This window comes from Lissotriton vulgaris, chromosome 6 (genome assembly GCF_964263255.1).
Source record: "Lissotriton vulgaris chromosome 6, aLisVul1.2, whole genome shotgun sequence".
In the NCBI taxonomy this organism is placed as follows: domain Eukaryota; kingdom Metazoa; phylum Chordata; class Amphibia; order Caudata; family Salamandridae; genus Lissotriton; species Lissotriton vulgaris.
Window position 1 is genome coordinate 1,696,787,416 of NC_141694.1, and position 1,153,433 is coordinate 1,697,940,848.

Here is a 1,153,433-nt window from a genome sequence, read left to right on the forward strand (position 1 = left end):
GGAATAGCTACAAGATTTTGAAGACTTCATGAAAGTCTCGCAAGTCTCTGACCCGAACAACAGCTATTAGCACTACACAATCTAGTTGGGAAAGAGGTTGGCCAAATAATCAAGGAACTCTCGACAGATGCTGCATCTTCTTATCCAAATGTGAGTGAGGCACTTAACAGAAAATGTCTACATAAATGGAACATTGACTATGAACACTACAGTTTTAATCTTTTCTCCCAAGAAAAAGACGAATCCATGGGAGAGTTCTTCTCGCGTCTCAAACAGGTAGCACGCTACTGTGCCTTTGACACTTTCACGACTGAAGACGCTCTTCGTGTAAGGAACATTGAAGGATGACAATCAGAGTCTGTGCGCAGACGTCTTCTAAAGAATTGTTACTCCTTGGATGAAATTGATGAAATGACAAGGGTCAATGATCAAGCAGAAGAACATGCAAAGGAAATAGTCAAATAACAGGAAGAAGCCTCCCGGCTTCACACTAGCCTGAAGCACCGTCGCTCTTCCTCATAACGACAACGATCCAGGTACAAGGATTATCCTCAGCGACCAAGTCGTCATCGCAGTCCCAATCAGACTGACAAGACATGCGAGCAATAGCTAAAATGCTATCACTGTGGGCAGGACTTCCCACACACCGACAGGTGTCCCACACTAGATCAGAAAGGTCGGCGATGTGGCAAAGAGGATCACTTAAAGAAAGTATGCAGAGCTACACACAAAGACACTCATAGGCAGTCGAGGGACTCCCGCTGTCGCCATCATGCCAAAGTGGTACATGACCGCAGAGATACTTCCACCAGGTCATCACGATCGAGTCTCTACTCACATGTCATCTACAGATCGCGACTCTCAGAATCACGAGAGTCAAGGTCTCTCACGCCTGAATCTCAAGACAGTGAAGAATATGTCTGTATGGTTGTAGATCCTACAAGACTAAAGAAATACCCATGTTTAAATCTCCAGATGGGTGAGCACCAGGCCAAGTTCGTACTGGACAGTGGAGCATCCCTCAATTGTTTTCCGGTAGCAGAATACAATAACATTAATTTACAACCTCACCAGCACAAAGCTCCTGTGCGAGTTTACACATGGATGTCTAAAGTAACCCTTCCTTGTCTAGGACAATTTCAGACATCTCTCAAGTACAAAGACAGAACTATTCCAGCTTGCATCCATGTGATTGAAGGGCAAAAAACAGAATGTCTCCTTAGCTTGCCGACAGCTGAACGACTTCAACAGGTAGAAATACTATACTGAGTGGATGATGAACCTGACATTATTCACAAGTTCCCAAAATTATTCACAGTGCTTGGAACATTGGCTCATTTATAAGTTTGTCTGCACATTAATAAATGTGTGACACCCAAAGCTCAGCATCGTAGGAGAATACCATTCCATCTTCAACAGTCCATGTAGGAGGAGTTGCAGGACCTTCTCCGGGTAGACATCATCGAGAGAACTTCGGGAACTACTCCCTGGGTATCTCAAATGGTTGTAGTAGCAATGAAAGGATCCGAAGGCAAAGTGCATCTCTGCGTTGACATGAGAGCTCCAAATACTGCCACTGAAAGGGAAAGACATCCGAGACCTCACATCAGTGATATGATGACGTCACTGAATGGGTCAAAACTAATCTCCAAACTGGACCTTAACCAGGACTACCACCAGCTTGAGCTTCACGAAACCTCGAAATACATCACCACTTTCTCGACTCATCAAGATCTGTTCAGATACAAACTGCTCATTTTTCGGGGTTTCTTTCCCTGCTGAGATCTTCCAAGAGGTGATCAGAAGGGTCATTCATCATATTCCTAACACCCTGTAACTACAGTGAAGACATTCTTGTGTTTGGAGCAACTGTACAGGAACACAACAAAGCACTGGATCGGGTATGTCACGCTCTCCTAGTAACTAATCTAACACTCAACAAGATAAATGCGAATTTCACAAATCAACACTGAAATTCTATGGACAAATTTTTTCGAGCTCAGGAATGAAATCAGACCCTGATAAGGTCACAGGGCTGAATGACATACTTCGACCTTGAGAAGCTGGAGACGTTCGATCCTACTGTGCATGTTATATCAAGGATTATGCCACCATCAGTTATCCCCTGAGGTAACGAACTAAACAAAGACACACATTCAAATGGACAACCAGCTGCGCTCAAGCATTGCACTCAACCAAAGCATTGATTGAGTCAGCCAACAATCTGGCTTACTTCATCCCTCGTCGAAAGACTGAAATAACTGTGGATGCCAGCCCGGTGGGACTTGGAGCCATACTGACTCAATACTATGAGGAAGGTGATCAACGTCACATAGTAGCCTACACAGTCGCAGCTTGACTGACACTGAGTGGGGGTATTTACAGCCTGAGAAGGAACGTCTAGCAGTGGTATGGGCCTGTGAGCTACTTCACATATTCATCTATGGGAAACACTTTACTCTTATCACAGACCATCAAGCCCTGACAACCATATTCAAAAATCCCCAGGCCAAAATTCCACCCACAATAGAGAGTCGGGGAATTCGTCTTCAAGGATATACCTATACAATCATTCACAAGCCTGCAAAAGCAGCACATACAGCTGATTACATACCAAGACACCCCAAGATATGTTCAAGCTCAAACCAGAAGAATATATACATTTTGACACTGCTCAAGCAAAACCACCTGCGGTCCCTCTCAAAACCATTCTTGAAGCCACTGCTGGAGATGCCACCCTAAGGATGTAATGCATCACATCCAGACAAACAGATGGAGATACCTAGAAGAGCCAAGACACAATAGACATGTCACCAGCCTCAAACTCACCTCCTTTCGACATGTAAAAGATGAATTGTCCATTGTCAAGGATGGCCTCCTGTTATGAGACAAAAGGATTATCATTCCAAAGCAGCTGCATTAAGGAAACATCAGTTTGGCTCATGAAGGCAACAGAGGCATCGTAGCTATGAAGAGAGTGTTGCGCAAACGAGTCTGGTTCCCTTCTCTTGATCAGATGGTTAAAGTCACACTGAAAGACTGTCCTCAGTGGCAATTAGTTGGCCGAGAAGAGCTATCGTCACCTCTACAAATCTCAGAACTGCTGAAGGGCATCTGGCAACATGTTGCAGTAGACATTTTTGGTTTGCTACAGTCATGCAAATACATTCTTGTCATAATGGATGAATACTCCAGATTTCCAATTGCCCACCTGATATTATCAACAAAAGTGACCACCACTAAACTAGTGTTGGGGATACCTAAAGTAATGATGACAGATAATGGCCTTCCATTCAACGGGCATAAGTTTGACACATTTGCAAATCATCTCAGCTTTTGACATCGGAAAATCACTCCTATGTGGCCGCAGGCCAATGGCATGGTAGAAAGATTTATGGACACTCTGAAGAAGGCAATACAGCAAGCTGAACTGTCAAGGAGAGATGTCCAAACAGCACTAAATGAGGTCCAATGAGTATATTGAACCACACCACATAATACCACGAATAGATGTCCAGCTACCCTAATGCTGGGCCGCACTGTCTGGCTTGGGAAGATACAGATGGCTGATTTCATCATGATTCAGAGCAGGAGTAATTAGCAGCATTAGGCTGATCAAGAGAAGCCAAAATTAAAGAATATACATATTAGAAACAAATACAATAGGTGTGGTGCACAACTTAGTTGGGTTTGTATTTTAAAAGAGTTTGTTGAAGGGTTTGTTTATGTATGGGTGCTCCTGCAGGAGGCGTAACCATCCATTTAAGCTGATTAGTAATATTAAGGTGAGTGTGTTCATGAATTATGTATACATCCCTGCTGTGGGCACTCCACTAGGTTTCGTCGCAAAGACAGACTCCGCTCTGTTTTGGGGTATGTTTATTTAATGCTCATCAAATATTAACCTTATATGTTTATTTCATTTCTTAATCCATAATTTTCAACAATATAGTCTTTTCACAATAATGCTCCAATGCATTTCGGGCTAGAATCACCCTGGCTGGAAAGTCATGCATTTGGTTTTTAGGACATTAATTTACAATCCAAATTGTGAAAACTGGGTCAGGATACCTTTTCTCCCCATTGGTGTTTTAGGAATTAGCATAATCATATAGTGGGTCTATTAGCCCATTCATATGGAGTGTAAACAATTTTGGAGTTAAGACACATCCCTGTTGGACCCTCAGAAATGCCTATGTACTCAGTCAGTTTTCCCTCCCTGCCCCACCTCACTTGAGCATAGTTTCCATTCTGTAAGTGGATTATTAGATGTAGCAGATCTAATGGCATACACTTCTTTTTTTTAATACAACCCACAGTTTCTCATGGGGAATTAGATCAAAGGCTGAATTTAAATGAACAAACACTACTTACAAATGACCCTATTTGAGTAAGAAAAGTTTCCATAGAATCCGTACGAATCAAAATACCTAGATTACAGTGCTCGTATGCATTCTAAAACCCGCAGTCATAGTGTGAAGGATATACCATATAAGTATGAAGCCAGAGCATATGTAGAGGTGACAGCACCATTTTGCACTCAGATGCAAATATTCTTAATTAATGTTTTCTCTTGGAACATCAGATTTCAGAAACTAAGACAATCCTCATCACTTTATCCTCATTTTATACTCCCTTCAAATACTTCAATGGAATTTCATTAAAAAATCTAGGCATCAACCTTGTCCTATGACTTTTTGGTGAGTGTCCTCATGAAATGTGAGATGGTGTTTAAACACAAACTACTCCACTACTGGGCTTGGTCTTTCAAGAGAAAATGGGATAAAAACCAATTCAGATTTTTCTACCCAAGCTCTTGTGGTCTCTGTCCCACTTTGGGGTGACTGTGCACTCCTCTCAAAGGTAGTACACAATTTCAAGCCTGGCAGTAGCGCAGTCTGGCTTGTGATTGAACTGGCCTCAGCACTGGTTCCACTGCTGTGTCGGTGAGACTGGGTAGGTCAATGTCAGTCCTGCCTGCCTGCTGGCTTTCTCAGGTGCTGGCAGCAGGGAGAAGGATGCAGTCAGCATCCGGTGGCATGACTTCGCCCAAAGGCACTGTCTGGGGGGTCAACCCCATGACTGAGAAACCCATCATCCTCTGTCACTTGGCTCTATGGGAAATAGGAAACCACAATGATGATGATTAGATGAATAGTCTCACAAAGTACTTGATTTAGGAGGGTAACTGTAAAAAGGGGCTCGAGTGGGGGTGCGGCAGTAATAGGCAACAACTTAGTTTTGGTTACTTGTGGGTTTATTTTAGACAGTAGATGGTCAGTACAACTCCTTCTACTTGAGGGGGGCCTCTGAGGCGATCTGCTACGGCTCCTCCTTCGTCTAGGGGCTTTCTTCTTCTTCCTCTGTCCTTCCAAGGGTCTTGGGGGAGGCTCTTCGTCGGAGTCCGTCGCGGCTGGCTCTGGCCCCTCCCAGATGGTAGAGAGGGAAAGAAACAGGAACCGAGTGTAAGTACTGTGTACTCTAGTGTATCATCAAAGGGGGGTAGGGAGTGAGGGAGATTAACACCGGTGCTCAACTATTTACAGAGAACTACGTGGGTGGAGTGGTAGTGCTCAGGATTGGATATACCGTGTCTTATGTCTCCCCTGCTTTAGTACCTAATGTACTTTTACCGCCAACCCAGCCCCGCAAGCGGTCACGCACCTGTACAAGCCACGCACCTCCCCTGGGTGAGTGGCTGGGCGGCTCACAGGAACGGTGGCCTCCTGGCTTGCTCCCGTCCTCAGCTGGCGCCGACTCAGCTTCCTTCTGGGTTTTCTCCGCTGGTATACTCTCCGCTGACACTCCCCCGGCCTCTGATGGTGTCCGCCGTCCTCCTTCCGCTCCTCTCCGTTTACCGCGTCCTCCTTCCTCCGTCTCGCTCTCAAAACTCTCTCGCTGACTGTTCCGCTCCTCCGACCTCCTCTCCTCCGTCCTCCAGGTGTACAAGCACCCCTGTGGTTCCGGGTCCCGACCTTTTGTCGGAAACGCGTAGTCGGTAGACTCCTCCCCACCTTGCAGTGTCCAGGAATTAAAGGGCCAGTCCTCCTCTGTCGTCACAGATGCAGCCCAGTCCATGTCCTGCGAGGTGGAGAGAGAGACAGAAGGTGGTAAAGGCAACACATCACCAACCCCTCCCATGCTATTTTCGGTGTCCCGAGGGGGTGTGGGAGCCGCAGGTTGTGCAGAGCGGTCACGTGCAGGGTCCCTCCTATACACCCCGTTACACACCTCCCCCTAGGACGCTCCCGATCGGGGAGCGGGTGACGGGAGAGATAGTCCGCACTGATGTTCTCAGTGCCCTTCTTATGATGGACCGTGAACCGGAATGGTTGTAGGGCCAGGAACCACCGCATCACCCTGGCATTATTCGATTTGTTACGCGCCATCCAGAGTAATGGGGCGTGATCAGTGTACAGGTCGAATGGGTGTCCCTCCAGGTAGTATGCAAGCTTTTCCACGGCCCAGCGTACCGCCAAACACTCCTTCTCGATAGTCGCATATTTCAACTCTCGGGGAAACAGCTTGCGACTCACATAGACTACCGGATGCTCGTGCCCATCCGCCCCCTTTTGGGACAACACCGCCCCGATGCCATAGTCTGAGGCGTCTGTATGCAAAATGAAGGGTGTGCTGAAATCCGGGGAATTTAACACTGGGGCAGAGGTGATAATCCGTTTTAAGTGACTGAAGGCGGTGGTCATACGTTCATTTCTCGGGATGGGGGTATTGGACTTCCCTTGTGATCGTAAGGAGTCTGTAAGAGGAGCTGCGATCTCGGCAAAAGCGGGGATAAACCTCCTGTAATACCCCACCAACCCCAGAAAAGCCCTCATCTCTTTGCGTGTGGATGGAAAGGGGGTGTCAGCGATAGCTCTCACCTTCTCTATCTGGGGCTCGATCAATCCATGTCCTAGGAGGTATCCTAAGTATTTGACCTTTTGAAAGGCTACCCTTGATTTTTTTGCATTGATTCGTAGTCCGGCTTGGTGTAGTACCCTCAGGACCTGTTGTAGGTGTTGGAGATGTTCCTCCCAGGTTTTGCTGTGGATGACTATATCATCCAGATAGGCTGACGCCATGGACGATACTGGTGCCAACACGGTGTTCATGAGCCGTTGAAATGTTGCCGGGGCCCCATGCAACCCGAAGGGGAGGACAGTAAACTCATAGTGCCCTTCATGAGTGCTGAATGCAGTCTTCTTACAGTCCTCTTCTCTCAAGGGCACCTGCCAATAACCCTTGGTCAGGTCGAGGGTTGTGATGTACCGTGCGTCGCCCAGACGTTCTATCAATTCGTCGACACGCGGAATCGGGTATGCGTCGAATTCGGATATCTCATTGAGGGCGCGAAAGTCCATACAAAAACGCCGACTCCCATCGGGTTTGGGGACCATGACTATAGGGCTTGACCATTGGCTTTTGGATGGACGGATCACTCCGAGGTCTAGCATGTCCTGTACCTCGTTCTTAATGGCTGTTCTTCTGGCTTCTGGTACTCTGTAGGCACGGATCTGTATGGTTCTTCCTGGAGGGGTGTTTATGCAGTGTTCTGCCATCTTGGTCCTACCGGGTTGGTCTGAAAAAGACGCCTCATGTTGTCTCAGTACATGGTGTAATTCAGTGGTCTGTTCGTGGGTGAGGTCGTCATTGATGACTAGTTGGTGTCGGGTGGTATGGTGATCCTTCTCGGATGTTGCCGTTTGAACGTTCGTCGGGGGTGGACCCAGCCATTTTTTCAAGAGGTTTATGTGGTATGCCTGCGTCTTCTGGGGTCCGGTTTTTAGGGTATATGTAGTTTGGCCGATGGTCCCGACAACTTCATACGGTCCAACCCATGAGGCGCGGAACTTCTGGGTGGAGGAGGGCAATAATACCAGAGCCCAGTCTCCTCTCTTCAAGTGTCTCCACTTCTTCCCTTTGTCGTAGGCGGTTTTCTGCCGCTGTTGACTTGTCTCTAGGTGCGTGTAAGCAAGGTCTCTTAACTTGCTGAGACGTGTTCTGAGATTATGGGCATAGTCCAGGGTGGATGATGTCTCGTCTGTCGTCTCGTTTTCCCAGGCTTCTCTAGTCATCTCCATCAAGGACCGAGGCTGCCGTCCGTACAATAGCTCAAATGACGATACGCCCAGGCTACTCTGTCTCTGACCTCTTATGACATACAGGGCTAAGGGAAGGATCTGATCCCATTCATTATTGCTGACCTCCATCATTTTCTTCAGTGTGGTCTTCAGGGTCCGGTTGTACCGTTCTACCAACCCATCCGTCTGGGGATGGTAGACGGACGTGCGTATCTGATGGACATCCAGACATCGGCACACCTCTTTCATTAGTCGGGATACGAAAGGTGTTCCCTGGTCTGTCAGGATTTCCTTCGGGAATCCTACTCTGCTGAAAAGTTCAATCATTTTATCCGCGACTTGTTTGGTGGTGGTGGCGGATAGAGGGAAGGCTTCCGGAAATCTTGTGGCATAATCCACTACCACTAGGACATATTGGAATCCTTTCCTTGTTTTGGGGAGAGGACCTATGAGGTCCATTCCAACTCTTTCGAAAGGTTTTCCGATGATAGGTAGCGGTTGCAGGGGCACCGCTGGAGGACGAGACATGTTCATTGTCTGGCACACATGACACTCCTGGCAATACTTGCTGGCATCGCGATATATCCCTGGCCAATAAAAGAACCGTAGAATGTTCTGGATCGTTTTTTCGGCCCCGGTGTGTCCGGCAACTAAATGGCTGTGGGCAAAGAACAATACTTGGTCTCTGAAGGTGAGTGGAACTAGCAACTGTACCGGGTCGTCTTTTCCTCCCTGCCGATACAGTAGCTCATTGCGTATGATAAAGCGGGGATAACCGTCCCTGGACGGAAGGGTACCCTGGTGGGCCTGCTCCCAGGCGTTCAATAACGTAGAGTCGTTACTTTGTGCAAATTTGAAACTGCGGTCCAACACCCATGGGTCGGGAGACAGTAGAGCTGATTTGGTGGCTTCTTCTGCTGGTCCCGGGTGCCCTATGCTCTGTGAGAACCAGTGTAAGAACCGGGGATTGTTGGTCCCTATGATTAAATCTTCTGGAAGGGAGGAGAGCACCCCCACCCGTATGTCTTGTCTTGGACCTTTTAGGGGTTGTATGGGTACCTGGGCCAGGGGATATGCTTTTACGTCTCCGTGTACGCACCGTATATTGACAACCATATTAGGGAGATATTGGGACTGGGCCACATGGGAGGACTGTATAACGGACTGCCTACAGCCCGAATCCAGAAGAGCCTGAAGGGAGGACCCATTCACCTGCACACTTACTCTGTATGCGTTTCCCATTTCTGCAGAGTATAGCACGGTGCGAGGCAGGTATCCCACCTCCATCGGCTCTTCCCCTGTTTTCTTCGTGGGGCAGAACCGGGCGATATGCCCCCAGTTGCCGCAGTCAAAACATTGAGGCCCCGAGGAGACGGGATTCTCTGCTTTCCATGTCTTTGGTCTAGGGGCGGTTTCCACTGGGCGGGGAGGTCGCCGTTCAGGTTTCACTGGTGGTTTGTGGGTCCGGTCGGCCTCCCAGACTATGGAGCGTGGCTGTGCCCTGGAATACGTTGTCGCCATATCCACTGCCTCCTGGATCGTCAGGTTGTGGTGTTGTCTAAGCCACCTCTGCGTTGCGAATGGAAGGGCCTCCAGATATTGCTTGAGGTATATCTTTTCCATGATCTCATTCTTTGAGCTGGTATTCGGGGTTAACCATTTGTCGGCCGCCATTTTTAAACGGACGAACAATGTTTTGGGGTTCTCCCCCGGTGCTCCTTTCTCTCTCCTGAATCGTAGCCGATAGGCCTCGTTGTCTAGCCCTAAATGATCCAAAATAATCTTTTTCACCTCAGGATAAGGTGTGTCCCCATTCGGGTTGGCCACTTGATAGGCCGCCTGCGCCTCTCCTGACAGGAGGGGCGCCAAGAAGAAAGGCCACTTAACGATGGGCCATCCGCAGGCCCTGGCAGCTCGCTCAAAATTGAGCATGAAGGCGTCCGGATCGTCCCCTTGCTGGTATTTTTGTAGGGAGATTGCGGAGGAACCATGGGGAATGGGGCGTTCTTCCCGCCCCCCCGGTTGAAGTGGTCGGCTCTACCCATTGCGCTGCGGACTCCTCCCTAGCGGCTAGGGCTTTCTTTAGGATTTCTCTGTCATCGTGTGCTGAGGTGAGCTGTTGCTCGGCCACCCACTCTAGTTTTGCCTGCCCCTTTATTAACTGCTGTACGATCGTCTCCATCTCTGTATCGAGTGTCACACTGCCCGCATTCTCCACCACTGTAAAAAGGGGCTCGAGTGGGGGTGCGGCAGTAATAGGCAACAACTTAGTTTTGGTTACTTGTGGGTTTATTTTAGACAGTAGATGGTCAGTACAACTCCTTCTACTTGAGGGGGGCCTCCGAGGCGATCTGCTACGGCTCCTCCTTCGTCTAGGGGCTTTCTTCTTCTTCCTCTGTCCTTCCAAGGGTACTTTTACCGCCAACCCAGCCCCGCAAGCGGTCACGCACCTGTACAAGCCACGCACCTCCCCTGGGTGAGTGGCTGGGCGGCTCACAGGAACGGTGGCCTCCTGGCTTGCTCCCGTCCTCAGCTGGCGCCGACTCAGCTTCCTTCTGGGTTTTCTCCGCTGGTATACTCTCCGCTGACACTCCCCCGGCCTCTGATGGTGTCCGCCGTCCTCCTTCCGCTCCTCTCCCTTTACCGCGTCCTCCTTCCTCCGTCTCGCTCTCAAAACTCTCTCGCTGACTGTTCCGCTCCTCCGACCTCCTCTCCTCCGTCCTCCAGGTGTACAAGCACCCCTGTGGTTCCGGGTCCCGACCTTTTGTCGGAAACGCGTAGTCGGTAGACTCCTCCCCACCTTGCAGTGTCCAGGAATTAAAGGGCCAGTCCTCCTCTGTCGTCACAGATGCAGCCCAGTCCATGTCCTGCGAGGTGGAGAGAGAGACAGAAGGTGGTAAAGGCAACACATCACCAACCCCTCCCATGCTATTTTCGGTGTCCCGAGGGGGTGTGGGAGCCGCAGGTTGTGCAGAGCGGTCACGTGCAGGGTCCCTCCTATACACCCCGTTACAGTAACACACTCAAAATGTTCCAGTCCTGTGGGGCACTGGCCAAACCTGGGTCTAATTAGTAAACTAGTAGGTGGAGTAAGGATTAGTCAGGGTCCTTTGGCCTTGAGGACTCACAGGGCAAGCTATGCACAGGCAGGCAACCCAAATGCTATTTCTTTGCAATGGAGGTTTTAGTATCTGGCTCCAATGGCTGTGCTGAAGTCACATCAAGTATTATTCCAGGGTTTCCTAGCTTCAAAGACTTTGCAGATTTTCCTGGAAATTATTTTTGACTGCCCTTCGTTCAAGGAAGTAGAAATTCAGGGACTTGGTCTCCTGGCCCCTAATTTGTAGAAGTTCCTTGGTCTTAAGGTTTCCACCAGGAACACCCACTGGCAATCAAGGAATACTACACTTCCTGTCTGAACACCGCAGGCCTCACAGTCTCCTTCCAACTTGCAGAGCAACTGTGAGTCTTGCACAAGTCTGGGGTACCTCATCCCTGGGCACCTCCAGCCAGAACTGGCCAGAGGGAACCCAAACCTTCAGGGGTCCAGGCAAGTCTATCCTCTATTGTCCCCAGAAGGAGTGTGGAGGCCAATGCATTAGCCCTTTAGGTAGGATGTGTCAGAGTCCCAAGAAGGCGGTTATCCACTCCAGGTCTGTCCTTAACAGTTGTTGGTCCATCATATCTTCAAGCCTATTTTTTGTGCAGGGCCTTAAAAGTGGAGGAGAAGCCTTCTAGAAGGTGGAAGTCTTTACCCAATCCACATGTGCCACATCACCTATGACAGACACTTAGGAGCATTCCATTGGCTGGCCTAATCCCATGCACTGTATTTTGGGCATGCCCAGGCTTGTAAATTAGTGTCAGAAAATCCCATTTTGTGGATTTCTCCCCACCCATGTCCTCTACAAGTAGAGGCCAATTCTCACTTAATGGGTCTATTTTATGAATGCCTGCCAGCAGCACAGCTCATAAATTGATAATCATTACAGCTGGTTTAGGAAACATTGAAAAAGAATTAAGGGGTGCAAATATGGTCAAAAATAATACTGTGTTCGTGAACATTTTAAACACAGGGAAAGCTACGCCAATCATGTTTCCATGTTGAGCTAATATATCAGTAATATGTTTGCCTTTTTAAATTAAATTATAAGCAAAAAGAACAAGGTGATGGAAGGAATGCTTGCAATAATCTCTGGCAATCGCTATGAGCTGCATCCTAATCCATTGTTTTTCACCCACCATGCCACCTCAGTTTGGCCCAGCCATATGAAAATCAGTCTTCACCCTGCTCCTCATGGGAACAGACCGAACTACCAGGCCAACTGGAACACAAGCAACCTAGGACAGACTTTGCCCTTATTAGGGTTTTTCAGCCAGGAATAGCTTGGTTCCCATAGCAGAGACAGTCAGGGACCCACACCTGGGCATAACCGGCGTGGTTAGGGCATCAAATGCAAAAACAACAAGGTGATGGGTGAAATGAATGAACTAATCTCAGCCACAGGCAACTGCTCGGGCTGCATCCCAATTTATAATTTTTTGCCTACCATGACACCTAAGTTTGGACCTAGCCATATGCAAATCAGTCTTGACCTTGCTCCTCATGGGAACTGTCCAGCCTAAACTACCAGGCCAAGTCCTCACTGAACCGGAACATAAGCAACCCAGGACCAGTTTGACCCTTATTTGGGTTCTTCAGCCAGGTAGAGCTAGTTTTCCCAGGGAGCCTGGGACCCATACCTGGGCATGGGAAAATTCATGGCTGTAATAATAACACTAATGGAACACATCATTTTGTGCTTTTTAACAAATAATGTGGCTGTGAATACCACTAGTGGCATTCAGCCAAGTGGTTTTCTCCAGCTGATGAGAATTTCTCCTTCTAGAATTATGGTATCAACTGTTGTCGATAAAATTGACTCTCTTTTTTGAAGGCATCCCACATCTTTCCTAAAAATCCTTTCTGGCTCATAATACTGCTTTTTTCTGGCACAAGTTGCCTTTACACCATATCTACCTTTACCCATGAAAAAAGCATATCATTGATCTCGCTTACAGTAAAAAATAGAGCGTTCAATTAAGGGGTCTCAATCATTTATTTCATCAGACTATTAGAATGTGATATTTGATAGGCCTGGGTGGAGTTCAGGAGTTCTGTGAAGTGCCTAAAAAACTTTGCTGCGCTGATTTTTAGAAAAGGGGATTTTTGTCCCACGCTGGAAAATCAGAGCAAATAGCGCCATGCGCAATGCAAGACGGCGCTGCTTCTTTCTGCTGCTTTAGTAGATGTCCTGCTCAAGCGGCAGATACCTCAACGCGAATGGAAGGTTTTTCAATGCGAGTGGTAGCATCCATCTGCGAGCGCACGCGTTGAGAAATCTCAGCAAGAGGTGACCTGGAGTAAGATTTTGCTCGAGCGGGGATTAACTCTGCTACCGTACGCTGAGTTTTTCGGAACTCCGCATGCTACGTGTAGCGTGGAGTGGAAAAATCTCTGCAAACGGAGCAGAATTTCATGCCCAGGCCTAATATTTGGGATTAAACCATCTTGTTTACACTACTCCTTAAGTCTTTAGACCATGGCTGGTCTGGCCTAAATACAAATGCTTAAATCATGTAAAAAAAAAGTCATAATGAGGAGGTCAATTTAGAGAGAAAATCTTGACCACAATTGTCAATTAATGCCTGATCCTTAAATGTGGAATATTTAATTGTATATCATTTTAAAAGTACCACCTACCTCCAGCAGATATCTGCAATTAGGAAGATAATTCTTGATTCTACCTTGAGGCCAGTTTTGAACAGTTTTGAAGCCTTTTGCCAATTTTGTCTAATTGTATACATATTACCATTTGGGTAACTGATTAGAAGTCATTCTATCCTGGATCAGGATCATATGATCTGCTTAAATCCATTTCCTTGTCATGCTTTTCCCTCCTAGATGTTTCCTTATTTTCTGTCATCTCATTGTCAACCAACAATTTGCTCAATGTTTCATTTTGGGTAGGTATCAAAATTCTATAAGAGCATACGATACAATGTAGCCCTGAAATAAATGTTGTATTTGAAGTAGTATAATTATAGTTTTAATAAATTGGTACCAAATTACTATACCTGGGATAAAGTACCCTCTGCCATATTTTATAAGCATACTACAAGTTACTGAGCAGCTCTATGACAATGTGGTAACAAAGTCGAAAGCCAAATTCCGTTATACAGTCATAAAACTTCAAGATGACTTACAATAGCCTTTTAACATATAGAAGACAGGATTTTAATCCTTAAAATACATTTACACATCATCACCGTTCCAACAAACCACTTGGTGTTTTGGACATTCATGTAAAAAACAAAGTATGTTTGCAGATACAAAAAGTTAAGCAGAATCTGTAGTGCAAAATGAATCATACCAAAAAAATTTATTAATTTGTTGCAAAAAAAATATTAGAATCAATTTAACACAAGTCAGTTTACAAAATGCTGAAGCTCTGAAGGGGTAGAAACACATAGAATATTGACCTCTAGCATTCGAAAAGCAAATATCATTTTATATAGTAACTGGGCATAATATCAAATTCAAAATATCGAATGGACTAAATATCGAGTCAAAAATATCGTTGATAGAGAAATATCGAAAGACATAATATCGATGTAAAAAATATCGATATAGTTTACATTAAGTAAATATCGAAGTTAAAAATATCGAATCAAAAATATTGTGTAGTGTTAATATCGAATTGTTAGTGTAGTTAAAAATATCAAAATAATATATATAGAATGAAAATAATATCGAAAAAAAAATATAGACAGGAAAGAAATATCGAAAAATGTATATAATGTTAATAATATAAAAAAAAGAAAGTGTTAATATTGTAGAATGTGTAAAAAAATTATATTATGTTAAAAGTAATAATAATTTTAGTTGTGTATTTTATGTTTATTTTTAGTGACAGGATGTTGGGTTAATAGGGGATAAGGGTGGGGAGTGTTTTAAAATAATATTTATTAATAAAAAAATATTAAAATTTTTAGAAAATCAAAGAAAATAAATATAATTTTTTTTCTAAAACTTACTAAAAGTATTTTAAATTTTAGGAGCGGGATGTTGGGGTATTAGGGAATAAGGGTGGGGAGTGTTTTAAAAAAAGTTTATTTAAAAATAAAATAATTTAGTTTTTTAAAAAATGTATTATGTTATTTTAGGAGCGGGATGTTGGGTTATTAGGGGATAACGGTGGGGAGTGTTTTAAATAAAGTTTTAAAAAAAATAAAAAATAAATTTAATATTTTATTATGTTATTTTAGGAGCAAGATGTTGGGTTCATAGCGGATAAGGGTGGGGATCATTTAAAATTAAGTATATATTTTATTAATAATATGTAAAAAAAAATATTTTATGCAAAAAATGTTACATTTAAATTTACAATTTAAAAAAAAAAAATAATGATGGGGTTAATAGTGTTTAATGGTGATTATTGAGCTGTAGAATATATATTTTATATTAAAATCATTCAAATTTATAGAGAATTTAAAAAATTTAAAATATTACAAAAACAAAAAAAATTGTTATAACTTTTTTTTATTTAATTAAAGAAAATTATGAAAAAAACTTTACAATTTATTTGGGGAAATTTGAAAAATATTTATAAAATTTTTAAATATTTCTTCAAAATTGCAAAATATTCAATTTTTTAATAAAAATATGTATAATTATTTAGGAATGTTAATACATTTTATATAATTTTAGAATGAAATTATATAATATATGAATGTGAGGTTTGATTAATAAGGATTATTAGATATAGAGTGAGATGTAAATACTTTTATTTTAATTACAATTTATGGTATTAGGATAATTAAAGTAAATATGATTATTATCCAGCACCTTCTCAGAATTTATTCTTACTGGACATTATCTCTGTACGAGGCGCATTGTTGGAGGCGCTTACCTTACCCTGACCTGCACCAGGACCTCGCCGCACCCGCTCCACGGGTGCCGCATCGCCGCTTTCGAGTGGGGCAGAATCTTTGGAGTTTGTTGGGAGTAGAAGGGAGCAGGACTTGTGGCTAAGGGCTCCAGCAGGGCTGCGAGCGTTGCAGGGACTTCACTACCCAGGAGTCCCTTCGTGACCGTGTGACAGCTTCCGGTCCGCTCTCCCTGTTGGCCCGCCCACCGCCCACTGGAGGGCTTCTTAAACTCCTCTCACTCCCTGTATTCTTGGGACATCATCTCTGTACGAGGCGCATTGTCAGAGGCGCTTACCTTACCCTGACCTGCACCAGGACCTCGCCGCACCCGCTCCGCGGGTGCCGCATCGCCGCTTTCGAGTGGGGCAGAATCTTAGGAGTTTGTTGGGAGTAGAAGGGAGCAGGACTTGTGGCTAAGGGCTCCAGCAGGGCTGCGAGCGTTGCAGGGACTTCATTACCCAGGAGTCCCTGCGTGACCGTGTGACAGCTTCCGGTCCGCTCTCCCTGTTGGTCCGACCCCGCCCTCAGCAATTCTCACCTATATATTGGAACGTCCCTCCCGCAGCGCGGGATGCAGCTCGGGGCGAAGACCGGGCTAAGAGCGGGCCGTTTGAGGCCGTTAGAGGCTGGGAGAGACTGGACTGGGCCACTCTCTTTGGCCCTAACCCTCGCTAATATCTGCACTGCCAGTTTGAATATCTGACCAGCCACCATGTCAACCCGTGAGTACAAAGATAGGGCAGCTAAGTCCAAACTGAAAAATGGTACACTAGATGACTTTATTACCAGGACCCACACAGCCATTGACACGGAGATTGCCAAAATGCAGCACACAGTGTCCATCGAATTAGACGCTGCTAGAAGATTATCCCAGGAGTTAGCAGCGGCCAAAAAATCTTCCCTGGGGTCTATAGCTTTGGCTAAAACACCTGACCGTCCAATTGGCCCTGCTCCTACCCTGATCTTAACCGAGGCAGATATTCACCAGCCACTAGTACCCACTACATCTATACCAAAGGGGGGGTCGCCACTAGTATCCACTAATTCTTTAAAAACTTCAATGGTCGGGGCAGATCGGGAAGAGAAGGAGGGTGAGGGCGACCCTTTGGGAACGGCGCCAACACCCAAATCTATGGAATTGGGCGGGGAGAATTCCTGTACCCTACAACAAGGGCCACACAATAAAAGGAAGCGTAATAACATAACAGCATACGCAAGGAAAAAAGCCAAGATTGCGAAGGCACAGCTATCCACCAAGGCACCATCTTTGCTACCAGTAGATCCATCCCCAGTGAGTAACACACAGCCACCTGAACTAAGACCAGAACCCAGCCCTGAATCACTGGCAGTAACTTATGAAAATAATAATCTCCTAATAGAGAGTGAAACTAGTGGGGTTCCACTTTGCATCATAAAAGGGAAAGATGTAGAATTTTTGACTGTTGTGTGGGAAACACTCAAAAAACTGTTAATTCCCCCTGAAGTGAAACTCTCACATATAGGATCTAAGCTCTTGGAGATGGAAAAAAGTGTTTCGAACCAAGACATAAAACCAACCTATACACAAGATAAGGATCTTATGGCCAGTCTAGAGAAGCTGGTAAAAAGCATGCTGACTCCCCTGATGAAAAAAACCCAAATTATTAACCTAAAACTAGATCAACTAGAGTTCTTAACATCTCAAAATACGGCTCTACTGGAGAGTCTTCTAGATAATAGTAAACAACCTGCTGCTACTGGGGGTAATAACATTACTATAGTAAAAAAGAGCGCTAAGAAAAGCCAGCCACAATCTCAACAACCGAAAACTGCAGTATCTGCAGATCCTAACGGTATTACCCCTAGTATAGTGCCAGCTACTTTGTCTAAAACTACTGTGGGATCTCAGCTAAAGAACTCTTTGGCGGTAGCAACACCAGTAAATACAGCTGCCCCAGCCCTGCTAAATGCCGAGGGGAAAGAAACCCCAGTTAGCAAACCCTTAGCCCCTAGTAAAACACCCCTGCCTGGTAAACAAATCTATGTAAATATTCCCCCCGAGGCTGCTCCCTATATGGCAATTTTGACAGGTGTTCCATTAATCGCAGCGAATAAATATGAGAAAATGGAGGACCTTCTAAATAAAACAAAATTTTGGCTAAATAACAACAGGCCCCTTTCCCAAGACACTGCAAAAATTTTAAGTGTGCGGAGGGTCCCCTGGGTTGGGCCAAGCAAGGAGGGACCTGGAGGGAGATTGTATCCTAATTAATTTTAGAGACATCTGGGTTAAGGATATGATCTGCAGCAAAGCAAGGTTCGGTAGGATGGGGGACATCCAGTGTGTGGGACTTGAATATTTTTACCCAAATCTTTATCACACCATCTTAAACCCCAACCACCGCGGGCAAAGATCACACGGCAGTAATCATTCGGGTTGGGCACATAACTTGACCATTAACCAAGGCACACAAAATTATTGTGGCCCTTGGCATGAGATAAATGGCCCCTTTATTGGACCACCGAGTATGGGTCCTTGTACACAAGTCCCGTATAACCCACGAAGACCTAGGTATCAGGGTGAGGAACACCCAAGATGGATCTCAAATAATAATATCCCATTGAGAAACCGCTTTGATCCATTAATGGGTATGGACGGTGTAGATTGACCATCATCTAGGTCTGAGTGAAATGCGCCTTCCGCGCTAGACTTGGGAAAGAGTAAAAACACAGGGATAGCCCGCAATAATAACCAAGTTGCGGTGACTGGCGATTGTGATACTGTGAGTATCGGCCCCTCATGTGCAGAGAATGATGATGTTACCTGTGGAGGAGATACCATCTTGGGTCGTGGGAATCACACACTACCGTCTGGACAAGACCTTTCAAATACAAGAGACATCCTGGGAAGTACTCATGGGAAACCGGGGCTGTCTCTAATATCTTGGAACATTGCTGGACTTGCAGGCAGATTGGAGGATGATGCGTGGTTGGATTATGTAGGAGCCCAGGGGATCCTGTGTCTACAGGAGACTTGGACTAGGACTGCCTATGACATTGAGGGCTTTCAATCATTCAATGTTTTGGCCGTTCCATCGACATCTGGGAGGGCAAAGGGTGGCATAATGACAGCGTTGTCCATAAAACTACAGAAGTTGACAACTTCGAAACTGGTGGACACAAATTGGTATCAATTGTTGTTATTGGAGCATCTTTTTCCAGAACCTGTGTTGTTAGTCAACTGGTATCACAATATCTTTAATGGTCGTGATACATCTATAATTCAAAGTCTGGAGGACGCAATGGGCAAAGTACGAAGCGAGCATCCTTTATCCTCTATCATTTGGGTTGGCGATTTTAACTGTTCGTTGTGCCGTTTTGGAGATTCGAATGTGTGTGGACTGGAGGACTTAAACACACAGCCCTTGATCCACTTCAAACACACACCCCAGGGGGATGCTTTGAACAATATTATTATCTTGAATGACTTGTGTGTGGTGGAACCTTGGTCAGCCCCCAACATACCGCAAATACCAACTTTCCAGGGTACAAGGGGAGAGATGAGTACCATCGATTTTGTCCTGGTATCCAGTAGCTTTCTTAAATATGTTGAAAAGCTCGAGGTGGTGGCTAATCCCGCAAGTGACCATAACCCCCTAATGTTGTCATTGTGTCTCCCAGTACAAGAATCACCAAAGACCTGGGACCAGTCAATTAAGTACAGCAAGAATCAGGGAGTTAGTTTAAAATGGGGGAAGGTAAATACGACAAAATTGGAGGAAGATATTTTTGTTAGCTGTAAAACGGAAATGGAATCATGTCTACTCCCAGCACCTGACCCCCATAAGGTTATTGAGAGTTTTGAGAAATTGTGTGGGCATGTAGCAAAGCACCTTAGGAAACCCAAGGGAAAGGGCGGCCAAAAGGCATTTAGATGGTTTGACTCTGTTTGTTCTGCCACACACCAATCCCTAAAACTAGCCTTGCGCCAAAACCCAAGAAACAGGGAACTTGTAAGAACTAGCAGAAAGGCTTACAAGGAGGCTATTGTAAAAAGAAAGCAGGACCTAAAAAACATTGCTTGGGAAGACCTTGAAAAGGCTTCAGAACTAAAAGACAGTAGACTCTTTTGGGAGGTCCTAAACCGCCCCCTTTTTAAGAATGACAATAAAGAAACTATAGTTATGCAGGTCACCGCTGAACAATGGGTACTACATTTTACTAAGATTTTTAATCCTAACTCTATTCCAATAACGGCAAGTTTGGATAGTACAGGGGAACTGGCGTCATCTCCCTCAGCTTTGACCCTCAGCTCTTCACTTACACTGATAGAGATTGAGGAAGCTATAGGGAAGGGTTTATCACTAAAAGCTCCAGGCCCAGATACTGTCCCCTTGGACCTTTTTAAACATAATGTTAAATTGTGGGCTCCCCTATTATTGAATGTATTTAAGGCTGTTGTGGTCAGGCGCATCCCTGGTTCCTGGAAGGAGGCAATTGTAGTGCCGATCTTCAAGAAGGGTGATAGGTGCGACCCATGTTGCTATCGTCCTATATCCCTAATAGATGCCTCATGCAAAATCTTGGGCAGGGTTATCCTAGCCAGATTAGAAAGCTGGGCAGACTCAACAGGTTTCATAGTTGATTCCCAATATGGATTTAGGCGAGGAAAGGGGACTGTCGAGCAGTGCCTGAATTTGGCACTAATTATAGGCAAGTACATGAAGGCAAAAAAGTCCGCAATACATCTCGCCTTCATGGACCTGTCAAGTGCATTCGACACTGTTTGTAGACATAAGTTGTGGCAGATGATGGATGACATGGGCTTCGAGGAACCATTGGTCACATTGCTTCGGAGGCTACATGCAGCAACAACTGTATCAGTTAGATTTGGCCCTGGAGGCGAAATGACAGAATCGATTCCATCAACTGAGGGTGTGCGTCAAGGATGCATCCTGGCGCCTTTCCTTTTTTTGGTATACACAAACGGGTTAGAAAAGTACTTATTAGACCAGGGTTGCGACTTTCCAAAAATTAATGGCAAAAGTATTCCCATGCTTTCCTATGCAGATGATACCGTCTTAATGACCTTAACCGGGAATAGCATGCAAGTATGTTTAGATGCCTTTAATACTTTCATGTTGGACCTCGACTTAAAGGTAAACTTCGACAAATCTTTTGTAATGTGTTGTGGTCCTAAAGGGTCAAACATCAGGAAGTTTGTGGTAAATAATCGCACAATTGGAAAGGTGGAGAAATTTAATTATCTAGGTAATTTGTTTAACAGCAAACTAAGCTGGACTCCAGTTATGAAGGTTCGAGCCCAGAGTGCGACCCGGGCAATAGAGGGCATCTTCCGTTTTTGTAGCAAATTGGGCCAAAAACATGTTAAGCACCTCAAAACCCTCTACACATCTAAATGTCTATTGGTGGCCACTTATGGGGCAGGGGTGTGGGGGACTGAAACACCAACTGTGATACAGGTGGTGGAAAATAATTTCATAAAACAGGTTTTATCGGTCCCCAAAGGTTCCTCAAACATCTTTTGCCACAAAGAAATGGGAATGGTCAGTGTTTCTGATACTATTCGTCTGTCCCCTTTATTGTTATGGGGGAAAATATGGCGATCTGAAGACTTGCAACTTACTAAAGATATTATAATCGATTGCTTGGCCTTAGAAAATTCAAAACAGATCCCTTGGCTGTCCTACGTTTGTAACATAAGATTGGCTTGGGTTCCTTTTTTGACAATCCAGAAAAAATAGAGGGAAACCAAAAGGCGGTCATAAAGACAATGTACTGGAAATCATTGAATTCACCATCTTTGGACGATGACTATTGATCATGGAACAAGCTTTACATGAAAAGATTTTTTGAATTTTGGAAATGCGAATTAAATCAGCATACTTAGACTCAAGCTAGATGAGGGAGATCTACATCTTATCTGTATTGGCTCTACATTAAATGAAAAAGAGCGAATATCCTGGCATATTAACAATTTCAATAACTTGTTACCACACTCTGAGAATGTACTTCTGAAGAATTTACATATTTATTTACAATTTTTATAAAACAATAGTAATCAAAAAACGGCGCAAGGACTATTGAGTATAGTCAGTGAAAGAGTAAAGGGTGCTCAAGTGTTAAGAGAAGGAACAGAAGAAATTGAGTGCACAGTTTTGATATTTACAGTAGAACAAAGCGGGCAACCTTCCGCTATTGGTGTGTGCCTGTCCACACACTTGGTTGGGGGGGGGGGGGGGGTTGGGGGAGGTTGGGGACGTATTGGGTACAGGCACAGTGGTTATAAAAGCGTCGCCGTTTCGACCCTGATGCTCATGGGTTGTTCGGACCTCGGCGGCGGGTCTTCCTCAGGACAAGGGTGGGAAGGGGGGGGCGGGGGGTGGAAAGCTGGCTTGGCCGTGGTCCAATAAATGGTCTGGATCGGGTACCGATAATGCCGGTCAACTGAGAGTTCGATTCAAGCTTGCAGGGTATGAATCACCTACTGTCTGGGGAATAATACACCAAGTGGGTAAATCTGTTCTTGTTTCCAGTACCAATTGATGGTTTATAATAGGGCAGTCCTACCGGTGCCCCCACGGTCCCTGCTAGACGCTGCCTGTGATCACTGGGGCCAGGAATTACACGTACGCAGGTGATTTAACCATTAACAACAACAAACAGAGGCGATATCTTCCCCTAGCCACCGGATTGCCCGTGGGGGCACCAGTAGGACTGCCCTATTATAAACCATCAATTGGTACTGGAAACAAGAACAGAATTGAATGTATTACATTACATTTATTTATATTCATAAATGTTTTATATTTCTTAAAAATAAAGTTTTTAACAGTTTTATTCAAAAATAATATATCATGTTGTTTCAGAATTGTTATAAAGTTTGGTAACAATTTTTAACTTTTTATTCTTTTTTAATAAACATTGTTTTCAATTGTCATTAAATATTTAATTAATAATGTTAATATATAATATATTAATAGTATTAATTAAATATTTTGAATATTTACATGAACAGAAAATTATAAACAGGTAAGTATATATTTGCTACATTTGCATGCTAAATATATTTTGTATATCATTTACACATAAATGATATACATTTACATATACATGTACCCTGTTGTACCACGATTTTTAATAACTGCTGAAATACTGTTGTGCCACGAATTTTAAAAACTTACCTTTGTAATTTTTATTTTCTTGAGCCTCCCAATACTGGAGCTAGCACTCCCGCATACCCCGCATTTTGGGCCAGCTCTCAGCCGATTTAGGTGCTGAGGCGGCCGGTCTCGGGGAACGATTTGGAGCGGCCATCTTTGGTTGGGAGGAAGATATTGGTGCAGTGTAGCTCGGAGCATAAAAGGGGTATTTCCGGCTGGGCTCATTCCTTGCTGTTTGTTTGTCTCCCCTCCTGAGGCGGAAGCCGGGAGGTTGCTCTGTTGCCCAACTGCCTTTGTGTGTGTACCCTCCCCCTGTTGTACCACGATTTTTAATAACTGCTGAAATACTGTTGTGCCACGAATTTTAAAAACTTACCTTTGTAATTGTTATTTTCTTGAGCCCTCACAATACTGGAGCTAGCACTCGCGCATCCTCCGCATTTTGGGCCAGCTCTAAGCCGATTTAGGTGCTGAGGCGGCCGGTCTCGGGGTTCGATTTGGAGCGGCCATCTTGGGTTGGGAGGAAGACATTGGTGCAGTGTAGCTCAGAGCATAAAAGGGGACGGGCATGCCTCCGCGCAGCGGACGCGATCAGTGGACGCGCCGGACCTTCGCCGGAGTCGTGCCTGAGTTCTGCCCGTCTGCACCCGTCAGCGCCAAGGATGCGCCAGGGCCCAGGAAGAATGAACCCCGTTTTCTACTTCCTTTAGATCGTGAGTTTTATTCCCGTTCTACCCTACTCTCGGTCAGATCCCCGCCTCTACCATGCCACAACACTTGATCCCCTGATAATACCTTCTGTGGTTTTAATATACCTATTGGTACACGAAAATCCAGGAAATACCAGATGAGAGCATCAGCAGTTAAACTGCCTGACAGTTCGCTAATGGAGGCTGGATTTCTCACCAACGCCAGGTCACTGATTAAGAATAATGTAGCCCTTAATGACTTTGTATCACAGAGGAGTCCCCCCTGGGTCTTCATTACGGAGACCTGGGGATCGGAGTCCGCTGGCCCTGATCTGGTCGACTTTGTTCCCGAGGGCTATGCCCTGCTCAGAATGGACCGAGTGGGGCGCAGAGGGGGTGGGCTGGGAATCCTATGTATAGATGGCTTGTCATGCCGCATTGACCCCCTTTCTTCACCATCGGATAAATTTAGATCCTGCATGGAGGCAGTTGCGCACTCTACTTTTCTATACAGTTCACCCCTACGGCCTCCTTCTCGGGCATTCTGTGCTATAAGCACCCTGGTCCCAGGGCCTCCTTCCTCCAGGATTTACTTGAAATTTCAGAACCTTTTATTAACATGACCAATCTAACCCTCTTGGGGGATTTAAATTTTCATCTGGAAGCGACAGATGATAGAGATACGATGGCGCTGGTTGATGGTCTGTCTGCCTATGGATTTAGCCAACTGGTTGTCGGACCTACTCACCTAGCCGGACATACGCTGGATGGCATCTTTTCTAACGACTCCAGATTAGTGACCGGAACCTCAATTCCCCTATCTTGGTCAGATCACCTGGCAGTCCCCTTCCACCTGAACATCATAACCTCACATGTCCCTAACCCTGCTAGTAGAAATACATGGGAAACTAGAAGAAATTATAGAGCGGTTTATAACAGCTCTGTAGCTCCATATCTAGCGGAGGCCACCCTCTCCCTACCATCAGAGCCCAATGACGCTGCATCTTGCCTTTCCAAAGCCCTTGCTAACGCTATGGACACTCTTGCACCGCCTAAAAAATTCTACTCTGCCAGGAAAAGTCTCTCCTCACCGTGGTACTCTGACCGTTTGAGACTTCTACGTCAAAAATGTAGACAAACGGAAAGATCCTGGAGTGCTAATTCTGACACCTCCAGGAAAATCCATCATAAACAGGCAATAAAGAATATAAAAAGGCGATAGCAGAGGAAAAGATGGCCTATTTCAGCACTATCACCGCCTCGCTGAAATCATGTAGAGAACTTATTAAAATCATCAAAACGCTGTCAATTCCCAATTCGGCTAACTCTGTTGTCGAGACCCAGGAGCTCTGTGACAACATTGCGAGTTTCTTTCTCATCAAAATTAAGGATATACGCAGCTCACTTGAGTCTCTAAACCTGGAATTGGATATCACTCAAGCATCTCTGCCTCATCCCTCAGTCTCTATCTCTGAGGTTGAGGTTCTCAAGCCTGGCTCCCCCCTTGCCTAGCAAGCTTCCCTAGGTTGTCACGAGAAGAGATTAACCTTCTTCTTGATGCTACTAAGTCCTGTTCACCTCTTGACCCCTGCCCTCTAAAAACACTCAAGGCATGCAGAGAGGTGGTTCTCCCCCCTATGCTGGAGGTCATGAATAAAGCCATTACAGAAGGGATCTTTCTAGAGTCTTGGAAAACAGCAGTGGTGAAACCACTTTTAAAAAAGGCTTCTCTGAATCCGGAAGTATTAAAAAATTTCCGACCCATTTCCCTTCTCCCAGCCCCTGCTAAAATGCTTGACTCCCACTTAAACCGCCACTTAGCAGCGTACCTGGAGAGTGCGAATCTGCTGGACTGCTCCCAACACGGGTTTCGTGCTGCCCACAGCACTGAGTCTGCCCTCACTGTCGTGATCAATAATATCAGATCGGAGGTAGACAGAGGACAGACCACGCTGCTAGTGCTGTTGGATCTAACGGCAGCTTTCGACACCCTGTCCCCCTCAATTCTGGTCGACCGGCTAAAGGGGATAGGTGTGGAGGGCAGTGCCCTGAATCTGCTTTCTTCCTTTTTACATCAGAGAAGGCAGAGAGTAAAGTTGGGCAAATTTCTTTCATCTTCCCAGGCGGTGCAATGTGGGGTCCCGCAGGGCTCTTCGCTGAGCCCTCTTCTGTTTAACATCTACGTGACCCCACTTGCCAAAATTGTACAATCTTTTGGGTTTCAGATTCTGTCGTATGCCGACGACACCCAGATTATCGTCTCTACAACCGGGTCAATTAAAGATTCGGCCCTTAAATTTAGATCCTGCATGGAGGCAGCTGCACACTGGATGATTCGCAACTACTTGAAGTTGAATGGAGAAAAGACAGAAGTCTTGGTCTTTGGAGGGGGTCATGATCTCTGGTCTGGGGACTGGTGGCTGGCCTCCTTGGAGGACTGTCCCCAGCCGACCCGCTTGGCCAGGAATCTGGGAGTTCTTATAGACCCTGACCTCTCCTTCGACCATCAAGTTAACAAAACAGTGTCCACATGTTGCGCCATCATCCGGACACTAAAAAAGATTGCCCCCTATCTATCATCCGATGCCCGTAGACAATCAACGGTTGCCCTGGTGGGCTCCAGACTTGACTATTGTAATGCGTTATGTGCGGGCATAAACAAGAAGTCACTTCGGCATCCGAAGGTGGTCCAGAATGCCGCAGCCAGGATGGTCTTAAACCTACCTAGGCGTTCATCGGCAACAAAGGCCAGAAAAGATCTTCACTGGCTGCCGATTCAGGCCAGGATCTCTTTTAAGCTCCTATGTCTGGCTCACAGGGCAGTATATGGCTTAGGCTCGGAAGGGATCAGGTCCCTAATCAGCCTTTATACCCCTAACAGAACGCTCCGCTCAGCCTCCAGAAATCTACTCACGGTCCCTAGATTCAGGACAACCAAATGGGGAGGAAGAGCCTTCTCCGCCTTGGCACCTAAGTTATGGAACTCGCTCCCCCTTGAACTCTCCAGCCAACCATCTCTGGCGATCTTCCGTAAACATTTGAAGACTTGGCTCTTCTCTCAGGCTTACTAAATTTTGTGGTATCAGCCGTTTGGTTTCCATATGTTTGTATGTTGCATGCGCCTTGATGCCCTTGTCGTTAAGTTTGCGCAATACAAGATACCCTTCATTCATTCATTCATATTAAATACAATGTTGTTAATAATAATTAATATTTGTAATTAATTATTATTAAGTATATACTAGCTTTTAAATAAAAAATAATAATTTTATACAATATAAAATAGTAAATCATTTATACAGTTGCATACAATGTTTGATATGTATTTGTACATTATTTACATAATACATACAATTATTAATAATAATAAATAATATATTATAATAATTATTATTATTAATTTACAAATGTAAAATAATTATTAAATATTTTAACAAATAAACATATTTTGAACGTAATCATTGAAGTATAAATTCGGATTTGTATTTATTTACAATATATAGACATCAATAGGATTAATAATAAGAATACATAATTTTTATTATTATTATTATTAATTTACAAATGTTACATATTTGTATAGTAAGTTTAAAAATAAAACATAAATGTAAATAATATATAACCAGAAGTTTTATTCGTTATGTGTAATTATTACAATGTAAATATATTACATTAAGTATTAATATTAATACGTTATTATTATTTATTAATAATTTGCTAAGGAGATTTATTGTAAGATTATTTTTATTAGTGGTAGAAAAAATTGTATAAAATTATAAGTCTAGTAGTGTATTTTATTTTTACTTACAACATTGTATTTAATATGTTTAACTTTCTATTACTGTTTAAATGGGACTATTTTTTAACGGCGTAAGGTTATTTTGCTTCATTGAGGACTGGAGAAGCTCTCGGTTGGATGCAGCGTCGCGTAGTGAAAGGTAAGGTGAATTTTAACTATTATATGTTCTACAGTAGTAGTGTTTGAGTGTATTTTGGAGGTGTGTAGTGTTACTGTGTGTGTTTAGTTGTGGCTTTGGTATGTTTTAGGTGTTACTTGGCTTTTACGGAGGTGTCGTGGGTGTTTGAGGAGTAGTGTATTTTCAGAGTTTGATAGAAAAATATGTGTATTTTAATGTTTAACAGTAATGTTTATGTATATTTGGAAATGTTTGGGGTCTTTGTGTGGGTGGTTTTGTTGTCGATATTTTTTACAGGTTCCGGGATTTTGCCATTTCGTTCCGGAGAAGGATGAGCTTTTTTTTTGGAGAAGAGATTGTATTACTTTATTTAAGTATTGTTTTTATACTCTCTCTCCTTTTTTCGTGGTTTCATGGAGCGATTTTTACACTTTTTGACTATTTTTCAGGTTTTTAAGGGTATCGATTTGCATTGGGAGAAGACCATGCATTTTCTTTTTTTTACAAAAGTGTGTGTATGTTACTTTGATTAATAAAGTTACCATACTTTTTTTTCGGGATTTCATGGAGCGTTTTTTCTTATTTTAAGTTGTTTTCGGGTTTTTGAGGGTTCACAAATTGGATTTATAATGGATTACAAGTGGAGTACACAGCTTGCAAGTGGTTGGATTACCTATTCTTCAGCAACATGATTTGTAAGTAATTTATTTAAAATTTGATTTGCGTGGGAAATGTGATTGTTATTATTATTGTTATATTTTATATCATATCAAATATTGCTTAATTGTCTACAAATCTATTTTTGGACATAAATATGTTAGACAATTATGGAATATTTATTATGATATAAAAGTTTTATGCTACTTATCGCAATTTTATTACATAAATGAGAGTATTGTTATTTATCTGTAGATAATTCACAGTAGGCTTTTGGCTATTAAGGAAGATAGTCTAGGCCTCTTGTAGAAGGATATAGGGTGACTTAGCTTTGGAGTAGTCTAAACATTTGTTTTGTTTGTTTAGTTAGTTTAGGTCCTATTTGGGTTACTGATTGTTGTATACGTAGCTCTTGGTAGCTCTGTTCTTTTTGTAAAGCTTCTATTAGTTTTTGGACAGTGGGTTTTCCTCTGCTAGTGGAACCTTGAAATGCATTGTGCCTTCCTTCGACACTGTTGTTAGTTTTAGCTTCTTGATTCAGTGTACTTAAATATACATTTCACCAAGCTATGTGAAATTTAGGTTGGTGTCTATGTCCCGATCTATGTAGCCTTCCCACCCATGTATCCTCGAAGTAGTCTAGGAGTGGTGCTAGTTTTTCCTCATTTTTTTTGTAATATGGGCTATTGATTAGGATGTTATAATGTTCTGCTATGTCTGTAACAGGCACATATGATAGGGCTATTAATTTTTTAATTTGGTATGCAAAGGTGCTGTCTGTAGCATATTGTATGCTTAAGATGGATTTTTGGAGATGTCTCCAAATGCTTTGATTAAAATGATAATAGCAACCTTGTATTGCTGTGTGTGGAAACGTTTTTAATATACTATTGATCATAGCTAGTTCGAAATCAATAATTATTTTCTGTGGAAAACAATTATTTGTTTCCTGTTTTATAGTGTTTAGGACTTCTGCGTAAGTATTTTGTTGTTTGTTGGGCAACAAGCAGTAAATAAATGGGATGTTTGAATGATGGTACAATCCATGTTTGCTGTAGAGTTGGTAAAATGGTCCGGACATGTTTTAAAAGTCCCATCCATCATCCAATGTTGGCACTATTGCAATTTTCTTAGATTGTTAGCAGTACCAAACATTATAATTCGGTTGGTAGGGCATTTGTTGTCAAATAGTAAGAATGGTTCCTTATTATGTGTTATACTCAGTTCAGGGGGAATAACTACTTCTTCTAACGTTTGAGGGTTAGGTTGAGTAGTTGTTGTGAGTCTTTTTTGTCTTGTAATTGTGCGTTTTAGGGAGTCAATTGACGGGAATTGGCCAGAAGCATGTTGAGGAACTTTTAAGAGTTCCTCTTTTAGTATTTGGGTTGTTGGTTTGTCAGTCCCTGTACTTGCTTCTTTTATGCTTTCAAGGGCATCCCTGACCTCAATTTCAGTTATATTAGGGGGGTGATTGTGTTCCTTGGTAGATAGTACATTAGCTTCTTCTGTTGTAGCCCTACCATAACATTTATTAGAGTAGTATTTGCTACATTTCCAAAATACTGTGCGTCCTGACTGTTTTTCTTGGGTATAAACATACCCCATATAACATAGTAAAAGCTTGTTTTTCTGCGACATAACAAACTCAGCACCTTCAGTCATGTTTCTATTTGTAGTACTAGGAAAGGTTAGAAAGAAATATATTTTAAGTTTAAATACTGCTATATATGTTTTATATGCATTCATATTTCTATGATTATACTTACATTTGTTCTTTGTTGTAATTTGAAATGTTGAGAAGGTGTTTTCAAGCTTTTTCTTGTATTTCCTTGTTATATTTCTGTTGGTAGAAAATGAAAGTGATTAGATAATCTATTATTTTATTACATTTTGAGTGGTTTCTAGGGGGAAGCTGTTTTGTAGTTAGAATTTTAGCGTTTTTAAATAATTTACCAAATATACTTACAATTTTATTTTGTGTAGTCTTTAGCTTTATAGGAATAATTTTTGGGATGTCTTCAAAAAATCTGTTAAGAAGATAGAATAAAGATAAAAAGTTTGTTAGATATTTGGGTTCAATTAATGCAGTTGGTGGATAAGAGAACATTAAAAAATACTTACAATAAGGATTTATTAGTTTATCATCAGTTCTACTTTTATAGCTGTGTTTTGGAGATGTCTGTAGAAGAAATGTAAAAGGTAAAAAATAAATGTTATTTAAACTGTTTAGAGAAATAGTTACACTTTTAGCCTACTACTTTAGTTTTAATTAAAAATTAGTTTAACTTACTTTAATTATTTCTGTAGGAGTCTTCTCTGGAAAAGTAATTTTCTCAGGAAACAGTTGGTCAGAGTGTCACCTTCTTCTTTCTTTAGATTTAGAAGCAGGAAATAGCAGTAGCAAAGTAATCTTTTTATACTGTGTATTTGATTAGTTACTTCATTTGATTGGATGATTTAAGAATGGGAGCTTTTCATTGGTTGTTTTGAATTTTTTTTAATTTAATTGCTATGTTTGGTGTTGTGGAAATGCTATTTAATTAATAGTTTGCAGTAAACTAGGTTTGTTTTTCTTATTTATAAAATGTATGCTATAATAATGTGCACATATTTGTGAAAAGTATGTTTATTTATAAAATCACTGCAATGTTTGGATGATAAATGTAAAAAAGTTATAATTTTATTGTATGTGTGGTAAAAAATGCTTAATGTTTGTATTATATCTTTTGTGGAGTGTATTATATATTTAAAATACATCATTGGATTGTATTTAAAACATTTTCGCTATATTTTATTGAGTCGATAATCCATTTTTTTCGATATTACTGTTATCTATAATCTTAGTTTCGATATTTTTGTTGTGTCCAGTTAAAATTTTTAATACACAATATTCGTTTATTCTATATTATGTCTTTCGATATTATTGTATTCGATATTTATTATATTCGATAATTAGTAGTCGATATTTTTGTAGGTTCTTAAATAATTATAGGATGTCGATATAATTGTAGTCGATATTATATTGCCGATATTTTTTCAACTCGATATTGTGGTCGACGATATTATGTCAGTGATCCATTATATATATATATATATATATATATATATATATATATATATATATATATATATATATATATATATATATATATATATATATATACATATACACACACGAGAGATGCGGCACAACACAGTTCCAATTCAGTTTCAAAGATGATTTATTGCTCCAAACTCAGACCAACGCGTTTCAGCCTAGAGACAGGCTTTGTTCACGGTAAGTGAGCATACTACTATGTCTACTATTTATCCCACCTGGCTATTAAGGTGCATTGTGGGAGAGGTAGTTCATGAAAATAAAAAAAGATTGTTTGATATGATAATGACATTAGCAATTTCAGCACTTAATTATTAGCATTAGGTACTAAGACATTGTGTTATTAGTAAGTACACTGTTATAATTATAATCACAGTTTTAACTGATTTCTAAAAGTCACAGTGTCCAAAAAATATTAGTTTCATTTGTGGTATAGTACCATATGTTACCACTGTTCCATCATATGTTTATAACATTTTGCTGGGTGTAGTACCCAATTCAATAGTACATATTTTTTTCTCTCAAGTAACGATCGCAATTCAATAGGTTGATCACTGATGTTATTCTAAATGTACGTAAAGTTCCTCGTCAAAGTTCATCCCTCTGGGCATTTTCGTTTTAAGTCTGATGATGAACTTTGATTCAGTTTGTCGTCGTAATTTACATTTTCTGTTTCCTCCACGTTCGTTCATCTCAATCATGTGTATACCATAATATGACATGGCCCTCCAGTCACTTTTTTGACAGGTGGCCATATGTTTAGCAGTTGCGTAGGACATGTCTTTATTTTTGACTGCTCTGATGTGCTCCAAAATTCGTTTTTTTAGGGCACAGGTCGTGCTTCCTATGTATTTGGATCCGCATTTGCATTGTATGATGTATATCACATGTGTCGACGAACAGTTTATTTTTTCGGTGATTGGGAAACTTTTTCCATCAGTTTCTTCAAAGGTGGTTTTGTTGAGGCCAATTTTGCAAGCTTTGCAAGCATTACATTTCTTAAACCCTTTTCTTTGGTCTGTTAGCCAGTCACTTTGTTTTTTGTTCTTTTTTTCTGTGAAATGGCTATGTACCAATTTGTCTTTGAGTGAGGAAGTTTTTTTGTAGGTTATCGTTGGTTCAGTTCCTACAATCTTACCAATGTCCGGATCCCCTGCTATCAGGTGCCAATATTTTTTAATTTTACTTTTTATGACGCCGCTTTCTTTGTAAGCTTTTACAAAGCGTGGTGGTCCTTTAGGATCGTTGGTTTTCAATTGTGGAATGAGTAATGTAGTTCTATTTTGCTTGGCAGTTTTCTTTTTACACTTTTCCAAGGTTTGTTGGCTGTATCCTCGTCTTCTCAATCTCTCAGCCGTTTCCTCTATTTTGATTTCTGCATCCTCTTTTTTTGAACAGTTTCTTTTCATGCGAATGAATTTGCCATAAGGGATGCTGGCAGGTAGTGGTTGCGGGTGAAAACTAGTTCCATGTAGGATACTGTTCGTTGCAGTTTCTTTGCAGAATAGAGTTGTGTGTAGTTGCTCTTCTTCTACATAGACTTTCAAATCAAGGAAATCGATTTCTTTTTTACTTGTTTTATATGTGAATTCCAATCCAAGGTTCATCCAATCCATAGTTTGGCATAGTAAGAGTCAAATTCAGCTTGAGTACCGTTCCAAATTAAAAACAAGTTGTCGATATAACGTACCCATAGGATCAATTTCTCTAAGTCAGTTTGATTTGAGGAGTCCCATGCTATGGTTTTTTCCCACCAGCCCATGGTAGTATTGGCATAGTTGGGTGAAAAAGAGATGCCCATATATATATATATATGCTCGAAGGTGTCCACCTTTGAGTAGCACGCGAACAGCAGCTTGGTTTATGTATAGGTGAGGGCGGGGATCCTCTCGTAGACGCCGCTCCGTACGGGATCTGCCCGACGCGTTTTGAAGCTCCATTTGCATCTCTTCAGGGGCTTTAACGGAAGCAGTGAGCGCAACCGCCGACCCACTTCCCCATTTAATATATAACACACCCACCGATGGGAAGCTCAAATGAGACTGTGCATTCTGGGAAGTGTGGTCCGGGAAGCACACAATCAAGTCCTGTATGGACTCCACAAGTGGGCCCGTCCTCGATTCCAAGAACGACTGCTGCTTCACTGTAGTGACCCCCAGGGTACCGGGGTGGTGCATACTCCGCGGCTGGACGGCCGCGTATAAATCAATGCTCGAAGGTGTCCACCTTTGAGTAGCACGTTCGCGTGCTACTCAAAGGTGGACACCTTCGAGCATTGAGGTGAGCATTGAGGGGCTATTGCAAAGGTGTTCTGAATGAAGCTGAGCACAGAAGTAATGCCAGACCCAGAGATGATTTGCTCATTGATAAAGTTAAAAATAAAGATACAAAAGTAAGAGTGATTACTAATTTCAATGACAAATCACACCAGATGTTTCAAATCTTGAAGAGGAATTGGAACATATTGAAATCAGATGGTGTAGTGGGAAGTCTGCTATCCGAGTATCCATTAGTCACCTATCGGAAAAGCAATTCTCTGAGAGACCACCTAGTAAATAGCCACCACGAATCAAAGAGGAGGAAAAAGGCCCCTGCTGTGGGATTTTATCCTTGCATGAAATGCAAGGCATGCAAAAACTCACAGAAAGTAAAGGAATATGAGGTACCAGGGAAGTTCCATATGATGACAATTTCGAAATTACTGAATTGCAATTCCGAATTTACTGTATACTGCCTGCTGTGTCCATGTGGCAAATAATACGTGGGCAGCACCACAAAGCAAACAAAACTCAGAATTCTTGAACATATGAGAGCCATCAACACAAAAGACCAAAGTTATCCGGTGGCTCGGCATTATGAGAAAATGCACAAAAGTAATAGCAATTTGCTGAGCTTTTTTATCTTGGACCAGCTGATAAAAACGGAAAGAGGAGGTGACTGGGTAAAAACTGAGAACCCTTGAGTCCAAATATATCATAATGCTCCAAACAAAGAATCCTGTAGGGTTAAACAATGAAGAAGAGATGTGGGTGCATATTGGATGAAATGAGAAATTTTCCAGACAACTTAACATGGCAGTAGGGAATTATGAGTCAATGTATAAGTTGGAATTTTCCCCCCTTTTCCCTTCCCTTCCTTTCCCAATTACACTTAAGACTATTCTTTGAAATTGTCCTGCAGAAAAAATCTCTCTCCTGTCTTGAGAATTCACGTAATATATGGAACATGAAATAGCCCATTCAGGGCATTATCATCTAACTATACGTGACAAAACAGGCATATGTATAGGCCGAATATGAGTACATCTATAATGTTGTTTTGATGAAGTTTAAAGCCCATTCAGGGCTTGATTGAGGGTAAAAATACCAACTTACGAGTATGATATAATACTTAGTACCAATAATAATTGCATATATATAAAATGTAATATGATTGATACTTCTGGAATACATGAATGATGATGTACATAGACATTACAAGATGGCCGCCACATTACAATGAATGAAATTGATATGCCTTCTTTTATGTTGTTTTCAATCATGTGACATGGTGTCATGGCGGAACTTTCTTTAAACAAAAAAATGTCTCAGTCAGTCAACACTGACGAAGGCGGCAACGCCGAAACCCGTTTGTTGACTTGGCATACGTGAAAGCGCTTTGAATGAATATGGCAATGGGACTACAAAGAATGACTGGAGTGTCCTTAATTGAGGAGCGGTTCTAAAGGATTTGAACTGTGTGTTTGCAGATATATATATATATATATATATATATATATATATATATATATATATATATATATATATATATATATATATATATATATATGTATATATATATATCAAAACAAAACCCTATCAGGCATAGAGTGACGCATAAATTATGCAAAAAAGAAGGAGAGAACTCTGGGTAGTTCTCAAGTTTAGGTGGAAAGCAGCTCCTGTTAGAAAACTCTCAACACCAGCGACACTCTAGATCTGCACACCTCGGTGAGGTGTTTAGAGGCCACGCCCCTTTTTACAACACTCTGCAACGCATTTCCTGGTGCTTAGTGGAGGTACCTGGTGGGCTAGTTGGCCGCCAGAGACCCTCAGGATTGAAGAGGTATTAATTCCTCAACTTAAAACGCACCACAGGGCATGTTTGCACACATGTCACCTCAGGCCCCGCCCCCTCTCTTCACCACTGTGCAACCGCACCCTGTGGCACGTTTTAAGTTGGGGGATTAACTCCTCTTGCATACTGAGGGTCTCTGGGGTGCAACTAGCCCACCAGCTACCTTCATTAAGCACCACAAAGCTGTGTTGCAGAGAGGTGTAAAAAGGGGCGTGGCCTCAGAACACCTCTCTGCAACGTAGCCCCCTGGTGCATACTGGAGGTTCATAGTGGGGTAGTTTGCCCACAAGGATCCCCAGTATTCTAGGGGAATTCGTTCTCCATCTGCAAACACGTCAGGGGGAGCGTTTGCAGAGTGTTGCAAGGAGGGGGCCTGGCCTCCGGCGCATTGCTGGTCTTTTCTTTTTTTTTAAGAAGGGGGGCTGTGTAGCTCCCCTTCTTTTTCTAATTTATTGGCCCTGGGGACCCATCCCCCAGGGCCTGCCCCCTCTTTTTTTAATAAAAAATCGGGAAGGGGGCCGCGTGGCCCCCCTCCAGAGGCCATAATCTGCCCCAGCGACACTATCCCCCGGGGCATGGCCCTTTTTTTCTTGTTTCTTTTTTTGGAGGGGGCTGTCTTGCCCCCTGTCCCAGGCCACTAATAGCCCGGGGGACCCCATCCCCCGGAGATAGCCCTCTCCGTTGGGGACTGTAGGGGTTCCCCAATCCCTCAAGGTCCCGCCGGCTCCCCGCCTCCTGCAAGAGCCGGCATTGCTTTTCCACATGAGGAGCTGCTAAGATGCAGCTCCCTGTGTGGAAAAGCAATTTGGTTTGCATTTTGAAAGAGAGAGTAGGTTTCCGTGCTCTCTCTTTCAAAATCCAAACCAAGTTTGCTATGGCATGGCTGGTGCTGCGAGGCTCCCACCCTGATATAGCAAATTACAGTGTCCCGGGGGTGGGCACCCCGGGACACTGCAGGAGACGGCCCTAGGGGGTGGCGGTCCCCAAGGCCCTCAAGGGTTCCAGGAGGGGGGTCGCGTTGCCCCCTCCCACTTAATTCAAAGCCCCGGGGGGTGGTAGTCCCCGGGGCTATTTCTTTGTTTATTATTTTAAAACTCAAGGGGGTTGCGGTTCCCAGAGCTGCGGGGGGCCGTGAGCCCCCAGTAAATATTTTCACAAAGCCCCAGGGATGGTGGTCCCCGGGGCTTGGGGAGCCTTTGAGCCACCACATCGATTCTGTTTTAAAGCCCCAGGGGTTGGCGGTCCCTGGGACTGGGGGGCTGTGACCCCCACACATAATTTCAAAAATTCCCATGGGTGGCTGTCCCCAGGGCCGGGGGGGCTTTGAGCCCCCCACATAATTTTACAAAGCCCCGGGGGGTGGTAGTCCCCGGGGCTGGGCGGCCCCTCCGGGCCCCCATTCCATAACACTATTGCCCCCAGGACTTGGCCCCCCGGGGGCTAAATATCAATGAAGCACGGGAGCCCGCACTTCGTTATTTTTTTAACCAGTAGGATCCACACACCCTGCGCGGATTTATGCCAAATTTGGTGTAATTCTGTTCAGCAGTTCGGGCTGTAGCTACGGCTAAAGTTTCCTATGAGAAATTGGATGGGTAAAACACGTTTTGGGACCCCCTTTTTTCTCGGCCCCCACTTGATGAATCACTGTGAAACTTTCAGGATAGGAGCAGACCGGAGTGGGTCATAAGTTTTGAAAATTTTGCGAAGATTCGTCAATCGGCGCCAAATTTATTGGGAATAGAATGTTGCAGATTTCCTATATATATTTCCTAACTATAACTATCTACTGGCGACCGCCGGTAGGTAATAGCACTATATATATATGTGTGTATATATATATATATATCACTATATATGTATGTATTTTTATATATATATATATTTATATATATGCAAATCCAGCTTGTCGGAGAAAACTGCTTCGCCGCATCAACAAGTACGTAGACTGCAAAAATCAGCCAGTCAGCCAAAAGTTGTGATCTTGATTTTTATTTGATTGTGGTGCAAGTCATCAGACGCATTTCGGACTTTAAGTCCTTGCTCACTGATGGGGAGTGATAAGAGTGACTGCTATTTAACAAGGATATGCCACAAGCGAAAAGCGCGCCAAAATGCTACCAATTAGTAAACATAAACATAAACAAAGGACCATTGTGGCTTGAATGCTCATGAATGAGACCGTTGTGTTGGTCGCCATCTTAACACTATACAAACTTTATACATTGTATATATTATTTGATGTCGTTTCTAATATGGCAGTTAAGGTGGAAGGGCATAGTATTAATACATAGCCAATAGTCATGCAAAATGCATGGTGATATATAATCAAGCTATTACATGCATAATTTTTCAACCACTTCGAGAGGGAAATCATCATAGTTAACTGGGCCAATACTAATGGTTTTCAACTATTGCAATTTCATTTGTCGTACATGGTTATTTTGCTATTTGTATAAAATACAATAATAAACATAAATGCAATGTTTATAAAAAAAGCGAAAGAAAATAACCATTTGTCATTGTCTGTACAAATACATAAAAAATCCTAGTGTCTGTACAAATACCTGAGAAATCCTATTCCCTATAAGGGGTCAAGGAATATGCAAATACCAATGTGTTGATATTTATTGCAGATCGCCACACAAGCAGTACTCTAAAGTGCATAAATGTTAAAATAGGGATCTCCAAAATAATCTGTTGATCTCCTAAATAATAAGTGCAAAAGTGTTACGTGAAAATAAAATATGTTGTAAGTGAAACTAAATGGTCATATATTTATTCAGTTTGACCACACGGCGATGGATATTATGTGTTGGTCTTAAATCTAAAGAGACTGATCTCGAATATATAGGTTAGACGGAGAGTAGACTGGTATATACGTCCTATTGTATACTTAGTTAATTGTTTAAAGTTTTTTTAATATATATATTTATATATTATATATATATATATATTCATATATATCTATCTATATATATATCAGTCAGGATGATGATTGAAGCTCGTAGCTTATGTTATGGAGTGCCCTCCGGCTGTGAAATTGGACAGGAACAAAGTTTTCGACGGAAGGGCCACTGTGTGAGGCCCGCGTCAACTTGGGGAATGAACATTGAAGCAGCCAGGATTTGCACAAGGAATTTTTTCTATGCACTTCCTGCCTGAGTTAACAACTTTGAAAGGCGAACTACAGCTGTATAGAAACTCAGTGGTAGCGAGACTTTACTTTGATACACTGTGACCGGGTATTGGAACTGTCAGTTTAAAGCAAGTGTTGCACTCGGCACACAGTGAAACAGTGTGCAGTTTTGCCAAAATCGACGTTGAGCACCAGTAAGGAATGAAATGGGCAGTTACAAGGCATTTTGGGAATTGTATTTCCGAATTTTTGAGTAAGAACTAATGAAATATGCAATGAAAAATAAATTGATATTAGACACCATTTGGGGGTTAAAAGGTAACCTGAGACAAGACTTTGTACGTATATTCGCTCCATTACGAAACATGTTAAATGGTGGTAATTATGAACCAAAAACTGTTAACTTACTGCCCCTTTAAACTGGAAGTATTGACGGTTGTCCTTTCTCAATGTCTTAGGAGGTACGTTATATTTTAAATCAAACGTACCCACAGAGATCACAGCAAGCGGCATATGAATAAGAGTCACAGGACTCGAAATGCGTAATGCCTGTTGTTCTGCAAATAAAGAATCTTGTCAAGCACTGTTGGTGTGGACCGTATTGCGTTGCTGAAGAAACGTATTTCCTCTTTATATATATTATATATATATATTATATATATATATATATGTCCAATTTCAAGTAGACTTTGCTAGTTACAGCTTCAGGCTTGCCCTGCTCTCTAAAATGTTAAGCTCAATAGAATAGACTAAATCCAAGGTAGACATAGGGACCAGGTGCAAAAAGTATCCACCCGATGCAAGACATTTGGCTGCTGCGAAATTTCTACCACTCAAAGCTTTTCCTGCCAAACCGATGAATTCAGCGGGACTTTGCCCAACAGCTATACATTTTTGAGAGGACTTTGGTTGATACAGTCCTCAGCCTTGATCTGCAAGAGGATTTTGACTTAGAAGGTATAATCTTACATAGGAATGACCCGCTTGATATATCCGACTTGTGCTCCATTACCGTTTTGTGCCTAAGTTCTCGTTAACCATGAGGAATAACTTCTGACTGACACTTTACGTTTTCTTTTCTTTCATCTTGAAAATACATAGCCCCAGTTCCCCTTGTTAGATGTTTGTTGTTTCGTTGCCATTTTGCTCTAAATTTAGAAATTGACTTTGTGATTTTTATTCTGTTGTGTTTGACCTTTTAATTACTTTGATACAGCTAGATAATTTGCTAATTTTTCTAAGTTAATACTGTCTTTCTCTGTTCTGAAGCTATGTTTTACCTTATTAAATTTGTGGCCTTATTTTTTGTGGTGCACTCTATCCACCCAATTAATAATCCACTTTCTTATAAGTATTATATTATTGTGGAAACTACTAAAAAATAAGAGAAAAAGTGTAGTGATAAGGTGGTTCCCTCACACTGCACTGGGATAACTTGCAATAACAAACAAAAATAATTTCAATAAAAAAACCTTTACATTACTAAAGCGGAGAGTTGTGTGATTTTTTCCCTAGTTTCGGTTTCCATATAAGTAAAAAAAAAAGGAAATACCATATGTCTGATTAAAAATGTGTTTTAAAAAATATAACAGCGCAAAAACAATTAGCAAACATTGTATTACAACAAAGGAATGAATTACAAACAATACATATTTTCATATGCCGGTGCCTGAAACAGCCGACAGAATGATTTCAGCCGCAAGAATCCAGCCTGAACCGGCCGTAGTCGAGAAAAGGGCAGACTAGGCGCAAAGCAAGCAGCTTGCCACAGACCGGGCTGTGGATGCACCAAACAGCTGCCAACAAGAAGGAGTTCACCAGTAGAACATCGCTATACGGGACTTACACAGGCCGGCAATTTAAGGCATCCTGCAACACAGCCCGACAGCCGACCGGCCGACCAATACCTGACTTCGTGCACCGCCCCTACTCTGGAAGTCCGGCAATACAAACCCGGAAGGGAACCACCTCCCAGGAGCTTCAAAAGATTGAAGAGAAGAGAGGAGATGAGACGCCATGCCTCCCGAAGTGCCCAGCAACCAGGTGGTGCTACAGTGCTTCCCGACATGTCTGGCAACCCGGGAGGCGCAGCCCAGGAGTTCAAGTTCAATAAACTTTATTCGGTTGTACGAATTGACAACCATAAAAGCATTTACACTACAGTTAAAAAAAGAACATATTTATACAATAGAGGTAAAATACAGTTATAATATAAACGAAAAGACAGCAACTATACAACAAGCCTTCAGAGAATATTGCGGAGTCCATTATAAAAAAGAGGTAATAACAATTCATATATTAATATTATTAACCTTCCATACTATTTCTAAATTTTACTGCCAGTTTTAAAAAGCTGCATATATACAGAGTATGTTCACAGTTTAGCAGCTGAAGAAAGTGCAGTGCAGGGCGAAATTGTACAAAATTTAGTTTTTTCAAACAGGGTTTTAAATAAAGATTCCTTGGAACAGCATAAAAGGGACAAAAAAAGAGAAAGTGTGCCGAGTCTTGCGGAGACTTATCGTCGCAGCCGCAAGCCGGCAACACTTGTCCACGATGAGCTCCCCTTGGTACAGCCAACAAAAAATGAAACAAGTTAAACCTGAACCTGATCAATAGAAAACGGTCATAACTGGACAGTTGCCAGGATAGATAGGGTTCCATGAGCAAAGTGCTTTTTACTAGTACATGAGCACGAACACTTTCTTTTTTTAGTTCACGTGATTCCCTATCTTGGATTCTAAAATCAATAAAAGCTTTCTTGACCGTTAAAACATCCTGTTTAGTAATCAAATCAGGGAATAGAAAAAGTTCAGGTCGACCTAGATCGGCAAAACTCTTATAGAGGTACTTTAACCAGGGAACCTTCATCCTGTTATCCCATGTGAGAGTTTCTCTTAAAATAAGCTGGGTGAGTGGGATGTTATCATTTAACCAACAGTTCATCCAGCATAACATGGGATTAACAGCAATCTTGTCACTTACGAAGGAGACCCCCAGTTCCTCATGCACAGAGAAATTAGCCGTGCCCCTAGGGAGCCTTAGTACTTGTTTCAAAAAATTATTTTCGACAGTCTGTAGGAGTTCCAAAGGGACATAACCCCAAATTTCGCTGCCATAACACGCTGTGGAAACACTTTTGGCTTTGTAAAGTTGGAGTAGGGCGGCAACTGGGCTATTGCCCACTTTCCTAGAAAAGTCCATTATTGCCGCATTTACCCTGGTAACCTCTCCCTTCTTTTTTACAATCACGGGTCCCCAGTTTAATTGACTGTCAAAAAGGACCCCGAGATAGGAAAATGTATGTGTAGTGGGGATACATACTCCATTTACATTTAAGCGATTTACTTTTTTATTTCCCTGTCCGACGTTCATTATGTAAGATTTAGAGTTATTAATACTTAACTCTCTTGAGGTCATAAAAGAATGGAAGGAATCTAATAAGGTTTGAAGTCCATTTGCTGTTCTTGATAGGAGAACTGCGTCGTCCGCATATAAGAGGACTGGCAGCCCCCTACGGCCAATATACGGATAGTCCGTGTTAGTGCTTAAAAGGTGCTCTTCCAAATCATTGATATATAAATTAAAAAGGAACGGTGCCAGAATGCAGCCTTGACGGACACCACGATGCACCCCAAAGTCTTTGGTCACATTTAAATCTTGGGTGAATCTAACATTTGCATTGGTGTCAAAGTGCATGTCATCTAGCAAGTCGACTAGGTTCGGATCCACACCCATTTTTCGCATGGCGTCCCAGAGCTTCCCCCGGCTCACGCAATCGAAAGCCGAGGAAAGATCCATGAACGCCATATGGATCGTTCCACTTCGAGCCTTAGTATACTTTGCAATAATGAGGTATAGATTTAAACATTGTGAAATTGTGGAGTGTCCGGGCCTGAATCCATACTGGATTGGAGATATTATTTTATTTTCTTCTGACCATCTGACCAATCTGTTCAATATTACTCCTCCCACCACTTTCACCACGGAGTTTATTAGAGATATTGGTCGATAGCAGGCAGGGCTACTACGGTCTCCTTTCTTAAAAATAGGCACAATCGTAGATACCCCCCAAGATTTTGGGCATCCACGTAACACAGCAGCATTAAGTACAGCTGTGAGAACTGGTGCCCAGAGTGTTATACATGATTTGAAAAGATCGGGGGGAAGACCGTCAGGTCCTGGGGCCTTGTTGTTCGAAAGGCCTTCTATGCCTTTTATAACCTCATCAATTGTAAAGAACAAGGATTTTTCTTTACTATCTTTTGAGCTGCATTGTACCTGCGGACCGTTACCTTTAAAAATGGAGCTGAAGTGGTTAATCCACTCTTCTTCTGGAATATTGGTGCCCATACTAGAAATACTGGGATGATCAAATAAAGGCTTGTTAATGATCTCCCAGAACTTTGAGCTGTTTTTTAATGTCTCTGGATCTAGCAAGGACTCCCATACACTATTGAACCGGCCGTAGTCGAGAAAAGGGCAGACTAGGCGCAAAGCAAGCAGCTTGCCACAGACCGGGCTGTGGATGCACCAAACAGCTGCCAACAAGAAGGAGTTCACCAGTAGAACATCGCTATACGGGACTTACACAGGCCGGCAATTTAAGGCATCCTGCAACACAGCCCGACAGCCGACCGGCCGACCAATACCTGACTTCGTGCACCGCCCCTACTCTGGAAGTCCGGCAATACAAACCCGGAAGGGAACCACCTCCCAGGAGCTTCAAAAGATTGAAGAGAAGAGAGGAGATGAGACGCCATGCCTCCCGAAGTGCCCAGCAACCAGGTGGTGCTACAGTGCTTCCCGACATGTCTGGCAACCCGGGAGGCGCAGCCCAGGATCCTACCCGCAACATTTCCAGAATTCAACATGGAGGAAACCAGCATGTCTCCCCCAAGCCAGACAGGGAGGGAGACAAGAACACCAGTGACATCCCCGGCAGCAGAGAGGTAAGTATACAGGAACCCCTCAGCTCCTGACTCGTTCTATTCTGTTGGTAACAAAGAAAAAGAGGGAAATCTGGGTTTGGTACGTTTATGTGTCCAGGTGGGAGGGGGTGGGGTAGGGCCAGCAGTCCTTTGTTCTTTTTTCTGATGGTGAGATAGGGTTATATCACTTGTTTAATGAATGGGACGAGGATGAGGAATAGTAATGAAGGTTACCAGTAAGTAATAGGGCATCACCGGGCATGTGCAACTTTGACACAAAGTTCCTAAAAAGTGCTGAGAAATTTCACACAATTTTTTTCAGAAACACACTGGCTCAAGCAGAGTCTGTTTTGTAGAATACATGTTTTCATTGAACCAGTCCATGTGCTTAAATCTTGTGAGACCTTTGAATACAGGGTACGCCCTCACATTCAACTGTCATGATAGACCTAAATGAAGTGTGCACAATTTTATATCATTTTAGATAATGATTCAATAAAAATAAATTTCCCCGTTTTGCAAACCCTGAAATTTCCACTCAAGAGAAAATTTAGAATATTGTATTTCTCAGACCCAAGATGCTTTGCGCTGTTTCACAGTGGTCCATCTAAATTACGTCTACATCATTTGGCCTCTATATTATGATATGTTAAAAGCTCAGCAAACCTCAATAGTATCTTATGCCGCATTCTGCCTTCTGAGAAGCCATGATATGAATTAAATCTACATAACTGAAAAAGATTGCAGCTATAAAATATTTAGGGGGAAATGTGGCTTAATGTCCGGAGCTGTTGACTTTGGATGCCAAGTTTGAGTACCTACCTTGCCTTATCATCTGGGCAACTCACTTAATCACCCTTGCATAAATATTTTGGAATGTAATCTGGTTTTCATGTAAAGTGCTTTAATCCCTTGGATCAAGATCACACTATATACAACTGCAAACAAAAAAAGCATAACATTGTGGATGACTGTTAATTTGGTTTTTAGTATGGTCAGGTCATAGACACTGTCAGTTAGAATGCGCAGAGAGACAGGAGTCGTGTTGTGATCACCCGAACAAGCCTAACACGATACCTTTGACCAATCAATGCTTTTTACCTATTCATCTGAAGTGTGTTGGTTTGAGAAGTGTCTGCTTATGAGTGTTTATAAAATGGATTTAGATGTTTTTAAATCAAAATATCTTCAGGCCCCTGTCGGCCCTCAGGGCTAATGTTTAAATTAGTTATGACTTCACATTTAGGTCCAATATACCCAATCCTTCCATGAGCTTTTCTGGGTGATTACTGTTAAATGTCACTCAAGCACACATGACTTGCAGTTGACATTCAGACCAACAGGATACATGACAGACTAATTGATTATCCATGCAGGCATTCATAAGAGAAAACTAATACTGGATGAGTTCAAATTAAACTAATAAACATTTTGTGCTGGCAGCTAATACTGTCGACATTAAAGAACATGCTAGGCCTCATTCCACAAAGGAACATCCTAGTTAGATTAAAAAATGTAGTTACAGCAATGAGATTCAGGGATGCATTTGATATGAGCTTTCTCTGGATCACCAGATCAGTGATGTCATGGGAACATACCTCTGCAGTCTGACACTGATTAGTAGAAAATGACATTCAGTTTTGTAAGTGGACATGGCTAACACTGCTCCACAGATCATTTGAACAATGGAATTCTTTCATGCAGGGATGCCAAAAAATACAAACCCAACACTTTGGGAATGAATCACAGGCTGGCTCCCGGAATTGTAAGGAACAATGGTTGCGAGAAACAATTGTGTAAATTAAGTAACATAATGATCCCAATCAGTCACACATTAAATTCAAGGTGGTCACCTTGAGTTACTGGTCAGCCACACACATGCCACCTTAGTGCATCCCTGCACTAATACGGTGGTAGACTAATTATTAAATTATTAAATATTGTCCGCCCCTAATATTACAAAAATTAAGAAGGACATCATCCCTTTATCAGGTAGTCAAATGGCTGGGAGTGCACAGTAGAAGTCCCGGTCCTGAGAGCAATGGTTCTTTCAGGGTTATTTTCTGAACAACTTTCAATTAAGGAACCACTTGTATTGAGACCCAGGTGTCAAAATAAATCACTCTAAAACATGCACTAGACACATAGACACACAGAAATTGGAATTAAATCGAATACTGAACAGCTTATAAAATCTATGCATAATCATTTAGAAAGATGTCAAAGGGTGCTACAAACACGGGCATCGGTGACTGCACAGTGCTTCAGGGAGAATCAGGTGAAAAACTGGTAAAGTAACAAGGGCAGATGGTAAAAGCAATCCAATGGTTGCTACATCTTCATGATTGTATGACAGTAGTACGCATGGCTGAACCGTGCGTGACTCTAAAACGCGGCCCCAACCACAAATGTGTCTTAACTATGTATTCCTTTCCCATGCATCTTGCATTACTTTACCACGCATGCCTTTACAAAGAATTATGTTGTAAAAGCATGTTTGCTAAAGAGACATGCACAGTAAATTTCCACTATGCCGCCCCCCTTCCCACCCTAAGCCCTAAAATCCTATCCCCTTACCTTTCTTCCTCCAATCCTGAGCCCTAAAACCAACACTGCCCTGGTGTTAAAACTATCCTTTCCCCTCCCCCTTCCCTGAGGCCCCAAACCCTGTCCCCTACCAAACGCTACCCCGACCCCAGCCCCGTCCGCCCTGAGACCTTAAACTTACCACTGCGTTGCCCTTAAAACTACCCCTAACCCTTCCCCCACCCTGAGGCCTAAAACCCTGCATCCCTTTAAACCACTTGCCATGACCACCATGCCCTGAACCCTAAAGCGGACCCCCCAATCCTAGCCCTTAAAACTACCCTGACCTCCTCCGCCCGCCCTGAGCCCTAAAACCCTGGCCCCCTTCAAAAAACTACCTCAACCCACCCTCCCTGAGCCCTAACACTGTCCCCACCCCTAAAAACTACCCCCCCAACCCGGCCCTAGTCCCACTTACCTGTCCGCGCCTGGAGCTTCTTGGTCCGACGCTTCCTCTTTCTCTCCTTGCCCATCCAGACACTTGACCGCAATGTGCCTTAACCACACATATGCCTTGCTAAGGCAGATGAATGGTTCAGGCAAGCGTGGTTACTCTTGTGGGGATATGGTACACGTGGCTCATCCAGTGTTGTAACAGCCGTTTCCCTTCTTGCATTAGTAATAAGTGGGAGCTAGTCCCATCTCAACAGACTCCCTGTAGTTTAGGTTGTATTCGGTTTTTAAGTTTCATCACCGGTAGGGTACTTAGAGCCAGATTCATCAAACCAGAATCGGCTCGCAAAGGGCCAGATTCTGAGAATCTGGGCCTTTGCGAGCGCTATTTTTGCATTTGGGATGCATCATCCCAAATGCAAAAATCGCAAATGTAGAAATCACTAAATTGCGATTAATTGCATTTAAGGAATCTCAATTTGAGATTCCTTAAATGCAATTCATGAACCATTTTAAAATTGCAAAATCGCAATCTGGGGCCGCTATTTACCATGAAGTCTAACTACGTGGTAAATAGCAAAAACTTGGAAAAATGCACTTTAGTGCATTTTTCCAAGTTGTATGTTACACACACACATGTTTTGGGACATGTGTGTGCGCAACACCAGTGGACATTACCATTTCAGGGGTGCAACAGGGTGTCCTTTGGACACCCTGGCACCCTTGGAATTGCTTCCTTATTTGCGATTCGCTAATTGCAAATCGCAAATAAGGAATGACTCCCCAATCATTCCTATAGGCCTTTAGGCCCATAGGAATGAATGGGAAAGCCATTCCTTATTTGCGATTCGCAATTAGTGAATCGCAAATAAGGAAGCTGTAGAAATCGCTAAAATTATTGAGATTTCTACATGCATCCTGTTTTGCGAGTCTTTAATAGTGAATCCTTAAAATTCGCTATTAAGGACTCGCAAAACAGGACTTTGATGAACCTGGGGGTTAATGTGAAATCAGCAGGATGGGGACATGATGAATTTTGAATTTGAATTTAAAAACATTTCTATAGCGCACTTTTACCATGCGGTTTCTTGGCGCTGTTGGATTGTGAGGAAGCAAGCAGGAGCGGAGGGGGATTTAAGCATTGTAGGCTCGGGAAAAAAGAAAAGTTTTGAGACCCTTCCGGAACTCGATATAGGAAGATGACATGCGGAGTTCCGAAGGAAGGGAGTTCCAAAACGCAGGAGCAAGCACTGCGAATTTCGTACCGCCAGTCTTTTTCTTGCTGAAGCGGGGGATGGTTAACAGAGCCTGATGAGTGGACCTAAGCTCTCGTCCAGGTGTGTAGGGGGTGATGGCGGAACAAATAAATTCCGGGGCGGTGCCCATTTTAGCCTGAAAAGTGGTGCAGCCAATGTTAAACAGGGCGCGCTCTTTCACCGGCAGCCAGTGCAAGGCCTGCAATAAGGGGGTGGCTCGATGGTATTTAGGCAGGCCATGAATCAGGCGGGCAGCCTGATTCTGCACTAGCTGCAAGCGGCGAATGGCGTAAGCTGGAGCGCCTTTATAAATGATGTTCCCATAGTCGAGGCGCGAAAGCACCATGGCCATCACTATAATTTTTAGGGCGGGTAAAGAAAAAAAACGAGAAATCTTCCTGATGATTCGGAGGGAAAAGAAACAGGAGGAAACAACCGAATTGACCTGGGAGTGAACGGAAAGTGAGGGATCCAGGAAGATACCAAGGGTCTTGACCTTGGGAACTGGGAGCGGGGGAACACCAAGTGAGGGGGGCCAGTGAGAAGGGGACCAGGGACTGCAACCACCTCTTGTCAAGACTAACTCCGTCTTGTCCGGGTTGAGTTTGAGGTGGTTGCAGTTCATCCAATCCTGGATGAACAACATGACGGATTGGACATTTGAAGCGGAGGAAGAGGAGTGGGAGAGGTTAAAAATTAGCTGGAGGTCATCGGCGTAATTGAACACCGTGACCTCGAGCTGCTGTAACATAAAGATGAGGGGGTAAATGTACAGATTAAACAAAAGAGGGGAGAGGGAGGAGCCTTGGGGGACTCCACATACAACCTTACGAGGGGCAGCGGTGAAACCAGCAAGATGGACTGCCTGAGCCCTATCACTCAGGAAGGACTTAAGCCAGGCGAGGGCCAGGCCCTCTATGCCCGCCGCCTTGACACGGGTGAGGAGGATGGAGTGGTCCACCGTGTCAAAAGCGGTGGATAGATCTAAAAGAATGAGGGCCTGGGGGAGGTTGGTATCAATGCCCTCGCGTAGGCTGTCCATCACTGAGATCACTACCTTCTCCGTAGAGTGGAGGGGGCGAAAGCCCGCCTGCCGGGGGGAGAGGCAGTGGTTGGTTTCCACGTAGGTACTCAGGGTGCTGGTTACATGGGTCTCTAGAACCTTGGCCAAGTAAGGTAGAAGGGAGATGGGACGGTAATTGGAAGGGGATGAGGGGTCGGCACCGGGTTTTTTTAGGATGGGGATGACTGCCGCAAATTTATGGGCAGTAGGGACCACTCCAGATTTGAGTGAGTCGTTTAAAAGTGTGAGGGGAGGGGTAGGACAGTGTAGGAAGACTTCTCGCAAAATGCGAGCAGGGGCAAAGTCTAGGGGGGAACCTGACTTTACCTTTTGAAGCAGGGGAGAGAGTGTAGCTATGGTCAAAGGGGGGAAGGAAGTGAATTTGGAAGTGATGGCGGGAGGGGAGGGATTGATGAAGGTAGGGGAAGGGGGGGAGATATTAGCCTTGATCTTAGCGACCTTATCAACGAAAAAATCGTTGAGGGAGTCGCAGAGCGGTTGAGAAGGGGGGATCAAGGCCGTGGCTCTGTTGGACGAGGCAAGCTCATGTACTGTGGCAAAAATCTCTTTAGATTGAGATTCAGCTGCTAGTATCCTGTTTGAATAAAACAGGGTCTTGGCATCAAGTATGCTTTGTTTATATGCTTTGAGCACAGAAAGGTAGATGGTTTTTTTGGCGGGGCAGTATTCTCTTCTCCAAGCGCGCTCTGCTCTGCGTGCGGCTAATTTCTACTCCTTGAGGTCGGGGGTAAACCAGCGATTGGCAGCATGGGCACGTTTCACCGTGATCCGTCTCAGAGGAGCAAAGTCATCGCCTGCCCGGGTCAACCAGCCATCGATGGTAGTCAGCTGGTCCGGGGCGGCGAGGCCTGAGAGGTCAGGGCAGGAGTTGGCCAGGGATGAGCAGAAAGATGGCATGTCTGCCTTACCCCATTTTCTAGCCCAGGTGTTCTTGGGGAGAGGAGGTTTAGGCGCTGGGGCTAACGCGAGAGAGAAGGAGATTGAAAAATGATCCGACCAAGAGCAGCGGGAGATGACAGGGGGAGTAGTAGGGATATTTAGGGTCCAAACCTGGTGGCCATGGACATGAGTGGGGCTGTGGACGAGGGGAGAAAAGTTAAGACTGGTCATGAGGCTGGTAAATTCTCTAGAGAGGGGGCTTTCGGCGGGATCGTTAGGCCAAAAGTTGAAGTCACCCAACACCAACACTGAAGAGTTGTTAATAACCAGTGTGGCGAGGATGTCTTGAAGGCAAGAGACAAAGTTGGAAGTTGCGTGAGGGGGTCGATAAATGAGAACAGCAGTAAGGGGGGTCGAGTGAGAGCTAGCGCAAATTATTAGGTAGTCTACCTCAGGGATAGGAGGAGAGGGGAGTATTTGAAAGTGGGAGTCAGTATGTGTTATCAAGGCTACTCCGCCGCCTCTCCTGCCCTCCGGGCGATCCGCTCAAATGATGGAATATGAGGGAGGGAGTGCGGCTAAGACGTTGGGAAGGGAGTCTGCCTTGAGCCAGGTCTCTGTTAAAAACAAGAGATCCGGATTGTGGGTGTCAAGAAAGTCGTGTAGCTCATGCTGATGGCTAACGACGGATCTGGTGTTGAGGAGCGTGGCAGTGGTATTATAGGACGGCGTGTGGGGAATAGGCGAAAGGGAATGAGTAGGAGCAGCGGCACAAGGCCGGGGGAAACAACTTTGAATAACGGCAGGTGGAACGGCGGGGGGGCTCGTGAGGAGATTTAAGTGTAGTAATGAGTTAGACACAGTAGGACTAATGGTGCCAGGGATCCAGTGAGAAAGAAGCTCAGAGGAAGTGTATGACAGCGGGAGGGCATAAGAGGGTGCCCCCTGCCCCGGCCTGCCGCGGACGGGCGCAGACGGGCAGGACTCTGGCTTGACTCCGGCGAGCCTACGGCGCGCCCGCTGCGCTCGTCCGCTGCGCTGACACATGGGGGACGTTTAAATAGAGGAGCAGCGTGGGGGGAGTGGCGTGGGTGGGGTCGGGCGAACCAGCCCGATCCAAGATGGCGGCCACTACCGCTAGGCGCCTGAGGTGGAATCAGCTGCCAGCCAGCCCCGCTGGGCCCCTGAAAAAGCAAGGTGAGGGTTAGGGGGTACCTGTTGAATTTCAGTACAGGTTAGACATCAAAATTAGACAATTTAAAAGCAAGTGCGTGTCGCCGCTTTTGGTCAGCGTGACAGCGCGCTAAAAGAACTTAAAAGCTCAGTCGCAGCCCTCAGCTCCTGCAAGCAAGCCCACTGCCACCGGGCTGCTCGCAATCGCCGGGGAGACTGTGGATCACTCCTAAATAGAGGAGCAGCGTGGGGGGAGTGGCGTGGGTGGGGTCGGGCGAACCAGCCCGATCCAAGATGGCGGCCACTACCGCTAGGCGCCTGAGGTGGAATCAGCTGCCAGCCAGCCCCGCTGGGCCCCTGAAAAAGCAAGGTGAGGGTTAGGGGGTACCTGTTGAATTTCAGTACAGGTTAGACATCAAAATTAGACAATTTAAAAGCAAGTGCGTGTCGCCGCTTTTGGTCAGCGTGACAGCGCGCTAAAAGAACTTAAAAGCTCAGTCGCAGCCCTCAGCTCCTGCAAGCAAGCCCACTGCCACCGGGCTGCTCGCAATCCAGCAGCAACCCAGTAAGGACAAGACTATGAAACGTAATCATCTAAATTGAAGTTGGTGGTGATGAGTAGCCCTGACCCAAGTTTAAATTATGCAGGCATTAAATTCATGGAATTTTAGGCATTTTATGTTACACTTGTTATGTAAAATTCTTGAAATTATACCATTACACCACTTCGTGTAATTATACACCATTTGAGGTGCTCATGGTGTTTTTCTTATTTTTGCCCTATTTTGTAGTGAAAAATGTGTCCTAGTGTCAAAAATTTATGTGAGGACGCATTTTGAGCCATAATATAGCACGAAAAGACAGATTTGCATTTCACATAATTATTCGTAAGTTTATGTAAATTTGGCAATTGTTTGCATATTACGTGAAAGTACACTATGCGGATTTCAACCCTACAGGGGTGAGGTAGAGTCTTGAAATTAATAGTTGTTCACCTTGAGGTAATGAAAAAGCCAGATTTGGAAAAAGATGCGTAATTCCGTTTCAACAAATGTACCAAGTGTGGAAATTAATATATATGTTTTATAAGCTTATGCTATAGTATTGAAGTGTGTGTATGTGTCTGTCTGTGGCTGCCTGTGTGTATGTGCATGTGGGCATTTGTTTGTTTTAGAACGTTCGTTTGGATCCCTGGATCTCACTTCATGTGTGCTTAATATAAATTAATTCACACAATAATTCTGAAAGAACCACTGTTCTCAGCTGGATATTCTGATGCATTTAAAAAGCATCAAAGCAATATATTGTCAATTTCATATCACTTGTTATGTCCCTCCTTCACACCCCTTCCCCTTTTCCTTTCTCTCCCCCCATCCCCCTCTTTCCATGTCCTTCAAAGTTTAGACTATTGAAAGTATTTTGAGTGAGTGTCCCACTGGACTGTCAGTTTTTGGGAGAAAGTCCAGAGAGCACCAAGATATTGGCAACGTTCCTGAGAATAAATCTGGAAATGGTGCAGATTTCTGACTCTTTGATATTACTATCCTGTCCATAACCTATATTCCATTTTGGTGTGAAGTGCTTTTTATTTAGGATTTGATAACTCTGTAAATGACACAGAAAAATAATAAGAACTTTAGAACAAGGGAAGCTCCACAACAATTGTGTGTGAGAAGACACATAATGGCTGGTACAGGCACTTGACGCCAAAGTTAAGATGCTTGTTTATTATTTATAATTTAAGTTACACCATTATTTCACCAGTGGGGCAAATGAGTACTACTGATATAATCATTTTGTCCATAACCTTTTTACTGATAAAGACCCGAGCCTGCAGTTTGGGCTTGTAACTCTAGGAGAAGGCAATTGCAACTTATATAGCCTTGGCAGCTAGCTATAATGCTGTATTTTAACAATGAAATGTTGGGTGCTTCAAGTCAAGAGAGTGGCAAAGGGCCTTTTACTCCAAAATTACAAAGTATGTTCTTATGCCACTCCCTTTTTAAAATTAGAACACTTATGCTAAGTGGTTGATAAGTTGTAACAGCATTACCGCTTTTCTGACTTGGGCTTCACTAATTGTTTAAACAAGTCATCTTTGTTGTAGAGAAGGTATTGAATCCAGTCGCGGCTCCTCGAGGGAGTGCTTAGGGGCGGTGCGTGGGAGGGGCAGGGTGGGGGGTAGTAAAGTCCGGCATACAGTCGGACCAAGTTAAGTACATAAATAAATAAAACTAAGTACATTGCGCGCTCTGCAACCCAATCAGCAGTGCAGCACGCACAATGTAATTTGTTTTATTTATTTATTTATGTACTTAACTCGGTTTGGCCTCAATATCAATAGGCGTAAGGACTGTAGAACACTGGAATGTGGAGAGCTCCATTGTAACTAATGGAGTGTTGTTTCAGGGCCAATAATGGCAGGTACAGGCCTTCTGGTCCAAAAGTGATGGTACAATCATCAAAAGTGCTATTTACACATTGTGGGAGCATCTTAATGATGTGAGATTTTTTTTTAGTTTTTCAAGTATGTCCTTCAATTAATTCTTAGAATGTATTTGGTGCTTCTGTATCCACAAGAATGATACTGTTTACAATTAGAAAAATGGAAATTAAACAATTACATTAAATCAATTTCTTTGCCACTGTTTTGTGCTGATAGTTGTGAAATTTCTCTTCACAATGAGACGAGTTCTGGTATGGTGTTCCTATGGAATCCCTCTCTGGAAATAGATATGATATGAAATTGAAGGAAAAACGTATGAAACACCAAAAAACCTTCAATCAATTTAACAAAGGGCATATTGCTATTTGCCGAATGCTAGCTAAAAGTGAGGAGTCTAGGTATGAGTAAGGAGGTGTTTGGAGTGCACATACACTGACCCCTAAAAGACTAAGCCAACTGCTATTCATAAACTGTACTTCTAAAATTACTACAGCAAAAAGGGCCCCAAAACTGTTGTAAATTATTACAGCTCAGAGCTGGAGGAAGTGCAGCTCTGCACATGGCCAACCTCTGGTACTGTAACACCCTCCTATATAAAATAATGGAGGTAGGGCCTTAAAATACATCTCTATAAGAAATAATTTTCAGTAAAATAAGTATAATGTGATTTAAAAAAAACTAAAAATAAAACAAGTATTTTTAATTATACTATTTTTTAACAGCCATTTCTTTAATTGAAAAATGTATTTAGCATAGATACTAATCAAATATAACTAAACTACCTTTAATGAATTTAATATATCAATTTAAATAATTGTGCATAGTAAAAACATGTAGGTGCATCTATATTTATTATTTTAAACTCGAGAAAAATAATTGTAATTTAATGTAATGTATTTAAATTAATTAAATATTTCGTTTTGGATTAAGGTAAAAGTGAAGTGCAGTAGTACAATAATTTTAATTTATTTAATATATTTAATTTAGTTAAATATTTAATTTAGGATTAAGGTAAAAGTGCAATAGCACTACTTAATTATGTTCTACATTTAAACTAAATATAACAAGCATTGGCATAGCCAATAGGTCTCATCTTTGGGACCTTATAAGTATTTAGTTATGCAGCACAATATCCTCGGTGCAACAAAATCAACTGTTGCATGGCTAAACACTTATAAGGTCCCAATGGCGAGACCTATTGGCTATGCCAATGCTTGTTTGTTTTTCAAAGTGAGATGCTTTAAGTGAGAAGGGTGCACCCAGACAAGGGACCCTTGTTTTCTGTGTCACAAGACGCAGAAACCAGCCTTGGTTGCATGTGGAGGAGACAAGGCCAGGACCAAGGGCCCGATGTAGGTAAATCTAATTTACCACTTCTAAAATACCGAATTATACTGATTCGGTATTTAAGAAGTGGTAAATTAGAGGGGGGGAAATGTAGGTAATTCTGATTCAGTAAATACCGAATCTGTAAGATTCGGTATTTACCGATTCTGTAAATACCGATTCGGTATCCCCCATTGATTCCTATGGGCCTTGAAGCCCATAGGAATCAATGTGGAATACCGAATCGGTATTTACCGATTCAGTAATTACCTATTCTTGCAAGGGTGCAGGGGGTGTCACTTTGACACCCTCTAGCACCCCAATTACAGGCTTGTGTGCCATGTGACACACAGACATGCCCTATGGGCATGTCTGTGTGTCACATGGCACAGGTGTGCATGCACAGATGTGCATGCACACCTGGATTCGGTATTTTACCACCCAATTGGATTGGGTGGTAAAATACCGATTCTTAAAGCCCTGTGGCACTCTGACATGTGCCAACTACATCTGCATTTACAGAATCGGTATTTTACAGAGTCTGTATTTACCGATTCAGTAATTTTACCGAATCGGTAAATACAGAATCGGTAAAATACTGATTCTGTAAATGCATGCCCTACATCTGAAAACCCTAATACCGGTCGGAAACGGCCAAAATCGGCCGTTTCCGACCGATATTAGGGCTCCTACATCTGGCCCCAAGTCTCCTTTGCATTTGGCTGTTCTATGTCTGGAGTGGCGTTGTGGTAAAAAAGACAATGGGCTAGAATGCAGGCCATAGTAAATACCGGTGAATTAAATGAATTAGGGCAAAAGGGGTGTCATAAATGGTCTGTATTGGAAACCGAATGGTCACGGTTCCAAAGATAGCGAAAATCTGCATACTTGATCCATTTTTAGCATTCAATATTATTGTTGTGTACTAGTTACGCTGGTGCCTGAATTGTTCTTAAAAAAACATAAAAGTTTAAAACAGCTGTGTGGTGTGTAGGGATATATCGCGAGCAGAAACAGAGGCCAGGATATACGACTAATTCGGCCACTCATGATGGTTCCCTGCCCACTTAACTGTAAACATGGAAGTGCGTAGATTTTAAATCTGCAACTGTCCATACACTGTTCTAAATAGAAAACAGCCCTACTCAACAACAGTTAGAAAACCGAGATGGATTGGTGCTCCTCGGCACGTGGGCACACAGGCAGCAATGGCGCCTGTGTGCCATTGCTGCCTGTGTTTGAAGGGCTGCCTAATGGGGTAGCACAATAAGTGCTGCAGGCCCAGTAGTTGCATAAAATGTACAGGCCTTGGGTATATGCAGTACCACCCTACCAGGTAAATTATATAGGTAAATAATTAGGCCTATTGGGGATAAGCAATTGTTACTATTTTTAAAGAGTGAGAAGCTGTACTTTAACACTGGTTAGTAGTGGTAAAGTGATCAGAGTCCTAAGGCCGGCAAAACAAAATCAGCAAAATATAAGAGTTGGGAAGGATAAACGTTTGGGGGAAGATCACCCTTAGCTGGCAGGCATATCATGGTGTTTAAATGAGGTGGAGGAACAAAGTGACATCCAAGAATATTTGACTGATGTTCCACTACCGACCGTCTATAAACGAGGTCAATTGTATCGAAAATACACGTACTTGTAAATTGCAAACACGTAATATGCAAATGAATGGCTGCCACCATGTAAAAGTGGGTCATTTAATTCAAAGAGTATATATACTTTTAGTCACTTTCTTCTGAGCCTTTCCTATGTCTGTCGGTACAAAAGGGGGTGGTGATGGACAGAGCATCTGAATCAATCAAACACTCACACCCAGTCAAAAGATCTGGGTTTAATCCATCACCGTTCTTTAGCCCATTCTGCCACCCCAGTTCAGACATGGCTATATGCAAATCAGTCTGACCCTGTGCCTCATGGGAACAGTCCAGCCCGAACTGCCAAGCCATGTCTTCCCTGGACCGGAAACAAGCTTCCGAGGACCGGTTTCTGGCATTCCAGCCGTCTTCAGCCCGGCTTGCTTGAATCCAGTGGCAAAGTGAGCAAGGGACTCACGTCTGAGCATACCCTGCCATGTCTGTCAGCAAGCATCTCATTCCATTTGCAAATTGAATGCAGTTAGGAAGAAATTGTATTTCGCAGAACACTTTTCAAAATATGATACTTCTGTATTGAAGAAGAACTCTCTCATGTCAAGGGTATGTCACAGACGGTGCACCTGGCACAAAATAAATTCTTATGTACATAGTTCTAGGCTTGACTGAATATAGACTTAAAATCGTTGTCAATAACGCTATCAAACGGACTTCTTTATTAACTGATAAAACGTCCTTTGCAAAAAAACATCATGCCTGGGCTGTGATTAAGGATTATCAGAGGCTGAAGCCGCAACAATATCTTTTGGAACAATTCTCCCACCAGAAAAAACATTATCTGACTTTGATACGCATGGGGTCTTTCCCCTCAAAGGAGTTGACCCCAAAATGGCAACAAACATGGCCAACCAAGGAGTGTCGTCTCTGTGGTCAAGGGGAAGAGTCGCTACTACACTTTCTATGCACATGCTCTTTTTTATTGGAAGCCCGAAAATCCATTCTCCGGGAGGCTCTAAGGAAGGAACAAATAAGAACATGTAGAGCAGCGGTCATTAAATGTCTCGAAGGATCGTCAATTCCTCTGTCCTGTAGAGCCATAATACTATGGAAAATCGCAGCAAAAGAACTGGTAAAATGCGACCCTGCCAAGCAGCCAATTAATTAGCAGATTTTTCCCAAATGCATTGTTATATTCGTCATTATTTTTAAAATAATAAGTATCTTCTTATTCAGACATCAACCTCAAACCTTTTTAGGTTTTTTTAAAAAAATGTATATTCTAAAGTATGGTGTTTTATGATGGTTGTCCATCCTTTTATGATTTTTTTAATGAATCAAATAAAAGTATATTTGACTGACTGACTGAATATAGACCTCTGATACTGCAAGTGATTTGTGCACTTAATGGAAGCTCTTATCATTTAATAATAGATACATTGGGGCAGTTTTAAAAAGATAGGCAAAGACAGATATTATTTTTAAGGGTTCATAACATAGATCCGTTCCTTACAATGATGATGGCAACACTGAAAGTAGATATTATCTTCTAAGTATAAAAACGGAATTTCTACGCCTTTAATTTATGGTCCATTCGGGCAAGTGAAGTGAGACACTGACGTAGGAAGAGTTGGCAAATTGGTATTCAAAAAGAGGTAGTAAAGAACTTAAAAATGCAAAAATACAGAGTTAAGATGCATCCTTGAACGTAGATCATAAGAAGACAATAAATCAGAAATCTAACGGGTATGTTAATGACTTACAAATCTATTTACTTTATCTACAGGTGAACAAGACATCATTAAACTCTAAAAATAAGGCCTATAATAGGCAATAGTTGACCCGCAGGAACCAACTGCATCAAGATGCCTGAACCAGTTTTTAAACAAGCCTCTGGACTAAGGGGCCTATTTACAAGTAAATGTCAGAGCGTGGCACTATCTTCAGAAGTGTGGTGAATGTGACTCCATTTTAATAGAGCTGAAAAATATTGTCTAAAGTTTGCTATTTATTGGCAACTTGGGCCCTAAATCCTATGTAGCCAGACCTTTAATACTGGGATTTAGGGGCGCAGGCTGGTGCTGAGGGAAGGGTTTTAGGGCTGTCCTTATGTCATAACATTTTTATTTAGTTGCCAAGAAGTGGATGTCATCTGAAAAACGATTTTATGTACAAGATACACAAGACAAAATACAAGATACAAGATTATTGAGCAAACGGAGAGCGTTAAAGTGGAGATACACAATCAAGCAGGCTCAGCCCAGAACCAGCCAGACTGCAGCATTAAGCAGTCTTCCAACAGGTGCAGTTGTTTGTCAAATACACCAATACAGATGCAATTTGCATGCTCCAACCCAGACTCCAGAAACGCACTGGATGCCATAATACTTCCACTGAGTATAAAAGAAATAGCTATTTGGAAGATCATTAATCTGGTAAACCGGTGTTAGATTGGCATCCGGCTTTATGCCTTTATCTCATGCCACTTGGGTATGTTGCGGGTACATTTCCGTAGTGGTCAGCTTATTATAATGAAACACTTATTAACCCATGGGTTTTGTTGCAGTTCAAAATAAACATTCAATTGAGGAGCTTGCCTGCCATGAACATCTGTGAAAGGAATGATACAGTTTACTTGCTGGCCGTGTTGTTGGGAAGGAAATATTAGATTCAGAACTGGCAGGAACATAACAAAATGAATAGCAATTCAATTGAAAAAATTAGCTGCAGGTTCGGAGCTTTACAGGCATCAACATTGTGAAAAAAATGCTTTCAGCCTGCAATAAAGAGCAGTGAGCAAACACGGAATAAATACGAGTTTAAAAATGACATTAACGGATGGGGATGAAGCACCGCAGTTGCAAAACAATGCACGACAGTGAGCAACAAAGACTCGTTTCCATATAAGAGTAGGCTTTGAGCTGCCGAAGCACCTTCAAAGTTGTGCTTCGATCAAGCAACAGATGAACGCAAGAATAGCAAGAGGAAAAAAGCGCGCACGCCTCTGCAGCAGGAGAGAGAGGCGGAGGGGTGCACCCGCGAGTGGTGCGTGTTTGCACGCTGCGGAGAGCAGTCTGCTATTTTTGGAAGCACATACTCGCGCTTGGGGTGCACCCCTGCGCACTCCCGCAAGGTGTATGCCGCCACAAGCATGAGTATGTGTTTCGAAAAAGAGCTGAATGACCTCTAAAGGTTTCCTAAGCAGCGCATGCGCGCTGCATAGGCGAGACCTAAAAAAGGAAATCTATTTACATTAATATGCAAGATAACTATATGTTTACTCATTTGCTGGAGTTATATAAACACTTTTAGTATAACCAGAGGAATAACGCAAAATGATGGGACCCCCCCAGCAGAATGTGATAAGGGGCCCCTGAATGTCTCTTATCTTACAGATATTCATTGACCTTTGCTGAATAGGGCTCTGATGAAGGTTTAGGGGCCCCTGGAGGGTTGGGGCAGCCGTGTGCCATAGGAATTGTAGGGGCCTGCATTACACTCCTGAACATAACTGCTGCCATTGCTAGCGATATGCCTCCTTATTTATCTCTGTACCAAGGGCCATCGGAATCATGCGACTGTACAACTGTGGCGATTTGGACCATTATGAATTTGCCGCATTTGCCACACAATCCATTATTTGCTACATAATCTGCAGATTTTAGCCTAAAGAAATGTTTTCTAGCTCAGACGGTTCATAATTTACTAAAAACGCAGTAACACATGTCACCTCGAAGTGGAAGATCCTTTGCAAAAGTTGACTGGTCACCTTTCTGTTGCTTATTGTTGTATTTGAATAGTAAACTGGTACTATTGAGGTGCAAGCAATACCAGACAGTGTTAACAAGAGTAAAACTGAAAAAATAATGAAGTAATGCAATTACAAAATGTGCCACATTACCCAGCGCAATTAGCTCTTTCTTGCCGCATAATTTACTCAACCCTGCCTCATAATTTGGCCCTCCCCTGCTGCATAATTCCAGTGGCACTGATGATATATCTGACATGTAGCGTTCAAAGGGTACCCTTGCCGTCTTGTAGCGCTGTGGAAAAACTGTAAATAAATACATGTGGCAAACATGACATTCCCTGCAGCTTTGGAGCCCTCTTTATGAAACGGGCCTGTTTTCTTTTTTTTTTTTTCAGTAATTTTTTTTATTGAAAATAAAAAGCTTTTGAATCCACAGCATCGCTCACATTTCGAAGCTCATTTGAAGCACAAGTTGATGCTCGTCGGGAGCGGGAGATATTTGTGGCGCGCACAAGTGAAACTAATTTAACCTTTGAAAAGTTATCTCCAGAGGGAACAGGCGAAATCCCTTTATAAGATTTTTAAGCACTGCAATTATTGACAGGGACTCTATTACCTCACTTTTTTCTCTGATCAGAAAAAAAGTCGGACCACGGGAGACATCAGCAGCTGTCAGGCAGAGTTTTTTTTTCTCAACAGCAGTTTACAGTGGGCTTGTGGAGGTCTCTTAAGACCCAGTTAAGAAGCCTTTTTAAAATGCCTTAAAAGCTAACTCATACATTAATCAACTTGAGCCCCCTTCTATACTCGCAGCAATACATCAATTACCGGGTCTCTTTTAAATACACTCTGGTTGACAGCAGGCGCCTTATTAAGGCCCACCAAAATGATACAATTAGCAAGAGACTATTAATTTTGCCTTTTTCGTTTATGTATTTAACGCGTGTTGCGGTTATTGTCTTGCAGCCTCCAGTCTGCAAACACGTACCGGCTGCATTACAATTAATGCCAGCGGAGCCCCTTCTAACGACTTCCAGCTTGCTAATTTTTTACGCTAATAATAAAAAAAGGGCATTGCTATGCAAGAATGGTGCCCTTTTATCATGCTTGCATGGCCCACCAGAGAGCGCCTGCCATTGTGCACATGAAAGACAATTAAACTCAGGAACATCAAACCCGAGTAGAACAATCTGCTAGCCTGCTCTGGGTATTGGCTCCACTTCCTGAAGTGATGGAAAACAAATCTCCCACATTTAACCCGCCCTACAAAAAATAAAATAAAAAAAGAGCAGGGGTGAAGGGGGGGACAGCTAAAGACACAACAATTCAAATTGCTATTCTTACTCCCATGCGCGAAATTTGCTAACCTGCGGAGGGCCGGTTTTATCGCGGCGCTTCAGCAGCCTCCTGGTGCAAATTTGGAAGGAGAGTTTATGAAAATTCATAAGCACCCTTTTTTAGACAAGATTAGCCATATAAGGAGGCTGCCTCTGTTCTCAAACTATTCTTAACTCAGGCAGACGCAGAAAGAACAATATGAAGGTGCAACTGAACTCCCCAGTGGCCGTTCTACAAATTGACTTTGCACCTGCTTATATGACAGAAATTCATAGATCATATTCTATGTATTGTTGCACAATGTTTCGCAAATCATTTACGTTTCACGTCTTGTAACACTTTGACACATATTGTAAAATACTTGTAAGGGCGTGATATAGAAATAAGGGCATATTTCAGAGTTTGGTAGGTGCCGGACATCTGCTAAAAAGTGTGATATGTGCAAGTACCGCACACTTAGAGTGTAATTGACAAATGCCCTCTTACTAAGGAGGGCGGGACTTTGTCGCTTTTTGAAAAATGTCCTGCATCAAATCAACAGTAATAAAGTGAATCTATCGCTGTATTGGTACCTGTTTGTGTGCCCTTTACCTGTGGTAACTATTTACGACCAGCAATAGACCTTTGCACACATCACATCACTTCTTCTGTGCCACAGAATATTCATGATGGAAAGGCTGAAAGACAAAAGAAATGCCATAATCCTTTTTTGGCACATACAAGTGTTTCAAGACATGCAAATCACACTTTAAATTGCAGATGTTTTGTTTCTATATTTTGAAAAGTTCCTTGAAGCTTATTTCTGGCATATTTGTGCTTTACAAATAACCAAACAAACCTGCAAGAAAAAACGACAACCCAATTCACAAAGGGCTAATGGGGAAATTGCCACGCTTTTTACATTTCAGGGATTCTCGAACAATTCTAGAAGTGCTGTAGGAAATCTATTGTAGTTGTATATTTTTCAGAGTACTTCAATCCAAACCTTTAAATTTGCACAATTTATGTTTGGTGGAATAATCTCCATGTCCAAATCAATTCATCGTTTGGTTTTGCACATTCAACTTTCTTTTTTGTCTCAACAGGTTTTTTTTCCATGGGAGAAATGCCACCATCACACTCCATTAAATATGTGGTTGTTCCTTCCGAATTCCCAAAATGAAACTCCACTTATTCCTGCATTTGACAGCAGCTAATGTACGAGCGTTTCTAAGACGGAAAACTACCTGCAAGGGGGACGTGATTACCCAAAAGATTACGATTTTTTGGTATGTCTCAATTGGAAAGTTCTTCTTTGTGTTGTTCTCCCTCTGTATTTCCAAGTTCACGGTAGGTGTGCAAACAGCGCTGTGAATCAGGCACGAAAACTTTAGGGGAAATCCCTTGCACCTGCAGTTTTTCTTGCAGTCACAGTTCTCCTTTTCTTGCATAACAGAAAAGATGCATTGCCATTAATATTGCAGTTATTGATAACATCCTTCCTGTAATTATTATCATTTTGTAGTAAGAATGATACTAATAATAAAATTCACAACAATAATAAAAATAGTATGTTACAATGCATTGTAATTTATTATTTAATTTTTAGCTCAGTTTTGCAATATTCCAACTTTTACAATTTTACACGGCTCGCAGCTCTCCCTGCACTCAAACTATAATGATGATCTGAGCACGGGGATAGTTGTAAGCACCTTACACTCTCCCAACACATAGATCACACCTGTGTCCTCCATGGCCATTACATCTTTGTGGCCAAAGTGGAGAAAGGCAAGTTTCAGCTGCCCCCATCCGGGGCTATAGTCTATGCAACTCCCCCCACCCTTAGGCAAAGCGATAGGTGGTAAGAGGCACTTACCACCAAACTATTGTGCAAGGCTGAAGTAGTTTGTTACAGGGACGGCTCCACCGCTAGGGCGGAGGATGGTCCCCCCACTGCTTTCTGGCAGTACAAGAAGCAGAAACATAAAACGGTAATATGTTTAGTTGCGGGTGGGGCTGATCTGTGAGCAGGGGTGGAGTGCTGTGCCCACTCCTGAGGGCGCAATGACTGTTTGGTAGGCCCTCTAGGGCCGCTGACACCAGTCATGCGCAATCTGCCCTTTCTCCATCCAGGCTGCAATGCAGCCTACTGGAAGAAAATGGCCTCCCCGTAAGCCCCTGGCTGGGCAGCGTCCACACCTATCACAACACTACCATTGCAGCACTGTGATTGGCTTAGAGGAGGGAAGGTAGGCAACCTGCTTCCTGTTCCTGCGGAGGCATGGGGAGCTGGAAAAGGCACCAAGAAATCGCAGGACCCGGCCTGCGGACAGGTACGTTTTTTATTTATTATTAGATTACCCCGCTCCGCATCTGACCCTTCCTGGGTGACCACCCCACCCGCGATTAATGCCAGCCGCAATTGATTTGTTAGCCACTCCTCCCCTTAAACATGGCATATGAGCTTAACTTCTCCTATGTCCCCCTCAACCTTTGGAGCCATTAAAAGTACCCACTACACCAAAATTGTAATCTCTCTCAATGTGCGCCAACATCAGGAAAGATAAAAAAAAAATATTCTGTCCTTGGGCAAGACAAGGAGGGAGTGATAAACAGCTCCCACCTCGCCACTTAATGGTTCACCATAATTTATCCGTATGTTTAAACACATATTGAAAAATCAAATACAAAAACACCACCATATGTTAACACAACCAATATCATATTGCTACAAATCCAATTTCATACACTCACTCACCCAGCTTTGTATGTTAGCACATCACCATCATTTGTCAACACTGCCACAATCATGCACTACCACACCAACATAATACAATCAACCATAACCCTATGACAAAACAATCCCCATCATACTGCCATTCACTTACCACCATACACCAGCACACACATGATCAAATTGCCACATATCTGCCATCAGACACCCACACATTCACAATCATACTGTCAGATGACCATAACCAAAATGCCCATAATGCCACAGTCATCCGCCTACATTCCCAACAACTTATTTAAATAAACAAACCATCATATGCCCATGCCTCATACACCGAGCACATCCCAAAGGAACTCACCTACCCACCATCATATGCCCATAAAGCCATCTTCATTTGGCCACACATTCAACTTCATACGTCATGATGCCAGAATATCATGGCCTAAATATCATCCGACAAAAATAGAGCCACATTTGTGTGAATGATCAGTACACCCAACAGAGCAATGAGATTGCAAACTACATTTTGGGCACACTATTATTGCCAGACTAAATTTTTGCCATCAGTATTCTGGCCTACGACCCATCATACAGTAAACACATCCACAAACAAACATTCACAGAGTCATCATATACTTACTCACCAGCCATCATAAGCAAATAAACCCCACCATTATACTCCAGGACACTCACCACCGCACATCCACATAGCCATCATCAAATGCCCACACCCCATAACACAAATACAGCCCTCCCCATAATGCACCAACAAACCCTCCATCAAACATCTGCACACTCATGGCCCTACACTCCCACAATCATTGCGACACATCCACTATCATAAACTAATACACCCACCATCAAACATCCACACAACCAACATCATACGCCAATAAAACCATCATCAAACGCCCACCCACCCATCACCATACACCCACACATATATCACTAGAAGCCCACACACCATCATCATGTAGCCATTCAATCACCATCATATGCTCACCCCCCCCCCCTGTAATAACCCCACATTCCCACCATCATAGGCCCACACACAAAAATGTAAAGAAACTAACATTTCCTTACAAAGCTAAATTGAAAAGATACTTATGTTTGACTAATACTCTGATAGGTGATAGGCGGTAGACCTAAAAATTAGTTGGGAGATGAGCTTTGCCCTGCGCCACGACTTCTCAATAATTTTTCTTACAGGGAGTAATACAGGTCAGGGTAAGCTGAAGCATTGTTTGTCCACTAGTGTGCATAGCAATTGAGTTTTAAAATAATCCCGGCGCTGCTTGCCCATCACTGTGTGTTAGGCTTTGTAACGTGGGAGGGGGTGAAAATAGGTTTACTGAACCGGAGTTGCTTCATATCTGCATGGGGGAAGATGACCCAAATAGGGCGACTTTTCAACATAATCATGTATGTCGAACGGATTAGTAATATGGGGGATCTGTGCCATGCTAAGGATGCTATGCCTCTCCTGTCATCACATGTTACAGCTTTTAATAATTCTTCTATATCCAGAAAAGTTTTAAATTGTTTAGAGCATCATGGACACCGTAATACTAAACTTCAAGAAACCCATTTGACTAAACAACAGAATACATTTGTAAATAAATAGCGAGGTTTATTGGTACTTATTCTTGCATTAAGCAAATTCTAGAGAAACACAGATTTCTAGTCACAAAAAGATGTGGTGTATGAATTCTTCTATTTCATTTGAATTGATATGAAATCAAATATAGATGTATTTTTTGGAACTGATGGGGGATAGCTTCGCGATGTATATTTATACTCTCAATAGCAATGCTCCTGCTACAGTCAGTGTTTGAGAAGGACAGTTGTTGGCACCCGACAGCGACCTCTGCCTCTACTGAACAGTAATTTGGCAGCTCATTGTCACTGCAATCAAAAGGCCGCTCCTCAGTGACTGTCTTCCTGCAGTGTGTTTATTGTGTATGCTTCGTCTAGCTTTTAACCCAGGTTTTACCAGAGACTAGTAGGTAGGCAAGGATGAGTTAGACCATAAATGATATCGAAATGTTATTTCTGGGATAGCCGTAATGTGTTCATCATTAATTAAGTGTAGGGTTGAGAGTGATGAATACAACTGTGTACTCACTGATTCCTTTAACATCCTCTGATGTTTTGTTTTGCATTTTCTGAACACCTAAGACATGTATATTCACCTCCTTCATCCCACTTTAACATATATTTACTCTGGGATTTCTGACACGGTACCCTGATGCTCTGCAAGGTCGCTGGAATATAGTCCTTTTAAATCATAATGCCCATCATCAAAGTTGCCAGATTTTTAAGTGCTTAGTAGAGAGCTCAATGTGCATTCAATGCAGTCCCTACATCCATGTGCAGTACAATGCACAGCCTCTCTTCTATTGCAATAGGAAGGTAGGCCCCATATTTTTGGGGCCATGGAAGGAAGGTGTAAAGGGATTATTGGCATGGGCATCTATCAGCTACTAACTGGGTGGTCAATCCTGTTTTTACATAGTTCACACATTTAATGCATAGTATGCTGAAGGGGTGTTAACTCTTGATTCAGATACATGATGACATTTCAGACCCTTTTGGCAAAGAAATATGGCTTCATATTGACTATTGCAGGTTTCAGGTTTCAGTCAGGGCAATACATATTTGGAGTCTTGTCATATGATGGACAACGTGTAAAATTACCAGCCACTCTTGTAAGCCCTGTAGGTTATGAGATTGAGTGCTGTGGTACTATTACCTGTACTTTTTGTACTTCCATCATCAGATCTTAATCCACGTTGAAATAAAAAACAAGGGATGCCGGCTGTCATATGTATAGCCTATACACTGTAGCCATTGAAATCTGGTGAATTCTACCATCACCTTCACACCCTGGATACAAAGGGCCTGATTTAAAGTTTGACATACAGGGCTACTCCGTCACAAACCAACAGATATCCCGTCCACCGTATTACAAGTCCATTATATTCAAAGGCACGCCCAAAATCTCCGTCACCAAGTTCTAAGTCAGGCCCTGCGTTTTTGTCATGTGACTCCTGTCTCTATCTCCCAGACAGCAGCTCTAATATTCTTTCAGGATGATCATTTTCAAGCTGGCATGCAAATGGACCTCAGGAAAGGACTGAAGGTGCCACAGTGCTGGTAACAATGTGTTGCAAGTCAGGGGTCTCAAATTTCAACAGACTGAAGTTGTGGTGGCACAGGAACTTATTCTATGTCAGCCCCCTGAACCAGTGTGCCTGGTTAGATCATTCTGAGTCCGTGTGAGATGTGAAACAAGGGCAGAGCTCATGGCAATCCTTGAACCTCCCCAACGCAAGGGAACACAAGACAGCGCTATGCACTGCATTACCTTATTTTTTTTTACTAAACCACTAAAATAAGGCTTTTTGTGGCTTAGTAATTCCTGACACATTTTCCATCAGGGTTGCATCAAAAAGTCCAAATTTATTCAAGAAAATAACATTCAGATAATTAAATGGCATTGACAAAAAGGAAAACCTTTAAATATGATCTGAAAAGAAAACTAGATCTAAATGAAAGATAGATTAGTCACTAAAAATGTTGGAAAATGTCTAAATGACCATACAAATGGCGATACACCAGGAAAGGAGCAGTGGTGATTCAAGATAGAGATATGTATGACACAAAGTATATTTCCAGTTGAAACATGATAAAATGAAGGAATATGTAGACATCTTGAAACACACATTGTCAAATGGAATAGAGCTTGCATGTGATACAAAATACAAATAGAGTTTCAAAAGAAAAACACCAAGAATCCAGTGACATAAATGGGCTCTCCGTGTTCACCAATTATTCCTTGCGTAAGCTCGATATATCAAAATGTATGTCAGTATGTGAATCATTTTCTACAGCCATTGTCAAAAAATGGATTGGTATTCACAGAATAATCCAAATATTAGGGAAAACATAGATGGCATACATTTTCAAGGAGAGAATCGGATTCAATGGACAATTGATATGCTGTGGTACAACTCAGTAGGATTTTGGAAAATGCAGACTGGATGATCATGAGCTACAGAGTGTGGGAACATTCATGGGCTCAAGTTCTTCGTCATCATACGATAACATTTTCCTGCAAACGTTTACAGTAGAGAATATTGTAATGCTAAATCCACGACATTTTTGTATATGTATTGGCGAGGAGCAGTAAGTAAGCAACAGGTTTTATTTTTAAAATAACTCACATAAACAAATAATATTCACCTAACATATTATCCACCCAACACATGGGGGCAGATTTATGAGTTCTGGCGCATATCTGCAAATCAGCAGGGATGCGCCAGAACTGATGCGTCACGCAATTCCCTCCTTGCGGCACCACAGATGCGCCGCATTTACAATGCGGCGCACCATAGTGCAAGGAAGGGCAGATGCGTGACGCATCTTGTGGTGTACGGGCGGCGCATTGCTGGAGTAGCGTCGCAAGTGCGACACAACTCCTGCAATGTACAGAGGCCAACCATACATAACGTGGTGCGTCACTCCTTACGCCTGCTTCAAGCAGGCGTAAGGATTTGACGCAGCAGCGTCGTAAAACTGACTCAGTGAAATCTTGTAGATTTCACTGCGTCAGTTTTACGGGGCTTTCCTACGAGGGAACGCCCACCCTGCGACAGAACGCCCACATAAAACCTGACGCAGGTTCCATGTGGCGTAGGACTTTACAACGTGATGCATCTGCCTAGATGCGTCACGTTGTAAATAGGTCGCAGGGATGCGCCACGTTTCCGCGCCGTTGCGTCACGCAACGGCGGCGTAAACGTGGCGCAAGTCCGACATAAATCTGGATATTTTATGGACATCAATGTGTTTTCATTAGTATTATCTTAAAAAATGTCTGCAATGCTTGTAGCTAAGGAAACAATTGCTTGTTATGTGTAGTTTAAGTACTTGAGGAATAAAAGAAACAGAGAATATGAAGTTCATGAAAAGAAGGCACTCAATGAAATTTTGAACACTCGCAGGAAGAAGCTGGAAATTTCTCAGTATGACAAATATTAGCAGTAGTAGAAAGGCAAAGTGAAAAGTGATGTTTGTGTCTCAGCATTCCCCACAAAGCAGATGCATAAAACAAAAGCTAAACAAGACACAAGAGACTGGTTGAAAAAGACAAACAATTATAAGAGACATTCAAGGCCAAATCTTTGTTTGTTCATAAGTGGAGCATACATATAACAAATATTATTAAACTAGCTGGAGTGAATTACAAAAGCCTCACAACTAACAAAGAAAATAGGAACCTTCCTATGTCTCAAATGCACCCAGGTTAGTAATGTGATAATTGATTGCTTCTTACATCATCTGCACACTCAACAAAAAATAACATAAAAATTATATGCCATCTGTAAATAAATTGTTTGTGTATGGTAACATATCTTTGTGGATTATGTTAAGTGCATAAGATCAGGAATGTTACAATTCACTAGTTGGGATATTAGTCTAACATTTGTTTGAAGAACTAATAATCACTTTATCTAATCACTTTGTGGAAATAAAGCACTATTTTCAATAGAAATTCTATCAGATTTTAGAACTGGTATTTAATCCAAGAACAAATGAGAAACAGAGACTGAATATATACATAGAACTTCAGATTGACAAGCTCAATACAATGTTTCCGGAACATAATGGCCTGGGTGCCTCAATCAAAGAAGTCATGACCCTGGTGTTAGACCTGGCATCCTTGGTGTGGCTTTCCTCCTAACTATTTGCCTTCATACCTCCTGTTTTGCTAACTTCATTTGATGGCCAAAGGACTCGGGGCATTTTATCACTGCTAACCAGTGCTAAAGGCCTCTCTTCTTAAAACATGGTGGAATTGGCTTATATCCAAGTGGCATATTTAATTTACTTGCAAGTCCCCAGTAAAGTGGCACTAGCTGTGCCCAGGGCCTGCAAAGTAAATGTTACTAGTGGGCCAGCAGCAATGGTTGGGCCACCCACTTAAGTAGCCTTTTAAACATGTCTCAGGCCTGCTATTGCAGCCATTGCGAGCAGTTTTAAACCTTGCAAAATAATCCTTTTGCCAGGCCCACACCTTCGTTTTTAATACATGTATGTCACCCCTAGGGTAGGCCCTGGAAAGCCCAGAGTGCAGGTTGCAATGTACCTAAAAAGCTGGACATGTACATTTAAGCTGTACATGTCCTGGTAGAGGAATATTCATAAATTGGTTTTTCACTACTGCAAGGCCTACTTCCCCAATGGGATAACACTGGGTTATCTTATTACAGTTTATAAGCCGTATCTTCCAAATGGGGACAGGTAACTTATTCATGTTTAGGGTCTTTGGAATTGTAATAAAAAAATCCTAACTTAGGGTTAAATCAGATTTTAAATAACAATAAAGTTAGAAAGTTGGCATTTCATTGTCTTAATGGTTTGGTGCTGTCAGGCTGTCACTGCGTCACATCATTGGGTGTAGATGATTGTTGATCTTTGTGTTTTCCTCATAGACAGCTACACACAACAGAGAGCATAAGTGTGCCTGGATAGTCCATGAATGGCAGGATGGGAGGCAGGAGCCTGGCACAGCCCTGCTTACACTTGAATAGGCTGCGCCCCGCCGCTGTACAAAGGGCTGCATAGTTAGTCTGGAGCCAGGGCACAGGAGGCAAAGCACCAGTGCACTTCAAATGAAAGCCTCCTGAAGCTTCCCAAATTTCAAAGGCAGAACTGGGTACAAGTATTGGACCTCAGACACCAACTCTTCAGTACACTTCTGGACCTGTGGATACTGTGCTGGGAAGAAGAACTGCTGTGCTGCTGAAATGATTGTTACTCTGCTGGACCATTGCTCTGAAGGACTGCTGCCCTGTTGTGCTGACCAGCTACACTCCTGCCTGGGTGAGAAGGACTGGACCTGCATCTTTTGTACCAAGGACAACCAGAGTGACTCTTAGGGCTAGTTGGCTGGCTACTTACTTTAGCTTCAGTGACAGAAGGCTCCAACAACCGTGAACCTTGCACCCAAACTCTGCCATCAATGAGTCTACCCTGCCAAGCGGTGCTACCCCAGTCCTGGACCCTTGGAAGTGAACCAAAGGTGCTCTGCCCGACTCTGTGGACACAGCGGATCTGACGCATCTCCTCTGCTGCTGCGTGGTGCAGCCCCAAGCAGAACTGATGCATTGCCACTGTTGTATGGATCGACTCCATCGTAAAGACCGATATCACCTTCGCAGCCTGCAACCGCCTCTTGATCCACCTCAGAACTGCTACTGCATAATGCATACTTCTCAATGGCAGCCTCGACATCTACAATGGACTCCACATATAAGCCTCACAGCTCCTCGGAACTCATGTATTGTCCGACTGCACAATGCATCCTCGACAACCGACTTTGCATTGCAAGCCCCCGTCAATGGGATCCTGGATGATGATCCAGGACCTCGCATCACAGCCTCGCCTCATCTCAGAACTGATGCATCTCCTCGGCTGTGGCTAAGGCGGTGCATCAGTTTCGAGATGACGCTGGGTACTTTTTCAGTGGGCTTAACTGGGTCCCTGTAGCCAACTTGTGCTTCAGACATGCATATCTCTGGTTCTACTCATTAGGTTTTTGTTGTTTTGTTCTTGTTTTATTTAATAAAAATCACTCTATTTGACTAGTCCGGTGTGAGACCTTTTGTGTGTTGTGTTTTCAATTTATTACTGTTTGAAGTGTTGCACAAATACTTTACACATTTCCTTTGAATTACGACTGACCACTCTGTGCCAAGCTGCCAGGAGGTTGATCACAGGTTAATTTGGGGTTTGCTTGAGCCTTACCCTGACAAGTATTGTACTGCTGCTTAATCAGGGCTCACACCCCAGTCAACCAGAAACCTAATTTCTTACACCAAGCAATTCTATTTAGAAGAGGTAACAAACAGAAATTGTGCAGCTTCTTACCTATCTTGGTATAGCCTTTACCACCACAGGCTCCAAGAATTTACATGTAGAGAATCCTCCAGGAAAACTTAGATATTGCCAAGGGGATCCCTTCACTCCATACACAGATTCAGAAAGTGAATACAGTCCTATGTACCAAAATGAACAAGCAAAAATGGGCTTCCTCTCCAATTATTGAGCAGTGGTATGATAAAGTATGAAGAAAGTCTTGGTTCTGGCAATATCACAGAGAAATCATTTGATATCTCTGCTTCAGATCTGTCAGTCTTTATCATCAACAGTCTTCAAAGCAGAAGGTGGCTTCACTCCATTCAAGATATGAGAGTTTAATATGCTATGTGGCAAAATGGTGAAGTCAGATTTTAAATTACAATTCTGAAAATGCCACTCAAAGAAAGCATCTTCTTGCCTTAGCTATTTGGTGTCTGCATCCTGTCTCTGGTCACATGACTTGGTATAGTTGGCAGTTGGGCTTTGTGTATTCCTCCTAGACAGCCACACACAACGAGAGTTTAGGTGTGATTGAGTGGGCCATAACTGGCAAAGTTGGAGGGAGGTGCTGGGCCCAGCCTCTCTTATACCTGAATAGGATGCGTCCTGTCCCAACACAAAAGGCCATATACCCCCTGTAGTTAATCTGGAACCAGGGCAGGGAAGGCAGGGCGTCTGGGCACTTCAAAAGCATGCTTCTAGAAGAAACCCCACTACTTCAGTACACTTCTGGACATGTGGATACTCTGACAGGAAGGACTATTGTGCTGCTGAAGAACTGACACTCTGCTGTGCTGATATGTTTCCCTCTTACCTGGGTGAGAAGGACTGGGCCTGAATCCCTTGAATCCAGAACACAGAGTGACTAGTTGGCTGGCCTCCTGATCTAAAGCCCTGGGGACATAACAGGCTTCTAACCCCTTGTACCTGGATTCTGCCATCTGTGAGTCTACCCTGCAAAGTGGTGCCACCCCAATCCTGGACCATTGGAAGTGGGCCTAAGGTGCTTGCCAACAGAACTGATGTATCTTCTCTGCTGAGCGACACATCCCAAGCAGAAACATCACATCTCCATGGCCGAGTGGAGCCTCCTCGAGAAGAAACGACACATTGTTGCTACTGCATGGATTGGACCTATCGCAAAGTCCTGCATCTGCCCTCCACAGTCCTGTGTACTGAAGCACCAGCCTGGTGGCACAGCACATCTACAGCCCTAGTCGTCGCATCTCTTACTGATGACAGCCTTGATGATGAAGCCTAAATCTGCATCACAGCCTCACAGCTTTTTGGAACTGAAGCATTGCTCACTGCTCGCGCATCCCCTACACTAGCTTCACATCAGAAGTACCGTCGATAGGGGTAACGCACTGCTTTGACAGCGCAACCAGATATCTCCATTAGCTCTTTGTGCTTCTTGGTGCTATTTCGACTGCACACTTTAAAATTCAATATCTCCAGTTCTACTAAACAGATTTTTGTCGTTTTGGTCTTGTTTTATTTTTTGAAACTTACTGTGTTTTTCTAAATCTGTTGGGCGCTCTTTTTGCAGAGTTTTTTCACTGTTTTACAGTTTGAAGTGTTTCACAAATACTTTATACATTGCCTCTAAGTAAAGCCTGACTGCTCTGTGCCAAACTACCAAGGGGATGAGCACAGGTCAATATGGGTTTGCTTGTGCTTTATTTGCACAAGCATTGTGGTAGCTGCTTGATCAGAGTTTCCATCCCATTAATCCCATTAAACTAACAACCCAATTTCTTATACTCTGCAACAGTAAATTCCCTGAAAATATTCCCCATGTACTTCTTGAATTCACATGGGTCTCAAGGACCAGAAAGACCTTCCTGCAGAAACTGATAAGACAAACTCGATTAGAAGACCATGCAAGCACTTTAACACTGCTCTTGAGGAATACTTCCCTAAGGTACCCAGAAAGTTGCAGCCTTCCTCATGGGAGCTGAGAAAACTAGAATATCAAAAATTATATTGATAATTCCTCCACTGAAGGAGAAAGTAGGAGTGTAAAACATTTACTACTCATCTGCATGCAGACCAAAACCAACTGCACTATTAGGATTCATCTCCTGGAAAGCAGGGAAAAGAAACCAAGGATGGGCTAATTACTAGACAGTAATGCAGTACCTTACGTTCCCCCATGCTTACTCCACTCTCACCATAAATACCCTCCCCCAAGTGGACTGCGATTAAAATAGCAAAACCCTAAAACTAAATGCAATGATATGCAAGTCGGTATGGCCAAGAAAGCCTTCAGTGACGTAAGGCCAAGGACAGGAAGACAGGAATTGGTGTTACCTTTGCATGAGGTTCTTTAACCACCACCACCATGTATATCCATGTGTATCTACCTTCACATACTTTTCACCCCTAGAGCACACCTAGGGAAACCTGTAACTATTAGAGACTTTGAGTAGAAAGATTAGCATTGGAATCACATCTCCAGAGAGTTTTTTTAACCATTACAATCATGCAGGACTGCCTTTACACACACTTTAATTGTAAGGGGCACTGGGCATGCACATCCCTATGACTTCCTCCCTTCTCTCTTTCCCCCCTGCTCCAATTATAACTTACTCTAACCAATAATTGTAAATTTTGCATGCAATTTTCTTAATTAACACAAAGGTGAAAGTACTGGGACATGCTTTTGGGTGGAATAGCATATTGTGCTCTTGGATAATTAGTATGGGCTCAGGTCAGGCCTAGGAACTGTCAACCAGTGTTTGAATGTATACTTGATAATTTTAAAATGCACGATTGCTAAGGAAGGGTCTCTCCATCTTGCCTTCATGGATCTTAGCTCTGCCTTTGGTTGAGTGAACTGAAACACGTTATGGCAGTACTGGGATCCATGGGAGTAGAGAGGAACATAGGAGCATATTATCAAGAAACAGAGTTAAAATTATTGGCGCTTTAGGGGCAGGAAACTGCAGCTAAAGCGGCGATAATGGGCTTGATAATATGCCCTTGTAAATTCCCATAGAAGCCCATGTTCTGGTGTGAACATGGGCTTCTATGGGAATTCTCTACGGCATATTATCAAGCCCATTATCGCCGCTTTAGCAGCAGTTTCCTGCCGCAAAAGCAGCGATATTCTTAACTCCGTTCTTGATAACATGCCCCATAGTTTCCCTGCTAAGAGATTTATAATGTAATTCCTCTGCTTTGGTTCAATATGGTGGTGGGGGGAATGTACACAGTATTTTAGGCTTAGAAGGAGAGTTCATCAGGGCTGTATGTTAGCCCCCTCTTTAATTTTTGTTTTATATTGATTCCCTGGAACTGCACCTACTCAAAAAAAGGCAAAGATCTACCCCATATTGGGAAGCCACCTCTAGCCTTTCCATTGTGCTCTGATAACAGTGCTCATCTCCAGAAGTGCTTCATGTTTCCAAAAGCTCCTAGACTTATTTGTTGAGTTTACTGAAAATCTGAATTTTAAGCACAGATATGAATAAACGAAATGTTATGGTTATCTGCCCAAAAAGTACCAAATCCAGATCTTTTTTATTAAGGGAAGCCACATTAGTGAGGTCAACTCATTTTCTTACTTAGGTGTCCTTTTTGACGCTTGGAGGAGTTGGTCCCTACTAGTGAAACAAAATATTCAACAACTGGGAAAGGCTATTCAAAGTATGTTTAACTTTGCGAAGCACGCAGATCACACATCAGTCCCTACAATGATACTAACTGTATAATGCCAAGTGCATCTCGATTGCTACTCATGAATGTGATGTGTGGGGATATGCTTCTGTACAACGACTTCAGGTAGAGGAGAACACATTAATGAGAAGGTTGTTGTCCCAGCCCAATAATGTTGCTTCTGAGTTGAAACATGAAGAAGTGGGCATAAACTACATCATTAAAAAAGACAACTGAATCATTGGAAGCACGACTGTTGCTTAAATCCTGCAAATCAAGTGCAGGAGGGAGAACTCGTGCAAGTGACAGATGTGGTAAATCAGTTACCGACAGTGACTAGACCCAGATCTCTTAAGGCGGGAGGGAATCAGAACCAGTTAGTGCAAGTGCCCCAACCTCCGAGAATCTTGCAGGGCAATAGAACTTATCATCAGATGCCCCTAATGGAAGTGCTGGATGGATTTGATCAGGACACGTCAAAATGACGGTGCCTGAGGAGGGAGGAAGACTGTACACTTGGCACAGTCTTAGAGGTAGACCAGTGTGGACCATACGTAGATGGTCAGACCATTACATTTTTGATTGAAACTGGTGCTACCCATTCTACTGTGAGATCTGCAGTAGTCCCCAACCCTCCACTCTTGAGAAAATCAATTCAAGTTGTTGGAGTTGCTAACAAAATAATGACAAACCCTTTGGCAGAAGTGGTACCGATGAAAATCGGAACCTTTCAGGATCACCATCATTTTATGGTGGGTGATTCAAGTCCTGTTTGTTTACTAGGGTGCAACCACTTGTGCACATTGACTTGTACCATCTATTGTACGCCAAAGGGAACTGAATTGCAGACTAATGATGAAGACATTGCCTTCAAGTTGGCAAAATAAAATCATTATGTAGCCATGTTTCCTTTACTGATGGTGGAAGACATACCCCTGGATTTGAGAGATACCCTCTCTCCAGTGGTATGGGACTTCACAGAATAGGAAATCAGGCTGATTCGAGGAGTTGAGCCAGTCCGCATACAGATAAAGCCTATTGTGGAATTCCCAAGAACACCTCAGTTCAACCTGACCCGAGAAATGGTGGCAGGTATTACACCCATAATTAAGTCCATGATTGCGCTGGGCATTCTGAAGGAGATCATAAGAAGTCCATGCAACTCGCACTTCATAGGATTGCCGAAGTCGAGCGGAAAATATTGCATTGTTCAGAACCTTAGAAAGGTGAAGAATATCATGATTCCATGTTGTCCTGTGGTACCGAATCCATCTCTGATCTTATTTCAGATCCCTTGTGAGGCTGCATGGTTCACAGTGATTGACCTGTATCAAGCATTTTTCTCCATCCCATTGCACGGGAGAAGACAATTTTTATTTGCTTTCCGTCTTGAGTATCATGTCTTAACGTGGTGTTGTATCACTCAAGGGTATACTGAAATTCGATCCATATTCAACCAGGTCTTGAAAAGAACTTTGAAATCTTGATTCTGCTCCGAAACTCAGTGCTAGTTCAGTAAATTAATGACCTCCTCATTGCATCTGAAACACAGGAGGCTTGTAGATACGATACTATCTCACTACTGAACCCTTTGGCTGATAATGGGCATAAGGTGTCTCTGAGCAAACTGCAGTACTGTCTAACTGAAGTTCAGTACTTGGGTCATCGAAATTAGCAGTGGGCAGAAAACTCCGCTCCGCTGGCAAAGTTAACAGAGTTTTGCTTAATCCGCACTCTGTTTCAATTACCGAGTTCCACAAAATGGAACAGAGTTCCGGTAGAATGGAATTTACAGGCACGTTTACTGAACCGTCACTTCTAAATTGATAAATACAGAGGTAGGGGTGCATTTAAAACTCAGAGACACCGTTCATTTACAATATTATCACAGTACAATTTCGCAGGGCGAAGAGCATGTCCGTGTTAGGTGAGTCTTTGGGGCGTTCAGCTCATTGAGAGCATCCATCTCTCATCACTTCCCCGGCTCTGCCTGCCTCTTCCAGGCGGAGTTCAGAGGATGCAACCGTGTCTGGCCTCGGTCTTCCAGTCCGATCACTAAGGGAGGCTGGTGGCACAAGCAGTGTTCTCAATCAGCTCCAGTGGAGGGCGCAATTAAGAGGCTGTGGCCTGCACATGCGGATGGGAGAGGTGGTGAGAGGAGGTGTGGAGCACACAAGGCCGCTGGGAGGAACTTCCCTCCCAAGAAGCCGACTCATCGGTTCCCCCAGCTCTGCCTGCCTCTCCCAAGCAGAGTTCAGAGGAGGCAGCCGTGCCTGGCTTCGGTCTGCCGGTGCAATCTTACGCAGGGAGGCTGGCGACACATGCAGGGTTCTCAGCCCCTGTGTTTGGCACAGTGAGTAAATCACAGGGTTGTGACTCTTGGGAGGGCTGATGCAGCCTTTCAGACTTCTAAGGTTGATAAAATGATTGCAATCATGTTGGGTGGACATTTGCTGTTACTGCATCTGGATAATAGTAGTAGTACTACTAAAAAAGTATTGAAATTGCATTATAGTGCTTATTACCTTTGATGTTATGTTATGTTATGTTATATGTTTTTCTATAGCGCACGGCTGCCCCAGCAAAGGGGCGTCCCAGCGCTTTCTACCAGAGACGGAGAGAGGACCACTGCAGATGGAACTTGCAATTAACATAACAACAATTTAGCAGAAGAGGTAGGTTTTTATGGCTTTTCTAAAAGACAGGAGGTCGTTCAGTTCACAAATCTGGAACGGCAAATCATTCCAGAGCTTGGCTGCAAGATACCGGAAGGAACGTCCACCCATCCTGGCTAGCCTAATACGGGGGACGACTGCCAAGTTCTGTCCCTCCGAGCGCAAAGGGCGACGGGGCACATATGCAGTGAGAAGTGAACTTAGCATAGGTTGAAGGACTGGGTTCTTTGGACCCAGCGGTGCCAGGGCACAACACCTGAAACCTTCGTGGGTAACCTGCTCCGGCGTACAAATCACAGAGACACGGGACACTTCCTTCGGCGTCAAAGAGTCAAGGTTTATTTACTGCAGGGAACACAGAAGTCACAAGAAGTACATCGAGTGTAGTTCGGGGAGACTGCTTCAAATTGTATTTGTGGATCGCTCCTTTTATACAGTTTTTACCCATAGGATAACATGATACACAATAGTTTACAACCTGGTTCCCACAAGTCGCTCTCAGAGGGGTCGCTTAGATCACTTTGAAACACACAAGATCCGGAACATAAGTGCGGAAACATTTGGCGGTTCCCAACTGTAAAAACCCATCTTCCCACCATTAGCAAATTCCAATCAGCAGTAAAGTAGATCGAAATAGGAACGAAGACAGGTGCAGAGGAAGACGGAGACAGTGGGGAGATCGGAAAGGGTGTAAAAGGGGAGTGTCGAGAAGCACGAGATACAGGCATCAAAGGGACGTGCCTAATGAGATGCACAACTGAGACAATAAGCCCGTGCGGCAAGATGAGCCTCGAGCGGCGCCATCTGCCTTACAGTAGCATCCCCCTCGTCATAAAGACACTTTCAAAGAACATGTGTCTTCCGCAAATATCTTGGGAGTCCCAGGGTCGCGAAGCGGACAGCGTCCGTTCGCTGGCTACTTGAGGGCAAGAGACAAAATGGATGCCGTATCTAAGATGGAACCCGTGGGTACAGATGACAAACCCACATAACAAACGAACGGTTTAAGTTAGCACAGCGAAACTGCGCACACTTGCTAAACTCGTCATTTGCGGTTCATAGATACTAGACTCGACCATATTCGTGTGAGTCGAAAACACCACTTACAATTGTCACGGAACCTCAGACGCTCCTTTTGCCCTCATGTAGGCAAGCACTAGTCGGAATACTCGATATTCATCAGACCATCAAGATGTCGTTGTAGCATAGCTCTGTCCAACCGAGTCCCCTTGGTAACAGATGGTTGTCTCATACACGTTGTAGCACAGAGGCCACATAAGGCAGGACCACACTGCACACAAAGGCAACACGTGAACAGGAACACTACCACAACCCCGATGATCGTCAGAATCTTCCAACCCCAAGTCGACACCAGGCCCCAAAACCAACCAAGTAGCGTCCAATCCCCTACATCCACGTGTATGGATTCGGAGATCTTGTGCAACTTCGAGATGGCTTGATAGACAGTAGGAGCATTATCAGGTATGAAAATGCAACAGCTCGAATGGATCACTTTACATACCCCACCGCGATCTGCTAAGACAACATCTAAAACCATACGGTTTTGTAATGTCATAAGTCTCTCCGCCTGAAGTTCTGTGGTGATATTACCAAGGGCACTGGCAGTAACATTAGCTGTCGATTCTACCACTCGAGTCAAATGTCTCAGGTTCCTACTATTAACCATAGGTCCCCAAAACGGGAGGAAACCCTTGAAAAAGTCTCCTGCCTCTTGACCGGCAGTATCCTCTTCACTAATTACGCCTCGTACAACTCTAGTCTTATGATAATCGGCATCTACAGTAAACGTCGGAGGCAACAGATTTGCAACAAAACATGAGCCCATGAAGTCTGCGGGCAACCATGTGTATGCACGATCATGACAGATGAAGTACGTACCCTTGGCAGCCAGAAGCACAGGGATCGGGGACATTGACAGAACGTAACTTTCAGTGCAAGCACTTACTCCAAGTGAGGCTTGCGAGCCACGACCCACAAGACAAAGATTACCAGTGTGGGGTACGACCCATATCGAAGACGAGCTTTTAAGCTGCTTTTCATTAGTGAACATACTATATTCCCCTTTATTCGGTGCCCTATAGGCTTGTACCTCTGCCTTAGGGATGAGATAAGCATCATAGATCTCATCTTCCAAATCCTGTATTATCATCGATACCACCCACTGCCATGAGGTAGGACCCGGTTTGGGGGAACGTTCTGGAGAGGGGTGGAAACCTAGTGCGCTTCGAAGCATTGTTTGGTATGCTCGAGCTGACCCTTGGGAACTATACGGTAACACCAGATATGGAATTCCCTTACCCGTAGTATGTGGCATCAACCCACACACCCAACAATTAGTAGTGTTAACCACTAACTGATGCTGATGGAGGAGCTGGATAAAGGAATTGTTGCGGAATTCTACACGTCTAGCCTGTTCGTGTTCTGGTAACATATGAAAGGAATGAGGAGAAGCAGTAGAAGTAATGTTAGGGTAAGGAGTAGGAGTAGGGGTAGGAAGTAAGAAGTAAGACATAGTGTAATACACCCCACCCGCCAAAAATGCGGAAGCAGTTAAAAACAATACAAACAATTGGGATACAAAACATTTCGTACGACTAAGTTTCTGCAGCTTGACTCTATATGCCTGAGCTCCTTCCAAATCATTCAGCTTCAAAAATGCCATTTCCCTACGACCGTCCGCAACGTTTCTTGACGCACTTCGTTCTGTGCAGCAATAGTCAATTCCCAGGAGTTCCTAGGAACCGACGGCCTTTAACCTAGCGTCAAGACCTACTGTCCAGAAGGAGGTACGCGCGCGGCCCTACGGCCCTCAATACACAATATGTATTTATTTAGCACAATAATTCAGCTGTGGAAGGAAAAAGATACAAGGAAGAAGCTTGATATATATATATATACAAAACAATTTTCAATGATACGAATGTTCAAAGTTGATCATGGGAAACGAAGATATTGCCGTTATCAATTTCAGCAAAGCAAGAAAACAATTTTATTAGTCCTTAGTGTGAGATCGCAAAGAATATCGATGTTTCCCGGGACGTGTCTGCTCGTCGAACAAAGGATCTGTCGAAGAGACAGCGTCCTGTTGATCAGTTTGTTGATTTGGTCTTGAGTCTTTTGCTGACAATGTTCCAACAATGGCTTTCTGCTGCACTGAGTGTTCACCAACAAGTTGTGCGTCACTGAAAGGTACAAACGCCGGCAATGTCGCTGCTTCTGTTGACGCAATGCCTTTCCTCACCCACGGGTCTGCCGGCAAAGGAATAGGGACTCGCTTACAATGGGTAGCATGTACCCAGTTCTTCCGTCCCTCAAGACGAACGGCAGTCCTCGTGGCCAAAAGCACCTGGTGAGGTCCAACAAAGCGGGGGTCCAGATTCTTCTTGCGTGAAAAATTTCGGGTGACAACCCAATCACCAGGCTGGAGCTGGTGGCCTGGACCCTCCGTCTGCGTCGGCAAGGCGTCGTAAACCTGTTGATGAATTAACCTCAGTTTAGCAGTCAAGTCATGTAAGTAGTCAATCAACATCGGGTACTCAAGATCAACGAATATACCTGGCCTAGGAACCCCCCACACATTCGCAGGACGGCCGAACACTATTTCATAGGGACTAAGCCCTATTCGGGAGTGTACAGTCGCCCTAGTTGACAGTAATGCTAGAGGCAAAGCGTCAGGCCACGAAAGTCCAGTCGTAGCCTGGATCTTCGCTAATTTTAGTTTAAGGGTGCCATTGTACCCTTCAACCAATCCAGCTGACTGGGGATGATTGGCGCTGTGGAATTTTTGATTAATTCCAAGGCCCTTACACACACTCCTCATCACACTTCCAACAAACTCACTTCCGTTATCTGACCACACGACTCTAGGCATTCCATACCGAGGAAAGTATTCCTTCAGTAGGATTTTCGCAGTAGACAAAGCAGTATTATCTTTGAGGGGATAGGCCTCGATCCATCGGGAGAATGCGCAAACCACAACCAAAACGTACTTCAGGTTATTGCATCGCTCCATATGGATGAAGTCCAATTGGATCACCTCAAAGGGATACAAAGGAGGAGCAAAACTGCCAGGGGGAGTTGGGGTTCCTTTGCCAGGATTGTACATTATACACACCATACAATTCTTCACCAAACGTTCAGCACACTTAGTAATTCCATCATTCTTCCACACATCAGCCAACAACTTGCAAATACCTTTCGCGCTAATATGTGCTAACCCATGTGCCATTTGCACAACGGCCAGTACATACGCATCAGGCAACATCCATCTTTTCTGTGCTGACAAATCAATCCAGCAACCATTCACATCCAACCTTCCCGTACTTTCTTTCCACTTCATCTTTTCAGTGTCGGTGGCCTCATTCTGAATTGCTTTCACACTCTCTATAGTATTCTCACACATACTTGATTCTGTAGGCCACCTAACCGAATTCGTCACATACATTCGAGTGCTAAGGTTCCGGGCAGTCTCCTTAGCAATCTCATCTGCAAACGCATTACCACGACCAACATCATCCGTCACCTTACGATGCGCACTACATTTAACAATTGCAACTTGAGCAGGCAAAGTCAATGCATCCAAAAGATCGTTCACAAGCTGGCCATGCTGTATTTTCGTGCCATGTGACGTCAAGAAACCACGTTCTCGCCACAATCGTCCGAAGCTATGCGCTACACCGAAAGCATACTGACTATCGGTGTACACATTCACACGTTTACCTTTTGCTAATACACATGCTCTAGTAAGAGCGATCAGCTCTGCAGCTTGGGCAGAATTCTGATTCAATCTCGCAGTCTCAACAACAGTATTCAATGTCACCACAGCATAAGCAGTAGTCACATCACCATTCGGCAATTTAAAACATGACCCATCCACATACAGGATGCCATCCGGGTCTTCCAATGGGGTGTTTTTAAGGTCCACACGACCTTTTGTTTCCTCCTCTGTCCGCAAGTAACAGTCATGTTCTGTTACTGCATCTGACTCTGCACTAATTGGTAACAAAGTTGCCGGATTTAGGACATTACAACGTTTTATCTGAATGTGGCTTGCCAAGAGCGTCAATTCGTACCCAGATAACCTCGCACTCGTCAAGTGCTGAGTTTTCGTACGGTTCAAAAGAGTATCGACTGCATGCGGAACCATCACCGTAAGCATATTATCCATGACCAATCCTGCTGATTGTCGGATGGAGACCGCAGCTGCCGCAGTTGCTCTCAAACAACTCGGCAATGCTCTAGCTACTGGGTCTAAGGTCGAGGAAAAATATGCACATGGACGTTGCTTACCACCAAAAGGTTGCGTTAAGACGCTTAAAGCACAACCTTCCCTCTCGTGAACATATAACGTGAACGGTTTACTGTAATCAGGGGTACCTAACACAGGAGCCGAACACAATGAATCACGTAATTCAGAAAAACTTTTCTGACATTCTTCCGTCCATGGTAAAGGAGTCGAAACATCCTTGCACGTAAGAGCCACCAACGGTTTCGCTAGCAATGAAAAATTAGGAATCCACTGCCTACAGTACGATGTGATACCTAGAAAGGCACGCACATCTCTTTGGGTTTGTGGCACAGCCATGCGCGCAATCGCTGCAATTCTCTCTGGGGTCAATCTCCTTCCCTCCTTTGACAATAAGTGACCTAGGTAGGTTACTTCTTGACAACAATATTGGAGTTTAGAAGGTGACACCTTGTGATTTAACTCACAGAGATGTTGCAGCAACGACACTGTAGCAATTTTGCAAATGTCCTGAGTATCAGCAGCCACCAATAAGTCGTCGACGTATTGGATTAAAGCCGCACCAACCGGCAACCTAAACGCATCTAGTTGACCCTTCAAAGCTTGACTGTAAATCGATGGACTTTCACAGTAGCCCTGAGGAGCGCGTTTGAACCGGAAGCTACGTCCACCAAGAGAGAAACCGAAAAGGTCCCTGCTCTCTTCGGCAATCGGGATGCTGAAAAACGCATTTTTCAAATCAATCACCGAAAACCATGAAGCCGTAGCTGGAATCAGAGTCAGTAGCGCCGTAATGTCAGGCACAACAGGGAATTGAGGAACCACAATTTTATTCACCTCCCGTAAATCAATAACAAAACGATAAACAGGCGGTTTGGTAGGATCAGTACGTTTAAGAATGGGCAGTACAGGACTATTGCACACGTTTCCCCGAGTTTCTTCAATGACATCTTTCTCGATCAAATCATAGATGATCGCTAACAAAGCTCGTTCACCATCAAGGGAGATACGATATTGGGGAATACGTGGCAATCGCACATTCGATTTCAACTGAACAACATAAGGGGAGATATCAAGTAGGCCCACGTCATTTGGACCCGTCGCCCACAAAGATGCAGGAAGAGAACTCAATTCCGGTGGAAGCTTATCGAGGGACAAGTACATGGGAGAGACTACCCTCTCTCCTAACGTAAGCTTTACACCCGCAGGAGAACAATACAAAGTTGCATACAAACGTTTAAGCAAATCCAGACCCAAAAGATTTTCACCACAACCAGTGGTTAAAATCAACGGAGCTTCGAGCTCACGAGGCCCAATTTTAAGGGGCAAAGGGCGCGAAACTGGATTGCTAACGGGGGCGCCAGAGAATCCAACAGATACATTTGTTAAGCCAGACAAAGGTGCGCCAGGGAGTTTCGAATGCATAATAGAACTTTTCGCTGCACCAGTGTCCAACAGAAAAGGCTCAACGACGCCCGATGTAGCAACTGCGACGTAAGGCCCTCTCTGATCAACCGGAACTGATACCACTCCCTCTCCTTGTCTTTGGCTGTCCTAGTAATTACTATCGTCAGTTCCCTGATCGACGTAATAATCGTCTACATTGTACTGCGCAGATCGTCCTTGCGATGATCCACGTTGGTCGAAACAATTATTAGAATTTGACGAGTTATCAGAACAGTCGTTCTGAGCACCACGACCTCTACCACGTGATGCGTGCTGTGCACCACCACGACCTCCTCTAGACGAATTACCACCACTACGGTCATTTAAAGCAGGACAATTGAATTTAATGTGTCCCTCCTGTCTACAATAAGCACATTGATTGTACCCCAACGAAGATCTCTGAAAAGATGAATCATTACGCGGCTGCGATCGATTTGATTGCGACTGCGATCTATTCTGCTGAGGCGCATTCTGATTAGAACGCGGCGGATATGCTTGTTGTAACAACACTTTAGTTTTCAGCTCTTTCGTCTTTTTATCGGCACGGTCATTTTCCTCTTTTTCTCTATTTTCGTAATATTGTGCCGTAGCCAATATCTGAGCTGAGGTAGAAACGGCCCATGAACTTTCTGAATTTTTCAATTTATGGCTCAAGTCGGGCAATAAGTTCGATACGAATTTATCCACAAACAACCTCTGTCCACCCTCAGTACCCATATCCTGCCCACTATGATCGACGAATGTTTCCTCGAACCTCGTAAAGAAGTCTGAAACACTCTCATCTTTCTTCTGCTTGCAGGCTGACAACTTGTCCCAATTCACCCTCATAGCTGGCATAAGCGTTTTCATTAATGTAATGATTCGCTGGGGAAGAAGTTCAATCAACTGATCGGGTTTAGTAGCAGCCACTTGTCCAGCGTCTGCCGCTGTAATGGCAGCCCAATCACCACCTAATTCATTCGCGTGATCTTGGTGACGAATCTTGGCCCATACCGGTTGCGGTACGACATTGCCAAACAACATGTCGATATCGGCCAGATTCATTATCGTAGCGTCTACGAGCTGCGATAATTCTTTGTAATACCCCGCAGGATTTTTGCGAGGATCAGGCAAAGTTTGTTTCACCTGAAGCACTTCCGATCGTTTCCAAGGGAGGTGTATCCACACTCTCTGGAAATGTGCTGGTATTGGAGCATTAGCATTAGTATTATCAGCGGGTACCCAAACTGGCGGAACTTCTCGCATAGGATATTGGCCAGACCCATCTCGTTGTTCAATGTCCTCAACGAACAATGCATGAGGAATAGGAGCGGGACGAAGAGATAGCAACCGTTCAATAGCACGTCGGACATTAGTGTCGACTATCAGTCCAGTTGCGAACTGAAGCCGGAGTTCAGACAGGGCGGTCAGCACCTCGTCAGGCGCATTGTCCGCTATCTGATCATGTAAGAACTTGCACATTTCATCAAACACATATCTCTGAGTAGGTATGTTGAATTGATCAAACGTTTCGAGGACAACACGAGGTGGATTTCTAACAGGGTTTATCATCCAACCCATCGCCATATTGTATAGCGCAACACGTTCTCTATTACCAGGAAGCTGGCTACGTCTCTGTGGACCATCAGAACCTGCAGACCCAAAAACAGGTCCGAGCGACTGAAAGAAGTTTGTTGCAAGGGGAGAATCACGATTACGAGTAGAGGGAGAAGAGTAAGACACAGGACTAACAAGAGAAGGGGTAGAGACGTTAGCAGCAACAGGGGTTAACAACACAGGAGCAGTAGCGTGAGCAGTAGCGGGAACAGGAGTATGTGGAAGCGGAGGAGCAGTAGGAATAGAAAGAGGCAAAGGAGCAGGAACAGTCGGAAGAGCAAGTGCAGGTTGAGGAACTGGTGGAACAGGTACGGCAGGGACCACAGGGGCTGCGGTACCCTGTACGTACGGAGGTGGCGACTTCATAAGATAGGACATTAAAGAATCCTCAACTGCCTCTTCCTTCTTATCCGACTCCGTAGACAAAACAGGATAGCATTTGTCTATGGACATACGCTGTAATCTCTCAAACACTTCCTTATCCTTATCCTCCTTATCACGCTGAAACTGCTCAGCTTTCTTCACTATAGTAGCAACAGTATCTCGCTGACTACGTTTATTTTGTCTGATCTCTTTCTGTCGGGCTTCTTTGCGCCAGAACCGAAAGGCATCAAACATGGCCGGCCTTGATTTACGTTCGAACAACTTTATTTCCAAATTATCTAAGATCGACGCTTCGAAGCTACCGTGAGGTGGCCAACGAAGATCGCCGTCTTTCTTTGTATATTTGATCCAATAATCGTTAAAAGCAATCGGGCCTAGCCCATGTTTGCTATATAAGTCATATGTAGGAGTTCCAACCGGAGGTATCGGACACGAGTCCTCCAGCAGGGAATCCGCACCACAAGGTCTAAAGCAACTGAACAAAGTACTGCGACCAGGCATCTTGCACACTAGCCGAGTTTCACAAACTTCGAGGGTTACGGGATTTCGGGATTTACCAAGTCCCAGTAAAGAACTAAACCCTCGGTCTTTGGCGGCTGCAGTCGTCAAACAAATACAACAACAACAAAGTACGCTAGCAAAGTGTCACCGACAAAAACACTCACACAGCGTGTACAACAAAGACACCCGCTAAAGTGTCTACAACAAAAACACTCGCTAAAGTGTTTACAACAAAGAACTCTGGGAGCGACCCACAAATACTTAACTCAAAGATCAATGGCGTCCTCAGGAAGGCCCGTCAATCGTCTCGCTATACCAAGGTCTACGCCAGGCGCCAAAACAGGTCTACAGTCAGGGTAGCAGTCCGTCGCAGCCGTTAGGAGGCGGGAATCTTCGCGGGAAAAGTCTTCGGGCCACTTATTTCGACAACAGGATCGATGAAGCGGGGTGCACCTTCCCTCGGAGATTTCACACGAAGTTCCTCACGATCGTCAGGCTTGGACCGGTACCACTGATGCAGCCCCACGTTGGGCGCCAACTGAAGGACTGGGTTCTTTGGACCCAGCGGTGCCAGGGCACAACACCTGAAACCTTCGTGGGTAACCTGCTCCGGCGTACAAATCACAGAGACACGGGACACTTCCTTCGGCGTCAAAGAGTCAAGGTTTATTTACTGCAGGGAACACAGAAGTCACAAGAAGTACATCGAGTGTAGTTCGGGGAGACTGCTTCAAATTGTATTTGTGGATCGCTCCTTTTATACAGTTTTTACCCATAGGATAACATGATACACAATAGTTTACAACCTGGTTCCCACAAGTCGCTCTCAGAGGGGTCGCTTAGATCACTTTGAAACACACAAGATCCGGAACATAAGTGCGGAAACATTTGGCGGTTCCCAACTGTAAAAACCCATCTTCCCACCATTAGCAAATTCCAATCAGCAGTAAAGTAGATCGAAATAGGAACGAAGACAGGTGCAGAGGAAGACGGAGACAGTGGGGAGATCGGAAAGGGTGTAAAAGGGGAGTGTCGAGAAGCACGAGATACAGGCATCAAAGGGACGTGCCTAATGAGATGCACAACTGAGACAATAAGCCCGTGCGGCAAGATGAGCCTCGAGCGGCGCCATCTGCCTTACAGTAGCATCCCCCTCGTCATAAAGACACTTTCAAAGAACATGTGTCTTCCGCAAATATCTTGGGAGTCCCAGGGTCGCGAAGCGGACAGCGTCCGTTCGCTGGCTACTTGAGGGCAAGAGACAAAATGGATGCCGTATCTAAGATGGAACCCGTGGGTACAGATGACAAACCCACATAACAAACGAACGGTTTAAGTTAGCACAGCGAAACTGCGCACACTTGCTAAACTCGTCATTTGCGGTTCATAGATACTAGACTCGACCATATTCGTGTGAGTCGAAAACACCACTTACAATTGTCACGGAACCTCAAGGTGGAGAGGCCCTTTTCAAGATGTTGAATGTGAGGCAAAGGGTCTTAAAGTGGATCCTCTTCTCCACCGGGAGCCAGTGGAGTTTGATTAGGTTATTTGCCACTGACTGATGTCGGGGGAGGCCTGTCAAAGCTCTCACTGCGGCATTCTGGACTTGCTGCAGTCTTTCTTTCTCCTCTACATTTACCCATAACAATAGGGAGCTTGCATAGTCCAGCCGCGAGAGAATGGCAGACTGTACCACAAGCTGGAGTGTCTGATGGTCAAAGAACTTCTAAGATCGGCCTAAGGTTTCGCAGGATCCCAAAGCATGTGGCAGCCACTTTTTTAGTCTGATGTGTGAAGTTAAGGGCGGAATCCACCCATACTCCAAGATTTTTCACATGGTTTTTAGGCTCAGGCAGTTGGCCCAATGCCTCAGGCCACCATTTGTTTCCCCAGGTTGCTGTCTCATTGCCCACCAGCAAGACCTCCGTCTTGCCGGCGTTAAGCTGGAGATAGTTTGAGGTCATCCAGTTAGTGATGTCGACAAGGGTCTGTTTGAAGTTCTGTGCACTCAGTCCGTCCTCATCTTTCAGTGCTACCACTAGCTGGGTGTCATCAGCATAGGATACTAATGACAACCCACGTTTCCTGGCTACCTCTGCCAACGGTTGGACGTAGATATTAAATAAGGTGGGACTGAGTGCAGATCCCTGGGGCACTCCTTGTCTGATGGGGCACTCTTTGGAGAGGAACGGTGGGGTGGAGACCCTGAAAGATCTCCCAGATAGAAATGCCTTAATCCAATTGAGGGCCTGCCCTGATATTCCTGCCTCCTCAAGCCTGAACAGCAGCACCTCGTGTGAGACCGTATCGAAGGCAGCACTGAGATCTAAAAGGATCAGTGCTGCCGTCTCGCCGGAATCCAATATGGTCCGGAGATGTTCCGTCACACTCAGGAGAGCCGTTTCAGTGCTGTGTCCAGCACGGAATTCATGTTGGGAGCTGTCTAGAATGGAATTGGATATCAGGAATGTGGTCAAGATGGTATTGACATAGGACTCCGCCACTTTGGCTGGCCAAGGGAGCAGCGAAATAGGCCTGAAATGTTTGGGTAAACTAGGGTCTAGCGTGGGATTTTTTATGATAGGGGAGACCCAGGCTTGCTTCCATCTGGAAGGAATGTTGGCAGTGGAGAAGGACTAATTTATAATGTCTCGGAGCGGGCCCAGTACTGTCCAGTCTGCTTCTCTAAATTGTGCTGGTTTGAGGGGGTCTGCCGGTGAGCCTGACTTGATTTTGTTGCAGATTTTAAGAAATTCTTCTTGACTGAGCGCAGGTATGTTGGTTATTTTGGGCCTGTTTGTAGTGACTGAGAGGTTAAGGTGTGGTGTAGTAGGGAAAGCATTGTAAATTTTCTGAATTTTGTCCAGGAAAAAGGAAGCCAGCTTCTCGCACAATGTAGGTGAGATGTTCACTTTTTTTACCGTTTTTTGGCGCTGAGCTCTTCTATTATTCTAAAGATGGTTGTTGAGGCATTCTGACTATTGCTAATCTCTGTCGTGTAGTATATAGCTCGTGTCCTACAGATGTTAGGATGATACCTTTTCTGTGCCTGAACATAGAGGATTTTGAGAGAAAGGATCATATTCTCTCCTCCATTTGCGCTCAGCTATTTTACACTCTTTTTTAAGGGAGGAGAGCTCTTCGTTAAACCAGGGACTGGATTCCTGTGAGCGTGCTCTAATCCATTTAGCCGGAATCAGTACATCAAGAGTCTGATTGATCCAGTCGCAGAAGTTCTCATACCCTTGATCAGGGTCCTCACTAGTTTTGGGGGGGTCAGCTGTAATAAGTGCGTGAAATTCCTCGGGGTGGAGCTTCCTCCATGGCCGTTTCAGCACTTACTGAACGGGTCTTATATTGGGAGCACCCCCCATGGGCACTGTCATGGTCACCAATAGATGGTCTGTCCAGGTCATGGGAATAGGGGCCTCTACTGTCACCTCGGTCAAGTTGGAAAAGATGGGGTCCAAAAGATGGCCACCTCTGTGTTTAGAGCCGCTGACGAGCTGACAGAGCTGGAAAGCGGCTAGATCAGCTAACAGGGTGTTTATATTTTTATCGGTGGTAAGATCGAAGTGAATATTTACATCACCCATTATATTAAAATTATCTGTTCCAGTGACCAAAGAACACACATTTTCAAGGAGTGATTTTATAAAACTACCATCTAACCCTGGCGGTCTGTAAATCAGGATACCCACAAGGGTAAATTGAGGGTTGATTTTCACGTTATAGCGGGCACATTTGCTGCCTTCAATATCCAATTTAATAAATAGACATGTGTAATGAGACTTAACAATCATCGCTATCCTGCCTCCCCTAGTTTGTCTATTTAGTGTGTATGTAGAATATCCTGGAGGGGTGGCTAGGTTGATGACCGAATCCATGTCGTCTTGTAGCCAGGTTTCCGTGAGAAATAAAATATCTAGGGCATGGCTGGTAAGTAATCCATAGACTTCCATATGATGTTTTTGAAGGGATCTTATGTTAAGCAGATGAGGTGTAATATAAAAGCAGCACATGATGATCGTCACACACAGCCTTGAAATTTGAAACACTGCATATTTTAGAGCACAGTCAAATAATCTCCCCCATTGTCAGTGGTTAATCGTAGCTGTGAACAATTTTTTACTGTAGTGGTAATCCAGTGACCCCACCACCACACCCTATGTTCTCTGTGAGTTTAATTTCAAATGTTAGGGAAAGGCTCTCCTTAGAAAGGAAAGAGAGGTATCCGTTCACTCATCAAGTTGAGTACAAACAAGCCCTTTAATTTTAGATGTGCAAAGTTGGTGAAGAGTTTCTTGTTACACAGAACATCTGAAACCTTATTAGGCATTGCAGGGTGAAACCATGTACCTAAAGAGTGATTTATGTTGCTGACTCCCTTGGAGACTGGTGTAAGTTTTGCTCAATCTAAGGCAGAGTTTCTTATTGACCCTCATTATGGCACCCATGACAGGCCCTGAAAGCACAGATGTATTAAAAAGTCAGAGCCGGAACTCCTCCTATCCACATGTGCTCTTGTTCAGCCCAGCACAAATAGACCAAAAGTCTTTTGAAAAGCACAGAGATGACATGACCAAACTGCATGTTAGATTGAACCGGTGCGGAGCGCATCATGTAGAGCTGGCATGAATGACTGAGAGGGCACTGAGAAGGTGCACAGGCATGCTGTCTCACTGAAATGACAAAACGATTGGATTTTTCTTTGCTAGGACTCTGTCAATATTTCAATTAATGGAACAGCATATTCAAAACATTCATCCTCAGGGACAGAACACCAATGTGGTAGAAGAAATAGAACCCTGCCCACTCATGGAAGTCCGCGTAATCTCTAGGAGATTTTTGATAACTCTGCAAAATTCCCCAGAGTGAAACTCTGCGAGCTCCGCTCGCTTTAATTGAAATAGAGAGGCAATTGGAAATAATCACCAGAACAAGTGGAGAAGATCATGAAAATGAATCTGCCTACTACCCATTAAGAGGTCAGGAGGTTTTTGGGAATGGTTGGCTACTGCCGGCATGGATACCGAATTTCTCTTTGAAGGCAAAGACTTTGCAGATGTTGACCAACAAGGATGTCTGTGATCTGGTACCTTGGGATAACAACTGTTTGTTTGATTTTCTGGAGCTGAGGAGTGTGTGTGTCGCGCTCCAGCTTAAGCAATTCCTGATTAGAAACAAAGCGTTTTCGCTGTTCTGTCATGATAGGGAGGGTCTGTACTCACCCAGACACATGGAGGTGCCCATAGACCAGTGGCCTATTTCTCAGCTACATTAGATCCTGTAGCTTTAGCGTTCCACGGATATCTCAAATCTGTTGCTGCAACAGGTGTCAGTATTGAATGATGTGAGAGCATTGTGATGGGTCATCCACTTTCTGTGTACGTACCGCACTCAGTCAAGCTTCTGATGACGAGGACCAAAGCACAGCATTTGACTAATAACAGGTTGCCAAGATATGAATAGGTGTTACTCGCTGCAGAAAATGTAACTCTGAAGCACTGTTCTGTGCTAAATACTGCTACCTTCTTACCTGCTCTAAATGCTGATGGGGAGGATTGAGAAGATCGTGACTGTCAGGATATTACTGAGCTTTGCACCAAACCGAGACCTGATATTGTCTATGAACCATTGTCCCCATCCCATAGAAAACTATCTTTATGATTGTATTCACAGCAGATGGCGTGATCTGCAAAGACTCTTGGGAAGAATACCTGTAATTATGCGATGTTGGGAGTAGAGAAAGTGCCCATTTCTTCTTCTGTCTTCAGAGAGAGAGCATCGTAGAACAAACTCTGTCTCTGTAGCTTTATGCTACATGCCCCATTATTGTTAAGAGACTTCTTAGGAAGATTCCACATGCTGACACCTTTTGTTTTTCCTTTCTGAAAATGCTTAAGTAGGGATGTCACTTTAGTGTTAGAGCAGGGATAGATGAATGCTCTTTACTTATCAACCCTCCGGGCAGGGAAACTTGGACTCATCCTTTCTGATTCTCTGCATCCTGTTTCTTGAGCTAATTATCTTGTTTATGCTATATCATCTCAATTGGATATGCAGATTTTTCTTTATGCTAATTCCGATGTATTTCTATATGCTCATCTTGATGTGTATTTATGTTCAGTTGTTTTTGGCATTGTAATAAATTACCTAATCTTACGGAGTTGTCGTGGTTACTATGTGTCCAAAGGATTTCTTCATGATTTGATAGGCAATAATTACAAACTTTCTTCCCTCTACCCTTCCATGCTGCTAAAAAAAACATTGGATTGTGACTCTAAAATAGGCCCAGAACTTATGGGCAGTAAACTGTTCGGCAGTAAAGTATTTCTTTGAATTTGCTGTTTTTAAATGTATGCAGTACTTGATGTTAAGGCAACATTTCCTTAGTTAATGTAATTTACTTTCTTGCAATTAATATTGCATTAAATAACATTAGGCACCTGTGTAGTCTTTTGTTTTGTCTTTGATATGAATTTTCTTTGTTTTCTTGTGCTAAATTGCTCCTTAGTTTTATGGCCAGTATCCGAGTAGTGTTGGAATATGATTGTCTTCAATTGTGGAATGGCTGCAGGAACCTCCGAATTGATTGGTTTTTGCTTTCATTTTCATTTCATTTAATGTGTTTAGTAGTTTTTAAAATGGAGAGAGGACAGTTGCAAAGAACAAAAATGCACACAGCACAAAGATGTCTACTCTATAATGTATTTGAAATTCCCAAGCCCCCCACCACCACCAACTGATCTAGCGTTTCTTGTTTTCTGGTTCAGGGGGGACCTGGCCGGCAGTGCAGACTGACTGTTCCCACTGGAGCAGGGTTAAGACTCATCTGCTTGTGGCTGGGTCCACACTGAGGTGGCATAATGGGCAAAAGAACGATAGGTTGGAATGCTACCTCGAGCATTTGCCAGCGGTTAGGTTATTGGAAGCAATAAACCTTTTGTGTTTTTGATGTAAAGCTCTAAGTGGCAAAGATATGCCCAGTCCTGGGTCCCGTGCTCACTGTGTCACTGGAACCAAACTACACACGAGTAAAGTGCCATAATCAGGGTGAAACCTGTCTTGATTTTCGTTTAGTTTTAGTGCAAGGCCAGTGTGGCTGGTTAGTTCCAGAGGTGGGCTTCTATTTCCATACAAAACAGGAGCTCTTGCTGCCACTTTCTTCATGTTGCTGGCAATGACTAACTCGTTCCTCCGCATTTTTTGTCAGTTAAATCTCTTCTACCACTGCATGTACCTTCTTAGGTTTGATAATTCTGGGGTTCCTCTTTCCCTAGAATCTGAGATCATTCTAATGGATTCTGTCTGGCCACTATATTGTGATGGAAGCCCGAGACAAGCACTGTGAAGGGACCGGAGGGTGCAAGAACTTACTGCCCCAGGGTGCATCGTACGGCAAGCAGAGCGCACACCCAGGGTCACCGGCAGCGCCAAGAGCCGCAAGGTTAAAGATCAAGGCGGGCTCCCACAGCGCGGGAAGCCCAAGACAAGCACCGTGAAGGGACCAGAGGGGGCAAGGACTTACTGCCCCAGGGTGCATCGTGCTGCAGGCAGAGCGCACACCCAGCATCACCGGCAGCGCCAGGAGGTGCAAGGTTAAAGATAAAGGCAGCTCCCGCAGCGCGAGAAGCCCAGGACAAGCACCGTAAGGGACCGGAGGGGGCAAGGACTTACTTCCCCAGGGTGCATCGCGTGGCCGGCAGAGCGCACACCCAGCATCACCGCCAGCACCAGGAGGCGCAGGGTTAAAGATCAACGGTACAAAAGGGGGTGGTGATGGACGGAGCATCTGAATCAATCAAACACTCACACCCAGTCAAAAAATCTGGGTTTAATCCATCACCGTTCTTTAGCCCACTCTGCCACCCCAGTTCAGACATGGCTATATGCAAATCAGTCTGACCCTGTGCCTCATGGGAACAGTCCAGCCCGAACTGCCAAGCCATGTCTTCCCTGGACCGGAAACAAGCTTCCGAGGACCGGTTTCTGGCATTCCAGCCGTCTTCAGCCCGGCTTGCTTGAATCCAGTGGCAAAGTGAGCAAGGAACTCAGGTCTGAGCATACCCTGCCACACTTATGGCGGCTAAAAGCGGTACAAAAGGGGGTGGTGATGGACCGAGCATCTGAATCAATCAAACACTCACACCCAGTCAAAAGTTCTGGGTTTAATCCATCACCGTTCTTTAGCCCACTCTGCCAACCCCAGTTCAGACATGGCTATATGCAAATCAGTCTGACCCTGTGCCTCATGGGAACAGTCCAGCCCGAACTGCCAAGCCATGTCTTCCCTGGACCGGAAACAAGCTTCCGAGGACCGGTTTCTGGCATTCCAGCCGTCTTCAGCCCTGCTTGTTTGAATCCAGGGGCAAAGTGAGCAAGGGACTCACGTCTGAGCATACCCTGCCACACTTATAGGGGCCAAAAGCGGTACAAAAGGGGGTGGTGATGGACGGAGCATCTGAATCAATCAAAAACTCACACCCAGTCAAAAGATCTGGGTTTAATCCATCACCCTTCTTTAGCCCACTCTGCCACCCCAGTTCAGACATGGCTATATGCAAATCAGTCTGACCCTGTGCCTCATGGGAATAGTCCAGCCCGAACTGCCAAGCCATGTCTTCCCTGGACCGGAAACAAGCTTCCGAGGACCGGTTTCTGGCATTCCAGCCGTCTTCAGCCCGGCTTCCTTGAATCCAGTGGCAAAGTGAGCAAGGGACTCACGTCTGAGCATACCCTGCCACACTTATGGCGGCCAAAAGCGGTACAAAAGGGGGTGGTGATGGACGGAGCATCTGAATCAATCAAACACACTATAGTTGGTGGTAAATAACCAATTCCTATGTAAACGGAAATATGTGCATTTACACCCCTGCCATCTGACAAACATACATGCCCTTAGGGCATGTATGTGTGCCACATGTGCACACAAGCACTATTCAGGGGTGCAGCAGGGTGTCAAAGTGACACCCTGCCACCCTTGACTTTTTTCGAATTTTGCCGAATTGGTAATTACCGATTCGGTAATTAACATTCATTCCTATGGGCCTCCAGGCCCATAGGAATGAATGGCAAATACAGAATCGGTAATTACCGATTCGGTAAATACCAAATCTTAACGATTCGAAATGTTTTTACCGAATAATTACCTACATTGCATTTACCGATTCGAAAATACCGAATCAGTAAAATTCGGTATTTTCGAATTGGTAATTCTAAATTACCTACATCTAGCCCTTAGTGTTTTAAACAAGGTAGATTGACTGACCCCATTAGCCAATACTCACCATCTTAGGCTAAACAGTTAGGCTTGTCCCCTATTTGTGAGGGAGCCGGGGCCACTGACCAGCTACTAGTCCTAAGAAGTGAGCTGGCGATAGAAGAGATTTCTATGGGAACTATTAATGATATCCAGGAGGTTTCACATAGTAATCCACCAGGAAGGGTGGGGATCCTGCCCATAACATCTCAATGGGAGGAGTCTACAAAGGTTACAGGGAGCCGTGGTTACCAACCAGCTACCGATGGTAAGTAGTGACCTGACATTAGTAGAGAACAATATAGGAAGAGTTGATAGTCATATCGAGGCCCTTTATGACATCACCTGTGGAGAAGAGGAGGTGAACCCGTCCAAGGTTCTTGAAAGAGGGGTGCCCCTCATAGCTCCGCAGAGTACTAAAGTAGAAACGCCACAGGGCCTAAGGATTTTGTTATAGAATATAGCTGGATTAAACGCTAAAATGGGTCTCCCCGATGGGGGTGAATTCATTGACACTCATGAGATCTGCTTATTCCAAGAGACATGGGCACTAAAATCTTTACATAGAGCTGGGTTTGCTACATACTGTGAAGTGGCCGTCCAGGGGCCAAGGGGGAGACCGTCGGGGGGTCTGAGTATATGAATTGGTATAAATCTCAGCTGCACAGTTAATAGGATAGAAACCCACTCCCCTGACATTTTATGTATCCTTCTCTCCCTTAGTAACTTCCCAAAGGTGGCTATTATTAATGTTTACTCTCGCCCTGTGAGGTGTGGGCAGACCTCGCAGACGCAAGATTGCTTGCCTGTTTTTCTTTCCACGCTGCCCGAGCAAATCTATCCTATAATTGGTGGGGATTTTAATTGCCACTTCGAACCCCTCAACGGCTTACCATATTCTATTATGAGTGATGAGGATTCGACCTGGCAATCCCTATGTGTAACCTTTACCCGATAAGGGGGTGGACCCCTCTAGTCCTACAGCTGACCTCACTCACCCTCAGTCATTCGCTGAGGGCATGTAATGGTCGGCTGTCGGCTGATCACCCAGGGAATTTCACCTTTGAAAGGAATGGACAGGCTTCCACAATTGATTACATCCTGGTAAATGTGGAAATCTGGCACAGGATTTTGAATTTTTGGGTCCAAACCCGTGCTGAAAGTGACCATAATCCGCTGGTTGTAACTTTGGATAGGTATCAACCGGTAGTAGGGCAGGGCTTGACTAATCCGCCACCATCTAATTTAACAGTAACCGATGGAGGCAGAAGAATCCGCTGGGGAACATTTGTACAATCCCCAGAAGTGATGGCCTCTTTGTATAAATCCATTATTCCCCTTTTAGAAAAGGCAAGCTCCATCTTAGATAGTAGCGGTGTCATTGACCCCAAAGAGGCATTGGGAAAAAAACATCTGGATATGGTTGGAACTCTGCCAGAGTTTTTATAGTAGTACAATTCACAAAGGACTTCAACGTAGAGGAAAGAACCCCTGGTACAACGGTGCATGTAGGGATGTAAAAAGCGCCCTGTTGACCAAACTCAGAGAGGGGGACACTGCATGTACCAGGGAAGCAAGGGCGTTTTTTAAGAAAACTATTTTAGCAGCAAAATCAGAATGGGAAATTGATAGATAACAGGTTATTAAGAAAGCCTTAGATGACAAAGATACAAGAGGATTTGGAACCTGGTGAAGGCAGGAAAATCCGAGGGCTGGTCTGCAATCGAGCCAAACTTCGGGGAGGAAGTTTGGCGAGCCCATTTTAAACTCTTATACTCTAAGTCTCAAATTGGAACCAATGAGATGAGGCTACCTGTTAGTGATCAAATCTCTCTCTCCCTCGGAGACATACCTTCTTGTTCATTGGCTGAGGTAACAGTGGCCCTGGCCAAAGTTTTACCAAATAAGGCACCTGGACTGGATAGAATCCCAGGAGACCTGTTCAGAACCGAACAGGTAGTGTGGGCTCCATACCTGCAGAGACATTTTAATGCAATACTCCACAGTTTGGCACCCCCTCCAACATGGGCAGGCGCTGAGATCATTCCCATTTGTAAAAAAAGTTCCCCTCTAGAACCGGCAAACTATAGGCTGATCAGCCTAATTGATGTAACATAAAAGATCTTTGCTTGTGTTCTTTTGGGAAGATTACAGGTATGGATGGATGATAATAATATACTAACTCCATTACAAGCAGGCTTCAGGTCTAAAACCTCAACTATAGATCAGTTGTTTAGACTACAACTGATCTATTGAAAAACCATAACATTGGAGGGAGGCTCTCTCTATCTAACATTCGTGGACCTCAACTCCGCGTCTGATATGGTATACCGAGATCAGTTGTGGGGCTTATTGTTCGATATGGGAGCTCCAGCTTATCTTTGTCAACAGCTGAAACACCTCCACAAAGGTACCTTTGCTAGAATAAGATTTGGAAAAAGCGGGGAATTATCAGCTCCTTTCTCTGTTGAGAAGGGAGTGAGACAGGGTTGTGTGCTTGCACCAACCTTTTTATCGCTCTTCTTAAATGGGTTAATTGAGGATCTTTTAGCTGTTAAGGACATTGATTCTTCAAGACTTGCTAACCGCAAAATACCAGCTCTAATGTTTGCGGCTGACACGCTGCTCCTATCTAAAACACCTATGGGGATGCAGTGTGTCCTAGATGAATTTAGCCTGTTTTGTAAGAAAAGGAATTTGGAGATAAATATACAGAAAACCAAGTATATGGTCTTCCATGCCGATTCTACCAACTGCCCACACCCCAAAATGAATCTTAGGTCCCTAGAGAGGGTGCCTATTTTTGCTTACTTGGGTCTTACTCTAAATGATAAAATGGAGTGGGGATCGCAAATGACCAAGGCAAATTTAAAACTAATCCAGGCAGCTGGGGGGATTTTAAAAGTTCATAGGAGTTGCGTCCCAAAGGTCATTGGTCCCCCTGCAGAAATCTATAAGGTTCAAGCAAGGGGGGCCTCGATGTATGGTGGTGAACTTTGGGGTCACTGCCCAACCAACACTCTTACAGTGACTGAAAACAATTTCTTAAGACTACTCCTGGGCCTCCCAAAAATCAGCACTTTAACTCCTCTAAGGATAGACCTGGGTATTATTCCTATTGCTGACCTGATTGCTTTCCGCCCACTTCTTTACTTGCAACGGCTAAGGAACACGCAAGAGCTAGGAAACTATAGGGAGGAACTAAAAGCTGTTATGTCTATTCTGGGGGCGGGTAACATACCTTGTTTGTCCTTTATTAGGAAAGCATTTCGTGCTATAGGGAGGAATGACCTGTGGTCCGCACCGGAGGTGACATGTCCAGCTATATCTAAAAAATCATTAACATCTGCTTTGAAAGAACATAGATTGGCATGCATTCTCCAGACAGTAGATTCATCCAGCCTGACTTCCAGGTTTTTGGATGTAAAGCAGTATTACAGTTTGGAGATGGTTTTGGACTTTATCCAACCCCTTGCAGCTCAGAACCTGTTTCTACAATTTAGGCACCGGATGCTCCCGCTCTATGAATTCACTAATAACTGGGAGGGTGCTACTAAACAACTTTGTCCCGGACTTACTGTAGTGGAAGAAAATGAGATCCATGTGATCTTCTTCTGCCCTGCATATAGTTTGGCTAGATCTAAATGGGTCCTACAACGTTGCAGAAACCTGGGTATAAGAAACTTTAGAGAGGTCTTCAGGATATTAAAATATGACACTGACCCGGTTTTCGTTGTTGCAATCTCCAAATGTTTATTTGCAATGTGGTGCAAACGCAGATGTTTATTGAAAAGAGTAGAGAATCCAGGTAGTCTTGTCCTTTTTAAGATTAACTTTTGTGACCTTAAAATAGTTTAATCTAGGGTTTTAACTCTTTCTAACATCTTTTGTTTAATTTATATTTTTAAAAAGTTTGTATTAACTGATGGTATTGTTTAATATGTTGACAATGGCGTCCTTGATAGAGATACTTGCCCATGTTTAATGTCCCCATGTGACATTGGCCTGAAACCCTCAACATATTGTTACTTTTTAACAGTCTGGGGTTCAAATGTCAAATTGTATTTACACTTTATTATTATCATTGTGTCATTTGATGATGTTGAACAAATAATGTTATACTATTTGTGCTTTTATGGCAGTAATAGCCAAAATAAAGTTATTTGACTGGCTGACTCGTAGTACCTTATTTATTGTTTTAGTTTGCATTTTCCACAAGATTGGTCTTTTGGGTCAGAGGTTCCGGCCATAATGAGTCTCTTCTTCCTAATAGTCTGTTGACTCATTTCCTGTTCACATTATGGCTTCTCCTGTTTGTGTCTCCTTCCTGACTCACTTTTAGCAGGGTGCATGTGAAGGCTGGACTAGGTTTATGTCCTCAACATCTAAGCAGCTGGATTATAAAGACAAATGGAGTGGAAACTTTATCTAATATGTATTACTCCAAAGCCTATTCTTCCTCTCCCAAGTTCAACTTTCCTTGACAAGCCACTGGCTCTGATTACAGGACGTGTGATGGTCTGGTAGGGGTATAGACTATGATCTCAATTATAAGTGCCTGTGTGATTGTGAAGGGGACAGTACTTGGCAATAAAAGATATGTAGAAAGGCTGCGGATCCAGCATGTTCATCCAGAGACTGTGGCTGTTGATAGAAGCTACAGCCTCAAAGATAAAAGGAGAAATTAGGATCATAGTCAGTGGCTGCTCGCACAGGTACGATCGGTGTGGTGGAGGGGCGGAGGGTGCTGGAAGTCGACAGACAACAGGATAAGTAATACTAAATAAATAAAACTACATACTTTGCGCTCGCCCCATCGCCGATGCGGCGAACGCAAAGTAAGTGGTCTTATTTATATATATATAGTTATTTATTTAATACCACTTATCCTGTCATCTGTCGACTTCCCCATCCCACCATGTCCCCGCCCTGCCCCAAAGCCTCACCACTTTTACCTACTGATCATAAATACCGATTGCTCTGAGAATTCTTCATTTCTTAGGAGGCTGTCATACACAGTAACTCTGCAGATTGGAACTAACAGTACAACAAATATTATCAGTAACTTAGGGGACAGAGTTTGCAGGTCTACACCAGGCCACTCATAACGGGGCTTAATGAAGGAGAAAAAAGAAATATAATGGGTGGTATCAGATATAGTGAGCACTGGAGGAGCTAATTTATAACAGACCTCTTTCACAGTTTTAGGTTGAATGATGCCTTACAAAGTGGAAGAATTGAAGAAGCAGAATGTTGCCACCTTAGGCACTGGTTAACAGTTGTCTATCACTGGAAATTTAAAGGTATGTGTTGTTTTTGGCTGGAAATGTAGCTGCATTTTTTGACATCTCTAAAGCACACAACATAACTAAAGACAACAACAAGACGCAAAGCAACATAACAGAAAAAACAAAGGGCACAGTGCAACAAAACAATAGAAAAAGAATGCAGTACAACAACCACAGTACACCTTCCGTGCAGGGGCACTCTTGAGTATCTGTGCGCGTTATAAGTGTATTATAACATAACATAACATAACATATAACACAACAACAATAGACTGCAATGATGTAGTGCAAAAACATAGCAGCACAAACAAAATGCAACACTACAATTGTGTACAGACATGCTTGTCTGACATTACCACCTCCAGAAATCTTGTTTTTATAACAAAGCGGCAAATGGTGTTTGCATCAAGCACTGCCTTACTTGCGACTGTGATATGTAATGGCGCCAGACAAAAATGCTTGGTGATGTAAATGTAAATCCAGTATTTGTAAAGCGCAAACAGCTACCGTAAGGCATCCCGGCGCTGGGGGCCGTCGGGAAGATTAAGTGAGCTATTGCCCAGAGTCACATGGTGCTGGGCTGACCTGCCACCGGTGCCAGGGGTCGAACCGTGAGCCCCAGATTCCAGCGTCAGTCGCCTTGGCCGCGGCACTACACCTCTTCGGCTGTTTATATTCAAAGTTTGGAGACTGGAATTCTTTTTTTTCTAGGTTTAAAATTGCAGAGGGAACCTATATCAAGGGAGAAGGTCTCAGTGTTTAATGAACGGGTTTAGGAGGAATAGGACTTTCAGTAAACAAGATTCCATGTATATTAACTCAAAATTATTGTTTGACTATATTGAAGTCAAAATGTAATGGACAAAAATATTGAAGGTAACTATCAAGTTTTTTAAACTTTTTAACAATACTATCAAAAGTTTGAATGAATCACTATAATTCAGTTTTCAGTATGTTGTTTAACTGTATTGCACTATATTTTAATTGTATTAGTTACATTGCTGTACAATTTATTTTTAATTGTTTATATACTATTTTAGTAATGCCTAATTGTTTTCATGTTGTTTGGGGCTCTAAAGGGCAGTATTTGTATGATTATGTAGCAGTTAATTTTCAATATAATATTTTCATTTTTTAATTAATTTTTTATTTATTTGTTTACATGTTTAACAAATGATTAAAGTGCTTATTACATTTGAATTTTGGGTTGTTGAGTTTATTGGCGGTTTGGGAGGGTAGTGCTTTTCTTGAAATCATTTATGCTAATTGATTCATTTTTTAATTATTTATGATTTTTTAAATTATTGAGTAAATTTGAGTACAGAGGTTTAATTGGGGACTCGCTAGGTAGGGTTTAATTCAAATATATTTACATAGACAATCCTTATTTACCATTGTATTTATGCACATTTTTTATTTTGTTTCTATGTTCTTGCATATTTGTATTATAAAAAAAGTCTATAAATGTTTTTAAAATTTAAGAATTTTGTTTTTAATAGATATTTTTTTATTGGGGTTTGGGTGATGATTGTTATTTTAAGGTGTATATTAATTATTATTAAGTGTCTCTATTTTAAAATTGTAATGTTGATGGGTCCATATTTATTATTATTTAATTTTCCTTAAAGATATATGGTATATACTGGGGAATGAGTGGATGGCATTTTTATGTATAAGTACTTACAGAATAATTAAAAATAAAAATGAAACAATTTTTCATCATAAAAGATTTTATTATTTTTCTCTTGTGTGTGTGTGTTATGTTTGGGTTTGGTTGAGGGATACTATTTATTTTAATTACTATTTAGTTATTATAGTATCAGTTCTGATGTATTTTATATTTTTTGTATGTTTTGGATTTGTTAATCATTATTTGCATTTACAAAATAATTTATATATATTTTTTCTAATATTTGGGTGTGTTTTATTTTAAACACCACCTCCCCTATAAATACGCAATCTCCAATGTCTATTAAAATGGTGTTAGATTAATTAACCTGACAACTTCAATCTATGCAATTTCCTCAATATTTGTAAGACTGGAGCTAGAATATGAAATTTGCCTCTCTCTACCCCACCCCACCTCATCAATGAATGCACTTTCCGCAGTGTTTGTAAGCCTCAAGTTAGAATAGAAAAGCTGAAACCTTCAAGGGTGCTAGATGGCTGCAGGGGTTAGGATGTTCCAGGTAGGATTTATCTACATCTGGCCAGTGGAGTCCCTCGTGCCTCTCTCTTCAGGGCAACCTGCAAAAAATCTAGGAATTTGGTTTGAGGAAAATCTTTTGTTCTCCATCCAGATAAAGTAGCTGTTGGGGTCCTGCTTCGGACTACTTAAAACTCTCAAGAAATTTCTCCTGCTTATCCCTAGAGCAGCTAAGGAAGCTCACTTGACTATGCAAATGCTCTTTATGCCGGCTTGCCGGTCTATCTTCTTTGGAAACTGCAGACTGTCCAGAATGCTGCAGCTAGACTTGTGTTTAACATCCCTATGAGAAGCAGTGTTCGGCAGTATCTGCGTCAACTACACGGGCTGCCGGTGGCTAATCGTGTCAAGTTTAAAGCATTGAGTTTGGCCCATCGTGCTCTGTATACCCTGGGCCCTGTGTATTTCCGTAAGAGGTTCCTGTTCTATACCCCTGCCAGACAACTTCGATCATCATCTTTGTTCCTGGCCTATTATCCTCGCTTTCGTCTCACAGGAATGGGGGCAGCTCACTTTTGGTGCGAGCGGCTGCGATCTGGAACGCACTTCTGTTGGCTCTCCGCAGTATTCAGGATTTTAGTCTTTTTAAAAAACCTGAAGACCTACCTGTTTGACTAACTTTATCTTCCCTTCTCGGTATCCATTCCTTTCCTCCTTGGGCTTGCAACAGGACACTCCTCAAAGTATCTGTGCACATTATAAGATTAAATAACATAATATAACATCTGGTCTGTCAACTCTGTCCTGACTAAATACATTGTCTGACCTTCTGCACTAGTCTGTGAGTACATGCTATCCATATCATACTTGGAGGTGCAACACTTGGGGGCCGATTCCGATTTGGGTCGGAAGGGCACCGAATCGGGTTCGGTAGTAGCGGATCCGAATCAGAGGCTGAATTTCCGTCCAAGTCGTACACGGGTCTGGACGACGAAGTACGATGCGAGCAAGCGCAAAATCTCCGGCTGAATCGATTCCGGGTCCGAACCGCTCCGTACGCCTCGTCCGTAAGCAAACCGTGTCATGCAATGGAGGAGAAATCCGACCGAGCCAGTACGATGCTCGATTCGGACAGCCGGATCGAGTCGGAGCTTCCGGCTCGCAATAGCTCCCGGAGTTGGACATTGGGGGTCCGTATCGGACCCCCTGTTACCCACAGCCTTACGACTCAGACACAGGGGGAGACCCATGGGTCTCCCCAACACAGGCAGGCACGGTGCGGATGGCACCAATTCGTACACACTGTAGGGGGTGCACTTGTCCGCAACGCACCCATTCAGTCAATGGGAGCCCATGTATGCGTCGTACGATTGGCTCCCATTGACTTCTATGAGAGTCCGACCAAACCCAATCCGACAGCATACGGCCGCATCGTACTCGCTCGGTCGGACTGCAGGATTCAGGATCGGTCGGAAACCACCCCGGATCCGGCTTGGTCGGAGTGCTTTCTGACCCAGATTGGAAACGGCCCCAGAGTGTTTACCTTTCTCTTTGAGGAACTTGCATAGATGATAAGCTCGGAAGCAGACTCTTTGTCCCACCCTGTAGCTCTGCTGTCCCTACTATGTGAGTCAACAATGCCTCCGTTGTGTTGGACAAGAGCCTGCTCTCCAGCTAAGCTCACAAGTGGTGATGATATTCCAGCACCTCAGCAGGCAAGGCACCCTTCATGAGTTCTATTCATATAGCCTGTGCAACTGTGAGACTTACCATTAAAGGCCTAATTGTACAGACTGCAGAAATATGGCACTAGTACATGGCCTTATGCAAGGGGTAACATGGTTATATTGATGTGCTATCATTGGGATGATGGCCAAAATATGGCCAGAAAGAGTAAGGCACACCAGCACCATTAGCAAGAGCTTGCGCTTGAAAAAAACAGTAAGCAGATGCGATACATTTGCAAATGGAGAGGCCTGAACTTATCTTAAAACCCTAGTTCTTAAACACTAAAATTAGAGCACTCATCTTGTTTTGTTGGGACTCGAGAATCTCATAAAACCTCAGACCAGTGTGACCTCAGTTTTGTCTCAGTTGACTTTCACAAAACCGCTTCTCATCCAGTCGAGGTTCTCTACCATACATCGTGGGATTCTTGAAAGGCAATTCCCAGGCCTCACCATGGCAAAGAAGTGTCTGCATGTCATCCTTGTAGAGGAAACAGTGCATGACATGGGACTGAAAGATCCAAGCAGTGTAGGTGTTGAAGAAGCTTGTAACAGGTAAGAGCCTTTTGAACTTCACAGTTATGGCTATATGGCCTGCAAGTGAAATCATGGAACTGGCACAGTCTCTACCAGTAATAGGTTTTAGCTAATCCAGCGTAGATAAGTGGGCAAATAGTCCTGCTTTGGGGGTCTGAAATCATTTTGAGACTTCCATATTTTATATCTTGTATGATAGGCTTTTTCTGCACTGCATGTAAATGCATTAAGATGTAAAAATGAGCATGCTAAAGTTCCACAATAACCACATTTCAGAGTACTGGGTCTATAACAGAAAGGTATCTTCACTAAGCCTACAGGCTAGAAACTGCAGGCATGCAAAACCACAAAGAGTACACAGCGCTTTATTCAGTGTGGAAAGAATTGCAATCCGTTTTTTCCCGCATTAGCAAGATAAAACCTCAGACTAGAGTACATACTCATGCAGGAGAGAACAGCTGTTTGTCTTTTTCTTGATGGAGAAAATGTTCGTCTACACAAAGGTTGTGAGCACAGCCTGACAATTCCAAGGGAGGAGCATTTGTCTTTCATTGATTACCAATTCCCAACCATACACTAATCAAACTGCTCTCCTATTTTTAGCATCTTGGCATTCTTACAGCTCAATAGATTCAGTGTCAAATGGCTAGAATTCAAATGCTTTACATTCATTGAAACTCAAAATAGTTTCATATATGACTCCTTACATTTACATTCTCCTGCTCAAGTATGGCAGATCTAGTGTACATTCAGATGTCTTCCAGAGGAAGGGTGCAGTGCCATTTAATATGATTGAGGCCATTGGTCTGCTGCTGGTTCCCCAAAAGATAACAGTTTCTGCCATCTATAGTTAACAGTATATAGACACCCATTGCTGTTCAGGTGCTACAACTTGGGAATCCATTATTAAACACATTCGACAGTCACTTCCCCTATCAAGGGAATGAGGGCTTAAGTTATTTGTGACTTCTTTTCAGCTACTCCTCCAACAAGAAAAACAATGTCAAACTACTGATCTCTTCTCAGGATAACTCTAGAATAGGAATATGTAGCCAGGCCTACTCTGGGGGCACTTTGGCATTGGTGAGGACAAATTTTAGGATCAGCCACATGATGCTTTTTGTGGTATTCAGTCAACACTTTTCTGTTTTTTTGTATGTGTGTGCTTTACCCCAAGTACTGCAAGAGGTGATCTGTTAGATTGCACGGACACCATTTTTCAGGCAATTCATCCTGGACCAATGCTCCCACTTTTTGGAAGCCACCTTTCTGCAGTTTTAGGTTCAAAGATAGTGTCAGCACATTCCTTTGTAGCAGAATATTTTACTCACATGTCTTGCTGTATCGGCAATAAATCAATACATGATTCAGGTTGCAACACACTTTCCAGAAAATAGTAAATATGGTGCATCATTCAGTGCTCAGAATGACATTTAATATGATGGGCAACCTCCTAATACACCTCTTGACAAATTATTGACTACTCTCTGAGCCTGATATGGCTTGTATTACCATAACAATCCTGACAATCCAGGATCCAATACCTAGCAATAAAGCTTTGATTAACCTCATAGATGCTATTAAACATTCCTCCCCAGTGCTGCGCTGTCCATTGGAACTAGTGCTGAATGGACGTCCAATGGTCGTGCGCAGCACTGGGGAGGTAGTGCTGCCGTCGGCCAATGCACCGAGGCAGCACTTAAGGGGTTAAGTGTTACATTGCTGCATCAACCATTTTGTTTGATTGTGAGTAAAAGGGACACAAGTATGGAAAGCAAAATCTGAAAGTAGATATTGCATCATTGACTGCTTTTGAGGTAGGTTCTGGACACTATTTAATAATAATTTACTATTCCCACTCCAGCTCCCGGAGTTGGACATTTGGGGTCTGTATCGGACCCCCTGTTACCCACAGCCTTATGACTCAGACACAGGGGGAGACCCATGGGTCTCCCCAACACAGGCAGGCACGGTGCGGATGGCACCAATGCGTACACACTGTAGGGGGTGCACTTGTCCGCAACACACCCATTCAGTCAATGGGAGCCCATGTATCCGTTGTACGCATGGCTCCCATTAACTTCTATGGGAGTCCGACCAAACCCAGTCCGACAGCATACGGCCGCATCGTACTCGCTTGGTCGGACTGCAGGAGTCAGGATCGGTCGGAAACCACCCCGGATCCGGCTTGGTCGGAGTGCTGTCTGACCCAGATCGGAAACGGCCCCAGAGTGTTTACCTTTCTCTTTGAGGAACTTGCATAGATGATAAGCTCCGAAGCAGACTCTTTGTCCCATCCTGTAGCTCTGCTGTCCCTACTATGTGAGTCAACAATGCCTCCGTTGTGCTGGACAAGAGCCTGCTCTCCAGCTAAGCTCACAAGTGGTGACGATATTCCAGCACCTCAGCAGGCAAGGCAACCTTCATGAGTTCTATTCATATAGCCTGTGCAACTGTGAGACTTACCATTAAAGGCCTAATTGTACAGACTGCAGAGATATGGCACTAGTACATGGCCTTATGAAAGGGGTAACATGGTTATATTTCTGTGCTATCATTGGGATGATGGCCAAAATATGGCCAGAAAGAGTAAGGCACACCAGCACCATTAGCAAGAGCTTGCGCTTGAAAAAAACAGTAAGCAGATGTGATGCATTTGCAAAGGGAGAGGCCTGAACTTATCTTAAAATCCTAGTTCTTAAACACTAAAATTAGAGCACTCATCTTGTTTTGTTGGGACTGCAGAATCTCCTAAAACCTCAGACCAGTGTGACCTCAGTGAATGCTGGGCTATTTTCTGAATTAATTAAATCTGTTTTTTGAGACTGGGCAGGTGTTGGGTAAGAACAAACTCGCACTGATCTTGATGGTTGTGCATAAATGTTAGTGCAAGACCCCAACACCCAGTTGAACAAGATGTCACTGCTCAAATGTCTGAAATCCCCGTTAGTGAGGGATCAAATAAATTACCAGCTCAATCTATGACACCTTTGGAGATAGCATCTATAAACCATGAGCTGTTGCCTCGAGATACTGTTTCCAAAACACAGAAGATTACAGGTTTTGGTGCTAATGGAAACTATTGTGCAGGTGACTTTTGACACCATAGTACTTTGAAAAGCAAAGCAAACATCAGAAATCCAAAAGAGATATATGAAGATAATCCAAAGTGGGGACATATTTCCAATAAACACATTACATAATTCCATTTGTAGGGTTTTCTATGCCATGATTTACATAGTGGAATTGGATGACGGCATCTGCCAAAAACAGCTGCAGACCAACATTCCTCATTTGTGGGACAAAATCAAGTGGTTCCTCTACTAACGGGCTCATTACAATGTCGGACACCGTTGTGGTCTCGGAACCGACCGACCTCCGTCGGTGGTCCCGACACTGCTATTACAATGCAACCGCACATGATGTGGTTGCATACTCCCATTTCTCTCTGAGGCAACTGCATTCCGATTTCACCAAAATATTAGAGTTATTATAGTAACTAAGCCCCCTAGTATATGTCCCCTTTTACTTATATTATATCACTTTTCTTCCAACCCCCTTGACTACTATGTATTCCATATCACATTCTTTCATTGTTTAGTAGAAAATCCTTGTAATCCCCGCTGCGTCCATTCAAACCCTATTACTTCAGTCTAGGAGCATCCTGAGGTGAGAGTTGAACCTCCCCAGATGCACCAGGTGCTGTCCCATGGTGCCCTCGAACATCACCAGTATCCCTCACCAGACCTCTCAGTCTTCGATTACCTAGGAAACAATGACTTTGTGGGAACAGACCCTACAGTGAGTTCCTACACCTGAGTACTAATCATAATGCGGTGGCCGGACCGCAGCACCAGATGCCCTAAAAACCGCCACCAAAATGCCATCGGTGGCGGTCCATCTGACACTGTAACTAGGCCCTTAGTGCAGATTTTTGGAGGTGTTTTCATAGAATCACTGACATATTATCGAAAGACACAATATCGTGCTACAATAATATCGGCACAAAATTATCGAACACAATAATATCGACATCCTATACATAACTAAAAACATACAAAAATATCGGATACACAATATCGACCTACATAAACATCGATCTCACTAAAATCGACAACATACATATCGAAAGTTTTAAATATCGACTACATTAAAATATATACACTAAGTCAAAAATATCGAGAACACATTTATCGTCAACAATATTATCGTTAATTTATATATATCGAAATTATTTAAATATATGTATAACAATACTTTCCAACATATAAAAATTAAATTAACACCAAAATACACATCTCTCATAACAAACTATAAATATAATTACATTTCAGATTTATAAAACATCTAGTAATTTAAAACATTTAAATAAAAGATTTTAATTCAATTATATAAAATTAACACGCAAAATTATTATTTTACGTTTGCCTTCTATATAAAAAAACCCTAACATATATTCAAAAATACAAACTGACCAATGAAAACACTGAAAATATAAATTAACCAATAGCAAACTAATTACTAACTCTAGAGCACTATATAAACAATTACACACTAAACACAAACCACATGAAGAAAAAAACGACAGGAAAAAATACATTGGATAAATTTGACTACATCTACAAGAACATCAAGGTTAAACCTAACATTCTATGGATTAAAAGTAAGTAACTAAAATAAACTAAATTAAACTAACTGCTTAAAATGTGAAAAATTACGAACATGATCAAATTACTAATGCATATCTACTTTTTATTTTCTCCTACCACTACAGAATACTCTACTAACAAAGAACAGAGAACAGAATTCAGAAAACCAAGATACAACTAACAAAGTAAGTATGTTCAAACATTAAACTAACTGCTAAAATGTTAAACATATCAAACATGTTCAAATTACTAATACATATCTACTTTTTATTTTCTCCTACCACTACAGAATACTCTACTGACAAAGAACAGAGAACAAAATTCAGAAAACTAAGATACAAACAACAAAGTAAGTATGTTCAAACATTTTCTTACAAACATAAAATAAGTTTAAGCTAAATTTATCGAAAAAACTGTAATTGCAACCTAAAAAATATCTCTGAAAAATTAACACAAATAAATGCATTTTTTCCTTACAGATCAAGAAACCACAGAAAAAAAGGCCACAACTAAACAGTCAAGTACATCAAAATGAAAATCAGAATTTCTAAAAATGTAAGTACATACTATAAAAATGTTTTTTAAATTAACTTAAAATACATACATTATTTTTTTAATAACTACAAAATATATTTCTTGTAGAATAACAAACAACAAAATGAGTGAAGGAGCTGAATTTGTTACTAGCCAGAAAGGAAAACTATTACATTTTTAAAAAATTCTCCCCACCCATATCCCCTATAAACCCAACATCTCGCTACTAACATTTTTTTTGTATTTCTTTTTAATTTTTTTAATTGCTTCATAATTATAATTTTTTAAAACACTCCCCACCCTTATCCGCTATAAACCCAATATCCCACTCCTAACATTATATATTATTTTTTTTAAAAATATATAAAAATTACATTTTAGAAACACATTGAAATTACTAATTATTAATAAACACAAAACATTTCTAAAAAATAAACACATTTTACTAATAATTACAATATATCGTATTTTTATACAACAATATTTTGTCTTTCTATATTTTTTCATCCGATATTAAATTACACATACTTAAAACGATATTTTTGTAATCGATATTAAATTATTCGATATACTTTTCCATCGATATTAAAACTTCGATATTCTGTCACATCGATAATAAAAAGTTGATATTATGTCTGCTTACCGTTTTCATAGGCTTTGATTGCAATGATAGTAACAACGTTGCTTGGCTGTGTGGGGGTAAATCTTTAATATGGTTTGATTCATGGCAAGCTCAAAGTCTATGATTATATTTTGGAGTATTAGGTATTTGTTTTATGTTTAATGTGGTTTAAGAGGTCATAGTAAGTGTTGCTTTGTTAATTTGGTAGCAGGGCATTTATAAATGGAGATTTTCTATTTTGATATTCACCATGTATGGTGTATATGTGAATTAATTGTTTGGATTACATTTTGAAGGTCCCATTAATCATCTGCCTTTGACATTGTCTATGTTTTAGTAAGTTATTTGCTGTAAAGAATATCAACATTTGTTTCTCATTATTTAGGTTTGCCTCATGATATCTTCATGAGGCATGAGGGCTATTGCTGTTAGATTTTTTAGTTCTTGCAATTAAATGTTTTAAAGTGGGGATATGTGGTAGTTGGCCTGTGATGTGTTTGGGGAATTTAAGCAGTATATCTTTAAGGGTTTTAGTTGTGGGTTCCTAGGAACTAGTGCTTCCCTCTCTTATATCCTGCAATATCTCCCTTACCTTTATTTCTGTCACATTTGGAGGGTGGCTGTGCTCTCTTACATGAATTACAACATCATCTTTTGTAGTTGTCCCCCCATAGCATGCATTATAATAATATTTAGTACATTTCCAATTTATATTTTCTGTTGATGCACTTTCTTGGCTGTAGGTGTAGTCCTGTGATTTTGTAAATGATTTCCTTTCTGTGACATTATGCACTTTGCTGGTTTTGTCATTGTATCTGAAAGTAGTGTAATATAAATATATGCAATATTTTAAAGTTTGCACATTTGTTATGTACATGTAAAATTATGCAACTACTTCTATTTTGTATACTGACATGTATGCTCTGTTTATATGTTTCATAGAGTTATGCTGTTGGGGTGTTCTCTTGTAGAGAAGGTATTTCTTTTCTTTTGGATGAAATATTATTGTTAGTTTAACTTTATATCTTAATTTGGTGGTAGATGGTAGAAGTTGATGTTATTAGGTTTATTTTTACTCGCTATTTGGATGAGTTTGCAGTTTTGTAATAATTTATGTATACTTCATTTCTTATAACATTCTGTTGGTTTGTGGGAGTCATTTTCTTCTGACAGCTTATTGCCTATTCAAGTTGTAGCTTTGTCTTTCAGGAAGTGTCTGTAAAGAAATAGAAGTCTGCGAGTTTATTTTGTTAACTTTTTGTTATTTAACATTTTATGGTTTAATAACAAGTATGTTTTAGTATCAAAATATAAGTTTTACTTACTTGATTAGATAGTTGTTGATATGTAAATATTTTTTCTTGGATGGTCTGGTGAGAGAATTCCTCATCTTGCAGAATTTGTCATTTTTTAGGTATTTTGTTGTTTAAATTAGTTTGACTTTTATGTGTCGATTTAATTGTTTGTCTGATTGTATTGGTTAAAGTTGCTATTACATTTATTTTATTGGTTGGTTTAGTTTTATTTTGATATTTTGTTTATTAGTTACGTACTTCTATGGTTAAAGCTAATTTAGGTTATAGATTTAATGTATGATACATAGTTCAATAGTTTTGAATATATATAGTTTGTACTTGTTCTGGCCCCATAGTGCAAGTGTCAGCATTATGCTGTTAATACTGTTGGAGACTTGAAAAACTGACCAGTGAAAATTCCGGAATACAAGAGGATTTTGTTATCCCAATGTGTGACAAATGCTGATTTCCGGTGGACTCATGACTGTGAAATGTGAAATAGTGATATCTTGTCTCATCTCCGTTACATTTGAGCATTTGTGCAGCATGATTTTAATCAATTTTTATTAATAGTTACTATATATACATAACAAATAGGCTGGCAATACAATGTGGGAGGTTGGCGCCGTGTTTCAATTGCCTGATAAGTGATCACCTTGGCAGGCGACTTTAAGTTCATGTTTATGTGCCTATTGAAGATAAAAGGTGCATATTATGCTGGTTTGGAATTTTGCTGCGAAATGTAACATTATTTGTGCTAATTTTTACATATTCGTTGACCAGTGATGTCATAGGCATTTACAATACTGCATTTATGCTGGTATTAATGTAAAGATCTCTTCTCAAGAGTATTTTTTCTATGTTGATGCCTGTGCTTGGTGAGAAGGACTTTAAATACCTATGCATTTTTGGCGCCAATTAGATTGAGAAAGCCTTCTGTGAAGGCGAAACGCGTCTGAGTTCGGGGTCGAGGGAGACCCATGCAATAAATAAGCCATATCCTGACAGCTTCGTGTGCGTGCCTTCTTCTTTGGGAGCAGGACTGGGTGTTATATATATATATATATATATATATATATATATATATATATATATATATATATATATATTCACTGAAAAAACCATAGGTTTCACACCAGTTATAGTTAGGAATTAGCATTTAAAAAACCTATTAAATTCACTGAAAAAACCATAGGTTTCACACCAGTTATAGTTAGCTGGAAATTTCACTGACATAAAACCATTGAAATTCCCACGTTATAGTTAGTTGGACTCACTATAACTTGCGTGCCTGCAATGCACTGCTGATGACGTCACACATTACATCACTCATGACATGGTCAGTGACATCACTCATGACATCACTGATGACACCATCCAGTGAATGTGTGTCTTTCTGAAAAATAAATATGTTTTATATATGTATTTGTAAAGGTCGATGGACGAATAAATGTTTAAATAAGTGTGTAAATGGATGTTTTTTTAAATAAAATATTGATTGGTTAACTGGCTTATAAAGTGTATCTTAGTGAATACATATATTAGCGAGTAATTTTTAAATATTTTAAATATATGTATCAGTGTTTCACTTTGTGTATAAGTGGCTGCATGGGTTGGTGACTGACTCACTGTTTGTATGTGTTTTTAAGACAGCGTATGTGCAGGACTGTATGGGTGGATGAGTGTGAATATGTGTGTGTTAGTGAGTGAATGCCTGCCTCACTAGTGTTTTTATGAGTAACTACATATGTTTTAATCTAGTATATGTGAGTATTGATGTATATAAGTGAGCATATGTGAGAGCGAGAGATTGAAAGAGTTCCCGTTTAAATAAGTATGTGTTTCTATAAGTGATTGTTTAAGAGAGTAAGTATGTGTAAGTTTCCTTAGAAGTAATGTACTGGTGTGTGTATAGCTGTATATGCAAATAAATGGATGTTCAATAGTTTATTTGCATGTGTGAGTATGTGTGTGAGTAACTTTTGGATGACTGTCGGTGTGTAACAGGATGTATATGTGTATCACTACATATGAGGAGTGAGTATATGTATGAGTGACTATATAGAACTGTTGCTGAATGAGAGGATGTGTATATAGATGGTGGAATTACTGAATTTGTTGTTGTAACTGGTATGGGTATCTCAATTTTTTTGAAAATGTTAGTTTCTATTTTTGAATATGTGTTTCAAGGGTTACATTACACCCAAAGGAGGTCTGTCAGTCTTTCACAAGGATGGTGTCATCAGTGATGTCATGAGTGATGTCACTGACCATGTCATGAGTGATGTAATATGTGACGTCATCAGCAGTGCATTGCAGGCGCGCAAGTTATAGTGAGTCCAACTAACTATAACGTGGGAATTTCAATGGTTTTATGTCAGTAAAATTTCCAGCTATCTATAACTGGTGTGAAACCTATGGTTTTTTCAGTGAATTTAATAGGTTTTTTAAATGCTAATTCCTAACTATAACTGCTGTGAAACCTATCGTTTTTTCAGTGAATTTCATAGGTTTTTTAAATGCTAATTCCTAACTATATATAAGGCCCCAAAACTATGTTTTTTTTAGTAAATTTCAAAATGTTGTTAATAGCAAATTTCTATAGCTATGAAATGTAATATCTTTGAAAATGAATGAATCCTATATTATATTTGTATTTAAAACAATTTTTTAATGTATATATATTATTTTTTTTTGCCCTGGAGCGCTCCCGGGGCGCGCCCCGGTGTGCGCCCCGGAAAGCGTAGTCTTTTGAAGCGCCTCAGGGCGCGCTCCGGAGAGCATCCCGTTAGCGCTATTGCCGCAAACGAAAACAACATCGTGACGTATCGTGTAGCCACGTCCACGTGATATGCACAGCGTAAGCCCACCCGGAAGCACTCGAGCGAAAACGATCGCGCAACGTAAACATCCGACGCGCTTACGCGACGCGACCCAGGGCACGCTTATGGGCGCGCCCGGGGGCACTTTGCGTAAGCGCGTCGGGTCATGTGACCTGAAAATAACACTTTTAAATGGTGCAGAACAGTTTTGGTTTCATAATGATGAAATCCCTAGTCTTGTGACCCGAAAATAACACTTCTCATTGGTTCAGGAAATTTTTTTATTCTCCAAATGATGAAAGACCCCACCTTTTTTCCTTATTCTGACTTTGTCCTTTGACTGAGGAAGACCTGTTTTGAAATCTTTTAGGTATATTTTGTACTTTGAAATGGCTACAGTTGTAGCATCAGCTGGAGTTTCTGCACCACCACCACCAAGAGGACCGCCACAACATCACATTGGTGGTCAAGAAGAAGAGGAGGAGGAGGAAGAGGAGGAGGGGACGAGGAGGAGGTGGCTGGAAGAACACAATACCCCATACCAACCCAAGCCACACATTGTATGGGAGTTTTTTTCCATCCCTGAGGGAAAAAAGAAAGTGAATGCGGCAAAGGTGACTTGCCTTATCTGTGACATGGAACTCTCAAAGGGTAAACCAAATAAAAAATATTCATTTGGGAACAATAAGGCGCATGCAGCGCAAGCACCCTAACAACTATGCTGCCGCAGAAATGAGAGAACTGGCCAGTAACCCTCCCCAATCTACACCCAGCACCTCCAAACGAAAACAACCCACTCCATCGGGACCAGAGACAAGGGAGACAATCCCTTGCATTCAACCACGATTTGGAGAATTTAGGGTCACCTGTATTTTTTGTGGTAAGACCATCTCCTATGGTGAGCAGAGCCTAAAGCTCATCCTCCATGCTGGTGACAACCACAATTGCCCTGATTTTTTTTTTCTCCTGTTGAGCCATTTTCAATTCCCTGTTTTTTGTTTATCCTCATAAAAATAACCAAAAAAAATACAAAATAGTTCATAAAAGCCAAAAAAAGTACAAAATGTTCAAAAAACATTTTTAGAAGTACCTCCAATTTCTAAAAAAAGGTTACATTTTTTTAAAACTCTATCATTCATTTTTCCCCATGGCACGCTCCCCGGTCCGCTCCCCGGTGCACGTACCGGGCGATCCCCCCGCGCAAATAAAAAAATTTTTTTTTTTTCACTCACGGGGCCCTTTTATAGCCCCCACATCAAACCTAGGGGGTCAAGGGGGGTCTACTCTGCCCCCTTATGGTCATTTCCCCCTTTGTTTTTCCCACCTCTTGTGTCTCGATCCTACCGAGACACAAGATGGCGGCCGCTCCGGAATGTTTCGAATGTTTACAGACACCCGAGAGCCAATCAGCTTTCCGTGCGCACCTTGCGTGGCGCGCCCAGAGCGCTCCCCGGAGCGCGTACCGGGGCACTGCCATAGATATATATATTTTTTTGAACCTAAATTACTCAAAAACCACTGGAGCACATATCTTGAGACATAGCAAAGACACATCGGGCAACCAGTCCCTACAATTTTGCCAAGTTTGGTGGAAATCCATTCAGCCGTTTGGGCTAAAAGTGAGGTCGACCGCCCTATGGAAATTAACATGGGGAAAACACGTTTTGGGACCCCCCTTTTATCTCGGCCCCCGCTTGACGAATCCCCCCCCCCCCAAACTTTCTAGGAAGGACCAGAGCTCCACGAGGCAAATTTGAGGAAATTTTCAGGCAGATTCATCAACCGGCGCCAAAGTTATTCACAATAGAATTTTGAGATTTTGCATTGAAAAAAATCCTAACTATAACTACTTACTGGCGACCACCAGTAGGTAATATATATATATATATATATATGTGTGTGAATTGAAACATTGGTGCTTGCACAATAATTTTTTCATGTTTGCTAAGGAAGTTTGGAAACAAATCAGGGGTGTGGCGATGGGATCATGCTTCTCCCCCAGCTACACGTGTTTACATGTGGGCTGGTGGGAGGGGCATGGTCTCATCAACACACCTGGATTTAAGCATGTTAAACACTGGATGCGATTTATAGACGACGTGTTCTGTATATGGGAAGGTGATGAACAAAGTGCCTCAGATTTTGTTGATGCTTTGAACCACAATCAGGAAAATCTCTTTTTCACCTCCAATATAAGCAAAGTAAAAGCAGATTTTTTAGACGTACACAACACCATTGATACTAACAGGGTGACGACATCGCTTTTCCGGCTGGAAATAGCATATTACATGCTAGTAGTAAACATCCTAAACATGTAATTGCCAATATTCCTTACGGAGAGTTGCTACGCATAAAAAGAATTAGCAGCACTCCAGAGGTTTTTGAAAATAAGGCAAAAAACACTATTACCAGACTTAAAGCTAGAGGATATGATGATAAGATTTTGGAAAATGCATTGAGACGTAGCCGAGAAAGATCTAGGGAGTCTCTGCTGAAATCTGAAGCACAAGAGTTAGACAACAATAGTAATACTCCTAGCTTGATTTTATCTTTTAGCAAACAGGAAAGGCAAATTAGGTCTGTTGTAAAGAAACATTGGCCAATTCTTATGCCCGATGGGTTCTTCAATGACACATTGTCAGCTACACCAACAATAACCTACAAAAAATCCAGAAGCATGCACAACAGTTTGGTGAAATCAAGTCCAGAGCTAGGTGGTGGCAGCACCTGGCTGAAAAGGAAAGATGGCTTTTACAAATGCTCAACTTGTAGGGCGTGTAAATTCGGTATCAATACTACGCATTACAACACGCCTTTCAGTCAAGTCAGAAGAGCTATCCGAGGGAACTACAACTGCCACAGTGACTTTGCAGTGTATGTTCTGACGTGCACCTGTGGCCTACGGTACATAGGTAGTACCAAGCTGTAGGTGCATGTCAGAATTTTACAGCACCTACGTGCAATAGTTAACAATGATAGTGCATACCCCGTAGCTCGCCACTTCAGATCAACTCACAACAATGATCTAAGCAATTTGACATATTTTGTCATTGATGCAGTGGCACCTCTCAAACGAGGGGGAGACAGAGAAAAATTACTGAGAAAATAGGAGACTGAATACATAGTTGAGCTAGATAGCAAATACCCGAACGGACTTAACACCACAGAAGATTTACATCACTTTCTGTAGTTATTTCATTAGTACATTCTTGTATGTGTTTTCAGTATTTTGCTATCTGTTGATTAAGCATGAATTTATGTTTTCATCATTTAGGGATTTCCAGAACTGAATCTCATTAAGAATTTCGAAGTCTGATTGGCCCTTGGTACACCACGGGTGAACAAGTTGTTTTGAGAAATCAACTATTATGAAACTTTCAGCTGTATCACTTTACCCGCTATTGTTGTGTAACCAGACGTCACTTTGTAAATATTGTTTATACTTATTCCAAAGTTCTTTCTTCTCTTTTCTTTGATTGTTTTAAGGTACATTCCATTTTTTTTTCTTATTTCAGGATTTTGAGCACTAATTGTTTAGGGAAATCACTATTGTACGGGTCACTAGGGCACACTAAACACATTATGAATGACAGCAATTAGACTGCATATATCATATACACGGATTAGAACTACTTATAGAATGTTCTAATTTTTGACCTGGTATAATTTAATACACATTAAGGCTGAATATCAAATCCTTGGCCTTTTGTATATAGGTATATTGTATGTAACTAGCGTAAATAGGTCTATATTTATCTGTATATACATTGTTTTGATCGATCTGATTTATAGATTGGTTATAGTTATGAAATTTCATTTCCTGGTCATTTTATTTCATTGTGTATGTGATATAATGAGATTATGCATTCATGCAGTAATATTGTTTTTGTCCCTTTATTGACCCCACTCCGCATTCATGCGTTGTATCATATAGTATTTTGTTTGTGTTTATGGTAACACGTGACTCATCAGAGAGGTGGAGCATCACTACTAAAAAAATTTATTTAAATAGTCAGCTGACCAGGTGTATGGTGTGTGAACAAGAGCACTAGTTGCTCGAAACGCGTCGCCTGAGAGGTTAATAAAATCTACCTTACCGACAGCCTGGGGGTCCGTGTCTTCATTTCGCCGAAAGTCGGAGGTAGTGAAGATTCGTGGTATATATATATATATATATATATATATATATATATATATATATATATATATATATATATATATATATATATATATGTATATATATATATATATATATATATATATATATATATATATATTCATATATATATATACATATATATTATATATATATTCAAACAAAGAGAGCTGTCCCCTCAAGGAATCCACGCACAAGTAGGTTTAAACTTCACGTTTAATGGCACAGGCTACAGCATGGTTGTAGGGGCTCCTCACCTTTATAAAAAATTCGACGCGTTTCGTGCCAACTCTAAGCACTTTTTCACAGTCTGAGTCTCTTTTACATACGCCCAAATTGAAAGCACCTGGTATCACTTCAGGAGGCCAGCCACATTGGGCGTAGCAGGCGCACTGCCTGCTGGTCTCTGTGGTGCTTTGTTATTCATCTCCAGTGACTAGCTGGTGCGATGAACAGTGTGAGCTTGATCAAAACTCCAGTGGTTGGCAAGTGTCCCGCACTTGCCTAGCTGCACATTATGACCCGCACGATGCTCCTCCTGTCCTGCTGACCAGCGGTCAACTTCAGGCCGCTGCATTGCGGCAGGGCTTCCACACGACAGGGCTGGCCATAGTACATCCAAACAAAGAGAGTTCTCCCCTTAAGGAATCCACACACAGGTAGGTTTAAACTTTGCATCTAATGGCACAGGCTACAGCAAGTTTGTCAGGGCTCCTCCCCATTATGAAAAAGCAGACGCGTTTCGTGCTAACTCTAAGCACTTTTTCACAGGCTGAGTCTCTTTTACATACGTCCAACTTGAAAGCACCTGGTATCACTTCAGGAGGCCTGCCCCAGTGGCCGTGGCAGGCGCACTGCCTGCTGGTCTCTGTGGTGCTTTGTTATCAGGGAGTAGTTTTTGTAGGTAAAAGAGACTCAGCCTGTGAAAAAGTGCTTAGAGGTAGCACGAAACGTGTCCGCTTTTTTATAATGGTGAGGAGCCCTGACAACCTTGCTGTAGCCTGTGTCATGTCTGCTACACAGTGCAGGGGTGTTTAAGCTCTGCATTTTATCCATGGCGGCTTGTGCTGTAAGTGGCAGCACAAGCCCATTGGAAAAAATATACGATCCGACTGAAAACACGGCGGTTAGACCGTTATCTGGGAAGTGGGAGCTCCAAATCCTTGTCAGGCGGTCCTGCATCCGCTACAGTGCTGGATGGACGCGTGTCCGGCCAGCATTGCAATCGGCCCCTTGATTTCCAATATTTCTGATTTTCGATATTGTATGCATCAATATTATGTCAGTGATCCAAACAAGAGTACTATATAGATTTTACATTATATCCTACAACTTCCCAGTTTCTGGTTTTCTCTCTGAGTCACTCCTTTTCGTTTTCTCATTCTTTGTCTAAAAATGTCTATACATGTTTATCTTTTACCTCAAATCCACCACCGCTTACCTTCTTGTTTTGTCGAACTTTATTTTTAACACCTCTCATAATATTGTACCTTCTCCTTGTTTATGTCATTCTTCTTTTCTATCATACGATCATTTGATTTTTCTTTCCTTTTCTCCCAAATTCACTCTTCTTTACTCACCTTTTATCCTGCTCTATGTTTCTCTTCCTTTTTCTTTCTGCCTTTTCTTTATTTTCCTCACCCACCTTTTCATTATTTCACTCTTTCTACTGTTGAAGCAGCTCTTGTGTAACAAGCTATTTCTCTGTCTATCTCAGTGACTAACATCATTGCTCTTACTCCAATTAAACTTTTAAAGATTAATATTCTTAGTTTCATTTGTGAGAAACAGAAAATGTTGAACTGTCATGTAATATTAGAATTATGCTGAATTTGGTATGTGCCACAATTGTGATATTTGTACAACAATATGTTAATGGTAGCAAACATTTATGTTGAAGGTGCTACTTCATTTGTTCTGCATTTTTTTAAAGTAACACCCGCGCCATTATATTTACCTCCATTTCATTAGAAAAATCAGTTTCTGATCTGTACTCTATCTCAAACTATATCTATTAAATTATCACTAAAACACATGTGCGTTTGCTGAAGAAGAGCGGGGCCAGGGACTACAAGGCCCAGTGCAGCCCAAGGCAGGGAGGAGCCCGTTAGCACTGGCGAGAGCCTCTAAGCACCTGTTGCTACCCGCAGCTCAGGCACACCTTTGCTGTAGGAGAGAGGACTGAAAGGCCCAGTGCAGCCAGAGGCGGGGAGGAGCCTGTTAGAGCCAGCAAGCGCTTCATAAGCACCTGTTGCTCCCTGCAGCACGGGATAGACTACAAGACCCGGTGAAGCCCGAGTCTGGGAGGAGCCTGTTAGCGCTGGCGAGCACTACATATGCACCTGCTGCTCCCTGCTGTGTGGGATGTGCATGTGATGTGTTCAGGGGTATGCACGGGCAAAGTCCGAGCCAAGAGCAGGCACCCATCCACGGATAAAATAACTTTAAAGATTTTAGTGATCAATGCCTTGATAAACTGGGTAATTTGAAGAATTTGTTTTGTAACTTTTGTTTCATCAGTTCTGGCCAAGCTAAAAGATCTTGATGAGAAACTTGCGATTCTATGTAAACATTCCGGCAATTTTCAGTACCCTGTATCAAATATTCAGAACCTTGACAGTAGTGGTCAATCTTGGATTCCCTGTGATCATTTACAGCCACAGATCTATGCTTGTGCAGCTACCAGTAGTCTCCGTGCTGATGCTGACCTGCGGGGGGCAACACTATACTGGGGACTCAAATGAACCACTCTCGATTCAGAGACCTCGGACACAAAGTCATATCAGGGGTTAGCTCCGAATGGCATGGAGCTCAGAGGGAGGTCTGGCACTAGCAGAGTACTCACGATAATATCCACAATGTGGATATTGATATGCAACCTTAAATTCTCCCAGAATGCACCTCCTATTATCATCATTCTGGAAAATGTTCCCAAACCTTTGAACTCCCACTCTGAAGTTCACACTTCCTTATTAAATAAAGTGGTCCATTGACTCAGGAAACATTCTGGTTGGCCCTGTAATTTGTGTGCAGAGATACTATCTGTAAGAAGATTCCCCAGGGTAGTTCCTCAAGTCAAGACTTCACCGGGGGATTGCATAGTAATCAATTTTGAAAATCCTTCTTTCACTAAAGCGATGCTGCATTGTCTTTATCCTTTAATTAATTTGAATTGGATCATCAAAGCACATCCCCTAAGCTACTTTTATGGTCCTTCCCATGGTTCTATAAGGCCGGGGATTTCCCAGGTTCTTACTACAGGACACTGTGACCCTAACGTGAACTTATTGTCCAACTTGCAAGTTGTTAACACAGAAAGGAGTAGGGAGGAAAAGACCCAACACAAACAGACATTCAGTGGCACAAATCGTGTGTTTTGAAAACTGCCCTAACTCACACACAAATGTGTGTGACATGCTTCATCATCGGGTCTGCTAACAAAACGCCCTGGCGTAGCCACGCACAGGACGGAGCATAGGGAGGGGGAAACACAAGACAACATAAAAGTGACAAAACTGTGACAACAAAGAAAGTGTTACCCTGTGAATGGGTATAGTGATAGAGAAAGGTGCAGCAATAGAAGGGGCTTAAAACTGGCTCATGGTTACCTTTTGGACCTTTATTCGTAGGTTCCATGGTCAGAATTAAAATAGTGAAGGATGGGAAGTGTTTATAGAGAATGTCAAGCCAACATGTTTCGACCGATTTAAAGTGCCTCCACTAAGCAGGTTACACAGGTCTTCATCAGGATGTCTATCAGTCCCAGTCCACTCTCCCACCTTACCTCAATCAGGTTAATTAATGGGGTGAAATGATCATTATCGATCAGAAACGTGTGGAGGTAATTCCCGCCAACACGGGGTACATATAGTGTAGAGAAACAAATGATTTTTTTAATACAATACGCACATGCCATTTCAAAATCAAATCTAACAGGTATGCTTTTTAGTGACTCCTACATCCTGTCTGTATTGCAAACTGTTGATTCAACAATTCCTCCCTCATGCTCATTATATAATAATGACTGCCCTCCTTACCAAAATATGGCTCTCATGTATGTATAAAAATATATTGCTGCTAACAACCTCAACATCCTCCTTCAATAAAAACAGTACTTTCGTTACTAGAATTACACAAGGGAGTATACACGATAACCCCCCTATTTTGTGGCAACTCACCGAGTTTATTGATGAATCAAACTCAACAAGGCGCCAGGCAGGGAGAACTCCAAAGAACACAACCTGTGTTCGAAAGAGAGAATGAGCATTTCCCTTATTGGTTAACAGAAGAAACGCCGGGTTCTTTAAATACTGAGTTACCCCGGGGCCACCTCAAACCCATATGATTGTTTCGTGACGGTAAAAAAACACACATAGTTAGTCACAGAAAGACCATCCCGTCTCCTTATTGTTCTGATGGCAGTCCACACCAATCGTGCCTGCTCCTACAGCGCAGCAAAGGGTAATGTGAAGATACCGGCTCTGCCATTAAATGAGCCTCTTCCGCATCCGCCCACCGCTCCACCGTGACGTGTATGCATGCGCAAATGCGTATGCTGACAACCGGGGAAGCTGGGCAATGTAGTGCCCTACTATTATTGCTACGGCCCCACCGCAACAGTATCATAGAATATTATATAAGCATGTGAATTGGGCAATACTGTGGACGACTGAATCTTCGGCTCACGGACCCTCTAGATATTAATATTTCCAACATCTCACAGGACATATATACGGGTAGTTATAGTTCAATATCCCTACCTCCGAGTGTCCCCGTACACTATCTCATAATCCTAAGAGACACGTCTACGTGCACTCATACCTGGCCCTATGTATAATTAACTGCCTTGACCCGGTCACTCCGCTACCGCACTGCCCCCGTGTGCCCGGATTCTGCTGCCGCTGCCTGCTTGGCCCTCTTGCTGCCGACTCTCCTTAGGGCCCCTGCTCTCCAGGCTTGCCGTCGCTCTCCAGGCTTGCCCAGGCTTGCCCCGATCTCCAGGCTTGCCCAGGCTTTCCCTCGCTCTCCCCTGCGCTGCTTTCCCGCTCTTTCCCCCCCTCTGCTCCCCGCCGCTTCTCTCCTGTGGCCTGCCCCCTTCTCCTGTCTCCCGCTCCCCATTCGCCGCCCCGCTCCCGCCTCCCAGCTGCTCCTCCCTCCCACTTGGCCATAAAGGGCAGGGACCGCGCGGCAGTGAGCTGTGACCCTTGTCCCGGTCATACCACTACCGCACGGCTCCGTGTGCTCCGATTCTGCTGCCGCTGCCTGCTTGGCCCTCTTGCTGACGCCTCTCCTTAGGGCCCCTGCTCTCCAGGCTTGCCCTGGCTCTCCAGGCTTGCCCCGATCTCCAGGCTTGCCCAGGCTTGCCTCGCTCCCCCCGCTATGCTTTCACGCTCTTCCCCCCTCTGCTCCCCGCTGCTGCTCTCCTGCGGCCCCGCCCCCCACTCCTGTCTCCTCCTCCCCATTCGCTGCCCTGCTCCCGCCTCCCAACTGCTCCTCCCTCCCACTTTGCCATAAATGTCGGGGACCGCGCGTACGCGCAGTGGCCACGTGCAGCGGGCGCGGCGATTGCGTGACGAAGTCGGGCCGAAGGCAAGCCCGTCTACTCCCGTCCACGCCTGGACCGCGCCCAGCGCCAGAACCCCTGGTCCCCGCCAGAGCCAGCCAACCCGACTGAGCTACGACGCCGCCACCCTCCACGCACTCAACACCGGCTGACATCCAGCCTGCTACCAAGCCACCCCGAAATGCACCCACAGAGCCTTCACCTGCCACGCCTGCTACTTCACCTGCACTCAGTCCTGCACTGTGCCAGCCAAAACAGCTGCTAACAGCAACCACCTCAAGTGCATCCTGCTCAACACCCGCTCCATCCATAGGCACGCCGTCGAACTATGAGACCTCCTGGACAAAACGGCACCAGACGTCACCTTCTTCACAGAAACCTGGATGAACGCCTCCTCAGCCCCCGACATCGCCATTGCCATCCCGGACGGCTTCAAGATCATCCGGAGTGACCGCGTCAACCAGACCAGGGAAGGCATCGCCATCGCCCACAGAAACACTATCCGCATCACGACCAACACCGACGACATCCTCGCCACCGCAGAGCACTTGCACTTCCAGATTCACACCGACCACAAGACCACCCTCAGAGGAACCCTCATCTACAGACCCCCGGGACCACGCTCACACTACAGCGAGGCCATTGCAGACTTCATCAGCCCGCTCGCCCTCGCCTCCCCCGACTACATCCTCCTAGGAGACCTCAACTTCCACCTGGAGAACGACCAGGACAACAACACCACCGCCCTACTAGACAACCTCGCCAACCTCGGATTCAAGCAACTGGTCAACACCCCCACCCATTACGCCGGCCACACGCTCCACCCTGTCTTCTCCTCCAGCAACCACATCTCCTTCAGCCACACCACCGAGCTCCACTGGACCGACCACAGCTGCGTACACTTCAACTTCAGGAAAACAACAACCCACCACCACCCTCAACAACCCCCCGAAGATGCTGGAGTAAGATCACCACTGACCAACTCACCATCTCCTTGCGCCTAAACCCTCCCACCAACACCGCACACCCCAGCGAAGGAGCCCGCAACCTCACACAGTGGATCACGGATTGCGCCAACACCTTTGCTCCACTGAAAAACCCTCCCAGCAACCTCAACAGCAAGGTTCACCAAAGATCTCAAAGACTCCAAGAAATCCTGCCGTGACCTCGAGAAAGCCTGGCGCCACAACCAGTCAACGGATAACATGACAGCCCTCAAGAACGCACCCGCAAACACCACCAGCTGATCCGCACCACCAAAAGGTCATCCTTCAGAGAACGACTGGACAACAACACCCACAACAGCAAGGAACTCTTCAACGTCCGCAGAACCACCACCGGAGGAAGATCCTTCACCTACCTGGCGGCCAAGACCTGGAACACCCTCCCCACCCCTCTACGACTCAACTGAAGGACTGGGTTATTCTAAGACCCAGCGGTGCCAGGGGACAACACCTGAAACCTTCGTGGGTAACCTGTTCCGGCGTACAAATGACAGAGACACGGGACACTTCCTTCGGCGTCAAAGATTCGAGGTTTATTTACTGCAGGGAACACAGAAGTCACGAGAAGTACATAGCATGTAGGTTCGCGGAGCCTGATTCGAATTGCTACTGTAGGTCGCTCCTTTTATACACATTTCTCTCATAGGTTAACATGGTACACAAAGGTTTACAGCTTGGTTCCCATAGTAAACACCAGAAGGGTTGCTTTCATGTATTCAGGACCCGGAACATAAGTACGGAAACATTTGGTGGTTCCCAACTGTAAAAACCCATCTTCCCACCATTAGTACATTTCAATTGGCAGTAAACAGATCGAAGAAGGAACAGAAACAGGTGCAGAGGAAGACAGAAACAGTGGGGAGATTGGAAAGGGTGTAAAAGGGGTGGTGTCGGGAAACACGAGCTACAGGCATCAAAGGGACGTGCCTAATGAGATGCACGGCTGAGACAATAGAGCGGCACGGCAAGATGAACCTCGAGCGGGGCCATCTGCCTTACAGTGTCATCCCCCTCATCATAAAGACACTTTCAAAGGAAACGTGTCTTCCGCAAGAGTCTTGGGAATCCCAGGGTCGCGAAGCGGACAGCGTCCGTTCGCTGGCTACTTGAGGGCAAGAAACAAAATGGATGCCATATCTAAGATGGAACCCGTGGGCTCGGATGTAGAAACCCACGAAACAAACGAACGGTTTAGGCTAGCACAGCGAAAACGCGTACACCCACTAAACTCGTCATTTGCGGTTCATAGATACCAGACTCGACCATATTCGTGCGAGTCAAAAACACCACTTACGATCGTCACGGAACCTCAGATGCTCCTTTTGCCCTCATGTAGGCAAGCACTAGTCGGAATCATACTCGATATTCATCAGACCATCTAGATGCTGCAGCAACATCATTCTATCCAACTGAGCTGCTTTGGCAACAGGCGGCTGTCTCATACACGTTGTAGCACAGAGGCCACATAAGGCAGGACCACACTGCACACACAGGCAACACGTGAACAGAAATGCTGCAACAACTCCGATGATCATCAGAATTTTCCAACCCCAAGTCGACATTAGGCCCCAAAACCACCCAAGTAGCGTCCAATCCCCTACGTCCACGTGTATAGACTCAGAGATCTTATGCAACTTTGAGATGGCTTGATAGACAGTCGGAGCGTTATCTGGAATGAAAATACAGCAGCTCGAATGGATCACCTTACATACTCCACCTCGATCTGCTAAGACAACGTCTAAAACCATACGGTTTTGTAACGTCATGAGCCTGTCCGCCTGAAGTTCTGCGGTGATATTACCAAGGGCACTGGCAGTGATATTAGCGGTCGATTCCACCACTCGAGTCAACTGTCTCAGGGTCCTAATATTGACCATAGGTCCCCAAAACGGAAAGAAACCTTTGAAAAAGACTCCTGCCTCTTGACCGGCAGTGTCCTCTTCGCTAATCACGCCCCTCACAACTCTAGTCTTGTGATAGTCTGCATCAACGGTAAACGTCGGAGGCAACAAATTCGCAATATAACATGTGCCCGCAAAGTCGGAGGGCAACCATGTATACGCACGATCATGGCAGACAAAGTACGTACCCTTGGCAGCCAGAAACACAGGGGTGGAGAGCATTGGTAAGACATACGTCTCGGAGCAAGCACTCTCTCCAAGATATGCTCTCAATCTTCGACCACGACCTCTTAGACAAAAATTACCGAGGTGGGGTACGATCGATATTGGAGACGAGCTTCTAAGCTGTCTTTCACCCACGAGCGCACTATACTCAGCCTCACTCAGATCCCTATAGGCTCGCACCTCTTCCTCTGGGATGAGCGACGGCTCATAGATATCCCTATCTAAATCAGCGATCGCTATAGCCAAAGGCTTGTGGTACGGACCGGGACCAAAGTGCGGAGGACGTGGCTCTCGATTGGGGTAGGAATCTAGTGCACTTCGAAACATTGTTTGTAATGCTCGAGCTGAACCCTGGGAACTATAAGGAAGGACCAGATATGGAATTCCCTTATCCGTGGTATGTGGCATTAACCCACACACCCAACAATTAGTAGTATTAACCACTAACTGATGCTGATGAAGGAGCTGAATGAAGGAATTATTTCTGAATTCTGCACGTCTAGCCTGTTCGTGTTGGGGTAGGATATGGAAGGAATGAGGGGACATAGTGGAGGTAGTTTTAGGTTCAGAAGTAGGAGTAGGTATGGCAGAAGGTAGGAAGTACTGTATCACATAATACACTCCACCCGCCAATAACGAGGAAACAATTAGAAACAGAAGGAACACCTGAAACATAAAGCATCTGGTACGAGTAATCTGTTGCAGTCTGAATCTTTGCGCCTGAGCTTTTTCCAAGTCCATCAGCTTTGAAAACGCCATCCCCTAAAACCGTCCGCAACGTTTCTTGACGCACTTCGTTCCGTGTAGCAGTAGTCAATCCCCAGGAGTTCCCAGGAACCGAAGGTCTCTGACCTAGTGTCTGGACCTACTAACCAGAAGGAAGTACACGCGCGGCCCTACGGTTCACCTGGATGCAAGGTATTCTAATTCACAAATATATACAAAGTCTCTCAGCTGTGGAAGCAAAAACACATGTGGAAAAAGTCAATATTTACAAAAATCACAGTTGTACGTGTGTTCAGACTGATCGTGGCAAAAAGGGGGCAACGTAGATGTCAAAGGATAGAAACGAAAATGTATTAGTCCTTGGTATTGGATCGCAAAAAGTAACGGCTTCTTCCAGGACGTGTCTGTTCGTCAAACAATGGATCGGATGAGGGAACAGAGTTCTGTTGATCAGTCAATTGTTCAGATCTTGAATCTTGTGATGGCAAATGTTCGACAATGTCTTTCTGCTGCACTGAGGATTCTCCGACAAGTTGAGCGTCGCTGAAAGGTACAAAGGTTTGCGATGCTTCCATTTCAGACGAGGCAATGCCCTTCCTCACCCACGAGTCCGCTGGTAAAGGTATAGAAACCTTCTTAGTATGGGTGGCATGCACCCAGTGTTTTCGGCCTTCCAGACGGACAGCAGTTCTCGTGGCAAGGAGGACTTGGTAGGGTCCAGTAAAGCGAGGCTCGAGGTTACGCTTTCTTCCGAAGTTCCTCGTCACCACCCAGTCTCCGGGCTGGAGCTGGTGGCCTGAACCCTCTGTCTGCGTCGGCAGTGCTTCAAAGACCTGTTGGTGAATTAACCTCAGTTTAGCAGTCAGATCATGTAGATAATCGATCAACATTGGATATTCAAGGTCTGAAAACACACTTGGTCTAGGGACCCCCCAAACATTCGCAGGACGGCCGAACACTATTTCATAGGGACTGAGCCCTACTCGGGAGTGTACAGTCGCCCTCGTTGACAACAGAGCTAGAGGCAAAGCATCAGGCCATGAGAGACCAGTAGTGGCCTGAATCTTCGCTAACTTTAGTTTAAGGGTGCCATTATACCCCTCAACCAGACCCGCTGACTGAGGATGATTGGCGCTATGGAACTTTTGAGTAATTCCAAGGCCCTTACACGCATTCTTCATCACACTCCCCACAAACTCACTTCCGTTATCAGACCATACAATCCGTGGCATTCCATACCGAGGAAAGTATTCCTTCAGTAGGATTTTCGCAGTGGACATAGCAGTGTTGTCTTTGAGAGGGTAGGCTTCAATCCATCGGGAGAATGCGCAAACCACCACTAAAACGTATTTCAGGTTATTGCATCGCTCCATATGGATGAAGTCTAGCTGAATCACTTCAAAGGGGCATGAAGGGGGAGCAAAATGGCCAGGAGGCATAGGGGTTCCTTTTCCAGGATTATACATCATACATATCATACAATTCTTGACCAATCTCTCAGCACATTTAGTAATACCATCATTCTTCCATACAGGGAACAACAACTTGCAGATACCTTTCGCACTAATATGTGCTAACCCATGTGCCATCGTCACAACAGCTAGCACATACGCGTCTGGCAACATCCATCTCTTATGCTCCGACAAATCTATCCAACAACCATTCGCATCCAACTTTCCCGTACTTTCTTCCCACTTCGTCTTTTCAGTCTCGGTGGCCTCATTCTGAATCGCTTTCACACTCTCGATGGTATCTTCACACATACCAGTCTCTGCAGGCCACCTTACCGAACTCGTCACATACATTCTCGTGCTAAGGTTCCGGGCAGTCTCCTTAGCAGTCTCATCCGCAAACACATTCCCACGACCAACATCATCCGTCACCTTACGATGCGCACTACATTTAACAATCGCCACCTGCTTACGCGAAAGTGAGTGCATCCAAAAGATCATTCACAAGTTGTCCATGCTGAATCTTAGTGCCATGCGACGTCATGAAACCTCTCTCTCGCCACAATCGTCCAAAACTATGCGCGACGCCAAAAGCGTATTGGCTGTCGGTAAACACATTCACCCGTTTCCCTTTCGACAACACACACGCTCTAGTCAAAGCAATCAGCTCTGCAGCCTGAGCAGAACTCTGATTCAATCTCGCAGCTTCCACAACAGTATTCAAAGTTACCACAGCATACGCGGTCGTTACATCACCATTCGGCAATTTAAAACACGACCCATCCACATACAGAGTCCCATCGGGATTTTCCAAAGGAGTATTTTTCAGGTCTACACGACCTTTGGTTTCCTCTTCGGTTCGTGAGTAGCAGTCGTGAGCTGCTACTTCATCTGATTCCATACTAATTGGTAACAAAGTCGCCGGATTCAGGACGTTACAGCGTTTTATTTGAATGTGACTTGCCAAAAGCGTCAATTCATACCCAGACAACCTTGCACTAGTCAAGTGCTGGGTTTTGGTACGATTCAAGAGAGTGTCAACTGCATGCGGAACCATCACCGTAAGCATATTATCCATGACCAATCCTGCAGATTGTCGGATGGACACCGCAGCTGCTGCTGTTGCCCTCAGACAACTCGGCAGTGCTCTAGCTACTGGGTCCAAGGTCGAGGAAAAATATGCGCATGGACGCTGCTTACCACCAAATTGTTGCGTCAAAACACTCAACGCACAACCTTCCCTCTCGTGAACGTATAGTGTAAACGGCTTACTGTAGTCAGGGGTCCCTAACACAGGAGCCGAACACAATGCGTCACGCAGTTCAGAAAAACTTTTCTGACATTCTTCCGTCCATGGCAAAGGAGTTGGAACATCCTTGCATGTAAGAGCCACCAATGGTTTCGTTAGCAATGAAAAATTTGGAATCCATTGCCTGCAGTATGACGTGATACCTAAAAAGGCACGCACATCTCTCTGAGTCGTTGGCACAGTCATTCGCGCAATCGCTGCAATTCTCTCTGGGGTCAACCTTCTTCCCTCCCTTGACAATAAGTGACCTAGATAGGTTACTTCTTGACAACAATATTGTAATTTAGAAGGTGACACCTTGTGATGTAAGTCACAGAGATGTTGCAACAACGACACCGTAGCAATTCTGCAAATGTCCTGAGTGTCTGCAGCCACCAATAAGTCATCGACATATTGGATTAAGGCTGCACCAGCCGGCAACACAAATGCATCAAGTTGGCCCTTCAAGGCTTGACTGTATATCGATGGACTCTCACAGTAGCCCTGAGGAGCACGTTTAAACCGGAAACTGCGGCCTCCAAGAGAGAAACCGAAAAGATCTCTACTCTCCTCAGCAATCGGTATACTGAAGAACGCATTCTTCAGATCGATCACTGAAAACCAAGATGCAGAAGCTGGAATCAGAGTGAGAAGTGCCGTGATGTCAGGCACCACAGGGAACTGAGGAACCACAATTTTATTTACCTCCCGTAAATCGATGACAAAACGATAAACAGGGGGTTTTGATGGATCAGTGCGCTTCAAAATGGGCAGTACAGGGCTATTGCACACGTTTCCCCAAGTCTCCTCGATAACATTTTTCTCAATCAAATCGTAGATGATGGCTAACAGTGCCCGTTCACCATCAAGGGAGATACGATACTGGGGAATACGTGGCAAACGCACATTAGGTTTCAAGTGAACAACATAAGGGGAGATATCAAGCAGGCCCACGTCAATGGGACCTGTTGCCCACAAAGAAGCAGAAAGAGAACTCAATTCCGGTGGAAGCTTATAGAGAGACAAGTACATCGGAGAGATAACTCTCTCACCCAACGTAAGCTTCACTCCCGCAGGAGAACAATACAAAGTCGCATACAGACGTTTTAGCAAATCCAGGCCCAAAAGATTTTCACCACAACCAGTGGTCAAAATCAACGAAGCTTTCAGCTCACGAGGCCCAATTGTAAGGGGCAAAGGGCACGAAACCGGATTGCTAACAGGGGCGCCAGAGAATCCAACGGAAACATTTGTTAAGCCAGACAAAGGTGCGCCAGGGAGTTTCGAATGCATGATAGAACTTTTCGCTGCACCAGTGTCCAACAGAAAAGGCTCAACGACGCCCGAGGTGGCAACTGCGACGTAAGGCCCTCTCTGATCAACCGGAACTGATACTACTCCCTCTCTTTGTTCATGGCTGTCCTAGTAATTACTATCGTCAGCATTGTGATCAACGTAATAATCGTCTACATTATACTGAGCAGATCTGCTTTGTGAGGACCCACGCTGATCGAAGCAATTGTTAGAATCGGAAGAATTATTGGAACGATCAGTTTGAACACCACGACCTCTACCACGTGATGCTTGTTGGGGGCCACTACGACCTCCTCTAGAAGAATTACCGCTGTTGCGATCACGCAAAACTGGACAATCGAATTTTAGATGACCCTCGTTCCGGCAATAGGCACACTGATTGTACCCCAACGAAGATCTGTCAGAAAAGGAGTCATTCCGAGATTGCGATCTGTTCGACTGAGACTGTGATCTATTCCGCTGTTGTGAATCGTTCTGATTCGAACGTGGAGGATACGCTTGCTGCAACAACACTTTTGTTTTGAGCTCTTTCGTCTTTTTATCAGCGCGATCATTCTCTTCTTTCTCTCTGTTCTCATAATATTGTGCCGTGGCCAATGTTTGAGCAGAAGTAGAAACAGCCCAAGCACTTTCTGAATTACGCAATTTGTTGCTTAAGTCAGGCAGCAAATTTGAGACGAACTTATCCACAAACAATCGCTGTCCACCCTCAGTACCCATATCCTGACCACTATGATCAATGAATGCCTCCTCAAATCTCGTAAAGAAATCAGAGACACTCTCGTCCTTCTTTTGTTTGCAAGCAGACAGTTTGTCCCAATTCACCTTCATGGCTGGCATAAGTGTTTTCATAAGGGTGATAATTCTCTGAGGAAGATCCGTAATCAATTGTTCAGGCTTAGCCCCACCAATTTGACGGGTGTCTGCTGCCACAAGAGCAGGCCAGTCACCACCTAATTCTGCCGCATGGTTTTCTTGACGAATCTTTGCCGATACCGGTTGCGGTACGACATTACCAAACAGCATATCGATATCGGCAAGATTCATTATCGTAGCATCTACGAGCTGCGATAATTCTTTGTAGTATCCTGCAGGATTTTTGCGAGGATCAGGCAAAGATTGCTTCACCTGCAAAACTTCCGATCGTTTCCCCGGGAGATGTATCCATACTCTTTGAAAGTGTGGCAGGATCGGCGGAGCAGCGTTAGCGTTACCTGGCATCCACACTGGTGGAACTTCGCGCATGGGATACTGACCAGGCGCTGCAAGCGATCCCTTAATGTCCTCCACAAACAATGCCCGAGGCATCGTAGAAGGACGAAAAGACAATAATTGCTCGACAGCACGTCGAACATTGGTGCCCACCAACATTCCGCTCGCAAACTGGAGCTGAAGGTTAGTCAGAGCATACCTCATCAGATGCGTCAGCCGATATTAGGTCACGTAAAGCCTTGCACATCTCTTCAAACACGAACCTTTGTGTCGGTATGTTGAATTGGCAAAACGTATCTAACACTACACGAGGAGGATTTCGAAAGGGGTATTTCATCCAACCCATAGCCATATTATACAATGAGTCACGCTCCCTACCACCAGGAAGCTGACTTCGTCTTTGAGGACCGTCCGAACCAGTGGACTCAAGAATCGGACCAAGAGAATTAAAGAAGTTAGCAGCTACAGAGGGGGTACGACGTTGAACAGACGGAGACAAAGAGTAACCCAACGGGGTAACAAGAGAAGTACTAGAAACAGAGGGAACAGCCGGAGAAACCAGAACAGTAGAGGCAGCAGGAGCAGGAGTATGAGGAAGTACAAGTGGAGGAGCAGTAGGGACAGAAGCAGGTAGAGGAGCAGGAACAGCTGGAAGTACAGGGACAGGAGCTGGTTGGGGAGCAGGAACAGGGGGAACCACAGGAGTGGTGGTACCCTGTACATACGGAGGTGGCAACTTCATGAGATAAGACATTAAGGGGTCCTCGGTACCTTCCTCCTTTTTGTCCGTATCCGCCGGTAAAGCGGGATAGCCCTTATCTACAGACATACGTTGCAATCTATCAAAAACTTCCTTTTCCTTGTCCTCCTTATCTCGCTGAAACTGCTCTGCTTTCCTTACCGTGGTAACAACTCCATCTCTCTGATTACGTTTAATCTGTCTGATTTCTCTCTGTTTGGCTTCCTTACGCCACAACCGAAAGGCATCAAACATGGCCGGCCTTGATTTCTTTTTAAACAATTTGGCTTCAAGATTATCTAGAATCGGAGTCTCGAAGCTACCATGAGGTGGCCAACTAAGGACACCATCCTTTTTAGTATAGCGAATCCAATATTCATTAAAGGTAATCGGACCTAACCCGTGCTTACTATAGAGCTCATAAGTTGGAGTTCCAACCGGAGGTATCGGACACGAGTCCTCCAGTCGGGAATCCGTACCACAACGTCAAAAACAACTGAACAAAGTACTGCGACCAGGCATCTTGCACACTAGCCGAGTTTCACAAACTTCAAGGGTTACGGGATTTACCAAGTCCCTGCAAAGAGCAAAAACCCTCGGTTTTTGGCGACTGCAGACGTCAAATATCACAACAAAGAACCAAGTAGTAAGAACCACAAATGCAATGGAACCATGCAACAACTAAGCACCCACAACTAAGGACTCTGGGAGCGACCCACAAATACTTAACGCAAAGATCGATGGCGTCACCAGGAAGGCCCGTCATTCGTCTCGCTGTACCAAGGTCTACGCCAGGCGCCAAAACAGGTCTACAGTCAGGGCAGCAGTCCGTCGCAGCCGTCAGGAGGCGGGAATCTTCGCGGGAAAAGTCGTTGGGCCACTTATTTCGACAACAGGATCGATGAAACGGGGTGCACCTTCCCTCGGAGATTTCACACGAAGTTCCTCACGATCGTCGGGCTTGGACCGGTACCACTGATGCAGCCCTACGTTGGGCGCCAACTGAAGGACTGGGTTATTCTAAGACCCAGCGGTGCCAGGGGACAACACCTGAAACCTTTGTGGGTAACCTGTTCCGGCGTACAAATGACAGAGACACGGGACACTTCCTTCGGCGTCAAAGATTCGAGGTTTATTTACTGCAGGGAACACAGAAGTCACGAGAAGTACATAGCATGTAGGTTCGCGGAGCCTGATTCGAATTGCTACTGTAGGTCGCTCCTTTTATACACATTTCTCTCATAGGTTAACATGGTACACAAAAGTTTACAGCTTGGTTCCCATAGTAAACACCAGAAGGGTTGCTTTCATGTATTCAGGACCCGGAACATAAGTACGGAAACATTTGGTGGTTCCCAACTGTAAAAACCCATCTTCCCACCATTAGTACATTTCAATTGGCAGTAAACAGATCGAAGAAGGAACAGAAACAGGTGCAGAGGAAGACAGAAACAGTGGGGAGATCGGAAAGGGTGTAAAAGGGGTGGTGTCGGGAAACACGAGCTACAGGCATCAAAGGGACGTGCCTAATGAGATGCACGGCTGAGACAATAGAGCGGCACGGCAAGATGAACCTCGAGCGGGGCCATCTGCCTTACAGTGTCATCCCCCTCATCATAAAGACACTTTCAAAGGAAACGTGTCTTCCGCAAGAGTCTTGGGAATCCCAGGGTCGCGAAGCGGACAGCGTCCGTTCGCTGGCTACTTGAGGGCAAGAAACAAAATGGATGCCATATCTAAGATGGAACCCGTGGGCTCGGATGTAGAAACCCACGAAACAAATGAACGGTTTAGGCTAGCACAGCGAAAACGCGTACACCCACTAAACTCGTCATTTGCGGTTCATAGATACCAGACTCGACCATATTCGTGCGAGTCAAAAACACCACTTACGATCGTCACGGAACCTCACACCCAGGACCATCTCTCCTTCAGGAAGCAACTCAAGACCTGGCTTTTTGAGCAGTAGCAGCCCCCCCTTCCCCACCCCCCCAGCGCCTTGAGACCCTAGCGGGTGAATAGCGCGCTTTACAAATACTCTTGATTGATTAATATAACCAAAAGACCAAAAGCAGCAAAAAAGGTCAAGCACAACGGATCTTATAGTTCTTTGAGGTTAGGGAGGTGCAACACTTCCAACACCCGCTGCTATAAAATGTATTATTTACCACAATGCAAAGAAACAAAATGGAAGGTGCACTCGAATGAAGTCAGTGACAAAAGTAATTTATAAATATCTTCTTCTTTATTCAAAGGGTATTCGTGAAGGAAAGGCACAGCCAACGCGTTTCGTTCCCATTTGCCTTAAGGAACTTCGTCAGGGCAAGATAATATTCCTAAGGGGCAGTATTCGTAAGTCAACCAAAGTAAGTGAGCCGGAAATAGCCGCGTGCTTGCTAGGTCAAGGTTCGTAACCTTGATAGGGAAAATTCAGCCCTAGTGCTGAATGCCACGAGTAGTTCTAGTTGGTGCGGCGAGTTCTCAATGTTGCAAATGCTCTTAAAACCCCAAGTAGGAAACAATCCAAGAAGGACGGATCGTGATGTCTTAGTTTTCGTTCTAAGACGACAGCCCGATGAACATTATCCAATGTTAACAAAAGTTCACAAAGTGTCCAGCTAATGTAGAGTGAACGCTAAGGGTCAGGTAGTGACCCGAGTCAAAAGTTGAAGAAGCGATGCCGCACCTGTGATAGGGTCCCGGCTCCAAGTACCGTCAGCGAGAGAAGCGTCCTGTAAAAAAGACGCTTCTGGGGTTTTAAGAGCATTTGCAACATTGAGAACTCGCCGCACCAACTAGAACTACTCGTGGCCTTCCACACTAGGGCTGAATTTTCCCTATCAAGGTTACGAACCTTGACCTAGCGAGCACGCGGCTGTTTCCGGCTCACTTACTTTGGTTGACTTACGAATACTGCCCCTTAGGAATATTATCTTGCCCTGACGAAGTTCCTTAAGGCAAATGGGAACGAAACGCGTTGGCTGTGCCTTTGCTTCACGAATACCCTTTGAATAAAGAAGAAGATATTTATAAATTACTTTTGTCACTGACTTCATTCGAGTGCACCTTCCATTTTGTTTCTTTACTCTTGATTGATTGGTTGATAAATGGCCCGGAGGAGCGAAATAAGTCTGACCACCCGGGGAGAATGAAGTCACCTATAAGTTAAAGGAACAGCTTTCACAGAGCTTCGTCTATTTCATCCAGGACATACCGGACATCTATTGCAAATATATCATGTTAAGTTGAGATATCCCAGATACTGGACCACCAATCATCCAGCATAAGAATAGCACGTTGACATAAACTGCATCACCCAATCAATGTAGCAGGTGAACATTACAGTGTGTAAATACATTGTCAATGGCATATATGGACTGTACATCAGACACCCACAATATAAGAGTACATATGGGGGGTCACCTGCTAAGGGCATGCCACGGGATGTCGTCATTCAACCCCACCATGTGACTCTTCATCCGATAGACCCATTTCTGTTCTCTTAATAAGAGAGCTCTGTTGTCATCCACCACATGCACTCTTAGTTGCTGTTTCTCAATGACAGTCCATCTAAAGTCCTCTGTGGTGTGCCCCGGCTCTAGGAAGTGTGTAGTCAATTCGTATTAGACCCGCCACATCTAATAGTGCTTTGATGGTCCGTGATACGGGTCTTAACCTTCCTACTGGTCATGCCCACATACTGTTTGTGATCAGGTAAATGACTCCCTGCGATTTACAATTAGTATGGATCTCTGTTCCCATGGGGAAGACAGGCCTATATCGATGTACTTTGTGTTGTTGGTTAAGTGGCACACATTTCATGAGCCACAGCGAGTATGGCCCATCACTCGGGGCAGGCCAGTGGTTGTAACAGCCCCCCCCGGTCTTAAAAGGTGCCCGTAGACTGGTGTGAACCAATAAATCTTTCAGGTTTTGGCTTTGTTTAAATGAAAAGAGTGGTTTGTCCATGTTCAAGTCACCAGAGTTCAAGATCCTCCTATTCCTTAGCACTGTCCGTATGATCTGTTGTGAGGCAGTGTTGAACGTTGATACAAACACTAGTTTGTTCATTGCTGGTCTGATGGTTTTAGACATCAAAGATTCTTAATCAATTTTGGATGCTCTCTTCCTGGATCGTTTGATCACCCTGCCGGGGTACCCTCTCTGTTGAAGTTTTTTAGACAGGTGGCTCGCCTCCTCTAAGAAGTCCACCCGTTCGGAACAATTCCGACGTATTCGGAAGAACTGTCCAACCGGCAAGTTATCCCGTAAGTTCTTCGGATGGAAACTGTTAAAGGCCAGGAGCGCATTCTTATCAGTGGGTTTGTGGAAGACTTTGGTGTGTAACACCCCTCAATCAATCAATCAATCAATCAACAGAATTTGTATAGCGCGCTACTCACCGGTTAGGTCTCAAGGCGCTGGGGGGGGGGGGGGTCGCTACTGCTCGAACAGCCAGGTCTTGAGTTGTTTCCTGACGGAGAGATGGTCCAGGGTCAGCCGTAGATGATTGGGGAGGGAGTTCCATGTCTTGGTTGCCAGGTAGGAGAAGGATCTTCCTCCAACGGTGGATTTGCGGATTCGTGGAACGGAGGAGAGGGCGAGGCTGGCGGATCGGAGCTGGCGGGTGGGTGTGTAGAATGTGAGCCGGCTGTTAAGCTACTTCGGGCCCGTGTCTTGGAGAGCCTTGTGTGCGTGGGTGAGGAGCCTGAATGTGATCCTCTTGTTGACGGGGAGCCAGTGCAGGTCTTTCAGGTGGGCAGAGATCTGGCTGTGGCGAGGGATATCCAGGATGAGTCGTGCTGAGGCGTTCTGAATGCGCTGGAGTCTTTTCTGGAGTTTGATTGTGGTTCCAGCGTAGAGGGTGTTCCCGTAGTCCAGACGGCTGGTGACGAGGGCCTGGGTGACCGTCTTCCTGGTTTCGGTGGGGATCCATCGGAAGATTTTTCAGAGCATGCGCAGGGTGTTTAAGCAGGATGACGAGACGGCGTTGACTTGCTTGGTCATCGTGAGGGAGGAGTCCAGGATGAAGCCCAGGTTGCGTGCGTGGTCCGTTGGCTTGGGTGTGGTGCCCAGGGCAGGGGGCCATCAGGAGTCGTCCCAGGCGGAGGGAGATGGTCCGAGGATGAGGACTTCCGTCTTGTCTGAGTTCAGTTTCAGGCAGCTGATCTTCATCCATTCCGCGACGTCTTTCATTCCTTCCTGGAGGTTGGCTTTGGCGGTGGTGGGGTAGTTGGTGAGGGAGAGGATCAGCTGGGTGTCGTTGGCGTAGGAGAAGATGTTGAGGTTGTTTTGGCGTGCGATGGCTGCAAGAGGGCTCATGTAGACATTGAAGAGGGTGGGGCTGAGTGAGGATCCTTGCAGAACGCTGCAGATGACTTCGGTGGCCGCAGATCGGAACGGGGGAGGCGGACTCTCTGGGTTCTTCCTTCGAGGAACGAGATGATCCCTGTATCAGGGTGCGGTGGCATACAATGTCGAAGGCTGCCAAGAGGTCCAGGAGTATGAGGGCAGCAGTTTTCCGGTTGTCGAGCAGGGACCTGATGTCGTCGGTGGCTGCGATGAGGGCGGTCTAGGTGCTGTGGTTTGCTCGGAACCCGGACTGTGAGGGGTCGAGGGATCCGTTGGTCTCGTGGAAGGCGGAGAGTTGTCTGTTGATGGTCTTCTCTATGACTTTGGCTGGAAAGGGGAGGAGCGAGATGGGGCGGAAGTTCTTCAGGTCCGTGGGGTCCGCAGTGGGTTTCTTCAGGAGGGCGCTCAACTCTGCATGTTTCCAACTCTCCGGGAAGGTGGCGGATGCGAAGGAGCTGTTGATGATGTTCTGGAGTTGGGGTGCGATGATGGAGTCGGCTTTGTTGAAGATGTGGTGTGGGCAGGGGTCGGTAGGGGAGCCGGAGTGGATGGTGTTCATCAGGCGGGTGGTGTCTTTGGTGCTGACCGGGGTCCAGGTGCAGAGGGTGGTGGTGGGGGGCGCTGGTTCGGTGGTTGGGTCCATGGTCAGCGCCAAAGCTGTTGTGTATGTCGGTGATCTTGGGGTGGAAGAACAAGGCGAGTGAGTCACAGAGGTCTTGCAAGGGTGTGATGTCGTTGTTGCAGGCGCTGGTGTTGAAGAGCTTTTTAACAATGCTGAAGAGTTCCTTGGTGTTGTTGTCCAATCGTTCTTTGAATGTTGTCTTCTTGGTGGTGCGGATCAGCTGGTGGAGTTTGCGGGTGGCGTTCTTGAGGGTGGTCATGTGTTTTGCTGTCTGGACGTGGCGCCAGGCTTTCTCGAGGGTGCGGCAGGTTTTCTTGGAGTTTTTGAGGTCGTTGGTAAACCACGAGGCTTTCCTGCTGCCAGGTCTGCTGGGAGGATTCTTCAGTGGTGCAAGTTCGTCGGCGCAGTTGGTGAGCCACTGTGTGAGGTTGCGGGCTGCTTCGTTGGGGTCCATCGTGTTGGTGGGCGGGTTCTGGCTGAGGACGGTGGTGAGCTGGTCGGCAGTGATCTTGCTCCAGCTTCTGCGGGGAACCTGTTGCGGGTGGTGGTGAGTCGTCGTTCTCCTTAAGTTGAAGTGGACGCAGCTGTGGTCTGTCCAGTGTAGTCCGGTTGAGTGGCTGAAGGAGATGTGCTTGCTGGAGGAGAAGATGGGGTCGAGCGTGTGGCCGGCGTAGTGGGTGGGGGTGTTCCCCAGTTGCTTGAGTCCGAGGTTGGCGAGGTTATCCAGCAGGGCGGCGATGTTGCAGTCCTTGTTGTTCTCCAGGTGGAAGTTGAGGTCCCCTAGGGGGATGTAGTCTGTGGAGGTGAGGGCGTGCGGACTGGCGAAGTCTGCGATGGCTTCGCTGAGTTGTGTGCGTGGTCCCGGGGGTCTGTAGATGAGGGTGCCTTTGAGGGTGGTCTTGGGTTGGTGTGTATCTGGAAGTGAAGGTGCTCAGCAGCGGTGAGGGTGTCGTCGGAGTTGGTCGTGATGCGGATGGTGTTTCTGTGGACGATGGCGATGCCTCCTCCGGTTTGGTTGACGCTGTCCCTCCAGGGGATCTTGTAAGCCCTCCGGGATGGCTATGGCGATGTCGGGGGCTGAGGAGGCATTCATCCAGGTTTCTGTGAGGAAGGCGACGTCTGGTGATGTTGTGTCGAGGAGGTTCCAGAGTTCGACGGCGTGCCTGTGGATGGAGCGGGTGTTGAGCAGGATGCACTTGAGGTGGTTGTTGCTGGATCTCGGCTTGGCGGGTGCGGTGCAGGTTCGGAGGCAGGTGAATTGGCAGGCTTGGCAGGTGAAGGGTCCGTGGGTGCCTTTCGGGGTGGCTCGGTTGCAGGCGGGGCTCCGGCTGGCATTGAGTGTGTGGAGGGTGGCGTCATCGTAAGTTCGTCGGGTGCGTTGGCATCGTTGAGGGCCAGGGGTCCTGGCGCTGGGCGCGGTCCAGGCACGGACGGGCGCAGACAGGCTTGCCTTTGGCGCGCCTTCGGCGCACAATCGGCGCACCCGCTGCACGCGTCCGCTGTGCGGTCGCTTCGTGGTCTCCATAAGTAAGGAGCCGGGAGGGAGGAGCAGCTGGGTAGAGGGAGCGGGGCGGCAAATGGGCTGGAGGGGGGCGGGCCGCAGGGAGGCAGTGGCGGGAAAATCAGGAGGTGGGCGGCTCAGCGGTGGCTGGGTCATCCAATGCGGCAGCGGGATCAGCTGGGCGAGGAGGCAGGCTGGGAGACAGCAGCACGTGGGGGCGACCTCGGTGATTGAACCCTCCTCTAGGTTCAATCACCAGGTCCAGAAAGGGGAGGCTTGTTTTGCTAATTGGATTTGTAAAGTGGAATAATGGGTGCCTCTGGTTGAGCCATTCTAGAAAAAGGCCAACTGAGGGTTCATCCCCCTTCCATATGACCAGTACGTTATCAATGTTTTGACGCCAGAGTTTTAAATTGGACCTCCATGGACAAGAGATGTCATTAATCACAGAGTGCTCCAAAGCCCCCACATACAGACCCGCCAGGCTTGGCGCAAAAACGCTCCCCATGGAGGTACCATGGGTCTGCAAATACAGGGTACCCGCAAATTCGAAAAAGTTTTTAGTTAGGGCAATATCTACCAGATGTAAAATGAATTCCCTCGGGTTTGGTAAGGCCAATCCTCAGAAAACAGAATGTCTTCCAAGACCCAAAAGGTCTCTCTCTGGGGAATATTAGTATATAAGGCCTCGATATCGAGGCCTATGAGAAACTCCGAGTTAGGGTCAAAGGGCATATCCTTTAGATGGTTAAGGATATCTAAAGTATCTCTCAAATAGGCGGGTAATCTCTGGACACGGAGTTTTAAGTAAAAGTCGCAGAATTGTGACAGAGGTTCCAGCAGAGATCCCATCCCAGAGACAATAGGTCTCCAGGGAGGGGGACTCGCTGGTTTATGAATTTTCGGAAGAATGTAAAAATAAGGGTTTTTTGGTTGTTTATTCATCAAAAATTCTGCCTCATGTTCCGAAATCTAATCATTAGATGTGCTTCCTCCACCACTGTAGCAATCTCCATAGTAATCTCATCTGTGGGATCCTTCACAAGTCTCTGGTAGTTTCTCTCGTCCGATAATAGGCGGGCACATTCATCATTATACGTGGTTCAATCAAGAATCACTGTGGCCCCGCCCTTGTCAGCTGGTTTCAGAATAATATCCCCAGTCTCCATAAGTTCCTTCAGGGCCAATTTCTCCACATTGGATAGATTAGAGAAAGGGCAAAAATGTGACTGATTCAAATTCTAATAAATCATGCACAACCGCCTGTTCAAAAATCACCACTTCCGGTGGTAACATAGTAAGTTGGGGGGACTTTGGATGGAAAGGGGTATCTCCTTTCGAAGGGTCAATAAACTCTTTATCCTGAAAGAAGATTCTTAAACCTCACATTTCGAAAGAAGACTGCCAAATCCTGACATAACTTAAACAGATCTAACTGATTGGTAGGGACAAACCCCAATCCTTTGTTAAAGAGTTGTTCTTGAATCGGGGATAAAATGAAAGATGATAAGTTCACCACTAGAGACGTCAACGGCTGGTCCCGGGCAGACTGCTCGATGCCATGCTCCTGGTAACCCGCTGGGTGATTTCCTGATCTTGATTGTTTCAAGTTACTCTCTGTTCACCTCTCTATTTGCCCCTGCCCTTGTTAAGGCCCCTCCCTAAAAAAGACCCCTGGAAGTTCTGAAATTGAGCCGTCTGTAACTGGGGGGTCTGAAAACGGGGATCCTCAATTGTGGATTTTGGAAAGGAGGTTGGGTGGCCAATTATAGGCCTGATTTGGGTAATGGTGAAATGCTGGTGAAACATTGGTGGTCTTGGTCCCCGCCAGTACCCACGTCCTCTTCCCCTCCTCTTCTGAGGATATTCACTGTCACTACTGTCATTAGAGCTACTAGTCGTATAGTGTCTTGGTCTACCCTGTTGGTTCCCCTTATTATTCTCCAGCAGTTTCTGTCGGCGTATTCCTCTGTGGTATAAGGGTAGGCTTTCTCTTTTGACGTTTTTTAAAAATCTTTATGTAATGTAGTAATCTTTGAATTCATTAGTTAGTCCCTATACTCAGAGAATTCCACATTGACCCAATCTAATTTGTGCTCAAATGTAGCCATCACAACTTCCGCTCTAAGTTCTGATTCAGACGACTGCATTTGAATAGGAAAAGCATCTGCTAGCCTCTTGGCAGTACTAATTATTAAGACTAGCCAGTCTCGAGTACATTTCCAGGCCACTAGGGCCCAATCCCGTCTAAAAGCCTCATCTTCCAGAAATGTAAGCAGGTCATTAGTAACCAACAAACCTGGTGGAGCCGCATTAACCCTGAGGTATTCCATTAAAAACTTGCAAGCTACCAATAGAAGCCCTCTCATCTTTGGACCAGATGGGCTGACCATCACGGCCTACTAGGAAGGTTTCTGAAGTCCCAGGGGGTTGTCCACATGTGGTTGACTTCCCTGTTGGAATTGGGGCCCTTTTGCTCTTTCAGACTTCAAAGTAATTTCATCGAATGTGGTGGGCCTGCGAACCAAAGTGCACAATCCTGACTGGTTGCATTTAGTCCATTAGTATGATATTGTCTGCTGTCAGGAGACTTGGAAATGCGAACCTCAGCATATAAATGGGTATACTACATTTTGCACCCTTTCTATTTCATCACCAGCAGCCAGGGCTAAGGGAGGCATGCCCATATTTGTTTCCGTCACGCTTACCAGTATTACTGCTCAGGAACTGTATTGTACTCTTCTCTACCAAATATTGCTGCTTAAGTCTCAAATGTTGTCTGAACTTATGCTGATAAATGTCTTTCATTCAGTTTTCACCCTATGTGACAAAGGACGTTGATGATTTGGAGTAATCCTGGTTGGAAATAGAGAGCACACAGAAAAGGGAAACTGATTATGTGGATGGGAGATTTTAAAATTTGCACCTGCAATCTTAAAATTATGACAGAATGTGGGCTACAGGATGATCTAGAAGTACCACTTACCCACTTTAGACATACCCCATATGGGGATGCCCTGAATAGAATAATGTTATTAAAGAATTTGGTTTTTGCACAGAATTTAATATCTTCCATCACCAATTATCATGATTTTTAATGGTGCCGGATCTCATAGTACAATTGATCATATATTGTTTTTATCAGACTTAGTTTCTTTATTTTATCTATGCTGTAGTGGCAAGTTGTATTAGTGATTACAACCCCCTTACTGAGGTTCTGAAAATTACAAATTCGTTCGTACTCAGCCTCCATTTTGTGATCGCTGCCATTTTGTGTTGCCCTCATTCAGGCAGCTTGGCGAACGCGATGTTTTTGTCATTTCTGCCTTTGCGTGTCAGGTGGCTTCTCTGCTAATGTTTACTAGTGAGTGTCAGGGTCTGGCCGAGTACACTAAATCTTATCTGAGCTGATTAATCCCCGTCCGGACTACTTGTTGGTTCACACCATTGTTTCCTTTAGGTTATCTTATCTGCTGTCCTTCGCTACATGTCTCCTGTATTCTCCTGTTTCATGATTGTCCTTCTACGATACACAGCTGTGTTTTTTCTCTGCTCGTAAACTGAATAATGTGGATTCATTTGTAATTTACTTAAGAGGTCGAGTAACAATCGGGACCGGGAATTTGAGTTGCCTTAGTCATAAAACATTGTTTCTAACGTTTGCCTATAGCTCATGCTCTTGTGAAATTGCCTTTTTGCATTGTGTTGTACTGTATATAAACCTGTGCGCCACAGAGTTAAGTGGCAGTCTCTTTTGAACCTCATTGCACTGACGACTTCTAAGACCACTGTACTATCTGCAGCTAATAAATACCATCTTCTACGCCAGACGAAGAGTCTGTGTCTCTGTATTTGATAAGGCATGTGAACTCCGGGAATTTAGGCGTACCCTGCGCCGCCGAGCCTTAAGGCTGCGGTTCTCCAACTGGCGCCCAATGTGGGGTGACTTCAGCGGTAGCGGTTGAGCCCGAGGGTCGTGAGGAGCCCTGCAAGAAAATTCCGGAGGAGGCGCACCACCTGATCGACCCCTGTATGTCGGAAGTGGACCGAAGGTCTTTGACAGCGCAGCTACTCCTCTCCGACGGCTGCTGACGACTGCTGCCCTGACTGTCACCCTGCCTTGGACCCTTCTGATGACGTTTGGTAGAGCGAGACGATAGACGAATCTTCGCTGGTGTAGAACGATCCTTAGTTAAGTATTTGGTGGGTCGCTCCCACAGACCTTTGTTTTGTTTTGTTTTTGGTACATTCAGGTATTGCAATAGCTGAAGCCAAGGGGTGAGTACGATTGTACTGTTTCACTGTCCTATACCCCTTGTTGTTTGTGATCAGTCTAGAGAAGTAACGATGCCTGGGCTGAGTAAGTTTAAGAGATTTTGTTGTTTAGGTTGCACAAGGGATTCCCAGTTAGAGGAATCGTGCCCGATCCCTCCAGTTGGAACTCCCACTTATGAGCTCCATTCGAAACATGGTATTGGTCCCATTACCTTTAACGAGACATGGGTCCGATGTACGAAAAATAGTGGAGTTTTAAGATGGCCCCAGAATGGTAGCTTTGATCCTACTATATTAGACAATTTAGAAACGATTTTGTTTAAAAGAAAATCCCCGCTGTCTATGTTTGACTCCTTTCGCCTTTGGCGTAAAGAAGCCAAACAGAAAGAAATTAAACAAGCAAAAAAGGATAAGAAAGCACAAGACATGTCGATTTTACAGGCTGCCCAGCAGCTTAAAGATAATGAAGAAGATGGTGCGAAGGAGGTGTCAGAGAGACAACATCGTATGGCGATAGATAGAAGCTATCCGATGTTGCCTACTTCCTCTTCAGATAAAAATAAGGAATTAGAAGAAGATGCTCTAATGACTTGTTTATTGAATTCCCCTCCGCCCTATGTGCAAAATCTACCGCACCTCCGTTACCCCCTCCTGTTGCTCAGCAAGTGGTTGCTCAGTTGCCAATTGTTCAGCAACAGGCTCAGCCTATTAATCCTTCTTTGCCTACTTCTGCTCCATCCTCGCAGTCTGTGATTCAGCCTCCGTCTTCTCCTGCTCCTACTCTTCAGTCTGCTATGTTTCAGTCTCCGCTGCCTTCCACATCTGTCATGCCTCCTATTCTTTTGAAGGATTCTCCTACTTCGCAGAGGAGGATAGCGGATGCTGTTTTAAGTTTATTTTCTCCTCCTATTGGGTCTTTTAATCTGTCTCCAGCTTTTTCTAGACGACAATCTCGTTGTCAGCTTCCTCTTACGGATGAGAAAGTAGTTTTGGGTTCTCTCGCTCGTAGATGGATTGAGCAGGGACTAGAATATAGTACCGTAGATATTATGAGTAATTTCTATCAGTGGTCAGAACCTACGCAGAGATATGTTTTTAATGTTATGTGTCAAACTCTTATTAAAGGTTGGGACGATATGGAGTCAGATACAGTTGCTTTGGAATTGCTGAAGTTGCAGGCGGACTTTAATAAAGGCATTATTGTAGGAAACGGGGTTGAAGAGGCAGTGAATAAACTCAATGCATTTCGCACTATGTTCTTGTCCTTGTTTGTTTCCGAGGGTAATCCTGCCAATAAACAAGGTAGTAAGAATTATCCGATGCGTGAGGTTCCTCCTGTATGGAGAGAAGCGGTACTTGGTCCACCTGCTGTCGCTGCTCATTGCCAGCGTATATGGGTCCACGAACCCTGGAAGAGGTCTGAAGTTTTAGCGCTTAAAAACACTCTTCCGAACCCCCATGAGAATCCTGCTGGATATTATAAAGAATTGTCCCAAACAGTCGATGCCTGCATTATGAATTTGGCCGACATTGATATGCTATTTGGAAATGTGGTTCCGCAAGGTATATGGGCGCGGATTCGTCAGGAAAATCACTTGGCTGAATTAGGTGGTGATTGGGCTGCTATTAGAGCCGCAGATGCGGATCAGGTAGGCGGTGCGAAGCCTGAGGATTTGATTACGGCTCTACCAGGTAGAATAATTGAATTGATGAAGACAATGATGCCTGCAGTGCGAGTAAATTGGGATAAGCTTGCCGGGTGCAAGCAAAAGAAAGATGAAAGTGTCTCGGATTTCTTCACTCGTTTTGAAGAGACGTTTATAGACCACAGTGGCCAGGATTTGAGTGTAGAGGGTGGTCAGCGATTATTTGTGGATAAGTTTGTATATAATTTGCTCCCCAAGTTATCGGATAAATTAAAGAGTTCTGAAAGTGCATGGGCTGTCTCTTCTCCTGCTAAAATATTGGCTACTGCACAGTATTTTGAGAACAGAGATAAGGAGGAAAAGGAGAAACAAGAGAAGAAAAATAGAGATTTGAAAACAAAGGTTCTTTTGCAGCAGGCGTATCCGCCTCGTTCGAATCAGAATCAGCAGTCTTCCCAGTTTCAACAGCCTCCACAGTTTCAGAGATTGTTGCAGAAGCCCGAGTATTATACGCCGCGACCTTCGTTAGGTCCTAATCAATGTGCATATTGTAGGGAAGAAGGACATTTCAAGAATAGTTGTCCAGTTCTATTGCAGCGTAATAATGGGATGTCTGCTCCTCGAGGTCGTGGTAATCTTCAGGCAGGATCTAGAGGTAGAGGACGAGGTGCGTCCTCTCAGGAGAAACATTCTTTTTCTTCATCTACTTCAAATTACTTTGATCAACAGGCAGTTCCGCCCACACAATATTACAATGATGATTATCATGTTGAAAATAGAGTCGACGATTTTCAGATTGAATAGGACAGCCATGGACAAAGTGAGGGAGTTGTGTCGATTCCAGTAGATCAAAATGGGCCATATGTTACTGTCAATACTATGGGCGTTCTAGAACCATTTCTTTTGGATACTGGTGCGATGAGAAGTTCTGTCATGCATTCTAAACTCCCTGGGGCACCTTTGTCTGGCATTATGAACACATCCGTGGGATTTTCTGGTGCCCCAGTCTGTAATCCGGTTTCTTGCCCCTTGCCTGTCTCGATTGGTCCTTATGATTTTGAAGCTTCCCTTATCTTGACAACTGGTTGTGGGGAGAATTTGCTGGGTTTGGATTTGTTAAAAAGATTGCATGCAACATTGTATTGTTCTCCTTCTGGAGTACATCTTACATTGGGAAAGAAATTGATGTCTTCCATGTGCTTGTCTTGTGATCAGTTTCCACCTGAGTTGCTTTCTCTCCCGGAAAGTCTTTGGGCCACGGGTCCGAATGACGTGGGTCGTCTAGCGATCCCGCCGTATGTTGTTACAGTTAGAGAGAATGTTAGGATGCCACGTATTCCCCAATATCGTATTTCAAGTGATCGAGAGAGAGAGCACTGTTGGCTATTGTTGATGACTTTATTCGGAAAGGTGTGGTTGAAGAAACGAGAGGCAACGATTGCAACAGTCCTGTTCTTCCGATCCATAAAAGAACGGATCCCTCACAGCCTCCTGTCTATCGATTTTTATTGACCTGAGGGAGGTCAATAAAATAGTGGTACCGCAGTTCCCTGTTGTTCCGGACATTACAGCTTTGTTAACGATGATCCCTGCTTCGGCAGCTTGGTTTTCTGTGATAGATCTAAAGAATGCTTTCTTTAGCATTCCTATAGCTGAGGAAAGTAGGGACATTTTTGGTTTCTCTTTAGGTGGCCGAAGTTTCCGCTTTAAGAGAGCTCCTCAAGGCTATTGTGAAAGTCCTTCTATTTACAGTAAAGCTCTTAAGTCCCAGCTTGATGCTTTTTCTTTGCCTCCAGGTGCTACGCTTATTCAGTATGTGGATGACTTACTGGTGGCTGCCGATACGGAAGATGTGTGTAAGAGTGCGACTGTTGCTTTGTTGCATCATTTGTCTGCTTTAAATCATAAGGTGTCGCCCTCTAAGCTGCAATATGCCCGCCAAGAAGTGACCTATTTAGGTCATCTCTTGTCAAAGGAGGGAAGGTGATTGACCCCAGAACGCATTCATGCTATTTCACAGATGTCTGTACCTACCACGCAGAGAGAAGTGCGTGCCTTTTTGGGTATCACTTCCTACTGTAGACAATGGATTCCCAATTTGTCACTTTTGGCGAAACCATTGGTGGCACTAACGTTGAAAGACACGCCCCATCCACTCCCTTGGACGGATGAACGTCAGAAAAGTTTTGTTGATTTACGTACTGCCTTGTGTTCTGCTCCGGTGTTGGGTACCCCAGATTATAGCAAGTCCTTTACACTGTACGTTCACGAGAGAGAAGGTTGCGCATTGTCAGTTCTGACACAGCAATTCGGGGATAAGCAAAGGCCATGTGCCTATTTCTCCGCTACATTAGACCCAGTAGCTAAAGCTTTGCCCAGTTGTCTCAGAGCTACAGCAGCTGCCGCAATCTCTATTAGACAGTCTGCTGGATTAGTATTGGATAATACACTCATCGTTATGGTTCCACATGCAGTGGACACCTTGCTGAACAGAACTAAGATGCAGCATCTCACGAGTGCTCGTTTGTCTGGTTACGAGCTGACACTTCTAGCGAGTCATGTACATATGAAGAGATGTAACACGTTAAATCCAGCTACGTTGTTGCCACTCCCAGATGAGAAAGATGATCAGGAGAAACATGATTGCTTTCTCCGAACAGAAGTAGAAACGAAGGGTAGGATTGATTTGAAGGACACTCCGCTCAAGGACCCGGATGGGATCCTTTGGGTGGACGGTTCTTGTTTTAAGCTACTGAATGGAGAAACCACTTCTGCCTATGCTGTCACTACTTTATGCACTATTGTTGAGACGGCACGTATTGAATATAATTCAGCCCAAGCAGCTGAATTAATAGCCTTGACTAGAGCGTGTGTGTTGTCAAAGGAAAAGAGAGTGAATGTGTACACGGATAGCCAGTACGCCTTTGGCGTTGCACATAGCTTTGGCCCGTTGTGGAGGGAGAGAGGATTTTTCACTTCCCATGGAACTAAGATTCAGCATGGCCAGTTAGTGACTGATCTTCTTGAGTCACTTACCTTACCTACACAAATAGCGATCATAAAGTGTAGTACACATAAGAAAGTTACAGATGATATGGGTCATGGAAATGCATTTGCAGATGAGGTAGCGAAAGCAACAGCTAGAAACACCGCTAGCCGAATGTATGTGGCAGGCCCTGCAAATTGGGTTAGGGAAATTGGAATGTGTGAAGAAACGATTGAGAGTGTGAAAACGATTCAGGGAGAGGCTACTGAAAAGGAATTGAGTATGTGGAAAGAAAGTACGGGAATGTTAAATCAGATGGGCTGTTGGACAGAATTGTTTGAACATCAGCGATGGTGATTACCGGACGCTTATGTGTTACCGGTCGTGACTATGGCTCATGGTCCAGCTCATATTAGTGCAAAGGGCATATGTAAACTTTTGGCCCCGGTATGGCAGAATGAAGGAATTCCGAAATGTGCAGAAAATGTGGTTAAACATTGCATTGTTTGTCTAATGCATAACCCAGGAAAAGGTACCCCAACTCCGGCAGGTCATTTTGCTCCTCCATCATATCCTTTAAAGGTGTTGCAGATTGATTACATTCATATGGATCGCTGCAACATCCTCAAGTATGTTCTGGTGGTGGTATGTGCCTTTTCCCGTTAGATAGAGGCCTACCCCTTGAAAGATAATACTGCTCTATCGACTGCTAAAGTGCTAATCAAGGAATTCTTCCCTAGATTTGGTTTGCCGCGCATTGTCTGGAGTGACAATGGAAGTGAATTTGTGGGCCAGATTATGCAGAAAGTCTGTTCTGGTCTTGGTATTCGGCAAAAATTCCATGCAGCAAACCATCCACAGTCAGCAGGTTTGGTTGAGTGTTACAATGGTACACTCAAACTGAAGCTAGCCAAGATTCAAGCCAGCACTGGCCTTGCTTGGCCTGATGCTTTGCCCCTAGCTCTTTTGTCCACCAGAACTACTGTGCACTCACGTATGGGACTTAGCCCCTATGAAGTGGTATTCGGACGCCTGGCTAATGTTTGGGGTGTCCCTCGTCCCAAAATATATTCTGACATACCATATCCTTTGTTGAGTATTTGCACGATTTGACTACTAAATTGAGTGTTATTCGCCAACAGGTGCAAAGTGTTTTGCCGGAGGCCTCCACAGACCCAGGTCATACGATTCAACCTGGAGACTGGGTCCGTGTGAAGAATTTTCAACGGACGAAGAATCTGGAGCCTCGCTGGTCTACGCCTACGCAAGTTTTGCTCGTCACCCGCACGGCTGTCAAGGTGGTGGGAAAGCGAAATTGGGTCCACGGCGTGCACTGTAAAAAAGTGCCACTGCCGTTGCCCTTTGACCAGTGGATTCGTAGTGGTCTGAGAGAATCGGACACTGCAGCTATTCCTCGCTTCGTTCCCTTCAGTGACGCTCAAATCTATGGGACTCAGTCAGAAAAAGCGGATGATGACATTCTTCAAGCTGCTGTGCCTTTGCATCGTCGGATAGATACTACAAATCCAGAAACTCTATTTCAGGACCAGACCGTGCCGAGCAAAACACGTTACAATTTAAGACCCAGAACTAATAAAAAGAACAGAATTTTTGTGAACATTTCCCTACTTAAAAGACATTTTTTTTTTAACTCTTTTTGCTTCCTTTTGATATAATTCTTTTAGTTTTAGATGTGCCATCTGTCTCCGTCGCAGGGTCATGGTAGGAGTCTCAGACTGTAACCTGGTTTTTAACCTGTTAGTAAGTGGCTAGTGCCTCAGGATATACAGAAATAAGTAGCTGAGTGGTTAAGGAAGATTGCCGTGAGCGGCATTTTTTTTAGACAAAGATGGATGGCGCAACAACCATAGGTAGGGAAAATAGGGAGCAGGAAATGCGAATTAAGTATTGTAAATTGTTGCGTAGTCGCTTTGGCGTAACTTTGTGTGTTCTGATGGTTTTATGTATTTTATTAGCTTGTACAGGATGGATTGTTCATATTTTGAAAAACAGAAATGTTGCTAATTCTACATCTTCTTTGCCTTTTCGCCTTTCTGTCTTTTCACATCAAATGCATACTCTACCCCCTCATGAGCAGATAAGGAGAGCCGAGTATATGAACAATACGTTCATCCAATTGTTGCACCAACATCAGTTGGCTATTAACATGACTGACTGTTGGGTGTGCGGTCTTATGCCACATAACGCGCAAAAGGGAATGCCATATCTGGTTCTTCCCTTTTCATATGAAGGGCTTGGGCTTATCTGACGATGTTCTCAGCCGCATACCACAACAGACTTAGAAGCCCTGTAAGACCTTCTGGGATTGGACTAGATTTTAGTCATAGCTCTCTGATAAAAGGCATAGTGATAATGGCTAAAATCGTAGAGAAGAGTAAGATTCCATTAGATGAGAAGAGGACTTATGATGGATGGAATGTTACTCACTATGTCTCTATTCTTGGGGACAAGACTAAGAAGGGTGAGTCTTCTCCAGTATGGACTGTGCCCCATCAAGGTAATTTTTGTCTCCAAATGAACAGCAAGAAAGCTGACATGCAGCAGAAATGTGCATACACATACTTCTTTTCATCCCTTGATTTTCCTCCGTTGGTTCCGTCACAAGGAACGTATTTTGTCTGTAATGACCGAGCCTATACTTGGCTCCCTTCCAATTTTTCTGGAACTTGCTACGTAGCTTTTTTCCTTCCCCCTACATATACTGCTCCGTCAGACCATCACAAAGTTAGACATAGCAGAGGTGTAATTGATGCCAAAGACACGGCAGAGCAGGAGGGAGGAGACTTCCTTAAAGGATTCCTTCCCTTTTGGGGTCCGATGATTAACAGCAGACATATTAGGCAACTGGTTCGAGTGGTTGAGACCACTATTAATGTTACTGCAGGTGCGATAGGTAACATTACAGCAGAGCTTCAGGCTGACCGTCTCATGACGTTGCAGAATCGAATTGCACTAGACGTGATCTTAGGAGACCGAGGTGGTGTCTGTAGACTGATCGGATCTAGTTGCTGCATTTATATTCCAGACAACGCTCCGGCAGTATACCAAGCCATTTCCAAATTACACACGGTCTCCGAGTCGATTCATCAGGACGAAGGAGATTGGTCTTTTATGGAATGGTTTTGGGGAATATTGTCAACTTGGGGATGGAAGATCTTAACGTTCCTTGGAGCAATCTTAGCCGTCATATTCTCTTGTTGTGTATGTGTGCAATGTGGTCCTGCAGTTTGTGGCCTGTTGGCTACTTTATGTGTTCCACAATCTGCTACTCAGAAGACAGAGAATATTCGAATGATGGTGCAGCAACAACTTGAAGACCTTATGAACATCAGTGTTGACTCTGACTCAGATTAGCGTGAGTTGGTTTGTCTTTGCCTGAGTAATGGCAAAAGGAGTGTCTGAAGTTCTGAAAATTACGAATTCGTTCGTACTCAGCCTCCATTTTGTGATCGCCGCCATTTTGTGTTGCCCCCACTCAGGCAGCTTGGCGAACGCAATGTTTTTATAGTTTCTGCCTTTGCGTGTCAGGTGGCTTCTCTGCTAATGTTTACTAGTGAGTGTCAGGGTCTGGCCGAGTACACTAATTCTTGTCTGAGCTGATTAATCCCCGTCCGGACTACATGTTGGTTCACACCATTGTTTCCTTTAGGTTATCTTATCTGCTGTCCTTCTCTACATGTCTCCTGTATTCTCCTGTTTCATGATTGTCCTTCTACGATACACAGCTGTGTTTTTTCTCTGCTCGTAAACTGAATAATGTGGATTCATTTGTAATTTACTTAAGAGGTCGAGTGACAAACGGGACCGGCAATTTGAGTTGCCTTAGTCTTAAAACATTGTTTCTAACGTTTGCCTATAGCTCATGCTCTTGTGAAATTGCCTTTTTGCATTGTGTTGTACTGTATATAAACCTGTGCGCCACGGAGTTAAGTGGCAGTCTCTTTTGAACCTCGTTGCACTGACGACTTCTAAGACCACTGTACTAGCTGCAGCTAATAAATACCATCTTCTACGCCAGACGAAGAGTCCGTGTCTCTGTATTTGATAAGGCAGGTGAACTCCGGGGATTTAGGCGTACCCTGCGCCGCCGGGCCTTAAGGCTGCGGTTCTCCATTACTCCACAGAGATAGTCAATTCTGCCAATAAATACACACAGGCTCTCCATAGGGCTCCGTAGGTCTATCAAATTTAGCAAGAACAGAGAGGTCCGTATTAAATGGAATCAGATGGACAGGGATTAATTTATGCTACATTTAGTGATGAATAATCAGGCATCAATAGAGCTACAGCAAGGGGAACCCCTAAAGATATCATGCAGGCTTTCTCTTATTTACCCACCTATATTTCATCAGTATTAACAATGAGCAAACCCCCTGACTTGAGAAAATCTAGATGTCTTAAGCAAATTTGTTCTCATGCTTATGGAAGACTAAAGACAGATCTAGGGGATCGTCTAAAGTAGCACTAGCTAGAAGAGCTTACAAGGCTGCTATTTTAGCGAGGAAGACGGACATAAGGATCAAAGCATGGGAAGAATTGGAGATCGCAAGAAAGACAAAGGATTTTCTTTAATTGTGAAAAGTAGTAAATCGCCTGGTTTTTTTCTAGTTCTGACATCGCATAGAAAGATAATGACATTTCAATTGATGCTTGGGTTGAGCACTTTTCCAAGATGTTTGATCCTAATAATCAGTCCTAGTCACATTCTTGGTTGGAAGAAAGTGTTTACGATGATAAGACCACTGTCCACCAGAGTCAATCAATCAAACTTACAGATGTAAACTCGGCCGTAGCAAGAAGTCCTCCAGAAAAGGCACCTAAGCCATATGGAATTCTCATAGACCTATTGAAAGAGAACCCCTTATTCTGTGCCCCTTAATTAAAAATGTATAAAGAGCTGCTGTTACAGGTCCACTGGTTTCATCTTGGCATGAGGAAGTAAATATACCTATGTTTAAAAAGGCTGGATAGAAGTTGGCCTTGCTTTACCGCCCTATCTTGTTGATGGATTGCACTGTTAAATTCTTGGGATGGGTAAGTTTGTTCAAACTAGAAAAGACTAAGCACTTGAGAACTAAATGTTTTCAGATGTACAGTTAGGGTTTCATCCCATCCTGGAGCAGAGTCCCAATTATACCTCATTGCCCAAAAATATGTTAGGGCTAAGAATGGATCCATGCACCTGGTGTTTATGGACCTTACATGTGCCTTCAATACTGTCCAACGCTCTAAACTCTGGGACATTATGGCATGTATAGGAATAGATAAAGTGTTCGTTGATTTTCCTCACCAGTTACACTGACAAATCTCTTCCAAGATACACTATTGCAGATAGCGTGATCTATTACTCAAATCGAACTCCTCCGTATGGGTACTCAAGGGTTGTGTCTTGGCCTCTTTTATTTTATTTGCTCTGCATAAAGGCCTTGATGAGTTTTTGAGATCTAGAGGTGAAGATTTACCAAAGATTGGCTCTCGTTTTGTACCGGTACTTTTTTATACAGACGAAGCAGTGTTAATAGCTATGGGCTACAGATTCTTCTGGATGCCTTTAACGCATTCATGAACGATCTTGGGCTCAAGACAAATGCCTCCAAATCTTTTATAATTTATTGTGGATCCAGGTTTTCTAAATGTCTAAAATTCAGCCTCTCTTGTGCTGAGGTGCTTAGAGTCCAAAATGTTACATATGTAGGAATCCCCCTTGAAGCAAGTTTTAATAGATATTTCTGCTAAAAACTGGAGCTCAGCAATTTCAGAGGTCAGTTGACTCCATGTTCCATGTTGCCAAATGGCTAGGGCAAAAACCAGTAAAATGACTAGTCCACACACTTAAAAGTTAGTGCCTATGAGTTGGCACTTTTGGAGCTGGAAGTTGGGGCTATATTAATGATCGCTCCTATAAAAAGATAGAAAATGATTTTATTCGTCGGCTTTTGGCTGTTCCTCAATCTTCACCTACTATGTCTTGCAATGCTGAGGTGAGTATTGACTTTGTGGAGGATTATATTAAACTCCAACCTCTGCTACTTTGGTCAATGTTTTTGGAGGAACCCAGAACCGCATTTTACTAGAGCCATAATACTGTGTTGCCTTGCACTGGAAAACGCGGTTTAGGTCAAGAAAAGCTTTAGTGAGTATGGAGGTTCTAGAACTGTTTTCAAACGAAGAGAGCTACTCGTACTTAACCCCAGCTTCGGTAAATGGTTTGGATTTAAATTGGCGTCACAATGTGCGTATGGGGAAATTGTATGCCAGGGAATTAGGTAAATCCCCAAGGATCAATTTTGTGAACCCTACTCCAGTGTTTGTCTCCAACTCATTTTGAACGAATGTAATTGATTTCTCCTTATGAGGCTGATTTTAATTTAGTCCATTATCTGTCGGCCTTTACCATCCAAGGGGCGTGGTTTGCATCTCTTCCCTCCTGTCCTTATGACGGTAGCTCTAACACAAAGCATAATGCACTTTATTTTATTCTGCTTTCTTTAACCACACAAAGAAAATGTTTTTTCACTCCAATATTACGTAAATCCAATATTAGTTTTCATAAGGCAGTTCTCTCCTTTTTACAGCAAATAGCGAGCCCTGGGGTACGGTACTCCATGATCAGTTTTATTAAATGTTCTCCAGCAATTAAAAAGACATTCTGAGTTGGACAAACAACTGCTTTTGTACATGTTATTTTAGACATTTTCCTATTTTTGAATTTTATGATTGATTTATTATTTAAAAAATGTACTGTATTTGTTATGCACTTTTATGGTTCACTGTACCCTAATAATATATTCTTACCTTCCCATACCCACTTAAACAGACTCACATGAGAATACATTTTTTTTACAAGACTATTCTACAGAAAGCTAGACAATTGTTTATTTGGGAGAGACACGGAACAGGAGGCTTCCAGGAGAAAGGTACATAACGGGAGGTTATGTATTAGGTTAGCATTTGGTGCCATGCTAACAAAGTCGTTCTTGTGTTATAAAGATAAATTCACTAAATAGAAAGACGTGTTTTCATCCATTGCTCTACCAGCCTCATGGAAAATACAGCAGCATGCCATATTGTGTAACTGAAGCTGCCACCTTGTTGCACTCAACCCCACAGCACATGCCTTCTTTTGTGTGCTCTGGTGGTGTTAATCTTCTGATCCTCCCATACATATTCTACATGCACCAGTGTTTCTATTTGCCTGCTTCATTTCAAAACACAAAGAGGGCTTGAAACAGGATGCACATAGTCCTCTACTGGGAGTCATGCAAATGGAACAGGAGACGCTGGCATTATTATTACTGTAAGATATATCTGAGGGGTGATTAGCCAACACGACACATGGTCGTGCAGGAGATAATAGTGTTACAGATTGCATTAAACAATGGAGAACAATCATGCGCTGAAGAGGGGATAGCTGCGCCCTTTGACCTGCAGGCTACACACATATTCCCATCAGTGACAGCACCAGGCGATTGATGAATTTAGGATGAAAGATGCAGCGTTCTGCTATTCAAATACCTGTAAAGCATCAACTTAATTAGCTAAAATCTCGGGTAACCATGACTAACCGAACAAGTGGTGTGATCCTTAAAACATATAAACAATTTTACTGCCATCCACCACCACTCACTGTCATTAGCTTGGGTGACAAGTTAACAGCACATTGCCCTCCACGTTCGAAGAAGCCTTTAATTTCAAATGTCTATTTCGCACAACAGGAAATTATTGGAATGTTACTGATCATTCCATGTTAAGAACTAGAGAAAAAATTGAAGATGTAGATGGGTAACGAAACATTTCAAAGTTACCAAGAACTGCAACACAGGAGAGATAGAAAATATATTTGGAAATAAGAGTTATAATAAATTAAGGAAGGAAATGCAAAATAAAGAGCAAAAGGACAAATGAGTCAAGTACAGCCAAGGCACGTGCAGGGACTTACGGTGGGGCAGAGAGGCGGGGCAGGGTGGGGGCTGCTAACAACTGGAATATGGATATTTGGAGGTAAGTAAACAATTTAATAAATAAAACAAATTTCGTAGCACGCCATGCATCGCATTTTGTGATGCATGGCGTGCTACGAAATTCGTTGTATTTATTAATTGTTTACTTACCTCCAATTAAACACACAAGATGATGAAAGGAATGTTGCACAATGGCAAAATATTCACCCCCAGTCACAGATCTGGGTTTAATCCATCGTTATTTTGCTCACCAAGCCACCCCAGTTCAGACATGGTCATATGCAAATCAGTCTTGGCCCTGTGCCTTATGGGAACAGTCCAGCCCGAACTGCCATGTCATGATTTCCCTGGACCAGAATCAAGCATCCTAGGACCGGTTTCTGCCTATCAGCCGTCTTCAGACAGGATAGCTTGACTCCAGTGGCTTAGTGAGCACAGGACCCACGTCTGGGCATACCCTTCCCACATAGGGTGAACAGCAAAACACACAAGATGATGAACGGAATGTTGCACAATGGCAAAACATTCACCCCCAGTCACCGATCTGGGTTTAATCCTTCGTTATTTTGCTCACCAAGCCACCCCAGTTCAGACATGGCCATAATCAAAAACAGTCTTGGCCCTGTGCCTCATGGGAACAGTCCAGCCCGAACTGCCAAACCATGTCTTCCCTGGACCGGAATCAAGCATCCTAGGACCGGTTTCTGGCTATCAGCCATCTTCAGCCAGGATAGCTTGACTCCAGTGGCTTAGTGAGCACGGGACCCACGTCTGGGCATACCCTTCCCACATAGGGTGAACAGCAAAACATACAAGATGATGAACGGAATGTTGCACAATGGCAAAATATTCACCCCCAGTCACAGATCTGGGTTTAATCCATCGTTATTTTGCTTACGAAGCCACCCCAGTTCAGACATGGCCATATGCAAATCAGTCTTGGCCCTGTGCCTCATGGGAACAGTCCAGCCCGAACTGCCAAGCCATGTCTTCACTGGACCGGAATCAAGCATCCTAGGACCGGTTTCTGGCTATCAGCCATCTTCATCCAGGATAGCTTGACTCCAGTGGCTTAGTGAGCACGGACCCAAGTCTGGGAATACCCTTCCCACATAGGGTGAACAGTAAAACACACAAGATGATGAACGGAATGTTGCACAATGGCAAAACATACCCCCTAGTCACAGATCTGGGTTTAAACCATTGTTATTTTGCTCACCAAGCCACCCCAGTTCAGACATGGCCATATGCAAATCAGTCTTGGCCCTGTGCCTCATGGGAACAGTCCAGCCCGAACTGCCAAGCCATGTGTTCCCTGGACCGGAATAAAGCATCTTAGGACCGGTTTCTGGCTATCAGCCGTCTTCAGCCTGGATAGCTTGACTCCAGTGGCTTAGTGAGCACGGGACCCACGTCTGGGCATACCCTTCCCACATAGGGTGAACAGCAAAACACACAAGATGATGAACGGAATGTTGCACAATGGCAAAATATTCACCCCCAGTCACAGATCTGGGTTTAATCCATCGTTATTTTGCACACCAAGCCACCCCAGTTCAGACATGGCCATATGCAAGTCAGTCTTTGGCCTGTGCCTCATGGGAACAGTCCAGCCCGAACTGCCGAGCCATGTCTTCCCTGGACCGGAATCAAGCATCCTAGGACCGGTTTCTGGCTATCAGTCGTCTTCAACCAGGATAGCTTGACTCCAGTGGCTTAGTGAGCACAGGACCCATGTCTGGGCATACCCTTCCCACATAGGGTGAACAGCAAAACATTCAAGATGATGAACGGAAAGTTGCACAATGGCAAAACATTCACCCCCAGTCACAGATATGGGTTTAATCCATTGTTATTTTGCTCACCAAGCCACCCCAGTTCAGACATGGCCATATGCAATTCAGTCTTGGCCCTGTGCCTCATGGGAACAGTCCAGCCCGAACTGCCAAACCATGTCTTCCCTGGACCGGAATCAAGCATCCTAGGACCGGTTTCTGGTTATCAGCCATCTTCAGCCAGGATAGCTTGACTCCAGTGGCTTAGTGAGCACGGGACCCACATCTGGGCATACCCTTCCCACATAGAGTGAACAGTAAAACACACAAGATGATGAACGGAATGTTGCACAATGGCAAAACATTCACCCCCAGTCACAGATCTGGGTTTAAACCATCGTTATTTTGCTCACCAAGCCACCCCAGTTCAAACATGGCCATATGCAAATCAGTCTTTACCCTGTGCCTCATGGGAACAGTCCACCCCAAACTGCTAAGCCATGTGTTCCCTGGACCGGAATAAAGCATCCTAGGACCGGTTTCTGGCTATCACCCGTCTTCAGCCAGGATAGCTTGACTTCAGTGGCTTAGTGAGCACGGGACCCACGTCTGGGCATACCCTTCCCACATAGGGTGAACAGCAAAACACACAAGATGATGAACGGAATGTTGCACAATGGCAAAACATTCACCCCCAGTCACAGATCTGGGTTTAATCCATTGTTATTTTGTTCACCAAGCCACCCCAGTTCAGACATGGCCATATGCAAATCAGTCTTGGGCCTGTGCCTCATGGGAACAGTCCAGCCCGAACTGCCGAGCCATGTCTTCCCTGGACCGGAATCAAGCATCCTAGGACGGTTTCTGGCTATCAGCCGTCTTCAGCCAGGATAGCTTGACTCCAGTGGCTTAGTGAGCACAGAACCCACGTCTGGGCATACCCTTCCCACATAGGGTGAACAGCAAAACATTCAAGATGATGAACGGAAGGTTGCACAATGGCAAAACATTCACCCCCAGTCACAGATCTGGGTTTAATCCATTGCTATTTTGCTCACCAAGCCACCCCAGTTCAGACATGGCCATATGCAAATCAGTCTTGGCCCTGTGCCTCATGTGAAAAGTTCAGCCCGAACTGCCAAGCCATGTCTTCCCTTCACCGGAATCAAGTATCCTAGGACCGGTTTCTGGCTATCAGCAGTCTTCAGCCAGGATAGCTTGACTCCAGAGGCTTAGCGAGCATGGGACCCACCGTCTGGGCATACCCTTCCCACATAGGGTGAAAAGGAAAACACACAAGATGATGAACGGAATGTTGCACAATGGCAAAACATTCACCCCCAGTTACATATCTGGGTTTAATCCATCGTTAGTTTGCTCACCAAGCCACCCCAGTTCAGACATGGCCATATACAAATCAGTCTTGGCCCTGTGCCTCATGCAAACAGTCCAGCCCGAACTGCCAAGCCATGTCTTCCCTGGACCGGAATCAAGCATCCTAGGATCGGTTTCTGGTGATCAGCCGGCTTCAGCCAGGATAGCTTGACTCCAGTGGCTTAGTGAGCACGGGACCCACATCTGGGCATACCCTTCCCACATAGGGTGAACAGCAAAACACACAAGATGATGAACGGAATGTTGCACAACAGCAAAACATTCACCCCCAGTCACAGATCTGGGTTTAATCCATCGTTATTTTGCTCACCAAGCCACCCCAGTTCAGACATGGCCATATGCAAATCAGTCTTGGCCCTGTGCCTTGTGGGAACAGTCCAGCCCGAACTGCAAAGCCATGTCTTCCCTGGACCGGAATCAAGCATCCTAGGACCAGTTTCTGGCTATCAGCCGGCTTCAGCCAGGATAGCTTGACTCCATTGGCTTAGTGAGCATGGGACCCACGTCTGGGCATACCCTTCCCACATAAGGTGAACGGCAAAACACACAAGATAATGAACGGAATGTTGCACAATGGAAAAACATTCACCCCCAGTCACAGATCTGGGTTTAATCCATCGTTAGTTTGCTCACCAAGCCACCCCAGTTCAGACATGGCCATAGGCAAATCAGTTTTGGCCCTGTTCCTCATGGGAGCAGTTCAGCCCGAACTGCCAAGCCATGTCTTCCCTGGACCGGAATCAAGCATCCTAGGACCGGTTTCTGGCTATCAGCCGTCTTCAGCCAGGATAACTTGACTCCAGTGGCTTAGTGAGCACGGGACCCACGTCTGGGCATACCCTTCCCACATAGGGTGAACAGCAAAACACTCAAGATGATGTTCCCATGAGGCACAGGGCCAAGACTGATTTGCATATGGGCATGTCTGAACTGGGGTGGCTTGGTGAGCAAAATAACGATGGATTAAACCCAGATCTGTGACTGGTGGTGAATGTTTTGCCATTGTGCAACATTCCGTCCATCATCTTGTGGGTTTTGCTTACCTCCAATTATCCATATTCCGGTTTTTAGAACCGGCATCTCTTCTGGATCAGGAGCCAGTGTAGCTTCTTTCGGTGGGGTGTGTTCTCCTGGGGAGGTCGAGGATGAGTCTTGCAGCTGATTTATTTTACGTTGCATGCGTTGATTCCTATGTAGAGTGTGTTCCCATATTCCAGTGTTCTGGTGATGGTCTTTCTGGTCATGACTGGAGCCACCTGAAGATCTTGCAGTGGCATGCGAAGGGTGTGGAAGTAAGCGAATGATAGTTATCAGTTGCAATAAATACCTTCAAATCCAACACATGAATAAATGTGGGTTTACACATGTGTTGTAATACATCGAGTAACTGGTAATCAGGCTGTGACCGTGAAGCCTATTGCTTTTGCCAATGACTTAAATAGCCCCACAAATGTGTGTGAAGAAATAGTGGCCATCTTTGAACGAGTTGGTACTGTCTGTAGTGTACCCCCCCCTACGCGCTCCCTCATCTAATTGCCTCGGGCGGGTGTTCTGCCAAGAATGCAGTACTGAATGATCCAGCTCCCCATTAGCTGAAGTTAGACAACCCTTCAAGCTCAAGGAAAACAGGAATCTGCTGGGCTGAGGCTCTGACAATAGCACCAACATGCAATGACAGCAGAGGTGTTCCTCTGATGTGAACACGGAAAAGTGTGTGTATTTATAATAACATCATCCATACTTCTGTGTTGAGGCTTCAGCCAGGCTGACATTTGTTTATTCTCTTGCGATAGCCATGTTGCCTCATGGAAGAGTAACAAACAACAGCACTTACACAATGTTTGTTCAGGCCTTGTTCTAAATGTTCAATGTGTCATGATGGTGTTCTTATGAATTGGAATTGTAAATAATGTGTTTTCGGAGAAACTAATCCTGCACTGTCAAGCAAGAAAATGTGTGTCAAAAGTCATCGTTTAGAAAAGAAGGCAACTTAAGAAATGTGTGCATGTAAATATGGCAGTTTTTCTATCCCAGGCCTAACCTAGCCATGATGAACTTATTTTACTTGTGGTGTATTCCCCACAGGTCCCCAGAGGAAACCAGCAACAATTTAATGAATCTATTGTATTTGTGACTATCCCAAACCTCCTATAGAGTTCCCATGGACCCTGGTGGGGAACAAGGAATTATTTATTAAATGTATTCAAACTTTGCCTACCCCTACCCCCTGCCTCCAATAGGGCCTCAATGGGCCCTGGAGGGACATCAGCAACTATTGAATTCATTTATGACATTTTTGTCTCCCCTGCCTCCCATCCACAGGGTCCCTAGGGGCCCTGGAAAGGCACCAGGAAGTATTTAATTTATTTATTCAATGTTTGCCTGCCCTTCCTACTCACCATAGGGTCACCATGTACCATAGAGGTACACCAGAAATTATTTAATCTATTTATTAGATTTTTGCGTGCCCCCCTACCTTCCATGGGGTCCCCATAGGCCCAGGAGAGATGTTAGAAATTATTTATTTATTATATTTGATATTTGCCTGCTCCTCCAACCTCCCATAGGTTCCTTGCTGGGCCCTGATGGGGCACCAGTAATTATATAACTCAATTATTTGATTTTTGCCTGCTCTCCCTGCCCCCACCTCCCACAGGAACCTAGTAAAATACCTGCAATTATTTAATTACTTGATTCACTTTTTGTCCACTTTGAGCTAACATAGGCTTCCCATGGTCCTGGAGGGGCACCTGTTGGATTTTCCTGTGTAATTTCTACTATAAATAGCTTGTGTATGAGTTCACTACTGATAAGCATTTGTGATGATGACTTCTATTACATTTGCTAGATTGTCCAAGCCTCGCTGACTTCCTGCTTCACTTTAATTGCTTAAAGGTACATGTTAACATGTAACACACAATACTGAGAAGGAAAGAATTCTACATATTAGCTGACAGAGACACTAGAGTCTTCAACTAAGTGCTTGTGTTTGTGCTAAGTGCTAACTGTTGTGTGGGTAAAATAACTCTATGTAGCTGTATAGTAGATTGTAGAAGATGATTTATTAAGACTTAGTTACAGGTGCTGCCACAAATTGAGGTCATCGAAGGAAGGCAGCCTAGGCCAACACCTATGGGCCAGTCTTAACAAGAACCTTTGGCGAGTAGGACATGACTATTGGGAAAAAGGGCTAAGAACCCTAGGTTTGAACGACCTTTGGAATCTGCAAGTAAGCCAAAATGAATTCAAACGATTAGCAAAAATAAGCGCTAAAAAACTTTCTTTAGTGGAAGACAAGGCTCGGCTAGCAAAAAGAAGTCACGGCTGGATGACCTTGCAATCCTATGTCCAGCTGATTCCTCAGCCGTACCTAACCTTAACATTCACTGCACGTACAAAACTAAGCTTCTTAAAATTAAGAATGGGACTCATCAACTTGTCGTGTCACTTGCCAAAATGGAAAAGAGTCAATGGCCACGAACCCTGTCGACTTTGTGGGAAACACAAAGAAGACATCACACACATCCTATGCCTCTGCCCAAACCTGTTGCACGAAAGACGGTTCCTCTTAAGGAAACTTTGGAACAAAAATATGGTGAGATCATGCAGGGCAGCAGTTCTGGCATGCTTTGATCCCCGGAACACCGAACTAAATTGTGCCCTGGTCAGGTTCTTGGATCAAGCAGAAAAAAGAGTTTGTGATGTGATCGATCCAAGTGACCTTCCATCAGCATAATTTTTGCTACTTTTATTTATACTGGACTGGAATTTGCATTCCTTTTTTTACATATGTACACTTTTAAATACTTTTATCTTTTGTAACTTGCAAAGGTTTTTTTAAATCAAGCAATAAAGTATAAAGTATAAAGTTACAGGTTTTAAAGATGGTAAGTTTCAGGTAAGTATGTAGAAGATAGCCCCACCAGGGGCAGCTTCCTTGCTGCGCCGCCTGTATGCCCCAACTGACACTCAGCACCTCACCAGGCACCCATGCATTCTGTGACATCACCAAGCAGTCAGCATTCCTCTACATCACCAAGCTCTCCAGCACTCATCCTGGCTGAGCAGTAGGGAGGTGTATGAGCAGTAGGGAAGATGTGACTAAGTGTATGGCAACACTTATAACACAAAGTAAACCTATGTAAAAAAGTAAAAGAGATGGCCCTTAAGAAGGAAGTTCCTACCAAGAGAGTGCCCAGTGAGGGGAAATAGAAGACTGTTCCAGTGCCAACAAAGGCATCTAGCCCTTCTCATTGTTCCAGAAATGCAACATACCAGATACCCAATCCTCTTATCTGGAAGAGGATGAAAGGAGGATAATCCCTGGCTCAACTGCATCACCACCAAAGCCCTTGTCTCTCAGTGGTGCTGTGACTACAAACCCCCAACCAAGACCTGCCATGAGAGTCAAGGGAAAAAGAAAGGTTCCCAAAAGCCCTAAAAGTGAGAATGGTGATGATGAGCCAGCTATGGTTAGTGTGGAGATTAACACAGAGAAAGTACAACTCCCCTCCATTCAACTTGCTCTTAGTCATGTAGTTCCGCCAACACCACCTGCTTCCATCTTTTCAAAACTCCAAAACCTGTAACAGCCACCACGCCTACTGCAGTCACCGCCTGCCTAAATGAAAGGCCAACACAACTGCCTATCTCCCTCTCAACAAGTTATTCAGGCTTTGGCACCATAGACAGTTCTCCTATCCAGTTTTGGACTTCTTGAGATTTAGACCACTTCGTAGAATGCTTGATTTGCAAAAAAAAAAAAAAAAATTGTCATGCTAAACCAATCGGACACTATGGTACTAGTTGGCCTATTCGCCCATCTCAAATTTCAAAATGCAATCATGTGGAGAGAGCACCTCTAAAACATAGCTGCTGGTAGTGAGAGAGAAGAGGAAATTCCCTTGATAGAAGGAGATGGTGGTGAGGAATAAGAAGAATATATCAGCCTCTCCGGAAGCAGCCTTGTTACTGTCACACTTCTAAATGTCACAAGGGACAGGGGTATGTAGTAACTCTAAAGCGCCCAATTAGTTTAAAAAATGCCAAAAAGTCACTACTAGCAGAAGTGCCACAACAAACATGGCAACAATAACCAACTACTACGGTTATTTTCACCAAGAAGTCACTGTACCACCGAACCCATGAGAAAGTCAATCTATTCAACATAAAGCTTGCAAAAATGTCAGCGCTTGACTCCTTCCCTTCTTCTGTTGTTGAAGGAGAAAGATTTCTTGAATTTGTGTAACCCCTTGGCCTAAAATTGAAGGTTCCAAGCTGGACCTTTTTAAGCGCAGTTGTCTTACCTGAACTGTACCATCAAGTGCTGCAATTGGTTGGCAACGCTATGAAGGAAAGCGCGGCTCAGTCCATCACCTCATGAGGGACATGTAGACAAGTTGTCAAGCAACAGATTACATGTGCCTCATTGCACACTGGATCTACTTCAATGGAGTGAAAACATGGGTAACTGTTGGTTTCACCACTGATGGTGCTTTTCAGAAAATTCAGTGGCATTTAACAGTTGCAATATTTTCTATCAAAAATTCAAGGACAGCTGCCAACATCCTGGACAAATGTAATGCAAGCCTATGAATGACTTCAACCCACAAGTCTCAGCTTTGGATTTGTTGCAGCAGACAAGCCAGTAATATTGTCAAAGCCATGTCTGAAGACGTATACTTCAGAGTACTGTGTTTAGAGCATTCATAAACATAGTATATATCCCAGCTAACCCTGCTACAGAAACAAAAGAGCTTTAGGGGCCTACTCCCTTTAAGGATATGTTTTCGGTTAAACTTTTACATGTCCTATTATAAGTTCCATGCACTCTGGCTTATGGGCATTAATGCCTACTCAGGGGTGACTTGCTAATAGATGAAAGGAGGGTTTAGGCCTATCAACAGGGGTTATTTTAGCAGGTTGAATTGACAGTTTCAGAAGTGTATAGACAGGCTACAATAGTAGGCCTACAGTCATGTTTTGCACTGTTACTGTAGTAGTAGCAGAATGTGTGCTCTGGTGACATTCAACTTGCAGTCCCTGGGTACACTTTGTACCATATACTAAATATACCAGTTAGAAGTATAACCAATTGAACATGTTTTTGGGGTCAGAGCACATGCATGAGGGCCTGGTTAGCAGATATTGTAAATAAACAAAAAGTACCAATATGCATAGCTAGATTGTCAATCAAGAAGGATGTGGCAATTTTTCTGCCAGGGGTGACGGAGCAGTGGGAAGTGAGAAAGACTAAGTCAAATTTTAGTTCAACTCTAGATATTGAAATGAGAAATTGTATTAGTCTGCAATAGAAAACTCAATTTCATAATAGACCAAGGAGATGCCTCCCATCCACAGCCTTTGCTTCATTCTTATGCTGGGTTGAAGACTGAAAAGACTATTGTTAGAAATGGGGTTTCTGGTTGGCTAAGGTATGCACCTAAACTAGGCAAAACCCACCAAGATAACCCCTGCTCACCCCCTTGTTAGTTTGGCAGAGCAGTCAGGCTTGTCCCAGAGGTAATGTCGAAAGCTGTTGTGCAACACACTCACATCAGTGACACAATTAATGCACCACATAAGAGACTACAAACAGTAGTATATAAAACTATGTTTTTGTATGCATATAAACATAGACCAAAATCACATACACCAATAATCACTTTGCCAACGAGACAATTGTCAAAACATCACAGTGCAATAAGATAAAAGACATATATGTTGCACATGTCATGAAGACACCATCACTGTGCACACAAATGCAAATACTGAACTAATACTCATTATTCTGACAAGGCAAGGCAATCATAACATCAGGGCATGAAATGCAGCAGGATGGTTAGGGAAAAAGATACATAAATTACCAGTGGTCATCATAATTACATGGGTCCCTAAATAACATCATAAGCCAAGAGTGAAGTGCTCCTACACTCCTACTACGTGGCACACCTATGCTCCTATTAGGCTGTCTACGGTAAATTCAGGCAATTTGCCCTAAATGTGGCAAGCTCCTAATAGGGGCCCCTCATTGAGGGCTCACCCCGCATTGCCCGAAAGAACAAGGCTCCCCATGTTAGGGCAAGTCGGGAACCCTACGTTGCTGTTCAGAGCCAGATGCCCCAGGTAAGGCAACAATGTAAGCTCACAAAATACCCTCAAGCTCCTACAGCCATGGAGCTCCTCGGACACCACTCTTGGCGGGACCGAGTACCTTTGCAGGGGGGCTGGACTCTTCAGCGGAGCTTGCAGTCTCGGCGGAGGTCTTGTACGGTGTGGCAAGACTTCTCCAGTTTGCCTCTCATTAATGCTGCTATAAGAGGATTTTAGCAGGCTCACAGTGGCCCAGCCTCAGAACAGCTGTACATCACGGTCTCCTCACTGAAGGAGGCTGCTCTCAAAGTAAGGCTCTAGCTGCCCAGTTTGAAAACAGTGCCCAACACATGCTGATTGCTCCTCCACAGAGAAATGGAAAGAGAGAAGCACTTTCTCTTCAGGGCAAGAGCAAATCGACAATGAAGCACTCTTCTGAGCCTGATAACAGTGCTCAACAAGCACTGGGGAGAAAGGTTGTCCGTACCCAGACTCTGTGTCCCGCGGCTAATTCGGGGCTGTCACTGGAATACTTCCACACCCCACAGGAGTAGAGAGGGCAACCCACAGTCTTTGGAGACCACTGAGGAGCATGAGTACAAGCTGGCATGCAACAGACCAGCACACTGAGTTTAGCAATGTGGCTGAGTCTCTAGCAGCCAAACAGGCAAGCCAGTCACCAAAGACCAAGTAGTGATCTTCTCTGGCAGTACAGCAGTCCTTTCGTGCAGCATGTAGAGTCAGCAGTGTCTGGTTACAAGTCCCACGCAGTGTCTAAAATCATGTATACTCAAAATGTCTTTGATGTGGAGGTAACTTCAAAAGAACTTTAGAAGTGCACAACACCACCAGTCAATCCCAGCTCTGACTCAAGACATCAGTAGGGGTAAATGAGCCCTTTGTGTGAGGGCAGGGTCCAGCTTATAAAAATGTAAGTGCACCCCACCACCCTCTCGCCCAGCCCAGGAAGGCCACTCAGTATGAAAATGAATGAAGATGCAACCCTGTTACACCCACCCCTTCCTGTGTGGTGGCTGTCTGAAAAGTATGCACAAAACCCAGCTGTCACTTTACCCTAGATGTGGATTGGAGTCAGGTTGCAAAGTAAAAAGATTCATAAGGAGATAGGAATGCCCACTTTCTAAAAGTGCTCTTCCTACAGCGGTAATAAAAAATCTACCTACACCAATAAGCACGATTTATCACCACTATTCCAAACGTAGCAAACATGGCAACGCTACTCCTTTCATATCAGAAATTACCATTTAAAGACTTTTAAAGGGAATTCCCAGTGTTATTGTATGAGTGGAGCAGCACTCATTGTATTGAAAAACAAGATTGTGTGTTTGTCACTATCAGGACATGCCACACAATAAAGGCACATGTCATACCTTTTCCCTACACAGCACTGTGCCCATAGGGCTACCTAGGGCCTACATTAGGGGTGACCTATTTGAAGTAAAAGGGGAGTTTCAGAGTTGGCAAAGTAACTTTAAATGCTGAGTCAGTGTGGCAGCAAACTGCGCAACAGGCATTACATTGGCAGCGGCCTGAGACAGGTTTGAAAGGTTACTTCTGTGGGTGGCGCAAGCAGCGCTGCACGCCCACTAGTACCATTACATTTGCAGGCCCTGGGTATATGGGATACCACTGTACAAGGGACTTACAGGTAAATTAAATATGCCAAACAGGTGTAAGCCAATCAGACCATGTTTAAAGGAGAGAGCACATGCACGTCAGCACTGAATAGCAGTGGTAAAGTGCCCAGAGCCCTAAAGTCACCATAAACAGGTCGGAATAAATACAGTAGGAATGCACAAAGTTTGGGAATAACCCAGTAAAAACAGCCAAGTCCAACAACTACACTGCTTGTGTATTGCTTCCATTGGAAAGTGAGACACAAAGGTAAATGGACCCACACTTGGAATAGGTAACCGTCCACCACCTCTGAGTACAAAATATTGATGATTCGTGTGAGGGTCTTTAGAGGTAAACTATACTTGATATGCAATTTTTGGGTTATCGTTCTCATAAATGCTTGCCTTCCATGAGTCTCTAGGATTGTTACTTTACTCTACTATCCTTTTGTTAACTCAAGTCCATCATCTCTAGGTTCTTCTGAGACCACTTGGTGTATCTAGACTCAACTAATACTCAATTTAATATTCTTGTTCAACAGGACAATCTATTTTTTTATGAAAATGTAAAGTACCATTAACCACAGCCAGAAGAAGGACCAATGCATATCCAGTTCCAAGAGAACCAAGAGGACTCAAAGAAGCCTATGCATGTGGACAGGAGAGACATGCGTTCATTAAGAAAATACAGACTTGTGGCTCAAATTGCAAACTCAATAAAATGGTTATGACCTGGACATGTCACACTAATGGACAAACCAAATTTTTTCATTGTTTGGGTAATCACTAATTAGTTGGGTACATGCAGTTAGTTTTCTGTCCCATTGTCTGGGCTTTGGGATCAATACAAGATTAGCTGTTAGGTAATGGTGTACCACTACTCCAGCCTATGCTTTGCCCTCCGACAGTGACTCCTCATAATCCATGCTTACCCTGACTCTCCAAACTGTCATTTTCTTTTTGAATTCCATAGGCCTTCTCATATGCAAGGCTCCTCCAAGGTGCTCCTGCTCAGAGATTCAGCAATGCCTGCACCAGAGACAGACCATGCCAGCAATAAGTAGATACACCTTCCATTTGTATACAATATAATTTTTCATTTATTATAAATCATTTTCGAACTGTGCGGGCCTTCTTTATTTTGCATTTTTCCACCCCAGGTAAAGAATAGCTAATTTGGAAGTATGGGAGCTTCTAAAGAAACAGAGTGTTTGAATTTGGTAACTGAACTGTTACCATGACAGATGTAAAGTGTCCCTACAGTGAAAGAATCCCCTGAGAAATGACCAACCGGGATCTAGTACCCACTACACTTCATATTAATTATTAGGCACAACCACCAAATGCGTATGAACTAGTCAACTAAATCACAGTAATTCAGTAATGTATAAGCCCTAAACTGGAACCTGGCATGCAATATTAACAAACACTCATGGACATTTGTGTGTGGATTTGTGACAAGTTAAATCAATACAACCAGGTAAATAAAAAAATGAGCATATATTTATTACACTTAGCAAATTAATTTTTTTTTTGTTTTCATACAATTGTTGGATACATCATGTTTACCAAAAATACAATATATTACACAATACATTAAAAATGTTCTTGAGAACACAAGTCGACGCTGCGTTTCGGTTTTGACTCATTGAAAATGGTTTAAGAAAATTGTGTGTAATTTTAATTGTATCATTAGTAATTATGTGTTTCTTTATAGAAACTGTCCTGAAGAAGGTTTTTAACCGAAACGCCGCGTCGACTTGTGTTCTCAAGAACATTTTTAATGTATTGTGTAATATATTGTATTTTTGGTAAACATGATGTATCCACAATTGTATGAAAACAAAAACATTTTTAATTTGCTAAGTGTAATAAATATATGCTCATTTTTTAATTTACCTGGTTGTATTGATTTAATTTGTCACAAATCCACACACAAATGTCCATGAGTGCTTGTTAATATTGCATGCCAGGTTCCAGTTTAGGGCTATACATTACTGAATTACTGTGATTTATTTGACTATTTCATACGCATTTGGTGGTTGTGCCTAATAATTAATATGAAGTGTAGTGGGTACTAGATCCCGGTTGGTCATTTTTTACGGGATTCTTTGACTGTAGGGACACTTTACTTTCTTAAATCTCATTCCTCTGGTCCCAGACCGTACATTAGGGGGCCTCCTATACTTTCTTTGTAACCATGACAGATGTGACATCACATGCGGCTCATAGACTTGATGAATGTTGTGTTAGTCTAACTCTCACCTTTGTTGTATTTATCTATTTCTCACCATTCACCAATTTCCCCTATCCATCCATTCTTTGTGTGATCTGTTGTGCTGTTAATTTGCTCCATCAACAGCTACCTACTTATTTATTTATTTATTTATTTATTTAAAGAGTTTTATATAGCGCTAGCTAGACCCGAGTGTATCAGAGCGCTGTACATGAGATTGAACAATGTTACAGAGTTATATTCATTTACAATTAAATTAGTTACACACACAAACATTAAAGGAGCATAGAAGACTCGGACATGCAGTGGAAGAAAGGGAAAGGGGTATGGTAAAAGGGGTAGGAGGGAGATATGATGGAGACGAAGGGAAAGTCTGCCCAAGGTCCAGCAGGGTAGGTGAGGGCCGAGGGGGAAGTCCGCAGCCCATCTCCTCTATAGCTATCTAGTAGCTCCACCGGGCATCGGCCGAATGGCTAGGTCTCAACAGAAAAACAGTTAAAGAGTATAGAAGATAAGATGAAAGGAGCCTAGAGTGGTAGAGGTTAGGGTAAAGAGGTGAAAGGGAGGTACGACGGAGAGACAAAGCAAGACTGTCCAAAGTCCGGCTGGGTAGGTGAAGGTAAACATTTTAAAAAACCCATTTTGTGAAGGCTTGAGTCACTTTTGTGACGCTAACCCAACCCGAAGACTTGCCAATTCCTTCACTAATGGCATTGGTGTCAGGGCTGGGAGAGGTACGAATGGTTCTAAGTTCACGTTCATAAATTGATTTTATTAAATGTCTCTCAATTCAGTGAAATAATCATTTGTACTAGCCTGAAACGCTTCGTCATGTTAATAAAATACACTTGTTTTTGAATTATGACACAGCATTTTCGTGCTTTTTCCATGTTTTTGCCAGTCTCTTCAAAAATGAAGGTGTTCTCTGAGATATGCGGTGCAGGACACCTTTGCTTCATTTCTTGTGCTTCAGTTAATGTGTAAATAAATGCTTGCCTGTTTAACAGCTGTCTGAATGTTAGTCATTAGTCAGTTAAGTGGCAGCCTACTGAATTGTCTGTTTAGAGATGTAGAAGTCTGCGAAAGATCACCATCTTCATAAGGGGCATTTTGGTTTGCAATGTTTTTATTTATTTATTTTAAAGGTTTTATATAGCGCTCCTGGACCCAAGAGTATCAGAGCGCTTTACAAAGAAGGCCAACATATCAGTATAAGAATAACAATGTGCAGAATACTCACATGGGATAAAACATAGCATTCAAAGGAGCGATAAGGAGAAAAAGACAAAGAGATCACTAAGGGGACGAAATCCATGTTCAGTACCCCACCTGAGATCCACCTAAAGCGGGTGCCATCTTGGCCAGCGCTTAGCTTTATAGACCACAATGACTTAAAATGTGCCCCGGGGCGCGGACGCCTGCAGTGGGCGCACCACTGGCACGCCAAAGTCTGCGCCAATCATTGCCCAGCCCGGACCAGTAATCAGTCTACTTCTAGGAGCAGCTTGGCTGCTCCGAAATGCTGGGGGCATACAGCATTGTCCCTCTCCAACGGTAAGTTAGGACAACAGTAAAATCTCCACCCCAGATAACCGAGTGTGGCGAGAGTCTAACCCATGTGGTCCAAGACGCCTGAAAAAAAATGGTCTCTCTGTGTTGCACATGTTTATAATTGTGACATTGCCTCTTAGTATTACGTGCATTGTAATATATCATCCCTCAGTATCCAGAAGGACAGTTAACCATTTGAATTGGAACCCTTTTTCTGAAGAAAATCGCAACACTTATTTTGTGTGTGGAGAGAGGGGGTGGGGGGGAGACCATTTATCAATAAGCACCCCATTTGGTTGAATAGCAAGTTTCTGTATTTTTGGTAAGATAATATAGAAGGGCTATTTGGGTACATCAATTCCTATCTCATTTATGTGGATTATTTAGTCCTTTGATGTACCTGGTCAGAAGTCTATTGGTCTTGCTGTCATATTGTAGCAAGCAGTGCACTATATTTTATTGCAGAGGAAGCATCTTGGCAAATGTTTGTATGTGTTGCTTACATTTGGTAAACCTGTTCTGATGTAGGTTTATAAAGCTATATTGCCTGTAACGTATAGTTTCAAAATTCCATTTGCCCGCAAGTTTGACCCACTCGCATTGACAATACCGACTCTCAGTGCTTATCCAGTACCCTCCTAACTCAACTACATCAAACATCCAATTATGCACATTAAATCAATCCAGTAAAAACCAGTCTTTGTTATAAATAACATGATAGTAAGTGAAAAAAAGTGGATGTCCCGGGGGTGGTGGGAATTGCAAACTGCATCCTTCTGCCAGGGCCAACCGGGGAATGGAATATTTCAAGGCATTATTGCACAGTGTTCTTTGCGCCTTTCTACTTAGATGTGTAGTACTATTTGGCTGAGTGGCAAGGCACAGGGAGTGGTCTGTTGTCAATGAAAACTACAAATAGTGAGATGCCAGATCAGACCTTGATGTGTATGGATAATATTGATCAAGATTAGAAAAGGTTTACTGGTAGTAAATGTGTGTGCTGAGAGACCTAAACAGAAAAGGGAGTCGCAGTTTGCATGTCAGTTGGAAGTTATTTAATATCACTAAGGGTGGCTTCTAGGTGAGGGATGCCGTCTCAGAGTTTCTCTAAGGAGAACGGTGTAGCAGATTCTTTTTAGGAAAGGGTGAAATCATCTAGGGGTCAGTGAAAACACAGGGCTTGTTGTGAATGGTAATGTAGGAAAATGCCTCTTTTTGCATCATCACCCACTTTTACCTGGACTCATACTGCTGTTTTTTCTTTTACTCTGTGCATTTGGACTGTGCATGTGCTCTTACCTCTAAAACATGTAAAAAAATTGGCTATACCCCAAATATACATAGTTTCCTATAGGTTTCTAGTATATTGTACAAATTGTACCCAGTGCCTGTAAGTTAATTGCCACTAGACGACCCACTGTACCACCCATAGTGGGAGAGCTAACCTGACTACAGACCAAGTCAATCTGAAAAAGATGCGTACAGCTGGGTCACAGATTCAGATTGCTCCTGCGCTGAGCTATTCCACAGCAGCAAATCGTCTTCAGTGAGGCATTGTGCCTCATGGAGATTTGCCCCGCTGGAGGAATCCAAGATACAAAAAAGCGACTAAGTCTGAATAGAGAAATCATCATGGATATAGGCATCAAAAAGTATCCAGCTGGGAAGGGACCTTCCTTGGGTGTGAATTTCGAATTTCACCTGCTCAAAGCTTTTCTGCCAAAAGTCAATGGCTCAACTAGCACCTCCTCTGACAACTATTAGGCCTGATGGAGGCCGTCTTGTCTGCAGCCTACTGCCTTGCCCCGCTGAGGATTTTTCTACTTCCATTTCAGAGACTAAGTCAGAAGGTAAAACTTCCAACTGGGTCGTACTTGGTTTCTGCATCCGACCTGCATCTGACCATGGTCAGCTTGAAATTGTGCTCAGGTACCAGTCAAGCAAAACCAGATGGCCGTGGTCTGCACTTAACAAATCTATTTTTAGAACTTAAAAACATTCACATCGCCCGTTCCCATTAATGGGATTTTGTCAGTTTGGTGTCAACGCTACCCAGGGTTGAGCTCAGGTTTAAATCAGTGAAACCTTTACTGGACTGAACAGGAAAAATACCATTATTACTCGTGGTGGATTGCCATCCACCTCAATTAAGAATCAGCTTTCTCACAGGTAGTCTTTAAATGAGTTTGGGATAGTGTATGGTGGACCAGCATAGTGTGTGGTGGACCCGCTTGTTGTCATTTCAGACAGAGACTGTTAGCATTCCACTTACACAATGATTGTGGAATCAGGGTACTTTGAGTTTGAATTGCCTGTATATGATGTCTCTTTTGTTTGCTTACCAAGCAAACAAGGTCTTTCAAACTTAGTAGCCTTTGATAGTTAGACATGCAGGTAGGTCGTAACGCAGGAGGAAACTGAGCTATGTGCATGTTGAGATTTTGGAGAAACTGTTTAATCGAACTGTTAGCATTGTTTTAAAGTTATGTTCCATTATTTTTGTTTAGTTGTCTCAGGTAGACCCAAAATGCATACGTTATTTTTTTCACAATGGTGACTCAAGGTCCTCACTTTTAGCTTTGATAATTTGGAGCACGTTTTTCTGTTCCGTGTCTGAGTTTCGAATTTGTCTCTTTTGGTCATCTTCGATGTTAGAAATACCTTGCTCTGCCGCTTCAATACGTTTTGCCTGTTCGTCAAGTCTCTCTTTCACTGATTTCATCCTCTTTGTGAGGGAGTATTTTTGTCATCTATAATTATTGGGCTGTTCTGCATTTTCAGTTGGGAGGATTTGACAACCAGCTCTTTCAGCGGGACAGAAAGATCCAGGCAGGAAAAAGCTTATTTATCTTGTTTGAATTCCCCAGCAGTGCTCCTAGGATTAAAAGATAATTGTATTTGTTTGTGATCATGTTCTCCATATTTTGCCTCCCAACTGTGATGGTGGTGGGAGTGGAGGGCTTAAGTGCACCATTTGATGCACCACCAAGTGTCTTAATGATGGATTTGCTACTAATTCCTGCTGCTTTTTAAAGTGTTCTGAACGACAGCACTCAGTGGGGAAAAGGGGGCCTTCATATTCCAGTTCACATTGATGCCTGTGCAATTTGTTTGCTCATGGGAAGAAGGTTTTGGTAAAGTTCTAAACACATCTTTTTGATTTGAGTACTGGTGCAGGCTTTGTAATATGTTATGACCCACCTCAAAGAGTCAGGGTTACTTGCCTGCAATTTCAGCCCTAATCCTTCCTCCTCATAATTATGCTTAACCTGGATAAACTAATTTAGATCGGAGCCAAAGTCAAGTAATCGTGCCTCTTATGAGACCCTGTAGTGGCCTTTGACTCCAACAAATGAGCCTCGCAGGTTCCCTACAAGTTCGAACAGTGGGAGGGGGGGGCCAAGCACACCCACCAAGCTGCCACGCACACTGTTGTAAAATATCATAGGCAGAGAGGACATCGCAGTGCAGCAGTTTGGGAAGAATCAGTGAAAGTGTATTGTCTCCTTCCCCTGGCCTCCACTCACCTCTGGGCTATGAGTGGGGGGTGTATCCACCCTTATCCAGCCAAACAGATCACCAACAGGGCATTTTCTGCTGCAAGACCGGGTGCACAGAAAATGCCCTCAGCAGGATTGACTCAGGCCTCCATGGATTAAGTTGTGGCCTCCGTTAGCAGGAACCCGATCCCACCCGCATGCACTCTCCAAGGCCTCTGGCACTTGATAGGAGGATAATAAAAAAAAACAGGTACTGTATAGCCCAAAAACCCTACAGAAAGAGTATGAGTGAAAGATAACTCTTTGTCAGGAATCATTATTCTTTTTTTATTAGCACCATCACCCGCTCTATTGGTGGCATGCATCATCATTGGGTCTCATCCTGGTCCCTATAAACCACGGTGGGCTCAACCAATGTTCCAGGGAGAACTTTTGGATAGCACCTGATGGGGGTTTCTTTACAAAAAAATACCTTAGAAACACCTGCTCTCTCTTATTGGTCTCCTGGATATGGTTAAAAACATACAGTACAAGGGTGTGTTAGGGTAAATTATCTTCCCTACACCCTTTTATAGTATAACAGCAGGGCCCTAGGCACAGTGCTGGGAGACCCTGTTTCCACCCTATGAAGGACTGGGTTCTTTGGACCCAGCGGTGCCAGGGCACAACACCTGAAACCTTCGTGGGTAACCTGCTCCGGCGTACAAATCACAGAGACACGGGACACTTCCTTCGGCGTCAAAGAGTCAAGGTTTATTTACTGCAGGGAACACAGAAGTCACAAGAAGTACATCGAGTGTAGTTCGGGGAGACTGCTTCAAATTGTATTTGTGGATCGCTCCTTTTATACAGTTTCTACCCATAGGATAACATGATACACAATAGTTTACAACCTGGTTCCCACAAGTCGCTCTCAGAGGGGTCGCTTAGATCACTTTGAAACACACAAGATCCGGAACATAAGTGCGGAAACATTTGGCGGTTCCCAACTGTAAAAACCCATCTTCCCACCATTAGCAAATTCCAATCAGCAGTAAAGTAGATCGAAATAGGAACGAAGACAGGTGCAGAGGAAGACGGAGACAGTGGGGAGATCGGAAAGGGTGTAAAAGGGGAGTGTCGAGAAGCACGAGATACAGGCATCAAAGGGACGTGCCTAATGAGATGCACAACTGAGACAATAAGCCCGTGCGGCAAGATGAGCCTCGAGCGGCGCCATCTGCCTTACAGTAGCATCCCCCTCGTCATAAAGACACTTTCAAAGAACATGTGTCTTCCGCAAATATCTTGGGAGTCCCAGGGTCGCGAAGCGGACAGCGTCCGTTCGCTGGCTACTTGAGGGCAAGAGACAAAATGGATGCCGTATCTAAGATGGAACCTGTGGGTACAGATGACAAACCCATATAACAAACGAACGGTTTAAGTTAGCACAGCGAAACTGCGCACACTTGCTAAACTCGTCATTTGCGGTTCATAGATACTAGACTCGACCATATTCGTGTGAGTTAAAAACACCACTTACAATTGTCACGGAACCTCAGACGCTCCTTTTGCCCTCATGTAGGCAAGCACTAGTCGGAATCATACTCGATATTCATCAGACCATCAAGATGTCGTTGTAGCATAGCTCTGTCCAACCGAGTCCCCTTGGTAACAGATGGTTGTCTCATACACGTTGTAGCACAGAGGCCACATAAGGCAGGACCACACTGCACACAAAGGCAACACGTGAACAGGAACACTACCACAACCCCGATGATCGTCAGAATCTTCCAACCCCAAGTCGACACCAGGCCCCAAAACCAACCAAGTAGCGTCCAATCCCCTACATCCACGTGTATGGATTCGGAGATCTTGTGCAACTTCGAGATGGCTTGATAGACAGTAGGAGCATTATCAGGTATGAAAATGCAACAGCTCGAATGGATCACTTTACATACCCCACCGCGATCTGCTAAGACAACATCTAAAACCATACGGTTTTGTAATGTCATAAGTCTCTCCGCCTGAAGTTCTGTGGTGATATTACCAAGGGCACTGGCAGTAATGTTAGCTGTCGATTCTACCACTCGAGTCAAATGTCTCAGGTTCCTACTATTAACCATAGGTCCCCAAAACGGGAGGAAACCCTTGAAAAAGTCTCCTGCCTCTTGACCGGCAGTATCCTCTTCACTAATTACGCCTCGCACAACTCTAGTCTTATGATAATCGGCATCTACAGTAAACGTCGGAGGCAACAGATTTGCAACAAAACATGAGCCCATGAAGTCTGCGGGCAACCATGTATATGCTCGATCATGACAGATGAAGTACGTACCCTTGGCAGCCAGAAGCACAGGGATCGGGGACATTGACAGAACGTAACTTTCAGTGCAAGCACTTACTCCAAGTGAGGCTTGCGAGCCACGACCCACAAGACAAAGATTACCAGTGTGGGGTACGACCCATATTGGAGACGAGCTTTTAAGCTGCTTTTCATTAGTGAACATACTATATTCCCCTTTATTCGGTGCCCTATAGGCTTGTACCTCTGCCTTAGGGATGAGATAAGCATCATAGATCTCATCTTCCAAATCCTGTATTATCATCGATACCACCCACTGCCATGAGGTAGGACCCGGTTTGGGGGAACGTTCTGGAGAGGGGTGGAAACCTAGTGCGCTTCGAAGCATTGTTTGGTATGCTCGAGCTGACCCTTGGGAACTATACGGTAACACCAGATATGGAATTCCCTTACCCGTAGTATGTGGCATCAACCCACACACCCAACAATTAGTAGTGTTAACCACTAACTGATGCTGATGGAGGAGCTGGATAAAGGAATTGTTGCGGAATTCTACACGTCTAGCCTGTTCGTGTTCTGGTAACATATGAAAGGAATGAGGAGAAGCAGTAGAAGTAATGTTAGGGTAAGGAGTAGGAGTAGGGGTAGGAAGTAAGAAGTAAGACATAGTGTAATACACCCCACCCGCCAAAAATGCAGAAGCAGTTAAAAACAAAACAAACAACTGGGATACAAAACATTTCGTACGACTAAGGTTCTGCAGCTTGACTCTATATGCCTGAGCTCCTTCCAAATCATTCAGCTTCAAAAATGCCATTTCCCTACGACCGTCCGCAACGTTTCTTGACGCACTTCGTTCTGTGCAGCAATAGTCAATTCCCAGGAGTTCCTAGGAACCGACGGCCTTTAACCTAGCGTCAAGACCTACTGTCCAGAAGGAGGTACGCGCGCGGCCCTACGGCCCTCAATACACAATATGTATTTTATTTAGCACAAAAAATCAGCTGTGGAAGGAAAAAGATACAAAAATCTCAATATATGTACAAACAATTTTCAATTATACGAATGTTCAAAGTTGATCATGGGAAACGAAGATATTGCCGTTATCAATTTCAGCAAGGCAAGAAAACAATTTTATTAGTCCTTAATGCGAGAACGCAAAGAATATCGATGTTTCCCGGGACGTGTCTGCTCGTCGAACAAAGGATCCGTTGAAGAGACAGCGTCCTGCTGATCAGTTTGTTGATTTGGTCTTGAGTCTTTTGCTGACAATGTTCCAACAATGGCTTTCTGCTGCACTGAGTGTTCACCAACAAGTTGTGCGTCACTGAAAGGTACAAACGCCGGCAATGTCGCTGCTTCTGTTGACGCAATGCCTTTCCTCACCCACGGGTCTGCCGGCAAAGGAATAGGGACTCGCTTACAATGGGTAGCATGTACCCAGTTCTTCCGTCCCTCAAGACGAACGGCAGTCCTCGTGGCCAAAAGCACCTGGTGAGGTCCAACAAAGCGGGGGTCCAGATTCTTCTTGCGTGAAAAATTTCGGGTGACAACCCAATCACCAGGCTGGAGCTGGTGGCCTGGACCCTCCGTCTGCGTCGGCAAGGCGTCGTAAACCTGTTGATGAATTAACCTCAGTTTAGCAGTCAAGTCATGTAAGTAGTCAATCAACATCGGGTACTCAAGATCAACGAATATACCTGGCCTAGGAACCCCCCACACATTCGCAGGACGGCCGAACACTATTTCATAGGGACTAAGCCCTATTCGGGAGTGTACAGTCGCCCTAGTTGACAGTAATGCTAGAGGCAAAGCGTCAGGCCACGAAAGTCCAGTCGTAGCCTGGATCTTCGCTAATTTTAGTTTAAGGGTGCCATTGTACCCTTCAACCAATCCAGCTGACTGGGGATGATTGGCGCTGTGGAATTTTTGATTAATTCCAAGGCCCTTACACACACTCCTCATCACACTTCCAACAAACTCACTTCCGTTATCTGACCACACGACTCTAGGCATTCCATACCGAGGAAAGTATTCCTTCAGTAGGATTTTCGCAGTAGACAAAGCAGTATTATCTTTGAGGGGATAGGCCTCGATCCATCGGGAGAATGCGCAAACCACAACCAAAACGTATTTCAGGTTATTGCATCGCTCCATATGGATGAAGTCCAATTGGATCACCTCAAAGGGATACGAAGGAGGAGCAAAACTGCCAGGGGGAGTTGGGGTTCCTTTGCCAGGATTGTACATTATACACACCATACAATTCTTCACCAAACGTTCAGCACACTTAGTAATTCCATCATTCTTCCACACATCAGCCAACAACTTGCAAATACCTTTCGCGCTAATATGTGCTAACCCATGTGCCATTTGCACAACGGCCAGTACATACGCATCAGGCAACATCCATCTTTTCTGTGCTGACAAATCAATCCAGCAACCATTCACATCCAACCTTCCCGTACTTTCTTTCCACTTCATCTTTTCAGTGTCGGTGGCCTCATTCTGAATTGCTTTCACACTCTCTATAGTATTCTCACACATACTTGATTCTGTAGGCCACCTAACCGAATTCGTCACATACATTCGAGTGCTAAGGTTCCGGGCAGTCTCCTTAGCAATCTCATCTGCAAACGCATTACCACGACCAACATCATCCGTCACCTTACGATGCGCACTACATTTAACAATTGCAACTTGAGCAGGCAAAGTCAATGCATCCAAAAGATCGTTCACAAGCTGGCCATGCTGTATTTTCGTGCCATGTGACGTCAAGAAACCACGTTCTCGCCACAATCGTCCGAAGCTATGCGCTACACCGAAAGCATACTGACTATCGGTGTACACATTCACACGTTTACCTTTTGCTAATACACATGCTCTAGTAAGAGCGATCAGCTCTGCAGCTTGGGCAGAATTCTGATTCAATCTCGCAGTCTCAACAACAGTATTCAATGTCACCACAGCATAAGCAGTAGTCACATCACCATTCGGCAATTTAAAACATGACCCATCCACATACAGGATGCCATCCGGGTCTTCCAATGGGGTGTTTTTAAGGTCCACACGACCTTTTGTTTCCTCCTCTGTCCGCAAGTAACAGTCATGTTCTGTTACTGCATCTGACTCTGCACTAATTGGTAACAAAGTTGCCGGATTTAGGACATTACAACGTTTTATCTGAATGTGGCTTGCCAAGAGCGTCAATTCGTACCCAGATAACCTCGCACTCGTCAAGTGCTGAGTTTTCGTACGGTTCAAAAGAGTATCGACTGCATGCGGAACCATCACCGTAAGCATATTATCCATGACCAATCCTGCTGATTGTCGGATGGAGACCGCAGCTGCCGCAGTTGCTCTCAAACAACTCGGCAATGCTCTAGCTACTGGGTCTAAGGTCGAGGAAAAATATGCACATGGACGTTGCTTACCACCAAAAGGTTGCGTTAAGACGCTTAAAGCACAACCTTCCCTCTCGTGAACATATAACGTGAACGGTTTACTGTAATCAGGGGTACCTAACACAGGAGCCGAACACAATGAATCACGTAATTCAGAAAAACTTTTCTGACATTCTTCCGTCCATGGTAAAGGAGTCGAAACATCCTTGCACGTAAGAGCCACCAACGGTTTCGCTAGCAATGAAAAATTAGGAATCCACTGCCTACAGTACGATGTGATACCTAGAAAGGCACGCACATCTCTTTGGGTTTGTGGCACAGCCATGCGCGCAATCGCTGCAATTCTCTCTGGGGTCAATCTCCTTCCCTCCTTTGACAATAAGTGACCTAGATAGGTTACTTCTTGACAACAATATTGGAGTTTAGAAGGTGACACCTTGTGATTTAACTCACAGAGATGTTGCAGCAACGACACTGTAGCAATTTTGCAAATGTCCTGAGTATCAGCAGCCACCAATAAGTCGTCGACGTATTGGATTAAAGCCGCACCAACCGGCAACCTAAACGCATCTAGTTGACCCTTCAAAGCTTGACTGTAAATCGATGGACTTTCACAGTAGCCCTGAGGAGCGCGTTTGAACCGGAAGCTACGTCCACCAAGAGAGAAACCGAAAAGGTCCCTGCTCTCTTCGGCAATCGGGATGCTGAAAAACGCATTTTTCAAATCAATCACCGAAAACCATGAAGCCGTAGCTGGAATCAGAGTCAGTAGCGCCGTAATGTCAGGCACAACAGGGAATTGAGGAACCACAATTTTATTCACCTCCCGTAAATCAATAACAAAACGATAAACAGGCGGTTTGGTAGGATCAGTACGTTTAAGAATGGGCAGTACAGGACTATTGCACACGTTTCCCCGAGTTTCTTCAATGACATCTTTCTCGATCAAATCATAGATGATCGCTAACAAAGCTCGTTCACCATCAAGGGAGATACGATATTGGGGAATACGTGGCAATCGCACATTCGATTTCAACTGAACAACATAAGGGGAGATATCAAGTAGGCCCACGTCATTTGGACCCGTCGCCCACAAAGGTGCAGGAAGAGAACTCAATTCCGGTGGAAGCTTATCGAGGGACAAGTACATGGGAGAGACTACCCTCTCTCCTAACGTAAGCTTTACACCCGCAGGAGAACAATACAAAGTTGCATACAAACGTTTAAGCAAATCCAGACCCAAAAGATTTTCACCACAACCAGTGGTTAAAATCAACGGAGCTTCGAGCTCACGAGGCCCAATTTTAAGGGGCAAAGGGCGCGAAACTGGATTGCTAACGGGGGCGCCAGAGAATCCAACAGATACATTTGTTAAGCCAGACAAAGGTGCGCCAGGGAGTTTCGAATGCATAATAGAACTTTTCGCTGCACCAGTGTCCAACAGAAAAGGCTCAACGACGCCCGATGTAGCAACTGCGACGTAAGGCCCTCTCTGATCAACCGGAACTAATACCACTCCCTCTCCTTGTCTTTGGCTGTCCTAGTAATTACTATCGTCAGTTCCCTGATCGACGTAATAATCGTCTACATTGTACTGCGCAGATCGTCCTTGCGATGATCCACGTTGGTCGAAACAATTATTAGAATTTGACGAGTTATCAGAACAGTCGCTCTGAGCACCACGACCTCTACCACGTGATGTGTGCTGTGCACCACCACGACCTCCTCTAGACGAATTACCACCACTACGGTCATTTAAAGCAGGACAATTGAATTTAATGTGTCCCTCCTGTCTACAATAAGCACATTGATTGTACCCCAACGAAGATCTCTGAAAAGATGAATCATTACGCGGCTGCGATCGATTTGATTGTGACTGCGATCTATTCTGCTGAGGCGCATTCTGATTAGAACGCGGCGGATATGCTTGTTGTAACAACACTTTAGTTTTCAGCTCTTTCGTCTTTTTATCGGCACGGTCATTTTCCTCTTTTTCTCTATTTTCGTAATATTGTGCCGTAGCCAATATCTGAGCTGAGGTAGAAACGGCCCATGAACTTTCTGAATTTTTCAATTTATGGCTCAAGTCGGGCAATAAGTTCGATACGAATTTATCCACAAACAACCTCTGTCCACCCTCAGTACCCATATCCTGCCCACTATGATCGACGAATGTTTCCTCGAACCTCGTAAAGAAGTCTGAAACACTCTCATCTTTCTTCTGCTTGCAGGCTGACAACTTGTCCCAATTCACCCTCATAGCTGGCATAAGCGTTTTCATTAATGTAATGATTCGCTGGGGAAGAAGTTCAATCAACTGATCGGGTTTAGTAGCAGCCACTTGTCCAGCGTCTGCCGCTGTAATGGCAGCCCAATCACCACCTAATTCATTCGCGTGATCTTGGTGACGAATCTTGGCCCATACCGGTTGCGGTACGACATTGCCAAACAACATGTCGATATCGGCCAGATTCATTATCGTAGCGTCTACGAGCTGCGATAATTCTTTGTAATACCCCGCAGGATTTTTGCGAGGATCAGGCAAAGTTTGTTTCACCTGAAGCACTTCCGATCGTTTCCAAGGGAGGTGTATCCACACTCTCTGGAAATGTGCTGGTATTGGAGCATTAGCATTAGTATTATCAGCGGGAACCCAAACTGGCGGAACTTCTCGCATAGGATATTGGCCAGACCCATCTCGTTGTTCAATGTCCTCAACGAACAATGCATGAGGAATAGGAGCGGGACGAAGAGATAGCAACCGTTCAATAGCACGTCGGACATTAGTGTCGACTATCAGTCCAGTTGCGAACTGAAGCCGGAGTTCAGACAGGGCGGTCAGCACCTCGTCAGGCGCATTGTCCGCTATCTGATCATGTAAGAACTTGCACATTTCATCAAACACATATCTCTGAGTAGGTATGTTGAATTGATCAAACGTTTCGAGGACAACACGAGGTGGATTTCTAACAGGGTTTATCATCCAACCCATCGCCATATTGTATAGCGCAACACGTTCTCTATTACCAGGAAGCTGGCTACGTCTCTGTGGACCATCAGAACCTGCAGACCCAAAAACAGGTCCGAGCGACTGAAAGAAGTTTGTTGCAAGGGGAGAATCACGATTACGAGTAGAGGGAGAAGAGTAAGACACAGGACTAACAAGAGAAGGAGTAGAGACGTTAGCAGCAACAGGGGTTAACAACACAGGAGCAGTAGCGTGAGCAGTAGCGGGAACAGGAGTATGTGGAAGCGGAGGAGCAGTAGGAATAGAAAGAGGCAAAGGAGCAGGAACAGTCGGAAGAGCAAGTGCAGGTTGAGGAACTGGTGGAACAGGTACGGCAGGGACCACAGGAGCTGCGGTACCCTGTACGTACGGAGGTGGCGACTTCATAAGATAGGACATTAAAGAATCCTCAACTGCCTCTTCCTTCTTATCCGACTCCGTAGACAAAACAGGATAGCATTTGTCTATGGACATACGCTGTAATCTCTCAAACACTTCCTTATCCTTATCCTCCTTATCACGCTGAAACTGCTCAGCTTTCTTCACTATAGTAGCAACAGTAGCTCGCTGACTACGTTTATTTTGTCTGATCTCTTTCTGTCGGGCTTCTTTGCGCCAGAACCGAAAGGCATCAAACATGGCCGGCCTTGATTTACGTTCGAACAACTTTATTTCCAAATTATCTAAGATCGACGCTTCGAAGCTACCGTGAGGTGGCCAACGAAGATCGCCGTCTTTCTTTGTATATTTGATCCAATAATCGTTAAAAGCAATCGGGCCTAGCCCATGTTTGCTATATAAGTCATATGTAGGAGTTCCAACCGGAGGTATCGGACACGAGTCCTCCAGCAGGGAATCCGCACCACAAGGTCTAAAGCAACTGAACAAAGTACTGCGACCAGGCATCTTGCACACTAGCCGAGTTTCACAAACTTCAAGGGTTACGGGATTTCGGGATTTACCAAGTCCCAGCAAAGAACTAAACCCTCGGTCTTTGGCGGCTGCAGTCGTCAAACAAATACAACAACAACAAAGTACGCTAGCAAAGTGTCACCGACAAAAACACTCACACAGCGCGTACAACAAAGACACCCGCTAAAGTGTCTACAACAAAAACACTCGCTAAAGTGTTTACAACAAAGACACTCGCTAAAGTGTCTACAACCAAGAACTCTGGGAGCGACCCACAAATACTTAACTCAAAGATCAATGGCGTCCTCAGGAAGGCCCGTCAATCGTCTCGCTATACCAAGGTCTACGCCAGGCGCCAAAACAGGTCTACAGTCAGGGTAGCAGTCCGTCGCAGCCGTTAGGAGGCGGGAATCTTCGCGGGAAAAGTCTTCGGGCCACTTATTTCGACAACAGGATCGATGAAGCGGGGTGCACCTTCCCTCGGAGATTTCACACGAAGTTCCTCACGATCGTCAGGCTTGGACCGGTACCACTGATGCAGCCCCACGTTGGGCGCCAACTGAAGGACTGGGTTCTTTGGACCCAGCGGTGCCAGGGCACAACACCTGAAACCTTCGTGGGTAACCTGCTCCGGCGTACAAATCACAGAGACACGGGACACTTCCTTCGGCGTCAAAGAGTCAAGGTTTATTTACTGCAGGGAACACAGAAGTCACAAGAAGTACATCGAGTGTAGTTCGGGGAGACTGCTTCAAATTGTATTTGTGGATCGCTCCTTTTATACAGTTTCTACCCATAGGATAACATGATACACAATAGTTTACAACCTGGTTCCCACAAGTCGCTCTCAGAGGGGTCGCTTAGATCACTTTGAGACACACAAGATCCGGAACATAAGTGCGGAAACATTTGGCGGTTCCCAACTGTAAAAACCCATCTTCCCACCATTAGCAAATTCCAATCAGCAGTAAAGTAGATCGAAATAGGAACGAAGACAGGTGCAGAGGAAGACGGAGACAGTGGGGAGATCGGAAAGGGTGTAAAAGGGGAGTGTCGAGAAGCACGAGATACAGGCATCAAAGGGACGTGCCTAATGAGATGCACAACTGAGACAATAAGCCCGTGCGGCAAGATGAGCCTCGAGCGGCGCCATCTGCCTTACAGTAGCATCCCCCTCGTCATAAAGACACTTTCAAAGAACATGTGTCTTCCGCAAATATCTTGGGAGTCCCAGGGTCGCGAAGCGGACAGCGTCCGTTCGCTGGCTACTTGAGGGCAAGAGACAAAATGGATGCCGTATCTAAGATGGAACCTGTGGGTACAGATGACAAACCCATATAACAAACGAACGGTTTAAGTTAGCACAGCGAAACTGCGCACACTTGCTAAACTCGTCATTTGCGGTTCATAGATACTAGACTCGACCATATTCGTGTGAGTTAAAAACACCACTTACAATTGTCACGGAACCTCACCTATGCCACTGCTGTAACGAGGAAGAGGCACACAATGATCTACAAGTCCTCTGCAGGCATTCGACGAGGCAAGGACAAGCTGCAAATTACACACTTCACATCATATGGCCCCCCGAATCCTCACCAGTGAGGTCGATGCCCTTTAAGCAACCTCATCTTTACTCTTTGATGCTAGTTGATGCCTGTAAAACGAGGTTTATGCTGGATGATTTCCCTGGCTGGAAGAGCCTCACAGCAGTGCAAGCATCTTGGAGCCAGGCACTTTGGTGCCCCGCCCCGGAGCGTAACACAGGCACCTGCAGCCCCCGCGGTGCGGGGGCTCTCACCCTCCAGGGGGCCCCCTCAGCACCGCACTTCTGCTGGGGAGCTCTAAATTGAGTCCGGAGGGGGCCCCTTCACGTACCCTGCAGGGGGCCCCCTCACAGTTCGTTACGCCACTGGCCCGCCTAAAACCTCCCGCCCTCCCAACCCCAATTTTCACTGCATGCCATCTCAGATAGGATGTTGTATATGATTTCTATATTAAGGTGATATGTTGTCAGAATCTGATTTGTTAAAGGGACTGCTCTTTATTCTGTGAATCCTTGGCCTCTGCCTCCATCTAAGGGTTGGAATTGCCATTTGGCATTATACAGCCTGTTTCTCTTCAGACAGCAGTATGTCACACTGGATCATCATTGTGATCTACCGAAGAACAGTGAAATAGCTGAAAAGAAATGCATGGGCGGTGGTGGGAGTGAATTTTTGTGAGGACTTTATTGATACGCCAGTGCTTTTCAGATTTACCCTTCTGTGGGTAGGTTGTTTGCCACTGTTCCTCACTGAAGCCACAAGATCACTGTTGCACATTTATGCACTTCCTTTAATTTTTTTTATATTTTGTGTTGCTGATGTTCTATTTAATTTGTTTTCTATATGTGGAGTTCTTATGTCTTTTTGCACTTTGCAAAATAGAATTTGTTTTCCTTAATTGTTGCGGTTTACCATCTGTGTTTGGCTATGGAAGTTTTTCAGGGCCAATTCTACTTGTTTGTGTGAGGCTCAGCCAGCTTTATATCAATGGGTTTCCTTTTACCACAAGAAGGTTTACAATGCACGTGTGTGCTAACATCAAATGTAGTTTTACCGCAAATTTACATACAGTATTAAGGGGCAGATTTACAATAACTGGTGCATCCCCAGGGATGAGCCAGTTATTGTGCGCCGCAGCTCCGCCACCCATGGTGCGCCGCATTTACAATGTCCTAAGCGTGGAAGGGTATACTCAGATGTGAGTCCCTTGCTCATTGTACCATCAGGATTCAAGCAAGCCGGGCCGACGACGGCTGAAATGCCAGAAACCGGTCCCCGGAAGCTTGTTTCCTTCCCAGTGTAAGAATTGGCTTGGTAGTTTGGTTTGCCCTGTTCCCATCATGCACTGGGACAGGAACAGACTAATTTGCATTTAGCCAGGTTCTGAACTGGGATGGTGCAGTGAGCTAAAAAAACGGTGTTGGATCTAGCCCTGATCTCTTGACTGGGTGAGAGTATTCTGCTTAATTCAGAAACTCTGTCCATCACCACCCCTTGTTGTTAAGCATTTACAATGCGGCGCACCATGGGGCAAAAACGGCACAGATGCGTGACGCATCTGTGCCGCATTGCTGGAGTTGCGTCGCAAGCGCGATGCAGCTCCAGCAAGGCTCTGGGGTGCCCTATCTGTCCAATGCTGCGTCAAGCCTTACGCCTGATTCAAGCAGGCGCAGGGTTTTGACGCAGCATTGGCCTAAAAGTGACTGAGTGAAATCTTGTACATTTCACTCAGCCACTTTTGCGAGGCGCACCTGCCCCGGAACGCCCACCCTGCGCCGGATCGCCCACATGTGGCGCAGGGCTTTACAACGTGACGCATCTGCCTAGATGCGTCACGTTGTAAATAGGTCACAGGGATGCGCCACATTTACGCCGCCGTTGCGTGACGCAAACGTGGCGCAAGTCCAACATAAATCTGCCCCTTAGTGCTTGCCCATACCTGCCTTAACGTTTTTACTGCTTGGATCAGAAATAAGGCATAAGACAAAACAGAAATGTTAGGTAAATTGTACACATATAAATAGCTAAATTAACTAAGCATTAAACCAGTTCCTATAGCTCATTGGTTTCGTGTAGTTGACATATTAGGTTCAAGAAGAATCATATTTCAAATAGATTTTAGAAAAATAGGACTTTGTCATAAAAGATCATAAAGTGGAATTATTTGTTTAATTATTTTACTATTACATAAGTGAACATTCAGTAACAATTATTAAAAGGCAAATAAACTTGACATACGTATAAAATGAGTACGGTAGGGCAATTAATTATACATCGCAGTGCTTTTAATGCCTTCGTCTAAAATTCGCAGAAAGTAACGAAAACAACCTTGCCTTTCCAAATCAAGTATTTTCAAATGTGCTGGCTAAACTCAACAGAAACAAATTAATAAAAAATTGTAGATGTTCAAGTTAGTTAGACCGAAATAAAGGATCACTGTGTCAGATAACAGTATTAGCAGTTATTTCGGAGTGAATACCAGTTCACACGTGTGTATCCATCACAAGACAAAGTTTATAACCCTTCAGGAAATCTGACATTTTTCTTGAAAAGGCAGATGCATTTCTATCAGGAATTTCGTATCCACTCAACTCCAGAGTTTTAGGACCAAGTTTAAAGATTGTTATGCTAATTTGACTGCCGATCCGCGTTTATATGATAATATTGATCACTTCTCCCATCCATTCCTTAACACGGTTGAAAGAATGTCAGGAGTGTATCTGAACCATCTCCTGATTTCCAACATGCATCTTGTGTTACCTTTGTTATTTCTGGGATATTGCGTATGCAATTGGATATCAAGCCTCTTTCTGATCCTTTCCATTAACCATCTATGATTGACCGCATACTTCAACTCACTGGAACTCTTTCCAATTCAGCTATCAAAAGTCAATATTTTGTAAGCTTTCTTTTTATATGCAAATTTTCTTACTGCAAATTGTAGATCGTGCACACAAAATGGAGTGTTTTTTACAGTCTCCATTCCTCGTGATGCATGATTGAACATTTGTTTGAGATCCTTTGGGCGGCATCGCATTCCTCCGGCAGGGCTATTCTCTACCACATTACCTCACCACATTAGCGCTTGCATCTCCCTCTGATGGCATCCAGTTTCCATTCCATTCACAGTAGCCAGGGATCATATCTCAGAGCCACTTAGAAACACAATGATCTTCTCCCTTGAGAATGCAAACGCTTTCTCAGTCAAACCTATTGATCTACGGGCTCTATTTCTGGCTTTCCATTCACTCACCCGCTCTTTGGGGGCTTGGATATTCTTTCACTTGGAAGAGTTAACTTGGGTTCGCGGCGCAATCAGATAGGGAACTTTTTTGTAAGCTCTAAAGATAGAAGTCGTCATTTAAGTTCAACCCTGCAGTAGTCCACCTGTCCACATGTATGCGTGTGCACAAGTGCCCCAGTACAGTTATACATCAGATAAAGGTGTGTTTGTTTTCTTTCTTGGTTTCTGTCGCTTAGAATTACATCACCATTAATTATAGACCTAGGGTCTGATTTAGATTTTGGTGGACGGGTTACTCCCTCACAAACTTGAGAGTTATCCCGTCTGCTTTATTACAAGTGTGTTATTTCCTATCGCATTTGTAAAAAGGGGGACGGGATATCCTCTGTGTTTGTGATGGAGCGGCCCATCCGCGAAAAACTAAATCAGGCTTTGAGTATGTGGTGCTTTAGTCTGACTTAGATGTGATGACAGGTGGTAAATCCTCTGTGTATGTAAAATGCACTTGCAGTATTATGGTACTGCAGAGTAGAATTGGGAAGGTTCCATTAATGTTAGATGGCAATTTTCTCGACTAATGTAGTATGTAAGTGAAAACGTATACATTTATCGTATCCTTATTCGTGAGGGAGTAAGCAAGCTATTTGCATTTTATTATTTTCATGACTTTCTGCAATTTATTTTAGTGTGTTCGTAACATGTTGCCCTGAGTGTCCTGAAAAGACCTCTGCGCAGTTCTACAGGACACCGGTCATCTGCTAGTTCAACTGAGCTGACCTAAAACTCTCTGCTTATGCTTTTTCCAGAAATTAGGTGTAAGGATACCTTGGTATCCGTGCTAAAGGTGCACTATATAGGACCTTATTACAAGTGTCTCTGTAAATTGCGATCCTTGTGGAAAAACCTGTTTGCTCAGGAATTGCAATTATAAGTCTTGCAAACTTTATTGCACCCATTAATCCCAGAGTTCGATAAAGCCTCCACGTCCTTTGAAATTCCGGCAGCTCAAATCTGTTGGAATTTAGGTGTGAAAAACGCCCTGTTAGAAAACGGGCATGCAGAACGAAAATCTGTATCTTATGCTCCATTTTCCTTGATATTCAGGCAACATTTATTACGCCTGATAAATTTCACCTTTGTGTTGGTTTATATAGGGGTGCATCACTTATGGCATCCAAAGCAGGGGTGCTTATAATGAGGTCCTATTTGTTTTATTGAGACACAGAATTATTATTTCAGATGGACATAAATTGTATTCATTGTAACCATGAATCAAACAGCCAGTTACAACTGAAGTTTAAAAGCCGTGACCCTAAAATACAAGTGGTCTTAGGGCCGAGTTAGAGTTTGGTGGAGGGGGTACTCGTTGCACATGTCTCATTTAGAGTCTGGTGAACCTCCACTACATCGACGGCGGAGACTGCAATGTTGCCGCCGCAAACATAACCTCTGATGACCCGACAGAGTACGAGTCATCAGAGGTTTGGCCATGTTTCCGACCACCCGATATAGAGTCTATTAAATACACATGGCCAGCTTTCACTGTCTGTGATCGCCAGGCAAAACCTGGCAGTAAGTGGAAGGGAAAATTGCAAAATTACCCACTCGCCATGGAGAAAACTCCTAGGGTGAGGGGGGCGTTGCTTTTTTGTTTGTTTTCCAAAACAAAATCCCACTTTACGTTTTTGTTTTGGAAAATAAATAAAAAAACATAGTGAGTTTGCCGTGCGACTCCTTCAAGTTGACAGAGCTGTCTGTCAAACTTATAATGCAGTGACAGGAATTGGCATCACAGCAGATCCTTCCAATGCTTGAGATGTCTGATGGTCTGCGTCACATCTCAAAATGTGGCAGTCGAGGTGACGGAGTACCTAACTACGTCACCCAGACAGAGTAAAACCCCATCTGCTAAACAGTTGTAAATTAGTTCCATAGCTACATAATACCAGTTTTATAAAAGTGAGGAAAATAAGCAATGTACTCATATTAAGAGTGGTATGTGTCTAAAATAATTGTGCAAAAAAGAGCTATAATGGTTACAAAGAGAAAAGAGTTATGCCATGGCACAATGCCTTCACAATCAATATCCATCTTGTCAGCTCATCTTACCCATCATTTACATTTAAGCGATCCTTGTAAGAAATGGGGTTATTGCTTGAAATTGGTGGGAGTCCCCTCAGGCAACAACCACAATCCTTGTCAGGATGAACCACAGAAAGTCACTAAATTAACCCGTGCTTAACCCTCTGGTAGCTTTGCACAAAAGCGATCAGACTTAACATAGAAGAACTGTGTAAATTATTTATGCAGCACAAAAACAGTAATAAAGTGAAAACAACCAAAGTAGAAAAATAGAGTACAATTTAATAAATAAAATGATACCTAAACTAACACAAGTCATGTTTTAGAGTTTCCAGTGAAAATTAGGCCAACCGGCGAAAGTGTCACTCGTGGTTATCTGGTTCTACTAGCCTGGGGTAAGTTACAAGTTCAGGCCCGCGGTGTTGGAGTGTGGGTCGGACACAGGGATTAGATTAGTCTAGCTGAAAAGCCACATTCTCAAGGCTGGCGCAAAGAGTTCCATTCACGTTGGAGGAGGCTGGAAGAAGGAGGCTTTTGTAATGAAGAACAGGTTGAGGGTCACACACGGTGGTTGCTCTAGTGTGAAGAGCAAGATGGCACTGGAGTTTCACAATGGCAGTTACGGCACAATGTCACCACTTTAGCGTGAAGCTCAGGCCTCAGGTTGCTGGTCATCATGGACAGTCACTGTGGGTACGCACGGGTTGGGAATAGCCTAAATTTCATTATTTTTACCTTTTCTTCAGGAGGAGCACACTCTGATGCCAACTAAGCGTTCAGGACCTGTGAGTCACCTCTTGTGGATCAGGAAGAGGCCAGCAGCATGGCGCAGACCAGCCCAGGCAGGTCCAGTTGCAGCTTGGCGGGTGCAGGGAGGCCCGTGGAAGTTTGGTGTCTCCCTTTTGCTCACACAGGAGGTTGGCAGGATAGCCCTTGCAGTCACACTGGCGATCCCGGGTTCAAGGGGGCAGGCCTAGTCTTTCTTCCTCAAACAGGAGGTCCGTAAGGCATTCCATCTAGCAGCGGGCTAGCAGAACAGTCCTTCTTCTGAATCTTCCACAGGTCCAGGTGTGATCTCATTTGGGGTCTCAGAGGGCCACCTTTTATACTCAGTGCTTGCCTATCTGCGTTGAGCTACCGGTGGCACCCTCCCAAATGAGTTCTCTCCAGTTTCAGTTAATCAGTGGGAATTGCACTACTGTACATTCTAAAAACGGTATACACCCGTTACAACGCATCTTTTACAACGCATACCATTACAACGCATTGCGCTGGGGGGCGCTCTAGGATAGGGAATAAGTATAATTTACTATCCAACACCTTCTCAGCGCAACTTAAGTGGTTTTATTTCTTTTTTTAATTTAATTTTAACCATCCTGTCATTTGTCAACTCCCCTCCCCCCACTCCGACCCAGACCCACCCTACCCCATCGCGCTTACCTGTGCAGGCCGTACCTGCAATTAGGACAGGGACTCCCTGCAGAGGGTAAAGAAGTGGTGGGAAAGGAATTATCCACCATTTTAGCTAATTGCATGATTTTAATACATCTAGTTTAATGGATTTTGTTCAGGAAGAAATGAAACAATTTAAGTACAATGCCTTCAATGCCTATTCTGCTTGAGGGGATGCATTGTAAGGTTGCATGATTTATAGTGTCAAAAGCTGCTGTTATGTCTAGGAACACTACCGGATAGCAATATACTTCTTGTTATTTGAGGATGTCACCAATAATTTGCAGTGTTTGCCCTCAATCCAGAGTGAATTTTGTTATGGAGGTTAGTATTGGTAATGTGTGTAATGAGTTGATTTTGTTTTGTGGTTGTTTTTACAATGATTTGTCCAGCTATTGGTAAAATCGCCACTGGTCCAAAGCACTTCCGTGAAGATGCCTTCCATTAGCAAAGTATTTAAATGAATGAGTAAAAGCGGAATAGCTTCAGTTCAGGCTCTGATCTGCATTTCTGGATAAGCATCCTCCGACTGCAAGGATGGATTGGTAGCCATGATGATTTTTAGGAGTTCATCTACATTTAGATGTTTGCAAGAATCCCAATTGGTTGTATGTCTTTTCGATATGAGGGAGGCTGGAGTCTTTTGTCTAATTTCTTATGATTGGTTTGTGCAAAAAAACAGTGCTATCTCCATTGCTTTGTTTATTGAACTGGAGTCCCAAGGAACTGCTGTATGCCTTGCAATTCTAATTCTGTATCTTTATGAATTATCCCAAAGGGGCCAAATTCACAAACATTTCTTCAGCGGCACATACCAAAATGCCAATCAACCTCTCCAATTTGCATTAGCTTTTCAAAAATATTCACAAAGATATCATAGTTTTTGGAGAGTTGTTGGCTGCCAGATATAATTCTCAGGGAAATACCAAATTTATGGTGATGTATTTGAAAGAACAGCTTTTGGAGTTAGGTTGACAAGTCAGGCCAGCAGTCCAGGACCTGCTGAATCTGTCAGGGGTGGTTGACTCCAATAACTATATACAGCCAGAATAATGGAAATCAGGGAATAGCACTGAGCTGGATTTAATAATGTTTGGGGTAATGTAACAAAATGTGGCTCTCAGCACTCTTCATGTATTCTAATTTACAGCAAAAGCATTCCATGGACTCTAAAGGGCAGGAAATATATGGGAAGTTAAATTGCTATGGCTGTGGGGTCAGAAGTTCAGTGCTATGAAATTCCTAATGAATTTAGCACATTGAATTGGTTAGACAATTGGAGTTTTGGGTCACCTGTGAGTTTATGATTATAGCCCAGGTTTACTAAACCTTGATGTTGTCCTTGCATGGCTTTGTAAAGAAATGTAATGCAATGCCTCTGCTTGCATCTAAACCAAAACATGACCCCCATATAGTGCCCCTTCTTCCATAGCTGTGTGTCTGAATGTCACCCTCTCGACCCTATAAAGGACATCTGCATCTCACACAGGTGGTAGTGGGCGAGATAGATGTGGATTGACATGCACATCCTTTTATTTTTATTATTTCAAAAGCAGTTCCCATACCTTTCGTTAAAAAACGTCCACCCCTGCACATTGAATGTGGCCCTTGAGGTGCTGCTGCCTGAGTGACAGTGAAGGGAGGGCAGGCCTGGATTGGGGAGGCAGTTTTCTGTTCTGGGGAGCCAAGAGTGGGAGGTGCAGAGAGCTAAGATAGAAACAGGCCTTCTCACCGGGGTGCCTGCTACCTGAAAGAAATATAAATGTGTGCAATTGGTAAATCACCTAATGTAAAGGTGTCTTGCCAGCCAGTATAGACTTTAATTGTTGCAGTCACTTAATGCTTCATGGTGACAAAAAGTTATTCTTCTTGATAGGGAATGACAGGGTGTTATAAACTGAGTTCTAGAAAGTGTTCTTTTAATAGAACCCTTATAGAAATGTTTGCACTAGATAGATTTTAGCTATTACGAAAATATATAATTTGAAACAACTTGTTTTTATCCTAAACACAGTCATTTTGAAGTAGCCTACCTCATATTGCCCATAAATTAATACAATTTTCAAATAATGGCGCTGTGGTTCAATGCTGATTTAAGAGCAGCCAAGTCCACATGCAAAGGTTTAGAGCGCGCTTGGCGCAAAAACTATGATAAGATTGCCAAGCTGGAATATAAGAACAGTCTGAAAGAGTACCATGGGCGGATAAGGAAAACTAAAAGAGAATTCTTAAATAAAAAAAATTGAGCTAGCAGAGAACTCCAACAGGAACTCTTCTCCATATACAAGGAGCTTACTTCACTTAATAGAACTCTTGCTCCGGACACATACTCCAAGGAGGTCTGCGAGGCGCTCGCGGACTACTTTGTGAAGAAGGTTGAGACCATATATCGGTCTTTCCCGACGGGAGTTGATGAGATACAAACAGGACGAGCTGGGGAAATGAGGATAAGGGAGGATAAGTGCCTTAACCAGTTCGTAGTTCCCGACCAACCGCTACTGATGAAGATAGCTCTGAGTATCCAGTCAGGCTCCCCAACAGATGCTGCTCCACCTAGGATCTTTGGGAACCAGTTGGAACTTCTTATAATTCACATAGGACGTTTGGCAGGGCTATCCTTTCAGGCAAGCTATGTGCCCCCTGATTGGAAAACAGCTCAGGTAATTACGATTAAAAAAAACGCAAACCTCAAACTGTCCCATTTGGACAATTTTTGCCCTATTTCTCTCCTACCTTTCTGCGCTAAAGTGGTGGAGAAAATTGTCAATGCCCAGATAGGTAAATATATGGAAGAATGCCAACTTCTCCACCCCTCACGGTCAGGCTTTAGAGCCAACCACTCCACAGAATCGGCTCTACTTTTCTCCACAGAACTGCTTCGTAGGAAAGTAGATGAAGGCCAGACGGCCGCTCTCCTGCTGCTAGACCTTAGTGCGGCATTCAATACCTTCTTGCATCCTTTAGTACTTGCCCGTCTCATGGAGGCAGGGGTTGTGGGGCCGGCTCATGATTGGCTGTGCTCGTTCCTTGCGGATAGAAGGTTCCAAGTCCACTGTCCCCCCTTTAAATCGGAGGCACGATCCTTAAAGCAAGGGGTTCCTCAGGGCTCTATTCTGAGCCATACTTTATTCAATCTCTATATGGAACCCCTGGCGAAGATAGTGGGAGCTCACGGGGTGGAGATTGTGTCCTACGCTGACGACACTCAGTTGGTGGTGACCCTATCCCAACCCCCAGAAGAGGCGGCGGACAACTTCTCTGCCTGTCCAGGGGAATTAGCGGGCTGGATGAATACCAACTACCTCCGCCTCAATGGGAGCAAAACCGAGCTTCTAGTGATGGGGAAAACACAGTCAATCTGGTCTTCAGCGTGGTGGCCACCCAAACTAGGTGAGCAGGTGAAAAACCACCTGGGTGTACGACTGGATGTCAATCTTTCCTTTGAACATCAAATCAGAGTGGTTGCAGGCAAGTGCTATGGCATCCTAAAAAGTCTTCGTAAAACCTTGGACCTACTCCCCACCACTGGTAGGAAAACGCTAATACATACCCTTGTCACCTCCCATCTTGATTATGGGAACTCACTGTATATCGGTCTGAATAAGAATGGACTGCACCAACTTCAGTGCGTTCAGAATGCGGCTGCCAGGCTGGCATTGAATCTTCCCCGGAAGTCGTCCGGGAGCCGTGCCTTAGCTACCTTGCATTGGCTTCCTATCCGGGAGCGTATTGTGTTCAAAACTATGTGTATGGCACAGCGCATTGCACAGGGAAAGGGACCTATACATCTTCAAAATATGCTGACCATGTATCGTCCTTTGCGGCTACTGAGATCCCTAGGTAGTATGCTCTTCCAGGTCTCCCGTATCTATAGAGCACGGATGGGCGATCGCTCTTTTAGATACCTTGCCAGTAAACAGTGGAATGCACTTCCAATTGAGCTCCGTATGGAACCATCTGAGGTGAGGTTTCGTCAGAAATTGAAGACTCACCTATATCCCAAGTAGTTAGGTCCAACTTCTGGTAAGCCCCTTTTCGTGCTCCCTGTCGGACAGTTATTGTAGCTTTTTTGGTCTGTATCCATAGCGCGGACACACACTGATCTAAGTGTAACCATGCGCTTTATAAACTTTATTATTATTATTATTATTATTATTATTAAATAATGACCTGCATACTCACAGTGCTTTGTGTTCCAGGCTGGAACCTCGCAGCACTATAAACACTAAAGTCATTGTTCCCCACATCCTCAGTGATCACATTAACCAATTAAAATGTCCTAACATAAAATAGTGCATTTTCAGCCGATTAGTTTAACTTGCATTTACTTTTCAATTAAGGTTTCCTAATTATTTTGTATGCAGGTAACTAAAAGTGAAAAGACTAGACACTTAAAAAATAGTTTACTCTTTTTAGGCAATTTTTTTTACACTGCCACCATCGCACTCAGGATCACAGTTCTAATAGTTTTATTTAAACACTTCAATGGCTGTATGTAAATGAAGACAGCCTTGAAATGTGCAAAATACAGCCTGCACTTCCAGACCAACTTCATTTACAAGTAGTTGTATGAGGCATATGAGCCCTTCTGGAAATACACCCACTGACCCCAAGAGGGGCGTGTACCACAGTTTGAAGACCTTTGTGATAGGGGGAGGGGAAATGAATGAGCATTTTTTATACAAATTATTAGTTTGTACTGATATACTCCTGGCCTCCTTCATGATAATTTCTGGTAAAATAATAATACATTTTTCAAAGAATGCAAATTTACCTTATTTGATTACTGTAAATTAAATGGATCAATTAAGGAAATATTTTGGGAAAACTGATTTTCAGAAGGAAATTAATAATTTACCACTTAGAGAATTTATACATTGATAAGATGTTATTTAAATGTTTGGTCTATGGAACTGCTATTCCACAAATAGAGGTGCATCCACCTTGAACTCCTTCAGGACAGAAAAAATTTTATTAACAAGAGGACGTTTTTTTTATTGCACATCACGCATACATACTTGCAATTGCTATTTGGATCAATTCTTTGATGGCAGAAAGTTGGATAAGCCTTGTATTTTGCTAAAGGTTAATTTGAGTTTATCTAGACTACACTAGTCAGAATCATTGACATACTTTTAAGCAAAAGTTCATGTTCCACAATAACAAGTGGTATAATTATTTATAACAACATATATGTAATAAACTTGAGGCAAATCTAAGTAAGACCCATGTTATCCTTGTAGGTTCTTGTAGGAAATGCGGTTACTGGTTGAGGTGGGTGAAATCCTACTTAGGCAGCAACCACAACTCCGTCAGGGTGAAGGGTTAAACCTCTGGTAGATTGGCACAAAAGTAGTCAGGCTTAACTAAGAAGCAATGTGTAAAGTATGTATGCAGCACTTCAAGCAGTAACAAAGTGAAAACACAACACAAGTTCAATCACATGCAATTGAGGTATGTCGGGCCATTGTAGTAGGGACTCACAAAGTCGCCACCTCCTTTTTGGTCTGCACAGGGGATGTATGTCGATAGTTACTGTCACAGAATCAAGATCAGATAAAGCTGCTGGGATGATATCGGTAGACTGGACCAAAGGGTTGAGTTTGAATGACCCGATAAAGTGATCGAGTCGGGTGTACGTGTGGTGTACTGTGAATAGAAAGAGAATTGCGTGCTGTGGGGATGGGCCGCTCGCCAGAGATCTATCAGCCCTCTACTGTGCAGACAGTCCCTCCCTGCTCGCGACATTGCCACAGTGGCACCATATCGGTGTCCCGACCTGTCTTTTTCTGGATCCATGATTAAGTTAATGCCTCCCCCTATTAACCCTTTCCTTGCTGCCCTCAGCCATTGGACGACGGCAGCACTACCTCCCCAGTGCTGCTGTCGGCCAATTGCCGACACGGCCCCGCCCGCGCACGAAAATGCCCGCACCGCTGCGGAATTACCGCCGCGGTTAACGGGTTAAAATCTGCCTGTCTTGATGGCTAAGAACTTCTGACAGGGAGTCCTTAGGAAAGGACTCTTGTACAGAGTTGGGGGCATAGAGGGATCCTATTATGACGGGGGAGTCACCCACCCATAGCCTGTAGGCCAGCAACCAACCTCTTATCTCAGCTATTTTGTCACCGATTCTGCAATGAAATTGCAACGCCAATAATATAGCGCCCCCCGCTTCTTATCCCTCGTGGAGGAATAGAATTGGCGAGGGAATGCTCGGGATCTCATTCTGTGCCAGTCTTTGGACAATAGATGCATTTCTTGTAAAAGGCATATCGAGGCCCCAGAGTTCTCTAAGTAATTCAGTACCGCACGTCGCTTAATGGGATTGTTCAACCCCTTCACATTAAGGGTTATAAATTGGGCTGTACGGGTTGGCATAGTGTCTCAGTGAGTACATGTCAGCTTGGCAACAGGGAGTCGTGTCGGAGAAAAGCTGTCTTAAACCTCTGCGCCCTGCTGGTCTCCTGTCGTGGACCTTCTCCCGTGTTCTCCCCATGGCTGCACACCCATTCCCACCCTTCCAACCCTAAAAAACCCCAGCTCCCCCTCCCTTCCCCCTCCCCCAACCTAACCCCAACAAAACATTCCCTTTTACCCAACAATGTCCAAAGCCCCATGCCCAAGCTGTGGGCATACGGCAAGAAAAGAGCGGGGTGTACGTGTAGCCCAGGCGATCTGGGCTTCCCACCCGCCACCCCCCAGCCAGCTATTGTACAGTGCGTGTTGAAGTCCCCATGGTCAGATTAGAGAGTTTCTGGCGTTGAAGTATCACGTGAGACTGCTGCTAGGGCCAAAGCCCTTTCGTGGGTATTGGTGTTGCGGTCCAGCTTCTTGTCTACCTTAGGTGAGCGTCTTCTGCCCACTGTTTGCCATCCTTCCCCCAACGATCTTTGTGAGGGTCCAGGGGAAGACTCAGGACTGCGGTGTGTAAGGCCCAATAGGTCGCATGTCTCCTGAAGGGAGCGGAGTTGATGCAGTCTGCTATTCCATTGAAAGATCAAGTGAAAAGGATGGCCCCAGGAATAGGGCACCCCGATGTTCTTTAGGAAAGTTGTCACTTCTTTGAACGCCTTTCATTTCTGTAAGGTTATGGAGTCTAAGTCCTGCTAGAGAGCTAGAGAGTGGCCCTGATAGGTGACTGGTTGTTTCAGTCACGCTTCCCGTAGTATGCGCTCCTTCAGAGAAAAGTCTGATAGGAAGGCCAAAATGTCTGGTGGGGGACTTTCCTCCCAAGACCTACTATGTGGGCTCGGTCAATGCAGACCTCGAAATCTGGGCCGACACCCAAGATCTCTCTGAAAAGGCCTTGGAGGTATCTGGCCACATCTGCACCTTCTTCTTTGAGTGGGACACCTCGAACGCGGATGTTGTTGAGTCGGGATCTGTTTTCGAGGTCCTCGGTATGCGCTTGTAGGTCCACTTGTCGATCCTTAAGATGAAAGACTTCTTGCTGTAATTGCTCCACTTCTTCAGATTTAGAGAGTTCGCCATTCTCTATGGCCGCCACTCGTTCTCCCAGCTCGTCCACGTCCCGGCGTATTTCTCTAACCTCCCCTGCCACTTCCTGTTTGAGTGTTTTAAAGTCTTCACGGAGAGTATTAAAAAGGGTTTCCAGGAATGCTTGGGTGATGGGCACTTCTCCTTAATCCTGTCCAGTTGGCGGCTTCAATGTAGGGGAGGTGAGGTCTCCCTTGTCACCTGTTGCACAGCCCTTTGCAAGCATGTCCTTCAGAGTGCGGTCTCCTTTTTTCCTCATGGTGGCCATAATGATGCCACCCGACGGTTGTCCTGGGTCGTGGCTCGTGGTTCTTAGGGGTGTTCCAGGGCTCCCCTCCAGCCGGAGTACTTCTCCCTCAGCTTTCCGTAGTTGGTGCTGGATTGGGTCTGAGGCCTGTGCACGTCGCCGCCGAGGTAGGGCGGTCTGGGCGCGGAGTCCGTCATGAAGATTCACTGCCTGGCTATGCAGGGAGCTCAGGGGTAGGGGCCAGGGATGGGCCCTGCAGGCGCCGCAACGGAAGCACTGCTGTTGGGAGAGTCATTTAAGGGCTGGTGTTAGTAATAATTTGGGAGGGGCCCCTCTGTCCCGAACGGTTTGCCATGCGGATCAGTTAGGCAGAGAGGGCTATCCTCTGCGTGGCCGCAAAATCTCCTTTACCTTCCAGACCGGTTGGGCCTCGGCGCCTGGGCCCACTCGGTCCGCCTGTGTGTCTCTGGCCACCCCTCGCTGGCTGGCATGTTCCCACAGAGGGCCCCTTGTAGCTGGGCCGTGGGATGGACGAGCCCCAGCGGTGGGCCCCTCACGGCCCAATCGGCACCCCCGCACTGGAGCAGCAAGGAGAAGAACCCAGTCAACCCGGGCCCTCTCACCTTGCAATTAGTGTCGCTTCGCGGCGCCAAGGTCGTCCCCAAGTGCCTGCTGTAGTGTGTCGCATCCGGATCCGGAATCATGTCCCATGGGCGTATGGTGTTTCGGAGTGCCGCCAGTGCCGGGAGCCTCTTGTCTTGTGGCTCCCGGGATGACAACCCTGCTGGGGCGTCGGGAGGAGCAGTCTTGGGAAGGCCCCAAGGGACGCCTTCAATTCTCCTGCAGGCCGGGCCCAGATCGCGCTGTTCACTGCCATACACCCCGCGCTGTTGGCTTCACTAACGTATCGCCGGGGCCAATGCACACTGATGTCTGGTTTGTATCGGGCTTCTCCTGCCCAAGGATGTGGTGTGTGCCAGGTCCGACAGATGAGGGTTGCCGGGGCCCCGGTGGAGTCTCGGGGGATGCCGCTAAGGTCCCGACACGGGACACCTGCTGTCAGCTGCTCCTCTCCCGATGTGTGCCGCTTCTTTCCCTGCTCAATCAAGCACTCGTCCTGTTCACCTCTGGGTCTGGTGTGCGCAGTCGGGGCCCGGCGGAGTCTTGACTAGGCCGCAAAGCAGCGCCCTCTATTTTTGCAACGCTGGGCCAGCCACTCGGCTGCTGGGGGCGTTCATGTTGGGGGACTGTAGCTCCACTCACGCGTCGCAGTAGTCACTCACTTCCAGCTGGTGGATCGCTTCGGAGGTCCGTCACCAAGTTTGTGTCTCTTACTCAATCCGCCAGCCAGGTGAGGATGTTTGCCTCCGTCCTCGATGCCTCACTGCCTGGGCGTCATTTTCTCTGGGAAGTGCCGGACCACCTGCCAGGTCAGATCATGGGTGATGTGCGGGTCTGGGGGATTGCCAAACCTCCTCCTCTGGTGCCTCTGTGTCCCCACGTGCAATACTGCTGATTGCAGCGTATTTTTGGGGACTTTGCGCATGGGAGAGCTAGGGGCGAGGGGCCACAGCGGGGAGCCTCTGGAGTCCGCATCCGTTCGAAGTCGCCATCTTGGCCACGCCCCCAAGATGTCACTTTTTAAGCCTTTTAGGTGTCCTTCTTATAGCCCACTCTGTAGCTCTACATTCAATTGGCTCACTACTGTAATTAGACGTATCACTCCTTATTGCTCTGTGGGGATCCTTAGAATACCTACTAGAAGGTATAACATTAGTGGAGGTCTTATAACAAATACTTTTGGTCGGAGAGGTTCCTGTGCCAATAAAATGGTAAAAAAAGAAAGGGGTATGACATAAGAGTTGTGCCACCCTATTTATCCGTCCAATACAATAACATAACAACATAATATTGGAAATGCAAGGTTCATATTAGAGTGACTGGTATCCAGCAACAAAATAAATGAGGTGCTCCTTAAAAAGGATAGGAATCCTCACCCACAACCAGTGGCTTGCTTCATCATCCGGTTCCTCCTACCACAACATATTTGTCGGTACGTAGTGGGTGCCCTTAGGCGCTCTTAGTGAGAATCTTTTTTGGAGTGATTACTCAGCAGCTGGAAAATATTTTTTTTCAGTTGCTGTGTACGATTTCAGAGAGAGCAATTATTCCAACCCTAACAGTAGAACCGACACTATAAAAATGCCTAGAGGATAGTTACTAGTTTGTCCCTTTTAATGATCAAACCTCCCAATTCCATCATTAAAACCCAAACCCCATCATAGATAATGCAATGCAAGCCTGTTGGTGTGAGTCTACATGTTTCTGTCATCAATCAAGACCTACATGGGTCATAGACTTTCCTCAAGACAACTCCCCGTCTATCAGCTCTCAACTCCAGTCACCAAGTGAGTGTCTCCAGTCACTTCTTTAGGAAGATATAGAAGAAAAAAAATACTCTTTTGTGCTTCTTACATATCTCTTAGGGCTGCTCAACTTGACGTCCATAGCACTAATATTGTCACCTAATGGAACTAAGTGCTCCTAGTTTCTCTCGCTGAATACCAGGAACAACTCCTCATGCCTCTCAATTGCGGGCTTTGAGCTCCTGAGGAAATAGAAATTTTTACGTGGCCAGTGTGTCCCCTGCATGTACCCATGTTCACCCATGCACTTCTCCTTTCATGCCTGTAATAATAATGCATCTGCATTTCCGTCCACCATTAGTATGTCAGTTACCAAGCCTGCCACGTTAATTCTGCATTGAGGCCTATGTTGCCCATGTTGCCAATGTATTTGCATGGTGCACGTTTAAAAGTCGAGATGAACCCGTTTTGTGGCTCAGCCGAGCCAGGACCCGAATTCAGGCTCCAAGCCTCCCAGACACTCTGATAGCTGCAGTTTAGCTATGTATCCCTGACCTCTCGCATACTTCCTGCTCAGCCGAGAGGAGCCCAGTCCGGCCTGCCAAGACAGTATTTTGCTTACAGTTATCTGCTCTGCTCTACAGAAACACATTCCTGCTTAGTGAAGAAGGTAAACAGAACCCCGTCCACAGAGATAGAGCCCAGCCTTTCTGTCTCCATTTAAGTGATTTACAGAGCTCGCATCCATAGAAGGCCCATGGCCCCCACGCAATGCACGAAGAAATGTATGCACACACTGGCTCTTAGTGATGAGCAACCTTTGCTCGAGCGACCTTTACTTCAGATAATACATCCTCCAAACTTCAGATACCAGATAATACCAGGCGTGCAGGTCGTCCTGACACTCAAGGCTTCTCTACTAGAACAAAAGTCAGCTTCCCCCCCAGCTTCCCCCAGTTACACGTCAATCATACGTCATGACCAAGCAGTGCACACAAGTAGGGTAAAGGTTCCAGCTGACCGCGCAGACCCCCTCCATGTATCCACCCACCTATGACACACCTATGACTCCTCAAGGGAACGCCCACGTGTACGCCTTCTTACACGCCCTTTTGCATGCCCATGTGCTCTTATCTCTCTTTCTCTTGCTCCGCCTGAAGCGCTCCGCCTTCTCCATGCAAGTTAATGTATGTTTAACGTATAAATAATGTACTCTGTGAATAAAGTTCAGATGATGATCCTTCCTGAACCTTAGTGGTGATGGAACCCGATTCTCCCTTAACTCGAGTTACTGAAATAAAGCCCTTCTGAATCGGACACCACGGACTCTGCCTCTCATTATATGCATGACCTTTTGTTTAAGTATAGAAATTCTGACAGGGTAATAATTTTATTTACCACATAATCTGGCGCCCGAATAGGGACAAGTCCCCTTCCCCACACGCCGGTGATGTAGGTCCAGCCCCTGCCCCCTTCTACAGCCGTGACGGACTTCAAAGTGTACACGCCAGCGGGTCTTCCTGCTTACTCCCTCAGGCCCACGGAGGAGACGGACTGCGACCAGGCATCCACACGAGGCGGTGAGGATTGCGGATCATCCCAACCAGAGCCCAAGCCGTGAGAGAGCAAGGTCCGAGGTATCCCGAGGCCCACCTGTTCCGAGGCGCATGCGCAGCACCGCAGTCACGCAGTATCGAGTTTCCGAGGCCTTCAAGTTCTGCTTCCCGGTGAGTACCGTTCTTGGGGACGCATAAAGTTCAAGACGGGTTCATTTATTTGAGCTCGGTAAAGACGTGTCTGTTCACACAGGCACGGTAAAGACGGGTCCATTTCGGTGGGCACGGTAAAGACGCGTCTCTTTATGAGACCGGTATGGTTGTACTGTATTGCAGTACATAAAGTTAACGGTTTTCAAGTTCATGTTTTCCCCTTGTATCAGTCAAACTGTATCTGTTTTTAATGTTTTAGTGTTGTAGTGTGAATGGTTGTTTCAGTCAGTCTATTTTAGTGTATTGTGTTTTCATTACGTTGGTTCCAACATGCCACTGTTTTCGAAATTACGTCAGTTAGGGACCAGGAAAGGGATACTCGAAGAGGCAGTTCCCGTCCCGCCTAGAGACACACCTGGTCATTTTATGTACCAGAAACACGGGCTAGATGCCATATTGTTTTTAGACTTGTGGGTAGATTACACGAAGGATTTAGAGGAGAAGTACAGATGGCCTGCTTCAGGAACATGGGATTCTGAATGTATTATGAAAGTAGAGGAAGCGCTATGGAAAAGAAAAGTAAGACCGTCCCAGAAAGATGCCATTGAGTTATGGCGTAAAGAAGCGCATAGGAGAGCAGAAAAAGAATTCCACCAAGCAGAGAGAAGTAAACACGCAGCGGAAAAAGCCAGAGAAAAAGAATTACAGGAGGAGGGGGAACAGGTCAAAGGACAGGCCGATAGAGAAAGAAATGCCCTCGTTGCAGGTATTTATCCCGTCCTTTCAGAAGAACTAGCTAAAGTGACCCCTCCAGAAAAATCCCGTAGGTCGCATACGCCACCACCAGTACCCTTTAGAGTACGTAGACAGAAGCCGACAGCCTCTGAGGCTTTAATTTCGTCCTATCTAGAAGAGCCCGCACCGGACTATGTAAATGCAGAATTCCCTCTGCCCCCATCACAGGATCAGCTCCGACAGCTTCAGCTTCCGCAGGCTTCTCTTCCGCAGGTTTCTGTTCCGCAGGCCATGGCCGTAAAAGATGACATAGGGCAAGGGGCAGTGGGAGGGGGGCCACCGACAACTCCCCGAACACCGGCAATGACACGAACACCGCTAGGGCTAGGGCCACCATGAACGCCACAAATGACATCAACACCATTTAAGTATGCAATCGTAACGATCCCACGTTGTATATACGATCCAGTACCAGGAGAGGGTTCACTAAGATTAAGACATGCCGTTGATTATTTGATCACATTGCCAGGCATGAAGAACCACCTAGATAAAATATACGAATTCATTAGAACTGGTAAGGGACCCGAGAGTATAGAAGATGCCATGGAACAAAGAAAGGTCGATGTTAAGAACATGATTTTGCGTTTTTTAATTAACTGTCTGATCAGGGAACAAGATCAACCAGACAGGGAGGTAACGAAAGTTTTGACGGATTAGAGTGACAACATAGCTGCCGGTAAGCATGATAGACAGGGACAGACAGAATGTATGTACAAGAAAATACGAAAGGCGATTATAGAAATACACAAGGAAGATTCTGACGGACAGGGTGAGTCATCAACGGAAGAAGTTGAGCCAGAAACCGAGGAAAAAGATAAAATAAATTACGTAGGCAAAGCGCGACAGTTTGACAGACCCAAGTGTCTCGACTACCGTAAACAGGGACATTCTATAAAAGAAAGATATTGCCTCGAGAATCTATTCCAAGCTACTGAAAAGGCACTGAAACGACGGGTAGAGTGTGAGATACCCAACACCCCATACGAACAGGAATTAGTCCGGTCAGCCGGCCAATGGGCGTCTAATTCTAACATATATAACAGTGATGTAGTGGCCCAGACCTTTTTGAGCCTTCCACCGAACGAACAGCGTTTGGCTGGTATTTACATGGTTCAACACTTGATCACGTTGTATGAGAGTCAATATTCTGATCCCGGTCCCTTGTATAAATTACTGGACGACATACTTTTAGAAAGGTGGACAACATTAGGTACTGAATTGATTAATGTCATTTTGGACCAACGACATAAGTACTTGACTTCTCTGACCGCATGCAGGATTCCTGCCCCACACCACGACAGAAAGAACTTACACATAGACAGACAGAACCACCTAAGAGAGGTGCATCCCGTCAGAAATACAGCGGGTGAGCTTCAACGAGTATATGTTTACACACCCTTGACAAAATTAGAAATACTGGAAATGAAAAAGATGCTGCCCTGCCAGGATAAAGACCCGGGGGGGTTTCACCGTGAATTAAAAGACATTCTCCGCATAGGGGATTATACGTATGCTGACATTATTAAGTTATTGAAAGTACTGTTGCCTGCTGGTATTTACGAAAAGCTTAAAGAAAAAGACTGGGAGGTGGGAGAGAAAAAGTTAAGTTGGGCAGAATTGGAAGAAGAGGATAAAGCCAGGCAACCTGGGGTTGGTCTTGGGGACAAAGCTAAAGCACTACCTGAACTCCTAATACAGGTTCTGCCGAGACTATTGATTACTAAAAAGGAAGATTGGGATGCTATTTCAGCCTGTAAACAGAAACAAGACGAGGACACAAGTGATTTTTATTTTAGATTTGAGAAATGTTTTTCTATTAATAGTGGCCTTAAGCCAAGTAGTGAATCATATCCACATCTTTTTGTGAGCAAATTAGTAGAGAATTCCTTAACCCAGATCAAGAATAGAGTACTGAAGGTTGAGAGTACTTGGCAAGCAAATAGCCCTTCCCAAATGTTGCAAATGTTACAGTACCACCAGAACAGAATTAGGGAGGAACAGGATCATGAAAAGAAACGCATGAAAGATACGAAAATGAAAGTACTGGTTGCACAATCGGTACCAGCTAATTCGAACAAAAAGGGCACGACACCTGTTAAAGGGAACTGTAATTATTGCAAGCAACCAGGTCACTATGTAAATTAATGTGCTGTCCTGAAACACAATATAGCTACAGGCAAGACAAAAGAACGACCGCATCCTCCTAGACAGAATAGCACCCCACAGAACACGCAACAGACAGTTGCGAATTTCCCACCCCCACCACCAGCTGCCACACAACAGGCCACCCAGCAAATGTACCAGTACACACAGTCGGACTATCCAGAATTCCAACAGTATTCATGAAACAGCCTAGAGAGGGAAGTTGGCTTGCCCCTTATTGAGGTTCCTGTAGATCAAGAGGGTCCCTATGTACATAGTCGTGTATTGGGAAAAGACAGAAAATTTCTGATTGACACAGGGGCGAGCAGAACTACCATCAGCCATGACGAGGTTCCAGGGGCACCCCTTTCAGGCTCACAGAATGTTTCCCTGGGATTTTCAGGAAAGCCTATTGTTAACGAAGTGTCGAAACCAGTTTCCCTAGGGGTCGGTCCATTGTCACGTACCACAGACTTGCTACTTACTAAGTCATGTCCAGAAAACTTGCTTGGCATAAAAACATTGAAAGAACTAGGAGCAGTTATATGTTGTTCTCCGGAAGGAGTGCGACTGTTCTTACGTGATTTTAAAGGACATTATGTGTTGAAAGACTTTGACCACAGACTCCATAATGTACCACAGCACTTATGGGCACAAGGTCCGACTGACGTAGGCTACATGCACATTACACCACATCGTGTCACTCTCAAAACAGGAGTAGTACTGCCACGTATCCGACAATACAAGTTACCACCTGATGCCGTAGTAGCCTTACTGAAAATTGTTGACGAACTTATTGCACAAGGAGTGGTAGTGAAAAGAACAGACCCTAATGCACCACCAGTCTACAGACTTGTGGTTGACCTTCGAGAACTGAACAAATGTGTAGTTCCTCAATACCCAGTGGTCCCAGATATTTCGTCATTACTGACTGCTATTGATTCTGAGGCAATGTTCTTTACTGTAATTGACCTGAAGAATGCCTTCTTCAGTGTACCAATTCATCCAGAGAGCCAATATCTCTTCGGATTCAGTTTAAATGGACGCAGCTTTAAATTTATGAGAGCTCCCCAAGGTTTTACAGAGAGTCCCAGTATTTACAGCCAAGCATTAAAGAGACAACTGGACAGTATTCATATGCCTGCTAACACTGCACTGCTCCAGTATGTAGACGATATCCTGATCACAGCACGATCAGAACCAGACTGCGAAAATGCATCACTGACAGTTTTACACTTTCTGGCCGACAAGGGGTACAAAGTGTCCCCTTCAAAGTTGCAATTCTGTGCACAGCAAGTGGTGTACCTTGGACACTTGCTGTCCAAGAGGGGTAGACAGCTCACACGAGAACGTATTCAGTTAATTGCTAACCTTTCACAGCCCAAGACACAAAAGGAAGTACGGGCCTTCATTGGCCTCACTTCTTACTGCAGACAATGGATTCCACAGTATGCCTATCTAGCCAAACCACTCATACAGTTGACAACACAGGAGGCAGCATCTTCAACTGCCCTCCCTTGGACACAAGAACATACCCTGGCATTTGAAGAATTGAAAAGAGCTTTATGTCAAGCACCAGTTTTAGCGACTCCTTGCTACAGCAAACCTTTTACGCTTTTTGTCACTGAACGAGATGGAACAGCATTATCTGTCCTCACACAAGATCAAGCAGGAAAACACAAGCCTTGTGCTTATTTTTCTAGTACACTGGATCCAGTGGCCCAGGCTCTGCCTGCGTGCCTGAAATCAGTTGCAGCAACAGCCCTAGCTATAAGACAGAGTGACTCCATAGTGTTAGGACACCCCCTGACAGTACAGGTTCCACATGCAGTGGAAGTTCTCTTAAACAGGACACAGACACAGCACCTGACTGTAGCGAGACTGACAGGATACGAACTGACGTTAATTCAGCCACACATAGAGATCAGACGATGCAATATTCTCAACCCTGCTACACTCTTGCCCTCAAGCACAGTAGACACTGCACCACATGACTGTGTGGAAGTAATTAATACAGTGACGAAACCAAGACAAGACCTGACAGACATTGCATTGCAAGACCCTGACCTGACACTTTATGTAGATGGTTCATGCCTGAGAACAAGCAAAGGAGAGTTAGTGGCCGCATATGCCGTGACCACTGATACTGAAGTCATAGAGACACAAAGAATAGACACGCTGTCAGCACAAGCAGCAGAGCTTATCGCTCTGACACAAGCCTGCATAAGAGCCAAGAACTTGAAAGTGAACATTTATACAGATTCACAGTACGCATTTGGGGTTGTTCATGATTTTGGAGTATTATGGAAGGAGAGAGGTTTCCTGACCTCTCATGGGGCTAAAATTCAGCACGGTTCCCTTATTCAGGCTCTGTTAGAAGCGATACATCTGCCTACAGCCATAGCCATCCTGAAATGCAAAGCACACACGAAAGTTACAGACACCATTTCCCAGGGTAATGACCTGGCAGACCAAACAGCTAAACTTACAGCCCAGACACCAACAGACACGACAAAGACGGAAGTACCATCACTGACAAACAGCATGACAATCAGGGATCCCTCACAAGATGCACTTGACATACAGACACATGCCACTCCAGACGAAATAAAGAAATGGACTGAACAAGGAGGGGTCCAGACTGATCAAGGTTGGATGACTAAAGGCAAAGCTACATGATTTCTCCCAGACTCTATGGTACAAGTCATCATAAACACAGCACATAGTCCAGCACACTTAGGAGAAAAGGCAATGCTAGACAGCTTACAGAGCATCTGGTTTAACAAGCACCTGCGAGCAGCAGCGAAACAGAAAGTACGTACCTGTATGATCTGTTGCCAGTTCAATCCAGGCAAAGGCATTCCGGTGGAACAAGGTGGATTTCATCCTCCTGACCATCCTTTTGAAGTCCTCCAGATGGATTATATCCAGATGGACAGATGTAGAGGTTACAAGTATGTCCTAGTAGTTGTATGTGCACTATCTAGATGGACAGAAGTGTACCCAGTCCCAGATTATACTGCTGTGACCACCGCCAGGCAATTGGTACGAGAGTTTTTCCCACGGTACGGATTGCCCCGTGTCGTGTACTCAGACAACGGTCAGCCTTTTTCCTCTGAATTAATGAAACAAGTGTCCCTTCTGTTAGGATACCAATGGAAATTTCATTGTGTGCGACACCCAGAAGCAGCTGGACTCGTCGAGCGCCATAATCAGACACTTAAGACAAAATTAGCGAAAGTCTGTACAGAAAAAGGCGTGGATTGGATGGTAGCCTTGCCGGTTGCCCTCTTTTACATGCGTATGGTGGCTCATTCCAGAACAGGCCTATCTCCTTACGAAGTGGTTTTTGGTAGACCACCGAATATGTGGGGTACGCCTATGCCCAAGAAAATAACTGATGTTGACAGTAATATGCTGACAGATTACCTGGCTTCCTTGATGTCTGCACTACTCTCTTGTCATTCACAGGTTGCCGCCTCCTTCCCCGACAACACCCAAGTTAAGGAGCACACCATCGTCCCTGGGGACCTGGTTTTCATTCGGAACTTTGATCGATCAAGCCCCCTTGAGCCGCGCTGGAAAGCGCCAAAGTTAGTTCTGCTTACCACGAGGACTGCCGTCAAGGTCGAGGGACGCAAGGGCTGGATTCACGCCCAGCATTGTAAGAAATTCTTTGGAGATTCCGGAACTTTGATCAAGCCTAAACACTGTCCCGATAATACGGACTCAAAGCCCCCTTTGCTAGAAAAGACTCCGCAACAGGACTATAGGTCCAAATTACGATCTAGTAAGTCAGACAGCGTTTAATTGTTTAAGTCCATTCGGTGGTGAATCGGTTAGACAGGTTCCTGACATGTATAAGATCGTAGACCAGAATAGTAGAAAGAGAGAAAAGAAAAAAAAGTACTGCAAGATATTACGCAGTAGATGTATAGTAACTCTGATTTTTATGTTTCTTCTGAGCATCACTATAATATGTATCAGCTTGGCACTACATGTTTTCTTTCCTCCTATTGCCTCACGTATACACTCTTCCTTTAATAACACTGTAGAGCACACCTTTAGTGATCTGCCACCCCATGAACTGTCATATCGACTAGCCCTGCGCAACAATACTTTTATTCGAATGTTGCACCATTCTCATCAGACCAACAATATAACAAATTGCTGGGTATGTGGCCGACTCCCACCTTATCAGAAAACGAAGGGAGTCTTGCCCCTTTTTCCTTTCCCGTTCTCACACAATGGTTCATGCGGAGCATGGTTTGCTTTAATGTCATCACTAGACAGAAGATTTACAGTTTCCCAAAATGATTGGATATGGGGAGATTTGAATAAAGTAATGAATGAGGCATGTTTTCCAGACGAAGATGGTCTTCCCCAAAAGAAAGGGACCGATCTAGAAAATGAAGTGTATGAGCAAGGAAATGCTTCCCTTAACTTTATGATTCTGAATGTCCAGTCCGAGAAAAATGTAGGTCCCCCGTTCATATCAGTCCTACCAGTAAAAGGTGAATTGTGCGTTAGAAAGAAAGGATCAGTACATTTGGGACACAGTGATTGTAATACTGTAGTTGAGTTCACTGATAAAGGAAAGTTTACTTTCAAAGCTTCCCGCCATTCCTATTTCATTTGCGGTCAGACAGCCTATGTACGTCTGCCCTTAGACTGGGGTGGGACATGTTATCTAGCGTTCCTGCTGCCACCCGTCTTTCTAGCCCCATCCCATTATCATCGAGATTCACGACTAGTACATGTCAGACACAAGAGGGAGAACGATTCCCCAGTGATTGATCAGACTGAGACAGCTTGGGAGCAATATACAGATTTCAACAGAGGATTCTTTTTCTTCATAGGTCCCGTCCAAAACAGTAAACTAATACGCAGGTTAACAAGAACTCTAGAAGCAGTAGTGAATGAGACTGCAGCCGCTCTGGCGAACTTGACAGAGGAGCAGTCTGCTATGAGACTTGTTGTTCTTCAGAACCGCCTTGTTCTTGACGTCATCCTGGCAGATAGGGGCGGGGCTTGTAGAGTGATCGGCTCCAGTTGTTGCGTGTTTATTCCTAATAACGCGCCATCCGTGTATGCAGCAATAACACGGCTCCACAAGATAGCTCACGAGATACATCAAAACCCAGGCACATGGACTTGGTCCGGTTGGCTCTGGAGTGTAATATCAGCATGGGGATGGAAAGTGTTGTCGTTCCTAGGAATGATACTGCTTATGATATTCAGTTGCTGTCTCTGTCTGCAATGTGGCCCGGCGATTTGCGGCTTGTGTGCCACTGCCTGTATTCCCCATTCACGTATACAAAAGAAGAAAGACGAACAAATGATGCTGTATGATCAGATATACGGGCTCATGAATATAGATGTGTCCGGAAGGGCACAGTAGGGGACAAGGAGGGAATGAGGAAATAGAAATTTTTACGTGGCCAATGTGTCCCCTGCATGTACCCATGTTCCCCCATGCACTTTCCCTTTCATGCCTGTAATAATAATGCATCTGCATTTCCGTCCACCATTAGTATGTCAGTTACCAAGCCTGCCACGTTAATTCTGCATTGAGGCCTATGTTGCCCATGTTGCCAATGTATTTGCATGGTGCACGTTTAAAAGTCGAGATGAACCCGTTTTGTGGCTCAGCCGAGCCAGGACCCGAATTCAGGCTCCAAGCCTCCCAGACACTCTGAAAGCTGCAGTTTAGCTATGTATCCCTGACCTCTCGCATACTTCCTGCTCAGCCGAGAGGAGCCCAGTCCGGCCTGCCAAGACAGTATTTTGCTTACAGTTATCTGCTCTGCTCTACAGAAACACATTCCTGCTTAGTGAAGAAGGTAAACAGAACCCCGTCCACAGAGATAGAGCCCAGCCTTTCTGTCTCCATTTAAGTGATTTACAGAGCTCGCATCCATAGAAGGCCCATGGCCCCCACGCAATGCACGAAGAAATGTATGCACACACTGGCTCTTAGTGATGAGCAACCTTTGCTCGAGCGACCTTTACTTCAGATAATACATCCTCCAAACTTCAGATACCAGATAATACCAGGCGTGCAGGTCGTCCTGACACCCAAGGCTTCTCTACTAGAACGAAAGTCAGCTTCCCCCCCAGCTTCCCCCAGTTACACGTCAATCATACGTCATGACCAAGCAGTGCACACAGGTTGGGTAAAGGTTCCAGCTGACCGCGCAGACCCCCTCCATGTATCCACCCACCTATGACACACCTATGACTCCTCAAGGGAATGCCCACGTGTACGCCTTCTTACACGCCCTTTTGCATGCCCATGTGCTCTTATCTCTCTTTCTCTTGCTCCGCCTGGAGCGCTCCGCCTTCTCTTCTGTATGTTTAACATATAAATAATGTACTCTGTGAATAAAGTTCAGATGACGATCCTTCCTGAACCTTAGTGGTGATGGAACCCGATTCTCCCTTAACTCGAGTTACTGAAATAAAGCCCTTCTGAATCGGACACCACGGACTCTGCCTCTCATTATATGCATGACCTTTTGTTTAAGTATAGAAATTCCGACAGGGTAATAATTTTATTTACCACACTCCCGAAACCGTGCTCTCTGCTCTCCATCAGCTCTCTGAGAGCCCTGTCAGTTCAGTTAGACCTTCCTTTATGATGAAGCAACAGTGGGAAACAACTTTTGTTTCCCACTGATACTACATCATAGCACTGAATTGCCAGATTTAGAATCTGGTATACACACTAGTGGCTCTTTGTTAGAGCCAAACAAAACATTAAGGCCTGATTACGATGTCAGTCGGAGTGGCCTCCGACCGACATCGTTTCAGTGAGGGAACCGCCCAACCATAGGTCAGTGGTTCCAAACAACTGATTACGATGCGACCGCACATGGAAACCGCCAGCAGAACAAGCTCTCATTGAGAAATGGGAGTTTGTGAAAATCTCTACACCGTGAGGCAGGCCCGCATCGGTGTCTGCCACACAGTGCATGGATCTTCAGGGGAGAACCATAGGTGCTCCCCACGCCCAGTTGAGAATGGCCAAGGTGAAGGGGGCCCTGCTAAGGTCCCCGAATGTCACTTTCCGACAGCCATTCCATGTCAGAAAGGCCGTCAGGGAACAGCTGCTGGGAACCGACATCATAATCTCGTCAGCAGAACACCGTCCTTGAGGGATTATGAGGAGCTTCGGACCGACCAATGGGCTCTATGAGCCTGTCGGAAGGTGCCGGTTGGTCCTTCCGACTGCTGCCTCTGATCGCACGCATCCTAAAGAGTCAGTCGGACCACAGCAGGAGAAGCGGTTTGGACCGCAACTGACAAGCTGTCGGTTGATGTCCGAACTGCATCGTATGAGGCCCTAAGTATTGATTGTACAGTGACCTGATATTTTTTACATGAATTCATACTGATGCTGTTTTATTTTTATTTCATATATCAAAGAAGCCTCTATTTTTATTTTTTTTGGTATAGTTTGGCAGCCCAACTTTTTGAAAGACCTATTGTCACCAACACTTTAATAAAGACATTGGGGCAGATTTATGAGGCCCTTGCGCCACGTTTACGCCGCTGTTGCGTCACGCAAGGCGGCGTAAACGGGGCGCATCCCTACGAACGATTTACAACGTGACGCATCTAGGCAGATGCGTCACGTTGTAAAGCCCTGCGCCGCTTGTGGGCGTTCCGGCGCAGGGTGGGCGTTCCGGGGCAGGCGCGCCTCGCAAAAGTGGCTGAGTGAAATCCATGAGATTTCACTCAGTCACTTTTAAGCCAATGCTGCGTCAAAAGCCTGCGCCTGCTTAAAGCAGGCGTAGGTCTTGATGCAGCATTGTTAAAATGGGGCACCCCCGAGCCTTGCTGGAGCTGCGTCTCGCTTGCGACGCAACTCCAGCAATGCGACACATTTCCGGCAACTCCAGCAATGCGACACATTTCCGGCACAGATGCGTCACGCATCTGTGCCGTTTTTGCACCATGGTGCGCCGCATTATAAATGCGGCGCACCATGGCTGGCGGAGCTGTGGCGCACTGTGGCGCATGTTAACTGGCGCATCCCTGGGGATGCGCCAGTTAACATAAATCTGCCCCATTGAGTGGGCCATGACTCTACCTCTCAAAAATATAACTCTCTTGGCAATTGACTGTATGGAAGTATTCTTTTGCTTTCCTTTGCAAATCATGGGGGGCTGTTTTCACTCTATAATAACCTTCAACCATTACAGATTACATTTTTTTTAAGTCATACTTTCATTGTATGCATAAACAAGTCAAGTTTTGTTATTTGTGCTTTCGAATCACTAAATCAGAATTTTGTAATGCCCATGTTAATGGAGAAGTTTGTATATATATTCCCTACTCCTAGTAGCTGCTCAGAACTCTCTCGGTGTCGGGTGTTTTGTCTGAGATTCGCTAAGTGGATGGCAAAGAAACACTTATTCATTTCATGTGGTCGTTTCTAAACGCATTTTCCTTCTATGTCATAGTAATGAACATACTTTATAAAGAAGGCCTCGAATACCACCCGCCCTTCGCATCACATTGAAACAAAAAAAAGGTGTACAATGAAGACAAGGGACGCTCCAATATAGTCCTACCTTAATTTCTACATTCAACGAAGATTTAAAGGGCACTTCACCAAAGCTGGCTTTAATATGCTAATCCACGCAAGCATAACCATGTACAAATATACATTTGCGCTTTCCTTATTTGAACGTGTTTCAACGTCTCAACATTACAGCCCAACCTATTGATTTAGCCAGTGCTTGTTTACATTTGTATTTCTGTAGAAGCTGCTTGTGGGGTTTTATTACTCAAACACGATTCCTAGCATGTACTTTAATTTGATAAGGTAAATGAATCTGCGCGGAGAAGGGACGAGCGATACTCGTTACAGAGGCCTGCGAGAGGCTCTCGCTAAAAGCCTGCCTTGGGGTGACTCTGGGGCGCCCACGAGCCATTAGCAGAGATCGCTGAGAGACACTCGTGAACCTAACAGTTATCACTTGCGACCACTTTCATTCTTCCTCGCTTATAAATAGGGTATCATACGTAATGAGCGCGTGATGTAATGCGCAATTTGTATATTGTCCAGTCCTGGGGCTTCTAAGTGCTTGAAAATATTCAAAGCAGATTAGTGTCAAAGTAGCTTCTTTTTCTTGCCATCCGCGTCGTTCTCCTGCTGGGCTGAGTGTGGGTGTCACGGAATCCGCGGCCGAAGCCTTGGCCCCTCTGTCGAACACACTCTCGAGATACGGCAATCTACAAACATGAACTCGGCTCATCAGCTAGAAATAGCAAGCTGTGCTGCGTGCATTTTCGTAATAAAAATACAAGTTCCTTTGTTTATTTAAGTTGTTTTGTAAAGAAGGAGAGGAAGGGGATGTGGCCTAACGGCAAGACCTGCCGACTTTGGAGCTAGGTAGTGAACCAGATTCAAGCCTCAGCGTCGGCTCAACATCCTGTGATTCTGGCTGGGCAAATCACTTTCTGAGATAGACTGAGATCCTATCAGGACTCATAAATACTGGGACGTGAATTGTGGGTAGCAAAACACCAATATCACATTGGTATTCCCAATTTCGTAGGGTAGACCTACTTAGCATATTTGGAATATGCATATTGGATATTCATTGGTCTACGATCTTTTGCTGGTGCACCTATTCATTTGCTATTATCTTTGTTTTGCTGGATAGAGGTATCGAACGACGGCAGGTGCCAGATAAGTAGTGCACAGTAGTATATATATCATGCAAATTTTGATTGAGGTGCGGTTTGTATAGTTTGCTGTTGTTTCCATTGTTTTTTCACATTAAAAGTAGGGCCAAAAAGGTCTATGCACCATCTGCGAATATCTGGTTCTCCAAGACCAGGTCAACATCAAAGATTAAACCCAACTGCGATTGACTGCCCTTTCGGACACAAGTACCAGTTTCATCAAAATGTAATGCTTACCTTCTGACTTGGAAAGTTTCCAGAGAAAATGAGATAGTTGACGAACCATTGGTGGGGCAAGCTGGAAACTGAATCCAAAGCGGGGCTAGTCAACAGTGGGATACTGAAGAGCGGGGTCTCAGTGTGGTCGTCGAATAAAGATGGGGGAAGCTCCAATCGGCCAAAGTCTAGTCTGTGCTCAGGAAAGTCTCTATGTCATTTGGATTCAGCTCAGAGTCGGTATTGGTGAAACCCTCTACAGTCGGCCTTAGAAAATTTTCTGGAAGTCAGATCCCCTTCAGCTGGGCACACCGGCCACTTCGATCTGACCAGTGATTCGATGTTGACGGCACTCTTGTTCTCCTGCAGTTTCTTCAGAGGAAAGTTGGAAAAAATGTCTAAGACCCAGCTCTTGCAGTTTAGACAGGAGGAGTACACTCAAAACCCTGCTGAGGGGCCAGGATCAGGGGGCAACACTTGGGAGTTAGGACTCACTCCAACAGAAGCCAGCAGCAGGGTCCAGGACAGGTCCAGTTGGAACTGATGAGCTGGGCAGTGGCAGGACACAGGCCATAGGAAGCTTGTTGTGACCCTGTAGTTCACACAGGAAGTCAGTCAAATGGCTCTTGGGGAAACTCCTGGGGTCAGAGCAAACAATTCCAGCCTCATTTCAGGACTCAGGCAGCAGGGCAATCCTCATTATATTTCTTCACATGTACAGGAGCTTTCCGAGGAGAGGTATATGGAGTCTAAAGGTCTAGCCTGTGGGTGGACGGCAATCCTTTAGGAATTCCCCTCTTCCACTTGGTTTGAAGCCGATCTGACTAGGATACCAATAGGGAGGCAGGCCTAAGTGTGAGCTACATCTGCCACTGACTGGGTAGGCATCCTTTGAAGCTCAAGATGCGGCTGGGCCCAGCCCCCAGGCCAAAAACACCTTCCCACACCCAATGCCCTTTGTCCACTGTCTGGGAGCCATCAGCAGTCATGTGATACAGGCAGAAAGGCCTTTTGGTTTTAGTCAAGATACAGGTAAAGTTCTGAAAGTGTCTTTTCCTTAATAGTAATGTAAAATCCGTCTTTATCATAAAGTATTAAAATGAGTCCTTGAATCACAGCTGCTTGCAAAGTGAAATTATGGGTTGATCCAGCACGTTTCGTAGCGCACCCTGCATCGCAAAATGCGATGCACGCGCGCTATGAAATTAATTTTATTTATTAAATTGTTTACTTACCTGCAATTATCCATGTTCCGTTGTTTACCACCCCCCACCCTGCACCACCCCGCACCGCCTCCCTGCCCCACCGAACTCCCTCCACGGGCCACGGCTGGCAGAGATCAAGTTGAACTGACATGGCCCCTATGGTGCCAGCGACATGCGTGGATGCAATGGAGTATATTGGAAAATGGGCAGAGGCTTGAGAAAGTGTTAGACCACCGAAGCTGTGGCCTACCCTGATTCAAACCCCTGGGGTAGGCTTGACATCAATTTGTAAGGCTTGGCATTGATCTTGCGATATCATGGAGGAGCTAAAACTCGGCAACTGTTACAGTATTTTCACCCGGATGCTCTATGGCCACAGGTATAAAATAGGACCTACAGAACCTCTCATCAGAACACTCCAGGACTTGTGGAAGATTCAGAAAAAGGACTACAATGATGCCAGAAGAACTGTCCTGCTTTTGGAAGACGGCCTCACTGTCTGAAGAAGGAAGATTAGATCTCCTTGCCTTGGTCCCAGGCAACCCAGAGCGACTCCAAGTGTCAGTTGGCTGACCTCCCATGTGTGCCACAAGGACACAAAATGCTTCCAGAGACCTCAGTGCAATTGCTCAGCAAACCAGCACCAGCTGCATCTGCCTGGGTATGGGTGAGACTTGCTGCTGTGGACAGTCTAGATTCCCAAGAGGTGCCCCTCAGATCATAGGCCCTTAGCTAGCATAAGTGTGAACTCCTCTTCAAGAAAAGTTGAAAATCCTGACATTTGGGTCCCTCAAGACCACAAAGTGACCTCTTCACCTACAGAATGAACCATCCGCATCGACTGCCAATGCGAAGCTTTCGGCTGGACCTGTTCTACATGCCGACAGTAACAATCCACGACCACTGGCATCATGAGACCAGCACTTCCCGTCTGTGATGATTAACCAATGTGAATCTCCAGCTATGACCGGTCTTTGCTCTACAGCAATGACCTCCTCTCTATTGTTCAACCTGCTCCTTGCATCAAAAGCCTCCTCCTTGTGACCCCCTCCAAAGAGAACCGAATGCGTCCCACAGGATTTAAGAATGTATTTCTTTACTGCGGCTGACATAGGCTGTGTATCTGGCCCATACACTACCACATTTGGCTTGAACTTCTAACTTTACTGGGTCTAGTGTGACCGGATAACTGCGTGTGGCACTTTCTGCTTCTTGGTTCTATGTTTACCTAATATTTTAAAAATGGATATTTTCAGTGCTCCTGATTGGATTTGTGCCAATCTGGTATCATTTTGTTTTTTAAAAGGGACTCTATTTTTCTAAATTGGTTTGAGATTTTTCTTGTATTGTGTTTTGACTGTATTACTGTGTGTGTGCTGCATAAATACTTTAGAACAACACAAGGGCTTTGACTCACCTTCAGTAAAGCAGAGTCTATTTAGATAATCAACAACAAAGATGCCAATACTGAGTTTTACTCCAGACCAAGCTTTTTTCAATAGGTTAACAACCCATCAATTATTAACCATTGATTAGATTGAATCCATCATTATTTATTTCTTTTTTTTAGAAGATTCCGGAATCCTGTATTACGGAAGAAAAAAACCTGAGGTCGGCAATACAATAGAAGACAGTCCAGATGGCTAAACACTGGCTTTCGTTGTTCCCTGACCTACATCCAGAGCCTTTATTGAGGGAGATAGAACTCAGAGGGATAAGGGGAGAACTAGTGACAAGAGGCATGGTTCGGATATGTCTCTTATCTGGAAAGACTCAGAGTGGATTATAAGGGGAATTGTTTCATTTTTTCGTGGGCTGAATCTACCAAGTAATTTCTTTAGGTGTTGGTCCAGGAGCTTGAGTAAACTCCTCTGTTATTCTATATGTCCTATGGGGTTGAGCTGCCCGGGGGGGGGCGGGGGGGGGGAGATAATGATGTAGATATCCAGGGACAGGAACTCAGAGGATTCGCCCCCCTGGAGTGGGAGTGGGTCAAAGTTAGAGGGCACATTACATGACTAGTGCACATAAGAGTTTATTGTTGTATATCTGCTATCTTATCTCTCCCCTATCTTGCCTCTGGGCCCAAGGAACATGTTTAGTTTTACTCAGATGAAAAGAGTTTTATACAAATTAATGTTCTTGTTTCGATGACGTGATGAGGTACTCCATGTGGGTCCAGTGTTCTGCTTACCTAACAAACACATTAAACCTAAAAGATCTGGTACCTAAATACCTAGCAGAGATATTTCATTACTCCATCAAAACAAATTAGACTCATATGTCTAGGGAGTTGCAGCCATGCACATCATTATTGCAGATGTAGTAATAATGTTGTACTGTAGTTAGACTCAACCAAGGGTAACCTTATTTGAGGTAGGTCTTGATTACTGATCCACTCTACCAAAGGAACCAATGAGGCTAACTTTCAAAACTCTCAGCAAATAGTCCAACCAACGCCAAAGACTGGGAAAAATGGCTGATACTTGCAGTGCTTGTCTTGATACTCCAAGTTGTCTTGCTGTATTTCAGTGAGGAAACATGTCCCTGTATATTTGCAACATGTAGTAGAATGAGCAAAACACCCTTGTGTCTCCTGAATATACATCTATGATTTCTAGGTGTATCCATCTCCGAGTAACAACTTCCCTCCAATACAAACTTCATTTCTCCCCCCCCTCTATCTATCCTGTCTTTCAGGCACTCTGTTTTTTCCGTATCATTATCTTCCTGCCTTCCTTTCTATATCCCTTGCTTCCTTCTTTCACATACTGTTGTGATTCTCTCTCGTCCATAACTTCCCTTATTCCTTCTTTTACTCTTACTTTTTTACCCTCGGTTCTTCCCCCTGCCTTTCTTCACTCGTTTTTTCTCCTACGTGTTTTGTTATTCCTTCCTTCCATCAATTCATGCTTCCTTTCTTTTTTCCTATCTTCTCTTCTGCCATACTTTGTCTCAAGCTCTCTTCTTTCCGTCTTTTCGTATTTCTTTCTTATGCAGCCTCTGTCTTTCTTTCAATGCTACTATTTATGTATTATCTATAGAAATGCTTTCATTCACCACTTTCTGTATCCATGCCACAAGTCACTTTCTTTGTTTCCTCCTTTTCCCATCCCTCAGGCCTGCTTCTTTCCTCTTAATTTGCTCGCTTAATGCCTCACCAATGTGCACTATTTGTCTCTTATATTGTCTTTTTTCTTTGCAGGGTTCGTCTAGTGTTCAATCATGTGTTCTCCTTTTCTTTTCCAACCACGGTTATTTTCTCTCCTTCTTCTCCTCATAATGTTTTATTTTCGTATGACCTACCTTTCTTTCAATTTCCCTCTCGTTCATCCTCCCTTCTCATTTTCCTGCACGTCCCAAAAAGAGCTTCTGCGTCATATAACTAACCATACATTCTTTTTCAAATCCTCCTTATTTAAAAAAAATATATATATATATTTTTTTTAATTAAAATATTGGGACAGATAGCAGTGTGATCACGCGGTTATTGCGTTACATGGGCATACTTCTTTGTTTGGTTTCCTTCGTTTTTTTTGTTTCAATACTTCCTATTTATTTATTTATTTATTTCTAAAGTTTTGTTACATGTTGTTTTTTAAACCGGCTTGTGAGGTGTGTGGGTGGCAGCGCCGCAGTCTTATGTATAGCAGATGAAGCAGGAGTTAACAGATCCAGTCTGCCTGCTTCCCAGCATATGCTCATTGATGTGTATAAGTCTTCGATAGGCGTTGATGCTGCATGGCTCCCTGAAGGCAGGAAGTAGCCCGAGCCAAGGCGAAGCTAAACTTTGGGAGAGAACAGTCAACAAGACAGAAAGTTTAGTCAAACTGATTTATGAAGGCACTATAACTTTCCAGCATGTACTTTCAATCTGAAGGACTGTAGTGTGGGGACTTAAAATATGACTCTTTAATTTTTAAAAATTACATAAATTAGGTGAACAGCCCATTAACGTGATGCCATCAGGATCACACGGCTAATTCAGATCAAGTTATATTATCCTGCCTGCTGGATTTGAATAAGAATGACGGAATTACTATTCTAAAGTGGTGCTGGGCATTGATCCTCATTTACGACGAGATTCCGTCACCATAACTACCTGGAGGGATGCTGCGGTGACAGGCTTGCCCGGGACTCTTCCGCGGCGCACCATTTAGTGGAGTATATTAGCGCGCGCAGGCTTTTAATTGGTTGTACTGCCAGCGAAGCCCTTGTTTGAAGGACCTTGGCCGGGTGGGAGGCAGGTCTGATGACACTCCGACACTGGCAGGAGCCGGGTCGGACAACAGCCCATGGTTCAGGCCAACAGTTTTCTGTCGCGCGGAGGGCTCCGTCGCGGAATGTGCCACAGATGCGAGGTCGATATAATGCAGCAATATGATTTTGGAATGCATGCACTGTGATTTATACTTTGTGGTAACAAGTAGGTTTACTTCAGGGTTCTGGTTTAAAACGCTACAGATACAATGTTTTCATACTGGCATACCTGATATGCATTTGGGGGAAAAAAAGGTCAGCCCATGTATGTGAAGTAGGTCAGCAAAGTTTTTGAGAATAGCAAAATAGTATGCATGTAAAAATTTACTATTTTTTAGTGATTTCTTAAAATTCCTTAATTGCGATTAGTAAATTGCTAATCGCAATTAAGGAATAATTTCCCATTCATTTCCATGGGTCAAGAGGCCCCCAGGAAGGAATGGGAAGTTATTCTCAATTTGCGATTCGCAATTTGCTAATCGCAAATTGAGAATAATTTCAAGGGTGCAAGGGTGTCTTAAGGACACCCTGCTGCACCCCTGAAATGTACATGTGTGCGCATATGGCGCACATACATGCCCTAAGGGCATGTATGAGCGCCACATGGCACCTTTACAAATGTCAAAAAGTGCATTTGTAAAAGAATTCGCAAATTAACACCAACAACAAGTTGGTGGTAATTTGTGATTTCTTAGTGTAAATTCACAAAACCTGAATGCTTCATACATAGCATATAAGGAATTGCAATTTGCGATTCCTTAAGTTTGCGATGCGATTTCAATGATACATGGCATTTTTAAATTTTTTTATTGCAAACGCTGCTATTTTGCGATTCGCAGCGTTTGCGACAAAAAAAATGTTCGATACATCTGCCCCTAAGTGATTTATCCAGAATCACAAGATGTGGACGCAACCCCAAGGCTCAAACCTTTGTTTCCCAGCGCCAAAGTCCACAGCTCTACCAGTCAGACTACATCCCTTCCCCAGTACAAGGTAGTTTGAACACCTGGGACCTAGGACACCTTTTCACCAATAGCACGATTGAGCGCACTATCTAAGTGCAGATTGTACCTGATGGAGACCAATGCTTCACACATTATGGTGCCAATTACCAGCTTGTGCCCATGATCCTGAAGAAGCGTTGCATACACCAAGGACTATGGAGACGCAGCATACTCTTATAAGATGGCTGCCGAGGAGTACATAAGAACACCCCTCCACTTATGACAGTGACTTTTAAAGATATATGTTGATGAATGACATATAATACAGATATGGAATCCTGTTGATGCTTTTCTATGGTGTGGGGCCTTCTGCAATAACCATCTACTGCATACAACAGGTCACACATACGAATACATACCATAATTGAGAGGGCATTTTAGCTGCTGAAGGGATGTTTCTGGTTTCTGCAATGTGTGGAGCAGTGATGTATGAGCCATAGTACTAATTTACTGTGCACTGCACAATATTGCTGTTGTGTGTGCCAGATGTAGAGGAGAGGATGCATAACACAAGTGATGATGATGTTGATAATGAGGCAGAAATGGGGCATGTCCCACATTGACTGGAAGCAAATAATGCTGACAACAGCAAGAACATCTATGATAATTACTTCTCAACTATCAGAAACAATAGAACACATTACTGGTAAATAGTCTATTACAACAATTAGTTCCTGAAAACTATTAATTCACAAAAGTCCCCCAACTCGATCGGATCTCTCTTGCTACCTTATCTAAACACAGTAGCCCCTCCCCCTCCCCAATGTCAAACAGCTCTCTTCTATTATCGACCGTAATCATAATGTACCATCCCTGGCTGCAGCATGCAAACCCCACCTTAAACCCAACACACCAAACCAACCCTAAACCACCCCTTAAGCCAAAAAATAACATTTACCTGTGCAGGTGACAGGGCTACCTTGTGTTATGAAGATTTCTCTTGTTCAAAATGTGGGTGATTCTGGAAAAACATTTTAATGCAAACCTTTCCTGAAGAAAGTTTCTACATGCACAACAAAATCGAAGTTCAGGGATGTCGAATCCATCATGGGACATGCCCTTAATGGTGAAAAAAATCATGAAATGTTTATTTTTCATGTATCGCATCGATCTCTTTTGGTGCTTTTATGGGGGACAAATTCAGAGCTCCTCCTTCCTAACCCCCATCTGGGATCTGTTTGTAGGGGGAATCCCTACCACACTCCTCTTTTAACCATCCATTCTTTCATACATAAGTTGATTTCCCTTGCTTCTCCCTCAATTATGATTCTTTGAACCCTCTCCTCCAATTCTGCCCATTTCCTAAAACCTCTACACCTACCTCTACCAAAGTCGCTCTACATCTACCTACATTCTAAGACTGCCCTTTCTATACATTGGTATCTCGGTACCCTAGTGCCTTTGTCTGTACTCCAGTAAGTCTACCCTTATGCTTCGACTAGAACATCAACGTTTAAATGGCTTTGTTAAAAAAAATCAAGTAACACAACCTTGCATCGTGGAGGGGGTGTTTTATGGGTGTAGCATTGGTGTACCTGTGCATCTACCCATGTATTCTGACAAACTCCCATATTTACTGAAGTGAGTAAACATGGGCACCTACTCGAAGCTGGCGTAAAAAGGTGAAATATCTCTCTTCTTTACTTCTCCTTTTATGTCTGCTGCAATCTGCAGCACACACAAAGAGGAATACACTTTTAAGATTGGTTTCTTGCACAAAAACTATTCTGACCACAACACAGGCACACTTGCGACGTGGCAGAAGGGTTCCTGCATTGGCTCTAGGCTTCCAGAGGTGCATCAGTGCTTTGAGAGAGCAGAACTACCCCATATTTATTTCTGCTATTTCCCTTTGATGTAACATGGCACAGCAATTTCCTTTGTTGCATTGGGGTGCGATATGGTGCTTGCATCAAAGTTTAGTAAATCTTGGCTTGAATTCACCGGAGATGGCTACTCTTAGACTCTAATTAGCTTTGAAGTTAGGAATGAGTTGTTTGCTTTGCCTTCCAAACAGTGACAACTCCAAGTGTCACAGAACCAAGCTGGTACTGTTGAAGCCAAGACAGAGTACGTCTACATAAACCACATACACTGCACTACATTCTGTTGTCACCTTCAAGGCAGTATATTCCGGTGTGCCACTACAGCTGTCAGGCTAGATCGACATATATGATAGAATGTGTTGGACTTAGCCATTACTGCAGATTCACCCCAAACATTTTGCCATTACCCTTCCTGTTTTCTGTACCCATTTTTGTTGGCTTTTATGACTCTGTGCACATTACCCGTGCTAACCTGTGCTAAAGTGCTTGTGCTCTCTCCTTTAAACATGGTAAAGTTGGCTAACAACAGATTCGGATTTTTAATTTACTTGTAAGTCCATAGTAAAGTAAAGACTCCAAACCATGGTACAATGGGAGCCTAAATGATCAAAGACGCAACCTGAGACTAGCGGAATGGGCATGGAGATCCTCACCATCCCTAGAGCACCTTAAGCGACTAAGATCAAGGAGGAGCATCTACGGCAAACACATTAGCACCTCAAAAGTAAATTTCTTCAAGGATCAACTAAATAAGGCTAGAAATCACCCAAGTAAACTGTTCGAAACTATCAAACATCAATCCTCTCAACAACCCAACGCCTTCTCATTAGGTAGCAACTCACAACCAAACTGAAACACATTTGCCTTCCACTTCCTGGAAAAATCTAACACGATAGAGAATGAATTCCAAACAGCAAAGGAACAACTCACATTCTAAAAAGACCTACAGCGGACCACACAGTCCCAGATAACTACTGTCCAATATCCACTATTCCTACCCTAGCAAAACTACTAGAGAAATGCGTACATTCCAACTATGCAGCCACATAACTCAATTCCACCTCATTGACCATTACCAATCAGGCTTCCGGTAGAACCATAGCATGAAAACAGCCTTGTAGATGACGCGCTCGGAATACTAGATCAAAACGAATCTTGCCTCCTAATCCTCCTAGACTTCTCTTTAGCCTTCCATATGGTCAAACATAAGAGTCTACTGGACTTACTTGAACACAGAATGCGTTTATCATGGGCTGTCCTAAAGTGGTTCGCCTCTTTCTAAGACAACCAAACTAAAAGAATCAAGATTAACCAATCACTGTCTATGACCATGTGGTCACCCTGGAAGTCCCGCAAGGTTCCTCCTTATAACCTACCCTCTTCAATGTATTAATGGAACCCTTAACAAAAATTCTGAAACGCTCCACTGTTCATTACCACATGTATGCAGATGATACCCAACATACCTAAAAATATCATTTCCGGATGATATCCGTTAACTCAACACAACTCTGCAAAAACCCCACGACTGGCTGCCATAAAATCCACCTGTCACCCGAGCTCAGTTCTAAATTCAAGTGAAGTGAAGACTGTCCCGAGCCCTGAAGAAATTGCCACAAGGTACTTCGCAATGAAACATGTTGGCCTTTCCTAATTGAAGTGGTCCGAAACATGCTGTTCTTTTTTAACCTTCAGTGGGCTCATGGCATCCAATAAAGTAGGTTTATTTGCAAGTGAGTCACAAATCATGTTTAGCTTGGAGAAGTGGGTTAACCCTTTCTCTCATCACAGAGTCTAGTTGGGATATGACACAAGCACTCTTTGTGCATTATTCTACATATCATTTTTTATCTTTTCTTTTTCTTCACCTCCTAAAATAAGCTTGACACTTTATTAATTTTTTCATGGTCACGAAAGTCACCAATGATTACAAACGTGAGCAAACTGGTAAGTACCTTCAGCAGCTCCCTTGGTGATGCTTACGTGAGGTAATTTCTGACCTGTCACTTATTTTTCTTTCTGCATACACTACCAAGTGGGGGTACAAGTGGGGTGGACTGAAAAACATACAAAAATTGGACACCCAGGTCTTGTCGCTATTGGCATTTTTTAGAAGCCGGCATTTGGGCAGAGGTCTCAATATCCTGTCCCCAAGATCCTTGAAAAGTTTTTGTGTCCGAGCACAATCAGGTCTATTAGTTATATTGTTCATTTTGAGTTGAGGGCAACCTGATTGGTAATTCCCTCTTATGCTCCTTATTGTGGATGAGAAAAAAACACTTCAAAGTCAACACACTCAAAACTGATTTTCTGCTAATTTCCCCACCACAAGGCCACAGAGACATTAAAAATTGAATGAAACACTTAACAGCCTTCAACTGAGCCCCACACTTCATAGATTACACACGATTACTGGGAATAACACAATAGGAATTTCACCATGCAGGAATACATCGACACAGCCACCAGAGGAGCAAACTTTCATATGAACATTCTTAGAAACCTAAAACCCTTCCTCGCTGCTGACGACCTCAAAGCAGCCATGCAAGCTCTAGTGATACCCAGAATAGACTAAGGGAATACAACCTTATGTGGTTTGTCGAGATCCAAACTGGCTCCACCAAGAGCCTCCCTCAACGCCGATGCAAGACTCATCACCGGCTCCAAAAAGAATAACCACATCACCCCTGATCTAAAGGCACTGAACTGGCTCCCTTATGTGGCAAGAACACAGCTAAAAATTGCGTGCGTGACACATAAAGCCATGCACTTCAACACAGCAAAGTATCTAGCCAATAAACTGGATTTATCAGGTGGTGGAAGAACTTCGAGAAGCACCAGCACATTGCTGTTGAAACCTCAAAAAATTCGAAAAAAGAAAACATACATTCTCCGGACTAGCACTTAGGATCTGGAACGGCCTGCCCCCGGAAATTAGAATGAACCCTTCAATCACTTCCTTCAAAAAAGAAATCAAACTACTTTTAGTCAACAAAAGTCTACCCTGATCCCAATTCTTGAGCTTGTTGGGTACTAACCAGACACAGTTCACCTACCAGGATCTGCGCTTGACTCTAAGATGCCGATTATGACTTCAGACGGACCTGAGTACATCCGACGTCATCTGGGAAGTGGGACCGAACGACCTCTTGTTGTCGGTCCCAACCCAGCAATTAGGCTGTGAGTGAACACTTTTCAGTCGCATTCCTATACTTTACAATGGGAGCAGAGCAGCGGTGCAGTTTATCCCTGCACCCCGTGGCAGGCACCTCAAGGTACCTGCCACTTGGTGCAGGGATCAACAGGGGGGGCACCATAGGTGCCCCCTAGGCTGCCATTTGGAGGCCTGGCCCCCAAATTCAGATTCCCAAAGTCTTTCTGTGTCGGAAAGGCCGACACAGAAAGGCTATGGGAATCTGTCATTGTAATTCCTCTGCCAGAACGAGCCGGCCGAGGGATTACTGAAAGCTTTCCGAACAGTGGACGGGCTCTCCGAGCCGTCGAAGGCCATTCAGAAATCCGATTTTGATTCCCTTCCGACCGACCCCATCAAAATGGGTCAGTCGGAAAGAAATCTGACCAGCCAATTACGATGCGGCCGAAGGGATCAGAACGAAGGTCAGAGCCCTTTCAGCCCGCATCATAATCAGGCCCTAAGTGTGAATGATTAACACACTCTTGAATACCTCCCAGGTCTATATTGAGTACTGACAACATTTATGTTTTCCTGTGATCCACTCATATATATGTTCCTAGTTTTTCAGTCTATCTATTTGATGTGATCTACAACAAGTATTGACAACATTTATGTTTTCCTTTTATCTTCTCATATATATGTTCCTAGTTTTTACTCTATCTAATTGACGTAGCATTTGTAAATTGGTCTGATTCCCTACCAGGGTCTAGTTCATGCTATATAAAACTTTATACATAAAAAATACAAAAATAAATATACTGTATACCCAGGGCAGGTAAATTAAATGCAACTAGTTGGCCTGCAGCCCTTATTGTGTCACTCACTAAGTAGCCCCTTGAAACATGTCCCAGGCCATTGTAGCCTGTATGCAGTTTTAAACTGCGAGCAGGACTTGTTAAAGACACCCCTTTGCAAGGCATAAAGCTTCCTATTTAATACATATGTCACCACTAAAGTAGGCCCTTGAAAACCCATAGGGCAGGTTGAAATCAACTAAAAGATGGGTCATGTACTTTAAGTTTTACATGTCCTGGTAGTGAAAAACTCACACATTTGTTTTTCACTACTGTGAGGCCCACCTCTCCTATAGGCATGCTATCCTGTTTTAGGTTTAAATCTATATTAACTGACAACACCCCACCGAAAGGGAAATAGCCCTCACCAGTGTAAACATACAAACACTGAAAAACACCTGCACAACCACAAACTAATTGCCATTCAAAAAAAGGCAAAGGAGAGGGAAAGAGTCATTTTTATGTTTTCCTGCATGGGCCAATACAATATAACTGTAATGCAAGGTAGCAGCAAGAAAGACTCGGCTAACATTATTCTGCTTGAGTTTTGTTGTTTAGGGATGTCACTAAAGTATTGTTTCTTCCTCCTTTTGATTTTTACAGTTTTGTGGTCTTTGGTCTAAAGATGCAGGTTTTGAAACATGTTTTAGGTCACGTTTACTTATTTTATGCATTGCAGAGAATCAGGAAACATGAAAATCATATTTGTTAGTTTGGCTACATTAGATTTTTTCACTGATAGATAAAATGGCTGGTTTTATAAGAATCTCTCCCAATATTTACCATCACAATTACCCACAGAGAATGGGTAAAACCCCCTAATACATCAGTCTCCTTTGCTAGTGAGTCAGTATTGATAGAGGTGAATTGCCAAACACCCCAGGCTTTATACTTTCAATTCAAGATGTGGTGACAGGTATATGTGAAAAGAGTGCTGTCCCCAAGCATCTGGGATAGTGGTGAAAAAATGATACCTTCCTTTTGCAATACATGGAATTCAGTGTCACTTGGAATTCTGCTGCAATAAGTTCATACCAAGTGCAACAAAGTTTGGAGTGATACTGTTTGTATATGCAGTGATTCAGCTATGTATATGAAAAAGTTGTGTGATGACCTGTCAAATTTGATACCTGAGCTGAAATGCTTTCCTGTAAAGAGATCCTTGCCACTTGCTAGATGATATGCTGAAAACATCTTTGCAATCTTCAGCGTTAATGAAGAATGCTATGACTTTTCAGTCCATTCTGGTGAGTTGTTTTATTATGCGCGGGAACTAAAACTCAAAAATTTCTCATTTTGTGCTTTGTGTAACATCAAAGAAAGAGTCATCTCAGCTGTGTCATTTAGCTGGTAGATCTCAGTCCTAGAGGCTCTCATCAGGGCTGTTAGCATCCCTGTCTGTCTACTTATTCATGCTTAAAAAGTGAGGTCTAGGGCTCTCACCTAGTGAGAAATCCTGCTAGGAAATAACCCTGATTTGAGATGGTTCAGGAATCATGTGAGTCAAAGGGAGGCATGCCCCTGTAGTCACACATTCGTCAAGGTGGCAATGCCTGCATCTCGAACCTAGTTTCTTTCCTATCGACCGTGGCAAGATCTGCTCTTCCCACCACAGCATCAGTTCAGCTCCTCCGTGAAAAAAAGGTGTAATCCTGAATTTGTGGTCCCCTTGCAACCGTGGACAGGTCAGTACGTGCCAAGCACTTGACATCTACCCCAATCGCTGTCTCAAAGCTCCAGTGAACCCATTTCTTCACGCTACAGCAAATTCCAGCAATGTGAGAAGTGCACTTCGTTCTACAGCCCATGGTGAACTCCAACTCCAACAGTTCGCAACTCCCAAAAGCATCTTCATGCTACAGAAACAATCGCCCAAGGTGCCTGGCCTGCACTTTGTGCAACAGCAACAACCATTGTGACGCTCTCCCTACTCCTCATGAATCACCATGAACAGAACTCTTCCCGCTAGATTTTATTGATCAATTTTGTTTATTTTGAAAAGCGGAACCAATACAATGTACACACACAGTTATTTACCTACAACTAAAGGGCCTGCAGCGTCTTTGAACATAATCAAAAACGTAACACAAAAATCATCTCACAATACTCGCCCCTTCCCCTCACCACTCCTTCAATGCTGGCCTTAAATCCCTCAAGTGCTGGTCTATGCTATGAACCAGAGTCCACAAAGTCAGGTATCTAATGGTTCGGAGCTGGGAATGCCTCAACAGTTGTCTCTGGTGGGGTGGGAACAGATCATTGAATTTAGTAAATAGAATAGAAATGACGGGAGTCCACAGCTCAGGGTATGTGTCTTGTTTTGATACCAATGTTAGTGACATCTTTTCCTTCCACAAGATGCACCATTATCTATGCAACCAAGCTAGGTAGTCAGGGGTCCTATTGGAGCCCGAAGAGAAAAGTATGATCTGGCCCTAACACCGAAGCAATCTGTCTTCCCCTCAGCGATCACAGAGGAAATGTCACTGGGTTGGAAAGACCAAGTATAGTCTATGCAGGAAACCTCAGGAGTGTAATGTTAAAGGCCCTATCTATATCGTCAAGAATTCTCTCACGGAAACAGACCAGCTTTGGGCATTGCTACAGTAAGTGCAATAAGGTGCATGTCCTTCCGCAGCCCCTCCTGCATTCTTTTGTGCATTTGGGACACCAACTCTGGAGTCTGCTGGGCATGAAGTACCAATATGAGACAATTTTATATGCTGGTTCTGTGCTAGCCATGTTGTGCACAGTGTGTCTGGCTTGGTAATCTATATCTTCCCAGTCTTGACTGCTCTAACGAATTCCACCTTCTACCTTTTCAGTCCCACTGTTTTATCAAGTATTAGACACTGGCCTAGGGGTGCATAAATCTCCTGAATAAGACGCCTGTCATACCTTTTGAAGAAAACCCATTTCTTGAAGGGCTTAATGGGGCACACCGCTTGTGGTTTAACAGACCTGTGCATCGCCCAGTGCCAAATTTGTAAGTATTGGATGATGTATTTCTTCTCTAAGCCTTAATTTTCCTTCATGTGGTCAAATGGGATTACTCCATTTGTGTCAAACATGCACCCTATGCATTTGCAGCCTACTTCCTGCCATAGTCAAAATCCTTCTTTCTACAAACCCGGCAGAAAGTCAAGAATGGCTAATATGGGTGTCATGGGAGAAGGGAAGGAGGTCAGTCCAGCTCAAAGCTCCACAGCATCCTTTACCTTGAAGGTGGGCCCAGTCACCGGAGATGAGTAGAGACTCCAGACCCTGTGTCTATGAGCTAACCAGGGTTCCTTCCAAATTTGGGTTCCTGCCACTACGTGGCCCATAAAGCACCAGTGTTTCTCAGAGGTGGGCTGACTCCATTCTACCAGGAATCGAAGCTGTGAAGCTTGGAAGTACCTTGCTACCGCAGGGACAGCCAGTCCAACCTCCAGGGGAGAACGATATAGCAACTGCCTATGCACTTGTGGTTCTTTCTCATCCCAGATAAATATATTGATCCTCAGCTGCAAAGTCCGAAGGACGTGCATTGGAGGCATCAGCGATAGAGTTTGAAATAAATAAATAATTTTTGAAAAGAACTGTCATTTTAACAGCTGCTATTGTGCCCAACCAGGAAAGTTGCAGGCATCGTCAGTTAGTTAAGTCAGTCTGGACTTGAGAGGTGAAAGCTTCATAACTACGTATCACTGTCTTAGTTACTGTGCCGGACGGTTGAATACCTAGGTATGGCATTAACTCTTAAGGGGGCTTACTTCCGCTATCAATGGATCTTATCAAGTAGATATAAAATGAGCTTAGTATTATCCCCAGATTGATAAGTAGGAATAAATCCGGCTGATCAGGGTCAATCAGGCCAGGCAGCACGCACAGGGTTAAGGAAATGAGCGAGTATGCTAGTGAATAGGTTGGCATTGACATTGACAAGGAAGATGGGTCTATAAGAACTGCATTGGGTATTGTCGTTGCCAGGTTTAGAGATGACAGAGATAGAAGCCTTAAAAACAGTGTCAGCGATAGTCCCAGTATCGCGAATGAACAAAAAATCCGGGTGAGGAGTGGAGCCAGGGCATGTGGCAGAATGTTTTGTATAACTCGGGTGAGTAGCCGTCAGGCCCTGGACTTCGAGTCGTTTCCATCTGACGGTGGCCGAAGATCACTACCCCGATTTTATTGGCTTCTCCAGCCTATGTTAAGGTGAGGGGGGTAACCCAGGAGGCCTCCAGGTAAAGTATTATTCTATTGGGGTTTGTACTGGGCTGTGTTACAAAGGCCTGTAGTATTCATTTAAGACTCCTGATATTTGTGTGTCTTCTCAAATTTCTGTACCCTCATTTTCATGAGATATTTTAACATTATCTCTCTGTGTTTTTGCTTGAAGGTGATGAGCCAACATCCGGCCGCAGTGATTACTCCCTATATAGAATTTATGTTTAAGACGGGACATTGCATATTCTGCCCTGTCAAGGTCCAGGCACTTTTCTAAATCCCGCCACCCTTTGAGGACTGCCATGCATTTGTGTATGGTTTCTAATTCAAGGACGTTTTTTCCCAGACATTGTCATTGCTCTTTCTTTTGGCAGCTGCCAATATAGCTATCAGTTCCATTCTAACAACCAGTTTCAGCGCTTCTCATAGAGTGGCCAAAAGTTTCACCCGTATCATTATTCCGGAGGTAGCCTGAGATGACCTATCCCACCTTAGTTACATTGGCCTCGTTCAGGTGGAGGCTAGTCCAAAGCCTCTAATGAGAGGGCCGGCTGTCTCTCTGGTCCACCTGGTTAACCATCATGAGGGGGGCATGATCAGTTAGTGACCTAGGCGGTAATGCATACTTCCTTGATAAAAGTTTGTTTCACGAGGATGGCCAGATAGTGATCTATACGGTCAATTTTTTTATGTGCCACAGAGTACAATGTATAATTGTGGGTATGAGGGTGTGATGGCCTTCATGCATCTCCCAGGCCACATTCAGTCAACCAATGTGAACCCTGGGGAGAAAACGCCCCTGTAGGGCCAAACTTCTGGCTGGATCGATCCAAGTCTGTCTTCAAAACGAGGTTCGGGTTGCCCACCACTAAAAGGGCCACATCTGGGGAGTGCAGAATAGTAGTCAAGTGTTCCATAATAAATTTTTCCTGTTGGTCATTGGGCGCATATAGGGATGCGAGGGTAACACATAGATAGCCCGCTTGTATCGGATATGCAAGCATCTGACTCCTAATCTCTGCCACTTTACCTACCGCTCATCCAAGGAAGGTCTTGAAAAGTAATATCACCACCCAACCCTTCTTCGCTGATCCAAAGGAGCAGGACTGATGGGGAAACCAGCAAGACATATCCCATGTTCATTCTGGGTGAGGAGATGGTTCTCCTGATGTAGGCAAATGTCACTGCCAGATCGCTCTAAGATGGATAGCACTGCTTGCTGCCCATTTAGTTGGGTTGCTGAGGCCTCTAACATTGAGAGATATAAATTTACCCTCCAGAGGGGCAGGAGATCATAGAATCCATGTCACCATCCTGCAGACTGACACCTAAGGACTGGGGACAGTAAAAGTGGGTAGGGGGGGCACCTGGGACCCTGCTCATTTATGTAGTTGAAGATGGTTCAAATAGTGTGAAGAAGTGGTGAGTAAGGAACTCCAAATAGAACTAGAAACAAAACCAAATTGAAACAAGTCCATGAACGCTATAGAACTGCAAGGAGGGCATGGTTCAGTCGGAGTGGTGTAGTGCATTCTTCAATAAGCACAGCCATAGTGTTGTACCTCTGCCAACCCAGACCAGGATATCAAAAGAAAGATCCATGCTAGTTATAGATATCGATGTAACCAAGCGACTGAGGTGCCAAAAGTCAGGTGTACCCGGTATCCAATAACAGTTTGTCCAGTACCGCTTGGCATTCCTTAGCGCTTACTTTTGGACTGGGACAGGGATGTTTCTTAGATTTACCTGCCTTTTGTCAGAATGCGGTACAGGGGGAACCCCAAGAGGACCCGTGCTCAGAATGGTCATGGGAGTCCCCTGGTAGGCCCAAGATGGGGCGTGCTTACTCCAGCATCTTGGGTGAAACAATTGGTTTTCCCAGTGATAGACCAATCTGAAGGGGTGACCCCATCCATAAGACTCCTCCCAGGAACATAACAATTAGGTGATCGGTTTGAAGACTATGCAGTGCTGGGGAGTTAGCATGGAGAACCCCCTGAAAACCCCAGTTGTTGACCTCAGAAGTACAGGGGGTGAAAGCCTGTATCCTATTTCAACTGTTGGTTGGGTTGGTTGGGTTGGAGGGCAGTGAAGGAGTGGGCTGGGAGTTCCATCTACAGCACTAATGGACCCTGGACACCACGGCAGTAAAGCTTGTCCTGCATTTCATAAAGCACCTATGGGCCTCATGTCTGGCCCAGGGCCTTAGTCACTGCTTCACAGTCTATAAGGGTGTCATTCAGGGCTCAGAGGCTATAGAACAGGCCTCAGCACTGGCTTCTCCAGGGGGGGTACAGCCTCATGTGAGGGGACCAGTGGGGCCCGCAACACTCGTGGACTGCCGCAATCCTCTTGGACACTCCTGGTCAACAAGAGTCCATTCTGAGGTGTCTCCATCCTCCACCGCAGTGTCGGGCAGGTATCTCTCCGTGGAAGGCCTTGTATTGCGTCCAGCAACCCTCAGCTTATGGTGGCCAATATCTTGACTGTTGTGGCGCCGGCCACGTGGGACTCCGTATGGCAGAGTAGAGCTTTCAGGCACTGAAGAGGGTCTCTCTTTGGAGGTGTTCTGGGGTCGTGCTAGCCTGTGGCCCAATTTCTGGTGCTTAAGTGTAACCTGTACCCCTGTAAGGGTCAACTAAGATCGGTCTGGGTGACAGAGGAGCATATGGCACAACTCACTCCGCCGCCATCTGGGCCTCACCTCTTTGCACTGGATTTTAGAAGGTAACTTTTTAAGAGGGACTAACCTAGTCCCTGTATCCGGCCCACGATTCATCGCCATCGGCTTGAACATGTGACTTTTATCGCGTGACCAGATAATCGCAAGTGGTACTTTGTGCTTTTAGGCACGATACTTAACTTAAATATTTGAAATTGCATATCTCTGTTTCTACTGATTGGATGTTTGTCATTTTGGTGTCAAATAATTTATAAAATTTTAGTCTGTTTTTCAAAATTAGTGTGGGGTTTTTCTTGTGTTGTGTTTTTACTTTATTACTATTTGTGTGCCACATAAATACTTCTCACCTTTCCTCTAACTACAGCCTGGCTGCTTTTCTGGCAAGCTACCAGAGTGTTAAGCACAGGTTAATTTAGTGACTTTTTTGTGGTTCACCCTGACGAGGATTGTGGCTGTTAAGGGTTCCACCCCCGTCAGCCACAACCCAACTCCTCAAAGTCAGCAAAGTCCGTACAACAATGGCTCACTAAAACAAGAAGTGGAGATACTTCCTGCTTTGGTCCAAGGGTCTATAACTCAGTTGTTACAAAGATCCATCAGTCTCCATTTTTCCTCAGAATCCAGAAGAAATTAAAGGCGCCTTCTCTTCAAGTAACTACAGCTGCTGCAGCCCGGGGTCAGATGTCACGTGAACCTTAATCCTGTTGCATGTCATCATGGTGTTATATATTCTCCACCATCTTGTACAGCATTCCACTGCTTGGATGTTATGGCTATTTATTCAATCCATAGATTGTGCATTTGCCATGCTGTGTTGATAATGAGGTTTGCATCTATATTTTGATTTATATCGCGCACAACACAAACCCAATCGCACCCAGGCGCCGCACTAGCAACAATTACATGCTCAAAGAAGGAAAAGTGCTTTGTAATCTGTACTTTACAACTAGGTACCACTTGCTAAAAGGTCACATTAAAAAAATCAATGCTGCTCTAAAACGGTAGGCTAGAACCCACAGAGCAATGCTGCATGTATGCATCTTTGCTTATTAAACACAAACACTTTCCTGCTGATCAAGAACTATTCGTGAATGCGAACATTTCCTTTTATTGCAAATATTTAATTGAATTCTCCTCAAATTCTCAGTCACTGAACAAACAATGTGTTAAGAAACAATGACAGACAAAAACTGCTAAAATGTATAATTTTATTTTGGGAAAATCTTAACACATGCCTGATGAGACCAACAGTATGGACTCTGAGATTAGACATATGGATTCCCATATGGAATGGCAACTTTTCGAATCAGTAATTTTGCAGATTCTTTGCTGTCCCCAGTAGAACAATGCTGTTTGCCAGTGGGTGATGATGCTACAAATCTACACACAAACTCAATCCTGCACTCCACAGCTACCATCTGTATGAGATTCAACAGTACAAGTTCGCTTTTATAATAATCATGAGACAGTTACCTGCTAGAGGAGCACGGCGGACCTGCTGACCAGCGGACCCTTCTTCCTGTAATCGGCGCCACAACTCGCCGGACCCGCTTCGCGGGTCCCGCAGCGCGTCATCTGCCTGGGGGCTGCTTCGAGGAACTGAGGAGGAGCGCGGGGTCAGGCAAGTGAGCTAGCGGGGCTGCGAGCAAGGCAGGGGACTCCAGCGACCAGGAGCCCCTGCGCGCCCAACCAGCAACACCTGGGCTGCTCTCCCCGCTGGCCACGCCCCCCGCCAACGGAGCCAAAAGCTGCCTCAACCCCAGCGCCTGTGGGACACTCTGCACTGAGACAGTTACCTGCTAGAGGAGCACGGCGGACCTGCTGACCAGCGGACCCTTCTTCCTGTAATCGGCGCCACAACTCGCCGGACCCGCTTCGCGGGTCCCGCAGCGCGTCATCTGCCTGGGGGCTGCTTCGAGGAACTGAGGAGGAGCGCGGGGTCAGGCAAGTGAGCTAGCGGGGCTGCGAGCAAGGCAGGGGACTCCAGCGACCAGGAGCCCCTGCGCGCCCAACCAGCAACACCTGGGCTGCTCTCCCCGCTGGCCACGCCCCGCGCCAACGGAGCCAAAAGCTGCCTCAACCCCAGCGCCTGTGGGACACTCTGCACTGAGACAGTTACCTGCTAGAGGAGCACGGCGGACCTGCTGACCAGCGGACCCTTCTTCCTGTAATCGGCGCCACAACTCGCCGGACCCGCTTCGCGGGTCCCGCAGCGCGTCATCTGCCTGGGGGCTGCTTCGAGGAACTGAGGAGGAGCGCGGGGTCAGGCAAGTGAGCTAGCGGGGCTGCGAGCAAGGCAGGGGACTCCAGCGACCAGGAGCCCCTGCGCGCCCAACCAGCAACACCTGGGCTGCTCTCCCCGCTGGCCACGCCCCCCCGCCTATCACCAAATCAACACAAAGCAACAACATCTTAAGGAGGGAAGGACCTCCGCTTCGCGGGAGCGAGCGGGAGCGACCGGGAGAAGCCCGGGACAAGGGCGGGACCGTTTTAGGCCGTTCGAGGCCTGAGAGGCCTGGGCTGGGCCACGTTATTTGGCCCTACGAACAGCCATTGCACGTGAGTCTGTTACCATTATTGTACGACAAGCCACCCACTAACCATCATGTGCACACGAACCACACGAAGCAAAACCGCAAGGGGACTTGGTGGCTCTAGTGGGACCTTGGATGACTTTTTATTTAAAACTAATTTGGCGATTGACCACGAAATTAACAAAATGCAACACAGGGTCTCTCTTGAACTTGATGCTGCCCGTAAATTGTCTCTTAATATTGCTTCCTCAAAAAAATCGTCACTTGGGAACCTTGCTCTAGCACTTACCCCTGAGAGGACAACAGGCCCTCGCCCCTTGCTAACCACAGCTGATATACATCACAGCCCCTCTCAGCCCTTAAGTGACCTGGTTAGGGAACCTCCATCTAACCCGGTGGAGGACGTAGTGCCAGTTAAACCTGCAGCCAGTACAAGCTCAAAGGTGAAGAGCAAATCACCTAGGGCTGCAACAAGGGCTAACACCATTGCGAACAAAAAGGCGCTGCAGCAAAAAAAGAGCTTGGCCAGATCTGCCTTTGCTCGCAAGAAGGCAAAAATTGCGAGAGCCCAGTTCTTTAATTGCCGACGCCCTTTGCCTGCCTTAGCTCATGGTGAACCAAACGATAGCACCCACACTGACAGCATTGCTTGTGCCACCACCCATGCTCCAGATGGAGCTTCGACCGTCACCAAGGTGGCGGCTTCCCCTGGCTTACGCGTAGAGGGGTCAAGGGAGGGAAGTTCGGGTGGGGCGGAGAGGGACAATGGGGATGATGAGGTATTTATACACACTGTCTGGGTCACTCTTAAGAAATTACTCTCCCCCTTGGAGCTCAAACTTACTAGAATAGAAAACCACCTGCTTGAGATGGATAAGACGATAGTAACACTTGCTAGCCTTAGCCTCAAGCAAATGGAGTCTAGATTCTCACAGGGGGGGGGCTCACCATTACAATGTCCAGAAGTAAATGCATCCGCTTCGCTTAACGAACGACCCAAACCTGTACCCAAACCACGCACAATAATAGGGAATAGTACCCCCAATATCCCAATTGCTAAAGCAGGCCCCACTAATGTGCCCCCTGCACCGCCCAAACCCAAGCCTAGTGCCAAACCCAAGACTAGTGCGCCTCGAGCAGGGGCCGAATTACACACTGCAGGACCAAAACCTAAACCTTCAGCAGATCGGCAAACTATTCAGCCAGCCCCCAATGCTCAGCCACCCCTTGAATCTAGCAGACCAAACTTCCGTGGGGGCTACATAGATTTACCCCCGGAAGCTAGTCCATATGTTGCTGTCTTAGCCGGAGTACCGACCCTTGACCCTCTAACAAAAGAGGACCATTGGTCCCTCAAAAACAAGGTCATACACTGGCTAAATACAAACAGACAGCTCCCTAGCCACCAAAGAAGCCGGGTTCTAATGGTCCGAAGAGTACCATGGATTGGACCGAGCCACAAATCCATCTTGGGAGATTGTATAGTGGTGACATTTGCTGATCCCAATACTGCACACCATCTCTGCTCATGGTCCCCTAGCATAAATGACCAGTCAGTTGTCGTCAGACCCCTCACTTTTTTCTATCCCCCTAGGAACTTGGATAGGACAGGGGGGACTTGGTCTACAATCCAAAAGTCTGGAAATAGGGGTTATAGGTATGCGGGACCTAGCCAGAGTAGTTGGTGGCAGGATGTTCCCACGTCTAATATGTTTGGCTGTCTGGAGGAGGTTGACTGACTCGGGGGGGACATCATTAAAGGGGAACTGACAGTTGCTAGCACGAACACCACAAGCGATGATAGTACAGGCTGCCAAACGTCGACTCCACCTGATCCAATTTATGTTCCCACTGACCACTATTCTTATCAAGCAGATATAGAAACCCCGGCCCACCCTGTTACCCCTTGTATCGATAGCCCAGATAGCCAACTTAAAATTATATCCTGGAATATTGCGGGCCTTAGGGGTCGCTTGGACAATGATGACTGGGTCGATTACATTTCCTCCCATGATGTCATCCTGTTCCAAGAAACCTGGGCAGTAGCCCCACTCCATAGACAAGGCTATCTAAACTTCTATAAACCGGCTATTCAGGGCATGAAGGGTAGGGCGTCGGGTGGCCTCTGTATTTGGATACAAATTAGCCTGGGCTTTAATGTTAGAGAAATAGCAGGGACAAATCCCGACATACTTTGCATCTCATTAAGGAAGGCAAACTGCAAAGAAATACTCCTCATTAATATTTATGCTAGAGGTTGCCAAGGAGGCAAGAAGCAACCGATCCTTAACGATCTGGAAGCCCTCTTGCATGAGCACAAATGGGACCAACACACCATAGTGGCAGGGGACTTAAACTGCTCATTCGAGCCTATCATGAACCTTGCCGAAGATGTTGGTTTAGATGAGGATTCCGCATGGAACATTCCCCCATTAACAATTACTAAGGCAGTCAGGGGAACGGAGGCTGCGTTCCATTGGCTTGGGCTGTGTCTGAAATGGGGATTCCGAGCCGTAAATGGTCGCAGCTCATCTGATAAGGAGGGGAAGCCAACCTTCGATAATGGGTCTTGCGCAAGTCGCATTGATTATATACTCATTAATATCGAATCTTGGGTATCCATGGCTGACATGATTGTAGACAGCAGGCCGGAGAGTGATCATAATCCCCTCTCTCTAGTACTTAAGATCCCTGGGATAGCACCACCTCAGGAGGAAACAGATTGCATCACATCTGACCTCGTCTTATGTGACAACAGAAGACGGGTCAAATGGTCCAAGGTGATATCTGACCCTGAGCTTGTCAACCAGATAGAAGAATTGGTTCTTAACACCAAAGAAAAGATGTTGGCACCCCCCCCCCAGCGACCTGCCCACGACAAATAATGTTGACCTTCACGAGGCATGTTTTGTGGCAATTAAAGATCTTCTCACCAGACCATGCCGGAAATTAAAAGCTAAGCAAAGCAAGGGCTGGTACAATAAAAACTGTAGGGAAGCCCATGCTACACTCATTGCTGCAGTCAAGTCTAGGAACTCCCCGGCCATTAGAACAGCGAGACAGATCTATAAGCGTACCATTTGGGAAGCCAAAAGGGACTGGGATGACTCATATTGGCATGATCTTCTTCATGCATGTGAGTCTTCCAACCAAATCAGATTCTGGGAAATAGTCAGGCGAGGAAGGGGCTTGGACACATCATCCCCTGAAAATTATGTTCCAGCCGTAGAATGGGTGAAATTCTTTTCTGCTCAATTTGCCAACCAGAATGCTCCCCAGCTGGCCGAGGTGCACTCACCAGGACCCCAATCAGTATTACATGAGAATAGACTTGTCTTTAGCTGCTCTGACACCAAACACGCTTTAGGATCCATCCAGTCCGGGAAAGCCCCAGGCATTGACGCTGTACCAGCTGACCTTTTCAAGTTAAACTTAGATCTGTGGGTCCCCTACATCACCATCTTAGCTAATTCAATAGCAGCCGGGGAAAAAATACCGCAGTCTTGGAAAGGGGCTGAAATAATACCGGTTTTTAAAAAGGGGGATCGATCCTTACCAAAAAATTACCGTCCAATCAGCCTGATCGACACCATCCAAAAAGTGGTAGCACGAATGGCCCTAGCTAGAATACAGGGGTGGATTGAGCAAAACAACATACTCTCCCCCCTGCAGGCAGGGTTTAGGTCAGGCACCAGCACTCTAGATCAGGTCTTTCGGCTAACCATGTTATACTGGAAGGTGGTTTTTTTGGGCGGGGGGGTCATATATGCGGCCTTTGTCGACCTTTGGTCGGCATTTGATATGGTTCCCAGGGCTAAACTTTGGGACGCCCTTAAATGCATGGATTTCCCCCCAGACCTTTTAGACCTGGTGAAACGCCTCCATGAGGAAAACTTCGCGCGTGTAAGATGGGGCAACCAGGGACAGGTGACCCCGAGCTTCCCTGTAGAACGAGGAGTCCGGCAGGGCTGCGTGCTAGCCCGTACATTGTTCCTCTTGTTCATCAACCGGGTGGTTGCTTTCTTTAACGAAATCCACACTGATGCACCCACCCTGGGAAACACAAAATATCCTCTGCTAATATTTGCGGATGACACCCTGCTCCTCTCAAGGACCCGTAGTGGCCTGCAGGCGGCCTTAAACAGATTTTCTGAGTTTTGTACACAAAATGACCTCCAAATTAACACAGACAAAACCAAATTTATGATTTTTAACAAAAACAAGCCCATCACCAGCTCATTCTCTTTAGAGGGCGTTCCGATAGAACAAGTTACAGTGATGTCCTATCTGGGTGTAACCTTGGACCATCAACTCACTTGGAAACCCCAGCTGGAAGTGACAGCCCTTAAGTTTAATCGCCTTTCTGGATGCCTGTTAAAGGAACAGAAAAAATCACTAACAAAGCGTATTACACCTGCTCTAAAAATACACGATGCCAAAGTGAATGCAGCTACACTGTATGGTGCGGATATTTGGGGGTATATAGGTTTGTCTGCCCTTACCAATGCTCAGAACAAGTTCCTCAGGATGTTAGTGGGTGTCCCCCAATCTTCCCCCATTACTCCGTTGCTTCTAGATTTAGGATGTAAACCGCTGGGTGAGATGGCCCAGTACCGTCTTGTCGCTCTTTGGCGTCGCCTCTGGACGACCGAAGAACTTAGTTTATTTTCCCAAGAGCTTGGTGAAGTTAGAGCATTGTGGGGTGCCCAAAAAATCCCTTGGCTCAGGGAGGTAAAGCGTATACTGTATCTGATGGGCCTCCCAGAGCTATGGCTACACCCAGAATGCTCAAACTTCCCATCAAAAGTTGAATTCAAAGAGCTCTACTGGGCTGTTAAAAAATCTGCTCTGGTCTCCCTCTCAGCTGCCAACAACCTAACAGGTCAGTTTCTGATGCACAAATTAACCCCGTTTTTGGAACCATACTGGGACTTGATTGGTAAGACGCTTGATCGCAAGCTGTACCATCAGTTCCGAGTGGGAACCTTACCGATCAAGTCCTTTACTGCTAAGTGGGCATTGAATTCCAGCGATAATTGCCCCTTTTGCCCTGACCATGCAGAAAGTCTGGGCCATGTATTTTTTGCATGTCCTGTATATCGACAGCCCAGACTAAAATGGTTGAGACCAATTTGTAAAACTTTAAACTGTGGGGACAGCCACACAGCCCTTCTCAAACTAAGAGATGTACGCTCTGCTAAATCTGTGATTTGTGTAGCTAAATTTTTGGGTTGGATGTGGCTTATCCGTGCAAAGAATCTGTAAACTGTTTTATCAATTTGAATGTTTTACATTAATTTTAATGTAATGGGGGCTTCCTTGTATAATGTTGTTATTTGGAATTGTTGTTTTTATCTGTGTCTTTTATGAATTTTTTATTCGAAATAAAGACTAATTGACTTGAAAAAAAAAAATAATCATATTCCTCTTCATTTTTTAACAGCTAAGACAATAATGCTTTTGCAAAAAGCAAAGCAATTGATATAATCCATCCTATTTGTGGTTCTCTGGTGAATGTTCGACTAATGACGTAAGCAGGGCCCTATTCACAAAGGTGACTTACGAGTGTGGAATCTCAGTACTCAGGGCAGAGTCTCTGCACTATGGGTGGAATTCTCGCACTCGTAACTTCACTGCTTGTAAGTTACCGGTGTGAATCAGGCCCTGAGTTCTTTTTTGTCTACAGCCTTAACATGAAACCTATAGCTGTGGTATTTTAACACTCACCACATGGAGTTCTCCTGTGTAGATTCACAGTTTTTTAAACACCAATTTTGATATACATGTGCAATAGGTTAAGAGAAAATACCTCTAAATCAGTGATGTTATTGCCACAATTTGGAGACAGGCTGCAGTCCTCTTTTTAAATTCCATGTACTCTACCTTGTGGGCTACAAGGTCTACATAGCGGTGACTTATTATTATTGTTAAGAAGGGAGTTTGTAGTCATATAGGGGCAGTTTGCCAGGTCGGTTTGCCTTTTCAACCAGCAGTAGCCAGGCTATAGCAGTAGGTCTTGGGTTGTGTTTTTCTTGTTACTCAAATGGATGGCACAGTATTCTGCTGTAGTCCATAGATGGGATTTAACTTTCCATATAAAGTTAGTTAAACAGGCCAATTCGGAGTGAGCAAATTTCAACATTTTTTAAGGGTCAGAGCCATAGATAGATAGATAGGTAGATAGATAGATAGATAGATAGATAGATAGATAGATAGATAGATAGATAGATAGATAGATAGATAGATAGATATCTACAGATCTTGAATATATATATATATATATATATATATATATATATATATATATATATATATATATATATATATACACAAACACACACACATTATCTATATATATATTCCAAAGAATTTCTCCTCCTCGAAGAAAAGAAAAGCAGCCACACCAATGAAGCACGAAGTTCAGTGAATATTTTTTTTTATTAATGAGCAAAGAAACAGATGCATTTCGAACTGTGTCGGTCTTGGTCACACGAAAAGGCAGTGTATTCCTCTGCCCCTAATTAATTAAAATAATGAAACTTTATAGACAATTCATCCTTCATTCAAAGTTCATTGTGCTACGAACTTTGTATTAATTCATCAATTCACACTTTATATTTTACCCCTGTTCGCAAAATCTTGCAAAGGGTTTGTATCATTTGCTAATGTTTGAGCAATTAGTATCATAAGTGCAAACACGAAAAAATAAAATAAATATACTCATTGAGAAAACCAAAGGTTTCAGGGACGTTATAGCTAGGCTCAGGTTTCACTCATGCAAAAACAGTGAAATTCAGCAGCTATAGTTACCTGAGCTAACTATAATTTCCGCGCCCACATGCACTGCTGGTGACCCCACATGTTACATCACTTATGAGATTGTCTAACTAGAACACCCCTCTATTTTACATTATTCAATGATCTGCAATGCCTCAAATTCTGTAGTAAACTTTTAGAAATCCACATGCACAGCATATATAATTTTGTTATACCACTGTGTTACAACTATTCAACATGGTCACATGAATGGATAGCCACTGGTGGTTCCTGTGTTGTCCACAGCAGCTTTGTCCTTTCCCAGAGATTTTTAGAACAAATTTTGGCTTTCAGCCAGAACTTACTTTCAAAAATATCTCTGTACCAATAGCAGGTTCACTCAGTCTTCACCTTGTTGAAGATGGAGTACTTCATTCACCCCAGATGGAGTAATTCACTCACCCAAACATTAGGATTTGAAAATAGTGAACCATATAACTTTTAAAATGTTCAATTGGGTTTTCCTCCATGCCTCAAGCTATTTCCATGCTATTGACCCACATGTCCACTGCACTGAGTAACTTTATGATGCTTATGATTTCGGTGTCATAACTGATGTCATCAATGACCTCATCAATGATATCATTTGAGAGGTCATCAGTGATGTCATCAATTATGTCATTTAATATGTCATAATTAATGTAATGTGTGATATCTTAAATGGTGCATGAAAAGGGAGTAAGTTCAATTTAGCTCACTAAATTATGAATAGTACATTTTAGTTTTTTTTTAATGTTAGTTTTACCTTATTTCAAGACGAAATTGCAGCTTCACTTTATCCTTTGGATTTCTTAGTAAATATCTAATGATGTGTTAATGTAAGCTAAGATCTTATAAGCATACCTAAATATAACATCACTTGAACCTTGTTTTTTTCACTGAATATATCTGTAATTAAATATATATACTAATTTAACATTAGGGAGCGGTTTAGCGACAGAGAAGTTGGTAGGCTGAGTAAACAGATGTGGAAAGGGGATGCTGTACTTATACAGACATTTCTCAAACTATTGTTAGCCCCTTTAAAATACAGTATGCCTCAAATTATTAAACATCGAATCATCAAGGGGGAAACAGGGGCTACTGGTATTAAACTAATATGCAATATTCCTCCCTTTAATGAGTTTATTGGAATTTCAGTGATACCTACTTTGTCTAAGGAGGTTCTTGTTGGTACTTTAAACAATACTGAGGAAAATTAGTCTGTTAAATCATCTTACAATCAATAAACCAGGCAATATGGATGTTGCTTTGAGGCATGGCAGCCTATACCCATCTGGTTAGCTGGATCTCTGCCAAAAACAGGGCCAAATACAAGCTATTGCCACTTGTACATAAATCAGTGTATGGCATCTCCTCAAGCTCTTTGCTTTACTATTCTGCTGTGTTACAAACCAGAACCCATAATCTTCTAGCCATCATCTCCTATTCATTCTAAAGACATCTTGTGTCACTGTTGGTAATTTTTCCCTTTAACGGTAGGACATGTACATTGAGACCTCTATCACCAAACATGTTTGCTTGTCCAACCCTCCAAGAGTTTAATAATGCATTGAGGTGCAATCTATGGCTACTAGAAGAACACAAGTGATTACTGCCTCTCCTCGCCCTTAGCCTCTGTAAATATGTACATTTATGCATGTATGTAACATTAGACACAGATGTCTACTTAGTGCCTGTCTTCATCAATATTATCCACGCATATGGCACAAGATAATACATTTCAATCCATTCCAATCCATTTGGATCATTGTAACCCATGTCTTTGACTGTACCCATACTGTTTCTTTTGTTTATCATTTCTGTTCTAATTTTACAGCTGCAAAAATATGTAAATAAAAATGCGTATGATAAATTCCCACCAAAATGGAAAAGACAGTTACCGTTTAAGAGGGACGTCAGTGACATAATCCTTTCCCATGTAGTGACAGTGTGGATTTTTTAGTGTCATACGTGAAATTCTATTTCACCTGAAAGGACCTAGTTAAGACATAGACACCCATGTTTAACATATAGATAACATATTTCTATGCACCTAATGATGTCTGCCGTAGAAGAGAGTCATTGGAAAGTCACAAGGACAAGAGTTCTACGCTATGCTGAGAAGCACCAGCCCCAACACATAGTAATAGATTTAGACAAATGATGAATATTGATGTAAGTTGAACTAATTGTCTAGTTTGTGTGTGTTTGATCTATTCATGCAACACAATGCATTATTTTGGTTCACAGCAATGTTGTCTTTACACTTGGCAGCAATTCACTGTTGAATAGTCCAGAGCGGTTTGGTTTTTGGATCGCTCATTAAACCATACTTTATCTCTCCAAAAATGCCAGTTCGTAGCAGTCAGCAGCCTTGGATAATAATTTGATACACTAAAAAGCAATGTATAGTGACAGGGGGTGGACCTACAGAACTAGCTTTCTTTAAAAAAAAAGTGAACCTAGCTTAAGCATTCAATAGTAGAGACTCTATCATTAAGGAGTCGTGCCATGGATGTGACGGACACAAAACAATGACCCAGTCCCAGGTGCAGGACAGGAAGTTGATTTCAAACTAATCATGTCTTTTGATAGTGTAGGAGGAACAGCTATCCTACACTGGGGGCTGCTACATAGAGTATGGTTTGGGTGCTTCTATCAGAGTGGCTCAGAAATGGTAACGCTGCATACAAGGGTGCAAAGGGATAATGAAGACTATGACCTGCCTCCATGCAAGCAAAGTATGTTCAGGACTATGACAAGTTCACAGGGCATGCCAGAGGATACTACGTTCTGTAGAAGTGCTTGTGGATCTAGAGGTTGATCCACTGGATATAAGTGAAAGTGTTATGCGGAAATGTTGGCATAGAAATCACTTTTGCCTCTCATAAATGCTTTTATTCCCCTTGTTCCTGTGACACACTGAAGGCTGTCATACTGCTGGCAGAATATTTTCATCCCAAAACATGGATGTGACTCCACGATTATTAAAGCCCCCTGTTATGTTACTCTGCAGGGCCATCAGAGGGGTTTATTCATGAGGGAAACTAAGTTGTCTCCGCCATAGTTAAATGTATGGTCCGCCCATATCTAATATGGGTGGGCAGCAGGGCTCGAGTCGGTGTACCACGCGGGTGGACCGCGTCCCCCCACTTATTTTACCGGGAGCTCGATAACTATAAACTGTACCTGAGTGCAAGCCACCTTTCACAACATCACTTCCTGTCATGACGTCAGCGCCCCCCCCACTTCTTTTTTTTAGGACTTGTGCCCTGGTGGGCAGACCTTCATCTCCGCTGTATGCCTACTCCGTCATCATTGCAACAGTGTATACATAAATCAGGCTTATCATTTCTAAGCATTCATACATAAATTAGGCTTATAGGGCCATATGTATGAAAAAGTCATTTTGCGATTCTCAAATAGCGATTTTTTGCGAATCGCTATTTGAGAATCGCAAAATGCTATGTATGTAGGATTTGCACTAAATTTTGCGAATCCTACATATTCCTTAATTGCAAATCACAAATTGCGATTCACAATTAAGGAATACCTCCCAATTCATTCCTATGGGCCTAGAGGGCCCATAGGAATGACTTGGAAGACATTCTCAATTGACGATTAGCAATTAGCGAATCGCAAATTGAGAATGCATTTTCAAGGGTGCAGGGGTGTCAAAAGGACACCATGTTGCACCCCTGAAATAAGCATGGGTGCACATGTGGGGCACATACATGCCCTAAAGGCATGTATGTGCTTCACATTGCACTTTGAAAAATTCAAAAAAGTGAATTTTTAAAAAAAAACGCAAATTACCACCAACTTGAAGTTGGTGGTAATTTGCAATTCCTTAAGGCTAAATTGCACTTTTTTGGTGCTTCTTACATTGCATTTAAGGAATCGCAAAATGTGCGATTACTTAAATGCAATCGCAAAATAAGGAATCGAAAATTTTGCGATTCCTTATTTTGCCTTAATACATACCATTTGGCAAAATTGCATTCGCAAACGCCGAAATTCTGCGAATTTCGGTATTTGCGAAGGCAATTTTGCTTGATACATATGGCCCATAATTTCTAAGCATTGATTTCTATTTTTTTCCGGTTGCCCAAGGCACACTGTGTAGACTTTGTCCAAATTGCGCCAATCTCTTTGTAGTTAACCGATTGCAGAATGCCTTTTCTCATTCAAATGGAGGCTCGGTTTTGGGAGATTGGTTGCGTGCCTTCCGAGGCGCGCGCTGTTGTTGTTCCAGCATTGTCCCCCTCTGCCTCGTAACTCCACACTGGCCCCGGAAGGCGCAGCGGAGCGAGTCCCTCGGCCGGGCCGTCTGAATCCTCATCATTCCGGACTAGTCTGATTAAGCCGGCCTGACACCGGATGAGCTCAGGCTGTCAGTTCACGTGGCGGCTTGATGTGCTCATCAGCGGTTTCAGATATCTCAATTAAACCCTTTTGTGCTATAAAGAGTAGTTATGGGGCTCGGCGCGCGCCGGAGACGTCTCCTCGGAAGACGAGCGCGCTCTGCGAGAACGAGGCCGGGCCGGTGGAGGGCCGAGCCTCCGATTCTGCATTTCTTCCATTTCTCTCCTGAAACAAAGAGAGGGATGTGTTTTTTGCTCGACAGCGCGAGACGTGCTCGCGGAGAGTGAGTGCGGTCAAGTGGTCAGGGACAGAAACTGATGTTAATTGGGACCGAAATGAGGACCTCACCAGCATTAGCCCCCAGACTAATCAATGGCCAAATCACTGCAAGCAGGCAGCTTAATGAAGTACTGCACAGCTGTTTATTTTTAGTCTCCTATAGCCCGACGACAAAATGTCAATTCATTTCAAAGAAATCTTTCTAAAATGCACTTTATTCTATTCTTAAGCCTTGAGAGGGCTGGTGTCCATGTCTCGTGTCAGCTGCGAGCTGGGGTGTTCTATGCAGCCATAATAGAGCCGGCGAGACAGCTGCCAGGAGGGAGAGCGGTCTGGAGCAGCCCTGACACGAATGTGTTGTTCTTCTAAACTGAGGGTTTTGAGTTTACTGAAACTCAAGTTATCTTGAACTCTTAAAAAAAGTGTGCACATTTTTATTACACACTTAAAATGATTAATAACCTAGAACGTTGATTTGTAAAACTGTTGTTTCTAAAATTACAATCAACTATTTTCATGTGGGTAATAGCACACATTTTTTCCGTAGTCCTAGAGATAGATAAGAACATAGAAATAGATGCAAAATCATATCATTCTCATTCTTGAGCTATAAATAATTAAAAATGAATGAGGGTTCCTGGGTGTGCTAGGCCCCAAACATTGGAATATACTAGGGGCACAATGGATAGCTAAAGCAAACCTTTAACCCCTTCACTGCAGTGCTAAGGGGGCGGGGCGGCCGCGCGGCGGCCGCATGCTGGTGACGAAACCGCTCCGTCACCAGCGTCGGTTGAGCTGTGCTTGTGACGGAGCGGTTCCGTCATGGCCCGCCCCGCTCAATAGAACGCTCAGCGCAGGCGCGAAATTCGCGCCGCGAAGGCGCGCCGAGCGGGCCATGACGGAACCGCTCCGTCATCAGCACAGCTCACCCGTAGCTGATGACGGAGCGGTTCCGTCATCAGCACTTAAGGGGTTAACACTCCAGACCACTATTGTAGGAGTTCTTGAAGCTGGCCTTCAACTAAGCAGACTCACAGTGACAGCAGCAGATGAATGTTGCATACAGATTTCTCATATGTTAGTAGACTTTAATTACCCTGTATATTCCACTTATCACCATCACATCAACTCTGTCTCGCGGATCAGCAAAATGGAACTCTCCAAAGTCAGAACTCCTCAAACCCACACGCTGTTACCTTGTTTGATATCTTACTGCCTAACACTAACACTCTTTCTCTCTCTCTGTTAGACCTAACAGCCTTTAGGGCAGCCTTCCTCCAAACATTTTGCCTACTCACTTCCTGTTGCTAAAGTGCTTATGGGAATGAAAAATTGGTCCGTGACCATGTGTTTATAATGAACTCAATTTGATATTAAATAATTGGTGCCGTGTAGGAGACATGCAGCACTGTAAACGGATAATTACACACAACAAAAGTCACTATTTATGCATCTACTAGTTTCTTTTATGCAAGCTTAAGTCAGAAAGAACACACATAAAGAAAGCACCACAATGTCATGAGATATCAAAACAGCCTATTTATTTTAAATTAATCTAAAAATCACTTTGAATCCTCAATATTCATAGGTTGCGCGCAAAAAGGGGGAAGATATAGTAAGGAATTGGTGGTGGGTAGTGAAAAGTGCAATTCAGAAGGATGAAGGAAACAGTAGGATATTCAAAACAACACTGGTAACTGAGACCAGACTAAGGAACCTGTCCACGTTGTCACTCTATTTTATATGTATTCTGTAAACTGTGATGTGCATTTAATGCATTTTTACATGGTAGGCGGGAGGGGGAAAAAATGGTACAGGTTGTATTAAGGGCAGGTAGCGTCGACGTTTCGACTCAGCTGATGCACGGCGGGCACTTTAGGCCTCAGGTGCGAGTCAGCTGTACCCAGGTCCGAACTGATCTTTTGGATTACCCCATTATTATAATGGCTAAAGTGCTTATGTTCACTCCTCTAAACATGGTAAAGTTGGCTTACACGAAATTGGCACATTTAATTTTCTTATACGTCCCTAGTAAAGTGGTACTACCTGTACCATGCTACTAAACAGACTGCAATTCTTTTTGTGCCACCCACTCAAGTAGCCCTTTAAAACATGACCCTGGTCTGCAATTGCAGCCTGTGTGCCACTTTGACCAGGCAAAATAAACCTTTTGCCAGGCCTAAACCCCCTTTGTATTGCATATAAGTCACCCCTGAAGTAGGTCCTAAATAGCGCATAGGGTAGGGTGGAGTGAGATTTTAAACGTTGGACATGCTCTGGTAGTGAAAAACTCCCTTATTAATTCTTCATTACTGTGAGGACTCCCTCTCTCATAGTATAACATTGGGTTACCGTATTACATTTCTTATGCAGTCATTTTTTATTGAGTACAGCTAGACATGTCATGTTTGGTCTCAAAAGAATTGTAATTTAAACCCCACTTTAAGGGAAAGTTGGATTGTAAGTCACAATTCTGAAAATTCCACCTATAGAAAGTTCCCATTTTCTTGTCCTAAACATTTAGTGCCTTCAACCAGTGCTTTGGGTCAAATGGCTGTGAATACTTGGGAGTTGGCATTTATTATATTCCTCACAGACAGTGAGACAAAGGGAACCTAGGAATTGGCAAGAAGGGTCATCCAGCTAGGATGGGAGGAGCAGAGATTTTTTCTGCCCCACTTACATTTCAAAGGGAGCTGCCTCAACACACTGACAGAGAACTTGACACCACTACTTTGTCACACTAGACCTCTTGGACTCTGGGCAGGAGAGGAAGAAAAATTCCAGAACCAGATGAGGGGGAGTCTAGAAGTTTCTCCCACTTCAAAGTGTTGTAAGGTTACATAGGCCCAGGCACAAACACTTCCCTTTTACATGCTCACCTTTAAGTTGACATCTTTTCAAACAATGACTTTTAACACATATTTGTTTGAACTGCCTTGTGAGCTAGTGTACTCAAAAATGGTTTGCTTACAGTAATATTTCTTTGTGGAAATATCATCTGGCCTCATAACATTCTGTACAAGGACTTAGTACACTGCGCAAAATGGCGATGTTTGTTGTTGTCCATTTGGCAACAGCTCTGGGTGGATAGAGTCAACCATGACAAAAGGCCTGGGACTCAGGCACTGCAAGAATGGGTGTTATTTATTTTATAAACAACACTATGCCTCTGTTTAGACAGAGGAGCATTTTGATGGATTGGAGGGTAGCCCCATGCCTGGATTCTAGCCCAGCTGAATTCCAACACCATCTGGCCTGTTTTACACTAAGGCTGGATGTCAGATGACACCCACCCTAAGATAAAGGGGAGTTAGACCATTCTAAGGTATTCTGGCAGACCTGCACACCCTATGCTTTATAGGATAGGCAGTGCTTGGTAGGAGTGCAATCCTATGTATTCATATAATTTAGTGCAAAGGCACGATGAATGAATTATTCATTCTGTTCACCATTTATTATAATGCTGGTAACATTCATTATTGCAGAATACGTATTTTATACAAGAGTACAATTGCTTCAATAAATATTTTAAATGCCAATTTGTGTACTTCGTGTGTCTCCTTTTGGGCAAGCCTGAGTTATGTTCTAAGTTGCAGACACCATCCGGTGCCCTGTCATGTTAGGAGCCCTGATGGCACACTGTGAGCTAGCCAGGAATTAAGACAACATATTCTGTTAGTATGAGTGGACTCAGTCCCAAATAGTTTTGAAGCTTATTTTGACTAAATGCACTGTTTTACTTGCAACCATATGACAAAAGGTTGGCACCAGGTATAAATATTGGACCCTAAGATAACTCTTCACTTTACTCCTGGAGCTGCGGAGGATCCCAGAAGGATTGCCTTGTACCTTAGATGACTGCCCTGCTGCTTGAGGCCTGCTTTGTACCTCAGAGGTCTGCCCAGCTGCGACCAGAGGAGAACCCTGCTGCTTGAAGCCTGCCTTGTTCCCTCTAAGTACTGCCCTGCTGCTTGAGGCCTGCCTTGCTGCTTGAAAAAAGGAGTACCAGAGTGACTCCAAGGTCTAGTTGGATGACCTCCTGTTATGAGTTATTGGGATACAAAAAGGTCCTACAACTTGAACCCTGCACCTGAACTCTGCCTGAAGTGATTCCTATCCTTCATGTGGTATCCACCCAATCCTGGACCCTTTGACATAGTGCCAAATGTGCCGAACCAGTCAATAACTAAAACTTGGGACTTTGCTGTAACTCCTCTACGTTCTTTTCTACAACAGTAAATCCTGTTCAGCGGCTCCTTTTCAGAAGGATATCTGGCCTTGTGGAGTCCTTGTGAGCTATAGCCTGCAGTTTCGTCCTTCTGGAGGTTTTCGACTTCCAAAAAAGTGACTATGTTCGAGCATAGAAATTGTTAGAACTGGGGGTCTCTAGTTGGCAGAGGTAGGTACCACTGTCCAAATAGGGACCCTTGCTTCTAGTCAGGACAAGGAGATAACCCTCTCAGATAACCCCTGCTCGCCCTCAAGGTAGCTTGGCCTGAGCAGTCTAGGCTAACCAGAGGCAATGCGTTAAGTATTTGTACCAACACTCACAGTAACACAGTGAAAACACCACAGACTGATTCCACAACAGTTTTAGGAAAATAAAGATATTTATTCTAAACTACACAAGACCAAAACGGCAAAAATCCAACATACACAGTTCAAGGATATGGTTTCAAAAGAGTTCTTCAGGTTGTAATCAAAGTTCTTTAAGTTGCGTTAAAATAATCCACAGATGCGTGAAAAAGTTCACAGTTGCGTCACGTTTACTCACAGTACCTTTTAGAAGCAACAAAGTTCCATAAGCAGGAAGCTGGTGCGGTGGAAACAAGCGATGCGTTACTCCTGAGACCCTGGGGAGGCGATGCGACAGCCCCGCTGCAGCAGCGGGCGGGTTGCGACGAATCCGGTCTGTATGGGGAGGAAGGCAGCTTGCGTAGATTCCGGTGCGTAGGTTCCGTAGGAAGTCTGTTCTCGCAAAGGCACGATGCGATGATCTCGTAGGGGCTGCGACGATCTCCGGGGCGACGATGCGTGATCCAGCGGTGATCCTCTCTCTCGCAGCTCCTCGATGCGATGGTTCTGCGACGGTGCTCGCAGCGACGTGATGCGGTCCGCAAGCAAGCGGTGCGGCGATCTCACCCAGCGACGACAGGCTCTGCGACGACACTCGCAGCGAGGTTCGATTCTCCCGCACCGGTCTGGTGCGTCCCGCAAACGAAGGATGCGACGGCTCCGGCAGCGGCGTCAGGCGCTGCGCCGATCTCGACCTTCGTAGCGGCGGGAAACTTCTCGCACTGTCGGGGATGCGCTCCGCAAGCGAGCGATGCGACACTTTTCAGCTTCACAAGTTTCTCAGCTTAGTCTCAAGCTTCCCAGCTCAGGTTCAACTTCTAGAGGCCCCACAACTGGATCAAGCACTCTACGAAGGACAGAACTCTCTCAGCAGAGTTCAGGGAGACTGGGGGGTGAAGTCCTTTTGTTCCTGGGACTTCAAAAACAGGGAGCCAGCTCTTCTCAGGCCCTTGGAGATTCCTTCAAGACAGGGGACACAGCTCACAGCAAAGTCCTTCCCCTCTCCTTGGCAGCAAAGCAACAGCAGGTCAGTCCAGCAGAGCAACAGCAGGACAGTCTTCCTTCTTCAGAGTCAGCTTTCTCCTTGGCAGAGGTTCCTTCTTGACTTCCAGGATGATCTAATTTTCTGTTGTCAGGGGTCCTGTACTTATACCCCTAAAGTCTTTGTTCTCTCTGTGCATGTGGGCCCTGAGCCCGGTCTGAACCAGTTCTGGGTGGATCCTGAGTACTTTGTTTTGCTGGCTGCATCTTTCCTTTCAGAGTGAGGGGCAGGGTCCTCAGCCGCCCAGCAGGAGGTGGAGCCAGCATTGTGGCAGGCAGGCACAGCCCTATTCAGCCCAGGTGCTAACTCCTCCCACCACTCAGGTTGCAATTGCTTCATTCAGCCTAGTGCTGACTCATCCAGCCTCTGGGGGAATTCCCCAGCCCCTGTCACTCACAAACCAGACAGTCAATACACAAACAGGCCCAGGCACACAGAAGGGTCAGACAAGAGAACAGCAACTTTCTAAAAGTGCTGTTCTCAAACACAGGATTTAAAAAACACCTTTCCTAAAAGATGTATTATTAAATTCTGAGTTCAGGGATACTAGATACTTATGTCCTATCTTGTTCCTATGGGAAGAAATGCTGTTAACCACTGTAGCCAGCATCCCTCATGTTAACCTATGGAGCAAGATAGCCTTACAATAGTGAAAAACGAAAATGGCTGTAATTCACTACCAGAGCATGGTACCTGCACTAGTACATGCTCTACCTTTCACATACACTGCACCCTGCCCAGGGGGGTACCTTGGGCCTTCCATAGGGGTGACTGATGTGCACGAAAAGGGAAGGGTTAGGCCTGGTCAGTGGGGACACTGACCAGGAGGACATGGCAGTTCTAAACTGCCCATAGGCGCTGCAGTGGCAGGCCTGAGACATCATTTTAGAGCTACTCCTGTGGGTGGCACAATCAGTGCTGCAGGCCCACTAGTAGCATTTGCCATCACCAGCCCTGGCACACCCAGTGCACTTTACTAGGGACTTCATGGTGATACAAATATGCCAAACATGTATATCCAATCAGAATAACAATTTACATAGAGAGCATATGCACTTTAGCACTGATCAGCAGTGGTAAAGTGCGCAGAGTCCTATTGCCAACAACCACGGGTCAGGAAAAATAAGGGAGGAAGAAGCAAAAAGTTTGGGGATGATCCTGCAAAAAGGGCCAGTTCCAACAGAAATCTTCACTGCAACTTCGGACAATGGTTCCCTGACTATGATGCCTCCTCCTCAGACACTGCTGGCTGCCTTACACCACTGAACTTTACCTTATCAGACAGTTTTCTTCAAAAATTCTTTAAAGTCAGATAATAAGCTGAGACACAACTCAATCCACTTTGTGTATTCAAACTGTGCTCCATTGCAGTTGGACATAACTTTTGACTTTGTCCCTGTCTCAAGCAACTAGATGTCTGTGGTTGATGCTTTGATCTTTTAGGCACTAGGGGCAACCAAAAAAGTTTTAAAAAACAGGAGCCCCTCATTTATTATTTAACGATCCAGACAAGGAGCTGCAATGGCTATTTGTTTATATTTTTCCAAGCTGGTGGTTCCCCAAGAAGGAGCAGGGGAACCACCAATCATTTATTTAATGCTGTTGAGGGCTGGAGGGAGTGTGGCAGCCCCCAGCAACATTTAAAACGCAGTGAGTCTCCTTGGTCAATAAATCCATGACCCCAGGTAAGCTTGCCATGTTTTTTCAAGCACTCCGAGCTGGAGCTGTATGATCTTGAGGCTGGAGTGCAAAGCCCCCTTGTGGTTGGTACTATGGCTGCACTTTGTAGCTTGAAACATTTTAAAACAAGACTGAAACCCTAGTTAATTAAAAAAAAAATGTTTTTTACAATAATTTGACACAGTCAATTTTTTTAAACATTGCAATGTATGAATTTATGAAATATGTATTGACATGAAAACTATAATTTTCTACATGTCACACTTTTAAATACCATGCTCCCTACCTTGTGGGCTACAGACCCATATAGGTGTGACTTACTAATATTTGAAAGGGAAGATTTTACCCGTTAAAAAGGGGTATTTTGACAGGTAACACTGCAGGATATATACTGCAGCAGGCAGGCTACAATGGTCAGCCTGAAGCCATGTTTTCCCTTGTCACACTAGTGGATGGCACTATAAGTGCTGCAGTCCACAGATGACATGTAACTTTTCAAGTCTATGTGTGCTTCCACACCCGGGCTTTAAGATAGATGATAAAAGGGAGGGGTCTCTAAAAGGGGCATGGCCTATGCAATTAAAAGCATGGTTTGAAAATGTAAACACCTTTACTGTGATTCCTACTCACCTGCATGCACTGCATTGTCTTTTACTTTCACATTGTCAATATTTTGACACCTATGTACCTCTTGAACACATGCACTGTGTGCTCTGCCCAGCAAAGAGGTCAAAGATTGGAAGACCATGCATTCACAACTCCTTTTGAACCACAGAGAGGCACAGTGAGAAACACACATTACTTTCTGCTTCACCTCTAGAACTCTCAATTGTGCCCATTAAAAATGAGGAGGTGACTAAGTTCAAAGTATGCATGTAAGAAACTGGGTTACTGGTTGAGGGAGCATGAAACCCTTACTCAAGCAACAACTACGATCCTTGTCAACTTGCAGCACAAGCAAACCCCAAACTAACCTGTGCTTAACCCTCCGATAGCTTGACACTGAGCAGTCAGGCTTAACTTAGAGGCAATATGTAAAATATTTATGTAGAATTTCAAACAGTAATAAAGTGAAAACACAACATTAGAAAAATTCCACACAGAATTAGAAAAGTAGAGCACATTTTATTAAACGAATCAAGCCAAAAACCACACAAATCCGACCAGTAGAACTGGAGATTTGAAAGTTTTCAAATTCCAGTGGAAATAGTGCCAATAAAGCACAAAGTGCCAACTGTGGATATCTGGTCGCACTAGGCCGGGTCAAAGTCACAAGTTTAGATCGACTGTGATGGAGTGCGGGTATTCTACATGGACCCAGCTGGGCCCGCTAAACAAGAGTACCTTAAATCTTGGTTGCGAAGTGTTGCAGAGACTCACATCAAGGATGCAGCGTGCAGCTGATGTGCTGGTTCCGATGAGATGCGAGTGTGAGGAGTGAGATCCTGCATTGTCGGTAAGAATCCCATCTACAATGGCTTGCGATGCATAATCCTGTGTTGAGGATGCGCCGCTCAGCCGAGGTGAATAGTCGGTTCTGAGGAGCTGTGAGGCTGCAATCCGACGCCCTGCATTGTTGCTGTAGATCCAGTCCACAAAAGGCTTGGGATGTGAGGAACTGCGTCAGGCACGCATCGTGCAGTGGTAGTTCCGATAGGGCTGTCATATGAAGACCTTGTATCGGAAAAGTCCATGCAGCAGATGTTATGAGTTGGTTCTGCTCAGGGTTGCACCATGCACCAGAGGAGGTGTGTCGATTGTACTGGATCCAGAGATGGGCTGGCAGAGCACCTTAAGGGCCATGTCCAAGGATGCAGGTTTGGGTTGGCACCTCTTGGCAGAGTAGGACTTATAAGTGGTAGGTGTCAAGTGCTGGTTTCAAGGTTGTTGGAGCCTTATATCCCTGATTGTCTTGACAAGAAGCTATCCAACTAGCCCTTTAAGGTCACTCTGGGGTCTTGGATTCACAGATGCAGATTCAGTCCTTTTTATCCAAACAAGAGGAAAGCAGGTCACCACAGCAGGGAAGCAATCATTGGGAACAGCAGTCCAGCAGAGTGGCAGTCGTTTCAGCAGCATAACAGTCCTTCTTCCTTGCAAAGTCCACAGGTCCAGAAGAGTACTGAACATTTGGGTCTGAGGTCTGATATTTTTACTTAGTGTACACTTTGAAGTGAAGGAGGCTTCTAGAGGTTTCCACCCCCTTCTGAGGTGTCAGGCATCCCCTTCCTCCCTTTTCTGGCCCATAGTTGTCTGGGGTCACAATAGACTATGATAACCCCTTTGTGAGAGTGTTCAGGCAGGGCCTATGTGATGTGCAAGTGTGGTAGGTAACAGCTCCTCACCCTTGTTAACTCACAGTGGCCAATTCTGCCAAATCTACCTTTCCTTTGGATCACTGACATAATATCAATAACCAAAATATCCTCATACAAAAATATCAACACAAGAATATTGATAGCCAAAATATCGACATCCTATCTTCATAACGTAAATAACTAAAATATTGAACAAAAAATATAGATGTTAAAAATATTGATGTATAAAATATCGTTTTTATATATAAAAATAATGTTAAAAAAATAAAACAATAAATTTAACTTTAGACATTTTTTTAGATGTAATGTACATTTTAACAAATGTAATAAATACATTTAATAAACATTTTTTAAACATACAGATACAAAAAGTAATATATAAATGTACATTTACTTTAAAAAAAAAACTAATAATTTTAATTTATTTTAAAATGTTATAAATACATAAATATTTACATATATATATATATATATATATTTATATATATATATATATATATATATATATATATATATATATATATATATATATATATATATATATATATATATATATTCCAACACAACCCAGTTGTTAAGAAATAAATCACTGGTGCCGCGGCCACAATTCTTAAACGGTATTTATTTAGGCATTCGGGCAAACTCGACGCGTTTCGCAGTTAACCTCACTGCTTTGTCACGGGTGATTAGATAAAGTGTAACTCACATATTTAAAGGTGCAGGGTTCAAAATACGTCACTTACATAAACATGGTAAAATATACACCGCCATTATGCCCCAGTGGGCTAATCTTTGTCATCTATTGATTATTAAATAAAGACACAGTAAATAATAGCACCTTGGTAACACATTTCATAATTATATCCATTGGGCACCCAAATACAGTCTTTCTTTGATATTGCTCTAGTGAGCATATTTTCCCATTTTCTTCGCAATCATCTTTGGAAGTTTCGTCTTTTGTCTGCAATGGAACAAACGAAAATCTATCTTTAAAAACTATTTGAACCCTATAGTGTCAAAAAAATACAAAACTAGAACTTTAAAAAATCTAAAAAGCTATACAGTAAGGAAAGGGGTAAGGATACAGATAAATACTTTATCTCAAGTGTATAGAAATTTCATCATCAAAATTCAAACCAAAATGGATCACGGTGTTGTATTTTATGATCAACTTTGACTCAAGTTTCCTTAATTCTAGTGTGCGGTTCCCTCCTCTCTCTCTCAAGGGTATTGTGTCTAGCACACAGAATTTGAGCAGGCTTTGGTTCTGATTGTGTTTTTCAAAAAAGTGTTGAGCAACTGGATACTGCCTGTCATTTTTAGCAATAGCCCGCAGATGTTCTAAGATGCGTAATTTGGCTTTTTTAATGGTGCTGCCTATATAAAATAGATCGCATGGGCACCTCAAGGCCTAAACTGCAAACTCTGTGTCACAGGATAGATGTTTCATTATTTTAAAGGCAGGTATATCTTTGTTTAATTTTACCATTTTACAATTCTGACTGTAACGGCAAGCTTTACATTTAGAACATGTAAAGAATCCTTGTATTGGATTCAGTTTCTTGGTTTCTTTGATCTCACTTGTCTTTAACATGTCTTTAAGTGATTTGTTCCGTCTGAAAGTTATAGACGGCTGATCTGCCAGACTTCCCCTGAGATCTGCATCAGTTCTAAGAACATCCCAAAACTTTCTTAGACTCCTACGTACCTCCCATGCCTGGCAGTGGTATGTAGTAATAAATCTCATTTTGTTATCAATGTTCTGTTCTATCTCTTTGTTTTTGAGCAAATCTTCTCTTTTTATTAGAGCAACTTTATCAACTGCTGATTGAATAGATGAGAAGCTGTAACCTCGGTCCTTGAATCTAGTTATCATTACTTGCTCTTCCTTTTCAAAATCCTCTTGTGAACTGCAGTTACGTTTAGCACGCAACAGTTCCCCATAGGGTATACTGTTAATAAGATTTTTTGGATGGCAACTCTGGGCTAGCAATAAACTATTGCCAGCCGTATTTTTTCTATATAATTTACTGCAAATTGTGTTATTGGCAATACTGAGTTCTAGATCAAGGAATTCAATTCTCTTCTTGCTCATTTCGCTGGTGAATTGTAGATTACACTCATTCTGATTCAAATTTTTAACTCGGCTGGTGGGAGGAGCAGGTGGCCCGGAAGATCGATCACTATCAAGATCCTGTCGTCCTCCGGGCAAGGTACATCAACGACATATTTTGTGTCTGGGATGGTGATCAAATACAGGCAGAAGAATTTGTTAAAAATTTGAATCAGAATTAAAAAAATAAATTAAAGCAGTTAAAAATGTATTTACTTACAAAACATTACCCCTGTAAAACCAAAATCCACCGACAAAATAAAAGTGAACAATTTCCATACATATTTATCAATAAATTAATGAATAAGAATGAGCAACTAATTATTAATTGATAAAACCTAAAATACTTTCCACTCTCTACCCCAATAAATACCACAACACACACCTAAAAATCACTACACAATTTCCATAACTAATTTTACAATATTAAATTATTATCAATTAACAACCACTTATTAATTAATTAACAATAATTTACTTCCCACCCTTTACCATTATAAACCCCACAACTCACATCTCAAACTAATTACGCAATCACCATATTTGATTATCAATTAAATAATTACCATCAATTAATCGATTATTAATTAATTTTAAATACATTAATTCCCACCCTATTCCCCTATAAACCCCACCACCCATTCCCAAAAAAAGTACACTATTAACATAACTAATTACCAATTAATTAATATTAATTAACAAACAACTGATAAATAAGTACTAATAAATTAATTCCCACAGTTACTATAAATTATACATTAAATAAATATGAATATAAAAAATTATTATTACATGTATTAAAATTAAATTACTTCACACCCTATTCCCCTATAAACCCAAACCTGCTCCTAGAAAAATGATACAATTAACATCATTATGAATGAATTAACAATAACTATCAACTAATTCATAATTAATTAATAATACATTAATTCCCACAATTAATACTATAAAAACTAAATTAAATAAATACTAATATAGAGAAATTATTAAATAAGTTATTATAATTAAATTACTTCCCACCCTGTTCCCCTATAAACCCTCATGCTGCTCCTATAAAAAATAACACAATTAACACAATTCCCACAATTGACACTATAAAATCAAAATTAAATAAATACTAATAAGTAATAAAATCTAATTAATTTATTCTAATTAAATTACTTCCAGCCCTATTTCCCTATAAACCCACAACCCGCTACAGATCTAAATGCAAAATGTAATTAACATTTAATTAATCACTACTAAAAATGTAACACATATATTAAAAAACAAAAGCAATACATACAAAAATACATAACACTAATTTAAACATCAATATTTTAAAAAACAATATTTTTACAACTATATTACTTACTTCGATTTTTTTCAAAAACAATATTTCTTACTTTAAAGTCAATACTCTTGACCATGATATTCTGGCTGCCAATTTTCTTGTATCATGATATTTCCAACTCAACATTTGTGTATTTCAATATTTAAAACTCAATATTCTGTCTGTGCACCCTTTCCTTTGTCTCACTGTCTGTGAGCAATACACAAAGAACAACTACCAGCTGCACCTAGTTATGATTCAGGAACAGGCTGCAGGCACCAAATGGATAGGGCAAGAAAATGCCAACTTTCTAAAAGTCTTTATCTAATGAAAATGCCTAAAAGGGATTTCATTTGAGTAAATTGTACTTTACAATATCATCTGTGAGTGTCCAACCTAGTGGCCTCAAATATATCAATATAACAAAGCAATTTTATACAATCGAAACAGTAAATGAATTATTCAAAATACAAAATGGGTGTATTCTTTCTTACAAAAATGTATAATTCAATGTATCATTTCAAGGGTACAAGATTATATTCACAGCCATTAGCAATCTTCACATGCAGATATCTACTTGTCACCAATGTAGATAAATAATTACCAATATCTAATCACAAAAAGAATTTCTCTTAGCATTAAGTACAAAATTCATATTCACTGGTTAGTTGGCTGACGTTTCAGTCTTATTATTTTATGTATCTACAAGACCACCTTCAGGACAAAAATAATTATTGTGTGAAGCCAGGACCAAGCCTCCAAGGGTAGATTGGGTTACCCAACAAATATAGTAATAACTTTCTAAAAGTGGCACTTTCGGAATTGTGATTAAAAATCTGACTTCATCATTAAAGAGGGCTTTTAATTACAATTCTTTGGACACTAAACTCAACTTGTTACCTGTAACAAATTGGAAGTTACAACTTATTAAATGTAATAAGTTACCTTCAATGTTATCCTCTGGGAAAGTTAGGCTTAGGGGCAGTAAAAAACGAATTAAAAGTTTCGCAATACCAGGACATGTAAAACTAAAATGTACACGCCCAGCTTTTTAAATACACTAAATCCTGCCCTCTGGGCTGTTCAGGGCCTACTCTACGGGTGACTTATCTGTATTAAAAGGAAGGTTTGGGCCTGGTAAAAGGCTGTTTTTGCCAGGTCAAAATGGCAGTTTAAAAATGGCAAACACAGGCTGCAATGGCAGTCCTGAGACATGTTTAAAGGGCAATTTTAGTGAGTGGCACAATCAATGTTGTTGGCCCACTACTAGCGTTTAATTTACTAGCCCTGGACAGATATAGTACCACTTTACTACAGACTTATAAGTAAATTAAATGTCCATGTTTGGGATAAGCCAATACTACAGTGTTTTTAAGTGGACAGCTCAAACAATTTAGTGCTAGTTAGCAGTGGTGAAGTGTGCAGAATCCTAAATCCAGCAAAACAAAGTCAGCAAAACAGGAGGTTTGAAAGCAAAATGATAGGTGGAGAATAATGCAAGAATGCAAGTGCTAACCATGCACTATACAGAAACACAACATCCTGGAGGTAACTAACACTCTTAGAGAATGCAAGATTAAGTAAAGTTTGTGAAATATAAACAGGAACTAAATCACTGACATGGATAAATGTGTTTTTGGGGGCGTGGCCTGGAGCTGTTGATGGTGGACGTGTAGTTTGCCAGCTCCGTCCTGTGCCCTGAACACTAGCTAAATTATCCTATGATCCCCTGCCTGCAATCCACCTGCTTCATGCCTAGATTGTCTCCGGGGTCGAGCGGCGTGTAACGGTGCCACGTTGCCCGTCTGGAACCGCTCCTGTGGGAAGTTCGGCCGACGGACCCTGCTACGGCCTGCTGCGCAAAGTGAAGCCCCGGTCTCGCGTGCTCGACCTGGCCGGCCTACCCACATACCCCTTCGTGGTCCAATCGGGACCCAGGATCGGGCTGCGGCCGCTTTGCCGACCAGGGACGCGGGGTGAGGCAAGGTGCCCACACCCCCTACCAAGGCTCTGTTGCCCCCCCTCCCTCGGCTTATGATACACGGGCTGCCCGCGCTGCTGCGCAGCCCCACCGAAACGCAGGAGCGTCTTCGTGCAGTCCCCCGTAACCCGCCGGGGCCCCGGCGCTGCCACCGCTGGGTCCGAGAACTCGGGACGGGCGACACACACGGCATAGCCTGCGCCGCAAACCAGCATTGTCACGCACGGGATCCCGGAGTCGAGGAGAGGACCTGGCTGGCATCAACAACGCTCTGGCGCCATCTTGTCACCACGTTGGGGTAAGTGGTGCCTCATGAACCCCTAATCACTCAGGCCACGTGAAAACAGGGTGGCGGACATTGGAAACCGGCAGCACACGGAGGAGGGGGACTGTGGAGAGGTGGTGTGCCTCGCGCATTGACGCCTTCATGCAGCGCTGCAGCCCAGACATCATTGCGCTCTCAGACACGATACATTCACTTTGAAGCGCACTGGTTCCCATCACCCTTGTCACCTACGCGAACCTCACCAGGGCACAGGCGACGCACCGACTCATCCTTGGTTGACGCCTCATCTGGGTATCCTACATCACCCTTGCCAACACTGCATCTACCTCTTTGCAGTACAGGGTGGACAGGCCATAACAACTGCCGTACATTTAAAGGGAAAAAGGCGGGCTGCTGCCTCTACTACAACGCCACCCTGCTGACAAGGTCTATGGGCAGGACGAAGAGCAAACGTCAGGACCAGAGCACCCGAACGGACATGCAGTCCACCGGTTCGGAGGACCCACTGGCCTCCTCCAGTATGGACATCATCCCGCCGACCGGTAAGGGAACTCAAGACGCCAAGCTAGATCTGATCCTGACTGAAATACGCGCGACGCGCGAAGCGCTCGAATTGCGCATGGACAATATGGCGACCGGCCTATCCTTACTTAAAGCGGACCACAACAAATTGGCGGATCGAGTGGCGGAGCAGAAAATAGCGCTAGACGACATTATCCCGCAGCAAACGGAACACTCCGCGAAACTAGAAAACGTGGAGAAGCAACTGAAGCAGCTGTGGGGAAGAGTGGATGAGGCGGAAGGACGGGCCCGCCGCAACAACGTCCGCATCCTGGGCATTCCGGAGAGAAGCGAGGGGAGAGACCCCACGCAGTTTGTGGAGGATTGGCTTAGGAAGCTGGTGGGCCAGAGAGATCTCACCGCTCTCTACAGTGTAGAGAGGGCGCATAGGATGCCATCACGGCCCCCACTATCTGGGGCACCCCCGCGCCCACTGATCGCTCGTCTCCTCCATTTCAAAGATCGTGACACTGTCCTTCGGGCGGCCAGGGAGGAAGCGCCGATACACTTCGAGGACAAGACCATCTCGGTCTACCCTGATTTCACGCCCACTGTACAGCGAGCCAGGTCCACCTTCATGGGGGTGAAGCGCAGACTGCGTGACAGGAACATGAAATATGCCCTTTTGTTCCCTGCTCGGCTAAAAATCCTGCATAACAACAAGTCCCACTTCTTTGACTCGCCTGAGGAAGCGTCTGAATGGATGGAGGTCGCCCTGACTCCGCCGACGTCGCAGGACCAGTTCACAGACCACCGCAGCAACGCCAGTAGGGGCTCGCCGGACCGACGGAACGACGCTCACAGCCCTGGACATCACTCATCTCATGGAGCATCGGGGGCGGCGCATACTCTCGGACAACAGGCGCCAGACCACACGTCATCATCCACACATCAGCGTCTCACTGAGGCGGCCCTGGCTGCCCACGACGCGGGAGCAACCGGAGACAGACTCACCGTTACCACTGACACTCATACTGAGGTGTCTGGTTCAGTTGACAGCCTGCAACTTTTCCCGAAGATCACGGCACAGATGGCAGCGGAGTTCTGAGCCACGACACGATTACTCCTCTCCAAGTGGTAACGTATGTCAAATCCCCTCCCTCGCATATGGTGGGTTGAGTGTGCAGGGATCCATCATATTGTGGGCTCTCACGCCCACGCAGACAGTTCAGTGCCAACCGTCGGAGGTCCACCACCCCCCGGTATGCACACGTACTTGACTGTGTTGTGCCCACGTTGGACACCATGGTTTGGCTCCTGGGTACGTTGGCTCAGGGACCTTTTTGTTTGGGGGTTTATTGTTTGCGAGACACTCTTCAATTTTAGCACAGCAGAACATGTGGGGTCGCCCAGTTGTTACACCTTGCCACACCGCACAGATGGGAATGGGACCTCTTAACAATTACCACTTGTGCACCTGGAATGTTCGTGGCTTGGGATCAGTGCATAAACGTCATAGAATCCTTGCACAACTCAACCGGAGAGGGACACAAATTGCCTGTTTACAGGAGACACATTTGAACGCTGCTGAGGCGGTGAAATTGCGAAAGAAGTGGAGAGGACAGCTCTATGCCACCTCATATTCCGCATTCTCAAGGGGGGCGGCAATTTGGATGCGTGGGTCTCTTCCTTTCCAGTTGTTGGAGCAACGGGTTGATAAGGAGGGTCGCTATGTGTTTGTGAGGGGTCTGTTGGATGGGGAGGAAGTTGTTGTGGGGTGCATGTACTCGCCTAATACGAACCAGTTGGAATTTCTGTCCAGTGTCAACGGGGTGCTTGCAGACTGGGCTGACCTTCGCTGGGTAATAGGGGGAGATTTTAATGCTGTACTTGATGTTCTACTGGATAGGTCACACCCCCCCTTACTGGCTACTGAGAGCAGGAAACAGGCTGCTGCGCTTGCGAGTTGGGCTGAGGGTTGGGACCTGGCAGATGTGTGGCGTAGCATTCACCCCATGGACAGGGAATACACCTTTTTCTCCCCTCCCCACCAGCTTCACACCAGAATCGATCATATTTTCTGCTCAAGATCCCTTACTGCATTGATTGTCCAAACACAGCACATGGGGAAAACGTTCTCAGACCATAGCCCCGTGGAAATTACATGGCAGTGGGGTAGGAGGCTAGCCCCCATACCAACCTGGCGATTAAACCCTGACCTCCTTGAGGACTCGGTTTTCCGGTCCTCCCTCTCCGACACTATCGATACCTACTTCTCCACGAATGCGGGCACGGCTAGCTCCCGGCAGATAGAATGGGACGCTTTCAAAATATGTCTGAGGGGGGCTGCTATGACTACTAGGGTGGGAAGGAAACGGGAGGTACTTAGCCAGCTTAAGGAGGTGGAGGGCTCACTTGCATCCTTAGAGAACGAGGCAGCGGGTACCAACGCTCCCTTTCCCCCACTGCAGGAGGCACGTATTAGACATGCAGAGCTGCTGGAGGAGCTGCGAGTTATTGACTATAGGGAGTACACGAATAGGCAGCACACACAGGCCGACCGGGCCGGCCCCCTACTTGCCCGCATCCTGCGGGACTCCCCGATCAGCCAACCCATTCTGCGGATCTTGGACCGCTCGGGCCAGCTGGCTACTACCCAAGTAGGGATTAATACAGCATTTAAGGACTACTATACCGCGCTATATGGCCCCCCACTACCCCTGTCCGAACCCGCATTAGTGACCTTCATGGCGGATCTGGTTCTCCCGCAGCTTACTGCAGATCAGAATAAAGACTTGAAGCGTGCCATAACATTGGCAGAAATCAGACAGGCAATCAGAACCCTCCCTAAGGGTAAGGCCCCGGGAACGGATGGCCTGCCAACCGACTTCTACGCCACTTACATGGACCTCCTGGCCCCGCGACTACACATTGTTTATCTGGAAGCTCTACGCACAGCCTCTCTACCACAATCAACCATGCAAGCTCTGATTACGTCCCTCTTAAAACCGGCCAAAGAAGGTCTGCAGTTGGCCGATTACAGACCCCTGTCCCTTCTTAATACTGACTCAAAAATTCTGAGCAAGATACTGGCATCAAGGCTCGTACAATATGTGCCACATTTGGTTCACCAGGATCAATGCGGCTTTGTCACAGGCCGTAATACGGCCATGAACCTTCGGCGATTGGCCCAGCTCATGCTTGGGAACGATGCGGGCGTGGGCACCGAGGGGTGCATCTCTCTGGACTTAAAACAGGCTTTTGATTCCCTGAGATGGGACTATATGTTTGCCACATTATCAAAATATGGGATCCCGCCGGAATTCCTCGCTTGGGTCAGATTATTATACACAATCCCCACGGCGAGGGTACGCACTTCCAACCAAATCTCGGGCCCCATGGCCATTGCCAGAGGCACCAGGCAGGGCTGCCCACTTTCCCCTCTCCTCTTCGTTCTTGCCCTCGAGCCATTGCTCTGCAGACTTAGGCTGTTAGCCCCCCATTACGGTATACGGCGGCATGGTACGGACCACATTGTCTCTGCATACGCGGACGATATCATATTATATCTCCGAGATTTGAGGGGTGAGCTGGGCCCAGTCTCCCAGGTTTTTGAGGATTTTCGAGAAATATCTGGCCTCACCATCAGCGAGTCTAAGTCCTACGGTTTCGCCTTCGTGGCTGCGGGTGATTCGACCCCCCTGTCTTTTGCCCCACATGAATTCCAGATGGCGGAAACCACCTTCCGTTACCTGGGAATACAGATATATAGAGAGGCGAGCATGATGATAGACGGCAACCTGGGGAGGGCCATTAGAGCGCTGAAGTCTCAAGTTCAATTTTGGCTTACATTGCCGCTCTCCATACCCGGCAGAGTGGCGATTTCCAAGATGGTGATGTTGCCCCGACTTATCTACTACTTTACCAACTTGCCGTTCCAGGTCCCAGCAGTAACATTCAAGACCCTCGACTCCCTGCTCACAGAACTTGTGTGGGGACATGGCCGCAGGCGAATAGGACTGGCTAAGTTGCAGCTTCCCTCCAACTCCGGAGGCATGGGCCTACCGGACTTTAGGGCTTATCATTATGCATGCCAGCTACAATGGTTGGCTTACTGGGTGGCGGGCCGCAATCTTCATGAGATTAATCTGACCCAAGAGGACCATGCTAAGGGGAAGTTACATATCTTGCTCCTGCCTGGATCGGATCTACCTAGAAACACTACGCCATTACTCAAACTGGCGATCACACTTTGGCGAAGGGCATTGAAATATACATCCACAGGGACACCTTATGCCCCCACAATACCACTCTTGGGCATACCACTGGGCCCGGGCACACTTACAACGACTCTACTGGAGCCCTGGCATGACGCGGGTGTGACACATGTGGGTGACCTGTTTGCGGAGGGGCACTTGTTGTCCTTCGCAGACTTCAGAACCACGCAGGGCGTACCCGGCGGCTCCTTTCTCCTGCATGCCGGTCTCCGACACTATATCTTGCGCAGCTGGTCACCCGACGGACAGGAGCCTACTGCAAATCCCCTAGTCACAATGCTTTACCTCATGGGGACGGGCGGCCATCTAACTAAGTGGCTCACTGTTAGCATTAAAGCGGGGAGGGCGCTTACACTAGCACCACTAAGGGCGACTTGGGAGGCGGATATTGGGAGGCCATTAAGGGATAAGGAGTGGGAGCGCATACTGCAATTCCCCAGAAAGGTAGCTAGAAATCCCAAGTACAAGTTCATACAACTGATGTTGCTGCATAGAGCTTACCTAACACCACACCGCCTGCATATGATGTTCCCTGCATCCAAGAGCAACTGCCCCCGATGTGATGCAGACGACGCATCTCTGATACACATGATGTGGCAATGCCCCAAATTGGGGTATTTCTGGACTACTGTCCATGGCTCGCTTGAGAAGGCTGGTACATTGACCCGATCACCTACGCTTGAACACATGCTCCTAGGGCTAGGTCCATCGACCCGCACCAGGACCGTGGCGGCGCGCTTCTCGGATCTGGCCCTGTTGCTGGCTAAGCGTGCCATCACGATACGGTGGAAGTCATCGAAACCGCCCAACCCTGACCTGTGGAGGGCGGAAGTTGTACGTTGGGGTAAGGCTGAAGGCGAGGCACTGCAAAGGGAAGAGAGTAGGGGCCTCCGCAAAACACCTATCTCACTGGAATGGTTTGACACTTTGGGGGTGTTTGAGGCTGGCAATGACAGCGATGAAGCGGATATTAGTGAATAGCCAGTTGGGGTGCGGATTCGCCCATACTCATTCTCATATGCACTGCCTCGAACAATACCTGCGGTGCACTATGAGGTAATACGGGTAGATCGAACCCGTCTGTCGCATTCCGCTACCTAACCAGACTCTGTATTGACCTTAACTATGTGTAATGACTAGAGTATGACCCGCATAGCGATATTTAGATCATATACCTGTTTAGAGAGTGAAGGGTGGGAACTCGCAGGGTGGAGGGTGGGATCGAGAATGAATGGGGTTTGTTAGTTGTAATGTTTCATCGACAAAATGAAAAATCGAATTTACCAAGCTTGTATATTTGCTTTGAGCGACCGCATACATGTGCGACGGTGCTTAACATTAGTATTGTATAAACATCTCTATATACTATTGTTGCTCTACAACTTTGCTAATAAAAAGATTTTCAAAAAAAAAAAACAAAAAAAAAAATGGATAAATGTGTTTTTTAAGTTCAGTGTTTAGAAGTTGACCATTGCTTTTTCCAATTAAGGTTAAGGACATGAATATAGGGCCCAATAGGAACATGCTTCAAAGACCGTTTTAAATTACTACCGGGCCTGGCACCCGGCCCACTTAAAGCCCTCTTCACACCATATTCTATAGCCTTGTAGAAAGCCTAATATGCCAATCAAAGATTAGGCAGTTTTTTGGGGGGTCAAAGCACATACACTGGGTTCTGGATGGCAGTGCCCCAGTGTGCACAGTCTAAAAGCCAGAAATAAAATTGAACAAAAATAGGGTTAACCACGCAAAAAGGGGGAATTTCCTACTGCTTCAAAATGCCTCCTGCCCTGACCTAATTGTCATTCCTAGCAATCTCATGCTACCCAAATCTACTTACTTGACCAATTTTCCAAACATGAACAACAGTTCATCCATAAAGCGCATATTTCTTTCCTACCACCAATACTTCTAAAATGTGTAATACACAAAAGAAAAAAAATGCAATATCTCAAAGTGAAATAGCATCATGTAGAAGTAAGAGACATTAGTGATACTGTCAATATCAACTACAAGGAGAAGAGAAAAACACAGATACAGAGAAATCTATAATTATGTTGTGCCAACTAAACAAGTGCATGAGATGTCATGATACATGATGTCATCACAAACTGTGATCCTAGAAGCAATCCTTGGTAACATGCCACAATCCTGATGTGCTACATTAGCAGCAAAAACATTTCTCTGTAAATGAATTCTTCCTGCAAAGGAATACACATCCTACAGTGTTGTGTGCTGCGAGACAAGTGCACAAACCCGCCTCTTAGTGTGCTGCGTTGATAATACAGACAGAACTGTATTGCTGCGTGACTGCAAACATTGTATCTTACTTTTCAAGCCCAGTGAGTGCAAGGAACGTGCTTCCATGTTGGATGGAGGCTTGTGAATACACTGTATGTGATTCAGAGAGGGTGACCTTTGATGAAAGTGTGACTATAAGGATCTCTCTCTACTCCTCCATGCGGTTCAAACTTCCCATAATTAAGGAAGATTTATTAAGACGGAAGAATCTGGACTGAACAGACAAAAAGTAGCAATCTGGTATTGTATGCGTGAAGTGTATAGGGAAATATTACAGGGTCATATAGGGTCCAATTTGGTCCTGAAGGAAGCCCCAGACCCTGTTGGAGGCTAGTTAAGGGCTGAAACATTTCGTCTTGACCATATGTGAACATGACCACCAACCATAACAAGGCCTCAATTGTCCCACATTGTTTGTAATCATCCCTCTTCCACCAAATAATAAAGACCAGAAAGGTATGGATTATAGGCAGTAGGGAATTTTATTGAACACTCCTTTCCCTTGGTTCCCTTCTAATGATTCACCTGCAGCCCTAAATGAGGGGCTCGCTCGCCATTAGAGGATGCTTTGGAGAACGCGGGATGGCCAATAAGGAAGCTTGACGCCAAGGGGGTGTGTGAGGCCATCCTGATAATTTTTCGCAACTTTTTATAAACATCTATAGAACTTGATGAGTGTTATTGCGAGTACGTTTATGGTCATCCTCAAAGAGGGAATCCCCATATGATAGGATGATTGAGTCCAGAATTAGGGTTGATTAATAAGGGCGCATTTGTTTTTGATGTGTCTACGTTCTTCTAAGACATTGCTTCACTGTTGTTCCTTACGCCATCTGTATTTTATGAATGTGAATAGCATTTACTAACTAAGGAGTTCTATAATGTGCATTGAGTAGCATTCCCATGACTTCATACTGCTTGACAGAAGGAAATACGGCTGTAGAATGGGAGGGGAAGCCAGAATCTCCTGCTGACACATCTTTTATATTGAGTTCAGATTAAGGCCAGTCTGAATATTGACATTTTTAAATAGTACCCAATCTTCAGGTCTCATGTGCGGGTTAAGTGAATTGCAGAGTTTAGGATATTGCACAGCTCAGTGACCTGCATTTGTTCTAATTTTGAAACCTGGTGGGTAATCAGATCAGCAGCAGTTGATGGAAGGACTTCGTTTGGAGTGTTCCTTGTTAAAGGTAAACATCTGGAGGTGTCTACGGTCCTTAAGACACTGTCATGAAAGTCATGGATGTCAATAGTGTATCTCAGGGCAGAGATGATGTCTATTAGACTGAATTTCAATTAGCAGTTCAAGGACTGAGATGGGTCAAGGTCCACTGAAGCCTCAGCTTTGGGTTGCTCTGTGAGGATGGTGTAGTAGGGAGCAGGGCAGCTGGATTGGTGTTGAAGGTAAAGTATTGTATAATTATGGGGCGCAGTATTGGGTAACTGAGAGTGGTTCAAGGAGCCTGGGGACTAACAGCAAAATGATAATGTTCGAGAGGACAATGGCACTAGGTATTGCAAATTCAAACTGGTGATGGGCAGCAAGTGTGAAGAATGGCTTAAAGGTTGAATTTTCAGCTAGGGGCACTGAGTTGGTGGGTGTAGACGACTCAGCAAAACTTCGGTTTGTAGTTTTGAGGCATTAGGACACTTTTTCATAAGCAAACAACTTTCTGTAGGTGGCTTAGATCATAATAATACCATAACCTTGGACAGTGTTCTTGGTGGACCACAAAAATAATCTAAAGGAACCTTTGTCTAGCTTGGATTTACATATCACTCCATGCACCTGCGTTGGTTATAAAGAAGAGGAGGCTATTTTTGGTGATTATTTTAACTCTCTGAACAGATATAGATGACAGCAATGAGGGTTTCGGGATGTGGTTTCACAGTGGTATATTGTAGAAGTTTTCTGGCATATTTAGAAACTGAAGTGGGTACAGGAGGTAGAAGGGCTCTGTGCCTGCATATTGCAGATAGGGTCTGCCACCCTCATGGTGGCGAGGATTGACCTTTCTGTGGTGAGAAGGCTCTGGAAGACTACCCAGCCCACAGGGTTGGAAGAGATTCCTTTGTGCACATAAAGCATTGCATGGTGTTTTTGATTGCAGGGTACATGGTTAGAAAGTGAATAAGTGGAGTAAGTCATCTATGAACTGTGCATACGGTAGAACCCATGTGGAAAATACGAGGCAAATTAAGATGGTTTTGCTTGTGTTGTATTTTCTCTACATGTGCAGTTCATGTTAGCACTTTCTTTTTCAGATGGGCAGTTGGTCAAACAGACTTTGTGCTCAAATGAAGAAATAAAAAAAACCTTTTGGAGTTTCATGGACCTGCCAACTTGTGGTGCATTTCGATTGTGCAGTGTGCTGTTTTCAAAGTAAAAATTGTGAAAGGTTAAAGCTCTCCATGCCGTAAATTATGTAAATGTTGGTGAAATACTAATGAGCACACTGACATAGTCTCATAGTGTCTGAAATTAACCATGATTGGTGGGCTGCCATTGTTATTTGAAAATGTTCAACTGCTGCTCATAAACAAGTTGGATGCTGAGGATTGTAATATCAATATGAATAGCCCCTACTTGGTGTCGTAAGATGCAAGTATCAGGTGTACCCTCTAGCTGTTGGACTTTTGGAAGAATTAAATGGCTGACTTATTTTACTTCATTTAGTTTGTAATTTTTACACTTGGTAACACTGTATGGGCATTGGTTGAACCTCATTAGTACCAGTTTAACACTCCAATTTATAAATAAGCAACAAAACCTTGACCTGTCCAGCTTTGGAAAGGGCATTCCACTGCATAGCAACAACACATGTCGTTGCATATTTAGTAATGTATGAACCGTTTGATCTAGAAACAAAAAAAATATTGTTAAAATCTGCAGATAATGTGTCAGATAATGGATTATGTGGAAAATCTATAATTATGTGAAAATTGCCTTGGCCGCACAATCGCATCATTCCAGTGGTCTGCATTGGCTCACAATGTTACTCTGTCCTGCTTCCGGATTCATATTCAGCACCATGGACAGGACCAATCCTGAGCTATACTCAGCCACATTTTAATACAAAGTAGTCTTTCTACACTGTCTATAGTACTTTTGGATCTGAGCAAAAATACACAACCTACGTTGTGGCGTGGTTAAGTTGCCAAGCGCTATAATGTAAAATAAACACAATGGGATATCCTGCACCTTAGTTAGGTCGTAAAAGTCCATCACTACATCTGCTGCACTAAAGATTGCTATATCCCTGATCTCAGTGGAAACAATGCTGTACTAGCCAGCAGTTCCTTGCAGTCTATACAGATGCTTCAAAAAGCCATCGACATGTGAAAAGGCTACCTTATCCCGGGTTCGAAAATTTTAACCCCTTGCCTGCGGCGGTAATTCCGCCGCGGCGCTAGTGGGGAAGGGGAGCTGCGCGGCGCCGCCATGCTCGTGGCGGAACCACTCCGTCACGAGCCGCGGTGGCGCTGTGCTTGTGACGGAATGGTTCCTTCACGACCCCGCCCGCCTAATAGAACGCTCAGCGCAGGCGCGGCGGCGGGGGCGTGACAGAACCATTCCGTCACCAGCACAGCACCACCGTGGCTCGTGACGGAATGGTTCCGCCAAGAGCATGCAAGGGGTTAAAGAAAGCCTGAGCTACCATACCCAACACTCTTCCCTCAAAGAAACGAATCACCCCAAAAATTAAACTGAATGCGGTAGTTTTTTCTGAAATGTTTCATCCAACCTTGTGCCATGCAAAATGTTTGCTATTTTTCGGATCGCTGTGCAAAATGCAACACTCAAAATAGCAAATGTAATGTTGCTGGTGCACATTTGGTCCAATAATTACGGCACGATTTTAGTGATTTTGTTTAAAAGCACAGATTGAATTTCTGATCTTCAATAATCGTTTATATTGCCAATGCTATGCTTCTAAAACGACATCAAGCCAAAGAAGAAACATGGAAAGCAAAGGCAGTCCTTAACTAGACTGATGCGGCTACGCGTGGAAGGCTCAACAAATGTGTGAAAAATGTGTAATGCCAACAGCTGGCTTTAGGATATTTTCAGAATCGGTCAACCAGCTGCAAACCAGAGACAGGCGAAAAACACGTGAAATTGATAGATTTGATTCCCTTTTATTAAACTCAAAAACAAAATTAGCAAAATACTCCAAAGACTATCTTCTTAAAACCACTGAAGCGAAACGTGTTTATTTGATGTGTTTATTTGTGTACTACAGAAATGCTGCCCAAGGAATGCAGAAAACCATTCTGTCATTGGTTCAGCTCCTGCGCTTTCATGGTTGCTTAGATCTGTTTGATGCAAATACCTTCCCAATAACGCATTTCATGCCACTAAATTATACATAGTTAAGGATGAATGAAACTGTAAGGTAAATAACCATGATCAGCCCGATTATCTTTCTCCTGGCACCTCTCACTTTGCAGGCATCTTTAAAGGCCTCTCTGGGGTCCTATCCCTTTTAACAAGCAGCAGTGTATTTCCTGGAAAAATACTTAAGATGCTGCGCGCCGAGCATCACGCAGGTTAAAATGTTACCTAGAGACACGGAAAGACTTGCCTCGGCTGCACTGGCATGCTTGTTGTTGTCATGTTTGGAATATTTCAAAAGATGAAAGTGTTTTTTTTAGCTTTAGCATGAAAAGGGAATGTATGCACACGGTGAGCAGGAGTTCATTGATTTTTTGCTGCAAATCGTAAAGGAGAATTCGGTGGATAAGGAGCTAAAATGTTTTTTTTTTTTTAAGCGCGAGTTTACAGTGCTGCAATGTATTGTGTAGTATGATGAAAATGTATGACCTGCACGCAAATCAAGAGTATACTCAAGGAGTTTTGATGGTAGATGTGACAAGAGCCACATAGATCAAGTGCTGCACAAGTACCAATACTAAATGTAATACGTCTGGTCTGGGTGTGTGTCAAAATCAGCTAATGAACACAATTCTATTAAGAGTCACATATGTTTAAAAAAAGATCTACAAGACAAGGAGCCAGATTCATTATATATATATAATGTGGCGCGCTTGTAGTAAATAAACTACTGTGTGAGTGAAGGTACCCCCCGAGTGCTGTCATTTCTTCCTTGGGACTTCAAGGTTGTTCGAGCGCAATATATATATATATATATATATTCACTGAAAAAACCATAGGTTATAGACCATATATAGTTAGGAATTCGCATTTACAAAACCTTATTTTACTCACACAAAACCATTGAAATTCCATATATAGTTAGTTGCACTAACTATATACCGCGCACCCGCAATCCACTGCTGATGATGTCACATATTACATCATTCATGACATGGTCAGTGACATCACTGATGACATCTCAAATGACATCACTGATGACATCTCAAATGACATCACTGATGACATCACTGATGACATCTCATTTGACATTACTGATCACATCACTGATGATATCATTCATGTGATAATACGATGAACCTCTTCAGACTCTAATATAACCTTAGATACAATCAGTGTAAACAGACACTCACAGACTGTCACTCATCCATGGAGTTACTCACACACCTAGTCAGTCATGCAAAGAATCAATCACACCTCCATTTCCTCAACTATACAGTTATACAAACTTTACTTATTCAAACATATACTAACACATATTTACTCTCTTATACAATCCCTGATACAAGTTTACAATGATCCATACAGCCACTCACACATTCACTGGCTCTTATGCACAGTTATTTATATATGTCAACTCTCACATGTACTGTGTTTTACATATGTACTTACTTTGACATGTAGCACTGAGATATCCATTCACTCACCAATACACTCATGCACACAGTCAACCGCCCATACAGCTGTTTCCACATGCACTTTTGAAACCATACATCTAGTGAATCAACTGCTCACACATCTATGCACAGAGTCATACACCTCCCAGCCACCCACACACACACTCAGTCTCCCATACAAATACTTGGGCAACCAATCAATAACCCATATAGTTACTCATATAGCTACTTATCAACACATGCAACAGTTTACAGAACAACAGACATAATGATGCACAAATTAAGACAGTTTAGTCACTAACCCATGCACTCAGTGAGACACATTTAATCACTCACTCATACAGTCAGTCATGCACCTACTAAATCCTTCATCCAGACACTTATACATCCACTCATTCTTCAATATGTAAGACATATTTCAACTTTACAGAAACATACAGTCACTGCATGTTGTTATCAGTGATGTCATCAGTGATGTCATTTGAGATGTCATCAGTGATGTCATCAGTGATGTCACTGACCATGTCATGAATGATGTAATATGTGACATCATCAGCACTGGATTGCGGGTGCGCGATATATAGTTAGTGCAACTAACTATATATGGAATTTCAATGGTTTTGTGTGAGTAAAATAAGGTTTTGTAAATGCGAATTCCTAACTATATATGGTCTATAACCTATGTTTTTTCAGTGAATTTTCAAGGTTTTGTAAATGCTAATTCCTAACTATATATGGTCTATAACCTATGGTTTTTTCAGTGAATTTTCAAGGTTTTGTAAATGCTAATTCCTAACTATATATGGTCTATAGCCTATGGTTTTTTCAGTGAATATATATATACATACATATATAAACATATATCATCTGTATATCTATATAAATACAAACATAAATGCATGCATACATATACTTATATGCATACAGATGCATGTTATTTACATGAAAGTTGAAAAAACACTAATAAAAGCAAAGCTAAAAAGCCACCTCATTACAAACAGAATGGCTTTAACTTAAACGAGGGCGAGATCTATTGCATTTTCAATGCTTGTTTACTTTGGTTCCATCAAGAAGGCATTCAGATGTGTCACACATTTGCCATAAATTCTGAATGTTAGCACTCTAGTTGCACATTAGATCACTGTAGTAAAGCTACTGCTCACCAGGGACGTCTGCTGCTGGTATTCAAAGTGCATGTTTCAGTCTGCATGTCAGAATTTTTTTAATGAAATAGAAGAGGATTTGAGAAGTCATTCAAAATGATCCCTAATTTTTCTTTCTGAAGCACTAATCATACTTTCTATGGCAAAATTAACCCCCTCATGTTGTTCCTTTTTAAATTGAGTGTTTTCAGACTTACCACTTCATTCCAATCAAGATGGCTTCTGGTGTGCATACTTTTGTCATAAGTAAGACTGTTAGCGCTCTAGTTGTTCTTTAGAACACTCTGGGACATTCTGTCATTGGGCTATACTTGGGGTACATCTGGGTGATATTTGGGCTACATTTAGGCTCTTTTGTCTCTGGTGGCCATCTTGGGATACTGTATGTCAGAATTTTTTAATGAAATTGAAGAGGGTTTGAGAAGTCACTCAAAATGTGCCCTAATTTTTCTTTCTGCAGCACTAATCATAATTCATATGGCAAAATATACCCCCTCATTTTGTTCCTTTTTAAATTAAATGTCTTAAGAGTTACCACTTTATTCCAATCAAGATGGCTTCAGGTGTGCCATACCTTTGTAATAAGTAGGACTGTTAGCGCTCTAGTTGTTCTTTAGAACACTCTGGGACATTCTGTCATTGGGCTATACTTGGGCTACATCTGGGTGATATTTGGGCTACATTTGGGCTCTTTTGTCTCTGGTGGCCATTTTGGGAGACTGCATGTCAGAATTTTTTAATGAAATAGAAGAGGATTTGAAAAGTCACTCAAAATGTGCCCTAATTTTTCTTTCTGCAGCACTAATAATACCTTCTATTGCATAATATACCCCCTCATGTTGTTTCTTTTTAAATTAAATGTTTTAAGAGTTACCACTTTATTCCCATCACGATGGCTCCAGGTGTGCTATACCTTTGTAATAAGTAGGACTGTTAGCGCTCTAGTTGTTCTTTAGAACACTCTGGGACATTCTGTCATTGGGCTATACTTGGGCTACATCTGGGTGATATTTGGGCTACATTTGGGCTCTTTTGTCTCTGGTGGCCATTTTGGGAGACTGCATGTCAGAATGTTTTAATGAAATAGAAAAGGATTTGAGAAGTCACTCCAAATGTGCCCTAATTTTTCATTCTGCAGCACTAATGCAAAATTTCCTAGCTAACGTAACGGAAAGTTTCAATTCTATTAAGGACAAGGAGGCGAGGATTATGCAGTCCTTTCTTCTCTTTATTATAATCAGCACTTCAAAGAAAACCAATCAAACGTTTTTATTGAACCACAACTCCCATGAGCACATGGGAAACAGTGTCCATAGTAACCAACAGCCAATGATGGATCCGTCCGCCGTATAACTAGCCATGACGTCCTCTACTATTCCTCGTCTTCTCTGTGAGGCAGAAATTTCTGTAAGACACCTCATTCTTTCTGGTCGTGTCCTAAAGTAAATAAGGAGAACGTTATCCAGTTCTTCTGACCAGAAGCAAGGCAAGTCAACACATAGTATGAAGAGAGACTACGAAGCATGATGATTCGTGTTTAAACAGTACAGATCGTAACCAGTAAACTGAGAAGGCAAAAAACAGCGATTCACACAATGCATTGCATAAACACAGTTGAAATACCTCAAAAAGTAGTACTTACTGAAATACGAAGGTACACGGGGGGGACGAGGCCGCCCCGGCTCGGGTGGGATAATCCTCGCCTCCTTGTCCTTAATAGAATTGAAACTTTCCGTTACGTTAGCTAGGAAATTTTGCATTCTATGTCAGGACGGAGGCGAGGATTATGCAGTTTCAAAGCTTATCCACAACAAGCTCTGCTGCGCCATAGATAGGCTTGAAGTAAAACTTTTTGAAGGTAGACTCCGAGGACCAGTCTGCTGCTGCCATGATGTCCTCTAACCTACCACCTACCTGGATGGCCTTAGAAGCCATGGCACCTCTAACAGAGTGAGCTCCAAAAGTGGTCACATCTATGCCCGCCTCGGCCATAAGCCAACGGACCCACCGGGCAATAGACGGAGTCGAAACCGCTTTAAAAGGTTTCTTCAGTGCAATGAGGAGTTGACGCTCCCCAGGCGGGCGACAATCCTCGGTCATATCCTCATACGCTTTGAGGCAATGCACCACGCACAATTTTGGGTGGTCCGAGAAGGACGGGTACGATACTGACCTGATGCTAGTCTTTGTGCGCCTAGCCACCGTGAACGTTACCCCTTCCGGAGGGAATACGCGTGCCGAGATGTCTAGCGCACGCACGTCAGAGACTCGTTTACACGAAATCAGACACAGCAACATAGCCAGCTTAGCTGACAGTTCCTTTCTAGACAAGTAGCGGTTATCACGCCAAGAGGTAAAGAACCTGAGTATGATATTGACATCCCAGAGATTGGAGTACCTGGGCTCGGGAGGAGTAGAAAGCCTGGCGCCCTTCATGAGTCTGCAAACCCAAGGGTGTTCTCCCGCCGGCCGTCCGTCGACCTGAACATGCCCCGCCGAAATGGCGGACCTGAAAGAATTAATGGACCGATACGCCAACCCCGAGTCGGACAGTTCGGCCAGGAAGTTCAGAACGAGGGTAATGTCAGCCCCCACCGGATCGGCGTGTCTTCCCAGACACCAACGACGCCACCGTTGCCAAGCCGATCGGTACCTCTTGACCGTACCAGGGGCCCAGGCCCTGCTGATGAGTTCTGCTGCTCCATCCGAAAGGCGGTCGTCCTGCCAACGTCCCCGGAAATCCTCCATGCCATGAGGACCAGGGACCCCTGAAGTACCAGCGGGTGCCCCTCTCCCAGAGGCCCCGAAAGTAGTGACGGAAACGAGGGCAGTTGAATTGGACAGTCCCAAGACAGCTCCAGCAGCGAGGGAAACCAGGCCTGCGCCCGCCAAAAGGGGGTCACCAGGACCAGAGAGGCCTGCTGACGGCGTACTTGAGCCGCTACTCGAGGAATCATGAGGAAAGGAGGGAAGGCGTACGCCTGTTCCGTCGACCAGTCCTGTAAGAAGGCATCGACCGCGACCGCCTCCGGGTCCGGTCTCCAGCTCACGAACCTCTGAAGTTGACGGTAGAGCCGAGAGGCAAACAGGTCCAGCATGAACGGACCCCACGTTCCCTGCAAGGCCTGAAAGACCGCTGTGTGCAGCCTCCAATCGCTGAAGTCCAGGAAGTTTCTGGAATGCCAGTCCGCTATCGAGTTCTGCGTGCCCGGGAGATATTCCGCCGAGACAGAAATCTGTTTCTCCAGGCAATAGTGCCAGAAATCCTTCGCCAGGTTCGCTAAGGCCTTGGACCGAGGTCCGCCCAGGCGATTGATATACTGAACCGCCGACATGTTGTCCATGCGCAGCAGAATACAGCACGACACTTTGTTCTGCGTCAGAGACTTGATCGCAAAAGAGCCCGCCAAAAGCTCCAGGCAGTTGATGTGGAGACGAAGTTCGTCCTCCGACCAACGGCCCCCCATCGTGATCTCGCCGCACCGGGCTCCCCAGCCTGCTCTGCTGGCGTCCGATTCTATGATCAGATCCGGGCTGGACCCGAAGATCGCTCTCCCGTTCCATGCACTCATGTGTTCTATCCACCATCGCAACTCTGTTCTCGTTTCCTCCGTAAGGGAGATGAGCTCGGAATAAGTCAGGCCTTTCCGGAGATGTTGTGCCTTCAGGCGTTGAAGAGCCCTGTAGTGTAGCGGGCCCGGAAAGATCGCTTGGATCGAGGAGGAGAGGAGGCCCACAATACGAGCCAGATGTCGAAGGGAGATCCTGTCTCTCCTCAGGGTCTGAGAAAGTTCCTTGCGGATCTTGTTTACCTTCTGCTGCGGGAGACTGAGGCTGGCCGCGTCGGAATCTATGAGGAAGCCCAGGAAAGAGATTTGTTTCTGCGGAATGAGATCCGATTTCGGGGCATTCACCACAAACCCCAGGTCCTGGAGCAGGGCAATAGTTATGGTCAAGTGTGACCGCAGACGATCCGACGACTGATCCATGATCAGGATGTCATCGAGGTAGATGATCATCCGAACCCCCCTCTCGCGTAGTGTTTCCACCACCGGCCGAAGGAGCTTCGTAAAGCACCATGGGGCCGACGAGAGGCCGAACGGTAGGGCTTGGAATTCGTAAACCTCCTCGTTCCACAGGAACTGAAGGAAGCGCCTGTGAGGGGGAAAGATCGGTACCGTGAGATACGCGTCTTTCAGGTCCAGACGGACAATCCAATCCCCTTGAAGGAGAATGTCCCGGAGAAGATGGATTCCCTCCATTTTGAAGTGGCGGTAGACCAGCCACTCGTTGATTTCTCGCAAATTGATAACCGGGCGGAACCCCTTGTCCTTTTTCTGGACCAGAAAAATATTGCTGAGGAAGCCCGCAGGGTGCAGGCGCATTCTGCGAATCGCGCCTTTTCTGAGGAGATCTGCGATTTCTGTGTCGACAAGCAGCTCGTCCTCTGAGGAGAAAACCAAGGGACGAGGGCGAACCCTCTGGTGGGGAGTGCCATAGAACTCTATCCTGAAACCTCTGACCGTCTGGAGGACCCACGGGTCTGAGGAGATCTTGCTCCAGTTGTGGAGGTGATCCCGAAGCCTCCCTCCCAGAACGGATGGGGAAAAAAGGGTAACACTCACCGGAGGGGCCTCCCGGTGCGTTTGCACTGCCGTGGTAACCTCTGCCGCTCCCTCGGCCGGCGCCTCTGCTAGGGTAGAAGTTCCCCTGGCGTCCATCGTTCCAGCCATTATTCCGGCGCTGCTGGGCCTTGTAGTTAGGGCCTTGCTGGGGCTGGCGGCCCGAGGAGCGACCCCGTCCTCGACCGGCCCCTGCAAAAACCCGTCCAGGAAAAATTTTCTTTATGGACGTTTGTGCTCTGTCGAGTGCAGAGAAAGTTGTCACAAACTTGTTCAGTTCTCTAATAAAAGGCTCCCCAAAAAGCCTGCCTTGTGCAATAGGGCCCGCCTCCGACGTGGCCAGATCTCCTAATTTTGGATCTATCTTAATGAGGAGGGATCTCCTCCGCTCTGCCGCCAACGCACAATTCGCGTTCCCCAGGAAGCATAGGGCCCGCTGAGCCCAACCTGCAACGACCTCCGTGGACATCGGAGACCCCGACTCCTTGGCCCTCTCGGCCAACTGGATGATCTGGGTGACGGGGCCTACGGCGTCCAGGAGCTTATCCTGGCAGCTGCGCCAGGAGCGATCAATACCCTTCCTGGGGTCTTTCCTAAACTTGGTGAAGAACGCATACAGTTTCTCGTCAATATCAGGAGTGGTTGCCACTCTGCCCTCCAGCTTAGGTCGAGGGCATTCACCCCGCATGCGGGTCCGAACCTCCTTCTCCAGGGGTTGGCGCACTTTACTAGCTACGTACGCCGCCACCTTGGGATCCGGGGTCCATTCGGACGAACGCGGATGGTAGATCCTCGACGGATCAAACATGTCCGGGACTTTTTCATCCCCTTCCAGGGACTCTGAGGAATGCGACGCAGGGCGCCAGGGGCGTCCTGAGCCCTCATCCTCATCGTCCTCGGAGGTATCGTCCTCGGATACACCCTCTCCCTCCAAGGGGAAACCATCATCTAGGTCTGAATTCGGGGCGACCTCGTCGCCATCATCTCCGGGGAAGAAGCCCTCCCGGCAGGGTAAATTTTTAAGCGTTCGCGCACTTTTATGGAAGGATTCCCTCAGGCGATCGAACTCTTCCAAGTGCCCCGCGTGACGCTTCGCCGACTTTCCCCCCCCCCTGCGCGCCTTTGGCTCCGCGGTTCGCAGGAACTGCGCCACTGAACACCCCGGGGATACTTTGAGTGAGGGCCTCCACACTCTCCCGCAAAGGAGCCAGCACCGAATCCAGCGCCTGTGACAACGCGCGGCCAACCGCCGGCGGCAGTGGTTGGGACCAGCCAGGTTCTTCCGTCCCCTGAGTGAGGGGCGTCGACTGTTCAGCAGTCTGCATTGTGCGAGGGTGAGAGCACTAAACACCTTTAACTAGTTACAGAAGGTAGCCCCCTCGCCGGTGCTCAGACAGTGCCGCTGTCAATTAAAGGGTGCGGTGACTGACGACCGCCACTAGAGGGCGTTGCGCACGAGGGCGCGCTACTACACCGGCACGGTGTCAGGCGAGGGTTGGTGAGCCAGGTGATAACCTGCCTCAGCGCACCGATCCGAGGGGCAAGCGCCGCAGTCGCAGCCTTAACCCGAACAGCGGCGCCCTATGGAGCTAAGGGGAAGCGAAGACGCTCTCCACAGAGCCCGCGATGAGAGGAACGGCAGAGACGGCGCAAGCAGCGCCTGACGCACGTCGAACTGCCGAGGATCTGAAAGCAAATCAAGCGCACCGCTAAGCAAGCGCTATTGCACAAGCAAAACAAATTAATCCACACAAGACAACCAAACGTCAGAAAGATAAAAAGGTTTGACTTATCTGACGAGCAGAGAAGAAAGAGGAATAGTAGAGGACGTCATGGCTAGTTATACGGCGGACGGATCCATCATTGGCTGTTGGTTACTATGGACACTGTTTCCCATGTGCTCATGGGAGTTGTGGTTCAATAAAAACGTTTGATTGGTTTTCTTTGAAGTGCTGATTATAATAAAGAGAAGAAAGGACTGCATAATCCTCGCCTCCGTCCTGACATAGAATCATACTTTCTATGGCAAAATATACCCCCTCATGTTGTTTCTTTTTAAATTAAATGTTTTAAGAGTTACCACTTTATTCCAATCAAGATGGCTTCAGGTGTGCCATACCTTTGTAATAAGTAGGACTGTTAGCGCTCTAGTTGTTCTTTAGAACACTCTAGGAGGCTGCAGTAGAACACAAAGGAATCAACTGACAGTCTCTGTCCTTGTTGGATGTACATGTTTTACTGAGAATGTCAGACTTCATTTTCACATGACTGAGAAAGATAATGTGAATTTACAGAAAATATGCTTTCAGTTTAGCTTATAGATCCCCTTCCAAACCACTGTGGGAAAATCATGAGATATTAGTTTTCTTTCAAACAATATTCATGATATCACAGCAGAAGGTTTTTTCACATGGTAAAATCACCTTAGAACCCACCACAATTCCTAAAACGAGTATGGTACCATCAACAAATGATTTATAATGTAACTAAAGTCCTAAAACCCTCTATTAACTACAATGCTTTTTAATGAGGTGCTATCATGTATATTGGTCCCAAGATGGCTGCCAACACTTCTTGGATGAAGTGCTGACAGCCAATCAGATCAGATGTGTGGTTAGGCTCCGCCCAGATATATATCTTTTTTTGAACCTAAATTACTCAAAATCCACTGGAGCACATATATTGAGACCTAGCAAAGGCACATCGGGCTAACAGTCCCTACAATTTTGCCAAGTTTCGTGCAAATCCATTCAGCCGTTCGAGCTAAAAGTGAGGCCAACCGCCCTATGGAAATTAACATGGGAAAAACGCGTTTGGGGACCCCCCTTTTTTCTCGCCCCCCTTGACGAACCACCCCCCCAAATTGTCAGGGGCTGCTCAGAAACAAAATGTGCCATTTTCCTGAAAATTTCAGCCGATTCCGTCCACAAACGCCAAAGTTATTAGACATAGAATTTTCAAAAATCCCATAGAGAAAAAATCCTAACTATATATACCTACTGGCGACCGCCAGTAGGTAATATATATATATATATATATATATATATATATATATATATATATATATATATATAGTCATTATCAAGTCAGCTGTTGTATAGGAAAAACGTTTTTTGTTTTGCTAATAACGTTGGAACAGTTTGACAAATCTCCACTAAACTTTCCAAAAAGGTGCTACTTTTGGACTAGTTTGTGAGTGGAAAGTTTTTGGATGATCTGCCGAGCGAAGACCAAGAAAAAAGCAGGTTTCCTTAAACACAAAATCCCCATGCATTTTCTATAGACGTCTTTAGACAAGGCTACAGCAAAAAGAGCTGAAAGGAATTACAACAGATTTGGTAGGAAGCATCTTGGTCATCAGATTGTGATTTTTTTGATTTGGTGTACATTCATTATGACATTTTTGACAAATGAAGGTTAAAAAATAATTGTATATCTGAATGGTTAGGTTTGCGGGAGTCAAAACAGACTCTTGCCGGAGTATCAAATTTAAAATAGAGTGTTCTGATTGGCCAAGGAGCTTTATTTTTCTTGGACGATCTCGCCTCCGTAGAGTCAGACTCCCGCAAGAGCAAACCGCTCTGATTGGCTGCTACCAACACAAGAAAAATGTCTCTTGCATCCATTACAGTGCCTAGTCTCCTTTCCTGAACATGTTAAAAAAAATATAATATATAAGGGGACTGGTTAGGGTTACCCCGACTGTTGCAAAGTCATCCTATGCCCTGGGCAACCCCCAACTTTTTGCTGACTGGAACTGGTGGTAACTGACTCTGACTGACCCTGGGCTCTGTTTAACCAGGCCCGGGCCAGTGCCAAGCTAAAAGGAACACATTAGAAGGCAGTTAAGACACCCAACATACACTAGGGTACACTAAGGTATTGTGGGGTGCCCTTGTAATTGGCATGACCTACCCCATAAGCCCCTAATATGTAATAGGGCAGGGGATTGAAACTACCTAGAAGTCTCCAGAATCCTGGGGCATGGCAGTTTAGAGGCCAGCAGATTTTCTGCACTAGCATGTGTGCAGTGCTGAAGCCTGAGGTCAGTTTAAAAGCAGCACTGGTTGCCAGGACAGCTTTTAAACCTTACATTGTGCCCAAATTTGACTTTGGGGGTAGGGGCCCTTAAACATGAAAAACCTACCATGTTTTTGCATATTAGGGACCCCCAGGGTCACCCCTAGGTATCCCAGGGGTGGGGGGTCAGTTATCTATAGGGTATGCCCTTATAAAATGAGTTTTTATATGCCTGGGTAAAGTGAAATTTTACATTTCACTCCCCACATAGTGTTACAGAGCTGCTGAAATTCGACGTTGATGCTAGAAGAATTGGGTAAGGATAATCTGCATTTCTGCAGATTCAGAACCCCTGAAGTCTCCCCTAGTTGCACAGGGGGTGGGGGTCCTGTAGTAATTAAGGAAATACTTATCAATCAATCAATCAATCACGGCATTTGTAACGCGCGCTACTCACCCGGGAGGGTCTCAAGGCGCTGGGGGAGAGGGGTACGTTACTGCTCGTACAGCCAGGTCTTGAGCTGCTTCCTGAAGGAGAGATGGTCTTCGGTTCGCCGAAGGTGGTTGGGGAGGGAGTTCCAAGTCTTGGCTGCCAGGTAGGAGAAGGATCTTCCTCCGGCGGTGGCTCTGCGGATGCGTGGTACGGTGGCGAGGGCGTGGCTGGTCGATCGTAGCTGGCGGGTGGGCGTGTAGAAGGACATGCGGACGTTGAGGTACTTGGGGCCCAGGTCGTGGAGAACCTTGTGTGCGTGGGTGAGGAGTCTGAACGTGATTCTCTTGCTGACGGGGATCCAGTGCAGGTCTCTCAGGTGTCCGGTGATGTGGCTTTGTCGGGGGATGTCCAGGATGAGTCGTGCGGAGGCGTTCTGGATGCATTGGAGTCTTTTTTGAAGTTTGGCTGCGGTTCCGGCGTAGATGGTGTTCCCGTAGTCCAGTCGGCTGGTGATGAGTGCATGGGTAACGGTCTTCCTGGTTTCTGTGGGGATCCATCTGAAGATCTTGCGGAGCATGCGCAGGGTGTTGAAGCATGATGAGGAAACGGCGTTGACTTGTTTAGTCATCGAGAGGGAGGAGTCCAGGATGAAGACCAGGTTGCGTGCGTGGTCCGTGGGTTTGGGAGCGGTGCCCAGGGCAGGGAGCCACCAGGAGTCGTCCCAGGTGGAGGGTGATGATCCCAGGATGAGGACTTCCGTCTTGTCTGAGTTCAGTTTCAGGCGGCTGTTCTTCATCCAGTCGGCGACGTCTTTCATCCCTTCGTGTAGGCTGGCTCTGGCGGTGGCGGGGTCGTTGGTGAGGGAGAGGATCAGTTGGGTGTCGTCGGCTTAGGAGATGATGTTGAGGATGTGTTGGCGTGCGATGGCTGCGAGGGGCTCATGTAGACGTTGAAGAGGGTTGGGCTGAGAGAAGATCCTTGTGGTACGCCGCAGATGACTTCGGTGGCCTCGGATCTGAACGGGGGGAGGCGGACTCTCTGGGTTCTTCCGACGAGGTACAAGATGATCCACTCCAGTGCTTTCTCTTGGATTCCGATGTTGCTGAGGCACTGCACTAGGGTGCGGCGGAAGACAGTGTTGAACGCTGCAGAGAGGTCCAGGAGGATGAGGGCTGCTGTTTCATCGTTGTCGATCAGGGCTCTGATATCGTCGGTGGCTGCGATCAGGGTGGTCTCGGTGCTGTGGTTGGCCCGAAACCCGGACTGCGAGGGCTCGAGGGATCCGTTCGTCTCGAGGAAGGCGGCGAGCTGTCTGTTGACGGTCTTCTCGATGACTTTGGTAGGAAAAGGAAGGAGCGAGATGGGACGGTAGTTCTTGAGGTCGGTGGGGTCCGCCGTTGGTTTCTTCAGGAGAGCTCTAAGCTCGGCGTGCTTCCAGCTCTCCGGGAAGGTGGCGGTGTGGAAGGAGGTGTTGATGATGTCACGGAGATGGGGTGCGATGATGGCGTCGGCTTTGTTGAAGACGTGGTGTGGGCAGGGGTCGGTTGGTGATCCGGAGTGGATGGAGTTCATCGTGCGGGTGGTGTCTTCGGTGCTGATCGGGGTCCAGTTGCAGAGGGTGGTGGTGGCAGGCATTAGTTCGGTGGTAGAGTTCGTGGTCTGTGCGTCGAAGTTATTAAATACGGTTTTATAAGCCCTGGTTCTTGAAAAGTGGCCCAAGTCATTTTCCCCATTGCAAACCCCATGGCCCATAGGTTAACATGGTAGGAAGTTATTGATAGGAGAGGACTAGCCGGACCATTCAAAGACTTCCCAGAATGGTAGTAGTAAATCCAACATTTTATATTGTTAAATTTCTCATAAAGTGTACATACAAGAAGTTATGAGACTTTCTTGTTTGTAAGTCCAAATTCAGAAGTTCAGTGGTCTGCCCTGATTGGTCAGAGTTAAGTGGATTAGCCAGGCTGCTGGGAAGGCAGTGTGCTGGTCTATAGGAATGCCAGGCCAGGAGCTGGCATCGTAAACTATGCTCTTCAAAGGCAGAGGGGAGGCCTGGGTTTCAGCTCCACTCTGACAATCTTGACCCAGAGTCAGGGCTAGGTTAAGGAAGGTTTGTGCAGATGGTAGAGGGAGAGTCCATTGAAATAAGCCATCCCAGGGGGCGTGTTTAGCCAGCTCTTACCTCCTTGCTGGAAAATCAGCCATTATGGATTTGGAAGAACGATGCACTCTGGGACAGACTAATGCCACACTCTTCAGGATGTGGTCATAACTATGAGGAGTTGCCCTGCTCTAATTGGTCAGCAGTGACCACTGTGCTTGACCCAGAGAATTTTGAATAAGTATCTGAGAGGGGCAGAGCCCTCCGGATCTGCTGCTTATTTATTTGAGAGTTTGTATAGCGCCAGAATCGACTACGAGGAGTATCTCTGCGTTTTATGGAAACGTCATAACTAGGCACCGGAGGATGTGGAATATTTTTATTAAAAACAAAACAGAGTGGTTTTTAGCAGTTTCCTTAAGCCCAAGTGATTAGGACATTCTCTTAAAGAGAGGGGAAGTTCATTCCAGTATTTTGGTCCAAGTTAAGATAGAGATTTTCCTCCTAGTTTCACTCTCTTAATTCTAGGGATTGCCAAAAGATGATGAGTACTAGACCTCAAAGATCTCGAGGGATGATAGGGAATACATTTTTCTGCCAGATAACTAGAGCCAAGGTTAAATAGTGCCTTATGGATGATACCGCAGATCTTAAATGTTATCCGCTGGCGAATTGGTAGCCAGTGGAGTTTAAGAAGAAGGGGACGAGAGGGAGATCTTGGTGGCATATTCAGGACCAGGCGCGCCTCTGTGTTCTGAATCACCTGCAGTTTATTAATTGATGCTTCATTAGCCAAGAGCAATAGACTATTGCAGTAGTCTAAGCGGCTAAGTATAAGAGCTTGGGTCAGGGTCTTTCTTACAGAGTCTGGAAGAAGAGGAAAGACACGTCGCAGTAAACCAAGAGTGTTGAAGCAAATTCCAGCTGTCTGGCCAACATGTTCTTTAAGAGTGAGGGTCTGATCTAGCCAGACTCCCAGATTTTTAACTGAATTTTTGGGAATGGGAGGTTTACCAAGATTAATGGGCCACCAGTTGGGAGACTATAACCTTGGGGCATCTCCAAAAAGAAGAAGTTTGGTCTTCCCAACATTACACCGCAGAAAATTGTTCCTCATCCATTGCGATATAGCGTTCATACCTGAAGAGAAGGTCTCCTGGATAGCTGGAGTTAATTTGTCAAATGGAAAGAGTAGCTGCGTATTGTCCGCATTGCCTAAGAACATTTTACAAGGGAGCCACGTAGATATTACTTGAATCTTACTGAAGCAAGAAGTGCCCTGCTGAAAAAGATTTTGAGGTGCAAGGAACTCTAAGGCCTGACCTCTGAAGACTGCACCAAGTAAAACTGCAGCCCTGTGGATTACATTGCTGCCAAAGGACTCAAGAGTTGAACTCCCTGCGAACTACAGGTTAACAGAGCTCCCCTGGACAGCCCCACAAAGAATTCAATGCCTGGAGTACCAGTGTATTTGTGAGGGTTTTATTCAGGTGGGTTGCGGAATTGAAGTTTCACACTTTCAAGGACCCTCTTGGAGATTCCAGAACCTTGGATTGTGTGTTGGATACTTTGGGAGCCGTAAGCAGAACGCCAGGAAGGTGTTCTAACTGGACCCCGCTTGCTGTAGAAGGCGGCCCACCGCAGTGGTGAGAAAATTCTTCGGAACAATTTATAAAGGTGTGTCCGTGACAGAGAAAACAAAAATGACTTAAGGGGCACTGTTGGTTTCTAAGCACTAGAAAGTGACTAATCTTTAAAAATTCATATCTCTGGTTCCCTACAGTGGATTATTTTCGTTTTGGTGTCATTTAAAAGATACAAATATTATCTATTTTTATAAATTGTACCTGTCTTTGAAGTTAAGCCTGTCGGCTCGCAGCCACGTTACCAAGGGTTGAGCAAAGGAATAATTCTCTAAGACCTATGCTGAGTCCTATCATGTGTTAGTGGCCTTATTGCCAGTGGCAGTCCTACATTTGCCCCTACCAATAAACCACTTTCCAACACCGACCCACAAGGCCATAATAGCAAACAATTCTAGAGAGATCGTTAAAAAAAACAACATCTAAATGCTGTTAAATACTGGGAGGGGGTGTATGGACCTCTTTCCTAGCCTTTACAGAGCCATGGAGGAGCACACCCAGGGTTGAAATTAATATACTTGGAGAGTTGGGACATGCAGTCCTCCTTCCTAAGCCATTAGAGACCTTACAGAGCCACCCTCGGGTTGAAAACATTGTGCATGGGGAGTGGCCGGGAAGTCCACCCAGGGGCTGAAATCTCTAAATAAGGGGAGGGGGCCATGTTGGCCCCCTCTCGACCCATGACCGGCACCTTGCGCCCACACACCAGGGCTGAAAGCTTGCAAAATCGGGAGGGTGCCATGTGGCCCCCTCCCCAAACCTCTAAAGACCCCAGGGGGCCCACCCCCAGGGCCAGAATTACCTAAAATGGAGAGAGGAACCACATGATCATCCCCCCCAAGCAACTAAAGACCCCAGGAAGCCTAACAGGGTGATTACTTTCAGGGAGGGGGTCTTGGCCCCCTCCGTAAGCCGTGAATGGCCCGGAGGACTCCATTCCCCGGGATCGGCTCACTAGCTATGTCTTGGGGAGCCCACCCTTTGGGCATAGTGGTTTCCCTGCCTGCAGCAGGCGGCTTTGTGGGAGCGTTTTTGCATCTCCCTCCAAGCAGGAGGAAACATCAAGTCTGCTCTCAGCAGGTGGAAGCTTTAAAAATGGGACTTCTGTTTCCATGCCCAAGGGAATCGGACACCCACGGGGGATTAGGCTCAGGCCCTGAGGCAACCCTACGCCTTGCATGGCAATGGATATCTTAGCTACATTACAAAAACAATGAAATTCACTGAAAAACACCAACGTTAAAGTGACGTTATAGTTAGTTATTCCACTAATAGCTTATATTATATGAAAAGAAATTGAGTAATTTATTGAAAAAACAAAAGGCTAAAGGGACATTATATTACTGTGAAAATGTTAGTTAAAATATATTGTTTTAAACAAACATAACTACTAAAATTCTCCTGCTGTAGTTATCTCTAGAAACTATAATTCGTGCCCTAAGGTAACAATAACTTGCGTCTATGCCATGTACTGCTCCTACCCTTGCATATTATACTACTCAGGACATGTTCAAATATTGTATTAACAAAATCCGTAATGACATCTGAACTGACATAATTGATAACAACACTGAGCATGTCAAGGGTGCAAGTCATAGTTACTTTAAGGCATGCTTTATAAGTCACTTAAGATAACTATATCTGATGAATTGCAGTGGTTTTGTTAGGGTGAAACATTATCTTTTAATTGACTTTTTCACCTAAAAGGAACATCACTTTAACCTTTGTGTTGTTTTCTGTGAATTTCTAGGTTTTATTTTTTATATAAAGTAATATATTATTACCATTTCTAACTATACCTTCCCTTTAACCTTTGTTTTTTTTCTTTTAATGTATTTATTTTGTCATTCACTGGAAAACAAGGTTAGAGTGACTATGGTTAGCTTTGGGTATAACACCTTCATTTATGTTTAAATAAACAGCAGAAATTCGTGTGATGAACCAGAGATAAACTACAGTTAGTGTTAGAACAGATACATTCAAAATTACATTAAAAAAATGTTCAGTTATGGACAGGAAACAAAACCTAAAAACACTGAAATTCGCCAGTTATGGTAACCTAAACTAATAATAACTCGCACGGTCGCACCCAAGTCATACACTGCCCATCATCTCACAATGACATCACTGTTGCCATCTGTCTTCAACCAATGAAGCATCCCATTTGAATGTGACTTATACTTATGTAATCCTTTCAACTAATTGATCCAGAATCTTTCCCTTTGATATTGCACAGTTCTACATTGCTTCCCATCTCCGTAGAATATCCACATAAAAAGCACTTGAATCTTTATACTGGTATAAAATGTATCTATTAAAAAATCTCTTTTTCTCATATTTTGTGTATATGTACTGTTTTACAGGGCATGTTGTAAATACAGGTGGATTTATATCATCAAGGAACATTGTAAGCCTGGTAAAAATATATAACTACAGGTATTTTGAAAATGGAGAGACTTCCTGCAGCTCGGCTTTCCAGAAGGATTAGCGACCACAGGGGTTGTACTGTTTGCAGTACTTCCAAAAAATGGCAAGTGCTGTAAATCAGCGACACTCAAAACAGGACACAGGGCCAGGTGTCCTACCTAGCAAAGTAATTTTAAGTCTCCACATGCTTCTTGCATGCCGCTCCCAGTGAGTGTGTCATTCTTATAAGTCTCTGAAAGTCAAGGGAAATTACTGATTGTGTAAGGTAAAAACAAATATCTGTGGGGAATGTCTGAGCATGTGGAAAATATTGGATCCTAAACCTCAACTAGAAAGAACTCAAATGTCTGTAAAAGGCAAAAATTAATCATCTGTTGTATTAGCCAATTCAGATCATCCATGTGGCTGAGTCTCATCATGATTGTCAGTACTTTGTATGAAAAAATATACTTTGAAAAGTATTAACACAGGTCTTGATTGTATAAACCCATTTAATCTGCCTCCCTTTTATTCTGATCAAAAGCAAAATTCCGTTAGCCAATTTAACTGCTGTAGATGAATGTTAAACGGGTCATGCACGGTTTATAAAGTAATATTTTTAGGAATGGTCCTGTAGGTGCCCTATGATCACCTGTAGTGGAAGATGATATAATAGACTCAAGCAATATCTAAACTAAAGGTGGTGATTGGTCAGGTGGATGAAAAACAGACCAGTTTTAATCCCTCAATGCCCATCATTATGGGAGGTGGTGGAATATAAAGTTTTGGCCCACTTGCCAAATGTTGACGAAAGATTAGGAGTGCTCAAAGAACAAGTCTTGCATTGATTTCTTGTAGTAAACAGCTCTGTCAGGAGGCTGATGATGATTATTTCTGTGCCACAGCAGGGGTGCAATCGAGACTGGTAGTAAGGATGTTTCTTGTTGATAAGTAGGAAGACGCTTTAAGGAAACAGGTAATTCAACTAGAGGAGTTATGGAGGGTAGACTCGAGATAGGGACAGTAAGGCCCACAATCTTTGTTCAGGATGGGCGTGATATTGGAGTAAAAGAGCAACTGTGGGCCAACTACATTTTAAAGGGAAAAGATCATGAGCCTGTTAAGGAGGGGGGGGGCTGCAAATAGTCTAACCCTGGTTATTCGTAAATTGCAGACATTAGTAGACAGGGTAAAGTCTGATGCGGAAATTTAGGATCCTGACCTCTTATTTAGTGACGGGGTCAACAAGTGTGAAGAAGCCTTTGTATCTGCATCCCAGTGGAATTTGATGGTTGTGGCTATTTAATTAATGTGAGGTTGAAATGACCCTTCCCTAGAAGTAGAGAATCAAACCATCACACATTTGTGGAATGACTGTGTGGGTTTGGTCCATATGAGGCCTGACAGCTTAAAAATATTTTAATGAGCCCCTTAAGTGTATTTTGAGCTTTAGCAGGAGTCTGTCAACTTTAAAATATTTTTGAGTTCTTTAAATAAACTGCTTGTTTTAGCAGTTTGGATATGAAATTACTTTTCTTGACTCTAAGTATGGGAGCATTTGTAAATCTTATTAAGAAACTGGAATGTTATACAGACCGTTAGCAATGTAGTTTTACCTGTTCCAAACTTCCTGCCAGGATGTTATTTGTTAGCCATTTATTGGGTTGGACTGTTGCAGAGTTGTTTTTCATTTGCTTAAATGGGATAAACAATGTTAAACCTCTCAATCAGCCCAGCTTTATCTTCTCCAAGGTGGCATCTGAAGCACAGTCAGGGCTAGTTCAATCACATTAGACACACAAATATACATTTCATGTTAAACAATCTTGACATTATGTTTCAAAATGGGAACTTTAGCAACATAGTGGAGTTTGTGCTAAAGAGTCCTTCCAGGTTGAAATAGAAAATTATGTGAATAGCTTAGGAGAGCAGTTGGTAGTCAGTGATCCAGTGGTTAATGATAAATTATAACAGAAGTTCAAGAGTATGGAACATGGCTTACTGCTGGAGCAGCTATTCTGGTCAAATTTGAATACATTGGGATTCTAAAATCAGTGAATACTGCATGGGAGAGAGATTTGGAGAAGTCACAAACCAAGATTTTCACATTGCCATGTAGGCAAGCCTAACAGAAACCTGAGATGCTGAGCTGATTCAAGTATGTCAATGGCCATAGAGGGGATGGACTACCACAGACATCAAGGAGTATGTGGGATTTGTGAGTTTCTAATTCCCAGCTTTTGGAGTGTGGACAGGAGGAGTACACTCTAACACCAGCCAATGGTCCAGGCTCTGGGAGGTATCACTTGGGGGTTAGGACTCACTGGTCAGTTAGGTCGTTATGTAGTTGCAGGGAGAGAGGCCTCTGGAAGCTTTTTGTGTCCCTGTAGCTCAAGCAGGTCCATTCTTACTTCAGGTTTTTTAGACAGTCGGACTGTCCTTCTCCTTATTCTCCACAGGTCCAGGTGTGTTCTGAGGAAGGTACTGGGGATGCCACATGTATGCCCAGTGCCAACCTGTGGGTGTGGGAAACTCGGCCACTCCCTAACCAATGGAGTAAAAGTTCCTAACTGTGACACTCCCCAAGTTTGGTTGTATTTCCTGTTTGTTTTATTGTAATCTATCCCACAGTGCCACTCTGTACCTAAATCCAGCATGGCAGAACCTTTCTTTCCCAGGCCACAGAGATGTAGCTATGATAATGGGCAAGCCTTCCCTGGTGGTCATTCCAAATCAGTCTGGGGCTGGCCGCTCTCCCACTGAGGTTGGAGCTGCAGACAAAAGTGAGGCAGGCTTAGGTGTAAGGTGTACCTGCCAGTGACAAGGTAGGCTTACTTTGAAGCTCAGGAAGCAGCTGTTCACGACATCTATTCAATTCTGCTCAAGGGAGTAAAACACCACCCACACCCTTTTGTCCACTGTCTGGTAGCAGTCCATATCGCACTACAGGGAAACCATAAGCAGTCAGGTGACAATTGACACTGTTCAGTTCAGTTCAAATAACTTTATTTGATTCAAAGAGAATCATAAAAGTATACTATTAAAAATATCAAATATTATACATACAGATCACAAATGGTATTTCAATTTCCAAAATTCACGGACGATAAACAATATACAAAAATTCTATCACTATGCATTGTTGGACTAACTTATTAGATAAGCAGGGGTTTAGCCTCTCACACCAACCCCCATGCCTATTGAGAAAAAACTACAAAGTGCAGTGCATTGAGGTAAATTTCACATATACAAATTACTGATATTATTTCATATTCACAAGAAGAAATGGTGGACAAATACACAATATATCATATCAAAAACATACAAAAATCAATAAGAATAAGTTGATAATTCATAACTATTCCTAATTAAAAGAGCAGATCTAATAAAACTAAGCATAGAGCTACATATAGCAGCAGTTGATAATGACAATTAACACTGGCAGAAAGGCCGTTTTGGCATAAACCGAAAAATGACAGCTTATTACAAGTGTCATTTCCAAAATTGTAATATAAAACCTGACTTAACCATTAAGTTGGATTTTTAATTACTATTATAATAAGACCATTAACCATTTCTTAGCTGCTCTCAAACTTAATGTAACATGTATTAAAGATAATAGTGTAAACCAGTATCAACCTAGGGAAGAGCCAGCCATGCAGAAAGTGAAAACTACTTTGGGGGTGTTAGACCTGCCAGTCTTATGGTGGTCCACCCCCAATGTTTTTGCCTCTCCTCCTTTATTTTGCTGAATCTAATTTTGTTGGCCATGGGACTCTGGGTACTTTACCACTGGTAAACAGTGCTAAAGTGGTTGTGCTTTCTGCTTAAAACTTGGTAACATTGGCTTATACTCAATTGCCATATTTAATGCACTTGTAAGTCCCATGTAAAGTGGCACTATCTGCACCCAGGGCCTGTAAATTAAATGCTACCAGTGGACCTGCAGCACTGATGCTGACACCCACTTAAGTAATCCCTTAAGCATGTCCAAGGCCTGGCATTGCAGTCTGAATGTAGTGTCACACCGCTGAGCAAACTTGGCATTTAAACCCCCCTGTCAAGACCTTAGCAACTGGTTATCAGTGTTTAAGTGTACAGAGTCCTAAGGCCAACACAATGAATTCAGCAAAAAGTAGGAGGAGGAAGGCAAAAAGTCGGGTGTGACCTTGCAGAGAGGGCCATTTCCAAAAATTACATATAAGTCACCCCTAGGGTAGGCCCAGCCAGCCCAGAGAGCAGGGTGCAATGTATTTAAAAATTTGGACATGTACCTTTAACCTTTACATGTTCTGCAACTGAAAAACTCTTAAATACGTTTTTCATTACTGTAAGGCCTATCTCTCCCGTAGGATAACATTTAAGTTGCCTTATTACATTTTATAAGTGTAATTTCCAAAAGAAAAGAGATAACTACTTATTGTGCCTTTGAAAATAGGGTGAAAAACCCTATTCAGTAGAGAAAGTTCTTTCCAAAAATGACATTTTTGGAAAGTTAGAATTTTTCTGCCTTAGTCATTTGGTGCATATAGCCAGCCCTGGGTCACATGTCTTGGTGTAACTGAGAGACTTTATGAATTCCTCCTAGACAGTCACACAATAGAGGGATTAGCGGTGCCTGATCAAGCCATTTGCTGGCAGGATGGTGGGGTGCAGCTGAGCACAGCTCCAATGACACATAATAGCCTGTGCTCTGTGTTAACACAAAGGGTCTAACAACCCTGCATTGCCACTTCAGTCAGAATAGAGCCAGGGCAGGGGAGGCAGGAAATTCCACTTAAAGCCACTGTCTAGAAGCCTCTTCCACCTTCCTGAAACAGGGCACCAGTGTTTAAAGTAGGATCTCAGACACCACCACTTCCGTACACTTCTGGACATGTGGATACTCTGCCATGAAGAAGGATTTGTGTGCTGTTAGAAGGAGTGGCACTCTTCTGGACTGCGGCTCTGAAGGAACTGCTGGCCCCATGTACTGACCTGCTGCCTGCTGCCTCTTGCCTTGGGAAGAATTGGACCTGCAACTTCATCTTGAACCCAGGACCCTAGAGTGATTTAAAGGGCTTGTCTGATAGCCTCCTGATCTGTGTCTCGGGGACATAAAAGCAACCCCCCAAAACACCTGGAACTGTCTTCATCTAATTCCTGACGCCCAAGTGGTTCTTCTCAGGTTCTGGGCCCTTGGTGTTGCTCTTGAGCTCTTGAAATCAATCTTTTGGGCTTTTCTCAACTGCGAACAGGCCTGCTTGCTCTGGAACTGCGAGACTTGTACCGAAATTCAGCGCTAGCCCATCTCTTCGAACAGCAAGCATCGATTATTACGGAGGACGACCACCATTAAGCTCCACCTGCCCATCCATGCCGCCTGGCCTGCTCTTTGCACCATGCCAATCACAACCCGTGATGCTCTCCTTGCTCCCTGCAACCCTCTTCAATGCCAACTGGACTCTTGCCAATAAATCTGAGGAGGTAAAACTTCAGCACACTAATCTGGGACTGTATCTACCCTGAGCTCCATCGTTGTTGGCCTGTCCTTTTGACTTTGACCCAGTTCAGTGCAACCAGATGGCCGTGGTTGGCCCTTTTTAGGTCGAGCATGAGCCAGCATGCAAGCGCTTCTCTGCGATGAGCTGTGGTAGTACAGTATGGAGAAAAGCTTCGCCCACTTGGGGCAGTCCCATCGATCAATGGAGGCATGTCCCATTCCCAGTCGCTCTGGGAGCCTCCCGCAGCCTGCAGAGGACCAAGGGATGCCACCTGAATCGACCCGATTCCTAAGAGATAAAAGGGCCGGAGCGGATCAAGGAGCAGTCCCAGTGAGTTGCAGGGCCGGGTTAGCGTGAAGCAGAGATTGCCTGCAGCAGAGCCGAAGGCTGATGGCAGCTGCAGGGATCAGTCCAGCCAATGTTGGAGACAGATGGAGGTCTTCAGTGGGGAGAGCCAAAACAGGCACTTCCCCCACCTACTCCTGGCTTTTGGTGACCGTTGCGGGGGCCTTGATAGGGTTTGATGGAGGTCCCGCTCCCGCTCAGAGTACTCTTGTGAAAATGACCGTACCTCCTGTAGTAGCCGCACAGTAGAGCTGCGACTGCCTAGTGAGGGTGCCAACATTTCATGTTATCAAGGTTGGCCCCAGTACGGGATTATCTCCAGAGGGGCTCCTTTGGAAATGTGCACCTGATAGCTATTCCAGAAAGTGTCCCAGGTGACTAGCCCATGACACTTGCCTGGCTGACAAGCTGTCTTATGTGATCCTGGTCTGGTATGTACTTTACATGTTGCAAAAATGATTATTGCCTCAAATGTGATCTGACAAGTGCCTAGTGGCACAGTAGTATATGTAGCTATGGTTTGATGTGTTTTATGACAAGCACCGAGTGGCACAGGAATTCATGCTCTGTGATTTATCCTATGTGTTTCCCATTCATACTTCATAACAAGCGCCCAGTGGCGCACTGATTTATGTTATGTGATCTAAATGTGTTTTACATGCTACTCAGTAATTTATGGTCTAATGTGCTTTTCTTATGCGTATATAATACAAAGGCTATTGGTATATTCCCTTGTATACTGTCTCTTTTGTGGTGTTCCTAGGATGTCATTGGCGTGTGCTTGTTACACAAACGGTTTACACATTGCCTCTGGGAAAAGCCTGACTGCTCTGCCAAGCTACCAAGGGAGTGAGCAGGGGTTATCTTGGGTGTGTAACTCCCTTACCCTGACCAGTGTGATGGGTTATGCCTGGCTTGGGTGTACACCCTTGCCAACCATAAACCAGATTTCTAACACTGGCTTGGCGATGAAGGGTGATGCCCTGAAACTGGTCCCAGGATGCTTGTTTCTGGTCCAGGGAGGACCAGGCTTGGCAGTTCAGGCTGGACTGTTCCCATAAGGAACAGGGTGATGACTGATTTGCATATGGTTGGGTCCAAACTGGGGTGGTGTGGTGAGCAAATGAATGATGGATTAAACCCAGATCTTTGCAACTGGGGGTGAATGTTTGCATTGTCCAGCAATCTGTCCATCAATTGTTTCTTTTGCATATTTCACCCTAAGTGGGAAGGGTATGGCCAAACACGGGTCACATGTTCACTACACCACTGGATTTAAGCTAGCCTAGCTGATGAAGTGTGATGCCCTGAAACCAGTACTAGGATGCTTGTTTCCGGTCGAGGGAGGACCTGGCTGGGCAGTTCGGGCTGGACTGTTAGGAACAGGGTCAAGACTGATTTGCATATGGCTTGGTCCAAACTGGTGTGGTGTGGTGAACAAAAGAATGATGGATTAAACCAAGATCCTTGTGACTGGGGGGTGAATGTTTGCACTGTCCAGCATTCCGTCCAAAAATTGTTTCTTTTGCACTTTTAGAAAGTAGGCATTTTTATGTTTAACCATTCTGTGTACCTCTGCCAGTTTGTGTGTTGACCGTCTGGTTTTGGAGTGATAGAGGCTGGGGATGTGCTTTCACTGTAGACAGTCACTGGAGGGGGGTTGAGGTGTGCCTGGCCCTTCCTGGATGACTCAGAGCAGGGCTGAATAGACCCTGGCTGAATTTAGTGTAGTGGAAAGAGATTTCCTTGCACCTGAGTAGGGCCTGTGTCCCTTGCACAATGCTGTCTCCACCCCCCTGCGGTCATGCTGCACCAGTGAGGACAGAACTGGTTTGGACTGGGCTCAGAGACCCTTGCACAAGAGAACAAAGACATTTTGGGATATAAGTATTAGACCTAAAACCCTAGAACTTTAAACTACTGCTGGAATCAAGAGGAACCTTTGCCAAGGAGAAGAACCGGAGAAACTGAAGGAGAAGTATTGCCCCTATGCTGTGTGCTGTCTGGGGTTGGCCTGCAGTTGCTGATTCTACCAGGAAAAGGATGAGGACTTTGCTGTGTGTTGTGTCCCCTGCTTGAGGAAGATCTCCAAGGGCCTGTGTTCTGGCCTCCTGTTCTGAAGTCTCAGGGACACAAAGACTTCACCCCCAGCTCCCCTGAACTTCCTTGCTGGGAGTTCTGACCTGCCAAGAGGCGTCTGTGACTGTGTTGGACCTCTGGAGGTTGTTTCTGCTGTTGGGAGCTGGAAAAGCAACACAACTACAAGAAAATCGATGCATCACTTTTCTTGCTGCTGTTTTTCTCCGATGCAGCTAGATGTACTAGAAGAATCTCCACGCATCGCCACGCCACTGATGAAACCGATGCAACTCCTATCGCTGCTGCAAGAACCAACGCATCGAGGGATCATGACTAAAGAAATTGACGCATAGCGCATCCCGGATTTCAAGACATTGTACCTGTGCGGCAAGTTTTCCTGATGCATCACCCGTGGACCAGAACCGTCTCGTAATCGAGGCATCACTTCCCCCTACAGACCGGATTCGACTCATCGATTCTCTTGCTTGCAGCAGAACTGTTGAATCGCGTCCCGAGGGTCTCAGGAACAGACGCATCTCTTTGTTTTTTAACACTTCCCATCTCTGCGGCTGTTTGGCCATGTGAATTTTGTTGCAATTACAGGCACTTTGAGAGACATCACGCATCCATAGTTTTCTATGGACCCAGTTGTTTGAAACGTTTTTAAAGTCATATTCGTAATACATGTATGTTGGATTTTTGTCATTTTGGTCTTGTTGAGTTTAGATAAAGATACTTTATTTTTTTTAACTCGTCTGGTGTCCATTTGTGGTGTTATCACTGTATTACTGTGTGTCTTGAGTACAAATACTTTACACATTGCCTTTGGGATAAGTCTATCTGCTCGTGCTAAGCTACCCAGGGGGGAGCAGGGGTTATCTAAAGTGTGTCTCCTCCTTACCCTGACAAGGGGCCCTATTTGGACAAAGGTACCTACCTCTGCCAACTAGAGACCCCCATTTCTAACAATATACTTAATAGGAATGGGTTCATGCTGGGTGTGTTCCTATTGTGTGAGGTACTGTCAGGGCAAGCGGAAACAGCCTTCAAAGCAACAGGTGCAGCTGCTCCTTGCATGTTCCCTCCCTTCCCCTTTATTCTCCTTCATCACATCTCTTTTGCATCTCCCTTTGGATCCTTCAGTTCTGAATCGTACCCCCACTTATGAAATAAAACCATTTCCAGTGGCAATTCATTTCCACATTTTCTTTCGGAGACTGGGGACTTGAAGCCTGTAGTGGATTCTGTGGAGCAAGTAGCTGAATATCTGCTCTGGTCAGTTGGTCTAGCCTGACAGAGAGATTGTGTCAGACATGCAGGAGGACTGAGAGAGAGCACTGTGGAAGTGTTGTAGAACACACTGAAGCAAGGTCTAGAAGCAGTTGAAGAAGATGTGGATATGGCTCAACCAGATTATGCACCCATTCACTTTGTGTCATCAGCAATCCAGCGGCCATATTTAATTAATGCACTTGCACAGGTCCATTATGCATAGGGATCTTGGCGTTGAATCCAAATGATTTGTTCATTACCTGCAACCTTTTTTGAATTGAACCGAGGGCCCCCATTTAATCTCAAACAAGTAATTTAACATGGCTTCCCAACACACACCACCCTATCTACTTTGTATCCGTGTTAATGTTTGTCAATTTGTTTTTCAAATGGACTCCAAATGACCCAAACCCCTTTAATTCTCCTTCTGACAGTATTCCATTCCGAACTTCCAGAGGATACAATGGAGTAAAGGGAGGAAGATAAAGAAACAGTTCACTATCTGTTCGAAAGAAAAATGCTGTGGTGGAGGATCTGGCTGAAGGCGCCACTTCAAGGTCCGTTCAACAGCCATACGAAGAGGAAACAAAGAGAGATTTTAGATTATATGGGGTGAGGATGTGGCGTACAGTCAAAGCTGCTGACTTTGAAACTGGAAGCCAGTTCTGAGTTCCGGCGTCAGTTCAATATCCTGTGATTCTGAGCAAATCACTTATTTTTCCAAGAAGTTGAAAATAATGTACCTGACTTTTTGTAATGTAAAAAAATAGAAATGCTCCCTAGAGGTGGGCATAGCAGTGAGATAGAAAATAAATGAGAGAGTAGCCTCAGGACAACAAGCATCTCATCAACAAGTAGAACAACCACTAACAAACCTGCAAAAGCAGAACAAATGGGCCCCTCTACAAGTATAGGTGATAAGCACACAAACACAACCGTTAAGGCACAGTCGCAAGGCATGCTGAAAGGCTCTTGCCAAATGCATCACTGAGCTCTCAACTGAGTACTCCACATTGATCCCAGAACAGAAAGACAGGAGAGTTGGATGATCCTAAGCATGACAGATAAAGATCCCTAAGGCTTATCACTATTGTTCATCCAATCCCTAAGAATTGTTCCTGAACGTGAACAAAGGAGGTTGGAGCATCATTGTCCTCATGAATTGGATGCCTACCATAAACAAGATACTCAAGATGGAGTACAGATGGCAATAAATAGAAGTCTTCCAAGCATAGAGCTGGGAAAACTGGAGGAAAACCTTGGATCAGAGAAAATCTTATAACAACAAACAGCTGAGTTTCCAAAGAGAAGCCACCAAGGGATGTAGTCAGAACGTTGCCGATAGCAAGGACAGTTTATAGATCCACATGCCTCAAGCAAATGAAAAACCCAGCAATTATATGCTTCTCTGCTCATCAGAATCCTTCATGAGGAAAAATATAAACAAGGCCGACTGGACATGCAGAACCATCCAAAGATACTCTCAGCTGGAGAGGGACCACAGTTATTGCTTTGATGATTTCAGAGAACCAATCCGGAGAGGAGACCTGGAGGATCTTGTCAGTAAGAAAAAAGGCAAGACACCAGAGATGTCTCACTGGGATTCTGCAGAGACAGACAAAAGAAATTGCAACCTCTTTGTTACATTTCTGTTGTGTGGGTTTCTGCTTTGCAATTCTACTGATTTTGTAGAACTTCTACAGAAGTCTCTGCAGTGCTGACACCTTTCTGCTTTACTGGATCTAATTAGGATTTTTCCAATTAGTGCTACTTAGTGTAATCTTACTTTAGGCCATTTAGATGTACTCATGCCTAGGCAAGAGGAATGCAATTCATATTCTGATCATCAAATATTATTTCTTATTTTCCACATTGGCATCGCTGAATTTCCTATATGCTTCATGTTATTAAGACTTACGGCCACATGCATCAATGTTCCCGTTTGCGAATTCTTAATTGCGAAAATTAAGGAATCGCAATTAAGAATTCACAAACGGCTATGCATTAAGAAATCACAATTTTTTTGCGATTTCTTAATTTTCCTTAATTGCAATTCACAATTTGCGAATCGCAATTAAGGAATCGCAAAATGAGAATGCAATTTCAAGGGTGCAGGGGTGGGTCCAAAGGACCCCCCCCCTGCACCCCTGAAATGTACCTTTAAGTACTCTTTTCACACACACATGCCCCAAGGGCATGTGTGTGTGTAAAATGCAACTTTCAAAAATGCACTTTTGTGCATTTTTGAAAGTTTTTGCAAATTACCATGAAGGTTAACTTCATGGTAATTTACCACTTCCTATTTGCAATTTCGCAATAGAAAAAAAATCATGCATTGCATTTAAGAAATTGCAAAATTGCGATTTCTTAAATGCAATCGCAATTTAAGAAATCGCAAATAAATTGCGATTTCTTAAATTGCGAAAAAAGCAAAAACCTTAATGCATCCCAAAAAAGGGATTTGCATTCACAAACGGCCGAATTTTGCGATTCGCACCATTTGCGAATGCAAAAACCCTTGATGCATGTGCCCCATAACCTTATTAGACGATTTGGCCTGCCAGTAGTGATTCTGCACTTTGCAACGTATTTTTGAAACTAGAATATATCAGCATGGTTTTGAATTTGGAATAAATCTATACCAAATCCCATTTACAGAGTTGTGAGTCCTCACTATGTAGCCACATTGGTTACACTGTAAATTGAACTTGTGTATGATGTTAACTGCTCAGCACTCTGAAACCATCCAATCACCTCACGGACCCCCTTCCTGCTAACGCTGTCAAAGTCCTTACCCCGTCGCTCCTTCCACTCTGGACCAAAATCATTAACAGCTCACTTCAACAAGGGATCATTCCCGACTCCCTCAAAGTTGGTCAAGTCACACCTTTGCTAAAGAAACCTACAGCTGACCCCTCTGACCTAAACAACTACCGTCCCATTACCAACATTCCGACTCTTGCCAAACTGCTAGAAAAATGCGCACAAACACAATTAACTAAACACATTACTCAGTTTGATCTCCTCAACTCTCATCAATCAGGCTTCCGAGCAAATCACAGTACTGAAACTGCTATGACTCACATAATCGACGACGCCCTCCAAATCCTAGATCATAACGATACTTGCCTCCTCATCCTCCTTGATCTCTCCTCTGCATTTGACACTGTCAAACATGAGAGCTTAATCGAACTACTAAACACGAGAATGGGCCTATCTGGAACTGTGCTCAAATGGTTCACGTCCTTTTTGCATAACAGGTCGCAGAAATTCAAGAGCAACAACTTGATGTCTGCACCAAGACCTGTGTCGCTAGGCGTACCACAAGGATCCTCCCTATCCCCAACTTTGTTCAACCTAGTTATGGAACCTCTCACCACCTTGCTGCAAGAATCCAATATACACTTCCACATGTATGCTGACGACACTCAACTCTATCTCAAACTACAATCACCCAAAGACATCACGCTCTTGAACTCAACGATCAGAAGCACCCAATCGTGGTTGGCCGCCAATCATCTGAAACTCAATGCCCTTAAAACAGAGTTCCTTCTGATCTCACCACCCGTGAAGAGCACTACCGCACAAATGTGGCTTAAAGACCTAACGGCACTCAATGTCCAACCCACCATCGTGGACTCAGCGAAATCTTTGGGCATAACACTTGACACCAATCTCAGCATGCAGGAACACATCAACAAAGCAACTAAGGGAGCGAACTACCAAATCAACACCCTTAGGAAACTTAAACCTTTCCTTCCAACCAAAGACTTCCAAACTGCGGTACAATCGCTAGTCATACCTCGAATAGAATACGGCAGCACCGCCCTCTGCGGTCTCCCCCTAGCCACTACGGCACCCATCAGAGCCTCTCTAAACGCCGCAGCGAGACTTATCACTGGATCAAAAAAACACTCACACTTTTCCCCTGACTTCAAATCCCTGAATTGGCTGCCGTTTGAAGCCAGAATACACCTGAAAATCGCTTGTCTGACGCACAAGGCTGTCCACCTGAGCACACCTACATACCTCGCTCAGAAGCTGACGATTTCTGGAGGCTCCAGAAACACTAGAGGTACAAATAATCTTTTGCTAAAGCCTAAAAGATTCCGCAAGGAAAAAACCTATAAACGCTCCTTCTCAGGAATGGCTCCCAGGATTTGGAACTCGCTCCCCACTGAAACCAGGCTCATCACCTCTACCATACTTTTCAAGAAAGAAGTAAAAAAGATCCTCATGGCTAAATACACTTGAACTACTACTGGAGATAAACTACAAAGACTTGATACTCATCTGTACTACTTGTCGAACCCTTTGTATTGTTATTTCGATTCTGAAATTGACTTATTGATTGTTTTATGTTATCACCTCAATGTACCTTTTACATGATTGATGTATCTGCGTATACATGCTCCCCCCTCTGTAAAGCGCTCTGATATCTGCGAAGATCTTGTTCGCGCTATATAAAACTTTCAAAATAAAATAAATAAATAAATAAATAAAACTCATTTTCATTACTTAGACTACTTAAAAGGTCAGTTGCAGCAAAATTTAGATAAATGGCTCAGAGCTCTGGCAACATCAAACCTGTGTTTGCATCTCAGAATTTCGTAGGTAGAAGAGATTTTAAGGTAAAGTTGGGTGCCATCATCATATTGGTTAAAATGGGTTCCAGGCAGTAGTAGCCAGTAATTTTAGGAGAGAGAGGGGGGCAGACGGGACACACACGCACACATACACACTCACAACCATGCATTCACACATGCGGATACATCCATTCACAACACTCATTACCAAATATTCAAATATACATGCACGCACCAAACGTTAATAAAAATTAAAAAAAACACACTGCAGCTCTGCCTCGGAGGTCCCAGGTGGCTTGGGACTGCTGCATTCCCTCTGACTGACCCAAGTATAGCCAATGAGAGAAGGTAGTAGTTCATACATCGTCACAGAGTTGGATGGGGTCAGTGAGACTGCTGACAACACCCCACTCTGTGATGAAGTGTCACTGATTGACACTTAACCTTGGGTGCTTCAGGGATTAAAACCAAAGCGCCCAACTGCGAGGCAATGAGTGATGCTATCCCTCGTCACTGAGGGGGAGGGCCTCAATGACCTTTGCTGAGCTGAGGAGGCCACGCACACAGGAGCTGTGAAATTCTCAGCCCAGCAAAGTTCAGCTCAGGCAGCCAGGAGTCTGTGCATTTGGCGCATGTCTAGCTCCTGGCTGGCTAACCTGGAAATGAACAATATCCGTCAGGTCAACCTTAGCTCAGTCTGACAGATATTTCTTAAGGGGCAAAGGTGAGGGGGCATGGTCCCTCCGCCCCAATGTACCAACTGCGGCTGGTAGCAGTGGTTCCATGTAGAGGCTGAAGACAGTGGGGAGAGGATGGAGACCTATGGGGGCTCTGGGCTCTGTAGTAAATGGTGAGTTTCTAGAATTTTGTTGTTTGTATATGGGAAGTATCAGGGCAGTGCCAGAGAAGCCCCTATGTTTCCATATTGTAGATCAAGATGACATAGTGTCCAATACAGTCCTCGACACTCATGTGCTGGAGGCAGGTATTAGATATATGGTGCATGACTGGCTATCTTGCCTACAGGGGTGCAGTCAGGAAGTATCTACCCCACCTTTCACTTCGCAATTTAATAGCAAAGCATGCAGAGTTCACCACGGCGCATCCCCATGGAAGAAGATTCTAACTTTTTTGCCCTTGGATCATCTATTATTGGTTATTAGGGCAAATATAAGTTATGTACTGTGCTTTACTTGCCATTATCTAAATAGCAGGCTCAAAAACTGCAAATACTAAACTATTTGGCAGGCAGATTTGTTTAGGGTCTACAATGATGGATTCCTATATCTGATCAAGAGAATGAATGAATGAATGAATGAATGAATGAATGAAGTCCATCTTATAATGCGCTACTTAGCCCGAAGGGCGTCAAGGCGCCTAATCCAAAAAAGATATCCACATAGCAAGCTTATTGGTAAGCCTTAATAAAGCACCATGTTTTTAATGCTTTCCTAAAAAGAGGCAACAAAGGTTGCATCTTTATGTTGGAGGGGAGGGCATTCCACAGACGGGGGCCACGGTGTCAAAGGCCCTGTCTCCCCATCTGACTTTTTTGCTACGCGGGATGCACAAAAGATTCTTGTTGGAAGAACGAAGGCTCCTACTAGGAGAGTAGGAGGTTAACAGAGATCCTAGGGCATCTGATGGTCCTGCCAAAAGCGCTCCAAAAACCAGACAGAGGATTTTGAACACAATTCTTTGCTGGATCGGGAGCCAATGGAGGTTCTTCCTGGATAGAGTAGCAGAGAAGGACTTGGGGGCATCCAACACAAATCTCGCCGCAGCATTCTGCACGCTCTGGAGTCATTGAATATGGCCCTTGTTAATGTCTGCATATAGAGCGTTGCAGTAGTCTAATCGAGAAGACACCAACGCGACTACAGTCTGTTTACGTGCCTGAGGGGAGAGATAGTGGGGGATTCTCCTCAGAATCCTAATGACTCCCCAACAGGTAGCCACCGTTCGATTTACCTGCAGGTTCATAGCCAGCGAGGTATCAAAGATGACTCCAAGGTTCCTGGCAGAAGGCGATGGTGTAGGACAAGCTCCCAATGATGGAGGCCACCACTCACTGGACCAGACATCCTGGTCCCTACCGAAGATCAGCACCTCGGTTTTATCGCCATTCAGCTTCAGGGAATTGCGGATCATCCATTCTGCAACTACTTGCATGCAATTCCTGAAGCTGGACGCGGTGGTGCTCACTGAGTGGGTCAAGGACACCATAATCTGTGTATCATCTGCATATGATACCACCTCCATCCCCTGCGATTTAACTAACCTAGCAAGGGGGGGCCACATAGATATTGAACAGGGTCGGACTTAACGCCGACCCTTGAGGGACCCCACATTGCAGCGGTTTAGCAGGGGAGAGGAACTCTCCAAGCTTAACCCTCTGCTCCCTGAGTTCCAGAAAGGAAGACAGCAAGCTCAACTCTGGGCCCTGCAACCCTACCTCCCTCAGACGAGTTGTTAAAGTCGAGGGGGACAGGGTATCAAATGCTGCCGTCAGATCTAAAAGGACTAGCAGAGTGGTCTGTCCTTGATCAACCTTAGTTCGGATATTATTCATCACCACAGTAAGTGCAGATTCCGTGCTGTGTGATTTCCTGAACCCATGTTGCGATTTGTCCAGGTAGCAAGAGGAATCGAGAAAAGTGGTGAGATGAGAATTAAGGTGAGATTCCAGCATCTTAGCAGGGGCAGGGAGCAGGGAAATGGGCCTGAAGTTTTTAAGATTTTCTGGGTCCAAGGTAGATTTTTTTAAAAGGGGCTTAACAATGGCCTTTTTTCAGGCTGCCGGAAAATTGCCCTGAAGGATAGCACCATTCATCACCTCCAATAATGGTGGTAACAAGGTATCCTTACAATCCCTCAGGACCTTTAAAGGGCAGGGGTCCAAAGGAGAACCCGACTTCGTTTTATTCAACAAAGAGTCAAGGTCTTCAGAAGAGAGGAGGGGAAAGACCGTAAGGGTCTTAGCCGAGTCCCTAGACCAGGGCTCTATACTGTCATGGGTAAGACTAAGTTCGTCGTCAAGAATCTTTCTCTGTGCTTCTAACATGGTGTGAATATCCACAATTTTAGAGTGGAAGAAATCAGAGATCCTGTCGCAGAGATCTTGAGAAGCTATGACTGGGTCCGGTTCCTGTAAGGTGCACAGGGTATCGACAATCTTAAAGAGCTCCCTGGGTTAAGTAAGGGACATCGTGCGTTTTGAAAAGAACTCCTGTTTTTCCTTAATAATCGTGGCCTTATATTCTCCCAGTAGCCGCTTATGGCAGTCTCTGTCTGTAGGTTCCCAGGATTTCCACCATTTCCTCTCCTGCCTCCTGCCCTTCTGTCTCAGGAGTCTCAGGGACTCTGAGAACCAGGGGGCCGAGGGTTTTGCCCTAGCTGAATAGCAAAGCGAGGCTGGAGCTAGCACATCAACAGCTCTCGCGATGGAAGTGTCAAGTTCGTGTGCAGCAGCACCGGCGTCTCTGGAAGCCAGATCGGTCACGGATCCTATTAAATGCCTTAGGAACATTGGTAATGTTCCTAAGGCATTGTTTGGGGATTCTATTGGTGGGAGCCTGAGAAGTCAGGGGACCTAGAGGGGAAATCAGCGCCAAAGGCACAGCTAGATGGTCAGACCAGACCAGTGGTACGGGGGGACCAGAGGACAGCCTAGGGTCATTTGAGAACACCCCGTCCAGGATGTGCCCTGCCAGATGGGTGGGGCTGGACACCAGCTGAGGGAAACCACATGCCGTAAGAGGGTCCGTTAAAGAGAGAGTATCTTTAGAACTCAAATCGTCAAGATGGAAATTTAGATCCCCTAGAATAGTGAAGTAAGGTTTACCAAAATAGGGCTCCATAATTCTAAATAAATCATGACAGAAATTAGATCTAGGGCCCGGGGGTCTATAGATAAGAAGGCCGGTAAATGATGTTGAAGGAGAAGAGGAAATAACAAAGTATATAGCCTGAAATGAGTCGGAGGGCCCAGAAAGAACTTTTATGTGACATGAAAGAGAGGTTTTATAGAGAATCGCCAATCCTCCTCCCCTACGTTTCACTCTGTCCAATCTGTGTAACGCATAACCTTCCGGGATGGCATTGAGAAGGTCTGGACCCGACGAATCCGAGGCCCACGTTTCCGTTATGAAAACCCAGGATGGATTCCTGGCTGTGACAAAGTCATGGAAGGCGATATTGTTCTTGATGAGCGATCGGGCGTAGATTAAGAAACCCCTTTCCGAATGAAGGAGAACCCTATCCAAGGCGGGGACTGATAGACTTCCTAGAGCAGTAATAGGAGGTGGGTCTCTATAGCAGGAGCGGCAAAAGAAAGAGCTTACCAGGCTCTGAGGGGTAGATTTGTGGTGGCAAGGTAAGAGAGATGGTTTCAAAGCAGTCAGATCCCCAAAGGAGTAGAAGCAAGTTACCTGACTAACTACCGAAGAAGCTTCAGCAATACCACTGGGCTCGTCCTGCAGCGCGTCCTCAGCGCGGACGGGCGAAGACGGGCATAACTCTGGCATAACTCCGGCAGAAATCCGGCGACCCCGCTGCGCAAATCCGCTGCGCGTCAAAATTACCTGTTTAAGTACCCGCCTAGCGTCCTGGTGACCACTAGACCGTCAGCGCGCGTGAGAATCGCCGCTGGACGTGCCTTTACCCCCCCAATATGGCCGCCAAAGAGCTACTACATTGGGAGTACCGGGAAAGGGACCCGCCAAACAGCGGTGCTTTGTCCAATTATATTGCGGGTGAGTGGGTATTGCTAACAGTTAAAAGGGGGCGAAGGAAAAGAAAAATACAACAAAAATATTACAACGGGATTATTAAAAAACCTACGATCAGGCAGCTATGTAGATTTCAACAGCGCAGCGCGCTCAGCTGACGCAAAAAAAAGAGAAGCACTGGCACTGGCTCTCTATTGCTTAGTGAGTCAAATGTAAAAGTCTGTACATCTGTCACAAAGCTATTTATGAAATCAATCAAAGTTTTTTTAATCATTAGAATTGAATGCTTAAATTAGATATGTTTGAGTTAGCATAACTGTTCCCCAGTAAACATGACAAGGCCTCAGCCAGTTTGCACTGGCATCCGTTCAGAAAGAAATATGCCCTTTTATTTTGCAGGGAAGAGCCTTCCACATGCATTTCTCTGTCTGATTTTCCATTGCAGAAAAATACATGAAATAGAAGTTCTCTTCACAGTGTCTTTGTGTTGATCAAATACAATTGTATTAATGTGCCTTTCTCCTGATGAAACCATGCCCCGCATGTTCCTCTATGTTGCAAAATTCAAGATCTTTTGCTCAAGGCTCTTATGTGGGCAATTCAATTCCAAATAGCTTTATTCAGTCAAGATGCCATAACAACACGCATACCTTGCCCCTGCAACTATACGTAAAATGTTTCCTTCGTTGTCTGCAAGTGGAGTGGTGTGGCTCACTGGTTAGAGGCGGCAGACCCAGAAGCAGAGGACGGCCCAGGACCAGGGTTCAATCCTGACACGGCAGGGTCGTGAACCAGGGTCAGCGGACTCGATAAGTATCGCCTAGGTGCCTACTCCAACCAAGGATCTTCGCCAACTCTGGGCATTAGCTTGCTCATCTCCACAATGGCCCCCCACAAACGCCGTGGATGCCTGGTTTCACCTTGGAGATACCCAGAAGGGAACATCTCACGGGGAAAGCCAGGACGGGTTCCCCAGAGATATAGCGCCAGGACGCTCGGGTAGCAGTGCACTTTACAAGACACACACATTTACATTTACATTTCTGCGGAGTGTCCGCGGTGCAAGACCCCTGAGGAAGATTTTCTTCAAATGATATGGTACTGTCGGGTGTTGCAGGGATTTTTGTCGGAGGTTATCCGAGGGGTGGAGGTGTTGACGGAGCGCCATCCGTGGGACGCAATTGAGGCCTGCCTTCTGTTATTATTCCACTCCCTAAAAAGGCCAAATTACTACTCAGATTCGCAGGGCTTGCCCTGATGTTGGCAAAACGTATGATCACACGACACTGGAAGTCAGCTCTGGCGCCAAGGGTGGGCGCTTGGCGCCAAGAGGTGGGTAGATGGGCGATTGCTGAAAGGGAGGCTTTACACCGTGAAGAGTACAGGGGGCTGCGTCGGCGGCCGACTTCGTTGGACTGAGCGCATTTGGTGGAGCAATTTAAGGCAGTGGCTCCGGAGTATCTCAGTATAGCATGTGGGTCAGCGGTACAGGGGCCTAGGCACTGGCGGACTTCTGCCTGCCCATACTCTATCTGAGTGCCTACCTTGCCCTCCCTTGCCCCCCCGGCTCTATTACTTGCTCCTTCCCTCCCATTGGTCTCTCCCCTCTCTCTCTCCCCCCCTCCCTCTCAGTACACACCCCCATCTGGGGCCTCTCGGACCTAACACACACCGGACGTAGGACCAACAAGATGGTGTGTAGTCAATATAGTGACACTTTAGTTACCATAAAATAAAATGCCATAAAAACACGTGCATATCACAAAGTACTACTTGATTGCATATACCAAGTCACCAAAATGCAGAAAATAATTATGAGACAGATTAAAACGCTATAAAAAGTACAACAGAAATAATCAGCAATGCAAATAATCAAACCGAGGAATGTCCATAAGAACCATACAAGCCACTGTATCTCTATTTGCAATGGTAACACCTAATAGATGGACAATGAGTAAGAACTATCATATAAGCAGCACGGCTGTACCGACTAAAGGTTGTATACCTTAAGAGTGATAGTAAAATGATATGCCTAATACTTAAAAATAGTATATAAAATGACAAAAGTGCAGGATGAAATGTGCAAAGGGTCAGCTCGTGGTTGCACAACACAGCTTGTGTTCTAGACATGTGGGGAGGGGCTGCAAATAGATATAAAGTGCTTAAAATCTGGTTTAACAGATGACATGCTAAATAGCTTTCCTTATTAGCGGGCAGGAAAACCTCCAAATTCCCCCCCCAAAAAACCTCTAGCTAGGGTCCGCTCTGTTGATGTGAAACATGGCGATTAACCTGCGATTACAGTGGCCAAAAGTGAACAGTAAGGCTGTGAGTGTCCTTAGGTCACTCACGACAACATTTCCTCACATGGCGATAATGAGTTTACTAATGTGGATTGTTCTTCAGATAAAAGAGGCAGCTCATAATCACACATTTGGGTCCCCAAAAAACATAGAAACAAGAAGGCCTTGTGATGCCTCCTCATATCATATGTTATAAATAGAGCTTTAAATAAAATGTCCTAATGGCAATATAAAAAGCTATACAATAAAATAAAATGCAAAGTGGATTGAGAGACCATCATACCAGCATTTTACAGGCTGCACCTGACATTGATTCATTTTGGGGAAAGCCACCAAAGCCTGATATATGCGCAGGCGTAGACGCTTCAAGAGGAAGCAGTGTTGGATATGAGTTATAAACAGCAAATACTGCTGTAACCCCTCGTATAGTGATACGGAAAGATGTGTGACTACATAGGGCCTTAGAAGGACCTTAGCACGTCTGACAGCAGACTTTATGTTAAGAAGCAAAAGCTTCTGATCCCTCCTGCTGAAGGGCAATATACTGTCTGGACGGGAAACATCATTAACAATGAAGGCATTACTACGCGTAACGTTTACAACGAGGCACTTACCACGTAAACGTCTTTTCAACGCGTATGCCTACAACGATCGTCTTTACCACGAAAAAAAACAAACCCGTAGGTTTAAAAAGGGGGGTTGGGGGTCTCGCCGTGCCGAAGAAATCAGCGTCGTAAGAGAGGAAGCAGAATAAACTTCCGCTTCCTCTTTACGACGTAAGAGCGACGTGGTAAAGATGATGAGGGGAAAACGAATTCTGTGGTAACGCATGCGTGGAAAAGGCATGCGTTGCAACGGAATTCTTGGTCACGACATATAACCGTCTGGACAATCTAGAGACAGGGTGTCATCAAGTTGGGCCAACTCACTGGAAATACATGAGAGCCACAGAATTCTCATCACCCTGTCCAGACTCAAACAATCAAATATGATTGTTTTTGTGAACCCAGTCTCCTCTTTGCACCAAAAAGAGTGTTTCGAGAGAAGTAGATCTTCCAAATGTAGCAACCCCAACTCTGTATGGACTATCTCAGCCGATGTCGAGTGCAGAACAACGAGTAAATGCCGTGGAAAGATGTTCTCTTGAGTTTGTTTAGCATAGCACAACCCAATACAATAGGAGGCTGCTGAGGTTCACTCAGCTCTGTAAGATTGTGGTCATTTCCCTAATTGGTTTACAACCTACTTTGGAGGCAAACCTGAAGATACCCTCTCAGAACAACAACATCTTTAGCCTCTTGCTTTCGAAGTGCTTGGACCAAGAACTGCTGGTAGTAAAGAGAATGCCCAGATAGGAGAACGATGTAACCCTCATGGTCTGTGTATCGTTAATATAGTGGATTCATGATTTACATGTACCCCCTCTCCACAATCATTAGTATACCTTTTCTTCAAAGTTATTTTCAGTTCTGTAGACTCCATAAATTCAGAGACACTGTCTATTAAGCGTTGCAGGCTATTGGCTGTCCTGGAAAAAAGGATGGCATCTCTCAAATAAACGAGGACCGGGACTGCCCTACCCGTAATACGTGGGTGGGAGGGGGTCAGCAGCCACACCCTGCAGCAAACTGTCCACTTGGTTTGTATACAGAGAGGGCGGGAAAGGTGCCAACATACCCCCCTGCCTAACACCTCTTCGACTACGCACTGGTGGGAACTGTTAGGCCCATAGCGCACCCCCCCTGAAAAATCCTGTAAAGTTGGGATAAAAAAAGCACACTTTCAGAGGGTGCACCCATTTTGTGGCAGACCCTGGCACAACATTTTGTGGTTAACCAGGTCAAACACGATTGACAGATCAACATAACATAAATGTAAAGTGCCTGGTTTGGTTTACATGTATTTTTCTATGAGGAGGTTCAGGTTGACACATTGTTCAACTACCCCCAATCCCCTCCGAAACCCATATTGAGGCTCTGTCAGCACATTGTTGGACTCAGCCCAGTCTTCGACCCTTACCGTGATTACTCTGCCCGACATTTTGGCAGACGAGTCTTGGAGGGAATTGGAGCAGTAGCATTTAGGGCAGCATTTAGAACCCTTTGGGATTACCAGTGTTTTTGCCCAGGTTGTCGGAATACGCCATTGGCTGCCCTGGATTAGAATACTAATTCTGCCTGATTTAAGGACACCGATCTATAAGTCAGGCAGATGTTTGTACATATTGGTTGGAACACCACTCGGACTACTTGGACCTGCCACTTTTCCCCTGGCACTCTTCACAAAGGCCCTTATAACTTTGCCTAACGTGAACAATACAGGTTTATAATCGGAGTTAGATTGGTTAAAATAGGTTACATCTTTAGCCGCTGTTTCTAATATAGATGGAGAAATAAAGATGCTAAAAAAGTGATTGACCCGTGCGTGCATTGGTAACTGTGACTCAAGATTGGGGCTGTGTTGTTTCTCAAAAACAAAAGTTTATCATCTTTTAAAACAGAATACAATTATTGGTGGCTGCGGCTTCCTCCAGCTTAGACCAAGCCTGCTCCTGTAGTGCCTGTAGCTCCTTTTTCCTAGCTAACACCACCTACTTTTATTGGTTCCTATAGCCCGCTATTAAAAGAGAATTTCTGGGCGATGCTTTAAGAGCAAGGCGTAACGATTTTGATGCTCTGGAACAGGCTTGGTGTAATACAGAAGGAGCTAGGCTGGTCTCCCCTAAGATGGCCACCAAGAACCAGTGCTTTAAATGGAAAAGAATAAGTGCAGGTACTCACCAAAAATAAGCAGTGGATAGAGGGTGGGGTTTGGGGTGGAGCAAGGTGCGGGCGCTTTGTTTTTTACCTTTCTAAGCTTTGTATGCTCAAAATAGACATGCATTGTAAAACTGTCTTACCATTTACATAGTACTTACCTAAGTTTATGGTTATAAAACCAAAGCTTATCAATAAATGGCACACTGACGAAACAGTACTAGTGTTGCAGTATAAAAAAAAAGCATGAATGCATTGATTTAATCTAGAGGGCAGGGATTTTGTTTCATGAAAATCCCTTTCATTTAAATTGTTGATGGGCGAAGATTTGCGGGCGTATAAAACAATGGGCATGCTAACAGCCTGCATGCCCTGAACAATGTGGCACACACTTGCAACCATCAGGGGCCTCATTTATGAAAAGTGACGCATCGCTGCGTGAAAACAGCGATGCGTCACTTTTCACTGCGCACTCCTTACGACATTCCTGATGCGTCATATTTAATGTATGACGCATCATGTCGCAAGGAGTTACAGATACGTCAGTATTTCTGACGTATCTGTAAGAGCAAAAGTGACGCATTGCTGGAGTGTGTCACAAAAGTGACGCAACTCCAGCAATGCGTCCTTTCACATGGGGAAAGCCCCATGTGAAAGGGCTTGCGTCAGTCTTACGCCTGCTGTGAGGCAGGCGCAAGATTTTGACGCAACAGGGTCCTAAAAGTGACGCAGTGAAATCTCATAGATTTCACTGCGTCACTATTACGAGGCTTTTTGCGGGGGAACGCCCCCTCTGCATACATTATACCTGACGCAGGTATAATGTGGCGCAGGGGTTTAAAAAGTGACGCATCTACCTAGATGCGTCACTTTTTAAATATGGCGCAACGAGGCGCATTTTTTACACCGCTGGTGCGTCACAAAAGGTGACGCACCGGCGGCACAAAACTGACGCAAGGCCCCATAAATAAGGCCCCAGGTTTTTAGTCACCTTCTAACCCCCACTGAAAGGCACCCTGCAGCGATACTCCACCTTTCACTCCAGAGAGGCACACACAGCTCTCCGTGTTCTACTAAAGATGAGCTGCTGAGCTGGTGCTTTTGAACCAGTGCAGTTGCAAAGGCGCTTTCACCGATTGCAGGCCGCGCAGAAAGAGCTGCCAAGGATGGAGCTCAGGAGCGCAGCACCAACCGCATCAAAATCGGGATATCATGAGTATCGGTACCCTCCTTATCCGAGGAAAGGTCCCGGTACTCAAGGGGAAAAAATATCAAAGTGTCGGTACTCAGTACCAGTGAGTATCGGCCCATTTAATGCACTGCCAAGAACTATACAAACACATCTACCATCGAGGGCATCAGATGGTAGCAAAGCCACAGACATCGACATAAAGGAAGGACCAAGTATGCTGGGAAGTCTGTCACCGAACAGGACTCACCATCAGCAGCAGGCACGGAACGACGCTGACTTTGGAGATGAGACACGAAGCATCCAAATGGTCACCATGATGTCTGAAGACAAAAGCAGACCCTGCGGGTGCCGAACAGGAAAAGCAAACAACCGTTGGAAAACCCTGCAAAGATGGGAGAGATGAAGAGGCTGTGACCCACGACACCACAGCCTCGGAGGGCCATGGTAGCAGGCAAGTGTCACTGATGCAATTGGGTTTCCTAAAACGGTGGTGGAGCGGTTTTCATGGGTCCGGGAAAGGGCAGGGGTGTTGACTCCCGCTTACACTGAGCTGACCCAGCACTAAAGCCTTTTTGTATCCTTTTTGGTGGTGGACATGTTCACTGAAGCACTTAAGCCCAGCATTAGGTTCAATCTATCTTACTGACAACCAGAGGCACAACTAGAGCAAAATTTCGGGGGGGAGGGGTGCTAAGAAAAAATTTCGAGGGGGGGGCTGACCATTTAATCAGTAGGTAGGGTGGAGCTGCAGGGCCTCCTGTAATGATGATAAATGATGACATACAGTAGGTGTGCTCAGTGAAACTCTTATTTATTAATATACAGGATCGTAGCTTCCGAGGCCGCCGGCCGGCGCTCTGCTCCGTGCAGTTAACAGCGCGCTAATGGATGCGCGCGCATCCGGCGCCAACATGGCCGCCGTACGTCACGTACGCGTGACGTGCGTAGACTAGAACGCTACATATCTCCCCCTTTTACCAAAGTCTTAAGTAGTCACTTACACATCGTTGTCCAGCTCAAAGTCTCGAAATCTGGAGGGTCTTACCACTTGACTTCCGCTCCTGGTAACTCTACCAGTGTTCTCTTGAGTGCCTTGAAACTGCGTTCCAGCTCCTTCCATTTCTTCACTTACTGTTCCATCACCGTTCATGTTTTCCCCCAACTGGTCCATCTCAGCTCCTTGATTCTCAATCACTTCTTCACCTTCTCGCGCCCTTGCTGCACTTGCTCCATCGCATTGCTCACTTCCTCTTTGCCCACTTTCCACGTTCAATTCATCCATGTCTTCACTTTCCGTTCCAAGTCGTTCCCACCTCAATACTTTGTTGCATCGGGCCATGCGGTCCTGCGACCACACATTACCATCGCTCAGCAGAGCCGCTCGATCGTATACTTCCTTGACTTGCATCGGCTTGCTATACTTGCTGTCTCCTTTCTTTTGTAGAGTGGCTAGCTTTACTCTCACCCACTCTCCCTTTTCCAGGCCAGTCTCTTTCACATTCCTCCGTCTGTTGTAGTGGTTTGTGTAGATTGTTTGTGCTCTTTCCAGGTTGGCCCGTACCACTGCAGGGGACCACTCACTTGTTACCACCTTTTCCTTCCAGATCCTGTTGTCATGCGTGAAGGGTTCACGTCCTCTCAATATTTGAAACGGCTGTACCCCGTGCCTGTGGGGGTTATTCTGTAGGCCCACACCATGTTCTCTAGCGCTTTTTCCCAGTCTTTGTTGCTGGATATGGCCGCTTGTATGGCACCCATCACTACCCTATTAAATCGTTCTACTAGGCCATTTCCAGCTGGGTGGTAAATTGCCGTGTGTCTGATAGTGATGCCATTTCTTACCATGAATTGATTCCATCTCTCCGACGTGAATTGTGGGCCATTGTCGCTTAAGATGGACTTGGGGATTCCTTCCCTTGTGAACGTTTCGGACAGGAACTTCAAGATGTTCTCAGTGTCCATGGACTCGCCCACTTTCAGCTCCGGCCACTTGGAGTATCGATCTATGAGGACGCACACATACTTCTGCGTGCCCTGGTCATCCAGCACAGGTCCTAAAATGTCTATGGACAGCTCTTCCCACGGATTGGAGGGGGAATCAAACTTTCCAAGGGCTGGACATAGTGTTTTCAATGTCTTGTCAGCTCCTTGGCATTGTGGACATTCCCTGACGTGCCTCTCCGCTCTTATGTCCATACCTGGCCACCAGTAATTTTGTTTCGATCTGGCCTTGAGTTTTCCTATGCCCAAATGGCCTTCGTGCAGCAAGTCCAATAACTTGTTAGTGAGGTTCCTTGGGGGGATCACCTTGTCTCCTCTATAGAGGAATATCCCCTTGTTTCCTACTGACAGTTCCTCCCTCACTTCGTAGTATGGCCTAAGGCTCGTTTTCACATTTCTCTTGTCTGGCCATCCTTGTATGATGTGCATCTTCACTTCCTTGATGTCGGTATCCTCCTCATACGCTCCGGTCCATTCTTGTATGCTGATTAGTTTCTCCTGGTCTTCTATGAGGGCTACCATCTCCCCTCTGTCCACAGGGTCTTCCTCCCCGGGCTCCATGGCAGCTGCTCTACTCAGGTAGTCCGCTACTCGGTTTCGGTTCCCCGGGATGTATTCCACGTCGTATCTGAACTCAAGTAACTTTAAGGACATCTTGGATATCTTAGGTGTGGCACTGGCATGTCCACTCGACGTCAATACTTTTACCAATGGCTTGTGGTCTGTCTTGAGCAGAAATCGGGTACCCCAAAGGAACTGCCGGAACCTCGTCATGGCCCATACCACCGCCAGCATCTCCTTTTCGATCACGCTGTATTTGCCTTCAGTATCCGTCAATGCTCTGGATGCAAAGCTGATGGTTTCCATGTCTCCTCTTCCTCGGTCTTGCATGAGCACAGCGCCCAGACCCCTGTCGCTGGCGTCGGTTGTGAGCACGGTGGTGCCTTGTGGGTCGTAGCCTTTGAGCGGTATGGCTCCTGTGACATCCTTTTTGATGGTTTCAAACTCTGCTTGGGCTTCCGGTGTCCACTGAAACGCCGTGCTCTCCCTGGTCAGCAGCCTCATGTTGTAGGTCTTTGAGGCAAAGTGTACCACAAATTTACTATAGTACTCCGCCATTCCCAAGAACGACCTGACTTCTTCCTTGTTCTTGGGGGGCGGTGCTTCGGCGATGGCCTTTACGCTCTCCGCCTTTGGTGTGACCCCTTGTCGTCCGATTTCATGGCCTAGGTACGTCACCGATTGCAGGCCCAACCGACACTTAGTCCATTCTGCTGTAAGACCCTTGACTTCCAGAGTCTGTAGTACCTTTTCCAATTTCCGATCTTGATCCAGCCTGTCACACCCCATCACTAAGATGTCATCCTGAAAATACTGGACACCTTCACAGTCTCTGAATAGTTGGTGCATCATTTTCTGAAAGACTGCAGCCGCCGAGGCCAGCCCGAACGGCATGCGACAGAACCGGTAGCACCCGAATGGGGTGATGAAGGAGGTGAGGCTTTTGCTGTCTGGATGTAGTGCTATTTGGTGGTAGGCCGAAGTCAAGTCAATAGTGGAGTACCACCTTACTCCTCTGGTCTTGGCTAACATTTCCTCGATTCTGGGAAGGGGAAATTTCTCCACTACGATGTTTTTATTCAGTTCTCTCAGGTCCACACATAGCCTGACCTTCCCATTGGGCTTCATTACGACCACTAATGGCGCCAGCCATTCAGCGCAGGTGATTGGTTCTATTATGCCCTTCCTCTCCAATTCTTGGAGTTCCGTCTGGACTGCTTCTCTCACTGCAATGGGTACGTTTCTCACCTTGTGAGCTACTGGGATGGCTCCTTCCTTGAGCACGATCTTGTGTTGGAATTTCTCCATTGTCCCCACCGTGCCTCAAAACACCTTCGGGTATTTCTCCTTCCATTTGTTCATGTCCGGCCATTCCTCCTGTTCAGTTAGTAGTAATTGTTCCTTCCCTCCTGGGTCTAGTTTAATTCCTAGGTCGCCCTGGTCTAGCCATCCTAGGACGGAGGGTCCTTTTTCCGCGACGTATAGTTTGCACCACGCCGATCGGCCTCTGAACTCAAACAGCAGGTGTCGGAATCCCAACATGGGAATGCGATCACCGTTGTAGGTGACCGGCCGAATGTCTAATTTCTCCAATTCTGGGCCCAACTTGGGTTGGAACTCTACTTCCCATACTGCCCGTTGTACAATGGTAAATGGAGATCCAGTGTCTGCCACCACTGTGATAGTGATACCGCCCATGGATATGTCTAGGATGGGTTTGGTTGACCTCTTCCCATCCACGCTCAGTACCTGGTCGTAAATGCATAAGACGGTGACCACTTCTTCTTCTGCAACTTCCTCCTGGTCTTCTTCCTCTTGATCGACATATTTTACCATTCCCTTTTGTTGTTTCTTCCGGCACACCTTCTCGTAGTGGCCTATGATGCCGCAGTGTAGGCATTTGGCTCGGAATGCCGGGCATCTTCTATCGTGTGCTTCATGGGACCAGCTTCCGCACCTGTAGCACGTTTTCTTGCTCTCATTGTTCGCCTGCTTCCCTTGCCATCTGTTGGTTCCTTTGGTCCCTGGTGGCTTGCTTCTTTGGTCTCTGCGGTGTTCCTCTTCTTGTATTCTGTTTACCATGGTCGGGCGGCCACTTCATTCTTGGTTTCGTTTGCGCACCTCCGTGCGAGTTCCGCCCTCTTTACAATAACCAACACATCTTTGAGTGTGGTGTCGCCACTCGCCCACAGCTTGTCTTGTACATTTGCGCTCGTGGTGTGCATGACAATCTGGTCTTTGATGAACTCGTCCTCCCATAGTGCGTATTTGCACCTGGCCGCCAGTTTCCTCAGGGCCGCTACGTATTCTTCAATAGTTTCTCCCGCCTTTTGTTTCCTTTGCTGGAAATTGTATCTGTCCACTGAGACGCAGATGGTGGGACGATAGCGTTCGTCTAGGTCTTCCACTGCATGTGCATACACATCGTCGTCGGTGTCTTCTCTCTTTTTCGGTACCAGGCTTTTGTAGATTCTGAGTCCCTCTGGACCCAGATTCAGCAACAGAATACGTTTCTTTCTTTGGGGGGTGAACTTTTCTTCGTTTTCATCCTCCAGGACCCCTATGAAATTATCTATATATTCTTTCCAGTCCTCCCACTTCATCAGTGGTTCTCTGGGTTTCGGTAGGAATTGCACTAGTGCTATTGCATACCCCGCCGGTGTACTCATCTTCACTTCTCTGGTGACTGTTATGTCGGTGCTTTTTCCGGTGGGGCTGCCTGGGGTGCTGTCCTTGAACCCTGTGCTTGTATGTTCCTGGGGACTCTTGGTGCTGGTCCCCACCTCCTCCTCTTTGGTAGCCAGCGCTACACCTCCCTGGCGTGGGTTCTCAGGAATGTAGCACATGTGTCCTGTTGCCTGTGGGGTGGTTGCGCCGCTACTCTGGCCTATTCGCCGCTTCTGTGATGAGCTGTGGCACTGCCACGCTCCTCGGATTCCCCGTACCTCTGGTGTGTCCTGCCGTGTCTCGGTGCTTCGCCTCGTCGGCTGAGCAGTGCCAGGTAGATCTTGCCCGTGTCTGGGTGGGCCAGGTGGCTGTGTCTGGGTCCTTCTGTTCCTTGTGGCTGCCCGTGGGGCCGACGATTTTATTTTCCTTCTTTGTGGTCGTCTGGCTGTGCCTCCCGACCTCGTCGCCACTGTAATGATGATAAATGATGACATACAGCAGGTGTGCTCAGTGAAACTCTTATTTATTAATATACAGGATCGTAGCTTCCGAGGAGCGCCGGCCGGCGCTCTGCTCCGTGCAGTTAACAGCGCGCTAATGGATGCGCGCGCATCCGGCGCAAACATGGCCGCCGTACGTCACATACGCGTGACGTGCGTAGACTAGAACGCTACACCTCCAACAAGGGGTGAAACAAAAGCAAGGCCTAATTAACATTTAAATGGTCTTTTAAAGACCTGTGAAACATTCGGGTGTGGCTGTGTATGTGCCCGGTGAGTCCAATGGGTGTTGCGCGCCTGCTGACAACCAATTGTCCTAATTTTTTCTTCTATTCCATAAGCATCGAAGACCACTATGGAACAACCTGAGGAGTCTAGAGCAACCTGGGGTCCAGAGCACAGAGATCTTTCAAGCGCCTTCCAGAAAACAACAAGGAGACTGACGCCTAGAATTATAAATACCCATCATTAAACCTTATTAGGTTTTTATTTTCTTTATTTGTTTTGTAGAACATGCATGTCATAAAGATCACCCTCATACGAACCTTCTTGATTTTTTGTGTGTCCTTCAAGCACCACACTGACCACACTTGGTCATACCAAGCCGACTTGACTTGCTTACATGCCCTATGTCCTCGAGTGAGTAAGGCCTCACCAAAGGAGTAATATTTCCAAAAGCTCTAAGGAAAGTGCCGTAGTTTCCTGACTCATCTAAACAGGACTCAAAGTCCTGTTTGTTACTGCCAAACAGTCTCTCGATGAACAGGGAAGGTATAATATCCCTCCATTTCAGGCGTGGCCATTCATTGCATGAACGTGGTATTTTATTTATTTTTTATGAAATGCCCAGTGATCTCTCCTTTTCGGGTTATTTACTTGCTTTGGGGTACACCTCATGTTGATCCTCGTACATTTGCATGAATTGATTCATTTTTTATTCTTATTTGAATTTGATTAATTACTTTTTTCTTTTTCATAGTAGTCCAAATTTTGAATAAAACTTTATGGTTTTGACTTTTGAATCTGTCCTGCGATGGATTATTTTATTAGCACTAGGGCCTAGTCTTAAGAAGACTCACTAAGTCTGTGAAAAATTCAGACAGCCCTGATCCTGCACGTCAGCCCTCTAATTATTTAATTACAACATTGACAAAGTCCTTCCTTCGTGCAAAATGATGATAGATCCTTACCATACCCATTGTATTTTAGGATCAATCTAAAAGGCATTGCTGACTGAACTCAAGATGCAGAAGTGTAGAAGTAGAGGTGGATCATTTTCTTATTGAGGAGCCACATTATTGAATTCACGTCCTCAGTCGTTGTGACTCTTGGAGAAACATATTTACCCTTCAGCAAGTTACTGTCATGTCTCTTTCCTGCCTCACTGACTTGTTCTGTGCTTAAAAAGCATATGAATTTAGTTTAGTGCCACGATGCCAGTTGTGGTAACATAGTGCTCTATAAATAAATACATAGGAAAAAAATAGAAAACATTGTATTTCTTTTCCTATTGTCTGAAGTATGCCTAGCAGTAGGTTGTTCTGCACTATTATTATCTTCATTGGTTCACTCCACATTTCCATTATATTGCTATCAATATAAGTGCACTGTCAATGAGAACACTGCCACTGCTGGAAAATCAACTATCTTCAGTGATTTTATCATGACGTTAATTGATGTCCTGCTTCTCAGTAGCTAACATTCCATAGTTTTGGCATGATATTGAAGTATTGCCTATTTGACCATGTAGCATATTTGTGGAATGAGTTAACTCTTATACTTTATGGCACATTAACCTATTTCAAGATAGAAATGCTCTCTCTCTTTTCTAATAAGATCCACACCTAGTATCTGTAGGTGAAACCAGCCTCCCATGTAATGTGTCATCTGCAGTAAACCTTGTAGGTAACATTCCATTACCTACATTCTCTAGTGAAGAAATGTCCTTCAGACATGGATTATATCACTCACTTAAGTTACTTATAGACTTGAGAAAATGCCCTGTGGTTGTGATTGGTAGTAAGAGGAAGGAAGACAGTAGAACATGTACAATAAGCTAGGCTACTCAGAGATTAATAAGCCTGCTAGTATTCCCTGGAAACAATTTAATTATTCGCATTAACTGCATCTATTACAACTATTTTATGAACATAAGCGAACAGACTGATTATAACTCATAAGTACTCTAATCGGGTGTATTTCCAGGTAATATATGGTGCTAAATTTTCTAAGACACTTATTCAGGGGCGTAGCTAGAGCTTCTGGCGCCCGGGGCTACCCCCCAGATTGCCGCCCATGGCAGGTAGTGGCGGGGAGGGGGGGGGGGTGGATCTGGGTAAAAATGACCGCGAGAAGCAGGGGTGGATTGGCAGGGTTTAAGTTATGACGCCACTGCATTAAGAAAGGGTGTGAAACTGCTGCGTAAGCATAGAGCAAACCTCAAAGGTCAAGTCTCAGTTGATGAAGGCCCACCAGCACTAAAATGGTAGCTTAACGCATAAGTAAATGTATCCCTACCTCCTCTTTACATCACTCCATACTTAACTGCTGCTACAAGACCACAGCAGTAAAACCACCCGCTAGACATCAAGCACAACACCAAAACAAGTCCCACATAGGTCACACTCTACATCCACCCTGTACACCACAAGAGCAGAAAAAACACTTTTACACCCTAAACAATGGCATTATGAGTGGCAGAAGAAGCCTGGATGCCTTCTGGCCTTGCAGGCTCACCAACAGGAAGTATCCTGTGCTATACTGGCTATCCTCCACACAAACAGCACACCCTGAACGCACCACTGGACATCTTGGAGGCTTTCCGCTCTTACTATGCAGCCCTCTACACCTCGGAAACCGTTAGTCCTACTACTGTCATCGAATACTTTTTGACATAACATGTCCTACCTAATCTTTCCCCAACGCAACGGTCACAACTCGATCTCCCCATGACTGAGGACAAGGTCAGGGAAGTTATAAGGGGGGAGCCATTTAACAAAGTATTACAACATGCAGACATAGGGTTCACTTTTCTAGCATGGGTGCGGAAGCGCTATATTCAGTCGACAGCGAGGGTGACGTGTAATGGTCACACATCTCCACCCTTCACTGTCCATAGGGGCACATGACATGGTGCCCCTTCTTCTCATTGCTGTTTATCATAGCTTTAGAACCCTTGGCAATTGCTATCCGTAATTCCAACAACTTTCATGGCATAATGACGCAGGGTGGGATACACGAAGTATCATTGTATGTGGAAGACATCCTGGTTACCCTTTCAAACCTGAAGTCATCGCATGATAGTATCTGGAACGCAACTGCAGCACAATGGTGGGTGGTTAGTTGTTTTTGAAACAATTAATAAAAAAGAATAAAAAAAACCAAGAAAAAATAACTTTAACTTGCACGTTCATGTTCTATTAAGGACAAAGTTGAAATGATCATTGGCACTCATGTGTACGCTCGGAAAGGTGGCACAGCATACAGCCTTTTTTAAACATGTTTTTTAAAAGCTCTTTCATAGAGTACATGCTTTTTTATATTTGTTACTTGCATTTTCTCTCATCATGTAAAGGTTTTAATTAAATGAATATATGATTACTAAATTAACTCCAGTAAAAAATAACTCTGAGCAGTTTACCAAGCCAATTAATATGCTTACCCAAAAAGAATTAGTCCTGCAGCTGATTAGGCAAATCATAATGCAGCACAATCCCAATTACATGTACTACCAAATTCTGACAGGAAAAAGTACAAGCCTGACTCCGCACTGATTAAGCAACTTTGAGTCAGTTTCCCCAAAGCAATCTTAGGCAAAGATTCAAAGAGGATGTGCTAAAAAAAGGGGAGAGAACGAGTAACGGCTATATCAAAAGTATGCTTTCACTAGCATGTAGCAGGCAAACATATAAATGGCACATAGTACACCGCAGGGAGCAGTAGAGTCTGCCAACTACTTTCAACAGGTATGAAGCGAAACCAAAGAATATGTCATTGACCAAAGAGAACTGCAGTCACGTTCGTGCAGGTGTTGGGGCAGAGAACAGCCTGCATGGACCCAAGAGACAATAGTATTACAGCATTGGTAAGTAGACCTTCATTTGTCAGTAACAAAATAAGATGAAGCTGCACAGAGAGGTTGGGTCAAACCTACAATACTTACCTGTATTTCTAGTGCATCGTTTTGTACCTATGTATATGTACATTGTTTTGATTTTGGAGAAGTACTTAATAGCCTATGCACCTCATGGTGTTTTAACGAATCTTTTAATAGCCATGCAGCTCTGTGGTGCTCCAAACAAGCGAATTGCTTAACCAGCTGCGCCGGTGGCTTGGATTTAACACCTACCGTTACCTTTGCGTGCTTGCTCCCAGTGTTACCCAGGTTGGTAGAATTTAGTCAGTAGGATGGCTAAGTGGGTTGCACACTAGTGCAGATGCTTTAGCTGTAACTTTCAAGTCAAGGGTCCGAATCCCCACACAGAATGGGATGGGTTTTGAGAGACTGATAAAATAGAGATAATTGGTTAGAATAACAGAACGAAGAAGTTCCTGATGCGTCTTATGTAAGACTTTATTGCCTTTTGTGAAGGCTGCTCCTAGACCTCACCAAGCACATCAATCTAAAATAAAAGAACTAAGTAGCTGGCTACAATCTGCTCTCTTGTGCAAGATTCAGAGAAGGACGACCAAGTCCCAATGTCCTAGCTGAGCTCGTGCTGGCATCGGAAAATCTGGTGAGTAATGCCACAAACTGCTGGTGTCCATTTATAGGTCCCTATGTGCGTGGGTCGCAGTTACATCATGTTATGTTGAAACGGAAAAAAGCAGCGAGTCCCTTTCAGCTCAAGGGATCCTGTAATGTTTTAAGCAAAATCTTTAAAGACATTAGGATAGACATTAGGATAGAAAAAACAGGCGTCCATAGAGAAAGGAACAAAAAGGATTAGCGTGAAGCCCTCCTTCACCCAGAATCTGCAGTGACGTCATCCCGACTGCTTATTGGCAATTAGCTAATCCATTTTCTTTCCTAGCATACCATACCCCCAAACACACAGTCTCGTACACAGTTAGGTAGCTGTCCATGAGGGCGTTATTTCAGATGGCGATTTAATCACCAGTTGTTCTAGAACGAAAACGCAGTCTGTCCAAGGCTGCCCCAGTGTGACAAAGAGCTGCAGCTTTAGGGGAGTTTGGACAGGGCGTCACTGAAAGTAATCGGAGGAGTCTACATTATTATTTTGAGCTGGACTATATTCTGCAAGGCTTTTCGCTGCCAATAAGAATCGGTGATCGGTCAGAGTTTTTCAGGCGGACATGAGACACACCATAAAAAAATCGACTTGTACTATAGAAATGAAAGACTCTAATGAAACGGAGAATACAATTTAAAATGAACTGGTTTTGCATTATATAATAACACCACCTACTTACTGATGGTCATGCTGGCAGCCGATCAGGAGAGGCGAGAGTCACGTGTGATACGTCACTCCTGCCGTGGTGCTTCGCTACGTTTCAGCGCGAGGGCTGGCCAAAACCCAGGGCCGTCATTGGTATCGCTTTCGCGCGCTACATGATTGACGGCCCTGGGACTTGAACCACAAACTGGGTAGGTCGCTGTTTAACAATAACAAGCAGTGCGAGTGGCCGAGTGCTTGCTGTTCACATGGGGGCTGCGCGGCTCAGGCGGCCTTTATCATTTATTTGGGGACACAGACACTACTGTGAACTGAGTCTCCAAATAAATGATAAAAGCCACCGCCACGGGCCACCAGTGCTGCGCGGCCGCCGCCTGCACAATAGTGCCGCCTGGGGCGGACCGCCCCCCTCGACCCCCCCTAGCTACGCGGCTGCACTTATTGACAAGGAGTTCAATTTTCTACACCCCCTGTCACTAAGGACTCAGTCGGTGTGCCAAACCGAGATAGAAAAACATGTTGACTACAAGCACCCTACAACTCACTTAACAACATTTGAGATGTATTTAAGGTATGGTCAGTCCCATGAGACATTACAGGAATAGTTAATAATACCCCAAAGCCCCTTTAATCTACAGTCTTTCTGCTACTTCTAAGCTGTTAGAAATGGGGGTCTCTAGTTGGCAGAGGTAGGTACCTTTGTCCAAGTAGGGACCCTTCGTCTTAGTCAGGGTAAGGGGGATACACTTCTAATATAACCCCTGCTCACCCCCTTGGTAGCTTGGCACGAGAAGACAGGTTTATCTCAGAGGCAGTGTGTAAAGCATTTCTGCATGCATACAATAACACAGGGAAAATACTATAAATGGACACCACACAAGTTAAAAAAAATTAGCACAACTTTATCTGAACCACCCAGACCAAAAATGACAAAAATCCAACATACAATATTAAAAAAATTGTTACTGTGCAAAATAACCTTTAAATTGCAGGAATAACGTGAAAACACAGTTCCTCCAACTCAATAGCTCTGCCCGGGAGTCTAACAATTCCAGCCAACCGTGTTGGTAAGGGCCAGCTAAAGCGTTGACAGACTCAGAGACAGTACCTTTCATGTTGCAGACGACATGATGGTATGAGCCGGTCAGGGGCAACCATCAAGGTTGCGATGTGAGATGGAAGCATTGCAGCGTGCGGTGTCCTCGCAGCTTGGTGCAGGCAGTGGCTCGTTGACTTAGTCGGTAAGACAGAGGCTTGTGTTGCAGGGTGAGACGATGCTCGATACGGTGCTTGCAGGTCATGGTGCGGTGATGGAACCGGTGGATGTTCGGGTTGGGCAACCACGGAATCGGTGATGTCTGTACAACATGTAGCAAAGCGGTGCGGAGTGCGGTGCCCACAGGACGCGATGCAAGCACTGGCACATTGATGGAGCCGGTGAGACCAGGGTTGCATTGCAAAGCAAGGCGGTGCTCTCGGCAGTGCCTTCAGGACAGACAGTCTGCTATGGACTCAGTGAAGGAGTTAGCTGCTCTTTTCTTCTGTGGCAACAGGAACCGGCAGAACCAGAGACGGTGCCAAGACAGATGGTGAGGTCTTTGCTGTTCCTGAGACCTCTTGAACCGAGGGCAAGCTCCAATTCAAGCCCTAGGCAAGCAGGATGCACACATAGATTCTCTCCTTGTCAGAAACAACTACTGCAGGTCAACCCCACACAGCACACAGCAAAGGGGCAGTACTCCTCCTCCAGTTTCTCTAGTTTCTCCAGCTCTTCTCCTTGGCAGAGGTTCCTCATGAAGTACCAAACGCGATCTAAAGTTCTGGTGTCTGGGCCCCAATATTTATTTAGCAAAATTGTTTGTTCTCTGGTGGCAAAGAAGCCCTGTGCTCAGTCAAATCCAAGGATGTCAACTCTGGTGCAGCTTCCTGGCAGGAGGTGGGACAGCATTGTGGAAGGCACACCAGGCCCATTCAGGTGAAAGGAAATCTTCCCCCCATACCCTAAATGCAGCCCAGGTCTATTCAGCCCAGCTCTGACTCTTTTAGACTCTCTGGAGCCACTGCTCATCCCCAGCCCCTGTCACTCCAAAGCTACACAGTCAATAGGCATCCTAGCAGAGGCACACTGGACAGCTAAGCAAAAAAATAACTACTTTCTAAAAGTGATATTTTCAAACACAGATTGTAAAAATCACCCTCACTAAAAGATCCATTTTAACATTCTGCTTCAAGCATACTAAACTTTATGTTCATACTTTGTTCCTAGGGGTAGTTATGTTTATAAGATGTTATAAGCAAACTTCCCATTCTGTCCTATAGGAACAGGTAGCCTTGCAATAGGTACACATGAAATTGGCAGTATTTCACTATCAGGACATGCTGCACACAGCAGGGCTTGTCCTACCTTTCACATCCACAGCACCCTGCCTGCAGGGGTACCTTGGGCCTACCTTAGGGGCGATAAACATGTAGGAAAAGGGAAGGGTAGGGCCCAAGTCGACATGGCAGTACTAGACTGCACACAGATACTGCAGTGGCAGATCTGAGTCACATTTACCGTCACATTTACAGGCTGCTTATGTGGGTTGCCCAATCAGTGCTGCAGGCCCACTAGCAACATTTGATTTACAGGCACTGGGCCGACACAGTGCACTGTACTAGGGACTGACTAGTAAATCAAATATGCCAAGAATGGAATAACTAATCCATAACAATAATGTACAAAGGGAACACTTGCACAGTAGGGGAAAAGTGCCCAAAGCCTCTAGCACAGCAAAAGAGAAGTCCAACACACAGCAAAAACACAGGAGGCAAAGGCCAAAATACAGGGGAAACCCACACCAATGGTGACAGGTCTAATATAACACTAAACTAATTTTGGCACAGATAGAAATAAAAGGCCAATTTGAGCTTCAGAGATGGTTTATCCCTGCATACCTGTTTGAATAATAAGGCTTAAATTCAGTATGACAGCAGAGCTTGCTATTCTTGTCATACAAGAACAGCTGGGCTTGATAAGAACAGCAAACAAAGGTTGATCGCCTTGCCTTGTAGTCTTCAGTTAAGGGGGTGTTCTACAAGGTCTGTTTTTTTTTTGCTTGATGTAAAGGTTCCTCTCTAACTCTTCATTACCATTGCGCACCTTTTATTATATTATTCATTCATTGTTGAAAACGTACAGAATGGACAATTAGCATATAGCCTGATGCCCTTTTACTTACTTTCATTCTGAGAGAATATGTTCTTTAGAAAGACACCAATAAACTTTGTTCATTATTCCATATCAATGATTTAAAACCGAACTCCGAGCTTTTGGATTAAATACTGCGAATATATTTAAGCAAACTTGGTAATCATTTTGCAAAAAGAATAACATCATTTAAATGTGCATTCTGTCAATCACGTATCTTTACTTTTGATTGATTAGCACATGCAACTCAAAAAAGGGGAATACCCAGAAGAAAAAAGACACACTATTCTTGGAAATGGCTGGAGTTAAATAGGGACACTTCCAAATCCGAATAGAAATTAATTACATTCACCAGCTACCTAGTTTTCTGTTGTGTAAGTGTAAGAAATATTCTTTGCTTATTCATACTCAGACTGCCATATGACTAAAGCCACACCCTACTGAAGAGGCCGAAATTGGCCAAATCGGTCTTGTGTTACTAGAGTTCCATTTTGGAGGAGGCCTTGTGGGCTGTTCGGGATGGACTGTTCCCATTAAAAGCAGGATCAGTACTGACTTGCATAAGGTGGGTCTCTGTCTAGAGTGGCATTGTGGGCATAACACGATTGCCCAGGGTGCAGACTGAGTGATCACCTGTTGCTGGGATTATTTCAAGCATCACATCCCTCACCTTGTTGTGGTTGACACAGCAACATCATGGCCATGAAATAATTATGTTTTGCTTCTCTGTTTTTGTTGTGTAAGACTACTTCAGTGAGCCTGTTCATCCAATGGCTTCTCCTGGTCTTTTATGGGTCACCTACACACCTTCTATAGAGGATGACATTGGTCTCAATGTCACAGAGAGCACACTTTCACTGAGCAAGTAGAGGTTGCTCTAGCAGCTGTCTTAACTATGGTTGCCTGGCATGGGTAGTGGAGAAATGAGGCAGTCAGTACCCCTTTGGTCTTTGATGTCTATGGTGATCCAGTATTGCAGGGCCACACTCTACTTTCCTGGGGCTCCACTTGGGTTTGTATCTAAGCTCATTTATCCCTGTGCACTGCAAGGAGCACAGAAAACATTACAGGAACCAGCAGAAGGGTTATGACACCCACAATGGGGAATGTTTGGATTGGTGTGCAAGGTATCCAGGGTGAATCAAGTTTCTTTGTAGAATCTCGGAGAAGCCTATCTAATCCGGTAATGCCACATCAATCTCAATCCCAAACTTACACTTTCAATGCTTACCCCACTTGCTGTTCAACTGCAGAGCATTTTAGGAAGAAAGACAGACAGCAGTTGCCTCCAAATTACAGCTAATCTCTCGTGTTTGCCAATGTGCGGCTATTCAGATCTGGATTTTCCCCTCCAAGACTTCAAAGAAATCTCCTGTAGAGGCTCAAGCTAGAGGTCTGCCTGTACTCACTTTGTCCCATGTGGAAACATACCGCAGTTGCTTTACAGGGAAGTGTAGTTGATCAGCTTATGGAGATTTCACTCTGACACTTTCCTTGGCCAGGAGAACTGTAATGTCTTTAGGAAAACCCTATTGTGACACAGCAACATCATGGCCATGGCCATGGCCTGGAAAATTTACAATTCTTGTTCGGCTTGCACACAGGACACTAGCAGAGACGATCTCGTAGCTACATCAGGTGTGAACACATTGCATGTTGCTTAGTTGGCATGCTGACTGGGTAGATGGCAAGATAAAGCTCCACCTACAGCAGAAACAATCATTTGCTTTTTTCTCTGATTTCTTAAGTGGCCACATTTTCGCAGTCCACATTTACAGCAGTACCTAGGTATGCATTTTATTAAATATATAATTGTTAGGGTGAATGTATGACAGAATGAGATGGGATAGTACTGCTTTATAGGCCCCACAAAATGGACTCCTCTTTGCTGACATCAAGCAACAACAATGATAATATCAGTAATCTCCTAAACAATTACTCCACTATGAAACACCAGGCATGAATTCAACAATCCATGAATCCATAGTGAATGTAGTCTCTTTCTCTACAGAACCTATGAATTGTGTGATCTCACTCTGCCTCAAAAGCTGCATACCTTTGATAGGTCATTGCATTACCTTGCTTATAGTTTTTCGTACTTTTGTGTTGACATGACGGACAAATGAGGCACAAAAAGAAAAAATGCAAAAACACAAATTCATACACACAATAAAAGAGGATCAAATAAAGCATTAGAAAAATTATATATACTTAATATCACACCATATTAGGCTGTGGGGTTTGGAATGCTGGGGGGGCGCACGACCTGGACAGGATACAGGGGCAAAGGATGTCTTGTGGCCAGCGGGCAAATAAGGGACGTGTACACTGTAATTGCTAGGCCTGGACCGGAAGTCCCGAGCGACCCGGCCCGTTTATTTAAAGCCTTCTGGCCACGCCTGGCCAGAAGGTGATACATTGTGTGGTAGTGTTTCCGGTTTCAGCTGAGACCCCTGGAAACACTAGAGCGTTACATCCCTTCCCAAATTAGTCTTTTGATCAAGCTAAACACGAGTTACCTAGCATACAAAGTCTGCAAGTTTTTGGCTGGGTCTTGGGTTTGGCCTGAGGTTGTACGGGCGGCATCCCCTTGATGGTGACTGTTCACAACTCCCTTTTTGCGGTGACGGTGGTGTCCTCGCAGAGGTGGTTGCTGGTGATTCTTGTCTGCGATCTTCTGATACACTTACATTGGTTTCTCTTGCGGGTGACATTTCAGCATGTTGCGGGTCGCCAGACACTGATAGTATTTGCTTGAACCAAGAGATATTTTGTGTTACCTCTTCCCCATTTCGCTGTACCGTGACAGCCGTGCCTTTTGTCAACTTTACTATCCATGGCTCAGCTTCATATGGGGGCGGAACTTTCCGCCTGGTTGTCGGGCTCGTATGAGCACTGAGTCTCCAGGGACTAGTGTCCGGCCGCTTGCTCTCCGCCTCTGACTGGCCATATCATTAGTTCTTCGTCTTCACTCTTGTGGTGCTTCTGGACTGTATGTTTCGGGAGCCCAATCCTCCGCCATGGGGAGCAAGTCACGCTTTAGTCCCTCCAGCATGAGTGACCAGGGGCGTCGCTGAGTTGTGCTGTGGGGTGTGCTTCTGTACTCCCTGAGGAAATGTTGGAGGGCTTCTTCAGGATTGGTCCCTTCCACTGTGGCTATGCGCAAGATCTTGTTGATGATCCGCATAAATCGCTCAACTTCCCCATTCGCCTGGGGTCATTGCGGCGTGATGCGGTGATGCTTTATTCCTAACCCTTTCAGGAAATCCTTAAATTCGCTTCCTTGGAACGGAGGACCGTTGTCCGTTTTGAGGACATGTGGAATGCCGAACATGGCAAACTATTTGTTCAGGATTGGTTGGATGTTCACGAAGCTGGTGGAAGGCGCTAGGTCCACTATAGGGTACTTGGAGTAGCTGTCCATTAGCACTACATTGACTCTCTCATCTGAAAAACTTCCAAAGTCTAAACTGACCCATGACCACGGAGATGGCGCTGGGTCTTCTGTGATGACGGGTGCTGGAACTTCAGGTCTGCTGGTCAGCTGACAGGCTCGGCAGTTTTGGACTACTGTATCAACGCTGTTTTTGAGGTTAGGAAACCATACCTTCTCTCGCATTCTGGTCTTTATTCTTCGGGTGCCTTGGTGTCCTTCATGGGCAAGTATTGTTGCTTGTTCCTGCAGTTCAAATGGAATCACTACACAGGATCCTCTTAGGATGAGGCCGTTGTCTGCGATGCTGAGCTCGTTGCGAACTTTCCAGAATTGCCCCAAGCGTGTTCGGTCCACTTCGCTCCAACCTTGGACGTTTCTTAAGAAGCCTTCCCATGAGCCTGCTTGTATTGCCTCGGTGACTCTTTGGAGGATTACGTCTTTTGCATTATGGGTCGCTATTAGGTCTGCTGACATTGCTTGAGGACATGCCCACTGTGAGAACATATTCACAAACTTCTCTGTCTTTGTCTCCTGTTCTGCCTCCAGCTCCGCTGAGGCAGCTGGGTGCCGGGATAGAAAGTCTGCCGGGTTCTTCGCCCCGGGTTGGTACACTAGGTCCATTTGGTATTGTTGTATTTGTATGGCCCAACGTTCGATTCGAGGTGGGGGGTGAGGAGCTGTTCCCTTGAATAATGGAACTAACGGCTGGTGGTCCATTATCATTCGAAATGGGTGGCCGCTAATGTAAAGATGAAAATGGTTGCATGCCCATTTCACGGTAAGTGCCTCTCTTTCAATCTGTGAGTACCGCGCTTCAGTCGTGGTTAGCGATTTGCTTGCGAACGCCAATGGAGCCCAGATCCCTGGCTCGGTCTCTTGCGTAAGCAGGGCCCCTAGCCCTACTGGACTGGCATCTACTAGTACTTCGGTGTGTTTTGACGTGTCGAAGTAGGCCATGGTGTTTCCGTCTAATAGTGCTGATTTGACTTGGTTAAAGGCGTCTTCCTCCATGTGGGTCCATTCCATGGGTTTTCTTTCTTCGTCAGGTTTCGCAGGGGCTCTGCGATTGGTGCCAAGTTTGAAATGAGTCTCGTACAGTACTGCGCCATGCCTAAAAAGCTTCTCACTTCCGATGCATTCGTCGGTGCTGGGGCAAGTCGGATTGCGTGAGACTTTCTGGGGTCTACTTTAACTCCTTCCGAATTGAAAACATATCCAAAGAATTTGATTGATTTTTGGAAGAATTTACACTTGTCCTTGTGTAATATCACTCCATGCTCGGCCAATCTCTAGAGCGTGGCTCTAAGTCTCCGATGATGTTCTTCAATAGTTTTGGAGTGGATTAAAATATCATCACTTACGTTTAGTACGCCTTGGAGTCCTGACAAGATTTCTTTCACAGTGTTTTGGAAGATTTCTGCGGCTGATGATATCCCGAAGTTCAATCTTTTGTATCGCCGGAGGCCCAGATGTGTTGAAAACGTTGTTATATATCTGCTTTCTTCTGCTAGCCTTAGTTGGTGATAACCAGCGTTCAGATCTAATTTCGAAAACCACTGTGATCCGTTTAGGTCACGATAAAGATAAAGGAGGCCCCCTTAACTGTCAACTTTGGGACAGGGGAGATAGCTTAGGAAAACATAAAAACGTCCCACAGGATTACCCCAAAATGGGTAAGAAATGGAATAGTAATGCGTTTTTGCAATGTTTAGCAATACCAGTCATTTACTTATGCTAATTACCAAAGTGCGAGATACAAGTCATAAACATAAACCCAACAATAATTGTAAATATAGCACCAATGAAATACACAGTACATCAAGTATAAAGAACCAATCAGAAGATAGTGTTATTAGGAAAATATATATATATTTTTTTATATTTATTCAAACAAACATTTTATACAATCAGTTACAAATCATTAAAAACCATACAATAGTATGTTATAACATTTCATAAAAGGTTTTAAAAAAACATCACATGTGCAACAGGTTAAAAAGTTCAAAGGAACAGGGGTCGACGCGGCGTTTCGGTTACAGGTAAATAGACAACCTTCTTCAGGACCAAGTTCTAGAAGGAAACATATAATTACTTATCTTACAAACCCGATTTGTCATACATTATCATTTTCCTAAAACAACATTTTAGCTTAAACTGTGTCATTTAACAATTGGTGCAGTTATTACACTTGAAGGAATGTGAGAGGGTAGTTGGTTATTTAGGTATTGCTAAAGTGCATCACGCATTTATACTGAAACCATATCGTGGATCACTATGTTGACTATCATAGTGATGAAGGAAATCACTTATGTGGGTAGATTTAACTCATATTCACCACTATAAGGTTACCTGGCATGATTGATAATACTGGAAGTGCCTCAATTATTGTCTGTGGCACTTGACTGTTGGTCGCAGTTTGTATATTTGCGGTAGTGGGTGGCTATTTATAACTGTTATATCCACTTAGGAAATTACCTTGATGGTATTAGTAACCTCCAAATAAATCCAGGAGGGCACAGGGCCGGTTCTGTGATCCGGTAATGAACTAGGATAAGTTCTTGTTGTTAAGATATAATTCGTCAGGATATCTGTAAATGGCAATAAGGTTCTGTTTATATGTTTCTATGCTATACGTAAAATAGTGATGGAACAAAGTTATAAATTGGAAATTACTACCTTGAGATAAAAAGAGGATAGGACTTGTTCTGGTAGTAGGAGCCACCGATATATATCTTCTAGGTTGCTGTAAATAAATGCCCCTATTAATTTATTGCAAGTGAGGAGTAATAGTCAATAGTCTACTGGATTTTTTTGATACAGAAATTAGACATTTATACTCACCCAGATTTAAATGACTGGCATATGATACACCTGCTTTTCAATGCGCTTGTATATCAGCTTTTAATGTTCATTGCGTGGTGGAGATTGTCCTGCCACTGGCTCTTTGGGATTTAAATGAGAGAAAGTATCTTGTTAGGATACCAGTCGTTACTTACTGTGTATTAAGTCTGTATCTCAAACTACCTTATCAGAAGGATATTAATGTTTGGATTTGGAATGATAAAAGGATAACGCATGGCCTTTGCGTTATTCATAGCCTAGGTGTTCTACACCTGAGATACATGGAGCAGGCCTTATAAACTCCAAGTGTATTGAAGCTATTGTTTAACTTATATTTCTATTTATTGTCTATTTTCATTTGTATAAAATCCACCTGTTATGTATTATTGCAGATACTCCTGGTTGGGTATATTAATCCTTATAGGAGTAGAACTATATGTTATGCACATGACCATAAACTTAAACATGTTATCTCATTGTGGTCCCCAACCCTGGCGTTGTGCATATGAAATGCGTGGGGCAGGCCCCCTAAGACTCCATAATGTTTGAGCCATAATGCTTGAGCCATATTTTAAAAACAGTTATTCCTCATTATTGGCATTTATATAAGAAAATAAAAATAAAAATGAAGAGTCTTTTGTCGACTTCACAAGTGGGGGGGTATTTTAGTTTGCGTGAAATCAACCCATAATGTCAGTTACACCTAGTTAGGCATATGCATGCTTCTTGGTATTCCTATCCCAATGCCCAATGCCAATAATGAGGAATAACTGTTTTTAAAATATGGCTGAAGCATTATGGCTCAAACATTATGGAGTCTTAGGGGGCCTGCCCCACGCATTTCATATGCACAACGCCAGGGTTGGGGACCACAATGAGATAACATGTTTAAGTTTATGGTCATGTGCATAATATATAGTTCTACTCCTATAAGGATTAATATACCCAACCGGGAGTATCTGCAATAATACATAACAGGTGGATTTTATACAAATGAAAATAGACAATAAATAGAAATATAAGTTAAACAATAGCTTCAATACACTTGGAGTTTATAAGGCCTGCTCCATGTATCTCAGGTGTAGAACACCTAGGCTATGAATAACGCAAAGGCCATGCGTTATCCTTTTATCATTCCAAATCCAAACATTAATATCCTTCTGATAAGGTAGTTTGAGATACAGACTTAATACACAGTAAGTAACGACTGGTATCCTAACAAGATACTTTCTCTCATTTAAATCCCAAAGAGCCAGTGGCAGGACAATCTCCACCACGCAATGAACATTAAAAGCTGATATACAAGCGCATTGAAAAGCAGGTGTATCATATGCCAGTCATTTAAATCTGGGTGAGTATAAATGTCTAATTTCTGTATCAAAAAAATCCAGTAGACTATTGACTATTACTCCTCACTTGCAATAAATTAATAGGGGCATTTATTTACAGCAACCTAGAAGATATATATCGGTGGCTCCTACTACCAGAACAAGTCCTATCCTCTTTTTATCTCAAGGTAGTAATTTCCAATTTATAACTTTGTTCCATCACTATTTTACGTATAGCATAGAAACATATAAACAGAACCTTATTGCCATTTACAGATATCCTGACGAATTATATCTTAACAACAAGAACTTATCCTAGTTCATTACCGGATCACAGAACCGGCCCTGTGCCCTCCTGGATTTATTTGGAGGTTACTAATACCATCAAGGTAATTTCCTAAGTGGATATAACAGTTATAAATAGCCACCCACTACCGCAAATATACAAACTGCGACCAACAGTCAAGTGCCACAGACAATAATTGAGGCACTTCCAGTATTATCAATCATGCCAGGTAACCTTATAGTGGTGAATATGAGTTAAATCTACCCACATAAGTGATTTCCTTCATCACTATGATAGTCAACATAGTGATCCACGATATGGTTTCAGTATAAATGCGTGATGCACTTTAGCAATACCTAAATAACCAACTACCCTCTCACATTCCTTCAAGTGTAATAACTGCACCAATTGTTAAATGACACAGTTTAAGCTAAAATGTTGTTTTAGGAAAATGATAATGTATGACAAATCGGGTTTGTAAGATAAGTAATTATATGTTTCCTTCTAGAACTTGGTCCTGAAGAAGGTTGTCTATTTACCTGTAACCGAAACGCCGCGTCGACCCCTGTTCCTTTGAACTTTTTAACCTGTTGCACATGTGATGTTTTTTAAAACCTTTTATGAAATGTTATAACATACTATTGTATGGTTCTTAATGATTTGTAACTGATTGTATAAAATGTTTGTTTGAATAAATATAAAAAAATATATATATATTTTCCTAATAACACTATCTTCTGATTGGTTCTTTATACTTGATGTACTGTGTATTTCATTGGTGCTATATTTACAATTATTGTTGGGTTTATGTTTATGACTTGTATCTCGCACTTTGGTAATTAGCATAAGTAAATGACTGGTATTGCTAAACATTGCAAAAACGCATTACTATTCCATCTCTTACCCATTTTGGGGTAATCCTGTGGGACGTTTTTATGTTTTCCTAATCCGTTTAGGTCAGCCAGTATGTCATCTACTGTGGGTGTGATGTGCCTCTCTCGCTTTATTGCTTTGTTGGGTATCCTCATGTCTATGCAGATCCTTATCTTCCCTGGCTGCCGGGGCTTTTCAGATATAACCATGGGTGATACCCACGGTGTCGGGCCCGTCACCTTTTCAATTATTCCTTGCTTCTCTAGTTGGATCAGTTCCTACTCAACGGCTGGTCTTAAGCGAAACGGAATCCTCCAGTGCCTCAGCGCGACTGGTTGAATGGCTTTGTCAATATGTAGCTTTAAAGGTTGTCTCTTGATCGTTCCTAGACCTTCAAACAGTGTCGGAAACAGCTGTAGGACATCTTCTGTCTGGAGTACCTTTACGGCGTTGGCAAAAGCAATGAGGTTGAGATCTTCTGCAGTGTGTCTTCCGACGAGCAAGTCTGCTTCTCCGTCGATAACATGGAATGTTGTTGTGACCTCTCGATCCTCTGACTTCACCTGTACTACCATTTTTCCTGTTAGGGGGAGTGGTTTCTGACTCCCGTATGTTAAGATCCGGATCTTGGATGGTGTAAGTCGAGGCCTTGGATTCAGGTTCTTGTAGTGCTGCAGGCCCATCCCGTTCACTGTTGCACCTGTGTTTATTAATCCAGTCACCGTTGAGCCGTCAATCTCAATTTGGCATTTTTGCTGAGGTCTTTGCTTTTTCTCCAAGTCACTCGCGAATGACACAAAGTAGCACTCATCGTCTTCTTCTGTGGAAGAATCTTCCAGACGTGAGTAGTGACGGGGCTGTGTCTTCATGGGTCGTGATGTTTGTGTCTCGTCTAAGGCTAGGTGCCTCACTGCTCCTGTTATTGTCTTCCTCCCTGAGGGGTTTCTTCCACATAAACCTCCCCGACACACGCTTGCAAAGTGATTCGGCACTCTGCATTTTGAACATGTCTTCCCTCTCACGGGGCAGCCATCTTGATTGTGTTCTTCGTGCCCACAGTAACCGCACGGTGTGCATCGCGTTGTTCGGGTGGGCCATCTTCCTCGCTCGCTCCGGCTGGGGGTGCGGATGGCATCCACTCGTTCTGTCTTCACGCTGGCTCCGGCGTCTGCTTGTGGGTTGAAGGCTGCTTCCATCGCTGTTGCCCGGACGTCTGACAACTCATGCGATTGAGCGAGGAGTAGGATTTCTTCCAGCGTGATACGTGGTTGACGCAGTATTAGCGTCCTCAGTGGCTTATTGCGGCAGCCTTGAATTAGTTGCGCGGTGACTTCCTTCGTTTGGTCGTCTTCTGTGCAGGTGCTCACCAATTCTCTGAGGTGTGCATGAAAAGCATCCATTGTTTCCCCTTCTCTCTGTCTTGATTGTCGGAATTTGAACCGTTCATAGTGGGGGTTGAACTGAGGATTAAAGTGAGCGTTTAGTACTCGGACTGCAGCGTTGTAGTCATTGGCCGCTCCGGTGTTTGGGAGATGCGCAAAGAGTTTGTAAATTTCGTCTCCTCCGAAGTGTAGAAGTAGCGACCTCTTGACTTCTTCATCTGTCTCTCTGGTTGCTACAAAATAAATTTTCAGGTGCCCAATCCAGACTGCACATCTCGGGGACACTGTCGCAGGATCAATCAGCTCGCTGAATGATGGCAGTACTTGAATCGGCAAGTGTGCTGAATGTTGTGTCGGAGGCTGTACTGGCTGTACAGGAGGTGATGCTTGTTGTTGTCCTGCTGCTGCTGGGGCTTGTTGGTTCAACATTGCGGGCTATCTGGGGTCTGCCGCTCTCCTCTTTATGCCTCTGGCTGCTTGCATGTGTCAACGCTCCTTCTGTTCTGCTAGTGGCTTTACCACTGCTTGTTTGCGTGTTTTTTTTCTCTTGCCAATGCTTGTTTGTGGTGTGTGTTTCTTTCTCCTGCTTTGTTTTGTACTGCCAGTGCTTGTTGCTCTTGTGTCCCTTGCCAATGCTTTATGCTTTCTTTTCTATTGTTGGTGCTTGTTAGCTGCTGCCTTCTCGTGTGGCCTTGGGGGTTCCTTGCTCTTCCCCTCACGTGCTGCTGGAAGCGTTTTGTTACTAGCGCTTCTCCGCACTTCGCTTTTCCCCTGGGGCCGGCTTTGTCTCCTTCTGCGCATGCGCGCGTCTCCGGTGGCTGGGCCTCAAACGTGATGCGGGCCTGCCACTGGTGCACACGCGCTCCTAGCATTCGTCTCACCGGTGCCTACACGCAGCTTTTGGTACACGCTGCTTACCGGTGATGATGATCGCCGCCTCCGGGGACTTCCAGCGCCGGCTCTGCTGCCTCGCGTGTGGTGTGCCATCTGTATCTGGCCGTCTCAGGTATTTCTGCTTTTCGCTGGGCACAATCGGCGCGATCCCACCCTCGTCGCCAGTGTGGGATTTGGAATGCTGGGAGGGGCGCACAACCTGGACAGGATACAGGGGCAAAGGATGTCTCGTGGCCAGCGGGCAAATAAGCGACGTGTACACTGTAATTGCTAGGTCTGGACCGGAAGTCCCTAACGACCCTGGCCCGTTTATTTAAAGCCTCCTGGCCACACCTGGCCAGAAGGTGATACATTGTGTTGTAGTGTTTCCGGTCTCAGCTGAGACCCCTGCAAACACTAGAGCGTTACATCAGGCCATGGTCTTTACTTGTAGTGAAAGACAGAAGAGAATTTGCTGCACTGTAAATAGTGTATTCAAATGAAAAAGTGTTATTTCATGTAGCCAGTAAGTACTCGAAGTAGCCGACCATCCAATAAATATAACAATGAAACATATTAAGCACACATAAATGAAGGAGAACTTTTGCAATATTATAGATTAATAAGTTCAGAGCTTCTAATAAATGTACTGAATGGCCCAGAACATCTTTCAAGGTTACAAATGGTAACACAAGATACTTTTTTAAAACATAAAGGGCTTCACATCACCCGATTCACAGCTCGTACAGAATTGTTTCTTTCATTCTCATTAGGAAGCCACAATAGGAGTGCCAGACCTGTCTGTGGGAGACAGTGGGACACAAATTATACCTGCAAACAGTTCAATAAATAAACTGCAAGAGAGGTGTAAGAAGTAAATGTATGACCCACACGAAAAGCACTTCACACAACAACACATTAATAAATGACCAACATATGAGGCTTACTGGTTGTAGGCAAAATATTGTATCATCCTTGGTCCAATGTCTCATCCACCATGTAACATATTAAATATAATTTTAGCCTATGCCAATTGTAACACGGCAGATGGTATATCTGCCATGTTTTGATTGAGTATTCTGTTCACAAAACTCTAAATAAGGCCCTAAGTTTTCTTTAGCTTCTTTGACAAATGGTGTATAGCGTGACCTTACCTTACAGAACATCTCTGTCAACAGGTGTAGCTGTACGATACATGTAAAATTGCCTAAATATTTTCCTTTCATATCTTCACCTGCAAAATATTTTCCATGTGAAGAAAACCTTTCCCTTTCATCCCTTAGAAATGAGGGTGTGTTGGGTACATTCACTTGAAATAGGTATATGCTTGAAAGTGAAATGAGTGTGAAAAGGCAAACACTTGTGAATGTACCGAATGATAATACTTTGTGTGCATTCACCACATTTGCAGTGGCAGCTCCCATTAAACCACTTGGTGATATCCATTTTCTTGTCATTATCTTAACATTCTGCCCATCTGCCAAATTTTTAAGTCAGAAGTCCAACCTGTCTGATCAACTACCCGTAATGCAGTCTGTAAATCATCAGCTGATATTTCTCTCACAGATGCCACTTTTTATACATTTTGGAGTAAATTATGGTTGCAAATAATTTAGTGGATTAGGCACTCTAAAACACATTTGAAACAAAAGCAGGTCTTTTTCAACCATTTATAAATATTAATTAGCTCTGAAGAAAATGGTGCAGGGTGTTTATAAACTCTCTGTATAAACATTATATCCGAGCTTGTTAAATAATGGAGCACTTATGCCAAACACAAGGGTTCCAATTCACAGAGGTACACTTTTGTGTAAGTTTACTACTTTTTGGAATTCACAAAGGTAAATATAGACCAAAAATCAAACTTTACTACATTTCGGTATTCACAAAGATAAACTTAGATGAAAAATCTAACTCTACCACTGTTCGGTATTTACCAGGGTAGGGTAAACTTAGACCAAAAGTCTAGCTTTACTAGTAGTAACTTGCCATTGTGAATACCGAAAAGTAGTAAAGTTTACCTTTATGAATACCAAAAAGCAATGAAGCGAGACTTTGATCTAAATTTCCCTTTGCGTATACCGAAAAGTTGTGAAGTTAGACTTTTGGACTAAGTTTAACTTTGTGAATACAGAAAAATAGTAAACTTACACAGTAGTGTAAGTTTACCGTTGTGAATCAGGCCCAAAGACATTTGTGTTTATGGTTAATGCGTACAATAGTAATTGTAAGTTGAGTGAATCAAGATTAATGGGATTCGAGATGCTGCTAACAGAAGAGAGAAAAGAACAACAACATGGAAGAGATGAATCTTAAATAAAGTAGAGGTGAGAAGTAAATAAACAGGTAAAAGCGAGGACATATGAAAAAAGAGTGAAGAACACATATGCAAGAATAGTTTGAAGCCTTAATCAGGGACTTCAACTATTGTAAAGGAACAAGAAAACTGTCAGAAAGTAATTAGGGAAAGTTGAACATTTGATAAAGATCTGTAATCCCAGAGGATATGAAATATGTAAACCATGCAACATACGCCCAGATCCTCAAAAACAAATTTAATTCAACCCAGAAACTATAATGAGTTGTCTAGAACAACCCATTCGTTGTTTGCTATTAAAAAAAAACAAAATCGCAAGCTACACTGAGCATCTTTATCCTAATTTGAAAATGAAGGAATGTGGTTATATTAACAATAATAATCGTAAAGATAATATTAATAAAAGTAATGATAATAATTACAAACAAATTACATAGCGAACTGAATTGTTACTCGGGACTAACACGTACGGAGATTAGAATTGTGGTGGAGAAGATTGTTGCCGGTGACAGAGGCAGCCTCCATTCACTTCGTGCTTTAAAAACTGTATTTCACTGCACTGCTCGCGCTGTTGTTACAGCGAATGTTTTTATGTAGCGATTGAGGCTATCTTTTAAAACGTTCAGTGTGGGTTAGCGGATAACTTACTTTATTCTGGTATTCTCCTCAGCTGCTCAGTTTGTTTTCTCCCACTCCCGCCCCAGTCCGCCGCGTCCAATCATGGGCGTTTGATGCGGAGGGCGAGGAGGAGCCTTACACTTCCGGGCTCAGGGAGCACAGGTCAGCGCTCTAGCGACGCTGATAGTAAAAGGTTATTTAAGGTCAGTCTGGACAGGAACGCGCTGTGGAGAAGAGTGTTGCCGGTGGCAGAGGCAGCCTCCATTCACTTCGTGCTTTAAAAACCGTATTTCACTGCACTACTCGCGCTGTTGTTACAGCGAATGTTTTTATGTAGCGATTGAGGCTATCTTTTAAAACGTTCAGTGTGGGTTAGCGGATAACTTACTTTATTCTGGTATTCTCCTCAGCTGCTCAGTTTGTTTTCTCCCACTCCCGCCCCGGTCCGCCGTGTCCAATCATGGGCGTTTGATGCGGGGGGCGAGGAGGAGCCTTACACTTCCGGGCTCAGGGAGCACAGGTCAGCGCTCTAGCGACCCCTCCCATCACTATAAATGTGCTTAGGGCAGCGACCGCGCAGCGGACGCGTGCAGCGGGCGCGCCGGAAGCGCGCCGAAGTCGAGCCAAAGTCTAGCCCGTCTGCGCCCGTCCACGGCCGGACGGGGCGCGGGGCCACAAACCCTGGCTCTTCTACTGTAACCACCATAAGGTATGGCAGACAGGATTTGCTTGCACTCCAACCTGACACGCTTGCAGCTTGTAAACACTCCATGCATGCCCTGTCGTTAAAAAAATGCACTATGTGCAGTTTTGGACCCATCACTCATGTCCCAGCTACTAGCACAGGTCACGCTATCAAAGCAGCATTACTTAACTGTAGATCCTTACGTAAGCACGCTATAGAAATCTTTCACTTACTTGAGGACCAAAACCTTAACATCTTATTCCTGACGGAATCTTGGCTGGATGACTATTCAGACCCTGACATTATCCAGGCCCTGCCCCATGGTTACTCCCTCTCCAGATTGGATAGGAAAGACGGCAGAGGGGGTGGCATCGCCATAGCTACGAAAGCCCCTCTAGTATGTTCCCTATCTCATATACAGGTTGACCATAGTGAAGCTGGCTCCTTCACGATTAACACCGGTCCCAATCACTCCATATCAGGCATTCTGATATATCGACCACCTGGTAGGCTGTTTGACTTCACTTCTACCCTGATGGAAGCCATAACTCACTTGGCATTAAGGAAATCTCGTTTATTAGTGCTAGGAGATCTCAATGCCCACTTTGAAGACCCCTTAGATACTGACGCAACTGATATTCGAGCTGAGCTTCTTTCGGTACAGCTCGAATTAAAGAACAAAGAACCGTCACATCAATTAGGACATTTACTAGACCCCATTTTTGGCAACTGGAAGGGAGTTCATACCTCAGATCCTCTACCCATACCCTGGTCAGATCACTACATCATCCCCATAACGATTCAACTAGACAGAATCGAGCATTTTCGACATCAATCTCTATGTTATAAACGCAGAAAATGGAAGAACTTTTCAATAGAATCTTTCATTAAAATTGTCCAGGATGAAGGCCCTCCTAAAGGGGATGATTGCAAATCAGCTAATAGGTATATACATAATTTCGTCACTAAGGCCCTTGATATTACTGCCCCCATTCGCACCACGACCAATGCCAGGAGAACAAAAAAAGCTGCTCCCTGGTTCAGTCAAGAACTGCAAACCATGAAGACGGCATGTAAAAAACTGGAAAGAGCATGGCGCCAGAACGTTTGCCCAGAAATTAAAACGCAGTATAAAACAGCGCAAAGAGTATACAACAAAACAATACGTCTGTCTAAGGCAGCTCATTATCATACCCGCATCATGGAAGCAGAAAGCTCCTCTAAGGAACTGTATCAAATATACAAAGAAATTTCCATAGTGGATGTGACTACTTCTGCCCGAAAAGATTCGGTGGAAACTTGTGACAAAATTGCCCAGTACTTTTCAGGAAAAATTACTAAAATCTATGCCAGCTTTTCCAACAATATAAAGTCGGCTACGGAATTTATCGAAAATGATAATCTTATAAATACACCAGAGTGCCTAAGATCTTTCGAAGTTCCTCCTCATGAAGCTCTGGCTAAAATGTGCAACAAAATCAAATCAGGATCTCCTCGAGACCCTGCGCCTCCTAAAATTCTAGCTGAAGCTTTCCCTGCACTAGAACCTCACTTCAGACATCTGCTTCAAGTCTCCTTCTCCACAGCTTGCTTGCCGGTGGAATGGAAACGGGCAGTAGTGTTACCGATCAAAAAAAAGCAGAACATAAGTCAAGACATACTGGAAAACCTTCGCCCAATATCCTTGCTACCTTACCTTGCAAAGCTAGCTGAGAAAATTGCTAACATTCAACTTATGGAACATCTAGAAGCCCATAATGTATTTCATAGGTCCCAGTCGGGTTTCAGATCTAATTTTTCCACGGAGACAGCTCTCTTGAGGGCTACTGAAACCTTACGAGAAGGAGCGGACGAGGGTAAGACCATGGCTCTCATCATGCTGGATCTCAGTGCCGCGTTTGACACTGTAGCACATTCCATCCTGCTACAGTGTCTAAACAGAGCTGGAGTCACCAATAAGGCACTGGGATGGCTGAAAGCCTTTCTGATCAACAGGAGCTTTCAAGTCCAAAGAGGGACTTTCCTCTCAGACAGCATGTTGCTTGAACAGGGGGTACCTCAGGGCTCTGCCCTGAGTCCCACCCTGTTCAATCTATACATGGCCCCCCTGGCAGAAGTGGTGCAATCGTTCGGCGTAGAGCTTGTCTCTTACGCCGATGATACGCAACTTCTTATATCTCTGTCTCAAGCCCCTTCCATGGAGGCTGATAACTTCAATGCTTATATGAGTAAGCTTGCCACTTGGATGACAGAGCACTGTCTAAAACTAAATGGAACTAAAACGGAGGTTCTTATAATTGGAGGAAATGAGGCCAAATGGACAAAAGAATGGTGGCCCAGCTGCTTGGGTCCTTTACCCCCTCCTAATCGGGAAGCGAAGAATCTAGGTGTCTGGGTAGACAATAAGTTGTCTTTTGATAGCCACATTAAGAAAACAGTAGGCAAATGTTTTGGAGTGATGAAAACGCTCAATCGCACCCTTGACTTGCTGCCTCTGAACTCCAGACGTACCACGACGCAGGCACTAATTACTTCCCGTATTGATTACGGGAATGTGCTGCTCCTGGGTACATCGGCTAAAAACATCAAGAAATTACAGGTTCTACAAAACTCTGCAGCACGCCTAGTGTTAAGGCTTCCCCGTAGAGCCCCCTCGCGACCCTCTCTGGCATCTCTTCACTGGCTACCTATTAGCAAGAGGATTGTTTTTAAAGCTTTACTATGGTGCCATAGGATAATCCACCAAAGAGCGCCGGCCTATATGTCGGATCTGGCATCCTTGTACGAACCTAACAGATCCCTCAGATCTAAAGGAATGGGTTTGCTCAGAACTGCTCGCCCCAAAAAAGCCAGAATGGGAGGCAGGTCCTTCCGTTCTTTAGCGGCCATGCACTGGAACCTCCTGCCCACGGACACTAGGCTAGAGACCAATGAGGCCTCTTTTAGAAAGAAGTTGAAAACCTTTCTATTTACTTCATAATGGTACTCCTCTATCTCCTCATAAAAATGCTCTCTCCACAGCGCGGGGACACGCCGGGAGGCGTCACCAGGCGCTCTACAAACTCCTTTAAACTAAACTAAACTAAAGAATTGATGGTTCTCCATACAAGAAAATCAAGAAGACGAGGCCTATGGACACTGGCTTGTGCCAGTTGCCATCAGCATTAATATGTTCTAGCTCATAGCCACTGTCCCTCTCCTCTTCCTGCAGGTAAGTGCAGGCTTGCAGTGGAGGGCCATTGGTACAGGCTGTCATTAAGTGCAGAGTGAGGTCTCAGCCACTTCTTTACTCCTGTAGCTCCCACTGTCACTGTTTTGCAGTGAGAGCATGACCCACAGGAGGGGTGAGAGGAAAGCCTCCACAGCCCTGTCTCTGGCTTGGAAAACTACAGAAGGAAATGAGTCTACTCTGCATTTGCCCATGGCACCACTGCCCATGCTTGTCAGGCATTGGGAGCATTGTGCACACTGACTTCAAAGGCCCCAACATTGACTGCCAGTGACTGTCAGAGATAGCTGTGAAAGACTGAAGGGAGAAGATACCAAGGGAACCAGGGCGGGATCAGAGTCTTAGCGTATATTGAGAGGTATTTGTTGAAGTTGGATCTTCCACCATCACTGAGTATAATGCTCGAATATCCTCAATCAACATGAAATAAAACAGATAATAATGTCCCACGCCCATATAAGTGACCTTTGCTCTTGGCTTGGGCCAATAACTCTGCGGAAGTGCTTTATTGGCCAATGTTCCCTACACTGGGGGTGTAATGCTATATTGAGAAACTAGAATTGTGATGATCATTTAGTCTAGTATCAGAGGCATTAAATAAAGACTGCAATAGGCCTTCTTCCCCAACATGTCAATGTCTGCCTATTTCCTATCTACTTAAGGTTTGACATTTAGAACATCAGAATTGGGATTAGGAAAGAATATCCCAGTACTGGAATATTCCTAATCAGTACATCATCTCTGGCGTGAGTGTGTGCATGTGTGTACGTGAGTGCGTAAGAGATCACATATGTGTGCACATTCGAACCTGTGTTTGCGCACGCCTGTGTGTGTGTGTACCTGTGTGTCCGCATGTCTGTTTGTATGTATAGATTGAGGCAGAGGTAGGAGAGCTGTTGATAAACAGAGGCAGCATGTGGTGGGGACCATGTTGTTATTTTGTCATTTGCAGAAAGTCGTCTCATCTGGAGCCTTCTGACCCAGTTCCACGCTATGTTGTAAACTGTTCATGCAGCAGGACTAAAAAAGAGGCAACTCCTGGCACCGGCTGTCACTGACTACAGGAAAATGAAAATACAGCATCTCTGCACCTGTTCACCTGATGGTGAAGGAAGGAAAAGCCATTACCGAGTGACAGGAGACGGAAAACCAAAATCCACTGCAGCAACTCATCCCAGCGCCGGTGATTAATCTCACACTCCCACAGCCTGATGCACATTAACCAGATAATTAATAATTTCTTTAGGGACTCCAGCTCGGCAACTGCTTTATCAACCTGCACAGCATTAGGAAGGAAACGCTGCATTTGTGATTAAACTGCTGGAACCAGGAACATTTTCTACAGGAACACGAAGGCTGTCATGCAATCTCTAAGCCTCTGCAGAACCAAACAAATGCAGAGAAGTCAGAACTAACAATATAAAACTGGCTACACAAATTGCATTCTGGGCTTAAATGGTTGCACACCCGCTTCATTTACTACAATTCAAGAGTATTTTAAATAAGATCCGCACAAGGGTGGCCATATAGCACACATTAAATAAACAAACCACTTCTTATTGTGTTAACACAAACAGCAAGTTTGAGGGGAAAATCAATACTTCAGTAAAAAAAAAGTGCATAGCCTCCTCCACCTGCATACTCCTGCACTTCCAGCGTTGTATTCATTGTCAAGAGATCCATAATAACGGGTATCAAATGTACTGTCTTGCACTAATGAATTTAAGGCAACCAGAACAGAGAGGCATATGTGCAAGGAAATGGCGCAGCGCTGCGGCAAATTTTACAGCGCTGTGCTGCGCCGATTCCAAAACGCAGGGATGAGTTTGAGTTTGAGTTTAAAATATTTGTATAGCGCACTTTCACCAGCGGTTTCATGGCGCTGCAGCAGGCAGGTCCCTAGAACGGTAACCGCGGGAAAAAAAAGGAAAAGGGAACAGAGGCAACTAAAAAATTATTTAAAAGATTTTAGCAAATAAGTGAGCTTTGAGTTTTGTTCGAAACTGGGGGTAGACAGTTATGGATCTGAGCTCTAAAGGCAAGGAATTCCACAGGACTGGGGCAAGGATCGCAAACTTCGATCCTCCCCATTTTTTCCTCCTGAAGCGGGGAACTGATAGTAGGGATTGTGTGGATGAGCGTAGCTCCCTGGTTGGAACATAGGGAACGAGCTCCGATGAGATAAAGGCCGGGGCCGCGCCCAGCTGAGCTTGAAAGATGATAGAAACAAGCTTGAACTGGACGCGTTCGCGGACAGGGAGCCAGTGCAGGGATTTGAGGAGGGGTGTTACATGATGGAATTTAGGAAGATTAAACACCAACCGTGCCGCCTGGTTCTGGATCAATTGCAAACGCCTTAAACTATATGCAGGTATACCTGCATATAAGGCGTTGCCATAATCCAGGCGGGAAATTACCATCGCCAAGATGATCAATTTCAAGGCATCGAAAGAAAAAAATCGGGATACCTTGCGGATGGTGCGTAGGGACAAAAAGGAAGAGGACACCACAGAGCTGACCTGGGAGTGAAGGGTAAGCTGGGAGTTGAGTTTAATACCCAGGGTTTTAACCGAGGCAGAAGGGACCGGGGGAGAACCTAAGGAGGGGGGCCAAAACAGTGGGGACCAGGGACTGGAACAACCACCTGTCAAAACCAGCTCGGTCTTATCTGGGTTAAGTTTCAGGTGGTTGTAGTTCATCCAGTCCCGGATAAAAATCATAATGGACTGAAAGTTAGAAATGGAAGCAGAGGAAGAAGACAGATTGAAAACAAGTTGGAGGTCATCCGCGTAATTGTATACGTTGACCTCCATTTGCTGCAAAGAAAAAATAAGAGGGGCGATGTAGAGGTTAAACAAAAGAGGTGAGAGGGAGGAACCTTGGGGGACCCCGCACTGAACTTTCCGGAAGTCCGCAGAGAAATCACCCAGGCGAACAGCCTGGGTGCGGTCCCTCAGGAAGGAGGATAACCACACCAGGGCGGTGCCCCAGATCCCCGCCGCCCTGACACGGGAAAGCAAGATGGTGTGGTCAACCGTGTCAAAGGCGGCTGAGAGATTGAGGAGGACCAGAGCCTGGGCTTGATTGGTATCCATACCCTCCCTGAGGTTGTCAAGGACCGAGAGTACTATGGACTCTGTAGAGTGTGCGGGGCGGAAGCCAGCCTGGCGGGGAGCCAAGACCCCATACTCCTCCACAAAAGTGCTTAAGGACCTGGTGACATGGCGCTCCAGCACTTTAGCCAAAAATGGCAGGAGAGAGATGGGGCGATAATTGGCGGGGACCGAAGGGTCCGCGCCAGGCTTTTTTAAGATGGGAACGATAACAGCTGTTTTCAGTAGATTGGTTACAACCCCCTGGGAAAGAGAACTATTGAGGAAATGGAGGGGGGGATCAGGACAAACTGAATAGATGTGGCGAAGAATGTGAGCGGGGCAGGTGTCCAGCAGGGAACCGGATTTAACAAGGGGAATTATAGAGAGCAGGGATTCCTTAGTAAGAAGAGGGAAAGCGTCAAGCTGTCCCTTGGATGAAGGACACTGAGGGTCAACAAAAGTCGGGGAGGGTGGGGGGAATGTTAGCTTTGATGATGGTGATCTTATCTAGAAAAAAGTTATTTAAAGAATGACAAAGATCATGGGAAGGGGAGGGCTTAAGAGATGTTCTGTCGGAGAATGCCAAGTTGGGATGGACCATGTTTAGGAGAATACGGTTCACCTCTGTCTTTTTTTCGCGTTGGCTTTATAAATAGCTGGCTAGCACCAACACAGGCACCCTGGCGCCATTGTGCAAGGGTGCCTGCATTCCAGGGATGATTGTTTATGTGCAGTTGTTGTAAACGTGTCTAGGGCTCTAGTGTAATTTTCCCGATTCATGCCCTTATATAGGTATAACTTATCATATCCTTATATAGGCATAAGAATCATAACCATATTTAGACACAGCCTATACAGTCCAAATACGGTATGGCTACTTCCACTAAGCTCCTAGAGTACAACGAGTTCTCGAAGAGAACCAGCCTTCAGCAGTACGGGACTTCCCCCTGCTTCAGTATTGATTTGTCCCAGAACTCCTAGAGCGTGTAAAGAACTTTGAGTTCTTAGTGACGTTATTATGTCCACCCTTACGTCAAACTCGGCACCTTCCAGGTATAAATATACCCACATCTGCCCTAGCAAACACATGGTGGTTTGGAGCAGATCGACTAACTACTTGCCCGACGCCCTGCTGTAGCGTGTCCCGAATTAAGCCGACCCTCCAGCTGACGCACTGAGAGAGAAGCTGTCTTTTCTCCTGCCGAGAAATCTAGCTCCAGTGTTTCCCTGCTACCCTAACGGGTTACTGGGAGATCGAGTCCTGAGAGAGAGATGCAAGACCTCCTTCATTCTATAACCAAAGTACAGAGCTGATTAGACCCTTAGAGAATTCTTGGATAGATTCTTGGCAGAAACTATTTAACTCAAGCTACACCTCACTTACATATTCCCTTGTACTAGACTTAGGTTAGGTACACCGGGGTAGGCGTATTTTAGATGCACCAGTTGAGTACTTTTAGTCATTATTTATCATTGTATGTATTTTATCTATTTTATGTATCTTATGGCTTAGAAACCATATAAATGCTTTTACAGTATTATTTCATAATACTCCTTTTACTGTACGCACTTTACTTCATAGCAAGTATTACGATTGTTGCAATTAACTTCTCTTGCATGAGAAAGAAGACTTCTCAATAAATAACCTTTTTATTGAAAACGCCCGTCTCTCTATTTCTCTGCAAAAACCCTGGTGAAACGAAGCATGCACGATTGACTGAGTGAAATAGCCATCTATTGTTTCCGCGACTCTGAAGATATATTTATTATTCTTGGGGAACAAAGTTGTCATGTTATATGGTTGTCAGAAACTAATCCCTTCTTGTTTATTCGAGAAAGTTTCTACTGACCTCTGAGCTAGCTGGCATTCACAATTAAGTCTAACATACTCAATAGAGACCTAGTCGACTTCAGTCCTACGTCTAAACTAACGTATATGTTATTCCAATGCGCAGAGCCTATTGGGAATATAGGAACTACACTACACAGTAAGGTGTCCCTTGCTGCACATAAACAATCAATAATGGCGATTTGCTACTTCTATATGTGCTGCATTCTGCAACTCCTATACCAATATAAACTGAACCATATATCACCAGCCCTGCAATCATTACCCAGGCTGTTTGTGCCAGATGTATGGCCTTTAAAGCTATTTCCATCACACATCAAGCCACTGGTCATACTGGAATGCTCTTCCTTTAACATACATTTCTCACCTACCTCCAATCTAGAACTACAGGCTAGTTTGGCCCACTCTTCGCAACCACCTCCATCAAAAAGTCTTGTATCAGTGGATACTTTTTCACAGTCTGAAGAGACTGATCTGGCTCTCTGTTTCTACAAGAATAAGGCATCTTAAATTTTAGAGAGTTTTTTAAAATCCGGTTTTCAACAATCACATCTTTCGTTGAGGCAGAATAGTGTTAATGAAGATGTCAAATATTCGCCTATATGACTGTGTTTATACTCTGAACTTCCTAGGCCACTTCATGGTAATATAGATCTAGTTTGGCACAACGTGATCTCCAGTTCTCACCCACCACACCCAACTCTTCCCTAAAAAGCCAGATTAAAACCTCACACCCTACCAGCCATAAGCTGCTACAGGATTCCTAGGACCAGTCCAAATATAGTAGTGATCTTACAGGTGTAAATGTGGCGCTTATTTTAGACTTAGCCAGTAGGTAAGGGAGTGCAAAATTGGCAAAGTGTTCAAACCTTTGCGAACGCCCATCCCACCCCTAGCCCTAGATGTTTAGGATAAAGAATGTAGGTAGTAACCAAAGGTAGGGGATAGTATCATGGCTCCAGTAGGGTTTCTTACAGTGCCATCAAGTAGGAGGTATCTTTGCAGAATGATTCCTGCAGAATTCACATATTGTCCAGGCTGGGGGGGCTCCCTCTCCTGTTTGTTCGTTTTTGTACCTTCATGAATCTCGCTTGAGCAGTTTAAAGGTTCTGTTTTTGAATTGAGTTCACTGTGATTAGCAAAGAGAAGTCTACTATTTTACAATAAAGACATAAATATACGATTACAAGCTTCTGGTTTTAAACACAGAGCGCTCTATTTTTTATACAACACGAGAAAAGTGCATTCAATTACTTTCATACTAAGGAAAAATATATTTTCATTAAATCACCTTCGAAAATCTTGATTTGGTAACAAGATCCAGCCTTCTTTGAAGTCACTGTTCTAGTGTCAATTACAATCAAAACTTCAAAAAAGTCATTATTAGAAAATATTACTTGTAATAAAATCACTTGATACTTCGGGATCTTGCCTTGTCATTAGTGAATCAATAAGTGGCGTTTAGAAGAATGCCAATTGATGTATTTCGTGCAATCTATATTTCAGGAGGCATAACTGCAAGGCAAGCATCAGAATAAAAAAAAAAAACAAGAACGACAATACCTGATGGATATTGAGAATCATGTAGGCGTCTTTTGACGTGTAATTGGGTGTTTAAACAGTCCATGCACAACAATGCAGAGGTGTAAACGGTTCATAAGAAACCCAAAACACCGTTACTAATGAATTTAAGAAACAGCTGTCGAAATTCATTATATGAAAAGCAGAGACAATGTCAAATTTCTGCACACTTTATTCTTCAATGTGACTCTTTTCTGTCCCTATGGATAACTGAAGGGATGAAAACACATGGACCAAAGCTAACTTGGTGTTTAATGACCTTGCTGTGAAAGTAATGGGTCTATAGCCTCAAGTGCCTGATAGAAAACAATGTGAATGTACAATACAACCATTTTCAGAAAGGATTGCTTTAGCATTCTGGATTTTTAAATGCAGGCCAAAACATAAGCGTAAATACATCGCACAAGTCAGGTTACTTGATACCTAAAAAACACAAGTGAGAAACCCTGCTATAACAATTTAGGTTAGTACTTCTTCTTGCCCCCGAATGGGTTTTTGAAAGGGATGAATTACCAATTATGTTGGTTCTTTTGCCATCCAACAATCACATGTGAGCCTAAAAAAGGCTAGTTGGCCCGCTATAGAAAAGCATTCGAAGGCTGGTAGCTTCAGCACACTGGCACATGTAAGTCAACAGCAGTAGCAGCTGCTACTGGCTGGGAGTGGTGGGCGGGAGAATGAAAAGGATAAAAGCAAAAAAAAACACTTACCTGGCTACGGCCGGCCAGCTGGCCTCTGGCTCTCCTCAGTCCTCTTCATCTCCAGTGGGCCGACACCTCTCCACCGTCCTCTTTATCTTGAGTCCGACAGCAGGAAGCACCCGGACTCCCAGGATCCCCACAGCCAATCACAATGCTGCAATGCAGCATTCTGATTGGTCTGAGCGCCGTAGTTCTGTGCTCAGACAGGCAGTGGGAGCAAGGCATGTTCGCATGATGCTTTGGCAAGCCCAAGATGACTGGCCAAAGAGTCATGCGCACTTACAGAGTGTGGCCACCACTCCTCCCCCTATAGTGCTCTGGCGTCATGGAGCCCAGCTTGGCCCGCACATAACCAACTGAGAAACTGCAGTGGGAAAAATAAAATGATAATAACGCTGCATTATTATAATTTTATTTTTCCTTCTTGAACTGCTCGGAGAGGAGTGGGGAGACGCTCCTCCGCATTAGCGGAGGAGCCGCCACTAGTCAACGGTCTTGTTTATCGTGAGCAAACAGTTTGATGAACCCACTATATATCTACCATGTTTATAAGATCCACCGAGGGTAAGTACTTGGTCTTGAGGCAGTAGTATTGTGGTGGCAGCAGAGTGGTTTTGAAGTTGCATAGTTCAAGAAAACTTAGTTGGTTCAAAACCTGATTAAGATATTCCTGTCTAGAGAGGAGACAGGGCACTGCAACAGTGCATACTATGTGGTAGTTTACACACAGGGCTCTGATAGCAATGCATTTATCTATTTTCTTGTGTTTAACTAAAATAGTTTTACCTTTTACCTTGTTAACTTCACCTCAAAAACTACCTTTCTCTTGACACCCTCATCTGTCATTACCAATAACGTAACTGAAACAAATAAAGATCGCAGTCAGAAACAGGTTTAGCAGTAAGAATGATGAAAATGGTTTGAGTGAGTGTTAGGGTCAGGGTAAGTATAAAGGTAGAGGAAAGGATTAGGGTAAATATACTGTGGCTCACTGGTTAGAGGCGGCAGACCCGAGAGCAGAGGACGGCCCGGGACCAGGGTTCGATTCCCGGCACGGCAGGTTTCTGGACCAGGGTCAGCGGACTCGATAATTCTCTCGCCTCGGTGCCCACTCTGATCAGCGATCACACTCGGCAACTCTGGGCATTAGCTTGCCTCATCTTCACTAACGGCCCCACCAGACCGCCGGGGATGCCTGGTCTCACCCTGGAGATACCCATTAAGGGACCACCTCTCAGGGAAGCCAGGAAGGGTTTCGCAGCGGTCGAAGCGCCTTGGGACCCTACGGGTAAGTAGTGCGCTATATAAATGCCTATACATTTACATTTACATTTGCAAGTGTCAGACATCTTTCAAGACAGACACTGAAATGCAGGGGCAGCTGGACCACAACCATGATGGTTGGGGTTATTTGCCTCTGGTGTTGTCCTGGGATATATACTGCCATGACTTTTTAAACCGATACCATTACACTCTTTCTGCACTTGACTCTCAGGGTAGTTAGGGCTAGCAATAAAAGGCCTCGTAGAGAGCTATTGAGGGGGCAGAGACTCAGAGCCCAACACTCAACCGGAAGACACAATAACATACTGTCCAGTGTAGTGCTTGTGTTAGTCAAATGAAAAACAATTTAATAGCATAGAAAAACAAAATACGTCATACAATAATAGAGGAGTCCAGCAACAGGGCTCTACAACACTTCGGTTTCAAACCAGTTCCTAAACTTCCATTCACACACTATCCACACAACCTACGGTGGCCTAGTCTCTAGGATGCAGATCCTGCCCCACTACAGCATTCAAGTGCAGTGGCTCCCGTTCCCACATTACTACAGTGACTTAACAGCAAGAGAGAATAAACTACTGGTTGAGAATTAGCACATGTGTGAGTCCACTGCTTAGCTTGTATAAGTAATCACTAAATGTGGGTACCCATAGTTCACTTCAGTTTGTATCTTGAGAAAGCAATCATATTAGCAATCATTACGCCTCTCAAAGTTCAGTTATATCAAAAGAAACAGTGGCTGACTATGGTCTCATGTTTGTCTGTGATAAGAGTGTGTTTCAGAAGTGTGGTTGTTGCATTGCGACATGGTAAGACATAGGTGTTAGAAATTAGGTTACTGGTTGACTGGGGTGTGAGCCCTGGTCAAGCAGTAATCGCAATACTAGTCAGGGTGTGGCACCAGCAATCCCCAAATTAACCTGTGCTCACCCTCAGTAGCTTGGCACAGACCAGTCATGCTTCACTTAGAGGCAATGGAAATGTTCTTGCGCAACACTTGAAACAGTAAAACAGTAAAAACACCACAAAAAAAATCCCCACAGCAGGTTTGAGAAATAGAGCTTAATTGAATTAACAGAACAAAAACACCAAAGTGACAAAAATCCAATAAGTAGAACCGAAGGTATGAATTAAAAAAAAAAAAACTGCAAAATAGTGCCTAAGAGCATAACGTGCTAACCGGGGATATCTGGTCTCACTAGACTGGGTCAAATCTAAACGTTGTAGCTCACCACAATGGAGCGCGTGTAGGATACATTCCCAGATTAGTCCCACTGAAGGTTTACCGTCTCAAGTTTTGTGTCAAGAGTCCCGTTCGCGGGTAAGAAGTTTTCTAGGAGCAAGGGGAGCGTCGCTGGCAGTGGTCGGCATGGTGTGAAGAAAAGGCTGGGTATTGCGGACGGGTGGCCTGGAGCCTCAGTGTGGCGATCCACCCCAACGGACAATGCTTGCTGTGTGAAGAGACGAACTTGCAGTGGCTTACGCTGATTTACTGTCAAGCGGCAAAGTTTCAGAGCAAACTGGCCTTTTTGCGTTCATGAACAGCCCACAAGCTTGACTTTAAGAGCTTAAAAATTACATCCAATGGCCCAGGACCTGAGAGGTGCCTCTTGTGGGTCAGGATCTCATTAAAGACCTTTCCAGGAGTTGTGAGGAGCCTGGTATATCGCTGAGACTTAGACCAGGAAGTCAACAGACTAGCCCTTTGAGTCAATCTGGGGTCCTGGTTTCAAGATGGGTCCAAGGCCCAGTTCTTCTTCCCAGGCAAGTGGGTAGTAGGCTACAGGTCAGCACAGCAAGGCAGCATCTCCTTCAGAGTAGCATTCTGGGAGAGTGACAGTCCTTTCAGCAGCACAGCAGTCCTGCTTCCTGGCAGAGTATCCAGAGGTTCAGATGTGTACTGAAGTGGCAGAAGTGATGGTGTCCGAGGTCCAGTACTTATACCCAGAGGTATCTTTGAAGTAGGGGAGACTTCAAAGACAAGGCTTTGAAGGGCACAGACATCCTGCCCTAGCTCCAGAATCACTTCAGGGGGTTTGAAGCCCTTTGTGTTGGTACAGGACAGAGCCTATTAAGGTGTAAGTGCATCTGGGTCCAGCTCCTCCAACCCATCTTGCCAGGATGTCCAATTGAGTTACACTAGGCTCCCATTGTGTGTTGCTGTCTAGGGGGAGCACACAAAGTCCAGCTGTCACCCTCCCCAGACATGATCAGAGACAGGCATAATGCACCAAATGGCGAAAGCCAGAAAATGCCCACTTCCTAAAGTGGCATTTATAGAATTTCAATTCAAAATCTAACTTCACCATAAATTAGGATTTTAAATTGTGATTCCCGAGGCACCAAACTTGAAGGGGTAGTCTCTTCCCATTTGAAAACTACACTTATGAAATATTATAAGGCAACTCCAATGTCATCCGAGGAAGATATAGGCCTTGCGGTAGTGAAAAATTAATATAAGAGTTTTGCACTACCAGGATATGTAAAACTTTAAAAGTACATGTCCAACTTTTTAAATACACTGCACCCTGCCCTATGGCTGTTTAGAACCTGACATAGGGGTGACTAATATCCATTAAAAAAGAGGAGTTAGGCCTGACAAAGGTTTATTTTGGTAGGTTGAAATGACAGTTTAAAACTGCACACACAGGTGGCAAAGGCAGGCCTGAGACATGTTTAAACGGCTACTTAAGTAGGTGGCAAAATAAGTACTGCAGGTCCACTAGTAGAATTTTCTTTACAGGCCCTGGTTACAATGAGTACCACTTTACTAGGGACTTACAAGTAGAATAAATATGCCAATTTGATCTAAACCAATGCTTTAACAGCAAAGAGAAAAGCTAAGAGATCTGTTTGTGTATCAGGTTTGCCCTAAAATGTAGTTCTGTCTCTCTCTCTCTCTCTCTCTCTCTTTCTCTCACTTTCTCTGAGAATCTTGTAATTCCTAATTTTCATATTTCACAGGATTTGCAGAATTCTAAAATTACGGATCCCAACAAAGTGGAAGGCTTGACTTGTGTGTTTCGTGTTTAAGTTGAAAGCTATGTAAGGGGCTGTTGTTGCTTCAGACCTACTCTCTCCTAGGTCAGTAGTGAACAGTTTAAAGGGACAGTGAGGAGGATGGTGCCATGTGATATGTTCCACCTCTTTTGTAAATGTTCAGTTTGTATTCTATTTGGCTAAGTGTGTATTATTCTTGGTGTGTTATAACCTTGGAAACATTATTAACCATGGAGATAAGGTATCAACATATCACACAGTATAAAAATAGTACCTGATGTATAAAACACAGGCTTGCACACCATGTCAGGTGGGCTAGGATGCCTGGCTTCACATTGGGGGTGCCCAGGAGTGGGCACTTCACAGGGAAAGGCCAGGAAGGGTTCCTCAGCGGTATTCGTACAAGCCCCGAGATGCCTCATGGTGATTCGTGCGCTATACAAGTACCATTACATTACATTTTTACATAGATATACAAATTTGTTTTTCCTTTTATATCTCAAAAAATTCTGAATGGATTTACACCAAATCACCAAAAGTCCTCTTTGATACCAAAATCAGCTTACTGACAAGTTTGGTGTGTTTCAGTTTAGCAGTTTGGTCTGCAGTCGTATCTAAAATCTCTAGGGGAAATAACATGGAAAATGCAAATTGTTTGAACCCCCCCTTTTTTAAGCCCCTGCTTGATGGATCACCATCAAACGTTCCATACACAACCAGACACCACAGGTCTCTTTTTCTTTTAGAAAATTCTGTGAAGGTTAATCAAATGACACCAAGCTTAATTTTTGGGGAAAATTCATTGAAGATTAGTCAAACAGCACCAAAGTTATAAGAAGATGAAAAAATGCTTTTCCTCTTGAAACTATGTCATAACAATAGCTGCCTACTGGTGACTACCAGTAGGTAATATATGTGTGTGTGTATATACAAACTTCTAATCAAGGGTGGGGGAGATGGAATGTGGATCCATTCACTTTCCAAGTTAGCATATAATGATCAAACGGGGATGGATCACTTGTCCTGCTCAACCTTAGGTATGCAGGAAGGAATGAGGATGTCCCAGTGAAAAAAGACCCTCATGCACTTGATGGGTATGGTGGTATCTGAAGCGGTATATCTTGATTCTCCGCTTATGGATCACGTGTGTGCATAATCATTAGGTCTATTTTAGGTTATGCAGCCTCCACCAGGAGGTTCTTACCCAAGGTTGACGCAGTAGTGAGCCAGTGATAAGGGTTTTGTTAAAAAGACACAAAAGCCAGAGATTCAGATTCTTTATTATGCCTGGTTTTGGGTCTGGTAAACTCTATGGTAGTGCATCTTATGGACAGAGTTACGAGTATTAGATGCACTGAGAGTATTAAAAAGTTCGGGGGTTGTGGGGGGTATTTCTAAAAAAAGGTCGACATGTTTCTGCCTCAATCTGCCTGGGTTTAGGACTTACGGGCATTCATCAGGACCGTTGGTGAAGAAACGTGAGAAAGTATAACTAAAGTGCTCAAAAGGTGAAAGAAAAAGGTTGTTGACCTGTTTCTCTGAACTGGAGGTCTTAAGGTACCTGTAATGAGTAAACACAAGGTTTGCGACATACATACAGGGAAGGGGGTCAGGAGGGACACACACACCAAGCAGAAATCTGCTGCATATATCTATCCATTGATAGATTCATAAACAACTACAAAATGGCAATACTTTAAAAACCGGTTAACAGTCATGGCAATGTCAACTCTCTCTCTTTCTCTCCAAACTCATGCAACGGATATTTAGCGTGCTAATCGACATTGGGTTCATCTTATTCTGTGTTGACTTAAAACGCTGATCCTGTCAATGGCTGTGATTAATAAGTGACTAGGGTGAGCCATACGGAAGTGCTGGTGTTCAGCGGTCGCGGTGGTAGCTCAAACTGGGTGAGTGGATACGAGTGCTCAGGAAATGTTACCTCGCGCATTTGGTTAACACGCTCCTGTCGGATAGTAGAGCTCTTGGAAGGGGCTAAGGGGTAGAGATACTGGATGGTTAGGATGGGCGCTTTTGAATACTTGCGGTTTGTGGAGGAGCGTACTTTGGTCTCGCTACCTATTGCGCTCAATCCTTGGCTTTCCTTGTGAGTGCGCTGCTCTGCTCTTACTGATCCGGAAACAGTTTGTGGTGTTTCCGGGTCGTTTGTAACAGGCGGAGATTCCGCTGTTGGTAACTCTCTATTGGTCTGTTCTAGTTGCCATGGGGACCGAGAGGATTGCTCATCATGTATCGTTGCGCTGAGTGTATAATTCGGGGGTTTGTTTATCATTGCGCTCAGTATGGAATTAAAGGCGTGGTTGATTAAAGTTTTTCATTTTCTAGCCAGGGTGAGCCAGGGCATATTATCGTTCAGCCCTTCGTTGTCAGTTTTGAGCCTGTGTACCCACCTTTGTTCTTTTTCAAAAATAATTTTTTCGGCATTATGGTCTTTGTTTGGCAAGGTTTCAAGGATGACCCATTGTAGATCCAGTACAGTGTGACCCTTCTCTAGATAGTGGGTGGCCATCTTGGTCGTGCTCTTTTTGCATTTCACATTGCTTCTATGTTCGCAGAGTCTTTGTTTAGCTCTCCTGCACGTCATTCAGATGTATTTGAGGTTGCATGGACATGTGATCATGTAAACCACATGTGTGGTGTTACAGTTTGTGTGACTATTCACAGTCCATTTAAAGTTTGGTAAGAGTTGTAGTTCTTTTCTCGGTTTTGTGAGACTACATACGGAACAGGAGCCACACGGGTAATGCCCCTGTACTTGTGGGTTTCTCCATAGATTGGTATGCTCTCTCGGTGTCTTAGGAGGCAGTCTTGTGTGGACTAGGATGTCCTTCAGATTTCTGCTTCTTTTGTTTGCAAATCTAGGTTTTTGCCAAGTGAGGTTGCCTGATGTCAATATGCGCCAGTTTTTATTAACAATCTTTTTAATGTTATTGGTCATGGGACTGTATGTGGTCGCACATGTAAGGACCTCTTCGGGTGGAATTTTAGGTGTGCTTTCGAGGAGTGCGTCTCTGTTCTGATTCCTGGCACGTTTTTTGCATTTGGCAATGACCTTTTTTGGGTAGTCTCGGGCCTCTAGTTTCTTACATAGGTCTTCATCTTGTGATGTGTACTCCATAGTGTTGCTACAGTTTCGCCATAGCCCGAGGAACTGGCTGTATGGTAAGTTCTCTCGTAAAGGTGGGGGGTGGAAACTGTTAAACGACAGAAGACTGTTCTTTGCTGTAGTTTTGAAGAAGGTACGTGTTTGGAGAGTGTTAGCTTCAGCGTAGATTGTTACATCCAAGAAGTCGATGCTCTTGTTGTCTGCACAGTAAGTGAACTTAAGGCAGTCGTCTTTCTGGTTGAGCCAGGTGTGGAATTCTAATAACTTCTCCTGGTCCCCCTTCCAGATGACGAAAATATCATCAATGTATCGTTTCCAGAACAAAATACATTGATGATAGGGGTTGTTGGTTTCATTCAGGATGTATGTATCCTCAAAAGTGCTCACGTACAGACCGGCCACGCTCGGGGCAAAAGTACTGCCCATCGAGGTACCGTGGCATTGTAGGTATAGTTTGTCTTTATACTGAAAAAAGTTCTCCATGAGTGCCATACGGCAGCACTCCAGAACAAAGTGTCTGGGTGTTTTGTAGGACCATGTAGAGTTGAACAGAATGCTTTCGAGAGTTTCCATAGTTTTCTCCTGTGGTAGACTCGTGTACAGGCTTTCAACATCGAATCCTACCAAGAGCATGGTGTTGGGTGAGTATTCGATGTCTTGGAGTTGGTTCAGGAGGTCCCTTGTATCCTTAAGGTATGTGGGAGTTTTTTGGACAAGGGGTCTTAGGTATTGATCGGCGAATTGGGAAAGGGGTTCAAGGATGGACCCGATTCCTGACACAATTAGTCGTCCGGGTGGTGGTATTCGCCCTTTGTGTGTTTTCGGTAATGAATAGAAGTAAGGGGTTCGTGGTGTGTTGGTCCTGAGGTAGTCCCCCTCTTTTTTAGATATCCAGTTATTGGTCTCTCCTTCTTCTATCATCATTGCGATCGTCCTTTGGAGTCTTGGCGTGGGGTCTAGTGTTAGGATTTTGTAAAATTTGTCATCTGCCAGTAGGTCCATACATTGTTGATCGTATCCTGCAGTCGTTAGGAGAACCAGTCCCCCGCCTTTATCGGCCGGTTTTATAACTATGCCACTGTCACTTTTTAGTGCCTTCAGTGCTAGTTGTTCAGATCTAGTGATGTTCTGGAATGGTTTTCGAGTGTCACGAGCTAGTTCATCTATGCCTTTGAAGATCGCCTGTTCGAATGTTAGTATCTCCATTGGGACCTGGGAGTTCAGTGGGCAGAAGGATGACTTCTTCTTTAGTGAAGTATCCCCTTCTCTGCTTGGAGGTTGATCTCCTTGGAAGAAAGCTTTCAATTTCAGTTTACGGCAGAACTCTGCCATTTCACATTTGGTCTTGAATACATCCAGTTTAGGTGTGGGCACATATCCCAAGCCTTTGTTCAGTACACTCTCTTCGTCTTTGGTCAGGATTCTCTCTGTTAGGTTCACGATGAGGGAGTCGTGGTTGTTCCGGTTTTGGTTTTTGTCACACTCCTTGTTTGTACCTGTCTCATTTGATCGGACCAGGTGACTCCTCTTCTCCGTGTTCTCTCGGTTGTCCGGCCATTCCCTAAAAAAGGAATCCTTTTTTGGAAATGTTGTCCTCCTTGGTGGTGCAACTGGTGGTTCATCATCTGGGGGCCTTACTTTCAAGGAGAAGAGGAGTCACCTGGTCCGATCAAACGAACGAATCATCGTGAACCTAACAGAGAGAATCCTGACCAAAGACGAAGAGAGTGTACTGAACAAAGGCTTGGGATATGTGCCCACACCTAAACTGGATGTATTCAAGACCAAATGTGAAATGGCAGAGTTCTGCCGTAAACTGAAATTGAAAGCTTTCTTCCAAGGAGATCAACCTCCAAGCAGAGAAGGGGATACTTCACTAAAGAAGAAGTCATCCTTCTGCCCACTGAACTCCCAGGTCCCAATGGAGATACTAACATTCGAACAGGCGATCTTCAAAGGCATTGATGAACTAGCTCGTGACACTCGAAAACCATTCCAGAACATCACTAGATCTGAACAACTAGCACTGAATGCACTAAAAAGTGACAGTGGCATAGTTATAAAACCGGCCGATAAAGGCGGAGGAGTGGTTCTCCTAACGACTGCAGGATACGATCAACAATGTATGGACCTACTGGCAGATGACAAATTTTACAAAATCCTAACACTAGATCCCGAGCCAAGACTCCAAAGGACGATCGCAATGATGATAGAAGAAGGAGAGACCAATAACTGGATATCTAAAAAAGAGGGGGACTACCTCAGGACCAACACACCACGAACCCCTTACTTCTATTCCTTACCGAAAACACACAAAGGGCGAATACCACCACCCGGACGACCAACTGTGTCAGGAATTGGGTCCATCCTTGAACCCCTTTCCCAATTCGCTGATCAATACCTAAGATCCCTTGTCCAAAAAACTCCCACATACCTTAAGGATACAAGGGACCTCCTGAACCAACTCCAAGACATCGAATACTCACCCAACACCATGCTCTTGGTAGGATTCGATGTTGAAAGCCTGTACACGAGTCTACCACAGGAGAAAACTATGGAAACTCTCGAAAGCATTCTGTTCAACTCTACATGGTCCTACAAAACACCCAGACACTTTGTTCTGGAGTGCTGCCGTATGGCACTCATGGAGAACTTTTTTCAGTATAAAGACAAACTATACCTACAATGTCATGGTACCTCAATGGGCAGTACTTTTGCCCCGAGCGTGGCCGGTCTGTACGTGAGCACTTTTGAGGATACATACATCTTGAATGAAACCAACAACCCCTATCATCAATGTATTTTGTTCTGGAAACGATACATTGATGATATTTTCGTCATCTGGAAGGGGGACCAGGAGAAGTTATTAGAATTCCACACCTGGCTCAACCAGAAAGACGACTGCCTTAATTTCACTTACTGTGCAGACAACAAGAGCATCGACTTCTTGGATGTAACAATCTACGCTGAAGCTAACACTCTCCAAACCCGTACCTTCTTCAAAACTACAGCAAAGAACAGTCTTCTGTCGTTTAACAGTTTCCACCCCCGACCTTTACGAGAGAACTTACCATACAGCCAGTTCCTCAGGCTACGGCGAAACTGTAGCGACACTATGGAGTACAAATCACAAGCTGAAGACCTATGTAAGAAACTAGAGGCCCGAGACTACCCGAAAAAGGTCATTGCCAAATGCAAAAAATGTGCCAGGAATCAGAACAGAGACGCACTCCTCGAAAGCACACCTAAAATTCCACCCGAAGAGGTCCTTACATGTGTGACAACATACAGTCCCATGACAAATAACATTAAAAAGATTGTTAATAAAAACTGGCGCATATTGACATCAGGCAACCTCACTTGGCAAAAACCTAGATTTGCAAACAAAAGAAGCAGAAATCTGAAAGACATCCTAGTCCACACGAGACCGCCTCCGAAGACACTGAGAGAGCATACCAATCTATGGGGAAACCCACAAGTACAGGGGCATTACCCGTGTGGCTTCTGTTCCGTATGTAGTCTCACAAAACCGACAAAAGAACTACAACTCTTACCAAACTTTAAATGGACTTTGAATAGTCACAAGAACTGTAACACCACACATGTGGTTTACATGATCACAGCTGGCCCCTGTTCGCCTCTTCTCTCATCCTCTGGCCTCCAACTCACCACCTTCGCACAAATTGCGGAGGGTGATGTTCTACTTCTTCTCCAGTCCTTGAAATCGGGCTCTCCTGCCGACCCGTGCCCTGCCCGAGTGCTTTCGGAGGTGGCGGTAACAGTCTGCAGTGAGATCACGCAGATAGTGAACCTCTCCCTGGCTGCAGGTGCGGTTCCCCAGGTTTGGAAACAAGCCAAACTCCTGCCGCTCTTGAAGAAACCAGGACTGGACGTGTCGGTTCCTGGGAACTACCGACCCATCTCCCTTCTACCTGCTCTCACGAAAATCTGTGAGAAGGTAGTTCTTCAACAAGTGGAGAGCTTTGTCGAAACATCTAATGCCCTCCACCCTGCCCAATCGGGCTTTAGGGCTGCTTATAGCACCGAGACGGCCCTGGTGGAGATGACCGAGGCAATCCGGGAATGTCTAGACGGAGGTGGCAGAGCGGTCCTAATCCTATTGGACCTCTCTGCCGCTTTCGATACTGTCCCCTATGACCTCCTCCTCGGTCGGCTGTCTGCCATAGGCATTGGGGGAGTGGTGCTGGAATGGTTGTCCTCTTTTTTATCTGATAGGACCCAGCAGGTCTGGATGCCCCCCCATGCCTCTGAGCCCAAGCCTCTACTTACAGGGGTCCCGCAGGGGTCCACTCTTAGCCCCTTACTGTTCAATGTGTATATTACACCCCTGGTTTATCTAGCTGAACAGTTTGGGGCTAAAATCTTGGGGTATGCTGATGATACTCAATTGCTGTTCACCTGGCCAGACGACAATCTGGACACGTCTACAGTTCACTTGTGTCTGTCCTCGGTATTTCGCTGGTTAACACAGGCCCAGCTGAAGTGCAATGAGGACAAGTCCGAAGTGCTCTTTTATGGCTCCTTTCCTCCCTCATTTATGAGCACACTTTGGCCTTCTAATATTCCCTGCCCAAAGGAGATGGGGAGACCAGCTAAAAATCTGGGCATTTGGTTTACGGAGGATCTCAGATTTGAGCATCATATCAAAAAACTTACAGGCACTTGTTTTGCCACTCTGAAAATGCTCCGTAAATTTTTCCCCCTACTCCCTAGGGAGGCCAGAGAGTCGGTCGCCAGGGCGCTCATACTGGCTCGCCTCGACTACGCGAATGCACTGTTCAGTGGCATTCCGGCATACCTGGTCAAACGCCTCCAAATTATTCAGAATGCGGCTGTACGTCTACTATTTAACATCCCCAGATGGAAGAGCGTCCGCGCTGAGCTGCGCTCGCTTCACTGGCTTCCTGTAGCACAACGCATTTTGTTCAAATCTTTGGTGTTGGCGTTTCGTGCAATTCATGACCAAGGCTCCTTGTACTTGAGAAAGAGATTCATAAGGTACATCCCGGCACGCGCCCTGAGATCCGCTTCTTTGTTTAAACTGTCCCTTCCCCGTTTTAAACGTGCCAGTCGCTGTCTGTTGTGGTGGCTCGGGCCTGGAATGCACTCCCTCTCCATCTGCGCTCCACGCCGACAGTGGCTGCCTTCAAAAAGCACCTGAAAACTCACCTATTCAAGAGTGCAGCTTAGGAGGATCCCTCGATGTTTTGTTCTTTGCCTGTTTGTTTTCCCCCGCGCCAGGATACTCTCCAGTAACAGAGCGCGTTACAAAATGGTTTATACTTATACTTATACTTATACATGTCCATGCAACCTCAAATACATCGGAATGACGTGCAGGAGAGCTAAACAAAGACTCTGCGAACATAGAAGCAATGTGAAATGCAAAAAGAGCACGACCAAGATGGCCACCCACTATCTAGAGAAGGGTCACACTGTACTGGATCTACAATGGGTCATCCTTGAAACCTTGCCAAACAAAGACCATAATGCCGAAAAAATTATTTTTGAAAAAGAACAAAGGTGGGTACATAGGCTCAAAACTGACAACGAAGGGCTGAACGATAATATACCCTGGCTCACCCTGGCTAGAAAATGAAAAACTTTAATCAACCACGCCTTTAATTCCACACTGAGCGCAATGATCAACAAACCCCCGAAATATATACTCAGCGCAACGATACATGATGAGCAATCCTCTCGGTCCCCATGGCAACTAGAACAGACCAATAGAGAGTTACCAACAGCGGAATCTCCGCCTGTTAAAAATGACCCGGAAACACCACAAACTGTTTCCGGATCAGTAAGAGCAGAGCAGCGCACTCACGAGGAAAGCCAAGGATTGGGCGCAATAGGTAGCGAGACCAAAGTACGCTCCTCCACAAACCGCAAGTATTCAAAAGCGCCCATCCTAACCATCCCGTATCTCTACCCCTTAGCCCCTTCCAAGAGCTCTACGATCCGACAGGAGCGTGTTAACCAAATGCGCGAGGTAAAATTTCCTGAGCACTCATAACCACTCACCCAGTTTGAGCTACCACCGCGACCGCTGAACACCAGCACTTCCGTATGGCTCACCCTAGTCACTTATTAATCACAGCCGTTGACAGGATCAGCGTTTTAAGTCGACACAGAATAAGATGAACCCACTGTCGATTAGCACGCTAAATATCCGTTGCATGAGTTTTGAGAGAAAGAGAGAGAGTTGACATTGCCATGATTGTTAACCAGTTTTTAAAGTATTGCCATTTTGTAGTTGTTTATGAATCTATCAATGGATAGATATAAGCAGCAGATTTCTGCTTGGTGTGTGTGTCCCTCCTGACCCCCTTCCCTGTATGTATGTCGCAAACCTTGTGTTTACTCATTACAGGTACCTTAAGACCTCCAGTTCAGAGAAACAGGTCAACAACCTTTTTCTTTCACCTTTTGAGCACTTTAGTTATACTTTCTCACGTTTCTTCACCAACGGTCCTGATGAATGCCCGTAATTCCTAAACCCAGGCAGATTGAAGCAGAAACACGTCGAACTTTTTTTAGAAATACCCCCCACAACCCCCAAACTTTTTAATACTCTCAGTGCATCTAATACTCGTAACTCTGTCCATAAGATGCACTACCATAGAGTTTACCAGACCCAAAACCAGGCATAATAAAGAATCGGAATCTCTGGCTTTTGTGTCTTTTTAACAAAACCCTTATTACTGGCTCACTACTGCGTCAACCTTGGGTAAGAACCTCCTGGTGGAGGCTGCATAACCTAAAATAGACCTAATGATTATGCACACACGTGATCCATAAGCGGAGAATCAAGATATACCGCTTCAGATACCACCATACCCATCACATGCATGAGGGTCTTTTTTCACTGGGACATCCTCATTCCTTCCTGCATGCCTAAGGTTGAGCAGGACAAGTGATCCATTCCCCTTTGATCATTATGTGTATATACAAATATACAAACACACATATATATATATATATATATATATATATATATATATATATATATATATATATATATATATATATATATATTCACATACATATGTATGTGTAGATATATATTCACAAAAAAAGGTTACAGGGACGTTGTAGTTGGGTTCAGATTTCACTCATACAAAACCAGAGAAGTTCAGCCACTATAGTTACCTGAGTTAACTATAACTCCGCAATGCACTGCTTATGACCTCACGTATTACATCACTCATGACATGGTCAGTGACATGACAGTTTGGGCTGTAGCTGCGTTTAAAGTTTCCTACGGATATTAACATGGAGAAAAAACGTTTTGGGACCTCCCCTTTTTTTCGCCCCCCGTTTGATGAATCACCCCGAACTTTTCAAGACAGGAGCTGAAGTGAGAGTAAAATTAGTTCTGAACATTTCTCGAAGATTTGTCAATCGACGCTAAAGTTATTAGCAAATCAAAACCAGCTTTTGAAGAGAAATCAGGTCCTTACTATAACTATCTACTGGTAACTAACCCTGGGCGTAGTTCTTGAAGTAGCGCTACGCATAGCTACGCGAAGTGCACTTCGCACTACGCGAGCTACGCGTAGCACTACGTGAACTGCGTAGTACCCTGTTCACACTGTGCAAGATGCTGTTTTCAATGATTGCACAGTGAGGGCAAGCATGCGGCACTGTGCAATCATTGCAAACAGCATCTTGCACAGTGCGAGCTGTAGTTTTCTGCCGCTCGAGTACATTTTTACTCGAGCGGCAGCTTTCTCAACGTGGACTGGTAGTTTCTCATCGTGACCGGTCACGAGCATACGCCACCACTCGCAATGAGAAACCGGACCTCCCCGCATTGAGAATCTCGCCGGGAGTTTTATTTTCCACACTCGCGATCGGCAACTTGATGTTGCTGATCGCGAACGAGGAAAAAGTCTCACCGGGATGTAATTTTGCTTGCTCGCGGTCGCCAACTTGACGTTGAGGACCGCAAGCAAGCACTACGCTACGTTATACTGCGCTATGCTATGCTATGCCTGTTAGCACTGTGCTATGTGCAATTCGCGTAGTGCGAAGTATCGGAAACTTCGCAAACTACGCGAGCGTAGCGTAGTGCTTTGCCCACGGTTACTGGTAACTGGCAACCAGTAATATATGTATAGGGAAGGGCTTCCGCTAAATGTGCGAGACAACGTCCCAAAACTAAGAAGAGAGAATTCCCTTGGTGAGTATAGGATAGTTTTTCTCACGGAGTGGTATGCATGGGGCTGGTCCCCATGTGGTCCTGAAGAAGAAGTTTAGGGACACCTCGAAACATGCTGACCAAATACTAGGGAAAGTATACACATCACAGTTACACTTACTCCCTATTAACCCCTTTTTATCCATACCAACTAGGAGCAGGAATAAATTAATTGCTCACTGTTGGACTTGGCTCTTTTGGCAGGTTCAACCCTAAACTTTTTGCTTTTAAATGTGACCTGATGTTAGTGGTTTTTGGCTTCTGCGCACTTTAACACTGTGTCCCAGTGTAAAGTGTGTGCGCAGTCTGCGTGCGTGTGGTGAGATTGGCCTGCCCTCCCTTAGGAATGCATGGGGGATATGTGTGTCCATGGTAGTTCCTGATGTGAGAGGAGTGCAGGGGTGAGTTTGGTATGTGCGCACTCGTGAGAATAAATGCTGCACAGATTTATTGTGTCTAGTGTAGAAGTGCCATTTTTAGAAGTTGGCATTTCTGTGTGCAGTGAATGTGAATTGACTGTGTAAGGCACAAAACCCGTCCTATGTCCTGAGCGGGCAAAAGTATTTTCATTGGTCTTAAGCCTCACCACTTTCAAATTGCACCAGCCGATACTGCTTCAGAACAGGAATTACTGCATTGCCATGTTATGGAAATTGGTGGTGACCCCTAGCTCCGCTGACTGGACTACTAACCTCCACAGGTGGGTTGAAGTTTATTGTATGGCTCTCAAAACAGTCGGAACACGCTAAACCGAAAGAAACCTATAAAAGCAGTGCTGACATAGTTATGCAGAAACGGTACAAAAGGGGGTGGTGATGGACGGAGCATCTGAATCAATCAAACACTCACACCCAGTTAAAAGATCTGGGTTTAATCCATCACTGTTCTTTAGCCCACTCTGCCACCCCAGTTCAGACATGGCTATATGCAAATCAGTCTGACCCTGTGCCTCATGGGAACAGTCCAGCCCGAACTGCCAAGCCATGTTTTCCCTGGACCGGAAACAAGCTTAAGTTATGCAGAAAGGCAGATCTCTTTCACTTCTAGCAAGCCTATGAGACTAGGGAACTGTGGACATCGTGGCCTCCTTAGCATCTTAAGTGATATGGTTTTGACAGACTAAGGGCTAGACAACAATGAACCATACAAGTAATGTACATGTATTTTTATTTAGCGTGAACATGGTATCAACCCTCTGTACTCTCACACAAGCTTTTAACTGCAAGTACATATATGTTTCAGGAGTGCTGGGCACCCTTGACCAACTCAACCCGCAGTTATATAACTTTTATCTTGCCTCTTCTGTAAAATGGAATAAAAACGCTAAAACTAATTGACCTCAACCCTTAATTTCAAGACGGTAGTTAAAAAGCCCCATTATTTAAAAAATACTATATATTAGTGACCATGCTTCTGGGTCATGTTTAATAGACGTTGGTTCTTGTGATCTTTGGTTTTTGGGCAAAGCAATCCTTACGTATAGCTCTGTAAATGTTGTGGTCATGTATGCAATGATACTTTTCTTGCACTGTGCTGGACTCTAAATTAATCTGCTCGGATATGACACATTTTTTTCTCCTTTTGTACTTGATATAATGCGTTCACGTTTTTGATATCTTTGTATTAGGAAAATGAAAACAAAAATGGTTACAAAATATTCGAAAGAATCTTCCTGGTGGAGAACAAAAAAAAGTAATGTATTAATACTCGTTTCCACCACAATTTCTCCAGTGAGTTAGCTGCCCTGCTGACAGTCTGCTTGAGTATGTGCTGGCCAGCTGCGATGTGCATGAAACTGTAGGACTTTCATAGGTTTTCATGTGTGCTCGTTAGATGTTGGTGAATAACTAGAATTTGAGAAATATACGGAAATTATAAATGTAAATATATGATTTTCAAATGTCCTACTTTTGTAAAAAAATTGCGAACCGCCCTATGACTGAACATCTCTAGGGCAAAACACCAGCTAAATGTTAGTGTTCCTCTGTGCAAACGCAGCCACTGCAGCCAGACGATTTGAGGGATCTACATTTATTGTGGTATAAAAAAAATAGAACATTTTATGTTGTCTGTCACTGTAGCGAAACAAAGACAATGTTCCAGAGAAAACAATGTTTTGTGAAATCATCTGCAAACACATCCTTGCTCGGCTGTGAATGCTTGACTGACTTGCATAGTGTTTTAGCCAGTTGTACTGACAAGCCTGCAAGCTCAGGGTTTGCCTTCAGAATCTATCAGAGAGTGAATCTGGTGCACTCTATCTGTTGGCACCCAAACATATACCGCAGTCAAGTGCGCAAATCTCAGTTGCAATATGTGAAAACACAAGCAAGACCTGCACAGACTCGAATCATGCTAGAATTAGCCTCCCTTCAAGGAGCAAATGTTTTGCTGGTGGCTAAATAACAGCAATAAAGCTGTTTAAGAACAACATATTGAAGGGAAGGAGAGAGAGAAAAGGATGCAAGGATCTATGTGGGATAAATTGCATGTTTGCTTATGCCTTTGCTTGCAACCGAAATAAATATTTTATTGATTGAAAAGAACAAAGACAGGAAGGGGAGCAAATGCCAAAGGCGGGGACGCCTAGTAATTGCTTCCGGGTCGTGCGTTGTCCGAAAGCCGGCAAAGCTGGTCAGAACCGGCTGCCGGCGCTGGGGTGGTTTAAAAGGCGGTGGAGCAGCAGGGATGTTCTCTTTCCTCGCCACTCCCCAGCTGATCCCCAGCTGACCTTGTCAGAGATCCCAACGAATTCACCCACCCACACCATCCCATAAGGCATAAGTTGCTGAAGAATGTTTTTTTATATCTTTTTCTTATGTTTGATAATATTTGACATTAACAGGTTTTATTTTAGGAGTTAAATTTGTCATATTTAGAGATGCTATTCCTTGGTCAGCTGTAAGGTCATGATTGGTGAGCATAGTTTTACGGTCCTTAGCAGGTGTTGCCATTGTAAAATGGGGATGCCCGAGAGGGGGACAGATTGTCTCTCATGGAACTCCAGGGGCAGTTACAGCCGGTAGGCTGGAAGGGTGCAAGGGAGAGGAGTTACGCTTCCGGTAGGCTGGTTGGCCACCCCGCACGCACACAAGGGCGCAAGTAATCTGCGCATAACTGCACAAGCCCCTTTAGGAGATGGTATTCAGGACGTAGCGGGTGACCGTGGTGTGAGGTATCCTTCCGGTAAAGAGGGCCCCCCCTGCGCAATGTCACTCCGGTAGGAGTTTGGGACATAGCTTGATTAGAATCTGGGTCCAGTCATTGACCTTGCCGTAGGCTCAAATAGGGATACACACAAAGATAATGTTATGTTATTGAATAATTAGCTTAGGATAGGAATGTCTATGAATTAGAAACATGTCAAGGTTAACCAAATGACATACTGTACCTATCAATGTATCGGAACGGATTTTCTGCATATTGTGTATATAATGTAAATATATTAATGTTCGATTATTGTTATGTAATTAATACGTCTGTGGTTTACGACCCTTAATCCAAAATTGATATGTATGAAGTTGTTTGCCTTGGGGGAAGATGGGCGGTGAGCAGCTTGGGCACAGGAGAAATGTGGTCACCCCCAAGGGTGAGAGTTAAGGGAGGAGGGGGACTTGGCTATACCTGGAACAGGAGCTTGAACATACACGTGCCTGCTGGCCTGGTGCAGGAAGGGAGGCAAATATAAAAGAAAGAAATAGAATGGGAAAGTAAACAGGGAAAAGCCACAGGAAAGCAACAGTAAAGAAAAGCATGTATGTATATGGTATTTGTACAGCGCAAGCTTAGCCAAAAGTCTGTGGAGCCTTGTTCAGTATCAAAAACAAGCATAAGCATAAACTCAGTGAGTGTGAGGAGAGGCAGCTGGGTTGTGGCTGGCTAATGCATTGTGCTGTAGAGTTCTTTAAAGAGGTGTGTCTTCAACTCTTTCCTAAATTGCTTTTAGGCAGTCCTTTTGGATACATGGATATTGTTCCAGATCCTGGGTGCATCCATTGGAAAGGTCTACTTCCTTATTTTTATATTTTTACATTTCTTAGTCTGTGCTTGATGATGTCCTGGGTGCCAGTGTGCTGAGAACCACCGGAAAGACAAAATGAAACAAAGAAAGAATGATATAAACATTTACATTTGTTAAAAACAAAGAGAATAAGCTTAATCTGAAAATAGGAATAGAAAATAAGAAAAACAATAAGGATGAAAAGATGTAAGAAAGATGGAGAAAGAAAGGAATTGAGAAAATATCAATGCATAAAGAAAGGAATCATGACATAAAATGTAGGCTGGAATAAAGAAAGTTGCAAAGACATTGAGGGAAGGAGTACAGAAAAAGGAAGGAAAAAAATTGAAGGGAGAATATGATAAGAAAGAGCAGATAAAGGATGTCGTGGTGTGTCAATGTTTCTGTGTGTGCTTAGAAAATAACCTGAATTTTATGTAGATCTTCGTATCACTTCCACCGCTTATTAGCACTCTAAAGGCCACATGTACAAAGCACGGCAATCTGCAACAAGTATTTTTGCAACTACATTTCGTAGATGGTCTATGCATTAATAAGTTGATTGGCAAAATATTGATTCATAGAGGGTCGCAATTAGACCTACGTCATGAATATCAATTCGGTCATTTTTAAAATGCGGCCCACTATGAATCAGAGCCATCATAGATATGATGTTCTGCTGAGTTCAGCAGACCACCATGTCAGTGTTTGCTTTTAAATAAACTAAACTTAAAAAAAATCAAACCTGTTTTATTTGACAGAATATGGATTGCTCAAAATAAAAAAAATTAAAGTGTAAGTTACATATGCTCAAAATTCTTAAAGGAAAAAAGGATCCCCTGGGGACACTTTACTTTTGGGAATGGGATAATAGTACATTTGTTTAGTTGGTAATATATAAAAGTTTTGCAACTGAATTCATACCATTCCAAATTGGTATTACGAACAATGGTCTAAAAATGCTCCTTTCGAAAAAAGATTCGATATGTAGTTGCAAACCCAAATTTCACTCAAGTAACAATATGGAATCACAATTTGTGTTTGTTATGTACCAAAAGGTGTTTTTGCCATTGAAAATGGCCCAATTCTGAGAATCAGACCATTTGTGGACTCGAGAATGCTTCGTACATCTGGCGCTAAGTATGGTACTCAATTTACCAACCTCTGAAGGACGGAAGGAGTTGGTCCTTCCAGGATTTACTCTCTCGACTAGCACATCAGAGGCCAACCTAAAGTGTTAACTTAATGTTACAAACAGCCAGTAGCGGCCCGTAGTGGGAGTGCTGCCGGGCGCAGACTTGGGGAGGGGCAGGGTGGGGGGGTAATAAACTACGGATTACGGCCGATTACAGGTAAGTAAACATATAAATAAAGAAAATGAATTTCATTGCGCGCACTGCATCGCCAAATGCTGTGTGAAAAAGCAAACATGAGCATATATGTGCATGTGAAGCACTAAGACGATGATCTCAAGTCTGACATACAACACATTTAAAACAATAACAGAACACAATTGACAGGCACATTAACAGTGAAGCAAACAGCTCCCGCCACTAAAGAGGCACAGACCACCTCTGGAGGCAGATGCATGCCCCATACATAAATAATGTGCTGCTGAAATGGATAAAAGCTTGCTAGCGCTTTTTTCCAATTGATCAGACCTCGTACCACATGTCCAGGAACACGAACCCGCATCATGGCTCCTGCCCTTTCACACCTACATACACACCATCACAAGGTTTCAAAGGGGACTGCTGGGGACCGCAGCCTCATTGGTATGCAACGTGCCAGGCTACATCCAAACTCTCAGCTTCCTTCAGAACTGTTTGTCAGGGGAGGGAGGGAGCGCTTTCATATCTTACTTTTAAGGACTTTAAGTCATTTGGGGCCTCTCTCTCACCTCCCTCTTCTTCCTGCCTGGATCCGGGCATTAACCTTTGATGTAACAATTTTGCAGCACATCAGACTGCAGATCAAACTTCAGAAAGCCATTTGAAATTTAACAACAGAAACGGTGAGATCACTTCAAAGACACATTTTTCAATTAAAAAACAAAATACTGTCCACAGCAGTTTCTGCCCCTTGGTGCCCGTGACATATTTTCCATGTTTCACTTTGTCTGATCAGCGTCATTTGTTATTATTTATTAGACTTCATAAAAGGCCTTTCACGCGCTAGCATTTTTATTTCTTTCTATTTATTGATGATGTGGTGGCAGCTAATATAATTGTACACAGAATGAAACAACCTGAATGGCACATTCATTACACACACACGCAGGAATATATACACAAACATACACATATGTACAGATTGTAATACGCTGTTTCGTACCTTTGTTGAAGATAGGTAGAGCCATGTGGAGTCTCTGGTGGGTCATGATGGCCATACCTCCATCAATAATGTTAATAAACCTCTGTTTGTTTTCTCAAGCCACTTATGCTCTACTGTGCTAATAACACATGTGCACTATATTGATAAATATGCAGCTGAATGTTAATACTACACATTTAAGCTGCACCCTTTTCTTCACTGTCACCTACAAACAGCTGAACGCAAATCAGCGTAGGTACTTACCACTAAGACAGACCTGGTTGTGATTGCCTGCAGAACCTTTGCACAAATGTAACAGTGCCATTCGTGCACGTCATTTCACATGCATCTACATGCATGTGTTTTTTGGGGTGAACGTAGCACAAACGAAGTCGAAGAGCTTCACATGATGGGTTACGGGGTTACTAGACCATATAAAATCATAAAACTATTTGCACAATTATAAATTAAACAATTGCATTACCAGTCACATGTTTACAATTATATTGCACTTCACCTATTAAGAGTTTTCATACACAGAAAGATTAAGTGGTTTGCCCAGACTCACACAATTTACAGCCAAAGTCGATTAAAAACCTGGGGCCTTATTTATGAAGGCCTTGCGCCACCGGTGCGTGTCTTTTTCCCATTTTAAAAGTCACGTAAAAGTGGCGCAAGGCCTTCATAAATAAGGCCCCTGGAACCAAGATCCAAAGAAGTCTACTAGACTACGACTTTGCCTTGCAAAATGATGTAACACATCAAGTCCTTAATCTGCCTTATACTGTAGTATATGAGTTTGAAGGCCATTGCACAATTAATTTGTTTGAGTAATGTAATTTTATACATTAAAGAAATGTAACTTTGCTTTTTCCTACATTGTGAAAATAATTCCCTTTTTTCATGGTCACCCTCATTTCTTTAGCTAAGTTTTATTGCTGGTTTTATGCTTTGCACACTGTGCCTCTGCTGTACAGTGCCCAGTGTATGTTTTCTGCCTCCTAAAAAATGTATACATTAGCTAATCTTTGATTAGCTTATTTAACCTTTCTATAAGAAGATAATATATGTTGTGAAATACACCCATGGCATGAAAACATCAATGCCAACTGTTCACTGCAGCACCTATTGTACGATTCTCTTGTGTGACAAAAGAAAAAATGGCTTCAGGCCTACCATTGTATTCTGACTGCTGCAGTGTAAAATCCGAACTGTGACCTGTTGAAAAGGCCTTTTGAATGGTAAAACTTTCTTTTAAATATTAATTTTAAAGTGCATATGCCTTGTAGCCTTTAAGGTAGGGTGCATGGTATTTAAAGGTGGACGTGTAGAAAATTATTATAACTATGTCTTTATAGTGATAAAGCCGGAAAAAGCTATTCTCACTGGGTAAGGCCTAGCTGTTCTATGTAGAAACCCAAACTGCAGATTAAAATACTAATACTGCTAACTCCTGAAATGAGCCAGCTACAAAAATAATGAAATCACAAATGGCAGTAGTTATTACAACTCCAACTCAAAGGTGAAATCAGAATTTTATTAAATATTAAGGAAATGTAACTTTTATAAAGTTACCCTATACCTGTCTGAGCATTTAGATGGCCAATTTGCATCTAAGCAGCTACTCCCAGCCAATGCTCATACTTGAATGAGGTGTGATTGAGGTGTAAAATTCCTCCCATAACCATATAATGCACTGACCTGAATCAGCAGAGATGACTCCTCAGAACTCAATAGAATATGCGGAAGCTAGCCTGTGCCCCTCCTGTTGACACCCCAGTATCATATCCTGCATAAATTGTCTGTCTAAAGCACATGTACATGTTTTGAGCCCTTCAAAGTTAGTAAATAGGACGCATGGACAATTCTTGCGTATCACCTTTCTGGTTCCTGAAAGAAACAGCTTTTGTCATACCAGAACTGTAGGAAGTGTAAGAAATGGGGTTATTGGTTGTACTCCTGTGAAAGTACCTCACTGTAGCACTTGACTCTCTCAGCATAGTGACGCAGAACAGTCAAAGGTCTACTCAGGGGAAGTGGTATAGGGTGGGAAACACCATTCAATGGCACACAATAAAACCCTTCAATAAATGATTGCCCAGTTAGTGCTTTTTATTTATGTTTTTTTAATTTATTGGGGCCTAAGCCCAGTGGGCACCCAGATGTAGGTCAGCATAGAGAGGCAGGGCAGGGTGCCGACTCCCAGCTCTCCTGCTGAGTCTCCACTCATGCCATACCTCAGGTGTGGCACACAAGACTCGGTATTTCCTTTAATGCTGCCTGGTGAAAGCAGTGTCTCTCCTACTCCTGCTTGTAGCAGGAGCAGCTCCATGTGCCTGGGCATGCCTGCACCTTGGCCGCGGAACACGTTGTTATTGTGGCAGTGTACAGTACCACATGATAATATTGATGTCGATGTATGCAATGTTACATGTGTGAATAAAAACAAAATCGAATCACTGTTGTCAAAATCACCTGAGATGACCTCTCCATCAACCTCGGTCATAAATACATGGCCAGGCAAGGCCTGTGACCTAGGCCTGAGGCAACTGATTGAAAGATCACAGGTGGAGTGGCACATAACCAGCAGAACAAATGCGCGAAAAGCAAAAACCCAGATTAGACCTCAGATAGGCAGCGACACCACAATGGTCCGGGGAGATTGGCCCCAATAAAACGTGCATTCCCAAAACCTCATAAAGTTAGATGTCACATGAAGTTAGGAAAACTCTGCCAATCAGGAATCAGCACACAAAGCTCATGCAGTGATTATGCACTCCCCATGCTGGACATCTGGACATGTTACCGACTGGCCCTCATTGTGTACACACAAGGTCAAGACCCACCTGCATTTGTCATAAAGTGGGAGTAATTTATGGCTCCATGACTAGGCCCACTTTCCTCTCTCTAAACATGATCTATAAATTATTTTATGATACTCCAAAAAATTTATATAAAGACGCTCAAAACGATTGTACTTTGAGTCAGTCCTCAGTCCCGTTTCTATATGCTGTACTCCCGGATTCAGTGTTCAGTGCTCCCTGAAAGATGGTTGAGCCCACCCGACCTTTAGGAGTTGGGATGAGCCCGATGATGAATTATGTCACTACTAGAGTGAGTGAGGGCTATTTAAAGAAAAGGGTATTTCTCCCTTCCCACCAATAGGCGCAGGTTGGTTACAAATTGGACTTCGATTCTCTCAGTATGTCCTACTTGAGGGAATAACCATCAAACACTTAAGAGCCCCCAAACCTAAACCCCCTGCCTCTTCTATCTCTCGTGAACGACCAGCGTTTTTCCGAAGGGGCACCCATTAGGTTCAGTGAGTATTCATTAGGGAGTACATGTCCCTTCTAACCTCTTGGGTGAAGACCTCTCTACCCTTTCGGGACCCTTCCGGGCCCACAATCTTGTGTGACAGATGTAAGTAGGCCAACATCACTGGCCTTGGAGAGACCCACTAGTCACGGGGTTTACTGCAGTCAGTGTTCTCAGTCAATCAGTGCATCAGCTGGCTTGTCCTTCCAGCTGTCCATGGTGGTGCAGCTGGTGCAGTTCTGGTCCAGGATTTTGTTATCCTTTATATTCTGAGGAGACCCCTTTTTATACCCAGTCCTGCTTGTGGGCGGGGGACACCTCTTTGTCTAACCCTAAAACTGGTGACGGTCAGTTCTCCCCTCTTCTCTGGGATTTGCTAAAGCCTGGCCAGTGACACAAAAGGCTGGAGTCAGGCCTCTTTGTGTGTGCTAGGTAAACTGTGGCAGTCCCTCTGAAGTAAGCAGCGCAAAGCACAGCTTCTCCCCTGACCTTGTCATGAAGACCCACTCACCTCTACACCCAGGCCCTTTTGTCCAATGTCTGACTCCAATACATGTTTCCCAGGGGGAGAGCCATCAGGCTTTTGGAAACTCCCAGAAATGCCCCAGAAACTGTAGGCAGGGAAATGCCAATCTCCTAAAAGTCAGAGACAAAAGTTCTAATATAATAATTTAGAATTCAACCATACCATTAAAAAGGATTTTAAATTACAATTCAAATAAGTGGAATGGAAAAAGCATTTCTCTAGCTTCCACCAATCCGAATTCAGCATTTAATAAATGTAACATTGTAGCCCAATTTAATTTCCCATGGCAGCAGTGAGCTTTGCTACAGTGAAAATAGGTTTTGGAGCTATTTCACTGGAAAGACATGTACACCATTAATTTCTACATGTACTACTTTTACATATCTGCACTCTACTTTTATGTGCAATATGGCCTACATAGAGGTGACATTGATATTTCCAACAAAGGCTTAGGCCTGTCGAAAAGTGATATTTTGGCAGGTTACATTCGCAGTTTATAACTGCCACATGCAGGTTACCTGTGTGCAGCTACCTGGCTATGCATGATTGCTTGCACACAATTCCATGTGTAACTGGAGAGAGTGGATTACCTCCGAGGAAGATGGCGGCCGTGACCAGCGGCTGAGCGGCAGCAGTGGTCACAGTGCAGGGATGAAGTGATGCTTTGAGACACGACCTCGGCATACAGGCTCCCTGTGAGACAGTGGATACGAATGGTGGAGAGACTGAGGAGTATCACCAGAGAGCAGAAGGCGAGTGGAAAGCTGAGTGGAGGGCTGCAAGAATCTCGGCGCTCTATCTGACAACGGAGCACAACTGAGCAAAATGGGACCAGCGGGACAAAACGGCGATGTCGGAATGCCGATTCCGTGTTTCCTTTGCGGGACCGGCGTGGTGCAGAAAACACTAACAAGAAGGGGCTAATAATCAATTAAAAGACTAGCAACAAGGAGCTAACCGGCTGGCTGGGAGAGAAGAAGCTCCGAAGCGCAACTCTTTTTGGAAGCGTAGTATCGCTTAAGGCTAAAGGCGCTCGAGCGGTCGGGGAAGAAATACCTCGATGTTGACAGGCAATCTCGTTGGAGGGCTGCCCCGTTCGGTTCTGGTGAGGCTCCGGGTCATAGCAGTAGCTGTGTCGGTAATCGGCCCAGCTGGCCCTAGCAGAGCTCACGCAGCTCGCGTAGCTTGGAGGCGGAGCCACCCAGGACCGGCGGGATCGGTGAGCCGAGGCGGAAACGGCCGCAGCTTCAGCAGGCTCAGCAAACTCGGCAGATTCAGCAGACCTGGTAGTCTGAGCAGGTTCAACGGCCCGTCACAGAGGAGTGGAGTGGCTCCGTGGTGCAATACGTTAACTGAGGTGAGGCAGGGGATCTCCCTGTTAATAGTGGCTGCACCCATGCCCCCTAAAGTCAATACTGGGGGGAAAACAAAGAAAAAGGGCATGGTGGAAGGCGCATCTGTGCCTGGCAATCTAGCTAGTAGCTCAAATATGGACAATGGCGCAAATCTTGGGCTAGAAGGGGCAGCCTCAGAAACTGGATCAGTACAGGCAAAGATGCAGACAGCTGTGGGTCAGAACTCCCCCAAGGTCAGAACCCGTCTAGCTACAGCCACAGCAACGGTCAGCGTGGTTGAAATGTTGAATCGGAATGAAAAAAAAAGGAAACTGAAGGATATCGAGCCAGCTCTAGAAGCGGCGGACCCCGGGCTTTTGGTACAAGCTGTAATACCTCCACAACCCAATCTGTCTGCAACATGTGAGTCCCTTGATCAACCATTACTACTGCCAGTTAGCACTCTTGAGAAAAACCCAGTCATAGACCCACAGATCCCTCGATCGGATCAGTCGGAGGCTGCCAGGGACAACATTATAGGTGGTGATAATCTGATAACAACGCACTCAGAGTCTCTAGATGTCGGATTGGGGTCTGGGGATTTCGTTGTATCCAGCAATAATGAGACTACCACCGTACTACCCTCGCCAGTGCCCTCACAGGATATACTGCTCTCCTCGACACAAGGCTCAGCAGCTTTATCAACTAAAGAGGGCATACCCATAGCTGATCCATTTAAAGAAGGTACCAGTCTTGCAACGGGCTCGGAAAAAAACAAGGGACTACCTGACAACTCTAAAACTAAAACCATCTATTCTGGGGTTATTCATGGCGAGAAGGAAATGGAAAAGGAAAAGACCCCTAGTGAGTGTTTTTTCTCGGTTACAGAGGAGGCCAACTGGTCAGAAGAGGATGACGAGATACATAGTTCAGATATTGATGGCAGCAATCCGGAAACAGAGAGTGACAGTGAAGCTGGGTTACCTTCATCTATCATAAAAAATGCACCGCCACAAAGAGATCATAACGCATTGGCTTGGGACCATTCCCCTACGACATCTCTTCAAGGGAATTTTAACTCGGAATCATGTAACCTAAAGCCCAATGAGCCCACACAGTTATCATTGATGACGATGATGGAGTCAATCCATCAAGGAATAACGGCTCACAGAGAGGAAACCCGAGCAGACAGTATCAAATCCCAGGCGGCGATGAGAAAGATGAAAGCAGTGGTTAGAAAGCTCTCTAAAGCCTGGGTAAACGTCGGCGACAGGGTCTCAAATTTAGAGGAGAGGGTGGTCGCCACTGAAGCCGAGGCGGCCGCAGCCACGACCAAAGTAGAAAATCTTGGAGCCCAAGCAATTGACATCCAGTGGAAGCTAGAGGACCTTGAAAATAGGCAAAGAAGGAACAACCTCAGAGTCCTGGGTATTCCGGAAGGGGCAGAGGGACAGGATGCTAAGTTGTTCATAGTCAAAATATTTGAGAAAGCTTTTCCTGACATCGCCGGTTGGAACTGGACGACTGAAATACAGAGAGCACATAGGACACCCTTTAGAATGAAAAAAAATGCCAGAGAAGGGGAAAAGCCTAGAGCAATCTTAATTTACATAGGCAATTTTCTTCTCCGTCAGTCCATCTCAGAGAAAGCCCGGCCAGATGCTAAAAGGACATTTGAAGGAGGGTCCTTCTTTGTCAGACCGGACTTCTGTCATTCCACTGTGGAACGTAGACGGAGATTAAGGCAATTGATCAAGCCTTTTCAGGACAAAAAAGTCCAGGTCTACCTTATCAATCCTGCTCAGTTAAAGATTATCCATCTTGGAAAGACCTTGTATTTCTCCTCGGAAATTAAGGCCCAGGAGTTCTTGGACTCTATTTAGCATACGGTGTCACTGAATGAAGGCTCAGGCTTAGATTAACTTAAGGTTCAGTTAGAGTATCACTTAGTAAATTCTGTTACTGCAGGGAGATCTGTGGTGTGATTTGGGGGAGCTTTGTAGGTTAACTGTGGTTGTATATAAGCCGAGGTTGACTTTGGGTCTATTAATTGCACTGTGTTCATTGCCGCACCCATCACTTGTACAGACTTCGTCTGCGCGCCTCACCGGGGGGTGAGTTATGTTCAGGGGGGGGGGTTGGGAGGGTCCTTCGTGGGAGGGGGGGGTAGGGGGAAGAAAAAGAAGCAAAAAGAAAGTTCATGCATTAATGTTTGTTGATACACTGGAGAAAATGAAAGTGGTTATACATGTTATTGTTAGGCATAAGATAAAAAGTGATTGGTTAGCTTGTTGGTTGGTTTCTCTCCAGGGCTATGTCAAATATTAAGATAATTAGTCTTAATATAGGTGGACTGAATGACTGGAAAAAAAGGGAAAAATTCGTGGAGTATGTTAAAATAGTAAACCCCGATATTGTTTGTCTACAAGAGACTCATCTGTCATGGAAAAAGAAACATTGGTTAAATATAAGGGGGTATGAAATATTCTCGTGTTCCTCGCAGACCTCAACTGTAAAGGGGGTAGCTATCATTGGTCGGGTTGGATTGGGTGGGGTTAAAAAATCAAAAGCTGACCCACTGGGAAGATGGGCTATATGTGAATTGGGATTAGGTATTACTCTCTGCTCAGTGTATGGGTCTAATTTGGATGATGCTGGGGTGATGAATCACATTGAAAGGGAGCTTACCAACTGGCCATCACCTGTGGTACTATGTGGTGACCTTAATATCTCGGCAGATTTTACAGGCAATACCCAATATAAAGGAAGAAAACACCGGGTATTCAGGGCAATCTCTTCTATAATTCATTCTTATGGCCTGAAGGATGTCTGGGGCAATTTAAAGAAAGATGATCCTGGGTTCACATACTTTTCACACCCATTTAATAAATACACAAAATTGGATTATTTCTTAGTAACAGCCACTCTCCTCAGCACCGTAGAAATTTCTATGCTCCCAAAGCTAATCTCGGATCATAACCCTCTTGTCTTGGATCTGTCTATCACTAATCCAAGAGGAAAAATGAGACCATGGTCCTTCGATAGGAAACTCCTACTAGATAGTAATTACATCGCACATATAAAGAGTTGGTCTCAAGCATTTTTTGATGCCAACAGATATAGTGCTTCTCGTGGTATGGTTTGGGATAGCTTCAAGGCGGGTTTAAGAGGTGAGACTATCAGCTTTTCTGCACGATTGTGGAAAAACATAAAGGAAGAAAGGGAGGGATTCTTGGATAGGTTGGCAAAGGCCGAGGAACAACATAGGAGAGATGTATATAACGGGATTCAGGGTCCTCAGAGTCTAGATAGTTTAAACACAATAAAAGCAGATATTCACCGGCAACTAGCAAGGAAAGCGGCAGCAGAATATCATACCCGCAGATTGGGAATGTATGAAACAGGTGAGAATGCTGGAAGGGCTCTAGCATTAAAAATAAGACAGGCTACCTCAAAAAATATTATTACTGAAATTAAAGAGGGGGAACATATCTATAAAAAAACAACAGAAATCCTAGAGGTCTTTAGGCGGTACTATCAGGCTCTCTATAAAGAGGATGCAGATACAACCTATCCAAGCAAGAATTGGCAGGATACGGGTAAAAATTTGTTGCCCAATGAGAGGGAAATCTTAGAACAGGATATTACTATGGAGGAGCTCCGACAAGCACTGAAAGAATTATCAGCAGGAAAATCCAGCAGGACCGGATCTTATACCCCTGGAAGTTTATAAACATCTGAGTGAAGAGACGGCTCCTCTCCTATTAGATCTATTTAATGGGGTTATTAATACAGGCATTATACCAGAGTCCTGGACCAAAACGAATATAGTGGTCTTTCATAAAAAAGGCAAACCCAAGGAGAGCCCAGGTTCGTACCGGCCTATCTCATTAATTAACAGCGATAATAAACTTTACGCAAAAATATTGGCCACTCGAATGGGAAGGTTTATTGCAGGCCTCGTCTCCTCCTGGCAACATGGTTTTATCCCCGGAAGGGGTACCACCGACCATATAAAAAGAGCTATAACCCTGTTTGATATGCACGCCAGGGAGGGGGAGGGGATCGCAATGATCCTCCTCGACGCCGAGAAGGCGTTTGATCGGGTTAAGTGGAGCTTTTTATGGAAAGTGTTGGAGAGCAGAGGATTTGGCCCCCGATTCCTTCAGGCAATTAAGGCCATGTATCATACCCCAACAGCTAACATCCATCTAATGGGTGAGGGCTCTAATCCGATCCATATCTCAAGAGGGACAAGACAAGGGTGCCCATGTTCACCTATCCTATTTGCACTGTATATTGACCCCCTGATTTGTCACATTATGGGTAATATAAATATTAAACCAATTATCACGAATGGATATGTAACCAAAATTCTCGCTTACGCAGATGACCTAGCCATCACTACTGTGGATCCTGCAAGCGCTATGAGGGAACTAATTAATGTTACCTCTGATTTCGGTAGTGCATCCGGATACAGATTAAATGTGGCAAAAACACAGGTTCTATGCTCCAGCAAGACAGTCAAGTTGGATAATAGATATGTGGACTCCGCTGTCTATTTGGGAATCACAATTAATGCCCAGACACAGGAAATTATTAAGGATAATTTCTCACCATTATTGTCGAAAATGAAACAGGATCTAAAGCGGATCGATACTTTGCATTTATCAATTATAGGCAGGGCGAATGTCATTAAAATGACAATGTTTCCAAGAATTTTATATAAATTCAGATCGATCCCTTTTAAAATTGATGATATTTTGATCAGGGAAATGGAGGCAATTTTTATGAGTTTTATTTGGCAATATGGCAAGGTGAGGAGATCAATCAAATTTATGTCTCTTCCTCAGGAAAAGGGTGGCCTGGGTATACCAAACTTAAAATTTTACCATTGGTCTTGTCTGCTTACAGATATGGCTATACTTTTCTTCCCTGTTAACACGGTAAATTCTCAAAGTGGTATTCCCTCTTTCTATAAGCTATTATTAGGGAATGAGACCGATGGAGTACTTCTAAGACATTTTGACAAACGTTTCTTTAAGTCTCAAGGGCACAAAATGTTGGAAGATATTTATACAATTTGGGTGGGGATACAGAAGAATCAGAATATCCCGAAGTACAATAAACACACTCCACTTTGGAACTCTGGGTTATTCCCCCACTTGAGCACAGACGGGCCCTGGAGACACTGGGAAAGACAAGGAATCACCTCATTGGGTCAAGTGATGGTAAAGGATCTACTGAGGCCCCTAGATCTCCTGGTGTCTCGGTATGCACTTCAAGGCTCTCAAGAGCTTAAATACATACAACTGACTAACACAATTAAATCCAAGAGACCGACCATAGATGTATCTAAAGAATGTGCACTTTTAGACTACTTGAAGGGAGGTGGCCGTCGCATAAGGAAATTGTATGTATTATTTTTGGATACACTGTTGGATGATTTGCTCAAGACAGAAACCACTTGGGCAGGGAAATTAAATGATCCTGATATCGATTTAGATAGAGCCATTCTTATGGATAAAAGGTTTTTAAGATCTTCAAATCTAAGAGCGCAGCATTTTAAAACTTTATTCAATCTCTATTATACGCCGGCAAAATTATTTGACTGGGGCAAGAGAGTAGACCATAATTGCCCCAGATGTGGCAAGGGTCCGGCAGATCTGCTTCACATGTTTTGTGGCTGCGAGAAATTAGGACCAATTAAAACTGAAATAGGAAAGTTTTTAGAGGGGCTGCTAGATACTAGGATTGATCTATCCCCAACTGTATTAATTCTTGGGGTTGATACCAAAATGGGGTTGAGTGTAGAGATGGAGGCACTGGTTTTTATAGCTACAGCAGTCTTCAGAATATTAATTGCTGCTGCTTGGAAAGACACTGAGGCCCCAACCTTTCAGATGTGGATGTGTAGGCTATTAGGGATTCACAACATTGAATCAGAGCTATACGCACTGAAGGGGGTGAAATCCAGAGATATGGGACTCAGGATCTGGTCACCTGTGGCAGCATGGAGGCGGTCAAAAACCCATGGCTTTTAATCTGTCAAATATCCATAGTATTACCTCCTGCATAATCTTAATATATTATAAGCATATGTATCTTCCGCTATATTAATGGTTTTAATTAGCTCAAGTACTTTTTTAGAAGGTGAAAATTTGTCAGTTTTATTTATGCCTTGATATTTATAACTACTTGGTAACGTTATGCCAAATTGTATTCTCTGTTTTGTATTTGTTATGATATCGACATGAACTTTCAATAAAAATAAAGTAAAAAAAAAAAAAAACAATTCCATGTGTAACCAGCTCGGTGCCCTGTAACTAGCTGAATTGCAGCAGCCTTATCTTAAAAGGCGGAAACTGCAGGTAAACAAGTGCAGTCCAATTTACAATGAAATTACTGGGCATGAGGTTCAGGTAGATCCACATTAAGTGGCCGATTCCGATTCAGGAAAAACCACTCCGAAAAGCGGTACGGAGAGTTTTTCCCGTACGAATCGTACCCTGCAACCTCCCCGTACGTACAATGAAGTACAGTTCATATCAGGAGCAGGACTCTGTACGAATCGTCCAAAGACTGTACGACTCTAATCTCCATACGATTCTCCCTCGGAACCCGCTGTTCGCGACATCTGTACGGTTTGAAGCAGGTTTTCCCGACCCAGCAAGTACGATTCGTGTCGGGTACGCACCGTACGACACTTTTTTTACAGGAGCCCAAAACGTCCGGAGAAGTAGAGTTCGCCTTGAAACAGGTACGGAACGGCCCCCCCGGGTACGGTGCGTACACCCCATGTCTGCAGGGGTACAGTGCGTACCCCAGCGATCATGGGGTGTACGCACTGTACCCCATGATTGCTGGGTGTACGGTGCGTATACCCTGCGATCATGGGGTACGGTGTGTACACCCCATGATCGCAGGGGTACACACGTACCCCTGCGATCATGGGGTTTACGCACTGTACTGTGTGTATGTGATTGTGTGGTTGTCCGTACGGATTGCCCTTACCTGACGTGGACCGTACGAATCGCATCCTCATACCCCGATACGGATCGTACTCCTCGGGTCGTACAGCATGTTTATGAATCGTACGGTTTACTGTGAGGGTCCGTGTCGTACGGTTTCTGCCTTGCAATTTGTACAGTTTGCAACGAATTGGACGGATTGACGAGATACGGATCGTACTACGCGGTTCGGACGGACGAGTACGATTTGTACGGAAAGGGCTCCGAATACGATTCGGACGGACGCTTTTTTACCCAAATCGGAATCGGGCCATAAAGATCCAAGAACTGGGTGTTTCAAAGCAAAACCCAAGGTGTACTAAATGGATGGAACCCATTTGTCAGAGGAACTTTTTGAATTTGAGTTTTTTCCCACGTGGCGAAGAGCTTTTCTCAGAAAAACAAAAAAGTCTCATTTCAGATTGGGACTTAGAAACATTTGCGAATTTCCCTTCTTCTAGAGGAGCCATCCTCCTGTGTGCATTGACCCGACTACATCGTGATCAGCCTCAAATTCTGCCTAAGTCGTGGTATTACTGAGGCCATTGACAACTTTAAAGCTTTGCACTTTTGGTGCTATTTTCACTTGAATCGTTAACAATTCTTCAATTTAACCTATTGGATTTTTTCTGTTTTGAAGTAATTTTACTTATTTGAGTGTACTCTGGTTTTCTAATTTGGTTTGGGATCTTTATTGTGATTTGTTTTTCACTTTTAGCTGTTCGGTACTTTACACATTTTCTCTAAGTTAAGCATGTCTGCTCTGTGCGATTCACTGATAGAATATCGATGACATAAATATTGATGCTCAAAATATTGAAAAAATAATAGACTAAAAAAATATCGACTCCCATACCTAAACAGGTAAGTACAAAAATATTGAATCAAAAATATCATTGTAAAAAATATAGATGTAAGAAATATAGATTTAAATATATATATATAAAATAAAACAATCAATATTAAATATTAATATTAATTCTAACAAAATACTTTACATTTAATATGCATTTTAACAAAATATAACAAATACTCTTAATTAAAAAACAAGATAAACACACGAACATAATAATTTATAACTAAACATTTACTTTAATAGAATTAACGAACTAATATTGTTAATTTATTTTCCAACTTTAAAATGATATAAAAATAATATATATATATATATATACATATATATATATATATATATATCAATAATTTAAAATATAAAAAAACATTCTATAATAAATTAAAATATGAAACTATTAAAAATATGTAAACTTTCATTTACCAATACAATCCGTGCAACAGTAAGGAAAGTGTTGGATAGCAGAATAATTAAATTTACTATTCTAACTCTAGGGAGTGCAACAGCAGGGAAAGTGTTGGATAGCGGAGGGGTAAAAATTACTATTCCCACTCCAGTGAGAGCAACAGTTGGGAAAGTAGTGGATAGCGGAGGGAAATAACTTACTATTCCCACTCCAAAGAATGCAACAGTAGGGAAAGTGTTGGATAGCGGAGTAGTAAAAATGACCATTCCTACTCCAAAGAGTGCAACAGTAGGGAAAGTGTTGGATAGCGGAGGGAATAAATTACAATTCCCACTCCAAAGAGTGCAACAGTAGGGAAAGTGCTGGATAGCGAAGGGGTAAAAATTACTATTCCCGCTCCAAAGAGTGAAACAGTAGGGAAAGTGTTGGATAGTGGAGGGGTAAAAAGTACTATTCCCACTCCAGTGAGAGCAACAGTAGGGAAAGTGTTGGATACCAGAGGGAAAAAATTACTATTCCTACTCCAAAGAGTGCAACAGTAAGGAATATGTGGTGGATAGCGAAGGTGTAAAAATTACTATTCCCACTCCACTGAATGCAAAACAGAATAGCTGTTGGATAGAGGAGGGGTAAACATTTATATTCCCACTCCAGTGAATGCAATAGCAGGGAAAGAGTTGGATAATGGAGAGGTAAAAATTATTATTCCCACTCCAGTGAGTGCAACAGTAGAGAAAGAGTTGGACAGCAGAGAGGTAATAATTACTATTCCCACTCCAGGGAGTCCAACAGTAGAGAAAGTCTTGGATAGAGGAGGTATAAAAATTACTATTCAAACTCCAGTGAGTGCAACAGTAGGGAAAGTGTTGGATAGCGGAGGGGTAAAAATTACTACTCCCACTCTAGTGAGTGCAACGGTAGGGAAAGTATTAAATAGCGGAGAGGTAAAAAAAAACTATTCCCTCTCCAGTGAGTGCAACATTAGAGAAAGTGTTCGATATCGAAGAGACAAAAATTACTATTCACACTGAAACAGTTCAAACAAAATTAAATAACATTAAACATTATTTTAAAGATCATAAAAATAAATAAACAATATTTAGAAATGAAAAATCAAATATATTAAATATATAAAAAGAAAAGATATTATGATATTAATTACATATAAAAAACTACCAATAATATATCATATAAAATAATAAAAAGAATCTTTTAAACTAGAAAATATTGACAAACAAATAAATTAATTAATATATAAATGTATTTATTTTATTTCCTACTCTATAACACCCCACCAATAACAAAACACTGCTAGATTTTTAATTCATTTCCCCCCAAATTAACATAATTATTAATCAATTTAAAAAAACTAATAAACATTAATTGACTACACACACTCTAACACAGATATCCACAACACACACCTAAATTAAACAAATTAAAATAATAAAACACAATTAAAACTTATTTATAAATTAAACACTATTACCAACTAGTAATTAAGTAATTAAAATGTATTTAATGCCCACCCTTTACCCTTTAAAGTAAAAACAACAGACAGAAAAATAAACAATTACCCAAAATAAATATCAAATAATTAACATTAACAGCCATATATGAATTAATTAAATACAAATTACTTCCCACCCTTTACTCCTATAAACATCAAAACACACACCTAAAACAAATTACACAATTACAATAATTAAATACCAATGAATTAAAATTAATTAACATCCAATTATTAATTAATAAATTAAAAAATAATTAGTTCCCACCCTTAACACCTATAAACACCACAACACACACCTAAAATTATTTATACAATTACCATCAGTAATTATCAATGAATTTATGGTCCCAAGGTACGATCCGCTGTTTCCGACCGCTGCAGTCGCACTCAGGAGTGAATCGGAGAGACAGCTGAAGAGCTGCAGCATAGCCACGACTGCGGACGGAACATGAAAAACATGGCGGACGTGGCTAAAACCACGCACTGATGCCAAACTTAGCACAAATCAAAGTAGCCATGCCCTCCAAATACACAAAACACATACCAATGAAAAAACAAATGCAACAAAAAAGAACATACAATTCCCAGGATAACCCCCACAACACACCTAACAGCAAAATCCCATTTTGACACACCAACACAGCTGAGTATAACACCAGCCCCTTTACTGACCACAATCCTTTGCAACACTCCAGAAGAGAAGGGCATACACCAGATCTGACAGGAGAGGCAAAAGGACACAAATGTGGCAAAGGATAGTACAAAGGGTCAATGCAGTAGGGACCATCCCACAATCCAAGAAGGAGATCATGAAGTGGTGGAATGATGTCAAGAGGGTTGTCAAAGAGAGGAGGAACACGAACTGGGAGCTGGCTAACCGACTGGCAGTGGCCCTCCCATCCCACAGAAAACATTCACACCATGGGAGGAGAAGGTGCTTGCCATACTGCATCCTGAGAGTCTCACAGGAGTATCCGGGGGAATGGAGGCTGGTAAGTACAAACAAATGTTAACCAACACAGTGATGTGTACTTTCTTGCACAACCCAAACACCATTGCATTGTTCACCTTCACCTAACAGGTCGGTCTGTTTCGGGGAAGGAGGCCTGTACCACTACTCCCACCATGCCCCCTGTCCCACCCCTAAGCAGGATGTAGCACTCCACCCCACCCAGAAGCACTTGGGAGCCATTGCATCACCCTCATCAAACTTACAGGTAGGTAGCCATCTTCACAGGCAGGGTGTTTGTGGTGGAATTGCACCCTGTGTCAGCCTGTGTGTTGTGTGTTGTATTTGTGTAGTTGCGTACCTGCGTCGTCGTCCACGGCGGCCCATTTGATGGTAGTGCTGTAGCAGGTACATCACTGGATGCATATGTAGGGCTGGGTCCATGGTGTTCATGACCAGGTTGATAGGGCCGGGCCTATGCTATCATGCTCCGCTCTCGAGTCTCCGCTGTGTCAGGTTGGGCAGTGTCTCCGCTGTGGTGTGTCTGCCTGTTTGGGCCATCCTAATTTGTGGAGCGGGGCGGACATCATTCCGCACGGCGGAGAGTCTCCATTGGCCCACACCACCGCGGTGGTGGGCGCACTTAGATGGTGGTGCGCGTCGCTCCGCGGCGGACAGGAAATTACCTATGTCTTGCTATACTAATACAGCAGACATGATTCACGCTGCTCGCGGGTGGAAAAAGGCTTGGTCTAGACATGTGACATGTGACTGTGAACAACTAATGATTGCAACTGCATCTGAAAGTAGGGCTGAATGACCGCTCCATATATGCTAAATCCGATGTTTCATGTCTTGGGTTTTCACTCATATAATCAATAAAGTCCAGTAGTTATAGTCTTTCTATACTCCATTTAATCAAACAGAAGTAATACACTCTAACATAGGAATTTGAAAAGGAATAGCTAAATACAAATCTTTAAGTGGACATTTATCAATATGTTAAAACTAAAGTCCTGTTTCACAAAGGTAACCTACAGTTTTGTGAAAGTTTACACTATTGATTAATTTCACTACTTTTTGGTATTCCCAAACTCTGGGGCCCATTGGGATGGCAGGCGGACTTCAGTCCGCCACCCATCTTCGCAGTGCTGGGACTGGCCGCCATACGTGCGGCAGTCCTGCACCGCTGATTAGGATGTAGTCCACAGATTTGACATTGCGGCGTGTGCTGCTTACAGCAGCACCCGCCGTAATGCCAAATTGACTTCTGCATTCCTATGCACAACGTGGCAAGCACCGTGCGGTGCCAGCCATCTTGTGCATGGGAATGCAGGGGAGTACCATGGGTTCCCCCTAAGTGCACCTCCCGCCCCCCAGGTGCTTGCAATGGGCCTCCAAAGCACATCCCTGCCAGCCATTCCATGGTGGCATCGCCGCCATGAAAATCACTTTTCAATCAGGCATCATAATATGGATGGCGGTGCCTATGCCCCAGCTGTGCCCGTCTGGCAATTGTAACGATTGCCGACCGTTGGAAAAGTGGTGGACGGACTTACCGTCCGCCGCCGCGAATTCGGCTATCCACAGTATCCACCACCTCCACCTCATTTTTTAGGCAGAGGTCAAATACAATGGAGACCCCCCCGGGGCCGTGGAAACTGGTCCAACGCACAACCACGTGGACACCAATCCAACATGGGGAACCAGAACGCTGGCCGAGGCCGTGCCCAGAAGCAAGTCACGTTTCGCCCGGAGAATCACGGGGAAATATCGACAAGGAGAAACACCTATCGGTGGTAAACCCAGTACCGGAACAACCTGTCACCAACCCTATAGTGAATATCTCGAAGTACCAATTGTCTGATGAGGAACAAAGGGTTCTGAGTAAGGGGCTATCCTATGTCCCCACTACCCTCCCCAATAAGTTCCAATTAAAAACGGAACTTTACAACTTCTTCAGAAAGATTCGGTTAAGATATTTCTTCAGACACTCAACTGCATTGCAAAGATCATCAGTAACTGGACTAAGAGAGCCATCCACCTTCTACCCACCATCTTTTGCCATGAGCAACAAAATCCTTGCCTTTGAAGATTTGGTCATTCAAGAAGTGGAGAAAACGGTCAACAAACCTAAATTTGTTAGATTCAATTTGACTAAAAATCAGAGACTGGCCCTGCAGGACCTAAAGGACAATTCTGAAATAGTTATCAAGCCCGCCGATAAAGGCGGGGCGATTGTGATTCAGGACACGGTGTCTTACAAGAAGGAGATCTACAGACAACTCCGAGATGGTGTAAGTTACAAACAAATCCATATTGACCCTTCCAAAGAACTGGCGCAGCTGAAACTGCAAACCACACAAAAGGGCCTTGATACAGGTTTTCTATCAGAACAAGAATTTAAGTTCTTAAACCAGCGTCATCCCCGTTTGGCAACCATCTACACCTTGCCCAGGTGCATAAAGGTTTAGATAACCCTCCGGGACGTCCCATTGTGTCCGGATGCGGATCCATGCTGGAACCTATCTGCCAATACATAGATTTCTTTTTGAAACCACTTGCCATCAACACCAGGACATACCTTCGGGATACCACCCAAGTCATCAACCTGATTGATCAAAGACCTTTTGACTCCAGTACTCAATTACTAGTCACTTGCGACATAGTATCATTGTATACTAGTATTCCTCAACTCGACGCTATTACAATCATGGAAAAGGTATTGGATACAGGGACAGCTCCTGTCCCAGTCCCCACATGCTTCATTTTGGAACTTTTGAAGATTGCAATGATGCAAAATTTCTTTATGTTTCAACAAGAATTTTTTCTGCAAACCAAAGGAGTAGCGATGGGGGCTACATTTGCCCCCAACCTGGCGATATTATACATGGACAACTATGAGAGGAACATCATTTTCAGTGAGTCAAATCCATTCGGGGCCCACATACTTATGTGGGTCCGATATATAGATGACGTGCTGTGCATCTGGGAGGGCACGAGAGAACAACTTACTCTGTTCCATGTCTGGTTGAACTCACAAAGCACAGATATACAATTCACCCTAGAATCTAATAAAAAGAAGATTCCGTTTTTGGATATCACCATCTATGCCAACTCTGAGACCAAAAAGTTGGAGACAACTTTATTCCGTAAACCAACGGAACGTAATTCACTTTTGGAATACAACAGCCATCATCCGAGGGGATTGCGTGACAATCTCCCTGTGGGTCAATTCTTCCGCATTCGTCGGAACTGCTCAAGTAAAGAGAACTATATGGCAGAATCACAGGACCTCTCAGAGCGACTAACAGCACGAGGTTATCCCACACGTCTAGTCAAACGTGCTCGCAAAAGAGCTTAGTACAGTCCTCGGGAAAGTCTCCTACAATGTGAAGTAAAAGAAGATCTTTCGAATGAACGTGTCATTTGTGTTACTACCTTCTCCACCCGCAGCAATGATATAAAGAAAATCATTAACCATCATTGGCGGCTAGTAGCAGATGTCATTGGACAAAAAGCTCTCCCACTACATTCCTTCAAGAGAGCACGCAACATCAGGGACCAAGTGGTACAATCTTTTCTTCCACCACCTCGTGACCCAACGATCCAATCATTGTGGCACCTCCCTCCCGTTGTTGGCCATACAAAATGTGGTACATGCAGGGCATGTGCCACTACAATCCAGACCAAAGAGCTCACCCATCAGGGAAAAACCTACACACTCAAATCCCACACAAACTGTAACACCACCAACGTCATCTATCTAATCAAATGTCCATGTAATCTGACATATGTGGGTCAAACCCAGCAAAAGGTTAAAGCTCGCATTCTCCAACATGGGAGTAGAATTAGATGTAGAGTACAGGGGGCACCTCTGGTAGACCATTGCACACTGAAAGGCCACACCCCTGACAACTTACAGTGGGTAGTACTAGAGAAAATCAACCTGGGACCCAGGGGCGGGGATATGGCGCGTATCCTAACCCTCAGAGAGGCTAAATGGATGATGACTCTAGATACCATTGTTAATGGGTTAAATGAAGCTGAAAGCAGTCACGCACAACTGGCTAGTTTTGGCCGATGAACAGCGATCTTCACCCTCATGTTTGAGAGGTGCATCTGCTGAATGAGTTTTCAGGGCATATATGATTGCTATTGAGATGTGATGCTTAATGTTTATCGGTTGTAATGTATTATACTGTATCTATATTTTGCTTTTGACCCTCATGTTTGAGAGGTCCTAGGCAAAGAGTACAAATCTATGCGCACTTGTTGCATGCCCTTAGATCCTAATACACTGCCTCCTGGATTGTAGCCTGAACGCACTCTACTTGCTACATCTTCCACTGTTTCCAATTATTGGATGTAATTATCTCTGAACCAATTCTTACATCTATCATTGAGTTCACCTATTATCATGCTGCATTGTCATTCTGTGACCTCAAAATTTTTTTATTTGCCAACAAATTCTATTTGCCAAGAATACAATTCCATAATTTATCGAGCTAACTCTAGTTTGTAAAGATTCCTTTCCTCGCTTGTATTGGCCCCCTTATTCAGCCCCGCAATAGCATAGGGGTTTGTTTATTCATGCACTCAATCGGAAGTGCACCGGAACTTTGTTGACGGTAACCCGGAGCAACGACCCGGCAGTACTAATAGTCCTTCGACTATTTTTATCGTCAGCCTACACGCCCATTTGGCAAGAGGCAGAGACGAGACGGCGGGACTCGGAATACAGACCCTCTCCGAATTGTAAGTAAAGAATGCCCGGGTTCTGTATGTCTGCGTAATTTAAATAACCATTCAGCGGGACACTTATTATATCCTTATCTCGCCCGCAGAAGCGGAGACTCGGTGCGACCCTTTTCGACGCACGTTTGGGATCCATTTATCTGGCCCATCGAACATCTACGTTGAAACTCTTCGTAGAATTGTATCTAACCCTAATTCTTGGTAAGAGCACGTGTTAGGTTTACAGACCTCCGTACAACGTTTGTGTAGTCATGTTGAGGAGATCTGATGGCCGTTTTTGTCGTTTACAGATTCGACAGATTCTCCTTTAAACAGGTATGTGACAATACAGCAGGTCATAACATGTCCGTGCTGTACAGGTGCTTTGTAACGCTGACCAGAGTGCAGGACTATATCCTTATTCCTCTTTTGCCCTCAGAAGCGGCGCTTTGCTGACGCCCTTGTGAGACTTGATGGCCCTCCTATCTCGTTTGATGTATTTACGGTGGAGCTTGTGAATTTGAGTTTACACCACATAGACTTCTAGGTAAGACCAGGTCGCAGCTTTAGTCCCTATGTTTCCCACCCAAACTAGCCGGTATATTCTCACAGTTGCATTTCTTGTCTATAGATACTACTCTACAGTTTGATGAACGATACACATTGAACCGCCATAGTGTTCATTACCTCCTGTGATAGGTGAGATTCACCAGGCTGTAAATCGATTATGTTCAGTATGTGTGTTCGAGACTAGATCTAGTACTTATATGTCCCTCAATAGACATATGCCTTAATTGTGCAATAACCCCTCTCAGCACGGGTCATTTCTTAATATAATGTCATGTGTTGAGTTACTTTATGACACTGATTTGGTTCTTCCGGTTGAGTCAGGATTGTTTGTGTTTTTGTGTCTTGTTTTTTAACATAGTTGAATTAAGCACCATTCAGTGGTCTTCAGTATAGAACATTTCAAACAATAATCATATGTAAAAACTAGAAAAATCTGATTTTTTCGCCGATAAATGTTTCAACGAATTTAAGTTTTAAAATTACATTGTTCAAAATAATTTTCCTTTTAGTACCATGGTAACCTTTTAGAATGTTTGCTTACAGCTTACTGCGGTAATTTGACAATCATCGTCCTTCTTTCTTTAAATTGATACTATACTGTTTACATTTTTACAGAAATTGTAGTGCACCCCATATTATCACTGTCCTGATGAAGACCCCGATGTAAGGCAACAATCATACCTACAACTGTAGCATGGGGTCGAAACGTCGACGGCTACCTTCCTTTGTTTTTCATGTTGACACCGCCCGCAGTAATTCGAATTCCCTGTGTCAACATAGACTCTTTTTAGTATTATGGGATACATGATGATCTCCTAAATTTGGCTCAGAGGTCTGAAGCCTTTAAAAAGTTTTGTTGAATTGCGAATGACATTGGATATACAATTAATGTCACAAATTTTCATCCTTCACTTCCTTCTCCTTCACAGCATCACGCTATCTCACTTCTTTCTTTGGGGCACTGTTATTTAATAATGTTATTTACTAAGTATACTGCCTAACCCATTGTAATTAATTTACAGTGTGTGAATTTGTTACTTTACTTTATTCGTGAATAAAATAAACTATGATATAGTGTTTCACAGGGACCCTTCTTTACACACGCGATACCCCCACCGGCGGGGGATAGATCAAGTTGGGATGGCGGGCAGATCGCCACCGCCCAGCCGACGGTGCCGATCCACCCGCCATTATAATCACCCCCTCTGTGTGTAAGTCCAGCACTCCAACCACTGGTGAAATTATACAGGTAGGGACGAAAAATGAAACCACACCAGAAATAAAGTAAAATAAAATTAAAGTACATAATTAGTTACAAATATGAACAAATTTAAATTCATGTTATAAAAATGTTAGAAAGTATGTATTTATTATTTAATTATAAAATATTGTAATACCCGATTTTGAACTTAAAAAATAATGAAAAATGCATTTTATTTAAAACAATTACATTAATTGTAATTAATTTTATACATCACATTTAATAATTATCAATGCGCATTAAAAAACTGTTTTTCTTTAGTTAGGAATCAATATTTTTTTAATTAATTCAATTTTAATTTAAACTTCAGAATATTTTTTTTTATTAAATATATTTTATTAGTTAAAGTTTTAATTCAAAATTAATTCAAGAGCGCTTAGTAGTTTTTCATTTTGTTTTACATTTAACTACAATGTATTAAACGAAATTACATCAATATTTAGCATAAAATATTTGTAATTTTTTTTTCGAGTTAAATACATTTTGTTATTCTTGCCTATACTTAACCATGGGAAGACTCTGGAGCGTAGATCTGGATCTGGATCTAGATTGTGTGGTTATGCGGAATTAAGTCCACTTCATGGAAGTGATTTCTTTAATGAGAAGCCAAGGATTGTTGGCACTACACTGCTTTCTTTACTTCCATGAACTGACGTGAGGGCTTCTTTAGAAGCTGCTGTGCTTTTGGCAGCTCCAGGTACACTTTACAAGATGTTGGTGGTGCCTCTGCCCTTTCTGGGCACCAAAGCAACATACTATGCAAATTGTCTAAACTTGAACGTCGGCTTATGGGGCACTGATCAGTGACCGCAATGCACTTTTATGTGTTGCGGCAGGAATCAAGCTTTGCTTTTCCTTTGCTTTTCTTGTACCCTCGTTACAAAATAGGGGTTGACCCAACGATACTGAGAACTGAGTAATTCAATGTTACATTTAAAGGGGTCCCAGTTGCGAAATATCTTTAACACAGAGAAAAATGTCAAAAATAATTAGAATCAAAGTAATACCACTCTATTCCATGCATGATGTTATTTATTCACATCCTCAGTCATAAACTTATTATGTATAAATTTTTTGAATTGTAGAACGCATAATTGCCCAAAATGAAGGTGTGGGTGAAAAGGGAAAAGTGGAGGTGGGGTTTAGGGATTGGTGAGGATTGAGGTGTTATAGAAAAAGTTTACAGAAGTCACATGTGGTCACATAAGTACATTTGTAAGTTGACATCACATGGGCATACTGGTATCGCCATCAATTACTTCTAAACATATATATACACTCCTATCCCAATTATTTCAACACAGCCAAAAATGTTCTTTTGCACTTGGGTAGGACAAACAAATGATGTCATTTTTGGCACATTTTCAGGTTCAATATCAGTAGTAGTCCTGGGAATGCGTCAAAAAGCACAACGAGGAAAAATAACTGTATTCTCCTTGTATTTTCAACTTTCTACATGTGCTACATTCTGCAGCACACAGAATGAGGTACAATCCTCTAAGGATTGTTTGTATGCAGGAAAGTCTCTCTTTCTGCAAAACAAAATTCTTGCTGCACTGCGCTGTCCCTTGGAGTATTTCTCTATGAGAATCATGGATATGCTCTGTTCCAAAAGGCCATTTCTCTAGGGGTCAAGTCTAGAGTGTTCTTCCCCATATCCCCCTTGTGCAGTGGTTCCTAAGGGAGGACATAAAGTTCCAGGAGGTAGGCACTTATGCCCAATCTAGAAAGACACATCATCCCTCCACCCCTGGCACAACCCACCTGCACAACATTTTTGGATTTTCCAAAATGACACCTTCAAGTGGCCTGTTATCATACCTTCTCCGATGGTTGAAGCCCCACTACTAACTGCCACAGCTGCCTATTTCCTTCCCTCCAATATGTCAAAGGGGGGCCTCCCATGACCAGCTCCAGAGGCTTGTGGTGAGGTGGTTGAATTTTCTGCGGGATTGAGCCTTTTCAGAGCAAGTGAAAGTGCAGGTTTGTAAAACAAGAAACAATTGCAAATACGTCCTTGTTGTTTTCTCTACTAGGGTCAGCTGGATCACTGTCAAATAACCTTTGATCTGCCTGCTGACCAGCAAGGTAAATTAACGTGGCCCAGTAGGGTCATTTAAACTTTGGACTCTAATTAGGAGCTGAGCAGGAAAAATATTGAAGTGCAAGAAGAAATGTAGATAAGTGAAAATTAACATCAGATCTGTATTTGATCTCCTAATTTACCATAATTTGGAGTTTGATGCAGATGTTGCCCCCAGTGTACAACATAGTGAAGCACACAGATGTCAAAGTAAATCTCTACAGATGTACATACTCACAGTATGAATGGACACTCAGATTATAAGACCTACCCTGGTATGCAACAGGATATCAATGCACAAATACTGGACATAGATGGCAGTCTCATTTGCTCAACCGCAGGCGTAAGATTCTTAACCCAGCTGTGCAGCAGCAGTCCTTATCTGAAAAGGTGGGCACTGGTGGTTAGCACTCCCAACCCAATTTAACGGAGCTTACAAGGAGTGAGGCTCAGTTGGTGAGACTCATGTCACAAGTCCAAAAATCGAGTATCCAACACTAAAAAATTCAGAGGGATTAAATGGGTCATAACCCATTTCTCACACATCCAATCAGAAGAGGGGCATGGGTATAATAAGGCTTTGTCTGTAATGAGAACTTGGACATGTACCACCCAATGGTTCATGTCTACTCTCTTGGGGCCAGATGTAGGTGAAATAGATTTACCGATTTTTAATTACCAAATTTTACCGATTCGGTAATTAAAAATCGGTAAATCTATGGGGTGGACATGTAGGTATTCCAGATGTGCTGGAATACCGAATCGGATGATTTCGGTATTAACGATTCGGTAAATACCCAATCGGTAATGCCCATTCATTCCTATGGGCTTTGAAGCCCATAGGAATGAATGGGCATTACCGATTCGGTATTTACCGAATCGGTAAATACCGATTTTCACAAAAGTGCAGGGGTTTCACTTTGACACCCTCTGGCACCCCCAAAACAGGCTCGGGTGCCATGTGGCAGGCATACATGCCCTAAGGGCGGGTCTGCCTGTCACATGGCATAGTTGTGCATGCACACATGTGCATGCACACCGGAATCGGTATTTTACCATCAAATTGGATTTGATGGTAAAATACCGATCCGGTAAGGCCTCGGGGACTCTGAAGAGCCACACCTACATCTGGGTGGCTCACATTCGGTAAATTTACCGATTTGTTATTTTACCGAATCGGTAAAATTACCGAATCAGTAATTTTACCGATTCGGTAAAATAATGCCCCCTACATACCTATCACCTATTTACCGATCGGTAACGGCCGAAAATACCGATTTTCAGCCGTTACCGACCGACCTACATCTGGCCCTTGGTCATATAAGGGCGATGTTCAAGGGGATGGAAGGTGATAGACTCTGGGGGACTCCCACAACACAAATGGAGACTGCATTCAAGAGATCAAGCAAACAATGGTGACTAGGGGACCCATTTGCCACACAATCATGCATTGCAACAAAGGTACAGTTGCCCACCTCAAGAAATGGTTTGCCACCAATTGGAACCACAAATAATTAACATCAACCACAAAAATCTGGGAGTCAATCAGACCAACTTTTAGTGAGGTAACGGCAAATTTGCCAAACATAGACAAACAAGAGAAGCAATTATCTTTAGATATTTGATCCTTTATTTCATATTCTTTGTAGAATTTGGATACAACCAACGCGTTTCACCCATATATGTCATTTTTTACCGCATATTCTATCCTGAATCTTGACATATTTAAGTTAATGAATAAATATTGGGCACTCCTTAAGAATGTACCAGGTGTTAACCAATTGATTAAGAACAAACCTAGTATAACCTACAAGAGGAGTAGGACCATTAAAGACATGATTTGCCCAAACTACACTCCAAACAAGAAAAAGAAAAATGAAGCATGGCTCCAACGGCCAATTGGCTTTTTTCCTTGCAATAACCGCAAGGTTTACCATCGAGGACAGAAAACTGTAGCGTTTGAGTACAACCCAAAAAATAATTACCAAATCAGACAATACAGCAACTTTCAATCTAGTTATGTTGTCTATGTAATCAGATGTGTGTGCGAAAAGACCTACGTGGGCAGTACCACTCGCCCACTAAAATTGTTCATTTTGGAACATCGCAGAGCTTGCATAAATGGTGATCAACCTACTCTTTGGTGTCACATGATTGCATCCCGGGAACCCACAGGACTAATTGTAGGTTTCATGGGATAGACATGGCACTTGCGCATCAAAGAGGATGTGCCAGGGAACTATCCTTACGTAAGCTTGAGGCAAAATGGATCTGTAATTTGAGAGCTGTATCAGAAGGGCTGAATCAAGACGATGAGTTTCATCACTTCTTGTAGAGTATTTTATGTACACATATACTCAACAGAAACATTTTGAGTACAGTTTCATATTGAGTGTGGGATATCTGTTTTCAATCTTCCACATTGATTTTACCAAACTGAGTATGATTTTATTTGTTGTTGTGATTGCTTTAGTCTTTCTCCTGCCAGCCATTCCATCCTTAAAACAATATGTACATTGAGTAGTATTTTTACTGACCTGTCTACTAGAATGAAGAAATTCTTGGTGATTGTTGGTTCTCAAGAGAATGAATGCCTGTGGTGAGCTCAGTGTTGTCCAAAATGTTTGGGTGACTTCCTCCTCTTCTTCTAGTAACTTTGATTGTATTAATTAACATAATTGTGTCTTCCACCATTGTGACCCCTCACTATTTCTATATACTTGAATAATTTATATTACTAATATTCCTATACATTGGGAAAATTTAAGCTTTTGTGTTTGAAAATACATATTTCTAACAGGGTAGCATACTGCATATGCTGTATCGATCGGCATTTAACCGAAGCAGATTTCTTTTCTTTGGCCTTTTGATCTTTCATTTAGAATTTGTTCACTTCTTTTATTGAGCACATATTTACCCCTCTCGGTGTCTAGATACTGTGGATCATAGAGGCATGAACAGTCTATGTTAACATAACTCAAATAACATCTTCAACGCATATCGAATGTATGTTTCTTAGCCATGTACATCTTCGTAATGCGCCACTTTCGTCTTGCCAGTATGCTAATTATACAGGGACATGAGTTCTTAATGCAACCGAAATTAAACTAATATGCCAAACTGATTTTTGAGGTCTGTTCTTATTGTGCCACTCTAGTCTTGCCAATATACGAACTATAGAGGCATGGTTTCACTATACAACCCAAACTCAACCAACATGCCCAACAGAAGTTGGATATTTATTCTTTAGCCACGCAGGCTTTTCTTTAAATGCCACTCTAGTTATGCTAGGCATGCACAAGTATTTAAGGAGAAATATGGCCGTTGGTTCGTTGACCCTGCCCAATTGCCCTGACGCTCGATCCGGACACGGGTGAGTCTTACATGTTTTAACGTGTAGGGATCTCATACTTAGTTTTATTGCCACGATTGGACAAGTTTTCTGCTATCTAATGTGACATGGTAGTGTGGGGAGGCTTTACTAAGAGCTTCACCGCCACGCTGCCAATGTTGCTTCTCTTTCAAATTTTTACTTCGTGTAATGCTTTACACACGCCATTATTTTCTGGGCACACAACTTTGATTTTTGTAATGTCAGAATATTAACTGGGACTCTTTCTAAGGGAACATTATGAACTACTTGCTCTTTACATCCTCTGGTGTTTTATGTTACATACCTGTTTTACATTATAATGATTTACGAGTGGCATCACTTTGCCACTAATTTTATTGCATGCCTTAAACATTAGAGGTGTGAATAATACAGTTCTTTAACACTAAAACACACCAATATATGAATAGAGTGTGGACTTAGGATTCAATACATTTTTCTAAATCTTTCTCTTTTTTATGTGTGTGTTAATCCTTTACTGTATTATATTTTATGGGAACTACATTTTCTGTCATTTACTCTTTGCAGTTTACTTGGGCGATGATGACTACAGCTCCTTAATTACACTTATAGGCAACAAATGTTTATTGCACAGGTAGGAAATAGATGTTTTTGGATTTCCCTGTATTATGGGATATATCAATCTAGGTGACATAGTGGCACCGCTTAGGGTTTCACCATTACACCATTTGGATCACAATTCCAATCTTTGATTGTGTATGAAGTGACACCCTCGGTTCACCTTTTACTTTCTAATGTAGAGGTTTTAGACTGATTGGTTATTTCTCAAACTTCATGGTTCTGCCAGATATTATGTGTGCCCAGTTAAGTGTTTCCTGGAGCTTAAAATTTTAAAACTTATCCCTATTGGGGTGAGTCAGCTTATATCCCCTTTTTTCTCTGCTTTCACTGTATTTCATAATATTGGTATTCTTTTTTTCATCCTTTCCTTTCTTGGGTTATTGTGTCTACAGCTCTTCACTGAAGATTCTCAGCGTCCATGATTTTGGGTCTTACCCGTGTGGAGGAAATCAAGCCGCATTGATATGTCTTGATGATTTTTAAGAGGTTAGTAGCTTTTTGAGCTGAGAATATTGCAGTACTAGGAGTATATATAAGCTTACTAGACATCTTGCTGATCCGCACTTTTGTGAGCTACTAGGGTTCAGACTAACCACTGCTATAGGCACCCCATCCTCGCTTTTGAACGGAGGTTTTTAAGTTTTTGGGGATTCCTGTTATAATCACTAAAAACTATGAACAATTTCAAAAAATCATTAAAAAAATAGTTTTAGGTTACTTTGCGACATTTCATTTCTGAGTAGTGTGGGTGTGATCTGTTGTATGACTCCGTCCTCTTTGTGTATAGCTTTGGATTCGTCTAAATGATACTGCTCTAGGAATACTGAATAAATTGAAGAGCTGCTAGCTTAGATGGTAAGCAAAATCCATTTCTTGTTGTTTGGTGGATGGAATGCATCTAAACTAATGCTTGATCAATCTCCTTGATATTGTTAATATGAATTCCTTTTCCTTTGTTTTCTCTATTTTTTGCTCATTAACATCATTACTATATGCTTATTTTAAATTCGTTTAGGATTTGCTCTGCTCATTTTGTTCCAAATTCTACAAAGAATATGAAATACAAGGATCAAATATCTAAAGATAATTGCTTGTCTTGTTTGTCTATGTTTGGCAACTTTTCCAATTCCTCACTAAAAGTTTGTTTGATTGTCTCTCAGATGAGTGTGCATTTAAGACCAAGAAACTGTGCTGATGACCTGAGGTTACTTAGTTACAGCAGCAGTTCAAAGGTGGGGAAACTCTGCCCTATACATTCCAATACCCCACTCACATTTGCTTCTTGTCAAAGTGTACATTTATCTTTGGGAGCTAATCATCACATTTTTGAGTCCATGCCTTGCAGGAACCTTGTGAGGCGTTCCCATTGCAGTGCCTTTTACAAAGGCACCACAGCATCTAAAAAAGGCGCCGCCATAGGAATGCCATGCAGCAAACCTGCCAGACTACAAATAACTTGTAATCTGGCAGGGGTGGCAGCGAGGCTTCGCGGTGCAGTGGCCTGCCGGCCTGCATCGGCAAAACTCGTAATTGGGGCCAAAGCGTCTTGAATGACTATGTTCATATTTACCTTGAATATCTATTTTTAAACATGAATTTTAAAAAACTTTGATTACTAAGGAGTACGTTTGAACATTTTTATGTTGAACAAATTGGATCAGGGGTGTTGCACTTCATTCTGCTGCAACTAATTATAAAGTCAGTATAATTCTCAGTTTGTTTATTTATTTACGATAAAAAATAGCACTCTTTGGACCTCTCCATAGTTAAATTTACATTTGCATGACAACTATTTTAAATTTGTTTGAAGAGAACATACTTTTGTATGAGCAACAAAGGCAAAATAACTTAAAGTGATAAATTAACTACAATAAACTAACAGAACTTCCAGTTAAACGGTGTAGTGGCAAATAAGCCTACATAATCCATATCTGTCCTCTAGCATCTTAGAAATAGCTCACTAAGAGGAACCTGTATTTAATAAATATACACATATACAAAACAATTTTTCATCTAAACATACTATATGATTGATGAAATCTAAATAAAAGCTCACCTTGTATTTAATTTCAAGTTAAATCGGTTAAGAGTTCATCAGCATGGTTTATAAACTCCAAACCTGAAACAGAGAATAGGGAAATCTATCTTATCATTGCATATTGATTCAGTCAGTCAGTCAAATCACTTTATTCAATTCTTAAATGAAAATATCATAGAAGAACAAATCTACAAATGTTCAAAAATAGAAAATACATCCATCTTAGTACAATGTGGTGTGAAGAACAGTTCAAAACATTCATCAATGTGCAAAATATTAAAAGGACAAGTAAAAACATCAATTTAAGACAAAGTAAAACATATTGATTCTATATTGCGAATTGAACAACATTTTGAGTAGTTTCCCTATTGGAACATGTTTATAGTACACAGTGGTGTTCATCACTATGTAGTTATAAATAGGCCGAAGTGTGAATAGGGAGAGCATTTTTCGTTTCACTAATAACTTTTGTGCTGTTTGACAAATCTTCATTCAATTGCCCAAAAAAGTTCATCCATCTCAGATTCTTTCTTAAAGGTTTTAGAGTGATACATCAAGTTGGGGCCAAGAAAAAAGGGGTTGCCATCCCAAAACATTGCTCTTCGATTGTAATTCTCATAGGAAAAGTATTTTGGAAGAATATAAAAAAACAGCTGAACAGAATTATGCCAAATATGGCAAAAAGTTAGAACTCTACTCAGAAAGGGTGCTTTTGTTGATTTGGTGTAACTATGTTCAGCCATTTCTGAGAAATTTGCACTTAAAAAGGTGTTTGGGTGAACAGGAAGGGCTTACAAAATAGGTATATCTAACTCTGCTGAATTATGATCTGATTGGTCCGGTCTATTCAATTGTGAATGTCTGGCCCCAACCTGACAAAAATATTGTGGCAGCCATTTTGGACTCAGGGACATGGTCCCTGTATCCTTAAAATTTAGAAAATGATTTAAACAAAACTTCAAGGGCACAGGCTGAGCACAGCCTGACCCCAAGGGTCATGTGAGGGGGTAACAATGGGATCTGCCTTTAATTGGCTTAACATGCACACCATGTTTTGGCAGCACTCAGGGACCTGGTGCCCTTTGAAATGCATCTATTGGAAGCCTGTTTTTGAGGATTACAAAAGCGAGCACATATAAAGGGTGATAACAGTTTTTAGTCACAATATAAATCATTTGTTGGTGGTTCACACTATGTTCTTGAACCAGTCTGTTGATTTCCCAGTGTTTGACTGCGGCTTCCCACAATTTCTATGGCAATGTGACAAAACGAAACCCTTCGGGGCATAATTTCAAGGAGCTATTGCCGAGTTATCAGCACTTCATCGCAGCCAAAGTGGTGATAAAGGTATCTCCCCATTCACAAGCTGGTGCTAACAGCCTATATCACCAGTTTTCCTGCGATAGCAGCCGCAAAATACATCGCTACAGATGACCCCGGCAACTATTGCTAATGAGATGCAGAGTAGGCTTAGCCGTGCCAAAAGCTGTGACAACACCACTCCGCAACATTCTCAACGACCAGCTAGACCGGCGAAAAGATCCCAAAACATGCAATAGGGCGTGTTAGCAGCAGGAAATCAACACCTGCTCTGACCTGATGTAAAGTCGGAAAACAGCCTGCACCAGAAAATGAAGCTCAGGCCAGAGCCACACCAGAAGTACAACAGATGCCATGGAGACACTGACATGCAGCGCAGAGCCCCAAGAGGGCCACAACACCCACCGCCACCACCCCCAGAACACCCCTGGGCCCTACCACAGGCACGCCCTACCTTCCCTGGACCAAGATATTGCACATCAATGTCACAAAATCATGCATTCGCCTGATGTCGCACCTTTACAACAATTAACATACACGTGAGTACAGAAAATCTGATTATTCAGTCACCATTGAAAGTCCAAACAAAATATCACATTCAAGTCTGTCTCAAAACACTATTCAGAAGAAACATGGCAGGCATCCCTGGACAATCTGTGAGTCACAGCCTGCATGACAACATCCAAGATAAGAAGGTGTGTCAGGCACTCATCAGAGGACAGAGAGAGAGAGAAAGAGAGAGACTGAACAAAGAGCGCAAGGCCAATCGGGCCCTTGGCCCATTAATACATGCCAACTGCTGCGTGTGTCTCGCAATTGCTGTGCCCCAAATCTAAGACCTGGCATCAAAGTCAGCGCGAAGGCCACATCACATTTCAGAAATGCAAGAAGTAGCAAAACTGAAATTAGGTATGAAAGCTGCTTTGTCTCAATACACAAGGCGGAAGGACAACCAAACCTCTGACCTTGGCCCTGAATGCAGGCTGGCACACCCTGCGTGGGATACCATACCAGCATCTGACGACTCCCACACCACAAACTGCTCTAATGAAAGACCAGCGTGTCCACACCCCACACGCATTGACACATTGGTTAAAAACAACCCATACGTTCAAACATTGCACACACATTCAACTTATTGGCCAGAGCTGTGGCATATTGACCACACAACTGCCGCCGGTCTGAGGATTGCCTGTGCTACGAGACCAACAAACGCAATGGCATCCTGGGCACATGCACAACCCCTGTCATGTGGAACTGTACTGTGCCCGAATGCTGCATCTGTTGGGATAGCTGCCAATGGCAATGTTTTGAATCAGTTACTTTCTGAGTTTCTGGCTTGCCTACATCACATGCATCCAGCCCTGGTTCCACTGTCAATCATGCACATTCTAGTGTCCCATGGAGGTATGCCTATCCAACGCAACAGTAGCAGAAATTGGATTATGACTTGACTGAGCGCCCCCTGTTGGACCATGAACAGGAGTGTCACCGGGATACCCGTGCATGGGAGGCCTTGATCTTTGGCATATGTGCTGGCAGTTGTGCATGAGAGTTTGCACAACTCCTCGTGTGCAGTGACCACATCAAGGCGCTCCCCTATTGGGCTGTATTGTGGATTGGTGAAATGGTGTGGAGAGATCACATCTGCCTGGACCAGTTAATAGATTGGCTTTCCCTTGTGTTCCTTGAACTCGCCAACGACGTACTCTTGGAACAGGTTGCACATGAAGCTGCGATGACATTCATGGACGAGTAACTATGTTCCTGCAGCCACATCTGATTATCACCCACAGCACAATTCCCCACACCTTGTTGCATCTTGGAGAATGCCCACATATACCACTACAGCAGTGGACATGTCTGGCTTTGCCTGGACTCTGAATGCATGTGCGTGAACCTACGCTTGTGTAATCACACCTGTGCAAGGTGAGGTAGTCCCATGGGCCGAGCTGCACAGCGTCGTTTGGCAATTCGGACACACTGCTGGGGGGAGAGTACACACATGGCAATGTAGTATGACATGTGACCTTGTAGGACCCTTTCACCTGCTCACTGTCAGCACAGCAGACAGTCGGTGCAGTCCGTTGGGACAGCACTATGCCGATCCCATGGGCTGTGAGTCGTGTCCCCTGACATGGGGCGAAGAGCAGACGCCAAACATCACATGACTCATCCAGCAAGGCAAGGTGGGCTGAGCGCGTTGCCATCCCATCTGCAATGAATTGTGTTTATTTTTGCCTCCCCATTTCTTGAACCTCAACATGTGCCTATACAGCGTATAAGTGTCTTAAGCATTCCCCTGCATGTTGTGGCCCTTGCCTTGCACGTACTGACACGCACATGCTAATAAAGTCTACGCAACTTCACTACTGTCCAACTGTGATGAGTGTTGATTAGATTGACAAATCGTGCGCCTCAATAAGCATTGTCCATACACAGGGAGGGACTGACTGATGCATGTACAATGGGGGTGGGTCCCTTTTGACTGCTCCACCTCTGTAAGCCAGACATTGTGTTCCGGATAATTGCTGGCAGACCTGTGCACCTACGTGTCTTTAGCAATGAGAGTATGGTGTCCAACTTCTGGCCATGCAGAGCAATGTTATGCATCAAAACAAACTGTGTCCACACAGATGTGGGTGAGTAGGTATGCAAAGTGACATGCTGTTGTCACATGTGATGGAGGACACCACTTCTGGCCTGCTCCCGAATTTGACATTTCTACTTACAACCCTATTTAATAAATGGACGTGTGTTTAAGACGGGGATTGCAAGTTTGTTGTCCAAGTGCAATGAGGCCACAGCTATTTCACACCTGCCATGTCATCAAATTGGCCATGTGGCTCAGGGTCAAGCATGTGCATTGATGTCATTTGCCAGGGTGTACCTTCTTGTGGAATCAATGTCCACACATCCATCCATACTTTCATACTGAAGTGAACATAGACATGACTCGTCTTTGTGAATTTGAATGTCTTATTCACATTCTGGGGAATGCCGGAGCTGGAGCTGTTGATGGCCATGACAAGCCCACATTACATGGTTGCCCAGTGGTGGGCCAATCAAAGTCCTCTGGGGAATGAAAAGTGGATTGGAAGAGGGAGAGTGCAGTCCGCAGACGGATTGCTGTGGAATTGGTATTGGTAACGAGTGAAGATATGGTAGTCCATGTCGGGGTCCAGGTGAATGTCGCAGAGTGTTCCGGGGAACAGTGGGAGGTGTTGTCCAAGAGCATGATGCAGAGGGCTGAACCTTGTAGGGACAGGTCATATGTTGGGGATGGATGTTACTACCTCCTTCATCACACAGTCATTACCATCCACATCTTACTCCTCTGGTATGTCTTCTGTGTCCGGTGTGTCTGGTGTGTGTGGTGGTCTTATGGCTGCATCACTGTGTGCCACTGACACATCAGGGGGCAAAGGTGATTGGGCTGCATCATTGTGTGCCACTGACACATCAGGGTGCAAACCCCAAATTAACCTGTGCTCAGCCCCTGGTAGCTATGCACAGAGCAGTAAGGCTTAACTTAGAGGCACTGTGTAATGTATTTGTGCAACATTTCAAACAGTAACACAGTGAAAACACACTACAGAAGGAGCCCACAACAGAGTTTAGAAACATAGAGTAGTTTTTAATAAATTAAACAAGACCAGAACAACAAACATCCAATTAGTAGAACTGGAGATATTGAATTTTAAGGTTGAGGAATGTTCAGTTCACGCCGACTGCAATGGGGCACATGCCGACTACAGGGACTCAGTTAGGCCTGCTGAACAGAAGTACCTTCAATCCTGGTGTTGCAAAGTCCCTGGGCACCCTCCAACTTGTTGCTGACTGATACTGGTGGTAACGGATTTGACTTACTCTGGGCTTTGTTTAACCAGGCCCAGGGCCAGTGCTATGTTGAAAGAGACACATTAGAATACAGTTAAGACACCTACATACGCTAAGGTATACAATGGTATGTATGGTGGGGTACCCCTGTCATTGGCATGACTTCCCCTATAGGCCCCTAGTATATAATAAGGCAGGGGGATTGAAACTACCTAGAAGTCCCCAGTACCCTGGGGCATGGCAGTTTAGAGGCCAGCCGCCTTTTTCCGCACTTGCATGTGTGCACTGCTGAAGCGTGAGGTCAGTTTAAAACAGCCTTGAATGCCAGGACTGCTTTTAAAAAGTAAATTGTGCCCAAACTCGACTTTGGTGTTTGGGGCACTTAAAAACGGATAACCTACAATGTTTTGGTATATTAGGGACAACCAGGGTCTCCCCTTGGTATCCCAGGGGTGTGGGATCAGGTATTTATAAGGCACACCCTTATAACATGAGGTTTTATGTGCCTGGGTAAAGTGAAATTTCACATTGCACTCCTCACATTGTGGTAAAGTGCTGCTTAAATTCGACTTTGATGCTAGGATCACTGTAAAGGGAGAATCTGCAATATTTCTACAGATTCAGCACCCCTAAAATCTCCCCTAGTTGCACATGGGGTGGGGTTCTTGTAGATATAAGGCAAGTACATATAAAATATGTTTTTGTAAGTCCTGTTGATGGAAAAATGGCCCAAGTCATTTTTCCCATTGCAAAAACCCTGTTACATAGGGTAACATGGTAGAAAGTTTTTGATTAATAGCTATTGATAGGAGGAGGACAAAAATGCCATTCAAAGACTTCCCAGAATGGTATTAATAAATCCAACATTATCATATTGTTGAATCTCTGCTAAAGTGTACATACAAGAAGTTACTAGACTTTCTTGTCTGCAGGTTAGAATTCGGCCTTCCAGTGGTCTGCCCTGATTGGTCAGAGTTAAGTGGATTAGGCAGGCTGCCTTGAAGAGGTGATAACGAGCCACTGGGGTTAACCAGCTCTGCTGTCAGGGCAGTGTGCTGTTCCATAGGAATGCCAGGTCAGGGGGAGGGGTCGTAAACTATGCTCTTCAAAATGGAGAGCGGAGATCATTGTCAGTTACAGCTCTGAACTTTCCACCTTGGCAGATGGTAGGAATAAGTAAGATATGAGCAGATGCAGGGGGGAGAGTCTAGGTAAATTAGCCATCCTAGGGGTGTGCTTAGACAGCTCTTACCTCCTTGCTGGAAAATCAGCCATTATGGATTTGGAAGATTTGATGCACTCTGTGACAAAATAATGCCACACTCTACAGGATGTGGTCATCACTTTGAGGAGTTACCCTGCTCTCATTGGTCAGAAGTGACCTCCTGCATGACCCAGAGAACTTCGAATAAGTATCTGAGAGGGGCATAGCCCTCCAGATCTGCTGCTTGAAACTTACTGAAGCAAGAAGTGCCCTGTTGAGAAGTTTTGCTGTGCAAAGTGTTCTAAGGCCTGTCCTCTGAAGACTGCACCAACTGAAACTACAGCCCTGTGGATTGTCTTGCTGGAAAAGAACTAAAGAGTGGACTCCCTGAAAGCTACAGGTTAAAAGAGCTCATCTGGAAAATCACCAACTAACTCTACACCCAGGGTCTCCAACCAGTCGATCGCGAGCTACCGGTAGCTCGCCGACCCTTTGAGAGTAGCTCGCAGCTGCTATCTAATTATTGCGACATCAGTTCAGCATTTTATTTTGTTTCCCTTCATTGTTTTTCACAGCTTTCAGCCCTTGCCCGCCCTCACACAAACCACAAGCTCTGATTGGCTGAAGTGAGCTTAGCTGGGGCGGGGCGGGCTGAAGAATGTGACGTTTTTCCTGTTAATCATGCGCCACCTGTCCTTTCCAGGCTGGCACCGCTCTCCTCATTTAATTTCGATTCGGGCCCCTCAGAGAAGCTGCTGCTGTGAGGTAAGTGGGCCCCTGACCGAGCAGTAGCAGAGTCTGTAAAATCGACTCAGTGCATGCAAGGCCCTTTCATTTTAACGTTGGCTGCCACTGCGCTTTCGATCTACCTTCGGTAATAAAGCGCAGTGGCAGGCAACGTTAAAATTAAAAGTCCTTTCAGGCACTGGGCCATTGCTGCGTTAGCATCCGATGGTAAAATGCAAGGTTCTTGCCTGCTCTAATCCGTTTTCACCAACGTTACCACGTTTTCATTTGCACTACGTAGTAGTCCGTGAAAGCGGATTAGTCCGTGAAAGTCCATGCAAGTACCTTTGATTTTAAACATCGATTGCTACTGTGCTTTATATCTGCATTAAGCAGGAATAAAGCGCTGTGGCAGCTGAAGTTAACATCAAAGGGCTTTGCTGGCACTGAAAGTTACCACGGTGGCAGCCAATGTGGGAGACGGTGTTTGCCTGCAGTGAACAGCTTCAAATTCATGCAAAGGCAAATATATAGCGCAGTGTAGTAATCAGTGAAAGCTTGTCACTGATTACTACACTGCGCTATATATTTGCCTTTGCATGATCTTGAAAGCTTTTTAAATGCAGGCCTGGTTTACACTAGCATGCACGAACCTTTGATTTTAACACGGCTGCCGCTGTTCTTTACATTTGCCTTAACGGACAGTAATAAAGTACAGGGGTGCCCGACGTTCAAATTAAAAGTCCTTGCTTGCACTGTGCTGATACTGCGCTTTTAATCTTCCTGCTATAAAGCACGGTGGCAGCCAACACAAAAATTCATTGCACTGAACTGTTTTCACAGTCATGCACAGGCAAATATATAACGCAGTGCAGTAATCAGTGAAAGGCTTTCACTGATTACTACACTGAGCTATATATTTGCCTGTGCATGACTGTGAAAGCTGTTATGACTCCGAACATGCACAGACCTTTGATTTTAACATTGACTGACACCATGCTTTACATCTGTCCTTGCATGTACTGTGCTGCTGCCGCCAGGGCCGTTTCTAGGTGCCACCAGGTGCAGACTTCGTGTGTGGGTGCCAATACTACTTTTCTGGCATCCAGCAAATTTCAGCCAACAATAAAAATGTCACACTGGGTGATGAATGTACTTCTTGGAAAGAGAGAGTGAGAGTAATAATCTGTAAACTTGCAAAGGAAGTTATTAATTACTGTAAGGTAGTACAGAGGGTTAACATACCTGCTGCAAAGAAGGTGCAGATCAAAAAGTGCATATATAACGTAATGTAAATAGGTCAGTGGGTTACTACTTTGGTCAGAGATACCATATTGTTGCTAGCGCTATAGGAGTTTAAATCCTAATGTAGAACAGTGAGCAAGTAGCTGGTATCAAAGAGCTGCATGAAAACAGCAAGGTGTAGGCTGGCTTGACTGTTGTGATTTCCCCCAGTTGTTGCAAAATAGGTTAATTTGGGTAGAAATAAATTATTTTTAGAATCCCCCAAACATGGTGTTAGCCTGGTTTAAAATCCTATGTTTCCAATTCTGCCTCTCCTGAACAAGCACCCTTAAACTATCCTGCCTACTAGTATGGATGACCTGTGACTCATATACCTTCTAGCCCTCTGACTGATCTGTAACATTTCACTGATTGATTGGCTCTGTGTAATTGATTTTGAAGCTGTTAATTGAAAGGTTTTGAAGCATCTTGACAACACAAATTCAAAGTCATTCCTTTCAGTGTTTCTAGGGAACTCTTAAGTATTTTGTTCAAACCATAGTATGGGCTCTGAAGAAATTAGGCTTAAAGTCAATGAAAGTGGGCTTGGTGGGGGTCTCTCAGAAAAATGTGCGAGTTGCTTGGGGATTAGTAGCTCACGACGATTTTCACTGACCAGAAGTAGCTCTCACTACACAAAAGGTTGGAGACCCCTGCTCTACACCTTGGAGAACCATCAATTGATTTGTGGGGGTTTTGTACCAGTGGATTGTAGGAACTGACATCCTCAACTTTCAAGGACCATCCTGGAGCTTCCAGACCCTTTGAGTGAGTTTGAGACACTTTAGAACCCCTTGAGGAACTATAGGAAGAAGATCAAGGAGTTTGGGGAACTTTGGACAACTTTGAAAAAAAGCTCCATAGAAGGACCGACTCAACCTGGCCAGCCAGGCCGCTTGCCTTCAACCGCGAGCTGGCCAAGCCAACCAGGTCCGTCCGGCTAAAAGCTCCATAGCTCCAACTTCCAGAGATTGGCCGGAACTAGAGAAAATCTGAAGCTGGCGAACCCTCACCGGATCCCGCTACATGAGGAGCATCGAGAGACCCCGCGAGAAAAAGCTCCAGAAAAGTTTCTAAGTCCGCTCGTAGAAAAGGTGAGCGGTAGCAACCACGAGAACCAAGCCCCCTGCCTTCCATCACACGTCGGCCTGGATTCCTGGGTTGTCCTGCTGCAGCAATCTTGAAATATTTTTTAAGTCTGCTCCAGGGAAGTTTACCGGGACCTCGTCAAAAGTCAAGCCAGCAAACCCTCACCAAATCTGGACTGGCTGGGAGCTTCGAGGGGCCTCGAGGAGAAAAGCTCCTGAAAAGTTTCTAAGTGTAAAGGTAGAAACTAAGACCGGGACCTGCCACAAGCTGTAGCCTCTCAGGGCTCCATTGCTCCCGGCCTGAAACTTTGACTTTAGTCCGGTTCATCGCGAGCAGGTATCACAATATGGTGCTATAATCGTCTAAGTGCTATATTTTATTAAATCTTTGAAAATTCAAATCTCCGGTTCCCTACATTGGATTTTTGTCGTTTTGGTGTCACTTTAAAGATCAAAACCATTTAATATTTTTATAAATTGGTGTTGTATTTTTATTATGTGTTGTGTCTTAATTATTTACTGAAAATGTGTTTTAAAATGCTTTACATACCTGTCTTTGAAGTTAAGCCTGCCTGCTCGCAGCCACGTTACCAAGGGTTGAGCATAGGAATAATTTTCTAAGACCTATGCTGAGTCCTATCATGTGTTAGTGGCCTTATTGCCAGTGGCAGACCGACATTTGCTCCTGCCAATAACCAACTTTACAACACCAGGTTTGCAGAGCTTTGCATGGATCAGTGTTGAATATGTGGCACGCAGCCAAGGTGATGCGTCTGTTTCGAGATGCAGAAAGGCTATGGCGAGAGGTCCTTTTGTGTCGATGTCAAGGATCCCATTGATGAGGCTTGTGATGCATAGTCTTCTGTCAGGGATGTGAGGCACAGTCAAGATGATGCGTCAGTTTGGAAGAGCTAGGAGGCTGCGAGGTGGAGTCTGTCATCGTGGCTGCCATTTGATGAGAGAAGCTAGGGCCTGCACTGAGGATGAATCGTACAGTGGCGATTCCGAAGACCATGTGGGTTGTGGTGACAATGGGAGTCTTTGCTACGGGGCCAATTCACACAGCAGCGGAGATGCGTCAGCTCTGCTTGGGGTGCTGTAGCACAGCAGAGGTGATATGTCGGTTCGCTGGATCCACAGAGGCTGCCAAGGCACCTTAAGACCACTTCCAAGGGTTCAGGAATGGGGTGGCACCAATTGGCAGGGTAGACTCACAGGTGGCAGGGTCCAGGTACAGATGCAAGGTTGTTGGAAGCATGTTATGTCCCTGTGGTTTCAGATCAGGAGGCCAGCCAACTAGCTTTAAGGGTCACTCTGGGTTCTGAGTTCAAGCGATGCAGGTCCTGTCCTTCTCACCCAGGCAAGAGGGTAGGAGGACTGCACAGCAAAGCAGAAGCCCAGCAGAGTGGCAGTCCATCAGCAGCACAGCGTTCATTCTTCATGGAAGAGCATCCACAGGTCAAGAAGTGTAGTGAAGTGGTGGTATCTGAGGTCCATCATTTAACCCTGGTACTCTCTTTCAGGAAGGTGGGAGGCGCTACTAGACCGTGGCTTTGAAGTGCAAGGAATTCCCTGCCCCCCTGCACTGGCTCCAAGCTGCCTAAAGGAACAAGGCAGGGTTGTTAGGCCCTTTGTGTGGAGACAGGACACTACCTATTCAAGTGTAGGTGAGGCTGGTTCCAGCTCCTCCCTTCCATCCTGCCAGTGATGGCCCATCTAGTCACACCTAAGCCCCTATTGTTTATGTCTGTCTAGGCGGAATACACAAATCACAACTGCCAACTACACTCAGTCATGCAACCAGAGACAGATTGCAAACATTAAGGCAAGAAAATACCAACTTTCTAAAAATGCCATTTGCAGAACTTCACTTTAAAATCCGACATCACCATAAGTTAGGATTTTAAACTGTGATTCCAGAGACACCAAACAACAACCGGTTATCTCTTCCCATTTGGAAATGACACATAAAGTGTAATAAAGCAACTCCAGTTTTATCCTAAGGGAGAGATAGGTCTTGCAGTAGTGAAAAACGAATTTAATAGGCTTTCACTACCAGGACATGTAAAACTTAAACTACATGTCTTAATTTTTAAATACATTGCACCCTGAACTCTGGGCTGTACAGGGCCTTCCCTAGGGGTAATGTATAGGTATTAAAAAAGGAAAGTTTGGGCCTTGCAAAAGGTTTATTTTGCCAGATTGAAATGGCAGTTTAAAACTGTACACACAGGCTCTGCAATGGCAGGCCGGAGACTTGTTTAAAGGGGTACATAAGTGGGTAGCACAATCAGTGCTGCAGACCCACTAGCAGAATTTAATTTACAGGCACTCTGCACAGGTAGTGCCATTTTACTGAGGACTTATAAGTATACTGAATATGCCAATTGGGCATAGACCAATATTATCACATTTAGAGGAGAGACTAGAAGTACTTTAGCACCGGTTAACACTGGTAAGGTGCGCAGAATCTTAATACAAGCAAAAATGAGGTAAAATAAATTAGAGGAGGAATGCAAAAAATTGGGGGGAAGACCACCTAAAGGCTGTAAGGTCTAACATACAGAATGTGAGTGCTCTAGTTGTTCATTAGCAACACAGAAAGATGATGGACTAAATGTTGAAAATTGTCAAACATTCACCCCCAATCACAGGTCTTGGTTAAAGCCATTCTTTTTTTGCTCACCATGCCAACCCAGTTTGGACCCAGCCATTTGCAAATCAGTCTTGAATCTGCTCCACAAGTGAATAGTTTGGCCCGAACTGCCAGGCCAGGTTCTCCCTGGACAGGAAACAAGCATCCTGGGACCAGTTTCGAAATATCACCCCTTATCAGCCAGGCTACCTTGATTCCAGTGGCACAGTGAGCACAGGACCCACTTCAGACAGGCATACCCTTCCCATTTAGGGTGACTATAGCAACACAAAAAGATGATGGACGGAATGTTGAATATGGTCAAGCTTGGCAGTTCGGCCTGGACTGTTCCCATGAGGAGCAGGGTCCAAACTGATTTTCATATGGTTGGGTCCAAACTGGGGTGGAGTGATGAGCAAAAAAACAATGTATTAAACCTAGATCTTTGTGATTGGGCTGAATGTTTGCATTGTGCAGCATTCTGTTCATCATTTGTTCATTTTTCTTTTTTCGCCAATAGCAGGAAGGGTATGCAGAGTGTCGCATTTTTCATTAGTTAAATCACCTGAGAACTCAGCGAAATTCCTAAAAAGAGTATATTAACACCAACAAATGGGTTATATAACTAAAATCTGCTAGCACCCTTTATAAGTACTCCTTTTTGTGACCCTCAAAACCTTGCATTCACTACAAGGCATTTCAATGGGGACCATGTCCCCAAGTCCAGTAATGTCTTCCACAACAAGTTGTCCATGGCGAGGCTAGCCAATCAAAAGTAGTAATTCCTTTACGACCCCTCACATGTCCCTGGCGGTCAGGGGGCACTCACCTTGCCCCCCTCCTATATTTTGTTATAACATTTTCAGGACACAGTGACCGTGTCCATGGTCCTGTAATTGCTGCCACAATAACTTGTTCATGTTGTTGTCAGCCAGTTGGGATTGACTATTTCTCTTTAAATTGGCTAATCATAATATATCTGTACTCCTTTATGGCCACCCCAGCCACACTTTAAATGCCTATATCACAAAAATGACTGCATGGATTTACATTAAATCACAAAAAGCAAGTGTTCTGTATTGGAGAGCAAAGTCTCCTATGGGAATCGATATAGGAACTCATACTTTTAGGGCCCCTCATTTTCTTGACCCCTGCTTGATGAATTTACCCCAAAAATGTCAACGAAGGAACCAAGATGGAGGAACTTTTTTTCAGAGGATTTTGTGCAGATTTACCAAACTGCATGAAAGTTATTAGCAAAAAAAAGTCTCTTCCTATGGAAACTCAAACCTAAATAAATGCCGACGTCATCGCAATCTCCGGAGTCACAGCTAAAGAGGAAAATTGGTTTTAGAGATGGTTGTTCAAGAAATATATTAGAAAAACATAAGTCTGAAGTGTACAGTAATAAGCCCCTGGTGTGTAAAATACTGTAATACCGGTGCATATATGTATTTTCACTTTATGGAAAGGGCGCTATTGTCGTGGTTATCAACGCCATTGCGACATCCTGAATGACCGCAAAAATGAAAAATAAGTCTAAAAGATGGATTTTAAATAAACTTAGTACAAAAATATGAGTTTAAAGTATGTATATAGTAATATGTGTCTGTCAATGTTCAGAATGGACTTTTTTACATATTATTTGTGGATATGTTGGTTGTCATTGAATGTCTGCTTTTGTTTTCCATTTTTGCGAAGTGTCTGTAGGGTTCGGGACATCATCACAAAGATCCCCAAAAACTAAATAAAAAACAACTTCACAATATTTCGGTTACTAGGGTGGCTCTGAGAAGAGCTGTTGCATTGGTTGTATGTATTTGGCTACTATACATAAGACCGGATGCATAGTTTCAGGTTAGTTAGAAACACGCTGTTGCTTTTAATCTGTAAAGTGCAATCCCTCATTTCTATAAATTAGATGCATGTCAAAAGACACATTGTTTTTATAGATAAAGCCCATGCAATGGTCTATGAGGAATGAGGAAATCCATTTATTAACATGTTTCTGTGGACAGAATTGATTTGAGCACTTCCATTTCTCTTTAGCATATATTGGAGTACACCAGAAGACAGTGTGAGGGAATGCGACCTTTGTTTTTTTCCGTGAAAAAAAAAAATATATATATATATATTCACAGAAAAAACCATAGGTTATAGACCATATATAGTTAGGAATTTGCATTTACAAAACCTTGAAAATTCACTGAAAAAAACATAGGTTATAGACCATATATAGTTAGGGATTAGCATTTACAAAACCTTATTTTATTTGCACAAAACCATTGAAATTCCATATATAGTTAGTTGCACTAACTATATATCGCGGACCCGCAATCCACTGCTAATGATGTCACATATTACATCATTCATGACATGGTCAGTGACATCACTGATGACATCACTGATGACATCTCAAATGACATCACTGATGACATCACTGATAACATCACTGATGACAACACCCAGTGACTGTATGTTTCAGTAAAGTTAAAATATGTCTTACATATTGAAGAATGAGTGGATGTATAAGTGTCTGGATAAAGGATTTAGTAGGTGCATGACTGACTGTATGAGAGAATGATTAAATGTGTCTCACTGAGTGCATGGGTTAGTGATTAAAGTGTCTTAATTTGGCAATCATTATTTATGTTGTTCTGTAAACTGCTGCATGTTTAAATCAGTAGCTATATCAGTAACTATATGGGTTATTGAATGGTTGCCCAAGTATTTGTATGGGAGACTGAGTATGTGTGTGGGTGGCTGGGAGGTGTATAACTCTGTGCATAGATGTGTGAGCAGTTGATTCCCTAGGTGTATGGGTTCAAAAGTGCATGTAGAAACAGCTGTATGGACAGTTGACTGTGTGCATGAGTATATTGGTGAGTGAATGGATATCTCAGTGCTACATGTCAAAGTAAGTACATATGTAAAACACACTCCACGTGAGAGTTGACATATATAAATAACTGAACATAAGAGCCAGTGAATGTGAGAGTGGGTGTATGAATCATTGTGAACTTGTATCAAGGATTGTATAAGAGAATAAATATGTGTTAGTATATGTTTGAATAAGTAAGGTGTGTATAACTGTATAGTTGAGGAAATGGAGATGTGATTGATTCTTTGCATGACTGACTAGGTGTGTGAGTAACTCCATGGATGTGTGACAGTCTGTGAGTGCCTGTTTACACTGAGTGTATCTAAGGTTATATTAGAGTCTGAAGATGTATTATCACATAAATGATATCATCAGTGATGTAATCAGTAATGTCAAATGAGATGTCAGTGATGTCATCAGTGATGTCATCAGTGATGTCATCAGTGATGTCATTTGAGATGTCATCAGTGATGTCATCAGTGATGTCACTGACCATGTCATGAATGATGTAATATGTGACATCATTAGCAGTGGATTGCGGGTCCGCGATATATAGTTAGTGCAACTAACTATATATGGAATTTCAATGGTTTTGTGCAAATAAAATAATGTTTTGTAAATGCTAATCCCTAACTATATATGGTCTATAACCTATGGTTTTTTCAGTGAATTTGCAAGGTTTTGTAAATGCAAATTCCTAACTATATATGGTCTATAACCTATGGTTTTTTCTGTGAATTTCATTGGTTTTTTAAAAGCTAATATCTATAGCTGTAAAATATATTCTTTATTAAGTGACGTATCACGTAGCCCGTGAGACGCCTCATGATGCATCGCATAACCGTGACGTATCGTCTCTGCAGCGCAAACCAAACCCAAAACGTAAGCGCGCCAGAACACGCTTAAAGATATATATATTTTTTTAACCTTAATTAGACAAAATCCACACGTGCACATATCACAAACGTTCAAAAAACACAATATGTCGGACTCCCGTTACGCTGCCGGTTAGCTGCCCCGTTAACGTACCAGGAAGCACCTTTACCGCGAAAAATCGCAATTTTTTTTTCTTTTGCCCCGCAGGGAACTTTAATAGCCCCCTCATCAATCCTAGGGGTTCAGGAGGGGTCTGCCTTACCCCTTTCATTCATTTACACCTTTTTTTTTTTCCACCTCTTGTCTCTCGATCCCACAGAGAGACAAGATGGCGGCCGCTCCAGACTGTTTACAATGTTAACAGCCAATCAGCTTCTCCTCAGACTCCCGTTACACTGCCGGTTAGCTTCCCGGTTAGCTGCCCGGTTAGCTGCCCGGTTCGCGTACCAAGACGCGTCTCTACGGCGAAAAAATCGGAATTTTTTTTTTTTTTGGGCCCCGCGTGGCTTTATAATATCCCCCTCATCAATCCTAGGGGGTCAGAAGGGGTCTACCTTGCCCTCTTTCCTTCATTTCCCCCTTTGTTTTGGCCTCCTCTTGTCTCTCGATCCTACCGAGAGACAAGATGGTGGCCGCTCCGGACTGTTTACAATGTTGACAGCCAATCAGCTACTCCTCAGACTCCCGTTACACTGCCGGTTAGCTTCCCGGTTAGCTGCCCGGTTAGCTGCCCGGTTCGCGTACCAAGACGCGTCTCTACGGCGAAAAAATCGGAATTTTTTTTTTTTTTTGGGCCCCGCGTGGCTCTATAATATCCCCCTCATCAATCCTAGGGGGTCAGAAGGGGTCTACCTTGCCCCCTTTCCTTCATTTCCCCCTTTGTTTTGGCCTCCTCTTGTCTCTCGATCCTACCGAGAGACAAGATGGCGGCCGCTCCGGACTGTTTAGAATGTTGACAGACACCGGAGAGCCAATCAGCTTCGCATCGCAAAGTTCCGTTACGCGAAAAGTACGCGAACCGGAGCGCTGCCCGGAGCGCTGTTACAGATATATATCTTGTTTTAAACGTTAATTTCTCAAAATCCACTGAAGCACATATATTGAGACCTAGCAAAGGCACATCGGGCTAACAGTCCCTACAATTTTGCCAAGTTTCGTGCAAATCCATTCAGCCGTTCGAGCTAAAAGTGAGGCCAACCGCCCTATGGAAAAATGAATGGGAAAAACGCGTTTTGGGACCCCCCTTTTTTCTCAGCCCCCCCTTGACGACCCCCCCCCCAAATTTTCAGGGGCTGCTCAGAAACAAAATGTGCCATTTTCCTGAAAATTTCAGCCAATTCCGTCCACAAACGCCAAAGTTATTAGACATAGAATTTTCAAAAGTTCCATAGAGAAAAAATCCTAACTATATATACCTACTGGCTGTCGCCAGTAGGTAATATATATATATATCTATATATATATATATATATAGATATATATATATATATATATATATATATGTGTGTGTGTGTGAATATGTTTATATATGTATATATATTCACTGGAAAAAAATATATATACATACATATATCAGCAAAACGTGCACTCCAACAACCTCCAAAGTCCGAGGACTGGCGAAGAAGAAGACGGACCACAAAGATCTGGCAAGATGATTTATTAGACCAGTTCCCTCAGCATACAACGCGTTTCGGGCTCGAATATATATTCCGCTCCAATTTCTTCCGATACACTCAGAAAGAACTGACTGCACTCCAATGCGTGGGAAATATAAACAGATTTATTAAACCGTTAACACAACAGGACGCGTTTCAGCTTCGCGCCTTCTTCTTGCTGTCTATCATCTCCCAAATCCACCCCTCCAAACCTCAAATGGCCCTTCTGTTGACGTTTCTGCCTGTTCAGAGTAAGCAAAAATGTCAGCGGTTTTCTTCGCTAAATTAGGGACAATTATACAGTAAATGAACGGGTAGCTCTATTTCTGGGCTTGTGTGGTTATTCTCCATTTAAGATAACAACTTATAATTAATTATTTTTGGTGACATCATATTGGCCGGTATCAAGGATCACAGCTGTCCAGTAACACTGCACCAAAATCTAGCAAGCTAATAACAGGGCCCAAACTAATAAAAAGACTGTGGAGTTGTTTATGAAGCCAAATATGTATTATATATATATGTTCTTTGGAAGATTAGATACCTGGAGAGATAATGGGCTTCTTAGCTGGGACGAACACAAATTTATCAAAAGAGAGAAACCAGTAGTCCCGGTATTCTGTATGCTCCCCAAGATACATAAAAAAAACACTAGTCCACCAGGGAGACCCATATTTCATCATGTGGCAGCCTATTTGAGAATGCTTGACGCTATATTGATTACTTCCTCAATCCAATAGTTAGATCACTTCCATCATACATTAAAGATTGACTGATTTTTTTAAATGCATTTTTGACATTTGCTGGGATGCTGAAACCATGGTCCTGCTGACGCTAGATATTTCCACTCTATATACTAGTATAAGACATGTAGATGGATTGAGAGCAAGTGAATACTACTTAACCAGGAGACCAGCTCAGTTTGCCTCACAAAATACCATGATTTTAGAACTCATGGAGTGGTGCCTCACTAAGAATATTTTTCTGTTCCGTGATGATTTTTATCTACAGGAAAGGGGGACTGCGATGGGCACCTGTTTTGCCCCCAGTTATGCTAATCTATATCTCGGCTGGTGGGAGGAATGGGTGCTCAGTGGCGGTCCCCTGGACCAGTGGATTGATCATGTCCTGCTATGGGTCAGGTTTATTGATGATGTCTTCGTGCTGTGGCAAGGCACGGAGACAGATATTAAATTGTTCATCGACGACCTCAATCAAAACTCTTCAAATTTAGAGTTTGTGGGCCATCATAGCAGGATAACTATTGATTTTCTTGACATTCGAATCAAACCTATTGAAGGTAGATTGGAAACAACTGTCATTCGCAAAGCTACTGCTGGAAATTCAGTTCTCCATGCGGAAAGCGCCCATCCAGTAGCATTGATAAGGAGTATTCCTTTTGGAGAGTACTATAGAGCGAGGAGAACATGCAGTAGCGAAGAAGAATTTGATCGAATTGAAAAGGAGATGACTCAGAGATTCACCCAAAGAGGTTATAAGTTGGATACGTTGAAAGGGGCATCCACAAAAGCTAACAAATTGGTGAGACAAAAGATATTATTTGAACCCTCTAGAACTAAAAAACAACAGGAACAGAATAAACAGATGAGAGATCAGGACAACTCTAGATTTATAACCACCTTCAACAAAAAACATAAGGAAATTAGATCTATCCTGCGAAAACACTGGTATCTTAAAAAAATTATCCCGTATTGGGTTCTAGAGTGAAAAGAAATCCTGAGATCGCATTTAGGAAATCGAAATCCCTTAAAGACCTGATTGTGAGGAGCGAATTTATTGATAAAAAGAAGGGTGTTACCAATTGGCTCAAACAAAAACCTGGTTTTAAAAAGTGTTCAAAATGCAAGGTGTGCCAACATGGCGTGAACCGCACTGATTTTAGATTTTGTATTAATAAAACCATTACTATCAGGAGTTTTATTACTTGTAAAAGTAGTTTTGTTGTATATCTTTTACAATGTCCTTGCCCAAAGATATATATAAAGTGATACAAAAGGGGATGATGGACAGAGCGTTTGAGCAAATCAAACACTCACCCCCAGTCAACTGATCTGGGTTTAATCCATCACCATTCTTTAGCTCACTCAGCCACCCCAGTTCAGACATGGCCATAAGCAAATCAGTCTGACCCTGTGCCTCATGGGAACAGTCCAGCCAGAACTGCCAAGCCATGTCTTCCCTGGACCGGTAACAAGCATCCTGGGACCGGTTTCGGATTCATAATCCTCATCAGCCAGGCTATCTTGAATCCAGTGGCCAAGTGAGCAAGGGACTCACGTCTGAGCATACCCTGCCAAGTTAGGGCAAACAAAGCAATACAAAAGGGGATGATGGACAGAGCGTTGAGCAAATCAAACACTCACCCCCAGTCAACTGATCTGGGTTTAATCCATCACCATTCTTTAGCTCACTCAGCCACCCCAGTTCAGCCATGGCCGTATGCAAATCAGTCTGACCCTGTGCCTCATGGGAACAGTCCAGCACGAACTGCCAAGCCATGTCTTCCCTGGACCGGAAACAAGCATCCTGGGACCGGTTTCGGATTGATAATCCTCATCAGCCAGGCTATCTTGAATCCAGTGGCCAAATGAGCAAGGGACTCACGTCAAGTTAGGGCGAACAAAGCAATACAAAAGTAGATGATGGACAGAGCAATTGTGCAAATCAAACACTCACCCCCAGTCAACTGATCTGGGTTTAATCCATCACCATTCTTTAGCTCACTCAGCCACCCCAGCTCAGACATGGCCATATGTAAATCAGTCTGACCCTGTGCCTCATGGGAACAGTCCAGCCCGAACTGCCAAGCCATGTCTTCCCTGGACCAGAAACAAGCATCCTGGGACCAGTTTTGGATACATAATCCTCATCAGCCAGGCTATCTTGAATCCAGTGGCCAAGTGAGCAAGGGACTCACGTATGAGCATACCCTGCCAAGTTAGGGAGAACAAAGCGATACAAAAGGGGATGATGGACAGAGCGTTTGAGCAAATCAAACACTCCCTCCCAGTCAATTGATCTTGGTTTAATCCACCACTCTTTAGCTCACTCAGCCACCCCAGTTCAGACATGGCCATATGCAAATCAGTCTGACCCTGTGCCTCATGGGAACAGTCCAGCCCGAACTGCCAAGCCATGTCTTCCCTGGACCAGAAACAAGCATCCTGGGACCGGTTTCGGATTCATAATCCTCATCAGCCAGGCTATCTTGAATCCAGTGGCCAAGTGAGCAAGGGGCTCACGTCTGAGCATACCCTGCCAAGTTAGGGTGAACAAAGCGATACAAAAGGGGATTATGGACAGCGGAGTGGGGGCGACCGCTGAGCCTTCACCACGCGATGTCGCACCCACTCCGCTGCTCCTGCCCACTGCCTGCCTGAGCCCGCTGCGTACCTGAGCCCTGTTCTGCTGCCTCGTTGCTGCCTTGCCTCGTTGCTGCCTTCTGTTTCTCTCCCCCCTCCTGCTGCCTCGTTCTTGCCTTCGTGATTTTCCTTCTCCTTCTTCCCTCTGCTAAAACACTCGTTTTTTCCCTCCTTCTTCTTCCTGTTTGCCCTCTGTGCACCTCGTTCCCCCCTCTGCTGCCCTCCCCCTTCCTTGTGTCTCCTCCCGTCCGCCGGACGACCCAGCCGCCGCTGAGCCGCCCTCAGACCTCCTTCCCACCGCAGACCTCCGCCGACTCCGCCTCCCTCCTGCCAATTGGCCGCCCCGCTCCCGCCACCCAGCTGACCTGCCCTCCCGGCTCCTCACTTATGACGCCCCCAGAGCGACCGCGCAGCGGACTACCGCAGCGGGAGCGCCGACTGTGTGCTGAAGGTGCGCCAAAGGTAAGCCTGTCTGCACCCGTCCGCGCCCGGACCGCGCCCAGTGCCAGGACCCCTGGCCCCCGCAGACACCAGCCCACCCGCCGGACCTACGACGCCGCCGAACTCTACGCACTCAACGCCGGACGAAGCCCGGGCTGCTATCGAGCCACCCCGAGACGCACCCACGGACCCTTCTGCTGCCACTCCTGCAAGTTTACCTGCATCCGGACCTGCACTAGACCAGCTCCGACCAAGCCGAGCACCAGCAGCAACCACCTCAAGTGCATCCTGCTCAACACCCGCTCCGTCCACAGACACGCCGTCCAACTCTGGAACCTGATTGACACATCTCCAGACGTCGCCTTCCTCTCGTAAACCTGGATGAACGCCTCCTCAGCGCCCGACATCGCCATCGCCATCCCGGACGGCTACAAGATCATCCAGAGGGACCGCGTCAACCAGACAGGAGGAGGCATCGCCATCATCCACAGGAACACCATCCGCATCACGACCAACACCGACGACACCCTCGCACCTGCCGAACACCTGCACTTCCAGATCCACATCAACCCCAAGACCACCCTCAGAGGCACCCTCATCTACAGACCCCCGGGACCACGCACACAATTCAGCAAAGACATCGCCGACTTCATCAGCCCGCACGCCCTCCCTCCGATGACTACATCCTCCTCGGGGACCTCTACTTCCACCTGGAAAACAACAACGACCGCAACACCACCACCCTGCTGGACAACCTCGCCAACCTCGGTCTCAAGCAGCTGGTGACCACCCCCACCCACTACGCCGGACACACACTCGACCCCGTCTTCTCATCCAGCAAGGACATCACCTTCAGCCATGCCACCGGACTCCACTGGACGGACCACAGCTGCATCCACTTCAGCTTCAGAAGGACCACAATCCACCACCACCAGCAACAGGTTGCACGCAGAAGCTGGAACAAGATCACAGCCGACCAGCTCGCGAATTCCCTGAGCATGAACCCTCCCACCAGCGCGACGAACCCAAACCAGGCCACCACCAACCTCGCGAAGTGGATCAGCAACTGCGCAGAAGACCCCGCCTAGCAGACCCGGCAGCAGGAAAGCCCCATGGTTCACCGACGAACTCAAGAGCTCCAAGAAGAACTGCCGAGCCCTCGAGAGAACCAGGCGCAGAGACCCAACACCGAACAACATGACTGCCCTCAAGCTCGCCACCCGAAAACACCACCAACTGATCCACGCCACCAAGAAAACTGCATTCAAGAACGACTGGACAGCAACGCAAAGAGCTCTCCAACCCCAACGCCGGAAACAACGACATCACCCCGTCGCAAGACCTCTGCCACTCCCTCGCCTCCTTCTTCCACAACAAGATTGCGGACATACACAACAGCTTCAGGACTCAATCGACGCACACCACGACTGAACCACCGCCCCCCACTACCACCCTCTGAGCCTGGACGCCGATCAGCACCGAAGACACCATCCGCACGATGAACTCCATCCACTCAGGATCTCCGACCGACCCCTGCCCTCACCACGTCTTCAACAAGGCCGACGCTGTCATCGCACCCCACCTGCGGGACATCATCAACACCTCCTTCGACACCGCTACCTTCCCGGAGAGCTGGAAGCACGCCGAACTCAGCGCTCTACTAAAGAAGCCATCAGCCGACCCCACCGACCTCAAGAACTACCGCCCCATCTCGCTGCTCCCGTTTCCTGCAAAAGTCATCGAGGAGACCGTCAACAAGCAGCTGGCCGCCTTCCTCGAGACGAACGGTTCCCTCGACCTCTCACAGTCTGGCTTCCGGGCCAACCATAGCACCGAGACCGCCCTGATCGCAGCCACCGATGACATCCGAGCCCTGCTCGACAACGGAGAAACAGCGGCCCTCATCCTCCTAGACCTCTCCGCGGCCTTCGACACTGTCTGCCACCGCACCCTAGTGCAGCGCCTCAGCAGCATTGGACTCCAGGAGAAGGCACTGGAATGGATCACCTCGTTCCTCGCCGGAAGGACACAGAGAGTCCGCCTCCCCCCATTCAGATCAGAAGCCACCAAAGTCATCTGCGGCGTTCCTCAAGGCTCCTCGCTCAGCCCAACCCTCTTCAAGGTCTACATGAGCCCCCTCGCAGCCATCGCACACCAACACAACCTCAACATCATCTCCTACGCCGACGACACCCAGCTGATCCTCTCCCTCACCAACGACCCCGCCACCGCCAGAGCCAACCTACACGAAGGGATGACAGACGTAGCCAAGTGGATGATGAATAGCCTCCTGAAACTGAACTCGGACAGGACGGAAGTCCTCATCCTGGGATCTTAACCCTCCGCCTGGGATGACTCCTGGTGGCCCCCCGCCCTGGGCAGCGCACCCAAACCAACAGACCACGCACGCAACCTGGGCTTCATCCTGGACTCCTCCCTCTCCATGACCAGACAAGTCAACGCCGTCTCCTCGTCGTGCTTCAACATCCTGCGCATGCTACGTAAGATCTTCCGTTGGATCCCCACCGAGACCAGGAAGACAGTCACCCAGGCCCTCGTCACCAGCCGTCTGGACTACGGCAACTCCCTCTACGCAGGAACCACTGCCAAACTCCAGAAGAGACTCCAGCGGATTCAGAACGCCTCAGCTCGACTCATCCTGGACATCCCCCGTCGCAGCCACATCTCCGGACACCTGAGGGATCTGCACTGGCTCCCGGTCAACAAGAGAGTCACCTTCCGCCTCCTCACCCACGCACACAAAGCCCTACACAACCAAGGCCCAGGATACCTCAACAGGCGCCTCAACTTCTACGCTCCCACACGCCAGCTTCGATCGACCAGCCACGCCCTCGCCGCCATCCCCCGCATCCGAAGAACCACAACAGGAGGAAGGTCCTTCTCCTACCTGGCCGCCAAGACTTGGAACTCCCTCCCGACCCATCTCCGCCTGACCCAGGACCACCTTGCCTTCAGGAAGCAGCTCCAGACCTGGCTGTTCGAGCAGTAGCGGACCCCCCCTCCCCTAGCGCCTTGAGACCCTCCGGGTGAGTAGTGCGCTATATAAATGCTTTGATTGATTGATTGATTGAGTGTTTGAGCAAATCAAATACTCACCCCCAGTCAACTGATCTGGGTTTAATCCATCACCATTCTTTAGCTCACTCTGCCACTCCAGTTCAGACATGGCCATATGCAAATCAGTCTGATCCTGTGCCTCATGGGAACAGTCCAGCCGAACTGCCAAGCCATGTCTTCACTGGACCGGAAACAAGCATCCTGGGACCGGTTTCGGATTCATAATCCTCATCAACAGGGCAAGTTCCATCTTCCTTTAAGGAGGCACGGCTGATCCCCCTGTTGAAGAAAACAGGGGCGGACGCCAAGAATCTAAAGAATTTTAGGCCTATCTCCCAACTACCATTCTTGGCCAAAGTTTTGGAGCAGCATGTCCTCACCTATCTCTCCAATCACTTGGAGGACAATGCCTTACTCGAACAGAACCAGGCAGGATTTCGTGCGCATCACAGCACGGAGCTAGTGATGCTGTCCGTCTTGGATGAGTTAAGGCGTAGAGCAGACAAGAAAATGCCCGGTGCCCTGGTGCTATTAGACCTCACCGCGTGATTTGACACAGTGTGTCACAGTCAATTGTTGTCACGGTTGAGGGATCTAGGCATCCAGGGCACAGCACATGTCTGGCTCTCCTCCTTTCTCCAAGGGAGAACTCAGAGAGTTCAGCTGGCAGACTTAGTCTCAACCACAGCGCCAATTACTTGTGGTGTGCCGCAGGGCTCTGCCCTCTCCCCTCTTCTATTTAATGTTTATTTACAGCCCCTGATTTCGGCCCTCAATCAGATGGACTGTCAAATTTACAACTACGCTGACGATACCCAGATCGTCATTCAAATGGAGGATTGTCCAGGCGCACATACAAGACCGCAAAATATCCTAACATTTACAGCTAACTGGATGTCTGTGAATTCCCTGAAGATTAACCCAGACAAGACCGAGGTGTTGCCAATCACCATCTTTGGCAATCCCTGGAACGATCTGTTCTGGCCAACAGAACTAGGGGCGCCCCCAGAACCTGCAGCTGCAGTAAAAAGCCTGGGCATACATCTGGATGGCAATTTGACAATGCAGAAGCAAGTTTCAGTGGTGGTGGGCACTTGTGTGGGCCTTCTTCGACAACTAAGGAAAATCTCCTCGCTTTTGTCTTATGTTACCCTGAGGCGCGCGGTATCTGCCATGATCTTAGCCAGGATGGACTATGGCAATTCGCTACATGCAGGGCTCCCTCAAAAACATCTGAATAGACTGCAAATCGTCATGAATGACGCTGCAAGATTTTTTAAAAACCAAGGAGAACGTATGCCTCCCCTCTTCTGCGCGAACTCCATTGGCTGCCAGTCAAACAGAGGGTAATGTTCAAAGGGCTTTGCATTACACATAAAGTTCTGTATGGAAAGGCGCCAAGCTACATGAAAGCTCGCTTGGCCCCATACAGGCCTGGTAGGGTGCTGCGTTCCTCAGAAGCCACTCTTTTAACTCAACCGCGTTACAGACTGTCCACCCTGGGTGGTCGTGCTTTTTCTAACATCTTTCCAGCTATCTGGAATAGCCTACCAATCGAACTGCGCAAAGAATCTAGTTTGCTGCCTTTTCGAAAAAAAATAAAAACAGTGCTTTTCCAGCAAGCATGGGGTGTGTTGTAATCTGATGATCGGCTGTATGAATTCTGGTGTGTACCCAACCAAGCGCTTAGAGACCCCGGGGTGATAATGCGCTATATAAGTCAAAATAAATAAATAAATAAATAAATAAATAAATCAGCCAGGCTATCTTGAATCCAGTGGCCAAGTGAGCAAGGGACTCACGTCTGAGCATACCTTGCCAAGTTAGGGCGAACAAAGCGATACAAAAGGGGAGGATGGACAGGGCAATTGCATTTGTCACCCCGAGTGGGATGGGTATGCTCAGACGTGAGTCCCATGCTCTCCACACCACTGGAGTCAAGCTATCCTGGCTGAAGATGGCTGATAGCCAGAAACCGGTCCTAGGATGCTTGATTCCGGTCCAGGAAAGAAATGGCTTGGGAGTTCGGGCTGGACTGTTCCCATGAGGTACAGAGTCAAGGCTGATTTGCATATGGCCATGTCTGAACTGGGGTGGTGTGGAGTGCAAAAAAACGATGGATATAGGCCCAGATCTCTGTACTGGGATGAATATATGACATTGTTCTGCATTCTGTCCATCAATTGTTGTTTTTGCATTTGTCACCCCGAGTGGGATGGGTATGCTCAGACTTGAGTCCCATGCTCTCCACACCACTGGAGTCAAGCTATCCTGGCTGAAGACGGCTGATAGCCAGAAACCGGTCCTAGGATGCTTCATTCCGGTCTAGGAAAGACATGGCTTGGCAGTTCGGGCTGGACTGTTCCCATGAGGCACAGGGTCAAGGCTGATTTGCATATGGCCATGTCTGAACTGGGGTGGTGTGGAGTGCAAAAAAACAACGGATTTAGGCCCAGATCTCTTTACTGGGGTGAATGTATGTCATTGTTCTGCATTCTGTCCATCAATTGTTGTTTTTGCATTTGTCACCCAGAGAGGGATGGTATGCTCAGACGTGAGTCCCATGCTCTCCACACCACTGGAGTCAAGCTATCCTGGCTGAAGATGGCTGATAGCCAGAAACCAGTCCTAGGATGCTTGATTCCGGTCCAGGAAAGACATGGTTTGGCCGTTCGGGCTGGACTGTTCCCATGAGGCACAGGGTCAAGGCTGATTTGCTTATGGCCATGTCTGAACTGGGGTGGTGTGGAGTGCAAAAAAACGATGGATTTGGGCCAAGATCTCTGTACTGGGGTGAATGTATGACATTGTTCTGCATTCTGTCCATCAATTGTTGTTTTTGCAAATATATTTATAGGTAGTACGACCCTACCTGTCCACCAACGAATCCTTCAACACAGGTGTACTTGCATCAGTGATTGTATAAGAATATGTGTTAGTATATGTTTGAATAAGTAAGGTGTTGTGTGTATAACTGTATAGTTGAGGAAATGGAAGTGTGATTGATTCTTTGTATGACTGACTAGGTGCATGAGTAACTCCATGGATGAGTGGCAGTGTGTGAGTGTCTGTATAGGTGTATGAGTGCATATGATAGTGTTGTATTGATGAGTGACTGTATGTATGAGTGATTCTATGGGTGAATGAGTGAATGTGTGTGTAGACCTAGGAATCAGTGAGTGCGTATGTAGTAACTGGTATTGGTGTGTCAATGGTTTCAAGAATGGTAGTCTGTATTTAACACTGGGTGTATCAAAGGTTATATTAGAGTGTGAGGAGGTGCATTGTATTATCACATGAATGATATCATCAGTGATGTGATCAGTGATGTCAAATGAGATGTCATCAGTGATGTCATTTGAGATGTCATCAGTGATGTCATCAGTGATGTCACTGACCATGCCATGAATGATGTAATATGTGACATGATCAGCAGTGGATTGCGGGTGCGCGAAATATAGTTAGTACAACTAACTATATAGGAGCAATTTCAATGGTTTTTTAAATGCTAATTCCTAACTATATAAGGCCTGAAACCTATGGTTTTTTAAGTGAATTTGCAAGGTTTTTAAAATGCTAATTCCTAACTATATAAGGCCTGAAACCAATGGTTTTTTAAGTGAATTTGCAAGGTTTTTTAAATGCGAATTCCTAACTATATAAGGCCTGAAACCTATGGTTTGTTGAGGGAATTTGCAAGGTTTTTTAAATGCTAATTCCTAACTATATAAGGCTTGAAACCTATGGTTTTTTTCAGTGAATTTGCAAGGTTTTTTAAATGCTAATTCCTAACTATATCAGGCGTGAAACCTATATCTTTTTTCAATAAATTTCAACGGTTTTGTAAATGCTAATTCTATTAGCGGATAACGTTTATATATGTTATTATCCTTCTGGGACCACCTGAGCAGCCATCTTGTTTCTCAGGAGAGGTGAGGCACAAGACAAGAGTGGAAAACGCGAAAAGGGGGCAGGGTTGACACCCCCTGACCCCTAGCCCTTCTCAGGGGGTCCCAGAAGGACCACCAAGTGCAAACATTTTTTTAAAATCGCGGGGTACACGCACGGTACGATTACTGTACGCGTACAGTCCGTGTACCCCGCGATTTTTTTGATTTTTCCCTTGGGGGTCCTTTTGGGACCCCCTGAGAAGGGCTAGAGGGTTCGGGGGTCTCTACCCTGCCCCCTTTTTGTATTTTCCACTCTTGGCACAAAGGCACAACTGCATACCTGTCCCTACCATTTTGCCAAGTTTGGTGTAATTCCGTTCAGCCGTTCGGGCTGTAGCCGTGTCTAAAGGTCCCATAGAAAACAAGTTTTGGGACCCTCCTTTCGGCCCCCGCTTGACGAATCCCCCCGAAACTTTCAGGGAAGGAGCGGAGCAGAGCTGGCCAAAATTCTGGAAAATTACAGACAGATTCCTCAATCGGCGCCAAAGTTATTCCCAATAGAATGTTGAGCGCATATAGATATATAATTTGCTCAAATTCTAATTCTCAACAACTACTGGAGGGATTTTCACCAAATATAGAAAAGGCACTACTGCATACCTGTCCCTACCATTTTGCCAAGTTTGGTGTAATTCCGTTCAGCCGTTTGGGCTGTAGCCGTGTCTAAAGGTCCCATAGAAAATGCCATTTGAAAATTTTCAAATTCAATTTTCTCAAGAACTACTGGAGGGATTTACACCAAACATACAAAAGGCACTGCTGCATACCAGTCCCTACCATTTTGCCAAAGATGGTGTAATTCCGTTCAGCCGTTCGACCTGTAGCCTTGTCAGAATGTCCCTATGGAAATTAACATGGGGAAAACATGTTTTGGGACCCCCCTTTTTTCTCGGCCCCCGCTTGACGAATCCCCCCGAAACTTTCAGGGAAGGAGCGGAGCACAGCGAGGCAAATTTAAGGAAAATGACAGGCAGATCCCTCAATCGGCGCCAAAGTTATTCCCAATAGAATGTTGGGGATTTCCTATGGTAACAAGGTCCTAACTATATATACCTACTGGCGACCCACAATGCACATGAAAGAATCGCGCTACAAAGCGTCAGCCACTAAGGAAATGACTTCATGAGACTGTGGAAATGCCGGAAATGAACTGCAAGAAGCCACCACACCAAAGAGGAAGGAGCGGACAGCTCTGAAACGCGTTGGTGAAGGGTTGCAAATGACGGATGAAATGCCACCTTCTAGCACGTAATAAAGGATGTTTACATACCTGCTGCTGTCGAGTGCTTCTTTGCTGCAGGGCACTTTGGGAAACAAAATTTACACGACGGCCTCGGTCGTGAAAGCAGCACCACCTGTATCAATGAGGAGGGAGCCACAGGAGCAAGGGGCCGTCACAGAAGGAATTTACTGAGTTGTTGAAAACGGCACAGCAGCGCGCAAACTATAGAAGGGAAGCAGGCCATACCGGGGCACACTGGAGTGCCTTTGATGTCGCAGTGAATTCACTAATCACTGTGAGCCCTCAATTAATGGGTGAGTTGCAGAAACAAAAGCGGTGAAAAACGGAAGACCAATAACCACAAGTCCCACAATGCACATGAAAGAATCACGCTACAAAGCGTCAGCCACTTAAGGAAATGACTTCATGAGACTGTGGAAATGCCGGAAATGAACTGCAAGAAGCCACCACACCCAAGAGGAAGGAGCGGACAGCTCTGAAACGCTTTGGTGAAGGGTTGCAAATGACGGATGAAATGCCACCTTCTAGCACGTAATAAAGGATGTTTACATACCTGCTGCTGTCGAGTGCTTCTTTGCTGCAGGGCACTTTTGGAAACAAAATTTACACGACGGCCTCGGTCGTGAAAGGAGCACCACCTGTATCAATGAGGAGGGAGCCGCAGGAGCAAGGGGCCGTCACAGCAGGAATTTACCGAGTTGTTGAAAACGGCACAGCAGCGCGCAAACAATAGAAGGGAAGCAGGCCATACCGGGGCACACTGGAGTGCCTTTGATGTCGCAGTGAATTCACTAATCACTGTGAGCCCTCAATTAATGGCTGAGTTGCAGAAACAAATGCGGTGAAAAACGGAAGACCAATAACCACAAGTCCCACAATGCACATGAAAGAATCACGCTACAAAGCGTCAGCCACTTTAGGAAATGACTTCATGAGACTGTGGAAATGCCGGAAATGAACTGCAAGAAGCCACCACGCCCAAGAGGAAGGAGCGGACAGCTCTGAAACGCGTTGGTGAAGGGTTGCAAATGACGGATGAAATGCCACCCTCTAGCACGTAATAAAGGATGTTTACATACCTGCTGCTGTCGAGTGCTTCTTTGCTGCAGGGCACTTTGGGAAAAAAAATTTACACGACGGCCTCGGTCGTGAAAGGAGCACCACCTGTATCAATGAGGAGGGAGCCGCAGGAGCAAGGGGCCGTCACAGCAGGAATTTAACGAGTTGTTGGAAACGGCACAGCAGCGCGCAAACTATAGAAGGGAAGCAGGCCATACCGGGGCACACTGGAGTGCCTTTGATGTCGCAGTGAATTCACTAATCACTGTGAGCCCTCAATTAATGGCTGAGTTGCAGAAACAAATGCGGTGAAAAACGGAAGACCAATAACCACAAGTCCCACAATGCACATGAAAGAATCACGCTACAAAGCGTCAGCCACTTAAGGAAATGACTTCATGAGACTGTGGAAATGCCGGAAATGAACTGCAAGAAGCCACCACACCCAAGAGGAAGGAGCGGACAGCACTGAAACGCGTTGGTGAAGGGTTGCAAATGACGGATGAAATGCCACCTTCTAGCACGTAATAAAGGATGTTTACATACCTGCTGCTGTCGAGTGCTTCTTTGCTGCAGGGCACTTTGGGAAACAAAATTTACACGACGGCCTCGGTCGTGAAAGGAGCACCACCTGTATCAATGAGGAGGGAGCCGCAGGAGCAAGGGGCCGTCACAGCAGGAATTTACTGAGTTGTTGAAAACGGCACAGCAGCGCGCAAACTATAGAAGGGAAGCAGGCCATACCGGGGCACACTCGAGTGCCTTTGATGTCGCAGTGAATTCACTAATCACTGTGAGCCCTCAATTAATGGCTGAGTTGCAGAAACAAATGCGGTGAAAAACGGAAGACCAATAAGTCCCACAATGAACATGAAAGAATCACGCTACAAAGCGTCAGCCACTTAAGGAAATGACTTCATGAGACTGTGGAAATGCCGGAAATGAACTGCAAGAAGCCACCACACCCAAGAGGAAGGAGCGGACAGCTCTGAAACGCGTTGGTGAAGGGTTGCAAATGACGGATGAAATGCCACCTTATAGCACGTAATAAAGGATGTTTACATACCTGCTGCTGTTGAGTGCTTCTTTGCTGCAGGGCACTTTGGGAAACAAAATATATATATATATATATATATATATATATATATATATATATATATATATATATATATATATATATATATATATATATTCGGCATAGGACGTCGGCAGCAGCATGCAGCAGCAGCAAAGTAGACGAAGCAAACCCAATATCTGTGAATGTGGTAAGTTTTATTTCAATAAATCGCTCATCACCACTCCGCCATGACGCGTTTCGGTGCCAACAGCACCTTGATCACATGACAATCGTTACAAGGCGGGCGTGCTCATTTTAAATAGCTTGGAGCCAATCAAAGTAACGTCATAGACATAGAAGACGTATATTGAAAGAAGTTACTGCATAAATGCACTGCTGTATATATACGCATAAGTAGGGCAATGTTGATACTCATATAGTTTTAAACAATGAATGAAATTGGTAAAATTGTTAGAATTTGTGCAAATATCATGCTGTGCAAATGAATTTAAAATTCAATAAATAAATAAATAAATACATATAAATATATACTCACAAAATTTCAAAATATATATATATATATACATTCACACATAATTGATTTTTTTCTCTCACTCACAGTAGTAGGTTAAAAATAAATAACCAATTTGGTAAAAGCTTAAAACCCTTTCTTTAAAAGAATTCTATATTGTATGAGAAAGTGCATGATGCGGGAGCAATCGTTGCATGATGCATATGCTGCTCCTGTTGTGTACCAATTATTGCCTACTGACATATAAAATGCTGAAAAAGTATTTTGTCGTTTGTGGACTCCGAGCCAATTGTGCAACCCCGTGAAAACTAAATAAAATGTGATTTTAAAATGTGATATTTGGTCTGAGGCAGATACTATGTACTTAAAATATTGATATGCTAAAATGGAAAATAGGTTGATTATAATTACAGATAAGTATGGCAGTCTTCCCCTGCATTGAGTCCATTCGGGCTCTTAGTGTCAAGTAAGATGATGTGTCGTGTTTCCAATCTGCGCAGTAATAGATCACGGTCCCCACCCCTTCTCTGGGGAGGGACTGTGTCTATCACAAAATAGCGCAGATCAGCAGCCTTTTTATTGCGCATCAACTCAAAATGTCTTGCTACCGGATAAGCTGTGTCGCCATTTATGATGGCCCTAAGGTGTTGGAGTATCCGTTTATGTACTTGTGGCCCTGTACTTCCCACATAACGTAAGCCACAAGGGCACTCCAACACGTACACAGCATATTCGGTACGGCACGTCAACTTATACCTGATGGTAGTCGGTATTTTGTTGAAAGGCGTGGTGTATTCCTTCTTACTGACTCCATTCTTGCAGGCCTTGCAAGTTGGACAGCGTAAGAACTCTTTGCTCTTGTCCATCCATGGAGTCTCTGCTCGGGTTTCAGGACTGCTTGAAACCAGACAACTGCCTAAAGATCTTGCCCGCTTGTAGGCAATCAAGGGAGCCCCCTTAAATTGATTACCTATAACTGGATCGCTAGAAATTAGTGACCAGTTGCGTTTGATAATATTTCTGATGGTACGGTGCTGGTTACTGTAAGTTAGAATCAATCTAGTTAGATTCTCCTCCTGTTGTTTAGTTGTCTGTAAGGAAGTCGAACTTGTCATGATGGTAGTATTAGGGGCAATGGCGGTGATGGCTAATAATGAGGCTCTTGGCTTTGCATTAGCACAATTCATAGCCCTCATTATTATCTTATGGCTATACCCTCTTCCTTTAAATCTAGCCGCACATTCATGCTGTGCTGACAAACAACCTTCTTCCGTACTACAAATCCGCCTGATGCGGAGCATCTCACCGTAAGGTATACTGTTGATCAAGTGGGCAGGATGGTGACTGCTTGAATGGAGGATACTATTACCAGCTGTTGCTTTTCTAAAAAGCTTGGTTTCCAGTTTTCCTCCATTTACAACAATTTCCACGTCAAGAAAACTAATGGAAGTATCACTGATCTGGCTGGTAAATTGAAGATTCATATTGTTTACATTTAGGCTATCAATGAACCCCTTAGCTTCCTGTAGTCTTCCATCCCAGATTACAAAAAGGTCGTCTATGTACCTTAACCAAGAAATAACTTTGGTAGCCTTGATCTCCGAGTAGTTAACCGATAGGACCTGCTCCTCCCAGTACCCCATGTGCAAACAGGCATAACTGGGAGAGAAGCAGGCCCCCATCGCTACTCCTCTAGTTTGCTGGAAATATTGCTTCCCAAATAGAAAGAAGTTATTCTCTAAACACAAGGTGATCATATCCATGATCATGCGTGTATTAGTTTTGCAATGATCTGGCCTAGCACTAAGATAGTGCTGCACCGCTCTGAGGCCGTCCCTGTGATGAATGCTAGTGTATAATGCAGACACATCTAAGGCTATCAACAGGTAGCTTGATTTCCATTGCACATCATACACTTTTCTAAGAAAGTCACTTGTGTCAAGTACATAAGATGGCAAAGATTTAACAAAGTCTTGGAGAAAATAGTCCACATATTTGCTTGTGTTTTCCAATATACCATTACATGCGGAAATGATTGGACGCCCTGGTGGCACAGTATTGTTTTTATGTATCTTAGGGATGAAATATATGACGGGAGTGATTGGGTTGTCATTTTTCATGAATTTAAATTCATCCATCGTAATCACTCCGGCACTTCTCCATGCCATAAGTTTGGAATGTATTAGGTTTTTTGACATCATGACCTCATTGTGATCTGCCCTTCGATAACAAGTGCGATCATTCAATTGGCCCTTCGCCTCTTCTAGATACATTTGTAGGGGCCACAGAACAACATTACCACCTTTGTCCGATTGTCTTATTACCACCTTTGTGTTACTCTTCAATTTCTTGACACATTGGTGATAGGCAAAGTCTTGATACTTATGTTTATTTGCAAACTTATTACGTTTGAGATAAAGTTCCCTTATTTCCTGTGCAACCTTGTCTTGAAATTCATCCAGATTGTCCTTAATCATTAGTGGACAAAATTTCGATTTGTGCTTAAAGTTAGTAGTTGTGGAAAATTGTTCATGACCCGGGCCCGGGTCTGACTGCGAAGACATAGGTACCATTTGCATATCAATTATTGTAGTTAGGAGACTCTCATCCAGCATTGGAATAGGTTGTGAAATGTTGCCGGCTGTAGTGGGCAATATCACTGGTTTGCGTCCCACATTATATTTGCGTAACTTTAGTTTGCGGACATTTTTGAACAGTTCTATTTTGGTGTCCGCATAATCAAAGTTTGCTCTTGCGCTGTATGATAAGGGCAAAGATAGCGTTTCTACTTCCTTTGTTGTCAGGATTAGGTCTGTTAGATTAACAACAGTTGGAGATTCAGTATTGTTGTTGATATTGCATGAAGATGAAGATGATGAAGAAACTAGCGCCGATTCCATTGATTGCGCTTAGGCTGCTTTCTTTGCGGTTTCTTTTGCGCGCTTGCATTTGCTGTGCTTTCTCCTTGCTGCGCGTTTGGTGTTTGTATTTTGTTTCTTGCAACATTTTGCGCACCAGAGCGTAGGGTCTGCTTCCTGTCCTGTTGAACGACCTCCAGTTCTTGGGCTGGAGTATATTTGCGAAACCCCACCCGCTGAATTCTATTTTGCTCATTATCAGACCCACTTTCAATGCTTGATATCGCTTCAACAGAAGAAAGGCTCACAGATCTATCTGGCCTTGATGATGTGGTTGCTTGTGAGAGTGCACTTGTATTGTTAGGCTGTGTTTTCCTAATGCTATCATATTTCTTGGCGAAAGTAAAGATTTGTCCGTTTTCATAATCTAGCCTATCTCTTTGAAATTTATAGGCTTTTCGACGTTTGATTATATCCTCCTCTCACTTTAATCTCACTAGCATATCCTCTCGGTATCTAGCAGTTAATGGGGTGCTTGGCAGTTTGTCTATCTCCCCATTTATTCTTTCCATTTCAGCCAAAAGCTTGACCCTATCACTTTCAGCATATTGTACTAAAATGGTCATAAGTCTTTTAGATGAATCGAGATTGCATTCAGCCCAGTCTGTGAGCATTTTAGGGTCAGGGTTATCGTAAGATGGTGTCAAAAAGATCCTTAGCCCACGTGGGACTCTCCCAACCTCCAGATATCCAGAAAGGGAAGTATGTTCCCACCACTTTGACTGTTCAGCCTTTGATACCTTTTCTAGGGCTTTAAACAAGTCTCTCGCATCATTAGGGACCTCTTGTGGTAAACTTGATGTTAACAATGTTGATGTTTCCCCAGCCGGAGAGTCACAAAACATAGTTTTAGCCGCCTCAGACCGTCCTTGCAACGTATCAGCGGACATGGTGTGAGCACTAATTGTTACAGTCCTCCCGATATGCGTATTACAATGTTTGTTTTACCTGCAGTTGACGCATTAACGGGATTCGTCACACTCCACTCGGGACTTCCTCAAGCTTCCCGTCCACGTATCGAGTACTCGTCAGTGCACCTCCCGTCCAGTTCACAAACAGCGACCCACCGGACGACTCCAGTAGGCGGACGCTGCAAACCGGAACCACTTCTGACTACCTTCCTCGAGTTGACTCCGGAACTGCTTGTTCTCCCGGGGCGTAGAGGTTACTCCTCACAGAGTGTACCCAAACAAAAACTCCTGAACAGGAATCACAGCTTCAATCCTCTTGGCCCAAGCGTGGAGGGGTTTGCAAAATCCAGAGAAGCAATCCTGGAATATAGTTTCGGCATAGGGCGTCGGCAGCAGCATGCAGCAGCAGCAAAGTAGACGAAGCAAACCCAATATCTGTGAATGTGGTAAGTTTTATTTCAATAAATCGCTCATCACCACTCCGCCATGACGCGTTTCGGTGCCAACAGCACCTTGATCACAGGACAATCGTTACAAGGCGGGCATGCTCATTTTAAATAGCTTGGAGCCAATCAAAGTAACGTTATAGACATAGAAGACGTATATTGAAAGACGTTACTGCATATATATATATCCAACTACTCGTCTTGTAAACTCCACACTTTGTTAGGAAAAAAAGACGAAGCAGACCCAATATTCTGGTGCTTATGTTTTCTTTATTCTCTGCCCAGCACTGCCATTATGCCATTATGCGTTTCGATCCTCAAGGGATATATATATATAGTTTGGCGGTGGAGTGAGGGACACGTTAATCTGCAACACCGCCCTCCTGTAAGAACACGGTGAGCATGGTTGGAACTAGGGCAGACACAGCCCACTGGGGTCTGCACTGGCACATGGATGTCTGCCCCGTGAGAATCCATTCCGGATTTTCACTTCCACCACGCTACTATCACCTGGAGGGTCCTGTCCAACCGTAGCAGGACTATTGACTTTAAAACGAGGGCGAGAGACTCACCTGGGTTAGAACCTCGGCAGCACTGATAAAGTTTGTAATAAACAAAACGTGTCTGCATATGCCGAAAACAAAAGGTTTTATGTGCTGATTTCCCTGGAGTCCCGCTGGTGTTTCTCTCCTTGATCTTTCAGGGGGATTGGACTTGAAATATAGGGTACTGCCATGAATACCCTTTGAAACACCCACTCCACAAGGCGTCCTGTTTTAATTGGTTACAACTCTTTTGGCTTCACTACAGACTTTGTGGTAAAAATGGGACATGCCGCTCGTGTACAACTTGTCTTGACACACCATGTGCACCGCGACACTACTTGGGAGTAATTTTGCTCACTGAAGCAAAGTACTTGGGCGAAAGCTGTGAATGTTTGGCGGCGGAGTGAGGGACACGTTAATCTGCAACACCGCCCTCCTGTAAGAACACGGTGAGCATGGTTGGAACTAGGGCAGACACAGCCCACTGGGGTCTGCACTGGCACATGGATGTCTGCTCCGTGAGAATCCATTCTGGGTTTTCACTTCCACCATGTTACTATCACCTGGAGGGTCCTGTCTAATCGTAGCAGGACTAATGACTTTAAAACGAGGGTGAGAGACTCACCTGGGTTAGAACCTCGGCAGCACTGATGAAGTTTGAAATAAACGAAACGCGTCTGCATATGCCAAAGGGTTTTATGTGCTGATTTCCCTGGAGTCCTGTTGGTGTTTCTCTCCTTGATCTTTCAGGGGGATTGGACTTGAAATATAGGGTACTGCCACGAATACCCTTTGGAACACCCACTCCACAAGGCGTCCCGTTTTAATTGGTGGCAACTCTTTTGGCTTCACTACAGACTTTTTTATGTTAAAAATGGGACACGCCGCTCCTTCACAACTCGTCTTGACACACCATGTGCACCGCGGCACTACGTGGGAGTAATTTTGCTCACTGAAGCAGGATACTTGGGCGAAAGCTGTGAATGTTTGGCGGCTGAGTGAGGGACACGTTAGTCTGCAACACGGCCCTCCTGTAAGAACACGGTGAGCATGGTTGGAACTAGGGCAGACACAGCCCACTGGGGTCTGCACTGGCACATGGATGTCTGCTCCGTGAGAATCCATTCTGGGTTTTCGCTTCCACCACGCTACTATCAACTGGAGGGTCCTGTCCAATCGTAGCAGGACTATTAACTCACCTGGGTTAGAACCTCGGCAGCACTGATGAAGTTTGAAATAAACGAAACGCGTCTGCATATGCCGAAAACAAAGGATTTTATGTGCTGATTTCCCTGGAGTCCCGCTATTGTTTCTCTCTTTGATCTTTCAGGGTGATATATATATATATATATATATATATATATATATATATATATATACAATTTCCACTCTCTACGTGATTTGTGTTCACGCCCAAAAAAGACGAGAGAGACGGACTCTTGAATTCAACAGCAGCCGCTGGTAACTTTATTGATTTTTTCTTTTCAAGTGCATTGCTGTGCCCTCCACCAAATGCGTTTTGGTGATCCCGGTCGCCTTGCTCACTGGTCAACTAGTGCTCACACCCCCTCTAGGTTTTAAACTCAGTATTACCAATCCCTGGTCGCCATCAACTTCATGAAAACAAACATCAGACTAGAGCAAGCATAAACTTTTTAGAGTCCATAGCATGAAAGACAGACTCCATTATTCGCGACTTATCTTAAAAACAACACATGCCATTATATCAAGAATGTCATTATAAAACACATCTTATACAAAATGTATATAGATAATAAATTATACATACAAATAAATTAGTGTTTAAAAAGCCGATACCAATTGTCGTATAGTATAGATACAGACAATAGTTTTCTCTCTCTTATTCAATCGGACCATGATGACATTAGCAGTGATTCTATGTCCTCTTTACAGTATATCGCTTGCTTGTTGCTTTAATATTGTAGATGGCTGCCATCGCAATGTGCAAAAAACAATCTTATTGTGCCTAATAAAAGTGCATAAGTGCAAAACAGTAAATAAACTCCCAGCCGGGAGTTTAGTACCTCCTAAATATTAAAAAAAAACATGAATTGATACACAGGGGGTCAGGGTTAAATAGGCAGAATAAATATAATTAGCAATCATTTTCTTTTGACTGTACAAATACATATAACCTTCCTTAGAAAAGCTCCAGCAATCTAAAACATTCAATATTACACACACCTTGAAATTACGGATGAGCGAGACTACTTTCAATCGTTCCACTGCTTAGATCAAAAATGGAGATATTGATGTAATATACATCAGTCCATCGTGGTTACCTAAGTTTCCTTTCCACTGAACCTTCTAAATGTATCACCGTGCTGGTCATAAACCCATCCATTCCCAACCCAGCTCAAAGCCACTTCGGCCAAGCTGTATTGTGAAATAAATACATTTAAAACCATACCGTAATAAATATGATAAATATCTAAAACCAATCTCAGTGGCTGTTGTTCAGAAATTTATACATCTATAAATCTCCATTATCTCATGCTAGGCCCATTCTTTCATAGACAGTGGTACAAATCTTCAAAGATGTTAAGACCACGTGGGCTTTTAGTCTCCAGCTCCACTATGTATTTGGTCTCCAATCGGCGTAGCTGTTTCTCTCTATCTCCACCTCTTTTGCTTCTTGGAACGCTATCTATTACGAAATACTGCAACACATTCAAGTTGTTCCCATGTTCTGCTTTTACATGTCTAGCCACAGGGTATGTAGACTCAGAATTGACCGTGGCTCGCAGGTGCTGCAATATTCTAGCTTGCACTGGTAATTTTGTGCTGCCGACATACTTCAACCCACAAATGCATTTCAACACGTACACGGCAAATTCAGTCTTGCACGTGTAGTGCCCCTTAATGTGTATGAGAGTATCCAAAAATGCATTTGTGTATGACACGTTGTTAGTGCCAAATTTGCATGCTCGGCATGAGCTACATTTAAAAAAAACTTTCCTGGAGGAGGCCCAGCTATATATATATATATATATATATATATATATATATATATATATATATATATATATATATATATATATATATATATATGGACATGATAGAGAGAGAGAGGCACAATGAGGAATGTTTACTAAATTGAACCAACAATAAGTGATACAGGAAGATTTTCCTATTTTTTCAAAATGGCTGTGCCCTTCCAGAGGTCCTCATTTAAACAGCTGACACTACCTGAGCAAATGATCCAAAAGAGTAATCCCATAACAATATTGGGCCAATAATCATAACTAAACTGTTTAATATCAATTTTAGCTTGTTTTTATGTTACGTATGATGAAACTGTATAACATGTTGATTGCTTTTATGATTTTATCCAGTTCTAAAATCGAATAAAGCTTTTTACCTTTTACCTACCTATTGGGCCATAATGATCATCAGTGGATGAGCCAAGTTCACATACATTTACATTTACACATACACACATCCAAGTTTACCTAGGTTTTATGTGAATTTTATTTGTGCTTAGCTAAAAATCCTTAGTCAAAATTGAGTCAAAATCCTGAGTAAATTCCTTAATTGTTTAAGATCATGGGGGTACATCATCGACATGTACTACAATGCTAGGTGGAATTTGTGGATTCTTCACGTCAGCCCACAAAGAAGTTGCAGGACCAACATCCAGGGCTTCTATACCATTGTGAAATATATGTAATTAAAGAAATGATGTCATATTTTATAGAGTCCCCAAGGTTCTCAAACAAGTCACAGTGCTTTTTTGTTAGGGCCAAATGTCATGTTTGTGTTCTTTTTCTTCCAGGGATAGGTTAATATCTATCATTTAAAAATGCAGTGTACTAAATCTAGTACAATAGAGTTTATTCAGTTTTCCACTAGATTGTAATTCCCGCCACATAGGTTGCTTATCCCATCTAAGGCCCTCACCAAGGTAACTGTAATTTTAGTTGAATCTGAGTTCATTTCTTATGGGTCATGGTTTTGCAGTTCTAAATTTTTAACACAAATGGCAATTACAATATTCACTCCTAAAGGTAGGATCTTTGGATGGTTCTGTGGCAAATTCTGAAAAGGCTCTAAGTACAAAGCATAGAGAGCAGGGCTAGGTGATATACCTGTCTTGTGCCTTGCTGAATGATGAAAGTATGGAATTCAGTCATTCAATCTCTGCATAGCATAATGTCTTTAATAAATTACTCAAGCTCAAAAGATTTATTTTATAAAACCACCCATGTCTTTCAATATAAACTAAAAACGTATTTAAAAAGTGATGGATGGAATGTTTGTTTAATTTTAGCCACTGGTAATAACTCGGGCCACATCCCAGGCCAATGTTAATTTGAACATCTACTACATCAGTTTGGACCCAGCCATGTGCAAATAAGTATTGATCCTACTCCAGTAGGAAAAGTCCAGCCCGAATTGCCAGGGTAGGTCCTTCCTGAACCGGAACTCAAGCAACTCACGACCTGTTTCGCTCTAGTTAGGGCACATCAACTAGGTATAGCTTGGTTCTAGTGACAGTGAATGCAAAGATTACCAGGGGACCAACTATTCTTCCAGTTCCTCTCAGAAATTTAACAATTGATGACTGTCCAAATCAGGACTGCAAAAGTACAATAAGTCATCTGCAAGTCAGTTGTACTAATGTAACTAGCATCTCACTACCTTTGAGTCGGTACACCATTTTCCTGGAGTTGTAAACGAAGGTTGTTGCTTCCACAATGAAAATCGGATTGAGAGAGAGATCAATATCTGGCAATACAATGACTTATAAATCTTGGCCAGTGTTTTTGGGTCACATGTGTTATATTATGTTAACAGCCATTTCTAGAGTGCGCGTACACCCATAGGTTTCTTGGCACTATGTGTGTTTGGCAAGGAGACAAAATAAGGATGATAATGCACAATTTCATGTTGAATAAGGTCAATGTATCCTTAGAATTTACACCAAAACACACTTTCGCTTGTGTCAAGTTTGCTAAATGTTTTAATGTTAATTTTATAGCTGTCTCGCTGTCCCTGTTCCCAGACCCTTTTTACTGAGGGATTCACTTTCTATCCTGCCTAGGGCACAGCTACAAATATCACTTGCTTCTACATGCCCACTACTTGCTCATCTACTGTAAGTATTTGTTAGATTTCCAATGAGAAGAGTCACTGAGATTAAGAAGAAATATCTTGGGATAATTTTCTTCCACTTGTTCTTCATATCAAATACACAAGGATTACCTTATCTTTGGAAAGTCTCCAAATCTTCATTTTTGTACATTATGTGGGCAGTACATGATTTCACAGGCACTCAATAAGAAGCTTGTTTCAAAGAAACATGCTAAATCTGGGCCCTGGTGAATTTTTTTTGCTAGTTTAATCTTGCATAATTTCTGGCATTTAGTGTAATGCTTCTTACAAGATATGCCTGATAGTTCACCATACCATCATGTTCTGTAATTTAGATTGTGTTCGAGAAAAACATGAACGAATAGAACATGGGCGTCATGTGTCATTTTCCATTATTATTTTGCGGAATACCTGTCCTTGCTTCCAAACGGGATGTGATGATGCATTTTGCACTAAAAGAAAGTGCAAAAGGCCAAATTTGCATTTTGCGTAATAAAGTGTAATTTTTGTGGCGTTTTTAAAATAAATTCTACAAAGGTAATTATGCAAAATTCAGGTCTAGCTCATTTTCCACAAATCTATTGCATATAGAGAAAGTTCTAGTATTTGCATCAATGAGGCACCTCTGGTTCTAGCTCCGGGAGGTTTGTGTGTGTGTGTACTGACACTAGAAAGCTTTGCTATATTAACAAAGACCTCATTATGGTATAGGCAAATCATTTGGTTAGGGGAAGTTCTTTCAGGCACTCTGTTAGGAAACACTTCTGTGGAATTGACATTGGCTTTCTTAAAAGTTGGAATGGCTCCACACTGTACCCCCTGACTTTCTTTGACAGGGTCATGTCAGATTTGGCTAATCTCATATTTTCTGCTACATGATCACTGCTCAGGGAATCTGACACACCCACATGATTCAGGAATTCCAGGTATGACAGAAACCCCTGAAATGTCAGTGGTGGGAAATGTCTTATTACACACACACCTATGACTTAACCTGGAGCCTGCACGTTCATGGAGTGCACTTTCCAAGGGTTTGGGTATTCCTTCCTTCTGCACACCTTGCACAATTGCCATACGGGGCACAGTATTTCATCAACTGGGAAAAGAAGCATAATTTGAGCTAATGTTGGAAATCTTATTATACCACTTCTGGACAGCTGAAATATGCTTCTTTTTTTACTGTAACCCCATGTATTTGGACCTCATAATTGTGAATTCAATCTTTAATTTGTTACATGGACCACCATTTTAGGTGCTTATAGTATGTTTCAATTGTCAGCTAGCAGTGGGGCATGTCCTACCTACCTAGATTGAGACTCTTAAATCTCTTTAGTGGTAGTATGGTATCTTGTCGGTAGAGCTTAGAGGAGCAATGTATTTAGGAATGCTGTTAGCAAGAAGAAAACGCCCATCCTTAAATTGCCAAAAGAAATAATTGTTTTGACTAGTTAAAAATTTCCCATCTGCTTGAGGTATTTTATTTCCGTCTCGGGATTGATCTGAATATTACCATGCAGATGAGCAAGAGTCTGCTGGGACCACCTTAGTACACAATAAATTAGTTGTGCTGCTGGTGACTGTCCCAATCTATGTACCCATCGTGGATTGGGGTTCCCCTCATCCTTTCTTCATAGGAGATAAGAATCCTTTAAGGTTTGCCTTTTTAATGTCAATGTTAATACTCAAGTGTGTCGTTCCAAAGTACTGGCTCTGAAAGAGGACTCTAGCCTCATCGTCCTGATTAAGGAGAAGGAACTGAAGACTTGATTAAATGAGGCAGACTTGAAATAGGGAGGGCAAAGAGAGGTGGGGCCCATGTTTCTTTGGGTGATCCTTGTAATATAAGCAATGTGAGAGGAGCTATGGTTTGGGAGGAACGATAGCCCTCTGAGTTTGTAATCCGAAAGCCTAGCCAATTTTTGCCATTCCATTTAAAGGGTCGGAAGTGTACTGTGGCTGAAATGCCTCAGGTATCTTTCCCCAAATACCTGGAACAGAACCACCTGCTTGTGGCCTCCCAATAAGGATTCCATGCAAACAACAGCATGAAGACCATGCTGATTGCCGCAACAGACGACATCAGAACCCTCCTTGCCCATGGGTTGACTGTGGCCTTGATCCTCCTCCGCTCACTAAGGTGTTCAACACTATTTTCCACCACACCCTCATCAACAGACTCTACAACTTCAGCATACAGCAAAACGCTCTCAAGTCAATTGCCTCCTTCCTCAGAAGTTTCACACAGAGCATTTGGGTGCCTCCCGTCACCTCCAAACCCAAGAACATCACATGCGGCATACCACAAGGGTCATCTGTCAGCCCCTTTTTGTTCAACATCTACAAGACCCCCTCAGATCCCACGGCCTCAACAAAACTTCCTACATAGACGACACTCAACTTATACTCTCGCTCACCAAAGACCCCTCCACCACCAGAACAAAATTCTGTGACACCATGAACAATGTAGCCCACGGATACTCATAGTGCAGGCCGCCAGCGGCCCGGCAAGCCTTCCTTGGCGGCCCGCGGACCTTGTGGACATCTTACCTGTTTTAAAAAAAACAAAAATTGTGTCAGCAAACACTGCTGGTTGCAGCGCAACTCTGAGAGACTCTGCTCTGTGGGGGCAAGGCGATTCCAGTGATAGAGTGGAGCTGCAGGGGCCTCAAAGTGGGACAGGTCTCACCATCCTAAAGAAACCCACAGCGGACCTAAACAACTATCGCCCTATTTGGAACATTTCTACCTTGGCCAAACTATTGGAAAAATGTGTCCACCTCCAATTGACAAATCACATTGATCACTTCGACCTGCTTAACAAGCAGCAATCGGGCTTCCGAGCAGGCCATAGTACGGAATCAGCTATGACACACATAATTGATGATGCGCTACAAATACTTGATCAGAACGGTATTTGCCTGCTCATCCTACTAGACCTATCCTCAGCCTTTGATACGGTCAAACACGAATCATAGAAGGAGCTTATCAGGCTCAGTGCTCAACTGGTTCACCTCCTTTCTTCAAAACAGGTCCCAAAAATGTAAGGTCTATAACACCCTATCCAAACCCATTCCAGAAACGCTGGGAGTCCCGCAAGGGTCCTCGCTATCACCAACACTGTTTAATTTATTCATGGAACCACTCTCCAAATTGTTGCAAGCATCTAACGTGCAATACCACATGTATGCAGATTACACCCAACTATTGTGGAGAAGTGTGGCTCACTGGTTAGAGCAGGCAGACCCTGAAGCAGAGGTCAGACCCGGGACCAGGGTTCAATTCCCGACGCGGCAGGGTCTTGAGCTCAAATGTCCACGGACTCGATAATTCTCGCTTCGGTTCCTGACCAAATCATGGGTTCACACTCTGCAACTCTGGGCATTAAGCTTGCTTAATCTCCACAATGGCCCCCCGCGGCGGGATGCCTGGCTTTCACCTTGGGGATGCCCTGTAGGGGCTATCTCACAGGGAAAAGCCAGGACGGGTTCCCAAGGCAAGCGCTTAGAGACCCCTGGGTGATAAGCGCTATATAAATCCAATATACAATACAATACAATACAATACAATACAATATACCTTAAGATACACACCTCGGGAGACATTAAACTGCTTAAAACAACGCTTGGGAAAACACAGACTTGGTTGGCAGAGAACCACCTCAAACTGAACGCTCTAAAAACTGAATTCCTCCTAATTTCCCCACCTGCTAAAGTCCCCATCTTTCAGGACTTGCTTAAACATCATACTGCATCCAACGCTCAGCCTACCATGGTTGACTCAGCTAAATCATTAGTTATAACCCTCGACTCTAACCTCAATATGCAGAAACACATCAGCACTGCAACAAAGGGAGCAAACTTCCAGATAAATACTCTAAGGAAGTTGAAACCCTTCCTGCCCCACAATGACGTCAAGTTGGCAGTTCATGCATTAGTTATCCCACGGGTGGATTATGGAAATGTCTCTCTCTGTGGCCTGCCTAAGGCAACAACAGCCCTCTATCAATGCTGCAGTGAGACTCATCACGGTCTCAAAAAGAAGGTCCCACATCTCCCCAGACCTAAAATCCCCGAACTGGCTACCATTTGAAGCCAGAATCCACCTGAAAATTGCGTGCGTGACGCATAAGGCTTTACATCACAATACACCAAAATACCTCTCACAGAAACTCGCAATCTCTGGTGGTATAAGATCCACAAGAAGTGCAGAAAATCTACTCCTGAAGCCACAAAGATTCAACAAGAAAAAAACATACACACAATCATTCTCAGGGATGGCACCCAGGATTTGGAATGCTCTACCTCCAGAAACCAGACGCAATCCCTCCACTGTTTCCTTCAAAAAGGAAGTAAAATCGATCCTCTGAAGATCTTTTGTACCTCACCAGTATTCCTCCTATGACTAGGGTCCACTCGACTACCTAGTCATTATAGTTCCCTTTGCCTTAACTTAAGAGGACCTTACTCGCTAGCATCTTATTTGCTCTCGTTGCACAAGCTGTTTTGTACATCTGATTGATTTGTCTTATGTATTGTATAACTATCTACTTTTTGTATAAGTAACCTCACTGTGTTGTAAAGCGCTCTGATATCCGCAAGGGTCTTGTTCGCGCTCTATAAAACTCTCAAAATAAATAAAATAAATAAAATAACTAATTAACATGTAAATGGTCTTTTAAAGACCTGTGAAGTACTCGAGTGGCTGTGTGTGTGCCCGGTAAGCTGTCTCAGCCCGGGCTGACACACACACGAGGGGGGGTGAAGCCCTTTGAACTCAATGGGCATTGCGCACCTATATGTGGCACATTTATTTCCTGCAGGGCTTTGGCCTGGCAAGCAGGTTTATGGTGGTCACATACATAAGCTTGATTGCTCCTGGCTGACGGCAGGGTTGTCCTTCACAACAACCATGTCTAAAGCTTCACTTTACGATCAGTGCATGGCTAGAGCTGGGCCTTGGGAAGCATCTGACCAGGAGCCCCTTAGGCTCTGTGACCCAGGGACCACCCCTGCAGCTGCGGGGAGCAGTCCTCCCACTTCGCTTCTTTCTCTGCTCTCTTGTAATCGGGATTTGTTGCACAATTTCAGTGACCAGGACTCAAAGACAAACCCCGTGACTGATTGAACCAAGGGTGAACTCGGAGATCACTCTGCGCAGCTCGAGCTCCTCCTGAGTAGCATTTGTTTTTATCGACACTGAAGGGATGAAAGTCGGAGTGGGCCCATCCTTACTTGGAATCTCTGCCCTCTGGATTACACCCGATCTCTGCCGCCGCGGTCCAGACAGCTCTCGTACACTCTCTACATTCGGGTGTTATTAATAACGTGCTGCAGATTTTGGGAAGGCTGGGAAGGTGGTTAGATGTGTGCAGCAAAGAGCTCTTGTTTTTCGAGATATTTCTAATATAATTATTACACCTCGGCTACACAGAGATTGGGAGACGGAGAGGGAGAGAGAGGGAGAGGGAGGGAGAAGGAGGGTGAGGGAGAAGGAGGGTGAGCGAGAAGGAGGGCGAGGGAGAAGGAGGGCGAGGGAGGGAGGGAGACAGCGGGAGGGAGGGAGACAGAGGGAGAAGGAGAAAGAGAGAGGGAGACAGAGGGAGAGAGACAGATGGGGAGAGAGAGGGAGGGAGACAGAGGGAGAGAGAGAGTGAGACATAGGGAGACAGACAGAGGGAGACAGAGAGAGGGAGACAGAAGGCGACAGACAGACAGAGGGAGACAGACAGAGGGAGACAGGGATAGGGAGGAGGGTGACAGACAGAGGGAGGGAGACAGAGACAGACGGAGACAGAGAGAGGGAGGGAGACAGAGAGAGGGAGGGAGACAGAGAGAGGGAGGGAGACAGAGGGGGTGAGACAGAGGGAGCAGAGAGAGAGAGAGGGAAGGAGGGAGGGCGAGAGAGAGAGAGGGAGACAGAGAGAGTGAGACAAAGATAGGGAGACAGAGTGAGGGAGACAGAGAGAGGGAGGCAGGGAGGGAGACAGGGAGGGAGACAGGGTAGGAGACAGAGAGGAAGACAGAGGGAGGGACAGAGACAGAGGGAGGAAGACAAGGAGGTAGACATGGAGGGAGACAGAGAGAGAGACAGAGAGGTAGACAGAGGGAGGGAGAAAGAGAGAGGGAGGGAGACAGTGAGTGAGACAGAGGGAGAGAGAGAGAGAGAGGGAAGGAGGGAGAGAGAGAGAGGGAAGTAGGGAGAGAGAGAGAGAGAGAGGGAAGGAGGGAGGGAGGGAGACAGAGAGAGAGACAGAGAGAGAGGGAGGGAGACAGAGAAAGGGAGGGAGAGATAGAGAGAGGGAGGGAGAGAGAGAGCATGAGAGAGAGAGAGCGAGAAAGATGTCTGTATGCCGGGTCTAGTGGCTCAGTGGACAAAGGCGTCCACTGCAGGGGCCTGTGTTCAACCTCATGGTCACAATTTTTTTTGCTCTAGCCCCGCCCCCTCTCTCACTGACTACGCCCCCACCGGTGCGGCCCTCGGCCACAAACCACACTGTAAATTTAGCCCCTGAGAGAGAGTTTGCGAGTACCCATGATGTAGCCAAATGGATGAGATCCAATTACCTAAAACTCAACTCCAACAAGACAGAGTTACTGATCTTCAAGAATCACACACCCATATAGGACCACAGCTGGTGGCCTGCCGAACTCGGACCTACACCCACGCCAACAGACGACATATGCAACCCAGTCATCATCCTCGACAGCAAATTGACCATGAAATAACAAGTCAACACAATCACCTCCTCCTGCTTCCACACCCTCTGCAACCTCCGCAGAATCTTCAGATGGATCCAAATCAACACCAGAAAGACCATTACCCAGGCCCTTATCACCAGCCACCTCGACTACGGCAATATAATATATGCAGGCATCATGACCCAGCTCTTTAGAAGACTCTAGACCATACAGAATGCTGCAGCCAGTCTAATTCTGGACCTCCCAAACATAGCCACATCACTCCTGAACCTCAGAAACGTCCACTGGCTCCCCATCCAAAAGAGATGGCAGTTCAAGATCCTCACACACGCCTACAGAGCCCTACATGTTAAAGGCCCAGCGTAGATCACCCACAGACTCAACCTCCATCTACCTGCAAGACACCTATGCTCTTCTGCACTAGCCCACATGCACACCCCCCACATCCATCAATGCAGCAGCGGGTGCCACTCCTCCTACATTGCTCCAAATAATAGGAACGACCGTTCCTGCCCCTTCACCTTTGAATAGCACCCTCCCTGGCAGACTTCCATAGAAACTCAAGACCTGGCTCTTTGATGGAGACCTCATTCCCCCTTCACCCAGATGCCCCTATGGGTGATAGTGCTGCGATCTACAAATGATTGATTGATTGATATCTTTCCAAACTGCTCTGTGCATTGCATTAGAGCATCTAACAGGGCGTATTGGGATACAAACATAAATAAGCATATTGTCTGTATAAAGCAAGGTATATATTGCCTACTTCCCACCTGGATGCCTTAATTCTTCATCCCATTTCCTAAAAGGAAGGGCACATATGAAGGTTGAGAGTGATCTGCTCAAGCACCAATTATCTGAGAGCATGAAGCTTGTCTTTACGATGGCTAAGTGGCTTAGCATAAAGCACTTTCCCCTCCCCCAAAAAAGTAGGCTAAATTTCATCCTCTGCAAGACTCAAATATTTTTTTACCAGCAGATAGTATTGAAGCGTCAGCCAGTGTTCAGGGGCAACAGTGTGTATTCTTTCTCTTCTTGATCTCTTTGCATGACATGGGGATTTTCGCATCTGTTCCTAAATATGCTAAAAATTAATGTATATACAAATAAAGAATGGGCTTGAAAGATGGTAATTTTACAAAAGTTACATTCTGATTGCACACAAACTGTTTTATTTTTTTCCTATTTATCTGCGGAGTAGTTACAATTACAGATTGGGCACGGAAGCCAAGCTTGAGACAATAAATTAAGGACCTCATTTATGAGAAATGACACATCGCTGCTTGAAAGCAGCGATGTGTCACTTCTCAGTGCGCACTCCTTGCGACATTCCTGATGCTTCATATTTTTGTATGATGCATCTTGTCGCAAGGAGTTACAGATACGTCAGTATTTCTGACGTATCTGTAAGTGCAAAAGTCACGCATTGCTGGAGTGTGTCACAAAAGTGACGCAACTCCAGCAATGCATCCTTTCACATGGGGCAAGCCCCATGTGAAAGGGCCTGCGTCAGTCTTACGCCTGCTGCGAGGCAGTTGCAAGATTTTGACGCAACACGTCCTAAAAGTGACGCAGGGAAATCTCATAGATTTCACTGCGTCACTTCTATGTCCCTTCCTTGCGTCAATACGCCCCCCCTTGCATACATTATACCTGGCGCAGGTATAATGTGGCGCAGGGGTTTACAAAGTGACGCATCTACCTAAATGCGTCACTTTGTAAATATGGTGCAACAAGGCGCATTTTTTACGCCACTGGTGCGTAACAAAAAGTGACGCACCGGCGGCATAAAAGTGATGCAAGGGCTCATGAATGAGGCCCTAAGTATCTACGAATGGACAGGCGTCTAATGCTTAAAATTACCATCAAAAGGTTATCAAGAAAATATAAATTTTAAAAATCTTTCCTTTCTAAAAGGAAGGATGTAGAAGTAATGTGCTATAATTAACACGTAAAAAACTGTTTTATTTTCCCCATATTGATTTTTTACTAAAAACCAGTCAATATTTTTCATTTTGGAAAAAAACACTGAAATGACGAATCCTATCTTCAAACCCAAATCCGCTGAATTTGTGCCCCAGCTGAGGGAATAGATTCCTAGACAATGAGCTAATGAAATGCAGAGACATTATACTGCCAATGTCGGGTTCATCTCTTCTTTTCCTCCTGATGTGACCAGCTCTGTCAAATTATAAACTCTTTCTGTGCTGTACAAAGCCTTGCTCTTTGAAGTCCCCCAAACATCCTCACTGTTTATTACAGATAACTAAGGCTCCGGGCCTTTGTTTTCCCTGTTTTTGCTAGTTAAGCTGGAGTCTCCAGGGAGCAGCCAGGGTCTTAGTCCGCAAGGCCCCTTTAATCACAGCAAATTGGTAAAATGATCTCTGACAAGTAATCCAAAAATCAGATTATATTTATGTTGCCAACAGTGTCTTCAATTTGTTAAAATAAACCAAGCCTTTTCATTAACTCTCCACCGCCCCTCCCCCCCTTACCCCCCCCCCCCCCCCCGAAGTCCTCATACCAGCTATTCTGGGGGTCCCCAACCACAGGGCCGCTGCACATGAGCAGCTGTTTCCTGTAGGGTTGTGCATAACCTATTTGTGTATAACCTGATATTTAGGCACCTTCTGCATTTTGGGAAGTCTTCCAGCTTCATTTGACACCAACATATTTCCCATTGGACATGGAAGATTTAACTTGCGTATATTTATCGGATTAGAGTAAGTAATGTGCAGAGCTCGAACCATAGTGTGTAGGACTCACAAGTGGCAGAATGTCTAGGTATGTATCAATTCTATGGTGAACTTTCCTCTTTCTATGTTTGTTTGTCTGATAGTAACAACAGGGAGATATTGGCCTTAAGAAGGACAGGTGCTTATTAAGTTTTTTTCAAGAGTAGGAGCCTCAAGACATCCAAATTGAGAGGGGCAGATGTAGACCTCTGTGAATTCTGCACTATCCATGCTTTTATGAAATGTGCTGCAAAAAAACCTTTTTGGCTTGAGGAAGCCAAAAACCTGGCCTTAGTTGTATTACTCAAATCAGTTCAGTTCAGTTCAATAGTCTTTATTCGATAACAACAATGACCATAAAAACACAGATTTAAAAATACAAGTATATCATATAATTTTTCTAATTCCAAGATTATTAAAAAAAACTTCACACATTGATTAAACCTAATCTACAGCATCAACGAATAAATGTATGTATACCTATTTGAAAAAAAATTGTATAACATTACTTTATGAGCACCCGTGTTGATTGGCATTCATTTAAAACTATTAACAATCTCATCAGGTCTAAAAACATATTTTTTTATGAAGCATACCTCCTCTTCAATTTTATTGCAGACAATATATAATTAAGGACAGAGTAACAAATTGTAGGAGAATTTAGATATTTGAAAAAGATCAGCCCCTCTTGGTGCAATGTAAAGTGCTTGTTCTGTAAAAATGGTTGTAAGACATTTTTTCTCAAGCTGCTATGTAAAGTGCAGAAAAGTATCAAATCCACTGCATTACGCAATTCACAAAATAGAATCCTGTTTCTGTTGCCCCAGTCACTAAGAGGATGGGCTATGTTCCCATCACTCTTATTTAATAAAAAGTGCATTGGTACAACAGCAATGACAAATAAAAATGAAATACTTCATTACAGGGCTTGCTCTAGGATATGTGATATTGGTTTTGATAAAGCATAGGTGAGCCATGGAGATGAGTGGATGGGTGAGAAAAAAAACATTGTGGAGTTTAGAAGATCTACTGTTTTAAGCAATGGAAATCACTGTGCAATTTTGAGCATGTCTCAGAAGACAAAGTAATGTAACTTTGGTAATGTTGACTCTGAAGCATCTTTGGGCCATATGTATCAAGCCCCGTTTGCAAATGGGCAGATTCTCAGAATCGGCCCGTTTGCGAATTGGAAAAAGCCTTTTGGGATATATCATCCCAAAAGGCCATCGCAAAATAGAGAATTGCAAAATGTGTGATTCTCTATTTTGCGAAAACAATTAAGGAATTGCAAATTGCGATTCCTTAAACGTAATTCTGGAAGCTCCAGAAATTTGCTATTTGGCCTTAAGGACTTGCAAATTACCACTAACTTCAAGTTTGTGGCAATTTGCGATTTTCTTTATAAAAGCACTTTTTACATTTTTTTAAAGTGCCATATGTTGCACATACATGTATGTGCGCAAAATGTGAACACAGGCATATTTCAGGGGTGCAACAGGGTGTCCTTTTGGCACCCTTGCAACCTTGAAATTGCATTCTCAATTTATGATTTTTTAATTGGTAATCGCAAATTGAGAATGCCTTCCCATTCATTCCTATGGGCCTCCTAGCTCATAGGAATGAATGGGAAGGTATTCCTTATTTGCGAATATCTATTTGTGATTCGCAAGTAAGGAATATGTAGGATTCACAAAATATTTTGCAAATCCTACATACATTGCATTTTGCGATTCTCTAATTGCGATTCGCTAAAAATCATAATTTGAGAATCGCAAAACTCTTTTTTGATACATATGGCTCCCAATCTTTGTAAGTCCTGGGCTAGACTGCTGTCGCAATAATATTGAAGACTACTGGGTTATCAGATTCAATGGTCACATCCATGCCCAGCAAATATCACAGGCATACATTCTGTGTATGTCTTATGTGCATGAGCAGTTAATCAAAGGGTGATGTTGTAGCTTAGCTAACCACAACTAGGAAAAATCAATGTTTTGTTAGGTTTAATATTGCAATCACGTTACCTTTCACCAGTGGCTCCAAAACCATGTATTTCACAAGAATGACATACTTGTTATTAGCTTCCCAAATTTGAGGATAGTACATTATTTTCAGTAATTCGGATTAAAAATCTCAAAAGTTTGGAAATGATTGTGGTATATCACAATAATTGCTCACATGCCAATAGAATATTACTCTTTATAGGCACAAAACTGAAGAGGGCCAGTTAGTACGTTCTGTACAGAGAGTAGTGTCTTCGCAGAGTAAATCAATGTATGGCTATGCTAGTTTTATGAAACGCATGGACGCTCACACAGGCAGTGTGTCATACTCCTCTTTCATTTCTATCCTGTGTGGGGAATAGAAATTGTGAAATCGGTAAGGTTGACATGTCATAAAGGAATATCTCTCAAGTCACACATCCCTATGACACCAAGGGCCACATGTACAAAGCATTTTTGTGGTCACAAACGGCCCAATTGCGGAACTGGGCCATTTGTAACCACAAAAAGGCTATTTGAAATGTACAAGAGTCCAAATGTATTTCAGAAACTTTACGATTGGGTATTTGGAAGGGGCAAGTTTAGGGCATCCCTTCCAAATACCGAATCTGTATGATTTGTATTACTGTTTTGTGACCAAACTCTGGTTGCAAATAGTAACAGTTTGCTACCAGTTTAAAAGTGGTGGCAACTAATTTGCAAATAAAAAGGAGTCCCTTCGGGGCCCCTTCCCCTTTGAGAATGTTAAAAAAAAAAAACTTAAAAGAGGGTAAATCACCTCCCTTGGCATATTTAGTTTACTTGAAAGACCCTTGTAAAGTGATATACCAGATACTCAGGACCTGTTAATTAAATGCTACAAGTGGCAATGGATTGCTCTTTTTGCTTTTGTAACCCCAAGTGGGTCGGGTATGCCCAGACGTGGGTACTGTGGTCTCCATGCCACTGGAATCAAGCTATCCTGGCTGATGAGGTGGGAAACCCCTTAACCGGTCCTAGGATGCTTGTTTCCAGTCCAGGGAGGACCTGGTCTGGCAGTTCGGGCTAGTCTGTTCCCATTGGGAGCAGGGTCAAGACGGATTTGCATATGGCTGGGTTCAAACTGGAAGGCCATGGGGAACAAAATAACAATGGATTTAGGCCCAGATCCCTCTATGACATTGTTCTGCATTCTGTCCATCAATTGTTCTTTTTGCATTAGTTGGCTTCCAGCACTGATTGTGCCATCCAGACAAGTAGCCTTTCAAACCTGTCTCAGGCATTCCATTGCAAAGCATGTATGTGTGCAGTTTACTGTCATTTCAACTTGGCATTAAACACCCAGCTTCAATAGAAGGGCTCTGAAGAATTGGGGCCCACCAGGGTCCTTGTTGTCCCATGCACATGAGCATTAGGATCACTGTAGAGAAGGTTGATGTTAGACCTGGCTTGTCTAGCAGGGTTATCCCGAGACATTTTGCTTTTGGGCCTCCTGTTTCAGACCCTGTGTTTGTTAGTTTTATGACTCTGGGCACTTTACCACTGCTGATCAGCACTAATGTGCATATGGTCTCCCTGTAAATTGTGTATATGGATTGGTGTTTCCATGATTGGCTTCCTTGACTTACCACTAAGTCCCTAGTACAGTGCACTTTGTGTGCCCAGGGCCTGTACATCAAAAGCCGCTAGTGGGCCTGCAGCACTGATTATACCACCCACACAAGCAGCCATTCAAAGGAGTCTCAGACCTGCCACTGCAGTGCCTGTGCACCGTTTGGTACTGACATGTCGACCTGGCAAGTGCACCCACTTGCCAGGCCCTAATCTTCCCTTTTCTTATGTGTGAGTCACCCCAAAGGTAGGCCCAGGGTACCCCTGTGGGCAGGGTGCAGTGTATGTGAAAGGTAGGACATGCCCTGATGTGTGTGGCATGTCCTGATAGTGAAATACTGCTAATTGTGTTTTTCACTATTAAAAGCTTTCTGTCCCTTAGGATAGAATGGGAGTTCATTTATAACATCTTATAAATGTAATTTCCCATTGGCACAAGATTGGTAAGTAAAGTTTAGTATGCCTGAACTCAGAGTATCAAGATGCATCTTTTAGTGAGGATGATGTTTACATTCTGTGTTTGAAAATACCACTTTTAGAAAGTAGGTATTTTCTTGCTTAGCCATCCTGTGTGCCTCTGCTAGGTTGTGAATTGACTGTCTGGTTTTGGAGTGACATGGGCTGGGGATGTACATTCTGTTCAGACAGCCACTTGAGGGGTGAGGTGTGTCCTGTCCATGGTGAGTCAGGCTGGGCTGAATGGGCCTGGTCTGCCTTACACAATGCTGTCTCCACCGACTGCCGGGCAGCTGCACCAGAGAGGACAGAACTGGGTTTGACTGAGCACAGGACTTCTCTGCTACCAGAGAACAAATGAGGTTGTGTTATAAAAAGTGTGGCCCAGACCCCAGACTTTAAGATTACTTCTGGAATTCTAGAGGAACCTTTGCCAAGGAGAAGAGCTGGAGAGACTGAGGAGAAGTACTGCCCCTTTGCTGTGTGTTGTCTGGGGTTGGCCTACAGTGGCTGTTTCTGCTAAGGAAAGGACAAGGACTTTGCTGCGTACTGTGTCCCTGCTTGAGGAAGCTCTCAAATGGTTCGCAGTACAGCTTACCTTCTGTTTTGAAATCTCAGGGATAAAAATACTTTACCCCCAGCGTCCCTGAACTAACTTGCTGAGAGTTATGATCTGCCAAGAGGTGCCTGTTGCTTTTCTGGGCCTTTGGAGGATGCTCCTGCTGTTGGTATCTGGGAAGGTAATGCAACGAGGAGAAGCGCGATGCATCCGTACCTGTTTCTGACGCATTGCTGAAGAAATGGACGCAGCGCCTGCCCACAGCTTGAGAAATTGCCGCACACCGCATTGAGTGCACCGATCTACGATGGACGAGATCTCCGCACCGCTTCCGATGCAGGCCCTGCTGTGAGGCTGCAAGGACCAATGCATTGTGGGACCGTGGCTGAAGAAACCAATCCAAGCGCCGTTGCCACCAACGCATCATTGATCCTCACTTATTGCACCGGGCACCAGGGCCGCAGTAAAAAAACGATGCATCGGCTCCGTGCGCAGTGAAAAAAGATGCATCACTTCCCGTGCCTGGCAGTAAGGAACCGACGCATCACCTTCCCTGCGGCTGTTCTTCCTTTTGATTTTGACGCATCCAAGGCACTGTGTGTTGAAAGTATTGCATTTTTTGTATTTTGTATTTTGTATATGTATTTGGATTTGTAACGCGCCTTATCACCCAGGGGTCTCTAAGCGCTTAATTTACATCTACAATTTGCTTTGAACAGAACTGTTTCTACATTTTGAAAGTCATATTTTTATTACTGAATTGTGGATTTTTGCCGTTTTGGTCTTGTTTGGTTTAGATAAAGAATACTTTGTAGGTTTACAGATAGGCCAGCTCAAATCTCATATTGCCAAATATGGACACCGGCATTGCAGACAGATAAAAATGAGTGTGGGGCAAAAAGACTCTTAGAAAAATCAAAGTTGTCAATGTAATGAGAATTGAAAAAGGTTTGAATTGAACTAAGTATAGAGTTGTAGTGAAAAATGAGTTACTATATGGTATTGCACAAACACAAGTCCAATCCCACGACTGCCGCCAATATTAGAAATGAGGTTTCTGGTTGGCAGAGGTATGCAGGAACCACCAATCTAGCCATGGTAAGCTAGATACACACTAAAAGATAATACTTTCTCACCCTCTGGTAGCCTGGCACAGAGCAGTCGGGCATATGTAAAGAGACAATGTGTAAAGTATTTGTGCAATATACACACACACAGTAACACAATGAATACACCATACAAATATTCCACACAGCGTTGGAAAAATAGATTAAAACCAGACCAAAATTACAAAAAGCCAATAATTAAAACCAGAGTTATTAATTTATTAAAAAGTAGCGCATAGAAGCAGATAGTGCTTAGGGGTTACTTGAGGTCAAGCTGGGCTGGGTAAATCCAAAGTTCAGGCAGACCACGATGGAGGACATGACGGCTACAGTACTCATGCAGGTCCCACTGAAAAAGTACATTGAATGGAGCAAAGGTCGACATCGAAGACTAGGTGCGTCAGTTTCGATCTGTGCAGGCAATGACTTCTTCATCAACAAAACCCTTTACAATGTAGGCACTATGTCATCTTTGTCGAGCCACTCTGTAAATCATCATCAAGTTGTGAAGTCCGTCGAAGCGATGTCTTTGATCTGCTCTTGCATCACCGCCGAAGGGCAAAATGTCAGTTCTGATTGGCGCAAAGTCATCACTACATCTAGTTTGAAGATTATGGACAGCAGAAATCACCTTTCAAGGGCCCAGGACTGCCTTGGCACCACTTGGAAGTGCTGGACTCACAAATAGCAAAGTCCAGGTGCTGTTGCAGAGTTGGAGGAATTCTTGGTTGGCCATGAGTCTTCAGAACAGGGAGCAAACCAGCAAGCCCTTGGAGTCACACTGAGTTCAAGCGAGATGGGTCCAGTTCTTGTCCTCAGCCGGGCAGAGATCAGCAGGCAGCAGGACAGCACAGCAAAGCAGAAAAGCAGTTCTTTTAGAGCAGCAGTCAAGCAGAGTGACAATCCTTATAGCACAGCAGTCTATACTCCTGGCAGAGTTATTCACAGGTCCAGTAGTTTTCTGTCTTGGTATGGTCAGAGCCCCAGTACTTATACCTAGTTGTGCCTTTGAAGTGGTGCTAACTTCAAAGCAGGCCCTTCAAATGCATTTGTCCCCCTTCCGTCCCAGCCCTGGCTCCAGTTTTGCAGTAGGGGGTAATCAACCCTTTGTGTGGGAAACAGGACGCCGCTTATTCAGGTGCGTCAGCTCCCCTCCTCTCTTTCTGCCCAGGAATAGCTATGAGAACGCAGATGAATGTAGATGAGTTCTATGTCACGTCCTCCCTTCCTGTGTTTGTGGCTGTCTAGAGGGAATGCACAAAGAGTAGCTGCCACCCACCCAGACATGTATTGGAGACAGGATGCAAGGCAACCAGAACAGTAAGAGCAGAGAAAAGCCCACGTTCTAAAAGTGGCATTTCAAAAATAGTAGTGTTAAATCTACCTTTACCAAAAAAGAGGATTTATCAATACCATTCCAAAGAGGTAAAACATGATGCAGCTACTCTTTTTTTATTAGGAATTACAGCATAGAAGGAATTCCAAGTGCTAGCCTTTGAGAGTAGTAGGCCTCAGAGAGGTTAAAAATGAATTCAGCAGTTTGTCACTACCAGGACATGTAAAACTTAAAAGTAAATGCCCTACCTTTTAGTTACGCAGCACCCTGCCCTTAGGGCTACCTAGGACCTACCTTAAGGGTGACTTATGGGTAATAAAGGATGAGTTTAGGCTTGGAAATTGGATTTAAATGCCAAGCCGGAGTGTCAGTAAACTACACATGCAGGCCATGCAATGGCAGGCCTGAGGGAGGTTTGAAAGGGTACTTCTGTAGGAGGCACAATCAGGGCTGCAGGCCCACTAGTAGCATTCAATTCACAGGCCTCTGGGTATTTGTTATACCACTTTACAAGGAGCTTATAAGTAAACTAAATATGTCAATTGAGAATACACTAATGTTGCCATATTTAAGGGAGAGGCACATGCCCTTTAGCACTGGTAAGCAGTGGTAAAGTGCTCAGAGTCCTAGGGCCAAACAAAGATACAGCAAAACGAGTAGGAAGATCACCCTAAATATGAGGGGTCTAACAGCATACATATCCAAAGTTTTGGCAAAAGTAGATGTGTGCACATTTTTTAAGGAAAGTGAAGTATGAAGGTCACACAATTAGACAAAAAAGAGTGTACACTTCAATGGCCTTTGTTGCAGCACAATCTCAAGCTCCCCTCATAACGTTGTGCCCACAGCCTCCCTCACTCCTTGCAATAAAGAGACACAATTCACTTGGAGACATTTTCAATTCCTGGCATGTCTCTGGCCAGACATCCTTGGGATGCAAGGCAACCCACGTATGCCAGACAAAGTCCTAAACCTTCACCCAGCTTTGCCAATACAAAATTCTCAAATCTGTAGAAGATGGCTGTCAAAGGTTTTAATCGAGTATAATCTTTCTGTTGGAACTGATTGAATATATCGACTGATATAAGCTTAATGAGCCATCTTGCTGTCACAGACAGGCAAGTTCTTCATGAGTGCTCTTCATTTCACAGGTTGAAGATGGGTAGGCACTTAATTGTTTATTGCAGCTTCTTGTCAATCAATCAATCAGGGGTTTGTTAAAGCGTGGCTACTCACCCGTAAGGGTGTCAAGGCGCTAGGGGTGGGGTGGGGTCCAGGTTCCATTCCATCAAGGAGGGTGTCTGTCAAAGAGGTTTCTTGTGCAGATGGGGATTGATGTTGTTTGTCTGGGGTGGAGCGGAAGGGCGTTCCATCCTTTGACCACGAGGAAGGAGAAGGGGCGGCCTCCTAATCTGGTCTTTCTGGTGCGGAAAACCACGGTGTAGGAGAGCTGGGATGCTCATAGGGTCTTTTGGGGTGCGTGGAATTTGAGTCAGCTGTTCAGGTATGCTGGTCCAGTGCCGTGTAGGGCCTTGTGTGTCTGAGTGAGTATCTTGAAGGTGATTCTCGCCTCAACGGGGAGCCAGTGGAGTGTGAGTGTTCTTTTAATTTATCTTTGTCCAATTCAGTGCGGTGTATTTGTCTGTGTAGAATTTCAACCCAAAGGAACTGGGATATGAGCTAGTCCAGTAAACTTTGTGGTTGGTGCACAGAGTTTAACATTTATGGGTATTAGAGCTGGTATAACATGGTGGTGGTTCCTGAGATATAACCTCAATCTGGCTGCCAGATTCTACAATCTATGCACCCTGTTTTTGAATTTGATTGAAAGTCTAGTGTAATTCATCATGTAGTAGCTTGAATGGTTCAATACCAGAGCTCTCATTAGCTCCATTTGACATTCAATTTGGAGCAGGTGGGTAATCGTCTGACGCCTTGATAGCTTTGGTCGCTCCAGAGAGTAGATTTGGATTGTGAATGGCTTGTTGACATTTAACATACCTGCCAGAGTTCAATGTATGTCCCAGAGTTTTAATGCTGTGGTCCATGTGCTACCATGTTTGGTTGCCAGCCAAAATACATAATCTCAACATCTGTTTCACAGTGTATCAGACATTTCTATTTCCCCTGAGCATCTGAATACGGACTCTTTGTCACAGCACCAATGTTTTAGTTCCGTATAGGCATGAGGTAGCGTCTCTACCTTAAACTGCAAAGCTTTTGCAGGGATATGGAACATGATATGTGATGTCATCATTGTGCTCAAAATGCGACTTCCCATTTTTGCGATATCGCAATCTGCGAGATCGCTATTTGTGATTTCGGTATTTGCGAAATCGCAATTTGGGGTTGGGGAAACAGCTGATTCTGCAATTTTATAGCGATTTTAGAATATTTGCATATGGCGATTGCGGCCAGTTGTGATTCGCAGATATTTACCGATTTTGGTGATGCATCCCATTCTGAGAATTCTGAATAGCGATTCAGTATTTTTCGCTATTTAGGATTCGCAGAGCGGGTGCTTCATGCATCTGGGGGATAGTTATAAGAGTTAGATTTTTTTCACTTGTTATGTTTCAAATAGCAAATTGAGGCGGGTGCCTAGCTGCATTCTTCTCAGACAATCAGTGCAGGAGTACAAGGAAAGAAGAAACGCAAGCAGAGACGGAGGGCGAGAGGCTAGGTGAGGAGGAGGAGAGAGGAAGGAGAGTGAAGGGGAGAGCAGAAGCGAGAACCTATCGGCGGAAGATGAAGGAACGAAACAAAAAGAAGGCAAAGAGGGCAGGGAGAAAGCAAAGGAGAGTTAAAGTGTGAAAGAGGGCAGAAAAGTCAGGGAGGGGAAGAAGGGTGGCAGGAGCGAAAGGAGCTCAAGAACAAACATGGCGAGGCAAGAGGAGAGGTAGAAGGGCAGAGTAAGGGAAAAGAGAGAAGAGGAAGAAGACGGAAAAGAAAGACGAGATGGGTAAAAGATATGAAAAGGAGGAAGAAAAGATTATGAAAGACAATGAGTACAGAAGAAATAAAAAAGTGGGAAAAATGATTAGAGAGAATAGAGGAGAAGAAAGGGGCGAGAGAAGGAAAGACAATTGGAGGAGAGAAGGAAAAACAAAAAATGGAAATGGAAAAGGAAGTACAAAGAGAAAAGTTATCAGCAGAGCTGAGGGTCACTGTAGTTAGGAGGACAGGGACTGTGGGTTTACCAGGGCCTGGGTAGGAGTGGCGCCGGCGGCAATACATGCACCGACTCAGTGCTTATGTTACCAACTACTGCGCGCACAGTTGCCAACTTTATTTATAACATTTGTGAGCACACACTTGGACCCAACCAAGTGTGTCAGCCAGCAGGGGATATATATTTTCAGACATTATCCCCCAAACATTTCAGAACAAAATAGAAATAATTTCGGCAGAGGGATGAACGTGGACACAATGGAACAGCAGGGCTCTGATTAGGAGTTGACTGGTAACTTTCGACCCCTGGGTAAACCTCTGTGTACGCAAGGATTGGAAGGGGGGTTGCCCTCTGGGCAGATTGGGAGGGGGTGGGGCTGTCCGAGAAGCGGCCATTTTGTGGGTTTTGGGCTACATTGGGAATAGCCCAATTGTAGTCCAATTTTACTTCTGGCCCAAGTGGTGTAAGGGCTATTTTCGCGCTTTCCCAGCCACCATTTTAGGTTCGGTGACCTGGTGGCAGGGAGCGCTGTAGTGTTTAGCGTTTTTCCTGCTTTTGGCCTTGTGACTGTGGTAGTTTGTAGTGGCAGTGTAGGTTATTGTCAGGCATGGCAGGAATTTGATTATGTCTGCTGAAGATTACCGCATGTTGGAGGCATTGAGATTGTTGAGCGAGGCCGGTCGGCTGGTTCTCCTCATGCCGGAGACCTTGGGAGGCATGCGCTTTGCAAGATGTGCTGCGGCGGGGGTGGCGGCCGCTGGGGTTGCTTGCTCCCCTCGGAAAGCTTGTAAGGAGAAGGTGAGCGCTGGGGGCCACATGGGTGCCCTGGGCGCGTCCCCGTTCATCGATTCTGTGACTCACGGGGGCGGGGGGTGACTGCGGCCTTTTCGGTGAGGGGCAGAGGGGCTCGGCGGGGGAGTGCATCCCTCTTCTTCCCACCTAGGTCGCGGGAGTCCAGGGGCCGCTCGTATGTGAGAAGAGTGGCCCCACACGGGAGGGGTTTCCGGAACTTCTGCCCGAAGAAGCTCCTGCTCGTAGAGGCAGGAGCATTTTCCGTTGGGGGGCAGGCACCTGTGAGCGTGGGGGGCATCTCTGGGCAGTTGTGAGAAGGGGAATGTTTGGCCCTGGCGCCTGGACAGGCCGCGGAGCAGCTGGGGGCCGGATCCAAGGGGAGGCAGGCGATGAAAGGCACACATATGGGATCTGGAGTAGTCACCCAGGCCGCTGTGGTAGCTCTGGCATTGGGGGTAGGGGACAGCCAGCCGCCCAGTGGGAGGGCATTGGGGAATGAGCATGAGGTGCTGGGGCAGGCCATCTTGGTGGGGCGGGAGAGGGTGGTGGGAGGAGGGGTAGGAGATTGGGGGAGTTCGTGGGTGTGCTTTGTGAAGGGGTGGTGGTGGGGAAAGCGGGAAGGAGTGGCACTTGGGTTGTGGAGGAGGGGGGAGGAGGGGGAGGTTTCCCCTATTGATCTGGAGTCGGAAGGGAGCAGAAAGGGACTGGGGAGGCCTGGATATTCTCTCCTGTTGGACAGAAGAGGTTCGGGGGACAGGGGATGAGCCACAAAGAGGGGCGCCATTTGCAGGTCAAGTCAGGGGGTTTGGGAGGGCGGACAGGGGCAACCGAGGGCAGGAGGTAGCGGGGGAAGATGGGGGTGCTGTGTGGGGGTAGGTCGGGCCGAGTTGGGCCAGGGGGCATGGCGTGACAGGTTGGGAGTGGAGCGATGGGGAGGGGGATCTAGGGGAGGGAGGGGAGGCGGTGGACATGAGTGCGGTGGGGTGGGCATGGGCAGCCAATAATTTGGGGGCAGGTAGGAAGATGAGTTGGGATGGGAGAGAGAAGAGGCATAGGCCCAGCCAGGCGGTGGAGAAGCAAGGGGCACCAGACTTGGTAGGACTGGCTGCGGCCCGATGGCACCAAGGAGAAGGGAGGGTGGAGCCTCGCACGGCATACCCTGTACTGGCGTGGGATCATGACACAGCCGGCATAAGAAGGCCCAGGGCGGGCTCGCTGGCCCCAATGCTCACTGGGCCTCAACGGTCCAGAAGACATCGTGGACGACGGAGCTCCAAGGATCGACATTTAAGTGGTGTTAGGAGGGTGCAGTCTGCACCGCCTGCTGAGAAGACCTGGGGCTCCAGGGAGGAGGAACTAGATTATGATGAAGATAGCATGAAGGAGGGGGTGTTGAGGGACATGGATGATGATGGAGCGGGGGCCGAGTAATGCTGTCACTAGTGTTTTCCAGGTTTCACAACGCCAGGCTGAGCCCATGGGTCGGACATCGCATTCGGCCCCCTTGGCAAGGCGGACGGAAGGACAACGGGTGGAGTCATTGGAGCCAGGTAAACGGGCTGCAAGTTTATGACCCCTAATGGTGTCAGTGGGGGTGGCTGGGGACAGGGAAGGGTGAAAGAGGGTAGGTTGAGGAAGGGAAAGTATGTGCTGGATATGGGAGTTGGTACCGATGACTTAGGGAAGGGGTCAGGGGGTGCGGGAGGTGGGGCTGCAAAATGTGGGTGTGGCACAGAGGACACAGATAAGGCATCCGGGAACACAGGGGACAGCGGGACTGACAAAAAAGGGACAGTAGAAATACCAGCAGTGGAGCCCGAGAAGCTGGAAAGTAAAGGATTAAAGATAAAACTGTAGCCTTACATGGGCGTCACTAAGCCATTGGGCACGCATTTAATGCTGACAACTAAAGAACAGCTATGGAAGGAAGAAGGGTCCAAGGAGGAGGAGTACATATTGGCCAAGAGGCCAAAAGTATCACTCACAATTGGACAGCGGCGTTCTTAATATATGCGAGTGTGTACTGCAAGAAATACCCGGAGAGGTGTGTGGCCATGTTCAAGTACATGGATGTGATCAGGAAGGCCCAGACTACAGGGGGTGGGTTTGCAGGGGCAAAATACAATGAAGAATTTAGGGCACGCATGGCATGGGACACAGAGGCCAAATGGGGTGAATTAGATACAGATTTATGGCAGCACACAATGGGGTTGGTCGGAGCGGGAAAACTTTCTTCATGGCCAACGGCCTCCCGTTCATGTATCGGCCCATTCAGAGGCGCCCCACCCGGGGAGCGGTGGGTGGCACAAGAAGAGGACAGATGGTAACAAAAGGGGCCAGCTGGCATTTCAATAAGGGACTGTGCACGCGGGAGTACTGCAGATTTAGGCATGACTGCTCGAATTGCAGAGGCAGACATGCATTGGTCAATTGCTTTGGGGGGCAGCAGGGGCAGCGACAAGAGAACCAGCAGTGGCAGTCAGGGGGGTTTAGGGCGGGGGACAGCAGCAGCAGCCTTTCTCAGGCGGGCGAGGGGCTATGGGGCCTGGGCCAAAAGGCTCGAACTCCGGTTAGAACAGACAAATTGATTGCAGGCTTGCAGAGTTATAGTAACACAGAGGATGCGGAACACTTGTAGACAGGTTTTCAAGAATGTTTTCGACTATGGTACGAGTGACCTAGGACAAGAAGGTGGGCAGACAATTTGCAGTCAGCGAAAGAGCATCCGTACATAGTGCAGGATAAATTGGATAAAGAGGTACGTGAGGTCTGCATGAAGGGACCCTTTGAGGACTGCCCACTTAAAAATTTGACTGTGTCACCCATAGGAGGGTGCCAAAGAAGGAACAAGGGCAGTTCTGTTTAATACAACATTTGTTGTGGCCAGAAGGGGGTTCGGTGAATGATTTCATCAATGAAACTGAAGCTACTGTATCCTATTCATCCATTGATGTGGCTATGTCACTGGTAGTGAGTCCGGGAGCAACGGCGATGATGGCAAAGTGCGACATGAAGTCAGCTTTCCGGTTGCTTCCAGTCCATCCGGATGATTGGGATATTTGGGTATCCATTTCAATGGTAAATGGTACGTGGAGAAGGCATTACCGATGGGTAGTTCTATGTCTTGCACACTTTTTGAGTGCTTCAGCACGTTCCTCTGATGGTTGTTTTCGGAACACAAGAGTCACCAAGGAGTAACACACTACCTGGATTATTTTTTCTTTGTGGACCCCTCAGACTCCCGGACTGCCAGAACGTGCTGGACAGTTTCAATGAGATCATGATGGAACTCGGGGTGCTGTTGGCACCGGAAAAGACTATGGGTCCCTGCACGGCTCTGTCCTTTTTAGTCATTGAGTTGGAATCTCCGATGGAGGCATGCTTGACGGAGGACAAAAAGCAGCAAATGTTGGGGCAACTGGCAAAAATGTTGTAAAAATACAATGTCACAGTGAAAGAGATTCAGGAGCTGATGGGCCATATCAACTTTGCTTGTAGAGTGGTGAGAGTAGGATGAACATTTTGCAGGTGACTGGGCAGGGCGCTAGCAGGATAGAGACCTCTTCATCATCATGTGCAGCTGTCTGTGGGTGTGAGAGAAGACTTGCAAATGTGGCAGTTTTTCTTGCAGAACGTCAGTGGCATTCCCTTGATGCGAGAGGGCGACATGGTTTGGGATGTCCACATTTTTTCTGACGCGGCAGGGAGCAAGGGCTTTGGCCTCTACTGGCAGGGAAAAGGGTGTGCAGAGCAGTGGCCACCAGAGTCAGTCGGGAGTAGGAGCATAGCCCTTTTGGAATTTTTCCCACTGGTAGTGGCGGTCACACTATAGGGTGAACAGTTGGCACACAGGAAGGTAACTTCCAGAATTGACAACATGACAGTTGGTGAAGTGGTGAACCGCCAGTTGGCCAGGGATAAACACGTTTTGAAATTGTTGAGGGTGTTTGTGTTGGGCTGCCTACATCATGATATTGCCTTTCGAGCAGTGCATGTGCCAGCAGTGGACAATGACATAGCGGATGCTTTGTCTCATTCACAGTGGGGTAGATTCCGTGCGCTAGCCAAGGACGCAGACAGACACCTGACCAGCATGCCGCGGAATTTGTGTTATGTAGGGAACACAGAATGTTGCAGCTGGTTTTAGGGTCCCTTGCTCAATCCACGAGGATATTTAACAACAAGGGGTGGTGATGGACAGAGTTTCTGAATTAAGCAGAATACTCTCACCCAGTCAAGAGATCAGGGCTAGATCCAACACCGTTTTTTAGCTCACTGCACCATCCCAGTTCAGAACCTGGCTATATGCAAATTAGTCTTTTCCTGTCCCAGTGCATGATGGGAACAGGGCAAACCAAACTACCAAGCCAATGCTTACACTGGGAAGGAAACAAGCTTCCGGGGACGGGTTTCTGGCATTTCAGCCGTCGCCGGCCCGGCTTGCTTGAATCCTGGTGGTGCAATGAGCAAGGGACTCACATCTGAGTATACCCTTCCACGCTTAGGGTGGACAAAATATTTAACAACAAGGGCTGGTGATGGACAGAGTTTCTGAATTAAGCAGAATACTCTCGCCCAGTCAAGAGATCAGGGCTAGATCCAACACCGTTTTTTAGCTCACTGCACCATCCCAGTTCAGAACCTGGCTATATGCAAATTAGTCTGTTCCTGTCCCAGTGCATGATGGGAACAGGGCAAACCAAACTACCAAGCCAATTCTTACACTGGGAAGGAAACAAGCTTCCGGGGACCAGTTTCTGACATTTCAGCCATCGTCGGCCCGGCTTGCTTGAATCCTGATGGTGCAATGAGCAAGGGACTCACATCTGAGTATACCCTTCCACGCTTAGGGCGGAAAAAATATTTAACAACAAGGGGTGGTGATGGACAGAGTTTCTGAATTAAGCAGAATACTCTCACCCAGTCAAGAGATCAGGGCTAGATCCAACACCGTTTTTTAGCTCACTGCACCATCCCAGTTCAGAACCTGGCTATATGCAAATTAGTCTGTTCCTGTCCCAGTGCATGATGGGAACAGGGCAAACCAAACTACCAAGCCAATTCTTACACTGGGAAGGAAACAAGCTTCCGGGGACCGGTTTCTGGCATTTCAGCCGTCGTCGGCCCGGCTTGCTTGAATCCTGATGGTGCAATGAGCAAGGGACTCACATCTGAGTATACCCTTCCACGCTTAGGGTGGACAAAATATTTAACAACAAGGGGTGGTGATGGACAGAGTTTCTGAATTAAGCAGAATACTCTCACCCAGTCAAGAGATCAGGGCTGGATCCAACACTGTTTTTTTAGCTCACTGCACCATCCCAGTTCAGAACCTGACTATATGCAAATTAGTCTGTTCCTGTCCCAGTGCATGATGGGAACAGAGCAAACCAAACTACCAGTCAGGATAGCGTATAGTACAGCATGGGAGGAATTTTGGTGCTTAGGTGCTAGGCGGCGGGACTCACCAGCGCTCCGAGGGGAGGACGTGATACAGTTCATCTTAGATCTGATTGATAGAGTACTTTCCAAGTTTACAATTAGGGGTAAACTGGCAGGGATTGCATTTGTGGGAAAATTGTTCTGGGGTTATACGCCATCCGCAGGAGAAATCGGGACACGGATGCTGGAGGGTTGGGCCCGGGAATGTGGATGTGCAGGCAGGGCTAGGAACCCCATGTCTTGGAATTTGTTGGGGATGGTCATCCAGATTTTGCCTGGGTTATGTAGTGATGAATATGAAGCATGTCTTTTCTCCACTATAATGGTGTGAATGTTTTTTGGGGGCTTTCAGGTCTCTGAAATGTTAGGAATGAAATCTGGGGAAGGGCTTCTATGGAGTGAAGTGTCCCCTTGCATTTGGCTGTGGAAATCTAAAACAGATCGGGGGAGGGGATAAATGGGTGTCCTTGCAGGCTTCCTAACCGCAGCTGACTTGCCAGTGCAGGTGGGAAGCAAGGTGGAGGTAGGTTGCCCCTGGACCGGTTAGTTTAGGTTCCATAAATGCGAACAGGCGGAGTGCAAAAACTTCCCAGCTTTTAGCGGTTTTGAGGAAAGCACTTGTGGTGCTGGGGATTGATGGCAAGGGTTTTGGGACTCATTCATTCAGGATTGGGGCAGCGTCGGAAGCGAGCAACAGGGGTTGGGGGCAAGGGGACATCATGAAGTTGGGTAGATGGTCTTCTGATTGCTACCAGCACTACGTGCGCAGTGCATCGGGGATTGTAGCGCGGTTCTGTTGTTTTCCCCATCTCACTCTTTTTTCTCGTTTCAGGTTCGGTGATAGGTCCCCTCGCCAGGGAGATGTCTATCTTGTTTATAGGACATTCCTTTGGGAAGTGGGCACAGGTCCAGGCCTGTGCCAGTTATTTTGGGGAAAATCTTGGATTTAATAAAGATTTGTTTAAAGTTTCTTGGAGGGACAGAGGGGTCATGCGATGGAAGTAGTTACGGCAGGTTCTGAATGGTGTCTTGGAGGCTGGTAGCTGCCCCGACGTGCTGGTGAGTCATCCTGGGGAGAATGACATGGTAAAAGAAACTGGTTTGGCTTTAATGAGGAGCTTGAAGCGGGATTTGTCTTTGATAAAGCAGCAGTGGTCTGATTGTGCTGTCATTTGTACAGAATTTGTTCCTCGTAGAGTCTGGGGAGGAGCGGATAATCCGGGAGCGGTAGTCAAGGCCAGGAGAAAACTCAACACTTAAATGCTGCTTTTTGTCGTCATCTGGGTATTTCTAGGATTGCGCATAGGGACATTAGGTATGATTCACCGTTTTTTTCAGGGGAGATGGAGTTCATTTATCCAAGCTGGGCATGGATTTGTACTTACTGGAAATCAAGGAAGTCCTGGCCAGGTTGCTGAATGTGCAACAACGCTAAGGGGTCGGACCTAGGAGGCAGGGGGACAGGAAAATGGGGAGGCAGTGTTTCCACCTACCCTCCCACCTTTTCCTGGGTGGTGAGGTTGTTGAAAGTTGGCCAAGATTTGCTGAAGTTTTTAGGTAAGTGTTGGTAGTGTGTGAGCAGGGGCAGAGAAAGTGTAACCAGGTAGGCTAAGTTTAGACTAGAGGTTTGTTAATTACAGTTGCACAAAGGCAGGTAGGGGTTTGGGTCATTGGAGGATAGGATTTGTAAATGCAATATTGTGTAGGATTGTGTAATATGGTAGTTATGTAATGTTATTTTGTATTCGGAAGGGTGGGGGATTTAATGTGGAGATCGTATGGGTAGGGGGAACAAGGGGTCAGGTAATTTATGTATAGTGAGGTTTTAGTTTTGTAAGGCAGTTGCCAGTGTTAATAAATTGTGATATGCACTTGTTTCAATAAAGCAGACTTTTACACACACAAAAAGTGGTCTCAGTTTGGCTTGCCCCCTCCCTCCCAATTCCGAGTTTCACCATGTTTAACGCATCTGATAATAATCAGATGTGTTAAATACTTGTGCTGTCGTGTCAGCAGGTTAAACCTATTCTGAGAATTTCTTTACACAGCACAGAAGAGTGGCACCTCTAAATAATTTGCTTTAGGAGCGTGTCTTCCACATTTGGAAACTTGCAAGTACTTGCAAATATGGCATGAATAGAAGGTGTCTATGGGTTCATTTGGGCCTTGGTTTGCTTGGTGTAAGATACTTTGCTGGTAATCGGGGTTCGCTTTTGTGCTGAACTACGCATTTAATGCTGTCAATGCTGCATCGATAAGGGTGGGCGGAGTTGGCAGATAGACACTAATGGAATTTCTGCGGAGTTGCCTAAAAACTTAGTGGCATTCTGCTAGACCCTAGGCCACACTGAACTTACACCTGCTGGTGGTCCTTCCTGACTCCGGGCTGCCTGCCTCCTTGGCACAGGAGGATTCTTCTTATCCTCCATTGGGCTGTAAAATGGAAACCCCTTCCTGCAGGACTCGCAAGAACTGTGCAAGCGCAAGCATGGAGAGTGGAGATGCATGCATGCGCATGAGCAGACCTTGCAAGTCCTGCAGGAAGGGGTTTCCATTTTACAGCCACTGGAGGAGAAGAAGAATTCTCCTGCGTTCACGGGGGCAGCCTGGGCACGGACAAGTCCTGGTGGCGAGATCCAGGTAAGGGGAGGACTCTGGCAGGGTCTAGGGGTGGGTGTCAGGGGGGAAACTCCACCACGTGGTGGAGTCAGAGTTTTTTTTACAAATGTCGCACTCCCAGCTGAGTTGGCAAAACTCTGCAAACTCTGCTTTGGGAGCACAGTTCCCACCCAGGGTTAATCATATTCGCTGACTGTGCTGATGTCTGTGAGTGCTTAGCACTTTTATTCACTTCATCTTCTACTAGGTGGAGCAGTATTTCTCTCTTGGTTATTGGAACAGTCCCTTTTGTGGTTTTTCAGACCCCGCCATCCATCTCTTGGGCCTTGCTGCTACAGATGATGGTGCAGTTAGCAGATTGTAAGTAATATTTATTTGTTGATTAATTAAAACCACCACAAAAAGAAAGCATCAAATACAAACCAAACACAATAACTAATTGACCAAACGGGAATACAGTGCAAAAATAAAAATTGACCATAGTTGATTAGCTTTTTTCAGTTAGGGATTATAGTGCTACCAATATTTTCACAGATTAGGTAGCAATCTACAGGAGATAAAGTGCAATGTGCTTACAGAGCAGAGAATAAAATACAGTGTACTAGCCAAAAATGATCGTGACATTTTTACAGAATATCTATTACTGTCATATTGCAAAAACAATGCTAACGTGACTTATGCTATCATCATAAAGTGAACAGTGCATTAAGTGCAATTAGATAGCAGCAAGAGTTCAATTGTCAAAAATTTCAGTGCATTAAGTACGATAGAGTAGCAGCAAATATTCAATCAAAATTAGCGACAAAGCAAAAAAACAGTATCCCAAATATCTAAAACTAAAACCGACTAAAGTACACTTGTAAGACAGAATCAATACTAAAATGGAGATAAAGTGCATTTATGCCATTCAATAAATGCAGTAAACATGATAAGCGGAACATTCTATAAAAAAATACTCAAAAAACAGCTAACATAACATGGATAAAAAGTGCCATAAAAATAATCCATCAACCCCTTAAAAACAGCAAGTATCTCATTTCAAAGGCATACCAAAATTTCACATTTGCTTTGGTTGTCAACCTTGCATAATTTCTTTTCCACTCTAAAAATGAATTGAACAAATTGCTGAATAATATGAACGCTGACACCACTCAGGCAAAATATTAGTGCCGATCTACAAGTTCTGAGTCTCATTTCTTTAAAAATAGGTTTTTAAATTGTTTTCCGTTCCTGCAACATTTTTGGGCATAATGTTACCATATGCAGCAAGGTTTCATCATACTGCCCACAAAGCTTACAAATATTTGATGCCCATTTGGACTACCATTTAGGGGTTCCATCTTTTGTTGGATAAATTCCAAACCTTAATAACATTTAATTTCTTTTTAATTAGGGGTTTTTGATGAAAGAGTAGATAAGGTTGAGCCAACATTTTATCAAAAGAATTAGCTATAGACCAAAAGTGTTTTTTTCTCAACTCATCTTTATCCAACACAACGGTTGAATTAATAAATTTTTTATAAACCATTTTATTCCTTATTTCATCTTCCAAATTAGGGCATTCAAATTTTAAGAGGCATTCATCTAAATAATCCTGCCAGCTTTTAGAATATTCGCCATTTGAGATCTCGCACCAGCACATGTGGGCCAACGTGCCCTCATCAGATCGAGATAATGCCAATAATGTTTTTTAAAAAGTTGCTTGACGCACCAAGAACTGATACCTTTAGCAGAGTTCCAATCTTAAATTGGCACGTGGAATCTGTCTAGGAATCCTAAAAACTGATTTAAATGTCCTTGACACTATACCCTCCAGCACTTTTGCATCTTTACCCTTAAAAATTATGGACCCATAGTCCAGGGAGGGAATACGTTTTGCTTTCATAACTTTAAGCAGGTAGTCGTAATTGGGACATAATAACTTATTCCTCAGTTTTCGAAAAGCGAAGGCAAGTGAGGAACCTTTAGCTTCTAAGTTACTGAAATGCCGCCTAAATGACAATCCGTCATCAAATGTAATTCCCAAATATTTATAAGCCTTTACACATTCTATAGACAAACCATTGATATTCAAGTCCTTTACCCCTAATTTACCTTTCGCTATTAACATTATTTTTGCTTTTTTTATTAATTGTTAATCCATTTTGAGTTACATATATATTGAATCAATGTATTAATCTTTGTAATCCTATCATGGTTTGGCTAAGCAAAATGGTATAATCGGCATACTGTAGGTATTTAATTTCTTTACCCTTTACCACAGGGGAATGCGAGTTTACATCAATAAAATGGGATGGGAGATCAGACATAAATAGAATAAAAAGACAAGGAGCGAGCACACATCCTTGTTTTAGGCCTACATTTGTGTCAAGGCGGCGGGTAGTATGTCTACCGTCGCCAATTTTGACCTGCACCCAGGTACTGGAGTACAATAATTTAATAATTTTTAAAAGACTTTTTGATACACCCCAATTCATTAACTTAGTCTAAAGAATATTTCTGGGTACAGAATCAAACACAGCTTTTAAGTCAATGAAACAGATGTACAAATTTTGTTTCCTACATATTGCTCTCTCTCCTAGTAATGACAATAAAATTAGGTTAGTAAGAGTCGATTCTCCCTTCCTAAAACCTGTTTGAAAGATTGGGATCAGTTCTTCTCTTTCCGCCCAAGTTTCCAACTCCTCTAACAGACAACTTGCAAATATTTTTGCATCAACGTCTGTGAGGGTGATTAATTAATAGTTTGAAGGATTATCCTGGGGCCCACTTTTGTAAATCGGCTGTATAATACTTCCCCTCCATAATCCGGGATACAACATAACTTAAGAATATCATTAAAAAGGAGAGTTAAAAGCTCTGGCCAATGCTTGACTCTAGATTTAAAAATAGCATTTGGAATTCCAATGGGGCCAGGTGCTCCATTAGATTTAATTTTAAGTAAAACTTTTTTGATTTTGTCTACCGACCATAACTTAGTATTCATAGAGCCTGGTGAATCCTTAGAACCAAAAGGGTCAGACCCTTCTACTGGATCCATTTTACATTGATGGTCAGAACATTCAAACTCCTCGTTTTGTTGGCTTAGGGAATTTATTTTCATATTTAAAAAATGTATCCATCTTAATTAATTGATATTGGCACTAGTACTTCTAAAATTTCCATTTTCTAAATTATTAATAAAACCCCAAAACAGTTGCAGATCCTTAGATTTACCTGCATAATGAAGTTTGGCCCAAGTTTCTTCATAATACAAATGTTTAGCCCTCCAAATTTCATTCTTGTAACCCCTCTTTAAGTTTCTGATTTTAAGTTACGTTAGAAAATAAGAAGTCCCATTTGCTTTTCTATACAATGATCTTATTGTTTTGTTAAGAGACCATTTCAAGTATGATAAGCGATAGGAAAACCAACCTGAGTTTTTAGGGTTCAAAATTACACCCCTGGATGGTTCCCTATTCGGGAATTTATTCAATAAGGAGTCACATAAGGTGGGCCATAGAACAACCGTTGAGGTTCCTTCAGAGTATGCGTCCCGAGCATCATGAATTAAAAGCGAGAGAAATTGATTAATATCTTTCTCTGTTTTCTCACTCCATACTAATCTTTTTAGACTAAAAGCTGTCGGGCAGTTCTTATTATTTTAGTTTCTCAAAAATACTCGAAGGGTAAACTAATAGCAATGACTTGCGGATTATGGTCATCCTCCATTCTAGGAACAATTCATAACTTTGAACTAAATCTGGGAATTTATCTGACAAGATCGTATAGTTAATTATAGAGAGGCAGTCTCTTTAATTAAAAGTTGGGGAATGCTCTCTATCATACAGAATCTTTAGATTGTATTTAATAAATTCACAATTGGACCATTGGGCTAAAAGATCTGAATGGGTATCCCGCTTTTTATACAATACAAGATTGAAAGACCCCCGCTTGGTCGGCCATATGCGGCGTCCCTACATGCCACGTTCAAATATTCGTAATAGCCGATCAGCGGTGTACTACCCAGATTCCATGTTTCTTGCAAAATTAACATATCAAAAATTTTAAAAAACCTACAACATTTACATCTTCTATAAGTGTTCAAACCATTTGTATTCCAAGAACAGAATTTAAATTCTGTTTTTACATTATATGAGGTACCCCAACATCAATCAGTCTTTACTGATTTTTTTCTAGATAGAATAGACGTAAGCCAAGCCAATCATCAGCCGCCTCGACAAACCCTTTTAATTCCTCACACACACGTGATCCGGGCTGACAGCTTTTGATTTTAATGCCACCTAACCTATTTAAGGCTGAAGATGGACCTGTAGCGCCTTTCAATACTCTGAATTGATTAACCTCAATTAGTCTTGGAGCCTCCTTTTTCACTATAGGTAATAATTGGGTCGGGTATTGCTGACCATGGAGTCTCCATACTTTGATCCCCCAACTCTCAAAATGTTTAGAATTCGTTAGTATTTTCTTTACGTCATCCTTTAGCCAGGTCGTGATGGTTGTCTCCCTGTTACCACAGTCCATCTTAAGTTCTATAGAATCCAGATCTTCAGTTGCAATAGCCTTAAGATCAGGAATCGCTTGTAGTAGTTTCAGAATATTCCCCCTATTCAAAATGTCGTGTGAGCCATGAGTAGAGTATTGGGGACAGAAAACCACTTTTCTATTTTCAGCCTGCGGTTTGGGGGGTTCCATATTACTCCTAAGCCCTGAATCGGATTGATCCCTATTCCATGCTATCACCAACAGGGGATTGTCTTGATAATTTGATCGATCAGACTGCTCTGGCTTTGATTGAGCCAGACTACAAGGACATTCAGCATGTTCGTTCTTATTAGGATGCAAAAGGGTGGGATTTACTAATTTTCAATAAAACAGCTTCTGTTCTTGAACACAGAGCTGTTCTCCCTGACTGAACTGGTCATTATGCGTATAGGGAGGGTTTACAGTTATATAAATATCCAAATATTGCTCTCCTTTTGGGACTACTCCATCATCTTTAGACCAAACTGACCCTATTTTCCTTGGATAGTTTTGTATATTATCGTTGGGCCCTACTAATTCTTGGATTGGAGTAATCTCATTCTGATTAATAAAGTTTTGAATACCCTCATAGGAGTATAAATCTTGAATAGGCTTGTCTTGTTCTCCTTGATTCTCTCGAATTGCTAGTACCTGGGTTTTGGTCGCCACATTTAGATTAGACTCTTCCTTTGACCCTTCACTCCCAACTTTACCGGATTGCTTAACCTTTTTATTGACTTGAGAGGCAGTCAAATGTCTAAATATTGGGAAGAGAGCCACGGGACCAGAATTCGAGGTTATTGAGCCTTTATTATTTACTACCACAGTGGGTATTTTTTTATCCTGCGCTGGCTTATTATGTGCTTTTTGTAACCTTTTCCTCTTGGTTGTTGGAACAGTACCTTTTGTGGTTTTTCAGACCTCGCCATCCATCTCTTGGGCCTTGCTGCTACAGATGATGGTGCAGTTAGCAGATTGAACCTCTGTATGGCGTTGGCCGCTTGTTGAAGCATGGCATCCAGTGACAGAGGTCAGGTAATAGTACAATGTGAAGTGCTGGCTCACCATCTTGCCTTGTGGTGCTCCTAAAGCGCTGCTTCTGATGATTGACTTACTTAATGATCGCATTCAGAATTCGGAGCATTTGCTTGCATCATTTAATTCAATCTTTTAGCTGTTCTGCTGCCTCACAGATATAGCTCAACTGAATGAAGGAGTATGATAAGATGGAAGATTAAGAAGTAGTGAGAAAAAAGAGGTATAAGTTGATGAAGGAGAGAGTGGATAAAGGGTGCGGACAGATAAGAAAAATCCTAGAGAGGGGAGGAGTGGGAATAGAAAGGAAGGCATAGAGGAGACAGGTGTTGCGTCTGAGGCCGTGGGGTGTCATCATATTGAGACTGATAGACTGGAGGGTATTTATACTCTTTCTTCCCCATTGAGGTTGTGTAATTGAAGGATGTTGGAAAATGGCCATCTCGGAAGTGTCACTCCAAAATTTTGCTTTTCCCACCTCTTTTTGCTGAACTCTTTTTGTTGGTCTTAGGACTCTGAGCACTTTACCCCTGCTAACGAGTGCTAAAGTGCATGGGCTTCTCCCCTAAACATGATGGCATTGGTGTATACCTGATTGCCATATTTGTTATAGTTATAGTTATTGATTTATATAGCGCTGAATCACCCATGAGGGTATCTCGCGCTTAGGCTGTGGAACCCTTCCTGGCTCTCCCTGTGAGGGGCGGAGCCAGGCATCCCAGTGCTGGTGGGGCCGTTGTGGAGATTAAGCAAGCTATTGCCCAGAGTTGCAGCGTGGGGCCCATGATTAGAGAAGGCGCCGAAGCGATAATTATCAAGTCCGCGGACATTGATCCTAGACCCTGCTGCATCGGGAATTGAACCCTGGTCCCGGGCCTGATCTCTGCTTCAGGGTCTGCCGCCACTAACCAGTGAGCCACACTTCTCCATGTTGTACTGGTAAGTCCCTTATAAAGTGGTATACTATATACCCAGGGCCTGTACTTCAGATGTTACTGGTGGACTGCGGCACTGATTGTGCCACCCACAGAAGTAGCCTTTCAAACCTGTCTCAGACCTACTACTGTGTGCCGGTCTGTGTGTGCAGTTTATTAGCACTTCAAACTGGCATTTAATACTATTTTCCAAGCCTTAAACTCCCCTTTTATTTCATATCAGTCTCCCCTAAGCTAGGCCCTAGGTATCCCTAAGGGCATGGCGTTATGTAAGTAAAAGGTAGGACATATACCTTTATGTTTTGCATGTCCTAATAGTGACGAACAACCTTTTCTGTTTTTCACTACTGCGCAGCCTGTCCCTCTCATAAGCCAGCATGGGGAATTCCTTAATATAATGTTAAGCTATAATTCCTAATCAGACAGGAGTAGCTTTTTCAAGCTGCCAGAAGGACTGTTGTGCTGCCAGGCGGGATGCCACTCTTCAAACTGCTCTGCTGTGTTGGCCTGCTGCTTGCTAGTAGCTGTGGGAGCAGGGACTGCCATTATCCTCCCTACCTTGTTGTGCTGGCCTGCTGCCTGCTAACATTTACTCTGCTGAACTCAAAGTGCTATCCAAGGGCTTGGTGGCTTTCCCCCATTCCCAAAGTCTTAGGGCCATCAAAGAAATCAACACTGCCATGGGACTCTGCCATTCGAGAGTCTGGCAACTACACTTTGATCAGAAGCAGACTGTGCCTGTTTGGCAGACTGTGCCTGATTGCCAGCTTGCGCTGTTCCATAATGAACACTCAGCCAGGAGAGAGCTCGAATGACTTACTGCCTCAGGTCAGGATCAGTGCTTTCCTTGTGAAAAGAATGAGCACTTCCTCAGAAAAAGACCAACGCACTGCTTCTGCCAAAGACAACGCTGCACGAAGGGAAACCGTATTCCTGACCCGGAGCATTGCTAGGCAACATTGTGCACAGCCTACCCTTCGGAAGGGAGGCTGCCACAGCACCTCACATGAACGGCTCAGTGCGGCCCTGCATTCAGCCCAAAAAAGGAGACCACTGGATCAAGAGCCCCGTCTATGGGGGGGCGTGGCCACGAGCAGAGCATGGCGGATGCGTTTTGAGTTAGCTCCGTCCTCTGCCCCAAATACTAGCTGAATATCCTGCTTCCCCGTATCCCACGGGACGCCCACTCAGGCTCTGGGACCGCCGAGTGTGTGGCGAGCGTAAAGACACAAGCTGCGACCCCTGAAACTCCCCCGGGAGTGAGCGCGATGATCGGTGCCGGCGAGGCCTAGTTCCGGGGAGTGAGCCGCGGCCTGTAGTTGACGGGTGAGCCGGCTCGGAGAGATCTGCCGGCGCTGAAGCAAGTGAGGACCGGCAGAGTTGAGCGGTGTCCTGCTGCGACGGAGTGGCTGACTGAAACTGTGCCTGGTACTGCTGCTCACTGCGCGGCCTGTGCGTGTGCAGAACAGCGGGGACGCCATAAACTGGGCCGGCGCCGGAGTCATCCTAGAGGCGCGTAAACACAGTGATCGGAACACCGGCACCCGTTGAGACTGTGGCCTCGCGGACCTCATGGGAGAGCTGCAGTGGTACTGAGGACTAGCCCGGGGACCCACAGGCTGCTACAGGATATATATATGTCTTGAAAGGGAGCTCCTTAATCGGGCCAATACAGGTGCGCGCTGCTGCAGCAGGACCCGAGCAGGCGGGCGCCATCTTGGGCTCACCGTAGCGACTGCCACTGCACAATTGGGATCGTAGCGGCTTTCCTGCGACCAGTGCGGGGACCGATGCTAAGACATCGCTGGGCGCGCCAGGGCACCGACGCGGCGGAGGGCACCGCCAGAGTGAACTACAGAGGACAACAGAGACAGGCGGGATCCACTTTGGGCCTCTTGGAGCTCTTACCGAGGTGCCCTGACTGGGAGATAGCTTCAGAGGTGGAGGGCAGATCATCGGACTGCTGACTACATGCCGCACAGATTCCTGGGGTGCTGAGAAGGGCGGCCACCCACATTCCCGACTGTCGTGGCACACCGGACATCGGTGGGGGAGCTACGCCCAACAGGCACTGGTCAGTGGTGCTCAGTGGGGACCCTGAGGTGACTGCCCCCAGGTTTCGCGCAGGGCTTTTAGTCGTGGCGAATTGGATGCGTATTAACTGTTTACAGTTAAACGCTAAGAAAACCGAAGTCCTGATCTTAGGAAAGCAAGCTGAATTGTGGGGTGACCAATGGTGGCCTCCTGAATTGGGGGTGACTCCCATCCCAGTTGCCGAAGTGAAGAACCTGGGGGTCTGGCTTGATTCCAATCTCTCTTTTACCAGCCATACTAAGAAGATCGCAGCTACCTGCTATGGTATTCTGCGAGGACTGAGACCAGTCCTCAAATTCTTCGACCCCCCTACTCGGCAACTGGTGGTCCAAGCCTCTATTCTCTCTCGGCTAGACTACGGGAGTGCTCTGCTGCTTGGTGTTAATCAGGCCGAGGCCACCAGACTGCAGAGGGTGCAGAATGCCGCTGCGCGGGCCATTGTGGGCCTCCCGAGACGGTGCTCTGTATCTGCAGTTCTGACCTCCCTTCACTGGCTGCCGGTCAGACAGAGAATCAAATTCAAGGCACTCTGTCTGACATTCAAGATCCTGAAATTTTCGTCACCTCCTGCCCTGACGGGTCTTGTTTCCCCGTATGTCCCCAGGCGGTCTCTCAGGTCGGAATCTCTTCATCTAGCAAGCACGCCTAGATTCAGACTGAGTAGGATGGGAGGTCGTTCATTTCGTGTCATGGCGGCTGGATTATGGAACTCCCTTCCTGTCCATATCCGTGCCCTTAACAGCCTGACTCTCTTTAGACGTGCGATCAAAACCCATTTGTTCACCTCTGTTGACTGATCTCCTCTCTTTTCAGCGGCGATTTGTTGTGTTGTGGTACTTGATCAGGCGCCAGGACGCCCCTTCGCTGGGGCAGCTGTGCGCCGAATAAAAGTTATTAACATAACATAACATAACAAGGGTCCGGCAATTAGACCGGACGTGATCCTAGAGCTGAGGTACACCTGCCCCCTCGCACGTACAGGTACAGGTGGAGTGTCCGTGGCTGGTGTGTGAGCGGCGACGGCAGGCAAGCACTAAATACATACATTGGCATTGAGAGCGCAAGTGGGACCTCGCCACCCCCATCCTGAAGACGAGAGCCATGGGGAAGAACAGGGCCAAGGTGTAAGATCAGAGCACAAATGCGGACATCGAATCTACTGGCTCAGATGACCCACTGGCCTCCTCAAATATGGAGATAATACCGCAAACGGGCAAGTGCACACAGAACGCTAAACTGGACCTTATACTGGCCGAAATAAAGGCATCCAGGGAGGCGCTTGAGACGCGTATGGACAGCATGGCGACTGGCTTGTCGCTCCTAAGGGCAGACCACAACAGGTTAGCCGAAAAGATCTCGGAGCACAAGATTGCGCTTGACGACCTGATACCGTAGCAGACGGATCACTCTACAAAACTCGAGCATATGGAGAAACAGCTCAAACTGCTCTGTGACAAGATGAACGATGTGGAAGGGCGGGCTCGCTGCAATAATGTGAGAATTTTAGGAATTTCGGAGCACAGTGAAGGGAGGAACCCCACGCAGTTTGTTGAGGATTGGCTGAAGAAGGTTGTGGGATGGCAAGATCTTACCCCATTGTACAGCGTGAACAGGGCACACAGAATGCCAGCGAAGCCACCCAGGCCGGGTGCGCCGCTGCGACCGTTGATAGCGCGCCTTCTGCACTATAAAGACAGAGACTCAGTGCTGAGAGCGGCAAGAGAAAAGGCACCACTGAGATATGAAGGTAAGACCGTCTCGGTATACCCAGACCTCACCCGGCGGTGCAGAGGGCCAGGTCGACATTCCTGGGGTTAAAGCGCAAACTGCGCGACAGAAACCTGAAATATGCACTGCTATTCCCGGCCCGCCTCAAAATAATACATGAAAACAAATCATATTTCTTTGACTCGCCAGAGGAGGCAGCGGAGTGGATGGAAGTGGCCCTGACACCGTTGAACACGCAGGACCCATTTGCGGAAGACCAGGGTGAAGGACCTTCACACCAGAAGGAGCAGCTGGCTGACACGAGTGAAAAAAGTGCAAAGGGGTCCACGGCGAGCGGAGGAACAACATCGGGCCGAGCTGGGAAGACACCGGAGATAGCCCAGCTGACGGAGGCAGTGCTGGCTGCTCACGATGCAAGGGACAAATCGGACATGGGCAGCAACTCTGACACGCACACGGAGGTGTCGGGCTCTGCTAACACCCTACAGCTCTTCCCCAAAATTACTGCACAAGTGGTGCATGACTTTTGATTGTAACCATAGAAGACTCCGGTTGGTAATGTATGAGAATTACACAGGAGCGAGAGTGGGCTGACAGGGGATGGGGATACACAAGCTTAGGGCACGCTGGAGTAACACCAACAGGTCCCGAGCAGGTGTAAGTGGGTACCACCCCCCTAAAGCATAGACATGTTCTGGTTTAACTATTGCTCACGTTGGGCGATAATGTTTGGACCTCAGGTTTTTTCACTTGGGGACCTCAAAGTTAAGGGGTTACATGTTTTGATGGCACTTGGGACATTACATATACTGCATACACTCTTTCTGGTACGGGGCCTGTTGGAAACGCCTGACACGGACCGAAATGGGGACTCTTAACACCTACAAAATGTGCACCTGGAACGTACGAGGCATGGGGTCCATACATAAGAGACATAGACTTTTAGCACAACTTAATCGGAGGAATGTCATGGTGGCATGCCTTCAGGAAACTCATCTGAACAGTGCAGAGAGCGCAAAGCTGCGCAAAAAGTGGAAGGGACAGCTGTTTGCTACCTCTTATTCTGTGTTCTCGAGGGGGGCGGCTATATGGTTAAGAAACTCTGTTCCTTTTAAACTGGTGGAAAAGAGACTGGGCACAGAGGGTAGATACGTATTCATCCGTGGGATGTTGGATGGCTCCCCTGTAGTGATTGGCAGTGTCTGTGCGCCGAACTCCGGCCAGTCTGATTTTTTAGCTACCCTTAACAGAGTGCTGGCAGACTGGTTAGAATATCAGTGGCTCATAGGTGGGGATTTTAATGCAGTTTTGGACGTGTCACTAGATAGGTCGCAGCCACCACTACAGGCCGCTGAGAGCAAGAGACAGGCTGACGCGTTCTCGCAGTGGGCGGAGGGATGGGATTTAGCTGACACATGGAGATGCAAACACTTACTGAATAGAGAATATACCTTTTACTCCCAGCCCCATAGACTGCACACCAGAATAGATTGTGTTTTCTGTGCCAAATCATTACTGGGGCGGTGGCCACAGTGGAGCATATGGGTAAGACTCTCTCTGATCATAACCCGGTGGAAGTCACATTACAGTGGGGTAGGGTCCCAACGCCTATACCAACGCCTATACCAACGTGGCGCCTCACCACGGAATTGCTGGAGGACACTGTTTTCAGAGCATCACTTGCAGACGCAATAACAAGTTACTTTAACATAAACACTGGTACGGCTAGTTCCCGGAAGATGGAATGGGACGCCTTTAAGGTGACCATAAGAGGGGAGGCGATGAGTGCACGGGTGGGCATGAGACATAATCTTATGGAGAGACTCCGAAAAGTGGAGGGCCGCCTGGCTATGCTTGAAAGCGAGGCTGCAGGTACAAATTTGCCCTTCACGGCACTGCAGGAGGCACACATACAGCACACTGAACTACTAGAGGAACTGCGAGTGCTGGAGTATAGGGAGTACACATGCAGGCAGAATGCGCAAGCTGAGAGGTCGGGGCCATTGCTGGCCCGTATAGTGCGGGATGATCCACTTGCCCATACTAGGGGTTACTGATCAGGGAGGGGCGCCAGCCACGACACAGATAGACATTAAGACTGCCTTCAGGGATTACTATGGGATGCTGTACGGCCCACACCGACAACTGTCAGAAGCAGCGTTTGAGGAGTTTATGGTGGGACTCGACTTGCCACGACTTGAGGACCACCAGGGGGAGGATCTGGCACGACCTATCACGGTCGCGGAGATATGCCAGGCCATACGTGCGCTTCCACGGAATAAAACCCCTGGGACAGACGGCCTTCCTGCCGAGTTCTATGGGGCCTATGTCGACCTCCTTGCCCCACGCCTACATGTAGTGTACCAAGAAGCATTGAGGTCACAGGGACTGCCGCGGTCGTCCCTGCAGGCATTGATAGTATCACTCCCGAAGCCGGGCAGGGACGGAGCACAACTGGCTAATTACAGGCCCCTGTCCTTACTAAATACAGATTATAAAATACTGAGTAAGGTTCTTGCGACGAGGCTGGCCCAGTACATCCCACAACTAATACACCCCGACCAATGCGGCTTCGTACCTGGCAGGAGTACGGCCATGAACCTACGGAGGCTCAGCCAACTCATGCTACACGAGCAAGCACCTATGGGGACGGAGGGCTGTATTTCTCTGGACCTGAAGCAGGCATTTGATTCCCTCAGATTGGATTTTATGTTTGCGACGTTTGCGACGTTTGCGAAGTTTGGGATACCACCCGAGTATGTTGCCTGGGTCCAACTGCTGTATACCCGCCCAACAGCCCGGGTTCGCACGAATAGATGTATCTCGACGCAACTGGACACAGCCAAGGGAACCAGACAAGGATGCCCATTATCCCCGCTATTATTTATATAAGCATTAGAGCCATTGCTATGTAAGCTTCGAAGTTCGGCACAACACAGGGGTATAAGGAGGGCCGGGACAGTCCACGTAGTGTCGGCATATGCGGACGATATTATCCTATACTTACGAGACCTGAGGGGCAGACTTGACCCTATCCCCGGGATTTTTGAGGACTTCCGGGCATTGTCGGGCCTAACTATTAGTGAGCCTAAGTCCTATGGGTTCTGCTTTGGCGCTTCCGGGGCGGCTGCCCGGCTGCCCTTCCCACCACACACTTCCCAGGTGGCGGAGACGACTTTCAGATACCTGGGGATACAGATATACACCGGGGCGAAGGATATGATAGATGGCAACCTGGGATGGGCGATCACAACTCTGAAATCACAGGTACAATTCTGGACCGCGTTGCCCCTGTCGGTGGCGGGCAGAGTGGCCATCTCTAAGATGGTAGTACTACCCCGCCTTAATTATTACTTCACGAGCCTGCCTTTCATGATCCCCGCTCCCATGTTTAGGATGTTAAATACCTTGCTTACGGAGCTGGTGTGGGGGTCGGGACGGTGACGCATTGGCCTGGCTAAACTGCAGCTTCCTATGGTGGCAGGTGGTATGGAGGTCCCGGACTTGCAGGCGTATAGCTATGCCTGTCAATTGCAGTGGCTGGCCTATTGGTTGGCGGGACGCAACCTACACAAAATTGGCATGTCAGAGGTGGACCGGGAGAGAGGGGTCATCCACACACTGTTACTGCAAGGGCGGAGATCCCTAAGTTGACGCCGCCCCTGCTTAGGCTTGCGATCAACTGCTGGAGGAGGGCGGTGAAATACACAACCCCCACGTCCTCTTACACCCCCACAATACCACTGTTGGGGCTCCCGATAGGAACGGGCCCACTGTCAAATCAGATACTCACAGTATGGCACGACGCGGGGGTGACACAGGTTGGGGATCTGTTTGCGGATGGCCGAGTTATGTCCTTTGAGGACTTACGCGGCACGCACCATATCCCGGGAGGAATGTTCCTCTTGCATGCCGGGTTGCAAAGTTATATTGCAAAGACATGGGCACCGAACGGAGAAGAACCACCCACGAATCCGCTGCTCACAATGCAGTACCTCATGGGATCGGGCAGTCACCTGACGAAATGGATAACGAGTGGTATAAGGACGGGGATGGCAACATCGCTACAACCTTTGCGAGACAAATGGGAAGGTGATATAGGGAGAACAGTCAGGGACAAGGAGTGGGAACGGATCCTCAAATTCCCAAAGAAAGTGTTGAGGAACCCGAAATTTAAATTCATTCAACTTATGGTCCTGCACAGGGCGTACCTCACACCCCATCGCTTACACGCAATGTTCCCTAACACAACTGCCACATGCCCCCGATGCGGCGCAGACGATGCGCGACTACTGCATATGATATGGAATTGCCCAAAACTGGGGTACTATTGGAAGACGGTCCATGATGCTTTATTTAAACTGGCTCCTTCCAAACCGTACACCTCTTTGGAATATACCATACTGGGGCTGGGACCTGCTAAACGGAAAAAAAGCGTAGCTACACGTTTTACTGACCTAGCCCTGCTACTTGCCAAGCGTACCATTACAATGAGATGGAAGTCGGTTAGACCGCCAGACCCAGAGGTGTGGAAGGCAGAAGTAGTGCGTTGGGGGAAGGCAGAGGGTACGAGACTGCAGCGTGAAGAGCGTAGGGGCCTCAGGAAGACCCTAATGTCTTTAGATTGGAATGCTATGTTGGAGGCTTTTGATACAGGTGGCAACACTGCATCTAATTTATCAACTACTGATAGTTAAGGTGAAGGGTGATGTACTTGGAGTATGTGGATCTTCCCCTACACTTAGTGCCAACACAAGCTCCGGTGAGCGAGAATAGTTCTAGGTGCAACGTATGAAGAACATATATGTACCATATTATAAGAAGTCCTATATAGGTTTGTGTCAGAACAATGATTGTGTATTAGATATACCCAACTGGGTCGCGTACTATGAATGATTAATGTGTCTAAAAGTAAGTGCCAGGGGAGGGAGCGAATGGGAGGGGGGAGTTTACGGAGGAATCGTTGGGAATATACCAAAAATGAAAATGTTTGATAAATGACTCACTATTGCTAACATATGAGAACTACGGAATATGGAACTTATACTTATAACGGAATTATTGTATCTGTTCCTGATTATTTGCTAATAAAAAAGATTTTCAAAAAAGAGCCCCGTCTATGAGGCCCCTAATGCCAGCAGCTCATCTTGCTTGCTACAGTGCCCAGGGAAGGTGTTCTGCATGGTTGGACCCTGGAGGTCCCTGCAGCTGACCGCTCTCTCTCTAGCAGGTGGCTGAGACTGCCTAAATAAACAGGTCTCAGGGGACTGGTCGAGAAGCTTTTTTTATCAGTTACCGCTGAGCACTCATGTACTGACCCAGTTGCGGCTGCATAGCTGGTGATCCATTGCGTGGATCCTACACCCATGTAACCCGGTCGGTGTGACCATATATAAACTGCCAAAGGCGAGTGTTCTTTCAACACCCATCTCTTTAAGCACTTTGATTTACCTATATTTTAAAAACGCTCATATCTTGAAAAGTATACATTGAATTTTTATTGTTTTGGCCTTAATGAGTTTATAATATAGCAACCTAATATTATAAGCCTCTGTGGAGTATTTTCGTGGTGTATTCATTGTCTTACTGTATGAGTATGTTGCACAAATACTTTACATATTGCCTCTTTGGATAAACATGCCTGCTCTGTGCCAAGCTACCAGAGGGTGAGAACAGGTTATCTTAGTTGTCTATCTAGCTTACTTTGACTAGAGTGGTGGGTTCTTCCTGGCCTGGGTGCACCTCAGCCCCCCAAAAACCAAATTTCTACTACAGGAGCATCTGAGGGCCTCGCTTGTCTCAAAAAAAGATGGGGCTGGACTTCAGTATCTATCCAGAAGATTCATTTTATAAATACTGGGTGGCAGAAAGTCATATTTATACTTTTCACAGCCAGGTGAAGGTTCTGCGTGTCTCTTGATGTTAAAAGCTTTCTACCTGCCTCTGAAGCTCATTGACCATCAAGAAGTCTTAAATCCAGGACTGGTCTGTCTGACTTGGCTCTACCTTCTTCTCCGCAATTTCCTACACCGACCCTGTAAATGCAGGGTTGCAGCATCAATGTAGCCACTTTTAATCTGCGTATGTGGGTATTTGCATGGCCCATAAAGCATCTGCAGTGAAAACAAGAAGACGCAGATTTGTAAAATACCTTTGCACTGCACTATTTAGAAATTACTCTGTGGTGTTGGTTGTCTGAAAACAGCCCCAAGAGACTGAATCCGGCATCCAGGGTCACCAGCATCCCAGGTGTTTACCAATTTGGCAGAATGGCCTGTCCAGAAGTGGGTGCTAATACCAATGTCAGCGTTGTTGAGGAAGTACTAGAATGTGGTTAGAGTCAGTTTTTACTGATTTTTACAAATAAATACAGACAGAAAACTATTTATTTTCATGTCTGCATTTATTTTTAAATTCAGAAAAATACGGAAAATAGGTCTTCTTTGGGTGATTTTTTTCTACAGTCAATAATGTGTGACAGGTCAGTAGGAGTACAGATTGAGAGGTAGGGGAAATGAAAAAAGACAATACATTTCCCAATTATGGGGGTCATTAGGATCGCGGACGGACTTGAGTCCGTCCGCGACCCCTGAGGAGGAGGCTGCGCCGTTTCCTCCGAGTCGATTAGGATGTGACCGCCAGGGTGGCGGTCACATCCTCTATCTTTACCATTGCGGCTGGTGCAGCTTCAAGCTGCACCCGCCGCAAGGTTAAAAATGCATGCATCGCATTTGCATGTACAAAGCAGCAGGCACTGTGCAGTGCCTGCCGCTTTGTGCACGCAAATGCAGGGGGGTACCATAGGTACCCCCCATGTGCACCCCTCACCCCCCTTCACCCAGGGGGCCCGCAACGGGCCCCCGAAGTGAAAGTCTGTATGCTTTTCCACTGCAGAAAAGTCGCAGTGGAAAAGCATGTATTCACCACCATCCTAATATGGCATGCGGTGTCTGATAGACACCGCCAGCCATGTAAGAGCTTTTCCGCCGCGGTCGGGAGGCGATCGCGGCGGAAAAGCTGCGGACGGAATTCCAGACCCACGAGCCACCCTAATTTGGCGGTGGGTCTTTGGAGGCTCCGCAGCGGTTTTTCCTCATCCTCCGGGCTGGTGGTGGCTTCCGCCGGCCCGTAGGATGCGGAAAAACCGCTATCATAATCGGCCCCTAAGTGCAGATCTACAAGCATTGATGCTATTCTACAATGCAAGTGTTTTCAGATAACACTATTGCACTGTATACTGCTGAAACCTTTTGGACATTCAAATGCGGGTATACATTTATCAGTTAAATAAATGTGGAAAAATACCCATTGCAGCTTCCTTTATTTAGAAAACCTAAAATAAAAATGAATGAATACAGAAAAATGGGCAAAAAATAAATATGGATAAATACAGGCGGAAATGAATACCATAACACCGGGAGCCATACATGTGGTATAACACCAAACAATCCTAATGATATAGTTAATAAAAACGATGTTATTCCATAGTCCACTTTCATGAAATATCTGGTAGGGTCTACAAAGCATACAAAATGCCCCGACTGCCATAGCAGAAATGCACCCCAGGTTCGAGGCCCCTACTCCCACAGAAAACGTGCCTTCCTCCACATTTGTCCTGTACTCACAAAGTCTACCTGTTCACTGATCCTGTGTTAAACATATATTTTGTTCCACATCTATACGATGGCCCTCACCAATCAGCTTTTGCTAAATAACTTTACATCTGCTTTGCAAATCCAAATCAAATGTGTAAACTAATATTAATGAGACAAAACATATGTATGCACATACGACTACATAGGTTCATGCTATCATCATTTAAATTGCAGGACCTCTAAATGCCGATTCCGATGTCACTTTCAACATATAAGCTTTGACGAAAAATCTCCTAAACATTAGGGTTTAGGGAAGGGGTGACATTGCTATTTTGGTGAGGGGTTTCGCAGAAACAGCAGCAGCATGTTGGAGATCAGGATAACAGACAATGTTACACAGAGGCCAGGGTTTGAGCTGAAGTTGTCTGCGGTATAATGTTTTCCCCAGGGATCTCTAGGGAGCTGCGCAGGTGACAAAAGAGGCGCGAGGCCTTTGTTACCAAAGATGCTTTCATCTGCGAATGGCGGGAACAGGGCAGCAGGAAGGAATGCTGAGCACTGCGTGCTCTCGAGGAGCACAGATCTGAAATAAAGTTGATGCGGCCCTTAGACAATTGCACTACTTTATGGATTATGCGTCTCGGTGGGGAGGAACACGTCGTGCGATTAGTGTCTGGGGAGTAATTCACGGAACAGCGGCCCCTTAACTTCTTGCTCTCAAAGCCAGTTACTATAACTTTCATTTTTTATCCAACCCCACGGTTATACCCGTAAACATTCATGTGGTTTTTGGGTCACATAGTTGTTTGTTAAATCCTTTTTATATATAAGTGATCACCTTATGCAGCCCAAAGTTTCCTTAAAGTACAAATGCAACCAGTCCCCATTACCAAGATTTCTTTGGAAGGAGTGGAATATTGCTTCAACATATATCCAAAGAGAACTGAGTTTACTAATGTGTAGCTATCTAAGTCAAATTCTTTTATAAGAGATACAATATATTGTAGCAAAGAAAATCCGAAGGACATTAAAAGGAACTGGCAGCACAAACCAGTGTTCTAAAACATATTTTATCAAATTATTATTTTTTATCAATGGATGCAAGTAAGGAAGGCTCAATGTTTTTAAGACTGAGGCCCTGATTACCTGTAGTGGTATCCCACCAGTAATGATACATTTGGGTGGGTTCTGGTTAAGGTCATTACGAGCAGCCAGATGTCTGCAGGTGCAGAAATTCCAGGCAAGGAGACACCGGACATGTTTTTTTTAACACATCTTCACCTAATGCAACTGTTTCAAGTACAGGGGCAGAGGCTGTGGGCGGGGCATAGTCCTGAGGAGACAAAGCTCTCCCTTTGAGCCTCAACCCTGGCTTGGTCCATCATCTCCCAAATCCACCCCTCCAAACCTCAACTGGCCCTTCTGCTGACGTTTTCTGCCTGTTCAGAGTAAGCAAAAATGTCAGCGGTTTTCTTCGCTAAATTAGGGACTATTATACAGTAAATGACCGAGTAGCACTATTTCTAGGCTCGTGTGGTTATTCTCCATTTAGGATAACAACTTACAATTAATCATTTTTGGTGACATCATATTGGTCGGTATCAAGGATCACAGCTGTCCAGTAACCCTGCACCAAAATCTAGCAAGCTAGTAACTGGGCCCAAACTAATAAAAAGACTGTGGAGTCGTTTATGAAGCCAAATATATATATATATATATATATATTCATGTGATTAAGTCCGGGTTCCCCGGACGAAACGCGTCATGCTGCTGCCCATTTTGGAATAAAGCACTACTTTTTTCATCCATCGCTGTGGACTGTACCTGTTTGTGCTGGTGTTCGTCTGGATCCGTGTACTGCAGGATTGTGGAGTTCGATATATATATATATATATATATATATATATATATATATATATATATATATATATATATATATATATATATATATATTCCATTCCTTCCTGCTTCTCCAGGCTCGGCATGCAGGACACAAGGACCACCACACAGCTTTTCCAGTTCAAAAGGTCAGTTTATTATCTCCTTCTGTTTCTCTCTGGCATGACGTGTTTCGGGTAGAAACTACCCTTGATCACATAACGGTACATTAGTACAGAGGACCTTTAAATACTCATTTTTTTAACTTTTTGGCTAAGCACACCACGTGATTAATAGAAAGTGAAAACACACTTATAAAGAATAGGGTAAGTGGCTACTTCATTATTTTTAAAGCACATTATGTGATATATTTCTTTTTTCTTTTTAAACCTTTGTTATTTCAAGCTCATACACATAATAACAGCATAAATGCATTAGCGGTAAACCTGGACTCAATTTCTATGAATTTACACGAATAAATTAATTTGGCATATGTTATTACATTGTAAATAATCTAAAATGGAAATCTAAAACCATTTACTATGTACACTTTAAAAACTGTATAAAAATATATATATCTATATAAAAAATTAAACCATTTCTAGTTATATATATGCACATCTATCACACATAATTATAAATAATTATGAATTCTAACAGCTTAAATGCTATTTTAAATATGTGCAAAATTATGCCATTCTGTAAGTTTCACTATTTTGTATTCTGTAGTGATCTACCCGGTACTACCTTTTGTACAAATCTCCTGCCTCAATGCAGTTACACATGTGCAAATAAGCAAAAATGTGCAAAAATATCAATATACATATATCCATGTGCAAAAAATTACTAGATTCAATTATCTTAAACTCCTAACAACTGATCCCAGTTGTTATGAAGAGCTCACTTCAATTCCTATATCAAAAAAAAGTGCTAAGTGCTATACAAAAAAAGTGAGTCGATGCTAAAATATACAGTATTAAAAATTTATACATATATGCAATGTAGCTAACTGTGCGATTTTTTATGCCTTAACCATAACCCATCAAAATAAAAATATGTTCAAAACACATTATCTACAGGAAGTGACCAAAAAGAGCTATAAGAATGGATATCTCCATATAACTTGTGAGGCTTCTATCCATATATATATATATATTACCTACTGGCAGTCGCCAGTAGGTAGTTACGGTTAGGACCTATTTTTCATAGGAAATCCGAAACATTCTATTTGCAATATCTTGGCGCCAGTCGACGAATCTTCGCGAAATTTTTAAAACTTATGGCCAGCTCCGGTCCAATCCTATCCTGAAAGTCTCAGGGTGATTTGTCACGCGGGGGCTGGAAAAAAGGGGGGTCCCAAAACGTGTTTTCCCCATGCAATTTTCCATAGGAACTTTTAGCTGCAGCTACAGCTCGAACTGCTGAACGGATTTACGCCAAATTTGGCAAAGAGGTAGTCCTTGGTTCAGACTCGTGCCTTTTAGTTAAATGGTGTAAATCCGTTCAGTAGTTGCTGAGTAAATCAAACGTAAAATCACTTATATATCAATGGCTGTGGTGGATCCATGCACCCTCCCGATGACAAGCTGTATGCTAATTGGTTGTCAACACGCCAAACCAGGAAGTGTTGGCAGCCATCTTGAACCGAGGCACAAGAAAGCTGAGAAAAAAACACGCAAAACGCAAAAAGGAGGCAGGGTAGAAAACACCCTGACACCCTAGGCCTGCTTAGGGGGTCCAACAAGGACCCCCAGGGCCCAAAAAAACATTTTTTTTTTAAATCGGCAAAATCCGCGCAGGGTGCGCGGATCCTGCCAATAAAAAAAAAAACGAACCGCGGGCTTCTGCGCTTCGTTGGTAATTAGCCCCCGGGGAAGCAAAGTCCCGGGGGCAATGTGTTTATGTGAATGGGGGGCCCAAAAGGGCTCAGAAATATAGGTTTTCTCTCATTGACCGAAGTAATTCAATAATGACATGCTTCCATTTCTTTATAATCCATTTTAAAAGTACATTAGTGACAACCACAAGTAGTTCGTTCTATTTTTATTTCCACAAGAATATTTCTTTTTATAAATTTCTTTTTTTTAAATTTAGCACTCTTTTTTATAAACAACTCATTTTATCTTTTGCATATACCAAAAAAGTATTGCTTTACATTTCTTTTTCACATTATTTCATAATTTCTATATGTGAATACATCATAGAGAAATCTCCATCAGAAAAGTGCAATTGATCCAATACAATATATACAATATAAGAAACACAATATTTTAGAAAAATGACAATCCACAAAGAATATATACCCCTGGATACACAACACTCTCACAACAATCATACTATTACAGCCTCACTCTCACTAAATTCACTCAAACAAAATCTGTACATGGACGAGATCCAAATGACAAAGAAAATCTCTGCCAAAAGATAAATCTCGAATGCCAAGCATGAGATTCCGCACTAGGTCGACGCGCGTTTCGGTGGCAAATGCCACCTTCCTCAGGACCTTTCCAGATAAGACCATTCACTTCCCAGGGGACATGCTACAAGGAGAAGAACTTTCTTTATACTTGATTCTTTCTTTTCAAGCTGCAACAGAATATGATGCAGGATCGAGTCTGATAGCCAAGAGAACCCTTTATAGGCTATCGGCTGATTATAGGAAGAGCTTCTCTTCTCTCTGAGAGGTAATATCCTTAGATGTTTTGGGCTGAGACGTACTTCCCATGACGTTTTTTGTTAGAGCAGGTACGTACGATCGTCTTCCACTTATTTATTCCTGTCTTTTTCTTTTACGTAAGATATAATGAACACCTTTATGAAACAGGATCCCAGCCTTATTCACTGATATTCGGGTCCATCGTGTCGGCCGCCCTCAAGACACGTAACAAAGTTATCATCCACGGGCTCCCCAGCCCCGGGGAGCACCACCCCCGGTGTTTATAAAATTATGTGGGGGGGGTCACAGCCCCCCCAGCCCCGGGGACCGCCACCCCCGGGGCTTCAAAATGCATGGGTGGGGGGCTCAAAGGCCCCCCCAAACCCCAGGGACCACCACCCCGGGGCTTTTTTTTTTAAAAACAATACTTTGTGTGGGGGGTTCAAGCCCCACCACACGCCCCAGGGACCGCCACCTCCCCGGGGCTCTAAATATTTAAAATGGGGGGTCCGTGACAGAACCCCCAGCCCTGGGGACTACCACCCCCTGGGCTTTGAAAATTGTGGGAGGGGGGCCACGCCACCCCCCTCCTGGAGCCTTGTCATGGTCCTGGGGACCACCACCCCCCAGGGCTGGCTCCTGCAGTGTCCCGGGGTGCCCACCCTGAATACTGTAGTTTGCTATGGCAGGGCGGGAGCCTTGCGGCTTCCACCCTGCCATAGTAAACTTGGTTTGAATTTTGAAAGAGAGAGCAGGAAACCTGCTCTCTCTTTTAAAATTCAAACCAAATTGCTTTTTTACACGGGGAGCTGCATGTTAGCAGCTCCCCATGTGGAAAAGCAATGCCGGCTACCGAGGGACGCGGGGAGCCGGCGGGACTGTGGGGGGATTGGGGACCCCCCCACGGTCCCCTACGGAGAGGGCCATCCCTGGGGGATGAGGTACCCGATGCTACAAAAAAATAAATAACAAACAAAGGCCAGCCCCAGGGGATGGGTTTCACGGGGCTGTAAGTGGCCAGATGAGGGGGGCAACGCAGGGCCCCTCCAAAACAATATACATTTTTTTAAAAAGGCAATGCACCGGGGGATGGGGTCCCCGGGGCAGATTAAGGACTCAGGAGGGGGGCCACACGGCCCCCTTTCAAATGTTTTAAAATGAAATTAGGGGGCAGACCCTGGGGGATGGGTTCCTAGGGCCAAAAATTAGTAAAAGAAGGGCAGCTACATAGCCCCCCTTAAAAAAAAAAAGGGGCAAACTAGCCCACCAGGTACCTCCAGTAAGCGCCACGGAGCTGCGTTGCAGAGTGTAGGGGCGTGGCCTCTGAACACCTCTCTGCAACGCAGCTCTCTGGTGCATGCTAGAGGTACTTGATGGGCTAGTTGGCACCTAGGGACCCTTAGGATTGAGAAGGAATTAATTCTCCAACTTAAATTGCGACACAGGGTGTGTTTGCAGACATGTGACCTCAGGACCCGCCTCCTTCCTTCACCATTGTGCAAACATGCCCCCTGGTGAGTTGTAAGTTGGGGAATTAATTTCTCTTCAATACTGAGGGTCCCTGAGGGCCAACTAGTCCACCAGGTACCTCCAGTATGCGCCAGGGAGCTGCGTTGCCAGAGAATTTCTAGGGTTTTTTAAATGCTAATTCCTAACTATAACATGCCTGAAACCTATGTTTTTTTCAGTGAATTTATATATATATATATATATATTACCTACTGGCGGTCGCCAGTAGGTAGTTATAGTTAGGATTGTTTTCCATAGGAAATCCTCAACATTCTATTTGGAATAACTTTGGCCCTGGTGGATGAGTCTTTGCGAATTTCTCAAAGAAGATGGCTAGATTCGCTGCACTCCTTCCCTGAAAGTTTGGGGGGGATTGGTCAAGTGGGGGCTGAGATATAAGGGGGGTCCCAAAACGTGTTTTCTCCATGTTATTTTCCATAGGACCTTTAGACTCGGCTACAGTTCGAACGGGTGAATGAATTTATAAGAAATTTGCCAAAACTTGTTCGCAGATTACGCTTTTTTTGGAATGGTGTAAATCCGTTCAGTAGTTGTTGAGAAAATTAAAGTTAAAGTCAATTATATATCTATAGGCGCGCACACGTGCGCGCACCCAAGCGGCTGCGCGTGAGCGGTATTTTTTTTGGCTGCGTGACGTTTGTTAACGTTCGATTCGAAGGAAATCAGGAAGTTTTGTCCGCCATTTTGTCACTGCGAGTAAATATATTGTTCATTTCAAAGCGTTGAAACATGGAAAGGGGAGAAGGTAGAGATTGTCTTCCTGCGTAGGTTTTCTCAGGGTGTGCAGTAAGGCCCTTAAACGCGAAAAGATATAATTTTTCCCCGAAAAAAAATACGGGGTGCGCGCACCCGGTCGCGCACACCTATTTACAAGAGTGTGAAAATGGAGGTAAATCAGAAGTTTGAGTGCTTAGATATAAGGTGGCTCTGAAAAGAGCCCTTGTGTTAATTGAGTGTTTTCTGCATTTATAAGTAAGTACCGATGCAGAGCCTGATGTTGCAGAGGAAGATTCTATTTCCCTCATTCGTGAAATGAACACCGTCTCTCCTATAGACGTCTTGCATGTGGTAGCGCAAGTTGTTGTGGTAAATAGAACCCATGCTATAATCTCTGAGGAACGCAGAAACAGATTTATTTACATGTCTCCTTGCTTTCTCAAATTGTGCACAATGGTGATTGGACCAATTTCATTTCTGTCTTTGGCATATATTGGAATATACCAAGGCAGATCGAGGAAAAAGTGTCATCAATTGTCGAAAGGTGTCTTTTAGAAGCATTTCCAGACCTACCCCAGTGATTGTGCCTAGATCGTTCCCACCACAGTGCACAATTATAAGGTCTGGTTCTGGGAGATGCATAAAAGTTTTCACCAATGGAATCAATTGGTGACATTTCAATCCTCTTTTGAAAATCCATGTTATGTGTACATTTGGTAAGCTGAGGTTGCAAATTCGTCTGCTTACTGCATATTTTTCACTCCAGTGAATATAACTGTGTCCTATTAGCCAGACCTTCATTTTCAAGGGATTTGTAGTCGTCCTCCGATCGGTTCTGGAAGTGGAATGGTAGTTAGAAGTTGAAATTTTAAATAAAGAAAAAGGAAGAGGCTGGGTGTGGTTAAAAAAATAAAAATGATTGGTTGATTGTAACAAGTGGAGAGTGAACAGGTCAATGTTTATGTTAAACGAAAAGTACTATTGGGTGTGAAAAAACAAGGCATGTAACAGAGTTGTGGATTGGCAGGTGTTTCTGGAGGGAAAATAGTGTTCTTAGTTAGCTGTAGAACGTTGAGAGATGAACTTTTGACCTGTGCCTTCAGCAAGATGCAGAATGATGTGTAACCATGGAAACAGCCGGAGATGGCAGTTGGTGATGGGTTCACTCTTTGGTGCCTCTGCATCTGAGTCTGTTCTCTGGTGGCTGGCGGACAACTGTTTGTTATTGTGGAGATGAAAGGGTGATAAGGAGAGAAATACGACATAGCGTCTGGCCTGTAGAAGCGTGGGAGCAGTGATTAACTCTGAGTGAAGCGGAACTGTGTCGGTGCTTAGTAACAGTAAAAAAAAAATGTTAACAGTGGTATAACTGTCTTTACGGTGCGCGACCTACTAAGAAAGAGTTCACGGGCCGTAATTGGCTTGCAGGTTCTAGTATCAGTAAGTGAGGTCGAGAAAAGAAAACATTCAGGACTTTATTTATGAAGGCCTTGCGCCACCGGTGCGTTACTTTTTCCCATTTTAAAAAATGAGGCACTGGCGGCGGAAGGTCTTCATAAATAAGGTCTTCAGTGTCTACAGTTAAGGTTATGTGGAACCCATGAATAGTTTTTCAATATGAAATCATTTCAGTTGAGATTATGGATTAAAAGAGAAACCGTGAATATTTGAAATGTTTATTTAGAAATGTACTGTTTTAAAGGCAAATCATTATGTGATATGAGTACAGAAATTGCAAAAAACACAGTAATTGGTATTGTCAGTAGTACATGGAATACAAACGCTATAGTTGAAGAAAAATGAATATAGTTGGAAAAAAACATTGTACACTCTTATAAGGAAGTATATTATATTTTAATAAATGGAAGAAGGTCTCTGGCCTTTCAGTTTAGGAACGATATATGAAAATGCAAGTGGTTATACATCATTACTTTATGAATCAGCTGTCAAACAACACGAAATCATAATGTCCACTGTTAGTAAAGCAAATAGGTCTGTTCTTCAAAAGAAAATATGGAAAAGAACGTGAAGAATATAGAAAACCAAAAGGAAATGAGGACGTGAATGGCTTGTTTGAGAGTTATTGAAGCATTGTTTAGGCAAAATAGGTAGCTTCTGCTTGTAACAGGAAATCAGTTTTATCATTTGAAAGTATGTCAGCTATCCAATGGAAAAGAGTAAAGCAGTACTGATGATCTGTTATAATCGGAGCCTCTTTTACCATCAGAGGGCAGCTCGGTGGGTTTTCGATGTAGCTCGCTGTTAGGAAAGAGTTAACCGTCCATTGTGTAGGCAAAGTATGCAGCAAGTGCCTCTAACATGAAATCATTGTTATCATCTGAAAACATGTCAGCCATCCAATTGAGAAGATGAAAGGAGCATTCATGATCTGTCATTATTGGAGCGTCTTTTACCATCATAGGGCAGCTCGGTGGGTTTTCGATGTAGCTCTCTGTTAGGAAATCTTGCGCCGCTGCGAATATATTCCAATGACCCAGAACTCCTTGTATCGCTGCAAAGGCCATAAACCCTCCGTTGTAACAAAGCTGTTCATGATCAAGTAACGGATTCATGAGGTGATTGTAATTCGGTTCAGGAGGTACCAAATTGCAGAGACATAAATCCAGGGCCCACGTGAAATCACAGCTCAGGCAATGAAATACAGGCTGCACACAGGTGAAATACGAATATCGAAATGATAATCGATATGATGCATTCAAAGTCGAGAGTGGTAAGATGCCGTAGTAGTCAAGCATCCTCTGTCGAAATAGTTCTAAGTGGCCCGGCTCGTTTGCGAAGGCAGGAGGGACATCCATTTTGAATTTCCCAAGATGGTACAGGAAACGGCGCAGCACCGCTGGTTGTATAGCAACTCCACAGAATTAGGTCGCCGGCTATGCAGTGGAGAGGAGCAGAATGACTTGATACATTTTCTAGGAGTCTAGTCATTTATATATTGCTTAGTGGTTATTAAAAAAGTAGCTTTTTTTGAACTGGAGGATGCGTTAAAAAATAAGGGAGTGATTTGAGGGAGTTGTAAAGCAAGGTCAATTTTTTTTTACATCAATGCTGTTTTCTGTGAATGTTAGCTAAGTGAAAGAGATGTGTGTGAGCAGATGCTACGTTCAGTTTTAAATGTGACAATGGCGGTCTTGTTCATGTCTTCCGATTCAAGGTCGGTATTCGCTGCCAAATACAAAGATTAAGAAACGCATGCGTGGGGTACATAGTGTGCATTCTTAAAGGAAAGTAAATGAAGGGTTATTTTTACCGCGTTAGCATTGTCGTTTAAAAAGTTATAGTGATTTCTATTATATGTGAAGAAAGTGTCACTGATGAAGACTGAAAATAAATCCTTATAAATGATACGGACTGGTGTATTTTAGAAAAGGTTTGTAACATTATATGAATTGTGGAAAAAAAATAATGTAATTGAAAGTGTATGGTTTGAAAATGAAAAGTAGAGGTTTATAGTTCATGTTTTGAAAGCAGTTCTAGAGGGTCAGAAGAAAGTGTATGGTTTGAAAATGAAAAGTAGAGGTTTATAGTTCACGTTTTGAAAGCAGTTCTAGAGGGTCAGATGCATGATAGATTTTTTAAAAATAGAACATGTTTTTAAATAGTATTTTGGAAAAAATATGTGCCTTTATGTACTATTTACATTATGTGCCTGTTGCGTATTCTTTGAGTTTTAGTAATCCTGTGTCTTATAAGTTTTCTAGGGGTGGTTTGAGGTTCATGGTGGGTTTGGGCAGGAAGGGTAGGTTGGGGGTTTGTAATAGGGGGTTCGGCTGGGGTGGAGTGCGGAGTTTAGTGAAAAGTGAGGGGGGCGGGGAGTTACGGTGTTTGGTAATGCAGCAGAGTCAGAGGACGCCACATTTGTGTTATGGGCTGCCACGGAAATATGTATTTATTCTCAGAGGTTTATTATATTAAGGATATATATTAGCATGGTGGCTCTTGTCGTTTTGTTGTTCTGTGTATGTTTATAATGCTGGCTCTGTAGTTTTTGTTTATGGACCTTATTGCGACACACAGGGGAGCTACGTTGCACAGTTGGAGATCAGAGACTTAGGAAATAAAACTTTATAATTGTAAGGGCTGTAAGCGATAGAAATCGCCCGTTCTCGGTGTAAAAAATATCACCGCTATTGTTGGTATTTTCTACGGTGTTAGTACTCGAAGGAGACTAGTAACATATATGTGAAATAAAATTATGTAATAGGCTCAGCATTTTACATTATCTTGGAAAACAAAAGTTGATTTTACATAGCAATAAGTCTCTTATAATTAAGGGACGGAGTGTATATAGTGCTATTTAGTACTCTGCTATGTGATTGATGTCGAATATTTCATAAGAGGAGGCTTTAAAAGATTTACGATAAACTGGTTTTCTTGGGAAGTGGGTGGAGTGTTCCGTGTAAATTGCAGAATAGAAACTAGTAAGAACCAATTGGAAGTGTTGTTTTAAAGTCACATGACTGCACATGCGTGTCTCGACGCGATAGTTGGGTGCGCGCACCCGGTCGCGCACTATAAGAAAGCGGCGAGAAAATATCAGCTAATATGCTCTTCAAGCTTGTTTTGGTACAAAGAGTTAGTTCTGAAAAGAACTTTTTTTTTTTTTTTTTTTTTTTTTTGGAAACAAGTGTTATGATGCTTTTGATTTCTTAAAGTTGCGACGACATTTTTCAGTATGTCATACTATCCAAATAAAGTGAAGAAATTTAACTTTTCTTGGAGCATTTATGACTCTCAATTATTTGTTTAATTAGAGTAAAGCTTTGCTCTCCGTATACAAGAAGTTCTCTACAGTTCGTGCATTTCATGTGCACGTTCGCCAGATATGGTCTCAAGTCCATCTCAGCACTCGATGGAGATACAGGTCGTCCACCGGAAGATGTGTTGATTACTTCTGATGGTAATAGCGTGGCCTCCGTTTTTCTTGTCAAAGGTGGTCGCTGATTTTCATCAGATTCGGAAGATGAATGCGGAACGGTAGCCATTGTACCGAAGTCTTCGGGAAGATGTTCGACGTTGTTGTCTCTTGAGAGTAGAAAAGAAAGTGATGGTAGTGGGTGGAGTGCTGCGTGTAAATTGCAGAATAGAAACTACCAAGAACCAATTAGAAGTGTTGTTTAGAAGTCACATGACTTCACATGGGAGTGTCAGGTCCTGTACGCGATAGAAGGGTGCGCGCAGCCGGTCTCGCACTAAAATAAAGCGGCGAAAAAACATCTTATAATATGCTCTTCGAGCATGTTTTGGTGGAAAGAGTTAGTTCTGAAAAGAACTTTTTTTTTTTTTTTTTTTTTTTTGGAAACAAGTGTTTTGATGCATTTGATTTCTTAAAGTTGCTATGATATTTTTCAGTATGTCATACTATCCAAATAAAGTGAAGAAATTTAACTTTTCTTGGAGCATTTATGACTCTCAATTTTGTGTTTAATTAGAGTAAAGCTTTGCTCTCCGTATACAAGAAGTTCTCCACAGTTGTTGCATTTTATGTGCACCTTCGCCAGACATGGTTTCAAGTCCATTTTAGCACTCGATGGAGATACAGGTCGTCCACTGGAAGATGTGCTGATTACTTCTGATGGTAATAGCGTGGCCTCCGTTTTTCTTGTCAAAGGTGGTCGCTCATTTTCATCAGATTCGGAAGATGAATGCGGAACGGTAGCCATTGTACCGAAGTCTTCGGGAAGATGTTCGACGTTGTTGTCTCTTCAGAGTAGAAAAGAAAGTGATGGAAGTGGGTGGAGTGCTGCGTGTAAATTCCAGAATAGAAACTACCAAGAACCAATTAGAAGTGTTGTTTAGAAGTCACATGACTTCACATGCAAGTGTCAGGTCCTGTACGCGATAGGAGGGTGCGCGCACCGGGTCTCGCACTAAAATAAAGCGGCGAAAAAATATCTCATAATATGCTCTTGGAGCACGTTTTGGTAGAAAGAGTTAGTTCTGAAAAGAACTTTTTTTTTTTTTTTTTGGGGGGGAAAGAAGTGTTATAATGCTTTCGATTTCTTAAAGTTGCAACTACATTTTTCAGTATGTAATAGTTTGAAAATGAAGTGAAGAAATTTATCTTTTCTTGGGGCATCTGTGACTGTCAATTTTGAGTTTAATAAGAACGAGGCTCTGCTCTCCATACAAAAGAATTTCTCCACACTTGTTGCATTTCATATGCACCTTCGCAAGATATGGTCTCAAGTCCATTTCAGCACTCGATGGAGATACAGGTCGTACACCAGAAGATGTGCTGGCCACCTCTGATGGTAATAGCGTGGCCAGGGCTCTTGTCGATGCTTTTGCATAATGCTCAGGATGCCTTTGTTTAACATGCCGCTGCATGGTGTGTGCAGAAAAGGAATATTTTTTATTTGGATTTCCCCTTGAGAGCTCCGAATTGCATATCGTGCAGGTTACTTTTGGCGCATTCACTTTCTTTTGATCTTCAGGATAAGTGAAAAATTGCCAAATGAAAGATTCCTTTTTTCTTCTTAACGGTGGTCGCTCATTTCCTTCAGATTCGGAAGATGAATCTGGTAGGGAAGCCATTTCAGCAAAGTCTTCCGGAAGATGCTGGACATTGTTGTCTCTTGAGAGTTGAAAAGATTGTGAGGAAAGTGGGTGGAGTGCTTCGTGTATATTCCAGAACAGAAACTACTAATAACCAATTGGAAGTTTTGTTTTCAAGTCACGTGACTTTACATGCGCTTCTCAGGACGTGTAGGCGGTGACACTATGTAGTTACGAACGCGATTACATACTTAGGAACTAGCATTCAAAAAAACTATGAAATTCACTGAAAAAACCATAGGTTTTACACACGTTATAGTTAGGAAGTAGCATTTGAAAAACCTATGAAATTCACTGAAAAAACCATAGGTTTGACACCAGTTATAGTTAGCTGGAAATTTTACTGACATAAAACCAATGAAATTCCACGTTATAGTTAGTTGGACTCACTATAACTTGCGCGTGTAATGCACTGCTGATGACATTACATATTACATCACTCATGACATGGTCAGTGACATCACTTATGACATCACTGATGACAGACCTCCTTTAAGTGTAATGTAACCCTTAAAACACATATTGCAAAATAGAAATTAACATTTTCAAAAAAATGGAGATACCCATACCAGTTACAACAACCAATTCAGTAATTCCACCATCTATATCCACATTCTCTCATTTACCAACAGTTCTATATAGTCACTCATACATATACTCACTCATCATATGAAGTGATACACCTATACATCCTGTAACACACCGACAATCATCCAAAAGTTACTCACACACATACTCACACATGCAAATAAACTATTGAACATCCATTTATTTGCATATAAAACTATACACACTCAACCACCCATACAGTCCTGCACATATGGTGTCTTCTAAACACATACAAAAAGAGAGTTAGTCATTCATGCATCTATGTGATTAGTAATACCCCCATAAAACCATAGAAACACTCATACTGATACTAAAAAAACATCTAAGAACCCAAATACCTACACATGTACGTACTCATCAATCCATGCAACCAGTTATTCACAAAGTGAAACACTGATACATATAATCAAATATTTAAACATTACTCGCTAATATATGTATTCACTAAGGTACACTTAATAAGCCAGTTATCCAATCATTTCTTTTTGAAAAAAACATTCATTAAGACAATTATTTAAACATTTATTCTTCCCTCGACCTTTACATATACATATATAAAACATATTTATTTTTTAGAAAGACACACATTCACTGGATGGTATCATAAGTGATGTCACTGACCATGTCATGAGTGATGTAATATGTAATGTCATCAGCAGTGCATTACACGCGCAAGTTATAGTGAGTCCAACTAACTATAACGTGGAATTTCATTGGTTTTATGTCAGTAAAATTTCCAGCTAACTATAACTGGTGTCAAACCTATGTTTTTTTCAGTGAATATATATATATATATATATATATATTACGCTCGAACTTTAACTAAATTAAATAGTAAAGTGCAGCACTCAAGGAAGATTCTGAGTCAGGGAAGGATTTATTTTCAAGGAAACACGCACAGACGCGTTTCGGCGTAAGCCTTCGTCAGTGTGTCAAATCATGACTCGGAAACAGAATGTTTTCAAGGTTTCACGGCAATCATTAACAATGACATTGGACTAAACCCACAGACATCAACATAGACGCCATCTTGGAATGATGTTGTTATATACATCCATCAACATATTAATAGCAGTTCACACATCTGCTGACATGATTTGTATATATGTAGAGTGAGTTTTTAAGGTGTTATACAATTCATAATAAATATGACAAAAATAAAACCTTGGATCGGCTAGTATCCTATGTACAAATTGTCTAGTCTTACTTGGAACAATGTGTCAGTAATGAAACAAAAAATCAGTTAATGAATTAATCAATACAACATTGCAGTACTCCAAAGGGTTATAGCGTTCACAATGATACTAATAATGCAATTCATCGGGGTGCAGACAAAATCAAGTCAAACATCGCGGTTATTTCATAATATAAATTACAGAGTTGCCCAATATAGAGAAGCCTCTCAGGTAGGTTTCAAATAGTGTTTTTATTCGGAGCAAGCTTACAGAGCGCTGGGCAGGAGTCTTCACCTAACAGGACAAAAATGCCTGACGCGTTTCGTGCGCGAAGCGCACTTCTTCAGAGGCAAAGTTAATTTGTTACTGCTCATCATCATGTCTTTTTAAATGCTACTTCATGCTTTGAGGGCGTTGACTCACCTCGAGCATTCTGGTAACAGTAGTTCGCTATTATCAGCTCCAGTGAGTTCGTTTGCAGTAGCGAAATGGATCCAAATATTAAAACCACAGTGGGCTGGGAGGACTTCGCAACACAGCGTCTTGCAATGTGTCACTTCTCCACACGACCTTCCTCCCTTTCGAGTGCTGCCTCCCTAGACGCTGCACGGGTCCACATAGTAATGGCCGGGCTTCTCCCCGACCTGGGCTGGCCGGTCAAATCCAAACAACAGAGATGCCCAATATAGAGAAGCCTCTCAGGTAGTTTTCAAATAGTGTTTTTATTCGGAGCAAGCTTACAGAGCGCTGGGCAGGAGTCTTCACCTAACAGTACAAAAATGCCTGACGCATTTCGTGCGCGAAGCCCACTTCTTCAGAGGCAAAGTTAATTTGTTACTGCTCGTCATCATGTCTTTTTAACTGCTACTTCATGCTTTGAGGGCGTTGACTCACCTTGAGCATTCTGGTAACAGTAGTTCGCTATTATCAGCTCCAGTGAGTTCGTTTGCAGTAGCGAACTGGATCCAAATATTAAAACCACAGTTGGCTGGGAGGACTTCCCAACACAGCGTCCTGCAATGTGTCACTTCTCCACACGACCTTCCTCCCTTTCGAGTGCTGCCTCCCTAGACGCTGCACGGGTCCACATAGTAATGGCCGGGCTTCTCCCCGACCTGGGCTGGACGGTCAAATCCAAACAACAGAGTTGCCCAATATAGAGAAGCCTCTCAGGTAGGTTTCAAATAGTGTTTTTCTTCGGAGCAAGCTTACAGAGCGCTGGGCAGGAGTCTTCACCTAACAGTACAAAAATGCCTGACGCGTTTCGTGCGCGAAGCCCACTTCTTCAGAGGCAAAGTTAATTTGTTACTGCTCGTCATCATGTCTTTTTAACTGCTACTTCATGCTTTGAGGGCGTTGACTCACCTCGAGCATTCTGGTAACAGTAGTTCGCTATTATCAGCTCCAGTGAGTTTGTTTGCAGTTGCGAACTGGATCCAAATATTAAAACCACAGTGGGCTGGGAGGACTTCCCAACACAGCATCCTGCAATGTGTCACTTCTCCACACGACCTTCCTCCCTTTCGAGTGCTGCCTCCCTAGACGCTGCACGGGTCCACATAGTAATGGCCGGGCTTCTCCCCGACCTGGGCTGGCCGGTCAAATCCAAACAACAGAGATGCCCAATATAGAGAAGCCTCTCAGGTAGGTTTCAAATAGTGTTTTTATTCGGAGCAAGCTTACAGAGCGCTGGGCAGGAGTCTTCACCTAACAGTACAAAAATGCCTGACGCGTTTCGTGCGCGATTCCCACTTCTTCAGAGGCAAAGTTAATTTGTTACTGCTCGTCATCATGTCTTTTTAACTGCTACTTCATTCTTTGAGGGCGTTGACTCACCTTGAGCATTCTGGTAACAGTAGTTCGCTATTATCAGCTCCAGTGAGTTCGTTTGCAGTAGCAAACTGGATCCAAATATTAAAACCACAGTGGGCTGGGAAGACTTCCCAACACAGCGTCCTGCAATGTGTCACTTCTCCACACGACCTTCCTCCCTTTCGAGTGCTGCCTCCCTAGACGCTGCACGGGTCCACATAGTAATGGCCGGGCTTCTCCCCGACCTGGGCTGGCCGGTCAAATCCAAACAACAGAGATGCCCAATATAGAGAAGCCTCTCAGGTAGGTTTCAAATAGTGTTTTTATTCGGAGCAAGCTTACAGAGCACTGGGCAGGAGTCTTCACCTAACAGTACAAAAATGCCTGACGCGTTTCGTGCGCGATTCCCACTTCTTCAGAGGGAAAGTTAATTTGTTACTGCTCGTCATCATGTCTTTTTAACTGCTACTTCATGCTTTGAGGGCGTTGACTCACCTTGAGCATTCTGGTAACAGTAGTTCGCTATTATCAGCTCCAGTGAGTTCGTCTGCAGTAGCGAACTGGATCCAAATATTAAAACCACAGTGGGCTGGGAAGACTTCCCAACACAGCATCCTGCAATGTGTCACTTCTCCACACGACCTTCCTCCCTTTCGAGTGCTGCCTCCCTAGACGCTGCACGGGTCCACATAGTAATGGCCGGGCTTCTCCCCGACCTGGGCTGGCCGGTCAAATCCAAACAACAGAGTTGCCCAATATAGAGAAGCCTCTCAGGTAGGTTTCAAATAGTGTTTTTATTCGGAGCAAGCTTACAGAGCGCTGGGCAGGAGTCTTCACCTAACAGTACAAAAATACTTGACGCGTTTTGTGCGCAAATCCCACTTCTTCAGAGGCAAAGTTAATTTGTTACTGCTCGTCATCATGTCTTTTTAACTGCTACTTCATGCTTTGAGGGCGTTGACTCACCTTGAGCATTCTGGTAACAGTAGTGCGCTATTATCAGCTCCAGTGAGTTTGTTTGCAGTAGCGAACTGGATCCAAATATTAAAACCACAGTGGGCTGGGAGGACTTCCCAACACAGCGTCCTGCAATATGTCACTTCTCCACACGACCTTCCTCCCTTTCGAGTGCTGCCTCACTAGACGCTGCACGGGTCCACATAGTAATGGCCGGGCTTCTCCCCGACCTGGGCTGGACGGTCAAATCCAAACAACAGAGTTGCCCAATATAGAGAAGCCTCTCAGGTAGGTTTCAAATAGTGTTTTTATTCGGAGCAAGCTTACAGAGCGCTGGGCAGGAGTCTTCACCTAACAGTACAAAAATGCCTGACACGTTTCGTGCGCGAAGCCCACTTCTTCAGAGGCAAAGTTAATTTGTTACTGCTCGTCATCATGTCTTTTTAACTGCTACTTCATGCTTTGAGGGCGTTGACTCACCTTGAGCATTCTGGTAACAGTAGTGCGCTATTATCAGCTCCAGTGAGTTTGTTTGCAGTAGCGAACTGGATCCAAATATTAAAACCACAGTGGGCTGGGAGGACTTCCCAACACAGCGTCCTGCAATGTGTCACTTCTCCACACGACCTTCCTCCCTTTCGAGTGCTGCCTCCCTAGACGCTGCACGGGTCCACATAGTAATGGCCGGGCTTCTCCCCGACCTGGGCTGGCCGGTCAAATCCAAACAACAGAGATGCCCAATATAGAGAAGCCTCTCAGGTAGGTTTCAAATAGTGTTTTTATTCGGAGCAAGCTTACAGAGCGCTGGGCAGGAGTCTTCACCTAACAGTACAAAAATGCCTGACGCGTTTCGTGCGCGAAGCCCACTTCTTCAGAGGCAAAGTTAATTTGTTACTGCTCGTCATCATGTCTTTTTAACTGCTACTTCATGCTTTGAGGGCGTTGACTCATCTCGAGCATATATATATATATATTTTTTTTTTTAAGTAGACTTAGCTGGCAAGGTAGCTCAGTTTCGCCACTTACCTCTGCTGCAGACTTCAGGTTATGGGTTCAAAACTTGGTGAAGCCGGCTCAGTCTTACTTACATATGTCCATAGTCAGTAACATGATAAACTAGATACATTGAGGAATAAGCCATTTATGTCCTGAAAGATTTCAAAAAAGTTGCTGTTAAATCTTAGAAGGAGAAATAAAGGAGTGTGAAATTTAAAAAAAGATGTGCGGACTCATAAGCCAAACAATTATATGGCAGGGAAGATCAAAGATCCCAGTTAATGGCTGTGTACTCAGGGCATGATTCCAAGAACACAAAGTATTGTCAAACTGCTGACATGATCAGTTTCTAAGAAAGGCTGAACTAGATTTCCAATACCAACTGGCCCTGCTCTTCCAAGAAGCATTGTTTAAAAGACAATCTCTCATCTTCTCTGTAGGCTCTGAGTGGCATTATGGATGCAGCAGCTGCTGTGCGTGTATTTAAAGATTATACATGATGGTGAAAGCTATGATGGCATACTGTTGATCTTCCAAAGAGTACAGCTCTGGTTAGTGTTACAGAGAGAGAATAACTTGAAATCCCAACAGCAGGAGTATTGTTTTCACCATAAAGGGCCTCAATATGGGTACCCATTAATTTTTGCCGTAAAACTGCATCAAGCAAACACAGCTGGTTGCTGTACTTACTGGAGGTAAAATAACCTACTCAATCCAAGATCAGTATCACACAGTAATATCACATGTTGTCCCTATTGCTGAGCATCAGAACTTAAAATATGAGGTATTTAACCTATACACATTCTGCTAAATCTGTGTGGGGAAAAAGTGCACACCAGCTGTAATCTCTGCTTGGGTGCCAGCTCCTATTGGTCCTTGAAGTGGGATCAGAGCCATACTCTGTGAGGCCAACAGTATCTCTTTGTCCCAGATTCTCAAAGTCTTAGCGTCTGTTTCGCATTACTTTTCCAACGCAAACCCGACGCTAAACCTGTTTTGAGATGTACAAACCATCGCTAATTGGTTGTATGTAAATGTAAAACACTGTTTTGCATTACTTTGCGTCAAGGGGGTGTTACATGGGTGGTAGATGAGCCTTCCCATGCAACCATCCATGCTTCTGGATGCTAAACCCTATTCACTAACATTGGTAGAAAGGGTTTTGTGCCAAAAATTTAGACAGATGAAAATCAGCGTTAAATGAAGAAATGTTTTCATTTTCTATGCTTTTCTGATATTGCATGCGTGCTGCACTGTACAGCACAAAATAAAAGTAGGATGGATTTAAACTTGTCTAGGTAAAGTATCTTGTACAGTAAGGGTATGCTTCCTGTAAAACACCTTTGCTAGACTTAGGCATGCATCCTAGCACTAAGGTGCTGGCGTGTGTGCCTGGTGCATGGCAGCTGAAATCAGCGCTGGGTTAGGGAGAGAGGGGGAGAGTGCCATATCTCTGTGAATATGGCGCTCCCCTGCACTCTCCCTGTCATCTCCCTCATCTTTGGGTGCCGCGCTGTGTTGCCTGACACCTTTCACAATCTGAGCCATAATCTCCCTTTAAAACAGGCCCAGCTTCTTTTATATTCACAACCATTTCCTTTTTATCTCGTTTTAAGACCCGCCTCTCTTTTCTGCAAATAAAAACATCCTCTACGCCTCTCCCTTACTTTAAAACTGCTGTCAACACCATTGCAATATCTAACCAGACTACTCTATTTTAAATTCTTTGCTGTAATTCTTAAGTCTAAATACGACAACCCAATGCTATGGCAAGCCAAGATACATCACAGTGATTTATAAAGTAAGAGGAGTAATTAGGCCACATTGGGCGTATCACACACAGGCTTATAAAGTTAACAAGCAGGAGACTTCTCTCACAAAAACACATTCAATACATTTTTAAAAATTAAACAATGGAAACTAGACAAAAATAGAACATCTACCATTGTGCTCACTGCAGCACCTGTGGGTTGGAAAATGAGACTTGGCAATGCAAAGCAGAAACAGGATAGCAGGCTCAACATTTAATTTGAGTGCTGCAATCCAGGAGCCATACAAAAACGCCTATAGTAGTCCATCGAAGAAAACAACACTTTCTATAAAGGCAAAATGCTTGCTTTTCAAGACCTCACAATCAATTCTTAGTCAGCTTTGGTTGGTGTATGGTGGGACCTAAGGCACATGGACTTTGGGTAGAGGTGAAAAAACTGACAGCCACAATCACAAAAGTAGTTGTATATTTTTACCCTTACATGTGCTTCTATGCATGGGGTAAATTCTTGTGGCATCTGCTATTTCCTCAGTGCAGAGTTGAATAGAGAATAAAACTCCACATTCAGGAACTGCACCCTGTTGTTCAAATGCACATGTTTTTCCTTTTTCTTTCCTGCAGCAAAACATTTTTTCACAATGTTTTGTGTGCTAACTGGTACTAATGGTATCTGACTCTGATTGTGCCCGATCCCTACTAGTTAGGCCCAGGGCCAGTGCTCTGTTAAACACATACATATGCATTGAGGTACATTTATAATCAGCCTGGCAGTTTACAGGCCAGCATCCTTTTTTTGCACTTGCATGCATGCACTGCTGGGAGCCTAAGGTAATTTCAAAAGCAGCCCTGAGTTGCAGCACTACTTTTAAAAAGTAAATTCGCTGCAAACTCACCTTTGGTGGCAGGGGCATTATAATCATGTATCTACAATGGTTCAATCTACAACCTCTATCCTGTCCACGGACTGGTGGCCTACGCAGCTGGGCTCCCCTCATATGCCGAAACAATGTGTCAACAATCTCGGTGTGAAAATAAATCATTCTCTGTCAATGTCGGACCATGTAGCCGCCGTCTCAGGGGCTTGCTATCATAGGCTAAGACTTTTGCGTAAAATTTTCCATTTTATTCCCGGGGAGCACCGCAGAACACTAACTCAAGCTATGGTAGTGAGCCGTATGGATTACGGGAACGCCCTATTAGCAGAAGTTGGAGTAACATCTTTAAACAAACTGCAGGTGATCCAGAATATGGCAGCCAGGTTGGTCCTGAACATGCCTGCGGGCTCCTCCTCGCGGCCTTTGTTGAGAAAATTACACTGGCTACCCATAAAACAAAGATCTTTTTTTAAAGTCTGCTGTCTGACTTTCAACACGCTCCAGGGCCAGGGTCCAATGTCTGCAAATTAGACTGAAAAAATATATTCCTAGCCGCCCATTGAGGTCGACCTCGCAGCTGCTACTGCATGTACCCCGTATCAGGCTCCATAGGACAGGGGGCATGGCCTTTTCCTATCTGGCCCCCAAATACTGGAATAGCCTTCCAAAATCGTTACGAGAGATTCCATCTTATCGAGTGTTCAGGAAACAACTCAAGGCATTTCTGTATTAATCGCTCCCTCCTCTCAGCTATCTTCTCCTTAGGTGTTACTCTGAGTAAGCGCCGAGATGCCCCACGGTGATTTGAGCGCTATATAAGAACACCTAACATAGCATAACATAACAAAATGAAATGTGCAATTCCTCCCTCACCAAGTTTTATAAAACATAATTTATAAGGACCCTGCTCATAATTACAGGACCCCCCATCCCTGGGACACGTAGGGGTGACCTGGTGGCTCCCAATATGTAAAACCTATATAGATAAATACTTCACAGTGCCCTCAGCACCAAAGTTGACTCTGAAGGGGATTACCTACAATAAAATGGGCAGTTGCCTTCACCAGGGTTTATTAAACATGTTTGATAGGGACCCTGCTTATAGTTACCTGACCCCACCCCTGGAACACCTTGGGTAGACTTTGGGGGAACCTGATATGTTACAATAATGGAGATTATTACGGTTAACGTGCCCCTGCCACCAAAGTTGAGTTTGCAATAGTTATTTGTCCATAACATATTGCCATGTTAGCATATAGGCTAACATGGCAATATGTTATGGACAAATAACTATTGCTAGGAAAATTTGAAAATATAATTCAAAGATGTAACAGAATGGTAGTGATGAAACCAACAGATTGCTCTTGTTGAATTTTTCATAACTTCTACCGAAAAGATGTTATAACACTTTCATGTCTGTAAGTAAAAATCCAGCCTTCCTGCAGTCTTCCCTGATTGGTCAGTGCTAACAGGCTTAGCTGCCTGGATTAGGTGATAACTGGCTATCCAGGGGAGAGGCTATCTGCTGGAGAGAGCTCTGCACCTACACAGGAATGCCCGGGAAAAGGAGAGGGGTCGTAAAGCATGTGAGGTAGTGTGGCTCACTGGTTAGAGGCGGCAGACCCGAGAGCAGAGGACGGCCCGGGACCAGGGTTCGATTCCCGGCGCGGCAGGCTTCTGGACCAGGGTCAGCGGACTCGATAATTCTCTCGCCTCGGTGCCCACTCTGATCAGCGATCACACTCGGCAACTCTGGGCATTAGCTTGCCTCATCTTCACTAACGGCCCCACCAGACCGCCGGGGATGCCTGGTCTCACCCTGGAGTTACCCATTAAGGGACCATCTCTCAGGGAAGCCAGGAAGGGTTTCGCAGCGGTCGAAGCGCGGAGATACTCCCCCGGGAGTGATTCTAGCGCTATATAAACACGCAAATTAAATTAAATTAAATGAGGCTTCAAAGGAGGACATGCAGGGAATGCCAGGCCTACCTACCCCTAGACCCCTATGCCCCAGCCAGGTAGCAGGCTTAAAGAAGACATTTTCAGATGGTAGAGAGAGGAGAGCTATGGAAATGCGCGCTACTGGGAGTTGGTTTAGTTAGCTCTTACTACTCTGCTGAAATTTCAGCCATCATGGATTTTGGAAGAATAGTGCTCTCTGAGACAAGAAGATGCCACACTTTGGGGAAGTGGTCATGTGCCTGGGTGGCCCCTGCATCTCATTGGTCAGGGGTGTCCCCTCTTGATGCCCAGAAGCTGAGAATAAATATGTGAGAGGTGCATAGTCTCTGAGTTCTGCTGCATGAAACACCAAGAACAAGGAGAACTGTCCTTCTGGAATCCTGATCTGCACTCAAGGTCCTGCCTGGTGAAGACTGCGCCCGTTGCGCCTGCTGCGCCCACTGCGCTATCTTGTACTACAGCTCTGACGACTTTGCCTTCCTTCAAGAAGGTGTAAGGAGTGGACTGTATGCAGCTACAGTCAACAGAGCTTAACTGACCCTTCTCCGTCCGGTGTGCCTCTCCAGGAGTGTGTTGAGTGTACTTTTAAGGGGTTTACAAAGTTCATTGTGAGAAGTGTAGTCCAGGCTTGTCAAGGACCACCTAGTAGATTCCAGACCCTTGGATGTGTGGTTTGGATCCTTGGAACCTACAAGGAGACCTTCTGGAAGGACCTCCAGCAGTTTGGGAAAGTTTTGGGAAAAAAGCTCCATAAGGTGACCAACCCTAAAGCCGCCCATTTTCAACTGCTACCCGGCCCGGATTCCAGGTTTGACCTGCTAAAGAGCTTCAGCGATCCGACTTCCAGGATTTGACCGGGAGCTCCCTGAAAGTCAATCTGGTGAACCCTCACCGAATCCGGCAAAGTGAAGAGCAGCAAGGGCCCTCAGAAGAAAAAGCTCCAGAAAAGTTTTCAAGTGTGAAGGTCAGATTTTGACCGGGGCCTCCCACTTAGTGCATCTGAGCAGGGATCCATCGCGGTCAGCCAGAAACGTTGACTTTGCCCCGGTCAAGCGCGACTAGATATCCCAGAGTGGGGCTTTTGTTTTCTAAGCATTAGAAAGTGTTCATCCTTAAAAATTCATATCTCCAGTTCTCTATTTTGGAGTTTGGTCGTTTTGGTGTCATTTTGAAGATAAAACTATTTCAAATTTTTATAAATTGGTATGAGACTTTATTGTGTGTTGTGTCTTACTTATATACTGTTTTGATGTTTTTAAACGCTTTACATGCCTGTCTCCTAAGTTAAGCCTTATTGCTCGGTTTCAGCTACCAAGGGTTGAGCTAGGGACTTATTTATAGAGACCCTTTTTAGGACCCAGTACAGTGTCAGATGCCTTGTTACTGGTGGTAAGTGCATACTTGCCACCACAAATAAACCACCTTCCAGCACACATTGGGAAACACCATTCCCTATATCCAAACAAAGTTTAAAATGCCCATCTTCTTTCCAGCACATGCAGTGAATTACTCTATACCTTTGCTGGAGTAAACAACAAACTGTTTTAAGTGGAAAAAGGTCAGAGAGGAATTTGTGAATGCTAACAGCCTGACAGATTTGTGGGTGTTCAAAAACTCTCAAAGCATACCACGCCTTGACCTCTCACTCTAAACACCTTTCACCTCTGCGTAAGAAGATGTAGCTTTTGCATACAATTCCACAGTGCTAAAATCATTTCCACCTGCCATGTGTCCTTTTGTGGATACCTGGAAAGGCATAAATTGAACAACTTTCAGACACAAATGTAGTTCTATGCATTTAACTGCTTTTGTGAACCAGGCTCTGTGGGTTAAGAAATATTGACAGACCTCACTAATGATGCACTTTCAAATGACACTGTCAGGGCCAGACTCGGAACCAAAACCGGCCCTGGAAAAGTGCTCAGCCGGCCCCCCGCCCCGGGGGGGGGGGGGGTAGGGTTGCCGCCGAGCTCTTTGCCAGGGCCGGTTTTTGGCCGATTTTGTTACAGGGCCGATTTTGCAGCTATGCAACAAAAATGGGCCCCAGGGGCCCCAAACCGGCCCGCCATCAGTGCGGTGCACCGGAGGATTGCCCGGTGCCCGCTATGGCCAGTCCGGCCCTTGGACACTGTTCATCCTTCATACTGAGAGATTTGCTCTGAAGGTTTGAAGGGACCACATCTGTTGATCTTTCTTCAGATGCTGTTTGTAGCTTCACCAACTAGGCAATTTAGTACTAAAAGTTTGTTGTGTTAGGATTTTCCTTGGGGTATCTTTGTCTAACCTAGAGTTTGACATGTATGTCTCTCAATTCTGCAGTGAGTGACAAGAAACATCTGAACGATGGCGAGAGAATAAACTGATGAGTTTGGTCTTCACAGACAGTTCTTGGGGAAATTCTAGTTAGTAAAAGTAAGTCCATGTCCAGCAAAACCAGAGGCGCCTAGATTATTCTGGTAATGGAATGTGCAGTGTTGCCCAAAGATTCCTAGATAAGGATTAGGGCAGTCACACACATTGTAAGAAACTGGAATATTAGTTGAGAGGGGGGGAAGCCCGATTCAAATGATAAACACACTCTTTGTCAGAATGGACCACAAAAGACACTGAATAAACCTGTGCTTGGGACAAAAGCGGTCAGTCTTAACTTAGAAGGAAGGTGCAAAGTATTTATGCAGCATGCACAAAGTAATAAGGTGAAAACACAATACCAGAAAAATAGAGTACATTTTAATACATAAAATAACAACATGACAAAAAATCCAATATTTAGAACGGGAGTCATGAATTTGTAAAGCTACTGGACCGAGCCAAAGTCACATGTTCAGGCTGACCATGATGGAGTGCAGGTCAGATGCAGGGACCTGGTATCTTCTCTGAGTTCAAGTATACATGGGGAGCTGCAATGGAGCTTTGGGTTTGGCATTTGTTAGAAATGAGGGTCTCTAGTTGGCAATAGTTTGCACCATTGTCCAAGTAGGGACCCTTCTTCCTAGTCATGGTAAGGGGGATACACTTCTAAAATAACCCCTTGGTAGTTTGGCATGAGCAGACAGGCTTATCTCAGAGGAAGTGTGTAAAGAATTTGTGCATACATACAGTAATACAGTGAAAACACTACAAATGGAAACCACACCAGTGTATAAACCAAACAAGACCAAAACAACAAAAATCCACAATACAGTAATCAAAATATGACTTTTAAAAGGTAGAAACAGTTCTGTCCATAGCAAATTATAGATGCAACACTTTCAACACAAAGTACCTTTGATGCGTCAAAATCATAAACAAGAACAGCCGCAGAGAAGGTGATGTGTAGGTTTCTTACTCGCAGGGAAGGTGATGCGTCGGTTTCTTACTCAAGTGGAGGTAATGCATTGGTTCCTTACTGTCAGGCATGGGAGGTGATGCGTCAGTTCCTTACTGAAGGGGAAGTGATGTGTCGGTTTCTTACTGCGCGGGGAGGTGATGCGTTGATTTCTTACTGCGGCCCTGATGTCCTTGTAGACTTGGCGCCCCGGTGCGATGTATGAGGATCGGGGATGAACCGGTTCTCGATGCAGTGGCTGCAACAGTGCTTGCATTGGTTTCTTCAGCTGCAGTCCCACAATGTGTTGATCCTTCAGCTGCACAGCAGGGCCTGCGTCAGGATCGGTGCAATGATCTCGGATTTCGCAGATTGGTGTACTCAATGCGGCATGCAGCTATTTCTCCAGCCGAGGGCAGGCGATGCGTAGGTTTCTTCGGCGATGTTTCTGAAACAAGTGCAGATGTGTTGCGCTTCTCATCGTTGTCTTTCGTTTCCAGCTCCCAACAGCAAGAAAAACCTCCAGAGGCCCAGAACAGCAACAGGTATCTCTTGAAGGATCAGAATTTCCAGCAAGGAAGTTCCGGGGAGTTAGGGATGAAGTCTTTCTATCCCTGATACTTCAAAAGAGGAGGCAAACTCTACTTCAAGCCCTGGAAGATCTTCATCAAGCAGGGGACACAGCACAAAGCAAAGTCCTTGTCCTTTCCTTGGCAGACAGCCACTGCAGGCCAACCCCTGACAGCACACAGCAAAGGGGCAGTACTTCTCCTCCATTTCTCTAGTTCTTCTCCTTGGCAAAGGTTCCTCTTTAACCTGTCCTCTCTGGTGCAGCTTCCCGGCAGGAGGGGGAGACAATATTGTGTAAGGTAGACCAGGCCTTTTCAAGAGCAAGAAAATCTCCTCCCACTACTCCAAATGCAGCCCAGGTCTATTCAACCCATCCCTGTCTCATTCAGGAAAGGTAGGACACACATCAACCCACCAGTGGCTGTCTGAGAGAATGCATATCCACAGCCCCTGCCACTCCAAAGTCAGACAGTCAATACATAAACCTAGCAGAGGCACACTGGATGGCTAAACAAGAAAATACCCACTTTCTAAAAGTGGTATTTTCAAACCCCAGATGCAAAAATCATCCTTACAAAAAAAAATGCATCTTTATATCCTGATTTCCGGCATACTAAACTCCATCTTTCTACCTTGTCCCAGTGGGAAGTTATATTTATAAGCTATTATAAATAAACACCAATTCTATCCTATAGGACAGATAGCCTTTAAATAGTGAAAAACTAAATACACTGTATTTCACTATCAGGACATATCGCATACCTCAGAACATGTCCTACCTTTTACATACACTGCACCCTTCCCATGGGGCTACCTTGAGCCTTCCATAGGAGTGTCTTACATGTAAGAAAAGGGATGGTTAGGGCCTGGAAAGTGAACTTGCCAGGTCGACATGGCAGTACTAAACTGCACGGAGACACTGCAGTGGCAGGTCTGAGTTTCATTTACCGACTGCTCATGTGGGTGGCACAATCAGTGCTGCAGGCCCACTAGCAGCATTTGATTTACAGGTCCTGGACACACACAGTGCACAGTACAAGGGACTTACCAGTAAATCAAATATGCCAATCATTGACTCACCAATCTATAAATACAATTTACAGAGAGAGCATATGTACTTTAACACTGATCAGCAGTGCTAAAGTGCCCAGAGTCATAAAACCAACAAAAACAGGGTCCGAAACAGGAGGCCAAAAATAAAAAAATCTGGGTATAAACCCGCTGAAAAATCCAAGTCTAACAGCGGACAACGCAAGGACACCATTGTTGGAATGAGCATCAGTTTGGGCATTGCTGTGGTCACTGTTTGTTGTGGGGATTCGGTCATCGCTGGAGCTTCGCGGTGGCGGTCAATGCTGACTTGCGCCGTTTAATCTCAGGACTGATGCGAAGAACAATTAATTGCTGGATATTCACACTGGCAGACATTGCGGATGGTTGTTAGGCAACACAAAGAGTCCATTCATGGTCATAAAGAGCCCAAAATGTCTGGAGATTCAGCTGGGACTCAGGTGTGGATGGGATTCTGCACATACACAGAACTATGCACAGGAAAACAGGACCTCAGTGTATAGGGGTGTACCAACCTACCACATTAGTGCCTAAAATCCCAATACCAACTAACTATAGTGTCTCATTTGTTCTCCTCCAAATATCACATAGCTACAAATGATTAGACAACCCAGACCACAACACTCCCGACTCTCTCAGGAATCGCAGGAGCAAGACGTATTCTTTCACTTACTCACTCATACCTGTCCACTATAAAAATTAGCAGAGTCACTGAAAATAGTACAAAATGTTTATTTTAACTATTGTGCTCTACAATACAGTATATGAGCCACTACCAGCAGCAAAATGCATAAACTCAGCACAGTTAGCATTGCTACAGTTCCATAGAATACAAAGGGAGAAGTCATTATATAAGACTGTGGAAAAAGGGCAATTAGGCCTAACCAACCTCCCCTTGACTAGAAGACGTTTATTTTATATGAAGGTAGATCTCTGGGTTTTGACAGCAGACCCCATTCCTTAAAGCCTGAATGTAAGATTTACATCATAGGAATAGCTGAGCTCTTCTCCATGTAACAGCTTTCTCCAAGTGTGTTAAAACAACATGCGTCTTCAGTGCTGCAGCTGTGTGTAGCAAGTTATGTGCAGATTCAAAAGATATTGCAGCTCCTCTCAGCAATGGCAGCCGTATGTGGAGACTGGGGGGGGGGAGGATGTTAGCATGTGTGTCACCAGGGTCATGTTAGCATTCTCTCAACTAAAAGGATGTTACCATGTGTTCAGCAAGGAAAGTGGTGAGATTTGTGTTTTCGGGATGGTGTTACCATGAGCCCAGCCTTCTTTGATTTTCAAAAGCAGATCACTCAACGACAGTAGAAGGAGTTTTATAGAGTATTTTGCAATGACAGTGAGCGTTAAAATGTCAGAAAAGCAAAAGTATCAAATGTATACCATCTTCACGGGCAACAAGCAATCAAATATAGCGGCACAATTCACAAACAGTTTGCACAGTAACTTACCATCACATATACAAAAGAAAAAATCATTAGATTAAACTCCACATTCAAAGTGACAGCCCAAAAATTACTTTATTTGATTTAAATAAGGAAATAGTAAAAGTACATGAACAAAAAAATCATCATACAAATTGTCCTAAAATATCACCAAACTTGTCTTCTCTCAGCATTAAACACCCCAGCTAAAAACCTGGATACATAAAAGCAATCCTTGACATTAGATTAAAAAAAATGCAAATATAACAAAGCCGGCAAAAACATGTTTAAAATCCTCATTTATAAAAAGAGGGCAGACAGACTTGTGGAGTAGAGGTGCATACTTATGGCATATACAAACTACATGTAAAGTGTCAAAATGACAGAATCAGAACTAGTTATACTTCATTGATGTGAATTTTACTTATCGATCAAGAATAACGCTCATTGTGCTGAATTGTACATATTCAATGGTGCAGAAGAAACGATATTCCAATGGATGGGGATGTGGCCCTGCAAAATCCAGACAGCACTTATAAACCTAATTTTTCACTCATGAAAACTCCAAATGGACACTTTCTGCGCAGTAGAGTACTTCTGGACATTTACAACTCTCATTGACTTCTAAATGTACACACTGGCGCAAAAGTAGTATCACTGTAGAAGAAATGTGCACCGTGTTTACACTGAGGTCTGTGAATCTTTTTGTCCATCATTTTTACCCAGTGGAAGAGCGTCTGCACATTGATTTTAAGTTGTTAAAGAACTGTTGTGTACAATGCCCTGATAAGATTGAACAACACCAGACAGCAATATTACAGCCTTTATTGTTGTAATCTGAGCAGTGTTAAAGTGTATATTTTCAAGACAACCCAATGCAGTGTGAAGACACTTAAAGATATTAACAACAACATAAACAAGTGACATTACAAATACGACAGGAGGAATCGCTGTAAGGCAGGAAGTAGAGCAGCAAAATGTGACCGAACAAAAAAGAAAATGACAAGGAAAGCATTGCAAGCCGAACAAAATCTCTCTTCTGCAGTTTCTATTGATTAGTTGATTAGATGGCCAGTGAATGATTAGTCTGGATAGCTGAATAACTACCTCCAGACCTTTCTACCATGAATAAATGCGGGAAAGCTGTGGTAGTCCCCACCCTCGTTGACAGATGATATCTGTTTTCTCCTGTGAGTTTGCATTTAGGAGCCAGTGAAGCTCGGCCGCAGTATACTCTGACCCAAATGAGCTGAAAATTGCATTCAATTTGAATTTAAAAACTAGAGGCAAAAAAGCAGCCATGCAAACAGCACGGTGCAATGTCTCTTGCAGCCGCTAATATGCAGGGAAGCCAAATGGCATTCAGATTTCTCTTGATTTAAAAGAGGGAGGTCACAGTTAGATTTTATACTGAGTGTTTATATATACAACTCCTTTTAAGGAATAAATCTATGTATTACAGAAAACGGAAATATGTGATTTGCTCAGTTCTTACATTTCTTTCTTACAGTTCTTAAAGTTCTTTCTTGCTACCTATCTTTACATGGAGGCATGGGGTGGGTAAGTGTCCATGAACTATGCGTGGGCATTGTTTTTTTAGGGAAGTGAACTAAAATACGAGAATTCTTTATTATTCAAATGACCACGTCCTCCAGAGTTGCCACCCCTACATCATGTCACTGACATCTTTCCCACCACAATTTTTTTTTTTATATTCAGACATTTAAGGACAAGCAGTCTAATATTGCCCAAACCCAAGCATGGCCAAATTTGTTTTATATCAGAGTAGGTGAAACTGGTAATGCATGTTAATAAACGGTAAAATAAAAACTGAGAAACCATATTGGAGAAAACAAAATTATGGCACCCGATTTTAAGAAAAGACACATCGAAAATCAGAGCAAACATTTTAAAGCATAGATAACTTTAATACAAAATCCATAATCACATTCAACTTGGGGGAATTTAAGAGTAAGAGGGTTTTTTGGGTTCAGGGATAGGTGATGTTTAGGGGTGATGAAGGATTTTTAGGGGTCAGGGATGGGTGGAGGTTTCAGGGTTCAGGGATCGGAAGGGTTTTGGGGTGGTGAAGGTTTGTAGGGATCCGGAATGAGTGGAGTTTGGGGTTGGCAAGAGGTTTTTAGGGCTCAGTGATGGGTGCGATTAGGGCGTCACAGATGGGTGTTGTTTAGGCGTGATGAGGGGTTTAGGAGGGAAGAATGGATAGTGTTTAAGGGTATATGAGGCGTTCAGGGATGGACGTGTGTAGGGGTAGTAAGGGGGCAGTGAATTAAAAGCATCCAAAGGAATTGTTTGACAAAGTAAAAAATATAGATTAACAATAATGTCCCTTGAGGTAAAGCACAGTATTAAAAACCTCTGACGAAAAGTTCTGAAATTAAGTCCTGCAACCACTGCATTTACCCCTTAATATGAACATGTATGTTCACATACAACTGGTGAATAGTACGTTTACCAATACAACAGTAAAAAGAAAAAAAGACAAAGTAAAGAATACCAGCTCACAGGTAAAATAAGTACAAGAAAAGCAAAGATGCAGTGAAGGATGGACCAACACAATTAACCTAATCAATCAACACAGGTATTTCATTCTTGTTCAGAGAGCTAACCAATACACATTTAGTTTACATTGTAATTTTTGCAGAACATTTGAAAAAACATCTTTACTCCCAGACTCCTTTTTCTAAGGTAATATTTTTGTTCATCGTTGTGATTTTGAGCGAATTTGTGAATTTCAAGAGAACAGAAAACAATTTGGAGTGCCTTATCAGTCAATCACAGTCATTGAAAAACTCAAATGTTATTGACAACATTTATGAGTGTCCTTCATGTAAGTTTAATGGACAACATATACTAAAAAATTAACCCTTTTAACCCCTTCCATGTGGCCGCGATTTCCCTGGTGTGCTGTAAACAACACGAACAGGGGCGGGCCGTGACGAACCCCAGCCGTCATCAGCACACGAGCACCGTAGGGCATGACGGCTGGGGTTCGTCATCAGCATGGAAGGGGTTAAGCTCCCTTGACACCTCTTTCAAACTCTAGTATCTCAAAAACAGATTTATACCAAAGTTATGGCAAATTAAAAGTGAATGTTTTCTGAGCGTAGCTCTACTCTGATTCCAAGTTTACTGTAAAACTGTTTATGGATTTTTGCTGTAGCAGAGAGCAAATGTTGAGACGGGGTCTAAAATAGGAAATACAACTTTTTGGACTCCTTCACTTTATTTTTTTCCCTACAAGGAGCAACATGATACTTGGCATGCCAAAATGTAGCCTGATTAGTGGTGTACCGAATTTTGTATCAATTCACATAAGAAATGACTTTCAAAGGAAGATATATTTGGACCATAACTATGCAGGTGCTATCATTGAGCGAAATATGCACCTATGCATATATATTGTGTATGTTTGTATGTTGTAGAGGGGCCACATGGCCCCCCTCGTGAGTGTGTAGATGGTCTTGTGACCCCCCCCCCCCGGGCCAGCTCCTGCTATGTCCTGGGTTGCTTACTCCAGCTACATAGCTGCTTGCTTTGGCTTGGTAAGAGCTTTACTGCTCCCACTAAGCCACAGCAAAACGCGCTGCTTCAAGCAAGCAAAAGCTTGCTGGAAACAGAGCAGAATTGCCTTTCCATCAGCTCCCTGTCTGTGAAAGCAATGCAGGCTCCAATGGGAGGCAGGGAGCCGACAGGGACCACATAGAAAATACTCCCTAGCGCACGTGATAATTCAAATAGCACAAGTATGTGAAGTATTTCAACAAATGATGCAACAATGAACAGAAGGAAAATATTCTTTCTTCTCTGTTGGTCACTTTATTCAGTGTAAGTATTCCCAGAAGTTCTCAACACGTGTTTCGTCGTAACTGGGAAACTGTCCCACGATTTTCTCAAGGCTAATTCTTGTAAGTAAGTATATCTTAATATGCGGTGATAATTCCAACCGCATAGGGTTTCCTTAAGGGTGGCTACATTTGGTGTTATTCAGGTGTCTCTGGTCTTTCAGTCTTGTGGTATTAACATTTTTTAGTGCTTCATCCGTATTGGAATTCGCAGTGACACCACCACAGCTCCTCGGGCTCAGGAGCGCACTCTGACTTATGGAGCTGTGGTGGCGCCCCCTACCTTGCACAGTGGTGAAGGTCGGGGGAGGGGCCTGAGGTGATATGTGTGCAAACACGCCCTGTGATGCGTTTTAAGTTGGGGAATTAATTCATCTTCAATCCAGAGGTCCCCTGGGGGCCAACTCGCCCACCAGGTACCTCCAGTATGAGTCAGGGAGCTGCGTTGCAAAGAGGTGTTCAGAGGCCATGTCCCTTTTACAACACTCTGCATCACAGCTCCTTGGCGCTTAGTGGAGGCACCTGGTGTGCTAGTTGGCCCCCAGGGGACCTCTGGATTGAAGAGAAATTAATTCCCCAACTCAAATCGCGCCACAGGGCGTGTTTCCACTAAGCGCTAAGGAGCTGTGTTGCAGAGTGTTGTAAAAAGGGGCATGGCCTCTGAACCCCTCCCTGCAACGCAGCTCCCTGGCGCATACTGGTGGTACCTGGTGGGCTAGTTGGCCGCCAGGGGACTTCAGGATTCAAGGGGACTTAATCCCCCAACTTAAAACACGCCACGGGGCGCGTTTGCACAGTGGTGAAGGTAAGGGATGGGGCCTAAGGTGATATGTGTGCAAACACGCCCTGTGGCGTAATTAAAGTTGGGAAATTAATTCCTCTTCAATCCAGAGGTCCCCTAGGAGTCAATTAGCCCACCAGATACCTCCAGTAAGTGCACAGAGCTGTGTTGTAGAGTGTTGTAAAAAGGGGCATGGCCTCTGAATACCTCTCGGCAAAGCAGCTCCCTGGCGCATACTGGAGGTACCAGGTGGGCTAGTTGGCCCCCAGGGGACCGCAGCATTGAAGAGGAACTAATTCCCCAACTTAAAACGCGCCACAGGGTGTGTTTGCACACATATCACTCAGGCCCTGCCCCCTTCCTTCACCATTGCACAAATATTCCTCTAAAATCAGTCGAACTGCGAATTCCGATTTATTCACCTATTATCAGGAGAGAACTCAGTGATGCATCTTTTAGCCCAGCCCTGACCCTGAAAAGTAATTCTAAGCGTACTTACCAGTAACTTGTATTTCCTTCCATAGGAATCCATTGTGTGGTTTTCAGCAGAAAAGTTTCTAAGTGTCGATTTTTGAAATGTACAAATATCCCTCTAAAATCAGGCGAACTATGAATTCCGATTTACTCACCTATTATCAGGAGAGAAGCCAGTGCTGCATCTTTTAGCCCAGCACTGACCCTGAAAAGTAATTCTAAGCGAACTTACCAGTAACTTGTATTTCCTTCCATAGGAATCCATCGTGTGGTTTTCACCATAAAAGTTTCTAAGTGTCGATTTTTGAAACGTACAAATATTCCTCTAAAACAGCCGAACTACAAATTCCTATTTACTCACCTGTTATCAGGAGAGAACCCAGTGCTGCATCTTTTAGCCCGATGATTCAGAAAAGGGGGTGGTGATGAACAGAGTGTCTGAATTAAGCAGACCACTCTTACCCAGTCCAAAGATCAGGGCTTGATCCATCACCGTTTTTTAGCTCACTGCACCATCCCAGCCCAGAACTTGGCTTTATGCAAATTAGTCTAACCCTGGCCCAGTGCATCATGGGAACAGGGCAGACCAAACTACAAAGCCAATTCTTATACTGGGAAGGAAACAAGCTACCGGGGACCGGTTTCTGGCATTTCAGCCGTCTTCGGCCCGGCTTGCTTGAATCCTGATGGTGCAATGAGCTAGGGACTCACATCTGAGTATACCCTTCCACGCTTATGGTGGACAAAAATGATTCAGAAAAGGGGGTGGTGATGAACAGAGTGTCTGAATTAAGCAGACCACTCTTACCCAGTCCAAAGATCAGGGCTATATCCATCACCGTTTTTTAGCTCACTGCACCATCCCAGCTCAGAACTTGGCTATATGCAAATTAGTCTGACACTGGACCAGTGCATCATGGGAACAGGGCAGACCAAACTACAAAGCCAATTCTTATACTGGGAAGGAAACAAGCTACCGGGGACCGGTTTCTGGCATTTCAGCCATCTTCGGCCCGGCTTGCTTGAATCCTGATGGTGCAATGAGCTAGGGACTCACATCTGAGTATACCCTTCCACGCTTATGGTGGACAAAAATGATTCAGAAAAGGGGGTGGTGATGAACAGAGTGTCTGAATTAAGCAGACCACTCTTACCCAGTCCAAAGATCAGGGCTTGATCCATCGCCGTTTTTTAGCTCACTGCACCATCCCAGCTCAGAACTTGGCTATATGCAAATTAGTCTGACCCTGGCCCAGTGCATCATGGGAACAGGGCAGACCAAACTACAAAGCCAATTCTTATACTGGGAAGGAAACAAGCTACCGGGGACCGGTTTCTGGCATTTCAGCCGTCTTCGGCCCGGCTTGCTTGAATCCTGATGGTGCAATGAGCTAGGGACTCACATCTGAGTATACCCTTCCACGCTTATGGTGGACAAAAATGATTCAGAAAAGGGGGTGGTGATGAACAGAGTGTCTGAATTAAGCAGACCACTCTTACCCAGTCCAAAGATCAGGGCTTGATCCATCACCGTTTTTTAGCTCACTGCACCATCCCAGCTCAGAACTTGGCTATATGCAAATTAGTCTGACCCTGGCCCAGTGCATCATGGGAACAGGGCAGACCAAACTACAAAGCCAATTCTTATACTGGGAAGGAAACAAGCTTCCGGGGACCGATTTCTGGCATTTCAGCCGTCTTCGGCCCGGCTTGCTTGAATCCTGATGGTGCAATGAGCTAGGGACTCACATCTGAGTATACCCTTCCACGCTTATGGTGGACAAAAATGATTCAGAAAAGGGGGTGGTGATGAACAGAGTGTCTGAATTAAGCAGACCACTCTTACCCAGTCCAAAGATCAGGGCTTGATTCATCACCGTTTTTTAGCTCACTGCACCATCCCAGCTCAGAACTTGGCTATATGCAAATTAGTCTGACCCTGGCCCAGTGCATCATGGGAACAGGGCAGACCAAACTAAAAAGCCAATTCTTATACTGGGAAGGAAACAAGCTACCGGGGACCAGTTTCTGGCATTTCAGCCGTCTTCGGCCCGGCTTGTTTGAATCCTGATGGTGCAATGAGCTAGGGACTCACATCTGAGTATACCCTTCCACGCTTATGGTGGACAAAAATGATTCAGAAAAGGGGGTGGTGATGAACAGAGTGTCTGAATTAAGCAGACCACTCTTACCCAGTCCAAAGATCAGGGCTTGATCCATCACCGTTTTTTAGCTCACTGCACCATCCCAGCTCAGAACCTGGCTACATGCAAATAAGTCTGTCCCTGGCCCAGTGCATCATGGGAACAGGGCAGACCAAACTACCAAGCCAATTCTTTTACTGGGAAGGAAACAAGCTTCCAAGCAAGCCGGGCCGAAGATGGCTGAAATGCCAAAAACCGGTCCCCAGTAGCTTGTCTCCTTTCTGGTGAAGAATTGGCTTGGTAGTTTAGTCTGCCCTGTTCCCATGATGCACTGGGCCAGGGACAGACTGATTTGCATATAGCCAGGTTCTGAGCTGGGATGGTGCAGTGAGATAAATAACGGTGATGGATCAAGCCCTGATCTTTGGACTGGGTAAGAGTGGTCTGCTTAATTCAGACACTCTGTTCATCACCACCCCCTTTTCTGAATCGTTTGTGGCCACTATAGGTGTGGCAGGGTATACTCAGACATGAGTCCCTTTCTCACTGCACCATCAGGATTCAAGCAAGCCGGGCCGAAGATGGCTGAAATGCCAGAAACCGGTCCCCAGTAGCTTGTCTCCTTTCTGGTGAAGAATTGGCTTGGTAGTTTAATCTGCCCTGTTCCCATGATGCACTGGGCCAGGGACAGACTGATTTGCATATAGCCAGGTTCTGAGCTGGGATGGTGCAGTGAGATAAATAACGGTGATGGATCAAGCCCTGATCTTTGGACTGGGTAAGAGTGGTCTGCTTAATTCAGACACTCTGTTCATCACCACCCCCTTTTCTGAATCGTTTTTGGCCACTATAGGTGTGGCAGGGTATACTCAGACATGAGTCCCTTTCTCACTGCACCATCAGGATTCAAGCAAGCCGGGCCGAAGATGGCTGAAATGCCAGAAACCGGTCCCCAGTAGCTTGTCTCCTTTCTGGTGAAGAATTGGCTTGGTAGTTTAGTCTGCCCTGTTCCCATGATGCACTGGGCCAGGGACAGACTGATTTGCATATAGCCAGGTTCTGAGCTGGGATGGTGCAGTGAGATAAATAACAGTGAAGGATCAAGACCTGATCTTTGGACTGGGTAAGAGTGGTCTGCTTAATTCAGACACTCTGTTCATCACCACCCCCTTTTCTGAATCGTTTTTGGCCACTATAGGTTTGGCAGGGTATACTCAGACATGAGTCCCTTTCTCACTGCACCATCAGGATTCAAGCAAGCCGGGCCGAAGATGGCTGAAATGCCAGAAACCGGTCCCCAGTAGCTTGTCTCCTTTCTGGTGAAGAATTGGCTTGGTAGTTTAGTCTGCCCTGTTCCCATGATGCACTGGGCCAGGGACAGACTGATTTGCATATAGCCAGGTTCTGAGCTGGGATGGTGCAGTGAAATAAATAACGGTGATGGATCAAGCCCTGATCTTTGGACTGGGTAAGAGTGGTCTGCCTAATTCAGACACTCTGTTCATCACCACCCCCTTTTCTGAATCGTTTTTGGCCACTATAGGTGTGGCAGGGTATACTCAGACATGAGTCCCTTTCTCACTGCACCATCAGGATTCAAGGAAGCCGGGCCGAAGATGGCTGAAATGCCAGAAACCGGTCCCCAGTAGCTTGTCTCCTTTCTGGTGAAGAATTGGCTTGGTAGTTTAGTCTGCCCTGTTCCCATGATGCACTGGGCCAGGGACAGACTGATTTGCATATAGCCAGGTTCTGAGCTGGGATGGTGCAGTGAGATAAATAACGGTGATGGATCAAGCCCTGATCTTTGGACTGGGTAAGAGTGGTCTGCTTAATTCAGACACTCTGTTCATCACCACCCCCTTTTCGGAATCGCATCTTTTAGCCCAGCACTGACCCTGAAAAGTAATTGTAAGCGTACTTACCAGTAACTTGTATTTCCATTCCATAGGAATCCATTGTGTGGTTTTCAGAAGAAAAGTTTCTAAGTGTTGATTTTTGAAACGTACAAATATTCCTCTAAAATCATCCGAACTGCAAATTCCGATTTACTCACCTGTTATCAGGAGAGAACCCAGTGCTGCATCTTTTAGCCCAGCACTGACCCTGAAAAGTAATTGTAAGTGTACTTACCAGTAAATTGTATTTCCTTCCATAGGAATCCATTGTGTGGTTTTCACCAGAAAAGTTTGTCGATTTTTGAAACATACAAATATTCCTCTAAAATCAGCTGAAGTACGAATTCCGATGGACTCACCTGTTATCAGGATAGACATCAGTGCTGCATCTTTGAGCCCAGCACTGACCCTGAAAATTAATTCTAAGCGTACTTACCAGTAACTTGTATTTCCTTCCATAGGATTCCATTGTGTGGTTTTCACCAGAAAAGTTTCTGTGTCTATTTTCACAAACTAAAAATATTCCTTAAAAATTGCCTGTATGACTTAAACACATTCTTTCGACTGTTTACAGGACATGCACCCGTGCTGGATCCAGGATCCACCACTGAGTAAGAAAAAGTAACGTTAACACTACTTACCTGATAAGTGAATTTCCTCCCATAGGATAACATTGGTGATTCTATGTGAAAAAAGTTTTGTCAACTTTTAAAATACAATAATATTCCTTAAAAATCACTACTGTAACCAAAACATTTTTACTCAACTCTTTACAGGAGATATCCCAGGACTGAATCTAAGATCTAATCTGGTGGTTAGAAAAGTAATCCAAAAAGTAACTAATTGCATTTAACTAGAAATTCACGTTGAGCTCAATGTTGCATTGTGTCTGAAATTGTGTTGCGCATTACAACAACTGTAACTACTGTACTTAAAAGTCTATTGCCTATTTGCAAAATATTTAATTTAAAGTAATTCTTTCTGAGAAAGTATATTTTGTAATGTAATGTATACTGTATTTATAATGTAATTTAAAAAATATAAAATATCTAAAAATAAATAGTTTAAAAAAATGTAGTAAATCAGTAGCAAAAAAATAAATATAAGAATTAATACATTTAAAAATTTTCATTTACAAAACCTTTGAAATTCACTGAAAAAACCATAGGTTTCAGACATGTTATAGTTAGGAATTAGCATTTAAAAAACCTTTGAAATTCACTGAAAAAACATTGGTTTCAGACATGTTATAGTTAGGAATTAGTATTTAAAAACGTAGAAATTCACTGAAAAAACAATAGGTTTTAGGGGTGTTATAGTTAGTTGGACATTTCACTCATCCAAAACCATTCAAATATTCCTGTTATAGTTAGTTGTACTAACTATAACTCGCGCACCCGCAATCCACTGCTGATGATGTCACATATTACATCATTCATGACATGGTCAGTGACATCACTGATGACATCACTGTTGACATCATCCACATGACAATCTGATACATCTTATCATACACTAGTATAACCTTTAAACACCCATTATAAAATATGGAGTACCATATTTGAACCCATTGACACACCAATACAAGTTTCTAAAAACCCACTCAGTGATTCCTACATCTACGCACACATGTAAACACTTACCTATAGATTCACTCATACATGCTAACAAAGATCAATAGAAAACTATTAAATATACTTATACACCTACATCAACATTACACACAAGCACACATCCTATTCACTTACGCAGTCATTCTACTCACTTATGCAAACAGTTGATCATACTTATATTTACAAAGCTACACACTTTCGCAAACACCACTTTATTTATTGATATAGATAGTAACTCATACTTAAAATCACTATTACAAGTATACAGTTGTCCATACGTCACTCATACAATCACTGAGTCTTATGTATAGTTATTTTTATACAACATCTGTCACATACACTGCTTTTTATATTTCTAGTTTCTTGGACATGTATCATTGAGAAATATATTTACTCATCAACACTCCCATAAAGAGATTCACTCACCCAAACAACTGTTTCCACATACAATCTTAACCTTATATACCCACTAAATCAACTATTTACACATCTTTGGAAAGTCACACACCTCCCACCCAACCACACACACATTCATTCACTATCCCATACAAATACTCACTTAACTAATTAATAACTAATATAGACTTTCACATAGCTAGTAACCAACTTATGTAGTAGTTTACAAAACAAGAGATAGAGTGATGCAGGTATTTACAAAGTTTAATCACTATCCCACATATTTAGTGAGAGACTTTAAATTTGTCACTTAGACAGTCAATCACATTGTGCTAAATCCTCCATTCAGACAATTATACATGCACTCAGTCTTCAAGGCAGATTGCTATATATATATATTTACTAGCAGCCCGTCCCGACCTTGTCCGGGAGCAATCAGGCTTCCCTGACCCCCGCCTGCCCGCCCCGTTGAAATATAGTTTACAACAGAATGTTCATGTGCAAAATTCCACTACCACAAAGTTCAGAGAAGTACAAACATGCATTTAAACATATTTGCAGAAACAGGATTTTGTGCGTCTCCACACCTTCCATGAGAGCAGCAGTCGGGGGTATAGAAAAACGATTGGCGCCAGTATTTGTAAGCTTCCCTTTCACTTCCGGGAGGCATAAACATACGGTGGTGGAGGGGATTTAAACCAGATAGTTGTTCTTTTAAGACCTGTCTCCTATGCCCTGGAGAGTCATGGCCCACAGCTATTTGGCCAGCCCCTGCCTGGCCCGTCCTCCACCTGCCCCGACCCCCGCCTGCCCCTGCAGCAGCCCGGCCCCCGCCCGGGCCGTTCCCCGCCGGGCCGTCCCCCGCCTGCCCCGTCCCCCACCTTCCCCGACCCCCACCTGCTCCGACATGGGTCCCCTTACTTCAGCCGCCGCTCCTCAGTTTACCGCTCCTCGCCACTTCACCTGACCGCCGCTGGCCTGTCCGCTGCTCCTCATTCCACCACTCCTCCCCCACGCCATGTCCGCCGCTCCTCGTCTGGCTCCTGGACGCCTGTCCTCCCCGCGCTCCTGACGTGAGCACGCACGTCGCGGCCGGCGCTACTTCGGAGGGACTATTTTTTTTTTACTGTAAATTTTTGAAATAACGTTTTTTTTTTACATTTATATAGCCTATAACCATATACACACCCTGACGATTCCAACGGTTTATCGGGTGTGTGGATTGGCGCTGTGGTTCCCGAGTTTACCCGCCTCAAAGGCTGAAAGTTCTTCCTTTATTATAGTATATATATATATATATATATATATATATATATATATATATATATATTCTCGCTCCAAGGTTGTCCACCATTGAGTAGCACGCGAGCAGCATATATATATTACATCATCCAGTGAATGTGGTTTGGTTCGATATTTAAATAGGTATTATATATATATATATTTATATATATATATATTTATATATATATATATATATATATATATATATATATATATAAATATATATATATATAATACCTATTTAAATATCGAACCAAACCACATTCACTGGATGATGTAATCAGTGATGTCAGCAGTGATGTCAGCAGTGATGTCATTTGAGTTGTCATGAGTGATGTCACTGACCATGCCATGAATGATGTAATATGTGATATCATAGGCAGTGGATTGCGGGCGCATGAATTATAGTTAGTACAACTAACTATAACAGGGGAATTTCAATGGTTTGAACGAGTGAAATGTCCAACTAACTATAACACCCCTAAAACCTATGTTTTTTTCAGTGAAAAAAAAAAAATATATATATATATATATATACAAACAAAATCGCCCAAGAGCAGCGAGGGGGCACACCACTGTGCTTGTACCTTCCGGTTGTGAAGCCTCGCTGCAGCTCGCCTTTTCGTTTTCCAAAGTTTAGCAGTTTGCCTCTGCCGACGCGTTTCGAGGCTGATACGCCTCTTCATCATGGGCTATATATATAGAATCCAAACCTTCACTCGTCCAGATCAGAAAAAAGGCACTGACTCCGTGGGCTTCACGAAAAGGGACTTATTCACCCTGCATGTATGGCTTAACGCGTTTCGACGGACACAAGCCGCCTTGGTCACAACACCTTTGTATTCAAAATAGACAGTTTATATACACAAGTGCCACTCGATGGTCGGAGCAACCTGATGACGTATTTTGTTTACCTCGGCTTTTCCATAGACATAGAAACAGTCATTGCTCGCATTGTTCATGCAGTATTAGATCGTAAATGGGCATTACGTTGCACGTTTTGAAATCTAATTCACTGCAAGTGCAGTTTGCAACTCTGATACAATTATTATTACAAATTCATTCGAGTCAATTTAAATGAAATATGTCGCAAACTCATTATTACTCTATGCTCTAATCAATGGTAAAACATTCATTCCTATGTATGCATAGCAATATAAATGCCTGTATATACGCAGCCAACGAAACGAAAACAGTGTGAAAGTGCAAAAAAATAAATAAACACTAGCTGTGAATGAGTGCCTTAATGAAACATAGTCAACCACCATAAGATCTTATTTCATACTGTCAGTTGTTATGCCTAAACCACATTGTGTCTAAGAAATTCATTTGTATACTTAAAACAATCATTTTCAATTGGCAAACAAAGTTTTTCACAATGGAATTGAGCCCTAGTGGGCATTCTGGTAGTTCTATGTTCATCACAACCTCCACAATTGATAATGGTTTAGGACTATTCAGTCTTGAATTAATGGTTTCTTTATTCGTGGTTTACCTATTTCAGTTACTTTGTGTGCTCTTAACCTATTGAAAGTAAATGAAAGTGCCTTTTGTTTTATAAAAAAGAGTGAACTTGTGCTGATACTTTGATATTACATTAGTATCCTCACTATTAAGGTTCAGAGGAGTGGGATACGTGTGCTTAGCATGGAGCTAATATGTTCTTATATCTGAATTACAGGACCCTGGTTATTTTTCTGAAAGGATATGATGTTACAAGTGTATGCTTAAAGCTTCGTCAGAGTTTAGTCCATTTGGGGTCTTACTGTCCAGGAGAATTATATATCTAGACTCTAGTCTCCTAAGTGCCAGGAGCCTATTGCCTCCCCTGACATTTATGCTAATACTATCGATCACAAAGTATTGCAGATCTTCTGTTCTCCCCTGATGAAAAGCGTTAATGTGGCGAGCCACCGGATAGCTTTGATCATCATTAGTCACTGCCCTCAAATGCTGTAAGATTCTTACATGGACAGGATGTCGGTGCTACCCACATAACGTTTTTTGCAGGTACATTGAAGTACATATATTTCATAATCTGTTTTGCAATTATAGGCCCCCCTCAGCTCTAATGGTGTTCTCCTTAGAGGAAGGTGTACTTTCCTGATATTGACTCCATATTGACAAGCTTTGCATTTTGTACACTTAAAAAATCCTTTCTGATTAGAGAGCCAATTGATGTTTTTTGGTTGGCTCGGAATATTGGTTACCAGTTCCTGTTTCATCGATTTTGCCCTCCTGTACGTAATCTGCGGCAACTTGGTGCAAATTGTTCCTAAAGCAGGATCACTACGTACTATGGGCCAGTGCCTATACAAGATTTTTCGTACTTGAGTATGATAGGCATTGTACCCAGTGATGATTCTAGGCGTCTCATTCTTATCTGTGGATGTTACACTAGATTTGTTTTGAAACAACAAGCTCTCTCTACTTTTCGTCAGGCATTTACCCTCTGCTGTTTTTAACATTTTGTCTGAGTAGCCTCTTGTACGCAGTCTTTTAAATAATTGGTTTTTAGATGTTTCAAAACCTTCTTGCGTACTGCAATTCCGTTTCATTCTGAGACACTCAGCGTAGGGGATGCTGGAAATCAGGCTGTGTGGGTGAAAACTTCCGGCATGTAAGATGGTATTGCCGGAAATGGGTTTTCTATAAGTTCTTGTTTGTATCTTGTTATCAGAGATGAAAAGTTCTAAGTCCAAGAAGACAATAGAAGATTTGCTGGTGTTACACGTGAACTTTAAGTTCACAGAATTCTAATTTAATTTCTCAGCAAATAATCTAGCACTCTCTTCACTGCCTCTCCATAGCAAAAAAATGTCATCGATGTAACGACTGTATTTTAAAACATTGTTGGACATTTCTGTGCCGTGTTCTGCCATGAGTACTTGCTCCTCCCACCAGCCCATATGCAAATTAGCATAGCTGGGGGCAAAGCAAGTACCCATGGCAGTCCCCTGGATTTGACGATAGAGAAGCTTGTTGAACATAAAGGTGTTATTCTCGAGACACCACTCCACCATTTGCAATAACATGGCTGTATGCTGATGTAGTGTAATGTCCCTAGTGTCAAGATAATTTTTGATTGCATGCAGCCCATCATGGTGCCGAATACTTGTGTACAAACTTTGTACATCCAATGTTACCATGACAAGGTCTGAGTGCCAGTCAGTGTCAAATATTTTTTTCAAAAAGTCCCCACTGTCTTTTATGTACGAAGGCAAATTGCGTACAAAGGGTTGCAGAAAAAAATCGATGAACTTGCTTGTATTTTCAAATAGCCCCCCAATTGCCGATATTATAGGCCTCCCCGGGGGGCATTGTTCATCTTTATGAATTTTGGGAATGAGGTACAGGTGTGGTGTCATCGGATAGTTATTTTTCAGGAATTCAAATTCCTGCTTAGAGATTAATCCTGCAGACTTCCAAGTGTACAAACATTGATGGTACCTTTCTTGTATGCTTGTTACATTGGTGGTACTGATTCGTACATAGCACTCCCTATCTGATAATTGCAGAGAGGCTTCTTTGTTGTACATCTCTTGGGGCCATAACACTACATTCCCACCCTTGTCTGACATTCGTACCATAATGTCCTTTCTTGCCTTGATTTTGTTCATAACATTTACGTATTCAGTTCTCTCATTGCTCCATGATTTCAGAAAATCATTGCTGCTTTCTAGGGACAGCTGCTTGAGATCTTTGATCACCTTGTCTGAAAAGATGTCTAAATTGTCTTTAGGCATTAATGGACAAAAGGTAGATTTTGGTCTAAAAGATGTCTTGACGGATTCGGAAATATTGATACCGGCATGTTGTGCTGCCATTTCTGTATTCCACAGATACTCTTGACTTCCTCCGTTTCTGTCCAATTCGGCCATCTCCTGGATGAAATCCATGTCTGCCACCGTCCAATTGGTCTGATCATTGTCCGATATTGATTGTTTCTCCCGATTCATGGTCTTGTCTTTGGTGTTGATGTAATGTTTGCGCAATTTCAGTTTTCTCACGAACTGATGCAAATCAATTCGAGTTTGGGTATAATCAAAGTTGGTTCTTTTACAGTATGACAAACCTCTTGTCAAAATTAGTTCTTCATTCTTAGAGAGCGCCATATTTGATAGATTGATTACTGTGTTGTTGTATTCCATATCTGTGTTTATTGTCTCCTGTTCGCCCTGTAGGACTGTTTTTTTGTTGTTTGTTGTTTTTTGTTTGCCCCATCGTCTGTTCTTGCGCCGTCTGGCCCTTGATTTCTGTTTTTCTTGTTGTATTCTGAACGTGGTTGCCATGACCTGAGACTTCTCAGGCGATCTTCCCGTAAAAAAACAAATTCATCTGCGGGAGTTGGCACATTTTGCGCCATACCACTTGAACCTTCGGTGCCTGGGTCCGATTCTGCTCCCGAGCTCACCTCTGATTCGCTGGGAACAGATCCTTCTTGTGGGGTACCCATAGTTGTCGGTTGTTTTTGCCTTCTGATACTGTCGAACTTCCGGGTGAACGTGTAGATTCTTCCTTTTAAATAATCATTGCGGTCTCTTTGAAATTTGACAGCCTTGCGTTCTTTAATGGTTTGCTCATATTTTTCCACTCTTACTTTGATGTCCACCATAGCTTTATTGATTTCTACCTGGTTTGCATGACTCTCCAGTTCTTTGCTTACAATTTCCAGTTGCGCCAGAATTTTCTCTTGATCCGTGGCGGCATACTTCACTAGTATTTGTAACATGTTCCTGGAAGACTGGGCATTGTTGTCTGCCCATTCCTGCAGCATAGCTGGGTCTGGGTTTTCGTAAGTCGGTGCCACCAATATCCTCAATCCTCTGGGCACACGACCTACCTCCAAGTATTTGCGCAATGATGTGCATTCCCACCATTTGGAAATTTCTTGTTTCCTGAATCGTTCATAGTCTTTTAACAATGTTTTGATGGTAATCCCCTCAGATGGTTGATCCGCATTTTGTCCCGATGTAGTGGGACTGTCAGCACTGCTTGTCTCACTGAAAATATCTAATGCCGCCTCCATGCGTTCACGCACCCACTCCTCAGCCATCGTTAGTATAGCTTAGGGAATACTTGTTTTCTCCTTTATTGAAGCCCACTGCCGCTTTCCGCTAAACAGCACTGCGGACTACCTCTCCCATCTGCCACCTCGTTTGAACTCCCCACACCGATCACCGCACACGCGGGCTTACCTCATTCCTCAGACACCCTCCGGTATACACAAGAGATGGGGTCGCACACGCCGTGGCAGTCTATCAGCGTCGGTCGTTGCAATTGCTGGCTCGAGGGGCGCTTCGTTTTCCTCAGTCCTGAAGAATATCCATAGAAGTTTGCCAGGGAACGAAGAGCACCAAAGCGAGGAGGGTCAGCGTAAGGAGCTCCGGCACGCCCCTATGTATAGAATCCAAACCTTCACTCGTCCAGATCAGAAAAAAGGCACTGACTCCGTGGGCTTCACGAAAAGGGATTTATTCACCCTGCATGTATGGCTTAACGCGTTTCGACGGACACAAGCCGCCTTGGTCACAACACCTTTGTATTCAAAATAGACAGTTTATATATATTTTAGTGCCACTCGATGGTCGGAGCAACCTGATGACGTATTTCGTTTACCTCGGCTTTTCCATAGACATAGAAACAGTCATTGCTCGCATTGTTCATGCAGTATTAGATCGTAAATGGGCATTACTTTGCACGTTTTGAAATCTAATTCACTGCAAGTGCAGTTTGCAACTCTGATACAATTATTATTACAAATTCATTCGAGTCAATTTAAATGAAATATGTCGCAAACTCATTATTACTCTATGCCCTAATCAATGGTAAAACATTCATTCCTATGTATGCATAGCAATATAAATGCCTGTATATACGCAGCCAACGAAACGAAAACAGTGTGAAAGTGGAAAAAATAAATAAACACCAGCTGTGAATGAGTGCCTTAATGAAACATAGTCAACCACCATAAGATCTCATTTCATACTGTCAGTTGTTATGCCTAAACCACATTGTGTCTAAGGAATTCATTTGTATACTTAAAACAATCATTTTCAATTGGCAAACAAAGTTTTTCACAATGGAATTGAGCCCTAGTGGGCATTCTGGTAGTTCTATGTTCATCACAACCTCCACAATTTATAATGGTTTAGGACTATTCAGTCTTGAATTAATGGTTTCTTTATTCGTGGTTTACCTATTTCAGTTACTTTGTGTGCTCTTAACCTATTGAAAGTAAATGAAAGTGCCTTTTGTTTTATAAAAAAGAGTGAACTTGTGCTGATACTTTGATATTACATTAGTATCCTCACTATTAAGGTTCAGAGGAGTGGGATACGTGTGCTTAGCATGGAGCTAATATGTTCTTATATCTGAATTACAGGACCCTGGTTATTTTTCTGAAAGGATATGATGTTACAAGTGTATGCTTAAAGCTTCGTCAGAGTTTAGTCCATTTGGGGTCTTACTGTCCAGGAGAATTATATATATTAATTATATATATAAGTGCCAGGAGCCTATTGCCTCCCCTGACATTTTTGCTAATACTATCGATCACAAAGTATTGCAGATCTTCTGTTCTCCCCTTATGAAAAGCGTTAATGTGGCGAGCCACCAGATAGCTTTGATCATCATTAGTCACTGCCCTCAAATGCTGTAAGATTCTTACATGGACAGGATGTAAGGTGCTACCCACATAACGTTTTTTGCAGGTACATTGAAGTACATATATTGCATAATCTGTTTTGCAATTATGTATATATATATATATGTATATATATAGAGAGAGAGAGAGAGAGAGATAACTATATATATTACCTACTGACAGTCACGAGTAGGTAGTTCTAGTTAGGTCTGCCCTTCCATTTTTTGGCTTGCTAATAACTATACTCACGTTTGTCAAATCTTCATGAAACTCTCCAAACAAAACAGTCCATCCACCTCAGCTCCTTCCTGGAAAGTTTCAGTGTGATCCGTCCAGTGGTGGCGGAGAAAATAGGGGAGTACCAACATGATAAATTTCCATGCATTTTCCATAGACTTCTTTAGACAAGGCCACAGCAAAAATCTTCTCAACAATACTAATCCACATTTGTAAAGCGCACAATCACCCGTAAGGGTCTCTAGGCGCTGGGGGCCATCGGGAAGATTAAGCAAGCTATTGCCAAGAGTCACATGGTGCTGGGCTGATCTGCCGCCGGTGCCGGGGATAGAACCGTGATCCCCAGATTCCGGAGTCAGTCGCCCTAGCCGCGGCCCCACAACTCTTCCTCTGGAATTACAGAAAATGCACCAAGAAGCTAGATCTTGGTCTACAGATTGTGCTTCTTGTGATTTAGTTTAAATTCAATCAGTAGTTTTTTAAATATTAAGCGTCAAACATAATTGTATATTTTGGTAGGCGGGCTCGCTAGAGTCCTGCAGGTGTCCAACGAGAGCACAAAATAAAAGATGGAGGCCTGTAATTAGTTGAGAGTCCATTTTTTTCAGTGAGTCTTCATGCTCTTGTGGAAGCACGAGACTCACATGAGTCTTGCGAGACTTAGTGCTCTGATTGGGTGGCTCTTGGAATGTTAGAAATTAAATTGCCACCATTGCTGTTTACTGTGAAAAATTGGAGGTATTGTGGAAGTGAAGTAAAAAAGTTATATAAATGGGCAGCAGAAAGTCATTTTGTAATGGTGAGTAGTCCAAGTACCCCCTCCCCGAGCTTTATAAGACCCTGGGGTCCCCATCCTCCAGGGCCATTATTTTTATTTTAAGGGGAGTGGGGGCATGTGGCCTCCTTCCCTAAGCATTTAAACAAGCTTGGGGACCCCATCCCTTGGGCCATGATTTTTGAAGGGGAGGGCGGCCATGCAGCCCTCTCCCTGAGCCTATAAATAGAATCCCGTGCACATGATAAACTGAATGGTTTTCTAGTGAAAACCACAATGTCACCAAAATTGTTCAAATAAGATTCAAGGGTCCAATGTATATAGGTATGGATGTCTAATAGCAGGGTGCTGATCAGTACATCCAAGACAACATTTTTTTTGTATTAAAGTAAATTGCTGACACGTGTTTCGTCACACCGTATAGTGGCTGTGACTCTTCAGGGTTGGGAAGGACAAAAGATTGTGCATGTGTTAGAAACGTAGATTTATAACAGTAGGCTTGGTGTGTGGAAGTGAGAATTAAGTGGAAACCCTATGTCGGCGTAAAGGCAAATTTAGAAGTGACTTGGAGAACATATTGAGTGGTTCAGGACCCAAAATATAGTGTGACAAAGTGATGTGACGGGACCTACACTAAAGGAACACGCTGAGTGCCACTTCTTCCTAAAACCTATCCAAACCCATTCTCCCCCTTTGCAACACTCTCCCTGAGCCTATTCTGACCCCAGGGACTCCATCCCCAGGGCCTGTTTTAATATAGGTGGGGGCCCTGGTGCTCACACAGGGCACCCAATATATACTATGTTGAGGGCTGAAGGGGAGCCTTCAGGCCCCCCTGGCCCCAGCCGGCTACCCACATAATGCAGCTGTTAGAAATGGGATCTCTGGTTAGCTAAGGCTTGCGCCAAAGCCAGGCAGAGACCACCACTCTAGTCAGGGCAAGGGAGTTACACGCCAAACATAACCCCTGCTCACCACCTTGGTAGCTTGGCATGAGCAGTCAGGCCTATCCCGGAGGCAATGTGTAAAGCATTTGCGCACGCACACAGCACCAACCTCCCAGGCACACTACAGAGGGAACTCCACGCAAGGTTATATAAAAATAGCCTTTGTATTCTCATAACACCTTAGAATAGTAAACACATAACATACACTGTGCCAACTGGCACAGGCAATATTCACAAGGGATTATTTACACGTGACCCGGCCACGTGGGCCACTGTCAGGATCAGCACTTAGCAGAAATTGGTAAAAGTAAAATAGATCATAAACATACAACCAGTAACTACTGGTAATCACTGTACTACACCTCAACCTGTAAAATAAAAGACATTATGCACAGTCACATCAGGCGCAAATTACATTCTGCGCCAACCTCACCAGCATAAACACATTATGCAATCTCCTCACTAGCCTAAACACATTAGACCCTACCTCCTCAGTATAACTCACATTAGGGGCGTACCTCACACAGTGAAACAGAGTCTCACTAGCATAACCACATGAAATGCAAAGCAACCTCATAATCATAAACCATATTTAGAGGTATCAAACAGGGTGCGTAAAACATACTAAATGCATTACATTTCCTAGCACCACATCGCATGAGCATATCAATCACATTAGGGCTTTACGCTGCGCCCTATACATCTACCAGTCCTCCTGGCCAACTGGCCATCTCCAGAAAGGGGGGCTCAAATGCCCTGTGTCCAGAATGTCAGGGTGCGCTGCTACAGCAGCAGAATCAAATTGCGCCACCAGCGCAAACTTAAACCGTTGCAGCTTCCCACTACTTGCTGGGCAGCTGAGAACCATCACATGAGGGCCTAAACGCTGCAGCTGGCATTAAGTGCTACACAGCTGGGGGAAGGACTGGCACCTCTGTGCTACCTCTGGCCCTCTCAGGGACTCTCTCACGAATTGTCGCCTCACGGTGGAGCCATCTGGCTCTGGAATAGGGGGACCAAACTGTGGAGCCATCTGGTTCATCAAGATAAACATGTGGAGTGTTGGAGCCCTCTGGCTCTCAAAATAACTGTGGGGCCTGGAACTGCCCATGGACCACTCCGGCCCTTTAACGGAAAAATGCCCATTGTGGGAGAGGACCCTTGAGGCCCCCAATGGGGCCCTCTACACAAAGGCGGCCATGCTGGAGCCATTGAAGTTCTGGAATGAAGAGGCCCCCAAATGTGGATATAGCCTGGGCCTCTCTGATTAAAGCATGGACCCCTCTGGGCCCTGAAAAATAACTATGGCCGCTCTCCTGGTGAGACCGCTCAGACCTTGCCTCTCCCCACCTGGACTCCCTCTCCGAATTCACCGGCTGGGGGGAGGCAGGACTCCTCAGAGCGGCGGTATCACTTCTCTTCCGCTAGCGGTGGGGGCAGGCACCGGCAATGTGCCTTGAATACCCTCCGCCTTCTGTTTCTACTGGCTGGCGCCCGCGGGGCTCTCTGTCAGCAATAGGAGCCCCGCGTAGGCAGGCGCCATTCTCCTCCCAGGCAGCTTCTTCGGCGGAGGCGTGCGCAGGACTTCCTTTCTAAACCGAAAGTCCCGCCCGCCGTCAGGCACTACGGTGCCTGACTTGTTGCTTTCCCACGGGCTGCGAAGGTGATCTCTTTTCCCGCAATACCGAGGGGTGGCACCCTCGTAAGTACAAATAAAGTTGGAATGTGGGGTGGGCACCCGCTAGGGCTTCCATAAGCTGGGTGGGCACCCTTATGAATTTTGAATAAAAAACAAAGACGCAGGGTGGTCACCTGCACATACAAATAACCAAATAAGCTGGGTGGGCACCCACAGGGCTCAAGAGGAGGGGGGAATCCCGAAGAGGGGGATCCCCCTTAGCCAGGGTTGCAGCACCGTGCTGCTCAGCCCCCAGGCTCTAAGGTTGTACCATGCATTGTCAAAATAAAGCAATAGGTCCCAGAAGTCCTGGGCATCAGAGAAGGAGCAAACAAATGGAGCAACCAGCTCCTCAACAAAGGAAAATCTTCCAGGCATCCACGGGCCGGGCAGGGACCAGGGAGGCAGCCTTCCCCTGGGCCCCAGCAGCAGCACGCCCATGGTAGATTCAAGTAGCAAACAAGAACATCTTCATGGGGTCACAGCCCCTTATTTATACAGTGAAATCCCTTTGTGACACAGCACAGGACTAGGAGAGAATCAGTTACAACTGGTCAGGAGCACTTGAGCACTTTGTTTTGCTCAGCTCCTCTCCTCTATTCACATGACAGGCCAGGGACATCAGACTCACCACAGGGGGTGGAGCCAGCATTGTGGAGGGGAGGCCCAGCCCTATTCAGGTCCCAGGTGCAACTCCTCCCTCCCATCTACATGCAGATCTCCCTATTCACCACCGGGCAGACCCATCCTGGCTCCTGGAGCCAAGCACACCAGCCAGCCCCTGTCCATCACAAGCCAGACATACAATTCAGATGAGGCAGGCAGACACTGCACAAAGAAATGCCAACTTCTAAAAGTGGCACTTCTCCACTAGCCACAATCAATCTGTGCACACCATTGCGCAGCATTTATCCTCACAAGTTCGCACATACCAAACTCGCCCCTGCACTTCTCTCACATCAGGAATTATCATGGACACACATATCCCCTATGCATTCCTATGGGAGGGCAGGCAAGTCTCACCACACACACTTTACACTGGGCCACAATGCTAAATATGCAGAGGACTAAAATCACCAACACCAGGTTAGAGAAAAAGGCTAGGAGAACGCAAAAAGTTTTGGGGTCAACCTGCCAAAAGGGCCAAGTCCAACAGCAGCTATTTATGCTACTTCCTTCGGGCAGTAGCAATCTGTTGCTCCCCCCTTTTGGGCACTTTTCAGCCCTGGGGTGAGCTCCCTAGGGCCTATATTTGCTCAGTGAAGGGGCACTACGCACCCCCTTTCCTTTATGGAATGCAGGCCATGGGGTGTGTTCCCCCAGCCCTATAACTGAAGAATGCAGCACCTGCTGCTATTTATTTTGCTCAGATCACAGCAAAAATTGCAGATGTTTTTAGTTTTTTTTTTTATTCCTGGGGTTGAGGGGTACCTCTGAGTGTCCCCCATGGGGCCTAGTGGGGCAGGGTATCATTACTCAGCCCCCTTATATTGCTTTTTGTTTTAACTTCAGGACAGAGGACTAAGTCCCCGACTCCGGGAATGGCTGCCAGCAACATTTTTTGATTTTGATTTTCTGTCCCCACCTGCTGTCAATATTGAGCAGTGGTGGTGGAGCCTATTTATTTTTCCTTTTCCTTTTTGACTACTTAACTAGGCACCCCCACTCTCATTTGCATTTGCACATTCACGCTGTGGTATTGCACAGGTGGAAGGGTGGGGTGGGACTGCTTCTTCCAGCTTAAAATTGCTTCTGCCATTGTCTGCAGTCTACTATGACAGTCTGGTATTTTTGCCATCTTTGTGCCAGCAGGAGTGCTTTTCAGGGACCGTTAGAGCAGCAGTCCCCAGCCCCACCCATCACTCTGCCACCTGCATGGGCAAGCTGCTTGAGATGCCAATGGCCAAGTAGCTATCAGCCTACCTTGAGGGTTTCAACATTCTTGAACTGTGGCCTACAGGCTTTCACCTGGGCATCAAACAGCATCTACAATGATCAGTGTCTTGGATGAAGGCGATGTAGTTGGTGAGCTACTTTTGGATCTCTCTACATTATTTGAGACAGTGGACCATTAGATTTTGATCATGGATACTAATGCGGAGGGATTTAAAGGGCACTGCTCAAAATGGTGTCAGCCCCTTCTGGATAGATGCTACCATATCACTTCTCCCTTTTATGGGAGAGAAGGTAGCTGTTCTTTGTAGGGCGTTAAAGAGTTTGTCGATGTAGTGCATCCTATTGTATATTTATTTTTGCCCTCTGTCCAACATGATCAAGTCTTTCAATTATAGTATTATGTCCTGTGTTAGTGACATACAGCTTATTAGTAGTCTGGGCAAGTAAGAACCTACTTCCACATTAAGGATGAAGATTAATTTAGTGCCCATTCATAAGTAGATAGGTCATAGCTACCTGAAGCTCAGTGCAAAGAAAATGGAACATCATTGCTGGGTGGAACAGCATCCCCTGGCCTTCCAGTATGTGGATTTTTACCTTGGCCTGCCCCCAAATGGAATTCTATGGGGGGGCTATGTACAAAATATTCTCTAAAGTCACAAGTGGCCAGCTAATTTTTTCTTCCACAAAAACAATGAAGACTTAGTAGTTGCTTCTTGTGTGCTTTCAAAATTTGATTACTACAACAATTTGTATTGTGGCCTGCCAACCTATTTGCAATCAATTGTTAGTATATAGAAACTGCTATAGTCAGGACAGTGTGGAGCCCTGGAAATGAGAACAGGTCTTTGAGGCCAAGAGAGATCTGCATTGGGTGGTGATGGAACAAAGCACTTAATTTGTGTCTTCAAGTGGGACCACTATTTAAGGGTTTTCCCCCAGCTTTGTATCTAGAAGACATTTTAAGAACTACTGGGATGGTTGTTCAGAAAAGTTACTCCACTTATGTCCACCATATTTTTCTCCCTGGTTCACTCTGTTATCAACCCAGTAGTCCGCCCATACAATGATCAACTTGGGGATTGGACACTCTTTGTCACAAAGGAACTGACACAAATTAGTCATAACATTCTCCAGAAAGGGCTTAGCTCCAATCAAATTAACCAACTCATGAAAAGACTCCTTTTCCTTCTTTCCATTCATCTGACCTATAATGTTCTTGGTACAACCACACATCCAAGTCTCCAATTAATCTTTTCTCAACCTACTTGAAATTACTCTAGTGCTGGTTCTACTTCTGACCAAACTATTGAAAGGCTATTTCAGCTTCTCAGATGAAATCTCTAATCCCAAATATGTTCTGATCAATAGGCTACATCTCTGTTAAGTCCTTCAGAATGCAGCAATGCGAGGGTAGAGATTAGTAAAGGCAGGTGCTGCTCCTTGAGCCGGCACAGTAGGGGAGATTTTCAGTGCCTCTAGTTTCATGGATACCTCCTTAAGTATATGAACCTTCTCTTTTTTGTTTACCTACATGCCACTTGCCCATATGAAAATCTCTCTCTCTGGCATTGAATCTAACCTTCTCACTCTCCATATTTATGAGCTTAAACAGGAGGGTGTTTTTTTTTAGGTTTGTGGTGTTACAGAACTGGAGAGGATCTCCAAATTTGGGGGTACAGAAGTGCCTGTAGTTATATCTGCCTCAGAAGGCTGTCCCTTCTGTTCAAGGCCTGCTACCATAACAAGATTTCAAACAGTATAGCATTGCTCCCTGAATACATTAACCATGTCAACCTACATTATTTTTCAATAAATCAGCAGTAATGGGCATTAATTCAATCTCTTAAATTTCTATGGCTCAGTCTATTGCACTGATAGGGAATTTACTAGCTCCAGGAAGATAAGCACATCTCATGGATTTAGCGGCAGTAGACCAGTGTCTTGAGACAAGGATATTTAGCAAATAAGAACCTTTAGATACTCAAGGGCAAATTTAAAAAGAATCCATGCAACGCAGCACAGCAGCCGAAATTGCTGCATTATGTTGAGTGAAAGAGAGAGCAAAACAGCACCATATCTAAAATATGGAACTCTCATTCCCTCTAGCTGTGTTGGTGCATTGGAGTCTGCTTAGTGCCAACTCACACATCCTGGAACAGAGTGCCAGAGGGTATGCACGTTGTCAAGCATACATTTAATACTTGACGGGGACCTTTCCATTACCAAGTACTGTGCTTTGAGGTGGTGTAACATTTTTATAACTTTATATGTACACTTTTCACTACACATGCAAAGTTAGAAAACGTTTGAGAAAAGAAAACCTTTATCAAACCTTACATCTGCCTCAAGAAGGCATCATTTTATGGCATAAATCCATAGCTACCAATTTTAGGTGGTGATTTGCATCAAAACCCATAGGTGGTTGCATGGAAATGCCCATGTGCAAACCATGGTACACACCCATCACATCAATAATTTGAACCAATTATTATCACTTTTGTGATGTAAAACCAGCAGAAAGTGCTGATCTATTTAGCCCTCGGAGTCAGCAGCTCCTTCACTCATGATACCAACTTTGATGAAGAAATGTGGCATTAAAGCTCAGACTAACCCGCAGCCAAACTTATGAGCCCACAGACCTAAACACTCATGACAGACCACAGCACAGCTCTAGCAATATGGCTAGACACCCTGGTGCTGCACTGCCACAACAGCATGGTCAAAGATGAATATTGAAAGGAAAGGTGGTGCAGAGAGAAGGCGCTCACCAGGAAAAGTAAACATTCAGCCTCCGCTACACATGAAGCAATGGGTTTCTTGAGCACCCTCATTTGGTCTCTAGTAAATGTAAATGTATGTATGTGAGGTGTAAACAGAGATTCAGCAAATGTTTGAGAAAGTCAGCACTTCAGGAGGTTTCTTGAGATAGCCTCCGTCTGGTCTACGATGAGGTGCAGAGGGCTTCAAGTCTCTATGTCTATTTTTCTGGATTCCTTGTACTGGCTCGCGGCTTCTCCACAGAAAATATTAGTAGCAGGGCAGGTCAACAGAGCTTCAGTGGTGACATCAATTTTCTTACTAGACAAGAGGAAACAGGAAGCGTATACGAAGGGCTACTGAAATTATGTGATTCTGTGGCCACTTCTTTTCTTCACATAATTAAGGATTTGCTGCATTTGCCACATAATCATCTGCCGCATAATCTGAAGATTTTAACAAAAATTATTTTGTTTCTTGCTCAAATGGATCAAAAGTTACTAAAATGTGGTGCCTTGTTTGTGTGCCATACATATCCCTTAGCAAAGGTCCACTAGTCATCTTTCAGTTGTTTATTTCAGTATTTTGCTATTAACTGGTACTAATGAGATGGAATATTTGTGAAGACAATAATACCATGAGTAAAAATGACAAAATTATGAAGCAATACTTTCAGAACATGTGCCACATTATGCAGCATAATTTAGCTTGTCTTGATGCATAATTTAGTGGACCTTGCTGTGTAATTTGGTGCTCTCATGCCACATAATTCCAAAGGCCCTGCGTATAGGTCGACTTCCTGGTTGCATCAACAGCAGAGTACTTGCATGTCCATATTCAAGATAGTGTACCATGAGGTAAACGGCAGCACCAACTTATACAGTCCTTATTAAGGCAGTTGCACAGTAGGGAACAATCAGTAACAAGCAATGCATTAACTACAGTTTGAATTTTAGCAAGGAGGCTGAATACCTTTTTCAGACTCATCTTGGGACAGCTCTCTACCCAAAATCCTTTGTGGAACATCAGAACTGTGAAAAATAGCAGCAGCTTGTATTGTCATATTTGGGCAGTATTCCAGCAATATTTAGTGAGTAATATTCTCACACAAAAAAAGGTTAATGAATCCTGTCTGGGCAATCCTACTGCCAGGTGTACAAGTAATGGTCTCAAAATCTTTAACTATTTGCAAATGTTCTAATGGCAAATTGGAGGACATCAACCTCATGGAAAGCATGAGCAACAATGGGCTCATCCAACTGGGAATGAGCCACATACACAGGACAGGACACAAACTTTATCTGATATTCACTACCAGCGACAGATTCAAGTACAGTTATGTCACCAAACTCACTTGAAGTGACCACGCCATCGTCCACTTCACCATCGCAGGATCCTCATGCACCACGATCAGGCCTACCAACTCCTCCCACCACAGCTAGAACAAAGGGACAGAGACCAAATGGATGGATGCCCTCAACACCACCCACTCCAACCCAACAACCAACCTTGAATAGACCGTCCAGAATTTCTTCGTCTGGATCACCAACTAGGCTGACAAAGTCACCCCCATCAAGTCAGCCAAGAACAGCTGATCCACCAAACAAGGCAGTTGGTATACACCAGAACTCAGGACATTGAAATACAACTGCAAATGGCTACAAAGATGATGGCACACAAGCAGAGACCCACAGACAGAGCCACCTTCAAGTCAGCCCTCAACAAATATGACTAACCGCTTAAAGCCACAAAAAGGAAGCAAGCTCCAACCACAGCATCGAACTCTTGAGCATTGTCAGGGAGTTCTCCTGCCCATCAGCCACTGACAGCACAACCCCTCCCTTTCCAGGAACTCTGCAACACCCTGGAATACTACTTCCACAACAAGATAGCCACCATCTACAGCACGGGTACTCTGCCCGCGGACCTTGCAGACATTGTACCGTTGTTTACATTTATTTTTAAAGAGTCTGCAAACACTGCCGGTTGCAGCAGCGTGACTCAGAGAGACTCTGTTGCTCTGTGGGGGCCGGGCGATTCCAGGGATAGTCAGAGTGGAGCTGCAGGGGCCTAAGAATTGGTGAACCTGTGAAGTGCTCGGGTGCGGCTGTGTGTGTGTGCCCGGGAAGCTGTTTCAGCCTGGGCACACACAGGCAGGGTGAGATGACAGAGGGTGGCAGAGGGAGGGAGACCGAGGGAGAGGGAGGGAGGGAAAGGAAGGGAGACGGAGGGAGGGAAATGGAGGAAGGGAGAGGAAGGGAGGGAGAGGGGGACAGAGAGAGGGAGACAGAGAAAGGGATAAAGGGAGAGGGAGGGAGACAGAGGGACGGATACAGAGGGAGACAGAGGGTGACGGACAGAGGGAGACAGAGAGGGAGGGAGACAGACAGAGGAAGACAGACAGAGGGGGGAGGGAGGGAGACAGAGAGAGGGAGACAGACAGTGGGAGGAGGGGGACAGAGGGAGGGAGACAGAGGGAGGAGACAGACAAAGGGAGGAGGGAGACAGAGGGAGGGAAACAGAGGAAGGGAGATGGATACAGAGAGAGGGAGATAGAGGGACGGAGACAGACAGATGGAGACATGGGTAGGGAGAGAGAGGTAAAGGGAGGGAGAGGGAGGGAGGGAGTGAGAGGGAGACAGAGGGAGGGAGACAGATAGAGGGAGGAGGGAGACAGACAGAGGGAGGAGGGATACAGAGAGAGAGAGACAGAGAGAGGGAGACAGACAGAGGGAGAAAGCCAGAGGGAGGGAGACAGAAAGAGGGAGGAGACAGACAAAGGGAGGAGGGAGACAGAGGGAGGGAGACAGAGAGGAGGAGACAGAGGAAGGGAGAGGGAGACAGAGAGAGGGAGACAGAGGGACGGAGAGAGAGAGGGAGACAGAGGGAGGGAGACAGACAGAGGGAGACAGAGGGTGACAGACAGAGAGAGACAGAGGGAGGGAAACACAGGGATGGAGACAGAGGGTGACAGACAGAGGGAGACAGAGTGAGGGAGACAGAGTGAGAGAGACAGAGTGAGTTAGACAGAGTGAGGGAGACAAAGTGAGGGAGAGGGAAGGAGAGAGAGGGAGACAGAGGGAGACTGGGAGAGAGGGAGAGATAGAGATAGAAAGAGAGAGAGAGAGAGAGAGAGAGAGAGAGAGAGAGAGAGAGAGAGAGAGAGAGAGAGATGTGTGTATGCCGGATCTGGTGGCTCAGTGACGAAGGCGTCCGCTGCAGGGACCTGTGTTCAACCTCATGGTCACAGTTGCTTTTGTTGCTCTAGCCCTGCGCCCTTCCCTACTGACTCTGCCCCCACCGGTGCAGCCCTCGGACTGTCAATTTGGCCCTGAGAGAAAGTTTGTGAGTACCCATGATCTACCGTAACTTCGAACCCCAACCCACTGACCTCTACAACCTCCTTACACCAACTGACGCCACCCACAATCACCCGCTCACTGCATGGGAACACTTCACCATCAGAGCACCACAAACATCATGAACTCCGTCCACTCCAAAGCACCCATGGACCCACCACTTTTTCAACCTCGGAGCAAGCAAATAAGTGGCAAACTCACCTCTAATCTCACCGCATCCATCACCACAGCCATCAAATGGATCACATCCTTCCTTACAGGATGACCCGAGAGATTCCCGAGAGATTCAGCATTCCACGCTTCACTTCAGAACCCAAGAGTACCATCTGTGTTGTCCCTTAAGGTTCACACCTCAGCCCCACCCTGTTGAATACCTAATGATACCCCTGGCCATCATCGCCTGAACCCATGGCTTCAACATCATATCCTACACAGGGGAGACCAAGCTCATCCTTACACCTTCTGAAGACCCCTCCACCTCTAGAACCAACTTCCACAACTGCATGATGAGTGTCGCCAAATGGATGAAGACCAGCTGCCTGAAGCTCAACACTGACAAGCAGAAGTGCTGATTTTTGGGAACCACACCTCCCTGTGGGATGACTCCTGGTGGCCCTCTGAACTCGGACCGTCACCCGCACCAACAGACCACACCCACAACCTTGGCATCATCCTGGGCATCATCCTGGACAACAAACTCACCATGAAAGGCCAGATCAGTGCAGTCTCCTCCGCCTGCTGCCACACCCTCTGCATGCACTGAACTGACTCCCCATCAGCACTAGGAAAACCATCACTTAAGTCCTACTAGTCACCAGCATGCTGGACTACGGCAATGTACTCTATGCAGGAATCACAATCCAACTCCTGAAAAGACTCTAGACAATACAGAAATCAGCTGTCAGACTAATCCTCTACCTCCCCAAATGGATTGACATCAACCCCACGTCAAGAACCACCACACTAGCTCCCCATCCAGAAAAGATGCCAATTCAAGATGCTGATACACGTATATAAGGCCCTCCGACCAAGGCCAGCATACATCAACCACTGCCTGAACTACCACAAGCAGTCCAGACACCTGAATTGAACCTAGTTCACCCTCTCATACACTCCCCGCATCTGCAGAAGCTACAGCAGAGGACGATCCTTCTCCTACCTCGCCGCCATGTCCTAAAACGACCTTCCCCTTCACCTCTAAACAACATGCTCACTCCCGAAATTCAGAAAAGAACTGAAAACCTGGTTCATTGACTGACCCAGCAAGACCTAGTGCCTGGATATCCCCTAAGGTGATTAGTCAAGCTTTACATTGATTTACGCTGATTCATTGATTGATTGAGCACACATAATGGGCACAAATAATAATTTAAAATATGAAGGTACATTTGGAGAATTCCTCTCCTGTTTGAACATACTTTTACCCTTGTTTGCACTTCAAAGGTAAGTAAGGAAAGCTGTGTTGTATGACAGGATATCAAGCATGAAAATACAGACCTGAACATATATTGTGGACAAAATAATATCTACCAGTAGGGAAGTCTACGTAGGTAACTATAGATTTACTAACCTTAACTCCACATAACTTTAATCTACGTACTGTGTAGATATATTTATTGTTATGGTACATATAGGTAGAGGTAACTAAACCCATACTTACCTATATTTGATTTAATTGACAATAGTATATTATTCAATATGTTGAGCACAATATTTTAGCAAAAACTCCCATGAACCAGAATTCCTACACTTCTATGGATATAAACTGTAACCCACTTGTGTGGCCAGGCCACGAAAGGCCACAAATGTTAACAAGGAGACATCAAGCTCTTGCCATAAAAATATTATTTATTTCAGTGATGTAGGTAGCTGCAGTATTTAGGCCTGGGCTCGGCCTCTGGTTCATAGGAATTTTTGGATCCCCACAAATCCCAAAACTTTTCATCACAGAAATGTGTGAAAAATGCATGATTTTTGCCAAAGTTTGAGAATTACAGGACATTCTGGGTACGAAAAATGTGTGAGATCCGTGCAAGTGGGCAACGGACACTGTGGCACCTCCCACCTGTTGTTGGAACCTACCCGTGTGGTGGGTGTGCGGTATGTCCTTAGTCCAGACAATGTAAAGAAATCAAGCTTACTGATTCCTTCACGTGGAAACTCAACAGACACACAAACTGCCACAGCACTAAATGTATCTACCTCCTTATCTGTCCTTGCGACAAATTTTACGTAGGAATGACCATGAGACAGGTAAAGCTCAGAATAACGGAGCACAAAAGCAACATACAGTGCTCCAAGACTCACACGAGATTGTATGAACACTACCAATTACACAATCACTCTGCAGACAGCATCCAATGGTTAGTGCTCGAGTCCCAACCAGCCATGACAAGACAGGCACTGTTTAGACATGAACAAAGATGGGTACATCGCCTTCAGCTTGATGTAGTAGGGCTCAATGATGCTATTCCCTGGGCTACCGTCTCCAGATAACATTCCCTAGCCAGCCCCTGTACCTAGTTATAATCACACACTTCCTAGCTCGGCACAGGCCTTCCCACTACAGAGGGTTAAGAGCATGACATAGGGACTCACGATTCAATCCCCTGGGCTTTCGTCTCCTGATTAGAAAAAACCTTCAAGCCCATGAACCTATTGACCCTAAGATCCACCCACATCTTAGCTCGGAATATGCCTTCCCACCACAGAGGGTTAATGGTTTGTTACATCATTGATCCTTCACGCATGAGGCATCTCTACCTCATGGCCCATGAGCACCTACCTGGCCCTTGTCATCCTCAAGATGAGCCTATCCATCCGACCAAAAGAAGGGCTTCCTTTGATATTTCTGGGGTTTAAATTGGTACTAGCCCCCTTTCTCCAACATTTGTACGGCACTCTGCCCCCAGCCCCCCCCCCCACCTCCCGTAATCCCTGCACCACTGGCTCAACGAAACTCTCCCAACATTACTCGCCCGAGCGCTACTCTCTCATGAGGCGTTTTTTACACAAATACCGGAAAGAGACTCTGTTACCAGGAGCCACCCGGTTTATCACCAACCCTTTCAGACCCTATCCACGGCATCAGCGACCTTTCCAACATGGCCGCTATGACTTGCCATCACGTCCAGGATGCAGGTCTAGTCAGCGCATTGCTTACTCGCATGCGCATGATGCGTGACAGGCGCGACGCTATCGACGGCGCCTTGGCTGATCACTAATCAACCTACTTAAAGGCGTACCCCTCCGTGATCCCTCACCAGCTGCTCCGCACCCTGACCAGATGCCGCGAGCGTGAGGGGTAGGTGTCCCGCCGTTCCAGCGCCTGTACCGAGGTAAGCTTTGCTTCTATCCCCTGACCCCCCGAGGCTCTTCTCAATGTATGCAGCCCAGCCCTTCTGACAATGACGGTAATTGCTCCTAACCCCGCTTTGGACCCGCGCCCACTCGTGAGAGCCAACCGTTGCCGGTTACCATACTTGCAGCCCCATGGTCCTGACCGCTACTGAGATTGCTCCTAAATCCCACAATTGACCAATGCTCAGTACGGACAGCAGTCGAGCGTAGCGTGGGAAGATCCCCGCCCCCGCCCCCCCCCCTGCCCCCTACCTAACTTACTCTACGTTACTCATATTTTGAAGGCATTTAACAGCGCGTTGACCCTAAGCACCACGGCGCCGGTTCCAAGAATGCCATAGGCCTGTTAGCATGAAGTGGCATTGGGCTGCAGAACTTCAACACTGGGCTCCGCTCTGGGGCCCGCTGTTCTCTATACATATAATGTGGATAGAGTGGGTGTCGTTCCCCTCCTCCCCCCCTCTCCACCTCACCCCCCCTCTCCTCCAACATGAGTATTTACAGGGGCTTCTGTAGTAACCCTGGAGGTCACTTGCCAAACTAGCCTCCACCACCATGCATTAGCATAACAATACCCCCCTCTTGAGGTGTAATACGCAAATCAATCCCTCCCTTACATACCCTACAGGTTTATCCACCAGACAGTGCTGGCCTCACGGGAGCATGCTGCGAGGCCCGTGTTACTTTCCCTTAGGGTAAGAACCTTCCTGCTATTCTCCTAGGAATGGGTGTCACTTTGAAATATTCTGCTTTACACTTCAGATTAGTATTTTATCTGCACTCTGGTTTCTCCAATGAGAGATAATAATCGTGCCATCACTAGACCGATTATGAAGGGAAATTTCACCCAGTGTCCGGTATGATCAGTTTCCCTACACGTCCCCCTTCACCCCTCACAGTGTGGAGAGCGTTCACTGAAGTCACTCTACTTCTTCTGACTACACAGTCACATAATTAAGCTATGACTTGACTCGCTCTCTGTTAACCTTTTTTCCCCTACCTCTAGGTCGCCTAATTAGAGCAGGACCCCGTGGCCCTCTTTGCACCCGACCCTGAGAGGTTGCATTTGCTTTTTACTTTGTGAATGAGCATTTAATCGTTTTTCTTCTTGTGTAGTACCTTGCTTTAGGTCCTGACGAATCGCCGGTTGACGAGAAACATGTTGACCACACCAGGGGGTTGAGTTAGATTTCTGTACACCTCCACAGCTTCTAGCTCCCCTCCCACCCCTTTTAATTAGGGAATCAGCCACGTCAATAAAACTTATTGTGGACTGATCACCCTTTTTAACACTCACTCACTTTGCACTGACTACACGCTCTTTCGTCCTCACTCACACTCACCATCGGCAAGGAACAAAAGAACTCCGCCAAAAGAGTGCCTTTGGGTACTCTGTCAGACATTGCAGTGCCGGTCTGACGAGGAGCAGTGAGCCGATGATGATACTGGACATCCTTCAGTCAGGGTGTGTTTCACACCTAACGCTCTGGGTGTGTGAGGCTCTCTAGTTCCGACAAGGGAACCTTCCTAGTTCCTTGACTCTTTGCATCCACTCTCTTCTCCACACTGTATTACTTTCCCCGGGGAACTTTGTACTCTTCTGTGTGCTCTAGATCCGTGCAAGTCACACCACTTTGGACTCAACTAGTCTAGTTTTCAGAAATGTCTGGGTTTAGTATGTTTCTCTGGGTGACGGATACGCCTGGGCCCAAACATCACAGCTACCACTATCTCCAAAATGTGTCCCACCCACAGAAACCTGCTAAACTCACACATTTCTTTAAACTAGCCAATCCATGGGAGTCCTCTACCATTTTTTACACCAAATGTATTGCAAACCTCAAACGTTGGCTAAAATCACAGTTTCTACACAGTTAAGGAATGTTCAGAAATCTGTGGGGATCTACAAAATTCCTAATACTAAGCAATCCCACCCTCCTCCCAATAAAAACAGTCCTTCACAGAATAAAACACAAACTCAGGACATAAGGGAAGCCCTTCCCATGTCTCAACTTCCTTCTTTTTAAAAAAAAGAGAAGCCTTCTGGTACTTGCATCTGGAGGGTTTTCTCCCATAGTGCGGTAGACGGACCATTCTCGTCCACCATAACACAGAGGCAATACAGTGGACATGAATGTTTCATATACCATATTTAAGCAGTTAATATGTGCATCATTAATAACAATAAATGCCGTTTAGAATACCTTTCTAGTAAACACAATACAACGCTAGATGTAAGTAACTTCCTTGATATAAGTCTATCACCATTTGTTGACAGGCCAGTTTAATAAATTACACAGACCAAAATGTGTCAATCAAAACAGTCAAGCGCAATAAAACACTTACTGTGCAAGCAAAAATGTAATACATTAAACAAAATTAGTTTAAGTGATCATTGTATTAATTCATGAAACTATTACAATGGATGAATTGAAAAATGTATAACTGGTCTTTCTTGTCCAAAGACTATACGCCGCATTTACTATATTTTTACGCATGGCAACACAGCAAGGCTACCGGCTGCGCGGCCGTCCATTAAAATAAAAGGGCAGGAATTTGCATTATCTACAAGATAGGGAGCATTCCTGTTCTTCTCACCTGCACCGGCACACAGCTAGCAGCTGTGCGCCAACACAGACACCTTTGCTCCATGGTGCCAGTGTGCCTACGTTGCAGGGATGATTGGTGGTGTGCAGGAAGGGACACCTTCCTGCATAAAAATCAATCATTAATGGCATTCTACCCCTTCTAAGTGTGTTGCAGAATCCAGCACACAGGAGGAGAAATAAAAGTATTTCTCCGAGTTACACTACTCCCATGCCTCCCCTCAGGAGGTGGAGGATTCTGATGCATTCCCTGGTTTATGACACTTTGTAAATCTGGGAATGTGTCAGGGTCCACGGATGTTGTGTCTTAACACCCACAGCAAAACCCATTTCAGAGTAGGGCGTGAAAGTGTCCCATATTTACCTGGCCTTGTAAATATAGGCAGGCACAACTGCGCCACCGCTGCGTCTAAAAAAGTGGTGCACCGGCTGCGCAATGGGCTTGTAAATGAGGCCCAAAGTTTCTTGTCGCAACCAATTGCCTAACAACCACAAACTCACTACACTTACATTAAGCCTCTTCTTTGTATAAGGTTATTCATCAGATTAACATGAACCAAGAAGGAAGCAGTTTATTATGAAATGTGATGTGAATAAATATGTTTTGCTATTGCACACCGAATAAAGTCTGAAAGTGTTCACTTTGAAACCCATGCTGTCCGACACCTGTACCTATTTCCTAATTATCAAATTTTCATTAAAAAAAGAAAATGTAATACAGAGGACCATGCTAAGGTCACAGCTCCATATTTGAATGTTGTTTGTTTACTTGCTCCTTCAGGGGCGCCTTTATGCATTTGATATCAACGGAGCAGGAAGCACTATATGAATGCAACTATACTGCACATCCCTGAAGTAGCTGCATTCATAAAACCATGCAACATACATACGAGTGTGTAAAATGGAAACATCACTTAAGAGAAAATAGAGTCCTCTACGCAGCAACAGGGATTGCGAAATAAATGTCCTATTAGCAGAATACATGTTGCTGTGGCGATAGCTGTAAAACCATCGAATCCGAAGGCAGAGCCACGCCATTGGTCACCGTCCTGAACGGGGCCTGCTCAACTGCTTTTTCAGACATTAGATATTGCATGATTTATTAAACACTATGAGTTGCATTAGACAGTTTATAATTAACAGCTTCCTTCTCTTACTAAAAAGCACAGGGAATCAGAGCTGTTAAGTGCCCAGACTGCCGAGCTTCAGTGACATCATCTTTAGCTGCCATTCAACCAGAATGCAAAAATGAAGCAGAAGGGACAGAAAGGAAGGTATTTACCTATTTTGAGAATTTTCTTTCGGCTGGTTTGGAGTGAAAGACATTAATTATTTAAAAGAAGTAACAGGATGCTTCCTTTGTTGAGTCAAAAAATCTGCAAGCCTTTCCCAAGAGAGAATACAAAATAAATTAGGTGGAATTTATTAGTGTGCTGCAAAACATACAGATTCGGTGGTCGAAGTTGCCTTGGGTTTCATGGCAAATCATTTCTACAGCCCTGCCCTCAGCCCGTCGGACTTCCGCTTTGCTAGGGAGGCTGCAGCCATGAGAAATTATGCACTCCCTTCAACTTTCTTGTTATGTCGCCCACTTGATTTATCGGCTGCATTTAAATTACAAATGCACTAATCTGCAGCACTGTTTACAGTGTTGCATAATAAAGCGAAGGGACACGAAACTTTCACAGATTATAAATGACTCTAGCCAGAGCAGCATCTCAAAAAGACAAGATACGGTGCCCAGTGGTCGGTCTCACTGAAAAAAGTGTTGTTGCCTTTGCATTATCTTCACCTGTCAGTTGCATAGGTTTTGAGAGGGTTTGGGGGAATATGAGATTTCATCCTGGCTAGAAACGGACCAGGACATTTTCAGCTCCACAACATGCATGTGCAACGGTGCCTGCTACAGCTGCACCTGCAAAATGTAATGTTTGAGGATAATGAAAATTGAGGAGCCTTTTATAAACTCTGTCAGCAACAGTAGGCAATTAGCAATTTTCGTTACACCATGGGCCGCAGTTTAAAGTTATTCTGTTTTGAAGTGTGGAGAGTTTAGTAATGTTGGATGTTATACTCTATTCTCAAAAACAGAGAGTGGGGATTGTGTCCAATTTATTTTATTTAGTATTTACCGAGGATATTTTGTAAAGTTCATCACACATCCGGCAGTAGTGTCAGAGGCTTAGAATAGGAATATGTATTGAGAGAGCATTCTTAAGAATAAGGGATGTTGGAGACAAAAAGAAATCAGCCATTTGATGGTGCAGTCAGCGAGTAAGAATCCTCATCCGTGTATGTGAAAGTAAAGGTCTGAAAGCCTTGAAAATTAATTAACAAATTATTAAGTTGTTTGAAATGACATATTATTAACATAAAAAATATTGCGATAAACAAATATAGCTTCAAAAATATTTTTGTTCTAAATATCAAGTTTATGATCTTTTGACTGTGAGGGGCGTGGCTTCCGCGCCTGGCAAGATGGCGGCGGATATGTGAAATTCTGCATTTTGTTTCCGAATCTGATACCCAGGGCTCTGTCGACTTCAATTTTCTCTGCCTTCGATGCATGATTGCTTTCCCTCCAGATGGTCTCCATTTGATGGCGTTCTGATGAACCTTTCTATCACCGATGAGCAGGTTTATGTATGGATTTTATGAGGCGCCTCGCTCGGCTCTCTTCTCTTCAGCGCTGTGCTATGTATTCTCCTGGATTTGTTGTGTAACTGCTCCTCCTGGTCCTTTGCATATGTTTTTTGTGTGTCTAATTTATACTTTCTCGGTCTCCTGTCACCATGCTGATGACTGAGTGACAGCCATTTTGAGCTGCACGTCACTGTATCTCTCCCTCACAATGTAAGTCATGGTGACTCAATTTGAATTGCTTTAAATACTTGCTCCCTCAGTTTTCCTGATGCTATTCTTTGTGGCTCATCTCTGAAGTGCTAGCATTCACTTCGCTGTGAGTTGCCATTTTAATACTCCAACTCTTCTGTCTGACCTTTATTATTATTGTAACACATGTTTACATACTTATTGCCATTTTTCTGTGAGTGTTCTATTTCTCCTCGTCCCTTGCATGGACAGTACCACATGCTTGCAGTGGCTCTCAAAAAACACTAGAATCCATATCAAAATGGCCAGCGAATCATTCGTCGGAGCTAAATCCACCGCCTCTAGTGCTAAATCGAAGAGGACCAAAACGATCCACCCTGACCTATTGCCTCTTGCACCAACCCTATTTTGAATACTATTTTGGATGAAGTTAGATGCATGCAGCCTTTTATGAGTGTTACCAATGAAATGTTGCTACAAATTGAGGATTGATGGATTGTTATGGAAGTCAGGACGATGGAGTTGGAACAAGGTATTCGTTCTTTGCAGGATATGTCTGTGAGAATTCCTCTCCTCGAACAAGAGATCTCCAAACTTAAGTTACATACTGAGGACTTGGAGCACAGAAGTCGTTGCAATATTTTTCACTTATATAGTCGACCGAGGCTATTAAAGGTCCTAATCTTCTTGAATTTCTGCAGAAATTCCTTCCTGACTTATTCAGTTCACCTGATTCCTCTTCTCTCAAACTACAATGTCCTCATCACTTCATCCTCAAACCATCGAAACCTCAAATCTATATAAAGCGTTTTAAGGACTTCACCGACCTTTTTCACATTTTGAACGTGTCTAAAGCAAAAAAAAAACACTCACATGATCTGGTCACTTATAGATGTTTAGCCTTGATCTACTGTTCTTTTCTTGTGCCTCTTTTTATGTTTTTTCTTATCTCTTCTTTGTCTGTCACTTCTTCTCACCCTTTCATGAGTGCTTTTTTGATATTGCCTGTAATTCTGCTTCTAGTGTACCTTGTTTGATCTCCTTATTTTATGAGGTTATCAAATCCTTTTCCACTTTCTTGCAGATTTTCATCTCTGTTCCTGTTTTGATATTCATATCAAACCCTCTTACATCTTTACCTCCTTTTTTTACAAGAAATGTCATTGTACTTACGCTAGTATCTCAGACTATAAACATAATTTTACTAAAACTGAGATTTTACCCCTGAACTCCTTCTGCTATCAATATATGTTTACGAATTGTAATTTTGCATGGTGCCACTCACACATGTAATGCCTTGGTGTTTGGTTGTCCCCCACTATTCAAGAATGTATTAGTCAGAATTTTACTATCTTACAATTCAAAATACAAGCCTTACTTTTGGCCTGGTCACCCTTATTTTTTATCATGGTGGGGAAGGTTGGATAATATCAAAATGATGACTGTACCTCATGCTTTATACAGTGGCACAGTTAGCCCTGGACCCTTGCCTGGGCACTCCCAGCACACTTAGGGTGTCAAATAGGTTTCAATGATTCCTGTTCAGGGAGGACTAGACTTGGCAGCCCAGGCTGGACTGCTCCCATTGGAGCCGGGACAAGACTGATTTGCATGTAGCTGGGTCCTAACGGAGGTGGCATAGTGCTCAAAATAACGATAGATTGGGATGCGGCCCAAGTAATTAACAGTGGCAGAGATTAATTCAAGCATTTCATCCATCAATTTCTGTAGGCTTTAGTATGTTGCCTTAAGTTGGACATGTATACGCAGAAGTGAGGCCCATGCATCTTGTGCCACTGGAACCAAGGTAAATCTTGCTGATAAGCACATAACAAGAGTGAAACCTGTCCTGGGTTACTTGTACCCTGATTCAGGGAGACCTGGCTTGGCAGTTCGGGCTGGACTCTTTCCTATTGAAGCAGGGTCAAGGCTGATTTGCATATAGCTCAGCCTAAACTAAGGTGCCTTAGTGTGCAAAATAAAGATGGGCAGGAATGTGGCCCTAGTAATTCCCAGTTGCAGAGATGAATTCAAGCATTGCATCCATCACTTTTTGTATAATTTAGTATGTCACACTAAGTGGGACGGGTATACCCAGACATGGGGCCTGTGTACACTGTGCCACTAGATCCAAACTATATCTGGCTGATAAGCCCATAACAAAGGCAAAACCGGTCCTGGGTTGCTTAGTTCTAGTTCAGGGAGGACTTGGCTTGGCAGTTTGGGCTGGACTGTTCCTAATGGAGCAGGATCAAGACTGATTTGCATTTGGGGTTGGCGGAATTCCATGGAGTTACATAAAAACTACTTGTGATTCTGCAGAGTTCTCCCAATGGGATGAAAATATACAGCTTGTGCTGCAATTTAGGTGCTGGTAACACAAGCAGTACCAAAAAATCATGCATTGCGCGAGAGAGCGCACGGCCATTCAAGTCGATTTTGTTGCCACTCGAGTAGAAAATCTACTAGAGTGGCATCAAATTACTCGAGCAGCAACCCTCTGACTGTAATCGCCCGTGACCACCCGTGACTGCCTGTGCTAGAAAATGGTGCTAGGGGATGCCAATTCTCGCTCGCACTCACCAGCTTGCATTTTCTGGAGCTTTGTGAAAGAAAAAATCTGCCATGTGGTGATTGGAGGTATTTGGCCAGAACGAGTCATGTGGTGTGACCAAAATTCTGCCAATCCTGCAGGTGGCATGGAACAATACACCCACCCCTAATTTGCAAATATCTGGGTCGAAACTGGGATGGAATATTGTGCAAAATAATGATGGACTGGGATGTGGCCCGAGTAATTGCCAGTGGATGAGATTTTATTAAAGTATTCCATCAATCACTTTTTGGATACTTTAGCACCAATGAAATAGGCATGTGCTAGTGGAATGGTGAACCTCCATATGCCATGACTGGCATTTATATTCATTCTCTGGCTAATGAATGTGGGTAAATCAAAATTTGATGAACTGAAGGAGGACAACTTTTGTCCCTCTCTCTCAGTATATATAGTGTATTAGTTCTGTGAAAAAAAAGCTAAAACTAAATCTAGCCAGGCTTAGGAGTTGTAAATGATTACAAACTAATTGGTCTACATGCAAAGCTATTTTTCTTTTTAGGTTTGTTAATCAGAACAGATAATGGCCAGATGTTCAAAGTTTTTTGTGACTGCAAATACAAAATCACAAAAATCACAGGGTTTGGCTTTTAGGTATGTATTAAAATATTTTGAGTCGGTAAAGCCTTTTCAACTTGCAAAATGGGTTTAATGACTCATATTGAAATGCAGTTAGAAAAAGACATGTAGTTCGAGCCAAATCTGCTTAACGACCTCCCACGCTTTTGGGTAAGTAGCAGGGCAGGACCCAAAGTCCTAGAAGTGTAATTACTTTTCTATTATTCAACTTCCCGTCTGATGTATTTCATGCTTGAGTGTGCTCAGATGGCATGAATCTGGTGTAAAAGCTTGGTGCTGTGTGGCCTTCAAGTGCTGAGTGTTGTATGTGGTTCTTGTTGTCAGAAGGGTTGCTGTGTAGGCTGTTTGGGCAAGGGTTTGGATTGGCTACTAGGACTTGGATTTCCTCTTGGACTCAGGGATTAGGGCTTTGATTGGCTATAAGGACTAGGGCTGTGATTGGTTAATAGGGCCTGGTCTCCCTTTGGCTCTAGGGTTTATGGTTAGGGTTCTGATTGGTTAGGGCTAGGATTCCAGTGCAATTTTAAGCATTATGCTAAGGGCATCTCAGCCTGGGCGTCAAGGCTATGGATGGCGAGGACAAGAGCAGTTGCCTTTTTGGGATGGGCAGAGAGGACAAGATCAGTTGCATGTTTGGGCTGGGCGGAGAGGACAAGTGCAGTTGCCTGTTTGGGACAGGCCTAGGGCCAGAGATGCTACCCAATTTTCACTCACAAGCTACCACCTTAAGACCTTCCCATACAAACACATTATCAGCAAAGGCATTCTGCTCATGCACCACAAACAAATCTCATACAGATTTTAGTGTGCATTGAACCTCTACAAAATCCCACAAACCACACCAACACACAGTTCACCCCAACTACAACACTATGGCACCTACATTCTCACACAAAACACAACTCTGTTCTGTACCACTAACACATCACCAACACAACACAAATCTACATTATAGATAACTTCAATGCATTCAGACACACACTACCTGTTGAAACAGAACACTAGGTCTGTCCTCTATTTGCTCCCTACAAGTCCCCTTTTATCATGACAAAACCTATACTCAGCCTTCCATCACACCATCCACCAACAACTGCCTCCTCTTTTTACCAATTAGACACAATCATACAATCCTTACATGTCACTCCACCACGCACATTGCCTATTCCAGTGATCAAATGTAACACAAACACTCATAACTCTTGTCCATCCCCTCTACATACCACATACTGTTCTCCATAACACATCACCACCCTGTACTATTCAAATACCACTCACCAGCAGTACTGCACATACAAATCATTCACAGAAACCACTACTTAAATATCTTCTCTCACTACTCCACAAAAACAAAACACACACATCTCAATCAATTATATTCCTTACACATGTTCCCTTACTATGTAATCATGTATCTATATATTAATTATTTTAGTCCTATTGTACAAGAGAAAATATGACTTCCTTGAAAGCTTTACTCTGTTCTACCATCACCCTACACCTCTATCAGTTTATCCTCTATCGTCACTCTCTTTCATCCAAAACCCTTTCTACTACTATGATCTCCAAAATACCTCTTCCTAGACTTCCCACTCCTCTACACCTCCTGGCTAAACCAAAACATCAGTTTACTACTATGATCTCCCAAACAACTCTGTTAGATTCTCCCTCATGTTATCTCTCCTTTGACTCATCCCAAACCTCGTTTTTTTACTGATTCTCTTTCTCCCTAATCCCTTTCTACAGACTCTTCCCTCCTCCATATCTCCTTTACAAACCTCAACTTACTACTATGATCTCCCAATTAACACTTCTGGTTTCCTTCCCTCTTCTATCCTTCCAGTACTCTATTCAATCCAACTAAGAGACTCACATGCCCTCCGCTCAAATTAACTCATACCCACCTATACTAATACTATATTCATATTTCCCTATATAAATCCACCACTAATCCTTTTCGTTTCAAAAGTAGCGTGCTACTTGCCGAAAAAGCGATTTGTTGCCTCGTCAGGGGTGGTAAGCCCTATATAAATACAATTACAATTACATTTGCGGCTGCAAACCATTATTCAGTTGCTGTCACCTCAATGGAGGCAATAACTAATTCAGAAAGGAAACCTTTCCTTGGGACACCTCACCCTTTGTGAATGGTGTTGGGTGACCTTGAGGAGAGTAGGTAGTGGTCCAGGGTACCACTTCCTGCTCCCTCCAAAGTTTTCCCAAGTTAGAAATGTAATGTTTTGTGAAGCAGCAGTGGTTCCTTTAAGGACTGCTATATAAAAAAAAAGAATCTTAGTTGGAAATGTAGCAGGGATGATGATCTGCTCTTCCTTGTAGATTGTCATGCCTGTTTTTGAAGCCAGTCACAAGGGTTGTAAATTATGACCTGCCTGCTTAATATTCATGAAGCAAGTCACTGTCTGACCCTCTGTGACTGGAGATTTGGTGATGTGACATATTAGCATAAAGTTATATTGCAAAATCAGAGACAAGGCATAAAAAAGCCTGCAACCACTTTTTGTGACCCGTCTCTTAGTGCATCCGGCCCCACAGTTCTACTAAAGCTATGTATTATTGATAATACAATAGCAATCAGGCTCTCATATCCAGTTCCCACATGTGGTAGAAAATCTCAACACAATCCATTTGCTGTAGCAGCTAGTTGTTTGGTTGCAATTGCTTGCAGACACCTTTGGACTGTGTTGACAGTGCTCTGCAGAAGGGGTGTTATGAATTGTCCACTCATTGATCTCTTGACAGCCCTGCAAGATGGCAGCCATGGAGTGCGGGAATGTCCTGGATACGCCTTCGCAGAAAGGCCTTCAGCGCACATAATTACCGGCCCATCTTGTTCCCACGCACAACATGGAAATGCAATTTTAACCTTATAATCAGACCATATGACAAAATCCAAAGCCATTAGCGACCAATTTTTAACATTCTCTCCAAGGCATTCATTTCTGGACAGCACTTACATATGTTCAACCCTTACCTCTGCATGACTGGACCTGCGCTCATTTGTCTAAGCTCTTTTGTTTTCCACTTCCCCGGCTAGAAATGCAGGCTTGGCTGAATCTTTTTAGAGAAAGAATTCCCTTTTATCTATCATTAATTAAAAAACGTGAATATAAAAGTATGTGTTCCCAACATTTTTCAAAATAGAGGCGAGGCATAAGAAACTCCTACATTAAGCATAAGGATTCAAAATTAATATTTTGAAAGTGCACAGATCAGTGGTGTGAAAAAGTAACTGTTTAAGATGTTAAACATTCTCCCTCCACCCTAATATGTAAGAGATAACAACGCAATTTGAGAGGCATAAAATCAACGTGTCCAAAAAACGGTGTTTGTATTCATCAATTGCAGTTTTTATGCATGAGAGGTTGGTTGCACACCAATGGACTTTTTTCGAAGCTAGTGCCAAAAACAATTCCAGTGCAAACTTATTTACAACCGTTTTTAACTTTGCACTTGTTAGAACATTTTTGGAAATTGGATCATTTTCTCCAGATTCAACCGGGGGTAACTGCACTGCAGCACTGTGCACTACTGATAATTCTAGGGACCAGATGTATGACCATTTTTTGACCACAAAAAAGGGTGGTGGTATGTACAAACGCTATTTACTTGCAAAATAATGTTTGCGAGTCGCTATTAGGAAGGGGCTTTCCAAGGGTGCCGCTTCCTAATAGAAAGTCAGAATGGTATGTACCATTGTTTTGCGACCATATTTGCAGTTGCGAAACACTCACAGTTTATCCCCTACTTCACGTAAGCGGTAAGCCACTCACAAATACGAATGGGTCCCCGAGGGACCCATTCCCCCTTTGTGAATGGATGTGAAAAAAATTTTTAGGAGCTGGCAGTGGTCCCATTGACCTCTGCCTACTCTTAAAAAATGAAATAGAACATTTCATTTTTCTTTTTCGAATCATCCCATTTTCCTTTAAGGAAAATGGACTGCAGTGAAAAAAAAAACAGCTTCATTGAAAAAGCAGTCACAGACATGGTGGTCTGCTGACCCCAGCAGGCCACCATCCCTGTGAGCGCAGGCAGCCATTCCCAATGGTTCGAACATTGCGACCTGCCTCATGAATTTTGATAAGGCAGGTCATTTGCGGCCTCATCACCACTGTTGTACATTCTATTTTGCGAGTCGCAAAATGTTGCAATTTGCGACTCGCTAAATGAAATGGTCCTACATCTGGCACTAGGTGCATAATTTATCATTAAATGTATTACATATCATTTCTCATGATACACCACAAAAAGAATAACTGTGAACTAAAAATTTTGTAATGCCATTACAAGGAAAAAACAACATAAAACCAAACTTCCCATCTCGATAGCCCCCACACAAGTCCAAAGCGGATTAGGGGCCATATGTATCACGAAACCAATTTGATTCTGTAATAGCGATTTTTAAGAAATCGCTATTTCAGAATAGCAAAATGGTATGTATCAAGAAAAATGCATTTGTTTAGCGATTTCTTCATATTCCTTAATTGTGAATTCGCAAATTGCAAATTCGCAATTAAGGAATACTTTCCCATTCATTTCTATGGGCCAGGAGGCCCATAGGAAGCAATGGGAATTATTTCTCAATTTGGGAATTCGCAATTTGCTAATCGCAAATTGAGAATAATTTCAAGGGTGCAGGGGTGTCCAAAGGACACCCTGTTGCACCCCTGAAATATGCATAGGTGCACATGTGGTGCACATACATGCCCTAAGGGCATGTATGTGCGTCACATGGCACTTTGAAAAATGCAAAAATGTGCATTTTTCAAGGAATTCACAACTTACCACCAACTAGAAATGGTGGTAATTTGCGATTCCTTAAGGCCATTTAGCAAATTTTTTTGCCTTCTTACATTGCATTTAAGGAATCGCAAAATGTTCTATTCCTTAAATGCAATCGCAAAATAAGGAATCGCAAAATTTGCTATTCCTTATTTTGCATTGGATTTTCCTTCATACATATCATTTTGTGAATTCCCATTCACAAAGGCCGAAATTCTGTGAATTTTGGCCTTTGCGAATACGAATTTCAATGATACATATGGCCCAAAGTGACTAGTGCTGGAAGCTCTGGGAATGGGTGCACCTCAAAGAGTAAGACAAGGCAAACAGCATACTATTGGTGTGCCGGCCAGAATGGCAGATTAATATTTAAATACAGACAAAAAAGAAAAATTGAAATAGAAAAAATGGCAAGTCTGTGCAATGCAATCCCCCTTTTTGGGATTCGGTGCATGTCAATGAGCGGTAAGCAACCAGTATTTAACTATATCCTAAGTCCCCTCGGATCTATAGGGATTCTCAGTCTTCCTGATGTTCATTAAGAATTGGCCTGAGAGTGCCTTCTAAATAGGGGCTCCCAGATTACATGTGTGGGCCCGATTCAGGTGTGTTTTTGCACCTCAGGGGGAGTTTTGTTGTAAAATATGTGGCTTGAAATATACACACTCACTGGCTTCCTCTTAATGCCAAAAGTACTTTACCTTCTTTCAATATTTATATTGAACTTTGCAGACCCTGCCCCAGAACGTCACTTCAGAGAATCCATGCAGTTCCAAATGTTCTAACAGCAAGATTAGTTAGATTAGTGCATATTCTCTAATCAAAGAATTTTGATAATGCCGATTCCCTACTTGAGTCATCCTATCACAAGCTGGCCACCCCTGGTGCTATGGATGCCATTTACCCATTTTTACATTGTTTGAGTGGACCACCCTTAGCAAAAAGGGGTGATATTGGTGCTGCTTTCATCACCAAATTCCTATGTGCCCTTAAGCAGACCTACCTACCTTTAGTGAAGTAGTACTCATGGTGGTCATGACTATTCTTATACCACTTATTATCTGTTAATTTATATAAAGACCAGCTACTGTCCCTTTTGGCATTTATTGAACCTTTGTGCACCCTATTGTTCAAAGCCACGTTTTAGTTATAGAATGTCATTAAATTCGATTTTTGACAATGTGTCTCACAAACTTGAATAGTTGAATCCTTACAGATTTGCTAATCTTTCTAAACTTGATCATCTCATTACAGGTCCTATGCATGTTCATGGTCATATTTTGGACCTCTTTTGGGACCAGCAATTTTAGTTCAATCTGTTTACCAATCCCCTCAGGTATGGCAGACTGTGCTGAGTTTTATTCAAGTCACATCTAGGCTGCCATAGTGCCCAAAAAGAAATCTGCATGATTGTCTCAGTATTAATTGATTGAACGCATTTGGAGATTATCCCTCTCAAGACTTACACACCTCTATTGCACTCTAAGTCCTTTATCAAGTCGCTTTCATTCTGTTGGGACAAGAATGTTCCCCGCATGTTAAATGAGAAGGGATGTCCCCTTCGTGGTATATAGGCATGTACCCTTGCCCTAAGAAATCAATCTGCATTGAAAAATTGGCACCCTGATTTTTTGTTAGCCTTGCTAACATAGTAATCTTTTACATGTGCTACAGCCAAGGCCTAATCATGGTAACACGAGGGTCCAGAACCTTTTCTATGACCTGAATAATGACATGAGACTAGTGTACATATCCTGGATTGTTGGCATAAAGTAGTGGTGTCAACGCACCAATATGTGTAAATGAAAAGCCCTGAAAATATATTTTCTTCTGCTCCAGAGATGACTGTGATCTACTGGTTCGCTTCATGAAAAGCTTCACTGAAATGTAACTGACAGACTCTTACCCTGACATTCAGGATGTGTGTGTCAGGTGTGTGTATGCATGATAGATGTGTGGCACATATATGGTAGCAGGAGTCCGTGAGTGGTGAGAGTCTGAGGTCTAAGACCACTCTAATCCATTGTGGATGGCTGCTCGACTTGGTCCTTTCTGTAGGGCCTCCTCCAAACTTTTTGCCTTCACTCCTCCTATTTTCGCGGATCTAGTTTTTGTTGGCCTGAGGACTCTGTGTACCTTACCACTGCTAATCAGTGCTAAAGTACTTGTCTCTCCTTTAAACATGGTAGAATTGGCTAAGACCAAATTGGCACGTTTAATTTATTTCTAAGTCCCTAGAGAAGTGGTCCTGCATGTACCCAGGGCTTGTAAATTAAATGCTACTAGTAGGTCTGCTGCACTTATTGTGCCACCCACTTAAGTAGCCCATTGAATATGCCCATGCCTGCCATTGCAGCCTGTGTGTACAGTTTTAGACTGCCATTACCTCTCCTATAGCATGACATTGAAGTTACCTTATTGTATTTAATAAGCTGTGATTTCCAAATTGGAACAGGTAACCTGTGCATATTTGGCGTCTGTGGAATTGTAATGAAAACTCCTAACTTATGGTAAAGTTGGATTTTAAGTTACAATTTGAAAATGCTAATTTTTGACTAAACATACCTCAGTTCTGCCAAATGCAAACTGACATTTCGGCCTGGAACACTTTTTTTTTGCCAGGCCCAACCCTTCCTTTTTAATACGTATAAGTCAGCCCTAGGGAATGCCCTGAACAGTCCGGAGGGCAGGGTGCAGCGCACCAAAACATTTTGCCATGTACTTTTAAGTTGATAATCTTTACTAGGTTGACCTGGTAGTCAGTTTCTAATAATTTGGGCTATAGTTCTTTCACACACACCGCATATCATGACCATGCATGGGTATGTTTTAGTCTTGGTAAGAGCTCAAAGTAGATCACTGATATTACTTTAATTTGCAGGATTCCGACATCTCCAGTGACGTGTCCTTGCTGCCCAGGTCATGCCGGGGGGTCCTTCTCCATAGGCTCTGCTGCCCAGGTCGTGCCAAGGGTTCTTTTGCAGTTGTCTTCTCCCCTTGTTTCCCCTCTCCCTCCGCTCACTTGCTCAGCTTTGACGTTATTGGGCGGGCTAGTGGTAGTGGAAAGTTGAGACCTGTTCATCTGTCTCCTGCCTCTTGTTCCCGTGGAAATCTAAGGTGAGCCTTGAAAGCAAACCCCACAGATTTGTTAGAACTAACTGGTGCATGACACATCTTTGACACAGAACTTTGCATCGCAAGCCCCCCATTGATGGCCTCGTCGATGCCGAAGCAGAACCTCACATTGCACCCTCAGAGTTCCTAGAAACCTCTGCTGCACCAGGCATCCTCAGCTAGGGACTCCGCAATGCTCCGCAACCATGATCTAAGGTACACTTTTACAGATCGCCTAACTGGGCCCTTGTAGCCAGCCCACACCACATGGAGGTTAGCCTGAACTGGTGTGACCATATATCTACAATTGGCACTTTGTGCTTTTTGGCGTTATTTTCACATAAATCTTTAAAACTGCATATTCTACTGAAGGGATTTTTATTGTTTTGGTCTTAAATTATTTATTATATTTTATTATATTTTTCGAAATTGGTGTGGCATTTTTCTTTTTCACTTTTACTGTTTGAAGTGCTTTGTGAATATTTTATAACATGCCTCTAAATTAAGCCTGATTGTTTTCAATGCAAGCGGCCACAGGGATGAGCACAGGTTAATTTGAGGTTTGCTTGTGACTACGCCCTAACAAGGATAGTTTCACCCCCTCAACCAGGAGCCCAATTTCTTACAGTGGCCCTTGTCTACCAAGCGCTGGGACCAGTGGAATCCATTTAATATGGTCCCTGATCTACCATGTCACAAGATGAAGGCTAGGATCCAGCTTCCCCAAACAATGGAAGTGTAGTGCCTTTATTCCAAAAGCCAGCAGTGGAAGCCCAAAAATGAAATCAGGAAGGGTGGAAATAGGACTGCCCTTAGAAAGTCTCTGAGGACTGTTTTAGTAAGGGATTTTTGATTATATTTTCCTGATCGATGCCATTCAGTGGATTATAGGGTGTATGGAGAGGGCATTAGATTTTGTTGGTCAGATTGAGGACGTTTTGAGGCAAGGCCTGACCCTTTGTTTTTTCCTGAATGACGTTTCAAGGAGGATGATGACAGCCTGATGCAGAGTCCTCACATTTCATTGTGCCCATGTTTTAGATACTCCTTCTTGGAGGAGGTATGATCTCTACCTACTGTCAGAGCCATCACCTTGCACAAAGTCTATGTCTGCATAACAGCCAGAAAATTACATCTGCAAGGGCCTCACCTTATACTGGTTCCAGAACCTCAGACAATGGATCAACATCCACTGACTAGAAAATGAGTATGAATGGGGGATCCAAATAATCTCACTTGGTTCCAGATTAAATCTACTTTGCTGACCAGGAACGGGAGTGCTACGCAGAGAACTCTGAGTATTGCAACAGGTTTGGTCCATGTATGACAGTCAGTCTCCTAGAGAGGTGGGGGGACTGCATATCTCCCTAGATAAGCTGTCTGCTTAATACCTGGAAGCGTTGCTGCTCACAGAGGGAAGGGGAGGGCCTAGCCCAGAAGGAGGAGAAACTGCTCAGGACGAGAATCTCAGCTGCATTTATTGAATGAAAATCACCCAGAAGAAGCCCAATACATCAGGAGGGGAGCCAGAGCCTACAAAGATGTGAAAGGCCACCCAATCTCCTTACGCAGTTCATGTGGTGAGGTGAGGTGAGGTGCTCTTGTAAATTAAACAAATATTGTCCTAAATATGACAAAATCAAAAATATTGAGGGTCAGAATATCACAGGTCAAAATATCTTTTTACTATTTTTAATATTGTTGTTAAAAATGTTGTTGTGTGTTGCATAATTATAATGTATATCCTCTGTAAGTATGTTGTGTATGTTCTTTTTGCATTAGTATATTGTATTTGTTTTTAAAATATTTGAATTTTTTGTATAATAAATTTGGTACCATAATGCTTGAGTGTATACGGAATACAGTGTATAAAAAATATTTTTTATTTTATTTGTTTCTTATGTTTAAAATAACTGTCATTTGATTTTTTCAGTGTATTTTTTAATTTTAGCAAACAATATATCTACATTTGTTATCATTTTTTTTTGTTTTAATTTGAAATAACATTTTTGTAAGTAATGACTTTTAAAAACTTCAAATTGAATTTTAATATTTATATACATTTTATGCATGTTTTATGATTATAATTTTATGGAACTTTTTTCCTTGTGATGTAAAATATGTTTCATTTTGGTAATTAATGTATTTCATTATTTCAATTTCCATTTTGATCTTAAAGGTGTTTTGTAGTTTGTATTTTTATTAGGAATTTAAAATATATGCTATTTGATTTAGAATATTGTAATTTTTTTTAATGATCCCTTTATTGTGTTTATAAATTAATTATAATTATAAATTATAAAGTTATAGTTGATATGTGTTATTTTGTTTTTGGTAGTACTCCAAATTCACTGTATTTATAGAATGTGGTATACTTTATTAAAAAGTCTTCTCACAAATAATTCTTTTTAATGTAATGTCCATTTTAATTTTGTGGGAGTAGTTATTTCCGAACCCTAAAATGACAGCACTTTTTCCAATGTGGTTAAGAGGCTTATTTTTAAAAACAATTTGCAGATTAATATGTAGAATTAACTCAACCTGAAGGTATTGGAACGCTTTACAGTAGCACCAGTTAAGTTACCCAAGGACACATTCATTTTTGGTAAGCACAGGGAGAATAAAGGATTTTTCCAAAATCACAGGATGCTAAGCCGCTGCCAAGGCTCGCACCTGGTTCCCCAGCTCCAAAGTCGGCAGCCCTGGCCGTAAGCCCACATCCTCTCATCCTATTATGAGTACAGCAGCCCCAGGACCACCGTACCTGTGGTTGTGGTCTGACCTCTGCAACCTAAGTGGCTCGACCGCCAGAATACAAATTTTGCAGTCGGATTGCCACTTGCCCACTACTACACCACAGACACTGGATCCCAATGGTGTTGCAGAGACAAAGGCAGCTGGGAATAGCAGCGGATTATAAGTTCCCTTTCCCACAGCCTTTTCATGGGGGGAAACCTGATATGGAAAGGATGGCAGAAGGGGAAGGACGGGACCCCAAACAGGACCTAGTTGATTTCTCTTGGGGGGGTAGTGAATGTGGGCACATGTTGTGCCCCCTCTGCATGTACTGTCGAGCATGCACTGTGTGCCATACAAGACATGGTGCATGACACACAGTGCGCGGATGTGCAGAAGGCGCTGTGCCGCAGCTGCATCTGCTGCAGCGCTTCTCAATGGCTAACCATGCTGCCATAGTGGGATCGCCTACTATGGACCCCAGCCTGGTGATCCACTTAGGATACAATGGTATGAACACTGCAGCCAGTGCTTTGGTGGTCTTGCGCGTGGACAGCTGATGTCGTGATAAGGCTCTAAGCTTGGAGTGGGTATAGTAAATCTGAGCCACTCCAAAACACTTTCCCCAATGTGGTTACATTTTGAGTGGGAATAGTAAATCTGACCCTGCCTCAAAATCCAACACTTTCCCCAATGTGGTTACATTTGAGTGGGAATAGTAAATCTGACCCTGCCTCAAAATCCAACACTTTTCCCAATGTGGTTTAGTTTGAAGTAGTAATAGTAAATCTGATGCCTCCAAATTTAGCACTTTCCCCAAATTGGTTGTTAGGCCTGGGAATAGTTCATTTGACTCCCGCACCAAAGAAAGTCCAACACTTTCCCCCAACGGGGCATATTATCAAGGGGGTTTATCTCCGCTTTTTTGGCTTTAAAAGCCAAGAAAGCGGAGATAAAATTATCTCCCTATTACCTAGCTGTGGCTAACACCAGTTAGCGACAGCTAGTAGGAGATATCGACCATCTTGGGCCCCACTTTGCATGTCAGTGATATTTATCACTAATGATATGCAAAGTGGGTGTGCCAAGATGTTAGCGACTGAAAACAGTCGCTAACATCGCTATCTCCTATTACCAACTTTTGGAGATATTCGCGCTAAACACGAATATCTCCAAAACCTAACACCTGCCCTGAGCAGTTCTTAGCCATGTTATCCAATGGGAGGTGGATAACATGGCTAAGAGCATATCTCGCTAATGCATGAATATCGCTGACTTTTCAGCGATATTCATGCATTGCGGCCGATTTTTATCGCATTTGCGATAAACCTTGGTAATACCAAGGTTTATTTGCGGTAAAAATCGCCGCAGCTCAGCGGTAAATTTTTGTCTCTAACCAAGCAATAGCGATAATTATCGCTATTGCTTGGTAATATGCCCCAACGTGTTTACATTTGGCTTGAGCACAGTAAACCGGAATCCTCAAAGTACAACTCTTTCCCCAATGTGCTTATATTTGGGGTGGGCAACAGTACATTTGAAGTCCCTAAATTCCAACACTTTCTCCAATGATGTTCAGTGTGGAGTGGGAAATCACCCCGTTCCTATCAAGATCCATTAATTTCTCCAATGTAGTTAAGTTAGGAGTGGCTATAGTAAATCTAACGTCTCCAAAGTCCAACACTTTTGCCAAAGTGGATACGTTTGGAGTGTGAATTGTAATTCTGAAACCCTTCAAAGGTAAACACTTTCCCCACTCTTGTTAGGTTTGGAGTGGTGAATAGTAAATATAACTTCCCCCCAAAGTCCAACACTTTTGCCAATGTGATTAGGTTTGGACTGTTTATAGTAATTATGAATAGCCCAAAGTCCAATATTTTCTCAAATGGGGTTAGTTGGGAGTAGCAGTAGTAAATGAGATCCTTCCCAAAATCTAACACCTTCTCCAATGTAGCTATGTTTTAATTGGAAATAGTAAATGCCATAGCCATAAACTAATAGCTTTTGTTTGTATTTTTTAATTTTTACATTCAAAGGTTATATAATGCAAATGATTTCTTTATTAACAACGTTTTTAAAAAAGTATGATTTATTTTAGATTTTATCATTTTGTAAATATCTCTTTAATATATATATATATATATACCATTTTAAAACAATTTTGGGATTTTATTTTATTAAAGAACAGATATTCACTTTTACCTTCTTAGTTATCATTACTATTAAGTGAGAGTTCATCATCCCCACTTCAATTGACTTGTCAGTCATCCTAAACGTCTTCAGGTTCAGTACAGTCCTGAAGGTTTTGAGGCTGGACACAAGCTTTTAAGAGTTCATCTTCATACTCCTGAGATCTCACGCTACCTTTCCATTAAAGGCTTTTGATCAAATATAGGTAGGGGACTACTGAAGTTGCTGTCAGGGATCAAGGTTGTCAATATTAAAATGTCAGAAGTTTAAAAAATGAATTCAAAGTCAAAGTCAAAATACTTTATTCAGCTTTATGAGTAAAGCCATAAAAGTTGAACAACATCATAAAATATTTTTTAATACAATTCATATCAATAAAAAGTGATGATTGATCAGATAGAATACAGTAGGGTTAAAATATCTACAGCTCACACATAATTATGGAGGATAAACAGGGTACAAGCACACAATATATAAAATACAGGAGCAGGAATTAAAAATATCATGCCATATAGTGACCATCAGTTCTCCATACAGATTCTAAAACGCAAGGCAGATTTTAAAAAGCCTACAACAAATGGTATACAATCCGGTTTCAGCAATTGTAGGTAAAATAGGGCAGGGCGGACCTGTATAAAATTCAGCTTCTTTAAAAGTGGGATTAAAAGATATCTGCTGGGAACAGAGTAAAAATGTAAAAAAAACATGAAGTGCAGAAAATCCTGTGGAGACACTCCGTCGCAGCCACAGGATGCTAGCACCTGTCCCCTGCAACTCCCCTGAGGGACAGCTAAAAGCAAATGAAAAGAATCCAAACTGAACCTGACCAATAGAAACCGCTCGTGTGTGGATAAAGGCCACAAGAGATACGGTTCCATAGAGGGAGTGGTTTGGAGCATCACATATTAACGAACACTATGTTTTCCCAGTTCAATGTGATCTCTATCCAGCTTTTTAATTGTCATGAAGGTCTTTTTGACATAACCCACATCCTCCACGGTAATAAGATCAGGTTTTTAAAATAAATCAGGCCTCCCTAACTCTTCAAACCAGCCCTTAATATATTTTAACCACAGAATTCGCAGCATGAAATACAGATTTAAAATATCCCTTAGAATCTGATGGTTAAGGGCTATATCATCTTTCAACCAGCAATTAAGCCAGAGCAACAGGGGCTGCATAGCCAGATTGTCGCTAATATAAGGCAGCCCCACTTTTTCGTGGACCACCTGGTTGGATGTACCCCTTGGCACTCCAAGGAGGCGTTCTCCACCACTTGCAGGGCATCAGTTTTAGCATGGCCCAATAGTCCACTCCCATAACTTGCAATGGTAACACTTTTCGACTGGTATAACTTTAACATTGCCGCCACTGGGCGCTTACCCATTTTGGTGGCAAAGTTGAAGATTGCCGTATTGGCCCTTATAACCTCCCCCTAAGTCCGCTTGATAAGAGGTCCCCAATTTAATTTATCGTTCAGCAGGACACCCAAAAAAGAAAATGTCATTGTCAGGGGCACCTTTTCATTTCCCACTTTAAATGGATACTCCTTCCTTGAACGGATCCTGACCTGCATGATGTAAGATTTAGAGTTGTTAATCGCCAGGGTGTGATCCTCCATAAAGCTCCGAAAGTTGTCAAGGAGGGTCTGCAGGCCCTTTGCTGTTCTAGCAATGAGGACGGCGTCATCTGCATAAAGCAGGACGGGCAAACCCCGACGACCCACATGAGGGAAATCAGCCCCTGTTTTGACCAGTGTCTTGTGTAGGTCATTTATATATAGATTGATTAAAAACGGGGCCAAAATGCATCCCTGCCGTACACCCCTCTCAATGTTAAAGTCCCCAGAGACACGGAGTTCCTCAGCATATCTGATTTTAGCCTTGGTAACCCTATGCAGATCCTCGAGGAATCCCACCAATTTATCCTCCACCCCCATGGCCCTCATGGATTACCACAATTTCCCCCGATTGACACAGTCAAAAGCGGAGGATAAATCCATGAAGGCCATGTAGAGCTTGCCCTGTCGGGCGATTGTGTACTTCCCCAGGATCAAATATAAATTAAGGCACTGGGCTAAAGTGGAGTGCCCCGAGCAGAACCCATATTGAATGTCTGCAATTATCGCATTCTCCTCCGCCCAAGAGGCTAATCTTTTAAAAAATTACCCCACCTACAACCTTGACCACAGAAACAAGGAGGGAGATCGGCCTATAGCACTAAGTGCTATTACGGTCCCCCTTCTTGAAAACCGGAACAATTGTTGAAATTCCCCAAGACTCTGGACAACCGACCCCGGCCGCAGCATTAATCACAGCCACCAGGACCGGTGCCCAAAAATGAGGATTAGATTTAAAAAGGTCAGGAGGGATACCATCTGGGCCTGGGGCTTTATTACCAGATAGGCCTATGAAGCCCAACTCCACCTCTTTCTGATCAAATATTATTGGGACAAACATATTGGCCTTAGCTCTGGATTGTCCAGATTCCATCACACCCTTAAAAATAGTTGTAAAATGTGCCACCCATTCATCCTCGGTTAGGTTTGTGCCCATTTCGCTATCCCTTGACTTCTCGAATAGGGGGGCGGTTAATAATGCCCCAAAATCTAGAACTACTTGCTAGAGTACTAGGCTCCAATAGTTCTCACCAGGTTTCCTCCTTCAATTCTCTTTTCCTTCAAGCCAGTGCCTGCTAATATATAAGACGTTGGGCACTGATCAGTGGTTGGTCTCTAGGTATAGATTTTACAGCTTATTTGAAGAGTCTTACAGCCTTGGAACAGCAGTCCTCAAACCATCTAGGTTCCGAGGACGATGGTCTGTGGGATGGAGCACTTAACAAAATCCCTACCTTGGAGATAATGCTCTCAAAAGTGTTAAGGACTCCCCCAGGGCAGGTGTCAGGAGACACATAAGATGCAATCTTGGCTGCGCATTTAGCTTTCACCTCACTGTAAAATAAATCCGGGGCGACCTGTGACGACTTTATTCAGCGTCTTCCATCTGTGAATCTCACCCAACCCGTCACCGGGACCCTATCTTGGCTCAACAACAGCCCCCCCCCCCCAGAAGTGCACAGATGGGATTATGATCACTAAATGCTCTTTCTAGAATTGCAAACCTCTTTATGTTACTCTGTAAACCTGCTGAGATCAAGATATGGTCAATAAAAGAGCCCTTATACTGACCTTTCAACAAGGGTACAGGCTTTTTGCTATGCGGAGCAGAAAAAGCCATTAATGGAAGCAAATCAAAAAGGTTGAGCAAACTGCTAAGGGCATCCCCCTGTACGGAATGCTCGAAATGTATTCCCCGCATCCTTGCACACTCCGGCTCTTTTATGCAAGTGGTTGCCGGGTCACCCAAGGGTGGATGTTAAAGTCTCCCATTACTATAAGGCTGTTTGTAACAGAACCACACATCTTCCTCAGAAGGGTGCTTAACTGGGCAATTTTACACTCCCCCTGTAAGGCCACGGTATGATTAAAATGAATGATTCCCAGGCAATTCTTTCCTTTTTTCAGGATGATTACTTGGACATCTTTGTTAAAAAAGGGAGTTGCTTGATCTTGCAGGTTATTGACAATGCTATAAATATGGCCAAGCCACCACTAGCTCTACCATGCACTGACGGTCATGCGGGGACAAAAAAGGCTTTGTATCCCTCCAATGATAGGCCGCAGTCAACCAGCCATGTCTCCTGTAGGCAAACCACAGAAAACTGCCTGATAAACTGCAGCCATAAAGGGTCCTGGATTTTCCCTGCCAAACCTGCGAAATTCCACGACAGAACATTATATGTTTCCAAGTTAGGCTGCTTTACGGGGTGCCTACCGTTAGGGATGCCTGCTGCTGGAGGCTAAACCTCCCTAACTCCTCTATACTAACCACCAGGCATAATATCTTGGGTGGTTGAGCAATGGTCCTCCCGCCGTTGGGATAATTCTCCTGCTTCCTCAGGCTTTAAATGTAGTCAGTCACACTCTTCCAGCCTAGAGAGGGCTAAGAATCTATCCGAGGGCTCAAGCCAGGGAACCGGCTGGTGCCCATCAGGTCGCCCTACACCTCCAAAATATAAAGAAAGATCTGCCCCCATCACCCCAGAAGATCTTTGAGCTGATTGATTAAAATGCAAATTTGAAATCCACTGACTTCTGGGGTCGACCTTGTAGAAGAAACCCAGAGGGAGAGCCTTTATACAATGGGGGGAATTGAGGTAGACATCCCAAAGGATTCCATCCACAAGGTGACTGCTATTAAAATTCACAAAAATACAGTTGCCCCCTTCGTGTTTCCTCGAGCTCCCTATCCACCCCACTCGGCACACCATAATGATGTTACTTTCCACCATTGGTCTCATCGAGGTGTTACTTGATAGCCAATGGGTTACCTTGTTTCTAAGTTCTATAAAATGCTCCTTTGATCCATGAGTGAGTGGAGGGACATTTGTCAGAATCATTACCAGGGACACAGATTGTGGTGGAAGATCGACAACTGCTAATTTCTGATTGGCAGAAATAGGTGATCCCTGGTGATCAGCCTGTGATCTACCTGTCATCTGAATAACCTGTCCCTGCCCAATAATTGGCCGATCCCCAATGATATCTGATCTAACACTCACAGGGTCAGCTAGCCTACCTAAGTCATGTGCAACCACATTGGCACTACAGTGTTGTGTACTATTGGGAGGATGGCAGACTGTAGCTTCTACAGGTCGAAGAATAGGGCATGGCGTCATAGTGACTATATTCAAAATTGAAGCCACTGAATTGGAGATATGTGAGGACACTGAATGCTTATTATGTTCTACCAGGATCTTCTCAATATGGTTCAATTTGTCCACAATGGGACTTAGCCACTCATTCAACATACAGCTCATGGCGGATTTAAAAGCCTCCAACATATCCTGGTTAACTGTAATATCCAATAGAGGAGCACCTGCCCTATTTTTGATGAGCAGTTTGGAGGGTGCATTTAATTTGATTTTTTTAGCCTGCCTATCTATTGGCTTAGACTTCCTTTAAGCACTCCCACTAGACCTGAGGCCCCCCTAATGTTTCCTAAAGGGCCCGCATTGCCGGGTGCTTCCCGCGACACATGGTTCAAGGTGCCATCAGACCCCTCAGACCCATATGTTGAGGCTGATGCACCGCTCTTCTTATTTGCAATAATTACAGTGGGAGAAAGTACTCTACGGGGTGCCAGAGGGGAAGAACCCTGCGTATGTGATGGAACTACTATGATCTGGGAATTATCGCTCAACCCAGGGGAAGGTAGGGTAATCTTACTTTATTCAACTTAATTTGGATTCATTCATTACGCGAATGCTACAATTATTTGGCAACGATCTGGATTTCAACAACATTTTTTTTTCTACTTCTTCTGGAAATTGGTCATTTTAATCAAAGTGGATTTTATTTCGTGGCCTCACATAATTTTTCTTCGACTGGAAAGGCAAGGGTATTTCTGAATTCTACTACATGGAAAACTGTTGACGATGCTTTCTAATCTCTTCATGAACTATTTGCAACAAGCGTCGAGCGAACTGTGATTAGATTGAGCGGTTTTGAATGTAACCAGCCTCTCTCTCATTTCCGCCTTTATTTCTTCATGTGCACAATCGTTCTGTGTGCAATTCAAGCTGTCTATGCAAGTTTCGAGTGAGTATTTTTTTTCCATATTATACGTATATTCTTACTCACACGATGTGGTTGTATACTTTTGAATTCTTCCTTCGTTCATCGTTGCCCACTGCACTGTTCTTCTCGCGCTTCCGCACTTAAGATTCGCAGTGCATAGCAACGCCTCAATTGATGCCGCTCACGTCAGGCGCTTTTCCTCGCTTCTATGTTGTTTGTCTTCACACGTCAGAGGTCATGCTACGTAACCTTACACGGTGAACGTGCCACCATTTTGAATTCACTGCGAACTGCAATGCTTTATTTATGAGCACGTCCGGACATTCTTCTCATCACATTTGCAGGAATAACTTCATTGCAAGTAAGTTAACTGGATTTATCGTATTTTTGCTCATTTTAAGCAGATCTAAACTCATTTCGTGATACTTATTTTTATGAATTACTTTTTGTTTCACGATGAGAAACAACAATTCCACAGACAATTCAGCCTCTTATTCACCTACTGTTTGCATTGGAGTTACTAGACGTGCCTTCTTCAAGAGAAAATAGCTTCAGCACGAAACTGTAGAAGAGTATGTGTCACAATTGAAACTATTAGCTGCACATTGTAAATTTGGTGCGTTACATGATGAACTCATTAGAGATCAAGTTGTTGTTTGCACAAGAAATAAAAGCATTCAAGATAGACTTTGGATTGAAGGTGAATCGAGCCTTAAGGATGTAATTACACTTTTGAAAAAAGCTGAACTTTCGGACAGAAGTTCAAAAGCACTATCAGCATACAATCTGAATCTACTTCTACTTCTACTCCTACGGTTAATAACATTTCTGACAGTAAGAAAAGCAAAGAGTATTCAAAAAAGAAAAGTAACAATTATTTCCAATCTAACAAAAATATTAACACAAAATCCTTCAGTTATAAATCATTTAACAAATCCAAATCTAATCAAAATGACTCGTCTACATTTGCGTGTTATTGTTGTGGCGAAAAGAATCATAATGCAGGTTTTGAAAAGTGTCCAGCCAGATCCACTAAGTGTTCTAATTGTGGTGTTTTAGGACATTTCGCCAGAGTATGCAATAAGAATTCAATTCAACAATCTAAAGTTACCTGCATTACTGACACTGATTCGTCGGATTATGATTATGATTTTAACAACTCTGTATCCAACCTTGCTGAAAACAAAAAGTGCAATATAGTTCTGAATGTTGGGGAAAATGAAAGAAGCAAACCTTTGTGTATTGTAAAGTTTGGTGGTATTCCTTTACAGGTTGCTGCGGATTCTTGTTCTCCATTCACTATTATTAACAAAAGTGTATGGGAAAAGCAATTAGTTAATGATTTGGGACCTAACCTTGAGCCCACTGATATTCTTCCACAAAGTTTCACAGGTGACAAAATTGATATGTTGGGATATCGCCCATTGGTATTTGAATTTAAAAATCGCACTGCCTTTTGTAAATTGTATATTGCCATTGATGGTCCTTCGGTTTTAGGTTGGAAGGATCAAAGATCTATACATATCATTTTGGATCCCAACAGCTCTGAACAAGTTCTTGTTACTGGTGAGAGTGAAGATACAAGAAATCGGGCTCTTAAAGAATTTCTAAATGTGTTCTCAGGTAAGATTGGTAAATTCAAAGGCTTTTCACAATGTATTAGGCTAAAACGTAATGCCGTTCCTAAAGTACATAAGGTGCACAACATACCTGTTATTGTTAAAGATGAGGTCAAGAGTGAATTGCTAAAATTACAGGAAAATGGTATCATAGAACCGATTGAAGCTGCAGAGTGGATTTCCACATTGGTCGTCACTAGACGGGCCAATGGAAAAATGTGTTTGTGCGTAGATTTAAGAAATCTCAACAACAACATAATAGGCGATCAATACCCATTACCTGGAATCGACAAAATGTTGTTGTTAACTCGTGGAGCGAAGTATTTTTCTACGCTAGATTTATCTTCGGCGTACCACCAGATTTCTTTACACCATTCTAGTCGGGATTTGACAGCATTCTGTACTCCTTTTGGCTGTTTTCATTTTCACCGTATGCCATTTGGGTTGAAATCCGCGGCTGCGGTTTTCCAACGACTTATGACACAACTTTTTGGAGACATGCAGGGAGTCATCTTTTTTCAAGATGATATCCTTATTATGGGAAAAAATGCGCATCAACATGATTCCAGATTAAGAAAAGTTTTAAATATTCTAAATGACAAATGTCTCACTGCAGAAATTTCAAAGTGTAACTTTTCAGAGAATAAGGTGGTGAACAGGGTATAAGGCCAAAGACTAAGGGCCTCATTAGGATGGCGGTGAATCCGCATCCTCCGGGCCAGCGGATGCCACCGCCTGCCTGGAGGATGCAGATTCACCGCCGCAGCCACAAAAAACACCCACCGCCAGATTAGGATGGCGGTGGGATTGCGGTGGGACCAGCGGCGGATGGCAGGTTCATCCGCCGCTGATCCGCGGGTGTGGAGGGCTATTTGGTGGCGTGTCTGCAAGACACCGTCAGCCAAATTAAGATGTGCATATCAACATGCTTTTCCACGGCGGCTTTTTCACCGTGGAAAAGCATGTGGTCCTTGATGGTTGGGGGCCCGTTGCGGGCCCCCAGGGTCTCAGGGGGTAAGGGTGCACATGGGGGGTATCTATGGTACCCCCCAGCATTTACATGCACAAAGCGGCAGGCACCGCGCGGTGCCTGCCGCTTTGTGCATGTAAATGTAAAACATGCATTTTTAACCTTGCGGCGGGTGCTGCTTGAAGCAGCACCCGCCGCAAGGTTAAAGATACAGGATGTGACCGCCAGGGTGGCGGTCACATCCTAATTGCCCCGGAGGGACCGCCGCTGCCCATGCGGATGGTCCCTCTACCTCGGGGTGGCGGACAGATGCAGGTCTGTCCGGCATCCTAATAGGCCCCTTAAGAGCCATTTTTGATGCACCCTCTACAAAATCCAAGGATGACTTAAGATCATTTTTGGGTTTAGCTGAATTTCTTCGAAATTTTTTCTAATTTTTCTGGGAAATATCATCCAATGAGAAATCTTTTAAGAAATAAAGTTCCTTTTACATGGTCCCAAGAATGTCAGCAGGCTTTCATTATAATTAAAAAAGCTATTTGTTGTGCTCCCAATCTTCAAGGCTTTGACCATGGTGCTTGTACACTGGTTACCACTGAGCAAGCTCCATAGGTCTAGGAGCCGTTTTAACTTAAATTTCACAAAGTAATCAAGAAGTGGTGATTGCATTCGCGTCTAGATCTTTGACTCCCACAGATGAAAAATATGTTGTAATTGAAAGGGAAACTTTAGCTGTTGTTTGGGGATTGGAGCATTTCAGGAAGTTCATTTGGGGGAAATGCTTTTGTATAAGAACCGATCACAAACCACTTACTAAATTGTTAACAACAGATGGTCTTTTTAAAGCCACTGCCAGGATTGCAAGACTGTCAATGTGCTTGCAAGATTTCTTATTCAAAATTTGCTACGTTCCAGGAGCTAAAAATGTCATTGCAGATTTTTTTAAATAGGTTTTTTTTACCCATCTTTGAATCTGATCGAAACTCTTGGAACGATTTTTCTGTTGCGAATGTGGTTTCTAATGATAACGGCTGGAGTAAATTTTGCAAAAAAGATCTTAATGATACCTTAATGATACCTTAAGAGGTTTTTGGGAGGTCAGAGACAAACTCTTCATGTCTGACCATTTTCTTGTTAGAGGTGACAAAATAATACCTCCCATGTCCTTAAGAGATCAAATAACACAATTATCCCATGAAGGTCATCCTGGTATTTCTCGCACCAAATCTAGAGTGAAGGATCAATACTGGTGGCCAGGAATGGATAACAATATTGAGAAAATTGTTAGATCTTGTATTAATTGTGAACTATCCGACAAATCTAAGAAAAAATGTAACCCACCATTAGGTGAAGTTACGTCTCCAAATCTTCCGTGGGAAGATTTAGCAATGGACATTATGGGTCCTCTCAATTGGTTTGATGATACTATAAAGTATATTATTGTTCTTGTTGATTTATTTTCTAAATATAGTTTGAAGTAAAAGTTGTTGACAAAGTAAACAACATAATGTGATAGAATTTTTAGAACAGGTTTTTATACTAGAGAGATGTCCATCATCTATCTTAACAGACAATGGTGTGCAGTTCAAATCTAAAGAGATGCAGATGTTTCTTATTTCTAATGGAATTAAACATAAGTTGACACCACTTTATCATCTTTCCTGCAATGGTACTGTGGAGAGACTGAAAAGAGTCACCAAAGTACTCTACAATTGTGTGTTAAATCTAAACTTTCTTGGGAGAGTGAGTTAAAAAAATGTGGTGGGCATATAGAGTAACACCTCACCTCATCCTTCTTTGGGAAAAGTAAATTTTCTCTTATGAGATGTAAAATTCCATTATCAAAAACAAATCCTAGTTGGATGAAAATAAATGTTTTTTTTATGATACCCGTGAAATTAGATCGAATCTCACTTCTTCACAAACAAAGAATAAGATATATCATGATTCAAAACATGGATCTAAACCTGTTAATTTACAAGAAGGACAATGGGTGTGTATTAAAAGTGCTAAGAAAGTTTCCAAAGGTCAGAGCAAATTTAGCGCTCAAAAAAAATTGCAAAAATTCATCAGAATTTAGTGAACTTGGAGAATGGTGAAAAATGGCATTTGATTAGTTAAGCTTTAGCTCATCCTAGTGATGTACATATGTTCTATGAAAATGACTACCATCCAGTTTCAAAATCTCGTGGTCATTTTTGGTGCTTAGACAATGATAATAGTGATAAAACTCATCATGATTTACTGTCATGTTCCACGGATTATAATTCAATAGTTGATGATGACTGTGTCAATAATGATAGTGAAGCATCAGTAAGTAAGTACTCCTCTTTTGGAAGATCTGTGTAGAGACCTATGAAATACAAATAATTTATATGTTATAAGTAGTTTATTTTATTGTTTTGTTTTTGAAAAAGGGAAGATATGTATTATGTATAGTATTTAGATTTATTGTTAAGCATTCCTCTTTAAATGGTATGTAGCTTTTTTAATGTGTTTGCGTTTTATGTTTCATTGAATGTTGTAATGGAATGTAATGATTTCACTGTTAGTCAGTTTCCTTCCGACTGCTGATCAATACAGATGTGCTCTTATTATTGGAATAAATCTTACTTTATTCAACCTGATTTGGATTCATTCATTATGAGAATGCTACAGGCGTTCTGTGCCGCGGGAGCCCCAACGGACCTTTGAAGTTCCGCTAGCGCTGCAAATCGCGGCTTCTGCCGCGAGAGCGCAATACTCCTGGGAGTTGTAGTTCCAGGGGGGTCCAAGCTCATGGACAGGAATGGCGCAGGACAATGCTGGCAGAGTTGTCAGGAAGCTGGAGGCAAGAAGCAGGTCCCAGAGGAATTGCCCGGTAAGAAGAAACACGCAAGGGCGTCCCGCGCCGGGGGAGCACCCACGGACCTTTGAAGTCCTGCTGGCGCTGCAAATCGCGGCTTCTCCCACAAGAGCGCAATGTCCCCTGGGAGTTGTAGTTAAAGAGGGGTCCGCGCTCGTGGACGGGAATGGTGCAGGACAATGCTGGCAGAGCTGGTAGGAAGCTGGAGGCAAGAAGCAGGTCCCAGATGAATTGCCCGGTAAGTAGAAACACGCTTACAGCTAATTCCCCTGTTATCATGTCCTAGTATATTACATCACCATGAATATAATAAATTGTACATAGGAAAAGAAATGGCAACAGACCTTCTCCATTTATGTCCCTAGAATCTGAAACACCAATGTTGTGTTCATCAGGACTGCCCCAAACCTGCTTCAACATAGGAAAGAACTGAGGACAAACCACTTTAAAGAACTCTACATCATGATTTTTTTGTCTTCTTTCATCATTGTGGGCTGTTATTCGGTATTGCAGTCATTGTTTCCTTTTGCTGGTCTCCAGTTTAGCTAAGGGTATTTTAAACTTATTTTTTAAGGATTTATCAGCAGGGGGAACGTGTTCCAGACTTTGCTAGTCCAATATTTGTTCTTGGATGTTGTTTTAGGGTATTGTTTTTAGTGTAGTATTTGTTAATTTAAGGTGCTACAGTAGGCCTTATTGAGAACTGCAATGTTAATTTTTATAAGCATTCTATGATTTAAACATTGTTTTATTACTTTTGTAAGCATCTTTGTTGTATAAGACAATTGTGAGTTTTTTTGAGTAGGTTTTTTTAATTTACTTATGCTTTTACTCTACAGGTTTTTCTTCTAGCTACTGGGCTTTATTTTTAGCATGGATGCTTTTTTATTTTTTTCCAAGGAAAATGATCTGGTTATTCTTTTACTATACTTTTTTTATACATGTTTTGGGGTTTGGATGGATTCCATGGATTATTTGAGTCATACTTGATGTTCTGTTTTTTTCTGGTTTATTTTTGCATTGTTTGGAGGCGGCTCATTTTTATAGATTTTTTTGGGAGGACTGTATTGTTTGGATCTATCTTTCACTGTCCAGTACTTCAGCTATGACATTGTGTGTGTTATTGCAACTTATTTATTTAATTTATTGGGTGGGTAAAGTTACTTTTATGATGTTATGTTTGTTTACTTATTGTGTATATATATATGATTTGTATGGTACTAGAATGTTTTTATAAGTGATAGGAAAGTGTTAGTTTATTTAAAATAATATATGTTATTTTGCCTTTTATATTTCTTTATTTTACTTTGTCTACATTTCTTTGTTCAGATTGGTATTTTAGGTATGCTTTAATAATGTTTAGAAATAAATATTAGTGAAGCAAAAGAGGTTGTGTTTTTGGAGGTTAAATTTTGTTGTTTTTAAGTGTGGTTCTGTTAATTAGAGATCTTGTTCATGAGTCTAGATGTGGTAGGCCATGTTTGTTAGCAAATAGTCTTGCGTTGCATGTTTATGCATTTCTTTATTTTGGAGAATTTTAGTTTGATTTGGGATAGTGTAGGGTGGTTTCTACCAAGTGTTCCTTGAAAAGAATTGCGCCACCCCTTTAATGAGTTATTTGTCTTCGCTTTTCGGTACATAATGCTGTCATATACATTCCACCATGAAATGTGATACTTGTGTGATTAGTACATGTTGGGGCTATATCTATTTATTCATGTTTTGTAAATGCTTGAAGTTTGTACTTCACTCATATATGTATTCTGGCAATTACATGTTCTAGGTTTGGTATGCCTGGAAGATGACCTGTTGCCTGTTCAGGAATGTTTGGTACAACGTTTTAAGTATTGTTCCTGTTGGTTGTTTTGGGCTCAATAAGATATTTTTAAGGTCTTTAATAATAGTTCTGACTTTTATTTCAGTAACATTAGGGGGATGGTTACGTTCCATAACACTTTTTAGTGGTAGCCCAACCATAGCATACATTTGAATACTATTTGGTGCATTTTCGGATTGGTGGTACTATACTTACTCTAAATATATCTACTATAATTTAATAACAGCTTCAATTTTTAGGATTTGATATATTTTGCAGTGTCATACTATAAAAAAATATTTTTTATAATTAATATTTGCTATATTTATTATAACATTATAACAGCTGCACACATTAACTTACATTCTGGATGCTGTATTACTACCTATTTAGAGTTGTTATTGGCATAGCTTTGGTTTGCTGCAGTCTTTTGAAAGGAAATTATTTCTTAACCCCTTAAGTGCTGCGTCGGGGCGTTGGCCGACGGCAGCACTACCTCCCCAGTGCTGCGCACGACCATTGGACGTCCATTCAGCACTAGTTCCAATGGACAGCGCAGCACTGGGGAGGGATGTTTACGAGCATCTATGAGGTTAATTTTATTTAAAAAAATAGTCAGGAGTTTGTTTTAGTTTATGTTTTTAAATATCTTAAATCATTATATTTACTTTTATTTTAGTTTTGTGTTAGGCCCTAATAGGAGTTCTGCGGTCCAATAGCCCACCAAAACCATGATGGAGGTCCGCGAGCTGTCAGGCTGTAGGTCCGCCTGCCGCAATAAAACTCTGCCAGGTAGACCTCCAAGGGACCGCACCTGCTGCCCGGGATCCACGATCCCTGGAGGTGGCAAAGCAGTGGGAGGCTCCTTTTATGCTGGTGGTGCCGCTACGCCACTGCCAAAAATATTTGGAGTTCCTCACCACCACACTTTTCATGGCAGTGTGACTGCCATGAAAAGTGTGGCTCTGAGGAAATAAAGGGGGCCTCTGCCCCAATCGGTCGCTTGCAGGGGGGCACATATTCTGTGCATGCGGCCCCAGTTCCTGCAGGGCAACAACTTAACAGTCCATGCCCAGCAAGAACTGCCTTTGACTGCCCAACAGAGTAAAAATAAGTCAATCTGGGGGATCGTCTTTAATGGCTTTTGCGGACTTGGAGCAGAGGGGAAGCGTGGCAGCCCAGCTCTGAGACCGCCAAAGTCATAATGAGGCTTATAACGCTTACTTTGAGGTGGTCTTTTTTGTATTTTGTGTAAACATGTGCCTTTATTTTCTTTTCCTTTTAGCATTATTTTCATTATTTGTTATCTTAACATAGTTTTAGTTTTTTATTGCATTTGTTTGCTTTTACTTAATGTCAAACTTAGGGCCATATTATCAAGCAAGGGCGATACATTATCGCCACTTTTATCCGCAGGAAACTGCTGCTAAAGCGGCGATAATGGGCTTGATAATATGCCCTTGTGAATTCCCATAGAAGCCCAGGTTCTGGTGTTAACTTGGGCTTCTATGGGAATTGATTGATAATATGGCCCTTAGTTTGTTTGTAGCCTTTGGATTCCTTGAAGTGTTGAAGTCTTCTTTTGTAGAGCTGCAGTCCAGCAGAATGATGCTGTACTGCTGTAATTTTTCTTCAAGAGGCAGTTTTATGAGCATTTCTTAAGTAGCCATTTAGTGCCTTGTAACTATTTTTAAGTGTAATATGAAAGGGTAATTTGGGGCAATGTATATATACACACTGATTACTGTTTTCATTAGTTATGTAATGCACATAATCTATTTTAACTAATTCCTGGATGTCAGTGGTGAGGTTAGGGGTCAGAGGAACTGCTGCTGCATAAGATCACGCCCCAGAACATCGGTGGCAAGCGGGGGGAAGGAGCACACACCGTCCACTTGGGCCAGTACTGACGCTAGATGTCTGCTCCACACGGAATCACACAGTGGAGTCCGGGCCGTATTTTCCCTGCAGCAGTGCCCGCAGTGCATCCAACCAATCGTAGAGGGACACTGTGATTTTAAACTGAGGGCGGCAAACAGTTCACTTTAATATGGCATCTGAGGAAGTTCGCAAGAACAAAATGCATCATGCTGAGTGTTCTAATAAAAGAGCAGTTTCAACTGTGACCCCCGTGTGTGCTCAACTTCTTGCCAAAAGCGAAGTAGAAAAACCGAAGGGACACAGCAGGGGAGCAGGGAGACACCTTTAATTTCATACAGCAGGCATGACGCGTTTCAACATAAATGTTTTCTTCAGATGCCCCAACACTGTAAACTGTCACTGCCGCTCTTTAAACACTCCTTTTAGCTTCCATTGGTGGAGCCCCAGCACGGCAATTGGTGGTAGAAACGCCCTCTCATAGTCTTGATCGGCAGACTACGGCTCCCAGAAGGCACCATCCGGGCCCTCAGGTAAGTGTTTCATGTTGCCTCATTCAAACTCAAAGTGAGTGCTGATGATCGAAAAGGGCGTGTGTGGTGCAGTTTTGAAATAATCCAGTGTCCAAATGAATGAAGGCTTTCCTCCCTAGTCCCCATCGACGTCTCCCCGCAAACGCCAGGATTTTGCAGGATCGAGGGGTAGACTGCAGTGAGCCATGTCCTTCCGTGCAGTCACGGACTACAGTCTGTAGCGAAACTCTGCTGTTCCTGGAAGCGGGGGCCACAACATACCAATCCCTTGGTCAGAAGCCACAATGACAGCACCGAAGGTCTGCCTTTGCCCTTGCTGCTGGAGCCACAAACAAGACGGGTCCCTCCCGCACGCCCAGGGCTGGCGTGCAAATATCCACAGAAGGCTTCTCACCACTTTAGAAGAAAAACCGAAGGGACACAGCAGTGGAGCAGGGAAACACCTTTAATTTCATACAGCAGGCATGATGCGTTTCAACATAAATGTCTTCTTCAGATGCCCCAACACTGTAAACTTTCACTGCCGCTCTTTAAACGATCCTTTTAGCTTCCATTGGTGGAGCCCCAGCACGGCAATTGGTGGTAGAAACGCCCTCTCGTAGTCTCGATCGGCAGACTACGGCTCCCAGAAGGCACCATCCCGGCCCTCAGGTAAGTGTTTCATGTTGCCTCATTCAAACTCAAAGTGAGTGCTGATGATCGAAAAGGGGGTGTGTGGTGCAGTTTTTAAATAATCCAGTGTCCAAATGAACAAAGGCTTCCCTCCCTATTCCCCATTGACGTCTCCCCGCAAACGCCAGGATTTTGCAGGATCGAGGGGTAGACTGCAGTGAGCCATGTCCTTCTGTGCAGTCACAGACTACAGTCTGTAGCGAAACTCTGCTGTTCCTGGAAGCGGGGGCCACAGCATACCAATCCCTTGGTCAGAGGCCACAATGACAGCACCGAAGCACTGCCTTTGCCCTTGTTGCTGTAGCCACAGACGAGACGGGTCCCTCCCGCACGCCCAGGGCTGGTGCGCAAATATCCACAGAAGGCTTCTCAACACTTCAGAAGAAAAACCGAAGGGACACAGCAGGGGAGCAGGGGGACACCTTTAATTTCATACAGCAGGCATGACGCGTTTCAACATAAATGTCTTCCTCGGATGCCCCAACACTGTAAACTGTCACTGCCGCACTTTAAACGATCCTTTTAGCTTCCATTGGTGGAGCCCCAGCATGGCAATTGGTGGTAGAAACGCCCTCTCGTAGTCTCGATCGGCAGACTACGGCTCCCAGAAGGCACCATCCCGGCCCTCAGGTAAGTGTTTCATGTTGCCTCATTCCAACTCAAAGTGAGTGCTGATGATCGAAAAGGGGGTGTGTGGTGCAGTTTTTAAATAATCCAGTGTCCAAATGAACAAAGGCTTCCCTCCCTATTCCCCATTGACGTCTCCCCGCAAACGCCAGGATTTTGCAGGATCGAGGGGTAGACTGCAGTGAGCCATGTCCTTCCGTGCAGTCACGGACTACAGTCTGTAGCGAAACTCTGCTGTTCCTGGAAGCGGGGGCCACAGCATACCAATCCCTTGGTCAGAAGCCACAATGACAGCACCGAAGCACTGCCTTTGCCCTTGTTGCTGGAGCCACAAATGAGACGGGTCCCTCCTGCACGCCCAGGGCTGGCGAGCAAATATATATACATATATATATCGTCCCCTGGCGGTCGCTAGTAGGTAGTTATTGTTAAGACCTATTTTCCATAGGAAATCCGCAACATTTTATTTGCAATAACTTTGGCGCCAGTTGACGAATCTTCGCAAAATGTTAAAAACTCGTGGAGCGCTCTTGTCCGCTCCTATCCTGAAAGTTTGGGGGTGATTCGAGAAAAATGGGGGTACCAAATCATGTTTTCCCCATGCAATTTCCCATAGGAACCTTTAGTCACAGTTACATCCCGAACTGCTGAACGGAATTACACCAAATTTGGCAAAGAGGAAGTCCTTGGTTCAGACTTGTACCTTTTTGTTAAATGGTGTAAATCTGTTCAGTAGTTTTTTAGATATTAAAGGAAAAAATATATATATATAACTGGGCGGAGCTTAACGACACATCTCATCGTGAGATCTGATTGACTGTCAGCCCTTCATCCAAGAAGTGTTGGCAGCCATCGTGGATAGCACCTCATTAAAAAGCATTGCAGTTTAGTTACATTATACTAATTTTAGGAATTGTGGTGTGTTCTAAGGTGATGTTACCATGTGAAAAAGCCTTCTGCTGGGATATCATGAATCATGTTTGAGAGAAAACTATTTTCTCATGCTTTTCCCACAGAGGTTTGGAAGGTGATCTATAAGCTATACTGAGAATATATGTTCTGTAAATTCACATTAATTGTCTCAGTCACGTGAGAATAAAGTCTGACATTCTCAGTAAAACATGTACATGCAACAAGGGCAGAGATGGTCAGTTGATTCCTTTGTGTTCTGCTGCAGCTTCCCAGAGTGTTCTAAAGAACAACCAGAGTGCTAACAGCCTTACTTATGACAAAAGTATAGCACACCTGAAGCCATCTTCATTGGAATAAAGTGGTAGCACATTTAATTTAAAAAAAGAACAAAAGAAGGGGGTTCATTTACCCATAGAAAGAATGATTAGTGCTGCAGAAAGAAAATTATGGCACATTTTGACTTCTCAAATCCTCTTCTATTTAATTAAAATATTCTAACATGCAGACTGAAACATGCACTTTGAACACCAGCAGCAGACTTCCATGGTGAGCAGTTGCTTTACTACAGTGATCTAATGAGCAACTAGAGTGCTAACATTCAGAATTGATGGCAAATGTGTGACACATCTGAATGCCTTCTTGATGGAACCAAAGTAAAAAACTGAAAGTATTTCCTACTGAGGAGACTGTAGAAAATGAGGAAATTAGGAAACATTATAACAAATGTCTCCCAAGATGGCTACAAGAGACAGAAGAGCCCAAATGTAGCACAAATATTACCCAGATGTAGCCCGAGTATAGCCCAATGACAGAATGACCAAGAGTGTTCTAAAGAACAAGAAGAGCGCTAACAGTGTTACTTATGACAAAAGTATGGAACGCCTGAAGCCATCTTGATTGGAATAAAGTGGTAACACTTAAAACAATTCATTTGCAAAGGAACAAAATGAGGGGTTTCATTTTGCCATAGAAATTATGATTAGTGCTGTAGAAAGAAAAATTATGGCACATTTTGACTTCTCAAATCCTCTTCTATTTAATTAAAAAATTCTAACATGCAGACTGAAACATTTACTTTGAATACCAGCAGCAGACTTCCCTGGTGCGCAGTAGCTTTACTACAGTGATATTATGAGCAACTAGAGTGCTAACATTCTGAATTTATGGCAAATGTGTGACACATCTGAATGCCTTCCTGATGGAATCAAGATGAAAAACTGAAAGTATTTCCTACCGAGGAGACTGTAGTAAATGAGGAAATTACGAAACTTCATAACAAATAAGTCTCCCAAGATGGCCATCAGTGACAAAAGAGCCCAAATGTAGCACACATATTACCCAGATGTAGCCCAAATATAGCCCAAAGGCAGAATGTCCCAGAGTGTTCCAAAGAACAACTAGAGCGCTAACGTAAAAGTAAATGAGGAAATTAAGAAACTTCATAACAAATTAGTCTCTGAGATGGGGTCCCATGCTGTCCATGCCAATGGAATCAAGAGTTGCGTACCGTAATGTGCATGTTTTGCGAATGCGTGGAAGCAGGAGTTGCGGACTGGTTGCATACCAATCACGCACATCACGTAACAATAAATGTATATGATGTAACTGAAAAACACGCAGCAGTCGCACACCATACGCAGATCCTTCACGACTTTTCTAAAATGGCAGCTAGAATCCACGCACCCACCGTTATGTGAACGCCTTGGGTGCGCAACTCAGAAAAGAATTTGGAAAACAAAAATGGAAAAAGATAATATTATAAATATTTTAAAAGAACCAAGTAAAACAAAAAAATGAAACAATATTTCAGTTTGATTTGTAATTGTTTTTGCTATTTTCACAAAAATATATAATGTTATTTAACCCCTTCCATGCTCATGACGGAACAGTTCTGTCATGAGCATAAGCCGGCCTGTGCTTATGACGGAACCGTTCCGTCATGGTTCCATAGGCCCAATGGAACGTTCAGCACCGGGGGAAAATCCGCGCAGCAAAGAAGGGGTTAATGAATAAAATATTTATAAATAAACTGATAAAAAACTGTAGACAATCAGTTAGAAAATAGGTATAACTACTGTTACACTTAATTAGCATTTAAAAGGTTTCAGAGACGTTATAGTTAGAAATTAGCATTTAAAAAAGCTTTGAAATTCACTGAAAAAACCATAGGTTTCAGAGACGTTATAGTTAGAAATCAGCATTTAAAAAACCTTAGAAATTCACAGAAAAAACCATAGATTTCAGGGGTGTTATAGTTAGCTGGACATTTCACTTGTACAAAACCATAGAAATTCCTCTGTTGTAGTTAGTTCTGCTAACTATAACTCGCGTGCCCGCAATGCACTGCTGATGATGTCACATATTACATCATTCATGACATGGCCAGTGACATATATATATATATATATATATATATATATATATATATATATACATATATACATTACCTACTGGCGGTCGCCAGTAGGTAGTTATAGTTAGGATCTACTTTCCATAGGAAATCCGCAACATTCTATTGGGAATAACTTTGGCGCTGGTGGAAGAATCTTCGTTAATTTATCAAAGTTCGTGGCCCGCTCCTTCCCTGAAATTGTGGGGGGGATTCGTCAAGCGGGGGCTGAGATAAAAGGGGGGTCCCAAAACGTGTTTTCTCCATGTTCATTTCCATAGAGCGGTCGAACTCACTTTTAGCCCGAACGGCTGAATGGATTTCCACCAAACTTGGCAAAATTGTAGGGACTGGTACCCCGATGTGCCTTTGCTATGTCTCAAGATATATGCTCCAGTGGTTTTTACGAAAATTAACTTAAAAAAATATATATATTGGGCTACATTAGGCTATATATATGTTAGAGCCCAAATGTAGCCCAATGTAGCCCAAAGATGGCCACCAGAGTAAAAAAAAACAAATGTAGCCCAAATATCAGCCAGATGTAGCCCAACTATAGCCCAATGACAGAATGTCCCAGAGTGTTCTAAAGAACAACTAGAGCGCTAACAGTCTTACTTATGACAAAAGTATGGCACACCTGAAGTCATCTTGATTGGAATAAAGTGTTAACACTTAAAACATTTAATTTGCAAAGGAACAAAATGAGGGGGTTCATTTTGCCATAGAATTATGATTAGTGCTGAAGAAAGAAAAATTAGGGGACATTTTGAGTGACTTCTCAAATCCTCTTATATTTCATTAAACAAATTCTGATATGCAGTCTCACAAGATGGCCACCAGAGACAAAAGAGCCCAAATGTAGCCCAAATATCAGCCAGATGTAGCCCAACTATAGCCCAATGACAGAATGTCCCAGAGTGTTCTAAAGAACAACTAGAACACTAACAGTCTTACTTATGACAAAAGTATGTCACACCTGAAGTCATCTTGGTTGGAATAAAGTGGTAACACTGAATACATTTAATTTGAAAAGGAACAAAATGAGGGGTTTCATTTTGCCATAGAAATTTTATATATATATATATATATATATATTCACTGAAAAAAACATAGGTTTCACACCAGTTATAGTTAGGAATTAGCATTTAAAAAACCTATTAAATTCACTAAAAAAAACATAGGTTTCACATCAGTTATAGTTGGCTGGAAATTTTACTGACATAAAACCATTGAAATTCCACGTTATAGTTAGTTGGACTCACTATAACTTGCGCGTGTAATGCACTGCTGATGACGTCACATATTACATCACTCATGACATGGTCAGTGACATCACTCATGACATCACTGATGACACCATCCAGTGAATGTGTGCCTTTCTGAAAAATAAATATATTTTATATATGTATATGTAAAGGTCGATGGAAGAATAAATGTTTAAATAAGTGTGTAAATGGATGTTTTTTTTTTTTTAAATAATTGGTTAACTGGCTTATTAAGTGTATCTTAGTGAATATATATATTAACGAATAATGTTGAAATATTTAAATATATGTATCAGTGTTTCACTTTGTGTATAAATGGCTGCATGGGTTGGTGAGTAGCTACATGTGTGTGTATATAGATTATTAGATGTTTTTTTAGTATCAGTATGAGTGTCTGTATGGTTTGGTGGGAGTGTTACTTAGCACATAGATGCATCAATGACTGACTCACTGTTTGTATGTTTTTTGAAGACGGCATATGTGCAGGACTGTATGGGTGGATGAGTGTGTATATGCGGTGTTAGTGAGTGAACGACTGTCTCATTAGTGTCTTTATCAGTAACTACATATGTTTTAATCTAGTATATGTGAGTATTGATGTATATGAGTGAGTATATGTGAGAGTGAGAGATTGAAAGAGTTCTTGTTTAAATAATTATGTGTTTCTATAAGTGATTGTTTAAGAGAGTAAGTATGTGTAAGTTTCCTTAGAAGTAAGGTGGTAGTGTGTGTATAGCTGTATATGCAAATAAATGGATGTTCAATAGTTTATTTGCATGTGTGAGTATGTGTGTGAGTAACTTTTGGATGACTGTCGGTGTGTAACAGGATGTATAGGTGTCTCACTACATATGATGAGTGTATATATGTATGAGTGACTATATAGAACTGTTGGTGAATGAGTGAATGTGTATATAGATGGTGGAATTATTGAACTGGTTGTTGTAACTGGTATGGGTATCTCCATTTTAAAAAAAAATGTAATTTATATTTTTCAATATGTGTTTCATGGGTTACATTACAGTGAAAGGAGGTCTGTCACTCTGTCACAAGGATGATGTCATGAGTGATGTCACTGACCATGTCATGAGTGATGTAATATGTGACGTCATCAGCAGTGCATTACACGCGCAAGTTATAGTGAGTCCAACTAACTATAACGTGGAATTTCAATGGTTTTATGTCAGTAAAATTTCCAGCTAACTATAACTGATGTGAAACCTATGGTTTTTTTAGTGAATTTAATAGGTTTTTTAAATGCTAATTCCTAACTATAACTGGTGTGAAACCTATGGTTTTTTCAGTGAATTTCATTGGTTTTTTAAATGCTAATTCCTAACTATAACTGGTCTGAAACCTATGGTTTTTTCAGTGAATTTCATAGGTTTTTTTAATGCTAATTCCTAACTATAAGTCTCACTTTATAAGTAAGACTGTTAGCGCTCTAGTTGTTTAGAACACTCTGATACATTCTGTCATTGGGCTAGAGTTGGGCTATATTTGAGCTGTGGCCATCTTTGGGCTACATTGGGCTACATTTGGGCTACATTTTGGCTCTAACATATATAAAGCCCAATGTAGCACAATACATATTTTTCCAAAGTTAATTTTCGTAAAAACCACTTAAGAATAGGGCTACCTGTCCCTACAATTTTTCCCATTTTTTAAATTTTTTTAAATTTTTTTATTTTTGGAGCGCTCCCGGTGCGCGCCCCGGGGAGCGCCCCGAAAAGCGTACTTCTATAAAGTGAGCGCCAATATCGCGAACGGAAACATGATCGTGACGTATCGCATAGCCGCGTACGCATGATACGCACGGCGTAAGCGCACCCGGAAGTACTCGAGCGAATACGATCGCGCAACGTAAACATCCGACGCGCTTACGTGACGCGACCCGGGGCGCGACCCCGGGCGCGCCCGGGGGCGCGTAGCGTAAGCGCGTCGGATCATGTGACCTGAAAATAACACTTTTCATTGGTTCATAACAGTTTTGGTTTCATAATGATGAAGCCCCTGGTCTTGTGACCTGAAAATAACACTTCTCATTGGTTCAGGACAGTTTTTTTCCAAATGATGAAAGACCCCACCTTTTTTCCTTATTCTGACTTTGTCCTTTGACTGAGGAAGACCTGTTTGTACCTCTCTGTACCTTTTTGATCTTTATAATGGCTTCAGTAGCAGCAGCAGCTGGTGCATCTGCCCCACCACCACCACCACAACAACCAAGAGGACCAGCTCAAGATTACATTGGTGGTCAACAAGAGGAGGAAGAGGAAGAGGAGGAGGGGAGGAGAAGATGGCTGCCTGAACAAAATACCCCATACAAGCCCAAGCCACACATTGTATGGGAGTTTTTTTCACTCCCAGAGGGCAAGAAAAAAGTGAATGCGGCCAAGGTAACTTGCCTAATCTGTAATGAAGAACTCTCAAGGGGCAACACAAACAAAAAATATTCCTTTGGTAACAATACCATGATTCGACATATGACCCGTAAGCACCCTAACAACTATTCTCGTGCAGAGCTCAGGAAACTGGCCAGTAACCTCCCCCAGTCTTCAAGGACCACCTCCCAAAGAAACAAACCCACTTCATCAGGACCAGAAACATCAGAGATGATGCCTTGTATTCAGCCACGATTTGCTGATTTTAAAATCACTTGTTCTGCATGTGGCAAGCTTATCGCCTATGGTGAAAAGAGCGTAAAGCTCATCGTCCTTGCAGGTGACAATCACAAGTGCCCCAAAAAGAAGTAATTTTGGGTTTTTTTTGTTTTTTTTCTCCAGTTGAGCCAGTTTCAATTCCCTTTTTTTTGTTTCTCTCCCTAAAAAAATAAAAAATATATATAAAACTGTTTTGAAAAGCCAAAAAAAGTACAAAATGTTCAAAAAACACAAAAAAATATAAAACAACAAAAAGAAGAAAGAAAAAAAGTTCTTTTTAGAACTACCTTCAATTTCTAAAAAAAGGCTTCATTTTTTAAAAACTCTGTCATTCTTTTTTCCTCATAGTACGCTCCCCGGTCCGCTCCCCGGTGCGCGTACCGGGCGCTCCCCCCGCGCAAAACGAAAAAAATATATATATATTTTAAATGCCCCGCGGGGCCCTTTAATAGCCCCCACATCAACCCTAGGGGGTCAGAGGGGGTCTATCCCTGACGCCTTATGGTCATTTCCCCCTTTGTTTTACCGAGACACAAGATGGCGGCCGCTCCGGACTGTTTCGAATGTTTACAGACACCCGAGAGCCAATCAGCTTTCCGTGCGCACCTCGCGTGGCGCGCCCGGAGCGCTCCCCGGGGCGCGTACCGGGGCGCTGCCATAGATATATATATATTTTTTGGACCTAAATTACTCAAAATCCACTGGAGCACATATCTCGAGACATAGCAAAGGCATATCGGGCTACCAGTCCCTACAATTTTGCCACATTTGGTGGAAATCCATTCAGCCGTTCGGGCTAAAAGTGAAATCGACCGCCCTATGGAAATTAACATAGGGAAAACGCGTTTTGGGACCCCCCTTTTATCTTGGCCCCGCTTGACGAATCCCCCCCAAACTTTCAGGGAAGGACCGGAACGCCGCAAGGCCATTTTGAGGAAATTTTCAGTCAGATTCATCAACCGGCGCCAAAGTTATTCCAAATAGAATTTTGAGATTTAACATTGAAAAAAATCCTAACTCTAACTACCTACTGGCGACCGACAGTAGGTAATATATATATATATATATATATATATATATATATATATATATATATACGCTCCAAAATCCCAGGAAAATCGCTCCTAAAGGAAAGTAGCACACACAGGGGAGGTTCCACAAAGATGTTTCCTGCGATTTTGGAGCGTATTTAATAATCGGGCACATCCCCGTTTTTGTGTGCACCCACTCGCGTGTGCAACAGGTTGGTGTTCTGAAGCTGTTTTTATATATATATATATATATATATATATATATATATATATATATATATATATATATATATATATATATATATATATATATTACCTACTGGCGGTAGCCAGTAGGTATATATAGTTAGGACCTAGTTTCCATAGGAAATCCCCAACATTCTATTGGGAATAACTTTGGCGCTGGTTGATGAATCTTCGCAAATTTCTTAAAGAAGATGGCTCGCTCCGCTCCGCTCCTTCCCTGAAAGTTTGGGGGGGGATTCGTCATGTGGGGGCTGAGAAAAAAGGGGGGTCCCAAAACATGTTTTCCCCATGTTAATTTCCATAGGACCTTTAGACTCGGCTACAGCTTGAACCACTGAAGGGAATTACACCAAACTTGTCAAAATGGTAGTGTCTGGTACGCAGATCACGCTTTTTGTTAAATAGTGTAAATCCCTCCAGTAGTTCCTGAAAAAATTAGAAGAGAAATCAATTATATATCTATAAGCGCGCACGGTGCGCGCACCCCACGATTTTTCGCGATTTTATTTTTTGGTGGGGTTTGGGGGGGGGGGCTTGGGGGGCTTCTCTCTTTCATTTTAATGTTTTTAATTTAATTTCGAGGGTGCCCACCCCTCGTTTTGCCCCCCCAGATCACCGCCGCGGCCCGAGCCGCCTCAAGATGGCCGCCGCCGCCTGGTTGTGGGCGGGACCAGAAGGACGTGGTTTCCGCTTCCCCCTGATTTTATATCAGGAGCACAGAGCGGGAGTATTAAAACAAGTGTATATTTTTTATTTATAAAAGTTGCATGTTTCAAATATTGTTTGTTTTATTTACAAGGTTCACGCTGTCTGAACCGGCTATTTGGCTCTCCTATTGGTTGGCAACCACCAAATAGGCTTTGTGATTGGTGGACCTTGTCAACCAATTAGAGAGCCTACTGGCGCATGCAGGCAGCATGATCAAGACAGGCTGTAGACTCGCTGTCTCATGGGCAGCAACACCGGGGGTGGGGGGGGGTCTGTCTCTATGCCGGGGTCTGTCTCTGTGGGGGGGGGGGTCTGGCACCAGAAGGAGCCCGCCGCTCGCTCAGTGTCCAGTGTCTCTCTTCAAACCCCTTCTCTCACAGCCGCGCTCTGCATGAAATCACCGGCGATTCTCACAGCATGAATGAAGTGGGTATTACTACTTGTTCTGCGCAGCTCGTGGTTACAAAAGCGTTACAAGTAGAGGTAATACTGCAATAAGTGGCAGACACTCCAGCACAAGAACAAACGTTACAAAGGCAATGGTGGCACTTGTGCAAGTATCTAAAGCAAACAAAAAGTGAGAGGTAGCGTACAGTGTGATGCCAGAGAAAAGTGACGTGTGCAAGTTACAAAAGGGTACCATACACCGGTACAAGGGTAATTGTTCTGTAAATGGTAAACACTCAAACTGCCACAACACACTGGGGGGCACTTCCATAGTCAAGGACAATAGAATTTACAATAATGGGAGGTCTTCCTTCAGTTCAGATGATAGAGGCGGCGTGAATTAGATTCGGAACATGAAAGTTGCTGGTTAGCGTTCTCAATAGGCTAGGCTACATAATAGACTATCCTTATGCCTTATAACCAATAACCAAGATAGGTGCAACGTTTTAACATTTTGCAGCCCCACATGAAGGGCTTTCAGTGCAGGGACTTTGTTACTTTGCCCTGTTGCTGCAGCAGTTAGCTCTGTCACTGGGTAGCATAATCGCACACCCATTTTTTAATTCATGGGCCAACGAATACCCCGTTTTTGTCTGGAAGCAAATAACATGTGCATAGACAAAGGGCCCAATAAGCCACAGCAATACTTGTACACAAATGCAGAAAACTATCTTGGCGGCACAACATGTGCAACATATATGTACAATATTTATGCACAGTTTTAAATTAAATCGCAAAATATTTCTTGAGAGCTAATGCACTAATAGGCAGTTCTAGACAGTAGGGACCCTCCATTGCTGGTCATTTAAAAATGTTACTGATTACTTACACTTTACTGGGTGCTACGGTAATTTTCAGCTCCATGGGGCTCCATGGGGCACGGCGCTTGGGAACTGGGCTGATAAGGCCCTAGTAATGTAACCGCTTTGCATGAAAGGGTAATCATCAGCGCAAATTTAAAAAGGTGGCTCATCCTAAACACAGCAGAAAGACAAACACAGAGATGGGTCTCTGCGAGTTTACTGAACTGCTGCTGAAAACACGCCCAGGGATAATCTCTAAGCAGGACCAGGCTTGACAGCAAGTGCTATCCAAATATTCTGTGGAGGAGATTAACTTTTCAAAAAATGTGCGAGTTCATTTTGTCCGAGTCCAAAATGATGGGCAATGCATTTCATGTATCTGTATTTCCTTCGCTGCTCATAGTTTGCGGCCTGAGATCAGTGCCTGCTCCGGGACAACTTGGACACCCCCACTCCACTCCCTGGGGGCCAAGGCCGAAGGATTTCAGGGGTGCATTTCACTGGGCCAGCAGTTCATTGTTCATTGTTCATTGTTGTTCTTTCGCCTCATGTACAGCTAAACCGGCCTGTCCTTATTTTACGGGGATTGGGTAAGCTTTCCCCTCTAGGAGCACAGAAGTTCAGTGTTAGAACACTTCTGAGCTCTATTGGCTGCTGCTAAAAAGGCAAAGAAAGCTCACACTACCGCAGGAAGAGGAGCATTTTGCATTTCTAGTGCTTTTATTGATTAGCTTCATTAATCTCCCCTGCCCGCGACTTTTTGTTTGTGCTGTTTTGTCTAGCATCTTCTTGAGATTTCGATAGAGGTACTCATCTTCCTGCTGCTCTGCCTAAGCAGAACCTTCTCGGTTAGGAAATGTCACTTACAGACATCTATTCCCATGATCGTCTCGCTAGACATTTTTAAACTGCCTTCAATTTAGAGCGTTTCTCCCATTGAAACTTTCAGATGGATAGCGGCAGGTACGACATGGAAGGAAGGCTTGGATGTTAGAGAGATTTGAGGTAGTGATTGGTTTTCATGCGCCGTACCTCTCTGGACTAGAGTACCTCCACTGTACCATTGGTTGGATCTACAAGTGAGACTGGGACGAGTATCTTTCGGAGAAAGGGGATTGTGACGTTGGCTTGTATTGTCACAAGTTGCACCGCATATCATTGACAAACTGGGAGAGTATAAACTGCATCGTTGTATTGGGGGGGCCAATGTGGGCATGGGCTGTAACAGTGCCTTGTGTCATCAGTTGTGAGGAAATGTTACAGTTTTCATATATTTTATAATATGTGCATATATTTAACAATAAGGAGAAGTCTGCATTAGTGTTTTATGACGTACCTCCGAAAGGATAGCTCAGTTGGGTCAAAATAATGTCTCTTTGGGCAATTCTACTACGTATTGCATTAGCCAGCAGCTATGAACTGTATCCCTTCTTTCTTACCTAATTTTGTCTTGTAGTGTTGATAGTTTGGAGCTGAGCGTAAGGTGGTGTAGAAAAGTGGGACACTAAACGTATGTAAAAACAAGCAGGTGGTTTATATATATATATATATTAGCTTTTAAAAAAACCAATGAAATTCACTGAAAAAACCATAGGTTATAGACTATATATAGCTAGGAATTAGCCTTTAAAAAACCTTGGAAATTCACTTTAAAAACCATAGGTTTTAGGCCTTATATAGTTAGGAATTAACATATAAAAAACCATTGAAATTCCTCCTATATAGTTAGCTGGACATTTTATTGATATAAAACCAATGAAATTCCACATATAGTTAGTTGCACTAACTATATATTTCGCGCATCCGCAATCCAATGCTGATGATGTCACATATTACATCATTCATGACATGGTCAGTGACATCACTGATGACATCACTGATGACAGCTCATTTAACATCAATGATCACACCACTGATTATATACTTCATGTGATAATACAATGCACCTCCTTACACTCTAATATAACCTCTGTTACACCTAGTGTAAAATACAGAGTATCATTTTTGAAACTATTGACACACCAATACCATTTACTACATACGCACTCACTGCTTCCTACGTCTGCACACACATTCATTCATTCACCCATAAGGTCACTCGTACATACAGTCACTCATCATTACAACAGTATCATATGCACTCATACACCTATGCAGACACTCACACACTGCCACTCATCCATGGAGTTACTCACACACCTAGTCAGTCCGGTAAAGAATCAATCACACTTTGATTTCTTAATCTATACAGTTAAACACAGAACAGCTTACATTTTCACAGATATACTAACACATACTTACTCACTTATACAATCAAATCCTTCATCCATACTCTTATACATCCACTCATTCTTCAATATGCAAAACATATTTAAACTTTACAAAAACACACAGACACTGGATGATGTCATCAGTGATGTCACTGACCATGTCATGAATGATGTAATATGTGACATCATCAGCATTGGATTGCGGATGCGCGAAATATATAGTTAGTGCAACTAACTATATGTGGAATTTCATTGGTTTTATATCAATAAAATGTCCAGCTAACTATATAGGAGGAATTTCAATGGTTTTTTATATGTTAATTCCTAACTATATAAGGCCTAAAACCTATGGTTTTTTAAGTGAATATATATATATATATTCACTGAAAAAACCATAGGTTTCACACCAGTTATAGTTAGGAATTAGCATTTAAAAAACCTATTAAATTCACTGAAAAAACCATAGGTTTCACACCAGTTATAGTTAGGTGGAAATTTTACTCGCATAAAACCATTGAAATTCCCACGTTATAGTTAGTTGGACTCACTATAACTTGCGCGTGCAATGCACTGCTGATGACGTCACATATTACATCACTCATGACATGGTCAGTGACATCACTCATGACATCACTGATGACATCTCAAATGACATCACTGATGACATCATTCAGTGAATGTGTATCTTTCTGAAAAATAAATATTTTTTACATATGTATATCTAAAGGTTGATGGAAGAATAAACGGGTAAATAAATGTCTAAATGGATGTTTTTTTGTGTGTAAAATTGATTGGTTAACTGACTTATTAAATGTATCTTAGTGAATACATATATTAGCGAGTAATGTTTAAATATTTAAATATCTGTATCTGTGTCTCACTTTGTGTATAAGTGGCTGCATGGGTTGGTGAGTAGCTACATGAGTGTGTATATGGGTTATTAGTGTTTTTTTTTAGTATCAGTATCAGTGTCTGTATGGTTCGGTGGGGGATATTACTTAGAGCACAGATGTATGAATGAGTGACTCACTATTTGCATGTATTTTGAAGACAGCATGTGTGCAAGACTGTATGGGTGGATGATTGTGCGTATGAGTGGGTTAGTGAGTATGTGTTTTTATAATTGACTGTTTAAGAGAGTAAATATATTTCCGTTTCTGTAGAAGTATGTGTAGTAGTATAATCAAGTAAATGGTCTTTGCATGTGTGAATTTGTGTGATAGTAACTATATGGATGAGTATTAGTGTGTAACAGGATGTATAGGTGTATGAGTACATATGATGAGTAAGTTCATGCATGAGTGACTATATAGAACTGTTGGTGAATGAGTGGATGTGTATGTAGATGTTGGAATTACCTAATAAGTTGTTGTAATTGGTATTGGTTTCTCCTTTTTTAAGAAAATGTTAGTTTCTATTTTTGAATGTGTGTGTCAAAGGTTAGTTTATGCTGATAGGAGGTCTGCCACTTTGTCACAAGGATGTTGTCATAAGTGATGTCATTTGAGATGTCATCAGTGATGTCATGAGTGATGTCACTGACCATGTCATGAGTGATGTAATAGGTGACGTCATCAGCAGTGCATTGCACGCGCAAGTTATAGTGAGCCCAACTAACTATAACGTGGGAATTTGAATGGTTTTATGCGAGTAAAATTTCCACCTAACTATAACTGGTGTGAAACCTATGGTTTTTTCAGTGAATATGTACATATATATACATATATACATATAAAAACACACATATATACGACGCGTTTCAAAAGTTCATTCACAGCCCTCTGGTGGGCCCCAGACATCAACGGGCGGCTGCTCACTCAGATGATCTCACACGCTGCTATTATACACGATGATGTCTGTTGCCCACCGGAGGGCTGTGAATGAACTTTTGGTAAAGTATTAAGCAGGAGTTATCGACTGCATCGTGACGGACCCCACTGGAGGGGAATTTTGAACTGCAACTACCAGTATGCACCACTGGAGGAGAGCATACAAATAATGGAAAGTGATGGTGTGCAGTTTGTTTCGTCAGTTGCAGCCTGCCCCTTGAGGAAGAAGCATGTCGCTTTGAAACGCGTCGGGGACAATATTAATCCAGCATTGATATGCAGCTGCGGAATAAAAGTTTCTGTGAACTTTCTCGCACGGAGTGGCGTCTTTGTGTTCAGAGGCACTTTGTGGAGGATATATATATATATATGTATATATATATATATTACAAACAAAGGCCCGAAAGCTTGAAGTATGCACACACAGCTGATGTGAGCCTTGCGGTTCCATTAAACACACGAAGACCAGCAATGACATTTCCAGGCTTCTTTATTACTGCCAACGAGTTTCGAAGCTCCAGCTTCTTCTTCTTGGGCAGCTGGTGAAATGCGGCATAGATTTTCCAAGCCTGCATGCTTCCTTTATGTAGATTAGCCACCAGTGGGCCACTCTTTCTTGCGCTAATTTTCGAGATGCATGCTGGGATTTACAGTCCCTCATGGAAGTTCGTTTTCCCTTAGTAGGTCCCATGCCACATTTCTTTTTTAAACAGCTTTCTTGTACATTAAAATACCTTTAGTAGGCCCCTTTCAGTCAGCCAGGTCCATATTTTCGTCATCAGCTGTGCTGACTGCGGTGTTGGTAAGATTCCATTTCCGCACAGCTTTTAATTTTTCCTTTCGAAATGGTGCACACTTCCACGGCAGGGCAGCCGTGTATATTAATTACAAACAAAGGCCCGAAAGCTTGAAGTATGCACACACAGCTGATGTGAGCCTTGCGGTTCCATTAAACACACGAAGACCAGGAATGACATTTCCAGGCTTCTTTATTACTTCCAGCGCGTTTTGAAGCTCCAGCTTCTTCTTCTTGGGCAGCTAGTGAAATGCGGCATAGATTTTCCAAGCCTGCATGCTTCCTTTATGTAGATTAGCCCCCAGTGGGCCACGCTTTCTTGCGCTAATTTTTGATATGCATGCTGGGATTTACAGTCCCTCATGGAAGTTCGTTTTCCCTTAGTAGGTCCCATGCCACATTCCTTTTTTAAACAGCTTTCTTGTACATTATTATATATATATATTCTCACAAACTGCTTGAAGTTCCTATTGCCTCTGCGGGTGACGGAAAGCAGTCCGGGACCACGTTTCTGAGCTTCAGATAGTTTTATTTTTCAGTCGGTCATCACGCGTTTCGGTCCCTCCTGGACCTTGATCACATGACAGCGCTCATAAGCGTATTTTCCCATTTTAAAGTGCTAGTGCTTAGTGCAAAGTTCCTGTGACCCCACCATAGAAAGCGAAGACATACTTTTGGCTACACACATTGATACGTTAATACATTCACCGTTTTTTTGTGTGTTTGATTATCTGATCTTCACATGGATCTTGTTGCACCTCATTTTGATTGCTATACGCCAATATAATGTATATTCCACTAGCGTTAATGCAAATAAATAAGCTAAGCATATAAATATAGTCACAATAAATAGAAAAGCAGAAATTATTCATTTACATATAATCTATGGAGCAAAAAATTATGCATAAAGGTTCAAATATAATTAAGTTTGGGTGAAATGTGCGAATTCGCGATCCGCGAATTCGCGCGAAATCGAATTCTCAATCCGCAAAAACCGCTAATTCGTGCGAATTTGTGGAATTTTGGTTTTTTGCGTGTTCGCAGGGTTTTTTACGTGTTTGCAGAGTTTTTTGCGTGTTCGCGGGCCGCTTGCATGGCGAAGTTACCCATGCGGTCGAGTATGGGCACAGCACCCACTGGTTCACCACTGCCACGCTCTGGTTCATCACTGCCACCCTCTGGTTCACCACTGCCACCCTCTGGTTCACCCCTGCCACCCTCTGGTTCATCCCGCCACCCTCTGGTTCACCACTGCCACCCTCTGGTTCAGCACTGCCACTCTCTGGTTCACCCCTGCCACCCTCTGCTTCAGCACTGTCACCCTCTGGTTCACCACTGCCACCCTCTGGTTCACGACTGCCACCCTCTGGTTCATCACAACACCTCTGATTCACCACTGCGACCTTCTGGTTAACCACTGTCACCCTCTGGTTCAGCACTGCCACCCTCTGGTTCACCACTGCCACCCTCTGGTTCACCCCTGCCACCCTCTGGTTCATCACAGTACCCTCTGGTTCACCCCTGCCACCCTCTGGTTTAGCACTGTCACCCTCTGGTTCACAACTGCCGCCCTCTGGTTCACGACTGCCACCCTCTGGTTCATCACAGTACCTCTGGTTCACCACTGCCACCCTCTGGTTAACCACTGTCACCCTCTGGTTCAGCACTGCCACCCTCTGGTTCACCAGTGCCACTCTCTGGTTCACCACTGCCACCCTCTGGTTCACCCATGCCACCCTCTGGTTCACCACTGCCACCCTCTGGTTCACCCCTGCCACCATCTGGTTCATCACTGCCACCCTCTGGTTCACCCCTGCCACCCTCTGGTTCACCCTCTGGTTCACCCCTGCCACCCTCTGGTCCAGCACTGCCACCCTCTGGTTCAGCACTGTCACCCTCTGGTTCACCCCTGCCACCCTCTGGTTCATCTCTGTCACCCTCTGTTTCATCACTGCCACCCTCTGGTTCACCACTGCCACCCTCTACCGAGACCTTTTGTGACGCAGCTGCAGCACAAAAGATGCGCCATGGTTCTGGGTATTAACAACGTGACGATTCTGAGAGATGTGTCACGTTGTAAAGCCCTGCGCCATCAGGAGGTGTTCTGGCGCAGGGGAGGGCGTTCCTGCGCAGGAACACCTCCAAAAAGTGGCTGAGTGAAATCTACAAGATTTCACTCAGTCACTTTTTGGCCAATGCTGCGTCAAAACCCTGTGCCTGCTTGAAGCAGGCGCAAGGCTTGATGCAGCATTGGGGAGATAGGGCCCCCCAGAGCATTGCTGGAGCTGCGTCGCAAGCGCGACGCAGCTCCAGCAATGCGCTGCTTTTACGGCACAGATTCATGAGGCATCTGTGCCGTTTTTGCCACATGGGTGGCTGAGCTGCGGCGCACAATAACTGGCGCATTCCTGGGGATGCACCAGTTATTGTAAATCTGCCCATATACATTTAGCCAACGAGGGAGCACTTACTGATTAGACAGTAGAAAGTACTCCAGTTGAGTAGAGGTATTGCACAAAAAGGTGGCATCTTCGTGGACAAACACGCAGGGCGGGATTCATTCTGCCCCCTGTTAGACTCGTTTTTTGTGCCCTTCTGCCCTCTGTTAGACTCGTTTTTCCCTTGTTTTTCTGCCCTTCTGCCCTCTGTTAGACTCGTTTTTCCCTTGTTTTTCTGCCCTTCTGCCCCCTGTTAGACTCGTTTTTTGTGCCCTTCTGCCCTCTGTTAGACTCGTTTTGTGCCTTTCTGCCCATTAGACTCGTTTTTGTGCCCTTCTGCCCTCGGTTAGACTCGTTTTTCCCTTGTTTTTCTGCCCTTCTGTCCTCTGTTAGACTGGTTTTTTGTCCCCTTCTGCCCTCTGTTAGACTTGTTTTCTCTTGTTTTTCTGCCCTTCTGCCCTTTGTTAGAACGCTTTTTGTGCCTTTCTGCCCTCTGCATCACCACATCATCACTCAGCGCTACCCCAGCATCACTCAGCACCACCACATTAACACTCAGCACCACCACATTATAACTTAGCACCACCACAGCACCACTCAGCACCACCACAGCATCACTCAGCACCACCACAGCATTACTCAGCACCACCACAGCACTACTCAGCACCACCACAGCATCACTCAGCACCATCCCAGTATCACTCAGCACCACTCAGCATCACCACAGCACCACTCAGCACTACCACAGCACCACTCAGCGCCACCCCAGCATCAATCTGCACAACCATTGAACAACAACTGGTTCAAATATGTTCTCTCAATGTTTCAAACTTTATTACAAATGTCACAAAAAGATGTTAATATTTCACTTCTGTTCTTGGATTTCGTCACAATAAAATACACTGAACATAATCTTCACAAAAGTTATTTACAAAAGTTTAAGCTATTGCCATTTTAAATTAAAATCACTTTTATTTAAATATTCATTATTTAAAAAAATTAAAAACCATTGTAATTATAATATCAATACTGCTAAGTCATGTAAATACAAAACATGTTGCATTACAAATGCAATAGGTGTCACATTTGCGAAAGTTATAACTATTGGCATTGTAAATGACAAAGCTATTAATTTAGCTATTTTCAAAACCAACACATAAATAAAAAAAATTTCATTTACAAGACCAATAGCTCAAACTTTCCTAATGCGAGACCTATTGCATTGCAAATGCTTGTTTTTATATCTGTCAGTGCTTCCTGTTGAGGTTTAATTTTCTTGACAGGCGCCTCATTGCCTACTTGTAACTATTCTCTGACCCTGCTACAAGGGTCAGAGCAGGGTCAGAGAATAGTTGCAAGTAGGCAACGAGGCGCCAGGAAGCACTTACAGGCTTACAGCAGCAGGTGCCCAAGTTGAAGTTAATTTCTTTGTAACACTTTTGTAAAAGGTTACAAAAAATTTGCTTCAACTTTTGCACCTGCTGCTGTAACCCTGTGTGCTTGGCTGAAAATTTGTCCCAGCTGATTCGCGGATTTTACCGCGATTTCGCGAGATTCGCGGATCGCAAAATCGCGGAAATCCCCAAATTCCGCAAGCGGAACGAATTTTCAGCCCATGCTTAATTACAATACCATGCTGGTTAAATACAATAATACTCGGATCAATCCAATTAGATAAAAAAACTAAATGTAAAATCTGCTAAAATTCCATAAAACACCCAATTCTGAGTTAATAGGCTAAAAAATGCAGTTTATTTTAATGTTCCTGCGCACCAGGTTGGCAATAAATGTAGTCTTTCTTTTCATTAATTCTTCACCCAACATTAGAAAAGACATGATGTGTAAAGTGCAAGTCCTAAATATATTCCACTTCGTTATAATTACGAAAATGGACCTTAAAAGTGACCCATAAATGTTGAATGAATAAATATCCCTAAATGTGCAAATCACAGATGTTAAAAAACCCATATTCTTTAGGTTAAGGTCAAGAGTCAGCCTATTCTTGTATTATCGTATTCTTTTAGGTGTCTTGTCCTGTTTCCTCCCTTAAACAACCTCCATGGCTCGTGGCGCAATTAGCCTTGTATATATCACTTTATTAAAGTAGAGCCCATGTCAACTTCCTACTCTGAGATGGATTTTTATTGCTTGTGGGTGGAGCTTCTAATATAGGATGCACTTATGTGTGAATTGAACTATATCTAAATGCATGTGTAAAGACCGTCGGTGGTATTTAGGCCTCCCGGGGATTTGCTGTCGAGATTAAGAATATATCTTGTTTCTTCTCTGTCTCCTCCCCTTCTATTTCTTGGTACAGAATCTATGAGATAATATGATAGATGTTTCAAATCATTATTGTGAATCTCCTGAAAATGTCTGTCCACTGGGTATGTGGGGTCTCAATTTGATATGGCCCTGAGGTGTTGTAAAATTTGTTTAATAGGCGGGAGCTTAGTGCTCCCTACATATCTCAGATTGCATGAGCATTCCAAGATGTGAATGGCAAAATCGGTTTTGCAATGCAAAGCCTGGGTGATTTCCTGCTCCCGTTCACAGAATGGTGTTTTATATGTTATCTTGTTGACACCGTACTGGCAAGCTTTGCAATTGGTACATTTGATAAACCCCTTTCTTTGCCTAAGCCAATTTGATTGTTCTGCAACCTCGGGGCTGCTCTTGACTAAACCCCCACTCATGGACGGTGCCTTTCTCTATACCCAGGGATTTTGGTGGGCTATTGACTATAATCGGGTCATTGAGTACTATAGGCCAATTGCGTTGAACAATATTTTTGATAGTTTTGTTTTGCCTCTTGTACGTTGTAATGAGTCGCAATTGGAATGGTTCCTTTTCCTTGTCTAATTCTGGTGATTTAGGTTTTAGTAATACATCCCTCTCTAAGCTCTTGGTTTTATTTATGGCTGCGTTTATTGTGGCGTTGCTGTATTCCTAGCTAGAAATCTACTTTAACTTTCTTTCTGCAATCTTTGCAGGTCTGTGGGGTTGCTGCAGATTCTTTTAATTCTCAGCATTCCCCCAAAGGGGATACTGTTTATCAGGTGTCATGGGTGGAAACTCGTATAATGTAGAACTGAGTTCCAAACCGTTTTCTTCCTGAATAGTCTTGTTTCCAGTTTGTTGTGCTCTATAAGCACTTCTACATCTAGGAAGTTAATCTGTCTGATCGCTAATGGTCGATGTAAAGCTTAGGTTGATGTCATTGTAAATTATGTTATTTTTCAAATTCATTTGCCTCTGTTGTAGACCCATCCCAAACAATAAAAATGTCATCGATGTATCTAAGGAAAAGTTTGACATTGTTTCCCATAAATTTCTTGTGTGTCACGTTGAGGACCAGCTCCTCCCACCACCCCATAAGTAAACAGGCATAGCTGGGGGAGAAGCTGGTTCCCATCGCCAGTCCGCGCATCTGCTGACAGTTTTATCAAATAAAAATACATTGTTGTTCAAACAGATATATATATATATATATATATATATATATATATATATATATATATATATATATATATATATATCCACTCAAAGACCACGCGCAGACCTCAGCAGCGTGAAGAACCGGCCACACCAGCATACTTCAGATTCCTGTATTTGCGGCAAAATAGCATAACGCGTTTCGAGGTAACACACCTCTTCCTCAAATGCACAGCTTCAGGGGTGGGTTCGTTAGTTATTTAAAACGTAACTAGTCATTGAAGAAGGACCAATGTCCATTTGCTTAAAGAGGCAGTCTGTTTCAAAAGAGATAAAGTGTTGCGTTTTAAGGTTTAACAGTACTAATTTTACTCTTTGAACTGTTAAATACGATAGTCTCACTATGGTCACTTTAAAGTTCACCTTAATGCGCAGTACACCTTCTTCACATGATATTCGGACTTCATGCCCCACAATGCCTCTTGTTGATACTCCAAATTTTCCAGCATTCCTCAATGTAGATTATGGCAATCTTTTCACGCCGCTTCTCTGACACTATCCCAGCCTTTTCACGGTGTAGTACCATCTTCTGGCTCCATATGATGGTCAGTGTAGCGTGGAAAAATTCGCAACCATCCCGATTTCCGCTGGTTTTTGCCTGCCTTTGAAAGGATCATCTGTGTGCAGTGCTGGGGAGAAAAACCTTCCGCAAACTCTGGCAAATTCAAAAGTTCAATTCAATAGGTGAGGCGGGCTTCTCACCGAAGCCTCTTCCGTTCAGCCCTTTCCTTGACAATTGTTTCAGCCGGCGGGCGCTCAATGTTTGTTTGGCACAACTTTGCAGGAAACTTGACAAGCAAAGCGCCCTTCCAAGCGAGTTGGGGCCGGTGTCAGGTGTGTCAAGCACCTCATTAATCCACTCAAAGACCACGCGCAGACCTCAGCAGCGTGAAGAACCGGCCACACCAGCATACTTCAGATTCCTGTATTTGCGGCAAAATAGCATAACGCGTTTCGAGGTAACACACCTCTTCCTCAAATGCACAGCTTCAGGGGTGGGTTCGTTAGTTATTTAAAACGTAACTAGTCATTGAAGAAGGACCAATGTCCATTTGCTTAAAGAGGCAGTCTGTTTCAAAAGAGATAAAGTGTTGCGTTTTAAGGTTTAACAGTACTAATTTTACTCTTTGAACTGTTAAATACGATAGTCTCACTATGGTCACTTTAAAGTTCACCTTAATGCGCAGTACACCTTCTTCACATGATATTCGGACTTCATGCCCCACAATGCCTCTTGTTGATACTCCAAATTTTCCAGCATTCCTCAATGTAGATTATGGCAATCTTTTCACGCCGCTTCTCTGACACTATCCCAGCCTTTTCACGGTGTAGTACCATCTTCTGGCTCCATATGATGGTCAGTGTAGCGTGGAAAAATTCGCAACCATCCCGATTTCCGCTGGTTTTTGCCTGCCTTTGAAAGGATCATCTGTGTGCAGTGCTGGGGAGAAAAACCTTCCGCAAACTCTGGCAAATTCAAAAGTTCAATTCAATAGGTGAGGCGGGCTTCTCACCGAAGCCTCTTCCGTTCAGCCCTTTCCTTGACAATTGTTTCAGCCGGCGGGCGCTCAATGTTTGTTTGGCACAACTTTGCAGGAAACTTGACAAGCAAAGCGCCCTTCCAAGCGAGTTGGGGCCGGTGTCAGGTGTGTCAAGCACCTCATTAATCCACTCAAAGACCACGCGCAGACCTCAGCAGCGTGAAGAACCGGCCACACCAGCATACTTCAGATTCCTGTATTTGCGGCAAAATAGCATAACGCGTTTCGAGGTAACACACCTCTTCCTCAAATGCACAGCTTCAGGGGTGGGTTCGTTAGTTATTTAAAACGTAACTAGTCATTGAAGAAGGACCAATGTCCATTTGCTTAAAGAGGCAGTCTGTTTCAAAAGAGATAAAGTGTTGCGTTTTAAGGTTTAACAGTACTAATTATATATATATATACCTAATATAATATCATTTGTTTTAGTAAGCATTATGTTGGTTTTCTGATGTTCGATCATTTGGTATACATGATTGTTGTTATGTTTCTTTAGTTTTAATATGTAGGCCATATTTGCTATTTCTTTATTTTTGTTTTTACTATTATTGTATTGTAGATATTTTTTTTGCATTATTTCTATCAAAATATTTGTGTATTAACTTCTTAACAATGGGGTGTGATATTCATGTTTTCAAGATTTTGTTGGTGATATGTGTTAATGCAAATATTGTTTTTCTTGATATAGTGCCATACAACCATCTGTAAAGATGGTTGTATGGCACTATAGTAGAGTGGTGTCTAGCACCTTTACACTGTCTCTGGAGTAACTGGTTCTACCTCTACTCAACATGTGAAATATCCTGAGCTGGTTCTCATCATTGCTGGGATGGAAAACCTACACATGGCCTGGCGTCTGCAACTGCAAAAAAGGAAGCAGCCACTGACCAGGCCTAACCCTTTGATCGCCCAAGTGACTTCAATGAGGGGTATTGCTGCCATCCATTGTCCAAGACCACTTCCAAGGATGTTGCAGACATGAAGACGACAAGCATTCCGAATATAGAAGCTACAGTTATGTCCCCTGGGAACAGATAACATAGGGCCTGTAGACAATAGACTGAGAATGTATCTTGAATGGTAAAGACCAGCCAGCTTTTGGGATATGAATTGACAATGTGAAGTCTTTCTGCAAAATCACACAGACTGACTTATGGGATACTGAAACTTGGTAACGTTCATTTGAGTTGTGAGTTATTTTACAGAAAGAGTACTGATCTAGTAAATAATATGTAGTACTGGGATTTAAGATTTTTTATGGATTGTGTCTCCTACATATTAAGAATAAAAAATATTATAAAAAAATATCTATTGCAACATCCTCATTCCGGACCATTTATTTGCAGCAACTGGAACCAGATGCTGGAACTCCCTTCCCAATCTTTGCACTGCTCACATGCAGCATGTGAACAGTGCCTTGAATAGAGGGAATGGCCTCACTTAGGGGCATATTACCAAGGGCCGGCGATACAATTATCGCCGCTTTAGCGTCCGTTTTTGGGGCGCAAAGTGGCAATAATTATATTCCATCATTTACAAGGGCACGCTAGCGCGTGCTTCCTTGACTTAGCTCCCGCTTTTCACACACCTCGCATCAATAATGAGATGCAAAGTAGGCGTGGCTGTGAAAACAACATGGGAAAATATCACAAAGGCAGCTTCGCGATATTAGCAACGAGGCCTAGCGATAATTAAATTGCGATAACTCTGCCTTAACTCAGGAATTTAACGTCTGTTAAATTACTGACTAAGGCATACCTAACATGGTAGGTGGATTGAGGGGCTAAGGCCACAGGGTCTATCATCTAGCTTATCGCCGTTTTCCATGGAACATCGCTGGAAAACCAGCGATGTTCCATGGAAAACCCCACTATCGCTGGAATATTTATCGCCATAGCGCTAAGCGTTGATAATACAGCGCTACCTTGGCGATCTATTCCAGCGATAGCCAGCGATAATGAAAAGCACGCTAAGCGCGTTCAGCGATAATTATCGCTGGGGCTTGATAATATGCCCCTTAGTGTTCCACAGCGCACTGGAGGCCTGCACTTACTCTCAACCCAGCTATCTTAAGATAGCTGAGTTGAGAGGTTTAAAGTGCAGATGAGTGACTGGCCATCGCAAGACAGATGGCCAAAAAGACATATGCACTTTAAATAGTGCATTAGACCGCCCACCCTCCTCCATGTTGCTGTCAGTCAGCAACGGCCCGCCCTGATGCTCGGATTGGGACGGGCGATGAAAAATAAAATGGTATTGAACTACCATTTTAGTTTTCATCTCTGGGGCTTTGGGGAGGATTTTAAGTGGGGCGACCCTCCTCTGCTTCACTGGAGGAGCTTGTAACAGATGAGGGGGCATATTATCAAGGGGGTTTATCTCCGCTTTTTTGGCTTTAAAAGCCAAGAAAGCGGAGATAAAATGATCTCCCTATTACCTAGCTGTCGCTAACACCAGTTAGCGACAGCTAGTAGGAGATAGCGACCATCTTGGGCCCCGCTTTGCATGTCAGTGATATTTATCACTAATGACATGCAAAGTGGGCGTACCAAGATGTTAGCGACTGGAAACAGTCGCTAACATCGCTATCTCCTATTACCAACTTTTGGAGATATTCGCGCTAAGCGCGAATATCTCCAAAAGCTAACACCTGCCCTGAGCAGTTCTTAGCCATGTTATCCAATGGGAGGTGGATAACATGACTAAGAGCATTAGCTCAGTAATGCATGAACATTGCTGACTTTTCAGCGATATTCATGCATTGCGGCCGATTTTTATCGCATTTGCGATAAACCTTGATAATACCAAGGTTTATCTGCGATAAAAAGCGCCGCAGCTCAGCGGTAAATTTTAGTCTCTAACCAAGCAATAGCGATAATTATCGCTATTGCTTGGTAATATGCCCCGAGATTCCTAATGCAATTGATGACGATGGTACATGCCATCATGTGGACAAGAACAGTTTACAGAAAAGCTTGAAAGATGGATGTATACCGTCAACTTTTGCTGTGAAAAATCCTTTGGACAATATTTAAAATTCACATTGTATGTCGTCGAACGACGCATGTGCCTTATTTACATTTCTGCATCTAAAATATATGTACATTTCAGAAATGCCAGTACGAAATACCCAATTTTTGTTTTTATGACATTATTTGGAGAAGCACCATTTACTGGATAATGAGATTTATAGTGCAATGCATATGAATCATTAGGCTCATTAAGGTTTCAGGTCACTTTTGTGAGTATTGAAATAGCCAATGCTCTCGGGTTTCAGATGAATAAATACATTACAATGTTTCCTTGCATTAAAGCGAAAAACCAGTGCCATGCTTCAATAAGCTGAGCAGAAATGACTTTCAACTAAGGAACCCAATCAAAAGGGAAATCAAAGCATGCATAGCCTTCATATGCACAGTCCCAATGAGGAGACAAATAAAACGAGGTCTTGTGTATAATCCTAAAATCATTTGCACTTTTTTAGCCACTCACTAAGTTGCATTTTGTTTGCATACTTTAGTAACCTGATAAATGTAGTCTTAACAGATTTTGTCATCAGTTGTAGTTCTCTTACATTGTTGTCCATATTTTTAGATCTCCACCAGTGCTGTGGACGAACAAAAAAACTAAATATTTAGTGAAGACTAAAGACCCGAATGAAAGGAGATGTTGATCCAGTTTTAGGTGCTAACTCCCATTTGCACTTAAAACACAATTACAAGTTACGCCTAAATTGTGCCAGCAAAGGGTGTTTGATTGTTTCAATAAGTTGTGGCAGGTAAAACCTATCAGAAATCGTGGTGGTGTGTACAAAAGGCACAACAAATTTTCAATTTGATCTTTGAGGGTGGAGGTTCAGGGAGTTGGTTTTCCCATAAATGGTAGTCAGTATTCATACCAAGCAAGGGATTTGGCAAGATTGAATGAGAATCGTGCCGACGATCAGTGATTTTTCCTCTTCTCATTCAAAGAATCTTTAAGATTTGTGGGAGGAACTTGGAATTGTTTATGTAAAACACATACTTGATTTATGCAGATCTCTAGCCTGACTGGACACAATCAAGGCTGTCCCTACATTGACCAACATCCATTTTTCATATTTAAGGTGTCATTGCCAAATCTCAATAGATTGAATTTGGTTTATTGGTCCATCTCAGAAATCTTTCCATTCAAAGATGGACCATGCATTAACTTCTGACCTTTGACCAACTTCCCTCGGCACAGAAGAAGAACAGAAAAGGTGCAACCATCCAGCTAGTCAAAGATAAAGAAGCAGAAAATCTACCACCTCACCAAATACCAAATCAAACTTTCACTTTTCCTACAGAATTGAAATTTCCTTTTTTTGCACCACTGTCCTCCTTCACCACCCCCATTGCCACAACCTGCCGGCTGCTGGACCAGAGGAGGAGGGGCCACAATGCCGTCAGTAGGTGCCAGAGTGCCATATAATCCAGCAAGGCGTTCCACACCTCGGGTGCCTTTTTCTTCACCACTGTCCTTCTTCGCCGCCTGCATAGCTGCAACTTGCCTGCTGCTGGTCAGAGGAGGAGTGGCCACAACGCCGTCAGTAGGCGCTGGAGCGCCATATAATCAAGCAAGGCGTCCCTCAGTGTGGTACACTAGCAGGGTGTGCCTGTGCTCGGCCCGGGCAAAAACCTGGCCAAGACGGGGCCCCTCTTAGCCCATCAGAGTCTAGAGGAGGCTGGGCTAGGCCCCTCTCTTGGCCTTTCAGTTTTTGGGCACCTGAGAGTCTAACCACCAGAATCCAGCATATCACAAGCCACAAGCAATCTCAACCAATACTGAACTAAGGCCTATGCTCAGCTGCACCTGGGGTGGGAGTCGTCAGTCATCGGCAGTAAGTGTCCTTGATGATTTTATCCTCTTTTGTGCACTAGCCACTCTGAACTGTGTTTTTTGTGGTTTAGTCCTTAATCAACCACTAGGCTGGTTGTGACCTTGGTGACTAGTACTGGGGCCCCCTATTGATTTTTAACTGGCGAGCAAGAATGAGGAAATGGCCTGACCATGACGAGCAGCAAGCTCCGCCCCAGGTATTGCCCCCTTCCCTTCTGCAAATTTGAATTGATCAGATGCTTCAGTGGGCAATAGGAGTAGCGGCTACTGAAAAAAGAACTCACAGAAAGACGGTTGTATCTAACCCCAGATCGCCGGTGTTCCCCAAATGGCTTGGCTTCACTTCTAACCACTGCTGCCCCGGAAACCATTCCCCCATTGGCCCTGCACGTTATATGCACGGAAATGGGAGTTTACCTAAATCATGCATACGGAAGGGGGCGAGAGCAAAGGTCCAGTCTAGAACAACAAGGTCAAGCAAATGCAAGAGCTGGGGTAAAGTGGATAAAATCTAACGACGGGACGTCTGTAAGTATAGCGCCACTGAGCAAGCAGGCCATGGACAAGGGCTACAACAGCAGTTTTCAATTGGACGTGGAATACCCAGGTTGGGTGGCTAATCTAATTGAGGACCTAAGGGGCCAGATCAGAATAATTGTGAGAGAAGAGCTTGCTCTCCTGGTAGCATGCTTAGGTAGTCTGGCCGATCTGTGTGCAACCAGAGCTGGAAATTTCTATGAAAGGCCCGCTCCATCTAGTGCAAGAGGAATAGACCTTGCTTGTCAGACAGACACTGTTGGCATATTGTCTCTAGTAAACACTGATCTATTCTCTAGTAAAGAAATCATCCAGATACTGGGCAAAAATGGAGTTGGCAGAGAGCAGTTTAATGGCCATGGATAGAAATGGTGATCTACCCATGATAAACATACCGCATGCATCATCACTGTATGTTATTGTATTGGTGGGTGAACCAGAAATTAATGCAGGTCAAAGGGAAACCCTGCGAGAACTAAAAAACAAATGCTTGTTTTGGTTGGTTAGACATCGGCAGTGTGCTTATGCAAATGTAGATGAGATCCTTATGACCCCTAAGGCCAGCTGGGTGGGCAATAGACCAAAAGGTATTCGAGGGGATTGTATAGTGATCAATTTAAAAAACCCTAAGATTTTTCAGCACTTTGTGCGTTGTAATTGTTCTGCCCAAGATGAAAGCACTTTGGCGAGGCACCTATCGCTAACCTATTTTTACACTCCAAACCAGTCGATTCCAACTAGGGCATGTAGCAGCTCGTTGCAAGATGAGTGATACCCAATTCAACCACAACTGGGACGGTGGCACCAACCACCCAGACCCCTATTATTCAATCTACCTGTAACAAAAATATTTGTTGTTTTGGAAGAGGTAGATTGACTAATGCCAAAACATGATCTTGATCAGGTGATCTTTCAGCAAGGGGTACAAATGGAGCTGGACATGCCGACTAGCAGAAAGTGTAGTAAGGGTACCAGACCTAGGGCAGGGGGATTCAAGGAAGGTATAAATGGAAACGATTTTAAGAGGTAGGGATGAGGGAGCCGCAAGGGCAATGGCTAGGGCCTTGAGCTTGATCCCAAGTGTAGATCCAAGTTCCCCGTATCCCGGAACCTCGGAACCCCAGCCCCCACTCCCAGGCTGCTGCACTAGATTCAGTAGAAGCCCCAAGTTCACTAGCTAACAATACAACAAGAAGAAGGCCAGACCAGGTCAAAGAGTGCACATCCAAGTTTCCTGAAACTCCACTTCCATTCTCAAGCTGTAAAACTAGGATCACTAGAAGCCCAAAGTTGACTAGCTAACACTGTACAACAGGAATGAGAACAGACCAGTTTACTAGGAAATTGCCCTAGTGCTTACACTAGGAAAGAATCACCCCAGACTCCCACTCTCACTCCCAGGATGATGCACTAGGATCACTAGAAGCTCCAAGCCTAATAGCCAATACTGTACATGAGAAAGGAGGCCAGACCAGGTCACAGGGAAATTGCCCTATTGCCAACACTAGGGAAGAACTGCCCCCTAGTACCGACATCCAGGTTGTTATTACAGCAAAACCTAATGAACTGACCCAGCTGCGGATACCATCCTGGAATGTCACTGGCCTTAAAAGTAAACTAAATTGCCCTGACTGGGGGGTCTTTGTGAACCAATTTGATTTATGTATGTTTCAGGAAACCTGGGCAATGGAGGAGGTACTGCCCACGGGGTTTGTTCCTTTCAGAAGAGCTAAAACCTCAAGGGGAAAGGGAAGATCATCTGGGGCATGTGCATTTGGGTAGGCGACCACCTGGGTTGCACGGCCAAGCAGCTGGAGTCTTGGCCAGCTTGACTTGATATCCAGGGTATACGACTTACTGTTATGACAAATATTAGCTTAGTATTGGTACATGTCTATTCTAGGCCTGTGAGACTTAGCCAAGAATCCCCGACCCTAGATTAGTTAGTCGGTTTTATCCCCACCCTCAACAAAAATGTTTTAATGGTTATAGGAGTGATTGTACCTCCAGTTTTAGCCCCTGATGAATTCTAACGGTACACGTTCCCTCAAAAAGATTTGCTATGGGCCATCCATGAGCCTAACATTCCACCCATTAGGGCATGGACCCCACTGACCCTCTAGATCAAATTGTTCACCCTAAATTACGCTTTCAGAGCCTGTAATGGCCGCACAGGGAAGAAAACTTTCAACAGGGTTGGTCAATCTTCCATTTTAGATTACATCATGGTAAAAACCAGAATGTGGGGTAGGGTTGTTGACTTTGATATTTTGCCCAAACACGATAGTGATCATAATCCTTGACTGTGGAGTCGGAGCTGCCACTTCTGGGGGAATATTTCAATACAAACACACCAGTAGATGGCAGACTATTGCTCACCATTGACAGAAGGAAAATTAGATGGGCAGCGATTGAAAAATTGCTCGAAAGGTTGGCATCCGTGTATGAAACGATTATCCAACCCTACTGGAGATAGAAAAGTTTATAACAGTAGATGGTACTTTATCTCTTTGCCAAGAACGATGAAACTCATGCAACTAATCTTGCGGACATGTTTTGGCAGTAGTTTCTGTGGGGGTGGGGGGGTACAAAGGCAAAGCGGTCTTGGTTTGATGATCAATGTCAAGAAGCTAAGCGTGCCCTGATAGACGCCATCAAATCTAAGGACAGGACCAACATTAAACAAATGAGGGCATCCTATAAAGACAGAACTATTCTCACAAAGAAAACCTGAGAGATGGACCACTGGGTCTTTTTGAAACAAGCTCTATCAATTAATGATATCATTTTTGGTTATTAATAAACACCGGCTGCAGGGATGGGAAAGAGGCCATAGAACGAAACTTAGCGTCAGACACTTAGAAAGATCACTTTCACACTTTATATACCACACCAGAGGTCGGGGGCTTTGCTACAGCGGAAGCAGCAATCTTACCATACAACCCCCTTACAATGGTCCCCGAGCAAACACTAACTGAAGTAACCAGTGCCATAAGCAAATTAGCCCTGTGTAAAGCACCAGGTTTGGACAAGATCCCAGGGGACCACTTTCAGGCTGAGACAAAAATCTGGGGACCCTATCTGCGGGTTGCATTTAATTCCATAATGCAAGGAATGACAATCCCTGCAACTTGGGTCAGAGCTGAGATCCTCCTAGTGCATAAAATAGGTCTCCACTATTGCCCATGAACTATAGGCCAATCAGCTCAATCGATGTAACCCATAAAATCTTTGCACGGGTACTGTTGGACCACCTCCAGATCTGGATGGAAGAACCTAAAATCCTGAGTACATTTCAAGCAGGTTTTAAGAAAAGAATGTCCACCATTGATCAAATCTTTAGACTCCAACTCCTTTATTGGAAAACCGTGTCCCTAGAAGGTGGCAGCTTTTACTTAATATTTGTGCATCTTTAAATCACTTTTTATCTGGTACCAGGGTGGAGAACCTTTGGGTTATATTAAGCAATTTTGGGGTTCCCTTTTATCTTTTGAATATGCTGAGGCAGTTGCACGTAGGCAGTTATGCCCAAATGAGGCTTGGGAAACACGAGGAACTCACCACACCACATGCAGTTAACAGAGGAGTCAGTAAGGTTGTGTCCTTGCTCTAACTCTGCTCTGCTTATACATCAATGCACTGGTCAATATACTGAATGAGGTGAAAGACACATATGGCATGAAACTAGCGCATAGGAAAATACTTGCATTGATGTTCGCCAATCACACTTTCTTGCTTTACAAGTCACTGATGGGCATTCAGAGAATCCTTGATAGCTTTGGAGTTTTTTTTAAAAGCAGGGGCCTGGAGATTAACATGCAGAAGACAGAATACATGGTCTTCAACCCAGCTAGTTCGACACATCCCAATCCTCATGTGAATGGTGTCCCACTTGAAAGGGTATCAGTCTTCGAATATTTAGGTCTCACGCTAACTGAAAAATGGACTGGGGCCACAAATAGACAAATCAAGCCTCAAGTTAGCACAGACAGCAGGAGGGCTAGCTAGGCTATTCAGGAACTCTTTCTATAAGCCTATGGGGTCTAGTTATGGAGATATATAAAATGCAAATGAGAGGCACTGCAATGTATGGGGCCGAACTCTGGGGACACTGTTTTCCCCAAAACATCATTAAGTCTGAGAACAACTTTATTAGGCAGCTATTCGGTCTTCCCCTCAGCTCCCCACTCACTCAGCTACACCTGGCCCTGGGTTTGAGGCTGATTGCATAGGAAATAGGCAGTAGACCACTAACATTTTGGCGTTGACTATGGGTAACCCCTGAACTGGCTGAATAGAGGACTGAGCTAACGGAGGTATTGTGTCTTATGGCCACGGGAACACTGGCATGGTTTGTATACATCAAGGAAGGACTCCTTAGCATAGGAAGACTGAGTCTATGTTGCAACCCAGAGGAGGCCTGTCCTGCAATTTTTTTTTAAAGAAACAATTTGTTAGGAGCTACAGGGAGAGGACACTTGCCCTGCTGCACAAGAGAGCATCAGTAGGCCCTCTCACAGTTAATTGTTTAAAAATCAAGGACTATTATAGCCTAGAGCCCTGTTTGGACGAGATACATCCAGTGCTAGCTAAGAGATTATGGGGGATATTCTCAAGAACGTGCGATAATGACCGGCAAAATAGGTTAACTCAATTTTTCATATCGCCGTCTATCGTAGGAAAATAACTCTGTGTTAACGTCATATTCACAACAAGACGGTAATATGCAATAGTTTCCCGATAACACGTCAAATGTCTGCGATAAAATTACTGGGACGGCGATAAAAATCTAAACCCGAATGTGAAAAAAGTTGTGATGGACCCAACTGCGATAAAAATTCAGCGATAAGCAGCACCAGGCCTGCAAGTCACACAAGTCAGGCGGGAAAAATCACTATAAAAGCGGCAACAAATAATACAAACAAAACAGAAACAACTGTTAATCACCATGCAGGTAGCCCAAGCAAGTGCAGAGGACAACCAGAACCGGGGGGACCTGGGTGTGGTGGTGGTGGGTGCTGTGGCCCTTTTGGGTCTCCAAGCTGCATGATCAGTAACTCCATGATGTGTGTTGGTCTTCAGATGTGGCTCTGGGCTAGGCTCCTTTTTATACCTCAGGTTGTCGTCCTGCTTAACACCAGTAAAAGGCAGGTGTTAAATCCCTGCTGCTAACGCACCTTATCGCCTGTTTTTGGAATGCATCGCAGATCTGGCTAGTCGTTGAGAATATCACGAAGTTGTGTTTTTGTGTGATTTTGCACTGGAACGCCTACTCTGCATATCATTAGCGTTAGTTGTCGCTCTCATCTGTGGTGATGTCTTTTTGAGGCAGCTATTGCTGGACAAGTGACGATATCGATAGCTAGCCCCATCTTGAGAATAGGGCGAAAAATCTATCAGCACTTTTGTGGCACTAAAGTGACGATAAATCAGCAATAACTCCTTGAGAATATGCCACTATACGTGCAATTTAGGCATGGGTCCCTCCCCCTGAGTGCGTTTACGAATAACTGCGCTGGTAGGTCTGCCCTAGGGTGTCCGGCATGCAGTAGTGAAGAGGAGACAGAACTCCACATATTCTTATTTTGCCCTGGATACAAAAAAGCCAGGCAAAGATGGTTGATCCAACTATGTAGGAATTTAGGCTCCAGGCACTGTGAAGAAGTATTTAGACTTCTGAAGCACAACACCCAAAAGCCAATTGTATTTGCTGTGTCATGTTTTTTACCTTCCATGTGGTTGGCCCGCAAGCCAGTTTTAGAAATCAACTAAGGGATATTCGCCGGCTGTTTTTTATCTGTGATTTGTTTTTAATTAGCGTTTGATAATGTTTTTAGCTAAATCAATATGTGTAATGTGTGAACACCAATTCTAAGTACCCCCACTTTATGGGAATTCCCATGTTAGGGTGCCCGCTGGGACGAGAACGCATTGATGGTGGGAAGAATGGCACATGCGAACAAGGACCACTCTGGGCAATTAGTGTTTAGCATGTCAAAATCTTGTATCTTATAATTATTTTTTAATATCCTAGGGGGTGGACATGAAGATGTATATGTAATGTAATGTAAAGTAGTGGTACTTGTATAGCGCACAAATCACCATGAGGCATCTCAGCGCTTGTACGAATACCGCTGAGAAACCCTTCCTGGCCTTGCCCTGTGAAGTGCCCACTCCTGGGCACCCCCAAGGTGAAGCCAGGCATCCTAGCGTTGTTGGGGCCATTGTGGAGATTAAGCAAGCTATTGCCCAGAGTTGCAGAGTGGGACCCATGATTAGAATAGGCACTGAGGCGAGAATTATCAGGTCCGGGGAAATTGAGCCCAAGAGCCGCAGAGGCGGGAATTGAACCCTGGTCCCGGGCCAGCCCTCTGCATCAGGGTTTGCCGCTCTAACCATTGAGCCACACTTCTATATGCAGAATACATTGTTTTAATGTTCAGTATATTATTGCACTTGCCCTTTTATGGTCTTTGGACCGAAATAAAGTATACGAATGAATGAATGAATGAATGAATGAATGAATGAATGAATGAATGAAACTGCTCCTCACATTTTCTCACTGGTCTTCACATATCCACATCACTCAACACGACGGATTAGAGGAGACTGACACACTTTTCTTCCTGAACAAAGAACAGCAATTGTTTTGGATCAGAAAGATGATTTCAGGTTTTGTTCTGCTATAACTTTCTTCGCTCCACAGTAGCCTAAACACTGTACAATATATACATGAAACTATTGCAATCATCATAATTACATCAGGATTTGCGGCTGAAGAATACCGTGATGACACCCAGTAATGCACAATTACTTCCTTTCCTGCACAGCGTTGCAAAAGTTAGTAATTATCTGCATTGACTTGTTACTTTTGTGCTAGTTGGCTTTATAAAAATCAAAACAGGCCCTTATAAAATATGTCTTACGTTCTGTTGACAGGCACAACATGGTGCAAGAAACTTTTACTAGTTCCTCAAGAATCTCTCTCTAAAACCGATTTATGTAAAGTGCTCAGAGGCACAGTGGTGTAGCAGTGCTATGTAAAAAAATAAATGGATAAAGTTGAAAAGCAATAATGCTTTAATGGCTGTCCTATCAGACCAATCAAACATAGAAATAGAAGGCTTGTCAGAAACTCTTTCGAGGACTCAATTCCTAGAAGCCAAGCATGCACATTTTTATTACACCCTTCAGTCATGTGCAGACTGTTAACATCACGCTACATTGTGATTGGTCTTAACTTTTGACTTTGACCCGGTCTAGCATAACCAGATAACCATGGTTGGCTCGGTGCTTTTTGGTGCTATTTTTAATTTAAACTTTAACATTTCATATTTCTGGTTCTACTTATTTGAGTAATGTAGTTTTGGTGCAACTTTATTTATTATAATATTTTCTCTTTTTCTCAATTGGTTTGTAGTTTTTCCTGTGTTCTGTTTTTCACTTTATTACTGTTTGAGTACTTCAGAAATCCTTAACACATTGCCTCTGTCTTTGTGCCAAGCCATCAAAGGAGTAAGAACATATTTAATGGCGTGTTTTACTCTGGCAAGGATTGTGATGCATATTTACTCAAATACTCCTATTTCTTATAATGAATTTATAAATATCAATATAATATAAAAAAATAAGAAACAATAATACATGTTTTGGCCTGCTAGATGGGTAGTAATACAAGATCATTTATTACAGCACAGACCTTCAGCATATTTGTATGAAGAATGCTAGCATGAAAACAAAGAACCCGTCTTTCTCGTTATTGGTCAAAATATCAATGTTTTCAGATAAGGCTAAACTATGTTAGAAATCTTTAATAAATTAAATCAATGGCAAAGTATGGCTGATTGGCTTATGCCACTGATACTGAAGGTGTTTTACCCCAGAATCTCAGCTGTCGCTAAAATTTGGAGTATGGTTTCCATTGCGGGCCAACAGAAGACTACTTTAGGAAAACACATTAACCCAGTTGATAAAAAAAACTTGTGGGTATCCTCCACTACAATCTCTCTTGCTAATTTCATCAGCTTTTGTTAGTTATAGACTTTTATCAGTCAAAGCACACAGAAAGGGATCTTTGCAGCTTCCTACAAAAAGACACACATGAATTCTACTGCTATGGTAGATCATAAGAAATCATAACAATTCATAGCTATTACACTGTTTTAGATGTAGCGAAAAAAATAAAATCAGAAAGTACACATATTCCTTCACCCTCCTTTGTCTTCAAAGCATGCTATTGTTCAAGTGAATACTATGTCACCCACCATTTAACTCGCTTGTCTACTTAGCAAACCATGCTGAACCAGAGGAGTTAAAAGGGCCTGTGAGCCTGGAGTAACTAGGTAGGGGGATGTTATATAAACATTTTTTTCTGACACGAACCCCCGGCCTCCTGTTTTTCCCGTGTCACGGCCTGCGATGACTTACGGCCTCCCAAGCGTGACCGAGCGATTAGGGCGGCCATGTCTGTGTATCTCGACAGTAATGGAAGCTCTCTTTCCATTTGCCGCGCATCGAAACCTGAGCGCTCTGTTGGCTTGTGCATTTTCAGCTTGATGAATTCATTACTCTCCATCCTAGCCCCTCCTCTCTCCGGCTATCGCACCTCCTTTCTCCCTCCATCAGAGCAGATCCTTCCCAAAAAAGCCTGTTTTTTCACTTTAAGAGTTTCATTTATTCCATCTGGAGATTTGTCACAATGTCTAGGTCTGACTCATCTGTTTCAGAGAGCACTTTAATATGCATTTGGAAATGGGGACACCGTCCAGCAAATAAATGTATCTATTCTGTTTTTAGAGGGGAAAAATGTCATGCAGACTTAAAATGCCCATTTACTGAAATATAGAAACATTTTTCAGTGTGATTTGCAAGAGAGAATGCAATTTGCATGCTGCAAATTGCAATAGGACCTTTAATAAATACATGAGAGGATGTGGGAATTCCAAAACTGTAAAAACACTTACTCAAACATTATCTCTTTCAACAGCAACCAAATACAGGCAACAGCACAGAACCGCTATAACAAAGCAGCCACAGGAGTAATCACATATATCAACCACACACCCCCAGTTTAGTTTCAGGAACGGCATGATATTATTACTCATTGTTCATTAATTGTTTTATTGAAGAGAGTAGAGTGCATTCTATTGCTAAACAATGCACCTCTTGTTAAATGAATGATGAAAGGGCTATTGTTTGGAGGACATCAAACACAATTAAACAAGTCCCACCACAACACAGCAGGCTGTTGAGCTTATTGGAAACTGTATCTTTAATATGAAGGTAATAAGTGCTTAAAAAATGAAAAATTTTTAAGACCAACAAATGGGTGGCCAACTTACTGCTCAACTGTGAATTTAATAACATTGGGGTATATTGAAACTAGAGTTTAAGACATAAACAGCATAGGTTATGCCTGATGTTAGAATATGTGTGTTAGCTATATCTGTAAACATTCAGGCCCTATACACATGGTAATGATAAATATTATAATGTACACATCTAATTGTGTTGTATTCTTGTCCACTAATGATGCACCTCTATTTTCTTAACCCTGTATTCAGTACATATGCACAGCCATGAATTTAGGTAGAATTAGAACACTTCTGACAACTATTCTGTGATGCCTACACAATTTGTTGCTCGTTTTCATGCTTTCCAGAGAACCCATGTCTGGGCAATTCAGGTGCAGGTTAGATGCACAGTTACCCATGACAAATGCACAGTAGAGTTTTCTGACTATACTGTGAGTTACAAATCAATAGATACCTTGTTTTCATTTGTTACCCATGACTACTAGCGTTGTATCGTTAACTAGTGTAATTTATCTTTAAAACTGTGTGTCTCTAGAGTATGGGAGACTATAGTAAACTACACAAATGTATATTTACATCTCTGAATAAAAACAGTAAATTTCTAAATCATGCAACCATTAAGTACGGGTCAATTGTGACATTTCTGCCCGCAATGCACACCCACACAACGTTAAAGGTTTGTGTCTGGCTAATCTGTATCGTACTGAGGGAATAACAAACTCTTCAGCCATTTCCTGATGGTGATTTCAGTAGCCCAGTTTACCAGTTGCACGGATTGGCAACCGGTGACACCATTATGAGATCTAAATAACCCTTAAGGGGTTGGTAACTACAGGCCCCTTAGGAATTACGAGATCCCTTGAATACCACAGATTATGTGTGTTTCATCTGGATAAATCTTTGAGTGAAACTATAAGGAAAAATAAGAAAATATAGGTGGGAATCAGACAAGGAATTACAGATTCTGCCAGTAAATTCTAATTTCTAAGGGGCTCATAAATCCACTTCTAATTCACAATAACCCCACTACCTGGATATACTGGTACCTCAGTAAATCCGGTTAAATTAACAGGCCATACATTGGAAACCTTGCAATAAGACCCTTAGTAACGGCAGACATTTTTTTTCCCAAGCATTACTGAAATAATATACTGACCAAGTTCATTAAAGCTCCTCTACGCTAACAGAACTGAAGAGAAACATCCATCACCAAAGACTTTGCTTCGCATAGATAAGTCCATGGGTGGAATGTACCGGCAACAACTCCATTATTCACCAGTAAGTGAAGATTAGAATTTACATGTCTCTAGGGGCTGTTTAAGACAAGTAGGGTTACCAACTGGCAGGGTGCAAATTCAGGACGGTCAGTGTAAAAATTCAGGACAAAGGGTCAAAATTCAGGACAAAAATTCAGGACAGAAGGTCAAAATTCAGGACAAAAATTTGGGACAAAACATACGTTTTACAGACATATCAGAGGAGGTGGCACAATAATATATAAGTAAGTAAATAGACAACCAAAACAAATACAGGTAAAAATACGTTTATATAAGGTTGAGCCAATCAATGTGTTTTTCAGTATTCGCGCAACTTTGCAAAGCGACATCGGGCCCTTTCTGCAATCAAGATTTGTGCTAGTAACAATAAACATTAATAAATAGTATTTTTTTATTTGTATGTTGAAATATGTCTTTTAACTGTACAGTGAAAACGGTGTTAGTTATTTTATTTGTATTTTCTCCAGCATGGCGCCAAGACAAAAACAGAATGCTTTGCCCTAGTCCCATGCAGGGGAAGTCACCCCACATGCTGTCACTACAATTGGGCCCATTGCCACTTATAGAATGACAATCAGCTGCACGAGGGAGGTCCGGGAGGGCCGGCTGCAGGCAGCCTCTTCAGTTTAAAAGATAAGGGCGAGAGGCCCGAGTGAAATCTTTTTAACTCACGGGACCTCTCGCATGGGAAACAGCATTCCTTTCTGAGATTTCCCATTTCGATTTTAGTATGATGTCTGTAAGGCGTCCGTAATTTGGGATCCCCAAAAAACGGACGGTTGGTCACCCTAACCCCGGGGTCAAAAAGGACATTTGCACCCACTTTGCATGCCCCTGGGGCCCTCTGGTATTACAGAAGTAGCCGCAGATTCTTGTGCTGTCCCTCCTGTAATACCAATAGCGCTGGGGCACATAAAGTGCCAGCGCTATTTTCAGTGGGCATTCCCTCATTTGCATGGGAGCATCCCACATGCAAAAGAGGGAATCTCCTTGCCTCTGCTCCTACGCCGTATTACAGACGCGGGCACAGAGGTAAAGAAGCTCTCAGGAGGCACACAGACAGTGCACCATCTAAAAGGTAGCATACAAGGTGGCACACTGTCAGGGCATCCCTCTCGAGGGGGATGGACCCCACAGACATCCCCTAACAGGTGGGTGCAGTCACTCTCTGTACCCGCCTGCAAGATGGTCTCTGTTCCCCCTTCAAAGTGAGCACAGAGCGGCTTCAAAGCAGCTGCTCCATCTCCATCTTTCACATGAATTCCCTGCCCTGGGGGCAGTGAAAGTACGCGGCTGCCCTAGGGTGAATTTTCATTCATTGTTCGGGGCACACCTTTTAAAAGGTGCACCCCGAGAAATTAAGGAAAATGATCTGAAAATATACCTGATGTACGATTTTGGCAGCACAAACTAGCTGAATAGTATGGGCAACATGGTGGCTAAAAAACCTGGGTAAACTGGTGAGATGGTCTATCTACTTGGGTGTCAAAGTAACCAGCTACAGCATTGTGAACCAGATAGTTAAATACAGACAGCAAAAGAGAGTTTGTTTTTAATAAATATAAGGGCATAGCAGTACTCACACATGAAAGAAAAACAGACTGTATCCAGTACCTAGCAAACATTTGTGAGATGCCCTCCTGTGAGACATACTGCTGTCACTTATAACTGGTCCCCCACAGCAAGGAAGTGTGCATCGTGTACTGTGATAGATCATGCAACCTTGATGATGAAGCAGCAGGTCATCACCAACATTAAAAAGTTTAGGAAATACAATTCTTTTTGAGCTGTATTGAAAGACTGCAAGAAAATTGAAAATCAAAATGGAAATGGAACTGCGAATCCAACAGGATTTATGGGAGAGGAGTTGGCCTAACTGCTAGGGCGGTCGACCTCGAATCTGGGGAACTGGGTCCTAGTCTGGGCAATGATGCTGAACATCCTGTGATTCTGGACAAATCACTTAATCTCCCAGTGCCCAAAAACAAAAATTTTTATTTGTCCTCATGTAATTCAACTGGTGCTATGTAAAGCGCTCTGATACCTGATTCAGGTCAAGTTTGCGTTATATAAACTCTATTAAAAAAAAAACTCAGAATACACAGGAACTACATTAGTGAATAATAGCTCAAAAAAATATACTGTGTCATGGAATGTATGTAGAGGAGGCTGCCACACCCGGCATAATATTTATTAGAATTAATGCCATTGTATTTGCAAAAACAAAAGGCCCAGACCATCTGTACGGATGATCTATTATCTCCATTTTCTCCTTTGCTCTTGGGGTTCCCTTTATATATTCCTAGTTTTGTGACAGTTTGGGGGCTTCTAAACCATAAGACCTTGTTATATTCAGCCTGTCTCTTTTCTGTCCATGGGATTTCACTGTGACTCACATCTTTATGACTTGACCTGCAACTTGACTTGAATAAAGTAACCTGATAATACACCTGGCTCAATGACTTCTATTTACAACAGGCCTCAGTAGGTTCATCAATGTCTAGAGGGAAAATCCCCTTTAACTCTTTGTCTACATCATGGTAGGTGGCCGCAAATTATTGTTTTTGGATCAAGGAACTGAATCCAGTTGGGTTGTTTACAGGCTTTTATATGTAAATTATATCCATTGCCAGGGAAAAAGAGGACCACTGAGTTAATTTGTTTTTTTTAAAGATTTTCATGATTATGAAAGATTATTAACAATGTATTAAGTGGTTTTGCAACAACAATCACAAACATCAGAACCATGTAAATGTAAGACAATCATCTTTGGTTCACCTGCCATCAGAGTTAATTTCAGATGATCATAAATTACTTTTAATATAAATTGGTGAGTGCAAGATTGAGGATGTCTGCTGCCAACTGAGAAGCAACAAAGACACTCCAATGCCCCACATTTTATTTACCTCTAGTTCCTGTGTGAAGAGAATACACCCAGGTTTCTGCACAAAGAGATCATACCTGTCTGGTGTCAAATAGGCACAATGCTGCATAGTGCATTCTAAGAGGCAGTGGGCATGGCCTGCCATTCGCAGGAGCCCCTCTGCAGAGGGAAACTTTGGCTGGTTAATTGGAAATGCATATGTGGTAAAAACACAAGCATTGTTTGGCAGGGGACTGCTGCCCATTTACTAAGACTAAATCAATACAAAACAATATCTCCCAGACCATGTATCATGCTTATTTCATAAATAGAGAGCTGAGGAAGTCTCTCTGGAGACTTCCTCAGCTCTCACTGGAGACTTCCTCAGTAGAGAAGTGTGGCTCACCGATTAGAGCGGCGGACCCTGAGGCAGAGGTCTGGTCCGGACCAGGGTTCAATCTCCATCACGGCAGGGTCTTGGGCTCAATGTCCTTGAACCCGATAATTCTCGCCTAGGTGCCTACTCTAATCATGGGTTCCACTCTGCAACTCTGGGCAATAGCTTGCTTAATCTCCACACCGGTCCTAACAACGCTAGGATGCCTGGCTTCACCTTGGGAGTGCCCAGGAGTGGACACTTCACAGGAACAGGCCAGGAAGGGTTCCTCGGCGCTATTCGTTCAGGGCTTAGAGATCCCTGGGTGATAGGCGCTTTACAAATCCAAAAACATTTACATTTACCTTGTTCGGCTGTTGAACAATCCTTACTCTGATTTACTTTTTTCTAACAAACTGGTGTTTCCCGTATCTTACTTAAGATGTGAAACCCAACTGATTTTGTCAAATAAATGCTCATGCGCCAGGTAATTAACTTAGGTTTGGTATTTATCATTGACTGTTTTTTGGGAGATTTCATCTCATGTTTTTTTACATTTGAATGTAACAGTACCATATGTATTTACACAAGACACAATGACACTAAGTTGCAAGTACAAAAGCAAATGAAAAAGTGATTAGAACACAGAAAGACAGTACATTTTACATGGTAAACAACCCTTACGATGCATACCATTACCCCGCAAGTCGTTACAATGACTTGCGGACGGGGGAGAAGGTGTTGGATTTAAAATCCAATACCTTCCCTACTTCCCACAAACTGGAGTTGGAATAGTGAGTAAACTATACTATTCCAACATCCAGCTCCCCCCTCTGCAAGTCGTTGCAACGACTTGCGGGGTAATGGTATGCGTTGTTACAATGTGGTCGTTGTAACAACCGCGGTGTAGCATCATGCGGGGTGAGGGAAAGCCTATTTATTTTACACATAGACATTTCATGTACAATGATACCTGACTTTCTACATTGCATGCATCCAACATAGGATTACAAATCTTGTGTGTTTAGTATTTGTGTGTCTCTTGGCCTCCATTTGAAATGGGCCAGAAGGTCGAAATGTGTTGGCACATTTCAAACGGAGGCCAAGATTTCAAAATGTAAATCAGAGTAAGGATCGTTCAACAGCCGAACAAGGTAGAGAGACTTCCTCAGCTCTCTATTAACCCCTTTGCTGCTCATGATGAGCTTAGTTCATCATGAGGCACGGTTGAGCTGTGCTTATGGTGAGCTGAGCACATGGACTTCACAAAGAGTCAGCACAGGAGGGGAAAACCCCTAGCAGCCAAGGTGTTAATGAAAAAAGCATGATCTATGGTCTGGGAGGTATTGTTTTGGAGTGATTTAATTTTGATTCCTGCCTCCCCAGTCCGTAACTGAATCACTCCCCAATAGGAGACCCATATACAAAGACTATAGATACATTGAAGAGCTCTATTTCATCTCAGGGATGGGCTCCACTGACTTAAGTAGACGTGCCATAGTTCTTCATGAATGTGAGTTTTGTGCTTCCTGCTTCCTCAAGCTTGGGCCCAAGACTGATACCCTACTGAAACTATGCTGGCATGTCCTACTGAAAAGCTGCTGTGATTTATTTATTTATTTATTATGCAACTTGTATCGCGCAAACTAAACCCGAAGGTGTCAAGGCGCCTATCAAAAAAGATCAAAATGCAAAGCACCACTACAAATAAGCGCGTACAAAAAGGTGGGTCTTCAGGGCAGATCTGAAAGATTGAAGAGTGGGGAGAGACCTTAATTCAAACGGGAGAGCATTCCACCACTTTGGGGCCAGAGTAGAAAAGGCTTTTCCCCCCCATCTAGTTTTCCGAATACGGGGAACCGAGAGAAAAAGTCTGTTAGAAGAGCGAAGGTTCCTGCCAGGATTGTAAAGGGACAGAATAGATCCAATGCCGGTAGGACTGTTTTTAGCTAAGGCCTTGTAGACCATGCACATGGTCTTAAAAAGAATCCGATCCTCCACAGGAAGCCAATGAAGCTGCTTCCGAGCAGCAGTGGCAGAAGTACGTCGGGGTAGATCCAGAACAAATCTGGCTGCTGCGTTCTGGACCACCTGCAAGCGCTGTAGCTGACTTTTATTCAGTCCCGCATACAGCGCATTGCAGTAGTCCAGACGGGAGCCCAAAAGGGCAACGGCAAGTTGCTTTCTTGACTGTAAGGAAAGGTAGTGCCTGATTTTCCTTAGTATGTGGATGATACCCCAACAGGTCGATACAGTCCTGTTGACCTGTTGGCTCATACTAAGGATAGGGTCGATCATAACCCCAAGGTTTCTAGCCGAGGATGTCGGGTCAGGGCAGGAACCCAGTGAATGCGGCCACCACTCAGCTCACCAGATCTCTTCCTTTCCTCCAAATACCATCACCTCAGTCTTCTCCCCATTCAGTTTCAATGAATTGTGTATCATCCATTGGCCGACTGCCTCCATACAAGATCTAAAATTGGCGGCAGTCGCCGTAACTGACTGGGAGAGAGAGACGAGGATCTGGGTATCATCCGCATAGGAAACTACCTCCATCCCAAAAGATCTAATAAGTCTGGCAAGGGGGGTCACGTAGATGTTAAAAAGGGTGGGGCTAAGCGCCGACCCTTGGGGGACCCCACATTGCACAGACAGGGATGGAGATAGGAACTGTCCCAGCATCACCCTTTGCTCTCTATGTTCTAAGAAAGAGGAAAGGAGTCCAAGAGCCGTCCCCCGAATACCAATCTCCCTCAGTCGAGATGTTAGTACCGAGGGAGAGAGGGTATCGAAGGCAGCCGTGAGGTCTAAGAGGATCAGGAGGGAAGTCTGTCCATCATCCACATGCGTGCGGATGTTGTCAAGCACTATGGTGAGGGCAGACTCGGTGCTATGTTCCCTCCTGAATCCATGCTGGGAAAGATCCAAACAGCCCGAGCTCTCCACGAAAGCCGCAAGATGTTTATTTAAATGGGCTTCAAGCATTTTCGCTGGAGCCGGGAGCAGTGAAATGGGGCGAAAGTTTTTTAATACCCCAGGGTCAAGAGAAGATTTCTTAAGCAGTGGTTTTACCACAGCCTTTTTCCATTGCTGGGGAAAAATACCCTCCTTTATCACCCTATTCATGATGTCAACCAGAGGGGGAAGGAGGGATTCTCTACACTGTTTGAGGATCTTTAGGGGACAGACATCTAGTGGAGAACCAGATTTGGTATTGTTCAAAAGAATCTCTAGATCTTGACAAGAGAGAGGAGGAAAGGATTCCAGACCCCAGGCCTGAGGTAACTCTGTAGAAGCAGAGTGCGAACCCACGGACACCGGGGGCTCAGCAGTAGAGGATCTTTGCGACTCCAAGGCGGTATAGATATCCGATATTTTGGACTGAAATAAGGAGGCCATCCTATTACAGAGTTCCTGAGAAGCAATGACAGGATCGGGGGTCTGGAGAGATGTGAGAGAGTCCACAATCCTAAAGAGCTCTTTAGGAGATGAAAGTGAAGATGTGAGGGCCATAAAGTATTCTTGCTTGGTCCTAATCACTTCCAGCTTGTATCTTTTTAACAAAGTCTTGTGGGCTTCCCTATCCTTCTGGTCCCAACTAGAGTGCCATAGGCACTCTTGTCTCCTTACTTCCTGTCTAAGGAGCCTAAGTTGTTCTGAGAACCAGGGCGCTGAGGGTCGTTTCCTGGCTGAGTAACAAGACCTAGAAGGAGCCAGTTCATTCAGGGCCTCCACGATGGTCTTTTCATATTGAGAGACCGCCAAAGGAACATCCATCTCCTGAGTGATGGACAGACTGGACGTCCATGGATGGAAAGAATCTTCCTTGATGTTTTTGAAGTTCCTTCGAACTTCCATTTTACTCGGAACCCTTCCAATGGTGTCATGGATCGGGTGGGTCAGATTGAAGGGGACGGCCAGATGGTCCGACCAGGACAGGTTGAATGGGTCCGTTACAGTCAGCCTCTGATCATTTGAAAAAATGGCATCGAGCGTATGCCCCGCTCGGTGGGTGGGGCCCTTCACCAGTTGGGTAAGTCCGCAAGCTGACGTAGCTTCCAACAGGGAGAGGGTGTCATGAGCCTCCACCAGCTCCAGGTGAAAATTAAAATCACCTAGAACGGTAAACTTCGGATGACCGAAATAGGGTTCCAGAACCTGAAGCAGTTTAATCCCAAAATCTGCTCTAGGACCCGGGGGACGATAGATCAGAATCCCATTAAACGCGGGATTTGGAGAATCGGACAGGGAGAAGTATAACACCTGGAACGCATCCTTAGGGTCCGAGACAGGCGTGGTGTGGCAGTGAAACCTGTCTTTGTACAGGATAGCCAACCCTCCACCAACACGGCCCATTCTGTCCTGCCGAGCTAAGCAGTAGCCCTCAGGAACCGCTTCAACAAGATCAGGACCTGAGGAATCCTTAGCCCATGTCTCAGTAATAAAGGCCCAGGAAGGTTTCCTTTGTAATATAAGCTCCCTAAAGACAATATTATTTTTGATAAGAGAGCGAGCATTAATAAGCAAACCCTTTTCGCTCAATGCAATACATCCCAACGGTAAGCAAGGCTCTGAGAGAGAGGGGGGGGAGGGTAAGTTAGGGGCCCCTGAGTCTACCTGAAAGCACCCGCATCCCATGGGCAATAGGAGATCATCGGGGGAGCTCCTATGGAAGCAAACTGCCAAAGGGGGCTTAAGCCGTAATAGGTCTTGAAGAGAATATTTCAATGTATGGTGGCTTACCTGACCAGCAGTCCAGCCATCCAGCCCGTCCTCAGCGCGGATGGACGCAGACGGGCTGGACTCTGGCGTGACTCCGGCGTGGCTGCGGCAAGCACGCTACGCGCACACGCTGCGCGCCATTAAGCCTAGTTTAAGTAGGGCTCTAGTCAGTCCTCCAGACTGCTAGAGCGCGGGACCAATCCGCGTTTCCCTACACCCACCCAAGATGGCGCTCACCCAAATCACCAAGCGCGAGGGACCGGCCCGCCAAAGTAGCGGTGAGGAAACAGTATAAAATGTAAGAATGCGAGTGGGGGAATTAAAAACAGGGGAAACGGTGAAAAACTAAAAATAAATAAAACGGACCAAAACGGGATTATTAAAATACAGGAAAATATCCTGAAACAAGCTTAGCAGTATAGGTGCAAGCGCAACAAGGAGAGCCTACCTCCTGCACTGCTTAAGTAGAGATCACCAGTGTCAGCCTCTAGCCAGTCCTCCTGACTGCTAGAGCGCGGGACCAATCCGCGTTTCCCTACACCCACCCAAGATGGCGCTCACCCAAATCACCAAGCGCGAGGGACCGGCCCGCCAAAGTAGCGGTGAGGAAACAGTATAAAATGTAAGAATGCGAGCGGGGTAATTAAAAACAGGGGAAACGGTGAAAAACTAAAAATAAATAAAACGGACCAAAACGGGATTATTAAAATACAGGAAAATATCCTGAAACAAGCTTAGCAGTATAGGTGCAAGCGCAACAAGGAGAGCCTACCTCCTGCACTGCTTAAGTAGAGATCACCAGTGTCAGCCTCTAGCCAGTCCTCCTGACTGCTAGAGCGCGGGACCAATCCGCGTTTCCCTACACCCACCCAAGATGGCGCTCACCCAAATCACCAAGCGCGAGGGACCGGCCCGCCAAAGTAGCGGTGAGGAAACAGTTTTAAATTTAAGAATGCGAGCGGGGGAATTAAAAACAGGGGAAACGGTGAAAAACTAAAAATAAATAAAACGGACCAAAACTGGATTATTAAAATACAGGAAAATATCCTGAAACAAGCTTAGCAGTATAGGTGCAAGCGCAACAAGGAGAGCCTACCTCCTGCACTGCTTAAGTAGAGATCACCAGTGTCAGCCTCTAGCTAGTCCTCCTGACTGCTAGAGCGCGGGACCAATCCGCGTTTCCCTACACCCACCCAAGATGGCGCTCACCCAAATCACCAAGCGTGAGGGACCGGCCCGCCAAAGTAGCGGTGAGGAAACAGTTTAAAATGTAAGAATGCGAGCGGGGGAATTAAAAACAGGGGAAACGGTGAAAAACTAAAAATAAATAAAACGGACCAAAACAGGATTATTAAAATACAGGAAATATCCTGAAACAAGCTTAGCAGTATAGGTGCAAGCGCAACAAAAGAGAACCTCACAGCTTGCCCAAGGTTTTCAGAGATGCGAATCAAGAGCGCTTAGAAAACTTTTTTACCCCTCACCACATACAGGAGAAGAGATGACTAAAAACAGCAATCTAAAATGCATATGAGCTGAGTGGGGATTAAGTCTGGTGAACACACTCCCACACTGCACCCACCTTGCCTCTATTTCTTTGTTGAAACCCCCATTTCTCCTGCCTGGTATGAAATATCTGATGGAAGAAGTGTCCCAGAGCCACATTTGGGGTCTCCTAACCCAGTCATCTGCACACATTCCATTTTGAGATTTTTGATCCATTGTCCAAGAGTTACTTGTTCATGGGATATGCACTTTTCAAGGGATCATCAAACATACATTCAAACAGGAAGATAAGCAGGCCCTCATCATTCACTAGCTGTGGTTGCTGGACACCCAAACATGTCATACTTCTGCAGTAGGATACTGTTTACTACTAATAAGGCGGCATCAATTGCATTGCATTGAGCATGTTCATTACAATTCTGGTGCTCACAGTTAGCATTTACAAACAACAGTTAACGAGTTAACATGATTTTTGAAGTAGGATCCCAGTCCTCCATGCAGTAAGCGATGTGGTTAGTTGAAGATCACTAACATTATATACTGTGTGTAACTGGGTGTCCCAAGTTGCCACTTTTTTTATTGTGGTATTTTGTTATCTATTGGATGTGCGTGGTGTTCATCATTTGACCATTATCGTTCCAGTACATCTAATTTTTGCCTGTGTAGAAAAGTTTTGTTCCAGTTGTTATTAATGAAAGAATATTTTTTAAGTTTTGATAATTGTTATTTATCAGCTGTACATGGAAATTTCTAAAATACTACATTGAGATAAACCAAGAGGAAGCAATACAAAGAAACCACCTAAGTCAGGGCAATTAAAATGATACTGATTTAGAAAAAAATATAGGCTCAAAAGATCTCTGGAAAGGGAGAGAATTAGACCGGAAGGAGGAGAAAAATATTGTATTACAATCTCAAATGAATAACAGTAGTTCATCATATAACAGTTCTCAGAAGCAAGGAGAAAGAGATCCCTTACGACTTTTAAGGCATAGGAAATGCGTCTGGACATTATAAGAAGTGTGGTTCAGAATGGAGTAGAACACCAACAGAGATCCACAGGGGAACAGTGCTGTCCCACTAGACAAAAAGAAGACTCCCACGAATAGTACACAAAAAAGGGAATGGTCAATTATATCATCAGGCAGAAAGAATGTAAGGCGGTCCCTGCCTGGTAGAAGTGGGAGACTGAGTAAATGCTTCTTTACATGATACTCAAGCTTCAGCATCACCATGGCTCACATATTTACTTTACATATGTAGTTGGCAAAACACATCTATTGGGTACTTCTAGCCATCTTTGAGGTAAGGTAATCTAGTACAAAGTTTATTAGGGGACTAGGAATGCAGGAAAGAAAATACACCATAAGGAATTGCCTAGGAGACTTCAAAAGAGCGTATGTTTGAACATAGCAATAATTTGGTAACCGCAAACTAATACACATAAAAATAATCAACTTATGGATAATATATTGTAACAAACATTTGTCTAAGGGTATATACAATGGTGGTACAAAGGTATTGCGGGGGCCACGTTTCCTCCAAAGTTACAATGTCTAGGACTGGGATATACAAATGCTCTGATTCAGCTCTCAAATTTCTTGTAGATAGGTCTCTTTTGATTGATTTTCTGAAGAAAATAGAAAGGAGCATTGACTCATCCAGCCTCGAGCAGCTGCAGCACAGGGAATTGGAAAATCACTCAATCAGGAGCTTGATGTAATGATTATTTTACTAAATGAGACAAAGATCCAGAACGGAGTAGCCCTGAACTTGGGTGACTTAGTGCTTTCCTGTATTTTCTAGCCTAGTTTTCCTGCTGCTATCTCAGAGCTTCCATGAGCGAGCAGAAAGGTCTGTCTGCAGATACCCTTGCCTAGTCTGGTAAATACTCTCCTCTATTATAGTAAGCCAGTATGAGTGTCCAATGACATACCAGCCACTACCTCTTAAATTCTAACCCATTACCTCCTCAACATGAAGCTGTTAGGAAATACATATGTTGATGTTATTGATTTTGAATTGCTAGCCCTTTGAATAAATGTTTTACATAGCAACACAGATCACAAACAACATTAGCTGTTAGTTGGTTACATAAGTGTTAATACCTGATGGAATGAGTAGTGGGGACTAGACACAGATAGCACTGTTATAAGCAGTGGTTTAATTGCAAAACAATCAGTAGGGGTGCCCAGGACTCTGCTCAGAAGCCCACAGCCAGGGCAATTAAATGTTGACAGAATACTCATTCCACCCTAGCTCTAAATAAGGTTGGTAGTGGAAGGAGACAAGACCCCTGTGAAAGGAGGCTAATTCCTCTTTGTTGCAAAATATAAATTGAACCTCAGAGCTGAAAGGCCTGAGCAATCACTTTCTACATTTGTTGTTGGTCCGCAATGAAATCTTAGGGCAGTGTTGCTCTCTTGAAGCATAGCTTCTCAAGAGTCTTTGCAAGCACTGTCAAGAATCAAATATAAGATAAGCTAATGTGAAGGTCTGGTGGTCTGTAATTATTTCACAGTGTAAAGCTTTATATGGATCCTGATCGTGACAGTCTGCACTGGTGCCAGGAACTAGTCTGTAGAGCAGCAGCATCATCTCTTTGACCAGCCCAACCTTGTCTACAAAGTAATCTTGGGGCAAGATTGCGCTCTTGAGGGAGAGCATCTCAAGAGCCAATGTGGGAGAGGGTATATGCAATCGAAGCATGTTTATATATAGAGCACTTACTTGTTTTACCCATACCTCTAGGCCAGCAACATTCTCACATAATGCTATTACAATAGCATTCTCAAACAATGGAGGTCACAAACCAGCAAACTGACTGTGATCAAATGATTCATAGCTGCCATGAACACTACACTACCTAACTGCCTGTTAATCAGCCAGGTGCACAATCACCATGGGGTTAAGGCCAAAATAAATTATATTATAACAATATGCAAACACAAGTGTCAGAGACAAATGCCTAAATCCTACTATATGCCAGCAAACCCAAACCCATGTTTCATCTCATTAACAGAGCCATTGCCCACCCTTCCTAGGACAAAATCCATACACGCATTCCACTCCAAGCCAAGTCCTTAATTAAACTACTCTTTTTATACATTTGACTTAAAGGACTGAAGGGATGCAAGCACACAGAAATCTATAAATCAAATAGCCAACACTGTCAGGTGCTTGGGTGGGTAAGGAAGATGGCAGGCTGACGCTGTGCAATTCTCTCCTATGGCATCCCACTACTCACCATGCGGCTTTCTCGCTGCCTACTGATGATGTCGGATTTCAGCGTCTGAATCCCGTGTCATAATTAGGGTGATCTACGTTGTAGCAATTGTTCGGCTGGGGGCAGCCTGGTGTACTACTGGCGTTTTTGGTGTCTCAGGGGTGTACTCGAGCAGCATGGTGCTGTCCTGCAGAAGTGCGCTCCTTGAAGGGTGAGACAGTTGGCAGTGGGTTTTGCTCCAGCCTCAGGCGAGGCTCTTAGAGCTCCTATTAGTTCCCAAAGTGCGGCGGAGAAGGGGCATGTCACCCATTCGCTGCCCTATTACTAGGCAGCTGAAATCAGGTACAGAGACCAACCTGCTTCAGGCATGTGCAGATGAAAAGTCTGACCCTGTTAGAGAGTCACTTCCTGTGAACTTTGGGGATATCTTAATGAAGGCAGCCCCACAAGGGTAACTGGATTCTTCTACATCAGCGGCTTCAGCTGCGGACAGCTACAATGTTGCAGCGGCTCTACTATACTTCAACAAGGTAACACAGTATCTGCTACTACTGTTGCTGTTACCCCTTCTGTCAGACAAACTACTGATCGACAGCTGATGCATAGTGTGAGGTTGGAATCTATCCTCACAACCAAGAAGGCTTTAGAAGGGGACAGACATATTGAGACTGAAGGAATGGCACATATGGCAGAGCACCAGGGTTAAACGGACTCGATAATTCTCGCCTCGGGGCCTACTCTAAACAGGGAACACACACGGCAACTCTGGGCATTAAGATTGCTCATCTCTACAACGGCCCCCCACAGACGCCGGGGATGCCTGGTTTCACCTTGGAGATACCCAGAAAGGGACCATCTCACAGGGAAAAACCAGGACGGGTTCCCCAGCGGTCTTCAGTGCCAGGATACTCCTTGGAGTCACAGTGCGCTTTACAAGTACACCCCCATTTACATTTAGATTTACATTGGCAGCAGTCATGCTTCCTATTGAGACAGCATCAGATATTGCACCCATGCAGGCAGCCAGCCTGGTGCTTGATAGTATAGCAATAGCTCCAGATGCTGGGGGCAATGACTATGCATTGGTTCTAGCCACAGTGAACACTGATGCCGATGCAGATGAGGAGGCCATACAAATTTCTAGGACCATGCCAGTGGTTGCACCGCATGCAGTTGAGGCAGCGCAGTTGAAGCAAGGCTGGCAGCCAGCTCAGAGAGTTTGAGGCAATACAAATAAAGGCATGGATTCACAAAGAGATGTGCAGCATGGCAGCTCAGCAACTTCCTGCAATAAGAGCATTAAAAGCAGCACTAAGGGCAGTCCTTTGCGGAACTTTGTTACCTCTAAAGGAGAGGTATAAGCTCTAATTTCATTGCACACCACTGGGGCCCTTTCTCAATGGGAGAGGAAATTCAATTGGCATCTCCCACATTCGGTCACCATTCTAGCACTCTCCTTAGTCCTGACCCAAGCCTTGACTTAAGTTCGACTCAGGAAAAAGGTTTGGGCTCTTGTAATAATAGCACATTGGGGCATTCTCCTCTAGTTGCATCAAGTAGCACTCTGATGCTAGGGGCACACAGGAGCCATTTCCATCAACACTTATGCAGCTTATGCAGGTACAGCATTCTGAGACGCTGCAACATGATGCTCAAGTAAAAGTAGAAAATCAGATATGGCAACAATTACTGGCAGTGACCAAAAAGGTGGTAGCACTTACTACAGAAATGATTTCACTCTAGCAGTGGGTTACAGGGGCTGCGGAAGCATAGTCAGAAGCCATTAAGTCTACTATGAGTCAGCTGGGGCAGAGCCATTCCAAATTTAAGATCTCAAAAACCACCAGCGTTGTAATAATTTGAGGATTTTGGAATATCAGAAGGAATAAAAGGAGATGATCCACAGCAGTTAAACGCTAAGCTGTTTGGAAAAGCATTCCCAGACCTGGCGGACAGCGATGGACTCCCAAATTCACGGGGCGCATCGCCTCCCAATTGTCCGGAATCGTGCTAATGCTAACACAATGCACCCTCTTCCAATCCTGATATTTGTGAGTAATTTTGTACTTAGGCAGGTGATCTCTCTTAAAGCCTGGCCCAGCTTTCCTGTTGTGGTTGACTCGATGTCTGTGTTTACACGATCAGACCTCTGTATGATAACCATGTATCGGCGAAGTTACACCAAATGATGGACCCATTGAAAGTGATTGGGGTGCTGCTTTTTCTTCAGGAACCAGCCAGACTTAAGATTTTTAAGAGCAGTCATACACAGTTCTGTGACACTGAATCAGATGCAGCGCAAGTTCTTAGTAAATGGCGGGATCCACATGTGACTGTCAAATCTGAAATATTTGGGGAATTTAAGCTGAATCCTCTGCCAGACTTACATCCGATCCATGCTTGAGATCGTTCAATAGGTTGAAAATGCAGTCTTAATCTCTTCCCTACTATTTGGGTAAAAAAGTTCCCTGTTTTGATTTGTAGGGGTGGGATTGTGAAGGTGAGCGGAGGTGCCGGTTAGAGATCACACAGCACTGTCACTCCATCTGACAGCACAGGGGTGGGTTGAGTCCTTTCCTTAGACTCGGGGGAATAATGGGGGCAGGGTTGGGATTGTCACAGAAAGTTGCTTGCTGGTGCTCTGGTTGAGGAGGGGAGGTGGGGGGTGCGAAGGGTAAAAAGAGTCAGAATGGCCATAATATGCTATCTGAAAGGACAGCTTGTCATGGCAGACACTTGAGCCGTTACTACGGGATAGCTTTATTGAGCATGTATTGTCTGTTGTGATGGATCAATTGAAAAGGATTGGTTGGAATATTGCCTGCGTGAACCGCCCTATGAAGCTTAAACTGGCATGAGAGGAGTTTATGTTGAACAAATCGCAATTATTATGCTGAACATAAACTCACTTTGCACATAAGGATCGATTTATACTACAGCACTTTGGCTATGATACTCTTACATGTACCTCACAGTCTGCTTCTCTCCGGGGGTTGCTATAATGTTGGTCAGGCACTCTGTGGTAATGGTTCTAAAAACTGCAGCTGACTCAATGGGGATTTGGGTGGATTGTTCAGCTCTCACTGGGTGGTCGTATATATATTATTTGTACAGTATATGGTTCAAATTGTCATGATGTTGGGATGTTTTAATTGCTTTGCTTAGAATTGTTAGACTGTGTGGGGGATTTAATATGGGTGGGCGATTTTAACTGTTATCGCAGGGATTCCGTTCTCATACAGAACTGCGCATAGACACTTGGAACCTCAGTGAATTAGGGTGTGCCAAAACTCACCTTAGTACCCAAAATCCCCTACCAGACGAGCTACATTGTCTCATTGGTTATCACAAACTCCCAATGCTTAGACAAACCAGAACATGGACTTAGTACACCTCAGGTAACGTGGAACACATGAACACTCTTTCGTTATACAATCATTTTAATCCAGAACAAGGAGTAAATGAGGACGCGTGCATATTTGAAATGTTTATTCACTAATGCAGTGTTCTCAAACGCATTATCGTAGCTAATACCAGCAAATATATTATAAGAAACAAAGTAATCAGCATAGTCACTAGTCCATAGAATATAAAAGGTGAAAGCATGGTAAAATGCTAAAATGAATAGGGTTTAGTAACACCTAATTCTCACCCTCCCTAGCTAGTATATTATATTATATCTAAGAAGGTCTCTTTGGGTTGTTAGCAGGGCGGCCACATACCTCAAGATCCTAGTGGTAAGGGATCACATCATCTTCCACCAGCTCTCTGCATGCAAAGCACGATCAAGTGTGTTTCTATGCTCTTGTGCAAAGCAATATAAAACGCGCCTAAAGCCAGAATTTGGTCGCAGCTGCATGTATGTTATGTCTAGGAACGTGCGAAGATCAGACCTCACAACAACCACTGTGTTGAGATATTCTTGAAGGTTTCAGCACTCACTGTACAGACACAGCTCACCTAGCAAGGCTGATATCAGAGTAACAACATATTATTCTTGCGTAAATCAAAACACCCTACGAGGTTCAAAGCTAAAGCAACAGATATGTGTTGTGTGGAGAAGCAGCAGAAAGGTAAAATGGCATTTAATCTCCTAATAAGCTCATGCTAACTTAACACAGCATATAGGCAAAGTATATCTATATGACACCCTCCCATGATCCAAGCACGGATAAGATATTTTGAGATAAAGGACTCATTTTTGAAAGGCAGAGTTAAAAAAATAGTCATGTTTTTGTCAGCCAAAAAAACAAAATCTCACCAGCAAGACAAAAAGTGCCATGATATCAAAGGCCTCGATAGGACTCAGCCTAATACTGAGTATGCAAAATAAGCAGCAACAACTTCCAAAAGGAAGTCACTGTTATCATCCGAAAATAACTCAGCCATCCAATTTAATAGTGAGAAAGAACAATTACCGGAGCCTCTAGTACTATCAGAGGACAACTCGACGGGTTCTCCATGAAGCTGTGTGCCAAGAAATCTTGCGCCACTGCGAATATATTCCAACGACCCAGTATTCCATGCATCGCTGCAAAGGCCATAATCCCTCTGTCAGAACAAAGCAATTTATGAGCAACTAAGGGGCTCATGAGCTGATTAAAATCCACTTCAGGAGACGCCATATTGCAGAGACACAAATCCAGGGCTCAGTCGAAATCGCAGCTCAGGAATGATTGAATGAATGAAAAACAACTTATAATGCGCAAACTAAAGGCATCAAGGCGCCTAACAGACAAAAGTCCTCAAAAATAAGGCAGAGAATAAAAACTACAGGTAGGCTTTGGCAAAAAGACGAGTCTTCAAAGCCTTTCTGAAGGCTTGCATAGTAGGTAGGGACTTAATTTCATCCGGTAGAGTGTTTCACCATTTAGGCGCAAGACTCGAGAAAGCTCTGCCCCCCCACTTAGCTCTACGAATGTGGGGCGCTCGTAGCAGAGACTTCTTGGCAGAGAGTACATTTCTGGAGGGGCTATAGGGGACTAAAAGGTCTCCTATTCCTCCCGGGCTATTTCTCGCCGAGGCTCCATATGTCAGGCAGAGAATTTTAAAAAGAATCCTGTCCTCCATCGGAGCCAATGAAGGAGTTTCCTAGCAGCGGTGGCTGATGAACGTCTGGGCAGGTCTAAAACAAACCTCGCTGCGGTGTTCTGAACCATTTGTAAATGCTGCAGCAGGCCCTTGTTGATCCCTGCATACAGCGTGTTACAGTAGTCCAATCTCGACCCTATGAGGGCTACCACGACTTGCTTTCTCGCTTGCGGGACAGGTAGTGTTTGATCTTCCTTAGAATGTGGATAACACCCCAGCAGGTGGCAATTGTTCTGTTCACCTGCTGCTGCATGCTAAGCGAGGGGTCAATCAGGACTCCCAAATTCTTAGCCAGGCCCGTAGGTGCTGGACAGGCTCCCAACGAAGTGGGCCACCATTGCGCCGACCATATCTCCTCCTTTCCGCCGAACACCAAGATCTCCGTCTTCTCGCCGTTAAGCCTCAACGAATTGCTGATCATCCATTGGGCGACTGTCTTCATACATAGTCTAAAATTGGAGGCAGTCAGAGTGACAGACTGGGCGAGAGACACCAGAATCTGCGTGTCGTCGGCATAAGAGACTACCTCCATCCCAAAAGATCTAATAAGCCTGGGGGTTACATAGATGTTAAAGAGGGGCGGACTTAATGCTGACCCCTGAGGAACCCCACCGTGCACAGTAAGGGATGGAGATAGAAACTCTCCCAGCTTGACTCTCTGTTCTCTCCGATCAAGAAAGGAGGTCAGTAGGCTAAGTGCAGACCCCTCCACCCCTATCTCCCTCAGTCGAGATGTTAATACCGAGGGAGAGAGGGTGTCAAACGCAGCTGTGAGATCCAGGAGGATGAGCAGGGTAGTCTGGCCCCTATCCACTCTAGTGCGGATGTTGTCGAGCACAATGGTAAGGGCAGACTCCGTACTGTGCCCCTCCTGAAACCATGCTGCAAATTATCAAAAAGATGGGAGTTTTCCAGGAAGGCTGAGAGATGCTGGTTCAGATGTATTTCCAGCATCTTTGCAGGGGCTGGGAGCAAGGAAATGGGGCAGAAATCTTTTAGCACCCCCGGATCCAACGTGGGTTTTTTCAGCAGTGGTTTTACCACTGCCCTCTTCCACTGCGATGGAAAAATACCGCCCCTCATCGCCCTATTCATGATCTCCAAGAGTGGCAGCAGCAGAGTCTCCTTGCACTGCTTTAGGAGCTTGATGGGGCAGGGGTCTAGCGGGGAGCCTGACCTGATCCTGCTGAGAAGCTTCTCCAGGTCTGAAAGAGAAAGTGGAAGAAAGCTACACAGACTACCCTGTAAAGAAACCTCAGCCACCAATAAGCGGGGGGGGGGGAGAAGGAAAGGGGGGAAATGGATGATGAAGTCTTCTGCAACTCTAACGCAGCATAGATATCCCCAATTTCTGATTGAAAAAATTGGGCCATGTCGTTGCAGAGCTGTTGAGACCCAATGATGGGGTCAGACATCTGCAGGGAGGTGAGAGAATCCATGATTTTAAAAAGCTCTTTCGGAGAGGACAGGGAGGTGGTACGAGTTGTAAAATATTCCTGCTTGGTTCTGATAACCTCAGCCTTATACCTCCTCAATAATGTTTTATGAGCTACTTTGTCCTTAAGGTCCCAGGAAGCCCGCCAGAGGCGTTCCTGTCTCCTGACTCCCTGTCTAAGAAGCCTTAGCGACTCAGAAAACCAGGGGGCCGACGGCCTTTTCCTGGCGCAATAACGCAGGGAGGCCGGGGCCAGCTCAACCATTGCTATAATGACAGCGGTTTCTAGTTGATGTACTGCCATGCCTACATCTTCCTCCCGGGAAATAGCCTCACTAGGGATCCTCGGGGCAAGTGAATCATTAGAAATATTTTTAAAATTTCTCCGAGATTCCATTTTACTCCCATCCTTAGCTTTACTATTCGTGGAGGTAAAGGTCAATTCTATCGGGACGGCGAAGTGGTCGGACCACGAGAGAGGAAATGGGTCTTTGACAGGCAGCCTCCCGTCATTCGAAAAGATCCCGTCAAGCGTATGACCCGCCTGGTGGGTAGCCCCCTTTACTCGCTGTTGTAGCCCACAAGCAGATAAGGCATCCAAGAGGGAGAGGGTTTCCGAGGACTCCAAATTCTCTAAATGGTAATCAGGCAATGAAAGACAGGCTGGACACATGTGAAATAGGAAAATCAAAACGATAATCCATGTGCTGCACTTAAGGTTGCGAGCGGCAGCGTTCCATAGTATTCAAGAATCCTGTTGCGAAAGAGTGCTAACCGTGACTGCCCGTCTTGGAACACAGGACAAGCATCCATTTTTAATAAAACAAAATAGCACTAGAAAGCCTGCAGCCAGCACCAGCAAAACGGGAAGTCCACCAAATAGGCTGGAAAAGATTGAATGGAAGAAAGCAGGAATGACTCTAAATATCTTTTGGAAAGAAGTCACAAAAACACTGCTCACTACTTTAAAAAAGTGCACCAGCCCCGATGTGGAGGATGCGTTTAGGATTGTATGAATCAGTTCACCGAAATGCAATGGTAGGTCTGTATTTAATAAAGCCTGCACCTCTGTGCGGGGGTTAGCTACGTGAAGGACAAATGTTTCACGAGCAGATGTCAGAGCAACTTCTTTTTGTGACAATAGGGCTCTTATTCGACTCATCTTATTGAACTCTGCTTTCAAGGTCGGAATCCTCGGCCAGATGGAAACATCCAAGTTCCCATGCGTGGGTGGATACAACACATTTTACAGCAAACCACACGTTCACTGACTGTAACTACATAAGCTATGCCTTTTAATAACCCACAGCAATCTTCATTATTTAAAAGTAAATAACTACCGTTTGCCAGTAAAGTGAATCTGGGGACAATAGCGGGCACATGTGTACCTTTTAAAACACATGCTAAATTAGGCCGTTCCTGATTACAAGAGCAGTGCAATTGAATATGTCTACACATTAATGAATGATCTGGTGTTTCGGTGCACTCTTCACCTTTCAGCTAAACCTCCTTTACGTCCCTAAGGCATCTGTAAGTGAAAGGGAGTGACCAGGCTTCATGTAAATAGGAGCTACCTAGAGGCTTGTACCTATCAATGGCAAAATATTTCATACAATTTGTAAACTGGAAAAGTGCCAACGGTAAAGTTATTAACCCGTGGATAAGCCACGTTGCAGTAGTGGCTTCTGTCACTGAGAATGGCAAAGACTCTAATCGTTCAATGTGTAACATGGAAAAAGACGCATCTCTCATTGAAAGCAAAGGTTGCTTATCAGTAAAATTAAACTGGGCAAAAAGAGACGAAACATTCATGTAATTCCAAGGCACCTTCCCGGCCTTCAGCGTTTGCAGGGTCCACGCAAACTGCATAATAGAACGCAATTGATTTTGACCATGGTACAATACAGACACATCATCTTGTACAATATCAACAATAGATGACACAATATTATCCAATGTGTAGATGCGGGAGGAAAGTGTGTTAATGCTGTTATCCACTACTGCAAGCACTTTCTCTAAATTAGCTTGATCAATAGACCTAAGGCGGGTAGCCGCCTCAATCTGTGATGTTTTCCAGAGTTCATTATAAACAGCATATATCTATCTTCTAGATCTACCTCTTGCCGGGCCTTTTATGAAATCATTGAAATCAACATCGTCAGTCAGTTTAGACAAATGTAGTTTGACTGACGTCAATGTAGAATGTTTGAGCCAATTCTGACACAACTTGCCTACTGAATAAGTGGTAACAGAATGGTCACTCTCAAAACGGGGATCTACCCTGACCTGTCTAAAGCCATCAGCCAGACCCAAAAAAACGATGCTGGCACGAATCAGCACTTCTGTGCCACATCAACCAACCCTTGGGATCCAAACTGGATATGTTAAAAGACGAATTTTGCAATAGAGTTTGCAACTCTCTAATCAAAAATGTTGTTGAATGTTCCCAACCTGAATATTCTTCCAAATCAGGGAAGGAAGGAGTGTTTAATTTTTTGGAAGTGGCCAATCCAAAGCATGTTGTCTGTGAGATGGTAGAATTCAAAAACAACATATGATTCGGGATGATACATGCACGGTGCAAAGCCTCAGTGCCTTGTACCTGCCAACTTTTAGGACCCCAAACAGATTTAAGGTCAATGGTTTCCTTCAACAACTCGTAGCCTCCAACAGCTAGCTGGTCTAGAAAGGACTTCGAGTACAATAACTTAGTATTGATAAGTCTAACTTTGGACATGGATTTTTCTGTCATTCTAAAATAAAATGAAGCGGGATTGGACTGATTGAAATCAGTAAAATAAGTGTACTTCTTCAAAAATGTACTTGAGCTGCCTCGCAAAGGAGCTGGGCAATGCTCCCACTGTGTATAATTTGCGGTACTCCTCCAGGAATTAGTTTTATGTAGGTAGAGATTGCCAAAATGTTGGAAGCAAAACAAATCACCATAATTAGCAGATTCTAAATATAAATCTTCAGCATCAAAGGCAGCGTAATATTTCAAATCAGCAAACAAAGCCTCTACTGCTTGAACATCCCAATCATCAGAACGTATGTTTTGTTTAACCACATCCCCCATGTTAACTCTAAGCACATTAGGGACATTTATAACTTCAGTGGGCCCATGGATTTGAAATTTAACTGCATTTATTCATTTATTTATTTATTTAAACTTATATTGCGCACAGCTACCCTCAATGGGTTTCCCGGCGCCAGGGATAGATAAAAGAAAGAAAAGCAAGCAAAAGGCCCAAAACAGAACAAACAGTGCAGAGGGATTAATTGAACAGACTATCCCATCCAGGACAGGCCAAGCCGTGATGTTAACAAAGGCCAAGTCTCTCTTCAATCTGTGGGCAGAATGTGACGAGGAATGGGGTGCCAATGTTCCATTCAGATGTCGAATGCATGTTCTCTCCTCAACATAGTGTCCATTAATGAATCGGAAAAAATAAAACACAAAACCAATTGACATTAAAAGGTAAAGTGAAAAAAGCCCCAGACAAATGTAAGTCTAAGGGGGAATCAAAAAATGTTTTTTAAACAATGTTGCATAGGCTCTAATCCTTGTGGGCTTCCCTGAAGTGCGTGAAACAGTGTCAAAAGAAAATCTGGATTCTGTGGCCAAAAGAGTTTGCAAATCAGGCATCGATAAGTCATTTGGGTAAGTGTAGTCAGTTTCATTAAGTTGAGTACCAGGCAATGCACTCAATCAAGGACTTGAAATTGCAGGCAACTCGAGGGCCACCTCTGGTTCAGGATTCGAAGCAGTGCCAATACAGAATTTCTCACCATCGAAGGACATGAGACTGCCGGTGTCATACTAAGAAGAATGGGCCACTCTGTGTATCTTGACATTGTCAATGGAGATATGCCTGTTTTCTTTACGACCTGGAAGAGGTGGTAAAATGACTGTTCTTGTGCCCTTCACACCAAGCACAGGAACTGGAGCACGGTATGAGGGACCAAATTCCTTCTTGTTATCGATCTTCTCCTGAACCAATTCTCCAACTTGGGGTAGCCAGCCAACTACCGGGATCTGCAATGCATCATCCGAAGTGGAGGGCAAATGTTCCTTTGCAAGACGGTCTCTTTTCTTTTGTAGAGTCTGTAAAACATTGCAATGTTCATCTATGTCAAAGGAGGCAGCAACAACCACTAGACCGTCAAGGTCCGGTACATACACCTTGATACCAAAGAGCATCTCGTATGGGGTCCGCCCACCCAGAGACCTTCTAGGGAGATTATTAAGAGCACGCTGCACGCCATTGAGATGGGCCAAACAGTTCCTGCCAGTGCCTATAAATCGAGCTGTCAATGATTGCTTTAAGTCACGGTTCATTCCTTCCACGACACTATTACCCTCAGGTCGGTATGGAGACGAAAACTTGACTAGGACCCCCATTGAAGCCATGGCATCCTTATACGACTTAGAGGCGAAAGTAGGACCCTGATCTGAATGAAAGGTACCACAGGTAAAAATCCCTACAAAGACATGCAAATCCCTTATGACAGTCCGTGTATCAGCGCTGCGGTGAGGCCACACCCATACAAAGCGAGTGCATGAATCAACTGCTACTAAGATGTACTTATACGCAGTATCAGAAGAAAAAGAACCGCAGTGATCTAAATAAACACACCCTAGTGGTTTATTAGAAATGAACAACTGTGTTTGGGGCGAACGTGCAGCAGTTGAAGGCTAGCAAATGTCACATTGAAGGACAAAGTCACGCGTCTGTTTGTACAGTCCCCGCCACCAAAAACGTTGTTGTAATTGAGACACAGTGGCTGAAACGCCCGCATGCGCAGACGCAACACCTTCATGGGCCGCTGTGATCAATGTATGTCCGAGTTGGGAATCAATCTCGCCCCAACTTCAGGAATTTTCACATAAGGAACCTTATCGGGACTTAAGTAATATGTGTACTTCGAAGGGAACCCCGTAGGATATTTACCTCCTTTCTCAGTGGCGGCAACAGCTGCCAAGATATCATCATCAATCTTACTTTTGGACCGTGTGACTGCTGCAACTAAATATGTCGATACTGCTGATTTCGCTGCTTCATCAGCAAGCGAGTTGCCAACAGCGTGGACTCCAATGCGCTGATGACCAAGAGTATGAATTACAAACACGAGTGGCAACAGCTCTTTAAGCTCAGCCACTCGGACCCAGATCATTTTATGTTTTATTGTGCTACCCTTGAAATCACAAAAATCATTCTGAATCCAAAAGAACAAGTTCTCATTGTAAGACTGGACACAGTAGTAAGAATCACCTACAATATGTGTAGTCACACTAGGATCCGCGTACTCGAATGCAAGCATCAGAGCACGAAGCTCTGCTAATTGTGCGGTGCAGTCCCCTAGAGTCTGCGTGTGTACGACTCTTGACTTGAACTCATTGTTCACCATTTATTTATTTATTTATTTTATAGCATTTATAAGGCGCACAGCTACCCACAAAGGGTTTCCCGGAGCCGAATTAGCAGATCACGGGCACAGCTAGAGAGAGAAAAATCCGAGGGTACTTATTTGTCGAACAACCAGGTCTTTACACTTTTTCTAAAGTTCCTGTAGTTTTCTTCTTTGCGTATTTGGATGGGCAATGTGTTCGAAAGAGTTGGACCCAGATATGAAAAGGATGGCACCATGGCACCTACCACAATGGCGCATGCAGAAACGTAGGCGTGTTTAGAACCATGCGCAACCTGCACCGAACCATCAGTGTATATGATGCAATGGAAATCCTCTAAAGGCCGCATAGCCAAAGGCGCAGGATGAACAAATTCATATTGCAAAAACTCCTGCAACCGTAAGGAGGCATAAAAAATAAACATGACATCCGGAGACGTCAATGATGCCCATTGTATCCACTGAGGGTGCGAAGCTTTAGAATTAGGTACACTGGCTTTTGTAACTGCTTCCAAAGCAGGACATGGGGTAACAACCAACATGCGTTTTCCCTGTAACAGAGCACGTTCCTTAAGAATCGCCATCTGTACACCCGTCAAAACTTTCTCCACAGTGGAAAATCGCATTTCAGCCGAAGTGTACAAGTGTGACTTGTAGGCAATAGGTACTGTGTCTCCTTCGTTAAAAGTAAGGTATGTGAAACCCACCGTCCCAGGGATGATTCTTATCACCAGGTTGGTGTGGTTATCACAAGTCAATAAGTATTTAGAAGCGAGCAGATCAGCCTGCAAAGATTGCAGTACAGCTGAGTGTTCCGGCAGCCAGTTTGATTTGGTAAAAGTTGGTTGTATCAAAGCATACAAAGGCTTGATACGCTGGGCATATTCAGGAATGTATGTTCTCCCGAAATTCAAAAATCCCAGTAAAGACTGTAATTTCTTCAGAGTTGTTGGAGCGCGCAATTGTGTGCATTTCTCCAAGAAGTGAGGAGCTGATCCTCAACCTTCATTGTTGAGCTCGTAGCCCAGAAACAATGCTGTGTACTCCGCAATGTGCGATTTTGCAAAGTTGATTTTGTAACCAAAGTCTGCAAAGCTACAAATCAAACGGTCAACTCGACACAGATGCTCCCAAAGTTCGTCATCCGTGAGATAAATGTCATCCACATACGAACAAGCATATGGATCCACTCTCTCCAAGAGAGAGACTATGCGGGCAGAAAACACCCCAGGACTATTCTTATAGCCCATCGGTAAATTTTTGAAATGTTTTTGGACACCGTCGCAAGTAAAGGAGGTCCATTGGGAACTCACCATCCAAATGGTGGGCATAAAAACTGTTGGAAATGTCAAGCGTGGTTTTAAACGGCTTACGCACAAAACTATCCACTAAGGCAGAGCTGTGAGTATTCTGTACTGCACAGGTACGGCAATGCGAGTTTAAATGCCGGTAATCCAATACCAAACAATATGAGCCGTCAGGTTTGGTTACAGTAAAAAGAGGGTTATTCATTGGTGACACACAAGTTTCAATCAATCCTTGATATTCCAATTGTTCAAGGGTTTCCACAACGGAAGCCTTAGCTTCGCGTCTTATGGGATATTGAGGTTGAGGCTGAGGCTGTGGCATAGTCCGCAAAGGAATCTCGTGGTGTTGGAAAAATTTATCCCAACCACAGTGTGTACGGTACAGAGCCGGCGCGAGGGCTTTAGCCCACTCTTCTGCAAAATTCAGCGCATGCTCCTTCAAGACAGTGTTCGCAAAACTCTGGAGGATTACCTCCTCCCCTCTTGGAGCCGTGAGCACAAAAGGTGGGGGCCAGTCAGCCTCCGCTAACAAAATGTCATAGGTAGTCGTAAGATTCTCCCAAAATACCCCTTTTATGGTATGTTGAATGTCACCTTCAATGAACAGGACTATTTCATAAAGTCAGCCGGGGGAGCTACTCTAGTGTCAGCTGTCTCCACAACAACATAATGGTCAGTCGCTGTCACCTTCAGTAGTGGACGCAGGGCCTCTCGTACTATGGTAATCTCCGCCGCGCTGTCCAGCAAGGTCAGAGCCCATGTCTGATTCCGAAGCTGCGTTCTCACTATCTGTGGCATATCTCGCTGTTAAAGCGGCGACTTTCTTTTTCTGAAACTGGGGTCTCTTCGGTGTAGAATCGTCCTGCTTGCCTTTACCGTCTTTCGGGCGGGGCTGGTCGCATCCCAGCTGGCCACTCCGACCCCTGCAGCCTCCTCCACCACCAGTCAAAAAGGCAGATGACTCCTGAAAAGAACAAGGAGAGCGTTGATCAGAAACCTGAAAGCGATCAGGTGATTTTATCATCGCGCGATCGCGCAAGTCATGAACACGTTCTGTGGGCACAGGCAATGGAGACGCAGGACGAGACTCATGTTTCTGTTTTTGTTTTGTTGTTTTCCCTGTTTTTGTTTTTTCGGCCAATTTTGTTTTTTGGTCTTGGGCTATTCGTCAGTTTCTGACTTCTGCCCTTGGGGTTGTTTTTTCTCTTTAGTAGAAAAAGGCTTGAGACCCCTACTATTGTGGCCCACGGTTTTATAAGCCGCCACAATAATCCTCGCCAATTGTCTGGGTTTTTCAGCATCAGGAATTGCCTGGAAAGCATTGGCAACCTGAAAGATCACTGCATCCCCCTTGACATTAGCAAGTATGAGATCGGAAACCACCTCAAAGGAGCCACAGAGGTGCATACCCAATTCAACAGCAGCCTCAGGTCCGTGCTCATCCTGAACACGTTTAAGGACCGTTGGCAGGACAGTCATAGACGGAGTGCAGTAACACCTTGTATAGACCGCTGCAAATGTTTTACCCCAGGTCTCACAGTTACCAATTTCAGGGGTCAAGTGTTTTGTAAAGCTAATTGTCAGAATCCTGTGATTTTCACCAGGAGTCTTGTTAGGAAATACCGCTTCCAGCTGGTCAAACTTCTCGGCAAGCCAGAAATGAAAATCATCCTTTTCTTGGGGGTGCTTGCCCATCACAGCGTTGACCATAACAGGACTGAGTTTCATACCGCCCTGTCCGGCAGGAAGCGCCGCACCATGTGGGGCCCCGCCTGGGACATTACAGGTAATGTATTGCACTAACGACCTAATCACGCTAATTGCGAGTACATGCAGTCGTCTTAACTCAACCACGGTACATGCCTCGTGTTGAGGATGAGGAGTAAATCCAGCCAAAACAGGCCAATTTGCGCCTGGAATGGACAAAGGACCTAACCTCGGAGCTGCCAAAGAATGGGGTAGGGTGCCATAAACCAAACGCGATGCTGCCAAGTATCTATAGGAATTTCCTGTGCTCTATATAGTGCATATTCCTGTGGCACAGACGTGGGAGTGTACGTGTCGAACACATTAGTATTTGCGTTCATAGCTGGGAAGTTCACCCACGAGTAAAGAATTTCGTACGGGTAAGCCACCTCTGCACTCACCACCATTATCACGGCCATGCCATCCATGGGAACATTATAAGTCTGCAAATTATTGCGCACCGCAATGCGACTATGTTGCGGAATATTCACCGCACCCATAGTGACACAAAAAGGAAAAGGTGCAACTCAAACTTTGTAGCACAACTGGGTAGTAATTCAAAGAAACCGTTTCAAAAGATTCAAGCTTGAAAAAAACCTATGTAAATATAGGTAGGTTTGTCCGACACCACCGTTAACCGGTAACAATAGTGAAGGTGTTAAGGACTGAACATTGTACTACTCAAGTGCCATGTTATACGGCCACCAACGTTGGGCGCCATGTCGCAGGGATTCCGTTCTCATACAGAACTGTGCATAGAGACTTGGAACCTCAGTGAATTAGGGTGTGCCAAAACTTACCTTAGTACCCAAAATCCCCTACCAAACTAGCTACAGTGTCTCATTGGTTATCACAAACTCCCAATGATTAGACAAACCAGAACATGGACTTAGTACACCTCAGGTAACGTGGAACACATGAACACTCTTTCGTTATACAATCATTTTAATCCAGAACAAGGAGTAAATGAGGACGCGTGCATATTTGAAATGTTTTTTCACTAATGCAGTGTTCTCAAACACATTATCGTAGCTAATACAAGCAAACATATTATGAGAAACAAAGTAATCAGCATAGTCACTAGTCCATAGAATTTAAAAGGTGAAAGAATGGTAAAATGCTAAAACGAATAGGGTTTAGTAACACCTAATTCTCACCCTCCCTAGCTAGTATATTATATTATATTTAAGCAGGTCTCTTTGGGTTGTTAGCAGGGAGTCGCCATACCTCAAGATCCTAGTGGTAAGGGATCACATCATCTTCCACCAGTTCTCTGCATGCGAAGAACCATCAAGTGTGTTTCTATGCTCTTGTGCAAAGCAATATAAAACACGCCTAAAGCCAGAATTTAGCCGCAGCTGCATGTATGTTATGTCTAGGAACGTGCGAAGATCAGACCTCACAACAACCACTGTGTTGAGATATCCTTGAAGGTTTCAGCACTCACTGTACAGACACAGCTCACCAAGCAAGGCTGATATCAGAGTAACAACAAATTATTCTTGCGTAAATCAAAACACCCTACTAGGCTCAAAGCCAAAGCAACAGATATGTGTTGTGTGCAGAAGCAGTAGAAATTGTATTTATTTATTTATTTATTTATGCATTTGTATATAGCGCAGACTTTACCCGAAGGTGTCAGAGCGCTTCACAAAAGGAACAGAAATGAAACATCATGAGAAACATTACAAAAGAACAGATTACAAAAGCATACGTTACGTTACATAAGGTAATAGTGACATTTATGAGCAAACAAAATACATGAGGTAGTAAAAATTGTGAGCAACCAAACATACATGAGGTAGTAAAGGTAATAGTGACAATTGTGAGCAAACAAAATACATGAGGTAGTAAAAATTGTGAGCAACCAAAAATACATGAGGTAGTAAAAGGTGCACAAGAGGAAAAGGTGACAAGTGCGCAGTTACAAGAGAAAACAAAGTATAATTTGAGGTCAAATGGTATATCTATATGACACTGTGTAATGGATTATGGGTTTGGATTCTACTAATGAAGCTGCTCACCCCCACATGATCAAAACAAGGGTGTCTATCTTAGGACTTTTCCATTTGCAAGGTGTGATTGATGTGTGGAGGGCATTATACCTTGTTAAGCCAGGGTATACCTTCTACTCTTCCCCTCATAAGCAATATTCAAGAATAGATTTGAGTTTTGCATGGCTATAGTTGGTGCAAGGTGCTGAATTGAAGGTTGGCCTTCAGAACATAACCCAATATTTCTTACACTTCAGATAGATACTTGTAGAAGGGAAAGCCTTCAATATACTTTCCCACGTCATACTCGCTCTGATTTAGTTTATCGAACCCATATGTCTAGAAGATTAAAGCAGTTTATAAGTCCAATATTGGAACTGCCCCTCTGCAGGTTGTATGGGATGCAATTAGTTCTGAGAAAAAACAAGACTATGCTCAAAGGTGCTAATCAGCTGCAGCAGCAAATAGTGGAGCTAGAGCACAGGGTTGCCCGCTCTACTGCTTTTATTTGCTTTATCTATTGAGCCGTAGTTAAGGTCCTCTCTTGCTAAATCAGTGAATACAGCCTCTGATTTTCAGTGTCTGTGAGATGTACAAAATATCGATTTTTATATCTATAAAATAATAATTATTAAATATATTAAATAATAAAATGAATTTAAAAAACAAATTAGATTTAATATACATTTTAACAAATAAAGTTGATTTAAAACAGTTAAACACGCATACATAATAATATATATTTACTTTAAAACAATGAATACAACTATTACTTTTAACCCCTTAACTGCTGCCGACGGCCAACGGTCGTCACAAGCACTACCTCGCCAGTGCTGCGCACGACCGTTGGCCGTCGGGCCAGCATTTGTTCTTCAAACGTTCAGCACTGGGTGCTGAACGTTCAAAGCTCTGATGAGGTTAATGTATTTTATAATTTTTTAATTATATAACATTAACAAATAAAATATATATATATATATATATATATATATAGATAGATATATTTACTTAATCTGTGCGCTCCTGCTGTCTCACCTCGCCTGAGGCAGTTGGATCGCTTGGTGCCGGCGGAGCATGTCGGTCATCAATGAAGCGATCACAGAGGGGATTGTAATACCATAAGTTGGTTTATTTTTCAGTAACGTTTTTCACCTGACCACGCAGGCTTGCTCACACACTGAAACTGTGGGACAGTCAGTACTACATAGTCTTTTACAGAAAGCAAAAAGGGACTCGTGATACAAGTACCCGGGCATCCATGTTGGAGTGGCAAGATACATAAAGAAAAAGTAAAATTCTTGCTGTATGTGCGCCTTCATCAGTTACATTCACTGATTGTTGTACATGTCTGAATACATTTTTTAGTACAGTTATAAGCATTTGTGTATAACACTGTAATTTGTATAATTGAGACAGATGCAAGTGTGACATCCATATTGGAATGGTCAAAGTCTGTATATAAACATTTTATCACTCTTATTTCTTCAGAGACGTACTTAAGTAATTACATCACTTGAACCTCTGCATATTTATGGCAAAGTACCTTATACTTTACATTGCTATGTACATACAATGTAATATTACATAATTATGACAGTGTCCCTGGAGACAACTTTATTATTATAAACTTGATACACACAATTGTTTGAGGTGTGGTGATACCGAACTGATGGCTTGGGACTAGGCCTTACTAGGACATGTTTCTATGAAAGCATACACTGTACATGAACATGAAGAGCACTACTGCTGTTTACTCTGTACAGGGTGAGACAAAATAAAATAATATTATACAGATACAATCTCATCAGGGCACTATGCCAACCTGAAGTCTGACAGTTCACCCGGTACAACAGCCTCTATGAACAGATATATTTTGATACCTGTTACCCTGTTACCTCACCCTGTTTAATAAAGTTGTCTCCAGGGACACTTTGTCGTAAATATGTAACATTACATTGTATGTAATTAGCAATGTAAAGTATGAGGTACTTTACCATACATATGCAAAGGTTCAAGTGATGTAATTATGGTATTCTAATTTCGTCCTACATTGTATGGCTTAATGTTTATGTCTGCTGTATATTGATTATAAGTGTGTATTACTGATTCTAGGGTTATGATTGGCTCTAAATAAAAAAATAAAAAACATAAAGAGTGCAGTCACCATAATAATTGAGAAGCTCAAACTGTTTAATAGTCATCTATCAACTGGGATTCTGAAAAGTAAATAGCGTAAAGGAATTATTACTGAAAAAGTGACTTGGGCAGGGGCAAAGGACATATCCTTCACTGCATTGATTTGCATACCAACAAGTGGGCAATCTATTTACCCCTTTCATGCATCGGATGCCCCCCGGCCGTCCGAAGTCACAGTGGGCATGTGCGGAGGATGGCTGGGTGCCGTCCGAACCCCTCCCACTCAATAAATCACCAGCAGCGTGGCGGAATTTGTGCCGCGGTCAAGGTGTTCCTTGCAGCAGGTATGTACCCCAAGCCAGAATATATAACCTTCTTCATACTGGAAATTAACAGTCTAATCTTTTATCTACAAGACAATTCTTTCAATGGAAGATTCTCAACCTAATAGCCAAGTGATCAATTGAGGTTCAACAAATTAGTAAAATGTCCCACCTGCACAATTGGTCACATGAATGTATTCATCAGGAATAATGATGAACCAACATACCTAGCTGTGGTACCACAGCAGGACCACATCCCCTTCAGGAACAATGAAACAAAAAGCACGCAATAGCAAATCAATTTTCAAAATGAAAAAGAAAAAACAGAAACTGGATGTTGGAAGTTGGGTTACTGATTGAGATGGGGGTGAAAACCTGCTCAAGCAGCACCCACAATTTCTCTCAGGGAGGAGTCCCGATCAAACCTAAAATTAACTGTGGTTAACCCTCTGGTAGCATGGCACAAAAGCAGTCAGGCTATACTTAGAAAAATGTGTAAAGTATTTATGCAGCAATTCAAATAGTAATGAAGTGAAAACACAACAGAAAATATTCCACACTAATTTAGAAAAATAAAGTAAAATGTAATAAATTAATCAACACCAAAACAACACAAATAAAATCAGTAGAACCAGAGATATGCAGTTTTAAATAGTTCAGTTAAGTAAAGCACCTACAAAAGCACAAATCGCAAATCACTACTCGAGATTATCTGGTTGTGCAAGACCAGGATAAAGTCACAAGTTCAGTCCAATCACAATGGAGTGCGGGCCAGATACAGGTGTCATATTAGTCTTCCTGAAAGCGTTACCTTCAAAGTCCAGTGCAAATATTTCACAGTCAAAAGGGCAGTGAGGAGTAAGGAGAGCATCGTGGATGGTCACTGATGTATCACGAAAAGCAGTCCAGGCAAGGCAGATGGTCGTCAATGTAGAGTGAAGATCCTGTCAGGCGTCATGGACAGCCGTTGCTGGAACTTGGAGTTGGCAGTCACAGTGAGCTGTGGATGCAGTAGCACCAAGTTCAGATCTCACACTGCCGGACGCAGTTGGCAATTACTGTGGTATGAAGAGTTCGTTTCACCCGAACTTCGTGTTGGTAGGTGGGTCGGACAGCAAGATCTTGGCACAAAATGGCAGTTTGCAAAGATACCAAATCATCAGGATTTCTCCTTATCTTTGGAGAAGAGCTCAATTGATGCCACATCAAGGGTCCAAAAACTGCGGGCACCTATTAGAGTTCACAAACTCACTCCAGGAGAGGCCAGTAGGGCTCAGGCAGGTCCAAGCAGCAGGTACAGACAGCAGGTCAGCTGAGCAGTTGCTGGGAACCTCTGGAATTATTATGTCCCTGTAGCTCAAACCAGAAGTCAGTCAGCTGACACTTGCAGACACTGCATAGTGGGATGAAGAGTGCAGGTCCTGTCTTTCTTCTTAGCAAGCGGGGCAGCAGGCTGCAGAGTAACAGAGCAGCAGAGTGGTGGTCCATCTGGCAGCAAAGCAGCACAGCAATACACCTTCTGTAGCATCCACATGTCGCGGAATATGCTGAAGAGCTGGGTCTGCAGGTTCAATATTTATTCTTGATGCAAGCTTTGAAGTTTCTGGAGCATTCTCTTAGAAGTTCTCGAAGTTCCTTGTCTCCCCTGTAATGGCTCCAAACTGGCTGCTTGAACAATACAGTGGTGCCAAATCCTTTGTGAGAAGGCAGAGCACATACTATTCAGCTGAAATGGGTCTGTGCCCAGTATCCCCGCCCCCATGCTGCTAGCTGCTGGTCCAGCCAGGCACACCTAATCCTTCTATCTATTGTGTGGCTGTCTGGGAGGAAAACACAAAGTGAAACTGCCAACTACGCCCAGTCATGTGACCTAGGAACATGCTGAAAGCACCAAATAGTTAAGGCAGAAAAATGATAACTTTCTAAAAGTGGCATTTTCAAAAATGTAACTTAAAATCCAACTTTACCATTAAAGAAGATTTTTAAGTACAATTTCTTAGACACCAAACATGACCTTCCTACCTGCTGCCAAGTGAAATTTATCACTTGTTACATGCAATAATTTAACCCAATGTTATCCTAAGAGAGTTAGGCTTTGCAGTAGTCAGGAAATACAGTGCACCCTGCCCTCTGGGCTGTTCAGGCCCTGTCCAAGTGGTGACGTATATATATTAAAAAAAATTTAAAAGGTAAGTTTAGACCTGGCAAAAGATTTATTTTGCCAGGTCAAAATGTTAGTTTAGAACTGCCATACATGCTGCAATGGCAAGCCTGAGACAAGTTTAAAAGACTACTTAAGAAGATGGTATAATCAGTACTGTGGGCCTTCTAGTAACATTTAATATACAGGCCTTGGGTACATGTAGTACCACTTTACCAGGGATTGTACAAGTAAATTAAATGTGCCAATTGGGTGTGATCCAATTTTACCATGTTTAAATGAGAGAGCACAAGCACATTAGCACTGGTTAGCGGTGTTAAAGTGGACTACTTTATTTTTGTGAGTTGCCAATTGTTCTGTTCTGTGATTTGGGAAAATATGAACTTTGCTAGTGCTGACAGTCCAAGCTGCTGCTATTTTCCAGTGAGGTGCTGTCACAGATGTCTCTCAGTTAGTTAAAGTAAATGTTTGTATCTTCTTACCATGTTGAAGGCGTGATTCTTTGCTGTGGCACACACTAGATGGTTATAAACTCTCCTGTGTTCTGCTTCTACGTAAGGCTGAAAAAAAAGATATAATTTTTCATCATTAGTTGTCTGACGAATTGTGATCTATTGAATTGCTATTAAATGCAGTTTATAAATAGGATATTATACATGCTGGAACTTTAAGATGCATCAAGTAATAGACTCTCCATAGTCATTGGCATTTTTATGTTTCAGTATAATTGATTTACTTCTCAATCTTTATCATTGATTGTATCATAGAAATCCATTATTTATTTATATTTTCCTTCTTTATTTTTACAAGCCAGATAAACACCAGATGCATTCACCAAATTAAATATAACCTCGAAAATATTACTATGCATCATATAAAATTATTAAACAAATTTAGGAACACTTTGCTCTTAAATTGATCTATAACATTTATCAGCTCTGTTATCATATAATTATACGGTTCATTATTGATGTGTATCAAAAATAAATAAGCCTCTAATATTAAGTACAACTGTTCTTACATCAATTATGCACAATCAAATGTAAAATAGATTAGATATTGCAAAGAACCAAGTGTCCTGCAACAACATTCTTTCAGCAAAATACAAGCCTGTTCCAAAGTTGGATTAGCCAGCGTTTATGTAGAGAGTAAATAATGAATTGCAAAGTACATTAATTACCTTTTTATGAATGAAGAAAGAATCATATGCAATAATAGGGGTGTAACAAGAATGCCTTTGACCATGATTACGAGTGCCCCAAAAGGGCTGGTGCTATTTATAGGACCAGATAAAATCTGTTTCTCCAGGGTTCAGAATCTATCAGGAGCAAATCATTACACCTATTCTATGTTTTGGGGGAATAACATGCAGATTTTAGTGTTTACTGCACCAAAATTCACATAGCTGTAAATACTGTATTTGTTTCCCTCTATTAAATTCCTTTGTTAAAGAAGGGTGCAACTTTGATGAGACCTGATAATTACCAGGTGCAGCAAAGTACTCAAAACTCAGAATCCCAAAACCTGCCCCAACAGGGGTTGGACAAAGGTTGGACATCTTCAGCCCGCTCTCAATTAGGGCCTAAAATTGACTCAATTATGTTGGAAATAAGAAATATTGAATGATATCTAGAATTCTTTAACAAGAGGTATTGTTTGCTGTTATGGTTACAGATATAAGCTCTTCAAAAAGTGTGTTCTTCAAGTGCAAATGTATTTTATGCATAATTATGATGAAGCATTGCAAGAGTGTCTGAGTTTGGACAATTGAAAAATTGAAGATCAGTTGGAAAAACACAAAAAATACAGTTTTAGTTGAGTTGGTTAACTTTACCTAATGTCAGTGTTGTATCTTGGATCAGGGGAAGGATTACCCTTGAATTTAAAATAATCCTGTTCAAAATTAATTTTAGGTAGAGGAACACCTCCTAGATAGCTTGGTCTTAATCTTTATCCAGTAACGACACATTTTCTCATAGATGATTTAGATAGCATACATTTTATGTCCACTCTTACTGTCTTCTGTAAGAAAATTGTTTTCAGCAAAGACTTGAAAACTGTGAAGCATTTTCGCCTGAAACTTAACCCAGTCTAGAGTTCTCAAATTATACGAACCACGCTCTCACATACTAAGCATGGTTAGGACAGCCCAGACCAAACACAACCTATTGTCCCCTTCAGCCCGCCTACGTTCTTTTAGTTATAATTTCCTCATGAATGTCCCCACTTAATTTAAGTATCGATGTACACATGCAACACAGTCAACGTCCTCATGAATAGACAGTTGCCAGAAATGTTCACTCAGCTTTCAAAACGGAATGGTGGCACTCTCTACCTTTTACTTAATCATAATGAGTCCATCAGTGCTTAAAGCCAAGTATGATTTCATTATACATGACCAATCTCATAACTTAAACCTTCTCTTTATCAGGTTGGTAATAGTAGGATCTCAACCGGATTCCAAAATAAATATTTTTTCATTCATTAAAAGCATGTATGGAAATAAATGTCTTCACAGTATTTTACCAAGGTCTCAATCTGGCTTTTTAACCCACCTCTCTTTAATCAATCTGAAAGGCATCATATGTATTTAATAAAATGGAATCATCTTGGAACCAGGTTTAAGTCACTATACAGATGATAAAAAGCATAGGGGAACACCTGTATAACATCTAGGAACAGATTTACTATAATTTTGCATCTGGGTTCTGTCACTTTTTTAGAGCAAAATCATTTTTGCCATTAACAAAGCCACACAAAGCTACTCTGCTGGCTTTGAATGGTTTAGTAAAGACAAAGTAATTCAAGGTAGCACATAGCGACATGCGGTTTTGTGTCAAAATGGTGCACCTACAAGACTGATGAATAACGAGGAGAAATATTTTTCACTTCTCCTGGTTACTTCAATTTTTATGTGTGCTGCATTCATAAACAGAGGAATATGCCTCCAAAGGTTGTTTTTGTGCAGGAAGGTATGCAACTTTGCTTGCTGCCTTATGTTCCATGAACTTTTTTATAAATGTGCCCACTAGGATAGAATAATTTTCACAAAAGTCATCTGTCGAATTCAGCGTGTTTAGACAAACTATCAATGATGTGATACCAGAACATCAGTCACAAGCATATCAGCATGTGGAAAAGATCAGCGATCAGAATATCACAGTTAAGAAAACTGTTTTTCAGTGTGATATAGTTGTTAAAAATATCATGTTTCTCGATGTTTTTGTAATGTTAATGTTTGCTTTAGAGTTCAGGCCTGATTTATATGTCGGTGGATGGTTTTTACCCCATCAGAACGGTGATAGATATCCCATCTGTTGAAATATATATCCTATAGGCCATAATGGGATTTATATTTCAGCGGACGACATATATGGCACCTTTGTGAAGGAGTAACCCGTTTGCCGAGATCTAAATTAAGACCTATGTTTTTTGGTGTTGTATTGCTTATTATTTTTGCAGTTTACTTTTATTATAGAATATTGTATTACATATTTAATTCTTTCTTATGAAATGTTACACTTGTTATTTGTATTTTCTAGTAGCAAGATGCAGGCTTTACAGGAGAAATGGTGGGGAGATTTGTAAAAATATTTTGAAGTTTTAATTTTTTTAAATAATTTTATGAAATTTATTTTATTCAAGTATAAATAATATATATTTACAAATTAAATGTTTCAATTGTATTTTTCTTTTCTGTATTTAAGTTACATCATATATTTGTATGTATAGTTTGCATTGTTTCTGGGTGTTTATACATTTTGTTACATTAGATATCTTTTTTGTATTTTTGACTATTAATTGCATGTTTTAATACATTAAGAAGTGTATAATTTCTTTTTTTTATCAAATATTCTTTACAAATTAAAAAAAATATATGTTTTCACAAAGAATAATATTTAAATTGTTAATTTATGAATTATTTTACATTTCTATTTTTTTTCTATTTTATTTTTTTCATGTGTATTTCTTGTGAAGTATGACATCTGTGGAGCAATTTTTTCATGTTAATAGTATATGTAATATTTAAAAAAATTTATAATTATATAAACCTTCTTTATTATGAGGTGCAATAGTAATTATGATGTCTTTAATAGGTTAAACCTTTCCTACAGGTTAATTTAGAATAAGGAATTAATTTGATTTAATTTTTAACCTTCCACAAAATGGTTTAGAGTGGAGTAGGAATAGTAATTTTGACTTTTGCAGTGTCCAACACATTCACCACAGTTGTTTAGATTGGAGTACGATCAGTAAATCTGATCCCTAAAGTGCCCGACATCTTCCCCAAAAAGTTTTAGATTGAAGAGAGAATAGTAATTTTGACCCAATTAGTGCCTGACACATTCCCCAAGGCTTCAAGGTAGCACATAGCGACATGTGGTTTTGTGTCAAAATGGTGCACCTACATGACTGATGAATAACGAGGAGAAATATTTTTCATTTCTCCTTGTTACTTCAATTTTTATGTGTGCTGCATTCATAAACAGAGGAATATGCCTCTAAAGGTTGTTTTTGTGCAGGAAGGTATGCAACTTTGCTTGCTGCCTTATGTTGCATGAACTTTTTTATAAATGTGCCCGCTAGGATAGAATAATTTTCACAAAAGTCATCTGTCAAATTCAGCGTGTTTAGACAAACTATCAATGATGTGATACCAGAACATCAGTCACAAGAATATCACCATGTGGAAAAGATCAGCGATCAGAATATCACAGTTAAGAAAACTGTTTTTCAGTGTGATATAGTTGTTAAAAATATCATGTTTCTCAATGTTTTTGTAATGTTAATGTTTGCTTTTGAGTTCAGGCCTGATTTATATGTCGGTGGATGGTTTTTACCCCTTTGACTGGATTGGGACCAGTAAATGCGATCCCTTCAGCATCCAACAACTTCCCCATGGTTTAGATTGGAGTTGGAATAATAAATATCACACCTTCAGTGTCCAACATCTGCCCCAAAAATAGTTTATATTGGTATTGGAATAGTAATTATTGTCCCTTCAATGTCTAAAATGTTCCCTAAAATGAGTTAGATTGGAGTTGGACTAGTAAATGCCGCCCCTTTATTTTTAAAGTCTGTCTAGTGTAGTTTAGTTTGAGGTGGGAATAGTATGTATTATCCTTTTAATGTACTTGTTTAAAAAAAGGTTTAGTTCAGTATATCTTAACAATGTAATATGCTTTTTAATGGCTAATGTATTGTAGAAAAGGAATAGGAGAAATGCATAGGTTATAATAATAATAATAATAATAAGGCATTTATTGAGCGCCTGGCTACACAAAACTGTGTGTCCCCACGCTAACTGCAAATGCAGACTCGTCCAAGGGATAGGGTCGAGAGATGACAGAAGTTAATGTTTAGGGAAAAGGTGGGTTTTCAGTTTTGCTCTGAATCTCGTTTCGGAAGGCTCCATCCGCAAGTGAATTGGTAGAGCATTCCAAGACTTAGTGGCCAGGTAGCGGAAGGATTTTCCACCCATTTTGGCTTTTGTGATGCGAGGGATTTTGAATAGCATCATGCCTGATGATCTCAGATCCCTGATCGGGCGGTGAATGGTGATGAGGTTTTTCAGATAGCTAGGGCCTTTATTATGGGCAATGCGATGAGCATAACAGAGAGTCTTAAATATAATTCTCTCTCTAATTGGGAGCCAGTGAGGTTTGGCAAGCGCATTTTTGGTGGATGTTTTCTGAGGGAGACCGAGCACCAGTCGGGCTGCTGAATTCTGTATACATTGTAGTTGGTGCAGTCCCTTCTGATTTAGGCCTAACAGGAGAACATTTCTATAGTCCAAGTGAGGGGATATTAAAGCGTGAACCATGGTTTTTCTCGCTTCAGTTGGCAAGAGGTGTAGTACCTTGCGAAGAATTTTTAAAGTGCTAAAGCATTTGCTTGTCACTTTATTCACATGGGCTTTGCCTGAGAGGTCGGCGTCCAACATGATGCCTAGATATTTCACTTTCTCCACTGGCATAGGTAATTCTCCTAGTTCACTAGGCCACCAAGCCTGGGACCATGCAGATATAGCTTTGCCTACTATTAGTACCTCTGTTTTGTCTCCGTTTAAGTGGAGGCAGTTGTTGTTCATCCAAGTCGCTATCGCTGACCTACAGTTGGAAAAGTTGTTAGCTAAGTCTTTGCTGTCAGGAGTTAGTTTGAATATCAACTGAGTGTCGTCAGCGTAGCTGACAATGCCCACTCCAAAATCCTCCGCGATGCGTGCCAGGGGTTCCATGTAGATGTTAAATAAAGTAGGGCTGTACTGAGGTATTGTATTTTTGTAGTGTTGGTTAGTATGTGGAATGTGTGTGTTTTGTTATTTAAATAATGCACTTCTATATATATATATTTTATTTATACATTTTTTAAATATTTAACACACACATTTTTTTATTTTTTCTACATACTACTTCCTTTTTAAACAAAGGAAAACACTTTTTCATATACATTTGCTGTAGAATATATTTCACATATTTATTTGTTCATGTTAGATGTAATACAATTTGTAATGTCAGTCACACATACACACATAGTTCACATTGCTACAGGTTGTTTTATTTTATTTATTCATTTTTAAAATATACATTTTCTATTTGAAAAAATAATAAACTTTTATGTAATGATATAGACATTTTTTACATACATTAAATAACACTATTAGTTTAGTATAAGACTTTTATAGTACTATTTAATAAATATTTGACAATTTCTTTTAATATATTTACAGAGTTTTTAAACCTCTACAATAATTTTTAACACAAACATTTAATATTTTAAAGCCTGCTGCTAAAGCTGCCATTCATTTCTATCATAACATAAGGCCTGATTTAGATCCTGGGGTCTTACCACTGTCCCGGCCCTGTGGCGGTCACAAGTACTTTACCAAGTTGATGGTCTTTCCCCCGCTGTATTTAGATGCATGCAGCTGGCTCGCCATCTGCATTTACAACGTGTTTCCTGCCATTGTCGAAGCTCACTGCTGCTGATGCGGCGTATTTCAATTCTGGTGAAAAGTACTCCAAGTGGGGCGGCGGGTCCCCAAAGAGCATATTAAGAATTCACAGTTGTGCTGGTGGTCTCCTAGCGGTGAGTCCCTGGTGGAGGGATTCCATTGTGGTACGGGCGCATCAAAGCACGATCACTATGTCCATTGGATGGATGCTAGTATAACACAACCTGATTAACAATGGCCAAATAGAAACACCTGCATACCACACGGTAAAACACACTCCATTTCAGACCACGATCCTTTGCCATTACACTGCATCGCAGCATTTTCAATCAGGACGTTTGCCAGTTAAGTGCATTTATTTTTCTGCTTTTCCCTGTATCTTGTCTCTTTATCTTCTTTCATTTATTTCCTTGCAGTTAATTAATTTGATTTCATCAATTTTTTTTGCACAATGCCAGGGCCCAAAAATACCCATTTTACTGAGAGAGAATTAAAGTCATGGTGCATGAAATCATAAGAGTAGAGCCACAATTGTTTGGAGCCAAAGTCCAAAATACATACTATCTCAGAAATGGGAAATGTTGGCCAGAATAGTCGACAGAGTGAATGTTGACGCAAACAACCTGTGCACACAGGAGGAAATTAGGAAGAGGTGGAATGACTTGCAGGTGAGGGTGCGTTCCCTGGCCTCCTAACTTCACCTGGAGGCCCAAAGGATTGGTGATGGTTCTCCCAGGCCCCTCTTGCAACTCATGGCTTGTGAGGAGACCATCTTGCGGATCCTACACCCTGAAGGAAGGCTTGACAGGAATACCTGGTGGAGTGGAGTTTGGTAAGTTACACTTTACACAGTCTCACTAAACCTCAATGCCCTGTTTTTTTGCAACTCAGCTGTTGCCAACGTTTTCTGCACATATTTTCCTAACATAAAAACCTCAAAGTATCAGTATCAGATAATTTGGATTATTTGTGTTGCATCTAATATTACAGGAGTCAATCTTAGGAAGAACAAATAAGAGAGCTAGGACCGTCAATGGGCAGGGCCATCCTTGTCCCTAAGTAAGTACTCGGACGGACCAATCTAAATTACTATGCAACACTGCTGTGCCTGGCACCACAAGGGTTTGGTAAAAAAACCCTCTCGTACCAACCTAGTTGGTGTCATCCTTCCTCATTGGGTTCCCAGCTGAGTAGGTGAATGCTACTCAGCGGTGCTGCGACACCTGGTTACAGTGGAGCTGATTTGATTTTTGTGAATGTGCTGAAGTGGTGTGGTTTAAAAGTATCTCTGGGATTCTAACTGATAATTACAATATTCCCAGTGGCCCAGGGTATATTTAAAAACAATGAGTGGATAATGTCCTGGTTGTTTTTCTATACAGAAGTCAATCTCCATTACATGTCACATGATGGTATGGTGCCTGCATGTCAGACCTCCAGATCGCTTATTGGCTGTGATAAGTACAAGTCATCGCCCAACAAGTAAAAAAAGGCCAGGGGTCAATAATTGGACAATGCTGACTCAAAATCGGAATTCCAAGATGGCCGCCGATTTTGAGATCAAGACAGCGGTCTAGATTATGTCTCAACAGGAGCAGAGAGTCAAGGTGGAGCGCGCGCCCTGAAAATAATGCGCACTTCACTGAAGAACCTTAGTGGAACGCACCTTGTACTTGGAGCTCCGAATCTGAAGAGATATATTTAGGATTATCCGCTGGGTATTCGTCCGGTTTTCACGTTTTGCTGCCCGCCGGGAGTAGAGTTCCTGTTCCCGGTTTAATTTCTTGACCGCGCACCGAGGAGGGAGCGAGTTTGAATCATACGTCGACGCTCCTCCTCACAACCAGGTTATGCGAGAGACTGCAACGCTGAAAACTGAAGAGAAAAGTCAGCACGCAGATTTTTCTTGTCAGAAGAGAAGAAGAGAAAGAAAAACCCACAAAAGAAAACAGAGCTAAGTGACTCCAGTTACAACAAGAATTTAAATTAAAAACACGATTAAAGCTAATAAGATTTTAGTAATTGATACTCACCTGTCATTGAAGGAAAGGACAACAGTTATTGATCTAAGAGAAGAAAAGAAGGACAAACATTAGAATTGCCAATAGGGTATTGTACAGATAGAACCATTGATAAGAAGAATACATTTAGGAAGCTTTATATAAGATAGCAGTGTAGTAGAAGAAGTAAGTATAGAAATACTAAAGAATAGAAGAGTAGATATAGCATTAGAGATTATATAGAGTTTCATAAGAGAACACCTTGTCTTATATGTAACCAACACTGTGAATGTTGAGAGAAAAAAGAGAAGAAGTAATATAAGAATAGAGAAACACAGTAGGAGAAGTAAGTAGAGAATAATACTTCGATAGATATATTAAAAGGCTCAATAAGATACATTAAGAAATAAATAAAAGGAACTAGCTTGTTTTATAGGTTTAGTATCACACTGTGTAAAATAGAAATAGGAAGAAAAGAAAACACAAAAGAAAAGACAGAAGAGGAGCACAGATCTTGGAACTAAGGGTAGGTAAGAATAGATTTAGGAATAGTCAAGTCAAGTCAAGTCAAACATTTGTATAGCGCGCTACTCACCCGGAGGGTCTCAAGGCGCTTACGGGAGATGAGTTCACTACTGATCGAACAGCCAGGTTTTGAGTTGCTTTCTCAAGGAGAGGTGGTTCTGTGTGAGACGGAGGTGGGTGGGGAGGGAGTTCCAGGTCTTGGCCACCAGGTAGGAGAAGGATCTTCCTCCCATGGTGGCTTTCCGGATGCGTGGAATCGTGGTGAGGGCTTGGTTGGACGATCGAAGATGGCGGGTGGGGGTGTAGAAGGTCAGGCGAGTGTTGAGGTATCTGGGACCTAGGTCGTGGAGTGCCTTGTGTGCGTGGGTGAGGAGACGGAACGTGATTCTTTTGTTGACGGGGAGCCAGTGCAGGTCTCTCAGGTGACCGGATATATGGTTGTGGCGGGGTATGTCTAGGATGAGTCTAGCGGAGGCGTTCTGAATACGTTGAAGTCTTTTCTGCAAGTTGGCTGTGGTTCCGGCGTAAAGGGTATTTCCGTAGTCCAAACGGCTGGTGACGAGTGCTTGGTTGACTGTCTTCCTTGTTTCGGTGGGGATCCATCGGAAGATCTTTTGGAGCATGCGTAGGATGTTGAAGCATGATGAGGAGACGGCGTTGATTTGTCTGGTCATCGAGAGGGAGGAGTCTAGGATGAATCCCAAGTTGCGAGCATGGTCCGTTGGTTTTGGTGCGTTGCCTAGTGCCGGGGGCCACCATGAGTCGTCCCAGGCAGAGGGAGATGTGCCTAGGATGAGGACTTCCGTCTTGTCAGAGTTCAGTTTTAGGCGGCTATTCTTCATCCATTCGGCTACGTCTTTCATCCCTTCGTGAGGGAGAGGATCAGCTGGGTGTCATCTGCGTAGGAGATGATGTTAAGGTTGTGTTGGCGTGCGATGGATGGGAGGGGGCACATGTAGATGTTGAAGAGGGTGGGGCTGAGCGATGATCCTTGTGGAACGCCGCATATGACTTCGGTGGCCTCTGATCTGAAAGGGGGGAGGCGGACTCGCTGTGTGCTTCCGGCGAGGAATGAGATGATCCAAGCTAATGCCTTATCCTGTATCCTGACGTCCCTGAGGCGTTGTACAAGGGTGCGGTGGCAGACCGTGTCGAACGCTGCGGAGAGGTCTAGGAGGATGAGGGCCGCTGTTTCTCCGTTGTCGAGCAGGGTCCGGATGTCGTCTGTGGCTGCGATGAGGGCGGACTCGGTGCTGTGGTTGGCTCGGAAGCCGGATTGTGAGGGGTCGAGGGAATAGTTTGATTCAAGGAAGGCGGCGAGCTGACTGTTAACGGTCTTCTCTATGACTTTGGTGGGGAACGGGAGGAGTGAGATGGGGCAGTAGTTTTTAAGTTCGTGGGGTCTGCTGTAGGTTTCTTCAGGAGGGCGCTGAGTTCGGCATGTTTCCAGCTTTCCGGGAAGGTAGCGGTGTCGAATGAGCAGTTGATGATGTCCCAAAGTTGGGGTGCGATGACGGAGTCGGCCGTGTTGAAGATGTAATGGGGACATGGGTCGGTTGGAGATCCGGAGGGGATGGAGTTCATCATGCGGATGGTGACTTCAGTGCTGATCGGGGTCCAGGCGTGGAGGGTGTTGGTGGGGGGCTTCGGTTCGGTGGTGGGGGGAGTGGACTGGTCGCCGAAACTGTTGGGTATGTCTGCTATCTTGCTGTGGAAGAACGAGGCTAGAGAGTCGCAGAGGTCTTGAGAGGGAGTGATGTTGTTGTTGTCGGCGTTGGGATTGGTGAGCTCTTTGACAATGCTAAAGAGTTCCTTGCTGGTATGAGCGTTGTTGTCTAGTCGATCCTTGAACGCTGATTTCTTGGTGGTGCGGATTAGCTGGTGGTGTTTGCGGGTGGAATAGAGAACTACAGTCTGCAGGTCGGACTAGAGGAAACAAGAAAAGCAGAGAGAACAAGTTCCAGGACCAGTCTCTTCTTGTTTGTTGCTTTATCCACTCCCCCTTCTCCCTTGGGGGTGGTTTGGAGTCTAGATATATTCTGGTCTCCGGAGCATCCTTGAGATGGAGTTGGGAACTAGCATCTCTGTTCCTCTGCAAGTTCTTGGTAATGAAATATATTGATTCTGACACTGTACGTGTTAGAACACCAAATAACCCATTATCCTTTTATGTGTCATAATATAAGTGTCTGTCCCATTTCAACTGCATATTTTCCACAGGTATGTTGCACTAATCATTTTGCAGTGTTGGTAAGTTGTCTTTGAAACAACTACAACTACCACAATGCCCTGTTTCTGTTTTGCCACAAGAATATTGTTTTTTCATATTGCTTATTCTCCCTAGTCTAACATATTTCCATATATGGTAAAGTGTCATGTAGTAATCAATCTCTATTTAATGCTCTCTTCTGAAAATGGTTTGCTTTGTTTTCTGATTATTGTCCTGTTCTCCTAAACCAATTGAATTAAAGTCATAAGTTTCACAAATCAAAAAATGTAGGGTGGGAAAATTACTCTGCTAAATATAAGTCGTAATTGCAAGAATTGACTGAAATTGCACTGTTAAGATGATTACTAATGCCAAACAACCATCCACGTTGTGTAAATGTCTGTTGTGAAGTCAGCTAGGCCTTGGAATTGTCCATTGCACATTTCACCTCTCCACTGTGCGGGTTGAATTGTTGGAAGATGTTAGCAATACTTTCTAATCACTTCATAAACATTTCAGGACATCCCTATTACTTGCTTATTTGAAGTTGTATTGTTTTAAATATCAAAACATTAGGGTAATATGTTCAATACCACTGAAAGCGATAATCACAATAGTCTCTAGATTATTTTTCTTCTGTGTATCTACAGTTTGTCTCAAACATTTTTGGATGTATAATACACACTTTTACTAATAACAATGTCCCCAGTTTCTCAATAGGTCCACTAACAGAGCACGTGGCCAGGAATATGCTACTGAAGAGGCCTTCATTCCAGCCGAGGATCAAGCCTTTAGTGAGGACAACACTCCTGGTATTCTGGATGACGATGAGGATCCTTGTCCATATGCTGAGTCTGGGCAGACGGCTCCAGTGAGACTCACTGGGCCCAGACTACCACCTCCCACCCCAGCTGTAACACCTCCGCAAACTGAAGCCTACACCTCCTGTGTTACTACCACTCCTTTGGAGTAGCTGAGCGCTATATTAAGACAAACTTTAACATAACATAACATAACTGTAACACCGATCATGTGCCCCCCAGTTCTGAGTAATGCTTAAACCACAGCACCACCAGCTCAAGCTCACCCAGGACCCAGTCGAATGGGGATACTGAGCCAAGGGCACAGGGTAGTGGGCATGGGTTGTCGGAGGGACTTTGTGGGCCTGCATACTGAGTCCACTGGGGTCACTTTCACCCAGACAACCATCGACCAAGTCTTGGGAGTCTATTATCAGTCCCAAGACAAGGGGCAGGTACTCACTGAGGTCCGCTAGAAGATGCAGCAATTGTAGAGGGAGACCAATTATCAGATGGAGGCTTCCAACTCTAATATGGGCTCCCTGACTGGGGTGCTGCAGGACATTTACAGCCACATGTGCAGGGCTTTCCCAGCAACATCTACCCCTTCATGTGGTCCTATGAAATCTGGCCCATCTACCTCTGCCACAGCCACAAGAAGGAAGGCCCTGTTACAGGAAGAACCACCTGCAGCCACCCAGGCCCTGCAAATGTGGAACCCCACACACCTGCATGAGGGGAAGTTAATCCGTATTATCAGGGGGAGAGGATGCCAAGATCTCTACCACCACCAGCAAGAAACCCTGACCCTACTTTTCTCATATGTGTTTCTACTATTCACTCTGTGGACTATTTCTAGACACATTTACCTTTCTGATGGCAACATATTTTGGACATTGGACTTTAAATAGTTTTGGCTCACCAACTATGGTTTCATTCACCATGACTGACTTCTTTAGTTTTTGGTTTGGTTGTTCATTGTCACCCTGTTTAATTATCTTCACGTTTAGTTCAATAAATTCACAAGTCAAAAACTCATAGACTGGTGTTGTATATCTCAACTCAACCAATGAATGTGTTTCCTTCCATCATAACTTTACGATGACAAAAATCAAATGATTGTGTAAACATAGATAATTTGAAAGTAGGTAATGCTTTTCTCAAGTTCCCAAACAAGATTCTCAAAAATGTACACCATTAAATCATCGACTACTATGTTTATTCCATTTCACCAATGATTGTCTTTCAACAATTTCACTAATATAACAATCCATACATGACACTAGTACTCAGTGCCAGTTTTCACATTTCCAATTCCTGATCTTGCCAAAATGGAAGAAGGGGATGTATCCTAAAAGATCGAATAGGCAAATTATCATTGACTCATATCATAAGTTGGAACCTGAACCTATGGCTCACATAAGGAATCCCACATCAATAACACCAATAGACAAAAACATGGCAGCACTAAATTTTGAAGATATAGGATCATTCCAGTCCACTGTTCCAGTATCTGGTAGAATGTCACAGCCAAGTTTCATTGGTGTGCCACAAGACGTATGTCCTACAATGATGAGACACATCAACAGCTACATACACTGTACACACAATGAGGTTTTATCCACATGTGGTTTGAGCTAATGATGGCACACACATTGCCTTAGTTCCAACCCATGACAGAGAACAAGTCCAATGTCATTTTCAAATCTTCATTAAATCACAGTTCAACCTGCCTTGGTACACGGCGTGTGCACCCAAAGTATGTGTCTGTCTTTCCCAGGATCAACACATATTCCCTTTGTACTTCGAAACAGCACCATATACCTGCAAATGTCACAAATATGAAATGTCCAAATGAAGATGTTATGGCAAAGGAACCTAAAACAGATAAAAACAAAATGATTTAAGTTAACCTTTGGGGGACACTGTTTCACAAAACAATCAGAGATAAACAAAGTAACTGAAGACAGTAGTCAATGTGTCAAACCTTTGATCAACGAACACCTTTGGCCTGGATTTCCCTGAACTTGCCATGCCTAAAAAAATATTTTCACATACTTCTCTCATTATCGCATCAATAGTTGGTGTAACATTGACAGTGATATAATGTAAAGATGTACTTACACACATGCTAAAAAGTTGTCAATAACATTTTGATGCATCAACTCCTTCCTCTTCACCACTGTAATCTTCGTTTGGCATTTCAGGATCCTCACCTGGTGGCTCTTCATGGTCTCCATCCTCTGTGATGTGTCCTTAACGGGTATGACCACTTTAATGTAAGGCCCATAGTCTTCCTTCCTATACCAAGTAACATTCTGGAAAAAACTTGTCAACCTACAACTCATGTCTTTTCTTGAGAACTCTGATGTACTGCAATCCCAACAATCTGGTTTTAGGCCCAAACGTTCAGCTGAATCAGTACTCCTTTAAATCTCTCTCAAAATGACACGGCATTTGATGCCGTCCCACATGCCATCTTATTGCAGCAGATCCAGAATATTGGATTATCCCACAATGCTGTAGTGTAGTTCACATCTTTTCTGACCAACAGAAGGTTAACTGTATCTTTCTGACAATTAATTTCATCAGAAAGAAATGTGATGATGGGTGTGCCCCAGGGCTCTTTTTTGAGCCCGGCTCTATTTAACATTTTTATGACTCCTCTTATCTCATTAATTGCTTCATATGGGATTGACACCACATGATATGCTAATGACACTCAATTAATTATGTCTCTTGACAAAACTGCATTCAATTGAGAAATTACTTTTCAGAAGTGCCTGACTGACATCTCGGTGGATGAAAGACAACCATCTCGAAAGCAATTCTGAAAAGACTGAATACTTCTTTTTGGTAAATCCAATTGTTTCTCCCCCACACAATGGTGGCCAAGTTTGGCTCCTCCTTCAACGGCCACTGTAAGAATTGCAAAAAAATCTTGGGGTAAAATTTGACACCAACCTTTCTTTCCTGCCTCAAGCCTCTGTTGCAGGGATGGGTTTCAGCTTCATAAAATCTTTGAAGAATTTTTTTTATCTTTTGTCTTTAGCTGCCATGAAAACTGTGGCCTTTGCTCTTATTTCTTCAAGGTTAGACACCTGGAATAATCTCTATGCTGGCTGCACTAAACATCTCATCCACAAATTACATATGGTACAGAACACAGCAGCTAGATTGGTCTTACAACTTCATAGCCAGAGTAGTGCATCAGAGGCACTTTACACATTGCACTGACTTTCGATTCATAAAAGGATCTTGTTTAAATTACTGCTGCTCAGTTATAGAGCTTTCAAACATGCTGGACCTAAATATCTCAATGACCAGTTTTGCCACTACTTACCCCAACGTTCTCTAAGATCATCCTCGGGGACCGTTCTGAAACCACCTTCCTTCCGACTGAAATCTCGTGGCGGAAAGTCATTTGCATGACTTGCCGCCAAAGCATGGAACCTGCTTCCTCGCAGTATGCGTTTCATCAAATCTGAAGCAAACTTTAAAAAATAATTGAAAACTTGGCTCTTCCAAGGCCCAAGTTCACTGTGTAGTTTGGTAATTTAAGGTTACCAGCCTCTCCTCTTAGGATCTGTGGTAGCTCTTAGCTTAGCATAGTGCCAAGATGTTCCTTGGAGTGAAAATTGTACTCTACAAATACCTAACAATAATTCATTCATTCATGTAAGGGATGTTCCATTGCAGGGTGATGTTGTTAAGCATGATGATTTTGCACACCTTATCAGGTGAGTAGAGGAAGGCTCCACTAGTTTGTCCAGATAACAAAATCTTGCCTTTAGGAGCCTGAAGGTCCGATCCACTGGCCTCTATGTTCTTCCACGGACCTCATTGAAGCGGACTTCCTCTGGATTTTTTGGATTTCTCAGTAATACCAACAACCATGGTTGGTTGGGATAAGCTGAGTCTCCTAGATAGAAGACAAAAAAGTGGAAACAAATATAACACAATTTCAATATTCAACTAAAAATTCCCCAAACAAATATTATGAAAGATTGTAATGACCAACAAGCCAGGCCCTCTCAGGTCTAATTTGTGACATTTGCAGGGGTATGAAGCCATTCGGTTTTGCAAAGGAATCATGGGCAGACCCAGGGAAATGTGCACAGATGCTTGTGATGTATAAACCCGGTACAAAGCGATACCCAGTAAGCAGACAACTTGCACGTTGACTGAATGGAAGTGTTTCTGATTCCGGTAGACCTGTTCTCTGGCATGTTGTTGCACTAAGGCAATATGTGTGTCATCAATTGCTCCAACCATATGTGGTAGGTGACCCAAACCGAAAAAGCCCCCCTTCACACTGGCTAAAACCTGCTGCCTTGGGAACTGGATTAAGCTGTTGATGCATCTCATCATTGAAGATATAACTTCACGGAAAGGTGGTTGTGACATTCCACCAGATACTGCCACAGTGTATTGGCAGTATCCTGTGACCACAAACTGAAGTACTGCCATGAATTTGACAATTGGTGTAATGGATGTGGCTGAAGATCTGCCTCCAGCTGATGACATAAATTCAGTATAGTTTGCCTAGTCAATCTGAACTTCTTGAATGGATCCCTTTCTTCCAAGGTCGCAAAGGCTGGAAATGGGAAGTACACCTGAGGTTGTCATCTCCTCACTCTCCCAGGGTTCATATGACTGCATTGATAAAACATCTGAACATTTTTCACATTTTCCACAGCAACATATTTGATGTTTAACACCAATGTCATGTATTGTACAAAATATATATGGTTTTACACAATATTTTAATAAAACATTTTCTTTTAGCCCTTTATTCTTTACAAATTATACTTATAGCCTACACTTTGTTTTTAAATAAAACAAATATGTAAACAATACATTTTAAATGTATTAATTACACTAATACAATTCAAATGTATTATTTACACATTCTTTTTTCCTTCAAAAATACCATCAAAGGAGGTGTAAACAACATCAGGATAATAGCACAGTAACGCACTACATATAAATGTTTATTTTTAAAAGAATGAGTGTCCATCAAAGTTTAAATATGTAAACAAACTCAGCCCCCTTTTTGAGTGGTGGTGACACATTTAACAGTCACAAACACACTATTCTGAACTTCTAATCTGGCGGGTGCCTTACCCCGCCAATAAGACATCTGGAATCAGAAGGGCGCAGTGGAAGTTGACAGCATAGTGGGCGGTAAACTCCACAACAGACATAGGCTAATGAAGTTAAAAGTAATGTACCATGCCAATGGCTGTATCCGTCTTTGCTGACGATCCCATATGCTGCGTACATGTATGCAGCAGTTGGAAAAAAGCTCACTTGCCTCCCAACACTGCTGCCATCAAGATTTCCTCCACTTTTGCTGCTGTTCGTCATATCTGGGAGCAACGATGCCAGGTGAAGCAGGTGAGGGACCCCATGCCTTCTAGCTAGAGGAGCTGGAGTTGCTGATACTGGAGGCCCTCTCCCTGTATGGCCAGCTTTACGGCTCACCAGAGGAACAAGTACATGTCTGAAACGTATATGGAAATCTGTCAAACTGCTATTTTCCATTAACATTGGCTATACTGCTCCTTTGAGTTCCTGAGTGAAGTGAAGTGTAGTTAGTGATGTGAAGTGTCATATGTTTTGTTCCTTACAGATGACAATGATGTTGGGGATTTCTAAGCACTTTCCAATGTTAAAAAACAACATTAGTATGTGTTGTGTGTTTAAAGCTCCTAGATTCTAATTGGTTTGTATGTAGAGCTATATCTATGTTTGTTTGAATTACATGTGCTACGTTGAAAACTCACACCATGAAAAGTAGAAAACACATTCATTATATACTCTTTACTACTGTACACATTTTTTTTTTGTACAAACCAAATCAAAATGATGTTAGCTATGTGTAACATCCCACAAATCACTCAGGGTCTTATTACGACATTGGTGGTCTCGCAGCGGGTCACCACGCCAGTGCTCTGCTGTGAGATCACCAAAGCAGTGCTCACACAGCCCGTCATATTCGAAGTACAATCCTGGTCTGGCGGGTGGTGCCTTGGTCATCCCATGGCCTTAGAAAGATACCACAAAGCACATTTCTGCACAGCATGATCTGCAGTGCATGTCATGCAGGAACTGGGGGTGCATGTGTATAGGGGTATGTGTATGGGGGTGCGACACTGTCAATCACCAGGTCTTAATCCAGCATCTGAGAGACACTGGAGTGAAGGGCACGGCCCTGAAGTGGCTTGCTTCTTTCCTCAACGGCCGTTCCTTCCAAGTTTGGGAGAACAACAGCCTCTCCCCTGCGGTCCCCCTCCGTTGTGGAGTACCGCAGGGTTCATCACTAAGCCCAATGTTATTCAAAGTTTATATGTCCCCGTTGGAGGAGCTGGTCACCCCGTTCGGAGTGACGATTATCAATTACGCTGACAACACCCAGCTGGTGGTGACCCTCTCACACCCTAACCAAGAACCCTCCAATCTTCACAGCTGTCTTACTGAAATCCATGGTTGGATGAACACCTCAGCACTGAAACTCAATGGGTCCAAGACCGAAATCTTGCTGCTTGGACAAAAAGGACCCTCCCTGCCACCAAACATCTGGCCCGCCTGCTTAGGTGATCCCCCTTCTGCCAAAGACGAGGTTAAGAGCCTGGGTGTATGGCTCGAGAAAGATCTGACCTTCAGAGTCCAGGCAAAAAAAATGGCGGGAATATGTTTTGGACTTCTCAGGGCATGCAGGAAGGTGCTTCCCCTGCTACCCCCTACTTCCCGGAAACTGCTGATCCAGGGCCTTATTTTGTCCAGGCTGGATTACAGCAACGCAATCTACTTGGGAGCTCCGGAAGCCACATTCAACACCTTACAGAGAATCCAGAACGTTGCTGCCCGGCTTCTCACTAACACCCCAGCAAGATCATCAGCAAAGCCAGCCTTGAAGCAACTTCACTGGCTTTCAGTCAGAGAGAGGGTGGTTTTCAAGGCCCTCTGCCTGGCACATAAACTCCTTCATAACAAAGGTCCACCCATTCTCAAAAATGTCATCATTCCTTACACAGCTACCAGGTCACTCTGGTCAAACCAAGAGAACTTCATCACCGTCCATAGAGTGAAAAAAGCCCGGTCTGGAGGCCGCCGCTTCTCTGTAAACACAGCAAAACACTGGAATAGTCTCCCTCGGAAACTGAGAACTGAACCAAACCTTCTCCATTTTAGAAAAGCTTTAAAAACTCTCCTTTTTCCCTGATCTCTCTTCTCTTCCGCTGCTGCTCCCTCTTGATTCTCTAGGTTCTAGTGCTGGGATGCTTACGGGTTACTACGCGCTCTACAAAAACCTTAATTAAATATAGGGGTGCACAAGATGTGCTCCTGTGCATGCATCTCCTGGTCCAGAGGCAACAGGGGGCCCTGAAAAGGAAGACAGTGAGAAAACTTGTAATGTGCTTGGCAGTGCTGCAGAGGCACCACCAGCATATCGTGGCCTCACACAACTGCAACACAACCGAGGGACCATGGATCCCTGGCAGTTGCAGCAGTCCTTTGGCGGTCTGGCTGCGGTGGTACCCGCACCACCACCATGGCTACAGCAGCCCACAGGGCCATCGCAGTCGTCATAAGCCCCTCAGTCTAGATCAGGGCTCTCCAAACAGTTCTATGAGAGCTACCAGTAACTCCCAGACCCCTTCAGCATAACACAAGGTCATCCTTGCATGTAATAGATAAGAGAAGGATATGTTCATGTGACATCATGATCATCTCGCTGCAGATAACAAGGCTTGACAATGAGCAGTACTCAGTCAGAACAAAGGGCCATGTTTGGGCTGAGTCCCAGGGACAAATAACTGAAGCACTGCGGTATATATGTCATAAACAAATTTCCATTCGAGGTCAAATTATGAGGTGAGTATATCCCTGAATGCTTTAAATGGACAACAGTTGGAAGGGAGAGTTACCTAATCTGTAGGCCCCTTACTCACAGTGGCCACTATTCACTGCACCATAAGTATTTATGTTTAGCCATCCGTAGTTCACAATCTTTTGTACTGATCAGAAGTAGGTCACATCACAGAATATGTAGGCCCATGGCCTAGATGATGTCACAAACCTGGATTAGTGAGTTTAAACCATGACATGGGATGACAGTAGTCAACAGGTCACTAAAAAAGTGTGCATTAAGATATTTGTTTCGGTCAGCATGTGAAAATACATGTGTTGTTTACTAACTTATTAGTCATGCTAGTGATCGATGTAGAACATTTTTGTTAAAGCAATAACAATCAATCAAAAAGTCACAAAACCATATTTTTTTTTCATTTCTTGTATCCATACAGGTCAATGCCCATCAGAAGTGGGACATTAAGAAGGCCATTGCCGGGAGGGTACAACCCTGGGGGTATACATTACCGCAAAAGGTGGAAGGATCTACGACAATGGACCAGGAAGTCAACCAAAGTCCAGCTCGGGCAGTCTTCCCAATGTGGGAAGTGCGTGTGCCGCATCCTGACCACCCTGACCCTCGCATTATTGCGGTTGCCTAGCAGAGCTTGATGGGCAGTTGAGGACCCAACAAAAGCAACAAGGTGGTAGGTTCTTATCAGAGTTTCACATGTTAAATGAAAACATATTACAGGATTTTTCCCAACAACATTATGGGTGACCCATGTCCAATGCACAATGCACAAGAAGAGTTCTTGAAGGTGTACATTTTGCACAGTGTGTATGATGATGTGCTTTGTCTATTAATTTTTCGGAAAGGATCCCACCTGATTCCTGTTCACAACCAAAGAATTTATCTGGGCAGGCACATGGCTGCCTAAACTCCACAAATATATCAGGTTCTTTAATTTAATAAATGACAGTTGTACCAAGCAGGTCAATAGTCTTTTTTGTGTCAGGTGTGTTGCTCCTTCACTGTTATGGGTGATATGATGGTAGGCTGTTACATGTGAGATAGCATAGTAGGAATGTATGATACAGTGGATGTACCAAATGTCGCATTAGTAAGTTGGGATTCTACACAAACGAGTGAGCATGTGATCCAAAATGACTAGGAGCCCATTGCAAGTTACGGGATAGTTTTGTCCCCGCTGTGTGTTGTCCAGTGAGGGCATAGGAGAGCATCTGCCCACACCACCGCCTCCAAAGTAACATCAACGGGCGTGAGGGGAGCAAGGGGAGAAGACAACCACATCCCCAAGTGTCCTTGCGGTGAGACCACTGCTGTCTGTCTGGAGGCGCTTAAAAAGGACGTGAGAGCTCCCGCACCGCGGGATGCGCGCTGACGGCCCCCGGGCAAAGCCCAAACCCAGACCGTGGCAGGGCAGGGCCACTCCATTGATCATTTGTATCCTGTGCCTCATTGAACCTAAGTCGTTAAGCCTTAATAGGCATTCTGTGCCCCGACCTAGCAGGAACTATCTGAAGAAACAAAACACAGTGAGTGGTGGGACGCTGTGCACTGTAACTGTGCCTTATTAGAATTTTGTGTTCCTCCAAATATTTCTGGCACTGGTATAGTTTTTGGATTTTAAGACCTTTTATTCTTTTTTTCGGATATTTTTACTTGTTATAATATTTTGTATTTGACCTCTATGTCCTGTGGCAGTAACTAAGGAACGAGGTCTCTGTGTTAATACTTACACGTGTTGCCTTTTATATAAATAGTCCTATATAGTCCTCTATTCATGTTCTTTAGTAGCTTTACTCTGTGATATTAATCAACCATATCAGACGCTAAAGGTCCCTTGTTAGCTTATACATTGGTCCTGTGTTGGGTGTCGTATTAGGCTGTTAAGAAGTAGAATGTTTCAAGGTAAATTATTGAAAACACCAAAAAATAAGGATCCCCATGTCCCAACTATTGATGACTACTTAGTTAAGGCAGTTAGTGCCATTAATGTTGAAATTAATAGGGCAGAACGCCGCCTATTTCTCGGAGTAGGCAATGGTCCAGAGAACATATCCCCCCTGGAGGTAGATGTCATCCTGGCGGGTCCAGAAATCCCTACTTATTCTCAAGATCTATTCTTGCAAATTGCGGACCCCCAATTACCACTTCCTAGTGGGTCCCCAACACCGAAAAGGAAAAGGAATTGTAGGAAACACCAGACCAAACCAGGGAACATTGGTAAAAATAAAAAAGGGTTAACTTCTAGTGTTATAAGTAAGGTACCCGAGAAAAGTACTGCTGCAAATCTGATGTCTGATGAACAGGTAAACTTTATCGTATCCATTAAAGCACAAAAAATAGACTCAACCTTCAAACCATTGCTTGATAAAATAAATAACCTGAATGTAGAGGTCATTAAACTGGGTCATATATTAAAAGATGCTAGTGGACCCTCAAGGACAAAGGCGATTGATCCCCAAGGTGAGCGTAATTTAAATCTAACAAATAAGGTAGTGGTAGCCAATACAGCTGCCAGTGTTACAGTACACTCTTTCGGTCGGATTAGGAGTACTGTCGATACAGGGACCATTAACCCCCTCATCTATGGTTGCTGACAATTTGACTACAAGATTGGATAAACAGATAGGGCCTCAGAACAGTTCTCTACGGCCTGATAGAGGTGATACAGTTGTAAATAAAAATGTAATAAATGCCCCAAATAAACAAAAGGAAAGGGAAGAGCATGTAGGACCAGTAGAGACAACTATTAATTTACCACCTGAATGTAGTCCATATGTGGCAGTTATGGTTAATGTACCACCGTTAGAGGCAGAATTAAAAGAAAGTCATGGCACCTTAAAAAATAAGATGGTGCAATGGCTTCACCAAAACTGCGATTTCCCAGTGGGTCATGCAGATCAGATACTCCTTACCAGAAGGGTGAAGTGGATAGGGCCCTCTAGAAAGACTCTGCAAGGGGACTGTATTATAATTAATTTCAAGAACCCCTCTTGGGCACTTATGTCTCTTGAAAGAGCAGCTACTAGCCCGCATATAGACCGTATTGCCTCGCTCGATCCCCTTGGGTATTTTTATAGACACTTAAGTAACCCATTGAATGGGGACAGGAATTTCTTATTAAGTCGTAACAAAACAGCAGCCAATTCACAATTATACCCTGTTTTGCCTATATCTAATAGATTTCATATTCTAAGCACATTAGATTCTAATGATTGACTGGATACAGTATGTATACCGAGAAGGGGGGGTGGACAATACTAGGCCATTAGGCCCAGGGCTACCAATAAGATACGGGTCTATTATTGTTTCCGATGCTTTAAGCGTACCTAACTGTTTACCAAGTGTCAATGTTTTAGCTGTATATCAAGGAGAAGCAATAGAAAAGGGGACCTCCAGTGTATTATTAGAAGATCGTAGTGAGGCTATTAGTGAAGCTGTTATTAGTGCTTCCAACATCCCAGGAACTACCCTACCTGTATTTCATCGAGGAACCCCCTTGGTTGAGGGATGCACTATCGTCACCTGGAATATAGCTGGAATTGCTAGTAAGATCAATCTGTTGGGATGGAAGGAGTTTATTTGTTCACACAATATAGTGTGTTTGCAAGAAACATGGAGTACCGTAAATGTTCATTTCGAAGGGTATACCACATATAATTTGCCAGCAACACCTTCGCCTTCTGGAAGAAAGTTAACCGTATTAACAAATAATTTACCTATGAAAGTTTTAAGAAGTATTAATATAGGGCACCATTCGCAGCTACTTTGGATACACCATAAGGATGGTCGGGATCTCCTATTGATTAATTTTTATAATAATGTATTTAATTCTACTCGTTATTGCGTAGTCATAGATCTGAGACAAGAACTAGAAAAAATTGCAATTATGGAAATCATTAATTTTAATATTATTTGGCTTGGTGATTTTAATGTTTGTGGGTTCCAAAATAATGAAGGCAATGACTATTTACACTTCCCACATACCTCCTACGGTAACACCTTAAATGCAGTCCTGACAGATTTTGATTTGGATATCTTGCAATGTGCAAAGATAGGGAGCGAGCAGGAGATTCCAAACTTTACTGGAAGGTCAGCACATAGTAGTATTGACCATGTTATTGTTTCTTTTAATATTGTGAATTTATGTTCTACTCCGCAGAAAGCTGATCTGTTAATGAGTGACCACAACCCAATTATAATGAGACTGCACTTATGGGGGCACAAGACAGTCGATTGATGTACTATTATGAATAATATTGTTCCGTCCCGTCCTAATGGTACTAGAATTAAATGGAAAGGTGCTAACTCATGTGAAATGTCCCAAAACATTGTTCAGGCCTGTGGTAATGAAATAGAAGACAGTTTATTGGTCAGATCCGAACCATCAAAGATCCTGACCAATTTCCATACTATCAATGAATCTATCCATAAATTATTTACTGTGACGTCATCAAGGAAACAAACACAGGCCAGGGGTTGGTTTGGACACTCATGTACTTCTTTCTTGAATCACCTGAAAATAGCACTATCGAACAAACCAAGGGATAGTCCCCTATGAGCCGAGTATAATTTTAATTTAAAGTGAAGAAAGAAGGAGCTCCAACAGGAGGCGTGTGACAACCTTGCACTTGCTGCAGAAACCTCTAATATCAAATTATTCTGGGATACGGTGAATTGTAAACTTCTTAAAAACAAATCGATCCCAGACCTTTTAGTCCATGTGAGTTGCGAAGAATGGGTGGCCCATTTTTCCTAGCTATACAACTTTGGCAGACTTAAAAATTCAACATATTTGACCTATTACCCCGCTTGACATCACTCTGGATGAAGTACTAATAGGTATAAGTAATAGGAAAGGGGGAAAGCACCAGGTGCTGATGGTGTGCCTATCGATGTATACAAATCTATACCAGAACTGTGGGGGCCTATACTTACAAGAGTTTTTAATGCTGCAGTAACTGTGGGTTGCCCTTCCCCATGGGGGGAATCTGTTATCATTCCTATTTATAAAAAGGGTGACAAATCTGAAGCGAAAAACTACTGACCCATTTCCTTACTCGACTCCTCAGTCAAAATTGGGAGTAGGATTTTATTGTTAAGATTGGAGGAGTGGGTTTTGGATAATTGATATCCTGTCCCGTGCTCAATATGGCTTTAGAAAAGGGTTAGGTACGTTGGAAAAGAGTATTAATTTGGAGCTTTTAGTAGGGAAATATACATAAGCCATACAGGGTTGGCTTTTTTTATGCTTTGTGGATTTGAGCAGCGCATTTGATTTGGTGGATCACGGTGTTTTATGGCCTGTCTTACTCAACCTTGGCGCCCCGAAACCTATTATTCATTTTTTAGCTAGGTTGTACAAAAATCTATTAACTAAAGTACGGTATGGCCAGCAGGGTGAATGTTGCCCCAATTTTAAGGTTGAACGCGGTATCCGCCAAGGCTGTGTTCTAGCCCCCTTGCTTTTTATTTTGTTTATTAATGAAGCTGATGCAGCACTTAAAATGATACAGGTGGACTCCCCATTAGTGGAGGGCAAGAAAGTGCCAGTCCTGCTCTATGCGGACGATGCCGTGCTTTTCTCTAGAACACCGGTAGGCCTTCAGAGGTTAATTGATGGGTTTGCTGCCTTTATTAAAAAGAGGAAGTTGTTGATAAATAAGACCAAAACTTTCACAATGGTTTGTGGCCCGAAATATAAATGTCTGAAACCCTTTTTTATCAAAGGTAAAAAAATACATAACGTGGCTAACTTGTTATTTAGGTATTTCCTTTTCCCTGGAAGGGAAATGGAATTATGAAATATCCCAAGTTCGGGGAAAATTAAGGAAGAGCATATACAGTGTTTTTAAATTTGCTACCAATTTGGAGGATCGCCGCATTAAAGATATAATTGACATATACAAAACAAAATGTACATCGGTTGCACTTTATGGGGCTGGGCTTTGGGGATACCAATCATGTGGTGATTTGCAAATGGAAGATAATTCTTTTATAAAGAAGCTTTTATGTCTCCCGGTTTCAGCATCTTCTGAACTTATCCATTGCGAGGTTGGTCTTAACTATCTGACGGATTTAATAGCCATGAGACCTCTTCAGTTATGGAGATCGATATGGTCAAAAGAGGAGACTATTTTTACCAAGTCTATTATTAGTGATTGCTTGAGTTTGGATAACTCTTTAAAGATACCCTGGCTTAATTATATAGCTAAATCTTTTGGGGACATATTGGACTGCACGATCTTGGGAAATCTCAACATAGGAGTTAAAGAGTACCTTCATGTCCCATAAGAATGAACGCAGGATGGAAATAGCAAGGAAACAAACCACGTACCAGTTGCATCATCTGCATATTGATACGGTGGGCTTCCAAGCGTATCTTTTATTAGTCACAAGACCTTCCCATCGCTATGTATGTAACTAAAATGCACCACTTGTGTTCCCCATGATGAAACAGCATCCCGTTTCCTTATGCCCCAGCGATGGGATTACTAAACAGAGCACTTTGTACTTTATACTCTATGCGACTTGTTTTTGTCTTTTAGAATTGCTTATCTCAAACCATTGTTTAAAAAGTACGAAGCCCAAACCACCAACGCTGCGATGACCTTACTTTTTGCACTTAAAGAACCGGAGATTTGTTTTTATACTGCTACATTTATTTTAAGTTCAATTAAGGCCAGAAAGAGTATGCTGTTTTAATGTAAATTATCATCCCCATAATGTTGGAGATGGATTTATTGATTAGGCACTATGCACTTTTTATATTGCCCCTCTGTAACTCATAGGATTTGACTTTCTTTTTATTATCATGACCATGTAACGCTACTAAGAGCCAATTGTTGACATTAGGATTTATGCCGTAACTTATGCACTTTAAATTGCACCTTCTGAAGCCCTGTAACTGTGGAGTTTTGTTAAGTAAATGTGTAAAGCTGCCATATATTCACTGTTTACTCTGGTTGTTCAGCTTTACGGTCCACTTATGCTGCTATGAGTCTATTGTTTACATATGGATCTATGCCGTGACCTTTTTTTTATTGTTATCAACTTGTTATGTGTATATATACTGTGCTTTTATGGTTGTATGTCCCAACCGAATACAGCTTATTTTGAATTGAATTAAATTGACTAGTAACTTCAGAATTAAAGGCTACATTTTGGAATCAAAACCTATCCAAATTGTGTTTAATATCAGAAAACCTGTTTCATACATGTTAAAAGTGACAGATTAGCATGATATCTTACTACTTCACAAATGTGCGTGTAAGCTAGTCTGTTTTTGGACAAATAATTGTGACAGGCATACAATTTTTGTAGAAACATACAGGAATGTGTACATATTGGTGACAGAGTAAGACATACCCAAGAGAAGTTGCCAATGTAGGCGGGGAATCAGCTGGCCAATGTGCTTTGAGTGCGGCCACCACCGACACTGAGGGGCCCAGTGGCACCGAGGGTGATGGGAGTGTAATAGAGGCATCGAGCTCCTCAACATCTTCTTCTTAGGCCTCCTCCAATAAGCACTCCCTGGTGGTGTCAGAACCAACAAGAAGTCTAACACCTGTATCCTTGTCTGCCACCCAGAGTACCATCGCTATCCTCCCTCTTGCTACCCCACAGTTTTCCAAATTCGCCCCCTAAAAGGGGTGGTGTCTCCTTCGCTGCAGGCACCTCACCCCTGCTCCTGTTCCCCCGGCTGTGAGTTGTTGGCCCGACTGCACTACTGAATGCCACCCAGGGGCTGGGATGCCAATTGCAACAAATGATAGCGTACTAGGAAGGCATTAACAGTGCTATGTCTGTTCTACAGAGGTCCTTTCAAGGTCTAGCCTCCTGATTGCAGTCCCCCAACCATCCCAACCTTGTGCCCCACTTCCTGTCCCTTCTCCATCCAAATTCCCTATTCCCAGACCTGCCCCAAGCCCCCTAATACCTTTACATGCCCCATTCAATCAGACACAAGCAGCACACCCACACAGAAACACAAACACCACAAAAGAAAACACAGGTGCACAAACACACCACAGTCACTACCACACCTACCTACCACTACCACCTGCTCTTCATTGACTCCTGAGGCATGAGCCGGGAGGTTTACTTTTAAAAAATGTACCTTTATTTTTTTTTAACTGCTGAATATTTTCCCTGTGTGTCCTTCCCCCCTCCCCCTGGCATTAGCACTTGATACTCAGTGCTTGACTTAGTGGCACAAACAACGCAGGAATTTATCTCGCACCGATTTAGGGTGCTAGACAAGGCAAGGCTTGTTCAGACCTTACCTGCATTTTCCCTGATAGCTTGGCAGACTACTTGCCTACCCCCCTCAACGAGTGGCCGATTGTACGGCCGTCATCTGCGGGGAACGGCAGGGAAAAGAGTAGCGGCCATCTTAGTGAGGGCTCGCCTTCTCCGTCGCACGGACGACGGCATAAAAACAGAAGAAGCACTGTGACAGAGAGACCGCTCTTCATTGACTCCTGAGGCGTGAGCCGGGAGGTTTGCTTTTAAAAAATTTAACTTGATTTTAATACTGCTGAATATTTTCCCCGTGTGTCCTTCCTCCCTCCCCCTGGCATTAGCGCTTGATACTCAGTGCTTGACTTAGTGGCACAAACAACGCAGGAATTTATCTCGCACCGATTTAGGGTGCTAGACAAGGCAAGGCGTGTTCAGACCTTACCTGCATTTTCCCTGATAGCTTGGCAGACTACTTGCCTACCCCCCTCAGCGAGTGGCCGATTGTAGGGCCCTCATGTGCGGGGACCGGCAGGGAAAAGAGTAGCGGCCATATTAGTGAGGGCTCGCCTTCTCCGTCGCACGGACGACGGCATAAAAACATATAGTCATGGCTCCGCGCAGCGGACGCACATTGCGGGCGAGCCGTTCGCGCGCCGGAGTCAAGCCAGAGTCCAGCCCATGGGCACCCGTCCGCGATCGACTGTGGCGCGGGGCAGGACCATATGGCCTCACCATTCCAACGAATGCCCTAAGCAGCAGTAGCCCCCGAATACATTATTCCAAAGCTGATCTCCTGACAATTGGTAAGATGCCGACTCATAGCTGCTTACATACCCTAGGACCTGAACTTATGCCTTCCCTCTGTAAAATATGTAACCAAGAACTTCCCACGATAAGTAAATTACCAAGAAAGGTAGCCAACCTTAAGATGACATTGTTGAACTGTAGGTCTTTGACTAAACACAAAACGGAGATCTATGACCTACTGGTAAATAAAGATCTGGATGCCATGTTTCTTACCGAGACATGGCTAGAAGAAACGTCCTCTCCTGATTTTCTGGACGCAATACCCCCCAGCTATAGCCTATTGAGAATTGACAGACAAAAACAACGTGGAGGAGGGCTAGCATTAATCTACAAATCAGAGCTAGAATGCACTCTAATGAAATCCACCATAACTAATAGTGAATGTGGCATATTTACCATAAAAATTGATCCGACAAATGCGATCACTGGTGTAATGATATATCGCCCCCCGGGAGCGGCGGCACCTTTTTGCAGCCAACTCATCGAGTCGGCTACCCAGCTAGCAGTTAGATATAAACAACTAATTATTTTAGGCGACCTAAATCTTCATTTTGAAGAAATTAACTCCAGGGAGGCACAAATGGTAGCTGCCGCACTAGACTCTGTGGACATAAAACTTCTCTCTACAGCCCCCACACACCAGCAGGGTCATCTTCTGGACCCCATCTTTGCGAATTGGGAAGGCATTAAGATCCTACCCCGATCCCATTGATCTGGTCAGACCACAGCATTGTGCCATTTGAGATAAAAATAGAACCCATAGGAACCATACCCATAAAGCATCCCCTTCAGAAACGTCGCAATTGGAAAAAAAATCACTCCTGAACTCTTTAATAGCATTTTAGCAGAGAATCCCCCGACAATAGGTAGCACCTTACAGGAGGTTTGAGACAACTATGAATTATGGATGTCGAAAGCACTAGACCAGATTGCACCCTGGACATCCAAAACTCCAGTAAGACAATCCAGAACAGCTCCATGGTTTTCGGAGAAACTCAGAACAGCTAAAGCTCAATGTAAAATCATAGAACGGAGATGGAGAAAGAGCTACGCACCTGAACTTAAATCGAGTTATAAAACTGAACTAAAAAAGTATCAGAAACTGGTTAGGTCGGAGAAAAGTATCCATTTTAAAAACAGAATTGAGCAAGCAGACAATCCTATGAGAGAACTGTTCAGTATCTACAAAGAACTCACAATCCCCTCAAGACTCGACACTCAAGATTCATACTCTGCTGAGATATGTGATCTGATTGCTGACTTCTTTGTAGAGAAGGTGGATAAAATCCATGCCACCTTTGTAGACAATAAAACTCCCTTAAACACCAACGCAGATACCAGCTCCACCCTAACATACAAATCCCCACTAACTAGTTTTAAAACCCCTGACAAACATGAATTGTTGGGTATCATTAATGGCATACAATCCGGCTCCCCCACTGATGCCTGCCCACCGGATCGGTGTAAGGGAGTTATGGAAAGTACTTTAATTGACCACATCAGTCACATGATCACTTTATCGTTCCAGGAATACCATGTTCCGAAAGTATGGGAAACTGCTCAAGTTATGCCATTAAAGAAAAAGCCCAACATTCATATTTCCCAGCTCAAAAATCTCCGCCCAATCTCCCTTCTCCCATTCTGTGCTAAAATCATAGAACAAATCGCTAACAAACAACTCATGGAGTACTTGGAGGGAGAAGCTCTCCTTCACTCATCTCAGTCGGGATTTAGATCAGGCTACTCGACTGAGTCGGCAGTCCTATACTTGACTGAGTGTCTCCGGCAGATAGTGGACGAAGGCGAGACAGTGGCGTTGGTCCTGCTGGACCTTAGTGCAGCATTTGACACTGTGCTGCACTCAACGCTGCTGTCTCGTCTTTCGGACATGGGAGTAATGGGCCCAGCACTTGCTTGGCTGCGCTCCTTTCTGGCCGACAGAAGTTTCCAGCTACACTGCCCACCCTTCAGATCATCTCCTCGAAAGGTGAGCCATGGGGTTCCACAGGGCTCAAGCCTAAGCCCTACGTTATTTAACATCTATATGGAACCCCTGGCACACATTGTAAAGGACTTTGGGGTGGGCATTGTCAGCTACGCTGACGACACCCAGCTGGTGTTTAAGCTAACTCCTGACCAAAGAGAATATTCCACCAATTTCTCGGACTGCATGTCGGCAGTAGCGGCTTGGATGAATAACAACTGTCTCCGTCTGAATGGCTATAAGACCGAACTACTGGTGGTCGGGAGAGCAACTTCTGTGTGGTCTCATTCATGGTGGCCTAGCGAGCTGGGTAACCTGCCTACCCCTATAGAGGTGGTTAGAAACCTAGGCGTTATGCTGGACTCAGACCTCTCTGGCAAGACCCAAGTCAACAGGGTAACGGGAAGGTGCTTTAGCATACTAAAAGTTCTGCGAAAGGTGTCGGATCTTCTTCCTACCGAAGCCAGAAAAACCATAGTCCATACACTGGTGACACCCCATTTGGACTATGGAAATGCCCTCCTGATTGGGCTCAGTCAGAAGGGCCTACATCAACTACAATGCGTGCAGAACGCTGCTGCACGCCTGGTGCTCGGACTCCCAAGAAGAACTTCTGCTAAAGATGCCCTGACGAGACTCCATTGGCTGCCAGTTAAGGAGAGGATTAAGTTTAAGACCCTTTGCTATGCCCACCGTATCGCTCAGGACAAAGGTCCTGAGTACTTAAAAAATCTCCTCACTATACATCGTCCGACCCGGAACCTAAGATCATCTGGCATGATGCTATTCAAACTTCCCCGAATCATCAGGGCCAAAATGGGAGGAAGATCTTTTAAGTATTTAGCCTCTAAACACTGGAATGCGCTCCCGCTCCACCTGCGGATGGAGCCACCTGAACTGAGATTCCGGACAAAACTGAAAACTTATTTGTTCCCCAACATGTAATCCTCCCCTGAGCTTCCATTTCCACAACTCCTTTGGATTTCTGTATTGTATTAGCAGTTAGCGCAGGGACACACAGTTTTGTGCAGCCAGGCGCTTTATAAATGTCTTATTAATATTATTATTATTACATGTACCACCCCACTACCAGCATATCCACAGACATCGCACCCACCACCGCACCCACATGTACTTCAACCACACCAGGAACTTCCACAAGCACTGCATCTACCACCATCCCCACATGCACCACCCCCACCACCAGCACAACCACAGTCACTGCAGCTACTATTGCATACTCTATCACCACCCCCACCAATAGCACATCCACAGACACCACAGCCACCTCCACACCCACATGTACCACAACTACACCAAGCACCTCCACAGATACCAGAGCCATCACCACACCCACATGCACCACCTCATCCACATGCACCACACCTACACCCAGCACCTCCACAGCATACCCATCCACACACACCTTAAAATACACCCTCAACAAAAATCAAACAACCACACTGAAGCAAACAGCAGACACCTAGTAAGCAAGGCATGGCCAAACAAGCATGACATACACCAGACCCACATTCACTTGAAACTCTCAACAGGCACATGCACATCAGACACTGCCACTCGCTTTACCTCCCAACTCCCTGCCAAACACCCTACCCATTTTCCCATATAGGATGTCCATTTTACGCTTGCCCTAACCCCTTCAACACCCCAACCCACCCCGTCCACATCCTAACCCACCCCTACTAAACGCAATTGCACCCCTCCCTAAACTACACACCCCCTCCCAAACCCCAGATTACCCCTCTCAAACCCAACCCACATGTAAAATCTATGAGGTGCTTGCTCTGCCCACTAGATTCCCCTTCTTGAGGAGGTTCACCTTTGCAGTGAAGTAGGAGGCAAGCTTGTACCACTGCACAGTGCAGAATTTTGTACTTTATGGACTGCCATTTGGCTTGAATATTATTTTGAGACCTTATCTCATTTTTTGGAATACATCCATACTTTGGATTTTACTAAATTAACCCCAACATTATTTTTCTTTAACAATTGTTTGATTCCTACAATGTTTCCAATTAAAATGTGGAGTGCTTTGTTTCCTTTACCATAATGACAGGTAATACAACTGAATCTTTAAATGTCTACTTTGTTAAGTTCATACACTGGTTAACATAGTATGTGATGGTCATTTGAATTTAGGTGCAGGCATTCATCATAGTAATGGCCAGTTGCACCAACTAATTGCTGTTACAAATTTGTATGAAAAAATATTGTGATTATTGAAATTGGATACAGTACAGGACTTGCACTTGACAAAGTGAAGTGTTACATGGATGCATATGTTGAATACTTCTAATTTGTAATTGAGATTGAATTTACTGTTAATTTCTAGGTAAAAGTTACTCCTTGTCTAGTGCAATATATACATCATGTAACATTGCACTTATCTCTATGATGTGTGTTGCATATGTTTTTAATGTGGGAATTTTAGACATTTCTTTAAATACAACTGTGTGGTGACTTTGATTTGTATGTGGATATCTTTTTTTGTACAAGTGTCCATTTTTTTGAAGGCAGCTTGCACAAAATTAATTTATATAATGTGATCATACAGGTGTGTTTCTTGACATTTCTTAAACGTCAACATTACAGACATATGCATTGCACATTGGTATACCATTGCCTGTAAGAGAGATTTATAAATGCATGAGCCCTGTGCAAATGTTAACTGACAAGTAAAAAGATAAATTGGAGGTTACTGTTGATTGCGTCCACGACGTTGTTGGTTTGTTCATCATCAAGAAGCAGCGGCAGCACTTGGAAGTTCGGGTCCATGGCAGAACAGGAAGTGTGAAAGTGAGAAATGGTGAGTTTTTGCCTTATAACCATTCCATTCTGCCAACGTAGTCATGGAGGTTTTACTGCTTCAGTTACGTTGGCAGGAAGGCACATCATGATTGGGCTGGTGAGGAAACTGGTGGTTTTACCTCCGACAGCCATTTTTCCCTTTCCCCACCATCGACATGGTAGAGATTTCTTGGCGATGACGGCAGGATTGCAGCGGTCTTTCTTCTATGCACCCGTTAACATCTAAACATCTAAATAGGGTGGGTGGACCACCAAGCCTGCAGGCCGGAGGACTGTAAAAGTCTAAATCAGGGCATAGTCCTTCAATTTCATTTAGCTGTCATTTTTAATTTTACCGCTACCTATATATTTTGTTTTCTTCAATGAACATCACTGTTAAATGATTTTGGTTCCTGATGGTTGCAATTCTCTGCTGCTGGTCTACAGAACAGGTATGACTATTTTCAAGTGTCCTATTTTAGGCTTTAGGGGTGGAGGGCTGAAGAGAAGGGGTAGATAATATTGAATAGTGTATTGATTTGTTGTGGAAGTGTAGGTTTGTGTTAGGTTGTGTTTTGTAGTTATGTAGTCAAGGATTAAGTATAGGTTTGTTCAGTGTAGTCACTTTAGTTACTTACTCAATGATGTGAGTTCAGTTTGTATATGCTTTTTATATTGTTTGTTATGTTTTTGGGATGTACATTATATGAGAGGGGATATGTTGTGTTTTTACAGATGTTTTGATCAGAGTGGAAGGATTTACATTGTTTTTGGTTGCATTTTTAAAGAAAATTATTCTGGTTATGTTTTAGCTGAGATTACTTTTGAATTTCTCTTTATTTTTTGGTTTTCCAGGAGTGGTTTGCCCATTAGTTTTTCAAGATTTGTATGGCTTCCTAGGACTTTAGAATAATTTTGTGGATTTGTTATTGGTTATTTCATGTTTGAGTTTCTTTTCCTCTATTATAGTGGATTTGCTTCTAGTATATTGGAGAAGTATCAAGGGCATCAACTACAGAACTGTAAGTTGATTTACATTTTTTATTTTGAGAAGGAAATATTTATTTTGATTGTTTTTTAATTATTCCATTATTGTTTTTTTTAATTCTGTATGTTGTGGTTTATTTTATATTATGTTTGCTGCTTTAATTTTTTTAAATGTATAATTATTGTGTTTTTATGTATGTTTATATTTATCTATTTAGTTATTTATTTATTTTATTGTAAATTATTTTTATAAATCAGTGTTGTTGGTTATAATTTAATTATAGAGTTTAAGTAACACTGATTATTCAAAATAATGTAAACAATATTGATGAATAGATATATTGCATTGCTTTGTGTAGGTTAATGTTGGATGAAAATTCAATTTTGATTTTTAGGTAGTTTATGATAGATTTCTTGCTATGCTTTTCTAAGTAGAGAGGTCTTTGTTATTTATCAAGAATTTTACTTTCTGTTTATATTTATATGGTCTATTTGGATATTTTAGATGTAATTTGTTTTAAACATTATTCTATTTTTAGTTCTTGGTAGCTTTGCTCTTCTTCTTAGGATTTTTAAAAGTTGGTACTGGGCATGATGTCTTTGGCATTATGTGGCTTGCATAGGAGATCATTACATCCAACGCATGGGAACGTCCATGGGATTTCCTGGAGCGCCCTTCTATGCAAATACGTTTATGTCACACTTTGAAGAGCAACACGTACTATCGAACATACATTGGAAGGAGAATGCAGCACTTTTTATTCGTTACATTGACGACATTCTAGTCGTCTGGACAGGTTCAAGACAATTGTTGGAAGAGCGCATTAATGAACTGAATCAGTGTAATCCCAGAATCAGATTCACGTTTGAAATTAGCACAGAATCTATTCACTTCTTAGATATACTAATCAAAAAAACACCATTGGGTTTAGAGACTACTGTGCATAAGAAACCAACGGATGTGAACAACGCTCTATTATATTCAAGTTCACATCCACATGCTCTAAAGAAACATTTACCCATCTCTCAGATGATGCACATAAAAAGGATCTCTTCTGAATCAGAAACATGCCAGAGACTGATTGAGCAACAAATGACAGAGTATAAGGATCGAGGATATCCGGAAACAATTTTGAAGGAAGCTCAACATAAAGTTTCTCAAATACCTCATGAAGACCTCTTGAGAAAGAAAGAAAAATCACCAATGAAACGTGAAGTTTGTGTTATTAAACATTCAGCTCAGGCATCAGCAATTAAAGCGATAATCAGAAATCGATGGGAACTGATTGAAAATGAACCGGATTTCCAACAAGTATTTCATGGAATACCACTGTTTGCGCACACAAGGGCAAGCAATCTAAGAGAACTTTTGAAACCTGTAAAAAAGTCACCCCACTCTAAGTACAAGGGTATGACGAAATGTTATAATTGCGGACAGTGTGGTAACGTAATCCTGGGCAAGAATTTTACACACCCACACACAGGTAAAAATATTGAGTTGAAACACACATTAGACTGCAACACAGAAAAAGTTGTGTGCGCCATAAAATGTCCATGTGGACTAGTATATGTGGGAAGAACCAGTAGGAAGGTTAAAACACGAATAGTGGAACACAAAAGCCGAATTAGAAATAAGAATACTAATTCTTCTCTGGTAAGACACTGGATAGAAACATCTCACAGGATCCCACAATTGCGATACACGATTTTAGAATGCACTCAATCCAATATAGGTACAGACCTAAATACAATGTTGGCACGTAGTGAAATCCACTGGATAAAATCTTTAGAACTACTATACCAGGAGGTCTTAATGATCATTATGAACTCTTATGTTACCTGTAAAGTGTTAACTGTTAAGCTATAGATTGTGAGGGAATGCACTGCTTTGTCTATTTTCTTTTTCACCCTGTTTATTTTGAGAGGCATGACACTTCATATTAAAATCAGCAAAATACTGAGATGATGTATAAGCTCTGTTAATGAAGGTGTTCGGCGGTTTTGAGATTTTAGATTGCATTTTATGATATTCCCCTTACACGAGTTTCTTTTTTTTTTTTGTAAAATTTTTATTTTGCATACAGAGAAAAAATAACAATTAACAAAAGACATCACAATGGGCGCATGGAAGGTCCCACACAGTGGGAAGGCTGAAAAGGAAGATGAGGCAGGGCATTAAAGCAAAAAAGTCTTCAGTGCTGGTAATGTCGGCAGTCCCGCAGCAATCCCCCGCCAAGGGGTAGCTCAAATAGTGCAGCCAACAACTAGTCCAGGAGTTCTCCAGCGATCAAGTATGCCTCATCTCGGTGAAGTAACTGTCCCAATGCAACACCCTACCCTCCCCCCAAAAACAAAACTCCCCCCTCCCCCCCCCGTGACGGCGCCGCTCGCAAATCTCATTCATACACCAAGCACACTCTAGAGTTGAAACAAGTGCAAGTTCCTCAATGACGCCGGGCAAACAGCCGAAGGCAAGCCAGCAGAAAGAAAGGACACCAAGGGGCCCCACACGTGCTTGAAGTTTTTATATTTGCCTATAAATATATCCGCCATTCTCTCGAGACTCAGAAGTCTCCACAGTCTGGAGTGCCAAAGGGAAACCGCCGGGGCCTCCTTACGTTTCCAGGCCGAGGCCAGCGTGAGCTTGGCCGCGCCGAGGCACAGCCATAAGATCTTTTTGTCGGCTCGCGATTGGTGTTCCAGGCCGGGATCTCTCAAACCCAGCAAAACGAATTCGGGGAAGTCATCGATAGGGTACTGCAAAATGTCTTTAATATGCGATAAGATCTCGGCCCAGAAGGGCTTAATGATCGGGCAATCCCACCAAACGTGGCGGAAATCCCCCAAAAGGCCACAACCCCTCCAACACCTGTCCGTGGCCGCCGGGAAAATGCGATGAAGTCGAGCCGGAACCATGTACCATTGCGTTAGGGTTTTGTAATGTGCTTCCCTCAAGAGTATGGAGTGGTTAAACTGCGTCATGTCCTTCCAAAGCGCCGACCATTCTCCGTCAGTGATATCCCTCCCCACCATCTCCTCCCATTGCTCCATGTAACGCGGTCTAGGGGAAAGGGCCGAGCGGAGCAGCAGCCGATATAAAAAGGAGATAGCCCCCTTCATGGCCGAGGTCTTCAGGAGAAAGGCCTCAAAGTCGGATAAAGGTCTCGTCACCGCTTCTCGCATCGCGGGCAAAGTGGCCCAGTGTAGCAGTTGTAAATGCCGGTACCTTTCCCCCGGCGGCACTTGATAGTCCCGCATGCAGTTCTCGAACGTCAAGGGATCGGGGCAAGTGAAGTAATGCCCGGCATCCCCCCTCCCTCCAAACGTCAAAGGGGCCCTCAGTGAGCGCCGGGGAAAACTCTGGATTAAAATGCAAAGGGGTGAACGGGGATGGGAATGTCGTCCATCTCTCGTCACTGGCCAGTGTGTCCCAAACTTTCAGCGTAGTCCCCGTGGGGGTACTAATGTACGCGTTTACCGGGCGGTCTCGCTTCGGCTTCCACGCTAGGTCCCAGATGGACCGGCCTGCCACACTCCGGTCCATGTGCAGCCAGTGTTTGTCAGAGAACTGCTGCGACCACTCCACCATAACTCTAAGTTGGGCCGCCTTGTAGTAGAGGTGGAAGTCCGGAAGGCCTACCCCTCCGTCATTTCGCAGGCGCCGCAGGAGTGTAAATGAAAGCCGCGCCCGACCACCTTGCCAGACAAATTTCAACATCATCGATTTGAGGTGGCTAAAAAAGGTAGAGGGCAGTGGAATAGGCAAGGCTTGGAACAGGTATAGATATTTGGGGAGAAGGACCATTTTGATAGCATGTACCCGTCCCAGCCAGGACAGGAATCTAGGCTTCCATTTCTCCAGTTCCACGTGTGATCTGGCCATGAGGGGCGGGAAATTGGCCGCAAAGAGACCGCCCACTGTCGGGGTGAGGTGTACCCCGAGATATAGCAGGGACCCCGAGGCCCAGGCCAACGGCGTCGTCGCCTTCACCTGTGCCACCTCGGCATGAGATAGGGTCAGGTTCAGGACATGCGATTTGCCATAGTTGACCTTGAAGCCGGCCACCGCCTCAAATTCCAGCAATATATCACGCACACACGGAAGGGAGTTAGCGGGGTCGGCCAACGACAAGAGGACATCATCTGCAAACAGGGTGATCTTGTGCTGTTCCCCAGTGAACGGGATGCCCTTCACCCCCTCATGCTCCCGGACTGCCAGCGCCAGAGGTTCAATGCTGAGTGCAAACAGCAAGGGCGAGAGGGGACATCCCTGCCTAGTGCCCCGCGAGTGTTGGAAGAAGGCCGACAAGTGGCCGTTCACCGCCACCCGTGAACGCGGGCTGCAGAAGTTAGCTCTTACCATCGCGATGAAGCGATCGGAAAACCCAAACGCCCGTAACGTGTGGAAGAGAAAGCCCCAGTCCACGCGATCGAAAGCCTTCTCCGCATCCAGCCCCACCAAGACCGCCGGGACGCGGAACCTGTCCGCCTTCTCTATAAGGTGGATGACCCTCCGGGTGTTATCATGCGGCTGGCGGCCTTTGATGAAGCCCGATTGGTCCGCATGGATAATCGACGGCAGCAGGTCTTGCAGGCGGCTCGCTAATATAGCCGAGTAGAGCTTGGCGTCGATGTTGAGTAAGGCTATAGGGCGGTATGAAGCACACCGCTCCGGGTCCTTCCCCGGCTTCGGCAGGACCGTGATCACTGCTTCCGCCAGGGTCCCAGAATTCACCCCAGGTCCAGCCATGTCGTTAAAGAGGGCGACCAGGAAGTCACACACCTCAGTTGCATAGGTCTGGTAAAAGACAGCGGTGAACCCGTCGGGGCCGGGGGCTTTGTGTAGTTTCAGGTTTTTAATAGCCGCGAGAACCTCCTCCCTTGTGATCGGAGCCTCAAGTAAATCATTCCAGGCCCCTGGCACCTGCGGAAGCGATAAGCGCTGCAAAAATGCACGTTGATTAGCCGCGTCCAACTCTTCCCCCGCGTACAACGCGGCGTAGAAGCGGCCAAAGACATCAGCCTTCGCCTCGTCATCGTGCTGGAGCACTCCTGCCAAGTCTCTAATCCCACCTACGTATTCCCGCTCCCTCTTATCCTTCAATTGCCGGGCAAGGTGTCTACCAATCTTGTTGCCCCCAGAGTAGGAGAGCCGGCCCAGCCGCAACAGTGTGAGTTCAGCCCTATTCGTGTAGTGAGACTTCAACTTGCCCCGTACTGCCGTTAGGGGACGTAGGGTCACCCTCGAGGGATTAGCTTTGTGTTCCCTCTCAAGCGCGAGCACCTCTGCCTCCAGCGCTTCCCTCTCCTTCCTACGTAAGGTGTTCAATTGCGAGTTGAGGCCCAGGCACGTCCCCCTGATCGTCGCCTTAAAGGCGTCCCAGGTAGTCATTAGGGACGTGTCCGAGGGAGGGTTGCCATCCAAAAAGTCCTGGATGGCCTGACGCAAGGCCTGATTGGATACATCGTCTCGGGCCACCGAGGCCGGGAAGTACCATTTCCGGTTCGCGGTGTCCGGCGGCGACCACCGAAGCGTGAGCACTAGAAGACTGTGATCCGAGACAGAAATCGGGAGAATGGCGGCATCTAAGATGTTCCCTCTAATGGACTGGCTGAGGAAGACGTAGTCCAGGCGGGAGTAGGAGTGGTGCACATGGGAAAAGAACGTATAGTCCTTCACAGCAGGGTGTAAAAACCTCCAACCATCCACCAGCCCCATCTCCTCCACCCCCCTCTGTGCACTCCCCGAGAAAACCCCCGTGTCCGCCCTCCGACCCCCCGAGCTGTCCATCTCCCCATCCCAGACCAAGTTATAATCCCCCAACATGAATACAAGTCCTTCCGCAAAGTCCCCCACCTTCTCCAGCAGCTCCTGCAAGTACTTATTTTGGCCCGAATTAGGCAAGTAGAGCACCACAAACGTACACAACCTGCCCTGGATGTGCCCCTTGACCATCAACCACCGTCCTTCTCTATCGGTGCGGACTCCCACAGGCTGAAAATGCAACGCTGCCTTAAACATTAACGCCACCCCCCGATGCTTCGTGACAGCTGAGGACCTGTACACAATGGGGTACGCCCTGTGTCGGAGCCGCATTTCATCCTTTCGAGCTAAATGGGTTTCCTGAAGCCCCACCACATCAAGGTGATGGTCTACAAGGTATTTCAGGACCTTCTGTCTCTTCTGAGGGGAATTCAAGCCCTTGACATTCCAAGTGCCTATACTAATCGGCATAGGAAACACCTCCCAAAGATCTTGCTATCAGAAATACAAATGGCGCCCAACCCTCCTTCCACCCCTCCCCCCAACCACGTGCTCCCAAACGTTCCCAGAACAGTCGTAGGCTCAGCCCCTCTACAGCATGGCACGCAGTCCACCACTCAATCTCTACACTCATCCCCAAAGGCCTGCCGTCACGGCCCCCCCTCCCCCTCCCCAACAGTCCCCCAACCAAAACCCCCCCGAACCAACACAGAACATTGTACAAAAATGGAAAAAAAAGTGCAAAAACCATACTCAACAGGATCAGTAGGCCGAAGTCCGTAGGAAGCCCCCAATCGAGTGACAGGCCAGAGGAATGAAGCCACTATTCCCCTTGGCCGCAATCAAGGTCGTCTCCACCAGAGTACTTGCACACCCTCGATCAGAAGGCCCGAGCCTTCCCGGCGCCAATCCGCCATTTGGGGATCACGCCGCCCCAGAGCTGAGCTGTGAAGTAGCCAACGTGGCCGAGGCCACCGAAGCGACCGCTGCCCCCCGTTCCTGCAGGCTGGTAGAGAGGTCCGGACGTTGTCGTGCAGGGGATCCGGCGGGGGAGCGCCCTACCCTGTGCCAAGAGTTTGATCGGCGGCGCCGCCGAGATGGGGAGGCCGCCGTGGCCTGCGATGATGGAACATCCGCCAATCCCAGAAGCTCTTTTGCCGCCTGAAGTGTGCGTACTTGGGCCAGGCGGTTCTGCCATCTGAAAATTATTCTGAAAGGGTGCCCCCAAGAGTAGGCGATCCCCCTCTCTTTCAGGAATGCTGTGATAGGACGGAAGTCCCTTCATTTTTGTAAGGTAGAGGCCGCCAAGTCCTGGAACAGCTGGGGTCTATGGCCACGGAATTGCAATGAGTCGATGGTCCTGGCCTTCCGTAGTATCCTCTCCTTGAGTTGAAAATCATGGACGCACACCAGTATGTCGGGGGGAGGACCCCCCCCTCGCCGCGGCAAGCCCACCTGGTGCACTCTGTCCATCCGTATCTCCGTCGTGTCCTCCTCATCTAGGACCTGGAGGAACAGCTCCTGTACGTATCCCCGGAGGTCTCCCGCCTCACCGTCCCAGGGCACCGCCCGTATACGGATGTTGTTCCTACGGGAGCGGTTTTCAAGGTCTTCCGTATGCAGTTGGAGGTCCAAATTCTGCTCGGTGAGGCGGATAATGTCTTGCTGGAGCATATGAACATCTGTGGCCACGCTCAGGTCCCTGTCCTCCAGGGTCGCCACCCTCTCACCTATGCCGTCCACGTCCCTCCGCACCTCCCGCAGGTCAGAGGCGAGCTGCGACCTGAGTTCCGATATGTCCTCCTTGATGGAGGCAAACAGCTCCGACATGAAGGCCTTCGTCACCGGAGCGTCTTCATCAGATTGCCTTGATGACCCACTTGCTCCAGGGGAGGCCGGTTGTTGGGAGGCCTTGTCCTTCCCCTGGTTTCGTTTGCGTTGCACTGTAGACATGACGCCCTGTGTCGGCTCCTCGTGGCCAAGGAGCAGCGGGGTCTGCCGGCGGGCCAAGCACTCGGTTCCTTCCTTCGCCTCCAGTCGTTTCCAGGCTCCCCGCCCTCAGGCACTCGACTGTGAGCGTCTCCCGTATCCCAGACGGGAGTTCCAGGGGGCCAGCGATCTGCCGCCTCGGTCCTCCGAGCCTCCGCCACCAATGAGCGATAGAGTCACTCCCGTGCCCCGTCGTCGTCCGGCTCCGTGCAGCGACCCGGCCCTAGGCTCGGACAGTTCAAGCAGGCCGCAGGCGCCACCCACGTGGGGAGGCCAGTCGATGGCGTTAGCAAGGGGCCACCGGTTGTGCAAGTGGCGCTACTTGGCCAGGGGTCCTCTCCCAGGCGTGGCGGGGTATGAGCCGGGTCCCGCCGATAGAACCTCCCTCGTCCAAACTCCGGTCCGCTCAGCCGACCGTCTGCTCCAGTGCCTGCAGGCGGATCTAGGGCCCCGCCCCTCGACCACGCCGGGCCGCGATGGTTGGAAAGCCCGGGGTCTCACAGGCCGTAGGCTGCGAACGTCCTCGCAGGTGCTCTGGGGGTCACACCGCTCCGGGGACCCCGCCAACGTCCGCCGCTCTGCTAGGCGAACGTCTCCGCCACCGAAGGGGCTCGTGGGTGCCCCCAAAGATCGTGCTATTAGTTGCTATGTTGGATCAGCGCCGGAGCGGCACGAAAAGGCGTCCTACTCCGCCGCCATCTTGGCCACGCCCCCTACACGAGTTTCTTTGAGTTGCCTATTACGCACATTTGCTGAATGGTACTGATTGCAGTTAAAGCATATTGAGAGTTGTTAAACCTGTTTTTTATACCATAGAGTCGCATCTGATTGCGCTCGAGAAGTTGAGCGAGTGGTCCTTTGTTAGTGTTGTTGGACACCGAGCCCTTCTTTGATGTTGAAGCTTTTAGGCAGTATTTTCAAACGCTTCCAATCACGTGACTAGGGTTGCGGATCGAGGTTTGAGGAGACGGTATGGCGGCGTTTTGCATATGGTGGTGAGTGTTTGCTAAGGAACCGTATTGATTTTAACTGAGAGTCCTAGAGAGCAAGGTCAGATGGCGTAGTAACCCCCTTCTGTGTGTATGATTACTTTCAGAAACATTTACAAAGAAGCGCGGTGAATCCTTATGAGTTGATGCATGAGGAGCCAGGTATGACCTCCGGTGTGTTGTCTATGCAGCAGAGGTTATTGGAAAGATAGGGGTTAGTGTTCATGAGCATTGTCTATTTCTTTTAGGTTCTCCTGATGCTTTACTTTATGTTTTGCTTAGCGGGCATATACCGAACATTTAGCAGACTAGATACTGAGCGTATACTAAGAAATATTTTGAATATAGGTTCCTTTTTCTCTCATATGGACTTGGCGACTTACTATCTTATTATGAACACGAGCACTGTAACTCCCATACCATAGTGTTTGATTTTCGTGTGAGGCATAATGCACATAATTCACTTCACAACTATAGGGATTCTTGGTCGTGCATCATTTTCAGAATTTAGTTGCGGTGCATTTTAATGGCATTTCAGATTTACACGTGTGGTGTCTTTATTCTATTGAGCACCATTAATCTTCTTTTATATTCTTTTTAAATCTTTGGTGTCTGCGGTGTCATTCCCCAGTTTCAACTTGTATCTATATAGTGCAGGTAACACTGCATGTTGAGGAAGTATGAAGCGACAATAAATGTTTTGCTGTCTTTTTGTGCTATAGATCTGAACTGGAACCACATAACTATCTTCAAGAAATTTTGTATTATAGAAATATGTTGTGACATTTATTCCCTGACGAAGGGTTCATTCTAGAACCCGAAATGCATTGGGTATTATTTTAATTTCTGTAAACCAAATTGTTTTCAACTGATTGAAATGTATTGAGTGATGAAGAAACTCATGAATTGAATTCAATATTTTGTTGTGATGGACTCAAACAAACGATAAACACTGATATCGAAACTACATGATTTATTATGGTTTAATGTTGTAAAATAAACCAGGATGTGAAAAGAGCAAATTATATGTTTGACTTTTGATTAGTATAGAGGCCCTCTTCCCATAGCTGTGCGACAGGTAGCGTAGGGTTTTCCTTACTCTCTCTAGCGATTTATTTGTCATTTGAGGGCTTTGGGCACAGGCCCCCACACTTGTCAGCACGCAAAATACAATACATAGCATAGACTTGAGACGAAAAAGTGATATACACAGGCGTGCAGGCTCACCATATTACACTTGCATAGTGTAGTGCCATCCATCCACTGCATTGTTTCTTTTCACTTGCTGGGCCATGGTGCTGTTATAGGCATTCCACCAAGGTATATGAAACTTGGGATTGAACCTGTGGCCAGAACAGTGCAGTCTGCTAACCCAAGTGTATCCAAAATAGTCCATTAAGGGACTTAATTTTTGCTCATGAGTTCGGTGGGAGGGGGATTTGTGAGTGGCTAGATACTTCTGTGACTGGTACATATTTAGGGCTATTCAATGGCTTAATTTTGTAGGCAAATAGGCTGGTTGGTGCATGTTTTACACTTAGTGCAGTTGGTTACAGAAATTGGTTATGGGGAGGCATGGGCTAGCCAGATTCCACCAACAAAGCAAATCATCAAAAAAGCATACTGGGATTGGGTGAATGGAGTGGAAACCCGCAAACCCAACCGAGGGATCCGTACTTGACAATTTTTGGAGCATAAGCTTGATGACAAATTAGAGCAGTATCTCGACTTTATACAATCTCAACGAGATAGAATACTCTATTTGAAGTTCTGGTTAGGTACCCTCCCGCTCAACGTCTTGGTAGCAGGCTGGAAAAAACAGAGCTTAACATCTGCTAACTGCCCTGGTTGCCAGGCTCCCAATGAATCCATTCCCCATTTCCTCTTTGCTTGCCCAGTCTATAGGGTTGCAAGGAGAAAATGGCTTAGACCAATTTGTAAAAATCTGGGTTTTGAGGATTACAGGGTGGCATTACGTACCTTTAGAACTGATGCCTCTTCCCTCACTGTGGTTTGTGGGGTAGCCAAATTTTTGGGGTGCACCTGGTTGACGCGTACCAAGCTGCTAAGGCATAATAAGAGTTATGCCATCTAGAGTTGAATGCTGTATCTGTACTGCTTTTTATAGGAGATGTGTATTATATGGATTTTATTGTAAATACTTTTTAAGGCATATTTTTATATTGCCACTTGTATGTAATGATGGATTTTTTTGATGAACTAAGTTTATTCGTACTTGTATGATATTTTATATCGAATAAAGTATATACAACAACAACTTAGTGCAGATTTTTAGAAGTGCCTCCAAATCCTTTGATTGAAATGGTACGAGTAACCTTATATGGCCGTGCGGGGGTAGATTTTTCAAATTGTTTGTATCATTCCGTGCTAAATGTCTATTAGGATTGTTGTAGTAGGAGCAGTAGTCCTAATTTTATTCTGGCTGAGTAGTTTGTTGTAGTTAGCACTCTACTTATTGGGAGGCAGAGCATACATTAGAAGTATGTTACTGTAGCTCTGTGAACGATTTCAATGTGCCATTGATCATCCACGTTTGGGTTTGGTTTACACTAAAGAGGTTATTTTCTGTTGCATAAATGTTTATTCTGCAGCCCATATTTTTATTGTTGTACAGGAGGAAGGGTTCTTCAGTGCATGCAGAGGTTAGATTTTCAGGAATGATTATATCTTGGTTTCTTCGGAGAGCAGCAGATGTTTCTCTTAGGGATTTTTTGGTTTTGCTACTAACCTTTTTAAATTGGGGAATACTGACATTTGACATGGTATGCTCAGGAACTTTGGTGGGAATATTTTTTTAAGATTCTTGCTGTTGGTTACTGGGAGCTATTGTTTGCTTATGCCAGGTCTTACTTCTATCTTTGTTATATTTGGGGGGTGGTTGTGCTCCCTAACATTTATTACAGCATAATGTTTAGTTGGAGCCATCACATAACTAGCACTAGCATAGTATTTAGCACATTTACAATGTACATTCTTGGTGCTTGTGCTCTGTGCTCTCCTTGCTGTATGTATATCCCATACATGATAATCATTTTTTGCTTCCGTGGGACATGGCTCTTCCTGACATTGCATCTGCAAAAGTAGATATCTATTTCTTTAGGTTTAAAATGTTTGTAATTTTGATTTAACAGTTTCAAATGTTTTTTCACGGTTTACATTTTATGCTAACATGTCTGCTGTCCTTTTAACATGCTGCTTTCTTTTTCTTCTATGCTATGTTCAGTTGAGATAGTGGTCAGGTTGAGCTTTTTTGTCTATTGGTTAGAGAAGGCTTGTTTTGCTTTTACTTTTAAAATATTAGTTGCATTATTTTTAAGGGCCTTTGGTTGTTATTTTTTAATGTTTAGGGGTTTTGAGTTATTTAAAATGTAATTATATTTACCTATATTTTCACTCTCCTTGTCTACTTTGCTGTTTTGGAAACAGTGTTCTTGGTGAACAGGGTGGAGTTCTGGTTTGTAACCTTGTAAAGGCAGCTAAAGTTTGGAGATAAAAAGAAAAATATTTATTTTAGTGGTTTATTTTAAATTTAGCATTTATGACAATAGCTTGGTTTAATTTTTACCTGAGGGGTTAATTTTGCTTACTTTTTGATACAGATGGGAAGTTTTGTGCAGGATAGCTCCTGGAACTTCAATGTTGAATCCAGCAGTGTAACGTTTTTGCTTCCAGTTTTAGTTCTTTTGTGTGCCACTTTTTATAGTGTTTATTTATTTAGTTTAAGACTTCTAATGGTTACTTTGCTTTATATTTAATTTTTTTGGTTACTTTGTGTTCAGTTTGAATTTTATTGTTAGTTTGTTCCATACTTGGTGGGTACTAACTATGGAATATGTTTAATTGTAGCATTTTGTTGTATATACTAAGGTTATTTATTTTAGGTGTATATAAAATAATTATATATTTTTAGGTATTGTTTTGTGTAAATATGTTACTTTTTAGTTGTTTTGTCAGTGGACATAGTTTTAAGTATACTTTTTTGTGTTTAGTTGATTAGTGTAATATTTGAAAATGTTTTCGATGTGTAGTTAATTATTGGGTTTTTAACTGTAATTATTATTTCAAAATTAATTGATTTTTTAAAATTTTTAGACTTTATTTTTGTAGTTGATGTTTTTTGTTATTTTTATGTTTACTATATATTTCATGTTTTTACTTTATTTTGGTATACTTTACTTTTGTGTTTGATATTATGGTATGTTAGATATTTTTAACTTCAATATTTTTGTTGTATTTCTTGTTTGTGTATAGGGTGACGATATTTTGGTAAACTATATTTTTGGGTGAAATTATGGTTGATATACTGAAGGTCGATAATATGTCACGTAACTGAATGCAGATCCATCATTTGCGATCTAGAGACACTTTCAGTGTCAAATGACAAAAACATGTCCCATACCTATTACATTTCCCTAAAAATTAATGATGAGTAACCTCATGAAGTGCAGTGCAAAAATCTAATCCCTTTTTTGTTTTGTTTTTTTAAAGGAATGGTGTCCTGATTTCCTGCATACGCAAATTTTTTAGATGATTATTTGGTCACTTATATATAAAATAGTAAGAAGATCGAAGAGACACAGAAATATAAAGAACAAAATAGAATTGATTTTTCATTGGTTTAGTTTAGAGAATACAGGGAAGGTGTAAGTGTTACAAAGTAGAATAATACTTTAGTCATTAGAATTAGCATCACTTCCAAGCCTTTAGTCAAAGGTTCTGGACAGCAATTGTATTGTTCCTTGTCAACTGGGGCTGAGTATGTCCAGCCGCTAAACAGCAACATTCTGCTTTCACATACACAAAAAGTCCCCAATTAAATTAAATATAAAATAATATTAATTATGGATTATTATTAAAACCTGATTAGATTCTACTTACCTGACAAGCCTAGCCATAACATTGCAAATATGAGTGAACCACACAACAGACACTAAAGATAAGATATAGCATATATCACTCACTACTGCTCCCAAGAGGAGATAGTGTAGTGTGGATTGTGGAATCCCTGCCAACTATGGTATGATCTTTCTGGGTACTCCTTGTTGGCTTTGGATGCTGGCACACTTCAATTCAGCTCCGTCATGGTTACTACAGCACTGTGACTGTTGGCTGTCACCACTTACTTCATAGCCAGTATACTGCCTGTTTTGATTTATATTAACACTACTAATTATAGGGTGCTGAGTGATTGTCTCAATGCAGACACACTTCACTTAGCAGCAGGTCCTTTCCCTAGTGGCTGTGTGGTTGTACTTTCCCCACAGTTTAGGAAAGGGGACCTCAACTCATTAGGTTAACTCACAAAGGCACTCAAGTGGGGGTGTATGTGATATCTGTATGAAGGCCAATTGTCTCTTTATCTGCTGTCTCTATCTTACTGTTCACTTGTTTTACACTTCTCTACACCTCTCTCAGGGGTGAAGTATTCTCTGATGGTCACAGTGTTGAACACTGGTTAATCGAAGCCCTGATGGATAGATTGGTCTCTAGGGAGAAGGGGGTTAACTCCAGTGTTCTGGAGATTTCCAAAAGATCTGAAGTCATTTCAACCAGTTTCTGGGGTAGAAGGTGGCTCTATTGTGAGGATTCCAGCTCCTCTCATTGTGCTAAGCATCTACTGTGCATCCTCTACGCCACTTGCACTCTGGCCTTCATATTGCTATCTGCTAGTTGTGTGTTATCTTCACAGGCCTCTACATGGGGAGATTATACATGAAACATTTTCCAATTCATGCAAACACTTAAAGATGAGAGAAGTAAGTTCACTTTATCTTTGAGATGTGGAATGCATATGAGAGTAATTGGTACCTTGACCACACTGTGTAACATAAATACTTATGGGGTACTTCATAGCTTCAAGTTTTGACATCAGAGTTTGAAGGAGATGTCCCCCTTAGGGTGCTTATGAGATGAGGATATGTGAGGGATGGATAGAGAGTGCAAGTGGAACAGAATGGGTGAGTAAAGGAGGGCGGGAATTGTGGGAGGAATAGGGAGGTAATAGAGGAAGGGAGTGAAGAAGGTAAAGATTCACACATTGCAATGTTTAATAACAGTGACTGTTACAATATGTTTTTAATAAAGCATTTATTAAATGAAAGCATTAAACATGTCTCTTTTTAACATTTTTAAAACAGTTTTTCAGGGCATAAATTACAGCCATAATACTAACCACAAGGGAACGCACTGAAGCTAAAGGGCCTACATCTCCAATTAGGAGTACTCTAAAAAAAATATGAAAATCTCATCTCTGGTCATGGGTTCAATGACTCAGGAAACTTACTGTGTGTATTTCTATTAGTGTTGCTGGGACTTTCGTTTTCCCTGCAGCCCCCCCAGAATATTCAAAAAAAGATTGATGATGCCCCTGTCCCTTCTTAGGGCAAAGCCAGGATCATAAATATATGACTGAAAAGCTGTTGCAAGGCATTTTGAGCCCTTCTTCACGAGCCTCAGTAACCACCAGGGGCATGCACACTTTCTTTTCCTATATTTTTATGACTTTGGGGCTGTGGAGGTTGCCCAGGCCCCCACAGCCCCTGGTGGATGTCTAGCCAGTAACCATATCAGGTGCTGGCGAAAGCAGGCAATTCTATATTTAAACTGGGTGCCTCTGTGCCCACCCAGGACACATACAACTAGCACATTTGTTGGGGCTGCAGCAGAAGCCCTAAGGTCCCTGCAGCCTGTGCCAGCACACCACTTGACATCATACCAGATGCTGACTGGAACCAGTAATTTTATTTTTAAAGTGGTTGCCCCAGTGCCCACCCAGGGCACCCAAAACTAGCATAATTGATATGGGGTGAGGAAGAGCCCTGGTGCCCATTTTGGTGTGGACAGGAGCTGGCTGTTACATTGCTCCCATAGGAGCTTAAGCAGTATTTTTCTCTGCTCCCGCCAAGGTGGGAGCTATGATTGCTTCCCTACCCAGAAGAGTCTGGGCAGGGAATTCTTGCACACACCTGAGCAGGGAATTGCAGTGTCCCGGAAGATGGGGTCCTCAGGACACTGTTCACATCAGACCCCGGGGGATAGGGTCCCTGGGGCCGATGCATGGCTCAGGATGGGGGCCTTGAGGGCCCCTCGTCAAACTTTACCTCTTGGCCACGGGGATGAGGTTCCCAGAGCCTCTATAAGACTCAGGAAGGGGGGGACATTCCCCTCCTCAACATTTTTATACACGGCTCCTGAGGATGAGCTCCTTGGGGTGTTTAAGAAGCTCTAGGAGGGGGGCCAAACACCTCCATCCCCAATAGAACATAAAAAGGTGTGGTCCTAACTTTAACTACCCAGTGATGAATTGGTTACATAAATATACATTAGCTAACCCAAAATACTTTTCCCATGGAAATGTGGTCTTAATTATAACTACCTAGTGGCGGCAACTGGGTTATATATATTATTATAAGTGGCGACTGAGTTATAACTATTTATATAACCCAGTCGCTACTGGGTAGTTATAGTTAGAACCACATTTCCATATGATATTTGCATTTTTGTTTTGCTAATAACTTTGGCCTCAACTCCTTCCTGGAAAGTTTTGGGGTGATCTGTTAACGGGGACTGAGAAAAAGGGGAGGTTCCAAAACACATTTCACGTGTGCAAATTTCCATAGGAAAATTAGACACACCTACAGCCAAAACATGAAATCCTACGGAAATTAATGTGATTAATAAACTTATGTGACATAACTTTTCAATAAATGTAGATTTCATGCTCATATGACACATGATCCCTATTTGACATGTCTAACAGTGGTACTCTGGTTCAAGGGGTGATGTAAAAAGTGCAGTCAATTATATGTGAGTCATATTAATGACAAACATAGGGACTGTGATAAAAGGATGATTTTAATTCCCTTAAAGAAGTATATGAATGCATTCCCCATTAAGAGTGCATTTATGTGCGTTTGTACCTTTATCTCGGTATACTGGTGGACCCCACCCTGACCTTTAAATCCCAGGTGAGCGCCCTCTCCTCCTCCCTTCACTTCATATTCAAAACCATCAGGAAAATTCTACCCTACCTTGAGAAGAAACACAGGAAAACAATAGTCACTGGTCTAGTGCTCTCACGCCTAGACTATTGCAACAGCCTGATGCTAAATGCCCAGCAGAGCATACTGAACAAACTCCAACTTCTGCAAAATGCAGCCGCCCGCCTAATCACTGACACACCCAAATTTGCCTCGGTATCTCAGGAGCTGGTCAAGCTACATTGGCTGCCGATTCGTAAAAGAATCACTTTCAAGGCAGTATGCATGGTCTTCAAGGCCCTCCATGACTCGGGACCTAGGCACTTGAAATCTCTTTTCTGCTGGCATAAACCAGCAAGAACTTTGAGGTCAGGACAACTGGCTCTGGTTAAGGTCCCCAGAATTAAAAAAGCTCGCTGGGGAGGCAGGAGCTTTTCTCTTGGGGCGGCTGAGGCCTGGAATAAACTTCCACTTGCGCTCAGACAGACCCGGAATCTGATGGCCTTTAGAAGAGGTCTAAAAACATGGCTCTTCTCTCAGTAAGCACGCTCCGTCACACCAGTCTATCTTTCTAGCGCCAGGACACCTCCGGGTATTAGAGCGCTCTATAAATATGCAAAATAAATAAATAAATAAAAATTAATATCTGCAGTTTTCTTGGGGTTATGTAGATGAAACCTACAACATTAAATATATATTGTCTCCATGCCTTGCAGTTGCGAAGTAGATCAACAGGCTACAGGCTGCGGCTGGCAAATAGGCAGGGGGGGCGGGCAAATGTGTGGTCAGTGCATGCATATATGCAAGGTGAATGGTAAGTGCAAATAAAAAGAAAAAAGACCTACCTTGATTGCTGAACGACATCCGCCATTCTCCTCTTCTCTGTCTCCTTGAGCTCCAGCAAATTCCCATAACAAATCCTGGTGCTGCTCTCATGCTGGTAACCAGCATGAGAGCAGCACCAGGATTGTAAGGAGAGGCTTCTCTCAGCGCTTTCAGGAGCAATGGAGGCCTGTGCTTTCTCTAACCCAGCTGTCTAAAAAAACCAGCTCAGTTAGAGAAGTTTAAAATGCACATGTCTGGCTGGCATTTGCAAGACAGATGACCAAAAAGACATGTGCACTTTAAACTGAAGTGCACAGCTCACTGCTGCCACTCAAGAACAATTGTCCCACCCCGTCCTGACACTTGGCTCAGTACGGATGGATGAAAAATAAAATGATAATAAATTAACCTTAGCACCATTTTATTTTTCATCTCTGGATCTTTCCTGGGGGCATTTTTGGCAGTGGGGCGACAATCCTCCTTCCAAATGGAGGAGCCGCTCCTGAGTAGGCTACCAAAAACTGAACCCCGTAGGGGTAGCGCTATATAAGATGGGAGGGGTATACAACATTTACAACAAATCTTTTACCACGCACTACCATTACAACGCAGTCATTACAACGCAAACCATTACAACGCATTGCGCTGGGGGGTGCTCTAGGATAGGGAATAAGTTTAATTTACTATCCAACACCTTCCCTAGTGTCCACGGGGACTGGAGTTGGAATAGTAAATTAAAATATTCACTATCCAGCACCCCAAAGCGCTATGCGTTGTAACGGTATGCGTTGTAAAAACCGCGTTGTAATGGTATGCGTGGTAAAAGTATGCATTGTAACGTCATACATCCGATGGGAGGGGAATCGAGTTGTCACGAGGACCAGCCTTTCGCATAGAGCAACAAGGGAAAGTATGCCTGTTTAAGCAAACCCTGCTGAAGTATTCATGTTGACTGTCAGTCCAGGGAGTGAACCACCAAGAGATAACGAAAACCACAGCAATAGTTGCAACCATCAGAGCCAAGTTAATTCATTTTTACGCAGCGCTGTGCAGTGGTACTACACAGTTATACATGCCTGTAATAAATTATTACATAGTAGCAGCCCGCCCCAGCGTTGCCTGGGGTAGAAGGGGGCTGGGGGCTGCATTTCAGGTTTGCGTGCTCACCCGCCCAGGCCCCCGCCCGCCACGACATTGTCTGTGTCCCGGACAATGTTGTGGCGGGCAGGGGCCGGGGCGGGAGAGCACGCAAACCTGAAATGCTGGCTTCCCCTACCCCCGCCTGCCCTGACATTCCCCAGCAGCCCGTGCCCCGCCCGCCCGCCCCGACCCTGGCCGCCCCGGATTCTTACCTTGCCTCTGCTGCTCACACCGCCGGTCCATATTTCTCCGCTCCGCCGCTCTGCCACTCACCACCTGTCCGCCGCCGCTCCTCCCCGCGCCATATCCACCTCTCCGCTCCACCGCTGGCCTCCCTTCACCGCTCCTCCCCTGCACACCATGTCCGCCGCTCCTGGGACACTGCTCCTCCCCTGCTCCTGACGTGACGACGCACAGTCGCGGCCGGCGCTACTTTGGGGGAACTACTTTTTGTAAAAATGTAACTTTTTAAATAACGTTTATTTAAAAAAAATTTAAAGCCTATGACCATCTACACACCCTGCCGATTTCAACGGTGTATCGGGTGTGTAGATTGGCGCTGTGGTTCCCGAGTTTACCTTGCCTAAAGATGCAAGTTCTCTCTTTATAATAGTAGTATAGATATGCAGCAAAGATAGGGCAATATCAAGCTGGTGGACATGTGTAAAGTTAGGACTTTCTCACGTCCGCGGTCTAATCAATATTGGGCTATGTCTGGATGGGGGTTTCTGTTTTTACTGGAGCACCTCGTTCAACAGAACAGTGTACCCATCTCTGGTCCATGGGAGGTTAAGGCTATCACTTGAGAATGAAAATCGCTTGCCTTTAGACCGATAGCATATGCATTATTATTATTCCTAACCATGTGGCATACCAAGCGAGCCAGGATGTCCTGTACCAAGGTAGGACTGACCCTTTTACAACGTGGGCCAGTAATACGTCATTTTGGACTCTGCTTTTCACGCACGTCATGCATTAAATGCAGAAGCAGGTATCCAGCCGTTTAATCAATACCTGAATAAGGAGATAAATTGAACACGCAGCAGTCTCTGAAGAAATACCTCAATTTTAATTGAGAAATAAAATGATACAAGGTCGTAAGCTAAAACTATCATAAACTCTTTTGCAAGCACCCTACGCTTAAAGACTCCCACGTTGCCTCTTAACTCCCGGTTAAGCAATACGTGTAACGCTTGTGGACATAACTCACTTAATTCTCTTCACCTAAAAATCTCAGACCTTTCCTTCATAACGATCCTCATGAAAGTTATGTGATAAATATTTTTTATAAGTGTCAGTGAAATTAAAGTGAAACATTTATGTTGAGTCAGCAATGTGACCTCCGTGATGTGCTTGGATTCCACATGAATGCAGCTAAAACTGAACCTCCCTCGGGTTAAAGGCCGTGCACTCTATGTGCCAGGAAAAGGGGACCTATGCATATTCAGAAACATTCGACATTTATGAATCAGTAGATTAACAAAACTCCCAAAATGGTGGCGTGAGACTACAGGACCACAAACATGTCAACTAAAGACAGCATCACTGTGAGCAAGCAGCGCAGAAAAGAGGTTTGCCCATGAATGCCCTAATTTGGAGCTGAACAGAGCTAAGGTCTCAGAATGACCAGAGGCTGGGCCACTCTCGCAATGAGGAATAACACGGTGGCCACAGAATTAAGGGCCCCTTTGAATCAAGTTTCCCCCGATTTTTGCTCTGCCTCCGCACACACCTTCCTCAGGTCTTAGCCTGGGAGGTCAGACCCAGAGAATTGAAAAAGCCGAGCAGGGCCATCAAAACTGTGTAATTAACCGATAACCATTTAGATTTTACAGGGCTGATGTAGCAGGTAATTCTATGGCTCGGTAAGGCTTACGCATGGCAACCGTTGTACGTCTCAAAAACATTACTTAATACTATAAATGGGTGCCGAGTTGTCCTCCATCAACCACAGATCTCGGCAAAGAATACATAATCTTTTCAACTGTCATTACTGCTTAGATGTGTAAATGGGGCATTCCCTTTGGAGTGGACAAATGAGTGGACACAGATACCTCGATAATGTATTAGGTCCTGGTAACTTTGCCATGACTTTGCTACGCTTATCTAATCTTCTATATACACACGAAAGCATAAAAAAATAAAGAGAGAAAAAGAGTATGATTTCTTGTCATTAGTTTAATAGTTTTAGTCAGATCACTCATTATGAGGCGGTGCCGTGTTTGTTCAGTGATCAAATCGCTGTTAAAATAAAATAAAATAAAAAAATGGTAGAATATTATTTTTTTGTTGTTGCTAAAAGTCTGCCAAGGGCTGGCTCAGCAACTCATGTCAGCAAGTCAAGGGACATTTATACATTCACTGCTGGTGGTGATGTAACATTTCCAATCGCCAGCCATCTGCCAAGTTGTATTTCCAAGCATCGGGGTGCACATGATAACAACTTTGAGATGTGGAATCTCCAGGACATCTCATGGCCGACAGATGTATTCATGCTCGGTTTTGAGCAGAATTTACATTTTCATTGCTCGGTGTCACTGGCCTGTATCTAGTCTTGTGGCTGTCTGACCAAGCCATAAAGACACATTATTTTCGTGGGATGATTCAGAGATCCATGCAACCACTTAAGCACATGGACTATGAGAGATCTTGAAGTGATCAATATTGAGGTGGTATTTAGATCATTGTCTGCTGGTTCAGCTAACTACTAAGTCCACAGACACTAATGCAAGTAGGACACAGGTTCTCTGGTAAATCCCTGTTATATATAAACATCCAGTATCTTGCAGAGTTCTGGCCACATGGATGGCAGTGATTTACACACTTGATAATTTGTAAGAGTTTACGTAGACAGAGGGTTATTACATAACACTGTACATCTGACTGCTTGTATTTGTTTATGAGCTGCATATTGGAAGTAATGAGATGTTTTGTTATGTGCAAGTGTATATTTACCACATTTTGACACACTTCTACCATATTTGCACTTCCTGTCTTTTGACTCAAAGTGTTATCATCACACAGCCTTCCATTTGAAAAGGATCCACAATTCAAACACCTAACTACAAGGTTGCCAGTCAGGCGTGATGTTCTTAAAAGATTAACATAAAACATTAACAATAAAATTGAACATCTCCAAAAAATATCACCACCCTACACAGCGGTAGTTTTTCTAATTGACACAATTCATGGAAGGACCTACGGATTATTTGTGGCAATTGGTACAGTAGTTCTTACCTATATCAGGAAGCATGTAGTTTTCCAACCCTAGCTAAAAAGCGTAGGTGACTGAAAATTCATGCATGCTAAGAGTAAAAAGGCTGCTGCACGGTTGTCCATCCTCACAAAGATAGACTAGTACATAGAAGAACACAGTTGGTCTTCATAAGATACAGGATAGCGGGTAGTCGAGAAAACATGTTGAAAGTGGGGCACTGTTGAGTTGATATAAACAGCATTCTCAATTTTAATAAGTGAAATACAATCAGTGATGTTCTGATACAGATAATGTTAATTACTATCATACAAAAGTACTCGGAGCAAGACTTGCACCCCCCTCAGACATATTGTTGTCCAAAGTGGGACATGTATGCACAGATGTGGGTCCCGCGCACATTGCGTTACTGGAACCCAGCTATATCTGGCTGATGAACCCTAACGTGGGTGATACTGGTACTAGGTTGCTTGTGTTTTGGTTCATGAAAGACATGGCCTGGCAGTTCAGGCTGTCCTGTTCCCACTGGAGCAGGGTCAAGACTGATTTGTATATGACTGGGTCCAAACTGAGGTGACATGGTGTGCAAAATAAAGATGGACTGGGATGCAGCCTCACCAGTGGCTGAGATTAATTCAATCAATCTATCCATCATTTTTTTGTATCCTTCAGTGTTTTCCATGTGGACATGATAAATATTTCAAGAAAACAATGAATATTGTAACAGGCACATATATAAATAACAAGCATTGGCAAAGCCAACAGGACTTGCCCATGACACTGATAGACAGAGCTATTGGCTTTGTCAATGCTTGCTTTTTTCTAGATTGTTGCTATGCATGTTTATGCATGCATGGTGCCCATCTTGGAATGGGGTTTCTTTTGCTTTAAGAAAAATCATTCCATCTCGTGACAATTTTTCTTAAAGCTTCAGAAGAACATTGAAATATGGCTCTGGCCCATGTTGCCAAAGACATGCACAAGAAGCCATTTAGGAATGGTTTACAAAGCATTTATATATGGGGCCCTGCTGCTTCATTTGCAGGAATTAGGCAGAGTGCTAAAGAGCTGGTGGAACAAGTTTGCACTTCTGGGCATTTTATAAACATATAGAGTTGGATCAGGAATGAAGAGGAAGCAGGCAAAGATGGAGAGAGACTAGGAAAATAATCCCTTATGCACTACAAAGTCTGACATCTGCAGTGAAATGATATAACTCAATCAACCAAAATTCTGTGAGACTGAAATGCTCCTTGAATAAGAAGGAAACCTATCAAATCAGGAGAGGGGAACTATGATAGACAAGAAAAACATCTAATCATGAGCCAGTGGAGGACACAGATTCAATTACAAGTCCTGATTGGATACACGCATGGTTTTTTGAAAACAGACATCTAAATCTGTATGTTGACGCGGCCTAATGATGAATGCATCTGCCCCTGAGCACCTACTAAATGTAAAAGCAAAAGAAAAGATGAGGATATGTTATGTGTATTTGTAATGCACACTATCACCCGCAAGAGTATCCTAGTGCTGATATTAGACAAATAATATAGCTGTCATTGAAATTTTCACTTAACACTACTCAGAGTAATGGGTACAGCAGACAGAGTTACAAATATGCCCATGTTTCTGATCTACAAAGAAATAACTGCTGGGTTTAAGTGTGTGCCTTGCAGAGTGAAATACGTGATGCAATGGGATGTCTTTACACTGAGAAAAACAGAACATTATCTGATAGTGGCACGCCTTAATGTTGCTGGAAACTACTGTACCTTTTTGAATACCTTTATTGTGCACTGGTATAAGTTATGCACATTTCTATCAGCATCCCTCCAACCAGATTTTCCCCTTTCTCAAATCCTAAAACATCCATTAACATTATGTTTGCAGACGTCATATAGGTAAGCTAAACAAAGAATTATGGGCCAGATGTAGGTCGGTCGGTAACGGCCCAAAATCAGTATTTTCGGCCGTTACCGACCGGTAGGGGCACAATTTTACAGAATCTGTAACTTTACCGATTCGGTAAAGTTACCGATTCTGTAAAATACCGAATCGGTATTTTTACCGATTCGGTAAATCTCAGATGTAGGTGGGACTCTTCTGAGTCCCAAAGGCCCTACAAAATCGGTATTTTACTACACAATCCTATTGTGTGGTAAAATACCGATATCAGGTGTGCATGCACATGTGTGCATGCACACCTAGCCATGTGACAGACAGACATGCCCTTAGGGCATGTCTGTGTGCCACATGGCGCACATGCCTATTTGTGTGGTGCCAGAGGGTGTCAAAGTGACACCCCCTGCACCCTTGCAAAATTTGGTATTTACCAATTCTGTAAATACAGAATCGGTATTTCCCATTGATCCCTATGGGCTTTGAAGCCCATAGGAATCAATGGGAAATACCAATTCTGTATTTACAGAATCGGTAAATACCGAATGTTACAGAATCGGTATTTCCACATCTGGAAATACCTACATGTCAAGCACATTGATTTACCGATTTTCAATTCCCGAATTGGTAAAATTCGGTAATTAAAAATCGGTAAATCAATATTACCTACATCGGGCCCATAATTCGAATTAATCTTAATTTACTGTATATTTCTCTCAGTTGTTTAAGAACAATCTAAGTCAGTTCCTGCTCCCTGTATGGGCTTCCCTTAACCTTTACCTCTTCCTGTGAGATACATGTTATCCAGACTGTAACACAATAACAAAAAAACACCACATTCTCATTTTTACTCTTCCTTTACACTACCGTATACCAAAGGCAAACAACACACTCCCCTCTCACCCAATTGCAGTTACGTTTATTTTTTAATTAACAAAAAAGTATGCTTAAGTAATATTATCACTCTACAATGCACCGAAGGTACATTAGGTGAAGCAGAGAGTTCAGAGGAACAGTTTCAGATCATCATGAGTCTTTAGGGTCATTGGTGGAGATATATAAGGCCGTCTTTTCAGTGCTGCATTCTGGCTTTGTTTGAGTCTGATAAAGCATTGCTTCAGAAAATCAGTGGATCCCCTTTTACAGTTAGTAGATGGAGCGTGAGAAGAGCTCGGTCGGTCTATGTTTCTAAAGGCTGACAGGAAAGGTAAAGGACGGGGGCTCCTGGTTCAATTAGGTTCCAGAGGGCAGTGAGTAGGTTTGCATTTTGAGGACCTTGGTACCTGCCACTGAAAGTGTGGAACCAAGGTTGGTGACTTGTTAGACTGCACCGGGGTCAATATTAACGTTAAGTAAAATAATAATTGAAAATGCATGTGGGTGTTAATTTAATGCACCATAATTAATTACACTGGGATATAAAAGAACCTGTATTCCACGGATATGTCACAACTTTCATGGGTGAGGGCTTGTGGCATGAATCAGTTCTGATCTTATTATTTAAATTAATTGGATTTTTCCACATGGTCGTATCTGGGGGTTTAAGAGTGTTTATTAGTACATAATTTTTTCTTCATCATGTTGGGTTAATATATGACAGATAGCGATATTTTAATGTACACTTAAGTTAAATCATATAAAAACATACTATTTTGCATAAGGTAGTTCCATGAGCCTCATTCCTAGATGTATTTACTTGATGCAAAGTTAAACGTGATGACAATACATATATAATGCTCTAATACTGTGTGAATATAAATGCAGTTTAATATTTTAAAAGCTGTCTATCCAGGTAGGAGGTTTGGTTTCACTTATGCTTCTCTGCCTGTGATCCAGCGGGTTATGCATATTTATCGGAGGGAACTCCTTCTTACGTTTGGTAATCATCCATCACCCATTGCCTGCATCTCTCTTTCATCAATAATCCATACAGGTGGGAGGATTTCTTACGGGTTTCAGCTAGACACACGCACCGCTGCAGATACCATTCAAGTCGCTTCAGCTGCTGTTTCCAGCATTTTCGATTACTGACCACTTGGTAATTGGCATAATTACATTTCAGTACAGATTGCTCATATGCACAAAATGTTTTATGCAGCATTGTTCTGTGATGTTTTTAATCTTACATTGCCTATTTATAAGACATTTATTTTCTAGCAAGTGAAGAAATACTACAGTATTATTACTCATGTACATAAAAAGGCATTCTCTAATCTACATACAGAGACCACTGCCTTAAACATTCCTATCTTTTCTGTGAGGGAGTCCCCATTTCTTGTGCGAAGAGGTTCACATGCATAGGTGTAGGATATAATTGTATATGTGGGAGGTAGATGTGAGTGGCAGGAAAATGGGTTATTCTTACACCTAGATGTGTTAGGTTTAGGGAGCCAAAGAGGTCTCAAAACAGTAGTAAATTTACTCCCCCTCAACCTTGGAGTAAGTCCAGCACCACACATTCTCACAAAACAGGTAAAATACCCCAAAAGAAAAAATGTTACGTGAATATCTGTTGGACTTGGCCCTTTTTGCTGGGTCATCCCAGAACTTTTTGCCTTCCTTCTGTATTTTTTCTGGCCTGTTTTTTTTGTTTTATGACTCTGGGCACTGTACCACTGCTGATAAGTGCTAAAGTGCATGTGCCCTCTCTTGTAAACTTTGTAAGATTGGTATACGCATGTTTGGTACATTTAATTTACCTACAAGGCCCTTGAACAGTGGTATCCCATTTCCTTATGGCCTTTAAATTAAATGGTACTAGTGGGCCTGCAGCGCTGCTTGCACTACCCACCGAAGTAGCCTTTGGAACCTGTGCCTACCTTGTACAAGGCTGTCTCCACCCTCCTGTAGTGTGTCTGGGGCCAGGGCTTGTTATGTGGTGCACTTCTAAACAGTGTTTGAAGAGCCCCAGAAGTAAGAATTTTCAGTATAAGTACAGGTGCTGTGACCCCCATGAATTTATTCACTGCGTGGGACTTGTAACCAGATGCTGCTGGTTCTACATACTGCACACTGCCAGGAGGAAGCGCCATCTGAACGTGCTTGCTTTGTTGGGATGACTTGTGGCCTGCTGGGACACAAGAAGGACTGCCACTTTGCTGTAAAGAGAGCCTGATGAGCTGGCCTGCTGGTTGTTCTCTGCTTTAAGTGCCCCCCACTTGTTCTCCAGGGAATGAGGAGTGCAGCTCTCCCTGTTTTACCAGTAGAGCTTGGTGAGCCCTTTAAATTCTGTACAAAACCGGAGAGGAGCTCTTTTGACTGCCCTGCAGCGAGGTCAGTGCAGCACTCTCCTCTGGGGGCCTTAGCAATGGGAAGGGAGAGCGGAGGTGAAAGAAGTGCTATCCCCCTTTATGTCCCCTGCACCGGTCCGTTTTGGTTTATCTACAGCTGGGGCTCTGCTACGTTGCCCTAGGCTGCCAAACAGCACAAAAGCAGCAAGGAATCGTGGCACAGGAAGTCCTTTGCATTGCCCAGCAATGCCAACATCACTGTGGGTGGGGCCCTCCGTGAAGGAGGGCTGGGCAGAAGAGAGTGGAGCCAATGGAGACTTCGCTCCATGTCCTCGTTCAGCACTGTTGCCCAGGAGGATCAGGAAGCAGGTGCCCCCTTGCCAATATGGAGCAGCTACACCACATGGTTGCGGGCGGAATAGACCAGGTGGGAGGCTCAGGCCCAACGGAGGTACTTGCTCTGCACGGTGGAGAGCTTAGGGGTGCTAGGACGGAAGACCTGTCTGACAGAGGTGGTTTCCTCTGCAAAGTCCAGTGCTGCACCTCGGAGCTGCCTAGCGTGCCCGCAATTGCCGCTGTTGTCCACCCAGTCCTGAGGGAATACAGTGGACGTACCAGTTTGTTCCTTCGCAGCACACCTGCTGACTGCTTTTCCACGGCCCGAGGGGCCATTGGGAGAACATACATCGGTACTTTCACAGCACCTGAATAATTACTGCCTTCCCTGTTGTAGGCAGGCATGTGGCCCAGAAGCCTATGGGAAGGGCACAAGGACACCAGGTACCATCATAAGCGCGCAAGTGGCGTTCATAGTGTTGTGGTAGTGCATGTTAATGTGTATGCTAGTAATTCTTATATGTTATGCCCTGATGTAATGTTGCATATTGTTATGTTATGTTATGTTATTCTAAACTTTTTAAGCGCACAGGCACCCAAGGGTTTCATGGCACTAGCAGTGAGGAAAGATTGAAAAGCAGTTAACCTATCCAGAAGCTTGCTTGAATAGCCAGGTCTTCAAAGCTCCCCGAAACTCCATAAGATTAGTACATTTCCTGAGCGACAGAGGGAAAGAGTTCCACACCTTTGGGGCAAGAAAAGCAAATCGACACCCGCCCTGGCGCTTCCGTTTGAAGGAGGGTAGGGTAAGAAGGGACAGATGGGCAGAACGAAGATTGCGGGTAGGCTCATGCTTGACGATTAGGTTATTGATGAACATGGGGCTTTTCCCGTGAAGAGCCTTAAAAGCCAGACATCCTACTTTAAATATTACCCGTGGGCTATGGGTAACCAGTGGAGAGTAGCCAGCAATGGTTTCGCCGAACTCCCACCGTGGTGCTTGAAGATCAATCTGGCAGCTTAGTTTTGCACAATTTGCAAGCGTTTAGACAAAAACAAGGGGAGGCCTAAGTAAATAGAATTAGAAAAGTCTAATCGGGACAAGACCAGGGCGAGTACCACTTGAATGAGCGCAGAGTGAGTAAGTAAATGAGCGATTTTTCTGATTTTGCGCAGTTGATGGAAGCTGGAAGAAATCACAGCTCCCACCTGGCCTTTGAGAGAGAGATCAGAATTAATGGTGACCCTGAGTCTTTTCACCGAGAGAGAGGGGGAGGGAGGAGATCCCATTGTTGACGGCCAGTAGTGGGGGCCCCAGCTGATCGAACTTTTGCCCGGGAGTACTAACTCAGTCTTCCCTGGATTGAGTTTTAGATGGTTCCACTCCATCCACCGTTGAATTGGCAGCATGGTCGCCTGGAATTCCAAGACAGAGTCAGTGGAGTCCAGTGGGAAAATTAGCTGCAGGTCGTCAGCATAGTTGTAGATCGTTACCCTCATGTTCTTTAAGGAATGTAAAAGGTGTTTGAGATATAAATTGAACAGGAGGGGGGACAATGACGAACCTTGCGGGACACCACAGGTAGTAAACAATTTGGGCGCGGTAAAGTTCCCAAGTTTGACTGCCTGGGTCCGATTGCTCAGGAATGATTTCACCCAACTGAGAGCCGAGCTTCGCAGACCAGCCTGTAATAAGATGGTATGATCCACCGTGTCAAACGCTGCCGACAGGTCCAGGAGCACCAAGGCCTGATGTATACCCCTGCCGGCGTTGGACCTCATAGTGTCCAGAACTGCGAGAATCATGGCTTCAGTTGAGTGCGCCTGGCGAAAACCGGCTTGGTTGGGCTCCAAATAATCCGATGTTTCAATGAAATTGGAGATGCAGCTTGCCACATGGGCTTCCAAGATCTTTGCTCCAAATGGAAGAAGGGATATGGGCCGGTAATTAGAAAGATTAGCCAGCTCGGCCCCTAGTTTTTTAATTAACGGGACCAACGTTGCATTTTTAAAAGTAGTGGGGACCCTTCCCTGTACTAGGGACTCATTCAAGAGGGAGAGTATGCCTAGCGGAATGCTGAGAAAACGTCCCTTAGGATGTAAGGGGGACAGCAATCATTAGGTGAACCGGACTTTACACATATTGCCGTAGTATGTGGCAGGGATAGTAACAGTGAAATACAGGCCATAATAATTAGTGCTTTTCCAGGAACTGCATACTATGTACAGTGTTGGGTGTTGTTGAAAATGTGTAACCTATAAGGTGTTCACTTTATTGCACTACTTGTGTAGTTATGACAATTGACCAATTGGCAAAGTGGTGTTATGGCCTATGTGAAGTCATGACAAGTGCCTAGTGGCACAGTGATTTATTTGATTGTGGTTTAATGTGTTCTGTGAACATACAAAGGATATTTTTTGTATAACCTTGTCTGGAGTCTCTTTTTGTGGTGTACCTTGTGGTTCACTGGTGTGTGTGTGTGTGTTGCTTAAACACTTTACAAATTGCCCCTGGGATAAGCCTGACTGCTCTGCCACGGTACCAAGGGGGAGAGCAGGGGTTATATTGGGTGTGTAACTTCCTTACCCTGGCTAGAGTGGTGTGTTCTGCCTGGCTTAGGTGTATAACCTAGCCAACAAGAAACACCATTTATAATACTATCTATCTATCTATCTATCTATCTATCTATCTATCTATCTATCTATCTATCTATCTATCTATCTATCTATCTATCTATCTATCTATCTATCTATCTATCTATCTATCTATCTATCTTTCTATCTATCTATCTATCTAGTCACTGAGAAAGACAAAGATTACAGGCACAATATAGTTAGGTAATAGAATTTTAAAAAAACATAAAAATTCACTGAAAAAATAAAGGTTACAGGTACGTTATAGTTAGGCTCACATTCCACCTGTTCAAACACATAGACATTCAGCAGTTCTAGTTACCTGAGCTAAATATAACGTATGCCCATCCAATGCACTGCTTATGACCTCAAATATTACATCACTCCTGACATGCTCAGTGACATTACTGATGATATCACTGCTGACATCCTAAATGACATCACTGATGACATCATCCAGTGAGTATAAATGTTTTCTAAGAGTTTATGAGTGTTACACATATATACTAAGCTAGTAAATAAAGTTAAATTAGAATACTAGGTGTAATACTAATGTGGGTTACTACTTCTAACAAATATTCTGTGAGTGGCTGTGTGACTGCATGTATCCGTGTTTGTGTGGGTGTCTGAGTGGCTGGGTGTATAGGTGAGTGTGTGAGTAGCTGTGTGTATGAGTCAGTGGCTCTGTGAGTGGCTGTATTGGTCAGTGAGTGGGTGGGTAAATGGCTGTATCAGTGAGTAAGTGGCTACGTGAGTGGCTGTATGGGTGGTGAGTAGGTGTGTGAGTGACTGTATGGGTAAGGGAGTGGGTATCTGAATGGATGTATGAATGAGTGACTGGGTGTGTGAGTGGCTGTATGGATGAGTGAGTGGTTATTTGAGTGGGTGTTTGTTTAAGTGACTTGGTATATGAGTGGCTGTATTGGAGAGTGATTGTCAGTATAAATGGCTGTATGGGTGAGTGTGAGGATACATGAGTGCTTGTATGGATGAGTTCATTGGTAGGAAAGTGGTTGTGTGGGTGTGTGAGTCAGTGTGTGAGTGGTTATATGGATGTGTGAGTGGCTCTGTTGAGGGGCTATATGAGTAAGTGAGTGGGTGTGTGAGTGACTGTATATGTGAATAATTGGATGAATTTGTGGCTTTGTGAGTGGCTGTATGGGAGAGTGGCTGGTTGTATGAGTAGCAGTATGGGTGAGTGAGTGGTTTTGTGAGTGGCTTTATGAGTGAGTGAGTAGGTTTGTGAGTAGCTCTGTTGATGAGTGGCTGAGTGTGTGAATGTTAGAATGCATCAGGTTCAATACCAACATTATGTAAAATATTGATTGAAAATTCATATGTGTTATTTTAATACACCATAATTAATTATACTGGGATATGAATGGGTAGGTGAGTGGTTGTGTTAGTGGGTGTATGAGAGGCTGTATGGGGGTGTGAGAGGGTGTGTGAGTGATTCTGTGGATGATGTAATTAGTGATGTCATTTAGTCAGTGATGTCATCAATGATGTCACTGACCATGTCATGAGTGATGTAATATGTCAGGTCATAAGCAGTGCATTTTGAGGGCGTAAATTATAGATAGCTCAGTTAACTATAACTACGGAATTTCTATGGTTTTGAATGAGTGAAATGTGAGCCTAACTATAACGTCCCTGTAACCTTTGTTTTTTTCTGTCAATTTTAAGGTTTTTAAAAATCTATTTCCTACCTATAACATCCCTATAACATTTGGATTTTTTTCAGTGAATTTCTATTTTTATTTAATTAGATTTATTTATTTTATTAGATTTATTTAATTAGATTTGGAGGAGGAACCCCCAGCAAAGTGGCAATCAATTGTTTAGGATGTTTTTACTATCCCCTCCAGGAGAGGAAAGTGGCTGCTAAGCATATGATGTGTTTAATATGCGAGCAGACCCTTTCCAGGGGTATGTTCAAGAAGACGCACCACTCTAGCAAAAAAGTTCTAACTGTAAGGGAACAAACTGCTGCCGCACTTTTGGATGCTACAAAAGTGTATAAGTGTATTTTTTCTGTTTTTGAATGCCACTTGTTTCCCTAGTTTTTCATCTTTTAAAACATTTTCCAGTTATCATTTTATTTGTTAAAAAAAAGCACAAAATATTAAAAAACTCAAAATAAGTGGTGGAAAAAAAAGGTTCTCATTTGAACTACCTTTCTTGCTTTTTCTTGGTTAAAAAAAGATCAATTGTATGCGTCTGTTTGTATACACATGGAATGAGTGAGTGAGTTTCTGTGTTACAAATTACAATGGCTTTTAATTTTTTTAAATAATTAATACTTAAATAAAAGTGATTTTAATTTATAATGGCAATAGCTTAAACTTTTGTAAATAACTTTTTTGGAGATTATGTTCAGTGTATTCAATTGTGACGAAAATCCAAGAACAGAAGTGAAATATTAACATCTTTTTGTGACATGTGTAATAAAGTTTGAAACATTGAGAGAACATATTTGAACCAGTTGTTGTTGAATGGTTGCGCAGATTGATGCTGGGGTGGCGCTGAGTGGTGCTGTGGTGGTGCTGTGGTGATGCTGAGTGGTGCTGTGGTGGTGTTGAGTGATATTGGGATGGTGCTGAGTGATGCTGGGGTGGTACTGAGTGATGCTTTGGTGGTGCTGAGTGATTCTGTGGTGCTGCTGAGTGATGTTGTGGTGGTGCTGAGTGGTGCTGTGGTGGTGCTGAGTGATAATGTGGTGGTGCTGAGTGATGCTGTGGTGGTGCTGAGTGATGCTGTGGTGGTGCTGAGTGATGCTGTGGTGGTGCTTAGTGGTGCTGTGGTAGTGCTGAGTGATAACGCAGTGGTGCTGAGTGATGCTGTGGTGGTGCTGAGTGATGCTGTGGTGGCACTGAGTGGTGCTGTGGTGGTGCTGAGTGATGCTGTGGTGTGCTGAGTGGTGCTGTGGTGGTGCTGAGTGATAATGTGGTGGTGCTGAGTGATAATGTGGTGGTGCTGAGTGATGCTGGGGTAGCGCTGAGTGATGATGTGGTGATGCAGCAGGCAGAAAGGCACAAAAAGCAGTCTAACAAAGGGCAGAAGGGCAGAAAAACAAGGGAAAAACGAATCTAACAGAGGGCAGAAGGGCACAACAAACCAGTCTAACAGAGGACAGAAGGGCAGAAAAACAAGGGAAAAATGAGTCTAACAGAGGGCAGAAGTGCACAAAAACCGAGTCTAACGGGGCAGAAAGGCACAAAAACTAGTCTAACAGAGGGCAAAAAGGCACAAAAAATGAGTCTAACAGAGGGCAGAAGGGCACAAAAACAAGGGAATAACAGAGGGCAGAAGGGCACAAAAAACGAGTCTAACAGAGGGCAGAAGGGCAGAAAAACAAGGGAAAACGAGTCTAACAGGGAGCAGAAGGGCACAAAAAACGAGTCTAACAGGGGCAGAATGAATCCCGCCCTGCGTGTTTGTCAACGAAGATGCCACCTTTTTGTGCAATACCTCTACTCAACTGGAGTACTTTCTACTGTCTAATCAGTAAGTGCTCCCTCGTTGGCTAAATGTATAGGGGCAGATTTACAAAAACTGGCGCATCACCAGGGATGCGCCAGTTATTGTGCGCCGCAGCTCCGCCACCCTGCTTGAAGCAGGCGCAGGGTTTTGACGCAGCATTGACCTAAAAGTGACTGAGTGAAATCTTGTAGATTTCACTCAGCCACTTTTAGGAGGCGTTCCTGCGCAGGAACGCCCTCCGCTGCGCAGGAATGCCTCCTGATGGCGCAGGGCTTTACAACGTGATGCACCTCTCTCTTATGCGTCACGTTGTTAATACCCAGCACCATGGCGCATCTTTTGTGCTGCCGCTGCGTCACAAAAGGTCTCGGTAGAGGGTGGCCGTGGTGAACCAGAGGGTGGCAGTGATGAATCAGAGGGTGACAGTGATGAACCAGAGGGTGGCAGGGGTGAACCAGAGGGTAGCAGGGGTGAACCAGAGGGCGGAAGCGATGAACCAGATGTTGGAAGGGGTGAACCAGAGGGTGGCAATGGTGAACCAGATGGTGGCATGGGTGAACCAGAGGGTGGCAGTGGTGAACCAGAGAGTGGCAGTGGTGAACCAGAGGGTGGCTGTGCTGAACCAGAGGGTGACAGTGGTTAACCAGAGGGTGGCAGTGGTGAACCAGAGGTGCTGTGATGAACCAGAGGGTGGCAGTTGTGAACCAGAGGGTGGGAGTGGTGAACCAAGGGTGATAGTGCTGAACCAGAGGATGGCAGGGGTGAACCAGAGGGTGCTGTGATGAACCATAGGTTGGCAGTGGTGAACCAGAGGGTGACAGGGGTGAACCAGAGGGTGGCAGTGGTGAACCAGAGGGTGGCAGTGCTGAACCAGAGGGTGACAGTGGTCAACCAGAGGGTGGCAGTGGTGAACCAGAGGTGCTGTGATGAACCAGAGGGTGGCATTTGTGAACCAGAGGGTGGCAGTGGTGAACCAGAGGGTGAAAGTGCTGAACCAGAGGGTGGCAGGGGTGAACCAGAGAGTGGCAGTGCTGAACCAGAGGGTGGCAGTGGTGAACCAGAGGGTGGCAGGAGTGAACCAGAGGGTGGCAGTGATGAACCAGAGGGTGGCAGTGGTGAATCAGAGGGTGCTGTGCCCATACACGACCGCATGGGTAACTTCGCCATGCAAGCGGCCGGCGAACACGCAAAAAGCCCCGCGAACACGCAAAAAACCTGTCATCACGCAAAAAAGCCAGCGAACATGCAAAAAAACCAAAAATCCGCAAATTGGCACGAATTCGCGGATTTTGCGATTGCGAATTCGATTTCGCGCAAATTCGTGGAACGCGAATTCTCAACTTTCACCCATAAAAGAGCAGGCAGTGGTCCCATAGACCAATGCGTACTCTAAAAAAAATGAAAAGTTGTCTTTTAATTTTTCTTTTCTAAATGCATCTCATTTTCCTTTAAGGGAAACAAGCTACATTTCAAAAAACAGAAATTGCTTTATTTAATAAGCAGTCACAGACATGGTGGTCTACTGACCCCAGCAAACCACCATGCCTGTAATTACAGACCATTCCCAAAGGGTCGCAAATTGCGTCCTTCCTCATGAATATTGATAAGGCAGGTCAACTGAGACCCCATTGCAAATGGTATGGTATGTTATGCTATTTCAGCTTGTATAGCGCACATACACAAACCAGTGTCTTGGCGCTAGGTAGCTCTCCCAGCATGGCTCTGGAAACATATTAATAGGCTTGCTTAAGGAGTCTTCAGCATCTGTCTACACTTCCTATAGTTAAAGGTGGTCCTGAGTTCCAGGGGCAGGAAGTTTCAGACATGAGGAGCTAAAAGTCACAATTAGGAACTCTCAAAATGTTTCCGGTACACATGTGGCTATTGGTTCCTAACACACTAATCACAGAGCACACTCAAGGCACATTTGATATGTTACTGCAAGGATGCCTAACGCATATTACATGTTCTAAAGATTTTTTAAAGAAAATCCCTAATGAATCCTTTTATATGATATAATAAGCATTGCGATTTGCTTCATATGGGTTCCCGGGGAAACTCCTTATTCCTATAATAGATTAATTAAAGCATCTATCGCTAATTCCCTATATTTGGAGTGCAGACTCCTCGTTTATTTTCCAAGAATTGCATTTAACAGGAAAGTTTTAATGGGTATTCTTGACTGTTCCAAATTAGAGATCTCTGCCTGCAGATGGTTCCAGGAACATTTTCCTTTGGCCTTCAACACAAATCTCTAATACATTTCAGAAAATGGAACTCAATGAGGAAGAATCATTAGGATACATTAAATACAGTTTGACAGCGGAGTATGTATTTATCACTCAAATTAATATACCTGAATAATTTGTGACAATTTAACCCAAGTTACTTTCAAGTAACTTGGGTTAGCCTCTGATCTTTGTGCTAACATTTTTAAAAGTAGACAAAAGTTGAATAATGAGAGTGTGATGGAGTGGTCTCTCTTCCTTATCTCGGTAAACAATAGAGATGTTTAGATAGTTTCAGCATTGGGAAACATGATTTTATCTAGCAGTGTTGTTGGGAAGACTTAACAGAAAGAGATAGGTACTAAAACATTCCAAAAACGTTCTTGTAATTCTCATTTTATTCTATGGGGAGCCATAGTCACTACCTTCTTGACTTTCCCTGATGCCACCGTTTAACTTGTATGCCAGTCCTGGGACTCGTGTACTTACATAACAAACTTTTGCTTTGGTTCATTTGAGGAAATTATTTTTTCTCCCTCTGACACTGATTTGTAACACCAGGTACAATTTAGAAGAAGTGTTATAGCTCACCATTGACAGACCGTGCTCACTTTATTTTTACTTTTTGGATAGGTACTCCCATACTTTTCCATATTTTAGGCATAAGTCGAAGCCTCCTCTTGGGAGCAAACCCTCATTATACGCAGATTAGTGTACAGGTATAGGTAAGCCCTACTTTAAGAAAGTGTTTCTACATTCATTAATACACCCTGAATAAAAAAAAATTAATTCTACAGAATTTGGCAACAGTCTTTTCGGATTTTAATGGAAAAACGCTGATGTGGGTCTGATCCGGTGAGTCCATGTGAATTTTTCAACTTCAAATTGCAAAGATTGTGGGACTGTAAATACTGAAAGCTTCTATTAGACAGTGACAGAGCTGTCTTTGTGTTGATGGGTTGTGATCTCCTCTGTTCTACTTGTTGATGAGCTGCTGTGGAAGAATGAGACTGACTCTCCCAACAACGAAAGACTAAAAATATTCATTAAAAAAAACTATCTAGGGGGGGGCGTGGCTTCGAGGGCGAAGATGGCGGACGCGGCTCTGTAGAGCTCCTGCCAGCCCGTTCTTTATCCGCTCACTTATCCTGGCCCTACCTCTTCTTCCCCCATCTCAGCTAGTGCAGGAGTTCCCTGGAGTCCGGAGGGTCCCAGTGGTGTGCTTCATCGAGCTCCGGGCACCCGCTGGCGCGATCATCGAGGGCCGTCCATTCTGGGCCTACTTGCCGCGTGGCGAGCCGGGGCCTCGATTTTTCACCCCTCCGCTGGTGATGCCACGGGACCGGCGGGGTCTCGGTCAACTTGGCCCGCGCGGCTGGAGCGGAGTCACTGGAGCCGGAGTCAAGGGCTCGTGACCGTGCCCGGCGGAGAGTGATCCCGGCTCGTCGGTGGCGGGGACCTACAACATATCCTGAGTGCCCAGTCTTGTCTCTGGCTGGGCTGCGGCGGGGCCCGGGGACGGAGGATCCGGCGGTTGGCTCTGGCCTGGTGGCCCCGGCGCCTCGGAGGACGGACGAGTCCCCCCCCTCGCTCCAAGGTTTGCTTTCTCTCCCGACGACGTGGGACGGCCTGCGTCTGTGCCTGTCCAGTCGGTGACCCGTAGCGGACTTTTCCATCGGTCCACCCCGTCGGCGGCCATGACGAGGAGCAAGGGCGGCCACACCGCGGCCACAACGGGGCCCATGGACAAGTTTGCCGGCCCATGGAATGGTGCTGGAGCGGCCGGAGGGAGTCAGACGGCCGGCCCGGACAATGCAGCGTTGCTCACGGCCATCACGCAATCCCGGGACATGCTGGACGCGAAGATGGGCGCCGACGTGATGTTGCTGCGCCAAGACCTCCGCAATGCGGTGGCCCGCATCACGGAGACGGAAACCCGGGTCACGACGGTGGAAGGCGAAGTGGGTGCCCTGAAGAAGAGGGTCACCGACCTGGAGCAGATGCAGCGGGGCCTGGCGCTCCGGGTGGAGGACTCACTTCTTTGATACTCCGGAGGCCGTCTTTGCTTGGACCGACGAGGCGGTCCGGCTTCGCCCACATGTTCAGCCGGGGCTCCACGCCGGCTCTTCCCGCAGTTCTTCTCAGGAGCGGGGCGATCAGCCGGCCAAAGGGAAGCGGCACCGCAAGTCCCGATCGAGGCGGAGATCCCTGTCTCGGGACCCTCTTTTGGGCGACACACAGCCGGAGACAGATCATTCTGGCGGGGGGTCGTGACATCCAACTGCTGCTATCTACTTTTCGCCTGGGGTCCCCTGCTGACACGGCGGAGCGCTGTTCAACGATCCAGGCCGGATCTGGTGCAGTATTATTTGGCCTTTACGGGCCTTAACTGGACTTATGTGGACCAATGCACTGTGTATGCGATGTTATTGCTGATGTCTCTTGATGGAGGTGGGGGGGGGGGTGGGCATGTTTGGTGGGCTGCCTCCTGCTGTTGGGGTCGGGGAGGTTCGTGTTTTGGGGTGTGTGCTTGGTTAGTACTTGAGGGGTAAGTGGGATCCATTGGTATGCCTAACTTTTGGTGCTCTGTTTTGTGCCTTATCTACAGTATGCCGCGACAGGTACTTCATTGTTTCTTGAGGTATTGGGGTGGGGGTGGGGGGTCGGGGTTGGTTTGCGGGTGTGTTGAGGAGTCTGGCTGTGTGGGGGGTGTGGGAATTGGGGTGCTGTTCTTTGGGGTGCACGTGATCTTTCTGACCTATGCTGCTGTGGGGGTTGGGGCCTGGGCCGGGGGCCGGGGTGTGTGGGGTTTGCTGTATCGGGATGATGGCTGATGTCCCTGGCCTGGCGCCTTCTGGCGCCGCTATGCGCATTCTTAGCTGGAATGTCCGGGGTCTCTTGGATAAGATAAAACGGGGGGCGGTACTACGTTGGGCCAAAAGGGATCTTGCAGACGTGCTCATGCTCCAAGAAACGCACATGCTTGGTACGAAGGCCCTGAGTCTCCAGCGCTTTGGTTTCCACCAGGTGTTCCATGCCGGGTTTGCCAGGGGCTCCAGGGGGGTGGCTATTCTTGTTCATAGGCGCCTGGCGTACACACACGAGCGCCAGTGGCTAGACCCTCAGGGGCGCTTCGTGTTCATCCAAGGGAGAGTTGGTGTGGAGCCGGTGGTGTTTGGGTGTGTGTATGCCCCCCCCCCCTCTGCAATGGGCTCTGGCTGAATGGTTATTTGCTCTGTGGGCTGAATTCCCTGATTCTTTGGCGGTGATTGGTGGCGATTGGAATGATGTGGTAAATGTGGCCGTGGACCGGCAGCGGAGTCTTGGGGTGGCGCCTGTCCCCGCTCCTACGCGGCTGGGCGCTATGTTGGATGTATTGGGTTGGGCTGATGTATGGCGGCATTTGCACGCGGAGCGCCGTGAGTACACCTACGTCTCAGCGGTACATGGCTCCCTCTCGCGCCTAGACTATGTCTTCGTCCCACGGGCCTACCTTGCCAGAGTGAAAGGGGCAGCGATTTGGCCTCGCGGGCTCTCCGACCATTCCCCGGTGGCGGTCCAGATAGACCTACATAGACCGCGCCAGCCCTTCCGATGGCGGATGTCCACGTGGCATCTGCAGCGACCTGACTACTCCCAACATATTCGTGGCGCTATTGCCCAGTACTGGCAGGATAATCTAGGTGTAGGGGTGGACGCGGTGACAGTTTGGGAAGCCATGAAACCCACGCTGCGGGGCATCGATCTAGCATGGTGCTCGTCAGCTCGCCGGGCGCGGTTGGAGGGCATAGCCGCGGCGGCGGAACGGGTGGAGGAGCTGGAGGTGCGCCACAGAACGGCGGCGGATGACATCTCCCTGCGACAGCTTCTGCAGGCGCAGCAGACGCACTCCGCAATCTTGTTGGATGAGGCTCGACAAGCGTGGCTGGCCACCTGTAGCCGGGTGTATCAGTGGGGCGACAAATCATGCAAGATGCTTCATCGACTCTGTCAACAAACCTTGCAGCCTCTTACGCTCCCGGGCCTTGTGGACGCTGCGGGCGTGGCTATCACGGACCCGGCTACTCTGGCCGCTAGCTTTGCGCATTACTATAGGGGTCAGTACGCCTCCCGGGAGGCTCTTGCTCCCGCCGCCATAGCCGACTATCTTGCCTCGGTCCCCCCGGCCGCGGTGTCAGATGAGGTGCGGGACGCTCTGGACCTCCCCCTGACGGCGGAGGAACTTGGAGACGCGCTAGGTCAACTGAATGTGGGCAAAGCGCCTGGACCAAGCGGCTTCCCCAGTGAGTTCTATCAAAAATTCCATCTGCAGCTGGGGCCGCATTACCTACGTGCTTTGGAGGCAGCGCGTGGGCAGGGCCGCCTCCCGCCGGACTGGCGACATGCTGAGATCGTTGTGTTCCAGAAGCCGGGGCGACCCCCGGACCGCCACGACTCCTACCGGCCCATTTCCCTTATTAACTTTGAGGCCAAGCTCTTGGCCAAAGCACTCGCGAACCGCCTGCTTCCACATATCACTGCCCTCGTACATCCTGATCAAGCTGGCTTTATGCCGCACCGGGCGACGCGGCACAACATTCGGCGGGCACAGGCGGCGATTGATGCTATCGGTGCCTCAGAGGACCAGGCGGCGTTGTTGCTGGCCGACATAGACAGCGCCTTTGACTCAGTCAGTTGGACCTTCCTATTCACCCTCCTACCGCTGCTGAACCTTGGCCCGACCTTCATCTCTTACGTCCGCTTGCTCTACACGGAGGTTACTGCCTCGGTGCGGATATCGGGGGCGGCCTCGGCACGATTCCCGGTTACCCGAGGCACACGTCAGGGGTGTCCGCTCTCTCCCTACCTATTTGCGCTGGCCATGGAGCCGCTGGCTGCTAGGGTCCGTGCTGACGCGCTGTATCGGGGCTTCGTCTGGGGCTCGGACCACACGGACCGCATTGCTTTATATGCGGACGACGTGCTCTTCTTTATGACCGACCTCCAAGTTACTGGCCCCCGGGTTCTGGAGTTGATGCAGGGCTTCGGCCAGGCGTCGGGACTCTATCCTAACCCGCGCAAATCGACTCTCTGGGTGCTGGGTGAGGGCACGGTGGACCTTCCATGGGCAGCTTCCCTCCAGATGGCAGTGGAGGGGGTGAAGTACTTGGGAGTCTTTCTCTCTGCTTCGCCTACGGTGGCATGGGGCCGGAACATTCAGCCGGTCTGGGACCGGGTCCAGCTGGACATCAAAACGTGGACACGTATGCCTCTTAACATATATGGCCGGTCGGCCATTTTCAAAATGGTGGCCTTGCCTCGTCTTCTTTACCAGCTACAGAACCATCCCTACCCGATTGACCAGCAGTGGTTTCGCAGTGTAGATTCAGTGTTAGGCAGGTTCTTGTGGGCCGGAGGCGCCTCTAGAGTGGCGCTCCGTACGTGCTTCCTTTCTACCTACTGCGGTGGCTTGGCTACCGCGGATATGTTGTCCTACTATCAGGCCTCTCATCTCCTGGTGCTCAATGAGTGGTGGTATGGGGACCGTGGTGACCCGGCCTATGCTCTGGAGCACATTCTAATGGACGGCGCCTCTCTCCACACTCTGCTGTACTCGGCTGGGAGGAGACGGCGGCTCCCACGCGTGACCCAGTTAGTGTTTGCCGTTTGGCGGAAGGCTCTACGCCGCATGGGGTGGTGGGGCAGGCTTACGGCGGAGACTCCGCTGCGGCATAACGGCCTGCTGCCGGCGCTGGCGTCGCTGCAGGGCTTTGACGGCTGGGACGCGATCGGGATTTCGTCCCTGGGGCATGTTCTCTCCGGCACCACTCTTAAATCCTTCCAAGAGCTCAGCACTGAGTTCGACATGCCCAGGTCCCAGTTCTTTCGCTACCTCCAGCTCCGCCACGCCCTTACTCCTAGCCTGGTAGGGCTGGAGCAACTCCCGGACTTCAGTCCCATAGAAGCAAAGCTGTTTATGGGTGACTTGGGTGATAAAAAAGTCTCCCAGATCTACCGATCCCTGGTCACGCACTGCTCCCCCTCGCTCCTGACATCGAAGGCCCTATGGGAAGCCGATGTCGGCCCCTTGGACGAAGACGACTGGCGCGAAGCCCTGGAATCCCCCCGGGGGACGGCCATTGCAGTCCGCCTCCGCTTTATACAATTTAAATATCTGCACCGAGCTTATTTTACGAGGGAGCGGCTGTGGCGGGCGGGGCTGATTGCCAACCCGGAGTGTCTGAGGTGTGGTTCGGAGAGGGGCACCCTCTTTCATACTGTATGGTCTTGTGAGCGGTTGACTCGGTTTTGGGCCGGGGTTTGGGATTGCCTGTCTGAGGTGTTGGGATGGGATTTGCCCCGTACGCCCCGGTTGGGCCTTTTGCATGTGTTGGAGAACATTGGGGGCAACATCTACAAGCGCCATCTACTGCTGTTGGGACTGGTGGTGGCAAAGAGAGACCTGGCGCAGGCCTGGAAAAGCGAACGAGCCCCTCCCCTTAGTGCATGGAGGGCAGGCCTGGACTTCATCATGGGCCTGGAGCAGTCTGTTTTTGAGGCTCGGGGGTGCCCCCGCAAACATTTTAAAATATGGAAGCGATGGGCGGACTATAGGGGCCTCCCCCTCGACCCTCCTGTGGACATGGACGATGCATTGCCTCGAGATGTGGACCCAGCACCTTAGGCCGCTGACCGGCCCCGCATATATCCCTCTTCTATTCTGGTTGCTTAATGGTCACGTGCACGGGGTTAGGGTGGGATAAGGGGTGGGCTGTAGTTGGGGATTGGGGGGAGTTCTGGGGGTTGGTGGGTGGCTGTGTGTTCTGAATATCTTGAAAATTGCTGTATACGGGGGTTCGATGCTATGCCATAAATGTGCCTTTTCATACTTGCTGTTGACAGTTTCCTCCTGATTGTGGAGGGCTGTGCCTGCACTTGCTTGACCCTCTAATAAAAATGGTTTTGAAAAAAAAAAAAACTATCTAGGTTGAATAACGTGTCAAAATATATGGCCCTTATAAAAAATATTGAGTGGAAAAATAGAGAAGTTAAGATTATAATTGTTGATGTATTGTTTGTAAAAATATCATTGTATATCATATTTTTTACTTTAATATAATTTTATGAAATATAATTTATCAATGAGTTCAATATATATTAATTGTTATCATATTTGCATTGTTAATAATATTAATATAATTACATTTTTTAAATACAGATTTAGTTTGTAAGTGTATTTATATTTAAAATGTACAAATAATGTATCATATATTATTTAGTAGTGGGTCATTAGGTTAGTAGGGGAATAGTGTGGGAAGTTATCTAATTGTGCATTTATTGCTTTTTTAATGTTTATTTTTGTAAAATATGTAATTGGTGTTTAATTAGGTTAATTGACTAATTGATTGTTTGTAGTAATGAATCTAATTTTCACAGTGGATTCACTTTCAGGTCTTCTCTTGGAAACGAAGGGGCCTATTACGATGTCGCTTAGAGTTTCCTCTGACCGACACCATGGCTGTAACGGGACCAACCAACATCCGGTTGGCAGTCCCGACTACCTAATTATGATGCAACCGCACTCCCATGTTTCTGTGGGAACTTGCGTTACAAGCTCCCGTAGAGAAATGGGAGACTGTGTTAATCCCTGCACTTTCCTGGCAGGCACCTCAGGGTGCTTGCCACAAGGTACAGGGTTTAAGAGGGGCCCCTTTGGCACCAAACCCAAGGCCACAAGGGAAAGGGGGCCCTGCTAGAGGCCCCCAAACATGCTTTCCAATTGGCTTTTCATGTCTGAAAGCCCTGCATGGGAGGCCTGCTGGAAACCATGCATCGCAATTTGGACGGTGTAAAATGCATCCATATGGATAACGGGCCATTTTCGACTCGTCAGAAGCCAATCGGAATGACCGTCCGGGTTCAATTACGACTGGCTAAGGTCAGAGGCTTTACCATTGGCATTGTAAGAGGCTCCTAAGAGTTCATCTGTACCTATTTTCTGTGCTCTTTGTAATGTGGCATTAATTATTTTTGGTCTGTACCCTCTCTGATTGAATCTGTTAAGGATGGTAGCACATTCTTGTTGGAATGCTGATTCAGTGCTACCGTTTCTGTGGGCTTTGTGGAATTCCCTATAGGGGATTCTCTCAATTAAAGTCTTGGGGTGAGTGCTTGCAGAATGTAGCAATGTGTTTCCAGAAGTGGCTTTTCTGTGGAGTCTGAGTTAAGAAAACTCAGGTCCAAACACATCCCAGAACTCAACACCAAAATCCCTAATGGATTAAATTTGGACAAAAAGATGCATATTCAGGTGGAATTACTGTACATCATTGCTCGTAGAGAGCTGCATTACAATATGGTTAACAATTTCTTTCTCCTGAATGGATTCACTGTATATAATAATAAATTATAAATGTTTTAATTTATTTTTATATATATGTATTACACATACTCTTGACTTTTCTTTTCTATGCAGCACTTCTGTCTTCACTTTTCATATTCTTTCCTCTTTTTTCTTGCAGGGTTGCAGAATACAGGAGATGGGGTCCTGTCATTCCGGGGCGACCAGGAAGCTAAGAATTTAATTTGCGAATTTCTTGATCCCTTGTAAACCTCACTCACTTTGGATTATTTGTTCACTGGGGCAGAATTACTTTAGATAGTAGAACTAAATTCATGTACAAAAACCCATGTTACCCCCCTGATGAAGAGCCTTCATTGGCTCCCAGTAGCCAAACGTTGTCTATTTAAAATGGGCTGTATCATCTTTAAAGCTCTTGCTGGTCAGGGCCCAGCCTTTGTCTCCTCCAGGATACACCAATATGTTCCTTCACGTGAACTCCGCTCCTCCCACCTTAACTTCCACACTGTCCCCTCCTTCAAACGAAAGAAACACGGAGGCCTCAGGTTCTCCTTTCTTGCCCCCCGCTTCTGGAACTCCCCCCCCCTTGAGTTACGATCAGTAACCAGTTATGCCCAATTCAGACCTCTCCTCAAAACCCTACTGTTCTCACAGGCCTATGATTAATCTTTGTAACTTTCCTGCCGTCGTCCACTGCCTTTAGCGCCATGAAACCGCTTGGTGTAAGTGCCCTTTATAAATGATTTTAACATAACATAACATAACATAACATAACATAACATAACAGGTGAGTAAATTGTAATTCGTAGTTCGGCTGAATTTAGAGGAATTTCATAAAGTTCCAAAACTCCATACTAAGAAGAATTTCTAAGAGAAGCCAGTCTATGTTACCCTATGAAAGGAAATTCAAGTTACTGTAAGTATGGTTAGAATTACTTTTAAGGATCAGTACTGGGCTAAAAGATGCAGCACTCAGGTCTCTCCTGGTAACAGCTGAGTAAATCATAATTTGTTGTTTGGCTGATTTTAGGTGAATATTTTAAAGTTCTAAAACTCCACACTTTGAAGAATTTCCAAGTGAAACCAGTCAATGTTACCCTATGGAAGGAAATTCAGTTAGCAGGTAAGTAGTGGTATTGTTAGTTTTTTTTACTCAGGGGTGAATCCTAGATCCAGCACTGGTGCATCTCCTGTAAACAGTTGAAAGAATGCGTTTAAGTCATACAGGCGATTTTTTAGGAATATTTGTAGTTTGTGAAAATAGACACTTAAAAACTTTTCTTGTGAAAACCAGACAATCGATTCCTATGGAAGGAAATACAAGTTACTGGTGTGTATGGTTAGAATTACTTTTCAGGGTCAGTGCTGGGCTAAAAGATGCAGCATTGGGTTATCTCCTGATAACAGGTGAGTAAATAGGAATTCGTTGATCGGATGATTTTAGGTGAATATTTTACATTTGCAAAACTCCACACTTCAGAAGAATTTCCAAGTGAAACTAGTCAATGTTAGCCTATGGAAGGAAATTCAAGTTACTGCTAAGTATGGTTAGAATTACTTTTCAGGCTCAGTACTGGGCTCAAAGATGCTGCACTGAGGTCTCTCCTGATAACAGGTGAGTAAATCGGAATTCGTAGTACATCCAGTAAGCACCACAGAGCTGCGTAACAGACAGATGTAAAAAGGAGCACAGCCTGCACTACCGCTCTGCAACGCAGTGCAGTGGCGCTTCCTGGAAGCACCTGGTGGGCTACTTGGCCCCCATGATCCCTCAGGCTTAAAGTGGATATTTTTCCCCAACTTAAAGCGTGCACAGGGCGTGTTTGCACACATCACGTCAGGCCCCTCCCCTCCCTTCACCACTGTGTAAACGCGCCCTGTCACCATTCTAAGTTGAGAGATTAAGTCACCTTCAATCCTAAGGGTCCCTAGGGTCAAACTAGCCCACTGGGTACCTCCAGTAAGCGCCACTGAGCTGCGTTGCAGCGACGTGTAAAAAGGGGAGTGGCCTCTGAATACTTGTCTGCAGCTCCCTGACGCATGCTGGAGATATCTGTTGGCCTATTTGGCCCTCAGGGACCCTCAGTATTGAAAGAGAATTAATTCCCCAACTTAAAACGCGCCACAGGGCGCGTTTGCACAGTGGTGAAGGAAGGAGGCGTGGCCTATGGTGATAAGTCTGCAAGCACACCCTGTGGCACGTTTTAAATTAGAGAATTAATTCCTCCTCAATCCTGTGGGTCCCTGGGGGCCAACTAGCCCACCAGGTCCCTCCAGTATGCGCCAGGAGGCTGCGTTGAAGAGAGGTGTTCAGAGGCCCTTTTTACAACACTCTGCAACACAGTTCTGTGGCGCTTACTAGAGGTACCTGGTGGGCTAGTTGGCCCCAGGGACCCTAAGTATTGACAAGGACTTAATTCCCCAACTTAAACTGCACCACAGGGCATGTTTGCACACATGTGAACTCAGGCCCCGCCCCCTCCCTTCACCACTGTGCAAACGCGCCTGTGGCATGTTTTAAGTTGGGGAATTAAGTCCCTTTGAATCCTGGTGGTCCCTAGGGTCCAACTAGCCCACCAGGTACCTCCAGTAAGGCCACAAGGCTGCGTGTCATACAAGTGTAAAAAGGGGCGTGGTCTCAGAACACTTCTCTGCAATGCAGCCCCCTGGCACATACTGGAGGTTCCTGGTGGGCTACTTGGCCCGCAGGGACACCCAGTATTCAAGGGGAATTCTTTACCCCTCTGCAAACGAGCCAGGGGCGGCGGACCCCGGGGCTGCAGGGGGCCGTGAGCCCCCCACATACATAATGTTTAAGCCCCGGGGGGTGGCGGTCTCTGGGGCTGGGGGGCCCCTCTGGGCCCCCATTATTATAAAAAAAGAAGCCCCAGGGGTGGCGGTCCCCCGAGCTGGGGGGCCCCTCTGGGTCCCCATTATAATGAATCACATTGCCCCCAGAACTTGGCTCCCTGGGGGCTAATTACCACTAAAGCGGGCTTCGGCTTTTTTTTTTTGTTTTCACAGGATACCCCGCGTTTTGTGGGACCCCCTGAACAGGCCTAGGGGGGCAGGGTGTTTCTACCCTGCCCCCTTTGCGTCTTTTGCGCACTTGTCTTTCAGTTTTCTTGTGCCTCAGTTCTACCAAGACACACAATGGCTGCCAACTCTTCCTGGTTTGGAGTGTTGACAGACAGTTGTTAGCCAATTAGCATGCAGCTCATGCTCATAAGGGTACACGTATGATCCTCGGAGAATAAGCATACCTTACTTCATCAATAGATATATCTATGATTTTACTTTTGATTTTCTCTGGAACTACTGCATGGATTTACACCATTTAACAAAAAGCGTGATCTGCGAACCAAACTCTACCTTTTTTGCCAAATTTGGTGTAATTCCGTTCAGCAGTTCGGGCTGTAGTCGTGTCTAAAGGTCCCTATGGAAAATTGCATGGGGAAAACACGTTTTGGGACCCCCGCTTTTTTCTCTGCCCCCGCTTCACGAATCACTCTGAATCTTTCAGGATAGGAGCCGAGCGCCCATCTTCTCCCAAAGATTCATTGACCGGCGGCAAAGTTATTCCAAATAGAATGTTCTTGATTTTATTAAGAGTAATATTTTTATGGGGTTACTCATAATATATGTAATGTGTTTGAAGTGAAGCATTTTCCCTATGGTTGCTTAGACTGCAGTAGAAATTGTATAATAGTAAATTTTACCCCTCCAACGTCCAACACTTTCCGTACTGTTCACTGACTGGAGTGGGAATAGTAAATTTCAACTCTTCGAAATCCAATGCTTCCCATATTGTTGCACAGACTGGACTGGGAATAGTGAATTTTGCCCCTCCAAAGTCCAACACTTTTCCTACTGTTGAACTATTTGGAGTGGGAATAGCAAATTTTACAGCTCTGAAATCTAATGCTTTCCCCACAATTGCCCTGTTAGGAGTAGGAATTGTAAGTTTCATACCCCTGAGAATATATACTTTTCTTACTGTTGAACATAATGGACTGGGAGTAGTAAATGTAACCCTTCAAAGTTCAGCACTTCTGTTACACTGGCTGGAGGGAGTATAGTAAATATTGCCCGTCCTGAAATCCAAAGCTTTCCCTACTGTGCTTTGTTTTGCCTGGGAATAGTTTAATGTAACCCCTCTGAAGTCCAATGTTTTCCCTACAGTTGCTTAGAGCAGATTAGGAATAGTAAATTTCACCCCTCTGAAGTCCAACGCTTTCTTATTGTTTTACTGACTGGAGTAGGAATAGTAAGTCTAACTCCCTGGAGTCCAACACTTCACTTGTTATTGTGGCGACTGAAGTAGGAATGGTAAATCAAACACCTCCAAAATCCTAAACATTCCCTTCTGTTGCATAACCTAGATTGAGAATAGTATATTTAATTTTGTTACACCCTAATAGTTTTCATAATATTGGTGAAATATATTTTATGGCATTAATTGTTTAATTTTTACATCTTATAATATTTGTTTATTTACACTTATTTTAATGCTTATATTATTTTTTGTAAATGTGCTTTTTCATTTTTCAATTTATTTAGTATTTTATTTATTGTCTATATTAATTAACTTATTTTTTCTTATTCAATTGTTTATATTTTTATGGTTTCATTTTTTATATCTATCTATCTATCTATCTATATCTCTCTCTCTCTCTATATATATATATATATATATATAGATATCTCTCTACATATATATATATTTTTATATATATATATAGAGAGAGAGATATAGATAGATAGATTTCTATATATAGATAGAAAGATAGATAGATAGATAGATAGATAGATAGATAGATAGATAGATAGATAGATAGATAGATAAAATGAAACCATACAAATATACACATATATACATGAAACATAATATAGCATAATTAAAAAAAGACATAATAATTGTATTATTATTATTATAAATGTTTTACTATGAAAATATATGTATGTATATATATATGTATATATATCTATAATCATATTAATACATTTAAAATATTAAACAAATAATATAATGTACAATAAATATTCCCATTAATCATATATATATATATTTATAGTTTTACGTTAAAATATAAGAAATACATATAATTAATTTTTGTATTGATTTTGTGACTACATTATATATATAGTTATACATAAATATATTATAAATACAAACACATATGTTTGTGTGTTTATATAAGTATATATTTATATATAATATTAAATATTAGTGGAGTACATTAAATATACCTTATAATAAATGTATTTTTAAAAATATTTAACATTTACTACTTTAAACTCTATTTTTATTTAAAAAAAATATTTTTGTATATTCTTGAAGGGTCAATGATATTTCTTTTTTCAGAAATGTTTGTACTTACCATTACAAGTATAGGAGCATGATATTGTGGTAAATTATATTTTTGACACCTTAATTTTGTCAACGATATTGTTTAGCACGATATTGTGTCAGTGATCCGGTGAATAATCCTACCACATTACAAAACCATAACACTTTGCACATTTAGCACATCCTGAAATTAATTGATCATGTAGCAAAAGAGAGACTAGAGAATACAAGGACTGACAATGGAGTTTTCTTTTTTGCACTTTCTCACTTCATTCAATTTCAGTAATTGAAGTAAGGAATGTGTGGCAAAATGTAAGGTGATGCTCACTTGCTACTTGCAGAGGGATTGTAGAAAAATGAATTACATATTTCTGTTGGTACAAGGATTATATTTCAGTATTTCAGTACTCACTTTCTGTTCTTCCAGTGTGTACACAAATCCCTGTCAACAATAAAAAAAACAAATATGGCAGAGACATCAAGATGTCAGTTAATGCAACACTATTTTTAACATGGACTGAATGCATTACTTTGTGGTAGCTCTCAAATGTTTTATATTTTCATTAAAAATATTTTGTTTCCAATTTGTGTGATTTCAGAAAATGTCTCATTCTGAAACACAACAGAAATATTTTGTTAAGAAATAGAAGCCTTCAAGAAAACAGCTGTAAATCTGTACCCCTATGTACAGGTTTTGTTATGTCATTATTTGATTTTATAGCACACATTTGACCCAGGAGGGTATTCTGGTGCTACCCCTATGATGGTTAAGGGCTGCTGTCTTTACCAAGAGTTAAGTAGCACAAGAGCGGTGGTGGCAGCATACCATGTAGTGATCAGTAGGATTGAACTTGCTTTCTACCTGTTTCACTAAAGTGAGGCCTACAGACTAACTCATGTAAAGTTCTGCTGCTGTGTACTTAGCTCTCCCTTGACCTTTTATCAAGTTAGTATATAATGCTGTCCAGCGCGCACGTGGTTGCACAAGTGTGTCTGATGTATGTTTGCCTGCGAGTTGTACAAAACATGGAAGACTCTGGGTTCCGTTTTGGGAGATCTAGGGCTGACTGGAGGAGCATGAGAAGTTAGTAGATGTCCCCCAGACAGATTTGTGGATTACTGCTTTGCTGAGAGCTGCATGGGACACACTGGAGGAAGGAAGAGCCAGGTCCCTTTGTACTCTTCAAACGGTGCTCTTCGATTCTGACAGTGGTCACTGAAAGGCACCTGGGCAGATTTTAGAAAGATGATGGGGTTGATCAGAGAAACATAAAGAGTAGGGCCAGGGCCCTGTGGTAACTTTTTGATGCACATATTATTGTGGCTGAAACTGAGGCGTGATCCTCTAGTTAGTCCCATGGTATTTGAGCAGGCTTCCAAAACAAACTTCAAAGACTCAGACACCAAACTGCATATTATGTCTGGAAAATGACTATAAGAACGGGAGCTACAGGTCCACAAAAATGTAAACTGCCAATAAACCAGTCTGGCTGTGTGAGAAGGAAAATCTCTACAAGACTTCTACCTGTGTCCAGTGCTGGGGTCTAAGGTCTGCCAAGCTCGGTGAGGGAACAACAACCAAGGGAGTCCAAGACTCTGCCCTGGAGCCTGAAGCTTCAGTGCCTGCCTGCTTGCCAAGACTAGTGTGCGATGTGAGGAAAAGGAGAGCATTTGGAGGCAGCAAGGTGCAGTAGGGGGGCCTAGCAAGTGGATCCACATCACAAGGTATGAGGTAGCGACTGTGGCACCAATTGGTCCATCACCCCATGGCAGATTCAAGTCGCTGACTATGTATACCAGAAGGGACCACCATGAAGCTAGCTGCTGCTCCATCGATCAGGTCTTCGCCCATGTGCAGGTAGTCAGCCAATTTGTGTGCCCATGGGAGGCAATGTAAAGATTGCATTACTGCTGTGTTGATCTGGGTACCGCCCATGTACGGAATAAAGTCAGCAACCCAATATTTCAGTGGGAGCCGCGTTGGAGAGTAAGAGTCGTTACCTTGTTTAGTCAATGTTGAGAAGGAAGGATGCCGTTGTGATCTGAGAGTGCCCAAGCCAGACAGCCATATCAGAACCCAAGCAAATGTCCTTCTGCCGGTGAGAAAGATCAGAGGAACTTACCATGTCAACGGACGAAGCACCTTGGATGGCCAGCCTCTGTCCCGGCAAAGCTGATAGTGCAACTCAACACTGCCAGCCGCTGCAGAACTTCGTGCTACCCTGGAGTGGAATGCTCCCAGGGACTCTGACAGAGCATTCTCATGGAAGCAGGCAAGAATGATCACAGGCCCAAAGGCCCAAGTGAACTTGTTCTGCTATGTAGCGCAGTGGGCGCCAAAACACTTTTGATGTTTAAGAGAGTCCGAGTGGGGGTCTAGGACTCAGATCAATAGTGGGGTCTAACCTGAATGTCGCCTGTTGTGAATGGGATAATAATCACTAGCATTAGATTGAGTGAAGTGGGACTCAGGCACCAGCGTATCCACCACTAGAGAACTGAAGTCAGAAGGTCTGTGTGTTTTATTTGTGTATGCTGCATTTCACTTTGTGTTCATAGTTAAATACTCCTTTTTTCATCAAGTTAAGTATTTGATTGGGCAATCATTTATTACTACTACTGAACGTATTTTGAATTGTGAACGTGTGCTCACCCCTGCATCTACCTCCCCTGAGATGTCTTGGACTGCTATAATTGCACTACCTAAAGCTGAGGTGGCACTTGCCACAGTTCCTCAAGACCCAAAGTGGATTGGGCCCTGGAACATCAGCTGTAAAACGCTTCAACTTCCACATTGGAGCCCAGTTGCTCCTGCTTGCCCTGTGGACATCTAAAAATGGTTCTGATAAAGTTTTCTATTGATATAAATATTAGAAAATCTTTGTCATACTGTTATTGCCTTCTGCTTACACACACATTTGTACTCCAGTAACATTGTGAGTAAATTAGAAGTAAAGAAAGATCTCCATAATAAATATTTGGCAGATGTTTGTAATAATAATTTGCCTGATATTTAATATTCTGTCTGTGAAAACACTGCAGATTGTTCATTTGAACTCTACTAATGTTATCTGAGGAAGTTGGAGCATCTTCACTGCCTTTCGTTTTAACACTTCTACATATCCCTCTCACTCAAATTATGATAATTACTATTCCAGCATAGGGACACATGATTAATCCAGTTGGTTCACCGCCATTCTCCTTCAAACCTGACTCTCAGTGTGCTGTTGTGGACCTATCAGTACACCTAGGGGCAATTGCCAACCACTCATTTGGCCATGCATTCTTGCATGCAAGGAGGTAAAAGTTGAAGGCAATATCGGTGTCACAGTTCTCTAACTAGAATACTACAGGTGGACCCAAAAGTATAGAGGCACACCCCACCACTTGCAGAATTCTAAGACACTTAAACCTCATATGAAAGCATCTCAAGACGGGGAACAAACTACCAAGTGATGCTTTAGGTAATCAAGGTAACTGAAATACTTGGAGCAAAAGGTAGGACTAGTTCCCTCATTTTAGATTTCAGGAGTAAGGTGTACTGTGAACTGTTTACAGTAGGACAAAGAGGAACTTCTGCAAAAGTCAGTAGAGTTGCTGTTGGGAACTTCTACTCCATTTGTTAGGGTGAAGCAAGGTGTCAATCCTAACCATTCACAAGTGGCAACCATAAAGGTGGTACGCAAAGGCACCTCTTTAGAACACTCTTGTTGCATGTGGAAAAATAGAATTACTGCACGTACACTTTGAGACATGTGAGGAGACCTGAGGGGCTGGACCTGCTTCCACTTGTACCCAAGACAATTAAATGGACTTCAAAGTTCATTTGATGTACCTCTTTTGTGGCTATAGAGACACAACATGGTGCAAAAGGCCTTTTCTCTGCAGCAACAAGCTGACAAGCAGCAACTTGACCTGGACTATACCCGGCTGGTGGCCAATACTGGAGTGAGTCATGATCCCCAAACTGTTGTCCCTTATGTCCCGAGACCACTGGGTGTGTCCACCAGGGTCCCTGCAGTAATTACTCTGCCGCCCACGTGGAACACGGGCCAGTCACCAGGACTTGACTCAGTCCCTCAGTCCTAATGTAGTAGTCTCGAACAAACAAAGGCATCAAAACAATCCTGCAAATTAGATGATGTCCCTAGGCAGGATTTTTGAATTTTCCTGCTTGGAGCTTTCCCCACCAAAATCAGAGGAATCAGTGGGACCTTGTTTAGTGACTATGTTGCCTTTGAAGACTTCCTCAGATACAGACCGAAACCTTGCCCTGCTGGAGGATTTAGACTTCCAATCAAAAACTAAATCTTAAGGTACAATCTCTGACTGGAATGAACTTGCTTGGCAGCACATCTGACCAGTGCTCCATCGTGGGCAGCCTGAAATCTTGTCTAGGGCCCAGTTTTTGTGACCATAGACAATAATTGGGCTGTTTGGTACAATTTTCTTTTTAATTCTCTAAAATTCATATCTCTGGTTCCGCTTACAGGATTTATGTTCCTTTGGTGTAATTTTGTTCATTAAATTGTACTCTATTAGAATAAATTGATGTGAGGTTTTTATTGTGTTGTGTTTTGAATTTTTATTATTGTTTTGGTGTTTCTAATTGCTTTACACATTTTCTCTAAGAAAAGCTAATGTGCTCTGTGCAATTGCTAGCAGGGGTTGAGCTCAGGTTTAAGTTGTGGAAACCTTTCCCTGGATCTAGCAACTTTGTGACTTTATTACTGGTAGTGGACTCCAATCCACTTCAACTATTATTTAACGTTTTTACATTGGTGTTCTGAGGTGGGATCCAGATCTTGGTTTTATCAGTACCCCTCAGTTTTACAGTTTGAATTTAAAAATCCTTAAATTTAACTGATAGTAAAAAAATATCTTTTGCTTTTTAATTTGCAGAAGGTTTTTGATTGGGCCATTCTTAATTTTTCTAAATTATTGCTATGTTCAATATTTGACCTTAAGTTATTTTGGGAACATGGATGTGGATCTGTCTACCATGGAGAGCCGTGACGTTGCAGAACAGAGGAACATGTGAAAACAGAGAGGGTTGAAGTAGGGAAAGGAATCCGGGAAGGAGCTTTTCAACAAAAGACTCAGGGCCTGGCAGGAGATCCACTAGCTACACACCAACTCAGAAGAGCATGAAGAGATTGAGAAACCCTACGAAGAGTAGGGGCAGGGGATAACTTGTCTCATAATGGCCAGTCTAGTGCACCATCCAGGGATGGGAGTGACAGCTTAATCCGTATAGAGTACAGCAAAAAGTAGTCAGCAAAGAAGCTTCGGGCCAAATGGGCACATACAGGCCTGGAGGCGAAGAAGCTAGCACTGGAGGAAAATAAGTTCGTTTTAGAGGAAAAAAGAGGCCAGATGGGGACTTGTGCAGTACAACGAAGATACTAGCAGCAATGGTAAAGTGTCTTCACAGGGACCATACACCTCTCACTTTCCAAAGGGTATTCATGCCTAGCTTTGTGGTGAGGATGATATTGACAAATGGTTCACTTCCTATGAGAAAGCATTAGGAATGCGCAGGGCGAACAGGCAGCACTAGGAGCATTGTTGCGGAATTTGGTAAATACAATGAAGAGGGATACACCCCTGACTCTGGAGGAGGAGGTCACTGACTCGTAGACACACACACACACACACACACACACACACACACACACACACACACACATACACACATGAAAGGTTCACTAGTGCAGATGTTTGGTCCTACACCAGAGGAGTACCGGAATAAGTTCAAGGACACCTATAAAGAGTCACATCAAACTTAGGAATATTTACGAGACATATATTTGAAAGCACTGGAAGACTGGGTTATGGGCACTTACGTTGGGCTATACAATTTGATTATGAAGGAGCACACCTTAATTAACTGTTCTTCAGATCTGCACCTGTCAATAGGACTCCAAGCTGGCTGTCTCAAAAGAGCTTGAAAGTACAGCTGATGTGTAGGTACACACTAGGGTGTCCAAAAGATCACAGGTTGTAATCCCAAGAAGGGGTGCAGGGAGGCCCAAACCAGAGAAAAGAGGGGACCAGAAAGTCTCAAAAAGGAAATTCCTTAGGGCCCCAAACATCAGAAAAGGAGAAAGAGTCTCATCCACTTCTGAAAAGTAGAACAGTGGGAACCTTAGAGAGATAAACCCTTCAAGAAAGGTAGGTGTTTGACTGCCAGCAGTCAGGGCACAATAAGGAAGATTCCACATGATCCAAGAGGAAGGCTAAAGCTAGTGGGCATTCCACAAAGGTGACTAATGTAGCTTGGGGGAGAATTACCCAGAGGAGACCCTTGTATCTCTTATTTGGGAGGTGTACCCAGACAGTAAGCTGGTGATTCCTGAGACTGGTAGGTATCACTTCCAGAGGGTTACAGTGAGAGGAGTCCCAACCACTTCTCTGTAGGATACCTGTGTTAGTCAGATTATGGCAAAGGAAAAACTGGTTTCCCCCAAACTCTACCTTCCAGGACAGGTTTGCAGGTTAAGAAATGCCCATAGGTGAAAATCTGTTAGCCCTTTGGCCATGGTATCCTTAGACTAGGAAAGGGTACTTAATCAGAGAAGGGTAATTGCCAGTCCCTACATGCCTATAGATTGCATCCTCGGCAGAGAGCTTTCACAGTTGAGAAAAGGGCCATGGGCGGTGGCTGTCCAAGGCACACCAAGACAGATTTCTGAAGATCTTGCCTCTAGGTGTAGGGTACAGAGGCCCTGGAGTAAAGTAAGGGGAAGAAGTGGATGCCAAACCTAGTGGGAAGGCCAGAAACCAGCTCTGATAACAGAGTACCCGAAGACTAGCATTGGTGAGGCCCTTCAGACATGGAGGTGTTGCCTGCGATGTTAAAGCAACAGCAGGTAGGAGACATGGGCCTGACAGAGTCCTACAAGACACATACAGAGTGAGTCACCCTTCAGGGAGATAGTGTGTTCCCATGGAAAGTTTTTTTTGTGGAAGCATGGGAAGGTATGTAAATGGTGGTACAAAATTACAGGGCAACTAGGATGGTTGTTGTCTCCCGGTCGAAAATAAGGGATTTTTCTTTCCGGAGCTTTATATAGCGTGAACTTGAACCAAAGGTATCAGAGCGCTTTTACATGAGCACCAGTTGCATTACAGATGGACACATTCATTTTTGTTGGGCACAGGGAGGTTAAGTGATTTGCCCAGAGTCACAGAATGTTGAGCATCCCTGCAGAGACTCAAACATGGTTTCCCGGCTTCGAGGTCGACCGCTTTAGCCCTCAGGCCACATCAGTCACAAATAGGACCATGGCATTTCAGTCCAGCTCAAACTAATTGTCCTTAAAGGCTACCTCAAGTATGGCTGCTTTGTTTGGGCTTGCTAGTTTGGACCCTTTTATAGAGAGGCTAGTTTATTGGTGCTTGCCATAGCACACTGCAGGACCCACTGAGCCCCAAATTACACTTTAAAAAGACATGTTCGACCGATGGAACTTGTGGAGAATGTGTCATTTTATTTTAAAAAGAAGTTGCAGCACTCAGGCTTCACAACAGCTTTCCAGTTCAGGGGAGTCATAGGGAATGCTTTGCATAATGCACATAGTGTTCCGCTGTCTCCATGCTTACCCCAGGCGAGACATGTCCTGCTCTGCTAAAGTTGTGAAACATCACATTCCTGCCTGGACTACCAGTGAATGCTTAAAGACCTATATAACCCTGAATTGATATTATGTGGGAATCGGTTAAGAGTAAAATAACATTTGTGAACATTCACAATAAGGGATTGAGTTACTCATGAATGCTGAAAAGGAATTTGTAGAGTATCAGACAAGTGCAGGAAAGTCAGTAAGTCAGAATTCTGATTTCCCTATTGAAAGTTTTGGGGTTCCCAGAATGTGGAAGTGAGACTGTTATCCTCCATCTGCGATACAGGTATTATAAATGAGTACGTTGATACCTCAGGAGGTGATCAATGAAATAGATGAGGCTGCTGTAGATAAAAAAAGATACATTCCCCTCTCCATTCCAGATCTACATTCCAGAGTAAATACCTGTGTCACCCTCCAAAATATGGACACAGGTCTGGTGTTTCATTTTACAACATGGGTCCTGAATGCAATGACTTTACATGTGAAGGTTGACAAATGTTTGACATTATAACACTCTGTCACCCTCTTGTTTCCCCTCCTCTTTCACTTCCTTTCAGTTTCTGTGAGAACGTGCCTTTTTCTTGCATGATCACTCCATTTTTTGTGGACTGATGCTGCTGTTTTTTTCACTATGTGCACTGGGACACTATTAACAATGTCTGAGTGGATATGCCTTGACCTCTAAAACATATCAAAATTGGCTTACTCCTAACTGGCCTATCTAACCGTCCTATAAATCCATAGTACATTGTGACTCAAAACGCATCCATGGCATCGAAAAATAAATGTCACCTTTAGACTAGAGCACTACAGTGTCATCCACTAGTGTGACAAGACAAACATGACAGCAGGCCTAACACTGTAGCCGGGCTGAAGTTTTAAAACTGCAGACGGACGTGTCAAAATTATGCGTTTTGACAAATGAAAATCAATTTTTAATATTAAAAGTACATCTTAATGATGTCAGATTATTAAAAAATAGCAAGCAAAAGTAACGCATAGAAAGTGGCCTTTTCCCTGCCAGAAGCTCCTGCAGCCTAGTTTGTAATAGCTTTGAAATATCACCCTAGTGAATAGCCCTAGCAAGGTGTGAAGACTGCTGCCAGAGCAGAAACAATGACCTGGGTGTTGGGAGGTATTTTTGCTTGCATGACAGGAGGACCAGATGGGCTGTACCCGGGAATTACGGGGTCATTAGGATATTGCAAAGGCGACCGGGGCGGAAAAGCGTCCGCCGATATCCCTCCCTGCATAGTAATATGGCTGGGGGAAATGGGTGGCGGGCGGGGAGGGATGTCGGGGGGGATCGCCACCGCCCGCATGGTAGTGGCGATCCGCCCGACATCCTAATGGGGCTCTTAATGTACTTCCACATGGCCTTCCCTGCCACAAGCAGATGTCAGGTGACACCTGAAAAAGCCCTTTCTTTGTCCTCGCAGTCAAGCAGGCACCAAACTAAGTGGGGGGAAACTTGCCCCCAGAACTGGTTTGGAATCCTTGGAGTGACTACAAAGGGAGGCTGCTCATTACCCAGACCACATCTCTAATGGGCACAGAGGCTCTGCACAAGAGGAGAAGAGTTTATCCATCTTGGATTTCATGAGTGAGAATCACTTTGGGATAGTTTGAAGTAGGGTACATAGGAAGTTGAGCAAAGGTGGGTAGGATAAGGATTGCCCCTGGAAAATGTTACCCTATTAGTTAGGGAGGGGCAAGGAGGTACTCCCACCTTCAAGCTAGTGCTAGGCATAAGTGTGGCACCCTAAGGCACAGTTGTCATAACATTCTGGACCTCTGGAAGAACAGAAGAAACACTGAACCTGCTGTTTCAACCTTTGAGGAGAGCTGAAGAGCTAGACCTGCTACCAAAAGTACCAAAACAAAGAAGAGGAATCTAAGGGTCAGTTGGCTGACTGCCTGTGTGGCAACAGGGATACAGCAAGCTGCTAGAATCTATTCTCCGGAAGTACCCACTGACCAGTACCAAATTATACCTGGCATCGACCCTGTTGATGCCCTCTGCTGGAGTGAGTCTTGACTCACAGGTGGTGTTTCTGAGATTCTGGGACCCTTATCTTTGTCTTTAAGACCTCTGGAGGACAAACCTGCTAAGTCGATCTGCTCAAGGTGAGACCTCGCTGGGCTGACGAAACAGGTTTTCCCTTGTCTGATGCCACAGAGCCCTCCTTGAATACAGCCTGCTGCCTTGCCCTGCTGAAGGTCTTGATGCCCAGGAAATTATTTAGGGGTTGATTTAAATGTTGGCGGTAACAATACTCCATTGTAATGTTAATGGAGTATACTTACCACCAAGATGATGGTCCGCCCTCCAGATTTACCTGCAGGTGGAGCATAGGTGTAACCATGATGGAGATTATCCCATCTCCGCCATGGTGACAACTCTTTGATGTCCTGATAGAGTAAAGGCCAGCGGAGGCTGACCTCTAAGTCCACCCACCTAATTTAGATGGATTGGCAGACAGGTCCGTTTTCACTGCCCAACACCACCCAGAAAATCCTGGCAGTAAGAGGCATGTGAAAAATGTCTAATGCCCCCCTCGCCATGAGAGATAACCACTTTTACAGGGTTTTCTTTTTGAAAATTGAAAACAATACGTTTGACGGATGGCTCCATAATGTTGATGTGAACTATGTGCCAAAGTTTAAAAAGCATTGACATTAACCGCTGTGACAGCAGTTCCTGCCAATGCTTTATAAATGATAATATGCTTAGTGGTCATTTCTAGATTTGTCAGGCGCAGTAATGGCCTGCCGGACCTTACTTCCTCTGCCACATCAACAGAAACTACTCTGTCCGAAGTTGGCCTGAAATCGTACCTAGGCACCAGTCTACTGTGACTATTGACTACAATTGTCACTTTGCGCCTTTTGTCACTATTTTTACTTAAATGTTTAAAATGTACATCTTTGATTTGTCTTATTGGATTTTAGTCATGTTGGTGTCATTTTGCTAATTATATTATTATCTATTGGAGTGCATTTTTATTGTGATGCGGTTTTGATTTGTTAACTGCTTTTATGTTACTAAATTCTTTACCTGTGTTCTCTAATTTACGCCTGCCTGCCCTGTGCCGTAGCTACCAAAGATTGAATTCAAATTACTGAAACCTTCAACTGGACCTAAGAAGATAGTGCCTTTATTATTACATCTGGTGAACCTCAATTCACCCCAGCAAATAAACCACTTTCTTGCAGCTTCTCTGCCCCAGGTTTTCAAACCCTCTATTCATTCAACCCAACTTTTCTTTCTCCTTTATATTTCAGTTGGTTTTCTGTTGCTATTATCACTCTCCCCTTTCTTTCATTACCTCACAGTTTTAGGCTTAATTCTGTTTCTCATCTCTTCCACTCGCTGTTTCTCTCCCTCCAATTTTCTTTTAACTCCTCAAATATTTCACTCCTACATTGCAAACCCTCTCATTCCTTTACCATTCCCTTCTCTGTTTATTCCACTTCTCATTTGTCCATGTGTTCTACTTTATGAAACTTCTGACTCTGCCATTTTTTCTCTTCCTCATATTTTTCTTTCTCACTAATTTCCTTTCTTTTGGTTCAATGTTTCCAGTCAATTTTTCTATTTCACTCATCAGCCTCTACTTCAATCATTATTCATTTCCTCCTTGTTCATGTCTGATTTCTGGTGTCTCCATTTGTCTTTTTCTTCCCTTTCATTTTTCTTCCTTCTTCAGCTTCCTCGTGCAACTTTCTTACCTTGACCTCTTTATCTCCCACTTGTGATCCTTGAGGTACTGGGTTTTCTCGGAACCGATACTATTAGAATAACCCAGCGGTGTCAGGGCAACACCCAAAGACCCCGGATTCCCCTGTCTTGGCAAACAGAGACACGGGATACTTCTTGATGACGTCAAAGATCAAAGTTTATTGGTTGCAACCAGGGACAGAGGTCTACGAAGTACACACGGGTAGTTCGACAGAGACTGCACCATCTCAATTAACAAAACTCGGTCTTTTATGCCGAAAATTACGCCTCTGGCAACATCACAATTTACATTTGGTGCACACAAAACTGACCAATGAACAAGTAGCATTTCAAAAAGTAGTGAATCAAGACAGTCAAAGTTAATCCCACTTTCCGTTGTCCAGCCCACCAAAACGATCGCACATATGCTAAGTTTCCTGTTTGATCAGGCCAGAAAAACCCATCATAAAACCTTCAACCCAGATTGATGAACATGTCGTAAAGGAAAGGCAGAAACAGATGGAAAGGAGATAGAGGAGTGGGAACAGTGTGCCATAAAGTCAGGGCACGTCCTGCTCTTTGATCTTTATCAGGCCAGCTGCTGAACAAGGAACTGGCTCAGCGGGATTCGCCCCAGGCAAGGAGTCAGTTCGGCCAGGTCAACCAGAAGTCAACTAAGGCGTACGTGTCAAGGACTCGTTCGGCCACAACCATAGGGCCTATGTTAGGGCAACCATACAAGATGGCTGCCACATACAAAATGGAACCCGAGGGTTCAAACTAAATCCTCAAATGTAGAGTGTTCTCCTATATCGATTCATACGAAAACACTCAGACACGTTACACTCGCCCTTTGTGGTCTGCTGACACCAAAATCGTCCATTTCCGATGATCTTTATAAATTGGGTTTCGGAACTATCGAACCCAATTCAGAACCACGGAACCAGAGACCCTCCTTTTTCCCTATCATAGGCAATAGACCCAGACCCATTTTAATCTGAATCTGGATCTATATTCATCAAGTCATCGATATGTTGTTGTAGCATCATCTTATTACTATGCATTTCTCTCTGGACAGGTTTCCGTACGCACAAAGTAGCACAAAGGCCACAAATAGCCGGAGCACACTGTACACAGAGACAAAACATGAACAGAATCGCCAAAACCACACCAATGACCATCAGAATCTTCCAACCCCAAGTGGATATCAATCCCCATAACCATCCCATCAAAGACCAATCCCCTTTGTCCAGATGGACAGAATCTGAGATTTTGTGCAATTTGGAAATGGCCTGGAGGATGAACGCAGCATTGTCAGGAATAAAAACGCAGCAGCTCGATTGAATCAATTTACAAACTCCCCCTCGATCTGCCAGAATAACGTCTAGGGCAACTCTATTCTGAAGTGTCATAAGTCTATCCGACTGGAGCTCAGCAGTCAAGTTACCAAGGGCACCGGCGGTCTCCACTATGGTGGACTCAACCACTCTCGTAAGCTGACGAATGTTCCTACTGTTAGCCATAGGTCCCCAGAACGGCAGAAAACCTTTGAAGAAATCACCCAATTCTTGTCCTGCAGTGTCTTCTTGGCTAAAGACACCTCTAGCAATTCTCGTCTTGTGGTAATCTGCCGCAGCTGTAAAAGTGGGGGGTAACAGAAAGGAAACAAAACATGTGCCCGAGAAGTCGGCGGGCAACCATGTATACGCTTTGTCATAGCAAACAAAGTAAGTACCCTTAGCAGCTAAGAACGCTGGGGAAGACTGAGACGGAAACACATAAGTCTCAGCGCAAACGCTCTTTCCTAACTGAGCCTTCGGATTCTTACCGTTGCCCTGCAGACAATAGTAGCCTTTATGGGGCACTATCCAGATCGGTAGAGGACTTTTCGCTTGCTGGTTAATACTTAGACTAACTCCATATCCAGTTACGTTCCAACCACTATATGGTTGCCTCTCATCTTTCGGAATAGTCTCTACTGCATTAGTCCCTTTAAACATGTTGACTATGCCTCTAGCTATAGGACTATTCTTCGGATTATCTCTCGGTGAACGTAAGGGGTCAACACTGTGGGCATATATGAACATGGTTCGGTAAGCTCAAATCGAACCATTCAAACTAAAGGGCAAGACTAAATAAGGAATACCTTTGTCGGTTGTATGAGGCATCAAACCACAAATCCAGCAGTTCGTTGTATTGATCACTAACTGATGCTGGTGCAAAAGCTGTATGAAGGAATTATTAGAGAATTCCTTACGTCTGACTACCTCATATTCAGGCAAAAGGGTGGAAAGAATGAGAGGAAACAGTAGGTGAAGGTATAGATTGCACAGTGGAATTAGACGTCATTTTAAAAACAAATGCTACATAACCAACTATGAAAATTACGAAACTCAATAGCAGAAGTATGCCCGGTATCAAAACACATTTCTTCGACATTATTTTACAAATGCGTTTTCTAAAAGTCAATGTCTGCACAGGTCTCTCCAACTCAAAGAAATCCATCCTAAACTAAAGTTGCTGCCCGCGGTGGTTGATTGATTCTGCTTGAGAGTGCCTCTGCTGCACCCAGGAAGACTGCCTCGGACCAACAGAACCCGAGACCTAGTGTCTCAGGCTTACACTCCCAAGACTGGTAGCAACCGCGACCCTAGCAGCAAGAACCGGATGGCAGTTCAGAAAAACAAAAATACGTAGATCCTTGGTGGAGAGTTAACCTGCAAACAGTAAAAAAAACAACTTTATTAATTTTTTATTTGTCCTTAGTTCTCGGTCTCAAATTGTATCTATTTCTTCCAGGTAACTCTTGATCAGCAAACAAAAGATGAGGCTCTGTAGTGTCCAATTGATCTGAAGGAGGTATTGATGCTTGCAAAAGATGATCACTTTCCTGTTTTGAGCTAGTCCCAATCAAACGAGCATCACTGAACGTTACAAATTTCGGGATTGTCTCAGTTTCAGAATCTGCGAGACCATCCTGAACCCACTTATCATACGGCTAAGGTAAGGGTGCTTTCTTCGTGTGGGAGCCTTGAATCCAGTGGCGCTTCCCACGTACTTGCACCGCCGATCTCGTAGAGAGTAGGACCTGGAAGGGTCCAGTCCAGTGGGGCTGATTGTTCTTCGTACGCTGAAAATTCCTAATGAAGACCCACGAGCCAGGTTCTAAGGCGTGGCCTGGATCTTCTGTAGCTTGTGGAAGAGAATCGTGTACCTGTTGGCGTAAAACACTCATTTTAGTTGTCAATTCACGCAAGTAATCAAGCAAAACAGGGTATTCGAGGTCACTAAACCTCGTCGGTCTTGGTACACCCCAAACATTCACCGGGCGACCAAACACAACTTCATACGGACTCAAACCCATTCGTGAATGCACAGTCATTCGGGTGGACAAAAGTGCTAATGGAAAAGTATCTGGCCATTGTAAACCAGTGCTCTCTTGAATTTTGGCCAACTTAAGTTTCAGAGTGCCATTATAGCACTCGACTAAACCAGCTGATTGGGGATGATTTGCAGCGTGCAATTTCTGCCTAATTCCGAGACCATCACACACTCTCTTTATCACATGACCCACAAACTCACTTCCGTTATCACTCCAAATGATTCTCGGCAAACCGAACCTCGGAAAAAACTCTTTGAACAAAGCTTTAGCGGTGGACAAAGCAGCAATGTCCTTAAGGGGGTAAGCTTCTACCCATCTAGAAAAAGAGCAAACAACCACTAACACATACTTTAAGTTGTTGCATCTTTCCAAATGGATAAAATCTAGCTCCAAAGCCTCAAACGGAGGAGCAAAATGACCAGCTGGTGTTGGAGTTCCCTTGCCAGGATTATGCATCAAACACACCATACAGTTCTTGACCAAATACTCCGCACATCTGGGTATTCCCACATTCTGCCAAACCGGAGCCAACAACTTGCAAATCCCTTTCACACTAATGTGTGCCAATCCATGCGCCATTGTAACAACTGGCAGCACATACGCATTTGGCAGCAACCATCTTTGATGTTCCGACAAATCAGTCCAACAACCATTCGAATCCAACCTACCCTTACTCTCTCTCCATTCATCCAACTCTTTCTCTGTGACCTCACTCTGGATAATCTAAATGCTCTCAATAGTGTCTTCGCACATGCTCTTCTCTGGAACCCATCTCGCAGGACCCACTACATACATTCGACTCATCACATTCCTAGCAGTTTCTTTCACAACCTCTCCCGCAAACGCATTACCACGACCAACATCATCCGTGATCTTCTTATGGGCACTGCATTTTACGATCGCTATTTGCAAAGGTAGCGTAAGAGATTCAAGAAGTTCATTCACCAGCTGCCCATGCTGGATCTTTGTCCCATGCGATGTCAAAAATCCACGTTCACGCCACAATCGTCCAAAGCTATGAGCCACTTCAAAAGCATACTGACTATCAGTATACACATTCACTCATTTCCCTTTCGCCAACACACATGCTCTCGTAAGTGCAATGAATTCCGCCGCTTGTGCAGAACTGTGTGGGATACGTGCAGCTTCGACAACTGTATGTAAAGTCGTCACGGCATATGTTGCAGTGGTATCGCCATTTGGTAATTTAAAACACGAGCCGTCAACCCACAAAGCATCATTACAATCAGGAAGAGGAGTATCTCTTAAATCTATCCTCCCTTTCGTCTCTTCTTCTGTTCTCAAGAAACAATCGTGTTGCTCTTCGCTATCATCGTCTGTCTCAAGCGAAATCGGCAACAATGTAGCCGGATTTAGGGTATTGCACCTCTTGATGTGCACATGGCATGCTAACAACGGAAGCTCATACCTTGACAACCGAGCACTAGTCAAGTGCTGTGTCTTCGTCCGATTCAACAAGGTATCCACTGCATGCGGAACCATAACCACCAGCGTGTTGTCCATAACTAAACCAGCAGACTGTAGAATCGAAACAGCCGCTGCTGCAGTTGCTCTCAAGCAACTCGGCAACACTCTAGCCACAGGATCTAATGTTGACGAAAAGTACGCACATGGGCGTTGCTTCCCACCAAATTGTTGAGTCAAAACCGATAATGCACATCCCTCTCTCTCATGGACATACAATGTGAAAGGCTTGCTGTAGTCGGGAGTACCCAACACAGGAGCCGAACACAGCGCATTTCGTAGTTCAGAAAAACTCTTTTGGCATTCCTCAGTCCAAGGAATCGGATTTGAAGTATCCTTAACCGTAAGAGCTATCAAAGGTTTCGCTAAAAGGGAAAAATTTGGGATCCACTGTCTGCAGTACGACGTAATACCCAAAAACGCACGTACTTCTCTCTGTGTCGTAGGGACACTCATTCTCGCAATAGTCTGGATTCTTTCTGGGGTCAGTTTCCTTCCCTCCTTCGATAAGAGGTGACGTAAATAGGTAACTTGTTGGCGACAGAATTGCAATTTCGAGAGAGAAACTTTATGATGGCAATCAGACAAGTGAGACAACAAAGACACAGTGGCATCCTTACATATGTCTTCTGTATCGGCAGCGACCAACAAATCGTCAACATACTGGATAAGGGCTGCACCTTCAGGTAAGGCCAACAAGTCAAGTTGTGTCTTCAGAGCTTGACTATAAATCGATGGACTCTCGCAATAACCTTGAGAAGCGCGCTTAAAGCGGAAACTTCGTCCTCCTAAAGAGAATCCCAAAAAATCTCTACTCTCTATGGCAATCGGGATGCTGAAGAAACCATTCTTCAAGTCAATCACCGAAAACCAAGTAGCAGAAGCTGGAATCAATGTCAATAATGCAGTAATGTCGGTGCAACAGGGAACTGTGGAACAACAATTTTGTTCACTTCACGAAGGTCGATAACAAACCTATATACAGGAGGTTGTGAAGAATCAGTTCTCTTCAAGACAGGCAAAACCGGACTATTACACACATTACCTCGAGTCTCTTCGATAACACCCTTGTCAATCAGATCATAAATGATCGCCAAAAGTGCTCGTTCACCATCACTTGAAATACGATATTGCGGAATGCGTGGTAACTGAGCATTCGCCTTCAGCGTCACAACATATGGAGGAATGTCTAACAGGCCCACATCATTTGGACCCGTAGCCCATAATGAATCCGGTAACGAAGACAATTCAGGTGGAAGACAATCTTTCGAAACATATATCGGGGAAATCACATTCTCACCCAAAGTAAGATGTACTCCTGACGGAGAACAGTACAAAGTCGCATACAATCTCTTCAACAGGTCAAGGCCTAGCAAGTTCTCATTACAACCTGTAGTCAAAAGAAGGGGTGCTTCAAACCTACGAGGACCAACAGAAAGAGGCAATGGAACAAAAATCGGATTCATAACGGGGGCGCCAGAAAAACCTATAGAAACATTATTAAAGCCAGACAAAGGTGCGCCAGGGAGTTTAGAATGCATAATAGAACTCTTCGTAGCACCAGTGTCTAGCAGAAAAGGCTCTGACACACCTGATGCAATCACTTCCACGTAAGGTCCACTCTGATCTACCGGAACTGAAACAACTCCCTCTCTTTGTCCATGGCTGTCCTAACAATCATTACCTTGCTCTTCGTCGCCTTCAGCATAGTAATCATCTACGTAGTACTGTGTAGACCTACCAGACGAATTCTGCTGTTGATCGAAACTGTTCATTGAATTCTGCGGAGGCAAAGGGCGCCCGTTTTGTCCGCGACTTCTACCTCTAGGTGCTTGTTGAGCACCTCTACCTCTAACACCAGGAGCACTATTAGCACGTTGCAACAAAACCGGACAACTATTCTTGTAATGGCCCTCTTCTCTACAATATGCACACTGATTAGGACCATACTGAATATGCTGTTGAGGAGTCTCGTCTCTTTGCGAGTTCCTCGAATACTGTGGTGATTGCTGATAATCACGCTGATTATTAACACGAGGTGGATAAGCTTGTTGTAGAAGAACCTTAGTCTTCAATTCCTTAGTCTTCTTATCCGCTCTCTCTAACTCATCCTTACGCCTATTCTCGTAGTACTGAGCCGTAGCAAGAATTTGCGCCGAAGTAGAAACAGGCCAAGCACTCTCAGAATCCTTCAACTTAGTGCACAACTCAGGAAGAAGATTGTGCACAAATTTATCAACGAATAATCTCTGGCCACCTTCAGTAGCCATATCCTGACCACTATGATCAACAAAAGTTTCCTCGAAACGCGGGAAGAAATCTGAAACAGACTCGTCTTTCTTCTGCTTACAAGCTGACAACTTGTCCCAATTAACACGGACTTCAGGCATTAAAGTCTTCATGAAAGTGATAATTCTACCAGGAAGTTCGGCAATAACATCTTCAGGCTTAGCACCTCCAACTTGTCTATCATTTGCTGCAACAAGATTCACCCATGAATCGCCCAATTCATTATCATGATCTGTATGTCGAATAACATTCCAGATGGACTGTGGGACAACATTCCCAAACAACATATCTTTATCCGCCAAATTCATGACGCACGAACTCACAGTTTGCGTAAGTTCTTTATAATATCCAGCAGGATTCTTTCGCGGATCTGGTAAAGTCTGCTTAAGCGCTAGAACTTCTGCACGCTTCCATGGAATATGAACCCACACTCGCTGAAAGTGCGCAACAACAGGTGGCTGAGCAGCCGCATCCGCAGGTCTCCATATCGGAGGAACCTCTCGCATCGGATATTGATGCGCATGTCTCCTAACTGACTAATCTGGCTCAAACAGCCGTTCAGTAGGGACATCACTTCGAAGCGACAATAACGTCGACACCGCTTTCTCGATGTCGTGTAGACTCGCAATCGTCCCTTTAGCAAACTCTGAACACAATCGAGACAATTCCACAGGAACTCTACCCACTTCGTCCATCCATTGTTCATGGAGGAACGCACACATAAGCTCAAAAACATAACGCTGCTTTGGTGCTTCCCATTGTCGGAAAACATCCATAATACCTTGTAGGTCATACTGGGACCTATACGTCACCCATCTACGTGCCATATGGTCCAAAACCACTCGCTCATCTGTATCAGGCAATTGGCTACGCAACTGTCTACGCTCACTCACAGGAAACATACCCATTTGTCCCAACAAAGGGGTTAGAAAATTAGAAAAGGCAGCGGTCACCCGCTGTCTAGGAGAAGGAACAGTCGGAAAGACAAGAGGAGACGAAACAGTAGTGGTAGGATCCATAGTCGGAACAGGCATAGAGGCAGTAGTAGCAGGAAAAGGCAAAGTTGGCAACCCTTGAGAAGGCTGCACATAAGGACAACGAAGAAGCTGGCTGTGGAGGAATAACAGGAGGCAAAGCAATAGGTGCTTGCACGGCCACAACCGGTGGTGGTGGTGCCGTAGCATTCTGCGCATAAGGTGGTGGTGAATTTAACAAATGCGACATCAAAGGGTCTTTCACAAGCTCCTTATCGTCTTTCTGCTCTTTAGCCGGCAAGACTGAGTAGCATCTGTCTACCGCTAACTTCCTCACTCTAAGCATCTGCTCGCTGTTTTTCTCTTCTTCATCATTTCTGTATGCAACGGCAGCTTGCACCATTGACATACCCTTTCTATTCTTCTTTGCCAACTTAATTTCTTTCTGTTTGGCTTCTTTGCGCCATATGCGGAAAGAGTCAAACATTGCCGGCCGGGCTTTTTTCTTGAACAACCTCACTTCAAGGTTATCTAAGACTTCTGACTCAAAACTACCATAACGGGGCCACTGTAGGACACCGTCATCCTTCGTATATTTTACCCAAATCTCATTGTAGCTAATAGGACCTACTCCATGTTTCACATACAACTCATATGTAGGAGTTCCGATCGGAGGAACCGGACACGAATCCTCTAAACGGGAATCCCTCAACGTACCACAACTAAACACATTCCTAAGACTGCTAAAACCAGGCATCTTGCTCACTAGTCTAGCTTCAAACAACAAGGGTAATCTAAATCGTTAAGCTCGTGAATACACGAATCCCTTGGCTTTGGGGCCTGCAGGTACCAAATCAAAGCTATCCACTAAAGGATACAAAACAAACTAAGGACTAGGAGACGCTCCCTTTATACTTAACTGAGTTGTCGATGGCGTCACCAGAAGACCCGTAAATCGTCTCGCTCAACAAACGTCTACGGCTCCAAAACAGGGCGACAGTCAGGGCAGCAGTCCTTCGTAGCCGTCGGGACGCGGGAAACCTCGCAGCAAAGACCTTCGGAACCACGTCGACATACAGGGGTCGCTGAAGTGGCTGGCCAACCTCTGGAATTTTCTCACGAAGCTCCTCACGAACCTCTGGCTTGGACCGGTACCGCTGAAGTCGCCCCACGTTGGGCGCCAATTGAGGTACTGGGTTTTCTCGGAACCGATACTATTACAATAACCCAGCGGTGTCAGGGCAACACCCAAAGACCCCGGATTCCCCTGTCTTGGCAAACAGAGACACGGGATACTTCTTGATGACGTCAAAGACCAAAGTTTATTGGTTGCAACCAGGGACAGAGGTCTACGAAGTACACACGGGTAGTTCGACAGAGACTGCACCATCTCAATGAACAAAACTCTGTCTTTTATGCCGAAAATTACGCCTCTGGCAACATCACAATTTACATTTGGTGCATACAAAACTGACCAATGAACAAGTAGCATTTCAAAAAGTAGCGAATCACGACAGTCAAAGTTAATCCCACTTTCCGTTGTCCAGCCCACCAAAACGATCGCACATATGCTAAGTTTCCTGTTCGATCAGGCCAGACAAACCCATCATAAAACCTTCAACCCAGATTGATGAACATGTCGTAAAGGAAAGTCAGAAACAGATGGAAAGGAGATAGAGGAGTGGGAACGGTGTGCCATAAAGTCAGGGCACGTCCTGCTCTTTGATCTTTATCAGGCCAGCTGCTGAACAAGGAACTGGCTCAGCGGGATTCGCCCCAGGCGAGGAGTCAGTTCGGCCAGGTCAACCAGAAGTCAACTAAGGCATACGTGTCAAGGACTCGTTCGGCCACAATCATAAGGCCTATGTTAGGGCAACCATACAAGATGACTGCCACATACAAAATGGAACCCGAGGGTTCAAACTAAATCCTCAAATGTAGAGTGTTCTCCTATATCAATTCATACGAAAACACTCAGACACGTTACACTCACCATTTGCGGTCTGCTGACATCAAAATCGTCCATTTCCGACGATCTTTATAAATCGTGTTTCGGAACTATCGAGCCCAATTCGGAACCACGGAACCACATCCTCTGATTCTTTCTCTCAAATTTCTTGATTTCCTCTTTTTGTTATTCACTATCTGTTCCCGAATGTGTCACTCTACTTCCCCTCACATTCACTGTATCTCTCATTTCCTCTTTGTTCTCATCTGCTCTCTCCTATTGGTTCACAAACTATTTTGGAGTGGGAAAGTATAATCATAGTTTTAATATTCAAACTGTAAATAATAAAGAATTAAAAATGCTTATTTACTGTGGTGCGCGGGGAGTGGCAACATCTCCAACACAAATACTTCTAACTCTGCTGCATGTTATAATGTTGTCATTAGTGTATTGCACATCTGCCATTGATGTTAACTTGTAATGTTGTGGGCTGTGTGGAAGGAAGGTTTCTGCACGGCTCTGGGGTTTTGCACAAAATTGCAAGCGGTCTGAGGAGGGTTTTGGTGTCTTATGGGTATCTGTGTGTGCTGGCAAACTTGGATGGAACCCATGAGTGTGGAGTTTCTCGGATAGCCCCGTTATGAGTTGGCTCGGTTGGTGTGATTTTTACCTGCACGAAAGGAGAAGTGACGTTGTGTGGACTGTGTTGATCCTGAACCCTCACTTGAGGGTCTATTTTTATGGCTAAAATTCATATTTTAATGACCATAGGTGGAGACACGTGCTCAAGTCTGAATGTTACTTTTTGTAAAAGTACAATATGTCAAGTGCGGCCACATGGATAGAACATTTCTGTGTTTGTGAGTTTGTCTTAGGGCCTTCGCTGCCTCAGGGTCACATGATGTGCCAGGTAGGGCCCTCCACCTTAGCCCTCTGTGTTGCCATCTCATTGGATCATGTGTTCCTTCTGCGTGCCTGACCTTGTCTCCCCAGTCAGTGTTCACACATTTCTTTAGTTCTTATTAAGGGCGTGCTGACATCCAAGATCTTTTGTTTATGTTGGCAATTATAAAAAAAATTGCAAAAAAACGATGGATTTAGGCCCAGATCTTTGTACTGGGGTGAATGTAAGACATTGTTCTGCATTCTGTCCATCAACTGTGCTTTTTGCAATGTTGGCAATTATACCATGTTTTTTTTTTTTTTTTTAAGTGGGAGGACCTTCCTTAAACCCCTTTTTAGTGGTCAGCTCACTCCCAGGTTCTAAGCAGTATGAGACCTCATATGACAAATGGGATGCTTTTAGTTCCAGTTTGGCCATGGGGCGTTCTGAGTGTGACCAATCAGCATCTTTAAGGAAGCAATTTCTAGCACAATCCAGCATTCTGACCTTGGCCACATAAAGAAGATTTATCACTTATGCATGTTCTTCTTTGTTGCCTGATAGTCATGCAATAAGTTGCCATCCAATCAGTTCATCCTTGTTAAGACGACCAAGTAGCATTGGGCCAACCATCAGTATTGAAACTATTTTTGTAACCACCGATATCCTATTGAGAGACATGTAAACCTTATAGGCAGCACTGTCAGTCACCTTCTTAATTTCATGCTAGACAAGCATCAACTTCACCCTCGAGTCAGTCTCTTCACAGCTGGATACTCAATCATCCTCAGAATCACAGCTACTCATGTCAGCTGACAATATTCGATCTGGGGGCATGTGGACTCTTGGTCTCGTTGTTTCCTGTTAGCCCGGCAACAATTTAACACCCAGTCAGTTATTTCACCTATTTAAAGAAGCCAAGGAGCATTATAATCATGGCTCTATCTATCAGCCTCTTGCATTTCACCCATCAAAGTACGACTTGATACACTCTAAGCATCAGCGTGGCAGCCTGTATCTTTTTCCATATGTGTAATGTCTACCTTTGCACCAGCTAGATGACCCTCACCGAGCTAATAACTTGCCGCTCAATCTGTTGCCCACATTTTCTCAACTCTCTAAAATACTGTCAGTAGGTTAAATAGGGAACACGCATACTATTGATTGACACAAGTACTGTATCTGTGATGTGCACATTAATATGGAAAAGAAATTAATCATAGAAACCTGGGTGAGTGCAAAGGCTTCTCAGCTGGGGAAGGGTGTATACTACATCTTAGGTCGTGCTCGTCTAGCTACCTTTCGTTCTGCCATAAATAGCACTGTGATCTACATTTCAAGACAGATATCACTACATTTTGTTAGTTACTAAAACAAATGGTAAATGGAAGTAATACTGATCATTGTATGCCCATGGACATCTCATTATATGACACTTATTTGATATTGGGAGATTTCAACATGGCCAGCATATTTTCCATTGATGTACACTATTTAAAATATTGTTAACCAATTATCTCCAATCTGTATATGAGGGAGCATTTTCAATAGGATTTGCCTAAAATATGTTTTTTCATAGTATATTTCATTTATATCTGATTGAGATTTTGCATCCTCTGTGGGTGAAGAAATTAACCAAAGGTCAGATGTGTCACTTCCTGTGATAGCATTAGGACAAAAGGTCGTGCATTCACTTCATGTGATGTCATGGGAGTCCAATGGTCACATGATGGCACTTCCTGTAATGTCACCACGCCAACGGTCGTATGATGTCACTTCCAGTGATATCACCAGGGTTTTAAAGGGCTTGTGATGTCACTTCCGCTATACTTTGCAGTTTCTTGAATCACCATCCATGCCAACAGAAAGGTGCATTGTGCTGGAAGTGAGGAAAATAAATTGACCCAAACCATGGAGTCAACATATCTTTGACCTTACTGACTTTCCTGCATTTGTCTGATGTCAGGGAATGATAAAGGTAGGTGAGAATGCAGGCAGTACCAAACGTGAAATTCAACTCAGAGTACTTCTTCTGTGGCACAAAAAATGATCTAATAACTTGAGTGCACTGAGACTGACTGACCAGGTGGTGGTGCAATGAAGTCCATAGTAAATTTAGCGGTTATAAATAAAGGGTGCTTAAGAGCAGACTCTGGCATTTTTAGAAGTGATTTTTTTTAGGGGTGGAGGGGTACACAAGGGCTAAAGATAAAGCTGCTAGGGCCAAATGCAAAGGGCAGTCATGAAGGATATATGTGTGTGTGTGTATGTCATATATGCGTTTGCTTACAATGTTTTTGTGTATATATCTATGGATAGGTAGATACCAGATATGTAAACACACCAATTGCCATATTTCAACATTCTTAGTAAACATGTAGATTCATTTATTTCCTCAAACAATGGCTTGTGTGCAGTGATGGGTGGTTGAACATTATATGTTGGCAAGATGTGGTGTCTGCTTTTTGTCTCTAATAGTTAATAGCTGCGGTGGTCGGGCGAAAAGAGCGAGGGGCAGATGGGGCTAGGGCACGGGCCCAATGTGGCCCCCCCTTTAGTGATGCCAGTGAGAGTAGCAGAGACAGACACCCGCTACTAGAACTGTCAGTTCAAGCATCTGACAAGCACGGCCGGCATAAGGCAGAAAGAAGTGTGGTTCTAAACTCTGTTGCTGAGCTACCTTAGGCTTCCAGCCTAAAACTGCCCACACGACATCCACTTAGTACCAAATATGATGGTGACCCGAGTACAGAAGATACCCGCTAGACCACATAATTTTTGCTCAAGTTTAATACAATTGTGCAGAAGCATTTGAACTGAGTGAGGTGCAGAATCAATATTTGCGCCGACACAGGCAAGTATACAGTTTTGCTCTGGGCATGCGGTGAATACCCTAACGGCTAGGGCGGTCGATTTCAAGTCTGGGGAACCGGGTCCGAGTCTCGGCAATGACGCCGAACATCCTGTGATTCTGGGCAAATCACTTAATCTCCCTGTGCCTAACAAACATGCCCAGATTCAACAATCTCAGTTACATTGTCACGTTTGTTGATAAAAGAAACTAGTTTAGGGCCATATGTATCAAGCCTTTTGTGAATCGCAAAGGCCTTTGCGAATCGCAAACGGCCTTTTTGCATGTTTTGGGATGTATGAAACATTCGCAAAATAAGGAATAGCAAAGTTTTGCGATTCCTTATTTTGCCATAGCATTTAAGGAATCGCAATTTTGCGATTCCTTAAATGCTATGTATGTAGCGTTTTTGTGTTGCGAATTATGGTTAAGAATTCGCAAATTACCACCAACTTGTAGTTGATGGTAACTTGCGAATTCTTCAAAAAATGCACAATTTGGCATTTTTTAAGGTGGCATGTGATGCACACCTATGCCCATAGGGCATGTATGTGCGCCATATGCACACACATGTACATTTAAGGGGTGCAGCAGGGTGTCTTTGAGACACCCCTGCACCCTTGAAATAATTCTCAAATTGCGATTAGCAAATTGCGAATTCGCAATTTGAGAATTATTTCGCAATCATTCCTATGGGGCTCCTGGCCCATAGGAATGCATTGGGAAATATTCCTTAATTGCGAATTCGCAAAATGCGAATTCACAAATAAGGAAGATTAAGGAATCGCTAAAAAATAGCGAATTTCTTCATATATACCATTTTGCGATTCCTAAATAGCGATTCCTTAAAAATCGCTATTTAGGAATCGCAAAAGGGTTTGTTGATACATATGGTTCCTAATGCCTTCAAACTCTGACTGTAGAGCCCAAATGTAGTTCTTTGAGAGCCTGTGACTAGCAAGGTGATGCAAGAACCCAAATCAGAAAAACTCCTGCAGTCATAAAAGTAGAATTTACTACTGAGACATCATAGACCGAGACAGTACGAGGGGTGTGGCCCTCAAAAAGAGCACCAATTACAGAAAGCAAAGGAACTCCAAAGTGAAAGAAAACTCTATTTCCTGTGCACACAGACACGTCTATTCTTGGCTTTAATTGATTTTCGAGAGTATACTAAATATACACTTTTTTTTTTTTTTACATAAAATGAATAGTTGTGTTTGAAGCCTATTTATGCACGTTGACGAATTAGAACAGCACACTGCTCTGTGTCTGTGTTTACAGTTCTTAAATGAACGCTCCTTGTGGTACCGGGAATAGCGTCTGCTTCACAATGTAATTAAGATACGCAATTGTGCATTCAGAGGTCAAACTGCATTTATATCCAAATGATGAAAAATATGTAGCAGTCCTGTCAAGAACGAGATAGTCACTTCATCAAAGGTTTTCCTTGGCCTGGTTTTGAAACGTCTGTTAAATCAACTTATCAGATAGCAGTGTGCACCACCTGCCAAAGAAACTACAATGCGGGTTATTAATGTTTGATGTGCATAAGAAGGAGAAACAGACATTGCTTTGGCAGATCTGCCCTGGCTGCCTCACAGTACTTGAAGCACCAGTTTATTTCACTCTCATTAATGGCAGGAATGTACATCGCTCTGCAGGTTCGCGCCAGCTGCCAACTCTCCCAAAACTCAGTTTAATTGGCCTGGACAACAAGTGCAACATGTACAGATATTGGAATTTCTTTATTTGATTTCCGGTCTTAGAAAAGCAGGCTAAGCGAATCTGAGAAACGAGCTCGGTCTGGCAACATGGCGCACGTCTGGTTGGTTCAGTATTCACGACAGAAAGAGAAAGGCAGTGCCAGAAATCCCCGCGTGCCCTTTTTTTATATTTGTTTTGTGTCGCTCTGGGTGCCTGACTGCAAGGTGCTGTTCTGGTGGTGGAGTTGACAGCGTTTGGTAAAACGCAAGGCGCGACTTCGTGTTTCCACGGCGCTAAAAGGATACATTTGTGACTTGGAATGTGTTCCACTGGGTGAGAAAAGCGTGGAAAACATCACCCACGAGGCACGGCCGGTTGCCTTAATCCTTTGTCAACTTTCTGATATATTTTGCTGTTTGTTAAACCCGCACTGGTTAACACACAGTCCGCAGTGATTTGCTACAATTCTTTAAGGAAAATATACCTAGAATTCGAGTATCCCATTCAAAATATGATCACCATCTCACCGACATTGCAAGTTTTGGTTTTACCTCATGTATAAATAATAATTTGTGAAAGATTCAAATAGAGGAGTGGGCAAATTCAAAGCCACAAATCACACATTTCTGCTTCGCAGATACTTGCATCTGTTTTGCAAGTGCCACTGAAATTTGTGTCTAACCCCATGAATATATAGTAGCCCCAGCTTTTCATTTGGCCTGTTGGGGGTATGGAGGGGGAGGGGTTGTTGTCTGCTTTGACAGAAAAGAGACATGGTTTTAGTCCTAGCACCTGGATGACAGACATCTTTGCAGTTGAGCTGGGTTTGTGCACTAATGGCGCCGTGTGACGAGGCAGCCAATTTGGAGAGCATGTCTGAAAGTAACCAAGAGAGTTGTAGAAAACAAGCATTGTAAAAACAAAAGTCTTTAAGTATCAACACACATCGCTTTACGATAACTTGGTTTTCAAAAACAAGTAATAAAATGGAATAAATGTTATTTTATAGGACCTGTGATGCCATAGTATTATAGTGAAAGGCTGCTGAAGTACACCCGGAACAAGATGCTTAGCAAGATTATCTTATAAGAATTAAAAATAATAGTAATTTGTTTTTATATGAGGCATCATACTATCATACTGAAACTTGGCATCAGTAAGGCTTGAAAATGGCAAATATTCACTTCTAAAGGGGACAGGTTAAGGGAGGGCTAAATACAGGTTAATGGAGGGATGTGCACCCACCCACAAAAGAGTAAGCCCATTCCTGTTCACCAACTGCATCTCAAGAGTTACTACAGCCAAAAAGGACCCAAAACAGTAGTAAACGTAATCCAGCTCAGACCTGGAGTAAGTCCAGCACCACACAAGGCCAATCACTGGTACTGAAACACCGCCAAAGACAATAATAGAAGAAGGGTCTTAAAATAAAACCCCACAGGAAAACATCATAAACCAAATACAAATATTTAAAATAATTAAACATATAAATGCATTTAATTCAATGTTAAAAATATAAAAAAAGAATACATTTTGTTATTTTTTTGTAATATATGGTAATAACCTTTCTGAATGTAGAAAATAATTTGGCATTGAATTGTATTAAAATGCAATTACATTACTTTTAAATAATTGTATACATCATTCACTTTCAATAATTATTAGTTCGTAAAATCAAATATAATTTGTTATTTTAGATGGGAATTTTTCTTTTAATTTAAACTTCAGTAAATAATTGTAATTTATTTTAGTATATTCACAATAATTGCATTTCAGATTTAAAGAAAGGTATTAAAGATGGAACTTTTTTATGTTGTTCTACCTTCAAATCAATACATTAAAATATATTTACATTAATATTTAACACAAAAATATTTTACTATTTTTCACAAGTTTAATAAACCTTTTTACTTTTCCCCAAATTTGACATTTGATATCTCCCCCCGTGGCCTATTATAGCCAGTTTAAATTGTAATATGCCACAGGCCAGCAGATCCCTCTGTATTCACAGGACATGTTCCAGGCACACAGCTTCCAGGAGGTAGTTTTGCAAAAGGCAAAGCACACAATTTCACAGTAAGCTCAAGCCTCCTTAGCCCCAAAAACCAAATTCTCCAGCTCAGGGCCAGATCTTTGGATCAGTAACACAAACAACGTCTCTAATATTATTCTACAGGTAAACAGGGATTCTAAAATCCATCACAATAAACTTAGTCTTGTCATTTGCCATTTTAGATCTTGACCTGAGGAAAAGAGTAGATAGTCTACTCTTTTGTAGGAAACAGGTTCTGCCCATTTATTCTCCCTAGAGTTTTTTCTTTCTAACTACCCATGTTTGGACCTTTACTGTGAGTGATTCTACCAACTGAGTCTCAATCAGGGTACATTTTGTGGGAATTGACTCAGAGTGCTAACCACCAGAGTCTGCTTTTTTAGATAAGGACCTCCGCTTCAGAACTGGGTAAGCGGTTCTGGACTGGTAACATGTGAGCATACAAGCACATGCGTGTGTATCTGAACACACAAAGCCTGTCACAGAAGAGGCTATTCAAGGATTGCTAATGACCTGGGGTATGCCTTATAATGTGTGTGGGTGTGCATAATGTACATCTGTAGTGATTACTGAAAAGGCTGTGTGCTCACTGCATTGTACCTTATATGTGAAATCTGCGCTACTGCCCAGTTTTGCCCTACTTAGGCCCAGTGATAACTGTCAGGTATCAATTTCAGGGTAAACAAGTTAACCAAGTGCAAATCCTATCACTTTTGTGATATCAGTACTCCTTATAGCACTTCAAGAATTATCAAATTCCCTGGTTCAGCCATAATGAGTTTCCAGGCCTTTGTCCTCCCCTACTGGGCCAAATTAATTACTCTTCTGGCCAGCAGGAAGATCAATGCTCACCCCACTCACTAGAGCCATTTCGCAGTACTTTATCCAGTTCCTGGGAAAGGAAGGGGTGCATGTCACCAAGCTGTTCACATGGCACCAAGTCTGGACAAGCCCAAGTCCTTGGCAACAATGGAAGAAGGCCAGACATTTGGAGATAAAGACAGTATAGGCTCCCCTTTGAACTTTTGGTTGGGAAGGTATCAGTCAGCTGTCAGTTGGATGCATGGTGGAGGATCCCAGGAAAGTTCTTTCTATAGACCTCTTCAAATTTGCCATCTTTAAATCGCCAGAAAGCAGTGCAGGTGAGTATGGGGAGGGATGGATTAATGATGTGGCCACCGAGGTTTGGCCAGGGGTGCCTGGCTTCTAGAACTATCCATTCCCTTTTAATTACCCCTGAACAAGAGAGAGACACTTAAGAAATCACTGGAACTGGGAGTAGGAACGACAGAATAATAGCCAGCTGGAAGTTGGAAGACCCCTGACCCTCTGAAAGGATGGAGGTTAAGACTTTAAAACTTCAGTTGGCACCTAGGACTAGGAAAGGTCTATCCAGGGTTACTGCCCCCTTATGCCCCCTGAGTCACAGTAGGAGAAATGGGCCATCTGGGGGGACCTGCTAGGGGACCGTGGATGGTGCCTTTGGGACCTCTGTGGACTAGTCCCTGACTCCACTGACAAACACGTCTCCTGTAAATAGCCAAGAGGCTTTGGGACCCAAGAGTGCATCAGGGAGTGTGTTCTACGCGGTGGCTGTAGAGGGGCTCTGGAAGATGTGCCCCAAGCAGGAGAGAACATGAGAAGCACAATCAGAGGACAGGCCTATTGAAGGGAGCCTTAAAATCAAGCTTCATGTCAAAGAAATGTTTAGAGGCCAGGAATCCTGAAGAAACTACTCCTGGCAGGTAGAGTTGGCCACAACTAGCAAAATAAGCTCAATATCTGTGAAACTGTCCCTGGAGGGCTGGAAAAACCTCATCAGAAGCCCTGCTCCCCAGGGGACCTGCTGAAAATCAGGAAACTGAGCACCTAGCACTCTGCCAAATTTCTAAATTTTATCCTGGAAAGGGCCAAAACAAGAGGTGGCACATCCTAATCTGTATTTAATTTCAATATTGGAGGGGGCGTGCGAGAGCCCCCACCAATAGAAGATCTATGGCTCAGGAAAACCATCCCCTGTGGCCTAACACAGAAAAAAGCTGTCTAGAGGGAAACCATCTATTGGGGACACAAAAGACAGACTGGAGCTTCCCTTGTGGTGGTGTGCTGACCCCGAACCTTGTGGCCGTTTCTGCGGGGAGAGGGATGCACACCACCAATATCTCACTGCCTGCGCTCATCACAGTCAGGGAACACATGAATGGGGTTCGTTTCTGCATGCTGTACTAACAGTGTAATACATGTGAGAATGGTCGGCAGGGTCAAAGGGGCCTTACGGCTTGCCCAGTAGGCATTGAAGCACCGGCTGCTGTAGATCGCACAGAGCATCCAGGTGAAGAAAAAAACTAGGAAGCTAAAACGAGACATGAAGCTTGAGGCAGCATACATACCATAGAAAAGCCTCCTGGAACCAGTCAAGCTGCTCATGTAGTATGCATTGCTGAGGCAAGGGAGCACAAAAAAGCCCCTGCAGAGGTCTTCGAATTATTATTTTTTAAATTTGTTTTTATTGGCATTTCTTCAAATACAATATCATCAACAGAATACTGGACTGTACAGCAACTAATGTGGTCTCAGGATTATGGTTAGATCAATAACATATGCAGTGTAATATACCATGCCAATTTACACAAAGCAGGATTTACTTAGTGTAGAACAAGTAAAAAACTAAGAACAATTATAAAATCCCCCCGTTCGTTTGTCTGGCCATCGTGATCAAAGTGCTGTCTGTGTCAACCTTCATTATATCCTCAAGCAGATATAATCAGTCATTCCCCCACCTGTTTCAGGTGCCCTGCTCACCTGTCACTTGGGCCTTCACCATCCACCCATCACCAACTGCCAATTGGTGCATGGTGAGTCCTTCCCGGGAGCCTGGTATCGGAAAGGTTCAATTGGGCCAGTATCATAGCTCTCCATGAGATCAGGTCTTCTACTACCTTCTTATCGCCTCTCATCTTTCTCATATGCACTTTCTCTGTTCCCATCCATTCCAGCAAGTCTCTGCACCATTGCTGACATGAGGGGAGGCGTGGGCTTAGTCAGTTATGGCAATAAGGCTTTTAGTTAATACGAGGCCGAGCATCATAAATGTCCTACTCAACTTTTTCTTGGGTTTGTCAGGAAGTGGACGCAATAGGCACTGTTTAATCATGAGTGGAACATCCCAATCTGCAGACTCATTAAGCTGAGCTAACACCTCTACCCAAAATTTCGAAAAAGCAAGGCATCACACCCCCACATCACCCACAACCCGGATTCCTAGTTGGATATATAGTAGGTGCCCAATATATAGTTACCTGCAACATAATTATATACGCCCAATTTTATTACCGCTCAATTTTAACCAAGGTAGGCCAGCCTTACTTTTCTTACAGTTGTTAAATTCACCTTTTAATTGTTTTTCTCTTGTACGTTTAGTGGTGGGAGTTTTAAAATACGAATGACTATGATACTGATATTCTGTGTACTGTTTTTAAATGACTTGTCTTTGTGATTTTATCCATAAAATCGAATAAAGATTATGATGATGAATAGTAGGTACTCGCTTGGGGGAGTGGTAACTATGTGTATTATATATTGCAACAGCTTAAACAGTACATTTATCAATAGCCTGTGGACTCCGTCATGTATTTTATGCCATTCTTTAGCAGTTATAGAGTCATCACTGATGCACTGGCAAGCATCCTCGACCCTCAAAGGTGCCGCCTGTTTTTTTACCTAAAGAGCTCAATATAGTTGTGTGATCAGTTTCTGACCCCCTGCCAATAAGAATATGGAGACAATCGTCTGTGTGGGTTCAGGGGCCTCTGGGAACGAAGGCCACATTCCCCTTGCTGTTGTCACTATTTTTGCATATTGGAAGAATTGCCCCAGGCCCAACCCAAATACCTTAAACTCTTCCTGCGTGGTAATAAATGGGGCCGCAGGAGATAGGTCCGACAGCCATAGTCTGCGTAATCTGCACAAAGGGCTGGACTATGCCGATATCTAACTCTGGAACATATGGAACACTTCTCATCACTCCCTGAACTGCTCTCTGCCAGACCTGCACAGCAGTCAGATCACATGTGGCAAGGATTGAGGGATTATTTTCCCTCTCATCAACAGATCCCCAAGAGTATACTCATCATTTGTACCATCTAGGAGAGCCTTTTCCCAATTCCCTCCCTCATTAAGCCGGTGACCTGAATGCTGCAACTGATCTGTCAAATGATAGAGCTCAATGTCTGGTAGCTCCACTTATTTCTCTCATTCTAGCTTAGTGTGCTCAGTCCCACCCTCCCAAGGAGCTCCACCAACAGCCAATCCAATACCCGGAACTCACGCTGAAGAATCTCATACATGGTTCCCTGTAGTATATGTAGTCATCTTGGCAGCACCACCATTTTGACTAGTGTTATTTTGCCCATCAGGGACAGTTTTAGCGAGTTCCAAAAAGTCATTAGTGGGTCAGAGGTTGCATATGACCCTCCCCAGGTTCAGGTCATGACTCTGTTGCATCTTGTGTGCTATGTGCATCCCCAGATATTTAACTGTGTCTGGCCGCCAGCATAGCCCAACTCCGGAAGTGACGCCTGAGGTACCCCATTCAACTGCCACAGAGGGAACAAGACTGATTTTGAATGCTTTACGTGTAGCACCAATAGTTCTCCAAATTCCCTCATAGTGTTCAACAGAATTGGGACTGATGTGGCTAGCTGACACAGGTATGCCATCGAGTTGCCTGCATATAGCAAGACAACATGTAGTATCCAGCCTACAGGAATCCCCCAACCATGCAATATCTGGTGGAGGAGACACGCCAAGGACTCCATCGCCAGAGGGAACACCAAGTGAGACAGCGGGCACCCCTGATGTGTGCCCCTCTGGAATAGAATCACGGGCGAGACATATAACCCGGTCTGAACACATGACACCAGTAGCTCATATACCAATTTGACCCTCTGGACATATCTGCGCCTCAACCCAACTCTCTCCAACACCATCCAGACATATTCCCAGCTCATAGTATCAAAGGCCTGTTCTATATCCAGGAAGGCGAAAACATATTGATTGTACTCTGTGTGGTAGGAGCCGCAAATTGTATAGTGTTTACTGGGTGGAATGAACCACAACTGGTTTGCATGGACCAGTAATGGGAGGTGTATCAGCAGGCATGCCACCAGAACATGTACACATCTTTTGTGGACCACATTCAACATGTAGAGTAGACGGTAGTAGACAGCCTCCCACTGATCCTTCCACGCTTTTGGCACCAAAACCATGAGTGCCTCCCTCATGGAGTCTGGTAGCACTCTTCTCGCCAAGACCTCAAAATACACCGGCAACAACTTGTCCGTTAGGGTCCCGGGGAAGGCATTAGAGAATTTCGGCTGAAAGGCCATCCGCTACCGGAGCCCTGGCAATCATCAGGGAGTCTATTGCCTGGTGGAGTTCCTACTTACACAGAGGCATGCCAAGCTTAACTCACTCCTCCGCCTAAAGCCATGGTAGTGACAGTTCTGCTATGTATTCAGTGATCAAGGACTTAGCAGACTGTCAGAGTGCAGCATATACCCCTGTCAGATGGTCCACGATTACCCCATTTATTGCCTGTTGCATATAGACCTCACACCCCACCCTGTCTTTTTAGGTAACATTGGCTGTGCTTAAGTGTCTTTTTGACCAGTCAAGCCAGCATGTGTCTTGTGGCCCCTTCAGTTGACAATATTGCCCCCAGAGCGCCAATTTCTCCTCTGGTTGCGTCAGATCCCTCTCCAATGTCTGTCGTATACTCATGGATGTTCCACCGCTCTACTTCTTGTACAACCCCAGTCGGTCTCAAAATGGCCCGTTAAAGCTTCTGCTGACATCCCCTGCAAACACCGGATCTATCAGTACCTCCTCTTTCACTCAAGAAAAAAGTACTCATGGCACCAACCTAGCCAGGGAATAAGTGAGCAGCTGGGGAAAGTGGTTTGAAAAATAGTGGGCCAGATAGCCCGAACCAGTCACATGCTGCACTGCCTCTATGAGGAAGTAGTTGAATCTACTATGTGTGCCTACTGCTGGGGTAGTGCAGGAATACAGTGGTATCCACGGATGCTGTATTCACCATATATCAACCAACCCTACACTCACCATCGTCTGTTTAAGCATTGCAGTCATACTGGGTTTCGTGCCTCGCCTGGGTGGAGACCTGTCAACCTCAACGTGTAGCACACACAACTAAAGTCTGCAGCCATAATGTCATACTTCTCCATATGGCCTTGTTCTGCTGCCAGTCCAAACCCAAAATAGTCGCCACTGTCCACATTAGGTGCATTTACATCAATATGGAGGTTTGTATGCATCCAAGGTTCCCTCCAACACAACATATCAGCCTATAAGGTTCTATCTGGACATGCATCAGCCGAAATGGAACACCAGGGGCTAACTTTATATGAACCTCAGTGTGAACCCAGATTCTGAAGTGGTGTACACTTGACCCCTGCGTCTTTTCCTCAAGCAACTGATGGAGTCCCTCAGAGGGAAGTGCATTTCATGTTAGACGGCTACTACAACCCCATATCTTTTTAGGTAGGAAGGTAGTCCAGCGTTTCTGTTGCCAATTCAACCCGCCAACCTTGCAGGTGAGGAACTTGTACTTGGTCCCGGTGTTTTTCAGGGGTATTTCTAATAGATATCTGGACCCACTGAGCAGGCCATGTCTGCCTCCTCACAATATCATAGTGCCATCGGACTGTAGGAGCTCCCCAACAGAACAGGTCGCAACATTTCCCCCAAATTCTCCCCTCCCTCCCACCCAAAGGCCCAATACACAGGACTCCCTCTGACACAACCTTCAGCCAAAGTGGTACCAAACAACGCCCCATTCCCATTCCCGCCTCCCTCACAACCAACATACTCTTATAAAGTTTAGGTGTACACAATGCACAAGCATAACCTCGCTGTGTCGCGATATAAAGGGAGGTCAGGTCCTCGGCCACCTCTAGTCATGGAGAAGAGAAAGACCTGTCACTTGCAAATGAATTGTTGGGCCCTAACCCATTGGGCTAAATCTACAGCCTCCTAGGAGACTATATCCCCTTGCAGTTCTTTCCTGATGCAGGTGGAAAAGGGGCAAGAACGGATTGTGGCATTTACCTTCCAAATGCTTAGAGCTGGAGAAAAGAAGTACCCCACCATTGAGAAAGAGGCACTAGCTTGTTGGTGGCTAGGTTCAACACTTTCGGAATTATGTGGGAGGCACAGAATTTGAGCCCGGGACAGACCATAAGCATTTGGTGGACTTGTTTACCATGAGGGCGTGGGTAGAGCCATGCCTCGGATTGCTAAGTAAACGTATAGATTGCAGACATTTTTGTTGAATGTTTGCTATGTTCCAGTTGTGAAAAATGTAAATTCCTACTGTCTGTCCTGGTTACCAATACCTGCAGAGGAAGCAGATGAAGACAATGATGGTGTAGTAGCTGAAATAGAGATTTTTAGTAAGAAGGCTATCACTGAGGAAGAATGGAGGCCAGCCATAGAAGTAGCTGATAAAATGCAAAGGACTGTAGTGCTTTTACTACAACATAGGTCTTGGAAGCAGGATCTACATCCTGGGCTGTCCAACTACAAACTAGTTTGACCCGGGCTGTTCCTGGATGGCATTGTTATGCGTGGCAACAATTTGTTGGTGCCAAGGGGCTTGAGGATGGGAGTGATGGAAACATTACATGACGGGCATGGTGGTATGTCCTCCATTAAGAGAGAAAGATGAGACTGAATTTTTGGTGGCCGGTTTAGTCTTTGCCTGCAATGACAAAAGTCATGTTTCAAGGGAAATCCCTGCAATTCCTATACAACGTCCAGAGAGGGCATGGCAGAAGGTAGCAATGGATTTGAATTGAGAGGAAGTGAAAGAAAGTGTCGTGATTGGCAGTAGTGCAAGAACCAAGAACACCACTAACCTTATCCTGTGGCTAAGCAGAGACGATATCTGACGCTAAGTCCCTTATTTCCTCACAACACGAAACCCAGCAGAGAATATAGACTACTCTGTCAGACTCCGCGCCCCAGAGGAAAAAAGGGAAAGAGGATGAAGGTGTGTTCCCTCCTTTTCTCGCAGGGACTTGCTTTACTCTCTGGGCTGGGTCTAGTATACCTTCAAGGCTGTAGGTGGGATGACAAAACACACAATTACTCATATACTCAATGACCCCTATTCACTATATTGGGCAGTGCCTTTCCTTCACTCACCAGGATTCCTCTATTCCCCTCCTTTAGAACATCAGAATAAACCCAGTCTTCTTTTTTGTGATGCCAAAATCAGAAACTCCAAAAATGCAGGTTCAGGAGGCTAATACCAAAACACGAGCCTCTCCACAGTACTAGTCTCTTTCACGAAAGGCACTTCTCTTTTCTTCTTGCTCCCTAGTATTGTTATTCCCACAATACTGGGACTAAAATTACCCACAACCAGATTCAGTGTCTCTGGCACAAAGAGTTAATGAAGGTTTCCTGAGAAATGCAAAATGTCTCGTAGAACAAAGAACAGGCGGTTTACTTTCTTATCCCAGTACCTGCTTCTGCCCACAAAAAGAACCTCTCTATTTTTTTTTTTCTTGTCCTCATAACCACCAGTTAGACCAGTGCCAAAAAGGAATCAACGGAGAATAACTGGCTCATTTAAAACTGGTGGGGACAGATATCTTGAGGGCCCTCTATCCCACAGTCTTCCACCGTAATCCGAAGAGGCACTAGATCTTAACTTGCCATCCCACAGCAAATCTCGGAGTAGTTTTGGCAGCCATATAAAAGCCGGGCATGAACCGGATAGCAGCTGTTTCAATGGTGCTAAACACAAAGAGCAATCATTGGACTCGGGGAGAAAAAAAAAAAAAAAAAAAACCCGGATGTATCACTGAGACCACTTTATCATGTGCCAAAATGCCCTTTTCCTGCGATTTCCAGATCTAGCCAAATCCATGACTGATGTCCGCAATACAGAGTCTTGCCAGTCTCTAAAAGCAGGAGGTGAGGAGTCCTTCCATTTCCTGCAGATCTCTCTTCTTGCGAGCAGGATGGAATAAAAAACTAAACATTTAGGTAGATGTTGTACTCCTTCCAACACTCCAAAAATAATCAGGGACAGATCCATTGTGACATGTCTTCCTAAGGACTCAGTGAGGCTGTTGCTGATATCTTGCCAAAAAGATGTTAATGTTGGGCATTCAAAAAACATATGTGTATCCGAAGCGGCGATTTGGCCACATTTGGCGCAGGACACTGTCTGACCACCTGTAAATTTAGAAAGTCTAGAGGGGGAGTAATACGCCCTATATAGGGTAAAAATGTGGTTTCTACAAAGCCATGATGGCTTAACGATACTCCACAAGAGCTCGAAAGAGGATTTCCAAAGTATTTGTAGATTCACATCCCCCAGGTCAGAGCCCCATATTGACTCTGGTAAAACAAAGTGTCCATCTACCTCCTCCATTATAGAGTTGTACCATCTAGATATTTCTTTCTTTTCTGGCCCTCTGCTTAGTAGATCGGAGATAAAGGGGCTATGTCCACCTAGTTTGAACTTATTTTTATTAGCAGGAGATGTTTTATAGGCTGCTGTCCAACTGTAAATCTGGTTATATTTGAAGCGAGAAAAGTTAGGACCGATCTTGGCTTGCAAATATTCCCATGGAAATAAGTCTCCTTCGTAGAAAAGATCCCCCCAAACCTCCATGCCCGCCTCCCTCAAAGGGACTGCCAGGATATCATCAAGCCAAACCGGACCTTCGGGTAAGCCCCACAACGGGGTTTTTTCGCAAAAGTAGTTTACTTTTATAGCTTTCATGATTTCTGCCCATGTTCGTGCAAGACCCTGTAAGATCTTCAGTTTAATCTTCTTAAAAAACTTAGGATTTCCAAACTTAAAAAGAAAACTAGAGTGATTGATATTTTCCCCCTCCAACATTGCTGCATACATCATACCCACCCCCAAGGAGTCAGGGTTCTTTAAAAACATCCTTGAGTGGGATAATTGAAAGGCCCAGGCATAGATTTTTAAATCCGGAGCCGCCAAGCCTCCCTTTTCACGTCGCCGTCTTAGTTTTTTCCAGGCAATTTGTGGTATGTGGTTGTGCCAGATAAAAGAAGAGACGTTTGATTGAAATTTAGCTAAGATTTTTTGATCAAAATATAGGGGAATGGTATTAAATAAAAAAGAAATCTTTGGAAGAATAGACATTTTGATAAGATTTATCCTACCTATTAATGAGAGGGGAAGATGTAACCAAGATTGAAGAAGCTTCCGACAATCTTTAAGTACTGAGGACAAATTAACCTGGACTATTTTATTTATGTCTTTTACAATTGTTAAACCTAAGTAGCGCATTGAGGTGCTGGGATGAAGTTCTATAGGTGGATTCTCATCATTCCAGATAAGCATTTCGGTTTTGGTTGCGTTTATCTCATACCCCGACACCTGACCAAAAGCGGTAGCTAGCTTCACTATGGCAGGGAGAGCCGTGACGGCCTCTGATGTTAAAATAAGTACATCGTCGGCATATAATGCCACCTTTCTCGTCCAACCTTGATAATGAAACGGTTTAATGGTGGACTCCTCCCTTAAATATTGCGCAAACGGTTCGATGTAAAAATCAAAAAGTAAGGGGGAGAGTGGACAGCCCTGTCGAGTTCCCCGGGTAATAGAAAAAGGACTTGATAATTCACCATTCACGAGAAGAGATGCCGAGGGATTGTTGTACAAGAGACTGATCGCCCTACGAAAACCACCACCCACACCAAATTTGGCCAAGGCCTCCGACAGGTAAACCCAATTAACCCTGTCGAAGGCCTTGGTTGCGTCCAGTGTCAGGGCTGCCAATGGAAGCTTATTAGATGTTGCTATATCTATGGTGCCAATTAGATCAAAGGTTAGTTCATATATTTGTCTTTCCTTTAAGAATCCCTTTTGATCCAGATGAAGGACCGATGGTGCGATTTTGGCTAATCTTGATGATAAAACAGTGGTAAAGATTTTATAATCCACATTCAGGATAGATATTGGCCTATACGACCCACATTCTTCCTTCGGTTTACCTGGTTTTAAGATAAGGGTAATAGAGGCACTATCCCAGGATGTTGGAGGAGACATACCTTCTAAGAGAATTTGATTAAACAACTTTGTAAGAAAAGGAGCAATCTCTGAGTCTAAAAGTTTATATAATTCAGCCGGAAGGCCGTCGGGACCCGATGCTTTCCCCTTCTTAGAATTCTTAATGGCTGAGATCACCTCACTCTCAGTAATGGGGCTGTCCAAATATTGGGAATGTTCTAAAGAGAGAGAAGGTAAGGTAATATTATCCAACCAGCTCTTAACAGACTCAGCCGATATCACTTTGTCTTCTTTATAAATAACCTGAAAAAATTTCCTAAATGCCTCCCTGATGTCCTCATCGGAGGAGAGATTAGTATTACCTATTTTTATGGTTGCAATGTTGTTCCGGACCTGGTCTACTTTAGTCTTCCAGGCCAGAAGTTTGCTTGCACCTTCACTATATTCGAAGTGGGCCAGCTTGCTGGCTTCCCACCTCTGTTGGACTCTCAAACTCAAAGTTGATGCCAGGGTCCCCTTCAGGGTCGTGAGTTTGTTATGTAGGGGGTCCAATATTGACCTTGAAAATCCATTACTTAGATCAATTTCCCGTTCAATAGAAGCCATATCTGATTCTATAGAAGAGATCGTTTCGTTGTAGCTCTTTCTCCGGAAGGCAACTTTGGCAACAATCCACCCTCTCAATGTTGCCTTATATGAATCCCAGATAATTTTATCAGACGCAGAAAAAGCGTGTCAATTTCAACAACGCGACCGGATTCCGGACGCGTTCATGGAAAAACGCTTTCATTAAATTAAAAAAAAAAAAAAAAAAAAGAACCTCTCTATTTAATGAAAGCGTTTTTCCATGAACGCGTCCGGAATCCGGTCGCGTTGTTGAAATTGACACGCTTTTTCTTTTCTCGCGGGTAGAATAGAAGCGTCTCGCGCCTCACTCTAACACCGCGGCTACAATTACTAATGAGAGGAAACAAAGTATCCAAAATTCGCTGTTCACAATGCAGGGAGAGGAAAGGCGCGCCCGCGCTGTCCTCACAAAAACAAACAGAATGGGTTTACGGTACCAGCCGGTCTGCAATAACTCGTAACCCAAGACAAACAGGCTTCCTGAATGCGGTATTCTTCACGCTGGGATCCGGCGGGGAACACCATCCGCCCTTCCTAGATTCAACAGGTTAATTGACAAGCACCTTCCCCTTGGAAAGGAAGTGCTTATGTCCCACAAGGAAATCCCAGGGCAGTCTGGGACTTGTAGTTAAAATAACTCTTCCCGTTTTCTCTGCATATCTGGAATTCCGCCCTCGGGATTTCAAAATCGCCACAGAACCCCCTCTCGAGGACTGCCGTCCCGGCGGTCGTCCAGGCTTCCCAGGATACTTTTCATGAAATTGAGCGACCAACTCAGGACAATTCAGATTGGCCAAAGGCTCCCACGTTCTCTCCTCAGGTCCGTAACCCTTCCACCCAACCAAGTATTGGATCCTACCCCTAACCATACGGGAGTCAAGGATAGCCTGCACCTCATATTCCTCCTGCCCATCAATGTCAATAGGAAGTGGCCTATCCAGTATTCTCGCACTAGCAGGACAAGGAAGGAGGAGGGAAACATGAAATACGGGATGTATTTTCCAGGAATCAGGGAGGGACAACCTCATAGCTACAGGGTTAATAACCTCCACTATGCTGTAAGGCCCCACATACTTAGGTTTCAGCTTGTTTTCCCCTTTCAAATGTATGTGCCTAGTGGAAAGCCATACCCTGTCTCCCACCCCATAATCAGGTGCTGGTGATCTCTTCCTATCAGCAAAGCGTTTCTGGGAAGACTGAGCACTCGCCAAGCTGTTACGTGCTGCCACCAACACCGCTTTGAGATGGGCATGATGTTCATGAATGCTGGGTACAGGGGAATGCACGGGCACCTCAAAGGGAAGTGCATTAGGATGATAACCATACAAACAAAAGAAAAGAGAACAACCCAAGGTGGAGTGTATGGCATTATTATATGCAAACTCAGCCATCCAAATTAACATAGTCCAGTCCATATCATTTTGCAGGGCAAAGCAGCGAAGATACTGTTCCAACGTCTGGTTCAGACGTTCCGTTTTGCCATCAGTCTGGGGGTGATAGGAGGAAGAGAGTCGAGCATCGACGTCCATGGTCTTACAAAGAGCCTTCCAGAATCGGGAAGTAAATTGAGTTCCTCTATCCGTAATGAGCACGCAAGGAATGCCATGTGCTCGAACGATATGTTGCAGAAACACCTGCGCCAGTTCAGCTGCAGTAGGAAGACTCGTCAACGGAATGAAATGACCCATCTTTGTCAAATGGTCAACGACCACTAGGATCACGGTCTTATCATTACAGGGTGGCATTTCAACTATGAAGTCCATAGACAATGTGTGCCAGGGTTTAGGAGGAACAGGCAGAGGCCTCAGAAGTCCCATGGGTTTGACATGGACGGATTTCCCTTGCATGCAAACAGCACAGTTTGTGATATACTGTCTCACATCATCTCTAAGGTTGGACCACCAGAACTCACGTTCCACACCAACAATGGTCTTGTAGATCCCCAAATGGCCTCCTAAGGGGGAGTCGTGTATCCATTTCAGGACTTGTAGCTGCAAGATCTCAGTGGGGAAATAGATAGCGGACCCATGGTAGGCAAGATCATCTTTTTCCATTCGATGTTCCGGATCTTCTTGTATCCATGCTTGTACATCCGACTCTGCAAGAGCTACTCGCACTTCGTCCAAAAAGTCCTGTGTAGCCAACAAGGCTATTGAGGATAGGCGACCACTTGTTTCTTTCAGGATTAGTGGGGGTTCTTCAGCGGTTCCTGCACTTTGGTCTTCAGTTTCACCTATGCGAGACAGGGCGTCCGCTTTACCATTCTGTGGCCCAGGTCTATACTTGATAACAAAATCATAATCTGAGAAGAATAATGTCCATCTCAATTGCCGAGGCGTAAGCGCCTTCGCGGTTTTCAAGAATAGAAGATTTCGATGGTCTGTGTAGATTTCAACCGTGTGAACAGCTCCCAATAGGTAGTGACGCCATTCCTCACATGCCCTTTTTATTGCCAGGAGTTCTTTATCCGAGATGGAATAGTTAATCTCGCAAGTGTGGTAAATAAATATTTACCGTCGGAATTTCTATGCGGTAAAGTTCAATAAAATAACTCACTCGGAAATGAGAGGCAGAGTCCGTGGTATCTGAGTTATAAGGGTTTTATTCCATAAAATGGAATGGTTCGAACCATGGTATCATGTTCCTTTCACCGCTAAGGTTCAGGAAGGGATAGACAATACTTTATTAACAGAGTACAATATATATAGTCAATGCATATAGTGGTGATGGATACAGAAGGCGTAACAGCTGAGAGAAACGAGATAAGAACACATGTGCGTAACAGAAGGCGTGCACGAGGGCGTACACAGAGGTTGGGGCTAGAAACGTCACATGAAAGTGTCACAAGTGGGTGGATACATAGTGGAATCTTGCAATGTCAGCAGAAATCTGTAGCAAAGATGCGCGCGCAGCGGCATGACGTGTGACTGACGTGAGGCTGGAGGGTGCAGGGGACTTGACATTTAGCACTAGAGGAAGAGACAGAAGTCTGGCATGTCAGATCGACTCGTTCCTAAATCATATCTGATATCTTGTGTTTGGGGAACTATATTATCTAGAAGGAAAGGTCTCTTGGGCAGAGGCTACTCTATACTGACTATTAATGCGTGCATATGTGACTACGTGTCTGCGTGTAATGCGAGGGGCCATGGGCCTACCATGGTAACGGGAGCAATGAATTACTTGCATGGAGACAGAAAGGCCGGGCCCTTTGCTCTGCAGCCGGGGATTGTTTATCTACTCTGCTAGACTGGAATGTGTTTTCGAGGAGTTGAGCTCGGCTATACTGATAACTTGAAGGCAAAATACTGTCTTTGGCAGGCAAGCAGGCCGAGCCGGGCACCGCTTGCCACGCAGGGAGTAGGACAGAGGTCAGGGATGTATCCCACGTTGCAGCTTTCAGGAGGCAGAGAGCAGAAAGGGCTCGATGGCAGAAATCAGGGCCTAGCTCTGCAGGGCTAGGAAAACGTGAAAGTGCACCATGAAAAGACGGTGGCAAGGCATACTTAGGAACTGAATTATCAATCCATTCATGGTGGATCTGAAAGAGGACATGTTAACGTTGGACGCAAATGTATTTGCGTCTTCATAGCTGGTCGAGGAGGGAAGTTACATGCACTTTAAGCACGTACATGGAGACGGTGGGGTACACGTTAGGGGACATTTCTTGACCATAAAATTCAAATTACCTCATTCCCTCCTTGTCCCCTACGGACCCTTCATGATATATCGATCTTCATTAATCCATCTATCTGTTCATATAACATCATTTGCTCATCCTTTCTCAGGCGGGATGTAGAGCGTGAACTTGAACGGGGAATGCAGGCTGTGGCACACAAGCCACATATCGCTGGCCCACATTGAATGCAGAGACAACAACTGAATACTATGGCCAATATAATCCCTAGGAAAGAAAGTAGCTTCCATCCCCAGGCTGTTATCGTACTCCAGAACCAACCGGACCAAGTCCAGGTGCCTGGATTCTGATGAATCTGATTAGCGATCTTATGAAGACGGGATATGGCTCTATATACTGACGGTGCATTTTCTGGAATGAAAACACAGCAACTCGATCCGATGACTCTACAAGCCCCGCCCCTATCGGCCAGGATGACGTCAAGGACGAGACGATTCTGAAGAACAACAAGTCTTATAGCAGACTGTTCCTCCGTTAGGTTACCTAGGGCGGAAGTAGTTTCATTCACTACTGCTTCAAGGGTTCTGGTCAATTTTCGTATCAATTTACTATTTGAGACAAGTCCTAAAAAGAAAAAGAATCCTCTATTGAAATCTGTATATTGTTCCCATGCTGTTTCAGTCTGATCTACAATTGGGAGTTCTCTCTTGTGTCTAGTATGTATAAGCTGAGGATTTCTATGGTAATCAGGAGGAGCTAGAAAAACAGGGGGCAGTAGGAATGCAATGTAACAAGTACCATCCCAATCTAGAGGTAAATGTATGTATGCGGTATGACCACAAATGAAATAGGAATGACGGGAAGCTTTGAATGTGGACTTGCCCTTATCACTGAATTCGATCACAGTAGTACATTCACTATGACCTAAGTGTATTGAACCATTCTTTTTGACACATAATTCGCCTTTAACGGGTAACACTGACATAGAGGGCAAGTCTGGTTCGGTTTCAGACTGGACATTCAGAATCATGAGGTTAAGTGTATAATTACCTAATCCATATACTTCGTTTTCTAGATCGGTCCCTGTCCTTTGTGGGAGACCCTCCTTGTCTGGGAAACATGCTTGATGCATGACTGTGTTCAGATTTCCCCATACCCAATTGCCTTGGTAAACTATGGAATCAGTGTCTACAGAATTAATTAAGCTGAACCAGGCACCACAGGAACCATTATGCGTAAACGGATACGGGAAGAGGGGCAGAGCTCCCTTGTATTTCTGATAGGGAGGGAGTCGGCCACATATCCAACAATTTGTAGCATTGCTGGTCTGATGGGAATGGTGTAACATACTGATGAATGTATTGTTGCGCAGCGCAAGTCTATAAGACAATTCATGTGGAGGCAGTTCACTGAACGTATACTCTGCAGTGTTATTAAGAGTAGAGTGTGCAATAGGAAAGAACATATGCAATAATACACTTATGCCAATAACCATAAGACTCAGAAAAAACATAATCAATAACGTAATGATGAAATAGCTCCGGAGAGATTTACAATGTTTCTGTTTCTTGATCTGTTTCTGTCTATCTCTCTCTCTATTGGGGTCTAACTTGTACATGTCAGGAACCTGTCTAACCGCTACACCTAGGGGAGGACTTAAACAATTAAACTGTCTGACTTGCTAGACCTTAATTTCAGTTTATACTCCTGCTGAGGAGTTTTCTCTACCAGGGGGAGTTTAGTATCAGTCTCTGGAATGGGGCAGGGTTGAGAGTCAGTATTTGGCGGCAGTCCATAGTATTTCTTGATGTGGCTGGAGTGGAGCCAGCCTTTGCAGCCCTCCACCTTCACTGCTGTCCTTGTGGTTAATAAAACAAGCTTCGGCTCCTGCCAGCGGGGCTCCAGCGGACTCCTCCTGTCGAAATTCCGGATAAAGACCAGATCTCCAGGGACGATCTCGTGTGGCTTCACCTCGTGTGGCTGTCGGGAAAGGCTGCAGCTACCTGTGAACGACATGATTGTAGTGCAGACATCAAGGAAGCAAGGTAATCTGTCAGCATACTACAGTCAACATCTGTGATCTTACGAGGCAGAGGCGTCCCCCACATATTCAGTGGCCTACCAAAGACCACCTCGTACGGGGATAGCCCTGTTCTTGAATGAGCTACCATTCTCATGTAGAAAAGTGCAACTGGTAATGCTACAATCCAATCAACACCTTTCTCTTTACATACTTTTGCAAGGCGTGTTTTCAGGGTCTGATTGTGTCTCTCTACGAGACCTGCTGCCTCGGGATGTCGGACACAATGGAACTTCCACTGATATCCTAGCAGGAGTGATACCTGCTTCATTAGCTCGGACGAGAATGGCTGACCGTTATCTGAGTACACGACACGAGGCAAACCGTACCGTGGGAAGAATTCACGAACCAACTGTTTGGCAGTAGTCGGAGCAGTGTAATCTGGGACTGGATATGCTTCTGTCCAACGGGAAAGTGCACATACAACTACGAGGACATATTTGAATCCTCGACATCGTTCCATCTGGATATAATCCATCTGGAGGACTTCAAAAGGGTGATCGGGAGGATGAAATCCACCTTGCTCTACAGGAATGCTTTTGCCTGGGTTGAACTGACAACAGATCATGCAAGTACGCACTTTCTGTTTTGCTGCTGCTCGTAAATGTTTATTATACCAGAGATTCTGTAAACTGTCTAACATGGCTTTTTCTCCTAAGTGTGCTGGACTGTGTGCGGTGTTAATCATAACTTGAACCATAGAGTCGGGGAGAAACCATGTGGCTTTTCCCTTCGTCATCCATCCCTGGTCTGTCTGGATCCCTCCTAGTTCAGTCCATTTCTTTATTTCGTCTGGAGTAGCATGTGTCTGTATGTCAATTACATCTAGTGCGGGATCCTTAACTGTCATGCAATGTGTCGGTGTCGGAACTATTGTCTTTGTCATATCAGCTGCATGTGTGTGAGTCAGAGCTGTGTGTTTCGCGGTTCGATCGGCCAGGTCGTTACCCTGGGAAATAATATCTGTGACTTTAGTATGTGCTTTGCACTTCATGATAGCTATGGCTGATGGCAAATGTATTGCTTCTAACAATGCTTGAATGAGGGGACCATGCTGGATCTTGGCTCCGTGAGAGGTCAAGAAACCTCTTTCTTGCCAGAGTACACCGAAGTCGTGTACGACTCCAAATGCATAACGTGAATCTGTGTATATGTTAACGTTCCTGTTCTTGGCTACTATACAGGCTCGAGTCAGAGCAATGAGCTCTGCAGCTTGAGCAGACAGTGTATCAATACGGTGTGTTTCTTTGACTTCAGTTTCAGTGGTCACTGCATATGCGGCCACTAATTCTCCTGTGCTTGTTCTCATACATGAACCATCCACGTAAAGTGTCAGGTCTGGGTTAGTCAGTGCAACATCTGTCAAGTCTCGTCGGGGCTTTGTTACTGCATTAATGATCTCTATACAGTCATGTGGAGCTGGATCTGTTGTGTTCGAGGGTAACAATGTGGCAGGATTGAGTATATTGCAGCGTCTGATTTCTATGTGTGGCTGGAACAATGTCAATTCATAACCTGTCAGTCGTGCTATAGTCAAGTGTTGAGTCTGTGTTCTGTTTAAAAGAACTTCCACAGAGTGTGGAACTTGTACTGTCAGGGGATGTCCTAACACTATGGAATCACTTTGTCGGATTGCTAGGGCTGTCGCTGCAACTGATTTTAAGCACGCAGGCAGGGCCTGGGCTACTGGGTCTAATGTACTCGAAAAATAAGCACACGGCTTATGTGAACCTGCTTGGTCTTGTGTGAGGACAGATAATGCTGTGCCATCACGTTCTGTAACGAAAAGTGTAAAAGGTTTGCTGTAACATGGTGTTGCTAAAACTGGTGCTTGACATAATGCTTTCTTTAATTCATCAAAAGCCTGTGTGTGTTCCTGAGTCCAAGGGAGGACAGTCGAAGTCGCTGCCTCCTGTGTTGTCAACTGTATAAGTGGCTTGGCTAGAAATGCGTACTGGGGAATCCATTGTCTGCAGTAAGAGGTGAGGCCAATGAAGGCCCGCACTTCCTTTTGTGTCTTGGGTTGCGGTAAGTGTGCAATTAACTGAATGCGGTCAGGTGTTAGCTGTCTCCCCCTCTTGGACAGCAAGTGCCCAAGGTACACCACTTGCTGAACACAGAATTGTAGCTTTGAAGGGGACACCTTGTGTCCCTTGTCAGCCAGAAAATACAAAACTGTCAGTGAAGCTTGCACACATTCTGGTTCACTCCGGGCGGTGATCAACAGATCATCCACGTATTGGAGTAGGGCAGTGTTAACTGGCATGTGAATACTGTCAAGTTGTCTTTTCAAAGCTTGGCTGTAGATGCTGGGGCTTTCTGTGAATCCTTGAGGTGCGCGTGCAAATTTGAAGCTACGGCCATTTAAACAGAATCCGAAAAGATATTGGCTTTCCGAATCAATGGGGACACTAAAGAAGGCGTTCTTGAGATCAATTACAGTAAAGAACGTCGCCACTGAATCAATAGCAGTCAATAATGATGAGATGTCTGGGACCACAGGATACTGTGGTACGATGCATTTTGTTAATTCTCGTAAATCAATCACCAACCGATATACTGGAGGTGCATTCGGGTCAGTACGTTTAAGAATTGGGATGATAGGGGAATTACAGACATTTGAGTCGGTTTCTACAACCACTCCTTGTGCAATGAGCTCTTCAATGATTTCCAGTAAAGCCACTACAGCATCGGGTGGTAACTTGTATTGTCGGATTCGCGGTAATACAACTCCTGGCTTGAGTGTAACTCGATATGGTGTAATGTGCATACAATCTACATCAGTTGGGCCTTGCGCCCACAAATGTTCTGGTACATTTTTCAATCTGACATCAAAATCTCGTAATACATAGTGACCCTTAAAGTCACGCAAAAACAGTCTAACTCCTTCCGGAGAACAACATATCACTGCTCGTAGAGCTTTTAGTGTCTTGATACCTAACAAGTTTTCTGGACATGATTTCGTGAGCAATAAGTCTGTAGTACGTGACAGTGGACCAACTGCTAGGGGAACAGGTTTCGATACTTCATTAACAATAGGCTGTCCTGAAAATCCAAGAGAAACATTCTGTGAGCCTGAGAGGGGTGCCCCTGGAACCTCGTCGTGACTTATTGTTGTTCGACTTGCCCCTGTGTCAATCAAAAACTTTCTATCTTTTCCTAATACTTGACTATGTACATAAGGACCCTCTTGGTCTACAGGAACTTCAATGAGAGGCAAGCCAACCTCCCTCTCTAGGCTATTTCATGAGTATCGCTGATAATCGGGGTAATCAGACTGTGCATACTGGTACATCTGCTGTGAAACTTGCTGTGTCGCGGCAATGGGCTGTGGATGTAGTACCGCTACTGTCTGTACTGTCTGTTGTGGAGCAGGCATAGGCTGTACGCTCTGTGGAATATGTTGCTGGACCTGATGTTGGACCTGATCCTGTCTAGGCTGACGTGGTCTCTCTTTAGTTTTACCTGTTGCTATATTGTGTTTCAGAACTGTACATTCATTCACATAGTGACCTGGCTGTTTACAATAGTTGCATGTCCCTTTAACGGGAGCCGCTGTATTATTAGACTGTGTCATACCCCTTTTCTGACCGTCAGCTGGAACTGACTGGGCAACTAACATTTTCATTTTCGTATCTTTCATACGTCTCTGTTCGTGATCTTGTTCTTCCCTAATTCTATTCTGGTGATACTGTAACATTTGTAACATTTGGGAAGGCGTATTTGCTTGCCATGTGCTTTCGACTTTCAAAACACGGTTCTTAACTTGAGGCAGGGAATTCTCGACTAATTTTGATACAAAGAGGTGTGGGTATGACTCGCTACTTGTTTTCAGGCCACTGTTGATAATAAAACATTTCTCAAATCTAGAATAAAAATCACTAGTATCTTCATCGTGTTTCTGCTTACAGGCTGAGATTGCGTCCCAGTCTTCCTTTTTAGTCGCTAACAGTCTAGGCAAAACCTGTACTAATAAACCTGGTAATGCTTTAGCTTTATCCCCAAGGCCTAACCCTGGGGTACGACCCTTTTCTTCGACTTCTAATGCAGCCCAATCAATCTTTTTGTCTCCCACCTCCCATTCTTTCTCCTTTAGTTTCTCGTAAATTCCTGCAGGCAAAAGTACTTTTAACATTTTCATAATATCCGAATACGTGTAATCGCCCATGAGTAACATATCTGTAATTTCTCGGTGAAAACCTGCAGGGTCTTTATCATGACTGGGCACTATTTTCTTCATTTCCAATAATTCCATTTTAGTGATAGGCGTGTATACATACACACGTGTAAGGGTTTCATCAGCATTCCTGACTGGATGTACTTCTCGTAAGGGATTCTGTCTGTCGAAGTAAAACATTTTTCTTTCTGGGGGTGGTGGAGCTGAAATAAACTGTGGTTTCAGGAAGGCATTATATTTGTGTCGATGTTCTAGAATTTCTTTAATTAAATCAGTACCTAGGCCTCTCCATCTATTCGAGAGTAGTTCTATCAATATATCCGGTAAGGGACCTGGATCAGAATGTTGGCTCTTGAACAACGTAATGAGATGCTGAATCATGTATATACCAGCTAATTTTTGTTCATCAGGGGAGAGGTTCAAAAACGTCTGTGCTACTGCATCATCATTATATGTACTAGAATTGTCAGCCCATTGTACTGCGGACCGGGCTAGTTCTTGTTCATCCATGGAATCGAGTACATGGTACCCCATTCGATCTTGAAGTATTTTATCGGTAGCCTGAAACATATGTTCAGGAGAACTCGGATTTGATATAGCAGAGAGAAAAAGTCTTTTGCTTTCTGGACGTATTGTTTTCTTAAGGTATCTTCCCTTACCTACATATGCTATCATGTCGCTAGTTGCTAATTGCGACGTTTCTGCTGTGGTTTCTGGTTGTTCTTCCTCCTCTGATGTTTTCCCGTCATCTGACTCTAATTGCTCTTCAGGTTCTCTGCGGGCATGTATATCTATTATTTCTTTACGGATCTTTCTAACCATAGTATGTACATTGTTCTCCTTATCATGTTTACCTTCCGCTATATTCTGGCTCCATCTATTCAGTCTATTCATCTCACTTTGTGGAAAACCTGCCTGATCCTGTTCTCTTATTAAACAATTAACCAAAAATCGCATTATTAAACCTTTGTTCTCAACTTTCTGGCGTGACATGGCTGCAGCAACACACTCCGGTCCTTCTCCTGTTCTAATAAAAGAATACAATTTGTCTAGATGTTCTGGCATTTCTGGTAGTAACTTCAAATAATCTGTAACGCGTCTCAAACGTAGGGACGCTAACAACATGGGTCCTGTCGTACCAGGCACTGGGTCATATCTGCAGTCTGTAAGTTCTCTTCTAAGTTGTTCGGCCGGTGCACCTTTAGGTGTCCGAGCCTTTGCTAACTCTCTCATTGTCACTCGGTGTAACGGTGGGGGTGTTTGATAACCTCCTGTAGCACCTCCTGAAGCGGAGGCTTGAGCATAACCTGGCTGTAGGGTCGGTACCTGCTGTAGCTGGGTTGGATCCTGGACCACGCCAGTCCCAAAAGGATTAGATGGGTGCAGTTGTTGAATACCAGGGGGAACAACGGGAGCGGGTGCGGGTAGCGAACCTGGAGGTATCTGCTGTTGCGGACCTGGGGGCTGAGGATCAGGGGGCGGGTTACCGTCAGCAGGTGGTACACGGGCAGGTACATTGGCATATGCGGGAGCTACATCATCCAAGTAGGACGAAATAAAAATGTCTGCTGCGGTCTTGTGACGTAATTTAGTCGGAACCAATGGAGGGGGCAGATCTTTCGGTATTTCCGGAGTGGCCTTAGGTAAACCCTCGGCCAAAAGAGGATACATACCATTCACAAGAGTGTTTCGTTGTCGGTCTACTTGTTCTGCTTTAACTCGTATTCCTTCTTCAACTAGTTCGTTTTCTCGAGCTTTATCTGAATCTTCTCTACGTTTTTCTGCATTTCTGAATTCTTTTTCTGTACGTCTATGCGATTCTTTACGCCACAATTCTATGGCGTCTTTCTGAGATTGTCTGGCCTTCTTTTTCCATAGCGCTTCTTCTACTCTCATGATGCAATCTGCATCCCATGTCCCTGTAACGGGCCATCTATATTTCTCGTCTAGGTTCTTAGTATAATCGACCCATAAATCTAGATATAATATGGCATCTAAGCCGTGTTTGTGATACATAAAATTTCCCGTAGTGTCCCTAGGTGGGACAGGAATCGCTTCCTCTAGTATCCCTTTCCTAGTTCCTAACTGTCTTAACTTTGAGAACAATGGCATCTTGATACTTTGGCACTTGACACTTACTCGAACTTGAACACAATTTTTACACAGAAACACAGTAATGTAGATCAAACAGTCACTCATACCACGACATTAATCACATAGGAACATTTTGAACACATATTGACTATACATGAATTCTATAACGAAAACAAAATCGAACCGTTGAATACACAAATTACTTGATATACTGCTAAACAGTACAGATACACTGCTAAAACAGTGCAGACCGGGTCTGTGTACCCAAACCCGTCTTGACCGGATACATAGTAATGCACCCGTCTAGATGCGTCCCCAGCAACGGTACTCACCGGGAAGCACGGGAAGGCCTCGGAAACTCGTCTGGACTGGACCGGACTGGACTGGACTCGACTCGTGACGTCACAGGTACGTCGGAACTGGTGGGCCTCTAGACACCTCGGACCTTGCTCTCTCGGCTGGGCTCTGGTCGGGATCCTCCACACTCATCACCGCCTCGTCTGGATGCTGATCGCAGTCTCCGTCACCTCCGTAGGCCTGAGGGAGATACAGGAAATCCTGCGGGTACGCGTAATTGTCCGTCACGGCTGTGGCAGGGGGCAAAGCCTGCGACGTGCCTACCGGCGCGTGGGGTGGGGGAGGGGTCCCTATTCGGGCGCCAAATTAATGTGGTAAATAAATATTTACCGTCGGAATTTCTATGCGGTAAAGTTCAATAAAATAACTCACTCGGAAATGAGAGGCAGAGTCCGTGGTATCTGAGTTATAAGGGTTTTATTCCATAAAATGGAATGGTTCGAACCATGGTATCATGTTCCTTTCACCGCTAAGGTTCAGGATGGGATAGACAATACTTTATTAACAGAGTACAATATATATAGTCAATGCATATAGTGGTGATGGATACAGAAGGCGTAACAGCTGAGAGAAACGAGATAAGAACACATGTGCGTAACAGAAGGCGTGCACGAGGGCGTACACAGAGGTGTGTGCTAGAAACGTCACATGAAAGTGTCACAAGTGGGTGGATACATCGTGGAATCTTGCAATGTCAGCAGAAATCTGTAGCAAAGATGCGCGCGCAGCGGCATGACGTGTGACTGACGTGAGGCTGGAGGGTGCAGGGGACTTGACATTTAGCACTAGAGGAAGAGACAGAAGTCTGGCATGTCAGATCGACTCGTTCCTAAATCATATCTGATATCTTGTGTTTGGGGAACTATATTATCTAGAAGGAAAGGTCTCTTGGGCAGAGGCTATTCTATACTGACTATTAATGCGTGCATATGTGACTACGTGTCTGCGTGTAATGCGAGGGGCCATGGGCCTACCATGGTAACGGGAGCAATGAATTACTTGCATGGAGACAGAAAGGCCGGGCCCTTTGCTCTGCAGCCGGGGATTGTTTATCTACTTTGCTAGACTGGAATGTGTTTTCGAGGAGCTGAGCTCGGCTATACTGACAACTTGAAGGCAAAATACTGTCTTTGGCAGGCAAGCAGGCCGAGCCGGGCACCGCTCGCCACGCAGGGAGTAGGACAGAGGTCAGGGATGTATCCCACGTTGCAGCTTTCAGGAGGCAGAGAGCAGAAAGGGCTCGATGGCAGAAATCAGGGCCTAGCTCTGCAGGGCTAGGAAAACGTGAAAGTGCACCATGAAAAGACGGTGGCAAGGCATACTTAGGAACTGAATTATCAATCCATTCATGGTGGATCTGAAAGAGGACATGTTAACGTTGGACGCAAATGTATTTGCGTCTTCATAGCTGGTCGAGGAGGGAAGTTACATGCACTTTAAGCACGTACATGGAGACGGTGGGGTAAACGTTAGGGGACATTTCTTGACCATAAAATTCAAATTACCTCACAAGGCGTAAGTTTCTTGGAGAAAAAGGTAACAGGATGCAATTGACCAGTGTCAGGATGGCGTTGTGATAGAATACCCCCTATTGCATATTGCGAAGCATCCGTTTCCAGCACAAAGGGTATTTGAGGATCCGGATGGCGAAGGATGGGAGCTCGGGTAAACTGATCTTTCAAAAACTGGAATGAGATAGCAGCTTCCTGGTTCCATACAAACGGAGTATTTTTTCTCAACAATCTGGAGATTGGATGGATTATCTTTGAGAAATCCTTGATAAACCGTCTATAATAATTGGCAAAGCCAAGGAAACTCTGAACGGATTTAACATTTTGAGGCATACTCCATCCGATGATCGCCTCGATTTTAATAGAATCCATTTGAAATCCATTTGCATTGATGACATATCCAAGGAATGCAACCTCCGTGACATGAAACAGGCATTTTTCAAGCTTGGCATACAAGGAATGATGCTGCAATTTCCTGAGAACGATCTTCACATGCTCCACATGTTCAGGAAGTGTCGATGAATAAATTAAAATGTCATCGATATACACGATACAAAAGGTTTCCAGACAACCTCTTAACACTTCATCCATGAAATACTGGAAGGCGGCAGGGGCGTTACAAAGCCCGAAGGGCATCACTCTATATTCGAACAACCCAAACTTTGTTCGAAACGCCGTCTTCCACTCATCTCCCTTCTGGACTCTGACCAGATGATACGCCCCTCCAAGATCGAGCTTGGTAAAGAAACGGGCACCCTTAAATTGATCCAAAAGCACCGGTATAAGAGGGAGCGGATATCGATTCTTTATGGTCATTTTATTGATGGATCTGTAATCGATACATGGTCGTAACTCGTCGCTGTCCTTCTTCGGGATGAAAAACATGGGGGATGAGGCAGGAGATGTTGAATGCCGAATAAATCCTGTAGCCAAATTCTCATCGAGGTAATTCCTCAGATACCGCGTCTCTTTTTCAGTCAGGGCATATACTCGACTACACGGTATGTCTGCTCCCGGAATGAGTTCAATACGGCAATCGTACACTCGATGTGGAGGTAACTCCGTTGCCTTCTGTTTATCGAACAACGATCGATAAGACTTGTATTCTTCAGGAAGAACCGTAGCGCAACAATAATGTCCTCTGGTACACTCTGTTGCCAAACACACAGAAGGCGTGATGTTATTCTTTTCCAGGTCAGGCAAAGCTTGTCTACAATTCTCTTTACAAAAATCCGATGACAGAGTGATGGTACGCGCCGCCCAACTAACCTTAGGATCGTGAAGGGTCAACCATGGCATTCCAAGGATGAGCCGGAATTGTGGCGCATCAATCAGATCAAATTGTATATGTTCCTGGTGATTCTGGTTCGTCTGCATCAATAACGCACGAGTATGATAGGACACAGGACCCGATGACAAGACAGTCCCATCTACTGCTTTCACTAGCTCCGGTTTGTCCTTCTTCTCGCAGACGATTCCTATCTTCATCGCATATTCTTGATCGATGTAGTTGCCTGTAGCACCGGAATCTAGTAACGCATCGATTTCCATGGCTTCACGAGAATTAACCCACAGGGTGACCTTCAGATTCATATGAGCTACAGCGGGATGCAAGGTGTTCGCAAGTATTGGTGAGATCGTTTGTATTTGACAACCCAAGGCAGAGACCTCTTCCTGATTTGGGCTTTCTAGTTTTCCGCCGGTCGTCCTGATTGAATCATCGCTTGGTTATTTGGCCCTTGGAATCTTCCCGGCAAGGCATTTCTCGCTCTACAATCCTTAATGAAATGGCCTCCCTTGCCACAATACAGACATTGCTTCAGTCTTCTTCTCTTCTCCTTCTCTTCCTTTGAGAGGGGTCCCCGTATACCTCCGATCTGCATAGGCTCTACCCCATCAGGCATTTTCGGATGCTCCTCTGTGGTACTCTTAAACCGGGATAGAAGAAACGTCCTTCTCCTCTGTTCCGATCACCCCTTCTTTCCAGGAGTCGGTGGTCCAATTGGACTGTCAGGTCGATCAGTTCTTCACAGGTAGAAGGGAGCTGCACTACCTGGGCCAACACGTCTTTAAGCTCCCCTCTTAGTCCTTGATAAAAGATGGATATTCTTTTCGCCGTGGGCCACTCTGTTTCGACCACTAGTCGATTAAACAAGGTGATGTAAGAAAGCAAGTCTTGAGACCCTTGGCGCAATGTTAATAATTCTCTATCCAAGGATAACATGTGTAGCTTCCTATCGAAAAGTCTTCGTAGTTCTAAACAAAAGTCCTCGAAATTGTGTAGCACAGGATCATTTCTCTCCACCAAGGGAATCGACCAACTTGATGCATTGCCTCCCATATACGACATCATGAACGCCGTTTTTGCTGCATCTTCCTGAAACACCCCCGGTTTACACAGAAAGTGCAACCTACACTGGTTCAGGAAGGTCTCAAACTTACGGGGATCCCCATAGAACCTTTCAGGGGGCGCAAGAGGAATACCAGTGTTTTGTATCACATGAAGGTGGGTACAGTGTCAGAAGGTGAGGAAGTGTCTGAGGAGGACAGCGAAATCCCCCCCCCCCTTCAGCTCCCTGAGTGACCGTAGATGAAGGGGGTTGCAACGTGGCTGGCTTGATGTAAGACGCCCCTCCTGTGTTTTTACGTGCTAACCCTGCCACTTCTTTCCGAAGCACACCCACTTCCTTATATAACACCTGATTCTCAGTTCTAGAAGTAGTGACCTCCTGTTGCAGAGCAGCAAGGCTCTCTACCACAGAATTCAACACACTTTCTATATTCATCGTCTAGGCCGGGCTCATACACTTGGGCTTGTCAATCTGTCGTGATTGGCAGTAGTGCAAGAACCAAGAACACCACTAACCTTATCCTGTGGCCAAGCAGAGACGATATCTGACGCTAAGTCCCTTATTTCCTCACAACACGAAACCCAGCAGAGAATATAGACTACTCTGTCAGACTCCGCGCCCCAGAGGAAAAAAGGGAAAGAGGATGAAGGTGTGTTCCCTCCTTTTCTCGCAGGGACTTGCTTTACTCTCTGGGCTGGGTCTAGTATACCTTCAAGGCTGTAGGTGGGATGACAAAACACACAATTACTCATATACTCAATGACCCCTATTCACTATATTGGGCAGTGCCTTTCCTTCACTCACCAGGATTCCTCTATTCCCCTCCTTTAGAACATCAGAATAAACCCAGTCTTCTTTTTTGTGATGCCAAAATCAGAAACTCCAAAAATGCAGGTTCAGGAGGCTAATACCAAAACACGAGCCTCTCCACAGTACTAGTCTCTTTCACGAAAGGCACTTCTCTTTTCTTCTTGCTCCCTAGTATTGTTATTCCCACAATACTGGGACTAAAATTACCCACAACCAGATTCAGTGTCTCTGGCACAAAGAGTTAATGAAGGTTTCCTGAGAAATGCAAAATGTCTCGTAGAACAAAGAACAGGCAGATTACTTTCTTATCCCAGTACCTGCTTCTGCCCACAAAAAGAACCTCTCTATTTAATGAAAGCGTTTTTCCATGAACGCGTCCGGAATCCGGTCGCGTTGTTGAAATTGACACGCTTTTTCTTTTCTCGCGGGTAGAATAGAAGCGTCTCGCGCCTCACTCTAACACCGCGGCTACAATTACTAATGAGAGGAAACAAAGTATCCAAAATTCGCTGTTCACAATGCAGGGAGAGGAAAGGCCCGCCCGCGCTGTCCTCACAAAAACAAACAGAATGGGTTTACGATACCAGCCGGTCTGCAATAACTCGTAACCCAAGACAAACAGGCTTCCTGAATGCGGTATTCTTCATGCTGGGATCCGGCGGGGAACACCATCCGCCCTTCCTAGATTCAACAGGTTAATTGACAAGCACCTTCCCCTTGGAAAGGAAGTGCTTATGTCCCGCAAGGAAATCCCAGGGCAGCCTGGGACTTGTAGTTAAAATAACTCTTCCCGTTTTCTCTGCATATCTGGAATTCCGCCCTCGGGATTTCAAAATCGCCACAGAAAGAGTGTCATATTGCTAGATGGATTCCTTTTCAAAGTGGTCAGAAGTGGCTTTAGTGAGTGAAGTGAAATCCAAGATGATTGTGGAATTTTAAGAGGAAGTATTTCGTAGGGAAAGGTACCAAGAAGAAGTCATTACTGACAACAGCCGCAGTTTGTGTCTAGAGAATTTGAAAAATACCTCAGGATGAATGGAGTGAAACACAGGAAGACTGCAATAGGGCATCCCTGGGAAAATGGACTTGTAGAAAGGTTCAACAGGGTGTTGGGAGAGAATGTGCAGCTGGCAGTGCAGAGTGGTCTCAATTGGAAGTGCGAAACAAATTGGTTTGGAGCAATAGAATCACACCACATTCCACTATAAAGGTAGCACCCTTTGTATTGCTGAGAAGCAGCATGCCATGTTCCAAAGCAGTTCCCCAATGGATGTGAATAGAAAGAACATTGGAGGTTGATGTAGGGCAACTGCGACAGATCGTGAAAAAAAAACCCAGAGCAGCTATGGAGATAACCTGTGTGATAGAATAACATTGGCATTGAAGGAAACACATAGCCATTGAAGGCTGGCGATTGGCTGCGTGTCAGATTGGTGGGTGGTGTAAAAAAAGAGCACATCAAAATGGTCTGTGAAACGAAAGGTGGTGGAAGCTAGTAGATTTATGGTAGTCTTGGAAGATGGAAAGAAATGGAATGTGAATAAGGTGGTTAAATGTAATGATGAGAAGGTGTTGGGCTTGGAGTTAGTAAAGAAGTACGATCACGATCAACTCACACCACAGATTGGAATGTACTAAAGAAGCGTGCGCCAAAAGAGAATACCTTCAAAACTTACAGATTATGTTACGTCCAAGTGAGTAACCTATGCACATGATTTAGAGAAGCTATGATTGTGGGTGACTGTGTTCGTTTAGTTATATTTGCTTAAATAATGATAATAGGTTGTATGGATATGAAATTGTTTTCTTCCCTGTCATTTGTATATTTATTTCATCCAGTAATGTGTTAAAGTTCGGGAAAGGGGGATGTGTTGTGATCTTGAGCTGAAGACCAGTTCTATTATAGAACTGGTATGCTTGGAGTGTAAAGAATGCTCTCACAACAGTTGCATTTGGGACCTGCCCTGGCTGGTCACCATTTTGATGTTGATGAAACTAATCAATAAGGCAATGTAACAATTATTCTGGTGCATGATGTTTCCAGCATTTTGACAGAGACTATATCCCCTTGCATTGCCAATCAGGCATCTACATACATACCCATCATTGCTGTCGTAGCACTGGCCTCCTAGCCAGCATCCATGCTGTCAATCAGGATGCCAGGGACCATGCAGATTTGTGAAAAAGAATTATGGTCTACGGTGTCCAACAGGACAGTCTGTAAAGTTCCATCAGGACAAACTTTGAAGGGGCCCAAGTATGCTATTTTTTGGACCTGGAGCGATGCCTCCTGAGTGCTCTTGTTCTTGAAAAGTTTGTATTTGAGAAGAAAATGTGTGTAATTTGAATTTCAGAACTCATGAGCTGATGTTTGGGGAACTTGGTGCCAGGGGCATTTCAGCTAAGGCTGTTGTGTATTACCTATGTACAGGTATTCCACATTTACTGAACATTTTTTACATTACTGCTATGAACTGTGCCTGATGTATTTGTGTGGTCTCTGTTAGTAATCTTGTTTATAGTGGCCCCTAATGTAAGCTTGTATGATGTGTTCATGATTAAAACTCTAATATTATTAGTAGCTCAGGGTCATTTGTATTGAGCAGAAGTAGCTCTTACCGCAGGAAAGGTTGTAGTCCCCTGATCTAACAGTTTTATGTATCGTACCTTATTTCAAAAGTTTTAGTGTGGTTCACATAGTGTTTATTGGAGAACAGATTGCACTGATAATAAAAGCATTACGCAAAGAAGCAAGATAGCAGCAGAACATATGAACAAACTTAGAGAACCAGTCAGAGAGAATCTGAGCTGAGGGAAACAAGGCTTAAATCAGCTAGAGATGTAAAATGAAAGATTTAAGGTTTTTCTGAATTAAAAAGAGTGGATTTTGTATGACAACAGGCAAATGAGTTCTTTATTGGTGAGGCAGCACCAATAAAGATTGTTTCTGTGCATGAGAAGTTTTGAAGTGCGAAGCTTCCAGCTATAATATTGCATGGAGCGTGGAGCTTTGTGATGAAAGCACATTTTCAGATACAGGGTTTTTAATGGAAGGCAACACGACTCAAAGTGGATTCTTGCTATCTGGTTAACCAATGCAGTTTCAAAACAATAGACATGACATGGTCAAGTTTTTTGCTCTATGGTGAGTGTAGCCATGGAGTCTAAAATTGGGTTGAGCAGAGATGGTGATGCTTGAGGTGCGCCTATAAAATATAATTTTCAAATCTATTCTCGAAATGACCATTGCTTGGACAGCAGTTTCAGATGGTCAGGGGAGTTTAACTGCTGGGTTTGTGGATAACGCAGATTTATACAAATGATTTGATGTGAGCACTGCGGGAGATGGTAGAGGCTAAGATAAAACCTTGTGGTTTCCCCGAGGGCAAGAGATGACAAGAACCCCTCCAATGACAGGACATTTACGAAGAATCTGACAAATGTGATTATGTGTTTGAAAAACTTTAAGGTACAATTCAGACTTTTGTGAATTGAGCCATGGGACACCTTTTGATCTCCAGGCGAGTTTATGTAGACAAGAGGGGAGGATGATCATGACCATGGCAGAAGAGTTTCTCAAGAATAACTGTCTGTCATCCAGATATTGGCAAAGGGAGACATCTGTATCTCTGAAGATTAAGATCAGCTGCTCCACAAACAGGTTGACTGGAACTGATGTTAGGAGTCAATCTCAAGAAACACCAAACATCAGAGCACATTTTTCTGAGATGAAAATCTCTTGTTTGTTTTCACCATTTAATAAAGTTTGGTGAGAGAGGAACAGAACCATCAAAGCCCATGTGGTGTTCCAAAGTCTATAGTCGTTTGTGTCAAAGGCTCTTGATAGCACAAGAAGAATGAGTACACAGCGTTGTGTGATATTTGACATATGACTGACATTGCCTATGACTTTCAGGCTGGCTGTGTCAATACTGCAGCCCAGGTGGAAGCCAGATTGATAATCCGCAAGCAGCTGCTTCTAGGCTAAATTTTGTTCTATTAAACTGCTACACATCTCTCCATAATTTTCTCCAGCCAGGGGAAATTGGAAACTTGATGTAAATTGCCCAGTACATCTGGGACTAGTTTTGGATTTTTAGGACTGGACAAATGTGGCAATTTTTAAGTGTCTTGGAAATTACTTTGGGTAGATAAGTTTTAATAATTGGGCACCAGGGTGATTCAAATATATGAAATGCTATTTTATGAGATTAGCTGGTAAACAATCCATGTAAGTTGTTGATTGTCCAGATGAATGCTTGATCATTTGGCATGACCTTAAGGAAAGAATCAGCGGTTTGATTTGAGATTTTTCGTGGCAGACAACGCCCATGAAGGAGTTAGGGAGTATATTTTATCTAATAGATGTTGTCTTGTCAGCTAGGTAGATGAGAAATTCCTCACATCTGTTAAGTGATGGTGGCAATGGAGGTTCTGAGTGAGAGATGGTGTTGAAATGAATGAGACAGAAGAGATATTGGTCAGGAATGGAAGAGGTATTAATTTGTTCTCGTGCAGAGTTCACTTTATGAGATAACTCAGCCAGTCTCCACTTTATCCTTAGACTTTTTAATTTTGTGAGCCGTTAAGGAGAGAAGGATTTACACTTATTTTCTCAGTTTTAAATCACTGTTATGTTATTACAGAAGGAGTCTAAAAACATAAGCTGATTTGGGTGTTTGCAGGATTTTGTTTTTAATTTGAAGCTGAACTACTATGTCTACTGTCCACTGGATGACACTATAGCTCAATATGCCAGCTGTGATATCAGCAAAAAAGTTACATTTTTGTGGTTTCAGAGGGATAAGGTCTTGGAAAATGTCAGTTGACAGTTTTTTCAATGGTTGAACACATATTTTCTTGGCCGAGGTCTTATTGATTTTAGGTCAGGAGATAGTGTGTTGATCAGTCAATTCCTATCGAGGGTACGGCCTTACTCGAAAGATCAGAAAGGACGATGTCTAGATTGTTGCCTTGAAATGCAGGAACGAGTTGGAGAAAGTTGTGTAGTACTATAGGCCAGATGTAATATTAACTAGTCGCAAAACGAGACCTTTGCACAACTCGGTCCTTTCGGAAAGTTGTTATTTGGAGTGGGTCACTATCTGACCCATATCATTAACATATTCATAAGACCTACATAAGCTAGGTCGCAAATTGAGGCTTACTCTGCTTACTCTGATAGGGAGCCATCACAGGGATAGCGGCCTACTGGAGTTAGAAAATCACCATGTCTGTACTTGCCTTTCAATAAAGTATCTTTTTTTCAATGCAAGCCACATTCCTCAAAGGAAATGGGGCTGTGTTTAAATAGAACATTTGACTTTACTTTTATGTTTGTTTGACAGTTGGCAGTGGTACCAGCAAACTTTTTTTTAATTCACAAAGGGAAAGTGGTCCTTGGAGGACCCCTTCCCATTTGCGAATAGGCTATGATACCAACTTGAGGATCAGAAATATTTTAATATTATGCGACCGGATTTCAGTTGTAAAGCATTTGCACATATGATTTTGATTCAGTATTTGAAGAACTCAGTTGGCATCCATTAGGAATGCCATTTTAGGAGTCAGAAAACATTTTGTGACTCCTAAAAGACGGCTAGCACATTGGAAAAACCTTTTAAAATATTGAAATGCAAAATCTGATCATTTCCTATGTACCCAAGGCAGATGTAAGATACCTACTGCTTGTTCCCAGTTGAGGCTAGTATTACCAGAATAGTTGTTTTTGGGTGACATCTTTTGGCAGGAGGTTACATAGTCTGAGAACCTTTCACTTATATTGGTGTTCAGTTATGTTGAGTAGTAAGTCGTTAGTGGATAAATTGTGAGATAGCAATTTTAGAGCAATCAGAAATAAAAACTGTTATTTCAGTGTCGAGAAACACTTCAGTGACAGGGTGTGCTTTTAAATACATATATATTATGTATCTTATTCAAGGGGGATGAAGGTTGTGGTGGATACAGATTAGCAAATCGGGTTGTCGCTTTGAATGACAGTGATAACACTGACTGAGTTTTGTATATCAGAAGTTGTTATAAAAAAGTGTCTGACCGAAACGTTGGTTCCTAAATATAATTTACAAAAATGTCACCCTGTTGTAAATTTTTCATTTTTAACTCCACCTGGGCAATTTTTTTGTAAACAATATTCTGGACACCATATTTATTTTTGATGATATTTTGTTTATGACCTTTTAATGTCACACCTCCTATTGATTTGTGTTGTCTGCCTGTATGTATGATTTTCTAGCTGTGGGGAACTAGTGTGTCCGATGACTTGTGACTGTATGGTGCGTCAGGATTATGTGGTGCAAAGATCAGTGATAAGAGTAGCAAATTCTTCATAGTGCATTTTCTCATCTGATATAAAGCATGTATTCTAAAGAAGAATGGCTGGTGCTGGTATATGGGAGCTTGTAAACTAGTGCAGTTGATAAGAATAAGGTTCTTGGGTTAGAGCATTTAGAAGAAGAGCATTTAGGGTTTAGGGAAACATAGAGTATTGTAGGTGGTGGGGCTGGATAGCTGATTAGGCGGAGAAGGAAACTGAAGAATTGGGCAGATTTGAGATTTGCTTGAAAGGTAATATGTTAATCATCTCAGAGAGTGGTGTATTAGTTGTATTCGTATTACTATGCTTGGAGGAATGGCATGTATGGACTGAGTAGAGAAAGACAGAATAAGATACAAATATTTGAACTTTCGGCAGAGGTAATCAATGCTCTTGGGTGATGATACATGAGGTGTTCGGTTAATAACATTCTTACTGAGGGCCTCAGAAGCTGAGGAGTAGAGTCATCTGTGCATCAGTTAAGACTGGAAGCAAAACTTGAGAAAGATTTTACCTGATTATGGGTTGCTTGTATTTTACATATCTAGTTTTTCTGGTCTTGGGAAAAGCAACCCTGATTTTTCCAGCTGGTAAGCCTAATTCACATTTGTTTCTGACAGGGAAAGATAAAATTCTCACCCCTGCCTGAAAAGACCTTTGCTTGCCTTCTCCTACTTTACTGATCCCCTCCTACACCCCAAAGACCCCCCAGAGGTCTCTGCATACATTTAGTACCTGTCCATTTTGGCAATGTTGTGTGATGTGACGCCTGGTAAAATAAGTAGGTAGTTTTATCCCATTCAATGGGCTTTAATTCATGATTGGATGGCATGGGAGTTTTGGAACAGTGAACATGAAAATGTACCATTTCCCCAAAACCGTCCAAGTTGTAGTGACGTACTTAGCAAATAAAAAAAATCCCTACAGAATGCTATCTGCAAAAAAGTTTGCAAGGAAAAGGGAATTTAGCCAGAATGGGTACAAAGGTTTTCAAACTAATTACAGAGTTATAAATGCTTTATTAATGATTAAAATCTGATGTAATATATGTCTGACCTCTCGTATGTTATGTGCTGGGTTTTCAGTCTTACTCCTACCCTGCTGAAGTACTAATAAACATTTCAATGTTGCCAACAGGATCTTGAAGAATGCAGTACAACAGATTCATTGATGGTGGATTCTGTATAATGTAACAGGATAATCCACTAAAAGCCCCCCTTCCCCAAAGTAATGTGGATTCAAGTGAAAAATGAATGATGGTTTTGTGCTGCTTGAACCCTACACAACTATCCTACTTAAGTTTTCTCAGACCACAGCAAGAGTAAGCTTGTTAAAGGACATGCTTTTTCTGCTTTTTTATTGTGCGTAAAGTGGATTAGGTTTCATCATCTGCATAATCCAAACCATATTTTCTTTGGCTAGACTATGAATATTCTAGTTCTTTTTTTCTGGCTCTGTTAATTAATACAAAAGCTGACTGTGCTGAGAGTATACCTGGACATATCAGAAGTAATGTTGAAATCTTTTGGCCTGTTTTAGGGTAGGGTAGGGTGTAAATGGTAGACCCTTCTATTTGCAAAGAAAAAGCTAAATCCAGAAGAAAATCCATGGCAAATCTACATGTAGCAGCAGGCGGAGCATGCTTGCGAAATCCAGCATTCAGAGGAAACTTGAGATGCTTACGAGTCCCAGCATCCATATATAGGGAAGTTATGTATAGAATAATGTACCCTCAATGTTACGTTCTAAGGATATTACAAGTCACTAAGGGGATCTGTTAGCATACAGTGGTATGAATAAACAGACTGTGTGCATTTGTAAGCCCACTGATCATCAAGAGGACTTCCATTACCCTTCTAATGTGCAGCTGGGGGGTCCCAAAAAAGACCACAAAAATGCTCATAAGAAAATTGTGAGTTTTTAATTCAGTCTTATTTTCTCTTAGAATACTGGAACTTAAAGCTTCTTTTTTGTTAAAGGAGGATTACAAGTTCAGTGTAAAATATCTCAGGGCGTGTAACACAAACCCCACAAAAGAACTTGGAGGTCACTTCTGATTCATTAACACTTAAAACTAGTTTTGCATCAGAAAAGTGACACAAATCAGGGCAAAGTTAGAATTAAGATTTACTTTCCAGTGCAAGCTTGTTTTGCATTAGAAATTTGCCCTAAAGTAATGCAAAGCAGCACTGTTCACTACTTTGCCTCAATGGTGTGTACCATGGTTGATACTTGGGCATTCTCATAAAATCACTCACAGATTTGGATGCAAAGCTCTCTGTACTAAAAAAGGAAATACTTCTGTAAACAATGTATGCTTCCTCTACACAGGAGTAATATTGTAGAAAAGTAATTTCTCTAAATGTTTATAAATGTGCTTCTGTGCTGGGCTGAGCAGCACACATATAAATTGGGAAGTATTACATTTTGTCAAAGCATAGCATTTTGTATTAGAAGAGCACCCTCCAATATCAAATCTATGCTTGCGATCACCCTCATACTCTTGCATTGTGGTGCAAGAGTGTGTGCATTCGTGCCAGGCAGCCTAAAGTGTGTGAGCAGAGAGAAATAGCCCCATATCTTAGATCATTTGCTGTTCTGCCTTCTCCCTTTAACACAACAGCATGGCATTTTAGACTGCTGAATTGCATTTTGATAAAAACATAATAAATATATCCCTAAATGTTTCCTAGATGTCCCATTGCAGGACATTGTGATCATGAGAATGGCAGTAAAACATATCTAAGTCAGGTAAAGACGAATGGCATGGATACATTCATGTAGTCTACAAGGCCCTGCATGGATGGCAGAGATGCAGAAACCTAAAGGTATTACAATAGCCAATTAATGAGTGCTAGATAAGGGTGGTGCAAATGAACAAAAGCCAACTAAATGATTATGAGAAAAACTGGGACATTCCTAAAATAATGTTTATTAATGTTCGGCCTACACACTCCTAAAGGGTTGATAGAAATACGTGTAGTACCATTTCTTTCAAACTTTTAAAGCATTAATTGAATAGCTTGATCAAAGACGATTAATAACATCTCCTCATGAGAAAGGAAATTTGCTTCCATCCTTGAATGTTTATATACTGTGAAAGGTTGTAGTGGTACTTCTTAATGTTCAGTGCCCATCTAGATGTTTTCAATGAAAACTGAAGTAGGCCATGATCATTTATTGGTGTGGCTGGAGCAGCTGCCAACACTTTCAGCTTTACTGAGCTAGAGGCATACACGTAGTTATCTCAAGGGTCTCATACGATCATTCTTGTAGTTGAAAATCATGATGCTCACAATATTCAAGTGTTTTGCAGGTCTTTGACTAGGAATACATGAAACTCTGTTTGCGATCGGAGTGTAGAGTTTTGTCAAATTCATTTCATTGTGATGTTACATTTCCATGTGTTTATAAAACGTACCATTACATTGGGATTCTATGTAGATTAGCAAATCAAAATCAAGATACTGCAGCCAGTTTAGGTATTCAATATCCCTCCTCAAGACATTTAATTTGTGACTTACACTGTAGAAGACAACTGCTAACCCTTTATTCGATTTTTCATAATAATTGCTGCTTCTTAAGCATAAAAAGGAGAAATGCTTTTTTCAACAGACAGAATAAATCATCCCTCGATACAGGCGTTAGAATTGAGCAAACTGTTCACCGTTGGCTCACTTATATTTGCACTTTATTTTCCACTTTCTAGAAATTCTCAAAACATTCCAGTACTCCTCCTATTTAGATCCACCACGGTTTCCGAAAGGTGTGAATGAGCATGATTATTTCAGCATCTGTAAATGTAAAAGGTCTAAATATTTTTGTATGCTGAGCTGTAACACAAAAATATATTTGCACTTGCATTTCCCAATTGTGGAATCACTTTATCTACACGCCCATCGATTCTCTGTTTCCAGCGGTCTCCAACCTTTTCTGTACTGAGAGCTATTTATAATCAAGGAAACTCATTGAGAGCCCCTAATGTTATGAGTGATGTATAATCCTCATTTTGTTTACATGTATATAAATTCAACAAAGAAAAAAGCTTTCTAATTTCATAATTTAATAGGTGAGCTACTCAGAAGTAGCTGGAAACCTACAGTAGCTCTTGAGCTACTGTTTGGAGACCCTATGTTACTTTCACCCAGACAACATTTTCAGGAACACTTCTACACACGCTCGATTCGAGTAGAGGAAACTCCCTGCAACTGTTGTTCGATCACCCCTAAATGTGCCTGTTCGTGGGTGTTACCCAAGTTTCACTGGTGGGACCCATTGTGAGCACCAGCAAAACCACCTCTAAACCGAGATGTACTCACATGGAAACTGCACCATGCAGAATTTCTGTGTGAGCAAATTCCATTTGTGAGGGTAAACTCCCATCAGCTGTGATTCAAGAAGGCCACTTGGACCAATGTAAATAAAGGTAATGACGTGTTATTGTGCAAATGACGTGAACTCAAGTGTGCAAAGGTGTTTAAGAATTGGTCTTTATAAATTCAGCCTACATTCTAAGGGGTGGAACAAGTGAATATTTATACTTAGTTTCATTTTTCAGACTTGGAAAGTAGAGCAATGTTACATTGTTAGTTACTCCTTACAACAGGAGCCCAAGTACTGTAACATCAGTTGGTTTCAATGTTGCTTTACTGCAAAACGTTATGCACCGGGGCCTTGTGCTATGCTTGTTGTAAAACTAACTTTTTCTGAGCATGGCGCAAAATGGGTTCGCCCTCTTTTTCTGCACCATCTAAAAATGTATTTTATATAATGCAAAACCATAACAATATCCAATAATAAATTCTATATACATCATTATGTTGCTGAATCTTTTCATGATAAATACTTTAAAGATGTTTACCTTTACTTGTTGTATTGGCAAAATCGTCTGCTTCTCCCAGACGTTCTGAAAATGAAATGGGCAATTTAGTAAAGAACTGAATCAGCCTATTCTCTCCACATAGATGCATTCATTGATGATGGCCATAGAGCAGTTGAAGACTTTGCCATAGTACCTACATCAAACAAGAATATAAAACTGCTCATTGGAGATACATGGGAATGGGGTAAATGGGAAAAATAATGGGAAAAACGTGGAAAAGTCTTAATGGCTATCCTAAACAAACCTCAGATATTCCATTGCAACATGCTTTACTACTGAGTAGCTACTATCATTCATAAAACATTTTAACAAATTAATACATACTTACAAAAGTGTTACTTGTGGAACAGATTATCACATCATCTATAAAAAAATTTAGTTTTTTTCAGACAACTTTGCATCAAGAAAGTAACTGTTATGGGTAAATTTAGCATTATATGTGCTTATGCTGAAATTCTCTTTTTTATTTGATTTTTGCATCTTCAAAATGTGTATGAAAACCATAAACAATAACATTGAATTGAATTGAATTAAGTTCTTTTATAGCGCAACTGCACCCTGCGGGTATCCTGGCGCGCAGTCTTAAATAAACCAACCTAAACATAGACCGGAATGACAGCGGGGACAGGGCTAGGGATCGGTCCCAGGAAAGAGCCAAGTTTTCAGGCTTTCTGAACTCAGCCAAAGAATTGGCTTGTCTGATGTTCTGGGGCAGCTCGTTCCATAAGTGAGCGACTGCCACACTGAAAGCCCTCCCTCCTATCCTGGAGCGCTTAACTCTGGTAGTCGTCAGCAAATTAGCACTGGAGGAGCAGAGCGGCCTCTTGGGATTGTACCAGGTGAACTTCTCTTGCAGTGGAACAGGACCCGAGTCGTGTACTGCTCTATAAGTAATACAGAGTGATTTAAAATGAACCCTTTCCTTAATAGGCAACCAGTGAAGGTCTCTCAAAGCCAAAGTTGTGGAGGACCCGCGTTGCCTAATTAACACCATCTTTGCCGCCATAGACTGGACTCTCTGCAACCCCTGAAAGATGTATTGCGGTGCTCCCAGATACAGGGAGTTGTAGTAGTCCAGCCTACTAAGCACTATATTCCTCACTATAAGGGAGCGCAAGTCTTTAGGGAGTAGCGGAAAGATCTGTCGTAGCATGCGCATTAAAGAAAGACACAAGCTAACAGTTTTGTTGGCCTGCGACTCCATTTGAAGGTTATCGTCCACCAGAACTCCCAGATTGCGCACCGTTTTGACTGGGACCAGAGGCTCTTCCTCAGGAGTGAGCCTGAAATCCAGAGGTAAATGCTGGGACATTCTGTCCGTGGGGCAGTATACCACCTCCGTTTTCCCCCCAATTGAATTGTAAAGAGTTTCTCCTAAGCCATCCAGCAGTCTGACGCATGCATTCCTGGAACGTATCCATGGATACTGCTTGCTTCCCCTCCAGGGAAAACACGAGTTGAGTGTTGTCAGCGTAGTTGACTAGGTCAATGCCAAAAGATTTAATAATCGGGAACAGGGGCTGTAAATATATATTAAAAAGAATGGGACTGATCGCAGAGCCATGCGGTACCCCATGATGTACTGGAGACTTACTGGAGGTAAAAGGTGTCATAGTCACCATCTGTTGTCTACATCAGTGAAGACCTTTCCTTGAAAAAACAGGTGGGAGCAGTTGTATCCTCCAGTTTTTTCCAGCTGAAAAAAATCAAAAAAATTGCATGTTTCTTTTCTTCTGCTGCTCTCACTCAGATCGTTATCTCCTTGGTTCTTTCCAGATTGGACTTCTCCAATAGTCTCTATCTTGGGCTCCAAAAAGGAGAGCTTAGACGCCTCCAGTTGGTTCAGAATCAAGCAGCTAGACTGCTTCTGAACATCCCCAGAAGGCAATCAGCCAGACCTGGCTTGAAACATTTGCACTGGTTGCCGGTGGAGCAACGCGTGGCCTTTAAAGTGGGCTGCATTTTATTCAAATCCCTACACGACATTGGCCCCCAATTCATTAGAGATCTATTCCAAAGATACAGCCCCCCCTGTTATCTACGGTCCACCCATAAATCCCTTTTGATTGTTCCTCCGTACAAAAGGAAACGTCTCGGAGGCAGCTGCTTTGACCATCTTGCAGCTGCCTTCTGGAACTCTCTCCCCCTTCATCTAAAACTAAGCGATAATCTCCTTAGTTTCAGACATCTTCTGAAGACCAGGCTCTTTTCTCAGGCACATCATTGAGCTGCTTTCTTCTATCTTACGACTGACGCGCCTTGTTCCTTCCTACAGCGCCATGAAGCCTCCGGGCGTACGAGCGCTCAACAAATGACAGTTAACATTAACATTAACATTAACATTCCTGATAGGTAGGACTGTAACCATTGTAAGGCCCGTCCTGACATCCCTATTCTCTCCAGTCTTTCCACCAGTACTGCGTGGCTCACCGTATCGAATGCGGCTGACATATCTAGTAGTACTAGGATGATATCATTCCCATTGTCAGCACGCATTCGTAGGTTGTCTAATACAGTAGCCAGAGCGGTCTCAGTACCGTTACCTGGGCGAAACCCAAATTGGTCCCTATCCAACAGATGGTTATCTTCTAGATAGCATGAGAGACTTTTGCTAACTGCTTTTTCCAAGATTTTGATTGGATATGGCAGACGGGAGATGGGTCTAAAATTCACTGGTGTCTTAGGGTGTAGCGAGGTTTTTTTTTAACAGGGGTGTCACTACTGCCTGCTTCCACACCTCTGGGACTATTCCTGCTTCCAAGGATAGGCTGCAGATCTGTCGCAGCCAAGGAAAGGTTTCTTGACCGATAGTTTTCCAAATTTTTTGTGGGAGAGGGTCAAGTGGAGAGCCAGAGGACACACTGTTAGCCAGATTGTTAAAGGAGTCATCCGTGAGGACTGGAAAGTTGTTCAGGGAGATGTTCACCCGGGCCACTTCATCCGGCCTCTGGATAAAATTGTCCTGGTCACTAATATTATTAGGATGAAGATCTCCGACAATTTTAGTAATTTTGTCTTCAAAATGAGCAGCAATCTCTTCGCAGAGTTCTTGCGAAGCAGCTACCTCATTGCTCATACAAGTACGACTGGAGAGGTCCTTGAAGATTTTAAAAAGAGCTTTGGTGCTATTAGGAGCTTGCAGGATAGAGTTGCATAAAAATCTGATTTAGACTTAGCAATAACCTCCTTATATTTAGCCTGAACTAATTTCAATTCTTTCTTATCTGAGTCTGAATAGGTCTTCCTCCATTTTCTCTCGGCTTTCTTGCATGACAAACTCAGTAATTTCAGTTCCTCATTGTACCAGGGGGCTGAGGCTTTCTTCCTATTTTTAAGGCTTTTTACTGGGATTATCGGGTCCAGGGTGCTGGCTATGTAATTACATAATATTTTGTAATTATTCTCTACAGAAAAAGAGTGGGTAAATAGGTTAAAATTCGTGAAGATCTGCAAAGTCCTATTTTTTCCTAATTTGGCCCACTCTCTTCCCCTTCTGTATGTCACAGAACAGTCATCATTATCCACAGAACTGAGTACATTGGTGTTAAAGTGGACTAGGTAGTGGTCAGTCCAACTTTGTGGCAATATATCTATTACCTTTGTCTCGGTCTGTGTCGCAAACAATAGATCTAAGATGTGCCCCCCTTGATGAGTGGGTTGCTGAACCAATTGGTGTAAATTGAGGTTCGAGCAGGTGTTCCTCAAATCTCTCAAATGGCTGCCCAGACTTTGTTATCCCATAAATTAAAGTCTCCCATTATAACCATTCTAGAATGGGTTAGGGTCAGATTAGTAATAATATCCGAGAGTACTCGGAAGTGGGTATCTTGCCCTGCGGGTCTATAGCAGATCATTTCCGTAAGTAGCCTACCTTTGGCCTCTTGCAATGAAAAACCCAGAATTTCGATTCCTTTTACATCGTCTATCTCTAGCGGCGCAAAGTTCCATTTCTCTTTAAAGATCACCCGGACCCCTCCTCCCCTCCCCACCGGCCTTGGTTTATGAAAGACTTTGTACCCATCTGGGCAGGCAAATTCCATTTCTACAGTGGAGTCGGGACTAGTCCAAGTCTCAGTTAAGAAGAGGACATCCAGATCCATATCTTCTATCATGCAAAATACCTCCAGATGATGTTTTACTAAGGATCTGCCGTTGATCATCCCACAGTTCAAGAGCTTTTTATCACGACAGTCTACAGATGGACAGTGATAGTGTCCCCTACTTTCCCTCTTACCTATTTTGAGCAACTGTTCCCTTGAGTATTTAATCGGACCTTGTTCTCTATTCCAACATGCAGCGTGGCTGGCACTGGGCGCGTCCGGACGCGGACGGGTGCTTGCAGTGCCCGTCCTAAATAGGCGGGCAAATGCAGTTAGCCAGCCACTAGAGCGCGATCAAAAATGGCGCTCACTAGAGGACAGATGACCTCCGATGCCCACACCCAAGATGGCGCTGGTTTCACTAAGCAGCGGGTGAATTGAAAGGTTTTTATGTGCAAGTAAGTGGGCTTTAAAACGATTCAGAATATCACAAAATCAAGAATAAAAGCAGATTGTTTGAATTTTAAAAGAAAGTTCACTGATTTTCATAAATAGCAGTACCCTACCCCATCTTCCCCACAAACAAATGGTCAGCGTGAGGTCGGACAATTAAAGTCCAGTAAAGTCAATGCTCAATTGTTTATATTAGTTACAGACTGGGTTTTTATAATTGATACACTAAGGATAGTAGACCAAGGCAGTCTTTATATATTCACCATAACAACATGCAGTATTGGTGATCATAGTCAGGTTAGCATAGCGTTTGTGTCCAATTTAGTCAGTATGAATTAGAGGAGGTATAGGTACCTTGTGAGATTAAATATGAGTGGAGTGGGAGTCAGATGTCTATTGGACGTGAGGTGTTAGGGAGAGAGCTGGTATAGATATCCATCTTGTCAATGCAGTAGACAAGGTCATTTATCCACTCTGTATCCTTGGGGGCAGGACCCCTCGCCGTCTCATAGCGGCACTACGTTTTGCGAGAAAGAGAGCAAGTTTTGCAAATCGCCTGGTATTGTTTAGGGATATTTGTAACACATCCCAGTAATGTTTGTAGTAGGGAGGGAGGGAGGAAGGAGGATCATAGTTATTTCTAAAAATATTTTCATAATCTCAAAATTGGCCCATGCTACGTGGTAGTAGTCAGGTACTGGAGAGTAATATCTGAGACCTATCACTTGTAATTGTGCAGGAGTGTAATGTAATATATGTAGAAATTTGACATGGAGCAAACTATGTCTGCTGTTCAGTTATATTCTTTGGATCTGATGCAACAGTCTTTCCAAGTAGTGTTGCTAGGCATCATAATTAAGCCTCACACCCATTTCTCCTGAGCTATCAATTCTGGGATCGGGAGAGTCTCCGCTGCGGCATTACAAAGTTTAGTTAATAAAGCCCAAGGGGATGTGGATCCAAAAGCAAGTGTTAATGTTGGGAAGGTGGATGGTGTATCTGGAAAGTGTGCAAAACGGATTTGCAGTGTTTGTTTGATATGCCAATATAGGAATACATCAATGGGAGTGGTGCCACACTTCTGCTTCAAGGCCTCTGTTGTCAGGTGCTTTCCATTTTGGAAAAGTTTGCCCAATGTATTGATATCGAAGAAGGCTAATTGTTGCCATGCTTTCAGTTCATAGGATACCAGTATAAATCAGTGGCGTAATGAAACTTGAGGGGACACCCTACAAAGTACTTGGAGGTCCCACCACACTCCAGACACAGTAAGCAGCTCTCACACCAGAGTGCTCGCCTCCTGGTCACAGTGACAGAGGGGGCCCCCTGAAGCTCAGGCCTCTCTGCACCATGGGGGCTAGTGTTACACCACTAGTAGGACAGGGTTATTTAGCGCAGTGATCCAAGGTAAAAGGGAACTGTCCATACCGCATTGTGTACTAGGGAGCCCAGGGTTGCGATATGCATAACATTATATGGAGTGTGGTGTTGGTCAGCTCTGAGATACTGCTGGGTAGGTAAATAATGGTGTGTCACCCAGCATTTCCTGCTCATTAGGATGCAACAAAAGGCAGAATTGGGAATGGATCTAATGGTAGTAATATTTGACATGGTTTACTGGATAATAGAACTTTATCTCAGGGGCGCTGAGACCACCACTGGCATAAGGTGGGGTTAGTATAGCCCAACTTATTCTGGGTTGCTTATTAGCCAATACAAAACTTATAAAGATAGAGCAGATAATGTTAAAAATAGCTTTGGTGAGTGTTTGCAGGATATTGAGAAATTGGTGTTGCATCCATGGGAGAAAAATAATTTTTAATATTGCTATTCCCCTAGCTATGTAAAGTGCAAGCAGAGCCCAGCGTTGCGCCTGGATTGTCAGTCTCTGTACTATCGGATCTTAATTGGGTTGTGAAACCAGTGTGGGTTCCCTATGCATCTGTATTTCCAGGTATCGTGTAGGGGAGTCACACCACATCAGGTGACATTCAGTTGCTGGATGTCGCATATTGCCTGTTAGTGGTATCATCTTGACTAGCTCCAGTTATTTTGAAGTCCAGAGGACTGTCTGAAGCTCATTATCTCATGCAAGTCAGGGTTCAAATTGACTGCAGGATGTTTTATATATACTATATCGTCATCAACGTATAGGGATGCAAAATGGTTTCTCCTCACGAAGAACAGCCCTCTCTCTGAGTGTTTATCCATCAGAATGCTAATTAAAGGTTCTGTCACTATTTAAAAAAAACAGTGGGGATAATGGACATCTTTGATGTATGCAACGGGCAATATTGATTGGTGATGATAGCAGTCAATTGATCCCCAGCCTTGCTGAATTAACGTTTTTAAGCATGCCAGTGATTCACAAAGGGTTACTTGACAGACATAATCCCATTTACATGTGAAGAGATCACCACCACCAGTGCAGAGTTCTCTACTCCTGTGCACCTTACGAAACGGGAGAGAAAACTTGACTTTGAAGGCATAATTAGCCTTGGATGTTCATGAACACCACACACATGTACCATTGTGGGAATCCACATACTCCTCTAATTCCCTTTCCAGTCTGGAAATGGTAGGATTGTTAGTATAACCAAGCACTGGTGAAACCCCCTTTTTAGGATGTGAAGGAGAATTGATCAACCTCAGATTTGGGAGGAAGGAGTTTCTCCATTGGAAAAGTATTTTCCTCATGAGAAAAAAAATCCAAAGGGATGCCATTTCTCCCTTGTGGAAAACTCTCTACAATCCAGAAGTCTGCACAGCCGAAGAAAATCTCACTGGGAATGTCCCATAGCCTTTCCAGAAGTATGACTGGAAACCTGCGATTGGCACAGCTTTTCTAAGGTATGCATAGGAATGTTTGCAAATTCATGAAAGTCATAAAATAAAATGTCACACAGGCATAGGTTCCAGGCCATGATATGGATCTATTACAGAATATCGACAGACAAAATATCGACCTACAGAAACATTGAGGCTGGAATATCGAAGGCAAGTATATCGACATCCTATCTACCACATGGTAAGTATAAAAATATCGAAACAAAAATATTGATGTTAAAAATATCGTAATTAAAAATATCGTTTTATATCTGTTAAAATATAATGTGTAAAAAAAAGTTAATAATACTTATAAATAAGATAAACATTGTTAAAAATATTTAGTAATGTTTAAAATTTATGAATAATAGATATATCATAATATAACATTAATCAAACACATATGTAAAATATATATTATATATTTACTTAATAATACATTTTAATAATTACTATAATTACTTATAAATTATTTAAAAATACTATAAATTACAAATAGATCTCCGCAAATAAAATAATTACATAAAAAAGTAAATAATTATTTTTAATAAATTAAAAAAATTAAATATACTTTCAATATTTTTAAGATTAATAACATAATACATTATCTAAATTCATTCTAGATAATAAATACAACTACTATTTAAAGTCCAAAAAAATCTACAGTGTTAAAAACATTGGATAGCGTAAAATGTAAAATTACTATTCCCACTACAGGAAATGCAAAATTAGGGAAAACATTGTATAGCATAGAGATAAAAATTACTATTACCACTCCAGAGAGTGAAACAGTAAAGAAAACATTGGATATCGTAGGAGTAAAAATTACTATTCCAACTCCAGAGAGTGAAACAGTAGGGAAAGCGCTGGATAGCTTAGGGGTAAAAATTACTATTCAAACTCCAGAGAGTGAAACAGTAGGGAAAACGTTGGATAGCGTAGGGGTAAAAATTACTATTCAAACTCCAGAGAGTGAAACAGTAGGGAAAGCGCTGGATAGCGTAGGGTTAAAAATTACTATTCCAACTCCAAAGAGTGCAACTGTAGAGAAAGCAATGGATAGCGGGTGGGTAAAAATTACTATTCCCACTACAGAGAGTGCAACAGTAGGGAAAGTGTTGGATAGCGTAGGTAATCAGGTATTACTGGGCCATGTCTGGAGTGAAATGCAGGCTAGAAGAGCCACAATATATTCGATAGAGATTAAATATAGTCACACATTGAAATGTTTTAATAAAAGTGATTGTCATTTTTTTTAAATAAAGCCTTATTTAAAAAAAAAACCATCCTGAACGTGTGTTTGAGTCTTTCTTTGAACTTTTTTTCAGGCCATAAAGTGCAGCCAGAGAACCCACCAAAACGGGGCTCTTCACTGCAGCAGAAGAGCATGCAGCTCCAGCTTGGAGTGCTTTAAAAAATATGTTAAGGTCTCTTGGGGTCATGAATTTAATGACTAAGGAGACTTAATATTTGTGTTTAATGTTGCTGGGGCTGCTGCAGTTCCTGCAGCGCCCTACAACATTAAACAAGCACTTGGTGGTGCCCCTGACCCAACTAGGGGAACCACCAGGATGTCAAAAATGTAAATAGGAATCCCTTGCAGGGCATTATGTGGCACTTGCTTGGAGCAGTAAATAAAAAATAAACAGGTGCTAGCCACTGTGGCCTGCCTGCTTCCTGCAAGCAGCCACAGAGGCCACTCAGGAGTCTGCAACTCTATTTCTTTGTATTTTTTATTTTTTAAATTGGAATGCTGCGGTGTCCACCCTGGCACCCCACAGAAGGATGGGGGATGCGGAGGGAGACCTGCATCCCTCACAGCCCCACCAATTCGGTGTGACAACATTAGTACGACCGGAACTAAAGAAGTGATAGGACAACTAACCAGTGCGTCTAAGGCACGTTCAATACCAGACAATTAGTAATCAATATCTATTTAACATTAAAAATAATTAAAACTAAAAATCAATAATTTATATTTTAAATAACTCATCTCCTACAAACCCAACAACCAGTTGTTAAATTAAAAACTACTAATTAAATTTAAAACATTTTAAATTACTTATTATAAATTACAAACTGTACCAAAAAATAAGAAACAATTATCTTAATACTAATAGCTAATAATAATATAATAACCCATATTAATTTAATAACTAAAAATTATATTTCATTCTACTACATCAAAGTAAACAATAATATACAAAGCGAAACTTTCAAAAATCATATTATGCCTAAAAAAATTATATCCTTCGTTTTTCTGTCTTCTGTCCAATTATATTTTTAGGTAGATTATATGTTTTACATGATATTCTGGTATCACAATATTTTGTATTATATATTTTGGAGGAATGCCGTCCACACCGCAAATAATCTGGTACAACATTTATGGCAAAATCCACCTGTTTTTTTTAAACATTCACAAATATGAGACACCGAACACCAAAAGGGTCGTTGCTCTAATAACAAAAGCATTATTATGACAAAAAATCTACATAAATAGGGATCATTCAAATTTCATGGGCATACATAAATAAAGTAAACAAATCATAAATTTCAGTATGCAACTTCAGAAAACCCATGCATGTATAATAATTTTAGCAAATTTACTGAAACAACTACAGTTAAGGGGAAGGTAAATTCAATGTTAAATAATATGGGGTACAACATACTATCTAAAAAGATGGAAAATTAACAGTTAACTTAAACCCTAACACAATCACTTTGAAGAACCGGGGTTTAACTCAGTGGCGTCAGGGGCACGCCTAAGATCTTCGAGTTCACCTGTCTTGGTATGCAGAGACACGGAATACTTCTGGATGGCATCAGAGACCACGTTTTAGCTGCAGCTAGTAACAGTGATCCTAGAAATACATCACAGTGTAAATTCTCAGGAGACTGCTCATTTTACTAAGGCAAGATGTCTCCTTTTATACCCAATATTCACATTATAAATGTACACCCACTGCACAAAATTCTAGTCAATAAGGTACATTTTCAAACAAAGTATCACATAACAAAAACTCAATTTACAGTATCCCAACCCAAAAGTTAATTATTAGGAATGTCCCAAATTCAATCTCCACAAGCCGGACAAACCTATAATTGAAAGCATAACCCATTTATTTTCGAGATTTTTATTGCGCAAACAAATACCCGAAGGTGTCTCGGCGCATGTAATGTAATGAAGAAACATAAAAAAGACACAGTAACAGATGCTGAACAAGATAAGGCATGTGCAAGGAAACTAAAAGTTAACGATGTCCTGAACATTGATTGGCAATCTCAGACAAAGATCGATCAGGGAAATTGGCTTTGCGAGGTCAGTTTCAGGTGAAGAGGTCAGTTTCTTACAGTTCATTTCAGAGTCAAAAAGAAACCTAGTTAATGTATACATGAACTAAGAAGGCCAGGCCACTTTGTTAGCCAAGCTACCTTCACAGGCCTACGTGAGGGCAACACAAAATGGTGGCACAGAACAAAATGGAGTCAGACTCGAGAATTACAAAACCTCAACCTCCTTTTGCCATTACGTAGGCAATAACCTAAGACTCATGTTAATCTGAATCTAGGTCTATATCGATATTCATTAGGTCATCAAGGTGTTGCTGTAGCATCATCTTATTATTCTCTACTTCTCTCGGGACACACATAGTAGCACAAAGACTACAAATGGCGGGACCAGACTGGATGCAAAGACAACAAGAGAAAAGGATGGTTAAAACCATACCAAGGAAAGTCAGAGTATTTACATTTTTGACATCCTGGTGGTTCCCCTAGTTGGGTCAGGGGCACCACCAAGTGCTTGTTTAATGTTGTGGCGGGCTGCAGGAACTGCAGCAGCCCCAGCAACATTAAACACAAATATTAAGTCTCCTTAGTCATTAAATTCATGACCCCAAGAGACCTTAACATATTTTTTAAAGCACTCCAAGCTGGAGCCCTCATGCTCTTCTGCTGCAGTGAAGAGCCCCGTTTTGGTGGGTTCTCTGGTTGCACTTTATGGCCTGAAAAAAAGTTAAAAGAAAGACTCAAACACCCGTTCAGGATTGTTTTTTTTTTTAATAAGGCTTTATTTAAAAAAAATGACAATCACTTTTATTAAACATTTCAATGTGTGAATATATTTAATCTCTATCGAATTATAATTATTGGTGACATTTTGACATGGATAGACTCAGAGATTTTATACAACCTAGAGATGGCTTGGTACACTGTAGGGGCATTATCTGGAATGTAAACACAGCAACTGGATCCAATCAATTTACATACTCTTCCTCGATCTGCAAGTATGATGTCTAATACCATACGGTCCTGCAAAGTCATAAGGCGGTCCCTTGAAGCTCAGCTGTATCATTACTAAGAGCACCTGCTGTCTCATTAAAATTGATTCAGAAAAGGGGGTGGTGATGGACAGAGTATCTGAATTAAGCAGACCACTCCTACCCAGTCCAAAGAACAGGGCTTGATCCATCACCGTTTTTTAGCTCACTGCACCATCCCAGCTCAGAACCTGGCTACATGCAAATTAGTCTGTCCCTGGCCCAGTGCATCATGGGAACAGGGCAGACCAAACTACCAAGCCAATTCTTACACTGGAAAAGAAACAAGCTTCTGGGGACCGGTTTCTGGCATTACAGCCGTTTTCGGCCCGGCTTGCTTGTATCCTGATGGTGCAGTGAGCAAGGGACTCACATCTGAGTATACCCTTCCACGCTTAGGGTGGACAAAATGATTCAGAAAAGGGGGTGGTGATGGACAGAGTATCTGAATTAAGCAGACAACTCCTACCCAGTCCAAAGATCAGGGCTTAATCCATCACCGTTGTTTAGCTCACTGCACCATCCCAGCTCAGTACCTGGCTACATGCAAATTAGTATGTCCCTGGCCCAGTGCATCATGGGAACAGGGCAGACCAAACTACCAAGCCAATTTTTACACTGGAAAGGAAACAAGCTTCCGGGGACCGGTTTCTGGCATTACAGCCGTCTTCGGCCCGGCTTGCTTGAATCCTGATGGTGCAGTGAGCAAGGGACTCACATCTGAGTATACCCTTCCACGCTTATGGTGGACAAAATGATTCAGAAAAGGGGGTGGTGATGGCAGAGTATCTGAATTAAGCAGACCACTCCTACCCAGTCCAAAGATCAGGGCTTGATTCATCACCGTTTTTTAGCTCACTGCACCATCCCAGCTCAGAACCTGGCTACATGCAAATTAGTCTGTCCATGGCCCAGTGCATCATGGGAGCATGGCAGACCAAACTACCAAGCCAATTCTTACACTGGAAAGGAAACAAACTTCCGGGGACCGGTTTCTGGCAAGCTCACTGCACCATCAGGATTCAAGCAAGCCGGGCCGAAGACGGCTGTAATGCCAGAAACGGGTCCCCGGAAGCTTGTTTCCTTTCCAGTAGAAGAATTGGCTTGGTAGTTTGGTCTGCCCTGTTCCCATGATGCACGGGGCCAGGGACAGACTAATTTGCATGTAGCCAGGTTCTGAGCTGGGATGGTGCAGTGAGCTAAAAAACGGTGATGGATCAAGCCCTGATCTGTTGACTGGGTACGAGTGTTCTGCTTAATTCAGATACTCTGTCCATCACCACCCCCTTTTCTGAATCGTCTCATTAAAAGTAGCTTCAACAACGCGGACAAGCTGTCGAATATGCCTACTATTGATCATAGGACCCCAGAAGGGCAGGAAGCCCTTGAAGAAATCTCCTACTTCGTGTGCTGCATTATCTTCCTGATTGAAGACACCTCTACCATATCTCGTTCTATGATAGTCTGAAGCAGTAGTGTCTATAGGGGGAAGCAGAAACGCCACATAACACGTTCCTGAAAAATCAGGTGGCAACCATGTGTAGGCTCTGTCATGACAAACAAAATATGTGCCTTTAGCTGGCACAAACGGTGGAGAAGTCCGAGATGAATAGACATAGGTTTGAGCACACACACTCTTACCTAGCTGAGCTTTCGGATTCGGACCATTACCTTGCAAACAAAAATGGCCTCGGTGGGTTACAATCCAAATAGGGGGGAGACCTTTTTCGTCTCTCCTTCTCTGTCATGCTGGTACTATATCCAGTCACGTTCCAACCAATGTTAGCCTGCACCTCATCCTTAGGGATAGCATTATATGCATCAATATCTCGGATCATAGCTACTATTCTCCTTATCAAGGCACTATTGCTCGAGTTATCTTTAAGGGAACGTAAGGGGCGTACCTCATTTGCATAGATAAACATGGTCTGAAAAGCCCACACAGACCCATTAAAAGGAAAAGGCAAAACCAAATATGGCTTACCTTTATCTGTCATATGAGGCATAAGACCACAAACCCAACAATTAGTGGTAATTACTACTAACTGATGCTGATGCAGCAACTGTATGAACGAGTTATTGACAAATTCTTATCTCCTTGTCTGTTCATGTTCAGGCAACGTATAAAACTGGTGCAAAGAAACAGTAGTGAAAGAAAGCATAGGTTGGGACGTGGGTGCAGATGTCTGTTGTGTAGCATAGACAGTCCAACCCACACAAGCTAACGTGATACTTAAAAACGTCAAAAAGCACAATATTATAAAACATTTGCTATGTATCAATGTACAAAATCTTGTCTTAAGATCTATTCTCTCAACATCTCTTTCAGTTACAACAGACTCCATCCTCTAACGTGCTGCTTGCGGCAATTTTCCTTTTTCACTCAAGTGTGCGTCCAGGCGTCCTAGACGCCCCTAGAACCGCAGACCTTTAGTCAATACGCGGGCCACCCCTTAAGTCTTATACCGCAACCCTGCAGCTGAACCCGGATGGTGGTTCAAAAAAAAAAAGAAAATAAGTCTCTTGTCTGAAAGAGTGTAATTCACAAAAAAAATCAGATTTTATTTGTCCTTTTTAGACCTTAAGTTGTAGCGTTCTTTACCAGGCACAGTTTGATCGTGGAAGAGTGTCTCTGGGTGCGTAGTATCAAGTCTCAAACACGGCTGCACAGCTTCTTGCAAGACTCCATCATCCGCACGTTCTGACTGAGTCCATTCCAGATGTGCATCACTAAAAGGTACAAATCTCAGAACCCTTTCACTCTCGGAATCGGCAACACCTTCCCAGACCCACTTATCGTACGGTAAGGGCAAAGGTATCTTCTTGCAATGGGTACCATGTACCCAGTTTTTCTTGCTGAACACCTTAATTGCAGTTCGAGTTGATAACAGGACCGGTCCATCTTGGTTCCAAGTTCTTTGACCTCTGGAAATTCCTGGTTAGAATCCAGTCACCAGGTTGAATCGTGTGGCCTGCGTCTACAGAAACTGAAGGCAAATTGTCATGGACCTGTTGGTGAAGAACACGCAATTTAGCAGTCAAATCATGTAAGTAGTCAACCAACATAGGGTACTCGATATCACTGTACTTCTTAGGCCTCGGCACACCCCAGACATTCGCCGGACGTCCAAAAACAATCTCGTATGGTCTAAGTCCCACGCGAGAATTTACTGTCAGTCTCATGAACAAAAGTGCCAATGGTAAGGCATCGGGCCATGTAAGACCAGAGCTCGCTTGCACGTTGGCCAACTTCAGCTTCAGAGTGCCATTATAGCACTCGACCAGGCCTGCTGGCTGGGGGTGATTTGCAGCATGAAATTTATGTTTAATACCCAGACCCGCACATACTTTCTTCATAATCTGACCCACAAATTCACTTCCATTATCACTCCATAAAATCCTTGGCAAGCCATATCTGGGAAAGAATTCTTTGAGCAAAACCTTGGCTGTAGACAAGGCAGTATTATCCTTTAGGGGGTAGGCCTCTATCCATCTGGAAAAGGCACAAACAACCACAAGGACATACTTCAAGTTATTGCATTTTTCCATATGAATGTAGTCTATATGCAGCACCTCGAACGGATACGTTGGAGGAGCAAAATGACCCGCTGAAGTTGGGGTTCCCTTTCCAGGATTATGCATCAAGCAAATCATGCAGTGTTTAACCAAATTCTCAGCACACCTAGGAATTCCACAATTCTGCCATACCGGAGATAACAACTTACATATCCCTTTTGAACTAATTTGAGCCAACCCATGAGCCATAGTAACCACCGGAAGCACATATGCATCCGGCAACAACCATCGCTGGTGCTCTGACAACTCAACCCAACAGCCTGTTGAATCCAACATTCCCGTACTCTCTCTCCACATACTCAATTCTTTCTCAGTAGTTTCTGCCTGAATCATCTTCACACTTTCTGTTGTATCTTCACACATTCCTCCTTCCACAACCCTTCGGCAGGACCTGCAACATACATCCGACTCGTCACATCTTTCGCCGTTTCTCTCACTACTTCATCTGCAAACGCATTCCCTCGACCTACATCATCTGTAAGCTTCTTATGCGCACTACAATTCACTATCGCAATTTGGGTCGGCAAAATAAGTGATTCAAGAAGTTCACTCACTAATTGTCCATGCTGAATTTTCGTACCATGGGAAGTAAGAAATCCTCTCTCTTTCCACAAGCGACCAAAACTGTGAGCCACGCCAAATGCGTATTGGCTATCAGTATAAACATTCACTCTCTTTCCTTTTGACAACACACACGCTCTAGTCAATGCTATCAACTCCGCTGCTTGCGCTGAATTCTGTGCAATACGTTCTGTTTCAACAATCGTGTGCAAAGTTGTGAAAGCATATGCTGCAGTCGTCTCTCCATTCGGAAGCTTAAAGCACGAACCATCTAACCATAGGGTACCATCAGGATTCGAAAGAGGAGTATCTTTCAGATCAACTCTACCCTTCGTTTCCTCCTCCGTCCGGAGAAAACAGTCATGCTATTCCTGAGCATCTATCTCTACAAAAATCGGCAACAATGTAGCTGGATTCAATGTGTTGCACCGCTTGATGTGCACAAGGCTAGCCAAAAGCGTCAATTCAAAACCTGACAAACGCGCACTGGTAAGATGTTGAGTCTTTGTTCTATTCAATAGGGTATCCACTGCATGTGGGACCATCACAATCAATGTATTATCCAATACCAAACCAGCAGACTGTCGGATAGAAACAGCCGCTGCCGCTGTAGATCTTAGACAACTAGGCAACGTCCTAGCTACCGGATCTAAAGTAGCTGAAAAATACGCACATGGGCGCTGCTTGTTTCCAAATTGTTGCGTCAACACTGACAATGCACAACCTTCTCTCTCGTGTACATAAATTGTAAAAGGTTTACTGTAGTCGGGGGTACCCAACACCGTAGCAGAACACTATGCATCACGCAATTCAGAAAAACTCTTCTGACATTCGTCAGACCATGGAAGAGGGTGTGGTGTGTCCTTAAGAATAAGTGCCAACAAAGATTTTGCTAGCAAAGAAAAATTCGGAATCCACTGTCTACAATACGAGGTGATACCTAGGAAGACTCACACCTCTCTCTGTGTGCATGGCACAGTCATTTGGGCAATCGCTTGAATACGCTCTGGTGTCAATCGTCTTCCCTCCTTCGACAAGAGATGACCTAAGTAGGTCACTTCTTGGCGGCAATACTGCAACTTCAAAGGTGACACTTTATGATGAAGGTCAGACAGGTGTCGCAACAAAGAAAGAGTAACTTCTTTACAAATCTCTTCATCATCAGCAGCAACCAACAGATCATCAACATACTGGATAAGAGTAGCACCAGAAGGCAATGCAAGAGTATCAAGCTGAGTTCTCAAAGCCTGATTATAAATGGAGGGACTCTCACAATAACCTTGAGGAGCGCGCTTAAACCAGAAACTGCGGCCTCCTAAAGAGAAGCCAAAAATATCCCTACTTTCCTCAGCAATCGGACTACTGAAGAAAGCGTTCTTCAGATCAATAACAGAAAACCAAGCAGCTGAGGCAGGGATCATAGTCAATAAAGCAGTAATGTCCGGGACAACAGGAAACTGTGGCACAAACAATCTTATTGACCTCTCGAAGGTCGATCACAAACCGATACACAGGTGGCTGAGAAGAGACAGTACGCTTAAGGACAGGCAGAACAGGACTGTCACACACATTACCTCTCGTTTCTTCAACCACACCTTTCTCAACCAAATCATAGATAATCGCTAGAAGAGCTCTTTCGCCATCACTGGAAATTTTGTACTAAGGAATGCTAGGTAATTTAGCATTTGACTTAAGGGTAACAACGTAGGGTGGAATCTGCAAGAGACCAACATCAGTGGGACCTGTAGCCCAAAGTGTATCAGGGAGAGAACGCAGTTCCACTGGAAGGAGATCCTTAGACAGATACATTGGGGAAATCACTTTCTTACCCACCGTAAGATGTACTCCCAAAGGAGAACAATGTAATGTTGCATGCAATCTTTTCAACAAGTCCAAACGAAACAGATTCTCGCCACAGCCAGTCGTTAGAATAAGGGGATCCTCCAACTCACAGGGACCAATAGAAAGGAGCAAAGGACAAGAAACCAGGTTACGAACTGGGGCGCCTGAAAATCCTACTGAAATATTGGTCAAGCCAGACAAAGGTGCACCAGGGAGTTTAGAGTGCATGATAGAACTCTTTGCTGCACCAGTATCCAAAAGAAAAGGTTCTGCCACACCTGATGTAATCACTTCAACATAAGGTCTACTCTGGTCTACTGGAACTGACACTACTCCCTCCCTTTACCCATGGCTGTCCTAACTATCATTAAAACCAACACACTCACTTCCAACATAATAATCATCAGTGTAGTACTGAGCGGACTGGACGGTGGGAACATTCTGTTGGTCAAAATAATTCATAGAATTCTGAGGGGAAAAGGAACGTTCATTCTGAGGAAACGTACCTCGACCCCTACCCCTTGTTGGAAACCACCACGACCTCTCAGACCAGACATACCATTCACACGCTGTAGCAAGATCGGGCAACTATTCTTGAAGTGACCTTCTTCTTTACAGTAGGCACACTGATTAGGGCCTAGCGGGAGTCGCGAAGCAAAAGACTCAGACTTCTGAAACAGTTTCTGAAACTGTGGGGGTTGCTGGAACTGGGAAGGTTGCTGAAACTGACGCTGATTAGGGTGAGGCGGATAAGCCTGCTGCAGAAGAACTTTTGTTTTTAATTCTCTAGTCTTCTTCTCTACTTTATCCTTCTCATCTTTATCTCTATTCTCATAGTATTGTGCAGTAGCCAATATCTGGGCCGAAGAAGAAACTGCCCATGAACTCTCAGAGTCCTTTAACTTATTAGAAAGTTCAGAAGTAAATTATAAACAAACTTATCTACAAACAACCTCTGACCACCTTCTGTACTCATGTCCTGACCACTATGATCAATGAATGTTTCGTCAAACCTAGTGAAGAAATCAGACACACTCTTGTCTTTCTTTTGTTTGCATGCTGCTAACTTGTCCCAATTCACCCGCAGAGGAGGCATCATAGTTTTAATTAAATTAATAATCCTACCAGGTAGTTCTGCAACTAAGGGTTCAGGTTTGGCACCTCCTACCTGCCGACCATCTGCAGCAGTAATATTAACCCACGTATCTCCTAACTCTGGCGCGTGATCCTCATGACAGATCTTCGCCCACAAGGGTTGAGGAACTACATTACCCATCAACATATCTATGTCAGCTAAATTCATAACACACGCATCAACTGTCTGAGACAACTCCTTGTAATAACCAGCAGGATTTTTACGGGCGTCAGGCAAGGTCTGCTTAAGAGCCAGGACCTCAGCTCTCTTCCAAGGGACATGTACCCACACTCGCTGAAAATGAGCCGGTGCAGCCGCAATACCATGAGCGCCATCAGCCACAACTGCCTCTCTCCACACAGGGGGAACCTCTCTCATGGGATACTGCTTCACTTTCCTCCTAACAGAAGGGTCAGGTTCAAACAATGACTAAGGTGGATGTCTAGACCTAAAAGTGAGTAGTGTCTCTACTGCTTCCTCAACATCGGAACCCACTATCGTCCCTTTAGCAAATTCAGACTGAACATTAAGCAATTCCAGTGGAATTGAACCCAACTCATTATCTTCCCACTCCTGACAAAGGAAGGTACACATGACATCAAAAACATACCTTTGTTTTGGTGCCTCCAACTGTAGGAAGATATCCATAACCACTTGTGGACTGTACTTGGAGGTATTCGAAACCCATCTACGAGCAAGGAGATCTAACACTGCCCGCTCTTCGGGACCATGGAGCTGACGTTGCTTACGTTCAGAAACAGGGGTCATATTCAGTGACCCAAAGAAAGGAGACAAAAGACTAGTGACAGTCTCAGTCATTCGTTGCCAGGCAGAAGGAGAAGAAGTTGACATGAGGACAGGAGACAAAGTGTTTTGAGGCGACAGAGACGTATGAACAGAAATAAGAGAAGTCAAAGATAAAGGAGTGTAAGGCAAAGGAGTTTGAGGCAAGGCTGGTGGCAAGGCTGGGGGCCCTGGAGGGGGCTGCGCTGGGGGAGGAAGAACCACCTGTGAAGCAACGGGTGGCTGAACAACAACAGGGGGTTGAACGACAACAAGGGGTGCAACAACTGGAGGTAACGGAGGTGCAGTAGCACCCTGCACATAAGGGGGTGGTAATCTCAGTAAATGTGACATCAAAGGATCCTTTTCAGGGTCTTCAGTCACATTTGAAAGGGGGGGTGGCAAAGCCGGGTAACATTTGTCAATGGCCATGCAATGTTGTCAAACTGACACTTCAATCGCACAATCTTCTTCATCTTCCTTAAACTGCCTAGCAGCTTGCATTACCGATATATTCCTTTCCTTCCTATCTCTCTTAGCTTGCTTAATTTCTCGCTGTTTGGCTTCCTTACGCCAAAGGCGGAAAGAGTCAAACTTCGCCGGCCGGGCTTTCTTCTTAAATAGCGCAACTTCTAGGTTATCTAAAACATCTGATTCAAAACTACCATGTTGGGGCCATCGTAAAACACCTTCTTTTCTTGTATAACGGACCCATACTTCATTAAAGGTAATGGGACCTACACCATGCTTTGAATAGAGCTCATAAGTTGGAGTTCCAACCGAAGGTATCGGACACGAGTCCTGAAATCGGGAATCCCGATTACAACTACAACAAAACCATTTCCTAAATTTGCTAAAACCAGGCATCTTTTAGCGCACTAGTCTTGCTTGAAACTTCAAGGGGTTATCAAAAATTATACACTTGCAAATATACGAACCCCTCGGCTTCGACTATTGCAATGGCCGAATCAAAACCAAGAAACATAACAAAGTCGTGGGAGCGACCCACTTATACTTAACCAAAATGTCTGTCACGCCACCAGAAGACCGTCTAACGTCTCGCCTTACAAATCATCACAAGAGGGTCCAAGACAGGGCGGCAGTCAGGGCTGCAGTCCATCGCAGCCGTCGGAAAGGGGAAGCCTTGCAGAAAAAAAACCTTGGGTCCACGTCGACATGCAGGGGTCGATGAAGAGGCGGCCGTCCTCCAGAATTTCCTCACGGGGCTCCTCACAATCTTCGGGCCTGGACCAGTACTGCTGAAGTCGCCCCACATTGGGCGACAGTTGAAGAACCGGGGTTTAACCCAGCAGCATCAGGGGCACGCCTAAGATCTTCGAGTTCACCTGTTTTGGTATACAGAGACACGGAATACTTCTGGATGGCATCAGAGACCAAGTTTATTAGCTGCAGCTAGTAACAGTGATCTTAGAAATACATCACGGTGTAAATTCTCAGGAGACTGCTCATTTTACTAAGGCGAGACGTCTCCTTTTATACCCAATATTCACATTATAAATGTACACCCACTGCACAAAATTCTAGCCAATAAGGTACATTTTCAAACAAAGTATCACATAACAAAAACTCAATTTACAGTATCCCAACCCAAAAGTTAATTATTAGGAATGTCCCAAATTCAATCTCCACAAGCCGGACAAACCTATAATTGAAAGCATAACCCATGTAATGAAGAAACATAAAAAAAGAATTAGTAACAGATGCTAAACAAGATAAGGCATGTGCAAGGAAACTAAAAGTTAACGATGTCCTGAACATTGATTGGCAATCTCAGACAAAGATCTATCAGGGAAATTGGCTTTGCGAGGTCAGTTTCAGGTGAAGAGGTCAGTTTCTTACAGTTCATTTCAGAGTCAAAAAGAAACCTAGTTAATGTATACATGAACTAAGAAGGCCAGGCCACTTTGTTAGCCAGGCTACCTTCGCAGGCCTACGTGAGGGCAACACAAAATGGTGGCAGAGAACAAAATGGAGTCAGACTCAAGAATTACAAAACCTCAACATACTCTTAACAATGCCACAACATACCGGGTTACACGCTGCAATAAAACTAGGACACTAACAATGAAAATTCATATATGAATAACATGACAAAAGGTGAACATCAACACACTTGTTCAGCAGCACTTACTTACGTATAAATAGAACGTGACTATATAGGAAATATCTTATGACCTTAACATCAAGAAAATAGAATTACTTTTCAATCTCAATCTCATTCCAGTTATGATCGAAGGGGATCACTGGAATAATATCGAGGGACAAAATATCGACTTGCAAAAATATCGTGGACAAAATATCGACAGTCAAAATATTGAGTTTGTATCTACAAACAGGTAAGTACAAAAATATTGAGTACAAAATATCGTTTACAATAATATAGTTGTAAAAAATATCGACTTTATTAAAAACAGTGTTAAATTAAATTAATATTCAAATTTAATTACTAAAATATACTTAAAAATACTTAAATTAACTTATAATAATTAAATAATAAATGAAAATAATAAAAATAATGTTTTACAATCTTATTTGTTAAAACATATATATATATATAGTAACATACTATAATTAAATAAGATACTATTATATTACCGTACGATACCAGAAGTGTAAAAAATACTATTCCCACTCCAAAGAGTGCAAGCGTAGGGAAAGCATTGGATAGCGTAGGGGTTAAAATTACTATTCCAACTCCAGTGGGTGCAACAGTAGGGAAAGCGTTGGATAGTGTAGGGGTTAAAATTACTATTCCCACTCCAGTGGGTGCAACAGTAGGGAAAACTGACCCTGAACCCAAAAAATACCCCTTTACCCAAGAACTGAAAACTGACCCTGAACCCTAAAAATACCCCTTTACCCAAAAACCCAAAACTGACCCTGAACCCTAAAAATACCCCTTTACCCAAAAACTGAAAACTGACCCTGAACCCAAAAAATACCCCTTTACCCAAGAACTGAAAACTGACCCTGAACCCTAAAAATACCCCTTTACCCAAAAACTGAAAACTGACCCTGAACCCTAAAAATACCCCTTTACCCAAAAACTGAAAACTGACCCTGAACCCTAAAAATACCCATTTACTCAAAAACTGAAAACTGACCCTGAACCCTAAAAAGACCCCTTTACCCAAAAAACCAAAACTGACCCTAAACCCTAAAAATACCCCTTTACCCAAAAACCCAAAACTGACCCTGAACCCTAAAAATACTCCTTTACCCAAAATTAATTGATATTATTTAATTACCAATTAATTATTAATTAACAATAACAATAAAGTAAATATATTAGCACATTAGCTGTAACTAATTTAATTTAATAATTAATATTATTTTTTCCCAATTAATTAATTAACAATGACTAAAAATTATATATATAAATAAATTACTCAAATTAATGTAATTAACTAATTAATATTATCTAATTACCAATTAATTACTAATTAAAAATATGTACAAAATTATATTAATTAATTAACTAATTAATATTAATTAATTACCAATTAATTATTAATTTAAAATATTTGCAAACATATAATAATTAATTAATTATTATTAAATTACTCCCCACCCTTATCCCCTATTAACCCAACATCTAGCTCCTAAACATTAACTACAATTTATATTACTATTAATAAAAAAAAAATGTAACCTTTTTTCTACATATTATCGATATTTTTTACTTTGACTATTTATGGATATTTTGTCTTGTCAATTTTTTTGAGTCGATATTTTTGTACTCGATATTTTTTTATCATTATTTTATTCGATATTTTGACCAACGATATTTTTGTTATTGATATTTTATTATTGTCGATATTTTTACCTCGATATTTTGTCCATTCGATATTTTGGAGTCGATATTTTGTCTGTGCACCGATCGAAGGTGAGCATGCAATGTTGTAACCACTCAGCAAGATACTCATTCAGTATCAAAATCTCAGTCTATTTTCACATTTTACACTTGAGAACGGCTGGATGTTGAGGTTACAGAAGAATCTTAGCTGGTTGAATCTCCTTCTTTTCTTTTTGTTGTACCTGTAATAACATCAAGTCAACTTTAACTTCCCCTCAACTCCTACTTTTTAGTGATAGTTATATGTGTATGTTTAGGTGTAGGCATATTGGTAGCATATTCTGTGCAACTTTGGGCCTGATTCAGATGGGGGTCTTAGGACAGCCATTGCATTTTTGGCAGTCCGACAGTTGCCTCCTCGGTGGGCTGACCACCTGATTATGATCTGAGGGGCGAGACCGCCACAAGACCACCACCGGCATTTCAGCTTTCCCGGAGGCAGAGGTGGTCCATGGAGGTACTCCCATGCAGCTCACTGCCAGCCTAATTGCGACCTGCCTTTCCGCCGACCCGTTCCTGGCAGGGACATTGCGTGCGAGAGTCCAAAGAATGGCAGGTAATGAGGAGGAGGAGCCGAGACGGGACGGACGTGGACCGTCTCGGCTCCCGGCCCGCGCGCTGCTCCGGCCTGGAGCCCGGCGTCCTTGGGGGGCCCCCCGCGACGCACACGCTTCCGAACTGTGGCGGAGGGTGCGGGGCATCTGCCGGGCTGCCCCGATCGCTGTTGGTGCTTGTGGAGCGGTGATTGCTGGGTGCGCCCGATCCCCGCCGAGGACCTGACATGGCGGCCGCCCGTTGCCAGCTCGGGCTGTAGAGCGGCAGGGAGGAGGAGCGGAGACCGGGGGCGAGTCGGGCGGGCAGGCGCTGCTCACCCGAGCCGATGTGACAGCAGCGGAAGTCCCGGAGCAGTCTCGGCGGCATCGGAGAGCGGAGAGGGGCTGCGGATCACGGATCGGCGCGGTGCCCGGTCCGCACTGCGGCAGGGGAGCCCCGTCGGCGTGGAGGGCTGTGGGAGGCTCGGGTCGGTGGTGGTGGCTGCCCCGAGGCATCAACGGCAGACACCGGGACTAGGGCGAAACGAAAACCGGACCCCTCCCCTCCCCCAATCGGAGCAGACAACGAAGGCGAGACGAACACCGGACCCCTCCCCCAACAACAACAACGGGCTGCGTGAACAGCCTAGGAGCCCTGGCGGACGTGACACCCGGTTGCCCCCCCCTCCCCTCTCATGCCGCTGCAAGGGCTACATCCTACATCCTAAGCTCTAAGGCGCCACTGAGCTGAAAATAATCATAAGGTACTTTATTTACTCCATTCATTTCAAATTTTTAAACCGCCATTGCTCACAAGGGCAGGGGTCACCAACTGAAACCATAAATCTCTGCCGGTACCTCCAGAGGCCCACGAGGCTCCTCGGCATATCTCCTCCACACAGGTCCAAAGCAATAACAACAAACAGAGGACTATGATTCCCCTTCTTGGCGGCCATCTTAGACTGTTCTGTCGCAGTGGCGGCCATCATGGACTAGTTCAATCTCACTTTTGGAACAAGAGCTGAGACCAGACACATAGTCTAAGTTCTACCACCGCGCTCCTTACCTGCCTGTATCTTGTGATAGTGTCTGCCTTTTTCTTTTTTTTTGCAGCCTTTCTACATTTACTTGTTTCTGCAACTGTCCTTACCTATAATGCACCGACTGCTACAACATATATTCTCGGATCCTCACAATGTACAACAATATGTTTCTCTATGTACTCGCCCTATAACCTGTTATGAAATTGGTTCTTACCTGTAACGCACCGACTGCTTCCTCATATATTCCGGGGTGTCCACAGTTTACTCCGTTTGGTCTTTCGTAGTGGTCCTATATCCTGTTTTTACCTGTAATGCACCGATTGATATGCTGGGACTGATATTTCTGTCATGACTTCAAACTAATTAGTTGCAAAGGGGCAGCTGAAATTCCAGGAGCCTAGTCCCAACAGCTCGACGACTTCGGAGGGCTGGAAGTGGTCCCCCGCTTTACGGCGGAGGAGGGCACTGGACATCGAATGCTGTCTTATGTAAAGCGCTTTGATAACATAATAGGTTCAAGATCCTGAAATGTGCAACGTAACTGATTCTATGTAAACTACTGTGATAACATGTAACGGAACTGGTGCTATGTAAAGCGCTCTGATAACCTAATCGGTTCAAGTTCGCGCTATAGAAAACTCTAAAAATAAATAAATAAATAAATGAGCTGAAGTAATGGTTCAAAGGTGAATGTGCCCATGTGTAATATAGCTGGTGCTCATGTAGTGCCCTCCAAATACCTCCAGGTTGAGTGCACACAATGCTTCACTTGCACAACAGAATGTAAGGAAACAGTGCGCCGACTGGCTGGAGACACCACATTAAGGCCGGCATTGGCTTCCAGCTCATTTCCAGAGCCGAAACGTGCTACCGTCATGAGTCCACAGCCCAAACACCGCCAGCCCCATGGAAAATTTGTAATACGGCAGGCAACAGACCACCACTGTGGCAGTTTGTCGGTGAGACTGCCAAACTTGCAACTGGCCCCTTTGTCACCAGAATCTATACACATCCATCATACTACAGTCAAGGCATCGCCAAACCTTCCACCCAAGAGTTAATTCATGTGAGCGCTACAAAAAATACATATATCACCTGCCTTGGGTTTGCAGATAGCTCAAAGCTGTTTCAAATTGTACATAAACATTTTACCAAACCCACATAAATGTATCATGCATACTAACTCTCAGCATGTCAGAGGTAGACTTTTACACTTCTGAGACGATAACAAGACTTGAAAGCAACATGGATGAACCAAGGAGAATAAAATATGAACACTGTAGCAAAGAAAACAAAGCCTGAATTATAGATGAGACAACTATATTAAAAGGATATCAAAATGTAAAATGTATAGAGGAAATTTATTCTTTATCCTGGCGTAGATTCTGAATATGAATGTCAGGATTTCGACGGGACACAATATTGTAACAAGAATATTGAGGGACGAAATGTCAAAAGAAGTTTGAACAGATTTTATATGTAAATCCACATGAGTACATTGGTGATATATATATATATATATATATATTTTTTTTTTTTTCATGGTAATAGATGTATCTACATGGTAAGTAGATGTGGAGTTATGAATAGTAATCCTCCTCTGTTCTCTTACCTCTTCGATATTTTGTCCCTTGATATTCTTGTTATGATATTCTGCCTTTGATATTCCGTAGTACAGTGGTTATTCTCAATGTTTTCTACAGATCTATAATTTGGGCATAAAAAACATGGGGAGTTTTTAACCCAATTTCTGCCCAAGGGTGCAAATCACCCTGTTAGTGTTGTCTGCCCCACTGAGAATGATATTGAAATTACAGAAGAGATCTAGGGGCATATTTACTACAAGATCACGCAGGGCAGTAGCAAAGTTGCTGCAGTGTGTTGTGTGAAGTGGGGAGGGCTGGACAGCACCAAATCTATTAAAATGTGTTCCTGTACCTGCACTGGTGCAATTGAGGCTGCCAAGTTCCTGTGTTTCAGGCAGGATTGTTTTTGTGCAAAAACGACCCTAAGAGGCAATTCGCTATTTCCATGTGGATGCAGAATGCATAATTTATAGAAAGAGGAATGAAGAAGGAGAAATAAACATTTTTCTCCTTGTTTCTCCTTTTTCTCCTTGTTACACCTCTATATGGCATGCGTGGTGCGTCCATTGGGGCGTCGTCACTAAAAACCAAACACAAATATTTTAAAAAATCGCGCTACCTGCCGGCCGGGAATCCGGGAGACACCTGACTTTTCCGGAGTGCGGGGAGGGGGGGGCGGGGAGGGGGAAGGATGAGCCTGCTGCAGCTGCACAGGTGGGTTTTTGGGAACAAACATGCCCGCGCATGCGCAGATTGTTTCCCTGTGAATTTGCCCTTGGAGAGAGGACCAGGCGGCGGGACGCAGCCCCCGGGGTTGCACAGGGCGACTGGGCGAGAACTCATGGTGCCCCCCAGCCAATCCTGGCGCTGCATACAGCGCCAGGATTGGCTGGTCAATACATAGCCCGGGTACATAACCCCCTGTCTGGGGGGGCAGAGCTATCTCCCTCCCTCGTACTGCGGCCTCTGTTTGTTTAGACTCCTTCATTTCCAGAGCCAATGTACATGGGGTGCTGTTGATAAAGACGATAGGGCAAAAAGATGAAAAACTAAACTTTACATGTATTGTAGTAAAATCATCCACTTTTTAAAAGACTGTCCCATGAAACCTGAAATCCGAATTAAAAGTTATACAAGTGAAAGTCAGTACGTGGAAAAAGAGAAGACCTATTAATGATTGAGGCCACACTTTCAAGTTCTCTTTATGTAGTGTCCCGGATCTTCTTGACCCAAAAAGTGCAAAAAGCACAGCGGCATTTGTTTTTGTTTATAGAGTTAGTTTGCAGAAAGGGCAAATATTAAGATTCAGCCAATGATTGAATCTGGGGCTTCTGGTAATTTTGTTGATGCTCATTTTACTAAAACTATGGGAATAGCTATTGAAAATAAAGCAGTTCCAACGCTAGATTGATCCCTTGGTGGGTAAAAATTGACATGTGGAGGTGTTTGGACAACAGGACGCAGGGATTATTTGAGATCTAATTGATGCCTTAACTTTGCTGTCGGCCAATAATGCTGTCGCTGTGTGGATGGGTGCATGGATGGATGCATGCATGATGGGTGGATGGATGCATGAATGATGGATGCAGGTTAGAAGGGTGGGTGGATGGATGGATGGGTGGATGCATGAATGAATGATGTATGGATGCAGGATGGGTGGGTGGGTGGATGGATGGGTGGATGCATGAATGATGTATGGATGGATGCATGGATGCATGCATGATGGGTGGATGCATGATGGATGGATGGGTGGATGCATGAATGAATGATGTATAGATGCAGGATGGGTGGATGGATGGGTGGATGCATGAATGATGTATGGATGGATGCATGGATGCATGCATGATGGGTGGATGCATGATGGATGTATGGGTGGATGCATGAATGAATGATGTATGGATGCAGGATGGGTGGGTGGGTGGATGGATGGGTGGATGCATGAATGATGTATGGATGGATGCAAGGTGGTTCGGGCTCGCTCGCTGCGGGGCAATATGCAAATTAGTTTACGCCTCACCACTTTCAAATGTCACCAGCCGCCCCTGCTCTATGGTAGGTGCAACACTTAGGTGAATTACCAGCTTTACGATCTTTAGCAAATATGGGATTGTGTCAAATTCCATGAGTGGATGCATTGGAATGTCCATGCTTCACCCATGGAACACCTACCACAACTTATTGTAATGCACACAGTGCACCACAAGCTGCTGTGTTGTGTTAAATTTCTTTACAAAGTCCCACAATGCAGCACTTTAGTGGATTTATTGATCTCATTTAAGGGCTTCTGTTGCCTGCGATGACTTGATGAAGGGAAATTATGAAGCTAGGTGATGTCTACGTGACGTAAAAAGAATGCAAGTCCTTAATAAATCAAGGCCTTAACTTGCACGCATCTCGCAGTTTATACTATTCATTTGATCATTCTGAAATGCTTGGTTATTAAGCATTGAACTGAAGTGTGCTTACAGACACCTGACGTGCTGTGTTTTGCAATATGGTCCAAAGACATTGTGGCATATTGACCGCTGCTGTGGTACATACAGTGGTGATGAAAGATGCAGACAATATAGGGACTTACCTAGACCAGAACAGTTTTGGGGACTATACTCACCAAGTGAGCCTGTGGGCACAATGTCAAGAAGGTACGACCCGCTACCTTGTAGAACTTCCCTCCCTCTGTTCTTCAGAGTAAGATTAATAAGGTTGCATAATAGTGCCCGTAAACACAAGACCAGCATGAGGTTGCACATGTCTGTTGTGATAAAAAACCACCAATATCAGGCAGTGGGTGCTTGAGCACAGGGCCTGGGCCACATGAGGCTTGCTGCACTGTAACAGAAGAGCACAGTGGTAGAGAAGAGGGACGCACGTGGACTTCAATGCTACTCTCCCTCCTTTGCCACTCACCACAATAACTATGAACTCTGTTCCCTTGCTGCCTGTCAAGTGCTATGAACCCTGAAAAGAACAAACCCATCTTGTAAATGTGGGTGTACTTGTAAAGCGCACTGAGACTCCATGGAGTATCCTGGCACTGGAGACCGCTGGGGAACCAGTCCTAGTTTTCCCTGTGAGATGGTCCCTTTCTGGGTATCTCCAAGGTGAAACCAGGCATCCCCGGCGTCTGTGGGGGGCCGTTGTAGAGATGAGGCAAGCTTAATGCCCAGAGTTGCCGAGTGTGTTCCCTGGTTAGAGTAGGCACCGAGGCGAGAATTGTCGAGTCCGTTTTGACCCTGGTCCACGACCCTGCCGCGTCGAGAATTGAACCCTGGTCCCGGGCCCTTCTCTGCTTACGGGTCTGCCGCCTCTAACCAGTGAGCCACACCACTCTTCTACTAGTAATAACGAAAGGCAGCAGAAATGTGCAGCCCAAGGCATTGCGATATGAGGGTGTGCATATTTTTGCTTGGGGCTCAAATCTCTTTGCACCATCGTACGCTGTATCACTGGTATCATAATATTTAGGGCCTGATTATGAGTTTGGCGGTGTGGGAGCGGGGCAGCAGATCACCGTCCCGTTCCCACACCGCCAAACCTCACTGCTGGCTGCCCTCCAGAGTACAAGTTTTTTTGTGGCCTGGTGGGCGGTCCTTTGGATTTTCCATGGGGTGCCGATTAAAAAGGCACCGCAATGGGAATGTCAAAGCCAGTTGCTGCACGGCATTGACTATGCAGTCCATGCCCCGCTGGAAAGGGGTGCATGCAGACAGGGGGGAGACACCATGTGCCCGCCTGTTTGCATCCTCAGGGCATGAAGGAACAGGGGGCCCTGCAGGGCCCCCTAACTTACCTCACTGCCACAGGTTTCATGGTGGGCTCACCGCCATGAAATCCTAATATCCTTGGCAGTGCCTCAGCAGCACCACCAGCATATTGCACTGCTCAGAATGCCGCGCCACCACCAGGGATCACGGATCCCTGTCGGTTGTGGTGGTCCTATGGCGGTCCAACAGCCGTAGTTGTAATTTGGCAGTCGGACCACTGGTGCTGTGGTCCCCAACCAACACCGCACCTCCACCACGAGTTTAGTGATTCCTTGGACCGCCAAAGTCGTAAGTAGGCCCTCAGACCACAATCCATCCATTAACTCCCCTGAAACGGTGACTGCAAAATTCTACAGCTGTTCTGTGTGAAATAATCTACCCGTTTAATGTTATCAGACTATCATGAGTGAAATATTGCCAACTCCTTGTACCATGTCACCTCATTGGCACAGATGAGTGATGCAAACTCGTTATCTCTGATCACCAACTCACCTGTGGCACTGCTCATATCGAACACAACGCGCTAAAAAATAAAGCGAGGACCTGACTGCATGCCAGTGCGACCCCCCCCCTCCCCCACTGTGCTGTGTTCAACATCGTCTTAAACTACAGTACAGCTCCACCCACTGAGCTGCCTTCAGCATTGTCTTAACCTAGAGCCAATTGATGTCTGTGTGGTCTCTCCACGGGAAAATCCAGCAGAGACAACCGAGAGCATGGAAAATGCAACTGCAAAAATACCCCTCATCAGATACTGATGCAGGATACTGAGATAAGCATCTTAAATCATGGTAAATTACACACCGCATGCTGGCGGCTCGGTCACGGGAAATTATGAAGCTACGTGATGTCTCATTTGTTGTGCTGAAAACAAATGTAAATAAATTACTGTGTGAATCTCATTTACATTAAGAAATTCATGCCCGTGCATGGCGTGACTGCTGATTATCTTTCTCAACAACGCGGTAAGAAATGGCACTTATTAAAACTGCACAGCTCCTCCTTTATCAACCCCCTCACATTTAAGGTAGGGGATAGAAACACCTGTTGTTGACATCGCTTAGAAACGTCTAAAACAGTGGCAGCAAGCGCTATCTAAAAATAGTTGCTTTCTTATTACTCGATAGAAAGTACCTTAAAAGGCAGGAGATGTAAGTAACACTGTGATGAAGACGTGTTAAAAGCAAAAGTCACCCAAAGAGGATCCCTTAAAGAAGAGTGCTTCTACCAAGAGCCAGTGTCTCACAAAAGCTGGAAATTTACTGTTGCACATTATGCCCAATTGAGTAAAGTTCTGAATGTTTTTTTAAATCACAGACGTATTTAGAAGGACTACTGGAATGCTGTGACAGTCGGGTAAGTAACATGGATCTTGAAATTAAATCTTTTATTAGTTCATGTAAGACTGAAAACTACTTCAAAATTCCTCTGTTCCTCTGTTTTTGGGAGCAGTCACGACACTCGATGGATTTAAGGCATATACGGCGATTTGTACGAACATTCACATTTGCAAGTCGCAAATTGCGTCAAATTACGACTTGCAATTTGCGACTCACAAAAGTAAATGTACAACAGTGTGTCAGACACTGTTTTCGATTCCCAATGGGGTCGTAAATTGCATGCCTCATTATTATTCATGAAGCAGTCGCAATTTACGATCCTATTGGGAATGGCTAGCACTCATAGGGATGGTGGCCTGCTGGGGTCAGCAGACCACCACGTTTGTGACTGCTTTTTAAATAAAGCAGATTTTTTCGTTTTTAAATGCAGCCCATTTTCCTTACAGGAAAAAACAGCACGCATTTAAAAAAGAAGAATTACACTTTTCAGTAATATTTTCGTACCCATTCATTCAGGGTGAAAAGGGTGGTACTTTGCGAGTGTTTTGCAACCGCAAATGAGGTTGCAAAACAATCATACATTGCAGTCAGACTCACTATTAGGAAGGAACGCCCTTGGCACACCCCTTCCGAATAGTGAGTCGCAAACTATATTTTGCGAGTCGCTAATAGGTTAGCGACTAGTAAAATATGGTTTGTACATGGGGCTGACCAATTTTGCGGTCGCAAACGGGCAGAATTCCTGTTAGCGACCGCAAAAAAAGGTCGTATATCTGCCCCATAGTGTGCATTGATTGGAAGCAAACTTTAAACAAAGTTTGGAAAAAGCAATAGGTTTGGCTTGCATTTTGAGTCCCAACAAAAACATTAATAAAAAAGCAGCCTGTTGTATTGGAAATTAAAAAATAGCTTTTTATATACAATGCATTTTTGAGATATAACATTTAATGTGTAATGATTTTGTATACTTTTGAGCTGTATAACTGTCCCTCATGTATTACAATACAAACACTCCATATGAGGCGGAATCATACACCAAACCTCTAATAGCATGCGGTGAGAGAGATTTTACTGCTCTGGGCTCAACCAAAGCTCATTCATTATAGAATTGATAACAACAGAGGTTGCAGAAACCTATCCTGTCAACCGAAGCCTTAAACAGGGCTGTACTGGAGTTACTGGGCTACCTGTCATTTTCGTTTTATGATAGAGTGGGCACCGTTTTCGTTGCTGGGAATCATCCAGCCCTGTTTCTGGTTTTAGTGCTTGTAAAAAAAAGAAAAAAAAAAGCCTGTTGATTCTCAGCAACGAAAACTCCCCCAACTTGCAGTAATACCAGCCCCCATCCTGTCATGAAACAAAAATGCCCAGTAGCCTGAAAGTCGCCCTACGGTTCTGACTTTAATAAGGGAGATTGCAGATGCACCATGCATAAGTAGCTCATTCAGGTTGTTCTGTTCCTAGTGCAGGTGTAAGCTCACACCTGCACTAGGAACAGATGTCTTTAAAAAAGGAGCAAAAACAGGCAAGTGTTAAGAAATGGCTGTTCAAAGTGGAGTAACTGGCAGCATACTGAGGGAGGTAGTAATCCTCAGCCTTCCCCACCTGAATGAGAAACGTCGCTGCTTGGATGAAAAACAACTGCCTCCAGCTCAACGCAGACAAAACCGAAGTTCTAATCTTAGGCATCAACCACTTGGGACGTCTCTTGGTGGGCTTCTGACTTAGTCCCCCACCCAACCCTGTGGACCATGCCAAGAACCTCAGGATCATCCTGGACACCCCCTCTCCATGAGCAGATAGATCAACGTTGTCTACTCATCATGCTTCCATATCCTGTGAATGCTACATAAGACTTTCAAGTGGATCACACTGAGCACGAAACGGACAGTCATCCAGGCTCTTCTAATAAGTAGACGTGATTATGGGAACACCCTCTACCTCCGAATCTCAGCCATATCCTATGCCCACTCCAAACCGCCCAGAAAATTGTCACATGACTCATCCTGGACATCCTGTGAAATACCCACATCTCTCCATACCTCAACAACCTCCATTGGCTCCCAGTCTAGGACAGATGTATGTTCAAGCTACTCACCCACACATACAAAGCTATCCACAACACCTATCCAGCTTACCTCAAAGACCACCTCAACTTCTATCAACCCACCAGACACCTTCGATCTCCGTCACAGGCAAGAGCACACCTTCCCCGCATCAAGAAGACCGGAAGTGAAGGACGCGTCTTCTCATACCTCGCAGCCAAGGCCTGGAACATCCTACCGAATCACCTCAGACTCCCCCCTCCCTCATAGATTTCCAAAGGAACCTCATGACATGGCAAAACATGCATGATCTCCTCCTTCCCCTTCAGGCCATCACTACTCAGTGCCTGAATACTCTCATGGGTGATTAGCTGCCCTATACAAATTCATATAACATAACATCCCCCAAAGACAGGTGTGGTGTGTGATACCACCTGCCTCTAGGGAAATTCCTGGAAAATCCCTGGAACCAACATACCACTTTCTCATGTGTGCTTTTAGGGGGTGCCTTGACTGCACCACTTCATATTTGGTGAACATTCATTAGGCCTCATGAAAAATGGTTTGCACCAGTGTCTCCAATACATGACATTGTTCTGCATTCTGTCCATCAATAGTTCATTTTGCATTTGTCACTCCGAGTGGGACGGGTATGCTCAGACGTGAGTCCCGTGCTCTCAATGCCACTAGAATCAAGCTATCCAGGCTGAAGAGGGGTGAAACCCCAAAACTGGTCCTAGGATGCTTGTTTCCAGTCCAGGGAGGACCTGGCCTGGCAGGTCGGGCTGAACTATTACCATTGGGCGTAGGGTCAAGACTGATTTGCATATAGCAGGGTCCAAACTGGAATGGCATGGTGAGCAAAAAAACTATGGATTTAGGCCCAGATCTCTGTACTGGGGTGAATGTATGACATTGTTTTGCATTCTGTCCATCAATAGTTCTTTTTGCATATGTCACCTAGAGTGGGACCGGTATGCTCAGACGTGAGGCCCATGCTCTACATCAGAGTTATTCAAACTGTGGGGCGCGCCCCCCTGGGGGGCGCGACGCCATCTCAGGGGGGGCGCCACTCCACCAGCACCATAAAATTTCACCTTTTATTGTTCCCCAAGGTATCGAGGCAGAGTGGAGCTGCAGGGGCCCTAAGAAGGGGTGAAGACTATCAACACCTCATTCACATGTCAAAAGGTCTTTAAAAGACGGGAAACAGGCTCCAGTAGGACGGCGAAGCCCGGGCGGCACTGTGACCACTGCCCGGCATGGAAACTTCTCTTCCCCCACCTCGCTGAGAGCGGCCCCTTTCCCTCACCCCCCCATCCCCGATACCGCTGAACGTTTTCTTCAGTGACCTAAACATCTACAGTTATGGCAACCCAAATCACTTTTCAAGTGAAGGCATCAACTATACCAGTAGAGAAGTATGTATTCCAGCGCAGTTTTGTCAGACTGCAACTCGTTTTCCTTTATTGCTGGTGCCAAGTCTATCGGGGCTGACGCTCCTGTATGAATATGGAGCACCAAAGCAAGCAGCTTTCCGGGTTGCGATTCTAGCCAGTTTGAAACACTGGTACAGCAAGTGTGTATTGTGGCCTAATGCAAGCAAGCAAGCAAGGAAGGATAGTACGACAGCCTTAACTGAGGTTTAGCTGTCTCATTATGCCACTGGGCCCTGGTGTCCAGTACCTGCAGCACCAATGATGCCTACAACTCTGCGAAGTAGACTGTCTGCTCTGCCCACTCCGCGCAGCAAGAAAAGGCAAATCATGTGCACTGGTTAATGCTATCTGGGCAAAGGTTTCACTTCATTAGCACCTGCTTTATTCCAGAATACAGCAATAAGCATAAAAAAAGGAACAAGACAACCTTTTCAAACCCTGTAACAACTGTTGCGATTGTTTTCTGTATAAAAATAATAAAAATCGCGGTGCCATCACACCACGACTTTTACATCGCAGTATCGTTTGAATCACATGCATTCACTATGCATGCGACAACGGCGCGATGCCGTTAACATCGCATGCGATTACAACGCTTACCGCTACTGTGAACTTATTGTAATGCGGTAACTTATTGTAATGCAGTGTCAAATGCCCAACACAAGCACGAGGCTAGGTTCCTGCAGTGTCAACTTATTGTAATGCACAAGAGGATCCTGCTCTGGTCGAGGCTTTGGAAACATGCAAGTACGGCATGAAAAACAAAACACAAGCACGAGGCTTTGTGAAATAACTATAATTATGCATGAAATAAGTATATTTCTGTATTACATTATTGTCTGCCAAGAGGTTGGTGGTGGATGTATGGGTAATGGGATGGATCGATGCCTGATGGATGGATGGATGCCTGATGGATGGATGGGTGCAGGATGGATGGATGCATGGATGGGTGGATGGTGTATGGGGGGATGGATGGATGGATGGATGAATGAAGGAATAGATGGATGGATGGATGGATGGATGGATGGATGGATGGATGCATGATGGGTGGATGGATGGATGGATGGGTGGATGGTGTATGGGGGGATGGATGGATGGATGAATGAAGGAATATATGGATGGATGGATGGATGGATGCATGATGGATGGATGGATGGATGGATGGATGCATGATGGGTGGGTGGATGGATGGATGGATGGATGGGTGCATTATGGGTGGATGGGTGAAGGATGGATGGTTGGATGCATGATGGATGGATGGGTGCATGATGGGTGGATGGGTGAATGATGGATGGATGCATGATGGATGGATAGATGGGTGCATGTGGATGTATGGGGGATGGATGGATGCATGATGGGTGGATGGATGGAAGGATGGATGGATGGATGCATGATGGGTGGGTGTATGGATGGATGGGTGGGTGCATGATGGATGCATGGATGGATAATGGATGGGCGGATGTATGGGTGCATGGATGCATGCATGATGTGTGGCTGGTGGATGTATGGGGGATGGATGGATGGATGGGTGCATTATGGGTGGATGGGTGAATGATGGATGGATGGATGCATGATGGATGGATGGGTGCATGATGGGTGGATGGGTGAATGATGGATGGATGTATGATGGATGGATAGATGGGTGCATGTGGATGTATGGGGGATGGATCGATGCATGATGGGTGGATGGATGGAAGGATGGATGGATGGATGAATGATGGATGGATGCATGATGGATGGATGGATGGATGGGGGCATAATGGATGGGTCGGTGCATGATGGATGGATGGATGATGGATGGGTGGATGGTGTATGGGGGGATGGATGGATGGATGGATGGATGATGGAATATATGGATGGATGGATGGATGGATGGATGCATGATGGATGGATGGGTGGGTGCATGATGGATGCATGGATGGATAATGGATGGGTGGATGTATGGGTGCATGGATGCATGATGTGTGGGTGGTGGATGTGTGGGTGGTGGATGTATGGGGATGGATGGATGGGTGGATGGGTGAATGATGGGTGGATGGGTGAATGATGGATGGGTGGATGCATGATGATGGATGGATGGATGGATGGATGGATGGATGGGTGGGTGCATGATGGATGGATGGGTGCATGATGGGTGGATGGGTGAATGATGGATGGATGCATGATGGATGGATGGATGGATGGATGGATGGATGGATGGATGGGTGCATGTGGATGTATGGGGATGGATGGATGGATGCATGATGGATGGGTGGAAAGATGGATGGATGGATGGGTGGGTGGATGGATGCATGGATGCTGCAATGCCAAACACAAGCACGAGGCTTTGAAAACATGCAAGTACGGCATGAAAAACCAAACACAAGCACAAGGCTTTGTTCCTGAGGTTCCTGCGATGCCAAACACAAGCACGAGGCTTTGGAAACATGCAAGTACGGCCTGAATAAATGCGGTGAAATAAAAAATGCGGTGAAATAAATGTAACTCTACAGTGCTTCTCAGTGGAGAGCATAGTCTTTCAATGGTACTCATTTTATTGACCACAGAAGTTTCTTTGAGGAGGCTTTGCAAGAATTAAGTGAAGAACCCGTTACAATTTGCACACATTTTATCTTGAAAAATGTAGTTTTAGACTGTGTAGTAAGCCTCTGTCATTTCACCGCACCAACTCGCAAACCTGCAGTTTTCTAAACACTCTTACTGTGTTTAACATTATTAGCCAGATATGGACTGCGAAATGAGGATGACGGTCGATTATGTAGAATACCAGGTTCCAGAATTTTTTGTCAAGAGGTGGGGGGGCCCGACATCTAAATAAATTCAGCTGGGGGGGCTCAACCTAAAAAAGTTTGAAGACCTCTGCTCTACATGCTACTGAAATCGAGCTATCCTGGCTGAAGAGGGGTGAAACCCTGAAACCGGTCCTAGGATGCTTGTTTCCAGTCCAGGGAGTACCTGGCCTGGCAGTTCGGGCTGGACTGTTCCCATTGGGCGCAGAGTCAAGACTGATTTGCATATGGCTGGGTCCAAATTAGGAATAGTATGGTGAGCAAAAAAACGATGGATTTAGTCCCAGATCTCTGTACTGGGGTGAATGTACGACATTGTTCTGCATTCTATCCATCAATAGTTCTTTTTGCAAGTGTCTCCAATACGGCACATTTGCTGGGGAAAGAGCATTCCCATATTTGCATAGGGTCAGCCCCCATGTAATGAGGGAATGCTTCCTTAGCATACCCTTGCCATAATTTGGCACCTTTTTTATTCATATGGCAAAAGGAACAGCATAAGCAACTGCAGCCATTTCTGTAATACCAAATTGCTACAAGGTATAGAAAATTAGGCTGAAGAGCTGTTTTTTTAAAAATCTTTTTATCACAACAAAACAGCTCCATTACAGTGCACATCAATCAGCATCGGAAGTTCATTGGCGAATATAACAATGTAATCAAGTAAAAACCCCTCCACATGACCCACATCGGCCTACACCTCTAGATCAAACCCCTATGGGAACTGTTATGCAGTACATAGGCACCTACAATACCCCGCACATAGTCCCCTCCCCCCCCCGACACTGACAACCCCTCCCGGCCCCCGCCCTCTCCCCCCATTCATCAATATATCCATCTTCACCTCAGGTTACAGTTGGTTGAGCCCTAAAGTAACAGAACAAACCACATTTCTTAGCTGAACAGCTGTTTTATCCACGGGCAGTTTCTGTATTATGGGCCTAGATACATCCTTTCAAATGATTCGATAGGAACATAGAATATTTTTGTCCAACCTAAGCGTGGAAGGGTATTCTCAGATGTGAGACCCTTGCTCATTGCACCATCAGGATTCAAGCAAACCGGGCCGAAGACGGCTGTAATGCCAGAAACCGGTCCCCGGGAGCTTGTTTCCTTCCCAGTGTAAGAATTGGCTTTTGTAGTTTGGTTTGCCCTGTCCCATCATGCACTGGGACAGGAACAGACTAATTTGCATACAGCCAGGTTCTTAAACTGGGATGATGCAGTGAGCTAAAAAACGGTGTTGGATCTAGCCCTGATCTCTTGACTGGGTCAGAGCTTTCTGCTTAATTCAGAGACTCTGTCCCTCACCACCCCTTGTTGTAAATATTTTTGTCCACCCTAAGCGTGGAAGGGTATTCTCAGATGTGAGACCCTTGCTCATTGCACCATCAGGATTCAAGCAAACCGGGCCGAAGACGGCTGTAATGCCAGAAACCGGTCCCCGGGAGCTTGTTTCCTTCCCAGTGTAAGAATTGGCTTTTGTAGTTTGGTTTGCCCTGTCCCATCATGCACTGGGACAGGAACAGACTAATTTGCATACAGCCAGGTTCTGAAACTGGGATGATGCAGTGAGCTAAAAAACGGTGTTGGATCTAGCCCTGATCTCTTGACTGGGTGAGAGCTTTCTGCTTAATTCAGAGACTCTGTCCCTCACCACCCCTTGTTGTAAATATTTTTGTCCACCCTAAGCGTGGAAGGGTATTCTCAGATGTGAGACCCTTGCTCATTGCACCATCAGGATTCAAGCAAACCGGGCCGAAGACGGCTGTAATGCCAGAAACCGGTCCCCGGGAGCTTGTTTCCTTCCCAGTGTAAGAATTGGCTTTTGTAGTTTGGTTTGCCCTGTCCCATCATGCACTGGGACAGGAACAGACTAATTTGCATACAGCCAGGTTCTGAAACTGGGATGATGCAGTGAGCTAAAAAACGGTGTTGGATCTAGCCCTGATCTCTTGACTGGGTGAGAGCTTTCTGCTTAATTCAGAGACTCTGTCCCTCACCACCCCTTGTTGTAAATATTTTTGTCCACCCTAAGCGTGGAAGGGTATTCTCAGATGTGAGACCCTTGCTCATTGCACCATCAGGATTCAAGCAAACCGGGCCGAAGACGGCTGTAATGCCAGAAACCGGTCCCCGGGAGCTTGTTTCCTTCCCAGTGTAAGAATTGGCTTTTGTAGTTTGGTTTGCCCTGTCCCATCATGCACTGGGACAGGAACAGACTAATTTGCATACAGCCAGGTTCTGAAACTGGGATGATGCAGTGAGCTAAAAAACGGTGTTGGATCTAGCCCTGATCTCTTGACTGGGTGAGAGCTTTCTGCTTAATTCAGAGACTCTGTCCCTCACCACCCCTTGTTGTAAATATTTTTGTCCACCCTAAGCGTGGAAGGGTATTCTCAGATGTGAGACCCTTGCTCATTGCACCATCAGGATTCAAGCAAACCGGGCCGAAGACGGCTGTAATGCCAGAAACCGGTCCCCGGGAGCTTGTTTCCTTCCCAGTGTAAGAATTGGCTTTTGTAGTTTGGTTTGCCCTGTCCCATCATGCACTGGGACAGGAACAGACTAATTTGCATACAGCCAGGTTCTGAAACTGGGATGATGCAGTGAGCTAAAAAACGGTGTTGGATCTAGCCCTGATCTCTTGACTGGGTGAGAGCTTTCTGCTTAATTCAGAGACTCTGTCCCTCACCACCCCTTGTTGTAAATATTTTTGTCCACCCTAAGCGTGGAAGGGTATTCTCAGATGTGAGACCCTTGCTCATTGCACCATCAGGATTCAAGCAAACCGGGCCAAAGACGGCTGTAATGCCAGAAACCGGTCCCCGGGAGCTTGTTTCCTTCCCAGTGTAAGAATTGGCTTTTGTAGTTTGGTTTGCCCTGTCCCATCATGCACTGGGACAGGAACAGACTAATTTGCATACAGCCAGGTTCTGAAACTGGGATGATGCAGTGAGCTAAAAAACGGTGTTGGATCTAGCCCTGATCTCTTGACTGGGTGAGAGCTTTCTGCTTAATTCAGAGACTCTGTCCCTCACCACCCCTTGTTGTAAATATTTTTGTCCACCCTAAGCGTGGAAGGGTATTCTCAGATGTGAGACCCTTGCTCATTGCACCATCAGGATTCAAGCAAACCGGGCCGAAGACGGCTGTAATGCCAGAAACCGGTCCCCGGGAGCTTGTTTTCTTCCCAGTGTAAGAATTGGCTTTTGTAGTTTGGTTTGCCCTGTCCCATCATGCACTGGGACAGGAACAGACTAATTTGCATATAGCCAGGTTCTGAAACTGGGATGATGCAGTGAGCTAAAAAACGGTGTTGGATCTAGCCCTGATCTCTTGACTGGGTGAGAGCTTTCTGCTTAATTCAGAGACTCTGTCCCTCACCACCCCTTGTTGCAATGCCAAACACAAGCACGAGGCTTTGAAAACATGCAAGTACGGCATGAAAAACCAAACACAAGCACAAGGCTTTGTTCCTGAGGTTCCTGCGATGCCAAACACAAGCACGAGGCTTTGGAAACATGCAAGTACGGCCTGAATAAATGCGGTGAAATAAAAAATGCGGTGAAATAAATGTAACTCTACAGTGCTTCTCAGTGGAGAGCATAGTCTTTCAATGGTACTCATTTTATTGACCACAGAAGTTTCTTTGAGGAGGCTTTGCAAGAATTAAGTGAAGAACCCGTTACAATTTGCACACATTTTATCTTGAAAAATGTAGTTTTAGACTGTGTAGTAAGCCTCTGTCATTTCACCGCACCAACTCGCAAACCTGCAGTTTTCTAAACACTCTTACTGTGTTTAACATTATTAGCCAGATATGGACTGCGAAATGAGGATGACGGTCGATTATGTAGAATACCAGGTTCCAGAATTTTTTGTCAAGTGGTGGGGGGGCCCGACATCTAAATAAATTCAGCTGGGGGGGCTCAACCTAAAAAAGTTTGAAGACCTCTGCTCTACATGCTACTGAAATCGAGCTATCCTGGCTGAAGAGGGGTGAAACCCTGAAACTGGTCCTAGGATGCTTGTTTCCAGTCCAGGGAGTACCTGGCCTGGCAGTTCGGGCTGGACTGTTCCCATTGGGCGCAGAGTCAAGACTGATTTGCATATGGCTGGGTCCAAATTAGGAATAGTATGGTGAGCAAAAAAACGATGGATTTAGTCCCAGATCTCTGTACTGGGGTGAATGTACGACATTGTTCTGCATTCTATCCATCAATAGTTCTTTTTGCAAGTGTCTCCAATACGGCACATTTGCTGGGGAAAGAGCATTCCCATATTTGCATAGGGTCAGCCCCCATGTAATGAGGGAATGCTTCCTTAGCATACCCTTGCCATAATTTGGCACCTTTTTTATTCATATGGCAAAAGGAACAGCATAAGCAACTGCAGCCCTTTCTGTAATACCAAATTGCTACAAGGTATAGAAAATTAGGCTGAAGAGCTGTTTTTTTTTTTATCTTTTTATCACAACAAAACAGCTCCATTACAGTGCACATCAATCAGCATCGGAAGTTCATTGGCGAATATAACAATGTAATCAAGTAAAAACCCCTCCACATGACCCACATCGGCCTACACCTCTAGATCAAACCCCTATGGGAACTGTTGTGCAGTACATAGGCACCTTAAATACCCCGCACGAAGTCCCCCCCCCCCCCGACACTGACAACCCCTCCCGGCCCCCCGCCCTCCCCCCACTCATCAATATATCCATCTTCACCTCAGGTTACAGTTGGTTGAGCCCTAAGGTAACAGAACAAACCACATTTCTTAGCTGAACAGCTGTTTTATCCACGGGCAGATTCTGTATTATGGGCCTAGATACATCCTTTCAAATGATTCGATAGGAACAGCCTATGACCTCCACTCTTGTTTATTGTGTTAGTCAGCAGCGGGTCCTTGCTGAGGCAGAGGAACACCACCCCACTGCTCTTTGAGCAGTGCAAAAAGGAAAAATAAAATCATTATAACACATTATTATTATCATTTTATTTTTCCGTACTGAGGCAGTTTTGTCGACTTTATGGGGCGGGTGGGGCGGGGCTGGGCTGTCGTCACAGTCAGAAGGATTGGTTGGTGCACTTAAATTTGCATGACGGTTTGGCCAGCCATCTTGGTCCGGTCAAACAGACATAGGCACTTAGCATTTTTCCACCCGGCTGTATTGCACAGCTGGGTGGAGAACATGCACAGGCTCCCTCCCACTCCTTGTCTGAAAACCGAACCAGGCTGCTCAGACCAATCACGACGTTACTGTCATGCTGGTGACAGCAGTGTCATGATTGGCAAAGGGAAGCTTGTGGGCATCCGTGCGTCAACAGAAGAGGACGGAGGAGAGGCACTAGCCGGCATTTAGGTAGGTGAAATTTTATTTTCTTCAGCCCCCGCTCCTGCCCCGTCTCACCCATACTATTCTGTGGCAGCCGCCACTGGTGTCAAGCAATCATTTAACGGAAGTTTGAGAGAGTGTGCCACATGACAACCAATGGTCTTATAGCTTCTAAGTGGTTCCCCGTAATGTGACACCTTCAGCGTGCTTTTTTATTTTTTATTAATGAACACTATATTGAATATTGGAACGTTTTGATTCTTTCATTATATGTGTGGACCTAAAAATGCAAGACTGCAAAGCCAGGACTTGCTAAAGGTGCACACATGATGCTGGGCTACCTGGCTTTTTCTGAAGACCCTTTTCCACCAGCTTCTTTACTGAACCGCCTCATAAGTAAGAGTTTCACACTGACAATATGTAATAACTTAACTTTGCAAGAGCAGACACCACACTCACCTACTGACTCAGAGCAGCAATGTTTATACAAGCTCTGATGCATGGGGCATTTGACTTGTTAAGGGACAAACACGCAAGCTATGAAATAATTATTTCTCATTGTGCTCTGCCAAGGCTGCCCAGCCAAAGGCTAAATAGAGCTGCTATTGTGATTACTTGAACCGTGGAGCCAAAGCCCTCCTCGCAAAGCGCCCCAGCTGTCCTAAATTTTATCACGCTGATGGCTAGTTCTCCTCCCGCTCCAGAACGCGCCAAATATGTTCAGTAAATGGGCGGGCTGAAGGGCTGCCGCACTCGGGCCTGCCTCGCGCGCGGATTTAGAGCTGTTCTGAGAACTCGGTCGTTAACAAATCACTTCCGGAAATTGTCATAACAAGGTTCGCATATGCAAATAGCAAGCTGCTCGCGCGCACGCAGCGAGCGCAAACATTTAGATTCAGAGGCTCGTCTTTATTGCTGGCTACTGCCTTGAAGTGCGCTGATTAGGTTTTAATGCTAATTGGCTGTCCGCGCGGTGGCCCGATAGCCGAGTTTGTCCAGCCATCCACAGCCGGAGCAACAGGTACCGCGGCACCGAATGCCCGGGCTCCCGAATCATGCAAAATGTCCTCGGTTCTACTCTGCCTGAGCAAAGGTGCCGCGCCACAGGCACTTAAGTGCTCTCACAGCTGCAGGCGAGGCCAGCCATTCGGACTGCGAATCCGATACTCGCCAGACTCAAACACTTTGTCCAGTCGTTTGTGGGTGAAAAGCAAAAGTCAGGTGAAGGTTCTTAAACAAGCATACGTCACTACACAGGGGCCCGGGCGCACCATGACTAGAAAATAGTTTGTTAAGTCCACGGATGCCCACGAGGGACACATCACGTTATCTACATGGGACAACAGTAAATACAAAGAATCTTAATGTCACTCGTAGCCAGTGACCCATGTAGAGTGTGTTATGTAAAGGGTTTGAAAAAGTTTGTCTTCTGCAGTTTTTACCTTCAGTCAAGTCCTGCTCCCTCTCACCAACCCATATCACTCTTCCCTGCTCTCACGGTAATATCCCCGTCATATTACCTAACACTGGAGCGGCTAATTTAAGACCGTGCTAATTGGAAGAGCTAATTTAAGACAGGTGCCGGTCACCGATTTAGGCTGGCTGGTGACTTATATAGACGAAGAGCTGAAGCAGCGCTATTTTACCACCATAGACAGTGGTAAGTGGTTGCTTGTTGAACGGACTTTCAAGGCATGTGCTGCTTTTGGCTTGAAATGCAGCTGGACATATTGACCTATCTAAAGTATCCAACAGAAGATCACACTATAACACACACAAAGCACCGTAACACAACTAAAAAAACATGGTACAACAAAACAGTCAAAATAGAACACAACACACCAACCACAGTACAATACAACGTCATAGTGCAATATTGCAGCACAAAAAAGAAATCACAAAAAATAAATAAGAGAACACATTACAGAGCAATATACACAAACATGCTTCCCACACTTTACCACCTTCACAAACCTGCTTTCATAATACAGTGGTAACAGGTGTTTGCACTAAGCACTGGCTTAAGCCACCAAGGACATAAAATTGTGACAGTCAAAAATGTTTGTGACCTGGCCTCATGTCCCTAACTCTAAGTGGGGTGCTGTGTGGGAAAAGCAACATAACTACCCCAACGTTGTCATTTGACCCACAATAGCATTGGAGGAATCCCTTCACCTCCCACACAGAGGCTAGTTTGAGCTACATATCCACTTGCAGCATTGTCCCGATATCTGCAGAGGCAACGCCTTCACACCAACCACCTGTCACCCTTGAGCAACAAATTAATGACTGAAAATTATGTTAGTGCCAAACTGCAACACAAACATTAGCAGATTGCTTTGTACAACCGTCACTTGTTTTACAATTATTTTTGTCAATTCTGGGCACATGGGCATCCCCAGTTTAGGTGCTCACAAGTGGATTTTTTTAAATTTCAAAATGTAACACCTTAAAGTTTGCCAGGAGACATTTTTGTTGTTAGACCTGCATCTTTTAGCATGGTTTCCTCTGTCTTTTTGCTTCTGATCTCCTGTTTATGACTGTGTGCTGTACTTCGTTTTTGCTGGTTTTAGGACTCTGGACACACTTTACCTCTCCTGACCAGTGCTAAAGTAGATTAGCTCTGTGTCCAAAATGCAATGAAATGTGTTTTTTTATGATTGGCATATTTGATTTACGAATAAGTCTCTAGTACAGTGTGCTACATGTGCCCTGGGCCTGTAAATCAAATGCTACTAGGGGACCTGCAGTAACGATTGTGATACCCACAAGAGCAGCCCTTCAAAAATGTCTCAGGCCTGCCACTGCAAAGCCAGTGTGCAGTTTTAAACTGGCATGTCAACCTGGCAAGTTCACCGACTTGCCAGTCCCAAACCTTCTTTTTATTACAGCTAAGGCAGCCCTAAGGTAGGCCTTCAGGAGCCCCATGGGCAAAGTGCAATGTATTTAAAATGTAGGATATGTGTTTTTAGGTTTTATATGTCCTGGTAGTGAAAAACTGCAAAATTTGTTTTTCACTACAGCAAGGCCTACCTCTCCCATAGGTTAGCATGGGAGCTGTCGTGTACCACTGTACAAGTGCAACTTCCAATTGGGAGCAGATGGAAAATTGGATTTGGTGTCTCTGGACTCACAATGTTAAATGTTAAATGTTGTATACTTGTAAAGCGCACAGCTGCCCCAGCAAAGGGGCTTCCCGGCGCTGTATACCGCTGGGGAACCCGTCCTGGCTTTCCCTGTGGGATGGTCCCTACTGGGAATCCCCAAGGTGGAGCCAGGCATCCCCAGAGTTGATGGGGCCGTTGTGGAGATTAGGCAAGCTAATGCCCAGAGTTGCCGAGTGGGACCCCAGGTTAGAGTAGGCACCGAAGTGAGAATTGTCGAGTCCGCTGACCCTGGTCCACGACCCTGCCGCGTCAGGAATTGAACCCTGGTCCCGGGCCGAATTCTGCTCCCGGGTCTGCCGCCTCTAACCAGTGAGCCACACCACTCCACTTTAAAAATACATTTTAATGAAGTTAGTTTTTAAATTGCAGGTCTGAACATGCCACTTTTAGACACTTGTTATTTTCTTACTTTAACCACTCTGTGCCTCTGCCTTTCCCAAAAATGCACATCTGGGATGGATGACAGTTGAGCTTTGTGAATTCACTCTAGACAGTCACACAAAAAGAGAGTTGAGTTGTTCCCTGTATATCCTTACAGCCCATAACAAGGCTGATGGGTTTTCCTCCGATAGAGTGGTGGGAGGAGTTGACACCTGCGCCTGAATAGGGCTGTGCCTGTCCCCTCACAAAGAGCTTTATACCCCCTGTAGTGTATCTGGAGCCAGGGCCACGAGGGTAGGGGTCCTGTGCACTACAAAGACCTTTTGTTGTAGTCGCCCTACTTCAAAAGTTCAAATGGGAATAACTGCTGACCTCTGACTCCATATACTCAAGACACTTCTGGACTGAGGACAATCTCCCAGGAAGAAGAGCTGTTGTGCTGCTCAGAGGGACTGCCACTTCGCTGCTTGCTTTGCTGTGTCGGCTTGGTGCTTCTTGGCTACTAGTGAGAGGAGTGGACTTCACTCTCTGCATCCTGCTTTCTATAGGTTCTCCAAGGGCTTGCTTGACTGAGCTTGACTTCTGTTGCTGAAGTCTCAGGGAAATCAAAGGCTTCACTGGCATCTTCCACCAGCGCTTGGGCTCCTCTGCTATGAGTCCTACCTTGCCAAGTGGTGCCAAATCTAGTCCTGGACCCTTGGAGGTGAATTTGGTGCTGCAACCAAGAAATCGACACATCAGTTCCAAAGCATCAGTTTGGAACTGGAGCATCCCAAGGAAATCACCGCATTGCTGCTGCCTGCACCAAAGCCGTAGATCCTGCTTGCCAAAAGCGCGATGTATCAACCGCGATGAACAATGTAGCCTCGACTTTGCTGCAGCGCCTCTGAAGAACCGCCACTGCATAAGTCTCGAGCACTGCTTCACCCAAGTCTATGACGCCTCGCTCCAAGGCATCCCCGACCCTACGTGGCTTTCGATTGACGCATCACCTTCATCCCAGCTGTTCGACTTTGACGTCATAGAATCAATGCATCGCCCTATTGACATCTATGCATCATAGACACAGCGTTGCCTTCAAGAACCAAGCCCACGCACCAGCAACCAACACATCACCGCCTCTGCGCAACGCATCCTCCCGGGCGTTTAAGCTTCAATGGCCTTGCATCGCTTTCAGGAACTGACACATCACCTGCATCCACGACTCCTCACCTCCTCTGCGCCACACATTGTCTTCGATTTCCAACACATCCAATATACTGTAAGGGGGCCTGCTTGACTTCTGTATATGATCAGCACTCCATCACGGTCGGACTGAACTTTTGGATTTGTCCTTAATCTAGTGTGACCCGATAGTCCCAGTTGGAGCTATTGACGTCTAAGAACTGCATTTTGATTCAATCTTTACAAATTAATATCTTGACTTGTGTATGCTGGATTTTTGCCATTTCGGTCTTGTTTTACTCAGATAAATATTGGCTATTTTCTAAACTGGTGTGGAGTGCTTTTGTGGTGTTTTCATTGTATTAATGTGTGTGTGCGCACAAATACTTTACACAATGCCTCATTAGTTTATCCTGACTCCTCTGTGCCAAGCTGCAAGAGGGTGAGCACAGGTAAACTTTTAGTGTGTGCTACACTTACCCTGACTAGAGTGTGGGTCCCTACTTGGAAATGGTGCATACCTCTGCCAACTACAGACTCCATTTCTAGCACTTCCAAATGAGTGAAGTTCTTGAATTTACTATTGTGTAAAATTCTGGAAACGTCTAAAAATTTCACATTATACAATTTTGAACATTTTATTTTAAGCAAGTGTGACCACCGCTAAAAGTTTCTTAAGATACCAGTCACCTATATCTTGAGAGACTATTTTATGCGACATGAAGCTTGCTTAAATAAAGGTCATGCAAGCTACTGCCAAACCAAATTTCGCTATGAAGGTGTAATATTGCGAAATTTTCCTGGTGCATTGTGAAATTTCAAGTTACTTTGCACACTTAAATACAAGTGCATGCCTCCAGTTTGTGGGGAATGATGCTGCAAGCTGATAATAGGTAGTGTGACCTGAAACCAGGTGCGAGTGTTTATTAATTCTCATTGTACAAACAGGTCTGTGCTGCAAGCAGGGGCAGAAATGATGACATCATAATATGCTGTCCTAAAACCCATGCGATGGACATGCAGTGTTATAACTGTTCCTTGACCTCCACCTGGCAGCACAACCTCCAATATACAATCAGGGCACTAGAGTACTGTAATCAAACATCACACTTCACTTCTACAGTACATCCCCAAGATCACTGTCATCCTCCACACCCCAAATCGCCCATAGTCATTGATATAGGCAATAATTTTCAGTGAAGGCATATCAAAGTTGTAACTGAATTCCATCATCTTCTTACTGAAGAGCTCTCAGGGGGCCACCATGAAAAAGCAGGTATTCTAAAACACTATCAATTCGATACAGCCGAGGCCCGTGGAGGGAGTTCGGTGGGGCAGAGAGGCGGGGCGGGGGAGGGGCAGGGTGGTGGGTACTAAACACCGGAATATGGATAATTGGAGGTAAGTAAACAACTTAATAAATATAACGAATTTCGTAGTTCACCCAGCATTGCATTTTGCATCGCAGGGCGCGCTACGAAATTAGTTTTATTTATTAAATTGTTTAATTAGTTCCAACTATCCATATTCCGGTGTTCAGTACCCACCACCCCACCGGCGTAGCTAGGGGGGGGCGAGGGGGGCGGTCCGCCCCAGGCGGCACTATTTTGAGGGCGGCCGCGCGGTACAGGCCCGTTGAGGCAGCCTTTATAATTTATTTGGGTACACTGACATGTACCCAAATAAATTATAAACGCTGCCTCAACAGGCCAGTATTGCGCGGCCGCCGTTTGAAGTGTAAACGCTGCGCAGCCAGTGGATTGGCATTCACGTGACATGGAGAGGTCACGTGAATGCACCTAACAGTCCTTTTACTGTCTCTGGGCGCGAAGGCAGGGCAAGCGGTAGTTACGTTTGATTACTTTGCTGATGCCCGCCTTTGGTGCCTCCCTCGATCAGGCATGCAAATACCGGCTTTAACTGGAGGGGCCGCAGTGCACAGTCATGGCAGAGGCAGAGATGCATGCAGGGTCGGTCGGACGATTACTAATACAAAAGGTCCACCGTCCGGCTCAGCTGAGGTGAGTGAGAAGTCTGTTGCGGGCAATGATAAAATAAATATGAGCTTTCTTAAAATAAATAGCATACTTGTAATTAATGGAAGACTTGAAAAGCCTGAAAAACGGAAAGCGACATGGTTTCATTAACCAAAATGCAATACTGGACATCAGAGGCCCTTGTGTAGGTCTTCTGGAACAGCTGCACCCACTAACCAAAGAAATCGTGCTGGGCCCCACAAAGTGCACATGATCAGTCCAGTGATTAGTAAAGTCAGAGGCGCGTTACACAACTACCCACGGGGAAGACCTATTTCTAACAGAACTACGGGGACTTAAGCGGATATTTCTGTAACCTACTGAAGCATCAGACAAGGCAAAGAATTAGTCTTGCTATATGTGTAGAAGGTAAAACATTATTTACGTGTACAGTATGCAGGATTTTGGCTATGCAAATGTCTGTGGGTTATTCAAAACTGTGAAAGTCCAATACTGTTAACTGGTCGTATTACCCAGAATATTAAGTCAGTGGACACAGAAGTCGTTGCCTCAAAGTTCATCACAGTTGCAGAATTCCATGCGGAATCTGAACTGTAAGTATGTGCCCTAAACCTTTATCCCAACATGCGAACGCAAAATGAACATATAATCAAAAAGAGAGCGTGATGCTGAATGTACACGCAATAAGATTTCAAGTGTCAAAATATACATGGCACCAGTGCCAAGCGCCATCCACATCTGGACAACACTGCAATGCTGTGGTCACTCGTGCCAACCTGGAAAACGATTAATATGGTGGAGCCCACAGATAAGTTAGGCTATAACTGAATCTAAATGAGGAAGGATGGGTGAATTCAAAAGAGTGAATGAGTGAGGGAGGCTAAACAATGTCGAGGGAGAAGGGCACCGAGCAGCTATTAGAAAGACCAGGACTGATATAAAGTGTGCCCAAGCGAGGGTGTTTTGCTGATGCTGACAGTGAGTAAGGGTAAGCGATGAGAAGTGTGTTTGAGTGAGTAAGGGAGTGAATCTGAGAAAAAGGAATAGACTACGGTGTGGGGAGTGTGCCTGAATGAATGAGCCAGAGAAAAGGGGGAGGGAGATAGGGTGATGTTTCATCATCCGGGTCTGGTGTCTTAGTGAACTAATGCGTTTACTGTAGGGACCTATGTTCAACCTCATGATCACAGGGTACACATGATGAAATGAGTACTATTAAGTTTGGGTAAGAATAAACATCTGTTATTCAGCGCCAAGATACCCTTGGGAGAACGTCCGCTTTATAAAGACACATGTTTATGTTGAGAATAAGAGATGGGGTGATGCTGAGAAAAGCTATTTAGAGGTGAGTGACACAAAATTCAAGGGTAGTGCATGAGTGTGTTTGAAATGGGGCTCATTTCCAACAACACGAGAAATGCCAAAAGATAGGTGCCAGAAGCCTCTATGATATGGTACTAAGATTGCATAGACAAGGTATTCTAGGCACACAGAAGGACCACTTTTCAAACTATTTGTCATCACCATGGGAACGATGTCTGCGTACCTTAACGTAGCAACAGCAAATGCACAACTACCTAGGATGTTAAAACATTAAAAGGAAGTTAAACAAATATTCACTTCGAAATAACGTAAACTAAATAGAATCACAAAAAAAAGGTATCTGGAGTCTACCTTTAATGGCCTGAATACCAAGGCCAAGTGCAAATGCATCAAATCATTTCACGTGTGACTGTGACTGGCGTGAATGCAAAAGAAGGAATATTATTTCTTTTTAAGAACGTATCCCTCAATGACCTGGAACATGTGGGCCGGGGTTCACCTCCATAAGTTATTTTGGCAAATATCACGAAGGACGGATTTAGAAGAGTGGGGTCACTTCGATTGTTACAAGGTTACCAGGGTAAGATGAAGGGGGGGTTACTATTGTGAAAAGACGTCAGAACTTTAAATAAATCAGTAATGATTATGAAGTACATGAAATGAAAGGTTACTGCCGAACGCAGCATGGAAGAGGGAGATATAGGGTTAACGGAGGTGGTTACGAAAAGTAGGACGGTGAACACAGAGCACAGGTGTTAAAAGCACAGGTTTAGGAAAGCATGCAGTACGTGGGGGCTTGTATTTCGTGAGGTGTTTAAGGAAGCTGATTTAGAAGGTAAAGTTCCGGGGTGACATACCTGATGGGCAACAATTCGTTTATGAATGGGTGTCACGTAAATGTATTGGGATGCAAGGGTTTGAAATGTGGGAAGTGGAGAGGTGGTTTTGGGCATCAACTTAGGGGTAGCTCTAGGGTTACTTTTAGCGCCTCATAACAAGCTGTGATGTTATGAGTGAGATGTCACAAACAAGGTAGGTAGAACTGATGTAAGTTTTTTTTTCTGCTTCTCCTTCAGCGGTGTAGCTAGGTGGGTCTGCCCCAGGCGGTACTATTTTGGGGACGGGGGCTGTCTAGCCCTGGACCATTTCATGTATGTGCATGTAATTTGCATGATTGAGGTAACTATTAGCAACGATACTACGTGTCTCTCGGACCTCTTTCAGGTGTTCGCCGTCCTTTTTCCCCAGCACCATCCCAGGGGGGCGGCAAGCTGAAGGATAGCCCCGGGCGCCACAAGCTCTAGCTACGCCTCTGCACCACCCTGCCCCTCCCCTGCCCCGCCTCTCTGCCCCACCGAACTCCCTCCACGGGCCGCGGCTGTTCGATATATTTACAAATATGTGGTCATCCTGAAAACCTAACATGAGCCCAACCCCCATGGATCTACATCGTACATCGCTGCTATAGGCAATCCTGAAAACCTGAGATGAGCCAAGCCTTCCTGGGCCTATGGAGGAGGAATGGGCAATCTTGAAAACATGACGTGAACTGATCCGCCCTAGACCGACATTGGACAAAACTGGTGGAGACAATCCTGAAAACCTGACATGACACCAGCCATCCTGGACCTACCTTGGACAGCTCTGCCATAGGCGATCCTCAAAAACGGACATGAGGCCAGCCATCCTGGATCTACATTGTACACCGCTGCCATAGGCGATCTTGACAAACTGATGTGAGCCCAGCCTTCCTGGAACTACGTTGGACAGCGCTGTTATAGACACTCCTGATGACCTGATGTGAGCCCAGCCATCCTGGAACTACGTTGGACAGCGCTGCCATAAGCGATCCTGAAAACCTGCCATGAGCCCAACCGCCGTGGGTCTACATTGTACATCACTGCTATAGGCGACATGAAAACCTGACATGAGCCCAGCCATCCTGGACCTACGCTCGTCAGTGCTGCCATATGAAATCCAGAAAACCTGATGTGAGCCCATCTTTCCTGGAACTACGTTGGACAACACTACTATAGACAATCCGGAAAACCTGCCACGAGCCCAGTCTTCCTGGAACTACATCAGATAGCGCTGCTATAGGCCCTTTCCTACTCAAGGAAGAAGTGCTTTCTGCAGACACAGAGGTAAACAGCACTGTGCAAGTGAATGTCATGCTTTGGTCCGTCTGGCAACTCATAGCGCCTTGATGCAGCAGCTTACTGTTGCCATTTGTCTTCTGCCCTCTTCACATTAGTCAAAATTTGATCCTGAAATTGTGGACATGGACTGACACTCAGTGGCCCACCAAACCCCCCCTGCCTCACAGTGTGAGTCTGTAGCACTGGTTTGGGCTCAGTATTGCAACGCAACCCACTCTGAACTGGGGATGTGCAAGGTTGTTAGAACTTCAGAAAAATTCAGCATAGCACATGGCAAAATGAGTGCTGTCGACAATGGAAACGCATGTGCCATTTTCTTTCTGCACGAGTTAAGTTTAAAACTTTTCCTCATAACGTTGACAAAGATATGAGGTTGCAGAAAATGTTCTTCTCAAATAAATCAAAATTGACAATGCATTGAGGGTTTTTAAGTGACAACCCTCATACAGAAAACTTTGACCAACTAGATTAGTAATTGTGGTATTTTAGGCAATTGCCCGGAGTTGAGATAAAACTTCACAACTTTGCACCCCTCCTCTGAATGAACTCGGCCCGCACCATTCAGTTGCGGCTTCAGTTTGATGAAAGTACACCAGCCGCCGAGAATAACTTCTGCAACCCTTCCAATTCCAGGTTTGTGCATGAGGTCATACAGGGAGAGGTGCCAAACCTATTTAAGAACAATATAAGTGTCTGAGATTGAAGACGCTGTTAGCTCCCAATTAAACAACCCTTTATGTGTGCAGGCTGCAAATAGATTCATCACCCGTATGAAAAGGTATGAATTACCTCTGGCGGGCAGTTTTTAGCCAACCGTCAAAAACGGTTGGTTGGGAAAGGCAGAGCTCAGCAAGGCGGACATTTTGAAAAAAATTGCTTTTCTTGAGCTTTGCTAAAATCGTGCAACATTTGCATGGTTTAACACACACTGTTGTTCACTCGCTGCAGTCTGATTCCAGCTGCTAAAAATATGCTTGCCCTTTCTGCTGAGCATGCCTGAGGGATTACCAACCCCCCAAAAGTTCAGTTGAATATTAACTGCATTAACTTTGCAGTCCGTAGCATACTGTTGTACTCAAACAGCCTACAGCACATTATGGATGACTGGGTTTTCATGCAGAACCCATCGACTGAAAGACGCAAAGCAAAGCAAAGCGAACTCTTCAGTCTCTGACTTCCAGTGTTTTTTGTTGAGCCATTTTATGCATACTTTTCTCCCTATCTTCCAGGCAAGTGTGTTTATGCAGATAGCTTTGTTCTGCTGTGTGAAAGAGCAGCAAACGCTACACAACAAATCATGAACAAACAACATTTGTGTACGTTGTAATGCAAAACACTGCATCAGCTGTCTTTCCCGGATTCCATTCTGCAATGTAATTCAAATTACACACGCCAATCGTGTAATGCCAATAAAATAAATCTGATTCTGTAAAAAAAAAAGCAGCACTGAATAAGTAAAAATGTTAGATTTTAAAATTATTTTTTTATCTGTTTCAGGACATTACGATATTGAGGCAAATCTGGTGTCAGTGAAATGGAAAACGTTACAAGACTAGAGCCTGATTATAAATTGTGCGCTTGCAAACCCCTGTAGTTGCGTGGGTTGGAATTATCAGTTTTTAGGTTAGGTACAGGTGCAAGCACAGTATTGCAACATATAAGGTGAACAAACTCATCACTTGCACTCAGCGTGTGCAGAGATTTTCTCTGTTGCATGAACAAGATATTCTACGTCACTATGTCATACCCTTCCTGAAGCATGAACTAGAATATGAGCTACCTAAGAATGATAGCTCAAGGTTAATTCAAAACTGAAAATGGTTTAGAATGCAATGGATCAGAATCAGAAATCCTTAAAAATCTGTAAAACAGAGGTAGGTTTTTATCGCCAGGAAACAACCGAGATGAGCAGGCGGTTGCTTTTTATAACCCAGCCACCAGATTTCACAAGATTGTTGCAACTTTGGGAGGAGACGTACAAAACACTTCTTGCAAAAGTTTTCTTTTTGCTGTGAATATCAGATTTCAGAAGGGAAGAAGATGTGAGATGGTCATGTTGTGATCGTATCTAGGACCCTAATTAAATATTCCCAATTTATGCCCTTATGTGGTTATAACAAATCATACCCTTATAAAGGCATAAGACTCATATCCATATTTAGTAATAGCCAATGCAATCCAAATACGGCAAGGCTACTTCCTTAAACTCCTAGAAAGTACAACGAGTTCTTTCAACAAACCAAACCTCAAGCAACCTGGGCATTCCCCATGCTTTTGTTTTGATTTGTCCTAGAACTCCTGCGAGTCCGAAAACAATGGCCAGTTCTTAGTGACATCTTTTATTGACGTCTTATGTCCAACCTTACGTCAAACACTGCACCTTCCAGGTATAAATATACCAGCGTTTGCCTTAATCAACACACTGTGGTTTGGAGCAGAGCGGCTATCTACTTATCCGAAGCCCAGCTGATGCGAGTGCCGAAGGAAGCCCTCCCTCCCATTTGACGCACTGAGAAAGACGCTGTCTTTTTCTCCTGCCGAGAAAATCCAGCTTCAGTGTTTCCAGTCACCCTTGAGGGTTACTGGGAGATCGAGTCCTGAGAGCGAGATACAAGACCTCCTTTATTATAAAACCAAGGTACGGAGATGATTAGATCCTTAGAGAATTCTTGATTCAGATTCTTGGCAAAACTAACTTAACTTAAAAACTCCTTTACTCCTTCCCACGTACTAGGCTTAGGTTAGGTACACTGGGGTAGGCGTATTTAGAAACATCAGTTGAGTACGTTTAGTCAACTTTTATCATTGTATGTAATTGTATATATTTTATACCTTTTAAGTATCATATGGCTCATAAACCATATCAATGCTTTTGCAGTATTATTTCATAATACTCCTTTTACTGTACACACTTTACTTTATGACAAGAATTGCAATTGTAGCAATTCACTTCTCTTGAACGAGAAAGAAGACTGCTCAATAAATAAACACCTTTTATTGAAAACGCCCGTCTCTCTATTTCTCTGCACTCTGGTGAAACTAAGTATGCACGATTGACTGAGTGAAATAGCTATCTATTGTTTTCACACGACTCTGGAGATATACTCCTTATTCAGGGGGAGCAAAGTTGTCATGTTTATGCGGTTGTCAGAAACTAATCCCTTCTTGTCTAATCAGGGAAGTTAACTCCTCCCTGTTCATTCGAGAACGTTTCTAGTGACCTCTGAGCTAGCTTGCAAACCTAATGAAGTCTAACATATTCAGTATAGACCTAGTCGACCTCAGTCCTACATCTAAACTATCGTTTATGTTATTCCAATGCGCAGAGCCTATTGGGAAAATACGAACTACACTACAGTCATTCCAAGCCACAAAATGAGAATCTTCAGACTTCTTCAAAGTCTGGCTCTGTGTATTGTTCATGTGTACCTCATGTTATAGGTATTCAAAATGTACAGTTTGGAAAAGCATTGAAATGGACTATCTATCTATCTATCTATCTATCTATCTATCTATCTATCTATCTATCTATATATTCTGTCATAACATCTATATAGCCCAACCTACTCATGAGTCCCAACGCTTAACAAAATGCTTGCAGTAATGACTTAAATATCGTGACCTTCGTCAAATTGAGCAGGGAAGTGGGTGCAGCAATATCTTAATGCTCTTAGTTATAAAGCATTATCTTTACCACAGGATACTAATAGTGGTGTGCAAAGGTTTCTATTTGCCTGTGAAATTTTATGTACTTCATGATTTTCACCCTTCGCGGAGCTTCAGATCTTGCAAAGATCCCCAGTTTACTGTCACCAGTGCTACGTTTTTATACAAATTTGGACACAATTTTTGTTGTTTAAGGAAATAGTTTTCACTCTCATAGAACCTAGATAAGTTAGAAAATATATGCTGACATTTTCTCTGAGAATTTTTTCTTCACCGCAGCTCTCCTAAGTGCCAACAAAGGGCCGTTCTTAAGGGCGAAGGGGCCACGCCCTACAACTTTTGGTTGGCATAAACAGTGTCTGTCATGCTGAGCAAAGGTCAGGCAGCCTGGGGCAAGACATGCTCTAAATGCGCAGGTGCCTGAGCTGAACTTTGTTGCACTGAAGATGTCACAGCTCCCGAAGTTGTGACCATTTCAGCCTGGCAAAGTGCCTCAAGGTCCTCCACCTCATGATGAGTTGGAGCATCACTGATAGACTGGGACCTGGGTGCTTCAATTTCAAACCCTGAGGTGCCGGGGGCCAAGTGCCTATCACTGACACATTGGCTCAGAGTGGGTGATGTCAACAATTCTCAATGATCCCACTCTGTGAGAGTGAGGGGCTGCTGCATCCTCTCACTGGCTGACCTAAGGTCAGCCAATTAGAGAAGGTGTAGACCCAACCCTCCTGGAACCTCCGAAGCTTCCCTCCAGAGATGCTGCTGAAGTTAAGTGTTATGTTTTTGTTTAATGTGTGGTGTGTGTGCTTGTATGAATTTAGGTGAATATATGAGTGTGTGATGTAATGTGAATGGGCATGTGTGTATGTCTCCATGAATGCATGTGTATATCTGAGTGTGTGATGTGAATGGGTGTGTGAGTGAATGCATAGGTGTGAGTGAGTGTGCGTGTGTGGTTCCCCCACGCCCCCGCACTCCACTGCTCTAATTCCCGGCTGCCTCTGCTAAGCACATTAGTAAATGGATGAAGAGTTTTTTTTCTAGAAGACTACCATTTGCTGAGCCGTACTATGTACATTGACATAGTGCATAGCTGTACATAGTTGTTTTCTGGCAAGTATATCTGATAAAGAATCATATAGTGTCAAATAAGGATATATGCTGGATAAATTGTAGCAAATGTCAAGAACTGAAGGCAAAGTTTTTCAACCTTTGTGAAGATGCAAAGAATGTCATACATCCCTATGCACTCTACTTGTTAAGTATTCCCTGTGCAATCCTGTACTCAAGCTCTTCAGTTCTGCACACTCCTAGTTATTAAATGCTTCCTGTAACATCCTATACATAAACAAGAGTAAATGCATAAGCACTTTCTTTACCACCACCCTTGATTTTCATGCCATTACTAGCCCAACCTGTGCTAATTTGGCTGTAAGAGATTACATTTAAAGTGTTTGAAATACAAATAAAATTACGTTTGAGAAGATAAAAGAAGTCGTTTTGCAAACTTATCTCCCATTCACCCTATTTTACAAATGTTCGGAAACAGAAACTAGATAGCAAGTGAAGGATTAAAATATAGTTTGAAACAATTCGCTTGAAGTGCTGAAATCCCCACGCAGGGCTGTGAGCCTAACGAAGCTGTAACGTCATTTGGAAAGTTAAAGAGCAGTGAGGTGAATCATTTTAGGTGAACATTTTCGCATTTCCTTCAGCTTGCTCCAGGCAGCGTACAGCTCAGTAAATCACATCCATCCCCTCACTTATGCATGAAATCTACAAAGACTGATGTAAGTGACTGTCATTCTGAAGGCTCATGTTTGGGTCAAACATTACCTTCTGTGCGAGAAAGGCAGAACAACAAACGAACAAGCACTGGTCCAGCCAATCGCCCAGGCCTTGGCAAGCTGGTGTGACAGGTAATTCATTTCCTTTCTGAATTTGAGCAAATGCCACAAAAATAGAACAAATACCATCGCCTAAATGTAAAATAAACTATCACATATGCTTTTAATAGAACCCCTCTGGTGCTTCCTAGCAGGTGTAAGTAAAATATATAGTAATCTTTTTGTTTTTAATACACATCAAAGGAAAATAATTGATGCGAAGATAAGTTACTGTGGGGTTTGAATCCCAGTAACCCACAGACATGGCTTAAACCCATAAGAAAGACGACCAAATAAAAAATGATTTAATAGGGAAAAAAAACATTGCTAAGTTAAAATGATGGACCACCACGGCTGGAGTGATGTGCCCCTATTTTTAGGCAGATGTGCACATATGATAAGTCAAAATGCCATCAATCACAGAGCAAGATGGCCAGTGGCTAGAGTTGGCTGACACATTGCATCATGCTGTTTGCTTTGGTGGGAGGAAGCAAAATGTGAATATTTGAACAGACCAATGAACGGAGAAGGCTGACCCACAACCCTTCCATAGTAATCACATTTGGGGGATGGGAGCACACTGCTTCACCTACCAGCACAGTTCACCCCTCAGCATTCTGGTAAATGCAGTTCAGTTTAAATGCTTACTTGAAATTTTGCTGAAGTGTTTCACCAAAGTTGGTGCAAGTTAGTGCTGTTAATCTCTAGACACATGTCTTTCTGGATATTATCCTATCTCAGTAGAGATAAAAACGGAAGTCATCTGGTGTGCCCCCACCCTCCTCCTATTTGAAAAGGCTCCCTTGAGCTAATGAGCTTACGAGCTCTGGTTGATGCACCTGCGACCAGCGAGTGGTACAAAAACCTGAGAAGACTTTGGGCAGCATTTATAGCACCCCCTAAGAGAATGTGTTGCTCTCTACTGAAGAAGGACAACTATCCTGAAATACATGTCTAGAGATACACAGCACTGGCTGCACTGGCTGCAACAACAAGGGTGAAAAACTAAAGCCTGACACCGGAGAAAGTGTTATCATGCACTGCATTTACTATGATGCATCGGGGCAAACTGAGTGTTGGGATGTGAGGCAGTGTGCGCCCACCCTCATCCTGTTTGAAAACGCTCCCTTGAGCTAATGAGCTGACGAGCTCTGGTTGATGCACCTGCACCCAGCGAGTAGTGCCGAGACCTGAGAAGACTTTGGGCAGCATTTCCAGCACCCCCTGAGAGATGTGTTGCTCTCTACTGAAGGACAACTATCCTGAAACACATGTCTAGAGATACACAGCACTGGCTGCACCAACAAGGGTGAAAAACTAAAGCCTGTCACCGAAGTAAGTGTTATCATGCACTGCATTTACTATGAAGCATCAGTAAAAACTGAGTGCTGGGATGTGAGGCAGTGTGCGCCCACCCTCCTCCTGTATTGCACCTGGGCCCAGCGAGTGGTACAGAGACCTGAGAAATTCTTTGGGCAGCATTTCCAGCACCCCCTAAGGCAGTGTGCGCCCACCCTCCTCATGTTAATCACATCTGTACATTTTTTATTCAGGATTTTGTGATTATAAAACCTGGTGAAACAGCTAAAACTGTCTCCGTGCCACATCTAAAAATAGACCTAGCATTCGTACTGAAAAATGTCGAGTCATACAGGTAGTGTAGAGCACAGCAATACCACTTCAAACCAGCTGCTCTCAAGCATCTACAGTAAAACTACGGGGTGAATGGACAGCATAGAAAGCATTGAGTAAGTGAAATGTACAGTGAACTGCCAAACTGGGGATTTTTTGTTTGCCTCAGCAATCCTGTCTCTGTGTGGTAAGGGGTGCTAGTAAAGCAAGCAGCGCATAGTCTTTTATGTTAATATTTTATCAAGTGTTTAATTGGAAATAAGTAAAATTCCTGGGAAGAGAACCTGATTTCTTCATAATGCTAGGCACTTAATTGTCCTCTTCGTTTGCAAACACAATTATCTTGTCATAAATGGTTGAACAACAATATATTGCATGTAATTTGGCTGCACCACATTACAGAGTGCTGAAAATAAGTGTAAGTCAAAGTGTAAGTCAAAGTCATACAGTAGACTGATAATTAGCAATCCATCTAAGAATATATGACTTATTTAGCTATCATGTAATGGATATAATCATGATATAAGATTAAAGTATTGAGAAAGGAAGTACACAAAATACACAATTTGAAAATAGAAGTGAAAACCTAAAGGTAAAATGTAATAGTGCCTACATTTAAAACCTATATGTTAGACCTGTCAGCCTTAGGGTGGTCTTCTGTCTTTTTGCTTTTTAACTCCTTGTTTTGCTACATCTTTTTGTTGGCCTTAGAACTCTGAGCACTTCACCACTGCTGATCAGTGCTAAAGTGCATGTGCTTCTTCCCTAAACATGTGTGTAATTGGTGCATACCTGATTTACTTGTAAGTCCCTTGTAAGGTGGTATACCATGTACCCTGGGACTGTAAGTTAAATGCTACTAGTGGGCTTCAGCACTGATTGTGCCCCCCACAGAGGTAGCATTTAAAAACATGTCTCAGACTTGCCACTTCAGTGCCTGTGTGTGCAGTTTACTGCCACTTCGACTTGGCATTTAAAACGACTTGCCAATCCTTAAACTTCCCTTTTATTACAGTCACCCCGAAGGGTAGGGTGCTATGTAAATAAAAGGTGGGATATGTGTACCTTTATCTTTTGCATGTAATAGTAGTGACAAGCAGCCTATTTTATTTTTCACTACTGTGAGACCTACTCCTCTCGTAGGTTATCATTTGGAATTCCTTAATACACTTTTAAGCTATAAATCCTGACCAGAGAGGAGTGCTTTTTCATGGTCCAAACCTTTGGAATGGTAATGATAGATCCTCCTTACTGGTGAAGTTGGATTTAACATTACGGTTTTAAAAATGCTACTTTTAGAATGTGGACATTTTTATGCACTTGCTGCTCTGTGTGCCTAAAAGCCTATCTCCAATACACGTCTGGGTTGGGTGACAACTATACTTTGTGCATTCCCTCTAGACAGCACAAAGGAAGTATAAGTGTGTCTGAGTACCCATCTATAAACATCTGCATTCTGATGATCTTGTCTGGGCAGGATGGAAAGGATGGGCTAACACTTCACCTGAATAGGTAGTGTCCTGGCCCGATACAAAGGACTGATTTACTCCCCCATAGATAGCCTGGCAGACAGGAGTAAGCTGTAAGGGGAACCTGTGCACTTTAGAGAGCTACTTTGAATTCACCCCCCACATCAAGGCCCTTTTCAGTAGAAGTACTGGGTCTCTGACCCTCCAAAATCAGACACTTGTGAATCTTGAACGGAACTTCTGTGCTGCGTAAAGGACTAAACTGGATTGCTGATCTGGAAGGCTTACTTTTCTGTTTGTTGCCCTGCTCTCTGCTGCTCTCTTACTCTGCTGAAGGAGAGCTAGACTCTGATTTCCCTCCAAGTGATCTCCAAAGGTTTGTTGGCTTGCTTCCTTTTGCTTGGTCGAGATACTTGAAACACAGATTTCGACACATCTCGTATCTGTGTGACAAAACCGGTGCATCGACCCAGTTGCAGAAGTAAAATCGGCACATCACATCGGAACTAGCACTTTGCCTCAGATGCATCAGATATCGTATCACCACGTTGGCAGCTTGATGTGATCAATGTATCCCCTCGACTGCGTGGTAGAATCCAGCGCATCACTCGATGAGTCTCAACCCATCATCAGAACTGACGCATCCCCTTCACTGCATGGAGTAGAGCAACACATCTCTTTGCTTGTGACTAGGAAAGGTACTTTGTTCACAAAGGCCTGTATGGGTCCCGTAGCCTGCCTGTACTTTGGCAAGGTCAGCATGAACTTTGACTTTGCCCCGGTCCAGTGCTAAAGTAAGCTCCTTGCTTCTAAGCGCTTTCCTGCATATATTCTCTTAAAATTAATAACTATCTACAACTTCTATACATTGTTTTTTTTCTTTTGGGTTTCTTTTGTTTATAATATAAAAAACAATTTTTATAAACCTGTGTGGAGTCTTTTTGTGGGGTATTCATTATGTTACTTAGGGTGTGTGTTGCACAAACACTTTACACTTTACCTCGTTAGATACACCTGTCTGCTCCGTGTCAAGCTACAAGAGGGTAAGCACAGGTAATCTTTTACTGTGCTAGCTTACCCTGACTAGGATTGTGCCTTCTGCTTTGACAGGTAGCATAGACTTTCTGCTCAGAGGGGTGTCACAAAACGAAAGGAAGCAGCATCCTAGTTGTTTCAACACAAATTAAAGGTTTAAGATTTCGGTAATTTGAGCACATAGGGTTACAATCTTAAATAGCTTGCACTTCTACGCACAATTTAGTGATGCTAAAAATAGTATTTTCCCATTGTAAATCCCATCCCTGATTCTAATTGAGATTCTACCTTGCAAATAGGATTTATACTCATGGAAATGGTGGAATTTCCCTGAGAGCAAATGTAGTTGCAGGTGGTGGGGTTGTGGGTGTTCCTGAGTAAGTCCATCTGTAAAAGCTGTAAAACAATCACAAACAAGCATTTTTTGTAAATTCCCAACAGTTTGCAGGGAGTTATTCCTCTTAAAATTGATTGGACACATACTCATGTGGAAGTAAGGGTGTTATAGGAGTTGTAATGGGGGAACATCCACATAAATTAGCGAGGTTTTAAAGTAAAGGATTTTCCCACCCTAAAAAATATTTTTCTCATTAAGAAGAAAGGGTAAACATTCTTTACCACAAAGTTTTTACCACGCGGTACCTTTACCACGCGGCCGTTACAACGCAAGTCCTTACCACGACTTGCGCTGGAGGGCGCTAAAGGATTAAAAATAGTAAATTTACTATCCCAACACCTTTCCTAGGGTCCACGGGGACTGGTGTTAGAATAGTAAATTATACTATTCGAAATCCGCGCCCCCAACGCAAGTCGTGGTAACCACTTGCGTTGTAAGGGATGCGGTGTAAAGGGATGCGTTGTGACGGTACGCGTTGTACCGTCATACATCCAGAAGAAAGAGAATGCAAATGGATATTTACACTACATATATTTCTGTATGCAGAAACATGCATCCGTCTAAGTACTTTTTGCGATCTATAATTTGCACACATATACAGCAATACGTCAGGATTTCTTCAGAAATCTAGAGAAGACAAAATAATTACTGCAAATACAAGAATACTGTTATAGAGACACATTTTCACTTTTTTTCTGGAAGTTTCTGGAAAGTTATACTGGCAAATGTACTGCATTGTTTGTTATGCTATACTAAGCTTTCATTTACTGGTTTCTTTTTGAGAGTACCTACATCCCATAAGGGATTCATGGTGTAAACAACAGCCCAGAAGTCAGAGGAAGACGTGGCAATACATTGCAAAAAAACTTCTAGGGCTCTATGTAAAGGAAGCAATAGACTAAAGACTCCTCCAGAAGAAAGCCATGACCTAGGAAAGGGCAGAAAAGGAGTATCCACTGACCTCTGATGACAAAAATGGGGAAGAATCAAAAGATTAGAGTTAGAAGACCATGGGTGACCAGAAAGAGAGAGAGAGGGGGTTGGGGGGGGGGGGTAGCACGTAAAATGTTTTTTCAGAAAAAGAGGTGATGTGTCATGAAGGGCTGTATGTACTAATTAGTGTATTTTAAGGTGAACCTCTACATGGAGCCATTGTAGGGCCTTGAAGAGAGGGTGTGGAAGAAGAATCTGGGAGCCCTGAAGATCAGCTTAGCTTCTGCAATTTACATAACCTGGAATCTTTTAAACAGTTTTCTGTGATGCCCCAGGTAACAGTACTTGCCCAATTAAGCCTTTGAGTCAAATAAGAGGGCTAGAGACATCTTAGGCACAGATCCTAGCATCCTCATCACAGCAGCCTCAACAATGACGCCAAATTCCACATTGTAGTCTCGCAACACCTTGGAACTGCTGCATTGTCCCAAATGTGTTTGGTATCTTTCACTCTGGACTTCTTATTTCAAGCCCTCCTCAACGGGATCCTTGACACATCAGAACTTCGCATCGCAACCTCGATGCATTTCAGAACCGATGGATCGCTTTGGCTCCGTGACCCATCTCTGAAGAATATCCTCTCAACGATCCGCAAATCGGGATTTAAGGTACTCTGTTCAGGTGTCTTATTGGGTCCCTGCAGCCGGCTCGCACTCCACTGTGGTCGGCCTGAACTTGTGACTTTGTCCCGGTCAAGTGAGACTAGATATCCACTATTGGCGCTTTACACCTTTTGGTGCTATTTTTACTAAGATTTTAAAAATTAAATATCTCCTGGTCTACTGATTGGAGTTTAGTCATTTTGGTCTTGTTGATGTATAAAAATGTTTTTCTAATTCTGTTGTGGGCTCCTTTTGTGGTGTGTTTTCACTGTGTTACTGTTTAAAGTGCTGCACACATACTTTAACACATTGCCTCTGAGTTCAGCTTGACTGCTCTCTGCCAAGCTACCCAAGGGTTGAGCAAAGGTTAATTTAGGGTTTGCTTGTGACTTCACCCTGAGTAGAATTGTGGTTGCTGCTTAAGAAGGCTATTCACCCACCTCAACCAGTAACCCAATTTCTTACATGCAGTATTATCCTCCAGTTGAGGAGAGAAAGTGAACAAAATGAGTATGTAACAATCTCAAAAGGCTAGGGAATCACATATGTTGGGAGGGGTAATGGTGAATACAATAGTGAATCATATTTGGTCCTTAGTAGTACTAGACCTTTTCACAATGTAGTGGTCTGTGATGACTTCATTATACCACTTGCCTAAGCTTTAGTTAATCCATTTATTATGGTCATAAAAAGCCACCTAAACACTTAATATTAGTAAAAGTCATGAAGTAATTTACTTTCATAAATTGTAGTGTACGTCAAGATACAATATAAAGTTGTTGAGCCAGAAAAGTGCTTTAAAATTACTGATGGGCAGTTTTCATTCAATGTCTTCTTCTCAGATCTGAAAAATCAAGAATATGGAAATTCTGCATTGCCCCTATACATTGAATGACTTTAAAATGCGTAGGCAGTGAATTTTAAGACTTCATCACAAAAGGTTTACGGAAGCTTTGTTACAATTATTGCAAATATCCAGAAATTATTCATATGATGCCAGTAATTAACATGCCTCAACTTCCTGAGAATTATGGTTTTTGGTGTTTATCACCCTGCAGTCCCTATATAACATCCAGAACAGCACCAGACGTACTACATTCTCAACTTTGACATGGTGCAGCTCTTAGGATTTATTTTGTGGACCCTAGACTGAATACCCTAACATAGACTCTTCTTTCCACTGAAAAATTATTTTCATTATCTCCCTCCAGAAGTTGTCTACCAATCGTGACATCCCAGTATCCAAAGTGATGGCAATGCGTCTTTCCACCTTTGCTGATGTTAACGTTCTTAAATGCTTTAATCTAGTCAATAATGATTATCATGGCATATTTTTGAAACTGCATAAACAATCCTTATGGTGCTTTCTGGGCTTATTGTTTGTACGCCACTAGCCTTTCAGCAATTACTTAGCCATTCATAAGTGTGCAGGGCAGATGTCAAAATGCTTTGCCCCACTAGGAGGCTAGTCAAATCCCTGTGTATAGAACATAGGATATCGCTGACATGGGTGCAAACCATTTGATGTGTACCAGTCACTTTCACTGAGTACCTTCCATTAGTTTGGGCCCAACAAGGGAGTGGGTGCAGCGATACCTAGTCAACTGTCACCAATCTATTACTTTGCAATGTGATTTCAAAGTGATTTGTTGCAGTTAGATGTGTTTGGTATAAATAATGGGGACATTACCAAAGGACTCTGCAAACGTATTTAATCTAATATGTGATGCCCCATCTTTGCACAGTGATGACCACATGTATCAAGAATTTTGTGGTTTCCTACCTGTACATGGCATCATGAAGAATCACTGAGCGGAACCACATAATTTCTAGTAAAGGAGGGTCCTGCATATGACATCAGTTATAGTTCAAAATAGCAATAATGGGGTATATGTAAGACATGTGATTGGCTGTGTTTGTATGGCACTGAAAATACATTTTAATATTTGTCTAATGCAGTTCTTGCTTGTTGAACTTTGCGATGGGCTGCATATCTGTAAACATATCAGGTACGCCATCATATGTTCATCAAAACTAAGATATTTACTATCACTATTCTGTATATGTCTTCAATGCCCAAACAACAGTTACATTTTTTTCAGTCTGATAGGGTTTGAGGTTTTCTACAGCTCATGATATGCCGAGTCAGCTCTGCTGCCACAAAATCATCAATGAATTCCTGAAAGGTTCATTTTGAACCATTAAGCCTGCAACCCTACAAACAGATAATTTCTATGCCACACTGAATCACCATCCTTAACCCTGACCTAGTGCACACAACCTATGTAACCAACATCTGGTGCCTTTTTGCTGTGGATCATCAACTTTAATATGCTACCTATTGGGTTGTTGGTTGAGGGGGTTGTGAGCCCTTCTCAAGCAACAGCAACAATGCTTCTCAGGGTGAGCCACAGATAGTCACTAAAGTGACCTGTGCTTAACCCTCTGATAACTCGTCACAAAGGAAGTCAGAGGCAACATGTAAAGTATTTATGCAATACACAAGCAGCAATAAAGTGAAAACACAAGACAAGAAAATGTTTACACCAATTTAGATAAATAGGGTAAATGTTAATAAATTGACACCAAGATAATAAAAATCCAATTAGTGGAACAGCACATATACAATTTCAAAGTTTTAAGTTAAGTATAGCACCTAAAAGCACAAAGCACCAACTATGGTATCTGTTTGCACTTTGGACTGCATTAGAGTGGGTACGGATACAGGGACCTGGTTAGCCCCATTAAGAATTGCACCTCATGTCCATGATGCAGGGTGTTGCTTCGCGAAGCGTTGGTTTTAACAAGGAGCTACGAAGGCTGCGATACGAGGGCCTATGTTGAGTTGTCGCACACTGCATCAGTTCCGGTGAGGAGCTGCAAGGACTGCAATGTGAGGTACTGTGTTACGTTGCGTTGAGTGTCATCCATCCTGAGGAAAAACACAGTTGGGCCAGGAGGAGTACACTCTGATGCCAGCCAAGGGTCTAGGCCCTAGAGGGTACCGCTTGGGGATCAGAACTCCCTGAAGAAGAGGCCAGCAGGAGGACACAGGCAGGTCCTGTTGAGTTGGGGCAGCTGGGCAGTTGCAGGGCGGGTCTCTGGAGCTTCCTATGTCCCTGTAGCTAAGGACAGGAGGCCAGTCAGCCAACCCTGGGAGTTAATCTGGTGGTTCTCAAAAGTAGCAGATCCCGTCTTACTTCCTCAGGTTGCAGGGAAAAAGGGCAGCCCTTCTTATAGCAGGGGAGCAGAGCAGTACTTCTTCTGAGTCTCCAGAAGTAATCTGAAGAGTTGGTCTGAGGGTCCAATTATACCTGCTGCTAGCTTTGAAGTTGGAGACATTTCCAGACTTCCCCCCGCATCTGGTTCTAGAATTTTCTGACTCCCTACCCTGGCTCCACTTAGTGTGGGGTCACAAAATGCTAGTGTGCAGTTATTTGTGTATGGGCTGAGGCCATTTCCCAGCCAATTCTCCCTCCAACATTTACCACGAAAAAGGACAACTGTATATGTGGAGACAGGTCTGGCTTTAGCACTGGTGGTGCCCGGTGCGACATTGTTAGTTGGCATCCCTCTATGACCAACGCCATGGATTCTCTCACTAACACCCTTTAACAGTGCCACTCAAGTCCACAGAACCACTCTCTCTCAGATGCATTTAATTTGTTTCATAGCGCCACTCACACCAGTGTAGGGTGTCAGAGCACTTTGCATCACACACACATTACTCAGAGACAATCAATCATATGTGTGTAAATCAGTGAATAGGAACTGTTACATAAGACAAAGGACTACAAAGTTTTGGAGTCACAGGGCATCTGTAATGGTAGGCAGTATAGCTTTCGAGTGCTTGGTCTGGAGAAGCAAAAACTCAGAAATTAAAACATAACACCATGGTCGGGGGTTGTCTTTACTAATAAGAATTGATTTCTACCCAAATGAAACCTTTTTGCAACATTAAGATAATGAAAGCCTGGGAATAATTCAGAAACTCTAATCTATACCTTGCAGTTTGCAAGTAGCTCTTTGATCACAGTTCATAGCTCACTGTTCTATATTAGAATTTTAACTTACAGACTGCAAGTAACAAAATAGCTCTTTGATAAAAGCATCAACTCTCTGACCTATTTACGTAATTTGCACTTTGTGTTCTGGATGGCACATGTTCTTTGGAGCAGGCATATTAACCCTCTGCACTACCTTACCATGAGCCAAAACTACCCCTAGACAAAACCTCAATCTCTCTCCAGCAGGAACATTAGTCAACCTTGACATTTTTATTGTCGCCAGTAGATTGCTGGAGGCAAGGAATGTGACAACAGGTGCTTTTAAAACCATAATATACTTGCAAATGGGGGTCTCCCTCCTGACCTCAGCACCCAATGTGGTGGCACCAGTCGCACAGGCCTAGAGCCGGCCTTGTGTGGAGATCTCTGCCCCGGGGGTGGAGATCACTGTGTAGAAAAAGTAGGCAAGGCAGAAATCTCCAGTCATAGGCTTACCTAATAGCCTTTTGTGGTATGTGAGTAGTACTTCACATGAATACAAAATGCAGTCTTTGAATTCATATTTGGGTCTATTCTGCACTATCAAACACGAGAAGCTTGTTCTAATTATCTTGTAGGCATCAATGAAGCCTATAGGCAGAGATCATCAATGAACACAGTTGGTGCAAATTTGTGGTGTTGCTAGTATACTGTTAAATCTAATGGGTGTGCCTGCTGGCTGCAGACTCCTGGGGTATTGTGATCAACCCTGCATATCTTCTACAACTGGGCCTCCTATCAGTGAGGGCCTGGTTTTATAAGATTTTTCTTCCCGTCACAAGTCCCATGCTCTTCTTTGGCAGATTCTGAAACCAAGTATGCAGCAATCATACTGGTATGTACATGCCTTAGCTTAGATTATATTGACCTCATAGGAATAATTGGATTCTTGATATTCTTAATTTAAGCCCCCAATTCAAAGCAGTCTTTATATAAAGGTTTGCATAACTGGGATAAAAAGCAGAATATGAAGGTTAACGTAGTTAAAGATGTGGAAAATCATGAGCATTTGCACAATCTGTATGCACCAGAAGGACAGTAAATTCTACATTAAAACACAACTCAACATTTGTTTTGCAACATATATTATTTGCATTTGATGTCATCAATCAGTCTGTTAAAATGCCCAAAAAATAAGCTTGGGCCTTCTCAGAACAAATGCTACACATTTATCAGCACCTTATTGGGACAATACTTTCAGTAACCCAGCTGTATTGTTATTATGTATGTTTTAACTTTCTGTATGTAATGCTATTTGCTTCATGTTAAAAACTGACACTCATGGAAAGTTCGGAATGTTGCATTTGAGTTATCTTCTAAATGTACAGCAACTACCAAGAGTAGCATGAAAAGTACAAACTCTTCATTTAAATCACTGATAGCGAAGTTAGCACTAGTGAGGAATTCCTCCTTTTCCCCTGACAAAATGTTAGGAGGAAGTTGAGGTCTGCAGTGGATGAAGAAGATGCCTGAGCCTTCCCAGAGCTGCAGGGGAAGGCCAGGAAGCTTTAGTCTCTCCCTGCTGGTAACTGACAGGTACTGCAGAAAGTAATTCAGGGGACGGAGAGTATGAAGGATTGTATATTTAAGGGGGATGCATTTAAAGGGGGTGTATGACGGTCATGGGCAGATTTTGGTAAACCACATGACCCAGAAATATTAAACTACCAACCAACAATTACTCCCTGAACATGTTCTGAATTTCATCTTCATATAGCCCAAATCTCTTACATGTCTAGTTTTTTTTCCTTTCATTAGCTGCAAGTGAGGGCCTAAAACAAGGGAGAGGCTTTTTATCAACTGGAATAGCCTGAGGCTGAGGCCTATAAAGCTATTAGAACATTCCACCCAATAAAATACAAAGCTCTAAATTAAAAGGGGTTGAACACAAAGAAAAACATTGGAATGTTAGAGAGAAAGGCCTACACCATCCATTAATAGCTTTGAGCCAGTCCATTGTCTTCAATGGAGCTCTCAGTAATACAATTAAGCAATATTATCCAATGGGTGAGGGTACTCCCAGGTAGTTATTGATGGGGCTGGAGCCTGAGGGGCGCAAGGTGAAGCCAAGGTCCCTACTCCAACTGGTCAATAACTACCTAGAGGTGCCCTTTCCATTGGATAACATTGCTTCAACAAATCAGACTCTTACAATGCAGGTTAAAACTCACAAAAGAGTTTGTCGGATAGTCTATTTTTTATGAGACTACTTAGGTGGAATATTATATACAGCATCCCTGCTGGATTTTATTTTTTATGGTTATAAAACTGCAATTGTTATCCCCGTGAAATGATTGTAGTGAATGCCTGTTTTGAGGATAACAAAAAGTAACAAGTATATAGGGTGATACAGATTTTTGTTACATTATAAATCATTTGTTAGTCATGTCATACTAGTTTTAGAATTGTGCTGAATTCTAAGGTGATTTTACCCAATGAAAAATGCTGATCCTTTGGTGGGATTTGATGAACCACGTTTCAGACGAAACTGTTTTCTCTCATGATTTTTTCATAATATTTAACAGATATTGTCCTCTGTCTTGTGAGAAAACATGTGATATGCTGAATAACACATGCACTTTCAAGAGCAGCAGCAATTTGTCAGGTGATTCCCAGTGTTCTACTGCAGCTTCGCCATAGAGTTCCAATGAGCAACGAGAGCGCTAACATTCTACAAATATGAGGCACAGACGAATGCCGTGTTGTTGGAATATCAGCTTAATAACTTAAAGCATTTCCTGTGGAGCAGGCTGAAGTAAACGAACATTGAAGTGTTAATGCAATATGAAACCAGTTGGTTAAAAAATGTGAGGGGAGGTATATGGAGTTAGAAATTAGAAGCGTAATACTTTATAAAGGCTCTAAAAAAAGTTCAAAAGAGGATCCATCATCGTCTTGCCACAGTGTTTACTCAAGCTAGCATCTTAGCTTAATAACTCCTTCATTTTAAATTAGTAACATTTTCATTAACAACAAGGAATTTTAAATCATTCATTTAAATGTATGTGATTGAATTTGTTACAAGGTGCAGGAAGCAATTTGCAGAGAGAGCTTGTTGGCCCTAGCCTTTTTTCCGAGATGGTGTTGGTGGTTCTGGTCTCTGGGCACTTTAGCATTGCTGTACAGTGTAAAGTGTGTGTGCTCTCTGTGTTAAACATGGTAAGATTGGTCTACACCTGTTTGGCATATTTAATTTACCTGTCAGTCCCTTGTAAAGTGGTATCTCAGATACCCAGGGCCAGTAAATTAAATGCTACAGGTGGGCTTGCAGCACTGATTGTGCCACCCACCAAAGTAGCTTTTCAAACCTGTCTCAGGCCTCTGCCATTGCAGGGCTTGTGTGCGCAGTGTTACTGCCGCTGTGAGGTGACACCTAAAGTGTGTGCCACGTCTGTGACCCCCCTTTAACTACATGTCACTCACCCCTAAGGTAGGCCCAACTAGCCCTATGGGCAGGGTGCATTGTAGGTAAAAGGTAGGACATGTTCCTTAAATGTGCTACATGTCCTGGTAGTGACAATCAGCCATTTTGGGTTTCTCACTGCTGTGAGGCTGCCCTCTCATATGAATACATTGGGTATTCCCTGATAAGTGTTTCAGCAGTAATTCCTGATATGAGAGGAGCAGCCTGGTCAAGTTTGGTATGTTTGGAATAGTAATAATAAATGCTGCCCAATGGTTAGCACAGTGGGTTTGTGTGATTATGATTCTAATGTGTTTTGGATAATACAAGGGTTATTTTTTTATATAACCTTGTGAGTAGTTTCTTTTGTGGTGTGCCTAGTGTGTTTCTGCTGAGTGTGTGTGTGTTGTGCAAACACTTTACACATTGCCTCTGGGATAAGCCTGACTGCTCGTGTCAAGCTACCAGGGAGGTGAGCAGGGTTATCATCAGCGTGTAACTTCCATGCTCTGACTAGAGTGGTGGTTTCTGCCTGGCTTAGGCGCATGCCTAGCCAACCAGAAATCCCATTTCTAACAGAGCTAACATCATGGATATCTGTTCCAATGGGTAATAATACCCACTGAAGCATTTGCTTTTTGCATGTTTATTTCTGTTCTTTTTTACTTTTTTCCAAATCCTGTTGTCAGTAGTTCTGTTTCACTGCATGGAAAGGCACTAGCTTCAAACTAATTGTTATTGTGAGTAACTATAAAGAAACAACAAACCATATTTACAAATATATATTTGACAATAAAAAGGACTTTCTATATTCCTTATGAAAAGTTCCGGTTGAAGATCATTGCATGAAACAAAATGATCAATATTTCAAATCAGACAAAACAACAATGATGCTATTTTAAATGACAATGAAAACAGTTCCTAGACTTCACAATTTTCACAGACTGAGGACACTTTACATATATAACACCAATACATGGAAAGTAATGTTTTTAAGACTCATTTTTTCAAGGAACCTGTAACACCAGAGACAGAAAAAATTAACACAAACATTCATTCTTATGTACAGAAGAGTAAATGATTCTAAAGCTGTATTCTTCAGCAGTCTGTAAGCTTGGTGTACATTCTAGTTCTTTATTAGAATTGTGTTATCTCCACAGGCAGCTGTTACGAGAAGAAGATGTAATGAAGAATGTCTAGGTACGACCTATGAATCTCCTGAGCAGATATTGACCAGCCAGGAGCTAATCAAAATGCAGCAATTTTGGTAGTGTACGTCTGTCTAATTTACAATTCTCCATACAGTGTGGTCACCCCCAATTCAGAATAGTGGAAATGTAAGCAGCAAAAAAATATCACCTTCTCTAGTTAAATCTCTATTTGAATCATATGCAAGCATCTCATCTTACCTGTCCTGGCCTGTCAGTGAGAAACCAGCTGAAGACATGAAGATAAAATGGAAATGGGGAGGAGGAGGGGCAGTGGTTCAGACGTCTTCCTGCACACCACTTTGATGCATTAGCAATCACTTGATATGAAATACACAATTATCAGAATATACATGTCCTGGCATGAGGTCTTATTTATCAGTTCTAATATAATAATTGCAGAGTGTAAAAAACAAAGCTGACGTCCACAACATCATCAACTAATCTACTGAAAGAAGCAAGTTCAGCTAGGTCATTTCTCCTGATTTATCTCTATCTAAATACAATTGTTCTCCAGTATAACTTTGGCATTTGATCAGCAGATTTTCTCTGTGGAAATGTTAGCTGAATACCAATTAGTCCAAACCTCACTTCACCTGGTCTGCAAATGCCTCATGGAAGTCATGCTTCACCTCATTTAGCACTGCCCGGCTGTCTTCACAAACGAAATGGAGGGTCAACATCATCTGATTTCAGGAAGGATTGGCCTGTGCCAGTGAAAGAATCAGTTACTGACCAGGGGACACACCAGTGATCCCGGGTACAAAGATGCATCACATTCTGCCGTTGAAGCAAAGGTCCAGCCACTCATGCACTGACTCATAAGAATAGTCAGAGACCATATACACGAAGTATATTGTTGTGTGAGTTTTGTGCAAACACTCTCTAGTATTCAGAGGCTGCTGTTGTGAAAATGTTTTGCATTTATTTAACTGTGTTCATTGGTATGGCAGGTGACAGCTCTGCACAGAGCTGGCTGGCACAATCATCTTGTACTAAAGCATTACAAAATGATTCACATCCAACTATGTTGTTGAATCAATCAATCAATCAATCAATCAATCAATCAGTGACACTTATAATGCGCGCTACATACCCGTAGGGTCTCAAGGCGCTGGGGGGGGGGGGCACTACTGCTCGAACAGCCAGGTCTTCAGCTTCTTCCTGAAGGAGAGGTGGTCTTGGGTCAGGCGCAGGTCGGTCGGGAGGGAGTTCCAGGTCTTGGCGGCCAGGTAGGAGAAGGACCTTCCTCCTGTAGTCGCTCTTCGGATGCGGGGGACGGCGGCGAGGGCGTGGTTGGCTGATCGGAGGTGGCGTTTGGGAGCGTAGAAGTTGACTCAGCTGTTGAGGTAGCTCGGGCCTTGGTCGTGTAGGGCTTTGTGTGCATGGGTGAGGAGGCGGAAGGTGATTCTTTTGTTGACGGGGAGCCAGTGAAGGTCTCTCAGATGTCCGGAGATGTGGCTGGTTCGTGGGATGTCGAGGATGAGTCTGGCTGAGGCGTTCTGGATCCGCTGGAGTCTCTTCTGGAGCTTGGCGGTGGTACCGGCGTAGAGGGCGTTGCCGTAGTCCAGTCGGCTGGTGACGAGGGCCTGGGTGACGGTCTTCCTGGTCTCGGTGGGGATCCACCAGAAGATCTTACGTAGCATGCGTAGGATGTTGAAGCACGCCGAGGAGACGTTGTTGACTTGCCTGGTCATGGAGAGGGAGGGGTCCAGGATGAAGCCCAGGTTGCGTGCATGGTCTGTCGGTTTGGGTGCGGTGCCCAGGGCGGGAGGCCACCAGGAGTCGTCCCAGGCGGAGGGTGAGGAGCCCAGGATGAGGACCTCCGTCTTGTCCGAGTTCAGTTTCAGGCGGCTGGTCGTCATCCACTCGGCTACCTCTTTCATCCCTTCGTGCAGGTTGGCTCTGGCGGCGGCGGGGTCGTTGGTCAGGGAGAGGATCAGCTGGGTGTCGTCGGCGTAGGAGATTATGCTGAGGTTGTGTTTGCGTACGATGGCCGCGAGGGGGCTCATGTAGACGTTGAAGAGGGTGGGGCTCAGAGATGATCCTTGGGGGACGCTGCAGATGACTTCGGAGGCCTCTGACTTGTACGGTGGTAGGCGGACTCTCTGTGTTCTTCCGTCGAGGAAGGAGATGATCCATTCCAGCGCCTTGTCCTGGATTCCGATGTTGCTGAGGCGCCGTACTAGGGTGCGGTGGCAGACCGTGTCGAATGCCGCGGAGAGGTCTAGGAGGATGAGGGCCGCTGTTTCTCCATTGTCCATCAGGGCTCGGATGTCATCGGTGGCGGCGATGAGGGCGGTCTCGGTGCTGTGGTTGGCTCGGAAGCCGGACTGTGAGGGGTCGAGGGATCCGTTCGTCTCGAGGAAGGCGGCCATCTGCTGGTTGACGGTCTTCTCGATGACTTTGGCTGGAAACGGGAGGAGCGAGATGGGGCGGTAATTCTTGAGGTCGGTGGGGTCCGCTGTTGGTTTCTTGAGTAGAGCGCTGAGTTCGGCGTGTTTCCAGCTCTCAGGGAAGATGGTGGTGTCGAAGGATGTGTTGATGATGTCTCGCAGGTGGGGTGCGATGACAGCGTCGGCCTTGTTGAAGACGTAGTGAGGGCAGGGGTCGGTCGGTGATCCGGAGTGGATGGAGTTCATCGTGTGGATGGTGTCTTCGGTGCTGATCGGGGACCAGGCGTGGAGGGTGGTGGTGGGGGGTGGTTGCTCGGTCATGGTGTGCGTTGGTTGGTCGTTGAAGCTGTTGTGTATGTCCGCGATCTTGTTGTGGAAGTATGAAGCGAGGGAGTTGCAGAGGTCTTGCGATGGGGTGATGTCGTTGTTTCCTGCGCTGGGGTTGGAAAGCTCTTTCACGATGTTGAAGAGTTCCTTGCAGTTGTGTGCGTTGTTGTCCAACCGGTCCTTGAATGCTGTTTTCTTGGCGGCGCGGATCAGCTGGTGGTGTTTCCGGGTGGCAAGTTTGAAGGAGGTCCTGTTGTCCGGTGTCGGTTCCCTTCTCCAGACTTTCTCGAGGGCTCGGCAGTTCTTCTTGGAGCTCTTGAGTTCGTCGGTGAACCATGGGGCCTTCTTGCTGCCGGGTCTGCTAGGCGGGGTCCTCAGTGGGGCGAGTTCGTCCGCGCAGTTGCTGATCCACTTCGTGAGGTTGTCGGCGGCCTGGCTGGGGTTCGCTGAGCTGGCAGGAGGATGCTGGCTCAGGGAGGTGGCGAGCTGGTCTGCTGTGATCTTGTTCCAGCTTCTACGGGCGGCCTGTTGCTGGTGTTGGTGGGTCGTCGTTCTCTTGAAGGTGAAGTGGACGCAGCTGTGGTCCGTCCATTGAAGCTCTGTGGCGTGGCTGAAGTCGATGTCTGTGCTGGAAGAGAAGACTGCGTCGAGTGTGTGTCCGGCGAGGTGGGTGGGGGTGGACACCAGTTGCTTGAGTCCCAGGTTGGCGAGGTTGTCGAGCAGGGTGCTGGTGTTGCGGTCGTTGTTGTTCTCCAGATGGAAGTTGAGGTCTCCCAGGAGGATGTAGTCAGCGGAGGGGAGGGCATGCGGGCTGACGAAGTCGGCGATGTCCTCGCTGAATTGCGTGCGTGGTCCAGGGGGTCGGTAGATCAGGGTGCCTCTGAGGGTGGTGTTCGGGTTGGTGTGGTGTTGAATGCACCTTTCACAAACTTCTAGATGGTTCTAGCAGTGCTTCAATCCCATCACTCGCCTACGTCTGTCCCAGGCCACCCGGCATGAGTGCTGGTTTTAAATAAACTACAATACTTGACTGTCATTCATTCTCTTCTGTCTGTGCGCATAGCTCGAAATAGAGGAATCTAAAACTGGGCAAACAACAAAACCAAAGCTGATCACCTCTCTTGTCGCTTTATACCACATACTGAGGACAGACTCCCTCACTTTACAGAGGCAAACAATCTACTTAATCCCATTGTAAGTGTAAAGATCTGCCTATGTATTGGAGGGAGAAGAGTATTCTAGCTCTGATGAAAGTAACTTCTGGGTCTAAGACATGAAATTTAAAAAATGAACATGGGATTACAGGTGCACAACGTTCCTCAAAGGGTCAGAAAACTTTTTGCAGCTTCAAATTCCTGGGTTTTTCACTATGTGAAAGTATCTCCTTTGGCAGCACCACGGACACCCTTCTCTGTGTTACTGGTCATCTGTTTTGTTAGGGAGTTTGTTGTGCAGCAGCTGTGGAGGCTTTGGATACTACCAATATACAGCATGCCATACTTAGCTTGTACATTTGTACATGCTTAGCCCTCTAAAGAGGTTATTGGGAGATTGCCTACAGCATCCCAAAGTCTTTTGAGAACATCATTGCAACCAAGCCCTGTGATTTGACACCACGTTTTGCTCGGTGTTATCATAGGCTTGTCGCCATCACTAACTTAGGTCTACTGTACTGAGTGTAGTATTTCCCAACAAGGCAACCACAAGAATACATCATTAAAATTACAAATATATACACAATTGCAGTTGACAAAGCAAAAAACTCTCTCCTAAGAGAACTTGTTGGAAATTAAACCTTTCTGCAGGATCATCCCAGCTTTTTGCCTCACTACCCTATTTTTCCTGAACCAGTTTTTTGGTTTTAGGACTCTACAAACTTTATTCCTGCTAAACACGGGTAAAGTGCTTGTGCTCTCTCCTTTTAAACATGGTTAAATTGCCATACACCGTTTTGATACATTTAATTTACTTTTACGTACCTAATATATGGTTGTACATGTTCCCAGAGCCTTAATACTACAAGAGGGATGCAGCATAAATTGTGCCACCCACTAATGTTGTACTGCAAAACATGTTTCAGGCCTGCCACTGCAACCTGTGGGGACAGTTTTAAAACTGCCATGTCGAGCTGGCAAAGAAAACCTTTTGCATGGTCTAAACGTTCCTTTAAATACTTATAAGTCACCCCTCGGGTAGGCTCTAGATGCTCCTATGGCAGGGTGCATGGTAATTAAAAAGCTAGAACATGCATACTTAAGGTTTTACATGTCCTAGCAGTGAAAAATCTCCAATGTCGTTTTACACTGCAGCAAGGCTAGCCTCACATAGACTAACACTGGTTTACCTTACTATATTTCTTAACTGATAACATCTGTATAGGAGCAGCAAGAAAAATACGACTTTCACTCCTTTTAATTGTAATATAAATGCCTCTTTAAAGGTAAAGTCAGATTTTAAATCACTACATTGAAACTTATGCTTTTAGAAAGTTGCCATTTTCCTGCCAAACCAGATATGTCTTTCTGTTAGTTTCCAGGGTCACATGACTGTTAATGGTTCTCCTGTGGTGTGATGTGTATTCCTCCCTGTCACTGTATAAAAGGGCCTTGGGTGTGGGGAAAGGTGTTATTCTCCTGAGCAGGATAGACTGGGCTTTTGTACCCTGCCAGTTCCTGACTTAAGAAAAAAAACAGTCTGGAGACAAATTCAGGGAAAGGGGAAACACGACCGGAACCAATTTTAGAGTTAGAAAAACGGTTGTCCCCCCTCACCCAGAGACTGGCCCTAAGCAAAAAAGTGATATCCTTAGAACATGAAATCGGAACACTTATGGACCTGGGAAGATTCAGTAGAATGACTGCCTGTTGTGTGAAGAAGGAAGACTGGACCTGCTTGATTTGAACCAGGGACCACAAAACTGATTCCAAGTGTCACTTGGCTAACCTCCTGTGTGTGCTAAAGGGACACAACAAGCTTCCAGAGGCCTTTCCTGCTTTCCAGCTGACCTGACCCAACTGCATCTGGCCTGATCCCCTCTGCTGGACTTTGATCTCAATGTCCTGAACCCTTGGTTGGAGTCTGAACACCTGCTTAACTAAATGTTTCACTGGATCTGACACAGAACGGTGCAGAGCAACGAAGGACCTGGCATTGCAGCACAACGCAGGCCTTGATCAATGGCTTCTCTGGATCCGAAGCAAAGCCTTCCATCAAAGCACCGCACAACTTCTAATCAGTGGATTCACCAGCTCTGATAGGCAGTGATGCAGAGTCCTGCAGAGTCGCACAACTCCTGACGGAAAGTCTCAATAGATCTAACACAGTGTGACACAAAGCTCAGCAGAACTGCCCACACCATCTTCACATCAAAGTAAGAAGGTACATTTTCCACCGGGACAAACCTGCTCCTGTAACCAGACCGTGCTCCATTCCACTTAGCCTGAACTTGTAACATTGTCCTGGTCCAAGGGTGACTAGATACCCGCAGATGGTGCTTTGTGGCTTTTGGAGCTATTTTTATCTAAAACTTGAAAAACTCATAACTCTGGTTCTACTGAATACAATTTTCCAATTTGGTGTAATTTTATTTGTTAACATTTACTCTATTTTCACTTTATTGACTTTAGCCTAACCATGATTGCCTGTGTGCCAAGCTACCAAAGGGTTAAGCAAAGTTTTATTTAGTGACTTTTGTGTTTCACTCTGGCAGAGATTGGGATTATTATTTGAAGCGGATTCTCAGTGGATTCTCACCGCCTTCAAATCACTAATTACATTTCGAACAGGTCCTAATAAAGATTATCATAATGCACAACTTTTATCGCCATGGCTGTTTGGGTGGGTCACCAACACCTATATTCTTGCCTAGCATGGTAATCTATGAGATTTCATGTACCAAAATACCTGAAAAACCGAAAATCCTATTGCCTTGAACAGATGCTTTTCACAAAAGTCTCATAATAAACACCTGAAACATCTGGAATATGGCATAACTTTCCCATTGAAGCCGATAAGGTCCGTAACCTTTAACACTGGCTGACACCATAACTTTCTGAATTGTGCACATGCTAGTATCTTTTATGTATACAGTTAAAAAATTACAAATATGTACATGATTACAGTTGGCAAAACAATACACAACCTCTCTCAAAACAGCCTAACAAAGATTATCATGATGAAAATCTTCAACACACCAGGGTTTGCCACACGATTTGATAGAAACCAAAACTCTTACCTACTATAGCAATCAGTGAGGCTTAATGCAACAAAATACCTTGCTACAGCCAGCAACACAGTATGACAAAAACCCAACATTAAAGCCTACTGGCTTTGACAAAGGATTTTCACAAAAAATATGGGGATCCTACTGCTGTTCTCATAATGTTTTATTACAAATCTTTATGCTTTAGTGCACTTGAAACTCAAGTGTGCTGAGACGGATACTGATCACCATACTCTGAGAGACTGCATGAAATCCCATCACCATCAATCTACTTTTAATTTAGAGTCTGCCATCTCGTAGGGTTAGTGTTCTAGATATGCCAGACTGGCTTTGCATTCGCGAGATTCCATGTGACAAAATCCACCCTTAAATCAATGCCCATTGAACTTAACTTACCCTTTAAAAAATATCAATGTCAGGTCCACAGATTTCATTGGAATGTTTCATAATAAAAAAAAAATCTAGCTTAAAATCTTTGGCTTGCCATCAATGCCAACAAAACCACGCTCTACTAAACATAAGTTTTCACACTTGGCAATCGAATAAAAACAGCCATCATAATTACCTAAGAGAATTTTTGATAGCATTGCAGTGGTATTTGTCTGGCCTTAAAGGGCATGTGTGTGACCTGAAATGCCAAACACAATAGCTTTGCTAGATACAGAGCCTGGATCACTGAGTGATCACATCTGTTTGGAGGGTAAGCACTTTTCCCGTGGAAGCACACAGCTTTTGACAAATCAAAAACTGTATTCAGATAAACTAAAACCTGGGTGGCGCCACAGTCCCTCTCTGTAGTGCTCTTGGCAGCTCGTTTGGGCATATGGTGACAGCTGCAATGTGAAGCAAGACCTAAAATCCCTCAAAGGTATTCAAACTACCTTAGTTGTATTCTTGATTGCAGAAATGCTTGTTTTAGCTGGATCTTCCTGTTCGTAGAGGATAACCTGGTGTTTCATGAGTTAACTATGAAGCAGAATTAGAATAGAACCTGACAACAGTTAAAATGTCAAAACAGATGCAAGCAGGTCTTACTCATGCAGGACTGGAACTTGTATGAAGATTAAAGAATGGGGAGGTTGACGACTCAGAGGAGGAGTTTAGAAGAGTTGGAATCTAATTGAGCATAACTTGAGGAGCGCCTAGACAGCAAGTGCCTGAGAAACAACAGACATGAAAAGGTAGACTGTCAGATGATGGGTTTGTCTAATTTCTATGCTGAATATGATGTACTCTTTAAAGCATGTCACGAAAAGTGTTCTTGATTTGTTTGAGATGAACTCAATACAAGCATCCTCCAAACATGACTATCTTAAAAGATGCATGAGCAGTAATTTCTAGTGGGCACCTCCAATTTACTGCTGAACATGTGTGGGTCATCGTGATGTCTCTAAATTTGTGGATATTTGCACATCAATTTCAATACCGTTCACATCCTCCAATTGTTGAGTCACATGGACAATAAACCCAAATAACACCAGAGAGACACATACTTCCTATAAGGGCTCTGCTGAATGATGACACATTGGACAGGATCCCCATTCGCCTTCTTGTTCGCCCTCTCCAATTCAATTATGTTTTTACAGCTATGATAAGGTGTTGGTACACCTGGTACAATCTAACTGTAATGCAAAATAAATGTTAGTTTTTAAAAACCTAGTATTTTTAAACTGAACCATTTAAATTCACACTGTGCTATATGAGCTCCCTATTTTTCATGGCATAGTTAAATAGTTAATTGTTGGAATGCGAGTAACAATATGACACACGTATTCACACATGCAAGCTCACGAATACATAGGCAAAAATAATTCAACAACCATTTTTCCTATCATGTACTTCGTTCATTTTTCATACTTGAATAACATCATACACCAACTCACACCCACAGAATACCACCACAACAATTCAACAGTGTAATTGCAACACACAAAGAACCTACCAACAAAACAACAACAAAGGAAAGAAGTAGAACCAACTCCAACATAATTACGACACGACTTTCAACGCAATACACAGCAAAAGTCAACTACATTTCAACTCAGAAATAACACAAAGACACCAAATGCCAACACAACAATACCAAAACACAATACTGGCACAGCAAAACAGTAATAGAACTCAACAAAAACCCATCAATACTAACAAACAACACATCAATAAATCCCAACGCTACAATGGCAAAGCAAAAACACAACACATCATGAACACGGCATATCAGAACTAAACAAAATCGCCCTGAATACGAATCCCATCCACCCACCACTCAATCAAGAGCACACATTTATTATTCAACCCCCCCCCCCAAAAAATCACAACTTGAGGTTTAATAGGTGGAATGTGATCTGGAGCCTTCCAACTTTACCCTACCTAATGTTCATAGGAATTAACTATCTACATGACCTGAATTGCAGACGATTATTTCACATCTGGTAATAGAGGCCTCATATTGGTGGAGTGGGGGAGTGAAACTGTTTTAAAGCGAAGGATGCTGACTATAGTTCATTACCATAATTGGCCCCTTTACTCAAACATATATTAGATGTTAACGTTTGTGTTCGTTGCATACTGACTTCCTAAGCATAGCTATTAAAATAGATTAAAAATATACACAGATAAAACACAAACTGAATCCCTTTGAAGTTGAACATTTAAATTCCGAACACATTGCACACCGAGCCACATATTGTTGTGACGGTGGAATTCGGCGGATTTCTGTTTCAGGGATGTGCACCAGCGCCCTGGTGTTGATGTCTCGAGACAAGCTGTCAGAAATACCAGACCTACAGCACATTGGACATCCCCAGGGGGCAGTTAAAGACTCAACAGGTCTGCCAACAGGCAAGAGCCTCCTCGTTATCATTCAAAACACCCCGGTATCTATCATGACACGTCTTTATGTACAAGTCAAAGGCCAAAGCATTCACCAGGTGACAAAATATACTGTCTGGGGAATCTGGTAAACATGGAAACAGCTTCATTTTTTCCAATTCTAAGTTTCGGCTTTTTATACATTGATTTTTTTCTTCCCTATCTACAAACTGAAAACTCTACACACACAAAAGCAGTCAGTTTCCACAATTTGTATCTTTCTGAATTAACCAAAAATATTTCTTCAATCGTTTTCTTAATTAGTTTTCTTGGAACTAATCAGGTCACTACAGCCAACTAGTTATATACTTTCCTATACAGCGTCAACAATAGCAGAGAGGGCTTCTCTGCACTATTCGTTGTACAGATAAGCACCAGATTCAGGTGAGGACTATATTTTTATACTAGGTGGGGGGACTAAAGACATTTGGGGGCATACCTTGGTCGACCAGCTCACAGGGACCAGCGCAGCTCTATCGCTCCCCTCCGCCGCCGCAAATCCAGACCAGCGGCCGCAGTGCAAGGGGGGCATATCGGCCCAAAAACTACAATACCCAGACGCCCTAGCGACGGAACACGCCGCAACACGTAATCCCTGCGCCAGGAGGCGCTTGAAAAGGACTCCAGCACCGCGTCACGGGATCGCGCGCGGGTCGGCGCCGGTACAAGGGCGGGGCCATCTGTGGCCATCAGGAGCCAGAGGAGGCCGGGCGGGCCACCCCCCTTGATCTTCCGGTAAAAGGAGGTAAAGAGATCTAACTTACACCTAGAGACTATTGACACTGTACACTTTGACTCTCCTTAGGGGACTTAACATTGGCTTTTAAGCTACACGCTCCAGATGTTTGTTGTGGTTATACGTCCTGTGCTAAATATATAAAAGATAGCCACACTATGTCCTGTAAAGGGATCCCTAAAAACACTATCTCTCAGGGGGGCTTGCTTAAGGGAACATTGGACCACTACCTAACCAGGGCTACAACAGTAATTGATCAAGAAATAGAGAGAGCAGAGCGACGTCTCTCTATAGAAATTACATCTAGCAAACGATCACCTTTGATGCCAGCTGATGTAGTAGAACCTTTTTCTTTATTGGGGGAATTAAATAAGATATGTAACACCAGGTACGATCCTGTGGAACAGGGAAACGCGCAAAATGGTGTTCCCACCTGCCCTACGGGAAATATAAGTCCCCAGCCTAGCATACCACCTCAATTAAACGAAAGTCTCCTGGGTATTCCCCTTTCACCATCAGTTAAAGATAACACGCAAGCGATAGTGCACCCTCAGGCTTCTTCTGCTAAGAGAAAGCGAAAGGGTGTTAAACAGTCGGGGAGACTATCGAAATAACAAAAACTACATTCAAGCCCCCCACTGGACCATGTCACCACCCCTAAAGCATCTAAGGCATGTCCAATACTGGAAATTCCTGTATCTTCCCCACAGGCTACTTTATTGGTGCAGATCGAACATTTGGTTAATTCGTTAATATCCCCGTTGTTAGAAAAAATCAAGAGTATAGGGGAAACGCTGACGGGCATTGAGGAATCTACCAAGGCAAACGCTCTACTTATAAAAAGAATAGCAGGATATAAGTACACACAGACCTTAGCTCCTACTGATGCGCCAAAAACTACTGCCCACAATATTGCTGCCCAAAATTAACCAGTAGCTCTAAAAATGCCAGCCTCAAATATTCCTAAAACCCTAAAACCTGCAATAGTACAGAGTCCCGCCCCTAGAGTAAACCCGAACAAAGAAGCTACTAGCCAGGATGGGATAGTCGTTAACAAATGTATGATTCCAAGGAAAACTAATAACATACACTTACCACCGGAGGCCGCACCATTTGTATGCATCCTTTCGGGAGTGCCTGTGCTGACAAAGGGAAAAACTGAAGGCCAACAGGAACTAAAAAACAAGGTATCATTCTGGTTAACTAAAAACAGACCCCTTCCACCAAACATCGACGGAAGAATATTAAACGTCAGAAGGGTGGGCTGGTTAGGATCTCTTCCAAAGGATATAGTTGGAGACCTGGTGATAGTAAACTTCAGGGATAATCACGTCGTCCCTTATCTCCAAAGCTGGCAGCCACAAATAGGAGACGGCCCTATTGTAACCTGGGAACTAGCTGACTTCTACCCTAGAACATCCTATCTCCCAGCTCCAAGAACAAATGCAGAAAATAATTACTTGGTGAGTAGTAGAGCCCTCGCATCGAGCAGCTATAGTATACCCACTTACAATCGTTTTGATTTATTTTCTGGTTTACATTTGTTGGATTGATTGGATATGGATACTACTTCGTAGGATATCTTTATTTTTTATTTTGTACCTAACAGGAACTATAGAGATTGGATACAATTTTACTTGCTGTAATCAGTTTCATCATTTTTAAAGTATGTTTTTATATTGCGAAAATTGAAAAGCTTTGGATGAATTGTAATTCTCTGATCACAAGGAAAATATGTTTGAATCTTCAATGTAAATGAAATTTTATGTCTTATGCTTTTATGGTTATACTTTCTAACCGAATAAAGTACTTTGAACTTGAACTACTAGGTGCCCGAGAAAGTTAACTTTATGTATGTAATAAGGTATGGCGTTCCATTAGCTATGTGTTTCAATGCAAAGGAACGCCGTTACTCTTTTTATTCTGATATCTCCATCATCAATATTTTCTCTAGGTGCAAGGGCCTTCTTTGGGGCTTTCGGCCAGATTCATCAAGGTTGCGAGTCCTTAATAGCGAATTTTAAGGATTCGCTATTAGGGACTCGCAAAACGGGATTCATGTAGGAACCGCAATTGAATTTGCGATTCCCACTGATTCCTTATTTGCGATTAGCTAATTGCTAATCGCAAATAAGGAATGACTCCCCATTCATTCCTATGGGCCTAAAGGCCCATAGGAAGGAATGGGGAGTCATTCCTTATTTGCGATTAGCAATTAGCTAATCACAAATAAGGAAGCGATTTCAAGGGTGCCAGGGGTGTCCAAAGGACACCCTGTAGCACCCCTGAAATGTAATCTACATTGGTGTTGCGCACACACATGTCCAAAAGACTTGTGTGTGTGTAACATGCAACTTAGAAAAATGTATTTAAATGCATTTTTCTAAGTTTTCCCTATTTACGACGAGGTTTGACCTCGCGGTAAATAGCGGCCCAAAATTGCGATTTCGCAATTTTAAAATGGTTCATGAATTGCATTTAAGGAATTTCAAATAGAGATTCCTTTAATGCAATTCCTCACAAATGTGCGAATTCTTTAATAGCGAATTTTGCATTTGGGATGATGAATCCCAAATGCAAAAATTGCATTCGCAAAGGGCCAGATTCTCTGAATCTGGCCCTTTGCGAGCACAATTAAGCTTGATGAATCTGGCCGTTGATTCCAAGTACAGTGAAGCTGTTCTACAGAAAACCCATTATTATCAATGGAACTTTTAATCCTAATGGGAACCATAATTAAGATTACCCGGTCCATCAAAAATGTGAGTTCCGCAGAAGCACGGAGGAACTGTCATGTTTTCCCACAACTATCCACCAGGGGCAGCTCCTCTGTTTAGGCGGAGGAGCATCGCCCCCCTAGTTAAAATGTTCCCAGATGAAAATTAAAATGGTAATAGACATTATTACGTTTATTTTTCATTGACTCTGCAAACCCCCGTCCCAAGATGAGTCTCAGGACGGGGTGGGCCGCTGCTAACAGGCAGCAGCAGAGAGGAGTGATGGGCTGGGCACTTTAGAGAGTGCATGTCTCTTTGGCCAGCCCTCTTGTGACAGCCAGCGAGACATGTGCACTTTAAATATCTCAACCCAGCTGTCTTGAACAGCTGGGTTAAGACCGAGCAAAGGCCTCCAATGCTCTTTTGAGCACTGAGAGCACATGCTCCATCCAGTCCTGGCACTGCTCTCATGCTGGTTAACAGCATGAGAGCAGTGCCAGTATTGGTTAGGGGAGTTGCTGGGCCCGAGGAGAGAAGAACACCGGGAGGTAGAGAGGACGTGCAGCAAGGCAAGTGTGTTTTATTTCATTTTTTTAAATGTATTTTATGTTTTTTCATGCCCTAAATCGCTGACATGCATTACCTTACCGTTTTAAACATTTTAACTTTAACATGATAATGTAACGCATGTCGGCATGAATTTAGTTTATATATTTTTGCCCCCATTTGCCCACTTTCGCCCCTCCATACCTGGAAGCCGCCACTGCTATCCACTCTTTAATACAGAAATAAAATCTGGCAGAAACTGAAAGAAGGAATGGGGAATTTCCTTAAGAGTAAGGCTCGGACCTGGTAATTCCCTACTTTTTACTGGAACACAAGGGTTCTACTCAGAATAGAATCTTACTCTGTACCTAAGAAGATAATAGGAATCCTAGTAACATTAGCTCAGGGGGTGCAGACTTACTAGGTGTGGGTCTGGGGCACTCGGTATGAGGCCCATTAAGTCGAATATTGGTTAAAATCTTAATAGATAACATTGGATTTGCATGAAACAAATGTAGTCTACTAAAAAGAGGGTTACTGTGGTCTTTATTGATATCTCTCAGGAAAATACAACTCCATGGCCCTCACTGGTAATTCATCAGGAATTCCAATGCAGTCATTCTGCATCCGAAATTACCTTGAACTCTAAGAAATGGGAATGGGTGTTACTGCACCCATTTCCACAGGAAACACCCTTTACAACGCAACTTTTACAACGCACTACCATTACAACAAAACTTTTACAACGCAACATCCATTACAACGCATGCCATTACAACGCAACCATTACACCGCATGACAATACAACGCATACCACTACAACGCATGTCATTACAACGCAGTCATTACAACGCATACCATTACAACGCATAACATTACAACACATAGTACCCTTACACTATCCAGCACTTACCCTACTATTACACCCCCCTGGAGTTAGAATAGTAATTTTTACCCCTACACTATCCAACACTTACCCTACTATTACACCCCCCTGGAGTTAGAATAGTAATTTTTACCCCTACACTATCCAATACTTACATTACATGCAATGTAATGTTATGCGTTGTAATGGTATGCGTTGTAAAGGTAGTATGCAATGTAATGGAATGCGTTGTAAAGGTAGTTTTTTAAAATTCGCTGTAATGGCATGCGTTGTAATGGAATGCGTTGTAATGGATGTTGCGTTGTAAAAAATGCTTTGTAAAGGTATGCGTTGTAAAAGCATGCGTTGTAACGGCATACATCCATTTCCACAGTATTTTCCAAAATCCAGGCCTATTTCATGGGACGCACTCTGCCAGAACTCATCTGTCGAAGGCAACCTCTCTTCGACAGAAATGCTTGACCCCTTCGCCGCTCATGACGAGCTCAGCTACTGGGGGATAAAATACCTCACTGAATATTAGGCAGGAAGTACTTTTGTGTATTGAGCACTGTCAAACTTGTCTCATTACAGCTTTTGCATTCTGTGTATGAAGGTTTCAATGCAATTTTGACCTGTCAAAATAAATCATCAGCACAATAAATCATCAGAATGATGCTAGACGTTTTTGTGCTATTAAACTTTCAGTTATGAAGTCCTTGCTACTTGATTTAAAAATTTTCATGTTTTATACTTTGTTAGTACTTCACCTTTTAGGTCCTGCTCGCATGTTGTTGATCATTTGAGCTAAGTAGCAAAAACGGAGGCTTACGTTTTGACATCACAGCTGCGTGATGTCTGCACACATGCAAGGGGCCAGAGTTAGGAAACTCGGGGACCTGGAAAGATTTGGAAGACGTACTGCCCTGCTGACTGAATAAGGAAGACTGTAAATGCTTGCCTTGAACTCAGTACCCCAGAAGTGACTCCACGGGCCTGATCCAGGGACACAACAAGCTTCCAGAAACCTTCCCTGCTTTCCAGTTGACCAGATCCAACTGGCTGTGACCTGATTCCCTCGGCTTGCCTCTGTGGGAGTGAAATTTAACCCCAAGTGCTGCCCTCAAGGTCCTAGACCTTTGATAGGAGTCAGAGTGTACTTCTCCCTTACTAACTGAAGGCTTCACTGGAATTGATGCAGAGCTCAGCTCGTCATGAGTTACGCCTGTCGTACGCTCATGACGAGCTGAGCTCGTCATGTAAAGCGGGATTTTAAAAAATTCAGCGCACAGCGGAAAAACCACTTGTGGGCATGAGGTTAACATACTTCCTCAAACCACAAAGAAAACTACTGCACTACCCAGAGTTCTAAAGTCATGTGTATTCTGCCAACAGCACCAGAACCTGGAATTACAACTAACACACATTGGAGGGCCAGGTGTCCTTGCTTTATTTTCTGTGTATTACAGGTGAACTCCACAGCAATGAAAGGACTTTTCTGAGCACTGTTGGTTGGCCAAAACGTATCTCAATGTGATTGGTATAGATGTAAAATCAAAACCCAGGTCTTTGAAAAGAAAAATAGAGATGCGGAATATACATGCTATTAAAACATTCAGGAGTGCATAGCCATGAGTTGCTGTAAATTGGTGTAAGAAACTGGGTTAATAGTTGAGAGGGAGAAAATAACCCACCTCAGATAGTAATCATACTCCCTGACCAGGTGAACCACAAAAGTCACAAAATAAACCTATGCTTATCCCTCTGGTAACTTGACTTAGAAACAAGGTGCAAAGTATTTTTACAGTACTCAAGCAGGACCAAAGTGAAAATAAGACACACGAACAAACCCGAGCCAATTTAATAAAATAGGGTACATTTTTCTTAAGTAAAACAATACAAAAACAACAAAAATCCAATCATTAGAAGCAGAGTTTTGCGTTTTCAAAATCCTGCTTAAAATTGTAACCAAAAGACACAAAGGGCCAACTGTGGCATTTGGTCGTGCTGGACCAGGACAAAGTCACAAGTTCAGGCCAACCATGACGGAGGGAAGGCAGGATATAGGGCCAGGTTAGGCCCCTGGAAGTTTTACCTTCTGACTTTGATGCGAGGACTGTGCAATTCTTCTATGCCGGTCTCTGTGTCGCTTAGTGCCTGATCCAGTAAAGCCTTCAACGAGGAGCTGCATAGAGCACCTTTGCAGGACTCTGCACCACTCGGTGTCGGATGTGTTAAGGCTTCCATTCCAGTAGGGAGCTGCACAGCTCTGTGGGGCTCTCTGAGGCTCTCTGGGGCTCTGCGTCTCTCTGCATCAATTCCAGTGAAGCCTTCAGTTAGTAAGGGAGAAGTACACTCTCAATCCTATCAAAGGTCTAGGACCTTGAGGGCAGCACTTGGGGTCTAGTTTCACTCCCACAGAGGCAAGCAGAGGGAATCAAGTCACAGTCAGTTGGATCTGGTCAACTGGAAAGCAGGGAAGGTTTCTGGAAGCTTGTTGTGTCCCTGGATCAGGCCAGTGGAGTCACTTCTGGGGTACTGGGTTCAAGGCAAGCATTTACAGTCTTCCTTATTCAGTCAGCAGGGCAGTACTTCTTCCAAATCTTTCCAGGTCCACGAGTTTCCTAACTCTGGCCCCTTGCATGTGTGCAGACATCACGCAGCTGTGATGTCAAAATGTAGGCCTCAGTATTTGCTACTTAGCTCAAATGAACAACAACATGCGAGCAAGACCTAAAAGGTAAAGTGCTAACAAAGTATAAAACATGAAAAAATTAAAATCCAGTAGCAAGGACTTCATAACTGAAAGTTTAATAGCACAAAAACGTCTAGCATCATTCTGATGATGTATTGTGCTGATGATTTATTTTGACAGGTCAAAATGGCATTGAAACCTTCATACACAGAATGCAAAAGCTGTAATGAGACAAGTTTGACAGTGCTCAATACACAAAAGTACTTCCTGCCTAATATTCAGTGAGGTATTTTATCCTCCAGTAGTCCTCTAGTAGTCACCCTCCATATAGAAAAAGCTTGTTCTTTTTGTCAGACCCTCAGGATAAATGTAGAAACCAAAATCACAATATGGGACACTAATTATAGCACAGCTAGGCCTTCTGAGAAAGGTGATGAAATGAAAATGTTTTTGCTATTTTGCCCGTGTATTGTTCCATGTAAGTTAGCATTCGCTGCACCATTTTATGTTTAGTCGCCATTTTGAATCATGCGTAAACTGCTTCTTGTCTCCTTGAGGCCATCAGTTGTGGAAAGTTTCCTTTCACCAAGGTTAGGCCTTGCTTTGCTAATGAATTCACTGTTCTTATTAGATTAGCGCACACCTTTCCCACTAGATAGAGGCCTTCTCCCACCAGTCTAGCTGCAGGCACGGACAGAGTGACCTTGGGTAGAAGATACTGTGTGTCCAGCCTCTGAATCGAAAACCATCCTACTGTATTTCTTTGTGTTAGCTGCACCTGCTTGGAATATTCCATTATGGGCGTGCCTTCCTTGGTTCTGAAATTTACATAATGTCTCTCTATGCTTGCTGAAGTCAGTTCTCTCTGCAGCACCCCTAAGCGACTGGGCAGAGGGGGCCCCACTCGAGTGTATCTGAATAAACATATACTTGGTTTGTGTTCTCTGCTGTCTGACCGACTCTTCATTTGGTATGGAAGGCTGAGAGGTGGTCGTGAGTTGACCTGGGTGACACTAAATGGGTCTCTTCCTTCTAAGGTGGCACTGGCATGTAACAATGTTTTTTAAACTAGCGTGATATATTGGTATTACAGATTAAGGGCCTGATTTAGATCTCGGCAGACAAGCTACTCTGTCACAACCGTGACGGATATCGTGTCTGCCAAAATATAAGTCCCATAGGGTACAATAAGATTTACATGTAATGTCGGCAGATGGAACTGCGGGGAATGAGATTTTGGTATCAATTTATGATTAATTTAATAACCTATCTCATTCGTCGATTTTGGATCGATAGTATCTGTCATTGAGGAAAAGACAACCCCCACATAGGTTTAGACAAACCCCATTAACTGACGCCACTCTGAAGAACCACTTACAACTGATAAAGTTTTAAAAGTTTTATATAAAAGTCAAATTTGAATGCAAATACAATCCTCTCAGGATAAACCTCAAAGTATACAAAATACAAAATCAATTCCAAAATCAGCAATTTAAAGTTTCGATGTAAAGTGGTTCCTTTGCGTCATCTACAGAAAGAGAAAAATAATCAAGTTAAATCTGTCCCTACTCTATACTAGGTGACTTCCCTATTTGCAAGTTTCTTCCCTAAAAAGGTGTCAGCAGTTTGACTTCCAAAGAAGTTCAAACTCTCTTAGCCTCTAAAGGTAACTTAAGTTTTAGAAGCAGTACCCTCTCTGCCTACCCATCCGCTCTTCTAAGGGTCCTCGGCCTACTGCTCCCTTGCGCTCTGATCTCTCTCAGCGCATCTGCTCAAGGCATCTACCCTTGCCTTTGCTCTGAGCAATTCGCCTCGCTGTTCCTAATCTTCAATTGCCATCTTCTCCCCGGGGTGCTGTCCCTAAAATACACAATCACAGTGTGGGTGGAACGCCCCTTGACGCCCACCACGGACTTTCCCCGATGATGTCAGTTTCTGGCTCTTTCCATTGCTTCATCTCTTCGCGTCGTCCGTTAGGTTGACCCTTCTCCTTAGATGTCATCTTCATCTTCTTGTTGGCGACTTTAATTGACACTTTCCAGATCAAAAGTCAAATGAACTTAAACAAGACTTTAACTTACAACATGATTCTTGACCTTACTAGATCCTGCGAATGGTCATTCAAAACAAAGCTCAAATTCCAATCGTCTCCTCTCATGTTTAGGCAATAAACTTCGTTCGACATTTGTCACCTTAAATCTAACAAATGCTAGACTCTTCGGCTCGCACCTTCAAATGAAGCTATTCACGACTCCTGTGAGCCCACTAAATTACATACATTGGACTATGCTCCTGCGAACCCTGGGTTAGTCAGGTTATAATCACAAATGACCTAAACTCTTCTAACATTCCTACAAACTTCTTCTACACAGTATAACCTTTAACATACATTTATATATGAACGCTTTTAGCAAATACTTTGCCCATGTGTAAATACATCTTACATAGAATACAATTACGTAGAATATGAACCTTAATATATAGAATATAATTCACACAGAATATAAATCTCATACATAGAATATAAACCCTATACATAGAACATAACTTTATATTCTTCATTACATTATGCTATATATACTCTTGCACATTTCTCCATGTTACATTGTCTCGCTATTTCTACATTTCATGTTACTCACGTACATGAATTTCACTTTGCACGTTCTTCTGTTCGTAAGCATTTCTACACATTTCTACATTAGCCCACTACATATACGGCCTTCTAAATCTAGTGCATTCTAAAGTGAATACAGTTATACATTTCCTATATTACTTTGGTCTCGTCTGTTAACCTTTACGCTATAAGCGTCAACTTCCTGTTACGATATACATCTCATTCCTACGTTTATAATAGATGCGTCTAGATATGACTACGATATATATTCCATTCAAATTGCGCTCTCTCAGTTCCCCCCTTTGATGACTTTTAGGAGTCATCACTAAATGCAATTTGAATAACACCTTTAAACAGAACTAGTTACATCATTCCCTCTTTTCATCATTTCAAGTGCTCTCAAGCTTTTATACTGTTGATCTTGTAAAGCAGCTAATCTCCTTTCTTGTTCTCTCATAGATCTTTGTAACCGGTTCGTCTTATACCATTTATATAGTTTCACAAATCCTAACAATGTGATTATGCAAATTAATACTATTAATACAGGTTTTAATATGTACCACACTATACTTTTGCCAAGGTTAGCAAACCAACTTCCAACCTTTCCTACTCCTTTACCTACTTTTTCCCAAACATTTATTTTTGTCAAATCTTCGATTTCTTGATGAATCTGTGTAATGTTTCTTATGACCTTTTCTAGTGGTTTTGAATTATCAGGAATATAAGTACAACATTCCTGAACCTTCAAAGCCTTGCAAACTCCGCCTTCTTTTGCTAATATCACATCAAGAGCAAGTCGATTCTGAAGAACCATTGCTCTGATCGATTGCATCTCACCTTCTATTAGCATTAATGACCTTGCAGTACTTGCAGATAATCTATCTACGACTGTAGCTAGTCTCCTGATCTTAACATCGTTAAGTATTAAACCTAACATAGGAAACATCGCTCCAAATACATCTCCTACTACCTCTGCATCTCCTACTTCCCTTTTCATTCTTGTCGAAGCCTTTCTTTCTATGGCCGCTAAATCCTTTGCATGATATATTTTGGGGAAGACAATTGCCAAGTAACACGAACCATACCAATTGTCAGGCAGTTTTACATAGGCATTTCTCCCACATACAAAATATACATTAGGAATAGCCTGCATCCCTTTCATAAAATCTTTCGTATAATACTCTAACTTAAAAGCATGCTCACAATTAACTTCACCTACGAATTCACTCTCATAATATGTCTTGCTTCGAGTTAAACATAACTTTCCTTTCTGCGTTCCATCCAATGCTATTGGACCATTGCTCCCTTTCTTTTTATGTGCTTTCTCTTCTTCGGTCCAATCAGTTTTCCACTGTCCTGACATTTTTAGAATTTTCTGCCTTCTGTATCGATCATCTACTTGTGCTATAAACTTTTTCTCAATCTCTGACACTTTGCAAGTCAAATTATTTCTACGTGTGTATGATGTATCTAATGTATCCCAAGGAAGGAAGAATTTGGCTAGTCTATCCTCCTTTTTGTAATAGTCCCACTTATTCATTTGCTTATAATTCGGAACTTCAGGCAGTACCGAATCATAATTTGAAAAGTAGTACTCAAATCCTTCTCTACCATAAAATATACTAAGCAGTAAACTACATGTTATCCCATAAGTCAATGGGAGATGATGATATCTGATGCCCTCATCTACAGAAGCCGGCAATTGCATACAAACGTAGCAATCTTTGGCTTCCATGGCATTGATATATTCGTATAACAGTTTAGCATATGCGTTTGACCTAAAGTTTCCCTGTGACTCATCTACATGTAATCTACGAACTTCATCTGCTAGTAACGCCTTTTCACGTATAACATTGCTCTCCTCCTTCTTTCCACCAAGAGCAGGTTTCAAAGTCGTTACAAGCTTAACATCTGTTATTTCCTTATCGGTTTCATGTCCTATTATATATGATATTGTCACTACTGTAATTATAAGAAATATCACTACTGCTATAAGTGTACCTACTATACATCTAGCTTTTCTGTTTGGGTTGCCGTTCTCCATGTTGTCAAAAACAGCGCAACTCTTTCTTTTGCGAAAAAGTTTTTCAGTTCAGTCCTCAGTTTGCCTTGTTTTCTTCTCGGTTCGTAAAGTGCTCTTTTATCAACAAAAAGTCTCTTTTTCGCAACAATGTCTCTTTATTTTTAACAACAGACAACCCTAACCCTTCTCGTCCTCTAAATGTAATCCCTAGTTTTATTCTTCTTTCCACTCGGCGCTAGGTTATCTTCTTCTTTATAGCTTATATACAAAAGTCTTTATGTATCAACAATTATTCTTGCACCTGCAGCTCTTGCAACAAGTTCCAATAATTCAAAACGAATGACTTTGTCTTCTTCCTCTGATATTTGATGACCAAATGTTGGAAATTGTAATCTGTTCAACACTAAATCCTTAATCCGACTCAAGTATGGGGGTATGGGAAGTGTGAAAGTCAGTAATCCCTCAGTCTCGAGTCCAGGAGTCAACATCCATATCTCCACTGCCACAAATGGATCGAGATCGATTACTTTCACGTTCTTCACTCTCCCAGATTTCTGTCCCCAAGACATCTGCTAGATAAGTCCACTCTGGGGTGGCGTACCTTCTGCAGGGCACACGTACCCTTCTCGACCTTCGTGGACTCTCAGTTCCTGAGTCTGTCGTTTCTTCCTCCTGATCCGATTCTTCAGCGATCGGGACAAGAGTTCTTTCTTGCTTTTCTTCCGAGCTTGGCCTTTTCTTTCTCTCCGGCCAACTGGCTTCGTCACTCCTTGTTCTTCTGCTCCTTGTTCTTGGACCAGTCTCTTGGTCCCTCTCAGATTGTTCGGTATCCGATTCAGTCTCCCAGTTACTTTCTTCTCCTGAGGCGACTTCGGTCTCGCTAGTGTCCTGACCTTCGTCGTCTTGTTCCAACACAGTCTCAGCCTCTTCGATCACCTCCACAGCTTGGCTTTCCCCCTCTATAGCTTCTCCGCTTTCCGCTGGATTCACATCCGAGAGAGGAGCTGTTTCTTCTAGAGGTGTTGGCACTCTTCGAGTGTGTGAGGCATGTATCCAGTTTGGCAGGCCTCCACACTTCACTGCAGTGTTCGTGACAAGTATGACTTGAAATGGTCCTCGCCAACGCACGTCTAAGCAGTTCTTCCTGACATGCTTCTTCACCAGGACCCAGTCTCCCGGACTCAAGTCATGGCACAAATCTTGTGCTGATGGAACCTCTGCAGCCTGGACCTGGAGGGACACAGAATTAATGGCATCAGATAGTCCCTTGCAGTAGTCCAAGATCAAGTCGTCTGTGATGTTCAATAGCGCTGCAGTTGGAACCGATGGCAATCTCATAGCTCTCCCCATTAGCACTTCATGTGGAGAGAGGCCTGTTTTCCTATCAGGTGTGCTACGTATGCTCATAAGAACCACTGGAAGTGCGTCTGGCCAATTCAGGGATGTCGATGAACAAACTTTAGCCAGTCTGGACTTGATTGTACTGTTGATTTGCTCTACAATCCCTGAAGCTTCTGGTCGATAGCTGCAGTGTAACTTTTGATCAATATTCAAAGCTGAACATAGCATTTTCACTACTTCGCTGTTGAAATGAGTTCCTCTGTCCGATTCCAAAGAGGATGGCACCCCAAACCTCGGTATTAACTCTCTAAGCAACAGTTTTGCTACTGTAAGTGTATCGCATCTACGTGTAGGGTAAGCCTCAACCCATCTAGAAAATATACAGACAATCACTAAAACGTATCTGAGTCTGTTACATGGAGGCATTTCTATAAAATCAAGCTGCATTCTATTGAAAGGCCCCCCAGACCTCCCAATGTGACTCAATGTAACTGGTGTTCTCTTACCCACGTTTAGTTGCTGACAGATCGCACATCGCTGACATACTGCTTCTGCCGCTACTCTAAACTTAGGATTAAACCACGTTTGTCTGAATACTCTCACCATAGCACCTCTTCCTATGTGTGCTGATCCATGCAATTTCCTTGCCATTGGACTAACAAGTTCATTTGGTAAAACTGCTCTCCCATCGGCGGAGACCCAAAAATTCATCTCGCTTTTCACACAACCCGCTGTTTCCCAGCCCTTTTTCTCATCATCTGGTGCATTTTCCTGAACACTCCTTAGCTCATCCCACGTATCTACAGTGTCTAACAACATTGTCAATTCAGTTCTTTCCTGTACTCCCCCCACTTTCACATCAGTGTGAGAATATCCTTGCTCTGCGCAGTAACGCGCTACTTCATCCGCATAGCGGTTACCTTGTGACACAAAATATAAATTTTTCGTATGCGCTGCGCATTTGACCACTGCAATAGCTGTCGGTCCTTGCAATGCTTCTAACAAAAGTCTCACGAATTCTCCATTCCTAATGGGAGAACCCGAGGAGGTCATGTAACCTCTTTGAGACCATAACTGCCCGTAATCATGAACTACCCCGAAACCATACTGGCTATCGGTGTATATGGTGACTCGAATTTTGTTACCTGCTAAACAGGCACGCGTCAAAGCAACAATTTCAGCTACCTGAGCGGAGTGTACTCCTTCCAGGCAAGCGGCTTCTATAACTCTGGTAATCGTGCAAACTGCATAAGCTGCTCTCAGCTGACCAATATCGTCTCTTACGCATGAACCATCAACAAAGAATATTTCATCAGGGTCAGTCAATGGCTCATCTACGATATCGGGTCTCGGTTTGGTGCATAGTTCAGTCACATCAAGGCAGTCATGATCTGTACAATTTTCACCATCCACCTCATTTGGAAGTGGCATCAACGTAGCAGGATTCAAGACGGAGCATCTTTTTAGGGTCACATTCTCGGCAGCCAGTATGACTTGCTCGTAGCGTGTGAGCCTGCTATTCGTCAGATGCTGAGTCTTAGTCCTGGTCATTAATAATTCCACAGAATGCGGTACGTACACCACTAACTGATGTCCCATTACCACACTTTCCGATCTTTCAATGCTGACACCCGTTGCAGCTACGGATTTGAGACATCCGGGCAACGCTGCGGCTACTGGATCTAATGTAGCCGAAAAGTACGCCACTGGCCTACGCGCATCTCCGTGAATCTGGGCCAAAACTGCTAAAGCGCATCCCTCTCTTTCGCAGCAGTAAAGCAAAAATGGTTTAGTGTAATCAGGCATTCCCAATGCCGGGGCGCGACATAAGTCCTCCCTCAGCTGCAAAAATGCCATCAAACATTCCTTGTCCCATGGTACCGGATCACTCACTCCTTTGTGTGTCAGTTGTAATAACGGCTTTGCCTTCAGTGAGAAGTTAGCTATCCACTGTCGACAATAACCGACCATGCCTAGAAACATCCTGACCTCTCTTTGTGTTGTAGGCGCGTTCATTTTCATAATCGCCTCTATTCTGTCTGGAGACACCTTCCGTTTCCCCTTTTCAATCCTGTGGCCCAAGTATTGCACTTCAGTCTGACAATATTGCATTTTACTTGGAGACACCTTGTGCCCGTTCTCGGCCAAGTGATTTAACAAGGTGATGGTGTCTACTCTGCAAGCTTCCTCTGTTTCTGACGCAACTAGGAGGTCGTCTATGTACTGGACTAGAACTGAGTTCTTGGGCAGCACTAGACTTTCAAGATTTCTCTTTAATAGCTGGTTAAAAATCGATGGGCTTTCTGTATACCCCTGAGGGATACGACACCATGTTAAAACGCGATCTTCCAGCTTAAAAGCGAAAAGATACTGGCTCTCTTCATCTAAAGGTATCGAAAAGAAAGCCTGGCACAAATCTATCACAGTAAACCATTCAGCTTGGAACGGTATCTGAAATAATATCACTGATGGATTCGGTACCACTGGACAACATGAGACAACGATATTATTAATCTTTCGAAGATCCTGCACTATTCTGTATTTTCCACTAGGTTTCTGCAAACCCATAATCGGGGAGTTACATGGACTACCCACGATCTCCTTCAGTATTCCCTGTTTAATCATGGATTCGATCACAGGCTTTATTCCTGCAATCGTCTCTGGTGTCAACTTGTATTGTGGTGTTCTTGGATACTCGGCATTGGGTCTTACCATGATCTTTACTGGTTCTACCCCCTTGATTAATCCTATTTCTTCTCCAGTAAAATCCCACACCTCAGCTGACACTTTCTCCCTCAAATCCTGTGGAAGTTCCTCCACTGTTAAGGTAGGATATAGTTCCACGCATTCCTGCGAGTTTACAACTTTGAAATCAGCATCTTCATCATTGGTCTGCACTTCTACTCCTTCAGGTGTGCAATGTATTGTGCAATTCAGTTTACACAACAGATCTCTTCCTAACAAGCACACCGGACTAGAATCACAGATCACAAACTGATGTTCGTCACTGTAATTCCCTATCTTCACTGACACTGGTTCCGTCAGAGGATTCGTCATCCTCTTGTTTGCAACTCCTACCACCTGAATCATCTCTCCTGATATCGGCAGACCTGGGACTACCGCTGATCTCAACGTGGATCTAGTGGCTCCTGTATCCACCAAAAAGGTTGTAGGACATCCAGCTACTTCAGCTTCTACGTATGGTCCTCTCTGATCTACTTCCAGGGCTGCTCCTAAAGTACAGTCTTCTTCCCTATTCACTCGTTGCCCTGTAAGAGGATCAACGTAGTAGCATTCCTCTCCTCCTACGAACAATGGCATTTGTCTATAGGTTTTCCCTCCATTCGCAATGCGAGGTGGTTGAGGAAACGGGGCTCGAGGAGTCTGAGTCCCCCCTTTGATAAACTTTCCCTTCGGGACTGTTGCTCCCTTAACCACGTTGTTCTGTACCTCTTCCTCCTCCTGTTCTAATTCCCCTGTCTCAATATTGTAAGGACACTCGCGTCTCCAATGTCCTACCTCGTTACACTGATGGCACCTGGTTGTCCTTTTCAGTGTCGCGATATCCATTCTCGGTCTCGGTCTTTCTTCCTCATCTCTGCTTTGATTATTCTGTTTCTTTGCTTGCGTTCCTGTTCCCTGTTGCCGCTGTCCACCCTTTCCAGCTGCTTGCATTTGTACCAGCATTAACTTTTCCTTGAGCTTCTTTGCCTTCGAGTCTATCTCATCGCTACAGTATCTAGCATACCTCAGAATCTCATCTAAAGGTTTGTTCTGCCAACAGATCAAGTGCTGTTGAATCATTAGGCTTATGTCTGGTCTCAATCCGAGAACAAACTTCGACACAAACTGTCCTATGTCTTTAGGATCCATTACGTCTAGCCCACTGTACTGCTTGAATGCTTTCAGTAACCTCTCATAGAACTCGTGAACTGTCTCTTTAGGCTCCTGAGTTGTTCGATCTATCTTAACCCAGTCTATGTCTTGCACCGGCACTTTCTCTTTCAGCCATGTTATTACCCTCTCGTATTTTTCCATGACTCTATCGGATGGACCACCTGTCTGGGTATCTCTCTGAGGCTCACAAGTGGGCCATTCAATACTAAGTTTGCATGCCGTCCACAAGTCTCCGGGTACTACGATATCGAACAATGTGTTCAAATCGATCCACAGTACCTTAGAGATCTTCACGAATCTCTCTACCTGCTTGTACCACTCTACGGGATTTTCTCTAAGCTTCGGGAAGGAATTAGTGAATGCCGCTAAATCCCCCCTACTCCATGGTACATGCACGTAGTTTCCGTTCGCGATTTCTCGCAAAGGAAAAGCTTCCATTCGCATTAGGTCTGTATCCTGAGACTTCACAAGTGTACTCCGTCTGACAGATCCCTTCTTGGACCATCTTTCCTCCCATCTATCCAGATCTCTCCATATTCTAATACACATGACCAATTCCCTTATGTGTACTCTCAGCCCAATCGTTCTGCGCTCATCTAAGTCTAGATCCGTGCAATTCAGCCTATGATTGGCCTGCAAAGCCTTAGTTCTCGATATGTCTATCATGTACCTTTCTGCCAATTCAGATAACTTTTCATGAGCTGCTCTCGCTTTCCGAGTAACGTCTTTAGATAAAAACAGTATCTCATCTGGTGCGTACAGCTCTAACCTCTCGATTGCCACTGTGCCGTTAAATATTTCATCTAAGTCTGATTTTAAACTCATTACATCTATGCGTCTTGCTTTTATTTCGGCTCTCAGTACATCAGTCCTAGGTTGTTCTCTCATATCCCTCTCTCCTCCACTATGCGCCCTACGCCTGAGCACAGGTGAGTTATGAGGAATCTTTCTTCCATCTCTTTGTTCCCACCTCTCTAAATCCCAAGCCTTTCCATCTTCCCTTGGGGTGTGGTGGAACAATGCTCCATCCTTCAACCCTACATTCCGTCTTTTCGATTCGGTTTCTCCAGATACAAGATAAGATCCTCCGTGCTGTTCTAAACCACTGTAACTCGCTTGCTGTCTGGTATCACTTAACAAACGATAAGGACCTTCATGGCTCTCCATGCTCCCGCGATCTCTTTCGTGATCACCGGATGCATGGCGAGACGTTTCGCGACTTCCTGTATTCTCATGACTCCGTTCTTGATCACCGGACGCATGGCGAGACCCTTCGCGACTCTCCATGTTCCCGTGATTCCAATGTTGCACATTTTCATCCGGAGCATGGTGTGTGCATCTGAAAGTGTTTCGGTATTCCTGCGTCCTTCGTTCTCCCTCACTGAAAGTGACGCGAGGCACTTCCCCACACCCTGCACTCCTATCGTTGCACATTTGCCTATTGCCGCTAATGGTAGGGCACGTATCTCTTCTGCTTTCTTGACTCCCTCTCTCCCACTCCGGGCTGCTTTCGCCAGCTCCACAATGAGAGAGGATCTTGTTATCCTGGTCTCTCCAATCTGCTCCCGTTTCTAAACTTTTATTCCGAGCCTCTTCGGCAGTATCCCACTCTTTCAGATATTCCCTTAATTCCTTATAGGATTTCGGTTTTGGTCCCCTCAAATCCATTGATCCTCTTTGACCCCCTTGTTCTATCCAGGGACCCGTTGCGGAATCTAATGGGGTACTCCGACTCACTGGTGCTAATCTCTGTCTTTGAGGATTCATCGTGTTATTCCTATTCTCCATCTCTGCCCTTTCCCTGTCCCATCGTGCCTGTTCCTCCTGCTGGACCCCTTCTGGGTTGTAGATTGACACAGTAGGGCCTATGGTAACAGGTACTTGTAAAGCGTCTGGCATTTGGTACGACCTTGCACATTGCGTCTCTGGCACCTTCTGGACCACGAATCTTCCCACTACTCTCTGTTCGGAACTAGTTTGGGGTATCTCCTCACTCTTGTTAGCGTCCCACTCCGTTACTGGGATCGATTTATATTCACCCCATCTAGCTCCGTCCCCTTGCTGTAATATGGGACTTGCGGATTCACCGCTATATGGAGGTGGTCTATCTGTTAACAGCCTCTCTATCAGATCCTCCTCCGTCTCGCTTTCCTCATCTTCCTCCTCTAGAGGTTTCTTTTCTCCCGTGGCTTCTATCATTGTGAACAGTTTGTCTGCTTCTATCTTTTGCACTCTCCACTTCTTAGCTTCCTCATCCCATTTGGCATCCTGCACTGCCTTTACTGATCGTCTCACTCGTTCCTGGCGTCTCTTTAAACTCTTCTCGTGTGCTGCTCTAAACCATGCACTAAGAGCTTCGAATTGTGTTGGCCTCGGTAGAGGTCTCGCTGCGAGCATTACTGCTTTTAGTTGGTTCAACACTTCTAGCTTAAATGTTCCAAATCTTGGAAACGTCAGTTCCTTATTCCCTTCTGTTAGCCTATTCCACTCGGAGATCCACATTATCGAGTGTAAGCCTACATTTACTGCCATATGATAAGCTGGTGTACCTTCTGGTGGAGCTTCTTCTCCAGCATATAAGTTTCTTCTATTCCTCCTAAAGATTTTTCTTAAACCCTTAAAGCACTTCATTTTTGATAATCTACGATTTTCTCTTATTAATTCTCTTCCTTATTTACGTCCTATTGACAACCACCAATCCCTGTGCGATTCTCGCTAATCAGCCTATCCCAACGCTGTTCTACGCTGACCGACCAATCTCAGCGCGATTCTACGCTGACGTCACTTGTTCCCTTTACAGCGATTTCCGTCGTTTCTCAACTCGTCTCGCGGTCTCACATGCGTTTCATTCATACGCCGAAAAATGACTACTTCCGTCCAAGCGATCACTTTTCTCTGACTGTACGGCCACAGTCTAACTGTAATTGTCACCTCAACTGGCGAGACGTCTTTCCTCTTACGGTCGGACGCTTGCCTCAACTGATAGGTTACTTACACACAGTAAACGTACGACCAGCATGCGTTTACTCATACACTCACTCAAACGCTCCCCCTATCATCGGTCTGCGGGCGATCAATGGTACCTCATGACCCCCATTAAATGGTAGACAAATTACTCTGGGTGTTCGATACACCCGAACCACTTAAGCCCTCTGGACATAAGATTTTTATCCGGTTGCGCGCGCTCACAACCTTCCCTCAATCACACTACAGGCATTCAACTCCGCTTGACATTACAACACAGGTACAACATAAAACACCGCAATCTTACAACGCATGACCCTTATACTCACTCTCGACCGATTCTGCTGCTTTTCTCTCGACGCACCGTCAGCACTTTCTTCGGCAGGGATTCTTCTTCTGGTCGTCGATGACTAGGGACCTTGGGGTAAACTAAACCTGGCCTAGGTCGTCTTCCTCAAGAAGATAACCATCATTACTCTGCTACCAACTGCGGGGAATGAGATTTTGGTATCAATTTATGATTAATTTAATAACCTATCTCATTCGTCGATTTTGGATCGATAGTATCTGTCATTGAGGAAAAGACAACCCCCACATAGGTTTAGACAAACCCCATTAACTGACGCCACTCTGAAGAACCACTTACAACTGATAAAGTTTTAAAAGTTTTATATAAAAGTCAAATTTGAATGCAAATACAATCCTCTCAGGATAAACCTCAAAGTATACAAAATACAAAATCAATTCCAAAATCAGCAATTTAAAGTTTCGATGTAAAGTGGTTCCTTTGCGTCATCTACAGAAAGAGAAAAATAATCAAGTTAAATCTGTCCCTACTCTATACTAGGTGACTTCCCTATTTGCAAGTTTCTTCCCTAAAAAGGTGTCAGCAGTTTGACTTCCAAAGAAGTTCAAACTCTCTTAGCCTCTAAAGGTAACTTAAGTTTTAGAAGCAGTACCCTCTCTGCCTACCCATCCGCTCTTCTAAGGGTCCTCGGCCTACTGCTCCCTTGCGCTCTGATCTCTCTCAGCGCATCTGCTCAAGGCATCTACCCTTGCCTTTGCTCTGAGCAATTCGCCTCGCTGTTCCTAATCTTCAATTGCCATCTTCTCCCCGGGGTGCTGTCCCTAAAATACACAATCACAGTGTGGGTGGAACGCCCCTTGACGCCCACCACGGACTTTCCCCGATGATGTCAGTTTCTGGCTCTTTCCATTGCTTCATCTCTTTGCGTCGTCCGTTAGGTTGACCCTTCTCCTTAGATGTCATCTTCATCTTCTTGTTGGCGACTTTAATTGACACTTTCCAGATCAAAAGTCAAATGAACTTAAACAAGACTTTAACTTACAACATGATTCTTGACCTTACTAGATCCTGCGAATGGTCATTCAAAACAAAGCTCAAATTCCAATCGTCTCCTCTCATGTTTAGGCAATAAACTTCGTTCGACATTTGTCACCTTAAATCTAACAAATGCTAGACTCTTCGGCTCGCACCTTCAAATGAAGCTATTCACGACTCCTGTGAGCCCACTAAATTACATACATTGGACTATGCTCCTGCGAACCCTGGGTTAGTCAGGTTATAATCACAAATGACCTAAACTCTTCTAACATTCCTACAAACTTCTTCTACACAGTATAACCTTTAACATACATTTATATATGAACGCTTTTAGCAAATACTTTGCCCATGTGTAAATACATCTTACATAGAATACAATTACGTAGAATATGAACCTTAATATATAGAATATAATTCACACAGAATATAAATCTCATACATAGAATATAAACCCTATACATAGAACATAACTTTATATTCTTCATTACATTATGCTATATATACTCTTGCACATTTCTCCATGTTACATTGTCTCGCTATTTCTACATTTCATGTTACTCACGTACATGAATTTCACTTTGCACGTTCTTCTGTTCGTAAGCATTTCTACACATTTCTACATTAGCCCACTACATATACGGCCTTCTAAATCTAGTGCATTCTAAAGTGAATACAGTTATACATTTCCTATATTACTTTGGTCTCGTCTGTTAACCTTTACGCTATAAGCGTCAACTTCCTGTTACGATATACATCTCATTCCTACGTTTATAATAGATGCGTCTAGATATGACTACGATATATATTCCATTCAAATTGCGCTCTCTCAGAACCGTTGTGACAGAGTACCCCGTCCGCCAAGATCTAAATCAGGCCCAAAGCCATATATCCCTATGCAGGATCTTCTGTTATGCCCGTCCACATGTGTAACTTTAGTAAATGATCAATGCAAAGTAGATGATTCTTCATTTCTATATGAGCCTGACCATAAGCAAATAAGCAAACTAACTTGTCCATGCATCATTTTACAATGCAGGTGGGGGAGGAAAAGGGTATTTAAAGCAGGGCAGGCGCTAGTCATGGACAGTGTGGGCAGCTGCCCAGGGCCCTGCACCTGCTCACATGCACGTTGGGCCTCATAACATTGTCTTTTAAAAGACTTGGTTGCGATGGTGGTGCAGTACTGAGAGGCTTAGGGGAAGGGTCCCCATCTCCTGAACCTCACACCCATGGGCTGAAAGGGCTTCAGTAATCTAATTGCTGTATCTGCAGGAGAACAGAGATTAGATGTGTACCTGAAGTGCCCTCAGGTGTGAAGAGAGCCCTGCCACTGGTGAATAAAAAGCAAGGTATTCTGCGGGGCTCTCACTAAAGCACAGAATCACATTGCATCACAATGAACACTGTTCAGCTAGGATGAAGGAAATGGTTGAATGAAGCACCAAGAGTGGAGGTGCAGTGAATATAAATCTGATGAGACAAAAGAAATAACTAAGATAAGAAGTGGGGGAGAGATGACAGGAAAAGTACAGCAAAGAGGTGACAGATGAGCGTAATGGGGCAGAACGGCAACAAAGAGCAAGAGGCTCAAGGAAACAGACAGGGGAAGAGGAGCAGTGTATGTGACGGGCAGAATGAATGAGAGAAGGGAAGAGTCTCAGGGCAAATTTATTAATATTTTGCTCTGACTTTGCGTCACAGAAGTGACACAAATTGGTGCAACATGTTGATTTGTAATGTACAAAACAGGTTTTGCACTAGAAAGTCACCTGAAAGTATGCAAAGCAGTACCTATTGCATTAAAGTGGTGCTCCATGGGAGTTCTCTTGCAACTGCCCATGATTTTTGATGCAAAACTTTGTCTAGTAGAGAGGGTTTTGCATAAAAAATAACACCCTTTTGACAGTGGCATTATTGAGGAGAAATGCTTTTATTTCTCCAATCTTTTCTGACCTTTCCACTGTAAAGTAGGAAAAGAATAAAACTTAGTCTAAGCAAAGTATTTTGTGCTGAAAGGGTATCCTTCTAGTACAAAACCTATGCTAGAGTTGACACAGATGCTTGCAATAAGGTGCAATGCTTTGTGCATGTCACTGGCAGACTTATTGTACGCCAGCACTGTAGGGTAAGCCAGACAGCACCATATCTCTTTAGATATGCCACAGTCCCTTTCTTTCGCTCTCAAGCAAAGCAGCACACCATTTTTGGTTTCTTCTCTGAGTTGCAGGTCATTTTAATGAATATATTCCTTTGGAGAGAGATGAAGCAAAATGTATAGCAGGTAGAGCTGGGCAAGCCAACACATTAGAGCTGGGAGAGCCAACCCAGAGTCTAGCCAAGTCAAAGAGCTTGTGCCAAGGCAAAGCCTGTAAATAATGCATCAAAGATCATTTTAGAATATGGTATGGTGTCATCAAAATGAAAAAATGCACATTTCTTTTACATATCGAAGAGTTTTACCTTAGTGCATCAGATTATATCAGTGCATTGAGATATATTTATGAAAAGCAGTAGTTTTTAAACATGAACTGAGAAACATTCCTTCCCCTGCACTAATGATACCGCTATTACAGAACTAAGGACCAGATGTACGACCCGCCAATTAGCGAGTTGCAAATTGTACAGCATTTGCGACTTGCAATTTGCGACTCGCTAATTGGGATGCACAACAGTGTCTGAGAACCTGTTAGCGATTCCAAATGCCGTTGCAAATTGCATGCCTCGTGCATATTAATGAGGCTGTCGCAATTTACAACCCCATTGGGAATAGGCTGGGACTGTTTGGGACTGCTTTTAAATAAAGCAGAAGCAGTTTAAAAAAAAATACAGCCCGTTTTCCTCAAAGGAAATCGGGATGCATTTAAAAAATAAAAATGAAACTTTTCAGTTTCATTTTCTCATGGCAGGCAGTGGTCTCTGGGACCACTGCCTGTCCGTTAAACATATTTGCACATGCATTCACAAATAGGAAGGGGTCCCTTTGGGACCCCTTACTGTTTGCGAGTGCTTTACCACCTTTTGGAGAAGGGTGGCAAACTGCGAGTGTTTTGCGACCGCAATTGCAGTTGCAAAACATTCTTACATAGCTTAAGGAGTCACTATTAGGAAGGGACGCCCTTGGAACTCCCTTTCCTAATAGCGGTTCACTAATCCTATTTTGTGAGTCGTAAATTGATTTGCGACTCGCAAAATAGGATTAGTACATGGCCCACAGGTTTTTTGCGGGCGCAAACGGGTCTAAAACCCATTTGCGCCCGAAATGAACCTTTGTATATTTGGTCTTAAGTGCCTTGTCATGTTTCATGTGTACCTGGTATGTGGACTAGATTCTTTTTATATATGGAGCAAAATTATAGTATGCATTGGACATGGCCCGTTTGCGAGATATATCCCTAAACGTTTTGCCTTTTGCCTCCTATTTTTCTGACCCTGTTTTTGTTGGCTATAGGACTCTGGGCACTTTACCACTGGTGCTCATTGCTAAAATGCATATGCTTTCTGTATAAATTGTGATTATTATTAGTTATCCATGATTGACATAGTTGATTTACTGGTAAGTCCCTAGTAAAGTGCACTGTGTGTGCCCAGAGCCTGTAAATCAAATGCTACTAGTGGGCCTGCAGCACTGATTGTGCCACCCACACACCTAGCCTTTCAACTGTGTCTCAGACCTGCCACTGCAGTGTCTGCATGCACAGTTCTCAACTGCTATGCCAACCTGGAATGTGCACCACTTGCCAGGCCCTAACAGTCCATTTTCTTACATGTAAGTCACCCCTACGGTAGGCCCAAAGTACCCCCTTGAGCAGGGGGCAGTGCATGTAAAAGGTAGAACATGTGGTGGTGTGTGTTGCATGTCCTGATAGTGAAATACTGTGCATTTTGTTTGTCACTATTGCAAGGACTAGCTCTCTCATATGCTATCATTGGAGCTGCCCTGTAATATTTTACAAGTGTAACATTGAATTGGAAACAGCTAGAGATTTGGAGTTTGGGCTCTCTGAACTCAGAATTGAATAACACATCTTATAGTAAAGGTGTTTTTTAAATTGTGGTTTTAAAAATGCCACTTTTAGAAAGTGGGCATTTTCTAGCTTTACCTCTGCCTGTTTGTGTAATCCCCGTCTGGTTTTGAGTGACAGGAGCTGGGGATGTGCATTCACTATAGATAGTCACATAGTGGGTTGGGGTGTATCCTGCCTTTTCTGGGTGCCTCATAGCCAGACTGATTAGACCTTTTCTGCATTTAAAGTGGTGGGAGGAGTTTTCACAAGCACCTGCATAGGCTTTGTCTGCTCTGCACAATACTGGCTCCGCCTCCTTGAGTGAACCTAAACCTGGGAGTACAGAAATGGTTTTTACTGAGCTCGGAGACTCTGGAGACAATGACTACAAAGAAAAAATGGGTTTTAAGTAGTAGACCTATTACCCCAGAACGTTAGATTATGTCTGGACTAAGAGTACCCTGCCAAGAAGAAGAGCTGGGAAGCTGTCAGGAGGAGTACTGTCCCTTTGCTGTGTGTTGCTTAGCTAGTTTAGCCTGCAGTTGCTGCTTCTATATGTGGGAAGTGGAAAGGACTGGACTTTTACCTTGCTGTGGTATCCTGCTTAAGAAGATCCTCAGAGGGCATGAAGTAGAGCTTGCCTCCTGTTCTGAAGACTCAGGGACACAAAGACTTCACCTGCAACTTGTTAAACAGCACCTGGACTCCTCTGCTGGGCTTGTGTTTGCCAACGGGTGCCAATTCCAGTTCCTCAGCCCTTGGAATCGTGTGGTTGGTGCTGCAACCCAAGAAAAACAACACCAATGCCGTCAGAGTATGCAGCCAGTGACAGTGCAACCTGCACCGAGGCCGGGGTACCGCTCGTAAAGTGCATGGCCCACCACCCCACTTGCACCCACCAACACCCTCCGATGCCTGCAAGTTATCGACCTCCCCGACGCCAGCGCTCGCACAGACGCCTGACGCTGTCAGCGCCAGCATCTCATTATCGTGGTGTTTTTACTGTGTTACTCAGCATTTGGCTACAAATACTTTTCACTTTGCCTTTGAAAGAAGCCTGTCTGCTCGTGCCAATCTACCAAGGGGGTGAGCAGGGGTTATCTAGAGCACATCTTGAATGCCTGTATTTGAAAGGGCTCTGATGTATGATAAACAAAATAGAGGCTCCGTGAAATAAAACATTTGCCTAGGATAGGATAATGTGGTCAAGTAGGGATGCCGGGATTGAGCATAGATCTTCCAGTTTATCATTGTGCAATTTCAGCGACTAGATGGGTATCTCTATGAAATTAAAGCTTAATGCTTAGTCCTTAATTTTTGGAGGATGAGACTAGAGTGTAGGTGGCACGCAGGGTCCACCTTGTCTTTTCAGCAGTTTTACATAGTCTGGTTAAAAAGGGTGGGGCTGAGGGCTGATCCCTGCAGGATCCCACACCACGAGAAGGGCGTCAGAGTCATTTGAATTCTCAGAAATTTGGAAAGATCTGTGAGGGGAGAATTCCATCAAGTGCATTAATGCACATGGAGTGAAGTGCCAATCAATCAGACCATATGAGTAGGTAGCCAGTAGAAATGGAGAGGAACAACTTGCATTGTTGCAAAAGTGTTTAGTTGGGTAGCCTGTACGTGACTGGAGTGACTGTGATGGTGGAAATGGTTTTGAAGGGTCCGGCATTGAATTATCCCTTCAACCAACTTGAGGCAGGAATAATTTGGTAATTACTTCCTAGGCTAAATATGAGCAGCATGATTCTGGCGCCTCTGCTAATATAGCAAGTGTCTTCTAAAATATTAGAGACGGGGGCGTGGCCAAGATGGCGGCGTGAGCAGACGTGCCTCGCCGAGCTCCCGCCGCCGGCCGCTGATTTTAGCACATTTTCAGCGTGTGCCCGGCTGCAACTGACCCTCGAGGACCATCCAGCGCAAGCAGAGGGGCAGCGACGACCTTTGGGCCGGCCGAGTGTCCAGGGCCAGCCTGATTCCCGCCGCGAGTGCGGCGCCGCCGGCGGCCTAGTGCGCTCCCGAGCCCTAGCGGGAGGTGAGAGCGAGGCCGAGGTGGGCGGAGCCCCGGAGCCGCCCGGAGTCCCTTGAAATCGGCGGTGGCAGGTCCGGCCCGCGCGGAGCTGCGCGAGGCCTCCCACAGCGTCCTGTGGGGGCTTCTGCGGACCTGCAGCACACCCGAGGCAGCGGAGCGACCCCCGACCGGCTCGCCGCCGGCCCGCGCCTGAGGACCCAGCAGCGGCATCTTTCATGCAGAGGTGAGGCCTCGGGGAGACGCGTGTCCCTAGCGCGAGGAGGACTCGCAGCAGCGGAGCGGAGGCACGGGGGGGGGTAGGACAGTAGCAGCGGGCCCCCCCCTTCTCCCTGCAGAGCTCCCGCTTCCCGCCTGCCCAGCGGGGGTGAACCTCGGCGCACTGCAGCCGCCGGGGCCGAGCGCCACGCGCCGCGACACGGAGGATCCAGGGGGCGCCAGGAGGCTACAGTACTTGGCCCGGTGTCGGCCCGGAGAGCCCGGAAGGCCCCAAGGGGGCGAAACACAGAGCGGGGGTGCGCGGAGTGGGGAAGTCAGGCGTTTCCCCCCCCCCCCCAGCAGGCCTGCCCCTGCAGGACTACACCCACGTGCCTCGTCCCCCGGCCTGTCGTGGCGGAGTGAACCCCAGAGCACCTACACCGGCAGCCACGCTCCCCCACGGCAATCCCTGCGGAGGTGTAGGAACCTAAGGGACGTGAGGAGGCCCAGCTAAATTGCTACGCTCTTGGCCCTGGAGGCGGCAGGGCGACCCGTGGCAGACGCCATCTTGGCGGCTCCCTAGCTGACTTTTCCCGCCCTGACCGTTGGAACCTTTCCTGTGCCCCGGTCGCGCCCTGTGGCGCTGCACTGCCCGCCTGGATCTTGGGGACCGCGGGTTATCGCCTCCACGACCCTAGCCTCGCAGTCCTGAATTTGCGTCCAGAGGACCAGGGATTTGCCGCGCAGCCGACGGAGGGGCGACCTTGAAGGCCCTGCGGCAAGATGTCCGGCGGAAGGCCCAGGAAGGACCGCTCCATCAAGGACCTCTTCGCCCCCCCTACCACAGGGAAGCGGGGCGGCCCCACAGGCGCTTCCCCCCGAACAGACACGGACAAGAAGGGGGGGGCCTCATCGCCTCACGAGGAGGCCGATCCCGAAGCTCCAGTCACGCGGTCCTTCTTGGAGTCCCTGTTCTCTAGCCTGCGGGAAGACATCCACGCCCTGAAAAAGGAGCTACAGGATGAGATCAAGGAGGTCCGCCGTGACACCGACGCCATAGGGGAGAGAGTGGCAGACCTGGAGACCAAAAGTGACACGCGTGACGCCGAAATAGAAGCCCTGCGCCAGGAACTGGCCCGCATCCACGACCAGCAAGTGGACCTCCAGACGCACGCCGAGGACTTAGAAAACCGCTCCCGGCGGCATAATATCCGGATCAGAGGTGTGAAACTGTCCCCAGACACGGAAGACCTCTTCCAGTTCACCCAGGGCCTCTTCAATCACATCTTGGGCCGTCAGGGGGATGCCCCCCTCCACCTGGACAGAGCCCACCGGACGGGCCCGCCGAGGGCCAATGCAACAAACCCGCCAGACATCCTAGTGTGCGTGCAGGACTACAAGACGAAGGAGGAAATCCTGCACAAAGCTCGCCACATGGAGAAGATTTCCTTCGGCGGGCATTCCCCGGTGCTCTACCAAGATCTGGCTGCACTGACTCTGGAGAAGAGACGCACCTTCCGCCCGGTAACGGCGGAGTTGAGACAGCGCAACATATCCTACAGCTGGGGGCACCCCTTCCGTCTGATGTTTCGGCTGGGCAATGTCCTACACCAGCCACGCACTCTTCGGGAGGCCTGCCAGGTGCTGGGGCTGGACGAACCGAGGGCTGAGGACGAGCCACCTGGAGCCAAATCATCTAACGAAGCGGGACCAGGCCGCTGGCAGCAGCAGCGGCGCAGACGCAGGCCGCGACGCCCAGCGGACACGGAGATAGAGGAGGGGCGGAGGTCTGCGGTGGAAACTGTGGCACAGGGCCTGGCGCCCACGAACAATGGCTGACCGAAGGGAGGGCAACGCACTGGCGGTTCTGGAGTTGGTCAAGCCGGGCTCTGCTAGCCCGGCGGCGGGGGCCCGTGCAACGCACCCCCTGTCCTTTCCTACTGATGACATTGACGTTCTACCGGCATTGGTGCGCTCAGAGTGCACGGACCTGCTTGCGACGTCGCCACTGCTCCCATTCTACGGACTTATTTCACCACGGGTCCAGCGGCCATGGGGCTGGACCTGGGACAATGATAGACCATGTTTCTTTGCTTGTTGGGGAGAGGGGTTGGGGGGGGTTACGGGTGGGGGGAGTTGAGCGGGGGGAGTTTGCACTGCAGAGGGGGGGGGTTCAGGCGAGACACTTGTCCCGATTGGGGGGGGCAGGTTGAAGTTGGGGGTTCTCGGGGGGAGAGGGGGGAGGGGCGGGGGGGTTCTCCTTGTCCAGGGCCTTTTGCAGTCAAATGGCGCTCTGCCGCGACCCCTAGCGCAGTGTTGTGTGGCAGTCCGCGGGCCTACGATCCCGGCCGCGGGGTAAACTTAGCTTCCCTGACACGACACCTGCCATGCCGCGACACCTTGTAGTGCTCACGCTTAATGTGCGGGGTCTCAACAGCCCGAACAAACGCAGGGCGATATTGTCCTACCTCGAGCGCTCCAAGGCGGATATCTGCCTGCTTCAGGAAACACACCTTGTGCGCAGCGACCAGCATAGACTCAAATCCCGCGCGTTCCCATGGCAGTTCTTCTCCTCTTCCCCGAAGAAGACCGCTGGGGTGGCGATCCTTGTGGCTAAATCCTTTGAGGGGAAAGTCCTCCAGAAAGAGGCCGAAGTAAGAGGGCGGCTCCTACTCTATAGCTTCCTAATAGCGGGCCACACCTTGCTAGTGGGTTCTGTTTATGGCCCGAATGAGGGCCAGGAGAAATTCCTGCACACAGCTCTAGAGACCGCTACAGCCACCACACACACTCATCTGCTACTGGGGGGGGACCTCAACATTGTCTTTCATAACACAGCGGATCGCTCGGGTCAGAGGTCCGGTCAGGTGGGGGCGCTCACAGCGGCGGGCCATGCGCATCTGTCGGACCTGGGTCTCATCGACCTCTGGCGGCACGCATACCCCCAAACTACCGCCTACACGTACTACTCGGCGGCGCATAAAACATACGCAAGGCTGGACTACTTTCTGGGCTCCTCACAGCTGGCGCTACAAGTGGAGAGCGTGGAGATTCTGCCGGCCTCGCTCTCGGACCACTCCCCGGTGGTAGCGAGGCTTCGGGTAGGAACGATGCCGACTCCACAGCGGCACTGGAGGCTGCGGGACGGTCTCCTGCACTCGGCGGACACCCAAGCTCGGCTCTCGTCGGCGATTACCCATTTTCTGGAGCACAACGCCAATGATGACACTACCAAAGCGACTCAATGGGCAGCCCTCAAGGCGGTCCTACGCGGGGAAATCATCTCCGTCGCCACGGCCAACAACAAAGAGAGGGAGCTGAAACGCGCCGAACTCTCTCAGCGCGTGGCGGAATTGGAACAGATGCACCAACGCACCGGGGCGGCCAGAGCGTGGCGTCAACTATGCGCCGAGCGGAAAATGCTAGCTGCCCTGGACCAAGACGTAGCGGAATACGCCGCGATGCGCCTTAAACACGTCTACTACACCGGCGGCGACCGCTGTGGAAGGCTGCTGGCGAGTAGGCTTCGGGCGCAAACCCAGAGGCAACAGGTGCGCTCGCTCCGGTTGCCCAGTGGTGACTTGGTCACGGAAAACGCAGCGATTGCGACGGCCTTTGGCAACTTCTATGCGGCACTATATGATGCGGATCACTTAGACCCGGATGCCGGTCTGGCCTACGTACGGGGGGCGGACCTCCCCACCCTCACCCGGGCCCAGGCGGACTTCCTGGAGCGGCCCATAGCCCTGGAAGAGGTCATCTCGGCCATTGCCCGCCTCAAGGTCGGGAAATCCCCGGGACCCGACGGTTACACCGCGGCGTTTTACAAGACCTTTTGCCACCAGCTTGCCCCTCTCTTGCGTGACCTGTTCAACACGTTTGACTCGCCTGGCGCCATACACCCGGACTTGCTGGAGGCGTCGATCTCTGTTATTCCCAAGCCCGGTCGGGACCCGGCAGTCTGCGGCTCCTACAGACCCATATCGCTACTGAATGTAGACCTGAAGCTCTACACTGGCATACTAGCGAGCCGCATCGCCCCATATATGCAGCAACTGATAGATCCCGACCAAGCGGGCTTTATCCCCCAACGGCAGACCAGCGACAACACCAAGCGGGTGCTGCACCTCATTGAAGCCGGATCGCGCACTAAACCCGGCTGCATGCTGCTCACCATTGATGCGGAGAAGGCCTTCGACAGAGTGCACTGGCCATACCTCAACCAGGCCCTCCGTCACTTCGGATTCGGAGAGAAACTCCGCCATCGCATCTTCAATTGCTACCGCCGGCCCAACGCCGCGGTACGGGTGAACGGGCACACCTCCCCGAGATTCGACATCGGCAGGGGTACGCGCCAGGGATGCCCGCTGTCACCGCTCCTATTCGCACTATACATGGAGCCGATGGCCCAGAGGGTGCGACAGCATGCTCACATCTCAGGTATCAAATTCGGGGCCGACACGCATAAGATCAGCCTGTACGCTGACGACGTCTTGCTGTCCCTCACCGACCCGATACGATCCCTGCGCGCTCTCTTCGTGGAGCTGCACACCTTCGCCCTGGCCTCGGGTTTCAAGATCAACGAAGCCAAATCTGAGGCTTTGAATGTTTCGCTGAGCCCGGATATGGTGGCCGAGATTAAAACGGAATTCCAGATCCAATGGTCGGGCACAACCGTCCCATACTTGGGCGTTCGCCTGGCTCCTACGGTCCGAGACACTACGCGGACCAACTACGAGGCCCTCACTCGCAAGCTCCGGGAGCAGCTACGGCGCTGGAAGCCACTCACGCTGTCGTGGTTGGGAAGAATTGCCGCAGTCAAAATGACACTACTCCCGCAGATTCTGTACCTGTTCCAGACGCTCCCCCTGGACCCCCCGACGGGTTGGCTCCAGCAAACGCAATCGGAACTGTCACGGTTCATCTGGAACGGCCGACGACCCAGGTTCAAGCACGCCCTCGCCACTCTACCCCCCGCGAACGGAGGAGTCGGGGTGCCAGACCTCACACTGTATTTCCAGGCAGCCCAATTGCGCACCTTTGTGGAATGGTTCCAGCTAGAGTCCGGTAAGCACTGGCTCTTCCTAGACCAGGCAGTGGCCGGCCGTACCCTCCAGGGCGTGCCCTTCCTCCCGCGCCGACACCGCCCTCGCAACTTGTATGCCTCTGCAATCACCGGCACAGCCCTGCGGGTGTGGGATAGAGTGGCCGTGTCCAAGGGGCTGACTACCTTCCCCTCACCCATGACTCCTATCTTTGAGAACCCCGACTTCACCCCGGGCCTGGACGCCGGCACGTTCACGACGTGGCGGACGACACCCTGTCGCGCGGCGGGACACATGTTCGACCTTAACGGCGTACTGTCGTTCCAGCAGGTCAAGGCGGATTACGGCGTGGCCGAATCAGAACGCTTGCAGTACCTACAGGTACGCCACTGGGTGCTCCACCCCACGGTCCAGCCCGGAGCCCAACGGCACCTCACGCCTTATGAGCGATGGCTGCTGACGCGCACCTCCGACAAGAAGCTGATATCGGATCTCTACCAGCAGCTGCTGCTCACGCAGGCACACACATACAATGCAGGCCAGGTCCGATGGGAGAGGGACTTGGGGAGGCAGCTCACTAGGAAGGAATGGGAAGGCATATACCATAGAGCCAGGCACTCGGCACACCACACTGGTCTTACCGAGACCCTGACGAAGGTAGCAACATACTGGTACCACACCCCTGAGAGACTCCACCAATGGGATGCCCGAATCAGTGACAGATGCTGGAGGGGTTGTGGGGAACTGGGGACGCTGGAACATCTGCTCTGGAGCTGTAAGGCGCTGCGCCCCTACTGGGACCCTATTCTGGATCTTATAGATGCACACCTAGACACACAACTGCCGCGCTTCCCTGCGTACATCCTGCTGGGCCTCCCAAACGCCCTCATGTATCCTCTGAAATCCTGGCGCGGGCGCCTGATCGCGCTTGCACTTGGGGCTGCAGTCCAGAATATAGTGGCGCACTGGAGGGCGACCCAGGCTCCGCAGCAGTTGGGGTGGCTTCACCGTCTGTGGGCAATCCTGGGAATGGAGAAGCTGTCGCTGGCGGCAGCGGGGAGGGGGGCAGACTTTGCGGAGCTCTGGCAGCCATTCCTCGCCTTGCTTACTGGTGAGTTCCGGGAGGTGAGCTGTCCACGCTACCTGCGACTGCTCCGCTTGGCGGAAACGCCCCTCCCGGACCCCAAACCACACGCTCGCAAGCGCACAGGCCCTGTGCGCGTGGCATCCACTGACTGTTGAGAGGGGTTCCCGACCTGTAGCTAGAGCCCGGAATTGGACAAGGAGAGGGGTGGGGCGGGGGGGGGGTGGGCTGAGGGGTTGTTTACAGTTCTTTGATTCTCGTTTCCTTGTAATGTACTAGCACTGCTCAGCTTGCACCGTTGTAGCACCTCTTAAGACGCGGCCGGCCCTTTTTGGGTTGTAGGCGGCTTGCTGTGTTAATGAGTAGACTTCTCCGCTGGCCCTAGGCGGGGTGTCCGCGAGGCCACTGATTTCGGCCTCCCTGAATTGGTTACGGCCATTGCAGAATTGGATGGGGTGCATTTTTTGCTTATGCTCAATAAAATATTTAATACATAAAATATTAGAGACATATGACTTCAAATTCTTTAACCTATTATTCTCTGAAATTACGCAGTTTTTTTTTAAAGTCACTCACCAGCTCCCCATCCTACCTATTCCACGTTGCTAAATTTTCTTTCCTCAGAGTTGTAAACTGCACGGAGTAAACTATAGTAAGTCCCTTTTTTGTTGCTTTAAAATATTATTTGCAACTTTAGTCACTGGCTCCCAGTGTAGCTTTTGCTAGTCACTTTTCCCTGGTCACACATTGTTGTCCATTTTATAACATCTCTTGTGCATGTCTTTAAGTTAGTTCAGCTCTTTGCATTTCTTAGAAATTGGGTTTGAGAGTATTTGCCATGTTTAGGCACTGTGCAGGCGTGTGCCAGCCTCTGATGTTTCTGCCTACTAATATGTAAGCCACCCCACCTGTTTATGAGATTGTGTCATGTTCTCTTAGCCTTTGCAATCTCTGCTCTCTGTTGCTTTCTGTAGGATGTGCAGGTCACTAACCTAATCTAACATGTATGCCTTTGTGTTGAACCACCCAATGGCGCTGGGAAGAGTCAGAGTGCAGTATACGTGCAAACGCGGTATACTAACCACAACGGACGGTGCTACGGTGGAACTTACACTAGAAGGACACCCCCTCACACGGTGGGAAGCTGGTATGATTTTCGTGGGCTACCACCTGTCACCCTTCGTCTAAAATTGGAAGTCCAATGAGGTGAACTTCAACCTTGAGCCCGAATAAAATTCAACAGAAGACAGGCAATGAAACATGTTGGCCCATCCTAAAGTGGTCTGCAACATACAGTTTGCTTTTAATCTTGAGAAGGCTCACTGCTTCAAATAAAACCAGGATCTTGCATACGTGAGTCTTATCTCAATTTTAGTTGGAGTAAAGTGTTACTCTTTTTCACATTACAGGGTCTTGTTTACATAAACACATTATTGTTTTCACCTTCTATTTTTTACACTGGACACTTTCTTTTTTCTTCTCATGGGTGAGAAAGTTACCAATGATAACAAACGTGGGCAAACTGGTGAGAACCTACCAGTAGCTCCGCTGGTGTCGCTTACGTGAGGTACTTTCTCACCCTCACACAATATTTGTATACACCTTTCATGGGGGTGTATAGCTATATGGGGTGGACTGATAAACGTGTGTCTACATAAAAATAATTTTTGGGACATTTAGGACTGGATAAGAGTGGTAATTGAATAAAACAGCGTTTGGGTTGAGGAAGCCGTCTCCCACCACGGGCTCTATGTAAGAAATCGGATTATGTCCTTCACAGTCAGGTCTATTGTGTTCATTGTTGAATCACCTCATGCCTGTTGAAAAACAAATGCAGTATTGTAATAAAATAACGAAGTACACTGAAGTAGAGTATCAGTCTTCTTTATTCCATCTTATCACCACCACAGGTTCCAGTCAGCTGGAGGCAGCTCTGGAATGTTCATGCATTATTGAGCGGACTATACCAACGGGGGCGGGAAGGAGGGGGGGGGGTAAGAATGAACCAAGTGAGACTACAACAAGTATCTTGAACTTCACTTGCCTAAAGGGAGGGCAGGGGATCCACTTCAATTGCTATTGTATATGTCTGGACCAATCTGTAGTTAAATGGTAATCAAGCACTAATCTGGAAACAATTAGTAAACATGGGAGTAATCATATCGGTTTTGGCTTTTTAACCCAGTTTGAATAATGTAATGTATTTCCACTTAATACAGATGTGATGTGCTTATTTTATTGGGGTTGTTATGTACATTTGAGCTATAGCCATACTAGGTAAGCAGATTCTTGAAAAGCAGCTTAAACAATAACAGAAAATGAATGGTCAATTGATGCCACTTCCTGTGAAGTTCCAATTTACAGGGGCCTCGCATGCTTCTATACTGCCCAGGGCCCCACCAATCGTAGAACCGGCCTTCCTTTAAAGGATATGCTAACTTGGTGCCATCCACAAAGTCATTCTTTTTCTTTGTGGACTGGGATTTGTAGTCCCGTTTTTCCTTGGATATAAAATCAGGACAATAAATCCCAGGGTGCAAGTAGAAAACCTGGACTGGATTACCTACTCACTCATGAACCAGGAGCACTTTAGAGCTCTGGAGCGGAAAACCATTCACAGCTGCCAGGCCAAAGGCCTTGAGATGAGGCTTTCCTCACTGGACGTCTTTCACATCTGGTGAGTGCTTTCAGAGAGTTGCTTTATCACCAGGAGCACGTTTTGCAAGTCCTGACGTTTTATCCAACAACATTTTTCCGTAACATACTTGCCTCTTAAATTCCCACCATGTAAAGTGTTATGGCTATATTCCAGAAATCGATGGAGGAGCTTTTATTGACACGAGTCAGATGAGACGTCTTCTCATCACTGGCATGCTAATTGAAACATGTCTTGCCTTACCTGGATCAGGTGTTGAAAAGAAGGAGATAAACAGGTGCGTTTACAGGTGTTTGCGAGCATCTTAAAATTGGAAAGGTTTCTGATTATAATCAGCAGTATCTAATATTAGCGACCTCCATGGACATTTGACACTAATAAGTGACATGAAAATGATAGCAGCTGGGCTGCTCCTCGAAAGAGTTGAGGTCATTTGACAGGCATAGTCGGTCAGCCTGCCTTTCCATCCTAGCTTCTCTAATATGGTATTAACTAGGCTTCCTGGTTTCTTGAGGGAGACATCAACAATTTCAAACCCACAAGTTAGAAAGAACCCAGAACCTAGATCCGTGGTATCGTGGATTAGTTACACGACTGCCAAGCAGCCTGTATTCCTTAAATAAATTACAAAAATAATACAAATATCCTAACATGAATTCTTACATTTCACTTTTCATTCATGAGCGAGTTTAGCTTTAATGCAAGATCATTAAACATTTCCTGGCATCTCTAAAAACTAAAGCACAAACTGTTGATGCTGTTATCCATTAGGGGAGTCTGCTAATGTGGGAGGCAGCTGCTTTTATTGAGAAGGAGCTCTACATCACCCCACTTACTATAAAACATGTCACATCCCCCTGATTCTCAACAGAAACATTTAATCAGACAATAATGGAAAACCTCAGATAGATGCACTGCGCGTTAAAGTCTGGGCCAGTGTAGAATGCCAGCTGAAGCGTATTACATTCAGCTTATGAACAATATATTTTCCTTAAGGAAGACATTCACCTACTTTTGATGGACAGCGATGCATTGCTTCTTTTTACACGACCAGAACAGCCTCCAACCATAATGTGTCTATCTTAAACGACTGGCTCATTTCACAGATGATATACAAAACTTTTCCTAAAGTGTGCTAAGCCTACAATGATATGAACACGAAATATTACTTCTAGAAAAATAGTGGTATGGGTCTTGCTGAAGACAAATATATTCAAGTAGTCAAGTTTCCGAGACTTGAGCCCCTCATCCATCCCAGTTTCTGTCATTTGCATTCTGGGAATAGTAGTACATTTTATCCTATTATAAATTCAAGACTACAATTCTCAGAATGCACAGAAACATGGACTATATCAGCTGCTCACGCATAGACCTAGGAAAATGTAAACCTTTTGTATGTGTAAATGTTATGACAATGGATTAGGGATGGCCATTAATCTGATCAATTTCCGAAAAAATCATAGTGATGAGCCAAATGTTACAAAGTCCTATGGCAAAGAGAATGCAGGGAGGTCGTTTTTTTGTGGAGGTGGGAAGCTCTTAGGAAGAGAAAGTATTAACCAGCTGAATAAATTTGCTGAGATGACATCTGCCAGATTGAACAGTATGCAATGCAGAGTAAATGCTGTGATTTTATGAATTGAGAGTCCAAGGATGCTATAAGTGTGTCTGGGATATTTTTCGATCCCATTTAGTGGCGTAACAAGGGGGGAGTTGGGTGGGAGGGCGGTCCGCCCTGGGCGGCACAAGTTTTGGTGGCGGCAGCTCTTCTCCCCTTACCTGCGGCCATCGTGGGCGGCAAGGACAGGAATCGCCAGCACCCCACCCTTCTTACATACAGGCAGCAAAAGGTCTTGCTACACCACTGATCCCATGATTAGCTGGTGTGTGACCAGAGTGTGGATGGTGTCAGGGTAATTGTGTAAGTGCTGAGGAGGTGCAGAGCAGTCTGAAGGCGATCGGATATAAGACTCTGAGGTGAGCAGACTGTTCTAACGAGTTGTGGAGTCGCAGATCATGGCAGCTGACCCCTGAGCTTTAATTTGATCTGACATTCACAAGGCACACAGTATGTACCTAATAATTCCCTGGCACACAGCACGTGATAAACGCTAACTATAACTTTGCCTCATGTGTCATGTGTTAAGTGGGCAACACGGTGAACAATTAAAAAGATACATGATGAATGCTTTTCTGAAGAGCAATATGTTCAGAAGCTACTGAATTACAGTTTGAGCGGAAATGTCAAAACTGGACATAAAATAAATGCACCTGTTTCTCCAACTAGTTGAAACCCTATCTCTTGGTCATTCGACCTTCAAGAATACAAGCTGGGGCCTGATGTACAAATACATTTCACGATAGCAAAAGTGCTTTTCTTTCTGTACAAAAGCCCTGTTAAGAGTCTGAAAATTGTCTTCAACTTGCAAACATGAGTGTGTGAAAGTGTTGTCTCCCTCTTGTTTCGATTCGGAAACAAATGTAACAATTGTTTATGACCACAATTGCAATCTCAAGCCATTGATGAGTTACCAATCTCTGAGTTCCAGCGGTAATTGATCTACAAAGGGGAAGTGGTCTTCTTAGGACCGCTATCCCTTTGGGAATCATGTTGACAACCTCAGGGGGAGTGGACTGTGGTCAAGGGAACCTGAATTTTTACAAAAACAGGACTCTAATCTGTTGCTTATAACAAAGTGTTCCCTTTTGGAATGCAGTCATAGGGATAGTGGTCTGGTGTTGGTGGACCTCCATCCCTGTGATGAGGGCGTTGCAAATGCAACCTTCCTAATGAATATTAATTAAGCAAATCCTTCTTAGACCATTTGTGATTTGATATTTTTTTAACTGAGCTAGTATATAGGTTGATTCAGAAAATACTAATCGAGTTGCAAAACACTAGTGACAAAATCCAACCACCTTTTGTAAATGGAATAATAGTACATCAGAACCTTATTTATTTATTTTATTTTGGATTTTTATAAGGTGCAACACATTGAAGCAACTACTTCAGAGCAAATATTCAGGAAGCAAAGGCTTTGAAAATGCAAATCAATGGATAAAGCAAAGAAATTATGTTTTTATAGTCTGATTCTTAGTCATGATTGTAGATGGGGGAGTGCTGAGCCAACCTGGATGCGAAGGAGGCATGAAGAGCTGATCGGTGCCCTGATGTCAAAATGAAGGAAAGCTCCACTCCTGATGTCTAACCTGTATACAATGCATCAAGTGAATATATAACTTTTTAATACCTTTTAAAAAACCACTATGTCTGCCTGTCCTGAATGCTGTGATATGAGGCATACCTACCTCTTACACAAATTATTTGAAATATATTGGACGCTGATCTGTTTGTCCATGACATTTATTACTCAGGGCAAGTTACATTTCTTGAAACGTTTTTTAGCCTTTGGAAGCTTGCAATCCAGAACAGTGCCCCACAATTCAGTATAGACGCTTACGTCAGTTGTCTTCAAGAAAGTCTATACATATCGCTAAATTAGTAAACAGAAGGATAGATGCATTGCCGTAAACCTGAGTCTATAAAGTTCATGTAACCTTAGGCGTGGAATTGGTGTTAGAAGAATGAGTCTCTAAATTGTTAACAATCCAAGGAACAGGTCCGTCGTCAAAGTTTTGAACCTGTAAGATGTGTGTTACCTGAGAACAGATGCACAGTCCAAAGGTGATCCTGTAAGTTATGTGCACCATAGGCAGACCCCAGCAATTTTTGGCAGTCGGTTAAATTGCAATAAAATTGGCCTTCTATTGTAAAAACAACAACGATAAAAACAGAACAAAAACTGCAACATGTTGGCAGGTGACTAAGGTCACTGCATTGTGTAGTAAAACTCTCAGCACCACCATTGTCATAGTTAATTTGCTAATGATTGTAATGGCTTTGTTGTATGAACTGTGGACATATCGGATATTTGCAACATGATGGGTTGCTGTTCTGTGTGAGAAAGTTGTTTGTAGGATCTTTGTGTATTGAGGAATAGGGTTGATGTCTAAATCCTGAGCCTGCAAGGTCTGCATTATCTATGAAATAGCTTTGCAGTCTGACCTCTGGGCTCCTGGATTCACTGTTACCTGAGGAATTGATCTGCTGTTTGAGGTCTGAACCTGAGTCAGTTCAGTAGCCTAAGAGTTAATGTAAGACATTGGGTTTTTAGGTAGGCAGGATGTGAGGTCTGCAATAGTAATAGGTCCACAATTTCTCATTATTTGAAACTAAGCACCTCACTGTAGTACTTGACTCTCTCAGGGTAGCGAAGCAGAGCAGTCCAAGGCCTACTCAGGGAAAGTGATATGGGCTTGTAATCATTCCTTGAAACACAATTATAACTTAAGTAGATTTATTACACACATACTACTAGGTAATACACATTAATTTACAAATATATCCATCAGGCATATAGAAATACTTTTGTTGACATTCTGAAATCACATTTGACCCCAAATGGGCAATGACCCTCTAAATCACAGGACTCCCCACCTATAACAGATAGAACATCCCATTATATAATGGGGTGTCCCTCGAAACAGGCCTATTGTCTTTGTCAAAAGGGTCAGCACATCAACATATAAGGCAAGCCCATTAACTTTGTTGGAAGTCAATACATTAAAAAGATCAATAACCACATGTTAAAGAGCTCCATTATTCAACTGTAATTAGTGGTCATGCTTATATGCAAATATTATAATCAATAAAGCATTGCAAATGTTCTAAAAAATCAATGTCAATAATATATGGCAAATAAAGCATTTAGAATCAACATGACATGTTGAGAATTTACCCCTAAGGGTCGCTGCACTCCCTACAAGTGTTTTATAAACTGAAGCCAAATCCCCCAGGCCATGTTTCCTTTGACCTGGAATACACCGGGTTAAATTTAAAAGTCAACTCTGGGGGTCTCATGTCTTGGGGGGTCATGCAGCCCACAAGACATGAGTTGGTGGTACCTCTGCCATCCTGGAGACATCATGAGCAGCAGAATATGTGCAAAATGACATACAAAGAGCATTATGGGGTGCTCCCAGCCAGGATCAATGCATATGTTATTAGTGGATTCTGCCACGTTATTTGCCTGCGCATGGGTCTGCGCTGCTTTTCTTTCGTTTTTTTTGCCATTTTAAGGGCTGCCCTGACCCCACGCAGGGCCCTCCAGCCATTTGCCAGTGTTGGGGCAGCGCAGGGACCCCACTTGCCTAATTACGGACCAGTACCTGTCCAGCCCACATTGTTTTCATTCTGACACAGGAGCTATTGTGCACCCTTCCCTATCCACGTACTTGTGGGCAGACTGTTGCTTGCCGACTAGCTACACCCAGTCATGGGGAGCAGGAGGCAGCACCTCATCTCTGGATTTGTGGGTCTCCAGGGAATGGGATCCCTGGTACAATATCACATGTCTCCCAATATCGTGATTGGCCCCAAACACAGGATAGAGAACATACTTCCTACTGAAGGACTGTGGAAAGAATTTAGCTCTGTGGCTTCCTTTTGCTTTTATCATTGGAACAAAGGCCTTTTGAAGTTGGAGTCTCATTTTGAAGCTATAGCCGTACTTTACAAAGATTATTGTTCTCTGACAAGATATTTTGAAACACGATATTGGGCACAAGTTAATAGGAGATTGAAACAGAGAAATTGGGACTTTTATGTCCATGTCGAACTTTCTGGGACTATTCTAGGAACCCAATCATTCGTCATTTTTTGCCCTGAGGAAGTTCCTTGCATAGGATTGAAACGCGTTGGCTGCTGTCAAGTGTTTGTATCAAGAAGAATAAAAGAATTTGTTTCACAAAAAATGACAAATTTGTGACTTTATCCCTGGTGCTGTCTCCACTTTTGCATTGCATCTTGTATCTGGATTCCAGTGGGACTGTGTTGCAGCAGGTCCCGTGGTGGACTAGCACAGGATTATAACGAACAGGGGACACTTATGATTGATGTGCTCAGCCTAGAGTCAGCTGCAGGTTCTATTTTGTTGTAATTACATACTTTATATATGTTTTATATGCAAAAGCAGACTCTAGACAAGATCAATGCAGACATACACAGCCTCAATATAGCACTGGAAGAAAGAGAGCTCCACCATTGTAGTGCCAAAATCAATTAGGCCCTATAATGTTTGGCCTATACATAAACATCTCTATATGGAGGAGGTTTAGATTTTTAAGTATGCCTACATATTGTATAACAAACATAAAATTGACGAAACATTATTTTGAAAGTAATGGAATTACATAAAATTCCAAGAAGTTGTTATTAAACTTTTTACTTTGTAGATGTTGACTTACATTCTGCTCTGGCTTCTAATTCTAAATACTCCACGTTGGAGGGTTAAAAATCAGTCAATGTCCAGGGCCCTATAAATTCTCAAAAAGGCTCAGGGTGCAATTGGCACAAAATTGATTACCAATATGAAAGGTGTCTAGGATATCAGCAAACAGGGCCAAGTATTCTAAAAGTGTCTCACAACAGGGCTGAGCATTATGGTACATCATCATACATGGTGATGATACCAACCACAACAACACCTTCTGGGTGTGCTAGGTGCAAAAAGGGTATGTCCCATTTTCCTTTGGCGGTTCTGAAAATGTTAATGATTGATCAAAAGTTCCAGATAGGCCCAGAAGCATTATGGCAAAAAGTGATGGAATTTCACTTGTGCAACAAGGTATTGATCTCTAACATTTAGTAATACAGTTTATGTCCTATGTCCTGTCTTAAATAGGGGTGGACAGAATGTGCGGGGTTACATAAAAACTCTGCGAGATTCCATTGAGTTCTGCCAACGGGTGGAAATATGCATGCTGAACTGCTCATGCTGCAATTTAGCACCAGTACTCGGAGCAGTGCTGAAAAATGAGCATGAGTTTATTTTGGTACCGCTCAAGTTGAAAATGTACTTCAGCTGCAGCAAATTTACTTGAAAAGCAGCACTCTGTGAGAGACCGGCCTTGTTAGAAAATGGCGCCAGAAGACGCCACATCTTGTTCTGATTTCTGGAGCCTCACAGGAAAACAAATCTGCAACGCGGAGAAAACGCAAGATTAACACAGTCACCCCTAGTCTTAGCCTTCAGAGGAGAAGAGCATTGAGGATTCACCACTACTATTAGTGCCTATGACAAGCAGTTGAGTCCTAAAATCAGCCTATAAGAGGTTATGGTCAACACTTTGTTACTAAAGGAAAGACAAGGTGGTTGAACTACTGTTTAGAAGAATGTGTTTCTGCCTAATATTACAAAGCAACTCACTAAATGCAATTATTTGGAAGTAAGAAGGTTCCAAACAACACCCAGCCAACACACTTCAGTCTATCGGATTAGAAATGTGTCAGCCTCATTTAAATTGGCTCTGTATTATTATTTATTTTTTGCAGATTTATAAAGCGCAAACTCGACCCGAAGGTATTGGAGCAGTTTACATGAGCACCAGTTACGTTACACAAGTACACATTAATTTTTTACTTTTTTTTGGTAGGTACAGGGAGATTAACAGCTAGATGCATCAAGCAAAATACCGTTCGCGAAGGGGCAGATTCTCAGAATCTGCACCTCTGCGACCGGTATTTATGCATTTGGGATGCAAGATCGCTATTTGCGATTGCATTTAAGGAAGCTCAAATTGAGATTCCTTAAATGCAATGCATGAATGTAAAATAGTTAGCGATTTCGCTGATAGGGGTCACTATTTACCGTGAAATCAAACTTCATGGTAAATAGCGAAAACTGTGAAAAATGCACTAAAGTGCATATTTCAAAGTTGTATGTTACACACACACATGTCCTTGGGACATGTAAGTGCGCAACACCAGTGTCCAGGTCAATTTAAGGGGTGCAACAGGGTGTCCTTTGGACACCCGTCACCCTTGAGATTGCATTCTCCAATTGCGATTAGCTAATTGCTAATCGCAAATTGAGAATTCCTCCCCATTCATTCCTATGGGCCTCTTGGCCCATAGGAATCAATGAGATGTCATTCCTTATTTGCGAATCGCACTCTGCGAGTCGCAGATAAGGAATATTTAGGAATTGCTAATATTTTAGCGAATCCTACATGCATCTGATTTTGCGAGTCCCTAAATGCGAATCCTTAAACTTCGCAATTAAGGACTCGCAAAATCAAACGTTGATGCATCTAGCAGGAAGTGATTTGCCCAGATTCACAGAATGTGCAGTCGTTCTCAGACTAGAACCTTGGTTTCCCAGCTCCAAGTCGGCAGCTCTAGACGACATCACATTTATCTAGCTGTAGTCACCTTTGGAATTTACCAGAGTACAACCACTGCTTCAAGCTGATCGAAGGGGATGTATGGAAGAGTAGGATACAACAGGCATAAGAATGTATCCTATACCTATGATTCTGTGTGATAGATCTGTGTGATAGCCTGGGTGACTGTTCTTCTTGTATCTGCCGGGATCCACCTGTAGATCTTGCGGAGCATGCGGAGGGTGTTGAAGCAGGAGGAGGAGACTGGGTTGACTTGCTTGGTCATGGCGAGTGTTGAGTCGAGGATGACTCCAAGGTTGAGTGCGTGGTCAGTGGGTGTCGGGGCTGCTCCCAGTGCCATAGGCCACCAGGAGTTGTCCCAGGCTGAAGGGTTGGAGCCGAGGATGAGGACCTCCTTCTTGTCCGTGTTCAGCTTCAGTCGGCTGATCTTCATCCAGTCGGCGACGGCCTTCATTCCTTCGTGAAGGTTGGATTTTGCATTGAGGGGGTTCTTAGTGAGGGAGAGGATAAATTGAGTGTCCTTGGCGTAGGAGATTATGTTGAGGCCATGCTGTTGGGCGACTTGTGCGAGCGGGGCCATGTAGATGTTGAACAGTGTTGGGTTAAGGGATGATCCCTGGGGTACGCCGCAGATGATCTTGGAGGCTTCGGATCGGAATGGGGGAGGCGGACGCTCTGGATTCTGCCGGAGAGGAAGGAGATGGTCCATTCCAGGGCCTTGTCTCGGATTTCTGCGTCGTGGAGGCGTGTGCATAGTGTGCGGTGGCAGACGGTATCGAAGGCAGCGGAGAGGTCCAGGAGATGACGGTCAGGTGGCAATGGAGGCTTTAATACAGCCCTTGCCATACACATGACCCTTCATTTCCCTCAGAAATAAAAACAGGACTGGAATGAAGACAGGGTCAACTGTATTAAAGACTTACACATCAACAGCACAGATTAAATACACAGCAAACCAACATCGTTCGTGGCAGCAATATAATTACGAGAGTGTTCTGTGACAGTCTTTTCTTTATGTTATTTTGGAAACTTATAAAAAAGTACTCCTACATATTTTGAAACAGAAAGCTAAACATGGAGATGTGACTAAGTCTGACCAATGGCCTTGGAAAATGAAAGCAAAAATTAAGCATCAGAGAAGGAGGGGCAAACAAGAGATTGACAAGTGGGAGGAATGAGGAATTGTATTGTAATTGCATTTGTATATCACTTACTAACCCTGACAAGGCGTCGAATCGCTTTTCGGCGAGTAGCACGCTACTCCGGGACCCATAGAGGATTAGTGTTGAATTAGTATAGTGAAACATGCAAGTACATTTTAGGTGGTTGATATGTTAGTCAGTTATTTGTATTCGGAAGGACAGCAGAAGGACAGAAGGTATAGTAAAAGAGGTGTCAGATGATGCAAGGAGGGCAACAGGAGTAAAGCAAGGGTTAATTTGGGGAACATAGTAGTGGTATGGGGTTTGGGATAGATGAGAGAGTGAGAGAATGACACATGTAAAGAGGGAGTGGCGTGTAGGAGGAAGAAAAGAGGATTGTAGGAGAAAGGAATGAAAAGTGACACGTATGTAAAAAAGGAATGCAATATTTTGACTTTTCATTTGTCCATATTAGAAGATACTGACTCCAAGAGGACAAAAAAGACTTGCTTGATCAGGGTGGCCATCTTCGGGTAAGGAGTCTCAATATGCTAAAAACAAACTCAATTAGTGCCGCTCAAAAAAGTGATATAATGTTTGATACAACTAAAAATGAATCATAAAAAATGTTTTCGGTACAGAATGTAGGTATGACATAAAAATACTTTAGATATTGTTATTTTTAGACTGTAATTTTAAAATGTAAAATTCTCAGTCATGCTTTACAATGCAAGCACTTGATGAGACTTGGAAATAAAGACCCAAAAAGTTAGTCGTACTAGGCGAGTAAGAATCAGCGCTGAGCATGACTGGCAGTCTCAAGGCCTCAAAGATGCTGACAATAAGAAAGCCAATGGTTACAGGATGCAGACACAAAGTACACTGTAAGTATTTTAGAAACTCTAGATCCATATGATATCTGTACTGCCAAACCCAGACCTAAAAATAACACAAGTTACTTTAGTAAAAAAAAGTCTATATCTTTTCGTTTTTATGATGGTTTTCATTTCTGTTTTTTTCCTGTTCTCTTTTATCTTTGCACTCCTTCTTAACTCTCTTCCACCTTTTCAACAAATTCCTCTTTATCTTCTTACTCTTTTTACATTTTTCACTAAGTTGTTTTACATTTTGTCTTCCTCCTTGCCTTGTGGTTTCATTCATCTTTGTCTCATTCTCCATCCTTCTTTCTGTGTTTTTTATTCCTTTTCACCATCCTTCTTAATCTCTTTTACCAGCTTGATTTCCTTCTTCAGTTTCATCTTTTCATAGTTTTTCCATCATCCATCCTTTTTAATCATCCATCCCTCCTTCCATCCTTCCTTCTCTTCATCCTTTTCTTTTTCCTGCCTTTTTTCGCTGATCCTTACTTCCTTCTCACAATCTGCCAAGTCATGCACTATTCTTTCTCTCATACATCATCCATCTCTTAACCTTCCTTTTGCCCTCAATCCTTTCAATATTTCAATATTTCTATCAGTCTCTGCATCAATCAACCCTCCGATCCATCCATCCATCCATCCTTTACTCAATACAACTTTTTCTCAGTCCTTCATTCTTTTTCGGCCTCTTCTGCATCTGTACATCCATCTCTCCATCCATCTATCGTCTCTCCACTTTGCCTTCATTTGATCTGTCCACCTTTCACTCCATCCCTGCGAGAGGTCGGTCCAATCAAAGTTAAATAAGGAATAGCAACAATTAAAATGCTCAAACACAGAAGCGCCCAGTTGCAACAGCTCCCATCACCTCATGCTGAAACTGCTAGGGAGGGGTTCATGGCAACCCTGCGCTTTTACATACTCTTACATAACTTTGTAGATCTGCCCAAAACCATGAATTCCATTCTAGTAAAAGAGCAAAGATGGCACTGCCAGGGAGGAATACACAAACCCCAACAGCAGAGTCATTCACAATCATGTAACCCAGGGTACTGGCAGAAGGTATGAATGATTGGGACAAGAAAATGGCAATTTTCTAAAAGTCTCATTTTCAGAATTGTGACTTAATATGTGGCTGTACCATTTAAATTACAATCTGTTTGAGTCTAACCATCATATCTCTATCTGACCCCAATCCAAAGTTCGTAATCCAGTGTAAGTTAATGTAAGAGACAGCCCCTGCCACAGTGAAAAATAACTTTATTAGTTTTTCACTGCCAGGACAACTAAAACTTAAGTACACATATCTTACATTGTAAATACTCTGCACCCTGGCCTTGGAACTGTAAGAAACTTCCTTAGAGGTGGCTTATAAGCAAAAAAAAAAGGTTTTGGCCTGGTAAAAGGTTTATTTCACCAAGTCGAAATGGTAGTTTAAAACTGCACTACAGGTGCTGTCGCAGGCCTGAGGCATGTTAAAGTGCTACTTTAGTGGGTGTCACAATGAGTGCTGCAGGCACACTAGTATCATTCAATTTACACGCCCTGGTTACATGTAGTAGCATTTCTAAGGACTAATACACTAAATGTGTCAATCAGTGGCAGTAGGGAGACTACTTAGCGCTGCTGATAGCGTTTTGTTGGAATTTTACCTGCATTTTAACTGCATCGTTTTAAAAAAGGGGAATTTAACTTTGAAGTTGGTATCTGTATTTGGGATCCTACTCACCTTTCACTGCCCTCACCCCGGTCCGTCACGGCAAGTGCCGATTGTACGGAGGGTGTTTTACCGGGCTCACTACATCTCCTCACTTCCTGTAACTAGGCTTCCGGCTGGTGAGCGGGTTAGTTGCTCCCGCTGCACTGCCCTTAAAAACAGCAGTCTTACTTACGTGGACTCAGTGGCGGTAGGGAGACTACTTAGCGCTGCTGATAGCGTTTTGTTTGAATTTAACTGCATTTTAACTGTGTCATTTAAAAAAAGAGGACTTTAACTTTGAAGTTGGTATCTGTATTTTCTATCCTACTCACCTTTCACTGCCCGCACCCCGGTCCGTCACGGCAAATGCCGATTATACGGAGGGTGTTTTATCGGGCTCACTACATCTCCTCACTTCCTGTAACTGGCGTGCATAAGGCAAGCCTGTCTGCACCCATCACCATCTGTAACGCGGCCAGAGCCAGTCATGCTGCCCATTTCAATCCCGCTCCCCGGCCCAGAATAACCTGGTCTGCCAAACAACTAAAAGCACTTAGGCCACACAGATGTGATAATGCCTCTCATCTGGAGCTTGGTGCTGATTTCTTGGAGGATTGCAAACTCTGCTCCTTCAAGTTTGACACAACAAGCGTTAAGGGCATTACAGTAGACCTGGAGTGCACCTACAACTTGATAGTCAACCGTAGATCTCTTCCCAAACAGGTGGAAGACGTCTGGCTTTCCCTTGTCTCCGAGCACTGGGATATAATGTTCCTAACAGAGACCTGGCTAAGAAACAGTAACAACCCGGATATATCCTTGGCAATTTCACAGGGATATTGGATAGTGACACCTAACAGAGAAAATAACAGACTGGGAGGGGGAATTGCAATAATACTGATGGAGGACTGAACAATCACTCACAAAACAATAGAGCATGTGGGGTTAATCGGGGCCCTTCTGTAGTGTATAACATTCTCTCATACTTCATCCTTCTCCAGAATATTAGTATATAGACCACTGGACTCTCCGGCAGTGCACCTTCCTGATCTATATGATAATATTGCAGACCTGAGGATTGCGCTGGCACTATACAGTGCAAGTGTCACATAGGGCACAGGCTGATGTGTGCTGAATTGACAGCAAAGTTATGAACAATAAAGTTTTCAACAGAGACTGTTTTCCTGTTCAACGCTCTTTGGTATTTTATTCATACTTGTTGAGGTTGACACTTTCAAGTTTCATATATTTTTTTCATCTGAAGATATATATATTCAACAATTGTATTTTATCCAACTTATTTTTCAAAGAAATACATTCCATATATTCCAATGCATTTCGGCCTCTTGGCCTTCGTCAGGGAAATCTGTGGAACAAAGATTGTATCTATCACTAAACGGTAAATGTAATTACATGCAAAGTTTAAAAGTAAACAAAACGACAATAGTCTGACTAAAACCTAATACATTGTATACAATGTGGCTAACACAATTTCTACGAGCGTGTTTATAATACCTGGCTCTAGTGGTAGTGGTTACATTCTACCCCTAAGGATTACATGCTAAACTGTTGCTGAATTTCTAGAATGTGCGTATGGAAACTTAGTATCTCATCCCAAAACATAATACCAATGCCATGAGTAGTTTTACGTTAACATGCCTGAAATTGACGCGTTTCCTGAAGGACTCATCTGGGTGTTTAATTAGCAGCGCTCGCGAGGTAGGCTATAGCGTTCTAAGTCACTTTCAGGATAAAAGCTTTACGCGCGGTCTAAGTTCTTACCGGGAATGCACGGTTTGTCTGAATTCAAACCGCGCTGGGGGCGGCTGCTCTCATCGCGGTAAAGTCGGCGTGTGACGTATATGGGTTGGGCTATGTTTATACAGATACGCGCGCATTAATTAAAGGGCCAGGCTATGGACAATTCTGAAAGGCGGATACATTGTGTATTCGTAGTACGTGAGATAATCTCTGTAAACAATGCGGTAGAATTTTAGTTAAACGGTAAAATGTACAGCACCATAGTCATAGATTACAAATAACAACTAAATTCTGTCCGTTCATTGATTCCATGTGGGCGTAAAGTCTGTAAATAGAATATCCAGTGGTTTTCACGTTTTAGCAAGGCTTTTCTATTGTCTGTTTCTTCATTCTTTTCCACAACTTCCAATATACATGCTTTGATTTGGTTAATTTGGTGGTTGTGTTCAATAAAATGAGTGGCGACGGCTGACTTTAACACTTTTGTTCTTATATTACTTTTATGTTCGGTTAACCTGGTTTTAAGTTTGCGCTCTGTCTGTCCAACATAGGCTTTGCCGCATGGGCATTTCATCATGTATATAATGTTTTTACTATCACAAGTGCCATTAACTCGTAACTTAATCTTGTTTCCCCTCATGGGGTGGGTGATGGTATTATCTTCCATAATGTTATTACAATTGCTACAGTTTTTGCATGGGATGGTTCCTTTAAATGTGGTTTGGAGTTTCACGGCCGTGGATTTCTTAATGATTTCTCCTATGTTTTTGGCTCTAGAGAATGCGAACAATGGTTCCTCACCGAATATATTGTTAAAATCAGGTTCAGTTTGTAGCATTCGCCAATGTCTTTTGATGATTTTCTTGAATTGGGGGCTAACTGTGGAGTATTTACTTACGCATGTGATTCTGTCAGTCTTTTTACATTTTTGTGAAGAAAGAAGAGTTTTCTGTCTTTAGATGTTGCTCTTTCTAGAGCTCCTTGTAATACCTCGTTAGGATATCCTCTTTTTTTGAATTTATTTAACATGATTTGAGCTTGCGTCTTTAGTTCTTTAGGGTCTGAGACAATTCTTTTCACTCGGAGGAGTTGTGAATACGGGAGATGTTGTTTGAGAGGGGTGTGGTGGAAGCTCTGGTAGGCAAGTAGATTGTTGCGATCAGTGGTCTTGGTGTGAAGGGTGGTTTCAAATGTATCACCTATTTTCCTGATTGTTACATCAAGGTAATGGATTTGACTGTCATGAACTACATAGGTGAATTGTATCCTTTGATCAATGAGATTGAGTTGTTGGATATTGGTAATCAAGCGTTCTCTGGTGTCTTTCCACAAAATAAAGATATCGTCAATATATCGTAAATATAGACGTAGCCCTGATTGCCAGTGCTCATTTTGTAAGATATGGTTATTCTCATATTGATGCATAAAGATGTTTGCGTACGATGGGGCTGCCGGATTTCCCATGGCAGTTCCCGACTTTTGTAAATACCATTTGTCCTCCCATTTGAAATAACTTTGCATCAAAGTAAAGTTGAGTAATTCTAAAAGAAATACTTTCATATTTTCTTCATATTCCATTTGAAGAAGTGCTTCTTCTACAGCCTCTAACCCCAATAGGTGGGGTATAGAGGTATACAGCGCTTGAACGTCGATGGTGCACATGAGTATTTCTTCATGATGTTCAAGTTTTATGTTGTCTAGTTTGGTCAAAAAATCTGTAGTGTCTTTGATGAAAGAGTTCATGGTGATGACATATGGTTGGAGATATTTGTCGATCAGTTTACCCACTGGTTCTTGGATGCTGCCACAGGTGGATACTATGGGGCGACAAGGAGGTTGATGAGGGTCTTTGTGGATTTTAGGTGTTAAGTAAAATTTTGGTGTTTTAGGGTGATCCGTGGTGAGATATTTCTTCATTCTATCATCTACACATCCTTTCATGATACCTTCTGATATTATGGTTTGGAGTACCGCCTGTATTTCCTTGGTAGGGTTGGTGTTGAGTTCCATGTACGTGTTCTCATCTTGTAGATGCACTAAGGCTTGTGAGTTGTAGTAATCCTTGTTCATGATGACCAGAGCGCCACCCTTGTCAGCTCTCTGACAGATGATTCTAGGGTTGTCCGCTATATTTTTGAGGATAGCGTGTTCTTTTTGAGTGAGATTCTTGGTTTTGGTTTTTCTTCGATAATTGATTTTGTTTAAATCCTGTTTGACTAGTTGCTCGATCAGATCCAGGGTCTTGTGGCTGATGGGAGCCATGTAGGTACTTGTAGTGGTCAGGCCTTTCAAGGAATCTTCCTTGTTTTCCTGATTATCCTGTTGTTCTCCGATGATGTTAGAAAAGAAGTGTCGAAGTCTAAGTTTTCTCATGAGTTTGAACAAGCTAATATTGACCTCTAGGTGATTAGTGTGAGCAGTAGGTACAAATGATGTCCCTTTTTGAAGAGTTTTAATCTGTAGCTTGGTGAGGTTAACGTCTGAGATATTAATTACCAGATTATCTATCTGTTCTTCTTTTTGTCGTTCTTGGTCGTTGCATTCCGAGTTTGTGGGGGGTCTTTCTCCTTCACTTGTTCTAGATTACCCTCTGGACCTCCTGGGTCGTCTCCTTCATTGAGACCTACTCCTAAAAAAGGCTGAGCAGATGCACTAGCAATGACTGTAGTTGTTGGTCTAGGGGGTCTTTTTCTCGATGCGTCTGATGTGCCATCAGTGTCTGAAGAGGATGTGTCCGTCTGTTGTGTATATGGGCGATTTTGTCTTTTTTTTGCATATACTTCAGCCCAATTGTACACTTCGCCCAATTTATAATCAATGGTATCTCGACGGTATTTACGTAATTTTCTTTCATTGACTTCTTCCAAATGTTTTGTCAATTGGGTCTTGATGTCCTCTAATATTTTGTTCAATTCTTCAGGTGTCATCATTTTGCCTAGATCTTCTTTCACAATAGTTATATCTTTCTCTAATTCTTCAAGTATTTGGGACAATTCTTCAATAATCAACAGGATAAGGTCTAAAGAACACTTATTAAGGATTGCGTACCATTTATCAGTGAATTTTTGGGAATTTTTGCACAAAGATGGTTTCAATAGTATTCTCAGCCCCCTTGGGACGCTTTGTGGTATCTAATCATAGTGCTGGCATGTAGCCGTTGGTTGATGATTTTGCGTGACAAAATGAATAAAATACCAAAGAGAGTTGAACAAGAAAACAGTCTCTGTTGAAAACTTTATTGTTCATAACTTTGCTGACAATTCAGCACACATCAGCCTGTGCCCTATGTGACACTTGCACTGTATAGTGCCAGCGCAATCCTCAGTTATTTCACATACTCCTGAGCGGGGAGTATACATAGGAGCACGACCTACGCCTCAATTCCTAAGATAAACCTCGTGCAGTGCACGGCTACTATCTATAATTGTCTAATATTGCAGACCTCTCACTGAAGTATGCCAATCTTACGGTATTAGGGGACTTCAATGTTCATATGGACAACGGAAAGGGCCCCCTCGCCTCCAAAATGACAGATACTCTCCAAGGGTTGAACTTAAGACAAAAAGTTACTCCATCCACACATAAAGCGGGAACACATACTGGATCTAATCTTTACTAATGATTGATCCCTAGAGGTCAAAGTACCTCTACAGTTAACCTGGTCAGACCACCAACTTATACCTTTGAATCTGACCCGCAGTCTCAGCTCTAAACAGGACGATCTAACCTATGAGACTAGAAGAAATTGGAATAAACTTGAAGTAGAATCCCTAGAAGCAGAACTATTGAACACCCTCCCCGAGTTAATAGGCAACCCCAGCCAGGATAACTCCACTTTTCCTCACTCATTCATATCTGTGCTAGATAATATTAGCCCTATGAAGCCTATAAAGTGCACTAGGAATGAACCCTCCGTCCCCTGGTTCTCTACGGAACTCCAGGCATGTAAAAGTGCATGCAGAAAACTTGAGCGTGCATGGAGGAAACACTACGATAATGCAGCAAAAAATACATATAAAATAAAGCTAAAGAAATTTAAGAAACTCAATCGTCATGCTATTAGGGATTACATTGCAGGACACATCAAATCCTCCAACAACTCCACCAAAGAGATTTTTAACCTAGTGCATGGATTTGTCAAAAAACGGGCACTAAAGAGCTCAGTTACCCCTTCAGTCACTCTCTGTGAAGATCTAGCCAACTATTTCCAGTAGAAAATCCAGGCAATTTATACTTCCTTTCCACAGTGGGAGCAGATAGATAAACCCCCTAGCCTTTCCCAATCACCTAACTACTGGTTAGAATTATGCCCTTTTAGTTTGAATGCTTCACAGGCTGATCTAACGAGCATAAGATTAGGTTCACCTACCGACCCTTATCCGGCCAGGTATTTTAAGTTACTAGCCACATGCCTTAACCCGATCCTGAACTCTATTTGGAACTCCTCCTTGAGATCAGGCTCCTTTCCTGCATCCTGGAAGACAGCACATGTTAGACCTATCTTAAAGAAGGAGGATGCTGACTCTGCCATTGTCAACAATTACAGACTGATCTCTTTACTCCCCGTACCCTCGAAAATTGTGGAGAAAGAGGTCCAGAGACAGTTATCGGCCTACCTGGAGTCAAATTCCCTCCTACATGACTCCCAGTCAGGCTTCAGGGCTGGCTATAGCACAGAGACAGCTCTGTTTGAGGTAGCAGACCAAGGAAACTGTGCAATGCTGGTGCTACTGGATCTCTCTGCGGCCTTTGACACGGTCTGCCAAGGGATACTGATAAAATGACTGGAAATTATGGGAGTGGCGGGTATCATACTTGCCTGGTTCAAATTGTTCCTTGAAAACAGGTACCAGCTAATCTCCCTCCATCCCCACATTTCTTCAGCGAAAGCCCTTGCATGCGGTGTGTCGCAAGGTTCGGCACTTAGCCCAACTCTTTTAACGTTTATCTTGCCCCTCTTGCCTCTGTAGTTGAAAAATGGGATGTTAAGGCTGTCTCCTACGCTGACGACACCCAGCAGGTGTTCTCCTTTAAGGAGCACATGGAGGCAGCCTTCTCCAACTTCAGGCAGTGTCTGCTCAATATATCATCTTGGATGACAGACACCAATAAAACGGAGGTCCTATTTTTCAACAAGATGCAGCCACCAAGATCAGAACTTTGGTGGCCAGTAGAGCTCAATCCCCCTCCTGAACCTGCACAGGTGGCAAAAAACCTAGGTTTTAAATTTGTTTCTGCACTTACTGGAAAAGCACAGGTCAATCATGTCTCCTCCCAATGTTTTTAGAAACTAAAAACCCTACGAGGGTTCCTCCATTTTCTCCCGATGGACAGTAGGAAGACGGTGGTACATGCTCTGATCACCTCACCATTGGACTATGCCAAGTCTGTTTTTAGGCCTCCCTGCATATCTAATCAGGAAACTACAGATCATCCAAAACTCGGCTGCAAGGCTGATCAGGAACGTTCCACTCCGCCACCATATCTCCCCCACCTACAAAGCCTGCACTGGCTTCCAATAAAGAAAAGAATCGAGTTCAAAGCACTAACCATAACATATAGGGCTCTGAGAGAGAAAGGTCCTAACTATCTGAAAGTAAGAATACAGAAATACACTGAGATTAGGGCTCTAAGAACCACCTATCAGGAACTGTTACAAAAAAGCTAGAATCGATGGATGCTCGTTCTCTGTAAAAACGGCTACACTGTGGAACACCATGCCTCTACACATCAGGAAAGCCAGACAGAGAGATTGTTCAAGAAAACTTTGAAAAACTGGCTGTTTAGCCTCCCCTGAACCACAGTGCTATTGCCATCGCTGCTGCTGCTAGCGCTGGGACACCCACACTGGGGGTAGCAGTGCGCTTTACAAGTCGTAATAATAATAATAATAATAATAATAGGTATAGGCACATTCCACCATGTTTTAAGGAGAGAGCACCAGCACGTTAACACTGGTTAACACAGGTTAGCAGTGATAAAGTGCACAGAGTCCTAAAAGCCAACAAAAACAAATTCAGTAAGATAGGAGGGGTGAAGGAAAAATAGCTTTTGTGAATAGGCCACACAGAACTGTAACTTATTCCCATTAGAACTATAACAGCTCAAACTTCCTGCATTTCATTCCCTACAGTAATCTCTTACACCAAGGAAATGTAGGTTATGTAAACAAGCAGTCCTGATGCATTTGCTAACCACATGCTCTTTTCTGTGGGAAACATTTGTGTATTCCTAGTTCAAACGTAAAATGCTGTACAGATTTTTTTGGGAGTAATGCTTCACAAGGTACAACTAAAGAAAACAAGTTGCCTACAGGTACACCCTTCAAAGCATCAACATCATGGCCTTTATGTCAACTCACACTACCTTTATCAAACTCCAATCAACCGCTTCAGGACAGGTTCTAAAGTAGGTAAATGAGGGCAAAGCATTCAAAAATAAAAGTCTGAAATGGTGTTGACTCAGATGCCACAGAAGAGAGAAGGTTGGTGACACATTTAATTCTAATTTATAGTTTTAGCGGATAAACATGCAATTCAAACTGGCAGTCCCAAAAAGTTCTATCAATCAATTCTTGCCCCTTGCAGAGCCTCAAGAGGATGATTAATGTTTAAATGTTGGACTAGAAATGAACGCAGCATTACATCCGCACACTTGTTATAATTGAGTTTTTGACATTTCTTCCTCCAGCAATCGATATACGCTTAAAAAGAACAAGGGAGTTTTAGAAATTGAAAAGTAGCCTGGTCTGTATAAACTTCTTGCTGCGGCTCCCTCTCCTGAGCAGATGTCTGTAGAACCATTTCAAGGCGGAGGGAATCTGCAGTTGCCCTGCTGGGGCTTTGCACGGTCCAGCAGGGACAGCCATGTGAACTCCGGCCATGGCACATGTCCACGGTACCCAGCTGCCTTCTCGATATGGCGGCCCTTGTCATTTTTTCCATTTGATCAGGGAACGCAATATGTCTTCAAACAGCGGCTCGCCTGGGGCAGTCACATTTCACGGGTTTTACGAGAGCTCAGGACACTGAGCTCCAGTTACTTCGACTACTCCCTACCCAGCATGCAGCGCGGTACAGGTAAACGCTACAACAAATGCACAGAAAACAACATTATTATTCTATTCGAAAGTTACTAACTGCTGCCATATTTTCAATGAATCGTTCGAATGGTCTCTTAAACAGAGACTGCAGGTGACTCAGTCCATCAATGTAATTTATGTCTTCTGTATTTTTACGATTTGCTGTTTTTAAATAGAATAAAGTATTTTTCTGATTCTGACTCAGGCTTGGACAGCAAAACTCTTTGAAGTGCTTGCTTTGCACCGAGCACACATCAAAAGTAGTGACAGGCCGGCGGCTAATAGCCACCCCGGGTGACAACCCAAAATGTCACCACCACATCAGTACTTGGGACATATCAACACACTGGGACCCTGAAGGTGACGTTACTCACACTTCTGAGTGGGCCAGCTATGCTGGTAATGGGCAGCATCAGACAATCATCTGACCCACACTACCCACATTTTTTCCACTCTTTCAGAGGGATGGATGTCATGCACTACCAGCACCAGAACCTTGAAGTGGTAGGAAAATGGAGGCTGATGGGGCAGTGGTCTATGTTTAGCCCTGGGCAACATGTCAAAAGTACAATTGAACAGATGCTCGATTAAAGAAGTACCTCAAAATCGACGACAAGCCATGTGCATAATGTACAGCTACTTGCTGATTGGCTTAGTTATAGGCCATTCACTGTCACCCTGTAAGTATGTTGATGGCCTCTTATGCAGAAACAGGGCCCTAGTAGAAAAAAGGAGGCCCTTTAAGGGGGCGCAATCCAAAAGGAATCTAAGAGGGACTTTTCCAAAGGTTGAATGTACACACAAAACATGCGTAAATACTGAGGGGAGTACGTGTCTGTGTATTTATGTGTTAACATCTCTGAATTTGTGGGTGTGATACTCTGTGTCTGTGTATGCTTATGCATTTGTATTTCGGTGTATAAACAAGGACATGTATTTGTTTGTATGGTGACCCGTTGATGGGCCAAACTCTAGTAGAACAAAGTTCTTGGCATAATGGCGGTAATGTCTGGCAGACTGTGGGTATCCGTGCCATGACCGTGCCTACTCCTGTATAATGCTGGACCTGACATAGTGATCTAAATTCGTGTCATAATGTGAGCATAGGTGCCATGACGCTGCCCACCCCTAGTATAATGCTGGCCCTTATATAATGGTGATATTTCATGGCATTTCTTGTTCATCCCTGGCATGATGGTTACCATGCCTGATATATGGCTGATACCAGCAATATGCTGGTAATTCTTGGTATGTTTTTAGAAGTGACAGTACATCTGACATAAGAATGACCCTGGCAGAAAATTGTTAATTCCTTTCACATTGAGGATATCCATGGCATAAAATGGTCTTATATTGACCTTCGGGACAGTAATACATGTGGATATTTTATTAAAACATTAAACTGATGTTTGTGGTGCATTTACAAAAAAAAAAGAATCAATGGTATTTAAAGATTCAAAGTTTGTGATTTTTCATGAAAGAGTAGGTTTTGCTTCAGGGATCATAACGTATTTTTCCGTAACGAAAAGTGTGTATGCAGTTTCAAAAACAGCTGATGTTAAGGGACAAAATTATTGGACTTTAAAATATATATTTCATTGTTACATTTCAGTAGTAAGCATTGCTTCTTTCTATGTTATGCCCTTAGGCACTATGATTGGTGGAATCTATCTGCCGTAGAAACCTGTAAGGCATCCATAACATGAGAGATAGTGCTGCTTCATCAGCCTGTAAACTCTGTAATTTGCAACCTAATGCCTTAAATTGAGAGATTTATGTATTTACATATTTTTCAAACTGTTAGAAATGGGGGTCTCTAGTTGGCAGAGGTAAATACCTTTGTCCAAATAGGGACCCTTGCTTGTAGTCAGGGTAGGGGGGTATGCACTTAAAAAAGAACCCTTGTTCACACCTTGGTGGCTTGGCACAAGCAGACAGGCTTATTTCAGAGGCAGTGTGTAAAGCAGTTGTGAACACATACAGTAATAACCCTACAAATAGACACCACACCAGTTTAGCAAAATAAGTAATCTTTATCTAAACCAAACAAAACCAAAATGTCAAAAATCCACAATACAGTAATACAAATATGACTTTCAAATGACTTTCAAATGCTAGAAATAGTTCAGTTCAAATCAAATTGCAGATGCAACACTTTTCACACAAAGTGCCCTGGGTGCGTTGTGCACACAAAAAAAAGGGTTGCAGGGAAGGTGATGAGTCAGTTCCTTACACTCGGGGAAGGTGATGCGTCGGTTCCTTGCTCCGGGGGAGGTGATGCATCGGTTCTTTACTGCTGTGCAGGGGAGGTGATGTGTTGGTTTCTTACTGCGTGGGGAGGTGATGCGTCAGTTTCTTACTGCGTCCCCCAACGATGAGACAGACTTGGTGCCGCGATGCGATGTTCCATGACGATTCGTGGGTTCTTGCAGCCGCACTGCAGGCCTTGCATCGGAATCAGTGCTGTGAACTCCGACTTCAGAGATCAGTGCACTCGATGCGGCGTGCAGTGATTTCTCGAGCCGCAGGCAGGTGCTACGACGATTTCTTCAGCGATGCGTCGGAAACAGGTGCGTTGCATTACTTTTCCAGCTCCCAGTGGCAAACAGCCTCCAGAGGTCCAAAACAACAGCAGGCACCTCTTAGCAGGTCCGAACTCCCATCAAGGAAGTTCAGGGGAGCTGGTGATGAAGCCTTTATGTCCCAGAGACTTCGGAACAGGAGGCAAGCTCAGTTTCAAACCCTTGGAGATCTTCCTCAAGCAAGGGACACAGCAAATAGCAAAGTCCTTTTCCCTTGGCAGAAAGTAGCAACTGCAGGCCAACCCCAGACAGCACAGGGCAGTCTTCCCCCTCAGTTTCTCCGGCTCTTCTCCTTGGCAAGGTTTCCCAGAAGTGATATAAAAGTCTGGGGTCTGGGCTCCTATTTTTATATAGTGAATCTAGTGGTTCTCTCCTGGCTCAGGGCTCTGAGCCCAGTCCAACCAGTTCTGGGGGGCACTTTGCAAGGGCACAACAAGCTCCATTGTCAGTGTGATCCAGACACACAACAGGGGGCGGAGTCATCATTGTGGAAGGCAAGCACTGCCTTATTCAGGTGCAGGTTCTACTCCTCCCACCACTCCAAATGCATACCAGGCCTATTCAGCCTAGTGCTGACCTCATCCATACACTCTGGAGCCACTGCACATCACTAGCCCCTGTCACTCCAAAGCCAGGCAGTCAACACACATCCTAGCAGAGGCACACTGGATGGCTAAGTAAGAAAATAACTACTTTCTAAAAGTGTTATTTTCAAGCACAGAATTTAAAAATCACCCTCAATAAAAGATGCATTTTAACATTCTGAGTTCAGTCATACTAAACTTTATTTTCCTATCTGGTTCCCCAGGGCAGTTATGCTTATAAGATGTTATAAGCAAACTCCCCATTGTATCATATGGGAACAGATAGCCTTACAATAGTGAAAAACTAAATTGCCAGTATTTCACTGTCAGGACATGCCACGCACATCAGGACATGTCCTATGTTCCATATACACTGCACCCTGCCCACAGCGATACCTTCAGCCTACCTTAGGGGTGGCTAAGATGTAAGAAAAGGGAAGGCTAGGGACTGGCAAGTGTGTGCACTTGCCAAGTCGACATGAAAGTTTCAGACTGCATACAGGCTCTGCAATGGCAGGCCTGAGTTTCCTTTACAGGCTGCTTATATAGGTGGCACAATCGGTGCTGCAGCCCACTAGCAGCATTTGATTTACAGGCCCTGGGCACACACAGTGCACTGTACTAGGGACTGAATAGTAAATACAATCTGACAATTATGGGAACACCAACACAAACATACAATTTACAGGGCGAGCCCTTGCACTTTAGCACTGAGCAGTAGTTGTTAACTGTGCAGAGTCATAAAACTAACAAAAACAGGTCAGATAGAGAAGGCCACAAACCAAAAAATCTGGGGATAAACCTGCAGTAAAAGCCAGGCTTAGCACCACCCTGCTCCTTCCAAGAGATTTTCGGGCACAACATATGATTGCAAATATACATAGAAAGATTTGGGTGGAAAGTCAAAGGAAGTCAAAGGAAGCAAAATGTAGATGTGAAGGAAGAGGCTGTGAAAAATGGCAGGCCATGTGGTAATGCATTTTCTAAACTACCTTCATCACCTATGCCTCTCTCTCTATATATATAGTTGTGGAGAATTTGTGCTGAAATATGCACATTTTCATCACTATTTTCTCAAAGGTTTCTGGGGCAGGATGAATCCCCAATAACCCTAGGTAGAATAAGGCTTGCTTGCACACCATTAATGTGGTGGGATATTTTGAAAGAGCCCTTTCTTGATCTGCGGCTTTTAAGCAAATGTATCTGAAAATTTCCTGATAAAATTCATGATTCTTGCCCCATTTTTAAACCTTTTCTCAAGGGGGAAACCCCACCAAGTCACAAACCCCCTAAAAGATGAACGGAGGGCTTTCTTGGCAGCACTTTCACCTCACTACTTTTGAAGATCACTAGCTGCAACTGCATGTCTTTTTAGGTCTCGCTAATCCAGCGCGCATGCGCTGTCAGCGGGACATTTAGTATGCCGCTTTTGGAAGTGCTTCCTAAGCGGCGACCTGCTTACCCTCAAGCACCGAAATGAGAGTCTGGTGGCAGAATAAGCGCTTCATCAAATGCATTAGTATAGTGGAGGAAAGTTCCCTGGTGGGTTCGCCTTCAATTCACTACAAGGTGCAGAAATCAAATAATTACCTATAATAGTAGCTGCCCCTGGTTTCCTTAAACATCGTTAAATACTATACGTTATATATATATATATTTTTTTTTTAAGTTTTATTATTTTATTGCAAGGAAATACAGCAGTACATAATAAGCAGAATAACAATGTGTTCTAAAAATATAAAACAGATTTTAACAAGAAAAGGAAAAGAGAAGAAGAAGAAAAAAGAAGAAAGAATAAGTCAAACAGTAAAATAAATTAAATTAAATCCACTCGGCAATTGGTGCCCAAATTTTTTCCCCCATGGCTCTTTTTTTAACCCCCTTCAACTTATATATAGCAGATTCAACGTTGTACATAAATAATAATTTTTCACGCCACATAATAAATGTAGGCGGATCCGGGCTAATCCATTCCTTAGTGATACATGATCTAACTGCAGCCATACAGAGAAAAAGAAAGTAGGAGGTTGGTCTTGGCCTCATAACAGTATGGTCTATGCCGAGCAATAACAATTCCGCAGTTATCTTAATCTCACATTTCAAAATAATGGATAAAAAAGTTTCAATATGTTGATACAGCATTGAAAGTTTGGGACACACAAAAAACATGTGTAATTCATCAGCTGCATATAGCCCGCATCGACTGCATGTCGTACCTGCCGTCGTGCTCCACTTAACAATTTTGCTTGGAGTGTAATAAAGAATATGGATGCACATGAAATGTTGGGATTTCATCATCCCTGTTATAAGACAGTCTGAAGCCATTTTAATCGACAATAAAATATCAACATCAGGTATACCTAAACTGTTAGCCCATTTCAACTGGCATTGACCTAGGTCATCCCCATATTCCTGCATTAAGCTAGAGTAAATGATTCCTATACGGGTTTTTTTTTGCAAAAGCTCTAACAATGGAATTGTGACTGGAGGAATTAAAGGATGATTCTGTAGGAAGCTACGAAGTTGAAGAAATTTAAAAAAATCATTTCTTCCCACAGAAAAATTATTCATTAAATCCTGAAATGAAACAATTTGATCATTATAAAATAAATCACCCAGATACCTTATTCCTTTCTGCTGCCATCTATACATGGTTAAATCATAGAAAATTTCTGGTAAGAGGTCCTTTATTATAAAGGGGGTGTAGAAGTTTAATTTCCTTAGTTTTATATGTTTTCGGACTTTTTGCCAGACTCCAAAAGCGGACTTCAATATCTTATATTTGGTTTTCTTGTAATAACTGGGCTCTATTATCCTCAAAAAGCTGCCCTTAACTTTCTCACCCATAATCATTTGATAGATTGAAGGAGTCTGGCAATCGAGCACTTCCACTCTATCTCCCATAATTAAGGGGCTAATGTATTGCAATGCGGCAGAAAAATAATAAAAAAGAAAGTAAGGAACATTCCATCAGCCACATTCATTGCTGAGTATCATTTTCTTTGCAGCTTTCCTATGACGTTTATAGCCCCATAGAAACCGAAAAATAGTTCTTTCTAAATTTCTAAAACAAAGCAGTTGAAATTCTAAAGGTATTGTGCGAAACAGATATAATACTTTTGGTAGAATAAGCATTTTTAAAATGTTAAGTCTGCCATGAAGAGATAGGTGTAAATGATCTAGGCGCTGCAGCGAAGTATTAATTTGAGTTATTATAGGGTTTAAGTTACGTTCTGGTATCTTTTCTATGGGTAATGAGATCTTAATTCCTAAATATGTGACCTCTGGAGTAGTAGAGATATTTGCAGGTAGATTTTCTCCTGAGCAAAGAATTTCAGCCTGATTCATCAATCTCCCGTTTTGCGAGCCCCTAATAGTGATTCATAAGGAATCGCTATTAAGGACTTGAAAAACGGGATTCATGTAGGAATTGCTAAATAAATAGCGATTCCTACACAATCCTTATTTGCGAGTAGCAAATTGCTAATCGCAAATAAGGAATAACTCCCCATTCATTCCTATGGGCCAAAAGGCCCATAGAATGAATGGGGAGTATTCCTTATTTGCGATTAGCAATTTGCTACTCGCAAATAAGATAGCGATTTAAAGGGTGCCAGGGATGTCCAAAGGACACCCTGTAGCACCCCTTAAATGCAAATTGAAACAGGTGTTGCGCACACACATGTCCAAAGGACATGTGTGTGTGTGGAACATGCAACTTAGAAAAATGCTTTTAAAAGCATTTTTCTAAGTTTTTGCTATTTACCGAGAGGTCTGACCTCGCGGTAAATAGCGGCCCCAAATTGCGAATTAGCAATTTAAAAATGGTTGATGAATTGCATTTAAGGAATCTCAAATAGAGATTCCTTAAATGTAATTCCTCGCAATTTAGCGAATTAGCAATTACAGATTTTTGCATTTGGGATGATGAATCCCAAATGCAAAAATAGCGCTCGCAAAGGGCCAGATTCTCAGAATCTGACCCTTTGCGAGCCGATTTCAGCTTGATGAATCAGGCTGTTTGTGTTTTTTCCAGATTGAGTTTATAGCCAGAAAAAGACCCAAACTGTTTAGCAATCTCATCAATAGTAGGTAGAGCTGTTTGAACATCCATAGTAGTTATCACTATATCATCGGCATAGGCTAAAACTCGATAATTGATATTAGCTAAGTGAATAGGTTTAATATTTGGTTCCAAAAAAACCGATTAATTAGAGGGTCAATATAAAAAGCAAAAAGTAACGTGGAACAGGGGCAGCCCTGTCGGGTGCCTCTAGTAATTAAGAAAGGTGAGGATATTTGCCCATTAATTCGAATATACGCTCTAGGGGAGGTATACAGAGTTTTTAAAGCTTTTATAATGCCTTGGCCTAGTCCCTTCCTGGACAGGATTTGCCAAAGATAGCCCCAAGCAACCCGGTCAAAAGCTTTCTCAGCATCTAAAAATACAAGTCCAATATTAGACCGAGTTGCTTGAGACCAATCCAAGAAAGAAATCACACGCCGAATGTGATCAGCAGTGTCTCTAGCAGGAATAAAGCCATGTTGGTAAATAGAAACTAAAGGGGAAATGATATTAGATAATCGTAAAGCTAAAATTTTGGAAACATTTTTACTATCAGCATTTATAAGTGATATAGGACGAAAAGATAAGGGTAGTAACGGAGGCTTGCCTTTTTTAAGAAACACAGTGATTATGGAGTCATGCCATGATTGAGGGGCGCTACCTTGTTGAGCATTCAGACATAGATCCATTAATTCTAATTTTAGAACATTCCTAAACTGTTTAAAAAAACTCTAAAGGAATAGCATCGGGGCCTGCAGCTTTTCCTGAAGCTAAAGACATTAGAGAGAGTTCAATTTCCTCCCACGTGAATGGTAAATCTAATTTCTCCTTCTCTTCATTAGATAGAGTAGTATTCAAAGTTAAGTCAATAAACCGAGTAATCTGATCTAAACAGTCAGGACGATCATCGTCAGCATACAACTTAGAATAAAAGTCACTAAATACTTTAAGAATGTCTTCTAATTTGCTAACAGTTGTCCCTGTCTGATTGTTTATTTTATTGATACTAGCAAATGTCGCTTTTTGTCTAGCCCTCTTTGCCAAGAGTTTACCAGAATTTTCTCCAACTTCATAAACCTCTGTCCTAAAGGCAGAGACTTGTTGAGCAAACTTTGTGGCAAATCGCTGATGTATCTTGACTTTAAGAGTCGTTAACTCCTTTATAATACTTTCGGTAGGTAAACCTTGGTTACACGCTTGCATAAGCTGAATCTCTAGGGATCTAAGGTTTTTAATTTCAGAATCTTCTTGCATTCTAGCTTCCTTTTGTTTTCTTAATGTATAACTCAATGTTTCTCCCCGGACCCCACATTTAAAAGCATCCCAGACTATTTCTGGGGAAGCAGAGCCTTTATTGTTAGAAAAGAATTCTGGAATCCAAATATTCATATGATCAATATAGGATAAATCATACAATAATTTATGATCAAAAGACCATGATCGAAGGGTGTTAGAAGTGCTCAATTCAAACTTAAGCATTATGGGATTATGATCTGAGATGATTTTTGGAAGAACCCCATATTCCACTTGAGATAGCTCATTATATAAACCCTTAGATACAAAAAAGTAATCTAATCTAAAAATCTTTGATGCGGGGCAGAAAAAAAAGTATAAGAGTTGGGGGGGTTGTGGGTGGGAAAATTTCTTTCTTCTGGGGTGCAAGGACATACAGCTGGAAGATGTATTCATTCTGTGTTCAAGATCCATTTACGGCAGGTGCCGAATTCTGGAAATTTCTGTTAATGTATCTTTAAGCAGGCTAATTTACCTTAAAAAAAAATATATATATACAATGGCTAAATTGTCGATATGTTCTATAAATGTTTGTGGCTTAAATGATAAAAGAAAAAGGGGTATAATGGCTGAGATGTTAAAAACTATGTGGATGGATATAGTTTGTGTACAGGAGACTCACATCGCCTGGTCTAACAGAGGGTGGTTAAGAGATCTTGGACTGGAAGTTGTAGGGTGCTCTCGTCAGAGCTCTACTATAAATGGGGTTACAATTCTAAAGAGATATGGAATGGGGGAAATAAAAAAAGTTAAAGAAGACTCATCAGGACGATGGTTGATTGCTGAACTTAAATTTGGAGGACTGATTACTACTATATGCTCACTATATGCATCTATAATGGATGATCCCACTGCTCTTAATCATTTAAGGGTAGAATTAGCTCAATGGTCATCTAATATTATACTATGTGGAGATTTTAACTTACATTTGGAGGAAACATTTGACATTCATAGCAGTACTCCATATAAGGGTAGGAAGAAGAAGGTATTTGGAGCACTTAAAGGGATTATTCAAGAATATAGACTATCTGACGTAGGGTATGAGAAAAGGGGCGGAATGTCTGGATGTACTTTTTTTTCTGCCCCGCATCAAATACTATACGCAGAAATATGTTGTAGGCTGCCCTTTTAAAAAATAAAAGCCTTGTAGGTTGCCCTTTTAAAAAATAAAAGCGAATTAACTTGTTCAGGGTTAATATCTCTGCGATAAAACATCAGGCCAAAAAGGTATCTTCAATATCATTAAAAGCCCTAATACCCATTATCAGTTAGTGTACTGGGCTGTTTACTCAACAATGCATATTCAGAGAAAGTCCTCTGTTTTTGAGAGTAACTGAGACATTAGGAATTTCCCATTACTCCATCACAAAACACTGCCTCAGGTTATCTCAGCCCCTATACACTGCAGGTGATCCATCTCCAGCTGTGTCAGGGAAGGCACTGCTGCTTCAGAGGTAGCCTCATGCCTCTGCAGACAGTGCTACCTACATGCAACACAACCTTCTTCCCATCACTGTGAGCGGCTGCCAGTGGTGTGTCCTAACACTGGACTGGGGCACTGTTGGAGCAGTTTTGATTTTACTGATTATACTCGTTAGAAACCTATACCGGCTAGATAACCTATGGACAAACACTCAGGGGTATTTAAGTACATGGTCAATGTCGATGGAACTACCTGTGCATTGTAAAGAAAGATATTGAAGTTAGAGAAATCCAGCACTCTCCTTAAGCAGAAGACAATTCTGAAGACATTGAATGTGTCCCCTTCGTATTCCTGGCCCCTAAAATTGAAGAAATAATGTGTCCTTGAAGAAGCTGCTAAAAGATTACTGACCACACTATTATTTATTATGTTGAAGTTCGATGCGTTGTTCCTGGGATTCTGCTAAAGCCTCTGAATTTGCTGGCAAAAGCTTTGAGCAGGACAATGCTGGATTTTGTAGCTGCGGAGGTCACTTTGCACCTGGTATAATAGTACTGCCTCAAAGAGGTCCAAAGCTGCACCTTCAGACTTTGGGTCTGATTTAGAGTTCAGGGGATAGCTTACTCCATTACCAACATGGCAAATATTAACTACCACCATATTACAAGTGCCATTGGACATAGTGCACTTCTAATACAGCTGACGAAATATATGTCACGTTTGTGAAGGAGTAACTTCTTCACCAAAATCTAAATCAAGCCCTTAGTCACTTTTTGCATCTAAAAACCAGGCAGGGCTGGATAATTTACAGCCACATCTCGCTGAGCATCTTTTCAGCACACCTGAAAGCTCCAAGCAAGACAAGGCTGTTTTTCTTACCTACCATGGGCCTGTCTTTCCCCTGTGGAGAAATGAAAGATCCCACCTTTCTCCAACTGTTGGGAAGGTTCTTCGTTTCCACGCATGTAGGTCTCAGGTTCCCAATGTAGGCTTCTACGCAGCAGGTCTCTCTTCAGCACAGGGCCGCTGGAGGGCACAATCATCATAGGTTGGTTGGTCCTTCTTGAAATCAGGAGATCTTCCAAAGCAGCAAATCAGGAGGTCAGTTACATGACCTTTGGGGAGAAGTTCCAGTCCCTGGGTGCTATCAGGAATCAGGAGTCATTGAGTCTTCTTGCTTCCAGCAGTGCACTTTTCTTTAAGAGTAGTCTTTCCACATGAATGTTCTGAGGAGGTGATAGTGAGGTAACAGTCATATTCTGTGCATTAGCCAGTGATTCGAGATTTGTCCCTATGCTATCTGGTATACTTTCCTACCTTATGCCCACCTGCTTTTTTATCAATTTACTGTGTAATGGCTAAGCTCTTCTTCCATCAGAAGGTATCTGGCTCTCTTTAGACCACCCCACTATGTAGATGAGGTCTCCTCCCTCACACAGGGACATGAACCGGTGCTAACCCTGTTGGACCTGGAATCAGAGAGCCTAGGAGTTCACTAGGTCTGAAAGGGAGTAAATCCTTTTAGCCTCACTTAGCATATCCAAGTCAAAGCAAGGATGTTAATGAGGTCCTTTGATTTGCCTACTTACCCGCATCCCTTCCAAACCTTTAATCTGTTGAGAGACCAGTGGTTGAAAACATCCAAGTCTTCCTGGGGAGTTTGGAGTTCCACGACCTTATAAAGGAACGTAGCCTAGTAATATCCTTAGAAAAGTACAGCGGTATATTATGTTATTGACAAACATTTCATCAAGAGCAGATCATTGTCTGGTTGATACTTGCGTGTTTATAGATGCTGTGAGAAGTAACTTAAGGGTCAACTGAAAAATTGAGCTTTATTGTAACAAAAAGCAGATGAAGACAGTCATGATAATGGTTATAAAAGTAGAATTCAGTTACATTACGTGCTCCTACTAGATATAATCAGAATGCACACAAATTCAGGCTAGTGAAAAAATTAAAAAACAAGTGATTGACCATATCGTTCTTGCAGTATCAACAGGTGCGGCTGAATTGACTTTAGTTATTTAAATTTAGAAGTATAATTGATTATTTAGAATAATATGAGACTCATAAAATTTTATTAAAAACGTTTCAATGTATCTTTATGTTAATGCAGAGGCGGGCCCCCACAGGGGGCTAAGGAGCCAGCGCCATAACCCGGCGTCGAGCCCCCAGTAGAAAAAGGGGGAAGGGGGGATCCGGCAGGGTGCAAAAAAGGAAGGTGCGGTGGGGAAATCCCACAAGGGTCCCCCCCCCAGGGAGCCGCGGCAAATCGGGGGGGCACGCATGTTTTAAACCCCCCCAATCAAGGAACTGGCGCAAAGTCTGAGCGCCGGTATGGGGTCTTAAAAGCGCGGCACCCCCAAGTAGGCTCCTAGCATCCAGGAGCAGGGGAGCAGCGCGACACAAAGAGTATAAGCTTGTCCCACCCACCCACACCAGAGGAACAGCGATGTCGCAGGGCTGAAAGGGGCTAGCAACGGCGAATGGCTACGCAGAGGATGGTTGGTACGGAGGCACACCGGAGGGCGGTGCACCAGAATAGGTCCACTCACCTTCAGATGCCGCACGGCTGGGTGAGGTAGCCTAAGGAAAGTGACTCTGGGATGCCTCACAGCTGGGTTTCAGGAATACAAAGGAAGGGGTAGCAATCAGAGACGGCGCTCGTAGCCCAGCCCCTGCCGGATGGCAGGGCACCACAAAGGCGGACAAGGTAGCGAGGCGGCCTAACTTAAAGGACATAGGCTACCCCCCTCTCGGCGCAAACAAGGCGCAAAGGAAAATCCAACCTAACAAAGAACCTGCCCAGAAGGGCAAGGAGAAGATCACAAGGAAATGTATAATCAGATAACATGCAAAATTGCAAAATATAACTGTTTCCTTGTAACCCTAATAAAACTGCAGCCAACAAATGACCACCACAAGACAAGAAGTGTAGTGGCTTTTCTTGGCGGGAGGGGAAATACGGAATGGAAGAGGAAGGTGTAAGCACGAGGAGTGGGGCAGAGTGCGGGGGTTATCCTTCAGTTTCTGTCCACTATTATATCAAGTCTCAAAACTCTCCTCTCCAAAGAAAATAATTGTCACTTCAAACCAGCTCCGATGCGAACCCCTACTACTGATTAGACTTTTAAAAATACAGAGATGCACTGTGAGTCAAAGAACGGTAAACGAAGGCATCAGTGCTCTAAGAAGTATTACTTTATGTAATCTTGTCTCAATTTGAACATGATTTTCTGAAATCTGATTGGTTATCTTGGAGAGTTCATGATTTTGCTTCCATTATGGTATTGTGTGTCCTATTTGGGCAAGGTTCCATGAGAAGAGTGATTCTGGAAGGAACGCGCAGTGTTTTACGGCCGGATATAAAATATTGCTGAATTGAAGGTAGGTAGAATTGAAGGTAGATTTATAGAGCGCGAACTGCTGCCCGGGGGCGTCCAAGTGCTAGAGTAACCACAGGAGACCTCGTGGGGTGGCTAGCAGAGAATCAGTGGGGAGAGTTAAATAAGAAAGTCTTCTTGCGGAATGAAGAGAGGTTGGGGTTGGCTCTGAGATGTAGGGGAAGAGTGTTCCAGGTCTTGGAGGCATTGTAGGAGAATGTCCTGCCACCAGACCTAGTCTTTTTTATTCTGGGAACCTTGGCCATAAAAGACTGACTTGAGCGGAGATTTCTGTTGGGTTGGTAGTGGGTGACTAAGTCACGGGTAATCACAGGGCCTGTGTCCCAGAAGGCCTGATGGGCAATGCATATGGCCTTGAAGAGGATCCTCTGGCGCACTGACAGCCAGTGGAGGCTGACCAGACCGGCTTTCACTGATTGCCTACGAGGAAGCTCGAGCAGTGAGCGAGCTGCCCAGTTCTGCACTGTCTGGAGTCTGCGTAGGGTGTAATCTGGAGCGCCAAGGTAGAGGACGTTGTTGAAGTCTAGGCGAGACTGTATTTGACCCTGGATAGCTATCTGCTTAGCTTCCATGGGTAGTAGGGGGAGGATTTTCTTTAGCATCCTGAGGAGGCCGAAACAAGTGGCTGACAGTTTTGTGGCTTGGGTGTTGAATGAGAGGGTACTGTCCAGCCATACCCCAAGGCTTTTGATGTTATCCTTGGGTGCTGGGGGGGGCCTAAACAGGGGGGTCACAAGGAGTTGAAGAGGCTGGGGTTCGAGGGGCCCAGGAGCATCAACTCCATTTTGTCCCCATTTAATTTGAGGGATGATGAGGACATCCAGTTCTTTACTTGCTCTAGGCACTCTCTAAGTCCGCCTAACATTGGCGTGTTGGCCTCTTGCGCCAATGAGACCACCAGCTGGGTGTCGTCCGCGTAAGAAATAATCTTAACCCCAAATGGGCGGACGACCTCAGCCAGTGGCCTCATATAGATGTTGAAAAGAGCGGGGCTTAAAGAGGATCCCTGTGGGACTCCACACCTTAGTGGTCTACTATTGGATACAGACTCACCATCAAAAACTCGTAAGGATCTGTCCTCCAGGAAGGATTTGAGCCAGAGCCAGGCTTGGTCCTTGATTCCGACACTAGACAGACGGTACAGTAGGGTGTCATGACTGACCGTGTCGAATGCCGCACTGAGGTCAAGGAGGATCACTGCCACTGATCCTCCTTGATCCAGGATTTTTCTGGATTCCTCAGTGACCATAAGAAGGGCGGACTTGGTTCCGTGTTTGGGTCTGAAGCCCGTTTGGATAGGGTCTAACAGTTGGTGGTCTTCTAGGAAATTCACCAGATGGAGATTAATGTATCTTTCCAGGATTTTGCTCACCCATGGGAGCAGGGAGATAGGACGGTAGTTGCTGAAATCTAAGGGGTCCAAATTGTTTTTTTTTAGTAATGCTCGGACCATGGCCCATTTCCAGACCGGAGGGACCGTGCCGGAGGTGATAGATGCATTCAGGACATCCCTAATGGTTGGCAGCGTAATCTGGGATGCTGACATTATGATGTCTGGTGGAGCTGGATCATCAGGGGAACCGGATTTTACTTTCCAAGCCACGGATTCAAGAGTTGCAAGATCCAGGAGTGGGAAGTGGTCCAGGGTGGGTGGAGGCTGAGAGGGGGTGGTTACCGTGATTGTATTGGTGTGGACTGAGGGGGTGGTAAGTATAGGGGGAAAGGATGAGTAAATTTTGTTAACTTTTTGGTCAAGGAACTCTGCTACGTTATTGCAGTGGGTAGTGGGTTTCGTTTCATGTGTACTAGTTGGGGGTTTAGTAAGGTTTTCACAATTTGAAAGATTTCTTTTGGTTTTGATTTTGCTAGGATGATTTTGTTCGAGAAATATATGGTCTGAGCAGCTTTGATTTCTGCTTTGTAGTCGTTGATTGCCTCTCGGTAGCGATTTTTGTTTCCTAGAGAATAGTCTGAACGCCATTGTCTTTTGGTTTTCCGGCAGTGGCGTTTTTTTCCCCTGAGAGCCTCCGTGTACCAGGGGGCAGTTTTGTGGGAGCGTTTCAGCGTGGTTTTGCTTTTGGGGAGGGTGTCTTCGAGAGTTAGTGTTATCCAGTCTTCGTGAGTCTGGTTGGCTAGACCAGGGTCCTCATAGTGGGGGGGTTGGTTGCTGGCGACTTTGATGGACCATTCGTCGACTGAGAGGCGAGACCATACTCTGGGGATTTTTGTAGAAGGTCTAGTTGGTGGGGGTTTAAATGTGGTCCAGGTGAAAGGGACCAGTGAGTGGTCCATGCATGGGAGCGGGATGGGTAGTCCGCTTACCAGGTCAACACAGTTGCTGAACACTGGGTCCAACAGGTGACCCTTAATGTGAGTTGGGGTTTTGACATGTTGAGTTAGTTGTTTAGCGGCTAGGTCATCCGCAAGCGTAGTGGCTGTATGGTCGAGTGCAGAGTCAAAATGAAGGTTGAGATCACCTAACAGAGTGAAATTAGAATTGGTACTCACACGTTCCGCCACAATCGAGGGAAGAAGATTGTGGTATTGCTTAGGGGGGCCTGGGGGACGATAGATGAGTGTCCCGGAGAAACAGTTGTTGGGGGAAAGTTCGAGACTGAAAGCAATGCTCTCACAGTCAGGAATAGTTTCAGGAGTAACTCGGCAATTAAACTGTTCTTTATAAATGATTGCTAGACCTCCTCCTTTTCCCTCGGACGGCCCTGCCGAGTGATTTGGTAGCCTAGAGGGAGGGCGGTTACTAAGGCAGGGTCGGAGTCTGTGGTGAGCCATGTTTGCGTCAGGAATAGTATGTCTGGAAATCGTTCTTCTAACAATAGGGCAATTTCCGCTCTGTGTTTCGGCAGGGATCTGCAATTCAGCAAAAACATACGGTAGTCGTGTGTCAGTTGTATGGCCGGCTTAGGTTTGAGAGATGATTTGCATTGTGGGCAGGTTTGTGGAATGCTTTCAACGTGATAGCGATGCAGTAGGCAGTTTGTAGCAGAGGGCCTGAGACTGTGAAGAGTTTCGGCACTGTAATACCTGGGCTCTTGTGGCTGAGATGTAGGGGGTATGGCCCTGGGCCCGGACTCGGTGCGGACGAGCGCTGACGAGCTTGCCTTAAGCGCGCCTTCGGCGCGCAAACGTCACGCCCGCTGCGCTCGTCCGCTGCGCTTCCGGTAGATGCACATACTTTATAGAAGGGAGGAGAGTGTAGGGAGGGGGCGTGGCCTACACAAGAAGGCGTGTCTCGTGTCTCTCAATGGCGGCAAAATTAGAAACAATCACCCGCGTCAGCGCTAGATCCGCTGTGCAGGAGATGACAGTATTTGGAGAAAAGAGTGCTCAGAAGGGTGAGTGAAATTCTATTAAAATCAGAAGTATCACACAAGTTCTAAAAATTATAATCGGCTCTCGCGGCTCCCGGCTTCCGCCTCAGGAGGAATCTGTAGCTATCTGAACGCTTGCTGTCAGCACGCTATTTATTTACCTCGATCAGGAGGGGGCGTGGCCTACACAAGAAGGCGTGTCTCGTGTCGCTCAATGGCGGCAAAATTAGAAACAATCGCCCGCGTCAGCGCTAGATCCGCTGTGCAGGAGACGACAGTATTTGGAGGGAAGAGTGCTCAGAAGGGTGAGTGAAATTCTATTAAAATCAGAAGTATCACACAAGGTTTAAAAATTATAATTGGCTCTCGCAGCTCCCGGCTTCCGCCTCAGGAGGAATCTGTAGCTATCTGAACGCTTGCTGTCAGCCCGCTATTTATTTACCTCGATCAGGAGGGGGCGTGGCCTACACAAGAAGGCGTGTCTCGTGTCTCTCAATGGCGGCAAAATTAGAAACAATCGCCCGCGTCACCGCTAGATCCGCAGTGCAGGAGATGACAGTATTTGGAGGGAAGAGTGCTCAGAAGGGTGAGTGAGATTCTAGTAAAATCGGAAGTATCACACAAGTTTTAAAAGTAGTCAACTTTCTACTCTTTATTGGCTTCTGTTATGAAAGAATGAGTCCCTCCGCCAGAACGGCACAGGAAAATACGCTGCATTCTGAATTATTTGTCTTGGTGGCAGAGGGTTCGCTATCAAAGTGTCTGTCTCTAACAAGAGAGAAACGGATTTCAGATGAAAAACTCTGATAGCAAGCCTACCAAAGCCAGTGTTGGGCTTCGGAGAGCTGTCTTTGCCAATACATCTGAGGCATATGTAAGAAGCATTTTTCCAGATGCAAACAGATCGAATCGCTGAATTGGCCTGTTTACAACATGAAAAATGCAGTTTGTAGTGTACAAAGCCAAAATTGCGATTTGGTAACTCGTTACCAGATTACTATTTGGGTTTTGCATTTCAGTATTTGGGCATCCCCTCCAAATACCGTATCTCATTGGTATGTACAAATGTTTGGTAACAGAAATGCGGTCAAAAAACATTCACAATTTAGCCCCAGCTCAAAGTTGGTGGAAATGCTTTTGCAAATTGGAAGCGGTCCTCATGGAACCCCTTCCCCATTTGTCCTATGGACCACTACCTGCTCTTAAATGAAAACAAAAAGTTTTACATTTTGAATTTTTGGGATGCATCCCGATTTTATATACAGAAAACAGGTTGCATTTCAACAACAAAGAAATACATATATATTAAAAACCAATCACAGACATGGTGATCTGCTGACCTCAGAGGGCCACCATCCGTGTGATGGCTGCAATTACTAATGGCCACAAACATTAATATTCATGAGATAGGTCAATTTGCGAGCCACAAGGAATCGCAAATATGAAACAAAATGTTTCATACATAAGGAATCGCGATTTCCAAATAGAGAATCGGATGGAATCGCTACCTGGACATCGCTATTCCTATTTACACATGGCCACTGGTCTCTCTAACATTCTATTACTGGTGGCCCATCATCCTTACAGTGGTGGTCATTCACGGAAGTAACGCATAAATGGTGCTATTCACAATCTATACATCAAGGAGGAGTGATCTCTGAACCTTGGTGGACCCCATGTCAGCATCAGAGGACCCTCCGCAGGAGGAATGACCATTATCTAGGACATGTGAATAGAACTTAAATCTAAATTGAGAAAGGATCAGAGTTCTTCTCATCTATATGTATAAATAAACATGGATAACTGGATCTTTATCCTCAACATGAACTATTGATTACTTCAGTTTATTGAAGCAGACCTTTTGGTCCTTGCTACGTTGTGCTCAGGGGCGTTCTCTCCCTAGGCGGGGGAGCCTTCTCTCAGCTAGAACTTAAATCTACCAGTGGTACAGACTGACAAACTGCAATCTTATAGCATGTTTCACATTACCACTCAGTGCTAAATAGGGCTCCAAATCTGCAATACTCCAAAAATCATGCTAATCACATTTTACTACATTCTCGGGGATATATAACTGTTGAAGGGCTGTGTGACATACATAGTTCATGACATACAGGCAGATCTTTCTTTGGTCATAACAGCACTCATTGATATCTTAAGAAATAGTTTTATCACCATGGGTACATTTTCACAATTAGTTGCATTTCCTTTACTCCGTGAATGGTGTTTAAAAATGCTGATCTCCCCTTTCCACCACTCATTTAAAGTATTTCTAATCCATTGAATAGTAGTACAGACGTGTAGACTTCCTTTATTCAAGTATAAATATCCCACAACACGGGCTTCCTCGTTTGTACAGAAAATAGCCGCAGCTGCTTTTTTAAGACCTGCCTTGCCTTCACAGCCTATTTCGGCTCTTGCTCTTATAAAGTCACTAGCATACCCACACCACACCGCACACGAGTGTCAAGGAACAGAGACTGTATTCAATTACTTAGGGTGAGTGGTGTTAGTAATCCAGCCTCTCTGCATTTTAGATCACACTATTTATGGAAAAGTCAACACTCAATAGCTTCCAGACAGTGGAACATCAACAGGATCCCTAGCAAGTGTCAACTGAAAAGCAACACTGCGGTTAAAAAAAAAAAACAGAAAGAGACGTGACACAAGTTTACAACCTTTACATGCCACACAGGCAGAATCCACACATTTCTGATGATGGTAAATAGCAATTGCTGTTCCTGGAAAAGCAATTTATGGAGCACATGCTGAGGATCAACCAATGTAATTTTACAGAAGTGAAAAAATTCCAGAGCTGGGAACCGGCAGGCAGTAATATTAGCTGTGCCACAGATTGTTCATCAGACATATCTATGGCGTGGATAATTGAGTTACTGAAGAAATCTAACTGGAGACTTTGAAGTGTGGATGCAGTTGGTGTACTAACCTTTATTTCAACTGATGGGTTAAGTCCACCGCCTGCTAACACATGCTTGCGGACTTGTGACCTGCACTCCAGCCTCATTAGCACATCATTTATGGAAGCCAATCATGCTGAGGGCTATAAAAAGGCTTGTCAGAAGAGGGGTGATTATAATTGGATTTAATGCCATTATGAGCCAATGTGCATGAGCAATGTTTGTGTATACGAGTGCACATGTCTAACTTTTATCTCAATTTTCAGAGGAAATAGCTATATCAATTCACTTTACCACCAACATATAAACTGTATATTTAAAATATATATAGTATTCACTAACTTACCACTTTTTAACCCCGAAATTAACATCCTTCTTCATTCATATGCAATAAGAAAAGAGAATATTAAGGCTCCATTTAAGTGAAACAACTTTCACACAAATATGAAATGTAGTGTATATATTCTAGTACAAAATACCAGCATGCTAAATCATAATGCATACGGTGCAAGCATTGGGGTCCCGAATCTCATAGAATCTTCAAACATTTACATCCATGGAGGTATTACTCCCCATGGGTGTCAATATATGTATCTGAGGAATTCACAAACATTACCAGAGGTACACGCTAAATTTCCCAACTGCTGACATATGCACTGTGAATATCTTCATACTGGGAAATGAAGCTCACTGTGCAAATGCCTATATATTTTTGTTCTCCATGAGGAAACACTTCCAATGTACGTGAAACATTCCAACAGAAAAGTTCACACACTTTGGCTCCTTCATCCAAAGTTTAGTGCTGATCTGTCAATGAAGGAGCAAAGATAAAGGATGGGGGCAAAAGTATGATTTGCCATTTTATCCCCACTGGAACGTTTGATCTCCCAGCCGCAATTAATCAAAGACCTTGAGTAAAGTTTTAACTGCGTATCAAGTTTGGTGCAATTACACTTGATTCTGTATAGGAGATCACAGCCGCGGTCAGTAGTGGGAGTACCAGCCGGGCGGTGACGTGGGGAGGGGCAGGGTGGGGGGTAGTAATCTATGAATAAATATAAACGAATTTCGTTGCGCGCACTGCATCGCATTTGGGGATGCAGTGCACACAAAGAAATTCGTTTTATTTATTTATATATTTAATTACCTGTAAAGCTCCATAATCTATAGATTACTACCCCCCACCATGACCCTCCCCCTCCCCACGTCACCGCCCGGCAGGTACTCCCACTACCAACCACAGCTGTGATATCCTATACAGAAACGAGTGTAATTACACCAAACTTGATACACAGTTAAAACTTTACTCAAGGTCTTTGATTAATTGTGGGATTGATGTAAATCTGTTCAGTGGTTCTTGAGAAATCAGCATTTAAAGAGAGGTTCAGGTTGGGCATGAATGTGTTACAATTAAGAAAAGGCTAAGCTATCTTGACAGTTGAGGATCTGCCGAATCCTCAAATTCATAAGTCAAAACACAAACAAAAACTATTGGCCAAGGGAGCTTTTAATATCACCAGTCATTTTGGACCAGCGGATCCTGCGGGAGGATATGCAGATCCGAAAGAATCGAATTGGTTGCTGAAAGAAAGTGTTATAACACACATTAGATGGATTGGGGACGCAGTCCCTGGGACCTGAAAAAAACCATGAAAGGGTGCATAAAGGGGGCAGGGTGAGCACGCCCTGGTCACCCAGGGGGACAGTAGAGGGAATCGCCTTGTAATTGAACTAAAAAAAACAGCGAGCTCCCCCTTGGACCTGCGATACATGCTCCCTTCCTCCACCTGGTACCTGAATGTCAATGCAACTTTATGGACTGAAAATCCCAACTGCCTCCAGTAAAACGGAGAAACTGCCAAGCTAGCTAGTTTCTAGGACCGGAGGGAACAAAGTTTCAAATGGGCAAAATCAGTTGCCACCAAGTTACCAGCCACCCTGGGCACCAGCAGCGGCCGGCACAGGAAAATGCGGTGGGGCCGGTGGGCGGTGTTTGGGAGTCGACAGACGACGGAAAAAGTATAATTAAATAAATAAATAAATAAATAATACCTATTCCGTTGTCTGTCAGCTCCTCCCCCCGCGCCGTGCCCCAAGCTCTTACCTGATCCGGCCGCAGCTGAAGCCAACCACACAATAGAAGGCTGCCCGTAGTCGATGAGCACAACTGTGCATGGGCACAGGCAATTTCCCCCATTTTGACCCATATCACAATCGTATGAGCATACGCGCCTTTTCATTTTTAATCAGGGTAGTGGCCACAATTCATTAAAAGTATTGTGAGTGGACCATTATTTCCTGTTTTAAGTTCACATCCCTACACATCACTACACCTACACTGACTAAGGACCCTCACATGCACTACACCCTATGGCATAAGGAATAAAGATCTCCGCCAAGAAGGCCCCATCACGGGTGCCGATCGGGTTTTGCAGCGCCGACCAGATAAGGAGCAGACCCGAAGATGAAGCAAGACACCTAGCTGGCTGGGTGGGCGAGGGTCTTTTTCCAAAAGGAGGAAACTATTCTCCTGTCTCTTGACTGTACACCATCATGTGCACCCTCAAAACACATACAACTACCTGCTTCGTACAATAGGAACTGCACACCACTTCTCTTCAAACACAGGCAATTTCTGCCATATTTCCACCAACTTCGTAAAACCAAACCAGGGAAAGCTCCCTAGACTGGATGGGTCCAGCTGTTTAAGGGAAAAGGTGGTTACGGCCCATCATTTACACCCCCAACCACGCCAAGCTTCCTATACTTGAGGGGCCGAACTCTGATGCAACAGCACAAGTGTTTACAATCCACTCGGTATAACCTCACCAGGACATAATTCCTAGACTGAAGGTGCCCAGATCTGCATGGCAAAGGCAGTAACACCACAACTGGTACACATGAACCAGGGCAAGCTTCATGTACTAAAGAGGCCAGTTGTTAAACAAACAAATGGCAGAAAACCAACAGCAGGGCAAGCTTTAAAGAGTGAAGGGCCTGGCTGCAGAACCACCAAGTTTAGTGAGGAAACATTCAAGCTCTTCTTCACCCCTGAACACCAATGCCATGGCAAGCTTCATGGACTGAAGGGACCGGGTGCGAAGCTGCCAAAAGGAGGAAGTACCGAGCTTCCCCACCTTGGAATTTCAATGTAAGGGCAAGCTTCACAGATTGAAAGGCCTGGCTATGAAACCACCGTAAGGTGTCCAGATCCTGCCACCCAGCTGCTCCTCCCTCCCGGCTCCTTACTTAAGATGACCTCAGGGCACCCGCACAGCGGGTGCACCGATTGTGCGCCGAAGGCGCGCCAAAGGCAAGCCCGTCTGCTCCCGTCCACGCCTGGACCGAGCCCAGTGCCGGAAACCCTGGATCTCTACGATACCAACGTATCTGCCAAACCTACGACGCCGCCACCCTCCGCGCAGTCAACACCGGCCGAAACCCCGCCTGCTACCTGGCCACCCCGAAATGCACCCACGGACCCTTCACCTGCCAAGAGTGCAAGTTCACCTGCATCCGCCCCGGACCAGGTCCCGCCAATCCTACTACCAGCAAGAATCACCTCAAGTGCATCCTGCTCAACACCCGCTCCGTCCACAGGCACGAAGTCAAACTCTGGAACCTCCTAGACACAACAGCACCAGACGTCGCCTTCCTCACGGAAACCCGGATGAACCCCTCCTCAGCCCCCGACATCGCCATAGCCATCCCGGACGGCTACAAGATCACCCAGAAGGACCGCACCAACCAAACCAGAGGAGGCATCGCCATAGTCCACAGAAACACCATCCGCATCACGACCAGCACGGAAGACACCCTCACAGCAGCCGAACACCTGCACTTCCAGATACACACCGACCCCAGGACTACCCTCAGAGGCACCCTAATCTACAGACTAAGCATGGGCGGAAAATCCGTTTCGCTCGCGGATTTTCGGTAAATTCGCAATCCGCGAGATTCGCGAATCTCCCGCAAAATCCGCAAATCCGCGAGCAGCGGATTTTATGGCTTGCTCGCACTGTTCACGTGAGTTCGCGGCTTCCCAGTACAACTTCGCGCCCCGCGAATAAGCGCTAAATCGCAGAAATACGATCTTAGCAAAACTGAAACTACTTACCAGGTTCAAAAGTTCAGGCTCATCATTAGTAGCCATTTCCTGTAGTGCTTCCTGAGGGGCCCCTCCAGAGTTCAGTTGCCAGTTGCAACTATTATGTGACCCTGCTCTGAACCTCAGAATAGTTACACATATGCCACAAAGGTCCTGAATTACAGCTAAGGGAGACAAGCAGGAGCCAGGCTGGAAGTTCAAATCCATTAATCAGCCCCTAATTCATTATTGTCAGTTGGGGCAGGGCCGGTGTTGTAACTAATTTTGCAACAATGAAAGCACTTAGCAAGTGCGAAAGATCACTAATCAGGAAGCACTAAGGAAGCAGGTGCCAGCTAAAAAAATATTCTGTGACACATTAATCAGCCCCAAATTAATTCAGGTCACTTGAGGCAGGGAAGGTGTGCTTTGCTTTGCCACAATAATGTACACCAGAGGGTGCTGTGATGAAACAGAGGGTGGCATGGGTGGGCCAGAGGGTGGCATGAGTAGTCAGAGAGTGGCAGTGGTGACAGAGAGTGGCAGTGATGAAGAAGAGTGTCCCAAACAGGCTGGACACGTAGAAACAAGTTCGCAAAACTTGCGACCCGACAGGTAAGTTCGCGTTTGCGAAATTGTACAAAACCCTCGCGAACTGGCAGAAACCAGCGCGAACACAAAAAAAAAAAATCCGCGAGTTCGCAAATCCGCAAAATTCGCGAACGCGAGATTCGCAAAATTCGCCCATGCTTACTACAGACCCCCGGGACCACGCACCCAATTCAGCGAAACCATCGCAGAGTTTGTAAGCCCGCATGCCCTCGCCTCCCCAGACTACATCCTCCTAGGAGACCTCAACTTCCACCTGGAGAACAACAATGACCGCAACACCACGACCCTGCTGGACAACCTCTCCAACCTCGGACTCAAGAAACTAGTGAACACCCCCACCCACTACGCCGGCCACACGCCGGCCACACGCTTGACCCCGTCTTCCCCTCCAGCAAGCACATCTCCTTCAGCCACTCCACGGACTCCACTGGACAGACCACAGCTGCGTCCAATTCACCTTCAAGAAAACCACGACCCACCACCACCCGCAACAGGCCCCCCGCAGAAGCTAGAGCAAGATCACCGCCGACCAGCTCACCACCTCCCTCAGCCAGAACCCTTCCACCATCACAACGGACCCCAACGAAGCAGCCCGCAAACTCGCACAATGGATCACCGGCTGCGCCGACGAACTCGCACCACTGAAGAAACCACCCAGCAGACCCCACAGCAAGAAAGCCTCGTGGTTCACGGACGACCTCATAAACTCAAAGAAAACCTGCCGCTCCCTGGAGAAAACCTGGCGCCAGAACCAGACAACAGAGAACATGACAGCCCTCAAGAACGCCACCCGCAAGCACCACCAACTGATCTGCACCACCAAGAGAACTACCTACAAACAGCGCCTGGACAACAACACCCACAACAGCAAGGAACTCTTCAGCATCGTTAAAGAGCTCTCCAACCCCAGCGCCTGCAACAATGACATCACACCCTTGCAAGACCTCTGTGACTCCCTCGCCTCGTTCTTTCACCGCAAGATCGCCGACATACACAACAGCTTCGGCACACAGACCAACCACCCAACCACCGAACCAGCACACCCAACCGCCACCCTCTGCACCTGGAACCCGGTCAGCACCGAAGACACCGCCCGCACTATGAACACCATCCACTCTGGCTCCCCCACCGACCCATGCCCACACCACATCTTTAACAAAGCCAACTCTATCATCGCACCCCAACTCCACGACGCCATCAACAGCTCCTTTGCATCAGCCACCTTCCCAGAAAGCTGGAAGCATTCCGAACTCAGCGCCCTCCTGAAAAAACCCACCGTGGACCCCACGGACCTCAAGAACTTTCGACCCATCTCGCTCCTTCCGTTTCCTGCCAAAGTCATCGAGAAGACGGTCAACAAACAACTCTCCGCCTTCCTCAAGACAAATGGATCCCTCGACCCGTCACAGTCCGGTTTCCGAGCTAACTACAGCACTGAGACCGCCCTTTTCGCAGCCACCGACGACATCAGGTCTATGCTCGACAACGGGGAAACCACCGCACTCATCCTCCTGGATCTCTCAGCAGCCTTCGACATGGTATGCCACCGCACCCTGATACAACGCCTCAGCGACACCGGAATCCAAGGTGTGGCCTTAGAATGGATTATCTCGTTCCTCGCCGGTAGAACCCAGAGAGTCCGCCTCCCCCCGTTCCGGTCCGCGGCTACCAAAGTCATCTGCGGCATCCCACAAGGATCCTCGCTCAGCCCCACCCTCTTCAACGTCTACATGAGCCCCCTCGCGGCCATCGCACGCAAACACAACCTCAACATCATCTCCTACACCGACGACACACAGCTGATCCTCTCCCTCACCAACGACCCAGCCACAGCCAGAGCCAGCCTCCAGGAAGGAATTAAGGACGTTGCGGAATGGATGAAGCTCAGCCGTCTGAAGCTGAACTAAGACAAGACGGAAGTCCTCATCCTCGGACTTTCCCCCTCTGCCCTGGACGACTCCTGGTGGCCACCTGCCCTGGGCACCGCCCCCAAACCCACAGACCACGCACGCAACCTCAGCTTCATCCTGGACTCCTCCCTCACGATGACCAAGCAAGTCAACGTCGTCTCATCATCCTGTTTCAACACCCTGCGTATGCTCCGAAAAATCTGATGGATCCCCACCTTAACCAGGAAAACGGTCACCCAGGCCCTCGTCACCAGCCGCCTAGACTACGGAAGCACCCTCTACGCCGGAACCACAGCCAAGCTCCAGAAAAGACTACAGCGCATTTAGAACGCCTCGGCAAGACTCAACCTGGACATCCACTGCCACATCTCTGCCCATGTGAAGAATCTGCACTGGCTGCCCCTCAGCAAGAGATGTAACAACAAGGGGTGGTGATGGACAGAGTTTCTGAATTAAGCAGAATACTCTCACCCAGTCAAGAGATCAGGGCTAGATCCAACACGGTTTTTTAGCTCCCTGCACCATCCCAGCTCAGAACCCGGCTATATGCAAGAGAATCACATTCCGACTCCTCACCCACGCACACAAGGCTCTCCACGACGCGAGCCCCAGGTACCTCAACAACCACCTCGCATTCTACACGCCAACCCGCCAGCTCCGCTCCGCCAGCCTCGCTCTTGCCACTGTCCCATGTATTCGCAAAGCCACCACCGGAGGAAGGTCCTTCTCCTACCTGGCAGCCAAGACATGGAACTCCCTCCCCACCCACCTCCGGCTGACACAGGACCATCTCGCCTTCAGGAAGCAACTCAAGACGTGGCTGTTCGAGCAGTAGCGACCCCCCTTTCCCCCAGTGCCTTGAGACCCTAACCGGTGAGTAGCACGCTCTACAAATTCCTTGATTGATTGATTTTTACTTCTTCTACCTCAAATATCTCATGGATCTGCATCCTTGTATTATTTGTCCTACACTAAGGACTGATACCTGATATTAGAGTGGACTGATCATACACTATTTCATGATCTCTAATTTTCCAATCTGATCCTTTCAATCAGACTGATGTATGATTGCTTTGTCCCTGTTCAGCTCTCCATTGCTCTCAAGCTAAGTTTGCCCTTTACAAATACCAACAAATGGATACATATATACATAGAAAGATACATAAATACAGGAGCATCCGCAGTTTAACCTTCATCCACCACTCTCAAAAGCATCACTAAGGCAACAATCTTCCACAAACAAAATGCATATGAGTATGAATGCATCATTCTTCCATTCTCTGATCAGCATGAACAGCAGACAGGAAAGATTCTTCCACATACAAAATTATATGTTATATAGTTTCGATGCTACAAAGACTTTGCAGGGCAGAGCGCCACAGAGATGGGAAGAAGTGAAGTGAAAAGGACCATCTACAAAGCTGATGCTGTACATGAAAAAGAAAGCAATGTGCATGGTCCACTTGAGACAAGATTACAATAACTAGAAAGTGATTGCTAGAGAGTGTATGAAAATGTAGTTAGGACAGTAACCACCAACACATTTTGTATTCACACAATTACATTAACCATATTTACACTTTTGTAGATTACATGCCACATGCTCTAGGGCTTTTGGAGATAGTGATTTGCACAGAATCACGAGATTTTTGGTCATGGATCACTGCTGAGATAAAAGCCTTAACACCTCTAGGGTTATAACTGGAGTCAATAAATCACATCTACACTTCACAGGATTAGAAGTACAAATATTGGCCAGGAACATCAGTAGCACAATATTCCTCACCATGAGAGTTATATTCTTGCCAAAGTAAAAGCAGAAGTATGGCCAAATTCCGTCACAATCAGCAGTACAACACCACATACAACATCAATAGATTGCTGAAGCAGTGATTCCATGTGTTTAGGACTGTGGGGTCATATGCACGCTGGGCCTTGCCTTGGGTTTCAGCCTGAGAATAGAATTTATTTCCTAGCAGTTTAGGCTACAAATGTCATCAATAGCTGGGCCGTATGAAACTAATTGGCATTCTATGTAGGAAGAAGTGGATTTGTGACTGGTCCATTTCAATGTTACCTACTTTGTTCTGGAACACTACCTCTCTAAATTTACAACTCCTAAATAACTATCTTGCACTCAGGCGAGCAGTAAAATTATCTTGTTACTATCACAACTACAATCTGTGTGTTGTTGGCTGGGAGGGAAGCTATCGTTCTTCACTCTTCAGTGCTAACTGCTAACATGCTACTTGATAGAACGTTGGAATAGTGCAATAACCATCACTAACAATCTTATCCTTTACATGAAAAGATGAGCACAATGAAGGAAAGCCTTGTACTCATTACTCCTGATAACATCGTCTAGGAAAAAAACCCACATCCTAAGACTTGTTGTAGCTCCTTCTCCAGCCTGACAGAGCAGATGCTACCATCTCTCTGTATAACAATGGAATTAGCCTCTTCCAGTCCAGCTTGCTTTATTCGATGAAATTTCCTCTAACATCAAAAATGCGGTTATCAACAATCACTATGCCCCCTCCCGAACCCGTCTTAGTCCAACAGATTACACACACAATTCTGAAATAGTGTCACCGCTTACATGTCATTCTTCCAGTGCTCCACACCTCTCACCTCTTTCCCCACCATGGTGACCTAATTACATACCAGAAACCCCTCATCTCTTACACTGAAGCATAAGCTCCCCTCTGTAAATTGCCAGACTGAGTTCCACCCACACATCTCCCCCTTAGCGGTAAATGCAGCAATAATCGACAATGCTTTTAACACCTCGCACCCACTAGCCCACCATCTGCACAATTTCAAACTCTGAATTTTCTAGCTTCCCTGTGACACTCCCCATGGTTCATTTAACTTTAATCTTGGAGACTGAACCCCCTCTATGAAGAGCAACACAACCTCTATGTCCCCAGCGATCTTACACAGCCAGCCTCTTAGTCCTCTTCTGTCCTCCCTTAAACCCTACCCTACTACCAACCCACCCACTTCTCAGTTGGATCTCCATGACCAGAGTCATCCCAACACCACAGTCTTAGGCACCTTTACCCTGGGTCCCCGTCACAAAACATGAAAGCACTCTCCCACACTTCACTTGAATCCAGACTCGATAAGCTTTCACGAGTTTTTTATCAACTTAAGGATGATTTACATGGCCTTATCAACATCACCTTAGAGCTCACTAATTAAAATTGGCCCAACAGGATTCTAGGAAGACCTGTAACGTCCATGCCCAATCTACCTCCTCCCTCACTAGGCGATCTTTACACCTCCCTACTGCTCCTTATCCAAGGTGGAATCCCACTCCTTTTCCGAATGACCTCACTAGACCAGTTAGGACTTCAGACCCTATTTCAGGCAGTGACCTTCACGCCCTCCTTCAATCCTATAATTCTCCATCTTCCGACCACTCTGAACAAATCCAAACAATCCCTTCAAACCCACTCAGAGTACCGAGGACCAACTATAGATCTGTTAACAACTCAAAACTCAAGCAAATCTCCATCACTCAGTCTATCTCAGTTGATACTATTTCTCATCTGAAATAAATGCTGCTCAATTGAAGTTCAGCTGTCAAACATACAGCGAACATCACTGACCTCATTCTTACAAATGATCTTGACTTTATAATTCTTACTGAGACATGGCTTAATAATTCCCTCTGAACTCTCATTGACCTTCTAGTTCCTCCCGATCATGACATCATAAGACTGGACAGAACTGACAAAACAGGGGGTGGTATCACCTGCATTTACTGCAACAATCTTACAGTGAAACAGTCTCAAATGGATGCTCTTTCCTCATGCAAATACATGTGCATCAACATTGCAAGTAACAACAGACCACTATGCAAACTGCATGCGATCTATTATCCACCAAAAGATAACCTATAGTTCCTTGAACAATTCATGGAAATCATTGCCTCCACCTCAGGACAACACTGCCCCCAAATCTTCCTTGGTGATTTCAACCTCTACTGGAATGACCGGAAGGACGCAACAGTGATCAGCCTAAAACCCTTCCTTGAGGATCTCAGCCAGATCCACATTTTTGACAGTCCTACTCAAAAGGGTGTGACCTTAGATCTAATCATAGCCAAGCCCAATTCATTCCTCCTTCAATTTATCATCCTCTGTGATTGGACTGACCACCACTGCATCACCTTCCTCATCACTGAATTGATGATAACTAATAAGGCTCAACCAAAGAAACCTAAACACTGGAAAAGGAGCTTAAGAAATATAAATCTGAATGATTTCAGTCATCAGCAACATCTTCTTGCCTCCTCCATCAGAATTGCTGGATGTCCATGAACTCACAAACCAAATATAAAAAAATCCATGTCGAACATCCTGGTCTCTACTATGCCTCTTCAGCTAAAAAGAGTGGTCACCAAACATTCTAAGCCACGGTATAATGTTTACCTTAATGCAGAATGACGTAATTTGAGAAGGGCTAAACATAAGTGGAGATTCTCCTTGTCCCTCGATCACTTGAAGCAGCTGTGATCACTTAGTCACACCTAAAACAAACACACCCAGACTGCAGGGTTCAAAAGCGAACTTCTTCAGACATCAGCTTGATAATGCTAGAAACCCACCAAAAAACAATTTGTGCTGGACAAACTTCAGTCGAATAGTCATCCGAATCTGACCCCCACTGGATCAAAGCTGCAACCAAACTGCAAGGATTTTGCCTCCTTCCTCCTGGAAAAGACAAAAATAATGTCATCGATCTAATGACAGCTCTAGCGCTCCTTCCAAATTCTCTACATTCCAGCATCTTCCCACCCTGGATCGCGGGGACCTCACCTCACTCAGGGCTTTCCCCCCAAAACAACGCTGTGGGGCGCTCTTTCAAGTTTTATAAAGAAACTGACATTTTCAAAATTCTCACAGCACTGAAACTCTCAAGCAACTTCAAAAACCCTCTGCCATTGAATTTCTTTAATTACTTCAAACTATCCCTACTACCACTCTGGACCAAGATTGTTAATGTCTCTTCACGTTAAGGCACTATTCCAGATTTCTTAAAGTCCGGTCAGGTAACTCCTAGTCTTAAGAAACCCATGGCAGATCATATGCACCTTAGAAACATCTGCCATATCACCAACATTCCTGCCCTGACTAAGCTACTGGAAAAATGTGTTCACATCCAACTAGCCAACCACATTTAACAATTCCAATTGTTAGACCAATTCCAGTTTGACATCGGCTAAGGCCACTGCTCTGAATTGGCTCTAATGCTCATAGTAGATGATGCACGAAAAATGTTGGATTGAAGTGAATCCTGCCTTCAAATTCTCAACCTATCGTCAGCTTTTGACACGGTTAAACACAACAGTCTCCTTGACCTTTTGAAATGGAGAATTGGATTATCGGGGTCGTCCTTACTTGGTTCACTTGCTTCCTACACAACAAATCCCAAAGATTCAAGGTTAACCTCTCCCTTTCGGCAGTGCGCATTTTGCTGGGCATTCCTAAGCATAAATCTACCACTGCTGCATTACGACAATTACATTGGCTCCCAGGTAAGAGACGCATTGATTTTAAAGCCCTCTACCTAGCATTTAAAGCAGTACATGATATAGGACCCATTTCTTTTAAACAGAACTATCAACGATTTGCTACCACCCGACATCTATGCTCTGCCCATGCCCACAATTTGGTGAGAGTATGTGCGGTGGCAGAAGCTTTCTGATGGGCACTACCGGACTCTGGGACTCTCTTCCCCATGCCTTTTACAAAAAAAATGTTTTAGAATTTTATATAGCGCCAACTAGACTTGAGAAATCGGGTATCAGAGCACTTTACATGAGCACCAGTTTTGATACAGAAGGACACATTAATATTTTTGCTAGGCATGGGGACAGTAAGTGATTTGCCCAGATTCACTGTAAGGATACATCCCCTCCCCATAAAAGATGAAACTCAATTATTAGCTTTCAGGAAAACCTTAAAAACCTGGCTGTATAATCTCTGATTTATCTAGTTAGGCTTCATGGCTTAATTGCTTGACGAACTAGAGCCTAGACACCTCTGGGTATTTGTTTTGCGCTTTATAAATCTTTTTTTCATTTCATTTAATTTTTCCTCCCCCGTCACACTGGAAGTTCCGCAGGGATCAATGCTCTCACCCACCCTCTTTAACCTAATCATGGAGCCACTAACGGAAATCCTGAAGTTATCAGGGGTGGCTCCTCCTTTAAGGTGGAGGAGCGTCACCACCCTGCTCTCAGAGCAGAAAAGGTAAAATGATAACCTTATTATTATAATTTTATTTTTAGTAGGTTTAGGGCAGGGCGGGCTGGTGGCACAGGGGTAGGAGTGATTTGCACACTCCATGTGTGCATGAAGGTTTGGCCGGCCATCTTGTGCTGGCCAAACAGCCATGCGCACTTTGCATGCTCTCCACCAGGCTGTAATGCACAGCCTTGTGGAGAACATGCACAGGCTCCCTGTCCCCATCTGAGCTCCGAACCACGGTGCTCAGACCAATCACAACTCTGCATTGTATCATTTTAATTGGCTTAGGGGAGCCTGTGTGCTTCCTGCTTCGGGGTCTCACGGAGGAGAGATGCAGCCGGCATAAGAGGTAAGTGGTACTTTATTTCTTATTTTGACCCCTCCCCGCCACCCCCTGCCCCTCCACCTCCGTTCCCTGCCAGCAGCTACTGGAAGTGTTCTGATATTCACCAATATAATCAATATGTCAAACTGACTAGATGTAGCATAGGCAGCAGTAGGGAAAATTCCTCCAAGTACTCTAAAAGCAGCAGTAAGCAAGGTTTCTTCACACACAGCAGGAGCACATGTATGGAACGCCCCAAGCACAGTTGGAGAGCTGGTAGGGCATGGTTCTTTTCACTGAGTGTACAGCATTTGTGATATCTTCCTGTTTTGTCTACAAAACAAACACCGCAGGCACCACAACAGAAACAGAAAAAAACGGGTGCCAGCAATGCTAGATATTCTGAGGATCTGTTGCTAGAGAGCTATTAAACTAACACTTTAAAATACTCCCCTTTTAAATATAAAGAAGGCACCTTTGAGGGGTGCTGCATTTGCATGCACACAGTACTGTAGCATTGATGATGGACCATCTTGTGCTGTTGAGAGCTGGTCGTGATCTAAAGTATGGAAATAGCATTCTTCCTGTAGTAATATCTTGGAAAAAGGCAACACCACTCCTGCAATGTCAAAGGGACTTATTAAAGTTTCTACCAGTCAGCTTTAGGTCTACGGTATGGAGGCATACCCATCAAAGCTTTTAACTTCTCCCTTATAATTTTCCAACTGCATGCTGCCTCAGAAGGTAATTAGTGAACAGCCTGCCAAAACAACCACAGGAAGCATCAAGGGTAGCCAAAGGTACATAGGTACTGACAGAGAGAGGGGATTACTGTATAATATATTGTACATCGAAAGTTAATTCAGGGCGGTATTATAATGCAAAAATGCGCCATTACCCAAGTATGCAATTACTCAACAGAAAATTATTTTGACTAGTAGGAGAGACAAATTGGTAATCGCAAATTAATCTATTTAATAGCAATATGTTTGCTACTCAGATTGATCGCCAGAGGTTTAGACTATGTAAAAGCATTCCTCCCATCTGCTTTTGTGTATTTAATGCAACCCCAAAGTAGCCAAGTGTATTGCCAAAGTTGGGTCACTTGCTTGGTGTGTCACAGGATCAAAGCTATACCTAACTTACAAGGCTGAAACAGGCCTGTGGTTTCTTGTGTTCTCTCCTGGAGGAAGCTTCACCTTGCATTTTGGGGTGGACTGTTTTCATGAGGAACTGGGTCAGTATTGATTTGCATGAGGCAAGCCTCTGTCCAGACAGCACAGTGGGCAAAGAATGATGATTTTGAATACTCCGAATGATTGTCAGAGGTTTAGACTATTTGCTGTACTCCTCCTATCACCTTTTGTGTATTTCATGCAACATCGAAGTGGCCAAGTGTATTGCCAGAATTGGGTCACTTGCACTGTGTGTCACAGGATTAAAGCCAAACCTAAATTACAAAGCCAAAACTGCTCTGGGATTGCGTACGTTCCTTTCTTGAGGGGGGCCACTGTTGGTAGTTTGCAATGGACTGTTCATACAGTGGCACAGTGGGTGAAACTTGATGGGCTGAGATGCCACCCAGAGCAAGTGACAGCAGTTTGGACTATGTGCAAGCATTCTTCCCATCACCTTTTGTGTTTGATCTCTATAGTGAAACAGTTTATGACATTCTCCTCCCCGCAAGTCTGTACTTCTGACTCACAGCAAAGTGTACATGACAGCCAAGCTGCTCATCAGAGTCTACGAGGTGGATGTCGACGTCAGAGACTATAGCGGCAGCAAGGTGAACCACAACCTGGGCCCAAGGCCGACGAGGCCCTGCAAGGGCTGGTGCGGGTGAGGCAGAGGGGTAGGAGGCACCCCCTGCCGCCGAGGAGGGCAGTGCTGCTGGGCGCTGGAGTCTGTTGCGGGTGCTGCCCACCGGGCTCATCGTGCACAAGCCCTCACAGGTGTTGGAGGAGGACCACGGGGGCCCGCAGGGGACAGAGAACAGAGGGAAGCCGGTCTTATTGAGTCGTGGAAGGCTATTGACCCAGAAGAGGGGAGTGCCGGCATTGGCGTACTGCGTACTGCAGAGAGAGAAAACCCCTTGAGGAAAACCTTTGAGGAAAAGATGAGGGAAAAGAAAATCTGGCAAAGAAAACCCCATGTGAAGAAAATGAATACCTCAGCAACATGGGGGCGTGTCTGCCGCAGTGGTAGAAGTGGGCGGGGACGGAAGGGCACGGCGTGCCCCTACTTTGAAAAATTATTACAGTCCGTTCCCCTACTTCTTTATTTTTAAAAAGCGTCCCGGGACGGCAGGGATGCTCCTAATTGAAATTACAGCTGTAGCATTCAGCCGTGTCCCCCTGTGAGGTGCCTCAAGCAAGGCCTCTGCAGTGCCCACTGCCTCCTCCCGCTTCCCCTCTGTAACAGCAGGGGCCTCCAAATCAACACTGAACGGGCCATCAGTCTTGGGTTAGCACTCCTCTGATGGCCCTGCTGTGCAGTGATTTACAACTCATCACTGCCGAGGCTACCTGCCAGCCCCCACTGTGACCGATACAATGGTCACATCAGGATGCTTTGGTGCCCCACCCCCCCCTTGAACTCCTCTGCCCTTTATGAGGCCGAGTGTGAGACACGCCAAAAAATCACTTCTAGAGACGCCACTGAGTTGGAGTGGGGCGCAATTCATGGACTGGCTTGAGGGCAAGTTGCAAAACTACATGGGTGAGGGGTAGAGAAGCGACAGATGGAGGGAGCTGAGTGCATGGCAAAGGGAGGGAGGCAGCGGTCAGGCAGCATCCCACTCGTTAGTCTGAGCGACTCCTTGTGGCCATGGGAATGTCTACCATTACCATGTAGTGCCCCTTAAGCCCCCTGCTTCTTTTTAAACTTGGTGAGCTTGTAAGATTTCGCACAGCCTTATAAACGATAGAGCGCATCGTCACCCACATAGATTTAGGAAAAGGGTAGAATGGCAGCTGTTTAGGCATATCATGTGGTTTAATTTGTCTCAGTTTTGGGATATAATTTAATTTATCTCAACAAAATCTGCCACGTACTTCAGCTCTGTCAGGTACAATTTATGCTAACTGTACATTATATAAACATACTGAGTACTATAAATGCTTTTAAGATAGAGCCCGGCTGATCGCAATTGCTGTAGCACCATCTTGATACAGTGATGTGTTATTGTAAAGTTGCATTGACAGAGTTTGCAGTTCATTAATGCACATATAAATACACAGAAGATGTGTTTATATACTGACAACATTTGTTGTTGGACAGACAGTTGTGCAGACCTTAACTGTGCAAGCTTCAGTAGTGGCCTCCATGATGCCCATCCCCAGTTCCCACGTGTCGGTGAGGGGGGAGTTGTGCATAGTGTTTACAACAATTCAGAGCACACAGATGCCATTGGCTATGACTTTAGGGTGCTGCACACTTGTCCAGGTACCAAACATCTTACAGATGTGCGCTTTAAGCAGTGATCTCTTAGGTAACAGATATCCCAACTGATGCTCAGCTTTCATGCATCAAGGCTAGCCTGCGGGTTATACGTGTTTTACAGAGTCACACAATTATTCTTCAGGTTACAGGCTCAGGCTTCAGAACTGCCAACTGGACAAGAAAAGATATTCAGAGTCAAACCTCAAATGGCAGAGCCAGCCAACATTATAAATATGTCTCAAGCTTTGGGGAACAAACCTATCCCTATCATTTAAAGGAGAGATCGTAGAGGCTAAAGTCTCAGACAGCGTTCTAACTAACGGATTAGACAGCTATTCCTGTCCCTTTTTGGGACATCAAAGCTACTCCATATGGTATTTTTTTCAGGCTATGGTAGCTATCCCTAAGGTTAAAGGGATGGTTCAGGTTTAGAAATCCTAGCTTTCCATGGTGCTACAGAGATTGTAGAGACTCCTACTGTAGCGACAAGAGCTATTCCAAGTGGCCTACACATCCCAAGACTTTGTATAACAAGTCTATCCTTCAGGGTACATACTTTACACAGGCTAAGCTTTCACAGAGATGAATCCTTCAAATGCCACATACCTCAAAGGGTGGCAAAGCTATCCCTCCGGTCACAAATCTCTAATAGACTCAGCAAACAGATCCCCAAACTAGAGATGTTAGATAGGGGTTGGAGTTGCCAGTCAGCGTACAAAGATACACAGGCTAGGGATTCACATAGCATAGCTGGCCCACGTGCTACACATGTATCCCAGACTCTGGGCAGTAGACCTATTGCTTAGATAGAGGAGGTCTTATAAATGTTAAATGTTAAATTTAGTATACTTGTAAAGCGCACAGCTGCCCCAGCAAAGGGGCGTCCCGGTGCTGTATACCGCTGGGGAACCCATCCTGGCTTTCCAGTGAGTTGGTCCCTCCTGGGCATCTCCAAGGTGAAGACAAGCATCCCCAGCGCTGATGGGGCCGTTAGTGGACATTAAGCAAGCTATTGCCCAGAGTTGCTGAGTGGGACCCATGGTGAGAGTAGGCACCGAGGCAAGAATTATCGAGTCCGCTGGCCTTGGCCCAAGACCAAGCTTAGGTTTCATTCAGAAAAACGATCAGTGAAACACACAGACTTCACTGGGGGCACTAGTTCAGATAGTTATCACCTATTATTTTCATTTCTGAGCTGCACCATGGCAGTTTAAGACCCAATGTAAAACTTCACTGATGGATTAAAAAAAAAAGAAAAACACTCTTGCGGGAAATGCCCTTTTTCTGACATTTTTCTATTCCAAAGTGCAGCCTCGGAATGGAGAGAAATAAAAGGTTTTAAATAAGAAAAATAAATACATAACTAAATAAAGCAAAACAGAGTGGTTGCAAAGTGGCCAGATTGGTTTTATTCACATCCAAACACATCAGCCTCACTTTACAGACTTTGCAGTGAAGCGCTACTTTTGTTTTCTCGTCTTTCTTTGAACAGCATTGTTGTCCCCAGGTGGGGAAGTGCACCATTCCTTGAGGTATTGCAGTACCTGGTTGATGGGTGGATTGGAAAACAAAATGTGTACCTCTGTGTTTATGGATCTAGTCTTTTTAAACCATACTATTTACGTTTATTAAGGATATAAGCAATGGACATTGAAACGGTTCCCTTCAGGGCCCTGTAGTCATGTTCTTAACTTTTTAGGTAAAACCACTCACTGATTTCTGAATAGTGAGTGAGAGATCGGTAAGGTAACCATGTGGTTTCTGCTTACATTTCACGTTTTACTTAATCTTGCCCTCCCTATGAGTGTTTGTTTTTACTCTTTTGCTTTTCAGGCAGCATATTACTCTTATCAAATGCATAATTAGGTCGAGCTGGAGTAAGCATCCGTAGGATGCTCCAGTCCAGCTCGACAACTATAGTGATTGACTTCGGGGGGATTAGGAGGACAAGAGGGTGCCACGCGCTTTAACTTGTGGATTTGACCTCGTGCACGCGCACGTCGGCTCCGTCCACATTCACAAGAATTCCCGCGCCGTGCACATCCCCACACATGCATGCGCATACACACACACAGACACTCGCTCGCACACACTCTCTCCCTCCCCCCCCCGCAGTCATCACACACGCATACACACACGCACGCATACACACAGACTCCAAGACACATACACACACGCACGCACGCTCACACACATACAGAGCCCCCCGCCGCCCCACGCACACACACATGCCCCCCGCCCTCGCAGCTCAGTAAAGGCCCCCACTCACCGGTACTCGTCTCCAGGCGAGGGCTCGTTGCAGGCGGCGGCGGTCTCTTCCTTCTGTGCGTGCGAGGCTCTCTCACCTCACGGGAGCCCGCCCGGGCTTCCGGTGTGTCTTCACGACCCGCCCCCGGCCTGCCTGACTTCCGCCCGGGATTGTAAACCTTGTTTACAGAAAGACGGCGACGGTTCCCAGTATCCGTTTCTAATGCATGGTGGAGTGGTGTCCTCGACAGCACACGACTAATCCCAATAACCAACAGCCACTGGATTGACAACTAACCTGGGTTCCGGAGCAGCGTGCTTCAATGCCTCATAAGGGGTACTAGCCGTTATAGAAATGCGATGATAATACAATACAGAAGCAAACGCACAAACCAGCGCCAGTAATTCTATTTTTAAAGCACAGAAGAACTGCATAGAGTCTCAGAAAGACGGCGACGGTTCCCAGTATCCGTTTCTAATGCATGGTGGAGTGGTGTCCTCGACAGCACACGACTAATCCCAATAACCAACAGCCACTGGATTGACAACTAACCTGGGTTCCGGAGCAGCGTGCTTCAATGCCTCGTAAGGGGTACTAGCCGTTATAGAAATGCGATGATAATACAATACAGAAGCAAACGCACGAACCAGCGCCAGTAATTCTATTTTTAAAGCACAGAAGAACTGCATAGAGTCTCAAGATAGCGCCTTGGTCTGGCTTCACACACGCTCACACAGAACGCTTCACACGAACGGAGCTGAAATATTTATTCCTCCAGATAAATAGGTACATTCTTACTTCAAGGCTTTTTTTGGACGCTCAAGACCATGGCTTGTTCCTGATAGATTTATCTGCACTTGACAGCAGTTAAAAGTTATCCGGCATCTCACTGCCGTTACCGACCACAGTCGCTGTAAATCAAAGGGTCTCGTTCCCCTACAGGTCCGAGCGAATGACAGCTCTCTTGGTTCATTTTCCTGGCACCGGCGAGAACTTCCAACACCAACTCTAATTTGTTAATTCTCTTTCCACCCAATAAAATCTTTATTTTTACACGTGGGCAGCAGAACTGCAAACCCAACGTAAAGCTTTCTTTTAAGGCAAATAGAGGGACGGTAAAACAGAATCTGACATGAATAGCTCATTTTTGTGTGATATTTGTCCTTAACTGATTCTGCTTAAAGGTGCCTCTCGGAACTTAAACATTTAAAAGAGAGAATACGAGTTATAAGAGTAATAAGCGTTATGGTAAACAACAGCGACCGTTGAGTGAGGCAGGAAAAATTGTGCTAGAAGAAACAATAAGAAGAGAGTAGGTATTAGAATACTACCTTGCGTGATGCCCACAGACAATGATGAAGCCAAGACGGAAGAGCCTGAATGAGAGGGCTGCATGGAGATTGTAGCATTAGCGATGCTCAGGCTTGGCATCCTCACAAGAAGTACAGGAATATGTCATGATCAAAAGGCACAAGGTTATACGTTCAGTCGGTGCCACACACGGACGTCTCTTAGTCCTTCTCTAATAAGCCAGCCACTGTGTGATGGCCAAGAGTTCCCAACTCGCAGCAGTGTACTGCAGTCTGACTTCCCTGTGGGTCCCACAACTACCAAGTCAGACAGACCTCCAGTCATTTGGGCCACCAACGGCAGGCTACAGGCGCCCGCAGCAGATAACACCTGGTAGCAACAGTATTGATTGATAGAGAAATATGTTGTACATCAAAATACAAAATCAAAACAATAAGATCAAGCTAACTCCTTTCTTTTTTTGGGGGGGTAAAAGTGTAATTAGACTTGGTTATAACCTGTAAACATCCTTATTGTACATTCATACCCAAGGTTCAACATAAATACAACAAGCACTGGTTAGATCTTGCTGAGCCATGTCGCACACACAACCAAACACATACACAACACTCCACACACACCCCCCACCCACAACACACCCCCCCACAACACACACCCCCCACCCACAACACACACACCCCCCACAACACACACACCCCCCACAACACACACACCCCCCACAACACCCTCACTCAATCAATCGCCCTCCCTCACTCAATCAATCGCCCTCCCTCACTCAATCGCCCTCCCTCCCGCACTCAATCGCCCTCCCTCACTATCGCCCTTCCTCACTCACTATAGCCCTCCCTCACTATAGCCCTCACTCACTCACTATCGCCCTCCCTCACTCTCTATCGCCCTCCCTCACTCTATCGCCCTCACTATATCTATATAAAAAAAATTAAAAGCCATTGTTATTTGTAATATCAATACATCTAAGTCACGTAAATACAACACATATTGCATTACAAATGCTATAGGTGTCACATTTGCGAAAGTTATAACTATTGGCATTGTAAATGACAAAGCTATTAATTTCGCTATTTTCAAAACCAACACATAAATAAAAAAAATTGTCATTTACATTACTAATAGCTCAAACTTTCCTAATGCGAGACCTATTGCATTGCAAATGCTTGTTTGAATTAGGTCGCATCCTGGTGTTTATAGCAGGGCACAATTGTGTTGTAGCAGAAGGCAGTGTGAGTTTTTCTCAGTGGGGCAGTATGGTGTTTAGTGGGGGAGAGGATGTGGCACTATGGCCAGAGCTGTCGAATTTGGAATCGCGGAGCCGGGTTCAGCCTTCATGACCAGTCCCCCAGACCACTTTCCTGCAGGAGCATATTCCCATGCTAGACCTTAGAAAGCCCCACTCGCTGATTTCTGAATAGTGAGTGAGAGATCGTTAAGGTAACCATGTTGGTTCTGCTTACATTTCACATGCTTTACTTAATCTTGCCCTCCCTATGAGTGTTTGCTTTTACTTTTTTTTTTCAGGCAGCATATTAATCTTATCAAATGCATAATTTGAATTAAGTTGCATACTGGTGTTTAGAGCGGGGCACAATTGCGTTGTAGCTGAAGGCAGTGTGAGTTTTTCTCAGTGGGCCAGTATGGTGTTCAGTGGGGGAGAGGATGTGGCACTATGGCCAGAGCTGTCGAATTTGGAACCCGGGAGCCGGGTTCAGCCTTCATTTCCAGTCCCTCAGACCACTCTCCTGAGGGAGCACATTCCCATGCTAGAACTTAGAAAGCCCCACTAGACCTTAGAAGCCCAGGTGTCTTAGCACCAGCAGGTTGACCTTTGCAGTGGCAATTGTGGCTTAACCTTGAAGGCCTGACCACCACAATCCATACTGAAGTTCACCTCCAGCCTTGCGGGCAGGCCTACGAAGCAGCACACCGAGAGCAACAGTGATCCAGTCACTGTGACTCTGTCACTGTGGTCACGGGTACCTATTTCGGGTGGGTGCGTAGTGTTTGCAAGTATAATATGGTTTTAAAAAAAACTTGCTGACTCCTTCCTGGCCTCCAGTAACTTTCAGCAACAATAAAGATGTCATGAAAACTTTGTTGATTAATGTTCTTCCTAGAGAGAGATCAGAGTTGTGTCTAGTGGAAGGGTTGACTCCTGGAAAGGTGGCACAGAGGGTTAATATGCCTGCTGCAAAGAACATGTATCATGCAGGTCACAAAGTGCACATAAGGTTAACTAGGTTAGTAGGTTACTGCTTGTATCAGAGAGATCCTTTTGTTACTTGCAGTTTATAAGTGAAAATCCTAACATAGAACAGTGAGCTATTAAACTATACTGCCTACTAGTATGGTTGTCATGTGGCTTCTACTTGTAGTCCTTTGTTTTATGTAACATTTCCTATACAGTGATTTACACACGTATACATGTTTGTCTCTGTGTAGTGTTCAATGCGTAGGTGACCTTTGGGGGCACCAACAAACATTGTTGCACAGGGCGCCACCAGCACTAACGACGGCCCTGCCATCGAGGCCAGTCTGCCTCACCCATTGGTACCTCCATTGGCCTTGTTTCAGCAGTAGTAGCTGCAACTCAACAAGGATCGGCAATGCAGGATTTGCACACACACCAAACTAAGGGCCCGATTCACAGAATGAACTTAAGACTCAATCCTAAACTTACTACTATTTTGGTAGTCACAGAATGCACTTACTACTTTTGGCATTCACAGAATGAACCTACTACTTTTGGTATTCACAGAAGTTAGGATTTTGTCTTAAGTTTGTCTTAAGACAAACTTAAGACAGACTTAATCATGTTAACAATGCAAATTCATTTTTTTTAAATTTATTTATGCAAAAACACATGAGTCGGTTGGTACAACACCACAGAAAGAAGAAAACAAAAGGGAGACATATTGTCGAGTAAGTACATATCCAGATCAGATCATTTTGGTACATTCGATACAAAAAATATTTTTTTTTAAAAGAATTGAGCAAACACCAGAAAAAGAAAACCAGTTGTTGGATATACATTTCATAAGGGCAGTCACAATTAAATCCAGCAAAACATTATATAGAATCTCCTCAAATCTCGACTTACATCTCCAAATAATTAGTAACTAATTCCCAAATCTGTTCCCCGGTCTTCCTTCTGCGGTAGCCCTTTAAAACATAAAGACTGTGCGCCATATTATGTATCGAAAAAAAGCGAGACCGCCAAGCTTCAAAAGCAGGCGGTTCCTGTTGTAACCATGCAGATGCAATACACAGTCTATACACTGCAGTTACTAAGAAAATTATTTTGACGTGTTTCTTCGGAATGTTAGTACTCAATGTGCCCATTTCAATACCCAATAATATCTGCGTTACTGATAATTGTATCTGAGTACCCACAATTGCCGAAACACAGTTTTCTATCTGAGACAGCAAGGGAGCTAATACAGTACATGTATAAAAAATATGAACATCATCCGCTGAAGCTAAGCATGGGCGGAAAATCCGTTTCGCTCGCGGATTTTGCGGATTTTCGGTAAATTCGCAATCCGCGAGATTCGCGAATCTCCCGCAAAATCCGCGAGCAGCTGATTTTATGGCTTGCTCGCACTGTTCGCGTGAGTTCGCGGCTTCCCAGTACAACTTCGCGCCCCGCAAATAAGCGCTAAATTGCAGAAATACGATCTTAGCAAAACTGAAACTACTTACCAGGTTCAAAAGTTCAGGCTCATCATTAGTAGCCATTTCCTGTAGTGCTTCCTGAGGGGCCCCTCCAGAGTTCAGTTGCCAGTTGCAACTATTATGTGACCCTGCTCTGAACCTCAGAATAGTTCAACATATGCCACAAAGGTCCTGAATTACAGCTAAGGGAGACAAGCTGGAGCCAGGCTGGAAGTTCAAATCCATTAATCAGCCCCTAATTCATTATTGTCAGTTGGGGCAGGGCAGGTGTTGTAACTAATTTTGCAACAATGAAAGCACTTAGCAAGTGCAAAAGATCACTAATCAGGAAGCACTAAGGAAGCAGGTGCCAGCTAAAAAAATATTCTGTGACACATTAATCAGCCCCAAATTAATTCAGGTCACTTGAGGCAGGGAAGGTGTGCTTTGCTTTGCCACAATAATGTACACCAGAGGGTGCTGTGATGAAACAGAGGGTGGCATGGGTGGGCCAGAGGGTGGCATGAGTAGTCAGAGAGTGGCAGTGGTGACAGAGAGTGGCAGTGATGAATAAGAGTGTCCCAAACAGGCTGGACACGTAGAAACAACAAGTTCGCAAAACTTGCGACCCGACAGGTAAGTTCGCGTTTGCGAAATTGTACAAAACCCTCGCGAACTGGCAGAAACCCGCGGGAACACAAAAAAAAAATCTGCAAATTCGCGAGAATTCGCAGATTTTGCGGATTGCGAGTTCGCAAATCCGCAAAATTCGCGAACGCGAGATTTGCAAAATTCGCCCATGCTTAGCTGAAGCACATCCGCACCGAAAACATTTCCCTAATGCATCTCCCGACCATTTAGACACCTTGTCTGGGGTATAATATAGATTATAGATTGATTTAAAATGTTGCGCCAGCAGTTTTGCAGACAAGAATAAATCTTTAGCCATATCTAGTGAAATTTCTATTTCAATGTCCTGTCTGCCTAGTTTAACACACCATTTACTATTTTGTTGCTCTATATCATTTTCTTTAGTGTCTAACAAATTCTTATATAAAACTCCGATCTTTACCCCCTTGTTAATAATACTCGATCAGAGAATTTGGTTTAAAATTGCTTCCAATACTCGTTAAACAATTGCGAATCTGTAAATATTTTACAAAATGCTCTCTAGGGAGAGAATATTGTTCTGGAAGTTGTTCAAAAGATTTGCAACAATTAGCATCATACAGGTCACCCACCACTCTAATGCCTTTCTCCCTCCAATTATAAACTATTCTATCCCACACATCTACAGGTAAGAAGAACGACGATGATAATGGAGTGTACCAAGTTATTTTTCCAAGGCCCAGTAGCCCCCTAACTGTATGCCAAACCTTATATGCAGCTATCATTATCTTAAAACGGGTGCGTTTGTAATAGCTTTGTTCTAAGTGTTGGAATAGACAGTTTTTAACTTTTACCCCCAGCAGCATTTGATAAATCGAAGGACAGTCTGCAAGTTTGCTGAGCCTTTGCCGGTTAATAAAATTCCCATTCCTTGCAACATACAATCATAGTAATAATATGTAAAATCTGGAACCGACCAGCCCCCCACATTTCTTGGCAAAATCATAAAGCGCCTAGCCCTTCGTGCTTTTCCTCCGGACCACATAAAGCGCATACATATTGCTTGCAGTTGTTCTAAACTGGTCTTAGGAACTTCTAGGGGTATACATCGGAAAAAATATAAGATTTGAGGAAGAATCAGCATTTTTAATAGGTTACATCGTCCCACTAATGAAAGATATAAGCATTCTGCCTGATCTAATTTTTTCCGAACACCAACTAGGAGCTGGTCCCAATTAGCTTTAACTAAAGAAGTTGTACAAGCTTGTAGCGTGACACCCAAATATATCGCCTCCTGACATAATCTAGAATCAGTATAGCTTGGTATATTTACAGTAGGTAGTTGGGTTTTTGCCGAATTCAACTTGTATCCTGAATATTTACCAAATTCTACCGCCAATTGCTCTATAGCCTGCATTGCCATGGTAGGTTTAGTCGTGACCACTGCCACGTCGTCAGCATATGCCAACACCAAGACCTGGTATATATGAACCTTTAGCGGGATTATATTGATATTAGAGTCCAACATTCTTAAGAAAGGCTCAATGTATAGAGCAAATAGTAAGGGGGAACAGAGACACCCCTGTCTTGTCCCCCCTACAAATTTATACTGCCGCCGATTCCAAGCCCATAGTACTAATCCGGGCTACCGGATACTGATACAGAACCTGTACTGATTTGATAAACTCAGGCCCAAAACCTCGACTCTTCAGGTTGTCCCACAAAAAAGATCAAGCCACGCGGTCGAAGACCTTCTCGGCGTCCAATAAAATTAAACAAAAGGGTTCCCTAGTTGTCTTAGCATAGTCGAGTAACGTTATCACTCGTCTAACATGATTAGTAGTACTACGTTGAGGGATAAACCCATGCTGTGTTTTTGAAACAAGGCCGGAAATAACCATGGAAAGTCTATTCGCTAAAATCTTCGAGTATATTTTGCCATCTACATTGAGGAGCGATATAGGGCGATATGATCCCGGAAAATTCAGTGGCTTGCCTTTTTTGTGAAATACCACTGTAGTTGCTTCTTGCCATGTTTTGGGGGCTGAGCCTTTCTGTGCTTCTAACATTGTTGCCAGGAGATCTTTTTTTAGAAGCATAAAAAACGTTTTTTATATTTCTAAAGGTAATTTGTCTGGGCCAGCAGCCTTTCCCAGGGCCAGTCTGTTTACCGCTAATTCTAGTTCCTCTAAAGTGATGGGTGCATCTAGCATTACCCTGTCATCTTCCGAAAGGTCCTTCATACAATGCTGACTAATCAATAATGCAGCATTATCACCATTATACTCATCACTGTGATATAAAGTCTCATAAAACTGTCTGAATACCTCCAGAATACCCTGCTCGTCCTTGACAGAATCACCTTTCTGGTCTAGTACCTCGTCTATACGCTGGGCTGCCGTTTTTGCTCTTACTCTTTGGGCGAGACATCTGCCACTTGCCTCACCGTATTCATAATGGGTTTGTTTTTTAGCAAAGAATTTTTTTGCTGCTTCCTGGGACCACCTCAAATTTACCCTTGCTTTCAGACGCGCTACTTCATTAATTTCTTCATCTATATTAATCCCTGTCTGTATCCCAACCATGAGCGCCTCTTCTGCCCTGATCAACTCCTGATAGAGTGCTTTTATTTCCACTGCTTGTTTTTTTGGTTATACAGACTCAAACTCAGAGCCTCCCCACAAAAGGCAGCCTTGAAGCAATCCCACACACAACCTACATTACTGCTCCTCCTGTTGATGTTAAAAAAATGATACAATCCACTCCTTCATATGTTCAATAAAAAATTGTTCAGTCAATAATTTGAAATCGAAAGAGAACTGTCGTGGACGTTCGCTAGAAATGATGCTAGATAAGGTCAGTACAACTGGCCCATGGTCTGATGTCACTCTAGGGTATACTTGGATTGCAGCCTGATTTAACATCTGCATAGAAACAAAGAAATAGTCTAATCGAACCAGAGTGCGATGTGGAAAAGAAAAAAAAGTGTACCCAGGTGACCCACCCCTTAAGACCGACCAAGCGTCCACCAAACCATGGGTTCCGAGGAATCCCTGTAAGGCTTTGAATACTATCGGCTTCCTCCCTGCATATCTCACCTTCTCATTATTTAACACGTTGGTGCTAGGTTTATATTAAAATCACCGCACATGATCAGTGGTGTGGGCCAAGCTGCCAATTCTACATTTAAGAAGTTGAGAGTTTCTGTTTCATCTAGGTTTGCCCCATATACCACACACACAGTAACTTTAGTATTGCCCACAACACATCATCACCCATGCCCGGAGGCGATTAAATCGTGGCCAGGGCTCCAGCAGCCAAGGGCCAGTCTGCGCCCATCAGAGCCGGAGGAGGCTGGGATGGACCACCCCCCTGACATCTGGACATCCAGTCATCAGTGGGGTTACAAATAGTAGCGTCCAGGTACTGTTGTGTAACATTTGTGTTTATTTGTGGGGGGGTTCCATTGTTTGTTTTTGCGAGGTCCAGTGTCTAGGGCAATATAATGAATAAGCAAAAAGGAGTTGTGGTTATACTGGGCAGAGTCATTATTGACCCATGAAATAGAAATTACAGAACAACGTCTCTCCTTGGATCCATCGATTTTTCAGTGAGGTCTTCACTGGGCATCTCTGACCCTGGTTTGGAGGACCCTACACAAAGATCGCCATTCACATTGCCCTCAAATGCCCCAATAAATCCTTCTGTGGTAATTCTGGAACAACAAATATCTATGGCCCCGGAAGTACCAGGGACAACCACCAGAGCACGGGGTTGTAAATCCTCGGACCCAAGAAAAGAGTCAGAACCTCCAGCAAAACGGAAGTGGGTGCCGGTGTACAAAAACCTAAGAACCCAAAGGGATCCCAACCTGAAAATCATGTTAACAATGCAAATTCAAATGACTTAACAAAACTATTTCGGTTGCCACACAGACTGATCTTGTCCCTTTTCATCCTGTTCCAAATCACGAAAGTTCTGTGGATGCTTCTACCGCCACCTATGCTATTGTAGAGGGTTCTGCATTAGGTCCTATGCCAGCTCAGGTCCTTAAATTGATTGGTAAGAAATGTAGCCTATTATGGGAAAAACTGGAACTTATGGACACTACTATAAATAATTTAAATTGCTCTAACGTAATCCAACAACCTAATACCAGTGAAATAGTAGGTTCAATTACAGTAGTAGATGGTAACCAAAGTAGGATTTTGCAAAAACCAGATGGTAAAGTGAAGGATGGCTGCACGATAAATAATATTGCTCCGAAAGGTAAAACATAAAAAGATTCTAAAGATCCTAAAGGCTTGAGTGAGGAATGTGGGGGTTCGTATAATACATGCTCTGAACGCTTAGACCCAGGCACCGTACCAAGCACCATATCCAATAATCCAGTAGATGATTCAATTTACACTTACCTGAAACCTAACATTGAAGTGTTGAGTCTCCCGCCAGCCTCGTGCCCATATGTTTTAATTTTGACTGGTATACCTGTTCTCCGGGAGGGCCAAAGGGAAACTTGAGCCGAGTTAAGTAACAAAACCGTGGATTGGTTAACAACACAAAAAAGATTCCATCCATCTGCTACTCGAGAGATTTTAATGGTTCGTAGAGTTGGGTGGTTGGGTGCATCCCCCACGCGTATTGATGGCGATTGTATTGTAGTTAATTTTCACCGGCCACAGATGGTTCGCTACTTACTAAACAACCGCGAGGCACTACACACCCAGAGTAGGGATATATGTGCTCTTCCTCTGGGATATTTTTACAAACTGCCACTTGGTTCTCTAATAATTAATCCCTTTCCACCCCCGCTGTTCAACAGGTTTCATGCTCTGTCAGATTTAAATACTCAAGACTGCCAATTATTTGCAACACAATATGAACCACATCTAGCCGATGGGTGTCAGATCTTAACATTTACACCCTCAACTAATATTCAAGACAGCCAGCCAGTCCCACATAGGGACCAAGACTGGATAGGTTTGATAAACAAACAAGAAGTGGTTAGGCCTCATGGTATATTGGATGCAGTACCAGTACCTATGCCTAGCGATAATAGGGTTACTGTCGAGGTCAACCAGCCGTTGCATTGCAATGGAATGGACTCCCTTAATTATAATTGCCTGTTGAGAATAGGGGAGATGGAAGTTTAGAACTCAGGAATAAAACAGAAATAGCAACCAATTAGCAAGTAAGGACCAATGGGCAACCAGAAACACGATTAACCTTCTGGAATATAGCAGGCCTGACAAGAAAACAAGTGGACGTAGAGTGGCAGGAGTACATTGGGCTAAGTGAAATAATACTATTTCAAGAAACTTGGGCTTTGGAAATTCCTCATAAAGTAGGATTCAAAACATATAAAGTTAATGCTATTCCTTCGGCTAGAGGGAGGCCATCGGGAGGTCTTGTTATACGGATAAAGATTACCTTATGTATCGATATAATTCCGTTGGGTTTTCCATCATGGGATATAGTTGGTGTGAAGATCCAAACGTAGGACAAAACTGACATATATATAGTAAATATTTATAACAGACCGAGCCAGTAAAGAATCACCTGTAATAGAACAATTAGACCAATTTCTAAGTTCAATTGATCCAAGGGCAAGGGTAATTGTGGGGGGAGATTTTAACAGTAAATTTGAACCTGTTGTTTGTTTAAAAAATATTTTTAAAGAGAAAGACATGGCAAATAATATTCCCCCATTGGAAAGTAGCGCAGTAGTACCCTGCTCAGTTGCTGTAGCACAACTAATGAGATTAGTGTCAGGATATGGACTTCGAGCTAGTAATGGTCAACTGCCCTCTGACAGCCCAAATATAGCTACATTTAGTAGGAATAATTGCAGGAATTGTGTTAATTATATATGGGTATCTATTAATCCTTGGCCAATTTTACATGATTTGGTTGTTAGGATAGATCCGACAGTGATCATTACCCCCTATGTTTGACACTAATATCCGCTTTTTTCACACAATTCCTCTGAACAATGGAGACATTAACTTTAGTATCACCGAACCATTGTTAAGTAATAACCGCATAGCCTTAAAGTGGCCTTCTATAGGGGGAAATGACAAAGCAATGAAGTAGATTTATGATATATTTGCAGATATTATTGCATCGTATGTTGACCTCCCAGTCGTAGATTTCCTAAATAAAGATATTCATCACTCATTGGTAGATGCCTTGACTCCAATCCTAAGTAAGACTCCAAGGAATTGTAAAAAGGGAAGACTAATATAACTAATCTAGAAAATCTCTGGTATAATAAAGAGTGCTGTGAGGCAAAAAGAGAACTTATCTTAGCAATAAAAGAAAAGAATATAGCGCCCTTAAGTGAGAAAAGGGACAGGTACAAGAAATTGCTATTGCAAACTAAGAAAAATTGGGATGATAGAACATGGTCTGAATTAATCTCTGCAGCCAAAGCGAAGGACCACTTTAGCTTATGGCGTATGATATTCAAAGGAAATATGGCAGGGAGATGTAGTAAAGACCTTTTTTTAGATGCGAAAACATGAGTCAGCCACTTCTCCTGCCTAGACTCAACAACTATGAGTGACACCGAATTTGAAATGCAAGATTATGTCACACTCCCAATTACTGCCCCTCTACACTTTAGTTTGGAAGACACTCTGTCAGCTATGGATGCGGTAAAAACCTGGAAAAGCTCCAGGTACAGATAAAATATCAGGAGATTTACTGAAGCATGATCAAGAGATCTGGGGCCCCTACATTAACTTTTTATGTAATTCAGACGCTGCAGGTGCAGCTATACCGGAATCAGGGAACGGGGCTGAAATTACAATAATTTAAAAAAATGTAATCGCCAAGACCCTTCAAATTATCGTCCAATTAGTGTAATATATGTTTTACAAAAAATATATGTCCGTCAAATTTTAACAAAATTAAATAGTTGGATTGAGGATAATAGTATTTTATCTATTATTTATTTATCAAGCTGGTTTTAGAGCTAAAACAAGCACAATTGACCAGGTTTTTATATTCCTTTGTATGAGTTGGAAATATACAGTGCTTCAAAAGGGCCACCTGTACATCGCCTTTGTTGACCTGAAGTCTGCCTTCGATTTTATCCCTAGAAATCTGCTCTGGAAATCCTTAAAAAACCAAAGGGTACCGGGGGAAATACTCTTGCATATCATCAGACAACATTAGGATAACTTTGCAAGGGTCAGATTGGGTCCAAATGGTGAGCTTACCGAGAAAATCAAACTAAACAGGGGTGTAAGGCAGGGATGTGTACTGGCACCCACCTTATTTTCATTGTATGTAAATGACATTCCGGAATATTATTTGACTGCGAACATGATTCTCCTACACTAGGTGGGGTGCCAGTGCCCGCTCTCCGATTTGCAGACGACACCAATCTGATATCCCAAACACCCAAAGGTTTACAGCTTTTAATAGATACCTTTGATGCATATTGTGAGACTAAGGGCCTGGAAATAAATTCTAGTAAAATGAAATACATGGCAGTTAAGCCGCACAAGTCTTTTAAAAATAACTTAACTGTCAAGGGGCAGAAGATAGAATATGTGCAAACTTTTAATTTTCTAGGTATAACCTTGGACACTAAAATGTCTTGGAAAATGCAATTGGAGAAAAGTAAGAGTATCTTACTCCAAAAGTCTTTACCCATAGTAAAGAAACATGGGAGTAGCACGTCTAAAGTAGTTTCCCCAGCCCTTGAAGTATACAAGTATAAGGCGCAGTCGGCTTCTCTCTGTGGGGCAGAGCTATGGGGACCCTCAGGTAATAATACTTTTATGGGGGGAGAAAACAAGTTCTTTAGGAACATTTTGCGCCGTCCAATACGTAGTCCACTAATACCCATTTTAATGGATCTTAATGTACGCGGCATGGATCACCAGGCAATTTTAAGACCATTATTGCTCTGGGTGTGATTGTGGTCCACAGAGGAGTTAAAGCACTACAAAGAAGGGCTGGAGGTAATTTTAAAATTCACCCAGAGAACAGGTTTTCCATGGCTGAAGCATATCCACTCCTGGTTTACTAAACTAGGGCAAAACCATTTCTGGGATGAGCCAACACAATTGTCTGTAGGCTCCAAAAAAATACTAAAATCAACCTTCTGGACCTATATTCAAAACAGCGTGCTACATAGTTCAACCATTGGTACACTAACAACACGGTTCCTTATACCGAAACAAATCTGGTGCTTCGAGTCCTTCATGGACGAGGTGCAGCCCCAACTAGCAAAGTCATTATACCTGAAATGTCGATATTGAATTCTACAAAATAAACTCAAACATATCGAAATGGGCTTGCAAGCAAGGGGAAGAAAACATTGAGTGTTGTGCCCTATGTCAACCAGGTACAAGAGAAGAGGAGTACCATTTATTAATCTTCTGCCCAGCTTATATAAAATCTAGACAGAAATGGATCAAACCTATTTGCCGGTTAATGGGTATTAGATACTGCCACGAGGCAGCAAGAATACTGAAAACTAATACCTCTCAAAAAATTGATTTTAGTATAAGTAGGTATCTGTTTGATGTAGGTCTAAAAAGGGCAAAGGAAGGATTGACATTTTAGCATACAGTACTAGAAATATTGCTATTTCAGATCATACCATTTTAAGTGATAGTGTTACTTTGCTTGACTGCATTTGCACGTTATGACCCAACAAGATAATTGGTAGATTGATGCCCCAATTGCATATATTCCACTAAAGCACTTGCAATTTTTCTATCGGTCCTCTTATTTAAGCAACTTATTGAAAAGAAAATTGGTAGATTGATGTTGCAATTTTAGATGTAACACTAAAGCATTTGCACTTTTCTATTGGTCTTTTTACCCAAGCAACTTATCAAAAAGGCTACGAGTTGTATGCAAATATATCTTGGCTTCCAACAATGGTATTGCTGCTTCTCCGCAGTATGTTTTTTTATATAATTAGTTTTAACCTTATTTGTTTGTATTTCTTGGCCTGGCGGTACCTTCTCAAATGTATTAATATTGTGATGTTAAAATGTTATTGTATATCTTTTATGGTTTTTCAAACCGAAACAAAAATTGATTGATTGATTGATTTACTGCCTTATCTTCATAATCAAATATGAAATAAATAGTTATTTCAGTAAGTTTCAGACAGAATCAATCATATTAGATGTTTGCTAAGTACCTCCGAAATAGATACTATTCAATAGGTGAATAAAAGAAATACACTGTTTTGCTAACCACCTCAGGACTTTGCTGAATGTTGCAGATCTTGAAAATTGACCACAATATGTTCACACACTTTTAAACGTTCTACCTCCTCCCTGAAAACAACCATTGGTACAGCCAATAGGTCTGGCTGTTTGTTAAGCGAAATGTTAATAATAGCTAGGTAACTTTGTCTGTCTTGCTCCCAGCTGTCCTAGGAAGGACATCCTTTAATGAAGTAAAATCTTTTGCCTCAGCAGTGTGTAATTTAAACAACATGATATGATTACAGCAAAGTAAACCAAATGAACGTGCAAGAGGGATTTGTGAACAGAACTGCCTATGACATCTAAAAAGAATGTGCTTCATAACCAAAAAAGCTGTTAAATGAATATATCAAAGACCACACACCAGCTCATAGGGTCAAAACCTTGCATTTTAACAGAGGGGCACTTTGCCCCACCACATTGCAATACCTAGTCTGGCTTGCTTCACATCACAGAGCACGGAAGGCCACACAACAATGCAACATATGTAGCTTAGCAGAGCACAGGGATTGCCTGGCTCTCATGGAAAGGGCTATGAACTTCCCGGCTCTTTATAATATAACTCCATTGACACACAACGCTGAATATTCACCTCGTCGATACAACCCACTTTTCCTACTGCATGGAGGGATGGGCCCACGCAGACTTTGTGATTTCTCTTTTTTTTATAACAGAACTGTGAGGACTAAGGAAGACGGTGAAAACTAGTGATGGCTTTAAAATGGCATAAGCCTTTCCACTGGGCAGGTCCAGGGGAGAGATGAGCCCAAGGTGGATGTTAGCTGACTTTGATACAAGCCATATTCATATACCAGATCACATTCATATGACAGATTTTCTTGATCAGAAGCCTATATATGGCCTTTACTAAGCTGTAGATATCGGTTCAGATCCTTTATGCCATAACCGCATAATAAAATGGGAAGAGGTATTGGCGAGAAATAGAGATGCGGAAGAGTAGGAGGCTATATATTTCAGCAGCCTCCATCAGCACCAAATATAAGGAGGGCTTAATCATGGAGGGAAACAACCTTTACAACGCAATCAATACATCTCACTACATTTACAATGCAGTCCTTACATCGCAACATCCTTTACAACGCATGTCACTACAATGCATCCATTACATTGCATGTCACTACAACGCATGACACTACAACGCATGTCACTACAATGCAGGCATTACATTGCATGTCATTACAACGCTTACCATTACAACGCATAGTACCCCTACACAATCCAACACTTACCCTACTGTTGCACCCCCTGGAGTTAGAATAGTAATTTTTACCCCTACACTATCTATACTTACCCTACTGTTGCACCCCCTGAAGTTAGAATAGTAACTTTTACCCCTACACTATCCAACACATACCTTAAATGCAATGTAATGGTATGTGTTGTAATTATATGTCTTGCAAAGTTATAATGCGATGTAATGGAATGCGTTGTAAATGTAGTTTTTAAAAATTTGTTGTAGTGGTATGAGATGTAAATGTATGCGTTGTAAAGGATGTTGCGATGTAAAAACTGTGTTCTAAAGGCATGCTTTGTAAATGTATGCTTTGTAACGTCATACATTCCTTCACAGAGCTTGTCACGTGGTATCTGATTCCAGTGAGGTTCAAGGCCATGTTCGGCACCACCGACGTGCTGGAGGGGTTGTCAGCTGAGGGGCATGATGGCCCACTATTGGGGGTCTGGAACTCAGGCCCAATCCTATTACCTTGTTCAAGCTCATAAAGAAGATCACAGGAATTGTTCTCCCACTTGACCCAGTGGTGCTTCTGCTAGGACATCCATGGAAAGATAGAGTGTATCCAATGCATTCCCCTATGGGGGCAACTCATCACATGGATCCTTTCAGCAGGTAAACTAACCCTAGTCCACTGCTGGATTCAGCCAGCCTCCTCTCTGCTAGGCCTGTTGGCAACGAAGGTTCCTGACTTTGTGAGAAAGAGCTGGCATCACCGAAAGTCCGGCTCCTCGGAACATGACACTGTGTGCCCCGGCAACACGTAGAACGTATGATGAAACAAGGACGTTGGGCCTCCAGCCAGCACCAATCAGAGGAAAAGGGTGTGTTGCTGTTCCCTGTGTATCAGTGGATACCGGTGGTCATTTTTGGGAATGGTACTTACATTTCTTCAATGTGCTTTGACACAGAACAAGAGTGTGAAAGGCCCCAAAGGGAGAAACAATGAGGAAGAACGGCATAGGAAAACAGAGAACATGAGAGAAAGGGGTGCAAAAGAAACTACAATAGTGAGATAAAGAGACAGGACGTTTGGGGTTACGGAGAAAGAGACAGGAGGTGCAATCAAACTGGGTAGCTTTGAAATTCGAAAACATCGACTCCATCAGGGGCCCTGTAGTTAGAGAGAAAGGAACAAAGCAACAAACACCTTGCAAGGGAGCCGTGGAGAGAGGGCAATTGGTGATTGCTTCCGTCCAAATGTGCAGGCATGATCACACTGACAGCCAACCTTGCATCTAAAGTTACACCTGCGACATAATACACGTTTAGCCATTGCATGCGGGCACTGCAAGCGGAAATGCCCTCTCCCGCTTAAAATGGATTGAACATTTGTATTTTTAGTTACACTCGTATTCTGAAGTGGTAGGGCATGTTCTTGAACAAAAACAGACTGCGCCGTTCGTAGACCGTCCCCCGCTCAGTTCTAGCCGCATTGAATTGGCGGACAGTGATGAACTGGAATGCACTTTATTTTCATCAACGAAAGTGCTCATTGCTGAACAGCCTGCAGGATCTTGGGTGAACCGGAGGGAATGGAGACACGTCCCCTTTAATGATGAACACAATCAGACAGTGTATCACATGACCTTTACCGTAATTTCTATTAAAATCATTTCATGTCTGGTTGCCTTTGCTAGCCCGGCTCATTTGTATTGTTTACAACAAGCCGTCGCACGCGCAGATAGCAGGCTGAAGCCATGGTTACCGGATTTTACATGCACTACTTAAACGGAATGCAGCCTGTCTGTGGGGCTCGCGGAGCGGGCTCTTAAGTATCCGCTCGCTAGCCATCAATCAGCCTATCCGGGGCCACATGCATCTTTTAAACATGCGCACTGTTGCCAATTAAAAATGCATACAACCGGCGCTTGGTGTTTGTGCTTGTTTTAGCAGGAAAAGTGGACTCGGTGCGGTCTGACTGAGTGAATGGGTGTCTGTGTGGCTGTCTGTGGCTTGCATCGGATATCCAGCCCTGTAGTGCTTTATGAGACTTGCAAAGGTAGTAAACCTATCTCTTTTAAACTCGTATTTTACAACATAACATGACACATGGAACCAAGACTAGAATAACTCTTACAACATAACAAGACATAAGGAACCAAGACTAGAATAACTCTTACAACATAACATGACATAAGAAACCAAGACTAGAATAACTCTTACAACTTAACATGACACATGGAACCAAGACTATAATAATTCTTACAACATAGCATGACGTACACGACACATGGAACCAAGATGGATTTAGGCCCAGATCTCTGTACTGGGGTGAATGTATGACATTGTTCTGCATTCTGTCTATCAACTTTTGTTTTTAGAATAGGTCTCACAACATAACATGACATAAGGAACCAAGACTAGGATAACTCTTACAACATAGCATGACATATGGAAACAAAACTAGAGTAATTCCTACAACATAACATGACATAACATGACATGTGGGACCAAGCCTGCAATAACTCTTACAACATAACATGACATAAGTAACCAAGCCTGCAATACGTCTTGCCACATAACATGACATAAATGACCAAGATTAAAATAACTTGTATGCTATAACTTGACATATCATGACATATGGAACAAAGACTAGATTAACTCTTGCAACTTATCATGACATAAGCAACCAGGACTAGATTAACTATTGCGACATAACATGCCATATGGAACCATGTCTAGAATAGCTCTTACAACATAACATGACATATGGAAAGAATAGAACAACTCTTACAACATAACATGAGATAACATGACCTAAGGAACCAAGAATAGAATAACTCCTACAACATAACATGATAACATGACATAAGGGACCAAGTCTAAAATAGCTCTTTCAACATAATATGACATAAGGAATCAGGACTAGAATAACGCTTCCAACATACCATGACATAAGGATCCAAGACTAGAATATCTCCTACCACATAACATGACATTTCATAACATATGGAACCAAGACAAAAATAACTCTTACAACATAACAACACATGGCATAAAATGACATACAAAACCAAGACTAGAATAACTCTTAAAACATAACATAACATAACATAACATAACATAACATGGAATATGGAACGAAGACTCAAATCATTCTTGTCTAGATAACGGCATTGCATGACAAAACGCAGAATAACATAGTCCCGCAGAGTATATCACAGCATGCTACTACATTGCATAACTGTAATATTCGCACAGTGGACATTCATCCCGCGTGGTCCACTGCCACTATTGACAAGGAATGAACGTCATTCCCTAACTCATTGGAAAACATCTCGTCAACTGCGGAGGGGTGAAGACTAAAATGACGTAAGTCTGGGTGGAAGCTCTGGTATTTGAACCTGTGCCTTTGAGTCAAAGACACATATGTCCAGTGGGTGCAGAGGGGTAAGTGTCAACTCAAAGCTAAACTATAGCTGCCTGCACTTCAAAGCCCTGTTTATGGAAACATGGCGGGTTAAGAAAGCAGCCGAATCAATATTTCCCAATGGCAGTAAATAAAAGCAAGATTCTAGTCCAGCTCCAGCGCACAGGTGTTGAATGTAGCCATTCGTTGTGGAGTGGGATAAAGAAAAGGAGATTGAAATAAAACACCCAATCCCCCTTAAAAAGCTAAATGATACCCGCCAATAGTTAGAGAGAGCGCGCGCCAGAGCTAAGAGTGAATGTAGCAGAAGGAAAGCTTTGCCTGTGGTACTTAAGAAAGCGACATCAAAGGAAAGGCGCACAGTCTGTCAAAACCGGCCCTGCCGCGGCTTGTCACCTGGTCCTTTCCAGAGTACACTCCGTCACTACAGCCCAAAGCACGTCTACTCACAGTTCGCGTGTTCCGCGAGTTTGGAGCAGCTTCAAGAACACGTCGTCCCGAGGAAGGTCCCTGCAGCGGGGATCGCAGCGGTGCTGGTCTCATTAGACTAGAGCGTGCACACGCGGAGTGGGAAGATCTGAAGGGCACTTCCTGGGTGAAACGGAGCGCGCGGGGAGTCTCGAGCCCAGCAGCCGTGCTATGCGAGCAGGGAGGTTTGTGTACACGGTGGAAGCAGCTGATCTCTGCAGCCCGCGGAAAGAAACATTTACCGAAAACCAAAAGCATCACGTTTCATCCGATGCCAGGCTCGGCACAGCAAAGCACACTTTACAACTTTGCGCAATAAGCAAAGATGCACTGTGCACACATTGGAGCCTCCAGCAGTTTTATGATAGCTGTCAGTTGCCAGCTAGCACTGCTGTGCTATACAAGAGTAAGGATATTGGCCCCACACACGTTTCTTTTTACTTTCGGCGGGGTTACTGGCCATCATTGTGAGGAGTTTAGGGGCCCTTTATGACAAGAACTTCTTAAGGCTCGGGCAAGGCAAGTGGGGGCACAGGTAAGTGGCTAGGACGCTTCCACGACACTTGCTCAAAATAATAAATAATAAAAAAAAACTAGACACCCGTTGCATGAAATAGAAGCAATATATAGAAAGTATGCGTAACAGCAATTATGTAGCTGCAACCGCGAGTGGGTGTCAGATAAAGTGTGGGAAAAGACTAGTGGTGCATGTATTTTTGGTTTCTACCTCTTTTTGAATGGACTGTGTGTTACAGTTTGGAGCACATTGACTACAGTCACAATAGTATGTGTCCATAGGTGAGGTAATGTCACCCTTGGGGGTGCAGCCCTTTGCATCATCTGTAGTATATGTTTTAGAGTCTACGAAAGAGCTGCAGAAGAGCTACCCAATCTAATGACCTCCAGCCATAATCCTAAGATTCCATCTGGGAGCAACAAGATGCAACCAGTAGGAATGAACATTATTCTACAAGCCATAGTCTGTGTTTCAATGGGTCCATCGCTGAGCTATAGATAATGAAATGTAAATATCAGCAGCCGTAGTATATGCCTGAGAAGTCCACTCTGGGATGACAGGTGGCAGTGGTATGAGAATGGGCATAATACAGCCATCAGTAGTAAATACTATGCTATCATTCATAGCATATGCGGAAGCTGAACACCTAGACAGTGACAGGTAGCAACCCATAGGTTTGGGCATCCTAAAATCAGCAATGGTACTTGTTATGTGTGATTCACTCAGAAGCAGTAGGGAGCAACCCATAAGAATGGCGTTATAGAGACAGCCATAGTATTAAGGACCATATGTAGGTGATCCAAATTTACCGATTCTAAAATACCGAATTTTACCAATTCGGTATTTCAGAATCGGTAGATAGTATATAGGTATTGATTCGGTAAATTTTACAGAATCAGTAAAATTCGGTAAATACCGATTCGGTATTTACCATTTCGGTAATTCCCATTCATTCCTATGGGCCTGGAGGCCTGGGATGCCATTCACTAGTGCCATTCACTATTACCGATTCGGTAAATACCGAATCGGTAATAGAGGGTGCATGTTCAAGGGTGGCAGGGTGTCTCATTGACACCCTGTTGCACCCCTAAACCGTGCATGTGTGCACGTGTGGCACACAAACATGCCTTAAGGGCATGTATGTCTGCCACATGGCACTTTTGGAAAAGCTCAAATTTGCTTTTTCAAAGGTTTTCGATATTTACCACCAACTTCCTTAAATTTTGCCCCTACATCTCAAATGCCTAATACCGGTCGGTAACGGCCGAAATTTGGTAATTTCGTCCGTTACCGACCGGTATTGGGCTACCAAATGTGATGGGTCAGCAATAAGCCATAGTTTATCCCTGAGAGGTCTATGTTTCATTAAATAATGTAATGAGCACTAAGGTATAAAACACTGGTAGTCCAAGAATAGATTTCAATTCTAGTGCAGTTTAAAGAGATTAATAATGTTGTAGTACATGTACAGACAATTATACATTATACTTCATGCCAGTGGCACTTTCAAACCAGTCATGTGCACAACAAATACATCTAATACAAACTAGTGCCATCTATTGCCAGTCATAAATGTGGCACCCCTGTGTACCTTCTTAGGAACACTACAGGAACCTGTGGAAGGTAGGACTCCCACCACTGCTGAGAGCTGTGAGGAGAACCCTAAGGGCTGGATCCGCTCCCACATGCAGACAGGATAAATAAGTCGACTCCAAGGGTCAGTTGACTGACCTTCTGATGGGCGATAAGCAGATTAGATAGTATGATAGCAGTAGTAGAACAATGAAATTATACTCTGGTCAAGCTGCTTATATAGTGTTATGTCCTCGCAGTCTTCATCAGTTCCAGGTGGTTTAAAATGGTTCTTATCTTCACTAGAAGAGAGGTGAAGAACTTAGGGCCCGATGTAGGTAGGGCTTTACCGATCGGTATCGGCCGAAAATACCGATTTTTGGCCCTTACCGATCGGTAAACAGCCATCGAGATGTAGGGAACCAAAAACAGAACGAATCGGATAGAAAACCGATTCGGAATGAGCACCGAATGGGAAAGAATCCGATACGTACATACCGAAAATCGGATATGTAACGAATCGGAAAAACACCGATTCGGTTACAAAGACCGAATCGGTCCATGTACCGATTCGTTAGTGACACCGAATCGGAAAATCACCGATTCGGTCCATGTACCGAATCGTAAGTGACACCGAATCGGAAAATCCCCGATTCGGTCCATGTACCGAATCGGAAAAAATACCGATTCGGACATGAGCCGATTCGGAAATCATGCCGATTCGTATGATTCTCCGATCGGGAAATTCCCCGATTCCGACAGTTGGGGAGATGTAGGGAGGCACAGAAACACCGAAATCGGCTCAAAATCGGTAGAATTCACTCGGTATTTACCATGGATTGCAATCAGGTGGTAACCAACTCCAACCCATATAAACAGTCCCAAAATGCATTGCAACTTGCAGGATGGCAGCTTTCTATGTCATTGCGAGGCGGCTACGGCTACAGCAGGAAGGACAGAGGGAATGGCTAAGAAATGAACAGGTCTACAGACAGAGGATAACCCTGTTCATGCTCACTGAGGCTGAGATCCTACAGAGATACAGGCTGGACTCTGACACCATACTTGAGCTCATCAGGGACCTTAAGCCATACTTGGACCACCACACCCCAAGGGCACACGCCATCCCTGCGCACGTCCAGGTGCTATGCAGCCTACACCTGGTAGCGTCTGGCAGCTATCAAAGTGGAGTAGCAGCAGCAGGAGGGGTGAGCCAGAGCAGCCTGTCAAGGTTCTTCCACATATTCCTTGACGCCATGATAGACAGGATGGACCAATACATCTCATTCCCTGCAACCCACGCAGAACTGCTACAAACCAAAGCTGACTTCTACCAGATGGCGCAATTTCCCCAAATCATCGGTTGCATAGATGGCACGCATATTCCGATTTGCCCACCAGCAGACACCGAATACATATACCGCAATCGGAAATCTACACACACCATCAACGTGCAGGTGATCTGCAATGCCAAGTGCACCATCACAGACCTGGTAGCAAAATTTCCAGGAAGTACCCATGACTCCTATATATTCCAACAGAGCGGCATATATGCACGGCTGATGGCTGGCGAATTTGGAGAAGGATACCTCCTAGGTGAGACACATCATCAGACCCCCATAACACATAGTAGGTAGGTGTAATACATGTATGCATGTGTCTAATGTGACCCCTTTCTCTTCCAGGCGACAGTGCATATGCCCTCCGCTCATTCATACTCACCCCCTACCTCAACCCCTCCACACCCAGCCAAAGGAGGTATAACCGGGCCCACATACGCACCAGGAATGTTGTTGAACGGACCTTTGGCATCTGGAAAAGTAGATTCAGATGCCTGCACGAGAGTGGAGGTGCAAGGCAGTATACCCCTATCACCTGCTGCAAGATCATAGCTGTATGTGCAATGTTACACAACCTTGCGGTCAAGAAGGGCACTGAGGTGGAGTTGTCTGACTACGAGGACTATGACGACGACGAAGCTGTGCCACTGACACAGCCAGCTGGGGTGTGTACGCCAAGTGATGGCAGATACAGACGTGAGGAGATCACTGAGAACTATTTCTGACTGAGTACAGATGCAAAGACAGCTAAATGTTGCTTGGAAAAATTTTTTATTAATAGTGATGCACCACAGTTACAGCACTGATGTGCATCAAAAAATGGAAATTGTAAACTCAAATAAAGTCCAGGGTTCTGGTTTGCTCATCCCCCCTTGCCAGGCTATTTTTTGGCCCGCTTTCCAGACCCACTGGGGTGTCCCTCGGCCCCCTCCGAATGCCCAGCAGCATCAGCGGATCGCCTGGTGCTCCTCCTTGGCTCTGATGCAGCGCTGGCCGGGCTGCTGCGGCTGCTGCTGTCTCCAGCATCACCCAGGTCCAGGGCAGGATTGGAGGCGGCGTTTGATATTAACATGGCCTCCATGGCCGTGGTGATCCTGGCCATCCCCCTGGTGAGCTCAGCCGTATGCTGACTGAGCACAGACTCTTGATTTGAGCTGCGATGGCACAGCTGTGCGGTCGCCGCTGCAAGGCGGGCCATGGCCCGGTTGAGCACCCGGGCATCCCTCCTGCGCGCAACCTCATGCTCCTCCTGCCTGGCAGTTGAGTGGGTGATGGCAGTGGTCAGCCTGCCCAACCCTGCTGCCACCTCCTTGTTGCTGTCCACAACAGCCTGGAAACCCTTCACCAACTCCCCCATCTGCATGTTGTGCTGCAGGAGCTGGCGTTGGCAGGCCATGGTGGATCTGGCCTGTTGGCGCTGGATTTTTACCATCTGGCCCTCCAGGCCCAGGAACACACTGCCCTCCCGTGCTGGTGCAGCAGTGGTGGTGGTGGTGGTGGCACGGCGTCTGGCACTGCTGCCTCCGGCCTGCTGAGTGGGCTGGGGTGCCACTGGTGGTGGTGTGGTGCTGGCCGGTCCCGGAGCCCCTGCTCCCAGGACAGGTTGGACGGGTGGCAAGGCCACGGTTGTGGCAGGAGCTGGTGTCGGCGGAATGGTCTGCCTTGTAGGGGAGTTGTCTGGTGAAAATTGCAAGGGGGGTGTGCTGGACAGTACTGGGGAGTGCACTGCCTGGAAATCAATCACCAGGACTCCCTCCATTCCAAGCCCTGGGGTGTCTCCTTCCTCATCCTCATCCTCCTCCTCCTGGCCAGCCTGGCTGGTGCTCGGCCCTGCGACTGCAGTGTTTGATGTTGATGCTCCCTCTGCTGTCACAGTGGTGCCGCCTGATGGTGCCCCTAGGTACAAAGAAGCATTTGTAAACTGAGTGCCGATGTATTACAGTCAGTACAATTATGGCATTCCACATGTCCTTGCATCTCCTTACACCGTGTCACACTGTTTCCTGCCTTGTGATTCTGCACTGACATATTTGGCTAACTTCTGCTGACTACATGTACCATGATGCTTGTCTCTTGTATGTTGGTGACAGTACAGTGCTGGTGTTTGCCTATGCATTGTGTCTCATGGGGAGGTGTCTGGTAGGGTGTGTCATGATGCGCATGCTTCTTACCTGTAGCTGTGGCTCTCGCAGAGCTGTCCAGGGTCCCGATTCCGACAATGCTCTCCCTCTCGATGGTGCTGGAGACAATTTCCTCCAGCTCGGTGAGGGGTGGCGCCGGGTTCTTGCCTCCTCCGGTGTGTCCAGCCTGCCTTTGGATGTCAGACAGCTTCCTCTTCGTGAGGCTGCGGAGGTCGTAAAACCTTTTCTTAAGTTCCTCAATGGACCTGGGGGTGACACCAGCAGCATTGACCTTCTGGGCGATGTCGGCCCACATTCTCCTCTTGGTGCTGTCTGGCACGTTGAGGGACAGCTTGCCAAACAGCTGGCGGTGCACCCTCACCACCTCCTCAACCAGCACCTGAAGTTCGGTGGTGGTGAACTTGGGCTTCCTCTTTTGGGAGGACTTCTGGCTTCCTGCCTGATCTGCCATTTTCTGCTGTTCAGTCTGCAACCTCCTTCTCCCACTGCTGCTAACTGTGTGTTGGGCTCAGGCAGGCTTTCCAGAAACTTCTAGAAACTTCTTAATTAGCTGCACCTGCCAGGGTTGCCACTCCCTGTTTGGGTGGGGGAGGGGGAGCCACCTCATTGGCTGAATCGCCTATTGCCGAATCGGCTTTTACCGAATCGGTAAAATCCGATTCGGTAAAATCCGATTCGGTATTATCCGATTCGGTAAAAGCCGAATCGGTTCATTCAATGCATTCCTATGGGCTTTTTCGCCATGGGTCTATGATTGCCGATTCGGATTTTACCGATTCGGCTTTTGCCGAATCGGTATTCGCCGAATCGGGAATATCCGATTCGGTGGTAGCCGAATCGGTGTTTTCCGATTCGTTGTTGGCCGATTCGGTAATTTCCGATTCGGCCCGAGCAGAATCGGAACGTACCGAATCTCATTACCGATGCCGGCCGATTCGGTATTCATTCGGTATTTTTTTCCTACATCTCGTTTTCCGATTTCAGAATACCGATTCGGCCCGCCTCGGTATTTTGAAATCGGAAAATCGCGTTTACCTACATCGGGCCCTTAGTCACTTGACGAGGAGAGAATGTTAACCCTACCAACTTTATAAACACAATCTATTTTGGTCACGACCTAGTTCTGAGTAATTCTCTGCTTACTTTATTTGTTTTTTCTTGAGAATGTAAGAGAATGCCATAATAGAAATGGTTCACAAATCTATGCAATGTTTTCTCTTAAAAATCTAAACCTCTCCAAAGAACATCTTAGGAGAAAAATGTTTTTGGGAAAACATATTTATTCAGGGAAACCCATCTATGACTGAAAGAAAATGCCTCTTTTTACATGATCTCCACAATATTTTTTAGGACTGATGCTGCTTTGTATGTTTCCTCTAAGCACTGGGACTCTGCTAAACCAGGTCCCAGTGCACTTGCTTTGACTATAAAACATTGTGAAACTGATTTTACTCCTAATTGTCACACCCAACTTTCCTACAAGTCCCTAGTACAAAATGTACCTAGGGTCTGTAAGTTAAATGTTGCTTTTGTGCCGTCATTAAAGTGAAAAAGCAAAACATGACTGCACACATGTCACCAGTTACCTCGCTGTGTGGGTTTTAACTACAAACTCGACCTGTCAACCCCTTTCAACAGGACTAACTCCCACCATTAAATACCAATAAGTCACCCCTTAGTTTGACTTAATGCCAAATAAGGCAGGGGGCATGGTATTTAAAAGTAGGACATTTCAAGGTTTAATTGAAAACATCCTGTTAGAACTGGGGGTCTCTAGTTGGCAGAGGTAGGTACCACTGTCCAAATAGGGACCCTTTCTTCTAGTCAGGGTAAGAAGGATACACTCTTTAGATAACCCCTGCTCACCCCCTTGTTAGCTTGGCATGAGCAGTCAGGCTTATCAAAGGCAGTGTGTAAAGTATTTGTGAAAGCACTCACAGTAAAATAGTGAAAACACCACAAACTGACTCCACAATAGTTTAGAAAAATAAAGGTATTTTAATCTAAACTACACAAGACAAAAACGACAAAAATCCAACATACACAGTTCAAGAATATGGTTTCAAAAGTGTTCTTAAGGTTGCATTAAAATAATCCATAGTTGTGTCATGTTTTAGCCAACAGTACCTTCAAATGCAACAAAAGTTCCAAGAAAAAGCTGTAGTGTTGAAAAACAAGTGATGCGTCACTCCTGAGACCCTGGAGAGGCAATGCGACACTCCCGCTGTACGTATCGGACGTGTTGCGGTGACTTCAGTCTGTATGGGGAGGGATGCGATACCTTGCGTGGATTCCGGTGCACAGGTTTCGGTGGAAGCAGCTCGCAAAAGGTACGATGCGACGATCTTCGGGACGGCGATGATCTCTGGTGCGGCGACGATGCGCGGCTCAGGGTCGATCTTCTCCTCTCATGGCCCCTCGATGCGATGGCTCTGCGACGACTCTCGCAGAGACGTGATGCGGTCCGCAAGCAAGCAGTGCAACGATCTCACCCAGGGACAAAAGGCTCTGCGATGATACTCACAGCAATGGTAATCTTCCCGCACCGGTCTGGTGCGTCCCGCAAGCGAAGGATATGATGACTCTGGCAGCGGCAACAGGCGCTGCGACGATCTCGGCCTTCGCGGCGTCGGGAATTTCCTCGCACTCATCGGGATACGCTCCGCAAGCGAGCAATGCATTAAACTTTGCAGAAAGTTCTTAAAATCTTGGTTTCCAGGTTCCCAACACAGTTACAACTTTCAGAGGCACCACAACTACCCCAAGCACTCTAGGAAGGACAGAACTCTCTCAGTAGAGTTCAGGGAAGCTGGGAGGTGAAGTCCTTTTGTTCCTTGGACTTCTTAACAGGGAGCCAGCTCTTCTCAGGCCCTTGGAGATTCCTTCAAGCAAGGGGACACAGCACAAAGCAAAGTCCTTCCCCTCTCCTTGGCAGCAAACCAACTGCAGGTCAGTCCAGCAAAGCAACAGCAGGACAGTCTTCCTTCTCCAGTCTTCCAGCTTTCTCCTTGGCAGAGGTTCCTTCTTGATTCCAGGATGATCTGATTTTCTGTAGCCTTCGGTCCTGTACTTATACCCCTACTTATCTCATTGTGCAGGAGAGCTCTGAGCCAGGTCTGAACCAGTTCTGGGTGTTCCTTGAGCACTTTGTTTTCCTGGCCTCTCCTTTCCTTTCAGAGAGAGGGGCAGGGTCGTCAGCCGCCCAGCAGGAGGTAGAGCCAGCATTGTGGAAGGCAGGCACAGCCCTATTCAGGCACAGGTGCTACCCCCTCCCACCACTCTAGATGCAGATGGAGCTATTCAGCCCAGAGATGGCCCACTCAGTCTCTGGGAGCCACCCAGCCCCTGCCATTCACAAACCAGACAGTCAATTCACAAACAGGCAAAGGCACACAGAAAGGTCAGACAAGAGAACAGCCACTTTCTAAAAAGTGCTGTTCTCAAACACAGGATTTAAAAACCACTTTTCCTAAAAGATGTGTTATTAAATTCTAAGTTCAGGGATACCAGACCGTTATGTTCTATCTTACTCCTATGGGAAGATATGCAGGTAACCACTGTACACAGTATACCCCATGATAGCATATGGGCAAGATAGCCTTACAATAGTGAAAAAACGAAAATGGCTGTAATTTACTACCAGAGCATGTCACCTGCACTAGTACATGTTCTACCTTTCACATACACTGCACCCTGCCCAGGGGGGTACCTTGGGCCTTCCATAGGGGTGTCCAATTTGTACAGAAAGGGAAGGGTTAGGCCTGGTCAGTGGGGACACTGGCCAGATTGACATGGCAGTTCACAGACTGCACACAGGCAATGCGGTGGCAGGCCTGAGATACTATTTTAGGGCTACTCATGTAGGTGGCACAATCAATGCTGCAGGCACACTAGTAGCATTTGAATCACCAGCCCTGGCACACTCAGTGCCCTTTACTAGGGACTTCCTGGTAATACAAATATGCCAATCATGGATAACCAATTACAATAACAATTTACACAGAGATCATATGCACTTTAGCACTGATCAGCAGTGGGAAAGTGCACAGAGTCCCATTGCCAACAACCACAGGTCAGGAAAAATAAAGGAGGAAGAAGCAAAAAGTTTGGGGATAACCCTGCAAAAAGGGCCATTTCCAACACATCCTTACAGTGACAAGGCCCCCAAACAGTTTTCAATGTGGAAGAAAGCTTCTGTCATGTTGGTTTTGGTTAGAGAAATGCATTGTGTGATTGTTTGCTGGCAGGCATACGGGAACTGCTTCAAAAATGGATATGGTTGCCCTTGAGAACTTTATCTCTATTAGTCAACAAGGGAGAGGCCAGGAGTCACCTCCACCCACAAGCTGGTGCCAGCTATTGTCAGTTATAAAAGTGGCACCCCTGGGTACCTTCTTCAGATCACTACTGGATATGTGGAAGACAGAAGAAGCACTTCAGTTGCTGCTGAAAGCTGTGAGATCCAAAAGGGCTGGAGCCTGCTCCCACCTGTACTTAGGCAAAGAAGTGGACTCCAAGAGTAAGTTGTCTGACCTCCTGTTAATTTACACAGATGCAAAAGCTAGAAGAAGTCTAACTTCCGGGAAGATTCCAGCTGACCAGTTTCAACTGGACCTGCCCTGGATCCTGCTGGTGGATTCTGTTGGATTCAGTAATGACCCCCAAGTGCTGTTCCTCAGGTCGTGGAACCTATGGCTGGTATCAGAGAGGACGTCTCCTGCTAAACCCAAAACATGGGACATAAAAAAGTTTTCAAAACTTTTTGCCTGGAGAACTGAGAGGAGACCGGGACCAATCTGCCAAGCCGATCCGTGAAGGTGCACCTGATGTCACCAAGGCTCCTGACACCAATCAGCATCCGATGGCGTAGAACCCTCTCTTGCTACAGCCTGCAGTCTTGCCCCACTGAAGGAATTAAACTTTCAGAAAAGAATATGAATCCAAAAGTAGAAATCTTCACAGGGTCGATCCCGAGCAGCATCCGATTGACATTGATGACTTCCTGGGTGAGAACTTCTGACTTTTCCTGCTCGGAGCTTTTCCTGTCTTCGTCCATGGCTTCACTGATACCTTGTCCTCGGTAAACTCGTGATGGATGGGCTAATCTTCAGATTCAGCCTGCAGTCTTGCCCTGCTGAGGATTCTACCTTCTTGAGAACTTTTTATGTGTGAAGGGAACTTCCTGCTCTGGACCAGATAAAGGCCAACTGCCTCCACTGCTTTACTTCCTGTAGTTTCCACACTATTCTTTCCTTAGCCCTATGCAGAAAATAGTAGGCGGATGAGACACTACGCTTGAATAAGAGGCCCACTTTATTATGCCATTAGTGAATCAAAGGTTATATGAGGTCACTTCCGTTATCCCTGGCATTTTAGTGAATTGACTCCCACACTGTAAACGTTTCCTGAATTTGTAGCCCTTGAAATATTTTGACATTCCTACCTCTGATGATATAAGAAGAAGCAATTACTGTTTTCCATCAGCTGTAATCTGTTTTCTACTGTGATACGTGGAATTGAACTTTACGCAGGTTGCACAGCCCTCTATAAATAATAAATAACTCTTAAAATATCAATACAAATACCGATAAACACTCACACAAAAAATAACATTAGGCCAAGAGCACATTTGTGCAATGTACGGCAAATTGACAATTGTGTTTAAAAGCAATACGTGGATGAAGGTATTCAAGGACTTGAACGTTAAATATTTAAACACAGGCTAAAAAAAACGTGTTTTGCTTTCAGTAAACAAAGATGGCCTACTTAGTTGATAGGTGCAAATAATGAGAGAGAAGGATGAATGTACGCTCCTTTCGGACTAAATAAGTGGACAACTTTATGTTATTAGATTAAAAAAGGAAAGGTAGAAGGTTACATTTTGACTTACTTTTTAAGCATTTATCTTGTGAATTCAGTAAGTGAAGCACTGTGCAGGTTTGAAGCTTATGGTTTTAGGGCATGAAAATGATAAAAAGATGACTGGAAAATCCCAGACTTTCAGTATATTCTTTAAATTTACATTTCATAATATTTCTGTACACGCACAGACATATTGTTAGGGTAAACTGTATGGATTGAAACAGGGGTGTACTAAATTTGCGTAATTTGCTTTCACGTAACTATGCAAAACTTCAGGAAAAGTATGCAAAATGATGAGAAATTATGCAAAATGCAATCCGTCATTGAGTGCTATATCATGGCTCACATTGTTCACATGCTATCATTTTGCTGAGAACAGAGGTGTCAGTACATGATGTGGTGTAAAGGAGTAAGTTCAGGAATTTCACCTAACACGGTCAATTTGAAATTCCCGAAATTTTGTGAATTACAGTGTTATAATTTAAAGTTCGCCCAGGCCGCCTGAAGCCTTAATTTCTGTGCTCACAGGCAAGGAATAAAGGTTCACTATAAACGCAGATAACATCTGGAAGGTTCTCCAGATCACAAACAAGGCAAGGAAGATTACCTCCCTGGTCTACCTCACAACAATGACAATAGCTGTGTGTCCCAAGAAGAGATATGAACCACTTACATTAGGGATATTTTTGAACCAGCTCCTGAAGCAGCAAGGTTACATCCCAGATTCATATATGGGGTCTTTACAAATTATCCATAAACAAAAGCTACAACTCATTGTGACACAACTGTGGAGCTACCAATACTGGGACTACAGTAAACTCCTCGGGTGTGGAATTACCATGTACTAAGAAATGAGGGATTACCAAGTAAACTAGTAAATCCACTTTCCATTTCCTAGTAATTCCTCATTCTCCCTAGGGTTGTACCCAGAGATTTCGGTTGCTTTCCGCAGCCAGAGTCGGTGGGCGTAATTTACTTGCACTGTGGTAAATCCTCTGGGAAATCCTCTGGACATGTAATTCTGATGGAGCAAGTTCATGGAATTACCTCAGTACTAGTAATCCGGCTCTTCTGTCTGTGAATGATCACAGGTTTCTAAAGGACTGTATCCATTCAGAACATAGCTGTCATTTGCATGTTGTAATAAGGAAATACAGTGTTACTGTGGAAAATGAAACTGGAGATCATGAACAAAATGTCCTATTAAATCCGTTTTACAGAGTAAGGAGGGCAGTGGAACCTTACCGCCCTCACTTGTGTGTGTCATTACAGGCCCAACAAAACTGAGTGCTATGAGAAGAAATACTGTTTATAGATATGTAACAGTAACTGCAGTTTTTTGGATGAGTAAGAAGTACACAGTTAAATACCATGAGCCATGAAGAAATAAAGAAGGAAATTGTCTCTCTTGTTACCTTGAATAACATTCCAAAAAGTCATACAAAAAAATATATATAAAATGTCACATGGGCATATAAGAGACCAGAAAAGATAAGAAGGTGAACTGCCTGGTAGTAATGGAAGTGAGAGAGAGAGACACCTAAAATCAATGAAATGCAAAATTGGAGTGCAGGATTGACATACCATAATTTTGGCCTTAAAAAAGTGGGTGAGGGGGTGAACACTTAGCTCTGTAATGGGTTGTGATTGTCCAGAAATATGTTGAGGAACATTCGTTAGCTTAAAGTGGTAACCGGATGAGGATGAATTCAATAAATGTAATAAATAGTAAAATATTCAAATAAAAAGTACAATTGTGCCCTTACAGACAAGCGCACCTAAGAAGTGGAAAGAAGTCCCCACTATAATGATAGAGTAGCGTCCAGCCTAAAGGGATAAGTAGGTTTGAGACACCACTGGAAACTAATATAAATATTATTTGTCTGATTAAATGCAATGCAGGCAAAGAGTTAAAGTTGATACATTTTTAGATCCACTATAAACGTTCTCAGCCTCCACTTTAATAAATGGCAACTAAAGAAGGTGAGGATGAAAGTACATATGTCTGGGTATTTGGCTGCACAGAGAATGAGGTGAAATATATGTGGACACATTAGCAAGCTTTTCTCCACAAAAACGAAGGTACAAGCGCATTTGAAACACTCTGAATATGTATTAAAACTAAAGCAATAATCAGCAACTAAACACAGTGACATTAGTGGAGTACCCTGCAATTAAAATGAATTCCACATGTATGTGTTTGGAACCCTGTTTCTAAGGTATTGTCTTATTTATTATATTTGTGGTATTGTGCTTTTATGGTCTGATATCTTCTTGACCAGCCATCCCCGCACATGGCACAGGGAATCCCTCTGGTGTGGGCACCAGAGGGATTTCCTTTACCCCCAACAGTCTTGGGAGCTGGGGAAGAGCATCCCCAGCTCCCGAGGCTGCCTGCATGGTTTCCCTGAAATGATGATCAGCGCGCAGGTCGTGTTGACATCATTAACTGAAATGAGCCAAGAGGCTCATTTCAGTTTCGCTTTCTACGTGCTAAGGGGGCTATCTTTTCGTTTTTCACTATTGCAAGGCTAACTGTTCTCCATAGGTCAGAATGGGCAGTTAGATTATTACATTTTATAATCCTAATTGACTCAGGGAACATGGTAGAAATTTGAGGTTAGTATGCCTAAACTCAGAATGATAAAATACCTTTTTTAGTGAAGTTGGTTTTAACATTCTGTGTTTGAAAATACCACTTTTAAAAAGTAGGTATTTTCTTGCCTAACTATCCAGGACTGCCTCTGCTAGGTTGTGTATTCCTTGTCTGGAGATTGAGTGACAGGGCTGGGGATTCCAGGAGACAGGGTGAGTCCGCCCAGTGGTGAATAGAGGGATCTGCATCTAGATGGGAGGGAGGAGTTGCACCTGGGACCTGAATAGGACAGTGCCTGCCCCCACAGTGTTGGCTCCACCCCCTGTGGTGCACCTGATGTCTCTGCCCTGCACTGTGAAAGAAGAGAAGGAATCATGTCAACAAAGTGCTCTAGGGCTGTGCTTTCCCTCCACAATGCTGGCTCCAACTCCTCTGGGGCGTCTGATGTTTCTGCGCTGCACTGTGAAAGAAAAGAAGGAGTCATGTAAACAGAGTGCTCCAGAACTGGTTTGGACTGGGCAAAGGCCCCTCTGCTATCAGAGGATAAAGGATTTTGGGGTATAAATATTGAGACCCTGATCCCAATAAATTAGATTACTTTTGGGCAAACAAGAAGAAACCTTTGCTGAGGAGTGGAACCAGAAGAAACTGATGAGAGACTATCCCTAAGCTGGAGTGCTGCTTGGGGGATTGGCCTGCAGTGGTTGCCTGACTGCCAAAGAGAGGCGAAAGGGACTTTATGTACTTTCATCAACTTGTAAGGATCTCAAACGGCTTGGAACAGAGCTTGCCTCCTGCTGAAGTCTCAGGGACAACAGACTTCAACCCCTAGCTCCCCAGAGTTCTTTGGGAGTGCCTGCTGCTGTTTTGGGCCTTCTAAGGGACTGCGTGTCGCAAGGAGCTGGAAGCGTGACTCAAGAGGAAGAAGCGTGTCGCCGTCTCAGCTGCTGCCGTCGCATCTCTGAACAAGTGTGTCACCGCTGCAGCTGACGCATTGCACCGCATTGCAAGAAGCGCCTCGCACCGAAGAAGAAGCGTGTCGTCGTCGCAGCCGCTGCCATCGCATTTCTGAACAAGGATGTCCCCACTGTAGCTGACGCATTGCACCGCATCGAGAGAAGCGTCTCGCACCGAAGAAGAAGCGTGTTGCCGTTGCCGCTGCTGCCGTCACATTTCTGAACAAGGATGTCGCCGCTGTAGCTGACGCATTGCACCACATCAAGAAAAGGGCCTCGCATCCACAGAGAAGCGTGCCACCGTCGGAGACACTGTTGACGCATCTCTGAACAAGGGTGTCGCCGCTGCAGTTGCCGCATCGAACGGAAGCATCTCGCATCGAGGGAGAAGAGTGTCGCCACCAAGGCCGCCGTTGTCGCATCTCTAAACAAGGGTGTCGCCGCTGCAGGGGACGCATCGAGTCAAGACTTATCGCAATATCGGATAAGCGTGCTGCATCTGGAAGATCTTCAAATCTTTATTTCTTTTCACCTGAACTTTGCCGCATTTCCATCACTACAACACATTTGTTGTGGAAGCGTAATGTATTGCAAGGTACATTGACTTAAACTGTTTTAGGAACTGAACATAACTAAGCTAAAACTACCATTTTAAGTACAGTATTGTGGATTTTTGTCATTTGTGGTCTTGTGATAAGTCTATATATAGAATACCTATTTTTGATATAAAACCTGTGTGGTGTCCATCTGTAGTGCTGTCACTCGATTACTGTATGTGGTCACAAATGCTTTACACACTGCCTCTGAGATAAGCCTGTCTTCTCAAGCCAAGCTACCTAGGGGGTGAGAAGGGGTTACTTTAGGAGTGTACCCCCTTACCCTGTCTAGAGGCAAGGGTCCCTATTTGTCACAAGTACCTACCTGTGCCAACTAGAGACCCCCAAATCTAACAGTAGGCATAGTGGCTGCAACAGGAAATGGCCCAAATTGTACTGTGGAGCCTTAAAAATTACCTATAACAAAAGCACCTGGTTTGGGGGGCACCTGTTTTTTGGCACAGCGCTCGCTGCCATCTAGGGAAACCTACCAAACCCACACATTTCTGAAAAAATAGACACCCTAGGGAGTGCAATGAGATATGGCTTGCTTGGATCTCTCAACATTTCCCTACCCAGAAGCCCATGCAAACCTCACATTTAGCTAAATAAAACACATTTCCGACATATTTTTGTGTGGAATCACCGTGCCAACACAAAGGTCCTACCCCACAGTGTTTTCTTAGTGTCTAATTAGAAGAAGTTACAGGTGAAAACGTTGGAATAAATGGCTGTTTTTTCCAATGAATTTTCAATTTTTCCTATATTCAACTGTTAGTTTCTATAAAGAAACCTTAAAGGATCTACACAAATGACCCCTTGCTGAATTAAGAATTTTGTTTACTTTCTTAAAATATATAGCTTTTCAGGATCCATTATTGCTTTTATACCCATTTCTACCATTAACTGGAAGAAGGTTGAAAGCTCAAAAAATAGCAAAAAAAGGCCATGTCCCAGTAAAATGCCAAAAATGTGTAAAAAATGTTGGTTTTCATACAAAAGTCTGTCTGTCTACAAAAGCTATGAAAATGGTGATTTCAACCCCACAAACCCTTGGTTGATACCATTTGCAGCACTTTTTTGCCCATTTTAAAAAAAATGTAGCTGTATTTTTTTCAAATTTCTGGGTCCCTTCTAGGGGAATTCACAAACCCTGGGTACCTCTAGAATCCCCATAATGTTGGAAGAAAAGGACTCCAATTTGGTGTGGATACCTTATGTGGTAAAAAAGATACAGGGGCCTAAGCACAAACTACCCCAAATAGCCATAAAAAAGGCTTAGCACGGGGGGCCTAGCAGCAGAGGGGTTACGCCTGACTGCTAGTCTGCTAAACTACCAAGGATTGAGAAAGGATTCATTTATTGAGACTCGACTAGACCTTATATGTGAATGTGTTGTTATTACCAGCTGTAGGTACCTACCTGCACCTACTAATAAATCCCCTTTCAACAGTCCCATATTAAGTAGCTCAATGACAACACTTACAGCAATCTTTAAAATTGATTCCATATCTCAACAAAGACACAGCAAGTTTTGTAGGCATGGTTGGCAAGAGCAACATGGTGGACCCAGACATCCTACACAATCCTCTTCCCACAAGGCCCAAGACTGATGGTAAGCATTCAAAGGTTAATCTGGAATGCTCAGTGTGTAATCCTGGAGGGATTTGATGGTCTTCAGCTGCTCATAAATCCTCCATCGAGGGTATGTTACACTGGAATGTTCAGTGGGTAACCTAGGATGGTTTTGGTACTCCCTGACAGATCCTGAATGATGCGCAGTCTGACAAAGCAATAAACAGGAGAAAGGCCAGGAGATCGAATGAACACTGATTTCTTAGAGCATCTTCTCCTTTGGGAATCAGCAAATTGGCACACCAGAGGCTCCACCCTACACCTTTTTGCCTGTGGCAGTGCCTTTCTGGGTAGTAAGAGGAGGGGCTCACAAATCGTTCTGGTGGCAGAGTGGGAGACAGATGCCTAAATGGTGCAGCACTTGGAAGACCATGTTCACACCACCTCTAAAGAACTGAATGTGCCCTTTGGAGCTGCACAAGCTGCAATGCACCTGAGGGAAAGCTTGGAGGCTGGGCTGCTTTTCATCTTTTAGGCTATGGCTGGAGATGCCTTGAATGGCTGAAGGAGGTAGGTTTTATTCTTGTCAGCAGTAGAGTCTTGTCCCAGGAGCATTTGTGGTCTGACTGTTGGCATCCTGGCCTCCCTGCTGTGTTAAGGGGGGAATCTACAGAGCTAAAATGGAGTAGAACTCCTATCTGAACTCTTGGCGACTTGGCTGTGGGAAACCCCATGCCCTACTGAAGAGGAGCCTGTTGGACTAGAAGGGTGGCAATCCGGCTGCACATGTCCTTCCATGTTTAAGTTACTTAGCAGTCAGTCACAAGGAGGTGCCAACCATTGCTCGTTGGACTGAGGCTGCAGAAAAGTGCCTTTCCCTACCACACTGGAGATGTTGCTTGCTGACCCGGAGGGGTGTTTTACCCATGTACCATTAACAAACCAATCAACAGTGGGGACCAGCAAGTAGAGCTTTTGGAATCTAGATATTTTTGCTATCCTTAAGACATAACCCTCAGGAGAAGGTCATCTCATATTAGTAGTTTAGTGAAGTAGTTGAAGGGGTTTCCACTGCTATGAAATGGATGGTGGATAGCTACATTTCCACAATAACTCTTGCTATCTAATCATGCTTCTGCCAATGGAAGTGACAGCTTTGCACTGGAAGAGAAAGCATCTGTGGCCCTCTAGGTAGACCCCGTCCTGTTGCTGGTGACATTGGTGACATTGGGAGATCCTGTAAATATTTGGGCATGAAAACGGTGAAGACGAATGTAGGGCAGATCTACAACCAAGGCAAATTGGTCAAAAATGAACTTCATGTAAATGCCAGCACTACTCCTGAGACTGATCCCTCTCCTGGTGGTATGGTGATTGCAAAGATGTTCTCCATCTTCCATGAACATTATCATATAAGACATGCAGTCATCACAGCCAGCTCTAGAGACAAAGATTAGCAAGATTGGACTGAATGTAACCATGGTATAGCAATGCATTCAAAACACCATAATAATGCCTATCTGCGTTGGAGGACTCTGCAAGACGTCCTGGAGAAATTGCAAACAACAGTGACTAGACTGAGGGCATGAGTAGAGGATGAAGAGGATGGAGAGTGGAGAGCTAGGAGGAATAGCTTGTGCTTCCTAGGATTCCTGGAGGTCGCCAATGGTGGAAATCCAGAATAGTATGCGGAATATTGACTGTAAGATTGTAAGAAATCATTCCATTAGACAGGTTTCCATCAGGTTTTCTTGTAGAGTGGGTTCACCATCCTCTCCGCCTATGGTCAATGCCTCAGCTCTTGATTGTTAGAATATTAAACTACAAAGGAAGGGATGAAGTGGTTTGATTTTGGAGTCTCTCCAGTAAGAATCACACAGCACAATGGTCCTTCTGGTTCGTATTAGGAAGGTTCAATATCAGCGGTAATCTTTCAATGAGGTTAAACACAAACTCTGATGCACGTCTGCTGCATGCTCCTTTTCCTGGTGATGCTGAAAGTCCTGTTTCAATCAAAGGGCCCAATTCAGAGTTTGGTGGATGGGGACTCCGCCACAAATGTGGCAGATATCCTATTCACCTTATTACTAGTCCATTATATTCTGTGGCACTTGCAATAAGGCGGATGGGATATCTACAAATTTGTGATGGAATAACCTACTCACCAACCATAAATCAAGCTCAAAGTCTTCTCCTTTGAATCTACTAAGCTTGGAAATAGAACAAGAACTTGCGAGATCAGGCAAACAAAAAAACAAACCAACTACACAAAAGACAGAGAGACGCACCCAAGAGACCAACACTGCCATACGGGCAGGAGATGCTACTCTTGTCCTGCATCTGAGTGTCTACCCCATGAATCACTGACAGGTGGGGGACTCTTGCTGTGTGCCTCCATGAGCCCAGAGGAGCAGCATACACATCTGCTTAGGTGACCAGTCCTCACCTCTACTTCACAAACTTATATATTCTGCATATATTCTGCAGAGGACGAAGCTGTCTGACCAGTGGACACTTGACGTCCTGTGACACTCATATTTAGGGTTCCTGAGCCCTTCAAAATATTTTCAAATGTGTAAGGAGTGGTGAATAGAATTCTAAGCATTATGGGACTTTTGTCCCTTCATTCAAGTTACACATTTCACAGCACTTTATTCACTCATCTAATTCATCCAGTACACTAATATAAATGGCTAACATAGGATAACATGCATCCCATACAGGCTTACTGTGAACATTAATGAGCTCTTCAAAAAAGTTAAAAGAAGTGTGGTGCTCAAAACAGCAATGCCGTCCTCTTGCTCTAGGTAACACCTAGAGCTGGGAACCAGCTGCAAGTCCTTGCATAAGTACAGATTTGTTACAGTATAATCACACAGCCTTTAATAAGGGGTTTAGAGCAGTGGCAAAACTAATTAAGAACCAACTTCCACTTTCGTAGTCTTGTACTCCGACTGATTGTGTGGGAAGGTATATCATGGTAACTGCACCATGTTTGGGGATGCAGTCATGTTCATGACCATATATGGCTCTGAAATGTTACTTTTAAAGCTCACAGCTATTCCAAGGAGTGTTCAGATGCTGCATTAATCGGACACTGCACAGAATACAGTTAGACTGTTTACTGTGGTTTAAAAACCCAGGTTTTTCGCTTTTTCTTGAACAGTGAGATAGCCTCCACTGAGCGTAACTCAAGAGGAATTTTGTTCCATGCATGTGGCCCATGTTAGGAGAAGGCCTGACCGCCAGTTGTAATGCAGCGAGTCTTAGGGATCCCAGCCAGAAGGCTACTAGCTGACTACAGGTTTCTAGAGGGGACATAAAAGCTGATTATTGTCCTAAGGTAGCCTGCACCTGTATGATGAAGTTCTTTGTGGACCAAAAGTAAAGAGAAATCGCTAGAAGGATAGAGTGCACATTACATAGTGTGGGGATCAAAGCAGAGCCCTAAGGCACCTCCACTGTCAACTCACAGGATCTTGAAGAAAAAGGAGGGACCCATATTTCCTGTCGTCTATCCTCTGAAAAGGAGGCTAGCCAGTTTAAGGCTTGTCCACCTATTCCTATAGTTTGGAGACGTGCTTGAAGTCTGGAGTGTGGGGACCATATTGAAGGCCACTGGAAGGTCTAACATTATCAGCATGGCCTTTCCCCCAGCGTCCAAAGTGCCTCTGGTATATTCAGTGACTTTCATTAGTGCCTTCTCCATTATGAAATTAGGTCTAAAGTCAGACTGTCTAGGATGGAGCAGATCATTGATTTCAATATACTGGAAGAGCAGTTGATTTACAAAATGTTCCAGCTCTTTAGACTGGGCCAGCAGTAAGGATATTGGCATAAAGTTGGTCTGCCTAGGTTTTTTGTTAACAGGGTCAGGATTTTAGCCTGCTTCCGGGAAAAGGGGACTGTTGCTGTGGACAGCAAATCATTAAGCATCTTCTTGGCCAATGGGTTGATGGTGTTTGCCTCAAATGCTAACAGGTTAGGAGAGCAGGGATCTGATGGAGATCTCAATTTAAGGCTACATATAGCTGCCAGTGACCCTTCCAAGGGGATAGGCTAGAACCTAGAAACTGTAGCCTTAGTTGTAGTGGCTGAACTAGATCGTACTATGTCCATCAGACTCTCTTCCAACTGAGTGCCAGAGAAAAGGCAAGCTTGGATAGTTGAAATCTTATTTTGAAATGAAGAAGCCAGCTGATCACACCATTCCGCTGAAGGTTGATAGACTCTGGCACAGGCCTCCGGGGACATAAAGCTTTTTACAACTATGAAAATGTCCCTTGAATTGTTGCCTGCTTCCTCTAACCTATCCTCAAAGTGCATGTTCTTAACTATTTTGCCTTCTGCATAATATTTCTTAAGAGCTGCCTTATAAATGACCTTTGCAAAAACAACAGGTGATGGACAGAATGCAGAACAATGTTATACATTCACCCCAGTACAGAGATCTGGGCCTAAATCTATCGTTTTTCTGCTCACCATGCCATTCCAGTTTGAACCCAGCCATAGGCAAATCAGTCTTGACCCTGTGCCCCATGGGAACAGTCCAGCCCGAACTGCCAAGCCAGGTCATCCCTGGACTGGAAACAAGCATCCAAGGACCGGTTTCGGGCTTTCAGCACTCATCAGCCTGGATAACTTGATTCCAGTGGCATGGAGAGCACGGAACTCACGTCTGAGCATACCCGTTCCACTCGGGGTGACGAATGCAAAAACAACAGGTGATGGACAGAATGCAGAACAATGTCATACATTCACCCCAGTACAGAGATCTGGGCCTAAATCCATCGTTCTTTTGCTCACCAAACCATTCCAGTTTGAACCCAGCCATATGCAAATCAGTCTTGACCCTGTGCCCATAAAATGACCTTGTCATTAGCATTGCAGTTTTTCCACCATTGTCTCTTCAATAATTTGCAGTGTTTCTTCTCATTCCTGAGACAGTCTGTGAACCAGGGGCCATGTAGCTTACTTCTACAGGATGTACAAGAAGAAACTAGTGCAAGCTTATTGGAGGTATTACGGATTAGCTGTAAAGAAGGCTGCCGTCATCCTCAACTAAGCCAGAGAGAGGAGGCACTCTTATCCTGATAGTTAATACATTCCAATGGCTGAACTCTATGAAATGCTCTTAAGGTAAATGGAGCTCTGACTGTCGGGATTACATTTTTGCTAAGACAGGCCAGCCAAACTTGATCATGAAATGATTCATCCAAACTTGTGGAATAGGCTCTTCTATTTGCAGGATGACGTTGGAGAAAGTTTGGTCCAATACTTGACCTGCTTGATGTGTAAACCTGAACACATGTTGGGTAAGTTCTAAAGATGACATGGTTTCTGATAGAGCAACCAATTCTACTTTATCCACATGTAAATTGAAATACCCCAATATTATAAAATATACATATCTTAGTGCCCAATGAGTAAGGACATTGCCCAAAGAAAGGCCATGCAGGGCCTGGGGGGTCTGTAAATTAATCCCCCGGCCACTAACGGGGAGACGGGGTGAGGTGGAATATCAGCGCCTCTACTTCTTCAAGGTCATCACTAGGGATTGGCAGGAAGTCATAGTCGTCCTTGTACACTAAAGCTACCCTGCCTACCTTTCTGCTCAGGCGGTCCTTTTTGTGTATTTTATAGCCTTTGGAATGGTTGTAGCAATTGTGGGGTTGGACGACTCAGATAGCCATGTTTCACTCAAGTTTCTTTACTCAGGAAGTCAAAAAAATTCCCAGCATGTTTTTTGCAGTGAGTGGACATTATTTAAGGCAGCAGAAAACTGAATATTACTTTTACTACCTTCAGGGGTAGTGGTGGTGACAGTATCCCGTAGTGCAGGTTTTACGTGCAGATCACATTGAAGACAAGAGTAGCAGTCCTTTAGTGAAAGGGGTGGGCATTGCAGAGTACATGTTTGTGCAGGGGCTAAGCCAAAAATAAGTCCCTATTGAAGCAAATGACAACATACCTGCTGTGGGGCCATGGGCAGAGTGGCTGTCTCTGACCACTTTCGGGACCCTGACCGACCCAGACAGGCTTGCCTTTGACACACAAGTGGCATGCCCGCTGCACACGTACATGCATCATCGGCACAGTGTTATATGCATGTGACATAGAAGAGCTAGAGCCCGCAATGGCACCTCTAGCTGTCCCAAAGTTGGAAAAATTGCCGACTTTTGATCAAAGGTAGTTTTTAGCTACTCCTAACCCCCACATCTATATGAACACAGACCTTCAAATAATGTGCAAGAATCACAAGTGCAAAAAAATCAATTTCATATCAGATTTTTAAAAAGTACATTTTATAACACACAAAACAATCCTGTGCAAACTATCTTGTGGCCTTGAAGCTGCCACGTCCACGCAGTGTCTTCTGTCTGGCCTGGAAGAGGTGGAGCTCACACTGCCAAAAAAGGGCACCTATAACTGTCCCAAAGTAGGAAAAATGGCTGACTTTTGATCAAAGGTAGGGAACACAGCCCTCCAAGTGTGCAAGAATAGCAAGTGCAACACATCCCTCCTCTTTTATTGGCTGAATTTCCTAATTTAGTGGGTTCAGAATTGGATAAGGGTCTCTCAGGTATGATTATAGTGGGGGGAGAAATTAATTGCCTTTTGGATGCTCAAATAGACAGTAGGCACTCTTCCGGAGACTCATAAGGCCAGACACCATGGCATCCTTTGCAGCTACATATGACCTTTGTGAAGCTCAGCGGCTGTATCACCACAACAACTGAAGCTATACCATTTCTTTGTTCCTTAGGGAGGCATAGAGGAACAGGGTAGTGTGTGCAAATACATATGCCAGAGTTTTACGATATCATACTCTCCTTGATATCACAACAGGAAGGGGAACAACAGGAAAGCATGGTATGTTGGGTTCAATGCATTTTGGCGCCCTAAGGAGGAATTTACCGAGTCCCTGTGGAGGTAAGTTAGCCAATACTTTTATATAAATATAGGTTCTCTTGATTCCCTGTAAACTTCTCCTGAGTGACAAAGACTGGCAAGAAGTATATCGGTTGAATACCCTTCAAGAATGTCCGAGGAAAGGGTAAATCCTCACAGTAGCGATGGTGCCACTCTGCACAAAACATTATTTGCAAATGGTGAGAGGTGTCTATTTTAGAGTGTCACAGCAGGGAATAAAAACTCAAAGACTTGAAGAAACCTACTTTTACAATCTATTTTGTTCTTGATTGAAGATGTAGACTGCATTGTAAAAATAATGTGTTCTTCGTGAGCTAACAGGGTTTTTTAATGTACAGCCACCCCCTGGTAGTTCAAGTTTGCCAGCACTCGAGCACAAAGACAAACCACCAAGTATCTAGTGTAAGAATGACACACAGACAACTACATATTAGGATGCCATCTCTTACCAGGTGGAAGGATCTTATGATAACGCATGCCACACAATGTGGGTGAACAAATTAACTCAATTCATAAGAATATGCAGTAGAGTGGCTTGCCCATGACTCTAATACCTCAACATTGTTTTGTTATGCTGATAGGTAGGTGAACATCAGATAAGCAATGTGTTTTTTCCAGAAACATTTCCAGTTCTTTCAGGGTGTGCGATTTGAAGCTGCAGTAAGGCAAATTGCTCGAGGTATCCTTAAGCTGTTATTCAATTCAATTCAATTCAAAATCTTTATTCGGATACAATGGATATCCATAAAAGCACAGATCCAAAAATCTCAACATATAATAACAGTATATGGCAAATTGTTCGAGGTATCCTGAAGCTGTTATTGGCATAACTGTGTCATCTGTGTACTTAAAGGCATCAATCTTCATTTATAAAGTTTTGTAATAACCCTATTTAATTAATGTGAAACCGTGGCACAATTGTCAAAGAAAAATATCTCACAAGCCTACTTGAAATATGTTTTTAAGCAACACAAACGCAATATGACATTGCTATGCAAAGCGTCAAAGGTTCCCCCTCATTACAGTTGGGCATTCAATGCTGCTCGTCCTATCCTCTTCTACGTGTGTGTGTTTTTATAGACATTTTACGCTAAGACATCAAAGGAAACTGAGACCGAGTTACTAGGGTAGGTGCACAGTTTTCTCATGTGAAGAGCGCAAATGTCCTTGGGGAAAAGATACAAGAACAGTAACTTCCAGTTGCTGACTTAGGAAATTCAGAATTCTCGCTTCGGTTGCCAAGCATGAAAATCAGGCTAAATACGTCAGAGGCGAGTTAGCCTGAGCAGCTATGGTTGTGCAAAATGGCTGCTGCAAAAGCCGCAAGGCATCAGCGATTACTGTATTTTTATACAATTTTACACAATGAACTTGTTTCAGTCAGCAAGCCTTCTTGCCGGCTGAAGAATCTGTTGCTTGCCTAAGAATCGGGATAATATTTAAGCCTCATAGCGTCAAAATGCCTGCTTCTCTGACTTAATCACTAGGACTAGTGATCCCTTCTGCATTGCTGTGGGAGTTGTGGGACTGGTTAGCTGCTGACACTCATGTGTCTGGATGCCCTGGTGAGCTTTGAGGAACCCCTAAAGTTGTGAAAGGGAGATATGGATTTGGGAGCTCATCCCAGTGGCTCCTCTAGACCTAAAGATGAGCTCACTTAAGCCCAGAACCTTTACTTTCATCTATCTGTTTGCAGAGTCCCAAGAAAACTTTATAAACCATTATGCTGATGTGAAAACATCATACAACTTTTGACTCAGGTTGTGATGCACCTTGACAGTTCACCTTTGTCCACGCTATTCAACTTGATCTTTTGTCGATATTAATGTTGTGGGATCAATCCGTATCACTCCATCTGTGACAAGCCACCTACAAAGAATTTTGCTTTGGTTTACTATCACAAGAATTAATGGAGTGATATTGCTGCATCCTACATTGGCCTTTCTAGCACCCTCCTTCGCTTAATTTATTTTTTTTTCAAAACTTTTTTAACCAAGTGCCCGTGCCAAGATGATCAGAGGGGGTGGAGTACCTAAACCCTAAAGCCTCCTGACCTGCCACCTCATCCAGTTCTTTTTTAAAAGACACATAAGGAAACTTATAGTACTCTTTTGACCACTCATAGCATTTAACGTGCCCTTCAATATCTGCTTACAAGAAGTCCACCAACATTTAAACTGGTGTTATGGTAAGCTTTGTCTGGACCGTAGGTTATTTATCTTTTGACTGTATTATATTGTGTGCTTGATTACTGCATGTCCTAGGATCTCACTAGCTTTAAACTTTTAAGCACAACTAAGACACCAAAATAGGCGTGAAAGAGTATTTAGGGAGTAATGTGATTTAGAGTGAAAGAGCACATAGTAGGATATGAGTGTTTTGGAGACTCAGTTATGGAAATATAAACTCCAGCTGCTCTTCAAATCCTACTTGCCACTTCTCCCTACAAAATTTGCTATTTGTGATTCTCTTTGATGGTATGGCTATGTATGACACCAGCAGGATACGATCATTCAGTACTGCACTCCGCTGTCATAGATCATGCTTTTTTTGACTGCTTGATTTGTAGTCTTGTGTAATTTTGCTTGTCAATTCCTTGGGGCCCTTCCTCTTTGGTTGGTTGAATGCATTGAGCTTGGGTTTCATGAGCATCACTTGTTTTATTGCATTTGTCCTGTAGAAATGCTTACATGAACTATGCAGGTCTCCTGCTTTGCTAAACACATTGTCAGAGGCACTAACGAAAACTTCCTCAATAAGCATTGTCTCCTGCGGGAGGCTTAAACCATCTCTTCCACTATAAGTAGCTGGCCATATCAGTAGTTTCATATTTTTTTTAATGTATTTATGTATTTAATGCGATTTTATGTAGCGCAAACTTTACCCGTAGGTGTCAGAGCGCTTTACATAAGAACCAGTTGCAAAACATAAGGACTTAGGATTGCATGTGTTACATAAAAGATACAAACAGAAAAAATTGCAAATGTACAAGATGTAAAGTCACACAGGGAGGAGATACAAACAGAAAGAAAAATTGCAAATGAACAAGTAGTAAAGTCACTCAAGGAAGAGATACAAATGGATATACTCTAAGAGTCACATAGGAATGGTAGAGAATACAAAGGTCTACTGCATATACTAGGGATTAGAGTTATCTCTATATACATAGGGAAGGGATACGAATGGATATACTCTAAGAGTCACATAGGAATAGTAGAGTACAAAGGTCTCCTGCATATACTAGTGATTAGAGTTATCTCTATATACATAAGGAAGGGCTGCAGTCATGGGCGTCCACAAGGGGGGACATGGGGGTTACCTCTGCAACTCCCCCCCCCCCCCTGCCCCTCAGATGCTGGATTTTTCACTTGCCCTTTAAAAAATAATCAAGATTGCACAGCTGGTAAACTTGCCTTTTTTTAAATCATGCTCCCTATGAAAACATTTCTGCGGACGCCCATAGCTGTTGTATCAGCATCTATCATGGTTGCGACGCTGCAAAATGTAAGTGGAATGACGAGATTTATCTAGAAATAGATTATGTGTGTTTCACCTTTAATAGGGAGTGGTAGATCCACTGGGTTCTCTTCCCAGTTTTTTTCTCCTTTGTGTACCAGGTGTAGGCTCGTGGGCCCTGCAGCAGAGCACGATTAGAGCAAACAAAAAGAAAGGCTAAAAATATAAAATGCATAGAAAATTCAACACTTTGGCTTTTCTGCTTTGATCAAATTTCTTTTCAGGGAATGTGTTTGCAGTAACAAAAAAGTAAATCTGTACCAGAACGTTTGAAATGCATCAACTTCTACAGATGCTGAATTCAGTATATTTAGCGGTTCCTTTTCTCCAAAAACACATTCACGTGTTGGAAACCAGGTGCAAAGGATGCAGTACAAGCGTATTCCTGCTATGGAAAGCAAGTCTAACTGGTAAGGAAATGCTCTGTAATTAAGTTCAATTGTTAGAGCAAAATGCTGGCTTCAGCGGCCTTTCAGAGTACAGCAGCTTGAGAAAAAATATATATACTGCACATGTTTATTATCATTACAGCCTCCATGAGCTTCTGTAACTACCCGCCAATTTCTTTGATTTATGTTCGAAAACACGCAGGGCATGAAATGATGCCTGCAACCTTATATTTCCCTGAAGAGCACCGAGCGCAGCAGATCTATTCTATAACATCATGTTGGATTTCTTGTCATGCTCTTTTTTTTAAGATAAATGTAGGATAATCAATTGCATAAGCTATAAAGAAACAACCACACGCAAAGCCAGGACAGGTCTTTTGAAAGGAAAGCACATTCAATTTTCCCAAACTCAAATAGAAATTGTGATTTTGTGTAGCTACCGAGCATCTTATTAACTCTAATGCAGTGATTCTTAACCTGGGGTCCGCGGTGCCCCCTAAGTATGCGTTGCGGACACCTACTTAGGGGGTCAGCAACAGTGTACAAAATTAAGTAATTTTAGAATAATAATAAGTATATAGACATAAAAAAGCAACCTAGAAAGTTTAAAATTTGGCAATCCTCTGTAAATGTGAAGTCATTTGAAATTGGAGGCTAAAAATGAATTTGGTATGCTTAGCTTGATTCGTGGGAGCAGCGTAAGTACATCAAACACACAGCCTGATTCATCAAGCATAATTGCGCTCACAAAGGGCCAGATTCTGAGAATCTGGCCCTTTGCGAGTGCAATTTTTGCATTTGGGATTCATCATCCCAAATGCAAAATTCGCTATTTAAGAACTCGCAAATTTGTGAGGAATAGCATTTAAGGAATCTCTATTAGAGATTCCTTAAATGCTATTCTTGAAACATTTCAAAATTGCGAATTCGCAATTTTGGGCCGCTATTTACCGTGAGGTCAAACCTCATGGTAAATAGCGAAAACTTAGAAAAATGCTTTTAAAAGCATTTTTCTACGTTGCATGTTACACACACACATGTCCTTTGGACATGTGTGTGTAACATCTGTGTAATTTTACATTTCAGGGGTGTTACAGGGTGTCCTTTGGACACCCCTGCACCCTTGAAATCGCAATCTCATTTGTGATTAGCTAATTGCTAATCGCAAATAAGGATTGACTCCCCATGCATTCCTATGGGCCTTTAGGCCCATAGGAATTAATGGGGAGTTATTCCTTATTTGCGATTAGCAATTAGCTAATCGCAAATAAGGAATCTGTAGGACTCGCAAAAAATATTGCGAATCCTACATGAATCCCGTTTTGCGAGTCTGGAATAGCGATTCCTTATTAATCGCTATTTCAGACTCGCAAAACTACTCAACGATGAATCTGGCTGACTATCTCGTATGTAGGACTGGGAGCCTGAAATAAAGCACTGAAGAGTTGACAAAAAAAGAGCAAAAAAGACTAGAGTGACGCCAGAGTCTAACATCTTGTTTCATCTTTTAGAATTAAAACCATATATTGACAAGCTTCAACCCTCTCATTAAAATGAAAATTCCTATTTCTGAATTTTTATACCTGAATTAAATACATTTACATAATTTGTGTATTTGTTTGATGCACACCTCTTACTGTATTTCTGAGCATTGTTTTCAGGTTCCAGCCTTAGAAATATCACTTATGCAGGGTTCCTGACTTCTCGCAGTGATTTTTTGGGGGCCGACAAAAGTAAAAAGTTATGTGTTAGGTATGTAAAGCAGTAACCACCTTCCTTCTGCATTTTTTTCAGCTTTAGTGAGCTGTTCTCATATTCTTGAAAGCGTGCTGTAGGGTATTAAATGATTTGTGAACATTTGAATCTGGGTTCTTAAGTTTTTAATAACAAAAGTACAATATGAAAAACAGAATAAAAGGGGTTTGGGTGGACATATTCCTGTAGGAAGACAACACTAATAAAACTTATGTCTGTCTCTTCTTCAGAAGAGAGTGTTTTTAGCTATCAGGCCAAGAGTCGTGCCTTTCTTTTCAATTCACCTTTCTCTTTTACCAGAACTAGGATATTCCAGGGAGGAGAGAGTTAACAGTACATATGACCACACAGGGCCCATTCTACATAGCGTCCCCAGCTGGATGTTACCAGGTAGTGAGCATCCATAATTGAATAATCACGGTAAACCTAGACTGGAAAACTCGAAGATGATTGTCTTGCTCTTTTGATTAGATGGATGGGAAAACCAGTAAAAGAAAACACAATAATAATGCGCTCTCTGAGGTACAAGTGTCAACTGCTAAAAGCACATACAGTGTACAGCAAGGCAGACCACGTGCACTGTCTTGGCAAGAGGCAATTCCCATTTTACAGTACATTTAATATGTAAGGCAATAAGTACTTTCTAAAATGGTAAAGGCTTTGTTCTGAGAAACAGACTATAAATTGAATTGTGTTTGTAGGAGAATCTTCATTTATTTTCCAACTGCAAGAGGTTCAAACGAAAGAGACATCGAGGGCTCCCTGGAGGAAACTAAAATCTGCATTTAAATGGATGCACAGTACTTTCAAAGGCACAGCGCATGGTAGGTAGAGAATGCCTATATCTTCAAAGAATAAGGGTTTTCTTACATAAGAGGGAAAATTTATAGGTCACTACATTTTTTTATGCCCCAAATCATTGTTGAGCATAAAGGCAACATGTGTTAGGAGAGGTAGCTGGGTGGTAAATAGTTAATGCAAGAGGTGGGTCTTCAACTCTTTCTAAATTGAAGTAGCATTAGGGTAGGCCTGATGTCTCCCTGAATGGATATTGGTCCAGATCCTGGGTGGTTAGATAGAATATGTGTGGGTCAGCAAGGAGAGCCAATGCAGTTTAATTATGATAGGGGTAATATGATGGTATTTCTTCATGCCATTGATGAGACATACTGTGGCTTGTGGGATGCCCCTTAAGGGGTTACAGTGTGGAGTCTGGGAGGCCTTGGAGCGGGGTATTACCAAAATCCAGATGTGAATGAATGACTACGCACTTATATAGCGCATGGCTACCCGGAGGCATCCCAGCGCGTAAGGTAACCCAGTCAATACCCCAGGATTCAGGAAAACAAAAAGGTCTTTAGCATTTTCCTGAACCTGAGATGGTTCACTTCTAGTCTGATAGTATCAGGAAGCTGGTTCCAGAACTTTGCAGCCTGGAGGGAAAAACGTCTGCCGCCCATGCGAGTTCTCTTGATCCTAGGGATTGTCAATAGATTCTTACTGCTGGACCTTAAGGTCCGTGAGGTCGGGTACGGAAGGAACATGGGTTGAATTAAGGCAGGGCCACCCTGAACCATTGCTTTATGCACGATCGTAATGGCCTTGAACTGGATTCTCTGTTGAACTGGTAGCCAGTGTAGTTGGCGTAATGCTGGTTTGGCTGAGCTCTGTCGGGGAATGTCCAGTAACAAGCGGGCCGCGCAATTTTGTACGGTCTGCAAGATTTTAACTGTTCCCTGGGGCGCCCCCAGGTAGAGGGCATTCGCGTAATCCAAACGCAATAGGATTAGAGCCTGAACTAGTAGCCACCTAGCTTCGATGTGAGAGTATAAGAGCTTGAACAAAGGATCTGATGTCACTTTTTTGTAAGAAACAGGTTCACCTTCTTTAGAGGAGAGAGCTTGTACATGGCCACCTTTGCTTTTTGGGCAATGTGTTCCTTCAGTGTGTGGTTGGCGCCCAGGTGAATCCAAGGGCCAGATGTACGAAGGTTTTTTGCGGGCGCAAATGGGTTGTGGGCCTGTTTGCGCCCGCAAAAATCCTGTAGCCCATGTACTAATCCTATTTTGCGACTCAAAAAATAGGGTTAGCGATTCGCTATTATGAAGGGGCGTCCCTTTCTAATAGTAGCTGTTTAAGATATGTAAGAATGTTTTGCGACCGCAATTGCGGTTGCAAAACACTCGCAGTTTACCACCATTCTCAGAAGGGTGGTACAGGACTCGCAAAGCGAAGGGGTACCCAGGGGACCCCTTTGTGAATGCATTCCCAAATATTTTTTAAAGGCAGGCAGTGGTCCTGAAAAGTTTATTTTTTATTTTTTAAATGCATTCCGTTTTCTTTTAAGCAAAACATGCTGCATTAAAAAAACTGCTTTATTTAAAACCAGTCCCAGACATGGAAGTCGGCTGACCCCAGCAGGCCACCATCCTTGGGAGTGCCAACCATTCCCAATGGAGTCGCAAATGGCGTTTGCCCCATTAACATGCATGGGGCATGCAATTTGCCACCCCATTGGGAATCACAAACAGTGTCTCAGACACCGTTGGGCATCCCAATTAGCGAGTTGCAAATTGAGAGTAGCATATGCACTGAAGTTTGCGACTCGCTAATTGGAGGGTCGTACATCTGGCCCCAATGGACTTGACATTCGTTAAAAGTTGGGGTTCAAAGCTGTCAAGTTTCATGTCATTAAGACAGGTTTGTACTGTTTCTTGTTCTAGGCAAATAATAGTATTTCGACTTAGGTTGGTCCAGGTGTGGCTGATATGCAGGCTGTGTTTCAGGTGTTGGAAGACTGATGAAGAAGATACTTTCGAGTAGAGTTTTGCGTCATCTGCATATTGGTGAATCTTGATGCAGTTATTTTCGAGCAGAGCATCAAGAAGCTTCCTGTAGAGGCTGCAGATGACAGGAGATTGTATGGAACCATGGGGAGCGCTGCAGGTGATAGTGATCATCTGAGACCGGGAGATCCTCAAGTAAACAAACTGTTGTTGTTGGAAAGATAGGTGGAGAATCAGTGAAGGACACTGCCAAGGAACCCCAATTAGATTCTGTGGTGGGATGGTCGACAATGTTGAAGACAGCTGAGAGGTCCAGTGATATCAGGAGGCAGGGGTCACCTTCATATTTGGTCAGTAAGGCATTGTCTGTGATGTATAAGGTAGGGGTTTCTGTTCTGCAGCATGGTCTGAAGCCGATTTGGTAGCCATGTAGCAGCCGGTTATCATTGATGTGATATTGAAGTTGAGCATACACTGCTTTATCACTCACCTTGGGGATGAATGGTAGTTAAGGGATGGGCTGGAAGTTGGCAGGGTCATCAGGATCTAGTGAAGGGTTCTTAAGGAGTGGCTAGATCTGCTCTGTCTTATACATTCTAGAAAGATGCCTTGAGTTAGGGAGGCATTGACAGTAGTGAGTAGGCCTGAGAAAGTGTCCCCATAGAGAGCCTTGATAAAGGATGAAGGTAATACATCATCTTAGTGAATTTGAGGGAGTTACGTATGCTGGTGAGATCTGCAACAGATAGGTTTTGAATATAGACCATTGTGGAATTTTATGCGGTAGCATGCATGTAATAGCGTAAGCAGGTTTGGTATTGCCAAAGAGCTGTCAGGTGTTCTGTATTTTTACACTGAACACAATATTAATGGCATTGAACATTTCTGTGAAGAAAGAAATAGGTTGGTCTGGCAGAGAGTTGATGCAGTGCTTGGTTGCCTTTAAAGCATTCTGCTTCTGCTGAGGAATTATTTTGTATCATAGGAAGGAGTTCTAGTAGACGTGGTTAGATTACAGATGACTACGTTTATTGTTCTTAGATGTTATGTAGGTTTTCTAGTAAAGACGTAAATAAGGACTCACTAGGAGCAGCCTCCCTGCTGCTCAGCCAAGGATCCAACTGACACTCCACCTCACAGCAATCCTCACATTCCAATAATAACATCACCATCCACACCAATGTTCTACCCAACACATTCACAATGACTGAGCAGCAGAGGCAGAGAAACAGGGAAGATGCATAGTACAAAACATTAGATATAACACACCTTCCCCCTTTATATAATACACAAAAATGTAGCAGATATAAGAAGAAACAATACAATGATACAAAAGAAACTTGCAAGAGAAAATGTAACGAAATACAAGGAGAAAACAGTATTACATAAGAAACACAAAATACTAGAATATAAGCAGAAAATTTCAGTTACCAAAAAGAAAACTTGCATAAGAAGATATCGCAAATGCTAAATTGCAAACAGAGTTTTGCGAACTACACAAGGCACTTAAATTGCAACTATGCATAAAAATGCAGCAAGATGCAAGGAGGAAATGGAAAACTATGAAAGATAAGACACACATCTTCTTCCTTAGCAGAGCAAAAATCGAACCAGCAAATTTAAAAAAGAAGGATGATGTACAAAAACACCAACGAGAAGGAGATAGATACATACCTATATAAGAAAAAATTCTATGAAAATAAACAAGAAAAGAGTGCTCCAAGTCACCACCAAAACCACACCGGCTGGCCAGACTGGCACAGAAAAATGGGGAACCCGGACCACAGCAAAAGAAAAAAAAACACAAACCGAACTCCAAAAGTGAAAAACCCTGGAGAAAACAACTGAACCAGAAAATAAGCAAGGGGTGAGAATACACCCAACCAGAGAGCAAGCAAAGGGTGGCTTACACCCAACCAGAAAGTAAGCAAGGGGTGACTGGCACCCAAGCAAGAAAGCAAGCAACGGGTGGCTGACACCCAAACAGAAAGCAAGTAACAGGTGACTGACACCCAACAAGAAAGCAAGTAACAGGTGGCTGACACCCAACAAGAAAGCAAGTAACAGGTGGCTGACACCCAAACAAAAAGCAAGCAACAGGTGATTGACACCCAACCAGAAAACGCGCAATGGGTGGCATACACCCAAACATAAAGTAAGGGAGATCTACAATCCACAGATGTAAGAGAAATCTCCAAACAGACACCACAAAGAAGAGAGGTTTCTAGGTGGACCGCACATCACAGAAGATAAATAGTGCAGACACACCTCAAAATGAGACCACACAGGAAAGAAAACAAAGAGAAATACATATTCAACCAGTAGTACACAAGAGCAAAAAAAATGCATAGTAAAAGTAGATCAAGTAAAGGAGCAAAAGATACCCACTGACAACCAAGGAGAAAGAAAAACGAAAAACCTTCAATTCAGATAAAGATAAATGTTAACCGTACTGTCATATGTAAATGTCAATGTAGTAGAAACAAACTATCATGAATTAAGAAGCAGGAATAAACAGAAATATAATGGCAGTACTACATCAAACAAATGAAGATCAACATATTGTATCAATAGAGAACCCATGAATAGTATAAGTGAAATGGTAAGAAATAGAGATGGAAAGAAAATGCAGGTGCGAAAAGCAACAAATAATGCATAATAGTAAAAACGTTGTAATTATGGGAGCCAAAATGAGACAGCAAAACACGTTGTCTGAGTACCAATTATGACATGAAGTTCAGCACATAAAGGTGAAAAAGAGAAATGCAGAGAGGAAAACTGCAAAGCGTCTCTAATCAGAAGGCGTTAAAGCTGTAGGCAGAAAATAATGTCTCCAAAAGTAGCTCAGATACATATGGCTCCACGGACGTCAAAGCGAGAAGTTAGTACCAGAATATTGGCAAACAGAAAGAATGATGGGTGTCCAACGTGGCATAACATAAGAGACATGGCAAACACAAAGCAGAAAACGAAGTAGGCTCAACAAGTCGCAGCTTCACAGAACGTACTCACAAAATAATCTGACATCTGCTTTAAAAGATATACACGTGATTGGCAGAAGGCTGAGGCAGGTTGGATCCTATGAGAAACTTCATAACACCAGAGTTTGCTTGAAAACTCTAACCGCAAGATGGCGGCACACCAATGATGTTACGCAGTATGGCTTAAGGTGCGTTGCAGCTGGCAAGTGTTCCACAACAGTCCAAGAGCTGCATAGCAACAATGACAAAGGAAAAGAAGTTCCACACGACCCGAAGCAGAAGGTAGGCTTGCGTGTGCAAACTTTGACTCATGACTCCGTTTGAAAAGACTGCACATGCTCCAAATGGCCCAGGCTCCTAACTGGTCTCAATTTAAAACAAAACAGCCGACTAAAGTAGTTTAACTTAGAAACTGAGCAGCCTGTGTGCTTGCAATATCCATACATGATGGTAGCAAATAAATTCTCACTGAACATCACATTAAATGACATGCACCATAGCTGCATTCAGTTCCCAATGTATAAATCATGCTTACTTGTACACAGCTGTGTGTCGTGGTTTGCTGCTTGCCTCAAAACAAAGTTAATTAAAGAAGCAGGACACGAGACACCAATCCAGTGCAGCAATTCCTAACAGTCACTGTACACCGCATTATTGTACTTGCATGATGTGGCAGTTTGCTCACTCTACTTCAGTTCAATTTATGCCCAGTCAGTGGGTTGTTTGATGTAGTGCCAATCTTTGTAAATGTCAGGTCCCCACCATTTTTGTTGTTGTTGAAGCTTTGCTCTTAAATTGAAGTGTATGTAACTAGAAACAGGAAGCATCTGCCCAGTATATGGGCTGTCTGGTGAATCTGGACACTATTGGGGCAGCAGGGCGCACAATCCTTGAGAGGGTTCTTTTATAAGTATAATCTTGAATGAAAATTACTTAAAGGTAACATGAACTAAGTCCTCATGCATAGTGTTTGATCCCATCCTCGTCGCCAATTTATGTGGTATCATAGGAAGGAGTTCCAGTAGACGTGGTTAAGTTACAGATGAAGACGTTTATTGTTCTTAGATGTTATGTAGGTTTTCCAGTAAATAAGACCCCACCAAGAGTAGCCTCCCTGCTGCCCAGCCCAGTATCCAACCGACACTCCACCTCACAACAATCCTCACATTCCAATCTTCCAATGACATCACCATCCACACCAACATTCTACCCAACACATTCACAATGGGTGAGCAGCAGAGGCAGAGAAACAGGGAAGATGCATAGTATAAAACCTTAGATTTATCAGATTCATTGAAGGTGTTCGTGCAGAACTTTGCTTTGAATGATGTGATGAGCTATATGAACATTGGGCAGAGGGACTACAGTATTATGTGATTAACTAGAGTTCTGTTTGTCTTCCACTTTTTTTCCTGTCTGCATATAGATTACTTATTGTCAGCAAAATCTTTAGAGCACCAGAGTGCTGAAGGCTTTTGGCGTGCACTTGAGTATCTTAATTGGGGTGTGGATATTTACCTCGATTAAAAGCTTTCCAAAAAAAGGGGGAAATTGTTTAGACGGGTGTTGGCATTGGACGTGGAGTTGAAAGTACGAAAGATGAATTAAAGGATTAGGTTTCCTGTGGAGAAGACTTTGAAGAATCTGAAGGTTTGGTCTTCTATTTGGGTTGACCTTTATTTGTTAGTGGGGTGTTGAGCAGGGAGACAGGGATGGTAAAGCAATTGGCCCAGTCCAAGAATATGAGTGTTCTCATTGGATTGTTGGTGACGAAAATAAGACAATGTCAAGGAGTGTTTGGTTGTATGAAATGCTATATCTCATAATAATGAAAGCTAAGAGGGTTCTTTGAAGTCACTGGTCTGACTTTTAATGTGCAGGTCGCAACCCAGCATAATTTAACAAGGTGTCAGAGATCACTCTCCAGGCAGGTACAGTGAGCACCTGCACAAGGAGGCCTGGGAGTCCCAATGAGCCGCTTTTATTAATTTCACGAGGCGCTCCTAGTGTGCACTGACCGTGTGACACCTGTATGTGGCACACAATCAATGTGTCTCCTGATGGCTTCTTTAACTTTGCACCTGCATCTGTAATGTGGCATAGGCACAAGCACAAAAGATTCTCTCATTTTCATGATATCACACCCCCATTCAAATGAGTGAATGCCCCTTTAAGATTGCATCGGATGTGTTCATATCTTGCAGCTATTTAGTCTGCCATGCTTGTCTGCAATTTTGTAAGTCTGACAGACAATTTTTATACTATCCTATCATTTGACTGAATACATTTTTAGGGCTGGCTTCAAAACCCATCTGTTGCGTAACTTTATATGATCACTAAAAGAGAGCTTTCAGAATACCACTGAGAGAGAGGCTTGGCCTTCACGAAGAGGTTGGCTCTCATGAGTACATGATTTGATTGCTCTGAAGCTGATTGCTTCCATTGGAAAGAGTGCTGGCATTGCATAATATAGCCTTATAGCCCGCCGTAGCGGCTATTAAAGGCCCGCTGAATCTTTAAAGGCCGAGCCGAAGGCGAGGGACTTTAACGAGACAGCGGGACTTTAATTGCCGGTATAGCCCTGCTACGAAGGGCTATAAGGCTATTAGAACATTCTGTCACTAGAGGGCAGAATGTTCTAACAAATTAAACAAAGGGTTCTCGAAGCTCGAGAGGATACAAATCCCCTCGAACTTCGAGAAACCTTTGTAGAACATTGGAATGCTGCTCTGCGGGCCTTTACCGGTCCGTAGAAGCAGGGAGCACTCCATTGTCTGCAATAGAGCTCCCAACATTCCAATGTTCTAATTCAGCTTGTGATAAATCTTATACTCAACACAACTGGACTGGGTGTGGCTATGGTGGCATGCTAATGGTCATGGCATCTGATTATTATAAAATGCCATGATAAAGGCAGTAGGACTAACGTATTTGGGGACAATATTGCATTTTACAATTGTTTCTATATTTGATTTATTTTATACAAAAGTTTGATAATCCCAACGCTTAATAAGTATTAATTGAACAGATGTATGCCTGGATATATTGTTTTACAAATACTATCCAAATTTAATGTATGCCTTTTATAAAATCAGCTGTGCATCACTGCAACTCTATGATATTTTAAGCTGTTTGTATTTATTGTATTGGGACTTTTAGGATTTGATATTTATAATCAAATAAAGTATTTTGAACTGATCATATTTATTGTGAAAATCGTATGTCACCATCAATCAATTTAAGGGTGGTCTGTTATTACTCTATATGAAAGCCTGCAGAGAAGAATTTTCTTATATGGAACATCACAGATTGCTGTAAAACTCCAGGGTTGTAATGTTGGTTATCCCTGTGACACATTGTCAATATGGAAGATATGCTGGTAGCTTTATGAGAAAGGCTATGCCCAAAACAGTACGACTGAGTTGCTTATAGTTCACTGAGAAAAGTTATTTTCAATGCCACAGGTCTAATCAGGATTTTTTGAAAAGGTACAGCAAAGGCTTACGCTTAACTTATTTATTGTGCTACAAAAAACAGTGGTCCCTACTCGTGGACACAATGGTATACTGAGCTAATAATCACACACCTGATAAGTGTTATGTCTTTTGTCCAGCCGGACAAGGAATTTATTTAACAATTTTCTTAATAAAACTGAATGAATACATTAATAACAAGTGGGCACAGCCGTGACCCACAACATTCAGACAAAACAACGAACAGAATGGTAAAAGGAGCAAAGCAAAAATATATGTCTGTGTACTTGTAGTCAGTGTTACAGACAGAGATTGTTATAACTACACCATCGCATTTCACAATATTTTAAATGTCATATTGCATAAGGGGGTTTCTTGGTCGACGACGTTTCGATGCCTAAGTTAAATGAGGGAAAAAGGGGAAAGGCTGGGTCCTGTCCCTGACCGGCTGGACCACTCTTAGTGAACAAACAAAACAGGTGCCGGACAGTATCAATTGGGAAAGACAAATACACACCTAGTATAATGAATTGCTAGGCTGACAAACCATTTGTGTTTAGTCACTTGTATTTTTTATGAAAAAGGGTTATGAAAAAATGCTTTGGCATCAAAGAATTCACACCGCATTTACAAAGGTTCACAAATACATTGAAAAAACCATAAACAATACATTACATCAAAACATAAACATATGACAATTATGATGAGTCAAGACAACAGTGTAATGCCTCAAGAAATTCTCTTTGTTGAGGCACCAATCCTAAATGCAAAATAAACAAGTGGACCGCTATGATGACAAACTAGCCTACTTGTTTTTACCACCACTAGATACACATGAATTGGTTTGTCAAATGGTGCAGAAATAGGAAATCACAAAACTATGTAACAATGTAGAATTGTGTGTTAATTTTATTCCTATTATGCCCTGATGATTCAGTATCTGGGTGGAACAGGACGCCGACGCGTTTCGAACCCGTTCAGTAATTAATGGGTTCTCCTCAGGACAAGGATTGGGAAGGTCGTTGTCACTGAAAGTTAAATTAAAAAAATGGTATCAATGGAAAGCTGACTACTACCTCACTTCAACTCAACCACTATAGAAGAATATGCAAATACCTTATACTGGAAAATATCAGGATGCTTCCTGTGGAAAAGACGGTATAGACCCTAGTTAGTCTCTGTTATTTAGAATACACTCTGAGCCACCATGTACATGTTAGCGCTTGTAGGCACGTACCTTGGTGTTAATTGTACATGCACCTGTCCGGAATGCCCAAGTGCCCGGAATCAATAAATGCGCCTGAGGGAGGTAAAACAAAGTGTCACCATCCCATAAAAAATGCCTGTAACTGTGCAACACAATGTGTGTCTACTCGGTCCTACCTTTGTATGTAGGAGTTGAGTTCCAAACTTGGGCACGAGCGGCAGCCGCCGCGGTGGTTCGAAAACTGTAACCCAAAGGGAATGCATAGATTAAGAAAGAGCTCGAGTCACGCTCGATCTGACTACAATGTATTTTGTGGAGTTCTTTGAGCGGACTTACGTTTTTGACGATGAATCAAGAGCTGTGAATCAGGCAACCGGCGGTGAGAAACTGACAACGCGGGTGCGGAGGGGGCGTGTCCCTAGGTATTTAACGCGTGATGCGTATGAAACAGCCTTGTGGGACGCGTAATGCGTGTAAAACGGCCTGCTGGGACCTGTAGTCCACTCTGGATTAGCTGGTATTACTCCTCCCGTGGGGAGAGGGTTGACCATGTTGAAGGGCATTTAAAAGCAAATAAAACAGTTGGAATTAAGACAAACAGGGTTGCTCGATGGAAAGTGGCTCAGAGGCATAGTAGACATACTTAGGGGCCCTGATGAGAAGTCGGCAAATGGTGTATGTACTGCCATTTGTTCAACTGCGTGAGCATATTTACTACGTGATTTTTACAGACACATGAGTAGCACGCAGCACGGACAAGCTATCGCTGCGGGCACGCTATCTACAGATTACTCAGTTCGTTGAGGTCATTCAGTCCTACCATGGCAGTGTTGAACCTCAGAATAAGGTAAGCCTCTTTTTGAGCCAGGCGTACATCTGGATCCCCGCCTGCTCCTGGAGTGTTCTTGATATTGGCTAGGATCGTCCATTTCAAGTCATTAGATGAATGTTCTTTTCGTAAAAAGTGGGATACCAAGGGTGCCGTCAGGACTTTGTTATTTATCCTTGATCGATGCTGGATAATACGTTGGCGCACTTCCTGGGTCGTTTTGCCAATGTAGACCTTACCACATGGGCAGGTAATGGCATATACTGCATACTTAGTCTTGCAGTTCGTGAAGTTGTTATGCCGCCAGTGTTTTTGGCCGTCCGTGAACAGAGTCCCTTCTGTTGTTAAGTTGCAAACTGAACAAGTCCCACATCTACGATGCCCCATTACAGGGCCCATGTTGAAGAGTGTTCCTTGTGTTTCTTTTTTCATGGTCCCTCTTGTGGACGAGATTTGTTGTCCGATACTTCTGTTCTTTTTGAGTGCAAAAAGAGGTTTGCCAATGTCTGGTAGGATTTCCTCAATGAGGTGCCAGTTGTTTCGGATTATTTTCTGTACCGGATTTGTGTGGGGCCCAAAGGTGGAGACACACACCATTCTCTCGACATTAGACTTCTCTCGTTTTTGTAAGAGGTGTTCTCGAGGTGTCCATCTTGCCCTCTTCATTGATTGTTTCAACAGTTTTGTTGGGTAGCCCCGTGCCTTCAGTTTATTGGTCAGATTTTCTCCGTGAGTGGTGAAGTCTTCAATTCTCGAGCAGTTCCTTCTCACTCGTAAATACTGGCCAGTATTTACGAGTGAGAAGGAACTGCTCGAGAATTGAAGACTTCACCACTCACGGAGAAAATCTGACCAATAAACTGAAGGCACGGGGCTACCCAACAAAACTGTTGAAACAATCAATGAAGAGGGCAAGATGGACACCTCGAGAACACCTCTTACAAAAATGAGAGAAGTCTAATGTCGAGAGAATGGTGTGTGTCTCCACCTTTGGGCCCCACACAAATCCGGTACAGAAAATAATCCGAAACAACTGGCACCTCATTGAGGAAATCCTACCAGACATTGGCAAACCTCTTTTTGCACTCAAAAAGAACAGAAGTATCGGACAACAAATCTCGTCCACAAGAGGGACCATGAAAAAAGAAACACAAGGAACACTCTTCAACATGGGCCCTGTAATGGGGCATCGTAGATGTGGGACTTGTTCAGTTTGCAACTTAACAACAGAAGGGACTCTGTTCACGGACGGCCAAAAACACTGGCGGCATAACAACTTCACGAACTGCAAGACTAAGTATGCAGTATATGCCATTACCTGCCCATGTGGTAAGGTCTACATTGGCAAAACGACCCAGGAAGTGCGCCAACGTATTATCCAGCATCGATCAAGGATAAATAACAAAGTCCTGACGGCACCCTTGGTATCCCACTTTTTACGAAAAGAACATTCATCTAATGACTTGAAATGGACGATCCTAGCCAATATCAAGAACACTCCAGGAGCAGGCGGGGATCCAGATGTACGCCTGGCTCAAAAAGAGGCTTACCTTATTCTGAGGTTCAACACTGCCATGGTAGGACTGAATGACCTCAACGAACTGAGTAATCTGTAGATAGCGTGCCCGCAGCGATAGCTTGTCCGTGCTGCGTGCTACTCATGTGTCTGTAAAAATCACGTAGTAAATATGCTCACGCAGTTGAACAAATGGCAGTACATACACCATTTGCCGACTTCTCATCAGGGCCCCTAAGTATGTCTACTATGCCTCTGAGCCACTTTCCATCGAGCAACCCTGTTTGTCTTAATTCCAACTGTTTTATTTGCTTTTAAATGCCCTTCAACATGGTCAACCCTCTCCCCACGGGAGGAGTAATACCAGCTAATCCAGAGTGGACTACAGGTCCCAGCAGGCCGTTTTACACGCATTACGCGTCCCACAAGGCTGTTTCATACGCATCACGCGTTAAATACCTAGGGACACGCCCCCTCCGCACCCGCGTTGTCAGTTTCTCACCGCCGGTTGCCTGATTCACAGCTCTTGATTCATCGTCAAAAACGTAAGTCCGCTCAAAGAACTCCACAAAATACATTGTAGTCAGATCGAGCGTGACTCGAGCTCTTTCTTAATCTATGCATTCCCTTTGGGTTACAGTTTTCGAACCACCGCGGCGGCTGCCGCTCGTGCCCAAGTTTGGAACTCAACTCCTACATACAAAGGTAGGACCGAGTAGACACACATTGTGTTGCACAGTTACAGGCATTTTTTATGGGATGGTGACACTTTGTTTTACCTCCCTCAGGCGCATTTATTGATTCCGGGCACTTGGGCATTCCGGACAGGTGCATGTACAATTAACACCAAGGTACGTGCCTACAAGCGCTAACATGTACATGGTGGCTCAGAGTGTATTCTAAATAACAGAGACTAACTAGGGTCTATACCGTCTTTTCCACAGGAAGCATCCTGATATTTTCCAGTATAAGGTATTTGCATATTCTTCTATAGTGGTTGAGTTGAAGTGAGGTAGTAGTCAGCTTTCCATTGATACCATTTTTTTAATTTAACTTTCAGTGACAACGACCTTCCCAATCCTTGTCCTGAGGAGAACCCATTAATTACTGAACGGGTTCGAAACGCGTCGGCGTCCTGTTCCACCCAGATACTGAATCATCAGGGCATAATAGGAATAAAATTAACACACAATTCTACATTGTTACATAGTTTTGTGATTTCCTATTTCTGCACCATTTGACAAACCAATTCATGTGTATCTAGTGGTGGTAAAAACAAGTAGGCTAGTTTGTCATCATAGCGGTCCACTTGTTTATTTTGCATTTAGGATTGGTGCCTCAACAAAGAGAATTTCTTGAGGCATTACACTGTTGTCTTGACTCATCATAATTGTCATATGTTTATGTTTTGATGTAATGTATTGTTTATGGTTTTTTCAATGTATTTGTGAACCTTTGTAAATGCGGTGTGAATAAGTTAAATGAGGGGCATCATCATCAGGACAAAAATATAGTCATTGTTGTCTTTAAATATTACACTGCCTTTTAACGCAATTCTATACATTTATACATTACATGGGAAAAAGAAGGAGAAAAGGGGAGAGAAGAATTACATGAAATTAGGCATGTTGTATACTTTTCCAGATTCCTCCTATGTTCATGGTATCTGCTGATCCGATGATTTGCCTATTGTAATACGCGTAGGTTTTAGTCTCTATTTTTGCTAGTCGCATGCTCCGTATTTATGTTCACCTGCACTCATAACGGTTGTGCCCTTCACTACATGACTGCCCCACGGAACCTGGTTCAGCCTCCATCTATAACTATGTTTTATGGTTTATAGACCTTCACTGCCAACATTTCCGACCGATCTCACTCCGGTCACTGTGTCACATCGAAATTTGGAACACTTGTCTCCATCACTGCGCCTAAATAGTCTGCCCTCACGGTACTTGATAATTTGCTCCTCAATGTGCCGTTATTTTGTCATCACTGGCACTCAAATACACCCCTCATACACGATGATGTCTTTCGCAATCCTGGACACTGAGTTCCATCATGCGCCGTTTTTCTCCACCACGAGCACATGAATATACGCTGTTTTAATGGAAGAGATGAGGTTGCAAATTTCCAATACAACATGCCTAATTTCATGTAATTCTTCCCTCCCCTTTTCTCCTCCTTTTTCCCATGTAATATATAAATGTATAGAATTGCGTTAAAAGGCAGTGTAATATTTAAAGACAACAATGACTATAATTGTGTCCTGATGATGATGCCCCTCATTTAACTTAGGCATCGAAACGTTGTCAACCAAAAAACCCCCTTATGCAATATGACATTTAAAATATTGTGAAATGCAATGGTGTGGTTATAACAATCTCTGTCTGTAACACTGACTACAAGTACACAGACATATTTTTGCTTTGCTCCTTTTACCATTCTGTTCGTTGTTTTGTCTGAATGTCGTGGGTCACGGCTGTGCCCACTTGTTATTAATGTGTTCATTCAGTTTTATTAAGAAAATTGTTAAATAAATTCCTTGTCCGGCTGGACAAAAGACATAACACTTATCAGGTGTGTGATTATTAGCTCAGTATACCATTGTGTCCACGAGTAGGGACCACTGTTTTTTGTAGCATGATACTGCCCTAGGTCCCTATGGCATACTTTTTGGGTTCCCTTGTCTTTCTTAAACATATTTAGCGCAACCGCTGGGTTGCAAGGGATTCAAGCTATCCCAGCCCCTTGTTTTACGAGTGGGTCTTCCCCGTTCACCTGTATAATTTTCTATCCTTTCAAAAAAAACCCCAAGGCATGTCTGATCCTCACCCTCCATTATACAACTTAGAATACATTAATAAAATCCTAGGAGGTCCATCGCTCCTTTCTGACCCTACAGAAACACCATCTGGGTCAAGCACATCACTACCTGATGATCTAGAAAAACTCAAGAAAAAGGAGGTACGATTGATGTTAATGATAAGACTATTAACAGACTATCTAAAATCAAACACAATTCCATTGGGCCTACAAGTACGTAATGTCCCAGGAGTTTTTACTAGTAACCCAAAATATCTGAACGGTTTCAGCTATACAAGTACAACATCTTCCAGGTACTGGATGGTGCTTGGAATTGATATCGCTACTGAAGAGCTTCAAAAGCTCAACACAGAAATTACTGAGCTAGAAAAACAAATCAAAGACAATAACACCAGTTCAGAAACCTCCAAACTCTTTGAACAACTGAATAAAACGGTCGAGGATTTTCACAAATTTGAACTTAACAAAAAAACTACCAAAGTACGTAAAGACATCAAGAATTTTAGCCAAGAAAGAACATACCCTTTTTTATCTAAAGATTACTATACAAATCGCCCTTTCAACGGTCCACAAAATCAAAGACTGTGGGGGAGGTTTAACAGAAGACAACAGTTTGTTGGTTTTTCAGACAGTTCAGCAGACTCCTCTGGACAGTCAGACCAAAGTGATAGTCCCGGTCCCTCTAACCGTCCTTTTTTAGAAGGAGGCCGAGGCCAGCCGAGAGACAGAGGGAGGCCACCCCAGACATGGTATAAACCACCGAACCCTCCAGGCGAGAGGTTCACATGCCGCCAGCATTACCATTGGTAGACATAACTAACCACAATATGACTGAAACCGACCATGAACAAAGCTGCCTCCTTCCAATCTTCAATCTAACCAACCATACCCTGTCTAGCAATGAAGTGTCACTCCTGAGCAAAGGCCTCTCCTTTGTCCTGACAATAGGCCCCAATTTCCAAGACGTACAAATAGAACTTCTGAGATTCTTCAAGAAGATTTGCTTACACAGCTTCTTTGCTCTCAACCCTCCCCCCCCACCCCCCAACCAACTAATGGCAACGCTCCCTCCAAACCCCCGTCTAAATTCTCCCCAACTGGCGGTATGATCCCGGCGGAGATACCTACTTTTGAGAATTTAGTACTCAAAGATCTAAGCTACCTTGAGAACCAAAGGTCCATCATACCATACAACATCACTCTTGAAGAAAAACAAGCAATCTCCTCCATCAAAAATAACCAGTCTCTCGTAATAAAACCTGCAGACAAGGGAGGAGGTTTTGTGATCCAAGATCTAGAACTCTATAAACAGGAAATATTACCCCAACTGAGCAAAACTGAGCACTATTGCAAACTCCCACGAAATCCCACAACGGAGATTCAAGAAATGATTAATAAGGTTACCACAGAAGGACTCGACTCATGTTTTTTGTCAAAAAAAGAATTTGATTTCCTCAATACCAAGTCTCCCCACATTCCTGTCATATATTGCTTACCCAAAATCCACAAAAACCCTCTATACCCTCCAAGACGCCCCATAGTTTCGGGTTGCGGGTCTGTCTTAGAGCCACTGGGCCACTATATTGACTATTTCATTAAACCCTTTGTACCCGAAACTCTCTGCTATATCAAGGATAGCATGAACATGATTAACATGATAGAAGAACATCCCTTTGACCCCACATCCAGCACCATGTGCTCGCTGGATGTGGAGTCACTATACACCAACATCCCACAGTATGACTCTTAACGTGTGATCGGAATGGTACTTGATTCAAGGACACAGCCTCACAATGTTCCATCCTTGTTCATCCTACAATTACTTGAAATCTGCCTTACGAAAAACTTTTTTCTTTTCGAAGAGCAGTTTTATGGCCAGGTCAGGGGTACTTCCATGGGAGCAATTTTTGCCCCTAACCTGGCCATTCTGTATATGGACCACTTGGAGACCAATAACATCTTACATAATCTAATCCTTTCCACAATGGCATTGCCTTGTGGAAACACTATATAGATGACATATTTATGTTATGGACCGAATCCTCTGACAATCTCTTACTGTTCCAACATTGGTTGAACAACAATAGCGGAGGTTTAAAATACACCCTGTCCACCAGTACTGAATCCATCGCATTTCTAGACTTGGAGATAAGACACACTGATGGTCGTCTTACCACTTGTCTACACCGTAAGCCTACAGAGCGAAACACTCTGCTAGAATACAGCAGCCACCACCCCAGGGCCTTACGGGGCTCACTCCCCTTTTCCCAGTTTTTGCGCATCAGGCGTAACTGTTATTTTAAAGAAGAGTACTTCACAGAGGCCAAAACACTCAGTAAGAAACTCAGAAACCGTGTCTATCCCAGAAAATTGGTACGTCGCTCCCTCAAAAGGGCTTGGTATTGCCCAAGAGAAGCCCTCTTGGAACCCAAACAAAAGAGAGAACAAGATAGGCTAATCTGTGTGACCACCTTTTCCCCTGTTTCCAATGCAGTCAGAAAAAGTGTGTTGAAACACTGGCCGGTTCTCAATGCAGGTCAACTGACTCTGGACCGCCCCATGTTTGCTTTTAAAAGAGCCAAGACTATAAAGGACCATCTAGTGAGAGCATCCCTACCACAGCAACCCCTCAAAACCACAATAAATGATGCATGGGGTCTGCCGCCACTCTTGGGCCATTCAAAATGTGGAAACTGTGTATGTTGCGACTCAACCATTGAAGGCAAAACTTTTGAGTATGGAAATATAACATTTGACCATAAATATTTTTCTAACTGCAACTCCGCAAATCTTGTATATGCTATTTTATGTCCATGCATGCTCATTTACATAGGCCAAACGCGCCAGAAAGTGAAACTACGGATTGGCCAACACAGAAGCAGGATAAGGTGCAAGACAGCTAATGCACCGCTTGTTGAACATTTTTCAGAAAAAGGCCACAGTGACAAAGACTTGGTATGGACTGTGATAACAATCATCAAACCCCCTCCTAGAGGAGCAGACATGTCCCTTTTGCTCAACAAGGAGGAACTCCATTGGATCGTTAAAACCAACAGCATCAGGAATGGCCTGAATCGTCTCGAAGATTGGACCTCCCTACTGTAAACAAAGCTTACATGAAATAACCCTCTAAATGGTATTCTATGTACTGCAATGCGCCTGATTAACTTGAACAATGTTTACTCTTTCACAATATTCACCACCTTAAGATGGCCGCCGCGTCTGCACACCATGACTAGAGGTTTCACTTCCCCAGTCCTTTTTCACTGTTCACAGCCTAACCGGCTCTCACTTCTGCAGTCCATCATCGCTTTCTGCAGCCCACATGGTCCTTTTAAATAACTTGCCACACGCCAGTTCTCTAACACCAGAACCCCACCATCTGCCACAGCGCCGCCGACTTCTGCATGGAAGTAACCCGCACACGCCGTTTCCTTTCACTCCAGTCCCACCATGCCTCGCTGGGTAATTGACCCCACTGAACTTTCTCCCCAGACCGAGCTATTACGCTCCCGATCCAGACGACTCTCCACGATGGACAAGGCAGTACCAGTAATTATTCTACCAGTAGCACGCCATGCCGCTCACCCCCTGGTCGCACTTGACCCTTTTAATGCTCAACCATTACTTTTCCAGATTCCTCCTATGTTCATGGTATCTGCTGATCCGATGATTTGCCTGTTGTAATACGCGTAGGTTTTAGTCTCTATGTTTGCCAGTCGCATGCTCCGTATTTATGTTCACCTGCACTCATAACGGTTGTGCCCTTCACTACATGACTGCCCCATGGAACCCGGTTCAGCCTCCATCTATAACTATGTTTTATGGTTTATAGACCTTCACTGCCAACATTTCCGATCAATTTCATGTAATTCTTCTCTCCCCTTTTCTCCTCCTTTTTCCCATGTAATGTATAAATGTATAGAATTGCGTTAAAAGGCAGTGTAATATTTAAAGACAACAATGACTATATTTTTGTCCTGATGATGATGCCCCTCATTTAACTTATTCAGAAAAGGGGGTGGTGATCATTTTGTCCACCATAAGCGTGGAAGGATATACTCAGATGTGAGTCCCTTGCTCATTGCACCATCAGGATTCAAGCAAGCCGGGCCGACGACGGCTGAAATGCCAGAAACCGGTCCCCGGAAGCTTGTTTCCTTCCCAGTATAAGATTTGGCTTGGTAGTTTGGTTTGCCCTGTTCCCATCATGCACTGGGACAGGAACAGACTAATTTGTATGTAGCCAGGTTCTGAGCTGGGATGGTGCAGTGAGCTAAAAAACGGTGATGGATCAAGCCCTGATCTTTGGACTGGGTAAGAGTGGTCTGCTTAATTCAGACACTCTGTTCATCACCACCCCCTTTTCTGAATCATTTTGTCCACCATAAGCGTGGAAGGGTATACTCAGATGTGAGTCCCTTGCTCATTGCACCATCAGGATTTAAGCAAGCCGGGCCGACGACGGCTGAAATGCCAGAAACCGGTCCCCGGAAGCTTGTTTCCTTCCCAGTATAAGAATTGGCTTGGTAGTTTGGTTTGCCCTGTTCCCATCATGCACTGGGACAGGGACAGACTAATTTGCATGTAGCCAGGTTCTGAGCTGGGATGGTGCAGTGAGCTAAAAAACGGTGATGGTTCAAGCCCTGATCTTTGGACTTGGTAAGAGTGGTCTGCTTAATTCAGACACTCTGTTCATCACCACCCCCTTTTCTGAATCATTTTGTCCACCATAAGCGTGGAAGGGTATACTCAGATGTGAGTCCCTTGCTCATTGCACCATCAGGATTCAAGCAAGCCGGGCCGACGACGGCTGAAATGCCAGAAACCGGTCCCCGGAAGCTTGTTTCCTTCCCAGCATAAGAATTGGCTTGGTAGTTTGGTTTGCCCTGTTCCCATCATGCACTGGGACAGGAACAGACTAATTTGCATGTAGCCAGGTTCTGAGCTGGGATGGTGCAGTGAGCTAAAAAACGGTGATGGATCAAGCCCTGATCTTTGGACTGGGTAAGAGTGGTCTGCTTAATTCAGACACTCTGTTCATCACCACCCCCTTTTCTGAATCATTTTGTCCACCATAAGCGTGGAAGGGTATACTCAGATGTGAGTCCCTTGCTCATTGCATCATCAGGATTCAAGCAAGCCGGGCCGACGACGGCTGAAATGCCAGAAACCGGTCCCCGGAAGCTTGTTTCCTTCCCAGTATAAGAATTGGCTTGGTAGTTTGGTTTGCCCTGTTCCCATCATGCACTGGGACAGGAACAGACTAATTTGCATGTAGCCAGGTTCTGAGCTGGGATGGTGCAGTGAGCTAAAAAACGGTGATGGATCAAGCCCTGATCTTTGGACTGGGTAAGAGTGGTCTGCTTAATTCAGACACTCTGTTCATCACCACCCCCTTTTCTGCCTCATTTAACTTAGGCATCGAAACGTCGTTGACCAAAAAACCCCCTTATGCAATATGACATTTAAAATATTGTATAATGCAATAGTGTGGTTATAACAATCTCTGTCTGTAACACTGACTACAAGTACACAGACATATTTTTGCTTTGCTCCTTTTACCATTCTGTTAGTTGTTTTGTCTGAATGTTGTGGGTCACGGCTGTCCCCACTTGTTATTAATGTGTTCATTCAGTTTTATTAAGAAAATTGTTAAATAAATTCCTTGTCCGGCTGGACAAAAGACATAACACTTATCAGGTGTGTGATTATTAGCTCAGTATACCATTGTGTCCACAAGTAGGGACCACTGTTTTTTGTAGCATGAGAATGCCCAAGGTCCCTATGGCATACCTTTTGGGTTCCCTTGTCTTTCTTAAACATAACTTATTTATTGTGCAAAAGCATTTTTGTTAAATTAATAGGCCTTTAACAGGGGCTTGTTATAACAATGAGTCACAGGCCATAGCCAATTATTTTGTTACATGCAGTCTCACAGATTATAATGGTGAGCCTCACATTCTACCAAATGTTGTGAGTTTTCACTTTGAGAATACTTGTTAGGACATACCTTAAAGGGGGAAGGGGGTACATATTGTTAGACCTGGCATCTTTTGGCATGGTTTCCCATGATCTTTTGCATTCTGACCTCCTGTTTGTATTATGCGTGCAACGTCAATTTTGTTGGCTTTAGGATTCCGTGCACATTTTCACTGCTGACCAGTGCTAAAGTGCATGTGGTCTACCACTAAAATGTAATGGCATTCGGTTTTTCCATGATCGGCATATCTGATTTACTGATAAGTCTATAGTACCATGCACTATATGTACCCAGGGTCTATAAATCAAATGCTACTAGTGGGCCTGCAGCACTGGTTGTGCCACCCACATCATTTTGTGAAGTTGGCTTTTAAATTGCAGGTCTGAAGATGTCACTTTTAAAAAAATTGGCATTTTTATACTTTGACCATTCTATGCCTTCACCTATCTCTAGAATTAATATCTGGGTCAGGTGGCAGCTAGCCTTTGTGAATTCCCTCTAGACAGTCACACACAAAGGGAGCTGTGGTATGCCCTGCATATCCTAGTGGCCCATCACCATGCTGATGGGTCTTCATGAGAAGTGAGATGGAGGAGCTGACACTTGCACCTGAATAGGGCCGTGCCTATCCCCACACAATAGTTGCATACCCCCTTGTAGTGTGTCTGGAAGCCAGAGCAGGAAAGGGCAGGGCCTTGTACATTACAAAGACCTTTCTTTGAAATCTCCCTAATTCAAAGGCTAAAATGGGTATAAGTACCAATATACTCAGAACACTTCTGGAACTGAGGACACTCTACCAGGTAGAAGACCTATTGTGCTGCCAGGAGGAACTGCCACTTTGCTGCTTGCTTTGCTGTGTTGGTGTCCTCCTGCTGCTTGTTGCTTGGAGTGAGAGGACTGTACATGGTCTCTACACCCTGCATCTCTAAAGGTTCGCCAAGGGCTTGTTAGGCTTGCCACCTCTTCCTGAAGTCTAGGGAATAGCATAGACTTCACCTGCATGTTGCTACCAGCACCTGGGCTCCTCTGCTGGGAGTTCTGTTCTGCCAAGTGCTGCCAAATCCAGTTGTGGGCCCTTAGAAGTGAGTGGTTGGTGCTTCAACCCAAGAAACCAACACATCAACAGTGAAGCGTTGTTTGGAAACACTGCCTTCCCTGTGATATTGACACAATGCCGCTGCCTGCACTGAAGCCATGGACACCGCCCATCGACTGTGTGACACAGTGCCCTCATCTTACAACACAGCCCAGCTTTGCCGACGCAGCTCCTCCGAATATCCGCTGCTGCGTGAGTCTCTGGCCCTATATCGCCGATGCCTGCAGTGGACCGTCCCGATGCATTCCTGGCCCTGTGTGGGTCATGCCAGTGCATCACCTAAAGCCCAGCCGTTCAATATTGGCCCTTTGGAGCAACGCACGTCGTTCTTGACATTGACACGTCAATGGCATAAGAACCGACGCATTGCCTTTGACAGCGGTGCATCCCCTCCATTTTTCAAAGCATCGTCACTGAGCTTCGATGCATCCAAAGTTCTGTCAGTTGGTCTGCATGACTCCCGTATCCTGCCCATTCTCCATTGCAGTCGGACTAAACTTTTGAATTTGCCCCTGCCAAGCACGATTAAATAGCCCCAGTTGGAGATAATGATTTCTTAGAACTGTATTTTGATTTCATCTTGCAAAATTAATATCTTGATGTGTGTATGTGGATTTTAATTGTTCTGTTCTTGTTTTACTCAGATACATATTTGATATTTTCTAAACTAGTTTGGACTACTTTTGTGGTGTTTTCACTGTTACTGTGTGTGTGTGTGTGTGTGTGCACAAACACTTAACACTTTGTCTCTTTAGGTAGGTCTGACTGCTCTGTGCCAAGTAACCAAAGGGTGAGCACAGGTACTACCAGAGGGCCAGTACAGGTAAATGTTTAGTGTTTACTACACGTACCCTGACTAGGGTTGTTATCCTGCTTGGACAGTGTGCATGCCTCTTCCAATCAGAAACCCAATTTCTAACATATATTATTTTGCAAACTGTATTTTTCTACATATTTGTAATTATATTACTGTATGCACCATGGTAACCAGATTATATGCACTTGAATATGCCTGTGTAGGTGTCAAACAATGGGAAAGGCTATCAACCGTATTGGTTCACTGGAAAAAGTGATGCAGGATTCCATAAGCTTGATCTGCATATTGCCAAATGTTATGAGAAGGCCAGTAGGCTTGATTTAATTATTGTGAAAGGCATTTGCTAAAGGCAACAGGCTTTTAAGGGTGAATTCTTTTTACACTGTGCTAAAGCCTGCAGTCATGTCTATTGTTTATGAACTCTTACAGCCTACTGTGGTAGGCAAAGGTTTTAGTGTTGGTGACTTATCCAGACAACAGTGGGGACAGTAGATGTGCAGTAAGATAATCTCTCCTTGGGTCTCTAAGGAGAGATTCTATATTGTTTTGATAGCTGTTCATTTGTACATATTTGTGATGTTATTACAGTATACCTGATAGTTTCATTGTGAGAATGAGTATGCCCAAAACAGTAGGCCTGAGTTGGTTATGGTGACAAGCCATTGAAACAGATTTATACCTCATTGTTTGTTATGAAAAGTCACGATAAAGGCAGTAGGCATGGTATTTTTATTATAAAATGCAGGGCGGGAATTGCCGTAGTGGGCACCGGACAATTCCCCGGTGGGCAGGAAGGGAGGGGGCTGGTTTTGTGCCCGCTGGGCCGTTTTCTCACTGGGAGCCATTTTGCAGCAGTGCTACAATATCACCCCCCTTTAAGAGAAGCGGGAGCGGTCCTTTTTGCTAGCACCCCCCCCAGACTCACCCCCCCCCGGGCCAGTCGAGCAGTAACCTGCCAGGGCTGGTTGCTGATCCCAGTCCGGCCCAGGTAAAATGCATATGTTAAAGTTAATAGGCATTTAAGGCTGGATTGTTATAACTCTGTATTAAAGCCTACAGATGGGTATTTTTTTACATGGAATCTCACAGGCCAGGGTTTTGGTGTTGGTTTCCCCTTCTGCCAAGCCATGGGTATAGTAAACTTAAACTGTAAGGATCCTTGTTACGTAATCCTAGGACAGATAATATTTTGCTCTGCTGATGGTAATTTTGTTTGCATTTCTAAAAGGTCATTTTGTACACATTTGTAATCTTTTACCTGTATTCTCAGAAGGCAACCATCTATCCACAGTATAGTAGGCCTGAGTTAGTTATAGTGACCTGGTAATGATAACATCTGTAGACAGGGAGACTGATTGATTCACTCAGAAAAGATATTTCAAGTGCCATAGACAGTTCTGATCTGTTTACTATGAAAAGCTAGTCCAAAGGCAGTAGCCCTAGTTTATTTACTATGTAACACGTAAGTAAAATTAGTATTAGCAGACCATAACAAATTAAAACATCAATGACAACCAGGAAACAAAGAGAATCTGGACATTAAAGAAAGAGCTGTTCTCAAAGATATCATTGACAATGAGAAAATAATCATAAAACAGTGGACATAGGAGGCAATAATGTACTTTAGAATAAGAAAGATTATAATAGAGGTAATGCTTCAGTTGAGTGATGAAAGAAACTAGATGAGATTAGATCATAAACCTATAGGCAAGTTGATAAAAACATTGGAAGAACAATTGAAAGAATGGCACAGGGAAAACCTGATTAATGATGATGAATACAAATATTTATTAACTTCCAATCCGGTGATATCTTAAATTTATTTTCACCCAAAGATACTTCAGACTCGGGTTAACCCACAAGTGAGACCAATTGTTTCAGCATCTGGTTCTTTGTATGAAAAGGTATCAAAATATGTAAATAATTATCTAGCACCTATGGTGAAGACATTGGGCTCTTACAAAAGAGATATGGGGGATTTACTCAGAATTGTAATCAATATCAAATGGCACATTGACAATTGATGTCTCACATTATACCTCCTTTCAACATGATATTGGCTTGTAGGTATGCACGCAGTTCTTAACACAAAGAAATGTGGGATAACTATGACACTCTCAAATGCTATTGGCTGTGATAGAATTTTGCCTAAGGTGGGGAACTGCTCTGATCATTTCTTTTTTAATTTTAGCTTTGCCAAACTCACCATGTGTTGGTGGGAAAAAGAAGTAGCCTGGGGCCCGAAGAATGAAAAACATTTGTAAAAAATAATTTTATGGTCAAAATATATCAATGACTAATTTATAATATAGTTTGGCACACAGGAAGAGTTTCTGGAATACTTCGACATCTTGAATAATAAGATCCATAGCTTAAAGTTTACATGTGTCACAAGTAAAGTAAGAATAGATTTTCTGGATGTAAGTCTACATTCAAAATAACAGGATTGAAACCACAGTATGGAGGAAACCCATATCAACCATTAGTATTCTTCATGGTGAAAGCTTTCACCCTAGACCACTAATTAAGAGCATTCTATATGGGGAGCTATTATGGATGAGGAGACTCTCCTCGAACAATGAAGACCTGACAAATAGATGTGAAGAAGTATCCTAAAGATTCATCAATGGAGGCCATCATTGGACTGATGTGAAAAAAGGTTTGGAACGATTAAGACATACAACACAGATGCAAATCTTAATTACTTTGCAGAAAGAAAGAAAAAAATCTCCATGAGACAGACAATAGGATGATAAGATTGATTTTAAGGTGCAGCAAAGCCGTCAAGTCATTAACATGTATTAGTTTGCAATGATCAAGATATCAAGGAGAGACTTGGACCAACACTAAGGATCACATACATTTAGAAAAGCGAGTTGGTTAAAAGTCATTTTTTGAATAAATCAAAAACAAATTGGTTGGATAATTACCAAAATAGAGTTGTGAACTGCTGCAGCTGTAAGACATGAAAAATTGGTAAAAACATGAGACAAATTATGGATGGTAACAGTCAATTTATAACTATGAAACAGAGGAAAACTTATAAATCTCAATGTGTGGTGTATATATCTTTAAATGTGAAAGTGGCCTCAAATATTTTGTCAGAAAAGGAAGGGGCACCCTTAAATACCTAGAGCAAGGGTAATACAGAGAAATGTTTCACCCTTCTGACCCGGATGAGACGTGTTCCTGCCACGGACTAGTACACCATGGCCTCGCTGTCCTTTCGAACAGAAAGAAATTTGAGCGGGATTCCTTTTATGGAAACTTGCCACTTATTGCTTCATGTCTGGTGTTTTTGTCCTGATGAAGACCCTAGCGGAGTCACCCAATCAAGGGGTTGAAACATCAACCAGGTTTATGCCCACCCTTGACATTCATTGTTGGATACAATCTCCAATATTTTACAACTTTGGGTTTCACTTGCTTAACTAAACAATCCAAGTGGATGTGCAATCTGGCTATATTTTGTACATTTTGTAAATATATTGATCTTTCTATGCAACTTTTGTTGTCATGGCTCACTGATACTACCTTTTCCACTGCACCGTCACTTGAGCACCTTTTTGTATTTGCTTATACACTATGAGATGTTCAGTCTTTTGCATATATAATTCAAAATACAAAAGGAAAAATACCTGCAATGCGTTGTATGAAATCTTTTTCCTTTAAACAAGAAATTGGCATAGACTACAGGTCAACAGCATTTCCATTTCCGTTTGAAAAGAAATTCAGTTTGGATTTTTTCTTCCAGTAGAACAACTTGCTTGTTTGCTAAATATGTTGGCAGCACAATATGATCTCTAAATAAAATAATTCTGGAGCACACAAGGTTGCCAATTATGTGATAGCTAAGCACCAATTGAAATCCCATGAAAGCAACTGGAGAACATAATATGGCATTGCCATGGTAAATGAACAAGAATGTGGAGGTGACAGACCAAACCAACTAAGACAGCTGACGATAAAATGTACAAACATACACTACGACAGCTGGAGATGAAATATGTCATTAGATTGAAAAATATCAAATATACATGTATATATATATATATATATATATATATATATATATATATATATATATATATATATATATATATATATACATATATATACATATATGTCTCAGAACCACTGGTGAGAGTTGCCACAAAGAAGGGGCTTCCCATGATCCTCATTCTTCTCTGGTAAGACACATGTCACAGAACACAGGTATAATGCAGCCGTCTTCCTACTCATGTATGCTGTCCCTCTTCATGGGTCCTGCTTTGAAATGCACTCATAGCACCATTTTTATTATCTCGGAGAATAAGGAATAGAACAAGCATCACAGGGTAATTGGCATAAAACCAGAAATTTTGCTCCAGAGCAAAATGGAGCAGCTGGTGGTGTTAGACATGTGCATTTTGCTTATGTCCCTAAGAGCATAACAAAGTACTGTTACATACTCAGGTAAAACTGTGTTTATTCCATTTCTGGTTTACACTTGACATTTACTAATACCAAATAGAGCTGGGAAGAATACACAGTGCATGCTTTTATTTGGCAGGGTTTGCATTGCGTATGTTCAGGAAGGCTAATCACATGGGCAGTGTTATGGGAACTGGGTAGTCACACAAAGACTTCAGTACTTTAGGTTAGTAGTGTGTAAGTAGAGTTGCTATAGCACTTTCTGGACAGCAACACATTTTTGTACATAGAAGCAATTTAAAATCATCTACTTGGTGGAGGTGGGTTCTTAAGGTTAAGCTCGGGGGTAAGAGGAGCCAGATGGCCCCTATAGAAGGCAGCCTGTGTTTGGTCTGGAGTAGGGGCTGCTCGTCACCAGCAAGTGGTAGCAGAACTAAACCAAACCCAGCAAACTTCTGTTACCTTGTAAAGACCTAGATATTTAGAGGTATCGTAAATTAACTGCAGTCAAGAAAAACGTGATCACCAGAAACACATCAGCAGAAATCACACATGCGCAATGAATGTGACTAACCTGTTTCCTATAACGCACAATGGGTAGGATCCCTCAGGACCCAAAACCTCGAAACAGAGAATCAGCACATCAGCACAAATAACACTCAACCAATAAATGAGATAAACCCACTTCTGATTAAACACAAGCTTCTTAAAGCATCAGGAACAAACATCTTGAGATAATCTTCCACTCCCATATATCATCTCTCCCTCTGTATCCAAGATAGTTCCATGTTTCTATATACCCTACTTCCATACTTGTTGAAGAAAAACAGAAAAGGACTTCCCTCTATATTCCAAGTATTTCAGGAAAGTTAAACGTATTATGTTGAAAAAAAGGCTTCTGCTACAACATTGATCTCCCCTATAATTTGCTCTCTTTCTCCCTTCTATGCTAAGGTTTCTAGCCACAAACTGAGTATTGAAGTAATTGCTCTATTTCCAGGAACAAATATATGTATTTATAAGCAAAGAACTGACAAGAAATTGATAGATTCAATGATACTGGGCATGATAGCAAACAAACAGCAAGTCTTGTTCTCCCACAAGAGTCACTCTGATAATTACTACAGAATAAATGCTTCCTTATACAACATGATATTTGGAAGTCAAAAATCCCATAACCTTTGGCAATTTGTATCCCAATGAAATATTCATTAAGTTCTGAAGTTGAAAGTTATTTTCTAGTAACAGAAGATGCTTTGTAGGTTAGATTAACAATTTAACATAACAGCAATTTTGTGTGAACATTTTTAACTATTTAAATTTGAGACATAGTTGACTTTGATGACTTAATTCATAAATGATAAAACAAAATTAAATTGTCTGCACAAAGCCAGACCCACTCAGCTTCTTGGTACAAATGCATCTGGCAGAAGAAAACACTGTGGTGAATTTCACCTGTCCCAAACGCCATAGGAAAACAGCCACTTAATAATCAGCTCAATTTGTAATTTTTTCAAAATGCTGGACTTTATGTTTTACTCAGCACATCCTCATCCAAGATATGAAACAAATGTTGTATTTTAACAATAAAGTTAAGTGCCACAAGACAACACTTGACTTTGAATCCTAAAACCATATCAACCATTGAGAGAGGTAATTACTTTCAATATAAGAAAAATACTTGGAGATTAAGTGTCACAATTCTTAACACTATTGTGCTGAGCACATTTGCTTTTACAGAAATGCTGTTTATTGCCCCTTATTTGCCTTGTGAGCCTACTTGGCACAGTGAAACACCCAGCGATGGGTTCAATTGTTATGGTCACTAAATCTGTCTATGCATTAGATATGTCTTCCGTCTGATCGCTCTGTCACTGGTCTAATATCCTACAAATGTGTAACTATATCTTCTTGTGCCCATGGTGGCTCATAGGATTTACTTAAAGCGATTTTCCCCAGGTTTTCATAAGACCATGGTGTCCCCCACATGAAGGAAACACATCCTCTAATTATACAAAGGGATAGCGGGGGGAGGGGTTCTGATTGATAATACTTGAATTAAAGGGGCTAAAGTCCACATCAGAAATACATGGTGTTCCACAACATTGTTCTAGGAATGTGTGTGTGTATTTGGTCTGTGTATGTATGTGACTAATCACATGTGTGCGTGTAAAGATCTAGACCAGACCATTCTGAATGCCAGAGGAATGCTAGAGGGATGTTTTATTTAGAGGTTTCTGTTTGTACTAAAGAGGGAAGGCGGATTGTATTAAAACAAGGCAGTGCTTGTAGGTATTTTCCTGCACAGTGAAGGCCTTCCCCCATTAGCAGGCAAGATGTAAATGTTGGACAGGAAGCTCTGCACATATTGCCATGACAACAACCCCAATCTTCCTCACATTACATTGAAGCATGTTTCTTCCGTTTAGTCTTGAGTCCTGTGAAGGCACACTTTAAGAAAACCAATGGAAGCTAGATTTGGTGGAAGTATCATTAGAATGTGCATGTCCTCCTCATACAAATTATATTATACTATTTTCCCCTTTTTCGTTCAGAGATTTGCATGGCCAAAGATGAATATGGAGAAAACCTATACTGAACAGTACACAGCACCCTGTGAGCCCTGTGTAGGCTCACAGAAAATCATTATTTGTTTAGTTTAAAAAATGTCCAACTTGACTTCCTAAAGTCTAATATTTCGAAAGGTGGAGGATTTCACAAAGGATAGAATTGCTTCAATGGAGTTTGCATCAATTGGTGAACTGGTTAGAGAGAATGTTAGCTAACTTGAATGAGTAATGCAGAGATTGCAAGCAGTTTGTAGATTCACATATTTTATTTTTCCAATGAAGTTACTTGGCTAGAAAGAAGTAATAGCCTTGTGGCTACACTTGTTGTTGACAATTTCCTAACTTTTGTTTTGAGTCGGAGATTATGATTTGGTAATAGTGCCATGTAGGTTTTCTGCAGTTTGATATTATATGTATAATTTTATACCGGCAACATATATCCAAAAATGCTCCCAAGAACTCACAGACATACAATACATAATCAGTCTCTAATTGCAGGACAGAATGACTTTGTCTTCTTTTTGAATAACACTGTTCTCTAGTCTGAATGTTATTATTTGGAATGCAGAGTTTATCTTCCAAATTACCTAGTTAAAGCAAAGTCAAGAATCCAACCATAGGCATGATCGGTCACAAAAAGTAGTATGATTTAAGACTGTTCAAATCAACCACGAAATGTAGCAATACACTCTTCATTTGCAATAATTACTTTTGTGCCATATTTCACTTTTAATGAAACATGTTAAAATCATAATGATCCTCTTTTTGAACATTCTAAATGATCACAATTCATATGCAACAGTTTATCAGTGCATGAACATAACCAAATGAACTCATGAAAGCCATGGAGCCATTTACTTTAAATGCCTTTAATATAGAAGAATTATCACAATGTTGCTTGACATACATATATTGTTTTTTGTAATATGTTCTATTTATAAGCATTTAATCTCTAAGTTTTCTAATGATTAAACTTTGTGGGTTTTTATAAAGATATACATTTTCCGCCTACTTCTTGATGGTGGAGCCCTGGTCTATAGATCATGACGTCTCCTCTTGGACAACTGACTAAAAAACTATGCGTTAAAATGGCTTCAACTATACAAACATCAGCTAAGTTATCAGATTCATTTGCTGTAATTTTTCTCAGCGGAGTTTTGTACCCTAGGCTTGGTTAGTCTCTTCATTCTAAAACTTTGTGAGTTGAAATACTCTGTGCTTGTCATTGAATGTATTGATAATTATAATAAATAACCAGTTTTAATTTGAAGCTGAATAACAATCTTATTAAAGATCCGCTATTGATGAAGGCATATGTAAATCCTTCAATACAGCAGCGTAGAATCTGATTCATATTTGTATTAATTTTATAGTAGCTTTCAATAAATTAAATAAAAAACATATAATCTCTTTAGTGAGTATTAGCTATAAAAATTTGGCAACACTATGGATGTAAATTTGATAAAACATATTCATGATATGATCATTATGGCAAACAATTTAACTCCTTATTAGTGTGGCAGATTAGATACAACCATTATTATGGAAGATGTGGAACATGCTTATGTCATGTACAGTTATACTATTATAAATGGAATATTAAGGATCTCAGTTTGTTAATAATTTTATTTTCCTCACTGATATTCTATACCCTAGTGGAAAGCATATTTGTTTACTATATCCAACTGATAGGTCAGATCCATCAAGTATAAGTTATTGTTTTTTAATGTGTTATTACACTTGTCTCTCAATTGTTTATTTATAATACATTAACAAGAATTTATATTTTAACTGCACATTATTCACATAATTTGTACATGTTCTTTCTAGCTACTACTCTCTTATGGCTGATTATTTGGATATTATCTTTGCAATGAAAGGTTATGATCTGATAAAGTGAAGAGTGCAGAGTCATGGAATATATGTTGGCAGAAAGATTGCATTAATATTAATTTCGGATTGCATTGATAAATTATAACAATTCACACAAATGAACATTTTGCTTAGGAGCCTACTGCTTCTGCTTGTGTGAAGTCTATAAAATATTTTCTTGTCAACAGTGTTTATGAAGATTTGTGTATTTAAAAGATAATTAGTTGAGAAATATATCAGTTAACCCTTTGTAAACACAGCTCGTTTAATATATCTTCCTTCTAGTTAAATGTTTCCCTGATGGCCTCCACATGTATTCTTAAATGATAACAGTTCACAATTTAACTCTTCATGTGAAACAGTGTCTTGTTAATATATATAGATACCCAAATCTCATATCTTATATGGAATATTGGGTCACCCTGTCTTTTTAGAATATGCTGCAGTGGATTATGGCATGACATATCAATTGGCGTTGAGTCTGATGGGGTCTAATGTATGACTCTGGTATGGTGAGGAGTATGTTGATTCTTGATTATATCTTTTTACTTAGCTACTACTTGGAAGTAAACAGACTGCTGCATTGCTGTTATGTTCCTCACACCGACATACACATTAATTCACTACATTACTGTCCCAGTGTATCACATTCCCCTATAGAAGTTTTTATGACTGATGGCTATCAATTCCAGATTATTAGAAATTCTGCAACATTCTCCCTCCTCTCATTATCCATTTTGCTTACATCTGACAACAATACGTCAGGAGGGGTTAAGACTCATATGTGGCAGGGGATGGACTTAATAATACACAAAGGTGATGAGTGGAATTCCTGCAAACGTCTCTGCCTCTGGCAATTGCACCTCAGTATTCACGGCCATTGTTTTTCCCTTAGTATACCTCTTCAATCAGGGACAACCTTATACAAATCAGAATTAGTCCTCCTCCAATAAGAAGAGCCCAGCCCAAACTGCTAGGTCAGCTTACCTCTTGGACCTTATTTCTGTGGTGTAACTTTAGTACTTAGAGAAAGACTAGAGATGTGACTCTTTTCAGTATAAATGCTGCTATTTCAACATGTGTGTGAATGGTTTGTTACTAGGTGTTTGTTCAACCTCCATGCCCCTAGGTGTTTGTTCAACCTCCATTCCAAGGATAATTTCTTTCCAGGGAGGCCTGCTTGGGTATCCTATCCCCTACTTCCTGTCTGCACTAACATTAAACTTTTTCCTTAGCTTCATGTCATGACGTTTTAAAGGCTTCAATTCAATAGTGCTTCTTTTTTTCAAGGGCCCATTTTAGAATCATGGTGAGACAATGTAAGAAGCCCCTCGTTTGGAAGAAACTGAGAGGCAGCCCTACATAAGAAGCTTCACCTTTAGCATTTACAAAGTGGAGATTCCTGTTGATGATGACATCGGGTTTCACAATCCATTGAGGTCTATGCACAGTGCTGAAATGATTGATTGGCTGCAAGGCAGGGGAGAGACAGTAATGGTAGAAGATCTTAATGTCCAATCTATGGCTGTTAAACACTGCAGAGAAAGTGGTGTAAATAATATATGCCATTTGGTATCGGAGAGATGATATGGGGGGACAGTGAAAGGAGAAGATCTCTGCACTTTAGCCATGGCTACTGAACATGTTCAACACTGAACGCTGCAGAGGCGTTTTGTGAAATAATGTGGTGAAGGTATATGATGCTGCAGGGTCAGCTGCAGTAAGAGGAGACAGATTTGGCAAAGACTGCCAAACATAAGGGCCACGGGGAAGGAGGGTCCGCAAGTGGGTTTGATACTTTTTTACAGAAAGATATATAAAACTAAGACTGCCATAACCTACATCCATTAGAGATCTTGTACTTGTTTAGGACACTATAATAGGAAGAAAGATATGGATATTGGGCCACATAGACAACTGTTTTTGCATGCGCAAACGGGTTTGAAAACCCGTTTGTGAATGCAAAAACAGCATGGGCAATGTACAAAGGCTATTTAGCGACTCGCAAAAATTTGGGAGTTGCAAAATAGTGTATTGCGAGTCGCTATTAGGAAGGGGTTTCCAGTTCCTAATAGCGAGCGCTAGCCCATGTACGAATGGTTTGCGTTCGCAATTGCGGGCACAAAACACTCACAAATTGCTAGTTCATATTCCTCCTGCATTTCCTCGAAGGATTTAATCCTCCCCTTCCCCCAGATATCCTTGACAGTGGAGATACCTATAAGGTCTCACTTATCGAAACCTTTTGTCCTCCAGAGCTTACCTAGTCTTTTGAAGGTCCCCGAGCGGGGTAGCCATGGTCAATTTGTCCCTCCAACCCTGGAAACTTGTGGCATCATGCCACATCTGGACTGCATGTTTCGTTGGCCCTGTAATGCCAGTTTCTTCGGTCGGGAATACAGGGCCCTGCTATACCTACCCCCGGAGAAAAGCCATCTATCCATGGCATATCCGGGATCATCAACTCGACCATATGTGCCGTGGTTAATCGCAGCTAGCTGGGAGGTCCAATAGTATCTTCTGATATCCGGGAGGATAATGCCCCCATCATACCAAGTAAGTGTTAGCTTGTTCAGAGCGATGCGGGTCTGCCATCCCATAGCAGACTCTGCTGAAGGCTCTCAATCTCATGGAAGTAGCCAGCTGGCACAACATCCAAGGTATTCTGCAAGGCATAGAGAAAACGAGGCAGATCCATCATCTTAAAGAGGGCTGCCCTACCCAACAACGAAAGAGTAAGCTTCCTCTAGTTGGCAATGTCACTCTTAAGCTTCTGCAGGTGGGGGAGGAGATTCCGGGCATACCTAACCGAGGGTTCCAGAGAGACAAAGACTGCCAAGTATTTGAACCCTTCTGTGTTGACCTGTACAGGAAAGTTTCACGGAGGGACAGGGGGATCTCCACTCAATACAAACAATAAGGATTTCTCCCAATTGATTGAGAGTCCCGAATATTTCCCAAAGGAGGCCAGGATATCGAGGATCACAATAAGGGAGTTACGGGGAGAGGTCGTGTAAAGCAAAATGTAATCTGCATATAAAGATATGCGATCCTCCCATACGGGGGACCACCGCATGCCCCTAATCGTTGGCTCCCAACGTATCCAGGCAGCAAGAGGCTCCAAGGGCAGAGAAAAGAAAAGTTGGGACAGCGGGCAGCCCTGACGGGTGCCCCGACCAAGCAAGAACGGAGTTGAGACTCTGTTGTTTACCACTACTTGGGCGAGCGGTGCTGTGTATAACAGACGCACCCACCCGATGAATTCGGGGCCGAACCCAAATTTTGCCAAGACAGCCCACAGATAGGGCCATTCAATCGTGTCGAAGGCCATTGCTGCGTCGAGCGACGCGATTATGGCTGGCTCCCGCAGAGTGTGAACTCTGTCTATCACTCAGTGCAGTCTACGAACGTTTAGGGCCGTATTCCTATGGGGCATAAAGTCTGATTGATCCGGGTGTACCAGACTGCTGATCACTTTCACAAGTCTATTTGCAAGGAGCTTGGCCAGGATCTTCGGTTCAGCATTTTATAGAGAGATAGGTCTGTACGAGGCGCAGTCCGTTTTAGTCTTGCCCTCCTTATGAATCACAACCAAAGTAGCCACTCTCTGTTCACTGGGTAATACCCCTTTATCTCTAAATTCCACAAACATTGCTTTCAGATAAGGTGCTAGTTTGTCCGGTTTGAGTTTGTAGAGTTCAATAGGAAGCCCCTTGGGGCCTAGTACCTTTCCAGAATTTAATGAACGGATTGCTTGGGCAATCTCGTCTGCTGCTAGTGGGCTATCCATATAGTCCTGATCTTCAGTTGAAAGACATGGGAGCTGTATGTCCCGGAGTAATACCTGGGAATCAGTTTCTGAGTGAGGAAACCATCTGAAAGTGGTCCGCAAACGTATCTACTATGTCCTGTGGTTCGGTAAGTGATACCCCTACGCCCATTAGGGCCTCTGGGTCCGGCTAGCCCATTCTTTCTTGTCCAGCCATGCGATAAGCTTCCCAGCCTTATCCCCTAGGTCATAGAGCCTGCCCTGCTGTTCCCTACTAAGAGCCTTACCCAGGTCAGTGACCAGTTCCTTGTAGTCATGTTGCTTCAGGCTCAACAGATGAAGGTTAGCCTGCGTTACCCCCGGTTCCAACTCTCCCTCTAACCTACTAATTTCAGTCTACAGCTCCATCACCTCCCTCTGCTTCTCCCTTTTGGAGCCTGTTATCAAGGACAGAGCCTGACCCCCGATAACCAAGTCAAGTCAAGTCCCACAGGGACCGGGAAGAGGATACCTACCTCACATTATTTGTGAAGTATTCATCTAGCGTTGCAATGTGGTCTTTGCGAATTTTGGGATTACGCAGATACCAAGGATTGATGGGGGTCACCCTCCCTGCAGTACCCTGAGTTACAACTATGTGGACCCACAGAGGAGAGTGATCTGAGATGCTTCTGGCCAAGTGTGTGACTTTTGTTATGTAGGACGCTTGTGCGGCAGGGACTAGACAGTAGTCCAGTCGCAAAAGACTGTTGTGTGCCCCCGAGTGGAATGTATACGGCTTTTGATCGGGGTGAAGCAATCTCCAACTATCAGCCAGGCCCATTGCATCCGTGGAGAGGCTTGTCTTCTCAATGTAGCCCGGCCAACACATGGCATCGGGTAGGAGGAAACACTATAGTGTGCCAAGACAAGATTGCCATTCTAAATGGTATGCCCAACAATGGAAAAATATCAAGTCCCACGAAGTGTTACCTGATCACAACCCTGCCCCACCACAACAATTGTGATGGGGAGCTGGCTTCCCCACCACCAACTTGGGAGGATAAGAGAGTAAAACCCGGTCTAGAAGCAAACCTAAATAAAGTTCTTGCGTGCCTGTAAAGTATTAAGAAAACGCTGATAATGAAAATGCAAATAAGCAAAGGAAACAGCTCATCAGATTCAAGGCACTTTCCCAAAATCAACATCAATTCATTTCCCTATCCCTCAGAACAATAAATCTTATTAAAAACTAAAATGAACAATAAAATACAAAAGATCGTTTGGTTTAGAAAAGTTGAAAATGCAGATTACGTGGCTAATTGGCTATTACCATTTACTATTGTCTTACAAGTAAATTAAATGTGCTAATCATGTATAGGCCACTTTTACCTTGTTTAAAAGAGAGAGCACAAGCACTGGTTAACAGGGGCAAAGTGCAGAGTCCTAAAGCCAAAAAAAACAATTGTAGCAAACAGGAGGTGTAAAGGCAAAAAGTTTGAGGAAAACCATGCCAAGAAAATCAGGTCTAAAAGGAGTGATGAAAGCATGGAAGAGTAGGTTCTGAAATGGGATAAGGAAGACACTTAGGGCCCCATTATGATGACAGGTACAAAAGGGGGGTGGTGATGGACGGAGCATCTGAATCAATCAAACCCTCACACCCAGTCAAAAGATCTGGGTTTAATCCATCACTGTTCTATAGCCCACTCTGCCACCCCAGTTCAGACATGGCTATATGCAAATCAGTCTGACCCTGTGCCTCATGGGAACAGTCCAGCCCGAACTGCCAAGCCATGTCTTCCCTGGACCCGAAACAAGCTTCCGAGGACCGGTTTCTGGCATTCCAGCCGTCTTCAGCCCGGCTTGCTTGAATCCAGTGGCACAGTGAGCAAGGGACTCACGGCTGAGCATACCCTGCCACACTTATGGCGGCCAAAAGCGGTACAAAAGGGGGTGGTCATGGACGGAGCATCTGAATCAATCAAACACTCACACCCAGTCAAAAGATCTGGGTTTAATCCATCACCATTCTTTAGCCCACTCTGCCACCCCAGTTCAGACATGGCTATATGCAAATCAGTCTGACCCTGTGCCTCCGTCCATCACCACCCCCTTTTGCACCGCTTTTGGCCGCCATAAGTGTGGCAGAGTGGGCTAAAGAACGGTGATGGATTAAACCCAGATCTTTTGACTGGGTGTGAGTGTTTGATTGATTCAGATGCTCCGTCCATCACCACCCCCTTTTGTACCGCCATTATGATGGCAGGCAGATCGCCACTGCCAACTCAGCGGTGGTGATCCACCCGCCTAATGTCCCTGGTTCTCCCCCCGCCTTATTAGTATGGCGTGGGCACCACAGTGGACGGAAAGACCGTCTGCCTCTTTTCCGCCTGTCTAATTCATGACTGGGTGGAAAAGGGACACAATATGATGGCGGTGTCTGCAAGACACCTCCATCCATATTATGATGTAGGCAGAGAATAACCTTTCCATGGCAAGGCATGCGGTTTTCGCTTTTGTGGCCCGTTGCGGGCCCCTAGAGGGGTGGGTGGCTGCACTTGGGGGTTACCTATGGTACGCCCCAACACCGCGTGGTGCCTGTCACGTTGTGCATGCCAATGCACAACAGGCATACATTGCATTGTGGCGGGTGCTGCTTACAGCACCGCCTGCCACAATGTAATATATGTTGGATGCCACCGCCACCGTAGTGGTGGCATCCTAATTGCCATTGCAGGACTGCCACACCTCTTGCGGGCGGTCCCGTTTTCGGTTGCGGTGGCAGGCGGACAAAGTCGGCCTGCCATCATAATGATGCCCTTGGTTACATAATGGGAGCAAGGCAGGATAGGAGGTTTTTGCTGGTAGTCAGCTTTCCAAGAAAGGAGTAAATGCGTGGTGGAGTAGGAGAGTAAATGCTAAAGGACAATGACATGGCCTAGTAGTAGACATTTGATTCTACACTGTAAGTGGAGTGAGGTTGATTAAAGGGAAGAGAAAGATAAGATGCAGAAAATATGAAGGGAAAGAAAGAGATAATAGGGAGAGGTATATGGTCTAATGGTGGTACTGGGTGAGGCACTGAGTGTGTATGCATAGAAGGAAGTGTGAAGGAGGGTGCTTGGTGATAGAAGAGGATCAGAAACAGCCAAAGGGGAAAGACATGATCAGGCATTGATAGATAAGATAGAGGAAGTGAGGTAGAGGGTGACTCTCAGAAAGTGTATGTAGGAATTTGATACTGCAGAGCACCATAAAGGAGACTATTAGATCACAGATACCTGCTTAATAGTTTCACTCACTGGAATAGGGCAATATCCATCAGGTATGCATGTTTTTGGGAAGGTGTAGTTTCGACTAGGAGAATACAAAAGTTCACCAATACAGATGCTGCTGTAAACCTAAACACTCTCATGTCTATTGAGGACACCAAAGCATGAGCACACACGTTGGTGGATTGAGCGCAACTAGCAGAACAGTAGAGTGAAAAGGTTAGTAATCAAATCAAAATGTATGTGTTTGACCAACAAAGAGAGAGTTTGTACTCACCCTTCTACAGCTGTATTTCCAACAAAGTATGAAGTCCACCCATAAGTGGAATTGCTGCAAACAGGCACAATATTACACAAAAATGATGTATCCATCCTAGGAGAGGATAGGGCAAATCAAAGGAAGACACAGCTTTCCGCTTACGGCGGCATTACCTAAAGTACTTTAATACCCATTCAGAAGGTGCATGGATGCTCCCAAAGGAAGATGATGCTTCCCAATCTCACTTACAATAGCAGTTCAAAGAACTATGGAGATCAGACGGATGATTGTGGGAGGCATCATTTTCAAGATAATTCACAGCATTACCCAAAATCTATGGGGTCGATCCAAGTACAGTGAAATAATATTGTTCATAGTCTTTAAAGTTCATAATGGAGAGGAGTTGCTGCAACTAATGATTCCCAGATAAACAACACAATTATTTACAAACTATGATGCCCAACAGAAGCAGGGAATGGGCAATCAACAGAAGGTACTACTTCCAAAATAAACCTGGGTATCACACAAGACTTTGAGCTCTACCTAGGAGTGACAGAGAAGAAATCAAATCACAGCTTCCACAAAACATACTACATTATCAATATCCAAAAAACCAACAAATAAGGTTGAGTATGTAATCTAACATTCAAGGGGTCCGCAAATGTTGAATGCCCTGATAAGTCTGTATATGAAATGAAGAGGAAAATATCAACATTTTTTAAAGTTTTGTTTTTATAATGGGTATAATGTAGATATGTTGGAGTGGAGACACAGCTGAAATAAAGTTCAGCACTGTAATTGTCTGAGCCACCTTTTAATGGTCTTGAGGATATTTCCTTAGAAAAGTGGGCCCTTGAAAACACCTCCCTAAGGGTATACAACCTTCACAACGCAACTTTTACAACGACCTACCATTACAACGCAACTTTTACCACGCAAACTATTACAACGCATTGCGCTGGGGGGCGCTCTAGGATAGGGAATAGGTTAATTTACTATCCAATAACCTTCCCTACTATCCACGGGGACTGGAGTTGGAATAGTAAATTAAACTATTCACTATCCAGCGCCTAAAAGCATTATGCATTGTAATGGTATGCGTGGTAAAAACCGCGTTGTAAAGGTAGGCGTTGTAAAAGTATGCGTTGTAACGTCATACATCCCTCCCTAAGACATGGAGTGATCACAGCACAGGGATTAAAGCATAAAGCAACAACACTACTCTGCACTGGTTAGGTGGGGACAGTGTCAGGAGGTAGAGTTGAGGACAGGAGTGGCAATGCTTTGGGTTAGTCACAATTGTAAAATCCTTTCCTGTCTCTCATTCGCTTAAAGAACAATCATAAGAAACACTGGTAGTCATATTAGACTACCGAGAAGACCCGTTTGGTGTTACTTCTGTGAAATGTTCACTATTTTTTTACTTTCTTGTGCCTCTGTTCCTTTCCTGGTTTCCTTATTGTTGCCCTTCTAGTTTAAACGTACACCAGACCGATATTGGGAGTATGATATTTACATAACCTAGTTGGAGCATACTATTGATCCTGAAGTCTTGCATCCTGTGAACTATGGAAATATAATTTGGTATCTGTGATCTCTTCTGGGTGTATTGTTTCGTATTATGGATTAGAAGGAATGGCCCAGGTAGACATACAATTTCACTTTAACTCCTTTTGCTGGTAATAAAGAACATTTGAAGCAGTCAGGGGCCTGTCGACTGGACTATCCCTTTGATCTTGCGAGGACGTTTGTGCTTATGTCTGCAAACTGCTATCTGAGTATCCAAAAGTGGACTTATAATTCCATGATGAAAACCTGGTCACCAAAACCAGGAAATACTGGTCCCATATTATGGGAGAAACTAGGAGCCTGAGGAGCACCAGACTGGCCACTGAGGAAAGTTGAGTGAAAAGTCAAAGGGGTGCATTGGTGTGGGTGTCTGCATGTGTATATGTTTAGGTGTCTCTATATATGTTCGAGTTTTACGGTAAAGGATGATGGGCATACATTGGAAATGGTGAATGATGATGAGCAATGCTGGAGTGTTGTGCCTTTCTAGGTTATATGGGGGGTTGTAAACTTTGACTTCTGGTGGCCATGCCTTACATATGGGCAGCATTTGAGGAATATGCAAGATATTTCTAAACTATAGTCACACCCATGGCATCCTTTGTATATGTTGGGCAAGGCATGGTTTAATTTGGGCACCACTGGCATATGAAGAGCCATCCTGTCATGTGGTGATGGTAACTATCTATAACATCTGATATAATTCCTGAGATACTGTTGTGTCCCTTGGCACCATATAGGCAATTTTGTTATCTGAAAGACATCCCTCGTATGTGATGGCTACCCCTCCCATCTGATGGCCTGCCCCTCAATATCGAGTGGCCAATCATTGACATTTGTCAGACATCTCTGACATTTTCTGAGAATGGAGATGTTGATATACAGTGTTCATATTTAACATTTGTCTAACATCCTGGCATACAGTGCTGGTCCTTCCTACCATCTGATGGACATCTCTTGCATATAGAGGTTCTCACTGGCATCTTCGAATTACATACTGGCAAAAAGAGACAAAGTATGGCCACATCAAAGTGCATGCTCAGATAACTTAAACTGTAAAACATGATACTACAGCAAGTTCCCTAAGAACATTTTGAAATAAAAAGCAATTTAGCACCATTGTTTTTTTGAGTAGATTCAGAGAATATAAAGCAATGAACCATTTCATGCGTGCCAATCCAGTACTGTATACAATGCATAGTTAAGTATCTGGTTATCTTCTCAGAGGCAAGTGAATGCTTAGACAAGTCTCTTGCACCCTTGCTTAAGTGAGAAAGGTGTGATATCACCACTGGCAAAGCAGGCAAGCCACCACTGGTTTCTGGTTTCCTTACCATAGATTAAAGAGTCTGCCTAGTTGAAGTAATATCTTTAACACCAAAAACACATTATAGATTAACACATAGACCAATTCTTACCTGCATGTTGCAATAGATAAAGTAGTACTCCTAGGGCCTTTTCCTGAAGAGACATGCATCTCGTTTTTACATTTGCAGTGTCTAAAGTGGTTCACTAATAGAATAAATCAAAATATCTCCATACACGAGTATTGAGTGATAAATATTGATGTCAAAAATATCGAAATCCTATATTTATAATGGTAAGCAGAAAAAATATTGATGTAAAAAAATAGTTGTACAAAATATCGATTTTAATATATGTATAAAAAAATACTATTAAATATATTAAATAATAAAATTAACTTTAAAGAAATTAATTATATTTAATATACATTTTAATGAATATAACAAATACATTTAATTAAAAAACCTTAAACATACGTATATAACATGTAATATATATATTCACTTTAAAACAATTAATAAGCTATTTATTTTAATTTATTTTATAGTTGTATATATAAACATTTACAAATATATATATATATATATATATATGTATATATATATACACCAATAACATAAAATCTAATTAAAAAACATTACATTATAAATTAAAACATTAAACTATGTGAAAGTCTTTAAACTTAAATTTTCCACTTCAGCGAGTGCAACAGTGAGGGCCCCATTAGGATGACGGGCGGATCGCCCCCGACGGGCCAGCGGTAGCCACACCAGCCCGGCAGGGGCGATCTTCCCGCCATCCCTGCAGAAATGACCCCCCGCCATATTAGAATGGCTGGGGGGTCCGCGGCGGACAGAAAGACCGTCCGCTGCATTTCCCCCTGGTCGACTTGCGACCGGGCGGAAAAGGCTGCAATATGGTGGCAATGTCTTTCAGACACCGCCAGCCATATTATAATGTGCTTTTGGGAATGCCGCCACGGAAAGGCATGGGGAGTCTGCTTGGGGGGCCCGTTGCGGGCCCCCATGGACTCTGAGGGGGTGCGGCGTGCCCAGCAGTTCCATGCACAACAGCACAACATGCCTTCCTGGCATTGTGGCGGGCGGTGCTGAGTGCACCGCCCGCCACAATGTCAGGTAGGCTGGATGCGCCCGCCACTGTGGGGGGCGCATCCTAGTGGCAGGCACGGGACCCCCGCCCTTATGGCGGGTGGTCCCTCTGCTCGATGGGATGGCGGGGGGACAAAGTCCGCCCGCCATCCTAATGTGCCCCTAAGTGAAGTGATGGATAGGGGAGAGGTAAAAAATACTATTCCCACTCCATTGAGTGCAACAGTAGGGAAAGTGTTGGATAGCGGAGGAGTAAAAATTACTATTCCCAGTCCAGTGAGTGCAACAGTAGGGAAAGTGTTGGATAGCGGAGGGGTAAAAATTACTATTCCCACTCCAGTGAATGCAACAGTAGGGAAAGTGTTGGATAGTAGAGGGGTAAAAGGACTATTGCCACTCCAGTGAGTGCAACAGTAGGGAAAGTGTTGGATAGCGGAGGGTTAAAAATGACTATTACCACTCCCATAAGCGCAACAGTAGGAAAGTGTTGGATAGCGGAGGGGTAAAAATGTATATTCCCACTCCGTTAGTTCAAAATTAAAAACAAACAAAATCTCACCAACCACATTTTTTTTTAAATGAAAAATATATAAACATATTTTAAAAATCTAAGAAATAGACACATAATGTTACATAGATATGACAAATACCTAGAAATATTATATTAAATACATTTAAAAATATTTTACAAACAAATAAACTATTTTTAATTAGAAATTATCTGTACAAAAATATTAATTATTACATAAATGTAATATTTTTGATTTCCTACCAAATAACGCATACTATTCACAACACACATCTAAATTTAAAAAAATGTACCTACTTAATTAACCTAATTAACTATCAATTAAAGAAATATAATTAATTAAAAAATGTACTAAAACAGATACAAATTAATTTACTCCCCAAACATTACACCTATAAAACCCAAACTCACACACAAAAAATAAGCAATTACCCTAATTATCAATTGATGAATTAATAATAATGATTATTAAACAATTACTTTCCAACCTCCACCCCTATAAACCCCACAACCCTCTCCTATGAAAATGACACAACTAACATAATTAATTACCAATTAATAAATTCATAATAATTAACAACCAATGTATAATAAATTAATTCCTAAAATCTAAATTAAATTAATATTAATAAATGTAAAAAATCATTAATTTATGGTAATTAAATGACTTCCCACCCTTTACCCCTATAAACCCTACAACCCGCTCCTAAAAAACCACGATTACCATAATTACCAATTAATTAATTAATATTAATGAACGGCCAATCAATAATTCATTATTAATAAATTACTTCCCACAATTAACACTGAAAAATCTCAATTAAATAACTATTACTAAGTAAAACATAATCATTCAATTATTATAATTAAATTACTTTACACCCTATTCCCCTGTAAACCCACAACCCGCTATGGAAGTAAAAAACAAAAAATGTATTTACAATAAAATTGATAACTACAAAAAATGTAACAGATTTTTTAAAAACCCAAAAAATTTGTGTACAAACAAAATAGATCACAAACATTTAAAATACATACTAAAATACATAACACTAATGAAATAATCAATTTTTTAAATAACTATATTTTTGAAAACAATATTAATGAATTTGCTATTTTTAGAAACGATATTTCATACCTTAAAGTCAATATTCTTGAGCACAATATTCTTGTTATCGATATTTCTGTGTCACGATATGTTCAACTCAATATTTGTGTAAGTCGACATTTCAAACTCCATAGTCTGTCTGCATACCGTCTAAAGATAATACCTATACCTCGGTATTTCAGTGAGATAGTGCAGGAAATGCAGACAGCACAATTAAGAAACAGTGAACAAGGATTACTTCTCAGTTTCCGTCCTGTGCTGTCTAGTGTTCATTCATTAACTAAGAGATTTTCTGAGTAATATATAAGAACTTTAGACACATCAAACGCAAAGAAGAAGGTGCCCTGCTCTGTCCTGAGCCAGTGCAGCTCTTCATGATATGGCCCATTTGGTCTGCAAGCTTCTACATTCTTTTACTTGCGTTTGTGAATTGGCCACAAAAGATTAAAAACAGGATTAAGATTGATTGGAATATCCAATGTATATTCATGCATAGTTAACACCTTGGCTGCTAGAGGTATTCTCCCCCGGTGCTGCATTCCCAGATTTTCCATTGTTCAAGACGAGCTCAGCTCGTCATCAGCACAGCTCAACCGTGCCTCATGACGAGCTGAGCTCGTCATGAGCATCGAAGGGGTTAAGACATATAAAAAGGACTGTGCCCTCTTTGCACTTTTATTAATAAAGAGTTGGACGTTTCGAGGCGATTTATAGGGAGCTGGACGTTTTGGGCCAATTGCTAAAGACCTATTAGAGCAGATAAATACTACTATCTGTACTCACAAATGCATTTGGTAACAAGCCCCTTTGTTTACAAAAAAGCTCTGCTTCTAGAAGAACATGTTGCGCAGTCCTAACGATTTTTGACATAAGGCAGAAGTCAATGTTTAAGCTCCTTAAAGTTGAAGGTGGCTGTCCCATCTCGAAGAGGCAGTCAGAGGAACTGCTAATCTTGGGTTGGTTTAAGACTCTCTGGTAGACCATTCAGTGTCATGAGCATACCGCTGATAGTCTAGAGTGTAGCCATTGATGATGGTAAATTGTGGGTTGTAAAAAAAGGGCTGCCTGATGGTAAATGAATCAAATGTAAATGTAAATGTAAATCAGGCTGTTTTGACCTGACAATAACAGTCCTACTTCAACACACTGGTTTTTGACTGTTATAAAAGATGTGAACCAGTTAATGGAAGAAGTATCAGCATTCACTAGTTTGGATATTCCTATTACTTAGTTATTTAGTTATTTAGCTGAATAATATACTCTACGTGGACAGGTCCACCATGATCAACAGGGCTGCATGTCCCATGATCAGAAAGATGGGAGTGTGGCAGCTTAACATTCCTTTATTTTCCCAAAGTAGCCTGCATGCAATTGGATAATAAGAAAGAATTTGTTTAATATAAATTGTACAAATGTATGAAATGTGTTTTCTTTGTATTTTAAATGTCTGTGATTTTCATAGTAAGCGTTAAAATATTTCATGTAAGAATTTTATGTATACAATTAGAATTACGTACAATTGTTGATCTTGAAAGAGATCTATAGCAATACAATTAAATTGAATTAAATTGTTCTTTCTTCTATTAAAGACAGGCTCATTGACAGACTCGATGTCTGTCATGGTTCTTAATGACCAATGGGCCATACATTTCTAGAAAGCTTTGCTATCAGTAAATTGGGACACTGTAAATTGAGAAGTGGTGCATACATCAAGACCATAACCCTAGGGCACGATTCTAAAACACAAATAGCAAGACACATGGGAACATGAAAGAACACTGCAACAGAGAACCGCCTAAATGAGAAATAATCAAACGGAGAAAAATATAAATTAGTGTGACTAGGGGTGGAAAATAAGAGCTTGAGAAAACATATGCAACTCCTCGAAATAAAAAAATTAAAAAAAAGTTCTAATGTCATTCCCTCAAAATCTCGACCATAGTTGAGGAAAAGATGTATAAAGGTATCTCTGTGAGTGCAGACCTGCAGAAAGCATACTTTATCTGAAGTTAGGAATACCGACACAGATAGGTATTACACATGGTCTCGAAAAACAGAGGCTTTGAAAAACATGCAACTAAAGTAAACAAAATAGTATGTAGAAAAACAAATACAACATAACGCCCTAGGAAGACTAATACAGTGACTTCTACAGTGGTAAATAGCAACATTGGATTAATGGCATATGAAATAATATATTCTCCATCTTTAAATTAACACAAAACAGGTGGCAAAGTAAGGATGGAGTTCTAATTTAGTTGACCCAGATTCCTGTTTATTGAAGCTATTCAATCGACTTGCTTTTCAGCTGAAACATATCCACATTTTTTATGTATTGGGCGTTTTTAATACTTTCCGATTAAATATTGTGGGAAGGCAAGTTGCCTTTAATTACCATAGCAAAAAAAGACATAAATGCTTACAACTGTACAAAAAATACACCCACAAACACCTACTTTTACAGATATATTCATTTTCATAGTGCTGTTTGTAAATGGAAATTATTCGCAAAACAAGTTTCCAAAGATGAAACAACGATATATTTCCTGCAATATATTTCACCAGAGTCCTTTACCTGTCAGCTTAACTGAATACCTTATCTCAAATCCCTGAAATTGAAATTCAGATTTGGAGCCCAAAACGAAAACAGGGCTATCTTTAAGATAACTTAGAATTATAATGCTGTTGCTCAAATAAGAACACCGTTGGGTAAAGATGTGCAAGAAGTTTTAATTCCAAAATATGCCTGTGAATTTATCACTGTATGCTTGATATCTATTTATTATGCTTTACATTCTGTGCACATCCACCTAATGTACATACATTGGAAACCCTCACAATAAAATTCATAATAGTGTAAAAAGACCATTGTTGGCTACGGGATTTTGTGTGTTTTGTTTTTGCTGAAGATGTCCTCATCCAACTATTTAATGTAATCATTACCATAGTGAGTTAAGCATGTGGCTGTTAAACCAGGCCCTCTCTGCAGGGTCACCCCCAAACCTTTTGCCTTCCTTCTCCTATGTTTGCTGAATTTGTTTTGTTGGCTTTCGGACTGTGCACTTTACCATTGCTAACCAATGCTAAAGTGCTTGTACTCTGGCCTCAAACTCCCCCTATAATACATATAAGGTAGGCCCTAGGTAGCCCATAGGGCAGGGTGCTGTGTAAATGAAAGGTTGGAAGTGCACTTTTATGTTTTACTTGTCCTGGTAGTGAAAAACTCCCAAATTCCCTATTGTGAGGCCTACCCCTCCCATTGGACAACATTGTGGATTCCTCATTGTATTTAATAAGCTGTAATTTCCAAATGGGTGGATATGTCATATTTAGTACCTATGAAATTATAATGAAAAACCCTCTTTAATGGTAAAGTTGGATTGTTAATTACACTTTTGAAAAAGCAGCTTTTAGAAAGTTATCCAGTCTCTAGCCTTTTGTGGCTGTAGTCAGTCTTGGGGCAAATGACTGGGTGTAGCTGACAGTTAGACTTTGTGATTTCCTCCCAGACAGTAACATGATGGAGGGATTAGGTATGCTTCAATGGACAAGCATTGTCAAGATGTGGGTGTGGAGCTGAGCACAGCCCCAGGGGAGTCATGATATTCCAGGCACTACAAAGAACCTTTCAGAAACTTCTCCTACCTGCCAGAAGAAGGGCAGCAAAACCTTCAGACCCACTCTTCAGTTCACTACTGGATGTGTGGAAGGACTCTCAGAGGACTGCCAGTTGTAGTGACCTGCTGTGCACTCTGATAGATCGCTGCTGTACCTGGAAGGAGTGCTTTGCTGCCTGGAGCTGGTCTTGAACCTTCAGAGGCCAGCCCTACCTCTTTTCCCACACCCAGGAATACCAGAAGTGAGACTCCAAGTGCTAGTTTGCTGGCCTCCTGTTCAGAGTCACAGGGACATAAAGGGCTCCCACCACCTTGAAGCTGCACCTGGACCCAGCCAGAGTGAGTCCTGAATCCGCAATTTTCCCTCCAGTCCGGGACCCTTAGTTGTGGTGCTAAATGTGCCCAGATTGCCAATTTGCAAAACAGAGGTCTTAGACCATTTGGGCAAAAAGTGCTCTGCGAATCAGAAGACTGGGACCAACCTGATCGCATTTCTGCCCATGGTGTATCGCCATTTGGATTGACTTTGCAGCTTCTCCGCAACTTTCTTCTCCACAACCGCAAATCCTTTCCAGCAGTTCTTTGCCAATTAGGTGTCTCCTCTCATGGAAAGGTCTTCAGCTACAGCCCTCTCCTTGCTCTACTCGAGATTTTTGACTTCCATTTTGTAGTGTAGTTCCTAGTTTCCCACTAGGCCCTGCGCATTGGAATAACATAAACAGTAGTATCGACGTAGAAGTGCGGATCTTCCAGGCCTCTACTGACTATGCTAAACTTAATTGGGTGTGTTACCAACTAGCTCAGAGGTCACTGGAAACTTTCTTGACTGAATAGGAAGTGATCAGCTTCCCTGGCACAGACAAGAAGGGATTCAGCTTTCCAACAACCGTGCAACATGACAACTTTGCTCCTCAGATCAAGAGTCAATCTCTAGGGTCGTGTGAAACAATAGACAGGTATTTCACTCAGTCAGGTTAGTGCAGTTTACTTTCACGAGATGTAGAGAATAGAGAGACGGGCGTTTGTCAATAAAGGGTTAACATTTATTGAACAGTCTTTCTTCTCGTACAAGAGAAATGTATTGCCACAATTGCAAGACTTGTTATGATAAAAAGTACGTACAGTAAGATAAGTATTGCAAGATAATACTGTAAAAGCATTGATATGGTTTCTTAGCCATACAATGGTTTAAAAGTAATAAAACATATATACATTCATATATACATTAGGCTAAAATACTCAACTGGTGCTTCTAACTAAGCCTACCCCAGTGTGCCTGACCTAAGCCTAACACTTGGGAGGGGAGTAAGTAAGTAGCTTCAAGTTAAGTTGGTTTTGCCAAGGTTTGCTTCAAGAATTCTCACTAAGGGTTTAATCAACACCATACCTCTGAATAGAATGATGGAGGTCTGGTATCTCCTTCAGGTGGTCTCGGTATTCCAGTCACCCGCAAGGGTACACCGGAAACGCTGGAGCTGGATTTCTCTGCACGAGAAAGGCAGTGTCTCTCTTCAGCGCGTCGAGGAGGAGGAGGGGGGACAGCGTCCGCGGGCAGCTTGCATCTGCTGGGCTCTTCGCAGAGGGACGGCTGTTCAGCTCCTAAGCTCACCACACCATCGTTCGCGCTTTAGCAGCGATAATGGTATCAGTAGCTTCACCACCAACGGGACAGCAGCAGCATCAGCGTTCTGCATACAGCATACAACAGCAATGGGACACCAGCAATTGCTTAAGGCAACGTTGGTAGTATTTATACCTGAAAGGTGCTTGTTTGACGCAAGTTTGCTGGACATAAGACGTCAATTAAAGATGTCACTAGGAAGTGATAGCTATCAGTTGCTCATTAGAGTTCCATTACTAATCAAAACACAGCAAGCGGGGATTTCCAGGTTTGCTGAGTTTTTATCTTGTTGAAGAACTCGGAGTGTTAATCTAGGAATATCAGATAGTGACTTCTGCTCGGTCATTGCACTAATTGGTTGCAAAGGAAGTGGCAGAGAACTATTTTGGAATGTGGCTCTGTTCGTGTGAGGCCAGAGATGACTTTCTGAATATTTTAATTTAATTTTAATTTAAAGGAGTTTGTAGAGCGCCTGGTGACGCCTCCCGGCGTGTCCCCGCGCTGTGGAGAGAGTGTGAGAAAGGAGTAGAGGAAAAACCCATCACCAAGTAAAGAGGCAGGTTTTTAATTTCTTCCTAAACAGGATTTCATTATTCTCCATCCTGATATCCACTGGAAGAAGGTTCCATTTCCTGGCCGCTAAAGTCCGGAAGGATCTGCCTCCCATTCTGGCTTTTTTGGGGCGTGTGGTTCTGAGCAGGCCCATACCTTTAGATCTAAGCGACCTGCTAGGTTCATAGACAGAAGCCAAATTCGACATGTAGGCCGGTGCTCTGTGATGAATTATTTTATGGCACCAAAGCATAGCTTTAAAATCAATCCTCTTCCTGATGGGCAGCCAGTGGAGGGCTACGAGAGAGGGGCGTGATGGTGCTCGGCGAGGGAGCCTTAAGACCAGGCGAGCTGCCGAATTCTGTAACACCTGAAGCTTTTTAATATTTTTCTCAGATGTACCCATGAGCAGCACGTTTCCGTAATCAATACGGGACGTTATCAGTGCTTGCGTCATGGTACGCCTGGAATTAATAGGTAACAGGTCAAGGGTGCGGTTCAGAGTTTTCATTACCCCAAAACATTTGCCCACCGTTTTTCTTATGTGGCTATCAAAGGACAATTTATTGTCCACCCACACACCCAAATTCTTCGCCTCTCGGGAAGGGGAGGGCAAAGGACCAAGGCAGCTGGGCCACCACTCAGTCGTCCATTTAGCCTCATTGCCTCCCATGATGAGGACCTCTGTCTTAGTCCCGTTAAGTTTCAGACAGTGGTCGTTCATCCATGTGGCAAGTTTAGTCATGCAGGCATTGAAGTTATCAGCTTCCTTGGAAGGGGCTTGGGTCAGAGATATAAGAAGTTGCGTGTCGTCGGCGTAGGAGACAAGCTCCACGCCGAACGACTGCACTACCTCTGCCAGTGGGGCCATATATAGATTAAACAGGGTGGGGCTCAGGGCAGAGCCCTGAGGCACCCCCTGCTCAAGCCTCACCCTATCGGAGAGAAAGCTCCCCCTTTGGACTTGAAAGCTTCTGTTAAGCAAAAATGCCTTCAGCCATCCCAGTGCCTTATTGGTGACTCCAGCTTTATTTAGACACTGTAGCAAGATGGAATGTGCTACAGTGTCAAAAGCGGCACTGAGATCAAGCATGATGAGGGCCATTGTCTTTCCCTCATCTGCTCCCTCACGTAGGGTTTCTGTGGCCCTCAGGAGGGCTGTCTCCGTTGAGAAACCTGATCTAAAACCCGACTGGGATTTATGGAACACATTATGGGTCTCAAGATGTTCCATCAGTTGGGTGTTAGCGATTTTCTCCGCCAACTTGGCCACATACGGTAATAGGGATATGGGTCGTAAATTATCCATTACGTCCGAACTGATGTTGGGCTTTTTCTTAATAGGTAGCACTATTGCCTGTTTCCATTCCTCCGGGAGACAAGAGGTTGAAAAGGAAGTTAGTAACAGGTGCCTCAGGTGAGGTTCCAGTACTGAGAAAGCTGCAGCTAATATTTTTGGTGGAGCCGGGTCTCGGGGCGATCCTGATTTGATCTTGTTACACATCTTGGACAGCATCTCATAGGAAGGAACTTCAAAAGATTTGAGACAGACCGGCGTGTTTACAATTTTCTCATTCTCAGCAAAATCTGCGGCCGGGGCTCCCTGTTTAGAGAAGCTGGTATAGATTTTACTTATTTTACCAGAAAAATACTGAGCAATGTTGTTGCATGATTCCACTGAGTCATTTTGAATGGAGGAGGACATCTCCACTATGGATATCTCCTTATATATTTGAAACAATTCCCTAGAGGAGTTGCCTGCTTCCGTGATACGAATATGATAATGCTCAGCTTTTGCCAGGCGGACGGCTTTGTTATATTCTTTCTGTGCTGTTTTATACTGTATTTTTATATCTGCACAGAAGTTATAACGCCAGGCTCTCTCAAGTTTCTTGCAGGCCGTTTTCATGGTCTGTAGATCTTGTCCGAACCAAGGAGCACTTTTCTGAGACCTCCTAGCATTGGACATGGTGCGACTAGGGGCTGTGATGTCCAGAGCCTTAGTGACAATATTGTTTAAGTTTTCATTGGCAGCCTCACAGTCAGCTCCTTTCGGAGGACCTTCATCTTGGACAATTTGAATGAAGGAGTCTAAGGTAAAATTCTTCCATTTCCTGTGTTTATAGCGCAGAGAATGCTGTCGAAAAAGCTCAGTTTTTTCAAGTTGGACTGAGATGGGGATGATATAGTGATCCGACCAGGGTATGGGTATAGGATCTGTAGTATGCACTCCCAACCAGTTACCAAAGACGGGGTCTAACAGATGCCCTAGTTGGTGTGAGGGTTCTTTATTTTTGAGGTCAAATTGAACCGATTGCAGTTCCATACGTATGTCAGCTGCATCTTTATCTAAAAGATCATCAAAGTGAGCATTCAGGTCACCCAGAACTAACAGTTTAGATTTCCTTAATGCAAGATGGGTGACCGCCTCCATGAGGGTGGAAGTGAAGTCATATAATCTACCCGGTGGTCGATATATCAAAATACCAGAGAACGAGTGATTGGGACCAGTGTTGATAGTAAAGATGCCAGATTCACTATGATCAACCTGTATGTGTGCAAGGGAGCAGACGAGAGGTGCTCTAGTAATAATGGCGATGCCACCCCCTCTACCTTCCTTTCTATCTAACCTGGATATAGAGTATCCGTTAGGCATCGCCTGAATGATGTCCGGATCCGAATATTCATCCAACCAGGTTTCCGTTAAGAAAAGGATGTTAAGATTCAGGTCGTCAATCAAGTGGTAGATTTCCAGCGCATGTTTGCGCAGTGATCTACAATTCAGTAAAGCTGCTTTAATGATAGGCCCGGAGCTAGTATCTGGGGCTTGAGGGCGGGGATCAAAGCTACACCTCCCGCATTTTGTGAGTGACTGGGCCAGCATAGTGTGCTTGCAGGTAGCATACGTGTTGGGTTGTAATGCTAGTAAAGCATGTCTATCATACCTTATGGAAGTTTGAGGCAATCTGCCAAGGTCTGTAGCCCCGCGCCCCGTTCGGCCGCGGACGGGCGCAGACGGGCTGGACTTTGGCTCGACTTCGGCGCGCTTCCGGCGAGCCCGCTGCACGCGTCCGCTGCGCGGACGCTGTCCTAGGCACATTTATCCTAAAGGGGGGAGGGGTCGCTAGAGCGCTGACCTCAGCTCCCAGAGCCCGGATGTACAAGGCTCCTCCTCGCCCTCCGCATCAATCGTCCATGATTGGACGCGGCGGACCGGGGCGGGAGAGGGAGAGTTACTAAGCAGGAAAGTAAATACACAGAAATACACCCACACTGAGCGTTTTAAAAGTAAAAGCCTAATCGCTACTTAAAAACATTCGCTGTTACAATAGCGCGCACAGTGTGTCCCACAAAAACTGCAAATGTTAGCGCAAAGTGAAGGGGGCTGCCTCTGCCACCGGCAACACACTACTCCACAGCGAGCGCGGTATCACAGCTGTTTTAAATACCCTCGTTACCTTCAGCGTCGCTAGAGCGCTGACCTCAGCTCCCAGAGCCCGGATGTACAAGGCTCCTCCTCGCCCTCCGCATCAATCGTCCATGATTGGACGCGGCGGACCGGGGCGGGAGAGGGAGAGTTACTAAGCAGGAAAGTAAATACACAGAAATACACCCACACTGAGCGTTTTAAAAGTAAAAGCCTAATCGCTACTTAAAAACATTCGCTGTTACAATAGCGCGCACAGTGTGTCCCACAAAAACTGCAAATGTTAGCGCAAAGTGAAGGGGGCTGCCTCTGCCACCGGCAACACACTACTCCACAGCGAGCGCGGTATCACAGCTGTTTTAAATACCCTCGTTACCTTCAGCGTCGCTAGAGCGCTGACCTCAGCTCCCAGAGCCCGGATGTACAAGGCTCCTCCTCGCCCTCCGCATCAATCGTCCATGATTGGACGCGGCGGACCGGGGCGGGAGAGGGAGAGTTACTAAGCAGGAAAGTAAATACACAGAAATACACCCACACTGAGCGTTTTAAAAGTAAAAGCCTAATCGCTACTTAAAAACATTCGCTGTTACAATAGCGCGCACAGTGTGTCCCACAAAAACTGCAAATGTTAGCGCAAAGTGAAGGGGGCTGCCTCTGCCACCGGCAACACACTACTCCACAGCGAGCGCGGTATCACAGCTGTTTTAAATACCCTCGTTACCTTCAGCGTCGCTAGAGCGCTGACCTCAGCTCCCAGAGCCCGGATGTACAAGGCTCCTCCTCGCCCTCCGCATCAATCGTCCATGATTGGACGCGGCGGACCGGGGCGGGAGAGGGAGAGTTACTAAGCAGGAAAGTAAATACACAGAAATACACCCACACTGAGCGTTTTAAAAGTAAAAGCCTAATCGCTACTTAAAAACATTCGCTGTTACAATAGCGCGCACAGTGTGTCCCACAAAAACTGCAAATGTTAGCGCAAAGTGAAGGGGGCTGCCTCTGCCACCGGCAACACACTACTCCACAGCGAGCGCGGTATCACAGCTGTTTTAAATACCCTCGTTACCTTCAGCGTCGCTAGAGCGCTGACCTCAGCTCCCAGAGCCCGGATGTACAAGGCTCCTCCTCGCCCTCCGCATCAATCGTCCATGATTGGACGCGGCGGACCGGGGCGGGAGAGGGAGAGTTACTAAGCAGGAAAGTAAATACACAGAAATACACCCACACTGAGCGTTTTAAAAGTAAAAGCCTAATCGCTACTTAAAAACATTCGCTGTTACAACAGCGCGCACAGTGTGTCCCACAAAAACTGCAAATGTTAGCGCAAAGTGAAGGGGGCTGCCTCTGCCACCGGCAACACACTACTCCACAGCGAGCGCGGTATCACAGCTGTTTTAAATACCCCCGTTACCTTCAGCGTCGCTAGAGCGCTGACCTCAGCTCCCAGAGCCCGGATGTACAAGGCTCCTCCTCGCCCTCCGCATCAATCGTCCATGATTGGACGCGGCGGACCGGGGCGGGAGAGGGAGAGTTACTAAGCAGGAAAGTAAATACACAGAAATACACCCACACTGAGCGTTTTAAAAGTAAAAGCCTAATCGCTACTTAAAAACATTCGCTGTTACAACAGCGCGCACAGTGTGTCCCACAAAAACTGCAAATGTTAGCGCAAAGTGAAGGGGGCTGCCTCTGCCACCGGCAACACACTACTCCACAGCGAGCGCGGTATCACAGCTGTTTTAAATACCCTTGTTACCTTCAGCGTCGCTAGAGCGCTGACCTCAGCTCCCAGAGCCCGGATGTACAAGGCTCCTCCTCGCCCCCGCATCAATCGTCCATGATTGGACGCGGCGGACCGGGGCGGGAGAGGGAGAGTTACTAAGCAGGAAAGTAAATACACAGAAATACACCCACACTGAGCGTTTTAAAAGTAAAAGCCTAATCGCTACTTAAAAACATTCGCTGTTACAACAGCGCGCACAGTGTGTCCCACAAAAACTGCAAATGTTAGCGCAAAGTGAAGGGGGCTGCCTCTGCCACCGGCAACACACTACTCCACAGCGAGCGCGGTATCACAGCTGTTTTAAATACCCTCGTTACCTTCAGCATCGCTAGAGCGCTGACCTCAGCTCCCAGAGCCCGGATGTACAAGGCTCCTCCTCGCCCTCCGCATCAATCGTCCATGATTGGACGCGGCGGACCGGGGCGGGAGAGGGAGAGTTACTAAGCAGGAAAGTAAATACACAGAAATACACCCACACTGAGCGTTTTAAAAGTAAAAGCCTAATCGCTACTTAAAAACATTCGCTGTTACAACAGCGCGCACAGTGTGTCCCACAAAAACTGCAAATGTTAGCGCAAAGTGAAGGGGGCTGCCTCTGCCACCGGCAACACACTACTCCACAGCGAGCGCGGTATCACAGCTGTTTTAAATACCCCCGTTACCTTCAGCGTCGCTAGAGCGCTGACCTCAGCTCCCAGAGCCCGGATGTACAAGGCTCCTCCTCGCCCTCCGCATCAATCGTCCATGATTGGACGCGGCGGACCGGGGCGGGAGAGGGAGAGTTACTAAGCAGGAAAGTAAATACACAGAAATACACCCACACTGAGCGTTTTAAAAGTAAAAGCCTAATCGCTACTTAAAAACATTCGCTGTTACAACAGCGCGCACAGTGTGTCCCACAAAAACTGCAAATGTTAGCGCAAAGTGAAGGGGGCTGCCTCTGCCACCGGCAACACACTACTCCACAGCGAGCGCGGTATCACAGCTGTTTTAAATACCCTTGTTACCTTCAGCGTCGCTAGAGCGCTGACCTCAGCTCCCAGAGCCCGGATGTACAAGGCTCCTCCTCGCCCCCGCATCAATCGTCCATGATTGGACGCGGCGGACCGGGGCGGGAGAGGGAGAGTTACTAAGCAGGAAAGTAAATACACAGAAATACACCCACACTGAGCGTTTTAAAAGTAAAAGCCTAATCGCTACTTAAAAACATTCGCTGTTACAACAGCGCGCACAGTGTGTCCCACAAAAACTGCAAATGTTAGCGCAAAGTGAAGGGGGCTGCCTCTGCCACCGGCAACACACTACTCCACAGCGAGCGCGGTATCACAGCTGTTTTAAATACCCTCGTTACCTTCAGCATCGCTAGAGCGCTGACCTCAGCTCCCAGAGCCCGGATGTACAAGGCTCCTCCTCGCCCTCCGCATCAATCGTCCATGATTGGACGCGGCGGACCGGGGCGGGAGAGGGAGAGTTACTAAGCAGGAAAGTAAATACACAGAAATACACCCACACTGAGCGTTTTAAAAGTAAAAGCCTAATCGCTACTTAAAAACATTCGCTGTTACAACAGCGCGCACAGTGTGTCCCACAAAAACTGCAAATGTTAGCGCAAAGTGAAGGGGGCTGCCTCTGCCACCGGCAACACACTACTCCACAGCGAGCGCGGTATCACAGCTGTTTTAAATACCCTCGTTACCTTCAGCGTCGCTAGAGCGCTGACCTCAGCTCCCAGAGCCCGGATGTAGAAAGGCTCCTCCTCGCCCTCCGCATCAATCGTCCATGATTGGACGCGGCGGACCGGGGCGGGAGAGGGAGAGTTACTAAGCAGGAAAGTAAATACACACTTGAACGGTTATGCCAATATAGGGAATAAATGGATTTATAGCCGAATAGGGGCATAAGGTCACAGTATCAATCAGGAACCTAGATAAACACGCAACACCCACTCCACGGGTTCATGTCCATCAAATTACTAAAACTAGAGCAATAGGATGCATGTGTAACATTGCCCACCCCAAAATACATAAATGCATTCGAAATAGGCGTATATTGTAATACGTGAAATGTAGGTACTGTACATTTTCGAAGCATAGAAATCATTCAAAAATTATAGCACATGAAATCAATGAACGATTATGCAAAAAGAATTACACATGAAATATCTCTGAAACAGAAGAAGGGCGAGATAAATCATCACATATAAATGCATTGCAATAAATGTGCTAGAGGCTGATGTAAGTTATTATGTCTCTAGATGTGTGTAGAAATAGAAGTTTGAAGCTTCTGTTCTCTAAGAATAGTTTTTACCTTAAGCAAAGAATTGTTCGTGCCAAAAAAGGGTCAATATTAAAAAGTGTTCAATTCAAAAGAATTGATGCTTGAACGGGAAAATAGAGTTCCAACGCTTTTAGCAGTTTTTGTTGATCAAAACTGAAGGCCGAATTCAGAGTTCATGAGAACGCTGTGTGTCGGAAAGCTTCTCCAAAAGTTATTGTTTCTGTTCGGGTGAGAACATCATATCAGACAGGCTCTCAAAGAATTGGTCTACAAAATCAGGTGACAGTTCAACCAAATTCGATAGTGCTGTAACTTGGCAGGTGTGAGAATGATTGCTGTCATCATAGGCTGGATCAGCAAAGCTCACAGAAGGTCGTACCTGGGTGATGCTGCTTTTGTCACTCGCTCCACTGTTACCACCTAGTCGTAGCACAGGAGTCTCAACGAATGCCGTCATCAGGATTGGTAGCCGCTGGGGACAACACAATGCGTGAGCCGTTATTGGACTGAGCAAAGTATCGACGTCCATTGGTACTGCTGATGGAAGTGAAAGACAGATGTCCAACACGCACTCATCTCCGCATAGCATACATCGAAGTACCGGTAAGATACAGTTCTGCCATATAGGTCTGAATGAAAGGAACCAGGTCATGTTTAGATCTCTCAGCCTGGCCAATCCAAGGACGTTAGTTATCCTGTCCCGGTAGCGCATTGCTAGGATTGTCTCTTCCATTCCCATGGGAGCTATGTCTGAGCTGGGGCTTGCCATAACGAAGCAGGACGGTCAAAAATAAAATCCCTGCTACAAGTCCCAAAAATAAGGGTATGCCGCCAAAAACAGAGTGGACAAAATTAGGAACGATTCCCAAAATTGCTTGAAACGGTGTTAGCAGTCCCGTAAAAATCGTCTTAAATATGCCTGGGATGCCTGTGGCACTAGACATGTTAAGGAGTTGGCTAAGCATTTCTACGAAATGCACGGGGCAATTTGTTGATAAAAGTTCATGAACTTCAGTAGCTGTCCTTGCAACTAGAAGATCATACGTCTCTTTTGATGACGTTATGGGCACTGTTGTCTGCAAAAGCACAGACTTCATTTTGCTTAAACTATCAATTCGTATAGAATAGAGATTCAGACGAGGCCAGATGGGAGTCACTGTGTCTGCAAGCCCACTCGGGAACAATGCCTGCATACAGCATTTGACCATGGATGTTACACTTACTAGATAACTTTTCCCTGGCACTAGGCCACAACATCTGTGATCCGTTCTAAGAATGTAACTCCCGTTTGCGAGTTGCATAAAGAAGGGCTCTATCTGAGTTGCAGGTGTGACAAGCTGGTGGCATGAAAGGTTGTTAGAATTTCCATCACAAGCTCCATGTAAATTAATACCCTGACACAAAAGTATACCGCTTAGTGAATGTTTACAATTTTCACCACTAAGAAATACATTTTTGTCGCTGTCAATGTAGCAAGAATGTGTGTATGGTAATTTCCATTCTGATTTTACATATCCTTTACCCAATTGTTCATACTGGCCAGTAGGTATGTACTCAAGGCACTTTTTAAATCGGAAAGTTGTTATCGGAATAGTGATAATTCTGTGTATTATCCATTCAATGACAGGACTCTCTGACATTGTCAATGGTAATCTCTCAAGTTTTTCGATGCTCAGGATTGTATAGTCTGCTCCTTTCTGTGCCAAACTGATCTGTTTATCAGTAAGGTTAAAAATGGAAAATAATGACGTTGTGTTGATTAAACGCCAAGGCACATAGCCTGAACGAAGATTTTGCAGCGTCCAGCCTAATTGTATAATAGAACGTAATTGTGACTGGCCATGTTGTAACATTAGCAAGTCTCTGTCTATCACATCAAAGGCAGAGGATACAATATTGTCCAACGAATATATTCTGGAAGACAGAGTCATTAACCCATTGTCTACTACAGAAAGTGATTTTTCCAAATTAATACAATCAATTTCTCGTATTTTTTCAGCTGTTTCAATTTGTTTGACTTTCCAAGCCTCGTTGTACGCAGCATAGATACTGGTCGCTATGAAACGCTTTTGACGCTGTTTGCGTGGTCCAAGAATGAAATCGCGCAAATCAGCACCATCTTTTAGTAAAGACAAGTGTTGCTTAATTTCAGCCAGTGTGGATGATGTTAGCCATTCAAGGCAGAGTTTCCCTACACTGTATGTTGGTATTATCCCTGGATGTTGTCTCTGGGAGTATCTCGGGTCTTGTCTGGTCATTGTTAACCCCTGTGTTTTGTTCAGGAATCTATCTTGACAGCTGTTTGTGTCAGTAGGCCAGATTAACCACTTTTTCCAATCAGGATGTGTTCTGTTAAAATGTAAAATTTGTGACACGTCTAACTCAATATCTGTAGTTGCATTTTCAGGTATTGGCTATGGAATAGACGGTGTTTTAAGGTCTTTGATCTTAGCTAGGCCAAGACAGGATGTTTGGTGTATTGTGTCATTTAAAAACATCATTTGTTCTGGTATCATGCAGGTTCTGAATAGTGCTTCAAGGCCTTGTACCTGCCAATCTTTTGTACCCCAAATAGTTTTCGTTTCAATATTATTTTTCCAATAATCAAAACCAAATGTCATCATTTTGTCATAAAATGTTTCTGAATATATCAATTTAGAATTTGTCAGCATTGTTTTCATTCCTGTTTTATCTAACAGTTTGTAATAAAACGTTTCTGCATCACTGGTGTTAAACCCTGAGAAGTATTTGAATTTCTCAAAAAATGTTTTAGAACTGCTTTTAGGTGGTGTAGCACAATGTTCCCATTGATTATACATAAAAACATTTCTAGGCTGTGCAGATTTATGCAAATAATGATCACCATAATGTGTGTAGCAGAATAACTGCTCATAACTAGATGAACCTTGTAAATAATCATGTTCTGTGAATCTAGCTGACATTACTAAATCAGACATCATGTCATTAATACTGTTAAAGTCCCAATCATCAGAGAATGTACTAGGATTTACAAAGTCACTTAAGGAAACCTTAAGTTGATGAGGATACTTCAGGATTTCGACCGGACCATAGATCTCATAGTCTGTTTTCTCCCATACTACCCCACCAGGTATTGGAATTGCTGTGACATTTACTGTTGACAGTTCTCTTTTCTTCACGTGGGATGATCTGTGTGGTTTGAGGACTAGGTTGATGTTCTGACTTGCTGTGTCCATTCAATTGTAATGAACTTTCCTAAAATTAAAACTAAAATTAGGCATAGTAGGAGTATGAATACCCCTGAAATAATCCAATGCTCAATCAACGGTGAATCCAGATATAATTCTTTGATTTGTTGAAGGAGTCCTGTTGTATTTTCTTTAGAATACTTTTTTGTTTCTGGCATCACTTCGGGGTCGTTTTGATCTTCAGAGAAGTTGTCGAAGTTGATGAAATAACCAGAGGCAGTTCTGTCAATTGTTGGGATTGTTCTTTCAATCTGTCTCTCAGTAGCAGATTCTGATGCCACATTATTGTAGACTGGTGTTGTTTCTTGACGAACTGTTTCAATCTAAGAGGCACGAGTTCCATGGCATTATTGCATAGTCCTTCACCGTGCACTGCAGGCTGATCGAATGTGATTAGTCTTTCAGTTTGAACCTCTTGGATTGTTGCAAGTTTGGGTATTCTGTTGTGTCTTGGGAGTCCACTGGGCCTACTGTTGATTATAGGCCACATGTTTGTGGTTTTACCAGGTCGATAGACACAACTCTGTTCTCCTTTTTACCAGCAAGGGGCGGTAGTACTACTGATCTTGTTCCAGTGACTGCCAAGACAGGTACTGCTTTTCTGTAAGAAGGCCCAAATTCCTTCTTCACCGCGATCTTTTCTCTGACTAGATCCCCAATCTTTGGAATCCAGACAGGCCTTGCTGGGGCTGTTGCTTGTGGTGCCTCGTCAGTGGTATCTGGCTGTTGCTTTAACTTTATGTTGCTTAAGGATTTTCTTGTTTCATTCAGTTCCTGTAAAACAGCCAAACGATCTTTGATGTCAAAGTTTGTTGTTTTTTCTTGTACCACTGACATTTGACTATCGAGGTCCTGAATGTTCATTCTAATTCCGAACAATAGTTCGTATGGGCTGAAACCTTTTAGTCTATATCTTGGCAAGTTATTAAGACTAGTCTGGACACTTATTAAATGTTTGACTCACCCAGCGCCTGAACCTAATACCTTCGCTGTTATAGATCGCTTTATGTCCCGTTTTTTTCTTTCAACCACACTATTTCCTTCGGGGTGCGACGGACAAGAATACCGCAACCCAATTCCCATGTCGGCCATGGCCTCCTTATAAGCTCGAGAGCTGAAAGCAGGACCCTGGTCAGAATGCAACGTGGTAATTGCGTATGTGCCGATAAAGACTCGCAAATCTTTTATAACCGTTCTAGCGTCAGCCGAGCGCTGGGGCCACATCCATATGAACCTCGTACAGGAATCCACTGCTACCATGATATATCTATAGTTGCCGTCCCTTTGTAGGGGACCACAGTGGTCCAGGTAAACACATGCAAATGGTTTGTCCGAGATAAGAAGGGGTGTCTGCGCTGGTCGTTTCACTGTTGATACTTTTATCCTTTGGCATATATCGCATTCTAATACATACTTTTTAGTTTGTATTCCCAAGCGAGGCCACCAATATCTCTGTTTTAATAGTGATATTGTTGCGGAAACGCCAGCGTGTGCAGAGGCAAGCCCTTTGTGTGCCGCTTTGATTAGTCTTAACCTGTGTTCCCTGTTTGGAATTAACCTATCCCCCACTCCAGGGATTCGAGCAAAAGGAACATTATTCGTATCTGTTGAATATAAGTACTTTTCTGGAAAGCCTTTTGGGAGTGTTTTCTTATCATTTTTACTGACGCACTGACAGCTTGTAGAATATCGCTGTCTATTTTTGTTTGTGACCGAGTTATCGCAGCTACGGAAGCCGTTTGCACAGCTGCCTTCGCGGCTTCATCAGCCAATGAATTCCCTGCAACGTGAACGTCATCATGTTGATGACTCAGAGTGTGTATCACGTGAGTCTTTAGTAGTTCTTTTTGCAAAAGAACTACCTGTTCCCAAAGCATTTTATGCTTTATTGTGCCACCTTTTGCATCTTTGAAACAGTTTTCCACCCAATTCTGCAAGTATTCATTATAAGATTGTACGCAATAAAAAGAATCGCACACTATTAGTGTGGGGAATTCGCGATCGGTATTTTCTAGCTCCATCTTAAATGCTACTAATTCAGCTCGTTGAGCCGAGCAATCTCCTAGAGATTGTGTTTTAGTGACCAGTGGTCTAAATTTTCCTTTGTGCCAGCGACCTTTTACAATCGTGCACGCAGCACTGTAAGCTTGCTTACCCCCAACTGCGGGTTGTGCTGATCCGTCAGTATATATAATACTTCCGTATTCTTCGAGAGGCAGGATTTCAACTGGCAGAGGACATTCATATTCATATTGTAAAAATTCCTGTGTTTTTAAGTTAGGATCAAATTCGTAAACTACGTCTGTTGCAGCAAGAGAATTAACCCACTGGATCCATCTCGGATGCAAAGCCTTAGCATTGGGAATGCTTGCTTTAGTTACCGCTTCTAAAGCCGGTATAGGTGTTACGATTATTATTCGTTTACCTTGTGCTAGGGGCCTTTCTTTTGCTACAGCAGTCTGAACCGCAGTTAGAATTTTCTCCGTTGAACTGAATTTTATTTCAGCCTTTGTGTACAAATGTGATTTGTATGCTATTGGTACCTTTTCTCCCTCATTAGAGGTCAGGTACGTGAATCCGCATCTTCCTGGGATGACTCGGATTACAAGATCGTGTGTATTGTCACGTGTATCTAATTTTGTTTTAGCTAACATGTCTGTTTGCAGTGATCTCAAAATTTCTGTGTGTTTTTGAGTCCAATTGATTTGTTTAAAATCAGGTTTGATTAATTCGTAGAGAGGTTTAACCCTCTCCGCGTAATTTAGAATGTAAGTTCTTCCGAAATTCAGAAAACCTAGAATGGATTGTAAATTCTTCAGCGTTTTTGGAGCTTGGAGTACAGCGCACTTTTCTAAGAAGTTGTCCGCTAGGCTTTTTCCTTCACTTGATAATTCATACCCTAAGAATAGTACTGTCAGATGGGCAATTCGAGACTTTTTAAAGTTGAATTAGTAACCCTCTGCTGTGAACCCAAGTATAATGGTGTTCACTCTTTTCAAGTGAGTATCCAAGTCGTCGTCTGTGAGATAGATATCATCTACGTAAGATAATGCCTCATCATCATATATTTGTAGTAACTCTGTTACCCTAGCTGAGAATAGTCCTGGGCTGTTCTTGAACCCCTGTGGGAGTCGACAGAATTTTTTCTGTGACCCAAATGCTGAGAAAGCGGTCAAATATCTGCTTTCCGGTGCAATGTTTTGACAAAAGAAACCATTAGATATGTCTAATGTCGTTTTATATTTTTTCCTAACTATGTTATTCATTAGGGCTGCACTATGCGAGTTTTGTACTGCAAAAGTTTTACAACATGTGTTAAGGTGTCTGTAGTCCAAAACTAGACGATATGAATTGTCTGGTTTGGAGACAGGAAACAAAGGATTGTTCATTTGAGAGGTGCATGTTTCAATCACCCCCTGGTATTCAAGTTGATCTAAGATCTCCCTGACCTGTTTTTTAGCTTCTTGCTTAATGGGATACTGCCGTTGGGCAGCTGGTTCACTTTTTAGTTGGATTTTGTGAGGAGGAGAGTCCTCATCCCATCCTACATGATTTTTATACAATGCCGGTGCCTGGGCTACTGCCCATTTCCTTGCATATGTATATTTTTGGTGAATCGGAATGTGATTCGAGAAGGCTGGCATAATCACTACTTCGCCACGAGGGCACTCCCTGACAAACTCTGGGGGCCAATCTTTTTCAGCTAACAGAATATCATAGCCTTTTGAGAGCTTATCCCAAAATAGACCTCTTATTTTCCTAGTCTTATCACCCTCTATACGCAATGTTATTTCGTATATTTTATGGGGCTCGCTAAGTCTGGTGTCGGCAGTTTCAACCTGAATGAATTCATTCGTGTCCACTGTCTCCAGATGACTCATCAAGATCTTGCGCGCTATACTGATTTCTTCTGCACTGTCCAACATTGTCAATGCCCACCCCCCGTTTTTCAACTGTGTCCTCAGTATTCTCGGCATGTTCGATTACTCTAATACTGGCTGCCTTCTTTTTTGAAAATTGAGATTTTTTACTCTGAGCAGGTTCCTTGTCTTTGGACTTGGTGTGCTCTCCTGGGTCTGACCGTCCTCTTCTTTCCGATTTCTGTGGAAAAGATCGAGAGGGACGTGTATTAATACTTTGATATCTATCAGGTTTTTTCAGATTATCCCTATTTCTAAGGTTATATCTTTTCTCAGAGGGCTCCCTCTGGGGAGACTGGTGTTCTCGAGTCGGAGTTCTTTCCCTCCGTCGAGGAGACCTTCCTCTGGACTGGAAAACTTTTTCCTTGGGAGTGGATTGTTTATTTCCATCCCAGCTCTTTTTAGGAGTGTTTGAATTATTTTTAATAAATAATTTTTCAGGATTTTCGAGCAGTTGGGGCTTTACTGGTTTCCCACCCAAGCTGTCTCTACCTAATTCTTCATAGCATTTTTCTATGATTCTGGCAAGGCCAACTGGATCTTTTATATCTGTTTCCTTCAACTTCTGGCGGATCGCCACAGATGCTGCTTCTCCCTTTATGTTGGCTAATAATATAGCCGAGACCTGCTTGAAGTCTTTCAGTAATTTCATACCAAGATTTAAAGCGGGCTCTGGACCGTATTCATTTTGAATCGGTTTTAGAACTTCTGGTATTACCGCCATAGACGGAACACCGTGTGTTTTTGTGTAAATGGAAGCAAAGACTGTACCCCAAGTGTCGCAGTCCTCCACGTGTGGTGCGATTCCCATAGGAAGGCAGATGGTCAAGATTCTGTGTTTCTCTATAGGGGTAGTATCCGGAAATACTGACTCTATTTGAGTGATTTTCTGTGCTAACCAGAAAGGAATTTGTTCCCGTTTTACGGGTGTTTTACCAAGACATGACTGCATGTTCTGTGGTGTAATTTTATTAGTGTTCCCCTGATGAGGGGTCAGCTGTGGTACATTAACAGCTGGCTGGACTGTTGCAGTCCGCATTACATATTGGACTAATTGCCTATGTATTTTAATTAATGTTTTTAGCTGTACTAACAGCTCTTCTCTAGACATTTTTGCAATGTCCGGATGTGGTGTGTAGCTGGCTAGAACCGGCCACGTTGCTCCTGGTCTACCTAGTGGACCGAACCTTGTTATGTGATCATTGTGTTTTAGGGCGCCATTAAACCAGAGCAGGTGCTCTTGGAATTTTAGTGGGATTTCAGTCTCCTCGAAAGGAGTGTACTCTTCCGGAGGTTTCTCTATTTTGTAGTAGTGAAACTCTTTTGTTGTAGCGTTTGCCGCTGGAAAGTTTATCCATGAATAGAATACCTCTGTCTGCCGATATTCGTGAGCCTCTATCAGGAAAATTACTGTACCACCTTGTGGTGTCAGTCCGTTTTCTATAAGTTTTAAAGTTATAGATTTTCTTAAGTGGACCGGGATGATAATTGCATCCGGGTCAGTCTGTAGGAGACTCGTGTCTTCCTCTATTAGTAGGGCTGCCAGCCTAGCTGCTTCCCTTTCTTCTTCACTGTCTGACATTTTATAAATGCAGGCTTTGCAGAGTAGGTCTCCAAGGAGACAAAGATTAGGTGCACAATATTTTGGAACACTGTATCCTTCAACGTTGAATAAACCAGAGCTTTACATAGGAATCTCTTCCTACTGAGTTAGGGCGGATTTTAACCTTTCACCCACTCCAGACGTCTATTGGAGTATTTACGGGAGAAAGGGGTCTGTGTGAAATATGCACGACTGAGTTACTCTAACGTCTTGCGTTAGTTTATCTCCTTACCAAACGTTTGGGCGCCATGTAGTGTAGTTCCTAGTTTCCCACTAGGCCCTGCGCATTGGAATAACATAAACAGTAGTATCGACGTAGAAGTGCGGATCTTCCAGGCCTCTACTGACTATGCTAAACTTAATTTGGTGTGTTACCAACTAGCTCAGAGGTCACTGGAAACTTTCTTGACTGAATAGGAAGTGATCAGCTTCCCTGGCACAGACAAGAAGGGATTCAGCTTTCCAACAACCGTGCAACATGACAACTTTGCTCCTCAGATCAAGAGTCAATCTCTAGGGTCGTGTGAAACAATAGACAGGTTTTTCACTCAGTCAGGTTAGTGCAGTTTACTTTCACGAGATGTAGAGAATAGAGAGACGGGCGTTTGTCAATAAAGGGTTAACATTTATTGAACAGTCTTTCTTCTCGTACAAGAGAAATGTATTGCCACAATTTCAAGACTTGTTATGATAAAAAGTACGTACAGTAAGATAAGTATTGCAAGATAATACTGTAAAAGCATTGATATGGTTTCTTAGCCATACAATGGTTTAAAAGTAATAAAACATATATACATTCATATATACATTAGGCTAAAATACTCAACTGGTGCTTCTAACTAAGCCTACCCCAGTGTGCCTGACCTAAGCCTAACACTTGGGAGGGGAGTAAGTAAGTAGCTTCAAGTTAAGTTGGTTTTGCCAAGGTTTGCTTCAAGAATTCTCACTAAGGGTTTAATCAACACCATACCTCTGAATAGAATGATGGAGGTCTGGTATCTCCTTCAGGGGGTCTCGGTATTCCAGTCACCCGCAAGGGTACACCGGAAACGCTGGAGCTGGATTTCTCTGCACGAGAAAGGCAGCGTCTCTCTTCAGCGCGTCGAGGAGGGGGGGGGGGGACAGCGTCCGCGGGCAGCTTGCATCTGCTGGGCTCTTCGCAGAGGGACGGCTGTTCAGCTCCTAAGCTCACCACACCATCGTTCGCGCTTTAGCAGCGATAATGGTATCAGTAGCTTCACCACCAACGGGACAGCAGCAGCATCAGCGTACTGCATACAGCATACAACAGCAATGGGACACCAGCAATTGCTTAAGGCAACGTTGGTAGTATTTATACCTGAAAGGTGCCTTGTTTGACGCAAGTTTGCTGGACATAAGACGTCAATTAAAGATGTCACTAGGAAGTGATAGCTATCAGTTGCTCATTAGAGTTCCATTACTAATCAAAACACAGCAAGCGGGGATTTCCAGGTTTGCTGAGTTTTTATCTTGTTGAAGAACTTGGAGTGTTAATCTGGGAATATCAGATAGTGACTTCTGCTCTGTCATTGCACTAATTGGTTGCAAAGGAAGTGACAGAGAACTATTCGGGAATGTGGCTCTGTTCGTGTGAGGCCAGGGATGACTTTCTGAATATCGCACTTGAACGGTTATGCCAATATAGGGAATAAATGGATTTATAGCCGAATAGGGGCATAAGGTCACAGTATCGATCAGGAACCTAGATAAACACGCAACAATTTCAGCGACAAGGGGCTGATTCTAATGAAGTTTGGAAGCCCTCCTAACGGCATTTGCTCCATCCCAATCGGATCGGGAATGTATATTTCCGACAGAATCAGAAATGTTTCTGACCAACCGATTATGATGCAAGTTAGGCATTAGAAATATCCTAATCCGAACCTGATGGCATTCGGAATGACAGAGCCGTACAGAGCAGACTCATACGTCTCTATGGGATGCGTTTCTGAACGATTAGTTATGATGCTGGATTTGGACAGCCTTTCCAAATCGTGCCATCTGACTCGAATCAGTAGTCGGAATCAGACTTTGGGGGCCCCCTGCACCCGAAGCCTTACCAATCAGGTCCCTCCTTACCAGTCATGCACAGTGTGGCAGGCACCAGGGGGTGCCCGCCACAGGGTGCCTGCTTTTCCCCAGCCATCCCTTTCTTCAATGGGAGCCTATGCATTTGATTGAAACATAGGCTCCCATTGAAGTCAATAGGACTCCGACTGAATTGTATCTGGAAGCATCCGGATGCATCGTAATCGGTCAATCGGACTCTCCCGATCCGAGTCGGTCGGAAAACATTCCCAAACCGATTCGGTCAGAATAAATTCCAAACTGCATTGGATTCAGGACCTAAGTCTGAAGGTAAAAATCTTTACTGCGGTTTCGCAACCCGCAATGATACGCCCCCCTAAGACATACCTACAGCCGTGCCCCACCGAAATTCTGAGACATTTTTCTTCAAGAATTTTTCCAAGTCCGAAGGAAAGCACTGACTGGGCCCAATCCACTTCTTCCATCCGAATCGCATTCCATCGCGGTCGGCATTAGCTTTCGACTTTGACCCTTTCTCACTTGACTAGATGCCCGTGGTTGGCGCTTTTAAATTTTAGATGCTAGTTTTTACTAAAACTTTAAAGATTCAAATCTCTGTTTTTTACTGATTGGATGTTCGCCATTTTGGTGTCAAATAATTTATTAAAATGTACTCTCTTTTCTAAATTGGTTTGGAATTTTCTTGTTTTGTGTTTTCACTTTATTACTGTTTGAGTGCTGCATAAATGCTTTACACATTGCCTCTAAGTTAAGCCTGTCTGCTTTTATGCCAAGCTACCCAGGGTTAAGCACAGGTTCATTTAGTGACTTTTTTGTTGTTTACCCTGCAAGGGATTGCGGCTGTTGCTTGACCAGAGTTCACACCCCAGTCAACCAGCAACCCAGTTTCAAACAGTGGCCGTAATACGTTTGCACATTTTGTTGAAACACAGGAATTTGATAGGGTTACTTGGCTTGTGTATTTATTTTTCCTTAATTACTTCGGGCATTACTTCAAGCGTACGAAAACGGAATGCTCTGCATATCCACAGGTAATCATTTAATCCAATCCCAGGTTTGATACAATCAATATTACTATATCATGGCATGCAATCTTTTAAAAAAAAAATCTTTTTATTTCGTTTGAACAATAACAAATCACGTGCATAATCAAGAGATTATTGGCATATTTCATCATGCATAACAGTACTCTTATGTAATACATTTAGCGCAATCAGGGTGTTACTTGCCATCTTCTTTTTGTACGTTGCAATTCCAGTTCTGTTTTTGGGGACACACACAAATCCCCTTGATAGGCATTCCATTTGCCCCACTTTTTGTCCCATTTTTGGGGCACCCTCTTTCTTTGAACCCCTCTTTTTCCGCAATCATACACTTATCAAGTTCCCTGGTCCACATCCGGAGCAAGGGACTGTCAGCCACTCCCCATTTCCTCACCATCTCCCTCTTGACCAACGTGTAGCCCAGCGTCATAAATTGTTGTTGAGTTACCATCAGGTCTGTCGGCCCCCATACATTTAAAAGACCCAGCCGAGGTGTAGGGATGTGTTCTTTCTCCAAGGCTTCTAGCATACTCTCCTGAGCAGTCCCATATCATATGGTAAAAAGATGCGTCTTGTTGACACCCTCTAAGGCATGTTGCACTGGCTCTGGAGCCTATCCTTTCAAGGGTTGTTCCTGTGAGGTATGATCTGTGTAGGATTTTTAGTTGGATAAGTGTTTTCCGCAGTGCTATGGCTGCCTCGCAAGGGGACATCAGTGCCGCCTGCCAGTCATCCTCATCTATCGGACGTAAGTCCAGTTGCCATTTCTCCGGGAGTTTGTGAAAAGTGTCTGGTAGTTTAATATAGAGTTTTTTGTATGCGAGTGATATGGCCTTAATGAGCAGTGGGCCGTCAAGATGCCTGTCTTCCAGAGGGGACGAGTCTGGTATATCTGCCATGTCCGGGATAGCTGTGGTGAGGGTGTGTCGAATCTATCTAAAAACCTCTCCCTGAGTCATATCATACGTCCTCTGTAAGTCCTCGAATTTGATGGCATGCTATCTTGCAACACTGAGTGACATATAAAAAAGCCAAAGTGAAATCCAAAAAGAACTAATCCGATCTTTTGCATCTGACTGGTTAACAGCAGATATATTGAAATGATCATAAAACTGTGTGGAAAAATGGGGCCAGGTGTACAAAGATAGGATAGAGATTTCCTAATTAGCAATTAGGAATCGTTATTCCTAATGTATGGAAAATTTCATTACCCATTCCTAGAGGGTCACAAATAGACCTACGTCACGTATATTAATGTGATATGTCACTATTTGAGACCCATTAGTAATCACATCCATCACAGGGATGGTGGACTGCTGAGATCAACAGACCACAATGCCTGACATTGCTTCTAAATAAAGCAATCTTATTTCTTTTAATGCAGTTCATTTTCCTTAAAGGAAAACTAGATGTGTTTACAAAGAAAAAAATGAAACCTTGAAGTTTCATTTTTTAAGACTAGGCAGTGGTCTGTGGGACCATTGCCTGCTCTTAAAAAAGATTTTTTTCAACATTCTCAGAGGGGAAGGGGTTCCAAAGGGACACACTACACACAGGCTTCCTGGGCTCGGAATCAGCTTGGTTGGGGCTCATTTAAAAAAACACTTTTTATTGTTGTGCTTTTATTATCACTACCTGCACTTTCTCTTACCTGCCTAATCGTCTCCTGTTCCGCCGCGCACCCCGTTCCACCACGGTTTGTACCGATTGTGTGGAGGGTGCAGGAGGCTCCATTGCTCCTCTGACGGCTGGCGAGGGGCGGGGACAGGGAGGTTAGTGCTCCAGTTACCCCTTCCTATTTAAACAGTATGTTCCGTCCCCCCGCACAGCGGGCGTTCGCAGAGGGCGCGCCGCCGGCGCGCCAAAGGCAAGCCCGTCTGCGACCGTCTGCGCCAGGACGGGGTTGGGGGCTGGAACCCCTGTCCAAACACCCCCAGTAATTCCTGCTATAACAGGGAGCAGCTATTGAGGATTAGAGGTGAGAGGCTGAATATATGTACACGTACTTAGTCTTTTGAGAAGGAACATAACTACTGTCCTCTATGTAATTTTAAATTTTAAATTTAGGCCTCCAGAGCTTCCCCCTTAGAAGCTGGGAAAGGGAAATCTTTTTCTTTGTTACTTGTTTATTGTCGTTCCCTTCCCAAGCACGCGGGTGAAATATGCCTGCTTAGTCCTGATGCTCTCTTTCTTACTGAAACATGGACTAGTACGGCCTCGGATGCCGATGTGGTCCGGGCCCCCGCACCCAACTACGCTATCATCAGACAGGGTCGAGACAGTGGACGGGTTGGGGGGATTGCCATTATATACAAAAATGTTTATAGTTGTAGATCAACTAGGTCTCTTTTATCGGACTGTGAGAGCACAGGCTGATTTCTGCAATGATCTGCCAGACATTGCTATAAATTGTGCCAGTCTCACCTCCAATTTCTCTGTTCTGGGTGACTTTAACATTCACCTCGACGAACCTGACACTTCCCCTTCGCGCAATCTATTGGCAGGCCTTGAAGCTTTTCAGTTGAAACAAATTGTTACTGGCCGTACACATAAATTAGGCCATTTGCTCGACCATTTTTTCACTAATCTTGATAACATTATTTTGTCTGAGACCATTCTTGTACCTTAGTCGGACCATTTTTTGTTATCTTTTGTTTGGACCCCTGTTGATCGGTCACAACCTTTTATAAGGACTAAAAAATTGGGTCGCACATTTTCTAAACTCTCAGCGGAAAAATAGGTTACTAATCTTAACAATTCTACTCCTGCATTCTGCTCTAATCCTATTAGGGCGTATGAGTATCTTAATAGCTGGCTGGAGTCTTCCTTGGACCTTACCCTCCCTAATAAAGAATTCTGGAATCTAGTTGGCGTTAATAAAAAAAGCGCAGTACTCCCTCGAACTCAGACTGCTTAAACAATCATGTAAGCAGTCCGAACGGAAATGGAGGAAGGATTTTTCAGAGGCCAGTAAGTGCAATTATAGGACTGCACTTAGGCTTTATAAAAGTAAAATAAAAGCTGCTCAAGCCAGCTACTTTCAGGAGAAGATTGTCTCTGCCTCAAATTCTCCCAGGGAAATTTTTAAAAATTTTAAGCCCTGATCACTCCCCCCGGTCTTCTGACTGAACCGGTGAATGCGCAACAAAGCTGTGATAAATTAGCAAATTTTTTCGCTACTAAGGTTTCTAACATTTACTCGCTGTTTCAGCAAACTGAGCCTGAAGTACAACTCACTCCACCCGCTCAACAAGTTATGCTGGTGGAATTTGCTCCGCTTGCCTTATTCGATTTGCAGCTACTCTAGGGGAATCTTAAATCAGGATCCCTGGCCGATGTCGCACCCCCTCCTTTTCTTAAGTTGGTCTTGGAGGCTGTCTCCCCAGTTATTCTGGATGTAATTAGTTCCTCCCTTGTAACCAGACTGGTCCCGCCTTTATGGAAACAAGCAAGAGTTAAAGCTTTACTAAATAAAAACAATTTAGACCCTGAGGATTGGGCGAATTATTGCCCCATCTCTTTAAAGCCTGGTATTAGCAAACTTGCTGAAAAATATGTTAATTCCATACTAGCTGCGTTTGTGGAGAATAACAATGGCCTGCATCCCACCTAGACGGGCTTCAGAAGCAAGCAGGGCACGGAGACCGCCCTTCTTGCCTTAGTGGAAGAAGCCAGGAAAATCATGGATACCGGAGGCTGCGCTGCTATTATTTTGTTAGATCTCAGTGCAGCTTTCGACACAGTAAATCATTCTATCATGATTCAAAGATTGAGGGAGGTGGATGTAGCAGGGACTGCCCTTAAGTGGCTGCAGTCCTTTCTCTCTGATAGATCTTTCGCGGTGTTTGAAGAGGATGTTCTTTCGAAACAGTTTCCTCTGCAGTATGGTGTACCCCAGGGATCCTCATTAAGTCAGACTATGTTTAACATCTATATGAGGCCCCTGGCGGATGTGGTGCTTCCCTGGGGGGTCCAGTTGGTCACCTATGCTGATGACACTCAGCTGGTGGTGTCCCTCAGCCGACATGATACTTGCGACAAGAATCTTACATCCTGTCTGAGCAAAGTATCTGAGTGGATGGCTTCGTCTCTCCTTAAACTTAATGGCTCTAAGACGGAAATTATGATGTTTGGACAAATGGCCCCGAAGAATCTAGATCCCTGGTGGCCTAGCTGCCTTGCCCCCCCCCCCCCTGCACATAAGAAACAAATTAAGAGCCTAGGTGTACGGTGGACCCTAATCTTAGTTTCTTAGTACAATCACGTGAAGTTGCTGCCACCTGTTACGGTTTGATTAGATCGATAAGGAAGATTCTGCCTCTCCTTCTTTTTGAAGCGAGACGTCTGTTGGTTCAAGCCCTTATCTTTTCGAGGTTAGATTACGCTAACTTGGTCTACCTGGGCGCACCTCATGGAACCATTAAAACTCTGCAGATCGTTCAGAACTGCACTGCCCGACTTCTAATGACAGTACCAAAGCAGAATTCTACTAAGTCAGCACTTTGTCAGCTGCACTCGCTGCCAGTGCAGCAAAGGATCTGGTTTAAGGCCATGTGCATTGTTCATAAGTCCATCACTGACAATGGACCCGCTTTGATTCAGCCTATGCTGCAACTATATCAGGTCTCCCGGACTCTCAGATCTAACCATAAAAAAACTTCTGACAGTCCTAGGATTAAACGGGCTCGAATGGGTGGCCGACGTTTTTCAGTTCATGCCGCAAAATTTTGGAACCAGCTCCCAGACGCTATTCGTCTTGAACCTAATTATCTCAGTTTCAGAAAATTGTTGAAAACCCTCCTTTTTCCGTGATCAGTGAAGAATGATTAGGTGTCACCAATGCGCTGGGATGCCCTTGGGTAGCCATGCGCTATATAAATGTGTATTCATTCATTCCTTCCAATTACTGAATGGGTAACCACCACTTTTAAAATGGTGGTAAAGTATTACTGTTTTGTGACTGGTATTTGATCATACAACAGTAATACATACCCCACCAATTCAGTATTTGTAAGAGACTCCGAAAGCACGCCCCTTTCAAATAATGAAGCGCAAATGCAAATCACATTTTGTACATCTGAAAAGGCATTCTTCCAAGTTGCAAAAATGCCCAGATTTTGCAATTCGAGACATTTACAATCAGAAAAATGCTTTGTACATTTGGCCCATGGTGTCTAGTGTGGAGTTGAATGCAGACTGTGTTCTGAATCTTACCAAGTTCTGTGCGATTCTTAAGGAGAGAAGTAAAGAATTCCAGAGAGTTGTCCTTTATGCTTGTGAGATTCTTTCAATAAGGTATTTTGGTTATAAGGATTAATCTCCATGAGATTCATGGAGGGTGAGCTCAAATTCTGGGATGTCTACCACAGGTGAAGGACTCCCTTGAAGTTTCATGGTACCTGTGGGACATATCTGTAAACTAACCCAAGACTCTTGATTTTTTACTTTGACTCTGTTTCACTCAAGAAGTTCTGTGTACAATTACATCAGAATTGAGGTGCCCTTTCTTACCTGCACTACCAATCAACTTATTTTCCTAGTTCCCCTAACAAATAAGGTCTACTTGTGTGCCATTATCTTTCATAAAAGTGGTCCTCTGCATTAAACTTCACTCAGTAATGCGCCCTAGAAATAGGGCTGCCTGGTGTTGTCTATATTTTAGACAGGATTAGGAGGGCCTCAGAGTGCCAGAGGAGCATGTTGGTAGCAGCATTCTAGCCACTACCAGTCCTCCAACTACTGATGACACTGCCACCACAATATGCATCCGGTAAGCTGAGCCCTCACAAACAGGCACTGCTGCTTTCATTCTCCTGACCCAGACAGCACAAAGAGGTATCAAGAGAAACACCTTTACTTATTTCCCAGCCTGCACGGCCACTGTTGTACCCGGCAGCATTCTGAAAGTTTCAAAGAAAGAGGAAGACCTTAAGTTTTACTGCTTAGTAAGTGAGCTCCAAAAGTGAGGTGGCAGGCCTAGGGAAGAGTCATTCATAAGGTATGCACAGTACAAATGTTTAGAGCCACTAACTGTTGGAGGAAGTGCTACCTTTACTTTTACAGTAATTCTCATGGACATGTTCATGCCAACATATTTGGAGGTGGTGAGGAATTTCATAAACACGTATTGTGCCATAACGGTTATGTTTTGTCCTGATTTGGAAGGAAGACTTTTCACCAATAATGATTAACTTTCACAAATACAACTTTACTTTGTCGGAAAAAGAGGAACAAAAGTATGTTTGCTTGGAAAAAGTAACTTTCTCCTTTAACTCCTTTATTTGAAGTACTTCGTGCTAACGTTGTCTTAACTTTTTTCCACATAAAGTATTCACACCAATTTGCATTCCATTTCCAACATCCTGGAGATTTTAAATGTATCAAGGGCTTGAAGAGTCCTCAACAGGGAGGAAGAAAATAGCCGAAACATAGCTAATTTATTTGCGAGAAATAGGAAAAAAGTGCTGCGCAAGAAAGTGTATGTTTTTTTTTCTAAGTTTTGCTGCGCTAAGATTACCATTTTTCCAGCTCTGAAGAAGATGCACAGCTGTATAAAAACATTTTTTACCACACTTTTGGGCTTTTTTCCTACATCTTGTGGTTTCAACCTACTTGCAGTTTGTGGTGAAAAGAGGGTGAAACCCCTGGGTAATCCCAGAAAGCTATTGATGTACGGAAAGTAGACACAATTCTGCATTTAACAAGGGGGTCATTTGTGAGGATCCATGTTAGACCTGGCTTCCTTGGTGTGGTTACCCCTGACTTTTTGCCTCTATCGTCTGTGTTTTTGATGGTATGCTGGGTTTAGTTTTTGCTGGCTTAGATGCTTTAGGTGCTTTGACACTGCTGAACAGTGTCAAAGTGCAAGTGCTCCCTGTGTAAATCCCTGTGTAAATTGTTATTATGATTGGTCATACATGATTATGATTGGTCATACATGATTGACATATTTGATTTACCGGTAAGTCCCTAGTAAAGTGCACTGCTTGTGTCCTATGCCAGTAAATAAAATGCTACTAGTGGGCCTGCAGCACTGCTTGTGCCACCAACATAAGTAGCCTTCTAAAAGTATCTCAAACCTGCCGCTGCAGTGTCTGTGCGTGCAGTTTTGAACTGTCATGCCAGGCCCTAACCTTCCCTTTTCTTACATGTAAAGAACCCCTAAGGTAGGCCAACGTTACCCCCATGGGAAGGGTGCAGTATACGTGAAAGGTAGGACATGTACTGGTTTGTGTGACATGTCCTGATAGTGAACTACTGTATATTTAATTTTTCACTGTTGAAAGGCTATCTGTCTCATAGGCTAACATGGAAGTTGCTTTGTATAATCTTACAAGTATAACTTTCAATTAGGGCAAGATAGGGAAATTAGGTTTAGGCTCTCTGAACTCAGAATTTAATAACACATCTGTTAGTAAAGTTGGTTTTTAAATTGAGTGTTTGAAAATGCCACTTTCAGAAAGTAGGCATTTTCTTGTTTAACCATTCTGTGTGCCTCAGCTGTTTGTGTATTGACTGCCTGGTTTTGAAGTGACAGGGGCTGGGGTTGTGCATCCACTGTAGACCGTCTCAATGGGGGTTGAGGAGTGTCCTGCCTTTCCTGGGTGACTCATAGGTTGGCTAAATATACGTGGTCTGCATTTAGAGTTTTGGGAGGAGTTTACACTAGCACCTGAATAGGCAGTGTCTCCTCTGCACAATGCTGTCTCGCTTTCCTGTAGTGAAGCTGGGCCAGAGAGAGCAAAGAGCTGGTTTGCACTGGGCTCAGAGACCCTAACCACGAAGAGAACAAAGAGAAAATGGGGTATAAGTATTGGACCTTAAACTTCAGATAATTAGATCACTTATGGACTCAAGAGGAACCTCTGCCAATGAGAAGAGCTGGAGAGCTGTAAGGGGGAGTGCTGTCCCTCTGCTGTGTGTGTGTTACTGGGTTGGGTTGCAGTCGCTGATTCTGCCAAGGAGAAGACAGACTGGAACTTTGCTGTGAACCTACTTGAAGAAGAATCTCCAAGGGCTTGTTATGTTATGTTAATCATATTTTTAAAGCGCAGCGGTTACCCGTGGGTGTCCTGGTGCTAATAACTTATCCTGAAGGCGAGTACGGAGGAGTTGAGGTTTATTCAGCAAAAAGCCAGGTCTTTAAGCCCTTCCTGAAGGATGAAAGATCTGTGGCATTCCTTTGCTGCACCAACGGCAAAACTTCTGCCACCCCACAGAACTTTTTTTTTTGTGCAGCATTTAAATCAGCTTAGCCCTTAGTGACCGAAGTGATCTTTTCAGTGTATACCATTGGAACAGCCAATTAAAAAAATCTGGGCCCGTACCTTGAAGAGCTTTAAAAACCACACAGAGTGATTTAAAATGCATACGACTCCTTACAGGGAGCCAGTGCAGTTTCTTTATTTCCTTGGAGATGGGAGCAAATTTGGATGTACCAGTGAGAAGTCTAGCAATTTTTGTTGGATATTCAAATACAAGCTATTGGAATAGTCCAGCCTCGACAGTATCAGTGCTGTGACCACTGTTTGCCGGCTACCCGAGGGTATGAATGGCAATACTTTCCTGACGGTTCTGAGCACATAGGCTGTTGTTGATGCCACTGCATTTACTTGCTCCCCAAAGGTAAGTCTCTCATCGACTACTACTACTTTCAAATTTTTTTACCTTCTTAGAAGGTTGCAGGAGAGAGCCCATCGAATCAGGCCACCAACTCGGTGTCCAAAAATTGGTCTCTTTTCCAAACAATAAAACTTCATTTTTACCTGAATTAAGCTTTAGACAATTATCTTTCATCCATATACCAATTGATTCCATGCAGGCTTGGAAGCTTTTATCCATACCCATCTCCTGGCCAGGTAACAGAGACACCACAACTGGGGTGTCATCATCATACGAGGGGAGACCAAACCCAAATGTTCTGATAATGGGGCCAGGGTTGAGATGCACACAGTAAAAAGGGTCAGACTCAAGGAGGACCCCTGAGGGACCCCACAAGGAAATGACAGCGTTTTGGACTGGTAGTCACCCAAAGCAACAATTTGTTTTCTGTTGGACAGAAAGGATCTTAACAGATCCCAAGCTTTGGCATGGATTCCACATTCCTTTAAACGGTCCATCAAGATGTCATGATGGACCGTGTCAAAGGCCGCGGACAGATCCAGTAGGCTTGTGTGTGCTGGTTTCCTGTTCTGAAGTCTCAGGGACAGAAAGACTTCACCTGTACCCTCTGACCAGCGCCTGGACTCCTCTGTGGACTCCTGTATTGAAAAGGGTGCCTATTCCAGTTCCTGGGCCCTGAGAAGTTTATGGTTGGTGCTGCAAAGCAGGAAGAACAACTCCAGTCGCTTGTGACGCAGTGAGCTGCAACAAGGCTGCGGGCAACGCTCGTAAAGTGCACAATGCACCACCCCTCCTGCACCGCAGCTCTGACGCCCTGTGATGGCTGCAGATGCCTGCATTTACCGGCCTTCTAGTGAGCAATGCGCGCACCTTCACTGCTGGTCGCCAGCATTACGTTATCGCAGAGCCGATAACCGACGAGGGTGACTTCACACGCTCTTCGCCGTTGCATCGCCTCACCGGAACTGAAGCCTAGCTGCCCCTGCATCCTAACTTCCCTGTACTGGAAGCAACACCTTGCCTCCTCACTTACTCGAGGCCTCGCCTCTCCCGTGGCAGAAGGTAGCCTACTTCGCCCCAGCACTGACGCCTCACCTCGATGCTGTGCATCGTCCATAGACTTTGTTTCTAAGGTGCTTTTGTTTGTTTGGGTGTCTGTGTGACTCTGTGCCCTACTCCGCGCCCATCGCAGTAGACACAGTACTTTGGATTTATGCCTGTCACAACGTCATAATAGACCCCGGTGGAGCTATTTTGTTTCTACAAGTTCTATTTTTGAAGTAACTGTTTTAAAGTGATAACTTGATACATGCATGTTGAATTTGTGTTGTTTTGGTCTTGTTTGGTTTACATAAAGATACTTTATATTTGTACTGATGTTGTATCCATTTGTGGTGTTTTAACTGTGTTACTGTGTGTTTTGGGTACAAATACTTTACACATTGCCAAGCTACCAAGGGGGTATCTTAAGTGTGCAACTCCCTTACACTGACTAAAAGCAAGAGTCCCTACTTGGACAAAGGTGCATATCTCTGCCAATTAGAGACCCCCATTTCTAATATTCTCCCAAGATGTTCCCATAGAAACTAATCATTTAAATCAAAAAAGATTTAAATGAGTAAGAAAAAAATAGACATTGTGACAATATTTTCAAGTGCTTGAGATGACAGGCAATTTACAAAAGCAATATAAATCCAACAGATGACATACCATTCTGGTCATGGAGATATATATTGTTCAAATGCTCTCCTAAAACACACAATACAGAAAGCCAACAATTGAGCTGCTGCTTATAATGAATTGTTATTGTGTACCAACCAGACATAAATTCATATGCTAATCTATAATGAAAGAAAAATGGATATGAAGGAAACCTATGTATTTCTTAAATGTGCACAAAATACTTAGTTTAGTAACAGTGGTTATTGGGACACCTCTCAAATTTGGGTTACCTATACTATCAAGTGTTTCATGAGGCATTTTGCAAAATGTCTTCTCTCTTGCACACTAGCTTACATTTTGAAACAATAAATGCAGAGAAATCCCATTTTTAATAACAAATTTTCGACTATTCTGAATTCCCACACATCTCACAATAAAAATGTTACAGCACTTGTGCGGCTGGGTCTATCGCGTGGGACACAAAACACCTAAAAATGCAACTTTGAGACATCACATTTCACCTAGCAAAAGCAATATTTGTTCCCTATAAAGACAGCTGTGGATTTTGTGACTGTGATTGGCTGCCGTGCAGAGAAACCTACCAAACCAAGGTATTTTTGAATACTAGACACCAAGAGAAATCCAGGGTGGTCTGTCCTGTGTGGATACCCCTAATTTATCTTACCCAAAATAACCTTCAAACCTTCAAAACTAACCTTTATAGGCAATAAAACATGCATTTTCCTCACTTTTCTGTGAGAGATAGTTCCAAAAATCCATGGGAATACCCAAATTTCCAACCACCCGGTATTCCCACACTTGTCCTGATAAAATCGCTGTCCCAGTTGTGTGGTTGGGCACAAAGCCCATGGTAGGAAAGACCTCAAGAAGCAACATGGACAGAGCAAATTTTTCACTTAAAACAAAACTTTTTGTTTGCTATTTGAGAAGCTCTAGATTTTCTGCCTGGGCTCGACAGCCTTCCAGGCACTTATGAAAACTAGACACCCAGGGGAGTCCATGGTGGTGTGCCTTTCATTGATCCAGAGACATTTTCTTACCCAAAACATCTTGCAAATGTTCTTAGCAAGGACTCAGATTGTCCCTGGTTTGATCAGTTCCTGTTGGGGGCACTAAGCCCAGCCAAACAAGTAGAATAGTGCTTTTATAAAGACAAGGGATCACTGACAGAATATCAACAGTCAAAATATCGAGGTAAAAATATAGAATGCCAGAATATCGACTTCCTATCTACAAACAGGTAAGTACAAAATATCGAATTTTTTAAATATCTTAAAAGTAATTTAAAACTAATAATAATAAATATAATTAATTTAAAATACTTAAATAAACTTAAAATTATTAAATAATTAATGTAACTTTAAAAAGAAAGAAAATGTATTTTTAAAACACACATATATATATATATATATATATATATATATATATATGTATATATATATATAGGGCTTGAAACGCGTTGTGTTGGGTCACTTACAATAAACTCACTTTGCCCACCTGAAATACCTCGGAGGTCTGTGTCTCTTTCCTCGCCTGTCTGCTGCTGCGGAGTATCAGGAAGTGGTTTGAGTTTCTCCAGATTATATATATATATATATATATATATATATATATATATATATATATATATATATATATATATATATATATATACACACATATTATTAACAAAACATATACAATATTTTTTCTGTAGGATAGCGAGAGGGTTAAATTTACTATTCACACTCCAGAGAGTGCAACTGTAGGGAAAGCGTTGGATTGCGTAGGGGTAAAAATAACTATTCCCACTGCAGAGAGTGCAACAGTAGGGAAAGTGTTATATAGCGTAGGAGTAAAAATTACTATTCCCACTCCAGTGAGTGCAACAGTAGGGAAAGTGTTATATAGCGTAGGGGAAAAAATTACTATTACCACTCCAGAGAGAGCAACAGTAGGGAAAGCGTTGGATAGCTTAGGGGTGAAAATTACTATTCCCAGTCCAGAGAGCGCAACAGTAGGGAAAGCGTTGGATAGCGTAGGGATAAAAATTACTATTCCCACTCCAGTGAGTGCAACAGTAGGGAAAGCGTTGGATAGCGTAGGGATCAAAAAATTACTATTCCTACTCCGGAGAGTGCAACAGTAGGGAAAGCATTGGATAGCGTAGGGATAAAATTACTATTCCCACTCCAGTGAGTGCAATAGTAGGGAAAGCGTTGGGTAGCGTAGGGGTAAAAATTACTATTCCAACTCCAGAGAGTGCATCAGTAGGGAAAGCATTGGATAGCGTAGGGGTAAAAATTACTATTCCCACTCCAGTGAGTGCAACAGTAGGGAAAGTGTTGAATAGCGTAGGAGTAAAAATTACTATTCCCACTCCAGTGAGTGCAACAGTAGGGAAAGCGTTGGATAGCGTAGGGATAAAAATTACTATTCCTACTCCAGAGAGTGCAACAGTAGGGAAAGCGTTGGATAGCGTAGAGATAAAAATTACTATTCACCACTCCAGTGAGTACAACAGTAGGGAAAGCGTTGGATAGCGTAGGGGTAAAAATTACTATTCCCACTCCAGTGAGTTCAACAGTAGGGAAAGCGTTGGATAGCATAGGGGTAAAAATTTCTATTCCTACTCCAGAGAGTGCAACAGTAGGGAAAGCGTTGGATAGTGTAGGGGTAAAAATTACTATTCCAACTCCAGAGAGTGCAACAGTAGGGAAAGCGTTGGATAGCGTAGGGGTGAAAATTACAATTCCCACTCCAGTGAATGCAATAGTAGGGAAAGTAAATACTTCATATATAATTATAAATAACATAAATATTAATACCAATGACAAAATAATTAAAATATTTTATATTTTATAAAATATAATAATCAATTAAAATTACAAATAAAAATTAACTAATAATAAAAATTACCTACTAATACTAATTATTTACCAATTGCCAATAAATTAATTTACAATACAAAAATAAATAAAAATTAGACACAAAAAAATATTTAAAAAATGTAATTACTTACAATTAAATTACTTCCCAAGCTATTCCCCTATAAACACACAACCCACTACAGAAAATAATGTAATAAAAGTAACAATACAATAAATTACAAATTATATTTTAATTAACTACCAATTAATAATTAACAATTAATTCTAAATAAATAACAATAAATAAAATAACATATTTAATTAATTATAATTAAATTACTTCCCACCCTATTCCCCTATAAACCCACAACCCGCTACAGAAAATAAATTACTAAAATTAACATATTTATCAATTAATCATTTAAAATTACCAATTATATGTTAATTAATTACCAATTAATATTTAATTAACCATTAATTCTAAATAAATAACAATAAATAAAATAACATTTAATTAATTATAATTAAATTACTTCCCACCCTATTTCCCTATAAACCCACAACCCGCTACAGAATTATATTACACAAAAATTAATATTAAGTTACCTTAAATTCGATATTTTTTTATATATTCTGTCTAGTCGATATTATGTCCATTCTATATTTTTGATACGATATGTCCATTCTATTCGATATTAACATTTTCTAGTCAATATTTTGGTAGTCTATATTATGTCTAGTCGATATTATGTCTAGTCTATATTTTTTACGCGATATTATGTCTAGTCGATAATAAAAACTCGATATTTTGACTCTATACCAAAGACAAGTGTGGGAACATTGAGTGGTAGGATATTTTTTGATCCCAGCAGATCCCAGAATTTTCTGTCAAGTAATGTGAGGAAAATGCATGATTTTAAGCAAAGTTTGTAGTTTGCAGAGCATAGTGAGTAAGACAAGGCACTCCCTTAGGTGTCGACTTTTCTGAAATGTCTTGGTTCTGTATTTTTGTTTGGGTGGTGACCAAGCCTAGACCCAAATGCCACAATGACCCCTATTTCTGATTTCTCCATGTTGTGTTTTAGGTATTTTGTATCACGGGCACTAGAACTAGTCTCATAACTGGGGCACTGTTTTTATCTGGACATTTGTGGAAATGCTGGGTTGTACGGTGGTAGGGATTTTGTGGATTCCTGCAGATTCTGGAACCTTATGTCACACATTTGTGAGGAAAATGCATTATTTTATGGAAAGTTTGAGGTTTGCAGAGCAATGCTGCTATGAAAATATAGTGGGATTTCTGCAAGGTCCACCACCCTGGAGTCACCTGGGTGTCTAGTTTTAAAAAAATGCCTGTGTTTTGTAGGTTTTCCAGGCTGGGTCCAAATAGTGCAGCCATTCATCAAGGTAAGTAAACGGAAATTTAGGTTCACCCCTACTGTAACAGTTCATATGTTAAAATGATTACCCAAAATCATCCAAATTAGCTCTTGCTTACCATGTGGGAATGCTATGCCCCAGGTGGGCTGAAGACTGTTGGGGTTTTGGGAGAGAGACAGGCTCAACACCAGAGTGGGCCACCCACACCTCATATTTTTTTCTGAAAGAAAAACATGTATCCCATAAGGACAAATTGGTGGTAAACACCCCTTATCTGGCCCAAGGATGGCATAGACACTGATATAGCAGGGGATGCAGAGGAGCACAGGCCCATTCGCATGGGGGCCCTCCCACTGAAAAAGAAGCAGTGCTGTTTTCATTCCTTGGCTTTCTGCCCGTAGCAGGGAAGACCGGGGTAAACATGCCCTTTCTACCCCCAAGAGCGGGCATAAAGTGTGCTGCAGCCTAGTTTGGAGGGAGAACTGGCCCATGCCCACAGGGGCCGCATCCTCCTACAAATGCTGTGCCATTTTCCTACCATAGTCTCTTGTGGGCTTTTGGTTCCTTCACAGGGTGGATTGGGGGTATACACCCTTTATCTCCCCTCACAGGTGGCAGTAAAACTGTTGAGGCCAGGTTTGGGGTAAGCACAGGCCAAAACCCATAGGGAACGCTTCCCCCAGAAAAAAGTAGAGCCTTTTTATTTCCAGGTGTCTAGTTTGCCTTTCACTAGGGAAAGGCTGTGTTGGAAAGCAAGCTGATTTACCCATGCTGAATGGTGCTTGTAGCGGAGTTATGCCCCTGGCACAGAGTACAATGAAAGCAGACTACACTATTAGCACAGCCTGCTTTAACTTTTATTTCACTGTGACGCCAGCATGCTGTGCATGATGGTGTTATATCAAAACTAAAAAAAAACTCAGGATGCAAGGGAAGCTTTTTGATTTCTGAAAAGATAATGCTTATGATGATTTTAAAAGGAAATTGTTCTTTACATGTACAAGGGCATCCCATTGATGACCTCCTCACTATGAAGGGAGTGTTGTAGGCGTCAACAGGTTGCCAACGGGTTGTCCTCGGCACTAAGGGGGTTAACCTCTAATGTCCAATCTGGAGGGTGGTGGTTCATTTTAGGTGATGCGTCAAAAGGGTTCTCAATGGAGAGTGGGCTTGGGAGAGTGGGCTTTCATAGCCTTCAGCGCTTACACACTCACATGTATGGTTGTAGTCCACAAACTGAGCTAACATCTCTAAAAGAGGAATTTCAGTCTCTGGTAAATCTTTGTCAAAATGGCAGATAACAAATTAGCTGAAGCAGATATCTGAACCATCAATTATGCTGGCAGGAATAATCTGCTAGCTATTTGCCTTTGGGCACAGAAGAGAACAGAATGGTCACCAAAGTGGCATTCTTTGAGTGAAGCTGCTATGAACAAAATACTGAAAATTGTATGCAGCTTTTTTCTTACTCATGATAAAGAAAATATATCTGTAGTCTCTGTATTTTTTTTGTTGTTGAAATTTTTAATTTTCCAACATAAGTAAATGCCAAAAGTATAAAAAATATCTTCTTTTTAAAGGAGTCCAAATAAGTAGTCACAACAATAACAAAGCATAATACATTTCAGGAAAAACTAACCAAACAGTAAATATATAACAAAAAGAACGGGGAAGAAAATTTCAGTTTCGAAAAAAAACATCCTAATTATACAGTGATATTCCTTTAGTCTTAGAACAATGACCCCCAAATGTTCTTGATTTTTCCCAATTAATTGGTACCCCTTACTTTAAATAATGCTAGTTCCATATCATGTGTCTCTTTAACCAGTCCCCACCATTCTAAAGCTGACGGAGGACCACGTGAGTTCCAAACCCGAGCAATTGTAAGCCTAGCACAAACTATTAAGATGGTAATTAAATCCGCCTGGCTAGATCTCATATTCTGTCCGCTCATCATTACATCTGTTACTGATAGCATTATTGGACTCCCCAGTTTCTGGGACAATTTTTGAGTCACCTTCTGCCAAAATTCTGCTAGCTCGGGGCATAAAAAAAACATATGTTTTAAATCAGCTGCTGGTGTTTCGCATTTAGGGCACTTTGTCCGATCACTAGCAAAGTTGTTAGATGTCCATTTAGATATTCTTTCGGGTGTATAATATAATAAACATATAGTTTTATACTGCTGCAGCTTGTACAGACCACTGCCTAAAGCATGCGAGATAGTGTCAGCCGAAATTGATATCCCCATGCTTTGACTACAACGATCTGCTAGTCTAGCACAGTCATCTGCCTTATAGGTGTTTAGACTTTTATACCCTATGCTAATCAATGATTTATCATTAGCCCCGTAAAAACAGTTCCATATATCAGAGTCCAGAACATTTACCAATTTCATAGTACGTATAAAATAATCTCGAATCTGATAATATTTAAATTGCATGTTTTCTGAGAGATTATATAAAATGTTCAGTCTTTCGAATGTAATGAACCCATTATACCCATACAAATCCCCTAGATATTTAATCCAAGTACTAGCCCATCGCTTTCCCACTACATCGTGAAAAATGTCTGGGAGGCCTGGATTGTCCCACAAGGGAAGTTTGGTATGATAAAACAATGTATTACATTTGGCCATAATAGCGCGCCAGATAGTTACGCTGTCACGAGCAGTTTTTAAATTTGACCCACTTGTAATAATTTGGGTCATTAGTTCTAAAAAGGAACACATTTTAGTCTTCCCCTAACATCAATTTATGGGGGGAAAAAAGTATTACTCGTGGGATTTGTTAAGCTACGGAGACGGCCCAAGAAAGCTGCCCAGAAGTATAATTTTAAATCAGGAAAATCGAGCCCCCCCTGATTAAATGGAAGCTTCAATAGGCCGATAGCTCATCGCACTTTTTTTATAACCCCATAAAAAACGACAACAAACCCCATTCAAGTGTTTAAAAAAAGAATTATTCACTCGAAAAGGAATAGACCTGAACAGATAGAGGAATTTGGGCAGAATTTTCATTTTTATTATATTTATTCGCCCGCTGATACCCATAGGCACTTTATGCCATTTTTTAGGTGATTTAACAGTTTCTTTCAGTAGTGTTTCATAGTTTAGTACACTATCTTTTCTATTCTAGCAGATATTCTAACCCCTAAAAAAGTAGCAACACAGCAAACTCCCGGAACTGGAGTTGGGGGGTTTATAGTTCAGTATGACTTGAGTTTTATTTGTGTTTAATTTATAGCCAGAGATTGCGCCAAACCTCTCAGCCTCCTCGACTATCCCCTTTAGTGCTTCATCAGCATCAGTTGAATATACTGCAATGTTATCTGCATACGCTGTAACTTTAAGATTATTCATCCCAAATGCAAAAGGTCTTATTCGGGACGGATTTTGCAGGGCAAGAATAAATGGCTCTAATCGATAACACAAACATTAAGGGTGATAAAGGGCAGCTCTGACGAGTGCCATAAGGGATTGAAAAAATGGGAGATTGTAGTCCAGCATATATGATTTTTGCAGTAGGATGGTCATATAGAGCTTTGACCCATTGCATGAACTTGCCTTTGATGCCAAATGCAAATAATGTGGCCCAGAGAAAATCCCACCCCACTTGGTTGAAAGTTTTCTCAGCATCTAATAAAATCATACCGAGTGGGGTTGATTTTGTCCTTGCAACATCGAATGCTGTTACGGCCATGTTTGCATGAGCCGTAGTATCCCTCCCAAAAAATAAAGCCATGTTGTTGAGAATACACCAGATCAGGCAATATCCGGGCAAGAAGAGTCGCCAAGATTTTAGCAAAAATGTTTGCGTCTGTGTTTATGAGCGATATTGGCCTATAGACCCACATTCTTCCGCTGGCTTGTTTTTATTTTTTTTAAAAAGACAATCTGTGTGATGTTTCATGAGTCAGGGACCTTTCCTCCTGCTCCAATAAAGCTGATCACTTGATTAAAAAGTGAGAGTAGTTCATCCATACAAATCTTATATAGTTCAAGGGGTATTGAATCTTCTCCTGATGCTTTACCGCAAGGCAGCAATTGCTAATTTAATCTCTGCCATCGTGATATCAGCCATCAATGAATCAGAGACTTCGTCCCCCCTCCTTTTCACTAAATTAGTCTGTAGGTACCTATTTATATCAACCAATTCCGATTGATTCTCCGGAGTATACAATTCCAAATAGTAATTAGCGAATTGCTCTAATATCTGGCTTGGGTTCTCATAAACCACATTATTAGACCCTTTAATCGATTTTATGAAAGTCTTAGCTTTATCGTCTGCCACCCTACATGCTAAGATCTTCCCTATTTTTTCTCTGCTCTCGTATTGAGATAGTCGATATTTTTTTAGTTTAGCTATGCTTTCTTCCCTGAATGTCTTTTTCAATGCAGACTTAAAGTCAATTAAAAAATACCCTAGATCTTCTGCGCTTGGGGAGCCCTTAAGAAGTGCCTCTGCTTGTTGATTATCTACCGTAAGAATATTGAAGATAGTCTTTTCTGTTTCCTTCTTAAGTTCACCATTCTGTCTCCAGATATATTGCTGGGAAAATCCCCTAATACTGGCCTTGCACGTGTCCCACACTACAGTAGGTGAGGCTGAATCAATATTTGTTTCAAGGAATTCCTTCAAATGTCTCTTCATCTGGGTTACAAACTCCTCATCTGAAAGTAGATATCGGGGGTACAAAAAGGACCTAAGTCTCCTTCTCTCGGCTGATATTTTAAATGACATAAGTATGGGATTATGATCCGAAGTAACCCTTTGGCAGATCTCCAGTGTACCAGACTCGGTAATGTAGTATTTGTGGTAACAGAATGGGTACAAGGTATGGCAGAAAATATTCAATGAGGAAAGTGCCCACTGGGATATCTAAAGGCAGTGGTCTGAAATGGGGTTAATAATTTGTCAGGAAGCGCCCCTGCTAACTCATTAAACCCATTCTGGTTAGGTTAAAACACAACCCTGAGAGAATCTCTGCTCAACTCCTGGTAGCTATGGCACAAGCAGCAG

At 43.9% G+C, this 1,153,433-nt stretch overlaps 1 long non-coding RNA gene across 1 annotated transcript; it reads right to left on the minus strand.

Moving 5' to 3' along the window:
- Positions 1-60,665: 60,665 nt before the first annotated feature.
- On the minus strand, positions 60,666-834,469 carry LOC147709330 (uncharacterized). Its single transcript, XR_015296545.1, has 5 exons — positions 834,433-834,469; positions 834,084-834,128; positions 681,091-681,168; positions 416,824-416,886; positions 60,666-62,271 (listed from the first exon to the last, which is right to left on the minus strand). It is a non-coding gene; the product is annotated as an uncharacterized LOC147709330 (long non-coding RNA).
- Between the last annotated feature and the right edge of the window lie 318,964 nt (positions 834,470-1,153,433).